Genomic DNA, 1,150,554 nt, shown 5'->3' on the forward strand with positions numbered 1-1,150,554 from the left:
CCAGTGAGGACACTGGCACTGGGCCAGTGGTAAGTCTGGGAGAGGTTGGGGAGGTGATCAAGACGGAGTGAGTGCTGTTCAGGAGTGGCCGATTTGGAGCCAGGAGCCAAACTTCTGCTTCTGGCTTCATATTCAGATAAGGACTTACTTCCTTAGTTTCTTTTTGGTGGCAGACTCTCAAGATCCTATTTAAGGACCATTGGCTTGACTGCTCGAGGTCCGAGAAAATGGACCGCAGCATTTACAGTGCATGCATGGCGCAGTCAGTCCCATTCCAAATTAGCAGAGGAGCCTGTAAGAGCTAGTTAGAACCTCCATTGTGCACAAGCAACGGAGTCTAACATTTGTTTCAGTCTTGTGCGACCCTGAGGTGACTGAACCAATTTGGCATGTAGTGTTCTCCCAATGTGGATTAAGCACGAACACACTCCAGGTTGGAAGCTTCATCCCAATTCTTCATTCAAAAAATGGGCACAGCGCGATCCAATCTCTAGGTCATGCTTTCTCCTGGGAGTTAATTTTCTTTCACAAAGCCTCAAAAAAAATCCATCTTGGTTCCCACACAAGAATGTAATTTCTCAGGCATTGGCAGGGATTCCTTGTATATATTTTCCTGCATGGAAATTTCCTAAATGTTCAATTGTGTGAGAATGGATGTTTCGTTTTAATATTTTGGGGGAATATTGTGTTATTCTGCAAAGACAGCTGGAATTCTGTGTCAGTGTGTGTGTGTGTGTGTGTGAGTGATTTAATTAAGCTGGGCAAGACTTTGATAGGATTCAGGTTGTCTGGGGGGTTGGAAACCTGAAAAGGATAAGAGGTGTTAAGTTGAGGCACTAATAGATTAGATCTCACATCTACATTTTTTGATAAGTTGAGCAGTTGTTTGAACTTCAAAGGGGAATTGGAGGTATCAAAGAAGATGTTTGCATCTTGCAGGAGTCCATAGCTAAATAGCAGTGGGGATATTGTATTTTTTTTGACCCAAAAGCAAAGTTAAGTTGGAAAGATCTTATATTTGGAAGGGTTTTAATTTGAAAAGGGCGTGAGAATAATGGGACTGAGATGAAAGAGAAAAAAGGATATATTAGAGTTACTGTGGATAGCTGGTTTTTAGCTATTGAGCTGGAGAGATGGCTGTATAGCTGTTAAGCTGGAGATGGCTGGAGCTGTCTGAGCTGTTGAGAAGTCTTGGGCTACAGCAAGCAGTACTATTCTGAAGTGGATTCCATACCATAAAGTGGAAGAGAGCAAAGGTCATGTGGTACACCTGTATTTAAGTGACAGAATTTGCCTTGTGTGATATTATTGGATTTTTCATATTTAAACATCTAAAAGGGAGTGTTGCCTGGAAAGTGTTTACTTGTGGGTTTGACCAAGTCGAGAGTTTTGGAGGAATGATTTGTAGGAGTAACCATACTTGTGTAACTATAATCTTGTGTGCTTAAGTTTTCTTGTGAATAAAACTTTTACTTTTAATTTTTAAAAACCCAGAAGTGTTACTGGACGTACAGTTGGTAATTGAGCTGCCAATGTGACCAGGCTGCAGTTTCAAGTTATTTGATCATGCACCTGGAAAACAGTAGGAGTTAAGAGGGAACAAAAACATTGGCCATTTCTCTGCCTCTGATCATTATCCAGTGAACTGCTAGAAAATAAATACATGTTGACATCAGGTAAGGACAGGGCTGTGTGAGGGCCTTGCACCTCCCCAACTATCCACCAGTTAATAGCCAATTGACATCCATTGTCTGGACTCACACACATGGAATGGTCAATATGCGAGTTGTCGGAAATTGACCAGTGCCCTGGAACCCTACCGTAGCATCCAGTCACCCTGTCAAAATAAAGTAAATGCCAGTTGAGTAATGTTACAGCCACAGTGTTGGCACCAGACAGTTGCCAATGTATTTAAAATGACCTCTTTTTCTTTTATAGGGGCAAGCTAATAAATGGAGCAGTCATTTCTGCAAGGACAGTAATAACAGCTGTGTAAGTAAATTAGCATATTAATGTTTCATTGACATTTGAAAACCAATACTGTGCTGTTGCATAAGTGTGGATAAGGTCAAAGTGAGCCACATTCAGGTTCTGCAAGGTCAGCATATGGCATTTTTTAAACAGTTGCTTTTCTATATTTGACTTACGAATATATTCATAAAAAAAGTGAAGCAGCTCACTCCTTCGCCATCCTGACCTTCATTATAAAAATAATTCAATTTACAATCAGTTGGACCTTTGGGCTCCAGGCTCAGAATTCCCATCACACTGGGGGCATGAGCGGAGTGGGCGGGAAGCAATAAAAATGTTATTATAATGATGGGTTAACAGTTTAGTTCCAAACCCTTCACCTGAACTGCCATGGCTGGACTGAAGAAGACCTGTTTAGAGAACTGAGCAAAACTAAGAGGGGAGGAGGGATGAAGAGTCAGGTTATTTCGCTGTTTTCACAAAGAAACAGTTAATAGCCTGTAAGAGGATTTCAGTATACTGGAAAGAGAATTAAAATGTGCTGCAGCGCATGGGACTTCAGTTCTGTGCAAACAGAAAATCTATGACTTCTTCTTAGCTCAGAGGAGTTTACGTGGAAATTTTTAAAAATAAAATTAATAAAATTATGAGGGGGTTTGATAGAGTAAATAAAAAAGAAACTTCCCACTGCCAGAAGAGTCAACAACCAGAGGACACAGATTTTAGATAATTGGTAAAGAACCAGAGGCATGTTGTTACAATCTGAAACGTGTTGCCTGGAAGGCTGGTGGAAGCAGATTCAATAATGACTTTCAAAATGGATTGGATCGACATGAAAAGGAAAATATTGCAAGACTTTGGCGAAGGAGCAGGAGAGTGGGACTAATTGGATAGCTCTTTCGATGTCAAAATAGACGTGATGGGCCAAATGGCCTCCTTCCTTGCTGCATGATTCAATGATACTATGCAAATAGCCATCATTTAACCTACCTTGCTCTTTCAGATGCTTAATGACCTATTATTCATTTCCAGCATTTGCTTTCTTTGTGTCTTATTATTGTTAATGGTCAATTGAGTCAATGAGAAGGGAAATCTGACATCTGTAGTTTACATGGCTTCCCTGGGCATTGATAGTGGATTCCCCTGCCTGGGGAAAGATCATCAACAATGATGATAATACCATTAACGTTTGGTTCGGTAAACAATCTAATTTCTATGGTAGAACTTGAAAGTCTTTCTGGAAACCGCTGGAGAATTCTCCTGGTGTAGGTTTCTTTTGTACATAAAATAAAGAAAGATTTGCATTTAAATAGTGCCTTTTATGACCCCTGGACGTCCCAAAGCACTTTACAGCCAATTAAGTACTTTTGGAAATGTGGCAGTCAATGTGCCTACCACAAGCTCCCACAAACATCAAAACTTCCTCACTTCCTTGCAATAAGTGACAACATTCTATTTGTCTTTCTAATCACTTGCTGTACCTGCATACAAGCTTTTTGTGATTCATGTACCAGGAGACCCAAATCCCTCTGTACAATGGAGTTCTGCAATCTCTCCCCATTTAAATAATATACTGTTTTTCTCTTCTTGCCAAAGCGGACAAGTTCACATTTCCCACATTATACTCCATCTGCCAAATTTTTACCCACTCACTTAGCCTATCTAAATCCCTTTGCAGACTCCTTATGTCCTCCTCACAACTTATTCTCCTATCTACCTTTGTGTCCTCAGCAAATTTACCTGCCTTACATTCGGTCCCTTCATCCATGTCATTGAGTAAGATTGTTAATAATTGAGGCCCCAGGACTGATCCCTGTGGCACTCTACTAGTTAAAGCTTACCAACCCAAAAATGAACCAATTATCCATACTCCCTGCTTCCTGTTAGCTAACTAATTCTCTATTCATGCTAATATGTTCCTCCCACACCATGAGCTCTTATTTTCCATCGTAACCTTTGATGTGTCAACTTATCAAATGCCTTTTGGAAATCCAAATATACACATCTACAGGTTCCACTTTATCCAAGTCACTTGTTACCATCCTCAAAGAACTCTAATAAATTAGTCAAACATGATTTCTGTATCTAATTGTCTCTTTAATGCATCCAGAATTTTCACCGCTCTACCCAAAGTCAACTCCAAGAGCTTTTAACTCTTTGAACCAAAGAATCATTGAAAGATTACAATGTAGAAGGAGGCTTATTTGGCCCATTAATTCCATGCCAGCACTCTGCAAGAGCAACCCAGTTAGTCCCTCTCTCCCACCCTTTCTCTGCAGCCCTGAATATATTTCGCTTCACATGCTTATCCAATTCCCCTTCAAAAACCATCTTGGCCACCTCCGGAAGTCACCAGCATCACAGATGCCAGTCTTTAGCCAATTCAATTCACTCCACCTGATATCAAGAAACAGCTGAAGGCATTGGATACTGCAAAGGCTATGGGCCTGACAATATTCTGGCAATACTACTGGAGATTGTGCTCCAGAACTTGCCGCACCCCTATTCAAACTACTCCAGTACATCTACAACACTGGCATCTACCCGGCTATGTGGAAAATTGCCCAGGAATGTCCTGTACACAAAAAGCAGGACAAATCCAACCCGGCCAATTGCTGCCTCATCAGTCGACTCTCCATCATCAGTAAAGTAATGGATTCATGCGGAGTGAATTGAATTGGCTGAAGACTGACATCTGTGATGCTGGGGACCTCTGGAGGAGGCTGAGATGGATCATCCACTCAACACTTCTGGCTGAAGGTTGTAGCAAAGGCTTCAGCCTTATCTTTTGCACTGATGTGCTGGGCTCCACCATCATTGAGGAAACGTCAGTGGGAATCAGGGGAAAAACTCTCCACTAGTTGGAGTCATACCTAGCACAAAGAAAGATGGTTGCGGTTGTTGGACGTCAATCATCTCAGCTGCAGGACATCACTGCAGGAGTTCCTCAGGGTAGTGTCCTCGACCCAACCATCTTCAGCTGCATCATCAATGACCTTTCCCCCAACATAAGGTCAGAAGTGGGGATGTTCGCTGATGATCACACAATTTTCAGCACCATTCGCGACTCCACAGATATTGAAGCAGTCCCTGTCCAAATTCAGCAAAACCTGGACAATATCCAGGCTTGGGCTGTCAAGTAGCAAGTAACATTCACGCCACACAAGTGTCAGGCAATGACCATCTCCAACAATAGAGAATCTAACCATTTCCCCTTGATGTTCTATGGCATTACCATCATTGCATCCCCCACTATCAACATTCTGGGGGTTACTGTAGACCGGAAACTGAAATGGACCCCCATATAAATACTGTGGCTACAGGAACAAGTCGGAGGCTAGGAAGTTTGTGATGAGTAATTCATCTCCTGTCTCCCTGAAGCCTGTCCACCATCTACAAGGCTCAGGTCAGGAGTGTGATGGAATACTCCCCATTTGCCTGGATGAGTGCAGCTCCCACAACACTCAAGAAGCTTGACACCATCCAGGATGAAGCAGCCCGCTTGATTGGCACCCCATCCACAAACATTCACTCTCTCCACCACCGCTGCACAGTAGCAGCAGTATGCACCATCTACAAGATGCAATGCAGGAACTCACCAAGGCTCCTTCGACAGCACCTTCAAACCCACGAGCGCTATCATCTAGAAGGACAAGGGCAGCACATTCAAGGGAACACCACCACCTGGAAGTTCCCCTCCAAGTCACTTACCATCCTGACTTGGGAATATATCGCCGTTCCTTCACTGTCATTGGATCAAAATCATGGAACTCCCTTCCTAACAACACTGGGGGTGTACCTACACCACATGGATTGCAGCGGTTCAAGAAGGAAGCTCATCACCACCTTCTCAAGGGCAACTAGGAATGGGCAATAAATGCTGGCCCAACCAGAGAAGCCCACAGCCCATGAATGAATAAAGAAAATTAATCTCTCTCCAGGAGGTGGCATTGTGGTATTTTCACTGGACTAGTATTCCAGAGACCCAGGATAATGCTCGGGGGACTCAGGTTTGAACCCACCATAGCAGATGGTGAAATTTAATTCCAGAAAAATCTGGAATTAAAAGTCTAATGGTGACCATGAAACCTTTGTCAATTGTTGTAAAAACCCATCTGGCTCACTAATTTCTTTAAGGGAAGGAAATCTGGCATCCTTACCTGGCCTGGTCCACATGTGACTCCAGACTCACAGCAATGTGGTTGACTCTTAACTGCCTTCTGATCAAGGGAAATTAGGGATGGGCTATAAATGCTGGCCTAGCCAGCGACATCCACGTCCCATGAATGAATAAAACAAATCCTATCCACTCACGGCATAAAAAATTTTCCTCCTAGCACCATCGGTTGCTTTGTCATTCTCTTTAACTATGCCTCTTCTGGTTCTTTATCCTTCTGACAGGAGTTTTACAGACGTGGTCACACCTAAGGTACAGACAGATAGATGGGTGACCGCTAGAAGGGGCAAGCAGTCAGTGCAGAAATCCCCTGTGGCTGCCCCCTCTCTAACAGGTATACTATTTTGGATACTATTGGGGGGGGATGGCCTATCAGGGGAAAACAACAGCAGTAGTCAGAGTAGTGGCTGTCTCTGTTGTTCAGCAAGGGGGGGGGGTCAAAGCACAGAAGAGCAATTGTCATAGGGGACTCTATAGTCAGGGGCTCAGATAAGCACTTCTGTGGTCGTGAAAGAGACACCAGGAAGGTATGTTGCCTCCCTGGTGCCAGGGTCCAGGATGTCTCTGATCGGGTATGGGACATTTTGAAGGGGGAGGGAGAACAGCCAGAGGTCGTGGTACACATTGGTACAAGTGACATAGGCAGTAAGAGTGACGAGGTCATGCAGCGGGAGTTCAGGGAGTTAGGCAGAAAGTTAAAAAAACAGGACCTCTAGGGTTGTAATCTCAGGATTACTCCCTGTGCCACGTGCCAGTGAGGCTAGAAATAGGAAGATAGTGCAGCTGAAAACGTGGCTGAACAGATGGTGTAGGATGGAGGGTTTCCGATATCTGGATCATTGGGATCTCTTCTGGGGCAGGTGGGGCCTGTACAAGAAGGATGGGTTGCATCTAAACTGGAGGGGCACCAATATCCTGGCTGCGAGGTTTGCTAGTGTCACTCGGGAGGGTTTAAACTAGTATGATGGGGGGGTGGGAACCAGAGCAGTAGGTCAGCAGGTGAAATAAAGGACTGGGAACCAGTGAATATGGCCAGTAGGACTAAGAGGAAGGGCAGGCAGGGAGAAATTACTGAACACAGTGGGACTGGGGGTCTGAAATGCATTTGTTTCAAATCGAGAAGTATAACAGGCAAGGCAGATGAGCTTAGAGCTTGGATTAGTACTTGGGACTATGATGTTATTGCTATTACAGAGACTTGGTTGAAGGATGGACAGGATTGGCAGATAAACGTGCCAGGATTTAGATGTTTCAGGCAGGATAGAGAGGGATGTAGAAGAGGTGGGGGAGTTGCACTGCTGGTTAAGGGGAATATCACAGCTGTATGACAGGAGGACACCTCGTTGGGCTCATGATTCGAGGCAATATGGGTAGAGCTCCGGAATAGGAAGGGTGCAGTCACAATGTTGGGGGTTTACTACAGGCCTCCCAATTGCCGGCGGGAGATTGAGGAACAGTTATATAGGCAGATTTTGGAAAGATGTAAAAGCAATAGGGTTGTTGTGGTGGGTGATTTTAACTTACCCTATATTGACTGGGAATCACTTAATGCTAGGAGTTTGGATGGTGCAGAATTTGTTAGGTGCATCCAGGAGGGCTTCCTGAGACAATATGTAGATAGTCCAACTAGGGAAGGGGCAATACTGGACCTGTATTAGGGAATGAACCCAGGCAGGTGATCAAAGTTTCAGTAGGAGAGCATTTCGGGAAAAGTGACCATAATTCAGTAAGTTTCAAGGTACTGGTGGATACGGATAACAGGAGTCCTTGGATTAAGGTGCTTAATTGGGGGAAGGCTAATTATAACAATATTAGGCAGAAACTGAGGAATCTAGACTGGAGGCGGATGTTTGAGGGCAAATCAACAACTGACATGTGGGGGGCTTTCAAGCGTCAGTTGATAAGAATTCAGGACTGGCATGTTCCTGCTAGGATGAAGGATAAGCATGGCAACTTTCAGGAACCTTGGATAACGAAGGATATTGTGAAATAGTCAAAAAGAAAAGGGAAGCTTTCATAAGGGCTAGAAGGCTGGGAACAGATGAAGCCATGGAGAATACAAAGAAAGTAGGAAGGAACTTAAAAAAGGAGTCAGGAGGGCTAAAAGGAGTCATGAAAAGTCACTGGCAACCAGGATTAAGGAAAATCCCAAGGCCTTTTATACATATGTAAAAAGCAAGAGGGTAGCCAGGGAAAGGGTAGGCCCACTCAGGGACAGAGGTGGGAATCTGTGTGTGTGGAGCCAGAAGAAATGGGAGGGATACAAAATGAATACTTCTCATCAGTATTCACCAAAGAGAAGGACTTAGTGGTCAATTTGTCTAGGGAAGAGTGTGTAGATAGCCTGGATCATGTTGAGATCAAAAAAGTCTTGAAGAATATTAAGGTGGATAAGTCCCCAGGGCCAGATGGGATCTACCCCAGAGTACTGAGGGAGGCAAGGGAGGAGATTGATGGGGCCTTGACAGAAATCTTTGTTTCCTCACTGGCTATGGGTGAGGTCCCAGAGGACTGGAGAATGGCCAATGTTGTTCCATTGTTTAAGAAGGGTGGCAGGGATAATCTAGGAAATTACAGGCCGGTGAGCCTTACGTCAGTGGTAGGGAAATTATTGGAGAAGATTCCTCGTGACAGGATTTACTACCATTTAGAAGCAAATGGGCGTATTAGTCAGAGGCAGCATGGTTTTGTGAAGGGGAAGTCTCGTCTCACTAACTTGATCGAGTTTTTCGAGGAAGTAACAAAGATGATCGACGATAGAAGGGTAGTGGATGTTATATACATGGATTTCAGTAAGGCCTTTGACAAGGTCCCTCATGGTAGACTGGTACAGAAGGTAAAGTCGCATGGGATCAGAGGTGAGCTGGCAGGATGGATACAGAATTGGCTTGGTCATAAAAGACAGAGGGTAGCAGTAGAAGGGTGGTTTTCTGAATGGAGAGCTGTGACTAGTGGAGTTCCGCAGGGATCAGTGCTGGGACCTTTACTGTTTGTGGTATACATTAATGATTTGGAGGAAAATGTAACTTGGCTAATTAGTAAGTTTGCAGACGACACTAAGGTTGGAGGAGTTGCAGATAGTGAAGAGGATTGTCAAAGGATATAACGGGATATAGATCGGTTGGAGAATTGGGCGGAGAAATGGCAAATGGAGTTTAATCCGGACAAATGCGAGGTAATGCATTTTGGAAGGTCTAATACAGGCAGGAATTATACAGTAAATGGCAGAATCCTTAAGTGCATTGACGGGCAGAGGGATCTGGGTGTACAGGTCGACAGGTCACTGAAAGTGGCAATGCAGGTGGATAAGGTAGTCACGAAGGCATATGGCACGCTTGCCTTCATTGGCAGGGGTATTGAGTATAAACGCTGAGAAGTCATGCTGCAGCTGTATAGAACCTTGGTTAGGCCACACTTGGAATATTGCATGCAATTCTGGTCACCACATTATCAGAAGGATATGGAGGCATTGGAGAGGGTGCAGAGGAGGTTTACCAGGATGCTGCCTGGTCTGGAGGTTATTAGCTATGAGGAGAAGCTGGAGAAACTCGGATTGTTCTCACTAGAGCGATGGAGATTGAGGGGTGACTTGATAGAAGTTTACAAAATTATGAGTGTCATGGACAGAGTAGATAGTCAAAAGCTTTTTCCCAGTGTGGAAGAGTCAATTACTACGGGACATAGATTTAAGGTGAGAGGAGAAAACTATAAAGGAGATGTGTGGGGCAAGTTTTTTACACAGAGGGTAGTGAGTGTCTGGAATTCGCTGCCAGAGGAGGTGGTGGAAGCAGGTACAATAGTGGTGTTTAAGAGGCAGCTTGACAAATAAATAGGATGGGAATAGAGGAATACAGACCCCGGAAGTGCAAAATGTTTTAGTTGACAGGCAACATGATCGGCGCAGGCTTGGAGGGCCGGAGGGCCTGTTCCTGTGCTGTACTTTTCTTTGTTCTTTGTTCTTCTGCCAATGGAAACAGTTTCTCTCTATCTACTCTGTATGGACCCCGAAGGATTGCTATCAAATTTTATCTTGCTCTCCTCTAAGGAGAACAACCCCTGCTTCTTCGATCTATGCAAACAACTGAAGTTTCCAATCTCCATGGAACCATTCGAATAAATCTTTCCTGTACCTTCTCTAATGCCTTCACATCCTCCCTAAAGAGTGTTGCCCAGAGTTGGACACAATAGTCCAGGTGAGGCTGAAACAGTGTTCTATAAAGGCTTACCATAATTTTCTTGCTTGCATTCTATGCCTCTATTTATAAAATTCAGGACTTCATATGCCTTATTAACCACTTCCTTAACCTGCCCTGCCACCTTCAATGATTTGCGCCTCCATGCACAGATTCCCTTTTTGGGTCCTGTTGTAAGGTTGGCTGAGTTGCTAATATTAATCATATAGTTGATCTGCAGACACTTCTTGGGTGGAAACATTAAGTGTATTTACAATATACTCAGCAGCAACTACACGTGTGCGTTCAACTCCAACTCTACCTCTATCTGACTGTTGAAGTAGTCCACGCTACTCTCCAATTGGGTACTACAGATCATGTGATTTTCCTTAACAAATATTATTCTTAAAGGTACATAACGCACTAAATAAAACCATAATTACTACAGGTCCTTAATTGGCCCCCACCACTCCTCTTAGGACCATTTTACTATTTATATCCTTATGAAGAACGGTGAAAGATAAAAGACCATCAGTCTGAAACTAACTCTGTTCCTCTCTGCTGACCATTTCCAGCATTTTCTGTTTCTTAAGGCAGATTTCCACAGTCCTTTACTTTCGTATTAGAAGGAACTCTACAAGTTGCATGTTCACATTTATTGATCTTTTGACAAAATAGATGGGACTGCAGCAATTTTAAAAGAATCTTCTCTTTTGATGATATCAATTCTCGCGCTCAATAGCTGATTGGACCGATATCTCAGATCTGCTGGCAGATTAAGAAACCCAAAGTTTTCTAAAATGCATGTCTGTCTATCTAGCTAAGTTTATAGTCGATTTGACTGAAGTAACAATGGACACAGCAATAAAACGTCGACATGTCCTAAAGCCCGGAGTTGCTCACCAGAGTATAAGAATCTGTTATTCTGAGAGTCAAAAGGACAGGATTTCTGTTGTCCTCTTTTAATGATCATTCTCTGTCTCTAGGCTAGAAATTAATGTTAGCAATGTTAGCAGATGAATGCTTAGCGGGTTCATTTGATAATTCTCTATGTACAGATTTGGAGGAGGCATTAGCTGACATAATGTAAATGGTTTTCTCTCTCTATAGTAACTGTATACAATTGGCTAAGCCCCTTTGCATGCAGTGGATTTTCCTTGATTTATTGGAGACAATTACAATATTTCCTGTTACCTACAGTTCTTTACTGGCCTGTGCTTTGAGTTAAACGCTCGGTGATCTGTAGAAACCCTATGGGCTTCCTGTTGTAATGTTTCGCTCTTGAGTTGTGAATAAATACCTTGATGACAGCTGGGCGGTGTTAATCTGTCTGTTGATGGCTTGTATTTGTCATAATTCATCTTAACAGCCTTTGTAGTATGCATGGTTTCCCATTCAACCTTGCATGCTGCCTTTTACTGCAAGCAATGATTGTTCAGACAGGACTGAAATATTCCGAAGTTAACAAACTTTAGCAAGCAAAGATAGCAAAAGAAACAATATAAGTCATAATTTTTTAACGTAACAAAGCTCCCTCATTTGATATAAATACGTACGATGGAATCCTAATATATGCTAGACTTCACTATTTACCTCTTTTTATACACATTTCTGCTACACCTCCACCTATATATTTTAAAAAGGCAGTTGCATGGATCTGAAGGACATTTAGATTACTGATTGGTAGCATAGGCTGAGTGTATGATGACAAAGACCTCAAACCCTGCACCAAGCTCATGGTCTACAGGGCTGCAGCGCTACCTGCCCTGCTGTAGGCTTCAGAAACATAGACAATGTAGAGCAGGCACCTTAACTCCCTGGAGAAATATTACCAGTGATGCCTCTGTAAAATCCTGCAAATTCAACGGCAGGATAGGCGCTCCGATATCAGTGTCCTCTCTCAGGCCAACATCAACACCCCCTGTATAGAGGCACTGGTTATTGTTAATTAGCTATGTTGGGTGGGCCACATCGTCTGCATGGCCGACACAAGGTGCCCGAAACAAGCTCTCCACTCTGAGCTTCGTCACAGCAGGTGGTTACCTAGTGCACAGAGGAAATGTTTCAGGGACATCCTCAAAGCTTCCCTGAAAAAATGCAACCTCCCCACTGGTATGTGAGAATCTCTTGCTCGAGGCCACCCAAACTGGTGAAGAAGCATCTGCAAATGTGCCAACCATTGTGAACGTCTTCAACAAGCCCAGGTGGAGGCCAAGTGCAAACAGCGGAAGGGGCATACCAAAATCCGAGCAACCCACCCAGCCGCCTCATCAAACAGTACCTGCCCCATCTGTGGCAGAGTGTGCAGATCTAGCATTGGACTTGTTAGTCACCTCAGGACCCACAACCCCAGAGTGGAAAAAAAAAATCATCCTTGGTCCCGAGGGACTGCCTAAGAAGGAAAAGAAGAAGAAAAGAAATGTATGCAAATGGTGAACCATGAGAGAACTTTGGATATGACTCAAAAAATGTGAGCTCAATTGTATTCTCAATTGTTCATTGTTTACAGAATCAGGTTTGCTTTGTTTTGTAAGCACTTTATCTTATTTAGAGGATTACACTTTGAATAAGTGGAACATTGTTTTGGTGAGTATTGTCTCACCATCATTGAACAAACTCATCTAAATTTAGTTAGCTAATGACGTTGAGTAAAGCAAAGTGCCAGACATTTTTATCTATGATGGCAGGGATTTTGGAAGAAGGTGTAGTAGGATAAAGTTGGCAGTTTTGGTTGAAGATACTTTAAAATACTTCAACTCATGCACCCACTGGGCTCCAACATGGCTACGGATGAGAATATTCATGTCTTCCTCTCCCACTATTGGTTGCCTGGATATCCACCACTATTCCTGACTGCATGATAGTATAAGGCTATAGAATTTTGATATGGCCCATTAGTTGGTGGAACCACCTTTTTCTGTCAGTAACCTGTTGTGTTTTGGTGTTTAGCATGTAGATATTAAGTAGAATTACACAGAATTTACAGCACAGAAATAAGCTATTCAACTCAACTGGTGTTTAAACTCCACATGAGCCCCCTGCCCCCTCTATCAACATATCCTTCTATTCCTTTCTTGCTCATGTACTTATTTAGCTTCTTCTTATATGTATCTATGCTATCTGCTTCAACTAACCGTAGACTGGATTTTACAGGAAGCCTTGGTCTCCGCCCACCAGCCCAGCTAAAAAGTCAATGCGGAGCCCGCCCAGGGGACGAATGGCTGCCCTGCTGTCATTTAACAGGTAATTGGCTGTAAATCTGTGGAGGTGGGATTTCCACCCCACAGGGACAGGACATCCCGCCTCAGAGAGCTGTCGGCCAATTGGATATGTAGCAGCTCTGCAGTCCCAGCGGCATTGAGTGAGAGTGCTGGCCATTGCTGGGACTACAGGCAGTTCCCAATGGAGGTTGGAGCTGGAGTCAGACACCTAGCTAAGTGAAGGGGGATTTTTCCGGAGTCTGGCAGGTCTTCTGGCAGGCCCTGGTGAGGAGGCTAAGGGGGTGGGAGGGTTGGGGGGGGTGGGGGGGGGGAGGTGGTCCATGTTTGAGAGGCTGGTGTTGGGGGGAGGGTAAAAGGGTAAGTGAGACCTTGAGGAGGTGCTTCCGATGGGCACAGGGGATCCGGAAAGGAGGCTCCTTCACACCTTGCCTGACAGCAGCCTGGGCAGTCAAAGCTCCACCTCCACCAAAGCAAAGTTCCACCTGTGTAGTGTGGGATTGTGGGATTCCCCGTGTCGTGGGTAAAATAGCCATTTTTTTTATCAGTACTATTCTGTCACAGCTATGGCAAGGTAAATAAATAAATAGTTAGTAGTAGTCAGAGACTTGTACTAGCATCCAAGCCTCCTGTGCCATCATTCTGGCAAGTGGGGGAAGGGATAGGAGGAATTCAGTGCTTTACTGGGGCTGTTAAAGTGGCAGCTCTGAATTACATTTAATTACTGGAGTAACTAACCAGGGACTGATTACTGGAGAACTTGAGTGAAAAGGGGAAAAGATTTTCATAATCCCTTGAGCCATTAGCACTCATTTGGATGGATATATAATTCATATCTTGATGAGAAGAAAAACAAAATAAAGGCAACTAAGAGACAGCTTGGAGGATATTGAGGAAATGATGCACATTTTGAAAGCTTTTTACTAAATAAAATCAGAACTTCCAAGAACAGCAATGCATTTTTATCTAATCATTCATACCTTGCTGATAATGTATTTTGCATTCTCTAGTAATAAACAACTGCCTGTCTATGCTATATTGCAAGCATAGAATTCGCAAATTAAAAACTTCCAGGTACGCAAATTTACAATACACCTCTATGTCTTAGGATTTATAGGAAAGGATCGTATCACAAGATAATTTAGTAAGTTTGAGTTTTGAGCTGTTAAAGTTGTTAATTGTTGCTTCATTCTATGGGCAGAATTTTCTGCCTGTTGGGCGGGTGGGCCTGACCCAATCTCTGGCGGGCGGGGAGCCGATCCCTGCCGGAGAAGCGGGCCCCGCCGCCATTTTATGTGGGCGGCGCCAATTAAATGCTATGCCCTTCCTGTGCGGGTGGGGGGGGGGGGCGATTCCCCAAATGTGAGAGTGCGCTCTTTCACGCATGTGCACGAAAGAGCTCACATCTCCCCGAGGCTAAGTGCAGCCTCAGGGAGATAGCTTCCACTTTTAAAAATATTAAAAATAGAGAAAAAAAAATTCCCTAACATGTCCCCCTCATGTGACAATGTCACATGAGATGGGACATGTTCATAATTAACATAATAACTTTATTAAAAATTTTAAAACCCGGCATGAAACCTGATCACACCAGTGGATGAGGTTTCATGTTTTCTCTATTTGCCGCAGGGCCTCCTGGCCTGCCTGTCAACCTTAAGGTTGGACAGGCAGGTCCTTTAACTGTTCAAATGGTCCTGTCAACGGCCTCAATTGGCCATTGACAGGTTGGCGGGCGCACAGCTGATTTTGCTGTGCCCCTGCCTTCCTGACAATTTAAATGGGGCGGAATGACATCGGGGGTTCTGTCCCCTGTTCGCCAACGGCAAAATTCTGCCCTATATTACAAACATATGAATTAGGAGCATGAGTAGGCCACTCGGCCCCTTGAGCCTGCTCCTCCATTCATTAAGATCGTGGCTGATCTGACTTTAACCTCAATTCTGCATTCCCACCTACACCCCCAATAACTTTTCATCCACTTGCTTATCAAGAATATATTTACCTCTGCGTTAAAAATATTCAAAAATTCTCCTTCCACTACCTTATGAGGAAGTGAGTTCCAAAGACTCCCGACCTTCTGAGAGAAAAAAATTCTCCTCCTCTCTGTCTTAAATGGGTGTCGCCTTATTTTCAAGCAGTGACCCCCTAATCCTAGATACTCCCACAAGAAGATACATCCTTTCCACATCCATCCTGTCAAGGCCCCTTAGTTTCTCATATGTTTCAATCAAGTCACCTCCTACTCTTCTAAATTCCAGCAGGTACAAGCCTAGCTTGTCCAAACTTTCCTCACAGCACAACCCTCCTATTCAAGGTATTAGTCTAGTAAACCTTGTCTCACCAATGACTTGTATAACTGAAGCATAACATCCCTAAATTTGTTCTGAAGAAGAGTCAAATGGACTTGAAACGTTAACTCTGTCTTTCTCTCCACAGGTGCTGTCAGACCTGCTGAGCTTTTCCAGCAATTTTTGTTTTTGTCCCTAAATTTGTATTCAATTCCCCTCGCAATAAACGATAACATTCTACTAGCTTTCCTAATTACTTGCAGTACCTGCATACTTTGTGAATCATGCACTAGGATACCCAGATTCCTCTGAATCTCAGAGCTCTGCAATCTCTCACCATTTAGATAACATTGCTGAAAAAAGAGACATGTCGAATCTTTCCATCTTCTACTGATCAGGACACTTTGCAGGAATACAAATTTAAAGGGAACAACACTTTATACTGTATAAGAAGAGAATGCTGATGGTTGGCAAGTGGACTCTGAGGCTTTGCTATGGAGAATGCACCATTTTATGGTGACTGACAATTAACTGCCAAACATTGTTTGAAATTTAAACCAGGCAGCTTGACCCTGATTGCCCTGAGGAATGAGCCAGCGAATGTTTGTCACTTATTTTGTTTAGCTGAGACACATGCAATATGTGTGTATGTGTTCTTTCTGTCTGCAAAGAACAGGGCCCTGTGTATTAATATATTTAGCTTCCAGTACAGGCAAATGCACCACACTGTGAGCCCAACTGACAATCTGAAATTGGTTGTCAGTGTAATTCTTAGCACATTGAAGATTATTTAGCAAATGTTGTCCAATCGTGGAATCACTTCTAATGTTGGACACTGTGTTTTGAGTTTTGCAAGCACGGGCTGGTTGGATATGGTCTGTACCTTGCTCATTGCAAACAGCGTGAGGGCATGCTGCTTGACACGATCTGCCAGTCTTTGGGATGTATGGCTCACATACCTGGCATCACACTGGCACTGAAATTCATGCACCACATTATTCATTTGTGTGATAGGCGGATCTTCTTTTCGGCTTGATGGCAGCATCCTGTTAGTGACGACTACTGTCAGCCACCATCAGTTGGTGCATTCTCCATGGCAACGTCTCAGAGTCCACTTGCCAATCAATCAGCACTCTTTTCTCATACAGTATAAATTGTTTGTTCCTTTTATTCATGCAGTGTCCTGATGAGTGCAAGATGAAAAGCTTTGACATGTCTCTTTTTCTCAGCAATACTTAAATTCTGTACTACCAAATGGTTATTTAGATAGTATGCTTCTTTTTTATTTATCCTGCCAAAAGTGACAATTTCACATTTTCCTACACTATGCTCCATTTGCCAGATCTTGCACACTCACTAAACCTATCTACATCCCTTTGTGGCCTCCTTACATCCTCTTCACAACTTACTTTCCTACTTATCTTTGTGTCATCAGCAAATTTAGCAACTGTACCTTCAGTCCCTTCATCTAAGTCATTTATATAAATTGTAAAAAGTTGAGGCCCCAGCACTGATCCCTGTGGTACGCCACTCGTAACATCCTGCCAACCAGGAAATGATTAGTTTATGCCTATTCTTTGTTTCCTGTTAGCTAGCCAATCTTCTACCCATGCCAATATGTTACCCCTACACCATGAGCTTTTATATTCCACAATGACTTTTGATGTGGCACCTTATCAAATATCTTTTGCAAATCTAAATACATCTACCAGTTCCCCTTTATCCACAGCGCATGTAACTTCTTCAAAGAACTTCAATAAGTTGGTTAAGCATGATTTCCCACTCCAAAACCAAGTTGGCTCTGTCTGATTGCATTGAATTTTCTAAGTGCCCTGCTATAATGTCTTTAATAATAGCTTCTAACATTTTCCCTATGATAGAGGTCAGGCTAACTGGCCTGTAGTTTTCTGCTTTCTTTGAATATCCTCCTTTTTTGAATAAAGCAATTACTTTTTGCTATTTTCCAATCTAATGGGACCTTCCCTAAATCCAGGGAATTTTGGAAAATTAAAACTAAAACATCAACTATCTCACCAGCCACTTCTTTCAAGACCCTAGGATTAAGTCCATCAGACCCGAGGACTTGTCGACTTGTCAGCCCGCAGCTCCAATACTATTCTCATTACCACTTCCCTGGTGATTGCAATTTTCTTGAACTCCTCCCTCTTTTCCATTTCCTGATTTACAGCTATTTCTGGGAAGCCATTTACATCCTCTACAGTGAAGACCGATGCAAAGAACCTGTTCAGTTCATCTGCCATCTCCCTATTTCCATTATTAATTCCCCAGGCTCACTTTCTATAGGATCAATGCTCATTTTGTTAACTTTTCTTTTTTAAATATCTATAGAAACTCTTAATATCTTTCCTTGTATTTCTGGCTAGCTTTCCCTTGTACTTAATTTTTTCCTCCTTATCAATCTGTTTTTTTTATAATCTGTCTAATCTTCTGGCCTGCCATCAAACTTTGCATAATAATATTATTTTTCTTTAAGCTTGGTACTACCTTTAACTTTTTTAGTTAACCACAGATGTTGGGTCCTCTCCTTGGAATTTTTCTTTCTCGTTGGAATGTAGCTATCCTGTGTAATCTGAAATATCCCTTTAAATGTCTGCCACTTCTCTCCTTCACACTGAGTGTAAAATTCAATCATATTATGGTCGTCTTCAGTCTGAAGTCATCAATTAATCCTATCTTATTGCATAATACCAGGTCTAGTGTAGCCTGCTCTCTGGTAGGCTCCAGAACATCTTGTTCTAAGAAACTATCCTGGAAACATTGTATGAACTCTTCATCTAGACAATTTTTGCCCATCTGATTTTTCCATTCTATATGTAGATTAAAATCCCTCATAATTATCGCTGTACCTTTCCAACAAGCTCCCATTATCTCTTTCTTTATACTCTGTCCTACTGTGTGGTTACTGTTAGGGGGCATGTGCACCACTCCCACAAGTGCCTTTTTGCTTTTCTCATTTCTCATCTCTACCCAAACTGCTTCTAAATCCTGGTTTCCTGGATTTAGATCATCCCTCACTAATGTGCTAATATCATAATTAATTAACAGAGCCACCCCTCCACCTTTTCCTAGCTTCCTGTTCTTCTGAAATGTCATGTACCCTTCAATATTCAGGTGTTAATCTATGTCATCCTGTCATTTCTAATGGCTATCAAATCATACTTACTTATTTCTAGTTGCGCTATCTGTTCATCTGCTTTGTTTCCAATGCTACATGCATTCAGATACAGAGCCTTTAGTTTTGTCCTTTAATTATTTTTGTAACATCTAGCTTTGACTGCTGATTTACTCTTGGATTTGTACTCTCTACCCCTTCTTGCCACGGTCTATTTATCATTTCCCATATTAGTACCTTTCTCTCTTGCCATGTTTCTGCTCTTTGATTTACCACATCTTCTCAAATTTGACCCCTTGCCCCCACTATTTAGTTTAAAATGCTCTCTAATTCCCTAGTTATGCAGCTCACTAGAACACTGTTCCCAGTACTGTTCAGGTATAGACCATCCCAATGGTACAGCCCCCACTTTCCCCAGTACAAGTGCCAGTTCCCCACGAACTGGAACCTACTTGTCCCATTCTAATCTTTGAGCCATGCATTCATTTCTCTAATTTTATTTGCCCTATGCCAATTTACACGTGGCTCAGGTAATAAACCAGAGATTATTACCTTTGAGGATCTGCTTCTTAATTTGGAGCCCAGCTCTCATACTGACTATGCAGAAACATCTTCCTTGTCCTGCTTATATCATTGGTACCTACACGGACCATGATGATTGGATCCTCCTCCCCCCCACTGTAAGTTCCTCTCCAGCTCCAAGCAGAGGTCCTGAGCCCTGGCACCAGGCAGGCAACACAGCCTTCTGGACTCTCGCTCTTTGCTGCAGGGAACAGTGTCAATCCCCCTCACTATCCTTTTTTTAAAATACATTTACGGGGTGTGGGCATCTCTGGCTGGGCCAGCATTTATTGCCCATCCCTAATTGCCCTTGAGAAGATGGTGGTGAGCTGCCTTCTTGAACTCCTGCACCCACAGTGCTGTTAGGAACGGTGAAGGAATGATGATATATTTCCAAGTCAGGATGGCTTGGAGGGGAACTTCTAGGTGGTGGGGAGTTCCCATCTGTCTGCTACCCACTGACATATTGCAATCGTGATACATCACCTGTCCGTCATCCTTAATATGTTTGAATTATCTATTTATTTATATTATTCAATCATTTATTTTCTTTTTTTTAATGTATTTTATTAACTTTACCACCAGTTCCTGTATTATTTTAACCTTAGGAATAGAATAGACCCGAACTAGTTACCAGATACTGACAAGATGCTCACCAGACAGCTAGCTTCTTCCCCAACCAATCAAATTGCTTATTTTCTGTGATGTCACTGCTCTTTCTCACTCTTCTTTCGAACTCAATGTGGGCCAGTTCCGAGCAGCTGACTGGTGTGCTTCTCCGACTCCCAGGTAAATGTAGGCCTCACGCCTCAGTCCCAATTTATATCCTCCCACTCTGGGCTGCTTCCTTGCAGGCCTGCTGCCTCTCCAACTCCCGGGTACATTAATGAGATAGAAAAGCTTCCGTTTATTTAGTGCCTTTTTCACATCCCTCAGTGACAACTCAAAGTGCTTCACTTAGAATGACTGTAGCTGTGAAAGCAAACAGGGCTGTCACACAACATCCCAGAACCATCTTTGAGATGAATGGCCCATTGTTCTGTATTTGATAATTTAGGTTGAGGGCGAGCTTTTGTGTCCAGGACACCAAGGCTGCAACACTGTTTTTAAATAGTGAAAAGAAGGAAAGAAAGAACTTACATTTATATAGAGCCTCTGGACATCCCACAAAATCTATGGTCTCAGTCTTGAAAAGCATAAGAACACCAGAAATAGGAGCAAGAGCAGGTCATTTGGCCCTTCGAGCCTGCACCGCCACTCAACAAGATCATGGCTGACCTGATTGTGCCTTAACTCCAATTTCCTGCCATAACCCCCATACCCCTTATAATCGAGATCTTTACAATGATAAGGGGATTCAACAGGATAGATATCGCAAAACTATTTTCTCTTGTGGGGCTGTTCAGAACATCTGAAAATAAGAGCTCGGCCATTTAGGAGCGAAATATGGAAGCGCTTTTTTCACACAAAGGATAGTGGAAATCTGGAGCTGCTTCACTCAAATGGTTGTGGTTGCTGGGTCAATTGAAATTTTCAAGACTGAGATTTTGTTTGGTACGGGTTTCAGGGGATCAAGGAAGAAAGATACATATATGATATTGAGGTACAAATCAGCCATGCTTTAATTAGATGGTGGAACAGGCTCAAGGGGCTAAATGGCTTATTCCTGTTCCTATGTACGTGGCTCATGGTGTAGGACAAACTGCTACGGAACCTTCAACTTGAACCAACAGGGAAGGCAGGCCTGGTTTAGCATCTCACACGGAGCTCCACAGTTTTCACCTAAATGTGGTCAAGTTTTTAAGCCAAATATGACACAGATTCACAGCAAGATTATTCCTGATATAAATTTATTTTAAAGGATTCAGGGAAAACTGATTGTCGCTGCTTCTTTTCATTTCAGTCCTCTGCTTCTCTGAGAACTATCCAAATATCAAATTGATTCGGCCTTAACCCCATGATCAGCGGGAATAGGTCAGGATTCAGTTCTGCCAGCAGCCACGTCCTTCTGACTCACTCACCTCTTGTGATTGGCCAGCTACGATCCAGCAGTTGGATGCTTTGATTGGTCAAACAGAATCCTGTTGCCATGTCTCTGTTGCTAGGATCGCTGCGGTCTCTAGACCCAGTAGGAAACATATAATGAATTATGGATGGTTGATTTTCTCTGTGCTGTCTGATCTGAAATGCAGATCAGTTCAAATACCACCTCCTGTACACCTAGGTTCATTATAACAATCCTCAGTATTAAATCAGAATGTGGCAATGGCATAGTCCCAGGTGCCATGACGGTGGTAGCAGAATGTTAATACCAATTATTATGCAAAAGGTAAATTAAGAGTTACTATCTGCTTTTATTCACAAAAGCCCCGTAGTTAAATGAACTCCGTGACCTTTCTGATATCTTTATGCTTCAGAAAGAAGGAGGTGTGAAATATTTAGTCAAGCATTCAGTCAAGTCATTCACGCTTTGTTTTATACAAAGCACTTTGTATATTAAGCTGTTTCAGTCCTGCTTGTACCAAGTTTTCTCCTTTTCAGGCATTGACTAGGGATGGGCACTGGATAGATAACCTTTTATTTCCCTTTCCAAAATCCTTTTCTCTCAGAATTTTCTTTTCTTTAATCCAGACACCCAGCATTGACATTGTTTCTTGTTTTTCCTATCCACTTCTCATTTAGCTGTCTGCTGTGCATGCGAGGCGTTGTGACCTCTGCCCTCTTCCATTTGCCCAGAGACCAGGGCAGCAGGAATTCAGGCTATGAAATATGGTCCTAAACATGATGCCTCTGCAATGGAGGCTCACTAAATTGTGGCAGATTAAACATTTAGAAGCATCTCAAACATTTTGTTCATACCCATAATATCTGTTTGAAATTGGGCAATTATGCTGAAAAAACACAGATCCCATTACCATGGAGTTTGTAGAACATTAACCCTTTTTCATTATTCAATCTGTAAAAAGCACTTATTAAAATTTAAATGCCTCGTGGTATAGAAATCAAAATAAAGAGATGACATGGAGAGACACAACCCGCAGACTAGTTTCAGAAACAGAAGATAAATCTGAGCATTGACCTACATTTAGTGGTTATGTAACTCTAGCATCTCAGAGAAGTCTAATATTATAATTCATAATAACTGACAATAGAGCTCAGCTGACAAACATGACTATTAAATATGATCTATGCTAATCTGGATAGCAGCTTTAAAACTGTCACCAAATAAAGGCAGGAAATATTGCAAGATGTGAGTCCCTATAGGGGGCACACAATGCCTACTCTCGAAAAGTCATATCAGTCTCAATAACTAGGTGATGTAGCATGACATTGCAAAGTTTAACTGCAGAAGAGCAAGATCTTTGTAAATACATGACAGAGCTGTCAACTCAGTAATGGCCCTAAAACGTTTCACAGAATCATAGAATTGTTATAACACAGAAGGAGGCCATTTGGCCCATTGTGTCTGCACTGGCTCGCCAAATGAGCAATTCACTTAGTGCCATTCTTCCGCCTTCTGTCCGTAACCCTGCACATTCTTCCTTTTCAGATAGCAGTCTAGTTCCCTTTCTCTGTGTTGCTTTCCTCTGATGAACATACTAAACAAAATACATACCGAATTAAATATTTTCAGTATTTAATTACAGTCACATGATCATCATATGCTTCTTATAAGCAACTATACTGCTGTGAACCCAATAATTACTTCACAGATAGAAGCCTCTCTATCAAATCAACCACGGTATCTCAAACCCATCAGAACATGATAACAACTAGTTGTGCTCACATAGAAAAACTTGCATTTATAGAGAGCCTTTCATGACTTCAGGATGTCCCTAACTGTTTTATAGCCAATGAAGTGAAGTATTCACTATTGTAATATAGGAAACAGTGTAGTCATTTTGCATAAAACAAGGTATATTAAACAGCAATGTGATAAAATCCCAGATCATCTGCTTTAGTGATGTTGGTTAAGGAATAAATTTTGTGCTCAAGTTCCTGCAGTGGGACTTGAATCGACAGCTTTCTAGCTCAGAGGTAAGAGCTCTACCAACCAAGCCGCAACTAACAGGCAAACAAAGCCTTAGCACACTAAAAATGTACTAAGCCGTTTCGAGGAGAATTATCAGACAAAATTTGCCACTGAGAGACATAAAATGTTATTGGGACAGGTGACCAAAAGCTTAGTCAAAGAGGTAGGCTTTCAGGAACGCTTTAAAGGAAGACAGCGAAGTAGAGAGGGGGAGGGGTTTAACGTGGGATTGGGGCTTTGGCAGCTGAAAGCAAAGCTGCCAATGGTGGAGCGATTAAAATCTGGGACTGGAGGAGTGCAGACATCTTGGAGGGTTGTAGGGCTGGAACAGGCTACAGAGATAGAGTAGGAAGAGACCATGAAGGAACTTGAATACAAGGATGAGAATCTAAAATGGAGGCACTGTTGGACTGGGAGTCCAAGTAGGTCAGTGAGCATCGGAGTGTTGAGTGAATGGGACCTGGTGCAAGTTAGGCTATAGGCAGCTGATTTTTGAATGAAATTAGCTAGAACATCTGTAACTGAACTGAATGTTATCTGTGGTGAAACTTATTATGACTAATAGGCCTCCCATGGCATTGCTCATAATTAGTCTTAGACTCGGGTTTGTAATTTTTGCTGAGACACTAAACATGAGATTTCACCCAACACTGTAATACAAAAAATATACCAAAAATGTATTGTATGGCTGTCTTGAAATTAAAGCACGTCTCACTGATGCAGGAAGATGCAGATCTAACTTGACAGATAAATGGCTCTTTGAGTTACTGACAAGTCTTTGCTTTGTGGCCATACAGGGGTAAAAATTTGATCCTTGGCACACTTGGTCTGCGCTTTCTCACGAGGCTCAATTCTGAGGACCAAATTAGGCTGGACAAATTTTCTGGCAATGCTGGTGGCCACTTAAAATAGGCATTAGGCCCCTCAGGACTGACACCTGCTTTAGGACTTCTTGGAAAGTGGTGTTCCTAGAAGTTAAACATCTAACTGGCCTGGATGTAAAACACTGAGAAGGTGAGTTTTAGTCATTTTAAAAAAAATACTTCATGCGGCTAGTGTTGCCAAATTCTGACTGGATGCATTCATCACATGACCTCCTTCCTCCAACTGCGTCCCCCCCCACCCCCCACACCCTCAAAGCTCTCCTACTGGATGCCTGACGTGTTCATTCTCACAAGTCATCACCTTCCCAACACCAGTTAACTCTTTGGCTGGGATTTCCCGGTCACGGGTGGGAAGGAAAATTTGACGGACTGGCCAAAGGTCCATTGACTTCGGGTGGGAGTTTCACATGATGGGCGGGTCCTAAAAATCCTGGTCTTTGTTACCCATTTGGATAAATCTTTACTTCGATGAGGTTTCACTTAGTCTATGAGTGACTTGGGACAGTCGATAAATAGTTTCTCTTGAAACTATTTATTTATACTATTTGCAATACTTCAAGGTAAGTCAATTCTCTGTCTTGTTCTCTTGACCCTCTTGATCTTCTGATCCTGATGCCATGCTTACATCGTCATTAACATAATTATCTCATTAACATAACCATTAACCCTTCACTCTGCATCTGCCCCTAAATATAATCTCAAAACTGGTAAATTATTTACAAAACTACATTCCCACCATCTTCCCTCAAAGCCATTACCACACTGGGTGGAAGAGCAGTGCTCTTCATAGCTGCCGGTGGTAATGATCAGGCCTTTGCCCTTCTCTCTCACTCTTGGCCAACCCTTTCTTCTGGCTACTGCCAGAGGTGGGTGAATATTATTCAGGCAGCAGGGCAATCCTCCTTTGGAGGTGCAACAGGCATTGGCAACAAACCTAGATTATTTAGATGAAGCTGAAAGCTCAATTCTGAGCCAATGTCAGGCCTCCCAGTTTGGCCATTTTCACCTCAAAACTGGGCAAGATCAATCATGAGTCCCCCTAAAAGTGTTGTAGTGCTGCCTGTGAAGCGGGCGCTGATGACTGTGACTGCTGACTGAAACAAGTTAGGCAAACAAAGCTTGAATTCTCGAACAAAGTGCAGCTCGCCAGGTACATGTTGCTTATGTGCTGTTATGAAACAAGTTGGTGTGTTTTCCCGCCACCATGTGCGGACGATCCAGTGGAGGGGGATGAGTCTGGTGGGCTGGCCTTATGCTGATGTATTACAATGAGGTTCCCAACGTCTGATAGCGGGTATCGCAGACTGCCATTGGCGGAGTGAGCAGACGATTGCAAACTGGTTTCACACTGTTGTTAAACCAATTGCACAATATTGCCCGCTCACGCCACCGAACACGCCTGACACCAGCTAGCATGCAAAATCCCAGCCGGAGTTAACATTTCGAGTCTGACTCTTCTTCAGATACCTTGGATGTGTTTTATGCATTGGATGTGCTACTTCGGAGATCAACCATCTTTGAATGACACTATGTGCATTGCTATACAAGACTTTTCCAATTTAATTCATCTCCTAAGAGAGGGGTGAGTAACTACAGTTTACATTTTCAACAAGAAAAAACTCTCTCTAACCTCTAGAGGTAGTTGAGTGAAAATTGAAAGATCCCAATGTGGTGACTCATACAGAAAAGTCAGGCCATTCACATTCTGTTAGAGAAAGATTTAGGTAGAGGGAGCTGCATATATATTTGGCACCACAAATGAGTGAAGGCTATGAAAGCTAATGTACTGTATGGTATTTATTGAACTTAGTTGAGGGCCTGACTGACTGCAATAGTCATTTCAGATCCTCTACATCATTGTCTTCCTTCCTTGATAAATGATGGCACCTGCAGAGAGGCATTAAAAAGATTTTGCTGTCTTTTCATTTATTAAGCTTCTAAATGAATTCTTGATAAATGGGGCAGATTTTCCATTGGTTGACTGAAAGTGGCCAGAGAATCCGGTAAGTGTTTGTTGCACAGAAGTGTTCAGACCAAATACTCTCAGGTTTAAGGGACCCGTGAAAATACTGATCTTGATCCACTGTGCTGCAGCCAACAGTTTGTTTGCTGGAATGTCACCAATGTTTTGAGGCATTTGCAATATGTGTTTTGTATGTGTAAAAAGGAAATAGAAACTGTAAATGCTGTAGACTGAAATAAAACAGAAAATAAGAGCAAAACAGAAACAATTACTACAGAGATTGGATAAAAGCAAAACACCGCGGATGCTGGAAATTGGGAATAAAAACAGAAAATGCTGGAAAAACCTAGCAGGTCTGGCAGAACCTGTGAAGAGAGAAATAGAGTTAGCATTACAGGTCAATGACCTTTTGTCAGAACATGGGAGAAGTTAGAGACAAGCAGTCACATCAACATTTGGGAAAAGAAGCTAGTAGACTTGGTGTATATTTCCAACATTTTGCATGAGTAATTTTTCTTTATCGTTGTTTTTCCAAACATTTCATTATTGAGATATTAGGCTGTATTTTCTCTTCACGGACTTAGATTTGATGGGGCTTTGCAGGAGAGGACCGAGGAAAGTGGGGATGGGGGACAGGGAATGAAGAATTGGGAGGGGCATGCAGGGGAGGAGTCCCCAGCATTCGCCACAAGAAATTGCCTGGCCTAGTTTGTTTCCATTGAATATCCACTCTTCACAGATCTCCAGATCTGATGCTGAACTTACCTTCTCCCTGGGTCTGATCGGCCAGCTGGAGTCCAGATAGAGGCAGAATTCAAATGTGACAATGGAGGAGCGACACAAGGTTTCACTTTGCTTTCTAATGACATAGCTCATGGGTAGTCTGGATTCTGTCGCCCAATTCCAACATATGATGCTAGCGGATGGAGCTTTGCTTAACCTGGCCTATTGCTTTAAGGCCACCGCCAGTTGCTCCTTATTGGGAAGTAGCTTACGTAAGGACATCTGTTGATAATTACAATCTAATAGGTTGGTAATTCCGAGGTTCCACCCTTTCAAGAAAGGGAGGTTACTGAGCTCAGAAAACCAGCAACGAATGAATGGCTTTTCTAAATACTTTGAAGTGTAACATCAGAGGTTTATTAGATGTTCTCCAGATAAAGACTGGTGAACCTTCCTCAGTATTTAGTCATAGTGGATCAGGGTTGAGAAAGGTTGCTGGGGTGTGGAAGATGGGGAGAAGTGTACATGATAGCTGAGGGGATCTAAAAAGAAGTTTACTTTAATTAGTGTCCAGGACCTTTTAGCCATGTATTGGAAAAAGAATACCCCATGGTATTGATCACAGATAAAATACTAAAATAGGCATTAAGTACTTGAATAAATTACCTTTTCCTCACCAGCTACGGATAAATACCTTTTTTATCCACGCTTTCTAAATTTACATAAATTAATAAGTGCACAGAAATGATGTGGTTATATAAGTAAGCAATTTGTTGAGTATCATTATATAATTTTTCAAAATTAGCTCAGAAAAAGCTTGAGTCCATGCTTTATTTTCTGATGGTGCAGAAACATCCCCACAGTCCTATTAATGACTTCCAATGTTTTATTGTTGTCCATTTCTTCTCATCATTTGACAGCAAAGCTCTGCACACTCCATGACTGGGCAGTCTTATTAATTCACTCATGTGAAGCGTCGGGAGTGTTACGCACTCAGCTTCCAAATGTGCTGCTGTTCGATGCACTCAGAAGGGAGACAGCCTTAAGCCCATTCTGCCAGCTGTAATAGACAAATTACTGATACAGAGTGACACTAATACACTCTGGGAATTAGTGCAAAAATTAATCTGAGACCCAAAACAAAAATAATTCTGCAGAGGTTTTCCCCATCACTTGCTGTAACACTGGCAGAGGAGCAGACAAAATCTGGAGAAATGGTGTCACAGTGGGAGGTATGTGAGAGTTCTAACCCACCCCACCACCTCTCAATCTTTAAGATTTGTTCTTGTGCTGACAAGGCTGGCATTTACTGTCCATCCCTAGCTGCATGACACATGCGAGGCCACCTTAGAAGGTAGTTAACAGTCAACTGCATCATATGGGGCCAGAGCCACATATTGGACAGACCAGTTAGGAATAGCCTAAAGGACGTCAGTGAGCCAGCTAACCTTTTACAACACAAAAACAAAAATACCTGGCAAAACTCAGCATGTCTGGCAGCATCCGCAGTTTTTTGCTTTTAACCTTTTACAACAATCTGGCAGCTTCATGGCCGCTTTTACTGGTATCAGATTTCATTTCCATATTAAAAAAAAATCTGAATTCACATTCTCAAAGTGCCATGCTGGGATTTGAACTCACAGGGATGGGGTGAAATTATTCAAAAGCAATAATGCAAAAAAAAGCTGATAGCGATAACCTCTGTTAACAACGTGTCTGGTTCTCTTTACCATGGTGGAAAATGGGGCTGCCTAACTTCAACTATTTCAACTCTTTCTTGGACTCGAACTCAAGTTCAGTCGAAGGGTCATGAGGACTCGAAACGTCAACTCTTTTCTTCTCCGCCGATGCTGCCAGACCTGCTGAGTTTTTCCAGGTAATTCTGTTTTTGTTTTTGTTCTGCCTATTTTGTGTTGCAGGACTTTTTTTTTACAACGATTGATGATAGTTTCATGGCCACCATTAAATTACACCATCTGCTATGGTGGGATTTGAACCCATGCCCCCATAGCATTGGGCTAGACTATAAGCCCAGTGACATCACCACAATGCCACAATCTCCACCATTGCACAGTTATGTCCTCACCTTCTATGAATCATTAATCCCGGACTCGGAATCATTAACCCAAGTAACATGACCACAGCAATCCTGCGCCCAGTCGCATAATGCCCCAATTTTAAAATTCTCATCCTTTTCTTCTTATGAGAAAAGAATGGGTAGATTGGGCTTGTATCCATTGGAGTTGAGAGTTGGTCTTATTGAAACATATCAGATTATGAGGGACTTAACAGAGTGGATTCTGAGAGGAAGCTTCCACTTTTGGGAGAGACAAGGTGGAGCTGAGGAGAATTTTTTTCTCTCAGAGGGTCGTTAATCTGTGGAATTCTCTTCCCCAGAGAGCAATGAATATTCTTAAGGCTGAGTTAGATAGATTCTTGTTTGACAAGGGAGTCAATAGGAATTGCGGGTAGGCAGGAAAGTAGACTTAAGGCCACAATCAGATCAGCCATGAGCTTATCAAATGGTAGAGCAGGCTTGAGGGGCTGAATGACCTGTTCCTAATTCATACATTCAAATCTCTCAGTGGCCTCACCCCTCCGTACCTTTATAATCTCCTCTGGCCCTACAACCTTCCGGGACCTCTCCTTTCTTCTAATTCCGCCTCTTGTACACATCTGATTTTCTTTACTCAGCTATTGGGGGCTGTGCCTTCAGCTGCCTTGGCCCTAAGCTCTGGAATTCCCTCACTAGCTCTCCATCTCTTTCTTTAAGATGCTCCTTAAAATGTACATCTTTGACTGACTTGCCTTAATACTTCTTTTTTGTTTGGTGTCAAAATTTGTTGCTAATTCTCTTGGGATATTTTACTATGCTAAAGGCACTATACAAATATGAGTAATTGTTGTTGTTGTACCATGCGCTTCTTAGTGAGATGTGGTTGGTCACTTTAAATTTTCTTTCAGAAAAGTGATTGAGGTGAAATATATGTAGAGCCACCAGACAACTCCATGGGCTTTTACACGCTCCCAGGAGATAAATTACTATTCATATAACAATACATTTTGATTGCAAAGTTAAATAAAAACCATTCAAAGGATAGTTTGCTTTGTCCTGGAAGCAATCAATTTAAGATAAAGTGCTTGGTAACACAAACAGATGGGATTACATCTAGCTGCTAGCTGTGGTCCAGCAAACTGTCACTTTAATTTGATAAGTAACTGAGGGAGGCACATTTTCATTGTCTAAGTCCCTTTTAAAGGGTCAACAAGGTACATAAAAACTGTATATTCTCAGCACTTCAGTTCATCTGAGCTCATCGAGTAGAGGTGGCATATTAGTCAGATAAAACCATATAAATATAACATTGATATTGCAGCTGCCAATCAAGGATTAGTTTTATTCGAAGAGGTAGCAAAGCTTTGTGTTTTTAAAAATTACTCCAGGAGTATGACTTCAGTAATCGAGTGAAATTTCTCTTGATTTCCTGTCACCTTATACAAAGTAAAAGAGGTGGGGGTGCATTCTGTGATTCTGCAAGCTCATTACAGTAACGAGTGTTCCTGTCGGATGCCTAAGTAACATGACATTGCTACATAAAGTGACAATCCAGTTCATAGAAAGTGTCATGCCCAGTGAAGGCATGTCCTGTTCATAACTTGAAACATGGACCGCATTCAGTATAGAGTTTTCTGGAACTGTCTTTTATTGGGGTGACTTCTGCAATTTCTGCACGGACTACCTCTAGTTTCCAGGAAGTCCCTACCTGAATGCCTATGGATGGAGTGCTCCCCTTTGAATGGACGTACTAGAATGAACACTATCCGTGGAATTGACACTTGCTATTGTTTGTGGATTTACCAAAAACACAAGTCCCATCTCCATGGCCCAGATTTTTGCCATGATGAAGAACATCTCCAATGTGGCAAAAGTAGCAGAACTGCCTGAAAATCGCAAGGCCCACCCCTGAACACGACACTTCCCATTTTTGCAGGTGTGGGAATTGGGGCAGGCACATTTGGCGCATGCATGTTTTATGGAGTCAGCTGGCTATTTAAATCTGCCTCTGCTGAAGTGGGATTTTGGTAGCCTTGCAGTCTGAAACCTGAAATGTGCATATGAAACCTGGTAAGAGCAGTTCTGAACTTCATGGGCAGAATTTTACAGCAACGGGATTTTACATTCCCGCTGAAGTCAGTGGGGTTTATAATGGCTCACCGCATTCTACAACCCCACCCCCGCTGAAACGGTGCCGTGAAATTCTACCCCATGGATTTGTTTGCTTAGCTAGGCTACCCTTTGTAATAGGTAAGGTATCCCTTTGGGTTTGGTCCCAGGGCATCTTTGGAGGAGTTAATATGCCCTTTGGGGTATCACAGAATCACAGAATTTTAGCGGCACAGAAAGAGGCCATTTGGCCCATCGTGTCTGCACCGACTCTCCAAATGAACATTATGACCTAGTACCATTGCCCTGCCTTTTCCCCTGTACCCTTGCACATTGTTTCTATTCAAATAATCATCTAATGTCCTCTTGAATGTCTCAACTGAATCTGCCTCCTCCACACTTCCAGGCTGTGCATTCCAGACCCAAATCACTCATTGTGTGAAAAAGCTTTTTCTCATGTCACACTTGCCTCTTTTGCAAATCACTTTAAACCTGTGCCCTTGATCCTTTTACAAGTGGGAATAGCTTCTCCCTATCTGTCCAGCCCCCTCATGATTTTGAACATCTCTGTCAAATCTTCTCTTAGCCGCCTTCTCTCTTCAAGGAGAAGGGTCCCAACCTCTCCAATCTATCCTCATAACTGAAGTTTCTCATCCCTGGAACCATTCTTGTAAATCTCTCCTGCACTCTCTCCAATGTGTTCACATCCTTCCTATAATATGGTGCCCAGAACTATACAAAATATTCCAGCTGAGGTCTAACGAGTTTCTTATTTAATTCAGCATAACCTCCCTGTTCTTGTACTCTATGCCCCTATCAATAAAGCCCAGGTTACCATATGTTTTATTAACTGCTCTCTCCACCTGTCCTGCCACCTTCAAAGGTCAATGCACACATATACCCAAATCTTTCTGCTCCTGCACCCCTTTCAAAATTGCAACCCTTATTTTAGATTGTCTGTCTATGGTCTTCCTACCAAAACACCTCACACTTCTCTGCATTGAATGTCATCTGCCGCCTATCTGCCCATTCCACTAACTTGCCTATGTCCTCTTGAAGTTCCACACCGTCCTCACAGTTCACAACACTCCCAAGCTTCATATCATCCACAAACTTTGAAATTGTCCCCTGCACACCAAGATCTAGATCATTAATATATATCAGGAAAAGCAAGTATCCCAATACCAACCCCTGGGGAACTCCAAACATTGCTGCAGCCCAGAAAACATCTATTGACCTCTCTGCTTCCTATTTTTCAGCCAATTTTGCAACCATGGGCAGGATATCCCCCTGTCGGGGGGGAAGTTGAAGTGTGGGCACGTGGAGGTGTGCCTCTGATCGCTGCCTCTGATTGGGGGCGCACTGCCATTTTACATGACGTATGTGCTCCCTTTGCAGCCGGGGGGTGGGGGAGGACATCCCTAAACCCGAGAGTGCGCTCTTTCGTGCATGTGCACTGAAAGAGCGTATTCATCTCCCTGAGGCTAAATACTGCCTCAGGGAGATTGGCTCTCCTGTACAAATTATTAAAAATAAAAAAAAAAAATCCTTGCCATGTCCCCTCATGTGACACTGTCACATGAGTTGGGACATGTCCATAGCTTATTAAAAAACTTTAATTAGATGTTTTAAAACCTACACGAAACCTCATCCCGCCCGTGGATGAGGTTTCATGCTTTCTCTATTGCCCACCAGGGCTCCTGGTCTGCCCGCCAACATTAAGGTCGGACGGGCAGGTCCATTAATTACTTAAATGACTCTGTCAATGGCCTCAATTGGCCATTGACAGGTCAGCGGGTGCACAGCTGATTTTGCTGAGCCCCCGCCTGCCTGAAAATTTAAATGGGGCGCGGTGACATCTGGAGTTCTGTCCGACGTCACCGCACGTCCTTTTACGCGTTGGTGAGTGGGCCCCGCCCCCTACTCGCCGACAGGAAAGTCTTGCCCCATGTTGCTACTGCCCCTTTTATTCCATGAGCAATAACTTTTCTCACAAGCCTGTTGTGTGGCACCACATCAAAAGCCTTTTGAAAGTCCATGTACACCACATCAACAGCATTACCCTCATCAACCTTTTCTGTTACCTCTTCAAAAAACCCCAGCAAGTTAGTTAAACACGATTTCCCCTTTAGAAATCCATGCTGGCTCTTCCTTATCAACCGATATTTTTCCATGTCACTAATAAGGTACCCTTTGGAATTGTAAAAAAGTAGGTATGAATGTGCATAAAAGTGCATACACTGAATTCTGTCAAGCTCATTGAAACTCTCAAGAAACCTGTCAAAATCAACGGTCAAAAATGTCAAGAAGATCTGTCAAAAGAAGCTGTCAAAAGGACCTGTGGGGCATGGCTGGTATGAGTTGGCACTAAGTTGGCATGGCTATTAAGGGCTATGGGGCACTGAGCATAGGGGCATAAGGGGAATAAAGGGCCATTAGGGTGGGTGGAGGGACATAGTTTGGCATGGAGGGTGTGACAGTTCATAGGGATTGTGCAGATTTTATACCTTGGCATGGGTGGAATAAGGGGCCATAGGATTTTTTGGGGGCATACCTTATCACAGGTTGAATGAGGGGCCATGGGGAGTGGGTGGGGGGTATACCTAGGTAGGGGGGCATGAGGGGCCATAGAGATGGGTGGGGGGGCATGAGGTAACACGGGCTGGCGTGGATGGGGCATGGGGAATGTATGGCAGTGAGGGGGTGAGGGGTGAGGACTGGAGGGATGTTTCTCTTTTAAAAAATTTTTGGATGTAGCCCCAGAGCCCCGAGGCAGGGCTTCCGCCTTGCCTGCTTTCGCACCCCGAAGCTGCATCACTTCTTCTGAGGTCACCTGCCCTAACTTTTAATCCAGACCACCACCCCTCACTCCTGGACCAGAAATCCAATGTCTGGGCAGCCAATTTTAAAGGCCAGGTTTGCAAACCTGGGAATTCTCCCCTCTCCGTGCACCCAACCCGAGAGAAAACATCTGGGTCAATGTCTCTAAGTTTGAACCCTAACAGTAGGAGCTGGAAAGAAACAAATTCATCCTAAGTAAGTGTGAAGAACTCATCCATTGTCTCTATTGTGTCGCCGTGGTTTTGGACTTCCAGGTCATCTGTGTGGCCAGTAGAAATTGGTTATGTGATCAAACTGGGCTTCAGTTAACAAACTGCATTTATTTCAAGACCCAGAGAGAAACTCAGTGGGTAGAATATTCATTGGCGGGATTTTACGGTCCCGCCAAAGTCAGTGGACTTCTGAATGGCTTGCTGCATTTTATGGCCCTGTCCCCTCTGTGACAGGGCAGTAAAATTTCACCCAGCAAATGCACACAGACCAGCAGCTGCAGAACATCTATGTCAGAAAAAACAGTCCCATGCCTCTTTAAACCTAGAGGCATTTAAAAGATTTCCCAGCCTGATCCCTATTCCAAGCCCATCTGTAAAGAAATTTGATCTCCTGGTAAGAAGAAGCCACAAGTGACTAACTTTGCGAGCTGCTGAACATCCATATCTTCAAGGGAATCCTGCAATAGTCCCTGAGATACAACTCCAGTTATTAAAATCACCTAAACTATCTTTCCGAAGTGAAAACGCCACCTTCACTGGGCCCGCAATGACTACTTTTCCTACAATGAGCCAAACACCTGAACTATGAGCTATTCTTTTGCTTACAACTTGTAAAGGTACAATATTGTCTTCAGCTGTATCTTTCTCATGTGTACATGAGTCAGCGTTTAGACCTCTATGGATTGAATGTGTGAATAAATACTCTTTATTTAAACCCACAAAACTTGCTGCTGTTTTTTAAATTGGAGTTGGGGGGTGCAGTGGTGGGGGTTGGTGGAGGCTAAAAAACCTATAATCCTTCCTTTTGTTATGATCCCAGCTGAGACTACCCCTGGACAAGCCTGATTCCAGGGTGGAACCCAGCTTGATAGATCCTAACTTTTATTTTTTGTTTAGATACGTGGAGAGGGGCTACTGAACAGAGTCACAGGAGTCAGCTAATGAACTTTTAACAAAAGCATAATATATTTCTTAAACAAGAAAAATGAATAATATTACAATGCTCCTTCACCCGTAACTATACCTTTACAGATATATACAGATTTGTAAGGATAACACAAGTGACAAAAGCTATCTTATATTCTAATGTTCATGGTAAGTACAGTCCATGTAAACCAATTTGCAACCTGTGGTCAGACACACCACACTCTGAAACCAAATGACAGTTGCCACCCCAGACAGATGCTATGGATCTCTCCTTAACTTCCCCAGATGTTGGTTGCACCGTGAACCAACCAGTCTCACTGAACTCCGTCTTTCACTCGGGGGATTCCAATTTCCACTCTCTGAGAACTCACCTTGGAATCTTCTCCCAAACTGACGCTTTCTCTCAGATGCCTTCTGTAAGGGTTCACCTCCAGGGTTTCAAACTCTCCTTCTGATGTTCCTTTTCCCTGGGTCACCACATGCATTCAAGCTTTCTTCCACGCACTTTCTCTCACCGACTCAGTTGCCAACAGTACATCACATGTCCATAGCAAAGAGTTACAAACCCTCAGTTGCCTCTTTGGACCTTCTGACTTCTCACCAGCCTTTATATTGCTTTGACTCTGCTTCCTGAAGCTTGGAGCTTGCAGCCTTTCTCTTCCCCTCATCACTCTTAACCTCACTTAACAGGATCTTCTCCAGGCTCCTGCCCTTCCTTTGACTAGAAGGTCTGCTTGGGACTTTCTCCTGCACCACTCCCCTGGATTCTTGGGGACTTTCTTCTTTAGCTTGAGACTTGCTATCTGTCCCTTTTGTCCTAGTCTCTCTCTGGCAGCTACTTTCAACTAACTTTAGCTTGGGACTTGCTTTCTGCCTCTTCAAAGTTGCTTCTGCTTGGCAGCTGTTTTTAAAAACTGGACCCAAGAACTGCTGTTTCTAGTTTCTTCTGTGTATGTCTGTGGGAGGGACCAGCCTCTTTGGACCTCTGTTGCTTGGCAACTGCCCAGTTTTTCTGCTCTTGTGTTTGCTTAACCTCTTACAGTCGTAAACTCTCATTAGAAATGCAGGCACCTTTTAAAGTGAAACTAAAATTCAACTTGACCTTTTCTTAGCATACAGACACAGAAATACAAATCAAACTTAAATGTTAAAGCTTAAAAACTCATTTGTAACACCACAAATACCAATATAACTTATTTAAACTATCTCTATTTCCTAACACTTTCCAAAAACACACAGATTATAGACATTGAGGGAAAGGGTACAAGGGTTCAGTTCTCTCTCTCATCCCTCTCCATAACAGAGGGAAGAATAGATGAATATGTATTTCTAGGGTGCCCCTCCGACCCTCAGGATGTCTCAAAGCATTTCCCAGAACAATGAATTACTTTTGAAATGTGGGCATTGTCAGCTGGCATATGTACTGTTTTGTGATGAACAAAAGATCCCACATACACAATCATACATCTGTGCGCATTACAAAATCTTATTTTTTGTTGTCCTAGCTTTGACACATATTCACGGCCAATTTGTTCAATCATCAATTCCTATGACCATATTGAGAATGAAATCTACCTTTGTAGCTTGTCATACTGTAACTTTATGCTCTCACAAGTGGTGATGCCGTGGCACTCTTCTTGTACCTTCCAACTTCTCAGTCTGAAATGTGGAACAACTCCAACTCCAACCTCCTACCTTTCCCATTTATCAGTTTCCCAAATTAACATAATTTTTACTGTATCTTCTCCTTTCCTCTGGCCCATTGTTACTCACCACAGCCTTTACTCTCCATCAACCCTACTTACCCCTAAGATGGACGACTGGAGGCCAGTTTGCTTTCAGCAAGTTTACCTTCTTCCTCCCCCATACCTTGCCCCACTTCTACCTTCCCTTTCCATATGTTTCCCTCAAAGATTCTTCTTTTACTTACAAAATTTAGCTTATTCCTTTTCCCCAAATTAAAATTCTGCCTCAAATTTTTCTCATTCTGACAGGGCTTCTTTTTCCCTTGCTTTCTTACTCTCTCTCTTTCTCTCTCTCTCTCTTTCTCTCTCCTTGTTAACAATCAGGATTAGTCTCACAAGTATAAGAGCTTAGTATTTGCCATTTCTAATTACCAATAAAACATGAGCAGGGAAATAGTTGGCTTCAAAATTCAACAGCTTTTTTAAATGAAAATTACACTAATATTAGCATGAAGAAAGATTCCCTCTTCCTCAGATAAAAGCAAACAAACTGCGGAAGCTGGAAATCCAAAACAAAAATAAAAATACCTGGAAAAACTCAGCAGGTTTGGCAGCATCTGCGGAGAGGAATACAGTTAACATTTCGAGTCCGTATGACTCTTCAACAGAACTAAGTAAAAATAGAAAAGAGGTGAAATGTAAGCTGGATAGAGGGCCAGTGATAGGTGGAGATAGCCAAAAGCATAGACAAAAGGACAAAGAGGTGTTGAAGGTGGTGATATTATCTAAGGAATGTGCTGATTAAGGGTAGAAAGCAGGACAAGCAAGGTACAGATAATCCTAGTGGGTGTGGGATGGGGTGAAGGGAAGGGATCAAAATAGGCTAAAAGGTAGAGATAAAACAATGGATAGAAATATATTTAAAAATAATGGAAACAGGTGGGAAGAGAAAAATCTATATAAATTATTGGAAAAAAAGGGGGGGATCGGAAAGGGGGTGGGGATGGAGGAGAGAGTTCATGATCTAAAATTGTTGAACTCAATATTCAGTCTGGAAGGCTGCAAAGTGTCTAGTCGGAAGATGAGGTGCTGTTCCTCCAGTTTGCGTTGAGCTTCACTGGAACAATGCAGCAGGCCAAGGACGGACATGTGGGCATGAGAGCAGGGGTGGAGTGTTGAAATGGCAAGCGACAGGGAGGTCTGGGTCATGCTTGTGGATAGACTGAAAGTGTTCTGCAAAGCAGTCACCCAGTCTGCGTTTGGGCTCTCCGATGTAGAGGAAACTGCATTGGGAGCAACGAATGCAGTAGACTAAATTGAGGGAAGTGCAAGTGAAATGCTGCTTCACTTGAAAGGAATGTTTGGACCCTTGGACGGTGAGGAGAGGGGAAGTAAAGGGGCAGGTGTTGCACTTTCTGCGGTTACATGGGAAGGTGCCGTGGGAGGGGATTGAGGTGTAGGGGGTGATGGAGGAGTGGACCAGGGTGTCCCGGATGGAACAATCCCTGCGGAATGCCGCTGGGGGTGTGAAGGGAAGATGTGTTTGGTGGTGGCATCATGCTGGAGTTGGCAGAAATGGTGGAGGATGATCCTTTGAATGTGGAGGCTGGTGGGCTGATAAGTGAGGACAAGGGAGACCCTATCATGGTTCTGGGAGTGAGAGGGAAGTGTGAGGGCGGATGTGCAGGAGATGGGCTGGACACAGTTGAGGGCCCTGTCAACGACCGTGGGTGGAAAACCTCGGTTAAGGAAGAAGGAAGACATGTCAGAGGAACTGTTTTTGAAAGTGGCATCATCATGTAAAGAGGCACTTTATAGCCTTCCAGACTGAATATTGAGTTCAACAATTTTAGATCATGAACTCTCTCCTCCATCCCCACCCCCTTTCCGATCCCCCCCTTTTTTTCCAATAATTTATATAGATTTTTCTTTTCCCACCTATTTCCATTATTTTTAAGTGTATTTCCATCCATTGTTTTATCTCTACCTTTTAGCCTATTTCGATCCCTTCCCTTCACCCCACCCCACCCCCACTAGGGCTATAGGGCTATCTGTACCTTGCTTGTCCTGCTTTCTACCCTTAATTAGCACATTTCTTAGATAATATCACCACCTTCAACACCTTTGTCCTTTTGTCTATGACATCTTTTGGCTATCTCCACCTATCACTGGCCCTCTATTCAGCTACTTGTCCCATCCCCTTAAACCAGCTTATATTTCATCTCTTTTCTATTTTTACTTAGTTCTGATGAAGGGTCACACGGACTCGAAACATTAACTGTGTTCCTCTCCACAGATGCTGAGTTTTTCCAGGTATTGTTATTTTTGTTTTCCCTCTTACTCAGCCTGATACACTTTCTAAAGTTGTTTTTTTAACACACAGAAAATTAAATGTTTTATTTATACATCAGGTACAGAATACAAAGTATATCCTTTCATCTCCATTTCCCAGTGTGTATTGGAGGAGCAATCCTGTCACTCATTCCAAGTTTCCTTTGCAGGAATTTGCTTCTTTGGTTTCACACTTTCAAACACACCAGCATCCCTCATGGCTTCAGATGCCTTCATGGCATCATATTTCTTATAGATGTCAGCGTATGCTCTCTTCCTGGAATCACCTATTACGAACTTGAAGGTGCCAGCTATGGCAAATACTAAAATAAAAGCCACAACCAGGTGAAACCATAGAAGTTTGTCTTCTCATCACAGACTTGGCAATCACAGCAGAAGACATGGTTTACTCTCTATCCGCACAGCGTTCACCTGCCTGAGAAAGTTTATAGAGGACAATAGAAAGTTCTACTATTGTGTTATTGGTACATTGTCATTGGGTGGAATTGTCCCAGATTTGCACTAAGTGCGACAATTACCCGTGGGCTGCAACAGTGGGTGTTTGCGCTGCATCATCCCAATCCCGCCCCATTAATCATGCATTCCTGGGAAACACGCCATTTCACTGGCAGGCGGCCTTTGATTCACCTGACATGCTGTCACCTCGCCGTTTCCTCACGCCAGGCACCATATTTAAAGTGCAGCCGCATGCAAACCTCTTAGTGGTTCCAGCCTAGGACTGCTGCACAGAAGACGTGGACCCAAAAGGCAAGAAGACTGCAGCCCCCACCCCCCCCCCTCCCAGATTCAGTCCTGGGACACCTTCTGGGCAATGATGGTCTCTACCCCCACTTTGGCCGCAGGAGGTCCATCAGCCTCACCACTCTGGTTTGGGAGGCAGTGGCAGTGGTGGTCAGTGCCAGAAGAGGTTCACCATCCAGTGCATGAAGAGGATGAATGATCTCATCCATGCTGCTGGGTATGGCAACCATCTCATCACTCTAAACTCTCACACTCACAAGCCCATCACACATACACTGGCATCTCGCTCACTGTCAGCTCAAGGGAGATCACCACTCGCTCTCTCTCACGCACACCCTCACACCTCCGTAGATAAAAGCAAAATACTGCGGATACTGGAAATCTGAAACAAAAACAGAAAATGCTGGAAAAACTCAGCAAGTCTGACAGCATCTGTGGAGAGAGAAACAGAGTTGACATTTCAAGTCTGGATGACCCTCCTTCAGAGTTATAGAGAAGTAGAAATGTGATAAACTTCAGACCACAAACTCTCTCCTCTATCTATATGCCTTTTTGATCCTTTTTTTCAAAATTCATTTTAATTTTTATCCACTTATTTTTATTTTTATTCATTTTTATTTTCATTAATTTATTCATTGTTTTATTCCCTTTTTTTATCCCCCTTTTTATCCCATTTTCGATACCTTTTTTTCCCTCACCACCACCCCTCCCACCACCCCACCCCACCCCCACCAGGGTCATCTGTTACTTGTTCCATGTAGTTCTTTCACACAATACTACCTCTGTTCTGCTATTATCACATTCTGCTTTCTTACCTTAATGCCACTATCAGTACCTTTTTTTCTAGCTCTTATCACTACCATTAACATTCCCTTTGTCCTTTTGTTCATGACACCTTTGTCAATCTCTTCTTTGCCCCCACCTTTAGCTGGCCTTCTATCCAGTTTCACCTGCTCTACCCCCCTTAAACAGTACAAATTTCATCAAATTTCTACTTCTCTGTAACATACAGACTCAAAACATCAACTCTGTTTCTCCACAGATGCTGCCAGACCTGCTGAGTTTTACCAGCATTTTCTGTTTTCCCCCACATCTCCACGTGGACTTACCTCCTCTGGAGACTGCTTCCTCAACCCTCACCCTCTTGAGGCCACTTGCACAAATCAACATGTGTCCCCACACACATCCTGAGATACCCCCCTTCCCCAGTAATGCCCCAGCCCTGCAACGTTTTCCCTTACCTGAGGCCACTTCTCCTCCTCCCTCAAGCAAACCATAACGTTGCAGCTGTTAAAAAGCCACCCCGGCCTTTTGGTTGGTCTCTTAAGTGGAGACATATGAATGTATGAACAAGGAGCCCCTCGAGACTGCTCTGCCATTTAATAACATCATGGTTGATCTGATAGTAACCTCAAATCTGCATCCTGCCTACGCCTAATAACTTATCACACCCCCTGCTTACCAAGAACCTACCCACCTCTGCCTTAAAAATATTCAAAGATTCTGTCTCCACCGCCTTTTCAGGGAGTTTCAAAGACTCACGACTCCCTGAGGGAAAAAAATTTCGCCTCATCTCAGTTTTAAGTGGGCGACCCCTGATTTTTAAAGAGTAACCCTTAGACGGCAGGCAAGGGGCCCCAGAGAACAGGAGGGCAGGAGTGCAGGAGTCTTGGCCCTTGCAATTGGCCCTTGTCCAACAGGTTTGAGGTTTTTTTTCAGCTTGTTTGGATGAAAGTGGGGGCTGCAGGGTGGATGAGCTAACTGGCCATGACACCATGGTACAGGAAGCCATTCAAGTGGGGGTAGTTACTAGGAATGTAGTGGTAGTAGGGGATAGTATAGTCAGAGGGATTGACACTGTTCTCTGCAGCAAAGAGCATGAGTCCAGATGGCTGTGTAGCCTGCCCCATGCTAGGGTTCAGGACATCTACTCGGGGCTAGAGAGGAACTTGCAGTGGAAGGGGGAGGACCCAGTCATTGTGATCCACAATGGTACCAATGACATAGGCAGGACAAAGAAAGTGCTTCTGCATTGTGACTGTGAGAAGATTGGTACAGAATTAAGAAGCAGAAACTCAAAGGTCATAATCTCTGGATTATTACCTGAGCCACGTGCAAATTGGCAAAGGACAAATCAGATTAGGGAGCTGAATGTGTGGCTCAAAGCCCAGTGTGGGAGACGTTGGTTCTGGTTCGTGGGGCACTGGCATCAATACTGGGGAAAGTGGGGGCTGTACCGTTGGGATGGTCTACACCCAAACCGTGCTGGCGAGGTGCATAACTAGGGAAGTAGAGAGGGTTTTAAGCTAAGTAGTGGCGGTAAGGGTACAAATTTGGGAAGATGTGGTAAACCAAAGAGTAGAGACAACACAAAAGAGAAAGGCATTATTACGGGAAATGAAAAACAGTCCATGACAGGAAGGGATAGAGAGTACAACTCTATCAGTAAATCAACAGATGAGACTAGAGGTTATAAAAAAGAATAAAAGGATAAAACTAAAGGCTCTGCATCTGAATATACGAAGCATTCAAAACAAAACAGATGAACTGAGAGTGCAATTAGGAATAAATAAGTACGATTTGATAGCCATTACAGAGACATGGCTGCAGGAGGACATGGATTGGGACCTGAATATTAAAGGGTATAGGACATTTAGGAAGGACAGGAAGTGAGGAAAAGGTGGAGGGGTGGCTCTGTTAGTTAATGATGATATTAGCACAATAGAGAGGGATGAGCTAAGTTCAGGAAACCAGGGACAGAATTTTACATCCCACAGGCGGACATGCATCTGACCTGATTGGGTGTAAAATAGTGCACGAGGATGTCAGGTGAGCGTCCCAACATCATCATGCACTCGTGCGATATTTCGGTCGGCGGGCGCAAGCAGGTGCCGGATCCATGCCCACCATTAATTAAGACGCCACTTAAAGCCATTGACAACCCAACTGACAGCGATCTTTCAATGCCCGTGCAATTTTGCACTTGTTGCATGGGCAAAATTGGCAAGCGGCCAGCCGAAATTTTCAAAACCTCATTCATGGATGAGATAGAAGGGGTAAGCAGCATTGCTAGTGTCAGTATTGAGGAGTCTGGTACATAGTTTGTTGCTGGTGATTTATTGGTACTTGGCAGCTTCATCTCTGTTTGTGGCTTCATTCTTAGCATTTCCAGGTCTCCTTGGTGCCTCCAAAGACCTCGGAGTGGACTCTTCCAGACAGCCTTCCGTCACACTGGTAATGGGATTGTGGGCTCTGCTGGTGGCACCTCCTTTTCTGAGGAAGAGAGGAGCAGAAAGGATAGAAGTCCAGGTGTCCCTATGCAAGTTCCAGTGGAGCGACTGCTGGGAGGAGAGGTGCAGGCACAAGGCATGCAGGGCCAGCAGGTAGACCAAGGCAAAAAGGACCTCAGAAGACGCCACTATCCTGCTACCAGCATTTACAGGCAGTGATGCAGTTACCTCAATATGTCCGCCTCTCAAGGGAGACCGTGACCTCCATATGTCAGATGATTGGGCCTGAGATCAGCTCCAACTGTGTGTGTGGACGCCCCATGCCAGTGGCTCTGAAGGTCACAGTGGCCCTCAACTTCTATACCTCCAGCTCTTTCCAGGGATCTGCGGGGGATCTGTGTGGGGTCTCCCAATCTGTTGTCCACAGTTCTGTCAAGCTGGTGACAGAAGCTCTGTTAAGGCAGGTACTGACCTTTATTCTTTAGTGTAAGGACAAGGCCAGCCAGTAGGCCAGAGGACAGCAGATTTCCTTCCCCAAAGGGCATTAGTGAACCAGATGGGGATTTTACAACAATTGACAATGAATGGTCATTATCATCAGACTTTTAATTCCAGATTTTTATTGAATTCAAATTTGACCATCTGCATGGTGGGATTTGAACCCAGGTCCCCAGCGCATTACTCTGGGTCTCTGGAATACCAGTCCAGTGACAACACCATTATGCCACCTCCACCCCCCCACAGATCCTCCCACAAATCTCGCTGGACATCCAGCATCTGCCACCTAATTGACGACTCCAGAGGCTCATCATCTGCCTTCGTCTTGGTCCCCAGCAGTCCTCCAACTGCCGGTGCCCTGGGCACTCTCTGCCTCCGCCTGCACCTCAAGCGAGCGTGAAGTGCCCTCACCAAATTACATCGAGATACTAGTAGCCGATCTAATGCCCACTGAGGCGCATGTATCTGTGTTGGTGCTTGGCTTATAGAGGGGGTGTGAAGCAGATGTAACTGAAGCTTGGTGGTCCTCCGACGTCAGGGGTGACTCTTCGGGGTCCACAGAGTGAAAGCCTGCTGGCGAACCTAAAAGGGAGAAGGAGGACATGTCATTAGTTAAAGTCATCACTCTGTCACTGCACGTGCCAAGCACCCTGGTGAGACAATGGAGACCTGCATCATAGTGCCATCGTCTTCCAATGATCAATGGGGACTCCAGGTTTGAGGCTCCCATCAATGAGGAGACTGCATTAGAATGGTTGCACAATCTGAAATTCTCACCTCTGTGCACCGCACTCTTACCCCGCCACCCCATGCCTGGTTGCATGAGGGGTGTGCCAGCTCTTGAGCTCGAGGGCATCTTGCTCAAACCTGTTAAGCAGCAGCAGGATGGGTGGGCCTCCGTCTGTACATGCCCTTTCTGCTTGGTTAAGGCTTGCCGACCCCTGAAAGGACAGAGGAGCATTGATTAGTCCACACTCTATGTGCAGCACCATTGCAGCCTGGCCATGCCCAGCTGATGAGCACCTTGCAGGGCACATCCGAGTCATGGCCTTTGATGCAAGACACCCAGTCCAAGCAGCCAGCACCGGCATCACTGACAGTTGGCACTCCTCAAACACTTGTGAGGTCCACGAGGGGATGGCCAGACCTTAACACATCTGCACACTAACCCATGCCAACATAGTACTCACCCATCCTGAATGTAGCAAGGTCAGTGAAGCATTTCCAGCACTGCACCCATGTGTGATGCACCACGTCATGGCTGCTCACCACCTCCTCTCGGCAAAGAGGGCATCTCTTTGTGAGATGCAGTGACCTCCTCCTCCCATCTCTGGGGACAAGGGTCTCCCTCCTGGCAGCCACTTCCTCCAGGAGGACGGGTGGGCACTTGCCCAGAAATTGTGTGGACGAGTGCCCAACCAACCTCACCTGCTATGTCCAGCCGCACTCAACTCAGAATACGCAGAGGAGATGTCCTTCTGTGGCAGCCTTCCAGGGGCCTCCTAGGCCATTTTTAAACTGGCCGCTGGATCCCCATTGGACCTGGTGGCTGACAGGCCCCACCCCCACTCAGCCCTTCCCAACCAGTGAGGAGCCGCACTTCATGCTGGGCGGGCCTTAATTGGCTCGCCAGCATGAAATCACGGTCAGCGGCCAATCGCGGATGGCAGCCCATTTCCTGGCTGCTTATGGGCCCACCCACCGCACCCACCTGAAGACTTCAAAATCCTGCCCCAAAATGTGGAACGGTTTGGGTAGAGATGAGAAATGGTAAAGGCAAGAAGTCAGTTGTGGGAGTCATGTACAGGCCCCCTAATAGTAACCACATGGTAGAATAGAGCATAAAGGAAGAAATAAAGGGAGCTTGTCAGAAAGGCATGGCAATAATCATGGGAGATTTTAATCTATATAAAGTTTGGAAAAGTCAGATGGGCAAAGGTAGCTTAGCTGAGGGTGTCATAGGACGTTTCTTCGAACAGCATGTTCTGGAGCTAACCAGAGAGCCGGCTATTGTGCAACAAGATGGGATTAATTAATGATCTCATAGTGAATGTACCCCTAGGTAGCAGCGGGCATAATATGATTGAACTTTACATTCAGTTTGAGGGAGAGAGGAGTGGGTCTAAGACTATGTCTTTAAGCTTAAATAAGGGAAATTATGAGGGCATGAAAGCAGAGCTGGCTAAAGTGAATTGGCAAATTAGGTTAAGGGATAGATCAATAGGGATGCAGTGACAAACATTTAAGGGGATATTTCGGAATACACAGAATATATACATTTCAACGAGTAAGAAAAGATCCAAGGGACGGGCACACCATCTGTGGTTAACTAGAAAGGTTAAATATAGTATCAAACTTAAAGAAAAAGTAGATAATTGTGCAAAGGTAGGTGGAAGGCCAGAAGATTGGACAGAATATAAGGAACAGCAAAGGATGACTAAAAGATTAATAAAGAGGGGAAAATTTAGAGTATGAGAGAAAGCTAGCTAGAATGAAAAAAACAGATAGTAAGACTTTCTGTAAATATTTTTTAAAAACGAGTTAACAAAATGAGTGTTGGTACTACAGAAAGTGTCTGGAGAATTGATAATGGAAAACAAGGAAATGGCTGATGAATTGAACAGATAGTTTGCATCAGCCTTCACAAAAGAGGATACAAGTAAAATTCCAGAAGCAGCTATAAACCAGGAAATGGAAGGGAGGGAGGAACTCAGGAAAATTACAATCACCTGAGAAGTGGTACTGAGTAAATTGTTGGAACTGTGGGCTGAGAAGTGCCTGGGCCCTGATATAACTCCATTATTCAAAGAGGGAGGGAGACAGAAAGTGGGAAACTACATTTAGCTTAACATCTATCATAGGGAAAATGTTATAAGCTATTATTAAAGAAGCTATAGGAGGACACATGGATAAGTGCAAGGTAAGGCAGAGTCAACATGGTTTTGTAAAAGGGAAATCATGTTAAACCAACTTATTGGAGTTCTTTGAAAAAGTAATGTGCTGTGGATAAAAGAACCATTGGATATTCTGTACTTAGATTTCCAGAAGACTATTTGATAAAGTGCCACATCAAAGGTTATTATGGAAAATAAAAGCTCATGGTGTAGGGTGTAACATATTGGCATGGATAGAAGATTAGCTGGCTAGCAGGAAGCAGAGAGTAGGCAAGATTTAATGAGTGGCGCGCCACAGGGATCAGCGCTGGGACCTCAGCTGTTTATAATTTACGTATAAATGACTTGGATGAAGGGATGGATGGGATGGTTGCAAATTTGCTGATGACACAAAGGTAGGTAGGAAGGTAATTTGTGAAGCCCCGAGCAAAGCGCAATTCGCCGGCTGCACATCATTTATGTTCCGTTGTGAAACATGTCGATGTGCAATCAAGCTGACGTGCCCAGATGATCCAGCATGGGGGGGATGATTCCGGCCTTATAATGATATGCAGATGTATTACAATGAAGTTCCCAACGTGTGGCGGTGGGAAACACGGCCTGCCATTGACAGGCGGAGCGGACAATTGCAAACCAGTTTCACCACGTTGTGAAACCGATTTTTGGCCTTCTGCCATATTTCCCGCACATGCCCGCCATGACGCCCGGCGCCAACGGGGGGTGGAAAATGCCGCCCATTGTCTCTCTTACTCTTTCCCACGCACAGCATTTACTTTGAAAAAAAGCACACATAATATTCAGAGATTCTTTTTCAAAATTACCCTATAGCTTTTCTTCAAACAATTTTGAAAAACAGCCCAAAAAAATCTGATAAGAGTTAAGGAAAATATAGTCATGGTGCAATTGACTAAATGGTGCCAATGCTACATGGAAAATTAGGAATTTCAGGCCCTGAGAAAAAAATTGGCAATCCAGTATCTTCAGGGAATTTTTATGTACGAGGCAAAATTGGGCAATTGTAGGGTAATAAGTTCACACAGCTGATTCTCATTTTCAGTGTGAAGAAAATAATTTATAATGAAATTGTTTATATAAAAATATGACAAAAAGAGTAACAATAAGAAGTAAGGACTTGTACACTATGGTGCTTGTGGATGGAATGATCATCAGGCCTTTTTCAACCAGTTACCATTAATTGGTGTGCACAAACTGGATGCCATATTTCCCTGCATAAAGCAACACAGGCCAGGTGGGCTGAATGGCCTGTTTCTGTGCTGTATGTAATTCTATGTGGTAACAGACTCCAGAAATTTAAATGCAACTGTTTTTATTGTTCCCCATATTTTACTCATTTGGTAGTCTAAATATTTCAGGTCAGTGCAAAATGTTGGTTTGCAAATCTAAGCCCTTGTGCAGCCCAGCGATAAAACAACAATTAGCCTGCAGTGGAAAATGAATAACCTACACTTTTTGACAACATATCGGAAGTAGACCAGAATGTTGAGAGCTTTTCCTGGGTTGGTGACATAGGTTCATAGTTAAGTGTACCGTGGCATTTCACAATTAGCATCGAGTGCCGACTCTGATGTGACGGCACCCTTTCCGTTAAACTGGAGTGCATTTAGTAATTATCAACCATTACAGATAAACAGACCTGTCACTGTAAGAACAGGTGGTGAGTCTATTGCCTGACACTTTGCTTGACATGTTGATGATCTCTTCAGGGCTAATGGAATTCTGTCCTCATCGTAGCTTCCAATTGCTCTGTGCTTCCCTTCTCAAAGAACTCTTTGTTGAGCTATCAGGGGAGCAAGGCGAGATTGTATCTTGTCAAGATAGAGATGCAGTGGGATGTTTTGATCAGATTATTTACTGGGCAGAGAGATCCTGTAAATTCTGCCAGATCAGGTACAAGAGTGATTTGTGGGTTAACCCGAGAGTTTGTGTTTCAATGGACCTGACGTACAAAATTATTCCTTCAAGGGTTTCATAACAGAAGATGGACTGAGCTTATTTCTTGGTAAATTATGCTATTTCTTAGTTTCCTTATGTAGTAATTGTAGCTTTAAGGAATGTAAGACTTATTGTGTTGTATAATATCACATGACAGTGTGAACAAATCAGCCCTAAGCACAGGGAACTTAAAGTGGGGGTTCTTCTTCTGGATGTGGAGCTTAATGGAAGCATGTAACTGCTGCTGCAGCCTGTAAGTAAAATTTGATGTTTCTAATGAGAAACCTGTCTGAAAAGTCAAGTCCATAACACCTTGGTGATTGTTCTTGTGCAGGTTGTTTAGTGATTATCCCCTGCTTGGCTTAAGTTTATTGGAGTTGAAATTATTGGGGCAACGGGGGGTGCATCAAGGACAGATCACCTTTGCAGAGGGGAGAACGCAGGAATTTGGAGAAGAACCCAGACTTGTCGCGTTTGCTGCTGATTTTTGCCTCAGTTCCACTCTGTCCCAAATTGCAGTTTTGGGCGCAGGGGAGTGGCATGTGATATACCCCCCATACTATATAGGCACAGACTTGGAGCTGTGTCTGGGGTATTCCCAAGCTACCCTCGGAATTCCACCCAGTACATCACCTGATAGGTCCCATGGAAACATGCCTGCCAAGAGTTCCGCTGTGGATCTTCCAAAGTGCCTCAGGGAAAAGGTAAATCGATCCCAAGCCTTTTGAAGGCAGGCCTCGTGTCCCATCAAGATGGGGATAGATAAATTGGCAGCCATGTTGTCCACCTACTAGCACAGCAGGATGCAATTCAAGTTTTTCCAACTGGCAATTGAGCATGATTCGCTCGAACACCTACTATTTAATTTCCCCTTTCCGTTGGGATTTTGGGCAATGTCCATGCCAGTAGCTGCAGGCAATCAGATTGTCACAATACCTGTTGAGTTTTCAGCCATGCAAAATGGAACATTCCTTTCAGAATGAGTATTTACACCAATGTGTTAGCTGATAGGTTGGAAGTTGCTGGGGGGGCAGGGGTAGCCGGCGTGCTGAAAGGTCAAAATTTATGGTTTGTCTCCACACTCATGACCAAACCTGCAGCAATGCCTCCCAATAAAAATAGGATTTTTTTTCCAGCAAATTGCAGTGAGTGGAGGATAGTTACCAATTACAAATTATGTGCATAAAATTAATCCCAGTTACTGATGGTAGTGCGGCCTCCAGGCATTTTTGATGGGGCAATTAACCAATCGTCATCATCTTGGCTGGGGGTAGTGTTGTCACTACATCACAAGCAGCCTCATGCAAGATCCATTCTTGTTTTCCACCTACCCCCTGAACCCCCAACTCCTGGGCACTAAAATGTTCATAGCTAATTTACAAGGCAGTTGCTTCATCAGAACCAATGAATAGTTTTTTGTTTCCCATTTCTTGGCCTGGGAAAATAGGAACAGGAGTAGGGCATTCAACCCTCAAGCCTGTTCCATCATTTGATTAGATCATTGTCGATCTGAATTTTACCTCCATCTACCCTTCTTTGTTCCATAGCCCTTAATACCCTTACCCACCGTTTGTTTCAGGGTGCCTCCAGTACTTCACCACATGGCAACTTGATGCATGTGAGGCTAAGCAATGGCAACTCCAATTTGAACATTCATAATAGCTCTGGCAGCAAAGTGTGCAAGAGTACTTAACAAGGACAAGAGGATGGTGCGGTGGAAAGGCTTGGGAAGTGAACACTCAGTAAGAGTTAGAAGAGGAGCCAGTTGGATGATTGGAGGCATGGTCAAAAAGAGAAGAACAGGGTGTGCTGGCAATCTAAAGTTCTCTGGTAGGTTGACAACATGCACATGGAAATGTATATGCACATCAACACTTGTGCGTACACATGTAGACACACAGAGACATAGGCACAGACACACACACGCAGACACACACGTACCCATACATACATGTTCCCAATGCACACATATCCACACACACATGCAGATACACACACACACACACACACATATTCGCACACACGTACTCACACACACACGAACACATAGAATATTGCAATTGTGAAATTCCTGTGGCAATTTGACTGAAAGGATTAACAATCTTTGGCCTAATGTTATTAGAAAGATGCAGATAAAATCACTGATGATGACTGACAGAAGCTGATATTGAGGCCAGCTGCAGTCATTCTTGGAATGACACTGATGAAAATGATAAACTAAATGCCACAAGAGTCCTGACTGCATTATCAGCTGAGACTGTGTAAAATGTCAGCATCTAGCTGCTTTCTATTAATAACTAAATCAGACTGTATGTAATGAAGGGAGATATTCCTCATGATTGAAGTGTGCTGCCATTGATCTTCACAGATGTTGCTTCTGTAATATCCATCTTTGTCTCATGTTGCTGAAATCGAGACGACATTGTATCTGTTGCCTTTACCCGTAGCTGTTTGGTTAAGCGGAAGCATTTGCTTTACAAATATTGATTGGGAGAGAAATCCCCGAAACTTAATGAGATTCCTAGGGGTGCCGAATGGGGGTATAGGGGGTGGGGTGGCGAGGTGGGCTAATTTACTAACTGTGTTGTTAAGTAATTTAAAATAGATGGATCGAAGGTTGCAACTGTTTGTTAACTAGTTTATTGAAAATCAAAAATAAAAAACAAGAAGTTCTAGAAGTATGAAATACAAATGGAAATACATGACAAATGAGCCTGCAACTATAAAGAGGAAAAGGCAGCTTACTGCGTCAGATGTAGATAGCCTTGCACCATTTGATTGGTTTCTGTTTTGTCCTGAATTGACTACACATCTGAAGTTGAAACCTTGTGCTTGTAAATTATTTTTTTCTGATAAATTGAACTGACATTTCCTTCAACAATAGGCTGTCTGAATACAAATATGTTCTGGATACATTTGTTCACAAAGTTAATTCTGTTTTGTTTGTGTATTTGTTAGCATTAGAGAGGCTAAGGAGTAGATCTTGGTCTCAGCCTGCTTTCACAACCAAACAGGAAGGCCTGAGGATTACCAGGGTGAAGTGTGCCCACAGCTTGATGGTTGTGCCTTCTTTCAGATTTGAAGTCCACTTGTTCTTTCAGGTGGATGTAACAGGTTTCTTTTTCTTCATTCTTTCCTGAGACATGGGTGTTGTGGGCAAGGCCAACATTTGTTGCCCATCCCTAATTACCCTTGAGAAGTACATGGCAATGGGTTTCCTTCTTGAATCGTTGCAATCCATGTGGTGTACACTATAGTGCTGTTAGGAAGGAAATTCTAGGTTTTTGGCCCAGCAACAGTGCAGGAATGGAGATATATTCCCAAGTCAGGGTGGTTTGGGGCTTGGAGGGGAAGCTGCAGGTGGTGGTGTTCCCATGCATCTGCTGCCCTTGTTCTTCTAGGTGGTAGAGGTCTTGGGTTTAGAAGGTGTCATCAAAATAGGCTTGGTGAATTCCTGAAGTGCATCTTGTAGATGGTACACACTGTTGCTGCTGTGCATCGGTGGTGGAGGAAGTGAATGTTAAAGGTGATGGGTGGGGTGTCAATCAAGTAGGCTACTTTGTCCTGGGTGGTATCAAACTTCTTGAGTGCGGTTGGAGCTGCGCTCACCCAGGCAAGTTATCCCATCACACTACTGACTTGTGCCTTTAAGTCAGGAAGGGAATTACTTGCCACAGAATGACCAGCCTCTTACCTGCTCTTGTAAGTGGTCCAGTTAAGTTTCAAGTCAATGGTAACCCCCAGGATATTGATGTTGGGGTATTCAGCGATGGCAATGCTATTGAGCGTCAAGGGGAGATAGTTAGATTCCCACTTGTTCAGGTTTGTTTTTTGCCTGGCACTTGTGTGGAGCATACATTACTTGTCAGTTATCAGCCTAAGCCTGCTGTCCGCGTCTTGCTTCAGTATCTGAGGAGCTGTGAATGTTACTGAACATTGCTATCATCAGCGAACATCCCCAATTGCGATGGAGGGAAGGTCATTAATGAAACAGCTGAAAGGCCTAGGAAACTACCCTGAGGAACTCCTGCAGCGATGTGACTGAGATGATTGACCTCCAGCAACCACAACCATTATCCTTTGTGCTAGGTCTGACTCCAGCCAGTGGAGAACTCTTCCCATGATTCTCATTGACTTCAGTTTTGCTAGGGTTCCTTGATGCCACTCTCAGTCAAATGCTGCCTTGGGGAATCTTGTTTTCTTCCACTGCATAATTGAAGACCATGGACACAACCCTCCAAATTTTCCATCTATTAAAACCAATACATGGAAATAACCTCTAATAAGTAAAAGCCTACATAGACATGCAATGAGTATCGATAAGCTGGGAGAGTATTTCAATGTTCAGAAAGTGAGAAGGTTCAGGTGATCGCCAAAGTTAGGCTTCTATTTTGCTTTTAGCATTTTATTATTAAGAGCCTCTGAAGGATTAACAGATAGATTTTCTGGGCATTCATCTTCTTCTTTATGGTTACATAGTCCATCATTAGAGGTCTTTATAAGGTATAAGTATAAGGTCATTAGTGAATTGTATCTGAACCGCTTCAAGGCATTCCTAGTGAGCATGAACCCATAGCAATAAACTGCTGACAAATGATTGCTAATTACCATTAAATCATCAGCCATGAAGAGGTAGTGCAGGAAGTGGAAGGTTCACATCATTCAGGATTACTAAGGATTAAGGCACATTATTCTGCATGACCTGGAAGTATTAGATGCTGCCACCGGGTGACAAAAAAAATAGAAACTGTTCCATTTCCGAGGAGTGATATTGTCTCCCTTGATGAATGCAAAAAATAAAGCCCAACAAAAAATGCTAGCAAAATGTGAAAAGTATAACTGGGACTTTCAAACCATTCTGCAATAACAAAGCTAAGAAGTCAAATTATCATTAAAGTTTAATTTTAAAGATAAATTGCAACAAAATTGGAGCAAGAGTAAAATACTGAACATTCTGATTTGTGATACACTGACCCTCGTATTTACAGCAACACAGGGAGAAAATGGGTCCACGAGGTAGAGTTTGCGTGCTCTATAAATGCAAATCTTTCTTAGTTTACTTTTTCTTTCTGTATTGCAGCTAATGAGGAATTGGCAACAGTTTTAAGATGGTGCCCATAACAAAAATGAAGTATTTTTGCCCACTTGATTTTGTCTTTCTGAAGGTGGATTCAAAACCGGGTTCAGTGTCAGAAACAAGGATATCTCAGCATGTGTTCCAATTGAAAGCCCATCTACAGCTTGTTTTGTGAAATAACAGCCACAGAGCAGACTTGTGTCTGTAACAGGTATCCAAAGGAAGCACCAAGTAAATCATATTATTTGAACATATTTTATTTGATAACTCTATAGGGTTTAAAGAAAGCATACTTGAATTTGTTTTGTCATTTGAAAGTATATCTCAAATTATCCTGATTCAATCATGTAGTTCACTGGAAACTAACAGGGATAGATAGGGCAGAGACTCATGCTGGAGTAGCCTGAAACAGTAAAGCTGAGAAATATATCTGGATTCAAAACCCCTAACAATATAACAGTGCTCACTCAAGGCTGTAAGCCACCCTAATGCCAGCAAGCAGCGCTATTACATTTGGTCAGAAAGTTGTGTGTTTGAGCCTTGCATGAGCTCTTGAGTTCATAAGCGACATTGACAATCTAGTGAACAATGAAAGGAGTATTACATTGGTAGAAATGTCAGATAAGGCATTGACTGAGGCTCGCTTATGGTTCACGTTGACATGGCACGATTTGAAGAAGGGAAGGTTTCTCCTGGTCAACCAACATTACCAAAAGCAAGTATTCATCTCGGGGCTGTTTATTTTGTGCAGAATAGTTGCTTCTTCCTATATAGCAAGTGTGTGAAATGCTTTGGAATGGGTTGATGACACAATAAGGTTATTAGTATTAAATTTGATCGTTTCTTATTCTTAGGGAAGTAATTGGGGGGAACCGCATTAGGTTCTGACACAAGGGGCTGACTTCCCGACTCCTGTTCCTATATTGTGTCAGATTTCTTTTGAACTGCTGATGTGTAACAAATGTAAACAGATAAATACTGTCTATTTGTTTTTACATGCCAGGGATTATAATTTTCCTGCATGTAGCACAAGATCTGCCTGGGCAGGCAAGGGTCCAGATAAGTGGAATTTGTGCAGAGAGAAAGAAAGAAGTGTTTTTCTAATCTTTTCCTGAGTGTCAGGATCTTGGCACTTATTGTATGTTATTACACCACAAAGATTCTGACAGCTTTGGAGTGCATTTTGTAGATGTCAGCTTACATCTGTGCTAAAACTAATTCTTCAAAATGGCTCTAAGACCAACCTGGCTTGTGCCAGCACATGATGAAGAGCTTTTCAGTTGAATGTTCATGCTGCATAGCTGGAAGTGATACTTGTTTCCCAAACAAGCCATTGAGCTCTGCAGACTTCAGAAAATGAGCATTTAGCCATCTGAAGCTCAGGCGGTGATGAGTGCAACTCCTCAGTGTTTAGTACCAAGTCCTAAGTTGCACACATACCATGCATGGTAAGAAAATAATGCGTTAATATAAAAATAATAATGTCTTCTATGTATATATATATATATATAGAGCCTTTAATAGAATAAAACATGCTCAGATACTTCACAGGAGCATTATAAAATAAAATATGACACCGAGGCACATTAGATCAGATGGTCAAAAACTTGCTCAAAGAGATAGGTTTTAAAGAGTGTCTTAAAGGAGGAAAGTGAGAGAGAGAGGTGGAGAGGTGTGGGGAGGGAATTCAAGACTTTAGGACCTTGGCAGTTGAAATCTTGATCACCAATGGTGGAGTGATTAAAATTGAGGGATGCTCAAGTGGTTGGAATTAGAGGAGCACAGATATCTCAGAGGATTGGAGCACTGGAGGAGGTTATAGAATTAGGGCGGGGTGAGGACATGGAGGGATTTGAAGACAAGATGAAAATTTAAGGATCAAAGTATGGCTCAACCAGGTGACAGTGTAGATCAGCGGGCACAGGTGTGTCATAGTCATAGAGTCATTATGGCAAGGTCGTGGATGAATGGGGTTTGTCGTGAGTTAGAACATAGGCAGTAGAATTTTGGATGATTTCAAATTTACCGAGGGTAGAAAGTGGAGTGAAATATGACACCAAGGTTGCGAACACTATAGCGCCTTTCATGACTGCAGCATTCCAAAGCACCTTATGTCAGTGAAGTACTTTTGAAGTGTAGTCATTGTTAAAATGTAGGAAACCTGGCAGTCAGTTTGTGCAAAGCAATGTCCCACAAACAACAATATGATAACAGCCAGATAACGTGGGATTGGTGATGTTGGTTGAGCAACAAATATTGCCAGGACACCATGCTGTTATTCAAAAATAGCACTCGGCGATCTTTTATGCCCTGGATGAGCATATGGGGCCTTAGTTTATCATCTTATCTAAAAGACAGCGCAGCACTTCCTCAATATTATCAGTTTTGATTATGTGCTCAAGTGCGACTTGAACCTGCAACCTTCTGAGTATTACCAACTGAACCACAGCTGATATTTTACCACATGCAGAAGATAGAGGGGTGATTCCTCCCCATGGCCTGGGATAATATCACCAGGTTCAGTGGTGAATGTGTGTTGAAATTGAACGGTCTATGCGCAATTAACCAATGGGCTGAAAATGTAGAACCGCACAGGTACAAAACAATTATATGTGCTCATGAACATTCTCTCAACCAATGGAAAATTGAACCTTATCTTCTTGTCATCAGCCTGTATGTGCTTAAAGGTATGTGTGTCATAGAAGATTGTAAATCTATTTAAATAAGTTTTATGGGCCAACACCACTCGGATAGCTTTTGGAACTGATTAAGCAACTTGGGGTTGTTTTAAGGTAATGGTAATCCAAATTTAAAAACACCTAATTGAGAGAGATTCCAACCATTATAATAGAGTGTCCTTGTGGCAGCTTGATTGTATATCAGAGGTCCTCAGGGTTGAAGTCCATATAAAAAATTTTTAATTGATTGGCACTTGCTCATGTGGATCTTGATTTAGGATTTATCAACCAGTAAGACATGGGACTGAGAACAGCCTTAACAGCACTGTCTGCATTTCAAGGGTAATTCATTTAACGAGGTTCCGTCTTTCCTCCCTCCTCTTTTTTTCTTCCCTTTTTGCCTTCTTTACAGCTATAGTGAATGAGAGTCAAGTTCAAGCTAAACTGGATCTGCCCCTAATAATGGGTGGAAGTCGTGGGCAATTTTTGTACCCAAGAAGGAGAACTGCAAATGATCAAACCCATAATTTAACCCCAAACCACGTCCTGCTTGGTCATAAACAAATAGAAATTTTACTGAGAGCTGAAAGATCATTTCTCTTTGATTGGACAATTAATAACGTGCAAATTATTTTGGCAAAATAACGGTCAAACTCCAAAATTGGAAACAAAGCTAGATTAGTAAAAAAAAGTCCTTATGGACTGAGAAAAGTAAGCTTGTTAGAAGTTTAAGATAATGAAAAAGAAGACCAATTTGTACTTGCTCCATTATATAATTTGTTCCAATGTATTTAACAACAATTATATAAGAGTTGAACCAAATTTGAGTTCCGCAATGTGCAGCATAGCTTCCATTCTTCACCTTGTACACAAGGGGTTTCATCTGACTGGAACATGCTTAACAATTGTTTTAACACATTTTCATAACTTGTAGAAGTCGCCCTGAGTGTAAGGCGAGTGACCCATTGACCTATTCACAGGCTCGGATGGAGCAGCAGCGAATCTGCATATTAATTTGAAAAGTCAGTTTGAACATAAAGCAGGAAATGTGAAGCAAGTATGGCATTTGTTATAAGTGAAGGCTATTGATGTGAAGCGTATAAGTAGCTTCAAGAGAAACATAAATGACTTTATGCGATATGCTGAGAAGCTGGGTAAACAGAGCTGATTTATCACAGGGGCAAGCTTACTAGAAGCATATTGACCTTTATAAATTGCTAAAAAATTCTTATATTTTTATGTTATTGCACATGATGAATCAATCTTGACTTTTATGAAGGGGGTCCCTTGATGATCACATAACTTGTTTATAATGTTGTATTAAATCTGCAGTAAAATGATACTATGCAGACTAATAACAAATAAAGTGTATCATGCTCTGTCGTCTTCACTTCCCCCTGCTTATGAAAATAAATCTTTTGGATTGAATGATATTGAAAATGTTGCAAACTTCAATTCGAAATTAGCAACCAAATCGGGAGTTGCTCTTAATGGGTAGATTCTTATCAGCAGCACAGAGACAGCTTTGGATGAGTTGGGGGTGGGGGTGGGGTTTGGAATTTTATAAAGCTTTGTCTACCCAACACAATTCCGCCCCCGAGCAGTCTCATCCGGCTGGCAGCAGCAGGTAGTTAATTATCAGTTAGGTACCTACTGAACCAGTGAAAGGGGGGTGGGGGAGGAGGTCGTGGCGGGGGAGGGGGGGGTCAAACAGTTAGGAAGGACGGGGATGGTCAAGAGAGTTCAAGTGCTCTTCGCTTATAAAAAAGGTCCTATATGGTCAGCATCTCAAGTAGCCTCTCCTAATTGAGTCAAAATCCTGGAACTCCTTCCCTAACAGCACTGTGGGTGTACCAACACCACATGGACTGCAGATGTTCAAGAAAGTAGCTCACAACCACCAAGGGCAATTAAGGATGGGCAATAAATGAATGAATGAAAAAAATCTCTGACTGCTCAGCTTCATGTGCTGATTCCTGTTTATAACTGTGGGCAAAGGTGTGAAGGTGGGTATTTGGACCCTGTAAACCAGACAGCTCCAGGTTGGTAGGGTTCATCAGCCTTAATTGGCATTCTACCTATAGGAAGGTAACTCTAAGTTCAAAGCCTCTAGCTATGGGATAACTAGTAAGTTATACATTGGCTGACAGTACAGAAGATCACAATGGACTGGATTGCAATGTCAAGTGCAGATGAGGCTCTTTAGCCTCCTCAGCAGCTCAGCTGGGAGAAGGACCACTCCAAAATCAAATCTGCATCATTTCAGCTGCAATGCTTGTGACACACAGTGCACCAGTGTAGTAAAGCTGCCTTGGACGAGGGAGTGGGAGAGGCTGTGCACAAACTCTACCCACTTAAATATACTCAACATGCAGATCGTTTAGCAAGTCATCATCGACCAAAACATCAGACATACCGAGCCTGGCGGTGATAGGGAAATGATGATGGTGACAGGTAAAGAATGTTACTGGAGTCTTCAGTCATAATCCTGCACACAGACGGCCTCAGGTTGATGGTCGATCTCCACAGATTGGGGCACTTGTGGAATTCGCATACCCCTGAGGCAACAAAGCAGACCTTTTCAGGTACAGCTTTCCCCAATCTGGGGAAGGGGAAGAAAAGGAGAATCCTAAATACAGTCTGGTCTCCCTGCACCTACCCTGCTCCTGACTGGTCATCCATTCACCACAGTGGAAATGTAAAGAAGAAGACTTTTAAACATGGAATGTCAGGACACTTATAGACAACAATATGAGACCAGAGCATAGAACAGCCCTCACAGCCAGAATGCTGGGCAGATACATCATTGACATAGCTGCACAAAGTGAAACAAGGCTTGCTGAGGAGTTTCAACTTCAGCAGGTTGGTGCAGGTTACACATTCTGCTCGACTGGCAAGTCCAGGGACCAGTCTCGACAGTCAGGCATGGGCTTTGCCATTCCATCTGAACTAGCATACAAGCTTGACTCCTATCCTATTAGGATAAACTGATTGACTCATGGTTCTTTGTTTAAGTCTTGCCAGTAACCAGCATGCAACAATCATTAGCACCTATGCTTCAACGATGAAACATGCAGATAAGGTCAAAAAAGCAATCTATGATGACCTCAGCAAGATAATTCAAGGGTAAACTCATTATTCTTGGCAATTTCAATGTCCGAGTGGGCACAGGCTATAACACATGGAGAGGAGAATTAGGACTCGATGGTGTTGGCAGAACAAACTCCAATGGCCAGCTCCTTCTCTCTAAATGCAGAGAGTTTGACCTAATATCACAAACACAGTCTTCCAACAAGCAGAAAAACTGAAAACAACATGGACGCACCCCAGATCCAAACACTGGCACAAGTTGGACTATAATCTCAAGGATGTGCACTCCACCCAAGAGGATATTGAGAGGGGTTGAGAAAGTGAGAGACATACAAATTAGAATTAGAAGCAGGAGCAGGCCACTCGGCCCCTAAAGGCCTTGGAGTGCATGTCCACAGGTGGATAAGGTGGTAAAGAAAGCATATGGAATGCTATCCTTTATTGGAAGAAGTATTGAATAAAAAGGCAGGGATATAACGATGGAACTGTCTAAAACGCTGGTTACGCCACAGTTGGAATTTTTTTGTCACCACATTGCAGGAAGGACATAATTGTCTGGAGAGAGTGCAGAGGAGATTTACAATAATGTTGCCAAAGCTTGAAAATTGCAGATATGAGGAAAGATTAGATGGACTGGTGTTGTTATCCTTGGAACTGAGGCTGAGGGGTGACCTGATTGAGGTGTACAAAAATTATGAGGGCCTAGATAGAGTAGACAAGAAAGACCTGTTTCCCCTAGCTGAGGGGTCAATTACCGGGGGCATAGATTTAAAGTGATTGTTTGAAGGATTAGAGGGGACGTGAGGAAAAATTTTTTCATCCAGAGGCGTCTGGAATTCACTGCCTAAATTGTTGGTGGAAGCTGAAACACTCATTTAAAAAGTACCTGGATCTGCGCCAGAAGAGCTGTAATCTGCAAGGCTACAGACCAGGTGCTAGAAAGTGGGATTAAAATGAGCAGCTAGTTTCCTTTTTCTCTCTTCATTGGTCACGATGGGCTGAATGGCCCCTTTCCGCACCATAACTTTTCTATGGTTCTACTTGCTCCCTTAGAGGTGCAGAATATTGGTCTGACCATCAGCTTGTCAGGAGTATTGTGTCTTTGAAGATAAAATCTAAGGTGCTTCGGCACAGAGTCAAGTCACAAAGGAAGCTTGATGTAACTGTTCTGAAAGACATTGCCAAGAGACAAGAGCTGGAACACAAACTAACCACAGGTATTGCTGACATCCAGAGGACAGTATTGCCATTGAAGACTCTTGGGAAAATTAAAGAGATGTCACTTGCAGCACGGCATCTGAGGCCCTCGGATTCATTAAACGGAAGCACCAACACTGGTTCGACAACAACGACCAAGATAGAGGCAAGCTTCTAGACGAAGTGCATGCTGCTCACAGATCTTACAAATCTGACAAAAAATCAGCAGCAAGGAATGCCAGATACCATCACGCAAAACATATGCTGCAGGCCAAACTAAGCGAGATGAAGAACCAATGGTAGGAAACTAGGCTCTTGAGCTTCAAGCAGCTGCTGATAAAAATGGCCTGAAGGCTTGCTATGAAGGTCTGAGATCAGTCTCTGGCCCCAAAACCAAAAATGTGACACTGATCCACTCAACAGATGGCAATCAGTTCCTAACCAATAGACATGAGATTCTCTCTCTTTGGGCAGATCTCTTCAACAATCTTCTAAACCAACAACCCCAAGTGTGCAATGATACCACTGAGTCACTTCCATAGTGGAAGAGCTTGCTCTCGACCCTTCTGAAGTGGAATTCACGAAGGCTATAAAGCAACTTTTTATGGGCAAGTTGCCAGGAGTTGATGGCATCCCCCCTGAAATATCCAAGTATGGAGGGACTCACATCATTAGGAAACTCAGTAGTCTCTTCTGCCTAATGTGGAACCAGGATACTATGCCCTAAGACTACAAGAATGCTTCCCTAACTCATCTCTACAAATGGAAAGGGAGTAAGTCAATCTGTGTCGATCATCATGGAATATCACTTTTCTCGACTGCAGAAGAAAGTCTTGCAAGGGTTATTCTTAATTGGATTGCCACTCATTTCATTGACTCTACGTACCCAGAATCACAGTGTGGCTTCTATGCAAAACAGGGAACAGTAGACATGAGATATCCTTGCAGCCCATCAAATTCAAAAAAAGCTCCGTGAACAGAATAAGGACCTCCATATGGTGCTTGTTGACATGACCAATGCTTTTGACGTAGTAAACAAGGAAGGCCTTTGGAAGGATCTCTACAAAAATGGCTGCCTTGAAAAAATGATCAGTGTCATTCACTTGTTCCACAATGGCCTGATGGCCAGCATGATGTAAAGTAGTATCCCATCAGATGCCTTTCCTGTTACCAACAGCACCAAGTATTAGCTCCAGTTCTGTTTGCCATATGCACCTTGGCCAGGCTCTGGTACACACTCAAAGATCTTGCTGCGGGAGTACACATTCAATTCAGGACAGACCTCTTCAACTTGCAAAGACTCAAGGCTTGCACAAAGGTTACTGAACATTTACTGAGTGAAATGAAGACAGAAAGTGCTGGAATAACTCAGCATGTCCAGCATCATCTGTGGAGAGAGAAACAGAGTTAACATTTCGAGTCCATATGATCCTTCTTCAGAGGGTCTATACTGAATGAACTCTTGTTCGTGGACAACTGCATTTTCATAGCATGATGGGGAGGACATTCAGTTGCTTTGCTCTAGCCCATGACAATAAATCTGAAGAAGATAGAGATTTTGTATCAACGTGCCCCTGGCCATGTACTCCAAGACCCCACAGTCACTATCAACAACACACTCCTCCATTCAATGCAGGTGTTTTGCTATCTTCGGAGTATTCTCTCCTATAACATCAACCATTGCCTGGTAAAAGCAAGCTCAGTATTTGGCAGGCTCACTCACAGAGCTTGGAAAGAGCATCGAGTTTGTATTAGAACAAAGATTAAAGTCCACAGCTAGTTGTTCTTACATCACTTATTAATAGTGCTTTTTGGACAACCTACCTGCATCACATAGCAGCCAGAAGCATTCCACCTTCACTGTCTGAGACCTATTTGCAACAACAGGTAGCAGGACAAAATCCCCAACACTGAGGCTCTTATAAAGTGCTGCATAGCCGGTATTGAGAGCTCAGTTTCAATGGGTCAGCCATGTGGTTCGCATGAAGGATTCCCACATACCAAGGACAGTACTCTACAGCCAGCTGAGCACGGGAACCCACACCACAGGACGTCCCAAACTTGGGTGCAAGGACAATCTGAAAGAAAACCTTGGAGCATGCAAACTGGATCCCAATACATGTGAAAAAGCAATCTTGGACCGATGCAAATGGAGAAGTCTCCATTATCAAACAATTTTGGCATTTGAGGAGAATGGAGTCAAGAGCCTTCAGGACAAGCGACTGTGAGTCAAAGCCAATACCTCCGTCCATCTCTCCAACAATGACTTCATATGTAGTGTTTGCAGCTGGTGATGCAATTCACGACTTGATCTAATGTCATACATGGGATGACTGCAAAGTAGACTGTAAACTTATTTTTTTAGCTGAACAATCATCCGTTGAAGCAATGGGAGAATCCATTCAGCTCACTGAGTGGCAATGTAGTGATGCTACTGCGATCTTCCTGATGGTGGAGGGACCTCCCACCGAGGCCGAAGCCTGGTGGCAGACTGGGGGACCAGCAAGGGCTTCCTAATTTTCACACACCTTGAGGCACCCGTGTGGTCCTCCACCTACATCAGCAGCGCTCACATCCCTCAGTGGGGCTGTCGGCTGCCCGGAGCCCCTGATGCTCTCATTGGTGCTCCCAGCTGGGTAGCTCGCCCAACTCACTGGACAGACTCCAGGAGGTGGCCTGATAATTGACAGCTGAGAAGATTATGCAAGTGACCAGTCCTCAGAAACCATCAGGGTAAGAAAACAGAAAAGATCCCAGCCCATGTTTAAAACCTAAGGCGCTAAGATTCCATCCAGTGTTACGGTGATGATCTTTAATTAGCAAACATCTCACATGCAATTTATTAAAGACATTTTTGCAATCGTTAAGGGGCTGCTTTTAAAAATGTATTTTATATATATAAAACCTATAACCTTTGTGTTCAGATGATGTTGCCTCTTTAAAACTGGCAGAGTTGAATGCTAACAAATTGAAATGACATTTTGTGTATTTAGAACTGAAATGAATGTCAGGCCTTCTGGTTTTAAGCCATGGTAAATGTAAGTTTAATGATATGAGATGTTCCTGTTGGCATCTATATCAGAATTTGATACAATCCGCAGGATGTCTTATTCTTTCAGTGATAACCATGGCAACAGTGAAGTTTCTGCGTATTTAGCAAATCATTCTGCTGCCAGAACTGTTCGGAGGATTTGTGAATGACTCTCAAAATATACTCTGAGGCTTTTGACTGCCTCAGTAAGTTTCATTCACATGTATTGACATATCACCAAATTACAGCGTCTCTCATTAAGGTTAAATTATATAAATGACATTGCTCTTATCATCATAAAATGCATACTCCAAATTACCAGTTTCTTTTTGTTTACTTTTAAGCTCATGTCAATCAAAGTATGACTTTTTTGAAAATGGAGAAGACATTTCCACCAATTATAGGACAAAGGAAGGGATGGGGGTAACAGACAAAAGCCCAGAGACAGAAGAACAGAGAACTTAGTTGAGTGAAGTTGAAGGAACTTGCAGAACTATACCATAAGATACATATTAACTTATACTTGTGATTCCTGCTACATTATTGATTAGACATCCCTAACTCACCAGGAGCCATGTAATCCTCTGAGAGAGGCAAGAAACAGCCCCAGGACTGATTAAGGCAACAAAATTGTAGAGAATTTCTCTGCAACCCCTTAGACAATTGAAAACTAGTCCAGAAAACCACATTAGTCATGGTCATATAACCTGGTATTTCACCTACCTTTTATAAAGCGTGGCCAAAGGGTAATGGAGGCAGAAACCCGCGATTCATTGAAAAGGTGTCTGGATATGCACCTGAAGTGCTGTAACCTGCAGGGCCACGGACCAAATACTGGATAGTGGGATTAGGCTGGGTGGCTCATTTTTTAGATGGTGCAAAGTCAAGTGGCCTCTTTCTGTACTGTATACTTTCTCTGATTTTATCTTTGCCCCAGCCAAGAACAGGCTCAGCTCCTTTGTAAGAGGTTTTCACAGAGTCAACACCCCACAGCAATGAGTTCCATAGGCCTAGAATTCTCTGGGAATAGAACTGCATAACTGACCTAGCTCTGCCCGTTGTTAATTTACACAATCTACCAAATTGGAATAATACAACAAATGGAACACAATCTAATCCCTTAACTACTTCATATCTTTCTATCAAATCCCCTCACAGTCTATGCATCTCTAAAATAATCAGACCAAGCTGTATTAGCCTATTTAAGTGTCTATGGTCGTTTCAAACATGAATTATTTTTGGGGTTCACACAAAAGAAGCCTGTATTATCTCACAAAAAAACTGGAGCCAGTATTCAGTAGTCTAAACAAAGACCTGTACAGGAACAAGATGATGTGCTTTCCTTTATATTGAACAGTCCTATTAATAAAACCAAACTTCAATTTTCCTCATATATACTAGGATAGGAACAGTGTACGGCGCAAAAGGGGGGATTTACTGAAATGTATGCAAGAACTTTCTTGACATGCTTCCAGCCCAACAAGGAAGGAAGGAAGGAAGCAATGCTGAACAAAGTAGGTCAAATAGATCATGGTTTAATGGGAGAGGATTTGGGGAACGGTGATCATAATATTGACAGGTTTAGAATAGTTATGTAAAAGGACAAGGTAAAATCAAGCATAAAAGTGATTAACTTGTTGGTTTGAATTTGTCCTGCTTTTTGTAGAAAGGACATACATGGTCAACTTTCCACTTTGCCAGGTAGATGCCAACATTGTAGCTATATTAGAACAACTTGGCTAGAAGTGCGGCTAGTTCTGATGGACAAGTCTTCAACAATACAACTGAGGTGTTATCAGGATCCGAAGCTTTTGGTGTATCCAGTGCTTCCATCTGTTTCTTGATATTACACAAAGTGAATTAAATTGACCGAAGACTGGCTTCTGTGATGCTGGAGACATCAGGAGGAGGCTGAGATGGTTCATCCACCCAGCACTTCTGGCTAAAGATCATTATAAGTGCTTCAGCCTTGTTTTTTCACACTAACATGCTAGGCCACACCATCATTGAGGATGCTAACACTTGCTTGGTAATACAGAACTTGAATATTGCTGAAAAGAGAGACATGTTGCTGAAGCTTTCCATCTTGCCCTCATCTGGACAAATGCAAGAACTTCAAATTTTAAATAGGATTTTCCGTGCCTGCTGGCATCGGGTGTGTTTGGTGGTGTGACCAGACAATATGGTGAGAAGGCCCAAAATCCATTTCACAACATTCTGGAACCAGTTTGCAATTGTCTGCTCCGCCAGTTTCCCACCATCAGATGTTGGGAACCTCATTGTAATGCATCTGCATATCAATGTTAGGCCAGCCCGCAGGAATCATTCCCCTGCTGTTGGATCGTTCACCCACATCAGCGCGATTGCAAGCTGACGTGTTTCACAACAGCATAAAGAAGGCGTGCACTTGGCGGGCTGCACTTTGAGGCGAATTTGGAGGTGAGTACACAGTAACATCAGGGTCACCTGCTGGACTTCAAGGTTGAGACGTGTTGATGGGGAGTGGGGTGTGCAGGGGCTGCCCTGTTGTTGAAGTGACTTTGGGGGGGTGGTGGTGGTGCAAAGGCTGCCCTGCGGTTGAAGGTAGTGCATAAGCGCGTGGGGGGGGGGTGGTTGGTGGGGGGCGGGGGGTGGGGGGGTGGCGCAGTGGTGGTAGTGGGTGAGGGAAGTGGCATTAGGGAAACCTTGTATAAAGTGACCGTTGCTCTGCAGCTGAGACAGTTCAGGTGCCGCCACATTGATATGATTGGAGTCGGGCCTTTAGCTTGTCTGCCCACTCAAGCAACGCAGATGCATCAAAGTGTCACCAAGTGCCCCAGAGCTTTTCACCCCTTGGGCACAGACTGCAAAGTAAAGCGCATTTTAGTGGACTGAAGAACAGTTGAACGACTGGGCACGTGTACAATCTCCTTGCTAAAGCTGGCGATGGAGCAGTCACACTAGCGGAGGCGCTCACAACTGCTTGCAATGTCATCATCCCGGCATGGACCAGTCTCCCTCATGGTTCAGATTAACAGTGCTGTCTTGCAGTGCAGGTTAGGAGAATGCCTGTGCCTGAGCTGAAAGCACAGCAAAGCTGCTATCAATCAGTCAGGTGGAGTGGGATGGAGGAGGATGGGGTTTCGGGCAGCCCTGCAGCGCACTAAACTCTGGCCATCCAAGTGGTGGCCAGCACTCTCTGGGATGTGTTAAGGGGTCTTCAGACTTAACCAAGAGATGTTCTTAGTACACCCAAGTGAACCCACCCGTCTCTCTCCTTTATCCTGCAGGAGGAAGTATATCAGGATCAAGGAGCCTGGTGAACTAACTGTATGCCTCATGGCTTACAGAGAGCAAAGACAATGGAGAAGAGAGCAACAGAGGTGCTTGGCTGTGCAGAGGGAAGAAGGGGCAGCAGGGGCTCCTGTACATGCCACCAAAGAGCCACAGTAAGCTGTTGCTGGTCAGCGCCTAGCGACACCCAGGGTCCATAGACACCGCCTTTCATTCCTGCAGATGACCAGAAACCAGTGTAGCCAAAGACTGCATGTCTAGGTATCTGGTCGATCACACCTTCCAACTACTGCAGTATTTGGCACCACGGGGACATGGAGGCCGTCCACTGCCAGTGGCTGTGAAAGTGACCGTGGCGCTCAATTTCTATGCAAGTGGCTCCTTTCAGGGTTCCACAGGTGACCTCTATGGGAAATCACAAGCCTCCACCCACAAATGCATCCATGAGGTCATAGATGCCATCTTTGCAAGGGCACACAACTTTGTGCATTTCGCCCGGGGCCAAGAGAGCCAGGATGCAAGGGTGATTGAATTTGTCCAGATCTCGGGTTTCCCACAGGTGCAGGGTGCAATTGACTGCACTCATGTGGCACTCAGCTCTCTGTCGCAACACGCGGTGAACTACATCAACCACAAGGTTGCAATATGCAGCTGGTGTGCGGCCATCAGAAACGCATCCTGCAGGTCTGCGTACGGTTTCCAGGGAGTGTGCATGATGCCCACGTCCTCAGTCGGTCACAGATCCCTAAGTCTTCCAGGGTCCACAGAAGCTCAGGGATGGCTCCTCGGGGACAAGGGCTACTGGCAGAGGGCATAGCTGATGACACCCGTGTGACGGCCTCAGATTGCTGCCGAGTGAAGGTACAACGAGGCTCAAGCTGCAACTCACAACTTGGTGGAGTAGACTATCAGGATGCTGAAAATGAGGTTCCGGTGCCTGAATCGGTCTGGTGGAGCCCTGCAATATAACCCGCAGAGGGTGTCACACATCGTCATTGTCTGCTGAGCCCTTTACAACCTGGTGCTGCAATGGAAAGAGGAGCTGGCTGAGGAGGAGATAGGGGAGCTGGAGGTCTCCTTAACCGAGGTGGAGGCCAATGGGGATGAGGGTGAGAACGTCCCCGAAGGCAACGATGATGGGGATGAGGCCCTCATACTGGCCAATGGAGGCAGGCGCACTCGGGAGGCCCTCATAGCTGCTAGATTTGTGGAGGATGATGACGATATGCAGTGAGGAGACACCATAGATCCTCACATTGCATCTATGAATGTTTGATTCCAGTCTGGGTTATGGCAGCGCACATAACCTCTGTGACAATGCTCCTGTCATGGAGACGCAGCCGTTCAGTTGCAGGAAGATGATGACAACATAAGGTGAGGACACTCTACAGATCCTCACATTGCCCCTGAGAATGTCTGACTCTGTCTGGTTGAGAGCAGGATCATATCAAAGAGATGCAACCATGAAACTTTAGAAGCATCTGATCCTTTATCCACCTTAAGCACCTGACCCCTTCAGGAGCACAGCGTCACTGGTCACAGATTTTTTTAATTCATTCAGGGGATGTGGGCATTGCTGGCTGGGCCAGCATTTATTGACCATTCCTAGTTACCCTTGAGAAGGTGGTGGTGAGCTGCCTTCTTGAATTGCTGCAGTCCATGTGGTGTAGGTACACCCACAGTGCTGTTAGGAAGGCAGTTCGAGGGTTCTAACCCAGCTACAGTGAAGAAACGGCGAGATATTTCCAAGTCAGGATGGTGAGTGACTTGGAGAGGAATTTCCAGCTGGTGGTGTTCACATCTGTCTGTTGCCCTTGTCCATCTAGATGGTAGTGGCCATGGGTTTGGAAGGTGCTGTCTAAGGAGCCTTGCTGAATTCCTGCAGTGCATCTTGTAGATGGTACACACTGCTGCCACTGTTCGTCAGTAGTGGAGGGAATGAATCATAGAATCACAGAATTACACAGTGCAGAAGAGGCCCTTCAGCCCATCAAGTCTGCACCGACAGGTGAGTAACACCTGACCTACCTATCTATTCCTCTTTACCAGCACTTGGCCCATAGTCTTGAATGTTATGATGTGCCAAGTGCACATCCAGGTACTTTTTAAAGGATGTGAGGCAACCCGCCTCCACCACCCTCCTAGGCAGTGCATTCCAGACTGTCTCCACCCTCTGGGTAAAAATGTTTTTCCTCATCCCCCCTAAACCTCCTGCCCCTCACCTTGAACTTATGTCCCTTCGTGACTGACCCTTCAACTAAGAAGAACAGCTGCTCCCTATTTACCCTGTCCATGCCCCTCATAATCTTGTACGCCTCAATCAGGTCGTCCTTCAGTCTTCTCTGCTCCAACGAAAACAACCCAAGTCTATCCAACCTCTCTTCATAACTTAAATGTTTCATCCCAGGCAACATCCTGGTGAATCTCCTCTGCACCCTCTCCAGTGCAATCACATCCTTCCTATAATGTGGCGACCAGAACTGCACACAGTAGTCCAGCTGTGGCCTCACCAAGGTTCTATACAACTCCAACATGACCTCCCTACTTTTGTAAAGTATGCCTTGATTGATAAAGGCAAGTGTCCCATATGCCTTTTTCACTACCCCACTAACATTCCCCTCTGCCTTCAGAGATCTATGGACACACACACCAAGGTCCCTTTGTTCCTCAGAACTTCCTAGTGTCATGCCTTCCTTGTCAAATTACTCCTTCCAAAATGTATTACCTCACACTTTTCAGGGATAAATTCCATCTGCCAGTTATCTGCCCATTTGACCATCCGTCTATATCTTCCTGTAGCCCAAGACACTCAACCTCACTGTTAACCACGCGGCCAATCTTTGTGTCATCCGCAAACTTACTAATCCTATCCCCCCCATTGCCATCTATGTCGTTAATTTAACTGACGAATAATAGGAGACCCAGCAGATCCCTGTGGTATGCCACTGGACACTGGCTTCCAGTCACGAAAGCAGCCTTCTGTCATCACCCTCTGTCTCCTACAACGAAGCCAATTTTGAATGCAATCAAATTACCCTGTACCCCATGTGTATTTGCCTTCTTTATAAGTCTCCCATGTGAGGCCTTGTCAAAGGCTTTGCTGAAATCCATATAATCTACATCAACTGTACTACCCTCATCTACACACCTGGTCACCTCCTCAAAACATTCAATCAAATTTGTTAGGCATGACCTCCCTCTGACAAAGCCATGCTGACTATCCCTGATCAAACCTTGCCTCTCCAAGTGGAGATAGATTCTCTCCTTCACAATTTTCTCCAATAGTTTCCCTTCCACTGACATGAGACTCACTGGCCTGTAGTTTCCTGGCTTATCTCTAAACCCTTCTCAAATAGCGGAACCACATTAGCTGTTCTCCAGTCCTCTGGCACGTCCCCCATGGCCAGAGAAGAATTAAAAATTTGGGTGAGAGCCCCTGCGAACTCCTCCCTTGCCTCCCTCAGCAGTCTGGGACACAAATCATCAGGACCTGGAGATTTGTCCACTTTTAAGCCTGCCGACACCTCCAATACCTTGTCACTCCCTATATCAATTTGCTCAAGAACCTCGCAGTCTCGTGTCCCGAGATCCATACTTTCATTCTCATTCTCTTGGGTGAAGACGGATGTAAAGTATTTGTTCAACACTCTACTGATGTCCTCTGGCTCCATCCATAGATTGCCCCCTTGGTCCGTAATGGGTCCTTCTCTTTCCCTGGTTATCCTCCTCCCATTGGTATGCTTATAGAATATCTTGGGATTTTCTCTACTTTTACCAGCCAGAGCTTTCTCATAGCCCCTCTTTGCTCTCCAAATTGCTTTCTTAAGCTCCACCTTGCACTTTCTGTACTCCACTAGTGCCTCTGCTGATTTGCTCCCCTTGTACCTGCTAAAAGCCTCTCTTTTCCTTCTCATCGTATCCTGAATATCTCTGGTCATCCATGATTCTCTGGGCTTGTTACTCCTTCTTATCACCCTAGAGGGAACATGTTGAGCCTGTACCCTCCCTATTTAGTTTTTGAATGCCCCCAACTGCTCTTCTGTAGATTTCCCCACAGGTAGCTGTTCCCAGTCTATCTTGGCCAGATCCTATCCGCTCTATCCCAATCCAAAACATCTTTTTGTAACTTGTCTATTCCTTTGACCATAACAAGATTAAATTGTACCATGTTGTGGTCACTATCACTAAAATGTTCCCCCACCTCAGCCACTTGTCTGGCTTCATTCCCCAGAATTAGGTCCAGCAATGCGCCGTCCCTTTTTGGACCCTCTACAGATTGACCTAAAAAGTTCTCCTGTACACATTTCAAGAAATCCACTCCACCCAAGCCCTTAACACTATTTCTATCCCAATTAATGTTGGGAAAGCTGAAATCACCTAATATAATTACCTTATTGTTATTGTTTTTACAGCCCCCTGCAAATTGAGCACATATTTGCTCCTCAATTTCCCGCTGACTATCTGGGGGCCTTTAATAAACACCTAACAATGTGGCTGCCCCTTTTTTATTCCTAAGCTCTACCCACAAATCTTCATTCGATGCCCCCTCCAAGATATTATCTCTCCTTGCTGCAGTAACTGACTCCTTAACTAATAAATCCAGAGATTACAACCGGAGAGGTCCTGCTTTCTCGTCTACTGCCTAATTCCCTGAATTCTTGATGTAAGACTCTTTCTACCTATGTCATTGGTACCAACATGGACCATGATCTCCGCCTTATCACCCTGCCCCTTCAGGATGCCCTGCAGCTGTTCAGTGACATCCCGGACCCTGGCACCAGGGAGGCAACTTACCATCCTGGAGTCATGTTGACGGCCACAGTAGCACCCATCTGTTCCCCTGACTATAGAATCCCCTATTACTATTGCTCTTCCTCCCCTCCTGTACAGACAGGCTGCTTGTGGTGCCAGAAGCTTGGCTCTGTCCGCACTCCCTGGAGGAACCAGCGCCCTCATCAGCCTCCAAAATGGAATACCGATTTGTGAGCAGGATCCTAGTGGACTCCTGAACTACCTGCCTGTTTCTCGTGGACTGCCTGGTGGTCACCCATTCCCTTCCTTCCTCAAGTCCCTTCAGCTGCGGTGTGACCACCTCTCTAAACGTGCTATCCATGATGCTCTCAGACTCGCGGATGCTCCACAATGTCCCCAGCCACCGTTCCAGCTCTGAAACCCAAGCTTCCAGGAGCTGCAGCTGAACACACTTCCTGCACAAATGCTGGTCCTGGGCACTGGAAATGTTCCCGGCTTCCCACATGGAGCATGAGGAGCACACCATGGCTTTGAGCCCTCCTGCCATGACTTATCACTTTAAATTAAACCTTTTAAATCAATTACTCTAGGGCCCTTCTTTCCTGATCCTCGTTACTACAGAATATACAAACTATAAACCACAAAAAGACAAACTATTAGCGATAAAAATAGTAAATGCTTACCCGGCCTTACCCACTACTTGCCAGTCATTTCTCTCCCTTAAAGCCTCTACTGCTACAGCAGGGCAAGACCACTCTCTGAAGATTAAAGAAGTTGGATAGCGAAGAAAAAATGCAAATAGCACCTCTTCCCCTCTGCACTGAATTCCCACTGTGCACCAAATTTCCAATACCAACGCTCACTCTGGTTGTGTCTCACTCAGGATGAGGTCCCTCCCCTGCTCATGTGCAAGCACACTGAAAGTGTGCTTATAATAGTCCCTATTGTCGATATGATGCCAATCAACCGGGCTGCTTTGCTCTGGATAGTGTCAAGCTTCTTGAGTGTTGTGGGAGCTATACTTATCCGGGCAAGTGGGGAGTATTCCATCACACTCCTGACTTGTGCCTTGTAGATGGTGGACAGGCTTTCGGGAGTCAGGAGGTGGGTCACTGGTCACAGGATTCCTAGCCTGTGACCTGCTCTTGTAGCCACAGTATTTATAGGGCTAGTCCAGTTCAGTTTCTAGTCAATGGTAACCCTCAAGATGTTGTTATTGGGGGATTCAGTGATGGTAATGCCATTGACAATCAAGGAGTGATGATTGGATTCTCTCTTGTGACACTTGTGTGGTTCAAATGTTACCTGCCACTTGTCAGCCCAAGCCTGAATATTGTTCAGGTCTTGCTGCATTTGGACATGGACTGCTTCAGTATCTGAGGAATTGCAAATGGTGCTGAACATTGTGCAATCATCAGCGAACATCCCCACTTCTGACCTTATGATGAAAGGAAGGTCATTGATGAAGCAATGAAGATGGTTGGGCAGAGGACACTACCCTGAAGAACTCCTAAATAATGACCTGGAAATGAGTTGACTGACCCCCAACAACCACAACCATCTTCCCTTGTGTTGGATATGACTCCAACCAGCAGAGAGCTTTCCCCTGATTCCCATTGACTCCCGATTTGTTAGAGCTCCTTGATGCCACACTCGGTCAAATGCAGCCTTGATGTCAAGTTTGGTTAGGGGAGCACAGGCCTTCAGTACTATTGCCGGATATTGTCAGGGTCCCATAGCCTTTGTACTATCCAGTGCCTTCAGCTGTTTCTTGATAGCAAGTGGAGTGAATCAAATTGGCTGAACACAGGCATCTGTGATGCTGGGGATCTCCAGAGGAGGCTGAGATGGATCATCCAATCGGCACTTCTAGATGAAGATTGTAGCCAAGGCTTCAGCCGTATCTTTTGCACTGATGTGCTGGGTTCCTCCATCGTTGAGGATGGGAATATTTGTGGACCCTCCTCCTCCAGTGAGTTGTTTAATTGTCCACCACCATTCATGACTGGATGTGCAGAGCTTAGTTCTGATCTGTTGGTTGCTTAGCTCCGTCTATCACTTGCTGCTTATGCTGTTTGGCATGCAAATAGTCCCGTGTTATAGCTTCACTAGCTTGACACCTCATTTTTATGTATGCCTGGTGCTGCTCCTGGTATGCTCTCCTGCACTCTTCATTGAACCAGGGTTGATCCCCTGGCTTGATGGTAATGGTAGAGTGGGTGATATGCTGGGCCATGAGGCTACAGATTGTGTTTGAGTACAATTCTGCTGTTGCTGATGACGCACAGTCAATGTTGAAGACTCCCAGGGCAACTCTCCTGACTACACCACTGTGCTGCCACCTCTGCTGTGTCTGTCCTGCGGGTGGGACAGGACATACCCTCGGATGATGATGGTGGGGCTGGCCCCCATCTGAATAGCCCATTCTGTCTAAAGCCAGGTCCCACAAAGGAGTGTGTCTCTGTGCTGGTGGAGGATGTGTGTGAGCGCTGTGACGGGACTTCAAGGAGGGTGCCTTCAGATTCCTCTTCAGAGGTTTCATCAGGGCTTAACTGGAGGCCCTGGGTTATGGACTCTGTCGGCTGTTTCCCTGATGTGCCTGCGAAAGCAAGGGGAGATAATTAGTGCATGGCAGTGGCCAGTGAAAGAGGACACTTCACTCACAGCATGGTTGGCTGATGGATGCTGCACTGCTGGATCCTCACATGCACTGCTGACCTCACTGCCAGCATAGGAATGGTCCAGATCCTCGCTGACAAGCTGGATGGCTCTGTTTTCAAAGACCGTGAGGGCATTGATTTCAGGCATTCCACCATGAGTCTGTAACCTCTCCCTCTTGTTGTGTGCCAGCTTGTCCTGCATGAATAGAGATGGAGAGAGTGTAAACAAGATGCCTGCCAGGCAAGATAATGAGTATGCCTGGCATGTGTGGGTGGTGAGTGTCCTCATCCCATCCATAGGACCAATGAAGGTGTGTGTGAGGGAGTGAATGATGTTGTCCCTTGAACCAGCAGTGAGTGAGGGTCCTGTGGAAGTGTGATGGGTTTGGGAGTGTGTGAGTTGAGTGTGTTGAGAAGAGTGACTAATCCTGGTGGAAGGGAAGAGATCATTCATCCTCTTGCGGCACTGGATGGGTGTCCTCTTTTGAAGGGCATTGGCGCTGATCACCACTGCCACCACCTCCCAAACTGGATTAGTGAATTTGCTGCCGATCCTGTGGCCAGAGAGAGGGTAGAGGACATCACGGCGAGCCTCCACTGTGTCCAAAAGGCGCTTGAGCGACACGTCATTGAACCTGGGGGCTGCAGTCTTTTTGACTTTCAGGGCCATGTATTCTTTGCAGCAGTCATTGGCTGGAAACGCTGAGAGGTGTGCGCGCAGGTGGACTTTAAAATATGGCGCCTGACATGATGAAGCAGTGAGGTGATGGCATGGCAGGTGAATGAGAGCCCGCCCAACATAGAAATGGCATGTTTCTCAGGAATGCATAATTAAAGTGGCGCATTTGGGACGATATGGTGAGAAAAGCCGCCATTGCGGGCTTTACCCGCCTGCTACCACACTTAGTGCAAACCTGTATGATCCTGCCCATTACGTTTCATGCACCTCCAATCCTATAAGCACAGTTTCAGCCTGCTCCGAAATAGACCAGCACAGCTGAGTCCCCAGTTAGTGCATACCAACTAAATACAATTATATGGCCCATATACAGGCAATTAATAGAGAATGGGGATGCTAATGGAGCCTCCTCCTCCAGTGAATTGTTTATCTTTGGCCAGCAATATTCATGGCTTCATGTGGCAGTACTCCATAACTTTGATCAGACCTATTGGCTGTGGGATCATGTGGCTGTCTAAGGCATGCCGTTTCTGCTGTTTATCATGCATTTAGTCCTGTGTTGTAGCTTCACTAGGCTGCTGCTCCTGTTATGCTCTTCTACACTCATTGAACTAGGGTTGATCCTCTGGCTTGGTGGTAATGGTAGATTGAAGGATATGCTGAGCCATGAAGTTATAGATTGTGGTAGACTGCACTTCTGCTGCTGTTGATGTCCCACAGCACTTCATGGTTGCCTGAGTTTAAACTGCGAGATCCGATTGAAATCTGTATCATTTAGAATGCTGTTAGTGCCACACAATGTGATGGAATGTTTAACAAAAGCAAAATACTGTGGATGCTGGATATCTGAAATAAAAACAGAAAATGCTGGAAAAACTCAGCAGGTCTGGCAGCATCTGTGGAAAGAGAAACAGAGTTAATGTTTCAAGTCCATATGACTCTTTATATTGGAAAATGCGAAGATGGGACTTAGTCTCCACAAAGACTACGTTGGTCATTCCTGCCAATACTGACATGGATATATGCATCAGTGACAGATAGGTTAGTGAGGATGAGGTCAAGTAGGCCTTTGCCCCTTGCCACCTGCAGTAGACCCAGTCTGGCAACTATGTCCTTCAGGACTGTGCCAGGTCAGTTAGTGGTGTTACATTAAAGTCCTCATCCAGAGTACAGTCTGCCCCCATGCTACCCTCAATGCTTCTTCCAACTGGCGTTCAACATGAAAGAGCACTGATTCATCAGCTGAAGGAGGGTAGTAGGTGGTAAACGACACAAGCTTTCTTTGTCCATATTTGACCTGATGACTTCATGGGATCCAGAGTCAATGTTGAGGACTCTCAGGGCAACTCCCTCCCGGCTGTGCCAGCACCTCTGGGATGATGATGGTAGACTCTGGGACATTGACTGTAAAGTATGATTCGATGAGTATGACTATGTCTGGTTGCTGCTTGGTTAGTCTGTGAGACAATTCTCCCACTTTTGACACAAGTTCCTGTAGTTAATGAGGAGGACTTTACGGAGTTGAGTGAGCAACATGTGCCTTTGTTGTGTGCAAATCTGTTGCCTGGGTCAATGTCAGTTGGTTGTATAGTTATTTTTAGTGGCTTGCTAGGCCATTTCAGAAGTGCAATTTAGAATCAGCGATAACAACAGCAAAATACGATTGATGCTGGAAATCTGAAATAGAAACAAAGTGCTGGAAAACTCAGCAGGTCAGGCAGCTGTGGAGAGAGGAACAGAGTTAACTTTTCAAGTCCAATATGACTCTTCTTCACTTGCCTTATGTTCCAGGACATTTTGCCATTTGATCTCCCCTGCCCTCTAACCTATCCCTGACCTTCCCTTTTGCTGCTCCTGCCCCTCCCCACTATTTGAACAACACAAATGCATTACACTTCTAACTCTCTTCAGTTCCAAAGGAGAGTCAACCACATTGCTGTGGTTCTGGAGTCACATTTAGACCTGACTGGATAAGGACAGTATATTTCCTTCCCTAACGGACATTGATGAACCAGATGGGCTTTTGTGGCAATCTCAATCTTTCAGCACATTTTACTCTCATGCTTTGTCTGGTTTCCGTTTGAAAACAGAGTTCAACCGCTTCTTGTGATAGTGAGTTCCACATTCTGACCACTTTCTCAATGAAAGAAAAGTTAGCTACAAATTTAAGTGCACCTGCCTTGTATTTATAGCCCTTAGTTTTGGATTCTCCCACAAATTAAAGCATTTTCTTCAAATCCACCCTATTGAACCCATTCATAATTTTGAAGATCTCTATTAAGCCAGGTCTACACTTTTATAAAGAAAAATAGCCCCAACTGGTTTAATCTTTCCTGATGATTGTAGTTTCAATCCTGATATCATCTTTGTAAATCTGCTTTGCACCTTCTCCAGTATTTCTATAGTGATTTTTACAGAATGGAGACCAGGACTGTGCCCAACACTCTAAGTGCAGCCTCGATAAGTTTAACACCATTACTTCATTGCTTTTGAATTCTATTTCCCTAGAGATAAATCTCAGTACTTTGGTAACATGTTTCATTGCTTTGTTGACCTGCAATGTGGCTTTTGATGATTTGTTCACCTATATCCTCAGATCCCTTTGCTCTCATTCCCCGTTCAATTTCTTATTTTCTGAGACATATGTGATGTTTTTATTTTTCCTACCAAACTGCATTACCTCGTATTTATCTTTGTTAAAGTTTATTTTCCACTTAACTACCCTGAACTGAAAGTTTTCTAATATCTTGTTGTATTACATTGCATTCTTCCTCAGTTTCTATGTCAAGTCCCTTTTTCCAGTTTTCTCAAGCAGCCTCACAGTCTGGTGTTTATAAGTCCTGTTGCTCCCTGATTTGCTCAAACATCTCACATGGGGCTGGATTTTACGCTCTCCCTGCTGGCGGGTTTGAAGGCAGGGTGTTGGTCAAATCCAGTGTGTGACCTTCCAGCAGCCTAGGCAGCCGCCCCCGACATGTAGGAAATTTTAGGGTGGGAAGTGGAGGCATTGGGCGTCTTATCTGCCCTTGGGCCTTTTGAGACCCATAAGTGGCCAATTAATGGCCGCTTAAGGGCCTTCTCCTGCCCCTGCCGCTATATTATCCATGGCTGAGGTGGCCCCCACCAAATGGGTAGCCCCGCAGCTTTAGCTGCATCCCTTGGTGTCAACCCACTTTGCAGCTTCCCTTTGCCCATCAGAGGCACCCCTTCTTCAAGATCACGCTTTCCCCCTCACCCTTCCTCGGCCTCTCAAACACAGGCCCCTGCCCCCCTCACACTTCTTGCCAGTGCTTGCCATCCTGAGTCTGGCAAAATTTCCCACACTTACCTCGGTGCCTGGCTCCAGTGACAATCTCCAATGGGGACTGCCTGCAGTCCCAGCAGTGGCCACCACTCCCACCTGGCGCTGCTGGGACTACAGAGCTGCTGGTCAGCTGATTGGCCGGCAGCTATCTGCAGCCTTTCTCTATTTAAATAATATTCATTTCCTCTATTCTTCCAGCCAAAGTGCATAACCTCATATTATATTCCATCTACCAAGTTTTTGCCCACTCACTTAACCTGTCTATAATTCCTCTGTAGACGCCTTGGGTCATCCTCACCACTTGCCTTCCCACCTATTTTTGTGTCATCCGCAAACTTGGCAATATACATTCACTTCCCTCATCTCAGTCATTAATGTATATTATAAATAATTGAGGCCCCAGCACTGATCCCTGTGGCACTCTACTATTTCCAGGCTGCCCTCCCAAAAATGCCCCCCTTATCCTAACTCTCTGTCTTCAATTAGTTAGCCAATCCTCTATCCATGCTAATGTCCTACCCCCAAAACCATGGGCTCTTATCTTATTAAGTTGCCTTATGTGCAGTACCTTATCGAACACCTTTTGGAAATCCAAATATATTATGTTTACTGGTTCCCCTTTATCTATCCTGCTTGTTACCTTCTCAAAGAATTCTAATAAAGTTGTTAGACATGATTTCCCCTTCGTGAAGTCATGCTGACTCTGCTTGATTAGATTATGTATTTCTAAATGCTCTGCTATTACATCCTTTACAATAGACTCCAACATTTTCCCAATGCTAGATGTCAAGCTAACTGGCCTACAGTTATCTGTTTTTTGTCTCCCTCCCGTTTTGAATAAGGATGTTACATTGGCCGTTCTCCAATCCTCTGGGATTTTTCCGGAATCTAAGGATTCTTGAAAGATTACTACCAGTGCATCCATTGTCTCTGTTGCTACTTCCTTTAATATCATAGGATGCAACCCATCAGGTCTAGAGGACTTATCAGCCTTTAGTCCCATTAGTTTCCCTAGTACTTTTTCTCTGGCAATTGTTACTGTATTTATTTCCTCTTCCCCTTTTGCCCCTCGATTATTCAGTATTGGAATGCTATTAATGCCTTCTACCATGAAGATATATCCCAGTGAGGAAGAAGGTTTCAAGGAAGGGGATAAACCAACCATGGTTAACCAAAGAAGTTGAGGACAGTATCAAATTCAAAGAAAAAACATACAATGTGGCAAAGATTACTGGTAAGCCAGAGAATTGGGAAAGTTTTAAAAACCAACAAAAGATGACCAAAAAAAAAATGAAGAGGGAGAAAATAAACTTTGAGGGTAAACTAGCAAGAAGTATAAAAACGGACTGGAAAAGCTTTTTTAACTATGTAAAAAGGAAGAGAGAGGCCAATGGGGAAATAGGCCTCTTAGAGAATGAGGTTGGGGAAATAATAATGGTGAACCACTAAATAGCAGAGGGACATTTCCAGCTAGAAAATATGAGAGAATCATCAGGGTTATTTATAGTGAGAGAGTGTGAGAGAAGCTGCAGGATAATTTATAGTGAGAGTGTGTGAGAGAAACAGTGTGATCATTTACAGTGAGAGAGTGTGAGAGAAACAGCATGGTCATTTACGGGGTGAGAGTGAGAGAGAAACAGCGTGGTCATTTACAGAAGAGAGTGTGAGAGAAAGAGTGGGGCCATTTACAGCAAGAGAGTGTGAGAGAATAGCGTGGTCATTTATAGTGAGAGTTGTGAGAGAAACGGCGGGGTCATTTACAGTGAGACAGTGAGAGAAACAATGTGGTCATTTACAGTGAGAGTGTATGAGCGGAGCTGGGCCTTTAACAGTGAAAGTGTGAGAGAAAACTGTGCAACCATTAAAGAGCACGAGAGGGAAAAGAACGCGGAGAACAGCTGATTGGTGAATAGGATTAGTGAGTATTTCTAGTCTTTAAATTAAAGTAAGGTCTTTAGTTTGTGTTTAGACATCTAGTCTTTTTAAAAATCTTTTTCTTAAAGATAGATTACTAAGTATAAGATCGATTCTGGTGTGTATAAAAAAATAATTATAATAAAGTCTAAAGAGTGGGGATACTAGAGCAATTAATTACAACATTGAATAAAATACAATAGCGATTGAAGGACAGGTGATGCGTTGCTGCTGCAACATGTGGGTCTGCTGGACACCAACATGACCCAAAATGAAGACATCTGTACCAAGTGTTAGCAGCTCGAGGAACTTCAGATCTGAGTTAAGGAGCTGGAGTCTGAGCAGCAGACATTGTACCACATTAGGGAGGGGGAAAGTTACCTGGACACTTTGCTCCAGGAGGTGGTTACACCCCTCAGATTATGTAATACAAATTTGGTCTGTGATCAGGGACAGGAGAGTGTGACTGTAGGTGAAGCAAGTTTAGGGACCCAGGGGGTAGCATTTGAGGAGCCTCGGCCCATGCAACTGTCCAACAGTTACAAGGTTCTTGCAAGCTGTATGGGCGAGAGCAGGGACTGAACCGAGATGACCGAACTGACCACACCACCGTGGTACAGGAGGCCATTCAAGAGGGGGGAGCAAAAAGACAAGTGGTAGTTGTAGGGGATTCTATAAATAGGGGAATTGATAACATCCTTTGTAAGCAGGATCGAGAGTCCCGCATGGTATGTTGCCTGCCCGGTGCCAGGATGAGAGACATTTCTGACCGGCTTAAAAGGATTTTGAAAAGGGAGGGGGAGGATCCAGTTGTTGTGGTCCACATCAGAACAAATAACATAGGTAAGACTAGGAAAGAGGACCTGTTTGGGGATTATCAGGAACTAGGAACTAGGAATAATGGTGGCTGGTGACTAGTGGAGTTCCGCAGGGGTCAGTGTTGGGACCATAACTTTTCACTTTATACATTAATGATCTAGATGAAGGAACTGAGGGCATCTTGGCTAAGTTTGCAGATGATACAAAGATAGGTGGAGGGACAGATAGTATTGAGGAGGCGGGGAGGCTGCAGAAGGATTTGAACAGGTTAGCAGAATGGGTAAAGAAATGGCAGATGGAATACAACGTGGGGAAGTGTGAGGTCATGCACTTTGGAAGGAAGAATAGAGAGATAGATTATTTTCTAAATGTGGAGAGAATTCAGAATTCTGGAGTGCAAAGGGACTTGGGAGTCCTAGTCTAGGATTCTCTTAAGGTTAACTTGCAGGTTGAATAGGTAGTTAGGAAGGCAAATGCAATGTTGGCATTTATTTTGAGAGGACTAGAATATAAAAGCAGGGATGTGCTGCTGAGGTTTTATATGGCACTGGTCAGACCACATTTAGAATATTGTGAGCAATTTTGGGCCCCGTATCTCAGGAAGGATGTGCTGGCCCTGGAGAGGGCCCAGAGGAGGTTCATGAGAATGATCCCAAGAATGAAAGGCTTAACATATGAGGAATGTTTGAGGACTCGATGGAGTTTAGAAGGATGAGGGGGGATCTGATTGAAACTTACAGAATACTGAAAGGCCTGGATAGAGTGGACATGGGGAAGATGTTTCCATTAGTAGGAGAGACTAGGACCTGAGGGCACAGCCTCAGAGTAAAGGGAAGACCTTTTAGAACAGAGATGAGGAGAAACTTCTTTAGCCAGAGAGTGGTGAATCTATGGAATTCACTGGCACAGAAGGCTGTGGAGGCCAGGTCATTGAGTGTATTTAAGACTGAGATAGATAGGTTCTTGATTGCTAAGGGGATCAAAGGTTATGGGGAGAAGGCGGGAGAATGGGGTTGTGAAACTTATCAACCATGACTGAATGGCGGAACAGACTCGATGGGCCAAGTGGCCTAATTCCTGCTCCTATGTTTTATGGTCTTATCATCTTATGGCTGGAGAGGAACTTGGATTGGGAAAGGAGGGATCCAGTTGTCATCGTCCATTTTGATACCAATGACATTGATAGGACTAGAAAGGAGGTTCTGCTGAAAGAATTTATATAGTTAGAAGCTAAATTAAAAAGCAGAACCTCCAAGGTAATAATCTGTGGATTGCTACCTGAGCCAAGGGCAAATTGACATGGGGTAAGTAAAGTCAAGGAGTTAAATGCGTGGCTCAGAGATTGGTGAAGGAGGAATGGATTTCAGTTCATGGGGCACTGGTGCCTGTACTGAGGTAGGAGGGAGCTGTTCTGGTGGGACGGGCTTCACTTGAACAGTGCTGGGAGCAGTATCTTGCCGAATCGAGTCACTAGGGCTGTAGAGATGGCTTTAAACTAAATAGAGGTGAGAAGGCTTCTGGAGAGGGGAAACGTAGGCTTACAAAGCAAAAGGATATGGCAGCATTGCAGGGCAGCTATTTAGGTAATGATACCCAGAGTGTGACAGGAAGGGACAGAGTATACAAACATAAAAAAAGCTGCAAATAGGGTCAAAAGGGGAAAAATGGTAAAAAGGCAAAATGTATGGCCCTTTACCTAAATCGTATTCAGAACAAAATAAAAGATTTAACGGAACAAATAGAGGTTAATGGATATGATCTTATCGCCATTACGGAGATGTGGTTACAAGGAGATCAAAGCTGGGAACTAAATATTCAGGGATATGTAACTTTTTGAAAGGACAGGCAGGAAGGAAAGGGTGGTGGGGTAGCTTTGTTAGTGCGAGATGGAATAAGTATGAAAGCAAGAAAAGATCTTGGATCAGAAGATATAGAATCCATATGAATGGAGGTAAGAAATAACAAGGGGAAGAAGACACTGGTGGGAGTAGTCTATAGGCTCCCTAACAGCAGCTATACTGTAGGACACAGAATTAATCAGGAGATAATAAGGGCATGTAAAAAAGGCAGTACATTAATCATGGGTGACTTTAATCTTCATGTAGATTGGGAAAATCAAATTGGCAGAGGTAGACACAAGCAAGAATTCATAGAGCATATTTGGGACAGTTTCTTAGAACATTATGTTGTGAATCCAACTAGGGATCAGGCTATTTTGGATCTGATAATGCGTAATGAGGCAAGTTTAATAAATCATCTCAGAGTAAAGGATCCCCTTGGAAACAGTGACCATAATATGGTAGAATTTAGTATTCAGTTTGTGAGTGAGAAATTTGGTTCGGAAACAACTGTGCGAAACTTAAATAAGGGTAATTACAAAGGAATGAGGGCAGAGTTGGTTGGAGTGGATGGGGAAATCAGTTTAGCAGAAAAGACAGTTGATGAACAATGGCAGACCATTAAGAAAATAGTAATCTCTGATTTCACATTTCCAATGGGCCATGCAAATTATTAATGATCAGAAAATGACTCACGCATGAATTTCCAATATGTGGACAAAGGCTCACTGCAAACTATGAGAACATAGAGCAATGAAGAACAATTTTATCATCAACAGTGGTTTCAATCAGCAAAGTGTTTAAAAATGGAGAGATTACTTGTAACCCAGAAACTCCTAAAGAGGCCATTTAAAAACTGAATGCTTGATTTTGCTGTGTAAATTATCTCATCTGCTCAAACATAATTTTTAAGTGCATTTTCTAATGGTAGGGAATGATTTCGCTTGAACAAGAGCGATTTGTCGTTGTCTATGAGTATGAGTCTATTGATTTTGGGTGTTAGTTAACCCCTGACATACACAGAATGAGAAATCTGAGTTTACCATTGTTGATTGATTTTTAAATCACTTTTTCCCCTCCCCCAGTCTTATTTTCCCCTGTCCTTTTAATAGGTTTTTTATCATGACATTGCATGCTGCAGGCAACGTGGTGACAGGCTTCCTTGATTATGCAGTGGGCTTATCTGGTATGCTGTTGAGCCATCCACACTTGGAAGATCTAAGGTTTAACCTCCCCACCTCCTCACCACCAAATTTATGCCAAAGCAGCTGCAGTGGGATCCCAGCCAGAGTGGTGAAGACATTACAGTTGTCCCTTGGTCAGGGGGGGAAATCTACGAGTGAGAACTATGCAGGGACACCCCACTGGGAATTGGGAGCGGAAAATATCAGTCTGGATTTCCACCCCTATCACTATCTAGCAACCACGGCAGGGAGTCCATGTGTTGACGTGTCATAAAGGTCAGGATCTGGCCCAGCTGTGAAACCACATGATTGAATAACCTGCCAGCACTTGCTGTCATGGTTCATACATTAATAATGACCACTGGGTAGCTGCACTGTAAGTTACTGGTGTCTGCGCAGCTTTAACCCAACAAAGAGTTGAATTGTTCTGTAGATGAAAGATGAACGTCGGCAGAGGAAAGCTGTCAATCAAAAACCTGTCTAACTCAGCCTTGAATATATTCAATGACCCAGCCTCCACTGTTCGCTGGGGAAGATAATTCCATCTACAAAACATCCCTCTGAGAAAAGAAATTCCTCCTCATCTCCATCTTAAATGGGAGACCCTTATTTTTGAAAGCGTGCCCCTCTCAGCCCCATAATAGAATTATAGACACAAAAGCAACTCCTGCCTGATGGTGCACTGTGTTGATACTTCAATGCACAGTATTACTGGCATTGCCCTCCATCGCCTTTAATCTTTATGTTCTTTCCAAATGCAGTAAATTTCAATGTAAGTTTCAATGGAGTTCTTACCTAGTTAAATGAATGGCTGTAATATGATTGTTGATTTCATACAATTTTTGTTATCCAGACCAATAGTTCAGGAAATTAAGATTCTTAAGAGTTGGAGAAAGGTTGAGGTAAATCAAACAATAATAATTTGGTACTACAAAATTAGTCAATTAGCAATTAGATAGTAATGTGCAAACAAGGACATATTAACTTATGGAGAAGAACCATTTGTATTATACTTAGCTTGGGAATGTTGAAACCTAGAAGAAGCTTTGATTTTTTTGATTTCTCTCATGTCTGCCTTCTAATCCTTTTTTTAATCTTCTTCCTCCAGAAACCAATCTCATGGCCCAATCTATTTGATTTGTTTCAATGGCTTGGTAAATTATTGAATGTATCTGTGCCTATTTTGAATTCCTTTATTCAGTCCTAATTTTCAGATAACGTCCCCTCGTTTTATACTTTTTCTTGGTGCTGTTTGAGTCAGCTAATCAATTCCCTTCATGCTTCTAACAGAAACTGTTTCAGATCACCTCAAAGTTTTCACTTTCCTAACGAGGACAAGCTTCACTTAACTTTCCCTCATAACTGTGATTTCCTAAGCCCCTGGTATCAGCTTTTGTGCTTTACACTTGAGCCTGCCAAGACCAATATTATCTAGCTTATGGCTTTGTAACGAACACCACATACTACCCTGTGAGCTGTTATTGACCTAATGTCCTAACTAACAAATTATGTGATCTGTTACCTTACATCTCTTTACCTTCTAGCTCTTGAACAATCTCCACTTCCTTCACCCCACTATTGTTAACCATGCCTTTAGCCATCTAATTCTGAAAATCCACCCCAAAGCTATTTCCCTTTTTACATATGGTCCTTTGACGAAGCATTTGGTCATCTGTCCTAAGTCTCTTTCTTTGGCTCAATGTCAATTTTTATCTGATTATATTCCTATTCAGTGCCTTGGAATGTTTTAGTATTTTAAAGACATCTGTGATGAAAATATAAACATTTTTACTATATTATTGTAGTTTATTGTAAAGGTAGGTTAATAGTGGGGTTTGGATTAGTTTCTGTGTATTGGTTTGTGTGTGTGTGTGTGTGTGTGTTTTAATTGCATTGCAAATAGCTGGTCTGGGTGCTTTGATGCATCAGAAGGGAAATTAGGATTGAAATGCTCAATACATAAACATGGTTGAAGTTTTAGGATGGGAGGTGTGAAGAACGTTTGCATTTTTAGATAAACCCGAGTAGTGAATTTCAAAGAGGTGGTAAGATGTTACACTTAGCCATCAGAGGCTAAGACAAACAGTATGTTTTTTTCCCCAAAGATTACTGATAACATGAGTACTATGAAAGATTTATATTATGGAAATAGTAAATTGCAAAGACATATTGGAACAATGGGATTTACATTAAAAAGGAGAAACATGGGGTAGAATCTTACCAGTGGTGGGCAGGCTGGGCAGGAATGGGGGGGGCAGACATGGAGCCAATCACCACCGATGATTAACTGTGCACCGCATTTTACGCAGGTGGGCCAATTAAGGCCACCCAGTCGGTAGTGCTCAACACTACTTGTCTGGGCAGGGAGAGGAGGAGGGAAAGTTGGGGCCTGCACAAAGAGCGTAGCAATCTCCCTGTGGCAAGGAGATGCTTCAAGATGATTAAGTGGATAATAAAAGTTTTTGAAAAATAAAGTAAAAAATTATTTAAACATGTCCCTGCATGTGACAGTGTCACATGAGCTGGGACATGTTTGTGAAGTTGACAAAATTTATTTATTAATTTTATAAAATCTTCAGAAACCTCATCCCGCCTGAGGATGAGGTTTCCTGAAAACACGATGGCTTTTTGCCTGCCAGCCAAGCTTAAGGTTGTACAGGTACGGGTGGGAGCAGAGACCCGAGAGCCGCCCGCGATCAGGTCCACGCTGCCATTTTACACAGGCGGGCCAAGGATAGCGGGAGTTGGTGGGCGGCGGAGGCTGGAGTGCATTGTCCGCAGGGTCCAATGGCGACCCGGTGGCTTGTATATCTGAAATGCTGGTAGCCTTTGCAAGGCAGCTCACAATGGCAAGTGGACGGGCTCACCAGAGGGCTTCTGATGAGCAGGCCAGTCTGGAGGGTAGGCCAGTGGAGCAGGCAAGGCTGGAGGGTAAGCACCAGGGCAGGCCAGGCCGGAGGGCAGGGTGGGGGGACCAGTGTGCCCCTCGTTTCTCAGATGATTGCCTTGCTGCCCTCCTTGAGGAGGTGGCACCACGGCGGGAGGTGTTGGTTCCCCAGGATGGGAGGAGGAGGCCCCCCCACATTACCAAACGTGCCGGGGAGGAGGTGGCGGAGATGGTGAACTTCCGTGACATGGTGTGGCGCACCTGGATCCAGTGTTCAAGCGCTTCAACAACTTGTTGCACTCTGGCAGGGTGAGTACCATGTTGGCATTGGTCACATAACCTAGCAGGTCGGCTTACCCACCCCCCCACCCCCTGCTCCTTGCCCCTCCAAGTCTGAGTGTAGTGACTACATTGAATCATTGATGGCACGTGTCCTTTTCTGGGTGGGCCAGCAGATATTGCCCATGCTGAGGTCACCCTGAGAGGGTGGTGAAGAGATGGGATTTGCTCCTGCAGCATGTGTTAGACTTAGACCCATATTACTGTTTCGGGGGCAACCTGGAGGAGCTGCACCCAGGCGCAGTGCTGGAACTCCAGGATATGTGCAAGTCAGGGTGATGACATGCTGGGAGGGGAGCTTCAAGGTGGCATAGCAACGAACATCGGCTGCACTTTGTGCTCCACGTGCTTGTGCCTCCTTGCTATGGAAGGTTAGATCGTGTGGTGCCTAATGTGATGTAGGCAGCATGTGTCTGGCGGTGGGAGTGGAGCAGGTTGCAGGGAACAGGCCTAGCATCTTTGTGTGAGTGTTCAGCAGCAGCAGGGTGAGGAGGCACTGGAGCCCTGATATGTCCCACTCTGGTTGGAGTGGGCTGTGTGCAAAGAGAGTCCATGTGCAATTTTCACTAATCAATCCTCGTCTCTCATTTTCAGGAGAAGAATGCTCATAACGTGGCAGAGCGTGCAGCTAGCCGCAGATCGCTATTCTTAGCTGCTTTGAGCAGGAGGCCCTGGATCTGGAGAGGTGCCACGCACCCAGGTCCACTGGTGTCAGTGAGGCTGGAGTATCACGGCCAGGTATGTGTGCCCAGCAGTGAGGTCAGCATTGTTCTCCCAACAGCCATAGCACTGCTGAATGTTAATTGATTTAATTTTGCAACATGGCCGAAGCAATGAGCCATATGTCCGAGCGCCATGCGTCCTCCATGGAGAGAGTGGTGACTCTCATGGAAAGGCTCCTCCAGGAGACCCCGTTAGGCTTCCTGGGGATGCGCATGGACCAGCAAGCCCTCACATCAGCAATGACCTCAGCTGGTCAGTGCCAGTGTGGGAGATGGTTTGGGCATCAACTTTCCCAGCTCGGTGCCCATCCATCCAAGGTGAGCAGGGAGGTCCAAAGCGACCTCACGTCAGCGCAGCAGCTGCCTGGCATCTCTGTGGGCACCTCACAGGGCGCTCCGGATGAGGGCAGCAGTTCCTCTGCCCCTCTCCCAGGGACCATAGCATCCGTTGAGGCTGCGACAATTGGGGAGATGGCAGCTGTGGAACTGGCAGCTCCCTCCCAGGCGGGGCCAGCACAGGCCTCACAGGCCAGAGGACAACTGCCAAGGCCATCGAGGCCAACAGGACAGCAGAGTCAGCAGGCTGTCTCAGATGCCACTCCCAGTGATGGGGCAGCACCAAGACGTAACGCCTGGAAATGTAAACATAAGGCACCTTCGGCACATCACAGGTTTTTCACAGGTGCTTCTGTGTTAGCCCGAGATGAGGTCCTTATAATTTGTTTTGTAACACAATTCTCTTTTTTTTTGGAATAAGTTGGTTTGTTTGATGTAATAAATTCAGATATTGTCACCATGGCTGAGGGTACCATTTTTCTTCTGTTTGTGGATGATTTCCAAAACTGTAACGATTGCTTTGTGGGACATTCAGCTTTATTCACAAGGCCCTTAGTTACTGTCCCTAACCTGGCAGATTTTGCACTTAGGATTCGAGTGTAGAGCCTACAACCCAGTCTTGTCCTGGTGGTTCATCTGTGGTGTGCCAGCTGAAGGTTCAATGGATTAAAGTCTCCTGGGTGTCCCTGCCTCCCTGCAGTATGCCCAGGTCAGCGCCTACCCCCTCAGCATTTCCCTGTGTGTGCTCATCCTCGGACTCACTGCTGGAATCATCGTGTGTGGCCCAGCCACTGTGTCAACATCTTCATCCTTGCCCCCTTTCCAGCACAAGCTTGTGGAGAGTGCAGCATGCAACCACTATCACTGAGATACGATCTGGGGGTGCTGGAGTGCACCCCCTGAGCGGTCCAGGCATTGGAAGCGCATCTTGAGAAGACTGATGGCTCTTTCCTCCACAGCCCTTGTGGAGCCGTGGTTCCTATTGTACCGCTGCCCAGCTTCTGTTCTTGGATGGCAGAGAGGCGCCATGAGCCACCTTCTGAGGGGATAGCCCTTGTCACCCAGCAGCCATCCATCCAGCCGGGCTGGAGCACTGAAGAGCCCTGGCACCTGGGAGTGTCTGAGGATGTAGGCATCATGGGAGCTGCCTGGGTACCTTGCACAGACTTGTAGAATCTGCATCCTGTGATCACACACTATCTGCACGTTCATGGAGTGGAAGCTCTTCCTGTTGACGAAGGCACCGGGCTCACCTGCTGGTGCCTTGATGGCCACATGTGTACAGCCTATTGTACCCTGGACACGGGGGAAGCCAGCAATGGCCGCGAAGCCTCTGGCTCGCTGTGTCTGACTTGCCTGGTCCCAATAATAGAGGATGATGATCAATGCACACCTGAACAGAGCGTCTGTAACCTGCTTGACACAAGTGTGGACAGCTGATTGGGAGACACCGCAAAGATCACTCACCGACCCCTGGAAGGAGTCAGAGGCATAGAAGTTGAGGGCAGCTGTGACCTTCAGAGCCGCTGGCATGGGGTGTCCACCCACACAGGCAGCGGAGATCTCAGGGCCAATCATCTGACAGATACAGTTGACTGTCACCTTTGAGAGATGGACCCTCCTTCGGCACTGCACCTCAGACATATTGAGGTAGCTGCTTCACCGCCTGTATACCCCGGCAGCAGGATAGTGGTGATTTCTGCAGCCCTTTCCACCTTGGACTACCTCTTGGCCCTGCGCGCCTTGTGCCTGCACCTGACCTCCCAAAGGTGGCTCCCCTGGAGGCTGAATGTGCACTCCTGGCCTCCTCCCCCTTCCAGCCCTCCCTTCCTCCACAGAGAAGCTGCCTCCAGCGGACAGTTCAGCTCCCATTCCCAGACTAAGGGAAGGCTTCCTGAAACCTGCAGACCCAGAAAAGATTCCTCATTGCAGAGTGCTGACCTGAAGGTTAAGAGTCCAGACCAAGCAGCTGGTATGTGTTTTGAAATATTGCAGTTCACACAGGCAAGTTTCAATAACTTTCATACAGAAATATTTGACAGATCACACTTGCGGCCCCACTGAGCCCTCTTATCCCGTCTGTGGATGAGGTTTATACAAATGTGTCCTAACCGCCTGCCCGTTGTGCTTGCGCGCCGACCCAAAGATTGCACGGGCGCTGAAAAATCAGCGTCGATTGGTGCCTCAAGGACCTTAATTGGCCCGTTAATTAATGACAGGCGCACATCGGACATCATCGCGTGCCCGCCCAACGAAATATCGCGATGGTGTGCAGTGACGTCAGGACCGCCATCATTTTATGTGCAGATGTGTGGGGCCCACCCCCACACGCCAAGGGGAAAATTCTGCCCTATGTGATGGTTATAGCTTCTGAAAATCTCCAGTGTTAGTTAAGAATCGCCTGACCATGCTAATCCATGTCTTTATCAAGCTATGTTTCCTACATGTTTACTCACTGCATTCTTTGATCTACCTGTTAAGATTTTCCTTACTGTCAAGTTAACTTAGCTCATATGCACTTTCAATGATTGTTTCCTTAAAAGAGTTCTGCTCTTTTAGAAGGCCAAAGTTGAAGAAGCTCCAGACTCTGTTACGGTATCCACCATACTCCACAAACAATACTTTATTCACATGTAATTTTTTTTTACAGAAATAGAACAAAATACTTTTTATATTTTATTATTGTATGTACAAATAAATAACCATAAATGAATATGAAGTAAGGGAAGAGAGGATTTCAGAATGATCCAGTATTATGGGGGAAATTCAGGTAACATGGAGATGAAAATCCATCACATATGTTTACCGTGATTATGCTGGCACTAAATTAACTGTCCTGAAAGACCAGAAGGGAGCCAAGTAATAGGTCGGATTTGCCAGACAATTCTTCCATGATGACGGTCTGTCTTATGCAGAACCAGGATTTCATAAAGTAGTCAAAATCACACTGTAAAAAGACTTATACCAAAGCCTTCCTGAAAGAGAGGTGGGATGGAAGAACAACACCAATCAGCACCACTTGTCGGTGCTGCCAAATTGTAAGTTGATTAGTCTGCAGCATCAATGACTATTTTCAATGCAGTATTCAGCCAGATCCGGCACATCAGGGGTCACTTAACTTTGGCACTGGTGGGAAATGCAATGATGAATTAGATGCCCATTATATACAACACTGACTGGAGACATTATAAGTGACTAATTCAATATTACCCATTTTATACTTGACACCAAAATTACAAGTATGCCCATTTACAATGCAAATCTGCAGTCTGTAGAAGCTGGAATCTTCAACGATTGCAAACTTGCCTTTAAAGCTTTAGGTTTTCAAGTATTGTAAAAGGTTATTTTAAAAAGAAAGCTGCTTCCCCTTTCCTAACGGATGGCAGGAGCAAAGCAGGCAGGGGAAATGTTCTAAAGTATCTTAGGGATAACTTCAACTTTGGCCAGTAGTTAAAATGCTGAGAGTGAATCAGCAGCCCAATTTACATTTCCCCATTTTAAACGATCATCCGTAGTCAAATTGATCCCCTTTAAGCTTAGGGAAGATAGTATAGGAGGAGAAAAAAAAGCGACTGACACAGTGAACACAGGAGAATTGTCTCCTTCAACTTTATGCAAAAATTAAGTGTGTGTTTTGTTTAGCAATCTCAGGGTAATATTCCAGTATCAATATAATTCTAGTGTCTGATTAACTAAATATTAATATTATAACCAATATTAATATTTAGTTCGGCACCATAGTGGTGAATATAAACAAAAGTCGTTGGTCCAGGGAGATGGAAATTTCCTTGCATCTGCCAGCAGATTAATAAGAATTAAAATATGTCAAATTTTCAAACTGCCTCTCCTGGAACTTAAAAATAAAAATCCAATGTCATGCATTAAATTGTGTAAAATTGAGCAAGTAGTTACGTGATTTTTTTTTAAAGTTCTGCATTTTTGCTTCAAAATATTCACGAAACAGTTGACTTTGGTCTGTGGGAAGAAATGTCAAAGCTTTAACATTGTTTTTCATTCCTGTTGAGCATTTTGTGCATTCAGTTAATGCAACATGTGAATTAATATTGTTTAGTTGAAAAATGTTTTTATCTCCCCGAGTTAAAATAAAAATATATGTGATTTTGAATGCTCCTTTTCAAATGGAAAATGTGTTGGAATGTTCAGGAATACCTAGTCATGATGTTTCACTAAATTTTGAAGAAAAGCTATTCAATACTTAAGCCAAGTTATTGAAAGCATGTGGCTTTGAAAGTGTTAAATGTTCTGAGAGCGACCCAGCTACATAATTTTGGCTACTTGTAAATAACCGATCCTTATCATAAATTCTCTCACCATAAAGCAAATAAAATAAGTTCTAATTGGGAAATAATACTGATTATTTATTGGATAAAAAGAAAGTACCAGTTATCAGTAAGAGGCAAACATTAGGCTACTTTTGAAGACTTAACACAACAGAACTCACAAACAATTCTGATAAGAGTGCTGTCTTCGTAAAGCTAAAACAATTAAAATATATTCTTAAGAGGCATATATGAGATTGGTCTTACATAACTAGGACTATTTACAGACAAAGACTATATATTCTGTGCCAACATCAAATTTGCAAGACTGTAGTAGTTGCCAGAATTGAATAAAATCAAACACTTAGGATTTCTACCTACATGTCGACATTGAGACTCAATCTGAAGTGGAAGAATACTCAGAAAAATTAGTTGAGATTGCGCTACTTTAAGTGGGACAGGACAGGATCTGGGTGTTCAGTAAGGACACAATCAATAATCAGATTAATGTTTATATTTGCTCACCAAGGGGTAAGGATATCATTGTTCCCCTTCGGCATTATGTGCCAGCTGAACCAGTAGATTGTACAGGAGGGAAATAAAGGATTATCTTGGTGTCTCACCAGTAACCAACCTTGTACCAAAGCTCAACAAAAGATGATAATCAACTGCTCTCATGTTAGGAATGGCATATAGATGCAACTCATGCCACCTTCAGTAGACTCAAACCACAGTACTTCTAACTGCACGACTGTGATTTCTTACACTAACCTCTCTGAATCTGACTGCTGGTTTGTTCCCAGTATTAATTTTGATTTACGGACACTATTTGTGATGGGCTGGTTCTGACCATCAAAGCCTAAATTGGATTGTCCAAACCATTTGCACTTAAGACCCTCGAGTTCACGGCAGGAAAGGGACCACCATCACACTGGTCTAGGTTGGATTCAAACCCAGAACTCTGCATCAGGTGTATTGACATAACTATATATTTTCCAATAAAGAGTTGATGTATGTGAGGGAGAAATATTTTAACAAACAATGTTAGTCAAGGAATGGCAAGGGCAATACTGAGGTTATCTAATGTATTTTAGAATTAAGTTCAGAAGAACACCTTCTTCAGTGTGACAAGATCGACCAGACTGGAAGTAACTGAAGCTTTCCCATGGACTTTATGCAACCTTCACACCTCTGCCTGTGCATGTTCTTTTGTGAAATATCAGGGCTTTGGATAGAGATCTAAAAGGACTGTTATTATATTGTCCTCTCCATTCTGTAACTAACTTAGAAGCAAAGGATATCAAGTGCGGAATCTCTGTTAGGTGTTGCATAAGGCTATGAAACACCAGCACTGCCATGAGCTGTTGATCAGATAACAATCTCTCAATTGCTTTTCCTAGGCACGATTTGAATGTGATTCTTCCAAAGGAGAACAGTATGTTCAAACATAGCACATGTGAGCAGTGGAAGAATGCATTCAACACCACTAATAATGCTATAATTTAACACATTCAACATTCTAAATGTGTGACTCTGGTAAATTATGGATCACTAATTATGTATGGATTAATATTACTTGCTAAATTCACCACCACTATCACTGATTCTCCTGGATAACTCAGATAGAGAAAACTTCAGGGATAGCAGAGAGTTTTTTTCTTATTCATTTACAGGATGTGGGTGTCACTGGCTAGGCCAGTATTTACTGCTCATCGCTAATTGACCTTGAGAAAGGCAGTGGTGAGCTGCCTTCATGAACCGCTGCAGTCCACGTGGTGTTAGTGCCACAGGGGATTGGACCAGGGGTACAGCAATTGTTTTATGTTTCAGTGGGCATGAGGAATATGGGATTCCTACACAAGAAGTATGTGGGATTCATTCCTTAGGTGCATCGAGTGAAGACCAGGAGCATCCCCAGGAGAGGGGGCAAGTCAGTAATGTAGTCACTTCTGGTTTCCTGCTTTCCAGCACCCAGATTCATATTGGACAGAGGACAGCATGTGACAGAATGAGTCCTATAAGAAAAGGACAAAATATAATTATAATTCAAATGCAGGGTACCTCCTTAAATAATCCACTGGTAACAGTGCTGACAATTTTCTACTGGACTAAATACTTTTAAAATGTTTTTATGACAGACTCTAAAGGTGTTTTAAGGCTGAAATAATTTCCCTTGAATTAATTTTGTACCAAACACCATAACTAACCATCTTCAGGTATCTTATGATGACAACCAGATTACAACGTGAAAGTCACATTGTTACTGTGAAAGGCCAAACATATGGGAAGAATAGTGACATCAGCCTTTAGGAGCAGGAGCAGGAGGACTCCACGTGGAGTTGCGTGGTGATTACTGATGTAGTTAATTTCTGCAATAGACTTAATATATTATAGATTTAATACAGACAGGCTTCTCTATAGCTTTATTCCAGTATTAAAATTAATAAAAACTAAAGTGTTATGTTTTTAAAATTTTGACTCTACAATATACTCTGATCTGCCCTGTTTCTGGGTTATCTCCTTTGAGTGCTTTACATCCAGTTCTGTCCAGTCCCCAAAAAGCATATGTATAAATACTTCTCACCTAATCTTTATTTCTTCCTACTTTGAAACGGTTCAGAGTTTATTTTTTGAGCTAAGAATTGCATCAATTACAGATGTTGAAGGGACACATTTTCTAAAGCCGTTAAAATAAAAGTTACACAGCCAAGTTCAGATCACATTTTCTACAACATTCATGGAGACCGACACGATTAAAGTGTTGGAGCCACGAGGAGTCTCTGGTTGTCTCTCACTGTGGCAGTGCCTTTAGGATAGCGTTCACTTCCTCAGCCACTGCTGTCAACGCAAACTCAAACTGCTCCTGTGAAAGATAAATAAGCACAGTTAGAACAAATTATCATGTCATTTATGTGTTAACCACAAGACACAACCTATTATTTTTTAAATCATAAACCCAGTAAGAGTCTATGGGAATACAATTTTTCCACCTCCTCTCCTCTTTTGAAGACCTTGGCTCTTGTCAGGGTCGGTTTTGAGCAGCCTTCTGGTACCTCGCCCAAGTCTGTGACTAGAAACAGTGACTGCCAGGAGGATAATCAACCACAAATGGCACTATAAACCAGCAAGATCCTGTCCGCACTTGCTAGTGACCCCACGGGCAGCCGAGGTCACTGGACTGCAAGAAGTGGTGGGAAGTCAGGCTGAATTTCCAACTTCCCAAAAGCACTAAGACCTCCTGGAACATCCCAACTAGCAAACAGATATTGACTGGTTAACTCAACACAGGTCAGAGTTCAAACCCGAGTCTGTTGGGAACTAATGAACATAATATACTGTTTGAAAGGGTGGCGGAAGCAGATTTTAAAAACTTTCAAAAGTGAATCGGATGACTGCTTGAAGTGGAAAAAAATTGCAGGGCCATGCTGAAACAGTGGGGGATTGGGATTGGACAGCTCTTGGATAGCTCTTTCAGGGAGGAATCTTCCGCTCTTGGCCTATGGGTGTGAGTTGGAATCATATCTGGATTCCGACACCAGTGCAATACTCAAGGCTCCCACATAAGAGGCTGCCTCAGCTCTGCCATCCAATTAAGTATAGCCAGCAATTCCCCGAGGCTGCAAGCCCAATCAGAGGTGACAGATGTGAGAGGGAAACGCAAGGGTTCTTCCATCTTGAGGCACCCTCTGAAGGGACATTAGCCTTAATAAAATAGATGTTGGCCACAGCTGCAAGGCCATCTTCATGTGGGCTATGCACCTTCTTGCATCATTGTGTACTTAGACACACATTAAGCTTGTGTGTGCCAGACTCTTATACTACACTTCCCCGAAGTCTTTATTCAACTTACTTCATGCGCAGGATTTCCCCCCCGTCAGTGGCGAAGTTGAAGTGTGGGCGTGCAGAGGCGTGCCTCCAATCGGCATCCCTGATTGGGGGGTGTGCCGCCATTTTACGTGGGCGGGCCAATTAAGGCCCGCCCAGCCGGACATCTGCCCAGAAGCGCTATGCGCACCCTGTGTGGGTGGGGGGAAATCCCTAACTCTGAGCGCGCTCTTTCGCACATGCACACCAAAGAGCGCACTCATCTTTCTGAGGCTAAGTGCTGCCTCAGAGAGATCAGCTCTACTGTCAAAAAATTAAAAATAGAGAAAAAAAAATTCCCTGACATATCCCCTCATGTGACACTGTCACATGAGTTGGGACATGTCCATAATTTTAAAAAAAACTTTAATTAAATTTTTTAAAACCTACATGAAACCTCATCCTGCCGGTGGATGAGGTTTCATGCTTTTTCTAATGCCTGCCAGAGCTCCTGGCCTGCCCGCCAACCTTAAGGTCCATTAATTAGTTTAATGACTCTGTCAATGGCCTCAATTGGCCATTGACAGGTCGGAGGGCGCACAGCTAATTTTGCTTAGCCCCCGCCTGCCTGAAAATTGAAATGGTTCCGCCCAACATCACCGTGCGTCATTTTACGCGTCGGTGAGCGGACCCCGCCCCCCCCACCTCCTGCCCCCTGCTCGCCAGCGTGAAAGTCCTGTCCCCATGTCTTACATTGTTCTCAGTCTCATGCATTTACATTGTTCTTACCACCTTATTGCTATTACTACATTAGCACCGTTACAATATTCTCACTACCCTATCTCTGCCCTTCAAGTCCTTGAATTTACAGGTTGAGATGGTCTGGAGGCCTTATAACCCTTCCAAATCTCATTCACCATTCTGTCAGAGGAGTGGTAGGTTCTGCTGTTTCTGGTTCTTCCTGTTAATTTGGAAGTTGGTATCCTTTCATCCCTTTTTTCCATTCCTTTGTGCTGAACTGCCCTTGGCTGGTTCGGCTGTTGTGTTGATCAGTGGTCGCCGCTACTCTAACTTGTTCCTTGCGGGGTGGGTGAACAATGTGCCCATCTCCATGTCACTGCTTTCTTTTCTTCTTTCTATGTGTAGGCTGTTTCGATGCCCTCTGTGGCTGAGGTAGAGCGTTCTTGTGGCGAGAAGAAGGTTTAGTGGTACGCTCACCTCTGCTTTTTGCTGTTGATGGTGGGAAGCTGCTACCAGGTTCCAGCATCCCTTGTGGTTGTGACATGCTGGCTGGAAGCTGCAGCTTTGTGCACAATGGTTGCCGTGTTGTACCATTGTCATAGCTGGAGGTAGAGGTTTCTCAGGTTGCTGATCACTCTTTTGTACCACTTCCACTGGAGGTGTTGTGGTTATCTCGTGGACAGTAGGCTGGTCTGACCATTGGGCATTTTCAGGAACCTGCAATGACAATGGATAAATCCGTTCCACAAAAAGAGAAGAGAGTTAAGAGCTGAAAGTCTGAGTCTGAATACTCTTTGGTATTTGGGAACTCGGGGCTGTGCAGTTCTGGTTGGCTAATGACCGTGCTTGTCTTGACATCCTCTGCCGTCTGGAAGAGATCCAGGGCTAAGCAGGCATCCCTGTTCAGGTGAGAGAAAGGCTCATTATGGATGACGTGCATCAGCTCAAAGATCTGTTTTTCGCCAGGCCTCAGTGGTTCCAGGATCATGCCAAAGACTTGAAGTCAAATTCCTCCTTCCCTGTAAATTGACGTGCCCATCATTCAAAATCAGAGGTCTTTGAGCCATGGTTCCTTGTCTGGCGGGACCGCCATGCTGGCAACTGAATTTCATGTAAAATTTGTTAGATTGACAAAGATGTCTGCATTCCAGAATGAGAACCCACAATCCTTGACCTCACCCATGAAGCATGTCTGTGTCTCTTCTGGGTTTTCGGTCTCAACCTTGTGGATTACTTTTGGGCTTTCTGTGCGTTTCTGGGGTTTTGACTTGCGCAGTTTGCCACTGTGTCCCATCCTGTTACAGTGGGAGCATTGGGCTGTACTTTCAGGACACTGACCTCTCCTTTGAGGGCACTTCACACCGCAATGCTGGCAAGGTTGGTCTGCTGGCCGGTTTGGGAATTGCTTTCCCTAATTTGGATTTGTCCCTGTGTCTTTGTAGCTTGATGAGCTGGACTGAGGGTTGGCTTCTGGCCTATGTTTTATTCTCTCCCCTTAAGATGTCCTGTGCTGCTTATGGAGTTTACACAGTCTAACTATCTGGATTGCCTTGTCCAGGGTTAGATCTTCTTTAGCTCGTAGGAGGTCAGAGAGTGTATCGTCTCTCACTCCCACCACTATTCTGTCTCTGATGAGTGCAGACTTTAAATCTCTATGTTCACACCCTTCTGCCATCCTGTAGAGATCATTTATGAAGAAATTGATGGGTTCCCAGGCAGTTGGGCTCTCTTACTGAATTTAACTCTCTCCAGTATTTTATTGGTTTTCAAGTTAAAATAAATGGTCAAAAGATTTTAAAACCTCCTTGAATTTGGTGGATTACTCATTAATATCCTGTCTTACAATGATGTCGTCTGCAATTGGGCCTATAGGGTAAAGCAGCATGCTCACCTGCTCTCCTTCTGACTTTTTATTTAAGCCAGAAGTGATGCTGTATTGAAAAATATTTTCCTCCAAAGACCCCAATTTTGTGACTGGTTTGGGCCTTGGGTTAGTCCAAATTGAGTTGGAAGTGTTGAATTGTGATCCATGTTAAAGATTTTTGAATTGTATGTGCAGCTTTAAGAGCTAACAGGCTTTCAAGATGGCATCGCTGTTAACTCTGAGACAAAGGGGTTTCCTTAACTTGCTGGTTTTGGCGGGCTCTGCAAAATGGCGATGACACGCTTCTTGTAGAAGACTATTAGTAATGGCTGCCTGGATCAGCTGTGTGCTGATCTTTTTCATTCCGTGGTTTTCTGTGCCAAGTAATGAGGCATTCGAATTTAAAGTTATGCTTGTCGTTTTCCAAGCTGGACAGTCTCGACATTCACGAGAGATGTAGATAATTAATTCTTTTTCTGATTTAATGAGTTCGGAGGCCACATGTTGGGGCTCTGACCAGGAAATAGGGTTTTAGCAATGAGCTTTCTTTCAATGGCGCCTCTGACACGGAATTAGGGAGAGGATTCTCAGGACTAGCTGCAGCCTAGAACTTTAAAAGATTTAGATCACCCCTGCAGGCTCTGTGGATTCTGCACTCTAAAACTGGACTTCCAATGGAAATTCAATGGAGTCTTCTGCTGCAGTAAAAATTTCTACCTTCAGCTTCCAGGCCTTTTCTCTAGAGCGTTTTCTGGTGAGGTTTCTCTGCGTCTTCAGCTTCTGTTGGGAGCTTTCATTGAAGTTTTGTCCTGGTCTGCCAGCATCTTGGCTTGTTTCAGCATTTTAGCTAGGTTGAGGGTTTTTGATCCCCAGCTGCCACCATGCTGGGAGGGTGTTTTTTTACAGAATGGTGTCTCTTAAAGAATTCTTCATAGTTTTCCGTAGGTTAACTGTAAGTCTTTATTATTAGGTAGAGCTATTTACACATGTACTGTAAAAGGTACAGGTTAGGAGCTATCTCCATGCTTAGGCCTTAACCAGTCTCTGCTCAACACCATGCTGACCTCTGGGTCTGGGTCAAGTGCCTTTTTACATCACTGTGTGGGCAGTGCTGTGCTCTGTCCCACATTAACCCTGTAAGTGCCAGACCCTTATACTACAGTAGTGTTTCACTGATGGCTGTGGCTTCAGTGAGACTGGTAAAACAGGGGTCGCTATTGGCCCCTCCCAGGGCAGCTGCCAGCAGACTGCCTCCAGACACCTGCTGGACTGGGCCCTCATTGGTCACTTAATTATAGAGATTGGCTACCATCTCCTGCTAATTAGGGATGAGATGGGGGCGGGTATTGTGGTGAAGTCCAGGCTGGGTTGGGAGGGGCAGTCTCTGCCAGGGCTGACCAGCCACCGGGAAGATCACTGTTTTCCCAAGCCCTGTTTCTCTGAAATTCCTCCCTGCCCTGAAGCCTTCCTCCATGAAACCGGGTGGATTCAGCCCTCATAGAGCCAGCTCAGGCACGATGAGCTGGATAACCGCCATCTGCACTAGATCTTTCTACGCTTTACCACCTTGGCAGTACATTTAACAACTAAGATATCAGGGAATGTCTGTATTATTGTCAATGGGAACCTGTCTTCCAACTTTGCAAAATGGGGGAGTCAAGATGGTGATTTTTAGGGAGTCTGTTAGGGGAGCCAGGTTACCTCACACTTATACCTGTTTCTAATACTTGCAAAATAACTTAGACATTTTTTATATCCAACTGCAAAAAAATCATTATTAACAACTTGCAAACCTACACCTGAGATCAAAGGCAGTGCGATAGAAGCAGGTGCTTGTGAATGGCTTATAACAGAGCCTTAAAGGGCACTGGGAATGCAAAGGAGCTGGACTTTGGAGCAGCAGGCAGCATGAGTGCAGATCCTACAGGAGGGGATACAAAACATTTCAAAACCTTGATCATAAAAATGTTTCCATGAGCTTGATCCAACAGCTGAGGATCCAGACTCGTAATGCCCATGGCGGGGTCCTTGGGTATACAGGAAGAGAAGCCAGTTGTAATAGAGCCAAAAAATGGCATTGGTGTCCCTTGGCGTTGACTTTCGTGTGTGTAGTGAGGCTTCTGCCTGTTTTGACAGCAGGTCTAGTTAACAGGTTGTAGGTGGGCCAAAATATTTAAACAGCAACAGCGCAGTGGTAAGTCAGCATGTTTCATTTCAGTGCTACTATTGCCCTGTTTTTAAGTGCAAATGGGATGGTAGCAACATGAAAATTGCACCACTGGGTACCTTTTTGAACTCTCATTCCCTGTCTCAAAGGGCAGAATTTTGTCCTTGGCGTGCGGGCATGGGGGGTGGGGGGGGGGGGGGCGGTGGAAGCCGACTGCCGCCCGCAATCGGGGCCGGAAGGCAATTTCACGCTGGCGGGACAATTAAGACCTGCCCAGCGAGAAACCCGAGCAGCAGCGTAGGGTGTGTGCCCGCTGCATAATCTCCCCGAGGCAGAGAGCTGCCTCAGGGAGATGAACTGATTTGGAAACAAAATTAAAGATTTTATAAATGTCATGGAACATGCCCCCTCATGTGACTCTGTCAAATGAGCAGGGACATGGTATTTATGAAAAATTAAAGTTTTTATTTGATTTTTATTTGCTTTTGGAAACTTCATCCCGCCGGTGGATGAGGTTTCCAAAAAAAGTGCAAAGGCCGCTTGACCTTTTCGCCTGCCCGACTACCGTAAGGTTGGACGAGCAGCGAAAAATTTACTTTAATTACCTTTGTAATAATGGCCTTAGTAGGCCTCATAATTGCTGGCAGGTGTGCTTCCGACTCCGGCACGCACCCGCTGACCGAAATATCACATGAGTGCATGTCGTTATCACGTGTCATTTTACACTCGGTCAGGTTGGACGTGTGCCTGCTCACCGAGCTAAAAATTTTGCCCATAATGTGGGGGTGTTTTTATTGGGGGGGGGGGTGGTGGGGGTGGCGGTGGCGTGTGTGTGTTTTTCTGATCACAGAGGTGGTGGGGGTGGGGAGGGTGGGGGAATGTCCAATGGTCCAATCGGGAGCAGTCCCAATCATGTTCAGGGGGTTGGTTGGAGGGAGCAGACAGATTGCGGGTTGGCGCACAGGGTTTCTGGGTAGCTTGTCGAATTGGGAAGAAACGTTTCAGCTCCTCCTGGCCCACAAGCCGTGCTGTAACTGCGCTCCCCATCTGGATTCAGCCCCTTCACGCCCTCTTTCAGCGGTCAGGTTAGCTGAAGCCTGGGAAATCAATCTGACAACAAATTAAAAGTAGAATGACTGCGAAAGCAAAGCACGCAGCCTCATTATAATATTTAGATGACCAACCCGCCTCCTGCAGGCTGATTGGTCGCCTCGCCTGCCCCTCAGGCTGCCCAGTTTTGTTAAAACTGTAAAGTGGGCTGAGTTGGTTTGGGTTCAATTCCTGTTGCCGATTCTTTGAATTTTAACTTCTGCCCTGACCCCAACGCACCTATTTGTAGGAGTTAAGATTCAGCCTTGAGCCTCACACTCCACTGCTGGATAAGGACGCAAGAAGCTGCTCTGGCGTATGAGAGAGGGCGTCTGTACTACCCCATATAATCCAAGGCAATTAAAGTACAAATATTAGAGCAAAGAAGGTAATGGAGATATTTTATAGCGGGCTCACGATTACGAGGGGTTCCGATAGAGTAAATAAGGAGAAACTGTTTCCTCGTCCAGAATGGTCGGCAACCAGAGGACACAGATTTAAAACAACTGGCAAAAAAATAAATTGGCAGCTGAGGAGGAATTCTTCCACTCAGCACGTTATGATCTTGAATGCACTGCCTGAAAAGGCAATGGAAGCAGAGCAAATGATAACTTCCAAAAGAGGAATTGGATCTCTACTTGAAAAAGAAAAAATTGCAAGGATTTGAACACTGGAGCGGGGTCCGTTCTTTCAGAGGGCTGGCTCAGACATGAAGGGCCAAATAGCCTCCTGCTCCATTGAGTGATTCTGAGCGGAATCGTCCCAGGTTTCCACCAAGTGTGGTTGCGAGCGGGAAAAGGGACGTTTTACCCACTGGCCGCAATGGCGGGTTTCCATGCCGTAATCCTGCCTCTTAATCATGCATTCCCGGGGAACATGCCGTTTCGCTGGTGGGCAGCCTCCAAGTCACCTGCCACCCCGTCACCTCACCACTTCCTCACACCGGGTGCCATACTTAAAGTGCAGCCACGCATACACCTCTCAGTGCTTCCAGCCCAGGACTGCTAAATAAAAGACATGGCCCCAAAAGGCACCACCCCCCCCACCCCCCGATTCAGAGATGTATCCCTTGGAGGCCTTCTGGACACCGTTGGAGCCCGCCGCGATGTCCTCTACCCTGCCATGGCACAAGTGTCACCACTCTGGTTTGGGAGGCAGTGGCAATGGTGGTCAGTGCCAACGCTGCACAGAAGAGGTTTGCCATCCAGTGCAAAAAAGAGGATGAATGATCTCATCTGTGCCACCAGGGTAAGGCAACCATCTCATCACTCTAAACTCACAAGCCCATCACACAGTCACTGGCATCTCACTCACTGCCAGCTCAAGGGACATCACCACTCACTCTCTCACACACACCCTCACATCTCCATTTGGCCTCATCTCCTCCGGAGACTGACTCTTCAGCCCTCACCATCTTGAGGCCACTTGCACAGATCAACATGTGCCCCCACACACACCCTGGGATACCCTCCTTCCCCAGTACAGCCCTTGCCCATGCAGTCTCTTCCCTTGCCTGAGGCCACTTCTCCCCCTTCCTCAAGCAAGCCCTTAGCCCTGTAGCCATTGAAAAGCCAACCCCCGCCTTACAGCTGGTCTCGTAAGTAGAGGCCTACCCATGAGGCCCCCTAAAAGTGATGTGATGCTGCCTTCGAAGCCTGGCACTGATGACCGTGAGTGCTGTCCAAAGCAAGGCAGGCAAACAAACCTCAAAGCCCTGAGTGAAGTGCGACTCGCCAGGTGCACGTTGCTTATGTTCAGTTGTGAAATACATTGCCCAGATGGTCTAACGTGCGGTGATAATTCCAGTGAGCAGGGCTTCTAATAATATGCAAATGTATTAAAATGAAGCTCCTGACATGTGGCAGTGGGAATTGTGGCCCGCCATTGACGGGCGGAGAGGACGATTGCAAACTGGTTTCATGATGGCAAGAAACCAATTTTGGCCTTCCCGCCATATTGTCCACTCAAGCCCGCCATGATGTTTGACGTCAGCGGGCACGGAAAATTTTGCCCTCTGTTTCAAACCCTGGGAGGCATAATGATGAAAGTGGTCAGTTATTATAGGGAAAGGATTCCAGTCCTGCCAAAAGCTCCAAGCCTGAAATGATAATCTGTTTTTTCTCTTTTTGGACATTAGTAGAGCTATTATGTATTTCCAAGATTTATGGTTTTCACTTCAGCTTTTATAGGGATTGTGACATTGTACTAATCATTACATTGCTGTTCAAATGCTGTCAAAAACAGTACACCTGATTATTAAAGTTAGAGTTTTTAAAAAATTATCAATACATTTGACACAAGTTTATCCAGGCAATACTAATAACTGACACGGGAACCTATCTTACCTTCTAGTTTGCTACAGGACTTGCCATAATTGACATTTCAAACCTGACTTTTAATCTACAGAATTAAATGACTTTGAAGGCCTTTTACTCCTTATTTATATTCAGTAATGCAAGTGCATGGTTTGTTTAGATCCGTCTAAAGAAAACTCTCCTGAGAGAATCTCCCGCTGGTCCATAATTAGATATTTATAATTCAGCATGCATCTGAATAAATGAAATAGAGTGTGTGAGAAGGCATGTTGTTGCCTAGCAGCAGTCAGAGCAAGGTTCCACAGTGATTAGGATTCTTGTACCTGGGTACATGACTCAGAGTGTAAACTTCATTCTACACTTTCGGTCAGCTCAGTCTCATCCACCCAGGAGACAGCATCTTGATTTCTCCTTCGTGATCTGTTTGGCTTCGATAAAATCTCCAGCCGGATAATGCATCATGAGCACTGAGAAAGCCAGATCCCGAATGAACAAAAGGTTTGCAGCATCTGATTTTCTTGGGTTTATTTAAAATTCTCCTCTCTCCCCAGCTCCCCCAAATGAACAGACTCCTTGCTGGGATATGGTTCTGGTAGCATGAATAAACTTTCCAACATCAAATACCCAAGTGCCATTCTTCACCTGGGAGACAGACTATTTGACTGCGCTCGGGTCAGTGGTGTTATCATAGCCAAACCCTGATCCGAACCTCACTCAACCTTCATATGTAATTTACTGCAGGGGGTCTCTGAGCTGTGGTGGGAGTGGGAAGACAACCTGATTTTTTTTTTGTCCTCCCCAACTCTGAGACTCTGACCAGCAATAGAACTGGGGCTTTCTGGTTCCTACCAATACCTTCAGAAACACTGTAGGAAGTGAATAAAGGCCAGAATTTTACAACGCCCCCCAACCCCACCCCCCCCCACCACCACCGCCACTGGGGGCAGCTTGACAGGAGGAGGGGGAGTGTAAAACTGAGTGCCATGCCATTGCCTACCCACCCCCTCTTGGATTTTACCCATGGTGGAGGAGATGTTGGGCAGCCCGCCTTCCCATGTAAGGCCACTTAAGGGTTTCCTCCCACCAAGGCTGGGTTTTCACCCACGGCAGCAAGTGTGAATGCCATGTGGTGAATACAGCCTGTTTGTGGGCTGAGGGGGAGGGGGGCCTGTGCAGGAACCCTGTACCAAACAGAGGCCCTTCCCAAGGCAGCCCACCCCACAATCCCTCCCACCCTGACAAATGCGGGACCTGCCCGCCCCGGTGAAACCCCAGACTTAACTTGAAGTTCGGTCCATAGCGTCTCTTTGGGGGATTGTTTGCCTACCACCTCTCCCCGGTGATGCTGCTGGGGCTAGAGTGCTGCTGGCTATTGGATTGACTGGCAGCCCTGGGAGGTGGGACTTCCTCTCAGTTGGGAGTGGAAGTCCCACCTTGAGCAGTAAAATGGCCATGGGACGACCCAGCCGAGCAGAGGCAGGTTCGCCCCCAACTTTTCAGCCACGGAGCAAGGCCACCACCTCTTTGTAGAATTCTGGCCAAAGGTGGGAGGAAGAATGCAAAAAACATAAGAAAGCAGGAAATAAGACATTCAGCCCCAAAAGCCTGCCCCATCCACTGATCATGTATAATCTTATTGTGAGCTCTATCCCGTTAATTTAATCCTGTAAGGTAAATTTTGTACAACACTGTCCCATTCTCCAGAAGTCCATCTCCCCACAGCTTGAGTTAGACCTGACTGACTCTTTTCCCCACCACCTCCTCTCCTTAGCAGAAGTGGAACCATCAGCTCTCATGGAGTGATTAAACAAATATGACAAATTCTGGAAGTAGGAATTTGAAAAGCACAGAAAATACTGAAAATGTTTCAGGCTAAACCCTGACACCGATGATGCTCCTCTGATTTAAAGTCTCAGCAGAAACAACAACCTGTTTTTCATTCTAATGCTGACTGAAATGCTGCACTTTTTCTGCTTTTACTTCAGTTTTAGCTTACCTTTGTCTGAACCATCATTGGTCTCTGGTCTCTCAAATGTTCCAGGGTAGCAGCTATATCTATCTCCTTCGCACCTGCAAACAAACCACAAACTGAAGTGACATCAGCGTGCTGCACCATTCCTGCAAAGGCTGTCAATCTTGCCAGATCAAATTCTGCTCCTTCTCAAATGAAAGATTAGTTCTTTCACGCAGAAGATTGGAAATCACTGGCCAAATACATGCTTTAATTAATCCAGTGATGCCATGAAGATTTCAGTGAAGTATAATGATGACCATTGCTTTGTCCACGCAAACCCCAGTCCCACATGCAATGCGGTTGACTCTCAATGACCCCTGAAGTGGCCCAGTGAACCACACACTAGGACCACCTCCTTAGGTATGGGTATTAAATGCCAGCCTTGCCAGCGACGCCCCATATCCCAAGAATGCTTTTCTTTAAACTGTACTCTTGGCTACTCAAAAATTTTGCCCCTGTAAACTTGCATTACTTTAGGAACTTTTGAGCTGCACAGTACTTGAAATATTGACTATTGTTGGTGCTGGGAGTAGCTTAAAGTGGTAAATTAAAAGCATTCTACAACTTCATGTGCCTGTTTCTTTCCCCTACAATAAACCTAACAACACTAGATAACCCTGGTGGAAAGTAACGGAAGAAAATGAGAAGCATGCTTACTCCACATCACAGCTCTTTGAGTGGAGCAGACCAGCAGTTAGATTCTGGTACTGAGTTCTCTATGCATTGCTGCTGTGTTCCATTATCGTTGCTCTGTAAACTGCAGACAATCTATCAGGAGGTCCACTAAATGCTGTTTTCCAACTGTTTCACATTGACGGTGATCAATCAATAATTATCAGCGTTACAGTAATCGCCTTGTTGGATCCCGAAAGCCTTCTTCTCAGCTCCTGTCCTATTATCTTTTTGTTCTAATTGTGGCCCAAATCACTTATTAATGGAAGCCAAAATGGGAATAACTCAATGAGCATTTACCTAATTACTGCAAATATATCTGCTCTATCTTCTTCTGTCATTTAAAAAAAAGAACTACACATCGCACATAAATATTCATTAAAAATAAATTTCCTGCCTCTGGTGACGTGTGTTTCACGGGATGTGCAAGTTCCGAGCACTGTGTATTTAATTGCCATTGTGGCATTTCCGCAAGGTTTAAAATGGTTAGGATTTACAGTGCTAGTAGAGAGGGTGTTAAGATTCCAAGATGCACTCTTTGCAAGTGACACAGCCATGTGACCTGAATAAATACAAATGCATTAAACAGTTTCTGGGTCATTATGCAAAGGCGAAGTGTGTGCAATTGGCAACTCGAGGGATGATAAACGCATTTTATTTGTGTTTGCTCACATGAGGGCTGTTACAGACATTCTAAGACTGATTTTAATTCCTGGTGGGAGTTGCACATGCTGAAGATGGGGTGTGAGGTGGTCAGCAAACCATCTGGTCCCCTCGTCAGCCACCCAACCAAGCTGATGGGAAGCAGTAACTAACTGGCGGGGGAGGGATTTTTGGGTGGCAGGCGAGGGTGGCTGAGGAATTGTTACCAGCACTCACATAAGTGATTGGGAGGAAATGGCAGCCTGGAGAAGGAAACGGAAGCTCGAGCCAGGTGTGGCACAGGGTTTCCTTGTGGGGCCCAGGGCAGCATTCAAGAGCCACCTGGTCCTCTCATCACCAAAGACAAGCCAGGGCCGCTTGCTTGCTCAGGGCTGGGGTTCAAATTACAGCCGGGCCCTGCTGACAACATTGGAGCTCAATTTGCATATTTAAAGGGAGATCCTACTGCCTCGAAGCAGGTGTAACCCTCAGTTGATCGAAAGGGCAGATTAAAGTCGCCACAATCAGAAAGGCAGCGAGATTGGGAGGGAGGTATAAGCCATCCATTTGAACTGCCTGCCTGTCCATCGGTAGGATTCCATCGGGTGAGCAGGGTCAAGAGTTGGCCCTCTTAGCATCAAAAGAGGCACTTGGGCATGGGGAAAGGTACAGCAATGGTTGCAGAACACACCTCCTTCCAGTCAGAATTGTATCGACCTAAATGAGTCAGAGCAATGTTTCTATTTTCCACCCTGGTTATTACTGTAGCCGGCCTGAGCAAAATTGTCAATTTTTAGCGTCAGCTTTGTGCTGAGGGTATAAATGCGAACCAGAAACTGGATTGCGGCTCTCCCAATTCATTTTACATAGGAAACACGCAGCCATGAGAGCTCCAATGCATCTGGTTAAAACTGGATTTGAGCCAGGTCTCCCAGAGGTACAAGTGCTCCTAAGATATTTGAATTTAAGAACAAACAACCTCATCAGGAAATAATAAGTGTGCAAGTGACTCCATAACCTGTGAATCTGGTATTTCTAAGCTCCAAACAAAAAGTAATGAACAGTTGATCAGTACATTTGATGGCTGAATCATATCTTGCTCATATTTATAGATCACTTAAGACAAAGTGCCGCTCTGTGATTGTAGTTTCTGCATTCTGCAGCCGGTGCCACATTCTATATCCTCAGGAGCACGGCTCAGCTAAAACATTCAGGTCAAAAGGAATGAATCTACTGGATTCACTCCTTTTGTTCTGGACTGCAGTTTGAAACTATTCTTAAGTACAGATAAGATACTCATCCCATTGATTCATCCTTTCATTAAAATCCCATGATTTCCCTATCAAAGTGCCTAACTCCTCAGGGGATTCCCCCTCCATGGCCCTTTACAAAACCATTCAATGCTTTGCCTGGCTGCAGCGGCAATGGCAGGTGGCAGCCATGTTGGGGATGCTGCTGCCCTGCCGATTGGAGCAGGCAGTTCGTGGGAAGGCCAGGAGGTTAAAAGCAGCTACGGATGACAAAGTTTGATGCAGCGCTTTTGATGGTGCAAGTTGGCTCCTCAGATTTACCTCAAAACAACTGTAGAGAAAATTACTTGTCCAAGCCTTTCATATTTTTAAAGGCTTCGAAGAGGAAATTTCTTCATTTTATTCCTCCTTAATTGACCTGGGGTTTTTCAGCCTCTCCCAGGAGATGGGGTGGAAAATTGAGATCTTCAAGGCATCACAGTTGTGTGGATAACCTGTCTTTACCTGTCTGCCCTTGTTCATCTGTTAAAGTGAAGGGAGGGGCATTAAAAATGTTCAATAAGCCAGAAGTGCTGGCAGTATTTATTTCCCTTTAGCCACGTTATCAGCTAGAAATAGCTTGCTTGTTCATCAAACATCTGATGATTAGCAGAATGATGTTTTCATGCAGAGAACGGCTTTATGTGATTAGAGACCTGCTAGCAGCACCCATTTTCAACAGATGAATCTTTCCCAGTCTGAGCCTACCTGAGTATAAACCTGCTAGGGAATTGCCATTCAGGAGACTGAGAGTATTTTAATTCATTTTTTTTGCCTTTTTCATTTCATTGAAAGAAACAGAATCATTCATGTGGTTGAATGTCTCCTCAGTTAGGTATTTGTGGTAAAAACGTGTTTAAGACTTTGCTACAAATAGTCAGCAAAGAAGGAACTACTGAAGCCAAGAGCAGGTCAGAGGCCAGGAATCCTTCGATGTGTAACTCACCTCCTGATTCCCCAAAGCCTGTCCACCATCCATAAGGCACAAGTCAGGGGTGTGATGGAATACTCTCCACTTGCCTGGATGAATGCAATTCCAATAACACTCAAGGAGCTTGACACCATCCAGGACAAGGCAGCCCATTTGATTGGCTCCCATTCTACAAACGTTCACTCCCTCCACCATGCACGGATAGTGACGGCAGAGTCTACCATCTATAAGGTGCACTGCAGGGACTAACCAAGGCTCCCTAGGCAGCATCTTTCAAATCCACGACTGCTACCAACTAGAAGACAAGGGCAGCAGATACATGGGAACGTCACTACCTGGAATTTCCCCTCCAACCACACAGCATCCTGACTTGGAACTATATTGCTGTTCTTTCACTGTCGCTGGGTCAAAATCGTGGAATTCCCTCCCTAACAGCACTGTGAGTGTACCTACAACACAGGGACTACAGCGCTTCAAGAAGGCAGCTCACCACTACCTTCTGAAGGGCAATTAGGGATGGGCAATAAATGCTGGCTTAGCCAGCGAATCCCACATCCCATAAAATTGAATAAAAGAAGCTTACATTTATATGGTCTCTTTCATGACTTCAGGACATCCCAAAGCATTTTACAGCCAACTAACTACCCTTTGAAGGGTAGTTGTTGTTATAGGAAATGCAGCAGTCCATTTGTACACAGCAAACTCCTACAGAGAAGATCATCTGTTTTAATGATGTTGATTGAGGTATAAACATTGGCCAGGACTCCCTCTGCTATTCCTCGAAATAGTGATCTGGTATATTTTACCTGTGAGGGTAGATGGGGCCTCAGTTTAACATCTCATTTGAAAGACGGCATCTCCAGTAGTGTAGCACTCCCTCAAGCCCTGTGCTCAAGGGGAACATTTTCCCCTCGTCGGGGGTGGGGGGGTGGGGGTGCGGGGGGGGCGGGGGGGGAGGTACAGGAGCAGGCGCCGGTGGCCAGGCATCCGATTGGCGCCCCCAGTCGGGGGAGGCGCACCGCCATTTTATGTGGGCGGACCAATTAAGGCCCGCCCAGTGTGACGCCCGCCAGGAAGCGCTATGCGCTCCCTGTGCGGGCAGGGGGTGGGACTCCCTCAGGCAGGAGTGTGCTCTTTTGCGCATGCGCACGAAAGAGTGCACAGATCTAGAGTGCACAGCTAGAGGCCATAAGATAGTCAACAAGAAATTCAGTAGAGAACATATGTGTTTTTCTCCTTATTTTTTTCATGGGCATCACTGGCAAGGCCAGCATTTGTTGCCCATCCCAAATTGTCTTTGAACTGAGTGGCTTGCTCAGCCATTTCGGAGGGCAGTTAAAAGTCAGCCACATTGAACATGTACATACATACAAACGAATTACGAGCTGGAGTAGGCCACTTGGCCCCTCGAGCCTGCTCTGCCATTCAATAAGATCATGGCTGATCTGACTGTAACCTCAACTCCGCATTCCCACCTTCCCCTGATAACCTTCCACCCTCATGCTTATAATGAATCTAACTACTTCTGCCTTAAAATATTCAAAGACTCTGCTTCCACTGCCTTTTGAGGAAGAGAGTTCCAAAGACTCATGACCCTCTGAGAAAAAAATATTTCCTCATCTCTGTCTTAAATGGATGACCCTTATTTTTAAACAGTAACCCCTAGTTCTAGATTCTCCCACAAGAGGCCACATCCTCTTCACATCTACCTTGACAAGAACTCTCAGGATCTTCTAAACTCCAGCAGATATAAGCCTAGCTTTTCCAACCTTTCCTCATAAGACAATACACTCATTCCAAGTATTAGTGTAGTAAATCTTCTCTGAACTGCTTCCAATACATTTAAAACCTTCTTTAAATCAGGAGACCAACACAGTACACAATACTCCAGATGTGTCTCACCAATGCCCTGTATAACTGAAGCATAACCTCCCTACTTTTATATCCAATTCCCCTCGCAATAAATGATAACATTCTATTAGCTTTCTTAATTACATGCTGTACCTGCATGCTAACCTTTGCGATTCATGCACTAGGATACCCAGATCCCCCTGCATCTCAGAGCTCTGCGATCTCTCACCATTTAGATAATATGCTTTTTAAAAATTCTTCCTGCTAAAGTGGACAATTTCATATTTTCCCACATTATACTCAATTTGCCAGATCTTTGCCCACTCACTGAACCTATCTATATCCCTTTGTGCCTACTTATGTTCCCTTCACAGCTTACTTTCCTACCTATCTTTGTGCCATCAGCAAACTTAGCAAACATACCTTCAGTCCCTTCATCCAAATCATTTATATGAATTGTAATAAGTTGAGGTCTCAACACTGATCCCTGTGGCACACCACTCATTACATCTTGTCAACCAGGGAATGACTCATTTATACCTACCCTCTGTTTCTTGTTAGCTAGCCAATCTTTTATCCATGTCAATATGTTGCTCCTTACAACATAAGCAGTGACTTTATGCAGTGACCTTTGATGTGGCAGCTTATCAAATGCCTTCTGGAAATCTAAGTACAGTACATCCTCTGTAATAGTACATCTGCTTTATCCACAGCACTTGTTACTTCTTCCAAGAATTCCAATAAATTGGTTGAACATTATTTCCCTTTCACAGAACCATATTGACTCTTCCTGATGTTAGATCATATCCCACAGGACTGAAGTTTTATTTTACAAAATGGAAGGATTTGGCATGATCTGGATATGTGGATACTAACCTGGGATGTTTTTTTAAATGGTCATAAGTTCACCTTGGAACTGTTAATAAGCAGGCCCCTTCCAAGAAATCACCTGACCTGTATGGTACTTGAGAAGGAGTTGTTTGTTTGTGTTGACTTGCAAAGCACTTTAATTAGCTGGGAGACAAAAAGGCAATCACAACTTAAGTTGTGAACCTGCTTGTTTTGAAGGCAGTCTTGTTGGAGAAGAGGCTGAGAAAGGAAGGCTATCTTAACTGGCTCCTTCTCTCTAGCTTGCCTAGAATTGTGTGTGGCTATCAACCTGTAGCCAGAGAACCTTTATCTGAGTGTAACTAGCCTGCATTTGGACCTGCAAAGCTGAGACCAATGGTGAGAACTTCCAGGTCGACAGTGTCGAGATCCTGCAGACTATATATTTTATAATGCCCATCCTCCAAAGCCCATCTCTGCAGAGAGACTCTATCTGTTTGCCCTTTGTTTGTCTGTGTGTGTGTCTGCGTGTGTGCTGGGGGAATTCTGTAGGAAGAGATAAATAGTTATACTTCCCAATTACAATTGTGTATTAACCAGTACTTACAACTTGTTAAAAGAAGTTTTGTTTTAAAATAAATTAATCATTCTGGGTTTTCTTTTCTCCTGGGCACTAGAGGTATAGATTCACAGCTGGCCATTTTGGGGGCAAACTTAAACATTTAAATTAATGATACAACCTGCGGAGCAGTGGGGCTTGATAATTCATTCACTCCTCCCATCCCAGTTGTAACACTGATTAACTTGGACTTTTCCAAGTGCCCTGCTGTAATGTCCTTAATAATAGCTTTTAACATTTTCCCTAAGAAGGATGTTAAGCTAACTGGCCTGTAGTTTCCTGCTTTCTGTCTCCCTCCCTTTTTGAATAAAGGAGTTACATTTGCCATTTTCCAATCTAATGGAACCTTCCCCGAATCTAGGGAATTTCGGAACATTAAAACTAACGCATCATTTATCTCATGAGCCACTTCTTTTAATACTCTAGGATGAAGTCCATCAGGACTCGGGGACTTGTCAGCCCGTAGCTCCAACAATTTGTTCGGTACCACTTCCCTGGTGATTGTAATTTTCTTGAGTTCCTCCTCCCTTCCATTTCCTGATTTACAGCTATTTCTGGGACGTTACTTGTATCCTCGATAGTGAAGAAAATACCTGTTCAATTCATCTGCCATCTCCATATTTTCCCTTATTAATTCCCCATGCACACTTTTTATAGGACAAACGCTCACTCTGTTAACTCTTTTCATTTTTAAATATCAGTAGGAATTCTTGCTATCTGTTTTTATATTTCTAGACATCTATCGCTCGGACTCTGATTCTTCCCTCCTTACCAATTTCTTTGTCATTCTTCGCTGTTTTTTATATTCTGTCCAATCTTCTGACCTGCCACCCACCTTTGCACAATTATATGCTTTTTCTTTAAGTTTGGATGAAAACATCCCAGATTTGCATTAAGTGCAGTGGCAGGTGGGAAAAAGGACATTTTAGCCGCTGACCACAACGGCGACTTTTCGCACTGTATCATCCCATTACCACCTCATTAATTATGCAGCCACAAGAAGCACGCCATTTCACTGATGGGCAGCCTCCGAGTTGCCTGTCATGCTATTACCTCGCCACTTCCTCACACAAGGCCCCATATTTAAACTACAGGTGCTGCACTCTTCTCAATGCTTGCAACCTAGAAGGGCAATGGCTTAGGCATGCCCCAAAAGCCAAGAGGAGTGCAGCCCCCCAATTCAGTAACGCATCCCTGGGAAGCCTTCTGGACACCGTGGAGGCCTGCCTCCCTGTCCTCCACTAATGGTCTAGCCACAGGAGGCCCATCAGTCCCACAACTCCAGCTTGGGAGGCGGTGGCAGAAGTGGTACGTGCTGCACACAAGAGGTCGGCCATCCAGTGCAGAAAACGGATGAATGATCTCATCCCTGCCACCAGGGTAAGTCAACCATCTCATCACTCTAAACTCACACACTCACAAGGCCTTCACACATTCTCTGGCACCTCTCTCGCTGCCAGTGCAAGGGGCATCACCACTCACTCTCTCACGCAAACATTTACATCACCATCTGGCCTCATTTCTCTGGAGACTGCCTCCTCAGCCCTCACCAATTTGAGACCACTTGCACAGATCAACATCTGCCTCCACACACACGCTGGGATACCTCCCCTTCCCCAATACAGCTCTCACCCTGCAACCTCTTCCCTTGCCTGAGGTCACTTCTCTCCCTTCCCCAAGTAAGCCCTAGCCCTGCAGCCGTTGAAAAGCTAACTCTGCCTTATGGTTGGTCTGGTAGAGACCTGCCCGTGAACCCCCCTAAAAGTGATGTGGTGCTGCCTGCGAAACCTGGCGCTAATGACCATGAGTGCTGCCTGGAGAAATGTAGGCAAACCAACCTTGAAGTCCCGAGTGAAGTGCAGCTCGCCAGGCGCATGTCACTTATGTACAGTTGTGAAACACGTTGGCATGCAAACACGCCGAAGTGCCCAAATGATCCAGCGCCGGGTGGGGGGGGGTTCTGGTGAGCAGGGCTTATAATGGTATGCAGATGTATTAAAATGATGTGCCAGTGTCCGGCGTCAGGAATTGCAGCCCGCCTCCCTCGGGCAGAGTGAACGATCACAAACTGGTTTCACGATGTGGTAAACCGATTTTTGGCCTTCCGGCCATATTGTCTGCTCACGCGCACCATGATGCCCAATGCCAACTGGGATGGAAAATTCTGCCCACTATCTTTAACTTTTTTAGTTAACCATAGATAGTGGGTCCTCCCCTAGGAATTTTTTTCTTTTGTTGGAATGTATCTGTTCTGTGTATTCAGAAATATACCCTTAAATGTCTGCCACTGCATCTCTCTTGACCTATCCCTTAACCTAATTTGCCAGCTACCTCTGCTTTCATGTCTTCATAATTGTCCTTGTTTAAGTTTAAAATGCTAGTCTTGGACCCACTCTTCTCTCTCTCAAACTGAATGTAAAATTCAATCAAATTATGATTGCTGCTACCTAGGGGCACCTTCATTATGATGTCATCACAGAATCACAGTGCAGGAGAGGCCCTTTGGCCCATTGAGTCTGCACAGACACAATTAATCCTTTCTCATTGCACAATATCAGGGCTAGTATCGCCTGCTCTCTGGTTGGCTCCAGAACATGCTGTTCTAAGAAACTATCCCAAAAACATCTTATGATCATTCTATTTCAAAAATGAGCAGGGACAGTGTGGAAATTTAATTTAAAAAACAAGTGGGGAGAGTGTGGAAATGTCATTTAATAAAAATGAATGGGGAGAGTGTGAAGATTTCATTTTTAGAAAACAAGCGGGCAGAGTTTGGAGACTTTTTAAAAATGAGCAGGGAGAGTGTGGGGACTTCATTTTGAAAATGAGCGGGGAAAGTGTGGGAACTTCAATTTGAAAATGAGCGGGGAGAGCGTGGGAACTTCAATTTGAAAATGAGCGGGGAGAGTGTGGGAACTTCATTTTGAAAATGAGCAGGGAGAGCGTGGGGACTTCATTTTAAAAATGAGCAGGGAGAGCGTGGGGACTTCATTTTAAAAACGACGGGGTGAGTGTGAGGACTTCATTTTGAAAATGAGCGGGAGAGCGTGGGGACTTCATTGTAAAAAAAGAACAGGGAGAGCGTGGGGACTTCATTTTAAAAATGAGCAGGGAGAGTGTGAGGACTTCATTTTAAAAATGAGCAGGGAGCGTGTGAGGACTTCATTTTAAAAATGACCGGGCAGAGTGTGGGAACTTCATTTTGAAAACCAACGGGAGAGTGTGGGGACTTCATTTTAAAAATGAGCAGGGAGAGTTTGGAGGCTTCTTTTTAAAAATGAGCAGAGAGAATGTGGAGACTTCTTTTTAAAAAGTGAGCGGGAAGAACATTTGATAGGTGAGTATTTCTAGTCTTTAAAGTAAAATTAAGGTTTTTAGCTTGTGTTTAGGTCTCTAGTCCTTATTTTCTTTTTCTTAAAAATAGCTTGTTAAGTATTAGATCAATAATGGTGTGTAAAAGAATTAATTACAGTAAAGTGTAAAGAGCCAGGGTAATCTTCAAGTTTAAAAAGCAGAGATACTAGAGCAATTAATTATTAAATCAAATAAAATACGATAGTGATGGTAGGATGGGTGATGTGTTGCTGCTGCAGCATGTGGGATCTGCTGAACACCAAGGTGATGCAGAGCGGACACATCTGTAGTAAGTGTTTGCAGCTCAAGGAAATTCGGATCTGAGTTAAGGAGCTGGTGTCCGAGCTGCAGACATTGCACCACATCAGAGAGGAGTAAAGTTACCTGGACACTTTGCTCCAGGGAGCAGTCATACCCCTCAGATTAGGTAATTCAAATTTGGTCTGTGGTCAGGAACAGGAGGGTGTGACTGCAGATGAGGCAGGTATGGGGACCCAGGAGGTAGCATTAGAGGAGCCTCAGTCTCTGAAACTGTCCAACAGTTACAAGGTTCTTGCAAGCTATGTGGATGAAAGCGGGGAATGCAGTGAGGATGAGCAAACTGACCATGGCACCGTGGTACAGGGTGCCATTCAAGTGGGGGTAGGAAATAGGAAAGTAGTAGTGGTAGGGGACAGTATAATTAGGGGGATAGATACTGTTCTCTGCAGTTGCAAGCATGAGTCCTGAAGGCTGTGTTGCCTGCCTAGTGCCAGGGTTAAGGACATCTCTTCAGGGCTGTACAGGAGCTTGGGGCAGAAGATTGTCATCGGCGTGCGGGGGCAGGCCCGAAAGAGTGCAGACCCCACCTCTCCCTCCTCCCCCCACCCGCTCAGGTAGCGCTGAGTGGTACGGATCGCATGTTACGCTGGGCAGGCTTTAATTGGCCCGCCCGTGTAAAATGGCGGCATGCAGCCAATTGTGGGCAGCGATTGGCTCCTTGCCTGCCTCTGCACGCTCCCGCCCACCCAACATAGGTAAGATTCAGCCCTTGGAGTGGGAGGGGAGGGATCCAGTTGTCGTTGTCCACGTTGGTACCAACGACATTGATAGGACTAGAAAGAAGGTTCTGCTGAAAGAATTTGAACAGTTGGAGGCTAAATTACAAAGCAGAACCTCCACGGTAACAATCTTGGGATTACTACCTGAGCCACGGGCAAACTGGCATAGGGTGAGTAAAGTCAAGAAGTTAAATGCAAGGCTCTAAGATTGGTGTGGGAGGAGTGGGTTTCAGTTCATGGGGCACTGGCAACAGCACTGGGGTAGAAGGGAGCTGTTCCAGTGGGGCCGGCTTCACTTGAACCGTGCTGGGACCAGTGTCCTGGCGAATCGAATAACTAGGGCTGTAGGTAGGGCTTTAGACTAAAGAGAGCAGGGGGAAGGGTTCTGGAGAGGGGATACGTAGGCTTACAAAGCAAAAGGATATGGCAGCATTGCAGGGCAGCTATTTAGGTAATGATACCCAGAGTGTGACAGGAAGGGATAGAGAATACAAACATTAAAAAAAGCAACAAATAGGGTCAAAGGGGGAAAATATGGTAAAAGGGCAAAATTAATGGCTCTGTACTTAAATGCACATAGTAGTTAGAAAAAAATAAATAAATTAACAGCATAAATAGAGGTTAATTGGTATGATCCTATAGCCATTACGGAGACTTGGTTACAAAGAGATCAAAGCTGAGAACTAAATATACTGGGGTATGTGACTTTTTGAAAGGACAGGCAGGAAGAAAAGGGTGGTGGGGTAGCTTTGTCAGTATGAGGTGGAATAAGTATGATAGCAAGAAAGGATCTTGGATCAGAGGATGTAGAATCCATATGGACGGAGGTAAGAAATAACAAGAGGAAGAAGATACTGGTGGGAGAATGCTATAGGCCCCCTAACATTAGCTATAATGTAGGACAGAGACTTAATCAGGAGATAATAAGGACATGTAAAAAAGGCAGTACATTAATCATGGGTGACTTTAATCTTCATGTAGATTGGGAAAATCAAATTGGCAGAGGTAGCCATAAGCAAGGATTCATAGAGTGTATTCGGGACAGTTTTCTAGAACAATATGTTGTGGATCCAACTAGGGATCAGGCTATTTTGGATCTGGTAATGTGTAATGAGGAAGGTTTAATAAATGATCTCAGAGTAAAAAATCCTCTAGGAAACAGTGACCATAATATTGTAGAATTTAGCCTTCAGTTTGAGAGAAACTTGGGTCAGAAACAACTGTGCTAAACTTAAATAAGGGTAATTACAAAGGAATGAGGGCAGAGGTGGCTAGAGTGGGCTGGGACAGGAGTTTAGCAGAAAAGATTGTTGATGAACAATAGCAGACATTTAAGAAAATAGTTCATGACTCACAACAAAGATGTTTCCCAGTGAGGAAGAAGGATTCAAGGAAGGGGATAAATCAACCATGGTTTACTAAGGAAGTTAAGGATAGTATCAAACTGAAAGAAAAAATGTTCAACATGGAAAAGATTCGTGGTAAGCCAGAGCATTGGGAAAGTTTTAAAAACCAACAAAAAATGACCAAAAAATAAAGAGTGAGAAAATTAACATTGAGGGTAAACTAGCAAGTAATATAAAAATGGACAGTAAGAGCTTCTTTAAATTTATAAATAGATAGAGAGAAGCCAAAGTGACATAGGCCCCTTAGAGAATGAGGCTGGTGAATAATAATGGGGAACCAAGAAATGGCAGAGGAATTGAATAAATACTTTGCATCAGTCTTCATGGTAGAAGACACTAATAGCATTCCAATACTAAATAATCAAGGGGGAAAAGGTTGGGGGGCTGGGTGCGGTGGGCGGGGGAGCGAATAAATACAATAACCATCACTAGAGAAAAAGTACTAGGGAAACTAATGGGGCTAAAGGCCAATATGTCCCCTGGACCTGATAGGTTGCATCCTCGGATATTAAAGGAAGTAGCTACAGAAATAGTGGATGCACTGGTGGTAATCTTCGAAGAATACTTAGATTCTGGAAAATTTCTAGAGGATTGGAAAACTGCCAGTGTAACACCCTTATTCAAAATGGGAGGGAGGCAAAAAACAGGTAACTATAGACCAGTAAGCTTAACATCCATTTTTGGGAAAATGTTAGAGCCCATTATAAAGGACGTAATAACAAAGCATTTAGAAATGCATAATATAATCAAGCAGAGTCAGCATGGCTTCATGAAGGGGAAATCATGCCTGAAAAATTTATTAGAATTCTTTGAGGAGGTAACAAGCAGGATAGATAAAGGGGAACCAGTAGATGTAATATATTTGGATTTCCAAAAGACATTTGATAAGGCACCGCACATAATGTTACATAATAAGGTAAGAGCCCACGGTGTTGGTGGAGGTAATTTAGCATGGATAGAGGATTGGCTAACTAATAGGAGACAGGGAGTTGGGATAAGGGAGGCATTTTCAGCATGGCAACCTGTAACTAGTGGAGTACCACAGGGGTCAGTGCTGGGGTCACAATTATTTACAATATATATTAATGACTTGGATGTGGGAAATGTTACTTTCACCAAGTTTGTGGATGACACAAAAATAGAAGGCAAGGGGTGAGGATGACACAAAGAATCTACAGAGGGATATAGACAGGTTAAGTGAGTGGGCAAAAACTTGTCAGATGGAATAACAAGGGGTAAAATGTGAGATTATGCACACTGGCAGGAAGAGTAGAAGAGCTGAATAGTACCTTAATGGAGAAAGACTGCAGAAAGCTGCAGCACAGAGAGATTTGGGAGTCCTCGTGCATGAATCACAAAAGGCTAGTATACAAGTTCAGCAGGTAATAGGGAATAGCAAATGGATTGTAGGCCTTTATCTCAAAGGAATGGAGTATAAAAATAGGGATGTTTTGCTAAAACTATACAAGGCACTAGTTAGACCACATCTAAAATATGTGAACAATTTTGGTTCCCTTATCTAACGAAAGATATACTAGCATTGGAGACAGTCCAGAGAAGGTTCACTAGGTTGATCCTGGGTATGGAGGGACTTTCTTATCAGGAGAGGTTGAGTAGGTTGGGCCTGTACTCATTGGAGTTTAGAAGAATGAGAGATGAAGTTATCGAAACGTATAAGATTCTTAATGGCTTGACAGGGTAGATGCTGAGAGGTTGTTTCCCCTTATGGGAGAGTCTAGGACCAGAGGGCATAATCTCAGAGTAAGCGGTCGCTCATTTAAGAGAGAGATAAAGAGGAATTTCTTCTTTAGAGGTAGTCAATCTGTGGAATTCTTTACCGCGGAGTGCTGCGGAGGCTGGGTTGTTAAGTATATTCAAGGCTCAGATAGGCAGATTTTTAATCAGGAAGGGAATCAAGGGTTATGGGGAAAAGGCAGGAAAGTGAAGTTGAGGATTATCAGATCAGCCATGTTCTCATTAAATGGTAGAGAAGACTCGATGGGCCGAATGGCCTACTTCTGCTCCTATGTCTTATGGTCTTATGGACCTCCACATCTAGGCTACCTTTGTCCATCTGATTTTTTCATTCTATATGTAGATTAAAATCCCCCATGATTATCGCCGTACCTTTCTGACAAGCTCCCATTATCTCTTCCTTTATACACTGCCCTACCATGCAGTTACAATTAGGGGACCTGTGCACCACTCCCATAAGTGACTTCTTGCCTTTGTAATTTTTTATCTCTACCCAAAACCCTTCCACATCCTGGTTTCCTGAATTTAGGTTATCCCTCTTGACTATCATTAATTAACAGAGCATTCTCTCCACCTTTTCCTAGCTTTCCTGTACTTCCTAAATGTCATGTACCCTTCAATATTCAGGTCCCAATGTATGTGATCCTACAGCCATGTCTCTGTAATGGCTATCAAGTTGTACTTATGCATTTCTCTCTGCGCTATCAGTTCATCTGTTTTGTTTCGAATGCTATGTGCATTCAGATACAGAACCTCTAGTTTTTTCCTTTTATTTTTGTAACCTCTAGCCTTATCTTCTAATTTACTCTTAGATATGTACTCTCTATTCCTTCATGTCATGTTCTGTTTATCATTTCCCATTTAATACCTTTCTCTCTTGCCTTGTCTCTATTCTTTGATTTACCACTTCTCCCATATTTGAACCCTTGCCCCCACTATACAATTTAAAATGATCTTTACTTCCTTAGTTATGTGGCTCACTAGGACACCGGTCCCAGAACGGTTTGGGTGTAGACCCTCCCAACAGTACAGCCATTGCTTTCCCCAGCACTGGTGCCAGTGCCACACAAACCGGAACCCACTTCTCCCAAACCAGCGCTTGAGCCACGCATTCTTTTCTCTAATCTATTTTCCCTATGCCAATTTGCACATGGTTCAGGTAATAATCCAGATATTATTAACTTTGATGTTCTGCTTTTTACTTTGGTGCCTAGCTCCTCATACTGACCATGTAGAGCCTTCCTTTCTCGTCCTGTCTATGTTGTTGGTACCTACATGGACCACGACCACTGGATCCTTCCCCTCCCATTGTAAGTTCCTCTCCAGCCCTGGCCACATATCCCGGACCCTGTCACCAGGCAGGCAACACAGCCTTCTGGACTTGCTGCAGAGAATCCTGTCAATCCCCCTCACTATACTGTCCCCTACTAACACTGCATTGGTTTTTGCTCCTCCCACTTTAATGGCTTCCTGTATCACGGTACCATGGTCAGTTAGTTCATCCACACTGCAGCCCCCACTCTCATCCAAGCGAGCTGAAAAGACCTCAAACATGTTGGACAATTGCAGAGGCTGAGGATCCTGCACTCCTGCCCTCTGGGTCCCCTTACCTGTCTCTGCTGCAGTCACGCCCTCCTGTCCCTGAGCACTATCCATATAAGAAGACCTTATCTTAAGGGTTGTGATCGCCTCCTGGTACAAAGCACCCAGGTAATTTTCCTTCTCCTTGATGCGTCCCAGTATCTGTAGCTTGGCCTTCATCTCAATGACGCTGAGTCGAATCTCGCTGAACTGTAAACACTTACTGCAGACATGTTTGCTCCAGATCCCAATGGCAACCAGGAGCTCCCACATGTTGCAGCCGAGACACATTAACTGTCCTGCCATCCCTAACGTGTTTTAGTTATTTATTTAGTTATTTTATTCAATTACTTATTTTCCTTTTATATATTTTGTTAATCTTATTGCAAGTTCCTTTACTACTTTAAACCTTAGGAATAGAATAGACATTAACCACTTACCAAATGCTCACCAAACAGCTAGCTTCTTCCCGTGCAGTAAAGTAAGAACCAATTCCTGCAGGGTGAAAATGTTAGAAAAAGCAAACCTCCTTCCCCTCTTCACCTAACTCCCTCAACTCACCAAACTCCCAGCACTCAGTTGCAGTTTTATATCCCCGCAACCCCGTCAATGGAGCACATAGTGGCTCCTATGGCCCACCTGGTCGTCTGCTGGAAAGCCACCTTCTTTAGTTAACCACAGATGGTGGGTCCTCCCTTTAGAATTTTTTTTCATAGCAGGAATTTACTTATTCTGAATGTCCCCTCAAATCATAACTTTCAAACAGGAATTGTGTGTAGTTGAAGGGGCGAAAATGTGCAGGGCTATGGTGAAAGAGTTGGAGAAGTGTGACTAATTGGAAAAATCCTTCAAAGAGTCAGTACTGGCCTGGCAGGCTAAAAGGCCTCAGTCAGTGCAGCATGGTCCGCACGCACTGGGGAGCCACTCCGACAGTGGGAAAATACCAAAGCCATCACAAAATGGTCCCTAAGTGTGCTCTCAATTGCCCAAGTTAGCTGTCTGCCTCCGTGGAGTGGGCAGCCAACCCTGGTCCCGCTCGCCTCTGGGAAAGTCTCTTGAAAGCAGGAATGCATAGGGGAGCCATTACAATGTGGTGCCCCCTATTTTCCCAGACCAATACAGCTCATAGAACCACGCTGCACTGACTGAGGCCTTTTAGTCTGACAGGTGAGTACTGATTCTTTGAAGGATTTTTCCAATTAATTCCACTTCTCCAGCTCTTTCACCATAGCCCTGCACATTTTCACCCATTCAAATACACACAATCCCTGTTTGAAAGTTATGATTTAAGGGGATATTTCAGGATATGTATATTCCTACTATGAAGAAAAATTCTAAAGGGAGGATGCACTATACGTGGTTAACTAAAGAAGTTAAGGAAAGCACAAAACCTAAGGAAAAAGCATGTAACTGCGCAAAGGTGAGTGGCAGGTCAGGTGATTGGTCAGAATATAAAGAACGGCAGAGAATGACTAAAAGGTTAATCTGGAATAAGAAATTAGAGTATGAGAAGAAGCTAGCTAGAAATGTAAAAATGGACAGCAAGGGTTTCTACAGATATTTAAAAAGGAAAAGAGTGAGTGCTGATCCCCCAGAGCGTGACAATGGGGAGTTAATAGTAGATAATAAGGAAATGGTAGATGAAATGAAACAAATATTTTGCTTCTGTCTTCACTATAGAGGATACAAAAAACATTCCATTAATAGTTGTAAATCAGGAGAGGGCAACTTGGTGAAATTACAATCACTAGGGAAGCAGTACTGAGCAATCTGATGGAGCAGCAGGCTGACAAGTCTCCGGGTCCAGATGGACTTCATCCTAGGGTCTTAAAAGAGGTGGCTATTGAGGCAGTAGATGCCTTTATTTTAATTTTCCAAAATTCGCTAGGTTCTGGAAAGATTCCATCAGATTGGAAAGTAGCAAATATAGCCCCTCTATTCAAGAAGACAGGGAGGCAGCAAACAGGAAACTATAGGCTAGTTGGAGTTCTTTGAAGGAGTAACATGCACTGTGGGTAAAGGGGAACCTGTAGACGTGCTGTACTTAGATTTCAAGAAGGCATTCGGTAAGGCACCACATTAATTACTGCAGAAAATAAAAGCTCATGTAGGGGTAATGTATTAGCATGGAAAAAAGGTTGGGTGGCTGGCAGCAAACAGAGAGAATGCATAAACGGGTATTTTTATGATTGGCAGGAGTCTCACAAGTATCTGTGCAGGGGCCTCAGCTTTTTACAATTTATATCAATGACTTAGATGAGGGGAGTGAAGACATGATAGCTAAATTTGCAAATGACACAAAGTTAGTTAGGAAAGTATGTTGTGAAGAGGACATAAGGAGGTTGCAGACAGATATAGATAGTTTGACTGAGTGGGCAACAATATGGCAGATGGAATATAATGTGAGAAAATGTGAAGTTCTTCACTTTGGCAGGAAGAATAAGAAAATCAGAGTATTGAATGGAGAACGGCTGCAGAATTCCGAGGTGCACAGAGATCTGGGTGTTCTAATGCAAGAGTCACAAAAAATTAGTCTGCAGTACAGCAAGTAATTAAGAAGCCTAATGGAATGCTATCCTTTATTATGAGAGGAACGGAACATAAAAGTAAGGATGTTATGCTTCAGTTATACAGAGTATTGGTGAGACCACATCTCAAATATTGGGTGCAATTTTGATCTTCTTATTTAAGGAAGGATATGAATGTGTTGGAGGAGGTTTACTTGATTGATACCTGAAATGAGCAGGTTGTCTTAAAAGGAAAGGTTAGACAGACCAGGCTTGTTTCCATTGGAGTTTAGAAGAATGAGGGGTGACTTGATTGAAGCATATAAGATCCTGAATGGTATCGACAAGGTGGATGTGGAAAGGATGTTTCCTGTTGTGAATGAGTCTAGAACTAGGGGGCACTTTTTAAAATTAGGGGTTGCCCTTTTAGGACAGACATGAGGAGAAATTCTTTCTCTTAGAGGGTTGTGTGACTTTGGAACTGCCTCAGAAGGCGGTAGAGGAGGGAAAATTGAATATTTTTAAGGCAGAGGTAGATTCTTGTTAGGCAAGGGAGTCAAAGGTTACCGGGGCTAGATGGGTAAATGGGAACATGGAACTCGAAACGCAAACAGATCATAAATGATCTTGATGAATGGTGGAGCCGGCTCGAGGGACCGAATGGCGTACTTCTGCTCCTATATCTTATGTTTATATGTATGTTTGTATGCTTCTGCCACCCTTTTAGATCTAGATCTTAACAAATTGTTGCATCTACCAGTAAACAGTTGATAGGATGGAGCAGCCGAAATACCTTAAAGTGCATGGCAATTAACTTTGCAAAACACCTGATTCCTGGAAAAGTATCACAGTGTTTATATAGAATGCCTGTTTGTACAACATGATTTAATAGCACAGTCTTAAAGAGACTGCTGGCGGCCAGCACTAAAATAGAGGCATGCTTGGAAAGTACTTGCCTTACGCACCCAAACTAAAGACCGTTGCCCTAACCCCCATTTTTGACCCTGCCCAATTGCTTTCAATTCTCCCAGGACCTATCTGAAGGGCACTGCCAGGATCGCTTTCTGGCAAAGCTGCCTGGCAGCCACAATGGGCTTCTGCAGTTTGCCGGTCCAATTTCAATAAGGACAGATCCAATGCTGTTCTGGTGTGGGAACCATTCCCGGTGCTTTGTTCATACAGGCAGAACTGCACTGACCAACCTCTTGCCTACAGGCCCCTCAGCGCTGAGTTAATACCTTGACAAATTCAAAGTGGGAAAATCTCCACAAAATGCAAAACCTTCATTTTAATTTAGCTAATTTACAGGGATGGTGTTTCTCTTCAGAAAAACGTTTTGAGAGTTTAATTTTCTAGTGAACACTGTTAGATAAAACAGCTTTGAGCACTCCTTTAACATAGTTATGAATCCATTTCGTGGTCCGATGATTTCCTTCTTCCACAATATAAACCATGCACAAAATAATTTCACATACAAATCAGTGCTTCCAACAGTCCAAGCACTGGGTATGATTCCTGTGCCAGAACAGGAAGGCCTGCGGCCCAATCAAAGTGATTCATTTTGGTAGGAAGAGCGTGGAGACACAATATAAAAAAGGCTACAATTCTGAAGCGGATGCAGGAGCAGAGGGACTTGGACGTATATGTGTATAAGTCACTGAAGGTGCCAGGGAAGGTTGAGAAAGCAGTTACTATCAAAGTCCTCCATCAGCAAACTGCAAATACATACCCATTGATTAGGATTCATAATGAGTGCCTGGAAAATGTGGAACACTTCCAATGCCTTGGAAGTCATCTTTCACAGAAGGCTGACATTGATGAAGAAATCCAGCATCTGCTGGTGGGCCACCCGAGGAAGTGAGTGTTTGAAGATCGGGACATCAGAACTGAAACCAAGCTTATGGTCTACCATGTGGTCATATTCCTTCCTTCCTGCACAGGGCTGAAACATGGGCAACATACAGGAGGCACCTCAAAGCACTGGAGTCATATTGTCAATGCTGCCTGCGTAAGATCTTACATATTATGCAGGAGAACAGATGTACCAACATCAGTGTCCTCTCATATGCAGGCACCACAGCCATTGAGGCTATGATCATCCACCATCAGCTTTATTGGGTTGGTCATATAGCTTGGATGTCAGATACCAGGCTCCCAAAGCAGGTCTTCTTCTCCCAGCTCATTCAGGGCAGATGCACCAGAGGACGACAGAAGAAGCGCTTCATGGATGTGCTGAAAGCCAAGATGAAGAAATGTAACATTGACATCTGCTCCTGGGAAACCACTGCCTTGGATTGAACCAGATGGTGGCAGAGTCTGTGGGAAGGATCCCAGTATTTTGATTCACAACAACAAAATAAAGAGAAAAAATGAGAGTGACTAAAAGAACACGCCATGCCCCAAACTGATAATACACAACCAGACATCCCACATGACAATAAGTGTCCTACATGCCATAAAGGCTGCAAATGTTGAATCGGCTTCGTCAGCCAACTTTGGGCTCCTTGGAAGACAATCATCCTCGCTGGCGAGGGATAGCCAATAACCCTAGGCTTTATTAATAGGGGCATAAAGTACAAGAGCAAGGAGGTTATGTTGAACTTGTATAAGACACCAGCTCGTCCTCAGCTGGAGTACTGCGTCCAGTTCTGGTCACTGCACTTTAAGAAAGATGTGAAGACATCGGGGAGAGGGCAGAAAAGATTCATGAGAACAATTCCAGGGATGAGAAACCAGTTATGAGTATAGATCGGAGACGTTGGGACTGATTTCCTTGGAGAAGAAAGGGCTGAGAGGAGATTTGATAGAGGCATTCAAAATCATGAGGGGTTTAGACAGAGTAGTTAGGGAGAAACTGTTCCCACTCTTGAAAGGATCAAGACCAAGAGGGCACAGATTTAAAGTGATTGGTAAAAGAAGCAAAAGAGACATGAGGCAAAATGTTTTCACATAGCGAGTGATTAAGGTCTGGAATGCACTGCCTGAGAGTGTGGTGGAGGATGGCTCAATCAAGCACTCAAAAGGGAATTCGACTTATCTGAAAAAGAAGAGTGTGCAGGGTTATGGGGAGAAGGTGGGAGAATGGCACTAGGTGAAATGTTCATTTGGAGAGCCAGTGCAGACACGATGGGCCGAATGGCCTTCTGTGCTGTTACAATTCTGTGAATCATGCAATTTTCCCCATGTAGCTTTAATGTTAACCTGAATGAGCAGATAGTACCTTAACTCCTCAATGGTAGAATGAACCCTTTGGCTTCCCACTGCCACCCGCCCCCCCAACTTCCTACCTGGCCCAGGAACAAAGTCAGCTGTTGGAATTTAAAGGGAGCCCAGGAGTTAAAATGGCCTGGTAGTCACTTCAACGAGCAACAAGTCAGTTTCCATCTCACCACACCACCCACCCATCCAAAACCCGCCTGAAGTTAAAATTGAAGCCAATGTCTAAACATGAATATTTTTGTCCCTAAAAGCAGGCTATCACTTTAACACTTAAATTGCCTAAACTATCCAATTAAATATTTTTTTAATTAGATGCTTCCTTCTTGTCTATAACCCCATGTTCGCATATTGAGGAATTGTCCTTTTGATTCTTCCACTACCCTTGTTGACCATTCCCTCGCTGTTATTATTTCTTTTAGATCAAATGTAGACTGTGCTTGGTTTATTTACACAACTACCATTTACTTTGTAACAGACATTGCAGCCTTCTGTCTAAAATATTTAACTTGTCTTGCTTTATGTCTACTTTGTCCTTTGCCAAAGTGAAAGCTTCAGAAATTTCCACTTTCTCTGCTGCTGCACTGGGTTTAGTTACAGATCTTAACCTCCTCTGTTTTTGTTACAAGAACCACAAGGTTAAAGGAGTTATTTCCAAGTGTGCCTGCAACAACCAGCTTCTCAGACCAAATGTTTGTCAATATAAATTTGTACTTTCAACCTGTGTGCTCTCTTTACTATTAATGCTGTTCCAGCAGTTTTAGTAAAGCAAGCTAGGGCCATTTTCAATGCCCCACACTTGTGCATCGCATTCTTTTGTTAAAAAAGAAATGGCAGGAGAGATTTAGGGGACCACTACTTCAGCCTTTGATCGGCAGACGAACACTAGATCTTTTCTTAGGCCTCAAACTTTTTTAGGCCAGACAATGAGAGCCTTGGCCTTAGAAGCTGGGCAGATTTCTTTCAGAACAAAGTCTTTGCTTGCCTCTCAGTATGACAGCCTGGGAATCGACCCAGCTCAGCGGGGAGTTTAGATACCCATTCTGCCCTTTGATCTTTCCATTTGAACAAATGCCAAACCTTTAGGTCACAGAGTTTCAAATCATGTACACTACAGGCAAAAGGAAAGGAGGTCAATGACAAAATGGCGGGGGTGGATGGGGGTGGGGTGAACAATTTGGAGAAACCTCTCTTCGCTCCCTCTGCCCAGTTTCACATGACTTCCTTTGCATTGTGCAAAGCATTACCCATGCTTTGAAATGCCATTTGACATTGTACAGTACAATGAGATAAATAAATGACACGCTATGTGCCACTTAAAAATAAAGCCAACTCCAGTCTTCAAAACTATTTTCAGGAGCAAGAAGCATGAGAATCTCAAGACGCTTCCAGACAAGTATAATGCTGGGCACATTTCTTTACTGTTCTTATAAAGTAACAGCCTCAACAATGTTGCACTTTCTCTTCTGCCTAGGCAATGCTATGCAGAGAATGGATGAACTCGATGATTGTTTACAGACCCGTCCTTGCAATGTATTTGCCATTGCTTCTGTTCACAGCCCCAGCTCAGTATGCATTGATTCTCAGTAGGCATGGCCCGGGTCAACTGAAAGCTTCACGCCCGCCTGTCAGTTTTTTTTTTCAGTAGATGGTGCAGGTGCAGACTCAATCTGACATGAAAATAGTAAATGTTGGAAATAGAAATAAAGAAAGAAGCTGCATTTATATGGCTCCTTTCATTCCCTCAAGATGTCCCAAAATGCTTTATAGCCAATGAAGTGTAGTCACTGTTGGGAAACGCGGATCCCACAAACAGCGATTTGATAGTGACCAGTTAAACTGTTTTAGTATTGTTGGTTGATTGATAAAAATTGGGAAGCACATTATGAGAACCACTTATCACTGAGAGTTGCTTTCCTGTCAATGGGCTGTAAGATCTTTTTTCTGAGTCAGCATTTTAGAAAGTGCTACCAACCAGCTGCCATGTTATGCACAGTCCATCAGTCACTATTTGAAGCAGAAAGAAGGGTTATGTATCAGGTGGGCTCTTCATCAGAATCTGATTGGATCTGGTAAAGTGAGTACCCAGAACATGCCACCCTTGTTTGACCATTTTTTGTTCTGTTCATCCCTTTGGGGGGACCGATCTCCGGGCACCACTCTTTCATTTGTAGTTGGACCCTGGTCTCCATAAGCTTTCTGGGCTCTGATGTGAAATACAGAGCGCAGACTGATAGACGTGCTCATCTTGTTGCTACAGCTGGTCCCAGAGCCGTCGGCTCCAGTCCACCAATGAAGGTTTTCTGGGTCAGGTTCTGCTTGACCTGCTGTGCTTTTTTGCACTTACCATCGTGCTGCATTCTGATTAGAAGCTAGGACTGCATTAATAGATCTTTTTATATATAAGTGCACATGCGTTAGTGGAAAGTAGTCTACTTGAAACCCATTGCCCACATTTCTGGTTCTTTGAAAAGGCTTCCAAGACAGGCCAAATAAAAGGAGCTGAAAGATAATTGACACAGCATGATGATCCTATACTTAAATGTCACATAGTCTGTCTTGTAACTATCTCCCCTCGTTCAATACCCTCAGACCTTTCTCTTATGCAGCCATTTTTCTTTTATCAGTAAAACCTTTTCTTTGTTATTATTAATTACACTCAACCATTATCTGTAGTGCACAGTCTTTATTTTGGAATGAACTGACTCAGTGATCACTATGGCAGTGCAAATAACCATGGCCCATTCAGCAAAGAGCACAATCTGCTTTTAACACATTCCCTTTCTGGCTGGCTCTTGAATGCGAGTGCCTACAGTCTCCAGGGCAACAAGACCAGCACCAGCACCAGCACCACACACACACAGACATGCTAGGAAATAACAAAAAAAGCCATTGACTCTCACCTTTGGCCATCCTATTCAGAACCATGTCAATCAGAATATAGGTCCCACATCTTCCAGCGCCATCACTGTCAACAATAAGAGAGAGAAGATTGGAAAAAAAATAATCGCTATCAGCACTGTGCCATTCAGACCCATAAGACAGCTGCTGTCACCTCTTTCACGTTTAATCATACGGCGGTGGGGGGTGGGGGGGAGGTATCTGTCAGACTCTCAATCAGCTGTTCACCAGGGAACCACTGACGTTCCACAGTAGGGGGGAGGTCTGTGAAAATGGCTCCCCCTCCCCTGCCCCATTTTTTTAATTAGAAAAAACTCACTAGGAAAATGTACTTGCCTGCAGTGAACAATTATCGGACATGAGCGTCCCCTGTAGCACTTGTTTACCTTTCTGTAATAAAGCAGAAGAAATTCAATTCAAACACGCAACCCATACAGCCTGTATAAGTGACTGCCTGTGCAGTCATTGTAAATCTGGAATATTAACACTAAGCGACGTTAAAGCTCATCACCGGCAAACAACTGAATTGCACCTGTTAAGAATTTTTTTTCTGTGCGTATACATTTTTGTACAGAAAAGCACTTTGTCCTTACCCTAGCAAAGTAACGGATTAGAAAAAAAACACAGCAATTAGTGATACCAACCAGCATTCAGCTCAAGAGAGAAACCATCATGCAAACCATTAGCAAGCAAAAGTCAAAGGTGGTTAGAGGCCAAGGCAAGGGTTTTTTTTCCGCATTGTTCCCTGCTGCAGAGTCACAGTTTCCAATGATCACTTTTGTGACTATGCAACTGGGCTCATATTACTAGCTGCAACATCACAAAAATGACACTGGCAACTGTTAATGAGCTGGCAACATAAGAGTTTGTCCATTTACAGAGCGAGCACTGTTAGTAAATTCTGTGGCACACAGCAAGAAAATATATCAGGCTAGGGTAATATTTAGCATAATTTCAAATTTAAAAGAGTACTTCACACATTGATGTTAATTTTTGCTCTGTTTTTGTCTCACAATCTCCTTTAAAGTGTAAATTTGTTCCCTCTGGGCACAAGGAATAAATTAATTAGACATATCAACTGTATATCTGTCTGCAGTCAGAAAACGCTGCCCTATTGTGTCCACTGGGCTTCTTCTAATGCTACTTCTTATTTGACAATCACTGACCCACTAGCAACCAAAGCCGGTTCAACCAACGTTTAAAGCCAAATGTTTCATCACGCTGACACTCAATGTTTACAGGGTTACCGGGAAAATACCGATTGAGGGTCCACATTTCTCTAGTGACATTAGTAATGACCGAGAGCTCCCTAGAATTGATAAGATGTGTCAGAGGAAATTAAAAGAAGCATTTAATGAAATTATTTTGCTCCCGTCCAGCTGCTGTACCTGCGGAAATCCAAGAGGGACCGGGTGGATGAGGGAACAGCCTGGTCAAACCAGCTCAGGAAGTGGAATTGCGTCACTGTGCGGGTCTCGTTCGTCTGGAGGTTTTTGAGGTAAAAGCTGCGTACCAGGAAGTCTTCACACCAGATGTGTTCTGAGACGAGGTTAACCTGATGTTAAAATGAAATTCAAATAAAGGAGTTATCAGGTAGAGCCTACAGCACAGAAAAGAAGCCATTTGGCCTAACTGGTACATGCAGAGGCCTATACAGGCCTCCTCCCACTCTATATCATCTCAACCATGTCAACATATCCTTCTATTCCTTTCTGTCTTCTACATTTATCTAACTTCCCCTGAAATACATCCATGCTATTTGCCTCAATTGCTTCTAGTGGTAGCGAGTTCCACAATGTAACTACTTCCTGAGTGAAGAAGTTTCTCTTGAAATCATTAATGGATTTATTAGTGATTATCTTATATTTACGTCCTCTAGATCTGGGCTCCCCTACACGTGCAAACATCTCCTCTGTCTGTGGTGATTTCTACCTTACATCAAATTAGGCTTGTAATATGGCTTTATTTGAGATGATAAGGTCTACCATTCACCTTGATTCAGGCTTCAGAGCCAGACCAATTGGCCCATGCCATTGCTTATGCTCCACATGAGCCTTCTCCCACCTCAATTCTTCTAACTCTAGCAGTATATATAACCGAGAAATGGAATAGGGGCTTGCTCTGTCACACCACATACCAACCTGGAATTGCAGTGCTTTCAGCAATAGCGCAACTTCCCCTCTCTGGGTTGGGGTTTTATCTTCTCCAAGTTTGATCAGTTTATTAATATAAATGATCTGTGTACTCGCCTTACACGTTTACAATTACAGACACAGCACAGCTTTCAAAAAAATCATAGGACTGATGTTTCCTTCTATGGTTTAACAGCAGCCTTGATGGAACTCTGACGTCATTGGTGGACAGCACTCAAATGGGGACTTCCTACCTGCCTACTGTGCTGTGCCTTGTTTACCTTTCTTCCTGCCACTACTCTAAATCAAGGAATGAGAGGAAATTTGGTTCTAAGTGTTTAAGTTTTAATTAGACACCCAATACCACCTCATAAGAGTGATGAAAATATGGGTCTCCAATGCAAACAGGTCTCTGTAAGTTGGATCTTTTATATTCAGATAAAGAGTGTTATTGACAGCGGCAGTACCATTGTAGATAGGATCCTGCCAATGTAAGACCACCTTAAATGGTGTTGAACTCTGGGTCTGAATCCATACAGTACAGGTAATATGTACCTCACTCCCTACCTCCCACCGCCCCACACTCCTCTCCAACTACCTGTCAGCTCACTACCCATATTGCAGGTAGTGAGATTAACTGCAGAAGGTATGGAGCAGGGATACCAGTCCAAATGAAACTGGGATGCAGCCCAAGAGCAAAGTGGTACGAGCATCAACAACATATGATGGAACAGAATGCAAAGAACAAGCTCATCTGGTATTCAAACTCACAACCAGTTGGCTTACAGTCAAGTGCTCACAGCTTGTGCCAAAGATGTGGCTGCTTGGCAGAAATAGGAAAGAATGGAAACACGTGGAAACAGCTTTGAGGAATGCCGTTTCACTGAAATCCTGGAACGTTTGCATTAAGAGTTAAAGTCTCGAACAATGCCGTGCACTGCAACCAATGCCTTCAAACCTGTTGTTTACATTGTTTGGAATTGTTTGCAATGTATGTGAAATAAAATACCAGGTTTTGCTTTTACTGTTTGAAAGTGTAGTTAACGATTGTGTTCCTAATCATTGGAACCTTGCCTAGCTTATATTTCATCTATTCTTCTTTTCCTACTGGAATCATACTTGGATGATAACATGGTATCATACATCACGATTGTACCGTATACATGGTACAAGGAGAGTGCTTGAGGTCCATGATATATATTGTTTGCAGTGGTAGCCATGGATAGGACACCAGAACAGTGGTAGTGCTTGAGGTCATGGCTGTGCACAAAAAAACTGGCCAATTTAATGGGACGAATACAAAGTCTTAATGCGAAATTGTGAGGGCAATGATATGAAATTAGGAGGATGAAAAAGGGAGTCACTCAGTGAAAGTAAGTGAGAGAAGGAAAGGGAATACGCAAATGAGTCTCATAGAAGCTTAGGTTCTCTGAGAAGACTGGCATTAGGCCAGCTGGTTAAAATAATACTTCACAGATAGATGCTATCAACATGAATAATTTATAGTCCGAAAGGGACTGCAGTTCATAAAGTTGTTAAAAGGAAAAGCTGCACATTAAATCAGGCAGCAACAAAGTAAATAGCTCATTTTAAAATTTGTTGTTATGGATGCTTGAATCACTGACATAATAGTGGAAATACTGATCTTTATTGAATCATACAGTAAAAGCCATCACTTTACCTCATAGATGTGGTAGAGGTTGGAACCCTCATCCGGCCAGTAGTGGTAGCATTGCTTGACTCCATTTTCTGTCAAGGGTGTCAGCATGACGATAACAACACAGCCATTCTCCCAAACCATCTGAAGGGAAGAACAAGAGTCTGTAGTCACAGTGCAGTGAGCTAATTACTCTGTATATTTATTATCATTGAGTCACAATCAGAATTCATACACACCAAGAAAACACGAACCACCACTTAACTCTTGTTCATGCTTCACTTGCCGCTTATCGACCAACACAGAAAATTGATGCTGCAGCTTCCACATGACTTTTTTTTGTCTCCGAAGTCCCTACTTAGGCAGGAAACGGCCAGATATTTTGAACGCAGTCTAGTTTTCAACAATGCCCTCATATGGTGCCAAAATAATGACATTAAGCTATGGAAACCATTATTTCTTTCTAATGCAATAGTAATTTGTCTCTAAATGAGTTAGTTGTAGCAATCAATATAAAATTATGTAGCTTATTATGACACTTGAATGTATTGTAGTTAAAAATAACATTTTTCTTTAAGAAAGTACATATCAGTTTCTACTAAATCTTAAGACTGACTCCCACCCGCTATGCAATGATGTCAAATGTGCACTCCCATTATATTTTACTTCCCATTAGATTGGTAGAGACCCAGTGAAACCATTATCAAAATGAGAAGAAATATATTTTTTATTGCAGTAATAAAAACACAATGATCGAGACCATAAAATTATCATTCAGCTGCCTCCTCTGTAGTCCAAATGAATGGAAACCTAAGCCACTCATGTATCTTGTGGAGCGAAGGCTTAGAAATGCTGACTGGAGAGGTTGTGGAAAAGCCAGATCACCCTTCATAATGTAGGGAGCTGGGATCAAAATGCTGCACAGTGAAAGGGGAGCAATCTTGAAGACCAAGCTACAAAATCCTGATTGATAGTGGTGGGAGGGGAACCAGAGTATTCTGCAGCAAAGGCAGCGGATCCCTGAAATAATGATTTCCCTGCTGGTTTGAGTGTTAGAAGAGAGAAAATTAGTGGGAGATGAGGTAGGAATCAAATGCTGTCAGGGCAGGGGTTTTGGGGGAACCTTTTGAAAGTGCTAACGCAAGATTACAATTTCTCGCTTCAGTTCGAAGGAGGGGTATGGTGGAGGGGCGAAGGGGAGGGTGTGATATGCTGTTGGTAAAACTGATACATTCCACAAACATAGCACTACTGGGCCCCAAGGGAATTCCCTCCCAAAACCTCTCTATCTTGACCTCACTTTTCCTCCTTAAGGTGCTCCTTAAAACCTAACTCTTTGACTGAACTTTTGGTCATCTGACCTTATGTCTTGTTCGGCTTGGTGTTATATTTTGTTTTAAGATGTTTCTGTGAAGTGCCTTGGGATGTTTAACTATGTTGAAGGCGTTATTTAAGTTGTTGTAAGCCTCCATCCGCAGGATTAAGTGGTTGAGAGCAAAGGATTTCTATCTGTGGTGTAATGAATAATTGATTGCACTGCATATCTTTTCTCAGGGATCTGGGGTGTTTTTGTTTTGTTATTGATAGGGAACTGAATGGATTTGTCTGCTACCACGGGCCGCTCTCCATTTGCCTACAGGAGCTGCATTTTATCTAAAGTTTGTACCAAGTGCCCTTTCATACAGTTAATTCGCTGCATCAGGCCAATGAGGGAATGACACAAAAATGCGAATTCCATTCTAATCATTGAGATGAGTGCACAAACTACTTGTGGCAACGATGGTAGAATTCATGGTCAGTGCAGTGCGCTGCTGTGTTAAGCCAGACCAGCCCAACTGTACTCAATGAGTTACATTAACTGATTCTACCAGCTCCACCGATAGGCACTACTCTTTCAGAGTCCCGCAACCACTCAGTATTTTAAATATGCAGCAGGAAGCACTTAAAGATATTCCTACCTACCATGAGAAATGAGTAACAAGTCACTCATTAAGTCTCAACAACTATGACTTTTAGTGTTGCCGAGTAAATGTGAACGGGATATTCCATACATCGAAAAGCTTCACCAAATACATTCCATTTGTTGTGCCTACTAGAAGTAAGAAAGTTAGTAAACCCTTCAAAATCTTTTTGTGGTCCATTCCCTTACATCATAGTACACTCTCAAAATGCAATTTCTTCTTTGCTCTTTCATACACTAGAACCATAGATAATTTTGTACCAAAGGAGGCCATTCAGCCCATTGTGTATGTACAACTGCTCTATACTGTACCAGATCCAAGAACTCAAATATTATTTGTCTGATCATTTCCACATTCAAACACTGCAGACATCCAACAAAGCAGAGCTTAACTCGGTTAAGTTTTATTTTAAGAGCTGGTATTGAATTTACCAGTGCTTGTGTTTCATGTGAAGCTAGGAAGTCTGTCCCAGGAGAGAACTAAGCATTTATCAAAAATTTCACAGGTTTGTGATTTATCTTCAAATCAAATGGCAAATTAAGCAATGTTCAATGATCATAAATGAAATTATAGCCAACATAAACTATCAGATAAAACTGTTCCCTAATATTGCAGCATTTTACCAAATTCCCATTCCTTCAGCTCTTCAGAATTTTATCTTGAAATGTAAATAATGCTTGGACAGATCTCTTACCTGCCAGAAATCTGCGACGGTGGCAGGAAGTGGACCTTGAGCAGCAATGTATGCGGGGTTCCTGGGGTCATGGTCCATCTAAATGGAGAGAAATGAGAGATATGGGGTTATCCTGGAGGTTTATGTATTTGCTAACAGTGTGATTCATCATCACAATACAATTCATTATAGTTCAGCACATTCACTTCTGCAGTCCACAGTCATGATCACAGGCAAATCGATCACTATTATGTGTGTGTGTGTGTGTGTGTGTGTGTGTGTGTGTGTGGGGCGGGGGGGCGGGGTGCACGGGGGGCTGGAGCGGTTTAGCACCTCAAAACGAAGTTAAAAATTAAGAAATTGGGAATAGGAAATTGGAAACTTGTGTAATAAAAGAAAAAAAATTCCATTCATAGAGCACCTTTCAGGACCTCAGGATGTCCCAAAGTGCAGTGCAACCAATTAAGTGCTTTTAAAGGGTAGCCACTATCGTAACGTAGGAAATGTGGAAGCCAAGTTACGTGCAGCAATGTGATAATGGCCTGAATTTCCCCATCGGTGATTTGGGGGCAGGGCCCGCTCGCTGACTGGAAAATGACGCAGGATGACATTGGGAGGAACCCCCGATGTCATCCCGGTCCCTTTAAATTTTCAGGAAGGCGGGCGGACAGCGAAATCAGCTGGCGGGATGAGGTTTCATGTCTGTTTTTAAAAAGTGTAATAAATATTATGTGTTTATTATTAACACGTCCCATTTCGTGTGATGTTGTCACATGTGGGGGACATGTTAATAATTTTTTAATTTTTCTATTTTTAAAGTTTTTTGCACTGTCAGTAATCTCCCTGAGACAGGACTTCGTGTGCATGCATGAAAGAGCGCACTTTGACAGATGGGGAATCCCTCCCCCCCCCCCCCCAACACTGCACAGGAAATGCATAGCGCTTCCTGTCGGGCAGGCCGCTGGGCGGGCCTTAATTGGCCCGCCCACTCAAAATGGTGGCGGGCCCCGTTTTGGTGGTGGGGGTCGGCTGTTCGCCCATCGCCGAGCCGGTGGGGCCCGCCCGCTCACCAAGAGCAAAATTCTGCCCAATGAGTATGTATTTGTAGTTGTTGGTCAAGGGATAAATATTGGCCGGGACACCCGGTAGAACTTTCCTGCTTTTCTTTGAAATATTAAGGAGACTGTTTACATCCACCTGAGAGGACAGAGGGAACCTTGGTTTAATGTCTCCTCAGAGGGCTGGCACCTCTGACAGCGCAGCGCTCCCCCAGAACTATACCGAAGCGTTTGTCTAGATTTTGTGCTCAAGTCTCAGCAAGGCTCTTAAGCAAAATCTTTCTAACTCGAAGGCGACTATGCAACCTACGGAGCCATGATGGACACAGAAAGGCTTGTTGGTTCTAACAGCATTTCCCTATTCATAAATGTGTTCAGTCAAATTTTCAAGCTGCAAGGCGAATCCTTTTTTTTCCCATTCATTGTAAGCAAAACAAAAAACTCTATGAGAAATAGAGTCCCGTAATCAGTAATGAAAGAGAGATGCAGATCAGCGAATTAAATTGGATGCATATTTAAGAACCAGGGCACATGGGAAAAGCAGTTCTAATGTGCTCCTAAGGGATGCATGATTCAAAGAAATATGCAGCAGTATTAGAGTGCTGAGTCAAGATTCTTTTCAGCACTATTGATAGGATTATTTATCAATCACTGGGCCATGACACAACTAGAGTCACATTACTACAAGATGGTCTTTCAGGTTTGCGGTCTGGATGCATTGATATGAGGCCATGCTTACACAGGAGCTCAATTCACCTACATTGATGTGAGATATATTTCCCATTTCTTTATTGTAGCAGTTTTTGTTATATTTAAAAAAATATATACATATATTCAAACCATAAGGTACTTTGGTACATATTGTAGTCCCCCTCCCTTCACAGGTCATAAACACCCCATTCCCATTTAAGTATTGTGTATTATAAATCCCCAGTTTTGTGTTTGTTGGATCCTTGAGCCATCAGCAGAAGCCTTCCAGGCATAGAAACAAAAATATTCAAGAGCCAAATCTTTTCTCATGGAAAAGGGACACAACGTCAGACTCCCCAACCAACATAGATCTTTAATTCCAATAACGAAGCCACCAATTATTTCCATTGCTGGTCATTTTGTATGCTTTTCAATATGGGAGGGATCAAACTATTGAGATGTAGAGCAATTGTACTTCTAGAACTTGGAAGGAGATCGACTTGGGCCTATTTTTTGGGGCAGCCATGACTAAGCTGCAGCAGATATCCAAAGTCTTAGGAAAGAAGAAGTAGTACACAATTAAAGAATTTTTCAAGGCTGTGTCCATTGTTAAACTGAGGGGCCGGGACATTTCTCGTGTGATATAAGGTACAGTACCCCAACAATACTTTAATAGTGACATAGCAACAGGTGAATATTTGATTGTGCATAACTCACAAATACTAACGTCACCCACCGATATCAAATTTAAACACATGCCTTAAAGTGTGAGTGATGAAATTGCGGTTCTCCCAGCAACATGATCAGTCTGTGACACAATGCTTTAAACAGTGATTTGATGGATCCTAGTCAATCGTGAAAACAATGGCAAGATTATGCACTCTTCTCCATGTGAAAAATCATGCTTCAAAATTTACATTTAAAGACTGAAACTGTTATTAATTTGGGCAAAAATGATATTTGTACAAGATGTGAATGAATGTGCTTAATATTGCTTTTTCATTGAAGTTGGTAAATGGAGGAAAATATAATTCTTTCAGCTTTTAATTGCCATATTGAATCTTTCTGCAGATGGCAGAACAATTGTTATAACATTTTACATTGATTTTATTGGTGAACCTGACGCTGTAGAGCGGAGGATATGCATAGGAAAGTATTTCCATGCTGTTCTTAGTCTGGAATCCTGCCAACTCACCTATTCTCTCCAAGTGATTTATTTTAAAAGGGCTCAACTCCATCCTAGCCAGTGGCTGAACAATAAAGCTAGTTAATGACAAATACATCACATTGAAAATTCTTTCTTGTACCAGTAACAAAATAATAGAGTAAAGCAATAACTAAATGAGCTTACTGCTTTTTTAATTATAGATAGTAAAACATTTTCTTAATAACACCAAAAAGTGAAGGGTAAAACAGAGCTTCATTGTAATACCATAATTCTTGAAGTTTGTTGGTGCCAGAGTTCACCCCATGAAAACCACAGATCAGATCAGATCATTGTAACCAGATAATTTTTCATACATCCTTTCCCCTGTACTTGTGAGGACTGCAAGCTCCTGGTCATTGGGTGAAAGTCCTCTGGACCTCTCCCGTTTATCCATGTGGACAAGACTTATGCTAAAGGTCTGATCAAGATTCCACAATGAAACAGGAGAAGCTGTAGGGAAGTTCCTGGCCAATGACTTCATTTTGTCTGAAAATACATTGTCAGATTCCATATAGTGCTATTTGGGGGTTTGGTGGCATAATGGTAATGTCATTGGGCTAATAATCCAGAGATCCAGCTAAGATAAAAGCAAAAAAACTGCGGATGCTGGAAATCCAAAAAAAAAATACCTGGAAAAACTCAGCAGGCCTGGCAACATCTGTGGAGAGGAATACAGTTAACATTTCGTGTCTGCATGTCCCCTTTCCGATTTTCCCTCTCCTTTTTGTTTTTTCCAATAATTTATAACCTTTCCGATTTTCCCCCTCCTTTTTGTTTTTTCCAATAATTTATATAGATTTTTCTTTTCCCACCTATTTCCATTATTTTTAAATGTATTTCCATCCATTGTTTTACCTCTACCTTTTAGCCTTTTTGATTCCTTCACCCCACCCCACCCCCACTAGGGCTATCTGTATCTTGTTTGTCCTGCTTTCTACCCTTAGTTAGCACGTTCCTTTAGATAATATCACCAACTTCAACACCTCTTTGTCCTTTTGTCTGTGATATCTTTTGGTTATCTCCACCTATCACTGGCGCTCTATCCAGCTCTTCTTGTCCCAACCCCACCCCCCTTAAACCAGCTTATATTTCATCCATTTTCTATTTTTCCTTAGTTCTGTTGAAGAGTCATGCAGACTCGAAATGTTAACTGTGTTCCTCTCCGCAGATGCTGCCAGACCTGCTGAGTTTTTCCAGGTATTTTTGTTTTTGTTTCAGAGATCCAGCTAATACTTTGGGGGCACAGGTTCATGTCCCACCAGAACATTAATAAAATCTAGAATTGAAAGCTAGCCTCAGTAATGAAGACCATGAAACTATCATTGATTGTCATTAAAAACTCACCTGGTTTACTAATGTCCTCTAGGGAAGGAAATCTGTCATCCTTACCAGGTCTGGCGTACATGTGACTTCCAGACTCACAGCAATGTGGTTGACTCTTAACTGTCCTTTAAAATGGCCTAGCAAGCCATTCAGTTCAAGAGCAATTAGGGATGGGCCACATCCCATAAAAAAAAATAAAGGAAGATCTAACTCTACTTCACCACTATTTCTCGACCCTTCCTCTGTGTCAAAATGAGCAGAGGTTTCCTCAAATTAAATATTGAGAAGACCGAAGCTGCCATCTCAAATTCTATTCCCTAGCTACTGTTTTTGTCCAACTCCCCAGCAACTGTCTGTGGCTGAACCAAACTGTTTGTCACTTTAATGTCATATTTGATGCTGAGATGAGCTTCCAACTTCAGATGTGTGCCATCACTCAGACTGACAATTTCCACTTCCATAACATCATCTGATTCCACTCCCAATGTTAACTCATCTGCTGCTGAAACACTCATCACTGCCTTTGTTACCTCCAGATTTAGCTATTCTAATGCACTCTTGAACGGCCTCCCACATTCTACCCTACGTACACTTGAGGTCATCCAAAGCTCTACTTTCGGTGTCCTAATTTGTATTAAATCCCGTTCACCCACCTTCCCTTTGATTCCTGACCTACACTGGTTCCTGGTTAAGCGACAAACCAATTTTAAAATTTTCAACATAGTCTCACTCCTCCCTATCTCTATAATCTCCTCCAGTCTCACACTCCTCCGAGATATCTGCACTCCTCTAATTCTGGCCCAATTTTAATTGTTCTGCCATTGGCAGCTGTGCCTTCAGCTGCTTGGGGCCTAAGCTCTGGAATTCCCTCCCTAAGCATTTCTGCTGCTCTATCTCAGTTTCCTCCTTAAAGACACTGCTTAAAACATACCTCTATGTGCAAGTTTTTGGTCATCTGGCTTAAGATGTGGCTTATGTGGCTCGCGCCATGCTTTGTTTTATATTGCTCCTCTGAAGACACTTGAAATGCATTATTATGTTAAAGACACTGTAAAAATACAAAGGCCAGAGTTTACCACGGTGGGATCTTATGGCCCCGCCTAAGTCAATGGAGTTTTGAATGGCTCGCCAGATGTTACAGCCCCACCTCTGCCATGATGGGGCAGTAAAATTCTGCCAAAGGTTTGTTGCTGTTGCCTTAGGAGTGCAAACAAATGCATTTGTTACAGTTGAATGGCAGGCGGGATGTTGAACTAAGGACTCTGCTTGTTATAATTTTCCTCAGATTTTTTGGGATGGGGAAGAGGAGAGGTAAATTATTACGATTAATCCCACAAATTAATTTTCCTTTTTGGCACTATGATTATATTACAAATATTCCCCACACAGTGGAATTTTTCAGCAGTTAAGTGTGGAACATTTGACAATCAGCTTGCAGTATGGTATCAAAACCATGGATCATCAAAGCTTTTTGGATAGCTTTAGTCAATGTTGTATCCATTCTCACAGCTTCTGGCATAAAAAAACTTAGCAGCCGCAGAGTTAACCTTCACCCAATGCTGTAAAAGGATGTATTAGATAGAAACAAATAGGTAGGAACCACTTCTAAGAATTCTGTCTAATCTCAAGGGTCAGACATTGGTCCTTAAAGTAAATTCATATTTTAATTGTTCTCCAATCTGATGAAGTAAATAAGGAATTAGAAGAATTTTCTTGCTTTTTAGGTTTGTCTATTAACTGCAAGCTTCAAGCACTATCAAGGAAAACGTGTTTTAGTTCTTTAGCCAAGATGAATAATTAATTTTTTGTGCCTCCTTTATATATCTAGAAAAGGGCATAATATGTTCGAGTTTATAAAAGATTCCATTCTGCAATCTTCATGTTTTCTCTATTCTATTGTGCATTTTATTATCCTACTCCTATCCAGGTCACATAAAATTCATCAAGCTGATAGCGGCAATTTTGACTTGGCTAAAAGTTCTGACTGTCACACAATGAATTTCCAGTGTAGATCTCTGCAAAATACACAAAAAGAAGTCACAAACTCCTCGCACAATCTGATTGTCACTTGAATGGTACACAGCCAGCAATTACAGCACACAGAAAAAGGAAGGAACATAAAGGGAGACAGCACGTTCTTCTAATATCCTAGCAACATGTAACACATTCCTAATGACAGCCTTTTGTACAAAGCTGTAATTTTTCACAGCGTAATTAAAGTGAGACCTTGTATTAAGATTCTCCAGGCTTGGGAAATGTAGCTGGCAATGTATTTATTTTTTTCTCTATCTCTGCCTTCCTCTTTTATGAATTCAGTGTAATCCAGTGGTTTTCATGATGTAGGTATAGCCAGACTTGTTTCTAAATGCCATCAAATAAATCAGCAATCAGCTACACTCATTCGCCCTGAATTAGTTTTCCATTGACCATAGTGACTACACAGCCAAAAAAAAACCCATCATTTTCACTATAAGAAGAAAAGGAATTTAGGAGAAAGAAACAATTTAAATGATGGGAGTATCAGAATCCTTGCAGAATCAAGAATATTACAGCAGCTGGTTCAATTAAATCTGTCCAAAAATTATTAGACATTTCTATTTTAGTCAAGGCAAGCATTACTGTTATGTATTGTAATTATCTTGGACTGCCAAAGCCTCCTGGATTAATGGGAAATAAGATAAACATTGCGTAAAACAGCCTTTTGTTGTCAGAGGGTTTCAGATTAAACAACAGCTAAAATAAAATGAGTCATTGCTGCATGCCTTTTATTTTCGTTAAATTAACCTGCTTAACAGGACAGAATAAAAGAGAGGGCCACTCTAAGTCAATGCCAATCAAATGCAGGCAAGGTCAAAATACGATGACAGGCGAGTCAAGATTATCTGAGTGACTGCTGCAATTGGTGGATCACCTCCACACAATCAGTAAGTAGGTTGGACTGTACATGTCTGGAGCAAAATGTACAGCATAGCTTGCTTCCGGGATGATTGCAAAAGGAGCAACACTGTTGCCTGGACACCAACTTAGTTTCCTGAAGCAGAAGCAAAATGGAACCGGAAGAGTACAAATGAAAGGTACTCAAAGAGGATATGGATCATGTGCCCTAATTATCTGAAATAAATCTTAAAACAATTGTGTCACCTGTTGAGAGTGAATTTGGGGAGAGGGAGGACAGGCTACAACCCTTACATGCAATACTTACAGGAGATGAGAATCACCATTTGACTTTTTGATGTTGGAAGAATATGCATCCTTTCTTTAAGTTCCTCCCTTTTCAGAATACAGTAATTGCTAACCATATACAGAGATGGAATTTTCCATGTATCTGTGTCCAGGGACACATGCGATCGAGGCATAAAACAATTACTCGGTGTATAAGATTAAGCAAAGTCGGGCATTTGTGTGTTACATACGTAGCTATGATTCGCCAGAATTTCCTCAACCTTCTATGCCTGTCTATCAGTCCTTGAGCCTGAACATATCTCAGCTCATTATAATGGCTCTAAGCCAAAGCTAAATAGTCATACATGTGAATTTCCTACAGCTACACTGGTTTAACATGAGTCTAAAATTAAGCCCAGAATTTGAGGTGCACTAGGAAGCAAACCAATCTGCCTGGCGTTTTGTTACAATTTTTTGAGCAATTAAAAAATGCTCACTGAGGCCTGCTCTGTGGTTTTCAGTTTCTTTGAATGCATTGTTATGGTATCAGTACAAGTCACAAGTATTGGAAAGTTTCTTTGGTTATTTTCTGTGGTGTTCAGGGCATGATTTCAAAATTTGCAGATATGATGATTGGAAATGTCAACTGTGATGAAGATAGTCTTGAACTTTGAAAGGACATAGACATGTTGGTGAATTGCGCAGACAAGTGGCAGATGAAGTTCAATGCAAAGTAATGTGAAGTGATTCATTGTGGCAGGAAAGATAAGGAGAGGCTGTACAAAATAAAGGAAGAAACTCAAAAGGTGGTGCAGGAATAGGGGGACCCTGGTGTATATGCTTTTTTAAATTCATTCACAGGATGTGGGCCTTACTGGCTGGGCCAGCATTTATTGCCCATTCCTAGTTACCCTTGAGAAAGTGGTGGTGAGCTGCCTTCTTGAACCGTTGCAATCCATGTGGTGTAGGTACACCCACAGTGCCATTAGGAAGGGAGTTCCAGCAATTTGACCCAGCAACAGTGAAGGAACGGCGATATATTTCCAAGTCAGGGTGGTGAGTGGCTTGGAGGGGAACTTCCAGGTGGTGGTGTTCCCATGTGTCTGATGCCCTTGTCCTTCCAGATGGCAGTGGTCATAGGTTTGGAAGGTGCTGTTGAAGGAGTCTTGGTGAATTCCTGCAGTGCATCTTGTAGATGGTACACACTGCTGTTACTGTGCGTCGGTGGTGGAAGGAGTGAATGTTTGTGGATGTGATGCCTATCAAGTTGGCTACTTTGGATGGTGTCAAGCTTCTTGAGTGTTATGGGAGCTGCACTCATCCAGGCAAGTGGGGAGTATTCCATTACACTCCTGACTTGTGCCTTGCAGATGGTGGACAGGCTTTGGGGAGTCAGGAGGTGAGTTACTCATCATACTATTCCTAGCCTCTGACCTGCTCTTGTAGCCACAGTATTTATATGGCTAGTCCAGTTCAGTTTCTGGTCAAAGCTAACCCCCAGGATGTTGATAGTGGGGGATTCAGTGAAAGTAATGCCATTGAACGTCAAGAGGCAATGGTTGAATTCTCTTTTGTTGGTGATGATCACTTGTGTGGCGCGAATGTTACTTACCACTTGTCAGCCAAAGCCTGGATATTCTCCAGGTCTTGCTGCATTTGGACATGGACTGCTTCAGTATCTGTGGAGTTACGAGTCATGTGCTTGAGTCATTGAAGATAGCAGGGCATGTTGAGAGAGCAGTTAATAAAGCACATAGTATCTCAGGCTTTATTAATAGGGCATTCAGTACAAGCGTAAGAAGGTCATGAGCTTATCCAAGACACCAGATGGCCTCATCTGGAGTACTGCATCTAGTTCTGGATGCCATATTTGAGAAAGGATGTGAAGGCATTGGAGAGAATTCAGAGGGGATTCACAAGAATGATTCCAGGGATAAAGAACTGTAGCTATGAGGACTGACTGTGGAGGTTGGAACTGTTTTCCTTGGAGAAAAGAAGGCTAAGAAGAGACTTGATAGAGGTGTTCAAGATCCTGAGGGGTATGGACAGGGTAAATAGTGAGAAACTGTTCCCCACTCAAGAGATCATCAAGAACTAGAGGGCACAGATTCAAAATAATTGGCAAAAGGAGCAAAAGTGATGTGAGGAAAATTTTTTTCACCCAGAGGGTGGTTGGAGTCTGGAACAAACTTTCTGAGAGGCTGGTGGAGGCAGGTTCGATCGAGGTATTCAAAAGTGAATTTGATTGCTACCTGAAAAGAAAGAATGTGCAAGGTTATGTGGACAAAGCAGGGAAGTGGACCTAGGTAGAATGCTCTTTCAGAAAGCCAGTGCAGACTCGATGGGCCAAATGGCCTCCTTCTGCTCTGAAATGGTTCTGTGATTCTATGTGTTCTCAAATGGGCTGTGATGAATGTGCTGAATGATAGTTAGGTGGATTGGAGCTTTAATTCTCACATGTAAAGCAAGGAATATGTGATGCTAGTTCTGCAATTTCCTGGGCTGGGCTTTAATTGTTTACGGCCTTTTTTTTACATTCTGGCATATGCTGATGAAATTGGCAATTTATTGGATGTAAATAGACTTAGGCAAAATGAGTACAAATAAATACAACTATATTTTATTCAATTTTAACAGGAAATGAATGAAAGAAAATGGTCAGTTCTAAATGAAAAGCAATTTTTGTCAAACTAGCTGGGTTGTTAATGAGTCAGCCACAAAGCTCCATAATACCCTTCCCCTGAGTAATCTAACATACTATATTATTAATTATGAAACATTGGAATGCAAGAATATACGTTCTCCAATTCTCCAAACGCCAGAAGAAACTCAATTTTTATTGAGATATATATTTTTAAAATTGCCAGGAAACACAAGAGAGTGCTGATAAGTGTAAATTGTTGCCCACATTATGTGGTCAATGTGGCTTATTATTTAATCTTTTTAAAACATTCATTTATTGTTTTAATCAGCTCAGATCTGTTGCCTAAGCATTGTTATTGAATATTTCCTATTTAAGCGTAAATGGTAGCATGTTATTCATACCTTGGAACCCTCACTCATGAGTTTAAAAGCAAACTAAGCCTTTAATGCACTTGACAATTTCTTGATGCCACTTTCCCTGTGAGGGCTGCAGCTTTTCATTTACTGAAAACACCCTTCTATTCAGCAGGAAAGATTACCCTTTATTCACCAATGGCTGATTTCACTACAGTTTAATAATGACCAAGCGTAAATGTGACAGATGTAATTATCACAATTTTGTTCTGCGCAGTGGTTCTCCTGATGTTGTAATTACAAGTCTTTCTTCTCTGACTTGCATCTAGCTGAATAAATATTGCTTTTGGTTTCTTACATGTTGTTTAACAAAGGTAGGGACAGAGTAGGCTTTACCCTTCAAGCTGTATCTATGCAACTTGATTAAAAAAAATTAGCAAAGCCATATTTTAACACAACTCTAGCACAATTTCCTCCAGTCAAATAAAAAAAACCCCACTAGAGCTATACCTTGAGTGCCTTACCATCCATTCTTAATTAGCACATTCGTTTAGATAATATCACCAACTTTAACTTTAACACCTATGTGTTCTATTGTACTATTGTAGTTGACATCTTTTGATGATCTGCTTCTATCACTGCTTGTTTGTCCCTACAACCACACCCCCCCTCCACCTCTCTCTCTCTATCTCTCCGCCCCCAACACACACACCTTAAACAAGCTTATATTTCAACTCTTTCTTGGACTCGAACTCAAGTTCTGTCGAAGGGTCATGAGGACTCGAAACGTCAACTCTTTTCTTCTCCACCAATGCTGCCAGACCTGCTGAGTTTTTCCAGGTAATTCTGTTTTTGTACCTGAATTAGCAGGCCAACCTCTAACTCCAACATCTATTGTCTCTGTTTTTATTTTTTATAAAAGGTTGTAGCTTAAAACATTTTATAAATCTGATATATAAAAAAGGCCACCTGAAATGTTAACTCGTCTTTTTCTTTCAGATGTGGATTGGCCTGCTGTGCATTTTCAGCATTTTGTTTTGGGTTGGAATGAATTGCTTTTCAGCCCAGTGTGACTGGCATTACATTGCCTCATAGATCTGCGTGACTTGCATGAAAACTGAAGGGTTGGGGGCTTGTTTTCTGACACTCTGAATTTTGCTCCGGCTCAATTGCGGACTTTCATCGGCTTCAGGTCCGATGAAGAAGTGTAGCCATGAGGATAGCCTATTTCGATCCCTCCCCCCCTACCCCACCCCCACTAGGGCTATCTGTACCTTGCTCATCCTGTTTTCTACCCTTATTGTCACCATTAGCACATTTCTTAGCTAATAACTGTCAACACCTCTTTGTCCTTTTGTCTATGACATCTTTTGGCAATTTCCACCTATCACTGGCCCTCTATCCACCTATACCTGTCCACCCCCCCACCCCCCTTAAACCAGCTTATATTTCACCTCTTTTCTATTTTTCCTTAGTTCTGGTGAAGAGTCATACGGACTCGAAATGTTAACTGTATTCCTCTCCGCAGATGCTGACAGACCTGCTGAGTTTTTCCAGGTATTTTTGTTTTTATAACTATGAGAATAGATTGGAGAGGTTGGGACTTTTTGCCTTGGAGAAAAGAAGGCTGAGAGGAGACTTGATAGGATCTCAAGATCCTGAGAGATATGAATAGGGTAAATAGTGAGAAACTGTTCCCTCTCAAGAGATCGTCAAGAACTAGAGGTCACAGATTCAAAATAATTGACAAAAGGAGTAAATGTAATGTGAAGAAAAGTTTTTTTCACCCAGACAGTGGTTGGAGTCTGGAACAAACTTCCTGAAAGGGTGGTGGAAGCAAGTTCCATTGAGGTATTAAAAAGGGAATTCGATTTCTACCTGAAAAGAGAACATGTGTTAAGGTTACCAGAATAAGGCAGGAGAATGGGACTAGGTGGAATTCGCTTTCAGAGAGCCAGTGCAGACTTGATGGGCTGAACAGCCTCTTTCTGCACCATAAAGACACTGATACTGTGAACAGCAATTTCCTGGCCCCGTGAATACGGACAGCTGGTTTTGAAAGATTCTACCACAGTATCAAACTGAAAATACTTGAAACCCGCAGGATAGTCAGTGTCTCAAAGGGAGATAGGTTAGTGAGCTGGATGTGACTCTTAAACAGAACTACCTGGCTCTACATCTCACACAAAAGTGCACAAGCAACAAGGATTCTCTTGCCATGATTTTCAGCTTCATCCTATTCCTATTTCTAACTCAGCACCGTTTTTTCCTTGCCTCTATTCCATCTTTGCCTTTGCTGACATCTCATGAAAAGTTAATTGGTTTTGCTCTCTCAAATGCTGAAGGATTTTCATTTCATATCTCTTATTTGTATTCCCTTTATGGTAGGTCATGCTCCTCGCCCAAATAAAGAGTCAAGGTTTTACATCCTTGCTCTCGTCACAGGACTCTACTGTGGTCATAGATGTCCACTGAAACCCTTCAACCAACTTGATTCTACAGAAGCCTCTGTTTAACCCTGGTTGTGGACTTTTGAAATTTAGTGGCACTGTAGATTGTATTTTAAGAACTAGTAGTCATCAGATGAAAATTATAGTGTAGGCTTAATACTGCGCTTCCTTTATCGGCTCTGTTCTTACAAGTCTTTGACCATGACACATTACAAAAGCAACTGATTATATTCACAGCTCAGAGAAGTCAGTGTTAGACTCAATGGGCTCTGACTACACGAGGGACTGGTTAGCCCTACAAATTACATATCAATTATCTTCTGATTCACTCTGCAGAATTATCAGGCACACTCTGAAGTGCAGTAGATTGAGAAATGGATGTGGACTTTCCATGACAGAATTTACGATTCCCGACCGGCCTGAGCCATATGAATTAGAATGCCACTCCTGCAACATTTGCCTAGATTTACACATGAAGTATTGGCACCTGGGGAAGTACCTCTTAATGATGGCTCCCTTAGAACCCCAACAAGTGTGCCTTTAGGAGAAGAGAGGCGAAAGTAGAATATGGTTGTCAAGAACTTCTGTTTATAAAGCACCTTTAATGTGGTAAATGTCCCAAGGCACTTCACAGATATTAAGCAATAGCATAAGAAGAATTTGGTGGAAATAAATGAAGGCATAGTCAAAGAGGAAGGTGTTGAGAAGCTCTGAAAGTGGAGATAAAGGCACTAAGATTGTGAGGGGAGTGGGTGGTGAGGAAAGAATTCTCAGGAATAGAGCTAAGATTGCTTTAGGCCCTGCTATTCATTCAGATAGGAAGGCAGAAGCCAGAAACAGCTGGCCAAGGAGAGAGAGCTGGGACACAAGGTTGGAGGAGTTTTGGGAATGAAGCAAAAAGCCCAGTAGGGCATTTAAAAGAAATGAGGACTTTCAATTTAATTTACAGGGGATTGGGAAGCAGTGGAAGTCAGAAATGATGGGATAGTGAGACAGTGTCAGACAGGGCACGGGTGAGCTCAATTTTATTTAGGGTGGACCTTGGAAATCTGGTGTGGAGAGTGTTGCAGCAGTCTGGCCAAAACAAGGGTTTCAACAGCCATGGGGGTGAAGAAAAGGCTGAAGTAGAAAAATAGTTTTACAACGTTTGGATGTGAGCAGAACAATTTTGCATGCAGTAACTGGTGGATGTTTTACAAAAAACAGATGGTCTACAGGGGTTTCTGGCTCTTTTATGTTTGGCAGTGATTATTATAGCAGCAACTATAATTGCCTAGAAGCACCACAGTAAATGGCACTGGGGCCAGTGATGGCAACGGAAAGGATGCGGGGATCAGAAAGGATATGAGAAACGAGAATATATGCCTCAAGATGGAATCGTCCATTGTCGTTGAGTTTCATCTGTTTTTTAGTTTCTACCGGGAATCTGATTACAGTGTGCTATGTATTATACAGAAAATCCAGCTCAGCCAGGCAAGTCATTTTCAGTGGAACTGCATGATGTGGAAAAATGATGACATTTTAATTTCGACGGCCTTATTGCTTCAATAGTCTAAATTAAAACGCAGATGAATAACTAGGCCGCAGAACTGTCAGTGAATTAATAAGGAGAAGTATTGAAGTTGGTTTTCCTGAGCAAGTTTTCTGTTCAAGCCTCAGAGGTAGAAGACGCAAGAAGCCTCTTGATGGGCTGTTAGAAAAGGACAAAAGACTGAAACTGTTTGTGAATTACTGTCAATTGCTGTCAATTATTTGGGTCAATTGAGGGTTAACTATAAGATTGCTGAAGAAAGTATGTCCAATAGGTCAGAAGATGTAATCAACAACAGGCAGAATCCCATTCTCAGATTTCAGTGCCCACTTCCAGGTGGAAGTAAAGGGTAGAACTTCAAATGCCTTTCTTGGTGACTGGTTAGCATCAAAGTAATGTCTTTGAACTTGCTCCACCATTCAACAAGATCATTGCTGGTCTGATTGTAGCCTCGCATCCATATTCCCACCTACCCTCGATAGCCTTTAAATACCATTGCTTACCAAGAATCTATTCACCTCTGCCTTAAGAATATTCAAAGACTCTGCTTCCACCACCTTTTGGGGAAGAGAGTTCCAAAGACCAACAACTCTCTGAGATAAAAAATTTCCCTTCATTTAAATTGGCGACCCCTTATTTTTAAACAGTGGCCCCCCCCAGTAATAGATTCTCCCACAAGAGGAAACATTCTCTCCACATTGACCCTATCAGGACCCCTCAGGATCTTTTATGTTTCAGTCAAGTCGCTTCTTACTCTCCAGGCTCCAGCGGATACCAGCCTAGCCTGTCCAATCTTCCCTCATAACACAGCCTGCCCAATCCAGGTGTTAGTTTAGTAGATCTTCTCTGAACTGCTTCCAATGCATTTACATCTTTCCTTAAGTAAGAACACCAATCCTGTGCCCAGTAATCCAGATGTGGTCTCACGAATGCCCTGTATAACTGAAGCATAACTTCCTTACTTTTGTATTCAATTTCCCATGCAATAAATGATAACATTTTTTATTAGCTTTCCTAATTACTTGCTGTACCTGCATACTAGCCTTGTGCGAATTCAAGCACTAGGACACCCAGATCCCTCTGCATCTCAGAGCTCTGCAATCTCTCACCATTTAGATCATATGCCTCTTTTTTTAATTTTCCTTGCAGAATGGACAATTTCATACTTTCCCACATTATACTCTATTTGTCATGTTTTTGCACACTCACTTAACCTATCTATATTCCTTTGTAGCCTCCTTGTGTTCTCTTCACATCTTACTATCCTACCTATCTTTGTGCCATCACCAAATTGAGCAACCATACCTTTGGTTCCCTCATCCAAGTCATTTATATAAATTGTAAAAAGTTGGGGCCCCAGCGCTGATCCCTGTGGCACACCACTCGTTACATCTTGCCAACCAGAAAAAGACCCATTTATGCCTAACCTCTGTTTCCTGTTAGCTAGCCAATCTTCTATCCATGACAATATGTTACCTCCTACACCATGAGCTTTTATTTTTCGCAATAACTTTTGATGTGGCACCTTATCAAATGCCTTCTGGAAATCGAAATACAGTACATCCTCTTTACCCGCAGCAGCTTTAACTTCTTCAAAGAACTCCAATAAATTGGTTAAACATGATTTCCCACTTACAAAACCATTTTGGAAAATTAAAACCAATGCATCAACTATCTCCCCAGCCACTTCTTCAAAACCTTAGGGTGCAGTTAATCAGGAACTGTGGACTTGTCAGACCACAGCTCCAACAATTTTCTCAGTACCGCTTCCCTGGTTATTGTAATTTTTCCGAGTTCCCCCTCCCTTCTATTTCCTGTGTCACAGCTATTTCTGGGATGCTACTTGTATCCTATATAATGAAGATTGATGCAAAATTCATCTGCCATCTCCTAATTTTCTATTATTATTTTCACTTTCTATAGGACCAATGCTCACTTTGTTCATTTTCCTTTTTTAATATCAATAGAAACTCTTACTATCTGTTTTTATATTTCTACTTGCATTCTTTCATACTCTAACTTTTCCTTCCTTATTAATCTTTTAGTCATTCTTTGCTGTTTTTTATATTCTGTCCAATCTTATAACCTGCCACCCATCTTTGTGCAGTTATACGTTTTTTCTTTAAGTTTGATACTATCTTTAAGTTAACCTCGGATGGTGGGTCTTCCCCTAGGGATTTTTCTTTCTTGTTGGAATGTTTCTATTCTGTGTATTCTGAAATATCCCCTTTAGTGTCTGCCACTGCATCGCTATTGGCCTATTCCTTAACCTAATTTGCAAGTTCACTACAGCTAGCTGTGCTTTCATGCCCTCATAATTGCCTTTATATAAGTTTAAAATGCTAGTCTTGGACCCACTCTTTTCTCCCTCAAACTGAATGTAAAATTCAATTGTATTATGATCGCTGCTACCTAGGGGCATCTTCGCTATGAGGTCATTAATTAATCCTATCTCGTTGCACAATACTAGGTCTAGTATAGCCTGCTCCGTGGCTGATGTCAGAATGTGCTGCACAAAGGAACTATCCTGAAAACATTCTATGAATTCCTCATTTAGGCCATCTTTGCCTATCTGATTTTCCCAATCTATATGCAGATTAAAATCCCCCGGTACCTTTCTGACAAGCTCGCATTATTTCTTCCTTTATACCCCATCCTACCATATGGTTACTATTAGGGGGCCTGTACACCACTCCTGCAAGTAACTTCTTGCCTTTATCATTTGCCATCTCTACCCAAACCATTTCTACATCCTGGCTGCCTGAATTTAGGTCACCCCTCTCTAATGTGCTAATACCATCATTAATTAACAGAGCCACCCCTCACCTTTACCTAGCTTCCTGTTCTTCCTAAATGTCATATACTCTTCATATTTAGGTCCCAATTTATGTCACCCTGCAGCCACGTCTCTTTAATGGCTAGCAGTTCATACTTAGAGTCATAGGGTTTTACAGCACGGAAAGAGGCCCTTCGGCCCATCATGTCTGCACCATTTATTTTTACACTTATTTTCTATTTTATTTTGAACGCTACGTGCATTGAGATGCAGAGCCTTTAGTTTTGTCTTTTTATTATTTTTGTAACCTCTAGCCTTACCTACTGATGTACCCTTAGATTTGTACTCCCTGAACTCTCTGTCCCTTCCTGTCATGGTCTGTTTATCATTTCCCATATGAATACTTTTCTCTCTTGCCTTTTCTCTACTCTTTGATTTGCCACATCTTCTCAAATTTGACCTCTTGCCCCCACTATTTAGTTTAAACCCTCTCTATTTCCCTACTCACGAGGCTTGCTAGAATACTGGTCCCAGCATGGTTCACGTGTAGACCATCCCAATAGTACAGCCCCCACTTTCCCCAGTTTTGATGCTAGTGCCATACGAACCAGAACCCACTTCTCCCACACTAGTCTTTGAGCCACGTGTTCATCTCTCTAATTTTATGTACTCTATGCCAATTTGCATGTGGATCAGGTAATAATCCAGAGATTATTATCTATGAGGTTCTGCTTTTAAATTTGGTGCCGAGCTCCTCATATTCTCTATGCAGAACCTCTTTGGTAGTTTTACCTATGTCATTGCTACCTGCAGGGACCACGACAACTGGTTCCTCCACCTCCCACTGCAAATTCCTCTCCAGCCTTGAGCAGATGTCCTGAAATCTGGCACTGGGCAGGCAGCACAGCTGTCTGGATTGTGTTCCCTCTTTGCTGTGGGGAACAGTGTCAGTCCCCCTCACTATGAGATTCTTATCAGCTAAAGCACAGCTGACACCTAAAGTGCCACCAGAATACAAAACAATTGTATTTCATTTTCAATCCATAAAACAGTCAAATATAAGTTTAGGGTGCAATTACATTGTTGTGCTTTCTTCTCACATCAGAATAAAATTGGATGCATAACTCAGCAGTCAGATCACTAATTGGACTCTTGAATACATTAAATTAGATGAGTTGCCTCCAATTAGGTTGGTAGGCTGTGGTATAGCTCCAATCCACGTGAGTTTGGATGAAAATCTTTCACAGAATGCAAAGCAGAATTTCCTGTTTTGAACTTGTAAACATACTTTGGCAAAATTATTGACAGGAATTGATTCACTCCCAAAGTTTATCTGCAAAAACATCTCAAAGCAACCTCATTTTAAAGGGTTACAAATACTTTTAAGAAAACATCGGAGCCGTTCTGCAAAACCCGTGCTGCCAGCAGGTAGTACAGTTTAGAGAACTGTTGCCACAATGACCATAACTCTGATCCTGGTTTCCTATCTGAACAATTTTCCCCAATAGTAGCATGGGACTGTGGAATTGTCCCACATAGCTCCATATCATCATCAGCACAGTGCCTTCATTTATACTGTCTGAAAGCATGATAGTAACAGATTCAGAAGACATTTGCTTGAAAAGGAAAAGATTAGGGGGCTGAGAGGAAAGAGCAAGGGAGTGGGACTTCTTCAAAGAATTGGCACAAACATGAAGGGCAGAATGTCCTCCTTCTGTGCTGTATGATTCAACTATGCTGCAGCACTTAAGAATGCTTTACACATAGCTGGCATAGTGGATCACCTGTCCTTTAGAGAATATTCATGTCCATGATCAGATGGGATGTATAATGGGCGGCTGATTCTCTCCGCCAGTTTGTCGCTCATGTGGTGAAGATGAAAACAACCCGTGATGAATTATTTTCAAAGTCCAGTTTCTGTTCTTAATAAAACAAATAAATCAGTTGTAAGGGTTGGCAACATTTGGTGCTGAGCAGGTACTTACAATTGGGCTTGCGTTGATGTAGTCTGAGTTTGAATGACTTGATTCAACTTTCAGTGTTATTCTGGAGTGATCATCTATAGAAAGGAAAAATTCAAATTTTCATAAGGATGGATTATTACTACTATATAATTGCTGAAAAAAGAGACAGGCTGTCGAAGCTTTTCATCTTGCACTCATCAGGACAGACACAAGACAGCCAAATTTCAAAGGGAACAACAATTTATACTGCATAAGAAAAGGGTGCTGATTGGTTGGCAAGTGGACTCTGGTTGAGGTGTTGCCACGGGGAATGCACCAGGGAACAGTTAGCCCCCAAGCTTTAGTTTAAATTTAAAAAGGCAAGTTGACTCTGATTGGGAATGCAACAGCAAACAGTTATCTCCCACAATGCCTGGATGTGTTCTTTTTTCTGTTTCTAGAGAACAGGACCTTGCATGTGGACATATGTAGCTTCTAGCAAGCATAAGTGAGCCACATTGCGAGATTGAAGGATTGATCAGTAACTGCTATCCAATGCCAGTGTGATGCCAGGTACGTAAGCTGTACAACCCAATCATATCAAAATGTATGTCCCTTTGGCTGTTCATAACAGACAGAGTACTGACCGTACTCAACCAGCTGCTGCTTGCAAAACTCAGAATATAGTGTCCAACATTATATGTGATTCCATGATTGGACATCACTCACTGAACAATCCCTAGTGTGATTAAGATTATCAGTTGGGCTTACAATATGGCTCAATTACACTTTCAAGAAGCTGCATATATTCATACACAAGGCCCTGTCCTCTGCAAACAGAAAGAATATGTCCAGGCATTGTACCTTTTTCAATTAAAAAAAAGCATGGGGTACAACTGTTCCCTGGTGCATTCACCATGGCAATGCCTCAGCCAATCAGAGTCCACCTGCCAACTAATCAGCACCCTTTTCCCATGCAGTATAAATTGTTGTTCCCTTTGAAATTTAGTATTCTTGTATCTGTCCTGATGAGTGCAAGATGAAAAGCTTTGACAGCATGTCTCCTTTTTCAGCAATAATAAAGTTCTGTACTACCAAGTGACTACTTCATAATTATGCTCCCTCTCCATCTAATTGTCATCTTAGTTCCTTCCTTTCTCACCAGGAGACATTTTCCTGGAGCTCAGTTTGACAGGCACCGACCATTCTTCACATCAGTCTGAACAGTGAGTACTAGTAAACTGTTTAGCCATAGCAACGCAACTGTACTTAATCATTTCTTCATGTGTTTCCTGCAGAATTCACTGGGCAATAATCACAAATGTAAGCCCCGATTGATTTTTTTCCCCTCACCAGCAGAACAGACATCAAGCCAACTGTGGTGTCTGAACTGTTAGCCCAAAGGAGCTTATTTGAATACCAAAGCCATTGCTGAACTATCATTCTTTATATTAAAATAGAAGTGCTGGAAAAACTCAGCAGGTCGAACATGACCCTTCTTCTTCAGTTCTGAAGAAGAGTCACATTTGACTCAAAATGTTAACTTTCTTTCTCACTTTGTTTTTATTTCAGGTTTCCAGCATCCGCAGGAGTTTGCTTTCATACTTTAGATTGTTACTTCTTTGTGCTCCCTAAACATTTCTTTCACTTAAAAAGGAACATGTTGCCTCCTTAGCAGTGATTAGTGCCACTGATCCTCAGAAATTGACACTTACCTGAAGCAAGTTAGACATTGTTCTTCTAACTCCCTGTCCAGTTCTAGCTTTGCTTCAGCACAAGTTGTAATGTACACTCCCTCCATGGGGAGAAGCAAGGCTTAAATCTGCCATGGGGGTTTCTATCACTATGGAACTGTTGTTTGTGCAGTTAAAACACAGCTTCATATTGACATCTGAATAGGCAGTAGAAGACACAAATTACATACCCACTGCCCCAGAACAGAAATTCCAACATCCAAGGCACTTTATTCTGGGTTGGGTTTGCGGATCTGGGAAATTTCCTGACTTTGCGCTCCCGCCCTGAGAGCGAAAATACAGGCCAAAGAGACCAAGAGTGTTGTGCCTAAGTTTGCGCACGATACAAAGCTGGGTGGGAATGTAAGCTGTGAGGAGGACACAACGAGGCTGTAAAAGGATGTAGCAATGCTAAGTGAGTGGGAAACAAATGTGGCAGATAGGGTATAATGTGAGGAAGTGTAGGGTAGGCACTAAGAGGTTGTTTCTGCTGGCTGTGGAATCTTAGAATATGAGGGCCCAGTCGGGTTAAAGGGCCAATCATTTAGGACCGAGCTGAGGTGAAATTTCTTCATTTAAAGGATTGTGAATCGTTGGAATCCCCTGCCCTGAAGGGTTGTGGATGCTCCCTTGCTGATTATATTTAAGGCCGGGATAGACAGATTTTTGGCTTCTCAGGAAATCAAGGGATATGGGGAGTGGGCGGGAAGCTGGAGGAAAGGCTGACGATCAGCTATGATCGTATTGAATGGTGGAGCAGGCTCAATGGGCCACATGGTTTACTTTTGTTCTCATTTCTAATATTTCTTAGACTGCTGAGGGTCAATTTGATCAGTATCACCTGGTGGTAATGGGATAGCAATGGCCTCAAATGAGTCACAGTAGCCTTGTTGACCTCGATGATGTGGTCGCCACCATTTTGGAAAGGAAGGTTCTATTGCTAGGCATCTAAGGTGCCCGCTGGAACTTCAGTTGCCACCTTTGATTGGAAATGGCCAGACAGTGCACCTTTCACATGCCAACCATTTCCATGGGGGACAGAGAAGACGTCCAACCAGGTATGTCTGATATTGCCTTTGCACGGCCAGGAGGAGCAGCAGTGCATCTTGATATCACAGAAATGGTCTGGGTTGCTCTTACCTTGGAATGCCTCTCTTTTGCAAACATGTCCCTCCCCCCATCTCCGCCAACACCAGCACCCCCCCCGCCCCACCCAACCCCTCACCTGGACCCATCACTCAACCTTCTACCAGCTGGAGTGACCAATCTGGCAGATCTTAATCCAGAGGGCTGCATCATGATACCCCACATGTTAACAGAGTCATGGCTCACAACTAATGCCGCTTCTTTGCTTTGAGGGTAAGAAACTGGCCCCTGATCAATACTGTGGGAACCCCCACTGCCATTAATCTTGGGAACCTTGGACTAAACTCATTGGCAACTTTTGCAAGTCATACAGGAATCACTTGACACTAGCAATGTGAACCAATTAGTCTGTTGGGTTCGTTCAGGGTGACTTGTACTGGTGATTTCAACTTAATGGTTATATAAATGAGTTAGTTACTCCACATTACTTGGGAAATCTGCAGCTGCTTCATTTCCCAAATAATCATGTCACAGTTCCTGACAGAGGGGAGGAACAATCCTGTTCTTGGCAGTTGAGGGGGAAAAGAAGAACACTGGTGACTAAAACAACCAGCATTACTTTGATCCGATACAACGTTAATTAATGGCAAGGAATGGCATATTAATAACATATCAGCTTTAAAGGGTTTGCTTTTATATTAAAGTAATAACAGGATATTTAAACCCTTTCCCGACAGCCAAGCATAGTGGGGAAAAATGAACAGTTGGAAAATTATGGGTTTCTGCAGCCACTCTTTGCTGATCTGCATGGTCAGTGAACAAACATCCTGGCATAAACAGAATATCTGTTTCTTTACTGTGAGCATGCTAGATGTAAACAGTTAATACCATCGCTTCCAAAATGTGCAGATTTGATTCTAAGCTTGAAATTAGAAATTGCATTTTAAAGAAAGTCTCTTTGGAGCCTTTCCTCCCTGCCAAAATGTTCTAAATGTTTAAGTGAACTTATTTCTATTGTAACCCAAGAAGTGTGTTGCAGGGGAAACTATTCGAGGGAGCTATTACTTGAGCAGAAAGTCTTTGCTGACACTCCAATAACAGAGTGCTGCATTGTTGGAGATGCTGTTTTTAAGGTGTGACATTAAACTGAAGCCCTGTCTGAGCTCTTGGGTGGATGTAAAAGATCCCATTGCATTATACAAAGGAGAGCAGGAGAGCCCTGGCCAATATTTATCCCTCGACCACTGTCACAAAAAGCAGATTATCTGGTTGTTATTACATTATTGTTTGCAAGCCTTTGCTGTTTGCAAGTTGGCTGCCGCATTTTCTACATTACAGCAGTCAGTATAATTCAAGCTACTTAATTGGCTGTAGAGTATTCTGGGAGGTCCCAAGGTCATGAAAGGTGTCATAGTTCTTTCTTTTACTGTTCCTCTGGTGCACTGTATTGCAGCTGCACTGTGTTACATCTGAAATTGGGGTGTAATACTGACTTTGAGCAGATCTTGTGTGGAGGTGGTGGGCAGGCACTTAACTATAGGGAAACAGAGGAATTATTATTCTATGGCAGACATAACTCCCAACAGATAACTACAAAGTATCTCTGGCATAGGCCCAAGGATTGGTTTTCTATATGCTTTCTAACCTGGGTAACGCTACTTACTGTATGGAGACTCAAGAAGGGCTCCAAAAGGCAGCAAATAATATTAAATACATTTCTGGGATTTCACTGGTTACAATTAGTTGAAGCCTAGAAGTGAGTTGTTATCATCTGGAATACACTGCTTGAAAGAGAGATAAAAGCAGATTCAATAATATAATTCAAAAGGAAATTGGACAAACACTCAAAGGGGAAAAATTTACAGAACTATGAGGAAAAGGCAGGGAACTGGGACTAATTTGATATCTCTTTTAAAGAACCAGCACAGGCACAATAGGGTGAATAGCCTCCTGCTGTGCTGTATCATTCTATGATTGTTGAAGTGCAATTCCTATTTGAGTTGTGAGATGTAACATGTGAAGATCTTAAGGCGTTTTAACATTTACACACTGCTTTACATTGTATAACCATTATTTAAATATATGACAATTTGCATTTACACCATGTTCCTGATGTGCAGAAATATGGTGGACACCAAGTAAGGGGCTGGAGAGGATAGAATGGTGGAGAAAGGTAAAGGGGAAGATACTGAAGCCTTTCAAAGAAGGTAGGAGAAAGGTAGCGGAAAATAGGAAGGGAGTTCCAATGGGCAGGAGAGGACTGGCTGGTGTAAGGCATGACTAGCATGTAAAAATGTTTTTCAACACTGTGGTATTTTTGCAATGTTTTTGAACAATTAATTGGGGAAACTTTCCCTTGCTTTCTATTTATTGTGTCATTTATGCCTGAGTTTAAAATTTTGTTATGGGTATTCAATAGAAAAAAATCTTCCCCCGCTGTGCCACGTTAAAGTGGGAGAGGTTAACCTACATGGCACCACCAGCTGAGATCTGTTCTTCTTTTCATTCTCCTCCCTGTCTGCGATGCTGCTGGTGTTTGGCTCAGCCTGATAGGCAGAAAGAGCTTCCCATTCTTTCACCAGGCGGTTTTTGTTCCTCAGGTGATCTTCCATATAGGTCTAAAAGACAGAGGAGAATTCAAACAGGAAAATTCAGGTGATATTCCATGATTTTAATGATTCAATGTTACATTACAAAATACATTCAACAAGAGTTTAAAAATTCCACACACTATCTTAGACAATTTATTTTCCAACCTTTTCAGGATTTCCGTAGAATTTGTTCCAACAGTGAGTTTCTTCAAGAATTATTGCAAAATCTGTGCTTTTCTACAGGTTCCAACAGGAGTCATTCTAAAACATATAGCCTTAAAATTTTATTGCATGAGAGCTTAACATGTTAGTCTAAAATTTCTCTCTTGCAATTTCAGCTGCAGCATTAATCTAAAAACTGTAAATGGGGTCCTATAAGATTTATCCCAAAGTTCAGTGATTCAATAATATTTACTTTGAAAAGTCTATGTGTGACAAAAAAAATACAAGGCATTTTATTATCCAGTTCAGCTTGGTATGGGCTTCTTTATCTCTGTCACGGTATGGAATGTGCTAAAACCCACCTTCATTCATAAAATAAATTAATGCTGATACAATTGTCGTACAGGCAGTGGTTCTGGTTTGGTTGGTTCCCAAGAAAGACATCAAACCATTCAATTCAAATACAAACATCTTGTCTAATTTGTTCAAATATATTTTTCATCAAAAGCTCTCTTGAATTCAACAGGGTTGTTCAAATTCACTAAACCCCTGTCAATAATTTGAATGGATTTATCATTTTCTCTTTTTCAAATTGGAGAGTTTGTCTCACACTTTTGTTTGTCGACGGCCAAGCCAGATAACTACTGTAGATCATATTGCTTGTAACATAGGTTTCACAGCAGAACTAGCAAAGTTTGAAATAGTGGAAGAATATATACTATTTATTATGTATATTATTCACTTGTTGTTTCACTGCCTATATTAAAGCTGATTCTGTTTTTTGCTGTCTTCTGCCTTCTAGCCAAAAAAGGCACAGAACAAACCCAGTAGCTGAAACAAAATGGTTCCCAGTGCATAGCATGATCATAACCTAGACATCTGAGTGTCCATTGTCAGGAACATAAGAAGCTGGGGGTCACCCATGACAATTGTGTGAAATGCAGAACCAAAAATACCCAAAGAAATCCATAAAAATGTAACATAAGTTTCTGTAAAATTTGCTTCTGTTGAAAGTGAATTTTTACAGGATCTGTTCAGATTTGTGCCAGTGACTACTAGTTAGCCTGAAATCTTGCTGGGATGTTGGATTTTGTCCAAAATTCTCTTTGTGGTTCTGAAATGTAAATAAACGCCAGTAAACATTAAACAGAGAAATCAGCAAAGCAATATTCTGGTTGGAAGACAGTTATCTAATATTAATTGCCATCCACTAACATCATCAGAGGATACTGCTATCCCAATCGGAGGATGCTTCTCAGATCCTGTGATGTACTATTAACAGCATAATTGCTGCATTTTAATAAGAAACCAAATCAGTTGTTTAAGAATGGCAAAAGGATTATATGAAGTATTTACCAATTACAATTTAGGTGGTCCAACAAGATGCTGGAGGGATTATTTAGAATGAACTGACTGGTAAAATCATGCCACTTTGTGTGGAGGAATTCCTACCTCACTTTTGATTAAATATTGTTATCAGCACATAATAAAGTGCCACATAAGTTGGGCAAAATGAGCCATTTTGGCATAGCTCCACTTGTAGCTCACCCAAGTATCCATTCTCTCTGTATGAGATCAACAAGTGTCAGTAGGTCATTTACCGCAAATGTGGAGGAGCAGGGAAGGATTCAGAACTGGTCCTTGCAGGGTGGTCTAAATTTCCAAGAAACTGAGATTATGCATGAAATGGGGATTCCAAATTTCTTGCGATGATTATTGGCAGGAGGCATTTCACCTCTTCCCCCAATGCCCACAAAAAATCACTTCCCCTCTTTTTCCTAGAGCAGTGAAGTAAATTTTAGCCCTTCCACCACCCCCACTAGTTGAAATCAGATACTTTAACAGAGACCAGACACAAAAAATGTAACTTGCATTTACAGAATATCCTCCACATAGCCTCATAGCCAATGAAATGCTTCTGAAATATAACCAATGCTGTCATGTATGCAATCAGAGAATCTTCCTTGACTATATGACTTATCAGTACCACATCACATAATTATCCACTAAATCTCTGGGGAGACACGATGATTTAATCTTAATAAACTATGTAGATACAGAGAAAACATTTCCACTTGTGGGGGAGACCAAAATCAGGAACCATAAATATAGGATAGACAATAATAAATCCAATAAAGAATTCAGGAGAATCTTCTTTACCCAGTGAATGGTTAGAATGTGCATCTTATTACCATAATGTGAGTATCATTGATGCATTTAAAGGAGAGCTAGATAAACACATGAGGGAGAAAGGATTAGAAGCATATTGTTCTGTATTTGCTGGTTTATTACATATTTTATATATCTTATTTACCTCAGAACAATGCAGAAGTGATACTGGCTCTAAATCTGCAACAGGTTTATTTACTTATTTAAAATATCTCAGCAATCTCAGGATTTCTACATACATGTTTACAGCTCTGGCTTCTCGGGTATTTCTGGAAGCTTCTGTTTACTTTAGCTCTCAGGGGCTACTCCCAGAGTTAATCAATCAAGCGTAGCGAACATAGATCAGTCAACAGACTAACACAATCAAACACAGATCAATTAAACCATTGAACACGACAGGTATGTTGGTAGAGTTAAAGTAGGTGAGAGAAGGTTTGTGAGGCAATGGCATAGTGATATTGTCACTGGACTGATACTCGAGAGATCCTCTGAATAAGGGCAATTAAGGATGGGCAATAATTGCTGACCTAGCCAGTGACACCCACTTCCCATGAACGAATTAAAAAAAACACATGCATCAGCATGGATCAGTAGGGCCAAATGGCAGGTTTTTATGCTGAAAATTCCAAGTAATTCAAGGTTTTAGAAGAAAAGTACTAGATACGCCATAATAAAATATTCTTGTCTTCATTTGCATGACTGCAAATAAAAATTAGCTAAGCAGTGATATTTGCAAATTTAGAATATTAACTTTGATGTTAGAAGTGTTAGCAGCACCAGATTCTTGTTGCAACTGATAAATTTCTGGGAAGTGTACGAGGCAGTAGCCTGCAATGGAAATAACTGCTGTGGGAATGAACTGCAACAGACATACATCTACAGTAATCAACCCTGTCTAGACTTGTGTGTCCATGGCATTAAAATTTGTCAATCACATTCTCTCTTCTTTAAAGTCTGGGCTGTTCTGGTTGATTTCTTTTCAAATCAAAACAGAGTTGTTCAAATTAAAGATATTTTTGATGTACACAAATAATACAAGAGCAGGAGTTCTGTTCTTGAAGCCCCTGGGCTGGAGATGTCAGACATCCCGCCTTACATCAGAATCTATTTGTCTGTTATATTTCCACTAGGGGAGACTTGGGGTACATCTGGCAGAGCTCCCGAGCCAACTAAGAAATTCCTTACATAGGTATTTGAATGAAAGGCTTGAGTGAGTGCTGCTGAGAGCCTAATGAGGCCACAACCTTTTACCGGGGATCCAAGAGAGGATCAATTACCTTTCCAAAAATTCCCCATTGCTCTATTGCGAGAGGAACCTCTGAAGAGGAGAATCTACTTCAGAGCCTCACCCAAACCAACGAGTAGCATCGTGCAACTCTGACAGAGATCTACTGCAAATGATCCCATCCTAGTGAAGAGTGTAGTAAACAATGAAGATGATAGTAATACACTTCAGGAAGACATAGATGGGAAGACACATGGCAGGTTAAATTTATTGCAGAGAAGTGCGAAGTGATACATTTTGATAGGAAGAATGGCCTCCTTCTGTGTCTTATCTATGATTTCATGATTTTGGATGGGGGATCTGTGTGGGGTTGGGGTGGCGGGGGGGGGGGTGGTGGGGTGTGCTTTCTGGTTACAGACTAGTCACATGAGGATTCCACTCCATCACACTTCTGCTGGTAGAACAGAACCCCTAACAATTTTGGGACCATGGATTTTTATCCATCATTGAGCTAAGGCAATTATCGCCTCCTTCTTCAACCTGGCTCAGATCAGCCACTTCAATACAGAGTAGGAGTTAAACATGGAGCACTGTCTCTGTTCCTATTCCTTGCATTTACAGATTGTGCAAAACGATCAGGCAGTTCTCCAGCATGGAATCTAAACTGACCATCTAATGAAGTACTGAGGAAGAGCAGCACTGTCAGAGATATCATCTTTTGAATTAGATGTTAAACTGAGGTCTCATCTGCACATTCAGGTGGACACCAAAGATCCCATGGCACTATTTCAAAGGAGAGTAGGGCAGTTCTCCCTAGTGCCCTAATATTTAACCCTCAACCAACATCACTAAAGTAGATTATCATGTCTTTGCCACATTATTGTTTGCATGACCTTACTGTGCACAGGTTGACTGCTGCATTGCAACAGTGACTTCAATACAAAAAGCTTTGAAGAACTCTCATTCCCCTCAATCTGTCAAATATTTCCTTAGCTTCCTCTTGAGTGTGGTAACACCAGCTAGTTTCACAAACAGTCCGACTGACATTCTTGCATTCCCCTCGTTGCCCTAACCTCATGTGCTTTCTGAGGTAGTGCCCGGCTGGGAAATGTGATTAACCCATCACCGGACCCATCACCATATCCAACTACAGGGAGACAGATCTTGATTTTGAGTGATACCGTAAAATGGGTGGTAATGAGTTGGTGTCCATTTAGCATCTCTCTTGTTTTTCATTTCCATTGAAGTCAATGGAGCACTTTGACTTCAATAACTACCCCAGGGGATGTCAAAAAGCTGGTGGAATTGAGAGTGCATCATCTCCCTTTCATACAAACAAAAGTGAATACATTTAATTCATCTTGCCAGTCTGTTGTTACTGGAGAGTTGACGGGTCTCTGCGCACCTGCGGACTAACTGAGGATGATGTTGCACAGATCAATCGACTCAACTTGTTCATTCTTCCTCACCGTTATGGTTGGAAGGTTATGCTCATACACACATTCTCGTAGTGCACCCCTGCATTGCTTCTTATGTTATCAGACAAATCCAGCTCCCTCCCCTGCAGCCTTCATACGTCGGTTGTTATTACCAATATTATAATGGTAATAATAGATGTCTGCGAAGTGTAAAAGGATTATGGCAATCCAATCAGTAGCTGTTGAGGTGTTTCAGTGCCATGCAGACAAGCTGTAACCATTTTATTCTCCATACCCACCCCCATCGCCCCCTGCCTCCGCTTCACACACCCCCTCCCACCGCCCCCCCCCACCCCCCACCCACCCACCCACCACACTTACCCCTGCTCTCCTTCCTGACAGGTTATAGCCAGCAAAGAATGCTAAATAAAATCACCAGAGATAATGCTGAGTCTGGTTCCACGGTAAACAAGATGTTATGAAAATATTGAGAATCATTGTTTGCTTTAGCTGGAAATAGATGGCCCTAATCAAGGTTATACAGGAGCATTAGAGAAAAAAGCTATCGTATCTCAGCCTTAGCCATTCCATTTTAAATGCACCAGTGTGTTGAGTACAGAATAAATTCACTGACTATCCCCTTATTGTTGGCAGCAAGGAAACCGCAAATGATAAACAAGAGCACTCCTGTATCATTATTCCGTGTTATGAATGTGTGCCTGCAAATTCAGTTCTGAACTACGTTTAACTATTTGTTCTGCAGCAACTCTGTAATTCCTTGGGTTGTAATTCCATGGATCCTGACTGCAATGTTGTATTGTGTGTCCTGACATCCTGCCTGTCCTTCCTTCTGACAATAATGTAGTTCTTAGAGCAAGGGGGCGTCCAGGATGTCTTATTTCAGTTTGGCAGGCGGAATAGTGTGTTGGTAATGAGGAGCTCATGCTCTGCACATGTCTTCATCAAAAGAAGGCCATTGCTCTTGCTGTTACCATCTCTATTTCTCAATGTAAGCTCCCTCCCATGTAGATCTGATGGTCTGTGCCAACTCTGGCACTGAAATCACTAAGGACGATGAATTTGTCTGATCTTGGCACTGCAGCAATAAAGTTCTTAGCTCTTCATAAAATCTATCTTTCACCACTTCAGCATTTGTTATTATAGGTGCATAAGCACTGACAGTGCTGGCATTGACTTTTTCCAATGAGGGAAAGTCGCAATGACACGAGCCGATCGTTTGTGTCTTTTGGGAGATTGGCAAGCTTGGGGAATAGGTTGGACTTGATAGCAAACCTTCTCCTGCTTCACAATGCTCTTTGCTACTGTGGCCACTCCAGAAGAAGGCATATCTAGCTCCAGATTCTGTCACTTGTTCTTCATTAGCTAGATGAGTCTCCTTCAATGCTGCTATGTGGATGTTGTAGCTGGCATGTACTCTCTCAACCAGGGCTGTTTGTTTCTCTAGTCTGTCTGCTCTGGCATAGCTAATAATGTTCCACATGTCAATTAGTAACTGTGCACCTTTGTCTTCTTTACATTTGTTGTTCGACTGCTGAGATTCTCAGCAGATCCTGGCCAGGCTAGGAGAAGCAGACAATGACTAGGGCATTTTTTCTATTCCCTTCTTCATGATATGGAGGTGAGCAGCGCAACCCTGAGGCGAGTCGCTCAGTCGCTCAGACGGCTGCCGAACTCCATCTCCACTTCAAGCCAGTGAGTCTGAGCCACCAGTGTACAGGGATGGGGCTACAGTTTCCAGTGTATCCCTCACCTGCTGCTTTGTCGCTCCCCCAATGCCACAGGACTTGAAGGCTGTATCAGGATGGATTGGTGAGTGATGTCATGGCTTGTAGGTGAAATAGATTATAGTCAGGGCCAATTGCGCTGAGTCAACCTCACTCTCTGGTCCTGGCACATCTGAGTCCAGTGTCAGGGTAAAGCTTAGAAGCCTGAAGACGATTGTAGATGCAATGGTTGAGCTTGGCACCTTGAGTGCCTGTCCTTATTCTTAGCACTCCACAACGATTTGCTTCATTGCCCTTTTGGCTGTTGAATTTGCCTCAAACTTATCTGTCCACTCTGCCAAGCAAGACTTTGTGTGCAAGGATGAGCAAGAATGTTTCCCAGTCTCCACCCTTCCCATGCCCAACCCCCACACCAGCCCCCACCCCGCACCTCCCCAGTACTGCCAATTGACGTGGCTAACCTGTTGCACTCTGTGCTCCTGTTCAGATTGAACATGGCAGGCGGCAGGGCACTTTAGGGCTACAAATTCTGGCTGATTGTATTCCCAGAGATTTTGTCACATGACTTCTAGCAACTGACCTGCCCCAGTGAAATGGCCCTTTCGTCGCATCCGCAATATTTTTATAATAAATGTTTTAAAATGTTTGATGAAACACATGATTTTTCACCTGGAATTTGCTCACAACAGTGCCCAGGGAGATTAACCTCTTATCCTTGGTTGACAACTCTAGGGTGCAATTGTCACCTTTTATCAAGTGAAAAGCCATACAGTAGGCCAAACTTGTCCTGTGTGAGTTGGAGCTGAAAGGAAATAATGACTTCAGCCTTGATCGCTTCTTTGCTAATGTTGAAAATTAACCGAGAACAATATTCATAGCTTTAAAAACCTGCTCCCTTAATTGTATAAAATGAAGAAGCGGATAAGAAAAGACATCTATCAATAACCTGTGTTCTGTTCACCTCTTGGAAAATTCCAGAAAGCTTGCTTCAAAATCAGACTAGCCAATATAGAAATGGATTAGTGCCAATCGTATATACAAGTACATTATGCCATTTATGCCATATGCCATTTCATCCATGCCATTGTTTTTAGGGAAAAATTTTAAAGCTACCTTTGGTATGGATGGAGGCATAACAGAGAAAGTAGAGTATTAATAGAGAAAAAGCGAGCTTCAGGAACGAGAAACAGCATTAAAAACACAGCATTGACAAGGAAAAGAATTAGCAGAAAAAAAGAGCATTAACAGAGAAAACACAGCATTATCAAAGAAAACAGCACTAACAGAGAAAATAGAGCGTTAACAAGGAAAACAATTATCAGGGAAAACAGAACATTGACAGAGAAAACAGAATTAACAAAGAAATAGAGGACATTAACAAGGAAACCAGTGTGTTAGCAGAGAGGGTTGAAAGATGGTGGAAAGCACACAGAGAGAAGATGAAGGAATACTTCATGTGTTCCTTCAGAAATGGAGATAATGCTAATTAAGAGGTGAAGGAGAGTTTTGAGATAGAGTAGCATTGAGAGGAGGAGAGTGCATAGTGAGGAGGAACAGAGTGCTGGGAGAAGGGATGGCGAAAGCACTGAGACAAATGGAAGAGTACTGAGAGCGATTGAGTATAGAGAGATAGCGAGAGTGCTGAGAGAAATGGAGAGAACATTGAAAGGAGATGGAGGGAATGGTGAGAGGAGATGGAGAGAGCACTGAGAGGCGATAGTGAGAGCACTACATAATGTGGAGAGCAGAGAGAATGGAAAGCGAGACAATGCTAACAAAGAAGTGAGGGCAGAGAGGAGAAGGAAAGTGTTGAGGGGGCAGAGAGAAAGACCAAAGACACAAGAATGAGAGACCATTGAGAAATGGGAGGCAGTGAGCACTGAGAAGAGCGAGGGACTGACTTAGCAAAGTGACAGAGAGTAGTGAGAGTGCTGGCAGTAGGCAGCGCAAACTGATTGGTAAAACAAAGAACGTTGTAATATCATTTTATTGGTTATAAAATTGATGATCTAATGCTTGTTTATATTGCATTAGAAAAGAAAATCTGGTAAGTTGCAACACGGTTAGTTTAGAAGCTTGGGAGCAGGCCTTCCTAAAGTGCAGTCCTCAAAATTAAACATAAATTCCCAGAAACCAGTGTTTCTTCAGCACTGAAGCCAGAGATTATAAGAAAGGCTTGGATGAAAAAGCCCCATTTTAATCTATTAACTTCATCCAACCTGAACAGTAACTTAATGGCCTGGAATCTCCTTGGAAAAGCATACAGTTACAATGGTGCAGCTATATTATAAAACCATTTTCCAGCTCAAAATCCAAGGAAAATACAGTGTAAGTGAGTTAAGTTAGTTTTTATGTCACTTCATAATTTCCTGGTGCTGTTGTGCCCCATTGCTAAAAGTTTGTTAATATAGCCCCACCACCATTCAAAGCAGCTGTGACCATGAATTTCCTAGATTTACTCTAGTTTACTTATGACATCTAAATATATCAAGAAATTTAGGTGTAGGAAGGCACAATTTTGCCTAGTCCCTTAGTCTGTGCCCTTTTGCAATTTCCTACTCCCATTGGCACACGTTAATGTGCCTCCATCATCGGTGCACTTAGTTTTGCAACTTGTGTCACAAGGTTACCACCAATTCCATGCATTATTGCTAAGAAGCTTTTGTGCAGAACCTTATCAAATGTCTTCTAGAAATCCATATACACAACATACTCTTTACAAATCCATGCTGCCTCTCAATGATCAGCTGACACTTGTCCAAATATTTAGTCTCTTTGTCTCTGATGATAGATTCCTGTGACTTCCCCATAGCTGGTGTTAACTGCCTGGTTTGCAGGGTTTTTCCCTCACCTTTCTTAAATAATGGAGTGACATTTGCAATTTTCCAATCGACAGAAGCAATTCCTGAATCTAGAGAGAATTTTGTGCCTTTTATTACTTTAGTTGTACCTGCTGTGCTGAATTTTATAGCTCTGGTGAGAGTGCTGTGCTGATATTTTTAGGATGCCCCCTTCCCACCCATCCCTACGCTTTCAAAAGAACAAAGTAGCTGCAAATGGCCATCCCACTGGGCACTCTCCTATTTACTATCATTTCGGAAGAGGAACGGAGGCAGGAGGCACAACAGGTAAAGCTCCATGGCAGGAGATGTCTCTTCTCAGTTCCAAAGGTTCCTGGGAACCGCCACTGGCCGAACACATGAGATCCACTACTTTTCCGGCGTAGCATATGCAAATTAGTTTCCCAGGAAACCACAGCGTAAGTTCATAGTGGAAATTTCAGCACCCATGCCAGTGTGACTTATGGTGCAACTTGCCCTGTTGTGTCATTCCAGGATACTCCAGGCTAATGCCTTTCTTCTTTATTTTACAACATCTATTGTCCACTACCCTGGCATGGACCATTTTTTTCAGGCAACCAGATGCAGTTGTTGGACCATCTTCTCAGTGTTTGCCCTTCAACAGCCAGTGTGAATTTAAGTGAGTCCCAACATTGGAAGTTTGAAAACAAAACGTGTGTAAAACATCCCCAGATAAAATAAAAAGAATTACACAGCAGCTCTCTCATATGTTTCTTTAGTGACATTAAACAATATTTAAATGATGATCATTGCTTCATCTGATAAAGCAGTGTGGCCTGATGTAATTTTTTTTTAGTATTCCAGTCTGAACACAAGAGAAACAACATTACTTTTGGCTAGCAATACCTCACTGCAGATTTTTATTAAAAATGTCACATTCAATATTTTAAACATTAGCCTTGAAAATAGCTATAAGTGAATATAGCATATGTAAACATTAGAAAACAAGATAAAGGGGGTTCAGGTACAGCATGGTAATCGTTTATAGGCCACTGAATAAACATTAACCAATCAGGATGTGCAAAGCACAGCAAGAGGTGGCACCTAAAAACACACCTAAGTGCTTTTGCATAGTTCCATTTTTTCAAATTAAGGAGCATGATCCGCAAACCTGTAGCTGTGTCAAAATCCTGGAACTCCCTTTCTAATTGCGCCATGGGTGTACCTACACTACATGGACTGCAGTGGTTCAAGAAGGCAGCTCATCACCACCTTCTTAAGGGCAATTATGGATGGGCAATAAATCCTGGCCTTGCCAGTGATGCTCACATCTCAAGAACGAATTTAAAAAATGGCCATTTTAAGCTGGACTACCTCAAGCATTCATTCACAAAATTAACTAGGACCTAGCTGCTCTCTTAATAAAGAGGCCACCAAAAATTAAAAGACCAGAATTTTGTCCTTGATTTTATGTTCTCACCCCCACTCCCTCATTTTATTCCATCTAACTCTCCATAGACTGGGACAAATCTTCATTTTTCAGCTCTGCACAACCTGACATCAAACTCAGAATGGGTGAGCAAGAAAGGGGGGGAGTTGGGGGTGGTTGGGGGGGTGGGGGGTGCGTGGTTCGATCTAACTCACTAAGCCAGCAAAAGAGCAAACATTATATTCTTCTACGAATTGTGCAAGATCGCTATTTGATATATTTATAAATTGCTTATGCTGTGCTAAATGAAAATTTTGACAGACCACTTCAAAATGACTGGGATACTCATGCCGGGGCCATACAAGCTCTGGGCTCAAACATATCCTCTCTTAGATAGTCTGGGAGGCTAAAATGCTTTGTGATATCATTCAGATCCTGGGTATCTTATAGCCTGCGCTCCTGCAGGTCAGTGGGAGTGTTGAGCCGCAGCCTGATAGCAGGGGCAGTCGTGCAATGGGAATGGAACATGTTGTCCTCTCACAGGATGAGAGCATGTGTGAACTCCAGCAACTCCTTCAACCAACACACACCCTGCTGTTGGAAAGTCAATTGGTCCGCATTGCCTGAGCAGGAGTCAGATTGTTGCAGTAGTCATCAGGCCCTCCCAAGTCTGAGCTCTTAAAGGTTCGTGACCACAAGCCCTTTCATGAGCCTGAGCAGTCTTTCACTTCTCAAGCTTAAGTCATTGTTAGAGCACCTTCTACAACTGCTAGAATCAGTAAGACAGTTGCTATTGGCCCAACACCAGACAGATAATTAAGATGTAGCTTTGACTGCAGCCAAATGCTGGAGGCCTCCCTCTTTCTTGCAATTTTCTGTGCCTGGGTTGTTTCCATAACAAAACATTTTTTTAGGTGAGTAGATGATTAGCCTGACACAGAACCCCCTAACAGTAAAGATGCCTTTAATCTGGCTTTGGCCTTTTTTCCTGTTTGGCTTAGGTGGCTCTGCCAGGAGTTATGTTGCTGCAAGTATAGGTCTCAGAGTCAGAGGAGAACACAAGCATTCCCATCACCTTAAGATACAGGGCTGCAGTTCACATGCCCCCGTCGGGCATGTTTCTGGCAGCAGGGCATGTAAAACAGGGTGAGTGCCCAGCTTTCCACCTACTTCCAAGCTCACCCCTATAATACGGGGTTGGTGGGGGGGGGGGGTGGGGGGCCAAGGGTCAATGAGGTTTGTTACTACGCCAGTTGACCCTGATAATGAGCTGCCCACACTGTAGAACATTTGGCATGGGCAGCCTGGTGAGAGTGGGCAGTTGGATTTTTTAAATGGAACCTTCAAAGGGCAGGAAGGAAAGGGGGGATTCTATCATTGGGAGCTGCCCTTTGCAGATCTTCCTCATTGCAGTCCCGGCAGCGGCCACTAAAGTGCACTTGGCGCTGCCAGGACTGATGGAGCCTTTGGCCAAACAGGTTGGCTGGCAGCTCCAGAAGGCAGGAGTTCCTCCCCAGTGAGGGGTGGAAGTCCCACACTGGCCTCGTTAAGCCACTGAAGTGGACAAGGCGGGAGCTGAATGAGGCCTCAGTGTCTTCGCAAGTTCAAAACCAAGCATGTATCGACTAATGCAGAGCAGGGATCAAAATTGTCAGTGGAATACTGCACTACATAGCCAAAATGTAGAATATAATTCAGCGGACTTTAGCCAAACCTTATAGTGCTCGGGTGGGACAGTGCCTTGAAATGAGACATTCAAGCACATGAGGCAGTGCTGAAAAAATTCACACGCCTCCTCCCTAAATGTCACAGGGCCGAGTTAGGAGGAGAGATGGATTTTTCAGCTCTAAGAAGAATGTGTCGAAGACACAAACTTGAGTGATAATTAAACAAATAAAGGAGTATTAATCATCATAATAATAAGAATAGGACCTGAAAGAACAAATTCAAATGAGTATAGGATAATTTTAGGAATGGCATCAGGAAATTCTTCTTCACACAAAGATTGGTCAATGTATGAAATGGTGGCATAATAGAAGTGAAAATCATGGCACTGCTTATAAGTATTTGGACGTTGAAATGGGAGGACTTTACTATCTCTCTTATGGATGAATTAATTTGGGATTATTGGTCTTCTTCATCCATATTTACCTTGGGACACATAGGACAGAATCTTATGAGGCCCAGCAGGGAAATCTAAAAAGTGGCAGCTGGGTCGGCGACCCATTCCCACTTCCAGGTGATGCTGCTGGAGGTGGGAGAGCAATGGAAGCAGCAACACGGCATGTAGCCTGTTAGTGGCAATTTTCTGCACGCTTGGGACCAGGTTGGGGATGGGCTCCACCATGTGACGAACTCCAGCATGTTGTTGGAAGCAGCCTAGGCTGGGAGGCCGCGAGACTTACTTTATTTATTCCCCCTTCCCCTATCACCGACCTCTCCCCTCCCCCCCACCACCAGAGGCTGCCACTGTGATGGCCTGGCAGCTGTGGCCACAAATGGTTCCACCCCCAACAGCACTGTGGGTGCACCTACACCACATGGACTGTAGCAGTTAAAGAAGGCAGCTCACCACCACCTTCTCATGCTAATTAGGGATGAACAATGAATGCCAGCAATGCTCACACCCCACAAATGACTAAAAAAATTATATATCACCTGAGGCACCTCCATCTTGAGGCACCCTTGCGTTCTCCTGCCTGCCAGAACAGCACCCACTTCACCCAGTGAGGCTGTCAGCAGGACAATTCTGCAGACCCCCAACTGGCCCAGCTGGGTGCCAATCTTACCAATCTTATCTTGTCCTTAACAAGCCAATTCCAGTGAGATCGCGCAGATGTGCAACTAAGTATCTCCATTGGGCACAGGACCCGCTTTTAAGAACATAAGAATGTAAAAATATAAGAAATAGGAGCAGAAGTAGACCACATGGCTCATTGAGCCTGCTCCACCATTCAATATGATCACAGCTGATCTTGAGATGCAACTCCATTTTTCCACCTACTCCCCATATCTCTTAATTACATGAAAGACCAAAAATCTGTCTATTCCAGCCTTAAATATATTTAACGATGGAGCATCTAAACTGTATGGCATAGAGAATTCCAAAGATTCACAACCCTTTGGATGAAGTGATTTCTCCACATCTGTCAGGTAGAGATATTAATGTATATAATGTTATTGGAAATTATTTTTTTAAATAGAGGTTTAGTCTGTGTGAGTGTTAATTGGATTAAAGCCAGCTAGTCTGGGTGCTTTGATGTATAGTAGTTTTCAGATATAAACAGAGGTAGAGGGTACATTGGCATTTTGTTGAATAGAGCATTCAAGAGTGGCAGCAAAATCTTGTACCTAGCTAAGAGACACCAAACAATATTTATATTACTAATAAAATTGGTACAATGAAAGGGGTTCAAAGGGCTTGGTGATACAATGAAAATTTACATTCAAAGGGGAAGGCTGGGTATAACAGAAAGGAGTTTTGTGTGTGCAGGTCAGAGTATTGTAATATCTAAGCTTGTAAGCCTACAACTGTCTGCAAATGAACCAAATTGAAAGGAACCTTGTTTTGAATTCATAAGGTGAAAAATGCTTTGCTTGGTGTCTGTTTAAGTCTATTGGTTATTGTTGCCTTAGTGGAGATTAATTTGGGAATTGTTAAAAGTTATGATAGCAGTAATTTGTAGCCATGTGTATGTGTTTAATTTGTTGTTAATTAATACATGCGTCATTTAGTTTGATTTTAAAAAAAACCCTTTCGAGAACTGGTGGTCTTATTCCTGAATTTAGAGCTGCAACTCAAAACATACCAATTGAAAATATAGGTTTTGACAGTTGTTTAAAGTTTCCCTCTGGGATTTTAAATAACTCAGTCTTTACAAACTGCTATGTCATAACAACATCTCCGTCCTAAATGATTGGACCCTTATCCTGAGACTGTTCCAACATGGTTTAGATTCCCCAACCAATCTCTCAGTCTCTCAGCATTCACCCTATCAGGTCCATTCAGAATTTTGCAGGTTTCAACGAGATCGCCTGTCATTCTTCTAACCTCCAGAGAATATAAGCCCAATTTACTCAGCCTCTCATTATAGGACAATCCTCTCATCCTATGGGCCAAGTGAACATTCGCTGTACCACTTCCAATGCAGATATATCCTTTCTTAAATGTGGAGATGAAAACTGCATACTGTATTCAGAATGTGGTCTCACCAAAACCCTGTACAACTGTAGCAAGGCTTCTTTATTCTTGTACTCCAGTTCCCTTTGTAATAAAGGCCAACATGCTATTTGCCTTCCTAATTGTTTGCTGAACCTGCATGCTAATGTTCTGTGTTCCTTGTCTCTTTGGACATCAACACTTACACGTTTCTTGCCTTTTAAAAGATATTTTGCCTTTCTATTCTTATGACTAAAATGAATAACTTCACATTTCTCTATTTATATTTCATCTGACGTCTTGTTGCCCACTTAACTAATGTGTCTATATCTTTTTGCAGCCTCTCTGTATCCTCCCCACAGCTTACCTTTTCTAAGCTTACCTAACTTAGCATCATCAGCAAACTTAGATACATTACTCTCTTTTCTTCATCTAAGTCATTATTATAGATTGTAAATAGCTAAGGTCCCAGCATTATGGCACTCCACTTTTCACTCCCTGACAACTTGAAAAAGCCTTGTTTATGACACTCAGTTTTTTATCCATTAACCAATCCTCTATCCATGCTACTATATTACCCCCAACACCAAGAGCCCCTTATCTTGCCTATTTACCTTTAGTTTGACACTTTATTGAATGCCTTTTGGAAATCCAGGTATACGACATCTACTACATCCAGGTATATTGCATCTATCTACCCTACTAGTTACATCCTCAAAAAACTAATAAATTTGTTAAACAGGATTTCCCTTTACTAAAACCATGGGCAGGATTTTCCCCCCTTTGTGGGGGGAAGTTGATGGGCAGGCACGTGTGGGTGTGCCTCCGATCGGTTGCCATTTTATGTGTTAAGGCCCACCCAGCGGGGGAACCCGCTGCAGAGGGGCTGGAAAATTCTGGCCGCTGTGTTTGAAGCTATATACATAAGTATATCACCCCAGAGCTCAGTGTACTTAAATATATAAACAGTAGAATGCCATTCAAAGCTCAATGTGTTTACAACGATATGCAGGGGAACATCATTCACAACTTAGTGCTTAAATCTATAATCAGCAGAATGCAGAAGTCAGAGTATTGAAATCTATATACTGCTGAATGTCACTCACAACTCAGTGTTTAAATTCGGGACAATGCTGCTCAGAGTTCAATGTGTTCAAATCTATGTACAGGATATTGTCAGTAAGAGCTCAATGTATTTAAATCTACAAAGGAGAATGTCACTCAGAGCTCAGGGTATTTAAATGTATATATAGGAGATTGTAACTCAGAGATGCATATTTAAGCATATACAGGAGAATGTCACTCAGAGCTCGGTGTGTTTTAATCTACATACAGAAGAATTTCACCCTGAGGTCGGGTGTTTCAATCTATATACAGAAGAATGTCACTCAGAGCTCAGCGTGCTTTAATCTACAGATGGGAATGTCATTCAGAATTCAGTGTGTTTTAATCTATAGAGGAGAATGTCACTCAGAGTTCAGTGTGTTTTAATCTATAGATGGAATGACACTCAGAATTCAGTGTGTCTTTATCTATAGATAAGAATGGCACTCAGGGCTCCGTGTGCTTTAAACCATATACAAGACAATGTCAACCAGGGCTCACTGTACTTAAATCTATATATAGGAAAATGTCACTCAGAGTTCAGTATGTTTAAATCTGTATACAAAATAATGTTACTCAGATCTCATCATGTTGATTAGTTCTGCAGCAGGAGGTACAGATTCAAAAGAGATAGGTTGCACTTCAACAGGACTGGGACCAATTTGTTTGCTGTGAGGTTCCCCAGCATGGGTGGGGGAGGGTTTAAGCTAAATTGGCAGGGGAATGGGCACCTGTATATAGAAATAGAAATAAGGAATAACGTACATAAAGAATTGAGAGTGTTAGTTAATACTAGAGAAGGAAGTAGCACTATATTGGATAGCAGCAGACTAGGAACATACGAATGTATGAAATAGGAGAAGTAGGCCATTCAGCCCCTCATGCCTGCTCTGCCATTCGGTAAGATCTTGGCTGATCTGTTTGCGTTTCGAATTCCACATTCCCATCTACCCCCAATAACATTTGCCTAACAAGAATCTATCTACCTCCGTCTTAAAAATATTCAATGCATACATCGCCTTCTGAGGCAGAGAGTTCAGGAGTCACACAACCCTCTGAGAGAAAAACATTATCTTCATCTCTGTCCGAAAAGAGCAACCCTAATTTTAAAACACTGCCCCCTAGTTCTGGACTCACCCACAAGAGGAAACATCCTTTCCACATCCACCAGTACCGTTCAGGATCTTATATACATCAATCAAGCCACTCCTTACTCTTCTAAACTCCAGTGGAAACAAGCCCAGTCTATATAAGTTATTCTAATAATACAAACTAATGCTCATTCCATTTATCAATCTGGTAGACCTCCACTGAATTGCCTCCAATGTATTTATATCCTTCCTTAAATAAGGAGACCAAAACTGCACACAATATTCGAGATGTGGTCTTGTAAGACTGAAGCATAACATCAAACTTTTGTATTCAATTCCTCTCAAAATAAAGGATGGCATTCCATGAGCATTTTTGATTTTGTGCTGTACCTACATACTAACTTTTTGTGATCCATGCACTTGAATACCTAGATCCCTCTGCATCTCAGAATTCTGCAGTTATTCTGCAGTTCTCCAACTATGAGCAATGAAAAGACAGGTTTACAATCCATGTGTGTTAAAAGTGTGGTAAATAAGGTTTGTGAGCTACAAGCATGAGGGAATACAATGTAGTGGCAAAAACAGAAATGTGGTTTAAAAATAGCAAGCGCTGGGCACTTAATTTCCAAGGCCAGAAATATAAAAACAGATGTAAGAGTTTCTATAAATATTTTTTTTAAATGAGTTAACAAAGTGAGTATCCTTTAGAAAGTGAGTCTAGAGAATTGATAATGGAAGACAAGGAAATGGCAGATGATTTGAACAGGTAATTTGCATAAGTCTTCACCATAAATGATCCGAGTAACGAAGTAGCTATAAATCAGGAAATGGAAGTGAAGGAAGAACTCAAGAAAATTACAACCACCGGAGAAGTGGTACTGAGTAAATTTTTGGAGCTGAGGGCTGACAAGTGCCCAGGTCCTGATGAGCTTCATCCTAGAGCTTTAAGAGAAGTGGCTAGTGAGGTAGTTGATTAGGGTTTCTCTTTTCGGATAGAGATGAAGAGAATTTTTTTCTCTCAGAGAATTGTGTGACTCCTGAGCTCTCTGCATTGGTTTTAATTTTCCGAAACTTCCTAGATTCTGGAAAGGTTTCATTAGATTGGAGGATAGCAAATATAACTCCATTATTCAAAAAGGGAGGGAGAAAGATAGTGGAAAACTACAGACAAGTTAGCTTAACATCTGTCGTAGGGAAAACGTTAGAAGCTATTATTAAAGAAGCTATAGCAGGGCACTTGGATAAGCTCAAGGTAATCAGGCAGAGTCAACATGGTTTTGTGAAAGGAAAATCATGTTTTAACCAACTTATTGGAGTCCTTTGAGGAAGTAACGTGTGCTGTGGACAAAGGTGAACCAGTATAGTTAGTACCGTACTTAGATTTCTAGAAGGCATTTGATAAAGTGCCATATCAAAGGTTACAGTGGAAAATAAAAGCTCATGGTATATGGGGTAACATGTTGACATGGATAGGAGATTGGCTGGCTAACAGGAAGCAGAGGATAGGCAAGAATGGATCTTTTTCATTTTGGCAAGATGTAATGAGTGGTGTTTCATAGGGATCAGTCGGGACCTCAACTATGTGGTGAGAGTGACTGCTCTTGACATCAAGGCTGCATTTGACAGAGTGTGGCATCAAGGAGCTCAAGCGAAACTCGAGTCAATAGGAACCATGGGGAAAACTCTTCATGGGCTGGAGTCATACATAGCACAAAGGAAGATGGTTGTGGTTGTTGGAGGTCAGTCATCTCAGCTCCAGGACATCACTACAGGAGTTGCTCAGGGTAGTGTCCTCAGCCCAACAATCATCGGCTGCTTCATCAATTACCTTCTTCCATCATAAGGTCAGAAGTGGGGATGTTTGCTGATGATTGGACAATGTTCAGCACCATTTGCGACTCCTCAGATACTGAAGCAGTCCATGTCCAAATGCAGCAAGACCTGGACAATATCCAGGCTTGGGCTGATAAGTAGCAAGTAACATTCACACCACACAAGTGCCAGGCAATGACCATCTCCAACAAGAGAGAATCCAACCATCACCCCTTGCGTTCAATAGCGTTACCATCACTGAATCCCCCAATATCAACATCCTGGGGGTTACCATTGGCAAGAAACTGAACTGGACTAGCCATATAAATACTGCAGCAAGAAGAGCAGGTCAAAGGCTAGGAACCCTGCAGTTAGTAACTCAACTCCTGACTCCCCAAAGCCTGTCCACCATCCACAATGTACAAGTCAGGAGTATGATGGAATACTCTCCACTTGCCTGGATGAGTGCAGCTCCAACAACACTCAAGGAGCTTGACACCATCCAGAACAAAATAGCCCACTTGATTCGCACCACATCCAAAAACATTCACTCTCTCCACCACCGATACAACATAGCAGCAGTGTGTACCATCAACCTGATGCACTGCAGGAATGCACCAAGGCTCCTTAGGCCACACCGTCCAAATCCATGACCACTACCATCTAGAATGATAAAGGCAGCAGATACATGGGAACATCACCACCTGGAAGTTCCCCTCCAAGCCACTCATCATCCTGACTTGGAAATACTTCGCTATTCCTTCACTGTCGCTGGGTCAAAATCCTGGAACTCCCTTCCTGGACTGCAGCAATTCAAGAAGGCAGCTCACCACCACCTTCTCAAGGGAAAATAGGAATGGATAACAAATGCTGGCCTTGCAAGTGACGCCCTCAATCCATGAAAGAATGATAAAAAAACACATTGGTGGCTGTGCCTTCTGTTGCCTAGGGCCTAAGTTCTGGAATTCCTACACCTCTTCGCCTCTCTACCTCACTTGCCTCCTTTAAGGCATTTCTTAAAACCTACTTCTTTGTATAACTTTTGGTCATCTGACCTAATGTCCCCTTATGTTGCTCAGTGTCATATCTTATTTTATAATGATCCTGTGAAGCCCCTTAGAATGTTTTATTTGTTAAAAGTGCTATATGAATATAAGTTGTTTTGCTGTTGGGAAATCATAGAGATATATAAGAATGATAGAATGGTGATATGGGGGTACTTTAATTACCTAAATATCATTTCAGATAATTTTAGGGCAAAAGATAAGGAAGGGCAGGAATTAATGAACTGTTTTCAAGAGAACATCCTTGATCAGTATGTCCTTGATCCAACTAGGAAGGAGGCATTGCTGATGGTGCTGTGGAATGAGGTGGACAAATTGTCTATGAGAGAGCACCTGGGTAAGAGTGATCATTGTATCATAAGGTTTAGATTAGCAATGGAGAAGAGCAAGCAACAATCTCAAGTAGAACTTCTAAATTGAAACAGGGCTCACTTCACTGGGATAAGAAGGGATCTATAATGGAAGCAAAGATTGTCAGGAAAACAATAATGGAATAATGGATAATCTTTAAGGAGGAGATGTATAAGGGCTCCTTGGATGACAAAGGAATATGATGAGAAAAAAATGGAGGGTGTATCGTGCATGTCAGGTGATTTCATCAAGTAAGAACTAGGTCAATTATAATAAGTTGAGAAGGAAAGTGAGGAGGAAAATTGACTGTCAAAGAGATAATATGAGAATGGAGTGGCAGTTAAGGGAACCGAAAAATCTTCAACTGGTATGTAAATAGTAAATAGAGTAAGAGGTGGCATGGGGTCTATTAGGGACAAAGAGGGTGATAGAGACACAGGGCAAGTTTAGAATATTTAATCAGGACTTTGTATCAATGTTTACTAAGAAAGAGAATGCTGATAAAATATCAATAGAAATCGAGATGATGGAGGTGACAGATGTGGTGAAAGCTGATGGAAAGGATGTACTGGAAAGGCGGAGTTAGAATGGAGAAGTTGCCCAGTCTTCATGATTTGCATCCCAGGTTGCTAAGGAAGTGGGAATGGAGATGCCATAATTTTCCAATCTTCCCTAGGTAAAGGGAGCTGCCAAGAGGATTGGAGAGTGGGAAATGTTTCTCTCTTATTCAAGAAAAACATGTAAGGACATACCAAGTAACCAGGCCGGACAGTTTGACAACATTGGTGGATAAGATTTCAGAAGCAATAATCAGTGAAATAAGTCAACAGGCACTTGGAGAGGTTTGAGTTAATTAAGGAAAGCCAGCATGGATTTGTAAAAGGCAGCTCACGCCTGGCTAATCTAATTGAATTTTTTGCTGAAGTAACAGAGAAAGTCGATAAAGGGAAAGCAAAGGATGTTATCTAAATGGATTTTAAGAAAGCCTTTGGTGAAGTACTACATAAAAGGCTGGTTTGCAAAAGTGAGGCTCATAGAATAGGAAGGTCAATGTCAGCTTAGATAAAAAAGATGACTTCAGGGCAGAAAACAGAAAATCATGGTCAATGGTTGTTTTTCAGGCTGGAGAATGGTAGACAGTAAAGGGTCAGTTGGAAAAAGGGATAGGGCTTTATATAGATTTAATGATACAGTTATGAGTGTGACCTGGTGGTCCATGTACATAGATCTTTGAAGGTGGCAGGACAAAATGAGAGAATATTTAGCAAAGCATAATGGATCTTGGATTTCATAAATAGAGGTATTGGCTACATAAGCAGGGAAGTTATGCTGAACCTGCATAAAGTTCTGATTAAGCCACAACTAGAGTATTATGCCCAGTTCCGGAACCACATGTTAAGAAGGATACAAAGGTCCTTGAGAGGGTGCAGAGGAAATTTACCAAAAAGATTCCAGGGCTGAGGGATTTAAACTACAAGGTTAGGCTGGAGAAGCTGGGGTTGTTCTCCTTGGGGGCAAAAGAGATTTAGGGGAGATTTCTTAGAGATGTACATGATTTTGACAGATTTAGGTAAGGTAGACAAAGTAAAGCTGTTTTCATCAGTTAATGGCAGAAGGAGATGCAGGAGGACGTGCGAAAGAAAGTTTTTATGCAGCAAGAACTCACTGCTGAAGAGGGTGGTGGAAGCAGAGACGAATGATTTCAAAAAGAAGCTGAATGGATACTCGAGGGTAAAAAAAACTTCCGTGACTATAGAATACAGGTGAAGAATGGATTGCTCTATGGAGATCTGGAATGTACTTGATGGGTCAGCTAGCTTCCTATGTGCAGTAATGACTCCAGATATGCATATGATATAATATCTATACGTACATGGAGTGTGTTTAATCCAGATAAAGGCATTTAAATCTATATACATAAGCATATCATTCAGAGCTCAGTGAATTTAAATCTAAATACCGTAAAATGTTACTCTCAGCTTACAACTATGAACACGAGAATGTCACTCAATGGCTAGTGTGTTTCATGTATATACAGGTGCATGTCATTCAGAGCTCAGTGGGTTGAAATCCATATACAGGAGAATGTCACTTAGAGCTCAGGAATTTAAATATGCAATTATAATGCAGGGTTATGTGTGTTTAAATTTGTGCAGGAGACTGTCAATCAGATCTTAGTATGTTCAAATCTATATGACACTCAAAACTCAATGGGCGGAATTTTCTGAGCCTGCTTGTGGCGGGCATCATAGGTGGTGTGCGTGGAGGATATGGTGCGACCTGCTTCACGATGGCATGAAGGCAGGTCATGATTGCCCGCTCAACCCGCCAATTGGTTGGCAGGGTCCTATTAGCATATATTTGAAAGGCCATCCTGCCAGGCTCTTGGAACCCTGCCATATCGTCCATCCATATTGGCGGGAAAGCACGCCGTCGTTTTTCACAACAGCACGCAGGCGACTTGCACTTGGCAGCCTTCACTCGGAGGGAACTGAAGTGAGTGAGCAGCAGCGTTCTCCGCAGCTCGCAAGTTGTTTACAGGCCTCAGGGGCGCTGGAGGTGGGGGTGGTGGTGGTGGGGCGGGGGGGGGTGGGGCACTGATGCCGGAGTGGGGGGGATGGTGTCAAGGGGCAAGTGCTGGCCTTGGAGGTGTGTGCTGACAGGGAGTGTCAAGTGCTGCCCTGGCGTCACATCCCATGCACAGGCAATCGAAGTGGGGGGCAGGGTAAGCGAGGGGAGTGGCCATGCATTAGGGGCACCTGTATAAACTGACCATACCTCTGCAACTAGAACAGACCAGGCGCAGCCAAAGTGATATGATTGGGGTCAGGCTCCTAGTCTGCCCCACCCATGCAAGCATCGCAGGGCACCAAAGGGCCATCTACCGCTCTATGTCTTACCCCCCTCGCCCACACCCCCCACCCACCCCCCCCCCAGCATAGACTTCGAGTCCGCCATCACTTTATTGGATCGCAGAGCAGTTGGGCTGCACACGTTGTACAATCTCCTCACCAATGCTGACCATGTAGCAATCACTGCTGGAGACCCTCATAGCCCCTTGCAATCTCAGCATCCCAGTTTGGACCAGTGTCCCCCATGTCGCAGGTTGACAGGGCAGTCATGCAGCGCACTCATCTCTGGCCATCCGAGGGGTGACCAGAGCTCTCCAGGAAGCATTAAGGGGCGGTCACACAGGGCCAGGAAAGGTGCTAAGTGCAGCCATGATAAACACGTCTCCCTCTCTCTTTCATGCTGCATGAGGACCACGTCAGGATCCTGGATCCTGGTGACCTAGCTGTATGCCTGATAGCTTTTAGAGACCGCAGAAGATGGGAGAGCAGCTGAGGCACCTGGCCATGCAATCTCATGAAGAAGGGGCTGCAGGGGCTCCCGCACACGCCCAGGAGCGACAGTGAGCTGTGGTTGGTCAGTGTCTAGCAACACCCAGGGTCTATAGACACCACCTGCCATTCCTGCAGATGAGCGAGAACGAGTGTTGCCGACAGCTGTGCATGTCTAGCGACCTGGTGGCTCACACCTGCCACTAACTGCAGGACTTGACACCAAGGGGACATGGAAGGCATCCATTGCAGTGGCTATGAAAGTGACTGTGGCACTCAATTTCTATGCCAGTGGCTTCTTTCAGGGCACCACAGGTGATCTACCACCCACAAATGCATCCAGTGAGGTCTTCTCCATGGCACACAACTTTGTGCATTTCGCCCAGGACTGACAAGGGCCAGTGGATTCGCCCTGATCTCGAGATTCCCACAGGTGCAGGGTGTGATTGACTGCATTCATGTGGTGCTCAGGCCTCCATCGCTACACTTAGTGAACTTCGTCAACTGCAAGGGCTTCCATTCAGTGAATGTGTAGCTGGTATGCGACCACGAGAAACACATCCTACAAGTATGCACACAGTTTCCAGGGATTGTGCACGATGCCTACATCCTGAGTCACTCACAGATCCCTGCAGCCTTCCAAGGTCCACAGAGGCTGCAGGGTTGGCTCTTCGGGGACAAGGGCTACTGACAGAGGCTGTGGATGATGACACCTGTGCAGCGGCTTCAGGCTGCAGCAGAGCGACGCTATAATGAGGCTCATGCAGCAGCTCGCAACTTGGTGGAGTAGACCATCGGGATGCTGAAGATGTGGTTCCGGTGCCTGGACCAGTCTGGTAGAGCCCTGCAATACAGTCCGCAGAGGGTGTCATGCACCATCGTCGGCTGCTGCGCCCTTTACTACCTGGCACTGCAACGGTAAGAGAAGCTGGCTGAGGAGGAGATGGAGGAGCTGCATGTCTCCTCCGATGAAGAGGATGCCGACAGGGATGAGGATGAGAGGGTCCTCGGTGGTGACGGCGATGATGACGAGGCTGTTACACTGGCTAGACAAGGCAGGCACACTCGGGAGGCCCTCATGGCTGCCAGATTTGTGGAGGATGATGATGACATGCAGTGAGGTGTCCCCATAGATCCTCACATCACAGTTGTGAACGTTTGACTCCAGTCTGGTTTATCTCAGCGCTCTGTGAGAATGCTCCTGTCATGGAGATGTGATGGAGGCCCTAATAGTCACTCGATCACAGGAAGATGATGGTAACATGCAGTGAGGACACTTCATAGATCTTTACATAGCCTCTAAGAATGTCTGACTCCTGTCTGGCTGAGGGTAGCTCGCTTGCGGTGCCTGATCAGGGCCATCTCAGAGATGCAGCCATGAAACTTTAGACGCATCTGATGCTGTCTCCGCCTTCAACACCTCAGCCCTTCAGGAGCTGGTGTACAGCATCACTGGTCGCAGATGCTGAAGAGATGGGGTCCAGCCCCACCTTAAAGGTGCTGAGAGCACACAGAGCGTATGAGAGAACTCTGTGGCGCCTGCCCACTACAGCCTGGCTGCAATGACCAGCACCGCCGAGGTGCAGGCATCAGTAATGTTTCAGGGAGTGTGAGGACAATCACTGTGTTCTGAAAACTGCACAGAGCACAGGGAAGAGGCCCTGGACTGAGACACCCACCTTGGGCAGAAAGGTTTCACAACTGAGTGACAAGAACACTGCTCATCAGAACAAGGGGCCATAGGCAGGGTGACACTCCTAGGACTTTATTGACAATAGTGAACAGTACAAGTGACCAACACCAGTGGCCAAGCTGTGCAACTACTGTTACATGACTTTCCTAACCCTGCCTCTATGTGTTGGTGCTCCCCGGACATCCACAGCAGAGGTGGAGGTAGCCTGCTGACTGTGACATCCTGTCCGTGATGACCTTGGCGGGTATCCTCTGGAGGGCCCCGGCCTGCTTTCAAGGTTCTGCTGTGTGGCAGTGGCACTCTCCCCGGCCTGTGGAGCTGGATCTGTGGAGGTCACAGGAAGATAGGATTCGGATGGGCCGGTCACTCCCAGAGTCAACTGGGTGGATGGCCCCGGAGTGTACACCTGCTGATCCTCCTCGCTATTGGTGCCTGAGGGCCCCTGGCTGACTCCATGAGCGGAAGGAGTAGCTGGAGTGAGGTCAAGCTGCCCAGCACCCCTCTCACATACACACTGTTGGAGGCCAACTATGGCATCAGCGATGGGGTTAATCCCATGCAGCAGTGATGTCCTGGACCAAGGTCTCCATGGCAGCTGCCATTCTGCCAGCGTTGACCTCGGTGCATTGTGATGGCAGCGCTATCACCTCAGCCTGAAAATGGACTGACTCCTCCATCATGTCTTTCAATCTGAGGAGTGTAGCGGACATCCCTTCCTGTTGTTCCCGAGCTTGCCTTTGCAGCTCCAGCAACTGTGACATGACCGAGTCCAGAGGCTCATCATCTGACTCAGACTCAGCAATGTTCTGGCCTCCAGCAATCCTCTGAGTGCCGGGGGACCTGGGAAGTCCCTGCCTCCACCTGCTGTGGATCAGAAGGTGTGGTGTGCTCATCAGATTGTGATACCGAGGCCACTCTAAAGCTAGGTCCCACTGAGGTGTGTATCTCTGTGCTGGTGGAGGGTGTGGGTGAGCGCTGTGGTAGGACTTCAAGGAGGGTGCCTTCAGATTCCCCTTCAGAGGTTTCTTCGGAGCTTGACTGGAAACCCTGTGTCATGGACTCTGTCGGTTGTTTGGCAGATGTGCCAGTGAAAGCAAGGGGAGATAATTATTGCATGGCAGTGGCCTGTGAAAGAGGACACATCACTCATGGCATGGTTGTCGAATGGATGTTGCGCTGCTGGATCCTCACTTGGTAGAGCAGTGCCAACCTCATCGTCAGCACAGGACTGGTCCCTGTCATCACTGGCCAGCTGGATGGCTCTGTTTTTGAATTCTGTCAGAATTTTGATTTCTGGCATCCCTCCACCTGTCTGAGACCTTTCCTTCCTGTTGTGAACCAGTTTGTCCTGCATGGGTAGAGATGGGGAGAGTGTATCAGGACATCTGCTGAGCCAGATGATAAATATGCCTGGCCTGTGTGGGTGATGAGTGGTCCCAGTGATGGGATGAGGACAATGATGGTGTGTGCGAAAACGTGAATGGTGGTGTCCCTTGCACTGGCAGTGAGTGAGGCCCCTGTGGATGTGTGATGGGTTTATGAGTGTGTGAGTTGAGAGTGATGAGAAGAGTGGGTTATCTTAGCAGAATGGAGATCATTCATCCTTTTGCGGCACAGGGTGGCTGTCCTCCTCTACAAGGTATTCGCACTGACCACCACTGCCACTGCTTCCCAAGCCAGGTTGGTGACATTGCTACCCATCTGCGGCCAGAGCAGGGGTAGAGCACATCCCGGCGGGCCTCCACAGCATCCAGCAGTTACTCGAGGGACCTGTCATTGAAGTGGGGGTCTGCAGTCTTTTTGTCTTTGCAGGCCACATCTCCCAGGCAGCAGTGGTGAGCAGGTGGCAATGAGCACTTTGCTGGCGGCTTCCTTTTAAAGATGGCGGCCGGCGTGATGAGACAGCGGGGTGATGGCGAGAGGGCGAATGAGAGCCCACCTGCCATGGAAGAAGCGTGTTTCTCGGGATTGCATAAATAATGAGGCCGACTCGGAAAGATACGGCGCGAAAACCTGCCATTTTTGTCGGCGGGTAGGACTCCATTTTACCTGCCTGCTACCGCACCTAGTGCAATCCTGGGAAAATTCCGCCCAACTTGTTTAAATCTATTTACAGGAAAATGTCACTATGAGCTCAGCGTATTTAAACCTTTACACACTTAGAGTATAGTGCATTTAAATTTATGTAAAGGAGAACGTCACTCAGAACTCAGTGTGTTCAGTGTACATACAGGAAAACGTCACCCACAGCTCAGTGTGTTGAAATCCATATAGGCGAGCATGTCCTACAGGGAGCACATCAAGTGTGTTCAAACCTAAATTTAGTGAATATCACTCAGAAATCAGTGCGTTTAAATCTATATAATGTTGAATATCATTCAGGGCTCAGTGTGTTTAAGTCTAAATGCAGCAGAATGTCACTCAGGGACAGTGTATTAAGTCTTTTTACAGGAGAACGCTGCTCAGAGTGAAATAAATCTACACAGAACAATGTCACACAGAGCTCAGTCAGTGTATATAAGTCTATGAAGACGAGACTGTCACTATAATCTTAGTGTGTTTAGATTGAGAATACATGAGAATGTCACTCAGAGTACAATGTATTTGAATCTATATTCAGGTGAATATTAGACAGAGCTCAGTGCTTCAATCTATATTCTGGAGAATGTGGCTCAAAGATCAGTGTGTTTAAATTGATAATAAGGAAAATTTCACTCAATGCTGAGTGCATTTGATCTATAGAAAAACACATGACTTAAGAGTGCAGGGTGCTTAACAATGTACACAGCAGAATATCACACAAAGCTCAGTGATATAAATGTATATAGACGAGCATGTCATTTAGCACTTAGTGTGTTTAAATCCATACAGGGAAATGTCACTCAGAGCTCAGTGTGATTAGATCTATGCACAGGAAAATGCCATCTTGAGTTCAATGTATTTAAATCCATATACTGGCGAATGCGAGTCAGAGCTAAGCATCTTTCAATCTATATACAGGAGTAGGTCAGTCCAAGCTCCATATATTTAAATCTATATACAGGAGAACGTCACTTAGAGCTCAGTATGTTTAAACCTACATACAGGAGATTGCCAATCAGAACTCAATGAGTTGAAATCTTTCTACAGGAGAATGCCATTTAGATCTCCTAAAGAGGAGACAGTCACTTAGCGCTGTGTGTTTAAATCTATATACAAGAGAATATCACTCAAAGCTGAATGCATTTTATCTATAGAAAAAGAACAATATGATTCAGAGCTCAGTGTGTTTAAATCTGTATACAGGAGAATGGCACATTGAGTTCAGCTTATTTAAAACTGTGCTCAGGAAAATGTCACTCAGAGCTCAACTCTGTGTTTAAATCTATATACAGGAGAGTGTCATTGAGAACTCAATGTGTTTAAATCTAAATGCAGAAGTCTATCATTCAGAACTCAATGTATTTAAATCTATATAGATGAGAATGATCTACAGAACACAGTGCGTTCAAACCTTTATTTAGGGAATATCAATCAGAAATCCGTGTGTTTACATCTATGTACAGCAGAATGTCACTCAGAGCTCAGGGTGTTTAATCTAAAGATAAAAACAAAAAAACTGCGGATGCTGGATCTATATGCAGGAGAATGTCACTCAGTGTTGAGTGTATTTAAATCGATATCCAAGGGAATGTCACTCAAAGCTCAGTGTGCCTATATATATATATCTAGAAGATTGTCACTCAGGTCTCAGTGTATATACAGTAGAACATCAAGCAGAGCTCAATGTGATTAAATCCTTATACCAGGAGAATATCACTCAGAGCTCAGTATGTTTACAGCTAAGCACATTAGAATGTCATTCAGTGTTCAGTGTATGTTAATCTATAGAGCACAATATTGCTCAAGAGTTCACTGTGTTTAAATCTATACACAGGGGAATGTTATTCAGAGCTTCGAGTGTTTAAATTTACATGCAGGAAAGTTTTATTCAGAAAGCTGAAAAACAGAATACTGCGGATGCTGGAAATCTGAAATAAAAACACAAAATACTGGAAATTCTCAGCAGGTCAGGCAGCATCTGTGGAAAGAGATACAGAGGAAATGTGAAACAGAGAAACAGGAAATTTCCTTGAGGAAAAAAGACACCTCAGAAAAGCTAGTGTGGAAGGTTGCAACATCAGAATAGGTGCAATGGAGATGGAGGAACTGGGAGAATGGAATGGAGTCCTTACAGGTTGTAAAGTGTAAAGAATGCAGTCGAGGTAGCTGTGGGAGTCGGTGGGATTAGTTGAGAGCCTATCAACAGAAATGGAAACATGGAACTCAGGAAGGGAAAGGAAGAGTCGAAGATGGACCATGTAAAACTGAAGGGTGGAAATTGGAAGCAAAGTTGATGAAGCTTTCAACTTCAGAGCAAGAGTACTGCACGCCAGCGATACAGTCATCAATATAACGGAAAAAGAGTAGAGGGAGGGGGCCAGAGTAGGATTGGGACAAGGAATGTTTCACATATCCCTTAAAAAAATAGGCAAAGCTAGGACCCACACAGGTAGTCATAGCAACACCGTTTATTTGGAGGAACTGAGGTGAACTAAAGGAGAAATGGTTCAATGACAGAACAAGTTCAGTCAGGCTGAGGAGGGGTGTGGCCAATGGGAACCAGTTGGCCCTCTCCATTCAAGGAAGAAATGGAGACCCCCTCAAATTATCCTGGTGGGGGATGAAGGTGTAGAGAGATTGAACACCCATGGTCAAGAGGAGACAGTTAGGGCCAAGAAATTGGAAACTTCTAAAGAGATGGAGGGCATCAGAACAGTTAAAAATATAGATGGGGGTAGACTGGACAACGGGAGAAAAAATGGAGTCAAGGTAGGAAGAAATCAGTTCAGTGGGGCAGGGACAGTCTGAAGCAATAGGTCTACCAGGGCAGTCCTGTTTATGGATCTTAGGAAGGAGGTGGAAGTGAAATGTACGGGGTTGGGGAACTATGAGGTGGGAAGCCAAGGAGGAATGGTCACCGGAGAAAATAAGATTAGTGACTGCTCAGGAAACAATAGCTTGATGTTCGGCGGAGGGGGGTCATGGTCCAGATGGAAGTAGGAGAAAGTGTCAGAGATTTGGGACTCCAATTCTGCAACAAAGAAGTCAGTTCACCAGACAACAACAGTGCCCCCCACTTTGTCAGTAGGTTTGATAACAATATCAGCATTAGACCTGATAGAATGGAATGTAGCAAGTTCAGAAGGACACAGGTTAGAGTGAGTGAGGGGAGAATGAGACAGGTGATGTCGCGGTGGGATTCCTCAATGAAAAGATCAAGAGCGGGTAAGAGGGCAGAGTGAGGGATTCAGGTGGAGGAGCAATACTGGAAATGGGTGAAACAGTCCATTGATCAGGGGAGGACTCCTGGTCAATGAAGTGGGCACGCAAATGAAATCTTCGGAAGAAAAATTCAATATCATGCCGAGCTCGAAATTAATTAAGGTGGGGGCGTTAGGAGATAAAGCTCAGCCCTTTGCTAAGATCAGATCATTCAGCGTCAGAGGGGAGGGAAGGTCAGCGGGTATTGTGAATACATGGCAAGGGTTGAGAGTAGTAGAAGGGGTGGGGTCAGGGAAAGTGAAGGGGAAGAGAGATCTGGAGTGGCTTTGGTACCCGTGAACTGTTGGAGCTTGCAATCCCTAACATCAGAAAGAAATAGAAAATATTTTCTCTTTAAGCATCAGACGAATCTACGAAGGATGAAATGAAATTGCGGAGCAGGACAGCTTTGAGATAGAGTGAGTTGGAGCTACTTTAAGAGAAAGGTCAACATTGTTCATATGGCAACACATGGCACTGACTGTTGATCTAAGGTTGTGATGTGAACAGCAGTCTGAGGAACATCACTGAGAGCTCAGTCTATTTAAATCTATAGAGGAGAATACTAGTAAGAGCTCAGTGCGCTTAAATTTATATACAGGAGAATGTCATAGAAAGTACGGCACATTTAAAACTATTGAGGAGAACATCACTCAGAGCTCTGTGTGTTTAAATGTATGTAGAGGAGAATATCACCTGGAAGACAGTGTGGTTAAATCTACAGAGGAGAATGCTAATCAGAATTCAACGTACTTAAATCTAAACACATGAGAATTTCAATAAGAGTTCAGACTATTAAATCTATATAAAGGAGAACATCACTCAGAGCATTCAATGTATATACAGGAGATTGCATCTCAGAGATATGTATATTTACTCTATACAGGACAATATTACTCAAAGCTCAATGTATTTGAAGATATATACCAGGGGAGTTCAGTCAAAGCTCATGTGCTTAAATGCAAATAGGAGGATGTCACTCAGAGTTCAGTGTGTTTAATCTATATACAGGGGAATGTCAGTCAGAGTTAAGTGCATTTAAACTATACAAGGGAGAGTATCAGTCAAAGATTAGTGTGATTAAATGTATATACAGGAGAATATCTAAGAGAATTCAGAATATATAGAGTAAATATAGAAGCATATCACTCAGACCTCAGTGTGTTTAAATCTATATACAGGAGAATGTCACTCAGACCTCAGTGTGTTTAAATCTATACACAGGAAAATGCTACTTAGCCCTTAGTGTGTTTAAATCTGTATACAGGAAACTGTCAATCAGAGCTCAGTGTGTTTAAATCTATTGACAGGAGAATATCACCCAGACTTCAATGTGCTAAACCTATGTACAGGAGAATGTCACTCAGACCTCAATGTGTTTAAATCTATATACAGGAGAATGTCACTCAGACCTCAATGTGTTTAAATCTATATACAAGGAGAGTGTCACTCAGAGCTCAGTGTGTTAAAACTACATACAGGAAAATGTCACTCAGAGCTCAATGTGTTTAAATCTATAAACAAGAGAACGTCACTCAGAGCTTAGTATGTTAAAGCTATATACAGGAGAATGTCACTCAGACCTCAGTGAGTTTGCATCTATATACAGGAGAATGTCACTCAGACCTCAATGTATTAAATCTATATACTAGGAGAATGTCACTCAGACCTCAATGTATTAAATCTATATACAGGAGAATGTTAACCAGACATCAGTGTGTTTAAAACTATATACAGGAGAATGTCACTCAGAGCTCAATGTGTTTACAACTATATACAGGAGAGTGTCACTCAGAGCTCAATGTGTTTAAATCAATAAACAAGAGAACGTCACTCAGAGCTCAGTATGTTAAAGCTATATACAGGAGAATGTCACTCAGACCTCAGTGAGTTTGCATCTATATACAGGAGAATGTCACTCAGACCTCAATGTATTAAATCTATATACAGGAGAATGTCAACCAGACATCAGTGTGTTTAAAACGATATACAGGAGAATGTCACTCAGAGCTTAATGTGTTTAAATGTATATACTAAAGAGTGTCAATCAGAGCTTAAGGTGTTAAATCTATATACAGGAGAACGTTCTTCAGAGTTCAGAGTGTTTATATTTATATACAGGAGGATGTCCCTCAGAGTTCAGTGTGTTTATATTTATTACAGGAGAATGTCACTCAGAGTTCAGTTTCATTTAACCTACGAAGTGGAGAATGTCCAATGGAGATCAGTCTGTTTAAATGTATAAACAGGAGAATGACACTGAGCGCTCAATTAACTTAAATCTATAGGCAAAAGGATGTCACTCAGAGCTCAGTGTACTTAAATCTGAATATGGGAGAATATCCCTCAGACCTCAGTGCATTTAGATCTATTTACCGGAGAATGTCACTCAGAGCACTGTGTACGTAAATGCTTAAACAAGAAACTATAACTCAGAGATATGCGTATTTAAATCAAAACAGGAAAATGTCACTCAGAGCTTAATGTATTTGAAGCTATATACATGAGATTAACGCTCAGAATTCAGCACATTGAAATCTAAATAAACGATAGCATTACTCAAAGCTCAGTGTGTTTAAACCTATATACAGGAGAATTTCACGGTTAGGACAATGTATTTAAATCTACATACAGGCGAATTCAACTCAGAGCTCAGTGCATTTAAAACTATTAAACAGGATGACTCTCAGAACTCTGTGCATATACATTCCAAGAAATACAAGAAGTCCCTCAGGCCTCCGTGCCTATAATCCCCCATAATACAAGACTGTCCCTCATAGCTCAGTGCATTCATATCTATATACAGGAGAATGTCAAGCACAGCTCAGGGTGTTTCTATCTATATACAGGAGAATGTCACTCACAGCTCAGGGTGTTTCTATCTATAATACAAGAGAATGTCACTCACAGCTCAGAGTGTTTACATCTATATACAGGAGAACGTCACTCACAGCTCAGGGTGATTATACCTATATACAGGAGAATGTAGCTCACAGCTCAGTGTGTTTATATCTATATACAGGAGAATGTCACTCACAGCTCAGGGTGTTTCTATCTATAATACAAGAGAATGTCACTCACAGCTCAGAGTGTTTACATCTATATACAGGAGAACGTCACTCACAGCTCAGGGTGATTATATCTATATACAGGAGAATGTAGCTCACAGCTCAGTGTGTTTTTATCTATATACAGGAGAATGTCACTCACAGCTCAGGGTGTTTATATCTATATACAAGAGAATGTCACTCAGAGATCAATGTGTTTATATCTATATACAGGAGAATGTCACTCACAGCTCAGGGTGTTTATATCTATATACAGCAGAATGTACTCACAGCTCAGGGTGTTTACATCTATATACAGGAGAACGTCACTCACAGCTCAGGGTGATTATATCTATATACAGGAGAATGTCACTCACAGCTCAGTGTGTTTATATCTATATACAGGAGAATGTCACTCACAGTTCAGTGTGTTTATATTTATATACAGGAGAATATCACTCAGAGCTCAGTGTGTTTATATCTACATACATGATAATGTCACTCAGAGCTCTGCATGTTTATATCTAAATACAGGAGAATGTCATTCAGAGCTCTGTGTAGTTATATTTAAATACAAGAGAATGTCACTCGAGCACTGGGTGTTTATATCTATACACAGGAGAATGTCACTCAGAGCTCATTGTGTTTATATCTATATACAGGAGAATGTCACTCAGAGCTCAATATGTTTATATCTATATACAGGAGAATGTCACTCAGAGCTCATTGTGTTTATATCTATATACAGGAGAATGTCACTCAGAGCTCATTGTGTTTATCTCTATATGCAGGAGAATGTCACTCACAGCTCAGGATGTTTATATCTATATACAGGAGAATGTCACTCACAGCTCAGTGTGTTTATATCTAAATACAGGAGTATGTCACTCACAGCTCAGGGTGTTTATATCTATGTACAGGAGAATGTCACTCACAGCTTAGGGTGTTTATATCTATATACAGGAGAATGTCACTCAGAGCTCATTGTGTTTATATCTATATACAGGAGAATGTCACTCAGAGCTCATTGTGTTTATATCTATATACAGGAGAATGTCACTCAGAGCTCATTGTGTTTATATCTATACACAGGAGAATGTCACTCACAGCTCAGGGTGTTTATATCTATATACAGGAGAATGTCACTCACAGCTCAGGATGTTTATATCTATATACAGGAGAATGTCACTCACAGCTCAGTGTGTTTATATCTAAATACAGGAGTATGGCACTCACAGCTCAGGGTGTTTATATCTATGTACAGGAGAATGTAATTCAGAGCTCAATGTGTTTATATCTATATACAGGAGAATGTCACTCACAGCTCAGGGTGTTTATATCTATATACAGGAGAAAGTCACTCACAGCTCAGTGTGTTTATATCTATATGCAGGAGAATATCACTCAGAGCTCTGCATGTTTATATCTAAATACAAGAGAATGTCACTCGAGAGCTGGGTGTTTATATTTATACACAGGAGAATGTCACTCACAGTTCAGTGTGTTTATATCTATATATAGGAGAATGTCACTCAGACCTCAATGTGTTTACATCTATATACAGGAGAATGTCACTCACAGCTCAGGGTGTTTATATCTATATACAGGAGAATGTCACTCAGAGCTCATTGTGTTTATATCTATATACAGGAGAATGTCACTCAGATCTCATTGTGTTTATATCTATATACAGGAGAATGTCACTCACAGCTCAGGGTGTTTATATCTATATACAGGAGAATGTCACTCACAGCTCAGGGTGTTTATATCTATATACAGGAGAATGTCACTCACAGCTCAGGATGCTTATATCTGTATACAGGAGAATATCACTCACAGCTCAGGGTGTTTATATCTATATACAGGAGAATGTCACTCACAGCTCAGGGTGTTTATATCTATGTACAGGAGAATATCATTCAGAGCTCAATGTGTTTATATCTATATGCAGGAGAATATCACTCAGAGCTCTGCATGTTTATATCTAAATACAAGAGAATGTCACTCGAGCGCTGGGTGTTTATATCTATACACAGGAGAATGTCACTCACAGTTCAGTGTGTTTATATCTAAATACAGGAGAATGTTACACAGAGCTCAGTGTGTTTATATCCATATACAGGAGAATGTCACTCAGAGCGCTGGGTGTTTATATCTATATACAGGAGAATGTCACTCAGAGCTCATTGTGTTTATATCTATATACAGGAGAATGTCACTCAGAGCTCATTGTGTTTATATCTATATACAGGAGAATGTCACTCAGAGCTCATTGTGTTTATATCTAAATACAGGAGTATGGCACTCACAGCTCAGGGTGTTTATATCTATGTACAGGAGAATGTAATTCAGAGCTCAATGTGTTTATATCTATATACAGGAGAATGTCACTCAGAGCTCATTGTGTTTATATCTATATACAGGAGAATGTCACTCAGAGCTCACTGTGTTTATCTCTATATGCAGGAGAATGTCACTCACAGCTCAGGATGTTTATATCTATATACAGGAGAATGTCACTCACAGCTCAGTGTGTTTATATCTAAATACAGGAGTATGTCACTCACAGCTCAGGGTGTTTATATCTATGTACAGGAGAATGTCACTCACAGCTTAGGGTGTTTATATCTATATACAGGAGAATGTCACTCAGAGCTCATTGTGTTTATATCTATATACAGGAGAATGTCACTCAGAGCTCATTGTGTTTATATCTATATACAGGAGAATGTCACTCAGAGCTCATTGTGTTTATATCTATACACAGGAGAATGTCACTCACAGCTCAGGGTGTTTATATCTATATACAGGAGAATGTCACTCACAGCTCAGGATGTTTATATCTATATACAGGAGAATGTCACTCACAGCTCAGTGTGTTTATATCTAAATACAGGAGTATGGCACTCACAGCTCAGGGTGTTTATATCTATGTACAGGAGAATGTCACTCACAGCTTAGGGTGTTTATATCTATATACAGGAGAATGTCACTCAGAGCTCATTGTGTTTATATCTATATACAGGAGAATGTCACTCAGAGCTCATTGTGTTTATATCTATATACAGGAGAATGTCACTCAGAGCTCATTGTGTTTATATCTATACACAGGAGAATGTCACTCACAGCTCAGGGTGTTTATATCTATATACAGGAGAATGTCACTCACAGCTCAGGATGTTTATATCTATATACAGGAGAATGTCACTCACAGCTCAGTGTGTTTATATCTAAATACAGGAGTATGGCACTCACAGCTCAGGGTGTTTATATCTATGTACAGGAGAATGTAATTCAGAGCTCAATGTGTTTATATCTATATACAGGAGAATGTCACTCACAGCTCAGGGTGTTTATATCTATATACAGGAGAAAGTCACTCACAGCTCAGTGTGTTTATATCTATATGCAGGAGAATATCACTCAGAGCTCTGCATGTTTATATCTAAATACAAGAGAATGTCACTCGAGAGCTGGGTGTTTATATTTATACACAGGAGAATGTCACTCACAGTTCAGTGTGTTTATATCTATATATAGGAGAATGTCACTCAGACCTCAATGTGTTTACATCTATATACAGGAGAATGTCACTCACAGCTCAGGGTGTTTATATCTATATACAGGAGAATGTCACTCAGAGCTCATTGTGTTTATATCTATATACAGGAGAATGTCACTCAGATCTCATTGTGTTTATATCTATATACAGGAGAATGTCACTCAGAGCTCATTGTGTTTATATCTATATACAGGAGAATGTCACTCACAGCTCAGGGTGTTTATATCTATATACAGGAGAATGTCACTCACAGCTCAGGATGTTTATATCTGTATACAGGAGAATATCACTCACAGCTCAGGGTGTTTATATCTATATACAGGAGAATGTCACTCACAGCTCAGGGTGTTTATATCTATGTACAGGAGAATATCATTCAGAGCTCAATGTGTTTATATCTATATGCAGGAGAATATCACTCAGAGCTCAGTGTGTTTATATCTACATACAGGAGAAAGTCACTCACAGCTCAGGGTGTTTATATCTATATACAGGAGAATGTCACTCACAGCTCAGGGTGTTTATATCTATATACAGGAGAATGTCACTCACAGCTCAGGATGCTTATATCTGTATACAGGAGAATATCACTCACAGCTCAGGGTGTTTATATCTATATACAGGAGAATGTCACTCACAGCTCAGGGTGTTTATATCTATGTACAGGAGAATATCATTCAGAGCTCAATGTGTTTATATCTATATGCAGGAGAATATCACTCAGAGCTCTGCATGTTTATATCTAAATACAAGAGAATGTCACTCGAGCGCTGGGTGTTTATATCTATACACAGGAGAATGTCACTCACAGTTCAGTGTGTTTATATCTAAATACAGGAGAATGTTACACAGAGCTCAGTGTGTTTATATCCATATACAGGAGAATGTCACTCAGAGCGCTGGGTGTTTATATCTATATACAGGAGAATGTCACTCAGAGCTCATTGTGTTTATATCTATATACAGGAGAATGTCACTCAGAGCTCATTGTGTTTATATCTATATACAGGAGAATGTCACTCAGAGCTCATTGTGTTTATATCTAAATACAGGAGTATGGCACTCACAGCTCAGGGTGTTTATATCTATGTACAGGAGAATGTAATTCAGAGCTCAATGTGTTTATATCTATATACAGGAGAATGTCACTCAGAGCTCATTGTGTTTATATCTATATACAGGAGAATGTCACTCAGAGCTCACTGTGTTTATCTCTATATGCAGGAGAATGTCACTCACAGCTCAGGATGTTTATATCTATATACAGGAGAATGTCACTCACAGCTCAGTGTGTTTAGATCTAAATACAGGAGTATGTCACTCACAGCTCAGGGTGTTTATATCTATGTACAGGAGAATGTCACTCACAGCTTAGGGTGTTTATATCTATATACAGGAGTATGTCACTCAGAGCTCATTGTGTTTATATCTATATACAGGAGAATGTCACTCAGAGCTCATTGTGTTTATATCTATATACAGGAGAATGTCACTCAGAGCTCATTGTGTTTATATCTATACACAGGAGAATGTCACTCACAGCTCAGGGTGTTTATCTCTATATACAGGAGAATGTCACTCACAGCTCAGGATGTTTATATCTATATACAGGAGAATGTCACTCACAGCTCAGTGTGTTTATATCTAAATACAGGAGTATGGCACTCACAGCTCAGGGTGTTTATATCTATGTACAGGAGAATGTAATTCAGAGCTCAATGTGTTTATATCTATATACAGGAGAATGTCACTCACAGCTCAGGGTGTTTATATCTATATACAGGAGAAAGTCACTCACAGCTCAGTGTGTTTATATCTATATGCAGGAGAATATCACTCAGAGCTCTGCATGTTTATATCTAAATACAAGAGAATGTCACTCGAGAGCTGGGTGTTTATATTTATACACAGGAGAATGTCACTCACAGTTCAGTGTGTTTATATCTATATATACGAGAATGTCACTCAGACCTCAATGTGTTTACATCTATATACAGGAGAATGTCACTCACAGCTCAGGGTGTTTATATCTATATACAGGAGAATGTCACTCAGAGCTCATTGTGTTTATATCTATATACAGGAGAATGTCACTCAGATCTCATTGTGTTTATATCTATATACAGGAGAATGTCACTCACAGCTCAGGGTGTTTATATCTATATACAGGAGAATGTCACTCACAGCTCAGGGTGTTTATATCTATGTACAGGAGAATGTCACTCAGAGCTCATTGTGTTTATATCTATATGCAGGAGAATATCACTCAGAGCTCAGTGTGTTTATATCTACATACAGGAGAAAGTCACTCACAGCTCAGGGTGTTTATATCTATATACAGGAGAATGTCACTCACAGCTCAGGGTGTTTATATCTACATACAGGAGAATGTCACTCACAGCTCAGGATGCTTATATCTGTATACAGGAGAATATCACTCACAGCTCAGGGTGTTTATATCTATATACAGGAGAATGTCACTCACAGCTCAGGGTGTTTATATCTATGTACAGGAGAATATCATTCAGAGCTCAATGTGTTTATATCTATATGCAGGAGAATATCACTCAGAGCTCTGCATGTTTATATCTAAATACAAGAGAATGTCACTCGAGCGCTGGGTGTTTATATTTATACACAGGAGAATGTCGCTCACAGTTCAGTGTGTTTATATCTATATATAGGAGAATGTCACTCAGACCTCAATGTGTTTACATCTATATACAGGAGAATGTCACTCACAGCTCAGGGTGTTTATATCTATATACAGGAGAATGTCACTCAGAGCTCATTGTGTTTATATCTATATACAGGAGAATGTCACTCAGATCTCATTGTGTTTATATCTATATACAGGAGAATGTCACTCACAGCTCAGGGTGTTTATATCTATATACAGGAGAATGTCACTCACAGCTCAGGATGTTTATATCTGTATACAGGAGAATATCACTCACAGCTCAGGGTGTTTATATCTATATACAGGAGAATGTCACTCACAGCTCAGGGTGTTTATATCTATGTACAGGAGAATATCATTCAGAGCTCAATGTGTTTATATCTATATGCAGGAGAATATCACTCAGAGCTCAGTGTGTTTATATCTACATACAGGAGAAAGTCACTCACAGCTCAGGGTGTTTATATCTATATACAGGAGAATGTCACTCACAGCTCAGGGTGTTTATATCTATATACAGGAGAATGTCACTCACAGCTCAGGATGTTTATATCTGTATACAGGAGAATATCACTCACAGCTCAGGGTGTTTATATCTATATACAGGAGAATGTCACTCACAGCTCAGGGTGTTTATATCTATGTACAGGAGAATATCATTCAGAGCGCAATGTGTTTATATCTATATGCAGGAGAATATCACTCAGAGCTCTGCATGTTTATATCTAAATACAAGAGAATGTCACTCGAGCGCTGGGTGTTTATATCTTTATACAGGAGAATGTCACTCACAGTTCAGTGTGTTTATATCTAAATACAGGAGAATGTTACACAGAGCTCAGTGTGTTTATATCCATATACAGGAGAATGTCACTCAGAGCGCTGGGTGTTTATATCTATATACAGGAGAATGTCACTCAGAGCTCATTGTGTTTATATCTATATATGGGAGAATGTCACTCAGACCTCAATGTGTTTATATCTATATACAGGAGAATGTCACTCACAGCTCAGGGTGTTTATATCTATATACAGGAGAATGTCACTCAGCTCAGGGTGTTTATATCTGTATACAAGAGAATATCACTCACAGCTCAGGGTGTTTATATCTATATACAGGAGAATGTCACTCACAGCTCAGTCTGTTTATATCTAAATACAGGGGAATGTCACTCACAGCTCAGGGTGTTTATATCTATGTACAGGAGAATGTCATTCAGGGCTCAATGTGTTTATATCTATATACAGGAGAATGTCACTCACAGCTCAGGGTGTTTATATCTATGTACAGGAGAATGTCATTCAGAGCTCAATGTGTTTATATCTATATGCAGGAGAATATCACTCAGAGCTCAGTGTGTTTATATATACATACAGGAGAAAGTCACTCATAGCTCAGTGTGTTTATATCTATGTGCAGGAGAATATCACTGAGAGCTCTGCATGTTTATATCTAAATACAAGAGAATGTCACTCGAGCGCTGGGTGTTTATATCTACACACAGGAGAATGTCACTCACAGTTCAGTGTGTTTATATCTAAATACAGGAGAATGTTACACAGAGCTAAGTGTGTTTATATCCACATACAGGAGAATGTCACTCAGAGCTCTAGGTGCTTCAATCTACATACAGTGGAATATAAGTCAATTAAACTTACATTCAGATGGATGTCAGTCGAAGATCTATGTATTTAAATGTATTTTTTTTCATTCGTTCATAGGATGTGGGTGTCGCTGGCTAGGCCAGCATTTATTACCCTTGCTCAGAAGACATTTAAGAGTCAACCATATTATTGCAGATCTGGGGTCAGATGTAGGCCAGACCAGGCAAGGACAGCAGATTTCCTTCCTGAAAGGACATTAATGAACCAAATGGGTTTTTACAAAAATTGGAAATGGCAACATTAGACTTGATTCCAGATTTTTACTGAAATCAAATTCTACCATCTGCTGTGGTTGGTTTTGAACTTGGTTCTCCAGAACATTATCCTGGGCACCATCACCTTCGCAAGGGCAACTAGGGATGGGCAGAGCTCAGTGGGCAGGATTTTTCTGAACGGCGGGGTTTTCCCGGCCTGCTACCTGGAGAGTCGGTGAAAACCCATCCCCGCCGGTCACAGGGGGGCATTTATTTGCTGGAGAGGGGGATTTCCGTCCCTCCCTCAGGTAAAAGTCCTGCCTCACAGAGCTGCTGGCCAATTTGATTGGCTGGCAACTCCTGCGTCCCAGCAGTGCCAGCGGCAGCAGTGGCCAAGGCTGGTACTACAAGCAGTCCCCAGATTCCAAGGCCTGGAGTCCAGGACCCAGGAAATGTTGTCTCATGGCGGAAGGGGAATATGAGGCCCAGAGAGGGGGTGGCTGGGGGTCTTGATGGAGAGTCCAGGGGTGCAGGTGTTGGAGGGGTTGTGGGGAAAGGAGGCCCAGGAGGGAAGTGTCTCATCTTTCTCTCCTGAGGCCTGAGCAGTGTGACCTGCCAGGTTTTCCCCAGGCCCCTGAATTTTTTTTTTAATTCATTCGCAAGATGTGGCCGTTGCTGGGAAGGCCCATCCCTAATTGTCCTAGACACTGAATGGCTTGCTAGGCCATGTGAGAGGGCAGTTAACAATTAACCATTGCCATGGGTCTAGAGTTTCATGTCAGCCAGACCAGGTAAGGATGGCAGATCGAATCAGATGGGTTGTTAACAACAATCAATGATAGCTGCATGGTCAGCATTACTGAGACTATATTCCAGATTTATTAATTAATTAACCAGATTTGAACTCATGTTCCCAGAGCATTAGCTGGGTCTCTGGATTACTAGCCCAGTGACATTACCACTGCGCCACCATCTCACCCAAATTCCTCCCTCCAGCCTCAAAATTGAGGTTGGGCAGAAAGTGGCTCTTAAGTGGCCAAAAATTGGGCATCAGTTAGGGCATAAAATTGCAGACAGGTCAGGATGGGCGGGTAGCCACTCTGGGGATTTTATGCCCCCTTACCCTGCCTGCAAGCATGCTGGTAGGGGAACATGCAATTCTACCCACTGTGTTTAAATCTAGGGGGGGGGGGGGAGGGGTGGGTTGATAGCATAGTGGTATTGTTGCTAGACTAATAATCCAGTGACCTGGCTAATTTCTGGGGTCTCAGGTTCAAATCCCACCTAAAGCAGATGGTGTAATTTGAATTCAATAAAAACCCGGAAATAAAAAGTCTAATGATGACTATGAAACCATTGTAAAAACCCACCTGATTTATTAATGCTACTGTCCTTACCTGGTCTGCCTTACATGTGACCCCAGATCCACAGCAATGTGGTTGACTCTTAACTGCTCTCTGAGCAAGGGCAATTAGGGATGAATAATAAATGCCCTAGCCAGTGATGCCCACATCCCATGAATGAATGAAAAAACAATATAGTAAAAGTGTTATTTAGAGATCCACATATTTTAACCTGTAGAGGACAATGTCAGTCAGAGTTTTGTGTGCTTATATCTATATACAGGAGAATGTCACGTACAGCTCAGTGAGTTTAAATCTCAAGGAGAATGTCATTCAGAGCTCTGTGTCCTTAAATATATAGCGGAGACCATCATTCGAACTCAGTGCATTTAAAACTATAAACTGGAGACTATCACTCTGAGATCAGTGTTTCTAAATCTATATACGGAACAGTGTCCCACAGTGCTCATTGTATTAAAATCTATATACAGGAAAATATCACTCAGAGCTCAGTGTGTCTAAATCTATGTAAAGGTGAATGTCACTCAGAACTCAGTTTGTATAAGCTTATATGCAGGAGTATGTCACTGAGAATAGAGTGTGTTTAAATCTATATAAAGGAGAATGTCACTCAGAGCTCTGTGTGTTTAAATATATGTGTAAGAAAATGTCACTAGGAGCTCAAAGGGATTAATTCTATACACAGGAAAATGTCCTTCAGAGCTCAGTGTATTTAAATCTACAGATAGGAGTATATCACTCAAGGATTTGTGTACTTAAATGTATATACATGAGATTTTTGTTCAGAGATCAGTAAATCTATATCTAATAGATAATACATACAATATTTATAAATGTATATACCTCAATCTGCAGGTTTACAGGGAGAAAGCAGGAGAATAGCACTAGGTGAAATGTTCATTCAGAGAGCTGGTGCAGACGCGATGGGCCAAATGGCCTCCTTTTGTGCTATAACAATTCTGAGCTTCAAAGATATGTGCATTTAAATCTGTTTAAATCTATATATAGGAGTGTTACTCAGAGCTCAGTGTGTTTACACTTATATACAAACAAATGTGACCCAAGCTTCTTGTTTTTAAATCTATACACAAAAGAATGTCACTCAGTGTATTAAAATTGACATAAAGGAGAATGTCACTTAGTGCCCTGTGCGTTTATATCTATACATAGGATAATATCACTCCTGAATTCAGTGTGGTTTAAACGTATACACAGACGAATGTCACCCAGAGTTCTGTATATTTAAATCTATATACATAAGAATGTCATTTAGCGCTCAGTTATTAATATCTATATAGAGGCGAATGTCACTCTGTGCTCAGTGTACTCATGCATTGTTTGGAAGCCTGAAATCGTTTAATTATACATGAAAATTCTATGTATATAATTATTTCAAATGTTTAATTGTCCTTGTTCATCTGTGTTTTCATTTCCAAGTTTTGTTCTATAATTTACTTGATCTTGGGAACTAATAATTTTCAGGATGTTGCATAATAGGCAAGAAAGCATATTTCTTAACATTTATGACATGTTCATCTTTTTTGTTAAAGACTAATTATTGTTAGCTGAATTGATGTGCTGTGGTTTGATACAGTGATGAGGAGGAATTGTTTCCATTGTCTGAAGGGTAGGTAATTTTAAAAAAAAATTTCACAGGACATGGGTGTTGCTGGCTGGGCCAGCATCTATTGCCGGTCCCTAACTGTCCTTGTGAAGGTGGTGGTGAGCTGCCTTCTTGACTCACTGCAGTCCATGTGTGTAGGTACACCCACAGTGCTGTTTGGGAGGGAGTTCCGGGACTTTGAACCAGCAACAGTGAAGGAACGGTGATATATTTCCAAGTCAGGATTGTATGCGGCTTGGAGAGGAACTTGCAGGTGGTGGTGTTCCCATGTATCTGCTGCCCTTGTCGTTCTAGGTGGTGGAGGTTGCAGGTTTTTTTTAATCAGAGGACACTAATAGAAGGTGATTAACAATGGAGCCAATGGTGAGATGAGCATTTTTTTAAACAGTTTGTTATGATTTGGAATGCACCAACTGAAAGGCCAGTTGAAGCAGATTCAATGGTAACTTTCAAAAGGGGAATTGGGGGATAAATAGTTTAAGGGGAGAAAACTGAAAGACTCTTTCAAAGAGCCAGCATAAACAAGATGGGATGAATAGCTTCCTTCTGTGATTTAAGATTCTATGACATTACCCTATCCGTGCCAATGACACCTCATGGATATAGAGATGACTACCTTAAAAATAAAGTCTTCACCATTAGAATGATTAGGGCTATTTTCTGACTGACAACAGGACAAATGTTCATTAGTGACTGCATTTATATTTGAAGTGAGATATGGGTTTTGCTTTTTCGTAGATGCTTTGAATAAAACTAAAACTATATATTGTGCCCTGCTACACTGAGTTATGGGGGAGGGATTAACTTTGAATTCCATCTCAGGAACATCACTGTGTTTTAGATCAATTGTTTGACCATTCATAATTGGCTTGTACCAGCATATGTGCATCAACACACGGTGAATAATGGACCGGTGATTGACTTCTCTTGCACTGCTTTCAAGAAAGGCAGGAGCTAATCTTATCCCCACCCACCCCTCATAAGGGCTGTAAGAAAAGAGATGAGGAGAAGTACTAATTTCAGGGTGAGTGATTACCAGTATCATGTGTCCTGTAGAGATGTCCATGTTGGACTGGACCGGCTCCTCACACCAGGAAGAGGTGCTGCTCCGTGTGGATGGGCTGTGCTGTGCGCCGTCACTGAACTGAGAGGAGACGCTATTGATGCGGGAGGCGTGAGCAGGCTCTGGGCGTTCAGATGTCTTGACAGCCATACGCTGGCGACAAAGCTCCTAGATCAGAGGGAGAAAAAATAACAAGTTGGAAATAATCCAAAGTTTTTAACAACAGCCACTGGGGGAGCGGGTTGGGAGGTGGGTTCTGTCTGTGCTTTCAAGATAGGCTTGATTTGGTTTGTGTGTGAAAGTGAAGTGAGATGCTGGCCATCAATCTGCAGTTTTCTCTCCCATCTCCCAGCTCATGTCTAGAAGCCACATTGTGAAATATTCATCAAGTGTTTGCATGCCTAGGAAATCAAACCAACTTTATTTAGTCCCTGGCTGGTTGTTATTACTTAATATAAAACAGAAAATGCTGGATACTCAGCTGGCCAGGCAGCATCTAACAGAGTTAACGCTTTAGGTTGATAAACTTTCACTCTAGATCTCTGACCTGAAACATTGGGCTAGATATTGGATAGGCTACTTTTTTGGGCACAGGGATCATGATTCACAACCAATGCTACCAGCCTCATACTCACTTCTCATTGCTTCCACATCCTCCAGCTATTCAGCTATGGCAGGTACAGCATCCAAATACATTACTATACAAACTCTGACATTCTGCCTTCTCTTTTGCAGGATAAGATGGCACACAATAAAAAGAAGCAGAGCAGAACTTGTGGGGAACAAGTACACCTACATCTGAAGATCCCTAAGGAGGAGACGGGTCTCAGCATCATGGTGCTGGCTGCGACAGACCCGCAGCATCTGACATAACTGAGAATATTGAGGATGATGGCATGTTTCTGCCTTATACCCTGCTCACCCTCATTCTGCAATCTGGCATGATGACCAAGCTGCTGTCTGGAGTGTTTTTGGAGATGTTTGGTGAGTTCCTGGATTTGCCAGAGGGTGTTGCTACCTTGCATCCTCATGGAGGAGGACCAGAGGAGTAGCCTGTTCACAAGCCAGCAGCAATTGCACTGCCTCCTGACAGGAAAATGGAGTTATTCTTTAAATAACACTAGTACAGGACTACCCTGCAGCTTCAAGCTTGTTGTTTGCTGAGTGAACAATTAAGAGGCTACCTGCACATTTGAGGAGGAAATTTGGAGATCCTGGCATGTCAGCTGGTTCAGCTGTGTAATGTCAGGTTAGCATCTATTCAAGGTCTCCCAGCACATGCCAGATACACGGAAAGCAGCCATGACCCAGGAAACAGAAATTAGCCTCCGTGACACTGCTCGAGGTCATACCTTGACAACAAATTTCTCGTCCATTAACTCTGTTTCTCTCTTTCCATAAACTGTAAGGAGCAGCTGGGTTGTCCCGAAATTCTTAAATAAAACCTAACAAAGGTGAGCCCTTTTTTTCAGGGGTTACAACTAATAAAGGAAACTTATTAAGTTAAATAAAAACATTACATCTAGTGTCCAGTATACCCTCCAGTGACTATACTTCAAAAATTACTTCAGCAGCTGACACATCTGGTGCTCATGACCTGCTGAACGTTTCCACTAACATACGAACATACGGAATAGGAGCAGGAGTAGGCCACTCAGCCCCTCGAGCCTGCTCCCCCATTCAATAAGATCATGGCTGATCTGAATGTAACCACAACTCCCCCACATTCCTGCCCACTCCTGGTATCCTTTCACCCCCTTGTTAATCAAGAATCTATCCAGCTCTGCCTTATTTATTGTTTGCAGCATCCAGATTATTTTTCCTTTATCAAACATGTTTCGTTTGAAGGCATTGTCGGGGTTTTCCGGCCCTGTCACGGGTGGGACCCACTGCGGGTGAGGCAGAAAATCCCACCCGTTGATTCTTTCTCTCCCTTCCATTCCTGTTCCCTACTCCGATGCCCTTCCCATGATAGGTAACATCCTCATCCAAATTTGGGAACCTGAAAGGGGGCAGGAGGCAGGCAAGTCCGTGTTTAGGCTTCCGCACTTTTGCAGCCGGTTACTCGAAAGCGCGAAAGACCAGCCGGGGGAGGGGGGGTTAGGTGCCCTCTTCGGACAAATGCCAAACCTGCTGCTCAGCACAGCTAAGATCGGTAACTCACAGTGCGGAGGGTCGTGGTTGGAAATGCACACCCCACCCGTATGGCATGTTGGGCCGACTGGAATAGCAACAAAGGGACACAGCCTGCAACCTTCACTCTGATTTTAAAAAAAATGGTTTGGAATAGTTCAGCTCATTTTTGGCGGAGTTTCATCTCCCTGTTGAAACCCATCAATCCAGTGTCAGGAGTATATTAGACCATTTATAAGATAAAATAAAATGATGGCAGTCATCCCTCCAGGCAATGTAATAATGGCTGGCATCGACACCATTTATTTTGCTGTGCAAATCAAAGATTCTTAGATTGGCTCCATTTGCTACGGAGTTGTCAAATGATTGGTGATACTTTACTCTTGAAGCACCAAGAGGATGAAACACTGCATGTTCAAGAAAGTATCTGGAAAACAGTTGAATTCAGCACCTAGTACTTCTGTGATATTATTTAAATAAGAGACTGTGGATCATAGCGATGGCACACTATTGTTACACTCTGTCCCATGGGGCCTTTTTTGAGTTGATAACGATTGTAGGGGATGTCTGCTGATGGGTTCGATTACATGTTGGATCTATTGTCTATTGGGGTCTGATCAGCTTTGCTTTCATACCAAGGAGATCCAGAGCTTGGGCCCGAGGTAGCTCAAGGCACAGCCACCCATGATGGAGTGACTAAAATCAAGGATACTCACGAGTCCAGGATTGGAGGAGTGCAGATACTTCAGATAGTACTTGGGCTGGAAGAGATTACAGAGAAAGGGAGGGCCATGGAGGAATTTGCAAACAAGGAAGAGAATTTTAAAATCAATGCAATGGCAGACTAGGTCAGCAAGCACAGGGGTGTTGAGCAAACTGTGAGGCTGTGAGTTAATATCCAGTCAACAGAGCTTAGGATGAGCTCAAGTCTCCAAGGGTGCAATGTGGGAGGCCATCCAAGGGGGCCTTGGAATAATTGAGATTGGAAGTAAATAAGGTATGAATAAAGGTTTTAGCAGCATATGAGCAGGACAGACAGGTGATGTGAATAATTTACATTGCTAGAATTGCCTGCCTTATATCCTCATGGAGGCTCAATTAGCTCTAAATATGTTGTTCTGCAAGTTTTTTCTCCTTTTATCCTCTAAGTCTCCTCATTCTATTTTGACTCATTCTTCCCAAGAAACTTCTCTGATAACCTACATGCAGACAAAGATCTGTATTTTGTTTATATGTGATTTTCACTTTAAGATCAAAGTGGACTGGGGAGAATTGTGAAAGACAGTTAATTGGTTTCCTAATTATGATATCACTAGGGTCCAAGGAATGCCCATGTGATCCGAGGTTGCCAAGGGGATAAACAGCTAAGAAGTAAAGGGTAAATCGAAATCTAATTGTAGTGGGGTTGGGTTTCTACATGGCAGTTCAGAACAAACTGAAGATTTATGTGAGAGGAAACAAGTAAGGCTCTCTCTGAATGGAACAGGTTTCTGTTTGGCAGTTTTCTTGGTGTTGAAGCAGGTCTTTGAGAATAGAGCAAAGACTGTGTTACTATTGTGTGTGTTAACCAGTTAGAAAGAACAAAGAACCGATATCAGAAAGGGTAAGGGATTTTGGGTTGTACAAGACCCATTGCTACTGTTTCAGTATTGCCAGACCCTGCCAGACCATTTAAAGGGCTCGGAGAAGGGTATTTCTGGGATTCCATGCCATCTGCGCTGTCATGACCTGAGTAAAAAGGGGTTTATAGACATGGGCTTTGTTGGTGTTAACCCTGTCTGGTGATGTCAGAAGGAATACAGCTGCTGGCGAATGTGACTCAAAGGCCAAAGCGATTGAGAAAGTGAGAGATCCTACATAGTGGAGGCTGAGTTGGAATAAGATTACAGGTGGCCTCACATTTGTGCAGGAAGTAATGTGAGTTCTTGTAACCACATGAGGCTCTCTGTTGTAATATCTATGTCAGGTGAAATTTACCTTTTTGTTTGAAATATCCTTTGCTTATTAACAAATATTTGAATTATGCTGATTTTAGCTGATTTGTTACAGTAAAAGCATAAAAAAATGAAATCATGGCCATCGGTTTACTTTACTTTGGTTTTTTTGTAGATCCCTCTCTTTTAAAAGGGATCTTCTTGGTCTCTATAGGGATCATAAATTGGTTGGAAACTTGGACGGAGAAATGGCAGATGGCGTTTAATCCGGACAAATGCGAGGTAATGCATTTTGGAAGGTCTAATACAGACAGGAATTACACAGTAAGTGGCAGAACCCTTAAGTGCATCAACGGGCAGAGGGATCTGGGTGTACAGGTCCACAGGTCACTGAAAGTGGCAACGCAGGTGGATAAAGTAGTCAGGAAGTCTGATGGCATGCTTGCCTTCATTGGCAGGGGTATTGAATATAAATGCTGGGAAGTCATGCTGCAGCTGTATAGAACCTTGGTTAGGCCACACTTGGAATATTGCGTGCAATTCTGGTCGCCACATTACCAGAAGGATATGGAGGCGTTGGAGAGGTTGCAGAGGATGCTGCCTGGTCCGGAGGTTATTAGCTATGAGGAGAGGTTGGAGAAACTCGGATTGTTCTCACTAGAGCGGCAGAGATTGAGGGGCGACTTGATAGAAGTTTACAAAATTATGAGTGGCATGGACAGAGTAGATAGTCAGAAGCTTTTTCCCAGGGTGGAAGAGTCAATTACTAGGGGACATAGATTTAAGGTGAGAGGAGAAAATTATAAAGGTGATGTGCAGGGCAAGTTTTTTACGCAGAGGGTAGTGAGTATCTGGAATTCGCTGCCAGAGGAGGTGGTGGAAGCAGGTACGATAGTGGTGTTTAGAAGGCAGCTTGACAAATACATGAATAGGATGGGAATAGAGGGATACAGACCCCGGAAGTGCAAAATGTTTTAGTTGACGGGCAATATGATCAGCGCAGGCTTGGAGGGCCGAAGTGCCTGTTCCTGTGCTGTACTTTTCTTTGTTCTTTGTTCTCTTTGTTCTTTATAACAAATTGGGGGTTTGTCTGAGATCGCAAAATGCTGAGACAGGAAAACTGGTAGACTGGAATATTCCAGTATTGAAATCGACAAAATTTCACATTTATTTTTGCTGTCCTCAGTGGAAATCAACATGACTATCTTTAATGCTTAGGCCTTTGGGGGGAGAGTGGGTTTATCTCTCCGTGCCTTGGAACAGCTAATAAAGGCTAATTTGAAGACTATGGCAGATGAATTAGTGATTGACTTGAAATCAGGATCTAGGAAAGCTTGTTGAAGAAGTGGCTCAATTAGCAAAAACTGAATGTGAGAAAGAGGGAATGAAGTTATAAAGAGAGGAACTTACATAGAGCCAGCAGGAGGCCAATCAGCCCCTCAAGCCTGCTCCACCTTTTAATAAGATCATGGCTGATCTGATAGTAACCTGAAATCTGCATCCCACCTACCCTTGATAATTTATCATCCCCTTACTTATCAATAGTTTATCCACCTCTGCGTTGTAAATATTCAAAGGCTCTGCTTTCACTGCCTTTTCAAGAAGAGAATTCCAAAGACTCACGACCTTCTGAGTGAAAAGTTTTGCCTCACCTCTGTTTTAAATGGGCAACCTTTTATTTTTAAACCGTGACCCCTAGTTCTAGATTCTCCTACAAGAGATCCTACGTCCTGCATCCTCTCCACATCCATCCTGTCAAGACCCCTCAGGATCTTATATGTTTCAATCAAGTCGCCTCTTACTCTTCTAAACTCCAGCGGATACAAGCCTAGTCTGTCCAAACTTTCCGCATAAGACAACCCACCCATTCAAGGTATTAGTCTCGTAAACCTTCTCTGAACTGCTTCCAATGTATTTATATCCTTCCTTACATAAGGTGACCAATACTGTACACAGTCCTCCAAATGTGGTCTCACTAGTGCCCTGTACAACTGAAGCATAACATCCCTACTTGTGAATTTAATTCCCCTTGCAATAAATGATAACTTTCTATTAGCTTTCCTAATTACTTGCTGTACCTGCATACTAGCCTTTTCTGATTCATGCACTAGAACACCCAGATCCCTCTACACCTCAGAGCATTGCAATCACTCACCATTTAGATAATAAGCTTCTCTTTTATTCCTCCTGCCAAAATGGACAATTTCACATTTTCCCACATTATACTCCATTTGCCAGATCTTTGCCCACTCACTTAACCTATCTATATCTTCTTGTAGCCTCCTTATGTCTTCTTCACAACTTACTTTCTGACCTATCTATGTGTCATCAGCAAATTTGGCAACCATTGCTTCAATTCCTTCATCCAAGTCATTTATATAAATTGTGAACAGTTGAGGTCCCAGCACTGATCCCTATGGCACACCACTCGTTACATCTTGCCAACCTGAAAAAGACCTATTTATGTCTCCTCTCTGCTTCCTGTTAGCCAGCCAATCTTCTATCCATGCCAATATGTTACCCCCATACCATGAGTTTTTATTTCCTGCAATAGGGAAAGAGATAAAGGCAGAGATTTAGAATAAGAAAAGTTAAAACTTGAATTCGAAAGAGAAATGTGAACACTTGAATTAGAATTGGGAAATTAAATGCTCAAAGCTCATGCACTGGAAGCGAAAGATGAGGATGGCACAGACCCAAAATCTCGTACTTCACATCTGGCAAAGAATATTTGCTTGGTACCTAAATTTAGTGAGAAATGTACTTTGTGTTATTTGAAAGGTTGTCATAAAACTGAAATGGTCTAGAGAAGAGTGGACTCTACTCCTATGTTTTCAGGGGACTAGTTTTGGAGGTGTACTCATCTCTTTCAGAAGAACAGTAAGGTGACTATGACTGCTGCTCTCAATATCTGTGAGGCAGTACCAGAAGCTTACGGACAGAAATTTAGAAATTTGAAAAGAAAACTTGTGAAATTTGTTTGTGAAATTTGCTAGAGCAAAAGGAATGGTGTTTGATAGGTGGTATAGATCGATGAAGAGTTCAAGAATCTTATGGAAGTGATTTGGGGGGAAGAATTTAAAAATAGTGTTTCTATGTGCCTCATCTACATGAATGTAAAATTCAGAAAATAAAGAATGCTGCAGAAATAGCAGCTGATTAGGAACTGACTCATAAGCATAATAGTAACAGGCCTCAGTTTGGCAATCCACAGAGAAACTAGAGAGATAGGGAGTTTAATAGTGGAACGAAATATGGTTCTAGTGTGGAAGAAGGCCAGGTGAAAATATTGGCACTCCTTTGGTTAGTAAAAAATAAAGTCCAGAAAATAAGTTTGATTTGAGGCAACTGACTTGTTATTTTTGTCATAAAAAAGGACACATAAAGGCTGATTGTTGGAAATTGGAAAGCAAATCTGTAGCATTAGGACTGTTGCACAGTGTCCTTCCAGTGGCCAGAATTTTTCAGTCAGCAAGTTGGGGGCGGAGCCCGCTTAGCGATGCAAAAATGACGCGGGATTTAAATATTCAGGAAGGCAGACGGACAGCAAAATCAGCTGTCTGCCTGCCGACCTGTCAATGGCCAATCGAGGCCATTGACAGGGTGGTTAACCCAATTAAAGGCCCTTGCAGACCAGGAGCCCCAGCAGGCTTCTGAATAAACATGAAACCTCATCCAGTGGCGGGGGCTATTTCTAATTTACTTATGGAAGGGGTGGACTTCATATCGGCAAATGACTCAGCTGAGGATGAGGTATTGCTGTTTCCAGTGATTTCAGGAAAGCGTACGAGGCTGCTAAAACTGAAGTTATACAGGAAAATCTGAGTGACTTGGAAAACCAATCACTTTTTGTAAACTGGGCATTAAAATTGATGTTCTTGTTGAAAGAGTCAGAATCTCAGCCTGCTTATTTCTAAAGGATATTGGAATATCAGGCTAAGAGGGAAAAGTTAATGGCTATTGGAAAAGTTGTAAAACAGCCTGAATTGAAACTTCGGAGAAAGCATGTGCAAGATGTGGTAGAGCCGATATGGACAGTGTTCACACCTATTGATGAGACAAAAGCCAGGATTTTCTGGCTCCATCATGGCGGGACCTGCTGTGGGAGATTCAGCAGCCCAGCCAAAAGTCCATTGACTTTCAGTGGGACCGGAATATCCTGGCGGCAGGCGGAGCCAGAAAATCCCGCCCAAAGGAAAGGCAAGCTTTGAAGTAAGGTGGAAAAGCTGAATCTGGTGTTAACACTATACAACTGCAGAAAGAAACACATGCACTTGAATGCAAATTAGAACTTCAGGGAGAGGAAATGGCAACTTTTACCAAAATGGAATTAGACAAAGCTTGCGTTCAGAGAAACGGGATGATATTGGGGGAATATGACAACTGAATAAAGGTATTATCAAACTCTCTTAGCTGTACATCAAAATAACCGCAATGAAATTCCTAAAGCAGTTTAAAGATGATTTTACTCAGCATGGCAGTACAATGGGCCAAATGGCCTACTCCTGCTCCTATTTCTTATGATCTTAAAAGGAGGAAGTGCTTCTCCTGGAAAAGGTTAACACAGAGTTTGATTGTGGAAATTAACTTAAAAGTTAAACATGATCCTGCATTTAAACAGGATGGGATGAATTCAATTGTCCTTTGCAACAATTCGGATGTTTGGTTGGCTGACACTTGTGCATTAAGAAAAACCTACAGACGGGGAGAAAATGGAGATCAAGTGTTAAAACCTGTGTGGGATGACTCAGAGCCTGTTTTAAAAAGTGAAAGCTCTGAAACCAGCACCAAAGAAGCCCCTGAGGGTACTCTGGTGACCTGCTTTGAAGGAAAGCAGGGGGAAAAGCAATATTAAGACAATGAATTTCTTCTTAAGTTCCAGTGTATAACAGCCAGTGCCCAGAAGCCAGATGGGTTACCAGCAACCAGCAAAGCTGTACATGACAAAGTTAACCAAATCAAACAAATTGTAACACTTTTAGAGCTATTACAAATGCAGGGTCCAGACTGTACACAATCCTATAAAGATTTTTTAAAAATGAGGAACACAAAAATTAACATACAACATTTTAACCAAGGGCATGGAAAAACTGGAAAGACTACATGGATTTGGAATGGAGGTCTCTTGATCACAGAATCACAGAATCTCACAGTGCAGAAAAGGTCCTTCGGCCCATCGAGTCTGCACCAACACGTGAGAAACACCTGACCTACCTACCTAATCCCATTTACCAACACTTGGCCCATGTTGATACGATTGAAAGAAAGTGTATCAATCAGTAGTAAAACAAACTCTTGATTGTAAAACACTGGGACTCTAAAAATTCACACAAGTTGTACTTGAAAACCTAACTGTCACATTTGGTTGGTTTTGATATGAGTTAAGCCTTATGGTGTTATCAATGCAAAATGTTTAATTATAAAATGTGACCAAGGGAAAATTATCTGTAGCGTAAGTAATAAGGTAGTTGTTAAAAGTGATTAAATTATAAAAATGTGTTATATTTTGAAAGGGTTGTAAAAAGATCCTTACTTCAGTAACGTTTCTTCTTTTGAGGGGGGGAATATTGTGACCCATGTTCTGGAAAAGCCTGTATTTTCTTTTTTGTGCTATGTCCCCTTTAAGACCAAAGTGCACAGGGGAATATTCTGAAAGAGGGGTAATTGGTTTCTTGATTATGACATAATAATGTTTCAAGAAATGCCCATGTGACCTGAGGCTGCCATGAGGACAAACAGCTAAGGAGCAACGGTTAAACAGAAAGCTGTTTGCAGTGGGGTTAGTTTCAGTCTGTGTTTTCTCTTTGGAAGTTCAGAACGCGCTGAGAATCTGTGTGAGAGAAAACAAGCAAAATTCTCTGTGAACAGAACGATTTTCTGTTTGGCAGTTTTTGAACAGCTTAAGGTGTTGAAGCAGGTGTCTGAGAATACAGCAGAGACTGTGTTACTGTGCACATTGGAAAGAACAAAGAGATATATAGAGGAATGGGAAAGGATTGTGTATTGGACAAGATCCATTGCTGCTCTTTCAGTGTTTCCAGAACCCACCAGACCATTTAAAGGAGGCAGAGAAGGGACTCTCCAGGGATTCCGAGCCATCGGGCCTGTCGTGACCCAGGTGAGAGAGGGTTAGTAGACGTGGACCTTGCCAATGTTAACCATGTCTGGGGTCACTGGATGGAATATGGTTGATGGTGAGTGCAACTCAAGGGCTGAAATGATTGAGTGGGAGGTGAGAGATCCTACATAGTAGACCAAGCTGGAACGATTGTGAGATTGCATGTGATCCCACGTTTGCATGAGAATTAACGTGAGTGCTTGTAACTATGTGAGGCGTATCCTTGTTGTATTGATTATTTAAAGTGAAACTTACCTTTTGTTTGAAATATCCTTAACCTGTTAATTAATGTTTGATTTTCATTGACTTTCGTTATAGTCAAAGTTTTAAAAAATGAAATTCTGTCCATGGCTTTTTTTCTGTTAACTTTGGGGGAAAGGCAGGGGGGTGGGGGATGTCTCTCTTTTAAAAATTATGGGTCTCCATGGGGACTGTAACATTCCACACCGTGAAGCTCATTACCCCGTCAGATTTCCCTTCCTACTACCACTTACAGACTTTCAAAGTGCAAGAGTGGAACCACCTAACCGACGTGTCTGCATCTGCCTTCTGCTCTGCCCTTTTCAGCATCAGGCCTCAGTTCTTTTTGTGGGTTTCCCAATGAAAACAAGGAATGCTAGCAAGTCAGTTTTTTTTTAGAAAGGCTTTGCATTTCTTCCAAGCCAGAAAGTGTTTTCTCAGCTGTTAAATGCTTGAGGACTGTATAAAAAAAATTAGGTGCAGGTTGTACCTTCCCCAAGTTGATATTAACTGGGGTGGATGTCTTTGTTTATTTTTGCCAGTGGCAAAGACTTATAGGCCTTAAGTGTTTTTACTAACATAGGCACACACAGGGGGAGTTTTGGCTAGCAATTGGGCAATAGTGAATCAGACATCCATCATGTATTTGACCTGATTTTCATTTTTATTGGATACAAGGGCTGATTCGCTATCATCTGATTTTAAATTCTTGCTCAAAGTCAACATCACCCACCCCCACAACACACATGTGATGAAAAAGATTTAGCAGATTTTTACAGAGCAGTACTCATCAGTACTCTTCCATGATGGAATGCTCTCTACTTGCCTGCATGGGTCAGCTCCAGCAACACTCAAGAAGCTTGAGACCATTCAGGACAAAGCAGCCCGCTTGATCGGCACCCCATCCACCATCTTAAACATTCATTCCCTCCACTACCGATGCATGGTGGCAGCAGTGTGTACTATATACAAGATGCACTGCAGCAACTCACCAAGGTTCCTTAGACAGCACCTTCCAAACCCACAGCCTTGCCTACCTAAAAGAACAAGGGTAGTGGATGAATGGGACACCACCGCCACCTGCAGGTTCCCCTCCAAGCCACACACCACCTTGACTTGGAACTATATCGCTGTTCATCAAAATCCTGGAGCATTCTCTCCCTTAGAGCACTGTGGGTGTACCTACACCACATGGACCGCAGCAGTCAAGGGACATCAGACATGTGCAATAAATGCTGGCCTTGCTAGCGATGCCCACATGAGTAAATAAAAAAAAATCCTGCATTTGTAACAGCACATATCAAACATAAGAACTGATAATGCTCAGCCTGTACAAACGCTGTTTGCACTCAAAAACAAATAAATACATAGCAACAAGCAGCTTGAGTGTCATTTCTGTTCCCAGCCTAATTTCAACCTGAATGTCTGCACGAATAGTCTTTAGTAATGCACAAAAACACATATAATTATATGGCTACAAGCATATGTGTGCTTGGCATCTAGAAAAGAACCATGTTCCAGATACTCTGACACCATTTGAAAAATATCACAGTGTAAAAATAATTATCTACTGATGATTCAAAGAAGTGCACTGCACAAGAGATCACCTATCGGCCTATTGTGCCTGTGCTGGCTCCTTGACAGAGCTTTACAATAATCCCACACTCTCAGTACTTAACCGACAGCACAGAAAATTATGTGGGAAACTGCCATCCTATCTTGAATATTCACTTACTTTGCCAGAACTAATTTATTTTCCTTTCCATTTGCTGCAAGATGCTTTCTTTGCCTTTGCCCCCTTCTTCCCTGCATTGCGTAATGGCTCAGCCTGAGTCCCTTTTATTCATTTAAAGGATGTCGGCGTTGCTGGCTAGGCCAGCATTTATTGCCCATCCCTAATCGCCCTTCAGAAGGTGGTGGTGAGCTGCCGTCTTGAACCGCTGCAGTCACTGTGGTGTTGGGAAGGGAGTTCCAGGATTTTGACCCAGCGACAGTGAAGGAACGGCAATATATTTCCAAGCCAGGACGGTGAGTTACTTGGAGGGCAACCTCCAGGTGGCGGTGTTCCCATGTATCTGCTGCCCTTGTCCTTCTAGATGATAGCAGTCATGGGTTAAGAAAGTGCTGTCGAGGGAGGCCTGGTGAGTTCCTACAGTGAATCTTGTAGCTGGTACACACTGCTGCCAAGTGTGTTGGTGGTGGAGGGAGTGAATGTTTGTGGATCTGGTGCCAATCAAGCGGGCTGCTTTGTTCTAGATGGTGTCAAACTTCTTGAGTGTTGTTGGACCTGCACTCATCCAGGCAACTGGATACTACTCAATCACACTCCTGACTTGTGCCTTGTAGATGGTGGACAGGCTTTGGGGAGTCAGGAGGTGAGTTACTCACTGCAGGATTCCTAGCCTCTGACCTGCTCTTGTAGCCACAGTGTTTATATGGCTAGTCCAGTTCAGTTTCTGGTCAATGGATGTTGATTTTTTTAAATTAATTCATGGGATGTGGGCGTCACTGGCTAGGCCAGCATTTATTGCCCATCCCGAATTACCTTTGTGCAGTGAGCATTTAAGAGTTAGCCACATAGCTCTGGGTCTGGAGTCAGTGGGTCTGCCCTTGTCTTTCTAGGTGGTAGTGGTCGTGGGCTTGGAAGTTGCTGCCTAAGGAGGTTTGGTGATTTCTTGTAGCGCATCTTGTAGATGGTACACACTGCTGCCACCGTATGTCAGTGGTGGAGGGATTGAATGTTTGTGGGGGCAGGCCTCTATTATTAGAACTGTTAAGCCAGCCACTAGGAGGTGCTAATGGTTTACAGCAAAGTGGTGCAATTAATCTACTCTCCTGTTGTCTCTCCCTTTGTACATCTTATGCATCCACTGATTTTCATCTTTCCATGCATGGTGGTTGCGCCTGCAGCTGCATGGACTCAAAGCTCTGGATTCCCCATGTAAAACCCTCCAGGCGTGAAATTCAGTCAACCTGAATTTTGAGCACAATCAGGGTGACTGAATTTCACTCAGGTCCTTCAGGGCCATTGAGCTCCTGACCTCGTTGGTTCAAACATGGACAAAAGTGCTGAACTCCCAAGGTGAGGTGAGAGTGACGGTCCTTGACATCAAGGCAGCATTTGACCGAGTGTGGCATCAAGGAACCCTAGCAAAATTGGAGTCAATGGGAACCAGGGGAAAAATTCTCCACTGTTTGAAGCCCTACCTAGAACAAAGGAAGATGGTTGTGGTTGTTGGAGGTCAATCATCTCAGTTCCAGGTCATTATTGTAGGAGTTCTTCAGGGTAGTGTCCTAAGCCCAACTATATTCAACTACTTCATCAATAACTTTCCTTCCATCCTTAGGTCAGGAGTGGGGATGTTCGATGACGATTGCACAATGTTCAGCACCATTCGCAATTCCTCAGAAACAGTCAATGTTGAAATGCAGCAATATCAAGCCTGGGTTGACAAGTGGCAATTAACATTTGTACCACCACAAGTGCCAGGCAATGACCATCTCCAACAAGAGAGAATCTAATCATCGCCCCTTGACATCCAATGGCATTACTATCACTGAATCCCCTACTATCCACCACCGACACACAGTAGCAGCAGTTTATACGGTCTACAAGATGCACTACAGAAACTCACCAAACCTCCCTGGACATCACCTTCCAAACCTGCGACCGCTACCACCTAGAAAGGCAAAGACAGCAGACATATGGGAACACCACCACCAGCAAGTTCCCCTCCAAGCCACTCACCATCCTGACTTCGAAATATGTTGCCATTCCTTCACTGTCGCTGGGTCAAAGTCCTGGAACTCCCTCCCTAACAGCACTGTGAGTGTACCTACACCACGTGGACTGCAGCGATTCAAGAAGGCAGCTCACCACCACCTTCTCAAGGGAAATTAGGGATGAGCAATAATTGCTGGCCTAGCCAGTGACACCCACATGCCATGAAAGAATTTTTAAAAATGGTTGCAGAGTTTATTTCAAAATTGAGGTCTCAGAGGTCATCTCGGGTCAGTTTCAAATTTTCAAAGAGCTGGAGGAGAAGAGGAATGTGAAATCCACTTGCCACCGATTAACAGCCCCTTTAGCTTCATAGGAGAATGTAAAGGGGCATGTGCAGGCGGGATTGCAAGTTTTAAAGATTCTTCTTGCTGAACCTGAACAGTCTGGTGCATGTTATTGCTCAGCTGACTTTGGGGGACATCAGAAAGTTTCCTTTCGTTCATGGAGAACTGAAGCTTGGTCAGCCAATTTGCAGTCAATTGCTGTGCCTTTACTTTGCATTCAGGGCCACTTCCCTCCATCTCAAGCTCTGCTGACCCTCTGAGGAGCTGCCTCCTGTCTTCAGCAAGGCAGCAGCAGGCCCCAACATGACTGCCGCCTGCCTTTGCCACTGGCGCCAGGCAGTCAGCTCCCTTCAGAGCTCTTAAGAAGAGTCAAGGGGACTGAAACGTTGACTCTGTTTCTCTCTCCACAGATGCTGTCTGACCTGCTGAGATTTTCCAGCATTTTCTGTTTGTGTCCCGCCTCCTGAAGGTGCTCAGCCCCTCTAATTGGTTACTGGATTGCATCATGTCCAATCAGAGCATTTACATTCAAAAATAGAGTCAGAAGAGCAACACTGATGAGGCTTAGGGTTGGGACCCGGATTCATCCAGCTAAGAGGTTCCCGACCCCGCTCTCAAAACCCAGCCCTAGGTGGCTAAGACTAAAAATTTGTCTATCCATTTTGTTTCCATGATTGCAGTGCAGCCACAAGCAGCTCAGGCCTCCATTTCAGTGGAGGCATCCTCTGCACACTCCAGGGGGACAAATAGCTTGGGAAAGAAACCACAAGCTCTTGGCAGCCTCTCCTTTTTAAAGGTATGGTCCTTATAAAAGGGAAGTTGCAGCCATTCATTACTTTTGCCTTTCAGGGAGTGCAGCGACGCACCAGGAGAAGGAGAAATTTCCTGCTGCTGCCCTGCACATACTGCATACGGAGGTCGAGATCATGAAGGAGGCCATGTTTCTGAACAGGATGGGTAGGAGGCCTTTGTGACTAACCCTCTGGTGGGAGTGGGAGTAGGTGGCAACGGTCACCAATGGCAAAGTGTGGCACAATGAACCTGGCAGGAATGCTGCAAACAAAAGTTTCATGACTTCTCTCGGATGGGCAAGGTGAGTGAATGCTTCTGCGCACCACATCTCTCACTCACCATATCACCCACCTAGAGTACTCTCAATGCATCACACCCTAATCACTCAAAGACAACACATCCCGAACCTCACCTGATCCCCGCCTACATGGCAATTTGCTGCCAGCCTCACACCCACCTGTCACTGCCTCCACACACCTCCAACTATTCAGCTATGGGAGGCACATCATTCAAATACAGATACAAACAACCAATGACATTCTGCCCTTGTTCTTGCAGGGGAAGGTCACTCAACAAGCTGGAGAGACAGATGATGGGTGGAGGATGACCATGAATCATCCCCTTAGTGCTCTTGAGCAGCTGGTCCTCAAGATCATGCGCACCAGCGCCACAGAGTTGCTGGCATGCGGAGCTACCAAGGTCATCCTGGATGATGGTAAGTTCCTGTTTTATGCACCTTCTCCACTCATTCCTCACCCTCACCCTGAAAGGTGCCATGAAGTGGAGACTACCGACGCAGTGACCATGGACTTTCTGGTTTCATATCCCTCCCCCTCACACCTCCCCTCACCTTTTTTATTTTCCAATAGCTTTGAGCTGCCAGCTGCTCAACACCTGCAGCCTCACAGGGAAAGGTGAGGGGAGGAAGACAGTTCTGAGAAAGAAGCACCATCACTTAAGCTAAAGCTCTGATACTGCACGAATGTCAGAGGCTAGTTTAGAGTCAGGATCTGCACAAGTCGACTGCAGCCAGTACAGAGGGATAGGTTAGATCACGTGCACACTCCCCACATACCAGTTCTGTCACAGGAAACTCAGATGAAGATCTTGTTTGAGTGGACTAAACAAAACGCTGATGAACATATACACCCAGGTGCTTTGTAAGCTCGCAGTCGCTGGACAGAAGCATGGAAGAGCTCCAATATTGTACACAGCTTAGAGTCCATTTTTCCATTGTGGGAGTGGCGGACACCTCCATGGCATTTCTGTCAGACAAGGCATCTGCTGGTCGCTGTTTCAGCTTCCACTGCAGCACAGGTGAAGGCCTCCTGATATATCGGTGCTGCAGTGGAAACTCAGACAGAGGTCAGGACATTGCTGACTCACACTGACACCAAGCAGTCTGAGACTGCCACCGTCCAGTCTGAGGCTGCCACCGTCCAGTCTGAGGCTGCCACCGTCCAGTCTGAGGCTGCCACCGTCCAGTCTGAGGCTGCCACCGTCCAGTCTGAGGCTGCCACCGTCCAGTCTGAGGCTGCCACCGTCCAGTCTGAGGCTGCCACCGTCCAGTCTGAGGCTGCCACCGTCTAGTCTGAGACTGACACCATTAGTTTTCAGACTTCTGCGATCATGGATGCAGATCTCAATGCTAGTAAAGGCATGATCTGCGCCTACTGTCAGTGCTCCAGCAGATTATGAAGGCTGCTGTGCTGGTGCCCAGTAGGAGTGACAGTGGCATCCTGGAGCACGAAACAGCTGTCCCTTCAGGATGATAACATTTCTGTTCCCACTACTATCACTCCCTCGATGCTCCAGCTGTTGTCTCCCAGTCAGGCAGCCCAGACTGCTGGCACATAAACAGAGATGATACTTTACAAAGCCAGGCCATCAAGGCCCAAGAGCTGCTTCAGGATATCCTCCAAATCATCCACAGCCTTCACCAGTGAAAGAAGCCTTCCACCAGCCATGGCGGTGCACATGGGTGATTAGTTCTGGTTTATTTTTGTATTATTGATGTATTTGCAGGATAAAGTTGTTGAGTGAACGTTTTTGCTGTTGGTCTTAATGAGTGACATACGTCAAGAAAGTTGATGGGGAATCTGAAATGGATGCACTATAAGGGAATGGTGGGCTAGTGTTGGGGGTGAGGAAGTACCTTTTAACTGAAGTGAAGCCTCATTATGTGGCATCTTTAACTCTGTCCTTGGCCCATGGTGCATATAGTCTCTGCCCTTCTTCCTCCTCCAGAGGCAGCCTTTGATCCTAGGACGTAGTTACTGGGCCCTTATAATTGCAATGTGATAGAGGACGCAGCACACCAGCACAAACATGGAGAGTCTCTTGGTGTTTGTAGAGATCTCCCAAATATGATCTAAGCAAAATCTCTGCTTCAGGAGCCTGAAGGCTTGTTCCATGGTGATGAGCGTGGATGCACGGCACTGTTGATGGCCCTCTGATCTTGTGTGGTGGGATGACAGAATGGGGTCATGAGAAATATGTGCAGAGGGTGGCCCTTGTTGTCAAGCATCCATTTTGTTGCCTGCCTTGGAGGCCTGAAGATGGTGGGTAGTGCAGACTATCAAAGGATGTAAGCATCCTCGGTACTTCTAGGATAGTGGGCACTCACTGTGATGAATTTATTAGTTTGGTCACACAGCAACTGCACACTGACAGAATGATAACACTTGGGGTTCCTGCATCACTCTCCGTTGACGTGAGGAGGAGCCCACAGAGCAATGTTTGTGTAGTTGATGACAACCAGCACCATTTGAGAAACCACTATCCTGGTGAGCCCATCTACCCTTTCATCCTGGTCCTCTCTCCTCAGGGAGAAGAAGATGAAGTCCCTCTCCTCCTGCGGAGTGCCTTGGTCACCTCTCAGATGTTTCATGTGTACGGCAAATTGCAATATATTGCTAATGTCACCGCCTCCCATCTGGAAAGAACCCAGATGCAAAGAACGAAAGGGCAACAGTGATCTTCACAACCAGTGGGATGCTGTTCGGACCCTGCTTTGAGGCTCCAGCTCTTTGTGAAGGTCCTCTCTACTTCCTTTAGTGAAGTGAAGTTTCCTGAGGCACTGCTCCTGGCTCATCCTGCAGCAGGGCTGGTGTTCCCAGAGAAGAACTTGGGATAGGGCGTTTTAAGCCAAGCTATCTGCCTCCCCCTTCCTTGGAGCAGTTCCCCTCTCTGCCTCCTCCTCTGCATGTCCTGCTTATGTTGCAGAGCAAGTGGCACCACAACTAGCGCCCCCCCACCCCCAATTCCTAAAAAAGGCAATGTTGTTTTTTTACCATTCTGTGGTCAGCAGAAATCTTCAAAGTTCTCCAGTAACTCACCACAGTACCTCTACCAACTTTACTTGAGTACAAGGAAGCTTAAAGCGCCTCAGCTGCAACTTGTTGAGTGAGTAATTGAGGGATGTGTGCTCTGCCTGAAGGTAGGTCCATGGCTCATTGTCTGCTGATGCTTCATCCTGATCCATTTTCTTGACAGTGTGGCCCTTCAAATAGTCCCAAAAACAGGGTTGACATTACTTCTTAATACTTTTTGTTTCAGGAGTGAAGAAGGAAGGCATTCCCTGCACATTCTTTTGTCAATTTTAGGATAGATGCATTGCATCAGCCTGCTGGCATCAGCAACATCTTGATCTCATGCTATCAAAGTCTTTGAGTTCTCCTGTTGCCTTACAGCATATGTGAGAGTTGGCCAGCACCTCCTTTAAGCTACACCTTAAAACTCCCTCTTTAATGAAGAATTTGGTCACTTGTCAGCCATGGTTCATTGGTAGCACTCTACCTTTGAGTCAGAAAGTTGTGAGTTCAAATCCCACCCCAGGACATCAGCACAAAAACCATGGCTAACATTCCAGTGCGATACTGAGGAAGTGCTGCACAGTTGGAAACACTTTTGGTTCAGACTTTAACCTGAGACCCTGCCTGCACTTTCAGATGGATGTAAAAGAACCCATAAAACTGTTTGAAGGAGACCAGGGAAGGCTTTTTGGAATCCTGGACAATGTTTGTCCCTCAACCTACAAAAAGATTATCTGGTCATTATCATATATTGCTGCTTGTGGTAAGTTGCTGTGAGCAATTTGGCTGCCTGTAGTTTGCTTCATTCACAGTACGTTAGTAGACTTTAAAAGTATTACATTGACCGTAAGGTTCCTTGAGATGTCCTGTAGTTGTGAAGGAGGTTACATAACATATGTGTTTCTACTTTTACTGCTCCTAATATCGCCTTATGTCGCTTGGTGTCAAATAGTGTCTGATAATGTTCCTTTAAATCACTGTGCTATGTTAAAGGTATTACATAAAGGCAAGGTATTGTTGACACAGTCTGCCCTTCTATTCCCCAAGATCAAGAAATTATTGTGTTGAGATTTAAGCTCAGCATTGCCAAAATTTGTGATTCTCAAAGGCAGCCCCAGCTCAGAATCCTAGTGATGGTCAAAAGTGACTCCTTTGGCTATATTCCACAACTACTGCATGGCACTGCTAATCCAATTTTTAGTATTGTCACAACACACCCTCCGACTCCCATTTTGACATACTAATCGGGGAGTAACGCCCAGAAAGTACAATAGAATCAGATTCCCCTGATTCTCACTGCTTTTCACAATTCCATTTCACCTACCATGTTGGCCTAGGGTGGCTGATTGAATCTCATGGCAGACACAGAGACTGCAGCAGGCCCTGGATCAGCAGCCTTTGAGAAGGCCTGGAGAGCAGGTAAGTGGAATTGTGGCTCACTGGGGCCAATAAAGTAGAGCCCTGCAAGTGGTTGCGGGGGATGGTTCGGTTAATTGAAATAGTGGGGAACCCTCTGTTAGCCGCAGGGTGCCCGATCAGGAGGCCCCAACCAACAGGGCCTGCAGGGAGGCTTACAGGGTATACCTGGTGGTGTCCATTCGCCATTGGTAAAACGCCAGTGGTGGCGGGAAGAGGCCCTTAAGTGGCCATAAATTGGTCATTTAAAGGCCTCAACTGGCCTGAAGGTGAACGGGCTGTCTTCCACTTACCTTGCCGCTGATAAAATGCCACCAGCAGTGTGAAGGTGACAGGCACGGCTCCCCTGCCCCCCCCCACCCGATTTTACACTCCCCACTCCATGGCCCAGCACACTCACTGGGCCCCTGTAAAATCCTGGCCATTATCCCAAATTGACAAATGTTGCACTAGCAGAGGCTCCTCTTCACAAAGGAAACTGAGCAAATGTGTTATGCAGTGAGTTGTTGTGATCTGAAATGCACTCTCTGTAAAGGTGGCAGAAGCAGATTCAACAGCAACTTTCAAAAATGAAATGGGTAATCACCTTGAAAGGGGAAAGAATTGCATGAGGTACAGAGAGATCTGGGTGTCCTGTTGCATGAATCACAAAAGGCTGGTATGCAGGTACAGCAAGTAATTAAGAAAGCTAATAGAAAGTTATCATTTATTGTGAGGTGGATTGATTACAAAAATAGGGTGGTTACGCTTCAGTTGTACAGGGCACTAATGAGACCAAGGGGGAGGCAATGGCATAGTGGTATTGTCGCTGGACTAGTAATCCAAAGACTCAGGGTAATGCTCTGGGGACCTGGGTTTGAATTCCATCACAGCTGATGGTGGAAGTTGAATTGGATAAAAAAATCAGTAATTAAAAAAAGTCTAATGATGACCATGGAACCGTTGTTGATTGTTGTAAAAACCCATCTGGTTCATTAATGCTCTTTAGGGAAGGAAATCTGTCATCCTTACCTAGTCTGCCATATGATCCAGACCCACTGTATGGTTGACTCTTACATGTCCTCTGAAATGGCTTAACAAGCAACTCAGTTGTAACAAACCGCTACAAAGTCACAAAAAAGGAATGAAACCAGACGGACCACCTGGTATCGAGCTAGGCACCAGAAATGACAATGGCAATCTCAACCCTGTCAACCCTGCAAAGTCCTCCTTTCTAACAACTGGGGGCTAGTGCCAAAATTGGGAGAGCTGTCTCACAGACTGGTCAAGCAACAGCCTGACATAGTCATCCTCATGGAATCAAACCTTACAGATAATGTCCCAGGCACCACTATCACCGTCCTGGGTACGTCCTGTCCCACCAGTAGGACAGACCCAGCAGAGGTGGCGGCACAGTGGTATACAGTTGGGACAGAGTTGCCCTGGGAGTCCTCAACATTGACTCTGGACCCCATGAAGTTTCATGGCACCAGGCCAAACATGGGCAAGGAAATCTCCTGCTGACTACCATGTACTGCCCTCCCTCAGCTGATGAATCAGTACTCCTCCATGTTGAACATCACTTGGAGGAAGCACTGAGGGTGGCAAGGGTGCAGAATGTACTCTGGATGGGAGGATTTCAATGATCATCGCCAAGAGTGGCTCGGCAGCACAACTACTGACCGAGCAGGCTGAGTCCTAAATGACATAGCTGCTAGACTGGTCTGCGGTAGGTGGTGAGGGAACCAGCAAGAGGGAAAAGCATATTTGACCAAATCCCCACCAACCAGCCTGCTGCAGATGCATCTGTCCATTACTGTATCGGTAGGAGTGACCACTGCACAGTCATTGTGGAGACGAAGTCCTGCCTTCACATTGAGGATACCCCTCCATCGTGTTGTGTGGCACTACCACTATGCTAAATTTTGGACAGATCTAGCAACTCAAGACTGGGCATCCATGAGGCACTGTGGGCCATCAGCAGCAGCAGAATTGTACTTGAACAGTAACCTCATGGCCTGGCATATCTCCCACTCCACCATTACCATCTAGCCAGGGGACCAACACTGGTTCAAAGAAGAGTGAGGAGGGCATGCTAGGAGCAGCACCAGCCATAACTGAAAATGAGATGTCAACCTGGTGAAGCTATAACACAGGACTACTTGCATGCCAAACAGCATAAGCAGCAAGTGATAGACAGAGCTAAGGGATCCCACAACCAACAGATCAGATCTAAGCTCTGCAGTCCTGCCACATCCAGTCGTGAATGGTGGTGGACAACTAAACAACTAACTGGAGGAGGAGGCTCCACAAATATCCCCTTCCTTAGTAATGGAGGAGCCCAGCACATAACCACAAAAGATAAGACTGAAGCATTTGATATATCCTTCAGCCAGAAGTGTCACGTGGATGATCCATCTCGGCCTCCTCCGGAGGTCCCCAGCATCAAAGATGCCAGTCTTCAGCCAATTCAATTCACTCCACATGATATCAGGAAATGGCTGAAGGCACTGGATATTGTAAAGGATATGATCCCTGACAATATACTGGCAATAGTACTGAAGACTTGTGCTCCAGAACTTGCTGCACCCTTAGCCAAGCTGTTCCAGTACAGCTACCACACTGGTATCTACTCGGCTATGTGGAAATTGCTCAGGTATGCCCTGTATGCAAAAAGCAGGATAAATCCAACACAGCCAATTACCGCCCCATCAGTCTACTCTCCATCATCAGCAAAGTAATGCAAGGGGTCATCAACAGTGTTATCACTTGCTTAGCAATAACCTGCTCCGTCAGGGCCACTCAGTTCCTGACCTCATTACAGCCTTGGTTCAAAAATGGACAAAAGAGCTGAACTCCTGAGGTGAGGTGAGGTGAGAGTGACTGCTCTTGACATCAAGGCAGCATTTGACAGAGTGTGGCATCAAGGAGCCCTAGCAAAACTGGAGTCAATTGGAATCGGGGGGAAACGATCCACTGGTTGGAGTCATACCAGCACAAAGGAAGATGGTTGTGGTTGTTGGAGGTCAGTCATCTCAGCACCAGGACATCACTGCAGGAGTTCCTTAGGGTAGTGTCCTCGGCCCAAACATCTTCAGCTGCTTCATCAATTACCCTCCTGCCATCGTAAGGATGTTCGCTGATGATTGCACAATGTTCAGTACCATTCATGACTCCTCAGAAACTGAAGCAGTCCATGTACGAACGCAGCAAGACCTGGACAATTTCCAGGCTTCGGCTGACAGGTGGCAAGTAACATTCGTGCCACACAAGTGTAAGGCAATGAACATCTCCAACAAGAGAGAATCCAACCATCGCCCCTTGATGTTCAATGGCATTACCATCACTGAATCCCCCAATATCAACATCCTAGGTTACCATTAAGCAGAAACTGAACTAGGCTAGCCATATAAATACTGTGGCTGCAAAGGCAGGTCAGAGGCTAGGAATTGTGTGGCGAGTAACTCACCTCCTGACTCCCCAAAGCCTGTCCACCATCTACAAAGCACAAGTCAGGAGTGTGATGGAATACTCCCCACTTGCCTGGATGAGTGCAGCTCTAACAACACTCAAGATGCTTGACACCGTCCAGGACAAAGCAGCCCTCTTGATTGGAACCATATCCACAAACATTCACTCCCTCCACCACCGACGCACATAACAGCAGTGTGTCCCATCTACAAGATGCACTGCAGGAATTCACCAAGGCTCCTTCGACCGCACCTTCCAAATCCACGACCACTACCATCTAGGACAAGGGCAGCAGATAAATGGGAACACCACCACTTGGAGTTCCCCTCCAAGTTATTCACCATCCTGACTTGGAAATATATCGCCATTTCTTCACTGTTGCTGGGTCAAAATCCTGGACCTCCCTTCTGAACAGCACTGTAGGTGTGCCTACACCACATGGGCTGCAGCGGTTCAAGAAGGCAGCTCACCACCACCTTCTCAAGGGTATCTAGGGATGGGCAATAAATGCTGGCCTAGCCAGAGAAGCCTACATCCCATGAATGAATTAAAAAAAAAACATTTGGAGTACTGTGCACAGTATTTGGTACGTTTTTGAAGGAAGGATCTAAATGCATTGGAACAGTTCAGAGAAGGTTTACCAGACCAATGCCTGGAATGGGTGAGTTGTCTTATGAGAAAAGGTTGGACAGACTAGGTTTGTATTTGCTGGAGTTTAGAAGAGTAAGAGGTGACTTCATTAAAACATATAAGATCCTGAGGGGTCTTGACAGGATGGATGTGGAGAGGATGTTTTCTCTTATGGAAAAATCTAGAATTAGGAGTCACTATTTAAAAATAAGGGGTTGCCCATTTAAAACAGAGATGAGGCGAAATTTTTTCACTCAGAAGGTTGTGAGTCTTTGGAACTCTCTTTCTGAAAAGGCGGTGGAAGCAGAGTCTTTGAATATTTTTAAGGCAGAGGCAGATAGATTCTTGGTAAGCAAGGGGGTCATAGGTTACCGGGGGTAGGTGGGATGCTGATTTCAGGTTACTATCAGGTCAGCCAGGATCTTATTACATTGCAGAGCAGGCTCAAGGGGCTGAATGGCCTACTCCTGCTCCTTGTTTGTATGACTATAGGGAAATAGCAGACTAGTGGGACTAATTGGATAACTCTTTCAAAGACCTGTCACAGGCACAAGGAGCTGAGTCGCCTGCTTCTGCACTGTAAGATGTTATGAACCCTGCTGGCGTTACTACAATATGTCAACGTCAGGCTAACATTTATGTTTTTTGGAGGCACAGCAATTGCAACATCGTGCTTTTCCAGTACTGCATGAAAGAAGACATGCCAATGTGATCATGAGTCAGCAGTGACTCTTTGTCCATACCTGTCAAAAGACAAATTATTTTGCAGGCTCTGGCACAGCTACATAGGAATGACATGGGGACCTGTTCTTTCCAAAACTGGGTCAGCAGCAGCAGACAGATGTAAAGTTGTGCTCTCCTATAATCTCTCTGAAACAAAGGCTCTGTGGGATGGTGTTATGGGAATGGCACAGAGGGCAACTCCACTTACAGCACTGCCTCTACTTTAACTGCCACCAAATAGGAGGACAGGTGTCAATCTATTCTGTCACCTGCCTGCAGGTTCATTCCTGGCAATGCTCAAAACCTTGACAGGTCAGCCTTTGCTGAGTTACAATGCCTTTAAGGCTCTCCAAATGCACTAGGAGTTTTTTTGTCCCCATGTTGCAGCTGGTAAAATGGAGGAATGAAGGGGATCATGTGGTCCATTCTGATTTCTGTCTGACAATAAGCCGGTATGGTTGGTTGTTAAGGTTAAGGGGAACACAGGTGATTTACTCGGAAGCAGGTGCAATATGTTCACACCTGTGGACAGTAGTAAGAACATTTGTGTTGACTGTGGTTAGACTGTTCGTTTCCAAGCCTCACAGGAAGGTGTTAAGGAGGTCAGGTTTTATCAATTCCAAGATAGAATGCAGTGGTGCTCTACAGGATAGCTAATTAGTATTTCCACCTGGATACAAGGCCCATGTGATTCATATTGCCATGGAGATGGGCTTTGAGAGGGGAAGATTCCATATTAAGCTGTTGTAGCATCAAGTTGCAGGGTTTTGTAAGCTATCACTGAACCCCATAGATCCAAATCAGCCTGCAAGATTTAAGAGATAAAGAGAACAGGAATAAGAAGCAGCCAGTCCTACAGCTGAAGCATAGAAAATGCTGACCCTATTGTTCACCATGCAGAAGAAGGGTGCGAACTCAAGCTCAGGTTGAAGAGACCAAGTTCGTGCAGATATAAAGGAGATTAGAAGGAATCTCCAGTGTAACCTTCACAGTGAAAGTCAGTTCTAGGATTAGAGGTTTCCCAGCCAGAAAAGGAAAAAGAAAGCAAGCCAACAGGAGTGGAGAATAATTTTGGACTGGTTCTGGAAGAATAAAGTGTCCACTTAAGTGACAGCATAAATTATAACTGCGGTGGGGGAATTTTCGGTCATTTTAAAAGTTAGATGGGGTAATTATTCAGTATGTAAGTTGTCAACTAAATAGTGGTTATTCAATACAAAAACAGAATTACCTGGACAAACTCAGCAGGTCTGGCAGCATCGGCGGAGAAGAAAAGAGTTGACGTTTCGAGTCCTCATGACCCGTCAACAGAACTGATCTTTCTTTACAAGGAGCTGGTTTAAGGTGGGGGGGGAGGTGGGTGGTGGTGGTGGTGGTTGTGGTGGGGGCGTGTTAGCATAGGATCAGATCATCAAAAGATGTCACAGACAAAAGAACACAGAGGTGTTGAAGTTGGTGATATTATCTAAACGAATGTGCTAATTAAGAATGGATGGTAGGGCACTCAAGGTATAGCTCTAGTGGGGGTGGGGGGGCATAAAAGATTTAAAAATAATGGAAATAGGTGGGAAAAGAAAAATCTATATAAATTATTGGAAAAAAAAACAAAAGGAAGGGGGAAGAAACAGAAAGGGGGTGGAGATGGAGGAGGGAGCTCAAGACCTAAAGTTGTTGAATTCAATATTCAGTCCGGAAGGCTGTAAAGTACCTAGTCGGAAGATGAGGTGCTGTTCCTCCAGTTTGTGTTATTCCACTGGAATAATGCAGCAGGCCAAGGACAGACATGTGGGCAAGAAAGCAGGGTGGAGTGTTAAAATGGCAAGCCACAGGGAGGTTTGGGTCATTCTTGTGGACAGACCGCAGGTGTTCTGCAAAGCGGTCGCCCAGTTTACGTTTGGTCTCTCCAATGTAGGGGATTCCGCATTGGGAGCAACGAATACAGTAGACTAAGTTGGGGGAAATGCAAGTGAAATGCTGCTTCACTTGAAAGGAGCGTTTGGGTCCTTGGACGGTGAGGAGAGAGAAAATGATGGGGCAGGTGTTACATCTTTTGCGTGGGCATGGGGAGGTGCCATAGGTGGGGGTTGAGGAGTAGGGGGTGATGGAGGAGTGGACCAGGGTCTCCCGGAGGGAACGATCCCTACGGAATGCCGACAAGGGGGGTAAAAGGAAGATGTGTTTGGTGGTGGCATCATGCTGGAGTTGGCGGAAATGGCGGAGGATGATCCTTTGAATGCGGAGGCTGGTGGGGTGATAAGTGAGGACAAGAGGGACCCTATCATGTTTCTGGGAGGGAGGAGAAGTGGTTATTCAATGCTGCTTTTAATTTGTTTGTTACAGTAAAAGTCTCAACTTGAAATCTTGTCCTCTGATCACTTATGTCAGTCACTGGAAATTAAAATATCAAATATCTTTATTAACCTAGAATACTGAGAACAGTTTTGGTCCTCTTATCTATGGAAAGATATACTAGCACTGGAGGCAGTCCAGAGAAGGTTCACTAGGTTGGTTCTGAGTATGGAGGGATTTTCTTATGAGGAGAGGTTGAGTAGTTTGGGCCTGTACTCATTGGAGTTTAGAAGAATGAGAGACAACCTTATTGAAACGTGTCAGATTTTTAAGGGGCTTGACAGGGTAGATGCTGAGAGGTTGTTTTCCCTTGTGGGAGTCCAGGACCAGAGGGCATAATCTCAAAGTAAGGGGTTGCACATTTAAAACAGAGGTGAGGAGGAATTTCTTCTCTCAGAGGGTAGTGAATCTGTGCAATATTTTACCGCAGAGAGCTGTAGAGGCTGGGTCGTTAAGTATATTCAAGGCTGAGATAGACGCATTTTTAATCAGTAAGGGAATCAAGGGTTATGGGGAAAAGGCACGAAAGTGGAGTTGAGGATTATCAGATCAGCCATGATCTCACTGAATGGCGGAGCAGACTCGATGGGCTGAATGGCCTACTTCTCTCCCACGTCTTATGGTCTCATTATGGTCTAAAGTTATCGGTCACTACAGGGGTCATAACATAACACATTCCTTTAATTGAATAAAAGCAAAATGCTGCGGATGCTGGAAATCTGAAACAAAAACAGAAAATGCTGGGAAAAACTCCGCAGGTCTGACAGCATCTGTGGAGAGAGAAACAGAGTTGACATTCCGAGAACGTATGACCCTCCTTCAGAGCTACAGAGAAGAACATCCAGAGCATTGCACCATAATCTGCATTGTCATTAAGATAACGGCCTTTCTTTGTGTCTGTATAGCCTCACTTCAGATAGCATTCAGGTGAACCGGCTCTGTTCTGCCTCTAAAGGTTCAATATTCATCCCATTTCTACTTCTCTGTAGCTCTGAAGAAGGGTCATACGGACTCGAAATGTCAACTCTGTTCCTCTCTCCACAGATGCTGTCAGACCTGCTGAATTTTTCCAGCACTTCCTGTTTTTGTTTCACATCCCTTTTAATTGTCTGTTTTTTTTCAAGACTCATTTACAGGCAATTTTCTTCTCCCACAATTCATGTCATCCTTAGACCACTCTGAGCTTGCACTTGAAGTTGTGAATAATTCTATAAGTGAGCTTAGACTCTGGAATTAAAGGCCAAGTGTACTGGAGATCCAATGGGTTCAAAATTTGGGATTAACCATTTAGAACTAACTTAGAAATAAAATGTATGAATTGCAAACTATATATTAATTTTCAATTTTGCTATAGATACAGCACAAAGAAATTCTCCACCCTATGCTGGGACATCTTTGTGAAACATGTGTTGGCAACAGCCCCACTTCCTTTTGCAATAGGTTAGCGTCCTATTGTGCTGTGACTTCAGCTTTCCAAACCCTAAACTCTGTAATTCCTTTTTAAATCTCTCCAATTTTCTACCTCTCGCTCTTCCTTTAAGATGCTCCTTAAACTTACCTCTTTAAACAAGGATTTGGTCACTTGACCTAATGATTTCTTACTTGGTTCAGTGTCAAATTTTGTCTGATAATGCTCCATTGGAGCATTCTGGGACTTTTTTCGACATTAAAGATCCCATATAAATGCAAGTTATTGTTCTTATTGTTCAGTGATCTAAATCTCTTATGGTCTAATCTGTTCTGGACCAAGCTGAGTGAGTGGGCAAATGCATGGCAGATGCAGTACAATGTGGATAAATGTGAAGTTATCCATTTTGGTAGCAAAAACAGGAAGGCAGATTATTATCTGAATGGCTATAAATTGAGAGAGGGGAATGTGCAATGAGACCTGTGTGTCCTCGTACACCAGTCACTGAAGGTAAGCATTCAGGTGTAGCAGGTGGTAAAGAAGGCAAATGGTATGTTGGCCTTCATAGCCAGAAGATTCGAGCACAGGAACAGGGATGTTTTGCTGCAATTGTACAGGGCCTTGGTGAGACCACACCTGGAATATTGTGTGCAGTTTTGGTTTCCTTATCTGAGGAAGGATATTCTTGCTATAGAGGCAGTGCAGCGAAGGTTTATCCAACTAATTCCTGGGATAGTGGGACTGACATATGAGGAGATAGAGTCGATTAGGACTATATTCGCTGGATAAAAGCAAAAAACTGCGGATGCTGGAAATCCAAAACAAAAACAAAAATACCTGGAAAAACTCAGCAGGTCTGGCAGCATCTATGGAGAGGAGCACAGTTAACATTTCGAGTCCGAATGACCCATTCGATTCGAATCGTTAACTTTGCTCCTCTCTGTAGATGCTGCCAGACCTGCTGAGTTTTTCCAGGTATTTTTGTTTTTGTTTTATATTCACTGGAGTTCAGAAGAATGAGGGAGGATCTCACAGAAACCTATAAAATTCTAACAGGACTAGACAGGGTAGATGCAGGAAGGATGTTCCCGATGGTGGGGGAGTCCAGAACCAGGGGTCACAGTCTGATGATATGGGGTAGACCATTTAGGACTGAGATGAGGAGAATTTTCTACACCCAGAGAGTGGTGAGCCTGTGGAATTTGTTACCACAGAAAAAGTTGAGACTAAAACATTGTATGTTTTCAAGAAGGAGTTAAATATAGCTCTTGCGGCAAAAGGGATCAAAGGGTATGGGGAGAAAGGGGGAGCAGGCTATTGAGTTGGATGATCAGCCATGATCATAAAGAATGGTGGAGCAGGCTCAAAGGGCCAAATGGCCTACTCCTGCTCCTAGTTTCTATGTTCTCTACCCACATCAATACTATGGCTTACAAACACATACACAGAAGTTACAAAACATAAAAGAACATTTAGCACAAACAGTCCATGTCAGCGTTTAACCCTTCTCATAAGCAAGTAGTCCCATTTACTCACACTGTACCCATACCCTTTCATCTCCTTTTCTTGTGCCCTCTTGTCTAGTCTAATCTTGAATGTTGACATAGGGCAGAATTTTGCCCTTGGCGGGCGGGATCGATGGGGGCGGTCAGGAAGCTGACCACTGCTCGCGATCGGCACCAGACCGCGATTTCACACTGGCAGGCCAATTAAGGCCGTGAAACATGAGCGGCAGTGCTGCCTGTGTGGCGGGGGAGGGGGAGGAGGAGGCGAAGCATGAACTTCACGCCTGCGCACAAGTGTGCGCTTCATAATCTCCCTGAGGTACAGAGCTGCTTCAGGGAGATGGAGCGTTGTTAAAATAAGAAAATAAGCAAAATAAAAATGTAATAAAACGTGCCCCCCCCCCCCCCTCAAGTGACTCTGTCACATGAGCAGGGACATGTTATTAGTTCAATTGTAAAGCTTTTATTTTATTTTTATTTGCTTTTGGAAACCTATCCCGCCCATGGATGAGGTTTCCAAAAAAAAATGCAAAGGCCGCTTGGCCCTTTTGCCTGCCCGCCAACTGTTAGGTTGGATGCGCAGCAAAAAAGTTAGGTTAATTGATTATTTAATGGCCTTAACAGGCCTTTTAATTGTCGGCCGGCGCGCTGCCGACTCCAGTGTGCGCCCACCAACCGGACTATCGTGCGACTGTGTGCTGACATCGGTACGCTCGGCCAACGTCAGTCCGCGACATTTCATGCTCGAGCGGGTCAGGCAGGAGGGCGCCTGCACGCCGAAAGAAAATTTCTGTCATAGTTTCCTGTCTCAACCACTAAGTGAAGTGAGTTCCCGGCCTCATAACTCTTTATGTAATAAAGTTTCACCTGCTCTTTGTTCTAAATTTCTGAGATTCCATCTTGTATCTGTGGCCTCTTATTCTTTACACCTCAGTGATTAGAAACAGTCTGATTCTATCTCCCCAGTCCCAACCTTACATAGCATTAGGCACTTCCAGAACATTGCACCATAATCTGCATTGTCATTAAGATAGCAGCCTTTCTTTGTGTTTGTATAGCCTCACATCAGATTGCATTCAGGTGATTCTGCTCTGTTCTACCTCTAAAATTTCAATATTCATCCTATAGTCCACAGTACTCCAGCTGAGATCTTCTTAAGGATTTACAATTACAAATTACGGGGAAGCAATAGATGAAATTATATATATATTTGTAGAGATATTAGCATGTCAGTATATTTCAGTGGGAATGTACTACACCGGAAACACTTTAGCCCTGAATTAAATCCAGTCATACAACCAAATTTAAGTTTGTGTAGATCTGAATGTCTTACTTTTAGTATAACAGATGAAGTGCTTGACGATAGCATGGTTGGGCTATCAGATGCAGGCCTCTATAGTCATAGGCTGCATGTTGAATGGAAGCTTCTCAAAGCAGCACCTGACATTTGTGCAAATTGTGACCAAACACTAGGTGCCAGGGTCCTCAATAACCTGTCTATATCATCCCAAAGTTGCCCATTGCATGTAGAAATTTCTGGGATACACCACTTTGAAATTTTCTCCAGTTAGATTATCAACCATATACCCTAAAATTTTGTTTCCCAGCCATCTCTTTCCATATTGTTACATCTCCTTTTACAGCACATGCCCAAAGTTTTCCAACAAACTGCTTATCAGGATCATTGTCGAGTACCTTTTGAAGCTTCATATATACTCTTCTATTGCGTTCCCTTTATCTATCCAATTGCCACTTCATCTCAATTGTTATAATTTGTCTTTGGCAAATCTGAAACTTTTTCTCTGAATTGAGATCAGTAAAATGGATATTTTATAGCTTTAATAGATGAAATACTGGGGACTGGGCCTTCGCTCAACGTTTACTTAAATTGCTCTCAACTACTGCTTGCCACCTTTTGTTGCATTTCAAGCTCCCACTATCCAAAGTTGAATAAATTCAAAAGAAATTAATGAGCTAGATGCAACAGCATGCAGTATGAAAGTGTGACATTCCAAAATTATATGAGGTCCTGGAGTAAGCTGGGCCCACTTCACGAAAGCAATAAGGGAAAGTTGAAAGGCGGTGAGTTACCTTGCAGTTTGTTTTATATGGCCATTCTTGCTGGTACTAGAGCAAGTTTTTTGATAATTAAGAGCCATTACTGTGAGCTACATTCCATTCCCCAGGTCTTCCAGCCTGACCAAAGTTTTACGATGGATGAGTCAGCTGATTGCCAAGGGATAAATTTGTTGGGCACAATATTGGCTTGTCACAAGCCCTTCCTTTATCCTATTTGATACAGGATATGTCAGTAAACTGTGTTGAGACAAGTGTACTTTGAAACGTGTGGCTGTTCTTCAAATGGTGAAGGCGTTACCCTTGAAATGCAGGTAAGTTGGAAGGTCTACAGTCCCTGACTAACACAGACAACAGACAGCTCAGTCCCACAAGCATTCGCTCTCCAACCAGCCAGAACGGTCGTATAAAACAAATTGCAGGGTAATTCACCGCCTTTCAGTTTTCCCTTATACCTTCGTGAAGTGAGCCCAGCTTATTACAGGACCTCATATAATTTTGGAATGCCACGCTTTCATACTCCATGTTAATGCATCAAGCTTATTATAAAATTTCTTTTGAATTTATTTAACTTTGGATAGTGGGAGCTTGAAATGCAACAAAAGGTGGCAAACAGTAGTTGAGAGCAATTTAACTAAATGCTGAGTGAATCCAGTATTTGATCGATTAATGCTATAAAATATCAGTTTTACTCATTTCAATTCTGAGAAAAAGTTTCAGATTTGCTAAAGGCAAGTTATAATAATTGTGATTTGTGATGTAGTGGCAAGTGGATAGATAAAGGGAACGCAATAGAGGAGTGTATTTGGAGTTTCAAAAGGCACTCGATGAGCTGCCTGATAAGCAGTTTGTTTGAAAATTTCAGGCATGTGGTGTAAAATAAGATGTAAAAATATGGAAAGAGAGTTGGTTGATGGCCAGGAAACAAAAATGGAGGGTATATGACGATGATCAAACTGGAAAAAACTTTAAAGTGGTGCATCCCAGGAATTCCTATATGCAATGGGCAACTTTGGGATGATATAGACAGGTTATTGGAATAGGCAGGCACATGCAATTTAATGTGGTTATGTGTGAAATATTGGATTTGGGAAGAAAATGTGATGAACAGAGAGATCTAGAGGTTCAAATCTGAAAATGCAAATGTTGATAGCTAAAGCTATTAAAAAGAAGGACCAACAATATGGGTTTTATAAGTAGGAACATGGAACACTGGAGTAAGTAAAAAGTAACCAGAATCACAAAATATGGTTAGGCTAGTTAGTGCACCGTATGCATTATGGAAATGGCATTAAAGCTATAGAGAGCAGGCAGTGTTATTTCACCAAGATAATACCAGGGATGGAAAACTTTAATTATGAATTGGAACGTTAGATAATAGGAAAATTTTAACTAGAGCAAGGAAATGGAAGGAAACATCTTTTAAACATCTCTAACAACAAGATGAACCTTTATACTAGAGCGAACTTTAACAATAGTTAAACCAGGTTAAATGGCAAGCTGAAAAACAGGAAATAGAGGAACAATTAACAGACATTCATTTGTCAGCCATAGGCCGTTGGTAACCAAGGACAAATCTTGGGTTGCTATGGGATCAACTGAATGAAGTGGTGCTGTCTTGAGATAAGACCCTGTTAAACTGCAATAAGTGACATGCATGATGAAGCTTTGAACCAACCATGAACAAGAGGTTTACACACACCTGATGGACCCAGTCACCCCGATGTGCATGTAAGAAATACAAAGAAAATGTTGGCACAAAAAACAGAGCTAATACAATATCCAGCATTTTCAGGACCGATGGTCTCCAACAGAGACAAAGTGTCTAAATATCCAACCGCTTCAAGTGATTATCAGTTTAGCCGCTGGGCACTTGAAGACCCCAGGTCAGTTATGTTTATTATTTAATCTACAGGCTGAATTTTACATGGGAAAGTATTTCCCGCCACTTCCACCACCCCCACCCCACCCCTGGTCAAAAAGTTGGTCTTAAGCCCACCAACTTTAAAAAGGACTGTCCCATAGCGATAATACACCAGGGGCAGCTTTAACAAGATAAGTGTGGGACTTTTGCCCCTCAGGGACAGGAAGTCCCAACCTTGAGAACTGTTAGCCAATCTATTTGCTAGCAGGTGAGTAGTCCCAGCTGTACCAAAATGCAGTAGTGGCCACGGCTGGGACTACAAGCAGTCCCAAAGAGAAGATCTATGCATGCTGGATTTACAGGTAAGTCCAGGATCTTTGGTCAGAGCGGGATCTGGGATCCTGATTTTGGGAGGGGGGAGGGGGGAAGAACAGTGGTGGGGGTTGGGGGGGGGTGGTGGTTGGAAGATGGGGGGAGCACAAAGTGCAAGTACGATCATGGGGGAGGGTTGCACCAATGGGCACACAGACTCCTTGAAGGAGCTACCCCTCTTCCTTCCCGCCTTTTACTCTTGATTGTAAAAGTAGTGGGCTGGCCTCCTTTGTTCTGCCTTCTCCAGCCACATGTATTATTGTGATGGAGGCAGAATCAGGCCCTGAATGAGCCATTGATTTGGCCTAAGGATGGGCAGGCTGGCTGAGGCTTGTTCACCCTCCCCGTAATATGGAGGATAGCTCGGGAATGGACGGGAAGGCAGTGGGTTAGCTACCCGTTTTATTTTATGTGCCCCACCGCCTGCAAATACACCAGGATGGGGCCATAAAATTCCCACCCCACCCCGCAACCCTTGGTTAAATAAAAGATCTCTGTGAGATGTGGGCCGGGATTTTCTGGGCCCATCGCGGGTGGAACCCGATGTGGGTGGGACCTGCCGCGGGTGAGGCGGCGCCTCAGCCAGAAGTCCATTGACTTGTGGCGTGACCGGATGATTCCAGTGGCGGGCGGGTGTGGGAAATCCCGCCCGTGATGTATACATGTGCTCCTGTGGATTCAGGTCTACGAACCCCACTCTAACACTAATGAGGGAAATGTGAAGATCATAATTTTTAAAAAAGCTAAGAGAAGGTTGATAGTAACTTTTAATATTATATAATATATAATACATTGGCAAAGACTATATCCTAAGACTGGGGGTGCTTAGGGATGAGGAAGCATCAATTTAAAATTATCACTGAGAGTGGGGATTGAGGTCAGCAAAATGTATAGCACAGAAGGAGGCCATTCAGCCTATAGTGTCCATGCCAGCAAGAACAGCTCACCTAATTTCACTCCATTGCCTTTTCCCCTTGGCCTGCAAATTTCCTTGCAACAAAGTGGTTATGTCAAAGACTGCTGCTTTTTTTCAAAAAGGAAAATAGGATAAATATTTGTACACAGAGGGGAAAAAAAGGACTGTGGGGAGCCAGCATCGACACAATAGGAAGAATAGCCATGTTCTGTGCTCTTAATTTTTATGATTCTAACATTCAGGCGCTAACATGTTCATCAGTTAAAGCATGCCTTACTGGCTCTGCTAAAAACATCCATGTTGCAAATGATGTTAGTGGAGTTCCCTTACCCCATGGAGATAATATGCATTCAGTGGCCCTCTACCTGGACTCACTTATCTGAAAATGAAAGGAGATATGTTGACCTGCAGATATTTTTGCAGGCCAGTCCCAAAGTAGCACTGTCAGTGCCACATGTCACAACTATTTGCCTAATCCTTCAGTTATGGGCTGCAGACTTTCTAACATATTTCAGGCATGACACCCTAGAGGCAAGCAATCACACTTTTACTTTAGTACATACTTCATAATTTTTGGTTTTTAAAATTTCCCAGTTTTGCTCCTGCCATTTTTCCTGAAACTACTCAGTTATTAGTGGTTTATGATTCCCTGTCTATTGTGGTAGCCCCCTGTTAAATTGCCCATTGTTCATGCTTGAGTCAGATGTTGAATGCCAGTTGTCTACACAACCATGAGATAGATGACAACTGAGCCTGAACACATACTTTCCAGCAGGGGTTACTGAATAGATATTGAGATTGAAAATCCTAGCTGACCTTTCTCAACACAAGCCCAGAAGTATTATGGTCTATTGCTCCATTGAATATTCACTTTCTTTGTCCAGGTTAAGCTCCATCGCTCAGTTCAGAAGAGACTGAGAGGCCTAAAATCTTCAAAGTCCATAGGGTTTTGTTCCATTCTGGGCTGTGCATTTATCAACTGAACTAGCACGACAGATTCCCTATGAGAGTGCTTGCCTCCCCTTCTTAATTATTTCCTCATCCTTAAATGAAATATGACAAATTGACTCAAACAAGACATTTAGAAACCCATTAACACTCAGTGCTGTTCTCGGAAACCGTATTTGGCATACCTAAGGTGATGACACAGGGCAGGAAAGATGGCTCTTTAAATGTAAACGCAATAGTTAACACAATCATTAGTTACGATTTAACACTATTGAATCATAATTAGTATCAAGTTTCTAGACTCTAAAACAAATGAACACCCCTTTTAATCACAAACTGCAACATGGAATTTTGAAGATTAATGCCAACCTGGCATTAAGTTTTTTTCATTTTTACTTCCTCCTCCTTTCTGTGTCTTTCCAAGTGGTTATTTCTCCAAGTGTGAACATTGGCGTGCACACTGCCAGACTGTTCAGACAAATGCAATCTTGGCCTCATCCAACATCTACAGTTCCAGCAGGAGTTGATGGATAGCAAACAGGAACGGGAACCCTTCTCTTCCCCACGCCAACTACTGCCCATTCTGAGTCAAGAACACAGACCAAATCAGGGGCCATCTGGTATGTCCAACTCAGTACAACATCAAGCAGTACAGTTCCTCACAGAGCCTTAGCATAAAATTTGAAGAAACAGTTTCAACTTAATTACTTTAGCTTATTAAACAAGAAGCTATTTGAACTAGCAATACATCAGCTTCAACCAGCTAAGTATTGTTGAATGCCACTGAACATCAATTTTTGGTGTGTGTCATCGCATTGATAATCACTATCTAATGGCAGCAGAGATAGATGTGATGAGTGCTAAGGGGCACCACTTACTGTATCATGTGTTTCTCCCTCTCTATCCTAACTCTCTTGGAGAGACCTTCCCTACATCTGCATGCCTCTCACAATACATTCGACCATCTCTATTCACCTATGGCTGTCATTTACCCAATAAATATAAGATCTCTTTCTTATTAACTCAACTTGAGCTCATTAAAAAATCAATATGGACTTAACTGCTGGGCCCTCAGGACAAAAGGCAAAAAGGTCGCATTCAGAAACTTAAACAAATCCAGCACTGAGAAAAAATGTTTAATTACCAATAAAATTAATTAGGACCATCATATAGTGGAACCTTTGCTTATAATAATGAGGTTGGATGTGTTGGATGTAAGTAAACGATGTGGAACTCAGATTCCAACCTCACCCCTCGTCTTGCCCACATTTTAAGGTGTTTCCATGAAACTGTTTCAACAATATTACAAATACAAATTTTAGCCCAATCGACTTAATCTTGTAATGCTATTGTTGCCTTGGCAATTCCTCTCAATGTTTTTGCTAACAATATAGATTTTTAAAAAATGAGCTCTGACACAAATATTAGTATTTAATAACTTGCTCCAAGTTAAAACCAAGTATTAACCTGACATAATCCCTGTGATTGTCACTGGTGCCAAACTGGAACAACAGCACTAACAAATTCAGCTTGTCATGTTAAAAAAAATTGCAGCTGGATTTGCAGCATGGAGCTTTCTCATACTTGATGTACAGAATAATTACTTGCTTATTAATGTCAACTCAAGTTTTTTCAGGTCAAGTTATCAGATACACTCAGCTTCTCCAGGAACCTAAATAAGAAATAGTTATAGGAACACTCAACTATATTTGTCTTCTGTCCAGTGTTTTTTGGTCTATCATTTAGGATTATTAACTACTATTGGCTACATCTGATAAATAAAGCTAATCTATTTATTTTTGTATGAAAGGAAGAGACAGCCCCGCACGTACGCAGTTGACAGCCCATGGTATTTTCCAATTTGAATGATAAATCGCTGTACTCTGCATTACAGCAAGATTCAGATTCAAACCGGGAAATAAAGAGATTAATGAACATTAAATATTTTCATTTTCACTACTACAGGAGGCTCCTCCCATTCCCGTTTTCTGGTAACCAGTTCTCATGCATTGATTTGAACAGGAAAATGACGCAATTTATATGACTAAAGCTCTTTACTATTAAATGCAGAGATTTCACTGGTGATTCTTAGCGCTGAATTTATAGCTTTGCTTCTTTTAGATTTATTTTGAGGTAGGTTTTAACAAATGTACTTTGATTTGTTTTCACTGAAGGCTTTTGATGCACTATCCACATTTAAATGGTAGTTTGCTTGTCTTTTTTATATATTATATACATATGTAGTTATTTTTAAATGATCAGATCCATTATTTTAAAACATGCCAGTGACTGCCACACAAAGTGTGCCCTTTGCTTATCATTCATCCAGTGAATCAGATAGGAAAACAGAAGAGTAAACACTTATCTGATAGATTAATAAGTGTTCTTGTCAGAGGTTTCTTTGATTTTGCGGGCAGAATCTATTGGTCTGAGGAATCACTGCATGAGCTGGTTTACCACCACATCCCTGCCCCTCCCAACCCCCCACCCACCCCAGCTCCCGGTCACTCCCTTTCCTGATGAGCCACGCTCACACATACTGCTCCAATCCTCACTCAGGAATATGATTAGTTAATCATATATCCTTTGACTATGTGGCAGTGTTTTTGGAGACTGATGGGGTTCATATAAAGGATGCAGCCATGTTTCCCACACCCAGCACCTAATCTTGACCATGCGTCCTGCTGAAAATTGCAGACAGATTTTCAATTTGAGGTGCAATTTTCCGTGGTGCACGCTAATGCTGTCGGAATGATCACTGACCTTGTGATACGGCCCGGGAAGATGACCACAAAATACAATTTACTGCGAAGGAGGGCAAACCAATGGCCAGGGACCTGCCATGGCTGTCTCTCTGTCTCCGTTTCTTTCAGTAAAGCTTCACAACTCTGATTCTAGCACTCCAACAATCAAACAAACAAGGCCTGAATATAACCTGAAACAATGCACTGACGGCAGGACTAAAGTGTCATATAGATATCCTAATAATATTATCATTTCCTTTTATAAATTGCCTTTTGTTTGGTTGAATGAATATTTTGATTTGAGTGTTTTTCTAATCAGATGGGCCCCTTTAATAGGTTTAATAGGGCAGTCCAGTGAAAACCTTATGGATTGTCAGAAAAAAGGTATGCATTGTTAGCTGGGTTTTTTTTTTAACCATCCCTCAATCATGGACACATCTGAAAAGAATAGAAATTAGAATGAACCATACTATAAATTATCCTCCATTACAAAATAATGCCTGGAAGTACAATGTATGCTCAAATGGCAAGGAAATAATTACCATTTATCCCATTTTTCTGATGGCTTCAGACATAGACGTAGGTTTTGAATGGCTGCCCAAACCCTAATTAAAGGTAATTATTACCTGGTAGGCGTTTGTGGCATCTGAACCAGCGGTGGCATCATGTCCCAGCGTGCCCAGCTTCTCCTTCAGTTTCTGGTGAGAGCGATGCCTGTGGCAGTAGATGGCCCCTGACGCAACAAGGACCCCGATGATGCAGACGATGGAGATTATTGTTAAGATAATAAATTTGGTGGAGTCCTCTTCGTTGGCCCATTGGGGGAAAGTTCGCAGTTTGCTCTTCTGTAGTGTGGGGTGGGGGAGACAGAAGTGGGTAAAAAAGATCAAATAGTGTTACAGTTTGTTTTGTGGGTATGATATTTTTATCTGCAAAAGGCATTGCAATGTTTACATTTCTGTTTGCTCATTCTCACAGTGAGATTGTACAGCAATTCATCCGCATCAGCCTTCATGATTAGATATATTAGTAACAATTAAAAAAAAAACAAATGCAGGTGAAAAATAAGCAAGCTCATTAACTGAGGCAAGATTCATTTTGCACTCCCTTTTTTGCAATTGCAAAGAGAAATTAATTTAAAGCCAGCCCAGTTGTTGCAAGATGGGAAACAATTAGCACTTTTCCTAGTACCTATTTTCACTTGGTTCCAAATGGATTTTTTAATTTAACTCCTGAATGCTTAGCCAACCTATTCATTATCTCTGCTATTCTGTTAGTAATTTTCTGCTCAGCATTCACACAGCCAATGTCTAATTTACGCTTGTAAGCAATGTATAGAGAGTTGGTTCAAGCCCCGTCCATTTCAGTCCTTTACACCATAAAGGCCACCGAGCAATTATCAGTGGGCTCGACAGTCGGAGCTTGTCCCTAATTAGCCCTCTTGTCTTCAGTCCACTGGATTAGCTGCTGCTGCTGCTGAGGCACAAGTTAATGGGAAGCTCACACTGAATAAAGGCTCCGAGATCTTCCTGCTTTGACTATGCACCGCAGAGAAGGATTGTGAGGCATTGTGACCCCCGGGAGGTGGATTGACAGCAGCCCGGTGCTAAGCCATGCAGAATTGTTTTTTTTTAAATGTATCTGTGCTGGAAATCCTGCTTCCCAAGTGTCATTCTACCACTTATAAAAAACAAAATCTTTATTCTTGGCCCGTTCACTGAATGATCTATAAAGCAGAGCTGGCCCTTATTAGAAACCTAAACCACATTTTATACTATTTGATTTGAAGTTTTTGCATTTTTGCAAAGGAAAAGATATCACATCTTCTAATATGGATGGTTAAAATAAGAAGAAAAAGCTTTTGCTCGCAAGTTCATGAAATTTTTAATGATTTTGGTCCTTTAATAGATTGCCTGGCAAACTTATATTCATCTGAAATAGCCAAACTTGTGCTTTAAAAGACCTGAATTAGCGCTGTCAATCTTTTCCTTTTGAGCAGCCTTTACATCATTCTTAGTAAAGCTGAATACTTAAAATGTAGGGGTTTTGAGTGGTGGATGGGGAGAGAATCCCTTTTGCGGTAGTTTCAAATGGTTTTCCATCAAGCTAGCATGAAGTTTAATTAGATATTCTTACAGAACACATACATAGAGAAAGAAAATGTCAAATCCTTTAATTTTAACAAGATTTTTTTTTTTACAAACAACTCACATACATCTATGAACTGGAACGAAGGACTGCAATCTCTCTATAAACATCACATGGAGATCTCTTGATCTTTCCTTAGTCAAAAGTATGCTCTGCCTCCCTTTTAAATACCCAATACAGGTTATTCACAGTCCGAATGGTTGATGATGTTCTGTGATTAAAGAATTTCAGCACATTGTACAAGAAGTGATGAATAGAGGTGCTTATGTATTTCAGCTACTGACTCAAATCAGTCAGTTTACCCTTCAATGTTTGAAACGACATTAAAAAAAAGATTTGATCTCTCGGAGCCATAAAATCATGTCATTAAATGTATATCAAGATAGGTGTTTGATTTCCTACTTTATTATCTGGTTATGTGAATGAGTGTTGATGGTAAGAGTTTAAGGATGTTTTATGGATAGTGCACACTGTGGAGTTCAGTTGAACATCATTGTATGAAGGATGAAGTGGACTATAAAATGCTGTTTATAACCAGTCTTCACCTCCTGATGGAATATCATGGGGATTAATGTAGATTGGACTGACTTTTCAGTGCTTCATTCTTTGTTGCAAAAAAAATGAAAAGATAATTTTTCTTTTGTACGCGAGTTAAAATATACTTGGAATTATTATAAGCAATTGATTCATCTGAATATTTATGTTTGAAACTCATGAGAATTCACATTACTTTCCCGTTGTGATTTGCGGAATAAGCATTGCCCAGTGAAAAACTGGGGTGATTAGTTTCTACAAGGCATAAGAGATTTCATGCTGGATGTTGCAAGGTATAACTGAGTTAAGTGTAAGCCATTAATTTGACCAGGTCTGCTATATTTAATGGACTCCACCATCCTATCTGGCCCAATTGCCACATCCCTTCAATTCAAATTCAAGATGGACATTTTTTTCTTAAAAATAATGTGATTTTTTTTTAACTATGGCTGTACAAGCAGATACTTAACTGCCATTTTATTTAGTTTCTTATTTAATTCTGATCAAGGTCCGGTACTGTTTTTCATCCCTGGACTTGGAAGCTGAATTATCTAAGAGTTAAGCTTTTAAATTTAGTGAACAGAATTTTTTTTTTAAAAATTGGGATCTAATTGATGTAAGTTTTTGTCCAATTATATATTTCATAATAAAAGATGGGAAGCAAGCAGGAGGTCAGCACTGCCAGTGCTACAGTTTTGATGAATATTTTAAGGAACTGGAGGAGAAATAACATAGATTTTTGAAATGCGAAAGGGGAATGGGGACTAAAAAGGGTTCAGTAGATAGATGCCGAGAATCTATTTCCTCTTACAGGGAATTTAGGAGTGCAGAGGATGCAATCTTAAAATTAGACTAAGTCATTAATGGAAATGGGGAAAGCACTTCTTAACACAAAGGGGACCAGAAGTCTGGAATTCTCTCCACCAAAAGATTGTGGACGCTGACACAGTTAGGGCTGTCGATACTAAGCTCCAGAGGTTTGTGCTAGGTAAGGGTATCAAGCAATATGGATAAATGAAGTTGAGGTGCAGACCAGCCATGATCTAAACGAATGGCTGTGCAGGTTCACAAGACTGAATGACCTACTCTTGTTCCTAAGTCCCTATGCTGAACAAGCTCTGGCACTTCTGAATATTAGGGCGACATTAAAGGCTCATTTATTACCTTGGGCCCAAAGTGCAATCTCTAGGTAAAACCCCAAACGGATGCAGGCAGGTCCTAGAGAGGAGGTGGAATTATTATTTTCTTAGACTAAAAATATTGCGGAGATAACAACTATCCATGTCAGGAACATAGCAAAGGGCTGGCCAGCAGCAGCATAAGAGGCCGCGAGTTAAATTTATTAATCTTGCAAGTTTGGCTTATTTTAATGCTTTTGGAGCAAGAAGGCTCTCCATTTACTTTCATGCAGATGTTTGATCCCAGTCTCAGAGCTCTTTAAAACACTTTGGCAAAACCTGGGGTCCTAGCCATTTTTGAGGGAGGCAGAGGGTGAGCTCAGTGTGTTTACTGGATATGGATAAACTTTTTGCAGCGCTCAGTAGGCTTTAATAAATTAAATCCTTGGTGGTGCGTTAATTCTACTCTAGGATGAAGCAAACAATCCAAAAGAAAAGCCCGAAAGCGTTTTCACTCCCTCCCTTGCCCATCAATATTTAAACTTTTGTGTGCTTTTCCTTAAAAAGGAAAAAAAATATATTAAATGCGTTCGATCAAGCAGAAATAATCATGTATTAACACTTGACATTACAAAATCCTTTCAAAAAGATATTACTAAAACATGAGGCATTGTCATTTAAAACTGCAGCAGAGAAAAAAAGCTTTGTGCCCCTGAATAGCATTGTCCCTCTATATCACTGAAAATTGTACTTGCAAATTCATCATTCATTGCAGCCGAAAAGATATACCAGTTAATATTTAAACCATCTTCTTCAACATAAATTTCTATTTAATCGACAGTTGCCATGATACTGCCAAATGACACCGAAATCTGTAAAGTTAATTTTCTTTTCTTGCTTTCTTCTAGCAATCACCTCCGTTATTCATCCTCTCCCGAAAAAGAAACTTTTAGACGTTACCATGGCGGCATATCACACAAGCACGATGCTGGAGATCACTCTCAGTGTTCTGCCTTATTTTTTTGGGTGAGTTTTCCCTTTTACACATGAAAACAACGAGGCACCAATTTATCAATCGAAATGGGGTCGGATTTTATAGCTTTACCTCCTCAAAAAAAAAAATCTGCCAAGACAAGGGATTTAAAGACATTTATTCTCTTGAGTGAGGGTATAAAGGATTACAGAAATCAAAAAGACAAAGGGCAGAAGGATTTCTGGAGGTTTGGCTTATTCAAATTACTGAGAAAGGTCATAATGAAAGGCACAGACCTATTCATATGAAGAGACACAGTGATCTTTCGCTGACCTTAACACTACAGCCCACATCATCAGTAACTGGAAAAATGACACTATGCCTGATGTTTTTTTTTGTTTTGTTTTCTAACCTTCTAAAGTTTAGATATTGTTTGGCTCCACCTGAACAAAGAAAATATTACAGAGGAATCGGCAATGTGTGTCGACTAAGGTTTACCCCTTTATCAATGAACAAAACAGACCGCAAATTTCACCAACATTTCAAATATTCTTTACTTTCTTTCGAAATGCGGTTCCAACCCTTCTCCCCCCCACCCACCACCCCCCCCCCCCCCCCCCACCCCATAACCCCCACCGCCAACAGACTGATGCAAAATTAATGAAAGTAAGAGCCCTATTATTGCTGTGCACACTCAAAAGCACAGATATTCCAATACACCCGGAGGATCCACTCAAGGCAATTTACACAAACCTACTACAATTCAAAGAAAGTTACTGTTGCTGAACTGGCACTTCATGAGAAGAGAGATTCTGAAAGAAATTTAAAAAAAAAAACACAAAGCAACTACGGCTAAAGGATCCACATAGTTAAGGAACTAAAAACTGAAGACAATCTGATCATATGGTGTAACAAGATTGCATACCTGATTCCATTTCTAATGTTTTTTTCCCATTTCAAAGATTTTCAGTTACTATCCTTTTAATGGAGTGAAATAGGGGAGAAAGACTTGACCTGAATGCTTCATTCTTCTTTGCTTCTTGCACTTCTAGCTTCTGATATTAACCGTCTACCATCCATCTTTCACAGGAATGAAATCGGCAGCTGCCTTTCTTCAGCTGGAAAGCTTGCAGTGGTTTGAACTTCTCAAGGAAAAGGAGGAGGAGGTAGAGAGAAAAAAAGGGAAGCACAAGGATCTCTTCTGTGGTCTCTCCGTCTTAGAATCAACCATGTGTGAGAGGGTGATGGATTTTTGACCACGAAGTAATGGTCCGACCCCTCCTTATATTGCCCAGCCCCAAAGCCCCTGTCTATACCACATGTCATATCCCCTGGTTGCTATGGTGATGCTTCCACATGTTGCTGACAGTAATTGGATAAGAAGCATTTCTGTTAATAAACCTTACATGAGTGCGAATATGAATGGATATCAATTTTGTCACTCATGTGTAAAGCTGCTTGAGATTTCTGTTTGTACCGTGCTCAATTTTTTTGTTGTTGTTGTTGGCTGTGTGAGAGTCTCCACAATGTTGTTTCTCTTTATCCTCGCTTGGCACCATTCATGATGTCAGCTGAGAGTGACAAAAATTTGAGCACCAAACTAAATGAGACCACATCCGAAAAAAGGTATATGGATTCAGACTTAGGGTAGGGAAAAAAAAGCACAGAGTGGAAAGGTGAATATAAACTACAAAGCATATTAATTAGCTATTGGTAGGATTAGATGAGCTTGTGTAAGGTAACAGCTGCAGCAAACAGGAAAGGGAAAGAAAGAAGAGTTGGGGGGTGGGGGGAGGTGGTGGTGAAGAGAAGAAGCCGTGTCAGATGCAGATGACAAATCTTGGGAGGGCTCTTCAGTTTATCTTTCTATTCAATCCCCCTCCTTCTGTGTTTCCCCTATTGTTTCGCCCTGTGACAGCTGGAGATGGCAGGCCCAGAGACTTGACAAAATGAGTTCTTTCACACCGTACTAGCCTTCGCGTTTACTGAAAGAATAGCGGCCACAGCAAGGTACAATTTGAACAGAGGGGCAAATATGGCCTACAGCTTTAATTCTACCAAAACCAAATCATCATGTCCCTCACAGGGCTCTGAGGTAATTATTCTGCCTTTAATCCACTGCCCGTATTAGAAAGCTATTGATCTGAGGCCTTTGCACATTGGCTAGTCTGACCAGAACCGGCGGTTTTGTTTGATTCAAGTGATCAGCTTTCAATTGAAGCTCTCAATTAACTGAGTTTCATATCTATTTTTTCTGCAAAGACCAGTCATCGCCGCAATGTTTCAGAAGTCAGCAATCGATGGAAATAGGAAAAGGAAGCCCACCATTCCACTCCCAGCAAGAAACAAACACGCTCCGGCCATATGTAGACAGACCAGCCAGCAGCGTCCACCTAACAGGGTGCGCATTGAACCTCACTGCCTTTTTTAACCTTCACCTTTCTCTAGTAAACCCAAGTTTTGTTTTTATTTTATATATTCTTTTTGGTAATTTTGTATTCCATCCAGCATCGAGTGCTCTGACGATCGCGACTGTAATTTTTTTGCCTCTGGTGCCCACTATAACCTTCATTTCGGCTTCTGATGAAAACCTCAGTGGAAGTTGTTTTCCATTTTGTCGTAGTGTCTAATGTAAACGCATAATGATCAAATGTAAAAATGAACAAATGTAGATCAAAGTTGGCACTGAGAGCAAATGAACACTTCACCAATTTTTCTCTCCACTATGTACGTTGTTGTATTAACCCGTTTAAAATAAACGGAATGCCAAAAAAAACACCACGTTAAACACTATCAAGGCCAACCCTCATTTTCAGCCTTAAATGTGAGTCGACCCTTCCGCTCCCCTGGCCATTCCATCCCCATTCCCACAGCCTCCCCCACTGCCTCCTACCGCCCCCCCCCCCCCCCCCCCCCCCCCCACCGCCGCCAGCCCCTCCACCACCATCCCACCCTACTATGGTCTTCATAGCTTATATACATTTGGAATTTCTGTATCTTCAAGTGGGTCAATGTGCATGAATCAGAACAACTGTGTCATTGTCTCTGCAAACCTTCAGTCAGCTGAAGGGCACTTGGAATCCGAAAAGGGTTTTCAAACATTTACTGTTCCTCAGGCCAAATACCACGGCGGCATCTTCTGACCACGTGCTTCAGCCCATCGGAAATCTGGATGCGCAATTTTGCGACCGTTTAACATTCAGATAATTTCATGGAAGACCACTGCTCAGGTTACTGATAGGTGCTCCCGGAGGGCACGGCTTCCTCACTCTTAGCACAGAGTCAGAATTATTATCAAATTTGTTATGTTAGTGAAGTGTTGACCCCATTGCCTGCCTCTGTTTAAAATGCTACCAATATATTCCAGTTATTGCCGTTTTAAAGGCCAAGTTGCTAATACAGATGGACAATCAAAGCGAAAATTTCGCAGATTCATTCGCATCTCGCTCTCTGTTTAATGGGAACAATTTGTTGGAGGAAGCTTGCCTCAGGGGAAATCCCTGCCAAGCAAATTTGATTGGATTGTTAAGATATGTTATTGAAATATCACTATGGTAATTGAAGAGTTAAAGGTTTATTCCGTTAAAAACATTGTAAAATGCCTCTCATAAAAAAGCAGTTTAGAATTTACTAGAAAGTCACTCTTTTGTCTGGGAGATAAAATTTTAGCTCTGAGGCAATCAGTTCAGGATGATTCCAGGATAGATGCCTGGTCAGTGCAGTGCAAGCTGATCTTGTTGCCAGGGGCCGACAGATAAAGGAAGGAAAAATCAGTCAGGGGTTTAGCACTTGAGTGAAAGAAAGAAGGGAAGACTTGCATTCACATATTACCTTTCACAACCTCAGAACATTCCAAAGTGCTTCATTATTAAGTACTTTTTTGAAATATAGGGCTGGATTTTTGAAGGGCCGCGGAGGCGAGCACAGAGGTTGACAGACCTGCCAGCCACTGTGCCAGGGCGATGATGACTACTCACCTGAAAGCACCAGGTAACCAATTAGGCAACGTAAAAGACCTAATAAAGTCACACTGCCAACACCGACTGGAATGTTCCAGTCGACCTGCAGGAACCTTGCAGAGGCTGAAGCCCGACTGAAGGATGGAGGCATCTTCCTGGTGGCAGACTGGGGGCCTGCCCTCCGTACCACAATTTAACAGCCCCCCTCTCCACAGCCAAGACTGGCAGAGAGCCACAGGTTCACCCTCGATGATGACAGCCTGGCAGCTGTGGCCTCTTTGTAATTTTAAGTTTTTAAAAAGTTTTCAGAGGGGGTCTCCACTTTGAGATGCCCACTCTTTCATCTTCCTACATTGGCAGGTCCCCTCCTCACATGGTGGGACTGCCAACCTGTCAGTGCTGGAGGGCCTTGTATTGGCCCTCCATTCTCGGGAGCCTGCCCACCGTCCTTACTTGTACAAGGCTCCCCGAGGCAGTGACTTGATTGCCCACCATCTCAGTAATCGCTTCCAGGTTCCCGCCCACCATCAGGATCAGGACCCAAAAACGAAACTCCAACCCATTGTCTCTGTTGCGATGAAGGAAACACAGCAGCTGATGCGCTCGCAGCAAACTGCCACAAACAACAGTGCGAGAATAACATGCTTTTTACGTGTTGGTTGAGGGATAACTATTGACTAGGAGATCAGGGAGAACTCGCCAGCTGTTCAAAATACTTGCACAGGATCCTTTACATCCACCTTAGAGGGCAGACAGGCCTCAGTTTAACCACCCGAAATCGTCTGAAAGGCTGCACCTCTGACAATGCAGTGCTCCTTAAGTACTGCACTGGCCTGTCGGCCTAGATTATGTACTCAAATCTCTGGAGTGGGGGCTGAACTCATAGCCTTCTGACTCAGTGGTGAAAGTGCCACCAACCGAGGCATGGCTGACAACTGGCTGACAATTGACAATTTGATTGTTTTCTGTAAGTGTAGAGCATGGCTGAGGGTGGAATTGGGCTTAAGATGTGATATTATTTACTGTTAAGTAGCCTGCCAGCAGTCGCTGTCCGACATAAATAATGGCCAGGTGGCCTAGATATCAGAGGGCGATAGTCATTTATCTAACCATCCCCAACATGAAAGCAATACATATGGAGACAGGAGAAATTTTGGAGAGTCCTGGGATGTGGGGAGGAATTTATCAAAGAAGTCATACTTATGAATGCACATCAGAGATCATTAAGTTCTTTCTGATAGGAAAGGGAACTAACTCACATATCTTAATATTCATTCACAGAGATTATTTTATTATCCATTCACTGACCCTCTTGTTCAGAGGGCAGTTAAGAGTCAAGCACATTCACAGAATCACAGAATCACACAGTGCAGAAGAGGCCCTTTGGCCCATCGAGTCTGCACCAACATGTGAGAAACACCTGACCTACCTACCTAATCCCATTTACCAGCATTTGGCCCATAGCCTTGAATGTTATGACGTGCCAAGTGCTCATCCAGGTACTTTTTAAAGGATGTGAGGCAACCCGCCTCCACCACCCTCCCAGGCAGCGCATTCCAGACCGTCACTACCTCTGGGTAAAAAAGTTTTTCCTCACATTCCCCCCTAAACCAACTGCCCCTCACCTTGAACTTATGTCCCCTCAACTAAGGGGAACAGCTGCTCCCTATCCACCCTATCCATGCCCCTCATAATCTTGTACACCTCGATCAGGTCACCTCTCAGTCTTCTCTGCTCCAGCAAAAACAACCCCAGTCTATCCAACCTCTCTTCATAACTTAAATGTTTTATCCCAGGCAACATCCTGGTGAATCTCCTCTGCACCCCCTCCAGTGCAATCACATCCTTCCTATAATGTGGCAACCAGAACTGCACACAGTACTCCAGCTGTGGCCTCACCAAGGTTCTATACAACTCCAACATTACCTCCCTATCTAGGCCTTGATTGATAAAGGCCAGTGATCAATTGTCATTGGTCCAGAGCACATGTATTTCCTGCCCTAAAGGGCACTAGGTTTCTTACAGCAATCATTTCTTGGTCATCATCAGAATTTTAATTCCAGATTTTTATTGAATTCAAATTTCACTATTTGCTGTGGTGTGTTTTGAACCCAAGTCCCTAGAGCATTACCCTGGATCTCTAGAATACTGGTCCAGTGACAATACCACTGTGCCACCATCTCCCACTCTCAGTGCTGATTCGCATCTTAGGAAGTACAATTTGATATCAGCATGTGTGTGGCCTGCAGAGGGGCAGCAAAAGCACAAGTTAGTCGGCAGCTTACATAATTTCCATATTCAAATACTGCCACCTGTATTCCCTCATGAGGGAAAATGTTTTATGACAATTTTCTGTTCTTTCTTAACTTTTTCAATACCTTCTTCATCTCCCTGAGGCAGCTCCATGCCTCAGGGAGATTATTCAGCGCTCTCTCGCACACATGCGGCAAGTTCGCACTAGTCCTGCTCGCACTCCCCCCCCGCCCCCTCTATCCGCACAGGCAGCGCTCAGCGCTGCCACTCGTGTATCATGCTGGGCGGCCAGCACGAAATCACGGAGTGCTGTCAATCGCGGGCGACGGTCAGCTTTCTGACCATCCCCTCCAATCCCGCACGCCAAGGGTAAAACTATGCCCTTGGAATCAGATCAAGGGAGTTGGGTTAGGCTGGGATTAGAATTGCCAACAAGAGTCAGCCACGCATCTCACATTTCTCCCTAATCCAATGCTGTTTCTACCAATACGCAGTTTCATTTTTGACATTGCTGCTCCTTCACAAAACTAACTTGGTCAGTCTATAATCAGCTCAGTTTTTAACATCCTGGGCAAAATGGCATGAGTTTCTCTTGACTGGTTGATGACAAGCAATAGACCTTTTATCTTTTTTCTGAACTAACTGCTAAATGCACAGAGCTAGGCTTAGGTTGAAAACTACGCTATTATTAACAAATTGTCGTCATGCACATATAACATTTCTCTGTTATTTAACAAATGGCAACTAAAAACGCCAGCATGAGACACATACCAAATTTGGCACTGGGCCTCAGCTGTATTAACTTGGTGATCTGCTGTTGCAAATCAGACATCACTAATGTAGCTGCCCGGTTTGGTGGTAATCAGTTTGGGTCTCCTGTGATTCTGGCAGCGGCCCTCAGGTGAATCTTGGGAGGAAGAGGAAATGGGGTGTGAATGAATGGCGGATAAATGCAGGCCTGCAGTGGCCAACAATAAGGCTCTGGGGGATCCATAGTCAATTAAGCAAAATAAAACGTACCGCTTCCTTCATGGCTTCCAGTGCTGCCATTAAGGGCTGTTGGTTAGGCTAACTGTAGGCCTGGAAAAACTGAGCATGTACAGTACATGTTCCTTTTAGTTTTTTTCTCCACGATGGCAATGGAGTCCTGAAGCAGACCTTAGGCCCCTGATTAGCAAGATCAAGGCACCTTACGCCAGTTTTAGGCAGGTATCCTGAGCACTCTGAAGTTGCCAAATGCCAATGTGGCAGGGCAGCTAGGCATGGAACAACCCTGCCCGAAATTAGTCCCCCCAACAATGACCTGGTGCCAGATCGAATGCAATGCACACCAACTTCTACACTGAAAACTCCATTGTCACCTTCTATTGTTTTTTCCTCATACCTGTTTAGCCTCACTTGCTTTTTTTTTAGTTAAATTAAACTTTACTCACAGTTGAAGATAGAGCCCTATCTGTTTAGATAATTTGGGTAGCTCTGGTAGAAATAAAACACAAGCATGGGCAGTTTGCTTCACTAATAATCACCATGAAATATTCTTGAGTGATGGTGCTTGCATTTGATCTGTATTTATAAGTTGCCCGCCTTGTCTGGCAGGGGGCTGATGTGTTGCTACTGAAGATGTTTGCACCAAGAATAAGGAAGCGCCAGCAGGCGAGCAGATGAAAGAGACAGCAGGTAAGAGCTCTCCTGAGGATCAGCGCAGGACTTTACACTTGGGTCACAAGTGGAAGAGAAAGGGGAAAAAAGCTTTTGCTTCAACTTTCCCATTCAAATTGATACAGTACAATAAGGTGACTAAGACAAAATCACGCAGAATCACAAAATGTCAGCATGCAGGCATAGCAAGTAATTAGTAAGGCAAATGGAATGTTGGCTTTCATTGCAAAGGGGGCTGGAATACAAAAATAATATGGAAGCCTTGCTGCAAGTGTACAGGGCAGTGTGAGATTTCACCTTGAGTATTGTGTACAGTTTTGGTCTCCTCACTTAAGGAAGATATACTTGCATTGGAAGCAGTTCAGAGAAGGTTCACTGGGCTGATTCCGGGGATGAAGGGGTTGCCTTATGAGGAAAGGTTGAACAGGTTGGGCCTATACTCAGAAGAATGAGAGATGATCTTATTGAAACATAAGAATCTGAGGGGACTTGACAAGGTAGATAAAAGGAGGATGTTTCATATCATGGGAGGGAATCTAGAACTAGAGGGCATAGTTTAAAAGTAAGGGGTCTCCCATTTCAGATTGAGAAGAGGAAGAATTTCTTCTCTCAGAAGGTCATTAGTCTTTGGAATTCTCCTCCAGAGAGAGAGCAGTGGAGACTGGGTCATTGAATATATTCAAGGCTGAGTTAGACAGATTTTTGATCGACAAGGGAGTTAAGGGCTATGGAAAAACAGGCAGAAAACAGGAGTTAATGCCACAATCAGATCAGCCATGATCTTATTGAATGGCAGAGCAGACTCAATATAATTCTCTCAAACAGAAAAATCTTAGTAGTAAAAACTTGATCAAATAACCTTAACCAATTGGACACAATTATGAATTTTCTGTGGAAAAGACAGACAGACTCGATGGGGCGAAAGGCCTACTCCCAGTTCTAGTTCTTATACACAATCACGCTCTGAAACAGCTTGGCAACTAGCTCAAGATGTCGCTTGGAGCACAAATGCTTCAAGCAGCACCACTTTGGCCCCTATTTTGTTGGGGGAGTTGACTTCATTACTTCTATATTAGTAAGCATGTTTCTCAATATAGCAAAGCGATGGGTTAAGCAGTTGTACACTGTTGTAGGTCTAAAAGGAAATTCAAATGCAATGTGACTGAGAGTGAATTTGGAAGTTAGAATGTGAACATTTAAAAAATTTTCAGCAACACCTTTCAGATGATCACCCCCACACCCCCTTACCACACAATGCTATTTTTTTATATTATGGTGATACAACTTGTAGGTCTCTCTGCCTGTCTTTTCCACAGAATGTTCATAATTACTTTCAGTTTGTTAGGATGATTCTATCAAGCTACTCGGTTTTACTACTGAGATTTTTCTGTTTGATAGAATTATGTAATCTCTTTGTTAGACCTTATATATAAGCTTCTGTGTAAAGTGTTTTGTGCAAGTCTGTTTCCTCAAAGGCATTTCAAAAAAAGGCAAAAAGATCAGTAGCATGTTTCACACGTAAAAGTGTTCAATCTGTCTAATATTTACTTCAAGAGCAACTGGTCACTTTTTGCTTGACTATATGGGCCGAATTTTTGTCTGGGTGCGGAGGTGCGTTTTAGTGTGCAATTGGCCACACTTTGAGTTTTATTTTTGGAGGAAGCCTGATTTTCCTCTGCATTCCTGATGCTGGGCCATTTTCCTCTGGCCTTTTTGTGGGTCTGGACTTTCTAGTGTGAAAAACCTTCATCCATTCATCTGAGAATGAATGATGGTTTCAAGAGGTTGTAATAACAGATTGATCTGGTTTCTGGTTTGTTTTCACAAGTTACGAGTATTATAAGGTTTTTTGCCATGGCCGACCACGTTTTTCTCTCAAAGATAGCATGTTTTGATGGAGGCTTTTTATTAGGTGGTGCAAGGTTTTTTTTTAAACCAAAAAATGTAAAATATTTTCCATTGATATTGCATGGAATCTGAGGGCTGTACATAATGCATACTGGGTGAGTAGCTATGGAGGATATATGAGAACATAGTGGTGAAATCTGAGGGGGCATGGAAGAATAGAGATGGCATGCAGGATACATGGGGACATAGAGGTGGCATGAGGAGTAAAGAGGTGGCATGGTGATCTGAGGGAGCATGGGCTGGCATGAAGGATTGGTGGGGTGAGGGACATGAGGGTGAGGTTTAGGGGCCTTTAAAAATGTTAGGAGTTAGGATGCTGTGTTGGAGAACCAAGACAGGCCTTCTAGCCAGCTCAATTCTGCACCCACACTCCTCAAGCACTCCCTCGTGGCTTGCAAAATGTACTGTGAACATAACCCCAAAAATTCCTTGTAAAATCACAGATGAGCAGAGTGTGCATTTTGCAAGCAACAAAAGTGCACAGGTGACGATTTCCCAAACTCAAATGAAAATTCGGCCCGATGAGTTCAAAATACCAGTCTTTGTACTGAAACGTGGCTTTGCAAATCTCTAAAGTGATTGCAACAGAAAGTAAACACACCCCTCTTTTAAAATGCATATAGTTCACAATTAAATTTGGGAGAGTTGGCGCAATGTGTACATGCCATGGAAGGGGTGCCATAATCTATCAGTGTGCCTTCACTGAGGTGGATGCCTTCTAATCTCACCCCATGGATTTTGGATGTGATGTTTGACTGAGGCTCTGTCTTCTCTCTCAGGTGAACATGGAAGATCCCATGACACAATTTTGAAGAAGAGCACTGGAATTAACCTGGTGACCTGAAAATGTTTATCTGTCCACCAGCAACAGAAAATAATCCCTAGCCATTATCACAGTGCTTTTTGTGGGAGCTTGCTGTGTGCAAATTCCCACTTCCCACATTACAATAGTGCCTGCACTTCAAGAGTATTTAATTGACCGTGAAGCACTTGGGACTTCCTGAGGTCACGAAAGGCACTTTATAAATGCAAGCCTTTTTTTCTTATGTCATCTGGATAACTACTCAAAAGGAGACTTTAAGTGAGAGAGAGAAAGATCAGTGAAGAATAGAAAAGCAGAATATTATTTAAATGGAGAGAGTACTGCAGTACAGAGGGTTCTGGGTGTCCTTGTACATGAATCACAAAAAAGTTAGCATGCAGGTATAGCAAATAATTAGGAAAGCATGTGAAGGAATGCAGCTTTAAATACAAAGTTATCAGAGAATCCAGCTATAAGTAAGGAGTTATAAGATTAAAAAGTGCGATTCTCCTATGAGGAGGGATTAAAAATTAAAAGCAGAGTTCATCTACTGGACAGATGTTCAAAATGTTATAAACATTCATGAGCGTAATTGTGTGCTCAAGGACAACAACATCTTGTGTCATATCCCCTAACACGAGGCAGTTCTGAAAAAGCAGGAACTGGCCATAACATCACCTCAGCAAGGCATTGATAAATTGTAAGATACTACAATAAAACAATGGATAACCTTAAGGATGACCTAAACAATTTGTTAACTGAATCCTGGAAAATGGGTGTTGCAAGAAAGTGACCACTATCTGCATCTCTCAGTATCCTGTTTGATTGAAGGATGTTGATTAAAAATGAAGGATATTGACTAAAAACAATGGATGTGGTCCAGCATGAGTGCTCATCATACTTCCTGCTGGTTTAGTGCTTTTAGGGTATAAATATTGGAGCTACACAGTAGGATTTTTAGATTTGTTGGATTCACTCCAGCATTTCTCAAGGTACAGGTAGCTGATGTACTTTAGTGATGATAGTTCTCCCCTTAATTGGGATAGAGATATCTTGCTAGACTCAGTAGTTTTCTACTCAGGGATTTAAGGTAAATACTAATTTAAATATTGGTGGATATCTTAAATATCTCCCTGTAACATTGATAAGACTTGGATTCTCTATTAGAGATAAGATTATATTTACTTTTCCCGGAACTGTCAATTGTGATTGAATTACCATCAAAAGTGAATTGCTTGTTCAGGTTCTTTAAAAAACTCTTGTATAATTTAGAAAATATATTACCTCACATAGTCTTCAGTATCCAAACTTGAGAACCCATCTCTGTACACTCTTCAATTGTGAGGTACATTGTTGAGGAGAGATGCCCAGACCTATATAATGTCCAGGTTGTTATAATCTAGCTAAAACTTGTTAAAAAGGCTATCTGGAGAACAGTAATATTCTCTGGTGGTTCCTCTCCATCGGGGAGAGGTAGATCAGTTCTCCAGACACACTTAACATCTCCTTGACTTTCTCAACTTTAATCTGAGGAACACACCTGATTTGGAATAGTCCCAAAAAGGGGCTAGGATTATAATCCACTTCAGGCAATTGGAATGTTGACCTTTATTGCAAGTAGGGAGGTCTTCCTAAATTTTTATAGGGCATTGGTGAGACCACACCTGGAGTAATATGCACAATGCAGAAAAGTATATTACGTACAGTTTTGGTCTCCTTATTTAAAAAGGGATATACTTGCACGGGAAGCAGCTCAGAAAAGGTTCACCAGGCTGATTCCTGGGATGAGGGGGTTCCCTTATGAAGAAACATTGAGCAAGTTAGGCCTGTATTCATTGAAGCTTAGAAGGATGAGAAGTGACCTTATTGAAGTATATAAGATTCTGAGTGAGCTTGACATGGTAGATGCTGGAAGGATGTTTCCTCTCATGGAGGAATCTAGAACTGGGGCCAGCGTTTAAAAATAAGGGGTCTCTATTTAGGATGGAGATGAGGAAGAATTTCTTCCCTCAGAGGATGGTTAGTCTTTGGAATTGTCTTCCACAGTGTGTTGTTATGACGTGGAAGCTGATGTGTGCAAGGTGGACCAAATCCATAAGGGAAACTTGGCCATACTATCACAATGGTTTTGCAATTTGCATTTATTACAAGAAGATGTGTGCATTGAATTCAGAAGTGATCAGTCCACTAAGACCTTCAGAGATTTAAAAAAATTAATTAAAATATTTATTAACAAAAGAAAAGATTTTAAGCATATACATAATACTGCAATTACTTAATACTATAACAAATCCTAAAATTCCTAATTAACCTGACTCCCAATTACACACCTCCTTTAAGACAACAGTTCAAAATAGATTTTACATTTGTCAAGCAAGCCAGCAAGTTACTACAGTACACATTTGACAGTGGAATTCCCAACGGCTTTTCTCCTACTTTAGTTACTGGACACAGCAGACTTTTGAAAAATGGCTGGAGGCTTCCCAAAGGCTGTTTCACACACTCCTGTTAGATCTTACATGCCCCCTACCAACATAGCTTTTCATTCCCCTTTATATATTTTTTTCTCTCTTTAATCTGTAAATTCTATTGTTCCATACGTCTTTGGACTTTACTTTTCCCATAATATAAAAATCTTTCATGTTGCTAATATTGTCAGTAACTTTTGGGAAAAATAAACATACTGCTTGGCTTGCTTATCTGGCTAGTTGTAAACATCCTAACATCCCTTTGAAATCCAAACAACTCCTTCACTTATCTAAAAATGCAAATTTCCTTCAAACTTTATATGCTAAGACCTCATCCATGTTTACTCTTAGCATTTCAAGTACACTTCTACACCTAACTTCTTTTGATAACTTCAAGCTTGCAGTCTAGCTGGCTCCAATGTAATTAAATCACACAGATAGAACCATCTACACTCATACCCATAAACCTACTTTACAATAATTGAGAATGATATTATGAAAATGATCATACTTTCGTAACAGTGTAGAGGACACTGGGCCATTGAATGCATTCAAGGCTGAATTAGACAGATTTTTGATCGACAAGGGAGTTAAGTGTTATGGGGGACAGTCAGAAAGTGGAATTAAGGCAAAATCAAATCAGTTATGATTTTATTGAAAGGCAGAGCAGCCTTGATGGGCCAAATGTTTCTTATGATCTGGTGATGGAGTGCTATATTGGCATTCACTGCAACAAGTGCAAGAGACAGTGTGGCCAGTGCACTTGCATGATATCAGACTAGCAGGCTCACCAATGCCCTGCCTCAGCAGACGGTGTAGGAGCTAGGACAATAATAACAGGTACAATCAGCAATTAAAAGAGCACCATTTATCCCTTGTCACGGTGCATCACCACAATGCTGGTAATCACATCGATACCAAAATAGGGGATCCGGGGGAAAAGATAGAGGACCCATTCCCCCGATCAAAATGTTTACCAAATGCTGTTCCATAAATGCATTGTCCACTTAATCAGGATTAATTTGACTGTGAAAGCCATAAATTAAAGAAAGAAAATATTTGGAAATGCACTTTTATTTCTGGCATTTGACAACGATATACAAAATATATTACTCCTGGAGCCTTGACAACCCTAATTTTAATTCTCCTTAGTAATCAAGGTCACATAATCTAGAGCCTTAACATTAAACTCCTTCTCCAGCCTACAGTTGTAGTGACAGGTTTCAACCTCACAGGAGATGACAAAAAGAAAATACTGAATAAGAAAAGGCCAGCCACCCTATCAATGCCATAGAAGTGTTCCATCATTTGTGTCTATTCTTACGCTTAGAACCTTCAATTCCCTGCATTTATGAAGCACAGACAATTGGAAACGCAAAATCATTACTGAACTCTGAACTGCAGTTAATGAGCAGATGAGCACTCCCATCAAGAGCTTTTTCTATACACAGCACATTAAAGAGTAAGTCTCATGAACAGCATTTCATGTAGAAAAGTTACAAAGAATCTTGATTAACTTCATATTTGTTGCTTTGAGGATGTGAATCTCTATTGCTCCCCAGTTCACAGCCCATTCCATTTTCCCAGGCCACTCACCACCCTTTAGGTGAAAGGTCAGATTGTTTCCAAGCCTTAACAATGGGGTCTGAATGAGACATCAATAAAAGCCTCCTTTCCCTCTGGTTTTCACAGAACTGAAATAGCGTAACATTACATGTATGAAGTACATTTCAGGAACGGCCCTGAACTGTACAGTGCAACAAAGGCCTGCAGATATATTTCCACAATTGACACAATTATTGAGCTCAATTTTAACTCCCCACAAAGTGTGGAAACCAGGCCAGGGGAAGCACAGTAGGCAGTTAAAATAGAGTGATGGGCTTAAATACTTCCTATAATCCCAATCTAACAGACTGCAATTTTAACTTGTAGGCAAAAAGAACACCTGCCCAAAAGGCAGCAGGGTCCTCTTTAAATTGGATTCCAATGATGTCAATCAGACCTGATCTGCAATTTTAACCTGAGGCCTGAGTGGGGGGAGCAGTGGTGGTAAAAATACAATCCCTATCATGGAATTTGGCAGTGCGTAACTAACGGTGATTAATTTTAGAAAACTTTGATGACATTGCCTGAAACAGTATTAGAGATGTGAATAAAACTACAGTTTTAATCATAGGGTAAGATCCCAAAGAAATACATTTTAAAAAGACTCTGTGCAAATAAGTTTGTACCATCGCATTCATGTATTAAGGTCAAAACTAATTATAGACAAATTTAACAAAATAGCATGATGGCACTGAGGAATTATTTTTATAAAAGGAACTTAATAACCAGAATTTTGCTCATCATTAGTTACAACTGCTAACATACTTCTTCAGAACCTTCTAGGTTAAAGGTCCTGCGTCTCCGTTCAATCATGATAGCATTTATGCGGTTACCCATAGAAATCCATCAGAATAGTTCTGATGAGGCTTCTCAGGTTGTTGTTAGTGCAGGAAAATTAGCATTTAAAACTATAGAGGGGGTGAATAAAAAAGGGAACAAGGTAAAGGTCGAGACAGCCAAAAAGCTGGGTTTGCAGGTTTCGTACAACACGGTCTAAATGAACAGCCATAATTCTTAGTGCTGCATTTAATAAAACCTCACTGTGTGCAGGCACATGCAGACCTGTTTTATACTTACGTGTACATGAGCGTTGAATTTGTGCGTACATGAGCGGCGGCTTCTGCATACACATGAGCGGAGAGTTCTGCACATGTGAACCAGGTTTTGCTATGCCACATATCCATGGCTAAACCTAACTGTTAAAATGAGCCTCTCCATTCTTGTGAAAGTGGCGGAAGAGGCTGAAATACAGAAGTCCCGTCCCTGAACGTGGCACCTAACATTTTCAAGGGGACCAGGAATGGGCCAGGGTCGGGATTGCACACAGGCATCTCACAGAGGCACCTGTCCATATAAAACTGCAGCTGCCTCCAGTCATGGAGTGGGAAACATGATGTGTGCAGAGTAAACCTGGTAGGAGTAGGTCTAAACTTTGCAGAATCCTTTGGAGAGGTGGGCTACTTTTTTGGAGAGGTAAGGACCCCTTCGGGAAATACCTTTGGAAGATGTAAGGTGCCCTCTAGGATTGTTGAAAGTGTACATGAGCGTATATAAGAAGTGCATAAACTCATTGAAACTGTCAAGAGAGCTTTCAAAAGGAATTCTCCAGAGGGAACAGTCAAAACTGTCCAAAGTACCAAGAGAAACTGTTGAAACTGTCAAATGTGTCAAAAGCAACTGTTAAGCTGTAAAGGCATTTAAAGTTTCTGCCCTTTAAATCTTTGGAAAAAAAACTGTTAGGAGGGTTAAAAAAATCATGGCTTGCTATTTTACTCTGTTGACATAAGCCTGAAGGATATCATCACTGTATTTGTGCTGCATGCCTGATTCCATTATCACAGTAGGGTGCTTTCCATTTCACAGTTTGACTGACAGCTCCAAGTGATTAAAAACACTTGGACTATGAAAACCAATGCGTGTTTTAATAAGGAATAGAGAACTGAGATGAAATGTTTAATTTTCTAAGGGATTATGTGGTTGAAGGCATGAAAATGTAGTAAATGAGTTTTTATGAATGAGATTTTTAAAAAAAAATGTAAAGTCTGCAACAGACACTTTGAACTTCATTTAGTCTCAAATGGCTCCTGAAGTCTGTCCATGGTGGATACTGGACGAGTTGGCATGGTAGGGCAAAGAGTGGTGGGTGAGGTGGCATGGGTTAGCACTAAGTTGTCACTAAATTGGCCTAGGGTTATTAAGGGCCATGGGGGTGAGTAGAGGGGCACAGGTTGGAATGGAGAATACAAGATGTTATGGGGTGGGGATGGGGATAAAGGTTGGAATGGAGGGTATGAGATGTCACGGGGGTGTATAGAAACATAGGGTATGGGGCACAAAGGGTATGGTGTGGGTAGGGGGCAGGCGATTGCATGGGTTGACATGTCTGGGGCACAAGGTGTTTATGTGGGGGATGAGGGGGTGTGAGAGCTGGAGGGATGACTTTTGTTTTAATGCTTTTTTAAAACAAATGTCTGACAAAATGCCGGTGCATCATAGCAGGCTTTCTGCCCAGCCTGCATCAATAGCTAGCAGCCTCCAGACTTGGCTTGGCCTGACTCCCAAAGAACCTTGCTAACCTGGAACTAAAATCCCAACTTGCGGGGCACTTTCTCCTGGGGTGGGTTTATGGAACTGGAAAATGTCCTGATTGGGAGCAAAAATTCAGGCCCCAGTGATTAACTGAAAGAAATTTTGACACAAGATTTCACATTTTTAAACAAAAACAATTTTTACTGTTTACGTCAAAAAATGAACAAAGCAAGCGCTACCAACTAAACACTGTATTAGGTAATTATTTATATCTTACATCAAAAAGTACGATAACACAATCACAGACACATTAGAGTACAACCCTGAACTGAGCCTTCCGTTATCCATTATGACATTTCCCCAGAAGGTCTTTGACTACTTATCAGGTTCTTGGAGGTTATCCACTTTTGTGAGGCCAACTCCAACCCTTTCTCCAAGCTGCCTTGTAAGGTCTGGTCCTTTTCAGCTCGAAACTGAACTTCACTCACAATTACTGCACAGTAGCTCAAATAGAAAATTAGCCACATCCCTGGTTTCTAATAGCTCTATTCTCCTGTGTTACAGTTCCTGGCAGATTTCTCTCTCTGCCTGGTTGCAAGCTGAACTGCTTGTTTACTTTTATTTATTCATTCAAGGGATGTGGGCTTTGCTGGCTGGGCCAGCATTGATTGCTCATCCCTAATTTCCCTTGAAAAGGTGGTGGTGAGCTGCCTTCTTGAACCGCTGCAGTCCATGTGGTGTAGGTACACCCACAGTGCTGTTAGGGAGGGCGTTCCAGCGTTTTGACCCAGCAGCAGTAAAAGGAATGGCGATATATTTCCAAGTCAGTATAGTGACTGGTTTGGAGGGGAACTTCCAGATGGTGGTGTTCCCATCTATCTTCTGCCCTTGTCCTTCTAGATGGTAGTGGTTGTGGGTTTGGAAGGTGCTGCCTAAGAACCTTGGTGAGTGTCTTGTAGATGGTACACACGGCTGCTACCGTGCTTCGGTGGTGGAGGGAGTGAATGTTCGTGGATGGGGTGCCAATCAAGCGGGCTGCTTTGTCCTGGATGGTGTCAAGCTTCTTGAGTGTTGTGGGAACTGCACTCATCCAGGCAAGTGGAGAGTATTCCATCACACTCCTGACTTGTGCCTTGTAAACTGTGGACAAGCTTTGGGGAGTTATCAGATGAGTTACTCGCCAAAGGATTCCTAGCCTCTGACCTACTCTTGTAGCCACAGTATTTATATGGCTGGTCCAGTTCAGTTTCTGATCAATGGTAACCCCAGGATGTTGATAGTGGGGGATTCAGTGATGGTAATGCCATTGAATGTCAAGGCATGATGGTTAGATTCTCTCTTGTTGGAGATGGTCATTGCCTGACACTTGTGTGGTGTGAATGTTACTTGCCACTTGTCAGCCCAAGCCTGGATGTTGTTCAGGTCTTGTTGCATTTGGACATGGACTGCTTCAGTCTCTGAGGAGTTTCAAATGGTGCTGAATCATCAGCAAATATCCCCACTTCTGGCTTTATGTTGGAAGGTCACTGATGAAGCAGCTGAAGATGGTTGGGCCTATGACACTACCCTGAGGAACTCCAGCAGTGATATCCTGGAGCTGAGATAACTGATTTCCAACAACCACAACCATCTTCATTTGTGTTAGGTATGACTCCAATCAACGGAGGATTTTCCAACTGATTGCCATCGACTTTTCCAGAATCACAGAACTGTTACGGCGCAGCAGGTAACTCAGCCCATCATGTCTGCACCTGCTCTCCAAATGAGCATGATATAGTGCCATTCTCCTGCTTTATCCCCATCCCTTGCATAATGTTTCTATAATCATCTATTGCCCTCTCGAGTGCTTCAATTGAACCTGCCGTCGCCACACTTCCAGGCAGTGCATTTCAGACTCAAACCACTCACTGTGTGAAAAAGATTTTTCTCACAGTTTTGCGAGGACTCCTTGATGCCACACTTGGTTAAAGGCAGCCTTGATGTCAAGGGCAGTCACTCTCACCTCACCTCTGGAGTTCAGCTCTTTTGTCCATGTTTGAACCAAGGCTGTAATGAGGTCAGGAGCTGAGTGGCCTTGGCAGAACCCAAACTGGGTACCAGTGAGCAGGTTATTGCTAAGCAGGTGCCGCTTGATAGCACTCTTGATGACCCCTTCCATCACTATACCGATGATCAACAGTAAACTGATGGGGAGGTCATTGGCTGGGTTGGATTTGCCCTGCTTTTTGTGTACAGGGCATATATGGGCAATTTTCCACATTGCTGGGTAAATGCCAGTGTTGTAGCTGTACTGGAACAGCTTAGCGAAGGGCGTGACAAGTTCTGGAGCACAAGTGTCCAGTGCTTTGGCCAGAATATTGTCAGGGCCTATAGCTTTTGCAGTATCCAATGCCATCAGCTGTTTTTTGATCTCATGTGGAGTGAATCAAATTGGCTGACGACTGGCATCTGTGATGCTGGGGACCTCAGGAGGAGGCTGAGATGGATCATCTGTTCAGGATTTCTGACTGAAGATTGTGGCAAATTCTTCAGCCTTATCTTTTGCACTGACATGCTGGGCTCCTCCATCATTGAGGATGGAAATACTTGAGGAGCTTCCTCCCCCAGTGAGTTGTTTAATTGTCCACCACTATTTCAGTTGGATGTGGCAAGACTGCAGAGCTTAGATATGATCCATTGGTTGTGAAATCGTTTAGCTCTGTCTATCACTTGCTGCTTATGCTGTTTGGCATGCAAGTTGTCCTGTGTTATAGCTTCACCAGGTTGATGCCTCATTTTTAGGTATGCCTGGTGCTGCTCCTGCACTCTTCATTGAACCAGGGTTGATCCCCTGGCTTGATGGTAATGGTAGAGTGAGAGATATGCCAGGCCATGAGGCTAGATTGTGTTTGGGTACAATGCTGCTGCTGATGGCCCACAGCATCTCATGGATGTCTGGTTTTGGGTTGCTAGATCTGTTTGAAATCTACCCATATAGCATGGTGGTAGTGGCACACAGCACAGAGGAGGGTATTCTCAATGTGTTGACAAGACTTCAACTCTGCGGTGGTCACTCCTACTGCTTCTGTCATAGACAGGTGCATATGCAGATGGCAGGTTGGTGAGGATAAGTATGTTTTTCCCCCACCCTCTGGCACATACCAAGTCTAGCAGCTATGTCCTTTAGGATTTGACCAGCTCAGTCTGTGCTATCAAGCTACTCTTGGTGATGGACATTGAAGTCCCCCACCCAGAGCGCATTCAGCACCTTTACTACCCTCTCAGTGCTTCCTCCAAGTGGTGTTCAACATGGAGGAGTACTGATTCATCAGCTGTCAGGGGGTGGGGGATGGGGGGGTTTGGGTGCACAGTACATGGTACTCAGCAGCTCCCTCCTGACTGTATACCACTGTGCCACCACCTCTGCTTGGCCTGTCCTGCCAGTGGGACAGGACATACCCAGGGATGGTGATGGTGGTGTCTGTAAGGTATGATTCCATGAGTATGACTATATCAGACTGTTGCTTGACTGGACAGCTCTCGGAATTTTGACACAAGTTCCCAGATGTTAGTAAGGAGGACTTTGCAGGATCAACAGGCCTGAATTTGCCATTGTTGTTTCCAGTGCCTAGGTCAATGATGTGTGGTCCATCCAACTTAATTCCTTTGAGTCTTTTTAGTGGTTTGATACAAACGAGCAACTTGCTAGGCATTACTGTGGGTCCGGAGTCACAAGTAGGCCAGACCAGGTAAGGATGGCAGATTTCCTTCCCTAAAGGGCATTCATGAACCAGATGGGTTTTTACGACAATCATTTCATAGTCATCATTAGGCCTATAATTCCAGATTTTCACTCAATTTAAGTTTCACCATCTGCCATGGTGGGTCTCAATCCCAGGTCCCCAGAGCATTACACTGGGTCTCTGGATTACTAGTCTAGCAACAACACCACTATGCCACTGACTCCCATTACGAGAGCTGTTATAGATTTCTTCCCTTAGCTCCAAGCTAGGCAAATCTTCCAGCCTCTTTTTCCCATCAAACTTTGTTTCCAAACTGAGTGTGAACTCTCACCCACATTCCATTCGGTGAATGATAAATTTAGTATTTTCTCTGCTTAAGGTCCAGGCCTGGCTAACATTTATCTCTTTTGCTGCCTTGATTCAGTGTGCTGCAAACTTCCACAAGAAATAAGCTGCAACTGCCTCAATCTGTTCCCAATCTGAATTGCCAACTGCCAACTTCTATGAAGAAACACACACACAGTTAAACCAAAACAAAGAAACCCACCTAATCGCCACAGCCCATCTCCATGGCAATGTGGCATATTTGGGATGTTCCAAGGAGGAATGTAAACTAGTTATCTTTTACCTTTAAAACAACCCCTTTAATTCTGGGACCTACATGACTAATTTATATCTCTAATAGAATTAATGGCTCTCTTCTCCAGACTTCCTGGTCCCACCAAGAAACTCCCTTATGTCCAAAGGTGGTTTTAGCTTATTTGATCTGGAAACTACAGCACTAATTTAAATCCCTTATTGAAAAGGCTGTAGACTTCCTGCACCTATGGGTCATTAATAGTTTACATTTCCTCCCTTCTAATTCTGAATTGATTAAATAAGCACTTTGAACTGTAATTTCACTTACTGCTGGGTTGCTTATCAGTTTCCCAATCAGATCTTACATTTAACACTTTAATTACAAAACTAAAAGTTATCTCTAAAATATATGAATATGAAATTAGATATTCATAACATCAGAAAAGTTATGAAACAGGATCAGGTGAGGAGAACCTTCAAAAATGATAGGCTTGCTTTTAGATAGCGCCTTTTACATCCAAAATACATCTCAATGCATTTTACAGCCAATGAAATGCCGTCACTGTTCAACTGTGATATTTTAGAGCACAAAATAGATCAGAGATAAAAAAGAAGTTTATCAAAGAGTGAAGGGTGAATAGACAGAGAGAAGAAAATTAACTGAAACTGAAAAGGCCAGCTTATAATAAAACTAGGACTAACAATATTTAAGAGAATCATGGAAGAATACATAAGAAGTAATAGGGAGGTGTAATTGGAGATTAGAAAGGCTATATGAGGAACCTGAAAAGGCTAGCAGATAACACAGACAGAAATGGTAGGTGTTTAGCAAATCTTATTCAAACCTAACAGAATACTTGGAGGAGGACAACGTCTCAGAGATGAAAGGGGAAATCTAATTGTGGAGTATGGCATTGAGGTATGGCAGGGATAATTCATTTTTATAAATCATGGCATGCTGGGGGAGGAAGCAGAATTATTGTTAGAGAGAATGGTAGAAAAGGAATTGGTTCTCAAATAATTAGCAGAACATGAAGTGGACAAGTTACCAAGTCATGATGTCATGTATTGGAAGCTCTTGAAGGAAGTTAGAGCGAAGATAATAGTCATTCATAACACAATTTTTCAATCTTATTTAGGTATGAAGATTGTCTGAGGGACTTGAGACCAGTTAGTCTAATGTCAATTGTTGGCAAATTCCTGGCTCCATAATTCAAGGACAAATGGATGAGCATTTAGAAATGCAAGAGATGATCGATGACAGTCAGCATGCATTTGTTAAAGGCAAATGGTGATTTACAATTTTTTTGACAATGTTTTTTTTTGAAGGGGTGACTAATTGTATACAGGCAATGCGGTAGATTTAGTGTTTATGGTTTTTCAGAAGGTAACTCATCAGGAGCACATTGTAAAATCTAGACACATGGTATAAGAGGAAAAAGGCAGCATGAAAGAATATCGGCTGATGGGCAAGAAACAGTGTCTTGGTGTTATTGCTGCTGCTTGAATTGGAGAAGCATTGGTTGATGTGCACCCGGGGGTCAGTGATAGGACCATCTGTTTTCAATGTATGGAGATGCTTTGGGCTTTGGTGTAATATTCAAATTTGCTAATGACACAAAAGTAGATGAACAGGCAAACAACAAAATAGTTTGTGGAACATGTTGGGAGAACAAAAATAGGTTGCAGTAATGAGAAGACAGATGAGAGATGCAATTTAATGTGGAAGTGATGGATTTTGAAAAGCAAAATTAAAAAAAATGGGAGGATAGATTCAATGGAAAGAAACTGAAGCATGTGGAAGAAGAGTCCTGTTGGTTCAAATATACAGTTCCCTGAAAATGAATCTACAGGCAGATAAAAAAAACTCTAATAGCAATTTTGTTTTATAAGTGCAAGGAGCCTTTGATAAATTTGTACAAGGGGATGGTTGGGCCACAGATACAGTGATGTGTGCATTTTTAAGCACTACTTAGAAAGGGCATTAAAACCATAGAGATCATACAGGGTAGATTCAACAGGATGAAACCAGTGATAAGAAACTGTTATACATCTTTTTTTTATTTCATTCATGGGATGTGGGTGTCACTGGCTAGGCCAGTATTTATTGCCCTTGTTCAGAGGGCATTTAAGAGTCAACCATGTTGCTGTGGGTCTGGAGTCACATGTAGACCAGACCAGGTAAGGACAGCAGATTTCTAGATTTCCATTAGTCAACCAGATGGATTTTTGCAACCATCAGCAACGGTTTCGTGAACCAACAGGACTCTTCTTCCACATGCTTCAGTTTCTTTCCATTGAATCTATCCTTCCAAACTTCAGAAACATCAGACTTTTAATTCCAGGTTTTTATAGAATTCAAACTTCACCATCTGCTGTAGTGGGATTCAAACGCCGGGTCTCTGAAATACTAGTCCAGTGACAATACCACTATGCCACCACCTCCCCGATAACCTTTTCTAAGTAAGGATATTTTTCAGGTTATACAGTTCTGAATAGCATGAACAATCTTTGTCTTCCAATTCAATTATTAAAGATTACAAAGCAAGTGGGATGATGTATAAAAAAGCAGGTGCTATTTAATCATAGAATCATAGAAACATACAGAAGGAGGCCAATAGGCCCATCATGCCTGTGCTGGTTCTTTGAAAGATCTGTTGCACTTAGACCTCCTCCTTTGTTGATAGCCCTATAAGTTCTTCATTCTCAAGTGTCCATGCAACTCCCTTTTAAAAATTATTTATGGGATCAGATCCCACCAGCTCTTCAGGCAGAGGGTTCCATTTCCTAACAACACTTTGAGTGAAAAAAAATTCTCTTCATCTCCTGTCTAGATCTTTTAAAATCTTTTAAAATTAAAATTTTAAATTTATAACCTCTGGTTATCGACCCATGTGTCAGAGGGAAGAGTTGTTCTCTACCCAAGCAATCAAAAGCTCTCATCATCTTGAAAACTCCTATTAGGTAACCTCTTAATGTTCTCTGTTTCAAGAAGAACAGTACCAACATTTCCAATGCCTCCTTAATGTAGATAGATGTAAGACAGTGCATACTGGAACAGGAAACAATAACAACGTTTAGTTGTTCGGTAGTACTGAATGTAAGTACTGCTGAAAAAAGAGACATGCTGTTGAAGCTTTGTGTCTTTGCACTCATCAGGACAGTTCACAAAAATACCAATAGTAAAGGGAATAACAACTTATACTGCATGAGAACAGAGTGCTGATTGGTTGGCAAGTGGACTCTGATTAGTAGATATTGCCATGGAGAATGCGCCAGAAAACAGTTAACTGCCAAACTTTTGTTCAAATTCAGGCATGTCAACTCTGACTGGTCAAGGCATTGCCATGGGGAATGAACCAGAGAATGGATGCCCCCCAAGCTTTTGATTAGTTGAAAAAGGTACAATGCATGAACATGCTCCTTCTGTCTCCAAAGGACAGGGCCCTTGTGTGAATGTATGTGGCTTCTAGCATGCACAAATGTGCCCCATTGTGAGCCCCATGATATTCTTAAATTGGTTTTCAGTGTAACTCTTAGCATAATCAGGATTGTTTAGCAAGTGTTGTCCAATCGTGGAATCACATCTAATGTTTGACACTATTTTGTGAGTTTTGCAAACACGGGCTGATTGGGTATGGTCAGTACTTTGCCTCTTCTCATGCAATATAAATTGTTGTCCCCTTTACTCTTAGTTTATCTTGCGAGCTGCCCTCGTGAGTGCAAAGCAAAAGGCTTCGATAGCATGTCTCTTTTATTAGCAGTAACAGCTTACATTTAACAAAGCAAAGCCTTCCAAGAGGCTTCAAAGGAAGTAAACAAAACAGCTGAGCTGCACCTGTTGAGGAAGGTATGAAAACAAGGGTTTTCAGTTTGATAATCGATTATTCATTTTGAAGCCATCAACAAGGCCAATCTAGGACTAGGGCATGTCTCAGGGTATTTTCTTTATGAATTAAATAGGTTACTTTCACCCTGAATCAATCATTGGTAAATAGATTTCAAGTGTGTAGATAACTTAGGTGTGTGCAGGCTTTTTAACCATAGACTATGATTGCAGTGCTAGTGGTTAAAATGTGAGTACAATATTGACAAGCCAGAAAGAAGACTAAAGATTAGAAGGTTTGCTTTTTCCCACAGGGTAGTAAATCTGCAGAGAAGAATTCCACAAAAGTTTGTTGCGCTAATTTAACTGAGAAAAGAGCCTGATGAATATATTGGTAAGAATGGGATGAGGGATTCAAGAAATATAAACATAAAAGGTCAATTTCTGCGTGGAACCCAATAGCCTCTGGGTAGTTTGGAACATGGAAATATTGACTTGGAACTTCCTGAAAGTTTACTAAATTAACAGTGTAAGTATGATGTAAGTTTCAATGCAAAAGATTAAGGAAATTCAGGCATTAGTAACACACCCATTTTTGCGCTACGTCCAAATATCTTCAATTTCCTGTGCCAATTTAGTGGAGCCTCTGCCGAAAGCCTCTGTGCTCATTAACATATGACCCCTCATATAAAAGTAAAAGCAAAGCTGTGGATGCTGGAAATCTGACATAAGACAGAAAGCGCAGGAAAAACTCGGCAGGTCTGGCAGCATCTGTGGAGCGAGAAACAGAGTCATCATGGTCAGATTGCCATTCTGCTCAAACTTTTGCCTGCCTCAACGCTGCTCCACATTGCTTGCCGGGTCTTCTGAGCCAGGCTTCTCCAAAAATGTGGAGCACAGCATCCATCGAAAAGCTGCATTGCAGCATCAGGGGAAGACAAGACACGCTCCCTTTTTATGGTGCTAGCTGCCTATATGGTAAGTTTAAATGTTCAGTGTGAACATTAGTGAACGGGTGAGTGTTCGTGAACGGGTGAGGGGCTGAGTGGGTAGGGTTAGTAGGTGGATGAGGTAAGTGTGTAAGAAGAAGCAGCTGGGTGAAGCGATAGTGGTCTGGTGGCAGGTGGGTAGGATGGTAGGTGGGAAGGGTGGTAGGTGGGTTTGGGGGTTAGCCGGGTCAAGTCGGGGGTTAGTCAGGTTGGGTTGAGGGGGTAGTCGAATGGCAGGAGGATTAGTTAGGTCGGGTTGGGGTGTTAGTTGGGGGGGTTGGAAGATTGGTCGGGTTGGGTTGGGGGTAGTTAGGTCAGGCTGGGTAGGGGCTAGTGAGGGGATTGCGGTCAGTTTGGGGGTAAAGGAGGTGGTCAGGTCGGTTCGGGCCATGTCAGCGTGTAGTCATGGGGTCAGGGGGGTTGTCAGGGGCTCGGGCGGGGGAGGAGGTTGTGTGTGAATGATTGGGCGGGCCAGTTCTGTAGTGATCCAGGAGTTAGACTAGGATGTTACTGTTTAATATTTCCTCGATAACTATTCAGGTAAGTCCAATAGAACTGTCCGGTGTCTCCAACTATAGTTCAGAGTCCGGGATAATCACAGAAGGTCCCAGGGAGCAGGCGTAGTACCCACTGAAAGTTGAAACTTCCCAGGCAATTCCCATGAAGGTCAGTGCAACAGGATGTCTGCAGGCTCCCAACGTGCATCTTGGGTTGTACTTCTGATCTCTGATGATCTGGAGACCAGGAGATTTTGGCCATTAAACAGTGAATAGCTTCCCAAATTGTATGTTCGGAAACTTGCTGTATAATGGATGGTTTGATTGATTCTTTGTTCCTATATCCTATGTTCAAGCTTAAGTTTTTGAACATAAAAGCAGGAATTAGGCAGAAGTTCCATGCTTTTCTCTGTTACCAGTTGTTTATACTGATTCTGCGTGTCTTAAACTGTTTTCCATTCCACCAACTGCTAATGAGATTCTCAGGAAATTACAGAGTAAACTGACAGCAAAATCAGCTTAAATTTTTGTGTAATTTTTTTTTGAAGAAGTTCCGGGCTGTTAGCTGCAGCAAACAATTTGTCAGGGTCGAGTAATTTTTAAAAAAAATTGTCTTGTATTTATTTTCTCCTGAACTCCAGTTCCATTAACCTATGACAGATGTTACTCTTAGATGATGATGTTTACTTCTAAATTAGTAGCGAATTTCCAAAAGAGAATTAATTGGATTTAAAATAAAATGGTGGGCTGTTTAACAAAAAATATCCAGTTGACTATTTCCAGTAAGCTCCTATCACCTTGACGAGTGCTTTAATTATTCTATCACAGTTCTTCCTTAAATTATCATTTTTGAGAGATTTATTTTTCCCCATGAAAACTCATAGAGGGAGCAAAGCAAAGAACTATGTCCTTATCCAGATATTTATTTGGATTAATGAGGAAAAAATTGCCTACGAAAGCAGAGAAATACAAGAAAAAAGTATTGAAACCCTGAAGAAGTGATGCTTGTTTGTTTGAATGTGACAGAAAATCATTAGTTTATTATGTTCCATGTCCTGCTGATGTGTCTCATTATGATTTAAGTGCGGAATGACCCGCAAAGCCCCAAAAATAAAGCTTTATTCAAAAGAATGGACCACAAGAAAAAGTAATGAAAGTGTCAAAAAAAATGCCCATGTAATATTTAAGATGGTATCAGAATAAGAAAATAAAAACAGGAAACGAGGGAACTAAAATAATTGTCAGCTGCATTCTTATGGGGAAGAGGGAGCCTCCCCTTACCCATGCTGTGCCGAGACCAGTTACTCTGATTGCTGAAACAAAATCTCTGCAGCCTCCATGCATCACTCAACCTCTCTCACACCTCCAAATGAATCCACAATTCACAGTTCACACATAGAGCCACAGCTTCAGCTCATTCTGCTCCTGCAAGTCCAGAACCATTAACTAGACAGAAATTGGAACTGGCTTTTTTTTGGTGTAAAGTAATAACAAAGAACTCTGTGGATATAACTCACCCACAGACATCTCTCTCTCTCTCTCTCTCCTTCCCTTTTTCTCATCTCATTGGCCCAAAAGGATAGATGTTTTCTTTGACTTTGCTATCTTGAATGCCATTTCCTGTCTGCAGTAAATTTTTAAAAATTCGTTCACGGGAGTTGGGTGTCGCTGGCCAGACCAACATTTATTGCCCATCCCCAATTGCCCTTGTTCAGAGGGCATTTAAGAGTCAACCACATTGCTATTGGTCTGGAGTCACACGTAGGCCAGACCAGGTAAGGACAGAAGATTTCCTTCCCGAAAGGACATTAGTGAATCAGACTGAACAATATACTGTCCAGTAAACAATGATGGGGAATTCTAACCACATAAACATATTATACAGTGAAAGAAGTCAAAATAACCAGTAAAAGGGGGCATCATCTTCATGAAAAATGTGTTTGTGAAACCTATGTATTCAAATGCATATGGAAAGAGTGTCAAGTGTGGCACTGTCCATGTTGCCGTTACATGGGCCTCTTTTGGTCCTTCTTGAGGAATAAAAGGTTTGTCCAACCCTGTTTATAAGACCTTAACTTGCATTTATATAGCACTTTTAACATAATAAAATGTCCCAAGGTGCTTCACAGGAATGTTACAAAACAAAATTAACACTGAGCCACATAAGGGGATAATAGGGACATATGATCAAAGCATGGTCAAGGAGATAAGTTTCAAAGTGTGACACAAAGGAGGAGCGAGAGGTAGAGTGGTTTAAGAAGGAAATTCCAGTGTTCAGGGCCTAGGCACTGAAAGTTAGACTGCCAGTGATGGAGCAATTAAAATAAGGGATGTGCAAGAGGCTTGAATTTACAAATCTGCAAAGCATTGGCTGCAGCAGTTGTCATCTACCTCGATTTATTTATCACAATCAGTATTAATTCATGTCATAGTGATTGAGGTGACCATGTTATTCGTGTTAATGACTACTTTATTACCATCAAATGCTGTATGACTCAGCTATTATTAGGTCTTTTGGCATAACACTAGTTGAAAAGGGTGAGTCATATTCTGTTGAGGGAGATTTACCCGAACTTCAGCTGTCTGTGTAGAAAGATAAAGATTTTGAACCATTTGCCAACAAATTCAACAGCAGCTCATCAGGAAATCCATTCAGATTCCAATGCTGCAGCTGGTCAACCAAATAGCACAATGGGGGAGGAGCAGGGAACTGATCCATGGACTTAGTTGGATGCCAAAGATGATGTGAGCATAAAGCATGAAACTGAAAGAAACAAAAAGAAATAAAGACTTGCATTTACAGTGTTTTTCACCATCTCTGGAGCCCCAAGGTGCCTTACAGCCAATTTTACGTAGATTGGAAGTGTAATCACCATATTTATGTGGAAAACGCAGCAGCTGATTTTCACACAGTAAGATCTCACAAACAGCAATAAGGTGAATGACCAGATAACCTGTTTTTAAGCATAGATTGGGAGATGAATGATGACTGGGACAGTAGGGGGAGCTCCCCTGGTCTTCTTGGAAATAGTGTTGTGGGACCTTTCATGTCTACCTGTGAGGTCAGAGGGTTTTACATCTCATCTGAAAGACAGCACCTCTGACAGGGCAGTCCTCCCTCAGTACCCTTGCACTGGAGTGTCAGCTTAGGTTATGTGCTCAGCTCCCTGGAGTGGAGCTGAAACCACAACCTTCTGACTCTAATGCAATCCCACTGGAGACTCATTTAATATTTCTTATAAGCTATTTTTCTCTCATTTTTTTCTTTAGCAGTCAGTAATCATTGATGAGATGCTCACCACTATACCCTTTTGCATATTGCAACTGAGAACACCTCACTGAGCGCAGAGCAGGGATGGAAGTAGCCAACTACCTAATTTGTGTCCAAGTTGTATTCTGACTTTGCTCTCTCACTGGGCAGCCCTAACCACCAGCAACCCACACTGAAAATGCAGCTGAAAGCACAACAACAGAAAACGATTCCCCAAACATGACTGATTATCACACTGAGGTAGTGTAATTGCTTGGTAAGCCATCGTGGGAGCTCAGATTGTTACAATTTTAATGAATGATTTCTGTGCATTAAATGAACTGCGGAAATTCTGACATTCCAGTCTGAGGTGGTGCTCAAACTGAGAGTTATCTTAATTGTTTTAAACGGAGCTTGGAATCTATTAACATGTATCCTTGTTTCAATCTGTGGATTAATTCACACTTTATTAAAGCAGCTCCATCGTACAGCATTTGCACTCAGCATATGTTAGCAAGCGGACTGCAGCGAAATGTGAATTAAAATCCATTACCAAGAGTGGCTCTGTAGCACCACCTGAGTGAGCTGGCTGAGTCCTGAAGGACACATGCGAGGGACTATGCCTGTGTCAAGTGGCAGTGGACAAAAACAAGAGAGAAAAACCTACTTGACCTCACCCTCACTGATCTACCTATTGAAAATGCATCTGTCCATGACTGTATGGGTAGGAGTAGCTACCAAGCAGTCCTTGTGGAGATGAAGTCTTGTCTTCACACTGAGGATACCATCCATCATATTGAGCGGCACAACCACTTTGCTAAATGGAAACGTTCTAGAACATATCTAGAAGCTCAAAACTAGGCATCCATGAGGCGTTGTGAGCCATAAGCAGCAGCAAGATAGTATTCAACCAATGTCTGTAACTTCAAGGCCTAGCATATCCCTCATTCTACATTACCATCAAGCCAGAGGACCAATCTTGGTTTAAGGGTGAGTGTAAGTCAGCATGAGAGGAATAGCACCATGCATTCCTAAAAATGAGGAGCCATCCTCATGAAGCTACAACGCAGGATTAGTGTGCATAGTAAACAACGGAAGGAGCATGCAATAGATAAGCAAGATAAGCTAAAGACAGATCAAATCATAGCTCTGGAGTCCTGCCACATCCAGTGTGAATGCTAGTGGATAATTAAACAACTAATCAGAGGTGCAGGTTCCGACAACGTCCTCATCCTCAATGATGGGCAAGCCCAGCACATCAGTGCAAAAGGCAGGGCCAAAGCATTTGCAACCATCTTCAGCTAGAAGTGCCAATGTTATCTAGGCCTTATCCTGGGGTTCTCAACATCACACAGATGCCAGTCTTCAACCAAATGACTGAATGCAGCAAAACTGACATCAATGTGAATCAGGGGGAAACTCCATTGGTTGGAGTCATACCTAGCACAAAGAAAGGTGGTTGTGGTTGTTGGAGGTCAATCATCTCAGTCCTGGGATATTGCTGCAGGGGTTCCTCAGGGTAGTGTCCTAGAGCCAATCAACTTCAGCTGCTTCATCAATGACCTTCTTTCCATCATGAGTTCAGAAGTGGGGATGTTCGCTGATGATTGCACAATGTTCAACAGCATTCACGACTCCTCAGATACTGAATCAGTCCGTGCCCAGTCTTGGATAACATTCAGAATTGGGCTGATAAGTAGCAAATCAACATTCACACCACACAAGTGACAGGCAATGACCATCTCCAAATAGAGAGAATCTAACCTGTGCCCCCTTGACATTCAGTGGCATTATTCTCTCTGAATCTCCCATCATCAACATCCTGCTGGTTACCATTGACCATAAACTTAACTTGACTATTGGAGCAGGTCAAATGCTGGGAATTATCCAGTGAGAAATTCATCTCCTGACTTGCCAGAGCCTGTCCAGTACCTACAAGTCACAACTCAAGAGTGCAATGGAATACTCTCCACTTGCCTGAATGAGTGCAGCTGCAAGGACACTAAGAAGTTGGACATCCAGTGCAAAACAGTCTGCTTCATGGGTATCTCAACATTCATATCACACAGGTGGCAGGCAATGACCATAGAAAAGTTATGGGGCAGAAAGAGTCCATGTCTGTGCCAGCTGAAAAAAAAACTAGTCACCCATTCTAATCCCACCTTCCAGCACCCTTGCAGATTACAGTACTTCAGGTGTAGATCCACCTTTTAAACGAGTTGAGGGTTTCTGCTTCAACCACCAATCGAGGCAGCAAATTCCAGACAACTACCACTCCTTGGGTGAAAAGGTTGTTCCTAATAGCCCCTCTAATCCTTCTACCAATCACCTCAAATCTGTGGCCCCTGGTAATTGACATCTCTGCTAGGGGAAACAAGTGTTCCCTGTCTACTCTATCTAGGCCCCTCATAATTTTGTACACCTCAATCAAGTCACCCCTCATCCTCCTCTGTTCTAAGGAAAACAACCCTAGCCTACCTATTCTTTCCTCTTGGTGCAATTTTCCAGCCCTGGCAACATACTTGTAAATCTCTTTGCAAAACTCCAGCTGTGGCCTAACCAGCATTTTATACAGTTCCAGCATTACATCCTTGTTTTTGTATTCTATACCTCTTGCAATAAAGGAAAGCATTCCATAGGCTTTCTTTACCACCTTATCCACCTGTCCTGCCACCTTCAGGGATCTGTCAACATTTACTCCAAGATGTTTCATTTCCTCCATCCCTCTCAATTGCTTTCCATTTATTGAGTATTCCCTTGCTTTGTTTGCCCTCAAAGATGCATTACCTCACACTTCTCTGGATTGAATTCCATTTGCAAGAGGGAGTCTAATCATCACCCTTTGACATTCAATGGCATCACCATTGCTGAATTCCCCTACTACCAACATCCTTGGGGTTACCATCAACCAGAAACTGAACAGCAGCAGCCACATAAATACTGTGGCTACAAGAGCTAGTCAGAGGCTAGGAACCATGCGACGAATAACTCACTTCCTGACTCCCCAAAGCCTGTCCATCATCTGTAAGGCACAAGTCAGGAGTGTGATGGAATACTCTCCACTTACCTGGGTGAATGCAGCTCCAACAACACTCAAGAAGCTTGACACCATTCAGGACAAAGCAGCCTGCTTGATTGGCATCATCCGCCACCTTCAACATTCACTCCCACCACCACCGACACACAGCATTGCGCACAATCTACAAGATGCACTGCAGCAATTCACCAAGGCTCCTTCAACAGCATCTTCCAGACCCACGACCTCTATCACTTAGAAGGACAAGGGCAGCAGACACATGGGAACACGATTGCATCTGCAAGGTCCCCTCCAGGAATTAAATCAACTTTCCTTTGCTGTCGCTGAGTCAAAATCCTGGAACTCCCTCCCTAATAGCACTGTGGGTGTACCTACACCACATGGATTTCAGTGGTTCAAGAAGATAGCTCACCACCACCTTCTCAAGGGCAAATTAGAGATGGGCAATAAATGCTGGCCTAGCCAGAGAAGCCCACATCCTGTGAAAGGGTAAAACAAATCTGCTTAATTGGCACCACATCCACCACAATAAACATTAATTTCCTCCACCACAGGCACACAGTAGCAGCAGTGTGTATCATCGATAAGATGCACTGCAGCAGCTCACCAAGGCTCCTTCGACAGCACCTTCCAAACCTGCAACCTCTACCACCTAGAAGAACAAGGCATGCACACATCCCCACCTGAACTTTCTTCTCCAACTCACACACCATCCTTACTTAGACCTATATTGCTGTTCCTTCACATTCACTGGATCAAAACCCTGGACCTCCCCTCCTAACAGTGCTGTGGATGTTCCTACCCCAGATGGACAGCAATGGTTTAAGGAGATAGCTCACCACGATTTGTCCAAGGGAAATTAGGGATGGGCAATAAATGCTGGCCTTGCCAGTGACATTCACAATCCATGAACAAATAAACATCATAATTTCTGTTAAAATCCAGCCTTATGCTTTTCGGAAAGAAAGTCAAATGCTCATATCCACAAGGAAGTCATGGCTTTGATAATGATCAGCTTAATCCCACAGATATGGTGCAGTTCAAAGCTGTGGAACCCAAGTGGTTGTTAAGGAAGCGCCAGCTTGGATTTCTAAAGGTTAAATCGTGTTTAACTAACTTGCTGGAGCTTTTTGAAGAAGTAACAGAAAAGGTCGATGAGGGTAATGATACAGTGCCACACAACAGGCTTGTGAGAAAAGCTATTGCTCATGAAATAAAAGGGACAATAGCAACGAGGATACAAAGTTGGCTGAAAAATAGGAAGCAGAGAGTGATGGTCAATGGATATTTTTTGGGCCAGAGGAAGGTTTGTAGAGGCGTTCCCCAGGAGTCGCTATTGGGACTCTTGCTTAACCTGATATTTATTAATGATCTAGATCTTGGTGTGCAGGGGGCAATTTCAAAGTTTGCGGATGATATGACGCTTGGGAGTGTTATAAACTGTGAAGAGGACACTGTAGAACTTCAAAAGGACACAGACAAATTGGTGGAGTGGGCAAATAGGTGGCAGATGAATGCGGAGAAATGTGAGATGATGCATTTTGGTAGGATGAACTTGGAGAAACTAAAATAAGGGATACAATTCTTAAGGGAATGCAAGGGCAGAGGGACCTGGATGTATATGTACATAGGTCATTGAAGGTGGCAGGACAGGTGGAGAGAGCAGTTAATAAGCATTTGGAGCCTTTAGTATCCTGGGCTTTATTAATAGAGACATAGGGTACAAGAGCAAGGAGGTTATGCTGGATTTATATAAGACACTTGTTAGACCTCAACTGGAATATTGTGTACAGTTCTGGGCACCATATTATAGGAAGGATGGGAACACATTGGAGAGAGTGCAGGAGAGGTTTACAAGAATGGTTCCAGAGATGAGAAACTTCAGCTATGACGATAAACTGGAGAGGTTGGGACTATTCTCCTGGGAGAGAAGAAGGCTAAGAGGAGATTTGATAGAGATGTTCAAAAGCATGAACATTTGAGGAGAAGCTGTTCCTGCTCTTAAAAGGATCAACAGTGAGAGAGCACAGATTTAAGATGATTTGTGAAAGAAGCAAATATGACGCGAGAAAAATAATGAGTGGTTCGGGTCTGGAATGCACTGCCTGGAAATATGGTGGAGGCAGGTTCAATCGAGGCATTCAAGAGGACATTAGATGATTATTTGAATAGAAACAATGTGCAGGTATATGGGGAAAAGGCAGAGCAATGGCACTAGGTCATAATGCTCATTCGGAGTGCTAGTGCAGACACGATGGGCTGAATGGCCTCTTTCTGTGCTGTTAAAATTCTGTAATTCTGTGAAATACACTCACTGCTTTGTTCTGAGTTAGGTAAATGCAGCTGGGGGCCACGATGGGGGGATTACAACTGCTGTTAATTCTCCTGGTCTTGCAAAGGGAACCATAAAACTGTCAGTCTTCCTGTCATGATCATTAGCTAGGAACATCCGAAAACTACAGGGACATTAGGGGAGGATGAGATCATTTTAACTGTGATGCCTTGCATGTTTGTCTAGACTGCAGATGGTAATTTCCATGTGGAACTGCAGTCCCCTAGCAAGAACAATTAGGATAGAAATTCAGCTGGACTTAGTGCTGTGCAGACAATGCAAGGCCAAACTGCGAGGCCCATAAATAGCCCTCAGGCCTCATTAACATCTTATTTACGGTCTGCTGACATTGGTTAAACCTCCAAAAGCAGATCACACTTTGGCCAGAATTTTATATCCTGCGGGCAGGACGTGAAATAGCGTGAGAAGACATCGGGCGAGGGTCCCGGCACCATCGCATACGCGTGTGCGATATCTCGCTCGGCGGGCACACATGGCATCCGCTGACAATTATGTGGGCCATTCAGCCCATTAACGGTACAGTTAGCAGAGATGTCATGTGGCCCGTCCACATTTACGGGTTGGCGGACAGGCCAGTCTCCCAGGCGGCGTTCACATTTTTGCTCAAACCTCAAATCAGGGCAGGATGAAATCTCAGTGGGGAAATAAAATAAAAAGAGATATCTGGAGACTGTGTATATTTTTTGAGGTATGCTCTCAGGTGCTTGATTGCGCTGCATGGACATATTTCGCAGCATTTTTGTCGTTTGCTTTATTCTGGGGAGGTCTGCAGCTCCCTGGGACAGCTGCCTTCAGGGAGCTCACTAGAAGCGCTCGCCCGCACCCCTCAGTTAGGTTGGTGCCCACCCTCTTCCCGCCCTCACCTCGGCAACGCTGAGCACTTCTCAGCGGGCGTTTCACACTGGTTTGCCCGTTAATTGGCCAGCCAGTGTGAAATCGCAGACGGGGGCTGATCGCGGCTTGAGGCCCATTTCCTGTCCGCTTCCGGGCCCACCGATCACGTGCGCCCAATGAATGAAAACTCCAGGCCTTTGAAACCGATGAAAGCTTGGCCGATTGCCTCAGTGGAAATTCCACTAACAGAGGGCTAATTTCTGGGTGTGATGTCCTGCACCCTAACAACCTCTGTGCTGTGAGTACCATCATATTTGTTTAGGCAACTTGGCAGGCACTTGAGGCGACTGCCTTAAACAGGCATTAGGCCTTTTGCAAATATCAATTATAAGCATCATACTTGCTGAAGCGCCCTGCTTACTGTCAGCTGTGGCTCAGCTGATAGTACTGTTGTGCCTGAATCAGAAGGTTGTGGGTTCAAGTCCCAATTATGTGCACTGAACTAATAGGGTCCTGCACACTGTACAAGGCCAGTAACATTAACTTTGCACTTTGTTACCATGTATCCAGGGTTATTCAGCTGTAATTAGAATCTTATTACATTCTGGTCCCTTTCGGTATGTCTTTAAATGAGCTGCCCTACGGTACCGAAGTTAATTATTGGAAGACTTTATGGAGCCAGCAATGGCAGGTTTGGAAGCTGGAGAGGGTGGGGGTGATCATGATGCCAGGATTTAGAGGAGCACTGCTGCTGCTCACAGCTCCACAGTAAAACTTATTCCGAAGTTTGTTTTCCAAACTTCTTCACCAATGTTGAAGAATTCTGAACTGGACTGGCATCTACAGCACACAAGTAATTTTTTAGACAAAGAAAGGAGGAAATTCTTCCATTTTTATGCTGCCTTTCATGACTGTCCAAAAATGCTTTACCGCTAATGAATACTTTTGAAATATAGTCATTGTTATAATGTCGGAAGCATGGCAGCCAATTTGTTCACAGCAAGCTCTCACAAGCAGTAATGGAATAATAACCAGACATATTGTTAATTTGAGAGATAAATATTGTCCAGGGGGGAACTGGGGGTAATTTCTTTGCTCTTCTTTGAAATAGTGCCACAGGAGCTTTTATCTTGACATGAGAGAGCAGTTTAATTTTAAAATGTCCAAAAGATGGCATCTCTAACAATGCAGCTCTCCCTCTGTGCTGCACTTGAGTGTTAGCCTGGATTTTTGCACTTAAGTCTGGTATGGGACCTGAACCCACAGCCTTCTGATTCAGGACTATTAGCTGAGCCACAGCTGACAGTAAGCAGGGCGCTTCAGCAAGTATGATGCTCATAATTGATATTCACAAGCGGTCTAACGCCTGTTTAAGGCAGTCGCCTCAAATGCCTGCAAGGTTGTTTATACAAATATGATGGTGCTCACAGCACAGAGGCTGTTTGGACATCATACCCAGAAATTGGCCCTTCAACAAGTAAAAGGAACCCGAAGGAAAAATAAAAACAGCTGATCTTTCTCTTTATTCTCTTTGGACGGAAAAGATGAGAAGGTGGAATTTTCACAAGCTGCTATTCAAAGGATTTTGATGCACAAAAGGTCACTCGACCAATTATGTGCACTGAACTAATAAGGTCCTGCACATTGTACAAGGCCAGTAACATTAACTTTGCACTTTATTACCATGTATCCAGGATTATTCAGCTGTAATTAGAATCTTATTACATTCTGGTCCCTTTAGGTATGTCTTTAAGTGAGCAACCCTGTTCTGAATACTTTCTATGAAATTACAATCATTTATAGCCAGTCGACAGAACAAACACATCCTAATAGACTTTTATTCAGTCGTCAGAGATCAATATAATTTTCAAGGTTATTTAAATTATGATTTGTAGATTAAAATATAAATTTCAAGCGAAATGATTAGTTGGATATTTGCTTAATAATTGAATACAATACTATTTAAATTATGATTGCATTCCTAATTACCTGATTCATTCACCATTCTATGTCAGTAATTGTAAAAGGCATTGCAACTAAATAATGTCATTTGGACGTAATCAGTTATGTTATCCAAGGTGACAGTCCTTTACTAAGCTCCAGCATGCAACGACTCTTTGCAACCAGGAAAAGCTTGTGAGGCCTGGTGAGCCTGCAGGGGGAGGGTAAAGGGCATTTACAGCAGTTGCTTGAGGGCAAATCCAGTCAGGATGGTGCCAAACATCTACAGCAACTTGCATTTATATTGTGCCTTGAATGTAATAAAAACATCCCCACAGGCTTCACGCGAGTGATTTAAAAAAAATTACAGACCGATCCACATGAAGAGATATTGGGACAAGTGACCAAATGCTTGGTCCAAGATATTACTTCCATGGAGCAGCCTAAAGCAGGAGAGGTAGAGAGATTTTAGGAAGCAAATTGCAGAACTTAGGGCCTAGGCAGCAAAAAGCATAGCTACCAGTGGGGGAGTGATTAAGATCAGATATAAGCAAGAGACCAGAATTGGAGGATATGTTGGGGGTCGGGGAATGGGGGGAGTGGGTGGGGGCGTGATGTGGTGATTGTAGGACTGGTGGAGGTTACAGAGATGGTGAGGGATGAGGCCTTGGAGGAATTGGATACAGAGATGAGAATCAGGACTAATTTACAAATGGGCTGATATCCTACCAGTTCTCCAAGTGTCCTGGACCACAGCCTTGCCAAGGCACATTTCTCCGAGCCTCCAAATGTCTAATCGTCTATGCTCCCAGGTGAAATTTCTGTGAAATTATCTTCCACGCAGCCATTCTGTGGTATCAGTCCTACCAACCCACAGCAACACTGAACTTCCTCAAGGCCTGGGCTAATCCAGATGTTTTTTGCCAATTTACATAATTGTTTCTTTTCTCCTCCTTTCTTCAAGATGTTGACCACTTGCTGGGCACAGTTTCACAGTCAGCGGTCAGCTTCCAACATCGCACGGAAGCGACCATTATCCATGTGTGAATCTTAAACTGAATCTCAGCAGACGGCTCGCCCACAGGAGAGAGATATCATAACCAAGCTTGCTGCTGTTCACATCTGGTACTTACACGTGCAAAATTAAGCAGCAATTGCCCAAATTTGCCACCTCCGTCAGCTGGATGGGCAAGAACAGCAGGTGCATGGGAACACCATCAGCCCAGGTTCCTCTCCAAGTCACAAACCAACCTGACATGGACATTAATAAAAACAAAAAAACTGCGGATGCTGGAAATCCAAAACAAAAACAGAATTACCTGGAAAAATTCAGCAGGTCTGGCAGCATCGGCGGAGAAGAAAAGAGTTGACGTTTCGAGTCCTCATGACCCTTCGACAGAATTTGAGTGAGTCCAAGAAAGGGGTGAAATATCATTGTTCCAGTGAAGCCCAATGCAAACTGGAGGAACAACACCTCATCTTCCGACTAGGCACTTTACAGCCTTCCGGACTGAATATTGAATTCAAAAACTTTAGGTCTTGAGCTCCCTCCTCCATCCCCACCCCCTTTCTGTTTCCCCCTTCCTTTTGTTTTTTCCAATAAATTATATAGATTTTTCTTTTCCCACCTATTTCCATTATTTTTAAATATTTTTAAATCTTTTATGTTCCCCCCACCCCCACTAGAGAGCTATACCTTGAATGCCCTACCATCCATTCTTAATTAGCACATTCGTTTAGATAATATCACCAACTTTAACACCTATGTGTTCTTTTGTTCTGTTGTTTGTGACATCTTTTGATGATCTGCTTCTATCACTGCTTATTTGTCCCTACAACCACACCAACCACTTCTCTCTCTCTCCCCCCACCCAAACCCCCCCCACACACCTTAAACCAGCTTATATTTCACCCCTTTCTTGGACTCACTCAAGTTCTGTCGAAGGGTCATGAGGACTCGAAACGTTAACTCTTTTCTTCTCCGCCGATGCTGCCAGACCTGCTGAGTTTTTCCAGGTAATTCTGTTTTTGTTCTGACATGGACATTTATCGCTATTCCTTCATTAATGCTGGGTTAAAATCCTGAAACTCCCTACCTAGCAGCATGGTGGGATTGTCTTTGCCACACAGACTGCAGCGGTTCGAGAAGGCGGGCTCGACACCACCTTCTCAAGAGCAACTAGGGGTAGCCATTCTCAGAAGGCTGAATTTTGAGGTCGTCAGGCGGGCGGGCCCAGGAGTGGCTGTGAAACGGAGCGCTGGCCGCGATTTCACGCCGGTGTGAAACGTGCCACCGGACTGACCGGGAAGAGCCGAGCGGGGGCGGGGGCCTGTCGGCTGCCGGGTTCAATGGCGACCCGGTGGCCGGTTTAAAAATGGCCCAGGGAGCCCTGGAAGGCTGCCACGGAGGACGCCTCCTGTACCTTCACAATGGACTCGAGTGCGGCTGGACATGGCAGGCAGGAGGTGAGGTCAGGTGGCACATGGCCCCCTGTTTTTCAGATGAGTGCCCCGCTGTCCCCCTGTAGGAAGTGGCTGCCAGGAGGGACATCATTGTCCCCAGGGATGGGAGGAGGAGAGCACCACACCACACCAGGAGGGCATGGGAGGAGGTGGCAGCAATGGCGAGCAGCCGCGATGTGGTGTGGCACACCTGAGTCCAGAGCAGGAAGCACTTCAATATCCTGCTGCGCTCAGGAAGGATGAGTACCATGTTGACATGGGTCAGTGTGCAGAAGTGTTAAGGTGTGGTCATCCCCCTATGGACCTCAGGGGTGCTAGAGTCTGAATGCCAACTCTCAATGGCACCAGAGTTGGCCAAGGGGGTGAGCCCTGGCTGTTTGAACTGAGAATCTTGCGGCTCGAGGGCAGCGATTCGGGTGTGCTCTGCCAGGTGTTCCTCAGCTGGTGTCGGCCAGGCTGCAATGGTGCTGCAGGTAGAGAGTGGACTAATCAATGCTCCTCTGTTTTTTCAGAAGAGGATGGCCCACAACAATATTGAAAGGTTGCAGACCGGAGGAGGCCCCGCTGGCCTCCTAATGCTTTCCAGATATGAGCAAAATGCCCTGGAGCTTCGAGAGCTCCATGTGTAACTGGGCGTGGAGAAGCGGGGGTGCCAGACGAAGATAAGAATGCAGAGCACAGAGGTGAGACTTTCGGTTTGTGCAACTATTCTAATGCAGTCTCTTCATTGATGGGAGCCTCGAACTTAGAGTCTCCATTGATCATTGGAAGATGAGGATGTCATGGTGCAGATCTCCATTGTCTCACCAGGGTGCCTGGTATGCATAGTGTGATTGCTTTAACTAATGGCATGTCTTTGTTCTCCTTTTTAGGTTCACCAGCAGGCATGTGCTCTCTGGGCCCCATTGGGCCACCCCGACACCGGAGGACCACCAGGCTTCAGCTGCATCTGCGTCACATCCGCTCTCTGAAGCAGGCACCAGCGCAGATACCAGCACCTCAGTGGGCATTAATTCAGTGGCTAGTATCTCGGTGCACTGAGGGCACTTCACAATCATTTGAGGTGCAGGTGGAGGCAGAGAGTGTCCAGGGCACTGACAGTCAGAGGACTACTGAGGACCAGGACAATGCTAGGTCGAAGGCTGATGATGAGCCTCTGGAGTCGTCCATTAGGCGGCAGACGCTGGATGTCCAGAGGGGTGTGCGGAGATCTATGAGGGTGTGCGTGCCATGGTGTCCGTGATGGAGGAGTCCATGTGGAGTGTGAGCACTGCATTGATCGTCATGGTTGCGTGCAATGCCTCCTCCATTAAGAGAGTGGCCACTCTCATGGAGAGGCAGCTCCAGAAACAAAATCAGGAGTTCCTGGGGTTGCACTCAGACCTGCAAGCCCTCATACAGGCACTGAACTCAGGTGGTCAGTGTCCATGTGGGAGATGGCTAGGCGTCCAGCCATCAGTGGTGAGCAGGGAGGTCCAGAGTGACCTCATGTTGGCACACAAGCTGCTTGTCATTCATCCATCCAGGCTCCTCTCAGGGAGCTCCACATGACCGCGGCAGCTCCTCCGTCCCTCTGCCAGTGAATGTGGCATCTGATGAGGCTGTGGTGACTGGGGAGATGCTAGGAGTGGCACTGGCCGCTCCTTCCCAGGCGGGTCCAGCATAGGCTCCACTGGCCAGAGAACAACAGCCAAGGTCACCAAGGCCAACAGGACAGCAGAGCCAGCAGGCTGTCTCCAATGTCGGTGTCAGCGAGGGGGGAGAACCTAGACGTAGCACAAGAGGAGCAGGTCACAGTTAATTTTATGTTCATTTATGTTTACTTTATGTATACTGGTCTGGGGTTGAAGACCAGAAACGCTTATGTAAATATTATTGAACTGTCAGAATGTGATAAACTGCGTTTTTGTCATCATGGCCTGAGGAAGCTTCACCTTTTTGTTTCATTGATGCCAGGAAAGCCAGTGTGTAATGCTGGACATAGATGGCTCTGAACTTTATTACACAGGCACTGAGTGTTCTTTGTGTTCAAAAGAAAGGGTCCTTTCAGATATCCAGGATGGAGGCGGCAGCCCGGGCATGCATTTGAAGTTGTTCTTTGGTAGCCTAGCTAAAGGAGCATTGGATCAAGGCAACCCTGGGTTCCCTGACTCCCTACAGGTTACTGAGGTCTGCCTCCAAGCCCTCAGCATTCTCCTCACCCTGTTCCTCTTCTGACTCACTACTGAGCTCATCATCTGTGGCCTATGCAGCTGCATCATAATCTGCTTCCGCCAGTGCCTCCCCCCTTGTCAGATTGTGGAGAGTGCACCATGCAACCATGATCAGTGACTCCTGCTCTGGGGGGTACTGTAGTGCTCCCCTGGATAGTCCATGTATCAGAAGTGCATCTTGAGAAGGCCTATGGTCCTTCTAGAGGCATGACTCTATTGAAACACTTCTTTGCCTCTGTTCTTGAGTGACAGAGAGGCGTCATGAGCCACCTCTTCAACGGATAGACCTTGTCACCCAGAAGCCATCCATCCAGTCAGGCAAGAGTACTAAAGAGCCTCGGCACCTGGGAGTGTCTCAGGATGTAAACGTCATGGGAACTGCCAGGGTACCTTGCCCAGACTTGCTCAATTTGCATCCTGTGGTCACACACTATCTGCACATTCATGGAGTGGAATCCCTTCCTGTTGACTAAGGCACCAGGCTGACCCGCTGATGCCTTGATGGCCACACCTGTACAGTTGATTGCAGTCTGGATGCCAGGGGGACCCGGCAATTGCTGCAAACCCTCTGGCTCACTCAGCCTGATTGGCCTTGTCCGTATGGTACAGAATAAAGGTCAGTACCCACCTGAACAGAGCTTCTGTCACCAGCTTGACAGAACTGTGGACAGCTGACTCCACACAGATCCCCCACTGATCCCTGGAAACAGGCGGAGGCATAGAAGTTGAGGGCCACTGTGACCTGCAGAGCCACTGGCATAAGGTGTCCACCCACACAGTCGAAGCTGATCTCAGGCCCAATCATCTGACAAATGGAGGTCACTGTCTCCTTGAAGAGGCGAAGCCTCCTTCAGCATTGCACCTCAGATATATTGAGATAGCTGCATCACCGCCTGTAAACCCTGGCAGCACGATAGTGTGTCTTCTGTGGCCCCTTCCACCTTGGACTACCTGCTGGCCCTGCACCTCTTGTACCTCCTACAGGTACCTGCCCTGGAGGCTGCATTGGGACACCTGGCCTCCTCTCCCTTCTGACCCTCTCCTCCTCCTCAGGGGAGGTGCCACCAGTCGAGGCCACAATCCCATTAGCAGGGTGAGGGAAGGCAGTCTGATACCTGGAAGAGTCCACATGGTCTGAATCCTCTGGTGGCCTTGCAGACAGCAAGGACTCCTGAAATGAAGCCTGGAAATGCTAAGAACGAAGCCCCGAACAGGGATGAAGCTGCCAACTACCAATAAGTCACCAGCAACAGACTATCTCCAAAACTCCTCAGTACTCACTCCGGCAATGCTGCTGACCCTCTTTATCCCACCCTTGGATGATGTTTTTGAAATTGTGGGCTGCCCACCTGCCTGTTTTGCCCGTGCAACAAGTGCGAAATAGCACCGGCAACGAAAAATCAGCATCAATTGGCTTTTTAATGGCCTTAAGTGGCCTGTTAATTAACAGTGGGTGCAGCTCCGGCATCTGCTTGTGCCCTCCAAGCGAAATATTGCGCGAGTGTGCAATGATGTCAGGACGCTCACCAGACATCATCGCGCACTATTTTACACCCGGGGCATGTGCCCGCCCACAGGACGTAAAATTCTGTCCAAAATGTAGGGCTGCGATGACCACATCCCAAGAATAAAGTTTTTAAAATGTCATCAGGTATCAGAACCCTGGCTGGTTTTCCATGGGGACTGATCTAATTGGCTGCAGTGTTCCCTACATTACAATACTAACACATTTCAAAAGTACTTAAGTGGTTGAGAAGGGCTTTAGGAAGTCCTGAGGTCCTGGATGGCGCTATGTGAATGCTGGTTCTTTCTTTCTTCTTTTGGGCTTCAGTCCAACACACCGGAGGGAATACAAGTCAACATTTGGGACCTCCCTAAAGTAGATGGCAACCTCTTCAATCTGCAAAGGCTCAAGGTTCACACAAAGATCACAGAACAGCTACTAAGTGAACTCTTGTTTGCTGACGATTGTGCTCTCATAGTTGGAGGGCACTCCAGAGGACATCCAGCTGCTTGTTGGCCCCTTTTCCCAAACCTCAGGATGCTTCGGCCTTACCATAAGTCTGAAAGAGACAGTTATTTTGTACCAGTCTGCTCCTAGCCACAAACTTCAAGACCCCATAGTCACAATCAACAGTATCCCTCAGCTCAGCTCAGAGGTTCTCCTATCTTGGCAGTATCCTCTCCAACAACACTCATTGCCTGGCAAAAGAAAACACAGCGTTCGATAAGCTCACCCACAGGCTTTGGATAGAGCATGGAGTTTGTCTCTAAATGATATTGTAGTCTATTAGGCAGTGGTTCTCACACACATCTTTTTGTTTAAGAGGCCAAGCTTCCTCAATAAAGCAATTACATGCATTTAGCCTTCGCTGCTTAAGATCTAACTGCAACATCAAGTCCCGGGACAAAATCCCTAACACTGAAGTTCTTACAAGATGCTGCGTGCCTGGCATTGAGGCCATGTCATCAGAGCTCAGCTTCACTGGATTGGCCATGTGGTTCGCATGGCAAGTTCCTGCATACCAAAGGCGGTACTCTACAGCCAGCTGAGCATGGGAAACCACACCACAGGATGTCCGGAATTTAGATACAAAACATTCTGAAAGCCAATCTCAGAGCCTATAGATTGAACCCAGTAAATGGAGGGGGGGGAAAAAACCCTGGACAGATGCAAATGCAGAAGTTTCTCTCATCATGCAATCTCAACATCTGAGGAGAACAGAGTCAGGTCCCTACAGGACAAGCGAGCCCGCTGCAGCATCGGTGCCTTCACCCACCTCTCTAGCAGTCACTTCAATGTAACATCTGCAAATGGATCTGCAAATCCAGATTTGGTTTAACATCCACATATGAGATGGCACCAACTTAAATGGTGAACAACTGGTCTCCTTGTTGAATGCTCATTTATCAAAGCGATGGGAGAATCTATCATCATCAAAGCAATAATATCCTGCCTGATGTTATGTGACTGGAACTGGGGTCTAGCCAACCTCTAGTACAATGACAATATGACCTTTATTTAAAAAAAAAACTGGATTCAGACTATGTGCTGACGGTTCGCCTGATTTCCAAAGACCTCAGGATTAAGCAACCGCTCCAGTGAAAAAACATTTGGAGTACATCGTCAACATCTGTCTTCACAATTCAAGGAAGACAAGATAAACATTGTCTTGTATTTATTCTTCATACCAATGAAATACTACTCATTTCACACATAATGTCATGTGTTCAGTCAATCCAGGAACTGAACTTGTATTTGCAAAATAAAATTTCTGTTTTGTTAGGTGTTTTCAGAATGGCTTACTTCATATGTAATTAGTTAATGTAATTATTTCATGTAATTACTTCATGTAATTTATGCTGAGCTTTGAACTATTTCTTTGTATGAAAACTGAATTATTTCCAACATTTATGTGCTCAGATGCTTAAGAACATAAAAGTTTTTTGGTGCATTATAAATCCATTAATCTTAGCAAGGCCATCCCTTTGTGACAGAGCAACCGCAAACTACCCTTCAATCCTTTTTCTCTGCGGAAAGGTATCCCATTGTCTATTGAATCCATTTGTGCAGTCCACTTCAATAGCCACTTCTACTTTTTTGCTTTTATATCCAAACTCCTTTCTGCACTTAATTGTGAGTATTTTGTCTCCTGGTGTTTATTCATACATGCAGCAATGAAGATTGGAGCTCACAGCAGGAGAAACCAGTGTTGTTTGTGGCAACGGTTCAGTTAAAAGATGCTGACTGACATGAAATGAATGTTCTTCATTCACACTATGTGGTCTATACCTATGACAAGCCATCAAACATTTTCTATGAGTATCTGATATTTGATAGTGTTTTAATATCAGTCGCTGTCAACCAACTCAGTGGTGCAGGCTGTCGGCGACAGAAGCTCAGCAAGAGATGGGACAATATAGTTAGTTGCACAACCCAGTGAGAGATGGGAAAAAAACCCTGCTAGCAAAGGAGAAAATGTCTACAGTCTTGTCCAACTACATTGTAGCTTATGTTTTATAAAAAAAAACACATTTTTTGACAGGGTCAACAGGAGGAATAATCCTTTGACAAATCCCATCTAGTCTCATGAGTACATCAGCAAATTTCATAATTGAAATACTTATTCATCTGCACCAACTTTGCCTTAAGAACATAAGGTAGTATAATGACAAACATGTTTTTCTTGCTGTTGCTAAAGCTCATGTCTTCACTCACATTATGCAGCAGTTATTATTTTTAAATTCATGTATGGGATGTTGGCATCGCTGGCTAAGCCAGCATTTATTTCCCATCCCTAATTGCCCTTGAGAAGGTGGCAGTGAGCTGCTTTCTTGAAACCGCTGCAGTCCCTGTGGAGGGAGTTCCAGAATTTTGACCAATGTCTTCATCTACCCATGTTCAAGATTGCATGGCCAAATATTAGCTGGGAGGAATTGTAGAAAGATGAAAGTGCAGAGTGTAAAAGCGCACAGCACCAAATAAAATAAAGTGTCCCAACTTTATTTCATGAAAGCTTGTGCTATGATCTGTTATGGGGACTATTCCAGAGACCCAGGGTGATGCTCTGGGGACCTAGGTTCAAGTCCCACCATAACAGATGGTGAAATTTGAATTCAATTTTAAAAATTTGGAATTTAAAGTCTGATGATGACCTTGAAACCATTGCCGATTGTCATTAAAAACCCATCTGGTTCACTAACTCCCTTTAGGGAAGCTGCCATCCTTACCTACATGTGACTCCAGACCCAGAGATACCCTTATCCATGAATGAAAAAAAAGTCTAAAGGATCTCATAGAAATGTTTGCTTTGTGTGGACTACTTTTCTACTGGATTCAATGTGAAGTCAAAATGGGCTGTCTAGATGGATGTACACTAAAATATAGCAGCCTGTGGTTGGTGCCAATATTAAGGCCAGGAAAACGAAAGGATAAAATAAAGGGACAGAAAAAGGGGAGGAAAGAAAAGCAGAAGAGGAAGATTTGAATTTAGGTCCAGTCATGACTTGAGGCCACTCTTGACAAACACACAATCTCAACTGACATAGATTATTGGCTTCCACCGAGGGACATCAGAGGGGTTGTAGGTCAAAATAACTGGATAAGGATATCTAGGATCAATTATTTAAAAGGTCAGCTCTGAGTCAAAAGTTGCGATGATTGCTCAGCTATAGGTACCTGGGTTTGTGAAATCATAATATCCAAGAACTTATATAATACCACTGTGTATTTGTAAATCTCCAATCAGCAATTCTACATTGCTGTAATGTCTTTGGATGGACAGTTTTCATTATATAAGAACTAGCAGAAGTCTAGTTTGTTAGACAGCTTTGAAATTCTTGCTTAGCAGGTAATGAAAGCGCTGCAGCCTCTTCAGGAACTGAGTTCCTTGTGGAGCTCCATATTGACACAGTATTAACAGTCATTCCTGCTAGTACTGTAATATTTGTTAATGTCTGCTAATGGGCACTCAGTTAATGAAAACATTCATTTCAAGTGAACATTTACTCAGACTGCCATTTGTTCCCAGTGCACAATTCCACATTTATTCAGTTATCCCTGTTAAGCAATCAAAGTGATGATTTTCTCATCACAGGTGTGCAGGCAAATACAGATGGGAGACACTTATGGGTATAGAAGCCTGCATATCAAAGGAAAGAAAGGCTTGCATTTATATAGCACCTTTCACAACCTCAAGACATCCCAAAGCACTTTGCAGCCAATGAAATACTTTTGAAGAGTAGCCAGAATTTAGAGGAGGCAGCAGAAGCCCTGCTATGGGGGGGCAAAAGCAGCCGGGGGAGGTTGGGGGTGGGGGGGGGGGGGGGGGTGTGGCTGGTGGGGAGGGGTGGAAACGTGACTTGTCTCAGTGGGCAGTAGGGCTCGGGGCTGCATTTAGCTGGCGTCGGCAATGAAGTGGATGCCACTGGGGCTGCCTCCAATCTGACGACTGGCAGCTCAGCGACCTTAGGGGCACCAATTATGAGGCCATTGATGAAGCTGCAACTGGAGGGCGCATCGATGGCCATGCACCCCCCTCAATGGCCACACACCCTTCCAGGCAGGTAAGAGGGTCAGGAGATGCCAGGACTGCCTCCTAGCAGTCTCCCTACTGAAGAGCAGGCCCTGTGGAAGTGGGAGGCCCTTAATTGGACACTTAAGTGGCTCAATTGTGTTCCATGCGGATGGTGAATCTGACACTTTTCCCACTGTTGACAAAAGGGCATGGTGGTGGGAAGACTGCGGGCACACCACTTGATGCCTTCCTGAGCCATTTTGTAAACCTACCCACCTCCCAGCCTGTTTCCAAAGGCCAGCTGGCAAAATCCAGTCCCTAATCACTGTTGCAATGTGGGAAACTGTGGACAAGACACATTAAGGCCCCAAACAGGTAGAGTAAGAGAGTTTTCCATGCTATGGCTGGAATAACAAAGCACCCGAACATATTTAGATGAATTAATCACACGCGCTATCATAGGAGGTCAGTTTATGTAGGTGCTTCCCCCCACCTCATTCCCCCAAGTGCTCGGAAAAACATTCTCCGTGGGTCAACTACAGGATTACATCATCAGTCTTTCAATGGTCTTGTGACAAAAAACGTCTTTTTATCTGCTCTTTTAGTTTGGCAGTGGTACTGCTAATTCACAAAAGCAGTGTCCTAGCCAAAACTGATTCAAATGTTGCAATGATTGCTCAGCTATCTCATGGTAAATTCGATTGAAAGAGGATTAAGTTACGGCTTAATGCTCATTTACCTTATTGCTGTTTATGGGATCTTGTTACATGCACGTTGGCTTCCGCGTTTGCCTACAAAACAACAGTGGTTGTGACAGGAGATGAATGCAACATTCAAGACTTTAAACTATTACTAGATCATGTCATGTGGCATTATTCATAGTGAGTTGGAAGCTGCACTGTTATCTAACTTCATGCACTCCATGGAGTCGATTTTAGCTTCTCTCAACTGGCAGAAACCGGGGAAGTGTTTTGGGAGGGGGTGACTTTTCCATTCCCTCTCCCACTTCGATCTGGTTGGCTGCATGCGGTTACACGCAAGTATCCATATCGAGATTCAATGGTGTTAACGAGTCTGGATCTGCTATCTTTTCTTGAGACCTGAGTACAGGAGCAATGGCAGCTTTGAAGGAAAATCTGTTGGGGACAAAAGTCAGCACCAGGAAAGGCCCAGCAAGGTAAAAATTTTTTGGGGGGTGGTGTTGGGGGGTAATGGGCAGGAGGGAAAGCATTGCTCATTTGGGCCCCACATTGAAACCTTGCCCCAGGCTTCTTCCAATGGATTCCCACGCTTGAAATTTTACCTTGTGTCAGGAGCCGAGCAGTGAGTTTCTTGTGATGGTCTCCTGCTGTGTGATTTTAACAGCCAGGCAGCCGATTCCCATCGAGCTCCCGGCCCATTTCTTTGGGAAATTGGCAAACAGCATGTTAAGTGAGACCCGATGGTAAAAATTGGCCACTCTTGCCTATTGCTATTACTGGTCGAGCATGGTGTCGCTTTGCCACCTTCCTGGCTGGGAGTTAAAATCGAGCCTCCTGAAATCAAACTTCCTTCTCGGTTGCATTCTATGGCTGTAATTTTCCAGCCCCGTTGGTGTCAGGCGGGTTGGGGGCACAACATGGCGAGATTGCCAGAAATTGGTTTCATGCCACCATGAAACCAGTTTGCGATCGTCCACTCCACCTGTCAATGGCGGGCTGTGTTTCCTGCCGCTAATTTCAATACTTTAGCATCTCATAATGAGCCCCACTCACCAGAATCATCACCTCAAGCTGGATTATCCAGGCATTTCACAGCTGTACATCAGCAACATGCACCTGGTGAGCTGTACTTTGCTCGAGACTTCGAGGTTTGTTTGCCTACCTTGTTTCTGGCAGCACTCGCGGTCATCAGCGCCAGGCTTCACAAGCAGCACCACATCACTTTAGGCAAACTCAAAGGCAGGTCTCCGCCTACCAGACCAGCCGTAAGTCGGGGGTGGCCTTTCAACGGCTGCAGGGCTAAGGCTTGCTTGGGATGGGATAGAAGTAGCCTCAGGCAAGGGAAGAGACTGCAGGGCGAAGGCTCTTCTGGGGAAGGAGGGTATTCCAGGGTGTGTGTAAGGGCACATGTTGATCTGTGCAAGTGGCCTCAAGATGGTGAGGGCTGAGGAGACAGTCTCCAGAGGAGATGAGGCCGGATGGAGCTATGAGGGTGTGTGTGAGAGAATGAGTGGTGATGTCCCTTGAGCTGGCAGTGAGTGAGATGGCATGTGAATGTCTGATGGCCTTGTGAGTGTGTGAGTTTAGAGTGGTGAGATGGCTGCCTGATCCTGGTGGCACGGATGAGATCATTCATCCATTTTCTGCACTGGATGACCGGCTTCTTGAGTGCAGCATTCGCACTGACCACCTCTGCCTCCGCCTCCCAAGCCGGAGGGGTGAGGCTGGTGGGCCTCCTGCAGCCAGAGTGGGGCTAGAGGACATTGCGGTGGGCCTCTACGGTGTCCAGAAGGCGTCCCAGGGATGCGTCCCCGAATCGGTGGGGGGGGGTGCATTCTTCTTGGCTTTTGGGGCCATGTCTTCACCGGAGCAGTCCTGGGCTGCAAGAATTGCGAGGCATGCAGACGGCTGCAGTTTAAATATGGTACCCTCCGTGAGGAAGCGGTGAAGTAACGGTGTGGCATGCAAATTGGAGTCCGCTCGCCAGCAAGGCGGCATGTTTCCTGTGGCTACATAATTAACGAGGCGGGAATGGGCCGCTATGGCGCGAAAACTCGCCATTGTGGCCGGCGGGTAAAATGACTTTTTCCCTGCCCACCACCGCACTCTGTGCAAATCTGGGATGACTCCATCCTATGTGTCACACTCTGCTGCAAACACAAAATGGTTTCTGAGAGAAAGAGCAATGTGGAAAGAGCAACAGAAACTAGGAGTGTGAGCACTCTATGCTAATTTCACACAGACCCATATATAGTAACCTAGGGTTATATAGGCTTTTATAATGATTCTAAAGGGATGGTGTGCAGGACATATTGCAACAGCTACCTTCAGACTTTTAGACAAAGTGCAATACCAAAAAAAACTGTGTACTTTGAAATTTGTATTGTTAATTAAAAAAATGCTAGAATATTATCCCTTGATGTGCAACAGCTGATAGCTATTCATTAATGACGGCCAGCCTTTGAAAGAAAGTGTAATTAGTTGTATTGGAAATTTCCTAGTCACTTTATCTGCGTTGTAGTAGTTGTTTCCATGCTAATTACCCAAACTGCAACCTGCAACACCATAAAAAAGATTTCTTTAAAAAAATCCTAAGGTATGACTGAGCTAGTACAAACCAAGCATACACATGAAGAAATCTACTGGACACGTTTGCCTAAATCAGTTATGTTGCATGAGAATGTTTACAAATGTATATATTACAGATAGATCCACACATAAAAACCTAGGGTTATTTAGGTTTTGACAGTGATAATAAAGTTAGGAAGTACAGGACAAATCTTAATAACTACTTTCAGAGAACTTTCATATTAGGCAGAGTGCAACATCAAAACAAAACGTGTGCTACATGAGTTGTGCTGCTAATGTAACAATGCTAGCATATTGTCCCTTGATCTGCAGCAGCCTGTGGCTATTCATTAATGGTGACCAGTCTTCAAAAGAAAAGCTGCAATGGAATTCACCTTTATCTGTATACGACAGGTAATCTTAGATCCCCTTAAATCCTAATAAGCTGCAGTTTCTGTACGCAGGGCTAAAAAAGTGCTTTGTAAAACACTTGTTAATGTTGCCTTTTTACCGTCCCAGGAAAATCATTCCCTTGAATTTTGGGGTGTAACCTTTGGTGCTGAAAGCCGAAGAACACCTGCCAACAATGCTACTCCCGAGGGCTGCAGCCTTGCCAGTATGGCCGAGTAGATAGATCATGAGCAAAGTGAGAATGTAGGCAAATGGGCAAAAGCAAAAATGTATTATTCACCGCATGCTTATCTAAAACTCAAAGGGTTAGATTTCTTAAAGATTTCTTAAAGCAAATGTATTTTAAAATATGCACCACAGCCATGCTCAGAATTCACAACATGAATTATTAGGAAATAATTCCCAGCCTCAGAGACATAGCAGGATAAATCTACATAGGGGAAACCTGCTGAAATATGCCATTCAAGTTGGTCCTGGTTTGGGGTTCATTCAATGTAGAGATAGTCCGATATAAACATAACCCAGATTTTATGTGAGTTGCTTCCAATGTAATATGAGGCAGTTTCTGATGTGCTGAATTCGTTTGGTTTATACTTGGAATTGCACATCCACAAGCTTCACATATGAACGGTTTCTACTTAATCATAAGCACAACTTTGGCAGATACTGACTTCCCCTGTTGTTGGGTATTTTGCTGCCTGTGCTACTTCCAGCAACAAGCAAGCCTGTTGTTTCTCCTGTGCAGTTGTTGTATCTTTGCCATTCTGCTTCCTGCATCCAATCTCTTCTGCGATCTAACAGGCATTTTTGTCCCATTTTCACATACCCTATAAAAAAAATCGAGCTCTATCTTGTTATAAATTAGCTGTGAAAATATTCTTGCTTGTTAGGTAATTTAAAAGGACATTAAGAATCAGCCAAGCAGTACAGACGTGATTTTGTGTAAACTGGGTAGGTTTCTCAGTGTCTCAAGAACATTGGGTGGGATATATCAGCTTTTTGATCATTGATGGGGCAGCTGGGTTTTTATGACAGTCAATAGGTTTTGTGGTCACTTTTCTGGTGCAAGCCCACAAATTTAATTTCAGAACCCTTGAATAATTAGCTGAATACAACAACCATTACACTGCTGTACCCATTCTAGATGGGACAAATATTCCAGAGATTATACAACAACCGCACAGGAGAAACAGGCTTGCTTGTTGCTGGAAGTAGCACAGGCAGCAAAATACCCAACAACAGGGGAAGTCAGTATCTGCTAAAGTTGTGCTTATGATTAAGTAGAAACCGTTCATATGTGAAGCTTGTGGATGTGCAAATCTAAGTATAAGCCAAATTAATTCAGCACATCAGAAACTGCCTCATATTACACTGGAAGCAACTCACTAATTAAAGGGGGGGTTGGGCACGGTGTATAGGTGGTGTAACAGAATGCCATAAGGAGTTATACAGCCTGATGGCAAAACTTAATTAACTGTACATACGAAAAAAGTCAATGGAGCTGGGAAAATTTAGAATGGGGGATAATCATGTGCTTGCCATCAATGACATTCTTTCACTATAGAAGCGCCTACTGTGTATTGAGAGCCTCTTTGTGCCCTGTTTCCGACTTTGGAAAAGTCACCCTAGAGTTACTCTGTCTAAATGATGCCTTATTTCATAAAAGCCTGTGGGGCCAATTATGTGGTCCTGTCAGTGCACCAGCAGGTCTGCACTGTTTCACACATTTGGCACAATGAACTTGGGGGGAATGATAGTTAATATTAATTTTAAGGTATGTGAAGCCTATGTGTGTCCTGAAATGCAGAATGCAAGATGTCAACCATGGACATACAAGCTTGTGGTCAGTTGTTAGGAAATAGAGACAGTTAAGTTATATTGGTACTTGTGGGTGTTATGGATGAATTTTAGCTTTAAAGTTTAAGTTTGATTTGTATTTCTGTATCTGTGTTTTAAGAAAGGTCAATTGACTTGTGTCTTGTAGACGGTGGAACAGGCTTTGGGGAGTCAGGAGGCAAGTTACCCATCGCATGATTCCAAGCCTCTGACCTGCTCTTGTAGCCACAATATTTATATGGCTAGTCCAGTTCAGTTTCTGGTAAATGGTAACCCCCAGGATGTTAATTGTAGGGGATTCGGTGATGGTAAAGCTATTGAACATCAAGGGGCATTGGCTGGATTCTCCCTTGTCGGGGAAGGTCATTGCCTGACACTTGTGTAGCGCGAATGTTACTTGCCACTTGTCAGCCCAAGCCTGGATATTGTCCAAGCCTTGCTGCATTTGGACATGGGCTGCTTCAGTGTCTGAGGAATCGCGAATGGTTCTGAACATTGGTCGATCATCAGCAAACATCCCCACTTCTGACCTTATGATGGAAGGAAGGTCATTTATGAAGTGGCTGAAGATGGTTGGGCCTAGGACACTACCCTGAGGAACTCCTGCAGTGATGTCCTGGAGCTGAGATGATTGACCTCCAACAAACACAACCACCTTCCTTTGTGCTAGGCATGCCTCTAAGCAGTGGCGAGTTTTCCCCCTGATTCCTATTGACTCCAGTTTCACTAGGGCTCCCTGGTGCCATGCTCGGTCAAACGCTGCCTTGATGTCAAGGGCAGTCACTCTCACCTCACCCCGGGAGTTCAGCTCTTTTGTCCTAGTTTGAACCAAGGCTGTAATGAGGTCAGGAGCTGAGTGGCCCTGGCGGTATGCAAACTGGGCATCAGGGAGCAGGTTATTGCTAAGCAAGTGCTGCTTGATAGCACTCTTGATGACCCCTTCCACAACTTTACTGATGATGGAGAGTAGACTGATGGAGTGGTAATTGGCTGGATTGGACTTATCCTGCTTTTTGTGTACAGGACATACCTGGACAATTTTCCACATAGCCAGGTAGATGCCAGTGTTGTAGCTGTACTGGAACAGCTTGGCTAGGGGTGCAGCAAGTTCTGGAGCACAAGTCTTCAATACAATTGCCAGAAGGTTGTCAGGGCCCATAGCCTTTACAGTATCCAGTGCCTTCAGTCGTTTCTTGATATCACGTGGAGTAAATCGAATTGGCTGAAGACTGGCATCTGTGATGCTGGGGACCTCCGGAGGAGGCCGAGATGGATCATCCACTCAGCACTTCTGGCTGAAGATTGTTGCGAATTGTCAACCTTATCTTTTGCACTGCTGTGTTGGGCTCCCCCATCATTGAGAATGGGGACATTTTCGGACCCACCTCCTCCAGTGAGCTGTTTAATTGTCCACCACCATTCACGAATGTGGCAGGACTGCAGAGCTTAGGTCTGATCCATTGGTTGTGGGAGCGCTTAGTTCTGTCTATCACTTGCTGCTTATGCTGTTTGGCACACAAGTAGTCCTGTTTATAGCTTCACCAGGTTGACACCCCATTTTTAGGTATGCCTGGTTCTGCTCCTAGCATGCCCTCCTGCACTCTTCATTGAACTAGGCTTGATAGTAATAGCAGAGTGGGGGATATGCTGGGCCAAGAGGTTACAGATTGTGTTCGAGTACAATTCTGCTGCTGCTGATGGCCCACAGCACCTCATGGATGCTCATTCTTGAGTTGTTAGATCTGTTCAAAACCTATCCCATTTAGCACGACAGTAGTGCCACACAACACAATGGAGGGAATCCTCAATGTGAAGGTGGGATTTTGTCTCCCCACTGACTGTGCGGTGGTCACTCCTACTGATGCTGTCATGGGCAGATGCATCTGTGGCAGGCTGGTTGATGAGGATGTTTTTCCCTCTTGTTGGTTCCCTCATCACCAGTCTATGTTATTTAGGACTTGGCCAGTTCAGTCAGTGGTGGTGCTACCGAGCCACTACCAAGTGTGGTCATGTTCAACATGGAGGGGCACTGATTCATCAGTTGTGGGAGGACGGTACATGGTCATCAGCAGGACTCCCTGGGTGACTCCCTCCCGACTGTATACCACTGTGCCGCCACCTCTGCCGGTGGGACAGGACATTCCCAGGGATGGTGATGTCTGGGACATTATCTGTAAAATATGATTCTGTGAGGATGACTATGTCAGGCTGTTGCTTGATTAGTCTGTGAGACAGCTCTCCCAATCTTGGCACTAGCCCCCAGCGGAGGGCTTTGCAGGGTTGACCTGTCCGTTTTCATTCCTTTTTTTGTGTCTTTGTAGCAACTTGAGTGGCTTAAGAGTCAATCACTTTGCTGTGGGCTGGAGTCACATGTAGGCCAGGTTAAGGACGACAGATGTCCTTCGCATTAGCGAACCAGATGGGTTTTTACCACAATCAACAATGGTTTCATCATTGGACATTTAATTCCAGATTTTTATTGAATTCAAATTCCACCATCTGCTGTGGTGGGATTCGAACCCAGAACATTATCCTGGGTGTCTGGATTACTAGTCCAGTGACAATACCATTACGCCATCACCTCCCCATGTAAAGGTATAGTTGTGGAGTATTGTAATATAGTTCATCTTTTCTTGTTTAATAAATATTTTATGCTTTTGTCAAAAGTTCATTAGTTGACTCCTGTGCCTCTGCTCAGTTGCTACTCTCCACATACCTAAACAAGAAAATAGAAGTTAGGATCTATCAAGCTGGGTTCCACCCTGGGATCCGGTTTGTCCAGTGGTAACTTCAGCTGGAGATCATAACAAAGTATACAAGTCATGAAGAGGATCAGTCATATTAAGCCAAGTGCAATTCAGCCAAGTGTTTACTGTCATTTTTTTCTTGCTGATAATTAAGTTTCCTTGAGCTGTGTTGCTACTTGTTATAACTTACTTTCTTGACTCCAGCACCATTACTGACATAAATGGGTTTTCCAATGGGAATTTCCTTATCACTGTGTTTTACTTGCTGTGGAAGTGCGTGAAAGAAGGTATCACTAGGGTGATCAACTGCCAGTGTATACCTGCAAAGATGCCATTAACATATCTCCAGGCCCTAGTGCACAGACCTGACAATGACCATGGTGAACTGATTACATGGGGTCTGGGTTTTGAGGAATCAGATGTCATCTGCTCCAACGGCATGTGCAGCCTCCATGCAACAGATCCAGTGATAGCGATGTTCAGTTATCATCCGAAATTTGGCTCTACTTCCTGGCAAGCAACGTGCAATACTAATGTATGAGATTCACTGCAATGGTACAGAGGATTATCATCTCACCATCCTCGCAATCTTTCCAAAGGCCAGCAGAATTTCCCCCCAATTTTGGCCTGTATTGCTGGCAGAAATTGGAGTTAATTGGGAGATAATAGCCTCAAAATAGACTTACTGGCTAATTAACCCTGACTCCATGACAATCATTATATTAAAAGGGATCTATACTTAAATGAGTAAAGTGCACATTTTTTTTCAGGCATCAAACAACTTAGGATCCCATGGCATAGTTAGGGTACCCACCGCAATTTAAGAGACATATTGGCAGAATATATACCATGAACCTGCTCACACTTGGGGCAAAGAGCTCAGGACCATTTTGAGGCCTGGGCCTCATTTTATTGCAGCTGGCAAGCTCTGGCCAAATGGGTTTCCAATGCTTTGGGGACAGACAGCTCATCTCTACTGCAAAGTTGGAAATCTGTGAGCTCCTTTAAAGAACTGGTTAAAATATAAACTTGTCTTTTCTCCTTACAGATGGGTTCTGCTACTGGGGACTCAGCTGAAGACGTCGATGAGATGGCGTACAGGAGAATGCTGATGGGCTGCACACCGAGATGCTGGGTACATTGACTGGGCTGCCAGACAGCCTCCTGTCTCTCTCAAGGAGCATGGAGGAGTCCAGTTCCAGCTTGGCTGAGGGCGCGCTCTCTGCAGCCTCTACTCCACCTCCCTGTCATCCTGCAGATCCACAGGCATGGCAACTGCAGCACCCATTCCTGTTGATGCCTTTGTGTGGATAGATCATCTAATTCCCTGCTCGCCCGTGGGGATGCAGCAACACTCCCTGCTGTAGTTTTCAATTGTTCTGTTCTTGAGTACATGAGTTTGGTGACTGATCTATGCTCACTGTGTTTCATTGGTTAAGCCTTGGTGTAGACCCTAAGTAAAGAAAACAGACATTACAGAAGCTACTGGAAGCTGAGCTGCAAGGGTGCAGACATTTTATGATTGCAGAGATATTTTAAAACTCTTGTAAATAAACCCTTTTTTAAAATTCATTCATGGGATGTGGACTTTGCTGGCGGAGCCAGCATTTATTGCCCATCCCTAATTGCATTTGAGAAGGCCAGTTGCACAGTTGCACACTTAGAAACTAATATCATCTCTGCTTGGCTCTGAGACATATAAAATATACAACACTGTGAAATTCAGAAACCCACCACCACACCTCCATAAACATTCCACAGCAAACAATGCAATAGCAGAGGTTAGTCTAAGTCACCTTACATAAAATCAGATAATTGCTCCTTTAAATAACTCCAGAGAGGGTTCCCTGGTTCCCTCTTGCAGCTGACTACATGTTTTTTAGTAAAAGGTATGCAAATGCATTGAGTGGAACTGTGGGGTCCAAGTTTGGAATTTGTGAGTAGCTGACTGGCCAGATGAGAAGCTTCCAGTGCACGGACACCTGTCAACGTGAGCGTCCCTCCCAGCATGGGGCACACGAGGGTCACACTGGAAGTGCTGCGTGACCCACTTGGAGGGCCTCTGGCTTCGGTTTTAGTGCCAGTTTTAGCGATGCTACGGGGCAGAATTTTCTGGCCAAAATCTAGGCGGCATACTTCACAAGCTTTCCATTACGTGGCTATTTTATTGCCACTGTACCTCTGGGTGGCTAAGGGTGCCACCCTGGACCTTGTTTATATGTAAATATATGTAGACCTGCTCAATAAAACCTGATGGATGCCCAGTGGTATTAGATATGTCTAAAATTTATTTACACTGCTCCTGTGGGCCCAACATTTTCAACCTATTGCTGTCGAAGGGTAGAAAGTTGGTCTTAATATGGAAAGTAAATAGTGTAATACTTCTTCATAGCAGTCAAGAGCAACTAGCTATCTCTTTACTGAATTGTGGAGGGGCAGTCAACAGCAAATTGATGTTAAAGCCCTAAGTGTGAATGAACTCTGATCTTTCTAATGCAACATTATTTCCAAAACAAAGCATGAAGAAAAGGCTCCTTTAAAAAAATTCTTTAAGCTCTATATCTCTGAAAACAGACACTCTAACTGCTGAGTTATGGCATAAATCTGATGATAGGCCACTGGTCAAGGCTTAAAGTAATCCGGATTAAGATAAATGTTGTGGAAATCAGCATGGCAACCATATGTTTTCTACAGTGAGGTACTGTTCAGCTATTGAATTACTTCAAGAAGCGATCAAGTAGTGAAAATAGACAATAAAAAGCCTAATCAGAAGTGTGCCAGTTGAACCTATAATTGTAATGTACCATAATATTTAACAATGGATAGTCTTAATGGGAATGATGCTCTTCCAGTGCGGTGCTACACCAGAGAGACGAGAACACTTCCAGGTTCGATCACAGTATAGCTGAGTTAGCTAAGAGGAAAAGACATGCAACTACTTTGAGCCTTTCCTGGGCCTCAGGATGCCAAAAGCACTTGACAGCCAATGAGGTCATTTTGAAGTGTTGTCACAGTTGTGATGTAGGAAACACAGTAGCCAATTTGCAAGCAGCAGGATTTCAAAGAATAGCTATGTGATTATGATGATATAATCTGTTTTCAGTGATGTTGGTTGAGTGATACCTGTTGGCCAAGAGATTAGAGATAACACCTCTAAACGTCTTTGCAATAGTGCCAAGGGAATGTTTACATTCACTGAGAGGGCAGGCAGGGCCACTGTTTCTCACCTCATGTGAAAAATGGCACCTCCAACACTGCAACACACCCTCAGTGCTGCACTGAGTGTCAGCCTAGATTTTACGCCTATGTATCTGGAGTGGAACTTGAGGTCACAAGCTTCTGCCTCAGAAGTGGGAGTGCTGCAACTGAGGCATGATTGATCAACTGGGCTGGGATTAAATACTATGGCCCGGAACTTCCAGTGTCGGATTTGGGGGATACGCCAAAGATGCACTGGGGAATCCATCTGGCAAGTTCCCAAGCAAGGGTTTGCACAGCAATTGCCCTGAAGTGCTAACTTCCTCTGGACAATTGCGCTGCAATTGGGAACCATCTGAAAATGCAATTCAAATTGCGAACTTTGATGGTTCCGCTGGGGTTATACCAATAGCTACCCAGAAAAAGTTAGAAGAATTAAAACCTCTTCTAACTTCTGGTTAACTATTGTAAAGACCCAGACTGACCCCACGGGACTCCCCCCATCCCTCCCGATCACCAACAACTCTAACCTCACTCCCACACCAACCCTACCCACCACTGACATCAGATCCCCGCCCCCAACCTCGGACGTCCCTATGACCTTGGAAACCCCCACCCCACCACCCACCGACCCCTGGAACCTCCCCTTGACCTATGGACCTCCAGAATTCTGACCTGCAGCCCAACCCCCTCCCCCCTAAATTATGTACCCTCGGACCCCACATCCGACCTTCAGACCCCCTTCACCACCCCCAACCTCTGGACCCACCCACACCCCCTGACCTCCAGACTTCCTTCCGCTCAACCCCCCGAAAACTCCCAACACCCCCCAAACACCCCTCCAGACACCAACAAACCGCCTCCCATCCAGACCTCTGGACCTCCGATCCCCCCCCAACCTCCAGACACCCCACACTCCTCCCTAACCCGGTGACCTCCAGACCCCCCTCCCGACATCTGGGCCCCCCCTAGACCTCCATGACCTCAGTACCTCCACTGACCTCCAGACACCCCCATCCCCCAGACCTCCAAATTCCCCCCACCAGCCCCGAATTCCAGACCCTCCCACCCTCCCAGATCTCCAGACCCCCTACCCTCCGAACACCCCCAATACCACCCACCCCAAATACTCCCAACCTCCACTGAACACCCTCCTGAAATTCCCCCAACCACCCGGAACACCCCTAAACACACCAGCCCCGGCACCCCCCGAACACGCCCTCCCAAACAGCCCAACCCCCCCCAAATAACCCCTACCCAACCCCAAAACGCCCCTCTGTCCCTGAACACCCCCAAATCCTGTACACTTCCTTTAGATACTTACCTTCCTCTGGCCTGTTAATTTCCCTGACCCTTTAAACTTACCTGCTTTATGGTAACAAGTGCCATAAAAAAGAGGCGTGGTCTCCTTGAATCTGGTGGAGCTAGCCTTCGCTGGGGCTTTCAAGGATTCTTTTGATGCAGGCCCCAAGCTGCTCTGGTGAATGGAAGTGGTAACGCAATTTTCAAGACAAATTAAGTAGGAATATATTTCTTCTGGTTTCTGTGGGCCAGCACTTTCCGACACTAGTCGGATGTTACAGTCCTACAGTTCACAAAAGCACTTCTGGACTCCAGGGGTTTCCATATTTTGATCATTATTCCCTCCCCATCACACCTCCCCACCCTCGCACAGATGTGTGGATGGAACTATACACATTTTGATATATTCAGCTGAATGGTCTGCTATTGTACAGGAAATTCTGTGACCCCATGAGATCAGTGAAGATGTGCGTGGACTTCCTAACATAAGAACAGTCTGTTTACACTCACTTACAAGACTTATGCAAAAATGATGTCCAATTGGATGGTGTACCAGAGGTTAGCTGAGCCCCAAAATACAAGCTTCATTCACCAAATTGAACCTAAATCCAGCTCTCAATTCTGACAGTTCACATAAAGACATGAGGAATAGCAGAATGAGTAGGCTATTTGGCCCCTTCAAGCCTAATACGCCATTTGATAAGATCATGGTTGATCTGATATCAGCCTCAACTCCATTTTCCTGCATGTTTCCCATAACCCCTCACTCCCCTTTAGCTCAAAAATCCATCTAACTCAGTCTTGAATGTATTCAATGGCCCAGCCTCCGCTATCCCCTGGGGTAGAAAATTTGGAAGAGTCATGACCCTCCAAGAGAAGAAATTCCTCATCATGTCCATCTAAATGGGAAACTCCTTATTCTGAAACTGCCTCTCAGTTCTAGATACCGCACAAGGGGAAACAGCCTCTCAACATCCACCCTTGTCAAGCTGCCTCAGAATCTTTAATGTTTCAGTAATATCATCTCTTGTTCTTCTAAACTCCAACCAATACAGGCCTAACCTGCTCAGCCTTTCCCTTCATTCCAGGAATCAACTGAGTGAACCTTCTCTGAGCTGTCTCCGATGCAAGCATGCCCCACCTTAAATGAGGGGACCAAAACTTTACATAATACTCCAGATGTGCTCTCAAAAGCCCTGTGCAGTTGTAGCAAGACTTTCCTACTTTTATACTCAGCCGCCTTGCAATAAAGGCCAAGGTTCCATTTGCTCTGAAGAAGAGTCATACGGACTCGAAACGTTAATTCTGTTTTTCTCTCTCCACAGACACTGCAGACCCGCTAAGTTTTTCCAGCATTTTCTGTTTGTATTCCATTTACCTTCCTAATTACTTGCTCTATCTGCATGCTAACCTTTTGTGTTTCATGTACAAGGACATCCAGATCCCTCATACAGCAGAATTCTTGCAGTCTCTCTCCATTTAAATAACATTTTGCTTTTCTATTCTTCTTACCAAAGTGGATAAGTTCACATTTTCCCACATTATAAGCTATCATTTAAATTTTTGTCCACTCCAACCTTTCTATATCCAATTGCAGACTCTTTGGGTTGCATTTTCATCTCCCAATGGAAGTGGGAATCAGACTGCAAAGTGCTGAACTTTGTTGTTTTTTGCCTTGGACCCACACTTTTTTTGTTTGCCTTTTTTGCAGGTCAGAATGCCCTTGGGTGCAAAACTCACACACACCTCTTCTGAGGTTAGGGTTGCCATTTTGAGGACCATATGAAATTCAAATTTTCTTCCCCACGTTAGTTTTGTGTGCTGGAGCGAGTTTTGGAAGCCCCCCCCCCAAAAAAGCACCTCCTTTGAGAGTTTGTGACCACTGGAGGATGCTTGTTGTAAGTGTTAAATACACCAACATGTTCAAATGTCACTATTAAATGCGGTATTGTAATGCAGATGTATTTATAATGCACTGATTGATCATTGTGCTCTGTCCTGCAACCGTATATTGACCTTTATGATGACCAGCATTATGTAAGTGTTAATATGCATTACAGTATTTTTCCCAATGGAGAAAGTGCAATAGTGCATTCAAATTTGTATAAAAATGCACTGGAAAACTATCCTGACATGTTTTGGACTAGTATTTAGAATTTCAGATACCTTTTACTTTGATAAAATTGCCCTGCTGGTGAAAGTTAAGATATAAACAGTACCTGCTTTACTCCATTGACTGACAGACAATCCACTTTGAAATAGACAGTTTTATTGTCTGAAGCTGTAATGGTTTGTTTTGATAGCTGTAGCTATTATGAATGCTTGGCTGAGTTCCAAAAGTTAATGGGATTCTCAGCTCCGTTGACACAGCTGCTCAGTGGAATGATTGACCATTTTAAGAAGTTGTAATAACATTATCCGCCTTTGTCGTGGTCCCCATGTAAAGAGAATATCATTTTTTTCAATATTACTGTGGGATACTTTGAAGCAGGCTTGTGGGGGCTGTGTGTAGGTTGTGTGTGTGTGTATGTGTGTGTGTGTGTGAGTGCGTGTGTGACTAATTTAATTAGACTGAAGACAGTCAGGCTGCAAGATTTAAATCATCGAAGAGTGAGGTGTAAGGCAAGCATTTTTGAAGTGGAAATAGACAAGCTAGGAGGGGAGACCGGTAAATACAACATGAATAGGAATTTGCGTTAGGAGATAAGTGAGGAGTTGAATTTTTAGCTGTTGAATTTTAGAGAGAAATTAAAGGAAGTTTTACAATTGGCAAAGGTCATTAACAAATAAAGCAAAGTTATTACCCTTTTTTTCCCAAAAGTTGAGCCATAAAGACAACATGAATGATTTTTAGATTCTGGGAAAGGTAACTTTCAAAAGAAAGCTAAAAACAATGGGTTTAAAGATGGAAGGCAAAGAAATGTATTTCAGGCAAGATTTAAAGCTGTATGAGTTGTTTGTGACCATGTGATCTTGAAGAGAGTGCTATGCGAGCACAATCTTGTGAAGGAAGCAGCTTCTAGCCACCACAGGGAAGTGCCTGTTGTTCCAGAAAGCAAGGTTTTGTTACAAGTCTTGGATTTCCATTGTCCAGTGAGAGGGAGAGAGAAGCTTGTGAAATACCTCCCTTATAGCAACAGTGGGTACCTTGCAGTAACATTAACGGGGATTTTATAGATTAAGAATCTATAGGGACTGTTGCCTGTAGGAGGGTGTTTATCGGTGAATCTAGCTAGGTAGAAATCTTTTGGGAAATGTTAAAAGAATAAATTTAACTGTGCAACTATAATCTTGTGTGTTTAAGCTTTCTTTTCTTTTGTTAATAAAGGTTTTTCAATTTAATATTTAAATTTTCCAAAAGTGGCAGTGGAACTTTTACTTGTGGCTTCAGTATACATACCTGCTCATAATAAAACTACAAATTACAAATTGCTGTGATATCTTGGCCAATTTTCCCTTTGGGATTAGCCCAACAATTACCAACTGTGATATCATAACACCTGAAAACATCGCTGTTTGCTTACACAACTTAATGGCCATTTCTTTCCTTTCTTAAGATGCAGGCATCACTGGCAAGGCCAACATTTGTTGACCAACCCTAATTGATCTTAGACTGAGTGGTTTGCAATGCCATTTCAAAGGGCAGTTAAGAGTCAACCACATTGCGGTGGCATCACATATCAGCCAAACTGAGTACAGACAGCAGATTTCCTTCACTAGAGGATATTAGTGAACCACAAGGATATTTACAACAATCGATGATAGCTGTCATGGTCAGCACCTCTGAGACCAAATTTATATCCCAGATTTATTAATTGGATTCAAATTCCATCAGCTGCTACGGTGGGATTTGAAACCATGTCCACTGAGCATTAATTTTGGTCTATGGAGTACTAGTCCAACAATGTTACTGCTAGGCTACCAACTCCCCTGATTTAAGGGACTAACTTTTTTTTTCTGTGGGACCATAGTTTTTTTGGCAGTATCAATGACAGAAGTTTAAATTAAATTTTTGTCAGCTTGTTGAAGGTTTTTTCCCACCTGCACCCATTGCAATTGCATGGTTTCTGAGGACAGTACATAGTAAGTATTGTGTGAGGGGCTATGGAGGATACATGTGGGCATGGTGGGGGCATGGGGTGACATGGGGGACATGAGGTGGCGTGCAGGGGGCATGAGGTGTATGAGAGGGCATGGGATATACTAGGGGCATGGGGTTGATGGCTGGGTGAATGGTGAGGTTAACGGGCCATAAGAATGACGTAGGGAGCTGGGCTTCTGTCCCCAAGAACCAAGGTGAGCCTTCTAACTGGCACAACTGGAGAATCCTTCCGTAATGCACCATGGCTCACAAACTGCACATTATCCTTGTGTGAAAAAAGTTAAAATCCTGGGAAAAGTCAGGCATGAATCAAATATGCATTTACAAATCTGCAAAAGGGCCCAACTCTCAATTTGTGAGTCCGAGATGAAAACTTGGGCCTTTGTGTCCTCCTAACAACTTGCTTTCCCATCTATGCTTATATCATCAACAAATTTAGCTACAATACAGTTGGTCCCTTCATCCAAGACCTTAATATAGATTACAAATAGTTGAGGCCCCAGCACTGATCCCTGTGGCATTCAACTATTATGGTTAGCCAACCTGAAAATGACACATTCATCCCGACTCTGAATCCTGTTAGTTAGCCTATCTTTTATCCTTGCTAATAGGTTCAATGCCATGAACTCTTATCTTCTGCAGTATCCTTTTATGTGGCACCTTATCAAATGCCTTTTGGAAATCTAAATACACTACATCTACTGGTTCCCCTTTAACCACCATACTTGTTTCATGCTTAAAGAGCTCCAATAAATTTGTCAACCGTGTTGACTTTCCTTGATTGTATTATGATTTCCTGAACGTCCTGTTTCCACTTCCATAATAATGAATGCCAGCATTTTCCTAAAGACTGATATCAAGCTACTTAGCCTATAGTCTCATGCTCTCTATCCACTATCTTTACAGCCACTTCTTTTAAGACCCTAGGATGCAGGCCATCATGTCCAAAGGACTTTCCAACCATTGGTGCCATTAATTTGCTTAGTACATTTTCTCTAATGATAATGATTGTTTTAAGTTCCACCCTCCCTTTTGCCCCACACTTTCCATATTACTGGGTTGCTTTTATTGTCTGCTACTGTGGACTCAGATTTAAATATTTGTTCAGTCTTTGCTATTTCCTGCTTTCCCATTGATAGTTCCCCACTGTCATCCTCTAGGAGATCAATGTTTATTTTAGCTACTCTCTTCCTTTTCATATACATCCTTAACTTTATTAGTTAGCCACAAGTGGTTCATCCTTCTACTAGATTCTTGTTTTATTATTTGTTCCTGGAATATGAGCATGACTAGCAAGGCCAGTATTTGTTGCTGATGCTTAACCACCAGAGAGAAGTTGGTGGTAAGCCACCTTTTTCAACCACTGCAATCCACCTGGGGTGAATACACCCAGCTCACCACCACCACCACCTTCTCAAGGGTAGCTAAGGATGAGCAAGAAAAGCCGGCCCAGCCAGCAAAGCTCATATCCTGTGAATGAAGAATTTTTAAAAATGCTGTTTGGAAGGGGGTTCCGGGTTTTTGACCCAGCAATGAATAGTTCCAAGTCAGGGCAGTGTGCGACTTGTAGGGGAGCTGGCAGATGGTAGTGTTCCCAATATTTTCTCAATGGAATATTTTTTCTGACAATTATGAAGTATCTCTTTAAATGTTTGCCACTGCTAACCTACCGTCTTACCTTTTAACCTATTTTGCCAGTCCATTTTAGCCAATTTTGTAATTGCCTTTATTCAATTTGAAGACAATTGGCTCAGACATAAGTTTCTCACCCTCAAACTGAATGTGAAATTCTATCATGTTAAGATCATTCTTCCCTAGAGGATCCTTTACTCTGAGGTCATTAATTAATCCTGTCTCTTTACATATTATCAGGTCTAAAATAGCCTGTCCCTAGGTTGGTTCTACAATAGATTGTTCTTAGAAACTGTCCTGAATATACTCACTGAATTTGTCCTCAAGGCAACCTTTGCCAATTTGATTTGTCCAAACTATATAAAAATGAAAGTTGTCCATGACTATTATAGTAGATTTCTTACAAGTTCCCATTATTTCTTAATTTATACTCTGTCCCATAATGTAGCTACTTTTTTCTTATTCATTCAAGGGTTGTGGTCTTTACTGGCTAGGCCAGCATTAATTACCCATTCCTAATAGCCCTTGAGAAGGTGGGCTGCCTTCTTGAACCTCTGCAGTCCATGTGGTGCAGATACCCCCACAGTGCTATTAGACAAGAAGTTCCAGGATTTTGACCCAGTGACAGTGAAGGAACGGCGATATATTTCCAAGTCAGAAGGGTGAGTGGCTTGGAGGAGAACTTCCAGCTGGTGGTGTTCCCATGTATCTGCTGCCCTTGTCCTTCTAGACGGTGGTGGTTGTGGGTTTGGAAGGTCGTATCAAAAGAGCCTTGGTGAGTTTCTGCTGTTAGGAGCCTATAGACTACTCACACCAGTGACTGGTTTCCAATTATTAATTCCTGTTATTAATACAAATTGTGAGTATTTTATGTGTTTTGCTGATTTATCTTTTAAATATTGGTACAATTTATAAGTAACTGTAAGGTTTTCTTCATAAGAAGGTTTTTGTAATAGCAGTACTAAAGCTTATTGGGAGTGGTGGGGTTTATTACTTAAAATAAGTAAAGATAAAAATAACTAAAACTTTAAAATAAAATAATTGAATACTTAAAACACATATCTGTGTAATTAAATAATGTGTGACTTTTAATTGTATGTGCAACTAGCTTTTAATAAGCCCAATAAATTGTAGTGTATGTGGGAATTATTCTAAGTTAATTAAGAAAGCAATTAAATTAAATCAACTAAGTAACATAAAAAGCAATGGCAGGACAGGTGTTATGTTGCAGCTGTGAAATGTGGGACTTCTAGAACCCAAAACCATCCAGGGCAAATACATCTGCAGAAATGTAAGCAGCTAGAGGAATTCTGCATCAGGGATTATTGACCTGGAAGCCAAACTGCAGGCAATGTGCAACGTAAAGGAAGGGGAGAAATATCTGCACATTTTGTTCCAGCGCATGCCTCTTAGGATAAGGACAGGAGGATAGGACCATGAGTAAGGCAGTTAAAAGGACCAAGCAGGCAGTTGTGGAGGAGCCTCAAACTTGCAATCGTCAAACAGGTACAAGGCGCTTGCTACCTGTGTGGACAAAAGCAAGGTCTGCAGGGTGGTTGAGCAGATTGGCCATCTGCCAGAATGGCAGGGAGCCTGTCAAGCGGGGGGAGCAAACAGGAGTGTAGTGGTAGTAGGGGACAGTATAGTGAGGGGGATTGACATGGTTCTCTGCAACAAAGAGTAAGAGTCCAGACTGCTGTGTTGCCTGCCCAGTGCCAGGGTTAGGGACAGTTGCTTAGGGCTGGAGAGGACCTTACAATGGCAGGGGGAGGATTCAGTGATCATGGTCCATGAAGGTACCAACAACATAGGCAGGACAAGGAAAGAGGTTCTACATAGTCAGTATGAAGAGCTAGGCACCAAATTAAGAAGCAGAACCTCAAAGATAATAATCTCTGGATTATTACCTGAGCCACGTGCAAATTGGCACAGGGCAAATAAGATTAGAGAGATGAATGCATAGCTCAAAGACTGGTGTTGGCGAAGTGGGTTCTGGTTTGTGGGGCATTGACATCAGTATTGGGGAAAGTGGAAGGTATACCATTGGGATGGTCCACACCTGAACCCATGCTGGGACAAGTGTTCCAACAAGCCACATAACTAGGGAAGTAGAGAGGTCTTTAAACTAAACAAGGGGGGGTGAGGGATCAAGCTTGGGCAGATGTAACAAATCAAGGGGTAGAGTCAAGGCAGGAGAGCAAAATAATAATATGGGAAATGAGGGTCAGAGAATGGCAGGAAGGGACAGAGAGAAAATAACCTAAGAATACACCAACAGTCAAGACTAGATGGTAAAAGATAACAAAAAGACAAGACTAAAGGCTCAGTACCTGAAAGCGTGTTGCATTCATAACAAAGTAAATGAATTGATAGTGTACATTGAAGTAAATAAATATGATCTGATAGCCATTACGAAGACGTGGCTGCAGGGTGACAAGGATTGGGTCCTGAATACTGTGAGGTACATGACTTTCAAGAAGAATAGGAAGCTAGGTAAAGGTGGAGGGATTGGTGCAGTAGTTAGAGATGGTTCGGGAGATCAAGATGTACAATTGGTTTGGGTAGAGGAATAGTAGGGGAAATAAGTCAGCAGTTGGAGTGGTCTATAAGCCACCTAACAGTAAACATAATGTAGGACAAAGTATACAAGAAGAAATACTGGGTGCATGTGATAGAGAAATGAAAATAATCGTGTATGATTCTAATCTACATATAAACCGGAAAAATCAAATTGGCAGTGGTAGCCTGGATAAGGAGTTCATAGAATGCTTTTGAGATAGTTTCTTAGGGCAGCACATTCTGGAACCAATCAGAGTGCAGGTTATATTGGCCTTGTTATTGTGTAATGTGACAGGATTAATTAATGACCTCAGAGAGAAGGCACCTCTAGGTAGCAGCGACCACAATCTGATTGAATTTTACATCCAGTTTGAAAGGGAGAAGAGTGGGTCTAAGATTAATATTTTCAACTTAAATAAGGGCAACTATGTGGGCATGAAAGCTGAGCTAGCTGAAGTGACCTGGGATATTAGGCTAGGGGATTAATCAACAGCAAAGCAGTTGCAGACATTTAAGGGGATATTTCAGATCACACAGAATAAGTATATTCCTACGATAGATAAAATTTCTAAGGAGAGGATTCACCAACTGTGGTTAACTAAAGAAGCTAAGGAAAGCATCAAACTTTAGGAAAAAGCATATAATTGTTTGAAGATGAGTGGCAGGTCAGATGATTGGTCAGAATATAAAGAACAGCAGAGAATGACTAAAAGGTTAATCAGGAGAAAGAAATTAGAATATGAGAGGAAGCTAGCTAGAAATGTAAAAACGGATAGCAAAAGTTTCTGCAGGTATTTAAAAAGGAAAAGAGTAAGCAAAGTGATTGTTGGTACTCTAGAGAGTGACAATGGGGAGTTAATAGTAGCTAATAAGGAAGTACCAGATGAAATGAACAAATATTTTGCTTCTGTCTTTAATATAGAAGAGACAAAGAAACGATTTCAGCAATACCTGTAAATCAGGAGGTGGGAGGGGAACTTGGTGAAATTACAATAACCAGTGAAATGGTACTGGGCAAATTGCTGGAGCTGTGGGCTGACAAATCTCTGAGTCTTAAAAGAGGTGCCTAATGAGGTAGCAGATGCGTTGATGTTAATTTTCTAAAATTCGCTAGATTCTAGAAAGGTTCCATTAGACTGGAAAGTAGCAAATATAACCTCTCTATTCAAGAAGGGAGGGAGGCAGAAAACAAGAAACTATCGGCCATTCAGCTTGAGGTCTATTATGGGTAAAGTATTAGGGGAGAATTTTCTCCCTGTCGGGCAGATCGGTCAGGAGCAGTTGTGGGTGGGCACAGAGCCAATCACTGTCCACAATCGGCTGCGCACCGTCATTTTACGTGGGCGGGCCAATTAAGGCCCACCCAGCGTGATGCGCACCCAGAAGCGCTCAGTGCTGCCTATGCGGGCGGGGGAGGGAGGGAGGGTCGGGGTCTGTGCTGTTTCGCGCACGCGTGCAGAAGAGGGTGGAAATCTCCCTGAGGCAGCTCCGTGCCTCAGGGAGATTAGGTTCATATTTGAAGTTTCAAATAAAGACAGATTAAAATTATTTAGACAGTGTCACATCAGCTGGGACATGTTTATGAATTTTCATTAAAAATTTAATTTAATTAGTTAATAAACCCTTCATGAAACCCCATCCTGCCCGTGGGTGAGGTTCCATGAAGAATGCGAAAGCCACCTGGGCTCTTTGCCCGTCCGCCAACCTTGAGGTCAATTACTTTAATTAGATTATTAATGGCCTTAGCAGGCGTTGAGAGTTTGGTGGGCGCGCAGCTGACTCCAGTGCCCGCCCGCCGAATGGAAAATCAGAATGACTCACACCCGACGTCACTGCGCATCATTTTACGCGTTGGTGTGCGGGGGCGGGCTCTGCATGTCGAACAGAAGATTCTGGCCTTAGAATCGATCATTAAGGAGATTATAGCTATGTGCTTGTAGCACATAGAAAAACTCAAGGTAATTGGGAAGAGTCAGCATAGTTGTGTGAAAGGGAAATCATGTTTAATCAATTTATTGGAGTTCTTTGAAGGAGTAACATGCGGTGTGGATAAAAAGGAGCCTGTAGACATACTATACTTGGATTTCACGAAGGCATTTGATAAGGTGCCACATCAAAGGTTACTGCGGAAAATAAAAGCTCATAGTGTATGGGATAACATATTAGCATGGATAGAACTTTGGCTGGCTAGTAGAAAACAGAGAGAATGCATAAATGGATCCTTGTCTGATTAGCAGGATGTGACAAGTGGAGTCCTGCAGGGGTCTGAGCCTCAACCTTTTACAATTTATATCAATGACTTTGATGAGGGGAGTGAAGGCATGATAGCTCAATTTGCTGATGACACAAAGATAGGTAGGAAAGTAAGTTGTGAAGAGGACATAAGGAGGTTCGATATAGATAGGTTGAGGGAATGGGCAAAAATCTGGCATATGGATTATAATGTGGGAAAATGTGAAGTTAATTTTGGTGGGAAGAATAAAAAAGCAGAGTATTACTTAAATGGAGAACGACTGCAGAATCCAGACGTGCAGAGGGATCTAGGTGTTTTAGTGTATGAGTCACAAAAAATTAATATACAGGTCCAAGAAGTAATTGAGAAGGCTAATAGAATGCTATCCTTTATTACAAGAGGAATTGAACGTACGAGTAAGGATGTTATGCTTCAGGTGTTCAGGGCATTGGTGAGACCAATAGTGTGTGCAGTTTTGGTCTCCTTTTTTAAGAAAGAATGTAAGTGTGTTGGAAGAGGTTCAGAGGAGGCTTACTGGATTGATACCTGGAATGAGTGGGTTGTTTTTATGAGGAAAGGTTGGACAGACTGGGCTTGTTTCCATTGGAGTTTAGAAGAATGAGGGGTCACCAGATTGAAATATATAAGATCCTGAACGGTCTTGACAAGGTGAACGTAGAAAGGGCGTCTCCTCTTGAGGGTGAGTGCTGGACTAGGGAGCACTGTTTTAAAATTAGGGTCATCCTTTAAGGATGGAGAAGAGGAGAAATTGTTTCTCTCACAGGGTTGTGCAACTTTGGTACTCTGCCTCAGAAGTGGAGTAGTGGAGGTGAGATCATTGAATATTTTTTAATGTGGAGGTAAATAGATTCTTGTTAGACAAGAGAATCACAGATTATCGGGGTAGGTGGGAATGTGGAATGTGAAACACAATCAGATCAGCCATGACCTTATTGAACGGCAGAGCATGCTTAAGGGGCCAAATGGCCTACTTCTGCTCCTCTTCTGTATGTTTGTGTGACTTCTTTCCTTTGCTATTTCTTATCTCCAGCCAAACTGATTCTACATTTTGATCTTCCAAGCTAAGATCATTTCTCACTACTGTACTGACTTCATTCTTTTTTTAACAGAGCGAGTCTAGCTCCTTTTCCTTTCTGCCTATTCTTCAGCATTGTCAAGTACCCTGAACATTGAGTTCCCAACCTTAGTCTCCTTGCAATCGCATTTCTGTAATGACCAATAGATCATACCCATTTATTTCCTGTCACACTCTGGTCATCATTACCTGCACTATTGCCTTATTCTTTCTCTTTAGGTTTCTAACTTTCCCATCACCTGAATTCCCGCAACCTCCTCCCCCCTTCCATTATTTAGTTTAAAGGCCACTGTACCTTACCAATGGTGGTGCACAATTGAGGGCCTAAGCCCATGTCATCTGGTAACCTGCCTGTGTGTTTTCACTCATGTTATCGAGGTAACTATATTGCAAGAGGTGCTATCATGTCATCTGCAGCTTATGATAGCATTCATTTTGCATTTAAATTGCTTTAAAAGCTATGAAAGCATTTATATCAATGACACGTTGCATTTGCGTTATTCATCAACAGAGAGTTTAACTGATTTTTCAGCAACGAAAAGCAAGGAGGCGATCTTTCTCTCTGTGGAATAATTGTGGTTTGACAGCTGGATTTTGAAGAGATTGATGTGCTGATTTCTGCAGAAAAATGAGCCATTATTTTGATGTTTGATATTACAACGTCTTAAAGGAGGTATCTTTAGCGGAGAGGAATAACCAGTACACTGATTATAGACTGACCAAGCTGTTAGGCTACATGATTGGAAAATGAAACTTCAAGTTGTGCCTCTTCTCACTTTTCAGTGGTCGGGCAAAATAACACCTATGATCACGTCTACCTCCGAACACCTACCTCTGTCCCCCGCACCCCCAATAAACGTGGAAAGTAGTGAAAGGAAAGAAAGACTTGCATTCATAAACATTTGAATGAAAGGAAAGAAAGATTTGCATTTACATATTTTACACAACCATTGGATGTCTTAAAGCACTTTACAACCACTTCTGAAACATAGTCAGTGTCGTAATGCAGGAAACACAGCAGCTAACTTGCGCTCCCACAAACAGCAATGTAATAATGACTAGGTAATCTGTTTTTGTGATGTCGATTGAGGAATAAATATTGGCCAGGACACCAGTGATGTCTCTCCTGCTCCTCTCCAAAATATTGTCATGGGATCTTTTACTTCCACAGAAGCAGGCAGATGGGGCCTTGGTTTATATTTCATCCAAAAGTCAACACCTCCAAGACTGCAGCGCCCCTTCAGTACTGCATTGGAGTATTGGAGTGTCAGCATAAATTTGTGTGCTCAAATTTTGGAGTGACACTTGAACCCAGAACCTTGGGACTCAGAGATAGGCGTGCTACCAAGTGAACCACAGCTGTCTTAATGTCTCGAGAGTAAGCATTGTGATTAGCGACACATTTAAAAGTCAAGCAATTACAAAGGGTTTTGAGCAAGAAAAGACATTATTTATTTTTGAGAAGTGGACAGAATTTGATTCATGGTTTACAAGTAAAATTCCAGGATCCCATCTCTCGACTTCTTCAGTCATCATGAATCAGAAAATAACATTTTCTGTCCTCCCTGCGCTCAGATGGAGGCATGACTTGATGTCAAACTAGCAGCCTTTTAACCACCCTTCTGGAGTCTTCAAGATTACAAAGCTGACTGAAAAAGCTGCCAAAATATGACATACACTGCTTAATGTCTGGAACAGAGCCATGAAGGTACTGTTTGAAGAATGATCATTTCATACTTTGAACACAAAAAGTACAATGGGCCAGGGCTGGGAGAAGAATTCCCTTGATAACCTAATGAATGTTGACGCCACACACTGTAGTACTAGACCATGTAAAGAAGATGGTCCTAAATCCAGCTGTGTTGAAGTTGTTGATCTCAACTGCAACAGAGGTTCGAAGGCTACAATGAGCCTTTAAATACAGATATTCAGATATTTAAAATTAGCAAGGGTTTTCCTCCTCCTAACTGCTATCCAATGACCCCTGGTTGAAAGTGCACACATGTGGATATTATGCAAAGGCGGGGTTATGATCAACACCCATGGCAAAATTGCCTGGCAACACAAAGAGTCAAGGCATACTCAAGGGGAACATAGGAGCAGGAGTAAACCATTCAGCCCCTTGAGCCTGCTACACCATTCAATTAGATTCTGGCTGATTATTTACCTCAATACCATTTTCCAACTCTATGCCCATTTGTAGAACAGCCATTCTGAGGATTGAAGAAAGTTGGGTGCACCAAAAAAATGATTCTTTACCATATTGTTGTTCTTGTTGTAGGAAGAGGGTGTCAGGCACTTTGAATCAAAGGTTGTGGCTCAGGTCCCACTCCAGACTTGAACACAAAATCTAGGCTGACATTTCAGTGCAGTACTGAGGGAGTGCTGCCCTGCCAAATATGCCGTATTTTGGATGAGATATTAAGCCAAAACCACAGCTCCCCTCTCAGCCATTACACTATTCAAAGAAGAGCAGGCATGTTCTCTCCAGTATTCTAGCCAGTATTTAGCCCTCAAGCAACTTACTGAAAACCTGTTAACACACTGTTGCTTACTGTGTGCAAACTGTCTGTCCCATTTCCAACATTGCAGATGCAAACTGACTCCACTTTAAAAGTACTTTCGTGATTGTAAAATTTAAGTTATTTTCCTGAGGTAATGAAAGGTGCTATATCAATGCAAGTCTTGCTCCTTTCAAATATGAGCTTCCTTTCTCTATGTTGACAGTTTCAAATAAGTACAAATAAACGAGCAATTAGGCAGCAAAACAACACACCCTCCAACCCTTTAGTAGAGCCATAAACTTATAGCCCATTCAAAGGTTTAAATTAGGCTGGCGATATCTTTTGCGATGACCTTTAACATTCTTTCTTCAAGGTTTTATGAGGTGTTTATAGCAGCATCTGTTGTTTAGTTGGTCTTCTGGTAGGATGTTGCCAAGAAATTTAAAGAAGTTCGGCAGTTCAGCTTGGAGTTTGGTAATGCAAGGGTTGCTACGGTTACATTACCCTTGTAAAGGCTAGTATGTTGGTGTTCACGTTGATGATGCATTGCTTCTATTTTACTTAGTAATGTCTGCCAAATAAATATTTATTTAGTTATTTAAACATGTCTTTTGTCTTTGACACCAGTCAAGCAGAATTTGATCGGGCAGGAAACAAATTCTGAGGTTCACAGGTCATTCGTAATTTAGGATGTAAATCTTTCGGATATCTCGCTTATTCGGCATAAACAAGTTTTTTGTGGGACTGAGCTTTGACAACTCAAAAATGTTTTGGGCGATTTGAGGGATAGGTAGCTAATTCTGTCACCCAGCCATATCTCTCTTAGGTCAGGCCTATCATACGCAGTTGCTTCAGCAAAAACTCAGATGAGTACCCCTTACAAGCATTTATGCACATATTCCCACTTCACACACCCTCAGTTTGATTGATACTAAATTGCCCGTTTTGTGCTTTGGGCTCACGTCCACTAGGACTTGGGATGCAGCTGCCCTTTCATACAAAGCCCTTACAGTCCAGGCAATGGAAACTTTTGAATCTTCGTTCTGGCTTGCATTCAAACCCAGGCTGGCCTTAGAGATGAAAGGTGTCTCATTAATGCAGCAAATGACGCTCCCCAAATGGTGGACCACAAAAATCAATTCCTTGGTATTCTCTAGGGAGGAGAATGAGCTTTGTATTGTAGTGAAATGGGGTTGGCTTTTGAACTGCGGAGCAGTTTTCATACAACCTATATTTAAATTATAGCCGAGCAGTTTTAAACCATTAAAGCTTAAGAAAAATAAAGGACATATTTTTCACTGTGTGCAAAGTTAAACTGTTTTACAACTACAATCTCATTCTTCTGCTATTCCCTCGAACCAGGCTCCTGCCCATAACACTGAGATAATACTGGTTATGATCCTGTGCAACTGTCCCCATGCTTTGCAGTTTTTCCTCTTCCTCTATGATTCTTCCAATACCAATAATAACACTGTGTTCCTTGAACACCCCTTTTTCACAATAGAGTTTCAGGTTCCATTGCTACTGGTTACAACGTAGAACAACTTACATTCATATAGCACCTCTAATATGGAAAATATTTCAAGGTACTCTATAGAATGGTTGAATTTCATAGGGTGGAATTTCATTGGGGCAGCAAGGGGGGCCCGGCTTACATCACCAGAACTGGTGGTACCCCCACCTACCCGATCTCTGGGAGGCCAGAGAGAATTAAGTCCCGAACTGGCAGTAGGCACCCTACTGCCGGGCCTCCCAACTCCACAAGGATATTTAATTCCAGGACTTCCACCAGCTGCAGGCCAGTCTGAAGTCAGCAGCTCTTCATTATCGGCAGCACCACTGGGAGCAGTGGCTGCTGTCAGTAATACACTTGGGCTTTCACCTGGGGTCACAGGGGGTCAGAGGAAAGGGCAGGGGCATGGACCTCAGTTTCCACCCTTTCAGATGCTAGTTCCATCAATCAGGCGCTGTGTCTTTGAACAATGGAACCCCCCCCCAACCACTAGGACTCAAGCAAACCCAACGTGGCAAATCCCCCACCCGGCAAATAGTCAATTAACAAGCTCCTGCGAGGAGATCTTAGACTCTCTATCAGGAAACATTGCGACTGGTTTGACAAAAACGACCAAGGGATACAGGGCCTAAACTGGAAACTTCACCACACCTGAAGAGAAAAGCAGTAGTCGGACAGGCATTTAAAGGCAACAGTACAGCATAAGATCTACAACATAAAGATTAAATTGTGGGCACAAAGCACTTGGGAGATCCAAGAACTCACAGACACCAATGACATGTTTCATAGCTGTTTCTTCACAGCTATCAAGACAATCTATGGCCCAAGCACTCAACGGCCCAAACTGCTGGCAGCCAAGCACAGAGGGAAGCTCATCATGGACAGGAAGGCAGTCAGTGCTTGCTGCAGAGAACATTTCGAAGAATTCCTTAACCAAGACTCTGTCTTTGACTTATACTCCATTCCTCTCTTACAGTTAGTACAGGCCCAACCTATACCTCTCTTATGAAAAGTGGTTGAGTAGGTTGGGCCTGTACTGATTGGAGTTTAGAAGAATGAGAGGCGACCTTATTGAAACGTATAAGATTCTTTGGGGGCTTGACAGGGTAAATGCTGAGAGGTTGTTTCTGCTGTGGGAGAGTCTAGGATCAGAGGGCATAATCTCAGAGTAATGGGTCGCACATTTAAAACAGGGATTAGAAGGAATTTCTTCTCTCAGAGGCTAGTGAATCTGTGGAATTCTTTACCGCAGAGGGCTGAAGAGTCTGGGTCGTTAAGTATATTCAAGGCTGAAATAGACAGATTTTTAATCAGTAAGGGAATCAAGGGTTATGGGGAAAAGGCAGGAAAGTGGTTTTGAGGATTATCAGATCAGCCATGATTTAATTGAATGGCGGAGCAGACTCGATGGGCCGAACGGCCTGCTTCTGCTCCTATGTCCTATGGTCTTATGGTCCTCAGTACCCCATCTGGCTCCGTCTCAGTGCCACCCTGGTCAGGAGTAAATTTGGAAAAGCCACCTGACAACTGAAAAACAACAAAGCCTCTGGAGCAGATGGAATCCCTGCAGAAATTCTGAAACATAGCAGAGATACACTCCTGGCATGGCTGCACAACCTTATATCCCTCGTCTGGGAAGAGTAGCGTATGCTGGGGGATCTCAGGGACTCTGTGATCGTGACTATATTCAAGATGAGAGACAAGTCTAATTGCAGTTACTACAGAGGAGTCTTCCTGCTATCTGCCACAGGGAAGATCATTGCAAGCATCCTCCTGAATCACCTCCTCCCAGTAGCTGAAGAACTCCTTCCAGAATTGCAGTGCGGTTTTTACCCATCGAGAGGCGACACAGACATAATCTTCACTGCACGGCAGATCCAAGAAAAATACAACGAATAGCACTTGCCACTATACATGGCCTTTTTGACCTCACAAAAGTCTTTGACTCCGTCAATGGCGAAGTTAATGGAGCATGCTCCTCAAATTTGGCTACCCTCAGAACTTTGTCACCATCCTCCACCTATTCCATGATGACATGCAAACCATAGTCCTCACCAACAGAGCCAGCACAGACCCTATTTCAGTGAAGACTGGGGTCAAACAAGGTTACGCCATTGCACCGACCCTCCTCTCCAACTTCCTCACTGCAATGCTGCACCTCAGCTCCAGTAGATTACCCACAGGCGTGGTGATAATTTACAGAACAGATGGGAAACTGGTCAACCTACACTGCCTTCAATCCAAAATCACTCCAACCTCAGTCACTGAGCTTCAGCATGCAGTTGATGCTTGTGTCAGAAACTGAACTCTAGGTCATTGTCGACTCCTTCTTCGTAGCATATGGGAAAATAGGCCTTTCACTAAATGCCCGGAAAACTAAGGTTCTCTTCCAAACAGCTCCCAAAGCAAAACATCTCCCTCCATCAATTAAGATCAAGGGCATGATCCATATCTTGGGAGCCTCCTCTCAATAAAGGGAGGCATAGATGACAAAAATCATCATATCATCATCGCCTCCAATGCATCAGCTCAGCCTTTGGCCAACTGAGGAAAAGAGTTTTTGAGGACCAGGATCTCAAACTCAAGCCTAAGGTCGTGGTTTACTGGGTAGCAATTCTCTCCACGCTCATATATGCTTTGGAGATTTGGACAATCTACAGGCATCTCAAAGCACCTGAGAAGTGCCACCAGTGGTGGCAAGAAAGGTGGTCCAACAACAGCATCCTCTCTCAAGCCAATATGGCCAGCATTGCAAATCACTCAATATCAGCTCCTATGGGTAGGATATGATGTTCACATGCCTGACAGCAGACTCCCGAAGCAACTGCTCTACTCAGAATTCAGTCATGCCAGGAGACTCCCAGGAGGACAGCAGAAACACTTTAGGGATGTCCATAAATCAACCCTGAAGAGGTCAAACATCCCCGACACCTCATGGGAGTCCCTGGCTTGTGACTGACCAAAATGGAGAAGGTTTTATTGGGAAGGCACTGAACATCCAAGAGACTTTGTCAGGAATACAAAAAGGCAAATTTGGGGCTTCAGAGAGAGTGTACAAACCTCCAAACAACTCATCTACCCTGACCTCCTGAGCAGCACCTGGTCCACATGTGGCAGAGTTGGAAGATCGTGCATTGGACTTATCAGCCTCTCCGAGCCCATGGAACTGGAGTGGAAGCAAGTCACCCTCAATCCTGAGGACTGCCTGAGAAGAAATGGGAAGAAGTGGAGGTGGGCTGGTTACAGAGATATAGTGAGACAAAGCCTTAGAGAGATGCAAGGGAGGAGGAGGCAGATTTTAAAATTTAATGTTTTGGATGACAGGCGGCCCATGCAGGTCAGTGAGGATCAGAGTGACGGGCAAGTAGGAGTTAATGCTGAAAAGGGTATGGACAGGTGAGCTTTGAGCAAGTCAATGGAGAGTGAACAATGGGAGGCAGGCAAGGAAAACATTGAAAAATATTGAATCCAAAGGTGACTAAAAAGTGTACAAGAGTTTCAGTGCAGTGAGGTGGGGGTGGGTCAGTGGTAGAAGCAAACACTGGTGTAGAGCTGGGAGGAGATGGCCTTGTTGTAGACGGGTGGTTGGTTTAGAACTCAATTTTGAGTCAAATAAGGCACCGAGGTTTATGATTTAGTTCAGCCAGAGAAAATAGAGGAAGGGAAATGGGTTCAGTGACAACAGACTGGCATCTACAGTGGTGTCGGAAAATATTGGATTGGCCTTTCCAATGTTTGGGTGGAGTAGTTTTGACTCCTACATAAGACCATTTATCCTTTGAGCTGTTCCACCATTCAATGAGATCATGGCTGATATGTGACCTAAATCTATATACCTGACCTTTCTGGATATCCCTTATTATCTTTGGTTAACAGAAAATTTATCAATTTCGGATTTTAAATTAATGATTGGGCCAGCATCAGCCATCATTTGCAGAAGAGAGTTCCAAACCTCAACCATCCTTTGTACGTAGAAGCATTTCCTAACTTCACTCCTGAAAGGCCTGGTTCTAATTTTTATGCTGTTGCCCTGGCCCTAGGCTCCCAACAATCAGCTAAAATGGTCTGTCTTCATCTACCCTATCAGTTCATCTTAATATCTTGGAAACTTTGATCAAATCATCAACAACAAGTTGCATTTATATAGCGCCTTCAAAGCATTATCAGACAAAATTTGACAAAGGAAAGTGAAATAGAGAAGCAGAAAGATTTAGAGAGAGTTCCAGAGTGTAGGGCTTGAACTCACCTAAATCTAAATTACTCCTTAATCTTCGAAATTGCAGAGAATATAACACTAGTTTGTGTAATCTCTCCTCATAATTTCATCCTTCAAGTCCAGGTATTGCAATCGTAAATCTATGCTGCACCCCTTCCAAGGCCAATATATCTTTATTAAGGGTGTTGCCCAGAACTAAACACAGTGATCCATGTGTGCTCTAATGAGGACTTTGTGTAGATGCAGCATGACTTCTAACCCCTTGTATTCTAGTCCTCTACATATAAAGGCCAGCATTGCAGTAGCCTTTTTGATGCTTTGTTTGTATCTGTTTGTGGCATTTTAATGATCTATGTACATGGGTCCCTAAGTCTGAAGTGCGGTATTTCAGATAAGATGTAAAATGGTCTGTACTCTCAGGTGGACAACATTTTAAAAGAATAACAGGCGAGTTCTCCCAGAATTTATTCCTCAACAAACATCACTAAAAGCTGGTTATCTGGTGATTATTATATTGCTGTTTGTGGGGCCTTGTTAATTGTGCTTGCTACATTGCAGCAATGACTGCACCGCAAAAGTACTTGGCTGTAAAATGCATTGGACATCACGAGGACTTGAAAGCGGGGTACGTAAATGTAAGTTTTATTTTTTATCTATGATCCCGAGAGGTGGGTTTGGTTCTAAAGTGAAGACACAGGAGGTCACCTCAGCCCTCAGCACAGGATCTCTGCAACTCCCCCACTCATTTTATTCAGACTGATGATAGCATTCAATGAGTTTCAAATCTTATGCAAAAGTTGTCTGAAACATTTTCTGAAAACCAATATATGTAGTTGAATCTCTTGTCAAAATCTATCACTTTATTCCTATAGCTTTCCTAATTCTTCTTGTTTCCTGCTCAGCCACTATTTTCTCCTTTTGTGAAGTGTTCTGAAACATTCTCAAGTATGAGGGGGATGGTGTGGGGGGAGGGTGGGTTGCTGGACTTTGCCGAGGCACATGTGTGTCTGTGTTTTGGAGGGGTGGGATGGAAGTGGGGGGTCTTCCCACAGATAAAGTAAATATGCACATGCAGTGCATGTTAAGCTGCCTTTTCATAAAACGGCAGATCGTATCTTGGCCATTTTCCCATGAGACGCTTCTAAATGAGAAAACAACAGCCTAGATTTACACAGCACCTTTAACATAATCAAAATGTCCTAAACTGCCTCACAGCAGCTTTATCAAATAATATTTGACACTGAGCAAGATAAGGAGACATTTGGATGGATGAACCAAAATCTTGGTAAAAGGTTTAAGGTGCATTGCAAAGGAGGGAAGAGAGATAGAAAGGCAGAGGGATTTAGGGAAGGAATTCCAAAGTTTAGGGCCAAGGCAGCTGAAGGCATGGCCACAGGTGGTGGAATAATTAAACTCGGGGATGCTCAAAAGGCCAGAATTAGAGGAATGCAAGTATCTCAGAGGGATTCCAAAACACGAATGAAGTTTTTAAAATAGGGGCCTCGCTGGACTAGGAACCAATCTAGGTCAATGAACGTAGGGGTAATTGATCATTGGAACTTTGTGAGAGCGAGAAAAAGAGCTGACGAGTTATTAATTTTAAAAGCGAAGAAATTATAGCAAAGTGTTGGGGAACCGAAGTTGATCAGTGAGAAGGCAAACTTGACAAATCAGAACCAACTGTGTTAGATGGGGAAAAATGTCTTTCTTTAATGGAAATAGGAGAATACCTGTCTGGTCTGTTTAACATAGAATTGCACAGAAAATACAACACATAAGCAGGCCATTCAGCCCAAACTGCCCATACTGGCATTTATGCTCCATTTAAACTTCCTTCCATCCTTCCTCATTTAACTCTATCAATATAGCCCTCTCTTCCTTGCTCTCTCTAACTTATCTAAATTATTTTTAAATGCATCTGTAAAATTCGCCTCAACCACTCCATGGAGCGGTGCGTTCCACATTCCCACCACTCTCTGGGCAAAGAAGTTTCTATTAATTTCCCTTCTTGACTTATTGGTTACCATCTTAAACAAATAGCCTCCAGTTATGCTTCTTTCCCACAAGTGGAAACACACTCTGTGTTTACTCTATCAAAACCTTTCAGGATTTTAAAGACCTCGTTGAGATCACCCCTCAGCCTTGCCTTTTCAAAACAGAAGTGCTCCAGCCTGTTCATCCTTTGCTGATAACTTTGTAGTTCTTGTGTCATCCTTTTAAATCTTTGTTGCACCCACTCTAGTGCCTCCAAATCCCTCTTGTAATAATTATTTCTCTTCAAAGAAACAGGGACGAACACCTGCCACAAAGACCATACACTCGCCAATGTGCCCATCCTCCTCCCCAGCCACTTTGTCAGAATTCTAAAGGTGCTATACAAATGCAAGCTGCTCTTTTTTGTTGCTGAAATTGCAATCCACCCAGGGGAATTGTGGTGTTGTTGTCGCTGGACTAGTAATTGAGAGACCCCCAGGGTAATGCTCTGGGGACCGGGGTTTCAATCCCATCACAGCAGATGGTGGAATCTGAATTCAACAAAAATCTGGTTCACTAATTCCCTTTAGGGATGGAAATCTGCTGTCCTTATCTGGTCTGGCCCACATGTGACTCCAGACCCACAGCAATGTGATTGACTCTTAGCCACTCAGTTGTATCTTGTTAAAGGAAACTACAGATGGGCAGTAAATGCTTGCCTAGCCAGTGAAGCCCGCATTCCATGAACAAAAAAAAAACCCTGTCCCCAACACCCAGGCCTTTTCTCTGAGAAGCTACAACCAGAACTGAGAGCTGCACAAAAACAAAAGCAAAATATTGCCAATGCTGGAAATCTGGAATCAAAATAGAAAATGCTGGAAATACTCAGCAGGGTCAGGCGGTTTCTGTGGAGAGGTTGTTTCTCTTTCCATAGATTCTGCTGCCTGACCTGCTGAGCATTTCCAGCACTTTCTTTTTTTATTTGACAGCAACTCAACTTCTGCTATGTCAATCTGAGAGTTATTAACACTTCTTTACATCTCACTGCTAACACATTAAACGTCGCTGTCACAAAACCCACAAAATTGTCTGAGGCTTCTTTATAGTGAGACATGTACTTGGATTTTAACTTTGCTTTGGCTCCTCCTCTCTTCTCCCTCCATTTTTGGGGGTGTGGGTCACTAGGCCAAGCTCCATATCTGTGCCCTCAGACAGAGTGCTGGTGGGTTTATTGCCAGCTGGACCAGAACCTGCCCCTGCCCAGTGCTGATGCATAAACAATTTGAGCAGGAATCCCTCACCCCTGACATGGCAGCGCCCCTACTACCCAGCTGAGGTTGGCCACCTCGCCCTGGAGACATGGCAGAACCCGAGACTTCCCTGATTTGAATGGCTCTGTGCAAATTCAACCCTTTATTGGAATTTTTTTAAATTGCGCACCACCGGTTCAGGATCTGGGAAAACCCAGATTCTAGGGTTTGTGATCCGGCTCCCAGCATTTGACACTTATCACACGCTGGAAAACTGGGTCAATGGTACGGGAACAAGGGAATCAGATTTAGCACCATCAATGTCGGGAGCAAGCTCACAGAATTTGAACCGAAACAAGTGGCAATATAAAATAAGATTTAGGGGCAATAACCTTTAATATATTAGCAGAGAGGGTAACATGAGGGTTAATAGTTCGCGGGTTAATGTATCTGCGTGTCACAGAGGTTATTTGGCTCTCAGTTCTGGCTGTAGCTCTTCTCCATCTGCGGTACAAAGAGATTAAAAGACATCTTGACAGGATCGGCTGAAAGCCTCCCAGTTAAGGTGAAAACAGCACAACGGCAAATTGACTGAAGGAAGTGCTATGGTCTTGTAGCTCCATATATCTGGAAGGGTTACATATTTCTAAACATCTTTACAAATTTATCAAATTGCTTGTGTTTCATCTTTAGGCTTCTTTTCCTTGCCACAAGTTTAAAAGAAATGCCTCGTACTTGCCCTAATTTTTCATTATCATCTTCATTAACCGTAGCAAGTGGGAGCAAGTGGTTTATCCTCGCTCCTGTCATCGTCATGGCAACCCTTCCAAAGCTTGGCTGCTGACTGTCCACAGGATAGGAGAGATTGTTATGTCCTTATTATTCTGCCTCTCTCCCCGTGGCAAAGGTGAACAGCACCATGCCAAGCCCTTGATTTATCCCAAATGATTTCTTCTGACAGGCTGATATGGTATCTCAAGTTAAGGCAATCACTCTGATTTCACAGTTTAATTACTGCTAATCTGAGGGAATGCGGCCAATGCTAATAAGGCAGCAGTAATCAGCAAAGTACGTCGAGGCACAGGAATCTCTCGGCCTGATGCACCTTTAGAAAGAAGGAAATATTGCCTGAAGCACTCTGCTGATCAGAAGCTCGTTTAAGGCTGTCATTTTCAAGTACCCGAGCCAATCCTTCTTGTTATACCATCTACCACAAAGCTTCCCCTCGATGACTCAGTGAGTTTAGTCAGCAAGCGGCTGCATCATGCAGACTGGGCAGATCCAAGCCTCCATGCTCAGTCTGTGCCGAGTCAAAACAAGGTGCTGGGCAGACCTGGGTTGAGAGAAAGCCCCCCAGGAATCCCTGCAACCCATTAGTACCCAGAGACCCCTGGGTAGGTGAAGATGTTAGAATAATGCTTCAGTGTTATCTCTGTGGTAGACTTCGAGGAGACAGGCTGGGGAAAAGTGATTTTGGAAAAGAGGAATGGAAAAAAGGAAGAAATGAACATTTTGCAGCCACTGAAGTACTGTTGTGGTCACTTGCTGTAATGTAGGGAATATGGAGCGGGACTTGAAGCCACGTCATTCTGATGCAAGGTCCCCCCAAACAGCATTGTAATAATGACCAGATAATCTGTTTCAAGGTGCTGGCTGGGGAACAAATATTGGACAGGATTCACTGCTTCAGGGCCAAGTTGCAGTTTCCTATTGCTAAGAGCCTGCATGGGCTGGATTTTATGGGGCGCTGTAGTCCCTGCGCCCTCAGCTAAAAAAAATTTAAAGGGGACCCTGCCCACTGCTGGGACCACAAGCAGTCCCACCAAGCCAAGGAGCCCATGTAAGTCTGGGGTCCGGGTCTTGGCAAGGGTGGGATGTTGGTGAGGGGCCAGGTTCAGCAGGCCGGGGGGAGGGGAGAGTTAAAGGGGAGGTTGACCTTTGGGGCGGGGTGCCTTGCAAAGCAAGTTCCACCCACCTGCCTTGCCCCAATACCATCCCATGCAGCTAAAGCTGCTGGGCTTTCTGCTTGGCGTGTGCCTCCCCCACCGTGGGTAAAATGCCAATGGGGGCAGGATGAGGTCCTGAAGTGGCCATTAATTAGCCACTTAAGGGCCTCAGTATGCTCAAGGGCATGCAGGCAGCCTGACGCCTTCTCACCCCCTGTAAAATCTCAGGCAGGTCAGGGATGGGTGGGTAGGTGGCGGGAGGGCCACCTATTGGATTTTATATGTCAATCCCACCTTCAAACTTGCTGGCCAGGCAGTGTAAAATCCAGCCCCGTGAAACTGGCTATGGGCACTTGGCAACTTGACTGTTAATCAGCCCATTTCTTCTTCCCTTGCCTCACACTTGTTTCCAAGAGAAGAGATCCCAGGGCCCCAAGATTTCTTAATCTGGCTCTGATTATGCTGGGAATGAAACAGCCTATACAGAGGGAAGGTTTTATGGGCTCCCAAAATTGATTTAATAAAGGAGGACACTACATCGACCAGACACCAGAATCCCACTGGATGACAAAGCAATATCATAGCTGTTGTTGCAGCCTCCAATCACCAGGACTGTCTGAAGTGGGATTTGAACCCTGCATCTAGGGGCAGGGATGATGCCAACAAGCTAAAGGCTAATTCTACAATGATAATATTGTTGATGATGAAAGTGATGAGTGTTGTAGCCAAAGCGAGAGGCTTTGGTGGGTGAGGTGAATATGGGGATCCGAGTTTCCCTGTTCCCCATTCAAAACACAAGCTTAGTGGTTTTCTTTTAAAAAAGGCCCTTGCCCACACTCTGATTTCAGAGTTCTTGTTCCTGGAGAGGTGTTAGGAGGGTAGGGAGAGGTTCCAGGTGGAGTTTCTTGTTCGCTTGTTGCACTGAAGTGGGGGGGGCAGGGGGTGGGGGGGGGGGGGGGGGGGGGGGGTGAGTTACAGAGCTTAGGCCAGGTGGGGAGACTGTTGCTTTTCTTAAAATGCTGTATTTTGGGTGACCTGTTGGTATTCCAGCCATTGTCGCTTCTTTTACCTAGGCCAGGGTTTTATACCTTGTTGGGCAAGCGAGCCCAGGAGTGGTCACGAAACCGACCGCTGCCTGCGATTGGGCCCCGACATCGATTTCACGCTGACCGGCCAATTAACGGCCAGCCACTCCGTGCCGGGGTGGGGGTGGGAGGAGGTCGAGCGCGGAATTTCGCATGAGTTCGCGCAGGTGTGCAATATGAAAGCTCCCTGAGGCGCAGAGCTGCCTCAGGGAGCTGAAGGTTTATAACGTTAAAAATAAAAAAGTTGGCAACGTTAAAAAGATGTCCCTTCATGTGACTCTGTCACTTGAGCAGGGACATGTTATGAATGAATTTTTAAACATTTTATTAAGTTTTTAATTGCGGTTAGAAACCTTATCCCACCCGTGGATGAGGTTTCCTAAAAGATCCAAAGGCTGCTTGGCCTTTTTGTCTGCCCCCCCACCTCCCCTAATTGTAAGGTTGGACAGGCAATGAAAAATTTCATTCATTCATTGGAACTTTAATGGCCTTAACAGGCGAGTGTGCGATGATGTGGGGGCGCTTGCCCTACGTCATCAGGTGCCATTTTACGTTCGGGCGGGTCAGGCGCAGGCACACCCGCTCAGTGCAAATTTCTGCCCCGAGACAGCAATGACATCCATACAAAAGGAAATCTATTGGTTGTGAATCACTTTGAAATGGCCTCAGGATGTGAAAAGCATGATATAAATGAAAGATTTTTCTTTCCTTTTTTTTTCCGCTAAGCATCAAAAACAAATTAACCGTTCGGTCTTTCACTGGATGCTACTGATGTTGAATGGTGGCCACATTTGCCTCACAGAAATTCATCACTTCTAACGTAGTCCACTGTGTGCAGCTCTTCGAGATGTTTTGATGGAGCTAAGGTCCTGCTTGAATGCAAGGTTTCCCTTTAACATGCACCGCACTGCCAAAGAAATTTGCTGTGTGTGTGAAGTGCTTTGAGATGTTTCGTAAATGCAAGTATTACTATTTATCATTGAGGGTAGTAAAGGGAGATGTTGAATCGCCTCAATTGCTTTACACTTTAGAGAAAGCTGGTGAGACCTGTTTGAAAGATGGGGAATGTGACAAAAAGGAGCTCAAAGCACATTGAATTTTTTGAATACTGAATTTCCCTTGTGGGCCTTTGAGGTGTGAATGGCAAAGCAGATGCATTACAGTATTAAGGTGCAGAGTTTCTAAACTCAATTGTGTGAAGAGTCGTTAGCACTGTTCACATTTAGCTGCATTACTGAATTTGAAGTTAATGGGGAAGGTCGTAATACATGGAGAATGACAAGTAGCTAATTCCTCACTCCCCATAACCTCCACTGTAAACTAAGCAAATATTAGCACTACCCCAGAAAGAGAAATTTCATCAATCTTCATTGGTCCGCGTAATAAAATAATGTGTCAATCTTTGGTGTACCTTGACCAAACATGGTAAAGGAGTGCAAGAGATCTGTCATTTCCAAATTTAGGTTAAGCATTTATGGGCTACTGAGAAATTTGTGACATTGATTTTAGCCATCAGCACAAACTGTTTTTATATTGCTGTTTGTTCAAAAGGGAATCAGGAGGCTTGCATCCATAAGCTGTGTCTTGGCATTTCCACAGCTATCCACAAGCTCTGAGTGTCTCCCTCTCTCTGCCCTTTACTGCATATTTAAAAAAAAAACTGCTGGCTGTTCTGTAGAAAATAAAAGCGCCGTGGGGTCTTTTATGTTTACCTGAGTAGGCTGATGCAGGCATCTCAGGTTAAGATCTCAGCCAAATGATGCCCATCTGAAAATGCAGCTCTCCCTCCCTCAGTAACTGTGCCAAAGTGTCAACTGAGATTATGTGAGTGAAATTGGAATCCACAACTATCTGACTCAGAGCTGAGAGCGCTAACACTGAGCCAAGTTGACACACACAGTTGTCACTGTTCTTCAAAAAAGAAATGATTATTTTGCATATTAAGTGTTCTGTTTTGTTCATTTGTATAAACAGTTCATCCATATGCATGCTTGTATATGCCACTTATTTTCAGGGAGACATAACTAGTGCATCTAAACACATTTTAAGTTCCTGCAATTCTAAATTTACAATTTTCCTCATCCATTAGGGTATTGCATCTCTGATATTCCATACTTTCACTAAACGAGAACACTTAAAAGTTTATTTCAAATAAACAAGGTGTAAACATACTGTGTGACATGTAGGGCAATATTCTTTAGTTTTCTTTCTTAAATAATGCATTAACAGGTCTATTAATAAATATACCGTACACTGTGGCGTATAAGTCGGCCGGGCGTATCAGGCAAGCCCATTTTTCTGGCCCCAAAAGTCATGGCCAGAATTTTTAGCTCGTTGGGTGTGCGTGCGCCCAACCCAACTGAGTATAAGATGACGCACGATGGTGTTGGGCGAGCGTCCCGATGTCATTGCGCAATCGCGCGATATTTCAGTCCGCGGGTGGGCGTCGGAATCAGCAGCGTATCCGCCGACAATTAAAAGAACTATTAAGGCCATTAAACTTATAATTGAAAGAAATTTTTCGCCGCCGTCCAACCTTATGGTTGGCGGGCAGGTGAAAACGCCAAGCGGCCTTTGCACTTTTTAGGAAACCTCATCCACGGGCGGGATGGGGTTTCCAACAGCAAACAAAAATAAAATTAAAATGTTAACATTTCATTTATAACATGTCCCTGTTCATGTCACAGAATCACATGAGGGGACACGTCCACGTTAAAAATATTAATTTTTAATGTTTTAAACTGCTCACCCCCTAGGCAGCTCTGTGCCTCAGCGCACACCCGCGCACATGTGTGAAGTTCCCGCTCGCCCTCCTCCACCCCCTCCCCACCACCCCCCCACACAGGCAACGCTGAGCGCCACCACTCGTGTTTCACGCTGGGCGGGCCTTAATTGGTTCGCCAGCGTGAAATCACGGTCCGGCCTCGATCGCGGTCAGCTTCCCGATCGCCCCCACCAAGGCCGCCTGACAGGGGAAAATATCCTCCCCCACGTTTTTGCATGTACTTGGCATTTAAACCAACCCCCTTTCCAGCCATGACATCCTATACTCGCATTAGTTGCCTCAATATTTCCCCCCAACAAATGTATGTTTTGCATACTTGTACCTTGCAACCGAGCCATAAGGGATGAAGCAGATGATAGGGGCTGTGTTGCGAAGGCGTGCAGGAGCTTAAGGCCACTCTTTGGTTCGGAAGCAGGTGACATTTCAAAATAGAGACCACCCACATGCACGCCAGCATTTCACTTTATAAGTCGAACCCCACGTTTGGAGAGATATTTCGAGGCTTCAAAGGCCAAATTATACGTCGACATTTATGGCCATTAATTATTTTTTTCCAAGTACCAGAAAAGGGATATTATACAGACATATTAGCAACATTCTTTACTAATGACATACAAACATGCTGCAACTCCTTTTTCACTAGGACTTATGCTCAATAATTTAATGAAATAATGTGTGACACTGGAATGATATAATGGATGGGGAATGTCGCATATTTAGAAACACAGGAAATTAAAACGCATGTTCAGGGATGCGAGGTACAATGATGCATTTTTGAAAAATAAAATCAATCCGGAAGTATATGTTTCCCATAAAAACATTACGCACGAGCAGACTCACTTATTTCTTCCCCAGGGCTTGCTACAGTGGCTCATGTATTTATACGTTGACTCCATGACATTGGTCATAGGCAAAAGGGCACAGTTGGAACCCACGGCTACCAGGCCCACTTAATTGCAGGAGAGGCCCCACCTCGGTCGCCTGGCAGAGGGAGAACCTCCCCCGATTAAGTCAGGGGGTGGAAGCGTCTGACATGGAATTCCGGGCCACCGCTGGTGGGATGTCAATTAGGCTCATTAAATTAGGCCAACTGACACCCATTATCCCCGAGGCCACTGCAATTTTGTGGTGTCTCAGGGATTTAACGGGAGCCACACGGTTTTCCCATACCCTTGGAAGGCCACCAAGCGACCCTTCTCGGGTTTGCCAGTGGTGTCCCAGGCAGTCCCTAGCTAGCAGGCACTCTGGGCGGGATTTTCTGCGCCCGCCCGCTGCCGGGATCTTCCGGTCCCACCTCAAGTCAATGGACTTCTGGCTGGTGTGCCGCCTCGCCCGCGGCAGGTCCCACCCACGACGGGGCAGCTGGATCCATGCCTCTGCGTCTAACCGAGGGACCCTGCATCAGGAAGGATAGGGACTGCTGAAAGCGCCCCTCCCTGCCCTTGCCTCAGACCCACAGCCTCAATCCTTTGACACCCACCCCGCGATCCTCCCTCACCGCAGCTCTGGGATCCCACAGTCTTCCTGGACCTCTGGCAGGTACATTGCCGCCTGCTGCCACCATTCCCACTGTTGCTGGTGGCAATGAGGAGCTGCTGTCCTCTGATTGACCAGCAGCTCTCAGCGAGCGGAGCACCCGCCACTGGGGGAGGCCTAACAGTGGCCACTAAAGTGTCTGAAGAGCGCTTGGTTCCGTCATGCCTCCCCCACAGAGCTGATGGGAGTTCCCTGCCAGTTCTCTGACTGGTGGGCGATACCCCCATCAGCCCACAAAATCCAGCTGAAGGGGCATAACTTTCTGGATGGCGGGGGGAGGCGGGGGAGAACGGGAGCGGGCATGGGTGGGCGTGGAGCCCATTGCCACTCACGGCCGGGCCAATTAATGCCCGCCCAGCATACTTCATGTCTCCAGTGCATAACGGGGATGGATGGGCAGTGGCAGGGTTCAATAGCGACTCGGCAACCTGTATAAAGGAAGGCCCTGGCAGTCTTGGAAAGGCTGCTCACAATGGTTGGGCGAAAGGCTCTGCAGGGGGGCAATGGAGGTTATTGCAAGTCCGAGGGGAGGCCATCGAGTCAGGCTAGGCCAGAGGGTAGGCCATTGGGGCAGGCCAGGCAGGAGGGTAGGGCAGGGGGCTATTGTGCCCCTCGTTTTTATGATGAGTGCCTTGCTGCCCTCCTCGGGGAGGTGGCAGCACGGCGGGAGGTGCTGGGTCCCCAGGACAGGAGGAGGAGGCCCCCCCCCACATGATGAAACGTGCCTGGGAGGAGGTGACGGAGGTGGTGAGCTCCCGCGACGTGGTGCGTCACAGCTGGATCCAGTGTCGCAAGCGTTTCAACGACCTGTTGTGCTCTGGAAGGGTGAGTACCATGTTGTCATTGGTCACTAACCCAGCAGGTCGGCTTTCCCCGCTGATACCTCCCTCCGCTCCCAAATCTGAATGTAGTGACTGCATTGAATCATTGACGCCATGTGTCCTTCACTGGGTGGGCCAGCAGATATTGCCCATGCTGAGGTCAGCCTGAGAGGGTTGGTGAATTGATGGGTGCTGCCCCCACAGCATGTGGTACACTGAGCCCCACATTACTGTTTTGGGGGCAACCTGGAGGAGCTGCACCCAGGCGCAGTGCTGGAACTCCAGGACATGTCAAAGTCAGGGTGATGACACGCTGGGAGGGGAGCTTCAAGGTGGCATTGGCACCGATCGACCTGCTGCCCTCTGCGCTCCATTTGCTTGCGCCTCCTTGCTATGGAAGGTTAGACCGTGTGGTGCCTGATGTAATGTAGGCAGCATGTGGCCAAGGGGGCGGGGCGGGGGTAATGTGGGGACAGGCCTAGCATCTTTGTGTGAGTGTTCAGCAGCAGCGGGGTGAGAAGATACTGGAGCCCTGCAATGTCCCACTCTGGTTGGGGTGGGCCTTCCGCGAAGAGAATCCAGGTACAATTAGCACAAATCAATGCCCTTCTCTCCTTTTCAGGAGAAGAATGCACATAATGCAGCTGAATGGGTGAGGACTGGCTGCGGCCGATTCTGAGCCGGTTTGAGCAGGAGGCCCTGGATTTGGAGAGGCGCCATGCGCCCAGGTCCACTGGTGGCGGTGAGGCTGGGATGTCACAGCCAAGTCTGTGTGCCCAACAGTGATGTCAGCATTGTTCTCCCAACAGCCATGTCAGTACTGAATGTTAAGTGGTTTAATTTTGCAACATGGCTTGACCATTGTTTATGGAAGGATGAGCGCATAATGATCTGGGGGACAGGGATACACATTAACGTCCCCATGTTAACTGATCCAATGTCCTTGTTCTTCCTTTCAGCATCAGAGGAACAGGGCCGGGAGGAGGAGCAGCAGAGGCCCCCTCTCACACCTGAGGGGCCTGTTGTCTCACCTGTGTCACGCCATCTCTGCCAGGCAGGCACCAGCACAGATACCAGCACCTCAGTGGGAATTCAAACATCGGCTAGTGTCCTGGGGCACAGCGGTGAGGGCACTTCACAGTCACTGGAGGAGTTGGCAGAGACAGAGAGTGCCCATGGTGCCAGCAGTTGGAGGACTGCAGGGGACCAGGCACATGCTCAGTCGGTGCCTGATGATGTGCCCCTGGAGTTGTCCACGATGCAGCAAGCGCAGGAAATGCGGCCGGGTGTGAGGGAGAATCTGGGGGGTGATACATGAGGCCATGCTTGGCTTGGTGTCCGTGGTGGAGGAGCCTACGTGGATTATCGCTGAAGCAATGAGCCCTCTTATCCCGCCTGTGGATGAGGTTTATGCAAATGTGTCCTACCCGCCTGCCTGTGGCGTCCGTGCGCCAACACAAAAATTGCACGAGTGCCGAAAAATCAGCGCCGATTGGTGAGTCAAGGGCCTTAAGTGGCCCGTTAATTAATGGCGGTTGCACAGCGGATATCATCGTGTGCCCACCCGACGTAATATTGTGATGGCACGCGGTGACATGGGGGCACTCGTCCGATATCACTGTGCGTCATTTTACATGGGGACATGCGGGGCCCGCCCCTGCATGCTAACGGGAGAATTCTACCCAAGGCGTTTTTAAAATGCATTATTAGTGCTTCTTGTGTATAAGGGGTCAATATAGGAACATAGCAGTAAAGGAATTGCTTGATGGATAATGATCAATGATTATCTAGTTGTTCTTTTACCATCCTGGTAGTTGTGTAATATAATCATAATGTGTAATATAATCTTTATCAATTAGTATATAACACACCCAAGGAAAACCCCAGTGTGCAGAGCTGTGAGAATCATAGCTCCCAAACCATCTTTTCTACCCCTGCATGATGCACTCACATGTCGAGACTCAAAATTATTCATATGCTGTATCCCAAAATGGCTTTTTCTGACTACCTAACATCTAACCAGCTGCTTCAGCCAAACAACTCACCCTGCTGCAGAACAGCCCTAGTGACTTTTAATAGCCTCAGGTTTGTTGTAACAGCTACGGACTAGTTAAAACACCAAGCACCAAAACGTATATCAAGAGATCAACGTGAGTTCCATAACAAAAACAAAAATACCTGGAAAAACTCAGCAGGTCTGACAGCATCTGTGGATTGGAACACAGTTAACGTTTCGAGTCCCGATGACTCTTCAACAGAACTGAGGAAAATAGAAAAGAGGTAAAATATAAGCTAGTTTAAGGAAGGGGTGGGACAGGAGAGCTGGATAGAGGGCCAGTGATAGGTGGAGATAACCAAAAGATGTCATAGACAAAAGGACAAAGAGGTGTTGAAGCTGAATATATTATCTGAGGAATGTGATAATAAAGGTACAGATAGCCCTAGTGGGGGTGGGGTGGGGGGAAGGGATCGATATAGGCTAAAAGGCAGAGATAAAACAATGGATGGAAATACATTTAAAAATAATGAAAATAGGTGGGAAAAGAAAAATCTATATAAATTATTGGGAAAAGGGGGGATCGGAAAGGGGGTGGGGATGGAGGAGAGAGTTCATGATCTGAAATTGTTGAACTCAATATTCAGTCTGGAAGGCTGTAAAGTGCCTAATCAGAAGATGAGGTGCTCTTCCTCTAGTATGCGTTGAGCTTCATTGGAACAATGCAGCAGGCCAAGGACGGACATGTGGGCATGAGAGCAGGGCGGAGTGTTGAAGTGGCAAGTGACAGGGAGGTCTGGTTCATGCTTGCAGACAGACCGAAGGTGTTCCACAAAGCGATCACCCAGTCTATGTTTGGTCTCTCCAATGTAGAGGAAACCGCATTGGGAGCAGCGATAATATCATCAGCTTCAACACCTCTTTGTCCTTTTGTCTATGACATCTTTTGGTTATCTCCACCTATTACTGGCCGTCTATCCAGCTCTACCTGTCCCACCCCACCCCCCCTTAAACCAGCTTATATTTCACCTCTTTTCTATTTTTCCTTAGTTCTGTTGAAGAGTCATACGGACTCGAAACATTAACTGTATTCCTCTCCGCAGGTGCTGTCAGACCTGCTGAGATTTTCCAGGTATTTTTGTTTTTGTTTTGGATTTCCAGCATCCGCAGTTTTTTGCTTTTATCAATGTGAGTTCCATGTTGGTTCATATTATATTTTTACTAGGCTTCCTAATAATCCAGCATTGGACAATCAAGAATGTATTATAGTGGAAAGTAACTTTAAATACAACACTCTGCACAGATTGGCTGATTTCAATCAAGATCTAACGCTTTGCCTAATTGTATCTTGACACAGCAGTTAGTGGTGCTCATATCTAGATTCTCAAACAAAAATCAATATATCACCACATTCAGTGCTCTACCCAACTTCTGAAATTAGATAAAACAAGACATTTGGGGGAGTTTTAGTGGTAAGTGTGGTATTGTGGTTTGGGTTCTGAATCAGAATTGGACTAGCCTTGACTGTAATGCTCTGATTATGAAGTAGCTGACTAATGCTCACTGTCAACATTCACAAATAAAGTGGCACCAGAGGCATGGAACTTAGTAGGAGTCAACACCTCCAGGTCAGGAGGGTGGCAGGGGAGGGAGGCACAGGAGAGACATGGAACGAGAAAAAGCCTTAATCTGCACAGAAATTGTATTCAAAAAGGAAGAAAGCAGGTCTCAGACAAGGCGTGGGAGAGGCAAAGTGCAAAACACCAGGACCCATGCCCTAGGGGAACTCGGGCTCAAGCAATGCCAACTCTTATTTCCTACCACCTCTCACTTGTTTCCTCTGTCAGTGACAAGCAGGCATGAGGGGCAGAGTGCTGCATAGAGGGCGGGGAAGCTGCACTTAATTGACACGAGGTTTTGACTTTCTATTGGTTGGAGGCACTGTCCATCAATTGAACACCCGCGCAGGATTGGCTGGGCTGGTGCAGGCAGTGGACATGAGTGTGGCAGGCGGAGGTGTTATTTTGAGGCAATGGGTTTTTTTTTTAATATATCAATTAGACATCACTGTACAGTACATTTTAAGTGATCCCGAATACCCAGCTCCTGATAGGTAGCCATTGATTGTGATTGCACAAACTTTAATTCGATACCTGCAACTTTGAAAACCCTCACTGGAACAATTCCCAAAACTAAATAAAAATGGCTCCTTTTTTGTTAAAGGAGATGAATAGCTGATCCTCGAATGATTGCTGTTGTCCTTTTATAAATACAAATAGTTTATGTTATGGGAACATGTTGTAGAACTAAAGCAGCAGAACCTGGGCCATTGTTTAATGAATAAAAGTGCACTGCATTCCCCTTTAAAGTTATGGCACAGTGATTTGGAAAATTCACAACACGTATAATTTATCCGATGTAGTAGTAATCCACATTTTAGATTCCGTGGTGTGTGGATCTCTTTGCGTGGAAGGATGGCTCTTGACTCCAAACTACAAAGGTTAAATCCCACAAATGACAGATGGACCAGTCTCAGACACAACCGGTGCATAGTGTAGCAGGTAAGGTTACAAATCTTTCTGTCCTATTAAATAAATTAAGTGTGCTCCCAACATTCCTTGCACTACTCTGAGTGACAGTAGCTTCCAGTGCTGACATTCTGTCAACAGCAATTCATTTCTTAAGAAGCAACATAGGGACACAGACACAATATTACAGCAGGGACTGAGTGCCACTTCCTCCACCCGCAATAAAGACAACAAAAAAGTCTAATGGCTTTTGTAGACTAAGAAGTCAAAAACTATGCAGAAGAAAAAAATTGCACTGCTGTGCACTTTCTACACATCTGTGTAACAGTGGGTCAGATGCTGCAGCCTTTTTTTGTCACGAATCCCCCTTTGGATAGGTTCAAGACTATGGCCTTTTCCTGAGAATGTGGGTCACAGGGTTTTGACAATGAAATGAGGATTTGACCTTTGAATTGAGGGTCACTTGGCATCTCTGCTTTGAGCAGTCACTGGGCCAAGGTCTCTCAGATCTAAGAATTTCAAACCAAGACTGTTGAGCTTAACTGTCTTAATGACAAAGCCGCAACTGTTTAGAATAACCGTGTATTCCTGAGTGAGGAATGAGAATTTAATCCTGAGGCCTTGCTTGCCATCTCAAAATCCATTTCTTCAGCCAAGTTCCTGATCTCACCTGGCAACTCTCAAACTGAAGTAGCAATTGCAAAGCAGCATGGGATGTTTTCCACTGAGATATACATATTAATTTGCATTATTGTTAAATTAGAGTCCTATCTTTGGTTTTGCCTTGATGCTTGCTTATCCATTTCACTGTCATTGTTTATTTATTTATGTGCTCGTTTTTATCCTTATTTAGTTTGCATCCATGACCAGTGCCAACGGAGGCCAGAAGAGAAAATTTTATCAAATGCACAGATTCAGTGCATTGGATCTCAGGGTGTAGCCCATTTATGTGCATTGAATTTACTGAAGACACTCAACTCACAGCTCATTAAAAACAGGAAATAAACTGACATTTCACTTAAAAGCTTAAGAATCTTTTAAAGACCTCAACAGGCAGGATGGACACTGAAGCTGTTAAAATTTGATGTGTGATCATTGGTAACCTTTAAAAGGGTTTATTGAACTGAATTGCATCATTTTCAGTCTACCTCAAGAGACTAAAAAGGAGCATAAAGAGAATATTTAGCAACAGCATATAAGCTGCTGATTTGTAATTCTCTCTTGTGGTATTTTAAAAATCACATGAATGTTTTATATAGGTTGCAGAGAATTCATTAGAACACAATGATGCATGACCATGGAACCACTTCGAAAGGCCTGCTGTTGCCATGGTGAGGTGTCCTGAGACATTTTACCATTCTGTTCACAGAGGACAGGGTGATAACATCACCTTGGCCCCCTCATCACTCCTGCTGCCAGCAATTTGGTACAATTCTCACAATGCATTTGATTCCAGCTGAGTTTTACCTGAAGGGAAATAAAGTCATTTTTAGAGGTGAACTTCGACTTGCTCCAGGTGTGCAGGGTGCCTGAACATGTCCCATCATTCCCAGTTAGATATATTATACGTCATTGTTTGCAACTGTCCCCAACCACAGAGTGGTTCAATGTTTCTACTGCGAAAAGCAACCAATCACATAATGAAGCAAAATTCAACTTCCTTCCAACGGCTTTTAAAGTTCCTCACTTCAATCCAAGCCTGCCCAGGAAACATAGAAAAATCATTTCAATCCTTGATTCATATGAAATGATGGGGGAACTATATGTGTCCTCATATATTCAGTAACAAAGAGGTAAATACATGGCGGCAAATTCATTTCTGAGCTCAGATGGCTCTTATAAAGTGGTGAGTTTAGGACATTATCTGGGGCCCCGATTCAGAGTACAATACAAGTAACTCTTTAATCAGATTAATGCATCAATAACTCTTATCAATTCCAGTCGATGTTATTTTAAGTGCAATATATCCAGCCCAAACAACTTCACAGTAATTACCTGACAGGCTAGCCAAGAATATACATGATGGTTATACATCACATAACATCTGCTGAAACAAATAAAATGCTGCATATGAAATTAGATGAATATTCCTGGATTTTCCTGGATTGTTCTTTTTCTTGCTGTATTGTGGGGGAGCATTTTTACTATTTCCCTACATTAAAACAGTGACTACACTTCAGAAGTATTCCATTGGCTATGAAACATTTTGGGACCTCCTGCAGAGTTTCTCAATAAAAGCCTGAGGGTCAAGGCCCTGATCGAGCCAGTCGGAGCAGCAGCCAACCCCAACAGGAACCCCGCCAGAATTCGAAAAGGCTGAAGAAAGTGACGTCAACACAAAGCAGACAGCTGATTGGTAGGTAGTGGGCAAGTTGTTTCTCTCCACTTTAAAGGAAAGGTAAGAGTTCTAGTTATTTTTTTTAAAGTAAGAAACTTAAATAATTTTCTACTTGCTTTAAATTTAGGATCCTTGCCTTCAGTATTTTAACTAAAGGTGTGGCAGGGGAGCTCGGTCCTGTGTGTTGCATGGCCTGCAGTATGTGGAAAGTCTTAGACACTCCTGGCAGTCTGGATGACCACGTCTGCAAGAAGTGCCATTGGTTTCACCAGTTTCAGCGCCGAGTTTCAGAGCTTGAGCGTCGGCTGGAGGCACAGTAGTGCATCCGTGAGGTTGAGAGTTACGTGGATGACACGGTTTTAGGCGCGGTCACCACGCAGCTTAAGGGAGTGCAGTCAGAGAAGGAATGGGTGACCACCAGTCAGAGAAGAAGGGAGGCAGGTAGTCAGGGAAGCCCCAGAGTGCACCCCACTCAAGACCAGTTTTTCTATGTTGGAAAACGGTGAGAGTGACGGTTTCTCTGGGGAGTGCAGCCAGAGCCCAGCTGCACAAGGGGGGAAGAAAAAGAGAGAAAAGGCAATAGTGGTAAGAGACTCAATAGCAAGGGGTACAGACAGGAGTTTCTGCGGCTGCAGACATGATTCCAGGATGGTGTGTTGCCTCCCTGGGGCCAGGGTCAAGTACATCACTGAAAGGCTGCAGGGCATTCCGAAGGAGGAGAACGAACAGTCAGAGATCATGGTTCACATTGGTACCAACGACATCGGTAAAAAGAGGGATGAGGTCCTGCAACAAGAATTTAGGGAGCTAGGTAGCAGATAGAAAAGGAGGACCTCAAAGTTGTAATCTCTGGATTACTCCCGGTGTTACGTTCTGGTGAGAATAGGGGCAGAACTTTCTGGCTGGCCAGAGGGGGGAAGGGGAAGGGGGGGGGGGGTGGGGGGCGCAGCGCAGAGCAGGAACAGGAGCGGACCCGATTGCTGCCTGTGATCAGGTCCGCGCCGCCATTTAAGGCCCAGCCAGCGTGAATCACGGCTCCTGAGGACAGCGGGAGTGGGCGGGCAGCGGCGGGGTTGCTATGACCGCCTGGTCCAATGGGGACCCAGTGGCTTGTTTTGAAACATTGCTGCTGCCTTTCTAAGGCTGCGAATTATGACCAGTGGAAGGGCTTCCCAGAGCGCTGCTGGTGAGCAGGCCAGGCAGGAGGGTAGGGCAGTGGGGGGCACAGTGTGCCCCTCGTTTTTCTGACAATTGCCTTCCTGCCCTCCTCGGGGGGGGTGGCAGCACGGCGGGAGGTGTTGGTTCCCCAGGACAGGAGGAGGAGGCCCCCCCACATGATGAAACGTGCCTGGGAGGAGGTGGCGGAGGTGGTGAGCTCCCGTGATGTGGTGCGTCACAGCTGGATCCAGTGTCGCAAGCGCTTCAACGACCTGTTGTGCTCTGGAAGGGTGAGGACAATGTTGACATTGGTCACTTAACCCAGCAGGTTGGCTTTCCCCCCTGGTGCATCCCCCACCACCAAGTCTGAGTGCAGTGACTATATTGAATCATTGACGCCATGTGTCCTTCGCTGGGTGGGCCAGCAGATATTGCCCATGCCGAGGTCACCCTGAGAGGGTTGGTGAATTGATGGGTGCTGCCCCCACAGCATGTGGTACACTGAGGCCCACATTATTGTTTTGGGGGCAACCTGGAGGAGCTGCACCCAGGCGCAGTGCTGGAACTCCAGGACATGTCAAAGTCAGGGTGATGACATGCTGGGAGGGGAGCTTCAAGGTGGCATTGGCACTGATCGAGCTGCTGTCCTCCGCGCTCTACGACCATGTGGTGCCTAATGTGATGTAGGCAGCATTTGGCCGGGGGGGGGGGAGGGATGGGGCCAGTGGGGGGGAGGAGGGGGTGGTGTGCTTAGCATCTTTGTGTGAGTGTTCGGCAGCAGCAGGGTGAGAAGATACTGGAGCCCTGCAATGTCCCACTCTGGTTGGGGTGGGCCGTCTGCGAAGAGAGTCCAGGTACAAGTAGCACTAATCAATGCTCTTCTCTCCTTTTCAAAAGAAGAATTCACATAATGCAGCCGAGCGGGTGAGGACTGGCGGAGGGCCAGCACATCTAGCGATTCTCAGCCACTTTGAGCAGGAGGCCCTGGATTTGGAGAGGCGCCATGTGCCCAGGTCCACCAGTGTTGGTGAGGCTGAGGTGCCACGGGCAGGTATGTTTGCCCAACATTGAGGTCACCGTTGTTCTCCCAGCAGCCATGGCAGTGCTGAATGTTCAGTGATTGAAGTTTGCAACATGGCTTGACCATTGCTTATGGAAGGATGAGCGCATAATGAGACGGGGGACAGAGATATACATGGACATTGTCTCCACGTTAACTGATCCAAGGTCCTTGTTCTTCCTTTCAGCATCAGTGGAGCAGGGCCGGGAGGAGGAGCAGCAGAGGCCCCTCTCACACCTGAGGGCCCTGAAGTCTCACCAGTGTCACATCATCTCTGCCAGGCAGGCACCAGCACAGATACTAGCACCTCAGTGGGAATTAGAACATCGCCTAGTGTCCCTGGGCGCAGTGGTGAGGGCACTTCACAGTTGCTGAAGGAGCTGGCAGAGACAGAGTACCCATGGTGCCAGCAGCTGGAGGACTGCGGGACCAAACACATGCTCAGTCGGTGCCTGATGATGTGCCCCTGGATTTGTCCGTGATGCAGAAAACGCAGGAAATGCGGCCTGGTGTGCGGGAGCATCTGGGGGAGATACATGAGGCTATGCTTGGCTTGGTCTCCGTGGCGGAGGAATCTACATGGACTATCGCTGAAGCAATGAGCCTCACATCTGAGCACCATGCATCCTCCATGGACAGAATGATAATTCTCGTCGAGAGGGTCCTCCAGGAGACCCATCAGAGCTTCCTGGGGATGCGCTCTGACCAGCAAGCCCTCACACCAGCAATGACCTCAGCTAGTCAGTGCCAGTGTGGGAGAAGGTCTGGGCACCAGGTTTCCCAGCTCGGTGCCCATCCATCCACGATGAGAAGGGAGTCCGAAGCGACCTCACGTCGGCGCAGCGGCTGCCTGTCATCACTGCGGGCACCTCTCAGGGCGCTTCAGATGAGGGCCGCATCTCTTCTGCCCCTCTGCCACTGGCCATTGCATCCGGTGAGACTGCGATCGCTGGGGAAATGCCAACTGTAGAATTGGCAGATCCTTCCCAGGCGGAACCAGCACAGGCCCCACGGGCCAGAGGACGACCGCCAAGGTCATCGAGGCCGACAGGACGCAGGGTCAGCAGGCTGTCTCAGATGCCACTCCCATTGAGGGGTCAGCACCAAGACATAGCACCCGGAAACATAAACACCATGCACCTTAGGCACACCATGGGTTTATCACTGGTGCTTTTGTATTGGCCCGCAATAAGGTTAATATGACTTGGTGTGATTTTTAACACCTTTTTCATTTTGTTTCATTAAGTTTCTTTGGTTGCAATATTAAATTCAGACATGTCGACATGGCTGAGGGTGCCTCTTTTCTTCTGCAGGTGGATGGTTTCCAGTAATGTAATGAGTGTTTTGTGGGACATTCAGCTTTATTAATAAGGACCTTAGGTCTCGAATATGGAACCTACAGCCCAGGCTTGTCCTGGAGGTCCATATGTGGTGTGCTAGCTGAAGGTTCCTTGGATTAAAGCCTCCTGGGTGTCCCTGCTTCTCTGGAGCATGCCCGGGTCAGCATCTACCCCCTCAGCATTTCCCTGTGCATGCTCATCCTCAGACTCACTGCTGGACTCATCGTGTGCAGCCGCAGCCAATGCATCTGCCCTCATCGTCCACAGCGTCCCCCCTTTCCAGCGCAAGATTGTAGAGAGCACAGCATGCAACCACTATCACCGAGACACAATCTAGGGGCCACTGGACTGCGCCCCCTGAGTGGTCCAGCCATCGGAAGTGCATCTTGAGAAGACCAATGGCTCTCTCCACCACAGCCCTTGTGGAGCCGTGGCTCCTAATGTACCACTGCTCAGCCTCTGTTCTTGGATGGCGGAAGGCGTCATGAGCCACCTTCTGAGGGAATAGCCCTTGTCACCCAGCAGCCATCCATCCAGCCGGGCTGGAGCACTGAAGAGACCCGGCACCTGGGAGTGTCTGAGGATGTAGGCGCTGTGGGAGCTGCCTGGGTACCTTGCACAGACTTGTAGAATCTGCATCCTGTGATCACACACTATCTGCACATTCATGGAGTGGAAGGCCTTCCTGTTGATGAAGGCACCGGGCTCACCTGCTTGCGCCTTGTTGGCCACATGTGTACAGCCTATTGTACCCTGTACACGGGGGAGGCCAGCAATGGCCACGAAGCCTCTGGCTTGCTGTGTCTGGCTTGCCTGGTCCTAACAGTAGAGGATGAAGGTCAAAGCACACCTGAATAGAGCGCCTGTAACCTGCTTGACACAAGTGTTGACAGCTGATTGGGAGACACCACAAAGATCACCCACCAACCCCTGGAAGGAGCCAGAGGCATATAAGTTGAGGGCAGCTGTGACCTTTAGGGCCACTGACATGGGGTGTCCACCCTCATAGTTTGCAGAGATCTCAGGCTCAATTATCTGACAGATATAGTTGACTGTCTCCCTTGAGAGATGGAGCCTCCTTTGGCACTGCACCTCAGACATATTGAGGTAGCTGCTTCGCTGCCTGTATACCCTGGCAGCAGGATAGTGGCATTTTCTGTGGCCCCTTCTGCCTTGGATTACCTCTTGGCCCTGCACCCCTTGTGCCTGTGCCTGACCTCCCAAAGGTGGCACCCCTGGAGGCTGAATGTGCACTCCTGGCCTCCTCCCCCTCCTAGTCCTCCCTTCCTCCTCAGAGGAGCTGCCTCCAGTGGAGAGTTCGGCTCCCATTCCCAGGCTAAGGGAAAGCTTCCTGAAACATGCAGGTCCAACAAGGATTCCTCACTGCAGAGCGCTGACCTGACGGCTGTGAGTCCAGACCAAGCAGCTGGTATGCATTTTGAAGAATTGCAGATCACACAGGCAAGTACCAGTAACTTTGAAACATCAATATTTGACAGAGCACACTCACAACCCCACTGAGCCCTCTTATCCCACCCGTGGATGAGGCCCGCCCTCGCACGCCAACGGGAAAATTCTGCCCTAGGAGTAGGCGGATTGAGCAGATGAATGCATGGCAGAAGAGTTAGTGCAGGAGAAAGGGATTTAGATTCCTGGATCACTGGGTCTGTTTCTGGGGAAGGTGGGACCTGTATAAGTCTGATGGGTTGCATCTAAACTGGAACAAGACCAACGTCCTTGCGGGGGCTTTGCTAGTGCTGTTGGTGCGGGTTGAAACTAATTTGGCAGGGGGATGGGATACAGAGTGGAGGTATAGTAGGTGATATACAGACAAGCATAGAAGAAAAACCATGTCAGCATGGAAGGCAGAACACATGGAGTCAAGTTAAGGCACAAGGGAACATGGCAAGGCAGGGTGGCATTCATTTTAGTGCAAGGAGTCTTGTGAGTAAGGCAGATGAGTTGAGGATGTTGATTAACACATGAGGATATGATATCATTGCTATCACAGAGACATGGTTGAGGGAGGGGCAGGATTGGCAGCTCAATATTCTGGGGTATAGAATCTTCAGGCAAGATGGGGCGGGGGGGTAGGGTGTAAAAGAGGAGGTGGGGCGGAATATTGATCAAGGAGTCAAAATCTGCAATAAGGAGGGATGATATCTTAGAAGGTTCCTCAAATTAGGCCATATGTGTAGAACTTAAAAACAAAAAGGGGACAATCACACTGCTGGGAGTGTACTATGAACCCCCAGACAGGCAGGGAGAGTTAGAAGGTCAGATATGTAGGCAAATCTCAGAGAAGTGTAAAAATAATAGGGTAATAATAGTAGGGGATTTCAACTTCCCCAAAATTAACTGGGATAGACAAAGTGTGAAAGGCTTAGAGGGAGCGAAATTTTTAAAATGTACCCAGGAGAGCTTTTTAAGCCAGCACTTAGAAAGTCCTATGAGAGAGGGGGTGGTGTGGACCAATTTTTACAGAACAAAACCAGACAAGTGGTAAAATTGTCAGTGAGAGAGCATTTTGGCGATAGTGACCATAAAACAATAAGATTTAAGGTGGTTATGGAAAAGGGCAAGGATGGACCGGAAATAAAGGTTCTGAATTGGGCGAAGGCCAATTTTAATATGTTAAGACAAGAACTGGCCAAAGTGGACTGGGAACAGGTACTTGTAGAAAAATCTACATCAGAGCAATGGGAGTCAGTCAAAAAGGAAATAGTGTGAGTGCAGGGCCAACATGTTCCCAAAAAGGTGAAGAGTGGGACCAACAGGTCCTGAGAACACTGGAGGTCAAGAATTGTACAGGATTGGATAAGGAAGAAAAGGGAAGATGGTAGATACTGAGGGCTCAAAACAGTCCTAGAGGAGTATAGAAAGTGCAGGGGGTTACTTAAAAAAGAAATTAGAAGAGCAAAGAGGGAACATGAAAAAACACTGGCAGGTAAAATAAAGGACCGAAGTGGCAATCTGTGTGAGGAGCAGGAAGGCATAGGTGAGGTTTTAAATGAGTACTTTGTATCTGTATTCACTGTAGAGAAGGACGATGTAGGTAGAGAAATCAGGGAAGGGGATTGTGATATACTTGAACAAGTTAGCATTGAGAGGGAGGAGGTATTAATGGTTTTAGCTGGCTTAAAATTGGGTAAATTCCCAGGCCCAGATGAGATGTATCCCAGGCTGCTTTGGGAGGCAAGGGAGGAGATTGCAGGGGCTCTGACACTAATTTTCAAATCCTCTCTGGCCACAGTAGAGGTGCCAGAGGACTGGAGGACAGGTAATGTGGTTCTATCATTGAAGAAGGGTGGTAGGGATAAACTAGGGAACTATAGGCCAGTGAGTCTAATATCAGTGGTAGGGAAACTGTTGGAAAAAATTCTGAGGGACAGAATTAATCTCTGCTTGGAGAGGGAAGGAATAATCAAGGAGAGTCAGCATGGTTTTGTCAGGGGGAGATCACGTCTAACAAAGTTGATTGAATTTTTCGAAGAGGTGACTAGGTATGTAGATGAGGATAGTGCAGTTGATGTAGTCTACAGGAATTCAGTAAGGCTTTTGACAAGGTCCCGCATGGGAGACCGGTCAAGAAGGTAAAAGCCCATGGGATCCAGGGCAATTTGGCAAATTGGATCCAAAATTGGCTTAGTGTCAGGAGGCAGAGGGTGATGGTCCAAGGTTGTTTTTGGGACTAGAAGCCTGAGTCCAGTGGCATACCACAGGGTTCGGTGCTGGGTCCCTCACTGTTTATAGTGTACATTAATGATCTAGACCTGAATGTAGGAGGTATGATAAGTAAGTCTGCAGATGACATGAAAATTGGTGGTGTGGTAAATAGTAAGGAGGAAGGCCTTAGACTACAGGACATTTTAAACAGGCTGATCAGATGGGTAGATTAGTGGCAAATGGAATTTAATCCTGAAAAGTGTGAGGTGGTGCATTTTGGGAGGACTACCAAGGCAAGGGAGTACACAATGAATGGTAGGACCCTAGGAAGAACAGAGGATCAGAAAGACCTTGGTGTGCATATCCATAGATGCTAGAAGGCAACAGGATAGGCAGATAAGATGGTTAAGAAGGCATATGGGACCCTTGCCTTTATTAGTCAAGGCACTGAATCCAAGAGCAGAGCGGTTATGATGGAGCTGTATAAAACATTAGTTAGGCCACAGCTGGAGTACTGTGTGCAGTTCTGGTCACCACATTATAGGAAGGATGTGATTGCACTGGAGAGGGTGCAGAGGAGATTCACCAGGATGTTGCCTACCATTCAATTATTGGCGGGTGCTCAGCTGACTCCAGCGCGCGCCTGCCGAGCGAACTATCGCATTTTAGGTTCAGGCGTGTCGGGCCCACTCCTACACGCGTTTCAGCTATGAAGAGAGATTAAATAGGCTGGGGTTGTTTTCCTTAGAGCAGAGAAGGCTGAGGGGGGACATGATTAAGGTATACAAAATTATGAGGGACATAGATAGGAAGAAACTTTTCCTCTTAGCGGAGGTGTCAATAACCAGGGGGCATAGATTTAAGGTAAGGAGCAGGAGGTTTAGAGGGGATTTGAGGAAAATGCTTTTCACCCAAAGGGTGGGGGGGGGTGGTATCTAAAATTCACTGCCTGAGGGGGTGGTAGAGGCGGGAACCCTCACAACATTTAAGAAGTATTTAGATGAACGCTTGAAGCCCCATAGCATACAGGGCTACGGGCCAATAGCTGGGAAATGGGATTAGAGTAGATAGGGGCTTGATGACCGATGTGAACATGATGGGCCAAAGGGCCTCTTTCCCTGCTGTAAAACTGTGTGGCCCGGATTTTTCATTGGTCGGGCAAGCTCGGCGGGAGCGGGCGGGGGCAGTCGCGGTGCCGACTGTCGCCTGCGATCGGCTCTGCACTGCGATTTCACGCCGGCTGGCCAATTAAGGCCTGCCCATCAGGGAACGTGAGCGGTACCTGTGCAGGCTGGGGGTGGGGGGGGGGGGGTGAGGAGGAGGGAGAGTCGGGTCCAGCGCTCTTTCCCACACGCACGTGAAAGAGCGCTGCAGTCTCCCTGAGGCACTGAGCTCAGGGTAATTGAAGTGATGGTTTAAAAAAAAAACATAAAAAAATTAATGAAACATGTCCCCTCATATGACTGTGTCGCATAAGATGTGACATGTTTTCATTTTACAAAGAAAGTTTTAATTCAAGTTGTAATAGCTTTCGGAAACCTCAACCTGCTCACGGATGAGGTTTCCTAAAAAAACATAAAGGCCAACTTTAAGTTAAGTTGGACAAGCAGCGTAAATATGAAATCAATGAGTTCGTTAATGGCCTTAATAGGCCTTTCAATTATTGGCGGGTGCTCAGCCGACTCCAGCGCATGCCTGCCGAGCGAACTATCGCAAGATAATGCATCATTTTAGATTCAGGCGTGTCGGGCCCACTCCCACACGCCGCATGCAAAATTCTGCCCCATCACTCATCAAATACTTTACGTAACTGTGGGCCTTTTGTTCCCCTCTCTTTTTGGGCGTTATGAGGCCAAGAGAATGAAGAATATTGCACAGGTTTCTCTCAGGAGATTGAACAAGTTGGAGTGAGTCCATAATAGTGTAGGGTCTCAGCCACAGTATGCATGACTGATGAATGGGAGATGATGGCGTACTGGTAATGTCACTAGACCAGTAATCCAAAGGCCCAGGCTAATGCTCTGGGGACACGGGTTCAAATTCCAAGATGGCAGTTGGTGGAATTTGAATTCCGTTAATAAATCTGGAATTATAAAGCTAGGGCAGAATTTTGCCCTTGATGGGCGGGCGGGCGGGCAGCCAATCGCCGCCACCGAAACGGGCCCCGCCCCCATTTTACGTGGGCGGGCCAATTAAGGCGTGTCGCCCGACGGGAAGTGCTATGCGCTTCCTGTGCAGGCTGGATGGTGGGGTGTGGGGGGGAATTCCCCAACTGCCAGAGTGCTCTCTTTCACGCATGCACACGAAAGAGCGCACATCTCCCTGAGGCAAAGCGCTGCCTCAGGGAGATCGCCGAAACTCTGTGAAACTCTAAAAATAGAAAAATTTAAAAATCATCAACACGTCACACGAGATGGGACATGTTGGTGAAGAACGCAAACACTTTATGAAAAGTTTTTAAACCCGATATCAAACCTCATCCCGCCACTGGATGAGATTTGTACAAAAAAAATCACTTACCCGCCTGCCCATTGGGCCCGTGCGCCGACCCGAAGTTCACACAGGCCCCTTAAAATCCTGGTCGACTGGAGAATAAAGGCCTTTAACAAGGCCTTTAATTCATGGCGGGCGCGCGTCCCGCTATATAGTGCGCATGCCGACCGAAATATCGCGATGCCGCTCACTGACGTCAGGACGCTTGCACGATGTCAGCGCGCGACATTTTAAGAGCTGGCGCGCGGGCTCCGCTACCCACACGCCAGCCAGAAGATTCTGCCCCTAGTCTCAGTAATGGTGACCATGAAATTATCATTGATGGTTGTTAAAAATCCATCTGGTCCACTAATGGCCTTTAGGGAAGGAAATCTGCCATCCTTGCAAGGTCTGGCCTACATGTGGCTCCAGACCCACAGCAATGTGGATTGCTCTCTGAAATGGCCTGACAAGTCATTCAGATCAAGGAGCAATAAGGGATGGGCAACAAATGCTGGCCTCACCAGTGATGCCCACGTCCTGTAAAAGAATAAAAAAAAGTAGTCTGCTATTATGGACGCTTAACCTGAATTTACTATATTTATTAAGTGTAAGGTAGAGTGACCCACTTTATAGTTACATCAGCTTTTTTGTCACTAATTACAGAGGACAGTATGCCACCGGGCAGAATTTAGCCCTTATCGGGCGGGCTCGGGAGAGGAGGGCGGCCCACAATCAGGGCTGGACCGCGATTTCAAGCTGGCGGGCCAATTAAGGCCTACCCAGTATGAAATGCGAGCAGCAGCGCTGCTTGTGTGGAGGGTGGAGGACGGTGAATGCGCGCTCGCAAATCCCCCTGAGGCACAGAGCTGCCTCAGGGAGATGAAGAGTTTGCAGAAAAATAAATAAAGGCTCATAAAACATTATGAAACATATCCCCTCATGTGAGCTGGGGACATGTTACTAATTAAAGTTTAAAATTTTTATTTTATTTTTATTCGCCCGTGAATGAGGTTTCCTAAAAATTGCGAAGGCTGCTTGGCCTTTTCACCTGCCCGCCAACCATAAGTTTGGACGGGCAGTGAAAAATGCAAGTTAATTAAGACTTTAATGGCCTTAACAGGCCTTTAATTGTCGGTGGGCACGCTACCGATTCCTGCACCCGCCCGCCGACTGAAATATCGCGCGGCTGCGCGTTGATGTCGGGACGCTCGCCTGATGTCGGGACGCGCATCATTTTATGCTTGAGCGAGTCGGGTGTGCGCCCGCCCGCCGAGGTAATAATTTTGCCCACTATGTTCTTAAGAAACTATCTGAAAGCCCAGTCCATCCCTACTTTCTTCTAATGACCGTGTGCAGCAAATAAAACTGCAGAAAACACAGCAGGAGGGGCAGAGCAAGAAATGTAACCTCATTTTCGTATCATCTATATCTTATTCACATATTGATTTAAGTGTAAACTAACTGAAAGTCATATTTTACAGCAACGTTGGAAAATAAATGAAAAACTGTCCCTAAGCTTAAGTTGGTCTATTTTTCAGAACAGTTCGGGGTCTAATTAGTTCAGTCGCTTCCACTTAAATTCATTGCCCTAAATGGGTCTGATAATGTATTGAGTTTGCTGTAACGTGCCCGAAAGCTAACTCAAATCCAAAAGCTGAAAAATCTTCTCACATAATGAACTCTAGTATCACTGCTATCTGACAATTTAATTAGCTTTCAGTGTGACTGCAGAAGGGTCAATAAGCCAAATTAGCACTGATGGGTGGGAAAGTTGTAAAGAAAACTTGTTATACTTGGTCCACGATGTCAGTCCTGCACTGCTGCAGGAGTTGAACTCCAACGCTGTGGCCATTGGTGGCATCCATCAGTGAGAAGGCTGCGGGGCAGTTCAATCTCACTCCAGCTGCCCCTTCTCCTCAAGGAGTCAACCAGGGACCCTCGGACTTAAAATGTTAGCTGCCCGCCTAGCACGCTGTTCCAAAATGCAGGTGTATACATCAACAACAATAAAACAACAGCTTGCATTTATGTAGGATCTTTAACATAGTTAAACATTGCAAGGCACGGAAGTGCTATCAAACATAATTTGACACTGGGCTGCCAAAGGAGATATTAGGACACATGGCCAAAGGCTTAGTCAAAGAGATAGGCTGTGAGGAGTATCTGAAAGGGGGGAAGAGAATTAGTAAGGCGGAGAGGTTTAAAGAGGAAATTCCAGAGGGCAGAGATTCCATAGCAGAAGGAATGATGGAGCAATTAAAATTGGGGGTGCTCAAGAGGCCTGGAGTGGAGGAGCACAGACATGTCGGTGAGCTGTGGGGCTGGAGGAAAGTCGGGATCAAAAATTAAACCCGGATGGAATATAATGCTACACAGAGAGATAGCCATCGTTGGCAATGCCTTCCTTTGGATAAGATCTTAGGCCGAGCGGCCTAATACTGCAAAGGGAAAACGATCGGATATTCTGGAAGAATTGAATCAAATGGGCAAAAGGACTATTTGCATCATGAATCAACCTTGTGACTAGCTAATGCAACAAAGGTCGTCTTTTCTTACAAGATAAAATCCAAAGGTGTTAATTTTTCAAGACCATGCTGCTGGCAACTGAAATTTAAAATTAAAGTGGTCACAAAATTGTTGAAAGTATGCACCCAGAATTCCAATTTTCACTGTTGCAAAGATTATTGTTGGCAGTGCAGACTTGGAACCTTTGCCCCTGGACCTTTTTTGTTATTCATTCATGGGGTGTGGGGTGTCACTGGCTAGGCCAGCATTTATTGCCCATCTCTAATTGCCCTTGAGAAGGTGAGGGTGAGCTGCCTTCTTGAACTGCTGAAGTCCTTGTAGTACTGGTACACCCACAGTGCTGTTAGGGAGGGAGCTCCAGGATTTTGAGCCATTGACTGTGAAGGAATAGCAATATATTTCCAAGTCAGAATGGTGTATGGCTTGGAGGGGAACTTCCAAGTGGTGGTGTTCCCATGTGTTTGCTGTCCTTGTCCTTCTTGAAGGTATTAGCCATGGGTTTGGAAGTTGCTGTCCAAGGAGGCTTGGTGAGTTCCTGTACTGCATCTTGTACATGGTACACACTGCTGCCACTGTGCGCCGATGGTGGAGGGAATGAATGTTTGTGGATGGGGTGCCAATGAAGTGGGCTACTTTGTCCTGGATGGGTTGCGAATGGTGCTGACCATTGTGAAATCATTGACAAACATCCCCACTTCTGACTTTATGATGGAAGAAAGGTCATTTGAGGAAGCAGCTGAAGATGGTTGGGACTAGGGCACTACCCTGAGGCATTCCTGCAGCGATGTCTTGGAACTGAGCTGATTGACCTCCAATAATCACAACTATCTTCCTTTATGCTAGTTATGACTCCAACCAGAGAAGAGGTTCCCCCCGATTCCTTTTGACTCGTTTCGCTAGGGCTCCTTGATGCCACACTCAGTCAAATGCTGCCTTGATGTCAAGGGCAGTCACTCTCACCTCACCTCGGGAGTTCAGCTCTTTTGTCCATGTTTCAATCAAGGCTATAATGAGGTCAGGAGCTGAGTGGCCCTGGCAGAGCCCAAACTGAGTGTCAGTGAGCAGGTTATTGCTAAGCAGGTGCCACTTGATAGCACTTCTTATGACCCCTTCCATCAATTACTGATGATCGATGGTAAACTGAAGGGGCGGTAATTGGTCGGGTTGGATTTGTCCTGTTTTTTGTGCACAGGACAGGCCTGGGCAATTTTCCACATTGCCGGGTAGATGCCAGTGCTGTAGCTGAACTGGAATAGCTTGGCTAGGGGGCGTGGCGACTCTGGTGCACAGATTTTCAGTGCTATTGCCAGAATATTGTCAAGGCCCATAGCCTTTGCAGTATCCAGTGCCTTCAGCCATTTCTTGATAGCATGTGGAGTGAATTGAATTGGTTGAAAACTGGCAACTGGGTCTTTTTCTGGTTGGCAAGATGTAACGAGTGGCGTGCCACAGGGATCAGTGTTGGGACTTCAGCTGTTTATAATTCATATAAATGACTTGGATGAAGGGATGAAAGGAATGGTTGCCAAATTTGCTGATGACACAAAGATGTGTATGAAAGTAAATTGTGAAGAGGACATAAGGAGGCTACAAACAGACATAGATAGGTTAAGTGAGTGGGCAAAGATCTGGCAGATGAAGTATAATGTGGGAAAATGTGAAATTTGGCAGAAAGAATAAAAAATAAGCTGATTATTTATATGGTGAGAAATTACAGAGCTCTGAGATTTAGAGAAGCCTGGGTGTCTTAGTGCATGAATCGCACAAGACTAGTATGCACGTACAGCAAGTGATTAGGAAAGCTAATAGAATGTTACCATTTATTGTGAGGGGAATTGAATACAGAAGTAGCGGGGTTATGTTTCAGTTATACAGGGCACTCGTGTGACCACATTTGGAGTACGATGTACAGTATTGGTCACCTTGTTTATGGAAGGATTTAAATGCATTGGAAGCGGTTCAGAGATGGTTTACCAGACTAATACCTGGAATGGGTGGGTTGTCTTTTGAGGAAAGATTGGACAGACTAGGCTTGTAACTGCTGAAATTTAGAAGAGTAAGAGGCGACTTGATTGAAACAAATAAAATCCTGCGGGGTCTTGACAGGGTGGTTGTGGAGAGGAGGTTTCCGCTTGTGGAAGAATCTAGAACCAGGGGCCACTATTTAAAAAGAAGTGGTCGCTCATTTAAAACAGAGATGAGGCGCTATTTTTCACTCAGAGCGTTGTGAGTCTTTGGAACTCTCTTCCTGTAAAGGTGGCAGAAGCAGAGCCTTTGGGGAGGATTTTTCCCTCGTCGGGCAGTCGCTGGCGGGTGCGGGGGGCGAGCAGGGGCGGTTGGCAGCACGCAGCCCGCGACTGGGGCCACACTGCGTTTTCACATTGGTGGGCCAATTAAGGCCCACCCAGCGTGAAACACAATCAGCAGCGCTCAGCGCTGCCTGTGTGGTGTTGGGGGGGTGGCTAGAGGAGAGTGAGCGTGAACTTCACGCATGGGCGCGAGTATGCACTTGCAAATCTCCCCGAGGAACAGGGCTGCCTCACGGAGATGAACAGTTTTCAGAATAAAAAATAAAGGTTTATAAAATGTTATAAAACGTGTCCCCTCGTGTGATTCTGTCACACCAGTAGGGGCATTTTATGAATGAAATTTTAAAAGTTTTATTTTTATTTGCTGTTGGAAACCTCATCCTGCCTGTGGATGAGGTTTCCTAAAAAATGCAAAGGCCACTTGGCCTTTCTGCCTGCCTGCCAACTGTAAGGTTGGATGGGGAGCAAGAAAGTTCTTTTAATTACATTTTAAACGGCCTTAATAGACCTTTAATTGTCGGCGGGCGCACTGCCGGCTACAATGTATGCCTGCCGACCGAAATATTGCACGAGTGCGCACTGAGGTCGCCCAATGTCATCGCATGTCATTTTATGCTCGGCTGGGTCAGGCGCGCGCCATGGAGCAATTCAAGTCAGTCCCACTCAGCTACTCTTTCACCACAGCCCTGCAAGTTTATTTCCTGCATTTTCTTTTTGAAATCAGTGATTGTTTCCACTTCCACCACTGTTTAGGCAGCGAGTTCCAGGCCAAAACCACGTGTTGCATACAAAACATCTTCCTCACATTCCCCCTGTATCTCTTGCGTAAAACCTCAAATCTATGTCCCCCAGTCCTTGTTCTATCAGCTAATGAGAACAGTTTTTCCCACCTTCAAACCTGTCATAATCTTGTACACTTCCATTCAATCTCCCCTCAAACTCCTTTGCTTCAAGAACAATCCCAGCTTTTCCAGTCTAACCATGTAACTAAAATCTCCCATCTCGGGAAGCATTCTGGTAAATCTCTTCTGCGCCTCTTCAAGAATCCTCGCATGCTTCCTAAAGTGTGGTGACCAGCCAGGAAGCAATTCTCCAATTGGGTCCTAACCAGAGCTTTCTAAAGGTTCGGCATGACTTTCCTGCTTTTGTATTCAATGCCTCTATTTATGAAGCCCAAGATCCCCTATACTTTGCTAACCACACTCTCAATATGTCCTGTCACTTTCAAAGATTTATGCAAGTGCACCCCAGCCCCTACCTGATCATCAAGTCCCCCGTCCCCGAATGATCTTTAGAATTGTGCCAAAGTCTATATTGCCTGTCCTTATCCCTTCTACCAAAATGCATCACCTCACATTTCTCCATATTAAATTCCATTTGTCACTTGTCTGCCTATTCCGCTAACCTATATATATCATGTTGCAGACGATTTGTATCATCCTCACCGTTTGCCACTCCTCCAAATTTGGTATCATTGACAAATATTGAAATTCTACTCTGGTTGGGAACACCACTGCCTACCATTCTCCAGTCAGCAAAATAACCACATACCACAGCTCACTTCTGTTCTCAAGCCAATTCTTTTATCCAATAGGACACTTGACCCTCCTATTCCATTAGCCTTAATTTTGTTAACTAGCCTTTTATGTGGTACTTTGCCGAACACTTTCATATAATCCATATAGACAACTTCCATTTCATCAACCTTCTCTGTTGCTTTATCAAAAAATTCAGTTAAATTAGTTAAGCATGATCTGCCTTTTACAAATCCATGCTGGCTCTCCTTAATTAACTCAAATCTCTCCAAGTGCTTATTGATTTTTTTCCCCCCTGATTATTGCTTCTAACACCTTACCTACTATTGATGTTAAACTAATTGGCATGCCATTGCTAGGACAGTCCTTAAATCCTTTCTTGAATAATGGTGTCACATTTTCCACTCTCCAATCCTCTGGAGCCTCCTCCACATCTGGGGAAGATTGGAAGATTATGGCAAGCCTTTCCGAATGGATTAGCAAATGTACCTTTTTCTGACCATTCTCTCATGCAACAGGTAGGAGGTACACAGTAATGTAAATCAGGGCCAATGTGATCTCCTGGTCTGGCTTTGACTGTCTGAGGGAGTTGGAGAGGAATTTTTAAAAAATTTTCTTCCCATAATTGGCTTGGATTTTCAATCTGTTTTGCCTCCCTTGGCACCAGATGTGGTGGGGAATGTGTGGATTGTGTTGCATGAGACCTTACAACTTTGTGGGACAAGCTGGATGGAGCAGCAGATCTTTTCCTGTCCATCATTTTTCATATTTTATAATACTGTGACTTCGCAAGTGATGCAGTGCCTTCTAGCACAATTGATACTACATTACTACACTACATTAACTGATGACTCAGTATAGTCCAAGCTGACAACCACCAGATGTGCATTGGAGAAAAAAGCACAGGTATAATGTAGGTGTAAAGTATCAGTTTTGTGGGTGTACACTGAGGCTGTCATGAAAGCCAAAAGATGTCGTGTGAATCCCTTGAATTTTATGTGTATTTCATTCCTAGCTATTATATCCTCCGTATAAATCATAGTTCTGCCAACTTGACAGTTGCATCCATTTCAAGTTTTTAAGAAAATAGCTGATAAGTCATCTCATATAAAAGCACTGAAAATAAATGGCACTATTTTTGTCACTTCCAAAATTTTGCAGAGGAGTTATTTTGTATGACAAGTTTCTTACCTCTTATATTCGTCATTCACCACAATGCAAAGCTCCACTCTAATTACACACATCCCTCAGGTATCTCAGTTATAGACTGAATGGAACAGTGTAAGCCACAGAAACCTACGCTGAAGACTTCACGAGATTAATAGTAAGCTACTTGAAGAAAAACAATGTGCACTATTACGCATCTCTAACTTTAGAGCTTCAGACATTGCTTTACTGTAAAGCAGGGATGCTTACTCTTTACAAGGTTATGATGCTAATACTATAAATACTGTTTAGCTCCCACTAAAAGATTGTATTGTTCTATCAATTTGAGTTAAAAGCCAATGTTTGAAAATTCTGATACAATTCATTGGAAACAGCAATTTGTCAAAAGTACAAACTTTATCAACTGAATTCACCAAGAGATACATGCAATAATAAGGTGGCTTTTAAGTGAAAGCTAATCTCTTCCAGAAAATTGCTCACAAACACAGCTCTCCACAGGCCTTTAGAGAGATGTAATGAGGAATGGCAGATGAGTACTTAGGTGGATGAATTTGTGCAAGAAACATGATCGTGTGCACCGTAAATGACATGTTGAAGGCAGTGGTGGAAACACACTCTGATTTGTTGGACGTGATTGGCAGCCATTTGCTCTAGGGAGCAGTTTTTAACTTGGTTCCTCCAGGTAGGTAGCAGCCTGAAAATGGCTTATCGCTTTGCTTACCCTGATGTTGTTTTTAATATTCTTTCACGGGATGTGGGCTTCACTAGCTAGGCCAGCATTTATTGTCCATCTCTAATTGCCCTTGAGAAGGTGGTGGTGAGCAGCCTTCTTGAACTGCTGCAGTCCATGTGGTATAGGTACACCTACAGTGCTGTCATCATCTTTAAGATAGTTTTCCTCTAAGTGGATGGAGCACCTGTCTGTTCCTGGTGGTTGGCCTTTTTATATCCAAGTTAGAGTCCTGCAAAGTCCCTCAGACCCCCATTCGCAATTTTGACAGACCAGGAACCATGACAATTCCACCCAAATTTACTGGGCGTTAGACACACATTCAAAAGTCTGGTTGAAATTATCTTGGTGGGTCAGGAGTAGCAGGAATGTTCCTCCAGGCTCAGGTCACTGCTACCCTGGTTTCCCTATCTGACTGATCAACTCCTCCCCCGCCACCATCCACAATTCCCAACCTACTATCTTCCCTGCTCAGCCTCTGGGCCACCCGATATGATACCAGCTTCAAAATGGTGAGCTGGGACGAGAAGCCTGGTCAACATCTGCAGCTCACCGATGACATGAAGTTGAAGCCCTGTCCTCTTAAAGGGCCTGGCCTGCCAATGCCAGGATTGGACAAATAACTAAGGGGTTCCATCAGCCAGCGACCCAATAGGAGAAATCTACCCCCAAGTGTCTAGACAGTATAAAAGTGTACTCAATGAGGCTAACCAATAAGTCATTGCAGCCGTATATAACTCATTAATAAGGCTAGATTTGAAATAAAATGTTTGAAGGTTTAATGCCATATTTTGAGTTTGTGGATGAATGTAGCCCCATGAGGTAGTTGGACTGTATTCTTCTGGCTTCACTTGCTATTAGATCGGGACAGGTGCAGTGCTTAATCTGAGTCTTAAAGCTCAGCTGTTTTGAGTGTGGCCAGCAGTCTGTCACCAGCATAAGGTTCCAAGTGGAAGGTTTGGCCTACCACTTCTTTGCCATAATGTGACACTTTCAAAAGAATGTAAGAAAACATGGAATGAAAATAAGACCAGCTGGCCCAGTGAACTCAGTCCCTGAGTAGACCAGGACACCATCAAGGATTCAATCCTGCCTAGTTAAATAGTCCTTTAGGTGGGAATGTGAATTGTGAGGAGGATGCCACAAGGTTTCAGGGGACTTGGAAGGTTAAGTAAAGGGGCAAGTATATGGCGGATGGAATATACTGTGATTAAGTGTGAAGTTATCCACTGTGGTAGAAAAAAACAGAAAGGCGTAACATTTCTTAAATGGTGAGATGTTGGGAAGTGTTGATGTCCAAAGGGACCAGGGTGTTTTGTTCATGAGTCACTAAAAGCTAACATGCAGGTGCAGCAAGCAATTAGGAAGGCAAATGGTATGTTGGCCTTCATTGCAAGAGGATTTGAGTACAGGAGTAAAGATGTCTTTCTGCAATTGTATAGAGCCTTGGTGATACTGCACCTGGAGTATCGTGTGCAGTTTTGGTCTCCTTATCTAAGGGAGGATATACTTGCCATAGAGGGAATGCAACAGAGGTTTTCCATATTAATTCCTGGGAAGGCAGGATTGTCTTATTAGGAGAGACTGAGGAATCTGGGCCTGGATTCTCTAGAGTTTCGAAGAATAAGAGTGATCTCATTGAAACTTAAAAAATTCTTACAGGGTATGACAGGGTAGATATCGGTAGGATCTTTCCCCTGGCTGGTGGGTCTAGAATCAGGGGACACAGTCTCAGAATAAGAGGAAGGCCATTTAAGTCGCTGGACTAGTAATCCAGAGACCCAGGGTAATGCTCTGGGGTCCTGGTTCGAATCCCGCCATTGAAGACGGTGAAATAAAAATCTGGACTTTAAAGTCTGATGATGACCATGAAACCATGAACTGCTTCCGTATCAGAGGGCGGAATCATCCTAGATTTACACTAAGTGTGGTAGCAGGCGGGTAAAATGACACTTTAACCCCGGGCTGTGATGGTGGGGTTTTCATGCCATATCTCCTAAACATTACTTATGCATTCCCGGGAAACACGCCATTTTCATGGCAGGCGGGCTCTCATTTGCCCACTACACCATCACCTCGCTGCTTCATCACCCCAGGCGCCATATTTAAATTCCAGCCTCGCGCACACCTCTCAGTGCTTCCAGCCCATGGCTACTGCAGGGAAGATGTCCACGAAAAGCAAAAGGACTGCAGCTTCCTGGTTTAATGACGCATCACTGGAATACCATTTAGATGCTTTGGAGGCCACTGTGATGTCCTCTACCCTCGCTCTGGCCACAGGATGGGAAGTGGCATCACAATCCAGCATGGCAGGCGGTGGCAGCAGTGGTCAGCGCCAATGCCCTGCAAAAGAGGACAGCCACCCAGTGCCGCTACTAGATGAATGGTCTCACCTGTTCCGCCAGAGTAACTCACTCTTCTCATCACTCTCAACTCACATACTCACAAACCCATCACACATGCAAAGGGATCTCACACCTCAAGGGGCAACACCACTAACTCTCACACACACCCTCACATCTCCATCAGGCTCATATCCTCTTGAACTCAAATCCTCATTCCTGTCCATGGCGCCGCTCACCACACAAACATCCCATGCAGCGCCATGCACCCTGCTCACACACTCTCCATCTGCTTTCATGCAGGAGAAGCTGATTCACAACAGAAAGGAGAGGTCCCAGACTGGGGTGGAAAGGCCCACATTAAGCCCCTCACTCACTTTGAGGAGCATGCCATCACGCTGACCGGTGAGGATGTGGACCCTGCCTGTGGCGACGGTGAGGTCGGTGGCGAGCACCCACCTGAGGATCCTGCACCCCATCATCCCTCTCTCATCACAACCGTGAGTGCTCTCTTTCCTGCTTTTGACTCTGCTGCCATGCACTAATGATCTCTATTTTGGTTCACAGGGAGCTCTGCTAAGGGGTCAACACCCTCAGGCAGCCAGTCCCTCAGCTTCATCCATGTCCTCATCTGAGCCAAGAGGTCACCTCCTCCAGTGAAGAGGTGGAAATAAGCATCCCGGAAGACCCATCATGGCACTTAGCCGCGCCCTCAGCCAGTGCAGAGACATACACCTTGGTGGGACCTAGATCTAAAGCAGGCTTGGGTCACAATCTGGTGGTCACCGTACAGACATGTGCCTGCAGCAGGAAAAGGCAGGTTCAGCCCTGATCCCCAGGACTTGGAGGACCGCTGGGGTGGAGACATCAGTGAGCTCTGAGTCAGATGATGAACCTCTAGATTTGGCCTTCCAACTCATCCTGGAAAGTCAGCAGAGGGCAAGGGAACATCACGCAGAGCTGTTAGAAGCCCTCAACAGAGTGGCATGCAAGTCGGAGGAGTGTGTCTGCCTGCTCGCTGATGCAGTGGCATCCACATGTGCATGTGTGGAGGTCTCCAAGGGGAGGGTGATGGACACCATGGAGACCCTGGTCCAGCAGAATGCAGAGATGCACGCAGGCTTGCACTCCATTGTGGTAGCCATGGGTGAGTTCCTGCAGTGGCAACACGAGAGGGAAACGGGGCACATCCTCATCCCTACAGATGCTCCTTCCCCTCAAGGAGTCAGGCCGGGGCCCTCGGTCACCCAAGGGGAGGAGGAGCTTCTGCTGGACACCCCTGGGTCATCCACTGGGGAATCTTGAGGCTATCCTCTCTCTCCGAGACTCCTTTACCTGTGAACCCCTCAACCTAATCCTCTGTCACCGCAGAGAGTGCAGCCAGCCCACAGGTGATTCTGGAGGGAGAAGTGTGTGTGTGGCAGGGCCTTTTGGAGCCTGATGCAAGCACTCTCACGTGCATGCGGATCCTTCATGTTTTACACTCATCGCAATGTCCTGAGCATTTTGAATGTTGTTTGCTGGGGTTCGCTTTCAGTTGTCCACCTGAGGTGACCTGCATCTCTGCCCACCCAATGATCACACTCCCATGCAGCACCTGATCTTGCCCACCGTGACTCTCATTTCAGGATGGTCTGAATTCACCTTTTCATCAGCTCCCCATCTTTTCCCCTCCCCCAGTCACCCACTTCCACTCCCCTATCACAGTTGACCCCCTCTGGCATTGCCTTTTGCTTCTCCTCCGTTACCTACCAGCCACAACCCTTTTCCTTCGGGGACGTCCAGGTGAACACGCACGTTCCCTTCTTTCCAGGAAGATGGGCTGAGCGGAAGATTGCGAACTGGTTTCACACCATCGTGAAACCTATTGCACCACACTGTCCGCTCACGCCACTGAACACGCCCAGCGTGTTGGCGGGGACGGAAAATCTCGGCCTGAGGAGTCGCGAATGGTGCTGGACATTGTGCAATCATCAGCGAACCTCCCCACTTCTGACCTTATGATGGAAGGAAGGACATTGATGAAGTAGCTGAAGAAGGTTGGGCCTAGGATACTACCCTCAGCAACTCCTGCAGTGATGTCCTGGAGCTGAGACAATTGACCATCAACATCCACAACCATCTTCCTTTCTGCTAGGTATGACTCCAACCAGTGGAGAGTTTTCCCCCTGATTCCTATTGACGCCACTTGTGCTAGGGTTCCTTGATGCCATCCTCTGTCAAATGCAGCCTTGATGTCAAGGGCAGTCACTCTCCCCTCACTTCGGGAGTTCAACTCATGTTTGAACCAAGGCTGTAATGAGGTCAGGAGCTGAGTGTCCCTGGCAGAACCCAAACTGGGTGTCAGTGAGCAGGTTATTGCTAAGCAATTGCAGCTTGATAGCACTGTTGACGACCCCTTCCATCACTTTTCTGATGATCAAGAGTAGACTAATGGGGTATAATTGGCCGGGTTGGATTTGTCCTGCTTTTCATGTACAGGACATATCTGGGCGATTTTCCACATTGCCGAGTGGATGCCAGTGATTCTAAAACAGGCATCAGGCTGCTTATTAATTTATGCCAGGGACCTGATGCCTATTTTAGGTGCTGGCAGGGGTAAAATGCCCAGACAAATTCAGCAATAGTCTAAATGCATGCACAGATTAGGTATTGCCTGTCGCATTGCTAAAGGCAGTGTTGTTGCACTCATTTTGTGCTCATAAATGGTCCAACACATTTCAATGTCTATAGCATTTTGTGTGCAGTCAAGGCTGACATAGTAATCCATCTTGACGAATACTTGGTAGACCTATTTTTGTGTGGAACACAATCATAGAAGTGTTAGGATTAGTGAGGTAAAATATGGGACCGGATACATGGAACATAACATGCTGAAAACACTATGCATGCCAGTCAACCGCTGTGGAGAGACCAAATAAGTTGAGGCTTCAGGTGTAGACACTTCCATCAGAACTTTTAGATGATACAAATGAACAGTGTTTAAAAAGGAACAGAACACATGGAAGTGAATGGATTGTACTGAATTGATATTTGGAGTTCTATTTCAATTCGTTTTTGGGACAGGAGAGAGAAATTTCACACATATTTCTCGGGGAACTGGAAAGGGTTAGGCATTATGTGTGGAACGAAGGGCTTTGATGGGCTCATTGATATTTATCTCATTCCCTGCTTTCTTGTGTTCCTATGTTTTATTTGTATCTCTCTGTCCTGATATACTGTAGATAAGAATAGACACAATTTGTAAATCATTGTGTTGTTACCCATTTTATCAATCATTAGGCAATCCATACAGAAACAGAAAGCAGTAAGACCAAAACTGATTTTGCACAAGAGTGATCAGATCAGGCATTGGAATTATCCTGCGGTCTCTCAGCAAAATTTGAACTCTGATTCTCTACATTTAACGTGCTGAGCACTGAATGGAGAATGAGGGATACCTGAGAATGATTACAAGATACTCATCTAACTGATATGTCAAATCGTCAACAGAAGAATCTGCCAGCAGCTGCAGCGTGCAGAGAATCTTAAAATGTACCAGGGGGCTCGTGCTTCTAGTGTGGGGGTGGACATGACCAAAAGACACTTGGGTTCCTCAAGAACTTTGCAAACAGATCCACTTGCTTTAGTCAGCTTCATAATGCAGAAACAATCTATACTTTTATGCAAGCATTTTGATGCTGAAGTGAACATTTTATCCATCATCTGTCACGTATTTTGAGTCTAATATTTATAATTTGCAGCTATCAGTATGATAAACGTTAAAAAATAAAGTGTGAACTCTCAGAGAAAAAAGTCCTGTCATACATTAGCCTGGTGGGAGACAGTGACAGATATTCTTTTTGCACCTGCTACCATCCATGTGAGAATAACTAATGTAAAGGCCATTGGAAAATCATCACAATGGAAAGATGACCAGTCAGACAGAGAAAAAAATAAGAACACACAAGTTTAATTCAACTAAATCCATAAAATTCACTTTTAGGAAAATAATAATATGATCCTAATTAAATGTAGGAACAGGCTGCTTATTAGTTTATCCTCCTCATTTATAGGCCATGGCTCTTAATGCAAATTACATTGAAGGTTAGGGAGCAATGACAAATAACCTCGCTCCTGCCTGCGATTTTGTATCAGCTCAGGGTTTGACTTGCCATTGTCTACAAATACTCCCTCATCATTTCTTTGGCCAGGATGTTCCTGTCGGCGAGCGGGAGGGGCGGAACCCGCTCACCGACACATAAAATGACACGCGGTGACATCGGGCGAAACTCCCGTCACCGCGCCCCACTTAGATTTTCAGGTAGGCAGGGGCTCAGCAAGATCAGCTGTGCACCCGCCGACCTGTCAATGGCCAATTGAGGCCATTGACAGAGTCATTTAAGTAATTAATGGACCTGCCCGTCCAACCTTAAGGTTGGCGGGCAGGCCTGGAGCTCTGGCCAGCATTAGAAAAAGCAGGAAACCTCATCCACGGGCGGGATGAGGTTTGATGTAGGTTTTTAAGAATTAATTAAAGTGTTTTTAAAAGTTATGGACATGTCCCAACTCATGCGACAGTGTCACATGAGGAGACATGTAAGGGATCTTTTTTCTATTTTTAATATTTTTTACAGAATAAATGCGAGTAGGCTCTTTCCACTTAGATTAGGAGAGATAAACACGAGAGGACATGGCTTTAGGGTGAAAGGGGAAAAGTTTAGGGGGAACATTAGGGGGAACTTCTTCACTCAGAGAGTGGTGGGAGTGTGGAACGAGCTGCCATCTGATGTGGTAAATGCGAGCTCACTCTTAAGTTTTAAGAACAAATTGGATAGATACATGGATGGGAGAGGTCTGGAGGGTTATGGACTGGGTGCAGGTCAATGGGACTAGCGGAATAATATTTTGGCACTGACTAGAAGGGCCGAATGGCCTGTTTTTCTGTGCTGTAATGTTCTATGGTTCTCTGGTTCTACAGTAGAGCCGATCTCCCTGCGGCAACACTTAGCCTCAGGGAAATGAGTACGCTCTTTCGTGTGCATGCACACGAAAGTACGCACTCTCAGTTTAAGGAATCCCCCACCCACCTGCACAGGGAGCGGTTGTCACGGTGGGCGGGTCTTAATTGACGTAAAATAGCGGGCGCCCGCTCTTCAACATCCCCCCCGATGGGGGGAAAATTCTGCCCTTTGTGACAGAAATTGTGGATCAAATGAATATGACACATTTAGTTGATCATTTAAAAATATAGAAAAAATATATAGCAAATGGCTTCAATAATTCCTCAGTACTGCTAGTAATACTTGCCAATTACCCGGACTTCACTGGGTCTGATGATCAGTTGCTTTTACTTTTCGCCAGGGGCTCTATTACCAATGATTTGTCCATTCTTGCATGCTGAGAAGGTTCAGCTTTGATAGGGTTGGTTAGTCTTGAATAAAATGCCTGCACTCATGCAACACCTTACCATGTCAAAATACTTCCAAGTGCTGTACGCCATCAGTTACTTTCAAGTATAGTTAACTTGGGAGAAAGTTGCTCATGAGCACTAACTGGCCCCTTCTCACCAAAGTGATCCCATCTGGCTGCATATTTCACCATATCTCCCACTAAAATTACTGTCACTCTCTCTCTCTGTCACACACCATTCGGTCCTATCTTGGTGTCTCCCCTTACTCCTCTTGCACATTATATTTCTTTGAGCACCCAATTCTCTGTCACCTTTCCCGTGTCTCCTTTAACGTCTTCATTCTTCGCTACCCTTGAACTTCAATCTCCTCTTTGCTCCCCTTTCCAAACCTTTCTCTCCATGATTTCAATTTTCATTTAAGTTCCCTTTCCACTACCTCATTCAACTTACCTGCCCTCATTCAGTCTTATCATACAGACCTGGAATTAATGGTCTAATGATGACCATGAAACCATTGTCAATTGTTGTAAAACCCATCTGGTTCATTAAGGTCCTTTAGGGAAGGAAATCTGCCATCCTTACCTGGTCTGGCCTACATGTGACTCCAGACCCACAGCAATGTGGTTGACTCTTACATTTTTAAAAATTCATTCATGGGGTGTGGGTGTCGCTGGCTGGGCCAGCATTTATTGCCCATCCCAAATTGCCCTTGAGAAGGTGGTGGTGAGCTGCCTTGTGTAGGTACACCCACAGTGCTGTTAGGGAGAGAGTTCAAGGAATTTGACCCAGTGGCACTGAAGGAACGGTGACATATCTTCAAGTCAGGATGATGAGTGATTTGGAGAGTACTTCAAGGTGGTGGTGTTCCCATCTCTCTGCTGCCTTTGTCCCTCTAGCCCAGGTTGACGCTGGGTGGTCCATCTGGTTTCATTACTTTTTTGTGACTTTGTAGCAGTATGATACAACTGAGTGTTTGCTAGGCCATTTCAGAGTCAACTACATTGCTGTGGGTCTGCAGACACATGTAAGCCGGACCAGGTAAGGACGACAGGTTCCTTCTCTAAAGGACGTTAGTGAAGTAGATGGGTTTTTACAACAATCGACAATGGTTTCATGGTCATCATTAGTCTTTTAATTCCAGATTTTTATTGAATTCAAATTCCACCATCTGCCAATGCGGGACTCAAACCTGAGTCCCAAGAGCATTATCCTAGGTCTTTAGATTACTAGTCCAGCAGTAATACCATTACACCATCGCCTCCCCCTCTGAAATGGCCGAGCAAGCCTCTCAGTTGTATCAAACCACTACAAAGTCTCAAAAACGGAATAAAACTGGACGGACCACCCAGCATTGACTTAGGCACCGGAAGCAACAACGGCAAACTCAGCCCTGTCGACCCTGCAAAGTCCTACTTACTAACATCTGGGGGCTAGTGCCAAAATTGGGAGAGCTGTCTCACAAACTGGTCAGACAGCAGCCTGACATAGTCATCCTCATGGAATCATATCTTACAGATAGTGTCCCAGACACCAGCATCACCAGTTGCTCTGGGAGTCCTCAACATCAACTCTGCACCCAATGAAGTCTCATGGCATCAGGTCAAACATGGACAAGGAAACCTCCCACTGATTAACACATAGCGCCCTCCATCAACTGATAAATCAGTGTTCCTCCATGTCGAACACCATTTGGAGGAAGCACTGAGGGTGTCGAGGGCACAGAATATACTCTGGGTGGGGGCTTCAATGTCCTTCACCAAGATTGGCTCGGTAGCACCACTATAGACCGAGCTAACAGGGGACTCAAAGGACATAGCTGCTAGACTGGGTCTGCGGCAGGTGATGAGGGAACCAACAAATGGGAAAAACATACTTGACCTCATCCTCACTAACCTGGCTGCAACAGATGCGTCTCTCCATGACAGTATTGATAGGAATCCTTGTGGTGATGAAGTCCCGACTTCACATTGGGGATTCCCTCCGTCATGTTGTGTGGCACTACTACCGTGCTAAATTGGATAGATTTTGAACAGATCTAGAAACTCAAGACTGGGCATCCATGAGGCGGTGTGGGCCATCAGCAGCAGCAGAACTATGGTCGAACACAGTCTGTAATCTCATGGCCCAGCATATCCTTCACTCTACCATTACCATCAAGCCAGGGGGTCAATCCTGGTTCAATGAAGAGTGCAGGAGGGCATGCCAGGAGCAGCACCAGGCATACCTAAAAATGAGGTGTCAACTTTGTGAAGCTATAACACAGGACTACTTGCGTGCCAAACAGCATAAGCAGCAAGTGATAGACAAAGCTAAGCGATCCCACAACCAACAAATCAGATCTAAGCTCTGCAGTCCTGCCACATCCAGTTGTGAATGGTGGTGGACAATTAAACAACTCACTAGAGGAGGAGGCTCCACAAATATCCCCATCATCGATGATGGGGGAGCCCAGCACATCAGCGCAAAAGATAAGGCTGAAGCATTTGCCACAATCTTCAGTTCTGAGTGGATGATCCATTTTGGCTACCTCCGGAGGTCACAAGCATCACAGATACCAATCTTCAGCTAATTCAATTCACTCCACTTGATAGCAAGAAATGGCTGAAGGCACTGGATTGTGCAAAGGCTATGGGCCTTGATAATATTCCGGCAATGGTGCTGAAAACTTGTGCTCCAGAACTTGCTGCGCTCTGAGCCAAGCTGTTCCAGTACAGCTACAACACTGGCATCTACCCGGCTGTGTGGAAAGTTGCCCAGATATGTCCTGTACACAAAAAAGCAGGACAAATCCAACTCGACCAATTACTCAGCAGTCTACTCTCGACCATCAGTAAAGTGATGGAAGGGGTCATCAAGAGTGCTATCAAGCGGCACTTGGTTAGCAATAACCTGCTCACTGACGCTCAGTTTGGGTTCCACCAGGGCCACTCAGCTCCTGACCTCATTACAGCCTTGGTTCAAACATGGACAATAGAGCTGAACTCCCGAGGTGAGGTGAGAGTGACTGCCCTTTACATCAAAGCCACATTTGACTAGGTGTAACATTAAGGAGCCCTAGCAAAACTGGAGTCAGTGCGAATCAGGGGTAGAACTCTCTACTGGTTGGAGTCATACCTAGCACAAAGGAAGATGGTTGTGATTGTTGGAGGTCAAGCATCTCAGCTCCAGGACATCACTGTAGGAGTTCCTCAGGGTAGTATCCTCAGCCCAACCATCTTCAGCTGCTTCATCAATGACCTTCCTTCCATCATAAGGTCAGAAGTGGGGATGTTCGCTGATGATTGCACAGTGTTCAGCACCATTCACCACTCCTCAAATCCTGAAGCAGTTCTTGTCCAAGCACAGCAAGACCTGGATAATATCCAGGCTTGGGCTGACAAGTAGCAAGTAACATTCCTGCCAAACAAGTGCCAGGCAATGACCATCTCCAACAAGAGAGAACCCAACCATCGCCCCTTGATGTTCAATGGCATTACCATCGCTGAATTCCCCAGTATCAACATCCTGGGGGTTATCATTGACCAGAAACTGAACTGGACTAGCCAAATAAAAATGGTGGCTATAGAGCGGGTCAGAAGCTAGGAATCCTGTGCCAAGTAACTCACCTCTTGATTCCCCAAAGCCTGTCCACCAACTACAAGGCACTAGTCAGGAGTGTGATGGAATACACCCCACTTGCCTGGATGCAGCTCACACAACACTTGAAGCTTGACACCGTCCAGGACAAAGCATCCACAAACATACACTCATTCCACTACCGACACACAGTAGTAACGGTGTGTGCCATCTATAAGATGCACTGCAGGACCTCACCAAGGAACCTGAGGCAGCACCTTCCAAACCCATGACCACTACCATCCAGAAGGGCAAGGGCAACAGATAAGTAGGATCACCACCACCTGGAAGTTCCCGTTTATAGTTCAAAAGCCAAAGGGAGTGGTAATGGATAAAGTAAAAAAGAAATAAAATAAAAGCAAAATACTGCGGATGCTGGAAATCTGAAATAAAAACAGAAAGTGCTGGAAAAACCCAGCAGGTCTGGCAGGAACTGTGGCGAGAGAAACAGAGACCTAGGTTTTCCCCATGATGGAGAGCCTCTCTGTTGCAAATATTGAAAATAGTGGATAAACCCAGATATGGAACTTCCCATTGTCTTGGGGCGGGAAAAGAGTTGGATCAAGATTCACGCATGTGTATTTCATGGAGGTAGCTGGCCATTTAACTCAGCAACTGCTTCCACTCAAGTCATATTTTGGTGGTGTAGGAGTGTGAAACCTGAAGCATGCAGAGAAGATCCAGTAAGAGCAGGTCTGAACTTTGCGCATTTCTTTGGAAAGCCAGGACAGCCCTTTGGAGAGGTAAGGTACCCCTTTCAATATGGTCCCGGGACACTTTTCGGGGAGGTAAGGTGCCCTTTGGAATTGTTAAAAGCAGACATGAATGTGCATACAATGTGCATAAACTCATTAGCTGTCAAGCTGATTGGAACTGTCAGCAAACCTTCCAAAACTGCTGCAGTCCATGTGGTGTAGGTACACCCATAGTGCTGTTAGGAAGGGAGTTCCAGGATTTTGACCCAGCAACAGTGAAGGAATGACGATATATTTCCAAGTCAGGATGGTGAGTGACTTGGAGGGGAACTTCCTGTTGGTGTTCCCATCATGTCCTTCCAGATGGTAGTAGTCGTGGGTTTGGAAGATGCTGTCTAAGGAGCCTTGGTGAATTCCTCGATCTTGTAGATGGTACACACTGTTGCTACTGTGTGCCAGTGGTGGAAGGAATGAATGTGTGTGGATGTGGTGCCAATCAAGTGGGCTGCTTTGTCCTGGACGGTGTGAAGCTTCTTGAGTGTTTTTCCTCTGGCCCCTCTCCTCTTTCACTTGCTCAGAACCTACTACATTTCTAACTTTCCTTAGTTTTGATGAAAATCCCATTCACTCCATAAATGCTGCCTGGCCTGCTGAGCATTTTCAGCATTTTCTGTTTGTATGTTCTAATGTCTCTGGAGTGGCGCTAGAAGTTACCACCTTCTGACTCAGAGACCAGAGTGCTACCGATGGAGCTAAGCTTCCACCTTGTGAAGGAGGTTTATAATCAGGGTTGCTAAATTGGGAAATGTAAATAACACCAGCTCAGCCAAATCTTTTCACATGGAGCTGAACTCCTGGCAAAAGCTCAGCAGCAAGAGCCATGAGAATGAGCCACAATTAGCCCGCCAAAAGACTGACTCCATATTGTAATGAAACAACATTGAGTGGATACAAATAAGAAAAAAAAATTATGGTTTCGTCACCTTTCCATCGAAGGTAATACAGTAAAGCTGCTGAAAACCAGGTAGAAATGAGCGCTGATCCCATGATTCCAGAGTAGTACCTGGAGCATATTTCGAAGCCAGCCGATTTGAAGGCAGCCACTATCGAACTGAAATCCTAAACAAAAGGTAATAGAGACTGTACAACCTGTAAGCAGCCCACCAACCATGATTTGAGTCAATAATCTGGTCGATAATACAACAGATAGATGGGCGTGAGCAATGAATACAGAAAATAAAAATCTCCATGAATAACCTAAGGTGAATCTGACAAGATTGCAGAATGCTCAGGGCTAAAGTGAGAGAATAGGAAGGCTGTAGGCATGGAAAGTAAGATCAGGGACAGTTCAGGGATCTCGAGGATGGAAAACACCTGAGGATGCTTCTACATTTGCTAAACCTACTTGAGATGATGCTTGTGTAAACAGCTTCTTTAGGCAGGTCTGGGTGCCACCAGAGCCAACGATGCTGGTGTGTTTAGCTTACACTGTTGCTGCTGGAGTTAGACTTCTATCAGAACATTACTATAAAGCAAATACAACACTAACATAATATATAAAAAATAAAATACTGCAGATGCTGGACATCTGAAATAAAAACAGAAAATGCTGGAAAAACTCAGCAGGCCTGGCACCATCTGTGGAGAGAGAAACAGAGTTAATGTTTCGAGTCCGTATGACTCTTCTTTGGAGCTAATGTACATTTCCATCAATCTGGAAGGGAATGAGGTGCATTCGCTGTGTGCAATGTAGAGCTGTCTTTGTCAACAAAGTTCACATCAAGAAGGCTGGCAAGCCAGTTAGCACAAAACAGAGACACGTAAAATCCATTCACACTGCTAAAGGTTGCAAACAATGTAATTAGTCCAGAGGAATGGTTTCTGGGGCCTGACCTTGCAGTTATAGAAGCTCAGGGAACAGAAATCTGGCTGTTTGTCAAGATTAAGTGATGGATGTTAAAAAATTCATAACAGGACATTACAAAAGACAACTGGTTACTTGCTTTCTGCCACGGTAAAATTATATCACTTATTATCTCTCCTGCCTTTGCAGTCAATACACAAACGGGGAGAAATACCTCCAATGATTGGATATATTTTCCCCCTGAGCTCAGCAGTCACAATCTCAGTGTCCCAAATGCTTTATGTATTCGTGTTGTAATGCAGTTAGGATGCAACAGTCAATTTCTGCACAGCAAGGTCCCACAAACTCAAATAACCAGATAAACTGTTTCAGCACTATTTGTTGAAGGTTAAATATTAATTAGAACACCTGCTCTTCTTTGGATTGTGCCATGGGGTTTTACACCTCGTCAAATAAGGTGGACAAGGCCTTGGCATAACGTCGCATACAAAAGAAGGCAGCCCTGACAGCGCAGCACTCCCTCAGTACTGCACTGGAACGTCAACCTAAATTATGTACTTAATGCTTACATGCTTGGCAACTTAGGCAATAATAATTAAAAAATGTTCTGATTTGTAAAATCTTGTCCAATCTCAGCCTTAATTTCCATTGTATTTATAAAAATTTTACATTCCTGCCAAGATATTTGATGAGACTTTCTCTGCAGAATGCACAAAATTACATGACCTGCTCCTGCATTCAATGGACTTTCTTCTTTACAATGCACCAAAAACTCTGCCTTCTTGCAAACAATTTTAACAGGTTGCACCTGCCAAAGCAGGAGAGTCGCCATTACTGGTACAAGTGAATGCAAAGTATTCAGGGCAGGTCATAATTTCAGCTAAGTAAACGGAAAAGGCGACAGTAGAAGGTGATGGTGACGGGGTATGTGCACTTCACAGCAATGTTAACAACATTTCCAGACTTCAGCTGATGAAAAATCCCTGCGATTTAACAAGATGTGGAAGCAGCAACATTCAGGTATGTTCTGCCTGGCTTCTAGCAAATCCAATTTAACATGAACAATCACATTGTTCCAAATGGTGGGAACTTATTATAAAACTGGGTAGAGATTTTTGCATCCATTGAGAGGAATTTCTTCTGTTAGGCATTTGTTGCATCAACATGTAGCACACCTGTTATGGAATAATAAGACAGTTGTTGACACTTTGCCATTGTGCAACATCACAAAGGAGCTAAGTAAATCTATTTACTGAAATACTGTCCTTTGGTTTAAAATGTATCTGAAGCTGTTGTCATGAGGAAATTAATTTCATGGCTCAAGCAAACAGATGTTTAAATCTTGAGTTAATACCAAGGAACTGCTGGGGGAAATTCAGATACATAAGAGAACAAGTACACAAAACTTAAAAGCAGTTTGCAAACTCTGCATTTATTTAATCATCCTAAGAGATAATGTGAACCAATCAAATTATGCCCAAATTGTTGCGGCATCAAATTTGCTGTGATAAACAGTTTATTGCAAAAATATATCAAAGCTGACAGCCTATTATAATCCCCTTCCTCTAAATATGCATTGCACTGTTTGAAACTAATCTTTTACTCTGCCACAAACGGCAAAAAAAAACCTTTTCACTCCCTCGCTTGCTTCCGATCTGTGAGGTGAAAACCGGGCGGCAAATTTTGGTTAGGTTTTACTAACACAGTGGCTTTGAGTTTAAACTTGGGCTGTTCAAACTTACACAAAATGTGTGACCAGGAGGATCAGCTCACAAGGCGTTTCCAAACAACGTTTTTGTCGTGTGCGGCCACAGATGCTGGCAGCAACATCTGACAAGCTGGACACCTCCAGTGTTGTCTCAGCATGATTGTGGCCTGAAGGACTTGGAGCGAAACTAATTTCCATATCAAACCCAATTTAGATGAGATGTTCTTGGTTAAAAAGAAGCCGGTGCTTCAATAGCCCCTTGATTAGATTTCATCTCTAGAGCAGCCGATTCAGTCAAATATGAATATTTATTACCACGAATGCTGATCTTCCTCCTTTCATCACTCTGATGTCGAATATTTTCCGCCACTAATTTTATGAAAATGTAGGCAAAATAATGTTTGCACATAAACTGACAGTGCTTCAGATAATCCTTTTTTTTGTCATATTGAAATGATAGCTTCCCGTTCATTCATGTGATAACAAGACCTCAAACATTGTTTTTCACTGTTCTAATCTGAAAGATCTTTTGGAAATTAAAACTGAACATGTACAAAAGAAGAACTTTGATAGCTGGAATATATTTGCATTTACTTGACAGGCGATGTTTTGGTTTATTGGCCATTGCTAAAAGGTAAATTATTCATGTGGCAACTATCGTGGCAATTATCGTGGCAACTATCATGCTCTGAATGAAATTTTTCCTTGTCGGTTTAGCCTTCAGCCAAGTCTTTGAACAGGAAAGAGAACAGGCCTGATGGGATGTGGGTGCCGCTGGCTAGGCCAGCATTCATTGCCCATCCCTAATTGCCCTTGAGAATGTGGTGGTGAGCTGCCTTCTTGAACTGCTGCAGTCCCACGTATTGTAGGAACATCCACAGTGCTGTTAGGGAGTTCCAGGATTTAGGACCAGCGACAGTGAAAGAGCGGCAATATAATTCCTAGTTCGGATGGTGTGTGACTTGAAGGGGAACTTGCAGGTGGTGGTGTTCCCATGCATCTGCTCCCCTTGTTCTCCTAGGTGGTAGAGATCGTGGATTTGGAAGGGAGGTTTTTGATTGCTCCAGGCTTTACTTCATGCTTTCCTCCTTTCTGCACATATACTTGTGCTTCCCTGAATGGCGTTAGGCGTATAGTAATTAAACAAGTTGCAGTCGATTACATAAATATAACATATCTAAACTCATGGCAGCTCAGTTACATGGAACCTTTGCGTTCCAACATCACACAGGTGCTACTGCACAAGCCTGCAACAATCCTACTTGATAAGTGCCCATTGGTTGCCTTGGGTATAGGGGCTGGGGGCAGAAGGTACAGAGTTACACACACACACACACACACACACACACACACACACAGGATATTGGGGCATCCAACTGTCCTGCAGAGGTGAGACACTAAATTCATATATTTAAATGCATAAATATAAATATTGAAAATAAATAGTTTAAAATTGACTGCTGCTGCCTGGGTTTCCCAGGGATTGGGAAACCTAGCAATGAAAGGAAAGTGGGAGCTGCTAGCTCCACAGGGTGAGTGCCTTTTTCAGCATATCTTACAGGTCAAGAAGAGCTGGAGTGATAAGGAAGCCTTCCACCTCACCCAGACCAGATTGCCGACCTCTCTCTTCCTTCTAATTGCCATGGACCCTTCTTTCGCCACTGGTGATTCCTCCCTATTGCCAGCCACACTGTCCATTCAGCTGAGTGGGAAACAGATCTTAAACATATTAATACGGTCCCACTGTAAAGTTTGGTAGTTGCTCCGTGTCCCAGGTTTTTCAGGGTCTTTGGCTGTTTTCAGACGCACCCACAGTCTCACTGCATCCTTATAAACATCAGGGCCAAAGTGTTCCCATTCCTCTTGGTCACAAAGCAGCACTGACAGAGGCTCGGCAGCAAGTTGCTTCACTCACCTCTTGGTCAGCAAACAATATGTGGTCTGGAGGGAGGGAAGGGTTCTAAATAAACAACAACAGATCTGTTTTTGCGAAAGGAGTTAGAAAGAAGAAAACAGCTAAAGCATTAAAGAAGTCATGACAAAGCCATCAACTTCAATTAGATATTATTAATAGCAACTAGTTATTTTTGATAGTGTGGTGTAACTCTACCATACTAGCCAAAAGTATTATCTGTTTAACAGGTACTGCACGCTTTATCTTTCTTATACATTGATATTGACATTCTTTTTAAAGCATTAGGGTATTAACTCTTGCAACTAAATCACCCAACACATTCTCTCTCAACCTCATGGCCCCAAAGGACTGACAAGAGTATAGACAAACGGGTGCATGGAAAACATTAATATTTTGACATCAAGACAGCATTTGGCATCAAGGAGCCCTAGCAAAACTGGAGTCAATGGGAATCCGAGGCAAAACTCTCTGCTGATTGGAGTCATACCTAGCACAAAGGAAAATGGTTGTGGTTGTTGGAGGTCAATCGTCTCAGTTCCAGGACATCACTGCAGGAGTTCTTCAGGGTACAGTCCTAAGCCCAGAAATGGGGATGTTCGCTGAGGATTGCACAATGTTCAGCACCATTCGCGACTCCTCAGAGACTGAAGCAGTCCATGTCCAATAGCAGCAAGACCTGGACAATATCCAGGTTTGGGCTGATAAGTGGCAAGTAACATTTGTGCCACACAAGTGGCAGGCAATGACCATCTCCAACAAGAGAGAATCCAACCATTTCCCTTTGACATTCAATGGCATTACCATCACTGAATCCCTCACTATCAACATCACTGGTCTGTAATCAGGCCGAAGTGTGAACAGCTGTGATATTAATGTATTAAAATTAATTTCTCAATATACGCTCCAGGTAAGTGTAGTGCAACACTGGGACTATTATAAAGGTGAATGTATCCTTATGCCTTTGATTTGGGATTGTACCACACAGATAGATATCATTGCCTTGAGAGTGAATATCTATAATACATTAATGGATTTGTCTAGGCATAAAAAGGAAAAAAGAGACCCTTGCATTTATATAATGCCTTTCACAACCTCAGGAAGTCGCTAAGTGCTTTATTGTCAATCTAGAAACACCTATAATAATTTAGGAAACATGGATGCCAATTTGCATACAGCAAGGTTCCTGTAACAGTGACGTGATACAAAATAACCTGTCTTAGTGATGTTGGTTGGGGGATTAATGTTGGCCAGGACACCAGGAAGAACTCAAGTAAAAACTAAAAATGCTGGAAATACTTAGCCAGCATCTGTGGACAGAGAAACAGAGTTAACATTGCAGGTCAGTGGCCTTTCATCAGAATAGGGCGAGGTGAGAAATGTATAGGTTTTGAGCAAGTGTGAAGGGGAGGGTAGGAAAAAGGTCAAAAGGGAAGGTCTATGGAGGGCAGAAGAGATTATATGGCAAAAGGGTTCATGATGCAAAGTCAAAGAAAGTGAAACCAAGACAAGCAAAGAAACAAAAGGAAAAACAGAATTACCTGGAAAAACTCAGCAGGTCTGGCAGCATCGGCGGAGAAGAAAAGAGTTGACGTTTCGAGTCCTCATGACCCTTCGACAGAACTTGAGTTCGAGTCCAAGAAAGAGTTGAAATATAAGCTGGTTTAAGGTGTGTGTTTGGGGGGCGGAGAGATAGAGAAAGAGAGAGGTGGAGGGGGGGGTGTGGTTGTAGGGACAAACAAGCAGTGATAGAAGCAGATCATCAAAAGATGTCAACCTCAGTAGTACAATAGAACACATAGGTGTTAAAGTTAAAGTTGGTGATATTATCTAAACGAATGTGCTAATTAAGAATGGATGGTAGGGCACTCAAGGTATAGCTCGAGTGGGTTTTTTTTTTATTTTTTTTTTAAATAATGGAAATAGGTGGGAAAAGGAAAATCTTTATAATTTATTGGAAAAAAAAGGAAGGGGGAAACAGAAAGGGGGTGGGGATGGGGGAGGAGCTCACGACCTAAAGTTGTTGAATTCAATATTCAGTCCGGAAGGCTGTAAAGTGCCTAGTCGGAAGATGAGGTGTTGTTCCTCCAGTTTGCGTTGGGCTTCACTGGAACAATGCAGCAAGCCAAGGACAGACATGTGGGCAAGAGAGCAGGGTGGAGTGTTAAAATGGCAAGCGACAGGGAGGTTTGGGTCATTCTTGCGGACAGACCGCAGGTGTTCTGCAAAGCGGTCGCCCAGTTTACGTTTGGTCTCTCCAATGTAGAGGAGACCACATTGGGAGCAACGAATGCAGTAGACTAAGTTGGGGGAAATGCAAGTGAAATGCTGCTTCACTTGAAAGGAGTGTTTGGGTCCTTGGACGGTGAGGAGAGAGGAAGTGAAGGGGCAGGTGTTGCATCTTTTGCGTGGGCATGGGGTGGTGCCATAGGAGGGGATTGAGGAGTAGGGGGTGATGGAGGAGTGGACCAGGGTGTCCCGGAGGGAGCGATCCCTACGGAATGCCGATAAGGGGGGTGAAGGGAAGATGTGTTTGGTGGTGGCATCATGCTGGAGTTGGCGGAAATGGCGGAGGATGATCCTTTGAATGCGGAGGCTGGTGGGGTGATAAGTGAGGACAAGGGGGACCCTATCATGTTTCTGGGAGGGAGGAGAAGGCGTGAGGGCGGATGCGCGGGAGATGGGCCGGACACGGTTGAGGGCCCTGTCAACAACCGTGGGTGGAAAACCTCGGTTAAGGAAGAAAGAGGACATGTCAGAGGAACTGTTTTTGAAGGTAGCATCATCGGAACAGATGCGACGGAGGCGAAGGAACTGAGAGAATGGGATGGAGTCCTTACAGGAAGCGGGGTGTGAGGAGCTGTAGTCGAGATAGCTGTGGGAGTCGGTGGGTTTGTAATGGATATTGGTGGACAGTCTATCACCAGAGATTGAGACAGAGATGTCAAGGAAGGGAAGGGAAGTGTCAAAGATGGACCACGTGAAAATGACGGAGGGGTGGAGATTGGAAGCAAAATTAATAAATTTTTCCAAGTCCCGACGAGAGCATGAAGCGGCACCGAAGTAATCATCGATGTACCGGAGAAAGAGTTGTGGAAGGGGGCCGGAGTAGGACTGGAACAAGGAATGTTCCACATACCCCATAAAGAGACAGGCATAGCTGGGGCCCATGCGGGTACCCATCGCCACACCTTTTATTTGGAGGAAGTGAGAGGAGTTGAAGGAGAAATTGTTCAGCGTGAGAACAAGTTCAGCCAGACGGAGGAGAGTAGTGGTGGATGGGGATTGTTCGGGCCTCTGTTCGAGGAAGAAGCTAAGGGCCCTCAGACCATCCTGGTGGGGGATGGAGGTGTAGAGGGAGTGGACGTCCATGGTGAAGAGGAAGCGGTTGGGGCCAGGGAACTGGAAATTGTTGATGTGACGTAAGGTGTCAGAGGAATCACGGATGTAGGTGGGAAGGGACTGGACAAGGGGAGAGAGAAGGGATTCAAGATAACGAGAAATGAGTTCTGTGGGGCAGGAGCAAGCTGAGACGATCGGTCTACCAGGGCAGTTCTGTTTGTGGATTTTGGGTAGGAGATAGAAGCGGGCCGTCCGAGGTTGGGCGACTATCAGGTTGGAAGCTGTGAGAGGGAGATCCCCAGAGGAGATGAGGTCAGTGACAGTCCTGGAAACAATGGCTTGATGTTCAGTGGTGGGGTCATGGTCCAGGGAGAGGTAGGAGGAAGTGTCTGCGAGTTGACGCTCAGCCTCCGCGAGGTAGAGGTCAGTGCGCCAGACAACAACAGCACCACCCTTGTCAGCGGGTTTGATGACAATGTCAGGGTTGGACCTGAGAGAATGGAGTGCAGTAAGTTCAGAGAGAGACAGGTTAGAATGGGTGAGAGGAGCAGAGAAATTGAGACGACTAATGTCGCCCTGACAGTTCTCAATGAAAAGATCGAGAGAAGGTAAGAATCCAGAGGGAGGGGTCCAGGTGGAGGGAGAATATTGGAGATGGGTAAAAGGATCCGTTGAACTGGGAGAGGACTCCTGCCCAAAGAAGTGAGCCCGGAGACGAAGACGGCGGAAGAAGAGTTCAGTATCAGGCCGAGCCCGAAATTCATTGAGGTGAGGGCGTAAGGGTATGAAACTAAGTCCTTTGCTGAGCACTGAACGTTCAGCATCGGAGAGGGAAGGTCAGGGGGTATAGTGAATACACGGCTGGGGTTGGGATTGGAAGAAAGGGTGGGGATGGAGGGACAGGCAGGGGTGGAGGGTCCTAGATGGGTGTTGGTGTCGATGAGTTGTTGGAGCTTGCGTTCCTTAGCACTTGAGAGAACAGTTCTGTTTGTGGATTTTGGGTAGGAGATAGAAGCGGGCCGTCCGAGGTTGGGCGACTATCAGGTTGGAAGCTGTGGGAGGGAGATCCCCAGAGGAGATGAGGTCAGTGACAGTCCTGGAAACAATGGCTTGATGTTCAGTGGTGGGGTCATGGTCCAGGGAGAGGTAGGAGGAAGTGTCTGCGAGTTGACGCTCAGCCTCCACGAGGTAGAGGTCAGTGCGCCAGACAACAACAGCACCACCCTTGTCAGCGGGTTTGATGACAATGTCAGGGTTGGACCTGAGAGAATGGAGTGCAGTAAGTTCAGAGAGAGATAGGTTAGAATGGGTGAGAGGACCAGAGAAATTGAGACGACTAATGTCGCGCCGACAGTTCTCAATGAAAAGATCGAGAGAAGGTAAGAATCCAGATGGAAGGGTCCAGGTGGAGGGCGAATATTGGAGATGTGTAAAAGGATCCGTTGAACTGGGAGAGGACTCCTGCCCAAAGAAGTGAGCCCGGAGACGAAGACGGCGGAAGAAGTGTTCAGTATCATGCCGAGCCCGAAATTCATTGTTCTCTCAAGTGCTAAGGAACGCAAGCTCCAACAACTCATCGACACCAACACCCATCTAGGACCCTCCACCCCTGCCTGTCCCTCCGTCCCCACCCTTTCTTCCAATCCCAGCCCCAGCCGTGTATTCACTATACCCCCTGACCTTCCCCTCTCCGATGCTGAACGTTCAGTGTTCAGCAAAGGACTTAGTTTCATACCCTTACGCCCTCACCTCAATGAATTTCGGGCTCGGCATGATACTGAACTCTTCTTCCGCCGTCTTCGTCTCCGGGCTCACTTCTTTGGGCAGGAGTCCTCTCCCAGTTCAACGGATCCTTTTACCCATCTCCAATATTCTCCTTCCACCTGGACCCCTCCCTCTGGATTCTTACCTTCTCTCGATCTTTTCATTGAGAACTGTCGGGGCGACATTAGTCGTCTCAATTTCTCTGCTCCTCTCACCTATTCTAACCTGTCTCTCTCTGAACTTACTGCACTCCATTCTCTCAGGTCCAACCCTGACATTGTCATCAAACCCGCTGACAAGGGTGGTGCTGTTGTTGTCTGGCGCACTGACCTCTACCTCGCGGAGGCTGAGCGTCAACTCGCAGACACTTCCTCCTACCTCTCCCTGGACCATGACCCCACCACTGAACATCAAGCCATTGTTTCCAGGACTGTCACTGACCTCATCTCCTCTGGGGATCTCCCTCCCACAGCTTCCAACCTGATAGTCGCCCAACCTCGGACGGCCCGCTTCTATCTCCTACCCAAAATCCACAAACAGAACTGCCCTGGTAGACCGATCGTCTCAGCTTGCTCCTGCCCCACAGAACTCATTTCTCGTTATCTTGAATCCCTTCTCTCTCCCCTTGTCCAGTCCCTTCCCACCTACATCCGTGATTCCTCTGACACCTTACGTCACATCAACAATTTCCAGTTCCCTGGCACCAACCGCTTCCTCTTCACCATGGACGTCCAATCCCTCTACACCTCAATCCCCCACCAGGATGGTCTGAGGGCCCTTAGCTTCTTCCTCGAACAGAGGTCCGAACAATCCCCATCCACCACTACTCTCCTCCGTCTGGCTGAACTTGTTCTCACGCTGAACAATTTCTCCTTCAACTCCTCTCACTTCCTCCAAATAAAAGGTGTGGCTATGGGTACCCGCATGGGCCCCAGCTATGCCTGTCTCTTTATGGGGTATGTGGAACATTCCTTGTTCCAGTCCTACTCCGGCCCCCTTCCACAACTCTTTCTCCGGTACATCGATGATTACTTCGGTGCCGCTTCATGCTCTCGTCGGGACTTGGAAAAATTTATTAATTTTGCTTCCAATCTCCACCCCTCCGTCATTTTCACGTGGTCCATCTTTGACACTTCCCTTCCCTTCCTTGACATCTCTGTCTCAATCTCTGGTGATAGACTGTCCACCAATATCCATTACAAACCCACCGACTCCCACAGCTATCTCGACTACAGCTCCTCACACCCCGCTTCCTGTAAGGACTCCATCCCATTCTCTCAGTTCCTTCGCCTCCGTCGCATCTGTTCCGATGATGCTACCTTCAAAAACAGTTCCTCTGACATGTCCTCTTTCTTCCTTAACCGAGGTTTTCCACCCACGGTCTGTTGACAGGGCCCTCAACCGTGTCCGGCCCATCTCCCGCGCATCCGCCCTCACGCCTTCTCCTCCCTCCCAGAAACATGATAGGGTCCCCCTTGTCCTCACTTATCACCCCACCAGCCTCCGCATTCAAAGGATCATCCTCCGCCATTTCCGCCAACTCCAGCATGATGCCACCACCAAACACATCTTCCCTTCACCCCCCTTATCGGCATTCCGTAGGGATCGCTCCCTCCGGGACACCCTGGTCCACTCCTCCATCACCCCCTACTCCTCAACCCCCTCCTATGGCACCACCCCATGCCCACGCAAAAGATGCAACACCTGCCCCTTCACTTCCTCTCTCCTCACCGTCCAAGGACCCAAACACTCCTTTCAAGTGAAGCAGCATTTCACTTGCATTTCCCCCAACTTAGTCTACTGCATTCGTTGCTCCCAATGTGGTCTCCTCTACATTGGAGAGACCAAACGTAAACTGGGCGACCGCTTTGCAGAACACCTGCGGTCTGTCCGCAAGAATGACCCAAACCTCCCTGTCGCTTGCCATTTTAACACTCCACCCTGCTCTCTTGCCCACATGTCTGTCCTTGGCTTGCTGCATTGTTCCAGTGAAGCCCAACGCAAACTGGAGGAACAACACCTCATCTTCCGACTAGGCACTTTACAGCCTTCCGGACTGAATATTGAATTCAACAACTTTAGGTCGTGAGTTCCCTCCCCCATCCCCACCCCCTTTCTGTTTCCCCCTTCCTTTTTTTTCCAATAAATTATAAAGATTTTCCTTTTCCCACCTATTTCCATTATTTAAAAAAAATTAAAAAAACCCCCCCACTAGAGCTATACCTTGAGCGCCCTACCATCCATTCTTAATTAGCACATTCGTTTAGATAATATCACCAACTTTAACTTTAACACCTATGTGTTCTATTGTACTACTGAGGTTGACATCTTTTGATGATCTGCTTCTATCACTGCTTATTTGTCCCTACAACCACACCCCCCCCTCCACCTCTCTCTTTCTCTATCTCTCCGCCCCCCACACACACACCTTAAACCAGCTTATATTTCAACTCTTTCTTGGACTCGAACTCAAGTTCTGTCGAAGGGTCATGAGGACTCGAAACGTCAACTCTTTTCTTCTCTGCCGATGCTGCCAGACCTGCTGAGTTTTTCCAGGTAATTCTGTTTTTGTTTTGGATTTCCAGCATCCGCAGTTTTTTTGTTTTTATCTAAAGAAACAAAAGGTATGTCCAGAGGAGGTGTGAATGGCAGGATCCTGAATAGCTGCCATCCAAAAGCAAAGAAAAGTAAATAAGAAACATGGGGGAAAAGAAAAGAACCAGCAAAAAAAAAGGGAAACAAAATGGGAGCAGAGGTACAATCTAAAATTGTTGAAGTCAATGCTGAGTCCAGAAGGTTGTAAACTGGCCAGCTAATAGATGAGGTGCTGCTTTTCCAGCTTGCATTGAGCTCCATTGGATCACTGCAGGAGGCCAAGTACAGAAAGGTCAGAGTGACAGCAAGGTGCAGAATTTACATGACAAGCGACCGGAAGCTAGGGGTCATGTTTGCAGACTGAATGTGTTCCACAAAGTGATCACCCAGTCTGCGTTTGGTCTCCCCAGTATAGAGCAGACCGCATTGTGAGCAGTGAATACTATATACTAAATTGAAGGAAATACGAGTAAATCACTGTTTCATCTGGAAGGAGTGGCTGGAGCATTGGATGATGAGATAGGAGGATGCAAAAGGGCAGGTGTTGCATTGTCTATGTTTGTATGGAAGGGTGGCATCGGAAAGGGGTGGGAGTGTTGACTGAGGGGTGGAACAGGGTGTCGAGGAGGGAACGGTCCCTTCAGAATACGGAAAGGGGAGGGGACGGGAAGATGTATTTAGTGGTGGTATCGCTGGAGCTGGCAGAAATGGTGGAGAATGATCTGCTAAATATGGAGGCTGGTAGGGTGGAATGTGAGGACAAGGGCCTATCATGATTCTGGAAGGGATGAGAGCAGAAGCACATGAAATAAAATGGACACAGTCAAGGGCCCCGTCAACCACAGTGAAGAGAAAATCCACCGTTGAGGAAGAAGACAGTTACATTGGAAGCTCAAATTTGGAAGGTTATATTGTCCAAATAGATGTGATGAAGTCAGAGAAACTGGGAGAATAGAATGAAGTCCTTATAAGTAGCTGAGTGAGAGGAAGTACATTCAAGGTAGCTTTGGGTGTCAGTGAGCTTATAGTGATTATTGGTTGGTAGCTTATTCCCAGAAATGGAGTCTCATAGGTTGAGGGAGAGTCAGATGTGAAGACCATGTGAAGGCAAGAGAAGGTTGGAAATTGGAATCAAAGTCAATGAAATTTTCCAGTTCGGGTCAAGGGCAGGAAATGGCACTGACCCAGAAAGTACCAGAGAAAGAGGTGAGGAGGGGGTCCCAAGTAGGACTGGAACAAAGAATGTTTCACATATCCCACAAAAAGGCTGGCATAGCTAGGACCCATGTGGGTACCAATAGTAACACCTTTTATTTGGAAGAAGTGAGTGGATTTGAAGGAGAAATGTGAGAACAAGTTCAGCCAGGCTCAGGAGGGGTGGTAGTTGGTGGACTTGTTGGGCGGAGAGAGGTCTCAGACTGTCCGAGGGGGAGGACGGAAGCGTAAAGGGATTGTATATCCTTAGTGAAAAGGAGATGGTTAGGGCCAGGTAACTGGAAACAGTTGAAATGATAGAAGGCATCGGAACAGTCAAAGATGCAGTTAGAAAGAGACTGGACCAAGAGGAAAAACGTAGATTTGGGATACGAGGAATTTGGTTCAGTGGGCCTGAAACAATGGGTCTACCAGGGCAGTCCAGGAAAAGCTCTGCTGCTCGTTTTGAAATAGTGCAGTGAGATCTTTTACATCCACCTAAGAGGGTAGGCAAGGCTTTAGTGTAACATCTCATCTGACAGATGAGACTTTTGACATTGCAGACTCCTATGGTAGTGTAGTTGAAGCATTTTGCATGCACAATTTAGGCAGGACAGTCTTTTACACCTGTGCAGGATTACAGCTGTATTGGTGTTCACCATGTCTAGATAGAAAGGCTACAATTTAGATACTAGCATTGCTTGACAATAGATGATGACAATGTAGTAATCTAGGGTGGTCTCCAGTAATTTGGTTACTAGGATTCTCCAATCTCATCACAGTGGGTGAAGTGATATTTATTCTCTTGGACTCCATGTCCCACTGGAATAGCTGAGCTGCATTGCATGCAAGTGCTGTGCCCCTTCAACAATGTGAAGAGCAGTGGGTTTACTACAGGAGCAAGCAAATAAACTACAACATGGTTTACTTTGTGTGAGAAAGATCATACTAGGCTAAGCTTCTTTTGGAGTCTATCACTTGCCCTGAGGCTTCTTTCCTTCGAATCTTCTTGCAAGGCCTTATTTCCCTGAGACACTGACATGTCAAATACCTAAGCTTAATTACTCTCTGAAAAATGAATCCCAGAATTGGGATTTAATCCTGCAATAAAACCTGGCAACGTGATCTGCATACTGCAGTCCTGGTGTGATACCTACAGCTGTTCTCTCCATTTGGTCCAGGAAGAACCTGACCTTCTCTCTGTATCAATGAGCAGTGCTGGTGTATTGGTGTCATATGCAAGTGGCTGAATGAAGATCCAAACTGGAAGTGAAGGGCACTGAGCATTTTGCCAATGAAGCACATCAACTCCTTTTAACATTAAACTTTGTTTAAGTACTATGAGTTTTTATTATATTGTATCTGAAAAGAATTTTATTTGTTCTCTCCAAGATTGCTTTGCTGATTAAGCTTCATTAAACCCAAGTTTTTTCTGGTTATGAGCATTCGATTTTATCAATATTAATGCCTGCGGTATTGCATTTATTATTAATTGGGCCCCTGCTGGTGTTTAATAAGTACAGATTGGAAAGACCCGTATCATTTTTAATCTATTTATTTTTTTAACCTGGGTACAGGAAAACTGAAACCTAAAAATCAGAAGGCCTACCTGTAACACAACTGAAAGAAAAACTGCTCCCTAATAGACTTCTGAATAACAGCAAGTAGCTAAAATCTACAGCTCGCTGCATGAATTTGCTACCCTGGAGAGTACACTCTGATCACGATGTTTCATGCAAAAACAGCTATCACTTGCCACCCAATTGAAGTAGAATTTATGGTTGAAGAACTGGCAATCTGGCATAAATTATTCATGAGCAACTTGACCTTCACAATGAGTAATAATATTAATAGGAATAAAAGTAGCAAACCATCTGACATCACATTCAGTCACTATGGTGAATTCAGTACAGAGGAGTAAACTGCTACCAATAATAGCTCGACGCCCACATGCACCTGTATATAGTTCCATGTAATCTTTCCAATCTCTTTCGACCCTCAAAGTCACAGCTTCCCTCCTTTTTCTGACTTTAACTGATTGTGTCCCACACTCTCATAACTCCCATCAATGACATAGGCCTGGATGCTCGCAACGACGGACAGCTTTTCTGTCATTGTGACACTGGCGGAAGATACAGTGCTGGTGCACTGAGGCAGGCCTTTCACTCAATCTGCCAACCCAACTTGGGAAAGCCCAGCCTGACTCCCAGGGAACAGCACCACCCCAGAACAAAAATCCAAACTTCTGGGCTACTTTTTCCCGGATCAGGTTTGCGGAGCTGGGAATTGCCCCAACCTGGAAGTGAAAACTTAGGCCACAGTGCTCACCCCTGCATCTTAGATTTCTCCATAAACCTAGTCACTTTACAACCTCTCTCATCTCCTTCAAAAGCTAACCTCTTTGCTGATGGCTTCAGTAACATCCCCTCATTTTTCTTTATTCCCTGCTCATCTACGGGCATTCTGTTGTGCAAAAGGGATTAAATGTGAGCGGTTACTGATGCATCACATGATACATGGAGCATTGGCTGAGCATGGAAATGAATAATCAAACACAAAGAAAGGAAAGACTGCCCCATGTTGGGTAAACAGGAATGTGTCGTAAATACATTGTATAAAAACTTGGGGGAGGTGTAGTATAAGGGCCTGGCATAGAAAGGGTTAATGTGGGATTGGGTACGGTACCGTCCACACTGAGATGCAAAGGGACACATGACCCAAGTCTACAGGGCAGTCTTGTACTGGACAGAGATGTGTGTAGAGGAAAGGATGGAGACAGCTCCTAGCTTAGGCCTTATACTGCATATATGTACATAGTTATGAGCAGTTAATAAACATTTATTGTTAAACTATATAAGACTCAGAACCTCTTCATGAGACCTACTGAACTACACACATCTTACAAAAAAGATGTACCATTGCTGCAGACTGTCCAATATACACCATTTCAAATTGTTTAATATATAATCTATTGCAGACTTACCGATATGTGGCCTGCTGCAGACTGCCTGATATACAGCCTATTACTGACTGTGCAGTACGTAACCTGTTGCAGACTGCCCAATATACACCTTGTTGCTGATTGCCCAAAATGTACCTTTTGTAGGCTGCCCAAAATGTAATTGCTGCATACTGTCCAATATATACTGGGTTGCAGACTGCTCAATATGTACTTGTTCTAGACTGACCATTATATACCAGATTGCAGACTGTCCAAGATGTGCCCTGTTGCAGAATCATACTCAAACTAATTCTGTTAGGCAGACAGCACCTTGTCAACCACGGTTTTTTACGTTCACAATTACATTGATTTGGTACTCAGAGGGTGAGATTTTAACTGACTCAAAATTCATTCACTTACACCAAGTTAAAATCAGGCCATCAATGTCAAAGAAAACATACAAGAGCTTGTATCTTGAATTAGACTTTGGTGGTCGCTGGTTGCCACCCCGAGACTTCTCAAATGTTCCACAGAAAAGAAAAACTTATGTAAAACCTCAGTTTGTACAGTCATGCAACTTCGAGACCTTGGCAGAACTTAAAGGACGTACAATGGCCATTTACCCCAGCCCTACTGGAGAGCTTGCCATTGTCAATTTACATACAAAAGGGTGTGTGAGGGGGTGGGGGGAGAAAAAAAGGTATCTGAGGTTTTAAGGACTTTGGAATTAAATGAATATTATAAATGACTGCTTAACAGTGTGAACCAGGCAATATGCCACTTATGATCTATAAATTGATTATGAAGGCTCATTGAGAGAAAGTTCACAAAAGGTCAGTGAATTGCCACCAACTGGTTCCTTCCATATGTTGACCAATAATTTTTGTCCCTTTAATCCATTTAGATTTAAGCACAATGTTCAATTCTTGCCATGTGCATGCGGGAAGCTTATTATTTTCATCAGATTTAGCTCTCACAGTCTCTAAAAGCAGCTTATAATGGGGTGTGGTGCTCTGTAATTCCACATTAGGAAAATGGCAATTGTGACCATAGGTAGAAACGCTTGTTGGCAATCTTATCATATGAATGCTTAATGCGTTGACACCTAATTAATTTTAATCAACATAAATTCACAGGCTACACACCAGTGATTCCTGAGATATGCTTGCACAGAACACCAGATTATAAAATCACCCCATAGGATATGCTGTGTGTGTTTCTTACAAAATTTTTCTTAAGCACTTTATGCCAGAAGGTTAAAGACAAAAATAACATTAAAACAAGATTTGGAAGTGCATGCAGTAACCTGTGAAAAATTAATTTGTGAACAAGAACATTTTAGTCAGCTGTCTGGTATAATAGATCAAATACAAATCCATACTGTGTTATTTTGTATTAACTGCTTATTACAGGGATAAATCTATTATCTCTTTTATCATTTATGCCTCTTTATTCTTTGAGACTGCAAAGTGAAAGGGCAAAGACCCAGTGTCCAGCCCACCACCTATGTTAGAGGCAAGACAAGTAGTAGACGCAACACGCTGATCCCGAGCTTAAACTTAAATGCCTGTAGATTATGGGAGGAAAGGAAAGAAGGTGGGGTAAGGAGTTCCCAGTTAGTAGATCCTGAGAAAAATATGAATTAAAGCTTAAAGATGGAATGATTAGTCCTGATATCAAAGCAGTGAGGATGTAAGGAAGAGAGTGTAAAAAGGTAAAATCAGATCGTAGAATCATCGAATGGTTGCAGCACAGAAGGCCATACAGCCCATCGAGTCCGCACCAGGTCTCCGCAAGAGCAATTTAGCTAGTCCTACTCCCCACACTTGCCCCATAGTCCTGTAAATCTTTCCCTTCAAGTGCTTATCCAAGTCCCTGTCAAAAGCCACAATTGAATCTGCCTTCACCACACTCTCAGGGCAGTATTTAGTCCAGGTGACAGGGGTCTCGCCCGTCAGCTAGAGAGCCAGTGAGAACTAACTACATGTCACCTCCTTTCAGCAAGGCCTGCTGCATAAAGTGCTAATCAGGTATTTAACTGGACATTCCCTGAGATCAAGGATGCCCAGAGGCAAAAGCCCCAGCCCCCCCCACAATCTGGGGCCAACAGCTGTGCATTGCTCGGCAGCGCCAGCAGGAGCAGTGGCCACTGCTGGCAATATACCAACCCTCGGCCCAGGATTGCTGAGGGACCCAGGCCACAAGTGAGTGAATGCTGGATGGCAGGTGCAGGGTGGGGTTCACATGAGAGTGGCGGGGGCGTAAGGAAGAGGATCAGCCACAATGGCAGGGAGGTGACCCTCAGTGGAACCCCCTCTTCCCAATGTTGGGTCCCTCGATTTGGCACTGAGGGACGTCCACCTTGGAAGCCTGTGAGCAACCACATCAAGTTTTGTTTATTGGGCTTCTGGCACGGGAGGGATTCAGTTGGCAGCAGGGCAGGAAGGCCGTCCAACCTGGATTTAATCGGGGCAGAGGCAGGAAGCTGGCGTGGTCCCCACCTGTCCACTCTCCTGCATTCTCCCCTCCCCACAACAAATTTGCTTCAGGGGGAGGGGATTAAATTCTACCCTCAGGTAGCGCATTCCAGATCTTAACCACTCGTTACATATAAAGGTTTGTCCTCGTGTCACTGCTTTTTGCCAATCACGTTATATCAGTGTCCCCTGATTCTCAACCTATCTGTCAAGGGATGTTTCTCCCTATCTACTCTGTCACATCCCTCATGATTTTCAACACCTAGGTCAAATCACCTCTCAGCCTTCTCTTCTCTAAGGAGGGAAGCCCCAGCTTCTCTAATCTATCTACGTAACCGTGGTCCCTCATCTCTGGAACCATTCATATAAAGCTTTCCTGCCCTCTCTCTAAAATCTTTGTATCATCCTTAAAGTGTGGTACCTAGAACTGGACACAATACTCCAGTTGAGGCCAAGCCAGTGTTTTATAAAGATTCTTCATAATTTCCTTGCTTTTGTACTCTATGCCTCTATTTTTAAAGAACAAAATCCTGTATACCTTTTAAGCCACTTTCTTAACCTACCCTTCCACCTTCAATAATTTGTGCACATATACCCGCCAGTTCCTGCACCTCCTTTACAATTGTGCCCTTAATTTTATATTGCCTCTTCTTGTTTGAAATCACTTCACACTTCTCTGCATTAGGTTTTATACCTCACCTGTCCACCCATTCTACCTACCTCTCTATAGGGAGAATTTTCCTCCCCTCGGAGGGGTTGTGCTGGGGCGGGCGCGGACCCGATCAGTGCCCCTGATCGGGTCCGCACCACAATTTTACCTGGGTGAGCCAATTAAGGCCCGCCCGGATGCGCTGAGTGCTCCCTGTGCAGGCGGGGAGGTGTTCCCTGAGTTGGGGCCCGCGCTCTTTTGAGGTGCCTCAGGGAGATTAGTTTAAGCTTTAAAAATTTAAATAAGGAAAAGAAAAAATTTTAAGGCATGTCCCCTCATGTGACAGTGTCACATGAGCTGGGACCCGTCAATTAATTTTTATAAAAATTTTTATTCAATTTATAAACCTTTCATGAAACCTCGTCTTGCCTGTGGATGAGGTTCCACGAAACATGCGAAGGCCGCCTGGGCTCTTCGCCTGCCCCCCCCGCCAACCTTAAGGTTGGATGGGCAGCTCAGTTTATTAGTTCAATTTGTTTTTAAATGGCCTTAAATGGACCTTTGACAGTTCGGCGGGTGCACAGCTGACTCGACTGTGCGCCCGCTGAACTTAAAATCTAAATGACGCGCAGCGATGTCGGGACTCACGCCTGACGTCACCCCACGTCATTTTACGCCTTGGTGATGGGCCCAGGCCCCGCTCACCAAGCCAAAAATTCTGGCCTATGTCTTCTAGAACTCTATCACTATTCTCTTCACAGTTCACAACATTGTATTACGTATTTTTATTCTAGATTATCCTTGTCCATTTCCATAGCTCATCTAAACCTTATGATACTATGATCACTGATTCCTAATTTTTTTCTTACTGACACTCAACCCATTCCCCGAACCAGATCCAGAAATATCTCCTTGTTCATGGAGCTGGAAACAAACTGGTCAAGAAAATTCTCCTGAACACACTTCAGGGATTCTTCTTTCTCTCTGCACTTCCCAGTCTACATTAGTGTAATTAAGTCACCCAATTCTCCCCCCCATTTTCCTGCAAATTTTCTTCTCTATATCTTTCTCACTAGTTGGTTGCCAATAGAATACACCCAGTAGTGTAAAGGTGTATTTAACTCTATTTAACTCTAACTAAATAGATTCTGTCCTTGACCCCTCTAGAACATGGGCTGGAATCTCATTGAGGTGCCTGGAGAGCCAGCAAGAACCCATGCTGCCTCTTTTTGGGAAGGACCTGAAAAGGCTAATCAGGCAGTGGAGAGGCCAGTGGTGGCCCTTCTACTGCAATCAAGACCCCAGGGATGGAAGTCTCACCTACTGAGAGCTACTGGCTAATCAAATGCCAGGAGCTCTTGTGCTCAGCAGCATCACTGGGGAGGCCACAGCTGCTACCAGAAGGACAGGCACCAGAGTCCCAGGATTGCGGAACAACCCAGGACACAGTTAAAGATATGCGTTGGGGGATGCGGCAGATGGGATGGGGATAGGGCTGCAGGGGGTTGGCAGCAAGACGGGGCTTCCTCTCAGCGGGCCTCCTCCTTCCTGATATTGGGACCCTCGATCAGGCACTGAGTGCCTTTGATTGAAGGACTACCCCACCCACCCCGAGACCTGACAAGCTGACTGCACAGTTGTAATTGTCATGCAAGCTGCATGGTGACCGGCCATGAAAGCTAGGCATAGCTGCTAGCCTGGTTTTGCGGCAGGTGGTGAGGGAACCAACAAGAGGGATAAACATACTTGACTTCTTCCTCACCAACCTGCTTGCCGCAGGTGTATCTGTGCATGACAGTATCGGTTGGAGTGACTACTGCACAGTGGAGATAAAGTCCCATCTTCACATTGAGGATACCCTCCATCGTGTTTTGTGGCACTGCTATTGTGCTAAGTGGGATAGATTTTGAACAGATCTAGCAACTCAAGACTGAGCAACCATGAAGTGCTGTGGGCCATCAACAGCAGCAGAATTGTACTCCAATACAATCTCTAACCTCATGGCCCAACGTATTCCCCGACTCTACCATTACCATCAAGCTAGGGGATCAACCCTGGTTCAATGAAGAATGTAAGAGGGCATGCATGAGCAGTACTAGGCATATCTAAAAATGAGGTGTCAACCTGGTGACACCTTTTGGTTATCTCCACCTATCACTGGCCCTCTATCCAGCTCTATCCGGCCAACCGCACCCCCCCCCCCTCCCACCCGACTAAACCAGCTTATAATTCACCTCTTTTCTATTTTTATTTAGTTCTGTTGAAGGGTCATTTGGACTCGAAACGTTAACTGTGTTCCTCTCCGCAGATGCTGCCAGACCCGCTGAGCCTTTCCAGGTATTTTTGTTTCTGTTGAGCTACAACCTGTCCGTGTATACAGATACTACCTCCCCCAGAACTAGTCACATTGCACGAAAATCTAAAGGCCTCCCTCCTGCACCATCTCTCCAGACACGCATTCAATTGCATTCTTTTTTGATTTCTAAGCTCATTATCATATGCCACCAGGAGTATTTCGGAGATTGCTACTTTTGAGGTCCTGTTTCTCAGTCTCTTTCCAGGCCCAGTGAAATTTGCCTGCAGGTCCTCATCCCTCTTTCTACCTATGTTATTGGTATCAATATAGACCACAACGTTTGGCTGTTCACCCTCCCCCTACAGAATGTTCTGCAGCTGCTCAGTTTCATCTTGGATCTTGGCACCAGGGAGGCAACATAGCATCCTGGAAGGAAAAGAGAAAGTGCTAGAAAAGCTCAGCAGGTCTGGCAGCATCTGTGGAGAGAGAAACAGAGTTAATGTTTCGAGTCCGTATGACTCTTCTTCCTGAAGAAGAGTCATACGGATTTGAAACGTTAACTCTGGTCGTGATCTTCCGGCCCCGTTGTGGTGGGACCCACCACGGGAGATTGGCAGCACAACCGAAAGTCCATTGACTTTCGGCTCGACCGGATGATCCTGGTGGCGGATGGGGCTGGAAAATCCCACCCTCTGTTTCTCCCTCCACAGATGCTGCCAGGCTTGCTGAGATTTTCCAGTGCTTTCTGATTTTATTTCAGGCTTCCAGCATCGGCAATGTTTTGCTTTTATTACACCATCCAGGAATCACGCCTGGCCTCACAGAAACACCTGTCTCTATCCTAACCATAGAATCCCCTATTACTGGTGCTTTACCAAACATGGGTGGAATTAAGTGCCCGTCCCCGTGGCAAACTTGGTGGCATGAGGCATTTAAGTGAATTTTACTTCTATTACCAGCATTACTTGCTTGTTCATCCTTGTCTGTCTGGTGGTCAGCCATTCCCTCCCTGCCTGCCCTTAAGCAGCGGAATGAGCAACATTGCAACAGTGAGAAAGATAGATGGAGAGCGATAGAGATAGAGAGAGAGAGAGAAACAGAGAGAGAAAGAGACAGGGACAGACATAGAGAGAGAAAGACAGAGAGAGAGAGAGAGAGGGAGAGTTAGAGCACAGTTGTAGGTGCCTATCAGGCCATAGAATCATACAGCCAGAGGGAGGCCATTCAGCCCATCGTGATTGTGTTGGCTCTTTCAAAGAGCTATCGATTCAGCAGCCCTCCCCTTTCCCTTTTCTCTTTTTTGAGTATATACTCAGCTCCATTTTTCATAAAAAACCTTATTTTTACTTATCTTGCCCAGATGTGTCTACAGAGGCTCTGCATATATAAAAAAGATATTTAATGATGATATTAATAAAATAATTTCAAGGCTATCCTCCCTGCCCAATGTCTTTTCAAATAAAACCAAATTTGCATGTATAGCGGAAGGCATTCATAGGAAATATACATACCTTTGTAATTTCCACAACAAATGGATTTGCCATGTAACTGAACAGAACAGCAGCCCTCTCACGAAGAAATTATTACCCATTTATAGCGACAATCTGACTGATAATTTGCCATTGTTTAGCTTAGGCTCATAAAGAGCAATGGAACGTGCCTTTGAGATCAATGAAACCAGTGCCACCAACCATAAAGTGTTTAATCTTTGTCTAAGCATTGACTGAACACAGGTTTTTTTTAAAATTAGGGTTATTTTTGGAAGCAATTTAGAGCAAAATAATAAAAAAAATGCTAGGACACAATAAACTCTAAACTGCCTTGAGTAGCAGATTACTTTTGCTTTGTAAATGTTAGTCTCTCTCCAATCTTTGCATTTTCACTTGCTCCCTGTTCTCCCATATGAGTCAACCAGAGCTTGATATAGTAAGTCTCCAACTATAGTGTCATTTTACAGTGACAAAGGGAAACTTCATCACACGGGGGTTGTACTTTACATCCAAAGGTTTTTAAAATAACACAGGTCACCTCTTGACTTCTTGCTCTTGGTGCCAGAAGCCTATATCGGAAATCTGGGAGAGATACAAAAAGGGCAAGCAATTCGCTATATTCCATTTTCGACTGTCACACAACATCAAAATTACCCCCAGTGACTGACTGGAAAATTGTGCGCAAGACACGCCTGCATTTTCAAATACAATTGTGGCAGGCGGGTTTTACCGATGGGATTGAAAATTCAAGAAACTGCCAGGATCGGGTGCAATGCTGGTTTCAAATCTGCCTAGTTTTATTCACCATTGCAGTTGATAAATAGTAATATTGGGTAAAGTGCAACACTGTCATTTCAACAGTTTCCCACCTGGTGAGGTAGATTAAAATGGTGCTGTGCATTTGTGTTTATGCTTTTTAACTTTAACTGCCCTTCAGTGTGATTGGGAAATAAAATTCATACGTCCTGTCAACTGGAACTAAAAAACCAAGGGCAGAATTTTCCGTTCCCATTGGCAGCGGGCATGTTTGGCGGCATGAGCAGACAATATGGTGAGAAAGCCAAAAATTGATTTTACGTCGTTGTGAAATCAGTTTGGGATTGCCCGCTACACCCATCCCTAGCTGGCTGCACTTCCCATCACCGCACATCAGGAACCTAATTTCAATACTTTAGCATCTCATTATAAGCTATCCTCACCGGAATCATCCCCCTATGCCGAATCATCCACTGATGTGTTATACAACTGTACATAAGCAACGCGCACCTGGTGAGCTACACTTTTCTTGGGACTTTGAGGTTTGTTTGCCTACCTTGCTTCGGGCAGCACTCGCAGTCATTAGCGGCAGGCTTCACAGACAGCACCACATCACTTTTAGGGGGCTCACAGGAAGGTTTCTACCTGCCAAAACAACTGTAAGGCGGGAGTAGCTTTTCAATGGCTGCAGAGCTAGGACTTGCTTGGGGAAGGGGCAGAAATGGCCTCAGGCAAGGGAAGAGGCTGCAGGCAAGGGCTATGCTGGGGAAGGGGAGTATCCCAGGCTGTGTGTGGGGGCACATGTTGATCTGTGCAAGTGGCCTCAAGATGGTGAGGGCTGAGGAGGCAGTCTCCAGAGGAGATGAGGCCAGATGGACATGTGAGGGTATGTGTGTGAGAATGGGTGGCGATGTCCCTTGAGCTGGCATTGAGTGAGATGCCAGTGAATGTGTGGTGGGCTTCAGTGTGGGTTTAGAGTGATGAGATGGTTGCCGTGCTTTGGTTACATGGATAAAATCATTCATCCTCTTTCTCCACTGGATGACCAACCTCTTCTGGGCAGCATTGGCGTTGACCACCACTGCCACCGGCTCCAAAGCCGAAGTGGTGAGATTGCTGGACCTCTTGCGGCCAGTGCAGGGGTGAGGGAACATCACGGCAGGCCTTCAAAAGGGATTCTAGTAACTGGTCACTCAACTCTTTTTGGCTTTTGGGGCCATGTCTTCACTGGAACAGTCATGGGCTGGAAGCATTGAGGACTGTGTGAACTGCTGCCGTTTCGATATGGCACCCGGTGAGGTTAGTGGCATGGTGGGCAATTCATAGGCTGCCCAGCAGCAAGATGGCGTGCTTCATGTGGCTGCATAATTAATGAGGCAAGAAGCAGACGATACAGCACAGAAACCTGCCATTGCGGCCAGCAGTTAAACGTCTATTTTCTCGCCCACTACTGTACTTCGTGCAATTCTGGGATGATTCCGTCCAAAGTCAGATTTATCAAAGCTTTTAAGAGCTCTGGAGATTCCCCGAATCCTAGGAGGGTTTTGGAATTAATATTGCCAGCACCACCTCTAGCACAGAGTGCTAATAAGTAATCAGTGACAGTGCTGTCAGCTGCCTGACCCAGACGTGAAGTTGGAAGTGTTTGTTCAGCTACTTCAAAAAGATGAGAAGATAAGCCACATGGAGTGACAGCATAATATTTTTGAGACGTCCCAGGTGTAAACTTAACCTAACTCGCCAGGTGGGAAATCTGTGGGATCAGGTGGAATAGTGGTTTTGTACCCAGCCCAATATTAATGCCTGGTGAAGCCAATCTTCCAAAATTGATGGGGTTTGAAACTAGCACTGCACCCAATCCCATCAGTGTCCCGACAAGCAGGCTGGGTTAAAATTTGCACTCACCCCCACCACTAAGTGATTTCCTATTGAACTCTCGTTGAGAAAAAACACAAGTTCTCATTTCAGAAATGCAGCAAAGAATTATGTCCCACCTGAAGTATTAATGCTGCATTAATGTGTCATGCAGACCAGAAATCAAAGAAATAGAACAAAGAAACTTGATGGTTGCGATCTGTTAGCATCTAGGTGTTAAATGACGAGTTTCATATTTGAACCTGATTGTGATTTCCTTTTAAAAATTATACAAATTTTGTGTTATAATCTTGAAAAGATGAACAACCAGGGAAAATTGACCATAAAATCAAAGCATCTAGGAAGGTTACAATAGCTTGTGTTATGCTAGTGCAGGCATGAAGATATTACAATTTAAAAAAGACTATTCCTTTTAAAATTGACCCTGATGAACTGTAAAATCACTGCCAAGGTGTCAACCGACTTTTGTAACTTCAACAGTCTTGCAAACCTTCTGAAAAGTTGCAAATTGGATTATAATGACCAGGGGTCTGCCTTGAATGGACATACCTAAATAGCACTCTTCTGTGGAATTTCACACTGCTAATGTCAAGGCTTACTCCAAAACACAGCAACAATAAACTCTGTTTGACTCTTAGACTCTGGGTCTGCCATGCAACAAAGGAAGGCCATCAAGACTGAGTATTCACAATGAAGAACACCATCTACTTTCTACAGTATATCAATGGCTTTTGACCATGAGTGAAACTCCTTCTTCAGCGTTGCCTTCCATCATGTATCATGTGATCAAAACTGCCCTCAAAATCCTTATATCCAAAAACAGAGACTGCAGTCTTCAGACAACCAGCAACAACATCGCAGCTGCAAAACAAAGCCTCTGTCACCTTGCCTTTTCAAGACCTGTGAGGCTTAAAGTATTTTAAAATCCTCCTCCAACCTGAATTGAGCAGCTCTGAGTTTGTCTGTAAGAAGTTGGACCTTCAGCTACACAGTCTTTACTTCGAAGGAACCCTGTAGTTAATCCGGGTTTGACCCCAGCCATCTGAACCTGCTTGAACTTCAATTCCAGAGTGGGAAAAGCTCCCTCCTCCACTGGATTCTCAAAGGCCCGTGAACTGCTAACTATTCTGTTTGGTTTAATGGTAGAAATGGGGGTGGTGAGGGAGGGTGTTGGGGAGAGGCGGTGGTCTTGTGGAAAAACTACACTTTCCTCCTGGGGCCCAACGTAGCAATCTTGTTCTTAATGAGAAGAAAAACTGAAAGCGCTGGAACTCTGAAGTAAAACAGAGGGGCAGATTTTTGTCTTCAGGGTCTGAATGGTAATCTGGCAGAGTGGATTGGCCGTCCTTTATAGAATCCACCTAATTTTAATTGCTCTGATTGTAGTACAATAGCATTTTGCAAAGGATAGGTAATTCACTCTACCAAATTACATCCTAGAAGGTGAAGACAAGAAATTACCCTAGGAAAACCTTGACATTTACGGCTGGTCCATCAGTGTCGAAAAGGAGGTAAGACAGAATCATGGGCAGGATTTTTAGGTCAGCATGCGGGAGCTGTTGGCAGACCTGGGAGCAGCCAAGGAACAGACCGCTGACCGCAATCAGCCCCCAACCGCAATTTTACGCTGGCTGGCCAATTAACGCTGACATATGTGCAGGCCCGGGCGAGCATTTAATGAAAGGTCCCTGAAGGCAGAGAGCTGCCTCGGGGAGTTGAAGACTTTAAACCCAATAAATAAAGTTGTTAAAATCCAGAAAAAAATGTCTACACGTCACAATCGGTCACCTGAAAACGTACATGATAAAAATTCTCTCCATACATTTTTAAACATTTAATAACGGAAACCTGATCCCGCCCTTGGATGAGGTTTCATGAAAAATGCAAAGGCCATCTGGCTGGTTCCTCCTGTCTGGGTTGGTTGGACCACGAAAAATTGGAGACAATTACAACTTTAACTCCCTTAATTGGCCTCTTAATTGTTGGCGGGCACGTTTCCGACTTTTGCGTGTGCTTGCTGACCGAAATATTGCTTGCCTGACGTCATCCCCTGCGATTTTGCGGCCGATCGGATCGGGCGAGTGCCCACACACCAGCCTAAAAGTTCTGCCCCATATTTTTTTTTGGGTAGTGGCATTTTGAAAGGATCAATTCCAGGAAGGCCGCAGACTTCCTCTATAGGACTGGTCAAAAAGAAGGACCATAAGTAAAGGTCAAGAATATTGAGATAAAAACAAAAAACTGCGGATGCTGGAAATCCAAAACAAAAACAGAATTACCTGGAAAAACTCAGCAGGTCTGGCAGCATCGGTGGAGAAGAAAAGAGTTGACGTTTCGAGTCCTCATGACCCTTCAACAGAACTGAGTAAAATTAGGAGAGGGGTGAAATATAAGCTTGTTTAAGGTGGGGGGGGGTGGGTGGGGGGGAGAGAAGTGGGGGGGTGCGGTTGTAGGGACAATCAAGCAGTGATAGGAGCAGATGGTCAAAAGATGTCACAGACAAAAGAACAAAGAGGTGTTGAAGGTGGCGATATTATCTAAACGAATGTGCTAATTAAGAATGGATGGCAGGACACACAAGGTACAGCTCTAGTGGGGGTGGGGTGGAACAGAGTTCTGTTGAAGGGTCATGAGGACTCGAAACGTCAACTCTTTTCTTCTCCACCGATGTTGCCAGACCTGCTGAGTTTTTCCAGGTAATTCTGTTTTAGTTCAAGATCTAAAGTTGTTGAATTCAATATTCAGTCCAGAAGGCTGTAAAGTGCCTAGTCGGAAGATGAGGTGCTGTTCCTCCAGTTTGCGTTGGGCTTCACTGGAACAATACAGCAAGCCAAGGACAGACATGTGGGCAAGAGAGCAGGGTGGAGTGTTAAAATGGCAAGCGACAGGGAGGTTTGGGTCATTCTTGTGGACAGACCGCAGAGGTTCTGCAAAGTGGTCACACAGTTTACGTTTGGTCTCTCCAATGTAGAGGAGACTGCATTGGGAGCAACGAATGCAGTAGACTAAGTTGGGGGAAATGCAAGTGAAATGCTGCTTCACTTGAAAGGAATGTTTGGGTCCTTGGACGGTGAAGAGGGAGGAAGTGAAGGGGCAGGTGTTGCATCTTTTGCGTGGGCATGGGGAGGTGCCATAGGTGGGGATTGAGGAGTAGGGGGTGATGGAGGAGGGGACCAGGGTGTCCCGGAGGGAACGACCCCTACGGAATGCCGCCGGGGGGGTGAAGGGAAGATGTGTTTGGTCGTGGCATCATGCTGGAGTTGGCGGAAATGGCGGAGGATGATCCTTTGAATGCGGAGGCTGATGGGGTGATAAGTGAGGACAAGGGGTACCCTATCATGTTTCTGGGAGGGAGGAGATGGCGTGAGGGCGGATGCGCGGGAGATGGGCCGGACACGGTTGAGGGCCCTGTCAATGACCGTGGGTGGAAAACCTCAGTTAAGGAAGAAGGAGGACATGTCAGAGGAACTGTTTTTGAAGGTAGCATCATCGGAACAGATACAATGGAGGCAAAGGAACTGAGAGAATGGGATGGAGTCCTTACAGGAAGCGGGGTGTGAGGAGCTGTAGTCGAGATAGCTGTGGGAGTCGGTAGGCTTGTAATGGATATTGGTGGACAGTCTATCACCAGAGATTGAGACAGAGAGGTCAAGGAAGGGAAGGGAAGTGTCAGAGATGGATCATGTGAAAATGATGGAGGGGTGGAGATTGGAAGCAAAATTAATAAATTTTTCCAAGTCCCGACGAGAGCATGAAGCGGCACCGAAGTAATCATCGATGTACCGGAGAAAGAGCTGTGGAAGGGGGCCGGAGTAGGACTGGAACAAGGAATGTTCCACATACCCCATAAAGAGACAGACATAGCTGGGGCCCATGCGGGTACCCATAGCCACACCTTTTATTTGGAGGAAGTGAGAGGAGTTGAAGGAGAAATTGTTCAGTGTGAGAACAAGTTCAGCCAGACGGAGGAGAGTAGTGGTGGATGGGGATTGTTCAGGCGTCTGTTCAAGGAAGAAGCTAAGGGCCCTCAGACCATCCTGGTGGGGGATGGAGGTGTAGAGGGATTGGACGTCCATGATGAAGAGGAAGCGGTTGGTGCCAGGGAACTGGAAATTGTTATGTGACGTAAGGTGTCAGAGGAATCACGGATGTAGGTGGGAAGGGACTGGACAAGGGGAGAGAGAAGGAAGTCAAGATAACGAGAAATGAGTTCCATGGGGCAGGAGCAAGCTGACACAATTGGTCTACCGGGACAGTTCTGTTTGTTGATTTTGGGTAGAAGGTAGAGGCGGGCCGTCCGAGGTTGGGCTACTATCAGGTTGGAAGTTGTGGGAGGAAGATCTCCAGAGGAGATGAGGTCAGTGACAGTCCTGGAAACAATGGCTTGATGTTCAGTGGTGGGGTCATGGTCCAGGGAGAGGTAGGAGGAAGTGTCTGCGAGTTGACGCATCTCAATATTGATGCTAGTTGTACTTTTACAAAGATGCAGCTATCTCATACATGATTCTCAACCAGGCCCCAGATTGAATAATGCAACCAAGTCCCTTATGAACTAAAACCTGCATTGCTATTCTCCATCACGTCCAGAATAACGTGCCCTGATTGAACAATTAGCTCCAAATCGCTCACCAGAACAAGTGGAATGACACCACATTCTCCTGCAAAAACAGAAAACGAAACTCCATTGGGCTGGTACAAACAAGCTGAACTACCTGGCTGATTTATTTGTGAATGGATTTAAGGCACAACAGGACACTAAACAGCATGATACTTAAACAATAGAACTGGGATTGTTCCACAGGGAGTTCATATATCCCTTTTCCAGACAGTTACTACTTATAGCGCTTTCACCTTGAACTGCTCCAGTGGATGAAAGAATCAGAATTATAGCTTTATCTACTTGTAAGATGAGGCAAATATACCTGGATACAGTTTGCAAGTTTTAAAACTTGTAACCCAAATTGGGACTCCTTTCATGTGAAGTCATTTCTTTTGAAGTAAACAAACAAATAGAGATGTTAACAGACTTTATACCTCTGTTGATAATGGCTTTCTTTTTAATATTTTCCCCTTCATACTGATCACAAGAAATCTCAACTCCATCTGTCAAACTGCAAACACTATCATTTCAAATAAATCACTCCAAAATCTGACTGGCTTCCTGAACACAAAGCAATGTTTTATTATAAGTAGAGTGATCTTCTACAATCACAAGTTAGTGAAGAGAGAGCGTTTGTCTTGACCTTAGCTATTTTTTTTTTAATAAAACACATCGATAAAATCTGAAATTTCCCTTTTTTTAATCACATTTGCTAATGGGTATAACAGAAGCTTGAAAGAGTTGCTGGATGTAAAATAAATCTGATTTCAGGCAGGCTGTAAAGAATGATACAGCCAGCGATATTTACAGCACAGAAGAACACCATTCCAGCTACTGTTACAGTTCCTTTTTAGAAAAAGCCCTACTCTCCCCCATAACCTTGTATCTTTCTTTGCTTCATATGTTCATCTAATTTTATCTTCAAAGATGCAATGATCTTTGCCTGAATCACTTCCTGTGGCAAGGCATTCTATGCTCCCTCTTTGTAAAGATATTTCTGCTAATGTCTCTCCTCAATCATTTAGTGACAACTCCAAATTATGACCCCTTGTTGTCGACTCCCAGCCAAAAGAAATATTCAAAAGTCTTTACAGTATTAAATCGTTGTTTGGTCAAAACATTCTTCAGTAGAAATAGTCCAAATATTTCATATCTCTCTTCATAACTATGGTTTTCCAACCCCATCCTGTTGAATTAATGGCTAATACTTGGCTTTAATTTCCTACAATGGGCTTTCCAAATCTGCATACATTACAGTGGCCTAGCCAATGTTCTAGAAAAGTTTGTTATGACTTCTTCACACTTGCATTCTAAGTCCCAATATTTTTTACTCATTCATAGAATGTGGGCATTGCTGGTTAGGCTAGCATTTATTGTCCATCCCTAATTGCCCCTGAGAAGGTGGTGGTGATCTACCTTCTTTAACTGCTGCCACTGTGAGAGAGAACCAATCAAGTGGACTGCTTCGTCCTAGATAGTGTCGAGCTTCTTGAGTCTTGTTGGGGCTGCACTCATTCAGGCAAGTGGAGAATGTTCCATCACAAGATGGGGAGATGGTGGAACAGTAGTAATGTCATTGGACTAGTAATCCAGAGACCTAGGCTAATGCACTGAGGAAATCGGTTCAAATTCAGTTAACACATGTGAAATACAAAGCTAGCCTTAATGATGGTGACCATGAAACTATCATCAATCGTCGTAAAAACCCATCTGGTTCACTAATGTCCATGAGGGAAGGAAATTTGCCACCCTTACGTGGTCTGGCCTACATATGACTCCAGACCCACAGCAATGTGGTTGAATCTTAACTGCCCTCTGAAATGACTTAGCAAGGTCAGTTCAAGGGCAATTAGGGATGGGAAACAAATGTTGGCCTTGCCAGTGATTTCCACAACCCATGAAAGAGTAAAAAAAAATCACACACCTGACTTGTGCCTTGTAGGTGGTGGACAGGCTTTGGGGAGTAAGGAGGTGAGTTACTCGCTGCAGGATTCCTAGCCTCTGACCTGCTCTTGTAGCCACTGTATTTATTAAAACTTTACCTGTCTTCAACAGCAGTTTCAGGTATATAAGGGGTATAAATTCGACACCATTGCATATGTTTTACATGCAGTAATGACCCGTCCAGCAGTGCAACAGGATTTGCAGGATGTTTGGGCCACTGCTAAATTAGCAGGGTGTCTTGTATGCAGGATTCCTGGAGGCTGCTGGAGAAACCAGTATGTAATTGTTTTATTTATTTATTCTTCCATGGGATGTGGGCATCACTGCAGTATTTGTTGCCCATTCCTAATTGCCCTTGAACTGAGTGGCTTGCTAGGCTGTTGCAGAGGGCAGTTAAGAGTCAACAACATTGTTATGGATTTGGGTTCACCCATAGGTCAGACCAGGTAAGGATGGCAGATTTCCTTCCCTAAAGGGCCATTAGTGAACCAGATGGGTTCTAACAACAATCGATGAGAGGTATCATCGTCACGATTACTGAAACTTAAAAAAAACTTAAAATGGGCCCAGATGAAGCAGGAATGCTCCTCTTACTTGCATTTTAATACTGTAGGTTACCACATGCCTGCGTTCACCAATCCACACAACCCCCTAACACCCACCCCCAACCCCAGCCCCATCACCTCTCCAAACCTTGCTTGTCTCAGGTAATGGAGTTACCTACAGGACAGCATGGCATCTGCAGTAGCCGAGCGGCCCAGGCTAGTAGGCTGGGAAGGGGATGCCCGCTTGTCACCTACGGTTCACTGGACTGATTTCAGTGAGGCTGGAGGATAAGAGGGTCCTCACTCCTCTTTCCCTTCTGGCCCACGATGTGTAGCTCGAGAACCATTTCACAACCATTATCGAACTTAGGCCCTGACCTATTTGAAGCTGTAAGTCTCTTTGCATGGAAAAGAAGTTGGTAGAGGAGATTTTCTGCTGCTCCAGCCCGATAAATAGGTGTCTGTGAGCGTGGCAGGGAAAGGCTTCATTCTCATTCTGGATCCGATTGATGTTGTCTTGTAAGCAGGAATGCTTCTCTTATTTGCATGTAGGTTGCCACATGCCTGCGTTCACCAATCCACACAATCCCCTAACATCCGCAGCCCCCTGCCCCAGCCCCACCACCTCTCCAACCCTTGCCTGTCTCAGAGACACTACAGGCCAGCATGGCATCTGTGGCAGCCAAAATTTGAACGACCCAGCCTAGTAGGCTGGCTGATTGGCTGGCTGCAGCGAAAACATCACAATCTTTTCCAGTCGCTGGCCCTTTTAATATGTATAGGAGCCCACTTTGAGAGACAATGGACAAAGAATGCACTGTGGAAACTTCGCCCGCTGTAGTTGGCAGCCAAAAGGGACAACAGAAAAACTAGTAAGTTTAAAATTTTTTCCCAGCATCCAGGAGAAGCAGGAGTGTTCCATAGGTTCCTTTTTCTTGTTTACATTGTTCTTTAGTTTGATCTTCATGCAGATGCAATGGGCCGCAGTTAGTGATCTTCAGCATATTGCACCGGACACAACATAGCCATCCAGAGATGACAAAATAACACTCAGCCTGTTACTGCAGGGACCATAAGTCACTGGAACCATACCTGTCACACGGATACGTCAATTGTGGCTTATGTGCTCAGAAGTGCTTTGCAGTTCACAAGTAGCCATTGTTGCTGTGTACTTGCATGGGGCTGTGGGAGCGGGGCGGGGAGAGTTAAACTGGTTCATACCAGCAGCATGAAATGGGCTTCATAGTGAATCACCAGCTGATTTTTCACCATGCCAGTTTTTACTTTCCTTTGACTTGGTAAATATTACCAAGATTTTATGTTTCAAACCAAGGACAGGGAGACTGGAATAGGAGCCTCCAAAAATGTTTGAGCTATCATTCTGTGAACCCCGGCGGGAAGAAGATCGGACGCGGTGAAACCTGGGCTGCCAATTCCCCATGAACCTGTTTCGCAGTGTTGGCCTACACTAATCTGACCACCCTTGTAAGTTTAAGGTGGTGGAAAGCCTAAAGAATTATTTCTGCTTAACTTATTTCCCTATGTTATTCGACATGCTGGGCTGAATTTTCCCAGCCCGTCTCTGATTCCCACTATTATGGCCTATTGCCAGCAGCAGGTACCTCAGCAGTGTAGCTATCCACTGGGCAGCCAACTGAGCTGCTTAACAGGCCAACTAAAAGCCACTTCCTGCCCCAAGGGCATTTTTCCCACGGTAGGTCTCGCTGTTGGGTGGGAAAACCATCGTGTAAACCCTGATGGCTTCCCAGCAGGTTCCCATCTCCTCGATGGGCATTCCACAGCGGAGCCCTCTTAAGTGACAATGGCTGCCCCTGCACCTAACTGGCTGCCAGTGCATCATGACAACGCCATCCTGATCGATGGGGCCTTCCTGCCTGCCTGGTCCCAGGTTCCCCAAAGATAATTGAAAGTCTTCCAGGGAACTTGGGCACTGAGGTACCCTCTCCCTGGTGATGCAACCTCAGCAACAGCCACTGCTAGTGATGGCGCTGCTGAGGCTGCCGAGCTGCCAGCCTTGATTGGCTGGGCCACCATTGGATGCTGACCCCAGTGGGCGGCCTATTAATTGGTTGCCGCTGGCAAAATACTGCCCCAGGGTCCCGCTGGCTGCTGGAATGGTGTCGGCTCCCACTTCCGGCCCCGCGCAGTCACTTGACCGTCAACGGAACTATTCAGCCCACTGATAAGGTGAGATGATTTAGGGTGGGAGAAGCCCTTGTGGAGCATAAACACCAACCTGGACCAGCTGGGCAGAATGCCTGGATCTTTGCTCTAAATTCTATGTAAGACACACAGAACCTTTTGGGTCATTTTAGGAATAGCACTACATAGTTTGCAGTGATGCAAAACGAATATCCGTTTACAGTGGTGCAACCTGAGGCTAATGATCAATTCCTTAAGTTTAAACAGTTCTGTTTCAAAACGTATTCAGAATGACACCAGAGTTCTCTAATGCCTTAGCTTGGAACCTGAAATGAACTGCACTTATGAAAATGCTACTGAAAATACAGCAAACATTCAACAGTCCTGTAATGTAGGATGGACACATTCAGATTATAACACAAGAATACCCCCTCCCCACTGAAAGAAAATTTCAACTTACTTCTCTCATGCCAGTCTGCAAGATTTTTAATCCTGTTTCTTTTTCTAGTTTTTCTTTGTTGATCACTGCAATATAAAAAACAAAAAGGAGACAAGTTCAAAATGGGGTTAGGTGTCCAGAGGAATGTACAATGGAAACTGTGGAGCACCTCCATCATTACAGGAAATGTGTGCAGCATCAAAGTGTGGAAGGGAAAAAGCCAGCCATTGGGCATATCAGCTTGACAGATCTTCAGAAGGGGATGTTTTTGGAGTGAATACGTTCAGGAAATAATGCAATGAGTGCAATTTTAGAGAAAAACAAAATGTGGCTTGGTGTACTGGGATCCTGAAAAGTTGAAAACGCACATTATTTCTTGAAAATGAAACGTGAAAACAATGCACATCAGTCGGGATGTGCCCTGTTAGTACACGTTTCATATTGAGCAAAGGTCACTAAAGTTTTAAAGTAGATGCTTTTTGCATTTATTGAAGCACATCTTTTTTAAGGGCCAAAACCAAAAGCAGAAGCAACTTGATTCAGGATATATGAAATTAAAACAGAAAGTGCTGAAAAACCTCCGTGATTCTGTGAATAACTCAGCAGGTCTGGCAGCATCTGTGGAGAGAGAAACAGAGTTCATGTTTCAAGGGGAGGACGGTTCTCACGGCAGGGAGGAGAGGTGACCCATGGGGGTGGGTATCTTGATAGGGAGGGGGCAGTGTTGGTGGGGAGTGGGGGTTAGTGGTGCCTGATGCCACCCCTTCTGGCCCAAAGCCCGAGCAGGGTGTCCTGCTGGGTCCCCCTGACCTTTCCTTGGCAGCCACAAGATAGAGGCCAGGCAGGAAGCATCCCATATGTCGTCACTTAAGGGCCTCAATTGGGCTGAGGGTGGGCGGGCTGCCCTAGGCCTTGCCTGTCCCATGTAAGATTACGGATTTGATCTGGGGCAGATGGGAGGGCAGTGGCAAGGTCACCCTGGGGAATTTAACAGTCCACCCTGCCTGCAAACCCACCAGTGGGGGAACCATAGAATTCTGCCTGCGGTGTGCTAATTGATTCCTCCAAACGGGAACTGATGACTATCTAGTTAGTAGTGGAATGTCCCAGGGACAAGTATTAGAGTGAGTGTGCTTTCTATGCTGTTACCCTATCTGGGGAGTAGGACAGGACTATTAAGCAAACATATCAAGATAGATAAATACTACGTGACCATTTGACATTTTTGATACTGAAACTGCATTGAGAAGCTTCAAACCTTTGTAGGGTAGCCACTATCATGATAATGAAGGAAAAAACACCAAACTGCTTCCAGAAACACTGGACTTTAAAAGTAAGACCTAAGTTCTCAAAAATGTACATAAGCCACTGGTTGGAATACTGCAGCATGACTACCTAAGAGGTAACGGAACCACTCTGTTGCCAGACAAGGTACTTCTGAAGACATCCAGAAACTAATTGCTCCCTCCAGTACAGACAATGGAACATAATGGGAGATGAGTATCATCTCTTCAAGGAATCCTGTGAGCAATGCCCAGACAGATTTGTGAATTCGCTTCCCATTTGGAATATACAAAGGGGTTAAAAGTGAGCTAAAAAGCTACCCTGGTGTCATGAAAATATAATAATTTTCATAATATTGTGATTTATTCCAAAAGTTGGTTAATGGTGGGGTTTGGATTAGTTTCTCTGTGTGGATGTTTGTGTGGGGGATTTAACTGAATTAGAGACAGCTAGTCTGGGGTTTTTCAGTGTTCAAAAGGGAAACTAGGTTTGAAATGCTAAATACATGAACATGATTTAAGTTTTAGAATGTGAGGTGTGAGAAACATTTGCATTTTTAGATAAACCAGAGTAGTGAATTTCAAAGAGATGGTGTTACACCTAGCCATAACAGGCTAAGCCAAACAGTGTGTTTATTTTTCCCAAAGATTACTGATAACATGAGTACTATGGAAGATTAAGATTATGAGAAAAGTAAAGTTACAAAGACATATTGGAACAAAGGAATTTATGTTAAAAAGGGAGAAACATGTACAAAGGTTATGTGTAAGGGGAAGGTCTTCTAAGATCTAACATAAGTGTGGAAAGCCTCCAGTCGTTATGCATCAAGCTGCTGTCTACAGGAACCATAGCTAAGAAAACTCACAGAGAATATCACTGTCCAGAAATACAGTGTGTGCTTTGCATCGGTCCTTTGAAATCTACTTTGTGTTACTGTTGCCTTAGCAGAGGTGTAACTGGAAGTCAGATTAATTAGGGGGTTTAGGAGTTATTATAGTAGTAATTTGTAGACCTATATAAGTGCTTATGATCTTTTCTTCTACTAATGTTTAATTTAGTTTTATAAAAAAACCTCTAAAATTCAGTGGACTTATTACTACTGAATTCAAGGCAAGCATCTCAAAATCAAATAAAAATTGCAAAAACAGTTGTGCTAGCTATTTCAAGTTTCCCTCTGAATTTGAGCAGTTCAGCATTTACCATCTGCTATGTCATAACACTGGTGTCTGTCTGTTGGTGGGTGTTCTCAGAGAGAGCAAGTGCTGGCTGTTTGACTCAGAAGTAACAGCCACACACAGTGCCGCCACAAATCACCATTTTGCAGGTATCCCAATCTCGCTCCCTCTCTACTGAATTCAACACTACTGGAACATTGAAACCGAGTATTCGCCTACTGGAGTCAATTCTACTGGAATCGCAATAGCCGCAACGCTCAATCACCTACTCCCCATGAGTCAAGCACTGTTCCATATATCTTTCATTTAATATATATATATATATATATATATTTTCCCTTACTTCAAGCTAAATTCTTACTTTTAACCTGTATGATTGTATATGCATGTGTTTTATCCTTTCCAGCCTTTAGTAGTTAATGACTTTCACTTACCTTTAACTCAAGAAAGTCTGATCAAATTGGTTCCTTCAAAACCAGAACAATTGGGTCTGGAAAAAAGGTGTCCGTGAAAGGGATCCTTTTTTGATTAAATTTTTTTGTGACCAACAGAAGGCCTGGGGTGGGCTGAATAAAGACAGGGGGAGCCAGTTCATCCATCCTCATCCGGGGCATAACAATTTGGAGGTGTCCCAGCCAGATGGTGACAAATTGAGGGGTGTTGCTTGGATCAACAATTTTGGGGAACCTCACCTGGGGATGGGTAGTAACAAATTGTCTGGGATTTGAACAAATTGGAGGCTCAGAGTCTGGCATATATTTTCTCACAGACGAAACAAACAAATTAAAGTGGGGAAGAAAATTGTCCTTCTGAAATGAATTTTTTAGAAACTGCAGAACAATTTTCTTGACTGTACACTACTGAAGTGTTAAAATGTCCACTTTTGAGGCCAGTACCTTTCTAGCAGCACCAGAAGCAGTTACTTTTGAGGATCTAAAAGTTCTGTCCCTCAAACAGTTAAAAGACTTAGCGAAGCGTTTAGGATTAGAATTTCAGCCGAAAGCCAGAAAACCTGAAATTTTAGACGGGGTGGCCAATCGTCTACAGGTGAAAATTGAGGACGATGAAATGGATAGAGTAGCAGCGGAGAGATTAAAATTGGAGAAGTGGAAATTAGGATTTCAGGAGAGAGCAAAGGAAAAGGAATTTCAAGAAAGGGCACCAATGGAAGAGTGAGAATTTCAGGAGAGAGAAAAGAGAGAGGAAAGGGAGTTTCAACTAAAACAGCTGGAACTGAGGAGCAGGTATCCCGCTCGGTCCCTTGAAGACACCACTAGGATTGAGGCAATACGTTTACTCATCTAATCCTTAAGTTTGATGAAGCAGAGGGTGGAAGCTTACTTTATGGGGAGAATTTTCTCCCCGTCGTGCGGGAGTGGGCATAGGCGGGCACGCAGCTGATTGTTACCCGCGATCGGCGTGCGCCACAATTTTACGTGGGTGGGCCAATTAAGGCCCGCCCAGTGTGATGCACACATGGAAGCACTCAGTGCTACTTGTGCGGGCGGAGGGAGGAGGGAGAGTTGGGGCCTGCGCTCTTTCGCACGCAGAAATCTCCCTGAGGCATGGGGCTGCCTCAAGGAGATTAAGGAGAGTCATAAAAATGTGATAAATAAAAAAATAAAATTATTCAGGCATATCCCCCTGTGTGACATTGTCACATGAGGTGGGACATGTTTATCACTTTGCACGAAACATTTTATTAAATTAATAAACCCTTCGTGAAACCTCATCCCGCCTCTGGATGAGATTCTATGAAAAACGCGAAGGCCGCCTGGGCTCTTCGCTTGCCCGCCAACCTTAAGCTTGGACGAGCAGCCCTGACAAGTGCCTCAATTAGTTGATCAATGGCCTTAATAGGCCTTTGATAGTTCGGCGGGCGCACAGCCGACTCCGATGTGCGTCCCTGAACTGAAGATCGGAATGACGTGCGGTGAAGTCAGGACGCGTGCCCGACGTCACCGCGCGACATTTTACGCATTGGCGTGCGGGGGCCGAGGTGGGACAGGAAATTCAGGCCTATATCTTTCAAGTGGTTAGCACAGCACTTAAAGTGGCCAATCCAACAATGGTCCCTATTACTGCGGAGTACGCTTTCAGGGAAGGCTCAAGAGGTTTACTCCCTCCTGCCTGAGGAAGGTGTCACTGACTGTGAGGCAGTAAAATGGTCTATATTAAGCACGTACCAGTTAGTGCCAGAGTCGTACCGTCAGAAATTCTGTACCCTCAGGAAACGGCCTGATTTGCACTCAGTACAATAGCGGGCGGGTAAAACGATGTTTTACCTGCTGGCCACGAAGGCGGGTTCTCACGTCGTGTCACCCCAAACCCACTGCGTTAATAATGCATTCCTAGGGTACACGCCATTTCGACGGCGGGCGGGCTTCGAATCACCTGCCAAGCCATCACCTCGCTGCTTCATCACGCCAGGCACTACATTTAAAGTACAGCCGTGCTCAGTGCTTCCAGCCCAGGATAGCAGCAAAGAAGGTGTGGCCCCAAAAGACAAGACGACTGCAGCCCTGGGGCGCCTTTTGGATGCCATGGAGGCCCGCTGTGATGTCCTCCACCATCGCTCTGGCCTCAGGAGGGGCAGCAACATTACCACTCCAGCTTGGTAGGTGATGGCAGTGGTGATCAGTGCCAATGCTGCACAGAAGATGTTGGCCATTCAACACAGATAGAGGATGAATGATCTCACCTTTACAGTCAGGGTATGGTAACCAGCTCAGCACTCACAAGCGCATCACACATTCACTGGGATCTGACTCATTGCCAGCTCAAGGGATATCACCACCCATTCTCACACAAACCCTCACATGTCCATCTGGCCTCATCCCCTCTGGAGGCTGCCTTCTCAGCCCTCACCAACTTGAGGCCACTTACACAGATCAACATGTGCCTCCCCACACACCCTGGGATACCCCTTTCCCCAGTACAGCTCTCATCCTGCAGCCTCTTACCTTGCTTGAGCCCCCTTCTCCCACTTCGTCAAACAAGCTCTTGCCCTGCAGCCATTGAAAAGCTACCTACATATGGTTAATCTGGTAGGTAGGGACCAGCTCCTGAGCCCCGCTAAAAGTGATGTGCTGCTGTCTGTGAAGCTTAGCGCTGATGACTGCGAGTGCTGACTGAAGCGAGGTAGGCAAACCTTGAAGTCTGGAGAGAAGTGCAGCCCACCAACTGCACGGCTTATATATGCTGTTGTGAACACGTAAGCGTGTTTTCCTGCCGACGTAGGCAGACGATCCAGCAGTGGGGGTGATGAGTCCAACGGGCTGGTCTTATAATGATGTACTGATGTATTACAATTAGATTCCCAATGTCCGATGGCGGGGAATATGCTCCACCATTGGAGGGCACAGCAGATGATTGTAAGCTGCTTTCACGACATCGTGAAACTGATTTTTGGCCTTCTCACCATATTGTCCATTCACACCACCGAACACGCCCGATTCCAGCTGGGCACGGAGTACCCTGGCCTACGTGTTAGTGCTCCTACCAATACCAGGTGAACCTTTACAGGTCCGGTTCAGTGGCCCGAACAGAGTAGCAAATCAACTCAGGGAAGTGAACTATCTAATTGAGACCACAGATTGGGGGAAAAAGCAAAGGCTGTGCCATGTCAACATGTTAAAGTGATGTCACAGCTGAGAGGGGGACAAGCAAATAGCAGTCTGTCCCATTACCAGCAACCTGGAGGAGCAGTGGGGATGACTTGGATGGAGACATGGGTGAGGCCCGCATTGAACCCCCTACTACCAGGCTAACTAAGAGAGAAATACTAGCCAACTTAGGCTCCTTGTTCTCCCACCTAGGTGCAGAACAGCAAGCAGACCTGGCAAGGCTGCTCACTGCATTTAAAGGCTTGTGCCAGGCTGTACCTCCCTAGCCCTACATGATGTGAATGTGGGAGAGGCCCCTCCCAAAAGGCCACATCCCTCCCGCCTAGGCCCAGAGAAGCTGGCCCAGATCTGGGAGGAAATTAACTACAGGCTGGAGCACCAACTAATAGAGCCTAGCAACAGGAGTTGGAGCTCCCCAGTTGTGCTTGTTCTCAAGCCGGACTGCTCCACAAGGTTCTGCGTTGGCTGCTGAAAAGTTAATGCAGTGACCCGAGCTGGCTCTTACCCGATACCTGGCTGGAAGACTGCATAGATGGGTCAGGTAAAGCAGCCTGTATCACGTAGCTAGGTTTACTCATGGGATACCAGCAGGTGTGAAGGAAATCTCCACCTTTGTAACCCCAGATGGGTTATACCAGTGTTGGGTTTTGCCCTTTGGTCTCCAAAATGCCCCAGCTACCTTCCGAAGGTTGATGAAGCAGCTAGTGGCTGGCTTGTCCAATTGTGTTGTGTACCTGGACAATCCCTTAGTGTACAGCAACACCTGGGTAAACAACATAGAGCAACTGGAAGTCCTCTTCCAGAGTGTAGTCAGCTGACCTAGTGGTCAATCTCGCAAAGAACAAATTCGCTGAGGTTAAAGTGAACTATCTAGGACATGTAGTCGTTCAAGAACAGATACTGCCCAGGGTTGCCAAGGTACAAACCACAGCCCAGTTCCCGATTTCCACCACAAAACAGGAAATCATGAGGTTCTTGGGGACGTGTGAGTTCTGCCGCACATTTTTTTTTTATTCATTCACGGGATGTGGGCTTCGCTGGCTGGGCCAGCATTTATTGCCCATCCCTAATTAGCCTCGAGAACATGGTGGTGAGCTGCCTTCTAGAACAGCTGCATTCCATGTGGTGTAGGTACACTCACAGTGCTATTAGGAAGGGAGTTCCAGGATTTTGACCCAGCAACAATGAAGGAAGGGCAATATAGTTCCAAGTCAGGATGGTAAGTGACTTTGAGGGGAACTTCCAGGTGGTGGTGTTCCCATCAATCTGCTGCCCTTGTCCTTCTAGATGTAGTGGTCGTGGGTTTGGAATGTGCTGTCGAAGGAGCCTTGATGAATTCCTGCAGTCATCTTGCAGAAGGTACACACTGCTGCTACTGTGCGTCAGTGGTGGAGGGAGTGAATATTTGTGGATGTGTTGCCAATCAAGTTGGCTGCTTTGTCCTGAATGGTGTCAAGCTTCTTGAGTGTTGTTGGAGCCGCACTCATCTAGGCAAGTGGGGAGTATCCAATCACACTCCTGACTTGTGCCTCGTAGATGGTGACAGGCTTTGGGGAGTTAGGAGGTGGGTTACTCATCACATGATTCCTAGCTTCTGACCTGCTCTTGTAGCCACAGTATTTATATGGCTAGTCCAGTTCAGTTTCTGGTCAATGGTAACCCCCAGGATGTTGATAGTGGAGAATTCAGTGACGGTAATGCCATTGAACATCAGGGGGTGATCTCTCTTGTTGGAGATGGTCATTGCCTGACACTTGTGTGGCGCAAATGTTACTTGCCACTTGTCAGCCCAAACCTGGATATTGTCCAGCTCTTGCTGCATTTGGACATGGGCTGCTTCAGTATCTGAGAAGTCACAAATGATGCTGAACATTGTGCAGTCATGAGCGAACATCCCTACTTCTGACCTTATGATGGAAGGAAGGTCATTGATGAAGCAGCTGAAGGTGGTTGGGCCGAGGACACTATCCTGGGGAACTCCTGCAGTGATGTCCTGGAGCTGAGATGACTGATCTCCAACAACCACAATCATCTTCCTTTATGCTAGGTATGACTCCAACCAGTGAAGGGTTTTCTCTCTGATTCCCAATGACTCCAGTTTTGCTAGGTTTCCTTGATGCCAGACTCGGTCAAATGTGGCCTTGATGTCAAGGGCAGTCACTCTCACCTCACCCTGCGAGTTCAGCTCTTTTGTCCATGTTTGAACCAAAACTGTAATGAGGTCAGGAGCTGAGTAGTCCTGGCAGAACCCAAACTGGCCATCAGTGAGCAGCTTATTGCAAAGCAAGTGCCACTTGATAGCACTGTTGATGTGAAAGTAGACTGATGATCTAAAGTAGACTGATGGGGCGCTAATTGGCTGGGTTGGATTTGTCCTTTTGTGTACAGGACATGCCTGCGCAATTTTCCACATAGTCGGGTAGATGCCAGTATTGTAGCTCTACTGGAACAGCTTGGCAAGTTCTGTAACACGTCTTCAGTACTATTGCAGGAATATTGTCAGGGCCTGTAGCCTTTGCAGTATTCAGTGCCTTCAGCCGTTTCTCGACATTACGTGGAGTGAATCGAATTGGCTGAAGACTGGCATCTGTGATGCTGGGGACCTCTGGAGGAGGCCAAGATGGATCATCCACTCGGCACTTCTTGCTGAAGATTGTAGCAAATGGTTCTGCCTTGTCTTTTGCATTGCTGTGCTGGGCTCCTCCATCATTGAGGATGGGGATATTTGTGGACCCTATTCCTCCAGTGAGTTGTTTAACTGTCCACCACCATTCACGACTGGATATGGCAGGACTGCAGAGCACAGTAGCCTCTTCACTGACAGACCTACTACAGAAAAAAGCAAAAGTAATATGGACTGAGAAATGCCAGGCAGCTTTTGTAAAGCTGAAGACCATTTTAATAGGCGAGCCCATGCTTGCAGCCTGAACTTTAATCAGGCATTTAAAGTAGCCATTGTGCGAGTGACTTTGGGGTAGGGGCTGTTCTCCTACAGGAGGAAGATTCTGGAATAGAGAGACCAATCAGCTACTTTGCTAAAAAGCTCAACAAGAATCAGAAATGGTACTCACAGTAGAGAAGGATAGCCTCGGTTTATTGCTGGCCCTCAGACACTTTGAGATATATATCCGAAATGGGTACAGAGAGACCACAGTGTATGCCGACCACAATCCGTGGAAAAGTGAAACTTGGGTGGAAAAGTTTATGATCCAGACTTCCAGGTTATTCCATTGGAGTTTGTTCCTCCAGTCGTACTACTTAAAAAATAACCCACATTCCTGGGAAATCAAATGTGATTGTGGATGCACTGTTCAGAACTTAAAAGAGGCCAGTTCGAACCCGAAAAGATAAATTGACCATTGCTAAAAGAATGAATGCCTGTATGAGAGTGTTCTGTTGTTTATAAGTTTTTTCCCTTTTTTGTAATGAAATGAAAATGAATCTCATTTCATTCCAGGGAGGAGGGGAAATGTCATGATAACGAAGGAAAAAACACCGAATTGCGTCCAGAAACATTGGACTTTAAAAATAAGATCTGAGTCTTTTCTAAAAATCCTTACAAGCCATTGGTTGGAATGCTGTAAGATATCTCCCTAAGAGCTAATGGCACCCCACTCTGTTGACAGACAAGGTACTTCTGAAGACATCCAGATACTAATTGCTCCCTCCGGTAGTGACAATGGGACTTAATGGGAGATGACTATCATCTCATCAAGTAATCCTGTGAGTAATGCTAGACAGATTTGCGAATTCGATACCCACTTAGAATATACAAAGAAGGGGTTAAAAGCGAGCTGAAAAGCTGTCCTGGTGTCTGTCTGTTGGTGGGTGTTCTGAGACAGAGCAAGTGCTGAAAGTTTGACTCAGAAGTAACAGCCACACACAGTTCCCCCGCAAATCACCATTTTACAGGTATCCCGATCTCTCTCCCTCTCTACCGAATTCAACACTACTGGAACTTTGAAAACAACTATTCATCTATTGGAGTCAGTTCTACTGGAATCTCGAATCACAACGCTTAATCACCTACTCCCCACGAGTCAAGGGCTGTTCTGTATACCTTTTATATTTTATATATAGATATATATATTCACTTACTTAAAGCTAAATTCCTACTTTCAATCTGTATGACTGCTTTTGCATGTGTTTTATCCTTTCTTGCCTTTGGTAGTTAATAAACTTACTCATTAACTTAAGAAAGTCTGATCAAATTGGCTCCTTCAAAACCAGAACAATTGGGTCTGGGAAAAAGGTATCTGCAAAAGGGATCTTGTTGTGATGAACAGAAGTTCGGGAGGTGGGGGGTGGTGCTGAATAAAGACAGGGGGCCAGTTCATCCCTCATCACTTGGGGCATAACAATTTGGGGGTATCCCAGCCAAACGGTAAGAAATTGAGGGGTCTCATCTGGATCAACAACTTTGGGGAACCTCACGTGGGGGTGGGTCATTACACCACAGAAATGCTAGAAAACACTTTCCTCCTATATTTCATATGCAAAAAATCCTGAAATTTCACCAAATCCTGAATATAATAAGGCAGCACAGTAATTTGCTTGAGGAAAGAGGGATTTAAATCGCACCTTGCGTCATTTATTAACTTCTTTCTGTGTACATAAAACTGTGCTAACAAATCACACGCAATAAGTAAAACAGACATTTTCTAAACTCAATACATTTTACCGCTTGTAATTAAAATGGAAATTGTTATCTGAAATATATATTAAGCCTGGTCTGTTAATTAATCACGCAACACTTTCAAAACAGACAATTAGAGAGGCAAGGAATAGAAACATGAAGAATAGCAAATGGAAACAGCATGTTACTAAACCTTTAACCAAATTATTGTGTGTGAATCTTTCTTGAATGCTCCCATGTGAAAAAAAGAAGTCTTTTAAAAAAATAAAATTCCCCAGATGAAGGAAATGCAAATAAGCTGGAAGAGCTGAACCCTATAATGTTCTCAAAATTCTGCAAAGGCCTATTTAATTAGTATTTTAATTTATCAAAATTATTCTTTGCACTTGACAATTTATGCAGTATTCTATGTAATTAAGCATGCAGCTTCAGAGGAATAATCTTGCCAGGGCTGCTAATATCAGTTATTCTACCCTGAAAGGAACTGTGTATGTCTCAACTCTGATCTAGATTACAATAAGGAGAAATTAATGGCTTTTTTTTTATCAAAGCGCATGCTGGGAGTTCCGCAGATTATACCATTCTACTGTAGAGCAGCCTGGTAATTAGCCAAGAAGGGTACGCATTTTCAGCCCTATGTATATGCCTATTAGCAGCTTGTCAATATTAGTTCCCAGCTTAAAAAAAAACACACTGCTTGTTTCTAAACGCTTGATCTGAATGTGTAGCTTGCAGTATCGTTGATGACAGCATGGTAAATGCTGGTGTCAAGACCAATTTTAAAACCATTTTTCAAATTATTTTAATTAGATTTTTTTTCATTCTCACTTGCATTAATTTAATTTCTGATATCAACATTTTAGTTTTCAGTCTGTTCGCTTGAATTTTCTTACCATGCGCTGTGCGGCCTGAAGTCATTTCACCAGGGATGTGATACTGAAGCTGCACATGAACTGTATGGGGTCTGGTACAATGAGAGCTGGGGAGGGTTGGACACACTATTGATATTCCTGGGGTAATAATGGCAAGTTTAGCCATTATGTTTCGTCGTAGTGAATTATAAAAATATTCCTTCTCTATAAAAATGAATTATCTCTGAGGCAGTTTTTTCCTCACTGTCGAATAGATGATGCAAGTTTTAAAATGAAGCTGTTTTAAGTCAGACTGAAGCTGTGAGCTGTAATCACAAAACAAGGATACAAACACCCAGCCAAAAGCAGTTGACACTAAGGCAATTAACCGTTGAAATCAATCACTACAAGTAAAGGGTTAATAAGACATTACAAGGACTGAGGTTCATTCCTAGAGGGATAGAATTGAATAATGGAGAAGATATGTTAAGGTTGCAAAGAACCTTGGTTAGACCAGACTTGGAGTACTGTGCAAAATTCTGGTCCCCATATGTTAAAAAGGATATAGAGGCACTGGAGAAGATACAAAAAAGATTTACAAGGATGATGCCAGAATGGAGAATATAATTATCTGGAAAGATTGAACAGGCTGTGGGTCTTTTCTCTAGAAAATAAAAGGCTGAGAACGGAGCTGAGCATAGGGGAGAAGGAAGATGAATCATAATGTAAATGAGACCAAAACCATGGGCCATAAACATTAGACAGTCACAAATAAATTTAATAGAGAATTAAGGAGAAACCGATTTGCCCAGGCAGCAGCTAGAATGTGAAACCTGCTACCATAAAGAGTAGTTGTGGTGAATAACATTAATGCATTTAAAGGGAAGCTAGATAAACACATGACGGAGAAAGGAATAGAGGTTATGCTGATAAAGTTAAATGAAGAGGGGTGTGAAGAGGCATTTGTAGAGCATAAACACCAACATGGTCCATTTGGATTGAATGGTCAGTTTCTGTACTCTACACTCTATGTAATTTTATGTATAATGAAGGGGTTTAAATAACTGATTTGAAATTTCACTGGGATGTTAGTGTTCAGTTACAGGCCGAGAGGATCAAACATTCCACAGATCATGATGATTCTCTGCTTTGGAGCAGGTGAGGGGGGTGATCTCTGTCAAGGACAACAGGGATTGAGGAAATAAGAGAAAAGAAAGAAGAAGGGAGGGTGGACAGGAGGGAGGGAATGATGGATAGAGAGGGCGACTTTATATAATGCCTTGTTATATTTCTCAGAATCATCTCAAATGTGACCCATAAAATGAATTATTTTGAAGTCCAGTCAATGTGGTCATAAAGGCAAGCTAGTGCACAGCAAGATCCCATAATCAACACGAATAACCGGATATTCTGTTTTTTGGTTGAATAGATTGAGGGAGGAATTTTGGAAAAAAGTTGGGGAGACCTCGCTAGGCAGCTTCAAATGAAGGCCACAAAATCTTTTACATGCACCTAAACCACTTTAACAGGTAGATGAGGTCTCAATTCAATGTTTCAGCCAGAAGAATGTTCTGCAGATTTGCTTGCAACCTTTGGGGATCAGCAGGGTTGACAACTCTAATTGGATTGTTTATCTTCAAGGTTTCACCACATGATCTCCCACGCTTCTGTCACTGCTCTTCTGACACATCCACCCTCATGGCCCATGACCAATTAGAAAGCTAAAAAAATACTTTTTGCCATCCAATTGGATATCAGCTTCCACACACCCAACTCCCCATCTACAATATTTGTGTAACTAATTAACAAAAATGTTCACAGAAAATGACTGAAAATCATTTTTTATAATGCCCCTCTGATTTTTTTCCCTGGCTGTTCACAAGTGTATCCAGGTGATTAATGTTTAATTCCTGGACACTCCAGGACAATCCTGGAAGGTTACCTGGCTTATTTAGGAATCAGGGATTTTTTTTACTGAAAATTTTCTTTCAGGAGGTTCAATGGAAAAGGTCGAGAGTCCATGCCCGAGTAGATTTTACATAGTTTGTGGAAGGAGGTCTTTGACGTCAATGAAAGAGCATTTCACAGGTGGGGGAACTTTGCTTTGCTCATTACTTGTAACCAAATTGTAAATGCCTTCTTCATACTCACAGAGAAGTAAGCTTTTAAAATATGATACTATCATGAAAATTCTCTGTAAAGTTACCGGGACTAAATTCGAAAGCCCCTGAGAACAGGCGCGGGGATCGCACTGTGGGATTAACCAATGTCTGCTGTTTCCAATGCAGACATCATGCCAACTTTGTGCAGCCTGCTAGTTAACATGATTTCAGCATGCAGACAATGCTCACAGTGTTGTTGAATGGCAGCATGCCTCAGCACATTTAGTACAATTTCATTATACACATGATTCTAACGTGTGTGTGAGTTGTGTACTGGAGTCATCAGCCTTGTGGTCACCCTTGCCACCCAGTTGATAACCTCCATAGGTTTGTCATGGCAGCTCAGATACAGATCTTGCTGCCGGCTACCACAGAATGAAGACATCTTGACTGCTACCAAGATACCAGGCATTGACCTTTAAGATGCGCTGAGTACATTTGCACACCAGCTGAATATTTTGGGTGTGGAACCCTCTCAGTTGCGGCACAGCTCAGCTTTGACAAGTACCACCTGCCAAGTTAAGTGTATGCACTCAATAGCAAATTGCAGTACGGGGAAGCCTGCAATTCTTGCAAAGCTGTGTGCTTGGTCGCCTGCTGCTGCCTGGCAAGAGGGAATAAAATATAGTCAGTTCTCTTTGAAAAGAGAGCATCAGTGACCTCCCTTACAAAACTGTGTGCAGCAAATTGTGAGATGTTGCAAATATCTCCAGTTCTAGCCTGGAAAGAGCCAGCAGCTTCACTTGATGACGTCACAGCCACTGGCAATATGGTCCTCACCCCATCCTGAGCTTGAAGTTGTGGCAGCAGGTGGCATATTACAATATTCTTGCCCTTACTTAATGCAGACATCTTGCACATTGTTCCTTGCTGAGGTTCAGGTAGGAGAATTGCTCCCTGAACACCCTTGGCGAGTATGGCTGAAGTATCCTGTTGAGAGTCCTTCCTCTCCTTCACCTCCTCCTCCCCCTTCTAGCAGTTCACCCTGCTCTGTGCCATCTGTGAAAGCAAATGGCTTGAGCAGAGGATTGAAGTCAGGACGAAGTCCTTCAGAACCTGCCTCATCACTCTGAAGAACTCAAGAAAACAACCATAACAAAGAGCCAGCAGAAATCAACCAACAACTAACCTGCAAGTAATTGATGATCCCTTTAAATAGCACTGGTTGAGGGGAATTCTCCCTGTTGCTTAATGTGCATTTAGCCATGTGTGGTTAAGGGAAGGCATTAGCTGGAGCATTGAGCTTCCAAATGGCTGCACTGGTATGAGATGTGTACACATGCTAAGGTCGCCATTTTGGAACTTGAGGGCTTCCCATAGCATAAACGGGCGATACACATCCGAATTTTGCAGTGACTAACTGTCTCCTGAAAACCAAAACAAAAAGGTTGATCTGTCTTTTTCTCTTTTGGATGCTGATGAGCCTACTCATAATTACAAGTTCTCTTCAAATATTGTTTCCTCAAAAGTTAGGCAATTTCATTTCTTCATTTTTGCCCACTGCCTATATGGGTGGCCAGCCCCATTTGTAGTCCGGAGAATGACCTACTCCTATACTAATATAATACCCAAGGCTGACCTGAAATTTCTAACAGTCGCAGACAGTAATCTCTAGTTTGAAAATAACATTAAAGTCAGGATTAGGGATTGTAGGAACAGGAGTAAGCCATTCAGCCCATCAAGCCTAGCACTATCCCTCAGTTTGATGTACACTAAAAAAATCATGAAGAACAAGTATATTTTTCTAGGAATGCAAATATACCTCAAGTGGTTAATGGAATGGAAGACAGATCCTAGAATACAGATATATATATCTTTAAAAATAGGTCCTTAATAGCAAACAGGCATAAAATATGTGATTAGGGTGATAGATTTTGTATATAGGGGAGCTAAATATAAATATATGTAGGTGTACAATAGTCTTGTGGGTATGTTACTAGTAAGCAATTCAGAAAAAGTAAACTCAAATCTCACCATGGGAGTCAGTTTAAAAATCTGGAAATAAAAATTTGTACTGTATTAACAAAAAGAAAAGTCACAATGAACCTATGGATTGTCAGAAAATCCCAGCTGGTCCCCCACTATCATTTAGTTAAGGAACCTGGTGCCCTTCCTAGTCTGGCCTGTACATGACTCTAATCTGACACCACGGCTGTTGACTCCTATCTGTCCTTTTAAATGTTCTAATAAGCCACTCATTTGTATCCAGGGGAACTAGGGATGGGCAATAAATGCTGGCCTTTCAGGTGACACCCATATCTTGAGGATAGAGAAAAGAAAATAGATATGCAAACAGGGGTGACATTGGATAATTGTCATTGCTTAAATATCCCATTATAGGAAGGGCACTGTAGCTCTGGAAAAGATGCAGCATATATTTACTTGGACAATACCAGAATGAGCAACTTAAAAACTAGCACTGTATTCATAAGATCGTGGAGGCTGAGGAGAATTTAATGAAGTTTTCAAAAATAATTGCAATGGGCTTGAGAGTGCATATAATGTAAGATTATTTTCACAGGTTAAAAATAATCAGTTATGAATTGGCCATATCGGGAGAATTAGTATTAAAAGCATAACAAAACGATTAGATTTTTTTTTCCCCATTCAAGGGGTGATCAGAATAAGGAATGTGTTAACTACAATTGGCTTATAGCCAAAGCTGAATAAATCATGGAATTTAAGACAGGATTAGATAAATACTTGAAGAAGAAAGACATTAAAATGTACAGGGAAACAGCAGGAGAGTGGGATTAGAGGGGGAAGAATAGATGTAGAACTAGGATTGGTACAGATATAATAGACCTAATCATCATCTTCAGTATCGTACGCTTTTTCAGGGGTTGAAACTAGCTTCAGGTTGTTACGCATAATTGAAGTTAATGGAAAAGAAAATCGAGAGGGGCTAAGGGGGGAGGTGTAAAAGCAGCCCCACGAAATCTCTATCGGACATTTTGTCCGACCAGCTCAAGACCAATTTCATTCTCCATGATTGTAGGAATTCAGAAGTTTAAGGGGCCCGTGGAAATAAGTGGAAATTCTCTAACTGTGGTGATAAGGCTGAATAATATTTTTTCGAATATAGTACATATATTTTCCCTAAAACTTTATCTCAAAGTTAGCGCGCGTAATATACACGGTAACAAAAATGGGATTTTTTTGTAGCCGGTCAAGAACATCTAGTCCAGATGCATTATGAATAATAATACAATTATATTATATTACATTATTATTATTGGCTATCACTTAGTGGTGGGGGTGATAATACATACCTACTAAAAATGTCATGTTTCGATGGTATTTCTTTTAAATTTTTTCTGTTTCTAAGGCATATATATATTTATAAATATATATATATATATATATATATAGAGAGAGAGAGAGAGAGAGAAAGAGAGAGAGAGATTCGTTTCAAGGCTCTCATTTAACTTGCTCTCGTCTTTGCCATGTTAATGGCTAAAAAAATTTTCACTCAAAATATTAGTACAAAGGTTCCACCTTGCTGCCCTGAGAAACATGTCTGTGTTTCACATGCTACATTAACAGAAATACAGGAACATAGGAGCAGGAGAAAGCCATTCAGCCCATTGAGCCTGCTCTCACATTCAATATGATCATGGCTGATCATCCGCTTCATTGCATTTTTCCCACACTATCACCATATCCCTTTGTGCCATTGGTATTTAGAAATCAGTCAATCTCTTCTTTAAACATAGTCACTGACTGAGCTTCCACAGACCTCTGGGATAGAGAATTCCAAAGATTCACAACCTTGTGAGAGAGAAAAATGCCTCCTCATCTCGGTCCTAAGTGGCTTCCCCCTTATTTTGAAATTGTGTCCCCTGGTTCTCGAATCCCCAACCAAGGGAAACATCTTACCTGCATCTTTCCTGTCTAACCCTTTAAGTATTTTGTAGGCTTCAATGAGATCAGCTGTCATTCTTTGAAACTCTAGAGAATACAGGCCCAGTTTCCTCAAACACTCTTCCTAGGACAGTGCTGCCATCCCGGGAACAAGTCTGGTGAAGCTTCCTTGCACTCCCTCTATGGCAATAATATCCTTCCTAAGGTAAGGAGACCAAAACTGCACATGGTGCGGTCTAACCAATTTTCCTGACAATTGAAGCAAGACTTCACATTATATTCTGCCTGCCATGTTCTTGTCCACTCACTAAATTGGTCCAAATCCCCTTGAATCCGCTTTGCATCTTCCTCACAACACACATTCCCACCTAGCTTTGTGTCAAACACAAACTTGAAAATGTTACATTTGGTCCCCAAATCCAAATCATTGATATATGTTGTGAACAGCTGGGGCCTGAGTACTGAGCCTTTCAGTACCCCACTAGTCATGGCCTATGTGAGAATGACCCACTTATTCCTAGTCTGTTTTCTGCCTGTTAACCAATCCTTACTCCATGCCAATATGTTACCTCCTATTCTATGCGCTTTAATTTTGCTAACCTTCTGTGAGGGACTTCATCAAAAGCCTTCTGAAAATCTAAGTACACTAAGAGGATAGACCAAGTGAACACGTGGCTGAAGAGATGATGTAGCTGGGAGGGATTCAGATTCTTGAGGCATGGATAAAAATAAAGAACTGCGGATGCTGGAAATCCAAAACAAAAACAGAATTACCTGGAAAAACTCAGCAGGTCTGGCAGCATCGGCGGAGAAGAAAAGAGTTGACGTTTCGAGTCCTCATAACCCTTCAGCAGAACTGGTTGAATCCAAGGAGAGGGGTGAAATATAAACTGGTTTAAGGTGTGGAGGGGGGGGTGGTTGGGTGGGGGGAGAGAAGTGGAGGGGGGTGGTGTGGTTGTAGGGACAAGCAGGCAGTGATAGGAGCAGATAATCAAAAGATGTCACAGACAAAAGAATAAAAAAACACAGAGGTGTTGAAGTTGGTGATATTATCTAAACGAATGTGCTAATTAAGATTGGCCACTCAAGGTAGAGCTCTAGTGGGGGTCGGTGGGGGGGGGGCATAAAAGATTTTAAAATAATGGAAATTAGGTGGGAAAAGAAAAACCTATATAAATTATTAGAAAAAATAAAAGGAAAGGGGAAGAAACAGAAAGGGCCCCCCTCCACCCCACCTTAAACCAGCTTATATTTCACCCTCTCCTTGGATTCAACCAATTCTGCTGAAGGGTCATGAGGACTCGAAACGTCAACTCTTTTCTTCTCTGCCGATACTGCCAGACCTGCTGAGTTTTTCCAGGTAATTCTGTTTTTGTTTTGGATTTCCAGCATCCGCAGTTTTTTGTTTTTATCTCTTTGTTTAATTGACTGCCACTGCTCTTCAAGAAATGCCTACCTTGAAGAAGTTTTGTTCGTCCCTGCGACAAGATTTCCGTATTTTGCCTTGTTCACCTTCATTGCTTTCCATTTCTCTCCTGGTGCTTGACAAGGTGTTTACTAAAACCCACTTTCACAGCCATATCTCCTTTCTCAGTGACTGTCTCCGTCTCCGACTTACCCCATGTGGATTTCAACTGAAATTCCACCCCTCATGTTTCGAACCCACCCAGGATTACAGGTATCTCCGGGACATAAAATGTTTCTCGGACTGCTGTTCCCGTCACATTCTGAGATCCACACTCAGTGCCATGCGCCGTCATATGAACACACTCGACCTCTCCCTCCAGCAGCACCGCCGTACCCTTTTTCAAAACTGCACGTGCCCCCAGTTTCATTTTATTCTTCATCTCATCTGATGCCTCAACAAGAAACTTTTTCTCTTTCTCTCAAGTGCTAAGGAACGCAAGCTCCAACAACCCATCGACACAAACACCCATCTAGGACCCTCTACCCCTGCCTGTCCCTCCGTCCCCACCCCATCTTCCAATCCCAGACCCAGCCGTGTATTCACTATACCCCCTGACCTTCCCCTCTCCGACGCTGAACGTTCAGTGGTCAGCAAAGGACTTAGTTTCATACCCTTGCGCCCTCATCTCAATGAATTTCGGGCTCGGCACGATGCTGAACTCTTCATCCGCCGTCTTCGGCTCCGGGCTCACTTCTTTGGGCAGGAGTCCTCTCCCCATTCTCTCCCTTTTACCCACCTCCAATATTCTCCCTCCACCTGGACCCCTCCCTCTGGATTCTTACCTTCTCTTGATCTTTTCATTGAGAAGTGTCGGCGCAACATTAGTCGTCTCAATTTCTCTGCTCCTCACACCCATTCTAATCTGTATCTCTCTGAACTTACTACACTCCGTTCTCTCAGGTCCAACCCCAACATTGTCATCAAACCCGCTGACAAGGGTGGTGCTGTTGTTGTCTGGTGCATTGACCTCTACCTCGCGGAGGCTGAGCATCAACTCGCAGACACTTCCTCCTACCTCTCCCTGGACCATGACCCCTCCACTGAACATCAAACCATTGTTTCCAGGACTGTCACTGACCTCATCTCCTCTGGAGATCTTCCTCCCACAGCTTCCAACCTGATAGTAGCCCAACCTCGGACGGCCCACTTCTACCTCCTACCCAAAATCCACAAACAGAACTGTCCCAGTAGACTGATCGTGTCAGCTTGCTCCTGCCCCACAGAACTCATTTCTCGTTATCTTGACTCCCTTCTCTCTCCCCTTGTCCAGTCCCTTCCCACCTACATCCGTGATTCCTCTGACACCTTACGTCACATCAACAATTTCCAGTTCCCTGGCCCCAACCGCTTCCTCTTCACCATGGACGTCCAATCCCTCTACACCTCCATACCCCACCAGGATGGTCTGAGGGCCCTTAGCTTCTTCCTCGAACAGAGGCCCGAACAATCCACATCCACCACTACTCTCCTCCGTCTGGCTGAACTTGTTCTCACACTGAACAATTTCTCCTTCAACTCCTCTCACTTCCTCCAAATAAAAGGTGTGGCTATGGGTACCCGCATGGGCCCCAGCTATGCCTGTCTCTTTATGGGGTATGTGGAATATTCCTTGTTCCAGTTCTACTCCGGCCCCCTTCCATAACACTTTCTCCGGTACATCAATGATTACTTCGGTGCTGCTTCATGCTCTTGTCAGGACTTGGAAAAATTTATTAATTTTGCTTCCAATCTCCACCCCTCCATCATTTTCACATGATCCATCTCTGACACTTCACTTCCCTTTCTTGACCTCTCTGTCTCAATCTCTGGTGATAGACTGTCCACCAATATCCATTACAAGCCTACCGACTCCCACAGCTATCTCGACTACAGCTCCTCACACCCCACTTCCTGTAAGGACTCCATCCCATTCTCTCAGTTCCTTTGCCTCCATCGCATCTGTTCTGATGATGCTACCTTCAAAAACAGTTCCTCTGACATGTCCTCCTTCTTCCTTAACTGAGGTTTTCCACCCATGGTCGTTGACAGGGCCCTCAACTGTGTCTGGCCCATCTCCCGCGCATCCACCCTCACGCCTTCTCCTCCCTCCCAGAAACATGACAGGGTCCCCCTTGTCCTCACATCACCCCACCAGCCTCCGCATTCAAAGGATCATCCTCTGCCATTTCCGCCAACTCCAGCATGATGCCACCACCAAACACATCTTCCCTTCACCACCCCCCCCCGGCGGCATTCCGTAGGTATCGTTCCCTCCGTGACACCCTGGTCCACTCCTCCATCACCCCCTACTCCTCAACCCCCACCTATGGCACCTCCCCATGCCCACACAAAAGATGCAACACCTGCCCCTTCACTTCCTCTCTCCTCTCTGTCCAAGGGCCCAAACACTCCTTTCAAGTGAAGCAGCATTTCACTTGCATTTCCCCCAACTTAGTCTACTGTATTCGTTGCTCCCAATGCGGTCTCCTCTACATTGGAGTAACCAAACGTAAACTGGGCGACCGCTTTGCAGAACACCTGCGGTCTGTCCGCAAGAATGACCCAAACCTCCCTGTCGCTTGCCATTTTAACACTCCACCCTGCTCTCTTGCCCACATGTCTGTCCTTGGCTTGCTGCATTGTTCCAGTGAAGCCCAACGCAAACTGGAGGAACAGCACTTCATCTTCCAACTAGGCACTTTACAGCCTTCCGGACTGAATATTGAATTCAACGACTTTAGATCTTGACCTCCCTCCTCCATCCCCACCCCCTTTCTGTTTCTTCCCCCTTTCTTTTGTTTTTTCCAATAAATTATATAGATTTTTCTTTTTCCATCTATTTCCATTATTTTTAAATCTTTTATGCCCCCCCCACCCCCACCTTGAGTGCCCTACCATCCATTCTTAATCAGCACATTCGTTTAGATAATATCACCAACTTCAACACCTCTGTGTTCTTTTGTCTGTGACATCTTTTGATTATCTGCTCCTATCACTGCTAGCTTGTCCCTACAACCACACCACCCCCCTCCACTTCTCTCCCCTCACCCAACACAACCATCCCTCCCTCCCCCCCCACCCCACCTTAAACCAGCTTATATTTCACCCCTCTCCTTGGATTCAACCAGTTCTGCTGAAGGGTCATGAGGACTTGAAACGTCAACTCTTTTATTCCCCGCCGATGCTGCCAGACCTGCTGAGTTTTTCTTGAGGCATGGAACCAGTTCTGCGAAGGTGGGACCTGTACAAAACAGATGGGCTGCACCCAGGCAGAGCTGGGACAAGTGTCCTTGCGGGGGCTTTTGCTTGTTCTGTTGGGGAATATTTAAACAAGCGTGGCAGGGGGATGGGATCCCAGGAGTAGGATCAGATAGGTCAGATTCAGATCAGAAAAATGGAGGTGGAACATTAGCTAGGAATGCTGTGATAGACATGGAGTTACAGGAGAAGCAAAGTTTAAAAAGTGTCCAGCAAAGGAAATTGACGGGGTTAAACTGTTTATACTTCAATGCAAGGAGTATTACAAACAAGGTAGATGAGTTAAGGGCACAGGTAGACACATGGCAGCAGGATATCATTGCTATAATTAAAGGAGGGACAAAACTGGCAGCTTAATATCCCTGGTTATAGAGTCTTCAGACATGATAGCGAAGGAGATAAAAAGGAGGCGGGGGGGGGGGGGGTCGGGGGAAGGTGTGGTGTAGCACTAATGGTTAAAGAATCAATTCCAGTTGTGAGAAGGGATGATATACTAAATGGGTCAACAAACGAGGCTTTATGGATTGAGCTTAGAAATAAAAAAGGGGCAGTCACACTACTGGAAGTATACTACAGACCCCCAAGTAGTGAAAGGGAGATAGAAGAACAAATATGTAGGCAAATTTCTGCTTGTAAGAGCAAAGGGCAATAACAGTAGGAGACTTCAACTATCCTAATATCAACTGGGATTCAAACAATATAAGGGGCACCGAGGGAGAAAAATTCATGGAGCGTGTCCAGGAAATTTTTTTCAACCAATTAGTGACACACCCAATGAGAGGAGAAGCAATTCTAGACCTTCAGTCTTGGGGAATGAAGAAGAGCAAGTGGGTGAAGTGACAATTGGCAGGGATCACAATTTATTTAGATTTAGCATTACCATGAAAAAGGGCAGAGATAAGGCAGGAGTAGAAGTCTTGAACTGGGGGAAGGCAAATTTTGCAGAAGTGAGAAGGGACTTGGCTGGGGTGGATTGGACAGCACTACTGGAGGATATAACAGAGGAAAACCAGTGGGAAGCACTAAAAAACAAGATCCTAATTGTACAAAGTAGACATGTCCCCTACAAAAATAAGAGTGGTACTGCCAAATCTAGACCTCCCTGGTTGTTTAGAGGAATACAGGGGAAGATCAAACAGAAAAAGAAAGCGTACGATAGGCACAAAGAACTAAGCACTACAGAGAGCCTAGACAAATATAGGAAGTGCAGGGATGAAGTCAAAAAGGAAATAAGGAAATCAAAGAGAGGGTATGAAAAAAGATTAGAAAGTAAAGTTAAAGATAACCCAAAGATGTTTTACCAATACATTAATGCTAAAAGGTTAGTTAAGGAAAAAGTGGGACCTATCAGAGATGAAGATAGAAACTTGTGTGTAGAGCTGAGGCTGTGGGAAGGGTTTTGAATGAATATTTTGTCTTCGTGTTTACAAAGGAAAGGGAGGATGTAGATATAGTAGTTCAGGAGGAACACTGTAAGATATTGGATGGGATAGTCATAAATAGAGAGGAAGTACTCGAAGGGTTGAAATCCTTGAAAGTTGATAAGTCACCAGGGCCAGATGGATTGTTTCCGAGGCTGTTGAAGGAAGTTAGGGAGGAGATAGCAGATGCTTCTAATCTTCACTAGATACAGGGGAGGTATCGGAAGACTGGAGAAATGCAAACATAGTTCCATTGTTTAAAAAGGGATCAAAGGAAATGCCAAACAATTATAGGCCAGTTAGTCTTACATCAGTGGTGAGCAAATTAGTAGAATCAATCCTGAGAAATAGGATTAACTGTCATGTGGAAAAGCATGGACTAGTCAGGGATGGTCAGCAAGGATTTGCTAAAGGAAGGTCTTGCCTCACAAATTTGATTAAATTCTTTGAGGAAGTGACAAGAAGGGTTGATGAAGGTAGTGCAGTGGATGTTGTGTACATGGATCTTAGCAAGGCATTTGACAAGGTCCCACATGGCAGATTGGTCAGGAAAGTAAAAGCCCATGGGATTCAGGCTAAGGTGGCAAACTGGATAAAAGGTTGGCTTTGTAACAGGAAACAAAGGGTATTGGTCAATGGATGCCCTTGCGAATGGAAAGTTGTCTCAAGTGATGTTCCAAATGGCTCGGTGTTGGGACCCTTGCTGTTTGTGTTATATATTAACGATTTGGACGTGAACGTGTGGGGCACGATTGGGAAATTTGCAGATGACACGAAGATTGGCCAAGTAGTGGATAGTGTAGAGGATAGCCACAATCTCCAAAACAATATAGATGGGTTGGTGAAGTGGGCGCTAAAGTGGCAGATGGATTTTAACATAAAGAACTGTGAGGTCATACATTTAGGGAGGTCAAACAGTTACAGGGATTACACATTAAATTAGAATATACTAACAGGGATAGATGAAGTGAGAGATCTTGGCGTACAAGTACACAGGTCCCTGAAGGCAGCAGTTCAAGTAGACAAGGTTGTAAAGAAGGCATATGGAATGTTCTCCTTCATTGGCAGAGGTATAGAATATAAAAGTAAAGACATAATGTTGGAATTGTATAAAACACTGGTGAGGCCACAACTGGAGTATTGTGTGCAGTTCTGGTCACCACATTACAGGAAGGACGTAATAGCTCTGGAGAGAGTGCAGAGGAGGTTTACAAGAATGTTGCCAGGGTTAGAAAAGTGTAGCTACGAGGAAAGATTGGATAGGTTGGGGTTATTTTCCTTAGAACAAAGAAGGCTGAGAGGTGACTTGATTGAGGTGTACAAAATTATGAGGGGAATAGATAGAGTGGACAGGATAAAATTGTTTCCCTTGAGGGAGAATTCTAGAACCAGGGGACATAGATTCCAGATAAGTGGCAGAAGGTGTAGGGGGGATATGAGGAAGAACTTTTTTATGCAGAGGGTAGTGGATGTCTGGAATTTGCTGCCCAGAGGCAGAAACTTTAAACTCTGTTAAAAAGTACCTGGATCTACACCTAAAGTGCTGTAAGCTGCAGGGTTATGGGCTGGGTGCAGGAAGATGGGATTAGAAAGGGCACGTAGGTGCCCTCGGGCTGGCATGGACAAGATGGGCCGAAATTTAAATTTTCTATGGTTCTACTACATCCACTGACTCCCCTTTAACAATTCTGTGAGTGACATCCTCAAAAAACTCCAACAGTTTTGTCAAACATGCTTTCCCATTCATAAATCCACGTTAACTATGCCCAGTCAGGTCATTATTATCCAAGTGTCCATTTATCACATCCTTTAGAATAAATTCTAGCATTTTCCTTACTGTGATGTAAGGTACCAGGTCTGTTCCCTGTTTTCTCTCTCCTTCCTTTCTTAAATAGTGGGGTGACATTTGCTACCTTCCAATCTTCAGGAATCATTCCAGAGTCTATAGAATTTTGGATGATGATCACCAATGCCTCCACTACCCCCATAGCTGCCTCTTTCAACACTCTGGGATATAGAATATCAGGTCCAGGGACTTATCAACCTTCAGTCCCATTAATTTCGTCAATACAACCTTCTTACTAATTCCACTTTCCTTCAATTCCTCATTCTCCCAAATCCCTTGGATCTCTAAATCTTGGATCTTCCTCAGTGAAAATAGATCCAAAGTAATCATTTAGCTTCTCTGCCATTTGTGTCCCATCATAAATTCTCTGACTCTGCCTGAAATGGACCCACATTTGTATTAACCGAATGTTTCCTTTTTTCCTTTTTACATACCAAAGAAGCTTTTAGAGTCTGTTTTTATGTTTTTTACTAGTTGACATTCATATTCTATTCTCCCTTTCTTCATCAGTTTCTTGGTCCTCCTTTACTGTATTCTAAAACTCCCCCAATCCTCAGGTTTACTACTATTTCTTGCAACTTTATATGCATTTTCTTTTAAGCTTATACAATTCTTAACTTCCTTTGTTAGCCATAATTGACTGGCCTTTAATTCTGGGTTTTTGTGCCTTGAAGCAATGAATAGTTGCTGTAAACTATGTAGTAATTCTTTAAAGACTATCCATTGCCTATGTACCATCATACCTTTAAATGTATTTTCCCAATTCACCTCAATTAATTTGCCCCTTATAACTACATAATTTCCTTTGTTCAAATTTAACACACTGGCTTCAGATTGAGCTACCTCAATTTCAAACATCATGTAAAATTCCATCATATTATGGTCACTCATCCCCAAAGGTTCTTTTACAACAAGATTATTAATTAGCCCTTTCTCGTTACATAATACCAGATCTAAAATGGCCTGTTTTCGAGACGGTTCCTCATCATACTGCTTGAGAAAACCATCCCTAACACACTCCAGAAACTCGTCCACCACAGCATTTTTGCTCATTAGGTTTACCCAGATGAAGTCGCCCATGATTACTGTATTACCCATGCTACATGATTCTCTAATGTGCTGATTAATACCACGCCCCACACTACCACTATTGTTTGGTGGTCTATATAAAACATTAGATCAATTGATGAATGCTGTCGACTTGAGTGTTGCACATTTTGTATGGGCGTGGGAGCTGTCTGCTCAGAAAACTAGAGTAGGAACGGAGCCTTTAGATTAGTCAGGTTTGCTCAATACTTTTTTCAATAGAGGTTCACTGACTGCAGTATTGCAAAAGTCTAGGTGTCTATCATGCATGGTAATAAGGCAAATTTTTATGAAAATCTGAGTGCATTTTAAATTTGGGTGTGCATTATGTTCAGAAAATTACAGTAGCTTTTCTTTGTCCAAAAGTTGCTAATTACATTCAGCACTAACTAGCTCTAAAGAACCACGAGCTCAAACAGTTTCATGGGGCAGCTTTTTCCAGTCGACGAGTGGGGAGGGTACGGGGTACAGGGCCCGGGGGAGGGGTGGCCCACTCGCTGACGCGTAAAATGACTCAGGGTGACTTCGGGTGTGCGTCCTGACGTCTCCCCACATCATTTAGATTTTCAGTTCGGCGGGGTGCAGCCAATTCGGCTGTGCGCCCGCCGACCTGTCGACAGTCTATTGAAGCCATTAAAAAAGTCACTGGATTGATTAATGGACCTGCCCATCCAACTTTAAGGTTGGCGGGCAGGCGAAGAGCCCAGGTGGCCTTCCGAAAAGGCATGAAACCTCATCCTTGGGCAGGGTGAGCTTTCATGAGGGAGTTAAAATTTTTGGAATATTTTAAAATCAAAGTAATGGACATGTCCCAGCTCATGCGACAGTGTCACATGAGGGGACATATCAGGAACATTTCTTCTAGCCTTTAAAAAATTTTTCTAACTTCAACCGATCTCCCTGAGGCGGCACTTTGCCTCAGGGAGATCTGTGCGCTCTTTTGGGCGCATGCATGAACGAGTGCACTCCTGGCTCAGGGAATCTCCCACCGCCCGCACAGGGGGCGCTCAGCACTTCTGAGTGGATGTCACGTTGGGCAGGCCTTATTTGGCCCACCCGTGTTAAATGGCGGCGTGCCCCTGACCGGGGGCGCCGATTGAGAACCCGCCCGCCCGCCTGCGCCCGCTCCCACACAACTACCCTCCTCCCCCCAGCGGAGGGAGAATGCTGCCCATGGTGAAGCTCTTAACACCCAGCTCACAGATGATTGCTCACAGCATTCATTGAATGCTGAGCGACTGGCTGCACCTCCCTGAGGAATAAAGGTTTCCTGAGTCAGAAATTAATTGCAAATTTTGCAACAGCCTCCAGGAAAAACAATTCTACAATTGCTTGCTTCACCGAGGTCACTGGCAATGTTAACTAAAGAAATGTCCTAAACACCCTTAACTGAAAGGAGAATAAACATTTCAATCATAATGATAACGGAGTCAAACACTGAGGGCTGAAGCCAATACAGATGCAAGGATGTGCTAATTCCAGACTGAAGGAGCAGACAAAGCACCAATATTCCCTATCCTCCGCCCCTTCCCCCCAGCCCATCCAAATCCTCAATAGGCTCCCAGTACGATGGGTGGAATTAAACAGCAACAGCAAAGAGATGTAAAGAGCTCACATAAGATGCTGAGAATATCTCAGGTTGGGAACTCAAAGAGTGAGAGAACCTAATTAGCTGCCTGATTGACTGAGCAAATCCCCAGATGAACAAACTGAACAAACATTTGGGTGAAATGGTCTCGTCTGAACTTGGCAGTCACCACATTCCAGCTTCAGGTGAAGTAACTGTATCCATAAATATTAAATAATCCAACTAATAAACAGATCTAGCCAGCTGACAAAATTCATCTCTGGTGACTTTCCTCAAACACACAATGCCCGTCAAAAGAAATTTGGCAAAAATCCCTGGTTTCACTGACAGTAATCCAGAAATTCTGATTAGTGCTTGAAAAGCTGACAGGTGACTTTCAGTTTATTTATCACCAGCCTATCTGTCATTTGCTATAGAAATCAATCCTAACAAGACTGTTTACGCTGCACTTTCTATCGTAAGGCAAATACCCATAGGGTGCTAGGAACAAAGGGCAGATACTGCGTAGGCGGGGGTGGAAATGGAGCGGAAGAAAACTTTGGATAAAATGAATGTTTATATCAATGCGGCCAGATATTGTGTACTACCTGTGCGTTGTAATCAAAACAGAAAGATTTGACATGAATTTTAATTCTTTTGTCAGCTAACGTTTTATGGTTGTTAATTGTACCATTTGGACCTGTCCTCCTCAGTCCAGGGATTATGAGCTCTTCAGACCCATCATTAATAAAATGTAACATAAAAGATACAACCTGCAAGGGGTGCCTGCACACAGTGTGCAGCTGGTTAATGGCCTCTGGCTCATCGGGATGGAATCTTCTTGGAGTCAGGTTGCTTGAGAATGCATCACCAAACGATGGTAAACTCCATTTAAATATTATATGAGATGGACAGTCAACAAGTAACATGAGGCAACGTGAGTTTAAGAGTATGTTAAACTAGCAAATTGTAGGATTGCTTGAGTTTATGGTCATTGTTGGTCAATACCTATCTATCCCTAAAATGCATGTTGTAGTTTTGAAGTCAAATTCTATATCCTGCTATTATGCATATGTATGAAGGCCGAGCATCTTTTCTAAATTCATTCAGGGGATGAGGGCTTCACTGGCTGGGCCAGCATTAGTTGCTCATCTCTAATTGCTCTTGATAAGGTGGTGGTGAGCTGCTTTCTTGAACCGCTGTAGTCCAGGTGGTATATAAGTACACCCAAATGCTGTTAGGGAGGGAGTTCCAGGATGTTGACCCAGGGACAGTGAGGGAATGGCAATATATTTCCAAGTCAGGCTGGTGAGTGGTTTGAAGGGTAACTTCCAGATGGTGGTGTTTCCATGTATCTGATGCCTTTGTCCTTCTAGGTGGTAGTGGTCGTGGGTTTGGAAGGTGCTGTCTAAAGAGCCTTGCTGAGTTTCTGCAATGCATTTTGTAGATGGTGCACACTGCTGCCACCGTGCATCGGTGGTGGAGGGAGTGAATGTTTGTGGATAAGATGCCAATCAAGTGGCTGCTTTGTCTTGGACGGTGTCAAGCTTCTTGAGTCTTGTTGGAGCTGCACTCATCCTGGCCAGTGGAGAATATTCCATCATACTCCTGACTTGTGCCTTGTAGATAGTGGACAGGTTTTGGGGAGTCAGGAGGTGAGTTACTCATCACAGGATTTCTAGCCTCTGACCTGCTCTTGTAGCCACAGTATCTATATGGCCAGTCCAGTTCAGTTTCTTGTCAATGGTAATCCCCAGGATGTTGACAGTGGGGGATTCAGTAATACTAATGCCATTGAATATCAAGGGGTGATGGTTAGATCCTCTCTTGTTGGAGATGGTCATTGCCTGGCACTTGTGTGGTGTGAATGTTACTTGCCATTTGTCAGCCCAATCCTGGATGTTGTCCAGGTCTTGCTGTATTTGGACATGGGCTGCTTCAGTATCTGAGGAGTCATGAATGGTGCTGAACATTGTGCAATCATCAGCGAACATACCCACTTCTGACCTTATTATGGAGAGAAGGTCATTGATGAAGCAGCTGAAGATGGTTGGGCTGAGGACACTACCCTGAGGAACTCCTACAGTGATGTCCTGGAGCTGAGATGACTGACCTCCAACAACCACAACCATCTTCCTTTGTGCTAGGCATGACTCCAACCAGTGGAGATTTTTCTCCTAGTTCCCATTGATTCCAGTTTTTTTGGGGCTTCTTGATGCCACATCAGGTTCATGAAGAAAATGGAAAGCCTGCTGAGGAGTTGAGAACATTCTTAAAGATAATTGTAAAATGTTTTGCAATTTTCAGATGTCACTATTAAGTGTTTTATTATGATATATGTGTTTTTAATGCAGTGATTGATTCATCATAGATATTTGTCCTGCAAAGATAAATTGAGCGTTACATTGACCAGCATTCTATAATTGTTCACATGCATTACAGTACTTTCATAATGGAGCAAGTATCAAAACATAATGAAAGAGTCTATAATGAAAGAATGTCTTTGATGTGGTTTCTTGTTTGTTTATAAAGCTCATAAACACTTAAAGCATTTCAAACTTTTTTCTCTTGGGTGTTTGGTCCTCTATCAATGATCATGAGTTTGAATACAGGGCTTTCATAGTGTTAGAAATGTAATGTTTTCCAATGATTGTTATTCTCATTGCTATTCTATGACTCCTGAGAACTGTACATAGTGCACATTGGGTGAGTGGCTATGGAGGGTGCATGAGGGGCATGGAGGTGGCATGGTGTGGCATTAGAGATTGTGAGTTGGCATGGGAGAATGTGAGGGGAAATAGGTGACATGGAGGAATGCGAGGTGGCGTGGGGAGGAACAGACAATCTGGGAGAAACGGGGTGACGTGGAGGAATGTGAAGCTGCATGGGGTGGTATGGGGCAGTATTTGGGGGGGGTTAAGTTGATTGAGGGGTGAGGGGCAAGGTTTAGGGGTTCTTCAAACAATGTTGGGAGCTGGGCTGCTGTGTTGGGCAACTGAAGCGGGCTTCTAACTGGCCTGCCTCTGCACCCACACTCTTGACCTACTCCACTGCGGCTCGCAAAATGCATTGCAAACCCGACTCTTGTGTGCAAAGATGAAAACCTCTAATGAAGCCACACATGGGTCATGCGTGTATTTTGTGAGCGGTGAAAGTGCACAGGTTAGGTTTCCCCAAGTCTAGATAAAAATTCACCCCAAATTGTTCAAGAAAGGCCAAAAAGAAATAAAAGGAGGAGGGGTGGCAGCATTGACCAAGAAGGATATTACAGTGCTGGAGATAGAGGATTTAAAAAAAAGTCGTTCACAGGATGTGGGCATCACTCGCTAGGCCAGCATTTACTACCCATTTCCAATTGCCCTCAAGAAGGTGGTGGTGGCCCACCTTCATGATCCGCTGCTGTCCACGTGGGGTAGGTACATCCACAGTGCTGTTAGGGAGGAGTTCTAGGACATTGACCCAGCGACAATGAAGGAACTGCGATATAGTTCCAAGCCAGGGCGGTGTGAGGTTTGGTCGGAAATTTAAAGGTGGTGTTGTTCCCATATATCTGCTCACCTTGTCCTTCCAGGTGGTAGAGGTAATGGGTTTGGAAGGCGCGATCAAAGGAGCGTTGGTGAGTTGCTGCAGTGCATCTTGTGAACGGTATGCACTGCTGCTACTGTGTGTCAGTGGTGGAGGGACTGAATGCCTGGAAGGATCAAGGCCAGAACCTACCTGGTTAGAGCTAAGAAACAATAGAAGTGTCATTATACTACTGGATATATTCTATACGTCACCAACTTTTGGGAAAGATACGAAGGAGCAAGTATGCAGGGAAAGTTACAGAAAGTTGCAATAACTATAGTGTAGTAATAATGACAAATTTTAGTTGTCCTAATGTAGGTTAGGATAGCAATAGTATAAAGGACAGAGAGAGAAAGAGAAAAGTTGCTGAAGTGCGTTCTGGTGAATTTTCTTGATCAGTATGTTTCTGGCCCAATAAGGAAGGGAGCATTGCTGGATTTGGTTCCAGGGTATAAGCATGTCAAGTGGATCGAGAGTCAGTTGGGGTGTATTTAGGGAACAATGGTCATAGCGTTTTAAGATTTAAATAGCTTAGGAAAAGGACAAGGAGCAATCTGGAGTAATAATACCTAATTGGAGAAGGGTCAATTTCAATGGCTGAGGACAGATCTGTTCTGGGTAAATTGGAATCAGGCAAAGGGCTGCCTTAAATGAGGAGATAGTTCGGGCAAAGTTGAGAGACAATCCAATGAAGGGAGAGATTAGGTAATCAAAGCCAGAGTTTCCAGGGTGATGAAAGAGATAGACTAAGCTGAAGCACAAAAAGTGTTCATATGACAGATATTAGGTTGCTAATATAAGTGAGAACCAGGCTCAATGTTCAGTGGGTAAGTGAAAAAAACAACTAAGAGGGGCAAAGAGAGAGTATGAATAGAGACTGGTAGCCAACATGAAAGCAGAATTGAAACTACCAGTGTCAATGAGTTGATTTGATGCATGGCAACAGCAAAGCCTTCATTATAAATCAGAATATTTTCCCACATAAGAAATCTTAATTTGTTTTTGCATTAATATATTTACAGACAGTAATGTAGTCACATGAACTTTCCTTCTCTGCTGATTTAATAAAAATGCTAACCCACTTATTTTAAATAGGTTAACACCTTTGTGAAATTAGCACAATGCAATTTCAACCTGATAGAGATATCAAAATTGTGCCACCCCCACTCACTCAATTAGAACTTCAATAAATCTATTCTTTTTTAGGCTTTGTTAAAATAAAGTGAGAAAAAGACACAAATTCAGCAGTAATATTACCCTGGGAAAAGTATATTTCAATTTAATAACTCTGTCAATTGTAAGCGGTTTCTTAATATTTTACATGTTTTGTTATATATGTTTGAGAACTCCTCTCTTTGAACCTTTGTAGCATTAATATTTTTGATGTGGCTGCATCACTTCAAAATACTAAACACTTCAAAAATGTACATGTTTCCTAATAGATTTAGGAGGAAATAAATTGGATAGCCCCAGAAAACAGACACAGGGATCACAATACATAATTAACTTGTGCCTATTCAATTTAATGCAGGTAGCAGGACTATGACTGGCTGCCTGCTCATTTGAATAATTGTTGCATATAGTCTGCACTAACTGCTCTGTTCATTGACTGCACTCGTCAGTTGGGAGCCCGGAATCCTGACTTCCACTTAAAGCTAGCCTGCACCACCTAAAGTTAAAGGTGCATTGTGGTTGAAGCAGGTACTGGGAATCGTGCAGGAAGTGAATCTGACCTTTTTTCAAATTCATTGGCAGGATGTGGGCTTTGCTGGCTAGGCCAGCATTTATTTCCCAGCCCTAATTGCTTTTGAGAAGGTGGTGGTGAGCTGCCTTCTCGAACTGCTGCAGCCCATGTGGTGCAGGTACACCCACAGTGCTGTCAGGGAGGGAGTTTGAGGATTTTGACCCAGTGATAGTGAAGGAACAGCGATATATTTCCAAGTCAGGATGATGAGTGACTTGGAGGGGAATTTCCAGGTGGTGGTGTTTCTCATCTATCTGCTGCCCTTGTCCTTCTAGATGGTACTGGTTGTTGGTTTTAAAGGTGCTGTCGAAGGAGCTTTGGTGAATATCTGCAGTACATCTTGCAGATGGTACACACGGCTGCCACTGTGCATCGATGGTGGAAGGAGTAAATTTTTGTGGTTGGGGTGCCAATCAAGTGGGCTGCTTTGTCCTAGATGGTGTCAAGCTTTTTGAGTGTTGTTGGAGCTGCACACATCCAGGCAAAGGGAGAGTATTCCATCATACTCCTGGCTTGTGCCTTGTAGATGGTGAACTGGCTTTGGGGAGTCAGGAGGTGAGTTATTCGTCACAGGATTCCTAGCCTCCAACCTGCTCTTGTAGCCACAGTATTAATATGGCAAGTCCGGTTCAGTTTCTGGTCAATGGTAACCCCCAGGATGTTGATAGTGGGGGATTCAGCAATGGTAATGCCATTGAATGTCATAGGGTGATGGTTAGATTCTCTCTTGTTGGAGATGGTCATTGCCTGGCACTTGTGTGGCACGAATGTTATTTGCCACTTGTCAGCACAAGCCCAAGCCAGTCCAGGCCTTGCTGCATTTGGACATGGACTGCTTCAGTATCTGAGTAGCAAATGGTGCTGAACATTCTGAAAATATCACTGAACATCCCCACTTCTGACCATATGATGGAAGGAAGATCATTGATGAAGCAGCTGAAGATGGTTGGGCCTAGGACACGTGGGGAAACAGGCAAGATGGTATAAAATGGGAGAAAGGGGGTTCCAAGGTTTTCTGGCTCAGTGCTGGGGGCTAGTTTGGGGAGCTGGGAATTAGGAAAGACTTTTTGTATCTGTGGCAGATTCTGCAGACGTGCTGTAAAAAGATGGTGTGAACTGATAGCTGTGGAGGTTAATGCCAGGATTAAAGCCCTGAGGACCTGGATGCAGTGAGGCAATGACCTTACATGAATGGTCAAGGTCAGTGAATGCTTCTACAAGTGCCGTATCCAGCCAGCCATGCCACTAGCCTCAGTCACTGCTCTAACAATCACACACCCCCATCACTCATCAACTAACAGTTTCCATCAGTCAGGAGTCATAAATAACATTCATGTGCTTTACTTAATCCTCATACTTTGCACCGCTTCAAGTATCACATCCACATCTCACATATCGCACATGCTGCCAGGTATTCAACCGTGACATCCACACAAACTGACCCCATGACACTCACTGACACACTTTCCCCCCCAGTGTCATCCACCCCCAACTCCTTGCAGGGGGTGGCACACAACTGGTGGCAGCATGAGTTAGCTGGAAAGGGCAGACTTGCCGGCTTGTCCTGATCCCCATGGGGGGAGATGGTGTTCGCCATTTTTGGGATGCCCATTGCTGAAGTCATAGAGAGCACAGGTCTGAAGCCTTATAAGATGACAGTATTCTTATACCAAACACTCCTTCTCATGTCTTACCTCCCCTCATTCCACTCCCTCTTCTGATTTACACGCTGCAGTTGATCTGAGCTTGCACCTCTTACTTACCCCACTCCCCACATCACAACAGAACACTTATGCTGTTTTCCTTTTGGAACCCACGCAATGCAATCTAGCCAGGCAATGGAGAAACAGCAAGAAAGCAGTGATGATGAACGCACAGGCCTGAATTTTTGCGCTCATTTCGGGTGCGCAGAGTTGGAAGCATTTCCGGCTTTGCAAACCTGACAACAGAAAAAGTGTCCTGGAAGTTCAACTTTTCATTCTGGGGCTTCCGTGTTTAATGAGAATCATGCCCACTTCCTCTAGAAAGAGCTCACAGGCAGCCAAAGGGGCTTCCGGTTGCAGAGGAGGGCTGGGCGAAAGGCCCACCTTGATGCTCTACCACTTTGTCTCAGCTGTAAAAAAAGAGACAACAAACAGCCCTCCAGCACTCACCCTGCTCACCCCCTCAGAACACTTCCCATGTCCCTTCCATGCGAACTCATGCCATCTTATGACCTCCACCCACCTCCCATGGCCGTTCATACCTTTCATGCCAATCTATGCCCCTCCACCCACCACTCATGGCCCTTTATAGCCCCTATGTCAATTTAATGTCAACTCCAGCTAATCCATGCTCTCCACTCATCACCCTTTACTCTTACATCCTCCATGCCAACTCACCCGGTAACCACCATGGACAGACCTCTGGACTCATGCTGAAATAAATAAAGCTCTTAAGTATCTATTGATGAATTCACTAGAAAAAGAACATCCTCATTGATAAAAATCCATTCACTACATTTAACTTCCTTTAATCCCTTTTAAGAACAAGAACTTGTATTCATAGTCCCACTTCAAAGGCTTTATAAACACTTGGGGTGACTCAAACTGTGAACTGACAGGCACCCCACTGTGATAATGATAGGTTGCCAAATCAGTTATGTAGCACTAATCCTGTAATTGTAACACTCAGGATTATGTCAACCGACAAAGTAAAATAGCAAGCACTGATATTTTTCAACCATGCAGACAGATTTGTTTCAAATATTTAATGGGCAGGAGATTCAAATTCCTTGACAGCTTGACAGCTCTCTTTGACAACTCCCTTTGACAGCTCCCTTGACAGTTCTAATCTTCTTCTTCTTATCGTGTCCACGGATAGTCTATACATGGCCCAGCCAGAACTAGACACAATTATGTGCCTTGTTGTTGAATTCGGCAAGATCTGCAACAGTGCAGGGTTCCTCTAGCAATAGGCATTGCAGGAAATGTTGCATAGTCTGTGGCTCAGTTCCACATTCACAAGTTGTCAGGCTGGTTGTATATCCCCATTTGCTTAGTGACATCTTTGAACGACCTCCACCAGTCCTAAGTCTGTTAAGGCACTTCCAGGTTGCTTAGTTGCAATTAGCTCCTGGGGGAAGGCTTTCATCTGGTAGAATTTCCATCGCTGGGGGTTGTTCGAGACTGGCAAGCCGGTCTTTCCACAAGGCAATGCGGGCTTCAGATGGGGTTGATTGTAATGGAACAACACTGTTCATGAAGCTCTTCCTTGACTTTAGGCGGCTGGGTGTAGGTGTATGACCATGTAGAGGGTGCCTCTCATCTGATGTTTGACGGAGTTGCTCTTTCTTGCTGGCTACCCTTCTTTTTATATCGGGGGAGCGATACCCACTAGGATATATAGGCTGTTGGTGTTTGTTGGTTTTAAACAACCTATGATAAGTCGGCAGCTTGCATTCAGAATGGCATCCATGTCCTTAGCATGAGTAGATCTTTCCCATGTAGGGCAGGCATATTCAGCAGTGGAATAGCAAAGAGCAAGCGCACTGGTTCACAACGTTTTCGAGCTTCCTCCCCATTTTGTGTTAGTGAGTTTATTCAGGATGTTGTTTTGCGTGCTCACTTTTGCTTTTGTCTTTTCGATGTGGTTCTTGAAGGTGAGGCATCTGTCAAGGGTGACTCCTAAGTAGATAGGGCGCTCGCATTGCGTCAGTGTTGCTCCACACCAGGTTACTTTAAGCTGGCGTTTGGCTTCACGGTTTCTGAGGTGGAAGCCACAAACTTGCGTCTTTGATGGGTTTGCGCGAAGGTGGTTTTCTTCATAGTAGGATGTTAGTCCCTCCAAGGCTTCAGAAAGCGTTTTCTCTACAGTGTTAAAATCAGTGCTTTGGGCAGAGACACATAAGTCATCAGCATATATAAAACGGCGTGTGACACTGTCTGTAGGTTGGTCATTCGTGTAGATGTTGTACAGCAGTGGTGCAAGCACGCTTCCCTGAGGAAGACCATTCTTCTGAATACGCCACCTGCTGCACTTCCCACCTAGTTCAACATAGAACCCACTGGAAGAGTAGTTATAACCCAGATCTTGCCATTGTCAGCAACGACATCACTGGCCTCTGCAAGAAGCCTGTCACAGACCCAATACCACAGACACAACACCGTCCTATTGGTATCCAGGTAAATGCAGCAGTGTTACCAACCGTCGTAACATTCAAAAGGCACTTTAACTTCAAGAAGGCCGATTGGAATGGGTTCATACGAGCACTTGACGCAAGGTTGAACACATTAAACCATTACCTGAGCACTACAACCTGTTTGCAAAAGCTGTCCAGAAAACAGCCAGAAGGAAGATCCCCTGAGGTTGTAGAGCACACTCCATCTCTGGTCTCACCAAGAAGAATGTTGAACTCTACTGTGAGTATGTCTCAATGTTTGAATCTGACCCTTCTCAGATGAAACAGGGTGATGTTAAGTATCTCTCAAGAGCGTCAAAACACCAGGGGCACCTTGATAGAGACAACAGATCTTACAAAAAACAGCAAGAAGGCATGGTCTCTCATACGCAAACTTGGAGGCGATTCCAAGAAAACTGCCCAACATCCAAATGTGTCTGCACACCAAGTTGCACACCAGTTGCTCCTAAATGGAAAAATCAATAAGAAACAACCAAGAGCACAACTGGATAGGAGGAAGTACAGCGATGACACTGGCTTCACTGGACCATTCACCATGGAAGAGCTGGAAACTGGTATATCTAGTCTAAAACACGGGAAAGCAATTGGTCTTAACAACATAGCAATGGAACAGATAAAGCATTTTGGACAGCAAGCAAAGAAATGGCTCCTACAATTGTTCAACCACTGCCTGGCAACACACGGTTCAAATGAGCTTGACAGTTCCAGTGAGTTTATGGACATTTTATGCACATTTACGTGTACTTTTAACAATCCCAAAGGGAACTTAGCCTCATCCAAAGGTATCCTAGGACCATATCCAAAAGGGTACCTTAGTTCTCCAAAAGGGTATCCTTTCCCCCCAAGAACTCTGGTAAGTTTAGACCTTCTCCTACCGGATCTAATGTACACAAGTCGTATTTTCCAATCTCGCCTTGTGAAAATCAGATCAGACTGAAAGCAGCTGGACTTTAACATGTGCGGCTGCCTCCATTCACCATGGATGCCCAAAGTTCAACCCACCCCCATTCTTCTCACTGTCAAGAAACTATCATATTTTTCATAATATTATTGTGGGATAGTGTAAAGCAGGCTTATGCTTGTGTGTGTGTGCGTGTGTGTGTGTGTGGATGATTCTGTCTGTGTGGGTGATTTAATTAAATTTGAGTTGGATAGTCTGCAAGGTTGAAATTATCTAAAGAGTTAGGTGTAAAAACAGTATTTGAAATGCTAATAAGTGAGCTAGGGTAGAAGTCTCAGCAGATAGAATGCAAATTTCATTCACACCCTAAGATAAGTGAAGGGGCGTTTGGTTTTCAAAGATACATGATAAAGTTTTACAACTGAGAGGACAAATAGGGCAAGGTTATTTTTATAGATTTTTATAGTATGGGAAAAGTCAATTCCAAAGGCATATGGGAACAATAGGATTTACAGATTAAGGAGAGAGAAATATATTTAAAGAAGGATGGAAGGCTGTGGGGGGTGGGGCGGTGGGTGGCAGTGTAAGATCTAGAAGATACACCACATGAAACAGACTTAGAGGAAAAGCCTCTAGCCAGTTCTCAGAAGTCAGCTGTTCCAGTAACCAAAGTTGTATTAAAAGCCTTTGGAATTCCACTGCAGAGTGGGTGCTTGTGGTAACCTTGCTGGGTGCCTCTTTTAAGTTAAAATCTATTTTGGACTGTTGCCTTAAAGGGGATATATAGTTGGAGTCCAGTTAATTAGGAATTTTGGGATTTGTTACAATATTAAGCGACGGTGTAACTGTAATCTTATATATGTGGGTTAATTATTTTCTTTTGTTAATAAATGTTTTACTTAAATTTTTAAAATCTCTTAACATCTTAGTGGACTCGTTACTCCTGAATTAAGTGCACAAACATTCTTGTAATAAATACAAATTGTAAAACTGTTGTGATAGCATGGCCAAGTTTTCCTTGTGATTTGATTAGCCTGGCAAATACCACCTCCTATATCATAACACCGCTCCTCCCCTGCGCAAAAGCTGGGGGCTGGGAATGGGTCCAGGACTGCTAAATTCGGGCCTCTGGCGCCATTTTTGCAAAGAATGAAAATTCAAGACACAAGGTCATTTGATTTCACACTTGCAAACATCAGCTCAGATGCTGACATTGCATATGTTAGGTGACAAATTGGAGCTGGGATCTGAGGCATTGGGCATGTGTGGACTACAGCCATGGCAGGGGGTTGGGTGAAACAGGTGTCAATTTTCCAGAGGGTAAGATTGCACACAAGCTTGTGCTGCAGAGGAATCAGCTGAAGACTTGAATGAGCTGAGTATAGATGAGCATTGATAGGTGTGCACAACAAAATGCTTGTGGCATTGGGAAGTCTGCCAGGAAGCTTGTGGTCAATGTCAAGGAGCTTGGGGGAAGTCCAGCACCAACTTGGTACAGGGCTTTGCACAAAGCTTGCAACCCATCCTTTCCAGTATGGAAGTGATGGCCAACTCTTTGCATAATTATGGATCCAAACATGCTGCAGATTCTGATGGTTGATGTCACAGCTTCCATTGCAGGTCAGCAGAAGCCAGCTAATGTCTGAGTGCTGCAGTGGAAGCTCATATTGTTGTCAGGCAAGGTCAGCTTGCTACCATGCAAGCTCAGACTGCTGCCATCATGACAAAATTAGTGGTCAAAGGGGCTTACAGGGTGACATAGAAATGCAGTAATCTCTCTTGCTAGGATTGCTGAGCCACCACCCCAGGGGGGTGGCAATGGCTCCTCTTTCAGGAAGGCAGTATTCATCCTCCCACCCCTGCCTCTCCACCAATGACCTTGCTGTTGCCTGACTGCCAGCCAGCACACGCTGTGTCACCCATGCTGAGACAGCGCGATGTTGCAGACTTTGGTTTAACACTGTATAGGAGCACAAGTACAGTTGAAGGCACACGGAAGACAGACACTAATGGGATACACAAGGCTCATTACTTTTGTACGCAATATGGCATTATTTCATTCATAAAGTTGGCTCGTACTGTTTATTTTGTGTTGGCTTTTATTTTTGCATTGTGGCCAGAATCCTGGAACTCCCTCCCTAAAAGCACTGTGGGTATATCTACACCGCATGGACTGCAGTGGTTCAAAAAGGCAGCTCACCACCACCTTCTCAATGGGCAACTAGGGATGGGAAATAAATGTTGCCCTAGCCCTAGCCAGTGACACCCACATCCCAAAAGTGACTTATAAAAATGTGGACACTATGATGCTCAGTAACAGAGAGCAGGTAAAGTGTGGGACTGTTGGTGAATGGGGAATTGGGGTTTTGTTTACTGGTATCGCGCTGTGATCTTCACAGACAGCTTTGCAAGAAAAATGCCATCTATGTTGCCTCCTCCTTTCCATTCTGCTTCCACCCCCTCAAGCTCTTGCTCCTCTCATTCCTGTTTATGTTCCTGCTCCTTAGCCGCTTGCTGTAGAGCTGGTCGTAAGGACTGTCCCTTCAAGATGGTGAAGTTGTGCAGCATGCAACAGATCAACATGAATCTTGACACCCGCCCTGCTGGATACTGCAGGGCTTCACCAGGGTGGTCCATGCAGTGGAAGTGTTATTTCAGGATGCCAATGGTTTGCTCTATCAGGATTTTGTGTGGTAGCTTTGGCTTTGGCTTTCATTGTACACGTGTGTGTGTGGGTTGTACAGCAGAGTCATGGGCCATGTTGGCAGCAGATAGCCTGCCTCCCAAAAATCATCCTTTGATTTGATGTAGTGGTTCAAGTGTAGCTGGCACAGCAAACTGCCACAGAATGAAGGCATTATGCGTGCTGCCAGGACACCAAACACTGATCTGAAAGATTCTTTGCCTCTGGTCACACAACGTTAAGGAAGTGGAATCCCCTTCGGTTTTGGTAAATGGCAGGGTTGATATCCAGTCCCTACAAAGAAATATATTCAATGACACCCAGCATTAATGGGAAGTGTAGTATATTGGAAGATCTTAGTTATATTGCCCTCTCTGCTGGGTGGTGTAAATAAAGTTTGTTCAATAATGGCTGCCTTCAGTTGAGCATGTGTTAGTCTTAATGCAATAACAACAGAAAGATGACGATGAGGAGGATTAAGATAAAATTCTTTTTTTACATTTAATTTGATAAATTAAGGACTGAAGAACATGTGACACACTTCTTGCAACTCCTAAGGTTGATTTTGAGGAAGTTTAAGCAGTTTGAAAGATTGCTGCATGTGTGCACATCGTGTTCTGATACACAGTGAGTAAGCATTGTATCTAATTGAAAAAACGGCACTGAGGACATATTTGGGGACAACTGGGGAATTCAACCCTAACGAAGAGAACTGGTATGATTACAAACGAAGATTTCACATTTGGCTGAAAGCGAATAAAATAGGAGATGAGGATAATTAAATGTTTTCTTCACCATGATGGGGCCAGGTGCTTTCAATCTAATTTTTAACCAATGTCGTCCAAGGGACCCTAGTTTGGTGGAATATGTTGAAATTAATGAGATTCTGGACTCATATTATGGCTGTCTAAGAATGAAATTGCTTTGAGAATTATGTTCCGTCAAAGAGAGCAGTTGCCAAGTGAGACTTTTGCAGATTAAATTCTCGAATTAAAGAAACTCTCCTGTCACGGTAGGAATTGGAAATCAGCCTCAGAGGCACATTCGTGGGAGGCCTAAAGAAAAATAAAATCCAAGCCAAGTTTTTGGGCAAGGGCAATAAGCTGATGTGGATCTTGTGATAAGGCACTGCCATGGACATGGCAGAAAGAGACAGTTGCAAATTACGAGGGTGAACTTTTCCTGAGCCAGCAGGGGAGATCCACTGGGATTCAGTGAGGCCCAGGCACGGCAGCCAAGTTTGCAATCTCAGAGTCAGAAGTTTAGATGTTACCATTGCATGGTCGCCACCAACCATTTAAATGCTCTTGTTTCCAGTCAAAAATGCAATGCCTGTGGGAAAGTCAGTCATGTTGCAATGGCATTCAGGAGCAGAGAAAACAGTAATACCAATACCAGGTCTTGGTAAAGTTCCAGGTCGCAGAGGTGCATCAGATCGGGACTGCGATAGATCCAAAGCTAATTCTCTCTGTTTTTGGCAACCTTTCCTTCATTTACTGTTTCCTGCTCAGTGTTCCCTCAGCCTTTTAAAATGCTCTACTTTTCTAGAACATTAAGAAAAGCTGACAAATAGCTTTAAAAAAAAAGCTGTCAATTCAAGAACCAAGGTAAAAGCCTAAGACTTATGAACACAAGTGGTGGTTTATACCTCAAACTGTACTTAAGATGTACCTAACATCCTCCCGCTAGCATAGGAGGTAAGAATGAGGTAGAGTGAGGGGGGGACAGGAGGCAGAAGAACACGTGTCCATGAAATTCTGAAGGGAGAAATTCAAATATTGAAGGTACAAGCTGATGGTGAATTTTTAGCTAAAAAGGCAGAACTATTAAAGGAAAATCATGGCAGTTATGAAAGGAATTCCAGATGCTCAATCACATACAATGGCTCGGATGACATTTTAATGATGAGGTAGGGTTTTTGGAACAGCAACAATGGGGAGAGGATGAAAAGGCCTCAAATCAGCTGTAACAGCTCATTGCTGTCACTATCGGACCTCTCCTCACGCTACCAGTAAAGACACAACATGCCCATGCTAGCACCTTGCCCAGTCCAGGGCGTTCAAGGGGCCAGCAGCGCACCCACGCCATTTTATGCCTTCGGGGCTTCTGTGGCGCCTGCATTAGCGGTACGACGGAGCTCAATTTTACAGCCATAATGTCAAGATCTGGTGAGAAATAAAGAGCAGTCAAAGAATAAAAATGTTATCTCTGCCTCTCTTGTCTCGAGATTATAATTGCATTGTCTTTCCATTTTTTTTTTACCGCTGCAGTATTTTAGATTTTTTTCATTTACTGATTTCCCATTAGGAATTACATTTCCTTCTACACCACTCACAGACTTCCACTTTGACGACACTGAGATTGTCCCGCAATCACATTCGCTCACTTGTCAAGTAAGTTAAGGACTCTTCTGCTGGTGATTGTCCCATTCAAATAAACGCTGAATGACACATTTATAATTAGATCCCGAAACATTACACTTTTGAGTTAGTGGAATACAAAAACGTGAGCCTGTCAGGAATGCCTGAGTAGTCTGCTAAGCAGCTTTGATTTCCAGTGTTGATTAGGGGATTGTTGCTACGGTGACACCCGTGACACAAAAAGACTACTTTTATTAGGTAGCTGCAAATTGGAGGCAGCAAGTTCGATAGAAGTGGAATGATGAAAGTGAAATTATTTCATGCAAGCCAGAGGCTGGTGCTTGGAACACTGCTTTTGTGGGGAACATTTACCAAAGGCATTGAAATTATACAATACTACAATGCTAACACTTAACTCCCCCCAAATCTGAAAATAAAATATTAACATGACGAATTGAACCTCTTGCCCAAACAATCAATGTATTGTGGTACAAACAGCTGACTGCAGTTAGATTGGATATATTATAATGTATGATGGCTCGCTTTTGCTGGAAACATCTACTGATAGATAATTTTCATGTGTCATGACCATTCGTGAACCCTGACCTGCATGGCTCTGCAATGCATATTTTGGCATGATCCTCTGGGTGGTGACCTCCTAACTAACTGGCCATCTCTGTGACCATCATCCAATTAAATGGAAATATATTGCCGCTCCTTCACTGTCGCTGGGTTGAAATCCTGGAGCACCCTCCCTAACAGCACTGTGTGTGTGTACCAACACCAGATGGACGGCAGCGGTTCAAGAAGGCAGTTCACCTCCACTTTCTTAAGGACATTTAGGGATGGGCAATAGGTGCTGGCCTAGTCAGTGATGCCCACACCCCATGAATGAATTTTTAAAAAATGGAGCCTGCAGTTCCGACCTACTGCTAGGAGGCCGCCTCTTCAGAGTTGCTGGGCTCCACACTCAGTCAAGGCCTGCTCCAATGCCTGGAAGCTCCCGGCAAAGTTTTCACCATTTCTCCCCATCAGGCACTTAATTGGGCTAATCAGCTAGCCTCGCACTGACGGGCAGGTAGCATTGGACCACACCTCCAGCAAGATCGGCTGAATTTAGGAACACCTCAGGGAATTGACCCAATGCCCTCACCTCTGATTTAGCTCCTGGTTCTGCGTTCAAATCCACTTCCATGGAACTGGAAAGACTCTGCCCTAAGTTTGATCAGTAAGGGGCAGAGGAACGCTTTTTTGTACTCATTCATGGGATGTGGGCCTCGCTGGCTAGGCCAACATTTATTAACCATCCCTAATTGCCCTTGAGAAGGTGATGGTGTGCTGCATTCTTAAACCGCTACAGTCCATGTGGTGTAGGTACACCCACAGTGCCGTTAGGAAAAGTATTCCAGGATTTTAACCCAGTGACAGTGAAGGAACGGTGGTATAGGGAGGAATTTTCCATGCCTGCAAACGTTGGGCGTGCTTGGCGGTGTGAAGGGACAATATGGCGAGAAGGCCAGAAATCGGTTTCACGATGTCGAGAAACTAGTTTGTGATCATCTACTTAGCCGGTCGATGGCGGGCTGCATTTCCTGCTATCGGATATTGGGAATCTCATTGTAATACATATGCATATCACTGTAAGGCCAGCCTGCTGGAATCATCGCGACCCCCACCCAACCCCCAACCATCGATCCCATGGGCTGGATCGTCCGCCCATGTCAGCATGATTGCACACCGACATCTTTCACAACAGCATCTATAAATCATGCACTTGGCGGGCTGCACTTTGAGAGGAACTCAGAGGTGAGTGTACAGTAATGTGCTGCAGTGCTCACGAGGGTCAGCTGCTGGACTTCAAGGTTGAGGAGCATTGCCGGGGGGGGTGGTTACAAAAGCTGTCCTGTGGTTGAAGATAGCGCACAAGCACATGCGGGTTGGGGGGAAGGGAAGCAGCCATGAATTTGGGAAAATTTGTATAAAGTGACCATTCCTCTGCAGCTGAAACAGTTCAGGCACAGCCACATTGACATGCATGGCGTCAGGCTTCTAGCTTATCTGCCCACTCAAGCAATGCAGAGGCATCAAAGTGTCACCAAGTGCTCCAGAGCTTTTCACACCTCCGGCACAGACTGCAAACTAATGAGCGTTTTAGTGGTCTACAGAACAGTTGGACAACTGCGCACATTGTACAATATTCTTGCTAAAGCTGGTCATGGAGCAGTCACTGGTGGAGGTGCTCACAACCCCTTGCAATGCCATCATCCCATGGTTCAAGCTAACAGTGCAGGCTTGCAGTGTGGTTTCGAAGAATGTCTGTGCCTGAGCTGAGAGCTCATCATGCAGTCAATCGGGCGAAGCTGCTGCCAATTGGCCAGATGCAGTGGGGTGGAGGTGATTGGGGGTTCTGGCAGCCATGCAGAAAACTTTGGCGGTATAAGTGGTGGCCAGCACTCTCCAGGGTGTGTTGAGGTGACTTCAGACTTAATCAACAGAGGTCCTTAGTATACCCAAGCTAACCCATGCACCTCACTCTTTCATCCTGCAGGAGTAGTACATCAGGAGCATGGGAGTCTGGTGACGCAGCTGTATGCCTCATCGCGCACAGAGAGCAGAGACGATGGAGAAGAGAAACTGGATCTCTCACACCAACTGCTGAAGAATCACAGCGAGCTGTTGTTGGTCGGCCCCTTGTTGGACCCAGGGCCTATGGACAACACCTTTCATTCCTGCAATGACCGACAGCCAGTGTTGCGAAAAACTGCACATGTCTAGGGAACTGGTCGGCCACATCTGCAAGCTACTGCAGGATTTGGTGCCACGGGGACATGGAGGGCATCCACTGCTGTTGGCCGTGGAAGTGACCGCAGCACTCAATTTTCACGCCAGTGGCTCCTGTCAGGGTTCCACAGGTGACCTCTGTGGGATATCACAAGCCTGCATCCACAAATGGGATCATGAGGTCACGGATGCCATCTTTGCGAGGGCAGACGACTTTGTGCATTTAGCTCAGGACCAAGACAGCCAGGATGCAAGGGTGATTAGATTTGCACAGATCTCTATTTCCCACAGGTGCAGGGTGACATTGACATCACGTGGTGCTCAGATTTCTGTCGCAGCAAGGAGTCAACTATGAAAACCACAGGGTTTCCATTCGCTGAATGTGCAGCTGGTGTGCAACCACCACAAACCCATCCTGCAGGTCCACCCACGGTTTCCAGGGAATGTCCGCGACTCCTACAATCTCAGTCGGTCACAGATCCCTGACATCTTCCAGGGTCCACAGAAGCTGCAGGGTTGGCTTCTTGAGGACAAGGGCTACTCACAGAGGCAGTGGATGATGACACCCATGCAGCGGCCTCAGACTGCAACAGAGCGACGCTATAATGAGGCTCATGCTGCAACTCACAACTTGGTGGAACAGACCATTGGAATGCTATAAATGAGGTTCTGGTGTCTGGACTGGTCTGGTGGAGCCCTGTAACATAGTCCACAGAGGGTGTCACGCATCGTCTTCGTCTGCTGCGCCCTTTACAAGCTGGCGCTGCAATGGGGAGAGGAGCTGGCTGAGGAGGAGATTCAGGAGCTGCAGGTCTCTTCCGATGAGGAGGATGTTGACGGTGGTAAGGGTAAGGAAGTCCTCGAAGGTGACAATGATGGCGATGAGGCCCTCGTGCTGGCCAGAGGAGGCAGGCGCACATGGGTGACCCTCATAGCTGCTAGATTTGTGGAGGATGGTGACGACATGCAGTGAGGAGACACCATAGATCCTCACATTTCATCTGTGAACGTTTGACTCCAGTCTGGCTTATGGCAGTGCATATACCCTCTGTGAGAATGCTCCTGTCATTGAGGTGCAGAGGAGACCCTAATAGTCACTCGATTGCAGGAGGATGATGACAACATGCAGTGAGGACACTCCATAGATTTTCACATAGCTTCTGAGAATGTCTGACTCCAATCTGGTCGAGAGCAGCTCACCTACGCTCTGTGATCACAGTCATATCATGGAGATGCAGCCATGAAACTTTAAAAGCACCTGATCCTTCATCTGCCTTCAGCGCTTGACCCCTTCAGGAGCACAGTGTCACTGGTCACAGATGCTGAGAGCACACAGAGAGTATGAGAGAACTCAGTGATGCCTTCCCACAACACTCTGGCAGCAATGATCGTTGAGGTGCAAGCATCACTAATATGTCCAGGGAGTGTGAGGCTGGACCATCACTTTGGTCTGAAGGCTGCACAAAGCTCAGGGAAGAGGCCCTGGACTGAGACACCTGCCTTTATCTTGTGCAGAAAGGATTCACGCCTGAATGACACAAATACTACTCATCAGAACAAGGAGCCATAGGCAGGGAGGCATCCTTGGGAGTTTATTTACAATAGTGAACATTATGTGCAAGGGATTAACACTCATGCCCAGGCTGTGAACTACATCTTATTAACCTTCCTAAACCTGCTGCTATGTCTTGGTGCTCACCAGACATCCACAGCAGAGGTGGAGGCAGCCAGCTGACTGCTATGCCTTGTCTATAATGACCTTGGCAGGTGTCCTCTGGAGGGCTGAAGCCTGGAGAACCCCAGCCTGCTTTCAGAGCCCTGCTGTGTGGTAGTGGCACCCTCCTTGGCCTGTGGAGCTGGAGCTGCTGAGGTCACAGGAAAAGGGGATTTGGATGGACCAGAAATTCCCAGAGTCACCTGAATGGATGGTCCCAGGGGGTACACCTCCTGTTTCTCCTCCCATGGGTGTCCAGTGGCCCCTGGCTGACTCCTTGAGGAGATGGGGGAAGTTGGAGTGAGGTCGGCCGGCCCCGCACTCCACTTGCGTACACTGCTGGAGGCCAATTATGGCGTATTTGATGATGTTTAGCCCACACAGCAGTGCAAGAGTGATGTCCTGGACCAAGTTTTTCATGGCAGTGCCATCCTGCCAGTGTTGACCTTGGTGTATTGCAATGCCGGCGCTATCACCTCAGCCTAAAGGCGGACAGACTCCTCCATCGTGCCTTACAATCTGAGGAGTGCAGCGGACATCCCTTCCTGATGTTCCCAAGCTTGCCTTTGCAGCTCCAGCGACTGTGACTTGGCCGAGTCCAGAGGCTCGTCATCTGACTCGGACTCAGCAACGTTCTGGCCTCCAGCAGCCCTCCAAGTGCCGGGGATCTGGTACGTCCCAGCCTCCGCCTGCTGTGGATCAGACAGTGCGATGTGCTCACCAGATTGTGATCCTGAGGCTACTCTAAAGCTAGGTCCCACCGAGGTGTGTGCCTCTGCAATGGTGGAGGGTGTGGGTGAGCGCTGTGATGGGATGTCAGGCAGGGTTTCAGCGGATTCATCTTCTGAGCTTCCCTAGGTGCTTGATTGGAGGCCCTGGGTCGTGGACTCTGTCGGCTGTTTCCCAGATGTGTCTGCGAAAGTAAGGAGAGATAATTAGTGCCTGGCAGTGGCCTGTGAAACAGGACACATCATTCACAGCATGGTTGTCTGATGGATGCTGCACTGCTGGAGCCTCACTGGTAGAGCATCACTGATTTCATCATCAGCACAGGAGCAGTCCAGATCCTCATGTGCCAGCTGGATGGCTCTGTTTTCAAAGTCCATGAGGACCTTGATTTCAGGCATTCCTCCACCAGTCTGTGACTTCCCGCACTTTGTGTGCCAGCTTGTCCTGCATGAATATAGATGGAGACAGTGTAAGCTGGACCCCTGCCAGACCAGATGATAATTATGCCTGGCATGTGTGAGCAGTGATCGGTCCTATGGACAGGATGAGGACAATGAAAGTGTGTGTGAGAGAATGAATAGTGATGTTCCTTGAACTGGTAGTGAATTAGGGCCCTGTGGATGTGCGATGGGTTTGTGAGCGTGAAAGTTGAGAGCGATGAGATTGTGGAATGAAGGAGATCATTCATCCTTTTTTGCCACTGAGTGGCATTCCTCTTTTGCAGGACATTGGCGCTGACCACCGCAGCCACCACCTCCCATGCTGGATTAGTGATGCAGCTGCCCCTGCTGCAGCCAGAGCGGGGGTAAAGGGCATCACGGGGGGCCTCCACAGCATCCAAAAGGCACTTGTAGGATGCGTCACTAAACTGGGGGACTGCAGTCTTTTCACCTTTTCATCCTGTCTTCTGTGCAGCAGTCCTGGGCTGGAAGCATTGAGAGGTGTGGCTATACTTTAAATATGGTGCCAAGCGTGATGAAGTAGTGAGGTGATGGCTTGGCAGGCAAATGAGCGCCTGCCCACAATCGAAACTGCGTGTTTCCAGGAAATGTATAATTAATGAGGCAGGTTTGGAATGATACGGTGTGAGAAGCCACCATTGTGTCCGGAGGGTAAAATGTCGTTTTGCACTTACTACAAATCTGGGACGATTCCACCCAGACTTCCAAGTCAGCACAATGTGTGATTTGGTGGGGAACTTGCAAGTGGTGGTGTTCCCACGCATCTGCTGCCCTTGTCCTTCTAGCCTAAAGGCGGACAGACTCCTCCATCGTGCCTTACAATCTGAGGAGTGCAGCGGACATCCCTTCCTGATGTTCCCAAGCTTGCCTTTGCAGCTCCAGCGACTGTGACTTGGCCGAGTCCAGAGGCTCGTCATCTGACTCGGACTCAGCAACGTTCTGGCCTCCAGCAGCCCTCCAAGTGCCGGGGATCTGGTACGTCCCAGCCTCCGCCTGCTGTGGATCAGACAGTGCGATGTGCTCACCAGATTGTTGCGGGTTTGGAAGGTGCTGTTGAAGTAGCCTTGGTGAGTTGCTGCAGTGCATCTTGTAGATGGTATAAACTGCTGCCACTGTGCATCGGTAGTGGAGGGAGTGAATGTTGAAGGTGGTGAATGGGGTGCCAATCAAGCGGGCTGCTTTGTCCTGGATGGTGTTGAGCTTCTTGAGTGTTGTGGGAGCTGCACTCATCTGGGCCAGTGAAGAATATTCAACACACTCCTGACTTGTGCCTTGTAGATGGCGAACAGGCTTTGGGGAGTCAGGAGGTGAGTCACTCTCCCTCTGTGATTCTCCCTTTGAATTACATTTCCCAATCTCAGCAGCACAATTCTCACAGAAACAAAAGATGCTGATCAGTTTAAGCTTTAAAACCAAGTAAGCTGACCCTATTATGAGGCTTAATCCTAGAGTGAGTGGTTTAATATTTTCTCAGTACAATTTTTAACGTTTTTTAATTCTAATGTTTCAATACAATTTTTTTTAAAATGTGAGCTTCATCGGACTGTTCACCTTTGAACCGCCCACTGCTAATTTTGTTCCTGTCCTCAGATGTTGTCCATGTACATGTACTTTCTGACAGTAGTCACTAGGTTGAGGCAAACTGCAATGCGGTCATTGTCAACAGCAGCTTAATGATCCAACCCAACATAGATCAACAGTTGGACAAGAAGTCTTCCAGTATGTTAGGAAGCCATTTGCAGTAAACTTCCAATCATGATTATATGCATTTTCTGTGTCATTAAATGCACTTTTCATGGCATGTATGCCACATTAAAGATTGGAAAGCTTTCCTGTCCTTAAAAACGTGGTGTTTAATGTGGGTGACTGATTTCCAAGTGAGTTGAAACTTTCGCTTTCAAACTTAAAGAACGAATACATGGTGTGGGTTCAGCAATTTCCTCTAGCCCTGATTTTTTATTCTGATTTCCACTTGTTTATGCCCAATTTTACAGTCTGGTGTATGCTAATGAGATCGGCAGGAAATTTGGAACTAGGTAGACATTGGCACAAATGGATGAATGAATGGGCATAATTTTGGATGTAATGATTAAGCCCCACAGGAAACTCCTCTTGTTACAGGTAAAAAATCTACAGAGCACAACAGACTGTGCGAAAGTATGGCAGAGTGCCATCTCCAAAATGTCAAGGGAAATGGGATGGGGAAGTAAGTGGGCAACGTGGAAATGCACACCAGGGAATCCTTGGAAGGATAGCTGGAAGAAGGTGTTGGAATTGAAGAAGTGTATCAGCCCTACCCATATATTGTTGCTGATAACAAACAAAGTTGTCGATCTCCTTGAGCACCGTACTGTGCATGACCTTAATTGCTTCCCCACATGTTTGTAGCACAAGAGGAAGCAATGACTGGGAACTTGTACAACAGCATGGAAAAATGAGAGCCTCAAGTGATGAGTGTCGCAGGGAAAAACTGAAGACTGACTGTCACAATTCACACTTACAGATGACAAGCACCAGGAATGGACTTATGTGTATAAAGCAACTTTTACAACCTTAAAACGTCCCAAAGTACTTGACAGGCAATAGTACAGTATTTGCTTAGTGTATGTTTATCTGTCCCTTACAAACAGCAAGGCAACTTCATTAGAAGGCACCGAGCACAGATGGGTGCAGGGATTCGACATAGCAAAGCTCTCATCCCTTAAAAGATGGTGTTGTGGAAACCCTCAATCAGGAAGCTCTATGTGCCTTGGGTGACATGCAAGCTCGAAGGCAGGAACATGCAGGAACATAATCACATATCTTCTCTGTACAAATGTGTTTCAGCTGATGTAAAGCTGTGACTGTGTGGCACTGTAGAATGTGTTATGTACTGCCCACACAGAAATAGTAACATGTCTACTTATGCACAATGACTTGCTAGGGATCCTTCTCGTGTTACAGATTATGTCACAGCCCCTTGAGCAGTGTGCTGGTCCTTTCACCAAAAATTGCCATCATCATTTGAAGCAAGCATTAGCCCTGAGATAACATACTCTAGAGAATCTCAATGATTCAGAAGAGCAAGCACAGGGTTAATTAAAAACAAAAAAATGCGGATGTTGGAAATCCAAAACAAAACAGGGTTAATTACTTCTTCGAGTTGTGAAAAGGATAGAGATGGGGTGGGAAGGGAGAGAGAGTGTGGGGGGGGGAGGGTTGCTGATGGTGAGGGGGCCTGATTGGCACAGCATCACTATCACTCATGTTGAGTTTGTTCGTGATTCTTAATTCATGGTTTTAATTATGAGAATAAGGATAGGTGATAAGTACAAATGAGTACACTGCCTTGAAGTAAGAGTTCACTGGTCTGCAGACTGCAATTGGGAAGCCGGTCGGATTAGGAGAATTAGCAAGAGAGACGTTGGATATATAGGTGGCGAGTGGATTGAGTGAAAAAAATTTAAGTTGGAAATTTATTTTATTTTGTAATGTATTGTGAATGAAAGGAGGCAATTGAATCTCTTTTACTTAAACGTATCTGCAAGAGAACAGTCGAGAAAGGAGTAATGATTCTACAGCTTGAGTAAGAAAGCCTGCATGAAGGCCTGTCCTGAATTTAGACCTGCCACATAAACAGAAGGGTTTCAGCAAAATTGCACAACGACAGCCTGTAATTTGCTATCTATTAATCTTAGCTGATGGAAAATCATGAGCTGAGACTGTAATGTGCAATCCTAGTACATGCCAGGAAGGCAGACACAGCATTTTGATACGAATAAGTTTGTTTCAAAGGGTTTTGTTTCTTGTTTACCTGTTGAATGATTGTAGGTGACCACCTAACTTTTCTTGCTCAAAAAGTTCTTGTATAATTTATATTTTTTTTTCGAAATATTGTACTTTGTACTTTTAACCATTTAGGAAAAATGGAAGGAATTGTAAGGCGTATTATTTAATATATGCGTCCAGTAATTTGTTAAGGAAGTGCTCATTTTCCAACAATCTGCTCATCTTATGATTGCAGCAGACCTACTTAATCAATAGGCAGCAAATTATAAGGACAGATTTTCATCGTATCATGCTTGGGTGCAAAGGATTTGCTGGGTGAAGCATATGGAGGAAAATTGGGCAGACAGTAGTGCACACTTGTAACAGACCTTGCCCAGTTTTATATTCACTTAAAATAAGAGAGAGAAAATTGGCTAGCTTCTGTTAAATGTTGTGGCAGGCGGATGGGTAAATACCAAGCTGCCCAAATCCCAGTGGGAAACTTGAAGCAGCTGCCACAACTGTTTTGCAATTTGTATAAATTTCAAGGTGCGGGCTTTGAATCCAGTAAAAAGAAGGCCACCAAGTCTTATAGGTTTCTTAAAAACTAAACTAAGCGTTTATTAAATTAAAAAAAAATTTTAAGCATACACATAGGTTTACAAATTGCTACTATAATAACTTCTAGCTCCCCCGATTAATTAACTCCCAGTTACAACTCCATTAAGGCAGCAGTAAAAAACACATAGGGGAGAATTTTCTCCCCGTGATGGGGAGCTGAGCAGGCGCAGGCGTGCAGCTAATCGCCACCCGCAATCGGCTGTGCATTGCCATTTTACGTGGGCAAGCCAATTAAGGCCCGCCCAGCGTGGCGCACATCTGAAAGTGCTGAGTGCTCCCCATGTGGACGGGGGGGAGGTGGGGGGGGGGGCTGCGGTGAGGAGGGAGAATCAGGGCCTATGCTCTTTCACACATGTGTGCAACGGAACGCAGAAATCTCCCTGAGTCACGGAGCTGTCTCAAGGGGATTATTTTCTTTATCAAAACTTCAAAGAAAAGATAAAAATTATTCAGACATGTCCCCTCATGTGACAGTGTCACATGAGCTGGGACAGGTCAATGCATTTTAAAACATTTATTTGATTTATAAAGCCTTCATGAAACCTCATCCCGCCCATGGACGAGGTTTCATTATAAATGCAAAGGCCGCCTAGGCTCTTCACCTGCCCGGGGAACCATAAGGTTGGACGGGCAGCCCCGTTAATTGTCTCAATTACTTTTTAAATGGGCTTAATAGGCCTTTGACAGTTCGGCGGGCGCGCACCAGAGTCCACTGCGCGCCCGCCGAACTGAAGCTCAGAATGACACGCGGTGACATTGGGACGCACACCCAACGTCACCATGCGTCATTTTATGCGTCGGCAAGCGGGGCCCGCCCCTGTACGCCAAACAGAAGATTCAGGCCATATATTTTAAAAGACCCAGGCAAAGAAACATGATACCCTGAACAGTTGAATTCAAACTGAGTTTTCTTAACTTCGGTTCTTGTTTGGGCACAGAGGCTGGAGGCTTTTCACACTTTCACAGCTTTCTCTCCTTTACACATATTTTCGCCTTTGAATGCAAATTCCTATTGTTTCACTACGGGAAGAAAATTATGCTTGGCGTGAGGGCACGCGCCCGACGTGCCAGAGCGTGAAATAAAGCCCGCTGACGTTGGCCAAGCGTGCCGACATCAACGCGCACTCTCACGATGGTTAGGTCGGCGGGCACACCAGAGCCGGAAGTGCACCTGCCGACAATTAAAAGGCCTATTAAGGCCGTTAAGTTAACAACTGTCCTGAATTTGTCACTGCCCATTCAACCTAATGGTTGACGGGCAGGGGAAAAGGCCAAGCGGCCCTTACATTTTTTAGGAAACCTCATTCACGCGTGGGATGAGGTTTCCTAAAGCAAATAAAAATAAAATAAAAACTTAACACTTGAATTAAAAACATATCGCTGCTCACGTCACAGAGCCAAATGAGGGGACATGCTTTATGATACTTTTATTTCCTTTATTTTTTTTTAAAAACAGCTCCATGCCTCAGGGAGATTGAAGCACTCTTTCTCGCACATGCATGAAATGCATGCTAGGACTGCTCGCCTTTCTCCCCCTGTAAAATCACGGTGTGTAGCCGGTCAGCTTCCCGACCGCCCCCCCCCTTATCCCCACCGAACAGCCCCGCCAAGGGCAAAATCCTGCCCTCTGGCTTTACCTCCCTAATAATAAAAATCTATCATAGTACCAATTTTACCAGTAACCTTTGGGAAAAATAAACACACTGTTTCTTAACTTCTGGTTAGGTTGAACATCTCACCCCCTCTTTTGACTTCAAGCTAGTCTGGTTTATTTAAAAATGCAAATGTTCCCTTTACACCTCACATTCTAAAACTTCCTCCATGTTTACCTATTTAACATTTCAAACCTAACTTATCTTCTGATACATCAAATTCAATTCACACACACACACACACACACACACACACACACACACACACACACACACACACACACACACACACACACACATTGAGCCCAAGTCATCCTCAATGCTAGAAAGTAGAAAATCTATCCAAATGCATGTTTTTACCACACTTTATTGGTTCCTGTGCCCAGATGAAGTAGAGGTGTATGTGAAATGGAAAGGGGGAGACAGAGACGCATTCACATGCATACAGAAGGGAAGGGTAATGAATGTTGAAACTGAACACTGAATATCTGTAAGAACCAGCCAGGTTCATAATGGCAAGTCAAAGTGCTTTATTAACCCTGTGACATAGGCTCAATTGGAGCATCACTACACTCACTGATTGTGTGGAGACATTGTGGTGTGTACTCTAAGGGAAGAATATTCTCCCCGTCGGTGGGGAAGTGCAGGAGCGAGCGCATGCAGGTGCAAGTCCGATCGGGGCCCCCAATCGGGGGTGCGCCGCCATTTTACCTGGGCGGGCCAATTAAGGTGACGTCTGCCAGGAAGTGCTACGCACTCCCTGTGCGAGTGGGAGGGGGGAATTCCCTAAGCCGGGAGTGTGCTCTTACATGCATGTGCGCGAAAGAATGCACTCATCTCCCTGAGGCTAAGTGTTGCTTCAGGGGGATCGGCGCTAAATTCAAAAATGGTCAATGCACAAACATAAAATTTCCCGGACATGAGTTGGGACATGTCCATCGCTTCTATTCAAACTTTATTAAATTTTTAAAAACCTTCATCCCACCTGTGGATGAGGTTTCTTGCTTTTTCTGAAGCCCACCAGGGCTTCCGGCCTGTCCGCCAACCTTCACCAAGATGTGCAAGGCCACAGGGGTTTCCACTGTGCTGACGTGAGCCGAGTGTTAAGTGGGTGGTACAATGAATTCAAGGGAGGAGTAAAATTGGGCAGGCTGTAGAGTGGACATCCAACCCAAACTTGTACCATTCCTGCCAGGCAGGTTAGGTTCAAATCAATGCTGAGTCTTAAATTAATGGAGCTTCTGGCTGAATTTTTAGAAAGTTGGTGTTTTATGATGAACTGTAAGACTGGTCACTGAAACGTCTGTCAAGACATGTTAATTCGAAGCCCACCACCCCCGCCCTGATCCCTATTAAAATAGGAATGTGAACCTAGGGATCCACACCATGAACTCCCTACATTATCCAAAGGTTAAATAATTAAGCCTTGTAGACACCGGTACCTTTAGCCAAGTGAATATGACTAACTCCTAGTAAGCATGTTGTGGGCATGCTGCTTCGTCTTAAAGGAGGTAAAGACTGGAAAAATGATAAAAACTGTTGGTTCTAGTTGCAGTGATCAGCCAGTTATAGTCTTTTTAAAAATCCTTTCAGGGGTATGGGAGTCGCTGGCTAGGCCAGCATTTATAACCCATCCCTAATTGCCCTTGAGAAGGTGATGTGAACTGCCTTCTTAAACTGCTGCAGGTCATGTGTTGTAGGTATAGTCTCAGTGCTGTTAGGAAGGGAGTTCCAGGATTTTGACCTACATGCATAGACAAGGCTTTAGCAGCCTGGCTCAGTTTTACCATTCGCTTTTCTGAGCCAGAATGTTGTGTGTTCAAGTCCAGGTCTAGGCTGACACATCAAGGGCTGTGCTGGCCAAAAGCTGGAAAATGGGATTAGGTGCTTGATGGCCGGCACAGACACGATGGGCTGAAGGGCTTATTTCTGTGCTGTATAACTCCATGACTCTATGCCATTAGCGCAGTGCTAATGGGATGCTGCCTTAATAGATGTTTCAGATGGGTCATTAAACTGATGTGGGTCTAACTGTTCAGGTGAACATACAAATAGCACAATTCAAGGACAGCAGTTCGTTCAAACAGTGATCCAGTCAATGGGCTGGATTTTCCCCACAAGGAGAGAGGCAGGAGTTAAGATTGTTCTCGTGTCCCGAGCCTGCCTCTGCTGGGAAACTGATTAAGATCATGATTTTTGTCTGGGTGAGCCCCTAATTGGCTGCCTGCCTCGCAGGGACAGGAGGCCTTTCCGCAGCCCAAACATGTGGCGGCCAACGTGGCCAATGTGGGGAACAGGGTCGGGGAGCCAGCACTGCCGGCCTACTAATTTTCAGGCCCTGTCTGGCTCCATTCCCAATATCAGTGGGGCTCGAAAATTCAGCCCAATGTTTCTCCCTTAGCCCACACCGCCAAAAACAGGTAAATTGCTCTTTGTGAGATTTTTGTGCAAACTGGTTGTGACATTTCCCTGCAACAACAGTGACTACATTTCAAAAGTAATCGTCCTGTGCTTCGGAATATCATAAGCTCGCCATAACATTGCACATAAATGCAAGGTTGCTCTTTTCTTCATAAGATAGCTACATTTTTGTGCAACATCCAGGAGCATTGGCATGACCAGTCCATGCATTTATGAAAGGAGTACTTCAAATTGCAACAACTAAAGTAAGATGAGTAGGATCTCAATGATATGCTACCAGGAGCGTATGGACCCAACCATCTCACGTACAGGTTGTCTTGCCTTAACAAATTAGAACATAACTAGGCCATTTCAAAGACATATGGCAATCAACTCAGTTCAGTTCAACACAGTTTGAGGTAGAATCCTTCTGACAGGTTGCACAACAGTTACAAATCCAGAATTACCTGGAAAAACTCAGCAGGTCTGGCAGCATCGGCGGAGAAGAAAAGAGTTGACGTTTCGAGTCCTCAACAGAACTGTTGAAGGGTCATGAGGACTCGAAACGTCAACTCTTTTCTTCTCCGCCGATGCTGCCAGACCTACTGAGTTTTTCCAGGTAATTCTGTTTTTGTTTTGGATTTCCAGCATCCGCAGTTTTTTGTTTTTATCTTGGTTACAAATCCAGATACTCATGGGAGAAAAAAAGCACCAACTTGAAAACTGCTGAATCATAGGTCTGAACAACACACGAACTAGATGAACCTTGTGTGACCCACCCTCCACCCCTAGCCTCTTGTCTTTTGTCTAAGTAATGGGTCTTCTCGCTTTGCCATAGCAGAAGCACTTCCATCATTGCTGCACCTGGTCCCCAGGCCCCACAATCAATGAACAACTTAAGCACAAAAGCCTGGGAACTTCTTTGTGTTCTTGATTCACTTCAAGTCACTTCAAGGAGGAGAGCAAGACTTTGTGCTTTTCACGTAAGTAACAATCCTGGTGATGCAATCTACCAATAGGATCTGGCGAGCATGTGTATTTGAGAGTATTGGATTTTCTAAAGAATGCAGATTCTGTCAAATCATAAAGCTAAGTACATGATGAAGAACTAAAACTATCCCCAGAGCACAAGGGAATATATATGATTTCCTCTGACATTTAAAAAAAAAAATTATCAATTTTACCGCTGGCATGGAGATCCTCAAGTATGTTTTTCTTCCTTAATAACCTGCTCGTCATATGTGTCTTTGAGCAGCTCTACAAACATAGCATGAGTATGACTCAAGGAAAGCTCGATAGTCACTCTGCTCTGGAGCATGATACCTGAGAGAAATTACACTATCGACTGCATCGACAGAATCACAGCATTTACAAGTCAGCATGGCCATTTCTCCCTTCATATCCCCTGGCACTGGTAGCTGTACAATTGAAGCTATCATCCTAGTTCCATGTCCTTTCCCGTAACCTTCTGCATTCTTTCCTTTCAACCTGAGGTTATGTGTACGAGTACATCTTGGTTCCAAAATTCTGTGTGGAAATAAAATTGCTCCTAACTTCCTCCTTTGTGCATCCGTTGGTTATCTGTGTCCCACTCACATAATAGGGTAGATGGTGGCATAGTGGTAATCCAGAGACTCAGGCTGATATTCTGGGTACTTGGGTGCAAACCTCCCTATAGCAGCTGTTGGAATTTAAATTTGGTTAATAAATCCAGAACAGAAAGCTAGTCTCAGTAATAGTGACCGTGAATCTATTATTGATTGTCGTAAAAACCCATCGAGTTCACTAATGTTCTTTAGTGAAGGAAATCTTCCATCCTTACCTGGTCTGGCCAACACGTGACTATTAACTGGCCTCTGAAACGGCCCAACAAGGTCAGTTCAAAGGTAGTTAGGGGTGGGCAACAAATGCTGGCCTTGCCAGCGATGCCCACATCCCATGGAAGAATAAAAAAGCTCTCAGATGGCTTAAAGCCGTGGTCCTTGCTGCTCCCTATCTGGCTGCTCTGTTAACACATACTAGTGGCCTCAGATAGATTATCAATGAATAATAGAAAAGTGCAGCATATGAAGGAGGTTATGTTGCCAGTCGGGTCTTTCAAAGAGCAATTTCATTAGTCCCACTCCCTCGTGCTTTCCCCATATCCTTACAATTTTTTTCTTCTTCGTGCATTTATTCAATTCTCTTTTGAAGGCTACTATTGAATCTCTACGCTATCAGACGGTGCATTCCAAATCTTAATCAGTTGTTACATAAATGATTTTTTCCCTCATATTGCCTCTGGCTCTTTTTTCAATCACCTTGGCCTGGACTTTCGCCATGATGGAGAGCCTCCCATCATGGCGAAAATCCTGGAACTGGCCAAAAATTCTAAGTCCTGCCCCTGAACCTGGTGTCTGCCATCTTCACAGGGGCGAGTCTGGATTTGGGCCAGGGTTCACGCTGGCACAATTCATGAGGCAGTTGGCCATTTAAGGCACCAGCTGCCTCCACTGCAGTGGGACTCTAGAAGAACAGGAGAGTAGAATGCAGAGTGTGCAGGGTAAGCCAGGTAAGAGGAGGCGTGAATTTGGTGCATGTGTTTGGATAGCCAGGGTACCCCTTTGGAGAGATAAGGTACCCCTTTGGGTAGGGTCTGTGGCACCTTTGGGAGAGGTAAGTAACACTTTGGGAGAATTAAAGCACCCTTAAAAGTGAACACGATTATGCACTTTTCACACATAAAATGATTAGAACTGTCAAACTGTCAAGGAACTTTCCAGCTGTCAAGGAGCTGTTAAAGAGCTGTCCAGCTGTCCAACCTGTCAAAGCTATCCAGGAATTTTCAAACCTGTCAAAGCTACCCAGGAAGTGTCCAACCTATCAAAGCTGGCCAGGTAGTTTCAAAGCTGTCATTAAACCGTCCAATGATACTGGGTGAGTTGGCATGGAGGCCATAAGGTCAAAGGGTGGTAGGTGGGGGGCATAGGTTAGCATGAGCTGAAGAGAATAGCACCAATCAATTGAACTCAGCCGTAGATTCATCATAACTCTGGAAATGGACATATAGGAATCACTGTTGCTAGCCACAACTATTTTAATATAAATTACCTGAATATTGTTTTTTAATTTTTCCTCTGCTTTCTTTTACCTGAAAGCAATGACCGAATCTACCTCAAAGAAGTGGCCATTCCTCGTAAGGGAGTGAGGCAGCTTTCAAAGGACAGGTCATTCAACTTCATGACCATCACTAAACACACTCCCATACTTACCTAACATCTCCATGTATGCATGTTCTAGCAGGAATCACTGCAGTGGGAACTCTGGCTGATTATCTCTCTTTGAGCCCTGGGTGCAGGCAATTCTAGGAGGCCACATTATCAGACTGGGGAATTTTCATTCATACAATTTACAACATAGAAGGAAACCATTTGCTTGATTATGCTGATGTCAGACTTGAGGTGAATTATCATTTTCTTATCTCCTTGTAGCCAGGACTTGCTAAACTAGCACAGAATCGGGATCAAAATTAGGTCCTTCTTAATCTGTGTGGCTTAGTTCTACATTTACCAAGTCAGTCACTAGGGAAATCTTTTAAACAAAGGAATAATTTATATTTATATAGTGGCTTTCACAACCTCAGTTCACTGCAAAACAATTCACATCCAATGAATATATTTTGAAGTGTAGGCACTGTTGGACTGTAAGAAACATGCAGCCAATTTGTGCACAGCAAGCTCCCACAAACAGCAATGTGAAAATGGTCAGATGATATATTTTTTGTGATGTTGGTTAAGGGATAAATATTGATCAGAACACCAGAGAGCACTCCCCTGTTCTTCTTCAAACTAATATCATGGGGTCTCTTACATCCACCTGATAGAGGAGATGGGGCCTCTGTCTAACATGTCAATCATTAGAAATTTGGCGGCTGTTCTCAGTGGCTTCCCTCTTTGATTATTTTTGGTCAATGAGCTTCTGTTACTGGACCTGAGTGATTTTGTGGGATGAAAGCAAATGATATTGAGGTGAGCAGTGAGAAGCCCACACATAAAACATCATTATAGGGCATGCAGTGTGGCTCATGCTTTGAGGAATTGAAGGCACAAATGAAATAAACAAAGAACTAGCAATGAAAAACATGGATGAAAAGACTCAATATAGAACCACCACAGACAAACGGCGTTCTGCCAGTGATATTAGTACAGCCTGCACCATTAATCAGTGGGAGTTTTTGATGCCAGTTGGAGGCATAGCTTGGTGCACCAGGTATGGATGGCACATGCCAGAAACTGTTGCATCTAAACAGCCACAATATCTGTTTTTCACTTTCATCTGATGCTGCAGAGAACTTGATGGATCAAAGCAATTTTCTTTAAAGTAAAATGAACAGAGAACCACAAAAGTGCTTGAGCCCAGAGGAAAACCTGCCCATGGATGTTCCTTTATGCCCTCTTACATGTCTTTATCCTTCGAGAAATGGAAGTGAAGAGATGCCTTGTGAAATGCCATCACAATCACCTGCCACAGACAGTATTTGTATTTTTCTGATAAATATGAGACGCCAAGAACAAAACAGAAAATAAACCTGAGGTAACGATGGACTTAAAAAAAAATAGTAAGATCTCTGGGCATTCTGTTCTACACATAGCATCTCACAGAGAGAGATGAAAGGCTCTTGGAGTTTGGTTGTTCCTCTTCAACGGGATCACCACCGTAAGTGCGGTGAGGCAGACATTCTGTCTTTCGAACAGGCCCAGCATTAACCACTGACCACTGGGGAGAAGGCGGGAGAATGGGGTTGAGAAACTTATCAGCCATGATTGAATGGCGGAGCAGGCTCGATAGGCCGATTGACCTAATTTCTGTTCCTATGTCTTATGAAATAAAAGGATCCACCTCATTAGAATATTCACAGTGAACATTTGGAAATGATGTCCTATTCCAGGATCGAAATGTCTGCCATGGCTTAAAGGCCCAGGAATCAACTTTGTTTTTAAATGAAAAGCAGAAATGAAAATTTTTTGGACAACATCTGTCAGAGGTCTCTTACAAGGGTCAGAGTGCTCCAGGTTTTCACAGGGAGCAGTGGAAGTGTAATAGCTCATGAGGCAGGGGGAAGGGGAGAAAGATTAAGCAGAGAATGCCTTAAAAATAAGTACTTAGACCCAGGTAAGGGAAGCGACCAGGGTTGACAATGCCAACCCCAGCCATGGCAGCTCAGAGCTGCAAGAATTGGAATGACTTTAGCTGGTCAGGCCAGATAAAAGGAGCCAGTTAACCATTGTAAGACTAAATATTTCATCCCTACTGCATTGAAATGCTTTAAAGGTTTACCATTAAATCACTTGAGGGAGGCACCACCAGCTTTTACCTTCAAGTGCTTCTTCACTCAAACCTTACATGTAATCTAGGCAGAGCCTCATGTGATATGTAGTCACTCTATTAATGCACCTGTCATCATTCCCACTATGGTCTCCCTGCTGATATCCAAGTTAAACTTAGTTTCCGTGTGCAACGCCTAGATTCTAAAATTCTCATTCTCATTTTCAAATCCCACCATGGCCTCACTGTTACCTCGACCCCAAGCCTGTCGGTGAAGTATGAAAATAGACATGCATACTTTTCTTGATAATAGGTTTATTCACAGAATACAGCATAACTCATCTACTTCCTTCCTACCTACTAACCAAGTGTACAAGCGGTTTCTCTTTATATTCATTTAGTATACCAATAGAGCAGTTAAACTAATTAACAAATCAACTACCAAATTAACAAGTTAACAGCCCCTTAAAGTGGCAAGTCTCTCTTTATACTCTTTTTAAAAAGTCTCTCTTATTACAGTTATGATAAATCAGCAAAATAAAATAGACTAATTATTCAAATTAACTAATTAAATTAAAATGATAGCCCCTTAAAGGGACACTGTAACAGAGCAAATTCTAAAGGAAACTTATCAATCAAATTAAAATGCTGTTTCGAGGGCTAATGAAGCACTCCAGTCCCCGTGGTGCCCACCGGTAGTGGAAGGACTCAGCCATACAAGCATAGCAGTGGGAGACGGGCAGGCAGTCAGACTGGACAACCCCCTTGAATGCCCATTGGCTGGACCTGCAAATGGCCACCTTGGCCAGGCCCAGAAGGAGGTCCTCCTCAACAGCTTCCCCCCCCCCCCCCCCCCCAACCACCACCACCAGGTGAGTTTCTCTTTATAACACCTCATCCTAAAGGCACACCACTTCCCCAATGCCACACTGGAACACTGGCCTAGATTCTGTACTCAAGCTGGACTTGAATACAGAAACTTCTGAATCAGAGGCAAGAGTGCCACCCACTGAGCCACAGCTGATATGGGCAATTGAACTTAAATTCCACCATCTGCCATGTCCCCAGAAGCCTGGGTCTTGGGATTCCTAGTCTAATGACATTTCCACTACACCATTACCACCACCACTACCACCGCCCCTTAGCTTCTCTTTATACTCTTATGGGTATCAACAAAAACAAAACTCCAAAGGCAACTTATCTAACTAAATCAAAATGTAGCCACGGAAGAGGGGAAGACTGTCGGGCCAGATTTATTTATGGCCTACTTTGTAAGGTCCAGCAGCAGGCTTACAAGGAGGACCTCCCCATTGCACCAGATGGCCAAAGAGCAGCAACGTGGGGCTGAAGTGCAGCTGACACTTGAAGAGCAGCCCCTTTAAAACATTTTAAACATCTATGTAAGGATGGCACACAGACTCCTCAAGGCTGCAGAAAAAACAGGCAGCTTGGGAGTCCGTGAACCATCTTAGCCTATGGTTCTATGGGACTGCTGCCTGCAATAGCCTCCACACCAGATCCCTAATGGAAAAACAGAGGGCTCCCACAAAGAAAGCCCTTAAGTTCCACCAGCTGTCATGATGGGACTTGAACTCATGGCCCCTAAGCATTAGCCTGGGCTCATGGATTATTAATCCAGCAACATTACTACTACACCACCAACACCCTACCAGTTCCTCTTTATGTTCTTTTGAGTGTTACAAATAAACAAATGGGCAATTTAACAAAGTAAATTAAATTGATAGCCCCTTAAAGTAACAGGACCAAAACTCCATAGAAAACTTATCAAACTAAATCAAAATGTCAATTTGGGGGCCAATGATGCACTCCAGCCCCAATGGTGAGTTTCTCCTTCTAATTCCACAAGTACTTAATTAAAGGATGCCCTTTACCTGTGTTTCTTAACAAAATAATTAACATGCAGTTAACACTCACCCCTTCCTATCTCTGTATTCTTATCCAGCCCTACAACTCTTTGAGCTCTGAAATGCCTCCAATTACATAGGTTTACATAGGATATATGAAACACAAACAGATCATTTGGTCCAACCAGTTCATGCCACTGTTTATGCTCCACTTGAGCTGCCTTGCACATTTTCTCATATAAAACTACCACCATAATCATTTATTCCCTTCTCCCTTTTATGCTTGTCTAGCTTCCCCTTAAATGCATCTATACTATTCACTTCAATCGCTCCCTGTGCTAGCTAGTTCCACATTCTCACCACTCTTTGGGTAAAGACGTTTCTTCTGAACTCCCTATTGGATTTCCTGTTGACTATTTTATTTCGATGGCCTCTAGTTATGCTCTTCCCCATGAGGAAACATTCTGTATCGACAATATTAAAACTTGTCATAATTTTAAAGAGTTCTATCAGGTCACCCCTCAGCCTTTTTTTCAAGAGAAAAGAGACCCAGCCTATCAATCCTTTCCTGGTATGTATACCCACGTATTTCTGGTATCATTCTTGTAAATTTTCTCTCCACCCTCTCCAGTGCCTCCATACCCTTTTTATAATATGGTGACCAGAACTGCCCACAGTTCTCTAAGGGTGGTTTAAACAAGGTTTGATACAGGTTTAGCATAATTTCCCTGCTTTCTAAATCTATCCCTCTAGGAATGAAGCCTGGCGCTTGGTTTGCTTTTTGTTATAGCTTTGCTGTAACTTGTGGTGCAACTTTTAGTGATAGATGTATTTGTACTCTGAGATCCCTTTGTTTCTCTACCCTATCTAGACCTGCACCTTCCAAGAAGTAAGTGACCTCCCTATTCTTCCTAGCAAAATGTACTACCTCACATTTACCTGTGCTGAATTTCATGTGCCAATTATTTACCAATTCTGCAAGTTTATTATGTGCTCCCATAATTTGTTGCTGTCCTCTTCAGTATTGACTAGCTCCCCCAATTTGTTGTCATCGACAAATTTAGAAATTGTACTTTGACTCCTAAATCCAAATTGTTAATGTAAATTGTAAACAGCAGTGGTTCCAGCACTGATTCTTATGGAACACCACTTCCCACCTTCTCCCACTCTGAATAGCTACCCTTTATTCCCAGTCTCTGCTTTCTGTCTTGAAGCCAGCTAATAATCCATTTTGCCACTTATGCCCTAACTCTACATTCTCTGGTCATATTCATTAGTCTATTATAGAACATCTAATCAAAGGCCTTTTGAAAATCCACATAAATTATATCTACTGTATCACTATTGTCTACTCTCTCTCTGTTAGCTCCTCAAAAAATTCAATAAGGTTGGCCAAGCATGATTTTCCCTTTGAAATCCATACTGACTATTCATCATTATATTTCTCATTTCCAAATATTCTTCTATTCTTTTCGTTAGTAAGGATTACATTATTTTTCCTACTATTGATGTTAAGTTGACTGGTCTATAATTTCCTGGGCATGTTCTGTTCCCCTTCTTAAATATAGAAATTACATTAAGTATCTACCAGTCTTCTGTCTCTACATCTGTTTCTGCTATCTCTTCCCTGGATTCTTTTAAAATATGGAGGGTGCAATCGCTTCTGAACAGAAGCTCTGTCCTTTTTCTGTTTGTTTGGTTTGTTCAATGCATTCATTTTAAAAAATTTTAAATGCACTTATCTCACTCTGGCCTCTTGAGAATTGCTGATATGAATCACTCCTCCATTGGCTGCCATGTCTTCAGTGTCTAGGCGCTAAGCTCTAGAATTCTCTCGCTTAACCCCTCTGCCTCTCTTCCTTCCTTTTAGATGTTCCTTATAATCCACCTTGTCATCGGTCTTAACATCTCCTTATGTGGCTAGGTGTTAAATATTGTTTGACAACACTCCAGTGAAGCACCTTAGGACAGTTTACTATGTTAAAGATACTATATCAATGCAACTTCTTGTTGTTCTAGACCCGTCAGCTTACACACACACCTTTGACCTCTCTCTGTCAAGCACCAGACTGGAGATAAATTAGAATGAGTCTGAGTGCACAGACCACAACCAGCCAAAGGGAGGTGGGGTGTAAGGTGAGAAGGAAGACATTGCTGAATGACTATTCCAAAGAGATCAACCACAGCACCCGCTGCACCTCCCTAACCCTCAACCACACATAACCCTCGGCTTGGATTGAAAGGATGGGGACCCAGATCTCGTAAATCCTGCTTCTAAGTGAAGGATATTGCAGATTGTGAAATACACGTATTGGTACTGGAGATGGTCTCCAAGCATGTCCAGTATAGGGCAAATCAACTAAAAGAGTCCACTGCCCATACCCACAGCATCATGATGGAAGGCTCAAAATGCTGTAGCCTCGACACTACATGCTGTTGTACATGTGCCATCTCCAGGGTAAGAATTTTCCCCCCCATCGGGGGGGGGGGGAAGTGCAGGAGCGGGCATGTGCAGGCGAGCCTCCAATCGGGGGCACGCCGCCATTTTACGTGGGCCGGTCAATTAAGGCCCGCATAGCGTGACGTCCTCCAGGAAGCGCTATGCGCTCCCCGTGCGGGCGGAGGGGATTCCCTCAGCCGAGAGTGTGCTCTTTCGTGCAAACGTGCGCGTAAGAGCGCACTCATCTCCCTGAGGCTAAGTGCTGCCTCAGGGAGATCGGTGCCAAATTTAAAAATGGTCAAGGAGCAGCAACAAAATTTCCCTAACATGTTCCCTCATGTGACACTGTCACGTGAGTAGGAAAATGTCCATCGCTTTTAATCAAACCTTTATTAAATTTTTTAAAACCCTCATGAAACCTCATCCCGCCTGTGGATGAGGTTTCCTGCTTTTTCTGAAGCCCGCCAGGGCTCCAGGCCTGCCCGCCAACCTTAAGGTTGGACGGGCAGGTCCATTAATTAAGTCAATTACTTTTTAAATGGCCTCAATAGGCCGTTGACAGGTGGGCAGGTGCCCAGTTGATTCGGCTGCGCCCCTGCCGACCAGAAAAGTGAAATGATGCGGTGTGACGTCGGGAATTCTGTCAGACGTCATCCCGTGTCATTTTACTAGTTGGTGAGCGGGCCCCGCCCTAAAGATCCTGGCCCAGGTCTCTGAACTAGTACCCCTAAGAACCTGCACTCATGGATGCTCAGTTTATTGTGATAGATTATTTTGAGGCCATTGCAGTGGAGACAGCCATCTCTTCCAGCTTCAACAGGTTTGTCGTTTGGCTGCTGACACTTTTCTCAAGGCTTATTTAACTGGAACCTTGTTCTCGTAGATCAGTGGCCAAGCAGATTTTCTCAGTATTCCATTGTGACCATGGCTTGTTGTTACTTCCAGGATACAGTTTGAGTCCTTGAGCATTTAAATATGCATTAACAGAAAAGCAATTAATAAATGCCTCAAGAGAGAACTGATCATATACCACATTAAAAAAGTTGGCAAAAAGTGACGCTTCAATTTTATTTCATATAAATGATCAAGTATTAAATGAAGGGAAGGTCAAAGATCATAAGATTTCATTCTATTAAATATAATAGAGAAGTAATCCATTTTGCCAATGCTGCAAATTTGTTGAAATAATTCCCCCAAAAGGGACATCTTGCTGCCAATATCCATCAGAGTTATTGTGCAGGAATCCATATGCTTGTGGCAATAACTAATGATCATTAAGTTGTTCCTTCCGAGGTATCTTAATTAAGCTAGGTTAAATGTAAAGGTAAAAAGGAAAATGAAAAGTAGATAATCTAAATGAATAAAAATAAAATTGTTTCCGTTGTGTCCCAACCATTCTCCTGAAAGCTAATTGGTAACCACACAAGTGTGAACAAATTGTCATTCTTTTGGTTGCTAATTCTCCACTGCGGTTTTGTCGAGCTTTCCTGCTCCCACGCAAAGCCTCTTGGGGCGGAATTTTTCGGGTTTGGCGACTTGAGCAGAAAATATGGCAAGAAGGCCAAAAATTGGTTTCACGATGTTGTGAAACCAGTTTGCAATCATCCGTTCTGCCCGTCAGTGGCGGGCTGTGTTTCCCACTGTCGGACATTGGGAACCTCATAGTAATACATCTGCATACTGTTATAAGTCTAGCCCGCCGGAATCATCCCCCCAACACTGGGTCACCCGAGCACATTGCCCGCCGATGTGTTTCATAACTGTTATTTTCAGCGATGTGCACCTGGCAAGCTGCACTTCGCTTGAAACTTCGAGGTCTGTTTGCTTACCTTGCTTCGGGCAGCACTCTCAGTCATCGGCGCCAGGCTTCACAGACAGCACCATGTCACTTTTAGGGAATTGCTGGCCCTCCTGCGGCCAGAGCTGAGGAGAGGACATCACGGTGAGCCTCCACAGGGGGGGGGGAGGGGGGGGGGGGGGGGGGGGGGGGGCTGTATTCTTCTTGCCCTTTTGAGGCTAGGTCTTCTGTGCAGCAGTCCTGGGCTGGAAGCACTGAGAGGTATCCGCTTGGCTGCATGTTAAATATGGCGTTCAGCGTGAGGAAGCGGCGAGGTGACAGCGTGGCCGGCAAATGAGAGCCCGCCCATCATCAAACTGTTTCCCAGGAATGCATGATTAATGAGGTGAGATTAGGACAATACAGTGCGAAAAGCTGCCATTGCAGCTGGAGGGTAAAACATCCTTTATCCCGCCCACTACCGATCTTAGTGCAAATGTGGGACGATTCCAGCCTTGGTGTTTTAGCCTCCAGACCAATCTTGGAGCCAGCTCCAGTCACTGTTCCCCTACAGGTGTACAACAGCTTGTGCTGTATACTGTGTTCACCTTAGACAAACACCAATAATTTGCATTTATATGCCAACTTACACATAGAAAAATGGCTCACAGCTCTCCACAGAGGCGCAATATGACAAAAATGAACACCAACAACAAATAGGAGTCACGGGGACCAAAAACATGGTTAAAGGAGGGAAAAAAAACAAAAATACCTGGAAAAACGCAGCAGGTCTGGCAGCATCTGTGGAGGGGAACACAGTTAACGTTTCGAATCCGAATGACCCTTCAACAGAACTAAGTAAACATAGAAGAGAGGTGAAATATAAGCTGGTTTAAGTGGGGGGTGGGATAAGTAGAGCTGGATAGAGGGCCAGTGATAGGTGGAGATAACCAAAAGATGTCACAGACAAAAAGACAAAGAGGTGTTGAAAGTGGTGATATTATCTAAGGAATGTGCTAATTAAGGGTAGAAAGCAGGACAAGCAAGGTACAGATAGCCCTAGTGGGGGTGGGGTGGGGTGAAGGAATCAAAAAAGGTTAAAAGGTAGAGATAAAACAATGGATGGAAATACATTTAAGAATAATGGAAGTAGGTGGGAAAAGAAAAATCTATATAAATTATTGGAAAAAAAGGTGGGGGGGGGGAATCGGAAAGGGGGTGGGGATGGAGGAGAGAATTCATGATCTAAAATTGTTGAACTCAATATTCAGTCCGGAAGGCTGTAAAGTGCCTAGTCGGAAGATGAGGTGCTGTTCCTCCAGTTTGCGTTGAGCTTCACTGGAACAATGCAGCAAGCCAAGGACGGACATGTGGGCATGAGAGCAGGGTGGAGTGTTGAAATGGCAAGCGACAGGGAGGTCTGGATAATGCTTGCGGACAGACCAAAGGTGTTCTGCAAAGCGGTCACCCAGTCTGCGTTTGGTCTCTCCACTGTAGAGGAAACCGCATTAGAAGCAACGAATGCAGTAGACTAAATTAAGAGAAGTGCAAGTGAAATGATGCTTCACTTGAAAGGAGTGTTTGGGCCCTTGGACGGCGAGTAGAGGGGAAGTAAAGGGGCAGGTGTTGCACCTTCTGCAGTTGCATGGGAAGGTGCTGTGGGAGGGGTTTGAGGTGTAGGGGGTGATGGAGGAGTGGGCCAGGGTGTCCCAGAGGGAACAATCCCTCTGGAATGCTGCCGGGGGGGTTGAAGGGAAGATGTGTTTGGTGGTGGCATCAGACTGGAGTTGGCGGAAATGGCGGAGGATGATCCTTTGAATGCAGAGGTGATAAGTGAAGACAAGGGGAACCCTATCATGTTTCTGGGAGGGAGAAGAAGGTGTGAGGGTGGATCACATCTTCTTCTCCCTCCCAGAAACATGATAGGGTCCCCCTTGTCCTCACTTATCACCCCACCAGCCTCCACATTCAAAGGATCATCCTCCGCCATTTCCGCCAACTCCAGCATGATGCCACCACCAAACACATCATCCCTTCAACCCCCCCCGGTGGCATTCCGCAGGGATCGTTCCCTCCGAGACACCCTGGTCCATTCCTCCATCACCCCCTATACCTCAACCCCCTCCCACGGCACCTTCCCATGCAATTGCAGAAGGCGCAACACCTGCCCCTTTACTTCCCCTCTCCTCACCGTCCAAAGGCCCAAACACTCCTTTCAAGTGAAGCAGCATTTCACTTGTGCTTCCCTTAATTTAGTCTACTGCATTCGTTGCTCCCAATGTGGTTTCCTCCACATTGGAGAGACCAAACACAGACTGGGTGACCGCTTTGCAGAACACTTTCAGTCTGTCCGCAAGCATTATCCAGACCTCCCTGTCGCTTGCCATTTCAACAATCCACCCTGCTCTCATGCCCACATGTCCGGCTTTGCCTTGCTGCATTGTTCCAGTGAAGCTCAACGCAAACTGGAGGAACAGCACCTCATCTTCCGACTAGGCACTTTACAGCCTTCCGGACTGAATATTGAGTTCAACAATTTTAGATCATGAACTCTCTCCTCCATCCCCAACCCCTTTCCGATTCCCCCCCCTTTTTTCCCAATAATTTATATAGATTTTTCTTTTCCCACCTACTTCCATTATTCTTAAATGTATTTCCATCCATTGTTTTATCTCTACCTTTTAGCCTTTTTTGATTCCTTCACGCCACCCGACCCCCACTAGAGCTATCTGTACCTTGCTTGTCCTGCTTTCTACCCTTAATTAGCACATTCCTTAGATAATATCACCACCTTCAAAACCTCTTTGTCCTTTTGTCTGTGACATCTTTTGGTTATCTCCACCTATCACTGGCCCTCTATCCAGCTCTACTTATCCCACCACCCTCACCCCCCAACTTAAACCAGCTTATATTTCAGCTCTCTTCTATTTTTACTTAGTTCTGTTGAAGAGTCATGCGGACTCGAAACGTTAACTGTGTTCCTCTCCGCAGATGCTGCCAGACCTGCTGAGCTTTTCCAGGCATTTTTGTTTTTGTTTTGGACTTCCAGCATCCGCAGTTTTTTGCTTTTATCTTGGTGTTAAAGTAGGAAAGGCAAGATTGAAAGGCAAAGAGGATTCTCGACAGAGCTCCAAAGCTGAGGGCCTTAGGCATCTGAAAACACAGTGGGGCACTGGGAGGGAAGACTGCATGTAGAGGTCAGAGACAGTTTGTAGGACTGGAAGAGGCTTACAGAGGTCGCAAGGGGCCAGGAAATGAAGGGATGTAAACAAGAAAAGGAGAATTGTAAATTGGAAGCTTGGGAGGCTTGGGAGCCAATGTAGGTCAGCAAGGACAGCCGTTACGAACATCTAACTTTATAATTCATATGTTTTGTGAATATAGCTTTCAGGTTGGGAATTAAATTTTTAAATGTAAGTTAGATCGTTTGAGAAACTGGTAAACCCCTAAGATAATCACAGTTCAAAGGATGGCCCATTTTTTTCTAAAGGGGTTAAAGTTAAAGGTGTGAAAACAATAAACAACAGGTGGTCCTCACTTAGCTTCATAATGGAGTCAGTGAGTCTGGTAAGATTGGACTTGTCCCCATTGGAGATATAAATTATTGAAATGGTTCTCCAGGTCAAAGTGATGTTTGAAAACAATGATGAGGGAAGACCTTAAAGTATTTTTATGCTTTTTAGATGAAAGGAGTGGTTAAAGTTGGAGGTAATTAGCTTAAATTTCTATCTGGGACATATTACCATGGGGAGAGATTGCAGGGAGGTTTTCTTTTGTTTTGGGTTTATCCCTGTTATTTTGCACAGAAAAGTTCAGTTGGTATTTGAAAGCAACTCGGGGCAAAAGAGAGAAGACTGCCAGCAGTGGGTGCTTTGAAGCAGTTAGAACCATAACTGGAGGTTATCAGGAGCCAAGGGTGCTTTCTGATTTGGATTCACTAAGCAAGAATGCAGAAACTGGTATGTCCACAAAGTGTGAGGTGTTGGAAAGTTTGCCTATCTGGATGCTAGTGGAAGGACATCTCATACTTTGGAGGATAGTGGGAACACTGAGCAGAACCTAAGTGAATTCTTGAGGGCTGTGGCACACCTTGGTTTGTCCCAAAAGAAGTGAAGGACACCTCAAGATCACGTAAAGCACAGGGAACTCTTGGGTGGAAATAAAAGTAGAACGAGGAGTGTGCTGTTGAGATTTAAAGGCTTAATGTATAAGTGTTTACAAATTTGTATTAAGTGAGTAGTAATTATTTTGTTTAACTCTTGTACAGTGAAAGTTTTTATTTTAAAATGTGAAATCTTATGGTGTAATTCTTTCAGCTAATAACTGGAAGTTCGAATTTCTTTTTAAAAGTTACTGGTTTCCACCAAAATCATAACACTGGAGAGCTAAATAGGGCTTGGTATGGTATAGGATCTGAGCAGCAGAGCTTTGGATGAGCTCAAGTTTATATGTGGAGGCATTGGAACAGTTGATTCTGGACGTGTCAAAGGCAAGAATGAGGACTTCCACAGCAGATGAGCTGAGACAGGGGAAGAGCTGAGTGATATTATGGAGGTGGAAGTAGACTGTGTTGTGATGGAGAAAACATGGGCTCTAGTTCAATCAGAGACAACTGCCAGAAAGGGGGAAGGATTCAGTGGCAAGGGTATGGAATTTGTAGGGGCCAAAAACTAAGTGAAGTTTAAGAAGACTTGCATTTATGTGGCACTTCTCACCACTTCAGGATGCCCTAAAGCTGATGGAATATATGTATGAAATGTGACGACCTATATAGGTACAACACTGACAGCAATGTGTAATGATCAAATAACCTGCTTTTAATTGTTAGTTGAGGGATAGGTTTCAACCAGGACTTCAGAGGATCTCCCCTGCTCTTAATTCTTCAAAATAGTGCTGTGGGCTATTTTATATTTACCTACTTGGTTTAACACCTCACCTGAAATGTGGTAACTCTGTGCAATGCTGCCACACAACTGCACTGCAGGGTCAGCCTCTTCTCTGCAGAAAACTGACGCCATGAATTCCACAGACGCAACTTTGTAAAACTTCGCTTCAGAAAATTAATATGGATTTTCATAAATTTTCAGAAGTCACTCAAACAGCAAAACTAAGAATTGATCGGCAACAGCAAAGGATATGAAATACATTGAAACACATTGTAGCCAGATACATGAAATAATCAGTGCCTTCCCATCATTTTAGGGTTTGAATTTGTATTCCATTGAGCACTGTATCTAAAATGAGCTCTCAGTTTGCAAACAGGAGACACTTCAGTTTGAGAGGGCAAGGTAAGCACAATCCACACAGCTGCCTCACAAATACATTAATCAATGGAGATTTTTCATTTCTTTTAAATAAGTCAGTAGTGTGTTATCAAAAGACAATGTAATTGTGAAACTACATTGATTTCCTTACATATTAAAATGCAGCCAGCTTATCACAGTTCTCATTAAACTGATTAGTGCACCTGACAAAGGGTGCTGGATGTCTGTTAGCTGCTCAGAAAGTGTCCTTTTTGTGTGTATGTGAATGTGAGTTTGAGTGTGTGTGTGAACGTGTGTCTGAGTGTGTGTGTGTCTGAGTGTGTGTGTGTGTCTGAGTGTGTGTGTATCTAAGTGTGTGTGTGAATGTGTGAGTGTGTGTGTGTGTGTGCAGGTCTGTGTGTGTGTCTGAGTGCGTGTGTGTCTGAGTGTGTGTGTGTCTGAGTGTGTGTGTGTGTGTCTGAGTTTGTGTGTGTGTGAATGTGTGTCTGAGTGTGTATGTGTGCAGGTCTGTGTGTGTGTCTGAGTGTGTGTGTCTGAGTGTGTGTCTAAGTGTGTGAATGTGGGTGTGTGTCTGAGTGTGTGTGTGTGTCTGAGTGTGTGTGTGTGCAGGTCTGTGTGTGTGCGTGTCTGAGTGTGTGTGTGCGCGCGCACTCGAGAGAAGCTCTTTGAAGCATCACTACAATGACAGTTCTTTTCAAGATGAGACAGTGGCAGAATTACATTGGGATTGGTCAAGCTCGAGAAGAGGGCACTTCAGAAAATGTTACTAGAGAAGTGTTAGTGAGCTTTGAAGTTTACAGAAGCCATCAGAGGCACATGAAAAGGGACAGCGGAGGTGAATATCTTAGAACAAATGAATAAAGCAGCTGAAAACAATGTTAGAAGAAAGTAAGCATCACATGCAATTAATTATACGTTGGTGCGATTATGCTCTGCCTAGCCTTGGTAAAGTTCTCTCATGTTTCCAGCTGCTCCCCCACCCCCCACCCCTTCAATCTGCGCTGACGAAGAATTTGGCTTGATGCTGTTGGGTTGATAATCTGATAGCATCATGACAGTATCCGATAATGCGCAAGGTGTACGGGCGCTGAAATTGGCAGCCCTTCTGCCATTTTGAAATCATTAATTAACATAAGCTGCAGTATTAAGCCTGTTAATGACCCAGTCGGTGGAAATTTTCATTGCCCGCTGCAATTTTTAGGCATCAGACGTAAAATGTTTCGGAGTCTTTTACACAAGGCAGCACATGGGAGGTTGAAAAAGCCTCCCAACGGAATGTACCAGCAGATTCTGCTGCTGAAGGTGGCAGCGTCTGTATGATTTTTAATGGCTTTTTAAGATCTTTTTTCCACCTTGAATGAACAATAACGATTGATTCTGAGAGCAGGGGTACTTTACAATTGTAGCTGTGACCTCTGCCACATGACAAACCAGCCTACAGTGCCCATTCTCAGATCGCACAAGTTATGTATTCACACCGAGGTGTGATTCGTATTCCACTGTGAATGTAGTTGCAATAAAGATTCAACACTATTTATTTCTTATATTAATTCAAAGTCACAAGACCTGACTATATTCTGGGATCTAAAAACAGGGATGAGAAACTGCAATTTAGAAGGGGACAGAGAGAAGGGTTTGGGGTCAGGAATTAAGCTTCCTATGCACCTATTATTGTTTTCCTTCCTGACAAAGGCCACTAATGACCATCCAACGCAGAGATGGTGGGGACAGAAACGAGACGGCCCCTCAGTTTCTGTCTGCCTCCCTCACCCTGCCCACAAACATAAAATCCAGCCCAGATACACATTTATTGAAGGGAATAGTTGAAGTTACTCACAAGAGATTATTTTAACCATGAGTGACTGGTAAGATAAAGCACGCAAGAAATCACAGCAGGCAAGATCCTGCAATATAGTGCTCAGTTCTGGAAATTTCTTTTCACTAGGAAAATTAAGGCTTAATTAGATTTTTAAAAATCAGCACGAAAGAAGTCTATTCAGCCCATGGGGCGGAATCATCCCAGGTTTGCACAAGATGTGATAGCAGGTGGGAAAAAGGATATTTTACCTGCCGGCTGCAATGGTGGGTTTTCACGCTGTATCGTCCCATTCCCAGCATGTCCCGCCTCATTAGTAATGCGTTCCTGGGAAACACGGTGGATCTCTGGCAGGGGGGCCTCTGATTTGCCCACCTCAGGCCTTCAGTAATCCGGGTGCTATATTTAAAGGGCGCCACCACTCGGAGATAGCTCTCTCTAAGGGATCAGAAGCTGCTGGAAAGTCATGGCTGCCAAAGGGAGGAAAAATGCTACCACCAAATTTAGCGATGCCTCCCTCGGGAGCCTACTGGGTGCAGTGGAGGACCGCCACAAAGTCCTCTAACCCCGGTCTGGGCGAAGACCAACAAGCAAGGTCATCAATCCAGCAGCGGTGGTCAGTGCCAACATCCTGCAAAAGAGGACAGCCATCCAGTGTTGAAAGAGGATGAATGATCTTCTCCATATCAGCAGGGTAAATCACTCTTCTCATCACTCTCAACTCACACACTCACAAACCCATCACACGTCCACAGGGATCTCACTCACTGCCAGTTCAAGGGACATCATCATTCATTCTCTCACACACACCTTCATCTGCTCTGTGGATGGTGACCTCATCTTGCCCATGGCTCCACTCACCACTCACACATGCCAGGCATTCTTATCACCTGGCCTGACAGGGGTCCTGCTTACATCTGTATTCATGCAAGGCAAGCTGGCACACAACAAAAGGGAGAGGTCGCAGGTCGGTTGAGGAATGCCTGACATCAAGGTCCTCACAGACATCAAAAATAGAGCCATCCAGCTGGCCCACGATGATCTGGACAGTCCCTGTGCTGACGGTGAGTTCGGCGGTGTTCAGCTAAGAGAGGATCCAGCTTTGCAACATCCATCAGACAACCATGCTGTGAGTGCGTTCCCCTGTTCTGCAGTCCCCTGTCATGCACTAATTATCTCTCTTTGCTTTCACAGGCACATCTGGGGAGCAGCCGAGGGGAACACAAACCAAGTCCTCGAATCAAGCCCCAAAGACACCTTGGAAGAAGAATCTGATGACACCCTAATTGAAGACCTGTCACAGCGCTCAACCACACCCTCCACCAGCACAGAGACACACACCTCGGTGGAACCGAGTTCTAGAGTAGGCTCGGGATCACAATCTGGTGAGTACATCGCACTGTTTGATCCGCAGCAGACGGTGGCAGGTACTTCCCAGGTTTCGGGCAGTCGGACTGCTGGGGGCCAGAAATCTGCTGAGTCTGAGTCAGATGAGGAGCCTCTGGACTCGGTCATACCTCTGTTGCTGGAGCTGTAAAGGCAAGCTCGGGAACATCAGGAACTGATCTCTGCTGCACTCCTCAGGCTGCAAAGCACGATGGAAAAGTCCGTCTGCCTTCAGTCTGAGGTGATAGTGCCGGCATGCCAATGCACTGAGATCAACACTGGTAGGATGGCAGCTGCCAAGGAGACCTTGGTCCAAGACATCGGTCCTGCACTGCTGTACGAGCTGAGCTCCATCGCTGGCACCACAGTTGGCCTCCAACAGTGTCAACACAAGAGGGTGTGGGGCAGCTCAATCTCACTCCAGCTTCCCCTTCTCCTCAAGGAGTCAGCCAGGGACCCTCTGGCATCCAAAGGGAGGAGGATCAGCAGATGATCCACCCAGATGACTCTGGGAGTGTCCGGCCCATCTGAATCCCCTCCCCCTGTGACCCCAGCAGCTCCAGCTCCACTACATAGGACCCTTAAAGCAGGCCGGGGCCCTACAGGTCTCAGCCGTCCAGAGGACTCCCATCAATGTCATCACAGACAGGGCGTGGCAGTCAGCAGGCTGCCTCCAACTCCACTTTGGGTGTCTGGGGAGCACCAAGACATGGCGGCAGGGTTAGGATGGTGAAGAAGATGTAGTTGCATAGCCGGGTGTTAAATCACTTGTACTTAATGTTTACTATTGCAAATAAACTCCCAAGAATGCTCCTTGTCTGTGGCTCCTTGTTATGGTGAGCAGTGATCGTGTCACTCAGATGTGAAACCTTGGTTCCTTCACAAGGTAAGGGCAGGTGTCTCAGTCCAGGACCTCTTCTCTGTACAGTATGTAACAGAATCACAGTGCAGAAGAGGCCCTTCGGCCCATTGAGTCTGCACCGACAAGTGAGAAACGCCTGACCTATCTATCTAATCCCATTTACCAGCACTTGGCCCATAGCCTTGAATGTTATGATGTGCCAAGTGCTCATCCCAGCACTTTTTAAAGGATGTGAGGCAACCCGCCTCCACCACCCTCCCAGGCAGTGCATTCCAGACCGTCACCACCCTCTGGGTAAAAACACATCCTCCCTAAACCTCCTGCCCCTCACCTTGAACTTATGCTCCCTTGTGACTGACCCTCCAACTAAGGGGAACAGCTGCTCCCTATCCACCCTGTCCATGCCCCTCATAATCTTGTACACCTCAATCAGGTCGCCCCTCAGTCTTCTCTGCTCCAACGAAAACAACCCAAGTCTATCCAACTTCTCCTCATAACTTAAATGCTCCATCCCAGGCAACATCCTGGTGAATCTCCTCTGCACCTCCTCCAGTGCAATCACATCCTTCCTATAATGTGGCGACCAGAACTGCACACAATACTCTAGCTGTGGCCTCACTAAGGTTCTTTACAACTCCAACATGTCCTCCCTACTTTTGTAATCTATGCCTTGATTGATAAAGGCAATAATATGCCTTTTTCACCACCCCACGAGCATGCCCCTCCGCCTTCAGAGATCTATGGACACACATGCCAACAAGGTCCCTTTGTTCCTCAGAACTTCCTGGTGTCATGCCGTTCATTCAATACTTCCTTGTCAAATTACTCCTTCCAAAGTGTATCACCTCACACTTTTCAAGGTTAAATTCCATTTGCCACTTATCTGCCCATTTGACCATCCTATCTATATCTTCCTGTAGCCCAAGACACACAACCTCACTGTTAACCACCCGGCCAATCTTTGTGTCATCTGCAAACTTACTAATCCTACCTCCACATAGTCATCCATGTCATTTATATAAATGACAAATAATAGGGGACTGAGCACAGATCCCTGTGGTACGCCACTGGACACTGGCTTCCAGTCACTAAAGCATCCTCCTGTCATCACCCTCTGCCTCCTACAACTAAGCCAATTTTGAATCTACCGTATCAAGTTACCCTTTATCCCATGTGCATTTGCCTTCTTTATAAGTCTCCGATGTGGGGCCTTGTCAAAGGCTTTGCTGAAATCCATATAAACTACATCAACTGCACTACCCTCGTCTACACACCTGGTCACCTCCTCAAAAAATTCAATCAAATTTGTTAGGCATGACCTCCCTCTGACAAAGCCATGCTGACTATCCCTGATCAAACCTTCCCTCTCCAAGTGGAGATAGATACTCTGCTTCAGAACTGTCTCCAATAGTTTCCCTACCACTGACATGAGACTCATTGGCCTGTAGTTCTCTGGCTTATCTCTACAACCCTTCTTAAATAGTGGAACCACATTAGCTATTCTCCAGTCCTTTGGCCAGAGAAGAATTAAAAATTTGTGTCAGAGCCCCTGCAATCTCCTCCCTTGTCTCCCTCAGCAGTCTGGGACACAAATCACCTGGACCTGGATATTTGTCCACTTTTAAGCCTGCCAACACCTCATCACTCCCTATATCAATTTGCTTAAGAACCTCACAGTCTCTCTCCTCGAGTTCGATACCTTCATCCTCATTCTCTTGGGTGAAGACGGATGTGAAGTATTCATTCAACACTCTAGCGATGTCCTCTGGCTCCACCTATAGATTGCCGCCTTGGTCCCTTATGGGTCCTACTCTTTCCCTGGTTATCCTCTTCCCAATGATATACCTATAGAATATCTTGGGATTTTCCCTACTTTTTTCCAGCCAGAGCTTTCTCATATCCCCTCGTTGCTCTCCGTATTGCTTTCTTAAGCTTCACCCTGCACTTTCTGTACTCCGCTAGTGCCTCTGCTGATTTGCATCCCTTGTACCTGCTAAAAGCCTCTCTTTTCCTTCTCATCGTAACCTGAATATATGATTCTCTGGGCTTGTTACTCCTTCCTATCACCCTCGAGGGAACATGCTGAGCTTGTACCCTCCCTATTTCCTTTTTGAACATCCCCCACTGTTCCTCTGAAGATGTCCCCACAAGTAACTGTTCCCAGTCTACCTTGGCCAGATCCGGCCTTATTTTACTAAAATCCACTTTTGGCCAGTCCAAAACATTTTTTTGCAACCTGTCAATTTCTTTGTCCATAACAAACTTAAACTGTACCATGTTGTGGTCGCTATCACTAAAATGCTTGACCACCACTACCTCAGCCACTGTCTGGCTTCATTCCCCAGGATTAGGTCCAACAATGTGCCGTCCCTTGTTGGATCTTCTACATATTGACCTAAAAGTTCTCCTGTACACATTTCAAAAGATCCACTCTATCCAAGCCATTAACACAAGTCTCTACCAATTACTGTTGGGAAAGTTGAAATCACCTAATATAATTACTCCATTGTTATTGTTTTTACACACCTCCACAAATTGTGCACATATTTGTTCCTCAATTTCCCGCTGACTATCTGGGGGTCTATAATAAACACCCAACAATGTGGCTGCCCCTTTTTTATTCCTAAGCTCTACCCACAAAGCTTCATTTGATGCCCCCTCCAAGATATCATCTCTCCTTACTGCAGTAACTGACTCCTTAACTAATAATGCAATGCCTCCTCCTCTTTTACCCCCTCCCCTGTCTCGCCTGAAGATTCTAAATCCCGGAACGTTGAGCTGCCAATCCTGCCCCTCCCTTAACCACATCTCAGTGATGGCTACCAAATCACAATTCCACGTGTCAATCCTCACCCTTAACTCATCCGTTTTACCAGTAATACACCTGGCATTAAAGTAGAGGCCATCCAGCCTTGCCTTACTCCCTTGAAGCTTAATGCAGCTGTACTCCCTCTGACTTGATTGCTTTTCCGGTATTATGATGTGTTTCTATTCTGCTAATATTCTGTGTCCCACTCCCTCTGCCAAATTTGTTTAAACTCCTCCCAACAGCACTAGCAAACCCACCTGCAAGGATGTTAGTCCCTCTCTGGTTCAGATGTAGACCATCCCACTTGTACAGGTCCCACCTTCCCCAGAAATGGTCCCAGTGATCCGGGAATCTAAAAACCTCCCTCCTTCACCAACTCTTAAGCCACATATTCATCTGCGCTATTTTCCTATTTCTGAACTCGCTAGCACGTGGGACTGGGAGTAATTCAGAGATTACAACCCGAGAGGTCTTGCTTTTTAGTCTACGCCTAACTCCCTGAATTCTTGATGCAAGGCTTCATCCCTCTTTCTACCTATGTCATTGGTAACAACATGTACCATGACCTCAGTCTTATCACCTTCCCCCTTCAGGATGCCCTGCAGCCGTTCAATGACATCCCGGACCCTGGCACCAAGGAGGCAACATACCATCCTGGAGTCACGTTGATGGCCACAGTAGCACCTATCTGTTCCCCTGACTATAGAATCCCCTATTACTATTGCTCTTCCTCCCCTCCTGTACAGACAGGTTGCTTGTGGTGCCAGAAGCTTGGCTCTGTCCGCACTCCCTGGAGGAACCAGCGCCCTCATCAGCCTCCAAAATGGAATACCGATTTGCGAGCGGGACCCCAGGGGACTCCTGACCTACCTGCCTGTTTCTCTTGGATTGCCTGGTAGTCACCCATTCCCTTCCTTCCTCAAGTCCCTTCATCTTCGGTGTGACCACCTCTCTAAACGTGCTATCCACGATGCTCTCAGACTTGCGGATGCTCCACAGTGTCCCCAGCCGGCGTTCCAGCTCTTAAACCCGAGCTTCCAGGAGCTGCAGCTAGACACACTTCCTGCACACATGCTGGTCCCGGGCACTGGAAATGTCCCCGGCTTCCCACATGGAGCATGAGGAGCACACCACGGCTTTGAGCTCTCCTGCCATGACTTATCCCTTTAAATTAAATCTTTTAAGTCAATTACTCTAGGGCCCTTCTTTCCTGATCCTCGTTACTGTAGAATATACAAACTATAAATCACAAAAAGACCTTAAACTATAAGCGATTAAAGTAGTAAATACCTTACCCACTACTTACCAGTGATTCCTTTCCCTTGTAACCTCTATTGCTGCAGCAGGGCAAGAACCATGCTCTGAAAATTTAAGAAGTTGTAACCTTCAGACCAAAGTGATGGTCCAGCTTCACACTCACTGGATGGCACTTGTTATTGCTGCCAGAAAGTCGTGAGTAGGTGTCACAGAGTTCCATCATTCTCTCTCTGTGCTCTCAGCACCTTTGAGGTAAGACCGGCCCTCCATATCTCCAGTATCTGTGACCGGTGATGGTGTGTCCCTGAAAAGGACAACCTAATTTTCAAAATGCCTAGCGTTTGCCTCACCAAAGTCCAGGTCACAGCGTGAGCGTCATTATATTCATCGTTCTGCTGCAGTCTGATGATACGGCACAGGCATCATCAGTCACATCCTCTGTGGGTAGCCCTTGTCCCTGAGGAGTCAACCCTGCAGCCTCTTTGGACCCTGGAAGATATCAGGGATCTGAAACCTGCTAAGGATATAGGAGTTGTGAACATTCCCTGGGGATTGTGCGCAGACCTGTGGGATGTGTTTGTGGTGGTCGCACATCAGCTGAACATTCAGTGATTGGAAACCCTTGCGGTTGATGTAGTTGACTGCTTGTTGCCACAGAGATCTAAGCACCAGGCGAGTGCAGTCAACGGCACCCTGCACCTGTGGGAAACCTGATATCTGCGCAAATCCCAAAGCTCTTCCTTCCTGGCTTTCCTGATCCTAAATGAAATGCACCAAGTTCTGTGCCTTTGCAAAGATGGCATCTGTGATCTCCTGGATACACTTCTGGGTGGAGGCTTGCGCGATCCTGCACAGGTCACCTGCGGAGCCATGGAAGGAGCCGCTGGCGTAAAAATTGAGCACCGCCGTCACTTTCACGACCAATGGCATTGGATGCCCTCCATGTCCCTGTGGCACCAAATCCTGCGGCAGGTGGCATATGTGACCGACCAGTTCCCTCGACATACACAGTCTTTGGCGACACTGATTCTCAGTCATCTTCAGGGATGACAGGTGCTATGGACACTGGCTCTAGCGAGGTGCCTACGAGTGACGGCTCTCTGTGGATCTTCAGCTGCATGTGCAGCAGGCTTTGCTGCCCTTCAACTTGAGGGAGGTACTCCTCTCTTTGCCAAGCCAGTCACCTCCACCGCTCTCTTATTCTTCTTCTTCTCTGGTCTCTGTAAGTCATGAGGCATACGACCAAATCAGCAGGCTCCATGATCGTGATGTGCTCCTCCTGTAGGATCAAAGAGAAAGACTTGTGGGTTAGCATAGGTGTACTAAGAACCTTCCTTGGTTAAGTCTGAAGGCCCCTTCACGCATGCAGGAGTGCGCTGGTCAGCACTCGGATAGCCAGTGTGTAGTGTGCTCATTGGCTTTCTGAACTCCACTCACCGCCACACCACTCCAGTTATGATTGGCGGCAGCTTCAGCCACTGGACTCCGTGCTGTGCTTCAGCTCAGACACAGGCATTCTCCTAACCTGCACTGCAAGGCTGCGCTGTTAGCTTGAACGATAATGGATATTGGTCCAAACCTTAATAAAGACATTGCAAGGGGCTGTGAATGTCTCCACCAGTGACAGCGCCATGGTCGCCTTTCGCAAGGGGATTGTACAACTTGCCCAATTGGCCAATTGCCCTGCTGCCCCCTATAAACGTACATTAATTTGCAGTCTGCGCCCGAGGGGTGAAAGGTTCTGGAGCATTTGGTGGCACTTTAATGCTTTTGCATTGCTTGAGTGGGCAAAAAAGCTTCAGAGGCCCGGTTCCAAGCATGTCGATGGAGCTGCAGCTGACTGGCCTCAGCTGCAGAGGAATGCTCACTTTTGACAAGTTTTTCCAAGTACATGGCCGCTTCCCTCAGCTCCCCCCACCCCTCACCCCCTGGGATGTGCTTGAGTATTTCCTTCAGTGTGTGTTGCCTTGCTTCCCACCCCGATCTGACCCACAGTGGAGCCCTTGCCCCGGCATCGCACTAAAAGCCAGCTGGGAAAAAGTTACTTGCCTGTGCGCCCCCCCCTCCGTGAATGGATGGCGCCTCTTCCTTGATGTCTTATGGGCAATGCTCACAAGCGCTGCGCAAGGTTTTGTGAACTCACCTGCGAGTTCCACTCAAAGTTCAGGTCACCAGGTGCATGCCTTATTAAGGCAGTTGTGAAGCATGCCAACATGAGTGGTGAACTGATGTTTGGGGATGATTCTGGTGAGCGGGGCTTATAACTAGATGCAAATGTATTAAAATCACCCTCCCGACGTGTGGCGGTGAGGAACACAGCTCACCATTGACGGGTGGATCTGACGATCACAAACTGGCTTCACAATGGCATAAAACCAATTTCTGGCCTTCTCGCTATATGCCCGCCATGATGCCCGACGCCATTGGGGCTGGAAAATTCCAGCCATGGTTTCTGCCTTGGTGTTAATTCTACATTGGATTCATTTCCTCTAATCTCATCTCCCTGCTCTTTCCCTGTACTCTTTTTCTTCACGTGTCAATCTAACTCCTTCTTAAATATTGTCATGGGCTAAACGTCAGTATTTACTTGTAATCCATTCCACCATCTAATCACCCTTGAGAAAAGGGAAGTTCTTGTAATCTCCCCTTTATTTTAACCATGTGCCATCTTGTTCAAAAAAACCCAGCAACTACAGGCCAGTCAGTTTAACCTCAGTGGTGGGAAGCTTTTACCAGCGAAAACCTGGGACAAAATTAACATACACTTGGAGAAGTGTAGTTGAGTAAAGGAATAGCAGCACAGATTTGTTAAAGGCAAATGATGTTTAACTATCTTAATTGAATTTTTTGAAGAGGTAACTGAGAAGGTTGAAGAGTGTAATGCGGCTGGTGTGGTGTATAAGAACCTCCCAAAGTGCCACAAAATAGGCTTGCCATAAAGCTTTAAGCCCATAAAATAAAAGGAACAGTGACAGCATGGATAAAATGTGACTGAGTGACAGGAAACATAAAAACAACCATTCACCATTATTCTTTGTACTGAAGTGCATATCATGGGGTTCTCCTGGGGTGGGGATTTGGCCCACTGCTCTCTTGATCCACATTAATGATCTGGACTTGGGTGTACAAGGCACAATTTCAAAATTTGCAGGTGATATAAGACTTAAAAGGTTCATAAGATTATTATATCTTGTGACTGTAGCTTTAAATTTAGGGTTAATACAGATATTTTGGACTTAAGAAGATTGTTTAATCAGGACACAGGACTAGAGGACTTGACGTTGTTCACCTATATTGGGGGGAGGAAAGATTTATTTTTCTCACCCAACAGTGGATACAGGAGGACCCATGTATATAATTGTGCTTTTGGTGGGGAAATCAAGGGGAATGTGCAAATGAATTCCTGATATGTAGCCCCCATGGATTAGGCTCTATACTGTTGTACAACTTTGTTCAACCAGTCCTATGGAGTCAATTTGCAGCAGAAATATTTGTTGTCATGTGAATTCATTCACTTGGGAGAACCTAATTAAGAACAGGACTGACAGTCCTAAGGCTAAGTGCTCTACAGAACAATGGGAATATTATCTGCACAAAGAACTAGCTGAAGTTGGATAATGTAGATTGATAATGAGTGGACATATTTCACAACAGAGCAGAGTAAAAGCATAAGAAGCATGATAATGAGACATTTGCCCCATCAAGCTCACTCCTTTCACAGTTCTCCTTCGTCCAATTATCTGCTCTTTTTCAAATAGTTTCATGGGATCTTATACATTCACCTGACTGGGACAAGAGGCTTTGGTTTAATATCCTCACCAAATGAATGCACTTCTGGAAATGCACTCAACAATATATCTAAAAAGTTCAAGATCAGTACTCCAGTTCATGGGAAAGTCCTCTGGGAGATAGGATCACTGATATGTTCAGGCGTATCAGTATTACACTGAAATGTCAATCTGGATTACATACTCAAATCCTGGAATAAGATTGGAACCCACAACCTGCTCACTCAGAGCAGCCAGTGTCCTCGCTGAGCCATTCAGGCATTTACTTGGTTAGATCCACTAATCTAGTTTATATCTATCCTTCAATTCTGTTCCCAAGCACAGGTTTACCGAGTTTCTCTTTGAGAGTGTTAATGGACACAATCTAGGCTTTTTTCGCATGGAATCTGTTTCACATAGTCGCTATGCCATGAATAAAAGGGTCTTCTAATTTTCTTTAAGGCTCCTTAAGCTAAAATGTTGAAAACATTGGCATCTAAGTCTGTACCTTCAACCCATGTCAGATAGCTTGCTTAGGTTAGGAGGACTTGAGTTGTATCCTAATCAGCTTTGGTGATAAAAAGCTTATTATCTAGAAACATTTTAGCCAATGAACCATGCCAAGCCGCATGCTCCACCTTTTCTAATGAACTCTTGTTATCCTGTGTGTGTTTGGTGATGTCTCTTTTTGAAAGGAGTAGGCCCCATGGCCTGAATGGCCTTGTCTTAATCCATCCTTATGTGGAGAATAGGTTGCACATGTGTCTTTGGCCCCAGCACATCAACAACGCAGCCTGTCAGAGCGCTTTGCCTTTGGAAGGCAAAGCATTAATAACGAACTTCAGCAGAAATTTGGTTTAACCCTGTGGTGAGTTGCCAGACATAGGACTTACTATAGGCAAGGCTTACAGTCAACGAGAGGAAAAGGACAGAAGATTCAACAGTGAGTTTCACCATAGATTACACTCCATTAAACTACAACTCCTGCTGTTTGCAAAGCTGCGGGCAACACAGTGCAGGAAAGATGATTACATAAATGTGATAGGTCAGGTATCCACATATGATGGGGCAGGTGGTGTCCAAACATGATGGGTCAGGCATCCATACATGAGGAGTCATGTATCTACACATGATGGTCATGAATTTATTTTTTCCCACAAAAAAAGGTCAGAAACGTGCCAACACCCTGTAGAATTTTAGTGTGCTGATGTGAAAGTGGGTCAGAAGTCAATTTAAATTATGAAAATATTTATCACAAAAACAGATTCCAGGCCAGTGTGAAGTGTTACATGCTGGCTCCAAACCAAAACGCCCTTTAGGAATAAATAAATTCCTTGTCATTTGGTGCTGTTCTTTACTATACTGATAACAAAAGCAAGCAACAATTCTTCCTGTCTGATTAAAAGCAACTATGTGGTTTTGAACTGTTGTCTACTTACAGGCGTGTGGTACTAACATTGTCTAACTACTGAGTGAAGCGTGCCATTCTACTTGTGAATAATGCAAAAATAAAAGGGTCTGGCAATGTGAAAAGGAACAAAGTCTTGCTTCGTAAATGCAGCGAGGGTAGTCCTAATTAGGTGTTGCCTTTATTCTTAGTCATTAGGAGTTCCTTACTTATCCAACAGAATAAGTGTACACTGGGTCAGCATAATGTGCTTCTACCTGTGAGACAAATATTGATATTCAGACCAGTCTAATGAGATGGCTAATGTGTGAAATGAGTTTGGGCAGTTTCCATCCAATTCTTTGTGGGCAAGGACCCAAAACACAGAACAATCTCTAATTTGGCTCTGTGACAATCTTACCCAGAGAGAGAGAGAGGGAGGCCGCAACTATGTGTGGCATAGGAAATGCAGAATGCTCTTCTCTAGTTGAGCCTAAGCATTATTGTTAGTGCAGTACAGAGGGAACTTTACAAAAACAAAATGCTACAGACACTGGAAACCTGATATAAAAAAAAGAATAAAACCAGGAAGTGCTCAGAATGCCTCTCACAATGCTATACTAGGCCCAGGATTGCTTGGAGTTGACAATGGTTCAGCAAAACGAGAGACTATTTCATTTCCCAGCACAAACATTCATCTACCCCACTAGTTACAGCCTGCCATCCTGAGAAGGACCCATCTATTCCCATTCTCTGTTTCTGTCTGCTAACCAATTCTCAATCCATACCAGTGTATTACCCAGCCAACGCCTCAAGTCCGCATGACTCCCCACTAGAACTCAAGGCATTGGCTGTGTTCCTCTCTGCAGATGCTGTCGGGCCTTCTGGGTTTTTCCAGATATTTTTGTTTTTGTTTCAGATTTCCAGCATTCACAGTTTTTTTGCTTTTATCCAGTGTATTACCCGCCGTGCCCATAAGACCATAAGACGTAGGAGCAGAAGTAGGCCATTTGGACCATTGAGTCTGCTCCACCATTCAATGACATCATGGTTGATTTGATAATCCTTAACTCCTCTTTCCTGCCTTTTCCCCATAACCCTTGATTCCCTTATTGTTTAAAAATCTGTCTTTCTCAGCCTTGTATACACTTAATGACCCAGCCTCTACAGCCCTCTGCGGTAAAGAATTCCACAGATTCACCACCCTCTAAGAGAAGAAATTCCTCCTCATCTCTGTTTTAAATGGGCGACCCGTTACTCTTAGATTATGCCCTCTGGTCCTAGACTCTCCCACAAGGGGAAACCACCTCTCAGCATCTATCCTGTCAAGCCCCCTAAGAATCTTATATGTTTCAATAAGGTCACCTCTCATTATTCTAAACTTCAATGAGTACAGGCCCAACCTACACAACCTCTCCTCATAAGAAAATCCCTCCATACCCAGGATCAACCTACTGAACCTTCTCTGGACTGCCTCCAATGCCAGTATCTCTTTCCTTATGTTGGCCAGGGGCTACAGCCAAACTGCTGACACTGGCAAAAGCAACTTTTGACCTGAAGTAACCTGAGTCCAATCACTGGCCTGAGCTGGCTGGAACTGGTTTAAAGTAGCTGAGTTTCTTGGAAAACAAAGGGAATGCGATAAGAAAGGAGTAACGAGGTAATGCTACCTAAGTCCTTGGGACAAAGCCAATGAGAAGATGCCACAGACTAGGCAAGCAGGCCTAAACCAAAGGGAGAGAGACAGCACAACTTGGAGAGATAACATTTCGGGATAAGAATGAAGAATTTTGGGCGCGGAGCCAGCGAGAGATCCGGAGACCAACCATCGCAGAAGTGGAAGAACCTACGTCAGCAACGTAAATACACAAGAGAGAGAGAACAGAACGTCTGGCCAGCATCATCTCTCCCTTTCGGGTATTAGCTTTTATATTCTGTGACCACTCAGGGAGTGTTAGAGAAACCTGGTGGGTGTGCATTTAGATCCTAGTTTTGGGTATCAAACTGCATAACCTGCTGTATACTGCATGTCTATATTTGACCAGACGTATAAGCTATATGTAGATGACCTAACAACATAAATAAAGCGAGTTTAGAGTTAAGAGAGAATTGATTCCTCTCCTCTTTGCACTAAGCCAACAACCATTACCAGTAACCTCTGGCAACACTTAGATAAGGGGACCAAAACTGTTCACAGGATTCCTAACCTGCTGCGTGGAACCTTATCAAAAGCCTTTAGAAAATCCGAATACACCAGATCCACGGGTTCTCCTGTATCTATGTTACAAGTAATGTCCTCAAAAAACTCCAACAGGTTCATCAAACATGATTCCCCTTTCATAAATCCATGTTAACTGCCCAATCATAGCATTATTTTCCAAGTGTCTAATTATCACATCCTTTATAATAGATTCTAACATTTTCCCTACTACTGATGTCAAACTAACAGGTCTGCAGTTTTCAGTTTTCTCTTTCCCTCCCTTCACAAATAGTGGGGTTACATTTGGTACTTTCCAGTCTGCAGGAACCTTTCCAGAATCTATAGAATTTTGAAAGATAACCACCAATGCATCTAACTATCTCTTTGGCCACCTTCTTCAATACTCTGGGATGCAGCTCATCTGGTCCAACCTTTAATCTAATTAATTTTTTGAGTACTACCTCTTTATCAAATACTAATTCTTTTCAATTCCTCAATTTCACAAGTCCCTTGGCTCCCTAGTATTTCTGGGAGGTTTTCTATATGTTCCTCTGTAAAGACAGACACAAAGTAATTGTTTGGTTTCTCTGCCATGTTGCTATTCTCCATTATAAATTCTCCTGTCTCTGCCAGTACTGGACCCTCATTTGTCCTTGTTAACCTTTTCCTATTTTTACAGTTCACCTTTATGTAACTCATTAGCTTGCTTTCATATTCTCTTTTCACTTTCTTTATCAGTTTCTTGGTCATCCTTTGCTGGATTCTGAACTCCTTCCAACTTTCCTGGCAACCTTATAAGCTACTTCCTTTGATTTAATGCAATCTTTAACTTCTTTTGTTATCTGCAGTTAATTCACCTTTCCTGGTGAGTTTTGTGTCTTAGAGAAATATATATTTGCTGTAGACCATGCAATGCTTCTTTAAATACTAGCCATTGCCTGTCTACTATTAAATCTTGTAATGTATTTTCCCAATCCATCATAACCAACTTTCCCCTCGTACCTTCATAATTTCCATTGTTCAGATTTAGGACTCCAGTTTCAGAATGAACTATATCACCTTCAAACTTAATGTTAACCTCTATCATGTTATGGTCACTATTTCCTAATGGTTTCTTTACAGCAAGGCTATTGATTAGCCCTTTCTCATTAGATTATACTAAATCTAAAATAGCCCAATCCCTAGTTGGTTCCTCAATGTACAGCTCATACCCATCTCATATACACTCCAGGAAGTCATCCTCCAAAGCATTAAGCTAATTAGGTTTACCCAATCTATATGTAAATCAAAGTCAACCATTATTATTGTATGACCCATGTTACATGCAGCTCCAGTTTTCTGATTTATACCATGCCCAACATTACCACTACAGTTTAGTGACCTATAACCAACTCCCACCAATGTTTGCTGCCCTTTGCGTTTCTTAGCTCCACCCAAAATGATCCTACTTCTTGATCCTTCGAAGATCCTCTCTCACTAATGTACTGATCTCATGCCTTACTAACAGTGCTACCGCACCTCCTTTTCCTCTCCATCTATCTGTCCTAAATGAGGAATATCCCTAAATATTCAGCTCCCAGTCCTGGTCAACCATAACCAGTCTCATCAATGGCAATTAAATCGTCCCCATTGACCTCTATTTGTACCTTCAAATCATCTACCTTGTTGCGAATGCTGTGTACATTTAGAGTGTCCTTAACTTTGCCTTTTTAACATTATTCCGCATTCTGCTCTTATTTGATGCTGGCCTTTGTTTTATCTGCCTTCTAATATTGTTACTATTTTTCTACTTCCTGTTACCATTTTTGCTTGCCTCCAATCTGAGTTCCCTCTCAGATTCCCAAAGCCCTGCCAATCTAGTTTAAATGCTCCCCAACAGCACTAGCTATTCTCCCTGTGAGGATGTTAGTCCCCAGTCCGACTAAGATGCAGACCATCCATCCTGTACAGATCCCACCTGCCCCAGAACCAGTCCCAATGCCTCAGAAATCTGATGCCCTCCAGCCACATGTTCAATCGCTCAGTCCTCCTATTCCTTTGCTCACTAACATGTGGCACTGAGAGTAATCCTGAGATTGCTGCTTTTGAGGTCCTGCTTCTTAATTTCTTTCCTAACTCCGTAAAATCTGCTTTCAGGGCCTCATTCCTCTTCTTATCTATGTTGTTAGCACTAACATAGACCACGACATCTAATTGTTCACCCTACCCCACAAGAATGCCCTGCAGCTGCTCTGGCAACACACTATCCTTGAGTCACATCTATGGCTGAAGAAATGCTTATGTGTTCCCCAACGAATGAATCCCCTATCACTATTGCTCTTCCACTTCTTTCTCCCCTCCTGTACAGATGAGTCACCCATGTTGCCACAGACTTGGCTCTGACTGCACTCCTCTGAGGAACCATTGCTCTCACCAGTGTCCAAAATGGAAAACCAGTTAGCAAGTGAGATTGAACAGGGGGCTCCTACACTACCTGCCTGGTTCTCTTAGACTGCCTGGCAGTCACCATTCCATTTCTGCCTGCACACTCCAAACCTGCGGTGTGACCACCTCTCTAAATATGCTATCCATGTAGTTCTCTGCCTCTGCAGATGCACCACAGTGATTTCAGCCATCGCTCAAGTTCCGAAACCCAGAGCTCAAACAAATGCAGCCAATGACACTTATTGCAGGTGTGTTTAGCTAGGACACATGGTGCGCCAAGACTTCCCATATACCACAGGAGACGCATTCCACTCAGCCCAATTGCCCTGCCATACCTTAACTTTACAAACTATTCATTACAAGTAGAATAACCTACCAGTTAGTCACCAATAAACTTATTTTGCTACACAAATGTAAGAATCAAATACTGGAGAGTGAAGCAGAAAGGAGCACCTCCCTTCCTCCAACTCCTTCATTCACCAAACTCCTAGTTTCATGCTCAGTTCAAGCTGCACTCAAGTTGTTGACCAACATTTATTGCTCTTGCCTATTGCCTCTGAGATGGCAACTGAAGGCCATAAACAGAGGCAATAATTTAAAATGAAATGTTTCCCCTTCTCTCCTGTTGTTGACAACATTCATTAATAATCAATAATCAATAATAAATAGAAACAGAAAAGGCTCATGATCTAATTTATCGTTTATCCATTTTGCATAGTTATAATACACACGATTTGTGGAGAAAAAGAGAGATAGAGAGAGAGAGAGAGGGAAAGAGAACTTTTTGCTCTCACTCATCCACTACAAAACAATGGTGCAAAATCAATAAATCATTAATTAAATTGTGAGCGTTCAAAACACCGCATGTTGGAATGGTCATGACTTGAGATGAAAAGCACAGAATAGAGGAGCTGGATTAAAAGTAACTGTTACATGGCTAAAGGTCCCTTGTGATTTTTTGCCTCAAAGTTGTTTGATGTCCCTATGGTACTGTCAAGGTATCAAGCGAGACAAAATGTCCAGTCTGTTGTACTAATATTCCCTTTAGGGCTGCCAAACAATGAAAAGAAGATGACCAAGACTATTGGTTCCTCTTGAACAATAACCTATGGTCCCAATTAAAATATTGTAATGATTGACTGATGCAGGTAAAGGTAAACAATTATGACAACAGTAACATTACTATTTGGTTAAAAAGCAGAGTTTCCTTAAAGTCAGAGTTAATTTGCACTTATTTTACTTAGGTACTTAAGGCTTGCACCCAAACAAATATTTAGCACAGGGTGTAGATGGATATTACATATTTTTATTCTAATATTTCTTTCACGCTTGGTGGAATTTAATGTCTCGGCTGGAGGAGAGCTCGGAAGTGGGGGGGTTGTGTAATGGAGCAGGAGGGTGCGGGGTGGAGATTCTGCCAACTACCCGGCTCCCCCTGATCAAGTTCCACTTAAGGGCCTCATGCCACCACTGCTGGAATTTTACAGTAGCAGTAGGCAGGGAACATGCGAGACAAGCATAGAGCAAACTCTCTGAGTTTGCCTGCAGACTAATGGATGGGGTGGGAGTGTCCTTCGCTCTCAGGCACTCTATTTCCGATTGAGGGACTTAGGATCGGGGCGTGGGTTCCTGCAGGAGGCCAACCGCCCTGCCCTTGCTGGTGAACACCTCTCTCACTAGTGGCCCTTCTCCTCCCCCCAACCATCGTGATTCCCATTCCGCCCCAATTACCTCTCTCCCATGACTCCTCAACAGATGAAAACATGTATCATTACTGTCTAGACTCTCATGTCCATTTAGGTGAGCAGATAGCAACTGCCACCTCCTTTGGCAAGAGGGTCAGAGATATTTGGAAGAAAGAATGATGCAATGCATGTTTCCTGAGTTAATGCACTACTTAAGAGGGAGATTACCTGGAGGTGAATATCACTTTCTCTCACAAGTGCGAGAAGGTTGTCCCAACAGTCTGACTGAGTGAGATGGAAAGAGATTTATTAAATGTGGGACCTTATGAGAAGTGATGTCAGTATGCTACTTGCATTTTGATAGAGACTAATGTGACCAGGGATAACTCTCAATAGTGACAGGATGCCTGCTGTGTTAGACTGTGTTAGAATTTATTTTTATTTTTAGGGAGAAGAGGAGAGGTAATATAAAAGCTACTTGAATATTGCTGAAAAAAAAGACATTTTTTGTCAAAGCTTTTATCTTGCACTCATCAGGACAATTTGCGAGAATACCAAATGTAAAGGGAACAACAATTTATACTTGTTAGGCCCAAAAGTGACCGCCTTAGGCATGCTCATGAGTTTAAGTGATGTACAGCGTGAAATGATCTGATCAGGGTAGGCATTATCCTGCAGGATGCCTTTGATGCGCCCTATTTCAGCATCAAGCTTGCACAGTGAGCAAATGGCTTGGGTCCAATTACAAGGTTGTCCATAAGGCCACTCTTATAGTGCATGGGGCTGTAAGAATCCCAACGTGTATACTGACCAGTGAAGATAGGCCTGACGTACTAGTTGAGAAATCTGTTGAGGGTGCTCTACCACAGTCCACCAAAAGCATACCTTCACTGGTCAAGAGTGAAGCTGCCTGGTTTAAATTTCAAACAATGCTTGGCAGTTGACTGTCAGTCACCATCAACTGGTGCAGTCTCCATGGCAGAGCCTCTACCAATCAGAGTCCACTTGCCAACCAGTCAGCACTCTCTTCTCATACAGGATAAACTGCTGTTCCCTTTGCATTTGGTATTCTTGTGAATTGTCCTGTTGACTGCAAGATGAAAAGTTTCAACAAAAAAATCTCTTTTTTGCAGCAATCCTTTAAAAGCTATTCCTCTTTTAGCAAAATCTTTACTGGAAAATTCAGAGTGAAAAACTGCTTTGACTTAATGATTCCAATAGAAAACAGCAGTTAAGAATCATAGAAATCCAAGGTAACTTCATTACAGAAATTTGTTCTAGTTGTCATCATAGATAAGGTATAATGTCAGTCAAAAACAAAAAAAAGACCCTGACATATTGTACTGTTGATTACATGGTGAGAATTCCTTTCAGTTTTTGCACTATCCATAAAGAATTTGAATGCATGGGAGGTAGAAATACAGGTAAATCTTCTGAACCTGTCAATTTACAGAACATTGGAAATGTCCTTTTGTTTCCTGGCCATTGTGAAACTAGAGAAATCTTTAAAAATCAGAACCCAAAGTATTTTGGACATTATCCCAAGTGGGAAAGTAAGATATCTTGTGATTTGTTCATTACACTGCATGAGAAAAATCATGTTATGTCTTGTCATTATGCCTTGTCTGTGGACAAAAGCATGTGGAATGACATGCCCAACTGGAAGCACTTTAAGATGACAAAAATGAAACCACTGTCATGAGATTAAAACTGTTCTCTGTTCTACCTACATTAGCACCATCTGGCCCCAGCTGATATTGCATCCTGGTCCTACTGCATGCACCACCACCCCCCCCGCACATCCCCGCCCCCGCCCCCCCCCCCCCACCCCCCCCCCCCCCCCCCCCCCAACCACCACCCGCCCCTCGCCCCCCCCACTACTACAAGAAGAAGCCTACAGCCAACGGTAAAAGTAAATATGCATACAAGAGAAAGCAAGTCCTATCAATGACAAAACATTACCTATGAAAAAATGGTCACAAAACCAGGGTATGAGAGCAGGAGAGTAAGGCAATGCTTTACTACAAAATAACTCCAGCTATGTGGTATTCCCTGCCTGAAGCTTGGCTAGCTCCTCAGTGAAATCCGCCGGGGTTTCTTGCTTCATCACCCATGCCATTAATCTGTTCCAAAACTTATGACGCTTTTGGTAAAAAATATTCCTCCTACATTTGCTATTTGCCAACAAAAAATTCAAAAGGAACATTGTACAATGGAACATAGAACAATATCACACCTTACAAACCTACAAAAAAAAGCAAAAGCAGCACTTCTGACAACAAGGGCTGCAGGAACACAGAACAAGAACCAACAGCAGTCAAGCACAAAGGAAGAAGCTGAAGGTACAGTGATTGTAGACGGCCCAGGTCTATAGGAAACATCCAACAAACTGATAAACTACAAACACCAATACACAGGGGCAAGGTTCAAAGCAATGTCAGATGAAGGCCATGAAAATATCCCCAATGAAAACAACAAAAACAATTGATAGTAACTCGATGAAAGAGTGCAGCGAAGAAGCAGAATTACTGCAGGAGTCACAGAGAATGTTCAGCAACCTTAAACAGCATCAAATACCTCAATGAAACAGGATATGATCAATAATTTTGTAACGAGTATGAAAGGAAGGACGGGGCAGAATTTTGAAGCAAAAAAAGAATGACCCATTTTGGAGATACAGGAAGAAAACAACATTGCCACAAGCAAAGCAGGACCCCAGAAGTAAGAAACAAAATGCTGGAAAAACTCAGTAGGTCCAGCAGCATCTGAGCTCTGAAGAAGGTTCACACGAACTCGAAACTTTAACGCTGTTTCTCTCTCCTTTGATGTTGCTAGACCTGCTGAGGTTTTCCAGCATTTTCTGTTTCCGCAGTATTTTGATTTTACCCCAAAAGTAAGAAACAGCTGCTCGCTGGCTCATCTCCCACCAAAGTTACAGTAGCTAACTGGTGGATCTCCCAGGTGATTTTTAGTGCCCCCAACGTCCGATTTTGATGTTTGTACATTTACAAAGACACAATCACATATTTGGTAGAACTTCTTTGGAGTTTGTTGAATAAACAAAAGGGGACAGTGATCAAAAATCTCAGTGAATACAACCTCAGTCCAGAATGCACTGTCACTGCACAGGATGCCAACTAGCCTTAACCTTAGAGGAGGATGAGTGAAAAGACTGTTCAGTGACTTGATGTAATGGGTGTTGAAGATATGGAATGAGTGGTGATGTCTCTTGAGCTGGAAGTGAGTGAGATGCTAGTGAACGTGTGATGGGCTTGGGGTGTATGTGTGAGTTTAGTGTGATAAGATGGTTGCCTTCCTGTGGCAGCACGGATGAGGTCATTCATCCTCTTTCTGCACTGATGGCCAACCTCTTCTGTGCAGCGTTGGTACTGAACCAATACTGACACCGCCCTCCAAGCTGGATTGGTGAGATTCCTGGACTCCTTGGCCAGAGCGGGTGGAGGGCAGGGATGTTACAGGGGCTAGAGTGATGGATAAGTGCCTAGAGAAAAACACTTATTGGATATGAAAGATATTGTTGGATATAATATTTCACAGTCACTGGGATCAACTGGCTGAGCTTCAGTGTTATCTTCCAGCAATACATGTTCCATACAATATTACAGTAACTTCCACTATACCCACAACCTGGGCTGCTCACCTTGATCCTTGGCATCTGCAAAAATGTTTAAATCCTTCAAATTACCAAAAATTTTGTAATAACTCCTTCCTTCTGCATTAAATAAGACTAAGCTATTTTAATTCATCATCAAAAAAATTAACATTTTGGTCTGAATCTTTTCCTACATGATTTCTATCATAAATCTGGTCACACCCAGGCAGGAAGAAAACATCCAAACCCCACGAAGCATTCCAGGAATCAGTGGACTCTTTTACCCTGTAAGAAGGCAAACGAGGTGAATAGAAACTATTGTGGAAATCTGTGAATTATGGACATTTAGTTGACTGGCTTCAGCTGTCCAGTTTTGCAGGTAGCCATATTCTCCAAATGCTCACTGTACTGGGAGTCATTTCAGTCAGGTTGCATGTAGATAGTCATCAGATGAATGTGCGTTGCACATCCCTTACATTTCATGGTCACTTGATACAGGGAATCTTAATTGCAGTTAGCCCCTTGTACTAAAACGCTGATGACATCGCTAGTGCAGCAATTTACAGGGTCCATGTCCTGTGTATTAAGGTGTAAATATATCAACAACTACATGGAAAGCTGTCTGTAATTTGTGGCTGTCCATCATTTCTGAGTGCTTCTTGAAAATTACCTCTGATGGCTTTTTGCCATCAGCCCTAATATCGTCTTCTGTGACTCAGTGTCAAATCTTACTTTACAATATTCCTGTGCAGCGCCTTGTTAACTTCACAATGTTGGAGATGTTAAATAAATGCAATTTGTTGTTATTGTGCCTCTTGCAACTTTTATAATGTCCATTTTTCATGCGGGTTGTCCACTTTTGCAAGAATCCATAGGAACAGGCTTCGCTGTGCCAAGTTATGTAGAAGAATTGGTCTGGAGCATTGTTTCTAGTTAAATCATCACTGAAGGGCAATGGGACATGGGCAGACACTGGTAATGGGTGAAATCAGGACGGCTGAGACAGAGTGGTCAATACCTCAAATGGTTTTCTAGGTAAGATAGTGCAGGCAAACCAAAAACTCTGGGGTCATTCTGAATGCAGTTAGATGTTGCAATGGGGTGGGGAAGGTTTCTGTTAAAATATGAGCAATTTGGAATGAATAGCCTCTTGCATTTCTACTTCTCTATATGTTCTTTGTAAAGCTTTCTTCTCTTTCACATGCAGTTAACCTGCAAATTGACCTTCAGAATTCTAAAAGCGTGTTTTTGGTGTAATCTCCACCATTAATTCTTTGGTTGCCTGGTACCAATGACTCACATTTATAGTTTCAGGCATTCAAAATAAAAGTTGTACTTAAATCTGACTGCAGAGTCAGCCGTACTGACTCATTTTGTTGTATACTTCAACATGTGGCCTCAATTCTCTAGCACTTCTCAAAGTTGTTTTTCAGGAGCACCAATATAAGGAACAAAAGAACTTACATTTATATGACCTTAGGATGTCATAAATCCCTTTTACAGCTAATGAAGTACTTTTGAAATGCAGTCACTGCTGTCATATAGGAAATGTGGCAACCAACCTGTGCACAGTAAACAGCAGTGAAATAAAGATTAGGTCTTTAATGGGGAGACAGTGGTGTAGCGGTCATGCCACTGGACTGGCAATCCAGAGGCACAGGCTAATGCTCTGGTAGAGCATTGGCATTTAAGTTCAATTAATAAATCTGGAATATAAAGCTAGTCTCAGTAATGGTGACAATGAAACTATCATTGATTGTCATAGAAACCTATCTGGTTCGCTAATGTTCTTTCAGGAAGGAAATCTGCCAACCTTACTGGTCTGGCCTACATGACTCCAGACCCACAGCAATATGGTTGACTCTTAATTGCCCTCTCAAATGGCCTAGCAAGCCACACAGAAAAAGGGCAAATAGGGATGGGTAACAAATCCTGGTCATTCCAGTGATGTCCACCTCCCATGGAAGAATAAAAATAAAATTTAGTGATGCTGGTTGAGGAATAAATACTGCTCAGGACATTGGGGGTTGGGGTGGTTTTCCCGGTCTCCTTTGAGTGCCATGGGATTTTTTTATATCCATGGGCAATGTACCCCGTAATTTTTTTTTAATATGTAGCTGATTCATTTAAATGCACACAACATTTAAATTCTTTTGCACGGCTGCACACTTGCAGTGATTTGAAGAGGCCAGCTGGTGAGGGAGCTCCTGAGCTGCTGAGTGGCTACATGGCCACAGAGCTTGGAGGGACCATTGTCCGTGAGGCCTCGATTTTATGTCTTATCTGAAAGATGGCACTTTCGTCAATACAACACTCTCTCAGTACTGCACTGGAGTGGGAGCTTAGATTTGGTGCTTAAGTCTCTAAAGTGGGCCTTGAACCCAACACCTTCTGGCTCAGCAGTGAGAGTGCTACCACTGAGCAATGGCTGACACCTGGAAATACATAAAATGGCCCAGGATTTACAGTAATAATAAGGATATCAGAACTTGCCGTTATTACTGCGTAAAACTGACAGCAACTTCTGGCATCTGCACATGTCACTTAAATGTGGAAATAAGGAAGTTACTGTCAGTAATACACTGCTCCTCAGTTGCAGTCTTCAGATTACAGTTGCAGATGGAGCTATTAGAAATCACTGATTTGTCATGAATTTGAACTACTTACACACCATTCTTGCTCTAAAAAGCAATGAAGCGTCAAGCTTTATACAATAAGGGGTAACTGAGATTTTAATGGTGTACTAAATGATATTAATGTTGAACAACATGTCTGGCACTGAAAACTAATTTTCAAATGTTCTGTCTCACTATTTGTCATTGAAAGCTAACATGCAAGTGCAGCATGCAATTAGGAAGGCTAATAGTATGTTAGCCTTTATTGCAAGAGGATTTGAGTACAGGAGTAGCGACGTCTTGCTTCAAATGTATAGAACCCTGATTAGACCACATCTGCAGTGCTGTGTGCAGTTTTTTCCCTTTACCTTGGGAAGGATCTTATTGCCATGGAGTCGGTTCATCAGATGGTGGGGGTGTCCTATGACGAGAGATTGGGGAAACTGGGCCTGTATTCTCTTGAATTTTGAAGAATGAGAAGTGATCTCATTAAAACCTAGAAAATTCTCAAAGGGATAGACAGGGTGGATGTGGGTAAGATGTTTCCCCTGGTTAGGTAGTCTAGAGCCAGGGGACACAATTTTAAAATAAGGGGAAAACCTCTTAGGATCGAGGTGAGGAGAACTTTTTTTTACTCGGAGGGCTGCGAATCTTTGGAATTCTCTACCCCAGAGGGCTGTGGAAGCTCAGTCATTGAGTGTGTTTAAAGCAGAGATTAACAGGTTTTTAAATACAATGATATAAAGGGGATAGTGAGGGGGGAAAAGGCATGTGTTAAAAGTATAATAATTTTCATAATACTTTTCTGGTTTATTGTAAGGTAGGTTTATAGGAGTAAGTATAATTAGGTTTGTCCATGTGTGATTTAATTACATGTGGAGTCAAGTAAAGTGCAAGCTTTAACTCATTAAAATAAGCTAGGTGCTTGATAGGCCAATGAGTAAACATGCATTCTGGCTTAGCTTGTATGGTGTGAAGGGAATTTGCATTTTTAGATAGCAGAAGGGAGATTTGGATTTCAAAGTGATCTCAGTCTGTTTACAAATAGCCAGATAAGCAAGGCCAAGGAATATGTTTATTCGTCCCAAGGCTTATTGGCAATATACAGTGACAACATTAAACTTTTTATGCTATGAGGGAGGTGCAGTTTCATATGAAACAATAGAATTTACATATTAAAAAGAGAGAAACATATGTTAAGGTGAATGAGGCTATGTGTCAGGAGAAGGCATTGTAAGATCTAACAGAAGTGTGTGAAGTAGCCTTAATGAAGCGTCTAGTATTTGTGCACAGGTTTGCTATCTACCAAAACTGAAGCTGGAGAAAAGTCATTTGGAATGCCACTGTCCAGGGTATCATGTTGATTCGCTGGATCTGTTTAAAATCTAAAATCTATTTTTAGACTGTTGCCTTAAAGGGGGTGTAACTGGGAGTCAGGTTAATTAAGAATTTTAGGAGTAATTATAGCAATAATTTGTAGTCCTATGTATGTGCTTTAAATATTTTCTTTTGTTCATAAATATTTTAATTTAGTTTTTTAAAAAATCTGTAGAAGTCTTGGTGGACTTATTACTTCTGAGTTCAGTACATGCATCTCAAAATAAATACAATTTTCAATACCACTGTAATAGCACAATCCCTGGTGGATTTGGTCTGCCTGGCACACATCATCTGCCATGTCATATCAGGCATTGAAGTGGATGATCAACCATGATCATATTGAATGGTGGAGCAGGCTCAATGGGCAGAATGGCCTACTCCTGCTCATATGTTCCTATGTTCCCTCAGAAGAATATTTAAAAATTGCAGATTTCTAATAAAATAAGAACTTTTTGGGAATTTTTATGCTGATATTTACATTTCTCCCTTATCCCCACGAGCATGTCCTAATCTTTATTTCACTTTCTACACATATGAGTTAAATATGGTTTATCTTCCTTGCTTTTTACTTCCTGCTTTACTGTTTGTAAGAATTATTCAATCTGATTGGCTCATCAGTCAGCCTGTCCTGGACACCACAGATCTCCTGTAAATGACAGCAAATCATACCTGACATCAGCAAAGAGCAAAGGTGCACTCTAGAAGCCATTAAATGTTTGTGGGCAGCTTTTTTCGAGGTCAATGGCAAACACTGTTCCTTCATTGCTGACCACAAAATCCAGATCGTTAATATTCAATCAGCACTTTATCAAAAATGAATTTATCTGCATTCAATAATAAATTGTATCTTTTTTTTTACATGAAATCAATTGTTCTGGCAATTAACTAGAAATTATTTTCAGGAAAAGTACAGTAACAATATCAGAAGGATCATTAAATCTTGTGAATGTCACTGTGCATCAAGGACACACTGACAGTTCATCACTAGCTATAGGACAAACCATTTCCCCCACAAAAACTGGCTAAAACAAAGTAAGCACTCAAACAAGCTCACACAAAAATACTCTCATTCACACACACATGTATACGCTTGTATACAGTCAATCACACATTGTCAAAACAGAAACCGTACATATATTGCAGCTACTAACAGACATCCATGAATTCATTTAAGAGTATAATCCAATATTAGGTTTAAATAATGGTTTCAATTGTTTCAGTAGTTATCTGAACCCCTTAATTAGATTAAAACAAAAAACTGCGGATGCTGGAAATCCAAAACAAAAATAGAATTACCTGGAAAAACTCAGCAGGTCTGGCAGCATCGGCGGAGAAGAAAAGAGTTGACGTTTCGATCCTCATGACCCTTCGACAGAACTAGGTGAATCCAAGGAAGGGGTGAAATGTAAGCTGGTTTAAGGTGTGGGGGAGTGGGTGGGTTGGGTGGGGGGAGAGAAGTGGAGGGGGGGTGGTGTGGTTGTTGGGACAAACAAGCAGTGATAGAAGCGGTCTGTTGTCTGTGACATCTTTTGATGATCTGCTTCTATCATTGCTTGTTTGTCCCTACAACCACACCACCCCCCCCTCCACTTCTCTCCCCCCACCCAACCCACCCACCGCCCCACACCTTAAACCAGCTCATTTCACCCCTTCCTTGGATTCACCTAGTTCTGTCGAAGGGTCATGAGGACTCGAAACGTCAACTCTTTTCTTCTCCGCCGATGCTGCCAGACCTGCTGAGTTTTTCCAGGTAATTCTGTTTTTGCCCTTAATTAGATTACTAGGGCTAAATTTGGATAATGCCTGGTAATAGGCACGCGGTCACCATGAACGATTAACCTGTGCCCGTTGAAAGTAATGCAGGCAGCACAAACTTTGCATCCTGCCTGCTCATTTCCACGATAATGGCTTGCAGTTCAGCACGAATCAGGCTGCTGAGTGGCTGTGCCATGGAGGCGACGGTGTCTTGGTGCTGTCGCTGAACTAGTAATCCAGAGACCCAAGGTAATACCCAGGTTCAAATCCTGCCACAGCAGATGGTGGAATTTGAATTCAATAAAAATCTGGAATTAAAAAGTCTAACGGTGACCATGAAACCAATGCCGATTGTCATAAAAATCCATCTGGTTCACTAACTTTAGGGAAGAAAATCTGCCGTCCTTACCTGGTCTTGCCTACATGTAACTCCAGACCCACAGCAATGTGGGTCTCTTAAATGCCCCACTGAACAAGGGCAATTAGGGATGGGCAATAAATGCCCACATCCCATGAATGAATACAAAAAAAAACAAGCGGCCCAGTTTATGCGAAGCTAGCACCGAGTAAATCTAGCCTACACTTTACAATAGGGCCTGCACCCCTTAACGGAGAGGGGCATTATGGCTGCAGAAGCACATTCAATTGGCTGGGAAGCTCTTCTGCATAAACTTAACAGCAATTTAAATTTTAAGTTTCAGCTTTAAATACAGAGGAGGGGAGATTTGATTGAGACATACAAAATTATGAGGGGCCTGGATAGAATGGATGGGAAGGGCCTATTTACTTTAGCAGAGAGGTCAGTGACTAGGGGGCATAGAGTTAAAGTGATTGGTAAAAAGATTAGAGGGGAGACGAGAAAAGAAAGTTTCACCCAATTGGTTGTGGGGGTCTGGAACTCACTGCCTGACAGGGTAGTAGATGTAGAAACCCTGAACTCATTTAAAAGGTGTCTGGATATACACTTCAAGTTCCGTAACCTGCAGGGCTACAGACTTGGAGATGGTGGCTTTGGGGAGGCAGGAGGTGAGTTACTCACTGCAGGATTCCTAATCTCTGGTGTGCTCTTGTACTTTTTTTATTCATTGAATAGATGTGGCTGTTGCTGGCTAGGCCAGCATTTATTGCCCATCCCTAATTGCTCCTGAGAAGGCAGTGGTGAGCTGCCTTCTTGAACTGCTGCAGTCCATGCGGTATAGGTACACCCTCAGTGCTGTTAGTTGGGGGGAGTTCCAGGATTTTGAGACAGTGACAGTGAAGGAACGATGATATATTCCAGGTCAGGGTTGTCACGAAGCTATAATATTGTTCATAATATTATTGTGGGTTTATGGTTGTCTGTGTGGCTGATTTAATTAAATTAGAGTCAGATAGGCTGCAAAGTTGAAATTATCAAAAGAAGTTAGGTATAAAAAGGCATTTGAAATGCTAATCAGTAAACATAGATGAGGGCAGCATGTAAGGTGTGAAGGAAATTTGCATTTTAAGAGTAGTGGAAAGGTGTTTCGGTTTCAAAGGGATGGTAGGATGTTTACAACTGACAATAGGGCAAAGTTATTATGTTTATTTTTCCCAAAAGGAAAGAGGCCATACTGACAACATGAAAGTTTTTTACATTATGGGAAAAGCAAATTTCCAAAGACCCGTAGAACAATGGAATTTACAGATTAAAGAGAGAGAAAATGCATAAAAAGTATGGTAGGGGGTGTGACCATGTGGAATCGAGAGGTATAGCATAGGAAGCAGTCCTTGGGGAAAAGCCTCCAGCCACATTAGCAGAATTCTGCTGTGTCCAATAACTAAAGTTGTGTTACAAGCCTTTGGAATTCCACTGTCGGGTGGGTGCTGTGGTAACCTAGCTGGGTTGCTTTTATAATTTCAAATCTATGTTGGACTGTTGCCTTAAAGGTGGTATGCAGCTGGGAGCCTGTATATGGCTGGTCCAGTTCAGTTTCTGGTCCATGGTGACTCCCAGGACGTTGGGAGTGGGAGATTCAACAATGGTAGTGTAATTGAATGTCAAGAAGAGATATTTAGATTATCTCTGGCTGGAGATGGCCGCTGCCTGGCACTTATGTGCCATGAATATTTTTTGTCACGTATCAGCCCAAACTTGAATATTGTCCTGATCTTGCTGCATATGGATATGGACTGCTTCAACATCTGAGGAGTCACAAATGGTGCTGAAAATTGTACAACAATCACTGAACATTCCCACTTCTGACCTTATGATGGAAGAAAGGTCATTGATGAAGCAACTGAAGATGGTCAGACCTAGGACACTATCCTGAGGAACTCCTGCAGTGATGTCCTAGGATTGAGATGACTGGCTTCCAATAACCACAACAATTTTTCTTTGTCATAGGTATGACTCCAACCAGTGAAGAGTTTTCCCTCACATTCCCATTGACTCCAGTTTTGCTAGGGCTCCTTGATGCCACATTCGGTCAAATGCTGCCTCGATGTCAAGGGCAGTCACTTTCACCTCACCTCTTGAGTTCAGCTCTTTTGTCCATGTTTGGTCTAAGACTGTATTGAGATTAGGAGCTGTATGCCCCTGGCAGAACCCAAACTGTGTCAATGAGTCAGTGAGCAGGTTATTACTGAGTAAGTGCTGCTCGATAGCACTGTCGATGACACTTTCCATCATTTTACTGATGATCGAGTGTAGACTAATGGGGCGCTAATTGGCTGGGATAGATTTTTTCTTTTCTTTGTGTACTGGACATGCTTATGTAATTTTTTATATTGCCAGGTAGATGCCAGTTTTGTAGCTATACTGGAACAGCTTGGCTAGGGGCGTGGCAAGTTCTGGAGCACAAGTCTTCAGTACTATTGCTGGAATATTGGCAGAACCCATAGATTTGCAGTATCCAGTGCCTTCAGCTGTTTCTTGATATCAGGTACAGTGAATCAAATTGGCTGAAGATTGGCATCTGGGATGCTGGGGACCTCTGGAGAAAGCTGCGATGGATCATCCACTCGATACTTCTGGCTGAGAATTGTTGCAAATGCTTCAGCCTTATCTTTTGCCCTGATGTGCTGGGCTCCTCCATTATTGAGGATGGGAATGTTTGTAGGGCCTCCTCCGCTTGCCACTTGTTTAATTACCCACGACCATTCACGATTGAATGTGGCAAGACTCAACAGGAGATTTCTTTACCCATGTTTGACCTGATGCCATGAGACTTAATGATGTTGAGGACTCCCAGGGCAATTCCATCCTGACTGTATACCACTGTGCTGCCACCTCTGCTGGGTCTGTCCTGCCGGTGGGACAGGACACACCCAGGGTTTTAATGACAATCGACAGTGGTTTCATGGTCATCGTTACCAACAATAGGTTATTTTATTACCAGAATCTAAATGCCACCAGCTGCCATGATGGGTTTTAAACCTGTGTCTGCAGAGTGCATGGGACTCTAAATTGCTAGTCCAGTGAGGTTACCAACACATGGGAGGAGGAAGCCTGCCTATGAAACCTAAGCAGGTGTGGCTGGCAGTGATGAACAGCAGGAGCGTGGTCCTTTTCTCATGGATACGGTGCCACAAGAAGTTCAATGACCTCACCAAACAGGATTGGTGAGTGGCATGACACATTCAAGTGCCTTTTCTTCACTCCAGGATTCTCCTGTGCAATTCTCCGCAGCCCACCACACTTCCCAGTTCCCCCCAGCTCCACCCATTCTTCTCTCTCTCTCTCTCTCTCGCTCTCTAAAGGAATCTTTTCAGATCGCCATCTGAACAGCGACCACTGACACCCTCGCCTTACTGTCAACTCACACCTATCCCTCACAGTCTCCTTCCACAAATGTTGTCATTCTAACCTCTCAACACATTCCATTTCTCATGCTAATAGCTCTTCTTTCTCGCTCTGCAGGAGAGGAAAGTGCAAAACACCAAGGTGAGGCAGAGAACCAGGAATGGCCCTTCAGACATCGCAACCCTGACCACTGTGGAGAGGGACACGCCAGAGTTACGCCAAGTTTCACCATGCCTGGCTTTTGGCAATGGTGAGGTGAGGATCTCCCAGCTCTCTGGTGACAGAATTAGATATCATACAGTCACATGGCACACAACACTCACTCACGTTCACTCGACGTCAGCAGCCACGGAAATAATGATCTGCACAGCGTTGACTTTGAGGCCTTTCTAATTCATCCCTTCCATTTACTACAATTCCTTCAAGCATCACTCACAACTCATCAATGAAGAGAACGATTCTGGAGCAGGAGTAGAATTCCAGGGGCAGTGTACATGATTGAAGAAAAACTAGAGGATCCACCTTCACCATGAGTGCCATGATATCTGAAGTTTACCTCCATGGAAAGAGTGGCCACTTGCAGGGAGCATCAGATAGGCTAGACAATCGAGTGCATACTGGCTCTAACCAATGGCCTGCACACTCAGTCTGAAATAGAATAGAGGAAAGACTTGCTTTGGCCATTCAATGGCTCACTGAAATGCAATGAAGTGCTCCCCATCTCTCCACCTTAGCAGGAAAGCATGGTGGGGGAAAATGAGGAAAGGGGATGTTATAGCACAGCGGATGGTAAATGCTGAGCTGTTCACATCACAGAGGAAAACTTGAAAAAACTGCAACAACTATTTTACAATTTGTATTTATTTCAAGATGCTTGCCTTGAATTCAGTAGTAATAAGACCACCGACTCTTATAGGTTTCTTAAAAAACTAAATTAAACCTTTATTAATAAATATAAATGATTTTAAGCACATACATAAGTTTACAAATTACTACTATGATAACTCCTAGCTCCCCTAATTAATCTAACTCTCAGCTATGCCTCTGTTAAGGCAACAGTAAAACACATAGATTTTAAAATACCCAGGCAAAGTAACACGATACCCTGAACAGTCAAATTCAAAGTGAGTTTTCTTCACTTCAGTTCATGTGGACAGCAACTTGAGGCTTAGAGGCTAGAGGCTTTTCATACTTGTTTGATCTTAAATGCCTTCCTCTTACACATAACCTCATCTCCTTTACAAAGGTTTCTCCCTTTTTAATGTAAATCCCATTGTCTTTTCAACTCTAATTTTCTAATAATAAAAATCTTCCATAGTGCCAATTTTATCAGTAAGCTTTGGGAAAAATAAACGCACTGTTTGACTTCTTCTGGCTAAGTGTAACATTTCACCACCTATTTTTAAATTCAAATTACCCTAGTTTATCTAAAAATGCAAATTTCCCCTTTACACCTCACATTCTAAAACTTCATGTTTACCTATTTGACATTTCAAACCTAGCTTCTCTTCTGTTACATCAAAGCCTTCAGACCAGCTGTCTTTAATTCAATTAAGACACACACACACGCACACTCTATTCCTACCTTACAAAAAATTCCAATAACATTATGAAAATGATTACATTTTCCTGACAGGGGACATGGAAATAGGGACTCTGCTCAAGGCTCCCAGTCCTGTCACCTTGCCCCCTTCCTCAGTCAGAGCCACACATGCTGCCTATTGTCCCAATAGCTGAGTCTGCCCATGCACAGATGCATGTAGGTCAGTCTTTGGTGGGGCCCTTGGGGGCTCCAAAGCCCACAGGATGTCAGCAACAAGCATTGAGCAATCAGAGCAGAGGAACGAGCAGCCTGCCTCTAGTTGTGCTGAAGCCACAAGGTAGCACCACATAGGAGTAATAGGCAAAGAGAGAGAAAGACTTTGTAGTTTCATATGGTGTGTCACTTGGGTGTGTAACAGTTTGTTGAATTGTCACTTTTATTGTCAATACCCATGCGCATAAGCTTTACTTTAAAGCTCCATTGTCCATATCCCATTGTTGCCTGTACCAAAAGTAGCTTTCAGCCTTGAGGAAAATACTTTGCTAAGAGTGGAAGACGAGCAAAGGGTGTTAAGGAGAGTGATGGATTGTTGCCTGCCTTGTGCTGTCACTGGAAGTGGGCACAGTGAATTTAGCTTTGATGTGCCAGGTGGCTGCACTGTCTGAGGTCAGCTAAAGCATGCCGGAATGAGTCCATCCCCACATCCCTGGAACATAAGTTTGCGGCTGTAGGTACCCTTGGCCACTTCAGGCTGCTCCTCCTCCTGTTTATCATCATCCTCCTCCTTTGAAGATCCAGAGCAGTCATCACCCTCACCCAGGTGCAGCTCCAGTTCTCATTGTGCTCTGTTGTGCAAGGCACAATAGCCAACTATCATTCCGGGAACCCCTGCTGGCGCATGCTGAAGGGTACCCCAAACCTGTCCAGGTACCTGAATCTTCAGCACCACAATTGTTTGTTCAGTGACTACTCTTGTACCCATATGGTTTTGTTTGTGCTTTTTTTGCATCAGTGGTAGGCTTCCTCACATGTGTCATCAATCACATCCTTAGAGAGTAGTCCTGTTCCTAAGGAGTCACCTGCTGACTTTACTTGAAAGTGTGAAGAACTGGGGATGACTTGATTAGCATGATGGCAGCTTCCTTCGCATCTTGCACATATATACATGAGAAGCATTTGGTGGTTACATACCAAAGCTGAACAGTAATAAGAGCGGAACTAAAGCAAATTATTGCAAACATTGGAAATCAGAAGTAAGACCATTTAACGCTAGAAATGCTCAGCAGGTCTGACAGTAAATGTGGAGAGAGGAACAGAGGTACAATTTTGGTCAATGACCTTTCATCAGAATTTTTCATCTGTCTGCCCTCATCAGCAGCGAGTAACTCACCTCCTGACTCTCCAAAGCCTGTCCACCATCCACAGGACAGGAGTGTGATGGAATACACCTCACTTGCCTGGATGAGTGCATTTCACACAACATTCAAGAAGCTTGACACCGTCCAGAAAAAGCAGCCCACTTGATTGGCACCACATTCACAAACATTCACTCCCTCCACCACCGACACACAGTAACAGCGGGGTGTACCATCTAGAAGATACACTGCAGAAACTCACCAAGGTTCCTTAGACAGCACATTCCAAACCCAAGATCTCTACCATCTGGAAGGACAAGGGCAGCAGATAGATGGGAACACCATCACCTGGAAGTTCCCCTCCAAGCCACTTTCCATCCTGACTTGGAAATATATCGCTGTTCCTTCACTGTCGCTGGGTCAAAATCCAGGAACTCCCTTCCTAACAGCACTGTGGGTGTACCTACACCATATGGACTGCAGCGGTTCAAGAAGGCAGCTCATCACCACCTTCTCAAGGGCAACTAGGGATGGGCAATAAATGCTGGCCCAGCCAGCGAAGCCTACGTCCCGAGAATGAATTTTAAAAAAGTGAAGTTCATGTGAGTGGTGGCCTTGCAAACATGGCATTGGTCACCTGGGAGCAATGTTCCCTGTAAGCTGCACAAGCATGTGGCCATGTGGAATCCAGCAAGTTCCCACACAAGTCACTCACACGTTGCCCTCTTTAAAATATTATATGCACATGGCCATGGAAAAAAAATTTAAAGATATTGCACATTCAAATGAGCAGGCTGCACATACTGAAAAAAAAAGTTGAGAGAGGAAATTGCTTGGGAGATGCACTTGTGTGCAGCAGATTCTGTAAATCTTAGCAGGAGAGCCCTGGAAGGAGCCAGCGGTGAAGAAATTCAGGGCTCCGGTGACTTTGACCGCCACTGGCAATGTGTGTCACGCCTGGTCTACTTGGAAGCAAACGTTGTTCCAGTTGTTGTTGAAAATGTCAGCATCTGCCTCCTGAGGCACTGGTGCTCAGTCACGTCCAGAAAGCTGATCCTCTGTCTGTATAGCCTGTGTTGAGGGTATCGTCTCCTACAAGCTGGAGCTCTGTGTTCATTCCCCCTGTCCTGTGGAGTGCCAGGTGGCTGCGGGGAAGGTAGACGCTACTCCTGCTGGTGTGGCTCCTGCTGCTCATGGGTTTGAAGCTGCTGCTCCTCCTTTCCCTCATCGGAAGTCCAAGATAGAGCTGCATGAGTGGCTCCCATGCTGCTGGGGAAGGCTGACAGCTGGGAAGCACAAATCAAAAGGAAAACATCCAAGGTAACATACATAAACTCCAAAGCAGTGAAAGCACAGATCTATGAACAAGTCCTATGACCAAAAGTCTTTCACCTGGGCAAAGGAGCAGATGTAATAGCTCTGTGTGTAAAGGCTTTCCATCCTGCCAATTTCTCAGCCCCGTAAATCCCTGCTGTCCTCTCACCTCGTTTAACCTGGCAAGTTCCATACAACTTGATAAACCAGTGTGCTAGCAGTTAAAGCCAGAATCCAAGGTTAAAGATGTAGTCAATTGGCTTTTAGCATATGTTAATCGCAGATGCACTTGTCCCAAGGGAGTTTCCACTGTGCTAACCAACACGGGCAAGTTAAATGTGGAAGTCAGCAGGTTCCTGCCAGCTTCCTGATAAACCAACATTTTTTCTGCTTTAACATCCCACATGCACCAACACTCACCCACTTTGGCAGGTTAAAATTCCCCCCAGTGACCTTTCAATCCCTGTTAAATATATCATATTCAGCCACAATAACTTTCCCGTCCCTGTTCAATATCACAATCAAACACGATTGCCTCCCAACCTCTGTAAAATATTAATAAACTAATTTCTTCACGTGCCCATATATTAACACAATAATTTCCCAGTTCTTAACCTGCTAATCTCCCAATCCCTGTAAAAACAAATGTCCCATTCCAACGCACGATTTTCTCCAGAGGTTTTAGTTGAGATGGCAAAATTCAGCACAGTGCAACAGATATTAAGTAAAATATAGATCATACTGGAAAAATGTCAGGAAATGTGGCCATCTGATCTACTTTCATGGCTGCTTTGTATAGAGGAAGAGAAAGAGTGGAGAATATGGATATGCTGCTGAGGGCAGTGTGGCCCCAGTGAGCACTGGCTGTGTAACAGGAAGTCAGCAGGACAACACTACCTAATTTTCTGTTCAGCTGTCATGGTGAGAGCAGGCCTCATGGCTCCACAGTTCATGATATCGCTCACAGGGAGTCTGAGGTAACTTGGTTTGCTACTGTCAAGGAGAATGGTGCCAAGCAGAGATCCACTGCCACAGTGCCTTTGACGTGGATAAAACAAAAAGTCTTGCTTGCCGCACACGTCTTGTTGTCTGACTTCACAGGGAAAGACTATTTCCAACCAGCTCATGATTTAACTGTCTTGGGCTACATAATTCTTCCACTTTCGCGCATCTCTGGCAGAATTTTACAGCCTTGTCGCGACGGGGGAGGGGCCATAAAATGTGGCAAGGCATTCAAAAGTCCACTGACCATGGTGGAACCAGAAAATCCCGCCAGTGGGAGGGGCCGTAAAATTCCGCCCCCCATTTTTACTTCCACTTTTAGCTTGCTTCTCTCTCACTCTCAATAGTAGAGCAAAAGGGATGCGTGCGCTCATGGACTTGGTAGTGGATGTTATGTTATTCTTAGCTCCTGCCTACCATTTTTTTTTTATTTGACAATGATGCTTTAGTTGATGTTGATGCATTGGACAGCGCTCTTCCACACATATCAGCGTCAATAACCATCAATTTTAGATAGAACATGAACATACTGAGACTGGAACAGCTGCTTAAGACCATTATTCATTTGTGTTCACATTTCATTCATCTCCATCCAACACTGAGCAATCCTCATAAAAATCTTATTTATTCATTAGTCAGCATCATTAACAATCCTAGAAAACTGGTACAGTAGCCAAATCACACCAGTGTGTTTGTATGAAGCCGTACAAAAGTTGTTAAATAATCACTGTGTGCTGGCTTGGCTCAATTAGCAGCACCTATACTTGCAGTTGTGGCGAACAGCTGTATTGTTGGAAAACACCCATATTCCATTGGAAAAATTAGTTTTACAGCCAATGAAGTACTTTAGAGGTGTTGTCACAGTTATGATGTATGAAAGGTCCCATAATGAGATAACAATCAGATAACCTTTTGTGCAAGCAATGCTGGTTCAGGGCTAAATATTGCAAATGCAAGTTCCTTCTGATCAGGGAAGATTCACAGGAGCAATGACCATAGCAGTATCAATAAAAGTAGAGAGAACTTAGAAGGCACTGTAGTAATTGAGCAATATCAGGTTAAAGAAGAGGATCTTCTGGCCCAGAATTTCCACAATACTTTTAGCAGAACAACGCATAAGAGAGTCGTTATGCCTGGCATTTTTGGGAAAATCTGCCTGTGAGTGAATTATGCCATTTTTCTGCCAAGTGCAAGTTTCCTTGATCCTTCTAACTTAGCTCATTAACACAGCCCCACCCCATACAAATGAACAGACCCTTTACGTTTTCTGCCTTTACATCACCTCTGAATGGACACAAGTTTACACTCAAAATCTTAGGCACAGCAGGATCCATAATCATTAAATTTGCTTTTTCATTTCGATCTTCTTTTAGCAATTTAAAAAAATATATTGCCTGATTGAGACCTGCGCTGCATTATCTTTATCTTTGGGTGTCTTTTTTAGGCAACTTAATGTGTTGCATTTAAAAGACAAAAGCTTCCCCCATTGTATTTACCTAGGCTTAAGATGCCTGGGTGATGGTTTAATGGCTTAAAGGTTATAATATTCATAACCTCTATAGGTAAAGAGTGAGTTAAAGAAGGAAGAAGTCACATTCCTTGTATCACCCCACTTGTTTTACAGAGTTTTTTTTAAAGAGCTGGTGTATGCAAGTGAGATTCTCAGGAAACTCTGAAGTTGTCATCAACAAGATCATAGAGAAACCAGCGTAATTTTTTTTAGATTCTAGGCCAGATCTTAGGGGAAACAAATTACTGTAGCTTGGCTATGTGGCAATTAGCACCTACCTTGGAATACCAGAAGAAAAATTTAGCTTCAAACCCTTAAATAACCATGCCAGACAGGTTCTTTTAAAAATAAATATAGAAATGATATGCAGCTCATCTGTTTTGTCCCCAGTGCAGCTGGTTGATGTAAATTAATTTTGACAATAGCTGACGCCAGTGCCAACATCCTGTTAATGCACAAAACATTCAACAAGTCCACTGCAGGCGCATAAGCTAACCCCTAGGATGTAACCACTTAGTTGCTGTTTATTAACTCCGCAGTCAGGAGCTGCAATAAAGCTGAGCCTGAAGTCTGAAGGTCATTAGAGATGTGTACCAATAAACACACATACAAACACACACACAGCAATCAGATTAGCAGACAAAGGGGTTGCCACAGCGACCGTCGGGACACAAGCTCGCCTGCATTGAACATTTAATTTAAAATGTTTCTCTGGCGGCTCCTTGGAGCTGCTTGTATGGAAGGCGAGCGGTTGCAGGAGCTCTGAACTGCAGCAGGCTTTGAAACCTCTAGCGTTTGTCGGAAGCTCAGCCAATTAATGCGAGGAGAGTCGAGCCAGTTACAAAGTATCTGGCAACACAGTGTTTAGTAATTAGGCCATTTTTGTGATGTAAATGAGGCACACCGTGCAACAGGAACATACAAAAAAAGCAGTGTGCCGCACATAAAAAATTTAATTGCCTTTCCAAGAGGGAAGAGAAAAGTTACAAGGTGAAACTAATCATATTTACGGGATGGGTTTTGCCTCTTGCTGTGCTGCGTTACACTGGTCTTGAGTAAAGAATGCTCTCCATACAGATCACTGCTGGAAATACACTGCTGTTTTACTTGGCGCTGATTTGCAGCTGCCTCAACCCACAGCCAAGCCAACCCCAGGAGCCAAGACCAAACAAATTGCCCCAGCCACTAAATACATGTAGACTTGCTCCAGAACAGGGGCAGCCATTGCAGCAAATATAATGTACAAACACCAATGTCAAATTGTAGGATTCCAGAAATGCTATGCAGAATGCTGAAATCTTCATTTTAAAATTATAATAATTTGGTATAATAGTTCTCTATAAAATATTTCTTCCCTGGCCAAAAAAATCTAGGAGGGGAATAAGAAGAATATTTGTTAGGCAATGAGTTGCTACAATCTGGAATGCACTCCCTGAAAGGGTGGTGGAAGCAGATTCAACAGTAAGTTTCTAAGGGGAATTGTATATACGAAGTGAGAAATTGGCTGGGCTTTCGGGAAAGAGTGGTGGAGTGGCCAGTTGGATAAAACTTTCAAAGAGCTGGCATGGGCACAATAGGCCATATATATTCCTTCAGTGCTGTATGATTCTATGATTCCTACAAGATCAAAAGCTTTTAAATGCTGCCAACTGAAGGCACGATCAAAATATCACCAGGAAGAAAAACATGGAATGTATGTGTAGAAACATTATTAACAATAAACTTTTCTGGTTACAGTATCATCCATGTCTTGTTCAGTGTATAAGCTTTGAAGGACAAAATCTGGATCCAGAGCTGAACTGCCTGACTCCATGTGAGGACGAGTGGTGAACAGAAAGACCATTTGCCTAGCTAAAATTGTTTACTCAACTCAGCAACAAAAGTTGGTGTTCTTACATCAGCCAGTGACTAATCAAACAGTTGGGAGCATTGTGCTACACAAGGAAGCAGACAGCTATAGGATGGGAAAGTGGCGATACACTGTTTTGCTCCAAGCACCTAATCATCTCTCCAGAGAATGTGTGAATGAAAGAGAGCCCTGCTGTTGTGACTCATACAATTGGTGAACCAGGCTCTGTCTATGCTGTGTAAGTGATGCTATGTATTCTATATTTAAGCAAGTGGCAGCCGAAAAGTATTCCGATACTGAGCTGCTGTCTAACTTCCCACCAACATTTAATTCAACTGGCATTTATATAACATCGTTGACGTTGAGAAAGATCCCAAGGTGATTCACAAAGATGTAAGGGAAAAAAATGAACACCGAACCAAGGGAGTTATTGGGAGAGAGATAGTGTGATCAAAAGCGGGGCCAAAGATGAGTTTTAAGTAAGGCGCTAAAGGGGCACAGTAGAGTGGAGGGATGGAGGGATTTAGGGAAGGGTTTACAGAGAATGTTGTTTGGATGTCTTAAGTCTCCAAACTCTGTGTTCTGGATAAGGTAAAATCAGGTAAATAGACCAAAAGGAATGGCTGTAAATGAACAATGGGAACCATTTCAAGAAACAATTCAAAATGCCAAACAAAAATACATTCAATGGAAAAAAAAAATCCAGAAAGAGCGGGTCAGAGGCTGGGAATTCTGTGGTGAGTAACTCACCTCCTGATTCCCCAAAGCCTGTCCACCATCTACAAGGCACAAGTCAGGAGTGTGATTCAATACTCTCCACTTGCCTCCAACAACACTCAAGTAGCTTGACACCATTCATGACAAAGCAGCCCACTTGATTGGCACCCCATCCACCATCTTTAACATTCACTCCCTCCACCATCGATGCACAGTGGTAGCAGATGCACTATCTACAAGATGCACTGCAGCAACTCATCAAGGCTTCTTCGACAGCACCTTCTAAACCCACAATCTCTGTCAGCTAAAAGGACAAGGGCAGCAGATGCTTGGGAACTCACCATCCTGACTTGTATCTATATTGCTATTCCTTCAATATCAGTGCATCAAAATCCTGGAACTCCCTCCCTAACAGCACTGTGGGTGTACCTAGACCACAGGGACTGCAACAGTTCAAGAAGGCATCTCACTATCACATTCTCGATGGCAATTAGGGATGGGCAATAAATGCTGGCCTAGCCAGCAACACCCTCATCCCATAAATGAACAAATGAAAAAAAAGACCCATACCTGGCTCACTAAGGAAGTTAAGGATTGTATTAGATTAAAAGAAGAGACTTACAATATTGCAAAAAACAGTAGCAAGTCTTAAGACTGGGAGTGTTTTAGAAGCCAGCAAAAGCCAACTAAAAAGTTGATAAAAGGTAATTCTCCATGGCAACACCTTTACCAATCAGAGTACACTTGCCAACCAATTAGTACTCTCTTCTCATACAGTATGAATCGTTGTTTTCCCCGTAAATTGGTATTCTTGCAAAGTGTCCAGATGAGTGCAAGACAAAAAGCTTTTTTTTTCAGTAATACAAAAGGAAAAAATAGAATATGAGTAAAGTAGCCAGGAATATGAAAAGATTGTATGAGCTTTTATAAGTATATAAAAAGGGAGTAGCTAAAGTTAACTCTGGTCCGTTAAAATCAGAAACAGAAGAAATTACCTTGGGGGATGAGGAAATGGCATTGAATAAATATTTTGTGTTCATCTTCACAATGGAAGACACAAGTCTCATTCCAGAAATAGGCAGTAAACAAGGAACTAAAAAGAGTGAGGAAATCAGGGAAATTAATATCAACAGAGAAAAAATATTGGAGAAGCTTAAGTGACTAAAATGTGACAAATCTTCAGGGCCTGATGGCTTATACACTTGGATTTCTAAAGGAAATAGTGGATGCACTGTGATTTTCCAGAATTCATTAGATTCAGGAATAGTCCCATCACTTTGGAGGTTGAAAAATGTTATTCCACTTCTCAAGAAAGGAGGGAGAGAGAAAACAGATAACTACTGGCCAGTTAGCCTGATATCTGTTGTTGGGAAAATGTAGAATCTATTATTAAGGAAACATTAACAATGCATTTAGAAAAGCATAGCATGATTAGAACAAGTCAACATAGCTTTTCTAAAAGGAAATCCTGTTTGACAAAATCTATTGCAGCTTTTTGAGGAGATAACTAAGAGGGTAGGTAAAAGGGAACCAGTAGATATAGTGTACCTGGATTTTCAATAGGCTTTCGATAAGGTGCTGTACAGAAGGTTAATAGGTACGATAAGTGCCCATGGAGTTGGAGGTAATGTATTAGGATGGAAAGAGGATTGGTTAACTGGTAGGAAGCAGGGAGTGGGCATAAATAGGACTTTTTGAAGTTGGCAAGCAGTGAATACTGCAATACCACAAGGGTCAGTGCCAGGGCCTCAGCTATTTATAATCTAAATTATTTACTGAGTACGTTTACTGGTGATATAAAGCCAGGTCGAAAGGTAAGCTGTGGGGAGGACATGGAAAGGCTGCAAAGAGATATAGACAGGTTAAGTGAGCGGGCAACAAGTTTGGAAGATGGCTTATAATCTAGGGAAGTGTGAAGTTATTCACTTTGGTCAGAAGAATAGAAGAGTATATTTTTAAAAATATTTTTTAGAAGATAAGAAACTTGCAAGTGTTGATGTTCAAAGAGACTTGGGTGTGCTCCTATAAGGAATGCAAAAAGTTAACATGCAGGTACTGCAAGCAATTAGGAAGGCAAATGGCATGTTAGCCTTTATTGCAAGAGGATTGGAACACAGGAATAAAGAGGTCTTGTTAGAGCTCTGCAGGGTTTTGTTGAAACCACAGCTGAAGTACTGTGTGTAGTTTTTGTCTCCACATTTAAGAAAATATATACTTGCACTGGAGGAAGTATAGGGAAGATTCACTAAGTTGGTCCCTGGGATAGGGGGAGGGAGTTATTTTAGGATGACAGGCTGAGCAAATTGGGCTTACATTCTCTGGAATTTGGAAGAATGAGAAGTGATATCGTTGTAAGCTACAAAATTCTGAAGGGGTTTGATAGGGTAGACACTGAGATTGTTTCCACTGATCAGGGAATCTAATATGTGGGGGCACAGTCTGAGGGTAAGGAGCCAATTATTTAGGACTGAGATGAGGGGAAATTACTTCACTCAAAGGGTTGTGAATCTTTAGAATTCTCTGCCTCAGAGTGTTGTGGATGTTCCACCATTGAACACATTTAAGGCTGTGAAATACAGACTTTTGGTCTCTAAGGGAATCAAGGGATATGGGGAATGGGCAGGGAAGTGGACATGAAGCCCAAGATAAGCTATGATCATATTGAATGGAGGAGCAGGCTCGAAGAGCCATATAGTCTACTCCTGTTCTTATTTCTTACGTTCTTGTGTTCTCATCCCTTTGCCAATGATGAGTGCAGGTTAGGAGAGATTACAGAGATAGCAGAGGGGCAAAGCCGTAAGGGGATACAAGCATGAGGGTGAAGATTTTAAATTGATGGCTTTGGGAGACTGGAAATCTATTCAAATCAAGAAGGCCAGAGAATCTGGAAAACAAAACTTGCTGCAGGACACAAGTAACGAGTTGGAAAAGGCAGTTTTTAGTTTGGAAGAAAAATAGGAGATCAGGAACAAGTACAGTAGTGCAACGGTTAAGATGCTGGACTGGTTAGACTAATAATAGAGAAACTGAGGTTAAATCCAAATTTTTCCTAAAATTGAGAATGTGAATTAAGCTAAGGAAAATCCTAAAATAAAAATCATGAATTCATAAAAGTGATCATGAAGCTGTTGGACAGCCATAAAAACACAACTGGTTCACTGGTTTAGGTGGAGGAAACCTGTGATCCTTACCCAATCTGATCTATATGTGACTCCTGTCCCACATCAGCGTGCTAACATAGTCTAGAAATCTATTCAGTTATATCAAGCTATTTCCAGGTTATCTAGTTATGTCAACCTTATCAGTGACACCTACATCCTGAGAATGAAGAAAAAACAAAGGCCCAGATGAGGGTTGAATAGAACCATAGAAAGGTTACCATGCAGGAAGAGGCCATTGAGTCCATTGTGTCTGCACCGGCTAAAACAATAAATAAACTAGCCGCTCATTTTAATCCCACTTTCCAGCACCTGGTCCGTAGTCTTGCAGGTTACAGCACTTCAGATGTAATCCATGTACCTTTTAAGTGAGATGAGCGTTTCAACTTCAACTATCAACTTAGGCAGTGAATTCCAGATTCCCACTACCCTCTGGGTGAAGAAAGTTTTCCTCATGTCCCCTTGAATCCTTTTACCAATCACCTTAATTCTGTGCTCCCTGATAATTGACCCTTCAGCTAGGTCTTTCCTGTCAACCCTATCCAGGACCCTCATAATTTTTGTCAGAAATTTGCTGACTTTGAGCAAATATGTAGGCAAATTTCTGAGAGGAAAAACAATAGGGCAGTAATAGTTGGGGAGTTCAACTATCCTAATATAAATTGGGATACAGACAGTGTGAAGGGCACAGAGGGCATAAAACTCTTGAACTGCATTCAAGAGAAGATTATCAGCCTGCACATAACAAATCCAACAAGAGGGGGTGCAATTCTAAATTTAGTCTTAGGAGTTGAAGCTGGGGAAGTTGGTGAAGTAGCAGTGGGGGACCATTTTGGAGATAGTGACCATGATGCAGTTAGATTTAGCATAATTATGGAAAAGGACAAAGATAGACTGGGAGTAAAAGTTCTAAATTGGGTGAAGACCAAATTTTACAAAGCTGAGAGTTGAACTGGTGAAAGTGGACTACATACAGCTACTAGAAGGGAAAGTAGTGTCAAATCAGTGGGAGGCATTCAAAAGCGAGATTCTAAGGGTACAGTGTAGACTTGCCCCCACAAAGAAGCATACAGGATAAGATAAAGCAGAAAAAGAAAGCTATGACAGTCACAAAAAGTTTAATACTGTAGAAAGCCTAGAGAAGTATAGAAAGTACAGGGGTGAAGTAAAAAAGGAAATTAGGAAAGCAAAAAGAGGATACAGAAAAATATTGGCAGGTAAAATCAAAGAAAACCCAAAGATGTTTTACCAGTACATTACGTGCAAGAGAATAACTAAGGAAAGAGTACGGCCTATCAGAGATGTACATGATAACTTGTGTGTTGATGTTGGAGACTTGATAAGGCGCCACATCAATGGTTATTACAGAAAATAAAAGCGCATGGTGTAGGGGGTAACATTTTAGCATGGATATAAGATTGACTGGCTGGCCAAAAGCAGAGAGAACGCATAAATGAGTCTTTTTCGGATTGGCGGAATGTGACGAGTGGAGTCCCACAGGCATTTGTGCTGGGGCCTCAAACTTTTGGACGATTTACATCAATGACTTCGATGAGGGGAGTGAAAACATGGTAGCTAAATTTGCAGATGACAAAAAGATAGGTAGGAAAGTATGTTGTGAAGAGACATGAGGAGGTTGCAGATGGATATAGATAGGTTGAGTGAGTGGGCAAAGATCTGGCAAATGGAGTTTAATGTGGGAAAATGTGAAGTTGTTCACTTTGGCAGGAGGAACAAAAAAGCAGACTGTTACTTAAATGGAGAACGGCTGCATAATCCTGAGGTGCAGAGGGATCTAGGTGTTCTAGTACTTTTTTTTGTTCGATCATGGGATGTGGGCGTCACCGGCTGGGCCAGCATTTATTGTCCATCCCTAATTGCCCTTGAGAACTGAATGGCTTGCTAGGCCACTTCAGAGGGCATTTAAGAGTCAACCACATTATTGTGGGCCTGAAGTCACATGTAGGCCAGACCAAGTAAGGGCAGCAGATTTCCTTCCCTAAAGGACATTAGTGAACCAGACAGGTTTTTACTACAATGGTTTCATGGTCATCATTAGACTTTTAATTCCAGATTTTTCGTTGAATTCTGCCATGGTGGGATTCGAACCCAGGTCCCCAGAGAATTACGCTCTGAAGAAGAGTCATACGGACTCGAACACAGATGCTGTCAGACCTACAGAGTTTTACCAGCAATTTTTGTTTCTGTTTCAGATTTCCAGCATCTGAAGTATTTTGCCTTTATATTACCATGGTACGTCTTTTCTTGTTGGATTGGACACACACTGCTGCAGGATACTTTCCTGAACACAATCTAGATACCTTTGCCCCTCTCCGCCCTTTACACTACCACTGTCCCAGTCTACATACGGGTAATTAAAGTCACATTATAACTACTTTATAATGCTTGCATCACTGTGTAATTTCCCTGCAGATTTGTTCTCCCACCTCCTTCTCACTAGTTGGTGGGAGCAACGTAATTGCGCCCTTTTTGTTCCTTAGCTCTAGTCAAATTGATTCTGTCCTTGAACCCTCTGGGTAGTCCTCTTTCTCCAGCACTGCAATGCTCTCCTTAACCAATACCACCACCTCTCCTCCTTTCCTTCCTTTCCCATCTTTTCTGAACACCTTGTACCTGGGAATATTTAACACCCAGTTCTGCCTTTCCTTGAGCCAGATCTCTGTTATCACCACAACATCATATTTCCACATGGCAATCTGCGTCTGTAAGTCCCCAATCTTACTTACAATACTCCATGCATTCACATACATGCATAGTAACCCTGATTTAGATTTTGTTACTTTCTCCCTCACCCCGACTTCATCTATTAACTTACTGTTCTCTATACAAGTACTATCTGTCCCTCCCAGTATTTTGTGCACCCTATTTGCTCTTGGTTCCCACACCTCTGCTGAGTTAGTTTAAAGCCCTCCAAACAGCACTAGCAAAACGCCCTGCAAGGAACTCAGTCCCAGCTCTGTTCAAGTGCAGCCAATCTGGCTTGTACTGATGCCATCTCCCCTAGTGCCAGTCCCAGTGTCCCAGGAGTCTAAAGCTCTCCTTCCTGCACCATCGTTCCAGCCATGCATTCATATGCCTTAGCCTCCAATTTTTGTATGTACTGGCACGTGGTACTGGGAGTAATCTGGAGGTTACTACATTTGAGGTCCTGCTTGCTAATTTTCTATCTAGCTCCCTAAATTCTGTATGTAGGACCACAACCCCCTTCCTACCTAAGTCATTGGACCAATGTAGACCACAACCTCTGGCTGTTCACCCACACCCAGAAGGATGTCCTGCAGCCTCTCTGTGACATCCTTGACCCTGGCACCAGGGAGGCAACATCTACGGCCACAGACACGCCAGTCTGCTCCCCTAACCAATGAATCCCGTATCACTATTGCTCTCCCTTTCTTCTTCCTCCTCACCTGTACAGCCAAGCTACCCGTGGTGCTACAAAGTTGGCTTTGACTGCACTCCTCTGAAGAACCAGTGCCCTCACCAGCTCCCAAAACGGAAAACTGATTTGTGAGTAGGGCCCCAGAGAACCCCTACACTACCTGCCTACTTTTCTTGGACTGCTTGGTGGTCAGCCATTCCTTCTCAGTCTCCAGGCTCTTAAGCTGTGGCTTGACCCCCTCTCTGAAATCTTTGCTATTGGTTTTGATTGCCCATGTATTTATTTCATCTTTCATTTTGTTACTGTTATTACTTTATTTGCCTCACTTTGCTGCTTTTTATAGCTCTCCCAGTCCACTGGATTTCAACTGCTCTTTGCAATTTTTTTGATATGTTCATGGGAGGTGAGCATTGCTGGCTGGATCAGCATATAATTGCCCTTGAGAAGGTGGAGGTGAGCTGCCTTCTTGAACCACTGCAGTTCATATGGTTTAAGTACACCCATGGTTCTGTTGGCGGGGGGAGAGTTCCAGGATTTTGATCCAGCAAGAGTGAAGGAATGGGGATATATTTCCAAGTTAGGATAGTGAATGGCTTGGAGGGGAACCTCCAGCTGATGATGTTCCCATCTATCTGCTGCCCTTGTCCTTCTAGATGGCAATGGCCATGGATTTGGAAGGTGCTGCCTAAGGATCTTTGGTGAGTTCCTGCAGGGCATCTTGTAGATGATACACATTGCTGCCACTGTGCGTCAGTGTTGGAGGGAAGTGAATGTTTGTAGATGGGGTGCCAATCAGTGGGCTGTTTTATCCTGGTTTTCAGGTTGTTGGAGCTGCACTCATGCAGGCAAGTGGAGAGTATTCCATCACACTCCTGACTTGTACCCTGTAGATGGTGGACAGGCTTTGGGGAGTCAGGAGATGACTCATCGCAGGATTCCTAATCTTGACCTGCTCTTGTAGCCACAGTATTTATATGGCTAGGCTTGTTGCGTTTCTGGTCAAAGGTAACCCCTAGGATGTTGATAGTGGGGGATTCAGTGATGGTAATGCCAATGAATGTCAAGGGGTGATGGTTAGATTCTCTCTTATTGGAGATGGTCATTGCCTGGCGCTTGTGTGGCATGAATGTTACCTGCCACTTGTAAGCCCAACTCTGGATGTTGTCCAGGTCTTGCTTGCCTTTGAACACGGACTGCTTCAGTATTTGAGGAATCATGAATGGTGCTGAACATTGTGCAATGATCAGCGAACATCCCCACTTCTGACCTTATGATGGAAGGAAGGTCATTGATGAAGCAGCTGAAGATGGTTGGGCCTAGCGCACTACGATGAGGATTTGTGAAAGACTTTTCTGTTAGCTTACTCTTACTTCTACCTATTTGTCTTCATATTTATTTATTACCAGTTCAGTCCAGTATACTACAAGCAATTTATTCCTCATCCTTTTAATTTTGAATCTTGGTTGTGTTGCTTTCTTCTCCCTTTCAAACCTAATGTCAAATTCAATTATATTATGCTCACTTGCCATCAGATTGTTAAATTATTCTGGTTCTTTACTAACTTTCGGAAGATTTGTCGTCTTGTTAGTGCTAAATTATTTGAGTTGGAGCTTAACCGTCCACCCCACCCAACCCCTCCGCAGGATAGGCAGGAAAGGGTCAGTGGAGTTAAAATATTAAAAATGGGAAGGCTGACCTCATCCTGCCACAAATGCATCCACTTTCAGTTTAAGTTGTACGAGCTGGGAGTTGGGTGATTAACCTGCTGTCAAATATGCAGTAATTTTAACAACAACAGCAACTTACATTCATGTAGCATTTTTAAAGCAATAAAATGTCTTAATCACAAAAGCATCATAAAACAAAGTATGACATCAAACCACATAAGGCGATATTAGGTCAGATGATCAAAAGCTTGGTCAAAGAGGTAGGTTTTAAGGAGTCTCTTAAGGAATGAGAGGTAGAGAGGGAGGGAGGTATACCAAAAGCATTTGACAGCTTGGGGACTAGGCAACTGAAGGCATGGCCACCAACTGTGCAGTGATTTAAATTAGGGATAAGCAAGAGACCAGAATTAGAGAGGCACTGACATCTTGGAGGACTGTGGGGCTGGAGGAGATTGAGAGGGGCGAAGCTATGTAGGGATCCGAAAACATGCTTGAAAATTTTAACATCAAAATGTTGCTTGTCCTTCAGCCAATATAGGCCATTGAGCACAGGGGTGATAGGGGAACGGGGCTTGCTGCGAGTTATGACATGGGCAGCAGAGTTTTGGGTGACCTCAAGTTTACAGAGGGTAGAATATGGGAGATCAGCCAGGAGTGCATTGGAATAGTCAAGTGGAGTGTATTGAAATTCTCAAGCCTAGAGGGAATGAAGGCATGAATGAGCTGAGACAGGGGCGACATCAGGCGATGTTATAGGAAATAGGCGGTCTTAGTGATGGCAGGAACATGAGATCAGAAGTTCATCTCAGGGACAAATATGAAACCAAGATTACGAACAGACTGTCTTAATTTCAAACTGTTGCCAAGGAGTCAGTGTAGCTGGGGAATGGAGTTTGGAGCAAGCACCAAAAAGAATGGCTTCAGTCTTCTCAATATTTAATTAGAGAAAATATATGTTAAATGTATTGATGAGGCATAGCACCTCAGATTTAATGTCCATTTGAATTTAACCCCTGTGGGGTGGATTTCCCAGGGCTCCGGAAACACAGTAGCTAAAAGGGGTGAGCATTGGCAACTGCAACAGGCAAGGGCTTTTCCAGCGTTGTTTGTGAGAAAAAGAGGAACAGGAGTATTTCCCTCCACCGGTTCTCAAACAAACCTACTGTGATCTCTCCCTTCCTGCCATCACCCAACCTCACCCAGTGTCTTCATCCCACCCCAATCACATCTCTGCCCACACCCACCCCACCCCACCCGCCCCCACACCCCCCAAACCACCGCGATCTCTCCCTCTTTCCCTTCCTCCTCTCTGGCCCCCAGCTGGGAGCTGGCTTTCCCACGTGGTATGCAGCCAGCTTCTCAAATGAAATCCTGCCCACATTTCCAGTTTTCTGGCCACTGACAGTTGCCTCCACTTCCTCCCCACACCCCCCCCACCCCCCCATAAACATTGGGCCATTGCTTCAGTAATTTGGTCCAAGTCCAGTCTGAAGCATGCTGCTTTTACTACTTGAGCTGCTCCCAGGCCAAGGGAAAATCAAATTCTTGCATTATAATCACATTATCCCTCCTACATGTTCCACTTTACTTTTGTGTACTCTGACCTTTACCGTTTTCACCTCTTTTTAAAGAAAGACTTGAATTTATTTAGCACCTTTCATGAACAAAAGACATTCCAAAGCACTTTGCAGCCAATGAAGTACTTTTGAAGTGTTGGTGTGATTGTAATGTAGGAAACACAGCAGCCAATTTATACACAACAATCTCCCACAAACAGTAATGTGATAATGACTAGACAATCTGTGATGTTGAATGAAGGATAAATATTGACCGAAATACCAGGGGCAGAATTTTTAGGTTGGCGAGTGGGCGCGATCGGTGGGTCCGGCATTGGCTGGGGATCAGACCGCCGACTGCGAGCGGCCCCCGACCGCGATTTCACCCTGGCTGGGAAATGAAAGGCCATAAGGCTGGACGGACCCGAAAAATCGGGGACAATTACAACTTTAATGATCTTAATGGGCCTCTTAATTGTCGGCGGCCACCCTTCCGACTTTGGCACGCGCCCACTGACTGAAATATCGCCTGAGCGCGGGATGATGTCAGGACACTCACCCAATCCCAACCCGGGCGATGTTGCGTCCAATCAGGTTGGGCGCGCGCCCGCACGCCGACCTAAAAATTTTGCCCCAGTAATAACTCCCATGCTCTTTTTCAAAATAGCACCATGATATCTTTTACAACCGCCTGAGAGGACAGGCGGGGCCTTTAACATCTCACCCGAAAGATGGCACCTCCCACATTGCAGCACATCCTCAGCCTGAATTTGTGTGTTCAAGTCCTGGAGTCGGATGTGAACCCACAGTTTTCTGACTCAGAGGTGAAAGTGCTACCAACTGAGTGAACGTTGACATAGCTAATCTACAGGCTATTATCATTTCCGCTCCTTCCTCCTTTTATGAGATTAAAGTCTTTTCGATGTCCTACTTATTTACTCTTTCTACTTATGCCTTGATTCCAGCTTGGTTCGGGTGCAGCCCATCCAAGCAACATATCTCTTTCTACACGGCAACAAAGTTACATTTTAGCACAACAATCAGATGCGGTATACACAAATTTTTAAACGCAGTCCCAAACATTTTCAATTTTCACAGGTTTCTAATTCAACGAAGCAAGTTACTTTGTTAGAGGGCCCTCAAGTAAAATGTTGGATTCATTCAGCTGGAAATAATAGCATTTTTAAAACAAAAATACTACACATAGGATAAAGCATTCCTATTTTTCTCCTTCTCTCTCTCTCTGTCTCCCTCATAGTGGCTTAACAGAGTGAGGGGAATGAGCACCACAGTTCAGCTTGACACTGTTCCTCATTCAACATCCCTGTATCCATATTTTCCAGAAAGGGGTTAAGAACGAATTTCCTTTTTGTTGTCCCTTGTCCAAGAGTGAGAGACTGAACACAAGAGCCCTATTCTGCTCCTCACAGGAACAGGTAATACAACATCGGCTGTCAGTTGGGCCATCTAGTTGTGGTTCAGTTCCACAATACCCAGAGGCTACTAGTTCAAGCCTCACCCTGACAAGTCACGAAACTGAATTTAACAAATCTGGTAAATTTGTGGGCTATCATTAGAAAATGAAATGCCATGAAAGTTGTCAGATTGCTGTAAAAAGAACTAAACTAATTCTACCAACCCTACCCAATCCAACCTATACGGTACACTTGACTCTTAAGTGCCCTCTGAGATCTAGTAAGCCACTCAGATGTCGGAGAAAATAGGAACAAGCAATACACAGTGTCACTTGCACCCTGAGAAGATTTATAAAAGAAAAATACAAGAAATACAAGCTGAAGAGAATTGATATGAATCATATACTTCTGGTGAAATAACAAACTATGCATATGTTTATTTTATTGCCCAACAAAATCAAGTCATTTTGAATAGCTTTCAAAAGGAAGAATACAAATTGTTATATTTGAGCATCTGAACACCATCATGATTATGAGCAGAACTTCCTAACAGATTCAAAAATAAAACAAATAGCAAGTGACTCTCGCATATTAAAGCACGTAGAATATTTTGTAAAATAATTGAACCTGCAACTGTTTTTTTTTCACAGAAAAGCAGCAGTTGAGATTCTGGATGTAAGAGCTTTGCTGCGTTTCATCTATTCATGCAGTTTCATTCTGGAAGACCAGTGCTGTGCACTGACCCATCATCAGAGAGCAAGGATATTGATTTGGATAGTAACCAGAGGCCAGGTGAATAATAAGAGGCTGGAATACGCTTGTGATGCTTTTGCATTATTCATCATTTTTTATTTTTGTCTAAGTGCAAGAGTTCCCTTCTGTGTTTCAGTGGCTCGTTTCCTAATTCCTCTCAAAATACAACCAAGTTAAATGAAAACTGCCCCGTGTTAATTGAATGCTACAGCATTCTTCAATAGCATTTTCACTCCTTCTAAATGTTTGAAGAGGAAATCCTTTTTTGTCCACTTTTACAAACAAAAACGTAAACTCAGAAAAAAGGAAATTACAAATTATAATTCAACATGATTATGATGATGATTGTCCATCAAGTTCAAAGAAGATAATGAATATGCAGACTCATCAATGATGAACACAGAGATGGTCATGTAATCCCAGTCTGGATGCACAGTGAGAAAGAGTTGGGGCATTGGAACTCAAATATTGTGACATGGGCAGATGCTGCTCTATGACATTGTTCATGGGCAGCAATAAGACGTTGATGTCGATTCTTTTCAAAGGTGACAGAAGTTCTATGAATCAGGGCTCTCCAGCGAGTTCCTTCTCACATTGATTTTTCCAGCTTGATGCTGCACAACTTCAGATTTCCCTTAAGCATGTCTTCGTAGTGCTTGCGCGGCTGACCTTGGTTTCTTCTGCCAGATGCTAGTTTGCCTTACATGTCTCAGAATGCGATGGTCTCCATTTTAATTACATGCCCTACCCAGTGCAGTTGGGCTCTCAGGAGCATTGCCTCAATGCTTGTTACCTGGTCTCAGTCTAAGATTTCGAGGTTTGTGACCCTGTCTTGCCAGTGGATGCCGAGGATAGAGCGGAGAGTACGTATGTGAAATTGTTCCAACTGCCTTATGCGTTTGCGGTATGAAGTCCAGGACTCACAGCCATGGTGAGAGATGTAATGACAAGCACTGTACATCTTCATCTTCATGGACAGTGAAAATTCAATAATAATAACAATAAATATTAAGGTTCCAATGCTACAGCTACCTAGTTCCAGTAAACATGGGCTGACAGTCCCACTTATACGAGAGAGTATCAGTCTCTAGTTATACCAATGAAAACTCATTTGCAATAGCGTCCAGAAATCAGTTAAATTCTTGAAGTTAGCAACATGTTCATTATATGATGTGCAGGTTAATTTATAGCATTTATCCCAGTTTGATTGAAGGAATGTAATTGTTGAGTTATATAGCACATTTTGGATGAATATATATCTCTGTTTACAACTTACTGTGGGAATATGTAAATGCACAATTTAGACATTACAAAAATGCATTCAGTCACGTTTATAATCTAATGGAATTTCCACTGTAATTTCAGAGCTCTAAGGACTTCTGAACAAAAGCAGCTAAAGAACCCATTTAAGAACTGTGCAGGTGCTTGTGGCTGATGCATTTTCCTGATGATCCAATTTTATACCAACGGCAATGACATGATGTTTTTTGACATCTAAATGATTGAAGCTCTGCTTTCACGGGATGCTGTGCCAGGTTACACAATGTGATATCATTATGAGTTAACTCCTTATTATTAATCTCATTGGACACTGAGATTGATTGATGACAGGGAAGATTTCATGTTCAGTGTTTAGCTCTTCCTTTACAAAACATTTATTAAACAAATCGGGTAAGTTTGTCACTAATCTGTATTTGCTGATTATTTGCAGTGAGGCAATACATATTATGCCAGAGTGTGCCGGGTGAGTATGCTGCTATACTGTGTTACATGAAATGCTGCGTTGCATGACAAAATATTGGCAAGTAAAATCAAGGAAAATCTAAAGATGCTTTATAGATGCATAAAGAGCAAGATGATAACTGGGGAACCAGCAGAGCCAATTAGAGAACAAAAAAGTAACTTGTATGTGGAGGCAGAAGACGTGGGCATGGTTATTAAGGAATACTTTGCATCTGTTTCACAAAAGAAAGGGACAAAGCAGAAATTGTAGTTAAGGAGGAGCAGTGTGAAATATTGGATAGGGTAAACATGGTATTGGCCAGATCATCATTTGTAAGACCTAATTAACTAGGTCGCCATGAAAAATAACAACAACAACTTGCATTGTTCAGCACCATTTGCGACTCCTCAGAAACTGAGGCAGTCCATGTCCAAATGCAGCAAGACCAGGACAATATCCAGGCTTGGGCTGACATGGGGCAAGGAACATTCACACCACACAAGTTCCAGGCAATGACCATCTCCAACAAGAGAGAATCCAACCATTGCCTCTTGACATTCAATGGCATTATCATCATTGAATCCCCCACTATCAACATCCTGGGGGGTTATCATTGACCAGAAACTGAACTGGACTAGCCAAATAAATACTGTAGCTATTAGAACAGGTCAGAAGCTAGGAATCCCGTGGCGTGTAACTCACCTCCTGATTCCACAAACCTGTCCACCATTTACAAGGCACAAGTCAGGAGTTTGATGGAATGACCTTCACTTGCCTGGATGAGTGCAGCTCCAACAACACTCAAGAAGCTTGACATCATTCAGGACAAAGCAGCCCACTTGATTAGCACCACATCCACAAACTTTTATTCCCTCCACCACCAACACACAGTGGCAGCAGTCTGTACCATCTACAAGATGCAATTCAGGAACACACCAAGGCTCCTTAGGCAGCAGCTTCCAAACCCATGACTGTCATCGTCTAGAAGGACAAGGGCAGCAGACATGGGAACACCACTATCTGGAAGTTCCCCTCCAAGCCACTCACTATCCTGATTTGTCATTCTTTCACTGTCGCTGGGTCAAAATCCTGGAACTCCCTCCCTAACAGCACTGTGGATCCACCTATACCACACAGACTGCAGTGGCTCAAGAAGGCAGCTCACCTTCATCTTCTCAAGGGCATTTAGGGGTGGGCAATGAATGCTGGCCTACCAGAAATGAATTTCATAGATGAATTTTTTAAAAAGCACCTTTAATGTAGCAAACCATCCCAGACTGCTTAACGGAAAGCATTATCAATAAAAAAAAATTGACAGCGAATCACAGATATCATGACCAGTGACCAAAAGTTTGTTCAAAGAGGTAGATTTTAAGAAGCAGTGAGCTTAAAGGAGCTGTGAGGTGATGAAGTTTAGGGAGGAATCCCAGAGATTAGGGCCCAAGCACCGAAAAGCATGGCTGCCAATGACAGAGCAATGAAAATTGGGAATGTGCAAAATCCCAGAATTGAAGGAATGCAGAGATCCTAAAGACTTGTGGGGCTGGAGATAGGGAGTGGCCTGGCCATGGAGAGATTTGAAAACAAGGACGAGGGTTTTAATATTGAGGCACCGTCGGACCAGGACCCAACTTAAGTCACCAAATGTAGAGGTGATGGGTGAACAAGAATTAATGTGAGTTAAGAGTGGATCTCCAAATAGTTGGAGTTATATATATTTGTGTTGTTTATCATCTCCCTAGGATTAATTATATGTTAATTAATACAGTAAATAAATCATGATTTATAAAGTTTCAGGAGAAAGATAAAGAATTCCTGTTATACCATCTCAGCTCATTAATTGAAGTAGCCCTAACTTGACTTTATGTAACATAGCTTTCTCCTGGCACTGTTTGAGGAAAACCAGTGAGTCTTTCTGTGACCTGGCCAACATTTATTTCCCAATCAAGGTATTGGCCATTCATCCCATTTAAGCATGTGGGCAAAATGCTATCTACCCTTGTCTATGCAGCAAGAGGCCAAAAGATAAATGCTAATGAAGAATAAATTTGGTTCCACCGCATCACTGTACTTGACTCTTGAATCCCTTTGAAGTTTCCTCTACTTCCACCATCACACACAGAAGACCATTACAAATAATAATCACCCTTTATGTGAAGACTTCAATCTTGAACTTGCCTCTGACTGGTTTTTACATGTCGCCCTGTCCGGAAAACATGTCTGAACTCAAATTATCTCTCAAAAGTAACCTTCTTTAAATTCTATTTAGTATCTTATGTAGCCTCTTGCTATGATCACAGCCAGTTTTAACTGCTGCACAAACCAAATCCCAGATGGAAACTTGGTTTACAGGCTGGAACATTTTTTTTTTTAGTATTCTGAAACTAAAAAGCAGATGTACCAATCTCACAGTAAGAGGTCCAGTAACACTTCTGGGATTTTAAAAATTAAGAGTAAAAGTTTTATTAATAAGAATAAAAGAATACTTAAGCTCACAAGATTACACTTACACAATTAAACTCAGTTTTACAAATCATTCCCCGCAAAGACTCTTTATTTGCTCAAACCCAGAAATAAACACCTCCAGGCAACACTCCCTTATAGATGTTAACTATAAAAAAATCCAGTAATATCATTCAAGGCAAACTGCTGCAGCTTCAATAAAGGCATAACACATGGCCTCTACCCTCATCCACTCTGTGATGGAATCCACTTCAGAGTAAAATTGCTTGTTGCAGCTCAAGGCTTTTCTGGCTTAACTGGATGGTTGATTCAAACTGCACCTCCTCCCAGCCTAGAGTTAACAGCTCTCAGCTCAGCTCCAGCTATCTCCCCATAGCTCCAGCTCAACAGTTATTCCAGCCATCTACAGTAACTATAAAATGCCTTTTTCCTCTTTCATCTCCAGGTCCATTTTTCTCACCCCTCTTTGAAACTCAAATCCTTCCAACTATCAAATTTTTTATGTTTCTATCTTGTCTTTGCTTTCAGGTCAATAAAATATAATGTCCCCATTGCTTGTTTACCTATGGAACTCCTGAAAGATGCAAACATGTTCCTTCTTACCTCTTGGCACCCCTTTTATATCCAAATAAACTCTCAACTTTTCTAAAAGTATAACCTATTAACTTGTGCCTCAAACTTAACATCTCTATCCTTTTCATGTTTCAAACCCCCTAGTCTGACTCCTATTAAACTCTGCACAGCTTAATTAAATCACACCCCCACACACACAGACACTCAGCCTTCTTTACAGAATAACACAATGCTCCCCCAAAATATTAAAAGACTAACATCCATTCTCACACTGTCTGCAGCTCAGAGTTCTGTTTGTCTCATTGCAAGAATTGGACATATTTAGTGAGTGCTGGGTCTATCAATCCTAGTGTTTCAGTCTCTCTCCCAGCTAGTACCAGCCCATTTTCTTCCTCTCCACTGTGCAAGACCTTGCACTTGGTATATCGAACATAATCAATTATAAATCTTTGCACTGACCAATATTTTCTAGCATTTTCTGAAGTTCCTTGGCCGCTTTATCAAATGTTACTTACATCCTCCAAATCTGGCCAATTTATATTGTGTGATTTTTCAAACCAGCTCATTTAAATAGATTAGAAACAATAGAGGCTTTTGCATTAATCCTTACAGCATCTATCTAGCACATCTTCTCAGCATGACATTGTCCCACAGTGAGTACAAGCTTTCTTTATTTCTACTAATTTCTTATGCATCTCTAGGTTTTAAACTGCCTTAAGCTTGTGAAGCAGCCTTTCATGTGGACTTTTGCCATGGCATTTTTTTTAGAAAACATAGGGCTGTGCAATGTCCACTTCAGATAGTTAGCCCCAAGATGAGCTTTCAACCACATATCCATCATTACTAAGACTACCTATCTCCACCTCTATGACATGGCTTGTCTCCAACCCACATCACCTCTTCTGCTGTTGAAACCCTCATCCATACCTTTGTTACCACCAGGCTTGACATTTCAAATGCACTCCTGGCCAGTCACCCACATGCTAACCTCCCTAAACTTGAGGTCATCCAAAACTCTGCTGTCCCACAAACAGCAATGAGAGAAGTAACAACATGATTTTTTAAAAAGTCATTTATGAGATGTGGGCGTTGCTGGCTAGGCCAGCATTTATTGCCCATCCCTAATTGCCCTTGAGAAGGTGAGCTGCCTTCTTGAACCATGGCAGTTAACGTGGTGTAGGTACACCTACAGTGCTGTTGGAGAGGGAGTTCCAGGATTTTGACCCAGCGACAGTGAGGGAATAGCAATATAGTTCCAAGTCAGGATGGTGTGTGACTTGGAGGGGAATTTCCAGGCAGTGGTGCTCCCATGCATCTGCTACCCTTGTCCTTCTAGATGGAAGCTGTCATGCATTTGGAAGGTGCTGTCGAAGGCATCTTTGGGAGTTCCTGAATGCATCCTGCAGATGGTACACACTGCTACATTGTGCATCGTTGGTGAAGGGAGTGAATGTGTGTGAATGGGGTACCAATCAAGCGGATTTCATTTGTCCTGAATGGCGTAGAGCTTCTTGAGTGTTTTTGGGGCTGCACTCATCCAGGCAAGTGGGGAGTATTCCGTTACACTCCTGACTTGTGCCTTGTAGAGGGTGGACAGGCTTTGGGGAGTCAGGAGGTGAGTTAGTCGCTGCAGGGTTCCAAACCTCTGATCTGCTCTTGTAGCCACCGTATTTATGTGGCTAGTCCAGTTCAGTTTCCGGTCAATGGTAACCCTCAGGTTACCTTATGTTGATATTATGGGATTCAGTAATGGTAATGCCATTGAATGTCAAGGGGCTATGGTTAGATCCTCTCTTGTTGGAGAACATCTGTTTTAATGATGGCGCTTGAGGAATAAACATTAGCCAGGACAACATGAGTGTTCCCCAGCTTTTCTTCAGTTAGTACATCATTAGGAGCAGATGGGACCTTAGTTTAATGTCACATCCAAAGATGGCTCTCTGGCAGTGCAGTATGATTCCGTACAGAAATGTCTGGAGTGGGGCTTGAACTCACAACCTTCTGATTTAAAGATGAAAGCGCTAACACATATAATAGAATTTATGCTTGTGAAAAATATGTTGAGACATAGGGACATGGCAATAGGATTGTGCCATTGAGCTTAGGTCCAACCACCCTGCACCATGCTGGGACCAAAGTCCTCTGTTTGTTGGGCAGAAAGACTCAAACAATGTTTTCCTGAGGAGATTTGGGGTTGGCTCTCGAACTGCCACTTGGGTGCTGTAACAGGCTTGGAGAGTTCTGAGTGACAGAAAGGTGGGTGCAGTACTCCATCAGTTCCGTCAAGGTGGGATTAGTGTTTTGGAACTCCATACCATTCTCCATGGACTCCAGCGACTGCTGTTCACTTTGTTGCAGTGCATCCAGCTTGCTTGTGTACTCTTCATAAGCCTCCAGATAGATAGACGGTGGATTATGATCCGCCCCAAACTTGTTCAACAGGGTTTTGATATGCTCCTGAGTTAGTTTGATCATCTGCTTGATGTTCCAGACCTCCTCCAGGACACTCAGGTCCTCAGCTTCCTGAGGTCATCAATGACCTTTCCTCCATCATAAGGTTAGAAGTGGTGTTGTTCACTGATGATTGCACAATGTTCAGCACCATTTGTGACTCCTCAGGTACTGAAGTGACCTGGACAACATTCACCCTTGGGCTGCTAAGTGGCAAGTAATATTTGCACCTCATAACTGCCAGGCATTAACCACCTCAAATAAGACAGAATTCAACTATCGCCTCTTGACATTCAATGGCATTACCATCGCTGAATCCCCCACTATCAACATCCTGGGGTTAATGTAGACCAGAATCTGAACTGGACCAGTCATATAAATACTGTGGCTATAAGAGCAGGTCAAAGGCTGGGAATTCTATGGTGAGTCCCTCACCTTCTGACTCCACAAAGCTTGTCCACCATCTACAAGGCACAAGTGAGGAATATAATGAATACTCTCCACTTGCATGGATGAGCGCAGCTCCAACAGCACTCAAGAAGCCCAACACCATCCAGGACAAAGCAACCATTTGACGGCACCCCATCCATCACCTTCAACTCCATCCACCACCAATGCACAGTGGCAGCAGTGTGTACAACCTACAAGATGCACTGCAGCAACTCAGCAAGGATCCTTAAACGGCACCTTCCAAATCCATGGCTGCTACCATCTAGAAGGACAAGGGCAGCAGACACATGGGAACACCACCGCCTGCAAGTTTCCCTCTGAGCCACGCACCATCCTGATTTGGAACTATATCCCTGTTCCTTCACTGTCACTGGGTCAAAATCCTGCTTCTCCCTTCCTAACAGCAATGGACCTACTCCACATAGACTGTAGAGGTTCAAGAAGGTAGCTCATGACCACCTTCTCAAGGATAATTTGGGATGGGCAATAAATGCTGGCCAGTGTCACCCACATCCCATGTAAGGATAATTTAAAAAGCCCCTCAAGCCTGTTGTGCCATTCATGGCTGATTTGTATCTTAACTCCATTTACCTGCCTTGCTTCCATTTCTCTTAATAACCCTGCCTAACAACAATCTCAGTTTTAAAAATTGTTCAATTGACCTCCCTAGCCTCAAAACCTTTTAGGAGAGGGTGTTCCAGATTTGCACTAACCTTTGTGTGGGGAAGAGCTTTGCGACATCTTTCCTGAACAGCCTAGCTCGAGCTCTAATGCCTTCTTGTTCTGGGCTTTCCCCACCAGAGGGAACATCTTCCTGATTTTACCCTATGAAAACCTTCAATCAACTTAAACACCTTGATTGAATCACCCCTTCATCTTTGAGGAGGGAATACAAGCCTAGTCCATCCAAGATGCTAAGCAAATACTTGCCTCTGGCTGGGATTTTACTGGCCTCTGGGTGATTGGTTAGGAGGCAGGTGGGGTGGGGGGGTGGGTGGTGGTGGAGTGGCCTGTAAAATGCCAGGGAGCCAGGCGGGAGGAATCAGTCCCACCACCGGACCACCTTCCTACTGGCCAGAACAGCAGTGATTCGGCTATACACTGACCAGAAGTGAGAGGTCAATTTACATAATTAAAGGAAGTACTCATGACTGTTTTCCTGGACCACCAGCAAACGCAGCCCTTTGCCACATTGGATGCTGCCAGCTGCATGAAGGCTGCCTCCCAGTGGAGGCTGATTGCATCTGGATGCTCCATGATCCACGGAGGGTGAACCTAGCCAGTCACCACATGGACTGCAGCGGTTCAAGAAGGCAGCTCACCACCAATTTCTCAAGGGCAACTAGGGATGGGCAATAAATGCTGGCCCGGCCAGCGAAGCCCACATCCCGTGAATGAATAAAAAAAAAAGGCACCCCCTCCCCCACCCCACAACCCCACCCCAGCTTTCATGTTGCTTCTGGAGGAGTTAACCCCTCCAATCACTGGAGCTTGCCTGCTTTGCCCTGGCACAGGAAGAGATTTGTTACCTTTCCTACGGAACACAGTCCTGCTCTCCTTGCAGTGTTAGCAGTCGCCACCTCTCTCAGTGGTGCTGCTGAGGCTGCAGAATCGCTGGCCCTCTGATTTTGTTGGCAGCATGGAGAGCCAGCCTTCCATCCTTAATTGGATGGCGAGTCCGGCGGTCAGGCAGATTGCCACTGCAGTTCCTTTGACCAACCACTCGGAATCCACATATGGTCGCACCGTTGGGGATAACCATGTGCCGGTGAAATCCCAGCCTTTATATCGTATTTCCCGAAGAAAATTAAACAGCAGGAGGCAAGAAATGGTTCTTTTGTGTAACCATGGCTGAATCAACTTAGATAGAATCAGCGGTTCCCAGGGGCCAACTGGTATCCCTTTCATCATTCACAGGTCCGTCTTTCCAGAGGTATTGCAGGTTGTAAATGGCATATTATGATCAGCAAGCATATTATGATCTATTTCTCTTTTGCCGCTATCAGGTAACAGCCCAAAATGCTCTTGTGCCATTCCAGTGGATTGTGAGCGCAATTATTTAGAGCGTCCAATGCACTGTTTTGTTGAAAGTAAAATTTTCATTAAAAGAAACAGAAGAATGCGTATTATTTCTACATTGTTCAATCCATTATTAATTTCCCCTCTTCTTTTTGTGCCCCTTTTCTTTCTGTAATAAGCTTCCCTGCCTGTTGCAAGTGGCTGAATATTACTATCAGATAAATTGCAGAAATTGTCGGTTTCTGGTAAATAGCCAGTTTTATTTTACATTCATTATAATAACAAGTACCGATTGCTTATTGCAGTTTTCAGTACAACAAAACAACACATTCACACTACACGACTAGTACTGTTCAATAATGAAACAGATGGCTCTGATGTGCACATTGCTCCTTTCCTTTTAATAAATATTTGTTGCAGTCTCCATTTTCAATTTAGTCTCTTTGGCCAATTAAGGGTACCTTATCAATGATATATAAAGGTCTCTATTTCAATATTCATTAAAAAATTAAATCTGTATTAATAACAATTGGAACTAAAACAGAAAATATTAGAAATATACATTAAAATCTCTTGATATTTGAAACAAGTTACCGTTTATAATGGGACCCTCCATTATTTTCCAGAATTTCCAGTTTATCTTTAATAATTTGGCTTTTCAATTGCAAATAATGCCAGTAAACTTCTAGCACTGAGCCTTTTCTATTTTATAACATTTTTTTATATTTTAAGGGCAGATGGTGGCATAGTGATAATGTCACTGGACTTGTAATCCAGAGGTCCAGACTAATGCCCTGGGGACTGGGAATTTAAATTTAATTAATAAATCCGGAACATAAGTCTAGTTTCAGTAATAGTGACCATGACAACTCTCATCGAATGTTGTAAAAACCCATCTGGTTCACTAATGTCCTTTAGGGAAGGAAATCTGCAGTCTTTTCCTGGTCTGGCCTACATGTGACTCCGGACCCACAGCAATGTGGTTGACTCTTAACTGTCCACTGAAATGGCCTAGCAAGCCACTCAGTTAAAGGGTAATTAGGGATGGGCAACAAATGCTGGCTTTGCCAGCGACTCCCAAAACAAATATCTCCCATTGCTGTATAGAATGGGTAGTACTGAGTCCTGATCAAAACAGTGCAGAACTGAGTGAATAAAATAATGAATAATGATATGTACTTTATGAAGGTGGTCAATCAGACACAACTGTACAGTGGCACAGAGTAAATCAGACCTGAAGGGCTGTGGAACCTCTGTCTTCAAACACAAACAGGAAATTCTATGAAAAACACAGCAATTTTGCCAATGGTTGGAAAGTGAAAAGTGGGGTAAATGTTTCAGGTCCAGGCCATCTTGGAAGGGTCTCGAATTGAAACACCAACCGGTATTTTTTCTTTAGAGAAGCTGAGCAACATGCTCTTTCCAGCATTTTCTGCTCTTATGTTAGATTTCCAACATTTGCAGTTTTACATATTTTTAAATCTCAACCAGCACTTCCCAGCCTGCACAGGAACCATTTCTTCAAGGAGGCAGATGTTGTTGTATCAAAAATGTATGGCCTAAGGAAATCTGTAGCTGTTTCACCATAACCTCAGTCACGTGGAAACTGGACAGAAAAGCCTTGCAAAGTATTTTCCTCAGTAGTCTGTTGAGGGAAGAGCCACTGTCCTCTAGGATATGGCCATTGTTATGGGGAAAGGATGCAGGCAGTAGTGAGGATTGGCAGCAGGAATTAACTATGCCAGGCATTTCCATGTCCTAGGTATTCAGTGGAACCCTGGTTAAATAAGGCATACCTCCCTGTCCACTGGTGGTTGTGGAGACCGCCTGAGATCGGATCAAGCCCGGAATGATGGCCTGGTCTACCATTCGAGAAGAGGAAATGTAATTATAATTTTTAAATTTTGTAAGCAGCGCAATTTTTAAGAGGGCCTGATACTCAGTCTCACTTCAAAGCGATGATTGTGGGTTCAAGCCCTGCTCTAAGATTTAAGCAGATAATCCATGCTGATAATTCATTGTTGTACTGAGGGGCGTTCTGTACTGTTGGCAGTGTCACCTTTCTGTTGGGATGCTCCATTGAGGCCCATCTGCCTGCTCAGGTGAACATAAAAATCCCCTGGTGCCATTGCAAGAAAACCAGGAAGTTGTCCCAGTGTCTGACCAACAATTGGTCATCGACTAGTGTCAATAAAACAGATTCACTGGCCAGTTATTTAATTTGCTGTTTGTGGGATCCTGCTGCAAGCACTTGAACTGCCACAATATGCTACAAAATGACAGTGATAAATTAAGAAGTAATGATTTGGTTGTGTGAAGCACTTTGGGAGAATGTGAACGTTGCTATGCAAGTCCTTTCTTTTCTTCTTACTGACATTCCGTGGTATAAATTTGTTGGCTTTATGCTTACAATAATGCCACAGGGTGATCCACTATCAGCAGTCAGGCATCAGGGAAAGATACTGAGTGTAGGTGAGGCAATCCCAACAGGAGAAGAAGAGAGGAAAAGACAAGAGGTTTAATCAAGGTCAATCCTACTACCAAGCCTCCAGTTTGAGTAAGGATGGCTGGGTTTCTCCAAAAACTCACTGGGAAAGTGCACTTTGTGATCCAGTATTGAGCCACACAGATTGTGCTGTGGAGCCCCTCACGGTGGAATGCTTTGCCCTCCAGCCCAATGGCAAACACTCAATGGACTGGAGGACAACCAGCACCCATCATATTAAACCCCCAGGTTTCAGGAGAGGAGGGAAGATAACTGGAACAAAAATAGGAACAGGAATGCAAAGGCATAGGGCACTTTAGCGTTGAGTAATGCATGGATGGAAGTGACTATACACAAAATAAAGGAATATAATAAATACTGGGGTAATAAGACTCGAAAGGAAGATGTCAATACCAAGTGGTAAGGATTTATAATTAGCATATTCAAACACTGGGAAATACAGGTCACCATTTATACAGTTTTGCTGCTACACCCAACAGTAGCAGAAGACTTCGCAGTCCATCTTCTCAGGCACAGCTGGTAAGTTGCCTGGGGAGTAATACAAAGATTCATGCGAGACACAGTGGAAACACATGTTGCTGTCAGTCCTGAAGGCACCAGACAAGCTTGCTGCTCCAATATTTTTACTTCATGGAAGGAGGGGAGCTGTCTCTTATTTTCTTATTATTTGTATGCTTAATTATTTAAATCAATGGGATTTCAGCAGTGCTGGAAACAACAAGCTAAAACCTAAAGGGTGGGCTTATATCGAATTCAGGGGAAAGAAAGACATTCAAGATGAATGAATATATGTGAGAGGGGGCAGCTTCCTTCAAGAGATGAATGGGCAATACTTTGAAATAAAAGAGGAAGGCTCGACCAAGTTAAGATAATCTCACTTTCATAGTCTGCAATAAATAGAGAGAAAAACCACATTCCATTGTTGGTTGCATACAAAATATATTTAAAAGCCATATACAATGCTTAAATACATTTATTATTGAGCAAACAAAATGAGCACTTTAGGAGAAAAGGAATGGCACCAAATTAACGATCACTGCATTCACAATTTAAAGGCAAAAAGAGAATTGTCACAACCAAGCAATGTGTCAACTTGGCTCAGCTGGTAAAATGCTCACTTTAGCATCAGAAGGTTGTGATTCAAGCTCCCGTTTGGGATCTGAGTATCTAACCTAGGTTGACACATCAGCCAGGATTTTACCCCCATACCCAGGAGTGGGCTTTCAGGTTGGGGTCATAAACTTGGGTGGTATGCCATGGGGATCCCATGCCTGTCACCTACAAGAGACTGCTTGTACTTTACCAATGGCAGGGGATCCATGTATACCCTGGCAGCCTGGCTGCGGGATTGGATAGAGGGCCCCTCCTGTTCAGGCACCCTGACGGAGACTCCCCCCAATGGAAATGGCCACCCCTGCTTGTTCCTAACCACCCGCCCAATACCTTGCCAGCACCTGCCTGACTAGCCCTGGCAAGGCCATCCTGCTTTCCCCCTGTTGTTGTTCCTCAACGGGGACTGACTGCATTCCCAGCAATGGCCACTGCTAGTGGTGGCACTGCCATGACTGGAAGGCTGCCAGAATTGCAACCGACCAGCAGCTCCTGGAGTCAGGACATCCTCTCAGATGGGGGCCAGGAGTCATGAACTCAAGCAGTTAACTGCCTGACTACTGTAAAATCTGGCGGGGTTGGGCTTGTCCCGGACTTTCGGCCGGTGGGCAGGGGCTCTTACCTTTGTATAAAATCCAGCCCATCAGTGCAGTACTGATCCACCCTAACTCTCATTGACAGCCTCCACCCAACTCTATTCTCACTGGCAGCCCTGACCAGACCCAACTCCCTTGGCTGCCTCCACCCCAATCGACATTCACTCGTGGTTCTGAGGGCCATTTAGCACTCATGCCAGATCACGTCTCGGTGTGAATTAGTTTTTGGAACAGAACGAAATACACTCCAAGATTATTAATTCCAGTAGCTCCCTGTTACATAATTATTCAACACATAACTATTTTCCAAGGACAACAGGAGAGAAGGAGTGTACAAAATAATTGTGTCCAATTCAATTAGCCATTGAATCCTCGTCGAGCATCTGTTCCTGACATAATCCACTTCAAAGGCACAGAACCTTACAAGAGTGTTATTTACAATATTCTGCTGTGCCTGTATATCTTGTAATTGTGCAGCTAGTAGCAAACCCTGACATTGGTATTACTAGAAAATTTACATCCTTCTCCTACAGAGTGAAGATTTTCTTGTTAAAACTTTCCTCCTCATGATGAGTTTACTTTCATCACATCCTCAGTAGTTCCAGACGCCAATTTTAAAATGGCTTATCCTTGGCTTGGATTCTGTACCATTATTTCACTGACAACTGTAGCTATCGCTTCCTACCATTAGAAAAGTCTTATGGGCACGCTGACATTTCACTAAGTCAATATGATGTATTACTCAGTTTCATAGGGCGGAATCGGCCCAGATTTGCACTAAGTGCGGTAGCGGGCAGGTAAACTGACGTTTTACCCATCGGCCGTGATAGCGGGTTTTCATGCCGTATTGTCCCAAAGCCGCCACATTACTTATGCATTCCCGGGAAACACGCCACTTCCATGGCGGGCAGGCTCTCATTTGCCTGCCACGCCATTAACTGGCCACTTCGTCATGCCAGGCATCATATTGAAAGTCCAGCCACACGCACACATCTCAGTGCTTCCAGCCCATGACTGCTGCAGGGAAGATGTCCACAAAAGGCAAAAAGCCTGCAGCACCCAGGTTTAATGACGCGTCACTGGAATGCCATTTGGGTAGTGTGGAGGCCCGTCGTGATGTCTTCTACCCCTGCTCTGGCCGCAGGACGGGCAGCAGCATCAGCAATCCAGCATGGCAGGCAGTGGCAGTGGTGGTCAGTACCAATGCTGCACAGAAGAGGTTGGCCATTCAATGCTGATAGAGGATGAATCTCATCCATGCAGCCAGGGTATGGCAGCCATCTCATCACTCTAAACTCACATACTCAAGCCCATCATATATTCACTGGCATCTCACTCACTGCCAACACATGGGACATCACCACCCATTCCCTCACACATACCCTCACATGTCCATCTGGCCTCTGGAGACTGCCTCCTCACCATCTTGAGGCCACTTGCACAAATCACTATGTGCCTCCCCACACACCCTGGGATACCCTCCTTCTCCAGTACAGCCCTCGTCCTGCAGCCTCTTCCCTTGCCTGAGGCCACTTCTCCCCTTCCCCAAGCAAGTCCTGCAGCCATTGAAAACCCACCCACATATGGCTGATCTGTTAGGTACAGGTCTACCTGTGAGCCCCCCTAAGAAGTGATGTGGTACTGTCTGTGAAGCCTGGCGCTGATGACTGCGAATGCTGACCGAAGCAAGATAGGCAAACAAACCTCGAAGTCCCAGGCAAAGTGCAGCCTGGCAGGTACACGTCGCTTATGTACCATTGTGAAACACGTCGGCGTGTTATCCCGCTGACGTGGGCGGACAATCCAGCCGGAGGGATGTGCCCAGTGGGCTGGCCTTATAATGATCTGCTGATGTATTACAATGAGGTTCCTGATGTCCAATGGCGGGAAACGCAGCCCACCATCGGCAGGTTGAGCGGACGATCACAAACTGGTTTCACGCCATATTGCCTGCTAACGCCACCGAACACTCCTGACACCGGCGGGCACGGAAAGTACCTACCCTAGCCCAGAAGCACCTAGGGCTCAGTTAGTCAATCTCAGCCACAGCAACATTACTTCAATTCTTCAAGGTGAAAGAAGGCATAAAATAAGTTATCAGCATTATTATGATTCTTAGCCAGTGACCCCCATCAGAAAATGACTTCCCAGAAAAACCTGAAGTAATAAAAGTACAGCAATATGATAGAAACATTCAAATAAATTGTTGCAGAATTAACGTAATCCTTGCTACCCGTGCAAACAAAGAATATTTTCTGAGCAAATGTAATAAGACCCAGAGTATAGAATATAATAGGATTGATAGTTGAATATTTAGCTAATCTCTGGTACTATGCTGATTTTGAATAGCTTTATTATCAAGTATTTATCATCCTTCAAGTGAGGTAACTGACCTACTTTTCCGATAGAGGCACAATGTTAATAGCTCGGAGAAGATCAGGGAGTTCTCCCCTGGTGTCCTGGCCAAAGTTTATCCATCAGCAAACTCCTAATAACAGATTAACTGGTCATTATAACATTGCTGTTTGTGGGAACTTGCTGTGTGCAATTAAACTGCTGTGTTTATACTACAACAGTGACTATACGTTAAGTGTAATTCATTGGCTGAGGGCTTTGCCTTGTCAGAAGACAGTGAAAGATTCCATATAAATGCAAGTCTTTCCTTCTTTGTGGAGATGTGGAGGCCATATGATATTACTGTTCTTTTGTTCCAGAATATTGAATACCTTGAAGTAATACTCAATATCTTAACACAAATATATTTTGTCTACTTTAAGATATCCTCAAAGGTCAAGAAGACCTTTAAGTCATTTAGGCTTGCAGGTTATGTTGAGCGTAGTGGTTTTTGTTTTAGTTCTAATATTGGCATAACCTGTTTTTCTTACGAGCTACCAGGAAAGTGCTCTGGCTATTTTTTTCATCATATTACTGTAAGATATTGTTACTGAAATTCTTTACTTTCTGGTAAGAGTCTTTTGAGCTGTTAACCAGACCCATTCTTGGAGGTTCTTGGTATTTTCACCCTGTAGTTTTGAGAGGAGGGATGGGGAATGTTGATTCCATATTGTTAACTGAACACTAGATGGCCCCTTAAACAATGAGACACCACACTTGGAAAAGTTAATTTTCAATGCCGGAGCGGTCAACTGGTTATCATTAACCATTGTCATGTGCTTAAAAGGGTACTTATTATTGCAATAACAAGGCATAACTTTATGTGATGAATTTAATGGGCGATCAATGGGGAAATACAGTAAAATTCTTAACAAAAAAGAGAGGTAAGGATGAGATGCAATTTTTTGCAAAGCTAATGTTACAACTGCGTAACTCATTTACCAACCCTTGGATATTTACATTTAAGCATCCACCTCTCATCTGGTGTTGCAATTTTTACCCATAAATAACGGTGAGTGCAATTAGCCTTGCCATTAATTTAACAGCCAATTCTGGTCCTTAGTTATTCTTTGATCAGAACATTCTTGAGGATCTGAAAATTAAATTAGGATGGTTACTATGACTTCAACTTGAGTAGGTTTTTTAGGCCTTGCAATGAACCTCAGCTCACCTACTCAAATGGGTGGAATTTACTCAATGCAAATTATAGACAAATGAGGCAGGAAGAACTGGATACCATGAGAAAAGTCCTAAAATGAAAAGGTCAAAAATACTTAAGCGACGTCATAGTTCAGGCATGTGTTAATCTACAAAATGGAACATTTAATTAGATATTGAATTTGAGCACCCATTTAATATAGAGCCTCAGGGGATTAAAGTGAAGATTAATCCAATTAAATTTTACTATTGAAAGCACATTATAATTTTAAACTAAAACTTATTAAAAATGGTAAGCTTTAAAGAAAGAGAATTTCACAGATGGTGAGCTGACCTGATTCGAATAGTACTATGCCTCGGAATTAAGTGACAGAGAAGTGATCTTATAGAATTATACTTATAGCAAACAGCACAAAAAGTTAATGCTGAGCACTACGGCAAGGCATGTCAGTATACAAATATGGTAAAACTGATGATGGAAAAGTTCGGATAGATGTCAGGAAGGGCTTTGTGATAACAGTCAATTTGAATGGTCCCCCTGGTAGAGACAAAATTCAAGCATTGGATAACATGATGAACACATGCACATAAAACATAAGAAATAGGAGCATAGGAGCAAGGCTAGGCCATTCACCTCCTGAAGCCTGCTCCGCCATTCAACAAGATAAACTACCTCAACGACATTTTCCCGCACTATCCCCATATCCCTCAATATCTTTAATACTTAGAAATCTATCGATCTCTGTCTTGAACACACTCAATGGCTGAGTTCCACAGCCCTCTGGGGTAGAGAATTCCAAAGATTCACCACCTTCTGAGTGAAGACATTCCTCCTCGTCTCAGTCCTAAATAGCCTACCTCTTATTCTGAGACTTTGCCTGGAATTTTCCCTGAATTGCACTAAGTGCGATGGCAGGGATGAAAAAGACATTTTTCCCGCTAGCCGCAAGGGCAGGTTTTTGCACCACATTGTCCGCTTCCCACCTCATTAATTGTGCAGCCACAGGAAACACACCGTATCACTGGGGACGGCCACTGAATTGCCCGCCATGCCATTACCTCACCATTTCCTCACATCCGGGTACCGTATCTAAACTGTAGCCTCCCACACAGTTCTCAATGCTTGTAGCCTAGGACTGCTCCAGTGAAGATATGGCCCCAAAAGCCAAGAAGAGTTCAGTGAGCCATCACTGGAATGCCATTGTGTTCTCAACCCTTGTTCTGGCCACAGGAGGTCCAGCAATCTCACCACTCCAGCTTGGGAGGTGGTGGCAGTGGTGGTCAACGCCATCGCTGCACAGAAGAGGTTGGCCATCCAATGCACATAGAGGATGAATGATCTCATCTGTGCTGCCATGGTAAGTCAACCATCTCATCACTCTAAACTCACACTCAAGCTCATCACACATTCACTGGCATCTCACTCACTGCCAGCTCAAGGGATATCACCACTCATTCTCACACACATACCCTCACATGTCCATCTGGCCTCACCTCCTCTGGAGACCGCCTCCTCAGCCCTCACTATCTTGAGGCCACTTGCACAGATAAACATGTGCCCCCACACGCACCCTGGGATACCCCCCTTCCCCAAACAGCCCTTGCCCTGATGCCTCTTCCTTTGCCTGAGGCCACTTCTCCCCCTTCCCCAAGCCCCGCTGCAGCCTTTGAAAAGCCACCCTTGCCTTATTGCTGGTCTGGTAGGTGATGATTTGTCCGTGAGCACCCCCCCTGCCCCCCACTAAAAGCGATGCGGTGCTGCCTGCGAAGCCTGGCGCTGGTGACCCCGAGTGATGCCCGAAGCAAGGTAGGCAAATAAAGGTAAGCTCCAAGTCCCGAGCTCACCAGGTGCACATTGCTTATGTACCATGGTGAAATACCTCAGCTCATGATGCAGCGTGGGGGGGGGGATGATTCCGGCGAGCAGGGCTGATAATGAGATTCTAATGTATTAAAATTAGCTTCCCGAAGTGCAGCGGTGGAAAACACGGCCCGCCATTGACGGGTGGCACAGAGGATTGCAAACTTATTTGACGACGCTGTGAAGTCGATTTTTGTGATCTCCCAATATTTTCCACTCCTGCCCACTATGATGCCCACTGCAAATGGGAGCAGAAAATTCCGGCTTGTGTCCCTTGGTTCTAGACCATCCAGCCAGGGGAAACATCCCTCTTGCATCTATTAGTTTTTTTAAATTCTTTCACAGGATGTGGGTGACGTCGGCTGGGCCAGCAGGTGGTGGTGAGCTGCCTTCTTGAACTGCTGCAGCCCATGTGGTGTAGGTGCACCCAGAGTGCTGTTAGGGAGGGAGTTCCAGGATTTTGACCCAGTGACAGTGAAGGAACAGCGATATATTTCCAAGTCAGGGTGGTGAGTGACTTGGAGGGGAACTTCCAGGTGGTGATGTTCCCACGTATCTGCTGCCTTTGTCTGCAATGAGATCAGCTCACATTCTTCTAAAATCTAGAGAAAATAGGCCCAGTCTCCTCAATCTCTCCTTATAGGATAATCCTACCATCCCAGGGATCACTTGCAGCTGCACAGAACTATGACTGTCCCCCTATGTCCCCTATGCCACTACTTTCTTATTAATTCCCCCTGCTTGAATGGCTTCCTGTACCACGGTGTTACAGTCAGTTTGCTCATTCATCCTGCAGACCCCAGGCTGCAAGAAGCTCAAATCGGATTGGTTGGCAGCTCTGTAAGGCAGGAATTCCACTCTAGATGGGGGCAGGAGTCTCAAACTTAGGCAATTAACATTGCTCCTGCGTAAAATGGCTGCAGGGCGGCTGGTTTTTTGGTGCACGGGGCTCCTTACTGACTTTTTAGTCAGTGGAGGGGGAGGAATACAGTGCCCAGCAGAATCAAGTCTGAGAAGTCTGAGGGGTGACCTGATGAAGGGGTTTGATAGGGCAGATGTAGAGAATCTGCTTTTACTTGTGGAGGTGTCAAAAACTAGGAGACATAGATATAAAACAGTCACGCATAAATCCAAGAAACTTCCACGGCAGAATCTTCCACTCGCTGAAACATAAAATGACACGTGGTGACATCAGGCATGCGCCCTGACCTCACCGTGTGTCATGCCGATCTTTTGTTCGGCGGGTGCCCCCCGGAGTTGGCTGCACGCCGGCCGAGCTGTCAAAGGCCTGTTAAGGCCATTACTAAAGTAATTAACCAAATTGACAGGGCTTCCCGTCCAACCTTAAGGTTCGACAGGCAGGCGAAGAGCCCAGGCGGCCTTCGTATTTCTCATGAAGTCTAGTCCACGGCTGGGATGAGGCTTCATGAAGGGTTTATGAAATTAATAAATACCTTTCAAACATTTGATAAACATATCCCGGCTCATGTGATGCTGTCACATAAGGAGACATGTGTAAATTATTTTAAACTTTTCTTTTGAAGTTTCAATTAGAACTTAATCTCCCAAATTCTTTTCCGGACAACTAGGATTGGGCAGCCTCAGGGAGATTTCTGCACTCTTTCACGTGCAGGCATAATAGAGCACAGGCCCCGACTCTCCCTCCTCCCCCCGCCCGCACAGGTAGTGCTGAGCGCGCGTCACACTTAAGGCCCGCCCACATAAAATGGCGGTGCGCAGCCGATCATGGGCAGCGATCGGCCCACCCGCGGCCCCTCCCGACTGGCCCATCCGATGGGGAGAAGATTCTCCCCCTAGACTCAGTGCTGAGAATGTGGAATTCATTACCACATGGAATGGTTGAAGTAAGGGGAAAAGATGTAATTAAGGGGAATCTGGATTTGTACGTGAAGAAGAAAGCAATAGGATATGTTGATAGGGTGTGAGATGAAAGAAAAAGGCTGGTGTGAAGCGTAGACATCAACTTGGGCCTGTTGGACAGAATGGCCAGTTTCTGCGATGTAAAATTCTACATAATTCTATGTAACACTGGTCCTGACCTGACCCAGCCTTTTATTAACTCTCACGGGTCACTCTTTCTCCTGTCTCTATTTTGGGGGTGCCCGTAAGGCCACGAGGATATTGCGAGCATGGATGTTCTAATTGCGGGAGGTGTGTCTCACGTCTGTCACCCACAGGCCTGCCTCCCTACGGGTAAAACAAACTCTGAAAATCAGCCCTTTTATTCCCACTATTTTCCCAAATTCTTTTCCGGACAACTAGGGATGGACAATAAATGCTGGCCCAGCCAGCGAAGCCCACATCCCGTGAATGAATAATATTGAAAAAAATTTTGATGTGTCGAATATAAAGATAGATACAGTTATATTTGGCCTGCCTTAGATGATCAAACTAGGGTAAGAGCGTGACATTCACAGCTGAGAACATGGGTCCAGAAGACCGTGTTGCCTGCCTGGTGCCAGGGTTAGGAACATCTGCTCAGGGCTGAAGAGGTACTTGCAGTGGAGGGGGAGGACTGAGTTGTCAAGGTCCACATAGGTAGGACTAGGAAAGATGTTCTGCTTAGGGAGTACGAGCAGCTAGGCGATAAATAGAAAAGCAGAACATCAAAGGTAATAATCTCTGGATTATTACCTGAGCCACGAGCAAATTGGAGAAGGGTAAATAAGATTAAACAGTTAAATGCACGGCTCAAAGATTGGTGTGGGAGAAATGGCTTTCGATTCATGAATTTTTCAGGCGGTGGACGGGCTCGGGGGGAGCGTTGGCGGAGCTGATTGCCACCCACGATCAGCTCCGCGCTGCCATTTTATGCGGGTGGGCCAATTTAGCTCAGCGCTACCTGTGTGTGCAGGAGAAGGAGGGAAAGGTGGGGCTGGTGCTTTTTCACGCCCATGCACGCAAAAGAAAGAGCACTTCAATCTCCCTGAGGCACAGAGCTGCCTCAGAGAGATTGAAACGCTTTCAAAATAAATAAATAAATGGTTTGAAAATTTAATTAAACATGTCCCCTCATGTGACTGTATCACATGAGATGGGGCATGTTTATATATTTCAGAAAAATGTTTTATTTAAGTGATAAAAGCTTCAGGAAACCTCATCCCGCTCATGGATGAGGTTTCCTAAAAAAACGTGAAGGCCGCTTGGCCTTTTTGTCTGCCCACCAACCTTAAGGTTGGACGGGCAGCGTTAACAATGACATTAACTAATTCGTTATTGGCTTTAATAGGCCTATCAGTTATTGGTGGGCTCGCAGCTGACTCCGGCGCGTGCCCACCGAATGAAACATTGCGAGACAGCGTGATTACGTCAGGACGCATGCCCGACATCATCGCGCGTCATTTTATGTGCCGGCGTGTCAGGCCCACCCCTGCACGCCGATTGAAAAATTCATGCCACAAGTCCTGGCACATTATTAGGGCAGGTTGGAGCTGTACCGTTTGGAAGGTTTTCACCTGAACCATGCTAGGACCAGTGTTCTGGTGAGTCGTAAACTAGGGAGGTAGAGAGGGCTTTAAACTAAATAATGGGGGTGAAGGGTCAGGCGAAGAAAGATGTGATAAATTAAATAGAGAGGACAAGGCAAGAGGACAAGGTAGCAATAAGGGAGTTGATAATCTGAGTGTGGCAGGAGGGGACTGAGCATACAAACTTAAGAGTGCGTCAACAGATAAGGGTGGAGGTTGCAAAAATAATAAAAAGACAGAATTAAAGCCACTCTATCTGAACTAACACAGCATTCACAACAAGGTAGATGAATTGACAGCACAAGTGGAAGTAAACAGGTATGATTTAATTGCTATTATGGAGACATGGTTGCAGGGTGACCAAGGCTGGGAACTGAACATTCAACGGTATTCAACATTTAGGAAAGATAGGAAAAAAGAAAAAGGGGCAGAGCAGCACTGTTAATACAAGGTTGAGATCAGTACATGAGTGAGACAGGATCTTAGATTGGAAGAGCAAGATGTAGAATCAGTTTGGGTGGAGCTAAGAAATGGCATCGGGCAGCAAATATCGGTAGGAGTTGTTTATAGGCCATCAAACAGTAATGGTAATGTAGGGCATGGTGTAAATCAGGAAATTAGAGGTGCATGTAACAAAAGTAATAATCAGAGGGACTTCAATCTACATATAGACTGGGTAAACCTAGCTAGCATTAATGCGATAGAAGACAAATTCCTGGAATATTTACAAGATGGTTTACTAGAACAGTATGTTGTGAAATTAACCGGAGAATGGGCTATTTTAGATCGAGTATTGTGCTACAAGAAAGGGCTAATTAATAATCCTGTTGTAAAGGGGCCTCTAGGAAGAGTAACCATAATATGTAAGAATTTTACATTAGGTTTGAAAATGATGTAATTCAATCAGGAACTAGGGTCTTAAATTTAAACAGAGGAAACTATGAAGGTATGAGCAGAAAATTGGCTGTGGTAGATTGGGAAACTATATTAAAAGGTATGATGATAGACAGGCAATGGTTAGCCGTTAAAGAATTAATACATTGTTATGATCCTTGGCCAGACTCCAAGTTGTTGGTGAGATCTGATTAGGAACCAATAACATTTTGTTTGAAGTGAACAAAGTTTGAGATTCAGCACACTTACTAAGTGAAGAAAGCCACACAATTCCACGGGTTTTAAACAAACAAAAACAAATTTTACTATACAAGGGCAAAAGGATAAAAACATTTACAATATTTATCTTACATTCTAACATTCAGGCTATCAGGCTATGTATGAGGTACATGTGAATTAACAAGCCAACTGTGGCTGAACATACCACACTACACAATGAATGACAGGTGCATCCAAAAATGAATTTCATGGATTTCTCAACAACCCAACCAGACATTAGTTACACTCTGAGTGAAACAATCTCAATTAAACTATGTCGCTCTCACAAGAGTTTCTTTGAAGATCTCTCCTTGGAATTCTTTCCAATAGTTGCTCCAACTTGAACGGCTTTAACAATGGCCAACCTTGCCTTCAATCTTGCCTTCTGAGATCCTGTTTCCCTGGATTCCGCAGCATACTCAAACACAAGCTCACCAGCACAATTTCAGTTCTTCGGCCATGCCAAACACAACACCACAGCTCCAAAGGGGTACATTTGCCCCAATGGCCCTCTCTACTTAAAGTCTGCTCCACGCAACCCTTTCTCTAACTTGGAGCCTGTTTCTCTGCTCCGTTTGTTTTTCTTAACTTAACTGGAACCTGTTTCTGTCCTCTCTCTTTGTTGCTGGCTGACTGACTCAAACTGAGTGTTCACTGACTCCTGAACTGACCTGGTGACCTATCAAAACACTCCAAGAAGGCCCCAGCCTTGTTACTAGGCAGGAACAAATGTAACAAGCATTGGAAAATCCTGTACCTTAAATGTTACAACCTCCACAGACTGCTAATTTAGCACACAAAGGCACAGAAAAGAAATGGATTTCACAACAACGTGGTTTACAATAAATATCTCACATAAGGAAAGTGTTCCTAACATCTGCCATACAAAAAGTACTAGAATCCATTTAAGGAGATTATAGCAGGATACTTAAACAAATCACAATTTGAGCAGGCAGAATCAGCATGGCTTTGTGAAAGGGAAATTGTATTTAACTAATCTGTAAGAGTTTTTTTTTGATGAAGTGACATTCAAGGTGGATAAAAGGGAACCGGTAGATGTGGTATACTTGGATTCCCAAAGGGCTTTTGATAGGTACCACATCAAAGGTTACTACACAAGATAAGAGCACATGGTGTAGAGGCTAACATATTAGGCATGGATAAAGGATTGGTTGGCTAATAGGAAGCAGAGAGTAGGGATAATTGGGTCTTTTTCAAATTGGCAAGCTGTAACTAGAGAAGTGCAACAGGGATCAGTGCTGGGTCCTCAGCTACCTACAAAATATATCAATGACTTGGACGAAGGGACCGATTGTATGGTAACTAAGTTTGCTGATGACATCAAGATAGGTAGGAGAGTAAGTTGTCAAGAGGAGGTAGAGAACCTACAAAGGGATATAGATAGGTTAAGTGAGTGGGAAAAAGTTTGGCAGATGGAGTATAATGTGGGAAAGTGTGAACTTGTCCACCTCGGCAGGAAGAACAGTAAAGCAGTACATTATTTAAATGGCGAGAGATTGCAGAACTAAGTCATACAGAGGGATCTCTGTATGTGTGTCCTGGTACATGAGTCATAAAGTTCGCGTGCAGGTATAGCAAGTAATTAGGAAGTCAAATTGAATGTTGACATTTATTGCAAGAGGAATGGAATGTAAAAATAGTGAAGTTTTACTGCAGCTGTGCAGGGCCTTGGTGAGACCACATCTGGATAACTGTGTGCAGTTTTGGTCTCCGTATTTAAAAGAAGATATAATTGCTTTAGAAGCAGTTCAAAGAAAGTTCACTAGACTCATTCCTGGGATGAAGGGCTTATCTTATGAAGAAAGGTTGAACAGGTTAGGCCAATACCCAGTGGAATTTAGAAGAATGAGAGGTGATCTTCTTGAAACATATATGATCCTGAGTGGACTTAGTAGGGTGAATACCCAGAGGGTGTTTCCTCTTGTGGGGAAGACCAAAACTAGGGGGCATAGTTTAAAAATAAGATGCCTCCCTTTTAAGGCAGGGATGAGGAGAATGTTTTTCTCCCAAAAGGGTTGTTGGTGTGTGGAATTCTTTTCCCCAGAAATTAGTGGAGGCTGGATCTTTAAATTTATTCAAGGCTGAGTTAGACAGATTTTTGGTAGGCAAGGGACTCAAGGATTATGGGGGGATGGGGGCAGATAGGAATGTGGAACTGGGACCACAATCATATCAGCCATGAACCTTATTGAATGGCGGAGCAGGCTCAAAGGGCCAATTGGCCTACTCCTGCATCTATGTTCCTAAATATACATCCTTTTGAGACACAGTGGGAAAGGTAATCTAACCATGGCAAACAAGAGAAGTTGAAGATTGCAAAATAGAAAAATAAAATTTCCCTTACATGTCCCCTCATGTGACAATGAGTTGGGGCATGTCCATAATTTTGACAAAATCTTTATTAAAATTCTCGCCTGTGGATGAGCTTTAATGTTTTTTCTAGTTCCCACCGGGGCTCCTGGCCTACCCACCAACCTTAAGATTGGACGGGCTGGTCCTTTAGTTACTTAATAGCCTCTGTCAATGGCCTCAATTGGCCATTGACAGGTTGGCGGGTGCACAGCTGATTTTGCTGAGCCCCCGCCTTCCTGAAAATTTACAACAGGCGCAGTGATGTCGGGAGCTCCCCCCGACGTCACCGCGCGTCATTTTACGTGTCGACAAGCGGGCCCTGCCCCCGCTCACTGCCTCGTAAAATTCTGCCCAATAAAAATGGATTGTAAAAGCTATAGGTATGTAAAATGGAAAAGATTAGCAAAGACAAATGTGGACCCACTACAGGTGGAGACAGGCGATTTTATAATGGGGAATAAGGAAATGGCAGAGAAACTAAATAAACACTTGATGACTGTCTTACCAGAGGAAGGTACAAAAAAACCTCCCAGGAATGCTAAAGAACCAAGGGAGAAGTGAGAATAAGGAACTGAAAAAAATTAATATCAGTAAAAAGTATTACTGGAGAAATTAATTGGACTGTAAGTTGATAAATCTCCTGGACCTGATGGTCTACATCCCAGGTTGTTGGAAGAGGTGGCTGTAGAGACATTGGATGCATCAGAGATCATCTTCCAAAATTCTATAGATTCTGGAATGGTTCCTGCAGATTGAAAGGTAGAACAAACATGTAACCCCACAATTTAAGAAAGGAGGGAGTGAGAAAATGGGCAATTATAGACCTGCCAGCCTGATATCAATAGTAGAAACTCCCTTCCTAACAGCACTGTGGGTGTACCTACACAACATGGACTGCAGCGGTTCAAGAAGGTAGCTCACCACCACCTTCTCAAGGGCAACTCGGAATGGGCAATAAATGCTGGCCCAGCCAGCAAAGCCCACATCCCGTGAATGAATATTTTTAAAAAGTAGGGAAAATGCTAGAATGTTCTTGTTAATGAATCTCTTTGGTCGGTCACTGGACAACTTGATTGGATGCACTTGATTATGTCCTGCACCTGGGGGAATCCTATCCAGTAATTAAAAAAATAGAACTTAAGCCCCTGACAAGCTCTAAACAAGCGATTAATTGGGCTCAACCTGGGAGAAGAGCAGGATTCCTGTTCCCCCACCCCTATCCTGCACTGATGATCACTGCCAGCACTGGGGCCAGTGTGTTAAAACTGACACCTGGGCGGGTATCTTCCGCCAGCAGCAGCCCCCCCCGCCCCCCCCCCCCCCCCCCCCCACCTCTATTCCCAAATTTGGGAGGCCCTGAAAACTCAGCCCTAAATCTCTGTTCGCACATTTTGTGGCTTTGTTGATCTACGTAACTGCTTTTAATGGCTTAGGAATTTGAACCCCTAGCTCCAACTCTCCCTTCAGTCCAAAGGTCTGCTGATATGCACTGCATATGAAGAATGGCTACTTCAGCAAGACAGAGGATGACGGAGGGATCATACTCCACTGTGAGTCACCTTCCAAAAAGAGGGAGGAAATATGGAGGAGATTGAAATATCTCCTGCGAAAGCAAAAATTGAAGTTAGGGTGCTTCATGGTTTATTACAGTCAAGAATCTGTTTAAGCATCTTGGGGGTGCAGTTACCACTTTTGCTGCAATTGGCAAATGGCAAGCGAATTAGGCCCAAAATTGTGCCATTTTGAGAAGTGTATATTTCTCTTGGGCAGGGTTTTTACCTCCTCGGGCAGGCCCGGGGATGGTCACGAAATCGACCACCACCCACCATCGGGCCCCGATTAAGGGCTAGCCAGTGCGAGAGGTGCTGAAGCACTGATCGCCGCCGGGCTGCGGCCAGCAGGGGGGCAAATGCGGAAGTTTGCGCGTGCAGGTGGGTGCGCGCACTGAAAGCTCCCTGAGGCACCGAGCTGCCTCAGGGAGCTGAGGATTTTTAAAAACGCAAATAAGGATTTTACAAATATTAAAAAAACATGTCCCCTCGTGTGACTCTGTCACATGAGCAGGGACGCGTTATAAACGATATTTCAACATCTTAGTCTTATTTTTAATTCCTGTCGGAAATCTCATCCCGTCCGTTCGTAAAAAATCTAAAGGCCGATTTGCCTGCCGGCCAACCGTAAGGTTGGACGGGCGGGCGGAAATTAGCATTCAGTTGTGACTTTAATGGCCTTAATAGGCCTCTGAATTGTTGGCGGGCACGCAGCCAACTCCCGTGCATGCCCGCTGACCGAAATGTGCGTGATGATGTCGGGACGCCCGCCTGACATCATCACGCATCATTTTACGCTCGAGCAGGTTGGGAGTGCGCCTGCCAGCTTAATGAAAAATCCTGCCCCTTGCTCAAACTCTGTTGCACACTGTGGAACGCAGAATTTTCTATGAACCAGTGCAGTCAAGCACCATTTTAAAACATAATTTGTTTTTTTAAGAAAAAAATTGCTTTAAAAATATTCCTTGACATATTTAAAAGTGTAACCAGCTGAAGTATAATGCAGCTGAAAATGGGTTTATCAAAAAAAGCAAGTGTTATCCATAGTGTTAAACCACCACCTGTGAGTAGCCCAATTTTAAATTACTGAAAATGGCTTATAAAAAATATACAGAACCATTTCCTAGTTATATTGGGATACAGTAGTCAGTCTCTTAGTATGCGTAAAAATATTTACATTCAAAAGCTTTTAAAACCTGCCAATTAGTGTCCATGCGCCCAAAAGTGCTAGCTTAACTTTTAGAGCCTCCATGAAGGTCCACAATCGAGCGCAATTAAGTGAAACTCCCGATCATGATTAATTCATCCCAGTGTGCCTAGTTTTGTTAGCAGAGCCAGCTTCCAGGGTGAATAAATTAGCACCAGCTTCTAAATTAGCACAATCTTTGATTTGCTCAGAACGTAATTTGTGCTTAAAATTCTACAAACTTTTCACAGTTACATTGATTTACAAGTTGCAACAACAGAAACAATGAGTGAGATCCTTGCTAAGTCAAATTTAAGAACAGATTTTTAAGGCAACTGCAACATGATGTGTCCTGTATCTTTTGATCTGCTCACAGCTCCCCATCTGAAGTTTTTGAAACTGGTACCAGTGAGCCACTTAAGAAGCTTTTCCAAATCTGCTGAAGCATTCCAAATTAGTTCCTAATGAATGGAAGTTCTAAGACTGGGAAGCAAACAGATACAAGAAAAATAAATGCTTGCATTTATAGGTTGCTTTATTACTTTGTTGAAGAAGTATTTCACAAAATGAATTACTTCTGGACTGCGGTGGCTGTTGTTTTGTTGGTAAATACAAGAGCTATTCTGCACCAGTGTTGTCTCCAAAACAGCAGTAAGAAAAATAGTCAGTCAATCTCCCTCTGATGATGCTAGTTGAGAGAAGAATGTTGGCCCGGACACTGGGAGAACTCATAGCTCCTGTTGCTCTATTAAAGGGCAAAGTAACAAAAAGGTAATCAAGGTTTTGTTTTCCCATCTCCTCTGAGGATAACACTGTTGAAAATACAGTTCTCCCTCATTACTACATAGAATGTACAGTAGAAAAACAGGCCATTCAGCCCAATATGCCCATGCCGGTGTTTATGCTCCATATGAGACTCCATCCACCCCTCTTCACCTAATCTTATCAGCATAGCTTCTATTCCAATGTCCCTCATGTGTTTATCTAACTCCTCGTTAAATGCATCTCTGCTATCCCCCTCAACTATTTCCTTGGAACTGAGCTCTGTACTGACTCAGAGTGCTGGCTTATGTTGCGAGCTCAAGCCCCGTGGGAAAAGGCAAGAGCAAAAGTGATCTCCATAAGGTGAGTGTCGCTGAGCTGCTTCCAAAGCAAAGAACAACCGAAAGAAAAATACATGGTCAATTTCTAACCCTTCTTTTAATTAATTCACAGGTCCAAGAAACACATTTAAAAAACATCTAGACACCTGAACTAATGAGTTTAGGGAAATGCCCATGTGTGATGATTTATATAAAAATAGTTTAAAAATGAGGAGCACAGTAGGCTTGAAATAATAGAAAAATAAAATAATATACTGATATAAAAAACCTTTCAAACTCTGCTGAGTTAATTGAGTAAAGGACATTCAAGATTTAATGAAAACAGCTGAGCGACTGCAGCAGTTCAAGAAGGCAGTTCACCACCACCTTCTCAAGGGCAACTAGGGATGGGCAATAAATGCTGGCCCAGCCAGCGAAGCCCACATCCTGTGAATGAATAAAGAAAATATAGAGAGGAGTTAGAAGGAAGCAAACAGTGTTGACATTATCAGCATAACAACAAATGGAATGCACAATGTGAAATAATGAGATGAAAGTCAGGAGCAGTTTTGTGTTTAGCAATCTTCCATATTAAGGCTAACATTGATTTTAGTAGTTTGTTGTGAGTGGGGAAAATCAATATTGAGGGGAACCCTTGGAACTTCAGTAATTTCAGAAGCTGGACCACACTTACACTCCTGTGATACTAGAACTTTGCTCAGTCTTTTCCCTGCCACTGGTACAGAGTTAAAATCCAGTCTAGACTGAAGCAATTCCATTTGTGTCAACTCAATTCAGATTCTCCGTAAGTGAATCGTCCAAGAGCAGAGCAGCCAACATATGACCAATAAACTACCACAAAAGAAAGTGAACAGATGCCCATGTGTAGGCACTATCAAGGGACCTGACTACAAGTGGCATTGTTCAAAGCATCACATTCAAACTTATAGCTTAGTATAATTTTCTATTCATTGAGATGCTTTATGAGAATAATGAAGGTAACTTAGAACTCAGGTAGATTTTAAGAAAAAGGAGCTTGATATGGCTATTGAAATATTAATATCTGTGAACTGACTAAAAAATGCTGAATACTGAAAACTCAGAATTTTAACACATTTGAGATGTCACTCGGCTCCTTTTACAGCACAGAGGGAACTCCACGATATGCAAGCAATAGGTTATCACGCTCGTCCGAAGAAATATTATGAGGAGCTTCTTCCTTAAGAGAGCAATATGTGACTGCTTCATGCCCACAGAATTCATTGCCACATCTACCAAAAAGCACATGCAAACTTATCACAGTTTATTAGGAAAAGATACCCACACCACTGATTAAAATAACACTGAGACACAAAGGTACACTGTAGCTGCCAGTTATAAACTGCTGTCCAATATGTCTGCTAGGAGTGATATACTTCAATATAACGAAATGCAGCAGAGGATCCATCGAGTTCAAAGCTACGCGTAGATTCAACTGAGAGTCAGTTGTGCTCTTTTTCAGCTATTTGCTGCTGCGATTCATTAATAATAGTAAAAAGCTGTTGAAATCTAATATTCCAAACACATCCTTCAATGTAAGATGTAACATCTTGCCTGCAGTTAGGCAGGGCAGTAAGTGAGTGTGTCATATAGGAACATAGGACTTAGGAGCAGGAGTAGGCCATTTGTCCTTGGAGCCTGCTCTGCCATTTGATAAGATCATCGCTGATCTGGTTGTGGTCTCAACTGCATCTTCCTGTCCACCCCCCCAAAACCCTTGACCCCTTTGTCTATCAAAAATCACCTAACTCACCCTTGAATATATTCAATAACACAGTCCCCAATGCTCTCTGGGGAAGAGAATTCCACAGACTAACGACCATCTGAGAGAAAAAAACATTCTCCTAATCTCCGTTATAAAGGGAGGCCTCTTATTCTTAAACTGTATCCACTAGTTCTAGTCTCCCCCGACAAGAGAAAACATTCAACCGTTCAAGTCCCCTCAGGATCTTATATGTTTCAATAAAATCACCTCTCATTCTTCTATACTCCAATGAATATGGGCCCAACTTGTTAAACCTTTCTTCATAATATAAGCCCTTCATCGCAGGAATGAGTCGAGTGAACCTTTTCTGAACTGTTTCTGATGCAATTATATCTTTCCTTAAGTAAGGAGACCAAAACTGTGTGCAGTACTGCAGATGTAGTCTCACAATGGCCCTAGACAGCTGCTGTAAACCTTCCCGACTTTTATATTCCATTCCCTTTGCAATAAACATCAACTTTACATTTGCTTTCCTAATCACTTGCTGTGCCTGCATACTAACTTTTTGTGATTCATGTACCAGGACAGCCAGGTCTCTCTGTACCACAGAGTTTTACAATCTCTCTCCATTTAAATAGTATACTGTATTTCTATTCTACCAGCCAAAGTGGACAAGTTCACATTTTCCCACTGTACTAATTATGGTTTTATTTAGTATGCAATGTACCTTTAAGAATAATACCTGTTAGGCAAGATTACATGTTCTGTAGTAACCAATAGCAGTCAGTGTAGAGATAGGGTGAGAGTTGAAAGCACACATTTAGTTGCTGCTGAATATATTGTAAATAAACTTAATGGGCAGAATTTTACGTTTGGCGGGCAGGTGGGTCCAACCCAATCGGCGGTGGGCGCATAGCCGATCTCTGCTGGCGAAACGGGCCGCACCGCCAAATTGCGTGGGCGGGCCAATTAAGGCCTGCCCAGCACGTTTCAGACTCCCGTGTACAGCGGGAAATTCAAATGTGCGGCGGGCGTGTACAGACCACCGGTTCCAATGGGGAACCAACAGTCTGTACAAAGAAAGGCCAGGCAGCCTCCTTTAGGCTCTTCCCCATGGCCAGCGACTGGGAGGTGGGGGGGCAGGCTGCAAGGTAGGCCAGCAGGGGCCACTGTGCCCCTCGGTTCTCCGATGCCTGCCTCGCTGCCCTCCTCGAAGAGGTGTCACATCATCGGGAGGTGTTGTTTCCTGAGGGTGGGAGGAGAAGGGCACCCCACGTGACCAGGCAGGTGTCGCAGGAGGTGGCGGAGGCTGTTAGCTCTCAAGATGCTGTGTGGTACACAGGAACCCAGTGCCACAAGCGCTTCAATGATTTGTTGCGCTCTGGAAGGGTGAGTACCATGTCGGCATTGTCCATTTACCCAGTAGGTAGTCTTAGCCTTTGAGGCCACCCCCCCCACCCCCGCCAAACGTTTTAGTGTCATTGCTGCATTGGGAATTTGGCATACGCTGGGTGGACAAACAGATAGTGACCATGATTACATCAGCTTTAGTGGTTGAGGAGAAGATGGGTTCTCCCTGCAGCATATGTTAGTGTTTGTCGCATTTGAGTAGTCTGGGGGCAACCTGCAGGGGAGGCAGCTGAGCACACACTCAGAACTCCAACACATGTCTTATTGATGGTGATGAGATGGTGGAAGGGGAGCCTCAAGGTGTCATGGCCAAGAGCCATCTGCTGGCCTTGGCACCGCACCTAGTTGCGCCTCCTTGCCATGGGCACTAAGACCCGTGTGTTATTCAGAGTGATGGACGCTGAATGTGTCCAAGGTGGCCGTTGGGGGACAGAGTTGGGACCAGCCGTACTATCTTCTGGGGACTGATCACCAGTAGTGTGGACAGGAGCCACCGGAGGCCTCAGATGGGCCACTGTGGTTGGGGTGCGGCGTGCACGTGCAGAGTACATGAACGATCAGCCCCAATAAATCCTCTTCTCTGTTCTGCAGGTAAAAACAGAGCACAATAGCCGGGACCGTCTGCGAACTGGTGGTGGGCACACTGTGCTGCACCAGCTAACCATATATGAGGAGCAGGCCATGGAGCTGGGTGTCGGTGAGGCTGGGGTGCAGCGGCCAGGTATTTGAGGGCCACAGTCCCATCCACGCTGTCTCCCGACCATCCAAAGCACTGATGATTGCTGCAATTGTTAATGCAGCAACACTGCTCATTTACAGACTGATACAGTCAGACATGTGGGTCATACACAAAGGTCCCTTGGCCCCTTGAGAATGTGCGTCTCTAGCACCTTCCAAAGTCGCCTTATCCTATTTGTGACCACTATCTCCATGGCCTAACATGCCATGGCATCCCTGCTGCACCTCCAAATACTTATTGCATCTTAGGAGGATTTGTACCTCCACCACCCTTTCAGCCAGTGCGTCCCACGTTACTCTGTCCAAAAGGTCCTCAGCAACTCACCTGTCAACCTTATGGCACTCAACTTAAATAAATACCACCATGTTAGTCATCCCTGTGCCAAGGGGAAATGTTGCTTTCTGCCCATGCTTTCTAAGCCCGTCATAATGGTATGAAGGTCAATAGTGTGACCTGTCAATCTCCTGTGCTCCACGGCAAATGTCACAAGTTTATACAATGTTTCCTCATCGCTCCAGCTCTCCAGGCCAGCATGCATCCAGGTCAGGAACCTCTGCACTCTCCCCACTCCAATGCCATTCCTCCCATGAGGCGCAGGTCACAACTGAACGCAGAAGTGTAGATGTGGCCTCGACAGCGTTTTCTGCACGTGCAACATGACCTCTCTTTTCCTACATTCTATTCCTCGGCTAATAAAGGCAAGTCTGGCTTTGACCTTGTTAAACACCTTATGGTCCTGTTCTGCTACCTTAACAGGTCTGCCCAGCAAGGTCCCTGTAATTGTCGTGACTTTCCACGGTCCTACCAAAACTCGTATTCCCGCACCATGTTTGCCTTGCCCAAGTGCTTAACCTCACACTTATCCAGATAACATTCCATGTGGCATTCCTTAGGCCATCTGACTAGCCTGTCTGTACGCACGTGTAATGTTTGGGCCTCCTCTTGACTATTTACCACCCCACCAATGTTTGTCTCCTTAGGTTCTTGAAGGTTGAGCGCATTATGAGCCTGGGGGGGAAAAGGGTGTTACTGACTGTGTTACTGGTGTTACTGACTGAACACTAACTGAAGCACTGTCCTTGTTGTTAATTTCAGCATCACCGCTGCATGGCCACCACCAAGAAGTCCAGAGCCCCGCCTCCACGCCTGAGGGGCATCACTTGCAACTTGCATCACATAATTTCAGCGGGCCAGGCACCAGAGCAGAGACTACCACATCAGTAGGGAATATAATGTCGGCTAGTGTCCCAGGGCACAGTAGAGAGGGCACTTCACAATCGCTGGAGGAGATGGCACAGACAGAGAGTGCCAATGGCGCCAGCAGCTGGAGGACTGCAGGGGACCAGGCACATGCTGAGTCGGGCAGTGATGATGTGCCTCTGGAGCTGTCAGCCATACAGCAGCTGCAGGACAAGCAGCAGGGTGCGTGGGAGCATCTGGCAGGGTTGCATGAGGGTGTGCTTCACTTGGTCTCTGGTGGAGGAATCCAGGTAGAATGTCAGTGATGGCATGAACCTCAGGACAGAGCTTCAGGCTTCCTCCATTGAGAGATTGGCGACTCTCATGGACAGGGGCTCCCAACAGATTGAGAATCTTCTGAATGGGTTGCGTTCTGACCTGCAAGCCCTCACAGCGCTAATGGCCACAGGTGGTCATTGGCAATGTGGGAGATGTTCTGGGCACCAAGTGTCCAGCTCAGTGCCCAACCACCTGCGGTGAGCAGGGAGGTCCAATGTGCCTGTCATCTCAGCGCGCTCTGGATGAGGGCAGCAGCTCCTCCAGTAACCATTGCATCCATTGAGGCTGCAACAACTGGGGAGGTGCCAGTTCTGGAACTGGCCACTCCCTCCCAGGCGGGGCCAGCACAGGCTCCTCGGGCCAGAGGACGGCCACCAAGGTCATCGAGGCCAACAGGACAGCAGAGTCAGCAGGCTGTCTCACAAGTCACTCTGAGTGATGGGGCGGCACCAAGACATAGCATCCGCAAACATAAGCATAAGGCACGTTAGGCGCTCCACGGGTTTGTCACTGGTGATTTTGTGTTGGCCCTAGATTAGGGAATGTTTCATTATCTGCGTCAGAGCAATGTTTGTTCTTTATTTTGATGGCAATAAAGTCCACATTTCTGACCATGGCTGAGGGTGTTTCCTTTCTGCTGCATTTGTATGTTTCACAGTCATATCATGAGTGTTTGAGTAGACATTGATGTTTCTATACTAAGCCCTCAGTTGCAGCTGATGAGGTGGAAGATGTAGTACCTAAGTGCCACATGTGAAAGTGACAGGCAATGCTGGTCCTGCAGATCCATGTGTGTAGAGCTACCTGAAGACTCATTGGATTAAATTGTCCTGGGTGTCCCTGCCTCCTTGGTGTAATAGCGGGTCGGCGTGCTGCCCCTCATCATTGCTCTGTACTTCCTCATCTTCTGAGACACTTCTGGATTCATCATGTGCAGCCTCATCCACTGCGTCAAGATCTTCATTGTCAACTGCATCCCCCCTTTCCAGCGCAAGACTGTGCAGAGCGCAGCATGCTACCACTATCACAGTGACACGATCTGGGGGGTTCTGGAGTGTGCTCTCTGAGTGGTCCAGGCATTGGAAGCACATCTTGAGAAGACCGATGGTTCTCTCCACCACAGCCCTTGTGATGCTGTGGCTCCTATTGTGGATCTCCTCTGCTTCTGTTCTTGGATGGCGGAGAGGCGTCATGAGCCACCTTCTGAGGGAATAGCCCTTGTCACCTGCCATCCATCCATCCAGCTAAGCCAGAGCACTGAAGAGCCTCAGCACCTGGGAGTGTCTGAGAATGTAGACGTCATGGGAGCTGCCTGGGTACCTTGCACAGACTTGTAGAATCAGCATCCTGTGATCACACACTATCTGCACGTTCATGGACTAGAAGCCCTTCCTGTTGACGGAGGCACCGGCCTCACTTGCTGGCGCCTTGATGGCCACAAGTGTACAGTCTATTGCACCCTGGACACGGGGGAGGCCAGCAATGGCCTCGAAGCCTCTGGATCACTGTGCCTGACTTGCCTGGTCACAGCGGAAGTGGATGAAGGTCAATGACTGTCTGAACAGAGCGTCTGTAACCTGCTTGACACAAGTGTGGACAACTGATTGGGAGACACCGCAAAGATCACCCACCGAGCCCTGAAAGGAGCCACAAGCATAGAAGTGGAGGGAAACTGTGACCTTCAGAGCCGCTGGCATGGGGTGTCCACCCACACAGTTAGGTTTTGCTCCCACAAGTACTCAAGAGGATCGCTCACCTCTTCTCTTCCCCCGTAATCTTGTTCACTTGAAAAAGAACGTGAAGCATTCTATGTATTGAGACCAATTGTCTGTGGCTGGTTCAAAGGAATCAATTCTCCAAAACTGGCATTTTGAGAGGGGATAACTTCTTCAATTCTAATGGAGCTTATTACTTACAATCACTGGGCAAGGTACAGTGTCAATTTCTTTCTAACTTGATTTCTTCTGTTCAATCCTGTTTTATCCTCATCACCAGTTTGTTGTAGGGCAGCCTATTAACGATAGAGTTGATCTGCAGATACTTCTTGGATGGAAACATTGGGCAGAATTTTTTGTATGATGCGCGGGTGGCGGAGCCCACACGTCAGCGCTTAAAATGTCGTGCACTGACATTGGGCGAGCATCCCGACGTCAGCGGGCACCATCACGATATTTAGCTGGGCAGGCGCTATGAAGCACGATGCATGCCCACCATTAATTAAAGGCGTTGTTAAGGCCCTTAACTCGGCAATTGAAGCCGATTTTGAGCGCCCGTGCGATCTTCGGCTCAGCGCACGGGCCCAACGGGCAGGCGGGTAAGTGATTTTTTAACAAACCTCATCCATGGGCGGGATATGTGGGCTCAGAGGGGTTGTTAATGTTTTACCTGAAGTATTTAATGCAGAAAGTGTTTTAAACTTGCCTGTGTGATTGTTAGCAGTTCAGATCGATTTCCAACAGCTTTCTCTGTACTTTGAAGTTTCAGCTCACCAGTCTGCAGACAGTAATCTTTATCGGGCCTGCAGCTTTCCGGAGGCCTCCATTTAGCCTGGGGGTATGGGTTCATACATCTCCACTGGAGGCAGCTCCTCTGAGGAGGAAGGGAGGGATAGAATAAGGAGGAGGCCAGGAGTGGGCAATCAGCTTCCAGGGGAGCCACCTTCGGGAGGCCAGGCGCAGGCTCAAGGGGCGCAGGGCCAAGAGGTTGTCCAAGGTGGGAGGGGCCACAGAAGATGCCATTATCCTGCTGCCAGGGTAAACAGGCAGCGAAGCAGCTACCTCAATATGACTGGGGTGCAGTGCCAAAGGAGGCTCCAACTGTCAAGGGGGACAATGAACTATATCTGTCAGATGATTGGCTCTGAGATCTCCCCTAACTGTGTGGGAGTGGCCAGCTGGACCCTGGTTGCGGTTACACATTGACTAAATTGGACCTTTCCTGGGAACAATGTTTCTGCTCATTATTGATGACCATTCAAAATGATTAGGTGAGGTATATGAGGTGAAGTCAACAACGTCGGCCACTACAATTGGGAAACCACGTCAGAGTTTTGCCATTCATGGACTACCAGAAGAAGTAGTTTCCAATAACAGCACGGCATTTACGAGTGCCGAGTTTCAACGGTTTATCATCCTCAACAGTATCACTCATGTGAAAACTGCACCGTATGACTCCTCCTCAAATGGATCAGCTGAAAGGGTGGTTCAAGCGTTCAAGGCAGGCATGAGAAAGCTAACTGGCAATTCCTTAGCAACCAAGCTAGCACGCTTTCTTTCTCATTACAGGAATACCCCTCACACAACAACAGGTGTGACACCTGTGGAATTTAGAGGGGAAGGTGGAAAGGAATCAGGAAAGCCAGAAAACTAGACACGACTCGCATAGTCGCAAGAGGAAATTGACAGTGGGAGAGCATTAAAAGGTTTAGACAAAGTCAGCATGGGTTTATGAAAGAGAAATCATGCTTAACTAATCTAATGGAGTTTTTTGAGGATGTAACTAGTAGATTATATAAGGGAGAACCAGTGGATGTGGTGTATTTGGATTTCAAGGTAAGGTCCCACATAAGAGGCTAGTGGGCAAAATTAAAGCACATGGGATTGGGGGCAATATCCTGGCATGACAGACCAGAAAGAGAGAGTGGAAATAAATGGGTCTTTTTCCGGATGGCAGGCAGGTGGTGTTCTGCAGGGATCAGTGCTTGGGTCCCAGCATTCACGATATATATGAATGACTTGGATGAGAAACCAAATGCAATATTTCCAAGTTTGCTGACGACACAAAACTGGGCGGTGTTGTGAGGTGTGAGGAGGATGCAAGGGCGATTTAGACAACTTGTGTGTGTGGGCAAACACATGGAAGATGCAATATAACATGGATGAATATGAAGTTATATGCTCGGTGTGGAAAACGGAAAGGCAGAGTATTACTTAAATGATATATTGGGAAATTTGATGTACAAAGGGATCTGAGTGTCCTTGTACACCAGTCACTGAAAGTAAATAGGCAGGTGCAGCAAGCAATTAGGAAGGCAAATGGTATGTTGGCCTTCATTGCATGAGGGTTTGAGTTCAGAAGTAGGGATGTCTCACCGCAGTTATACAGGGCCTTGGTGAGATCACACTGTAGTATTGCGTGCAGTTTTGGTCTCCCTACCTAAGAAAGGATACACTTGCCATAGAGGGAGTGCAAAGAGGGTTCAGTAGGCGGATACCAGGGATGGCAGGACCGTTGTATGAGGAGAGATTGGTTCAACTGGGTCTGTATTCACTAGAATTTAGAAGAATGAGAGGGGATCTGATTGAAATGAATAAAATTCTAACAGGGCTAAACAGACTAGATGTAGGGAGGATATTTCCCCTGGCTGGGGAGTCTAGAACCAGGGGCCACAGTCTCAGGATACAGGGCAGGCCATTTAGAATTGAGATGAGGAAAAATTTCTTCACTCAGAGGGTGATCAACCTGTGGAATTCTCTACCACAGAAGGCTGTGGAGGCTAGGTCACTGATTATATTCAAAAAATAAATTTATATTTTTTTGGATATTAGGGGCATCAAGGGGTATGGAGAGAAAGCGGGAATATGGCATTGAGATAGAGGGTCAGCTATGATCATATTGAATGACGGAGCAGGCTCCAAGGACAAAATGGCCTACTCCTACTCCTAGTTGCTATGTTTCTAAATCACCAAGATTTGGTTCCACCAGTGACCATGACCATCTCTGGGTTTCCTGTTGAGGATACTCACCCAGGACTGACATGTCTGATGTTCCTGTAACAGCTGATGATACAGAGCTGCAAGTGCCCACCGAAGCACTTGATGTTCAGGCAACTCTGGAAAAGGAGGTTCCTGACAAAGAATCTGAAGTTGTGGAGCTGCAACATTCCATACGTACCAGGAAACCACCTGAAACACTGAACTTGTAAATTCCTTACCCAGTATAAATATTATGTTGGCTTGAAAAATCTGTATTTGTGAATACAATATGTATAGCTGAGTTAAAGGGGAAGGAATGCAATAATTATGGTTCTATTTAGTATGTAATGTAACTTTAAGAATAAGACTTGTTAGGCAAGATCATATGATCTGTAATAACGAAAAGCAGTCAGCGTAGAGATAGAGTGAGAGTTGTAAGCACACGTGTAGTTGCTGCTGAGTATGTTGTAAATAAACTTAAAGTTTCCACCCAAACAAGTGTCTGCAGATCAACTCTATCATTAATAGTACAATTCGGCCACCCTACGACACCCACAATATACTCCATTTGTCAAATTTTTGCCCACTGACTCAATCCCTTTGTAGGCTCAATACCTTCTCTTGACAACTTACTTTCCTACCTATCTTGGTGTCATCGGCAAATGTAGCCTCCATACATTGGGTTCATTCATCCAAGTCATAGATTGTAAATAGCTGAGGCTCCAGCACCCTGTGGCACTCCACTAGTTACAGCTTGCCAACCCAAAAAAGACCCATTTATTCCTATTCTCTGCTTCCAGTTAGTGAACCAACCTGTATCTGTCTGTGTGATATCTGACTTGGGAGAGCTTGATGCGGGGACAGCATTCCTGAAATGCAGAGGTTCCATTTCCCAGCCAACATCTAGTAGTTTGAGAAGCACATTTTTTTTAATGTGTCAATGCCTGGCATTAGTTTAACTTGTGGGGGTGGCCCTACCTCCATTTCCAACATTACAACAGTGACTACACTCCAAAAGGGCTATTGGGTGTGAATTGCTTTGTTATGGCTTGAGTTGTGAAAGGCACTATATAAGGGAGAACTCTATCATCCGTACATACAGTATAATACATTCTGACTTACATAGAAATAATACTTCTGTGCATATTGTACAATAATAAATAATTTTCTGGAAGGGTAAGTACTCCTTCAGGCAATTTATAAATGATACATTCTAATTCAGACCTATGCTTCCTGAGTCTATATAACAGCAGTTGTGTGCTGTTTTGTAGTATAGCTGACCCACAGCATCATCCACTACAATGAAATCTCCTGGCACTATGCTATTATTGAATAACCATATATCACACCTAATAGAGTTTCAGAAGCAATTAACATTCTACATAGTTGCCATGTTTTGCAATTACTGTCAGTTTTTTTTAAATTTCATTTTTACTTCGCAAAGTTTTGAAAATATTTGCAATATCAATGTTGTGCCAGATGTTTAATTAGTGACCTTTTCGTACATCAAAGAAAATTGACATTAGCAAAAGAAAACCACATGATTCTGTGTTTTGGAAAGACATGCAGGCACTTTAAAAACAATTAGTCGCAAATCAATTCCTAGTGGTCCTAGCCCCACAGTACAAAACCCTTCCTCTTTGAACACTAATTAGCACTCGCCAGGCAATCTTACCCAGAGAGGCTGCAAGACCTCTGTGAAACAGAGAAATGTCAACCTACACAAGGAGCCAGAGCAATGGAGATTCATCTGCAAAACGCTTCTGAAAGAGATTTAAACATTTCAAATGCTGAAGAACGGAAATAAGCATAGCAGACACTGGAAATCCACAGCAGGTGAATAAAAGTCCCACTTAAGGTTATCGACCTTTCAGCATTGGTTTCAAGTCTTCAGCAATTTTAGACTGATCTCTGGGACACTACAGTGGGCGACCATGGCGAAAAAGCATAGAAAGATGAAAAAGCAATTTTGTATTTTTTTAAACACTGCTGTTTATTAACTAAAAAAAAGGTGGGAAAAACGGATTGGACTGAAAGTTCAACAACCATCCAATTGGGCAAGGAGGAGTCTTTTCACTTTCCAATTGGAATGGGAAGGCAATGGATAATTATGGATGGTTTGGGTAGCCAATAGTGGGAGTGTGGAGAAGGTAGTTGAAGGGAAGAAATCATGTGGTGAGACCTCCAGAATACATTCAATCAGAATTGGTAACCCAGGTCCCACCTGAACCTTTAACCTATCTAATATTACATTGTGTGGATAGAGATGATACAGGGCAGACTAACCAAATGTTCGACGGCAATACATAGTGTTGGTAAATTGGAGAGGGGTTTTACAGTTATTTTAGCAAAAGATGAGATTGAAGGATATAAAAAATACAATATGGGATGGTATATCAATGACCCACTGATCAATATGAAATTCCTACTTCCTGTCCCAACGCTGATAATTAATGTTGTTCTCTTAGGATTCAACAGATAGTGCTCTACTGTTCCATGACCATAGTCCCTTAAATACTAGACTGACTGTCAAACTATATTAACAGAACTTTGATAACTAAACAAAGAATTATGCCATTTAGGAGATTAGAGCAGATGAATAAGTGGCTGGAGAGATGGTGCAGGAGGGAGGGCCTTAGATTCCTGGGACATTGGGGGAGGTGGGATTTATACAAGCCAGATGCTTTGCACCTTGTTAGGGGGAAGAAAGTAAATGAGAATTGATGGTAAGGGAGAATTAATTATAAGGAAATGAATTACTTAAACTAGAATCTATAGGCAGGCCAGCGCAAACCAGTAAATCAACAATTAAACAGTTAAACCAGATGAACTTTATACACTCTCAAACTTTGTATACCCTCAGGGTTTGCAATCACCAGCAAGATCCTAGGAGTTAGACTGGAGACTTAGGTTGGAAAACAACCAAGATTAAGTGTGCTCTTCAACAGATAGAGGAAGGACAGATGGTCCCAGCTTAGATGGGAGGAAAGGTCTCTGCCTGAGTGAAAATAGGGACATACGATGCATGTACCTGTTACCAGAGAGTTATGTTTAATGTAAACCTATATGCTGACGAGATCTGAATCTGGAGAATGTTCTTGTACGTGACCAATAATGTATAAATATGGTGAACACTTGTAATTTAGCAGAGTGCTGCATTGGGATGGTTCTCTCCTTGCAATTGCTCGAATAAACAATTGTGACCTGTACCTGAGACTCCTGTGGTCTGTTTGTCAAAGTTACCACAACAGTTTTAACATAATTATGGCAAAAGACAAAGATGAAACAGGAGTTACAGTTCTAAATTAGGGTAAGGCCAATTTTACTAAGCTGAGGAGTGATTTAGCAAAAGGGGACAAGAAACAGATGCTGGCAGGTAAATCAGTGTCAGAGCAGTGGGAGGCATTCAAGGGGTTCAGAGTAATCATGTTCCCACAAAGAAAAAGGGTGGGATTGGCCAAACCTAAATCCCCCTGGATGTCAAGGAGCACACAGGGTAAGATAACGCAGAAAAGGAAAGCTCATGTCAGACACTGAGAACTTAACACTACAGAAAGCCAAGATGAGTATAGGAGGAGGAGGGGTGAAATCAAAAAGGAAATTAGGAAAGTAAAGAGAGGGCATGAAAGAATATTGGCCAGCAAAATCAAGGAAAATCCAAAAAATGTTTTATCAATATTTTAAGAGTAAGTGGAGATCTAAAGAAAGAGCAGCGCCCATAAAATGCCAAAATGGTCTTTGTGTAGAGGCAGAAGATGTGGATATGTTTCTTAATTAATTCTTTGCATTTGTTTTCACAAAACAGGGGATGATGCAGACATTGTAGCTAAGGAGGAGTGTGAAATATTGGATGTGATAAACAGAGAGAGAGAGTAAGTATTAAGGGGATTAGCATCCTTGAAAGTGGATAAATCACCAGATGAAATGTACCCAGGCAGTTCAAAGAAGGCAGGGAGGAAATAACAAATGCTCTGACCATCATTTTCCAATTCTCACTGGATGCAGGTGGAGTGCCGGCGGATTGGAGGACTGCCAATGTTGTACCTTTGCTTAAAAATGGAGCGAGGGATAGGTCGAATAATTACAGGCCGGTACTTACTGACTTCGGTAGTGGACAAATTATTGGAATCAATTCTGAGAGATAAATGAGAGGATAAACTCTCACTTAGAAAGGTACAGATTAATCAAGCGCAGTCAGCATGGATTTGTTAAGGGAAGGTCATGTCTAACTAACATGATGAAATCCTTCGCGGAAGTAATAAGGAAAATTGATGAGGGTACTGCAGTTGATGTGGTCTATATAGATTTTAGCAAGGCATTTGACAAGGTACCACATGGCAAACTAGTTAAAAAGTTAAAAGCCCATGGGATCCAGAGGAATGTTGCAAACTGGATACAAAATTGGCTCAGTGGCAAGGAACAAAGGTAATTGTTGATGGGTATTTTTTGTGATTAGGAGGCTATTTCCAGTAGGGCTCCACCATACTAGGACCCCTGCTTTTTATGATATATATTAATGATTTGGACTTAAATGTAGGCGGCATGATCAAGAAGTTTGCAGACACCACAAAAATTGGCCACTTAATTGATGGCAAAGATGGAAGCTGTGGTCTACAGGAAGATATCAATGCACCAGTAAGGTGGACAGAAAAGTAGCAAATGGAATTCAACCCAGAAAAGTGTGTGGTGATGCATTTAGGGAGGTCAAACAAGGCAGAAAAATACACAATAAATGGGAGAATACTGAGAGGTGTAGGGAAAAAGAAGGACCTTGGAGTGCATGTCCACAGATCCCTGAAGGTAGCAGGACAGGTCGATAAGGCAGTTAAGAAGGCTTATGGAATACTTTCCTTTATTAGCTGAGGCATAAAGTATAAGAGCAGTGAGGTTATTCTAGAACTATATAAAACACTAGTTAGGCTACAACTTGAGTACTGCATGCAGTTCTGGCCACCTCATTACAGAAAGGATGTAATTGCATTAGAGAGGGTATAGAGAAGATTTATAAGGATGTTACCAAGACTGGAAAATTGCAGCTATAAGGAAAGATTGGATAGGCCGGGGTTGTTGACCTTGGGAGAGAGGAGGCTGAGGGGAAACTTGATTGAGATGTACAAAATTATGAGGAGTCTGGATAGAGTGGATGGGAAGGACTTACTTCCCTTAGCAAGGAGGTCACTGGGGGGAATAGATTTAAAGTGATTGATAGAAGGAGTAGAGGTGAAATGAAGATAATTTTTTTCACCCGTGGGTGGCAGGGGTCTGGAGCTCACTGCCTAAAAGGGTAGTAGAGGCAGAAATTCTCAATTCATTTAAAAGATGTCTGGATATGCACCTGAAGTCCCATAACCTCCAGGACTATGGACCAAGCATCGGAAAATAGGATTAGGCTGGGGAGCTCATTTTTTGGCTGATGCAGACACGATGGGCAGAGTGGCCTCCTTCTATGCCATAAGCTTTTCTAAATTTTTCAAATATCTGAAAAGGAGGAATGTGTAGGGATGCAGGGAGAGGTCAGGGGAGTGACAGTCCATGAATTACTCCTTAGGAGAGCAGCATGGACACGATGGGCCAAATGGCCTTCTATATGCTGTGGCGATTTTATGGTTTAGGCCCTTACAACAAAATCAAAAAAACATTGTGAATGTTTTAATTGTGCGTGAGTTATAGTGTCTGATTAACAGTGTGTGCCATCCTCAAGAAGCACTGCAGCAACTCACCAAGCCTCCTCTGACAGCAACTTCCAAACCCATCACCTCTACCAGCTAGACAAACAAGAGCAGCAAATGCATAGGAACACCACCACCTGCAAGTTCCCCTTCAAGTCACAAATCATCCTGATATGGAACTGTATCACTGTTCCTTCACTGTCACTGAGTCAAAATCCTAGAACTCCATCCCTAATAGCATTGTGGGTGTACCTGCACTACATGGACTGCAGCGATTCAAGAAGGTGGCTCACCATCACCATCTCAAGGGCAATTAAGGGTGGCCAATAAATGCTGGCCTTGCCAGAGACACTCACACGCCTTCAATGAATTAAAAAAAGTACTAAATTTCAAATGGAGAACTTAAAACAATTACTTCATTAAAACAACTGCCCCCCAAAAACAATATTTATGGATGTGAAGCACTGTTTACAATAATTGTTTTCTAATGATGGGCATTCTTTCAAGGGACAGCCTTACTTTTTGTCACAAAGGGCTTTTCATGCATCAGTGGCTGAGTTTCTATTATCAGAGGCACTAATGCAACGTGACAGCCTCATATGCAGATGGGACCTCTTGTGCATTCCTCTGACAAAAGAAAACATACGTCTATATTCATTCCGTCATTTCCCGCATGAACAAGCCCCCACCCCAACTCCAACATCCAGATGTTGCATAAAATTCAGGCCAGCTTCAATAATTTGGTTTCAATGATAACAAGGGCCTGGAACAAAGGAATTGGGCATATCCGCACTCAGCACATCAGACAATAAAGTCATTGAGGCAAGAACATAGACCATTTAATCCATCCTAACTTTGGCAAACAGTCGCCAAAGGCAATCTGAAGCACATTTAACATCTTTGGAATAAACTTAAATGAAGTGAGCTTTGTTAATCATTAACTTTCACTTAAAATGGAATATTGCTAGGAACTGGATCTTTGAATTAGACACAGGCCCATGGCATCTAAAGGAACTACTGCAACTTAAGACAATTTTACAAAGCAAGGCTAAGGGAAGTGGAGTGAATTGGATAACTATTAGAAAGAGCCAGCACATGCATGGTGGGCTTCTGTGCTTTATGTTCATCCATGTTAAACCTAAAAGGGAGAGAGCAGGATACATTCTAAATGGTGATAAGCTAGAAACAGTGGAGGGATCAAGAAGCTTGGGAGGGTGCAGGTACATAAATCATTAAAATGTCATGAGCAGATAAAGTAAACAAAAAGGCCACAAGAATGCTGGCTTTCATATCTTGATGAACAGAATACAAGGGGGTGGGAGTTATGCTTCAGCTATACTGTGGTCAGACCACAACTGGAGTACTATTAGCTGTTGTGGCATCACAATTTAGGAACAATATATTGGAGAGAATGTAGCGTGAATTTACCAGAAAGAAACCTGACTTCCAAGGTTTAAATTGCGAGGACAGATAACATAAATTAGGGATGTATTCCCTGGAACAGTTAAAGTTAACAGTGATTTAATTGAAGTTTTCAAGATACTATGAGAAACAGAGAGGGCACTATAGAACTATAGAAAAGTCACGGTGCAGAAAGGGGCCATGCAGCCCACCATGTCTGCACCTGGCAGAAAGAGAGAAAAGAAACTAGCTGCTCATTTTAATCTCATTTTCCAGCACCTGGCCCGTAGCCTTGTGGGTTACAACACTTCAGATGCGGATCCAGGCGTCTTTTAAATGAGTTGAGCATTTCAGCCTCAACCACTAACTTAGGCAGTGAATTCCAGACACCCACCACCCTCTGGTTGAAAAAGCTTTTCCTCATATCCCTTCTAATCCTTCTACCAATCATCTTAAATCTATGCTTCCTGGTAACTGACCCCTCAGCAAGGAGAAACAAGTCTTTCCTATCTACCCTATCTATATATTTTGTACACCTCAATTAGGTCACTCCTTAGCCTCCTCTGTTCCAAGGAAAATAACCCTAGCCTATCTAATCTCCCCTCATAGCTGCAATTTTCAAGCCCTGGCAACATTCTTGTAAATCTCTTCTGCACTCTCTCCACAGCAATTATGTCCTTCTTGTAATGTGGTGACCAGAACTGTACACAAAATTCCAGCTGTGGCCTAACCAGCATTTTATACGGTTCCATCATTACATCCCTGCTTTTGTATTCAATACTTTATCCAATAAAGGTAAGCATTCCATATGCTTTCTTGACCACCTTGTCAACCTTCAAGTACCTGTGGACATGGACTCCAAGGTCTCTCATTTCCTCAACCCCTCTCAATAGCTTCCAGTTTATTGAGTATTCCCTAGCTTTGTTTGCCTTCCCCAAATGTATTACCTCACATTTTTCCGGGTTGAATTCCATTTGCTAATTTTCCGCCCATCCAACCAAATGATTGACATCATTCTGAGATCAACAGTTATCCTCTTCACTATCAACTAAACAGCCAATTTTTGTGCCATCTGCAAATTTCCCAATCATGCCTCCCACATTTAAGTCTAAATCATTAATATATACAACAAACAACAAGGGCCCCAACACTGAGTCCTGTGGAGCACCACAGGAAACCATTTTCCATTCGCAAAAACATCCATTGACCATTACCATTTGTTTCATGTCACTGAGCCAATTTTGGATCCAACCTGCCACTTATCCCATGAGATCTTACTTTCCTGACCAGTCTGCCATGTGGGACCTTGTCAAATGCCTTACTAAAATCCATGTAGACATCCACTGCGCTACACTCAGCAATCCTCCTTGTCATGTCCTCAAAAAATTCTATTAAGTTATTAAGACACGATCTTCCCCGAACTAAACCATGCTGACTATCCCTAATCAACCCGTGCCTTTCTAAGTGACAGTTTACTAAGTGTTTCCAATAATTTGTCCACCACCGAAGTCAGACTGACCAGCCTATAATTTTCTGGCCTATCCCTTGCACCCTTTTAAAATAATGGTACAACGTTTGCAGACCTCCAATCCTCTGGGGCTTCACCTGCATCTAGTGAGGATTGGAAGGTGATCCTCAGAGCATCCACTATTTCCTCCCTGGCTTCCTTCAACAGCCTGAGATACAATCCACCTGGCCCTGGATTTATCCACCTTCAAGGATGTCAGTCCCTCCAGTACTTCCTCTCTCACTATGCTTATTGTATCTAATATTTCACACTCCTCTTTAACTGGAATGTCTGCATCACCCATCTTCTGCATGAAGACAGGGCAGATACAGAGACACTATTTCCACTGGATAGGGAGATGAGGATCAGAGGGAACGGTCTAAAAAATGATTAAATTAGGGGTAACCTTCAGGAACACTTTTACACACTAAGCTTGGTAGAAGTTTGGAATTCTCTTCTGCCAATGGCAAATGATGCTAGGTCAATGGTTAATTTTAAATCTGAGATTGATATATTCTCAGGAAACCACACAGCAATGTCTAAGTGAGAACTTGGTGGGCCTAGGAAGTAAATGCCTTCATAGGTGCCTCCTGGATCTAGCTTCCCTGCCTGAGGAACCCTTGCAATTGTCGCCCTCCCCCACAACCTTCTCCACAAGCCCTCCGATTACAGGTGGTGGGGTGACATGTGTGTAGGGTGTTGGGTGACAGGTGGGTAGGGTGGTAGGGTGGTAGATGGGTAGATGGGTGTCACTCTGCCACGCTACCCTCCAGCCGACGCCCTTAATCTACCCAAGCACCCTGAGGCCTCCAATCCCACCTCTACCAGGCCCATGATCCACCACATCTGGAGCCCAGAGGAGAGTTACAATAATGAGTCCTAGTTAAAAGAACCTCATGGTCAGGTGGCGGGCGAGCTAGGCGGGAGTGGGCGCGGAGCCGATCACTGCCCGCGATCGGCTGCGCGTGGCCATTTTACCTGGGCAGACCAATTAAGGCCCACCCAGCGTAATACGCAGACGGTAGCGAAAACTGTGTGGGTGGAGGGAGGAGGAAGAGTCAGGGCCAGCGCATGCGCGCGAAAGTGCGCTTCAATCTCCCTGAGACATGGAGCTGCCTCAGGGAGAGTGAATGGATATTAAAATAATCAAAGAAAAGATTTAAAAATGCATTTAAACATGTCCCCCCATGTGACTGTGTCACACGAGTTGGGACATATTTTTATATTTATGAAAATGCATTTATTTGTTGAATAAAAGGTTCAGGAAATCTCAACCTGCCCAGTGATGAGGTTTCCTGAAGAACGTGAAGGCCGCTTGGGCTTTTTGCCTGCCCGCCAACCTTAAGGTTGGACAGGCAGCCTTCCTAACAACAATAATTGCTTTCTTAATGGCCTTAACATTTCAGCGGGCGTGCAGCTGACTCTGGTGCGCACCCGCCAAGCGAAATATTGCGATTGCGCGCGATGAGGGGTCGAGATGCATGTCCCCGCACATCAACGGGAAAATCCTGTCCCATATGTTTAAGGACCTTGGTCTATTTACTTGGGGTGGGATCTTCTAGTCGGCGAGCAGGAGCAGGGCCCGCTCACCGACGCGTAAAATGACGCGGGATGATGGCGAATGCTCCTCCCAACGTCACCCCGCGTCATTTCCATTTTCAGGTTGGCGGGGACGCACCCGATTCAGCTGCGTGCCCGCCGACCTGTCAACGGCCTATTGAGGCCATTGAAAAACTAAATAAGCTCATTAATGGACCTGCCCATCCAACCTTAGGGTTGGCAGGCAGGCCGGGAGGCCTGGCGGGCTTCGGGAAAAGCAGGAAACCTCATCCATGGGCAGGATGAAGTTTCGCGAGGGTATTTAAACTTTTATCCAATCTTTCAATAAATATTAAGCACATGTCCCAACTCATGTGACAGCGTCACAGAAGGGGACATGTCACGGAAATTATTTTATCGTTTCTATTAAAAATTTTAATTCTGAGCCAATCTCCCTGAGGCAGCACTTAGCCTCAGGGAGATCTGTGTGTTCTTTCGCGCGCATGCATGAAAGAGCACACTCCCAGCTGAGGGAAACAACCCCCCCCACCCGCACAGGGAGCGCATAGCTCTTCCGAGCGGACGACACGCTGGACGGGCCTTAATTGGCCTGCTCATGTAAAATGGCGGCGCACCCCTGACCGGGGGCGCTGATCGGAGGTGCGCCCACTCCTGCACTTCCCCCACACCAATGGAAGAGAATTTTTCCCTTGGTCTATTTTACAGTGGCCCTGGATTTTTCTCCTGCCTCTCCAGGAAGTACTCCGTGCATGCATTCGAGAGAGCACAGAAATCTCCTTGAGGCACAGACCTGCCTCAGGGAGATTAGTTTCATTATTATGAAGTGAAATCAAGAAAAAAAATTATTCAGACAGTGTCACATGAGCTGGCACATGTCAATGAATTTTAATAAAAAATTTTATTCAATTTATTAAACATACATGAAACCTCACCCCACCTGTGGATGAGGTTTCATGATAAATGTGAAGGCCGTCTGGGCTCTTCGCCTGCCCACCAACCTTATGGTTGGACGGGCAGCTCAGGCAACCAGGTTAATTAGATTATTAACGGCCTTCATAGGCCTTTGAGAGTTCGACAGATGCGCAGTCAACTCCGGTGCGTGCCTGCCAAACTGAAGATTGGAATGACACCTGCACCTGACCTGCACCTCGGACTCAGTGTAGTGTTGGTCAGAGCCGTGTGCACAAGCAAACGTGGAGACAGCTACTAATTTGAATCCTTTACTGTATATGGGTACATAATTCTTGCAGCTAATACATATACATACAGTTAACCTGCTTAAGACTATGAGGACTTCATTAAGGCCTACCGAGTGGTATCCAGCACCCTACGCTATGGCAGCAGCAAATGAAAAAACCCAAAACCTCACCAAAAATGCAAAGGCTAAATTCCTGCAAGACTAAAGGGAAATTCGAAGAAGCAATCTGACCTGAAAATAAGGTCAAGAATCAGATATGCAGAGGAAAGTCACCAGGGAAAAGCTCCAAAGAAAGGCTTGGAAGCCAAAGCCAGAAATTTAAGTTTCTTCACCGCAGCCGAAGACACTACAGGATCTCTTGGAAGTTCAACTTCAATTGCGAGAGTGCAGAGTCAGCAGACCTTGCAGGGATGAGCTAAAACTTTGAAATTCCAGGATACAGCAAGCACTGAGGAACTTATAAATAGGTCAGTGGTCAGAAACTGCCGTTTAAAAACTCTGTCGGAAAAACCAGATTCCCAAGTTGGCACCTGAATAGGCGGTATCAAGCTCATTCCGAAAGGGAATGAAGCGATTTAATTAATTAATTCAAAAGAATTCTTTTTCAAGTCTAAAGTATCAGCTTTAAAGGCCACGATTTGACGGCTTTGTGACCTTAAGGCACAGCACTGAAATGGAGAAGTCAGCAGCTAGTCGACCCAAGCAGCCATTGTTTAAAATTTTTTCAAGGCTGAGCGCAAGTGCCATTACAGCGAGAGCCCACCAAAGCTGGCAAATGTGGGAAAACCCTTTGGCTTTAAACAAACGGCGGCACCATCTTTAATTTCAGCAACTTCTTAAGCTGCATCTACAATTTAAAATTTTTTAACCATGGATCAAAAATCCAACTTACCAGATCAGTTTAGCCTCATCCAAGAGCCAAATCTAACAGGAAATTTGGCGTCCTGGGAATGAGGATTTTTAAACTACCAGAGTACATCAGGTCTAAGTAGAAAGTCAGACAAAGTCCAGTTTAATACCTTTTTATACTGGTTTGGTGAACATGCTGATGAAGTAATCTTAATGCAGTGCATTGACGAGTCGTCAACCAGCTTCGAAGAAAAATTAAAAGCCTTTGAGGGGTATTTTAATCTTCACTGAGCATCATTTTACACGTCGGCGAGTAAGCCGACGGGAAAATCCTGTCCAGAATCTGTGGTTATGGATGGACTTGAAAATCCACCTTAGTAAAGAGTTGATTTTAGCATTTCTCACTCATTTTCATAGCTAACATATTAACTTATATAATCTAGTAGGACAGCAACAATGTTAGCAGCTGTTGTTTTGCTTATATCTTTGTGTGCAATATTTTTCATCAGTGATGGTCTAGACAGCACACAAAACCTAGTGGTATTGAGCAACCAAGAGAAGGGTAGAGTTGACAAGGCCACTGAAACAGAACAAAAGGAGACACCAAAAAAAATGAACAAATGATGACCATCAAGACATTGTGAAAGTGGATTCAGTGAAAGAGAGAGAGAGAGCCAGAGAGAGAGAGGGAGAAAAAAAAATACTGTCAAAATGCAAGCTAGAGAAATAAAGGAGTGAAAAGAAAGAATGGGTATTAAGTCATCAAAATCAATAGAGGAGAAAAAAATAAGATGACAAGAAGAAAAGAAGTCAGAAATATGAGAAAGATAGCAGCAGGAGAGGGACTAGAATGTTGGTGTGCGGGAGAGAAAGAGCAAAAAAAGAGAGATTCATTTCCTACAAACTGCAATGAAACTGAAGAACTGATGCAATTCAACAGCAAGACAAGACAATGGTAGGCAATCTAAAAATGGATTAATATATTTGACTGCTAAAGTCATATTTCTTTTCCTAAAGCCATTAGGCTAGGTCTTCAGTCCTGATGTGTGTGGAGGATAGCAGAGGCAGGATACAAGGATATGGATGCGAGGGAGATTTCCTCCTATAATCATTTTTCCAATAAGAACGGCACGAGTGAAATGCTGGAAACCTTACTTTTTACAAAGGCTTTCAATTCTTTGCTAAAGCAACAGAAGAAATTTTTCTCTTCAGAACGGAAGAGTGTGAATGAGTCGGATACAGTATGTATGAAGAACAGAAATAGTATGAGAGTAAATCGGATGTGCAGAATCGGGTCAAGCTGGAGTTTGATGTGACTCCAATTCCCAGTATTTTGCTTACATGTAGCAGTGTGAATCACTTGGCTGGCAAATGTGGATGTTATCACAAAGTGGCATCTTACCAAATGTAGAGTTGTGAGGTTTTGGGCATACCCGATAAGCTCGCAAAGGCCCGAGATCAGTAACAAAAAATATACTATAAGAAGATAAATCACATTACTTCTCTCTAAACAGCCAGGTAATTACATTTGGCATTTTGACAAGTGTTTGCTACAGTGAAGGTCAAAGCTATCAGCGTTCACAATCTATGCTAATCATCTCAGCTGGTGAGGAGCTCAGCAGCCAATGTTTCTGTAATTAGAAGATCTGCGAGCGAGTTTTCACTGCAGTTTTGCACACTATGCAAATGAAGCAATAATGTGAGCTAATTTCATTTGTCACAGGTTGCTTCACCATTACTTCATAGATGCTCCACTGGCGCCAGTGTACAGCAAGATATACGTTTCACAGAGCACTGCCAACATGTGACTTGGTTATCTATTGTGGGATATATAATGCAACACCACATCTGCCCACCCCAACTCCGTTCCGAATTCTCGCTGATTCCCCTCTCCCCAGGTTCTGAGCCATTTCCCTCCTCTGATACCACCCATTTCTTCTTCGGCAGATTGTGGCTGTTTCCCCTCTTCCCAAATTCTGGCCCTTTCCTCTCACTCATTTCCCTCTGCTTGATTCGGAACATTTCCCTATCCACCACTCCATCCCATGTTTCCCCTTGCTCGGAATGTGGCCTTTCCTCTTTCCCGATACCATGAGTTTCCTCTCTTACATTCTGGATGTTACCTTCCCCCTGGCCCCTGATGCCCCTCCATTTCTTCCACCATTTCCCCAACCACCCACTCCCAACCATACCCTGATTATAGCCGTTTCACCTCCCCTAATTCTGGTGGCAATGCTGTAACATCAAAGAGGCACCACTATAGCCTCTGCCTGCACATGAATGGCAAACACGAATGGCTCTTGCTGCTGCCGCAAGAACACTTCACCATACACTCACCATCATTTAAAGTGGCGCTGACCCTGACTTGGCACTCACAGCTCAGTCGAACACTGCATCAGTGTGAATGGACAATTGCATGAGATATCTCGCAGGGGGCTGTCTTCCTTCTTTTGTACAGATAAAACGGAAAACAATGCTCTTATAAAACTAAATCTGTGGCATAAACCCTCGTCTTGAGTGTGGTACAAATGAGATTCTAAATACAACATTTGGAATGTGACCACACTGACTAATGACTTTTAAAAGGGCCATTACCGAAACGGGCTCTATTTTTCTCATTGCAGCATGATGCTAATGCCTGGATTTATGTACACACCACTTTGATTTTATTAAAACAATAAAATCATTCTCCAAAGGAGCCATATTACAGTCCACTGAAGGAAAGTAATAAATCACAGGGCCTGTCACTCCCATTTGTAGGAAGAAATGTTGCTACATACAGCATTAAGTCCTCCAGCTGACTTGAGGATGAACTAGAGAAAGACAGATCCATTTAGGCATTGCTTAGCATCAAAAAGCTTTGCTTGCCACCAGTACATATTGGGAAATGGTGTTCACACCTTTTGATCTTTGGATTTCACTAGTAATTGCATATACAAACAAGCTGGTACAGAATCCCATAACAAAGGCTCTCCCAAAATCCCCTTCCTGCAATCCACCTCAATGTTGGGACCATTCCTTCATGGCATCCTGCATTCCATTCCAATGGCCGCTCAAGACCCTGCTCCCTCCCGCTGGTTTCCCATGGGCAATTGACCGGTATATGCAAATGAGGCTCTAGGTTGCTCAAAGGCCTTTGAAAATGTACCACATAATAGTCTAATGAGTAAGATTAGGCCATGCGGAGTCAGAGAACAAGAACAGAATGGATAGCTAGTTAGCTGCAAGGTAAAAGCAGAGAATAGGGATAAATCATAGCTATTCAGAATGACAGACTGTAGAAAGCGGAGTCCAACAAAACTCAGGGCTGGGATAACTGTTGTTCACAATTTATAACAACAATTTAGACTTTGGAATCAAAAACACAATTTCTAAATTTGCGGATGACACCAAAATCCTTGAGTAGGGATTCCTTTATCTATCTTACCACTTCTGTTAAATTGACTGGGCCTCCCTTCTTAAATATAGGTAATATTATACCTATAATATTACCTGCATTAATCCTATGACACTATTCCTTTTTCCAATCAATTATTACAATATATGTAATGGTGCTTCTGCTATCCCATTCCTACATTTTTTTTAAAATGTAAGGATGCAATCCATCCAGAACAGGGGTTCTATCCTCTGAGTTTGATTTACTTAATACTTCCCTTCTTTTTATTTTTAAAGCAGTTGTATATTTCTAATCTCATCTTCCAATGTCATGATGACCTGATTTGTCTCCCTGATAAATAATGAGATAAAATAATTATATATTTCTGCCATTTTGCGATCGCTGTCTGTGATTTTATCCTGTTCATCATCTAGTGGCCCTGTTTCCATCCCAAGTTTCCATTTTTTTATTTATCCGTTGATAGAATATTTTACTATTTTTTGCCTTGATAATTTAATCTCATAGTTCTTTATATATTATGGTCACTGTTGCCCAGATGATCTCCCACTTTTATCTCTTTTATATGCTCTTGTTCATTCCCCATTACTAGATCCAGTAATAAATCTGTCCTTATTGGGCTTCTTAAATACTGGGTCAGAAAGGAGTCCTATACACATTGTAGAACCTCTATTCCCTTAACCTTTGCCTGCCTCTTCTGGTCAATTAATTTCAGAGTAGTTGACATCTCCACGATTATACACAATGCTTTCACACATTTCCCTAATTTGTATATTTCTTTCATCACCTCCCCTCCATTAGTAGGTCATCTGTAGATTAGAGCTATTAGCGTGATAAATCCTGTATTTTCTCTTAGCTCTATCAACATGAATTCTTTTTCTGTCTTACTGATGTACTGATGGCTGTGCCACTTTCTTCTACTGCCATTATGTTATTTCTCACCTCCTTCTTTTCCATATTCTTTCTAAATATGTTGTGCCCTGCAATATTTAATTCCCAGTCTTGATTTTTCTGGGCTATGTCTCAGAAATCCCTACTACATCTGGAATTGCATGATACTCTGGGATTATTGCCAGTGCTTTGGTGCTTGAAGTCCAAAACTCTATTCGTATGCAACCTTAAATATACACGTGGACCCTTTTACCATTGATAAAAAGAGACTGGAGATAGCAATTCGGCACGCAAGATGTACCAGTTGGAGGTTGGTATCATGGACTGGATTTTTTGGAAGGCATCAGGACCCCGAATTTGAGCCCATATGGGGGTCCCAAGCCTGCCTATATTGTTAGCATGCCAACCAGCAGATCTTTATGGGAGGCATCTTCCACTAGCAGTGCTCACAATCCTATTAAGGATGTTGGGCAGGCTCCCAAAGCCGCAGACATAATCAGGTGCCTGTAGTGAAGTCAGACTGACAGCTCCTCTATAAGAGTTGGACACTACTGAGGCAGGAAGGCGAGTGCAAGGGCAGCCAACATGAAGGCACCCCCAGTAGCCTGCATAGAATTCATCAAATACAAATGCTAAAAGCTGGGAGGACTATTGGTCTGGAGGAAAAACCTCTCTGTAATGATGGACAAGGTTGTGGCATTTTATTCCCACGGCTCTGTCAATGGGCCCGAAGCCTCTGGCTATGATGATCACCTGGCCTGCCACCTTAACGACACTAACTGGCTACCCACCTCCATGCGGCAAGCAGCCAATCTGGTTCTCAGTCCCATCTCTGGGACCAATGTGGTTCCCTACAATTTTCCTGGCCCCCTCCACCTCCAACTCTGCCTCCGTGTGAGAATCCAGCTGGGTGCACCAATTCTGAACAATATTAGAGATAGGGGTGGAATTTAAGGACATGATGGGGAATGTGCCATGTGGGCCACCTGCATAGCAAGCCCTATTGGCTCTGCCTGCAGCATACTGGGGTAGGGAGGCAGGTCCATCATTCTCAGTCACACTGTGCCTGACTGAGAGACCTGGCATCATGAAGTGGTAGTCTCGTGAGAAGGCAGCCACCTGTCCTTTCTATTGGCACCCTTCCATGAGACCCCCATTCCACCCACACTTCAAGGATCCATCAGGGATCCCCGGTGAAGGTTAGAGTGCATTACCAGCAGTGGCCACTGCTCTCAGTGGTGCTGCCTTTACCAGAGAGCTGCTGGCCTCTGACTGGCCCTCAGGGATGGGATTTCCGCCCTACACCTGCTTAGTTCCATGGGAGGCCCGATGCTGCCCAGGTAAGTGACTGATTCATGATAAATTACATCGTTCCTCCCAAAAATGTTCGACGCAGAATTTTGCAGCCGGTGGACTCGAATCCCACCTTGAGCATTAAATCGATCCATGGTGGGGTACAAAGGCACTAGGGATGGTGCCAAGTTTTGGCAGAACTGGAGTGGAAGTCCTGGAGTTTAGGAGCAGTGGATTGAGGTTCTAGGGTAACATGTGGGGCTTCTGTGGGGTGGTCTTGCAGATTGGCAACCTGGGTTTTAGCAGAACTGGGACGAATGCGGGGTTTGATTCTGAATCTGGCTGTAAACCCACTGGTGGCCAGTGACTGCCCCGAATGCTCAAGGCAGAGCAGGCTGTTGACATGCAGACCATCATTAACACTGTCAAAGGGACTGTGCTCAGAGTGGCAGAGTTTCTGACGCCAGTACTTAAGGAGTCAAAGTTTAAAGAAACTGCAGTAATTACCCCAGAGGAGTTTGTGGTGCCTGGAGATCATCTGGTCCATCACTGTCCCACTTGGCAATGTGGTACAGGGGAGGATGCCAAAGTCAAACCATACTTACCCAAGGAAAAGCAGTTTCTGGTGACTAGAAATGTTCCCTGCTATAAGCGCTGCAAACAGATGGAGTATTCTAATGATAAATTACATGTGTCATAAATTACATATTCATGCCTTTTCTACCTCTAGACTTGAGTAGAGCAGCCTCCTAACTTCCAACCTACATAAACCTTAGCACATCGAAAACCTTGCTGCCCATACGCTAGTTGCATCAAGTCCCATTCAGCAATCACTCCTTTGCTCGCTGGCCAATTGTCTCCTGGTTTGGTAACACTTCCATTTTAAAATCCTCACCCTTGTGTTCAAATCCCTCCTTGGCCTCATACCTCACTATCTCTGTAACCTCCTCCAACCTCATAGCCTGCTATGATCTCTGCCTTCCTCCAATTCTGGCACATTCCTGATTCTAATTGCTCCACTATTGGTGGTCCTGTCTTCAGCTGCTTAGACCCTAATCTCCAGGATTCCCTCCTTAAACCTCTTCCCCACAGCTCTTTAAATTCTACCCCTTTGAGCAAGCTTCTCGTCAATGTCTCCTGATGTGGCGAGGCATCTGTGAACCTTCGAGTGTTTTACTATGTTAAAGGTGCAGTAGAAATGCAAGTTTTTTTTTTTGGCTTGCTGGTGGGTTTCCGAGATGAGATCTTAACACCTTCCAAACTTAACCGCTTGAACAGAGTTAACGCCGTGCCCTTGACATCTGATGAAAGGGGATACTGGGGATAGGGCGTGGGCTGGACAGCACTAGGAAAAGGAGACCAATAAAGCACTGGTTTGTAATCTTCTAAAAGATCTCTGCAAAAATGAAATCAATATTTAGTGAGGAGTTCTGTGTTTATCTCTCCGTGTCTCTCTCTCTATCACAGCTGTCACTAATTAGAATGTTTATGTTTTCTAGCTATTAAGACACAGTGGAAGGTAATGAGAGCTCTTCTTTTGCATGAGAAGCTTTCAAAATTCAATGAATTCAAATTATGTTGGGGATAACACACATACTCTCTCTCTTTGCTTGATATGCCTTCTGAAGTAAAATGATTAACAGGTTTTACCTAAAAGTTCAACTGACAACCTGCTACGTATATTGCCAGAAACTCGCAGCTGACAGTGAGTGACACGAGTTAGATTTTTTGTCTTTGTCTTCAGCTTGCACTATAGTTATGGCGCATATTGTCGGAATGCAAATTGACAATGGCACAATTATGTCAACATCGCAAATGGGGCTTCGGAAATGTCGTATGCAATAGCTTACCTCCTCAACCAATGGAACAAAGGGATAGAGAAAGAACCAGCGAACAATGGAGAAGGAAGTAGGGTAAATTAGAGACAGGGAGAGAAACAAAGAGATGGAAAGGGGGTGGCTAGATGAGAAATGACCATCATTGCTACCATCCTAGTAGTCCCATGATACAATGGTAATGGAGTTGTTGACTAATAATAACAATCAATCTCTTTCGATTAGTCTACAGCGGGACATGAGGTAAGGAAAGCCTCAGCGGTTGGGAGCTCTGGGAGCCGCAGGTCCAAGGTCAACTTTTTCCTCCCAAGTATGCTACACTAATAAATCTATCTAATTTACATTTTTAAAATGTCAATACAGCTTTGTAGCTTAAAAAATATGGCCTTCTGACAGTAACTGGAGTAAGGATGGCAAGGCTGGTACAAAAATACTGTCAAGACAGATAGGACTTTTTTTTAAAAAACCTCTAAGAACAATTTACCAACTGTGGGAGCGAGACTTGTTTCTTGGAACAGTCCCTTTGGCTGGAACTTTGTGCCCTCCACTGTGGTGAGTTTGGTGGTGTGTTGGAGTTTAGTGGACCCCACCACCTTCTCACTCTGCCCCGATTAAGGTTGAGGTGGAAAGGTCCATGGACGGGCCAATTATGCCCACTTAAGGGCCTCATCCTGCTCACTGCTGGGTTAATACCAGCAGCAGGTGGGATGATAGCCATGTAGGGAGCTCCAGGGGAGTGGTCCAAGTTCAAAGGCACTCGGTGCCTGATCAAGGTACCTGAGATAAGGAATCGGGGGCCAGCAGGATCTCCAACCCCCACCCCCTACCGTGACTCCCTTCCCATTATCATTCACCTGTGCCTGGGCCCTCCTGGATCTGAGGCACTGGGTGGATGTCGTACCAGCAGCAGCCACTGCCTCCCTAGCGGTGCTGCCAAGTTCTGATTGGCTGGCAGCTTTAGGTGGGCGGGACTTCTGCCCCTTGGGTCCTTGATCCCAGAGGAAGGCCAGCCACTGGCCTGTTAAGTGCCTGAGTGGCACAAGATGTTGTGGGCCTTCCCAAAAAAAGATGACGCGGGGGGCTAGCGGAATAATATTTCGGCACAGACTAGAAGGGCCGAATGGCCTGTTTTTCTGTGCTGTAGTGTTCTATAGTTCTATGAGTCCCGCCGGCTCTCCAGCCAGCAGCTGAGACCCCTGTTGCCTCCACAAGATTCCCCAGCTGGCTCCATTCCTGGGCGTCCAAGGTTGAGTTGCACGTCAAGGCCACAATCCACAACATTAAAAAATGGTTCTTATGACATAAATTACCAACATTAAATGGGTGCGGCAAAATTAATTTGCATTTACGGTGCAAATCTGTCCATTTTATGCCATGCAATTTATTTCAGTTGGGGGCCTCACAATGCGTTTGCAATTTTTTGGCTTTGTCGGAGCGGCGGAAATTGTCCAGCAGTTTGTGAAGCATCGAGAACACACAAATTACCGGATTTCTCCACAAGTTGCTGGATTTGCGCCATTAATTTTCCCTAATTTGTCCAGCAATTCCTTGGCCATTGTATTCAAATCATTTTCAAGCTCCCACGCAAGCTGAAATACTGGGCAGAATTTTGCCCACGGATGGTGGGTGGGCCCCACCGACTCGGCGGCGGGCAGCTGGGCAGCCGACCCCCGCCACCGAAACGGGGCCCGCCGCCATTTTGAGTGGGTGGGCCAATTAAGGCACACCCAGCGGCCTGCCCAACGGGAAGCAAAATGCACTTCCTGTGCGGGGGTTGGGGGGGGGTGGGGGGGGGGGCGGTAGGGAATCCATAGCTGTCAAAGTGTGCTCTTTGAGCGCACTGCTCCCTGAGACTAAGTGCTGTCTCAGGGAGATTCGTGGGAGGTAAGTAAAGTCTAAAAGTAGATAAATATTAAAATTATTAACATGCCCCCCTCATGTGACAATGTCACACGAGATGGGGCATGTTAATAATAAACACATAAAATTTATTAAATTTTTTAAAAAACGGACATGAAACTTCATCCCGCCAGTGGATGAAGTTTCATCAATAATCTGGAGCCCACTGGGGCTCCTGGCCTGCCCACCAGCCTTAAGGTTGGCCAGGAAGGGTGTTTAATAATGTAAATTAATCTGTCAATGGCCTTAAGTGGCCATTTGACAGGTCGGCAGGCGGTCAGCTGATTTCACTGTCCGCCAGCCTTCGTGAATATTTAAAGGGGCCAGGGTGAGGTCAGGGGTTCCTCCCAACGTCATTCCATGTCATTTTCCCCTCGGTGAGCGGGCCCCACCCCCAAATCGCCAAGGGGAAAATCCTGGCCACTGTTATACAAAGTTTGAAGGTTAGTAATTTAAACATAAGCAAAAATTGCAAAAGACAGCACTGTTACTTTGTAATGGGCTTTTTTCCTTTATCTATCAACAGCTCCAATCAACTTTACATTTTGAGATCCATTTCCTAGTTTTTCTTTAAATAATTTTGAAAAACAACCATACAACTATTGGTAGAAATCATTTACACTGGTTGAACTGGCTAAACACTACTGATGCATGAATGCAAACGGTGCAGACTGCATGTGCTCAGACTGTATGATCTGCCTGCATCTAACAGAGTAATAAGCAAAAATATCAGATAAAAGCACATCATTTGGCAATTAATTAATGCACACGACAGTCAATTTTTTATTCATTCACGGGATGTGGGCTTCGCTCACTGGACCAACATTTATTGCTCATCCCTATTGCCCTTGAGAAGGTGGTGGTGAGCTGCCTTCTTGAACTGCTGCAGCCCAAGTAGTGTAGGTACACCCACATTGCTGTTAGGAAGGGAGTTCCAGGATTTTGACCCAGCGACAGTGAAGGAACAGTGATATATTTCCAAGTCAGGATGGTGAGTGAATTGGAGAAGAACTTCCAGGTAGTGGTGTTCCCATCTATCTGCTGCCTTTGTCCTTCTAGATGTTAGTGGTCATGGGTTTGCAAGGTGCTGTCAAAGGAGCCTTGGTGAATTTCTGCAGTGCATCTTTAGATGGTACACACTGCTGCTACCGTGTGTCAATGGTGGAGCGAGTGAATGATTGTGGATGCAGTGCCAATCAAGTGGACTGCTTTGTCCTGGACGGTGTCAAGCTTCTTGAGTGTTGTGGGAGCTGCATTCATCCAGGCAAGTGCTGAGTATTCCATCACACTCCTGACTTGTGCCTTGTAGATGGTGGATATGCACTGGGGAGTCAGGAGGTGAATTACGCATCGCACAATTCCTAGCCTCTGACCTGTTCTTGTAGCCACAGTATTTATATGGCTTGTCCAGTTCAGTTTCTGGTCAATGGTAACCCCCAGGCTGTTGATAGTGGGGGATACAGTGATGGTAATGCCATTGAATATCAAGGGGTGATGGTTAGGTTTTCTCTTGTTGGAGATGGTCATTGCCTGATACTTGTGAGGTGTGAATGTTACTTGCCACTTGTCAGCCCAAACCTGGATATTGTCCAGTTCTTGCTGGATTTGGACATGGACTGCATTAGAACTGCGCTGAGCATTGTGAAATCATCAGCGAACATCCCCACTTCTGACCTTATGATGGAAGGAAGGTCATTACTGAAGCAGCTGAAGATGGTTGGGCCAGGGACACTACCCTGAAGAAGTCCTGCAGTGATGTTCTGGAAATGAGATGATTGACCTCCAACAACCACAATCATCTTCCTTTGTGCTAGGTGTAACTCCAGCCAACAGAGAGTTTCCTCCCTGATTCCCACTGGCTCCAGTTTTGCTACTGCTCCCTGATGCCACAGTCAGTCAAATGCTGCCTTAATATCAAGGGCAGTCACTCTCACCTCCCCTTTGGAGTTCAGCTCTTTTGTCCATGTTTGAACCAAGACTGTAATGTGGTCAGGAATTGAATGACCCTGCTGGAAGCCAAACTGAGCGTTAGCGAGCAGATTATTGCTTAGCAAGTGCCACTGATAGCACTTTTGATGATCTCTTCCATCACTTAACTGATGATGGAGGGTAGGCTGATGGGGTGGTAATTCGTTGCATTGGATTTGTCCTGCTTCATGTGTACAGGACACACCTGGCCAATTTTCCACATTGCTGTACTGGAACAGCTCGGCTAGGGGCACTGCATGTTCTGGAGCACAAGTCAGTACTATTGCCGGAATAGGCCATTTTAGAGGGCATTTAGGAGTCAACTACATTGCTGTGGATCCGGAGTCACATGTAGACCAGACCAGGTAAAGATGGCAGATCTCCTTCCCTAGAGGACATTTGTGAACCAGATGGGTTTTTACAACAATCGACATGCTTTCATGGTCATCATTGGACCCTTCATTCCAGATATTTTATTGAATTTAAATTCTACTATCTGTTGTGGTGGGATTCAAAACCATGTACCCAGGATACTAACTGGATTACTAGTTCAGTGACAATACCACTACACTATCACCTCCCTTGTACACCCTCTGCAAAGTTTCAATCATTCTTGGATCAACTGACCATCTGCTGAGCTGAAGCCATTTGTAGTTTCTGAAACCCAGCTAAACATTCAAAATAACTACAGCTTTCATAACAAACGCTTCAGCTACATTGCCTGAAACTGACAAAACAGAATGATGTCCCATTTCAGTTTCTAAGCAGAGTGCCTGTCAATTAATGGAGGGGAACAGAAGTGTAGAGATTTTTTTTTCAACTTTCAAAAGCAGGGTTCTTTGAATAGCTACTAATGTCAGCTGATTTAAATCACAGCACAAAACATAACAGCAAAGGCTAAGAAGACATTGTTTTTTTACAATTTTTTAATGCATAATGGCACTTTTGACAATTGGAAAGGTACTGTAATGCATGACAATTAGGCAATGCTGGTCAATGTAAAGGCCAACTTAATTTTGCAGGACAGATCCCTATGATGAATCACTACATTAAAAACACATCTACATTGCCATACAGCATCTAATAGTGACGTTTCAACATGTCAATACATTTTACACTTACCTTTCAGAATGTTCCCCATTCCTCAGCAGACTTCCCCCTGTGGTCACAAACTCTCCAAGGAACTGCGTTTGTTTGAGGGCTGACAAAACCCACACCAGCACACAAAAATAGTGTGTGGGAGGAAATAAAATATTCCTCATAATGGGGACCCCCAACTCAGAAGAGGTACTTGTAAGTTTGCACCCAAGACCTTCGCAATCCATCAAAAGGGCAAATGAAAATGGCATGGAGTCAGGAAGGTACAACAAAGTTGTATTTCCAGCAAAAAAGATAAGCTCAGCATTTCACGACCTTCACTAGGAGATGAAAATCTGATCTCAGAATTTCTCTCAGTTTCACAGTTGTAATGACGGAAAATGCTGACACTTTCACTATCATTACAACTGTAAAATCTGTGCTAATGTTACGATCGCCAAGAGATTGTGATGAGAAAAGTGTGACATGGAATACATTGTAGCATGTCATTGTACCATATGTAATGCTTTTGATATATAACTAGTTGAGAGCAAGGTTACTCTTCAGCTGAAGTGGGATTAGAGGGCAGGAGGTAATCTGCCCAGGATATACAGATATAAGATTTTTAATAACATATAAGTAGATATACTAGTGGATCTCCATTGGGGTTGTCATGGTTAAGTCAAAGGATGTGCTGTTTATAATGATAAGAGATTACAACATGAAACCGTAATTTTATTCAGTGGCATTTTTAAAGTATTAATATCCTGCCTCTCTCAACCCTTCCAAGAGTGGAGGAATTTTCCAGCTGGTTACTGTACCAGTTGCTCATAGCGCTGCCACGTGCCCCTATTACTGGCAATTTAATGAGTGATTTTCATAATCCTACATTCCCAGCGGGGAGCTGCATTCATAAGGGAGCACGGGTCAGAGACAGAACTGCAACACCATAGGACCGAATCTCCAACTTATGTTGCACTAGGAGTCAGGGTCATTGATTCACCCTTTTAATCCAAGCTCTAATTTAGTAAATGCTTGCCAACCATACGGGCAGCTGCTATAGCAACCAGCTGGCAACGTACTTTAATGTTAGGCAAGCTGCGAACGGCAGAGTACATCAGCAGTTTAAGACAGGTTGCTGATTAAACTCCAGGTTGTCCCCAAGTCTTTCATTCTCCCTGCCTCTGAGTGTGAGTCTCTAATTCTGTCTTCTCTCCTCCCCATGTCTAACACAGTTGACTTCTGTATGTGTGTCATTCTGTGTCATTTCTGGGGAAATTTAACTCCAAAATATAGGTGAGTATGAGTCGGGTAAGATGTTAAAATGTTAAGTATCTGAATTCTGACCTCAACCACCTCCAAACCATCCACTTCTAGTTTTAATGGTGGCGGAATGAGAGGGCCAGCAGCTCACCCATTCCCAGGAATTAGGTTAGTAATTTAAATATAATGGGCAGAATTTTCTGCCTACCGGGCGGACAGGCCTGACTCAATCTCTGGCAGGCGGAGAGCCAATTCCTGCCGGAGAAGCGGGCCCCACTGCCACTGTACGTGGGCGGGCCAATTAAGGCCCGCCCAACACGATGCCCGACGGGAAGTGCTATGCGCTTCCTGTGCGGGCGGGGGGGGGGGGGGGGGGGGCGGTTGGAGGGGACGGATTTCTCAAAAGCGAGAGTGTGCTCTTTCACACATGTGCACAAAAGAGCGCACATCTCCCTGAGGCTAAGTGCTGCCTCAGGATCGCTGACAGTTTTAAAAACGTTAAAAATAGAAAAGAAAATTCTTAACATGTCCCCCCTCATGAGATGGGACATGTTCATAAATTACACTCAAACTTTATTAAACTTTTTAAATCCCTGCCGGTGGATGAGGTTTCATGTTTTTTCTGTTGCTGCCGGGGCTCCTGGCCTGCCTGTCAACCTTAAGGTTGGACAGGCAGGTCTTTTAATTGTTTCAATGATCCTGTCAATGGCCTCAATTGGCCATTGACAGGTCGGCAGGCGCACAGCTGATTTTGCTGTGCCCCCGCCTTCCTGAAAATTTAAATGGGGCAGGATGACGTCGGGGGTCCCGCCCAACGTCATCCCACGTCATTTTACGTGTCGGTGAGTGGGTCCTGCCCCTGCTCGCCGACGGCAAAATTCAGCCCAATGAGACTGATATTTAACCATAATTTTAAATTTAACCCTGGCTGATCGAGTTTTCCAAGCCTTGGGAAACCCAGCGGTACATGCAGGAGGTAAGTGTCTTTGCACTCCCCATGGTCCCTCATACTCTGCATGCCAACTCATATCCCCCAGCTACTTACCTTGGTCCTGCATACTCTCAATGCCAACTCATGCCCTCCAGCCATTCCCCATCATCGCTAATGCTCTCCATGCCAACCCAATGCCAAATCATGTCCCTTCCATGCCCATTCACTTAGTGAGCATTATATACATAATCAAATAGCCATAGCATGAATATGGCAAGTATGGGACTGCTGAGAAAAACAAAACACCCATTCAGAAACATTCTTTGAAACTAAAACTACCTCCCTACAAAAGTGTCAATCACACAAATGATTAAAGTATCAACAATAGAGGCTTCAAAACACTTCACACATCTTAATCTTGTCCGAATAAGTATTGAGACATCACAGAAAGAACAACTTATTATAACCATGTAAAGATGTCAATCAAGCAAAGTCAAAAATTCACTTCATTTGTCAAAACAGATTCCTTGCTTTTATTGGTCTGGGCTCTCAACCAAGCATGCATAATGAGGACGCCTGTTCCAGAAGTGGAGGATATGAGGGGCCATGGGGAAGAGGAGGCATGAGACGGTGTGAGGTGGCGTGAGGCATGGGAGTTAGAGATCTAACTGCTTTGATTACATCACAGAACCAAGATGGGCTTTCTAATCAGACTGCCTCGTTACTCGCCCGCTCCCCTGTGTCACCTAAGATCTGCTTCCAGAGTAGGTGGGCAAAAACTGACTGGGTGCTTTAAACCGAGGTGGGTCTGCCAAGTGGGGAAATTTCCAGACTCAAGATGCCCACCTCAGTAGCGAAATTTCAGCCCAGAGTATCTGTGGAACGGTCACAAATCACTAAGTTTGGGTACAGGAGAAGCCCCATGGCAAAATATGATGTGAAACTTTGGATTTTGGTGCTTCGAAATTCTTGGAACATAGGAAGGAAGAGTAGGCCTTTCTTTCCCTGGAACTTGTTCCTGCAATCTAACGGATTGTAGCGGTTCTGTACCTCAACTCCACTTCTCAGCCTTTTCTCAATGACCCAATATCCTCACCCAAGAAAAACTATTTGTGTCAGTCTTGAAAATTGGAATCTGAACCTTAGGAATAGGAAATTAGCAAAGATTAAAGCCGTTTTGCATGTTTTTAAATATTGCAGCATTACATAAGTAAAAGTTGTTGCTTTCTTCTTTCTTTGCTGCCACCTAAAGCTTTTGGATGGCGTATCCCTGCTTTCAGATTGCTTTTAATATTCCTCCTGTTGTTACAGTGTATTTGCTTCCATGCGAAGTTGAAAGGCATCAGCATCGGAAGTAAGGATCATCTAGGGTCCATGCTCAAAGAGGATGGGGACCACTTCACTCCTAACACATTATTCCAGAGACTGTGCCAAAAACATAGTTGAGTGCACCCCACCATCCACCCTCCTCCACACGCCTCCCCTTAGACATGCATCTTTAACTACTAGCTTAGAAAAAAATGAATAGAAATGAAACACCATGCCACACATAAAAATAGACACTCCCCTTCTCAAAAAAGCATGGTAGGTATTGCATAATTTTTCTGTTTGTGCATTGTTTAATGTATGGGGTAAAGAAGTATAAGAACATAAAAAATAAGAGCAGATGTAGGTCATACGGCCCCTGGAGCCTGCTCCACCACTCAATAAGATCATGGCTGATCTTCAACAGCAACAACTTGCACTTACATGGCACCTATAATATAGTAAAACCTATCAAGGTGTTTCAGAGGAGCGTGGTCAAAAAATAATAAAACAAAATGGTGGGTTTTAAGGAGTGTCTTAAAGGAGGAAAGAGTGATGGAGAAATGGAGAGGTTTAGGAAGGGAATTCGAGCTTAGGGCCTCAGCAGCCAAAGGCATAACCTCCAAGAGTGGAGCAATTAAAAAACAAGGATACTCAAGAAGCCAGAATTGGAGCTGTGCAGAAATCTTGGAGGGTTGGAGGGCTGGGAGAGATTAGAGACACAGGAATAAGCAAGGTCACGGGGAGATTTGAAAACAAGGGCGAGAATTTTAAAATCGAAGCTTTACTCAACCCAGAGCCAATGTAGGTCAGTAAGCACAGGGGTAAAGGTGAATGGGACTTAGTGCGAGTTAGGACACAGTCAGCAGTGGTCAGATGATCTCAGCTTTACGGAAGTGTTATGATCCCCAGCTGAGGTTATCCCTGGACAAGCCTGATCCTAGGTGGGACCCAGCTTGATAGATCCTAACTTTTATTTTTTTGTTTGAATATGTGGAAAGTAGCTACTGAACAGAGTCACCAGAGGCAATTAATGAACTTTTAACAAAAGCATAAAAAATTTATTAAACAAGATGAACTACATTACAATACTCCTTCACCCACAAATATACATTTTCAGACATATTCAGATTTATAAGGACTACATAAGTTACAAAAGCTATCTTATACTCTAATGTCACAGTGAGTACACAGTCCATGTACCAATAGGGACCCTGTGGTCAGACACAACACACTCTGAAACCAAGTGAACGATGCAACCTCAACCAAATGCTATGGATCTCTCCTCAACACCCCCTAGACGTCTGTCACACTGTGAACTAACCGATCTCACTGTACTCCGTCTTTCACATGAGGGTTTCCAATCTCCAGTCTCCAAGACCTCACCTTGGAACCTTCTCCCAAATCGACACTTTCTCTCAGACGCTTTCTGCAAGGGTTCACCTCCAGAGTTTTGAGCTCTCCTTCTGATGTTCCTCTTCCCTGGGTTGCCACATGCATCCAAGCTGTCTTCCTCTCTCGCTCTCTCACTGACTCAGCCAACAACAGTACCACTACTTCACATGTCCATAGCTAAGAGTTACAGACCTTCAGTTGTCTCTTTGGACCTACTTGCCTTTTGCAAGCTGTTCTCACTTTAAATCCATATACTGCAGCTTTTGTCCCTTTAAATCTGAAGCTTGGAGCCTTTCTCTCTGCCCTTCACTCTTAACTTCACTTAATAGGACCTTTTCCAGGTTCCTGTCCTTCCTTTGACTAGAAGGTCTTCCTCCTGTTTCCATCTCCTCTGGATTCTTGGTGTTGTTCTTTAGCCTGGAACTGGCTATCTGTCCCCTTTGCTCCAGCCTCTCTTTGGCAGCTATTTTCAACCAACTTTAGCTTAGAGCTGGCTATCTGCCCCTTCTAGGCTGCTCCCTGGGAGCTATCTTCAAAACCAGCTGAACTCCAACAGCTTCCAAAACAAACTGTTCTTTATAGCTTTTCTGTATGTGTCTATGGAAGGGACCTGCCCATCTGGGTCCCTGTTGCTAGGCAACAGCCTAATTCTTCCAACTGTGTTTGTTTACCTTAGCTGTGACAGTTGTGAAAACCTCATCAGATATGCAGGCACCTTTTTAAAGTGAAACCAAAACTTCATTTGACTTTTCTTGGCACACAGATACAGAAATACAAATCAATCTTAAACTTTAAAACTAAAGCTCATTCCTAATCCCTACAAATACCAGTATAACAACTTATACCGCCTCTATTTCCTAACAGAGGGTAGAAAGTGAGGCCAACCAGACATCATTGGAATCATTGTGTCTAGAGGTAACAGAGGGTAAGCTGAAGCAGGGCAGAGTTGGATAATGCTACAATGAGGTGGAAATAGGAGAAACTAGTGATGGTGCCGATATGTGGTCGCAAGTTCACTTTGGGGTCAAATATGACACCAATGTTGTGAACAGTCTGGCTCAGCCTCAGACAGTTTCCAGGAAGACGGATGGGATCAGTGGCTAGGCAGTGGTGTTTGTGATGGGGACCAAAGACAATGGGTGGAATTTTATGGCCTGTCACAGCGGGGGGCAGGTCTATAAAATGCGGCGAGCCATTCAAAAGTCTATTGACTTCAGCGGGACTGTAAAATCCCAAAGGTGCAAAATTCTGCCCACTGGCTTAGGTCTTCCCAATATTTAGTTGGAGGAAAATTCTGCACATCCAATACTGGATATCAAACAAGCATTTTGACAATTTATAATGGAGTGGCCAAGAGAGATGGTGGTCAGGTATGGAGAGAGATGGTGGTACTATGTGGCATCAGTGTACATGTGGAAACTGATACTGTGTTTTTGAATAATGCTCCCAAGGATTGTTGAGAAATAGAAGGGTTCTGTGTGGGTGTGTGGCCGCAGAGCAGCCTGCAAGGTATCAGGCCTTGTTCCATGCTAACTAACGTACATATGCAGATGCGCAAATGTTTAAACAAACCGTGCACTGAAAAAGAACTGGCTGTGCACAACAACTGAATTTTAAAAGGAACATTGGTCCAAGGATAGATCCTTCTACCTCAACTTCTCTTTCCCATCTTATTTCCGTATCCCTTGTTCCCCCTAGTACCCCATGTGTGTAGAAGGACAGTTTGGGATGAAGGCACCAGTTAAAGTGTAAGGCTTTCTTTGAAACAATTTAAGGTGAGGTAGATCAGTTGCATGGCCACCAGGAAGGAGGATTCTCGCCTGTGGTAGAGAAAGAGTTGTTAACAGAAATTTTCTCCTTGCAAACTAGGAAGCTGTGTGTGGGTTTTTGCCTTGTCCGCCTGCAAATAGAATTATGGGAAGGATTTTCCAGTTGGCGAGGGGGGGGGCGGAGCCCGTAAAATGATGCGCTCCCAAACTCCCAAAGTCACCGCGCCCCATTTAAATTATCAGGTAAGTGGGGGCTCAGCAAAATCAGCTGTGCGCCCGCCGACCTGTCAATGGCCAATTGAGGCCATTGACAGAGTCATTAAACTAATTAATGGACCTGCCTGTCCAGCCTTGAGGTTGGCGGGCAGACCAGGAGCCCTGCTGGGCATTGGAAAATGCATGAAACCTCATCCATGAGCGGGATGAGGTTTCTTGTAGGCTTTTGAAAAATTAATTAAAGTTTTTTAAAAAGTTATGGACATGTCCCAATTTATGTGCCAGTGTCACAAGAGGGGAAATGTCAGGGAATTTTTTTTTTCTATTTTTAATATTTTTGACAGTAGAGCCGATCTCCCTGAGGCAGCACTTAGCCTTAAGGAAATGGGTGAACTCTTTCATGCCCATGCGCGAAACAGCACAAACTTGGCTGTGCAATTCCACCCCCCGCACCCCCCCGGCCGCCTGCACTTCAACATCCCCTCCCCAACTGGGGGGGGGGGGGGGGAAAGTCCTGCCCTTTAAAATCTTACAGTACATCAGAGAGGCCATTTAGCCCAAGATGCTTCTGCTGACTCTTTGAATATGCTATTCAATTAGACCCCCGACCTGCACTGTGTAACACTACAGGAATCAATGTGCAGAACCATCTTACATTTATTTATATTGCTGAGCCTGCTTTCAGTGCAGTTAGATAAAGCATCAGAAGAATCAATCAGACGGGAGGAGGATAAACAATGGGTTTCGGACTGTAAGAGGGTAGACAGTTGTGTTTACCAAGGATCAGTGCTAGGGACACTACTTTTTGGATATTGGAATACAGAATAAAATTTCAAAATTTGCTGATGATACCAAACTTGAAGGTGCAGCAGATAATGAGGATGATATCAATTGACTGTAACAGGACATAGATATGCTAGCAGATAATAGACGGGCCTGGGAGTCATGTGAATAGATCTTTGAAGGTGTCAGGATACACTGAGGAAGCAATTAGAAAAGCAAATGTATTTAGGGGCTTCATAAATGCAGGTATGAGTACAAAAATGGGAAAGTTATGCTAAGTCTTTATAAAGTTTCTGGTTATGTCACAACGAGAGTATTGCATCCAGTTCCAGTCACTGCACTTTAGGAAGGAAGTGCAAGCTCTTGAGAGGGTGCAGAGGTGATTTGCCAGAATGGTTCGAGAGATGAGGGATTGTAGCTACAAGGTTAGATTGGAGAAACTGGGGCTGTTCTCCTTGCAGCAGAACAGACTGAGGGGAGAGTTGACTGATGTGTACAAGATTGTGACAGGTTTAGAATAGATAGGAAAATAAAAGCTGTTCCTGTTAGCTGATGGTACAAGGACTCGGGAACACAGATTAAGGTTTTGGGAAAGAGGTGCAGGGGGAATGTGAGGAAGAAAGCTTTTATGCCATGAGTGGTGGTGGCCTGGAACTCGCAAGGAGGGTAGTGGAAGCAGAAACAATCAATGATTTCAAAGGGAAATTGGATGGACACTTGAGGGAAAGGCCACTTGTGGTTAGGCCACAACTGGAATACTGCTTGCAGTTCTGGTCACCACATTACAGGAAGGATCCTGGAGAGGATGCAGAGGAGATTTACCAGGATGCTGCCTGGGCTGGAGGGTCTGAGCTATGAGGAGAGATTGGATAGGGTGGGGTTGTTTTTCTTGGAGCAGCAAAGGTTGAGAGGGGACCTGATAGAGGTGCATAAGATTATGAGGGGCAAAGATAGGGTGGATAGGAAGGCACTTTTTCCATTAGTAGAGGGATCAATAACCAGTGGAGATGGATTTAAGGTAAGAAGTGGAAGGCTAAGAGGGGAGTTGAGGAGAATTGTTTTCACCCAGAGGGTGGTGGGAGTCTGGAATTCACTGCCCCTAAATACATTTGCTTGAGTCAGAAACTCACATAACATTTAAGAAGTATTTAGACATTCACTTGTGTTGCCATTGCTTCCAGGGCTATAGGTCAAGTGCTAGAAAATGGGATTAGTATTGTAAAATCTTTGTTGACCGGCATGGACTCAATGGGCCGAATGGCCTCCTTCTGTGCTGTAAACGTCTATGAATCTATGAAATAAACTTGCAGGGCTACAGAATAGAGTAGGGAAATATAACTTACTGGATTGCTCTATAGAAAGTTGGCATGGACCCAGTGGGTTGAAAAACTTCTTTCTGTGCTGTTATCCCCATATCAGCACATACAGACTAGGGGATCCCTGCAATCAACTGAGAGGTTTTAACTACAAAGCTTGATCAGAGAAGCTGGTGTTGTTCTCCTTGGAGCAAAGGAGATTGAGGGGTGATCTGACAGAAGTCTACAAGATTACAACAGGTTTCAACAAGGTAGATAAAGAAAGCTTTCCTAATAGCTGATTGTACAAGGACTAGAAGACACAAGAAATGGGAGGAAGAATTTTTTTATGCAGCAATAGCAATGACCTAGAACTGGCTGCCTATAAGGGTGGTGGAAGAGGAGAAAATGAATGTTCTCAGAAGGAAATTGAAAGGCAACTTGAAGGAAATTAACTTGCAGGACTTACAGGGATAGAGCTCTACAGAGAGCCAGCATGGACACAATGAGCTGAATGGCCTCCTTCCGGTCCATAATGACTCTGTAACAATACAAGAAAGTTGCAGCCAATGCTATTCAGGCACAGAATGAGAGTAGAGGACTAGCCCTCATTTTCAGGCACTAAATGCAGGACAATCTTTTTGATAAACTAGTTCTTGAGATTTTTGATGTCGCTAGCAAGGCTGACATTTATCGTGATCCCTGAAAAGGTAGTGGTGGGTTTTCTTGAATGGTTGCAGTCCATGTGGTGAAAGTGCTCTCACAACATCATTAGGTGCTGCGGCGGGTGAGGCTGGGAAGATGGAGTTGGGTAAGGGTTTACAGGACTTTCAACAAGCACTGGATGATATTTCCTTGGAGTGGATGATATTGCGTTGCATTTGCATCCCTTGTCTTTCCTGGGGGCTGTGGTCATGGGCACAGGAGTTACAGCCAATAGAGGCTTGGTGACCAAGGATATTGATGGCTGGGTGCTCGGCAATAGTGATGCCATTGAATGTTAAAGGGGAATGGTCAGTTTCTTTCTTGAGGAACTTTCAATTTCCTTCTGAGAACACTCACCGTCTCCTATTCCACCGCCCTTATAGGCAGCCAGTTCTAGGTCATTGCTATTGCTGCATAAAAAAATTCTTCCTCCCATCTCATGTGTCTTCTAGTCCTTGTACAATCAGCTATTGGGAAAGCTTTCTTTATCTGCCTTGTCGAAATCTTCTGGAGGAGGTGGTCATTGCCCGAAAATAATGCAAATGCTACTTAGCTGGGATGTTCAAGACATTGGTGGATGAGATCATAAACTATTTTGCTATCTGATGTTTTGCAAATAAAATTCAACATTTATGTGATCACCAGTGGATAGCCCCATTTCTGATAAAGCAGTTGATGGTGGCTAGGCTAGAGTGATATCCTGAAAACTCCTGCAACATTGCCTGGGGCTGGGTTAACAATCTTCCTTTGTGCCAGATATGACTAAGGACACGGGGGGACCTTTTCCTTGGGTCCCCATTGACTTCAATTTTACTAGGAGTCCATGCTTTTATTAGTCTTTAGGATGTGAGAGTCTCTGGCAGGCTGGCAGCATTTATTGCCATCCCTAATTGCCCTTGAAAAGGTACTGGTGAACTGCTTTCTTGAACTACTATGGACCATTTGGTCGAGGTGCACCCACAGAGGGAGTTCCAGAATTTTGACCCAGCAACAATGAAGGAACGATGATATGGGTCCAAGTCAGGATGGTGTGTGGCTTGGAGGAGTGTCCTTCTGGTGGTAGAGGTCAGGGGTTTGAAAGGCATTGCCAGGTTGCTGCAGTGCATCTTGTAGATGGCACACACTGTCACTATGAATCAGAGGTGCAGGGAGCGAATGTTTAAGGTGGTTGATGGAGTGCCAATCAAGCGGGCAGCTTCGTCTTGGATGGTGTTCCCTTTTTGAGTATTGCTGGAGCTGCACTTATACAGGCCAGTGTAGTACATTCTATCACACTCATGACTTGTGTCTTGTAGATGGTGGACATTGATGGCGTTAAATGCTGCCTTGATGTCGAGAGCAGTTTCCTCTGCTCTGGAATTCTGTTCTTCTGCCTGCGCTTGAACCAAGTCTCTAATGAAGTCTGAGCTAAGTGATCCTGATGGAGTGCAAGCTTTGCATTGGTGAGCAGGTGCGGGTGAGTGCTGCTTGGTGACATTGCTAACCACTACTTCCATCACAACACTGACGTGGGAGTAGGCTGACAAGCAGTAAAATTGGCAGGGTTTGGGTTTGACCTGCTTTTTGTGGACTGGACATATCTGGGCAATTTTCCATATTGTTGGGTATATGCCAATGTTGTAGCTGCACTGGAATATGTTGCATGTGCCAGCAGTCCAACAGCCAGCATGCTCTCAGGCTAAGCCTTTCTGGTCCAGTAAACTAAATCATTTCTTTGACATGGATAGAATTGGCTGAAGAGTAGGCATCTGTTATAGGGGGAGGAAATAGAGGGGGGCCTACAGAAGAGGCCAAGAAGATTCATCCACTTAGTATTGAATCAACTACTAGTTGTCACTGTACTCAAGCAGCTTTCAGGGGCATGACTAGTCAGAGTGCAAAAACCTAAAGGCAAAACTCGAAGATATATTTCTCTCAATTGCTTCAAATTAAAAAATAAATATTGATCTAGCCCTGGATTATAATTATGCTTCCCTCTTAATTCCTCCGATGCAATATACTACATCCTAGCCCAGGGGCCACCTACTCCAAAGCCCCTGTCCTATGCCACCAATACAGAAACTGCAAACTAACCTGGAGTCCTTCACTCATCACTTACTATTGCCATCCAGGGAAAAGTTCCTGACCACTGTTCCTGATGACTTGGCAGGAAATTAGGAAAATACTATACCATGTGGGGAATCAGGTGTCAATTTGTTCCTGACACTGAACTTGTACATTAATGCACTAGGCTATCAGGCAACCAAGTTAAAGTTGAAACATTTTGCCCATCTTAAGACAATTTATTGAGTTTTTGAATTGAAGGGGAGAATTCTCCCGCGATCGGCTGAGTGTCGCAATTTTACGTGGGCGGGCCAATTAAGGCCCGCCCAGCATGATGCACGCCTGGAAATGCTGAGTACTCCCTGTGTGGGCAGTGGGGGGGCGGTTTGCCTGAGTCAGGGCCTGCGCACGAAAGAGAGCAGAAATCTTCCTGAGGCATACAGCTGTCTCAGAGAGATTAGTTCAAGTTCAAAAAAACTTAATAAAGGAAAAAAAAAATTTCATGTGAAACTGTCTCATGAGCTGGGACATGTCTATTCATTTTATTAAAATTTTTTACAAGACTTTAAAAACCTTCATGAAATCTCATCCCGCCCGTGGATGAGGTTTCATGATAAGTGCGAAGGCCGCCTGGGCTCTTCGCCTGCCCGACAACCTTAAGGTTGGACAGGCAGCTCCATTAATTGTTTCAATTGATAGTTAACTGGCCTTAAAATGCCTTCGACAGTTCGACGGGCGTGCATCCGAGTTGGCTGTGTGCCCGCCGAACTGAAAATCTGAATGACGTGCAGTGATGTCGGGACACACGCCCGACGTCACCGCGTGTCATTTTACGCCTCAGCAAGTGGGCCCCGCCCCCGCTCACCGAGCCAAAGATTCCGCCCAAAGTGTAAAAGGGATAGAAAATATTTCAATATGAAAATTATTTTTAAGAGACCCAATTGTTGCTTTATTTCCTGCTTTCCAATGAAGAACAGCTGATTAAAACGGAACCAACCAGCAGTTTCCACCTCCACACCCCTTTGTCTCTCTATTGATCTGTGGCTCGTGTTCCATCACACACAGCATTCCCCTGACAGCTCATGACCAGCGAGTAACTGTTCTCCCACTTTGTGACCAGCAACCTTTCTTTCTCATCTGCCTGAATGAGTCACCACTGTAAACCCACCGATTGAGAAAATGTCAACAATCATCAACTACAGAGTATGTACCGTAATGATTTTGCTTGATGCACACAAGAAAATGCTACAGATCCCGGTCAGTACTTTTGTATTAAATCTTTACTTGGATGCATTCCAGTTGCCCATTCCTCTGAACTCTAATCTGCCTTGCAAATTGTGAATTGAATGCACAAGCGAACAGCAGATAATAATCAGGTACATCCACAGATCAGACATCACCTTCCTATCGGCAAGAATGCTAAGTGTGATGCTGTATGTTTACCCATTGCCACTGCTCTCATTGCAAAGGTTTTACTTTAACCTCTTCCCAGCTCTAAATGCATTGCATTACATTCCGTCAGGGCACCCAAGACAGATAAACTACAGCAAGGAACCCAATTCTGCCCCCACTCTTCCCCACCACCTCCTCCATTCAGATTTTGCTCAGGTCACAGGCTGCTGTGGAAAAATCTCATTACCAAACCATACAATCCTCCTGCCAAAGGCTCAAGATTCTGTGCATTTAAAATTTAAGAGGGACATATTAGAAAAGGAATTATTCACTTTGGAATATAAATGCAGGAGCTGTCTCCTTGCTGTTTCCAATAGCACTAAATGTCATCCCCACGGCAAAAAAAAGCTGATCATTGTTCAAAGCCAAGGTATGAAAGAGGAAAGACAGTTCTGGTTTGACAGTTGTCAGGATGCAAGTGCCATTGTGAATTCCTTGACTTCCTCGACTGATCCAAAGGTAATAAAATCTGAAAGCAAAAAGTTATTGAGCATCAAAGGAACTACAGCTTGGGATCATCTGCCAATAAAGTGCATCTGTGGTGCTATCGAGGGCAAACATCAACTTAGAATTCAATCTAATCTGTCCAAATATCACAACTGACTGAATAGTAGGTGGAAAGGCCTCTGCTCCAAGTCTTCATAGGAACAAGTTATTCCAGAAGCATTTGATGTGCAAATGTATACCACGACGCACATGCTTTTCATTAATATCATTTGTTCATTATTATTATTTGTTTATGCTATGTGAGTGGCACTGGCAAGGTGGCATTTGTTGCCCAACCTTAATTGCTCTGGGAAAGCATTTGTGAGTGTTCTCCTCAAGTCGCTGTTCTTATCCTGACGGGCCTCCCAGGGTGATGTCTAGCCTCAGTTTCCTTTTAAGCTTTGACGTACATTTAGAATTTTACTGTATGATTTCACTGGCCATGTAGGTTCCACAGCATCTACCAGAGTCCAGCTGGCAGTATCCGACAGAGCCCATAGAATTGCCAGGTTAGTATTGAATACCGTGATTCTTTTCCAAGCATGAATTTCAGCTTGTTTTTATTACTGTAACAATCACATACAGGGTCAAACATAACTCCCCAATCACATGCCCATCCAGGACATAACAATTTCACGAACCTCATGTAAGGTTGGGGGGGGTCATCATTGCAAAGATTCTATCCTACAAAATCCTCGCTGTTCCTACTCATTACATTCCGAAAAACAGGAGGCTTATGCGGGGTGGAGGCAGCGCAAGAAGAGCTAGGCAGTTGCAATCTGCTAAGGGTCTAAGTTATGGGAAAAGAACTGGAGATATTTGTTATTTTCACACCATAAAGGAGGTTCTGCGAGTTGATCATATAGAGGTTTTGTTAAAGAAAATTAAACTATGGGCAGGATTTTCCCCTCATTGGGCGGGCGAGGCGGACGGGCCCGGGAATGGCCACAAGACTGACCGCCACCCACAACTGGGCTCTGACCGTGATTTCACGCTGGCTCGCCAATTAGCGGCCAGCCAGTGTGAAACACGCACTAAGAGCACCAGCGCTGCTGGGGTGGGGGGCAGGAGGAGCACGAGCGCTGAAGTGTGCAGGGGTGGGGGGGGGGGGAGGCGGGGAATGTGCACTGAAAGCACCCTGAAGGCACGGAGCTGCCTCAGTGAGCTGAGGGATTTTACATACAAAAATAAAGATTTTACAAATGATATAAACATGTCCCCATATGTGACTCAGTCACATGAAGAGGGGCATGTGAAAAAGGATGTTAAAATTTTTTTACTGTATTTTTAGTAACTGTTGGAAACCTCATCCCACCTGTGGATAAGATTTCGTGAAAAATGCAAAGGCCACCTGGCCTATTTGCCTGCCCGCCAACCGAACAGTTGTGCGGGCAATGAAAAATGCAACTTAACTAACTGCTTAAGGGCCTTAATAGGCCTCTTGATTGTCAGCGGACACGTTCTGCCTCTCACGTGTGCCCGCAGACTGAAAGATAGCGAGAGTAGGCAATGACGTCGGGGTACGCGGCCGATGTCATCGCGCACTATTTCACTCCTGTCCGGGTGGGGCGGACGAAAAATACTGCCCCATGAGCGTTACTTTAAATTCGATTGTGGGAATTTAACAAGGGGTCATGGGGTAACAAATTGGCCACACCGATTAAAGGAACGTTGGGACTGCTATCAGGAAATCCTTCACAGGGTGATCAACAGGCGGAATAAACTGTTGATGAAGTAGTGGAGGCAAAAAGCCTGGAATTGTCTAATGAACAATTGGATGCTAAAGAAATCTAGAGTGCCTTCTGAATAGATCAACTCAAATGGGAAAAATGACTTTCCTCATCCACAATTATCTTGTGAACCCAAATAGGGATGTGATTTCTAGTGTTATACATAAGAATCTAAAGTGATTAAAGCTCTTTCAGATGATATTTACATTCTTTATATGTAAGAAGCAGGGACATTTTGTTGGCTGCATAACTAGTTCAGGAATTGTAACAAAATGACAGTAGTTGACATGAAGTCCTCCAGGTACTACCCGCAGCAACACTAAAATTATCTAAAGGTTTCCTCTGCTCAGTGCTTCCACTGAAGTGAATTGTCTAGCCTACACTATCTGCTCAAGTCATTGCAGTAATGTCTGAGACCCTGATCGTCTGACTCAGTGGCAGGGTTGTTACCATTGAGGCAAAGCTGATGCACAAGGTGTGCAAGTGATAAATTGAAAGTGTGCTTTTGCCTTGGTGAATCTTTTTGTATCAGCATAAGCAAGAGGTGAGGCCTCAGCCAGATTCAGGTGAGCTTGTAAAGATGGTCAGCAGACAAATAACTTACAGAAATGAATTGTTGGTTGACCAGTTGGATCTAAACACTATGAGTAATTATGCTATTCTATGCAGAAGCTCAGAGAACCCAAAGCAGCAGCAAGTAGAGAAAGGGTTAAGTCACCAAACCTGACCTAAGCAACTAGAGCTTGGAGAAATGATTGGTGCAGTCCGCCTAGTGAGAATTTCACAGAATAAAGCTGTAACCATCCAGCAAAACTGGCAATTCTTTTTACTAGGAACTAGCAGAGGGAGTTGTGGCTAAACTGCCAGCCAACCAAATCATGGGATATAATGCATATTTGAGCAGAAACAAAGCTTGTTTGCTTTATAATTTCATGGTAGTTAACATGTTACTTAGGTCTAAAGTGAGCCGAGAGTTGGTTATAGAACAGAGCATCTTTGAGTGCAATGACTGAAACCCAATGGTTTGTAATGAAGATCTGATATAATTTAGCGAATCATGACTTGTTTTCCAAGTACAAACCAAAAGAACATTTACCAATGGATATTAGAGATTTGAACTGAATAAATGAAACAATTCTGGACATTTTTAGAAGCAACAGTGAAGAATGATGACCATTTGGTGGAGCAAGAGCCTAATAGCCTGCTGCCATAAATTAAATCAGGAGGTAACAAGTCCCAGAGATAGCACCTTTGTTGCACATAAATATGATTAAGTAAGTTATAAGTACCTTTATATAAATAGTTTGGAACCTATGATAAAAATGTAATCGGCTGCGTTCAGAAATGTGAACAGACAACTTACTTTGCTCCAGAGGCATGGGGAGCCATGGATGCTTGAGTGCTGTAAATTACCACTGGATTCAGTGTCTCAACTTCTGGACAAAATTTCACAGAGAATGTTGTTTCACAAAGGTGACAGTGGCATCACAAAGCCAGTGCACAAGGATAGAATATTATCATCAGGAAGCCAGTACACAATGATAGATATTATCCAGAAGGCAGTACAAAGAGACATATTACATTTCCACATTTGAAAAAGGCTAATACAGTTTCTTACAACTCCAACTATTCTGACTGTCTCATCCACGGCAGCAAATGCATACTGCATGTAGACAATCTATCGGTGATAGCACAAATAATAAGATCCTCCAATTACTGATATTACGATTCTCATTTGGTTTTTCCAGTAAACGTTTATAAATTCCAACAAATACCTTTCTTTGGCACAGGCCAAAATTATTAATAGAACTCGCAAGAGCACTGCCAGCTGTTGAAAACAGCCGACTTTCATTTTCATTGCAATCACAGGATATGTGAATCAGGCAGTTTCTAGTTAGAACCATAGAACCATAGAAACGTTACAGCACAGAAGGAGGCCATTCAGCCCATCTTGTCCATGCCAGCCCGAGGACACCCAGGTGCCCTTTCTAATTCCACCTTTCTGCACCCGGCCCATAGCCCTGCAGCTTACAGCACTTCAGGTGCAGATCCACGTACTTTTTAAAAGAGTTTGAAGTTTCTGCCTCTACCACCAACTTGGGCAGCGAATTCCAGACACCCAATACCCTCTGCGTAAAAAAATTCTTCCTCATGTCCCCCCATACCTTCTGCCACTTATCTTGAATCTTTGTCCCCTGGTTCTAGAATTCTCCATCAAGGGAAACAAGTTTATCCTGTCCACTCTATATATTCCCCTCATAATTTTGTACACTGAATATTTACCCCATAATATCAACTTCAAAACATCGCATAGGAGCCTGCGGCTAGGTAAACACCTTCTACGGTTTTCTGCTTACTAGGAATAATGCTCATCGTCTTTTGAATCACACATTCTGATTGTATACAGTATCAATCAGAAACCATGGCAGCGGCATGAGGTCCAATTCATTACTGCCATCTTCAGAAAAAAATAAAGCTGAGATGAAAGTCTTTATAGAGAAGAAAAAAATATTAAAGGGTTCAGGGAAAGAACAGGAAAATTGGATTTGCTCCGGTGAAGCAGTTAGTACTAGAGCAGGAATACATACAGACACCTTTTGTACAAAAGCTTTTATGACTCAATGAGAAAAGTTAAGTGAAGCAGATGACACAGTCCTGGCTGTACAATGACTCCAAGACTATTATGCTGCTGATCTTTGTTGATAGCGAGGATTGTTTCAGCTGCATATTTGATGTTCCTCTGGTCTCTTTTTCTGTGTGCAATTCTTAGGACTTTTATAACATTAGTCTGTCCTTACCTCCCGTAAAAGCCATTCAATGCTTTGATTTGAAGCTACTTGGAAATAAATCTTTAGGCTTTTAGAATGTCCATTTGTAACATGGATTTCAAATGCCTTCTGTTAAAGGTGCAGCATTTTCTGATAATATCATGGCAAGTCCATTATCCATTGTTATCTTACTCTAGATAACCCATCCTCTAGCCCACTTGAACGGACTTTCTCCAGCAAAATATTTAGTTCCCGTACCACTAGATTTCAGCTTCAGATAAATGCTGCTCATTCAAATGGCCCTGTCAGTATTTACCAATGAGGTGAACTCCATCTCTAAAATTGACTTTACTTTCCACTAAAGCATCTTCATATCCTTTTTAATTTTTCTCTAAGTGTGATGCATGGAGACAGTCCCTTTCACAATTCCACACCACAATTCTCTTAATATAAAGCCAACCCCTCTACAAGCAATTAAGTCACTGGTCATTTTAATTGACTCTGCAATGTTACACTTCAATTTCCCATCTGTGTCACTGTCCTTGCAACCGTCTTTTATTAAATGTGTGTGTGTGTGTGCGTTCGCACGCATGTGCACACAGTGGGATTCTTTTTGCAATACATCAATGCAAAGTAAAAGCAATATTCATTCCTACCTGCTATGTTCACCACGTCAGCCGTTGACACATTTTGACCATTAACTTTAACTTGGAAGATCACAGCTGGTCCAATCATACTGAAAGATAATTAAAATTGATGAGGGGCTTTAGAGCAGATTCCACGTGTATGCAATGGCAGTTTGATTCTTTATATAGAAATTAACTGGAGGGAACAAAACAACAACATTAATAACTTTTATTTATATAGCATCTTTAACACAGTAAAATATCTCAAGGTGCTTCACAGGAGCGTTAACAAACAAAATTTGACACTGAGGCACATGAGGGGATATTAGGACAGATAACCAAAATCTTGGTCATAGTGGCAGGTTTTAAGGAGTGCCTTAAAGGAGGGAAGACAGCAAGAGGGGCGCAGATGTTTAGGGAGGGATTTCCAGAGCTTAGGGCCTTGACGGCTGAAGGCCAACCGCAAATGGTGGAGTGATTAATATCAGGGACTCTCAAGAGGTCAGAATTGCAAGATTGCAGATATCTCAGAAGGCTGTAGCACTAATGTTGATCAGTGAGCACTGGGATGATAGGCGATTGGTGCAAGTTAGGATACCGGCATTGGAGCTTTCGATGACCCCAGTGTTTATAGAGAGTAGAATATGGCGGAGTCCAGCCAGAAGTACGTTAGAATAGTCAAGTCTGGAGGTAATAAAGGCATGGACGAGGATTTCAGCAGCAGATGAGCTGAAACAAGGATGCAGTCGGGTGACATTATGGAGGTGGAAATAGGCGCTCTTAGTAGTTGCATGCAAAAGTGGTCAAAAATTCATCTTGTGGTCCAATGTGACACCAGGTTGTGAACAAAACAAAAACAGAATTATCTGGAAAAACTCAGCAGGTCTGGCAGCATCGATGCTGCCAGACCTGCTGAGTTTTTCTAGGTAATTCTGTTTTTGTTTTGGATTTCCAGCAGCTGCAGTTTTTTTGTTTTTACCAGGTTGTGAACAGTCTGGTTCAGACTCAGAAAGTTGTCAGGGAGAGGGGTAGAATCAGTGGCTCAGGAAAGGAGCTTGTGGTGGGGATCGAAGTCAATAATGACTTCTGTCTTCCCAATACTTATATATTCTAAGTAACTCAATCAACCGTTTTATATGATTATCATTTTTAATCCTGAACTGCTCACACTTCTTTTGGTGCCAGGAGAGTTACAGGAGAGTACTTCAGTCAGATTTAATTTATTATTCTGCTAAATATTTCCCCACCCACCCCATTTTGCTCCTCTTGTTTCTCCCCAGTCTCTCTGAAGGTTCTCCATATAGTCTTGCACCATGCCCAAAAGACTCCTTTTCCAAAGAAGGTTAATGGTCAAGCTTTCTCCTATTCTCATTGGACATACAGGCAGAAAAAAAAGACGTGTATTTATATAACGCTTCTCATGACCTCAAAACATCTCAAAGTGCTTTACAGCCAATGAAGTGTTTTTGAGGTGTAGTCACTATTGTAAGTAGGAAATACAGCAACTTGCCAATTGGTACACAGGAGTATCCCACAAATACCAAAGTGATAACAATCAGATAATCTGTTTCTCAGATAAAAGCAAAAAACTGCGGATGCTGGAAATCCAAATCAAAAACAAAAATACCTGGAAAAACTCAGCAAGTCTGGCAGCATCTGCGGAGAGGAACACAGTTAACGTTTTGAGTCCGAATGACCTTTCAACAGAACTAACTAGAATCTGTTTCTCAGTGTTGGTTGAGGGATAAATAATGGTTAGGACACAATGAAGAACTCCCCAACCTACTTCAAAATAATGCCAGTGGATCGTTTACATTCACCTGAGAGGGCAGAAGGGATCTTCAGTTTAACCAAAAGACATGCAGAACTCCCTCCCTGCACTGGAATACAGGACTAGATTTTGTGCTAAAGTCACTGGAGTGAGGCTTAAACCCAAAACCTTCTGATTCAGAGGCAAGAGTTTTACCACTTAGTGAGGGAAGGGTTGTGATCAAGCCTGGTCCTATTATTACTGAGCGCCATAGAAGTCACTGGCTAACAAAGAGGATCAGGAAACACAGCTGACTGATGCTCTTGGCTGGGAATAGGCACAAAGCCCTTGAACACGCCATTGAGAATAATTTCTGTCACAGGTTGAAAGCCAAAAGTAACTTGTATACATGGAATACTTTTAATGTCAGCAATGGGAAGGTTCAATTTGATGTCGGGAGATTGAAAACAGCGGGAGAGGAGAGGTGATTGGGAGATTGAAAATAAAAGGAGGGGAAGTTGAAGAGGAGTGGCCAGCCTGTGAGCGGCCCAGTGAAGGAGTGGAGTTTTGAGGCTTTGACTCGAGAGGCTTAGGCGAGCAGAAGCTGAGGACGAGCTTGCTCCCAGTGGGTTAGGGCCGGGTAGTTCCTTTAATTAAATTAGGAGCAGGTAATGGAGGCAGCAGTTGGGGCAGTCGAGTGCTCCGAATGCAGCATGTGGGAAGTCATGGACAGCACAATTGTCCCTGATGACTACACTTACAAAAGATGCATCCAGCCACAGCTCCTGACAAACCGAGTTAGGGAACTGGAGCTGGATGAACTTCGGATCATTCGGGAGGCAGAGGCAATAATAGACAGGAGTTTCAGGGAGACAGTCACCCCTAAGAGTCAGGAGGCTGGCAGCTGGGTGACTGTCAGGAGAGGGAAGGGGAATAGACAGAAAGAGCAGAGCACCCCTGTGGCCGTTCCCATCAACAATAGGTATACCGTTTGGGATACTGTTGGTAGGGACGACCTACCAGGGACAAGTTGTAGTGGTCGCATCTCTGGCCTCGAGACTGGACCCTCAGCTCAGAAAGGAAGGAGGGAAAAGAGGAGAGCAGTAGTGATAGGGGATTTGATAGTAGGGGGAGAGATAAGAGGATCGAGAATCCCGGATGGTCTGTTGCCTCCCTGGTGCCAGGGTCCGCGATATCTTGGGTTGAGTTCTCAGTATTCTCAGGAGGGAGGGTGAGCAGCCAGATGTTGTGGTCCATGTAGGGACCAATGATATGGATAGGAAAGAGGAGGAGGAGGACCTGCAAAGAGAGTTTAGGGAGTTAGGTGCAAAGTTGAAGGACAGGACCTCCAGGGTTGCGATCTCAGGAGTGCTACCTGTGCCACGTGCTAGTGAGGCTAGAAATAGGAAGATAATGCAGTTAAATACGTGGCTAAGGAGATGGTGCAGGACGGAGGGCTTCATGTTTCTGGACAATTGGGCTCTGTTCCAGGTAAGTTGGGACCTGTTCTGACGAGACGGTTTGCACCTGAACTGGAGGGGGACTAACATCCTTGCGGGTAGGTTTGCTAGTGCTGCTCCAGGGCGTTTAAACTAGATTTGCAGGGGGAGGGGAACCAGAGTGTTAAGGCAGATAGTGAGGTGGAGGAGGATAAAAGTCAAGCAAGGAATGCATGTATAGAGGTTTGTACGTGATAGAAATGTTCTCAGGTGCATCTATTTCAATGCAAGGAATATTGTCGGAAAAGCAGATGAGCTTAGGGCATGGATTGGCACATGGGATTACGACATTATTGCTATTAGTGAGACTTGGTTGCAGGAGAGGCAGGACTGGCAGCTCAATGTTCTGGGGTTCCGTTGTTTCAGACGTGATAGAGGGGGAGGGATGAAAGGGGGAGGAATGGGATTATTAGTCAGGGAAAATATCACACCTGTGCGTAGACATGACAGCCCGGAGGGCTCATCTACAGAAGCCATAAGGGTGGAGCTGAGGAACAGGAAAGGTGGGACCACAATAATAGGGTTGTATTATAGACCGCCCAATAGTCAAAGAGAATTGGAGGAGCAAATCTGTAGAGAGATAGCAGACCGATGTAAGAAACAGAAAGTTGTGATAGTAGGAGATTTTAACTTTCCACATATTTGACTGGGATTCCCATACTGTAAAAGGGCTGGATGGCTTGGAGTTTGTCAAATGTGTTCAGGAAAGTTTTCTAAATCAATATATAGAGGTATCAACGAGAGAGGATGCAATACTTGATCTCCTATCAGGGAACCAGACAGGTCAGGTGAGAAAGGATCTAGGAAGAGTGGATTGGCATAAGTTGTTTTCTGGCAAGGATGTGTTCAGTAAGTGGAAAGCATTCAAAGGCGAAATTTTGAGAGTGCAGAGTTTGCATGTTCCTGTCAGGATTAAAGGCAAAGTTAAAGGCATAGGGAACCTTGGTTTTCAAGGGATATTAATGATCTGATTAAGAAGAAGAGAGAGGTGTATAGCAGGTATAGGCAACAAGAAGCAAATGAGGTACTTGTAGAGTATAGAAAATGTAAGAATATACTAGAAAAGGCAAAAAGAAGACACGAGGTTGCTTTGGCAGATAACGTGAAGGTAAACCCGAAGGGTTTCTACAAATATATTAAGAGTAAAAGGATAGTAAGGGACACAATTGGTCCCCTTGAAGATCAGAGTGGTCGTCTATGTGTGGAGCCTCACGAGATGGGGGAGATCTTAAACAGTTTTTTTGCATCAGTATTTACTCAGAAAACTGGCATAGTGTACAAGGAAGGAAGGGAAACAAGTGTCATGGAACATATAGAGATTAAAGAGGAGGAGATGCTTGCTGCCTTACAGCGAATAAAGGTAGATAAATCCCCCGGGCCTGACATGATATTCCCTCGGACCTTGAGGGAGACTAGTGTAGAAATTGCAGGAACCCTGGCAGAAATATTTAAAATGTCCTTAGCCACGGGTGAGGTGCCGGAGGATTGGAGGGTAGCTCATGTTGTTCCGTTGTTTAAAAAAGGCTCCATAAGTAAACCAGGTAATTACAGGCCAGTGAGCCTGACGTCAGTAGTAGGTAAATTATTGGAAGGTGTTCTGAGAGATCGGATATACAATTATTTGGACAGCCAAGGGCTGATTAAGGATAGTCAGCATGACTTTGTGCATGGTAGGTCGTGTTTAACGAACCTTGTAGAGTTTTTCAAGGAGGTTACCAAGAAAGTAGATGAAGGAAAGGCTGTGGATGTTGTCTACATGGACTTTAGTAAGGCCTTTGACAAGGTCCCACATGGGAGATTAGTTCAGAAGGTTCAGACACTTGGTATCCATGGAGAGGTTGTAAACTGGATTCAAAATTGGCTGTGTGGGAGAAGACAGAGAGTGGTAGTGGATGATTGCTTCTCAGATTGGAGGCCTGTGACTAGTGGTGTGCCTCAGGGATCTGTGCTGGGACCATTGTTGTTTGTTGTCTATATCAATGATCTGGATGATAATGTGGTAAATTGGGTCAGCAAGTTTGCTGATGACACTAAGATTAGAGGCGTTGTGGACAGTGAGGAAGGCTTTCAAAGCTTGCAGAGGGATCTGGACCAACTGGAAAAATGGGCCAGAAAATGGCAGATGGAATTTAATGCGGAAAAGTGTGAGGTGTTGCATTTTGGAAGGACAAACCAAGGTAGGACATACACAGTAAATGGTAGGGCACTGAGGAGTGTGGAGGAACAAAGGGATCTGGGAGTTCAGATACATAATTCCCTGAAAGTGGCGTCACAGGTAGACAGGGTTGTAAAGAAAGCTTTTGGCATACTGGCCTTCATAAATCAAAGTATTGAGTATAGGAGTTGGGATGTTATGGTGAGGTTGTATAAGACATTGGTGAGGCCAACTTTGGAGTATTGTGTGCAGTTCTGGTCGCCAAACTACAGTAAGGATATCAGTAAGATTGAAAGAGTGCAGAGAAGATTTACTAGGATATTGCCGGGAGTTGAGTTGCAGGGAAAGCTTAAACAGGTTAGGACTTTATTCCTTGGAGCGTGGAAGAATGAGGGGAGATTTGATAGAAGTTTACAAAATTATGAGGGGTATAGACAGAGTAAATGAGAGTAGGCTCTTTCCACTTAGATTAGGAGAGATAAACACGAGAGGACATGGCTTTAGGGTGAAAGGGGAAAGGTTTAGGGGGAACATTAGGGGGAACTTCTTCACTCAGAGAGTGGTGGGTGTGTGAAATGAGCTGTCATCTGATGTGGTAAATGCGGGCTCACTCTTGTTTTAAGAATAAATTGGATAGATACATGGATGGGAGAGGTCTGGAGGGTTATGGACTGGGTGCGGGTCAATGGGACTAGCGGAATAATATTTCAGCACAGACTAGAAGGGCCGAATGGCCTGTTTTTCTGTGCTATAGTGTTCTATGGTTCTATGATATGAAATAAACCAAAAAGGCCATAAATGAATTTATTTAAAACATGAGTAAATTGTTCAAGGCATTGCTCATGGTCAGTTGTTGAATATAATTGTTTTGTGTATAAGGTGACCACAGAATTGGAAGAGACACCTCAGAAACTTGATCCACAAAGTAATGGAGCCCGCAACTACAGTCAGCCTAGCGAACGTGAATGGGAAGTGCTGCTATGACATCCAAAATGGTAAAAAACCTTGAAAGAAAAGCATAACTGGAAAATCCTTACAACAGGAAATGAACAGAAAGAGTGATGGGGAGAGTTGGAGTCTTATTCTAAAGAAGGGCGGGTTGGATCTGATTTGGCGGGGTGGGGGGGGGCGGGGGGGGGGGGGGGGGGGGGGGGGGTTAAAATTTAAAGGACCTATTTTCCAACCTGAACCCACACGCATCTGGCTTTAACTGAGGCTGAAGATGATTGGGCGATTAACTCGATGGGAGGCAGGGTGGAACTTTAAAGCTGATAATGACTCCAAGGCCTGAATTTTACCTCTGGTGGGCGCACCCAATCGGTGGGCCCGGGGGTGGTCAGGAAACAAGCCCCCCCACCGCCAGCAAAATCGGCAGCGGACCGCAATTTCCCGCTGGCCGGCCAATTAACGGCCCGCTAATGTGAAACGCACGCTGAAAAGCACAGCGCTGCCGGTGCGGGGGTGAGAAGAGGCCGGGCCATGACATTTCCACGGGGGTGGGTGAGTGCTGCGAGAAAGCTTTCTGAAGGCAGACAGCCTCAGGGAGCTGCCGGCCTGAAAAAGCGGAAATAAAGGTTTATAGGCTTTGCGAGTGCTCCCGCTGCTTCCCCCTCCACCAGCAGTTCAGCTGCACGCAGCTGACCCACAAGTGATTCTGGAGGAGAAGAGTGTGTGTGTGTGTGTGTGGCAGGGCCTTTCAGAGCCTCGTGCAGACATGATCCTACGCACGCAATCCTTCCTCCATCACGCTCATCTCAATGTTCCATGCATTTTCAACGCTGCCTGCTGGGGTTCTCTTTCAGTTGTCCATCTGAGCTGACCTGCATCTCTACCCACCCACTGATCACACTCCCATGCAGCATCTGTTCCTGCCAAACACAAGGCTCCTTTCAGGTTCGATTTTTCAAGATGGTACTGGTGAAGTATGCCTTTAAAAGACGTGCACCTGGTGACCTGAACTTCGAGGGGAACTTGGAATTGAGTGCACACATCTTTGCACAGTGCTCATGAGCATTGCCCATAGGACATCAAGGAAGAGGTGCAGCGCATTCACAGGGGGCACAGGCAAGTCACATTTTCCCGGTTGGCTTTCAGTTTAGTGCGGGTCAGGCTCGTGGGAGGAAGTACATAAGCGCATGCTGGGGGTGGGGTGAAAAGTGGTCAGTCATATATGCCACCTGCTGCAGTATTTGATGCCACAGGGACATGGAGGGCATCCACTGCCAGTGACCATGGCACTCAATTATTATATAAGTGGTTCCTTCCAGGGCTCCACAGGTGACCTGTGCAGGATCTCGCAAGCCTCCACACACAAGGGTATCCAGGAGCTCGTGGATGCCATCTTCGCGAAGGCACAGAACTTTGTGCATTTCACCCAGGATCAGGAAAGCAAGAAAGCAAGAGCACTGGGATTTGCGCTGATCTCAGATTTTCCACAGGTGCAGAACGTCATCGACTGCACTCACAAGACACTTAGATCTCCATGGCAACAAGCAGTCAACTCCGTCAAACGCAATGGCTAACACACACTGAATGTTCAGCTTTTGTGTGGTCACCACAAACAATGCCTACAGGTCTGCACACGATTCCCAAGGAGCATCTACACTCCTATACCCTTAGCAGGTCTCAGATCCCTGACACCTTCCAGGGTCAACAGAGGCTGCAGAGTTGGCTCCATGAGGACCAGTGCTCCCCACAGAGGATGTGGCTGATGACGCCCATGCAGTGGCCTCAGACAGCAGCAGAGTGACGGTACGACAAAGCTCATGCCATGACTGGGACTTTGGTGAAGCAAACGATCAGCATTTTGAAGACGAGGCTCGGTTGCCTCAACAGGTCTAATGGAACACTGAAATACAGTCCATCGAGGGTGTCTCAGATTATTGTCACTTGCTGTGTGCAAACAACCGGGCCCTGCAACAGAGGGAGGACCTGGTTGAGGAGGTGGTGGTGGAGCTGTGGGTATTCTTCAATGAAGGAGGACATTGAAGGGGATGACAGTGATCAGGTTCCTGAAGGTGAGGGTTCCAGCAATGAGGCCATCACTCCGGCCAGACAAGGCAGGTACACTCAGGAGGCCCTCATAGCCACAAGGTTCATGCGGGATGATGACTAGGTGCAGTGAGGACAGTGCTGACATCCTCACCTTGCCTCTGTGAACGTTTGACTCCTATGTGGCTGGTGGCAGTGCACATACCCTCAATACTCCGGCTCATGTCATGGAGACGTAGCAGAGGTCCTAATAGTTGCAAGATTCCAAGAAGATGATGGTGACATGCAGTGAGGACACTCAATGGATCTTCACATAGCCTCTGTGAATATCTGACTCCTGTCTGGCTGAGGGCAGCTCGCTTGCGCTCTGTGATCAGGGTCATATGGAGACACAGCTGGGAAACTTTAAATGCACCTGAACTTTTGTCAGCCTTCAGCACCTGACCACTTCAGGAGCACAGAGCCACTGGTCACAGATGCTGAAGATGTGTGGGGCCAATGCCACCTCAAAAGGTGCTGAGAGCACACAGAGAGAATGAGGGAACTCTGACGCCTACCCACGACATTCTGGCAGCAATGACAAGTGTCATTGATGTGTTCAGTAAGTGCGAAGCCGGGCCATCACTTTGATCTGAAGGTTAAACACTGCACAGGAAAGAGGCCCTGGACTGAACACCTGCCTTTTCCTTGTGCAGGAACCAAGGTTTCACATCTGAGTGACACAAACACTGCTCATCATAACAAGGAGCCACAGGCAAGGAGACATTCTTTGGAGTTATATTTTATCAACAATAGTGAACAGTATGTACAAGTGACTAACACCCGTGCCCCGGCTGTGTAATTACATCTTCTTAACCTTCCTAACCATGCTGCTGTGTCTTGGTGCTCCCTGGACATCCACAGTGGAGGTGGAGGCAGCCTGCTGACTGCTACGCCTAGTTGTCTGTGATGACCTTGGTGGGTGTCCTCTGCGGGGTGGAGGGCCTCGGCCTGCTTTCAGGGTCCTGTTGTGTGGCAGTGGCACCCTCCTCGGCCTGTGGAGCTGGGGCTGCCAAGGTCAGAGGAAGAGGGAATTCGGATTCGGACTCACAAAGTCACCTGGGTGGATGGCCCCGGGGTGTACACCTGTTGATCCTCCTCCCTATGGGTGCCCCAGAGCCCCTGGCTGACTCCTTGAGTAGAAGAAGAAGCTGGAGTGAGATCAAGCTGCCCCACATCCCTCTCGTGTTGGCAATGTTGGAAGCCAACCACGGCGTCAGCGATGGAGTTGAGCCTGCACAGCAGTGCAGGACCAATGTCCTGGACCAAGGTCTCCATGGCGGCCTCCATCCTATCAATGTTGAACTCGCGCGTCAGCCTGTCAGAGCCATCATCTGAGTCTGAAGGCGGACAAATTCTTCCGTTGTGCCTTGCGCTCTCAGGAGTGCAGTGGACATCCTTTCCTGATGTCCTCGAGCTTGCCTTTGCAGCTTCAGCAGCTGAGGTATGATTGAGTCCAGAGGCTCCTCATCTGACTTAGACTCTGCAGGTTTCTGGCCTTCAGCAGTCCTCCAAGTGCTGGAAACTTGGGAAGTACCTGCTGCTGCCTGCTGTGTTCACTAGATTGTGGCCCTGAGGCTACTCTAGAACTAGATCCCACTGAGGTGTGTGTCTCTACGCTGGTGGAGGGTGTGGGTAAGCCCTGTGATGGGCCTTCAATTAGGGTGTCATCAGATTCCTCTTCCAAGGTGGCTTCAGGGACCTGGGTCATGGACCTCCTTCAGCTGATTCCCAGACGTGCCTGCAAAAGCTGGGAGAGATAACTAGTGCCTGGCAGTGGCCTGTGAAACAGGACACATCACTCACAGCATGGTTGGCTGATGGATGTTGCACTGCTGGAACCTCAATTGGTAGAGCAGCACCGACCTCGTTGTTGGCACAGGAATGCTCCAGATCATTGCCGATCAGCTGGATGGCTCTGTTTTCAAAGTCTGTGAGGACCTTGAAGTCGGGCATTCCTCCGCCAGTCTGTGACCTCTCTCTTTTGTTGTGTGTCAGCTTCCCTGCATGAATACAGATGGACAGCGTATAAGCAGGCACCTGCCAGGCCAGATGAAAAGGATGCCTGGCATGTGTGGGTGCTGAGTGGTGCCATGGATGGGGTGAAGACACAACCTTCAGGGCAAATGAAGGCGTATGTGAGAGAGTGAATGGTGATGCCCCTTGAACTGTCAGTGAGTGAGATCCCCGTGGCTGTGTGATGGTTTGTGATTGTGTGAGTTAAGAGTGATGTGAAGAGTGAGTTATCTTAGCAGAACGGAGGAGATCATTCATGGTCTTTCGGCACTGGATTGCAGAACATTGGTGCTGACCACTGCTGCCACTGCCTCTGATGCTGGATTGTTGACATTGCTTGTTTGTCTAAGCCCAGAGTGGGGATAGAGGACTTCATGGCGGTCCTCCACTGCCTCCAGGAGGCACCTGATGGAGACGTCACTAAATTTGGGGGCAGCATGTTTCCTCCCTTTAGCAGCCATGATTTTCCAGTAGCTTCTGATCCCTTAGAGAGTGCTAGCTCTGTGCGGGGGCACCCTTTAAATATGACACCTGGATTACTGAAGGCCTGAGGTGACAGCAGGGTGAGAAAATCAGTGATTTGGCGTGTTTCCCGTGAATACGTTATTAACGAGGTGGGACCTGTTATGAATGGGACAATACGGCGCGCAAATACGCCATTGCGGCCGGTGGGTAAAACGTCTTTTTCCCTGCATGCCACCATACTTAGTGCAAATCTGGGATGATTCCGCCCAATGAATTACTTCTGAAAATTGCTACTGACTTTGCTTCCACCACCCTTTTGAGGCAGTGGTTTCTAGATCATAACATGATAAGGACTTTTCCTCATCTCCCTTTCCCCCAGCTTATTTTGGAATTAACGTAAATCTATGCCCTTTAGATAATGACCTCTCATCAATAGAAACATTTTCTCCATATCTACTCTGTCAAAGCCCTTCATAATTTTGAACACTTCCAATAACTTTCGCCTTAACCTTTGTTTCTCTAAGGAGAACAATCCGTGCTTCATGTGAGATCAGGTGGAAAAATGTGTCTGTCACTTGGATCAGTTGGAAGATTTTGTAATGTAGGGATTAACACTGCCTCAACTGAATGATCTTTAAGCAAAAAAGCAGATAGGCTGAAAAGCTGAAACAAGAACAAAAGATAGTGGGAATGCACAGCAGGTCTCTCTGACAATGGGTCTCAATCTGAAATAAATGTGTCTTTCCTCTCCTCAGATGATGACGACCTTGCTTTGCTTTTCCAGCATTTTCTAAACAATGGTTAAATGCCTACACTGCTGGCCACCTTTGTGCGAGTAATGCTTTACGTGTAGACAGTGGGAAGCAACTCCTAATACCACAGGGACAAAGAGAATTCAAGCAACAATTATTGAAGGTGGTTTGTCCTGAAATAGCAATTTCGTGGGCATCAAGTGATGTATTAATACCTCTCAAAATCTGATCCACAAACAGATTCTGAGGTTGAGTGGAATGACAATGATTTCTTATAAAACCATTCCCTATTTAGCTGCTTCTAGACTATGAAAGTCACCAATATAGAAACTTCACATTAAAACATTGCTGTCTCCATTTACCAGAATAAAGGGTTTATGATTTACAATGCCTTACATTTCTACCACATTGTTAACAGTAAAAAACTTTTTAAAGTGCTCAATATACCTTCAGGAATGTACTTACCATCTTGCTACACATTGTGAGCAGGGCTATATTGAATATTGAAGATCTACTTATAGTGGATCATTTCTGAAACTGTCACTATTTAATTCCAATTTGTCCCTTGAAACATGAGCATGAAAGTCCAATGGTGGGAGCCTTTTAAACTGTCCTCCCTTATACTTCTGCTTTCTACCAGTTATAATTATTTCATCTTCATCATAATAAGCCTGGACATCTTGAGGATCACTGGTAAAATAATTACAATATTCAACTCTCATGAAATGTATGCTAGACGAGTTCTCTTCCATGCTGAACTTACGAGCTAATTCATGACAACATCACATTGTAAAAAGCTAGGATTATGCGGTGGTCTACTCTGTTAGTAAATCCCCAGAGATTGGTGTAATTCCGATGTTACAATGGGTAGAATTTTCTGTGCCCTCTGGCGTCGGGCATGTTTGGCAGTGTGAGAGGACAATATGGCGAGAAGGCCAAAAATTGGTTTCACGACGTTGTGAAACCAGTTTGCGATCGTCCGCTCTGCCCACCAAGGCTGGACTGCATTTCCCACCATCAGACTTCATGAACCTTATTGTAATACATCTGCATATCATTATAAGCCCAGCCCACTGGAATCATCTCCCTATGCTGGATCCTCTGAGCACACAGGCATAATTGCATGCTGGCGTGTTTCACAACAGTATATATAAGCCGTGCACTTAGCAGGCTGCACTTCCCTCGGGACTTCAAGGTTTATTTGCCTACCTTGCTTCAGTCAGCACTCACAGTCATCAGCTCCAGGCTTCACAGACAGCACCACATCACTTTTAGGGGTGCTCACAGGCAGTTTTCTACCTGCCAGATCAGCCATATGGCATGGGTGGCTTTTCAATAGCTGCAGGGCTAGGGCTTGCTTGGAGAATGGGGAGAAGTGGTCTCAGGCAAGGGGAGAGGTTTGGGCAGATCTGTAGTGGGGAAGGAGGGTATCCCAGGGTGTGTGAGGGCACATATTGATCTTTGCAAGTGGCCTCAAGATGGTGAGGGCTAAGGAGGCAGTCTCCAGAGGAGATGAGGCCAGATGGACATGTGAGGGTATGTGTGAGGGAATGGGTGATGATGTCCCTTGAGCTGGCAGTGAGTGAGATGCCCGTGAATGTGTGATGGGCTTGAGTGTGTGAGATGGCTGCCTTAACCAGGCAGCCACGGATGAGATCATTTATCCTTTATCTGCATTGGATGGCCAGCCTCTTCTGTGCAGCATTGGCTTAGATCACCAATGCCATTGCCTACCAAGTCGGAATGGTAATGTTGCTGCCCCTCCTGCGGCCAGAGCGGAGATAGAGAACATCACGGCGGGTCTCCACAACTTCTAAAAGTCGCTCGACCGATGCATCACTAAACCTGGGGGCTGCAGTCTTCTTGCCTTTCGGGGCCATGTCTTCTCTTCAGCAGTCCTGGACTGGAAGCACTGAGAGGTGTGTGCATGGCTGTATTTTAAATGCGGTGCCTAGCCTGATGAAGTGGTGAGGTGACGGTGTGGCAGGCGATCGGAGTCCACCTATCATTGAAGCGGCATGTTTCCTGGGAATGCATAATTAATGCGGCAGGTTTGGGAAAATAAGGCATGAGAAGCCACCACTGTGGCTGGCGGGCAAAACGCGTATTTCCTGCCTGCTGCTGCGCTTAGTGCAAATCTGGGACGATTCAGCCCAGTGTCTTTAAAAATAAGCGTAAACAAAAAGGAAGACATATATTAAGACTCTGTGCTGGAAAAATTGACCAGCACACACAGGTTTCTGGGCTAAATAGGCCTGCCTGGCAATCTTTCTGTAACCCACTGGACTTGGGTATTGTGCATGTCCTGTATATTTCCCAGTCTGCAGCTGTGACAACACTTCAAAATGTTCCTTACAACCAATTGTGTATATCTGAAAGGTGCTATATAAATGCAAGTACTTCAATATAACAGCAAAAGTTTGGCAGTGCACCATGCAGCAATTTATTTTAAAAAGAAACATTGTGGGTGTGCATGGAATGTTTGTTTTATACCAGCTTAGAACTTATGTTTGAGCATTGGAATCCAGTTTCCAATTACATCTGAATTGAAATTTCATGATAAAAGGAGAAAGTGTAGTAGACTAGAAAGCACCAACCATATCTTTGAACAGACTCTGTAGCATCACTGCACAATGTAATTGTACCCCCTAGTGGAATTGGGCAATTCAGCATCAAGCTATCTTGATATTTGACTATAAAATAGAATCATCAGCCAGATTAAAGACATTTTTGGTTTTAGTTTCCATTTCAAAAAATAAAACTGTTAAAAAAAAAAGTTTCAGTGGGAAAAAAAAAATCATTTGCAACACTATGCAGACTACATCAATTCCCTGAAGGCAGGCAGTGCTATTTGAAGCAGCGCTACGCAAACACATTTCTCCCACCACCCCCCCCCCCCCCCCCCCCCCCCCCCCCCCCCCCACCAAACAATATTTAGTTTCATTATTAAAGTCTGCCACGAATCAGTTCAATAAAACATTACTAAATGACCAATATCAATTGCTGGGTGTGAGCATATACTATTAATACCTCTGGTACTTGCAGTACAGTCATAAAGCAGAAGAGAGGGAAGGTGAGTAGTTTAAAAGATGATGGAAGTAATGAGGCAGTGAGCATTTGAAGGAATTGTAATAATGGGGAATTAGTTGCACAAAGTGGGATACTAAGTATGTAGTTTTGCTTAGAATTAAGCACACTGGTGAACAGAAGCTAGATAAACTCTATAATCGATTTATTTATATATATATATATATTTAGTAGGTTTCTGAGACAAACGTCAACTCTTTTCTTCTCCGCCGATGCTGCCAGACCTGCTGAGTTTTTCCAGGTAATTCTGTTTTTGTTCCTGAGACAGTGTTCATCATGTCCCTCTGAGGCCATACCCAATATATCTCTCACTTGCTGTGTTGTCTCCTCGCTGCTTGTTGTACTGTTCCTCTCAGTTCCCTTTTCTTGTGATCAATTCTCTCCACTCCTGATATCCTCTGTCCCATTGTCTATACACATCATCTTCCCATGATCCAACACCACCCTTAACTCCTTTCTTTGTTTTTTTTATTCCAACATCTGCCTGCATCTCTCTCTCCCCTCCCCCCATCCCAATCCCAAAACAAAGAGGACAGAATAAATGTTAGGAGAGATTGGACACTTGAACAACTTTCCCGAGGGAACAACATCTAGGAGGGAGGCCAGGGCCAAGTGAAGGGAAGGTGGTACAAAGATGAATGAATAAATGAAAATAGATAAAAAATAAATAGAAAGAGACAAAATAAAAAGGAAAACCCGGCTACACTAAAATGTAGTAAAAATTGGATGATTGAATTCAGAGGCAAAACCAAGAACTAAGCATTATAGCAACTGTTTACATACGATTTCACTTATAAATGTATATATAAGCATTTTTATTGTTCAGTGTTGATATAAAGTCACAACAAAAGATAATGGCTTGGATTTTATGCCAGAAATAACAGTGAGGCTGTTAGTACTCACCACTACTAAAGAATAAATGGGATACCTTCCGGAGTTAAAGCAGAATTCAGGAAGTTGCTGTCCAAGTTGCCCTGCCCTTCCAGAAGCTTCACTTTAATGGTATCTCTTGGAAGGACATGGCTGTCACATACACAAAGGGCATAAAATTGCTGTACTCACCCATTAGTTACCCACTAAATACCCCAGGAAAAGTTAAGGCTTGTCCATTCTAGTGTAAGTAGATGTTTAATGTCATGATAACGTTTAATTACTGTCAAACAACCTCTCTGAGACTGAAACTTAATGTTTACAGGAATAGAGTTTCATTCTTTCAGATTTATTTTTTCTTTCTGCCTCTTCTGACTCTCTCTCTCTTAATTTCATCTTTCCTTCTCTCTCTTTATTTCACCTTCTGTACACGATTCAACACTAAATTAAATATTCTAACTTACGCCTGCTGGTTTAGACTCTGGGCAGAATTGTCCCAGATTTGCATTGAATGCAGTAGCGGGCGTGAAAAAGTCATTTTATGTGCCGGCCGCAAAGGCGGATTCTCACGTCATATCCTCCAATACCCGGCGCGTCCTGCCTCATTAATAATACTTTCACGGGAAACACTCCGGATTGATGGCAGGGCGGCCTCTGATTTGCCCGTCCAGCTGTCACTTCAGGCCTGCAGTAAGCCGTGCGTCATATTTAAAGGATACTCTAAAGGATCAATAGCTGCTACAAACTCATGGTTGCCAAAGGCAGGAAACACGCTTCCCCAAAATTTAGCGATGCAACCCTCGACTGAATGCAGTGGAGGCCCACCATGAGGTCCTCTACCCCTGGTTTGGGTGAAGATCAACAAGCAAGGTCGCCAATCCAGCCTGGGAGACGGTGGCAGCAGTAGTCAGCGCCAACGCCCTGCAAAAGAGGACAGCCGAAAGAGGATGAATGATTGCCATTCCGCAAGGGTAAGTCACTCTTCTTGTCACTCTCAACTCACAAACCCATCACACATCTACAAGGATCTCACCCACTGCCAGTTCAAGGGACATCACCATTCACTCTCTCACGCACATCTTTATCTGCCCTGTGAATCGTGTCTTCATCCCATCCATGGCACCACTCACTGCCCATACACGCCAGGCATCCCTCTCATCTGGCCTGGTTGGCGCCCTGCTTACACTCTTTCCATCTGTATTCATGAAGGGCAAGCTGGCATATAACAAAAGGGAGAGGTCACAGACTGCTAGAGGAATGCCCAACATCAAGATCCTCACAGGCTTTAAAAATAGAGTGATCCAGCTGGCCCACGATGATCTGTGCTGACGGTGAAGTCAACTATGTGAGGATGCAGCAGTGCAACATCCACCAGACAACCATGCCTGTGAGTGAGTTCCCCTGTTCTGCAGTCCCCACCAGGCACTAATTATTGCTCCTTGCTTTCGCACGCACATCTGGGAAGCAGCCTATGGGGTCCATGACCTAGGTCCTCGAACCAAGTCCCGAAGACACCTCAGGAGGAGAATCAGATTACACCCAAAGAGAAGATCTATCACAGCGCTCAACCACCCTCCACTAGCACAGAGACAAACATGGAGACCTTGGACCAGGCCATTGGTCTTGCACTGCAGTGTGGGCTGAACTCCATCACTCACGCCATAGATGGCCTCTAACATTGTCAACGCAAAGGGGTGCAAGGCAGCTCGATCTCACTCCAGTTACCTCTTTTCCTCAAGGAGTCAACCAGGCCCTCTCGGGCACCCATTGTGAGGAGGATCAGCTGGTGTACACCATAGGCCCATCCACCCATGTGACTCTGGGAGTGAAACCCCAAACAAATCCCCTCTTCCTGTCACCACAGCCACTCAACTCCACAGGCAGAGGAGGGTGCCACTGCCAAACAGCAGCGCCCTGAAAGCAGGCCGAGGTCCTCCAGGTCTCAGCCCTCCAGATGATGCCTGCCAAGGTCATCACAGACAGGGTATAGTAGTCAGCAGGCTGCCTCCACCTTCACTGTTGATGTCCGGGGAGCACCAAGATGTAGCGGCCTGGGCTTGTTAATCACTTGTAGATAATGTTCACCATTGTAAATAAACTCCCAAGAACGTCTCTTTGCCTATGGCTCCTTGTTATGATGAGCAGTGTTCTTGTTACTCAGGTGTGAAGCCTTGGTTCCTGCACAAGATAAAGGCAGGTGTCTCAGCCCAGGGCCTCTTCCCTGAGCAGTGTGTAACCGTCAGACCAAAGTGATGGTCCAGCTTCACACTCACTGGACTCATCAGTAATGGTGCTTGTCATTGCTGCCAGAATGTTGTAGGCAGGCGTCTGAATTCCGTCATTCTCTCTGTGTGCTCTCAGCATCTGTGATCGGTGACGCTGTATTCCTGAAGGCGACAGGTGTTGAAGGCTGACAAAGGATCAGGCGCATTTATAGTTTCACGACTGTCTCCATGATATGACCCTGATCACAGACGCAAGCAAGTTGCCCTCAGCCAGACAAGAGTCAAGCATCCATGGAGGCTATGTGAAGATCTATGGAGTGTCCTCACTGCATGTCTTCATCATCCTCCTGGAATCTAATGACTATTAGGGCCTCCACTCATCTCTGTGACATGAGCCTGAGCACTGAGGGCATGTGAGTTGCCACCAGTCACACAGGAGTCAAATGTTCACAGATGCAAGGTGAGAATGTCAGGACTGTCCTCACTGCATCTCATCATCATCCTCCATGAATCTTGAGGCTATGAGGGTCTCCCGAGTGCAACTGCCTTGTCTAGTCAGTGTAATGGCCTCATTGCCGTCATCTTCGCCTTCGAGGAGCTCCTCACCCTCAAACACCTTCAACATCCTCCTCATCAGAGGAGACATACAGCTCTATCATCTCCTCAGCCAGGTCTTCCCCCTGTTGCAGTGCCAGGTTGTGTAACGCGCAGCAAGCAACGACGATGTGTGATACCCTCGATGGGCTGTATTGCAGTGCTCCACTGGACCTATCAAGGCACCAGAACCTCATTTTCCAAAATGTCTATTGTTTGCTGCACCAAAGTCCGGGTCCCGGCAACAGCCTCATTATGCCGTCACTCCACTATAGTCTGAGGCTGCCACTTGGGTATCATCAGCCACATCCTCTGTGCGTAGTCCTCACCACTGAGAAGCCAACCCTGGCAGCCTCTGTGGACCCTGGAAGATGTCAGGGATCTGAGACCTGCTAAGGATGTAAGAGTCGTGGACTCTCCCTGGGAATTGCTCGCAGACCTGTAGCATGTGTTTGTGGTGGTTGCACACCACCTGAACATTCAGTGGGTGGAAGCCTTGCAGTTAATATAGTTGACTGCTTGTTGCCATGGAGATCTAAGTGGCATGTGAGTGCAGTCGATGGCACCCTGCACCTGAGGAAACCCAGAGATCTGTGTAAATCCCAGTGCTCTTGCATCCTGGCGTTCCTGATTCCGGGCAAAATGCACAAAATCCTGGACACATCTGAGCATGGAGGCTTGAGATCTCACACAGGTCATCTGTGGAACCCCGGAAGGAGTGACTGGCGTAAAAATTGAGCGCTGCAGTCACTTTCACGGTCACTGACAATGGATGTTGTCCATGTCCCTGTGGCGCCAATCCTGCAGCAGGAGGCATATGTGACTAGATATGTGCAGCCTTCAGCAACACAGGTTCTCAGTCATCTGCAGGGATGACAGACGCTATCTATAGACCCTGGGTCTAGTGAGGCGCCTACAAGCAACGGCTCTCTGTGGATTTTCAGCTACATGTGCAGCAGGCCCTGCCACTCCTTCATCTTGAGGGAGGTGCTCCTCCCTTTGCCCAGCCAGGTGCCTCCACTGCACTCTCCTTCTTCTTCTCTGCTTCCTGTAAGCCATGAGGCATACGGCCAAATCACCAGGCTCCATGATCCTCCTGCCGGATCAAAGAGAGAGACACATGGGTTAGCATAGGTATACTAAGAACCTTTCTTGATTAAGCCTGAAGGCCCCTTCACGCATGCAGGAGAGTGCTGGCCATTCTACTGGACCAACTGGCAGCAGCTTCGGCCAATGGACTGCGTGCTGTGCTCTCAGCTCAGACGCAGGCATTCTCCTAACCCACACTACGAGGCTGTGCTATTAGGTTGAACCATAATGGATACTGGTCCAAACATTAAGAAAGACATTGCAAGGGGCTATGAGCATCGCTGCCAGTGACTACGCCATAGCCACCTTTCACAAAGGGATTGTACAACTTGCCCAGTTGGCCAATTGTTCTGCTGCCCCCTAAAACGTACATTAATTTGCAGTCTGCATGCGAGGAGTGAAAAGTTCTGATGCATTTGGTGGCACATGCATGCCTTTGTGTTGCTCGAGCGGGCAGAAAAGATTCAGAGGCCCGACTCCAAGCATGTCAATGGAGCTGCTGCTGAACTGTCTCATCGGCAAAAGAATGCTCACTTTTGACAAGCTTTTCCAAGTGCGTAACAGCTTTCCTCACCCCACCACCCCCCTCCCCGCATGCCCCTGGCATGTGCTTGTGTACTGCCTTCAGCCTGTGCTGCCAAGCCCCCACTACACTGGCCTGACCCGTACTGCAGCCCTTGCCCTGGCACCACACTGAAAGCTAGCCGGGTAAAGAGGACTTGCCTGTGCAACCACAATCCCCACCACCCCCCAACCCCGAATATGCAGCACCTCTTCCTTGATGTCCTTGGGGGCGATGCTCATGAGCACGGCGCAAGATTGTGCGCACTCACCTCCTAGTTCTCCTTGATATTCAGGTCACCTGGCGCACGTCGCTTAAGTATAGTTGTGAAACATGTCGACATGGTGCCCAGATGATCAAGGTTGAGGGAGAGGTGAGGGGATGATTCCAGTGAGCAGGACCCATAATGAGATGCTAAAGTATTGAAATTAGATTCCCGATGTGCAGCGGTGGGGAAACGCGGCCCGCCATTGATGGTTGGAGCAGATGATCATCAACTGATTTCATGACGGTTTAAAACCAATTTTTGGCCTTCCCGCCATATAGTTTCCCCCCTCCCGCCCGCCATGATGCCTGCCACCAACTGGACTGGATGATTCTGCCCTCTGTGTCACTCAGTAATGATTCTTCAGTCTGATTGGTGAAAGGAGACACTGTTGCCTGTCCTGTTGATAAAAGGTCCCAGACAGATGCTCTGTTTGGTAGAGGGCTCTGTGTTCAAAACTATTCCTAATCACAGCAAGTTCCACTGCAAAACCCATAGAAAGTCTGTAGATAAATGAGTGGCCAGCTTGATCATTCACTTCTTCTTTTTCTCTCTGCCCAAGGCAGGTCCGACCTACAGCGCTATGACCGCCGCCACAGGTAAGACAAGGTAGCAGGTCGCGAATCCACCCCCGCCAGAATGGGGATCAAACCGCCATGCTTTTGGCACCAGTTTGATTTACACCAGCCGTCGAACAAAGTGCCCCACCCCTGCCAAGGAGTCTGAGTTGCCATGGCAACCTGCAATTTTACATGCATGCTTTAGCCCAGGGCTATGGATAGTGATGGTATAGGCTCTCATTTTCTTTCCATCATATGGCTGACCAGGAGCCTCTCCCAATCTTACTGCCTGCCACTGGCAAATGTTGGAAGGATTTGCAAGTTGCTACTCAGCTTGCTATGACAGTGTTATGAGCTCATCCTCCTTGGCCATTAAGTCCTGGAATGGCACTTGAACCCAGGGCTTCCGGCTCAGAGGCAGGGACACTACCCACAGAGCCACAAGACCTCCTGCTTATTCACTGCTGACCACAAAATCCAAAACAGTGACAACAGGGAGTGCATACATATGAAGGATTTTAAATAACAAGTCTAAGTTCACAAAGTCACTGATACAATTGGTCTGGTCCTGCCATTATCACATTCTGCTTTCCACTCTTAATGTCACCATTAGCACCTCCTTTAGCCAGAACCACCACTATTAACAACCCTTTGTCCTTTTGTTTATGACATCTTTTACAAACTCTCCTTTGCCTCCACCTATCGCTGGCCTCCTATCCAGTTTCACCTGTCCCACCCCCCCTTAAACAGTATATATTTCACCACATTTCTACTGCCCTTCAGCTCTGAAGAAGAGTCATACAGACTCAAAACATTAACTCTGTCTTTCTCTCCATAGATGCTGTCACACCTGCTGAGTTCTTCCAGCATTTTTTGTTTTTGTTTCAAATTTCCAGCAGCTGCAGGGCTTTGCCTTTACCTTAGTGACACAATTGACCTGTCTTATTTACTTTCTCAAATCATATTCTGGGGTAAAGGGGTTGAAATCGCACTGTCTGATATTGATGACAAATGTGCTATGATGTTCCTTTATTTGATAACTTAAAGGTAAAAGGAAAAACTACAAATCTTAAAAAAGTGGCCATAAAAACCAAAAAACGCTAGAAACGGGCTTTTCTCTTCATCTTTTCTCTCACAGGCTGTGCATTCAAACATTTTACATTTTTTATGGTTAAAAAAAATATTTTCCGAGCTTAAACATCTCGAGGGCACAGAAAAGAAAATGATTCCACTGAAATAGCCTGCACTGAATTCATGGATTTAATGCAGCCCGTTGCACTGGAAACCATGGCAGGCACTGAATTGTGGGAGAGTCTCCTAGCAGTGGACAACCACCCCCAATTCACTCGGAGGGCAGAAGGGATTGATGCCAGATTTCTGACCAGTGGCAGTGGGACATCTCCTATTATGCCAGAGCCCAATGCAAATTAGTGGGGACTCAGGGATTAAAAGGAGGCTGCACGGCTCTCCCATACCCTTCTAAGGCTGCCCAGCAAACCCTCTCATGTCTTCCAGTGGCCTCCTGGGGGTGAGGTCTGAGCTCTCCATTAGGCACTCTGTGCCCTTGCCCCTGAACCCTCCTCCCTCTTCCTCTTCGACCCTCACCTTACAACACCCATCCTACCTTCATTCACCTGTGGCCTGGGATCCCTCTGTGATACTCAGCCTCAGTTGGGTGCAGTGCTGCCAGCAGCCAGTGCTGCCAGCATGAGGAGCTGCTGGCTTCTTATTGGCCAGAAGCTCTCAGTGGGCGGGACTTCCACTACCAGGGATCTGAATCACAGGGAATGCACAATCATGACCAATGAAGTGCCTGAAGGGAACTTGATTCCATCGGGCCGCTACCCGGAACTGATTGGGGTTCCCTGCTGGTTCTTTGGCCAGTAGGTGAGATACCCACTGGCCCAACAAAACCCCAGCCTATGTTTTTCCTGGGACTGGTTTTAGAATTCTAGTCTTCTGCTTTCTGCACAAACTAATCCTATTTCCTTGTTTTTTTGTTTTAGCCCTAAACATCATGCAGTTGGTACTAAACAATATCCCAGTGACAAATCAATAGTAGAGATAGAACTAGGTTAGCCTGAATTGAGGAGAGTCATACTCCTGCCTGTCACCAGAGGTCTACAATCTTTTCACATTAGTTGCTAATAGTAGCAATGGAAATACTTTTCTGTATCCTCAGTGAATGTCTGCTGCAAAGACTCTTATCAATTTCCTAACAGCGTTGCCTAGGCCTTAAGCATTAGGATTTCCTCCCTAAACCCCTCGTCCTCTCTATCCTCATTCAAGACACTCCTGGCTTAAAACCTAGCACTGGCAAAGCTTTTGGTCACCTGTGCTAACATTTCCTTATGTGTTTGGTGTCAAGTTTTGTTTGACAATGATCCCTGTGAGGTGCTATATAAATGCAAATCGTGTGTTTATCTTTGTAGAAGCATCTCTAACAGAAAAAAATTGTAAATCATTTGCAGGAAGAAATCTGCACAGGGTAAACCGTTCAGAAAACAAGGAGGTATTTATTGCCTTGAAATCACATATACGTTGAAGTGTCACAAATCTTATCCTATAACAGTTCACAAGCAGCTTAGCTTGCCAGTAACTGTCCATATATTCTTTGCTCCTGATATCTTGCTTTTTGCAGAGTCTTGCCTCTAGCTAGCAATGTGATGATCCTCCATCCCTGAAGGAAACAGTGCTGCCAATGTGAACAACAGAATGGGCAATCAAACCATCATATCAAAATGCCAGAGGTGCTGGATTTACAGCCAGCTTAGCCCGTTACAAGGCACTGGTTTCTGAAGAAGATGAATACGTCTCATTGCAATAGTCTGCTGAAAAGTAGCATTTGTAACTAGGGAAAGCTAAGAACATAGGCAATAGGAGCAGGGGTAGGCCATTTGGTGCACTGAGCCTGCTCCACTGTTCAAGGCGATCATGCCTGATCTGACTGTGTGCCCAGTTGCACTCTTCTTCCTGTCCCCCATAACCCTCAACTCCCTTGTAGGTCAAAAATCTAACCAACTCAGCCTTGAATATATTCAATGGCCCAGCCTTCACTGTTCTCTGGGGTACAGAATTCCAAAGATTAACAAACCCCTGGGAGAAGAAATTCCTCCTCATCTCTATCTTAAATGGGAGACCCAAATTTTTAAACTGTGTCTCCTAGTTCTCGGTCTCCCCACGAGGGGGAGGATTCTCTCATCATTTACCCTGTCAAGTCCCCTCAAAATCCAACATGTTTCAATAAAACCATCTCTCATTCTTCTAAGTTTCTATGTGTATAGGCCCAACTGACTCAACACTTCCTCATAGGACAACCCCTTCATCTCAGGGATCAACTATCGTGAACCTTCTTTGAACTGCTTCCAATACAAATTTATGCCTCCTTAAATATGGCCAAAACTGTACGCAATACTCCAGATGTGGTCTTGCCACGCTCTGTACAGCTGTAGCAAAAGTTCTCTACTTTCATATTCCATTCCTCTTGCAATAAAGGCCAACACACCATTCGCCTTCTTAATTATTTTCTGTACATGCTTGATAACTTTTAGATTCATGTACAAAGCCACCCAGATCCCTCTGTACCACAACATTCTGCAGTCTCTCTCCATTTAAATTGTATACTGCTTTTCTATTCTTCCTGCCAAAAGCGGACAAGTCCACATTTTCCCACTTCATACTCCATCTGCAAAATTTTTGCCCACTCACTTGACCTATCTATATCCCTTTGCAGATTACTTGGGCCCACGTTTGCCGTGGAAGGCGGGAATCAGGTGTCACGACTGAACCCGAGTTGCATTTCTGCCTCAGTCTTCAGGCTGATGGGGAGTGCGATTTTGTGGTCCCTGGGGCTTTGCTCTGCCACCCACTTTGGCAGACCCGAGACAGGAATGGAGCAAGCCAGTTCCAGAGCTGACAGGTTAAACGGCCAACCTCCACTCCCATCCATTTACAAATACGTCGGTGTGGATCTGCAGATGGATGTGTGGCAAGTGTTGAGCTATATCCTGAAGGCCTCAAAATGTATCTAAATTAATTTAAAATTATTTCAACGGTGTTTCAAAAGTATGTTAAAATTTAAATGAATTTCCCCTCGTCCCCCACCCACACTCCACACCCCACCCTGCAACAACCCCTCACACCTCTTCATCACCCCTAACCCTACACCCGCCAGTCTCCCCACCCCCTCCCCCATCTATTCCCCCATCACCCCATTCTCCTCACCATCCATTTCCCCGTCATCTCATCCCCCTCACCCATTCATTGCCCCCACCCACCCCCATCCCACCTATCACCCTCAATCACTCCCCCGCCACGCTACAACACTCCATGCCCCATCCACAACCCTTCCCTACTTTAAAAACATATGAACTTACAATTCTTATAATAAAAGTTGGATTGCATCCAAGAATCCATGAATCCCCCCATACAGTTTTGCTGCTACCAATAGCTGTATAAACACTGTCAAAAGTTAAATTGTTGCACTGTATATACACATATATAAGCTGCCATAACTTAAACTAGAACTTGTATTTATATATACTGCCTTGAATGGATTAAATTGTCCCAAGGCACTTCACAGAAATGTTATAAAGCAAAATCACAATAAGCCACATAGGGCAATATTAGGACAGATGGTCTTGGTCAAAGAGTCCAAAAAGGAGGAAAGAGAGGTAGAGAAACAGAGAGATTTAGGGAGGGAATTCCAGAGCTTGGGGCCAAGGCAGCTGAAGGCACCTCTACCAATAGTAGAGCAATTAAAATCAAAGATGCTCAAGAGACCAAAATCAGATGAGTGCAGGTATCTTGGAGGGTTATTGGGCTGGTTGAGATATCAGAAAAGGGAGGAGCGGGCTATGGAAAGTCTTGAAAACAAGGATACCAAAGAAATTGGCCAGGGTTTTCAAAGGACCATGGACATGGGACCCAGTAAGTAGCCTTTAAAAAATGGGTCCTGGTGGTCACATTGGGATCCCAATGCCTCCATGACAATTACAAGTTAACGCTCGGCTGTTGATGGGGAGGGAGCGGAGAAGGCTCTTGCTTCCATTTAACAGCTATTCAAGCTCCTTAAGGAGTTTGTTAAGGGCTCTGTCCAGAATGGAATTACATTTTCAAAACTTTTCCCACTGGTCCCAAAGAGTTTTGTGCTTATCAGAGCACAGCTGTTGGGTCCGCCATGGGGCCTAAATAAATATCTTTGGAGATGGTTTTGAGAGGAATCTGAGGGACCAACTCACATGGATATGAGCGCTGGCCCTTACCTTGTCATGCAAGGCCCCTGTCCTTCAATTTGGTCGTTGGGGATGTTACCAAGGCACATTTGTTTATAAACATTGAAGTACTTGATCCAGCAAACCTCCTGGCCTTTCAAGGAGCTGCATGCCCAGTGCATGTCCAAATGCAGCAAGACCTGGACAATATCCTGGCTTGGGCTGACAAGTGGCAAGTAACATTTACACCACACAAGTGTGGCAGCTGGGAATGGGAATAACATTACCATCACTGAAACCCCCACTATCAATATCCTGGGGGGATACCATTGACCAGAAACTGAACTGGACTAGCCATAAAAATACTGTGGCTACAAGAGCAGGTCAGAGGCTAGTAATCATGCGATGACTAACTCACCTCCTGACTCCCTAAAGCCTACAAGGCACTATTCAGCAGTGTGATGGAATACTCCCCACTTGCCTGGATGAGTGCAGCTCCCACAACACTCATGTGTGCAACATCTACAAGATGCACTGCAGGAATTCAGCAATGCTGCTTCGACAGCACCTTCCAAACCCACGGCCATTACCATCTAGAAGGGCAAGGGCAACAGACGGATGAGAACATCACCACCTGGAAGTTCCCCTCCAAGTCACTCATCATCCTGACTTGGAAATATATCACCATTCATTCACTGTCGCTGAGTCAAAAACCTGGGACAATATTGCTAATGGCAAAGCAGTTGGTAAAGCTGAGTTATTTAAAAATCTCAGAGGGAAACTTTAAACAACTATCATAGCCTACATTCTTTTTGTGGTATGTTTGAGGTGCAGCTCTAAATTCAGGAATCAGACCACTAGTTCTCGAGACATTTATTAATTTACGCAAGTTAAACAAATACACCTGGCTACAAATTACTACTATAACAGCTTTTAACAAATTCCCAAACTAATCTCCACTAAGGCAACAGCAACCCATAGGCCTGAATCTTCCGTTAGGTATGCAGGGGTGGGCCCCGCACACCGACACGTAAAATGACATGTGGTGACGTTGGGCATGCATCCCGACGTCACTGCGCGTCATTCCGATCTTCAGTTCGGCAGGCGCCCGCTGAACTGTCAAAGGCCTATAAAGGCCATGAATCAACTAATTGAGGTACTTGTCAGGGCTGCCCGTCCAACCTTAAGGTTGTCGGGCAGGCGAAGAGCCCAGGCGGCCTTTGCATTTTTCATCGAACCTTATCCACAAGCGGGATGAGGTTTCATGATGGGTTTATTAATTTAATTAAATGTTTCATGTAAACTGATAAACATGTCCCACCTCATGTGACAATAGGGGACATGTCTGAGTAATTTTATTTTTTTATTTATCATGTTTTTATGATTTTGCCTAAGGAGCGCAGGCCCCGACCTCCCTCCTCCCCTTGCCCGTACAGATAGCGCTGAGCGCTTCCGGGTGCGTGTCACACTGGGCAGGCCTTAATTGGTCCACCCACGTAAAATGGCGGCATGCAGCTTACAAATTCAAAATGAGGTTTCTTGCACTTTGGTTCCTTTGCAGGCACAGTGGTAGGCTTACAGGCTTTGATTTTACATTGCCTCTGCCCTGTACACACAAAACTGCGATCGGTTATACCCAGCACATCTCACTGAATGTAAATTCTCATTGTATCACCCCTTTGAACTCCACCTCTTCTAACAATAAAACCCCTTTCATTGTACCAATTTTATTAGTAATATAAACATTGTTTGGTCTCTGCTAGCTAGGTGCCAGATATCAAGCCCCTTCTTGAATGCTCTATTCAACATAATGCAAATGTACTCTACCTCTCTTACATCTCAAAACTAGTATACATCAAAGCACCCAGCCTAGCTGGCTTTAATCCAATTGAGACACACACACAGGCTAACCCCCTATTTAAAAAAAAAAATTCCAATAATGTTATATACATTAATAGCTTCATGACAGCGCCTCTAATTGGGTGCTGAGCTTACCTCCTGATCACTTAGGCCAGTTGAATTTGGAGATTGCCCGTCAGGACTCAGAATTCATCTGGTTGTCAGGTCCCCAAACCCACACTGAAATTCCAGGCCATTAACATTTCATTCCCATAAAAGTAAGTACACATGGGGAAACCACTTGGCCATCTAGCTCATCCTTCTGTAGGAACCCATGATCTGCTATCATAAAAACAACCTGCCGCTTCAATAACTTCAGAGTTTTTGTCTGCATTGCTCTACCATGAACCTAAGGGTAGTGTCCTAGACCCAGCTGCTTCATCAATGGCCTTCTTCCCATCATAAGATCAGAAGTGGGGATGTTTACTGATGATTGCACAATGGTCAGCACCATTCACGACTCCTTAGATACCGAAGCAGTCCATGTCCAAATGCAGCAAGACAATATCCAGGTTTGGGTTGACAAGCGTCAAGTAACATTCGTGCCACACAAGTGCCAGGCAATGACCATCTCCAACAAGAGAGAATCTAACCATCGCCCCTTGACATTCAATGGCATTAGCATCGTTGAATTCCCTACTATCAACATCTTGGGGTTATCATTGACCAGAAACTGAACTGGACTAGCCATATAAATACTGTAGCTACAACAGCAGATCAGAGGCTAGGAATTCTGTGGTGAGTAAATCACTTCCTGACTCCCCAAAGCCTGTTCACCATCCACAAGGTACAAGTCAGGAGCATGTTGGAATATTCTCCAATTGCCTGGATGCGTGCAATTCCAACAACACCCAAAAAGCTTGACACCATCCAGGTCAAAGCAGCCCACTTGATTGGCACCCCATCCACGAACATTCACACCCTCCACCACTGATGCCGTAGCAGCAGTGTGCACCATCTATAAAATGCAGTGCAGGAACTCACCAGGCATCCTTAGACAGCACCTTCCAAACCCACAACCGCTACCATCTAGAAGGACAAGGGCAGCAGATAGATGGGAACACCACCAACTGCAAGTTTCTCTCCAAGCCACGCACTATCCTGACTTGGAAATAATTCGCTGTTTCTTCACTGTCAGGTCAAAATCCTGGAACTTCCTCCATAACAGCACTGTGGATGCACCTCTACCACATGGACTGCAAAGGTTCAAGAAGGCAGCTCACCACAACCTGTTCAAGGGCAATTAGGCATGGGAAATAAATGCTGGCCCAGCCAGCGAAGCCCACATCTTATGTTTATTTTTAATATTAATTATTAATTGCATGAAGAAACAGGTCCACCCTGAACTTTCTTCTTTACTGCCTGAGTCCTATTTTCTGGCACACCCTCCCTAAGCATTTGTGCCTCTCACTTGCTCCAAGTCTTGGTCACCCTTCTTCATCCCTCCTTCTTTGGCATAGACGATTTTTCAAACACTCAACTTTGAAGCATTTTGAAAACAATCTTTACATTAATGTTTTTTTTTCCCATTCTCAGGGTCTTTTGCAAGGCTGGCATTTATTGCCCATTCCCAGCTGCCTTTGAAAAACATGGTAGACGTTCTGCTTGAATCTCTGCTGTTCACCTGATGATGTTGCTCCCAAAATGTTGAGGGTCAGCTTTTGACCCAGTAACAATGCAAGAAGAGAGTTTTATGTTCACATCTGGATGGTGTGCGACTTGGAGGACAACTTGGAGGTGATGCTTTCCCCATGCGCTGCCTGGTATTGTCTGCCTGAGTGATGGAAGTTATGGGCCTGGGAGATGCTGCCCAAAAGCTTTCCAAGTTGCTGCCGTGCTTTCTATACATTGTATTCACTGCATCCGTAGTATGCAGGCAGTGGATGAGTTGGAAGTTTTAACTAGTGGATTAAGTTCTGATTAAGCAGATGGGCCGGGATTTTCCAGCCCAGGCACCGGCAGGCATCGTCATGGATGGGATGGGAAAATTTGGAGAGCCATTGACTTTTAACAGCTCTCTAAATTTTCCCATCCCACCATAAGACCATAAGACATAGGAGCAGAAGTAGGTCATTCGGCCCATCTAGTCTGTTCCACCAATCAATGAGGATCATGGCTGATCGGATAATCCTCAATTCCACCTCCCTACTCTGTCCCCATAACCCTTGATTCCCTTACTGATTAAAAATCTGTCTATCTCAACCTTGAATACACTCAACAACCCAGCCTCTACAGTAAAGAATTCCACAGATTCACTACCTTCTGAGAGAATAAATTCCTCCTCATCTCTGTCTTAAATGGGCGCCCCCCTTACTTAGATTATGCTCTCTGGTCCTAGACTCTCCCACAAGGGGAAACAACCTCCCAGCATCTACCCTGTCAAACCCCCTAAGAATCTTATATGTTTCAATAAGGTCGCCTCTCATTCTTCTAAACTCCAATGAGTACAGGTCCAATCTACTCAACCTCTCCTCATAAGAAAATCCCTCCATACCTGGGATCAACCTAGTGAACCTTCTCTGGACTGCCTCCAATGCCAGTATATCTTTCCTTAGATAAGGGGATCTAAACTGTTCACAGTATTTTAGGTGTGGTCTAACTAGTGCCTTGTATAGTTTTAGCAAGACTTCCCTATTTTTTATACTCCATTCCTTTTGAAATAAGGCCAACATTCCATTTGCCTTCCCTATTAACCGTTGAACTTGTATGTTGGCTTTTTGGGATTCATGCACAAGGACTCCCAAATCTCTGTGCTGCAGCCTTCTGCAGTCTTTCTCCATTTAATTAATATTCAGCTCCTCTATTCTTCCTGCCAAAGTGCATAACCTCACATTGTATTCCATCTGCCAAGTTTTTGCCCACTCACTTAACCTATGTCCCTCTGTAGTCTCCTTGTGTCATCCTCACCACTTGCCTTCCCAACTATTTTTGTGTAATTCGTAAACTTGGCAATATACATTCACTTTCCTCATTTAAGTCTCTGCAGGGTCAACTTGATTGGGTGCACCTCTGTCATGTCCTGACTCAGTGCCTAGGTTGCAGCCGAGTAATTCATCCAGTTTCATTGTTGTGCTGTATGAATGTTTGCAGTTGTAGGTCAACTTAAATTTTCAAAGAGTCAAACTGCAAGTGTGAAGATCTTGAGGCTCATCAAAAGCCACCTGAGCCCTAAAGTGTTGTTCCATCCTTAGCATGCATGCTACTGTTACTGATATAGTGAGCTGCTGAGAACATTTTTATTCTATATTCATTCAACTTTGTTTTGCTGGAGGCAGTTGACATGGTGCCTCCATAGAGTGTGGAAGGCTCCAGCAAGGGAATTCTATGATTTATACATGAGTGCTGCAGCACCAAGGACTGAAGTACAGTTCTACTGCAGAATGTGGTTTGACTTGAAGTGCTGTTTATTGTGTTCTGCAGCAGAGCAGGATACTTTGTCAATATAGAATATCACTGAAAAATCTACTCTTGAAAAGCTAAGTTCACTTCCCTTCATGACATGCTTGTGCGTCTTTTTGTGGTGTGGTGGCATTGTCACTGGGCTAGTATTTCACAGACCCAGGTAATGCTCTGCGGACCTGGGTTTGAATCCCATCATGACAGATGGCGGAATTTGAATTCAATAAAATTCTGGAATTAAAAAGTCTGATGATGACCACAAAACCATTGTCGATTGTCATATAAGTCCATCTGGTTCACTAATGTTCTTTAGGGAAGGAAATCTGTTGTCCTTACCTGATCTAGCCTACAGGTGACTCCAGACTCACAGCAATGTGGTTGACTCTTAAATGCCCTCTGAACAAAGGTAATTAGGAATGGGCAATAAATGCTGGTCTAGCCAGTGATGCCCACATCTCATGAAAAAATATATTAAAAAATTCTGACTTCTGCCATTTTCCCAATTCATTTATCTTATTTCATGTATTACATATACATCAACACATACAGGCAAAGTTCAAACTAATACTAGCAAATTAGTACAACATAAATCCATGGCTTGTTCTTATAAATGTATATCCAGATACTAAACTTCCTTTGGTCTTCTTTAACCCTTTGCATGTTGCTCTACAGAATAACTTTAGTCCTATAATGCTTTCATTCATTGGTTTTGACTAGGATAGGAAAAGATTAAACTAATTGCAATTTCTGTTTGCAGTGTTCTTTTGTAACATTTAATACATTTCAACAGAAATGTTATTGATTTTATTTCTAAATCAAGTCAGATTAAAATTTGTAAATAAAATACATAGTCACTATTCAAATCTGGGCAATGGCTGCATGCCCAGGGCGAGTCAAGTAAATTAAAGTTGATATCCTATTATGTTTTGATAAAACTGTCAGCCACTCACCTCAAGCAGAAATCTAATGGTATTCCTATCCACTACCAGCCTGCAAAGATAGTAAACACTTCCCAGCACATATTTCTCAATTCACACCCTTTCTAGCCATCAAATATTGCATTATTAGACCAAATGGTGCAATACCAACAATGAACACGTGTTTTTTTTTTTTACATAATTTCTTCTTGGTTTTGAAAACCATCTCCTGCTGATCCAGTTCTCCAAGCAACAATTTTAAAAACTGAAGTGTGGCAATTTTAAAAATTGTCCATATTTAAAGATCAAGGGACAAAGGCATCAGTGCTGGGATAGAAAGGATGTGTACTTCTTGGATGGATTCCAGCTGAACAAACATGGCACCAGTGTCTTGGTGGACAGGTTGAGGGCTGTCAATGAGATTTTAAACTAATATGAAGTGGTGGGGGGTGTCCGCTAGTGGTAAGAATGATGTATGTCTAAAGACAAAAAAGAATTAGGAGGAAGAGAGAGTAAAGGCCAGATTAGGCTAAGGAACATATACTATGAGGAGCAAATACATTTTATAAAAACAGAATTATAGAAAGAAGTAAAGCGGAATTTACTGCCTGCACACTTGCTGATATCGAGGCATCCTCCAAGCTGTCTAATAATGGAATTGGGGTGAAGAAAGAAACATGTAAGCAAACACACTCTAACACCACCAGTCTGGAAATCTGAAGCCCAGAAACACCGGGGGCTGAATTTTTGTCTTCAGTTCACACAATGTCAAGCCACTTCCCAATGCCGCATTCCCAACATCAGGGAATCAGCCCATTCACCTGGAGATTTGGCCTCAAGGGAGTTGTGTATGGGATGAAATCAGAGCTACTGCCTCCCGAGGCAGGCCAGAGGCAGCAATCGAGGCAAGCAGATTCCAAGATGGGCTGGTTAGAATGGCCACGAGCATTTACTGGGACATTGGCCCAGTTCTAGTCCTCTAACCTTCATCCCTCAACACTCTTCATCTACCCCTGCCATCCTCCATGTCTCTGATGCCCTTCCATACCTCTCACATCTCCCATGCCCCCTCCATGGCTCCTCCTATTTCCCAAGAGCCCTTCATGCTCTGTCATGCTGCCTCCATGCTCCATATGCCTGCTCCAAGCCCCTATGCATTCTCCATACTCACTCACACAGTATCCACTAGGCAGAGACTCAAAGCCTTGTAATAACGCTGGCAAGTCTTCTAAATGTTCATGAAATAAAAAAAAGATAGCCATTCAAAATTCCCTTCGAAGAAACTGCCCATTTTACAAGCTCATAAAATGGTCAACGACCACAGGTATTCAGAGATATTCCTATCTCCTAGCCTTGTTCAAATAAATAAACGGAGATTGAAAAACCACATCAATGAAAGGTAAACTTATTACAAGCTCAAACTGTCAAATAAAGCTAGCAGTCCCCTTCACAGCTGTTTCAGTAATTCCCTGCAGAGCTGGGTCTTGGAACTCAGCCATGCATTCATAGTGAGGTCATCTGTCAACAGTATCAACAAAGCAGGCTGAAGAGATGGCTAGACATCTGTTTTGCCAGATGCTTCAAAGACACAGCAGATGTTAGGACAATGTGAAATTAAAACCACAGAGTCCCCTACATACATTAGTATCTGATTCTTCATACTGTTACATCCATGGATGAAGTATTCTAATGTATTTGAGGATGAAAATCCAGGTGTCAGTGTCTAAATAGGGTGGAGTAACAGAGCAATTGGTAAAAGTGTCCTGGTGAGTGTCCTCAAGATTATGAAAGGGTTTGATATTGTTGACTTAAAGAAGACGTTTTCACTTTTGGGCAAGACCAGAACTACGGGACAGAAATCTATAACAACCACTTATAAATCCAACAGAGAACTCAGTATCAACTTCTTTACCAAGACAGTGGTTAGAATGTGAAATTTGCTACCATAGGGAGTTGAGGCGAAAAGCATAGCTGCATTCAAGGCTAAGCTCAATAGGCACACGAGGGAGAAAAGAACAGAAGGTTAGTTATGCTGATAGGTTATATGAAAAGAGTTGAGGAGTGGAGCATAAACACCGCATGAACCTGTATCGCCAAAATGGCCTGATTCTGGACTGTTAATAATTGTTAATACTTTGTAATTTAAGTAAAATATGCTGCCTAAGTTACAGCATCTTTATATTGAGATTTGTGATTTACTTCTTGAATAGGATTTTTTATAAATAAAGCAACCCAACAGAGAAATAACAAAATTATTTTGTGACTCGGGTGTACGTCACCTGGGTCAAGCTCACAGCAGTCACATAAAGCTCCATTACCTTGGGCTAGATTTTCAAAGAGTCGATTCAACTCTGGAGAGCTGTAAAACCCGAATGCAAAGGTTCTGCCCCATTTCCTACAGATCCCATTTTTGCCAGAAGGGGCAAGGCGTGAATCACACAGGTGAGAAGGCCAAACTCAAATTAGTGCCGAGTTCAAACAGATCACATTTTCACTGTTCACTTAACCCACAGTGTGGAAGTCGTGAATTTATGAAGGAGGCGTAAGCTCTCTTAAAGGGCGGAGAAGGTCTGTTTAAGTGTCAGGATCTGAAGTTCTTTAAATCTCCAGCCCTTTAAAAATAAAAAAAATGGCTGCAGCTGTCAGTAAGAGTAAAAAAGTAGACACTTGTTACTTGGGTACATTGATTGATGGGTCATCTGGTGAAGTTTAGAAAAAAAACATAATCCATCTGTTCCACAGTTTCAAAAGACTTCATTGTCAACATTTCCCAAAGGTTGTTATTTCAGCTGAGCCCATTATGAATATTTGGATGAGTCTCAAAAGCACCAAACTACTTATTTCAGCAAGGGGGCTAAGTTCGCATTTTGTTTGGCAGTTTTAAGAGGCTATTAAATAATTAGCTGTCTTTGATGTGATAAATGAACAGAAATATGTTTGTTTTTACAACAGATTTACCATTTGAAGGGATTTAAAGTTTTTGAATGGGTTTCATGAATGATATATTTTTCTCTATCAAATGTTTATGAGTGAGAGTGCTGTTAGGTAATTGAAAGTTTATTTTTTCATCTCCACATGACTCCTGAGATCGTCCCCTAGATGCTGGTTGAGTGGCTATGGAGGTGGCATGAGGGGATGAGGTGGCATAGGGCCATGGAGGTGACAAGGGGATACGAGGGGGCATGAAAGTAATATTGGGAGTATGAAGGGGCGAGGGCTACAGACCTAACAGATTTTATATAACTGATCTGAAGTCTCAGAACACAGGATGTGCCTTCTAACCAGCCTGCCTTGACACCTGCCACATCTGTCAGCTCCTCCAAACTGCCTCTGAAGGCGGTGGGCCTGACTCAATCAAGCCCCCCAAGCACCCCTGGAGAGAAGATCCTGTGAGCAGAGGTTGCTTCCATTGGGACGGGTCTGCCCTGTCAAGAGATTTCCTGACTCGAGCTTCCTATCTTGATGGCGAAAATCCGGTCCCTTGTATCTAAAATTGGGATCTGTTTCATCTACAGTTGTACTTTGGCAGTATAGAAATGAACAAACCAGAACCTGGATAAATAGATAATTGAAAAATTAATTTTTGCAGCCAATTTGACATACAGTTGAGAGTCAAGATGACTCAAGGGCTCACTTAATGCCATGTCAACCTTAATGCCAATCTTTAATAAGTCAAGCAGTAGGTCCCACCCACACCTCATACTTACTCAGCTCAAAACATCCAGCCGCCTGTTAAAAATATATGAAGCCACAAAGAATCCGATTTCTTCGAGCCATCTTTGGCTTGACATTTTGCTGTGTGATACTAGTGACAATGACATTAAAGTATTTGTAGGAATTCCCTCTGGCATTTTAGTGAAAATGCCAACTCAGTTAAAAAAAAGCTGTGCAATTTCAAACTTTTGCTTAGCAAACTTCCCTAAACTTTGTATTATTTATTCTCCTGACATGTGCAACATTGGCAATCACTGCATTTACTGGCAATCACTGCTTGCCCTGAAAAGTGGTAGACTACCTCCTTGATCACTGAAATACTTATGCTAATGATGCATCAATGATGGTGTTAGATAGGGAATTTCAGGATGTTGGGTCAGTGACAATGAAGAAACAGCATGGATGGAGCTGATCAAGTTCCTTTGATCCTGTTGCTATTCTCCTTCTTGGTGGCACAGTCTGGTCTACAAGCCTCATGTGGATGGCTTTATAGGGCGGGGATCCCTCCATTCAGACATCACTGTCAACTGGAATTTTGAATACTGCTCTAACCTCATGCCAATAATTCTCTGAGCAGATGTTAGTTCCATGGGAATGGCAATTTTCTGGGCTGACGTGATTTAATTTCTACCTCGTTCCTCCTTAAAACCTACACATTTGTCCAAGTGTTTTATCACCTGTTCAAATATCTCCTTTGGCTTGGTGTCAATTTTTATCTGACTATGCTTCTGTGTAAGCATCTTGGGATGTTTTTGTATTTTAGAGCTGGTATGTAAATAGAAGATTTTGTTATTCTAAGAACAGTGGTAATCTCACTCAGCTGGAGAACAGATGAATTCTGTGCCCAAGTAAGGGACTCAGCATTAGGGCTATCTGTACCTTTATTATCACATTCCTTAGATAATATCACAAGCTTCAACACCTCTTTGTCCTTTTGTCTATGACATCTTTTGGTTATCTCCACCTATCACTGGCCCTCTATCCAGCTCTACCTGTCCCACCCCCCCTTAAACCAGCTTATATTTCACCTCTTTTCTATTTTTCCTTAGCTCTGTTGAAGAGTCATACAGACTCGAAACGTTAACTGTGTTCCTCTCCGCAGATGCTGTTAGACCTGCTGAGTTTTTCCAGGTATTTTTGATTTTGTTTTGGATTTCCAGCATCCACAGTTTTTTGCTTTTATCTTAGCATTTAATTAACTGCCACTTCTCTTCAAAGAATGCCTACCTTGAAAAAGTATTGCCCTTCTCTCCGACAGGATTTCCATCTCTCTCTTTTGCCTTGTTCACCTTCATTGCTTGCCATTTCCCTCCTGGTGTTTGACAAGGTGTTTACTAAAACCCGCTTTCACAGCCATATTTCCTTCCTCAGTGACTGTCTCCATCTCCGACTTACCCCACATGGATTTCAACTGAAGTTCCATACCTCATGTTTCGAACCCACCCAGGATTACAGGTATCTCCGGGACATACAACACTCCTCGGACTGCAGTTCTCGTCGCATCCTGAGATCCACACTCAGTGCCATGCGCCGCCATATGAACATACTCGGCCTCTCTCTCCAGCAGCACCACCGCACCCTATTTCTAAGCTGCCTGTGCCCCCAGTTTCATTTTATTCTTCATCTCATCTGACACCTCAACAAGAAACTTTGTCTCTTTCTTTCAGGTGCAAAGGAATGCAAGCTCCAACAACTTATCGACACCAAGGACCATCCAAGACCCTCCACCCCTGCCTGTCCCTCTGTCCCCACCCCGTCTTCCAATCCCAGCCCCGGCCGTGTATTCACCATACCCTCTGACCTTGCCCTATCCGATGCTAAATGTTCAGTGCTCAGCAAAGGACTTAGTTTCATATCCTTGCACCCTCATCTCAATGAATTTTGGGCTCAGCATGATGCTCAACTCTTTTTCCGCTGCCTTCATCTCCGTGCTCACTTCTTTGGGCAGGAGTCCTCTCCCCATTCAACGGATCCTTTTACCCAATATTCTCCCTCCACCTGGACACCTCTCTCTGGATTCTTACCTTCTCTTGATCTTTTCATTGAGAACTGTCGGCGTGACATTACTCATCTCAATTTCTCTGCTCCTCTCACCCACTCTAACCTGTCTCTCTCTGAACTTGCTGCACTCCGTTCTCTCAGATCCAACCCTGACATTGTCATCAAACCTGCTGACAAGGGTGGTGCTGTTGTTGTCCGGCGCACTGACCTCGACCTCACAGAGGCTGAGCATCAACTCACAGATACTTCCTCCTACCTCCCCCGGACCATGACCCCACCACTGAACATCAAGCCATTGTTTCCAGGACTGTTACTGACCTCATCTCCTCTGCAGATCTTCCTTCCACAGTTTCCAACCTCATAGTCTCCCAACCTTGGATGGCTCGCTTCTACCTCCTACCCAAAATCCACAAACAGGACTGTCCCGGCAGAACGATCGTGTTAGCCTGTTCCTGCCCCACGGAACTCATTTCTTGCTATCTTGACTCCATTCTCTCTCCCCTTGTCCAGTCCCTTCCCACCTATCTCTGTGATTCCTCTGACACCCTACATCATATCAACAATTTCCAGTACCCTGGCCCCGACCGCTTCCTATTCACCATGGACGTCCAATCCTTCTACAACTCCATCCCCACCGGGATGGTCTGATCGCTCTCTGTTGCTTCCTCGAACAGAGGCCCGAACAATCTCCATCCACCGCTACTCTCCTCCGTCTGGCTGAACTTGTTCTCACACTGAACAATTTCTCCTTCAGCTCCTCTCACTTCCTCCAAATAAAAGGTGTGGCTATGGGTACCCGCATGGGCCCCAGTTATGCCTGTCTCTTTATGGGGTATGAGGAACATTCCTTGTTCCAGTCCTACTCCCACAACACTTTCTCCAGTGCATCGATGATTGCTTCGGTGCTGCTTTATGCTCTCGTCTGGACCTGGAAAAATTTATTAATTTTGCTTCCAATTTTCACCCCTCCATCATTTTCACATGATCCATCTCTGACACTTCCCTTCCCTTCCTTGACCTCTCTGTCTCAATTTCTGGTGATAGACTGTCCACTAATATTCATTACAAGCCTACCGACTCCTACAGCTACCTCGATTACAGCTCCTCACACCCCGCTTCCTGTAAGGAGTCCATCCCATTGTCTCAGTTTCTTCACCTCCGTCGCATCTGTTCTGATGATGCCACTTTCAAAAACAGTTCCTCTAACATGTCTTCCTTCTTCCTTGACTGACGTTTTCCACCCACGGTGGTTGACAGGGCCCTCAACCGTGCCCGGCCCATCTGCCCTCACATCTTGCTCTCCCTCCCAGAAACATGATAGGGTCCCCCTTGTCCTGATTTATCACCCCACCAGCCTCCACATTCAAAGGATCATCCTCCGCCATTTCCGTCAACTCCAGCATGATACCACCACCAAACACATCTTCCCTTCAACAACCACCCCCCCCCCAACCCCCCGGTGGTATTCTGCAGGGATCGTTCCCTCTGGGACACCCTGGTCCACTCCTCCATCACCCCCTACACCTCAACCCCCTCCCACGGCACCTTCCCATGCAACCGCAGAAGGCGCAACACCTGCCCCTTTACTTCCCCTCTCCTTACAGTCCAAGGGCCCAAACACTCCTTTCAAGTGAAGCAGCATTTCACTTGCACTTCCCTCAATTTAGTCTACTGCATTCGTCGCTCCCAATGCGGTTTCCTCTACATTAGAGAGACCAAACGCAGACTGGGTGACCGCTTTGCAGAATACCTGCGGTCTGTCCGCAAGCATGACCCAGACCTCCATGTCGCCTGCCATTCCAACACTCCACCCTGCTCTCATGCCCACATGTCCGTCCTTGGCCTGCTGCATTGTTCCAGTGAAGCTCAACGCAAAATGGAGGAACAGCACCTCATCTTCCAACTAGGCATTTTACAGCCTTCCGGAATGAATATTGAGTTCAACAATTTTAGATCATGAACTCTCTCCTCCATCCCCACCCCCTTTCCGATCCCCCTTTTTCCTAATAATTTATATAGATTTTTCTTTTCCCACCTATTTCCATTATTTTTAAATGTATTTCCATCCATTGTTTTATCTCTGCCTTTTAGTCTATATCGATCTCTTCCCCCCCACGCCATCCTCACTAGGGCTATCTGTACCTTTATTATCACATTCCTTAGATAATATCACAAGCTTCAACACCTCTTTGTCCTTTTGTCTATGACATTTTTTGGTTATCTCCACCTATCACTGATCCTCCATCCAGCTCTACTTGTCCCACCCCCCCTTAAACCAGCTTATATTTCACCTCTTTTCTATTTTTCCTTAGTTCTGTTGAAGAGTCATATGGACTCGAAATGTTAACTGTTTTCCTCTCCGCAGATGCTGTTAGACCTGCTGAGTTTTTCCAGGTATTTTTGTTTTTGATCAGGAAGTAAGGACTTGCAGGAAGTCACTGCCCCTTTCTATTGACTAGCAAATTGCTGACTTCTGATTGGGGTCAGCAGCTCTCGGGGAGTGGTGGGGGGAAGGGTATCTGTCCCACACTAGAGGGTTTGGCGATTTAAATGTCCCTGGTGGAGTTGGCAGCCCCAGTGGCAGGATTCCCGCTTGTTTGATCCTAGTCACTAGTTGGATCCTGTTCGCATGCTTGTTGTAAAGGATGGTCAATTTGGTACTAATGACAGAGTTCAGTAACAGACACTTCATAGGTAGAAACTCTGTGTTTATGTACAAAAAGTATTCAACAGCAGCTAAACATGTGCTTATACTTCAGACTCTATCTCTACACTGCTCTAACTACTAACTAAAGACTACTAACCACTGAGGTACCTGATGCTATTGGGTACTAAGATCATGTGATCTTCCATTATCACATTCTTCTTGAAGTTATAGGACACATCAGATTACCACAGCCTTCCCCCCTTACTCAGAAATACGTGTTATATTTACAATTAAAATCTTCTGAAAATATTTACACTGATAAGTAATTTACAAACTCAGTCTTTCTGGGGATTTCCTTATGCGTTTCGAGCATCTCGGCTATACAACTTCAGATGCTTTGTCAGGAACCTCCTTTTCCAGAGTTACCTGAAGATCAGGTGCCTTGGTGGGTTCCTGCAGATGTGTATCCTCCACTCTTTAAGGAACAACAGATGTGTCTGTACTGGGCTGAGCCCTCTCAACAGGAAACGCTGACCCGGTCGCGAACACTGGTGGAATCATTTCTTGGTGCATAGTTTCTCTCTTCCTTAGACGATCCACATGTCTCCATATGGCTCGGCCTTCCACCTCCGCGTGGTAAGAAAGAGGTCCAGTCACTGCACTCATTTTACCTGGTAATCACTTTTGTCCTTCTCCAAAGTTCTTCAAGCATACCATTTTTGCCATGGTAAATTTCCTCTCACAATTATGCCAGTCGGTGTCTAGTTTTCTGACTTCCCTGGCTCCTTTCCACCTTCCCTTCTAAATTTGGCATTATTAAACTCAATCTCATCCTGAGATGGTGTTTCATCAATAATCCTACAGGTGTCACATCTGTTGTAGTGTGAGGGGTGGTCCTATAATGGAAAAGAAAGCGTGATAGCTTGGTTGTTAAGGAATCTCCAATTAATTTCTCCATGCCAGCCTTGAATGTTTGAACCGCCCTTTCGGCCAGTCCATTTGAGGAAGGGTGGTATAGTAAAGATTTTACATGAGTATGTATCATCCCTTGAGGATGATAAACTACTGAAACTCACCACTCTTAAATGCCATGCCGTTATCAGAAACAACCACTTCTGGTAGTCCGTTAATGACAAAACTTTGACGTAACTTCTCAATTGTAGCAGAAGACATTGGTGATTTCACCTCATGCATGTCCATCCATTTTGAGTGGGCATCAACAATGAGCAGAAACATTGTTCCCATGAAAAGGTCCAACATAGTCAATGTATGATCGCACCAATGATCTTTCTGGCCATTCCCAAGGGTGTAAATGGAGCTGATGAAGGTAACTTATGCAGTTGCTGACATTGCACACAATTCTTCACTAAACTCGCTATTTCACCATCCATCCCAGGCCACCATAGGTAGCTGTGTGTTATGGTAGTTCAATTAGCAATGGCTCTCTTCCCTTTGGAGTTATTATCACTCATGTTCCCTACAATAAGATGCTATCCTGGCTGGTTACTTTAGCAGAAGGCATGAAATACAGTTTCATTTCCTCAGATACAGGCTCGTGACCAACCATGAAGTATTTGTTCTCATACCTGTGATAGAACTGCATCCCTATTTGTCCAGTCTCTGATCTGTTGAGCACATATCAGTGATGAATCTAAGAAATGTAACAAAGTAAGTTCCTGTGGAACTGAGACTCCACATCCTTTTCTTGTGAAGGCAAACAACTAAGTGCATCAGCATTTGAAATTTGACTACTAGACCTATGTATGAAAATATACTCGTATGCTGCCAGGATTAAAGGATTATTTGTGTTTCTGTGTCTTCTTTTTACGTGGCTTCTTCTTTCTAGCACTGACTTTAATCTCAGCCTTCTTTCCGGTCTCAATATTGGCCCGACTAATCTCAGATGCAAGCTCGACTTGAGTGAACGCAGTGGTTGAGTCTCCCAGAATTTCATCATCAGTCTGCTTCTTAGAAAATTCTGCGACTTTTGCCTCCAAAGCCTCTTTGGCTTCACGTAGTTGATTCTTCAGCTATTCCATTTGTTTGCTGCTTCCTGGAAAATTAAGCACTGTTGTGTCTTCTCTGCCAACTCATCCTTCAGTTTATTCAGAGAGGTGCTGAATTCCTTCTGTTTCTCTTCATACTTTTCCAGTGGTACAAACTTTGACCTGAGGGAATCTTGTCAGGTGTGAAGATCTGTCAGCAGGCTCTTTTTCCTTTCGGAGGTTGCTCACCTCATCTTGAATTCTGTCCTTAAGCACGATCATTTTGAGTTCCTTCTGCTGTTCTTCCATATTTTGGCTCAAGACAGCCTGCGTTTCTTCAGGTTATTGAGTCCTTACACACTCTTTTTCCAAAGCAGAAACGCTTTCTGCCTCCTTTTGGAATCTGTGGTCCCTCACGGTTGATTTCCCTTAGCCAGTTTTGCCCGAGAAGACTTGGTGCTCCGTCTCTCAATACCAACACTGGTAGCTTTATCGATTGGCTCCCAAAATTAACAGTTACACTACTTATGCCTTTGACTTGGATGTTTTCACCCGTGTAAGTTTTTAACTGGGCAGCTGTTTCTGCCAAATTTAATTGATGCTCCCCATTACCATTGAAGGTGTGTTCCCCAGTTACTGTAGTGGAAGCTCTTGTGTCCACTTCCATTCGAACAGGTCCACCATTCACTTTCACTGTTACATAGGTTGGTTCTACTCTTCCAACCTTCAAGTTATACAATGAATAAATATCTGAATCTGTTGCTTCAAACTCATCTACATTTTAGAATTCACTTTTTTTTTCTTTTGTTTTAACGTCTGCTTGACTCTTTCCTTCTACCGTCTCATTATGTGACCATTTATGACAAAAAATAATGTTTTTATTAAGTGCCAATCGTTAAAAGATTGCTTGTTTCCACCTCTATTGATATTACTCCTTGTCTTCGCTGCTGAGTAGTATTTTTTTCATTTTCCTACTGGCTGGGACTGTTTCCTGCCACTCAGGTAGTGTCTTGCATTTTCACGCCCTTTTTGACTGAGGCTTCCCACCCGATGTGGAGGACGGCACCATTTTGTGTGCCCTGTGTGGCTTTCCAATCCCTAACCGTACTTTCCATTGCCAGCAAAATCTCTAGCACCTTCTTAAAATCCAAATTTGTTTCAGACAACAATCGCTTCTGAAACGTGTTCTCATTCACACCCACACTAAATGATCTCTAAATATATTGCTTAAGGATGTACCAAACTCACAACGCTCTGTTAATTGCTTCATGCATGCCACGTAGCTTGCAACTGTCTCCCCCGGGGCTCTAGTTCTTGAATTAAACTTGAACCTTTGCATTGTTACTGAGGGCTTTGGTTGATAATAGCCCTTCACCAGGTCCACTAATTCGTCAAAATTTCTCGAGACTGGGCCACTGGATGCCGTCAAACTTCAAATTAAGCCATGAGTCTTATTCCCACATGCACTTAAGAGGATCACCCACCTCTTTTCTTCTGCTGAAACCACAGAGGTAGCCCACACTACTCTGCTATTGGATACTAATATCGTGTGATCTTCCATTATAACATTCTTCTTAAAAGTACATTACACATAAGATTACCATACCACTGAAATTAGGCACTTTATTCTGTCAGGGCTGCCAGGGATCGGGGATCAGCGGGGTGCCACTAGCTCATCTTGGAGGTCAGGACCCTTGTTGCCCACGTTATATCCCACCATTCCGTTTATTTACGAAATTGATTACTAGTTGTATTCCGCTTACAGAAGCATTGTGAGGCAACTGAAGCAAGTTGTATTCTACAACTAATGCCACAACTCCAACATACCAAGACTCCCTAGATCTCATGCAAAGTTCATGTTATGAATTCTCTCTCGAGCAGGCCCTTGAAGCAAGAAGGACACTTGTCACAGAGTACGGCAGATGGCAAGAGCTTGAGCATGGAGTCTTTTAACATGGGAAGGCTGCTGCACTGCAGCTGCCACATGGTTCTGGCTGACAAGGAAACTGTCCCACTCTTACCACCTGCCATAGACATATTGGAAAGATTTACAGGTCGATAATCGAGCTGTTTGGCCATGTTATGATGCTATGAACTAGTAATTGAAGAAAAATATTATTGTGTTATATTCAACATTTGCATTATTACTTGATGGTTTATATGTCAACTGACAGCAAATAAATATAGAACCGAGAGGAATATGAAAAAGTATCAATTGAAAAACAACATGGCTTTATTATTAGTTCAGCTGTGGCTCATTTGGCAGCACTCTCACCTCTAATTTAGAAAGTTGCGTGTTCAAGTACGAACCCCTTCCAAGGCTTGAGCATACAAAACAAAGCTGAAACTCCAGTACTGAGGAAGTGTTGCACTGTCAGGAGATCAGTCTTTCAAAGGAGATGTGGATGTGATGGATTCTATTGCATTACTTCAAAGAAGATCAGGGGGGTTATCCTTGCTGTTCTGGTCAACATTTATCCAATAGTCAACATCACATGAAGTTTTTCTGGTCATTATGTTGTTTGTAGGAGCTCGATATGTGTAAAATTGGCCACAGTGTTTCCTACATTACAACAGTGACTACACTTCAAAAGTCCTTCACTGACTGTAAAGCACTTCTGGGATTTCCTGAGGTCATAAAAGCTGCTATATAAATGCAAGTCTTTCTCTTATGCCAAACATTAAAATATTATAGGAATATCCACTTAAAATACCATCTAAATATTGGGTCCGTGCAGGTGTTCTCTCCAGTGAAAAATGCAGTAAAGAAAATATTGTTCCCTTTAATTCTTCACCTGCAGTTTCTTCTTAATTCTCACAAGGTTAATCAACAGCTGTCATTTTAAAGATAACTGCCCATCTTCAGAGTTCTTCATCTCAACCTCTTCTCCCTTCTCAATTGGCCTATTGGCCTTCCATATCTTCTTTGGAAATCTGTTTCCAAAGAAGCTTGATTTTCATTCTCACGATAAAAGCTTCTTTTGCATTCTACTCTTAACTTCTCCATTAAGTCCAATTAACCCAATGTTAGGATATGTCTCCAGTCTCATTTCAATGTTTCTGACAAAGCAACCAGAGGAGACAAGCTTGGGCCACACCTGGCATCGCACCTACGACGAACATCACTGTCATGCATATTAGTGGTAAATCACTTATAGAACTAAATTCCTGACTTACAAAATGTTCCTTAAATATGCCGACAAAAGAAAATGGCTGTGGCCCAATTCCAATCTTCATGTTATATTCCTAAGGGCGTCAATTTTGTGCAGGTACTATTTTAAGCAGGTTAACGCTTGGGTAAAAATAGTGCACACAAGAATGTAGTGCGCAAACTCTGCCAATCCGAATTTCTACCCTTATATTAGCATCTAGATTGTCAAATCTGGTTGAGTGTATTCCTGGGGATTTCATCACATGTCCTGCAGCTTCGCACCTGTCGCACCTGCCACACCTGGTCATATAGCCTTTTTCCACATCTCCAATATTTTTAATAGTGATTTTAAAAAGTACTTAAAGAAAATGAAAAACTTTTTTTTAAATGATGCCATGATTTTTCTCCCATGTTGGTCGTGTACAAGAGATTAATCTTTCAATTCTGGGAACATCGGGACAATTCTGGAAGGTAGACAACCCAAATTACCAGCAAGCAGTTTAAAATTAAAAGAATGAATTTTCTTTTCAAATTACTAAATTTGATTCTCCAAAGAGGCATATGCCATGTCTGGATCAGTTGCTAGACATCACTTAGAGCTCATAATAAAGCCATTCCACAATGTTGATTCTTTAATTCTTAAAAAAGGGACCCTGACTTTCACGTGTCAGATAAATGTGCATGAGCAATTGGTAGGGGTCCAAATGTGAGACGAGCTGCAGCTAAAACAGCAGCTGGCACATAATCGCTCAGATGTGTCAGAAACCCTCTGAGGCACAAAAAGGATTAAATGTAATTTCCTTCAAACACGTGTCTCAGCTTTTTGAAAATATTCGCAAATGCTTTGAACTCACAATGTCAGAGTATAAAGCAGAATGCATTGCAAAGTCCACTTTTCTTGTTTAACGCTTTACGCCTCTGGCAAGAGGCATAATGTTCAAAATAGGGAAACAATGCAGGGTATAACAATTGGTGAGAGGGAGACACACAAAAAAGCCATTACGTTTTTGAATGCACCAGATGCAATATGAGCAACAAAACTGATTAAAATGTTGCTTTGAAACTTTGACATTCAGTCAAAGTTTATTTAAAGTTGGCGTTTTGCAAATGCAATCCCTTTGCTATAAACAAATTCCTCTTCATAAATAATTCAATGCCCTAAATTCTCATTTGCAGTCAGCCAGCAGTATGCCATTTGTTCTGGCCTGGTGTTACATTGAACAATTTCACTGCACTACATGTAAACCGTTTTCAACTCCAAAATTTCCCTTGGGAGGAAAATGTAAAGGAGGGAGAAAAATAAAGCAGCCATGGTCTGCAGGAAAATGTAGTGACTGTGAAAGGAAATGTATTAAAAAATTGCGCACTTCTTTCAGTGCGTGCCAGCCAACAAAACATCCAACCTCATTAGAGGCATTTAACACTGTGTAATCTTGTCGGGGGTGGGGTGCGGGGGGGCAGTGGTAGAGTTAGAAGAGAAGGAAATATGGTGGGGCAATGAAGTTAGAACCTGTTATGACTTTAATCTCCCAAAGCCTATGTGTCGTGTTGTGCATTTCATCAGCGAAAACAAAGTAACACAATTAGTTTTGAAAATCTCTTTGGTTTTTTTCCAGGTGGTAATTCGGCAAGGCTAGAGTATTGTAATGGGTCTGGCATAACACATCTGTTGCTAATATTGAATGCAGAAAACAAAGCCAAATTCAAAAGGAAACCACGGCCAGGATATTTCGGATGGTGGAGTTTCCCTTCCTGCCATCCAAGAGTTGGCAGCAAACTCATCCCTGCCCATACTGCCTGCCTCGCAGCCATTTCATGCTCCAATGAGCTCCAATCTGATTAGCCGGAAACTCTCTTGTCCCTGAAGTGCCAGAAGCTGCAGCGGACAGGACTGGGGATACAGTCAGTCCTCACAGTTGGAATCCCAAGAATCCAGGACCAGGTAAGTCTAGACTTCTGCAACCTTTGCTAATCTTTTTCTGTAACTTCACAATAAACTTGCCATTATGACCAGCTGGTAGCAGCTGGATAGGTGATGCTTGCTCCAACACGCATTACTCATTCACAACAATGGGTAGAATCGGCTTCATATTATCCCAGGTGGTGCATCTCAAAATCTCAATCCATATTTACACAATTTAACCAGGTTGTGAAGTTAGTGTTAGATTCTGATAGGCTTTTGGTCATTATACCTCTACTCACCATCCCCCACCCCCACACCTCAGCAGCCCAAAAGGTTTCCTTTACCAAGTTACTTGTCAGTTGATTACTCAAATGCAAATCAAGTACAACAAGCCCTCTACCTATTTTCCTCGGTAAATATAAAATAGATTGCCATCCTTCTGCTACATTTGAAGTCTCCTGACTTGAATTGACAGGAAACCATGGCACCGTTTGAAGGCGGAACAATTTGTACTGAGGTTAGTATAAAATGGAGCTTTCAAAGCAAGATAATTGATTTCAACTCCAGTAAAACAACTTTTAATCCCCCCACCTGTTTAGCTCCTTTGTACTGAGGTGTTACCATGGTGATGGATGTTTCTGCAGTGTCTTTGCAGGCAATACAACACAAAGCAAAATAAGAGTCATTGCTCGGTGGTTAAAAAAAAAACATGTGGTGCAGAACTCGCTGTTCAGGAAAGTTCCATATTTCATGGAGTCATGGAGCTGGATTTTAGTTCTGGGGTAGGAACTCTGACATCAGGCGCATTTCCACATCAGTACCCGACACCCAACGTGATTTCTTATGAGCTGGTCAATTTGCGGTCAGGGAGCATGGCGGCTCCCAAGGCTGTAAGTTTGACAGGAGGCCCTCCGGCCCTGAGAGATTGGCGGCCCCGCTGTCAGGAGTGAAAGCTGTGGATGTGTGTGGGAGACAGGCGACTGCTCCATTTTGAGGTTTGAAGATTTTTTGACAAGGCGAAATTCAAACTGCCCATGGCTGACAGGACACTAGTGTGGAAGAGGGAAAGAGTCTCTCCAAAGGGTGGCTTGTGGCTGCAACTGTGGCCAACTTACGATCACGGCCCGAAGGAGAAGGGGTCAAAAACTGCTGATAAAGTACTCGCCCACCCTGGTTTGCCACAGGGAGGCGACCTTCATTCCTGGGCAGTGTTTCAGTCCACATGGTGACTGGAAACTTTCAGTTGGCATCAGCAGAGTGGCCTTAGTAAGCCTTTACTGACATCTAATTGGCTACCTGCCACTTGTGGCTAGGTAGCCATTTTCCCCCTGAAGCAGCATGGCCCAAAACGGCCCAGAGGGGAAACCACGCTGGCAAACTGGCCACCAAAAGTTTGATAGCTTTTGCATTTAAATATTCAGCTCTGTTATATAAAGCAAACAGGAGAACAGTCGGAACGGGATGATAATCATGTGTTTTCCAGGAGCCATCTTGTTTAAATTAACTAGACTCACCCTGGTCTTGAGTTACCTTCTGCAGCTCCCAGCAATACCTATTATTTTCTTCATCCCATCAAAAGTCACTTGTACTCACAAATTGTTTTTTTTTTAAAATATGCCACAGAATGCAGCAGCTCCTACTGATCCAATTTTTTTTTTTTAAATTGCTCAACATTGAATTTTTAAGATTTTTATCTTAAATGTATTATTAAAATGTCTCTAGACAATAAATGTATTCGAAGATTCTGTTCCCAACCTAAAGGCTATGATGTGATGACAATATATTCTCTCAGATGTCTTCCATTATAAAAAAATCATGATTCCCTCCAAGGGCATTTGCTTACGTGTCGATCCTAAGAGATTCTGAATGTCCATCTTCTTCTCAAAATAATCCTGCTAACTGATATATATGTATGTATGCAAGTATATGTGTATATATATATATATATATATATATATATATAAATAAAAATATATCTATATGCATGCATGCATTAGCAAATTATATACACACTAGCTTAGGCTTGATTTGAGGAGAAAAGCAAATACTGATCATACACAAACTAGAGCTTTTTTTTAAATGAAATTGTATAACTTTTAAGCCCCAACCTCTTGTTTTTGGTAATGATTGAATGGGAAGGCACAAATTCTGATGCCCAGTTTTATGGCAATTGATACACTTCCAAGTTAATAGAGATGAATAATCATTAACTTAGGCCACAGTAGCCACTTTAATGAAATTTAAATATCCTGTACATTCACTAGGGGCCAGCACAGCAATGTAGGTCTGGAATTTCATCCTCGAGGTGGGTAGCGGGAGTTGGGAAGATTCCCAGCTCAGAACGCCCACCTTGGGAGAATGTGCCCGCAAGGAAGGGATTTGCACTATGTTTGCTTGGGGGGGGGCGGGGGGGTGGCGGTGTCAGGGGCAAGGACAGGGATAGGCTGGTGTTGGGTCAGCTGATGTGGGAGAATGTTCAGAAGCGTTCTGTTTAAAAGGCTCACCTTGGTGCTGTGGGACATCCTGCTGGTTAAAATAAGGACAGAAAGGCCCTCTAGCCCTCAACCCCCAAACACTTCTCATGCCCCATTCATACCACTCCATGTGCACCCAACCCCTCATGCCCAACCCAGTCCAGGTTTGATGAACATGCATCAAATCAGCCCGAGAGGCTATCTGACGTCACAATCTACCTAGCATGAAAGCTTCAGCATACACACCGCATGCCCGTGCTAGCTCCCTTCTTAGCGTGGGGCACCTCGCAAGCTACATTGGAGGTACCAGAGTGCTGTGCCTGCCATTTTGTGGGCCTCTTGACTTCGATAAGCTCCAGCCACAGTCTGCAAAAATTGAGGTTGGTGTCCTGGATCCGAATAATGGGGCGGAAGTTCTCAGTGGGCGGGCGGGCTCGGCGGGAGCGGTCAGGAACCCAAACGCCACCCACGATCGGGTGTGCACCGCGATTTTACGCGGGCAGACAAATTAAGGCCCGCCCAGCGTAATTCGCGGTTCCCGAGATCTGCAGGAAGGGGGCAGGAGACAGTGGCAGGCCAATGTCTGCCGGGCCCAATGGCGACCTATTCAAAAACGGCGTAGCCAGCCATCCTAAGGCTGCCACCGATGTCGGTTAGTTGCAGTATGGAGAACGTCTTCGGAGAGCAGGCCAGGTGGGAGGGCAGGTGGGCGGGGCGGTTCTCCGATGAGTGCCTCGCTGCATTCCGAGGAAGTGGCAGCACACAGCGATGTCCTGGTCCCAAGGGATGGGAGGAGGAGGAGGGCCCCCCGTCCCCCCACTCCCCCACCTAATAAAAGGTGCCTGGGAGGAGGTGGCATCACGGGTCAGCTCCCACAGTGTGAAGCACATGGGTGCAGTGCCGCAAGCGGTCTAATGACCTCCTGCGATTGGGAAGGGTGAGTACAGTGTTGGCCTGGGTCACTTAGCACAGCAGTTAGACTGGCACCACCGCCTCTCCCACTTCAGAATTTTGTTTGTTTATTCATTCATTCACAAGATGTGGGCTTCGCTGGCTGGGCCAGCATTTACTGCCCATCCCTAGTTGCCCATGAGAGCCCATGTAGGTACACCCACAGTGATGTTAGGAAGGGAGTTCCAGGATTTGGACCCAGCAACAGTTAAGGAACAGCAATATGTTTCCAAGTCAGGATGCTGAGTGACTTGGAGGGGAACTTCCAGGTGGTGGTGGTGTTCCCAAGTGTCTGCTGCCCTTGTCCTTCTAGGTGGTAGTGGTCGTGGGTTTGAGAGTTCTTAGAGTGTGAGTAGCAAATGTCATGGAGGTAGCAGCTAGGCAAGGGGCTCAGCCCTGGCTGCTTGGAGTGAGTGTATTGCGGCTCCAGGGCTACAAATCGACTGAGCCCTGCAAGGTTTTCCTCAGGTGGGAGTGGCAAGGCTGCAATGACAATGCAGGTACAGGGTGGACTAATCAATGCTCCCCTCTCCTCTCAGGAGAAGACAGCACATAATAAAGCTGAGAGGCTGCAGGCTGGCGGAGGGCAGCCCTACCTTCTGATTATTACCAGATACGAGCAAGAGACACTGGAGCTGAAGAGGCACGATGCGCCTAGATTAACCGGCTGCGGTGAGGTTGGGGTGCCACTGGGAGGTTAGAGTGCCGTGCACTAAGGTCACAAGGTCTGTCATTGCAACCATTCCACTGCTGACTGTTTATTGAATTCAGCCTCCAACATGGGATCCCCATTGATAATGGAAAGGCGATTACATCCTGATCCAGATGCCGGGTATGCACATTAGCGATGTAACTACTTAAACTAATCAAATGTCCTTGTTCTTCCTTTCAGCCTCACCAGAGCACGCCTGGACTCAGGAAGCTGAGGGACTGCCACTGAACTGAGGGCACAGAGGACATGAGCGCACCAGCGTCACACCATCTCAGCCTGGCAGGCACCAGCACAGATACCAACAACTCAGTGGGAATAAGATCGTTGGCTAGTATGTCCATGTACAGTGGTGAGAGCACTTCTCAATTGCTTGAGGTGCAGGCGGAAGCAGAGAGTGCCCAGAGCACTGGCAGTCGGAGGACAGCAGCAGACCAGAAACATGCTCAGTCGGTGGCTGATGATGAACCTCTGGAGTTGACCCTGAGGCAGCAGATGCTGGAAGTCCAGCAGGGTGTGCGGGAGGATCTGGTGGAGATACATGAGGCAATGCTTTCAATAGTTCAGTGATGGAGGAGTCCATAAGGAGCATAAGCAATGTAATGACCCTCATGGCTGAGCGCCATGCCTCCTCCATGGAGAGAGAGTGGCGACTCTCATGGAGAGGCGGCTCCAGGAGAACAATCAGGGCTTCCTGGGGATGCGCTCGGACCTGCCAGCCCTTGCAGCAGCATTGACCTCAGCTGGTCAGTGTCGGTGTGGGAGATGGATTGGGCACCCAGAATCCCAGCTAGGTGTCCATCCATCAATGGTGAACAGGGAGGTCCAAAGTGATGATGTATGAGCTGCCCTTGTCTTGGCAAGCTCCTCTCAGAGTACTCCAGGTGAGGGCAGCAGCTCTTCCGCCTCTCTGCCAGTGACCATGGCATCCGATGAGGCTGCAATGACTGGGGAGATGTCAGCCGTGCCACTGGTTGCTCCCTCTCAGGCGGGGCCAGCACAGGCTCCACGGGCCAGAGGACACTCGCCAAGGTTATCAAGGCCAACAGGACAGCAGAGTGAGCAGGCTGTCTCCAATGCCAATGCCAGCGAGGGTGGAGCACCTAGACATAGCACCCGCAAGCATAAATGTAAAGCACCTTAGGCTTATCACTAGTGGTTTTCTTTTGCCCCACTTTTAAGTTACTGTTAAGTTGGTGTGCCGTTCAACACCTTTTCATTTACTTTGATTTATGTATGTCAAGTTGCAAAATCATTAAGTGCTTTGGTTCTCAACAAGCCTCTTGGTGCTTCATTAGTTATGTAGGTGGACAGGAACCCATGATAAGATGAGTGACTTTTCTGTCATTGAGCTTTATTGAAATGGCACATAGTTAATGTTCCTAACCAGGCAAATGTTGCTCTCAGGTATCAAGTATGCAGCCTGCAGCTCTGGCATGTGGTGGTGGTTCATCTTTGGTAGGCTAGCTGAAGGTTCCCTGGATCAAAGCCTCCCAGGTCCCTGCCTCCCTGGAGATTGCCCGGGTCAGCGTCTTTCCCCTCAGTATTCTCCTGAGCATGCTCGTCCTCGGACTCACTGCTGCACTCATCGTGTGCAGCCAGAGCATTTGCATCAACATCATCTTCCTCTGCTGCATCCGCCCCGCCCCCCACCCCTTTCCAGTGCCAGATTGTGGAGAGTGCAGCTTGCAACCACTATCAGTGACACACGATCTGGGAGATATTGCAGTGCGCTCCCTGAACGGCCCAGGCATCGGAAGCGCATCTTCAGAAGGCCGATGGTTCTTGCTACCACAGCCCTTGTGGAGGCGTGGCTCCTATTGTACCGCTGCTCAACTTCTGTTCTTGGATGGCAGAGGGGCGTCATGAGCTACATTTTGAGGGGATAGCCTTTGTCACCCAGCAGCCATCCATTCAGCCGGGCTGGAACACTGAAGAGCCCCAGCACCTGGGAGTGCCTCAGGATGTATGCGTCATGGGAGCTGCCTGGGTACCTTGCACCGACCTGTAGAATCTGCATCTTGTGTTCGCACACTTTCTGCATGTTCATGGAGTGGAAGCCCTTCCTGTTGACGAAGGCTCCCGGCTCACCCCCTGGAGCTTTGATGGCACCCTATTGCACCCTGGATACTGGGGAACCCAGCAATCATGGCAAAGCCTCTGGCTCGCTCTGTCTGACTGGCATCGTCCCAGTGGTAGTGAATGAAAGTCAGTCAATGCACGTCTGAACTGAGTGTCTGTCACCAGCTTGACACAACTGTGGAGAGCTGATTGGGAGACTCCACAAAGATCACCCACCGACCCCTGGAAAGAGCCGGAGGCATAGAAGTTGAGAGCAACCGTGACCTTCAGTGCCACTGGCATGGAATGTCCACCCACACAGCTGGAGCTGACCTCAGGGCCGATCATCTGACAGATGATCCTTGAGGGATGGAGCCTCCTTCCGCTTTGCACCTCAGACATATTGAGCTAGCTGCATCGCCGCCTGTAAACCCTGGCAGCAGGATAGTAACGTATTCCGTGGCCTCCTGTTGGCCCTGCGCCCCTTGTGCCTGCCCCTGTCCTCCCAAAGGTGACTCCCCTGGGGGCTGAATAAGGACTCCTGGCCTCCGCCCCCTTCTGCCCCTCTCTTCCCCCTCAGAGGAGGTGCCTCCAGTGGAGACCACAATTCCCATTCCCAGGTTAAGGGAAGTCTGTCTGATGCCTGGGAAGCCCCAGGTGTTATGATTCCTCCCAGAGTCCTGAACTGAAGCCTGCTACTTCTGTCAACACAGCTCCGAGGCGAACTGAAGTTGTCCTGTTCACACAAACAAGTAGCAGTAAATACTCGTTAAAGTTCTAACAACTCGCATTAGCGAGCCCCACTCACCCCTCTTACCCTGTCTGTGGGTGAGAATTTTGGAAATGTGTCCTACCCGCCTGTCCACTGCTGCCGTGCGACGCCCTGGAAAAAAAAAATCAGACAGGCTGCGAAAAATCCATGTCAATTGCTGCCTCAAGGGCCTTGACTGGCCCGTTAACTAATGGCGGGTGCGCCTCCGAACTCTTAGTACGCCCGCCTTCCGAAATATCACGATGACACTCAGTGACATGGGGACACACGCCCAACATCATCGCACCTGGGCATCAGGCCCGCCCCTGCACACCAACTGTGAAATTCTGCCCATGGATTCTTGTTGGGTATTCCAAATTCAGGAAGCCCATTGGGTCTGTCTCAGTAATCCTTCTATAGACTTTGATAATTGTGCATTGATGTGTCACAGAGCCTCTCAATCTTTTGTACATAAATGACTGACATTGAAAACATGGCCTAGCCTGAGTAATGCACAGCTATATATGCATACATTTCACAAAGCTTTTTAAGGGTCCACTGACTTATTCATTAACCAATCAATCTTGCGCACTTCATCAAATGGTGACAAATTAAATCCCCGCAACAACAAAAACTTGCAGGAGCAAATTATTGAACAAGGCTTAACACCGAGCCATCTGGGGTCACAGCAGAGGCAGCAACAAGGAACATTTGAAGGTGTGTTGCAAAGGAGAGAGAGTTAGAGAGCTAAAAGGTTTAGTTAGGTTATTTCAGAGCTCAGGGCCTAGGCAGCTGAAGACACATTGGTGGAGTGGATTGATATTAAAAACAAATTTCAGGATGCACAAGACTTTAGAACCGGAGGAATGCTGAGTTCTTGGAGCAATTGGGGTGGGGTGGGGTTTGGGAGAAGATACATAATTAGGGACAGGCAAAGACATAGAAGGATTTGAAAACAAGTGTGGCAACTTTAAAATCATGGCCTATCTCTTACAAAGACCATTCTTAGGACTGTTCTTAAAGTTAGTGTTGCACACTTTTGTCAGGTATCAGAAAAAATGACATACAAAGAAACATAGAAAAATAGAAGCAGGAGTAAGTCATTCGAGACTGCTCCGCCATTCAATATTATCATGGCTGACCGTCTATCTCGATGCCATACTCCCGCTCTTTCCCCATACCCCTTGATGCCTTTTGAGTCCAGAAATCAATCTATTTCCTTCTTAAATATATTCAGTGACTTGGCCTCCGTGGTCTTCTGAGTAGAGAATTCCATAGATTCACCACCCTGAGTGAAGAAGCTTCTCCTCATCTCAGTCCTAAATGGCCTACCCTGTATCTTGAGAATGAAACCCCTTGTTTGGGACACTCCCTGCCAGAGGAAACATCATCCCTGCATCCAGTCTGTCCAGCCCTGTCAGAATCTTATTTGTTTCAATAAGATCCCCTCTCATTCTTCTAAGCTCCATTGAATACAGGCCTAGTTGACCCAATCTCTCTTCATATGACATCTCAGGAATTAGTCTGGTGAACCTTCGCTGTACTCGCTATATGGTAAGTATATCCTTTCTTAGGCAAGGACACCAAAACTGCACTCAATACTCCAAGTGTGATCTCACAAAGGCCCTGTACAGCTGCAGAAAGAGATCCTTGCTCCTGTACTCCAGTCCTCTTGCAATGAAGGCCAACACACTATTTGTCTTCCTAAATGCTTGCTGCACCCGCATGCTTGCTTTCAGTGATTGGTGTACAAGGACACCCAGGTCTCTTTGTTCATCAATATTTCCCAATTTATCACCATTTAAATAATACTCTGCCATTCTGTTTTTCCTACCAAAGTGGATAACTTCACACTTATCCACATTATACTGCATCTGCCATGTATTTGCCCACTCAACTTGTCTAAATCACCCTGAAGCCTCTTAACATCCTCCTCACCACTCACATTCCCACCTTGTTTTGTATCATCAGCAAACTTAGAAATATTACATTTGGTTCCCGCATCCAAATCATTGATACATATTGTGAATAGCTGGGACCCAAGCACTGATCCCTGCCACATAAAAGTTTATTGCACAAGATGGGAGCTCATGGTATTGGGGGTAATGTATTAGCATGGATTGAGGATTGGTTAACATACAGAAGACATAGGGTTGGGATTAGTGGGTCTTTTTCAGGTTGGAAAGACATAACTATTGGAGTGCCACAAGAATCAGTCCTAGGGCCTCAATTATTTACTATCCATATTAATGACTTGGAGGAGGGGGCAGAGTGTAATGAATCCAAATTTGCTGACGATATAAAAATAGGTGGGATGGCATGTTGTGATGAGGACATAAGGAATCTAAAAGGGGATATTGATAGGTTGAGTGAGTGGGCAAAAACTTGACAGATGGAGTTTAATGTAGGGAAGTGTGAGGTCATGCACCTTGATAGGAAAAATCAAAAGGCAAACTATTAGTTAAATGGAGAGAGACTCCAAAAAAGTGCAGCACAGAGGGATCTGGGTTTTTTTTGTGCATGAAACACAAAAAGTTAGCATGCAGGTGCAGTAAGTAATTAAGAAGGCAAATGAAATTTTGGCCTGTATTGCTAGGGGGTTGAAGTTTAAAAATAGGAAAGTCTTGTTACAACTGTACAGGGTGTTGGTGAGGCCGCACCTGGAGTACTATGTCCAGTTTTGGTTCCCATGTTTAAGAAAGGATGTACTGGCGTTGGAGGCAGTTCAAAAGAGATTCACTAGGTTGATTGCTGGGGTGAAGGGGTTGAATTATCAAGAACGGCTAAACATGTTTAAGGCATTATTCATTAGAATTTAGAAGAGTGAGGGGTGATCTCATTGAAATGTACAAGGTTCTGAAGGGGCTTGACATGGTAGATGTTGAGAAGATGTTTCCATTAATGGGGATATCTCGAACTAGGGGACATAGGGCAGAATCTTTAGCTCGGCGGGCGCGCCCCTGACACAACCGAGCGTGAAATGATGCGCGTTGATGTCAGCTGAGCTTGCCGACGTCAACGTGCAGTCACATGACAGTTCGGTCAGCGGGCGCATGCCGAAGCTGGCAGCACGTCCGCCAACAATTCAAAGGCCTATTAAGGCCATTAAGTTTTCAATTGTGCTTAATTTTTCACTGCCTGTTCAACCTAACGGTTGATGGGCAGGCGAAAAGGCCAAGCGGCCTTTGTATTTTTTGGGAGACTTCGCCCACGGGCAGGATGAGGTTTCCAAAATCAAATACAAATGAAATAAAAACTTTAATTTTTAAAGAAATAAATGAGGGGGAACATTTCATTAAATTTTTCTGATGTTTAATAATCTTTTCAAGACATTCTTCATCTCCCTGAAGCAGCTCCATGCCTCAGGGAGATTACTCAGCGCTCTTTTGCATGCATGCACGAAGCCTGCACTAGTCCTGCTCGCCCTCCTCCCACCGCAGCAGGAGGAGGGCGAGCAGGCCTAGTGCAAGCTTCGTGCTGCCACTCGCGTATCACGCTGGGCGGGCCTTAATTGGCCTGCCAGTGTGAAATCACGGAGCGCTGTCAATCGCAGTGGCGGTTGGCTTCCCGACTGCCCCTGCCGATCCCGCATGCCAAGGTCAAAATTCTGCCCAAAGTTGCAGGATAAGGGGACACCCATTTAAAACTGAGATGCGAAGGAATTTCTTCTCTCAGAGGGTAGTGAATGTCCAGAATTCTCTACCCCAGAGAGATGTGGAGGCTAGATCACTGAAAGTATTTAAAAAGGAGGTAGATAGATTTTAGAAATATCGGGGAGTTGAGGGCTATGAGGAGCTGGCATGAAAGAGGAGTTGAGGCCTGGGACAGATCAGCCATGATCTTATTGAATGGCAGGCAGGCTTGAGGGGCCAAATGGCCTACTCCTGCTCCTATTTTTTATGTTATGTTTTTACCTACCCCACTAGTCACTGCCTGCCATTCCGAAAATGAGACACTAATTCCTATTCTGTTTCCTGTCCGCTAACCAATTCTCAATCCCTGCCAACATATTACCCCCAATCCAATGTGCTTTAATTTTGCACACTAACCTCTTATGTGGAACTTTATTCAAAAGCTTTCTGAAAATCCAAATACACCACATCCACTGGTTCTCCCTTACCTATTCTGCTAATTATGTCCTCAAAAAAACTCCAGTAGGTTTGTCAAACATGATTTCCTTTTCATAAATGCATGCTGACTTTGTCTAATTCCGTTGATACTTTCTAAGTGTTCTGTTATCACATCCTTGCCTGAATATATAACTTTATTGCAGCAGATATTGGTTAAATTAGTGGAATGATTTTGTTTGGCCAGTGTAGCATTTTATTGTAATGGGCAATTTTCTTTCAGCCAAGTTGAATATAACACTGACTCAAAAAAGTTATCAATGGGCCATGCCTCATTTCCATTTGGTTTTAATAGCATTAATGCAAAAGATGTTGCACTGTCACATTAGATTTAATTTCATCATCAAAGAACATTTGTAACTGCAATGACCCCTCAGTGACTTGATATTACTGCACTTTTTGGCAAATATATTCCCTTTGATTGCAGTTCGCTTGCTAAATGTCATATTTCTATGTACCTGTAACTGTTTCATTACTGTCTTGTTTAAAATATCCAGATTTACCACTCCTTCCATTAATCCAATGTCAATCTACAATAATCCCAATTTAAGATTCACTTATGATTGTAGAACAAGTTATTTTACAATTTACATTTGTCACACTGCTCATTTATTTTGGAGGGTGGTTAAAAAAATCTGCACAAGACAGTTATAATTTCGAGACTAGCAATGAGTCACAGAACAAAAGGAAATGATCTAAAGAGTTGTTAAAACTGTAGGTCTACTGAAAGCTTATTGGCTAACTGGATCCAGTTTTCCAGTAAACTGTGTGCCTGAACATGATATCTTAAGAAGCAAGATGGAAATATCAAGACAAACCACTTCATAAATACAATACCATGACATCTGCCACAGCAGGCATTGCAAAACTACAGCAATATCTTAAAAGTTTCACTTAACAGGCTATTTTACAAGTTGGCATCATTATTCTGTCCTTGAAGTTTTAGTAAAATTAATAGTAGGAACGCTACACTGCACATTGCCCTAATGTACAGTATGCCTACTTTTTTAAAGGTTATGTTCCTGTTCCATTAAGGAACTAATGACCAGTCATATGTTTCTCTTGTGCTGAAGTATTAATGGTTGCCTCAGGACAGTGAATTTTTAATCTTCTGGTCTAATAGACACTTTACCTCACACATATCACACTACTTTTATTTTATTATGGAAATAAACAAGGGCTGAGAACTTAGAACTGTCAAACTTGAGCAAATTAAGTCATTTATGTCAAGACTAAGATTGCATTTGCACTACAGTTGTGCAACACATTTTCGCCTCACACTTAAGTTTTAGCATAGATCCAAACGCCATGGGGGTAAGTGTGCGGTAGCTGGGGTGGACCTGATCTGACTTCCAAGTGAAGTGAGACTCAGTTTACCTCCATGATACAGTAGTAGAGCACGTGCAGCTTTAAACACAATCAAGATGCTTCACACCATGCAGAGATGGAACAAAGATGTGACATTACTGAATTAGTGAAAATTAGTCAATAGGTCATGAGAAATTCTTACACTTTTCTATTTAGATTCTGCGTTGGATTAGTTCATGTCTCAAGCACGTTGCATCGCTCCACTTCCACTGTTTAGTGCAAACTAAGCATGAACTGCCAAAACCGCACACTGTCCATATCTTAAAAGAAACAATTAATCATGTGAGAATATCTAGGTTCCAATCAACATTTTCACAAGATGGATCAGCAGGATTATGGAGGAATGTTGGTTCATACACCAGGGATACTTCCGTTCTTTAAATAGTTTCATGAGACCTTGAAGGTCTGCCTGAGCTAAATGGAACAAGTAGCAATTTCACTTTAACATTTCCTAGGACCATTAACAATGCAACACTCTTCTTACCATTGCCCTGAAGCCTCAGACAATATCATATGCTCAAGGCCTGGATTGAGCCTCGAACCCACGATCTTCTGACATAAGTGAAAAAACCAACAACTAAACCAAGCAGATATAAAAAAGACATGGGAACAATTGGTATGCAACACAAAAAAAAGAATTTTGATAATGTTAAATAAGGAGGAACTGCTTCCAGTTGGCAGGAGGGTCAGTAAACAGAGGTCACAGATTTAAGGTTAATTGGCAAAAGAACCACAGGGACCTTTTTTTAAAAAAAAGTGAGTTGCTCTGATCTGGAATGCACCGTCTGAAAGGGTGGTGAAAGCAGAACCAATAATAATTTTCAAAAGGGAATTATTATTGAATCTGTTTCCACCAGGCTTTCAGGTATTGCAAAAATTCAAAAGGGAATTGGATAAGTATTTTAAATGGAAAGAAAAGTTGTAGGACTATGGGAAAAGAGCAATGGACTAGGACTAACTGGTTGGTTCTTTCAAAGAGCCAGCAAAGGCCCGATTGGTCAAGCCGCCCCCTTCTATGGTGTATCATTCTATGATTCTATGGTGCATTGCCAACACTCAAACAACATGTAAAAGTAACATACAAACTACCACACTGTACTAGAGAGAACTAATGATAAGCAGGTTTTTTTAAAAAAAAATATTTTCATGGGGCGTGGGCATCGCTGGCTAGGCTAGCATTTATTGACCATCCCTAATTGCCCTTGTTCAAAGAGCAGTTAAGAGTCAACCACATGGCTATGGTTATGGAGTCACGTGTAGGCCAGACCAGGTAAGGACAGTAGATTTCCTTCCCTAAAGGACATTAATGAACCTGATGGGTTTTTACAACAATCGGCAATGGTTTCATGGTCATCATCAGACTTTTAATTCCAGGTTTTTATTGAGTTCAAATTTCACCATATGCCAAACAAAAGGAGAGAACTGTTGTACACTTGTTATGTTTCTCCACAAAAATACTCCAGTAAGTAAATCATGAATGCAAAAAAAAAATGTAAAAATCAATTTGGATTTGAAAATTAATGTATTTGTGAAGTTGTTCTAAATTCACAAATATAAAAAAACACATATTTGGTGTGAAAATAGCATTGGTTCAAAGGCATCACCATGGAAAAGCAAATCAATGCAAACCGATTAAGTTGTAGAGTGTGATGGTGTCTCTGCAGCAGGAACTGAAGATGGGCAGGTCACTTACAAGAGTGGGGCCGCAGGCAGTGTCTTGTAATCAGCTGCTTGCCTCAGTTCACTGCTGGAATTCCAGGCACAGTCCATTATTACATTTCAATCACAAGCTGCTCTCGTTATTGTCATTCGCAATTCCAGGAGCCGGGAGTCTAAGAGCCAGCTCCTGGGGGTTTGTGCCACTGAGTTGGCAGACCAGTAGACCCAGATCCCACTGGGCTATAGAAAACGTATTTAACAATGTCAAAATGGCCTTAACAACATCAGCGGTAGGAGTCAGTTTACGGGCAGTGGACTTTCAGGATGTGGACTAAAAGAACAGTATAAAAGCAATGACATTTTCCCCAACTGTTTTTAGCCTCTTCCTTCACTTTCTGCTCCTTTGTGGCTTTCTACACACAGCTCAAATTCAGTGTTAAACTCTCTGCTTGCACTTCTAAATTAAAGCAGGCAACTGGTTAAAGGAGGCAACATGTATTAGAGCATCCCCAGAAAGCACCATTTCGCTGTGCCTGACTATTCTCAGTCCACTTGGGATAGTTGATTGTTCTGCCAAACACGTAAGCTAAGGTTCTTTTCAGTTGCTAATATTATTATGTTAATCTTGTTTCTTTCTGGCAGTACTATTAGCTGCAGCAGTGTTTCCCCATTACGTATATGATGAAGGAATAAACACACATTTAGATCGTGCCTCTCATAACCACTGGATGTCCCAAAATGCTTTATGAAGTACAGTCACTGTTGTAATGTTGGAAACATGGCAGCAAATATTGCGCACAACCAGATCCGAAAAAGAGCAATGAGATAATGTTCATTTGTTTTTAGTGATGTTGGTTCGGGGACAAATATTGGCCAAGACTCCAGGGTTAACTCCCCCACCTCTTCTTAGCAATAGTGTGGTGGGATCTTTTCCGTCCACCTAGGAGGGCATTTGGGGCCTCGATTTAAAGTCCTATCTGAAAAACAAACTCCTCCAACAGTGGAGCACTCCCTCAATACAAATCTTGTGCTCAAATCTCTGGATTGGGACTTAAAGCCACAAGCTCCTCACTCAGGAAACAGTGCTACCAGCGAGCCAGCGCTGACACATGATGTTAACGGGGTTTAGAAAACTTCCACTTAAAGTGAAAAAAAATTCTAAAGTCCCAACTAACTCATATGAAGCTGGAATGGCACAATATTCTTGTTAAAATGAAGTTCAAGAATAAAATCTCAGTGTTGCTCTTCCACTGATTGATCCATGAAAAGTGGTCCTCACACATCCAGAAAACTAATGCCTCCAATTGCAAAGTACTTATTCAAGTGTTCTTTCCTGGAACACATCTAATCACGTTGACAATTTTACCTCGCTCTTTCTTGGTTCAGCTCCCTGTTCATTATCTGCAAAATGTCATTCGCACAAATTCTACCTTTACACGGTACTAGCTATCACTGTCCCAAACACACCCTTGGCAACCACGTTAAGGCTGGAGAATTAAAACTGTATCTTAACCTCCATCTGTCCTCAAAAGCACAAACAAAATGAGGCATAATTTTAAAAGAAATGAAAATAAGGAAACTGTGTAGAAGCAGAGCTCCTCGAACCATTGACTGCCATTCTGAGTTTCAAACTAATGTACAGACAGAGCATGCATGTTACTGCAAAGCACAGGCACTAAGAAAGAGCATGTTCAAGATTCTTCTTTTCTGAGAAATATATCTAATTTAAAATATCTTCAAAATGAAAGCCATTCTCATCTGGCCTTCTATAGCACATGATACTGCAAGAATTACCATGGCCCAACACCATCCTTGCACACTTGCAATGTCTGTTAGCAGTAAAACAGTCAGAGAGCAAAGACAAATCTCATCTGTGGTTCCTGGCACAGACTGTATCATAATTTGTTTGGCAACATCACTACCGATAAGCTACGGAAAAAAAACATGTCTCTCAGACTTTTCTCAGCAGTTCCTCTTTCAACAGCTTTCTTGTCTCTACACAAGAATCTGATGCAATTCATTTTACCTCCTGGTACCTGTCATTTCCTCTGAATTTTAAGCATGTTATCATGAGGCCTTTGTAAAGGTTGACTTAAATTTATTTCTAATATTATACATATCACAAACTTGACTCAAAACTCACTGGGGGTAACTGAGTCCTTTATTCATCATTTCCGATTTTAATTTTCATTCACATCAGAGTCATAGAACTGCAGAATTGTTACAAGCGCAGAAGGAGGCCATTCAGTCCATCATGATTGTAGAGCTCTCTAAATGAGCATTATGACTTAGTGCCATACCCCTGCACATTCTTTCTATTCAAATAATCATTTCCTACCCTCCTGAATGCCTCGATTGAACCTGCCTCCAGCACACTTCCAAGCAGTGCACTGCAGTCACCAAATACCCATTGGGTGAAAGTTTTTTTCTCACATAACATTTACTTCTTTTGCAAATCACTTTAAATCTGTGCCCTCTGATATTTGATTCTTTTATGAGGGGTAACAGTTTCTCTCTCTCTACTCTATCCAGCCCCCTCAAGATTTTGAGCATCTCTACAAATCTCCTCTTTAACTTCTCCTCTCAAAGGAGAACAGCCCCAACCTCCAATCTATCTTCATAACTGAGGTTTTCTTGTAAACCTCTTCTGCACTCTCTCCAATGTGTTCACATATTTCCTATACTGTGGTGCCCAGAACTGTACACATTATGCCAGCTGAGGTCAAACTAGTGTCTTATACAACTTCAGCGCAACCTCCTTGCTCTTGTAATCTATGCCCCTATTAATAAACCCCAGGATACTGTATGTTTTATTAACTGCTCTCCACCTGTCATGAAACTATAATATTTTTCATAATTTTATTGTGGGTTTAAGGTTGTCTAGGTGGCTGATTTAATTAGAGTTAGATAGACTGCAAGGTTGAAATTATCAGAAGAAGTTAGGTAAAAAAGGCATTTGAAATGCTAAGGAATAAAATTGAATGAGAGCAGCATGTAGGCTGTGAAGGAAATTTGCATTTTAAGAGGAGCGGAAAGGTGTTTGGGTTTCAAAAGGGATGGTGGGATGTTTATAGCTAACAAGATAAATAGGACAAGGTTATAATGTTTATTTTTCCCAAAAGGAAAGAGGCCATATTGACAACATGAAAGATTTTTATATTATAGGAAAAGTAAACTTCCAAAGACCTGTAGAACAATGGAATTTATAGGTTAAAGAGAGAGAGAACATATACAAAGAAGGGTGGAAGGCTACGTAAGGGGTCTGGCCATCTGAGGTTGAAAGGTACACCGTGCAAAGCAGTCCTTGTGGAAAAGCCTCCAGCCACTTTAGCAGAGGTCGGCTGTGTCTAGTAACTAAAGTTGTGTTACAAGTTTTTGGGATTCCACTGTCGAGTGGGTGCTGTGGTAACCTTGTTGGGTTGATTTTATAATTTCAAATCTATTTTGGGCTGCTGCCTTAAAGAGGGTGTGTAGTTAGGAGCCTCTTTAATTAAGGATTTTGGGAACTGTTAAGACTAAATAACCATATAACTGCAATCTTCTGTGTGTTTATTGTTTTATTTTTCCTTTTGTTAATAAGTGTTTTAACTTAATTTTAAAATCTCTGAAAGTGTGAGTGCACTCAATTCTTCTGAATTCAGTGCATAAGCCTTCTCATAATAAATACAAATTGCAAAACCGTTGTGATAGCGTAGCCAAATTTCCCTTGTGGATTTGGTCCATCTGGCACATACGACCTGCAATGTCATAACATACCTGTTCTGCCAGCTTCAATTATCTATGTACATGTACACCCAGGTACCTCTGCTCTTGCAGCCCTTTAAGAATTGCACCCCTTATTTTATATTGTCTCTCCATGTTCTTCCTGCCAAAATGCATCACTTCGCACTTCTTCGCATTGAGCTTCATTTGCCACCTGTCTGCTCCACCAACTTGTCTATGTTGTTTTGAAGTTCTAAACTGTCCTCCTCACAGTTTATAATGCATCCAAATTTCACATCATCCACAAACTTTGAAATGGTCCTCTGCACAACAAGATCTAAAATCATTAATATATGTCAGGAAAAGCAAGTGTCCCGACCAATCATTCTACCAACCTTCCTCCAGCCCAAAAAATATCCATTGACCATTACTCTCTGTTCCCTATTACTCAGCTAATTTTGTATCCACATTGCTACTGTCCCTTTTATTCCATGCGCCTATAACTTTTCTCACAAGTCTGTTATGTGGCACTGTATCAAATGCCTTTTGAAAGTCCATGTACATCACATCAACAGCATTGCCCTTATCAACCCTCTGTTACAGTGGAAAAGGGATTCCAGTAGGGAGTAAAACAGGCTGCTGAATCACTATCACCCATTTTGCACTTCATTCCTACTCACTGGGTGGAATTTTCCATTCCAGGGCTAAGTCCTGTAACGGGGGGCAGGGACGGGGAGTGTTTCCCACCGTAGAGGCCGCTGAGAATTTGCACTGCAGCACACGGCCCCAGCCTCATTAATTATGCATTCGGGGGTTTCGCAACCTATCGCACAGCAGGCTGTATGGCTTGCGCCCCACCATAATACCCAGGTGACATTTTTTAAAAAGCACCTGGACATCACTGACCCACTGGTGAAGATCGATGATAGACCTCCTGGAAGACTACAAAGCTACAAGATCCACCTGGTAAATGCTCCCCAGCGCAATAATTCCAGGTTCCACGGTCCCTGGACGCCTCCTCCCAAAATCCGGAGGCTGCCCCAGGCCTTCTCCAGGTAAGTGCTGATATGTACGCTCCACATTGCAGACCATTGGCAGGATTTCCTGCTGGCTGTGTGGCCGATCAGACAGCAGGGGGAGATTCTGGTCGGACCTTCATCTGTATCCCATTAACGGGATGCAAATCGGTTTCACGCTGGCCCCTGGCATGAATTGCAACCTGTCATGGGGAACGAGAGTGGAAGATCCCGTCATTTAACGCTGGCAGGCAGCCACCTTTTCAGCTTCCGCCACATTGTTCACCCCCGCCCATCATTAAACCCGCTGTGCGGGAGACTGGAAAATTGTGCCCTCTATTTTCTGTCCATTAACCAATCCTCCAACCATGTGGATATATTTTTCCCCAGACCTATGAATTCTTATTTTGTGTAACATGGTTTCGTGTGGCACCTTATTGAATGCCTTCTGGAAATCCGAATACACTACATCACTGGTTGCCCTTTATCTACCCGGCCAGTTCATCCTCCTCTTTCAGGTACCATGCCCTATGAGGGCACTGGCAAACATGGATTTCCATTGGATTGGTCCATGACCATGTTTAGCAAAGTACTGCAGTGGTTTGCCGTTGTCCTCTGCAGTATGGCTGACCAGGCAACCTTCCCGCTCTCATAGCCTGCCAATAGTCAGGGGAGATGACATTATTAGTAGGGGTGCCCATCGCACAGTCATTGTGAAGACATAGTCCTGTCTTCATGTTGAAAAACCCCTCCATCATATTGTGTGGCACTCCTACCATGCTAAATGGGATAGATTTCAAACAGATCTAGCAATTCAAAACTGAGCTTCCATGAGGCACTGTGGGCCATCAGCAGCAGCAGAATTGTGCTCGAACACAATTTGTAACCACATGGCCCGGCATATTCCCCACTCTACCATTACCATCAAACCCGGGGGGGATCAACCCTGGTTCAAAGAAGAGAGCAGGAGGGCATGCCAGGAGCAGCACCAGGCATACCTAAAAATGAGATGTCAACCTGGTGAAGCTATAACACAGGACTACTTGCATACCAAATAGCAGAAGCAGCATGTGATAGACAGAGCTAAGCGATCCCACAACCAACAGATCATATTTAAGTTCTGCAGTCCTGCCACATCCAGTCATGAATGGTGGTGGACAAATAAACAACTCACTGGAAGATGATGCTCCACAAATATCCCCATCCTCAATGATGGGGGAGCCCAGCACAGCAGTGCAAAAGATAAGGTAAGCATTTGCAACAATCTTCCACCGGATGTACCAAGTGGATAATCCATCTTGGCCTCCTCCAGAGATCCCCAGCATCACAGATGTCTTCAGCCAATTCGATTCACTTCATGTGATATTGAGAAATGGCTGAAGGCACTGGATACTGCAAAGGCTATGGGCCCTGGCAATAGTACTGAAGACTTGTGCTCCAGAACTTGCCACAAGCTGATCCAGTACAGCCACAACACTGGCATTTACGTGGCAATGTGTAAAATTGCCCACGTATGTCTTGATCACAAAAAGCAGGACAAATCCAACCCGACCAATTACCGCCCCAACAGTCTACTCTCAATCAACAGCAAAGTGATGGATGGTGTCGCCGACAGGGCTATCAAATGGCATCTACTCAGCAATAATCTGCTCAATGACGCTCAGTTTGGGTTCCGCCAGGGCCACTCAGCTCCTGACCTTGTTACAGCCTTGGCCCAAACCTAGGCAAAAGAGCTCAACTCAACAGGTGAGGTTAGAGTGGCTGCCCTGGACATCAAGGCTGTGTTTGACCGAGTGTGGTATCAAGGAGCCCTAGCAAAACTGGGGTCAATGGGAATAAGGGTAAAAACCTTCCACTAGCTGCCGTCATGCCTAGCACAAAATTGTGGTTGGGTTGTTCAAGTTCAAAGATCTCAGACCTAGGGCATCACTGCAGGAATTCTTCAGGATAGCATCCTAGGCCCAACCATCTTCGGCAGCTTCATCAATGACATTCCTTCCATCATAAGGTCAGGGGTGGGGATGTTCATTGATGATTGCACAGTTTTCAGCACCAATCACGAATCCTCAGATACTGAAGCAGTTTGTGCCCAAAAGCAGCAAGACCTGGACGATATCCAGGCTTCGTCAGATAAGTGGCATATGTAACATTCATGCCACAACTGCCAGGCAATGACCATCTCCAACAAGAGAGAATCTAACCATCACCCTTTGGCATTCAATCGCATTTCCATCACTGAAACCCCCTGGGGTTTACCATTGATCAGAAACAGAACGGGCCCAATCATATAAATATACTGGCTATAAGAGCAGGTCAGAGGCTGGGAATCCTGAAGAGAGTAACTCACATCCTGACTCCACAAAGCCTGTCCACCATCTACAAGGCACAATCAGGAGTGTGATGGAATACTTTCCACTTGCCTGGATGAGTGAAGATCCAACAACACTCAAGAAGCTCAACACCATTCAGGTCATAGCAGCCTACTTGACTGGCACCCCATCCACCGCCTCAAACGTTCATTCCCTCCACCACCGACTCAGTGGCAGCAGCGTGTACCATCTACAAGATGCACTGCAGCAACTCAGCAAGGCTCTTTCGACAGCACCTTCCAAACCCACAACCTCTACCACCTAGAAGGGCAACAGGTACATGGAACACCACCACCTTCAAGTTCCCCTCCATGTCACTCACCATCCCGACTTGGAACTATAACGCTGTTACTTCACCGTTCCTGGGTCAAAATCTTGGAACTCCGTTCCTACCACCACTGGGGTTGTACTTACACCACATGGACTGCAGCAGCTCAGGGTGGTGGCTCACCAATTAGGGATGGGTAATAAATGCTCGCCGAGCCAGTGATGCCCACATCCCATGAAAGAATGGAAAAAAGAAGCACATTGGAAAGATTTACAGGCGGATAATCATCTGTTTGGCCACATTATGAACGTACCATCCATGGCTGTCAAGTCTTGAATTGGGACTTGAACCTGGAGCTTCTGGTCCAGAGGAAGGGATGCTATAACTACACCATAAGAACTCCCTCAAACCGCTAGTATGTTCTCAAAAAACTAAGGTTTGTCAAGCATAATTTCCCTTTCATAAAACCATGTCGACTCTCCCCAATTAAACTATGGTTTCCTAAGTGGCCTCTTAGCATTTCTTAAATAATAGATTCCAGGATTTTATCAACGACTGACATCAGGCTAGCTAACTAGTCTGTGGTTGGCTGTTTGTCTCTCCCTCCTTTATCACATGGCAATGTTGCATTTGTTATTTTCCAAACCACTGGGGCCATTCAAACTCCAGGGAATTTTAAGAGATCCACTCTGTAACCACCTCTTTTCTGGCTCCACTGTGTAAGTCATCCGATCTAAGAATTTGCCTGCCTTTAGTCCCATTAGTGGCAGCTATGGCTCAGAGGGAAGCTCTCTCACCTCTCGGTAGGTTCAACCCTTTCTCTAAGGACTTGAGCAAAAAGTCGAGGCTGACACTCCAGTGCAGCACTGAGGGACTCATGTACTGTCAGAGGCCCTGTTTTTGCATGAGACAGTAAACTGAGAACCCATCTGCCTTTTCAAGTAGATATATATTTTGAAGAAGAGAGGGTAATTCTCCCAAGTGTCCTGAACAATATTTATCCCTGAACCAACATTACTAAAACAACATTATCAGATAAATACTATGGCCAGAGTTTTCCTCTCATTGGCCGGGCACCTGACCCGAACGAGTGTAAAATGACACGCGATGATGTCGGGCGAGCATCCGATGTCATCATGCACTCGCACGATATTTCAGTGAGGAGTTGGCAGCATGCCCGCCAACAATTAACAAGCCTATTAAGTCCATCGAAGGAGTAATTGAATGCAATTTTTCACTGCCAGCCCAACATTACAGCTGGCAGGCAGACAAAAAGGCCAAGCAGCCTTTGGATATTTTGCGAAACTTCATCCACAGGCGGGATGAGGTTTTCATCCGTCATTTAAAAAAAATTTTAAAATATTATCCTAATTTCAAACATGTCCCTGCTCAGGTGACTGAATCACGTGTGACACAGTCACATGAGGGGACATGTTGTTAACATTTTTGAAATCTCTTCTATTATTTTCAAAAATCTTCATCTCCCTGAGGCAGCTCTGTACGCACTCACACACTTGCACGAACTTCTGCACTCACCCTTCTCCCTCCCCCCAGAAAAGGAAGCACTGAGCATTGCAGTGCATGTTTCACGCTGGACGGGCCTTAATTGGCGTGAAATCGCGGTTGTGGCCTGATCGCAGGCGGCAGTCAGCTTCCCAACCGCTCCCGCTCGCCCCTGCCAAGCCTGTCCGATGACGGCAAAATTCTGCCCGATATCGCTGATCATGGGATCTTGCTCTGCAGAAATTAGCTGCATCCTTTCCTATTTTACAATGGTGATTATGATTCAGAAGTAATTCATTGGCTGTATAGCACTTGGAGACATCTTGAGATGGTGAAAGGTGTCATATAAATGCAAGACTTACATTTTTTGTAATTAATGTTAATGGATGGGAATGCCCATGATCTCTCAATAGGACTTGGTGGTGGGCAGGGCTTTGTGGCAGAAAATCAGCCTACTGGTATTGTGAAACTTCTGCTAAAGTGTGGCAAATGAGAAGGGATCTACTGAATAGCACTGCTAATATTTCTTCTTCTCCTTCTTTGTCATATCTGTTAATGTATCAGTAATCACATTGCATGGTAATTACCTTTAAAAGACAATTGCTAGTTAAAACAGGTGATGGGCATTGGTTCTCCGATCTAAACAGTATAAATGGATACAGTTGGAACACTCTAGGTGGAAGTTATTAGGAAGTCCATAGCATTGTGGAGCTGTTTTTAGATTAAATCAGCTTGAAGTTTTAAAAAAACTCAGCTCTGGAGTCATTCTTCCAACACAAGCGCTTATTGTGAGTAACATCTGTGACTAGCAATTTGGGATTATGTGGAATAAATAAAGACAGCAATTAATCAGGAATACCTAGGGTTCCAGTGCAATTACCCTGTCTATCTTGCATTGTAACTGAACAAAGTCAGTCTCTAAACTTTTTTTTCATTCACAGGATATGGGTATCATGCACTGGCAAGGTAAGTATTATTTGCTCATCCCTAATTGTCCTTAACTGAACAGCTTGTTAGGATACTTCAGAGGGCATTACAAGTCAACGACTTGGAGCTTGAGTTAGGCCAGGCCAGGCAAAGACAGCAGATACCTGTCCCCAAGGGACATTAGTGAACCAGAAGGGTTTTTAAAACAGTCTGGTGGTTACATAGTCACCATTATTGACACTAGCCTTTTATTCCAGACTAATTTAATTAGTTGAATTTAAATTGCCCAGCTGACATGGTAGGATTTGAACTTGTGTTGCTGGATCATTAGTTCAGGCGTCTGGATTACTTGTCTTGTAACATAACCACTGTGCTGCCATTCCCATTAAAATTTCCATTCCCATCTACTTGATCAATGTTCAAATGCAGAAAGCATATCCTCAGTATTCACCTCCTACAGATTCATGTAGTGTCACCTGAAGATGAATTCTCAATTTCTGTCTTCTTCTCTCATTCATTTTACCTTGATGCTATCCTGCATTACGGATGTTGGCCCCTTAACTTGGGTTCTCAAAGTTTTTTTAAAAAATAACAAATATTTGTAAATGTCTGATCCATTAGATCACATTGAAATTTAAAATAAACCTTTAAATATGTGTTCTGTTTTTCAACCTCATTTTATTTAAAATGTAAAAATACTCTGTTTATGTACATTTCAGACAAAAACACAAAAAAATTTTTCTGACAGCTGTAAAATTATGAAGGGTGTTGGGACAACACAAGGAGACAAGTAACTGTCTGAATAAGCAGATGTTCCCAGCTGCAGTATTTGGGAGCTTGGGTAGAGAGAACTGATGAAAGCAGTGAGTGTGGGATCAGTAACTTTTATTTCAATCTAGCAGGGACACAGCTTTGGAAATGATCCAGCAACTAGAAAACTTACTGAACAGAGTTTTGAGGTACACAGTTCAGGATCACTTATAAAAGTCATGATTGATTAAATCATAGATTTATGATCAGAACATCGTAGGGCTGAAATAAAAACAAAAAACTGTGGATGCTGGAAATCCAAAACAAAAACAGAAATACCTGGAAAAACTCAGCTGAAGGGTCATGAGGACTCAAAACACCAACTGTGCTCTTCTCCGCCGATGCTGCCAGACCTGCTGAGTTTTTCCAGGCCAGGTATTTCTGTTTTTGTTATCGTAGGGCTGAAACTGATCTTCAACCATGGTGGTAAAACAAGCGACAGCGAATCAGCAGCCTGCTTCTAATACTGCCCAAGTATCTTTCTGATTGGAAGTTACAGGGGATGGGCAGCAATGAAGTTGGCTCATGGGAGTACGTAGGAGGCTGTGGAGATCAAACACTCGTTCAACAATAGAAAACAAGGGAGAATTGCAAATGGTTGTTATTTCAGTTGGAAGATATCACAAGCAGAATCCACTTGCCCCCACCCTGCCCCCCAGGAATTGTTGCTTGGAAGGATACTTGTCACAATATACATAAGTGATTTAAATAGGGGAACCACAGAACTTCAACTGACCCGGGTTAGTGTTGAGTTGTGTAAGGCGTTGTGCGGCAGATATTAATTATTCAGTGGGTTTGGGAACAGTTTAGCAGATGCTTGATCACCAAATGGCATTGAATGCAGACAAAGTGCAAAATAACAAGATAAAAACAAAAAAACTGCGGATGCTGGAAATCCAAAACAAAAACAGAACTACCTGGAAAAACTCAGCAGGTCTGGCAGCATCGGCAGAGAAGAAAAGAGTTGACGTTTCGAGTCCTCATGACCCTTTGACAGAACTTGAGTTCAAGTCCAAGAAAAAGTTGAAATATAAGCTGGTTTAAGGTGTGTGGGGGGGGGGCGGGTGCGGAGAGAGAGAGAGAGAGAGAAGTGGAGGGGGGGTGTGGTTGTAGGGACAAACAAGCAGTGATAGAAGCAGATCATCAAAAGATGTCAACAACAATAGAACAAAAGAACACATAGGTGTTAAAGTTGGTGATATTATCTAAACGAATGTGCTAATTAAGAATGGATGGTAGGGCACTCAAGGTATAGCTCTAGTGGGGGTGGGGAGAGCATAAAAGATTTTAAGATACTTAAAAATAATGGAAATAGGTGGGAAAAGAAAAATCTATATAATTTATTGGAAAAAAAGGAAGGGGGAAACAGAAAGGGGGTGGGGATGGGGATGGGGGAGGGAGCTCACGATATTTACCTTCTCTTGATCTTTTCATTGAGAACTGTCGGCGCGACATTAGTCGTCTCAATTTCTCTGCTCCTCTCACCCATTCTAACCTGTCTCTCTCTGAACTTACTGCACTCCATTCTCTCAGGTCCAACCCTGACATTGTCATCAAACCCGCTGACAAGGGTGGTGCTGTTGTTGTCTGGCGCACTGACCTCTACCTCGCGGAGGCTGAGCGTCAACTCGCAGACACTTCCTCCTACCTCTCCCTGGACCATGACCCCACCACTGAACATCAAGCCATTGTTTCCAGGACTGTCACTGACCTCACCTCCTCTGGGGATCTTCCTCCCACAGCTTCCAACCTGATAGTCGCCCAACCTCGGACGGCCCGCTTCTATCTCCTACCCAAAATCCACAAACAGAAGTGCCCCGGTAGACCGATCGTCTCAGCTTGCTCCTGCCCCACAGAACTCATCTCTCGTTATCTTGACTCCCTTCTCTCTCCCCTTGTCCAGTCCCTTCCCACCTACATCCGTGATTCCTCTGACACCTTATGTCACATCAACAATTTCCAGTTCCCTGGCCCCAACCGCTTCCTCTTCACCATGGACATCCAATCCCTCTACACCTCCATCCCCCACCAGGATGGTCTGAGGGCCCTTAGCTTCTCCCTCGAACAGAGGCCCGAACAATCCCCATCCACCACTACTCTCCTCCGTCTGGCTGAACTTGTTCTCACGCTGAACAATTTCTCCTTCAACTCCTCTCACTTCCTCCAAATAAAAGGTGTGGCTATGGGTACCCGCATGGGCCCCAGCTATGCCTGTCTCTTTATGGGGTATGTGGAACATTCCTTGTTGCAGTCCTACTCCGGCCCCCTTCCACAACTCTTTCTCCGGTACATCGATGATTACTTCGGTGCCACTTCATGCTCTCGTCGGGACTTGGAAAAATTTATTAATTTTGCTTCCAATCTCCACCCCTCCATCATTTTCACGTGGGCCATCTCTGACACTTCCCTTCCCTTCCTTGACCTCTCTGTCTCAATCTCTGGTGATAGACTGTCCACCAATATCCATTACAAACCCGACTCCCACAGCTACCTCGACTACAGCTCCTCACACCCCGCTTCCTATAAGGACTCCATCCCATTCTCTCAGTTCCTTCGCCTCCGTCGCATCTGTTCTGATGATGCTACCTTCAAAAACAGTTCCTCTGACATGTCCTCCTTCTTCCTTAACCGAGGTTTTCCACCCACGGTCGTTGACAGGGCCCTCAACCGTGTCCGGCCCATCTCCCGCGCATCCGCCCTCACGCCTTCTCCTCCCTCCCAGAAACATGATAGGGTCCCCCTTGTCCTCACTTATCACCCCACCAGCCTCTGCATTCAAAGGATCATCCTCCGCCATTTCCGCCAACTCCAGCATGATGCCACCACCAAACACATCTTCCCTTCACCCCCCCCTATCGGCATTCTGTAGGGATCGCTCCCTCCAGGACACCCTGGTCCACTCCTCCATCACCCCCTACACCTCAACCCCCACCTATGGCACCACCCCATGCCCACACAAAAGATGCAACACCTGCCCCTTGACTTCCTCTCTCCTCACTGTCCAAGGGCCCAAACACTCCTTTCAAGTGAAGCAGCATTTCACTTGCATTTCCCCCAACTTAGTCTACTGCATTCGTTGCTCCCAATGTGGTCTCCTCTACATTGGAGAGACCAAACGTAAACTGGGCGACCGCTTTGCAGAACACCTGCGGTCTGTCCGCAAGAATGACCCAAACCTCCCTGTCGCTTGCCATTTTAACACTCCACCCTGCTCTCTTGTCCACATGTCTGTCCTTGGCTTGCTGCATTGTTCCAGTGAAGCCCAACGCAAACTGGAGGAACAACACCTCATCTTCCGACTAGGCACTTTACAGCCTTCCAGACGGAATATTGAATTCAACAACTTTAGGTCGTGAGCTCCCTCCCCCATCCCCACCCCCTTTCTGTTTCCCCCTTCCTTTTTTTTCCAATAAATTATATAGATTTTTCTTTTCCCACCTATTTCCATTATTTTTAAGTATCTTAAAATCTTTTATGCTCTCCCCACCCCCACTAGAGCTATACCTTGAGTGCCCTACCATCCATTCTTAATTAGCACATTCGTTTAGATAATATCACCAACTTTAACACCTATGTGTTCTTTTGTTCTATTGTTGTTGACATCTTTTGATGATCTGCTTCTATCACTGCTTGTTTGTCCCTACAACCACACCCCCCCTCCACTTCTCTCTCTCTCTCTCTCTCTCCGCCTCCCCAACCCCACCCCCCCCAACCCCACACACACACACACACACACCTTAAACCAGCTTATATTTCAACTCTTTCTTGGACTCGAACTCAAGTTCTGTCAAAGGGTCATGAGGACTCGAAACGTCAACTCTTTTCTTCTCTGCCGATGCTGCCAGACCTGCTGAGTTTTTCCAGGTAATTCTGTTTTTGTTTTGCAGTGTGTGAAGAACATTAACTTCACTGCAAGGTAAATGATTCCAGGTTTTGGTGGCAAGTGCAAACCTGACTGAAAGATGCCTTCCCAAAACAATGGAATTGAAAGCCACATACAAGTTCAGAAGGGTTTTTTTCACTCCCAAGGGATTATTAAGCAACAAAATGAACTATCACCTGACATAGCAGACTGCTAACTGTCTGAACAAGCAGATGTTCCTAGCTGCAATATTTGGGACCTTGGGTAAAGAGAACTGATGAAAGCTGTGAGTGTGGAATCAGTAACCTTTATTTCAATCTAGCAGGGACACTAGCAGACTTTGTGAATGTTTTCAAGAGTGAATTAAACCGATTTCTAATTGGCAAAGGCCACAAATGGGAGCCTGAGTTTGTAGAACAAAATGGTGAAGATGAAATGGGGAAATATGTTGGAGTTGTAACCTATTAGATGAAAAAATTTTCATGGGCCAAACAAGCATTACTACAGATTTAATTCTAGCTTCTTCTAAGTCGTCTTTATACTGCCTCCAGATTTACATCACTCAGACACTCTACAGAAGCATTAATAGTATACACAGCCCTCACCAATGATGTAAGAGATAGAATACATACCTGACATCTTCGAAGACATTGATCTGCAGTTTCAGAAGATGTGCCAAATCTTCCATTAATTCCAGGCCTTTCTCTACACTCAGGGGGCTGTTGAGATGGAAAAATGCAGCATCAGTAATAGAGTTCATTAATAGCTGCTGAGCTAAAGGTCCCAACTGGGCCATCACCCTTGACCAGGAGAGACTGCAGGCAGCAACACATTATATTCCTGTCACACTGCATTGCTGATAGCAAGGGAATTGGGATCAGGTGGCACGTAAGGTATGATGAATAACCCAAATTCTTCACCAATCAAACCATTAGCTGTAAGTGGAATAGATATGAGGTACAATACATCAACATTCAGTCTCTGTTTATTAAAAACTAAAAATCTTTGTAGTTGGGTTTACTAACGATTGAGTTTTCATTCCAATTGTAGGATTTAGCCCCATTTGAAATCTTATTTCTATAAATAAAGATTTTGCTAAAGGTTATTGCTCTAATTTATTCTGTTGTTTTACCTCAGCATTGTATTATTTTAAGACCAGCCCTCTCACAATACCTCCCCTCAATCAATTCTGATCATGTCCATATAAATTAGATTATACAGGGTGGTGTTTTGTTTAGGGTGCTTATAATACTAAACTATTCTGGCAGGGGAAGTAGGTTTGAGGTTTTCAAATTTTCACAGATTAATAGTTCCAATGTCATTTGCTATCTATGGTTACAAGGCTGATAGTAAAATGGAGTGCAGAAGGGATGGAGTGATACAAAAGCCCTTTGCCAACTAATATAAAGCAATCTCGCACAACACATCTCAAACTTAGATTTTCATAAGTGCCAGTGTGGCTAAAAGCATTTACCTTTCTGCAAGACTTAAAATATGAACACTATGTTCCACGTGATTTAAAATGCTGCATTAATATATTCAGTTTAGATTTAAAAATTTCCATTTTAGCATCACTAAATATCTGAAAAATGCAACTGTGAACATTCCAAGGGTAAATATTAGTGGTTAAATACAATTGTTTTGTTCACAATCTGTAAAAAAAATAAAAATAATTTGGTTTACAAACTGGCATCCATTTTGTAGCTTTAGCCTGAGCCTTTGCCTTAGCCCAAGAAATTGCTGCACAGTAAAAGGCAATTTAAACCTAGTTTCAATAAATCCACTTACATTTTAGTGCTTTGAAGTAAAATAATTTTCCAGTAATTGTCACTTTTCAGCTTACTTACCATGCTGTCCTCACAATGTTGAAATGGAAACTTATATCAACTCCCATAGTAACTCATTCTTTCATAGGACCTCAAACCTGCCCCTCACCAGGCCATTAATAAGCTCTTCGACAAGATTAACAGCCAGTTACTTGGAGGCGTGCTAGTTGCTGGCTCGTGCCCCACTGCCTCCTTTTGAAAATTGCAGCATGTCACGGAAGGCTGACATGCCATCCAAAAGCACTATTTTCATCTGCACCTGACCTCACCCCATGGTGTTTGAAAATCCAGTCCTGGGCACCACCTAACCACTACATCTTAATTCTCCTGGGCTTTTCTTCAACCTTGGGAATATAGTACACTACAAACCTTGGTCCTAAAAAGAGCCTGTCAATTAAAAAGATAGCACAATATTGTAGTAGCTTTATGCAGCTCGTGAAGGAATTCTAAGCTGGTACAGTGGTAAAATACTTCAGGTAAGTTCAGTCATTTAGAAATCAGAAGATTGTAGCAAAAGTAAAGAAGTAAAGGACTGGCATGCTATCCAATAACAACTAATCAGTATTCTTAACTTTATGCCGACCAAAAATAAGCTCCAAGTGTATTGAACAAAAACATTTCGAGAACAATTCTAAAGAATGTTAACATTGATTTTTAATAGATATTAGTTCAAGGTCATTCCTGCCCTGTCCATCATTGTTCAGCAGATAGACAAGTATAGCAACATCAATAACCATACCCCCTGGTTTAGTGTCTGGCTTGTACTCAGTTACCTAATTTCATTCAGGCTAGCAGTCGAGTTTTTACAATTGTCCTTCACTTTCTCAATGAAGAAAGAAAACAACCAAGGTTGCTGTTCCATCATTTAAAAACTTGTGCTAGAAAATTTGTGGATGTTATCAAGGCAGGTTGGATTTGCCTATGATAATCTTTTAAATCTTTTAAATTGGATTTGCCTATGATGCTGCACATTGATGAAGAGCCCACAAACACACATTGTTCCAGTTTACATGTGAAGAATGGTCACTTGAATGACACACAAGAGGGCTGCAAACTGTGAAGTCTGTGGAATGATTCTGCATCACGGAGGAGTAGCCATCTTCATGTTTCAGAGCATAGACAGCAATTCTCAGCAGGTTATCCAACTGGTGGAAGAAGCCATAACTGCAAAGTACAGCCTTGTTGTTAACCAATGTACCCTCAGTTCTGAAGGGCAGTCATATTAGATTCGAAATATAACTTTATTACTCTCTTCACAGATGCTGCCTGATCTGCTGAGTTTTTCTAGCACTTTTTGTTTTATGTCCACATTAACACTACAGGAAGGGCCACATCAAAAGAAAGGAAACTGTGGCCGATTGTTCCCTCTTGCCCTCCTGTCAAATTCAAGGAAGTTGTATCTAACTGTATCATCCAATTTCTGAGTTCAAGGAAAGAGGACGACAAACACCACAGCAGTAGGGTTAGATTCCTCTTTAGCAATAGAAGCATTTGCATGTTAGGATATTTGTCCTAACATCCAATACTGCCTTTTTGCACATCCCTGATTTTCATTGCTCTACCATTGGCAGCCCTGCCTTCAGCTGCCTAGTCTGAAGCTCTAAAATTATCCCCCTAAACCTCTGCCTTTCTACCCCTCTGTCCTCCTTTAAGATACTCCTTAAAATCTACTTCCTTGACCAAATTTTAGGTTGCCTGTCATAATATCTCTATATGTGTCTCAGTGTCAATTTTTGTTTGGCATCAGCCCTGCAATTACTCCATTACAGGTTCTACATAAATGCAAGTTATTGTTGCTGTTATGGGGATTTGTGGGTATCAATATGTGTTAGTGAAGTATGGGATGAAGAGCAACTCTAAAAGTGAAGTTTAACATGTTTATAGTCATAATGGATTTAATCCAAGCTAGATATGAATGCCCAGCCAAGACAAACATTCTCATCCATATAGATCACAGGACCAAGAAACAAATTTAATGTTTGCAGTTAAAATTTTCCAAAGAATTAAAGCAGTCCAGTTCTGGTTGCCATACTTTAGGAAGGACGTGAGGATCTTTGAGAGGGTGCAGAGAAGATTTAGCCCAATGGCTCCTGGGATGAGGGCTACAAGGCTAGGTTAGAGAAGCTCTGGGGTTGTTTTCCTTGTCGCCATTGAGGTTGAGGGGCGATCTAATAGAAGTGTACTAGATTATGTCACTGGCATGGATAAAGTAGACAAAGAAAAGCTGTTCCCATTAGCTTATGGTACAAGGACTAGGGGACACAAATTTAAAGCACTGGGCAAGAGATACAGGGGGATGTTAGGAAGAGCATTTTTACATAGCAAATGGTAATGAACACTTTGGAATAGAGGAGGCTGGAGAAAGACCTAATTGAAGTATACAAAATTTTTAGGTGTCTAGGTAGAGTGGTTAGGAACACTGACCAGGCTGAGGGATCCATAACCAGAAGCATTTTTAGGGTGAAAGGTATTTAGAGGGGATTCTAGTGGAAGATTCTTTACCCAGAGGGTAGTGGGGATCAGGAACTCACTGCTTAAAAGGGTGGTAGAGGCAAAAACAGACATAACATTTAAAAAGTACTTGGATGTGCCTTTGAAGTGCCATAACCGACAAAGCTACGGACCCAGAGCTGGAAAAGGGGATTAGGCTGTATGGCTCCCTGTTGACTGATACAAACAAATGGGCCAAATAGCCTCATTCCAGCCTGTTAAATTTCTATGATGCCATGATCTCTATAACCTGGAATTCGCTGCCTACAAGGGTGGTGGAAGCAGTGCCAGTCAATAATTTCAAAAGGAAATGAGATGGGCACCTGAAGGACATGAGCATGCAGGGAAACAGGGTTAGAGCAATGGATTGGAACCAACTGGGTTTCTCTCTGGTGAGACGGCTTGGACTCGATGGGCCAAACAGCCTTCTTCTGTGCCATAATGAATCTATAAAACAGCAACTGACAGAACTATCATATTACCATTGCAGATATGTCCTATGGAATAGGGATACATTTATTGAGTATAAACAAAAAAAAAGGAAAACTCATAGAGTTATGGGGGAGAGCAGAGGAACAGGACTAAGTAGGTAATTTCTCAAAAAGCTGGCATAGGTGCGACAATCTGAATGGCCTCCTGTGCTATGTCATTCTATGATTCATTCAAACCTCGCTGCTCAAATAGTGAGTGTGACCTATTGTTCTTTCCTATGGCAGCTGAGATCAACAGAATCAGCAATGGACTCATCAGATGACAAGCAGTTATCGGTCAAGTATTTTATGACTGGGATGGACTGTAAGCAGTAATAACCATATTTCGCACTTTACCAATATTTCTGATTCATGGTGCTCGATTTTAGTTCCTGGGTCCTGATCCCGCTGGTGGAATGAAATGAGGGTCGGGAACTCACAAATTGCCACAGTGCAACTTTGAAGGAGGTGGGCAATCACATGGCAGCCTATTGGACCTCCATCAAGTTAAGGGAGAGTGCCGAGGATGGGGCTGAATCTATGCTTTAAAATGGCCTAGGATCAGTTAGAGGCTGTGTCTGGCCCTGAATGGGGTTCCTCCTAATCTGCAGCTGTGCCCTTTTCCCTGGATTGTGCTGCCCTGGGCATTGGATCAGTTTCCACTACAATCTCTCTGAAATCTTCCCAAATCCTGTTTGCCTTCTCAGCTGGTAAATTCATCGCTGCCTTCAAATGTCAAAATCGATTCATTTGAAATAACCTCTTGGATTAACAGATAACTAGTGCGACTTGTCTCTTGGTCTTCAGAGAGAGACTCATAGAGAGCAGAGCTCTTCAACAATCACCACAGCTCTATTCATACCAAATCCAATCACAAGGAACCTGACAGTAGCTTGGAAAAGGAAATAGACTACTTCATCCGTACAGCCTATTCCTCATTTATGACAACCATAGAATTTTACCCCTATATGAATCACCTCTATCAAGGCATAAAGGACAAGGAAAGGAAATCAGTGGCAAATCTAGAGGAATAATATAACATGTCTCTACCAGCATATCCAACATAACCAACTGATATAAATTCACATTTTTGTTATTTTCATATGTTAAGCAGATGATATCCTCAATACTTACTTTTGCTGGGTCACAATATAGCCATACAGATTTGTTTTGGACGGTGCTACATCCAGGTGCTGATCTCCCATCTGGGAGTTCTTCTTCTGAGGTTCCTTGTACACCAGACTCCCATCAACCCATTGATTTGGTTTTTCTTCGGAGCCAAAAATGCCATCTTCAGACTTCCTGGTACTGGTCACTTCTCTGGTGATAGTGTTGCTTTTCACGTTTTCGATCCCGACGTTTTCTTTAGTTGAGGAACCAAATGTTTTGACTCTGTTTTTGCGAGGGGTTGTGTACAGGGAGTCAAGGTCCAGCATATCAGTAAGACTTTTCTTGACTTCATCACTCTCATCCTTTGTTTTGAAAGGCTGGCTCTGTGATAAGGATTGATCAATACAATATTAAACCATATAGAGCATTTTTAATTACATTATCCATTGTTATTCAATTGAATCAATGTGGTGTTCACGTAAAACTCCACATGACTGTGGGACATACTCAAGGTTATCAGACGCTATTAATTCTAACAACCCACTTCATTATAAACTGTAGGGCTCAAAGAGCAGTGTAGCATTTAAGATATTGGCTTCATATCCATTTGTTTATGGGGTTCACCAAAACTAATTTTGGAGCTGGGGATTGTTACTGAATAACTTCATTTACCATGTAGACTACACTATAAAATCAGGGGTAAAGGGAGCACCCAAGCAAACTATCCTAATAGTGAAGAATCTATCATTCTCAGAATAATCACTATTTTCTTTAAGCATATTGGAATCACCTGCAGTGACAAACCTGAAAATTGAAAGGGACAGAAGCGGTGTACACTTTGGGCAGAATTTAATGGCCCCACCACCCTGGGAGCTGGCTTGCATGTAGGGCAGGGGGTGGTGAGGGGGGTTTAATCAGGTGGGAATGAGCAGGGGAAAAGCCTTCCTGACCTCCACCGACAGACTAAGGCAGGGACTGGGAAGGTCGAGGTCAACCTTGCCGCCACAAGGCCACTTGAGGCTTTTAAGTGGCCTTTGAAGGGCCTCATCTCACCACCACTGGTATTCTACTGCTGGCATGGGAGAAGGGGCACACCACATGGGCAGGCCACCAGGTAGGCCCTGACACCTTGCCTGTGGCTTGGGGAGGGGCTGGGGGTTCCTCCTGATTGGGCAGGCTGGGCCTCATAGAGGGCCATGCCAGTGGCAAGGACCTGCCCACTGCACCAACCCCCCTACCCTCCATATCGACCATACACCTCTCCCAGGTGCTGCTGGTCCTGGGATTGCTGCAGTTAAAGCAGTGACCACTGCTTCCAGTGTAGCTGCTGAGACTGAAGAGATGCCAGCACTCTGATTGACTTGCAGCTCTTGAAGGTGGGATGCTCATCTACAAAACCGTGGGAACCCCAACCAGGGCAGCAAACTGCCTCACTGGCTTTCAGTCCCATTTGGGGCTCCCGGAAATTCAGCTCTCCGTTTCTGTCTGCAAGTTGCATTCTGAACTTGCTGATCTGATCTCAACAGCAATAAAACAGGATTGGAGAAGATTCACTTTGTGTGCCAGGTGCATCAGAATCGTAAACCCCTTTCTAAAGAATAGATTCACAATTTTTCTTCATCCCCCACACAGCTACAGCTGACGTACGGCATAACTGGCCAAACTCACCAACATGTGTTCTATGATCTTATGGTTTGGCAGGAAAGAATTCAAAAAAATTCTTCCTCTAAGTGACAGAAAAATTATGTGGCATCAATGCTGAATCTCAAGTTCCAATATCAGTGTCTTCTGTGAGGTTTATGATTAAATAAATGGCTTAATTTGAGCATACACTCAGAAATAAAGTCTTTCAAATCACTTTATTACATCAAAGTGTCTATTCATTTAGAGTTAAAGAAAAAGAAAGGACCAGTAACTTTACTGGGAGTTTATTATAGACCAAAAAGTAGAAAGGAAATAGCGGATGAGATCTTCTGCACAAATTAGAGAAGTTGTAGACATTACTGGCCCAGAATACTAAGTGACTTTAATTATCCTAAGAGAGACTGTGGTAAAACTGGTGAAAGAGGCAAAGAAGGAAGAGGTTTCTACAACATGTCCAGCACTGCTTTCTAGATCAGCTGATGGTGTTTAGTGCAACAATGGAAGAAGCCCTGAAGAAGAGTCATACGGACTTGAAACATTAATTCTCTTTCTTTCTCCACAGATGCTGTCAGACCTGCTGAGTTTTCCTAGCACGTTCTGTGTCTATATAAGGGAAGAAGCAGGGTTGGATAGACTTCTGTGAAATGACGTTGGTTTACTCAGTAACATAATGGTAGGGGAACAATTAAGAAACACCATTTATACCGTAAGTAGTATTGTCACAGAATTGAACATGAGAGAGAACAAAGAAAGGGCCCAGATCTTCCATGCAGTGGCAATGCTGGTCAGGTTGCTGCTGCATTCGAAAATTTCTCCCTGACTCGACGCTGCTGCACATTTCTTCCTGAGTCTTCCGATCCCGGCTTTCACAGAAATGTGCAGCACTGCAAGCCTCAGGGAACTCCACCAGAGCGCAGTAGAGTTGGGGGAACATAAGACATGCCCACTTTTTATGGCACTAGCTGCTATATGGTAAATTTAAAGGTCCAGTCAATGTTAGCGAATGAGTGACTGGATGAGTAGGTGGATGGGTAGGTAGGTGAGTAGGTGGATAGGTAGTTGAGTAGGGCATATGGTTAGGTAGTTGGGTGAGTGATTATGTGGGTAGGTGGATAGGTAGGTAGGGTTGGTGACATGATTGGTTGGTGAGGTTTGAAAGTGGATAGTCAGGTCAGGGCCTAGTCAGTTTGGGTCAGGTCAGGGGGTTAGTTGGTTAGTTGGATGGTTGGGAATGTACAGGGTCGGGGGGGGGGTGGGGGTGGTGGCGGCGGTGGGATGATCAGGTTACGCGGGGTCATCGGGTTGTTGGGTCAGGTTGAGAGGGTAGTGGAGGGGTGGTTGAGGGTAGTCGGGTCGGGTCAGGGGATTAGTCGGGTGGTCGGAAAGCTAGTTGAGTGGTCTGGGTAGTTGGAATGGGGGTTGTAGTCAGGTGGTCGAGGGCAGTTGGGTTGTGTCAGAGCGGGTAGTTGGGTCGGGTATGGGAAGAGTTGAGTAGTGGGAGTTAGTCGGGAGGTTGGGGAGTAGTTGAGTCAGATGGGGGATGGTTGGGTGGTAGGGGGGTAGTCAGGTCGGATCGTCAGGGTAGTCGGATCGGGTCAAGGGGTAGTCGGGTCGTCAGGCGGTAGCTGGGTCGGAGTGGGGGGGTAGTTGGGTGATCAGGGATGGTTGGGTCGGGGAATAGTTGGGTCACATCAAGGGGTGATCAAGAGGTAGTTAGGTTGGATTGGGGGAGCAGGGGGTTGGGTGACCGTGGGGTAATCAAGTCAGATCGGGGGTAGTTAAGGGGTCAGGGTGGGTGATTGCGGGGTCAGTTGTGTAGTTGCCCAGAGGTTAGGCCAGGGTTAATCTGCCTAGCATTTCCTGGGTAACTATGCAGACAAGCTCCATGGGACTGTTCAAAGTCTCTGGCTACAGCTCAGAGTTGGAATCATTCTCAGAGGGTCGTGGGGAGCAAGGGAATGCCCATCAGAAGTTGATACTTAAGGGCAATTACCACATAGGTCCACGTGTGAGGACTTTCACAGGGTCCCAACGCAAATCTGCAGTCATATATTCTGTCTCTGACCATCCAGTGGCCAGAAGATTTGGCCCATTGTACTTGACCAGAAAAATCTTGTGTCAATGAAATAACAAAGTAACTGGTCCAGGTAAACTGGAAAGAAAATTTGGCAAATAACCCTGCATAGAAACAATGAGAAACATTCAAACAGGAGCTGATTTTTAAAAATTCATTTGTGGGTTATTCAGTATGGACAAGGCCAGCATTTATTACCCATCCCTAATTGCCCTTGAGAAGGTGGTGGTGAGCTGCTGCTTTGAACCGCTGCAGTCCATGTGGTGTAGGTACACCCACAATGCTGTTAGGGATTAGGATACAAACCAGCCAATCACGCAAAAAATAAAAGGTATAAGAGAAAAAATTGGAATTCCTTACAGGTGAGTATAGTATTGTAATGAAAATTTGAATAGTATCTTAAAAACTATTGACAGACCAATATACAAAGAGAGGATTTAAGCTGAAGATAGAAAATGCAGGAAAGCAAAAATTGAAGATTAGAATAGCTTAAATGGAATAAAGAAACCAGACTGGCAAGTAATATAGAAGGACAGAAAAGGATTTGATAAAACATTCAAAGTAAAAGAAAAGTTAAAGAAAAGGTACAGCCGAACAAAAATGCAAACTAAAATCATCTATTTCATAAGACCATAGAACAGTCACAGCACAGAAAGGGGCCATTCGGCCTGTCAAGCCACTGTCGGCCCTCTGCAAGAGCAATCCAGCTAGTCCTTTTCCCTGTAGCCCTGTAATTTATTTTCCTCCAAGTACTTATCTTTTGATAGCCATGATTGGATCTGGCTCCACCACCATTTCGGACAGTGCATTCCAGTTGGTAATCACTCACTGCATAAAGAAGCGTTTCCCCATGTTGTCTTTGGTCCTTTTGCCAATCATCTTGTTTGTGTTCTCTGGTTCTCAAGCCTTCCTCACTGGGAACAGTTTCTCTCTATCCACTGTGTTCAGCCCCCTTGTGATTTTGAACACGTTTATCAAATCTTCCCTCAACCTTCTCTAAGAAGAACAACCTCAGCTTCTGCAATACACCCCGCCAGCAGCCCCTGCATTGAAGGCTGCCCATCCCAACCGGATGGAAAATTGTGGCAAAGGCTTAATGAGGCCCCTTATTGGCCACTGATTGACCACTTAAGGGCCTCAATAGGCCTAAAGGTATGTGAACTGCCTGACGCCTTTCCCCACCCACCAGAACATGGAAGAAAGTTGGCAGCAAGCCACCAGTTTTATTTAATGAGTCACCCCAATGCCTTCAAACACACCAGTGGGGGCCGGGGCATAAATTTCATCCCTATGATTCTAGGTCAAATTAGACCCAAACATTTTCCCCGAGGTTCTCTTTGACCAGCAATTATGAAGAATTAAATATAAGAACAAAGCACTTCCTTTGCTAATATTTATGATTAGATGCTAATTCAGTGCAATGCACTTAAATCCTTGAGCGCTCATCATTCATTCCATAGTATTCTGTCCTAACATGTGACCACTGCTGAGTTCTTGGCAACTACAGTCAGACATGCATCACTGACCCTCTGGAACAGCTTTACAAAATAAATAATCTACAAACCTTCTTAGGGAACTCTTCATTTACTTCATCATTTTGTTTTTCTGTCAACATGAAGGAGAACATCAGTTTTAGAAAACTTTACTTGTAACAGATAAATCATTAGAAAAGGGTCTTTTCCAAATATTTAAATGCTGTAGCCCTCTCCTCCTCCACCACCCCTCCCACACACCACCATGGCTCATTGGCTAAACCACCTCACCTGGTGTGGTACACATGGAGTCATACAGCACAGGAGTCTCTCAGCTTCGATCCCATTCTGCACCAAGATGGCCACGCGCTGGAACAATGCTGGACTGCTCCACTGGTGTAACAGCAGGGAGCAACGGCAGGTGACCGCCACCCTTGAGCGTGTCAGGATAACCAGGGTCAGGGGGAGGTCACCTATTCCAACTTATTCAAAGGCTCACCAGGGAATGCAACACGCACAGAAACTCATCATGAGAGATTCGAGGCCACGTTACTAAGGAATCCACAGGAGCAGAGTTTCCATTCAAGAGATGAGTTAAACAAGTCTCGCATTTACTCTGAAGTAGGTCTTAAGAGCTCGAACACACATTCCTGGTGCAATCCAAAATTCAGCTGTGCATTTCTATAGCTTTCAATGTCATGGTGGGTGCAGGTTTATATTAAAAAAAATCCATAAAAGCCATGTAACCGAGCTTCCTGAGCTTTATAGTATTCTGTGATCTTATATAAAGCGACAACTGGTACATACATGCCTCTTCAGATCAATGCTCAGCCTGTTCATCCTTAATTATATCAAGAGCTTTCTCAGATATATGGGCTGCAATGATCCAAATAAAGGCATCTTGTTCCCATTAATATTAGTAGAATTGCTCTATATCTTTAGTCTCACTGGGAATACTGGGAATCAGGAAGGATGTGCTGGCCCTGGAGAGGGTCCAGAGGAGGTTCACGAGAATGATCCCAAGAATGAAAGGCTTAACATATGAGGAACGTTTGAGGACTCTGGGTCTATACTTGATGCAGTATCGAAGGATAGGGGGGATCTGATTGAAACTTACAGAATACTGAAAGGCCTGGATAGAGTGGATGTGGGGAAGATGTTTCCATTAGTAGGAGAGACTAGAACCCGAGGGCACAGCCTCAGAGTAAAGGGAAGACCTTTTAGAACAGAGATGAGGAAAAACTTCTTTAGCCAGAGAGTGGTGAATCTGTGGAATTCATTGCCACAGAAGGCTGTGGAGGCCAGGTCATTGAGTGTATTAAAGACCGAGATACATAGGTTCTTGATTGGTAAGGGGATCAAAGGTTACGGGGAGAATGGGGTTGAGAAACTTATCAGCCATGATTGAATGGCGGGGCAGACTCGATGGGCCGATTGGCCTAATTTCTGCTCCTATGTCTTATGGTCTTAATATTGGCGTCAGAGGAAGTAGGTTTGCCAGAAGGATGCCTGAACTCCAAGGGTTAAATTACAAATTACTCAAAGTCAGGTTGCATTCCCTGGAATTTAGAAGGTTAAATGGTGATTTCATAGAAGTTTTCAAGATGCTATGGGAAACAAATAGGGTAGATAGAGAGAAGCCACTTCCACTGGTTGCTAAGTATAGGGTTGGGGGCACAGACTAAAAATTAGAAATAGACCTTTCAAGTTCAGTAACATTTCTGTGCACAAAGAGTAATGCAGGGTTGGAACTCCTGCGCAACAACAATTGTTGCTAGCTTAATTGATCACTTTTAATCTGCGATTGATAAGATTTTTGTTAACCAGAAATATTAAGGGATATGGTATGAAGGTGAGTATTAGGAATTAGGTCACAGATCAGATCTCATCAAATGGCAGGACAGGCTTGAGGGGCTAAATGGTCTCTTCCTGTTCTTATCCTTCCTCTGTCTGTGGATAAATAGTGTAACTGTTCACAGATCAGACTAAACCAAAGTAGTTCCTATGTTATACTAATCTCTAGCATCAGAAGCAATAAAGATGAACTTACATGTACAGTCAGCATGTTGTAACAAAGGGAAAATATAGGGAATTCTGGAAATCTTAAACAAAAACAGAAAATGCTGGAGATATTCAGTTCTGGCAGCTTCTGTAGAGAGGGAAATGAAGTTAACGCTTCAGGTTGTGACCTTTCCTGTGTATGTGTTAATGTGCTGTCCATTATAATTGTATGAATGCTATCAGCCATTCTGATGAAAGTTAGTCTGTTGTTTACCTCAGCAATGGATCATTTTAGCTAATTATGGTTCAAACCTTTTTATTATAGTGCATTAGTTAAACAGCACTCCTGAAGGTTATTGCTTTTCTTTTTCCCTACTGAGCCACTTAAGGGTCTTGGGAGTTGCATGTTAAGTTTACGTCCCCATTCCGATTAATTTATATATATCTCACGTTGCTGATACTAACAGCCCTTGGTGTCCTGATTTAAGGTTTATCCTTAAATGAGGCAAGCGCGGAGGATGACGCTTTCAAACCTCCGGGTGCACAAAATTCAAACAGGACAAACTGGCTATAAAGAGATAATAGGACTGCATTGCCTGCACTTTTGAGTGCTCCAGGACTCTGGAGTCATCCCATGGGCTGCAGTTGGTTTATGGGATGTACGTGCCTCACTTGTGAATGTCATAATAACTAAGCGCAAGAGTCAATTCACTAAAGCCTGGTCCATTCAGTTTGATGAAGGACGGAGGTCTGATCTGTGAACAGTAACAATATTTATCCACAGACGGAGAGATAAGAACAGGAATAGGCTGCTTAGCCCTTCAAGCCTGCCCTGCCATTTGATGAGATGGAGCATCTTGTTATTATGACCACCGCTGAACTTGCAGTCCTATATTAAAGTTGCTATTGTTTTATAGCCCAATGGCACTAGGCTAACTCTTCCTTTTAGGAACTCCTTCAGTCAAAGCTACACCACACTCTGCTACATTGTACTGTACTTCACATTCATTCTCTTAAGCTTCTGTAAGTTGCAACGGATCAGGCACCATAAACGCGGTAAAAGCATGATTGTTACTAAAATGGGGAAGAAATTAAACATTTGTGCAATTCTCTTTTGCATCATTTTCCCTGAGAGAGCCTGACTCCATCAGTTCAGTGACCCAGTTCATTGCACATATTCATTCAAAGCTAAGGCTCCCATAATGGTGTCATTAATATTCTTCTGATTTAACATCCCACATCATCTCAGCTGCTAATACCAAACATATCAGATCCAGAAGTGACCAACCTGATTGCATTGATGCAATGTACAAAGGTCACCTTGATTGTATCTGAAGCTAACTGTCATACAGGGAAGATTAAAGAACAGGTATTCATTTTGTATGTAGACATGCGGGACTGTTGTTATCTTAGCCTGCCTCTGTAGCCTCATCCAGCCGTAGAATCCTTGCAGTCTCTGCACCTCTCCAACTCTGATTCTTAAGCACCCCCAGTTTTAATCACTTCACCAAAAGCAGCCATGCCTTCAACTGCCAACTGGCTCTCTAATACTCTTTTCCTCTCACCCCTCCTTTAAGATGCTCTTTAAAACCTACCTCATTGACCAAGCTTTTGTCACCTGTGCTCCTATCTCTTTCTGTGGTTCAATGTCAATAATGGTTGTGTGATCATGGTCTTGTTAAGGACCTTGGGATGTTTTGGTATATTAAAGGTGCTATATAAATGCAAATTCTTTCTTATTGTTCACCAACTAATTTGAACAGTGCCGAAGCTGGATGTACTATCAGTGGATCACCTAGCCTAGGTGATCTTCCCAACCAAAGCTGTTTTTATTTTGTTGATCAGAGTGTTGCAGAGTGCTGCTCAAATGGAGACCAGTGATCTAATGGAGCTACTCTTCAACATTCCATGTAATGTGCTGCCAATTTTCAAGTCAGAGCACTGCTACAAAGGAAGGCTCATGTTTGGTGCCTTCTCCAAAGATAGATCGCCAGGTCCAAAACAACTCTGGCCATGTACAGCATCAGTGTTGATATCCTGACATGCTTTGTGTTTAGAGGGAAGGCTGGCAGCAAATGATCAATGAGAAACCTTCACTAAATTTTTAAAACTTTCCTGTGCATGTGCAGGTAATTAGTAATGTCACAACAATATGTTTTCCCATGTAGGTGGTACATGAAAGAACAGCTTTAAAGTGAGTCATCCTTACCCAGAACGAGCTCATCTCTTTTAATTGCATCCTCCTCTTCCTTCTGTTGAAAGTCTTGCTTAGCTTCGAGGCTGCCTTTGTTTCCATCGCTGGGGGCTGCATCATCATCTACAACCTGCAGAGCATCGGCTATGACATCGGACAATTCATCCAGCTGTTTCGAAGTCATGCCATCCATATTCACGTGCTGCATCCCAAGCTGCTGCACCACAGACTGGATGAAATTTTCTGATAGCAAACCAGAAGGCAGATTATGAGCATTCTAATGTCAAATTGTTTGAAAAATAAAGAGGAATAAATAGATGTCCTATGGGGTTTTCTTCCTGCAGGGTACGACATTGGCTATCCTTACCTAGTCTGGCCTACAAGTGAGTCCAGACCCACAGCAATGTAGCTGTCTCTTAACTGCTTTCTGAAATCATCTAGAAAGCCACTCAGTTATATCAAACAGTGACAGAAAAAAATTACTGTAGCTGTACCTTACACCACATGAATTGAGTAATTCAAGAATGTGGCTCAAAACTTTCTCAAGGGCAATTAGGGCTGGGTAATAAATGCTGGCCTTGCCTGTGAAGCTCAAATCCGAAAAACGAATAAAATAATGTAGAGATGGGATGGCTGATATGGTACAGGAAGTGAGTATGACATTCACAGAAGTGAACAGTACTATCAAGCAGCACTTGCTTAGCAATAACCTGCTCACTGATGCCCAATTTGGGTTCCACCAGGGCCACTCAGTTCCTGATCTCATTAGAGTCTTGTTTCAAACATGGACAAAGGAGCTGAACTCCAGAGTTGAGATGAGAGTGACTGCCCTTGACATCAAAGCAGCATTTGACCGTGTATCTGTACTGGAGCAGCTTGGCTAGGGGTGCAGCAAGTTCTGGAGCACAAGTCTTCAGTACTATTGCCGGAATATTGTCAGTGACCAAAGCCTTTGCAGTATCCAGTGCCTTCAGCCGTTTCTTGATATCACGTGGAGTGAATTGAATTGGCTGAAGACTGGGGACCTCTCGAGGGGGCCGAGATGGATCATTCACACCATACTTCTGGCTGCAGATTGTTGCAAATGTCTTGCCTTCTGCCCTGATGTACTGGGCTCCCCCCTCATTGAGAATGGGAATATTTGTGGAGCCTCCTCCTCCATTGAATTGTTTAATTGTCCACCACTATTTACGGCTGCATGTGACAGGACTGCAGAGTTTAGATCTGATCCGTTGGTTTTTGGATTGCTTAGCTCTGTCTATTGTTTGCTGCTTATGCTGTTTCTCATGCAAGTAGTCCTGTGTTGTAGCTTCACACCTCATTTTTAGGCATGCCTGCTGCTGCTCCTGGCATGCCCTCTTGCACTCTTCATTAAACCAAGGTTGATCCCCTGGCTTAATGGTAATGGTAGAGTGGGAGATATGCTTGGCCATGAGGTTACAGATTGTGGTTGAGTACAACTCTGCTGCTACTGATGGTCCACAGCTCCTCGTGGTTGCCCAGTCTTGAGTTACTACATGTGTTTGAAATTTCTCCCATTTAGCATGGTGGTAGTGCCACACAACACAATGGAGGATATCCTCAATGTGAGGATAGAACTCATCTTCACAAGGACCGTGCTGTGGTCACTCATCCCAATACAGCCAAAGACAGGTGGATCTGCGGCAGGCAGGTTGGTGAGGGTGAGGTCAAGTACGTTTTTCCCTCTTGTTAATTCCCTCACCACCTGCAGCAGATTGTCTAGCAACTATGTCCTTTAGGTCTCGGTCAGCTTGGTCTGTGGTGGTGCTACCGAGTCACTCTTGGTCATGGACATTGAAGGCCCCCCACCCAGAATACATTCTGGGCCTCACCGCCCTCAGTGCTTCCTCCAAGCGGTGTTCAACATGGAGGAGTAGTGATACGTGGTAATCGGCAGTAAGTTTCCATGCCCATCTTTGACCTGATGCTATGTGACTTTCATGGGGTCTGGAATCGATGTTGAGGACTCCCAAGGCAACTCCCACCTGACTGTATACCACTGTGCAGCCACCTCTGCTGGGCCTGTCCTACCGGTTGGAAAGGTAATATGCACAGATGGAGATGGTGGCGTATGGGACATGTCTATGAGGAAGGATATGTCAGGCTGTTGCTTGAATAGTCTCTAAGCCACTCTCCCAATTTTGGTACTAGCCCCTAGATGTTATTAAGGAGGACTTTGCAGGGTCAAAAAGTTGCCTTTGTTTTTCCGGTGCCTAGCTTGATACCAGATGGTCTGCCCAGCTTCATTCCTTTTTGTAGGCCTTTTAGTGGTTTGATAGGCCATTTAAAGGGGCAGTTAAGAGTCAACTTTACCTGTAAGGAGCAACGGAATTCCTTTCCTAAAGGGCATTAATAAACCAGATGGTTTTTATGACAGTTAATGATGGTTTCATTTTTTAATTCCAGATTTTTACTGAATTCAAATTCCACCATTTGCCATGATGGGATTCAAACCCAGGTCCCCTGAGCATTACCCTGAGTGTCTGGATTACTAGTCAAGTAACAGTACCACTATGTCACTGCCTCCCCTATTTAGCTGTACTAAAAACAAATCTCTCCTACACACAACTTTCTCTAACACCCGCTTAGACTGGTTCCTAAAGACCTTACAGGGGTTTACTGTACTGCAATTTACTTGCTGACTTTTTTTACACAAAGGAAGAACGAGAAACCATAATAGATTTCAAAAGGGAATGGATAAATATTTGGGGACTAACTGGATAGTTCTTTCAGAGCCTGGATGTGTGCGAAAGAGCAAATGGTGTGCTGCAAAAATTCTATGGTTCCAAGGTAAATAGCTTCGCAATTTTGAAAAGCAACCTTTGTAAACTCAGAATCTTTATACTGTCTCAGAAAAATATTTTCATTTATATTTTTATTCGTACCATCCAAGTGACTCAGTGGGTTTTTTCCATTGATTTTACTGGCACTGGATTTATACAGGGCTTTCTCCTCTCTCAATTCTGGCAGTCTGTCATCAGCTTTCCGATGGAGCAGCTCGCTTCTTGGATGACCTCCCTGGCTCTCTTTATTTGCACCTTCCTGTTGCTGGTTCCTTGATGAGCCCAATGCTTCCTTAAGCCGGACATCTGGGTTGACTGACAAATCATTTCCCCTTGCAGCAGTCTGCGCTGCCATTTTCTGTGCCAAATAACGCTCCAGTAGTGCTACCAGTTGCTTGTTGTCGATGGGCTCATTGACAGGAAACTCCTCTTGTGACTGAAGCTGACCTCTCTGCTGCTGGACTTGACTTAAGGGCCTGGGTTGAGCACGTTCATTGTCAGGGTATTGGTGATGAAATACGAGGAAATGGTTGGATGAAGTTTTCCCTCTGTTTCTTTGGAGGAGACTATCCAAGGACGAGTCCGATTGAGCTGTCTCACTCTGTCATGAAACACAAATAAGACAACATGGTTTGCAAATCATCAGAATGTGCTACTGGCTTCCAATAAAATCATTATTTACAAGCTAATCTAGATGAATAAAATCCAGATTGTTAATTCTTACTATCTGTGTATTTAAAGGGGAAGGGAAATCTTGGTTCAAATAGTCTATGTAAAAATTCCAGTGCTGAGTTTTCCATATCTGCTACTTCCCAACCTGGAATCTTTTCCTCCCATGGGTGAATATTCATGGCCTGAAGAGCAAAAGTGGCAAATCACATTCTATCTTTACAGTTACATTTCTTCCATTTGCCTTCTACAGTTGGATATGTATAATCAAGTTTGTGCATCAATTCTTCCTCATTGGTGAAGTCTCTGGGGAAAGTTGACTGGGTTCTACCATGGGCATATCTGATAGATTAGAGCCCATGAGGCGAAGGTGAAAATCTCCCCCTCTTATGTTTATTTTCTTTATAACTGGTTATTTCCCTTATCTTCTACTTCATAATTCATCAGCCTTATTATGCCAATCTTCCTCCAATTTTAATCTTCTCCACCAACACTGGGGAGAGATGTCTGACCAAAATACCGCAGCAGAAATCAGTTCCCAGTTCCTTGTTACTATCCATCAAAGCTCAGACAGAGGGAAAAGCTTTTGATAAACTAATAACTCAGCTCAGTTGTTTGCTTCTAAGCCAGAAGGCTTGGGTTCAAGCCCCACTCAAGGATTTGAGTCTGTATTGACACTTCAGTGCAGCATTGCGAGAGAGAGGTGTCAATGTTTGGGGGAGACATTTCATATACACCTGAACCAGTAGAACAGTTTAAGATTCTATGAAAATTATTTTAAGAGAAAATTAGGATTATAGACAACATTCTGCCATCAAACAATACCAATTAATTAGTAATTTTGCCTTGCTGCTGTTTGTGGGACATTGATGCATTCAAAAATAGCTGCCATGCTAACCTACAAAACAACACTGTCTGAAATATAAACCATTTCATTGTACCAGGAGCTGTGTTGGAAATTTATGAGAGATATGATTAAATTGTTATATATGAATTTAAATTCTTTCTAATAGCATTACTTAGGTGAACTCTAAGGATTAACAGGGGCTTCCATGAATAAAAAGAGCTGTCTGTAAAACTCAAAGTTGTGGGATCTAGGGTTAACATAAAATCTTGCACAAAAGAGAAAAAAATGGGCAATACTTGAATGGTGTTCAAATGGGTAAGGATGAAATTGAAAGGGACCTATGTGATTTTGTAAACTCAATGCTCAGCATCCAACTAGTGCAGGGCAGTAATGAACAAAGCCAAAATAGCAGTCAGAAATAAATACTCAGAGCTTTACAGAAAGCAGGAATTCAGTTGGGTAGATCAAAGGTAGAGTAGGGAAGATAGGCTTATGGAAGGCTTTGAAGTCAAGGACAGAGTTAGTGAGGCACATTAGTTCTGGAAGAGAGCTACATATTTAACGACGTCATGGCAGAGCCTGATAGTGGGGAGCTGACGAGGGGGAGGGGTCACCAACAGCAATTCCGAGTCAAAGGAACAGAGGGTGGGGGGCTGGGATGGAATAACTGGAGGAGATTACTGAAATAGGATGGGGAAAAGCCACAAAAAATTAGAGGATCTTAAAATCAATTCACTAGGGTATAGCGAGGCAGTATATGAAGGGAGAAGGAACATGGATGTGAAGGGCATGAATATGCAGCATTGAAGCGTAAGAGAGAGACTTGAGTCACAGAGTAACTCACCACCACCCTTTCATCGTCCTATGTCTGCTTCACAAAAGGATTGTAAAATACACAAATCCTGTATTCTTGTCATTAATAAAGAACTATCACTGCTATGCATTGTAATTCATATTATAGTTTTATGTGGCAGTAACTGTCCAAGCCAGTTATATAACTTCTGACCATTTTAAAAAGGGAGAAATGAAAATCAATACAAACCTTGTCAGTTCTGGTCTTATGAGATGGCACGGGATTAGCTGGCTGCGATAAAGCACTGAGAAGCTGAAGGTACTGATGGAGCGACTTGAATCCTGGCATGTCACCATCATCTGGCCCTTTATAATTTTCCTCACTTGCAGTCTTTTCTTTTGTAACCCTAAACAATTAAAAAAGAGATTGCCAGATGAGTTAAGTTGAAAGTGACATTTAAAAAGTGAGTCAAAACAGTTCAGCATTAAGTGATTGAGCAAGTCATCGCACTGAATAAAAGGTGAACAGGCTCTTCATCGCTCAAAAGAGAATAGTTTAAGATGGTGTGGCTGCTTCACTTCAAGCTATGTGCTGATCTTGATCCACAACAACCATGTTCTACCCTCGCCTCATCAGTTAGCCTAGTCCTACCTATATGAATAAGAAGAATTATCTACCTGATACATGCCCCTTTATTGTGAAAGAGCGAAGAACATGTTGATGGGGCTAGATGAAGAAGAATAGGAGGAGGCTCATGTGGAGCAAAAACCCCAACTCTCTTATCAACTATGTCATTCTCCTCAAATGTTAGCTGCCAGTGACAGTATTTGTGATGCCTATTCCCCTCTCATTCTATGGTTCATACCGTAACCCCTTACTCCTTCTATTGTATTCATGTTATCCATCCCTTTTTCAGTGCATGGTATTCCTTCTCAGCGCCTTGTTCTGCTGGCTTCCCCCGCACTTCAGTCAATGGGGGTTCATTGAGTCTACCTGCTTATTAGAAAATAATACTCATGGCTCCATTTCCATCTCATTCCATGGTGCTCAATACCCCACCCCTCATCAGTTCATGACACATCTGATGTTCATCCACTTTTCAGGCCATAGAGCTCATGGTCTTCAACATCTCTTCAGTCTATGGTGTTTCCTCCTTCCTTGGTGTGTGGTATTTATATTACCCGTCCCTTCATCAATTCATCAACTTACGATTCCCTGGTCTCCATCCCTTCTCTAACCCATACCTCTTATTGTGTCAATTTGTTCATCAACCATGATGTTCTCGCCTCCAACCCTTTCTCAATCCATGGTACCTATGATGTTCAGCAGTCTTCAGCTCAGGCTCCTTATTCTCTCCAGCCCTCCTCAACACGATGGTACTCATCATTTCCACCCCCTTTTCATCCTGCTACTTTTACTTGCGAAACACAGATCATCATTTCAGTTCTGGATGAATAAATTGTGTGGAAAAGAAGTGAATGATTCATAAACACACAGTCTCAAGAATGGAAAATTCCGCCCTAAGCTCAGTGGCAGGCGGAAAGTCAGCCTGATTCCCGCGAGGCAGCAGGGCAGCTGAACACGCGCAATCTTACGCTTTTTAGCACATTAATTATGCATCAGCCTGGAGCTTGGCAAATCTTGTGGTGTGGGGGGGGGGCAAGGGTTTGTCCGCCCCGCCGTTACATCATGGGGTCGAAGATCCTGGCGCCATATTTAAGCAATCACTCGATGGAGGCCAGGTGTTGTGAAGAGGAAAGCGATGGCCCCGAAAAGAAGCAAACCCTCTGCACCACGGTGCAGTGAAACCTCCCTGGGAATTGTCTTCCAGGCTGTCCAGTAAAGTCTCTTTCAAGGGAATGGAAGCAAGAGGTCCTCCCACCTGAGCACGCTGGCCTGGGAGGAGGTCGCCGGGGAGGATTGCGGCTGTGGCACTCAGAAAAGGACCACCCTGCAGCGCTGCAAACACATGAATGATCTTCTCTGCTTCGCCATGTTAAGTGAAACTTCAGGGAGTCCATGGGTTAGAGTCCACAGGGAGTCACACATGACCAGCAGCTGGGACATGAGCACTGAAAGCATTACAGCCACTTTAAGCTCACCATCTCACGTAAGTTCCTGCACAAAAGATGTCTTCATCCAATACTGGGAAGGACTCAGCAGACACAAAATGCATGCATAGTCCTGAACTGCTCTTTTATCCACCGTGCTCATAGTCAATCCATCTGCCTTTATGCAGGACAAGATCTCACATAACAAAGGGAGAGAGCCGTGACCGGCATGGGAAGCCCAGAGTTGCGGATCCTCTCAATATTTGAAGAGCCAGCCACTGAGCTAGCTGGTGAGGATAGGGATCGTTCGCGCATGGAAGGCGAGATTGACCTCTGTCAACAAGCCAGTGAGGGTCTACCCAGTATACATCAACAACGTGCAGACAATGACTGTGAGTGATCTTTAATGTATGACCCTGCTTAATCTTTCACAAATTCTCTCTTCTGTCTATTCCAGGTACCAGTAAGAAAAGGTGGAGGTCTTCTTCGAGAAGAAAACAGAGCCCCAGGCCAGCTCTGAGGAGGAAGCAGATGAAGATCCATCACTGCGTACATCTGCACCCTCCACCACTTAATTCTAGAGTAGGCTCGGGTTCACAATCTAGTGATCATCTCACAGGTACGGGTCCATCAGTGGCTGAGACCGAGTCCATTGGCAAGCCTCTGGAATCGGTACTAGGAGACATGTTGGAGAGTCAAAGACAGGGAGGGAGAGTTGTCAGAGGCCGTCACCAGATTGGAATGAAGGATGGAGGAATCCGCCCACGTTCTATCTGGTGTCGTGGTTCCGGTATGCAAGCACATTGAAGTTTCCATTGGATGGGTGGCGGCCGCCTTGCAGATCCAGGTCCAGCAGTTTCTACCGGATTTGTACACGGACCTGTACATCGTCACTCTAGCCATGTTCCAGTCGTGGCTAGGTGAGAGGGGAATGGGGCTCCCTCCAGGTGCCCCTTCTCCTCAAGGGGTCAGGGATGGTCCATCATGTACCCAAAGGGGAATTGCACCCCAAGGGTATCCACCCAGGACACTCCGAGGGTGTCCTGTCACTCCTACTCCCCTCTGCCAGTAACCCCATCAACTCCAGCATATCAGGCAGGGTTTGGGGGGGGCGGGCACCGGCACTGGAGCAGGAGACCCTGAGCAGGCCAGGGCCCTCAAGGCCTCAGGCCAGTAGAGGATGCCCGCTGAAGTCATCTCAGACAACAGGGCATAGGAGTCAGCAGGCTGCCTCCATCTCAGCTGCCAATATCGGGACTGCACCTAGATGTAGGATAGAATTTTCTGCTCCCTCCAACAGCGGGAATTGTGACAGGTGGGGGAACTTAGTTTGGCAGTGGGCAAAAATTCTGCTTCCCGACAGCAGGAAAAACTGTCGGAATTTTGTTACCCTGACTTTCAAGGCGGGTCGAGCTTCTTGACGAACAATGTCGGGAACGCTATCTTCATGCACTGTCATCTCATACGTGCTCATTAAAAGGCTACCTTGATGGAATTAAGTTCGCCCTCCAAATTCAGTTCCCCACCCGTGAGAATTTAGAGCGTTCAGATTTAGGACTGTAAATAAGTGGCATGCACCTGATGAGCTTCAGCTCTTCCATGACTTTGGGGTCCATAGATGTTGCTTTCTCCTTCTCGGGGACCTCGCCTAACTTCACTCGAGTACCATTCGCAAACGCTGCGCCAGGGCCTGGACAAGGGAGGCAGGCAATGGCTGGGAGGGAGGGGCGGTGTGGGTAGGGCAGAAGGGTGGATCGAAGGCTGGACAGGGGAGGCAGGCTTATGGGGGAAGGGTAGGGAGAGTGTCCAGATAATGAGTGAGGAGTGGGGTGGTAGAACGTCCAGGGAAGAGTGTTGGGGGAAGGGAGGGTGTTTTAGAGGGTGGGGTCGGTGGTCCCGACAGTGAGGTCCTGTGGGGAGAACTCAGGGTATTGGTGATAGGAGGGACCAGTCATAGTAAGAAGCGGGCTTGGGATGCAGCAGGGTGGCAGGCCTAGGGTGAGAGTCTGATAGGTGAAGGTCTCATCGGGTGGGTCACAGAGGGGGACAAGACAGGTTGCTATGATGACGGGATGGGGCAGGGTCAGGGTGGGCATGGGGACCGTAACTGATATCGGCTTTGAGGGGGTGGGGGAGGGGGGAGTGCATGTGGAAGTGGATGGTGATAGGGTCCGAGGTAACTGAGGGAGGTTCACCTGACAGAGGGGACAGGAATAGTGATATTAGGTGGGTCCATGGTCATGGGGGGAAGTTGGTGGGTGACAGTGGGGGGTGGGGTAGAAGGTGGGGCGAGTTTGAAAGGTGACGTGCACTATTTTTCCAAACTGACCTTGACCACACAGCTGGTCAGTCAGTGAGATCCCTCAAGGCGGGAGGAGGGTCTTTTCAGATGGGTGGAGTTCGAAGTCAGCTCAATTGGCCAAATAAAAGGATACCCTAATAATTGAAGCAGCTGGATGTCAAAGGTGCTCAGTTTTGTTCTCTCTATGGTGAATCCTGCATTGCATCAGTTTTGTTCCCAACTCATGGGTCTCATAACATCGAGATCCCAGCAAGGTGTGGAGCTGCCATTCATTCTGCGCCATCTGCCATCGGCTGCAGTCAGAGGCAGGGGTGAAGAGGGGGTGGGAAGTGGAATTGCCTCCAAGGAGCACGGCTGGTGGACGGCAGCCAACTCGTGACTCCAAATCTCCATCCTCCTGGGTGAAAGGTAATGGATGACAAGGGATCGTGCAGTTAGTCTTCTATGCTGCCAGGTGCGCACTACTTATATACAGTCTCAAAACAGAACCTTCTAACTATTCGCTGGCAGAGCACTTAATTTGGAGGGGGAACATGATTCCAGTAAATTGGCCTTTTAATAGGCATTCATGAGATGCTAATGAGTACAAATGTAGTTCCCAAAATTACTCAGTGGGAAACTCGATCTGCCTTTTACCCGCCTTGAAAGTCAGGAGAACAAAATTCCAAACCATTTTTCTGCTGGCAGGAAATTGAATTTTTATTCATGCCAAGTTTAGTGCCCCTGCCCTCCACGATTCCTGCCGCTGGGGGAAGTGGAAAATTCCACGCATAATCTAGGATTCTCTGTCACTCTGATTTTTTTTGAAAGGGAATATAATTAAAAACTCAGAACAAGCATTGTACCTATATTTTTGCATTCATTTATTAGCATAAATGAAATTCAATCTATAATTTAGGGCAATGAATGACGTAGGTAAAAGGTGAACAAACAAATTTTGCAGAATCACAAGATTCAACGAACATTCCTGTTTCTTCACTAGGTGGCAAGGGTTTTACTGACATTTACCCCAGGTCACCTTTATCCTTCACCCCTTTTGCACTCATTAATCTACTTAACTCTGCAATCTTCTTTGTCTTAGAAATATGACTTAACTCAGAATCGTGTAAATGGGGAGTCTTTGAGGGGGAGAGGTTGTAGTGGTATTTGAACACCTATTTGTTATGGATAATTGTTTTTTGAGCCAAGGCTCTACCTTTGCTGCACTGATACATGCAATGTTCCATTGGATGGTTCAAACCAGTACTAGCAATAGATTAAGGTGCAAAAAAAAATTGAAAATCATATGCTGCCGTTTAGACAGAAAGTGCAGGCAATTTTACTACATTTATTACCCAAATAGCCAGAATAATTCCTCCCTCCATAACTTACCGAGCTCTTGTCACACTTGTGTACAGTTGTCTATGATTTCTGCTCAGGGCATGCATCAATTTCAGCTCTTTGAGTACTGATTTACAAACACTGCTCAAGCTTCCAAATGTATATTAACGATTTGAATGCCTTGAGTAATGCAAGTGCATTTAATTAGGAATGAGTTATTCAGAAAGCTGGAGCATGACGGATTTGATCTGACCAGAGTTTATTTCTGAATGGAATTATTTATGCCCCAAGCCATAATTGGTAATTTTTGTTGCTGAGCCTTACACACGCCCCTCCAACAAACCCCCCTTCTGCACCTGATTCCATTATGATATACACCTATCTTAACAACAGTCCGGCCTCTACCAGCAAATCTATGGTGGCACTTAAACAGGGCCTGGGAGAGGGGGTGCAGGTGGTGCCAGGCACCAGGGCCAAGAGACTAGGAGGGCCCGGGCCTAGTGCTGTAAATGGAGTTTCTCGTCGTCCAGCCTGAGCAGCCAGAGCTGCAGGCCTGAAGGACCGGCTTCCAAAAAAAAACAGAACCCTCAGCCTGACAGATGCATGCATTTTTAATGATTGGCTATGGTACATACCTTGATTACTAAGAATCTATACACCTCTGCCTTAAAAATGTTCAAAGATTCTGCTCCCACCATCTTTTCAGGGAGAAAGTTCCAAAGGCTCACTACCTTCTGAGTGAAAAAACTTTGCCTCATCTCTTTTTTAAATGGGCTATCCTTTATTTTTAAACAGTGGAGAGGAAACATTCTCTTCACATCTACCCTGTCAAGATCTCTCAGGATCTAACATGTTTCAATCAAGTCACCTCTTACTCTTCTAAACTCCAGCGGATACAAGCCTAGTCTGTCCAATCTTTCCTCATAAGACCACCCACCCATTCCAGGTATTAGTCTGGTAAACCTGCTCTGAACTGCTTCCAACGCAGTTACATCCTTCCTTAAATAAGGTGACCAATACTGTACACAGCATGCCAAATGAGGTTGCATTAGAATCCTGTACTCAATTCTCCTCGAAATAAATGATAGCATTGCTCATAACTTGCTGTACTTGCATATTAGCCTTTTGTGAGTCATGCACTAGGACACCCAGATCCCTCTGCACCTCATAGCTCTGCAATCTCTCACCATTTAGATAATATACTTCTGTTTTATTCTTCCTGCCAAAATGGACAATCTCATATTTTCCCACATTATACTCCATTTGCCAGATCTTCGCTCACTCACTTAACCTATCTATATCTGTTTGTAGCCTCTATGGTGAAGTTGGATTTTTTAAGTAAATAGGTTGGATTTGAAATTTGCATTGAGATAAGTAGGAACTTGACTTTTCAGCTGTTAAACTTCAAAGGGAAGTTTTGAAGAGACAAGGGACTTTTCCAAATTACAATGGTTTCATAAGTAAACAAGTAAAGGTAGTTAAATATAATTTAAGTAGACGCAATAGGAAAACACGAAAGATTTTTATATTTGAAAAAGTTGAGTTAAAAGAGGTGTCGGGGAACAGTGGAATCTAAGATGAAAGAGGAAAAGGATATTTAAGGAAAGATGTTTAGTTAAGTTGTGGCTGTGTGGAGGAGATATCCAGCTCTGTGCTGAGAAATGATGCAAAATCTGAAACAGCCATCAAGGCAGACCAGAAAAGTCTTTGGGCGGATATGCCCCAGATTTGCACTAAGTGCAGCAGTGGGCAAGTAAAACGACGTTTTACTCACCAGCCACAATGTTGGCTTCTCACGCCGTATTGTCCCAAACCTGCCGCATTAATTATGCATTCCTGGGAAACATTCATTCACCCGCCACACCATCGCCTCACCACTTTTTCACGCCGGGCACCACATTTAAAGTGCAGCCGTGTGCACGCCTCTCGGTACTCCCAGCCCAGGACTGCCGTACGAAAGACAGGATGGCCCTGAAAAGCAAACAGACTGCAAACCGCACCCCGTCCCACCCACTTCAATAATGAATCCCTCGAGCGCCTTTTGAACACTGTGGAGGCCCACCGAGATGTCCTCTACCCCAGCGCTGGCTGCAGGATGGGCAGCTGCATCATCAATCTAGCATGGGATGCAGTGGCAGTGGTGGTCAGCGTCAATGCCCTGCAAAAGTAGACCGCAACCTAGTGCTGCCAGAGGATGAATGGTCTCATTTGTTCCGCCAGGGTAAGTCACTCTTCTCATCACTCTCAACTCACACACTCACAAACCCATCACACATCCACAGAGATCTCACACCTCACGAGACAACACCATTAACTCTCACACACGTCCAACCATCTCCATCAGGCTCATATCCTCGCAAGCTCACGTCCTCATCCAGTCCATGGTTCCGCACACCACACAAACATTCCACGCAGTGCCATGCATCCTGCTCACACACTCTCCATCTATTTCCATGCAGGAGGAGCCTCCTCTCATCAGCAGGGGAGGTTCCAGACCGGACAGGGGCAGTGGAGCGGGTTGGAGAAGTAGCCCACATTAGGCTCCTCACTCATCGCGCTGACTGGTGAGGACGTGGACTGCGCCTGCGGCGTCGTGGAGGTCAGTGGTGAACACGCAAGCGAGGATCCCGCACCACATCATCCCTCTCACGATGCAAAGGTGAGTGCTCTCTCTCCTGCTTTTGATTCTGCTGCCATGCACTAATTATCTCTTCTTTAGTTCACAGGGAGCTCTGCCAAGTGCCTGACATCTTCAGCCAGCCGGTCCCTCAGCTCCAAGAGGACACCTCCTCCATTGAAGAGCTGGAAATAAGCAGCCTGGAAGACCCGTCACAGCGCTTACCCACACCCTCCACCAGCACAGGGAAACACACCTCGGTGGGACCTAGATCTAGAGCAGGCTCGAGTTCACAATCTGATGGTCCGCAGCAGGAGGAGGCAGGTTTGGCCGAGCTCCCCAGCACTCGGAGGACTGCTGGGGAAGAGGCATCTGTGAGGTCCAAGCCTCTAGAATTGGCCTTCCAACTCATCTGGAGAGTCAGCAGAAGGCATGGGAGTATCACACAGAGTTGTTGCGCACTCTTAAGAGAGTGACCCGCAAGTCAGAGGAGTGCATCCACCTGCTCTCTGATAAAGTGGTGCCCACGTATGTACATGTGGATGTCTCCATGGGGAGGATGGCAGATGTGATGGAGACCCTGGTCCAACAGAACGCGGAGATGTCTGCAGACCTGCAGCCGATTACAAGAGCCACAGGTGAGTTCCTGCAATGGCAATGCAAGAGGGAAACCTTGACGTCCCTCCAGGTGCTCTTTGCCCTCAAAGGGGCACCCAAAGGGAAGAAGACTGGCAGCTGGACACCCTTGGGTCATCCACTCAGGAATCAAGAGGTTGTCCCCTCCCTCCAGCCCCTTTGCCTGTCACCCCCTCAATCTCGTCCTCTGTCACCGCAGAGGGAGCAGTTGGCCAAAGAGTGATTCTGGAAGATGTGTGGGTGTGGCAGGGCCTTTTGGAGCATCATGCAAGCACTCTTCAACACACGCGGATCCTTCATGTATCACAGTTACCTCAAAGCTCTGAGAATTTTCAATGCTGCCTGCTGGGGTTCACTTTCAGTCATCCACCCACCCAATGATCTCACTCCCATGCAGCATCTGATCTTGCCCACCGTGACTGTCGCTTCATTTTCGATTTAGACAGCACGGTCTTGATTCGTCTTTTCCCCTCCCCTAGTCACCCATTTCCTTTCCCCCATCACTGTTGACACCCCCCGCCCCCAGCATCACCTTCCATCTCCTCTCCGTGACCTACAAGCCACAACCCTTTTCCATCGGAGATGTCCAGGTAAATGTGCACGTTCCCTTCCTTCCCAAAAATCCCACCCCCATCCACATTCACCTTCCCAACCTCCTCCTTCCCACCCCCAAGGGTTCGTGCCTGCCTCTGAGTCTCCAGCAACCACCCTCACCATCCCTTCTACCACTACCGCTGAACCCTCACCCATCCTACCACCTCATTCTGCCCTCGGTCTTTCTCACCATCCCCTCGTTCCACAGCCACCCTCAATTCGCTGCCCAGGAGGCAGCGTGGAGTCATCAGAGCCCTTCCTTTCACATTCACCTGGGTACCCCTCTCTGGACCCCATACCCACTCTGGACCTCTTCCCCTCTTGGACGCCTCCCCACCCCACCTTGGAACCCCCTACCACCCAACTGGACCTCCCGCACACCACCACCACCGCCCCCCCCGACCCCAGACTTCACTCCCACTTAGTCCTTCCCCCATCCTGACTCAATCCTCCAGCCTTACTTCTTCCTCTAATCTTAGTCCTTCCCCCTTCCCGATTCCTTCTTCCACCCTTACTTCTTCCTCCAGCCTTTCTCCTGCTTGGCACTCCTTCCTCCCTGCCAGACTCTCTTCCCTCTCCGCACTCCTCCCTCCCCCTGGACTCCCTCCCCTCTTCGCAATCCTTCCAACCCCCGGAATCCCTCCCCTCTCTGCATTCCTATCCCGCTCTGAACTCTTTTCCTTACACCTTCCACCCCACCTACTTCCTCCATTGCTGTCTTCTCCCATTACCCCTTCCTCCCCCACGTACTCCCTCCTCCCTCCCAACCTCCTCCCCGACACCTTCATTTCCCCCTCTCCCAACCTCACCCCATCCTGACACCTCTTCCTCTCCAAGTCAATCCTAGACTTTCCTCTCCCAAACACAGCTGGACCTTCTTCTCCACCCACTCAAACATCATCCATTGTGAGCAGAACCTCAACAGAGACTTTCCAAATTTTGTGATCTGCTTCGCAACAGAGCACGAGAATCCACCCAGCATGCCATGGACGTTCCTCCAGTGTACTCTTGCTGTCAGATTCCAGCATTTTCTGCTCCTTGGACATCCGCGGTATGGCAGTAAGTCCTGACTTCTGCAATCACGCTTGTCGAGATGTGTTCTGCACCAGTGTGCAATCATGCTGACATGGATGGACAATGTAACGTGAGGGTGGGGTGTCAGGGGGGTGGGGGGCGGTGTGTGATGATCCTGGTGGGCTGGCCTTATAATGATATGCAGGTGTATTACAATGAGGTTCCTGACGTCCAATGGCAGTGAACGCGGCCTGTCGATTGTGAGCTGGTTTCACGACGCCGTGAAATCGATTTCTGGCCTTCTCACCATTTGTCTGCTCAAGCTGCAGAGCATTCCCAATGCAAATGGGCATGGACAATTCCGCCCTTTTTTCAGGAAGGAGGTTGTTTTTGAACTTTCTTGGATTTCCACAGCAGAGTGGAAGAGAGTGGAAGAGAGTGGTATATCTTTAATAAAGTGACAGCAGTTGTTGCCTTGGGTAATATGACTGGGTTTTTATGGGTAAGTATTTATAAGGGAGCTGTTGCCAAGTAGTTCAATTGTATGTTCGAACCAAGTGGGTTTTTTGGGGGATGCTACGTCAGACTGTTGTAACTGTGTAACTTTAATCATGTGTGCTTAAGTTGTTTTTTATTGTTAATAAATCTTTTAACTTTAAAACCCTAAAACTGTTAATGGGATGCTATACTCCTAGGGTCAGTTGTTTTTTTCCCTCATACAAAAATAAAAGGTAAGACAAGTTACCCTCTAGGATTTTGCTTGCTCAGCAAGTAACATCAGCTGTGGTCATAAGATAGATGTAATCCACATTGAGGGACTTTCCTTTGACAATTGGCCTGGGGCAGGGGTAGATCACCATCGGAGATAGATGACAGGCAAATTCTTGATCCCCACTACCCATCAGATTCTAATCCTAACAGCATTGAGTGAGGAAACACCAGGTGGAGGCTGCGGTATCTCCCTGTAAGGGAACAGGAGGTGAAAGGAACAACTGCATGCATGCTGGCTCCAGAGTCTCCCAGTATTTCCATCCATCTATTCTCTTGACAGCTAACTTTTAAGATCAGATGAACTGAAGATATAACAGAAGAAAAAGAAGAACACAACAGGCCAATATCAGGATTAAGTGTGATCATAATGTATGGAAGAAGTGGCACAATGTTTGGTCCGCCTGGGTGCTGTGTAACAGAGAAGAATAGGTTTTTTTTCCATGATTCGTCATGGAGAACCGTTAGACAACCATTGTGATTAGTTATTATTTTGGATTTGTTCACGAGGAGCTGAATGAATTGATCTTTCCTTACACTTTTCTCAGGTTACTGGCAAAAGTTGTACCATAGGTGCTTGAAATATTCCATTCTCAGTGCTTTCAGTTAAGATTGTATTTTATTAGGAAATATTTGTCCTGCAAATATTTCTAATTTTGCAATAATTCACACAAATGCCCCAACCAATGCCTCTGTCATAATGCCAGATGAAAATAGGGGAGGTGGGGTTGGGAATCAGTCACAGCATTCAATGACAGAGCAATTTTTTCTGTATAGAATGTTTTTTTTTTCAAATTTGTAAATCCAAGAAGAATTCATACTCTTACTAGAAACACTTGTTGAGAAATCTATACCTCTCAGTCACAGAAGTGTGATGAAAGAGAAAAAGCTGACAATTAACAATCAGCATGGGGACACTATGTAAAGATGTCACAAATAGACTGACACAACTAAATCCAAAAGGGAATGTCACCCAAGGACTTAACCCATGAAATGAATTGGCTTCTGCTGTGTGGGAAAGAGGATGAATTAAGTGATACTTGAACAGTTTTATATTCCTATCTTCCAAGAATCACAGAATCTTAGCATCACAGAAGGAGGCCATTTGGTCCATCGTGTCTGCACCAGCTTTCCAATGAGGCATTATGACCTCATGCCATTGCCCTGCCTTTTCCCCGTACCTCTGCACTTTGTTTCTATTCAAATAATCATCCAATGTTCTCTTGAATGCTTCGATTGAACCTTCCTCCACCACACTTCCAGGCAGTGCATTCCAGACCCGAACCACTTATTTTGTGAAAAAGTTTTTTTCTCACATCACATTTGCTTCTTTTACAAATCACTTTAAATCTGTGCCCCCTCGTTCTTGATCCTTTAACGAGTGGGAACAGCTTCTCCCTATCTATTCTGACCAGCCCCTTTATGATTTTGAAAACTTCTAACAAGTCTCCTCTCAGTCTTCTCCTCTCCAAGGAAACAAGTCCCAACTTGTCCAATCTATCCTCATAACTGAAGTTTCTCATTCCTGGGACAATTTTTGTAAACCTCTTCTGCACTCTCTCCAATGTGTTCACATCCTTCCTATAATGTAGCGCCCAGAACTGTACACACTATTCCAGCTGAGGTCTAACTAGGGTCTTATATACATTCAGCATAACCTCCCTTCTCTTGTACTCTATGCCCCTATTAATAAAGTCCAGGATATAATATGCTTTATTAACTGCCCTCTCCATCTGTCCTGCACCTTCAATGATTTATGCACATATACACCCAAGTCTTTCTGCTCCTTCACCCCCTTCAAAATTCCACCCCTTATTTTATTTTGTCTGTCCATGTTCTTCCTACCAAAATGCTTAACCTCACACTTCTCCACATTGAACTTCATCTGTCATCTATATGCCCACTCCACCAACTTGTCTATGTCCTCTTGAAGTTCCACACCATCCTCCTCACAGTTCACAACACTCCCAAGCATTATATCATCCACAAACTTTGAAATTGTCCCCTGCACACCAAGATCTAGATCATTAATATATATCAGTATAAGCAAGGGTCCCAATACCGACCCCTGGGGAACTCCACTACAAAGGTTCCTCCAACCCAAAAAATATCCATTGACCATTACTCTCTGCTTCCTATGTTTCAGCCAATTTTGTATCCACATTGCTACTGTCCCTTTTATTCCATGAGCAATAACTTTTCTCACAAGTCTGTTGCGTGGCACTGAATCAAATGCTTTTTGAAAGTCCATACACACCACATCAACAGCATCGACCTTTTCTGTTACCCTTCAAAAAACTCCAGCCAGTTAGTTAAACAGAATTTCCCCTTCTCAAATCCATGCTGGCTCTTCCTTATCAACCCATATTTTTCCATGTGATTATTAATTCTATCCCGAAAAATTGTTTCTAGAATCTTGCCCACCACTGAAGTTATTGAAGTTATACTGACTGTTCTGTATTTGTTGGGCTTATCCTTACAACATTTTCTGAACAAGGGCATAATGTTTTCAATTCTCCAGTCCTCTGGCACAACCCCTGAGTCTAGGGAATACTGAAAATTATGGCCAGTGCCCCTGCAATTTCTACTCTCACTTCATTCAATGTCCTTGGATGCACCTCATCTGGTCCCGGTGCCTTGTCAACTTTAAGTACCGATAGTCTAAAGATGGATGCAAAGTATTCATTTAATACCTCAGCCATGGTCACTTTGTCCATGTGTAAATTCCCTTTTAGGTCGTTAGGAGGAAGAAAGTAAGTGAGGATTTATGGTAAGGGAGAATTCATTATAAGGGAATGAGTTACTTAAATTAGTATTTACAGGCAGGCCAGCACAAACCAGTTAAACAGTTAAACAAGATGAACTTTGAGCACCCGCAGAGCTTGCAATCACCAGCAAGTCCTGGGAGCTAGACTGGACATGAAGGAATTAAAAATGAGATAGATTGGATGTCCTGAGAGTCAGACTGGAGACTTAGGTTGGAAAACAACTAAGATTAAGTGTGGTCTTCAACAGATAGGGGAAGGACAGATGGTCCCAGCTTGGTTAGGAGGGAAGGTCTCTGCCTAGGTGAAAAGTGGGATGTACCTGATGCCAGAGATTTATGTGATCAATAAAGTATAAATATGCTGAACACTTGTAATTTAGCAGAGTGCTATTTCAAACTGCCTTGAGATGGTTCTCTCCTTGCAATTGCTCGAATAAATGATCATGACCTGTACCTGAGTCTCCTGTGGTCCGTTTGTCCAAGTTAACATAAAAGTTTAGCGTAGTCAGCAGGATACTCGGATTGGATCATTGGGACGGCTCAGCTAAGTGGTTGAGTATACTTTATTTACCACCCGCAGTTAGTGCAGCAAGGCCACCCGAGAATAGTCCTGCCGAGTATCAAAGAATCGGGAGGAGGACTCAGGACAGGACAGGGAGAAGAGGCGCCATGCTAGGAGGCAAGAGCCGCGCTGGTGGGCTAGCAATGCCAAAGCCGCTTAGGGAGGCCAGACCACTACAAGAAGCAGGAGGTGGAGCCATGCTGGTGGGTTACGGTTTGAAATATAATCATAACCGAAGCCACACAGGGAGGCCAGACCCCAGTTAAGAGGAGGCAGAGCCATGCTGGCGGGTTACAATTTGAAATAAAACCATAGCCGAAGCCAGGCAGGGAAGCCAGACCCCTAATTTAACCGCGAATAACTAAGTTGTCAGAGCCACATTAATTAATTGTGCAGAGACAAACAGTATAGAATGCTGTCAGCAAAACAGGAAAGTGCTACAGAACTCGATTGGGGACTCCATCACGGGATTCATAGCAGAACAACAGTCAAAATTAATCAAGAAAATGTGGAAGGATGATTGGGACCTGAATGATCTGCTACTGAATTTTCTGTAACTTAAAAAATGAATTGATCTAAGTTACAAGAGCTGCTTGTGCTGAAGAGAGAGAGAGAGAGAAAGAGAGAAAAGGAGGGTTAATGAGCAGTGACATGCAGGAGCAAAGGAAATGTAAGCTTCTGTCAGTTTGATTGTCCCTATAGGTGGAGCCTCCAAGATCCCTTAATGCCCCCACTGCTACTTGATGTTTCATTTAGAGTATGAGTTTTAAGTCATTAAGTTCAATATTATAGGAACATAAATACAAACCTCCAAATATATATGTTTGTTTGTGTGCAAAGAAACTGTTGTATGTGAGCTTTAATGTGTTTCCTTCCTTAAATTGTCATTTGTGTGTAGTTCAGCATTTTAGAGTTGAAAGCTCATATTAGATTAAAGAAAAAGTATAGCAAAACATTCCAAAGTTTTGAGTATCAGGTTTGAGTTGTGATTTTGAGCAAAAATCGTAATTTGAAGGCATTGTAAAGCTAAAACAGGGTTAGATGAACCAACCTTTTTACCACCCCCTTGCAGACTTTATTCACCAGCTTCCAAGCTGATTGGGATTGATACATAAGAGTTGGTATTCTAAAATTCTGAGGGAAAAAAATTGCCTGAAGTACAAAAGGTTCTAGGAAAACCATAATGCATAAACACACGGTCTAGGTGGTTTCAATGGATAAAAAGGGGTTTCTTTTGAAGAGATAAATTAAATATTAAAGGAAATCTGCATTCCAACAGCACTGTAATTTGAATTTGGGACAATCTTGAGATGTAAAATGCAGTGTAATTTAACAGGTTACTTTGAATAACGAGCATACTCCCAAAGATAAAGAATGTATCGATAAACATATGCGACTTCTAATCTGGATACAAATCATTACACATAAAAAAGAGGTTGTTTTAATTTTGAATGTGTAAATTACAGTTCTTACAAGGTTTAAATTTTGAGGTTTGGTTCGTGATAAAGTTCTCAAAAGGGAATTTTCATTTTAAAGGGTTTTTGACAACAATTGGCACTAATTCAAATGCTGCAAGCTTTTGTATTTGTAAGTCTGTTCCCAAAATATGGATTTAAGCTCAAGACCTTGACAAAGTTTGGCAGAAATCCAATTTTTGGCCCAGTTAATGAATCTGTGGTTATTTTAAGAAACGGGTCAGACACAATTTAGTGGGTTACTTTTGAGACAATAAAATGTTGTTTGAGAAGAAGATAAGGAAGCAAAACATGTCAGTGCCTGATTTCTGTTTTAAAACTGTTATGAGAATACTTCATTGGACTTTAAAGTCTCTCCAGGCAACCTGAACAAAATAAGACAGCTGTTGCATGTGTAAAATGGTATGAGGCAAGTAGGAGAATGAGTTAGGGAAAGAGGACACAATATACAAACTGTTTTAATGGAAATGAATTTGATAATCTGGCCATCAACTGAGTCATTGAAACCGCACAGGGGAGATAAGCAAAGATCTAGAGACAGAGATCCTTGTTGACATGGAACAGTTAATATGGCTTAAAGAGTAAGGAAACATTATAAACGATCAAAGCAATAAAGAAACTGACCTCAAGAGAATCTTAGTGTGATCATGGTCAGGAAAAAAAACTTAGAGGTAAAACTATGTGGAATCTGTAGTTCAGGCAATTCAAAGGTAAGGAGAAATAATACTTAACAACAATTTACCACAAGATGGATATAGGTAAAGGGAAAGCTGGAAAAAGGCTAAATAGATGTATTACCGAATGTATTAATGTGCCTGCGAGCTACAAAAAGTAAGACCACAGGATTAACACCATGATGACAGACAGAGTTAAGCAGCTCCCAGAGAGAACCGTCACTGGAAATGAAGATACTGAGCCATTGGAAGACAGGATAAGAAGGTGCATCGTAGAGTTGTGTTGGCAGTTTAAGGAATTGATGTCTGACGTGGGACAGCAGCAGGAGACAGCAGACTGGAAGGAGAGGGGGGGTGCCTATCCAGATGGATTTAGGGAACTCATTTCACAGGAAGAATCATTAAAGAAATGTATAAATTTAAATTTAAACAGAAATTCCACGTTCCCTACCAACCACAAAGCACGGGGATGGTGGAAAGGATGAGCTGAACTTTAAAAAAAACATCAATCGCAAAAGCCATTCAAGAGACAGGGAACAGCCCAATATTCTAATACGCCTTAGGCCTACCCCAAGCAGGACTGCCAGGTTCACCCCATTTGAACTAATGACAAGGAGAGCAATGCAGTTACTCAAGGGAATCATAGTAGGAGATGTAGGACTATTAAAAAGAAGGGTGCGAGACTATGTGAGGGAAATGAGTTAGCAATTGCATGAGTTAAGGAAGGAAGTCAGAGACCGACAGGAGATTAAGGATATGGAAACAGGCAAATCCAAAGAGCAACAATGGACCCCCTCCCCCTCCAAGTGGGGAATAATGTGATGGTCAAGGTAAGCCCAGAGCAAATGGGCATGGACCATAGGAGGTAATTATGACAGGTGAAAAGTGGGCACTTGTAGATATGAAAACAGGAAGTAAATGGAGACTAAAACAAAAATACCTGGAAAAACTCAGCAGATCTGGCAGCATCTGTGGAGAGGAGCACAGTTAACATTTCGAGTCCAAATGACCCTTCAACAGAACTCTGTTCAACTCTGTTCTGTTTTGGATTTCCAGCATCCGCAGTTTTTTGCTTTTAAGTAATTGGAGACATTACATACAGATAAAGATACATGACAATTGAACAAGCGGTAACCAGGACAACGGGAGCCGATGTTAATGTCTCCAAGGGGTTTACGATCCTGGTCATGGGCATGTCAGTACTGACAACAAGGTCAGGGATTATCACTGGGAAAACTCAGCAGGTCTGGCAGCATCGGCGGAGAAGAAGAGTTGACGTTTCGAGTCCTCATGACCCTTCGACAGAACTGTCGAAGGGTCATGAGGACTCGAAACGTCAACTCTTTTCTTCTCCGCCGATGCTGCCAGACCTGCTGAGTTTTTCCAGGTAATTCTGTTTTTGTTTTGGATTTCCAGCATCCGCAGTTTTTTTGTTTTTATCTCAGGGATTATCACTGCTCATCCTGTACCGCAGGAGGAACTTTGGTACAGCACGGACAGTGCCGAATGCGACACGCAACGGGGAATGATAAATGTAACAGTAGAAGAACAAGTGCTTTTGAATTGTAGTAAGGGTTTGCTTCAGATCGGGTGTGAGAGGTCCGCTCAAAAGAGAAGATTAGTACCACTACCCAGCCACCTCCCACGTCTACGTCCACAGTCCGAGTAGAGATAATTGAAGCCTCTCAAATCACACCTGACTGACCCACCTTGTCCGACTATGCATCCAGGACCAACAAATGGTTTGGTACTGGTTAATCAGAAGTTTTGTATGATAATGTACACCATGAGCTGGTACCCATAGTCTTGAACTTATCCGGAACTGCCCCGCCCCAGTGGTGCTCAACCTGTATTCGAACACTATATACGGCTCTGATGGGCCAGCTGATGACTGAAGCAACTTAGTTCAACGGCAGGATGCAATCAGGTTTGGGAAGGAACCGAGTTAAGCATGGCCTGATAAATGATGCAGCTACTATATTCAATACAGGGACATCAGTGTTTAATTCAGAACCTGGCAACTGTTGACCAGAAGGTCCGGACCCTGAGTTCCAAGCTTAAGGAAATTTTAGAAAGAGGACAGGGAATTCACAACACCCAATTAAACACAGACCAGGGCATGACATAATTAATTCAAAACCTAGCTACCATGCTCGAAGGTCATGTGGAGACGATCAATAAACTGATCGGGATAGGGAAAATATTTCAGATGAAGCAAGCAGAAATTATGTTTGCAGCACCTATGGATCCTGGGCACTGGAACAAGCCCGAGAGAATTTAAGACAGATTAATGAAGGGGTAGATCCTTTATGGGTAACTAATGAACATTTATTTAATCTTTCACAACTTAAGGATCGTGACTTGATTGGTTGCCAGCTCAGAGTTTTAACACATGTATATAGAATGTATGTTGAATGTACAGTGAATAATAATATGCTAATTGTCTTAGTGATACCTGTTATACCTATGTCAACACCCAGCAGAACATTATATGGAGTAGAAAATATTGGGGTGATGGGGGGATTATTATATTAGGTACCATGACATTCAGTCATATACGGTAGACATAGAAGGGAATGTAATTAGCACCACATTAGAAGGGTGTAGTATAGAAACCACCGCAGTAGTATGTGCACATCCAATATATGAGACGGAAGAAGCGGATTTAAAGCAGCAGCAAATTGTACAATGGAACTAAATGGGCTGCAAAAGAACGGACTCATGTTGCATATATGGGGAATGGGAGATATTGTATTACCACGTGGCAGCAAAAGATCCAGTACAGGAGCAATGGGATGTGCCCCATCCACAATCATTCAGTGTGCCTACACCTGCAGGTACCGGCAAGGGTGGGGAAGGTGGAACTGGTTGAAATATTCAAGAGAGGACCGGCTGCTATTCAGGTCATGGAAAGCCTTAAGGATAACCTGACACAGTATTTGAACCAGTTCTCCTATGAAATTCCCTTTTTACCAGAGCACCTAACCACAATTTAGAGACAGGCTCAGCAGATATATGGAACTTACTATACACTGCAGCAACAGGTTAGAGCCTTAAAATAGGATATTGAGCAAATAGGTTCCTCCACATGGTGGGAGGATCTGTGGAATTGGGGCTCAAATGTACTAATATACCCGTGGATTCGGATTATCTCCCATGCCCTGGTTGTGATTCAGCTGATATTAGTTATATATTTAACATACTTGATTCATTGTACCCAAAGATGGCAAAAGAGGTGGTGCTGGGGGAGTCTTGGCAGGAGGAGAAGAAATTTAGTAAGCCAGAGGCCTGAATTGAAGGGCCAGATGATACAGATGGTCTGACGATACCTTTTACTACCCAAAGCTGGCTGACTGGCCAGCATCAACGGGCGGCGGAGCGTGAAGGGACGGACAGTACCACTATAGTTGGCTACCTTGGGCTAGGCCAAGGGCCAAAAGGGGGGACTGTTAGGGGGAAGAAAGTAAATGAGAGTTTATGGTAAGGGAGAATTCATTATAAGGGAATGAATTACTTAAATTAGAATCTACAGGCAGGCTAGCGCAAACCAGTAAATTAACAGTTAAACAGTTAAACCAGATGAACTTTGAACACCCGCAGAGCTTGCAATCACCAGCAAGTCCTGGGAGCTAGACTGGACATGAAGGAATTAAAAATAAGATAGATTGGGTGTCCTGGGAGTCAGACTGGAGACTTAGTTGGAAAATAACTAAGATTAAGTGTGCTCTTCAACAGATAGGGGAAGGACAGATGGTCCCAGCTTAGTTAGGAGAGAAGGTCTCTGCCTGGGTGAAAAGTGGGATGTACCTGATGCCAGAGATGTATGTGATCAGTAAAGTATAAATATGCTGAACACTTGTAATTTAGCAGAGTGCTATCTCAAACTGTGATGAAATGTACCTTAACTGTGCCCGAACCTATTCTTTTTTGAAGGTAGCCTACTGTTCAGCTACAGATCGTCCTGCCAATCTTTCATTCCACTCTATCTGGCCCAGCTCCGTTCTTGCCCCATCAAAGTTAATTATTCTTACTCTGGATTGCCTATCATCCTTTTCTATCATTGTCCTAAAATGTACAATACAATTGTCACACCCAAAGAAACTCAACATTAAAACTGATGTGTGGACTGGGACCACTGCAGTTGTGTATCTGAAATATTCTATTCGCAGAACTTCCTTGTAAGATGATATCTTATTAGCAAACCTTTGTCCTGTAAACATATTTCTAACTTTCCAATGATTCACACAAATATCCTAACCAACACCTTTGCCTTAATGCCAGGCAATAAGACACTACAGTCCAGCTAGGAGAGAAGAGTTAACAAACCTTAAGTCATCAATTTTAAAATGTGAGAAAAGTGGGGGAAAAAAAATGTCTTCAGGCACTTATGTTAAAATAGAATCAGAAGGGGTGACTGGTAAGTTGAAAACGTTCAGTTTAACTCCAAAAAATGAGCATCGAGGGACCGAAAGTTGCGAAATGATCTCACATGTCTATTCCATGCATAGGATTTGTCCATCACCATTTTGAATCAGGGGTTCACTTAGGTATCCAGCACCACCACTTAAAATTGGCAAGAACTATTTAAGCATGCTACTTAGGGTACTATGCCCTATTTTTCAAAAGGACCCCAAAGCCCATTTCAACAGCTCCGGTCTCTTTTTCCGGTTCTAAATTAGTCATATCCCCAAAAAACTCACACTTTATCCAAAATGAATTTGATCTTCAACTTGACTGCCCATTTATCAACAGCAATTTGGACTGATATATCACCTTTAATACAGCAAAACATCCCACAAGCATGTTTAGATATTCCTTTAGTTTTTTTTTTTAAATCTTCTTTGCTGATTGCTGAACCTGCTCTTTTTGTGTCACCAGCAAACATCTTAGCTCCAGACATCACAGAAGGAGTTCCTCAGGGTAGTGTCCCAGGCCCAACAATCTTCAGCTGCTTCATCAATGACCTTCACTCCATCATAAGATCAGAAAAGGAGATGTTCACTGACGATTGCACAATGTTCAGCACCATTTGCAACTCCTCAAATACTGAAGCAGTCCACGTCTAAAGGCAGTAAGACCGGGACAATATCTAGGTTTGGGCTGACAAGTGGCAAGCAACATTCGACCACACATGTGTCAGGCAATGACCATCTCCTACAAGAGGGAGTCTAACCATCACTCCTTCACATTCATTGGCATTACCATCACTGAATCCCCCACTATCAACATCCTGGGGGGTTACCATTGGCCAGAAACTGAACTGGACTAACCATACAAATACTGTGGCTACAAGAGCAAGTAAGAAGCTAGGAATCCTGCAGCGAGTAACTCACCTCCTGACTCCCCAAATCCTGTCCACCTTCCACAAGGCACAAGTCAGGAGTGTGATGGCATACTCTCCACTTGCCTGGGTGAGTGCAGCTCCAACAGCACTCAAGAAGCTTGACACCATCCAGGACAAAGCGGCCCCCTTGATTGGCACCCCTTGCACAAACATTCACTCCTTCCACCACCGACGAACAGTGGCAGCAGAGTGTACCATCTCATGGTAGATGGTGGAATTTGAATTCAATAAAATTCTGGAATTAAATGTCTAATGATGATCATGAAACCATTGTCGATTGTTGTAAAAACCCATCTGGTTCACTAAAGTCCTTTAGGGAAGGAAATCTGTTATCCTTACCCGATCTGGCCTCCATGTGACTCCAGACTCACAACAATATGGTCGACACTTAAATGCCCTCTAAACAAGGGCAATAAATGCTGGCCTAGCCAGTGATGCCCACATTCCATGAATGAATTAAAAAAACGATGCACTACAGGAACTCACCGAGGCTCCTTAGACAGTAACTTCCAAACCCACGATCACTACCATCTAGAAGGACAAGACAGCAGGCACATGGGAACACCACCACCTGCAAGTTTCCCTCCCAGCCACACACCATTCTGACCTTTTTGTTCATTTATGGGATGTGAGCATCAATGGCTAAGGCAGCATTTATTGCCCATCACTAATTGCTCTTGAGAAGGTGGTGGTGAACTTCCTTCTTGAACCACTGCAGTCCATGTGTAATAGGTACACCCACCTATTAAGGTTAAGGAGAGAGTTGCAGGATTTTTACCCAGTGACAGTGAAGGAATGGTGATATATTTCCAAGTCAGGATGGTGAGTGGTTTGGAGGGGAACTTCTAGGTGGTGGTGTTTCCACGTGTCTGCTGCCCTTAATAGTCCTTCTAGATGGTAGCTGTCGTGGGTTTGTAAGGTCCTGTCTAAGGAGACTTGTTGAGTCCCTGCAGTCCATCTTGTAAATTGTACACAATTGGATCTATATCGCTGTTCCTTCACTGTCGCTGGGTCAAAATCCTAGAACTTCCTCCCTACCAGCACTTGGGTGTACCCACACCTCATGGACTGCAGTGGTTCAAGAAGGTGGCTCACTACCATCTTTTCCATTAGGGATGAGCTATAAATGCTAGATTAGCCAGTGATGCCCACATCCCGTGAATTAATAATAAAAAAAATGGCAACTGTGTACTTGCTACATCCAGGATCAAACCATCTGTTTACACCAAGAGCTAAAACTATATCTAGCACTGATCCCTGTGGTAACTACTTCCAACTTTCCTCCAGTCTGATCAACTCCCATTTGCACAAACTATTTCGTGTGTCAACCAAATTTTTCTCCACGATGCTGCATTTCCTCTTATATCACACGCCCAATTTTTTTCTGGCAAGGTTCATATGAATGCAACCTGAAAATCCATACACACATCTAAGTTATTCCCTTTAGCTAACCAAACAGAGTCACCTCTTCAAATCAGTTTATTAAATTTGTTAAATATGACTTCCCTTTAAGAAATCTGAGGAAAAAAAAATTTGGTTGTCATATTAAGTAGGCAACATCATTTATTAACATTATCAAGTATATCCAGGAACAGTAGGTGTGAAATTAGGAATACGGAGGCACTGAAAAGATCACTGTGGTCCACCTTGTAGATGTATAACATACCAGAAATGTTGGGGAACACAGGGTTTAGTGAGAGGGCAGAACTGAAAGAAATCGGTATTAGTAAGGAAATGGTGTTGGGGAAATTGATGGGATTGAAGGCCGATAAATCCCCAGGGCATGATAATCTACATCCCTGAGTACATAAGGAAGTGGCCCTAGAAATAGTGGATGTATTGGTGGTCATCTTCCGAGATTCTATAGACTCTGGAACAGTTCCTACAGATTGGAGGGTAGCTAATGTAACCCCACTATTTAAAAAGGGAGGTAGAGAGAAAACAGGGAATTATAGACCAGTCAGCCTGACGTCGGTAGTGGGGAAAATTCTAGAGTCCATTATAAAAGATTTAATAGCTGAGCTTTCGGAAAACAATGGCAGAATTGGACAGAGTCAGTATGGATTTACCAAAGGGAAATCATGCTTGACAAATCTACTGGAATTTTTCGAGGATGTAACTGGTAGAGTTGATGAGGGGGAGCCAGTGGATATGGTTTATTTGGACATTCAGAAGGCTTTCGACAAAGTCCCACATAAGAGATTAACGTGTAAAATTAAAGCATATGGGATTGAGGGTAGCATACTGAGATGGATAGGAAACTGGTTGGCAGACAGGAAACAAAGAGTAGGAATAAACAGGTCTGTTTCCGAATGGCAGGCAGAGACTAGCTGGGATCCCAGCTATTCACGATATATATTAATGATTTAGATGAGGGAACTAAATGTAATATCTCCAAATTTGCAGATGACACAAAGCTGGGTGGGAAGGTGAGCTGTGAGGAGGTTGCAGAGATGCTTCAGTGTGATTTGGACAAGCTGAGTGAGTGGGCAAATGCATGGCAGATGCAGTATAATGTGGATATATATGAGGTTATCCACTTTGGTAACAAAAACAGGAAGGCAGATTATTATCTGAATGGCTATAACTTGAGAGAGGGGAATGTGTAACGAGACCTGGGTGTCCTTGTACACCAGTCGCTGAAGGGAAGCATGCAGGTGCAGCAGACAGTAAAGAAGGCAAATGGTATATTGACCTTCATAGCGAGAGGATTAGGGTACAGGAGCAGGGATGTCTTGCTGCAATTGTGCAGGGCCTTGCTGAGACCATACCTGGAATATTGTGTGCAGTTTTGGTCTCCTTATCTGAGGAAGGATGTACCTGCTATAGAGGGAGTGCAGAGAAGGTTTACCAGACTGATTCCTGGGATGGCAGGACTGACATATGAGGAGAGATTGAGTCAGTTAGGATTATATTCACTGGAGTTCAGAAGAATGAGGGGGATCTCATAGAAACCTATAAAATTCTGACAGGACAAGATAGGGTAGAGGCAGGAAGGATGTTCCCAATGGTGGGGGAGTCCAGAACCAGGGCTCACAGTCTGAGGATATGGGGTAGACCATTTAGGACTGAGATGAGGAGAAATTTCTTCACCCAGAGAGTGGTGAGCCTGTAGAATTCGTTACCACAGAAAGTAGTTGAGGCCAAAACATTGTAGGTTTTCAAGAAGGTGTTAGATATAGCTCTTGGGGCAAAAGTGATCAAAGGATATAGGGAGAAAGTGGGAGCAGGCTATTGAGTTGGATGATCAGCCATGATCATAATGAATGGTGGAGCAGGCTCAAAGGACCGAATGGCCTACTCCTGCTCCTATTTTCTGTTTCTATCTGGTCAGGCCCAAAGTTTAAAAAAAATCTTTCACTTTCAATACTTTTTATCTATCAAATATCTATCTAGTTTCCTTTTGCATTTACTAGCATTGTTCATTTCTACTGCTCCCAGGAAATCATGTTCCACATATCCACCACCCCCTGTGTAAAGTAGTTTAAGCTAAACTTGCTATTCAGTTTCATCAATTGCAGCCTTAATAACTATTTATTTCATTAAGGTTACCCCTTGAAGTGGTCTTCACAGGAAACCCCACTGAGGACATACTACCAGCAGGCATACAGTACTTCCAATTCTCACCTTAAGCTGTCTGAAGAACCAGCTTCAGGATGCTGGTGATGGCTCTGATGGAGATTGGATAGTTCTTTAGCAATTACCTGCTGCGTAGTGTCATCATGCCACATTAAACCTGTCGGGAATAAAAAGCAGAAATGAACTGAAAATATAATTATCATCCTTTTTCTCTACTGGTGTTGGAAGATGACTTTCCTAATTTAGATTTTCTTCTCAAAAGTGCTGTGCTGTTTTTGAGTGAACAGATGTGAGCTCAGATGACTCTGCATTTTAAGCCACTGACAAACAAACGAAAGACAAGCTGTGTTAAACATTTTCATTTAGTTGTTCAACGGAATTAACAATCAGATGGATTATCAACAATTTTTTACCTCTCCACTCTCACGAAAGCATTCCAAAAGTAAATGGCAGCAGAGTACCTAAGACAGCTGACTCCAATTGTGTCCTAACCAATTATTGCCATACAACTGGCATTTGTATAGCGCCTTTGGTACTTGGTAAGGTTTCCCTCTGTAGTCTTCCACTAGGGAATTTTCACAGGAGGCGCAGAATGAGCACAGTCAGTGGCCACGGAAATTAAAAATGTTCGATAGATTTTCCTGAAATGAATCCTTAGAAGGCATGGAGATTAAGGTTTGTAGAAGATTGTCCCAGTCCTTATTTGTTCTTGTGAAAATGGAGTCAGCAAAGGAAACACATGTATACAGTTGGAACTGTTGGTTAGGAACTCTTTGAGCTTAGCCACTTTTGAGCTTAATGTACTGCTTAGAAATATGTAATTGTTAATTCAATATTTTATAGAACTAAGTCACCCTATGGGCTTTTCTTCAGTTCTGGAGACGGTGTTATGATCCTAGCCAATGTTACTCCTGGACAAGCCTGATCCCAGGTTGGAACCCGGTTTGATAGATCCTAATTTTTATTTTTTGCTTAGATACGTGGAGAGTGGCTACTGAACAGTCACAGCAGTTACATGATGAACTTTTAACAAAAGAATGAAACATCTATTAAACAAGAAAAGATGAACTATATTACAATACTCCTTCACCCGCAACTATACCTTTACAGATATATACAGATTTGCAAAGATAACACAAGTTTCAAAAGCTATCTTCCACTCTAATGTTCACAGTTAGTATATAGCCCATGCAAACCAATAGGCGACCTGTGGTCAGGCACACCACACTCTGAAACTAAGTGACAAATGCCACTCCAAACAGGTGCTATGATCTCTTCTCAACTCCCCCAAGACGGCTGTCACACCGTGAACCAATCAGTCTCACTGAACTCCGTCTTTCACATGAGGAATTCTAGTCTCTACTCTCAAAGAAACCACTTAGGAATCTTCTCCCAAACCAATGCTTTCTCTCCGGCGCCTTCTGCAAGTGTCCACCCACCTCCAGGGTTTCGAGCTCATCTTCTGATGTCCCTCTCCCCGGATCACCGCATGCATTAAAGCTTTCTTCCACGCACTCTCTCTGAGTCAGCTGTCAACAATACATCACTGCTTCACATGCCCATAGTAAGGAGATACAGGCCTTCAGCTATCTACTTGGACCTTCTTGCATGCCTATATCGCTTTAAATCTGCTTCCCGCAGCTTGAAGCTGGGAGCCTTCCTCTCTGCTCCTTACTGTCACTTCCACAAAATAAGACCCTTTCCAGACTCCTGTTCTTCCTTTGACTTGAAGGTCTTCTTGGGACTCCTCCTGTCTGTCCGACTCTATGGCCTTGGGACCTCTCGGTTCTTTTGGGAAATCTACTCTCTCTGCAGTTCCCTCTCCCAGTAGATTGCTGACAACTTGGTATCTCCCATGAAATCCAGAACTCACTTGATATTCACTGTTACTTTAACTTTAGAGCAACTCAACTAAGCTTCTTAGACTTATTTCCCTCAGTAGTCTGCTAGTATGTCAGCTACAGAGAGACTTAAGCTGCTCCCTTCAACTTACAGCATGATGGCCAACTGAACTCAAACTGCTTTCGGTTTCTCTGGGCAGAACACTGCCATCATCGGGCAGGAGCGCGCCCGACCCGTACGAGCATAAAATGGCGTGCAATGCCGTCGGGTGAGCGTCCCAACGTCATCTTGCACTCACACTATATTTCGGTCGGCAGGCACGTGTGGGAGTTGGCAGCGCGCCCGCCGACAATTAACAGGCCTATTAAAGGCCATTGAAGTTCTAATTAAATGAAATCTTCCATTGCCCGTCCAACCTTATGATTGGCGGGCAGGCAGAAAGGCCAAGCGGCCTTTGGACTTTTTGCAAAACCTCATCCACGGGCAAGATGAGGTTGCGATCAGCAATTACAAGAAAAATAAATGTTTTTCAAACTAATTTCTGCTCACGTGACATGTTATTAACATTTTTAAATTCTTTGTTTTTTATTTTCCACATTCTTCAGCTCCCTGAGGCAGTTCTGTGCCACAGGGAGCGTTTACAACGTGCACCTCCATGCATGCGCACACTTCTGCACTCGCCTTTCTCCCACCCCCGCCCTGTCCCGGAAGGCCTGCAGCACACATTTCGTGCTGGCTGACTCTTAATTGGCCAACCAGCGTGAAATCCACGTCGGGGACCGATCGCGGGCGGCTTAGCGACCACTCCCGCGCCCATCTACTGCGCCCGCCCAACAAGGGCAAAATTCTGCCCTCTGTGTCTGTATGGGCGTGGGGCCTCCCTCTCTGGTTCCCTGTTGCTAGGCAACAGCACAGTTTTTTTCTACTCTGTTGGCTTTAACTCTCCTTCAAGAATCGTAGAAATCTCATTAGAAATACAGGTACACAAACAGAACTTCAGACCTGCTGTCGCCACTCAAAAATAAAACTAGATCCCAGGTTTCACCTTTTAACCCTTAAGTAGAAAAAAGTACAAATTGAACTTAAACTTAAAGGTATACCTTATTCCTAACTCACATAAATACACATATAACTTTCTTAAACTATCACTATTTACTAACAACTATGCCAGCACAGCAATGTGACCAACTGGAAGACACTAAATAATTGTAACAAAATGAGCTGCCTGGCATTGAACTTTCTCAAGGAGGCTGGTGTTTTTAAGCGGTTCATGGGTCCCAAGCGGTTACGCCACACTCTGAGTGCAATAGTGGGTGGGAGAAAGGACGCTTTACCCGCCGGCCGCAATTGTATTGCCCCAATCCCACCTCATTAATCATGCATTCCCAGGAAACACACCATATCGATGGCGAACGGGCTCACATCTGCCCTCCACAGTGTCACCTCACCGCTTCATTATGCTGGGTGCCACATTTAAAGTGCTGCTACACGGACACTTCTCAGTGCTTCAAGCCCAGGACTGCTGCAAAGACAACATGGCCCCAAAAGGCAAGGAGACCGCAGCTCCTCGGTTAAGTGATGTGTCCATTGAACACCTTTTGGAGGCCCGCTGTGATGTCACCTAACTCTGCTCTGGCTACAGGCAGTACACCAACATCACCACTCTGGCTTGGTAGGTGATCAGTGCCAATGCTGCACAGAAGAGGATGAATGATCTCATCTGTGCCGCCAGGCTGAGACAACCATCTCATCACTCAACTCAAACACTCACAAACCCATCACACATTCACTGGCATCTCACTAACTGCCAGATGAAGGGACAAAACGAATTACTCTCTCACACACACCCTCACATCTCCATTTGGCCTCATCTCCTCTGGAGACTGCCTCCTCAGCCCTCACCATCTTGCAGCCGCTTGCACAGATCAACATGTGCTCCCACACACACCCTGAGATACCCTCCTTCCCCAATACAGACCTCACCCTGCAGCCTCTTCCCCTACCTGAGGCCCTTGCACAAGAAAGCCCTGGACCTGCAGTCATTGAAAAGCCACCCCTGCCTTATGGCTGGACCAGTGGGTAGAGATCTGCCTGTGAGCCCCCGCTAAGTGATGTGGTGGTGCCTGCGAAGCCTGGTGCTGATTACCGCGATTGCTGCCCGAAGCAAGGTAGGCAAACAAACCTTGAAGTCCCAAAGCACAGCTCACCGGGTGCACATTGCTTATGTACAGTTGTGAAACACGTTGTTGTGCAATCACTCTTACATGCTCAGATGATCCAGCGTTGGGGGATGATTCCAGTGAGCAGGGCTTATAATGATATGCAATAAGGTTCCCCACGTCTGACGGCAGGAAACAATGCCTGACATTAATGGGCAGAGCGGACGATTGCAAACTGGTTCCACGACATCATGAGACCAATTTTTGACCTTCTTGCCATATCGTCCGCTCATGCCACCAAACACGCCTGACGCCAACGGGCACGGACAATTCCACCCCATGTGTGGTCAAATCAATGTCAGGTACAACATTTCCTTTCCTTTGTTGAAGGTGGTGGAAGTTCCATTTCATGAACCCAAGTACCTTGGATGCCTTGGAGGTTTCTTATTGACGTTGTACATTCAGAGGTTCAAAAAGGCAGCTCACCATCACCTTCTCAAGGGCACTTAGGGATGGGCAATAAATGCTGGCCTAGCCAGTGATGTCCACATCCCATGAATGAATAAAAAATAACTTTAAATTTTAATGAGACATCAAAAGGCAGGGAGTTTTAGGGAAGGAATTCCAGAGCCTAGGGCCCAAACAAACTGAAGACATGATCACCAAAGATGGATCGAAGGAAATTAGGAATGTGCAAGAGGTCAGAATACAAGGAATCCCAGCAGATTGTAAAGCTGGAGTAAGTCACAGAGTTAGGAAGGGGCAAGGCTTTGGAGTATTTGAAAACAAGAACTTTTAAATCAAGGCTTAGGTGATTGGAGGTTTGTGCATTCTCTCATTTCACTTCTGTGTGCTCCCAATGAAGTCTCTTGATGTGTTAGGTGCCTTCCCAAATAAACCTCCTCCATTTTTGTCAGTCACAAGGCAGGGACTTCCAGGAGCCAGCAGGGATGCTTGATCTCTTCAGGGAAGCTTTGAGAACATCCCTAAAGTGTTTCGGCTGTCCTCCTGGGAGTCTTTTACCGCGACTGAGTTCCAAGTAGAACAGTTGCTTTCGGAGTCTGGTGTTAGAAATATGAATGACATGCCCCATTCCACACAGCAGAGCTGGTTTTGAGTGATTAGTGCCTCAATGTTGGGCATGTTGGCTTGGGAGAGGATGCTGCTATTGGACCACCTTTCCTGCCACAAGATTTGGAGAATCTTATGAAGAAACCGCTGATGGTACTTCTGCAGTATTTTACATATGAACATACATACGAATTAGGAGCAGGAGTAGGTCACTCAGCCCCTCGAGCCTGATCCACCATTCGATAAGATCATGGATGATTTAATTTTAGTCTCAACTTCATATTTCTGCCTACCGCTGAGAACCTTTCACCCCCATGAAATCAAGAATCTATCTACTTTTGCCTTAAAAATATTCAAAGACTCTGCCTCAGGCACCTTTTGAGGAAGAGAATTTCAAAGTCTCACAACCCTCTGAGAGAAATCTTTTTTTCTCATCTCTGTCTTAAATGGGCGATGCCTTATTTTTACACTATGGCCAGAGGAAACATCCTCTGCACATCCACCATGTCAAGTCCCCTTAAGTTCTTATGTTTCAGTCAAGTCGCCTCTTACTCTTCAAACCTCATGCAGATATAACCCTAGCCTTTCCAACCTTTTCTCATAAGACAACCCAACCATTCCTGGTATTAATCTAGTATTCCTTTTCTGAACTATTTCCAATGCATTTACATCTTTCCTTAATTAAAGAGACCAATACTGTACACAATACTCCAGATGTGGTCTCACCAATGCTCTGTACAGCTGAAGCATAAACTCCCTACTTCTGTTTTCAATTCCTCTCACAATAAACAATAACATTCTATTAGCTTTTCTAATTAATAGCTGCACCTGCATGCTAACCTTATGTGATTCATGCACTAGAACACCCAGATCCCTCTGCATCTCAGAGCTCTGCAATCTCTCACCATTTAGATAATCTGCTTTTTTTTTATTCATTCTGCCAAAATGGACAATTTTACATTTTCCCACATTATACTCCATTTGCCAGATCTTTGCCCAGCCACCTAATCTTTTGTACCTTTTTGTAGCATCCTCATATCCTCTTCACCAACTTAGTTTCCTATCTATCTTTGTGTCATCAGCAAATTTAGGAACCATACCATCGGTCCCTTCACCCAAATCATTTATATAAATTGTAAAGAGTTGAGGCCCCAGCACTGATCCCTGTAGCACACCACTCATCACATCCTGCCAACCAGAAAATTACCCATTTATGCCTACTCTGTTTCCTGTTAGCTAGCTGATCTCCTATCCATGCTGATATGTTACCCCGCTACACCATGAGCTTTTATTTTTCGCAATAACCTTTGATGAGGCACCTTATCGAATGCCTTCTGAAAACCTAAGTACAGTATATCTACTGGTTCCTCTTTATCCACAGCAGCTGTTCCTTCTTCAAAATACTCCAATAATTTGTTAAACACGTTTTCCCTTTCAAAAAGCCATGTCGATTACCTTGAATTTATCAAAGTACCGTGTTATAACATCTTTAACAATAGCTAATAACATATTTTCTATGACCGATGTTAAGCTAACAGGCCTATAGTTTTCTGTTTTCTGTCTCCCTCTCTTTTTAAATAAAGGGGTTACATTAGCTTTTTTCTAATCTAATGGAACCTTCCCCGAATCTCAGGAATTTTGGAAAATTAAAACTAAAGCATCAACTATCTCACTAGCCACTTCTTTGAAAACCCTAGGATGAAATCCATCAGGACCCGGGGACTTGTCAACCCTCAGTTCCAACAATTTGCTGAGTACCACTTCCCTGATGCTTATAACTTTCGTAATTTCCTCCCTCCCTTCCAGTGGGGATCACTGCTGCCCAGTAAACCATGACTTTAGTCTTGAATTTAAGATCCTGGTCCTCAAATACTCTTTTTCTCAGTCAGTTGAAGGAGGCGATGATAAATTTCATCATCTATGATTGCATTCATCGAGAGGAAGCTCCTAAGATACAAAAAGCGGTCCACATTTTCCAAAATTTCGTCGTTGATCTTAATCAATGGGGGAGTTGTTGTGCTGTGGGAACTGTTTGGAAGAGGACCTTAGTTTTCTGGGTGTTTAGTGAAAGGCCCATTTTCTCATATGCTACGGAGAAAGAGTTGACAATGACCTGGAGTCAGTTTCTGAATGAGCACACACACAAGTTTCATCTGCATACTGCAGCTCTGTGCCTGAGGTTGCAGCGGTTTAATTCTGGATTAGGCAACACAGTTTCCTGTCTGTTCTGTAGATTATCCCCATACCTGTGGATAATTCGTTGCAGCTGAGGTGCAGTATTGCAGTGAGGAAAATGGGGAGAAGAGATTTGGTGCAATGACACAACCTTGTTTGATCCTAGTCTTCAATGAGATAGGCTCTGTGGTGGTGGTCCGGTTGGTGAGGATCACGGCTTGCATGTCAATGTGGAGTTGGCGGAGGATGGTGACAATGGCCAGCCAAACTTGAGGATGATATTTCATAAGTCTTTGTGATTGACAGGGCCAAAGGCTTTCATGAGGTCAAAGTTGGTGCTGCAACAGTTGGTGCTGTTCCTTGCATTTTTCTTGAACTTGCCTCACAGTGAAGATCATGGTCTGTAGTGCCTCTTGATGGGCGAAAACCGCACTGCGGGCAGACTCTTACATTCACCTGCCAGCAGGTTTGCAGGTGGGGTGGGCCATAAAATGTCTTGGATGGCATTTACACTGGGCTCCCGTGCGTTCCACCTCTCCACAATTTTATGTTGGCCTATTAATGACTACGTAAGGGCCGTTTCCCAACCAGCTTCAACCTCCAGGCTGGCAAGAGGAGTTCAGGGGCAGGGGGGAAGCCCAGAAAGTGGGCCTGCTCAGGCCTCAGGCAACAGTCATCAACAGCCTCCTATCAACATCAGGTGCGCCCTCCCTCCCCCCGAAAAAATCGGGCCCGTACGGGTGCTCCCTGGCCTCTCTACCAACAGCCCCACCCCAACTGTGCCCATGATCCTGGGCCTCACCTCCCTTTTCCACCCTGAGACACCCACATTGACCTGGTCCTGGACTCCCGTGACTTAAAATCTGAGGACTGCAGCTTCTGGCGCTGCTGGGACTACAGGTCTGATTGGCCGAAACCTCTTCAAGGCAGGACTTTCCCGCAAGTGAGGGGCGGAGACAGAAATTAAGATAAAGAAGGAAAAATATGCATATGACAGATATCAGGTAGAAAATACAGTTGAGAACCAGGCTGAATATAGAAGGTTCAGAGGGGAGGTGAAAAAGCAAATATGAGAAGCAAAGAGGGAGTACGAAAAGAGACCGGCAGACAACACAAAAACAGTCCCAAAGTCTTCTACAGGAATATAAATAGTAAAAGGGTGGTAAGAGGAGGGGTAGGACTGATTCAGGATCAAAAAGGGGATTTACACATGGAGGCAGGAGGCATGGCCGAGTTATTAAATGAATACTTTGCACCTGTCTTTACTAAGGAAGAAAATGGAAAAGGAGGCAGACGGTCAGAGAGAGGACACTTTGACCAGAGAGAGACAGAGACTGAGTGAGTATGCTTGGAAATTTGGCTCAAAGTGGGAATTCGGGGCATAGGAGGTGCTTTAGGTAAGGTTTACTGCAAGAAGTAAAGTATGCTGAGTGGGGAGTTTGGTGGGGGTGGGTTAGGAAGTGCTGAGTGGGAAGTTTGGTGGGGGTGGGGTAGGAGGTGCTGAGTGGGAAGTTTGGTGAGGGTGGGGTAGGAGGTGCTGAGTGGGGAGTTTGGTGGGGGTGGGGTAGAAGGTGCTGAGTGGGGAGTTTGGTGGGGATGGGGTAGGAGGTGCTGAGTGGGGAGTTTGGTGGGGGTGGGGTAGGAGGTGCTGAGTGGAGAGTTTGGTGGGGGTGGGGTAGGAGGTGCTGAGTGGGGAGTTTGGTGGGGGTGGGGTAGGAGGCGCTGAGTGGGGAGTTTGGTGGGGGTGGGGTAGGAGGTGCTGAGTGGGGAGTTTGGTGGGGACGGGGTAGGAGGTGCTGAGTGGGGAGTTTGGTGGGGGTGGGGTAGGAGGTGCTGAGTGGGGAGTTTGGTGAAGGTGGGGTAGGAGGTGCTGAGTGGGGAGTTTGGTGGGGACGGGGTAGGAGGTGCTGAGTGGGAAGTTTGGTGGGGGTGGGGTAGGAGGTGCTGAGTGGGAAGTTTGGTGGGAGTGGGGTAGGAGGAGCTGAGTGGGAAGTTTGGTGAGGGTGGGGTAGGAGGTGCTGAGTGGGGAGTTTGGTGGGGGTGGGGTAGGAGGTGCTGAGTGGGGAGTTTGGTGGGGGTGGGGTAGGAGGTGCTGAGTGGGGAGTGTGGTGGGGGTAGGGTAGGAGGTGCTGAGTGGGGAGTTTGGTGGGGGTGGGGTAGGAGGTGCTGAGTGGGGAGTTCAGTGAAGGTGGGGTAGGAAGTGCTGAGTGGGGAGTTTGGTGGGGGTGGGGTAGGAGGTGCTGAGTGGGGAGTTTGGTGAAGGTGGGGTAGGAGGTGCTGAGTGGGGAGTTTGGTGGAGGTGGGGTAGGAGGTGCTGAGTGGGGAGTTTGGTGAAGGTGGGGTAGGAGATGCTGAGTGGGGAGTTTGGTGGGGGTGGGGTAGGAGGTGCTGAGTGGGGAGTTCAGTGAAGGTGGGGTAGGAGGTGCTGAGTGGGGAGATCGGTGGGGGTGGGGTAGAAAGTGCTGAGTGGGAGTGTGGTGGGGGTAGGGTAGGATGTGCTGAGTGGGGAGTTTGGTGGGAGTGGGGTAGGAGGTGCTGAGTGGGGAGTTCAGTGAAGGTGGGATAGGAGGTGCTGAGTGGGGAATGTGGTGGGGGTAGGGTAGGAGGTGCTGAGTGGGGAGTGGTTGGCGTGGGTTAGAAGGTGCTGAGTGGGGAGTTTGGTGGGGGTGGGGTAGGAGGTGCTGAGTGGGGAGTTTGGTGGGGACGGGGTAGGAGGTGCTGAGTGGGGAGTTTGGTGAGGGTGGGGTAGGAGGTGCTGAGTGGGGAGTTTGGTGGGGGTGGGGTAGGAGGTGCTGAGTGGGGAGTTTGGTGGGGGTGGGGTAGGAGGCGCTGAGTGGGGAGTTTGGTGGGGACGGGGTAGGAGGTGCTGAGTGGGGAGTTTGGTGGGGGTGGGGTAGGAGGTGCTGAGTGGGGAGTTTGGTGGGGGTGGGGTAGGAGGTGCTGAGTGGGGAGTTTGGTGGGGGTGGGGTAGGAGGTGCTGAGTGGGAAGTTTGGTGGGGGTGGGGTAGGAGGTGCTGAGTGGGAAGTTTGGTGAGGGTGGGGTAGGAAATGCTGAGTGGGGAGTTTGGTGGGGGTGGGGTAGGAGGTGCTGAGTGGGGAGTTTGGTGGGGGTGGGGTAGGAGGTGCTGAGTGGGGAGTTTGGTGGGGACGGGGTGGGAGGTGCTGAGTGGGGAGTTTGGTGGGGGTGGGGTAGGAGGTGCTGAGTGGGGAGTTTGGTGGGGGTGGGGTAGGAGGTGCTGAGTGGGGAGTTTGGTGGGGGTGGGGTAGGAGGTGCTGAGTGGGGAGTTTGGTGGGGGTGGGGTAGGAGGTGCTGAGTGGGGAGTTTGGTGGGGGTGGGGTAGGAGTTGCTGAGTGGGGAGTTCAGTGAAGGTGGGGTAGGAGGTGCTGAGTGGGGAGTGTGGTGGGGGTAGGGTAGGAGGTGCTGAGTGGGGAGTTTGGTGGGGATGGGGTAGGAGGTGCTGAGTGGGGAGTTCAGTGAAGGTGGGGTAGGAGGTGCTGAGTGGGGAGTTTGGTGGGGGTGGGGTAGGAGGTGCTGAGTGGGGAGTTTGGTGAAGGTGGGGTAGGAGGTGCTGAGTGGGGAGTTTGGTGAAGGTGGGGTAGGAGGTGCTGATTGGGGAGTTTGGTGAAGGTGGGGTAGGAGGTGCTGAGTGGGGAGTTTGGTGGGGGTGGGGTAGGAGGTGCTGAGTGGGGAGTCAGTGAAGGTGGGGTAGGAGGTGCTGAGTGGGGAGATCGGTGGGGGTGGGGTAGGAGGTGCTGAGTGGGGAGTTTGGTGGGGGTGGGATAGGAGGTGCTGAGTGGGGAGATCGGTGGGTGTGGGGTAGAAAGTGCTGAGTGGGGAGTGTGGTGGGGGTAGGGTAGGAGGTGCTGAGTGGGGAGTTTGGTGGGAGTGGGGTAGGAGGTGCTGTGTGGGGAGTTCAGTGAAGGTGGGATAGGAGGTGCTGAGTGGGGAGTGTGGTAGGTTAGGGTAGGAGGTGCTGAGTGGGCAGTTTGGTGGGGGTGGGTTAGGAAGTGCTGAGTGGGGAGTTTGGTGGGGACGGGGTAGGAGGTGCTGAGTGGGGAGATCGGTGGGGGTAGGGTAGGAGGTGCTGAGTGGGGAGTTTGGTGGGGGTGGGGTAGGAGGTGCTGTGTGGGGAGTTCAGTGAAGGTGGGGTAGGAGGTGCTGAGTGGGGAGTGTGGTGGGGGTAGGGTAGGAGGTGCTGTGTGGGGAGTTCAGTGAAGGTGGGTTAGGAGGTGCTGAGTGGGGAGTTTGGTGGGAGTGGGGTATGAGGTGCTGAGTGGGGAGTTTGGTGGGGGTGGGGTAGGAGGTGCTGAGTGGGAAGTTTGGTGGGGGTGGGGTAGGAGGTACTGAGTGGGGAGATCGGTGGGGGTGGGGTAGGACGTGCTGAGTGGGGAGTTTGGTGAAGGTGGGGTAGGAGGTGCTGAGTGGGGAGTTTGGTGGAGGTGGGGTAGGAGGTGCTGAGTGGGGAGTTCAGTGAAGGTGGGGTAGGAGGTGCTGAGTGGGGAGTTCGGTGAAGGTGGGGTAGGAGGTGCTGAGTGGGGAGTTCGGTGAAGGTGGGGTAGGAGGTGCTGAGTGGGGAGATCGGTGGGGGTGGGGTAGGAGGTGCTGAGTGGGGAGTTTGGTGAAGGTGGGGTAGGAGATGCTGAATGAAGAGATCGGTGGGGGTGGGGTAGAAAGTGCTGAGTGGGGAGTGTGGTGGGGGTAGGGTAGGAGGTGCTGAGTGGGGAGTTTGGTGGGGGTGGGGTAGGAGGTGCTGAGTGGGGAGTTTGGTGGGGACGGGGTAGGAGGTGCTGAGTGGGGAGTTTGGTGGGGGTGGGGTAGGAGGTGCTGAGTGGGGAGTTTGGTGGGGGTGGGGTAGGAGGTGCTGAGTGGGGAGTTTGGTGGGGGTGGGGTAGGAGGTGCTGAGTGGGGAGTTTGATGGGGGTGGGGTAGGAGGTCCTGAGTGGGAAGTTCGGTGGGGGGTGGGGTAGGAAGTGCTGAGTCGGGACTTTGGTGGGGGTGGGGTAGGAGGTGCTGAGTGGGGAGTTCAGTGAAGGTGGAGTAGGAGGTGCTGAGTGGGGAGTTCAGTGAAGGTGGGGTAGGAGGTGCTGAGTGGGGAGTTTGGTGAAGGTGGGGTAGGAGGTGCTGAGTGGGGAGTTTGGTGGAGGTGGGGTAGGAGGTGCTGAGTGGGGAGTTCAGTGAAGGTGGGGTACGAGGTGCTGTGGGGAGTTCAGTGAAGGTGGGGTACGAGGTGCTGAGTGGGGAGTTTGGTGAAGGTGGGGTAGGAGGTGCTGAGTGGGGAGTTCAGTGAAGGTGGGGTACGAGGTGCTGAGTGGGGTGTTTGGTGAAGGTGGGGTAGGAGGTGCTGTGTGGGGAGTTTGGTGGGGACGGGGTAGGAGGTGCTGAGTGGGAAGTTTGGTGTGGGTGGGGTACGAGGTGCTGAGTGGGGAGTTTGGTGGGGGTGGGGTAGGAGGTGCTGAGTGGGGAGTTTGGTGGGGGTGGTGTAGGAGGTGCTGAGTGGGGAGTTTGGTGGGGGTTGGGTAAGAAGTGCTTTTTTCTTCCTTTTCAGCCTCCTGTATTTGATTTTCACTTTGGTGCAGGAGGAGCAGGTAAACCAGTAACTGGTGTTATTAATTTTATCATTAATTACTGTGTTGTTTTATCAGAAATGTAACGTTTACTGGTGATGCTAAAACCTATAGGGAAGTGTAGTTTTATTAATTAATTAGCACTTATTAATTAATTAACACATATTGAAGATGACAGGGCTGGTGATGTGCTGCGATTGGTGATGTGGGAGCTTATGGATACCGGTGTGACTCAGGGCAAACACATTTGCAGTAAGTCTTTGCAGCTGCAGGAACTTCAGCTGTGAGTTACTTCGCTCGAGACTGAGTAGCAAACACTGCGGCATATCAGGGAGGGGAAAGTTACCAAGACATTTTAATCTAGGATGCAGTCACACACCTTAGGAAGAGTCTTCTGATTTGGTCAGTGGTCAGGGACAGGAGGCTGTGACAGCAAGTGAAGCGGGTTAGGGGACTCAGAGGGCAGGAGTGCAGGAGCCTCGGCCCTTGCAATTGTCCAACAGGTTTAAGATTTTTTCAGCTTGTGTGGACGAGAGCAGGGTCTGCTGTGTGGATGAGCTAACTTGCCATGAAAGTGCGGTACAGGAAGCCATTCAAACTAGAAAAGATGTGACTGGTTTCACTACCTGTTGAGTGCAGTATTTAACTATAACAGGCTTATGAAAGATCTGGCTGGGACCCATGAGGGTATAAGTGCCATGGTCTCTGTTGTGGGGGAATCCATGCGGAGCATGAACCCTCATCGCCGAGCACACTGCCTCCTCCTCCCCTGAGAGAGTGGCGACTCTCATGGAGAGGCAACACCAGGGACAGAATCAGGGGTTCCTGGGGTTGCACTCGGATCTGCAAGCCCTCACACAGGCAATGACCTCAGGCGGTCAGTGCCAGTGTGGGAGATGGATGAGGTACCCAGTATCCCAGCTAGGTGCCCCCGTCCATCAATGGCGAGCACGGAGGTCCAGAGCGACCTCACAATGGTGCACGAGCTGCTTGTCATCTCTGTGAGCTCCTCTCATGGCGCTCTGGATGACGGCAGCAGCTCCTCCACCCCTCTGCTCCCGTGACCTTGGCATCTGATGAGGCTGCAACAACTGGGGAGATGCCAGCTGTGCCACTGCCTACTCCCTCCCAGGCGGAGCCAGCATAGGTTCCACTGGCCGGAGGACGCCCACCAAGGTCATCAAATCCAACGAGACAGCAGAGTTAGCAGGCTGTCTCAAATGCCAGTGCCAGCATGTTGGACAATTGCAAAGGCCGAGGCTCTTGCACTCCTGCCCTCTGAATCCCCTAACCTGCTTCATTTGCTGTCACAGCCTCCTGTCCCTGACCACTGACCAAATCAGAAGACTCTTCCTAAGGTGTGTGACTGCGTCCTGGAATAGCGTCCAGGTGTAGATGTAGCACTCACAAACATAAGTTTAAGGCACCATGAGTACAAGAAGGACTGTTCTGGGGTAATCTTCTGTTCTGCCATGTTTTGTTAATATGTTTACTGGTCTGGCCATTAACACTATATATTGTTATGTTCATTTGATGTGAGTGTCAACATGATATAAATTTTGCTTTTGTCTTAATGGCCTGAGTATGCTTCATGTGCTTTGTAGGTGCAGGATACGCTAGTATCTAATGCTGGATGTGAGTGGCTCTAAACTTTATTGCACAGGCACTGAGTGGACTTTGGGTTCAAAGGAAAGGGTCATTTCAAAAATCTGGGATGGAGGTAGCAGCCCTGATATGAGGCGGAAGCAGATCTTTGGCAGCCTTGTTGAAGGAGGGTTGGATCAAGGCATCTCTGTTGTCGCTGCCCCCTGGAAGGATTCAGAGGTCTGCCTCCATGTTCTTAGCATTCTCCTCATCGTGTTGCTCCTCTTCTGACTCACCACTGGATTCATTCTCTGTGGCCTGTGGAGCTGCCTCAAGATCCTCTCCCCTCTTGCTAGTGCCAGATTGTGGAGAGTACAGCATAGAAGTACAGCAGCTCCGGGGGGTATTGTAGTGTTCCCCCTGAACGGTCCAAGCATCGGAAGCGCATCTTCAGAAGACCTATGGTTCTCTCTATCACTGCCCTTGTGGAGGCATGGCTGCTTTTTTAAAGATGTCTGCCTCTGTTTTTGGGTGGCGGAGAGGCATCATATGCGGCCTTTTCAACGGATAGGTCTTGTCACCCAGCAGCCGTCCATCCAGTCGGGCTGGATCACTGAATAGCCTTGGCACCGGGGAGTGTCACAGGATATAAGCATCATGGGACCTTGCACAGACTTGCAGAATCAAGTGGTCACAAACTATCTGGACGTTCGATTGGAAACCCTTCCTGTTGATGAAGGCTCCCGACTGATGCACTGGTGCCTTAATGGCCAGATATGTGCAGCCGATTGCACCCTGGATGCAGGGGAACCCAGCAATCGCTGCAAACCCTCTGGCTCGCTCAGCATGGTTGGTCTCATCCATACGGAAATGAATAAACCCGCCTGAACAAAGCTTCTGTCACCAGCTTGAGACAACTGTGGAGAGCTGATTGGGACATTCCACAAAGATCACCCCCCCCCCCCGACTCTTGGAAGGAACCACTGTGACCTTCAGAGCTGCTGGCATGGGATGTCCACTCACACAGTTGGAGGTGATCTCAGGTCCAATCATCCGACAAATGGTCGCCCCGGAAAGACGGAGCATCCTTTGTTATTGCACCTCGGACATATTGAGGTGGCTGCATCGTTGCCTATAAACCCTGACGGCAGGATAGTGGTGTTTTCTGTGGCCACTTCCGCCTTGGACTACCTGCTGGCACTGCGCCCCATGTGCTTGCACCTCTCCTCCCACAGGCCGCTCCCCTGGATGCTGCATAGGGACACATGGCCTCCTCTCTCTTCTGCCCCTCTCCTCCTCAGAGGAGGAGGTGCCACCAATGGAGAGCACAGTCCCCATTTGCAGGGTAACAGAAGATTGTCTGATACCTGGAAGGGTCCACATGGAGAAATCCTCCAGGTACCTTGGAGACACCAATGAGTCCTGAAGTGAAGCCTGGAAATGCTAAGACTGAAGCTCAGAACTGAGATGAAGCTGTTGAGTTCAAATAAGCAACCAGCAGCAAACTATCTTCTAAACTCCTCACTACCCACACTGGTGGTGTTGCTGACCCTTTATATCCCGCCCTTGGATCAGATTACTATCACTAAATCCCCACTATCAACATCCTGGGAGTTACTATTGAACAGAAACTGAACTGGACTAGCCATATAAATACTGTGGCTACAAGAGCAGGTCAGAGGCTAGGAATCCTGAGACGAGTAACTCACCTCCTGACTCCCCAAAGCCTGTCCACCATCTACGCGGCACAAGTCAGGAATGTGATGGAATACTCTCCCCTTGCCTGGATGAGTGCAGCTCCCACAACACTCAAGAAGCTTGACACCATCCAGGACAAAGCAGGCCACTTGATTGGCACCACATCCACAAACATTCACTCCCTCCACCACCGATGCACAGTGGCAGCAGTGTGTACCATCTACAAGATGCACTGCAGAAATTCACCAAGGCTCCTTCGACAGCACCTTCCGAGCCCACAACCACTATCATCTAGAAGGACAAGGGTAGAAGATAGATGGGAACACCACCATCTGGAAGTTTCCCTACAAGTCATTCACCATCCTGACTTGGAAATTTATCGCCGTTCCTTCACTGTTGCTGGGTCAAAATCCTGGAACTCCCTTCCTGCAGCAATATGGGTGTACCTACACCACATGGACTGCAGTGGTTCAAGAAGGCAGCTCACCACCACCTTCTAAAGGGCAACTAGGGATGGGCAATAAATGTTGGCCCAGCCAGCAAAGCCCACATCCCGTGAATTAATAAAAAAAAAACATGCCATGGTGAAAGTAGAGGTGGCTAAGACACGAGAAGGGTTTACAATTGATAAAGATGAGATATTGGATAGGCTATCTGTATTTAATGTTGATAGTACACTCGGACTGGATGACATGCATCCAAGGATACTGAGGGAAATGAAAATAAAAATTGCAGATGCACTGGCCATAATGTTTCAGTCTTCCTTAGACTCGGGGGTGATGCCAAAGGATTGGAGAATTGAAAACGTTACACCCTTGTTCAAAAAGGATGTAAAGATAAGCCCAGCAACTATAGGCCAGTCAGTTTAACCTTGGTGATCGTGAAACTCATAGAAACAATAACCTAGGACAAAACTAATTGTCATGTGAACAAATGTGGGTGAGTTAAGGAAATCAAGAATGAATTTCTTAAAGGATAATCATGGGCTGAATTTTCTGGCTGGTGGGGGGATGGGGGGGTGGGGGTGTGTGTGCGGAGCGGGAGCGAGACGCTGGCGGAACCGATTGCCACCCACGATCGGGTCTGCGCCACCATTTTACAAGAGCGGGAAATTAAGGCCCGCCCACCATGAATCACGGCTCCTGAGGACAGCGGGAGTGGGCAGGCGGCGGCGGGACTGCAATGACCACTGGGTCCAATGGGGACCCAGCGGCCTGTTTTAAAAAGTTGCTGCAGCCTTTCCAAGGCTGCGAATTATGGCCAGTGGAAGGGCTTCCCTGAGCGCTGCTGGTGAGCAGGCCAGGCAGGAGGGTAGGGCAGGGGGAGGGTCACAGTGTGCCCCTTGTTTTTCTGACAATTTCCTTGCTGCCCTTCTCAAGGAGGTGGCAGCAGGGCGGGAGGTCCTGGTACCCCAGGACGGGAGAAGCAGGCCACCCCACATGACCAAACGTGCCTGGGAGGAGGTGGCGGAGGTGGTGAGCTCCCGCGACGTGGTGCAGCGCAGCTGGGCCCAGTGTCGCAAGCGTTTCAACGACCTGTTGCACTCAGGAACGGTGAGGACAATGTTGACATTGGTCACTAACCCAGCAGGTCGGCTTTCCCCCCTGGTGCACCCCCCCACCACCAAGTCTGAGTGCGGTGACTGCATTGAATCATTGACACCATGTGTCCTTCGCTGGGTGGTCCAGCAGATATTGCCCATGCCGAGGTCACCCTGAGAGGGTTGGTGAAGAGATGGGTTCTGCCCCTGAAGCATGTGGTACACTGAGACCCACATTACTGTTTTGGGGGCAACCTGGAGGAGCTGCACCCAGGCACAGTGCTGGAATTCCAAGACATGTCAAAGTCAGGGTGATGCCACGCTGGGAGGTAGCATGGCAATGAACCATCTGCTGTCCTCTGTGCTCCACATGCTTGGGCCTCCTTGCTATGGAAGGTGTGGCACCGTGTGGTGCCTGATGTGATGTAGGCAGCATTTGGCCAAGGGGAGGCTGACGTGGGGACAGGCCTAGCATCTTTGTGTGAGTGTTCGGCAGCAGCGGGGTGAGAAGACACTGGAGCCCTGCAATGTCCCACTCTGGTTGGGGTGGGCCGTCCACGAAGAGAGTCCAGGTACAAGTAGCACTAATCAATGCTCTTCCCTCCTTTACAGGAGAAGAATTCACATAATGCAGCTGAGCGGGTGAGGACTGGTGAAGGGCCGGCACAGTTAGCGATTCTCAGCTGCTTTGAGCAGGAGGCCCTGGATTTTGAGAGGTACCATTCGCCCAGGTCCACTGGTGTTGGTGATGCTGGGGTGCCAGGGGCAGGTATGTTTGCCCAGCAGTGAGGTCACCATTGTTCTCCCAACAGCTATGCAAGTGCTGAATGTTCAGTGATTGAAGTTTGCAACATGGCTTGACCATTGCTCATTGGATGAGCGCATAATGATCCGGGGGACAGGGATGCACATTGACACTGTCTCCATGTTAACTGATCCAATGTCCTTGTTCTTCCTTTCAGCATCAGCGGAGCAGGGCTGGGAGGAGGAGCAGCAGAGGCCCCCCCCCCTTCACACCTGAGGGCCCTGATGTCTCACCAGCGTCACACCATCTCTGCCAGGCAGGCACCAGCACAGATACCAGCACCTCAGTGGGAATTCGAACATCGGCTAGTGTCCCGGGGCACAGCAGTGAGGGCACTTCACAGTCGCTGGAGGAGCTGGCAGAGACAGAGAGTGCCCATGGTGCCAGCAGTCAGAGTACTGCAGGGGACCAGGCACATGCTCAGTTGGTGGCTGATGATGTGCCTCTGGAGTCATCCGCGACATAGCAGGAGCAGAAAATGCAGCCAGGTGTGCGGAAGCATCTGGGGGAGATACATGAGGCTATGTTTGGCTTGGTGTCCGTGGTGGAGGAGCCTACACGGGCTATCGCCGAAGCAATGAGCCTCATGTCCGAGCACCATGCGTCCTCCATGGAAAGGGGGGTGACTCTCATGGAGAGGTTCGTCCAGGAGACCCATCAGGGTTTCCTGGAGATGCACTAGGACCAGCAAGCCCTCACTTTGGCATTGACCTCAGCTGGTCAGTGCCAGTGTGGGAGATGGTGTGGGCACCGTTTCCCAGCTCAGTGCCCATCCATCCACGGTGAACAGGAGGTCCAAAACAACCTCCCGTCGGCGCAGCAGCTGCCTGCCGTCTCTGAGGGCTCCTCTCAGGGGTCTCCGGAAGAGGGCGGCAGCTCCTCCGCCCCTCTCCCAGCGACCGTTGCATCCAGTGAGGCTGCAAAGACTGGGGAGATGGCAGCTGTGGAACTGGCAGCTCCCTCCCAGGCGGGGCCAGCACTGGCTCCATGGGCCAGAGGACGACCGCCAAGGTCATTGAGGCCAACAGGACAGCAGAGTCAGCAGCTGTCTCATGCCACTCCCAGTGAGGGGTCAGCACCAAGACGTAACACCCGGAAATGTAAACATACGGCACATTAGGCACACCACTGGGTTTATCACTGGTGCTTTTGTGTTGGTCCGCAATGACGTTTTTATGAGTTGGTGTGATTTTTAACACCTTTTTCATTTTGTTCCATTAAGTTTCTTTGGTTGTAATATTAAATTCAGACATGTCACCATGGCTGAGGGTGCCTCTTTTGTTCTGCAGGTGGATGTTTTCCAATAATGTAATGAATGCTTTGTGGGACACTCAACTTTATTAACAAGGACCTTAATTAATGTTCCTAAACAGTCAGATTTTGCACTTAGGTCTCGAATATGGAGCCTACAGCCCAGGCTTGTCCTGGAGGTCCATATGTGGTGGGCTAGCTGAAGGTTCATTGAACTAAAGCCTCCCGGGTTTCTCCACCTCCCTGGAGTATGCCTAGGTCAGCACCTACCCCTTCAGCATTTCCCTGTATGTGCTAATCCTCACTCACTGCTGGACTCATCGTGTACATCTACAGACACTGCATCAAGGTCTTCATTGTCCACAGCATCCCCCCTTTCCAGCCCCAGATTGTGGAGAGCGCAGCATGCAACCACTATCAGCGACACACGATTTGGGGGGTACTGGAGTGCACCCCCTGAGGGGTCCAGGCATCGGAAGCACATCTTGAGAAGGCCAATGGCTCTCTCCACCACATTCCTTGTGGAGCCGTGGTTCCTATTGTACCGCTGCCCAGCCTGTGTTCTTGGATGGTGGAGAGGTGTCATGAGCCACCTTCTGAGGGGATAGCCCTTGTCACCCAGCAGCCCTCCATCCAGCCAGCCCGGAGCACTGAAGAGCCCTGGCACCTGGGAGTGTCTGAGGATGTAGGTGTCGTGGGAGCTGCCTGGGTACCATGCACAGACTTGCAGAATCAGCATCCTGTGATCACACACTATCTGCACGCTCATGGAGTGGAAGCCCTTCCTGTTGATGAAGGCACCGGGCTCACCTGCTGGCGCTTTGATGGCCACATGTGTACAGTCGATTGCACTCTGGACACGGGGGAACCTAGTAATGGCTGCGAAGCCTCTGGCTCGTTGTGTCTGGCTTGCCTGGTCCCAATGATAGGGGATGATGGTCAATGCAAGCCTGAACAGAGCGTCTGTGACCTGCTTGACACAAGCGTGGACAGCTGATTGGGAGACATCACAAAGATCACCCACCGACCCCTGGAAGGAGTCAGAGGCATAGAAGTTGAGGGCAGCTGTGACCTTTAGAGCCACTGGCATGGGGTGCCCACCCACACAGTTTGCAGAGATCTCAGGCTCAATCATCTGACAGATATAGTTGACTGTCTCCCTTGAGAGAAGGAGCCTCCTTCGGCACTGCATCTCAGACATACTGAGGTAGCTGCTTCGCCACCTGTATACCCTGGCAGCAGCATAGTGGCATCCTCTGCGACTCGTTCCACCTTGGACTACCTCTTGGCCCTGCACCCCTTGTGCCTGTGCCTGACCTCCCAAAGGTGGCTCCCCTGGAGGCTGAATGTGCACTCCTGGCCTCCTCCCCCTTCTAGCCCTGCCTTCCTCCTCAGAGGAGGTGCATCCAGTGGGGAGTTCAGCTCCCATTCCCAGGCTAAGGGAAGGCTTCCTGAAACCTGCAGGCCCAAAAAAGATTCCTTACTGCAGAGCGCTGACCTGAAGGTTGTGAGTCCAGACCAAGCAGCTGGTATGTGTTTTGAAGTACTGCAGATCACACAGGCAAGTATCAGTAACTATGAAACATCAATATTTGACAGAGCACACTCGCGGCCCCACTGAGCCCTCTTATCCCACCCGTGGATGAGGTTCATACAAATGTCTCCTACCCGCCTGCCTGTTGTGCCCGTGCACTGACTCGAAGATTGCACGGGCGCTGAAAAATCAGCGTCATCGGCGCCTCAAGGGCCGGTTAATTAAGTGCAGGCGGGCATCGGAGAGCATCGTGTGCCTGCCCAAAGAAATATCGCGATGGCGCGCGGTGACGTCCGGACGCTCACCCGACTTCACCACGCGTCATTTTACGCGTGTGCGTGCGGGGCCTGTCCCTGTATGTCAACAGGAAAATTCTGCTCATGGACACAAAACTGTCTGCGTGACAGGAAACAGAGAGGAATGCTGAATGGATGTTCTTCAGTCTGGAGGGAGGTTTGTCGTACAGTTCCCCAGGTCAGTTTTTTTTTATATTTCATGGGATGTGAGTACGCTGGCAAGCCAGCATTTGTTGCCCATCCCTAATTGCCCTTGAACTGACCTTGCTAGGCCATTGCAGAGAGAAGTTAAGAGTCAGCCACATTGCTGTGGGTCTGGAATGACATACAGGCCTGGCCGATTTCCTTCCCTAAAGGATATTAGTGAGCTAGATGGGTTTTTACAACAATCGATGATAGTTTTATGGTCACCATCACTGAGACTAGCTTTATATTCTGGATTTATCGGCTGAATTCAAATTCCACCAGCTGCCATGGTGGGATTTGAACCCAAGTCCCCAGGGCATTAACCTGGGCCTCTGGATCACTGGATTACCCAGTCCAGCAACATTACCGTAATGCCATTGTCTCCCCATGCTTTCCTGATATGTATAGGTGACCCAGACCTTAGTGTACAGGCACAATTTCAAAGTTTGAGGATGATATGAAAATTGGAAGCTTTGTGAACTGTGGGGAGGATAGAATAGAACTTCAAAAGGACATGGGCAAGTTGGTGGAGTGGGCGGACATTGGCAGATGAAGTTCAATCAGAGAAATGTGAAGTGATTCATTTTGGTAGAAAGAATATGGAGGGACAATATAAAATAACGGGTACAATTCTACAGGGGATGCAGGAGCAGAGGGACCTGGGTGTATATGGGCATAAGTCATTGAAGGTGGAAGGACAGGTTGAGAGTGTGGTTAATAAAGCATACAGTAAACTAGTTTTTATGAGTAGGGGCATAGAGTACAAGAGCAAGGAGGTTATGTTGAACATGTATAAGACACTAGTTCAGCTCGAGTGTTGCATCCAGTTCTGAGCACAGCATTTTAGGAAGGATGTGAAGGCACTGGAGGCAGTGCAGAAAAGATTCACGAGAATGGTTCCAGGGATGAGGAACTTCAGTTATGAAGATAGACTGGAGAAGTTAGGACTGTTTTCCTTACAGAAAAGAAGGCTGAGAGAAGATTTCATAGCGGTATTCAAAATCACGAGGAGTCTAAATAGGGAGAAACTGTTCCCACTTGTGAAAGGATCGAGAATGAGAGGGCACAGCTTTAAAGTAATTAGCAAATGGAGCAAAAATAAAATGAAAAAATACTTTTTCACACAGCAAGTGATTAAGGTCTGGAACGCATTGCATGACAGTGTGGTGGAGGCAGGTTCAAAAGGGAATTAGTCTGTTATTTGTAAAGGAAGAATGTGCAGGGCTATAGGGAGAAGCTGGGGAGATGACACGAAATGATTTGCTCATTCGGCGAGCTGGTGTGGACATGATGGGCTGAACTGCCTCCTTCTGTACTGTAGCAACTCTGTGATTCTGTGGAAGTCCCATCTCTGGTCAATTAACACTTGTTGGAGCAGTATCGGTGAGGAGGCTGCCGATTCTTTGGATGGCAGGAAGGGAAACACTGCCATTCTAAAAATCCCGGCTTGCAACTCTGGAAGGAGGGCTTCAGCCATTGGGAGGAGACTATTGAGGAAGACCTTTGCAATGATCTTCTCTGTGGCTGACTACAGGGAGACTCCTCTGTGGTTTCCACAATCAGATTTGTCTCCCTTCTTGAACATAGTCACAATCACAGTGTCCATGAGATCCCCTGACATACATTTCTGTTCCCAGATGAGGAATATGGAACCATGCTAACATACCAGGCATGTATCTCCGCCTTATTCAGGATGTCAGCAGGCCATCTGCTCCAGAGCCTTGATGCTTTTCAGCTGGCTATGGCTGCTTGATAATGCTGAGACTGAGGTGGATGGGATATCAAGGAATGGAGTTGAGGATGTACTTTGTAATTATGATCTATGGATATCATGTGCTGAGGCCAATGAAGGAAGCAAAATTTTGAGTAATCTGGCACAATGTGCCCACTGATGTAGCAAAATGCAGCAATAAATCTGTGAAAAGAGGCTGCACCCAAATGTTTCCCTGTAGTACTAGCTCTGCGGGCCATCCAGATCAAGTCCATCATCTGGGCATATCATTAGGAAGTGTTTTTGTTGACTGCCTAGGTTTTGACAGTGCTGCTTGTGTAATTTGATTTTTGTTTTTGTCTTTCTCCCACGCACCCGTGTGGCCAATAAATCAGTAGGGAAGGAATTACAAAATGACAACTTCAAACAAGGTTAGGTCTGTGAAGTAATATACAGCAATTTTCTACTTTCACTGTCCCATCCACCATTTTTAATAGTTAACTCGGTTGCACAATCCAATTATTTCAATATTGGCCAATTCACTTGAGTGAATTGCTTGCACATCTGTACTTGTGATTACCCAGCTTATTTCTGACTCAGTGGTAACTAGCTTTCTCTGTGACAAATACAGAAATTAGTTTTTAATATATCACCACAACTCGTTGAGCTATCTAATATCTTTGCAGGATCATGATATAAAAGCTTCCAGAGATGATTTCAAAATTCGTTTGTGTCGTTGACTGAAACCCAATAAAATCTTCTGGCACCTTGCACCGTAGGTATTGGTTCGACAGCTTTTACTTGTTTTACAATGGAGCAAAAATAGAACCATTAGAGGCCATAGTGACAAATTTTAACTCTCACAAGGATGAGGTGGGTTGGTGCAGCTGGGAAGGTTATAAATTTCAAAATTCTCAAACCTGATCACTCCTAGTCCCGGGAGATGGGCTGGTCACTGAACCCCTGAAGGCGACTGCATGCTTCCTTTCTAACTGCATTTTTATATTTGAGACATCTTCCTGTGCTCGAGAATCTTAGCTGGCAGAAGGAGGCAAGAAGAGCAAGCCCAATGAGATCAGTGCATTCATTGTGCTGTTTGTAACTAGGACGGGCAGGAGTGTTTGCAAACCTGCAGTTGATTGTACCCCAAGATCGGTTCCCTGGCACACACCCAACACCACCACCCCCCCACCTTCGCTCCCACGATATCTGATTCACCCTTGCCCAAATTTTACCTTTAACCCCACATTAGGGTTGCCAACTGTGATTAAATATATTCCTCGAGGTGTCATCACATGATTTGCCCCAACACTCTAGCCATCCTTGTGATGCACTGGCTTCCTACACCAATCGGAAAGCAAAAAGACTCATTACCCAATTGGATGGTGCTTGACCGTCAGCCAAACAGCCTTTTTACCCCATTTTCAATGTTTTTATATCTGGTAGCGAGAAATGTCAAAGGAAATGACAAAAAAAAACAATCTTTTTTTCATATCCCGATGATTTTTCTCCAGGGTTGCACACAGCAGTGTCCAGGAGATTGGAGTGTTGGCAGCCCTTTCCCACATAACTGTTGAGTTTTACTCAGTTAATAACATACATGAGGTACAAAATGGGGCAGGCTGTAAAATGAGCTCAAAGTACAATCCAGTTTTTAGGTCATCAAAGATTGCATTGCTCTGCTGATGTCCACTCACAAAGAAGTCCAAAATACAGCACCAACAAACTCTGCAAGCTGGGCTTCAAGAAGCTTCATTTAACAGCCAGGATAAGACGTTCCAAACCACTGCCGCGAGATGTGGATTATTGCTCCCCTCGCTGTTGGTGAACTGTAGCCATTTCAGCTGTAAACAAGGTGAGAACAAACTGAATTCTTCAGCAGTATCTGTGATAGAAATGTTCAACCAGACTGAGTCAATGGATGGGGTGGGAGGGGCACCCTACATCCGCTGTAGCAGCTGTAGTCCCCGAACTCAATAAACCCAAAAGAAAATGACTTGCAATTATACAACTGCCTCATGATGTCACTCATAAACCTCTTGAAGTGCGTCACAGACATTGAATTCCATTGCAATGCAGTGACTTGCAATTCACTACAAACATTCACTATCGTACCTGGTGAGGTCATGTGGGAAAACAAGTCTGTCACTGAGTAAAATCGGAGGATTTCCCAAAGTTGGGACAAACACTGCCTATACATACACACTCATATTTATAGCATGTTTCAACACCAGATGCACTTTTCTTGAAGTACCAGTTGATCTCCTGTAACATTGCCTGAAGAGCGAAGCTTAGACACAGTCTTCAAGTGATGGATTAGAGAATGAAATATAACTGAGGTTGGGGCTGTGAAAATTATGAGAGTACAGAAGGGATAGGAGAGTGAAGGGAAACAGAGTGAGGTTGTGGAAGGTATAGGCTGGTAGGATGGAGAAAGGAGAAGATAGATGAGGGTTAAAGAGGGAGGGGAAGCAAGTATAGAGAGGCCAGGGAGAGAAAATTAGTGGTCTTCTGAGAGGATAGGTGTACAGAAAGGGAGGGGAGAAAATTCAATGTCATCGGAGGTTGGCAGAGCTGTGTTGGAGGCAGAACTGTTGGAACTGGTGACACCACCAGTATATTAAGGAGAGGGAGAGGAGAGGGGGATGATTTCAGAGATGAGTCAAGAGGAGAGGGGAGGAGTTGAGGGAAAAGCGAGGTGTGAGTGCCAAGCAAATTGATGATGACGTAGGAAATCTAATGAATGAACTGGGAAGAAAGTTGACAAAATTAGCTCAATAGATGTACATAACAGACTCAAAGACCTCTTGCACATCAGCAATTCAAATTCAAGACAGGACTGTGCCTCAGTTTATTTTCTTTGAAGGCCAGGGCTTCAGTGAGCGAAATTAATTAAATATAGATGTTCGCCTGAAGGATCCACTGCAGGGCGGTGGGGAGGGGTGCGTGATATAGGGGGATGTTGGAGAGGGACAGAGGGAGCAAAAAGACAGGATATCAGACAGGATAGCAGGGCAACTGGTCAGTCAAGTAACAGGTCAAACAGGTTACATAGTTGTAAGCACACAACGGGCAGAGGGCAATGGAAACTATGAATTAATACTTAGAAATACATAGTCACAAACTGACCATCTGCCTCAAAAAGTCAAGGTTGGCATTCACCTTCCCCCTGAGAAAATAGCCGAATTACAGCTGCTATTGTACACTCTTCCCATTATCTTCCCATCTCCTGCATCTTCCAATCTGGTTTAATCTTGAACGTTGACATATTTTCTGCCTCAACCACTAACTCTGGGAGTGAATTCCATAGCCTCATAGTCTTTGTGCTAATCTCTTTGGCCCCTGGCCAGGGCATGACCTTCCTCTCTTGCCCCTCCTTCCAGCAAGCAGGTGAAATGACTTTACACAAACAGCTTGTACCATTACTTGCAGCAATGAAGGGCTTTGGGTGGATGACCATATGACCACACGATGTAACCCCAGCAGCAGCAGGTCATTAAACAGCTCTGAGAACGTCTTTACATTTCCAAGGTTGTAAATGAAAGGTGCGATTTTGCTTTCAGGATGATAATTAGGAGTGCGTTGGGGGTTTAGAGGGAGAAGTGGGTGTCAGCTAACTAGGCTATGCTCATCTAGCCACATGGACTACAGCCGTTCAAGAAGGTGACTTGAAACCATCTTCTCAAGGGCAACTGAGATGGGGAATAAATTAATACCGGCCTTGCCAGCAGTAACCACATCTCATGAACAAATCTTTTTAAAAGTTGGAGTACGAAGGGTGCCTCTTCTACTGATAAGTGAAAAAGACTTGTATTCATATAGCACCTTTCAGGACCACAGGTCATCCCAAGGCATTTTACAATCAATGTGTAGTCTCTGTTGCTGTGTAGGAAACTGGGCAGCCAAATTGTGGACAGCAAGCTCCCCCAAACCGCATGATAATGACGCAATAGTTTGTTTATGCCATGTTGATTGAGGGATAAATATTGACAGAGTGGGCTTTCCTGCTCTTCCTCAAAAATAATTCCACAGGATCATTTACACCCAACTGAGAGGGCAGACAGGTTTCTGTTTAACAAATCACCTGAAAGAGAGAACCCCTGACATTTCCCTGGAGCTTCTAACTTGACTTTCATGCTCAAGTTGCTGGAGCGAGACTTGAATTCATAACCTTCGGATGCCGAGGTGCTACCAACTGAGCTACTGCTGAACCTCTAATGAATGCGAAAGGACTTTCAGGTATATTCAAGTGATGGAGAACACGTCATGAAAATTATTTCACTCTTTGAGCTTATCTTTACTGATTAGAGGCAGAATTAGAAATTCAGCAATAGAATCACTGCTGTGTCGACATAAGGCTCTGTGAGTGTGTGACCCACAAGGTGTGACACATTTGACATTGAAGGCTACCTCACAGTGTCACCTACAGGTGCACTACAGGCGGTGCAATAGATTTACCTATAGGGGCACAGTGACCCTAAAAATTTACAGTGAATCACATGCCCCCTCCCCATGCTGATTTTAACAGAAATATACACATGTGCGCTTAGTAGAATTACTGAAAAATGTTCCAATTTCTCATTTTCTCAATAGAAGTGTCAAGAAATAAAGTCAAATGCCATATCGGGTACTGGCTTGAATTTCATGTGAAATGTTCACATCAGTGATGAGGGAGGGTGGGAAAGCCATTAACATTCGGAGAGGTGATGAAATGACAGCCGTACGCACGTTTCCTCCTTGTGGACTAATTAATCTCCTGTGCATCAGATGATGACCCAGGCCGCACTCATTAGTCAAGTCTCTACTTCTTGGTTAATTGTTCTTTTTGGTGGTTGAAAGATTGAAAATGCACTCCCTGAGAACATAGGCTCCAGGAAATTGGCAGCAATGCTCAGCACATTCCTGGGAGACACCACCAAGTATCAATGTGGTCCCAGGGACAATGGGCAAAGGTTAACCCACCCTCTCCCTGGGAATGATTGCAAATATTTACACACACCCCAGGGAGCCTCCCCACATCTCTGTAATTATTATCGCTTCCTTGGGAATGCCTTCAAATATCAACATGTTCCCAGGGGCTCTAAATAATCGCACACTCCAGGGGACCCCAGACAAATATTGCCACGTTGGCAGGAATCTGCAATCCTAACCTTCGAAAGGTACTATCAGCTACCCAGAAGGAACACGATTGTGCAGTAGTAGAAAATGTGTTTGATAGCAGGCAGCTTCAGAAACAACATATGATCAGATACAGGAAAATACAGAACGCAGAAAAGATTGCTGGCACCTGAGTTTTAAGTTTGTCGAAAACACTGTGCAGTTGCATGGTGCTTTTCATGACCACTGAATGTCTCAAAGCACTTTACAGCCAATGAAGTGCAGTCACGGTTGTAATGCAGGAAACAAGGGTATGAGAAGCCATGATGCACGAATAAGGTTCACTCAGAGTTGGTCATTTCACAAGCTTTGTGTGTGACGAATCTGGGAAAGGTGCCCCAGTGGGTTAATGGGCATGGTGACACATCTGGATGATGCCTCGGAGGCCTCTTCCGTGGAAGAACTTGCATTTATAGAGCACCTCTCATCACATCAGGAAGTTCCAAACTGCTTTACAACCAATGAAATACTTTTGAAGTGCAGTCACTGTTGTTTCGTAGGAAACGTGTCAGCCAATTTGTGCACAGCAAGGTCCCATAAACAACCATGAGAGATTGACCAGATATCTGTTTTAGCGATGCTGATTGAGAGATAAACGACGACCGGGACAAATCCCCGGCTTTTGTGCAGAATAGGACCGTGGGATCTTCCGCATCCAACTGAGAATGAAGATGGGGGCCTTGGTTTAATGTCTCATCCGAAAAACAACAGTGGGGTGTCAACCTGGATTTTGTGCTTGGGTGCCTGGGGCAAGACTTGAACCCAAAACCTTCTGATTGATCAAGGAGTTATTTTTTTTGTGATAAAAAGATGACTGGGAGCAAGACTGATGGAGGTCTTGAAAATTGAGAATGGTTCAAAAGAGTGGATGAGGTGACGTGGTATCCACCTGTGGGTGAGCTCAGAACGAGGAGGCATAAATGTTAGATAGTCACCGACAGATCAAGGCAAGACATTTCTTGACAAGCAGAGTGGTGTGAACATGGAACTCATGACACATGGAATGGCTGAAGCACATAGCATTGAGGTTTTGAAGGGGACATTTGATGCATACATGAACAAGAGGGCAACAGAGTATTCAATGTTTTTTTTAAATTCATTCACAGAATGTAGGCTTCACTGACTAAGCCAGTATTTATTGCCTGTTCATAATTGCCCTTGAGAAGATGGTGGTGAGCTGCCTTCTTGAACCGCTGCAATCCCTGTGGTGAAGGTACACCCACAGTGCTGTTAGGGAGGGAGTTCCAGAACTTTGACCCAGGCGGAGTAGGACGAAATAATCAGTGCAGCCCGAGTGGAGTACAGATAACGGTATTGACCAGTTAGGTTGAATTACTCATTTCTATAGGTCCAATGTAATTCCAAGTATGAGCCATTTATTTTTTCAGAGCATTGCTTTCACCTGCCTGCAATATAGCAGATGGTCACTAGAGGGCAGTAATTATCCAGCAACAATTTACAACAGCAGCCTGAGTTTTATAGGACAGCAAATCAGCTTGAATTCTAAATTATATTTCAACTTTGAAGTCATGTTTTTTCCAGTCCAGCAAAGGTAGGGTCAGTGACGCTGACCGGGAGAAATTCTTCAAAACCTAACCCAATTTCTAACACACTGCCAGCGACAGATGAACATGGCCCCTGCAACTAAGACTCCTAATTCACTTGCACGCCCTGTGCAAACTTGATTAAAGCTCCAAATTGAGGAGGGAATTGGATTGCAATCTTCTACGTGTTTTCAGTTTCAGGTGAGCACCGCTGCTTCTGCAGTAACCTAGGCATAGGGGTAGGCCATTCAACTTCTGCTACTGGATGTCACCCTGGGTTTTGAGCTGCGCTAGTAGGCCAGCGTTTGAAGTATATTGTTCTGGTTAGGACGCATGACATTATGACGACAAAAGTGCCACGAGGTCGAAAATTGAGGCTGCCCTCTGAAAGCAGGAGAAAAGTGTCAGAGTGAACAAACAAGAGAGAGTGACAGCAGGTCAGAGAGAGTAAACAAGAGAGAGCGGTGGCAGGAATGATGGAAGAGTAAGAGGGCAGCTGCACTGAATGAGAGGGAGTAAATAGGTAACGATGGTGATATAGGAGTCTGGCAGAACCGGACTCCCTCCTATGTAATCAACAGAGTGCTCTGTGGAAAGGGTAAGTTATGTAGCAATGAAATTACGAGCCAGTGTCGAATGAACTCTCCCCGGCATGTGGTTCTACGATTTGATTGCTATGATTAGTCAACAGCTCCATTAACATTGCAAGAATTGATGATGAACATTTATGGGAAGTGAACTGAACAGGCCTTGGTCATTTATTGCCTAACAATTCCTACTTTCCTGAGATTGAAACAGAGCATTAAATGTTTAATTATATATGACTGCGGTAGCACAGATACAAAGTGCTATGCTCCATGCTTTGAAACAAGTAACCGTGTGCATTGAACATGGATCATGATTTTTATTACTTTTTAATTCCAACCGCTATCAAATCCGCATTTTATGTCTGAGATGACACAAGAGACAGTAATAAGGAAGAAGGTTGTAATACACTGGTTACTGCACAAGTACAACATAATCTTTCAGCTAAAATTGACCATTTGGCCCTCAACTTCTGAATTAAGTCATTACAAAATCTCTGATGGTTGTTTGTCAGACAAATTTTTAATAACATACAGATCCCTATAGAACTGTAAATGCTCACATTACAATGTTGGATGTGACTAGATTATCATATTGGCCCAGAAACAATAGGAAATTGTAACCGAAGTAATGACTTTGTGCTTTTGCAATGAAGGCAGTGATATTGTTAAAATTATGAGATAACTCTTGGATCATCAGTGCACACCGTTATGCAACCAAGAGACATACTGGCTTAAGTGCTACTCCAGAGACTTGAGCACAAAATTTAGGCTGACACTCCCAGCTTTTTGGACGAGATGTTAAACCAAAGCACTGCCTGCCCTCTCATGTATATGCAAACAATCCCAAGGCACTATTTCCAAGAAGACCTTTTTGTGGAAGTGATATTAGACCTATGAGACAGTACACCTGGACTTCCAGAAATCCTTGAATAACAGTTCCACCTGAAACACTGTTACAAAGCATTAGGCAACTGGCTAAGGAATGTCTGAAAAGAGAGCATGGAGCAGGTGGTAATAAGCGGGGAGACATCAGGCTGGGAAGATGTAGATGTGAAGTGCTTCAGGGAAGTTACTTCAACAGCACCTCCTTCGTTGCCACGTCAGACACCGAGGAGTACAAGGGCAGCAAGGCTGTGGGAACTACATCACTTCACATTCTCCTTCGAGTTACACAATTTGCCCAAATGGTAATGCATCGCTATTCCTTCATCGTTATTGGCTCAGAATCCTGAAATTCCCTAGCTAATATAATTCTAGGAGCACCATCACCAGAAGGATTGCAGGTGTTCAAGAAGGCGGCCAATAAGCACCTTCTCAGGGCAAATAGGGATGGGCAATGAATGCAGCTTTGCCCTCAATGCTGCATCCCAAGAATACTATTTTTTTTCAATTGGAGTCCCTTGATCCAGGAGGTCAAGCATGGCTAACTCAAAGGGGGAGAAGCGCATTTTGCCATGGGCTGCCCCACAACCTGTCTACATAATTCACTGCAGAAACTCAGCAAGGTTGCTTCAACAGCATCTCCCTCCCCTGCAACCACCAGGAAAGACAAGAGCAGTCAAGCCATGGGAATACCTTCCGAACTCACGCCCTCTACCATCTAGAAGGACACAGGCAGCATAAGCATGGGAACAAGTTCCCCTCCACACCACACACCATCCTGACTTGGGAATATATCATCGTTCCTTCACTGTCACTGGGTCAAAATTCTGGAATTCCCTCCCTGACAGCACTGTGCGTGTACCTACATCACAGGGACTGCAGCAGTTCAAGAAGGCTGCTTACCACCATCTTCTCAAGAACAACTAGGGATGGGCAATAAATGCTGTCCCAGCCAGTGAAGCCTACATCCCGTGAATGAATAAAAAAAAGTGGTAGCACTCTCATCTCTGAGCGGAAGATCATGAATTTAACCCACTCCAGAGATTTGGGTGCAGAAGCTGGGCCAGGGCTGAAGGGATACAAATTAGGAGCAGGAGCAGTCATTTTCTCCCCTCAAGCCTAATCTGCCTTTGATAAGATCATGGCTGATCTGATTGTGGCCTCAACTCTACTTTTTTTTTTGTTTTATTTATCATTTATGGGATGTGGCCATCACTTATTCCTAACTGCCCTTGCTTAGAGGGCATTTAAGAATCAACCACATTGCTGTGGGTCTGGAGTCACATGTATACCAGGTAAGGACTTCAGATTTATTAGTGAACCAGATGGGTTTTTACAACAATGGTTTCATGGTCATCATTACACTTTTAATTCCAGATTTTATTGAATTCAAATTTTGTCATCTGCTGTGGTAGGACTTGAACCTGGGTCCCTAGGACATTACTCTGGGTCTATAGATTATTAGTCCAGGGACAATTCCACTACGCCATCACCTCCTCCAACTTTCCTGTCTGTCTGCTATACACTTTGACTCCCTTGTCAATCAAGAATCGATCTAACTTAGCCTTTAAAATGTTCAATGGCCCTACATCCGCTGGTCTCTGGGGAAGAGAATTCCACAGACTAACAACTCATAGAGTTATAGAGTCATAGAGGTCTACAGCGCAGAAAAAGGCCATTCAGCCCATCAAGTCTGCGCCGGTCAAACAAGTATCTAACTATTCTAATCCCCATTTTCCAGCACTAGGCCCATAGACTTGTATGCCATGGCATCGCAAGTGCCCAGCCAAATACTTCTTTAATGTTATGAGGGTTTCTGCCTCTACCACCCTTTCAGGCAGTGAGTCCCAGATTCCCACCACTCTCTGGGTGAAAAAATTCTTCCTCATGTCCCATCTAAACCTCCTGCCCCTTGCCTTATATCTATGCCCCCTACTTATTGACCCCTCCACCAAGAGGAAAAATTCCTTCCCGTCTACCCTATCTATGCCCCTCATAATTTTATACACCTCAATCATGTCCCCCCTCAATCTCCTCTGTTCCAAGGAAAATAACCCCAGTCTATCCAATCTCTCCTCATAACTAAAACTCTCCAGCCCAGGCAACATCCTGGTAAATCTCCTCTGCACTCTCTCTAGTGCAATCACATCCTTCCTATAACGTGGATTCCAGAAATGCACGCAACACTCTAGCTGTGGCCTAACCAGCATTTTATACAGTTCCAGCATAACCTCCCTGCTCTTATATTCTATGCCTTGGCTAATAAAGGCAAGTATCCCATATGCCTTCTTAACCACCTTATCTACCTGTCCCACTACCTTAGGGGACCGGTGGGCATGCCCACCAAGGTCCCTCTGATCCTCATAGAGGTCTACAGTACAGAAAAGGCCCTTCAGCCCATCTCTCTCAGAGAAATAAATTCTCATCTTCACCTTAAGTGGAAGACCCCTTATTTTTAAACTGTGCTCCCTAGTTGTAGTTTCTCCCACAAGGGGGAACATTCTCTCAGCAACCACCCTATCAAGTTTCTCAGGGTATTATGTTTCAATAAGATCACATCTCATTCTTCTCCAATGGATACAGGACCAACCTGTCTAGCCTTTCCTCATATGATAAGTCCCTTCATCGCAAGAATCAGCCAAATGAACCTTCTTTGAACTGCTTCGAATGCAATTATATCCTTTCTTTAGTAAGGAGACCAAAACTATATACAGTATTTCAGAAGTGGTCTCACCAATGCCCTGTAAACATCACTACTTTTATATTCCACTTCTCTTGCAATAAATGGCCACATTCCAGTTGCCTTCCTAATCACTTGCTGTAGCTGCATACTAACATTTTGTGATTCATGTACCAGGACACCCAGGTCCCTCTGAAACAGAGTTCTTCAAACTCTCTCCCTTTAAATAATATACTACTTTTCTATTCTTCCTGCCAAAGTGGACCAGTTCACATTTTCCCACGTTATACTCCATCTGCCAAATTTTTGCCCACTCACTTAACCTATCTACATCCCTCTGCAGACTCCTAATGTCCTCTTCACAACTTACTCTCTTATTTCTCTTTGTGACTTCAGCAAATTTAGCTACCATATATTCAGTCTCTTCATACAAGTCGTTAACATCGATTGTAAATAGTTGAGACCCTAGCACTGATCCCTGTGGCACTCCACTAGTTACAGCTTGCCAACTCGAAAATGACCCATTTATCCTTATTCTCTGCTTTCTGTGAGCTAACCAATCCTCTACCTATACTCATATGTTACTCCCTAGAACATGCACTCTTATTTTGCATAGCAACCTTTATTGTGGCACCTTACCAGATGCCTTTTGGAAATCCAAGTGCACCACATTCACAGGTTCCCCTTTGTCCATGTTACTTGTTACTTTCTCAAAGAAAGTTGGTCAAACATGATTTCCCTTTGACAAAACCATGTTGACATTGCCTGATTGCATTAAGATGTTCTAAATGCCCTGCTATAACCCTCTTATTAATGGATTCAACCATTTTGCAATGGTGACCATCGTTTCCTGCTTTATGTCTCCCTCCTTTTCATGAATAGAGGAGTAACATTTGCTGTTTTCCAACCCAACAGGACCTTTCCAGAATCAAGGAAAATTAAAGCCAATGCATCTACTATCTCCGTAGCCACTTCTTTAAAGACTCTAGGATGAAGTCCAGCAGGTCCAGGGAACTTGTCAGTCTTTAGTTCTAATAGTTTTCTCATTACCTTTTCCCTGGTGAGTATAATTGTTTTAAGTTCCTCTGTCCTTTTCACCTCTTGATTTATATTATTTGTGTTTTCTACAGTGAAGACAGATAAAATATCTGTTCGATGCTTCCATCATTTCCTTTTTTTCCATTATTAATTCCCCAGACTCACTCTCTAGGGAACCAACATTCATTTTAGTTACTCTTTTCCGTTCTAAATACCTGAAACTCTTACTATCTGTTTTTATATTTCTAGCTAGCTTTCTCTCGTACTCAAATTTCTCCCTCCTTATATTTCTTTTAGTCATTCTTTTCTGGTTTTAAATTCTGGCCAATCTTCTGACCCGCAAATAAGCTTTGCAGAATTGTATGTTTTTTTCTTTCAATTTGATACTACCTTTAACTTCCTTAGCCATGGATGGTGCGTCCTTCTAGCATCTTTCTTTCTCACTGGAATGCAACTTTGCTGAATATTATGAAATGTCTGCTTAAATGTCCGCCACTGCAACATTACTGTCCTAACCCGTAACCTAATTTCCCAGTTCACTTTAGCCGGACCTGCCTTCATATCTGTGAAATTGCCTTTATTTGAATTTAAGCTGCCCAGTTGGTAGTGCTTACTTTTGGACGAGAGGTGTTAAAGCAAGCCTCCATCTGCCCTATCAGGTGGACATGTTAAAAGACATTCTGATGTCCTAACTGATATTTCTCTCTCTCAACCAAAAGCTGATGGAGTCATTTATCTCATTGAGATAAAAACAAAAAAAACTGCGGATGCTGGAAATCCAAAACAAAAACAAAAACAGAATTACCTGGAAAAACTCAGCAGGTCTGGCAGCATCGGCGGAGAAGAAAAGAGTTGACATTTCGAGTCCTCATGACCCTTCAACAGAACTTGAGTTCGAGTCCAAGAAAGAGTTGAAATATAAGCTGGTTTAAGGTGTGTGTGTGTGGGGGGCGGAGAGAGAAAGAGAGAGAGAGAGGTGGAGTGGGGGTGTGGTTGTAGGGACAAACAAGCAGTGATAGAAGCAGATCATCAAAAGATGTCAACAACATTAGTACAAAAGAACACATAGGTGTTAAAGTTAAAGTTGGTGATATTATCTAAACGAATGTGCTAATTAAGAATGGATGGTAGGGCACTCAAGGTATAGCTCTAGTGAGGGTGGAGAGAGCATAAAAGATGTAAAAAAAAAAATTTTTTTTTTTATATAATGGAAATAGGTGGGAAAAGGAAAATCTATATAAGTTATTGGAAAAAAAAGAAAAGGAAGGGGGAAACAGAAAGGGGGTGGGGATGGGGGACGGAGCTCACGACCTAAAATTGTTGAATTCAATATTCAGTCTGGAAGGCTGTAAAGTGCCTAGTCGGAAGATGAGGTGGTGTTCCTCCAGTTTGCGTTGGGCTTCACTGGAACAATGCAGCAAGCCAAGGACAGGCATGTGGGCAAGAGAGCAGGGTGGAGTGTTAAAATGGCAAGCGACAGGGAGGTTTGGGTCATTCTTGCAGACAGACCGCAGGTGTTCTGCAAAGCGGTCGCCCAGTTTACGTTTGGTCTCTCCAATGTAGAGGAGACCACATTGGGAGCAACGAATGCAGTAGACTAAGTTGGGGGAAATGCAAGTGAAATGCTGCTTCACTTGAAAGGAGTGTTTGGGTCCTTGGACGGTGAGGAGAGAGGAAGTGAAGGGGCAGGTGTTGCATCTTTTGCGTGGGCATGGGGTGGTGCCATAGGAGGGGGTTGAGGAGTAGGGGGTGATGGAGGAGTGGACCAGGGTGTCCCGGAGGGAGCGATCACTACGGAATGCCAATAAGGGGGGTGAAGGGAAGATGTGTTTGGTGGTGGCATCATGCTGGAGTTGGCGGAAATGGTGGAGGATGATCCTTTGAATGCGGAGGCTGGTGGGGTGATAAGTGAGGACAAGGGGGATCCTATCATGTTTCTGGGAGGGAGGAGAAGGCGTGAGGGCGGATGAGCGGGAGATGGGCCGGACACGGTTGAGGGCCCTGTCAACGACCGTGGGTGGAAAACCTCGGTTAAGGAAGAAGGAGGACATGTCAGAGGAACTGTTTTTGAAGGTAGCATCATCGGAACAGATGCGACGGAGGCGAAGGAACTGAGAGAATGGGATGGAGTCCTTCTACTTCTACATTTCACATTTCAGGTCTGAAGAAGAGTCACGTCCAACTCGAAACGTTAACTCTGCTTCTCTCTCCACAGATGCTGCCAGACTTGCTGAGTATTTCCAGCACTTCCTGTTTTATTTTGAATTTCCAGCACGCGCAGCAGTCTGCTTTAAAAATAAAGGCCGTGCTGGAAGTATGCATGTGTGGACTTCAAGTGAGAACGAGGTCTCTAAATTAGGGTTAGGGGATGTAAATGCAAGCAATTAAACATCACGCAGAACTGGTATCAGGAATAGATGAAATGTAAGAAAACATGGAATAGTCTCTGAGCTTAAAATTCTGGGAGCGGTTGGGTTCTGTAGTGAGTGTTAAAAGACCTCCCTCATTTCTACTTATTTTGAAGTCTTTGGTTGGCAGGAATTGTAGTGCTGATACAAAGGCATCTTAAATTAATAATACTGGCCTACATAACACTCAGGCTGGAATGTTCCATGTTCATTAGCGTAGGTGTGTTCAGTGGCGTGAGCGGACAATATGGCGAGAAGGCCAAAAACCTGTTTCATGATGGCGTAAAACCAGTTTGCGGTCGTCAGCTTTGCCCGCCGATGGCAGGCTGCATTCCCCGCCATCGGACATTGGGAACCTTATTGTAATATGTCAGTATATCATTATAAGGCCAGCCCGCTGGATTCACTCACCCCCACCCCCGCTGGATCGTCTGCCCACGTTGGCATGAAAACACTCCGACGTGTTTCACAACAGCTTTTTTTTGGTGTGCATCTGGCGAGCTGCACTTCGTTTGCGACTTCAAGGTTTGTTTGCCTACCTTGCTTCGGTCAGCACACACAGTCATCAGCGCCAGGCTTCGCAGGCAGCACCACATCACTTTTAGAGGGACCCACGGGCAGGTCTCTACCTACCAGATCAGCCATAAGATGGTGGGTTCTCAATGGGCTGCAGGGCAAGGTTTTGCTTGGTGAAGGGGCAGAAGTGGCCTCAGGGAAGGGAAGAGGCTGCAGGGCGAGAGCTGTACCAGGGACGGAGGGTGTCCCAGGGTGTGTGTGGGGGCACATGTTGATCTGTGCAAGTGGCCTCAAGATGGTGAGGGCTGAGGAGGCAGTCTCCAGAGGAGATGAGGCCAGATGGACATGTGAGGGTTTGTGTGTGAGAATGGGCGGTGATGTCCCTTGAGCTGGTGAATCAGAGCCCGCCCATCATCGAAACGGTGCGTTTCCCGGGAATGCATAATTAATGCGACAATCTACACATCAATGTTGAATTACTGACAGTGGTGGTCCGTAGGCGTGGAGTCCATGGGCAGAATTTAATGTTCCCGGCACAGGTCCCACCCACCAGTTGGAGAACCGGTGGGAAACCCGCATCACTTCTGAGGGGGAGGCCCGACTGAATTAAGTGCCACTTGCCAATGCCGGGTCCCTTGATAGGGCACTGAGTGCCTGACAACATGGTAACCGCTGCTAAACCTGACAGGGTTTGCTGGGCAGCCTCCAGGAGGCACAGGGAAGCCATGCAGCTCCCAATTAATCTCTAAGCCCTCACTAAATTCCTACGGGCTCAGGGATAATGGGTGTCAAATGACTTATTAATGAATCTAATTGACATCCCGCCATGAGCGAGTGAGCTCGCGCATGGACCCTTTCCCCTCTACCTCCCACCCCACGCCCCCCACCCCACGCCCCCCACCCCACGGCCCCACCCCGAGTTAATCACGGGAAGTTTTCCCGGCATCTCCCTTGATTAAATGGGCCCGGCCACCAAGTTTTACGCCACGACAGCCTGGATTAAATTACACCCAATGAGAACTGGGCTCTTACTTGCTGCAGACTGCCAACGCTCACATTACAGTTGGACAAGAACTTTTGGCCTATCTTAGTTCATCCAGGCAAAAAGAAACCCAGCAATTTCCCCTCCCATCGCAGCATTTGGCTGGCTCTTGACTGACTCTACCTTCCCCTACCCCGCCAGGAAGCCCATCTACTCTAAGTGTAGATAGCTGGTTCCCTTAAATAATTCTCGACATCTAATTGAAACTTGTGCTCGACTGATTCTGCCCCAGTTTTCTTATTGTCTTGGCTTACCTGGAGAAATGCCGTGGAGAAATGGCATTTTCAATATTGGTTAACCCATTTAAGTTTTCTGTGAGGACCCTGTTACTGATCTTTATCCAAGACTAAACAACCTCCATTTCTCTAGTATTTCCTCACAGCTCAATCCTTTAATGCTAAGGAGTTACCTCATTATTCATCTCTGCGCCGTCTCCCAGCCTTGAACATTTCCTTACATCAAGTGATCAAACCAGGCGCAGTATTCAAGTTGTGGTCTGACCAGAGCATTGAACAGTTTCAGCACAACAAAACGTTTGGCTTCCACGGAGATTGAGGAATGTAGCTCAGCATTCTGCGCGCTTTGTTAAACGAGGGTCCGCATGGATTTAACACGTCAAGTTCCGTGTCCACTAGCAGCCTCAAATCCCGCTCCCCATCTGTAAACTTGAACAAAGCTGTATCGGGCTCCTGAATCCATGGACAGACCTTTTCACCCCGCGGACGGACGGGCTGGCACGTGGCCCAACTGGAACGGGGGCGAAATAGTTTGCGATGACTTCGGGCGAGCGTCCCGACATCGTCATGCGCTCTCGCAATCCTTCGGTCAGCGCGCGAAAGGCGGCAGCTCGCCCGCAACAATTAAGAGGCCTGTTAGGCCCCTAAGTCATGAATAAAGTTGGATTTTTCACTGCCTGCTCAACCGTTTGGTGGGCGAATAGGCCAGGCGGCCTTTGCATTATTAACGAAACCTCCTCCGCGGGCGGGATGAGGTTTCCAACGCTTACTGAGAAAACAATGAAAAAAAATTTTCAACATCCTTCTTTTTGCGTGTCCTTCTTCATGTGACTGAGTCACATGTGGGCAAGATATGTTATCTCCTTACATAAAATCTTTATTTTTCAGGTGAATCTCCAGCTCCCTGAGGTAGCTCTGTGCCTTCAGGGAGCTTTCACTGAGCGCATTCCCGCGCATGCGCAAACTTCAGCGCTCGCACTCCTCCCAACCCCACCCCGGCAGTGCTGAGCTTCTCATTTCACGCTGGGTCGCCATTAACTGGCCAGCCAGCGTGTGAAATCACGGTCAAGGCTCGATCGCAGGCGAAAGACCATTGCACGGCCGCTTCCCCGGCCCACCCAGCAGACAAGGGGAAAATCCTCCCCCACAATATTGATGCAATTTAATTAATGTAAGGGTTGGTGTACAGGTCTTCGGGGTATTCCACATCCTACATCCCAACACCATTCCCTCAACAATTATTAGCAGCTTTTCATTTCATTCAGCCAATTTTTTAGACAATCTCCAGGTTTTTCACCTTCGACTCCCACTGCTTCCAGCTTACCTATCAGCCTTTCAGGAGGGACTTTTGTCAAATCTTTTCAGATGTCTAATGACAAAGCTGTGAAGTTTAGCACTGTCCACCGCAGAGGTGCTAAAATGCTAAAATTTGATAAAGTAGCAGGTTTACAACGATCCTCAGTGCTGCTGACTACCTTGAAAGGCTTACTGGAAGTGACACTGTGTCAAAAGGACATCCGCATCTCACAATGAGAATGTACTACAAGCCTTCAAGGTACAAGTTTCCATCTAATGCATAAAGGCACTCAAGACTTGCCCAGTTTCATGCTCTATTTCTATTTTTCCTTCGTTCTGATGAGGAGTCATTCGGCCTCGAAACGTTAACTCTTTGCAGATGCTGTCAGACCTGCTGGGTTTTACCAGGCACTTTTGTTTTTGTTCATGTCACTACCAGCCATGCTTCTTACTCGCCGCAGCTCGATCACCCTTTTCCAAGATGGTCGTGTCGCGCACTAATAACCTATGCCATTTTTTCTAAGCTTCTCTGAAGGAAACGTAACCTGTGTAAAGCACTCCCTCAGCTCAACCTTCTCATTGTCTGATACCTTGGTTGGGGCTGATGGGTGATGGGGTTAACTTGAGGGAAGGTTGGACAAGCTGGGCCTGTATCCATTGGAGTTTACAGGTAATCTTACTGAAACATATAGGCCAGGATTCTCTGGTCATCGGGCTGCTCAGGGGAGGCAAGGGGGTGGGGGTGGGGGGTGGTGGGGGGGTGGGTGCGGCCGCGATACAGACCACTGACCGTGATCAGGCCCTGGCCGTGATTTCACGCTGGCTGGCCAATTAGCGGCCAGCCAGCCAGCGTGAATCGTGCCCTGCAGCCCTCAGCACGTTTGGGGTGGGGGGAGAAGAACGCGGACGTGATAGTTCGCACATGCGCACAAGCGCGCGCAGTAAAAGCTTCCTGAGACACAGAGCTGCCTCAAGGAGCTGAAGATTTTTAAAATAAAAAGAAAACAAAGAAATTAGGAGGCTCGCCCGACGTCATCGCATGTCATTTTACCCTCGTTAGAGTCGAGCGCATATCCGCCCAACGAGCGCAATATTCTGCCCATTAACGTCCTGAGGTGGCTTGACAGGGTGGATGCCGAAAGGATGTTCCCCCCTCGTGGTACAGGCTAGAACGAAGGGGCACAGTTTAAAAATAAGGGTTCTCCTATTTAAGACAGAGATGAGGAGGATTTCCCCCCCCCCCCACCCTCAGGTGGTCATGAGCCTTTGGAGCACTCTTCCTCAGACAGCATTGGAGGCAAGGTCGTTGAATATTTTTAAGGCAAAGATAGATAGCTTCTTGACTAACAAGAGAGTCAGAGGTTATTAGGGGTAGGCGGATTGGTGTGTGTTGAGGCCACAATCAGATCAGCCATGATCTTATTGAATGGCGGAGCAGACTCGAAGGGCAGAATGGCTTACTGCTCCTAATTCATAAGTTCATATAAAGCCTCCTCCATCTAACTGAAATTTCTGTGACTTGTGTTTTTGTCTGATTTAACATGCTAAAATTTATTTCACTTTGGCACAACTGTTTTCCTGTACATCAGGTGAACTCTCTCCACTCTCCCCCTGCCCAATTCTGACATCCAATAAATGGTTGTGCACAGAATGGCTTCTTCCATCACCCTTGGCAAATAGCGGATCTATTTCTACTTTCATTTTGGTTGTAATTGTTGTAATTGTGCCTGCAATTTTTTTTACGGTCTTTCATTTAATACCCTATCCAAAAAAATCTGCATCATTTTCCTTGGGAGTAGCCATGGTGGAAATCTCTTGTGTCCCGATACTGACTGCTGTCAACACCCACTTCTCAGAGCTGCACATTGTCAGGACCTAAACTCTTCATTAATTTGCCTCAAAGACTAAGCTTATGGGAGGACAGGAAATAAAAATTGCTGGTTGCATTAATGCAGGCAGCATAATGGATCCAAACAGGCCCCACGGTCCACTCTGCTTCCTTTGAGCTCTCTCTCGTGGTTACACCTTATAAACTTAATTTAAGAGAAACACCCTCATTTCTAAACAATTGCTCCCTCCCTCACATCGAGTATCACAAACCGTTTTTGTTAAGAACTTTATGCTAGTTGGATCTTCCAAAAAAATGACCTAAGGTGGGTCAAAAGACTTTCTTTATCCTTATTTATATTGTTAAGAGGATGGCTGCTGTTCCAAAAGTATGTATCACAGTGGTGGGATAGGATCTGCCCTCCTCGGAGCATTAGACTTGAGCGGAGGCACTTTTATTCTACGGTGAACAGTGCACATGGGACCCAAGAGACAGTGGATGCCTTTCCCATCACTAGCATCCTTCATCTTGATGAGCAAAAGTTTCACGCAGCAATGAAAATAAAATGAGACCAACCCTGCAATCCATCACTATGACGTCTCTCATTGACATCTGAAGCCTGTTCAACCATGACTATTTTCATTGCTATTTCAATAATTCATAAAACCAACTGAACATAAGCCCACGCATGAACTAAATTTGCTTAAAAAATGAATGTATTTTCACACAAAGTGCTCAGGTTGAAACATATTTATGAGGAATTTGACGGAGTGCAGTTATTATTACTAGAACATCTGAAGCTATATATTTTCTGATTGATTACGTCCAATGTAATCCAGGGTAACTGACTGTAACAATCTCCGCCCACACTTCACAATCTGGCTCTGGTTTCCGGTTTGGGATTTGATGGATGCGGGGGCTTTTAGAAAAAGTTTCCTACAGGGGGATCATGCCCTGCCTTATCAAGAAGTCTGTATGAAGTGTGTCCACAGTTTCAGGATAATGTTTAAAGGGACTCACCGATAGTTCTATCACTGGAATTGCAAAGAACTGAATTCTCCTCTGATTATTATTTTGTGACCATGTAAGTTGAGTTAAGATTCATGCTGCTGGCTTTGGCACCGCATGTTTTGTTTCAGTCCCAGGAACAGGATTGGTGGATCACACCTCGGGGAATCTGCTGTACTGTTGGGTCTTTTTGGATGAAGAAGAAACCAAGCTGGTGATGTTGCATAACCTGCCCTCACCTACCTGCCTTCACACACCGGCACACAAAGTCTATAAAAAAACCAGGGGAACTCAGCCTGTGTGTATTCTGATCCTCTGCAGGGACAATGGCAGACTACTGCGGCATGCTGCGATCTGACCTGCAGCCCACAACAGACATAGTAATGAAGGCCACGTCAGTCCTTTGCCTGTGCTGCCTCAGGCCTTTTACTTGTTTGCTGCGTAACTGTGCACTAATCCAGTGGAAACACGAGGTCAGGGGAGCAACAAAATCACACTTTGCATTGTTTTCAGTAGAAGAGGAGTGTTCACAAAGGAACTCCCCTCATGTCCCTGTGACAAACAAAAAAGGGCCGTAAACTTCTAAGCTCCCCAGCTTCAGATTTGGGGAGCACCCTCTCTGAGCTTCCCTGGTAAGAGTTTGCACGGCAATTGCCCAGGAGTGCTAACTTCCTCCGTGTTAATCTCAGTTAAAATTTAATGCCAGGTTTTCATCGAACATAAATGTTGAGGGTTGCATCAATGGACAGCATTAACACTGAGTCAGAAAATCCACATAAGTTGAAATCACATTGAGGCATATGGCAGGCCAACAGGAACACTAACTACCATTTTCTATCTGTCAAGATTAATTAAGGCATTATGTCTTCCCAAGACTAGTACAGTAGCCTTTTTTAATATCATGTAGGCTATGGTTTCAGAGAAAATTTGTTTAAAAAGATAAGTTTTCATCATAGTTATAAAAAAGATGAATCGTATCCAACAATTTTAAATATTTTAGCTATGCTGTGCTCCCGCTGTGCTGGGAACCATCCGAAAATGCAATTTAAATGACACACTTTTGTTAACTTCTGGATAACTATTGTAAAGACCCAGACTGACCCTTCGAGACTCCCCCACACCCCCAAACCCACCGATCCCCCACCTCCCCCCCCTCCACCCCGACCTCCGACACCCCCCACCCCCTGAACCTCAAACACCACCCAGACCTCGGACCCAACCCAACGCTCCTCTTTGGACCTCAGGTCCCCCCGACACCCCTCAGACCTCCGACCCCCGACCCCCCATCCCACCAACTCCACTCCCAATTCCTGCGGGCCAGTACCTTCCGACACTAGTTGGAAGTTATGGCCATGATCTTTCACTCTCAACGTGCAAAACATGAAAAAGAAAAAGATGAGCAGACTGACCCATCAATCTCATCGGGCAGAACCTTAACTTCCCAAAAATGGATGGGCTGGGGTCAATGGTTAAAATTCAAAACATCTGAACCAGGAACCTGCCCCGCCTCATGCCTGTTAGAACAGAGGGTGGTTGGCCAACCGCTTGCAAGGGACGGGTTGGTCATTTCAATATCATAATGAGGTTTTGTGCCTTAATTTTAACAGGCATTCTATTTTAAACTCACGTCTGCCAGGTTTCCCCAGGTGTCAGGAAACCTGGCAGCCGAAAGGAGGTGAGAAGGGCTGAATTCCTGTAGTTAAGTGCCTTTACAGCACTGCTTGTGGGTCAAGGGGAGCAGGAGCATTTCCTCACGATCTGTCTGCTTCCCACCTCATTCAAGCGACGATCTGATCCCCACACCATCCCTCACTGTCCCCCACTGTCTGAACACATCCCCTGCAAGTAAGACCCTCCCCGCGATTCCCCACCATGAAGGCCCCACCCATTCCAATTTCTCCCTCTACACCTAACTGTTCTCCTCAGCTGGGGCCTTGTGCTGTATGCTTCCCCCACCCAATAGGCCTCCAGCCTGGCAATCGGACTGCCTGTGGACGAGAGCCTGACAAGAAATAACAACAGTCCTGCATTGACGAAGAATCACTGACCTGCTTTTCTCTCCCCACAGATGCTGCCAGTCCGGTTGAATATTTACAGCATTGTATGTTTTTTTTTTCAGGTTTCTAGCAGGTCCGGTACTTTGCTTTGCTAATTCTAGGCCTCATGTCCAATTATTAAAGTCTCCAGGACTAACAGCAAATGCTGCAATCATGATTGGCTGATGTAATTTCTGCATTGTGTAAAAGGAAACACTCCGAAATGCACTGCAGTTCAGAATAGAAGATTGGATAGAAGATTGGCTAGCTAACGGGGAAACAGAGAGTAGGCATAAATGGATCATTTTCTGGTTGGCAAGATGTATTGAGCAGTGTGCCACAGGGATCAGTGCTGGGGCCTCAACTCTTTACAATTTACACAAATGGCTTGGATGGAGGGACTGAAGGTACGTTTACTAAATTTGCTGATGACACAAAGATAGGTAGAAAAATAAGTTGTGAAGAGAATATAGGAGGCTACAAAGGGATATAGGTAGGTTAAGTGAGTGGGCAAAGATGTGGCAAATCTGTGGGAAAAACGTGAAATTGTCCATTTTGACAGGAAGAATAGAAAATAAAAATATTATCTACATGGTGAGAGATTCCAGAGCTTTGAGGGATCTGGGTGTCCTCTGCATGAATCACAAAAGGTTAGTATGCAGGTTCAGCAAGTAATTAAGAAAGCTAACAGGACATTGTCATTTATTGCAAGAGGAATTGAATATCCAGGTGAGACCACTTCAAGAGTACTGTGTACAGTCTTGGTCTCCTTATTTAAGGAAGGATGTAAATGCATTGGAAGCAGTTCAGAGAAGGTTTACTAGACTAATACCTGGAATGGGCGGGTTGTCTTATGAGGAAAGATTGGACAGGTTAGGCTTGTATCCACTAGAGCTTAGAAGAGTAAGAGGCGACTTGATTGAAGCATATGAGATCTTGAGGGGTTTTGACAGGATGGACGTGGAGAGGATGTTTCCTCTTGTGGCGGAATCTAGAACTAGGGGGTCACTGTTTAAAAATAAGGGGTCGCCCATTTAAGACTGAAATTATGAGAAATCTTTTCTCTCAAAGGGTTGTGAATCTTTTGAACTCTCTTCCTCAAAAGGTGGTGGAAGCAGAGCCTTTGAATATTTTTACGGCAGAGGTAGATGGATTCTTGATAAGTGAGGAGGTTAAATGTTGGGGTAGAGAAATCAGATCAGTCATGATCTTATTGAATGGCGGAGCAGGCTCGAGGGGCTGAGTGGCTTTACTCCTGCTCCAAATTCATATATTCATATGTAACTTAAAAACTGTGAGACTGTTTGCTCGCAAAAGACTTGGGATAAGTCCACACTAATTAGTTCAAGAAGTGGAAGCAGGGAAAAATTAACAAAACACTAGAAATTACTGAGCTGACCAAAGTCTCAGCTATTCCTTCAATACTAAAGGTTGGGATTTTGATAGGGCAAAATCTGTGCCCACCATGGCCAGGATGAATTTTTAAAAAATTATTCCACAAGATATGGGTGTTACTGGCTCAGCCCTCAAATATTACTCATCCCTAATTGCCCTTGAGAAGGTGGTGGTGAGCTGCCTTCCCGAACTGCTGCTGCAGTCCATGTGGCGTAGGTGCACTCACAATGCTGTTCGGAAGGAAGTTCCAGGATTTTGGCCCAGCGACAGTAAATGAACAGTGATATAGTTCCATGTTAGGATGGTTTGTGGCTTGGAGGGGAATGTGTGGGTGGTGGTGTTCCCATGCATCTGCTGCTCATGCCCTCCTAGGTGGTAGAAGTCACAAGTTTGGAAGGTGCTGTCGAAGAAGCCTTGGTGAGTTGCTGCATTGCATCTTGTAGATGCGCTCTAGTGAGAATGCTGTTGTGGAATGTCTAACTGAAGCTGACGAGAAGTGTCAGACAAAATATGAAGAAGTTTCATTTTAATATGATAATGCCTGTAATTTTAACAGTGCAATTTTCAACCAATTTGGTCAGACTCTGCTGTTCATCTGGAGTAAGCCTAATGAGTCTTTCTACCATGATAGAGTAATTAAATAGGTAAAGACTTCTGGCCTTTCTTTCAAAAAAAAAATCAGATTAATGGAATGTTTTAAGTGATGGTTTTCATTCCATTTCATCATTAGTATGAATATTGTTATTAAAGTGCTGTTAAGTGCCAGCCATTGCTCAGTTTGTAGCACTCTTGCTCCTCAGTCAGAAGGTTGTGTGTTCCAGAGACTCAAGCACAAAAATCTAGGCTGACACTCCAATGTCATACTGAGAAACTGCTGCAACAAAGGTGCCATCGTTGGATGAGACGTTAAACCAAGGCCCTGTCATGGGTAGGCTTTGCTGGCCCTGCCCGCTTTTGGCTGGGCCGCTGAATCTCCTGTGGCGGGTCCCACCACCACAGGGCCAGAACATCCCAGTCTATGGCATTATTTTGAAGAAGAGAAGGTGAATTATCCCTGGTGTCCTGGCCAATGTTCATACTTCAAGCAATACCACAGAAAACAGGTAAATAGGTTATCTGATCATAATAAAGAGCTGTTTATGGGAGCTTGCTGTCAACAAATTGGCTGTCTTGTTTCCTACATTAAGGGTGGAATCTTCTGTTCTCAGCAGGTGTCTCACTCACTACCTGAAAAAGCAGCAAGACCCGCGCTAATTCTGAGGAGGAAGGCCCCCTGTATCTTATGCCCATCAGGCAGTTAAGTGGACAATGGCAGGACTTCATCCAGAAATGCCTTGGAAGAAGACTTCCCATGCCCCCCAAGAGCTGCCAGCCAATCAGAGGCCAATCACTCAACAACGCCACAGAGAAGGCTATGGCTGCTTCCGGAACAACACCCCCCAGAGTCCCAGAGTTGCAGAACAATCCAGGAAAAAGGTAAGTGCTATTGAGGGTGTGTTGAGTGGGGCGGGGGGGAGGTCTAGTGTGGTGGGGATTGTGGGGAGAGGGGAGCCATGAGGATTGGCAGCAAGGGTGGGCGGGGGGGGTGGCTGTCAGCGGCCACCCCCCTGCTGAATGTCCATATATTAGTGCAAACATTAATGCAGATGGAGGGACACACCACACCCAATGCACCACCAACATGCAGCTCACACAGTTTTACCAGTCGCACAGGCTGCCTATCAACAGGCCCGCCTGGAGCTGGGAAGGTTGCAGTGAAGGCAGGAAGAGGCCCTTAAGTGGTCATTAATTGGCCACTTAAGGGACTAAAGTAGAGGCAGGGTGGGAAGGTCGACCTGGGCTTTCCCGTGTAGAACTAACTTCCAGTGGAGATGGGAGGGTATTGGGTATTGCTTCTGACACCAACCTGCCAAGTTCTCAGTCCTGCCTGACTCCTTCTTCGCCTCCTGCGGGGGAAGAAGATTCCGGCCCAAAACACTGAATACAACTGAAAGGAACATTGTGAGTGTGAGAGGAGGACTCTGGGACAGGCAGTCAACAGCACCTAGAGGAGAGTGTGAGAGGAGGACTCTGGGACAGGCAGTCAACAGCACCTAGAGGAGAGTGTGAGAGGAGGACTCTGGGACAGGCAGTCAGCTGCACCAAGAGGAGAGTGTGAGAGGAGGACTCTGGGACAGGCAGTCAGCAGCACCTAGAGGAGAGTGTGAGAGGAGGACTCTGGGACAGGCAGTCAGCTGCACCAAGAGGAGAGTGTGAGAGGAGGACTCTGGGACAGGCAGTCAGCAGCACCTAGAGGAGAGTGTGAGAGGAGGACTCTGGGACAGGCAGTCAGCAGCACCTAGAGGAGAGTGTGAGAGGAGGACTCTGGGACAGGCAGTCAGCTGCACCAAGAGGAGAGTGTGAGAGGAGGACTCTGGGACAGGCAGTCAGCAGCACCTAGAGGAGAGTAGAAGAGCTATAAAAATAAAGCGAGAAGCAGCGAGAGTTTGCGAGCAGAGGTTTCTGAGGGAGTTGGGTGAGGAGGGAGGAGGTGCTCCTTCCCTTTTCTACCTTTCCTCAGAAAGAAAAGCCATGGCCTTGGTAAGTAGGACCTGATGAGTAAATTAGAAAAGTGTAATATTTTTAAACAAGTTGCTGTACTTGGATTTAACTGAGAAGTGCCAGGAATAAGGGAAATTTAGGGCCAATATAATAAAGTAATATAAATAGTCCAAAATAGAATAAAGTTTACATACAGGAAGTAGAGTTAAGACATGGCAGGGCAGATCAGTCGTGTGGAATGCATGTCCTGTAATATGTGCGAAGTCATGGACACTACCAGTGTCCTCAACGATCACATGTGCAGGAAGTACTGTCAGCTGCAGAAATTTGACCTCTGGGGTTTCAGAGCTCGAGCAGCAGCTGGAGTCAGTCTGGCAGATCTGCGAGGCTGAGAACTACGTGGATAGCACATTCAGCGAGGTGGTCACACTGCAGCTTAAGGGCCGAGAGGCAGAGAGGGAATGAATGACCACCAGGCAGTCCAAGAGAAGTAGGCAGGTCTCCTGGGGTACCGCTCAAAATTCTGAAATCAGAATTTAAGGATCTAGGTAGAAAATTAGCAAGCAGGACCTCAAATGCAGGACCTGGCACTTCTCCGGATTACTCCCAGTACCACATGCCAGTGAGTACAGGAATAGGAGGATAAGGCATATGAATGTGAGGCTGAAAGATGGTGCAAGAGGGAGGGCTTTAGATGCCTGGGACACTGGAACTGGCTCTGGGGGAGATGGCACTTGTACAAGCCGGAGGGGTTGCATCTGAACAGAACTGGGACTGAATTCCTTTTGCTAGTGCTGTTGGGAGGGCTTTAAATTAATTCAGGAGGAGTGTGGGAACCAAGAGAAAATATTAGAGAGGCATGCCAGGGTGCACAAAATACTGGGAGGGACAGAAAGCACTATATAGAGAATAGTACGTTAATAGATGAAGTTAGGGCAAAGGAGAAAGTAACAAAATCTAAATCAGGGTAACTATGCATGCATGTGAATGCATGGAGTATAGTAAATAAGATTGGGGAGTTACAGGTGCAGATTGCCATGTGGAAACATGATGTTGTGATGATAACAGAACCTGGCTCGAGAAAGGGCAGAACAGGTTGTTAAATATTCCCGGGTACAAGGTGTTCAGAAGAGATAGGAAAGGAAGGAAAGGAGGAGGGGTGGTGGTATTGGTTAAGGAGAGCATTGCAATGCTGGAGAAAGAGGATGTCCCAGAGGGTTCAAGGGCAAAATCAATTTGGCTAGAGCTAAGGAACAAAAAGGTGTGCAATTACATTGCTCGGTGTAGTCTATAGACCAGCAACTAGTGAGAAGGACGTAGAAGAACAAACATGCAGGGAAATAAAAGAGAGATGCAAGCATTATAGAGTAGTAATGGGTGACTTTAATTACCCCAAATGTAGACTGGGACTGTGGTTATGGAAAGGGTGGAGAGGGGCGAAATTTCCTAGATTATGTTCAGGATAATTTTCTACAGCAGTATGTGTCCAATCCAACAAGAAAAGACACTGTTGGACCTGGTTCTTGGAAATGAGGTGGGCCAAGTAGATCAAGTGTCAGTGGGGGGGACAGTTAACAGGCAGTAATCATTGTATTGTATGTTTTAGGATGATGATAGAAAAGGGTAGTAGGCAATCCAGAGTAAGAATAATTAACTGGACAAGAGCCGGCTTCGATGGGGCAAGAACGGAGCTGGGCCAGACAGACTGGAAAAAAAGATTGGCAGGAGAAAATGTAGCTGAACAATGGGCTACTTTCAAAAAAGAATTGGTTCGGGCAGAGTCAAGGTATATTCCATCGAAAGGGAAAGGTAGGGCAAACAAGTCCAGAGCTCTCTAAATGAAAAAGGAGATAGAAATTAAGATAAAAAAGAAAAAGTGTGCTTATGACAGGTATCAGGTAGAAAACACAATTGATAACCAAAGGGAATACAGAAGATTCCGAGGGGAGGTGAAAAAGCATATTAGATGTGGAGAGGAATTATGAGAAAAGACTGGCAGCCAACGTAAAGGGGAATCCCAAAGTCTCTTATAGGCATATAAATAGTAAAAGGGTGGTAAAAGGAGGAGTAGGGCTGATTTGGGGCCTAAAAGGGAATTTACACATAGGCGAAGGGGCCATGGCTGAGCAATTAAATGAATACTTTGCATCCGTCTTTACCAAGGAGGTAGATGCTACCCAGGTCGTGGTGACAGACAAGGAAACTCTGTCACTAGAAGGGTTCAAAATTGATAAGGAGGAAGTGCTGAATAGACTGCCGGTACTTAAAGTTGACAAGGCACCAGGACCAGAAGAGATGCATCCAAGAATATTGAAGGAAGTGAGAATAGAAATTGCAGGGGCACTAGCCATAATTTTTCAGTCTTTCCTAGACTCAGGAGAGGTGCCAGAGGACTGGAGAATTGTTTAAAAAGGGTTGTAAGGATAAGCCCAGCAATTACAGCCAAATCAGTTTAACTTCAGTGGTGGGCAGGATTCTAGAAACAATTCTTCGGGATAGAATTAATAGTCACATGGAAAAATATAGTTTGATTAGGGCGAGCCAACATGGATTTCTAAAGGCAAAATCATGTTTAACTAACTTGCTGGAGTTTTTTGAAGAGGTAACAGAAAAGGTTGATGAGGGTTGTCATGAAGCTATTACTGTATATAATATTTTGGAAAATATTTTTCTTTTAAAATAGAGATTTAGTCTGTGGGTATGTTTTAATTGGATTAAAGCCAGCGAGTCTGGGTGCTTTGATGTACTAGTTTGAGATGTAAACTGAGAGATAGCGTGAATTTGCATTTTTGAATAGAGCATTCAAGAAGTGGGGTGAAAACTTGACACCCTTCTAACAGATACCAAGCAATATGTTTATATTACTAATAAAATTGGTTCTATGAAAGGGGTTTCATTGTTAAAGGTAAAGTTCAAAGAGACTGGTGATACAATGAGAATCCAAGTTCAATCAGTGGCAGTAGGCATAACTTCAGTAGTTTTCGGGTGTACAGAACAGAGGCAATGTAAGATCAAAAGGCAGCTGCAAGCCTCCTAGGGGCTCCACAGTGGAAAGAACCTCATTTTGAATTTGTAAGGTGAAAATGCTTTGCCTGGTGTTTGGTTAAGTCTATGGGTTGTTGTTGCCTTAATGGAGATTAATTTGGGATTTTGTTAAAAGTTATGACAGTAGTAATTTGTAGCCATGTGTACATATATTTTAACTGGTGTAAATTAATAAAATGTTTCATTTAGTTTAATGTAAACCTCAAACTAGTGGTCTGATTCCTGAGTTTCAAGTCGCATCTCAAACGTAACACTTAAAATTATTGACTATGACAGTTGTTTAAAGTTTCCCTCTGGGATTTTTAAATTTACCTGCATGCGTCATAACAGGGTAATGTTGCTGATGTGGTGTACATGGACTTTCAAAAGACATTTGATACGGTGCCACACAACAGACTTGTAAGAAAAGTTATTGCTTATGGAATAAAAGGGACAGTAACAACATGGATACAAAATTGGCTGAAAAATAGGAAGCAGAGAGTAATGGTCAATGGATATTTTTCCGTGCTGGAGGAAGGTTTGTAGTGGAGTTCCCCAGGGGTTGGTATTGGGACCCTTGCTTTTCCTGATACATATTAATGATCTAGATCTTGGAGTGCAGGGGGACAGTTTCAAAGTTTATGGATAATATGAAGCTTGGGAGTATTGTAAACTGTGAGGAGGACAGTGTAAAACTTCAAAAGGACATATACAAGTTGCTGGAGTGGGCAGATAGGTGGCAGATGAAGTTGAATGTAGAAAAGTGTGAGGTGATGCATTTTGGTAGAAAGAACATGGACTGACACTATAGAATAAGGGGTGAAATTCTGAAGGGGATGAAGGAGCAGAAAGACCTGGGTGTATATGTGCATAGATCATTAAAGGTGGCAGGACAGGTGGAGAGAGCAGTTAATAAAGCAAATAGTATCCTGGGCTTTATTAATAGGGGCATAGAGTACAAGAGCAAGGAGGTTGTGCTGAATTTATATAAGACACTCATTAGACCTCAGCTGGAATATCGTATACAGTTCTGGCGTCACATGATAGGAAGGATGTGAACACATTGGAGAGATTGCAGAAGAGGTTTACAAGAATGGTTCCAAGGATGAGAAATTTCAGTTACAAAGATAGATTGGAAAGGTTGGGACTGTTCTCCTTGGGGAGAAGAAGGCTAAGAAGAGATTTGATAGAGATGTTCAAAATCATGAGGGGGCTGGACAGAGTAGATGGGGAGAAGCTGTTCCCACTTTTAAAAGGATCAAGAAGGAGAGGGCACAGATTTTAAGTGATTTGCAAAAGAAGCAAATGTGCTGTGAGAAAAAACTTTTGCACACAAGTGGTTTGGGTCAGAAATTCACTGCCTGGATGTGAGGTGGAGGCAAGTTCAATCGAGGCATTCAAGAGGACATTAGATGAATATTTAAATAGAAACAATGTGCAGGAGTACAAGGAAAAGGCAGGGCAATGGTGCTAGGTTGTAATGCTCATTTGGAGAACCAGTGCAGATATGATGGGATGAATGGCCTCTTTCTGTGCTGTTAAAATTCTGTGATTCTGTTAGCTGCAAAGCCCTTTGGGATATCCTGCAGACATGAAACTCGCAAGTCTTTCTTTTTCCTTTTATGAAAATGGCCAACTTTTACCTGAAACACAATAAGTTCACTGGGAAGCAATTGGTGCTTGAAAAATATATCAGGATGTCAGAAGAGCTTATAATAGAACTAAGGGAGCTGCAGGGCATCTAACTGGGAAATCTCTGATGGTTGGCAAGTCAAGTTTAATCCAGTAAAGTAGATTACTTTGGAAGGGCAATAACAGTGTCTCTCATGATGGAAGTGATACAAGATGAAAGAATGCAGAGCAGTGCGAGCAGCAGGAACCACAGCTGGACAATTCATATCTGCTGACGCAAGAAAGACTTGCATTTATATTGCACCTTTCACAGCCTCAGGATGTCATAAGCGATACACAGTCAATTAAGTACTTTTGATGTGTAATCACAGTTGTAATACAGCAGCCAATTTATGCACAGCAATGTCCCACAAACAGCAATGAAAATATAAGGCAGGATTTTTCAATGGCGGCCATCTTTCCACTGAAAAAGTTGGCTGGGAGTGTAGTCCTGCCGATGTTTGCAGTCCCATACTTGCTTAACGCTCCCTGGAGCATCAATTGGCTGGAGACTGGACTTCCAACCTTCACTTCGAAATCCTGTTTCAGAGAGCTGCCAGCCAATCCACTGGGACCAGTGACTACATGAAGTCCCACAAGTCAAAATGCCAGGAGCCTTAGGACCAAGTAGGTGCTGGGGTGGGGACTGGAGGGAAGACCCTAGGGGGAGTAAGGGGTTGGAGGGGGGATGGTGGGGATTTGAGCTGGAAAGGCCAAGGAGCATCCGGGGTAGGGAGGGGGCTGACATTGGGGACGGGAGCCCAGATAGGGAAAGGCACCCCCGAAGGAGATATATACCCCCAACCTTTCCTGCCTGAGGCCTGAACAGGGTAACTTGCCTCACCCCCCATGTGTCCCTGACCTCCTCCTGCCAGCTTCAGAACTGTGGCCAGGCAGGAAGAAGCCCTTAAATGGCCATCAATTGAGAATGAGGTGAGGCGGGGGGAGGGTGGCCTCCTTAAAGGCCTCATCCACATCCTGTAAAATTGCAGACATGTCACGGGTGGGCAGGAAGGCCACCCGTGGAATTTTACACCCCCCCCCCCCCAACAAATCTGCCCACAAATCCACTGGCAGCAGCCCATAAAATTCTGCCCACAATCTTTCTTCGTGATATTGACTGAAGGATGGATATTAGCTAGGACACTGGGTTAACTCACTTGCTCTTGTTCGAAATAGTATCAAGGCATCCTGTACATCCACCTGAGCAAGTAGACTATGCCTCCATTTAGCATCTTCAAGTATCTCACTCTCGCTCCTCCCTTGCAGAAGAATCAATTTCAGTTCTTGGCCAATAATTGGACATACATCTAGCATACAGATGGCTGCCACATCATGGCCAGCAATTCAATTTATTTTGCTAGTTAATTAGAATTAATGATTGGCAGGTAAAAAGGAAAGAGAAAATGGGCTATCTTTAAGAGGTGATACTTCGGGTACAGTCGAGGTACATTCCCAAGAGGAGGAAAGGTAGGGCAAACAAAGCCAGAATTCCCCGGATGACAAAAGGGATGGAGAGTAAGATGAAGCAGAGAAAGGCCCATACGACGAGGGTCAAGTAGATAATACAAGAGAGAACCAGGTTCAATACAGAAAGTTCAGAGGGGAAGTCATAGAGTCATAGAGTTATACAGCACAGAAACCGGTCCTTCAGCCCATCGTGTTCATGCCGGCCATCGCACGCTTATCTAGTGAAAAGGGGAAGAAATAAGGCAAAGAGCATGTCTCAGAATGGACTAGCAGCTAACAAAAAAGAGAATCCAAAAGTCATCGATAGGTATATAAATAGTATATAGGTGTTAAGAGGAGGAGTGGAGTCAATTAGGCACCAAAACTCAGACCCACACATGGAGGCTGGGGGCACAGCTGAGGTACTAAATGAGTAATATTTTGCATTTATCTTTATCAAGAAACTCACAGTGAAAGAGGGTATAGTTGACATACTTGATAGGCTAAAGATTGATCACAAAGGCTGGTAATACTTAAAGCAGATAAGTCACCAGGTCTGGATGGGATGCATCCTCGGTTGCTCAGGTAAGTAAGTGTGGATCAAAGCAAGATACTGCGGATGCTGGAAATCTGAAACAAAAACTAAAATTGCTGGAAAGACTCAGCAGGTCTGACAGCATCTGTGGAGAGGGAGACAAAGTTAACGTTTCGAGTCCTTATGACTCTTCATCAGAAGTAAGTGTGGAATTTGGGGATGAGGGACTTCAGTTATGCGGATAGATTTGGAGAAGCTGAGATTGTTCTTCTCAGAACAGAGAAGATTGTGAGGAGATTTGATAGAGATGCCTAGATGTTGCAGGCAGGGAGAAACTGAAACTGTTCCCATTAATGGAAGGGTCGAGAACCAGGGGAGACAGATTTAAGGTGCTTGGCGAAAGAACCAAAGGTGACATCAGGAAAAAAACATTTGCACGGTGAGTAGTTATGATCTGGAATGTACTGCCTGAGAGGGTGGTGTAGGCAAATTCAATAACGGCTTTCGAAAGGGAATTTGCTAAGAATTCAAAGGGAAAAAATGTTAAGATCTATGAGGGAAAAGGCAGGGGAGCTGGATTGCTCTTGCAGGGACCCAACAAGCTGTGTGTTCTCCTCCAGTGCTGGAACCATTCTGTGATCCTATGAATTGCATCCTCAGGGGGTTGTAAAATCATATCAGGTGACTGAGCCCGACACAGTCCAGGGGTCAGAGCCCAGATTTGGTCCCAACCCCAAAACAAAAATCCAGCTCTATGTGTGCCACTGATGCGCTGTCTGGATTAGTACTAATGGTACTTTTCCTGGTTGCTTCAGTAACATCGGCTCTAGAGGATTCAAATTTATCCAAAAGAGCAAATGTCATCTAGGCTGTTGGGGAAAAGCGGTCATCTTTAAGGTTAGATCTCTGATTTTGCAGTCTGAATTTCGTGCAAAGTGCTGCGATGCAAAATGGGGCACATTACAGATATCTGACTTCAAGCAATATCCACTCCCTCAAAATGCTTTGCATTGAGTCCTGGATTGGAGGTAAAGCAAAAAAAATGACCCGAGAACCCTTTTCCCTTGAGCATTTTTTACTTTTTTCATGGGATGTGGGCGTCATTGGCAAGGCCAGCATTTGTTGCCCACTGTTAATTGCCCTTCAACTGAATGGCTTGCTCAGCCATTTCAGAAAGCAATTAAGCGTCAACCACATTGCTGTCTGGAGTCACATGTGGGCCAGTACAGATAAGGGTGGCAAATTTCCTTCCCTAATGGACATGAGTGAACCAGATGAGTTTTTACAACAATCAACAATAGTTTCATATATAAGATAAAAGCAAAATACTGCAGATGCTGGAAACCTGAAACAGAAACAGAAAATGCTGGAAAAACCCAGCAGGTCTGACAACATCTGTGGAGAGGGAAAAACAAAGTTAACGTTTCAAGTCTGTATGACCCTTCTTCAGAGCTGAAGAGAAGTGGAAATGTGATGAAATTTATACCTTTTAAGGGGGGTGGGGCAGGTGGAGCTGGATAGAAGGCCAGCGATAGGTGGGAACAAAGTAGGGACTGACAAAGATGTCATGAACTAAAGGACAATAGTTTCATGTTCACTATTACGGAGAGTAGCTTTATAATCCAGATTTTTTATGAATTCAATTTAAATTTCACCAATTGTCGTGGTACGATTTGAACCCATGTCCCCAGAGCATTAGCCTCTGGATTACTGCTCCAGTGACATTACCACACACGAACATCTCCCCCAATGATTCCCCCATCTCATCTATCATTTGGTTATTAAGGCTATTGCCTAACTGCAACTGAGGCACACGGAGCAGTAATATCCCAGGTTCTGTCTAATCATAGCCATGGCTTCAGTAAGGGTGGTACAGGTGAACTCAATTCAACTAGATTTGAGGAGGGGAATAAAAAAAAATGTAATGGTTTCTGCTCCTAGACTCAACGTAACATCCCTTGCTGGAAAGTGACTTTGTGCAGGATTCCAGTGGGGAAAAGATCATTCTCAACTGCAATGTCTTCTGTGATAAAGCAGCCCCCCGGCACTCACTGGAGAGGCTTAGACATGAGGAATGGTCACTCAGCAGGGCATTATGGCACCTACGGTATTGTGTTCCAACATGGAGTCAATGCTTCTTGGAGAGGAAGATTGCAGTGACCTCCTCTATAATGACTGGGTAATACTCTGAGTGGATGTTGGTGCAGTAATTCTGATGACAATCAGAGAGTTCAGCAATTTGAACCACTCTGATGAAAGCCTGTCTTGTTGGAGGAAAAGCAATAACAAAATAGATTAGTTCTGTACCTGTAAAAAAAACTGTCCTTAGGGAAAAATACCGACAAAGAAAATTTACTCACATCTCACTTCCTCCGCCAACTATTCCTCTTAATATTAGAAGTTTACTATTTCAGCTCCTAAACACTTATCTATGCATTTTAATATAATTATCCAGCCAATTCCCAGACTTTCCAGTGTCTCCAAAACATTTCTTCTTTATCTTAAATGTAAATTTAAATGTATTTTTTATGTTGTGGTAACTAGGACTGACAAATTTTGACATTAGGCCAGACTTTCCAAATTAGGGCATTTTGTGGCATGCACCGTTAGTTAGAAGTGTTCCTGTACCCTTTAGTTCAAAGATTTTTGCACCCTAACTTGCTGAGAGTATGAGCTGACAACAGTGTGACCAGGGCAGGGGGGTCATTTGGGACAACAGTGAGTGGTGGGACCAACAGTCTAGCTCCTTAATCAATGAGATTTAAAGATCGAGAAATGAACAGAGGAGTGACTGAGAAGAAGGTTGAGTTCGAATCAAAGCAACAACAACAGCAATTTGCATTCATACAAGAACATAAGAAATAGGAGCAGACCATCTGGCCCCTCGAGTCTGCTCTGCTATAGTACCCTCAACTTCATAAAACACCCCAAGATGGGTTATTAAACAAAGACCAACATAGACATAGGAGATATTAGGGCAGATGGCCGAAAGAAGTAGGTTTTAAGAAGGAGGAAAGAGAGGTAGAGGGGAGAACAGGTTAAAGGAGGGAACACCGGTGCTTAAGGCCTTGACAGCTGGAGGCACAGCCGCCAATGGTAGAGTGATAAGTCAGGGATGCACAAGAAGCCAGATTTGGAAGTATAGGAAGAAAAATAAAGGGAAGGAAAGAAAGATTGGATTGAGAGAGAAAAAAAGGGACAGAAAGGAAAAGGAAGAAAAATAAATAAAAATGTTAAAATATGCATTTTAAAAATCTCCAAGATCAATTTACCATCTGAATTAATGAAACTTCATAGTTTAAACTGTTTAATTTCTGAGCCAGAAAGGTTGATTGGCACTGTATTAGCAATTATCACATTGCTGAAAAGGTGCATGTTAATTACCAGACTTAACATTTCGTGGTGAGTTTAATGGACAATTTGCGTGCAAATCTAGCAAGTTCTAAAAAAAAAAGACAGAGGCTGAGGGCGAGATACCATTTTTTGGAAAGGAAATGGTGTACATTAATTAGCAAGTTCTGGAGTTTTGCATATCTCTTAATCCCCTGAACTAGCTGGTTGATTTGCACATTAATAGCGGCATGGGTCATTAACATGCCATTATTTTCCTAGCAAGATCCGGCCCATTATATTAACTTCGTTTAAAATTAAATCAAAGGCAAGTGCACAGGCTATTTATAGGAGCTTACTGGATTTTAGTGAATGTCAGATAACTCAAGAACCACTTTCCTATCTGCGTATTGCAATTTCTTTAAAAAGAAATCAAAGTAAACTGTCTGTTGAGAAGCATCTGGACATTATTAGGCATTCTGTTTACAGGGTATGTAAATGTTAAACATGCAAATTGTTTAAAACATGGCTACCATATGTCATACTATGCGGAGGAACTTAAGGCTTTCATTAATAAAACTGGAACAGTGTCCCCTTTAGGAATCATCAGAAAGTAATATCACATATACCCATCTGTCACAGTGTTGACATATGTACAAAGTTTTTAATGGAATGGATGGGAGAATTGTGTCATTATGCTGGTAGAAGATTACCCCCCTCAGCTGCCTTTTCCTTTATGTTGAAATGGAGCTGCTGCCTGGTTTGGATAGATGCTTCTGCTGCCTGTGCAGAACTTGCTGCTCAATTTACACCGCTCCACCATTTGCTTTCCAAAAGCAGGGTCTCAACCTTAGGCTCCCTGTTATTTTTAAGAACTTGTTAGATTTGCACATTAATTGCCCATCAAAGACACCACAAAAAAAATTAAGTCTGGTAATTAGCACATACCATTTTAATGATGTTGTAATTGTTGATACAGTGCCAATCAGCCTTTCGGGCTGAGAAATTGAACAATTTAAAACCGTGGATTCTCATTCATTCAGATGATCTTGGAGATATTAAAAATGTCAAATTTTAATTTAATTTGAGTAAGGCTGAAATCAAGCAGAACTTTATGTATTGTTCCTCTTCTGTGAGTGTGGATGGGATATAATGGGCACCAAAATCAGCTCTTGCTTTTTTGGGAGAAAAGAGCTAAAAGAAGAAGAAAGAAAAATCAGAAGCTAAATTAAATGTTTTGAAATATTTACTGGGTTTAGCTCAGCAATACAATTATTTTTAAGCTACAGCCTGTACTCTGCACTCAAACAGGAAGAGCTGAAACTCAGTGGCACGCTTGAGGCAATGCATAATATCAGACAAACTCATTTTTTTAATTCTTTCATGGGATATGGACAATGTTGGCAAGGCCAACATTTGCTGCCCATACCTAATTTCCCTTGAACTGAGTGGCTTACTAGGCCCTTTCAAAGGGCATTTATGAGTCAACCACACTGCTAATCGTCTGGTGGCACATGTGGGCCAGACCAGGTAAGGATGGCAGATTTCCTTCCCTAAAATACATTAGTGATCCAGATGGATTTTTATAACAATTGATGATGATTTCATGGTCATTGTTACTGAGAACATAAACACAAAGGGACACAGGACTTAGGAGCAGGAGTAGGCCATTTCACCCTTTGAGCATGCTCCATCATTCAATAAAATCATGGCTGACCTAGTTGTTGTCAATTCCAATCTACCCCCCATAACCCTTGACTCCCTTATGTATCAAAAATCCGTCTAACTTTGCCTTGAATAAATTCAGTGACCCAGTGACTCTGCTGCTTTCTGGGGAAGAGAATTCCATATACCAAGACCATTTGAGAAAAAAATTTCCTTATCTCCATATTAAATGGTAGACCTCTTATTAAACTGTGTCCCCTGGTTCTAGTCTCCCCCACAAGTGGAAATATCCTCCCAGTATCGACACTATGGAATCCCCTCAGAATCTTATATGTTTCAATGAGATCACCTCTCATTCTTCTAAACCCCAATGGGTATAGACTCAACTTGTTCAACCTTTCTTCATAAAGTAAGCCTCTAATCCCAGAATGAACCAAGTGAACCATCTCTATATGGCTTCTAATGCAATTATATTTTTCTTTTCAAATAAGGAGACCAAAACTGCAGACAGTATTCCAGATGTAGTCTCGCCTAGACCCTATACAGCTGCAGTATAACTTCCCAACTTTTATATTCCAGTCCCCTTGCAAAAAGTGCTAACATTCCATTTGCCTTTCTAATCACTTGCTGTACCTGCATAGGTACCTGTGATTGATACACCAAGATACCCAGATCCCTCTGTACCACCATGTTATGCAATATCTCTCAATGTAAATAGTATCCTACTTTTCCATTCTTTCTGCCAAAGTGGACAAGTTCACAATTTCCCACATTATACTCCAACTGCCAATTTTTTGCCCACTCACTTAATCTGTCTATATCCCTTTGTAGATTCTCTGCCTCCTTTTGACAACTGACTTTCCTACCTATCTTGGTGTCATCGGCAAATTTAGCTGTGATACTAACAGCCCCTTCATCCAAATCATTGATGTAGATTGTAAATAGTTGAGGTTTCAGCACTGGTCCCTGTGGCACTCCACTTGTTACAGCTTGTGAACCCCCAAAAGATCCATTTCACCCAATTTTCTGCTTCCCATTAGCTAACCAATCCTTTATCCATGCTATTATGTTACCCCCCACACACAATATAATTTTATCTTTTGTAGCAACCTTTGATGTGCCACCTTATCCAATGCCGACTAGAAATCCAAGTATATCACATCTACAGATTCCCCTTTATCTACCTTGCTAGCTATTTTGTCAAAAAACTCAAATAAATTAGTTAAACGTGACTTCCCTTTCACAAACCCATGTTGACTCTGCTTGAGCAAATTATGATTTACTAAGTGTCCTGCTATGATCTCCTTAATGATGGATTCTAGCAATTTCCCAATGACAGGTGTTAGGCTAACTGGCCTGTAGTTTCTTGCTTTCTGTCTCCCTCCTTTCTTGGATAAAGGTATTACATTAGCTATTTTCCAATCCACTGGGATTCCTCCAGGATCAAAGGAACTTTGGAAGATTATAACTAACAAGAGACTAGCATTCAATTTCAGATTTATTAATTTAATTTAAATTCCCAGCTGCTATGCTGGGATTTGAACCTATGCCCTAGGATATTAGCCTGGGCCTTTGAATTATTGTCCAGTGACATTACCACTACACCACCTTACACCAAAAACAAAGCAAGAATTTAATAAGAACAGCCATTGCATCCGGTGATCAACAGCAAGGTGTGAAGTGGAAAATCCTAATATGATTCACTGAATATAAGCACACAATGAGAACAGCCCACACAATTCATTAAGCTCTTCATTTAACCTCTTGCTGGAGGTAGTTACCCAAATTCTAAAATGCATCATCACGCCCTGGCTTTTGCACCCATGTACATTCTGATTCAATAAATGAGTCACAATACTATCCAGTATAATATAATTTTAAACACTAAAAAGCTTCACTCTGTCTTAGATGGGTATACAAGAGGTTATTTTACCCTGCTGTTTTTCTTTTGGAATCACAGGAGTTTGGATGCATTCCACTATTAATTGCATCAACTCCAAAAATAATGCTCTTGTTTTTGTGGGCAATTGGAACAGAGGAGGAAGTGGAAAGCATGCTTGAGTGAAGCGATCCAACAAGTTCTTTCCCAGACTTAATCAATAAGGTGGACAGGAAATCCCCTCTTACCTTAAGGAGTGAAAGCAGGCACGGGAGCAAATTACAACAAAACCCTGCTGTTAGATAGCACCTTTTTAGTAGAAAAATGTCCTAAAATGCTTCACCAAGGTATGAGAAAAAAAGTGGCTGCTGAGTCAAAGGAGATTTTGGGAAGGGTGGGTGACTAAAAGCATGGTCAAAGTGGTGAATTTTAGGGAGGTCCTTGAATGAAGAGAGAAAGGTGCAGAGGTTTAAGAAGGGAATGCAGTGTTGGGCCTTTGTGAATGTAGGCACAGCCATTCAGCTCATCATTCCTGTGCCAGCTCATTGAATGGGCTACCAAATAGTCTCATTCCACTGCACTAACCCCATAGCTCTGCAAATTCTGTTCTTTTCAAGTGTATATCCAATTCGCCTCTGAAAGTTACTACTGAATCTGCTGCTATTAAGCTTTCAGACAGTGCATTCCAGATCATAGCAATTTGATGTGCAAAAAAAAACTCTTCACCTCCACCCTGGTTCTTTTGCCAATTATCTTAAATTTGTGCCCTCCGGTTACAACCCCTCCTGCCATTGGGAACTGGTGCAAAATTATTATTTTCTGATTATAGGGCCTTACTATCAAAGGAAACAATGTCACTAGTGTAGGCAGATGACTCTGCCATCTCAGAGATGTGGTGCAAAGTGACTAATACTAGGACCTAAATATTCAAGGGTATTTGACATTTTAGCAGGAAGCTAGGAAAATGAAGCTCTGTTAATTAAGGATGACATTAGTACAGCAGTGAGAGATGACCTTAGTTCAGGAGATCAAGATGTTGAATCGGCTTAAGTAGAGATAAGAAATAGGAAAGGTAAGAATTCACTTGTGCCAGTAGTTAATAGGCTCCCTAACAGTATCAAAATTGTAGGAAAGAATGCACAGGAAGAAATATTGGGGAAAAGCAATAATCATGGGTGATTTTGATCTTCATATAGATTGGATGCATCAGATTAGCAAAGGTAACCTGGAAAATGAGTGTATTCAGGGCAATTTCTTGGAGCAATATGTTCTAGTGCCAACCAGAGAATAGGTCATTTTAGAGCTGGCAATGTGCAATGAAACAGGATTAATTAATGACATTATAGTAAAGGAACCTCTAGGCAACAATGACCATAGGTGACAAGATTTCCCATTCAGTTAAGGGTGACAAGTGTAGGTCAAGGGCAAGTGTCTTAAGCTTAAATAAAGGCAATTAAAAGGGTATGAAGAAAGAGTTGAACTGGGAAAATAAGTTAACTGGGAAGAAGTGAACTGATTATGGTGGAGGGCATAAAAACATAGAAAAAAGAAACAGCAGTAGATCATTTGGCCCTTTGCATCTGCTCCACCATTCAATATGATCATGGCTGATCCACTATCTCAACGCCATTCTCCTGCTCTATCCCCATACCCTTGATAGTTTTAGAGTCTAGAAATCTATCTATTTCCTCCTTAAATGTATTTAGTGGCTTAGTCTCCACAGTTTTCAATGGTAAAGAATTCCACAGGGTCACCAACATCTGAATCCTGAGACTGTGACCCCTAGTTCTGGATCCCCCAGGCAGAGAAAACATCATCTCTGCACCCAGTCTGTCCAGCCCTGTCAGAATTTTATACGTTTCAATGAGATCCCCTCTCACTCCTCTAAACTCCAGTGAATACAGGCCAAGTAGGCCCAATCTCTTTTCATATGACAATTCTGCCATCCCAGGAATCAGTCTGGTAACCTAATCAGCCTGGTGAATCTCAGACAGGAAAGTGGAGTTGAGGCCACAATCAAGTCAGCCATAATCTTAATAAATGGGGGGGAGACATCTCAAGGGGCCAAATGGCCTAATCCTGCTCCTAAGTCGTGTGTGCATTACCATGGACGAGTCACTCAGGTTATTTTAGCAGTTGATTCAGGAACAACACAGTCAGTTGCCTCAGAAGAATTTATCTGTTCACTTCCCTCAGCCTCACAGATCCGAATTATAGAAGAAAACATTAAAAAATTGATAAAAATTGAGTGAGACAGATGCTGTCTATGCTTGTTATTGGATCACAAAATAGACTAACAGACAGATGGGAGTTGTGTATAATCAGAATATTTGTCCTCTCAGGTTACATGGCTGCCAGAAGTCAATTAAGTTTAAACAACTACAGTGCTCTGCCATTGATTCAGCAGGCTTCAGAGCTTGCACAATGTCCACAGAAGGCTACCCAGACATGGCAATGCACACAATTAAAGTAAAACTAAAATTGCAATATCTTTAGGCAAATGGATAGGAGCAAGATTATTTCTGACATAAACTTGGCACAGTTAAATAATGGGAGTTAAATAATGACACAGATCTCCCCAACCAATAATAGAGACATACCAAATAGTGGTCCATAGAGTCTACAACACAGAAACAGGACATTCAGCCGAAACAGTCCACGCCAACATTTATTTATACACCACACAAGCTCACTCCAATCTTGCTTCATTTAACCCTATCCACATTCATTTATTTTTATTCTTTCACTGGATGTGGGTGTCGCTGGTTAGGCCAGCATTTATTACCCATCTCTAAATGCTCATGAGAAGGTGCTGGTGAGCCACCTTCTTGAACTGCTGCAGTCCATGTGGTGTAGGTACACCCAGTGCTGTTAAGGAAGGAGTTCCAGGATTTTGACACAGCGACAGTGAAGAAATGGCGATATATTTCCAAATCAGGATGGTGAGTGACTTGGCGGGGAACCTGCAGGTGGTGGTGCTCCCATGCATCTGCTGCCCTTGTCCTTCCCAGTGGTGGAGGTTGCAGGTTTAAAAAGTGCTGTCGAAGGAGCCTTGGTGAATTGCTTCAGTGCATCTATAAATGTTACACACTGCTGCCACTGTGTGCTGGTGATGGAGGAGCAAATGTTTGTGGATGGAGTGCCAATCAGACAGACTGCTTTGTCTTGGATAGTGTTGAACTTCTTGAGTGATGTTGGAGCTGTACTCATCCAGGCAAGTGGAGAATACTCCATCACACTCCTGATTTATGCCTTTTAAATGGTGGACGGATCTTAAGGAATCAGCTGGTGAGTTACCCTCGGAAAATTAACAGCTCTGATCTTCTCTTGCAGCCGCAGTGATTTAATGGCTGGTCCAGTTCAGTTTCAATTACTTTGATTTATTCTTTCATGGGATGTGGGCATTGCTTGCAAGCCAGCATTTGTTGCCCATCTCTAATTACTCTTGAACTGAGTGGCTTGCTAGGCCATTTCAGAGGGCAGTTAAGAGTCAACCACATTACTGTGGGTCTGGAGTCACATGTAGGCCAAACCAGGTATTGATTTCCTTCCCTTAAGGGCATTAGTGAAGCAGATGCACTTTTATGACAATCAATGACAATTTCATGGTTACCATTACTGAGACTAGCTTTCAATTCCAGATTTGTTAACTGGATTTAAATGCCACCAGCTCCCATAGTGGGATTTGAACCCATGGCCCCAAAGCATTATCCTGGGCCTCTGTATTACTAGTCCAGTGACATTACTATGACACTACCATCTACCCCCGGATTCCGGTCGATGGTAACCTCCGAGGCATTGATAGTGGGGGAATTTCGTGATGGTAATACCATTGAATGTCAAGGGAGATGGCTGGACTCTCTCTTGTTGGAGATGGTCAGTGCCTGGCACTTGTGTGGCGTGGATGTTAATTGCCACTTATCTGTGCACTCTTTGATTCATAAAATGTATCCTGAATTCCCTGGAACACAAAATATCACCTCTCTCACTTGCTCTCTCTCTACAAATGTAAGCCAGAGTTAACAAGTGGCAGCAACAGTTTTGGTTGCTACATGTAGTGTTGCAAAAGTATCTAATTTCACAATTCATATGTTGGAGGAATATAACTTTTAGTTTATGGGCAATTAAATTTGTAAATGTAAGGCAATTGGAACTCTGGAATTCAGAAGTTGCCAGATCATCCCATGTATTTAGACATCAAAGGTACTTCTATATGTTCTTACAAGATCAGAATTGGAAGGGTGACAGCAGGTGGGACCGTTTATTTGGTGAACTGAAGGCAGTAAGTCTCAGGAGAATTGCCCTGTCTTTGTTAGAGATGTGAATTATTTATGTAATCTCCCCAGATCAAAGAATGGTTGAAAAACAACTGGTAGACAAGGGAAGGACCCAAAGGAAATCTCATACCTTGGAGAATAACAGGAACACTGAGGAGAATTAAAATGAATTCCTGAGAGCTGTGGCACACTTTGATTTGATGCTAGGAGAAGGAAGGAACCCTCAAGATCCTGTAAAGTATAGGGGGATTCTTGGGTGCAATTAAAACAGGTTGCAAAGTGGCCATATTTCAGTTTAAAATCTGAGGGTTTACAAAATATCTGTAATATTAAATTAGTAGCACTTGTTTTGTTTAATTTTTGCATAGTAAAAGTTTTTGTTTAAAATGTGAAACCTTGTGGCATCATTCTATTAGGTAATAAGTGGAAGTTCAAATTTCTTTTTAAAATTTAATGGTCTCCCTTGAGACCAGTATTAGGAAAGGTAAATGCACTTGTAAAAATCTTTTATTTGTTTTTCTAGAAAAAATATAAACGCCTTCAAAGAGAATATAAATAAAAATTCAACTAACCTTTTTAATGATTTTATTTTTAATACACAAATGAATATAGACATTCTTAGGTTTTGCATTCATCTTCAACGCACAGAGATTCTCATAGAGTGCATGAAGCTAAAGCTCTGAAGGCTTCAGACTTGCTGAATTAGCAGACATCAACAGACCACCTTACTCAAGAAAGGCTTTAATTGCATTAGAAGCAGTTCAGTAAAGGTTCACTTGACTGATTCCTGGGATGAAGGGATTATCATGAGGAAAGGTTGAGCAGGTTAGGCTTATGCCCATTGGAGTTTGGAAGAATGAGTTTAACACACAAGATTCTGAGGGGGCATTAGAAGCAGTTCAGTAAAGGTTCACTTGACTGATTCCTGGGATGAAGGGATTATCATGAGGAAAGGTTGAGCAGGTTAGGCTTATGCCCATTGGAGTTTGGAAGAATTATTGAAACACACAAGATTCTGAGGGGGCTTGATAGGGTGGATGCTGGGAGGATGTTTACCCCTGTATGGTAGTTGAGAACTAGGGGTCGCAGTTTGACAGTTAGGGGTCTCCCATTTCAGACTGTGATGGGGAGAATTTTTTTCTCTCAGGGGGTCATTAGTCTGTGGAATTCTCTTCCCAGAAAGCAGTGGAGGCCCTGGGTCATTGAATATATTCAAGGCTGAGTCAGAGGTATTTTTGATCAACAAGAAAGTCAAGGGTTATGGGGGGTGAACAGGAAAGTAGAGCTGAGGCCAGAATCAGATCAGCCATGATCTTATTGAATGGCGGAGCCGGCTCGAGGAGCCAAATAGCCTACTCCTGCTTCTAATTCTTGTGTTCTTGTATGCACAGAAAAGGAATTGAACCTCCTTCTGTTCATAAATTGTTTGGGGTTAATGTTAGGAACATAGATGGCTACTAGTGTGCCATCTATAATAGTCTATACCATGGCCAACATTTACGTGTAAAAAGTGTAGTATGCTATTGTACCTTTTGGAGCCTGATGAAAGACTTCATGCCCACAAACAAAACACTGTCATCTGCTTCATGCATCAGCACACTGCAGACTGAATGGGCAAATATTCCACAGCTGGTTTGGAACAGTCCAGTTGCACGAAGGTTCAATGCTATAGTTAGCTTCATAACCGCCGGCAGGATTGTCAATGTTGTCCAATGATCCAGCTAGAAGTAGGTCTTGCACTAAAGAAAGATCATAACTCCCTGACTGTCTCCCTGGTGATGAGACAGATAACCTCAGATATATGTAATTAGTTGTGTCTTGGCCAAAAGACACGTCTACTTAAATATGTCAGATCCCCTTTCTCCTTGGAAAGAAGCAGATGGAAAAAGACTAACAAAACCCAGAATAATTCCTATCTTTAGAATTTTGCTTGCTAGATCTTAAATTAAGGCAAAAACCAATATCATCAGGCATAAATATGAAAAAATGCAAATCAAACTTACATAGCGAATATTTGCACTTGCTTTTAAATGTACAATCTCCAAATTGACTGAATGAAAGAAAGCCTTCACATTCTTCCTAAATTGTGATTCCCAGCATCAGATACAATACTCCAACTGAGGTCTGGCCATTGATTTACAAGAATTTAGTGTAATTTCCTTCCTTTTTTACTTTATGCCATTATTTATAAAGCCAAGGATCTCATATCCTTTTTCAGCATCCTTTTCAATTTGGCCTGTCACCTTCAAAGATTTCTGTAAGCGAACCCTCAGGTCTCTCTGTTCCTGCAGCCCTTTTAAAATTGCACTATTTGGATGTTATGAAGCAATTGCCCGAGCACGCTCACAGCCATACCAAGACACCTTAATGCATGAATATATCCCTCTTGCAAGCACCATGTAATGAAAATACACATTCAATTCATAACAAACATACTACTGGGGATTCCATTAAAAAAAGAACTCAACCTGATGAAGACAGTGTCATTCTAAACCTGGCTGTGAATCAATGCCAATGTATAAGTGCTTGGATAGGATATGGCACCTTGCAGCATTAGCTGCAAGCTTGTTCTGAGGCGAGATGAAGTTCAGATCTTATGACTAATAGATTGGCTGTCAGTCTGATAATTGAAACAATTAGCTCATCACACAGCCAATGCCTGACCCTCTTTACAAGTCACTAATGAATCAAGTTTGAGATTTGGAAAAACTTCTTTACCCAAAGAGTTTTAATATTGGGCAGGATTTTATGATCAACTCCCTGGATGGCCTTCCCGCCACCCTCCTGCCCACCCTCAACCTGACCACAATTTTACGGGGGGTGGGTGATGCCTAGGGCGGCCAATTATTTGCTACTTAAAGGCGGCTTCCTATCTGGCCTCAATTTTGAGGTTGGCCGGAGGAGTTCAGGGACAGGGGAGAAGCCTGGCAGGTCACCCCATCCTTTGACTGGAGGCAGGGGGCACCTTCCTCAAGGGCCCCATTTCTACATCAGGTGCCCCAACCCAGGTCTGTGGGTGTTCTCTTGCTTCCCTCAGCATCTTCATCAAGGCCCCCACCCCACCGAGTCTCACCCCCCTTCTCCCCGCCATCAAACCCCTGGCACTTACCTGGCCCTGGACTTCAGGACTTTGGATCTGGAGACTGCTTGTAGCCCCAGTCCTGGCCACTGCTAACATTGGTAGTGCTGGGACTACACAGCTGCCAACCAATCACCTGTGTTCCCTGTCAAATCTTTGGGGAGCAGAGCAGGCAACCACTACATCCGAAAAATCCTGTCCAATGTTGGACTCGTTACCACAAGAACAACAACAACCTTGTTTTCAAATCCCTCCATTGCCTCCCCCCTCCCTACATCTGTAATCACCTTCAGCCCCACAATCCTCTGAGATATCAGTGCTCCTCCAATTCTGGCATCTTGTGCATTCCCAATTTTAGTTGCTCCACTATGGGTAGCCCTGCCTTCAGTTGCCAAGGCCCAAAGCTCTGAAATACCCTCCTTACACCTCTCCACCTCTCTACCTCACTTTGCTCTTTTAAGACACTCCTTAAAACCTACCCCTTTGCCAAAGCTTTTGGTCATCTAATCTAATATCTCCTAATGTGGCTCAGTGTCATGCTAATACTAATAAAATACTAATACTGGTATATAATAATATAATACTAGTGTGGAGGGCCTTGGGACATTCCATTAAAAGCACTATTTAAATATAGGTTGTTGCTGTTAGCAGTTCACATGTAACACAATGAATGCAGTTCTTTTGCTTTTCTGTTTCACAGCTATCCCTCATCATGGCATTTTTGTTTAGCCAATCAAGTGACTGGTATGCCATGGGATCAATAATCATATTATGTAGAACCCATCTAACAAGATAGTTAGAACAGCAAAATCAGCAGATGGTAGACATAATAACGTCTTTGCTTTCCTTAAGCTAGGCTTTTGTCCAAAGTTTTATGATCCCAACAAATAAAGATGACAGTTAGCTCAAGGTACTGACTTGATCACCATCTGGTCCATTAACAATGATTGACACGTAGGCTGTAATATTGATAATATGATAGCCAGCATCCACTGTACCAAAACACACTGGGAGTTGAATCTCCATGTTACTGGGTACAATGCTTGAGGACTTACCATGTGCCCATGCACCAAAGGATCTCAAGTCCTCGTATGCTTTTTTCAAAATTGTTATTAATCATTCTTGGAATGTGGGTGCAGCTGGCAAGGCCAGCATTTATTGCCTATCCCTAGTTGCCACTGAGAAGGTGATGGTGGTCTGCCTTCTTCAGCAGCATGTGCTGAAGGTGTTCCCACAATTAATAATACTCAAAGTAAAAGTGGAAAGTTTAATCATATCTGGCTTCTATCAGGCTCAGGTGATGCCAGGAGCCTGTATCTGTCCAGTTCGCTGGGCTGGTTTGATCTGTCACTGGCTCTGAACGCCTCCCTGTCCACTGCATATTCCCCCATCAGTACTGTCTGTCAGCCTGCTCACTCCAACAGCTGTTACGTAGTGAGTTCCAGGATTTTGACCCAGTGACATCAAGGGAACAGTGATATACGTCCATTTCAGGAGGTTGTCCACACAGGATGATTTCAAGGTGATGGTGTTCGAAGAAGCCTTGGTAAGCTATTGCTTTTTAAAAATTCATTCCTGGGTAGTGGGCATCGCTGGCTAAGCCAGCATTTAGACCAAAAGATATAGGAGCAGAAATTAGGCCATTCGGCCCATCGAGTCTGCTCCGCCATTCAATCATGGCTGATAAGTTTCTCAACCCCATTTTCCCGCCTTCTCCCCGTAACCTTTGATCCCCTTACCAATCAAGAACTTATCTATCTCGGTCTTAAATACACTCAATGACCTGGCCTCCACAGCCTTCTGTGGCAATAAATTCCATAGATTCACCACTGTCTGGCTAAAGAAGTTTCTCCTCATCTCTGTTCTAAAAGGTCTTCCCTTTACTCTCAGGCTGTGCCCTCAGGTCCTAGTCTCTCCTACTAATGGAAACATCTTCCCCACGTCCACTCTATCCAGGCCTTTCAGTATTCTGTAAGTTTCAATCAGATTCCCCTTCATCCTTCTAAACTCCATCAAGTATAGACCCAGAGTCCTCAAACATTCCTCATATGTTAAGCCTTTCATTCCTGGGATCATTCTCGTGAACCACCTCTGGACCCTCTCCAGGGCCAGCACATCCTTCCTGAGATATGGGGCCCAAAATTGCTCACAATATTCTAAATGTAGTCTGACCAGAGCCTTATAAAGCCTCAGCAGCACATCCCTGCTTTTATAATCTAGTCCTCTCGAAACAAATGCCAACATTACATTTGCCTTCCTAACCACCGACTCAACCTGCAAGTTAACCTTAAGAGAATCTTGGACTAGGACTCCCAAGTCCCTTTGCACTCCAGATTTCTGAATTCTCTCTCCATTTAGAAAATAGTCTATGCATGACCTCACACTTCCCCACGTTGTATTCCATCTGCCACTTCTTTGCCCATACTCCTAACCTGTCCAAATCCTTCTGCAGCCTCCCCACCTCCTCAATACTACATGTCCCTCCACCTATCTTTGTATCATCTGCAAACTTAGCCAGGATGCCCTCAGTTCCTTCATCTAGATCATTAATGTATAAGTGAAAATTTGTGGTCCCAACACTGACCCCTGCGGAACTCCACTAGTCACCGGCTGCCATCCTGACAAGGACCCCCTTATCCCCACTCTCTGCCTCCTGCCAGATAGCCAATTTTCTATCCATGCTAGTAACTTGCCTCTAACACCATGGGCTCTTATCTTACTGAGCAGCCTGCTGTGCGGCACCTTGTCAAAGGCCTTCTGGAAATCCAAGTAGATAACATCCATTGGCTCTCCTTTGTCTAACCTACTCGTTACCCCCTCAAAGAATTCTAACAGATTTGTCAGGCATGACCTCCCCTTGATGAAACCATGCTGACTTTGCCCTATTTTACCATGTACTTCCAGGTATTCTGAAATCTCATCCTTAATAATGGACTCTAAAATCTTACCAACGACCGAGGTCAGGCTAATCGGCCTGTAATTTCCCGTCTTTTGCCTCACTCCCTTCTTAAACAGGGGGGTTACATTAGTGATTTTCCAGTCCTCTGGGACCCTCCCTGACTCCAGTGATTCCTGAAAGATCACCACTAATGCCTCCACTAGCTCTTCAGCTATCTCCTTCAGAACTTTGGACAATTTATTGTCCAAACCTAGTTGCCCTTGAAAAGGTGGTGGTGAGCTGCCTTCCTAAACTGCTGCAGTCCCTGTGGTGTAGGTACACCCACAGTGCTGTTAGGAAGGGAGTTCCACAATTTTGACCCAGCAACAATGAAGGAACAGTGGTATATTCCCAAGTCAGGATGGTGAGTGGCTTGGAGGGGAATTTCCAGGTGGTGGTGTTCCCATGTGTCTGCTGGCCTTGTCCTTCTAGATGGTAGTCATGGGTTACTATCTAAGAACACTTGGCGAGTTCCTGTTTTGCATCTTATAGATGGTGCACACTTCTGCCACTGTGCAGTGGTGGTGGAGGGAATGAATGTTTGTGGATGGGGTATCAATCAAGCGGGCTGCTTTGTCCTGAATGGTGTCGAGCTTCTTGAGTGTTATTGGAGCTGCACTCATTCAGGCAAGTGGACAGTATTCCAACACACTCCTGACTTGTGCCTTGTAGATGGTGGACAGGCTTTGGGGAGTCAGGAGGCGAGTTACTCACTGCAGGATTCCTAGCCTCTGACCTGTTCTTGTAGCCACAGTATTTATATGGCCAGTCCAGTTCAGTTCTGGTTAATGGTAATCCCAGGATGTTGATAGTAGGGGTTTCAGCGATGGTATGCCACTGGATGGTTAGATTCCCTCTTGTTGGAGATGGTCATTGCCTGGCACTTGTGTGGCATGAATGTTACTTGCCACTAGAGATTGACCTCCAAGAACCACAACCATCTCCCTTTGTGCTAGGTATGACTCCAACCAGTGGAGAGTTTTCCCCCTGATTCTCATTGACTCCAGTTTTGCTAGGGTTTCTTGATGCCACACTCTGTCAAATGCTGCCTTGGTGTTCAGGGCTGTCACGCTCACCTCACCTCGGGAGTTCAGCTTTTTTATCCATGTTTGAACCAAGGCTGTAATGAGATCAGAAGCTGTGGCCCTGGCAGAACCCAAACTAAGCATCAGCAAGCAGGTTATTGCTAAGCACGCGCTTGATAGCACTGTTGATGACCCCTTCCCTCACTTTACTGATGATTGAGAGTAGGCTGATAGGGTGGTAATTGGCTGCTTTTTGTGTACAGGAATACCTGGGCAATTTTCCACATTGCTGGGTAAATGTCAGTGTTGTAGCTATACTGGACTATCTGTGCATCCTGCAGCCACTTTATGCTGAACAAGTAAGATGCTCTGTCTGAAATTCTTGAACATTATTGCAGATGCACTCTTACAGACAAGCAGAGAGCATCCCATTGCACTTGCGGCTTGTAGGCAGTGGAGAAGCTGTGGCGAGTCAGGAGATGAGCCACACAATACATAGCCTCTGAGCTGCTCTCATAGCCACAGCATTTATACCCATCCCACAGCTGTGGCTGGTCCAGTCAAGTTTCTGACCAATGGTGACCCCCAACCCTCACCCCACACAGGATGTGAATGGTGGGGAACCTGATAATGAAAACACCATTGAATGTCAAGGAGAGGTGGCCAGACTCTCTCTTCTGGGAGACAGCCATTCCCCAGCACTTGCACAGCCTTACAAGTTAAGAGTCTACAACATATGCTTTTGGGAGGGTCAAGGGGATAAAGAGGGTGAATATTGCTGTTGTGTGACGCTCTTGCCCATCATTACCACAACTGAAACTCCAGTGTGGCGGCTGGAACCTCCATGCTTGGTATGACTAAAGGCAAATACCTCAGCAAAATTGAATGTCATAGAATCAAAGGATCATAGAATGTTACAGCACAGAAAGAGGCCATTTGGTCCATTGTGTCCATGCCAGCTCTTTGCAAGAGCAACTCACCTACTCCCAATCCCCTGTCTTTTCCCCATAGCCCTGCAAATTTTTCCTCCAGATAATTATTCAATTCTCTTTTGAATGCCTGATTAGATCTGCCTCCATCACATTCTCGGGTGGTACATTCTGCATCATGACCATTTGCTCCTTGGATACATCTCATCCAACCCTGGTGACTTATCAACCTTAAGTGCAGCCAGCCTCCAATACCACCTCTTCATCAATTTTTAGCCCATCTCAGTCACCTACTCTTTCACTGTGACTGGGGCAACAACTTCTTCAGATGCAAAGTACTCATGTAGGCTCCCAGCCATGCACCCTGCCTCCATGCATAAATCCCCTTTTTGGTCTCTAATCAGCCGCATTCCTCCTTCTTTTTCCACCGTTTTACTACTAATGATGATAAGTAGAGCATGGCAGGAAGGGACCGAGCATACAAATTTAAGAGTATGCAAGAAGATAAGGCCAGAGTTGGCAAAATTAGTAAAAAGACAGAACTAAAGGTTCTGTATCTGCGCATAGCATTCATAACCAAATGGATAAATTGATAGCTCACACAGAAATAGATATGTATGACCTGATAGCCATTATAGAGATGTGACTACAAGAATATTTAAGGGTATCTGGCATTTCAGAAGGAGAGGAAGCTGAAAAATGATGGTGGGATAGCTCTGTTAATTAAAGATGACATTAGTACAAGCATGAGAGATGACCTTAGTTCTAAAGTTCAAGATATAGAATCAGTTGGATAGAGATAAGAAATAGCAAAGGTACAAAGTCAGTTATGGGAGTAATTCATAGGTTCCTAACAGTAACTACACTGTAGCCCAGAGTACACAGTAAGAAATAATAGGGGCTTGTAAGAAAGGTACTGCAATAATCATGGGTGTTTTTAATCGACATCTAGAATGGATGAATCTGATTGGCAAATGTAGCCTGGAAGTTCACAGAGTTCACAGTGTTTCTGGGAGAATATCTTAGTACAGCAAATTCTACAGCCAACCAGAGAACAGGTTATTCTAGGCCTGGTAATGTGCAATAAGACAGGACTAATTAATGACCTTAGAGTGAAGGATCATGATTGATACCATGACTGAGTTCTGCATTCGATTTGAAGGTGAGAAGAGCGAGTCTAAGACTAGTATTTCAAACTTAAATAAAGATAATTAAAGGGTATGAAGGCAGCACTGGCTAAAATGAACTGGGACATTAGGTTAAAGGGTAGGACACTGGAGGTGCAGTGTCAGATATGTAAGGAGATATTTCATAACACTCAGCAAAGATTCATTCCGGTGAGAAAGAAAGACTTTAGGAGAAGGATACACCAGCCATGGCTAACCAAGGTAGTTGAAGGAATTACCAAACTGAAAGACAAAGGGTGGAATCATCCCAGATTTGCACTAATTGCGGTAGCAGGTGGGAAAATGGGCGTTTTACCTTCCCGCTGCAATACTGGTTTTTCACACCCTATCATCCCAATCCCGCCTCACTGATTATGCATTCTCATGAAACATGCCTTTTCAATGGCAGGTGGGCTCCAATTCATCGGTGGTGCTTCATCATACCAGGCACCATGTTTAAAGTGTAGCCACATATACAACATTCAGGGCTTCCAGCCCACAACTGCTGCAAAGAAGACAAGGCCCCGAAGCCCGCTGTGATGTCCTCTACCCCCCCTCTAGGGAAGACCAGCAAGCAAGGTCACTAATCCAGCATGGGAGGCAGTAGCAGCAGTGGTCAGCGCCAATGCCCTGCAAAAGAGGACAACCACCCACTGCCGCAACAGGATGCATGGTGCCATCCGTTCCGCCAGGGTAAGTCACACTTCTCATCACTCTCAATTCACACACTCACAAACCCATCACACATCCATAAGGATCTCACACCTCAAGGGACAACACCATTAATTCTCTCACACACCCTCACATCTTCTTCAGGCTCATACCATCTGGAGCAATTATCCTCATACCATCCATGTCTTCCATGAATGCACAAACATTCCATGCAGTGCCATGTGCCTTGCTTACACACTCTCCGTTTGTTTTCTTCCAGGAGAAGCTGGCTCACAACAGTACGGAGAGGCACCAGACCGGGGCTGGAGTGACCACATTAGGCCCCTCATTCACTTCCAGGAGTGCTGACTGTGAGGATGTGGACCATGCCTGTGGCGACGGTGAGGTCGGTGGCAAAGACCCTCGTGAGGATCCTGCACCAAATCATCCCTCTGTCAACGCAACTGTGAGTGCTCTCTCTCCTGCTTTTGACTCTGCTGATATTTCTTTTATTCATTCATGGGATGTGGGCTTTGCTGGCTGGGCCAGCATTTATTGACCATCCCTTGTTGCCCTTCAGAAGGAGGTGTTGAGCTGCCTTCTTGAACTACTGCAGTCCATGTGGTTTGGGTACACCCACAATGATGTTAGGAAGGGAGTTCCAGGACTTTGACCTAGCGACAGTGAAGGAACAGCGATATATTTCCAAGTTAGGCTGGTGAGTGGCTTGGAGGAGAACTTGCAGGTGATGATGCTCCCATCTATCTGCAGCCCTTGACCTTCTAGGTGGTAGTGGTCATGGGTTTAGAAGGTACCGTTGAAGGAGCCTAGGTGAATTCCTGCAATAGTTCTCTCCACTTTCGCTCATAGGGAGTTCTGGCAAGCGACCAACACCCTCAGCCAGCCAGTCCCTCTGCTCCATCCACATTCTCACCTCCAGTCAAGAGGACACCTCCTCCATTGAACAGCTGGAATTAAGCAGCCTTGAAGACCCATCTCAGCGCTTCTCACACCCTCCACTAGCGCAGAGACACACACCTCGGTGGGACCAAGATCTAGAGCAGGCTCAGGTTCACAATCTGGTGGTCACCGCACAGACACGTGCTTGCAGCAGGAGGAGGCAGGTTCAGCCGAGCTCCCCGCCACTTAGAGGACTGCTGGGGAACAGGCATCTGTGAGGTCCTTGTCAGATGACTGTGGATTTGACCTTGCAACTCACCCTGGAGAGTAAGCAGAAGGCACAGTTGGAAGCCCTCAACAGAGTGCCTCACTAGTTGAAGGAGTGCATCCACCTGCTCTCTGAAGAAGTGGTGCGCACGTGCACATATGGATGTCTCCATGGCAAAGATGGTGGACACCATGGAGACCCTGGTCCAGCAGAATGCGGACATGTGTGCAGACCTGTACTCCATCATGGTAGCCATGGGTGAGTTCCTGCTGTGGAAATGCAAGAGGGAAATGGGGCACCTCGACTTCCCCCCAGGTGCTCCTTCCCCTCAAGGTTCCCCACAGATCAGAAACTGAACTGGACTGGCCACATAAATACTGTGGCTACAAGAACAGGTCAGAGGCTAGGAATCCTGTGACGTGTAACTCACCTCTTGACTCCCCAGAGCCTGTCCACCATCTGCAAGGCACAAGTCAGGAATGCGATGGAATACCCCCCCACTTGCCTGGATGGGTGCAGCTCCCACAACACTCAAGAAGCTTGACACCGTCCAGGACAAAGCAGCACGATTGATTAGCATCACATCCACAAACATTCACTCCCTCCACCACCGACGCACATTAGCAGCAGTGTGTACCATCTACAAGATGCACTGCAGGAATTCACCAAGGCTACTTCGACAGCACCTTCCAAACCCATGATCACTACCATCTAGGACAAGGGCAGCAGACACATGGGAACACCACCACCTGAAAGTTCCCCTCCAAGTCACTTATCATCCTGACTTGGAGATATATCGCCGTTCCTTCACTGTCGCTGGGTCAAAATCCTGGAACTCCCTCCCCAACAGCACTCTGGGTGTACCTATGCCACATGGACTGTAATGGCTCAAGGAGGCAGCTCACTACCATCTTCTCAAGGGCAACTAGGGATGGGAAATAAATGCTGGCCAAGCCAGCGAAGCCCACATCCCATGAATGAATAAAAAAAAGCTGCAGCACAGAGGGATTTGGGGGTCCCTGTGCATGAATCACAAAAAGCTAACATTCACATTCAACAGGTAATAGGGAAGGCAAATGGAATGTTGGCCTTTATTTCAAAGGGAATGGAGTATGAAAGTAGGGAAGTCTTGCTAAAACTATACAAGGCACTAGTTAGACCACACCTAGAATACCGTGAACAGTTTTGGTCCCCTTATCTAAGGAAAGATATACATTGGAGGCAGTCCAGTGAAGGTTCATTAGGTTGATCCCAGGTATGGAGGGATTTTCTTATGAGGAGAGGTTGAGTCCACTGGGCCTATACTCATTGGAGTTTAGAAGAATGAAAGGCGACCTTATTGAAACATATAAGACTATTAGGGAACTTGACAGGGTAGATGCTATGAGGTTATTTCTCTTTGTGGGAGAATCTAGGAGCAGAGAGCATAATCTCAGAGTAAGGGGTCACCTACTTAAGACAGAGATGAGGAGGAATTTCTTCTCTCAGAGTGAATCTGTGGAATTCTTTACCGCAGAGGGTGGTAATAGAGATTGGGTCGTTAAGTATATTCAAGGCTAAGACAGACAGATTTTTAATCACTAAGAGAATCAAGGGTTATGGGGAAACAACAAGAAAGTGGAATTGAGGATTATCAGATCAGTCATGATCTCACTGAACAGCGGAGAAGAATTAATGGGCCAAATGGCCTACTTCTGATCCTACGTCTTATGGTCTTATGGATAAAGGGACCAAATGTATGGTAACTAAGTTTGCCAATGACACCAAGATGGGTTGGAGAGTAGGTTGTAAAGAGGACACAAAGAGTCTGGAAAGGGATATAGAAGACGTTGAGTGACTGGGCAAAAATTTGGCAAATGGGGTATAATGTGGAAAAATGTGAACATTTACACTTTGGCAGGACGATTAGAAAATGGAGACAGATTGCAGAGCTCATTGGTACAGAGGTATCTGAATGCCCTGGTACATGAATCACAAAAAGTTGGTACAGCAAGTGATTAGGGATGAAAATGGAATGCTGTCATTTATTGCAAGGAGAATGGAATATAAAAGTAAGGATGTTTTGTTCCAGTTGTAACCTGGACTAATTTGTACAGATTTAGTCTCCTTACTTAAGAAAGGATTTAATTGCATTAGAAGCAGTTCAAAGGTTCACTCGACTGATTCCTGGGATGAAAGGGTTATCTTATGAGGAAAGGTAGGACAGCTCGGGACTATATCCATTGGACTATAGAAGAATGAGAGGAGATCATACTGAAACATATGAGATTCTGAGGGGGCATGACAGGGTGGATGCCATGAGGATGTTTTCCCCTTGTGGGACATACTAGACTAGGGGACATATTTTTACAATTAAGGGTTTCCATTTAAGGCAGAATGAGGAGCATTTTTTTCTCTCAGAGGGTTGTTAGTCTGTGGAAGTAGGATTATTGAGTATTTTTAAGGCTGAGTTAGATAGATTCTTGATTAACAAGGGAATTAAAATTTATAGGGGGTAGACAGGAAAGTCAAGTTGATGCCACAATCAGATTAGCCATGATCTTATCAAATGGTGGAGCAGGCCCAAAGGACTTACTCTATATACCATTTTGGTGTAGATGGTCATGGTGGTGGATTTAGATGAGAAAAGATGGGGGAGGCTCGAGTGCAGCACAAACACCAGCCTGGACTGGTTAGGCCAAATGGCCTGTTTCTGTGCTGTATATCCAACGTAATTTTCTAAGACCCCCATTTATATTAACTGAAAGTAGTTCCATGATGGTCAGTTCTTAGGTATACATCAGCTTCAAGAACAATGTTTGCCTTTCAGTATGTGAGTACAGTCTATACAGATGTTGGCACATAAACAACATCCAAAGCAACACACTGCTATAGTATTGTCTGTCATCTTCTGTCAAGTTATTGAAAGTATTGCTCAATTACATAAATATGCCTCATTTATACCATAAGACTGACTGCTCCCTATCATTTTAATCCAAGCCAAACTACCTTTATATTTAAGTTTCTCCTGCCCCATCCTTTCTCACAAGGACCCGTGAGATCTATAAGTATCAGTTTGGGAGAGTAGCGAACAGTGCTAGAGAGAGAAAAATAAAATAACATCCAAAAAGACTACACAAAAGTTCTGGTTCATTTGACCTCACCACCTCTAGGTCTGTGTTCCTACTAAAAACAGCCACACATTGAGCCATACTGGCCTGCCACAGGCATGGATAGATATTTATAGAGCTGCATTAAATAATAATGAAGCTGGGATTTTATAGGAGCCACATCAGTACTTCAGGGATGACAATCAGTTAATACTGTGAACAGCACTAAAGTGAGACCTTGTAAAATATTCCATTTTCAGGATAGAATTTATTTCCTCTAACGATTGTAATTTATCGACAGTTGTTATATTTAGAGAACTCAATCCTGGTTCTAATTTCTTTTCACTCAAAATGGATTGCTAAATCTCAGAAGTGATTTCTTCAGTCTCAGTTCCATCAACTACAGGTCACTGTCCATTGGTCCAATGGCATCTTGATTAGGCCATCTCTTGAGCTTTGTTATGGCTTGTTAGTCCAATTCCAGAGATGCACTTGTGACCAAATGTGGCACAGGCGAATTTAAAGTTTATTGTTTGTTTCTTGGTTTCCAATAGGCCTTTCTCTTTTTTCATTTTTTTGATCTGCACCATGTTGTCTCAGAACGTATCTGGCCCACCAAACAACATTTTCTTTCTATTCATTCACGCAATGTGGGCTTTGCTGGCTGAGCCAGCATTTATCGCCCATCCCTAGTTGCCCTTGAGGAGTCACCATCTGACTGTAAATAGTAAGCTGCTCCCAGAATTCCAGATTTATTTCTCGGTTTCTTTCAACTGTTCTCCACAGGAACATCTGCCAACTTTCCACCATCAGAAGTCAATTATGCCTAGGCCATCTTAAGATGAGGCTTTATCAGAATAGTCTTGCTTTCTTGTCTTGGGGAGGTGGTGGTGTAGTGGTAATGTCACTGGACTAGTAATCTAGAGGCCCAGGCTAATGCTCTTGGGGGGCAATCCCACCATGGCAGCTGGTGGAATTTAAATTCAGTTAATATATCTGGAATTATAAAGCTAGTCTCAGTAATGATGACCATGAAATCATTGTCGCAGAAACTCACCTGGTTCACTGATGCCCATTAGGGAACGAAATCTACTATCCTTACCTGGCCTACATATGCCTTTGGACCCACAGCAATATGGCTAGCTCCTAACTGCCCTCTGAAATAGCCTACCAAGCCACCCAGTTGGACGCTACGAAGCCTACAAAAAGGAATGAAACCAGATAGATCACAGTAATCCTCAGTACCACCATCTGGGGGTTTTTGCCAAAATTGAGAGTTGCCTCACAGACAAGGCAAGCTACAGCCCGACATATTCATACTCACAAAATTAAACCTTCGAGACAATGTTCCAGATGCCATCATCACCACCCCTGGGACAGACCCACCAGAGATGGCAACACAGTGGCATATAGTTGGGAGGGATTTGCCCTGGGTGTTCTCAACATCAGCTCCAGACCCCATGAAGTCTCATGGCATCAGGTCAAACATGGGCAAGGAAATCTCCTGCTGATTACAATGTACCACTCTCCCTCAGCTGATGAATCAGCGCTCCTCCATGTTGAACACCACTTGGAGGAAGCACTGAGGGTGGAAAGGACATAGAATGTACTCTGGGTGGGAGACTTCAATGTCCATCACCAAGAGTGGCTTGGTAGCACCACTACTGACTGAGCTGGCCGAATCCTAAAGGACATAGCTGCTAGACTGGTTGTGCGGCAGATGGTGAGGGAACCAACCGATCGTCCTGTCACAAATGCATCTGTTCATGACAGCACTGGTAGAAGTGACCACTGCACAGTCCTTGTGGAGACCAAGTCCCACCTTCACATTGAGGATAGCCTCCGTTGTGTTTTGTGGCACCACCACCGTGCTACATGGGATAGATTTCGAACAGATCTATCAGCTCAAAACTGGATATCCATGAGTTGCTGTGGGTTATCGGCAGCAGCAACATTGAAACCACAATCTGTAACCTCATGGTCCAGCATATCCCCCACTCTACCATTACCATCAAACTGGGGGATCAACACTGGTTCAATGAAGAGTGCAGGAGGACATTCCAAGACCAGCACCAGGTGTACCTAAAAATGAGGAGTAAACCTGGTGATGCTATAACACTGGACTACATGCATGACAAACAGTGAAAGCAGAAAGTGGTAGTCAGAGCTAATCCCACAACCAATGGATCAGATCTAAGCTCTACAATCCTGTCACATCCAGTCGTGAATGGTGATGGACAGTTAAACAACTAACTGGAGGAGGATGCTCCACAAGTATCCCCATCCTCAATGATGGGGGAACTCAGCATATCTGTGCAAAAGATAAGGCATTTGCAACAGTCTTCAGCCAGAAATGCCAAGTGGATGATCCATCTCTGCCTCCTCCTGAGGTCGCAAGCATCTCAAATGCCATTCTTCAGCCAACTCGATTCACTCCAAATGATATCAAGAAACGGCTGAAGGCACTGGATACTGTAAACACTATGAACCCTGACAACATTCCAACAATAGTACTGAAGCCTTATGCTCCAGAACTAGCTGAGCCCTTAGCCAAGCTCTTCCAGTACAGGTATAGCACTGCCAACTTCACGGCACTGTGCAAAAATGCCAAGGTATGTCCTGTCAACAAAGAGCAGGACAAATCAACTCGCCAATTACCACCCCATCAGTCTGCTCTCAATCATCAGTGATGGAAGAAGTCGTCAACAGAAACAAGGTGCTCGCTGACCCCCAGTTTGGGTTCCTCTAGGACCTCAGCTCCTGAACTCATTACAGCCTTGGTTCAAACATGGACAGAAGAGCTGAACTCCAGAGGTAAGAGTGACTGCCCTTGACATCAGGGCCGCATCTGACTGAGTGTAGCATCAAGGAGCTCTAGCAAAACTGGAGTCAATGGGAATAAGGGGGAAAACTCTCCGCTGGTTGAAGTCATACCTAGCACGAAGGAAGATGGTTGCGATTGTTGGAGGTCAGTCATCTCAGCTCCAGGACATCACAGTAGGAGTTCCTCAGGGTAGTGTCCTAGGCCTAACTATCTTATCTGGACGATGTTCAGCACCATTCATGGTTCCTCAAATGCTGAAGAGGTTCATGCCCATGTGCAACAAGACCTGAACAACATTCAGGCTCGGGCTGAAAAGTGTCAAGTAACATTCGCGCTACACAAGTGCCAGGGAATGACCATCTCCAATGAGGGAGAATCTAACTATCAGCCCTTGACATCCAATGGCATTACCTTCACTGAATCCCCCATTATCAACATCCTGGGGGTTACCATGGACCAGCAACTGAACTGGAACAGCCATATAAATACTGTGGCTACAACAGCAAGTCAGAGGCTGAGAATTCCATGGAGAGTAACTTGCCTCTTGATTCCCAAAAGCCTGTCTGTCTACACTCGAGCAAGGTTCAAGTCAGGAGTGTGATGGAATATTCTGTATTTGCCTGGATTTGCAGCTCCAACACTCAAGAAGCTCAACACCATCTAGGAGAAGGAAGCATTCTTGATTGGCACCCCAACCACCACCTTCAACATTCACTTCCTCTACCACCAACGCACAGTGCCATCTACAAGACACACTGCAGCAGCTCACCAAGACTTATTCATCAGCACCTTCCAAACCAGCAACCTTTACCAACAAAAGGACAAGGGCAGCAGATGCATGGGAACACCATCACCTACAAGTACCCCTCCAAACCACACACAATCCTGACTTGGAACTAGATTGCCGCTCCTTCATTGGCACTGGGTCAAAATCCTGGAACTGCCTTCCTAACAGCACTGTAGGTGTACCTACACTGCACGGACTGCAATGGTTCAATGCAGCAGTCAACCGCCACCTTCTCAAGGACAATTAGGGATGGGCAATAAAAAATGCTGGCCTAGCCAGTGACACCCACGTCCCATTAAAGTATAATAAAAATGTCAGTGCCCTGCAGACCTCAAGTGTTTGGACTCTCATCTTGCTAAATGATATTTGTGCACTGTGAAGATGGAAGGTTTCAAGGTCTTTAATGTGGTGGCTGTAGACTAAGATAAAGTGGCAACAGAATTACTGCCTTACGCATGCTAAGATTGGCCGTGATTTTCAGTCCATGTCTCTTATGTTTTCCCAGATAGACTAAAGCTGAACAGACCTTTGTCATGTCGATTAACAAATTTTTTTTTAAAAAAGATGTTTGTCTTCACCAAGCTGAAGGATATCAGTACTGAGAAATGGCCTCTTTCCCATTTCCAGCACATTGGAGATGAACTTGGGCCACATTGTACTTGCTGCGTGATATGAGTTTCAGATGGCAGCTGTTGTTTTCTTGTGGCAATTTAAATACTGACGTGTCTAGGAAATTAAGGCTCTCCTGGTGTGTTGTGGCTTTAAGTTTAATGAAGGGGTGATGATTATTGAGGATACTGATGAATTCTTTTAATTCTGCTTCTGTGTGAGTGCAAATTCCCCATACATCACCGCAAATGCAGAAGGTAATGTTACTACATGACTGCACCACCTAACAAAGGACTTTGTGAGAATGAAAGAGGAATCACTGAAAACCTAAAAGCAGCTCCAGAAAATCAAAACGTAGCCCTTGAGAAAATCTCAAAAGACCTCGAAAAGAAAAGTATTTTGACATCTGCTGCACTTCAAAATGATTCACTACATGTCTTGAAATTTTTCTGAGAGGTGCAATTGGGTGCAACTTAAATGCAAGTCCTTCTTTTTGGGCAGAGTTCTTCCCCCCCCAGGGCGGGGTCGCACAGAGGCTCGCCTCTGATTGGGGCCCCAAATTAAGGCCCGCCCAGCGTAACGTCTGCAAGGAAGCGCTATGCACTCCCTGTGCAGGCAGGGGGGGGGGGAATTCCCTGAACATAGAGTGCGCTCTTTCGCCCACGCGCACGAAAGAGCGCACACATCTCCTTGAGGCTAAGTGCTGCCTCAGAGAGATCGGCTCCACAATAAAAAATCTGAAAAATAGACAACAAAACTTTCCCTGACATATCCCCTCATGTGCCACTATCACATGAATTGAGACATGTCCGTCACTTTTAAATACACTTTAATTACATTTTTTAAAACCTACATGAAACCACATCCCACCCGTGATTCCTTTTTCATGCATTTTCCAATGCCCGCCAGAGCTCCCGGCCTGCCCGCCAACCTTAAGGTTGGACGGGCAGGTCCATTAATTAGTTTAACGACTTTGACAATGGCCTCAATTGGCCATTGACAGGTCGGTGGGCCCACAGCTGATTCTGCTGAGGCTCACCTATCTGAAAATTGAAATGGGGCGCGGTGACATTGGGAGTTCCGCCCAACATCATCCCGCGTCATTTTATGCGTCGGTGAGCAGGCCCCTTGCCCTGCTCGCCAACTGGGAAATCTTGGCCTTTGACTTTTTCATTTTAAACTTGCATTCTCTGGTATTCACCATTGTGAACAACTTGCCTGAACAAACCCTAATAGTCCCCTTTTATGACCTCAAATCTTCAATTAATTGCTGATCATGAGGAGCCATTACTGCTTTGGAGAAAACAGCATTCTTGACTCCTCAGCTAAAGCACTGGCTTTGCTTGTCAGTACATTCAGATGTTAACTGAAAATCTAAAGACCTTGTGATCTCAATTTATTACCAAAATGCCTTTGCTGATTCTGTCCAAGTCCAATTGGACACTCATTCCTTACAGATGGCTTGACCTTCTTCACGTTAGGCTTATTGGCTTTCCCGTGCTAACAGATCTGTGATTGGTCCGGCGGAATTTGTATTTTGCCAGCTACTCAGCTCATAAATGGGCCAATTCTACATGACAAGGAACATTTAAACTGTGTGACCATAAACTATTATTTAGTGGAACAGCCTGATTGCACACTCTACTTTGAACGCTGAAAAATTCTGAAGCCAATTCAAATTTCATTCTTTTCTGTCGTATAACAAAGAGCCTCCATTTATATTTCACTACCTCAGGGCAGCCCAAAGTGCTTCACAGCCAATGAAGCACTTTTGAAGTGTAGCCGCAGTTGCAATGTTGGAAATTTCAAATATTTCAATAACTTTATGCTTCACATGATGCAACCTTAGTGACAATGAGGCACAGCCCCTGAAACATAACAGGTTCTCGATAGAAAAAGATCTTTTCCAAAAGGTAAGCGTTCTATTTAATGAGTACCTCTGAGGGACAGCTCCTGTAGGATAGCCCAGAGGCGCTGAAGATCGGTGGGTGAAACTTCGTATTTGTATACGTCTATCACCGTGACCAGCTGACACCTCCCGAAAATTCCATCTGCAAAACAAGAGGAAGATTCCTGAATAATTGCTCAGAAGTCTGAAAATTTCTCACTGCAAAATATACGTAAAAAAGGTGGCCAGGCTGGGGGAGGTGGGGTGGTGGGGGGGGAAGTGGTCAGGAGGGCAGGAGGGTGGAACTGAACACATTCACTCCACTAAACAAATGAGAGAACTTTTAGATTTAAAGTGATATATCTTTCCTGTGCTTTCCTGTGCTGGGCTACAGAGCACAGTGATGAAAAAGTTTCATGGCGACATTGCTATGCTATGCTATGTTCGTATTCAAAATCAAACACGGCCAGAATCATAGAATGATTACAGCACAGAAGGCAGCCATTTGGCCCATTCTGTCCGTGCCAGCCCTCTGGAAGAACTCTCCTAGTATCGTACGCCGCCTTTTCCCCATGGCCCTGCAACTTTTTTCACATCAGATGATTATCCAATTCTCATTGGAAGGCTCAGTTGAACCTGCCTCCACCACGCTCTCAGGCACAGCATCGCAAATATTAACCAGATACTATATGAAAAAGATTTTCCTCATGTTACTGGAGCTTCTTTTGCCAATCACCTTAAATTTGTTTCCTTTGGTTCTCAATCCTTCGACCAACAGGAGTGGTTTCTCCCTACATATTCTGTCCAGACCCCTCATGATTCTGAAGACCTCTATTAAATCTCCTCTGAATCTTCTCTTCTCCAAGGAGCTAAACATGAATCATTTAAATTTGAAAATATAATGAGTGGCACTAGGAGATGATCAATATACTAGTCACAAAGGGAATTACAACTTATTCGTAACTGTCATTTTCATGAGCTATGAGCCGAAGGCAATTCTGGAACATTAATTGTCTCTCTGTTTCTCCTCTTTGTTTCTAAAGCAATAAAAACAAATACTGCGGACGCTAGAAATCAGAAATAAAAGCAGAAAATGTTGGAACACTCAGCAGGTCAGGCAGCCTCTGTAGTGAAGCCAAGTTAGCATATCAGGTTGATGATCTTTTGTCAAATTGGTTTAGTACAATGTTTATGTCAATACATGCTCAAATGTTGCATGCATGATTGAGAAATATAATAAATGCAGCCTGTAGAAAAGCAGAAATACTGCTACTAGATGTGTGCAGAAGATTGAAGTGTGAATACATAGTGTCAACAAATGCTGGGCAAAAGAAATAGCCTTGCATTCAGATAATGTACTTCATGATCTCTTAATACCCCAAAGTACTTTTGAACCCAAGTACTTTTGAAGTGTCGTTGCTATTGTAATCTAGGAAATGCGGTAGTCTGAGGTAAAACAGCAACGCGACAGTGACAATATCACCTGTTTTCGTGATTTTGGTTAAGGGATAAATATTGGCTAGAGGACCACCAATGATGGGAGAGCTACCGCAAGCAATACAACAGATGAAAAACAGATAAAAAAACCTGCAACCCCGATCATGTTCCAGCTGAAATCTTCAATGTTGTGGGGTTTTTGCTCAAATCAAGACTTAATGCACTCATCCTATGGATTTGGGTGGAAAAAGAACTACCCCCCATCTAACTTCAGGAATGTAACAATTGTAACTACCTTCAAGAATTGAGATAAATCATGCTGTGGAAACTATTGATATACTTCCCTCTTGTCCATAGCAGGGAAATCCTGACTTGCATTCTCCTGAATCACCTACTTCCTGTGGCTATAATGAAATCGTCCCAGAGAGACAGTGTGGCTTTAGACTGAGGAACCTCTGAGACGATATTTGTTACCAGACAAACCCAAGAAAAATGTCGAGAACAACTCTTCAATGATTTCATCGACCTGACCAAAACATTTGACTCAGTAAATTGCGAGGCTCAGTGGACAATGCTCCAAAGATTTGGATGTCCGAGAAATTTCATCAGAATCCTGTAATTGCTTCATGATGATATGACTACAACTGTCTTGAGTGGGAGATCTGAAAGAGGTGCCTTCAAAATCCGGACCAGAATCAGCAAGGCTGTGCGATAGCCCTCATTCTGCTCACAATCCACCTGACAGTAGATACTCATATCATTAATGATGAACTCTCCTCTGGTATCAATATTAAACTCTTTAATGGTAGCATAATGGTAATATCATTGGACTAGTAACCCAGAGGCCTAGGCTAATGCTGTGGGGATATGGGTTCAACCCACCATGGCAGCTGGTGGTATTTAAGTTCAGTTAATAAAATATGGAATTGAAAACTAGTCTCAGCCGAAAGTATCATTGGTTGTTGTAAAAACCCATCTGGTTCACTAATTTCCCTTACAAAAGGGAATCTGACATCCTTACCTGGTGTTACAGGCTGGGGAAAGAGGCAAACTGAATTGCTTTGCCTTTCTGTCTGTAAGCAGAAGTGTTTTAATTTTTGAAATAGGCTGTGGTGTGTTTCCCAAAACCCTCTGTTTGTGAAGTCAATTTTAAAGTGACTTTAGGGTTAAATCAGAAGTATTGTTCATTCAAACATGCCTTCCAAACCCAAGTAGAAGGGCAAGGGCAGCAGATAGATGGAAATACTATCACCTGGAAGTTCCCCTCCAAGCCGCTCACCATCCTGATTTGGAAATATGTCACCGTTCCTTCACTGTCGCTGGGTCAAAATCCTGGAACTCTCTCCCTAACAGCACTGTGGGTATACCTACACCACATGGACTGCAGCGGTTCAAGAAGGCAGCTCACCACCAGCTTCTCAAGGGCAATTAGACATGGGCAATAAATTCTGACTCTCACATCCCATGAATGAATAAAATATTCAAACCTAGGGGATTGTTGTCACAACTACATACTCACATACAAAAGCACACAAGGAGGAGATAGGAAAAAAAAGTTTCCCAACTAGAAATAATTTAAAACATGAAAAAACAAAGATATAGATAGTAATTCACATGCATGTCAGAGTCCAGAATGTCACAGTCCAGTCACGTCAGAGTTAAAGCTCAAGTGGGCTCAGCTGGCTGAAAGCAGGAGTTGCCAAATTCCTTCAAATTTGGTGATGACGCAGCAAGATGAGGTTGTTATCCAGAGACTTGGTCCGCTCTACAGGTAATGGCAGGAATCTTCCAGAGAACAGGGTTTTGAGAAGGTTTGGACATGAGGCAGGTTTAGTTGTCAACCTGGAGTCCTGCTTTGGTGTTGACAGGCTGGATGTTAACAGCAGACTGTCCTGGGAGTCCAGGAATGTAACATTAAAACTTTCCAAAGGCCAAAGGAGCTTAAGTCCATAGAACCATAGAAAAGTTACAGCACAGAAGGAGGCCATTTGGCCCATCTTGTCCATGCCAGCCCGAGGACACCCAGGTGCCCTTTCTAATCCCTCTTTCCTGCACCCGACCCATAGCCCTGCAGCTTACAGCACTTTAGGTGCAGATCCAGGTACTTCTTAAAAGAGTTTTAAGTTTCTGCCTCTACCACCAACTTGGGCAGCGAATTCTAGACACCCACTACCCTCTGCGTAAAAAAGTGCTTCCTCATGTCCCCCGTACACCTTCTGCCACTCATCTTGAATCTTTGTCTCCTGGTTCTAGAATTCTCCGTCAAGGGAAACAATTTTATCTTGTCCACTCTATCTATTCCCCTCATAATTTTGTACACCTCAATCAAGTCACCTCTCAGCCATGGTCATGTGGTGTTGTCCACTGATGAGTCAGTTTCAGGTTAACAATCAGTTTCTACGGTCAAAATCTATTGTTCACCTTTGGATATATGCGGCTATTAATGCCTCCACAGGTATAACAAGTTTTGATGGCTCACTCTTTGTTATATGTCCAGCCTGGGGAGACAGACCATCTGCCGCTCCCTTGTTTCATTGATTGTAATGGGTCCACATAATGATTCTACAAGGATGAGGGTTAAGCCTTTGTGTTGTAATTATTGTTGGAAGTTTCCAGAACTGTAGCTAACTTGAAAATCATGTGACCTGTAGCATCCATATTTTTCGGTTCAGTAAAGCCCATTTTTAAATATGCAGAAAGTAAGGTTTAATTTACACAGTTTATGATCTCTTTCATGTCTTATGAACATGACACAGGTCTGGCCTACATATAACTTCTAACTGCCCTCTGAAATGGCCTAGCAAGCCACTCAGTTTAAGGGCAGTGAGGGATGGGCATCAAATGCTGCCCCTGCCATTGATGCCCACACCCCTTAAAAAAATAGAAAAGAACCTCAGTCACTTCCATGCTAAAACTAAACTGTCCACCACAGACGCTACATAATTTACAGTTTGTGGATGACTGCAGTGTCATCGCCCATTCTGCACCAGATTTGTAAGCCATTCTTGATCTCTTCAACTTTACATACAAGAAACTCAGCTTGTCCTTGAATGCTGCCAAGACAAAATTTCTATGTCTGGTCAACCAAATATTCCACTTCCCATTCATGTTGAAGGAGAGACTCTGGGAGATATTGAGCGCCTCCAATGCCTTGGCAGCCACTGCTCTCAATAGGACGCCACTGAAGAGGAGATCCAACACTGGATCAGCTGCCAACTCAACTTTCTACAAATAAGGCAGTGAGTATTTGACAACAAATACCTCCATAAGTCAACAAAAGCCCTAGCGTACAGAACAGTTGTCGTCGCCACAATCCTGTACGGTAGTGAGACTTGAACTGTGCATCGGCGGCACATAAGGGCACTAGAGAAATTCCATCAGCCGTGCCTCTGCAACAGCCGTCCTGATTCAATGGAAGGACCGTCAAACAAACGCTTGTGTCCTTCTTCAAGCCAGCTCCACAAACATTGAGGCAAAATTCCTGCAAAATCAACTTCAATGGACTGGACACTATGTTCAGATGCCAAAACGCGCCTCTCCTGCCAGCTCCTGGTTTCTCAACTCTCAAATGGCCATTGATCCAGGGAGGGACAAGGATAATGTTCAAAGACACTGTGAAGCTCTCCTTAAAGCACAATGGCATTGGTATTCATGACTGGGAGGAACTTGCTACCTACTTGTTATAGAGTAGATTTCCCAGGCAACTTTTCTTGGTGGAAACACTGAACATTATTTACAAGACAGCAGCAGCAGCTACATGTGTGCATCTAACTGGTTCCTGGGATCATCCATGTAACACTTGGTCTCGCATGTGAGACAAAACTGGATCACGATTTATCCATATAATATAAAAACAAAAAAACTGCGGATGCTGGAAATCCAAAACAAAAACAGAATTACCTGGAAAAACTCAGCAGGTCTGGCAGCATCGGCGAAGAAGAAAAGAGTTGACGTTTCGAGTCCTCATGACCCTTCAACAGAACTAGGTGAATCCAAGGAAGGGGTGAAATTCCAGGTAATTCTGTTTTTGTTCACGATTTATCCAGTTTCTTATCTGCCTGGCAGAGGCTGGTGAGGAATCCAAGAAATTCATCACTAATATTAGCTTTTGGGGAATTGGGACATGGTCCTTATTCTCTTACAAAGGAAGGCGACTTAAGGCATCAGCATTAGCTATATGAATCCCTGGTCTATGCACAAAGGTCTATTCATACACCACTGAAATTAGGACCCATCTTTGAATTTGTGCAGAAGCTACGGGAGGAGCAGCCTTTCCCTCTCTAAACAGGCCCAAAAGTGGTTTGTGGTCTGATAGTATCGTGAAGTGTCACCCATGCACGTATTCGTGGAATTTAATTACACCAAAAATAATCGACAGACCTTCCTTTTCGATCTGAGAATATCCTTTCTTAGCTGTGGTAAGTGTCATAGCCAATTGGCCTCTCTGTACTGTCGCCCATCTTGTAAGATAGTACCATTCCCATTCCATAAAGGGACACATCGCAAGTTAGCACCAATTCTTTTGTCAGGTCGAAGTGCACTAGCAAATTTGAAGAGTGCAAGAGCTGTTTTACTTTCATGAAGGCTTCTTCTTGGGGTGACTTCCAAACCCAATGCTGGTTTTCCTTTAGCAGTGAATTGAATATAGAGGGGCTAGAACCGTTGATAAATTTGGTAGAGCTCATCCATAATAGTTTAACATTCCTAAAAATGATTTAAGTTCAGAGATGTTCTTAGGTGCAGGTGCCTCTCTGATTGTTTTAACCTTCTCTTCAATAGGGTGTAACCCTTGGGCATCTAGCTGGTGGCCGAAATTAATGACTTCACTTGCCTAAAAAGCGCATTTTTCCTTCTTTAGGCACACTCCTGCTTCTAAAATAATTTCAGGGCTTTCTCTAGATTAACCAAGTGTTCCATTTCCATGAATCCAGTTTTTAGTACATCATTCAGGTAGACCACAACTTGAGGTAGTCCTTGTAGCGATCTCTCGATGGTCCTCTGAAAATTGGCACAGGCCAAAGAAACACCAAAGGGCAGGCGTGTGTATTGGTACAACCTTTTGTGGGTGTTTATGGTCGCAAGTGCTCGAGAAGCATTGCCCAGTTCCAGTTGCTGATACACGTGACCCATGTCAAGCTTTGTATACGTTGTCCCTCCTACTAGTTTGGCGTAAAGGTTAGGAATGGGGTACCTGTCCAGTTTGGCTGCTTTGTTGACCGTTAGTTATAGTCCCCACAGATCCAATGGTCTGATCCGGTTTTAGGCAGGGACTATGGGTGCTACCCACTTTGAGAACTGAACCAGTTTTATGACACGCAGCCTCTCTAGCTGGTCCAACTCAGGGTCAACCTTCTCTCTCAGGGCATATGGCACCAGTCTTGCTTTAAAGAAGCCAGGAGTTGCTTCTGAGTCCACGTAAATCTTGGCCTGTAGGCCTTTGATTTTCCCCAGTTCATCCTTGAAGACGGTGTCATTTTTTTTTAGCAGTTCTATCAGTCCTCCTGCTCGCAACCTGAAACTGAAACTGAACCAGGACTTGTTTAATTTAATCTCTTTCAACCAATCACTTCCTAGAAGGCTTGGTCCTTCACCTTCTACCACCATCACTGGTAGTTGTGCTGTCTGGTGTCTATAATAAACAGCTACTCTGGTGACACCTTTTACCTGGGTTTCTTCGCCTGTATACACTTTCAACTTGGCAGAGGTTTGTTCCAAATTTAATTGTTGAACACCTTTATTTAAATATCTGAAAGTGTGTTCACCCTACTACAGTGGTAGAAGTGCCAGTATCTACTTCCATTTTTAAGGGTTTATCATTCAATTGCAATGTGACATTAATTGGCTCTGTCTACCCAACTTTCATGTTAAATAAGGAGTAAATGTCAGAATTGGTTGTTCCTGGCTCTTCCACATTATATATTTCAGTGGACTTCATTTGTTGCCTGGGGAAGCCTGTTTTAATTTCGCTTTGCAATGTTTCAATATGTGCCCATTTTTGTGACAAAAATAACACTCCCCCCTTTTTAAATTGCCAATCGTTAGGAGTATGATTGTTTCCACGTCGATAAAAATTAGTTTTCAAAATTGCTGCTAAGCTGTTTCCTCTAAATATCTGTTAGCGGCGGCTATTCCCCATTTTGCGGCGGAGCCCTGGCTTTTCGCGCCACTTTCGGCTGACCATTCCCGCCCAACTAGGAAAGCGAGGCCATCTTGAACACCTTGAATCAATAGTGCTTTCCATCACAAGCGCTATTTCTAACCCTTTCTTTAAATCAAGATCCATTGCAGCCAGCAATCTTCACTGAATAGCATCCTCTGGCACGCCACAGACCAAAAGATCCCTGAGCATGTCACTCAGGGTTTCACCAAAATCACAATACTGCGTTAGTTCTTTTAATTTCACCACGTACGTAGCAATGGTCTGCCCCTGGAGCTCTATTCCGTGAAAAGAACATGAATCTCTGCATTGTGACTGAGGGCTTGGGCTGGAAATGTCCCTTAATGAGGTCTACTAATTCACTAAAGGTCTTCAAATCGGGGCACTGGGGGCCATCAAGTTTCAAATTAAAACTGTAGGTCTTTCTCCCACAAATACTCAGGAGAATCGCTATCCACTTTTCCTCCCCATAACTTTGTTGGCTTTAATGGAGAACGCAAGATGTTCTATATATTAAGACCAGTCATCAATAAGGCGAACGCACATGGGATACAGGGTAATTTGATAAGGTGGATTCAAAATTGGCTTAGTTGTAGGAGACAGAGGGTACTGACAGGATGCTTTAGTGACTGGAAGTCGGTGTCCGGTGGCGTACTATTATTCGTCATTTATATAAGTGACATAGATGAATATGTGGGGGGTATAATTAGTAAGTTTGCGGATGACAGAAAGATTGGCCGGGTGGTTATCAGTGAGGTTGAGTGTTTTGGGCTACAGGAAGATATAGACAGGATGGTCAAATGGGCAGATAAGTGGCAGATAAGAATTTAACCATGAAAAGTGTGAGGTGATACATTTAAGAAGTAATTTGACAAGAAAGTATTCAATGAATGGCATGACACTAGGAAGTTCTGAGGAACAAAGGGAACTTGGCGTGTGTGTCCATAGATCTCTGAAGGTGGAGGGGCATGTTAGTGGGGTGCTGAAAAAGACATACGGGACACTTGCCTTTATCAATCGAGGCATAGATTACAAAAGTAGGGAGGTCATGTTGGAGTTGTATAGAACCTTGGTGAGGCCACAGCTGGAGTACTGTGTGCAGTTCTGGTCACCACATTCTAGGAAGGATGTGATTGCACTGGAGGGGGTGCAGAGGAGATTCACCAGAATGTTGCCTGGGATGAAACATTTAAGTTATGAAAAGAGGTTGGATAGACTTGGGTTGTTTTTGTGGGAGCAGAGAAGACTGAGGGGTGACCTGATCGAGGTGTACAAGATTATGAGGGGCATGGACAGGGTGGATAGGGAGCAGCTGTTCCCCTTAGTTGAAGGGTCAGTTATGAGGGGACATAAGTTTAAGGTGAGGGGCAGGAGGTTTAGGGGGGATGTGAGGAAAAACCTTGTTACCCAGAAGGTGGTGATGGTCTGAAATGCACTGCCTGGGAGGGTGGTGGAGGCGGGTTACCTCACATCCTTTAAAAAGTGCTGGATGAGCATTTGGCACGTCATAACATTCAAGGCTATGGGCCAAGTGCTGGTAAATGGGATTAGGTAGGTAGGTCAGGTGTTTCTCACGTGTCTGTGCAGACTTGATGGGCCGAAGGGCCTCTTCTGCACTGTGTGATTCTGTGATTCTGTCTGTGGTTGGTTCAATGGGATCAATTCTGCCAAACTGTGGCTTCTCGGATGAGTATATCTTCTTTTCTTTTTAATTATCTTAGATACTCACAATTGCTGGACAAGGGATAGTAGCGGATCTGTTTTATCCTCATCGCCAATTTGTTATACAGTTGATTTTCCAGGCAATCTTTCTTGGTGGAAACGCTGAACTTTATTAATAAGACAGCAGCAGCAGCTACCCACGTGCATCTAACTCTAAAACTGACGAAGAACTCCCTCCTAGAGGTTCCCCGCACTGCAAACTGATTGGTTTACACAGATCATGTGATCTTACAACACAGGATTATTCTTAAAGTTACAGTCTTAGGTTTATCAGAACTATAATTACTGTACTGTCATTCAAAAGTGACAATCTGTCCATCAAGCTGCAACACGCTTTCAGCCACAATGTCTTAATGATGGGGTACAGGAGCAGCAGAGGAGGAAAGAAAAGGAAGAAAATCCCGAACGCCTGGGACATTCTGCCCCACATGCCCAAAGATCTGTGGGTCCAGAATCAGCCTGTTGAGTCACTTGAAGATGCATGGCAGAAACTCATGACCCTGAGCAGACGTCATCCTCGAATTGAGGGACAGCCTACGACAATTGGCCAAAGGACATAAGTGGACTTCCCTGCTCTTCAAAATAACACCAAAGAATTTTTACTTCTGCCTGAGATGTTTCAACCAAAATACAGAACTTCAAACAATGCAGCATTCCTCAGTACTGCACTGGATTATCAACATTATACTCAAGACTCCAAAGTGGGACTTAGAACCCACAGCTTTCTGATTCCAAAGTGCAAGTGCTGACAACCATGTCATTGTTTATTATTTTATTTTATTCATTTACAGGATGTGGGCTTCATTGGCTGGGCCAGCATTTATTGCCCATCCCTAACTGCTCTCAAGAAGGTGATGGTGAGCTGCCTTCTTGAACTGCTGCAGTCCATGTAGTGTAGGTATACCCACAGTGCTGTTAGGAAGGGAGTTCCAGGATTTGGACTCAGCATCAGTGAAGGAATGGCGATATATTTCCAAGTCAGGATTGTGATTGGCTTGGAGGGGAACTTTCAGGTGGTGGCGCTCCCATCTATCTGCTGCCCTTGTCCTTCTAGATGGTAGTGGTCGTGTGTTTGGAAGGTGCTATCCAAGGAGCCTTGGTGAATTCCTGCAGCGCATCTTGTAGATGGTACACATTGATGCTACTGTGCGTCGGTGGTGGAGGGAGTGAAGGTTTGTGGATGTGGTGCCAATCAAGTGGCCTGCTTTGTCCTGGATGGTGTCAAGCTTGTTGAGTGTTGTGGAAGCTACACTCATCCAGGTAAGTGGAGAGTATTCCATCAGACTCCTGACTTGTACCTTGTAGATGGTGGACAGGCCTTGGGGGGGTCAAGAGGTGAGTTACTCGTCGTACGATTCCTAGCCTCTAACCTGCTCTTGTAACCACAGTATTTAGATGACTAGTCCAGTTCAGTTTCTGTAATTTTTGTAATTATGTAATTTTGGGGCTTCTTTTGCTGCAGTTGGAAGCTTGGCTCCTCGTTATGAGTGAATAGAACAAAAGCAGCAAGTGAATCATTTCCATTCAAAGCCACCTAGTTTATGCTCTGATCGTCTGAGGGACTTTCCATAGACCTCCTGTCAAGGAGAATCCAGAGGAGAAGGGGGGAAATTGAAAAGTGGATTCAAAAAATGCAAGATGGGAATGACTAGTGTAAAAAGGTGGGCAGTTAAATACAGCACAGAAGGCTTAAAACTTTGACACAACTTACCTGACAGAGATCAGGTAATTTAAAAAAACCTCTTCGAACCTCTTTTTCAATGACACAACCCAAATTGGCTGTGATGTTTCCTGCTCCATCAGAAGGACTTCATTGGTTTTAAAGCACTTTCAGATGTCTGGTGGTCATAAAAGGCACTACATAGATATAGAAACATAGAAAATGGGAGCAGGAGTAGGTCAATCGGCCCTTTGAGTCTGCTCCACCATTCAATATGATCATGACTGATCCACTATCTCAACCCCATTCTCCTGCTCTATCCCTATACCCCTTGATACCTTTAGAGTCTAGAATCTATCTATTTCCTTCTTAAATATATTCTGTGACATGGCCTCCACAGCCTTCTGTGATAGAGAATTCCACAGGTTCATCATCCTCTGGGTAAAGAGGTTTCTCTTCATCTCAGTCCTAAATGGCCTACCCCGTATCCTGAGACTGTGGCCCATGTTTCTAGACGCCCCCCAGCCACGGGAAACATCATCCCTGCATCCAGTCTGTCCAGCCCTGTCAGAATTTTATATGTTTCAGTGAGATCCCCTCTCATTCTTCTAAACTCCTGTGAATACAGCCCCAGTCAACCCAATCTCTCCTCATACGACAATTCTGCCATCCCAGGAATCAGTCTGGTGAACCTTCACTGCGCTCCCTTTATGGCAAGTATATCTTTTCTTGGGTAAGGAGACCAAAACAGCACACAATACTCCAGGTGTGGTCTCACCAAGGCCTTGTACAGCTACAGTAAGGGGGAGGCGATGGCATTGTGGTGTTGTCACTAGACTAGTAATCCAGAGATCCAGGGTAATGCTCTAGGGTCCTGGGTTCAAATCCTGCCATGGCAGATGGTAGAATTTGAATTCAATAAAAGTCTAAAGACCATGAAAACATTATTGTTGTAAAAACCCATCTGGTTCACTAATGTCCTTTAGGGAAGGAAATTTGCTGTACTCACCTGGTCTGGTCTGCATGCGACTCCAGACCCACAGCAATGTGGTTGACTCTTAAATGCTCTCTGAACAAGGGTAATTAGGGATGGGCAATAAATGTTGGCTGGCCTAGTCATTGACGCTCACATCCCATGAATGAATTTTAAAAAAGTAAGACATCCTTGCTCCTGTACTCAAGTCCTCTGGCAATGAAGGCCAACAGACAATTTGCCTTCCTAATTGCTTGCTGCTCCTGTGTACTTGCTTTCAGTGATTGGTGTTCTTTATGATCACTAATAACTGAATTGAGTCCACATAGTATTTGGCCCTAATGGTGGTAGATTAATGTGCCAACACACTGCACTGCACCACCCAGTTCACCCTCAGCTTTATTCATTCAGGTTCAAGTGCTAATTCAGGACTTGATGGCCACGGAAGGTGCGTTCATAACAGGTTGATTATCAGCCTGTAAATTCTTCCAATGTGCCTCACAGCAGGCAGTAAGAGTAGGACAGTTTCCTGGTCAGCCATACTGCAGTACTTTGCCAAGCATAATCATGGACTAATCCAATAGAAGTCCACGGCACCTGTTGAAGAAGGATGCATCAGGTAGCTCCACCATTTCAACAAAGCAACATTTCAATATAAACAAAAAAATGCTGGAAATATTCAGCTGCTCAGGCAGCATTTGTTGAGAGCGAAACAGAGGCAATTTGACCTTTCCTCTGAAAAGGTGAACTGTCTCTCTACTGTCTTCCTTCCTTTAAGATGTTACGTAAAATCTATCTCTTTGACCAAGTTTTTGGCCATCTGCTGTAATATCGCCTTATGTGGTACAGTGGCTAATTTTGCCTAATAATGCTCCTGTGAAGCGCCTTGGGTGTTCTATTACAATAAAGTTGTTGTTGGTGTTTTGAGATTTCTAGCATCTGCGGTATTTTGCTTTTACATTATGTATTTTATTCATGTCCGCCATCAGAAATCCTAATGTGACTGTACAGATCCCCGATAATTACACTTGGCTGAATTAAATGTAAATTTATACGAGTTTTGAATCTTGCTATTGAAAACCCTAAAATAGTCAATGAATCAGATATTTAACAATGTCATTCCAAATTAAGCAGAAGTACTTAATGTACAAAGGATACATCACTTAATTAATATGTCCTTGTTATTAATGCAAATTCATGCGTGGATTGCAAAACATCAATTGCATACAAATACATTGAGCAAATGAGGTCCATTAATTAAGGTCAATAGCTGCAAACTGTAGCAATGTATAAATATAATACCAGAGAACAGAAGAAATGGAATGCTGCTGAATTGCCACATAGAAAATCCGAAATATAAATAAAAACAGAAAAACAGAACACTGCAGGTTCCTAAGCATTTGAGCTCTGTCTTTTTCCCAGGTGAGTTCCCTGGTTTTTCTGAATGAGTCAGTCTCAAGATGGTGGAGTGTGTTTCATTTGCTGGTGGCGTGGCTGCTGGGTTCTGGTATACGTGGCCTATCTTATCCAAAGAGACTTTAGTTTTACTATGGAACTTGCTTCAAACTGGTTTATTCTTCCATAGAGTGGCAATCTGCTCCTACTTACTTACACTGAAATGCAGCCACACATTTCTCACCTGACCTTCCAACTCTGGCCAGGTGAGAATAGTGCAGTGCAGCGGGTTCCCGAGTCCTCCTGTCAGGGGAAAGGAAGCCACATCCCCTTTTATATGGCACAAGCTGCTGTAAAGCAGGTAAATTTAAAGGTCCGTCCATTTTGAGAAGCCAGGGAGAAGGTAAGTGTGTAAAGTGAGCGGGTAGGATTGGGGCGCGGGGGGGGGGGGGGCTGGTGGGTGATCAGTGGGGCGAGGTCAGGGAGTTGGTTGGGTGGTCTCTAGAGTGTTAGTTTTGGGGCAGTAGGGGTGGCAGTCAGGGGAGGGGGATGTAATCGGTGGGACCTGTGGGGGGTCAGGAGGGTAGCTGGAGGTCTGGAGTGTAGTTGGGGACATGAGGCAGTAGTCGGGGGTTCGGGAGGGTAATTGGGGGGTTCTGTGGGGAATTTGGAGGGTAGTTGGGGGGATCAGGGAGGGGGGCCCAGGGGGGGTAGGGGGTGTAGTTGGATGGTTGGTGGGGGATCAGTCGTATAGTAACCCAAGAGTTAGAAATAGTTTTAATTCTTCTCATTTTTCCTGGATAACTATTCCTATAAGACAATCAGAATCGTTCGAAGTCTGCGACTTAAATTGGAGATTCGGATGGTTCCCAGGGCAGGATAACTGCCTAATGGAAGTTTGAAATTCCCTGTTCTGGGGGGGACCCCCAGTGTTTCGTTAGGGTGGTACGACGCCCGGAGGTTGGAAGTTATGGGTCTATATATGAGATAGGTTACAGAGTAGGTATGTCTCTCATGAGTACAGAATGTTCCATCCACAGTCTGACTGCTGATGTCACTAATACATCATGGTCTACATCACTCATTACCATAACTATTGTATTTACCCATTTTACTCCACCTCCCACTCAAGTATTCTATCAACTTCTTAACAATGATGTTAAATTATATTTAATTATTTACATTGCATTTCTGTAACTCCCTTTTACTGCTATAGATTCTACCCAACTCCCACTCCTACTCTTCCCCTATTTCATATGGTTCAGCTGTAGACTGGAATGGCGAACAAACCTCTTGGACCTCATCCTCCAATGGATCACTCGGTGCTACAGTGGCCTCTTCCTTATTACCTTCTTCAAGAAAGAGCCAACCCAGGTCCAAAAGGTCTTCTTGTGGATGGCCACTGTCTGCTGCAGTGCCTTTTGTATCCACATTCTCGGGCCTAGCTTTTTCAAGAACTGAGAGATCCACAACCTCAGTATCTGCCCAGGGTCTAGTGGATGGTGTTTCTGTGAGGGAGAGTAAACCACTGCTCAATGAATTAACCTCATCAGCTGCCATAGGCTGAAAAGCCACTGGCTCAAAATAAAACTTTGAAAATCCTTCCAGGAAAGGCATCTGGTTGTCCAAATGCAGGTCATCATCCAATGGCATATTATTGGGATGTTTCCCCTCAATAAGAATCTGCATTGATTGTGAACACCATAGCGAGAGTCAACAAGCTGTTGCCCCTTATAACAAAGAGGGCAATTAGCCTGCCTTTTATTGGAAGGTCTGTGCCACCTGGACCTTGCAATTTACTATCTGATGGATGGAAGGGTATGGTTGTAGTAATCTGGTTGATCTGCTAGTATCTTTTCTAACCCCAGGACTTCCCAAAGTGCTTTACAACCAATGAAGCACTTTTGAAATGCAGTCACTGAAGAAATGCAACAGCCGATTTGTGCAGAGTAAGCTTCCGCATACAACAATGTGACAATGACCAGGTAATCTGTTTTTATAATGTTGAATGAGGATAAATATTGGTCAGAACACCAGGGACAACTCCCTTGCTCTTCTTCGAAATAGTGCCACGAAATCTTGTACATCCACCCGAGCAGGCAGACAAGGCCTCGGTTTGGCATCTCAGAATGCCCTCGTTCATTTCCTGATTTTTCTGAGGAAGCCGATCTCAGTTAAGTTGGCGGTGGTTACGGCACTACAATCAGACTCAGTTCTCTGCTACAGAGATGCGGTAAGTCAGCCACCCTTTTCTCCTGTAGTATAAATTGTTGTGATCGTTTGAAATTTGGCATTCTTGTGTTTGTCCTGATGAGTGCAAGATGAAAAGCTCTGGCAACCTTCGGGTTCTTCTCTTGGTTATGAAGCAATGAACTCTGCCATAAAAGCATTTCTGTACACCAGGTGAGGACAGAAATATGTTCAGCTGTGTTGCTCTTTACTGTTGCCCAACCTGCCAACACTCATCTCTCAGCCTCACATGAGAAACTGCAACTTGGATGTGGGATCAGAGAGGAGTTGACAGCTGTGGAGCAAATGCCCCTGCATTTCTTCATGACTTCAGGAGTGAAAAATACAAGGAATTTTTAAAAAAATAAGTAGGAATGACAAATGGGAAAAGAAACAACCATAATGAGACTGGCTGTGACATTCAGTACGGTTAGTTAAAGTGTTAGCATTCTGCTTAAAAATCACAGAGGAAAAGCTATTTATGGAGTTCCCGCTGCCAACCAATTCTGCCTAATGGTTAGTATCTGAGCAGCAATTTCATTAAGGTTCAAGATAAAAGAATAAAATAAGGTCATTTAACATCATCACTACATAATCCTGTGTTAGCAGAAGCCTCGAAGGTGCCAGCAGTAGGACTCTCCCTTCTGAGTCAGTAGATTATAGAGTCATGTTCCACTCCAAGACTGAACACACAATCTAGAGTGGCACTTCAATGCAGTTCTGAGGCTGTGCTGCATTGTCGGAGATTCCATTTTTCAGATGTGACATTAAACTGAGGCCCACATGGCTGTAGAATGTTCCATTGCACTGTTCCAAATAAGAGTAGGGGAGTTCTCTCCAGTGTTCTGGCCAAGGTGTGTTGCTGACTACACTTAAATAGGATTCGATTTGTTTTTTTATTCTTTCCATGAGATATTGACGTCACTGGCAAGGTCAGCATTTGTTGCCCGTCCCTAATTACCCTTGAGCTGAGTGGCTTTCTAGGCCGTTTCAGAGGGCAGTTAAGAATCAACCACATTACTGTGGCTCTACAGTCACATGTAGGCCAGGCCAAGTAAGGATGGTAGATTTCCTTCCCTAAAGGACATCAGTGAGCCAGATGGGTTTTTAAAGACAAAAAAATGATAGTTGTCATATGATCGCCATTACTGAGATTAGCTTTACAATTCCATACTTAACTAGTTGAATTTAAATTCTACCAGCTGCTGTGGTCAGATTAGTGCCCATGCCTGCAGAGCATTTGCCTGGGCCACTAGTCTAGTGACATTAGCACTACACCACCATCCTACACCATCATAGGCTGCAAAGACATGGAAAGTGCTCTCTAAATGCAGGTCATTCCTTTCACATTGAAAGGAAATTACAGCCGATCTCTTGCAGATGTAATCATCATTTGCTAGCCCCAGGTCATGTGACTGATAGCATAGCTGCCTTTAAGGCTGCTAGATCAGCAAAGAATGGAGAAAGGAACAGAAGGTCATGTTAATAGGGTTAGATGAAGCAAGGTGGGAGGGTGCTTGTGTGGAGCATAAACACCAGCATTGACCAGTTGGAGAATGGCTTCTTCTGTCATGAGGTTCTATTTAATTCATGACATCCATTAACTCTCCTTCTCGCTATTCAGACAATATTTCCAAATTGTCTATGCCTTTACCACCCACATTATCATTTAAAATAATAATATTACTGAAAAGAGAGATATGTTGCTGAAGATTTTCATCTTGTATTCATCAGGACATACGCAAGAATGCCAAATTTCAAACAATCACAACAATGTATACCACAGAAGAAAAGGGTGCTAATTGGTTGGCAAGTCGACGCTGATTGGCTGAGGCATTGCCACGGAGAAAGCAACAGTAACTATAGGTTCCCCAGGTAATTCAATAAAGGAGCAAGGGTTGAACATATTTCTTTTGTTTGCAGAGAACAGTTCCTGCGGATTAATGTATGTCGCTTCTAGCAAGCATAAATGAGCCACATATGAGCTTGACTGATTATCTTAAATTGGTTGTTAGTGTAGCTATTAGCACACTCAGGATTGTTGAGCAAGTTATGCCCAATCGTGGAATCCTATCTGACAGCAGACGTTTTGTTTTCGGTTTTGCAAGCATGGGCTGGTTGAGTACTGTTTGTACTCTGCCTATTACAAACAACTGAAGGAACATGCTGTTTGATTCAGTCAGCCAATTGTTGGGTGTATGGGCCATGGACCTGCATCACACTGGCAATGAAATCCATACACAACATTGCTCAATTGTGTGGTAGGTAGAACATCTTTTTTGATTGACAGCAGCATCCTATTAGTGGAAAATATCAGTCGTGTAAACACCGCTTAGTCGCAGCATGAAAAAGCAAGATGATGCTTGGATTAATGTTGATTTGGAATTATGTGTTTAGGGACAAATTTAATTGGTTAATAAGTGAGTTACAGTTTAAACTATCTTCACAACAAAAGTTATCATTCAGAATTATAGAATGGTTACAGCACAGAAAAAGGCCATTCTACCCATCAAGTCTATGCAAGCTCTCTGCATCAGCTATTAACCTAATGTCACTCCTCTGCCTTTAATCAGAACCCTGCAAATTTTTCCTCATCAGATAATGATCCAATTCTGTTTTGAAAGCCACAATTAAATGTGCCTCCTCCAGGCAGTGTACTCTAGATCCTAACCAACTGATGGTGGTAGACTGCTCATCATTCGAGTATGTCCAAGTTGTAAGTGTCTTCATCATCTTCTGTGGATCCTCTCATGACTAAATAGTCCAATGAGAGATTGGCATGGGTGTCCACAGAACTGGCAGTTCATGTTGTCCCATAGCCTAACAGGTCCAACCTGACCAAATCACTATGCATCAGGCTATTCTCAATCATAAACGTGTTGGCAGGTGTCATTGACAGCACTGTCAAGCAGCACTTAATCAGCAATAACCTGTTCACCAATGTTCATTTTGGGTTCCGTCAGAGACATTCGGTGCGAGACCTCATTCCAGCCTTCGTCCAAGGAGGAAAAATTCAAGAGGAGAGGTGGGAGTGACTGCCCTTGGCAGCACACCAACATTTGACCAAGTGTGGCATCAAGGAACCCTAGCAAAACTGAAGTCAGTGCAAATCAGTGGGAAAGCTCACCACTGGTTGGCATCATACATAGCACTTGTATGGTATGATGTTACTTGCCACTTATCAGCCCAAGCCTGAATGTTTCCAGGTCATGCTGCGTATGTACACAGACTGCTTCAGTATCGGTGGAGTTGTTAATGGTGCTGAACGTTGTGCAATCATCAGCGAACATCTCCACTTCTGGCCTCATGATGGAAGGAAAGTCATTAATGAAGCTGCTGAAAGTGGTTGGGGCTGAGACAGTGCCCTCTGGAACTTCGGCAGTGATGCTCTGGGTCTGATATCATTGGCCTCCAACAACCACAACCATCTTCCTTTGTGACTCCAACCAATGGAGAGTATTTTACCACTTATTCCCATTGACTCCAGTTTTGCTAGGGTTTCTTGATGCCACATGACCAAATGCTGCTTTGATGTGAAGGACAGTCACTCACCCCTCCCCTCTAGAGCTCAACTTTTTTGTCCATATTTGGGATAAGGTTTAAAAGAGGTCAAGAGGTGAGTAGCCTTGGCAGAACCCAAACTGAGCATCAGGGAGCTGGTTATTGCTGTGGTAAGTGCCCCTTGATAGCACTATCGATGGCATCTTCCAATGCTTTGCTGATAATCGAGAGGAAACTGATGGGACTGTAACTGGTCAGATTGGATTTGTCCTATTTCTGGATAGGACATACCTGGATAATTTTCTACTTTGGTGAGTAGATGTCAGTGTTGTAGCTGTACTGGAACTACAGTTGTACTGGCTAAGGGCACAGCTCGTTCAAGAGCAAAAAGCTTCAGTTTGCTAGGCTATTGTCAGGCCACATAGCCTTTGCAGTATCCAGTGCCTTCAGCCATTTCTTAGTACCATGTAGAATGAATCAAATTGGCAGAAGATTGGAATATGTGATGCTGGGGACCTCAGGAGAAGGCCAGGATGGATCATCTACTCGGTATGCTGGGCTCCTCCATCATTGAGGATGGGGATATTTGTGAACCATCCTCCCCCTGTTAGTTGTTTAATTATCCACCACCATTCACAACTGGATGTGGCAGAGCTTTGATCTGATCCGTTAGTTGTGACATTGCTTAGCTCAGTCTATTGCATACTGCTTCTGCTGTTTAGCATTCAAGTAATCCTGTGTAGTAGCTCCACCAGATTGACATGCCCTCCTACACTCTTCATTGAACGAGTGTTGATCCCCCAGCTCGATGGTGTTGGTAGAGTTGGGGAATATACCAGCCCATTAAATTACAGATTGTGGTTGAATACAATTTCACTGCTGCTGATGGCCCACAACACCTGATGGACGCCCAGTTTCGAGCTGAGAGATCTGTTCAGAGCCCATCCCATTTAGCATGCTGACAGTACCACACCACACGGTGGAGTGCATGCTCATAATGAAGACGGGGCTTCGTCATCACAAGGAAGATGCAGCCGTCACTCCTACATATACAGTCATGGGCTGATGGACTTGGGACATGTGGATTGGTGAGGACAAGGTCTGGTAGGTTTTTCCCCACCACGTGCCACAGGCCCAGTCTGGCAGCTATGTCCTTCTGGACTCAGCCAGATCAGTCAGTTGCAGTGTTGGACATTGAAGTCCCCCACCCAGAGTCCATTCTATGTCTTTGCCATCCTCAATACTTCCTCAAAGTGGTGCTCAACATGAAGGAATACTGATTCATCAGCTGAAGGAGAGTGGTAGATGGCAATCAGTAGAAGGTTTCCTAAGTTTGACCTGATGTCATAAGGCTTCATGGGGTCCAGAGTCAAGGCAAAGGATTCCCAGGGCAACTCCCTCCTGACTATAGACCACTGTGCCACCGCTTCTCCTTCAGTAGGACAGGACAGATGGTGATGGTGATGTCTGGGACTTTGGCTGAAAAGTATAATTCTGTGAGTCTGACTATGTCAGGCTGTTGCGCGATAAGTTTGTTGCACAGCTGTTCGAATTTTGGGTCAAGCTCCCAGATGTTAGTATGAAGGACTTTGCAGGGTTGGGCATGCCATTGTCATTTCCGTTACCTAAGTTGATGCCAGGGTTCTATCCAATTTTATTCCTTCCAGTAGTATTTTGGTAAAACTGAGTGGCTTAATAGGCCATTACAGAGGACAGTTAAAAGTCAACCACATTGCCCCAGCCCTGGAGTCATATGTAGGCTTGGCCAGGTAAGGGCAGTAGATTTTCTACCCTAAAGGACATTAGTTTTTATGACAATCAATGGTAGTATCATAGCATCAATACTAATACTAGCTTTCAGTAACATTTTTAAAATAATTAATTCATTTTAAATTTCACTGAGGGACATGAACCCATATCTCCAGTGCATTAGTCTGGGCCTCTGGATTAGTAGTCCAGTGACAGTACCACTATGCCAAAATCACTCTATTGTTAAATAACCCCACCATCAACATCCTGGGGGTTACCATTGACCAGAAACTGAACTTAACCAGCCATGTAAATGCTGTGGCAACAACAGCAGGTCAGAGGCTTGGAATTCTGCAGTAAGTAACTCACCTCCTGACTTTCCAAAGTCTGCCTAAATCTGTAACGCCCAAATCAAAAGTGTGATGGAATGCCCTCCACTCTCCTAGAAGAGTGCAGCTCCAACAACACTCAGGAAGCTCGACACAATCCGAGACAAAGCAGCCCAAAAGATCGGCACCCCATCCACCACCTTAAGCATTTACTCCACCTACCACTGGCACACAATTGCAGTGGTGTGTACTGCATACAAGGTCAAGTGCTGGAACTCCTTCAACAGCACCTTTCAATCCTGCAACCTTTACCACCTAGAAAGACAAGGGTAGCAGCTACATGGGAACACCACCACCTGCAAGTTTCCCCCTGAGTCAAACAACATCCTGACATGGAAATATATTGCTGTTCTTTCAATGTTGCTGGGTCAAAATCTTGAAATTCCCTTCCTAACAGCACAATGGGCGTATTTACATCACATGGACTGCAGTGACTCACCACCACCTTCTCAAGGGCAATTAAGGATGGGCAACAAATGCTGGCCTTGCCAGTGATACTCACACCCATGAATGAATTAATAAAAAGCATTTGTGTTGACTATTTTGCAATCAATCCCAACTTTATGAATACCATAGATTCGCCAAAACAGGCTTGAGTGGTTGTGTTTAAGTTTCTCTCAGGGAAAATCAAGTACGTTCTTAGTAAGAACTTAAGGCCTTGCAGGAAATTAAAAAGTCAATGAACTCCAAGAAGCCTTTCCCTAAAACTGCCTGTTTTTCCACCTTCTCCCTCAATCTCTTCCTGCCCCTTGAAAAGTGTCCAATCTTACACCCACTTTTAGCTCAATGACCCTTCCTTGTAACTTATTCAACAACTCTTACCCTCTGGTTGATAATGTTCCACCTGACTTTCTCTAACACTCTAATTTCTAAGTTGGGTCCCTCTTGAATCATTCACTATAATTATCAATTAGGCTAATTCTCATCACGATCTTGAAAATATCAAGTAGATCGTTTTGAAGGCTTTATTGTAGGAAGGAGACAAGTTAGTCTTCCTTAGTTCAGCACCCTGCCCACGCTCACTCTGTCAACTCATACACAAAGAATGAAGGGAAAAATTATTAACTGGATATTGGAGTTAATTATATTTTTCATAACTGCTTCATATAAATTCCTATCAGCATAAAAACCTCATGCTCGGGCTTCCTTTGGTGATATTTACTCCATCCATCAAATCTCATCTTCATCTCTCTGAGATTCATGTTTACTGTGTAACACAGGCTGGGGACTAGTCACAATCGGTCCTCAGGAAGCACAGCTGGAAGGAGAGCCTCACTGGTTCAATCAGAAGGTTAGCAGCCACCCTCTGTGATTGTAGAATCAGTCAATTTGCTGGTGTTTCTCACCATGCTGGACTGGGTTGGGGAGAGGGAAATGTAGCTGCAGTCTATGAAGGTGGTTCAGTTTATGGTACAAAAGCACTTGTCTTGCTTCATAGTTGAAGGCTAATAGCAGCCTCCAGAACTGATTCATTGGGGAGCAAAGTTTGCTGGTTCCTGCCTTGAGTGCTCCTATGAACGTGCAAAAATGAAATGGACTATTACTGGAAGTCTTGTTGCTACTTTCTAATTCTAATTTATACAGCTATCACTTGTGGTTGCAACCTTGTCTCTGATTTAATAGGTTGTGATTTTTTTCTTATTTGTTCAATGTGGGTGTCACTGGCCAGGCCAGCATTTATTACCCATCCCTAGAGGTCATTTAAGAGTCAACCACATTGCTGTGGGTCTGGAGTCACACGTAGACCAGGTAGGGACAGATTTCCTTCCCTAAAGTGCAAAACTGACAGTCCAGTGCAGTATCGAGGGAGTGATGGACTGTCAGAGCTGCTCTCTTTTGGATGAATAATTCAACCAGGGCCCTGTCTGCCCTCTCCGGTGGATGTGCAAGAACACATGGCGCTATATTGAAGAAGAGCAGGGGAGTTATTCCTGTATCCTGGCTAATATTTATTCCTCAAATAACATCACAAAAACAGGTTATCTGGACATTATCACATTACAGTTTGTGGGAGTTTGCTGTGCACAAATTAGCCACCATGTTTCTTACATTACTTTATTGGCTATAAAGTGCTTTCAGCCAACCAGTGATTGAGAAAGACATTAGATAAATGCAAGCCTTTTTCTTTTTTATCGTTCTTTGTGGCATTAGGTGTGTAGACAATGAACTTGCATTCAGCACATAAAGCAATTCTGCTAACAGGGAAGAATGTCAGCCAAAATGTGTTTTGTCTCAAGGTTCACAACATTTGCAATTCAAATCCCAGTCTTACTAAGTGATAGCCATTCTCACTCAGCCTCACTCATTAAGTACAATGTCACATGTTAAACAGTCAGATTTTGTCTCCTTCCAGTATCCCCCATCACAAAAATCTAAGCTGACACTCCAGTGCAATAGTGTGGGAGTGATGCACAGTCGGAAGTGCTGTCTTTTAGAAGAGTTGTTAAACCTGAGGTCCCGTCACTCCTCTCAGGCGGCAGTAAAAGATCAGGTGACACTATTTCGAAGAAGATCCTCCCCTGTGTACTGGCCAATATTTATCACTCAACAAACACTACCTCATTGAGGTTTGTGAGAGCTTGCTGTGTGGAAATTAGCTGCTGTATTTCCTACAATACACCAGTGACTACGCTTCAAAAGTATCCCAATGGCTGTAAAAGCACTTTGTTACATCCTATGGTTATGAAAGTTGCTATCTAAGTGCAAGCCTTTGATTCCTTCTTCCTACTTTTGTTACAATTTCTGAATCACCTTTCAGGGAGCACACTGTCAGCAAAATTAACAATAACATAGGAACATAGGACTTAGGAGCAGGAGTAGACCGTTCGGCCCATCAAGCCTGCTCCACCATTCGATCATGGCAAATCTGATAGTGATCTCAACTCCACTCTCCTGTCTGCTCCCTGTAACCCTCGATTCCCTTGTCTATCAAAAATCTGTCTAACTCTGCCTTGAATAAATTCAATGACCCAGCCTCCACTGCTTTCTCGAGAAGAGAATTCCACAAACTAAAGACCCTATGAAAGAAAACATTTCACCTCATCTCCATCTTAAAATGGAGATTTCTTATTTGCAAACTGTGTCCCCTAATTCTGGTCTCCCCCACAAGAGGAAATATCCTCCCGCTACCCACCCTATCAAGTCCCCTAAGGATCTTTTATGTTTCAATAAGATCACTTCTCATTCTTCTAAACCATAAGGGGTATAGGCCCAACCTGCTCTACCTTTCCTCAAAAGATAAGCCCTTCATTCCAGGAATGAGTCGCATGAACCTTCTCTGAACTGCTTCTAATGCACTTATATAATTTTTCAAATAAGGAGACCAAAACTATACACAGTACTTCAAATGTGATCTCCCCAAGGCCCTGTAAAGGTGCAGTAAAACTTCCTTTCATATTCCATTCCCCTTGCAATAAATGCCTATATTCTATAAGCCTTCCTAATCACTTGCTGTACCTAAATACTAATTTTTTGTGATTCATGTACAAGGACACCCATATCCCTCTGTACCACCAAGTTCTGCAATCTCTCTCTATTTAAATAATATTTTGTTTTTCTGTTCTTTCTGCCACAGTGGACAAGTTCATACTTTCCCAATTATACTGCAAATGCTAAATTTTTGCCCATTCACTTAATCTATTTATACCCCTTTGTAGACTCTTTACCATCTCTTGATAACTTACTTTTCTATCTATCCTGGTGCCATCAGCAAACTTAACTAGCATACCTTTGGTCCCCTCATCCAAGTTAATGACATAGATTGTAAACAGTTGAGGGCACAACATTGATCTTTGTTGCATGTCACTGCATGCCAGCTTGCCAACATAAAAATGACCAATTCCCTACTCACTGCTTCTTGTTAGCTAACCAATTCTCTATCCATGCTAATATGCTATCCCCACACCATGAGCTCTTATTTTGTGCTGCAACCTTTGCTGTGGCACCTTATCAAATGCCTTTCGGAAATCCAAGTGCACCACATCCACAGGGTCCCTTTTACCCGCCTTGCCTGTTACTTCCTCAAAGAACTCTAATTAATTAGTTACACATGATTTTCCTTTCATGAAACCATGTTGACTCTGTCCGACCCCATTTTGATTTTCTAAGTATCCTGCTATAACCTCCTTAAATAATAGATTCCAGCAATTTACCTATGACAGATGTTAGGCTAACTGAGCTATAGTTTCCTGCTTTCTGCCTCCCTCCCTTCTTCAATAAAGGTGTTACAATTGATATTTTCCAATCCTCTGGAACGCTTCCAGAATGTAAGGAGTTTTGGAAGGTTATAACCAATGTGCCTCCTGTCTCTGCAGCTTTTTTAAGACCTTAGGATGCAGGTCATCAGATCCCAGGGATTTGTCAGCTTTTAGATCTAATAGTTTTCCCAGTACCTTTTCCCTGGTGATGGTGATTGTTTTAAGTTCCTTTCATCTCTTGATTTTTGAGCAACTTTGGGAAGTTTTCTGCAGTGAAGACAGATACAAAATATCTTTTCAATGCTTCTGCCATTTCCGTATTTTCAATTAATTCCCCAGCCTCACCCTCCAGAGGACCAATACTCATTTTAGTTACTCTTTTCCCTCTTAAATACTTGCTGAAACCCTTACTATCTTTTTCTATATTTCTAGCTAGCTTTCCCTCATACTCTAATTTCTCCCTTTTCTTTAGTCTTTCTTTGCTGGTTCTTAAAATCTATCCAATCTCCTGATCTACCACTAATCATTGCAGAATTGCACAGTGTTTCTTTCAATTTGATACTGAAATTTATCTTCCTTATTTAGCCAACGATATTGCATCCTTCTCAAAGGGCTTTTTTCCCTCACTGGGATAAATCTTTGCTGAGAGTTATTAAATATCTCCTTAAACGTCTGCTATTACATCTCTACTGTTCTTACTTTTAAACTAGTTTCCCAGTTTGCTTCTACCTTCATATTCTTATAATTACCTTTTTTATGTTTAAAACTCCAGTCTTTGACCCACACTTCTCACCTTCAAACTGGAGGTGAAATTCTATCATGTTATGATCACCTACAGACTCTTTTACTAGGAGTTTATTGATTAATCTTGTTTCATTGCACATTACCAGGCCTAGAATAGCCTGCTCCCTGGTTGGCTCTAGAACATACTGCTCTAAAGAATTATCCCAAACATACTCTATGAACTCATTTTCCAGGCTACCTTTGCAAACTGGATTTGCCCAATTTAAATGAAGATTAAAGTCATCCATTTTGCTGTACTTTTCTTATATGCCCCATCTATTTCTTCCTGTATGCCTACAGTGTATGTACTATAAACTACTGCCACAAGTGACCTTTCCTATTTCTTATCCCTACCCAAATTGATTCTACAACTTGCTCTTTCAAGCTAAGGTCATCTCTCACTACTGTATTTAGATCATCCTTAATTAACAGAGCTACTCCAACACTGTTTCCATGCTTCCTGTCATTCCAAAATGTCAAATACCCTTCAATATGCAGGTCCCAGCTTTGGTTACCTTTAAACAATGTCTCCATAATGACTATCAGATCAGAGATATCTATTTCTACCTCTGCTAACAATTCATCACTTTTGTTATGAATGCAGCACACATTCAGATACAGAGCTTTAATTCTGTCTTTTTACCATTTTTGCAATCTCTGGTCTTACCTGCTGGTGCACTGTTAAGCTAACCTGCTCTCTCACCTTGTCATTTCCAATATTTCCCCTCACATGATTCCTTGTAACCTTGCCCCGTACCCCCATTCGCTCCACAAATGCCCCACCCCCCAACCCCCACCCCACATTTAACTTAAAACCCTCTCTACCCTCTATATATAATTTGCCAGAACACTGGTCCTAGCATGATTCAGGTGAAGACAGTCCCAACAGCCCCACCTTGCCTTCTACTGGTGCCATTACCCCATGAACTGAAGCCCATTTTTCCCACACCAATCTTTGAGCCACATATTCATCTCTCTAATCTTATTTACCCAAAATAAATGTTTCAGCTCTAAGGATGCATGGATAAACAACTTGTTCCACCGGTTCTTACTCCCTACAATACAGCAGTGACTATTCTCCAAAAGTACTTCATTGGCTGTAAAGCGCTTGGGTCATCCTAAGGTTGTCAAAGATGTTATATAAATGCAAACCTTTCTTTCTTTCAAGTAGGTAAGGCAAAAGACACCCTCACAGTAGATCTGCACGTAACAGCTACACATATAATATAGAAACAGAAAATGCTAGAATAATTCAGCAGATCTGGCAGCATCTATGAAGAGAGAAACAGAATTAACGTTCCAAGTCAAATACTGGACTCAAAACGTTGAATCCGTTTCTCGCTCCACAGATGCTGCCAATCCTGCTGAGCTTTTTCAGCATTTTCTGTTTTTATTTCGGATCTTAAGCATTTGTAGTATTTTGCTTTTATAACAACTTCGCATTCAGTTAAGAAAAAAAACTGTGCGTGCAGTTTTGCAAAAATTCAAAAGAGAAAGAGAAATTTCATTGCTGACAGCGGTGGGGTGAGCCTGGGGCATTAAACGAGTGCTGTCCGGGCGTTATAGAAAATTGGTTGGAGTGCATAATGGATGACGGATCCAATATTGCCTCTCCCTCTCCCTGCCCACCACCAGTCAAAGTCAAAAATTCCACCCGAAAACGCTGGAACTAAATAACCTCTCCAAACCCAATGCAGGAATACATATTAACAGTGGGCGTGTAGCACAAATGGGTGATATCACATTGGAGGGCTTTTATATGCTGGCCTCAACCGTATGTCAACAACGAGGTGTACTGCTTTGCATATTAAGACTCAATCCTTTCAATCAGTTCCACTTTCACCACAGGTCTACTGCAGATAACACCAAGTGGGCCTCAGTCAGGCCTTTAAGTGTTACTTCTCATTCATTTGGAGTAACACTAACTCATTTTAGTTTAAAAATCTCACCGACTTATATATATGTCACTCATCCCAACAGCACAATCATTAACCCACTTTTTATGGGTCTATGATTCTCCTGCTAAGATAAGAAAGCCTGGATTTAGGAGTTTGAATGTAGGAAGCCTACTCATGTGTGGAGTTCTCTCAGAATCTGACCTAAATGAGTGAGAGGATAAAAGATCTAACAGTTCCAATTGGTTAAATCTGTTCGCTCTTTGTGATTGTAGCCTCAATCCAACACTGTTACATTTAACGTTAAAACCTTGATTAAAGTACGGTGATGTAGGCATGTAGAACTGACCTAAAGCTCTGCTTTACCTTGTGGCAATGGAGAACACTAGCATGAAGGAATTATCTGTGTCAATTCCGCAGCATTTTTCATTACCCCAGGATGTCCTAAAGTGACAGCCCAATGAATGACTAATGAAGTTTAATCACTGTTAAAATGTATGAAATGATCTATGTGACCCAGAAAGTGTGTGTATTCATCTCTCTCTTTTGAGCCTCAACACTCAACACTGCCTCTACACTCACCCAATCCACAACTGAAGGTGGGTTGTCGAACCCATTATCTAAATTGGGCTTGATCCAATACCCTGGCATTTGACATTGGCCACAGCCAGCAAAAGCTATCTGGCCACCTGATATCTGCAGCTTTTAGTGGCAGAGGTGGCGGCACAATGGTACACAGTTTGGAGGGAGTTGCCCTGGCAGTCCTCAACATCGACTCCGGACCCAATGAATTCTCATGGCACCCGGTCAAACATGGGCAAGGAAACCTCCTGTTGATTACCATGTACGGCCCTCCCTCAGCTGAAGAATCAGTGCTCCTCTATGTTGAACACCACTTGGAGGAAGCACTGAGGGTGGCAAGGGCACAGAATGTACCCTGGGTGGGGGACTTCAATGTCCATCACCAACAGTGGCTCAGTAGCACAACTACTCACTGAGCTGGTCGAGTCCTAAAGGATATAGCTGCTAGTCTGAGACTTCAATAGGTGGCGAAGAACCAACAAGAGGGAAAAACACACTTGACCTCATCCTCACCAACCTGCCTACTGCAGATGTATTTGTCCATGGCAGTATGGGTAGGAGCAGCCACTGCACAATCGTTGTGGAGATGAAGTCCTGCCTTCACATTGAGGATGCCCTCCATTGTGTTATGTGGCACTACCACCGTGCTAAATGGGATAGATTTCGAACAGATCTAGCAAGTCGAAACTGGGCATCCATGAGGCGCTGTGGGCCATCAGCAACAACAGAATTGTACTCGAACACAATCTGTAAGGTCATAGCCTGGCATATCCACCACTCTAACATTACCATCAGGCCAGGGGATCAATCCTGGTTCAATGAAGAGTGCAGGAAGGCATGCCAGGAGCAGCACCAGGCATACCTAAACCCGGCCAATTACTGCCCCATCAGTCTAGTCTCACTCATCAGTAAAGTAATGAAAGGGGTCATCCAAAATGCTATCAAGCAGCACTGGCTTAGCAATAACCTGCTCACTGACGCCCAGTTTGGGTTCTGCCAGGGTCACTCAGCTCCTGACCTCATTATAGCCTTGGTTCAGACATGGTCAAATGAGCTGAACTCCCAAGGTGAGGTGAGAGTGACTGTCCTTGACATCAAAACCGCATTTGACTAAGTGTGGCATCAAGGAGCCCTAGCAAAACTAGAGTCAATGGGAGTCAGGGGAAAAACTTTCTACTGGTTGAAGTCATACCTAGCACAAAGGAAGGTGGTTGTGGCTGTTGGAGGTCAATCATCTCAGCTCCAGGACATCACTGCAAGAGTTCCGAGGTAGTGTCCTCAGCCCAACCACCTTCAGTTGCTTCATTAATGACCTTCCTTCCATCATTGGGTCAGAAATGGGGATGTTTGTTGATGATTGCATAATTTGCAGTGCCATTCGCGACTCCTCAGATAGTGAAGCAGTCCATGTCCAAATGCTGCAAGACCTGGACAGTGTCAAGCTGACAAGCAGTAAGTAACTTCTATGCCACACAAATGCCAGATAATGATCGTCTTCAACAAGAGAGAATCCAACCATCGCCCTTTGATGTTCAATGGCATTACCATCACTGAATACCCCACTATCAACATCCTGGGGGTTACCATTGAGCAGAAACTGAACTGGACTAACCATATAAATACTGTGGCTACAAGAGCAGGTCAGAGGCTAGGAATCCTGTCATAAAAACAAAAAACTGCGGATGCTGGAAATCCAAAACAAAAACAGAATTACCTGGAAAAACTCAGCAGGTCTGGCAGCGTCGGCAGAGAAGAAAAGAGTTGACGTTTCGAGTCCTCATGACCCTTCCACAGAACTGGTTTTGTGGAAGGGTCATGAGGACTCGAAACGTCAACTCTTTTCTTCTCTGCCGACGCTGCCAGACCTGCTGAGTTTTGCAGGTAATTCTGTTTTGGCTAGGAATCCTGTGATGAGTAACTCACCTCCTGACTCCCCAAAGCCTGTCCACCATCCACAAGGCACAAGTAAGGATGGGATGGAATACTCCGCACTTTTTCCTGGATGCGTGCAACTTCCACAGCACTCAAGAAACTGGACACTGTTCAGGACAAAGCAGCCCGCTTGATTGGCACCACATCCACAAACATTCACATCCTCCACCACTGACACACAATAGCAGCAGTGTGTACCATCTACAAGATGCACTGCAGGAATTCACCAAGGCTCCTTCAATCACACCTTCCAAACCCACAACCACTACCATCTAGAAGGAGAAGGGCAGAAGATAGATGGGAATACCATCACCTAAAAGTTACCCTCCAAGTCAATCACCATCCTGACTTTGGAAATATATTGCCATTCCTTCACTGCCACTGGGTCAAAATCCTGGAACTGCCTTCCTAACAGCACTGTGGGGATACCGACACCACATGAACTGCAGCGGTTCAAGAAGGCAGCTCACCACCACCTTCACAAGGGCAATTAGGAACAGGCAATAGATGCTAGCCCAGGCTGCGAAGCCCACATCCCATGAATGAATTAAAAAAAAAATGCAGTTCATCACAAATTCTCCCTCAGAAAACGATTCAGACGACATAGCTGCTTCATGGGCAATTGCAGCTCAGCTTAACAGCAGCATCATTTACCTGGTGAGTGTTCATTCTTCAATGAATGTACTAACATATGTAACCTTCCTGTAATGCTGTAGTCTTTCACCACAACTGCCTGTTACTTGCCATCCAAGCACACGGGCTTTCTTCTCATAATACAAATAAATAAGTTAATTTCATAGTTTTTTTCAAATGTGGTGTCATTGCTTGTGTCTGGGTTACCAACAGTTTAAGTGTGGTGTGTGCAAAATTTACAAACACTGACGTGGTTTAAAAGAGCAATTATTTCACTTTTGGAAAGACTGGATGTTGTTTTGTAACGAAGGCACTGAAGCTGGAGGTAATTGTTTTTCTCAAGTGAATCAGTAATGTGGGTTCAACCGAAAAATAACTACTTTACTTTGAAACCAAATCACTGAATTACTAGATTTATCATCTCCATTAGTAAATCAAGTGGTGCAAATAAAAACATATCAACGGGTCTATGCATGAACACATCTGCATCTCCAAAAATCACAAAAAAGCAGCCTTTTTATTAATTCATTTATGGGATGCGTGTGTCACTGGTTAGGCCAGCATTTATTGCCCTTGCCTATTTGTCCTTGAGAAGGTGGTGGTGAGCTGCCTTCTTGAACCTCTGCAGTCCCTGTGGTGTAGGTACATCCACAGTGCTGTTAGGAAGGGAGTTCCAGGATTTGACCCAGTGACAGTGAAGGAACCGCGATATATTTCCAAGTCAGAATGGTGAGTGGCTTGGAGGGGAACTTCCAAGTGGTGGCATTCCCACGTGTCTGCTACCCTTGTCCTTCGAGATGGTAGCAGTCACTGGATTGGAAGGTGCTACCTAAGGAGCCTTGATGAGTTTCTGCAGTGCATCTTGTAGATCGTACACACCACTGCCACTGTTCGTTAGTGATGGAGGGAGTGAATATTTGTAGAAGGGGAGCCACTCAAGCGGGCTGCATTGTCCTGGGTGGTGTCAAGCTTCTTGAGTGTTGTTGGAGCTGCACTCATCCAGGCAAGTGAAGAGTATTCCATCACACTCTGACTCCCTCCTTGTGGATAACTTGTACCCTTAATTACCCAGCCACCCAGATAGTTTCTCCCTTCAATCCCATCTTTCAGCACTTCCCATTTTGTCAAAGCACATTCATCAAATCATAGTAATTGTGTAGCTGTAACACAATGACTTATCCATCAGCACTTTTCTTTCAAACTACAGCATATGACTCCAGTAATCTGTATGTTAATTATTTGTTGAGGTATCTGCTTCCCAATCTCTCTTTATATGTTCTGTTTCAAATATTGAGCTTATTCCTCAACCAGGCCCAAGTTACTTCAACTGAGTCTGTTTAGGTCACCATGTTTCCCTGTCCATAACTGCAATGACAAGGTTAACATGCGACTCACATTTCATGCCAGCTTGTGGAGGAGTCCCGCACATCGAAAATGCACAACTTGTGCCATCCGGAACTGTTCTGTGGATCGAATCTGTTCCAAAGGTCATATGTTTTGACACGCCTGGAGGAAGGGCTGAATTTCAGCCAGTCTAATTCCTAAATGTATCAGCAGATTTCAAAGAAAATGCTGTGCTGTTTAATCCATGCTTGATCTTGAATAAGCATTTATCACCCTCATTCCCCACCCACAGGCAGCCTGATGTTTATTGTATCTGAGAGTCTTCAGCTCCACTGCTCAGTATCGGTCATTTGTTTTAATAACAGTGTGCTGTGGGATAAAAGATAAGCAGCAGGGAATTTATCTACAGGACTAATCTTCGCAATCACCTTCAACTCCATCTTGCAGCCGTTGCTAAGCAACTACACCAGGACTTTTTTTTAACAGTCTTGTAACGTTTCACTGGAGACTTCAGCAAAGATGAGAAGGTGTTGCTACTTTGGAAATCACATGCACAACTGGCTGTGAAGTGGAAGTGGGGCATCATGAAGGCACACGAATGGGGGAACGGCAAGGCAGCCGGTAGCAATTAGCCTGATGTCACGTGTACAGAGAGGAAGATTGTGTCGCATTCATTTTTGGATAGGTTTGCTCCTGTTCACATACATTTGGGGAAAAAAAACACCTGTTTAGTTAGCACCTTCCAAACCCACGATCGCTACCATCTAGAAGGACAAGGGCAGCAGACACCACCACGGGAACGCCACCACCTGAAAGTTCCCCTCCAAGCCACTCACCATCCTGACTTGGAAATATATCGCCGTTCCTTCACTGTCGCCGGATCAAAATCCTGGAACTCCCTCCCTAATAACGCTGTGGGTTATTACAATCCCAGCTGATGTTGCTACAGGACAGGCCTGATCCCAGGGTGGAACCCGGCTTGATAGATCCTAACTTTTATTTTTTGTTTAAATATGTGGAGAGTAGCTACTGAACAGAGTCACAGGAATTAGCTGATGAAATTTTAACAAAAGAATAAAATATTTATTAAACAAGAAACGATGTGCTATATTACAATACTCCTTCACCCACAACTTTACCTTTACAGATATATACAGATTTGCAAGGATAACACAAGTTACAGAAACTATCTTATGTTCTAATGTTCACAATAAGTACACAGTCCATGCAAACCAATAGGCAACCTGTGGTCAGACACACCACACTCTGAAACCAAGTGACAGATGCAATTCCAAACAGATGCTATAAATCTCTCATCAGCTCCCCCAAGATGTTTGTCACACTGTGAGCCAGCCAGTCTCACTGAACTCCGTCTTTCACATGAGGGTTTTCAATCTCCATTCTCCAAGAATTCGCTTTAGAATCATCTCCCAACTGACGTTTTCTCTCACAAACCTCCCACAAGGGTCCACCTCCAGAGTTTCAAACTCTCCTTCCAATGTTCCTCTCCCCTGAGTCACCAAATTCATTCAAGCTTTCTTCCACGCACTCTCTCTCACTGACTCAGCTGTCAACAGTACACCACTGCTTCACATGTCCATTGTAAAGAGTTACAGACCTTCAGCTATCTTTTTGGACTTTCTGACTTCTCACAAAGCTTTATATCGCTTTGAATCTGCTTCCTGCAGCTTTCATCTCTTTAAGCTTGAAGCTTGGAGCCTTCCTCTGCTCCTCACTCTTACCTTCACTTAACAGGACCTTTTCCAGGTTCCTGTCCTTCCTTTGGCTAGAAGGTCGTCTTGGAGCTTTCTCCTGTAGCACTCCCCTGGCTTTTGGGGACTTTCTTCTTTAGTTTGGAACCTTCAATGGGACTAGCGGAATAATATTTCAGCACAGACTAGAAGGGCCAAATGGCCTATTTTCTTTGCTGTAGTGTTCTATGGTTCTATGTGTCCCTTTTCATGTCCTGTCTGTCCAGGTACCTTCTTCCAACTGCTGTCAGTGTGTTTGTGTGTGTGTGTGTGTGCGTGCGTGCGTGCGTGCATGCATGCGTGTGTGCATGTGCGCGTGCGCGTGTGTGTGTCCCTCTCTGAACCCCTGTTGTAGGCAACAGCACAGTTTTTCTTCTCTTGTGTTTGCTTTAACTTCTCTTCAACAGTCGTAAAAATCTCATTAGAAATACAGGCACCTTTTAAAGTGGAACCAACGCTCAACTTGACCTTTTCTTAACACACAAATACAGAAATACAAGTCAAACTTTAGAGCTAAAACTCATTCCTAACACCCAAATTATAACTTTCTTAAACTATCTCTATTTCCTATCAGGATGTACCTACGCCACATGGACTCCAGTGGTTCAAGAAGTCAGTTCGCCACCATCTTTTCAAGGGCAATTAGGGATGGGCAACAAATACTGGCCTAGCCAGAGATACTGATATCTTGTGAATGATTTTTTTTAAAAAATTCTGCAGCAGACGGTTTCAGAATGTTCAAAGGGAGGGTACAAAATTGATCACTGGCATTTCCTTGTTGCTCTGACCATTTCTGCTCTCACATAACTGATTCAATCGCCATGCAGGGGTCCCTCACCAACTGTTGCTACTGAATGGTAACCAGACCTTTCTTTGTTTTTACATCGTGGTATATTCACTTTATTTACGAGCTTGGCAAAGAGCCTTGCATAACAGCAACTCTCTGTGTAAAGAAATGCCTTCTAAACTGTTTATTTGACCAATTGTTGGTGATCCAGAGAGATGGTGGAGTAATAGTAGCAATGCCAAGGTGCAGACTAATGTTCTGGGAACATTGGTTCAAATCTCATCATGGTAGCTGGCGGAATTTAAATTCAAAGTAATTAAAAAAACTGGAATTGAAAGCTAACTAAACTAACATTGACTGCCATAAGAGCCCAACTGTTTCATTAATGTCCTTCAAGGAAAGAAATCTGCCTTATTTTTCTTATCCGGTCTGGTGGCCATGTGACTCCAGACTCACAGTAATGTGGTTGACTCTTAATTGTCCTTTGGAATGGCCGAGCAAGACACTCAGTTCAAGGATGGCAACAAATGCTGGCCTTGCCAGCAATGCTCCCCTCCCATGATAGAATTAAAAACTAACATTTTTGCCCCCTTGTCGGAACTCAATGATAAGTGGAGTAATTTCTCCACATTCTCTCTATCAAATCCCTTCATAATCAGGCTTCTCTGAGTCTACTCTTTTCCAGAAATTGTACTGGCCGATCCAACTGAGGCACATTTTCTGTTCAGCTCACTCTTCTCTGCATCAAATGCATGATACATGCAACATATTAATATAAAACACATATTTATTTCTTTGGAAATTGAAAAATGAATTTCATAGAATTCCAATTAACCTCCTTCGGGATACACCAGAGCTTGGAGGGGCCATTGGGGGGGGTGGGTGGGTATAAGGGGTCATGGGGGAATTGTTCGAGGGACATGACTTGACATTGAGCCCATAGGTGTTGAGTGGGAGGTGAGGGCTGTGACATGTGAGGGTTAGAGGGCCTAACAGCATCTATAAATAACTGGGAAGAAGTTCCAAAGAACCCAGTGAGACTCCTAACCAGCCTGCCTTGGCACTTGCCTACCGCAGTGGCTGCCTACAATCTGCCTCCGGGATTGTCGGGCCCAAGTCTATCCTACCCTCTACCTGCCCCCCGGAGCGAAAATGAGGTCTAACGGAGTCCATTAAACCGGGGCGCTCTGCTGGGTTATGTAATTTTCAGGTACCCACTTCAATATTGAAAATCCGGCCTTTATACTAATCAAGTTACTTGATCGGAATAACATGACAGGTTATAATAATTTGTTTTATATGTTTTCAGTTGGTAGCATCAGCACCAGCATCTTATTAATGTAAAAGCCAAACATTACGGAAGCTGGAAATCCAAAATAAAAACAGAAGGTGCTGGAAAAACTCAGCAGGCCTGGAGAAAGAAGCAAAGTTAACATTTCGACTCTGATACAACTCTTCTTCAGGACTGAGCATTTTATTGCCCATCTTATTGTCCAAACCTACTGACCCTGAGAAGCTGGTGGTTAGCCTTCTTCCTAAACTGCTATTAGTGGTTTGATACAACCGAGTGATTTGTTGGCTCACTTGAGACAAATGTTAAGAATCAACCTCACTGGTGTGGCACTGCAGTCTCATATAGGCCAGCTCTGGCAAGGGCCTCATGTTTCATTTTCTAAAGGACATTAGTAAGCCACTATTTTTTTCAAGGTGAGATTTGAACTCTCGTTTTAAGGATTACCAGTCCAGCAACATAAACATTACAGTACCATACATATAACATAGAGGTCTTCTGGTGCAGTGGGTAGCATCCCTACCTCTGAGCCAGAAGCTCCAGGTTCAAGTTCCACCCTGGAACCTGATGACCAAGGATGATGTACACTGCAAATTCCTCCAATGGGCAGTAAGAGTGGAAGAGATTTCTGGTCACCATGTGATAGGAAGAATGAATGGGCCCTACCATCACTATCCATAGCTTCAAAATTATGAAGCAGTTTGATAGAGAGAATGTGGAGAAACTGTTTCCACTGGTAGTTGAGTTCAGGCAAGAGAGAATGCATGTTGGATAGACTACATAACGCATCCTGTCTTCACTCACCTGTGGCTCGGGTCCCTTGGCCTATTCCTGGGTGCTTCACCAGCAGCAGCTACCATTCCCAGCCTCTGATTTGCCAGCAGCTCTCAGCAGTTGGGACCCCCCGGCCATACCCTAAATCCTGGGGAAGGCCCAACTGGCCAATTTTACTGGGGGAGGCGATGGTGTAGAGGTATTATTGCTGGACTAGTAATCCAGAGACCCAGGGTAATGCCCTGGGGACCCGGATTTGAATCCCGCCACGGCACATGGTGGAATCTGAATTCAATACAAATCTGGAATTAAAAGTCTAATGATGACTATTGAACCATTGTCGTTTGTTGTAAAAACCCATCTGGTTCACTAATCCCCTTTACGGAAGCAATGTGGTAGACTCTTACATGCCTTCTGAAAATGGTCTAGCAAGCCACTCAGTTGCAACAAACTGCTACAAAGTCACAAAAAAGGAATGAAACCGGACGGACCACCCGGCATTGACCTAGGCACCGGAATCGGCAACGGCAATCTCAGCCCTGTAGACCTTGCAAAGTCCTCCTTATATGGGGGCTAGTGCCAAAATTGGGAGAGTTGTCTCATAGACTAGTCAAGAAACAGTCTGATATAGTCATCCTCACAGGATCATATCTTACAAATAATGTCCCAGACACCACCATCAACATTCCTGGGTGTGTCCTGTCCCACCAGCAGGATAGACCCAGCAGAGGTGGCGGCACAGTGATATACAGTTGGGAGTGAGTTGGCCTGGGAGTCCTCAACATCGACTCCAGACTCCATGAAGTCTCATGGCATCAGGTCAAACATGGGCAAAGAAACCTCCTGCTGATTACCACATACAATGTGTTCCTCCATGTTGAACACCAATTGGAGGAAGCACTGTGGGTGGCAAGGGCACAGAATGAACTTTGGGTGGGAGACTTCAATGTCCATCACCAAGAGACGCTTGACAGCACCACTACTGACCGAGCTGGCCGTGTCCTAAATGACATAGCTGCTAGGCTGGGTCTGCGGCAGGTGGTGAGGGAACCAACAAGAAGGGAAAACATACTTGACCTCATCCTCACCAACCTGCCTGCTGCAGATGCATCTGTCCATGACAGTAGCAGTAGGAGTAACCACCACACAGTCGTTGTGGATCCTAAGTCCTGCCTTCATATTGAGGATACTCTCCATCATGTTGTATGGCACTACCACTGTGATCAATGGAATAGATTTCAAACAGATCTAGCAACTCAAGACTGGGCATCCATGAGGCGCTGTGGGCCATCAGCAGCTATAGGGCTGTACTCGAACACAATCTGTAACGTCATGGCCCAGCATATCCCCCACTCTACCATTACCATCAAGCCATGGGATCAAGCCTGGCTCAATGAAGAGTGCGGGAGGGCATGCCAAGAGCAGCACTAGGTATACCTAAAAAAAATGTGGTGTCAACCTGGTGAAGCTATAACACAGGACTACTTGCGTGCCAAACAGCATAAGCAGCAAGTAATACACTGGGCTAAGTGATCCCACAACCAACAGATCAGATCTAAGCTCTGCAATCCCACCATGTGCAGTTGTGAATGGTGGTGGACAATTAAACAAGTCACTGGAGGAGGAGACTTCACAAATATCCCCATCCTCAATGATGGAGGAGCCCAGGACACCATTGCAAAAGATAAGGCAGAAGCATTTGCGACAATCTTCAGTCAAAAGTGCCGCGTGGATGATCCATCTCGGCCTCCGAAGGTCCCCAGCATCACAGATGCCAGTCTTCAGCTAATTCGATTCACTCCACGTGATATCAAGAAACGGTTGAAGGCACTGGATCCTGCAAAGGCTACAGGCCCTGACAATATTCCAGAAATAGTACTGTAGGCTCGTGCTGCAGAACTGTTCCAATTCGAACAACACTGGCATGTAACCAGCTATGTGGAAAATTGCCCAGATATGTCCTGCACACAAAAAGCAGGGCAAGTCCAACCTGGCCAATTACCGCCCCATCAGTCTACTCTCCATCATCAGTAAAGTGATAGAAGGGGTGATCAACAGTGCTATCAAGCGGCACTTGCTTAGCAATAAGCTGCTCACTGACGCCCAGTTTGGGCTCCACCTGGGCCACTCAGCTCCTGACCTCATTGCAGCCTTGGTTCAAACATGAACAAAAGAGCTGAACTCCCAACATCAAGGAGTCCTAGCAAAACTGGAATCAATGGGAATCGGGGGGAATCTCTCCACTGGTTGCAGTCATACCTAGCACAAAGGAAAACGGTTGTGGTTGTTCAGGTCAGTCTTCTCAGCTTCAGGACATCACTGCAGGAATTCCTCAGGGTAGAGTCCTTGGCCCAACCATCTTCACCAGTAACCTTTCTTCCATCATAAGGTCAGAAGTGGGGATGTTCGCTGATGATTGCACAATGTTCAGCACCATTCACAACTCCTCAGATACTGAAGCAGTCCATGTCCAAATGCAGCAAAACCTGAACAATATGCTGGCTTGGGCTGACAAGTAGCAAGTAACACTCATACCACACAAGTGTCAGGCAATGACCATCTCCAACAAGACAGAATCCAACCATCGCCCCTTGATGTTCAATGGCATTACCATCACTGAATACCCCACTATCAACATCCTGGGGATTAATATTGAGCAGAAACTGAACTGGACTATCCATATAAACACTGTGGCAACAAGAGCAGGTCAGAGGCTAGGAATCCTGTGATGAGTAACTCACCTCCTAACTCCCCAAAGCCTGTCCACCATCTACAAGGCACAGGAGTCTGATGGAATACTCCCCACTTGCTTGGATGCATGCAGCTCCCACGACACTCAAGAAGCTTGACACCATCCAGGACAAAGCAACCCACTTGATTCGCACCACATCCATAAATATTCACTCCCTCCACCACCGACGCACATAGCAGCAGTGTGTACCATCTACCAGATGCATTGCAGGAATTCACCAAGCCTCCTTCGACAGCACCTTCCAAAGCCACGACCACTACCATCTAGAAGGTCAAGGGCAGCGGATTGATGGGAACACCACCACCTGGAAGTTCCCCTCCAGGTCACTCACCATCCTGAATTTGAAACATATTGCCAATCCTTCACTGTCACTGGTCAAAATACTGGAACTCTCTTCCTAACAGCACTGTGTATGTACCTACACCACATGGACTGTAGTGGTTTAAGAAGGCAGCTCACCACCACCTGCTCAAGGGCAACTAGGGATGGGCAATAAATGCTAGCCCAGCCAGTGAAGCCCACATGGCGTGAATTAATTTAAAAAATGTGCCTGACAGGAATTTCTTTACTCGGGGTGGTGAAAGGGTGGAACTCATGGCAGGGAATAGTAGAAGCAGCAAGCACTGACACCTTTTGGGGAGGCTTGTTGAAGATATGAGCCAGAAAGGAATAGAGGGGTGTGTGAACAAGGTGTGAAGAGGCAATCACAATGGGCAGAGGGTCATGTGGAATATAAACACTGGTATGGACCAGTTGGGCTGAATGGCCTACTTGTGTGTTGCACGCTAGATTCTAAGCAGGAGGCCTAGCTGGTAACAAAACAACAACAACTTGCATTTACCCAGTGAATTTAATGTAGTTAAAAAAAAACCTCAAGGTGCTTCACAGGAATATTATCAAACACAAAAAAAAATCGGCATGCTGGAGAACCCTCCCATTTTAGATCAGGTTCTCTAAAGTCTATTTTTTGTAGGTTGTCAAGAAAATTTACAAGATGAAGGCTCATGGCTACACCGATTCCATGAGTTTAGAAATAAACACATTTTAGAAGTTGACAATGGCTTTCGGGCCATTAAAGGTAATTTTCAGCTGAAATCACCACACAGAAAAATAAATGACAAAAGCACATTTCATTTTCCCTGTAAATTTTCCACTGCAGGACAATTTTCAGCTGTTAATGGCTACGGCACCATCACTGTATGCCAGTGTTAAATGAAAGAGATTGATCACTGTTGTCATGGTGATGCAGGATAATTAGGGCTGCTTTTTGGAATTTTCTAGAAACTCTACATCAATCAAAATTGAACAGAACCGTGGAGGCCTATTCAGATAACCCATTAACACATCATAAATTTTCTCAATTGTCATAAACAAAAACCAAGGCTGACGATAAAAAAAATGTACAAAACACAGAGAAACAACACTTCCTGAACAAAGTATGCTTTCCTAACAAACCCAGGCATTTGCTTTTTCAGGGACGCTAGGTCCATTAATTCAGAAAAATAAAATAAGTGTATGTCCTTTCTAAATGTTTTAGATCCGCTGGTTTTCTATTATATATCAGCACAGATATTATCAATGATTTCTAAATAAATAGACAAAAAAAACAATGTTTGCCCAATGAATTCTTCATATAAATTGTAACTTAGTGCAAATTTGGGACGATTCCACCCTAAGTGGCTGGGAAAAAGAATGTTTTACCTACTGGCTGCAATGGAGTCTTTTCACATCGCATCATCCCAATCCCGCCTCATTAATAACACATTCCTGGGAAAAAGGTTGTTTCAAAGGCGGGTGGGCTCTCGTTTGCCTGCCACGCCATCACATTGCCGCTTCCACCATATTTAAAGTACAGCTGCACGCACACCTCTCAGGGCTTCCAGCCCATGACTGCTGCATGGAAGATGTGGCCCCAAAAGGCAAAAAGACTGCAGCCTCCCCGGTTTAATGATGCATCCCTCCAGCACCTTTTGGACGCATGGAGACCCACTGTGATGCCCTCTACCCCCGCTCTGGCCCGCAGAAGGGGCAGCAACATTACCAATCCAGCGTGGGAGGCAGTGGCAGTTGGTGGTCAGTGCCAAAGCCCTGCAAAAGAGGACAGCCACCCAGTGCCGAAAAAGGATGAAGGATCTTCTCCGTTCCACCAGGGTAAGTCACTCTTCTCATCACTCTGAACTCACACGCTCACAAACCCATCACACAGCCACAGTGATCTCACTTACTGCCAGATCAAGGGACATCACCATTCACTCTCACACATGCATCTTCATTCTCCTCATGCTGTCCATGGGACCACTCACCACCCACACACGCCAGGCATACTCATCATCTGGCCTGGCAGGCATCCTGCTTCCACCCTCTCCATCTCTATTCATGCAGGATAAGCAGCACACAACAGGAGGGAGGGGGAGAGGTCGCAGACGGGCGGAGGAATGCCTGAAATCAAGGTCCTCACAAAATTTGAAAATAGAGCCACCCATCTGGCCGGAGATGATCTGGACTGTTCCTGTGCTGAAATGAGGTCGGCGGTGCTATACCAAGTGAAGGTCCAAAAGTGCAACATCCATCAGATAACTATTCCTTGAGTAATGTGTCCTGTTCCGCAGCCCCCTGTCATGCACTAATTATCTTTCCTTATTTTCGAAGGCACATCTACCAAACAGCCGACGGAATCCACAACCCAATCAAGCCCCGAAGAAACCTCTGAAATGAAATCCCAAGGCACCTTCATTGAAGTCCCATCACAGTGCTCACCCATACCCTCCACCAGCACAGAGACACGCACCTTGGAAGGACCTAGCTTTAGAGTAGCCTCAGATTCACAATCTGGTGAGCACATCACACTGTCTGATCCACAGCAGGTGGCGGCAGGGACTTCCCAGGTCTCCAGCACTCGGAGGACTGCTGGAGGCCAGAAATCGGCTGAGTCTGAATCAGATGAGGAGCCTCTGGGCTTGGTCATACCTGAGTTGTTGTAGCTACAAAAGCAAGCTCGGGAGCATCAGGAAGGGATGTCCATTACACTCCTCAAATTGCAAGGCACAATGGAGGACTCTACCCGCCTTCAGGCTGAGGTGATAGTGCCAGCATACCAATGCACCAAGGTCAACACTGGTAGGATGGTGGCCACCATGGGGATCTTGGTCCATGATGTTGCTCCTGCACTGCTGCGTGGGCTTAGTTCCATAATTGACACCATTGTTGGCCTCCAAGAGTGTGTATGCAAGAGGAATGCAGGGCAGCTTGATCTCAGTCCAGCTATCTCTGCTCCTTACCGAGTCGGCCTAGAGCCCCTTGGTCACCCATAGGGAGAAGGATCAGCAGGTTCATCCCCCTGGACTATCCACCCAGGTGACTCTGGGAGAGTCCAGCCTATCTGAATCCCCTCTTCATGTGATCCCAGCAGCTCCAACTTCATAGGCCGAGGAGGGTACCACTTCCACACAGCAGGACCCTGAAAGCAGGCCGGGTCTCAGCCCTCCAAAGGACACCTGCCATGGTCATCACAGACGGCATAACAGGGAGCAGGCAGCCTTCACCTCTGCTGTGGATGTTGGAGGAGTACAAAGATGCAGCGGCAGCATTAGGAAGGTGAAGAAGAATTAGTTGCACAGCCTGGGCATGGGTATTAATTACTTGTACATGCTGTCCACTATTGTAAGTTGTAAGAATGTCTCCTTGTCCATGGCTCCTGCAATCGACCAACTATTAGAGCCTCCATTGCTTCGCTATGATAGGAGCATTATCACAGAGAGTATATGCGCTGCCATAAGCCAGATTGGAGTCAAATGTTCACAGATGCAATGTGGGGATCTATGGTGTCTCCTCACTGTATGTCGTCGTCAGCCTCCACAAATCTAGAAGCTCTAAGGGCCTCCCAAGTGCGCCTGTCTCATTTGGCCAGTGCAAGGGCCTCATCACTGTCATCGTTGCCTTTGAGGACTTCCTCAACCTCATCTCCATTGACAACCTCCTCATCGGAGGAGACATCCAGCTCCTCCATCCCCTCCTCAGCCAGTACCTCTCCCCATTGCAGCGCCAGGTTGTAGAGGATGCAGTAGGCAATGACGATGCCTGACACCCTCTGTGGACTGTATTGCAAGGTTTCACCAGACCAGTCCAGGCACTGCAATCTCATTTTCAGCACCCCAATAGTTCGCTCCACCAAGTTGCGAGTCACAGCATGTAAATGTGCTTGATGCCTAAAGCAACTCAGACTCCTGGGGGATTTTTGGTCAGGGGAGGGTGTGTACGTGGCAGTTGGCCAGTGTGCATCAGATTGGCGCCAACAGCACAGGGCTCACTCCACGTTCTGGCTGGGCTGAATTTGGGACCTGCCCCCTTGTCCTACCCGTAATGGAGATTGCGGCACTGTGGGTTGGACCTGCATTGGGGCAGAGAACTGAAGAAGAAGAAGCATTTCACACTGTTCAAAACATACAACAGTGTTGTAGAGTTTATAATCTTCATTTTGTAATATGTAGAGAATAAGCTGCTCAAATCTATTGTAATTTCACTGTTTAATTTGAATTTTTAGATAGCAGATTAGTATACTACAAATTGAGAGAGCAAAGTCTGCCACCCAGTATACTACAAATTGAGAGACCAAAGTCTGCCCCCTTGGGACCAAGACCCTACTGGATTTTATATTTTCCCGTATCTTGACTGTCCAACCTGTACAGTGCCTAATACTAACATATACCCATAAACTAATACAGACCCGAAATGATACGGACCCAAATGCACAACAGGCTCTGGACTAGACCAGCATGCCATTTCACAAATGTCTGAGTTTCAGGAAACTCTGGTTCTCAGACGGCCAGCTTATGGACATTTAAGCTGGTGGAATATTCAAAATACATGGAGACAGAGGACTTCCAGTGTTCATTCTTTGTAACAAATGCTAATTATGTACAAAAAGATTAATTTATAAATATGGAACTTATAGATTCTTATCCTAGAGTTTCCATAAGGGTTAAACAATAAGTCTGCATCTATCTATCAACAGGAGGAGGAAATTAAGATCAAAGATTGAAGGAAAGTTAGTTATTCCACCCCAATGTTACCGTTTATAACTGCCATACATTTATTAGAAGACTTGAATTTCTTAGAGCATATAGTCAGCTTTTTAACTGCACTGCAATGTCTGGATTTATTCATGCACTGAAGTGTTGGGAGGTTGGAGGAAAGGGGCTAGTTGATTTCTCTGAAGGCAGGCTAATAAGCTGGAAGTAATCTAGCAAGGCAACATTTACACATTCCGTGAAAAGCCCCATTAGAATGACCTGACCTTCTAACATCATGGAACCACACCCTTTTCCCCCATCCCTGAATCAAATGCAATGTTTTACATTTGAAACCAGGGAACTCCAGGCACTAGTATTCAGGGGAGCAGAGTGAATCAATCAATGCAATTCCATAAACATGATGACAAGGCAAGTGGGTAGGGAAGGAGGGTTTTAGGTAGAATTGCTAGGATACTACAATACATAACTAAGAATATTACACATAAGCTGTCCAAGGCCTTGGAATGGCCGCATGAAATCACACAGCACCTAAAGCGGCTATTCGACCCATCATGCCTGTGCCAGCTCTTTGGAAAACCTATCCAATTAGTCCCATTCCGCTGTTCTTTCCCATAGGCTATCAATTTTTCTTTTTAAAATTTATATCCAATTGCCTTTGAAAATTAGCCTTGAATCTGCTCCAACCACCACTTCAGTCAATTCATTCCAGATCATCACAACTCACTGCATTAAAAAAACTTCTCATCTCCTCTCTGCTTCTTTGTCAATTATCTTAAGTCTGGCGGCCTCTGGCTACCAGCCCTCCTGTGTAAACAGTTTCTCCATGTTTACTCTATAAAAACACCTCATCGTTTTGAATAACTCTATTAAATTTTTCCCTAAACCTTCTCTGCTCCACTAGGAAGTTCCCAGCTTCTCCAGCCTATCCTCATCCTTGATCATTGGAGTACTGCATTCAGATTTAATCCCAGACGTGTCAAGGGAATTTGAATCTGTGGAGAAGGCACATAGTAAGATGATCAAAATAACATCCAGCCTTAAGGCTCTTAGGTATCAAGACAAGCTTTAATGGGTTAGGGCTAGTTTTATTTGAGAAATGCAAGGTTTTTAAAACAATGAAGGGTTTAGTTTCTGCCCAATGGGATAGCACTGGTGGAATGATGTAGCCTGTTTCGAAGCTGTCTGACAAAAAAAAAGGTGTGGAACAGGTTACCAGAGTGCGCTGCATCTGCATTCCCTGCAATCCTTCAAGAGGGAGTTGAGCAATTTTCTGAGAGGGGCCAACATGCCAACTTATCAAGGATAAGGACATGGAACACAAATCCATTACATACTGAGTTTCAACCGCTGGTAAAGGTCCAGAAGGACCGATTCTATCCTGCGTTCGTATTTCTCAGAACCCAGCTGCGAGGGAACACTAAAACGATGGGAAAAGCTTTGTTGAAATCAACTCATATTTGAAAGACAGCCAGGTAATAATTAGAATGGCTGCATGTTACATTTCTTAAAAACTGTGAACAACACAAAATTAACAGCCAATGCTGATTTGAAAAGAAATCCACAAGGCACATGGGTCCAGAGCCAGCCCACACTCATGGCAACCGGTAAACATCTCCACTCTTTGCTGGTTAAAAGGCTCCTATATGAAGCAGTTCTAAACCATATCATAATGGCCAAGAGACCGGAGTATGAAATTTCCCATAACTCAGGGCTAAAACAGTAATTCCACTTGGACCATGAGCACAGCTGACGTGACAAGCATAAACTCCAAACAGGACAGCGATACTGAGGCTGCGTGGGTAAGGCACATTTTTAGATGAGAAACAGGGATCTTTCCTCTGTGTTTGGTCCATGAGTTGCAAGAAACGGGAGACAACCAGTTGTCAATTCAATAGTACTAGAAGAGGGAGAGAACTAAAATTACCTGCTAAGGTTTAATAATGGCAGTGCAAAACTAAGATTTGGTCAGCATTGATAATGAAATGTTGAATGTTTGGAAGACTTAAGTTTGAATCATAACCACATTAGGTTAACCCTCTACAGCAAGGCTGTTGGCTGGATTACTGGATAAAAAGGCCAAGGTGGTGGGACAATCAGCCCTGATGGTGGAAAAAGGGAATCCTGTATTGCATGCCTCCAATCAGCTGAAAGCCTTTTTAAGCAGAGCACAGCTGAGACTATATAGTGTTCTGTCCTCCTGGAAGAGAATGGGAATGATAGTTTAGCGATTATGGTACTGGGCTAACAATCCCATCATGGGAAATTGGGGAATTAAATTCAACCAGTCTGTGGGCAGAGGAGGTCAGCTTAAAATAAAGCCATTTAAAATTTGCCCAGGCATTGAGATGCTTCAAAGGAAACCAGTAAAACTGGTCCAAAAGTCTCCCCACATCATTCATTGAGATTGTTAGATTTATTCAATCTCAGAGTGCTGCTACTTTACAACTCAGTGGAGGGGAGCTGTTTTTTTATTGAAAAAGAATATATTGTGCGGATTGGTATCGATCAGCTGTCTATTAAATATTGTCACAGACTCCTTCAGTCAAGACTTCAAACAGCTACCAAAATAATATGCAGCATGTGGAACTGGATCTAGGTCACACACAAATGCACTGAAAACCTGTAAAAGAAAATGGCCTTTTCCATACTCTAGTTTACTTCCAGGTCCACTTCACAGGAAACAGTTTAGGAATGTCAAGGGAGGCTTCAGATTTCAAATGTGTTTAAAGAAATGAGCTTCATCCCTTGGCATTTCCTGATAAAACCATCTCCTGATAAAAGCTTGAAAATCAAATGGAAAAAACTTAACTGTAGACACTAGAAATAAAGTGTGTTCATAAACAGCAGAAATGATTCATACATGGTTTGTGGCTGTGCTTCGAGTTGGTTTGTAGGGCAGAAGTGGCACTTTGTTTTGCTTCAATGCCACGATGGTAACTTCCTCTAATAAGTGAAGGCCTTTCAGATTCCAAAGTAGCCAGTTATTAGAATAGGTAAATCAGTAAGAGTAAACAGGACTGACCACCACATCACTACATTCTCTGAATACGGATGATAAGAAAAATGATGCAAACACAAGAAGTCTTGGGATTATCAGCTTCCCACAGGGACTAAATTATAATATTAGGAACAAACGTGCTTAGGAATTGATACAGATGTGTTACTGATATAGCACTTAACATAAAACCCTAGAAACTCCTGAAACAGCACTGTGGACTACACTCCCCATACAAACTGTAGTGGTTCAAGAAGTCCGCCAACATCCCCTTCTCAAGGACAACTAAATACCAGCCTTGCTTGGAGCACCTATATCCCGAGAATGAATTAAAACAAATACAGCATGATTCCAAATCAATAATCAGAGAATGTTGGTATCTCAAATACCTACTAATGACTAACATTAGCAGAGGCTAAGAAACCACTCTTGTCTTTCATTCACTGACCTTCATGCTATGTGTAAGATATCCCCATGCCCCCCAGAAACATACCCTTGTCCATTCTGACAAATTTGAGTTCAAGAGCTTTGCTTTTGTGAATTACTTATTGTATTCTATTAAATTTAGGGAATAAATCGGCAAAATTATAATTTTACATTGCAGTGTCATTGTCATGAAGCTTTTAATGTATATAATATTATTGGAAAATATTTTTCTTTTCAAATAGTGGTTTAGTCTGTGGGTGCATTTTAATTGGATTAAAGCCAGCTAGTCTGGGTGCTTTGATGTGTATAGTTTTGAGGTGTAAGAGAGATAGAGCATATTTGCATTTTTTTGAATAGAGCATTCAAGAAGTGGGGTGAAATCTGGCACCTAGCTAACAGAGACCAAGCAATATGTTTATCTTACTAATAAAATTGGAACAGCAAAAAAGGTTTTATTGTTAGAAGAGGTGGGGTTCAAAGAGGCTGGTGATACAATGAGAATTTACATTCAATAAGATATGCTGGATATAACCGATAGCAGTTTTATGTGGGCAGGGCAGAGGCAATGTAAGATCAAAACAGCTGTAAACCACCAACAGTCTCCACAGGAACCAAAGTGAAAGGAACCTAATTTTGAATTTGTAAAGTGAAAATGCTTTGCCTGGTGTTTGGTTAAGTCTACGGGTTGCTGTTGCCTTAATGGAGATTAGTTTGGGAATTTGTTAAAAGTTATGATAGTAGTAATTTGTAGCCATACATATGTGTTTAATGTGTTGTAACTTAATAAAATGTTTCATTTAGTTTAATATAAAACCTCTAGAGAACTGGTGGTCTGATTCCTGAATTTAGAGTTGCATCTCAAACATACCACTTAAAAATATAGGTTATGACAGTTGTTTAAAGTTTCCCTCTGGGATTTTTAAATAACTCAGCTTTACCAACCGATAGGGCACAACTGTCATTGATATGAAAAAAATGAAAAGGAAGATTTGCATTTATGTAGTGATTTTCACAACCACTAGACATCTCAAAGTGCTTTACAGCCAGTGACAACTTTTGAAGTATAGTCAGTATTGTGATGTAGGAAACGGGGCAGATAACTTGCAGTCAGCAAACTCCCACAAACAGCAAAGTGATAATGGGCAGGTAATCTGTTTTTTGTGATATTGACTGAGGGATAAATATTGGCCGGGACACTGGGTAAAACTTGCTGCTCTTCTTTAAAGTAGTGCCATGGGATCGTTTACATCCATCCATGCAGGCAGATGGAGTCTCAGTTTATTTCTTTTTATTCATTAACGGGATGTGGGCTTCGCTGGCTGGACCAGCATTTATTGCCCATCACTAATTGCCCTTGAGAAGGTGGTGTTGAGCTGCCTTCTTGAACTGCTGCAGTCCATCTGGTATAGGTACACCCACAGTACTATTAGGGAGGGAGTTCCAGGATTTTGACCCAGCGACAGTGAAGGAACGGCGATAGGTTTCCAAGTCGAGATGGTGAGTGGCTTGGAGGGGAACTTCCAGTTCATGGTGTTCCCATTTATCTGCTGCCCTTATCCTTCTAGATAGTAGTGGTCGTGAGTTTGGAAGGTGCTGTCGAAGGAGCCTTGCTGAATTCCTAACACCTCATCTGAAAGGCAAGCGTCTTCAATAATGCAGTACTACCACAGTACTGCACTAGAGTGTGATCCTTGATTTTTCTGTTCAAGCCCTGGAGAGGGTCTTGAGCCCAAAATCTTGTGGTGGCTCAGGGGTATAGGTGAGGTTAGGGGAGGTGGTGACGTAGTGGAAATGTCACTGGACTAATAATCCAGAGGCCTGGGTTCGTAGCTTGTAGAATTTAAGTTCAGTTAATAAACATGGAGTTTAAAAAAGCTAGTCTTCATCATAGCGACCATGAAAATACCCATCTGGTTCACTAATGTCCTTTAGGGAAGGAAATCTGCTGTCCTTTACCTGGTCTGGCCTATGTGTGGCTCCAAACCCACAGCATTGTGGCTGACTCTTAAATGTCCTCTGAAATGGCCTAGCAAGCCACTCAGTTGTATCAAACTGCTATCACACCTACAAAAAGGGATGAAACTGGACAGACCACCCAGCATCAATCTAGGCACCAGAAATGACAACTGCAAACTCAGCCCTGTCAACCCTGCAAAGTCCTCCTCACTAACATCTGGGGGCATGTGCCAAAATTTGGACAGCTATTCCACGGATTAGTCAAGAACAGACTGACTGTCATACTCACGGAATCATACCACACAGACAACGTCAAAGACACCACCATCACCGGCCCTGGGTACATCCTGTCCAAAGGTTGACAGGACATAGAGGTGTTGGCGCAGTGGTATACAGTCAAGAGGGAGTTGCTGTGGGAATTCTCAATATCGACTCCAGACCCCATGAAGTCTCATGACATCAGGTCAAACATGGGTAAGGAAACCTCCTCCTGATTATCACCTACCATTCCCCCTCAGCTGATGAATCAGTGCTCCTCCATGTTGAACGCCACTTTGAAGAAGCACTAAGGGTGGCTAGTGCACAGAATGTATTCTGGGTAGGGGTCTTCAATGTCCATCACTAAGAGTGACTTGGTGGCACCACTACAGACCGAACTGGCTGAGTCCTAAAGTAAATAGCTGCTAGACTGGGTCTGTGGCAGGTAGTGAGGGAACCAACATTCAGAAAAACCTACTTGACTTCATCCTCACCAATCTACGTGTCACAGATACAACTGTTCTTGACAGAAATGATAGGAGTGACGACTGCTCAGTCCTTGTGGAGACGAAGTCCCGTCTTAACACTGAGGATACACTCCATCATTTGTATGGCACTTTCATCATGTTAAATGTGATAGATTTCGAATAGATCTAGCAATTCAAAACTGGGCATCTATGAGACATTGTGGGCCATCAATAGCAGCAGAATTGTATACAACCACAATATGTAGCCTCATGGCCTAGCATATACCCCACTCTACTATTACCATCAAGTCAGGGGACCCTGGTTCAATAAAGAGTGCAGAGGGCATGACAAGAGCAGCACCAGGCATACCTAAAAATGAGGTGTCAACCTCAACACAGGACTACTTGTTTCTCCTGCCACACCCAGTCATGAATGGTGGTAGACAATTAAACAACATTGGAGGAGGAGGTGCCACATATATCCCCATCCTCGATGATGGGGTGGCCCAGCACATCAGCATAAAAAACAACACTGAAGCATTTGCAACAATCTTCAGCGAGAACTGCTGAGTAGATGATACATCTCAGCTTCCTCTGGAGGGCCCCAGTATCACAGATGCCAGTCTTCAGCCAATTCAATTCACTCCACATGATATCAAGAAACAGCTGAAGGCACAGAATACTGCAACATTCCAGCAATAGTACTGAAGACATGTTCCAGAACAAGCTGCACCCTTGGCTAAGCTGTTCCAGTACAGCTACAACACTGGCATCTACCTGGCAATGTGGAAAATTGCCCAGGTATGTCCTGTACACAAAAGGCAGGACAAATCCAACCCAGCCAATTACCCCCCCCCCACCCCCCATATCATCAGTCCACTCTTGGTGATCAGTAAAGTGATGGAAGGGCTCATCAACAGTGCTATCAAGCGGCATCTACTCAGCAATAACCTGCTCAATGGCACTCAGTGTGAGTTCCACCAGGGCCACTCAGCTCCTGACCGTATTACAGCCTTGGTTCAAATATGAACACAAATGCTGAACTCCAGAGGTGAGGTGAGAGTGACTGCCCTTGACATCAAGACAGCATTTGACCGAGTGTGGCATCAAGGAGCCCTAGCAAAACTTGAGTCAATGGAAATGAGGGGGAAAACTCTACAATGGTTGGATTCATACCTAGCACAAAGGAAGATGATTGTGGTTGTTGAAGGTCAATTATCTGCAGGAGTTCCTCAGGGTGGTGTCCTAGGCCCAACCATCTTCAGCTGCTTCATCAATGACCTTCCCTCCATTATAATGTCAGAAGTGGGAATGTTCCCTGGTGATGACACTATGTTCAGCACCATTCATGACTCCTCAGGTACTGAAGCAGCAAGACCTGGACAACATTCAGACCTGGGCTGATAAGCAGCAAGTAACATTCGCACCACACAAGTAATAGGCAATGACCATCTCCAACAAGAGAGAATCCAACCATCTCCCTTGACATTCAATGGCATTACCATCGCTGAATCCCCCACTATCAATATCCTGGGGGTTACCATTGACAAGAAACTGAACTGGAACAGCCATATAAATACTGTGACTACAAGATCAGATCAGAGGCTGGGAATTCTGCAGCGAGTAATTCACCTCCTGATTCTCCAAAGCCTGTCCACCACAAGGCACAGGTCAGGAGTTTGATGGAATACCCTCCACTTGCCTGGATGAGTGCAGCTACAACAATCAGGATGCTGGACACCATCCAGGATAAAGCAGCCTGCTCGATTGGCATCCCATCGACCACCTCCAATGTCCGCTCCTTCCACCACCAATGCACAGTGGCAGCAGTTTGTACTATCTACAAGATGTATTCTAGCAACTCGCCAATGCTCCTTTGACAGCACCTTCCAAACCCATGACCTCTACCACCTAGCAGGATAAGAGCAGCAGATGCACGTGAACACCACCACCTGGAAGTTCCCCTACATGCCACAAACCATTCTGATTTGGAACCAAACTGCAGTTCCTTCAATGTCTCTGGGTCTGTGGGTGAACCTACATCAGATGGACTGCAGTGGTTCAAAAAGGCAGCTCACCTTCTTCAGGGCAATTAGGGATAGGCAATAAAAATGTTGGCCTAGCCAGACCACCATTGCCCCTTGAAAGAATAAAAAAGTGAACACCAGCAACACTATAATAAAGCTTAGCCTTAAAGTTAAAACTAAACTACAGCAAGAACGTGCATTTATATAAGGCATTTAACTTAATGAAACATTCCAAGGCACTTTTGGAGGGGCAGAGGCATGGGGGACTGTAAAATTGGGCTTCAAATTCCGGACCTGGCACAATTTTACCAGAGACGGGGAAGGATTTCGGTATGACTTCCAGCCTGTGGCCAAGTAAGAGCCTCCTCCACCACCACTGGGATTTAACTTAAGTGGCACTTGCCCACACCAAGTGTACAGCTCGGCAAGTTTCACTGGTTAGACTGGTGGCCAATCAATGGGGTGGAGTTCCAACTTTTGGTGTTGGCGGGGTGCGGGGTGGGGGAATGGGGATGCATAAGGAGGACCTTTTGAACATACCTTTTAAAAGGTTCCCTCGGGCAGACTATAGTTCACAGGGCCTCTGAGGGACCCTGAACCATGACTCTTTAAAAAGCTGGCCCAACTCCATGAAAATTGTGGAGGACTAGGTCATGCCTAACCCTGCAACCGATCTGGGCACGCCAGGGATGCAGGGTGAGGGCTCGCAAGGCGAAACAGCTGGCACCCTCAAAAGGCCCTGTTAAAAATTCAAACCCCCAGGAATGGGGTCAGGAATCCCAGAATTGAGTCCTGGCCACCATTTTCAACCCACCACAGAGTCTCCCCAACTCCCATGAAAATCAGCCCAGTATCTCCACACTCCCTCTAAAGTGGCCTCTAAGTCCAGATAACAACCCCTAGCCCAGCTCAGGACCCATTACTACATCAACACTAAGTTGATCTGCTGTACAAGTTCCTTATGGTGGAGGGATTGAGGCCTATTTGGGTGGGGCAGAAATTAGTGATGCATTGCAGCAGAGGGGGTGAAATCGGGTGCTGGTTGTGGGGTGGGTCTGAAGGGTAGTCGTTGGAAGCCTTGTGAGGAAGGTTAGGATCATAGGAATGGGAGTAGGCCATTCAGCCCACCGTACCCGCTCCACCATTCAATTGGATTATGGCTAATCATCTACCTCAATGCCACTTGCCCGTGCTATCTCCACATCCCTTAATGTCATTAGTCTCCAGAAATCTATCCATTTCTGCTTTGAACATGTTCAACGATTGAGTTTTCACAGCCCTCTGGGGTAGAGAATTTCAAAGATTTACCACCCTCTGTGTGAAGAAATTCCTCCTCATCTCAGTCTTAAATGGCCTACCCTTTATTCTGAGATTATGTTCCTTGGTTCTAGCCTCAGCAGCCAATATACATCTACCCTGTCACACCCTGTAAGAATCTTGTAAGTTTTAATGAGATCACTTATCATTCTTCAAAACTCTAAAGAAGTTTCCTCAATCTCTCTTCATAAGACAACCCTGCCATCCCAAGGAATAGACTGGTGAACCTCCACAGCATTCCCTCTGTGGCAAGTATATCCTTCCTTAGATAGGGAGACTAAAACAGTACCACAACACTTCAGGCGTGGTCTCACCAAGGCTCTAAACAATTTCAGTAAGACATCTTTACGCCTGTACTCAAATTCCATTGCGATGGAGGCCATAATACTATTTGCCTTCCTTATTGATTGTTGCACCTGCATGCTAGCTTTTGGTGACTCATGAACAAGGATACCCAGGTCCCTTTGGGCACCAACAATTCCCAACCTCTTCGCCATTTAAGAAATATTCTGTCTTTCTGCTTTTTCTACTAAAATGGAAATCTTCACACTTATTCACAATATATTCCATCTGCCAGGTTCTTGCCCACTGATTTAGTCTGTCCAAGTTTGCTTGAAGCTTCTTTGTAACCTCCTCACAACTTACATCCCCAGCTAGTTTTGTGTCATCAGCAAGTTTGGAAATATTACAATTGGTCCCCACATCCAAATCACTTATATAGATTGTGAACAGCTGTGGCCCTAGCATGGATCCTTGCAGTACCCTACTAGTAACAGCCTGTCATCCTGAGAATTATCCATTTATTCCTACTCTCTGCTTTCTGCCTGTTAACCAATTCTCAGTCCATACTAGTATATTACCCCCAATCCCATGCTCTAATTTAGTTTACTAACATCTTGTGTGGGGCCTTATCAAAAGCCTTCTGAAAATACAAATACACCATATCCACTGGTTCTCCTTAATCTATGTTACAAATAACATATTCAAAAACTCTAACAGGTTTGTCAAAAATCAGTGTTGACTCTGCCCAATTTTACCATTACTTTTTAAGTGCCCAGTTATCACATCCTTTATCATAGATTGTAACATTTTCCTGATTACTGACGTCAAACTAACTGGTCTGTAGTTCTCCATTCTCCCTCTCCCTCCCTTCTTAAACAGTGGGGCTACATTCCAGTCTGTAGGCACCATTTCAGAATCTATAGAATTTTGAAAGAGAACCACCAATGCATCCACTATCTCTACAGCCACCTCCTTCAACACTCTGGGATGCAGCTCATCTGGTCCAGGCAATTTATCAACCTTCAATCCAATTAACTTTTCAAGTACTATCACATTACCAATATTAATTTCTTTCAGTGCCTCAGCTTCACAAGTCCTTTAGTATTGCCTAGTATTTCTGGAAGATTTTCTGTACCTTCTTCCGTGAAGACAGACACGAAGTAACTGATTAGTTTCTCTGCCATTTCTCTGTTCTCCATTATAAATTCTTCTGTCTCCACCTGTAATGGGCCCACATTTGTCCTAGATAATCGTTTCCTTTTCACATACCTAAAGAAGCTTTTACAGTCCACCTTTATGTTTCTCGCAAGCTTGCATTCATATTCTCTTTTCCCTTTCTTGGTCATCCTTTGGTGGGTTCCAAATTGCTCCCGTTTCTCAGGCTTACCGCTTATTCTGACATCCTTATAACTCACTTCCTTTGATCTAATATGATCTTTAACTTCTTTAACGGTTTACTCACCGTTCCCATTGAGTGTGCATTAGAAGAATGTATATCTTTTGTAGATCATGTAGAACTTCTTTAAATACTAGCCATTGCCTGTCTAGCATCAAATCTTTTAGTGGATTTTCCCAATCCAGCATAGCCAACTTGCCCCTCATAACTTCATAGTTTGCCTTGTTCAGAATTAAGGCCCTAGGGCAGAATTGTCCCAGATTTGCACCAAGTATGGTAGCGGGCAGATAAAATGACGTTTTACTCGTTGGCCGCAAGGGCGGCTTCTCATGACGTATCGTCCCAAACCTGCCACGTAATACATCCCTGGGAAACACGCTGTTTCTATAGCGAGCGGGCTCCCACTCACTCGCCATGCCATCACCTCGCCGCTTCATCACGCCAGCCACGTGCACACCTCTCAGTGCTTCTAGCCCATGACCGCAGCACGGAACACATGGCCCCAAAAGGCAAGAAGAATGCAGCCCCAGGTTCAATGACCCTTATGATTGCCAAGGCGCCCCTTCAGCATCTTTTGGACAGTAGAGGCTCGCTGTGATGTCCTCTACCCCCGCTCTGGCCGCAGGGTGGGCAGCAACAACACTAATCCAGCTTGGAAGGTGGCAGCGGTGCCAGAGCCAACACCCTGCAAAAGAGGACAGCCACCCAATGCCACAAGAGGATGAATGATCTCCGTTCTGCCAGGGTAAAGTCACTCATCTCATCACTCTCAACTCACACACTCAAACCCATCACACACCCACAGGGCTCTCACTCACTGCCAGTTGAAGGGACCATTGCCATTCACTCTCTCACACACACCTTCAATGTCCTCATCTCGTCCATGGGACCACTCACACCAGGCATATTTATCATCTGGTCTGGCAGGCATCCTGCCTGCACTGTCTCCATCTCTATTCATGCAGGACAAGCTGGCGCACAACAAGAGGGAGAGGTCACAGACTGGTGGAGGAATGACTGAAATCAAGGTCCTCATGGACTTTGAAAACAGGGACATCCAGCTGGCTGGCAAGGATCTGGACCATTCCTGTGCTGACGGTAAGGTCGGCGGTGCTCTACCAAGTGAGGATCCAGCAGTGCAACATCCATCAGACAACCGTTTCACAGGCCATTGCAATGCACTAATTATCTCTGCTTGCTTTCGCAGGCACATTTGGGAAACCGCCAAGAGAGTCCATGGCCCAGGGCCTCCCATCAAGCCCCAAGGGAAGCTCAGAAGAGGAATCCACTGAAACCCTTATTGAAACCCCGTCACAATGCTTACCCACACCCTCCACCGGCGCAGAGGCACACACCTCGGTGGGACCTAGCTTTAGAATGGCCTCGGGATCACAATCTGGTGAACATGCTGCACTTTCTGATCCACAGCAGGTGGAGGCAGGGATTTCCCTTGTGTCCGGCACTTGGAGGACTGCTGGAGGCTAGAAATCAGCTGAGTCTGAGTCAGATGAGCCTCTGGGTTCAGTCATGTCACAGTTCCTGGAGATGCAAAGGCTCTGCAAGGGATGTCCGCTGCACTTCTCAGATTGTAAGGTGCAATGGAGGAGTCTGTATGCCTTCAGGCTGAGGTGATAGCACCGGCATACCAACACACCAAGGTCAACGCTGGTAGGATAGCGGCTGCGATGGAGACCTTGGTCCAGAACGGCGTTCCTGCACTGCTGTGTGGGCTGAATTCCATTGCTGATTCCATAGTTAGCCTCCAACAGTGTGCATGTGAGAGGGGTAGGGGACAGCCCAATCTCACAGAAGCTACCCCTTCTCCATAACAAGTCAGCCAGAGGCCCTTGGGCAACCACAGGGAGGAGGATCAGCAGGTGCACCCCACCCTGGGGGCAATCCATCCAGGTGACTCGGCCCATCGAATCCCCTCTTCCTGTGAACTCAGCAGCTCCAGCTCCGCAGGCCGAGGAGGGTGCCACTGCCACACAGCAGGTCCTAGAAATCAGGCCGGGGCCCTCAATGGGCTGACTGGACGATCGCAAATGGTTTCATTTTTGGCCTTCTTACCATATTGTCTGCCGAGCACACCCGACGCCAGCAGGCACCAAAGATTCCGCCCCTACTTTCAAAATGAACTATATTATATTCAAACTTAATGTGAAATTCTATCATATTATGGTCACCAGTACCCAAAGGCTCCTTTACAGCAAGGTTATTAATTAGCCCTTTCTCATTCCATAATATTAAATCTAAAATAGCCCAATCCCTAGTTGGTTCTTCAATATACTGTTCCAGAAACCCATATCACACACACTCCAGGAAGCTACCCTCCACAGCATTAGTGCTGATTTGGATTACCCATTCTATATGTAAATTGAATTCGCCCATTATTACTGTATTACCCACATGTATCTCTAATTTCCTGATTTATACCATGTCCAATGTTACCAGTAAGTTTGGTGGCCTATAAACAACTCCCACCGATGTTCACTGCCCTTTGCCGTTTCTTAGCTCCACCCAAACTGGTTCTACGTCTTGATCCTTCAATCTAAGATCCTCTCTTACTAATGTGCTGATCTCGTCCTTTACTAACAGTGCTATCCACCTCCTTTTCCTTTTTGCCCATCCTTCCTAAATGCCGAATATCTTTGGATATTCAGTTCCCAATCTTGGTCACCCTGTAGCTACATCTCTGTAATGGCAATTAGATCATGCTCATTCACCTCAGTTTCTGCCTTCAGATCATCAAGCTTGTTGCTCAGGGCTGCGTACATTCAGACTGAGTGCCTTTAATTCTGCCTTTTTAATTTTGTTATGCATTCTGATCCTATTTGATGTTTGCCCCTGCTTTGTTTGCCTTCTAATTTCACTTACTACTTTTCTCCTTCCTGTTACCAAATTTGCTTCCCTCCAATCTGAGCTCCCTCTTAGCTTCCCATTCCACTGCCAATCTAGTTTAAACCCTCCCCAACAGCATTAGTAAATCTCCATGTGAGGATATAACTCCCGGTCCTGCTAAGATGCAACCCGTCCATCTTGTACAAGTTCCCACCTGCCCCAGAACTAGTCCCAGTGCCGCAGAAATCTGATGCCCTCCCTCCTACATCAGCTTTCTGGCCATGTGTTCAACTGCTCAATCCTCCTATTCCTATGCTCACTAGCATGTGGCACTGTGGGTAATCCTGAGAATACTGCTTTTGAGGTCCTGCTTTTTAATCTCCTTCCTAGTTCTCTGAAATCTGCTTTCAGGACCTCATCTCCCTTCCTACCTATGTCATTGGTACCAACGTGGACTATGACCTCTAGCTGTTCACCCTCCCCCAGAAGAATATCCTGCAGCTGCTCTGTGACATCCTTAACTCTGGCACCAGGGAGGCAACATACCATCCTGGCATCTACGGCTGCAGAAACATGCATCTGTTCCCCTAATTAACCTGTATCACTACTGCTCTTCTACTCTTCTCGCTCCCCTCCTGTGCAGCTAAGCTACCCATGGTGGCATAGACTTGGCTCTGACAGCACTGCTCTCCAGTACCCAAAATGGAAAACCGATTAGCGAGCAAGGTCATCTCAGGGAACTCCTGCACTACCTGCCTGGTTCTCTTGGACTGCCTGGCATTCACCCACTCCCTATCTATCTACATGCTCTTAACCTGCGGTGTGATCACCTTCCCTAAACATGCTATTCACATAGTTCTCTACCTTACAGATGCACCACAGTAACTCTAGCCACTGCTCGAGTTTCAAAACTGTCCATGACTTCCCACGTGCCACAGACTGCACATTCCGCTCAGCCAAGCTGCCCTGCCATATCTTAACTTATAGACTATTCATTATAAGTAGAATAACTTACCAGTTACTCACCAACCAGCACCCTCCACTGCACCGAAGTAAGGAAAAAATGCAAAAAAAAAAGAGCAAATCCTCCCAGCCCTCCACAAATCCCCATTCACCAAACTCATATCTGCAGCCTCTGCTTGGAAGCTGCACTCCGTTTGCAAAGCTGGACCCAGACCTCGATATTTATACTCTTTATAGCTGAAAGTGCGGCAACTTGATTGGACTAGTTAGCTAAATAACTAATCAGCCGCTCCCCAATAGAGCTTGTTTATCCCTGCCTAAAGCTGGAAGAAGCTTACTTTACTTTCTTAACTTGCGTTACTTTATTTACGCATTAAATACCAGTTAAGGTAATTGAATTGAGGCCACTGATCACAGAGGCTCCTCAGGCAGGCCCTTGAGCACTTACCTCCTGAATCCATCAAGTCCTCGGGAAACTTAGCTGACAGAAGTTCAAAAGCAGCATGGGGCTCACAGCTTCATTATCATGTTTAAAGCTATAACACACCTCCTTGGATTGAGTTGGTTGACCACCCAACTTCCACTTCTTAGAGAGGAGATTGGATTGGGAAACAGATTTCGGAGACCTTAATCACAAACCGCCATCAGTCACCCAACCCAAACCCATGGAATTTTTTTTAAAGTTAAAATACAGCCCTATATGTGTGTGGTGACATGCAGCTTTGTGGTAAGTAATCAGCTGTTTGATAGCTGAACAGGTAGAGACACCATCCTGTTCAATACTAAGCTGTGTAGTATCAAAAATCAAACCTTGGTCAGTGCTCAGTTAGCTGATCAAAGCCAGAACAGGTATAAGAGGGAAACAGGACTACAGTTAGCTTCAGTGCCAATGGCTTAGGGAAGGGGGAAGGAAAAAGGAAAGAATATCAAGGATCCTTTCCCTAGTTATGATCCAGGGACCTCTACTGAAATGTGTGCATCAGATGAGGGCAAGATCGCACTCAGCTATGATGCCCCAATAGTGAAATATCTGCTGACAGTCACCATTTAAACTCACAGATGAAGATTGGGCTTTTAGAAGAGGTTTAGAAGGTCTGCCAGAACCTTTGTAACAGTATATTCACGAAAGCAAGAGCCTCAGAGACAGGAAGCAATGACATTGGAAAAAATGTAAAACTTCCACATAAAAGTAGTCAATGTTTGCAGAATATGGTTGTCCTTACATTGAAATACTTCTTGAAATATTGTAATTTTAAAATCAGATTCTGTGGATTATTACTGGAATTCTCACTAGACTCTATCGAACAGACTGGCTGACTACTTCCAGCATTTTCTGTTTTTAGAACAAAGCAGATAGATTACAGAGTGCGAGATTGGAATAACAGAATCAGAAGATCTGCAGTGTGCATTATGTGGCATCAGAGCTTCAAGTAAATTACTATCTTGTCCTCCTAGGGACCACAAATGGAAAAGGCCAGTCAGAGAAAATGTGTGGCACAGGGAGTTCAAGCAGGATCCTTTCAATGCTGGAAACTAGATCCAAATCCACACGATAGCAAAATTAGAGCTTCTTTGCTGATGGACAATAGGGCTTTTCAGTGGCATTATAAATAATAATTGCACTTATACAGCAACTTAAAACGCTTCACACAATGAATTAGACTGGAGTGCTTGCCATTGTTGTTATGCAGGACAATGTGGCAGCCATATTTGTAACTGATTCCACTGTGAGGTGATCAGGACATTTGGATTTTTAGCAGAATTGCAAAATAACAGTAATGAAAAAATTAAAAGCATGAAAGATTGACAAATACCTGGGGACCAGATGGTTTCCAACCCAGGGTTTTAAAGGAGGTAGTTAGGACATTCCAGGTGCCCTAACTATAATCTTCCAAAGTTCTCTTAATTCAGGAAATGTTCATTTAGAGTGGCAAATTGTGCATGTTACTCTGTTACTTAAGAAAGGTAAGAGAGGGAAATCAGGGCACCAGGGACCAGTTAGTCTAATATCCATATGCCAGAAAACTACTACAGTCTATAGTTAAGGTAGAGTCACCGAACACCTTGGAAATTTTCAACTGAGCAGAGAACCAGCTTGGATTTGTAAATGGTAGGTCATGCCTGACAAACCTGACAGACTTTTTTGAAGAGGTGATTGAAGTACTGGACGGAGGAACACCTCTGGATTTCCAGAATGTATTTGATAAAGTCCCTCATATGAATCTATTAGCCAAAGTTGAAACCCGTGGAATTGAAGGCCAATTATTGACCTAGTTAAGAAATAGGCTTGGCAGGAGAGGAAGGATAATGGGCAGATACTCTAATTGGCAGGATATGACCAATGATGTCCTGCAAAGATCTGTGGTTCTCAGCCAATCATTGTATTCATAAATAACTTAGAAGGTGGGCTAGAAACCCACATTTCCAAATTTGCCAATGACACAAAGATAGAAGGCATTGTAAGCAGTATAGATGGAAGGACAACATTACAAAGGTAAAAATATAGACTGAAGGACAACATTACAAGGAGAAATTGACAGATTAAATGGGCAAATGGGCAGTGAAAATCCAAAAAGATTTGGAGATCCAAGTACATAGATCACCAAAACGTCATGAACAGGTATAAATAACAAAAAAGGTTAATGGAATGCTGGCCTTTATATCTAGAAGACTAGAAATCAAGATGGTCAAAGTCATGCGTCAGTCTTACAAAGCCCTGGTTCGACCACACCTAGGGTTGTGAGCAATACAACCATACATTCAAATGTATGAATTAGGCGTAGGAGTATGCCATGTGGCCCCTCAAGCCTGCTCCACCATTTGATAAAATCATGGCTGCTCTGATTATGACCTTAACTCTACTTTCCTCTTTACCTCCGATACCATTTTACTCCCTTGTCAGCCAAGAATCTATCTAAAAACACTCAATGACCCAACTTCCATTGGTCTCTAATGAAGAGAGTTCTACAGACTAACGACCATCTCTGTCTTATATTTAAACTGTGTCTCCTAGTTTGAGTATTTCCTATTTCTTAGGAAGATAAATAACTTAGAAGGTGGGCTAGAAAGCCACATATCCAAATTTGCCGGTGACACAAAGATGGAAGACAATGTAAGCAGTATAGAGACCTTAGAGGAAATGCATAGCATAGCTTTACCAGAATTATACCTGGATACCAAGGGTTAAGTTACCAGGAGGAATTACACAAATTATGTTGTACTCCCTCGAATTTGGATAATTGAGGGAGATTTGTTTGTTGTTTTTGAGATATGGGGTACAGATAGGGTAAATTGAGAGAAACAATTTCCATTGCTGGGAAGTCTAGGTTAGGGGCATAGTCCAAAAACTAAAGCCAGACCTTTCATGAGTGAAATTAGAAAACATTTATACACATAAAGGGCGGTAGAAGTTTGGAAATCTCTTATGAAAATGCCAACTGATGCCAGATTAATTGCTAATTTTAAATCTGAAATTAATTTTTTTTTATCCAAAAATATTAAGAAATATGGGAAAAGGCAGGAATGTACTGAGGAGCTAAATGGCATACTCCTACTCCTACATTCCTAACTCTACTCCTGTTTGACTAGTGTCATTGGATCTTCAACATCCAGTGATATGTCTGAGCAGTTTCTTAAGGGTGTATATTGGTTTGACGCGAACAGACCTTTCCCCCCGCATGCCCCATGATAAACTCACCCCTTTTAGTTCAATGTATACTTTTCTTTCCATTGAATTAGAAGTATTTTAACAACCATAAATATTGTCACTAATAAATCCAAAAGTGAATTGAGGGGAACCGTCTTTTTGCAAAGAGTAGTTGGAGTGTGGAATTCGCTACCATAGCAATTAGTTGAGGTGAATAGTTTAGATACCTTCTAAGTGATAGCTAGATTAAGTAAATGAGGGAGAAAAGAATAGAAGAATTATCGAATGATAGAATAAGATAAAAGGGGTTGGGAGGAGGCTCATATGAAGCATATGCACCGGCATGGAGACTAACTGGGCTGAATGGCCAGTTTTTGTGCTGTAAATACTTTTTTAATAATTTGTACTTCTTTAAGCTTTGGCTCATGCCCTCTGTCCTTATCTGGGTTGCAGCGACATCTTTTTATCCAGGCTGAATTATCATGACAACCGAAGCTAATTCGTGAAAAGGGAAACAAACCGTATGTTGCTATTCTAATTGAGGCTTGTTTCTGGAGCATTTCAGTTACCAGCTGTCCTTCCAGAATCAGTGGTAGGTGCCACATTCTCCTCAGAGTACAATTCAAACTGACAATGTGTAATGCGCATTTTCACAAAATTGCAACACAACTTGAAGGGTGAATTTTCTCTTTTAACAAGAAAGGAGAACGTCTGTTCCCCTCCAATAATTACAACCCACTACCAAAATTCGCTTCTCAGTTGTTGATCAAAGCGAAAAAAGCTTATTCTGTTTTTCACCAGAAGGGTGCTCAGATGGTCCCTCTTATAATTGCTAGAATTACAGCTGAATTATTGATATTAAAAAGAGTTGCCATTCCACAACTCAAAAAGCCAAGGAGGTGTAGATTCTGTTACACATAGAATACACGATATATCAAACAGTGACAGCTTGCATAGAAGTTAATGCTGATACCCAGCAATATTGCACTGACTCTGCCCACCATATTTAAGAATGAAGCAAAATGAAAATTCAAAGATTAACTTCAGATAAAGGGGAAGCTAATGTGAAAGCCACTTATTGCTAATGACAATAAGCACAAGCTGTATGTAAGGAAGCTACAGGATACATTTTAGGTGCGAGTCACTGCAACTCTAAGATTCGAGGCCAAAGGAGAAAACACTTGCTGGTTGAAATAATAGAAGTGGAAATCTGTGTAATTGCTGGCGCCGCCCTGTCATCCCTTGTTGCTATCTTTCTCATCTTAAGAATGGTAGAAATAGGAGGTCTGGGAACAGACATCTACAGAATTCCTCTTCAATAGCAAATGGCTCTGGGAGGACATGAGTTAAAACATTCATGAAGTCATTTGCCTGTTGTTTCAATAAAATCATTAACACTTTTAAAATCCGACAGGGTTAAAATCATGCTTGGCAGAACATAGGTGGATGTATTAAGCAGGGTGCAGCTGCATGAAATTAAGCCCTCAAGAAGTTCTACTTCAGCTAAAACAAGAATGAAAGCATCACTCACTGTCTCTAAAACAGAAACAAAATTACCTGGTAAAACTCAGCAGGTCTGGCAGCATCAGCGGAGAAGAAAAAAGTCGACGTTTCGAGTCCTCATGACCCTTCAACAGAACTGAGTAAAATTAGGAGAGGGGTGAGATATAAGCTGGTTTAAGGTGGGGTGGGGGGTGGGGGGGGTGGGGAGAGAAGTTGGGGGGGGTGGTTGTAGGGACAAGCAAGCAGTGATAGGAACAGATGATCAAAAGATGTCACAGACAAAAGAACAAAGAGTTGTTGAAGGTGGTGATATTATCTAAATGAATGTGCTAATTAAGAATGGATGGCAGGACACACAAGGTACAGCTCTAGTGGGGGTGGGGTGGAATAAGACTAACAGGCATATAAGGTATAGATTTAAAAATAATGGAAATAGGTGGGAAAAGAAAAATCTATATAAATTATTGGAAAAAACAAAAGGGAGGAGGAAGAAAGGGAAAGGGGGTGGGGATGGAGAAGGGAGTTCAAGATCTAAAGTTGTTGAATTCAATATTCAGTCCGGAAGGCTGTAAGGTGCCTAGTCGGAAGATGAGGTGCTGTTTCTCCAGTTTGCGTTGAGCTTCAAACTGGAGGAACAGCACCTCATCTTCCGACTAGGCACTTTACAGCCTTCCGGACTGAATATTGAATTCAACAACTTTAGATCTTGAACTCCCTCCTCCATCCCCACCCCCTTTCCCTTTCTTCCTCCTCCCTTTTGTTTTTTCCAATAATTTATATAGATTTTTCTTTTCCCACCTATTTCCATTATTTTTAAATCTATACCTTTTATGCCCTGTTAGTTTTATTCCACCCCACCCCCACTAGAGCTGTACCTTGTGTGTCCTGCCATCCATTCTTAATTAGCACATTCATTTAGATAATATCACCACCTTCAACACCTCTTTGTTCTTTTGTCTGTGACATCTTTTGATTATCTGCTCCTATCACTGCTTGCTTGTCCCTACAAGCACCTGCGCCCCCCCCCCCCCCCACTTCTACCACCCCCCACCACCCACACCCCCCCACCCCCCCCCCCCCCCCCCCCCACCCCCCCCCGCCCCCCCACCTTAAACAAGCTTATATTTCACCCCTCTCCTAATTTTACTCAGTTCTGTTGAAGGGTCATGAGGACTCAAAACGTCAACTTTTTTCTTCTCTGCCGATGCTGCCAGACCTGCTGAGTTTTTCCAGGTAATTCTGTTTTTGTTTTGGATTTCCAGCATCCACAGTTTTTTGTTTTTAACTCACTGTCTCTATCTGTGTATCATTGTGAAAAGCAATTCTACATAAAGTATGCCATCATGGATCACCTCTACCCAACAGTTTTAAAATGTGTAGTAAAGTAGAATTCAATCAGGTAGCCCCCAGAGAAAATATCTCCCTTTGTAATGTATTAGGCTTATGCAGCGATTGAGGTGAGTACAATTCGACCTTGAATACATTTTGATAAAGCATTTGGAACAGGAAGTTGGCACTAAAAGGGAATTGGAATTGACTGAAAAGTGTGATGTGTATGTATGAAAAATGAATGAGAACTGTACAATCTATATTGAAGGCAGTCAGCTTTGCAGCATGCAACACAGCCAGACAAGCACAAAATCTTAATGATGTGGATCAGTGCCAACCTATAGCAAGGGCTGTCATGGTAGGTCCCATCTGCATGCCTATTTTTCTCTGTGCAGACACTTTTTTTCTGAAAAAATATTTACCTTTATCTCTTCTTGGGTGTTAACTGTGGTTCACTGGTAATGTTTATATCTGACTGAGAGGTTTGGGTCCCTACACCAGGGACTTGAACATATAATCTAGGTTCGCACTTGAGTGCAGTACTGAGGGAATGCTGCACTGTTGAAGGCGTCTTCTTTTGGATGAGAACTTATACCAAGAGCCTGTCTGCCCGCTTAGATGGATTTAAAAGATTTCATAACATTAATTCAAATAAGAACGGGGAGCTCTCCCTGGCCAATAACTATCCCTCAACTAACATCATTAAAACAGATTGTCTGGTCATTATCTCATGGTTGCTTGCTGTACACAATTTGGCTACTGCCTTTTCAACATTACAACAATGACTATGTACTTCAAAAGTACTTTGGCACATCCTATGGTTGCGAAATTTGCTGTATGAATGCCAGTCTTCTTCTTCCCATTGCTGTTCAATGAGCAAAATCCTAAGTGCAGTGCTCTAAATAACAAGTTTACAAAGTAGCTCTGAAAGACGGTCGTATGAACTCGAAACATCAACTCTGTTTTTCTCTCCACAGATGCTGTCAGACCTGCTGAGTTTTTCCAGCATTTTTTGTTTTTCTTTCAGATTTCCAGCATCCACCGTGCTTTGCTTTTATCTTATGTTTACAGCGTTATCAGATTATCTGCCCCAACTTCACATTAACTGCTCTCTTCCCCTTTCCCCTTTTATTCCAATCAATTTTGCACCATTAAATGTTTTTAGTCAGATACACTTCAAGTGTAAAAGACATATCAAGGGTCCCATGCTGGATGTCTACTGGCCTGAACCAGAAATCCACAAGCAGTTAACCTTTTATTCATAAAATTTTAGAATTTCATTGCATGGAATTAGGCTGTTCGGTGCAAAAGGTCCATGACAGTCCTTATGCTCCACGTGAACCTCCTCCGACTTTACTCTTTCTCCCCCTTTCAACATATCCTTCTATTCTTTTCTCCCTCATGCACTGCTCCCCATAAATGCATTTATGCTGATGCTCCAACCACTTCATGTGGTAGTGGGTTCCACACTCTCGCCATTCTCCAGGTAAAGAAATTCATAGAGCTACCTGGCAAAGGGGCAACTCAGATTAAACACAACAGCATCTGATTAGGAGAGAAATACCATGTATTACATACTTAATGCACCTCCAGCTTTAAAACATAATGATCCAAGACAAAAAGAAATTATTTAGATTGCTCTGCTAACATCAACATTGAAGGAGCTCTTGCTCCTCATTCCTTTGTTTTGCTATGAGATCTCTGTCCTGTAGAATCTTCTTCCTCTATCGCACCATGTCTTCTTCTGGCTCGATTCATCTCAGCATTCTCTCCTCATGAGGATCTCAGATTCAATGTTCCAGTCCTATCTCTACACATGTTCTTTAAAGTCCTTCTCTTTGCTGTGTTTCCTGGTCAATGACCTAATGTTTTGTCTCTGTATGTGCTTCTGGTTCAGTCTCTCCATATATCTGGACACTTCATTTCTAGCCCTCTATCACTCCACTGAACTGTGTGTGTTCCTGTGTGATTTTCTTGCCCTATCTTTCCCAGCTCTATTACTGGACCTTTTTGCTCCAGCTGTTTATTTCTATGTCTATCCATCCATCCACAGGTCCTTTCAGCAATATCAATCTTAAGAGCGATATGCCCTTGTGAGCTATCCTGTTCCTTTTCTGAGGTGATGCATTGTCCTATAATACACATCAAATTTATTTTCCCTATGTTCTCACTTCTTGTTTCGGCAGTCCTGGACCCCACATGCCTGAATCAAGACAGAAGACTGCCTGCATTCAGCTCTAACATTCCTGACCTCCAGGGTATCATATTACTCAGTCGCTGGAAACCATTTCTCCTTCTTTTCCATGAGAAGGTACATGGCCTCCACTTTCCATCTTCTGCAGGGATGCGACTGAGATCAAAAATTTTGTAAATTCAGTTTCTAACCCAAGCCCCTCCACTCCATGGTATTGTGGTCTCCCCACATGGAGCTTTCAGAGGGTCTTTCCTGCAGCATCTTTCTTCATGAAGTCCCTTCTTCTATCCTGTTTTGTCTTTGGATTCCATCTATCCATCCAATCCCTTGGTTCTATTCCCCAGCATCATCCAGTCATAGGATTTCCTGGCCTTCTCCATCACAGCTAGTTGTTAAAGTTCTAGTTTTAAATATGTTAGCTGAGACTGAATTGACAGAATCAATATCAATAAAGATAAATCAAGCTTCAAATTTCACTGATTGCTATTGACCGTTAGAAAAAGGTCAATGTCACTGATGACCTCGTCCCTTAATATACAAGCGGAGGTGGACACTTGTCAGTTTCCAACATGACTTGCCTACAGCAAAAAAAAAGTGGGAAATGGTAAGAAGTTAGTATACAAATTATGCTGTATCTGGAACAGTAATGCATTCTGAAGTGAATGCCACAGCATTAGTGCACCTTGAGCTTGAAGTAAAGTTGATAAACCACTTGTACATCAATATGCCACAACCTTGAAACATGCTGCAGGTTGTGCATCATGCCACGCTTAACACGTTCCTGGGCATAATTTATTCCCTACAGGCGTGAGATAGCCATATTTCCTGTTATACAACGTGATAGAACTCTTCATACTTAACCTTATAAAACTAATACCACTCTTCACCCTAAGTAGCACCAAATTAGGAAATTTGTGCATCAAAAGTAATAGGGCAGCTACAATAGTAAGAAAAGTCATTAGAGCAAAATTTATAGCCTGCTGTACATTCAGAACAATAGCAGTAACTATAAGTAGATTTGAGCCAGTAATTCAATCTCAGCAGTTCACGAGGATCATGAACTGCTAGAGTCTGGCTCTCCCATTTTATGAAGACAACTAAAAACCTTAATTGGATCGTGCACTTTAATCCACTTACTGTTATTTATGATCTTTTCTGGAACGGATGCAAACATCCACCTTTGTTCTTAACTGACTGGAATTACGCTCTTCAAATGCTTCCTTTCAAAAAATAAAATCAGATTTAATTTATTTTTAAATTGGCCAATCAAATCCCTGCAAGTCTGAATGTGCTCTTTGTTCAAGGAGTGAGTTACATACAAGGACAATCCATGCATTGTTTTCTCTGTAACTGAAGATGGAGATGCAACTTGTTGATGTGATTGTCGAGACTTTCTTGTGATCTCCTGGATTGTATTTTTTCACCAGAGGGGGTCAGAAAAGAATTTTGCAAAATATTTTCTACCCTTAATGACACCTTTTTTCTCTTTTTTTTAATGCTCTTTCTGCTGTGTTGGTGCTTGGGGACTGTTTAGTCATAACGGTCTAGCCATGATGCTGTGTCAGGCTTGATGGACTAGCTGGCCTTTTCTTGCCTGTCATTATGTTCCTATGTCGTACACTTGTTAACACACCTGGAGGCAACTGTGGTGAGGTGGAGGGAGGTGTGGAGGGGGGTTACTTCTATCTGTACCTCTGTATCTATCCCAATCCCCTATCCATTTATCCATTTTTGGGGATCGTTACATGTGCATATAGGGAAAATGTTGGAATTTATTGTTAAAAAATCGCAATGCAATCATGCGGTGTCAATAGCGAGATGACGTCCTTTTGGGATATATAAAAAAGCAAAGTGTCTTTTAAAGTCAGCCAGTTTACCAAATTAACATGATGCTTTCCCAAATGTAAGAATCCAATCAATTTTCACATATTATGCTGTGCTTGACCTTGACTTGATTGACTTTCATGACAAAGGATGCAACCTGTGTTAGATGGTTTCTGTATTTCTGTTAATAATTCACGAGATGTGGGCTTCACTGGCTGGGCCAGCATTCATTGCCCATCCCTAGTTGACCTTAAGGAGGTGGTAGTGAGCTGTCTTTTTGAAGTGCTGCGGTCCATGTGGTGTAGGTACACCCACAGTGCTATTAGGACTGGGAGTTCTAGAATTTTGATCCAGCGACAGTGAAGGAACAGCGATATATTTCCAAGTGAGGATGGTGAGTGACTTGGAGGAGAACTTTCAGGTGATGGTGTTCCCATCTAACTGCTGCCCTTGTCCTTCTAGATGGTAGTGACCGTGGGTTTGGAAGGTGCTGTCTAAGGAGCCTTATTGAATTCCTGCAGTGCCTCTTGTAGATGGTACACACTGCTGCCACTGTGCATTGGTGGTGGAGGGAATGAATGTTTGTGAATGTGGTGCCAATCAAGCGGGCTGCTTTGTCCTGGATGGTGCCAAGCTTCTTGAGTGTTGTGGGAGCCACACTCATCCAGGCAAGTGGGGAGTATTCCATCACACTCTTGACCTGTGCCTTGTAGATGATGGGGCAGGCTTTGGGGAGTCAGGAGATGTTAGTCATCACAGGATTCCTGGCCTCTGACCTGCTCTTGTAGCCACAGTATTTATATGGTTAGTTCAGTTCAGTTAATGGTCAATGGTAGCCCCCAGCATGCTGATAGTCGGGAATTCAGTAATGGTAATGCCATTGAACATCATGGGGCGATGGTCAGATTCTCTCTTGCTGGAGATGGTCATTGCCTGGAACTTGTGCGGTGCATATATTACTTGCCACTTGTCAGCACAAGCCTGGATATTGTCCTGGTCTTGCTGTATTTGGGTATGGACTGCTTCAGTGTCTGAGGAGTTGCAAATGGTGCTGAACATTGTGCAATCATTAGCAAACATCCCCACTTCTGACCTTATGATGGAAGGAAGGTCATTGATGAAGTAGCTGAAGATGGTTGGGCCAAGGACACTACCCTGAGGAACTCCTGTAGTGATGTCCTGGAGCCGAGATGACTGAACTCCAAGGAATGGAACTGGACGGACCACCTGGATACATGGGAACACCATCACCTGGAAATTCCCCTCCAAGTCACTCACCATTCTGACTTGGAAATATATCACCGTTCCTTCACTGTTGCTGGGTCAAAATCCTGGAACTCCCTCCCTAACAGTACTGTGGGTGTACTCATACCACATGGACTGCAGCGGTTCAAGAAGGCAGCTCACCATCATCTTCTCAAGGGCAACTAGGGATGGGCAATAAATGCTGACCCAGCCAGTGAAGCCCACATCACCTGAATGAATTTTAAAAAAACTGTATGACTCCAACCAGTGGATAGTTTTCCCCCGATTCCAGTTTTGCCAGGGCTCCTTGATGCCACACTCTGTCAAATGCAGCATTGATGTCGAGGGCAGTCACTCTCACCTTACCTCTTTTGTCCATTTGTTGTTGGTTGTGGGTGTCATTGGTTAAGTCAGCACTGGGATGGAAGCCTGTGTTGAGTGGTGCGTTGATGCTGAACTGGCAGCTGGTTTTACTTTCTGTTTGAATCACTTTTCCATTGACAAATTTTACATGCTGTTGCCCACATTTATAATGAAAATGGTTTCTGTGAGCTTGCCACATTGTAATTACACCACCCCACTGTTGTGCATCAATTTTGAAATGCTAGCCCTTCAGCTTGCACTGTAGATGAATTTCTATGCTCCCAAATTTTCTAAGCATTTTATTTAACCTCAAATAATATTAGAAATCAAAGTCCTGTTTTTGAATAAGGGCAAAATAATTGACTTTTAAAATTAACTCTGCTTCTGTCACCTGAAGACTGAACTTGCTCTTCATAGCCCATACATAATGGCACAAGATCTGTTAAAACCTACTGTGTATATTCTCACTCACTTTATCCAATTCAGGGTCACAGGGAGTCAGAGCCTATCCCCACAGGGGATGGGTGCTAAGTGGGATACACACAGTCCATCATTACAGGTACATACTCACACAAAGTGATAATTTATCTTTCCCAGTCCACCTTTGGACAGTAGGAAGAAACCAGAACACCCAACAGAAATTCACACAGACATGAGAAGAAAGTGCAAACTCCACACAGACAGACACCCAAGGTCAGAATTGAGCCCAGATCCCTGAAGCTGTGAGACAGCAGCACTAACCACTGTGTCACCATGCTCCCCACTGTGTATATACTTGCAATGAGAGTTCCAATGTTAAGATGTCAATATTTATCTAACAACCTTACTGTTCATACCACCAGGAAATTCCAATGTTAAATAAGAATGTAACTCCACTTTCCCACCTTATCTGCATATCCCTTGATTCCCTTAGTGCTCAAGAATCTGTTGATCTCAGTCTTGGATATATTGAACAATGGAGCATCCATAGCCGTTTGAGGTAAAGAATTCCTAAGGCAATTCCACAACACTTCGAATGAAGAAATTTCTCGCGTCTTAGTCATAAATGGCCAACTCCTTCTCCTGAGACCATGATCTCTAGTTTTAGATTCTCCAGCTAGTGAAAATAGCCTCTACTCTGTCAAGCCCCCTTAGAATTTTATAAGGTTCAATCAAACCACTGTTCATTTTTCTAAACTCCAGAGAATTAACTCTGCTTCTGTCATCTGAAGACTGAATTTGCCCTTCACAGCCCATACATAATAACACAAGATCTATTAAAATCTACTGCATGTATTCTCACTCACTTTTCCAGAATCACTTTATCCAATTCAGGGTTGCAGGGAGTCAGAGCCTATCCCCACAGGGGATGGCTGCTAAGTGGGGTACCCAGTCCATCTTCAGTCCATTCCCCTCAACCTGTCTTCAAAGATCAACCCTCTCATTCCAGGAATCAAACTAGTGAACCTTTGTTGCATCTCCTCTAAGGCAAATATATCCTTCCTTAGGTTAGGAAGCCAAAACTGTACACAGTATTTGAGGTATCATCTCACCAAAAGCCTGTATAATTGCAGTAAGATTTTGTAACTCTTACCCTTCAAATCCCTTGCAATATAAACTAACGTAATATTTGCCTTCCTTATTGCTTGTTGTACCTATGTGTTAACTTGCCATTATCACACCAATACATGGTACTGTATTCTCTTTTCAACAGTGACAATGTGGAACAGTTAGGGACTAAAGATAGATGCTGGGGGATGCTGGAGGTAATGGTGAAGAGGTATAAAGTGAAAGCATTGCTGAAGGTGCTCTGGCTAAGATTGGAAGCAGGACAAGGGCTGTCCTGCTAAGCTGGTCAGGGCGAAAACTTGAATGGTGGAACATGCATGAGATAATAATCTGGGTAAAACTCAGAAGTACAATAGTGACATGTATTCAATGATTGGAGTAGACATTGTAACACTTGCATGTTAATTAGTCAGATTCACCTCATAGATAACTATCTTATTAAACATTTATTCCAAATGTGTCGTAATGAGCAACTCATCCAGCATGTTGTACAAAAAGATTGGGTCCAAATAAAACATAAGCACTAAGTGACAAAGGCACCTTGAGTCCATGAGGCCCACTTGTTCCACACACCATGCACAGCATGTTCTACCGATGACTATTCTCTAAGGCAATGAAGTAATAATTGGTCTACTCCCCCAGCCTTTCAGATAAAATCAGGCAAAACTGTAAAATACATACATAACCCAATGTCCAACATTATTCATCTCTGACAGGCTGCTTTTCTTTGCTTGACAGTGTCATGATCCCCAAAGTTCAGGAACCATCATGTTTTGCATGGCATCCAATTATCTTTATTTTCACTTATCCTTAAAACCCCTAATCCTGATTCATCCAGCTCTTTTTCATAGCTTTTCATAGGCAGCATTAACTGCTCCAACAAAGAGTCTGTTCCACTTACTCAGAACTATATAGGGATAACAATTCTTTTAATCTCATATATTCCTTGAGGCTTGTTAATTTTATACTCATGTCCTCTGATTCTGCACTCAGTCTAAGTTAAATAACCTATCTGTGACTATATTATACAATCCTCTCACCATGGTCTGATGAAGAGGCACTGCATTACCAAAAGGGAAAATGTCACCATCCTCACGTATCCCCAAAATACTGTGATTTAAATAATATTGAGTGACATTACATATTGCATATTTCTCTAATTCTGTTTTTCAATTAGGGACCAAAAGGGGGAATGAGTCATAGTGCATTGAGTCAGGGGGCATGACTGAGGTAATAAATGAGTACTTTGCATCTGTCTTTACCAAGGCAAAAGATGCTATCAAAGTTATACTGAAAGAGAAGGTAGTTGAGACAATGGATAGGCTAAAAATTGCTAAAGAGGAGGTATTAGATAGGCTGGCTATACTTCAGGTTCAGAAGTCACCAAGACCTGTGATGAGATTTTTTCTTTATTCATTCATGGGATGTGGGCATCGCTAGCTGGGCCAGCATTCATTGCCCATCCCTAACTGCCCTTGAAAAGGTGGTGGTGAGCTGCTTTCCTGAACCGCTGCAGTCCATGTGGTGCAGGTACACCCACAGTGCTGTTAGGGAGTGAGTTCCAGGATTTTGACCCAGTGATAGTGAAGGAACAGCGATATATTTCCAAGTCAGGATAATGTGTGGCTTGAGAGGGAATTTCCAGTTAGTGGTGTTGCCATGTGTCTGTTGCCCTTGTCCTTCTAGATGGTAGAAGTTGTGGGTTTGCAAGGTGCTGTCTGAGGAACTTTCGTGAGTTGCAACAGTACATCTTGTAGTTGATGCATCGGTGGTGGAGCGAATGAATGTTTGTGGATGGGGTTCCAATCAAGCAGGCTGCTTTGTCTTGGATGGTGTCCAGCTTTTTGAGTGTTGTGGGAGCTGCACTCACCCAGGCAAATGGAGAGGATTCCATCACATTCCTGACTTGTGCCTTGTAGATGGTGGCCAGGCTTTGGGGAGTCAGGAGGTGAGCTACTTGCTGCAGGAGAGGTGACATAGTGGAATTGTCATCGGATTAGTATTCAGAGACTGAGGGTATTGTTCTAGGAGCCTGGGTTTGAAATTTGCCATGGCAGATGTTGAAATTTGAATTTAATGAAAAATCTGCTGATGACCATGAAACCATTGCCGATTGTTGTAAAATTCCATCTGGTTCACTAATGTCCTTTAGGGAAGGAAGGAAATCTGCTGTCCTTACCTGGTCTGGCCTGCATATGACTCCAGACCCACAGCAATGTGACTGACTCTTAACTGCCCCCTGAACAAGGGCAATAAATGCTGGCCTAGCCAATGACATCCACATCCCTTGAATAAAAAAAGGATTCCTAGCCTCTGACCTGTACTTGTAGCCACAGTATTTTTATGGCTAGTCCAGTTCAGTTTCTGGTCAATGGTAACCCCCAGGATGTTGATAGTGGGGGATTCAGAGATGCTAATGCCATTGAACATCAAGGGGCGATGGTTAGATTCTCTCTTGTTGGAGATGGTCATTGCCTAGCACTTGTATGGTGCAAACGTTACTTGCCACTTGTCAGCCCAAGCCTGGATACTGTCCAGGTCTTGTTATATATGGACATGGACTGCTTCAGTATCTGAGGAATTGCGAATGATGCAGAACATTGTGCAATCATTAGTGAACATCCTGAGGATACTGAAGGAAGTAAAGGTGAAAAGTGGGAAGACACTGGCCATAATCTTTTAATGCTCCTTAGATACAGGGTGATGCCAGAGAACCGGTGAATTGCAAATGTTTATAAATAGAGGCATAGTGTACAAAAGCAAGGATGTCATGGTTCACCTGCCTAAAAAACAGGCTTGGATTCATGTAGAGTATGTGTGTCGAGTTCTGGGCACTACACTTTAAGAAGAATGTGAAGGTGTCATGAAGAGGTATTAATGTGTATAATGTTATTGGAAATTAGTTTTAAATTGGATTTGTAGTAGGATCCATGTCTATATGTGTGTCTGTGTGTGTCTTAATTGGATTAAAGCCAGCTAGTCTGGGTGCTTTGATGAATAGTAGTTTGAGATGTTAATTAGATAAATGTAAGTTAAAAGGTAAAGAGTACATTTGCATTTGTTGAATAGACCATTCAAAAGAATGAATTAAATCTTGCACCTAGCTAGGGGAGACCAAGCAATGTGTTTATATTACTAATAAAATTGGTGGAATGAAAGGGTTACTATTAGGAGAGGTAAAATTAAAAAAACTAGTAATACAATGGAAAATTTACATTCAAAGGGAAAGCTAGGTATAAACTGAAGGGAGTTTGTGTGTGTGAGTCAGAGGGATCTAAGATCTAACCAGCCTATAAACCAACAACTATCTGCAAAGGGACAAAATTGCAAGGGACCTAATTTTGAATTCATAAGGTCAAATGTGCTTTGCCTGGTGTCTGCTAAAGTCTATGAGTTATTGTTGCCTGGCTGAAGATTTACCTGGGAGTGATTAATTTGGGGATTTTTTAAACGTTATAGTGGTAGTAATCTGTAGACATGTAGCTCCTTGTTAAATTAATAAATGTTTAATTTAGTTTTATATAAAAAAAACCCTCTCGAGGCTTGGTGGTTTTATTTCTGAATTCAGAGCTGCATCTCAAACATACCAAATGAAAATATAGGTTATGACAGTTGTTCAAGTTTGCTCTGGGATTTAAACAACTCAGCCTTTACCAACTGCCGTGTCATAACAGAAGGCATTAGAGAAGGTGCAGAATAGATTCATGAGAATGGGTCCAGGGTGAGGAACTTGAGTTAGGTGGATAGATTGGAGAAGTTGGGGCTGGTGTCCTTGGAGAAGGGGATTTGATAGGGCTATTCAAATCATGAGTGGTCCAGAGAGAATAGATAGGGAGAAACTGTTCCGATTGGCTGAAGGGTCAAGAATCAGAGGGCACAGATTTAAGGTGAATGACAAAAGAACCAAAAGCAACATGAGGAAAAATCTTTTTAGGCAGCATTGGTTGGGATCTGAAATGCTACCTGAGAAAGCGGTGGAGGCAAATTCAATTGTGGTTCTCGAAAGGAAATTGGATAGTTGCCTGAAGAAAATAAAAAGGTGAAGGGTTACGGGGGAATGTGTAGTAAAATAGGACTAGCTGAGTTGCTCGTGCAGAGAGATCCACAGAATGTGCCAAATGGCCTCCTCCTGTGCCATAACCATTCTATGATTCTATGATTTCATGATTCTATGCACTAGCGCTCTGATAACATGCAATCTCTAACACAAAATGACAATGGTAAATATTAGACAAGAAATTATCACTGGTGATGTTAGTAGCACAGATTTCTCTCTTGTGACATTCCTCTCTCTCTTGCTGTAGCAGAGGGTCAGATCAATCAAAGTGAACTGGTTAAAAATCTGTTAAAGTCGAGGATCAAGGGATAACATAAGATTGGGTTATTCAGCCAGGCACAATCGCTGGATAAAATCTTTGGTCTGCTATGTATTAACATGAGCATTTTGCAATATCGGCCGGGATTTTCCATGCCCGCCTGCGTCGGGCGTGTTCAGTGGCGTGAACAGACATGGCGCAGATCGGTTTCACAACGGCATGAAACCAGTTCACGATCGTCCGCTCAGCCCACCAATGGCAGGCTGCATTCTCCGCCATCAGGAACCTCACTGAAATACATCAGTGTATCATTATCAGGCCAGCTAGCTGGAATTGTTTCCCCCCACAGCACCCCCCCCCCTCCCAAAAACCTCTGCTGAATCGTCCGCCCACATTGGCAGGAAAACACACCAACGTGTTTCACAACAGCACTTAAGTGACATGCATCTGGCAGGCTGCACTTCGCTTGGGACTTCAAGGTTTGTTTGCCTACCTTGCTTCGGTGAGCACTCGCAGTCATCAGCGCCAGGCTTCACAGACAGCACCACATCACTTCTGCGGGGGCTCACGGGCAGGTCACTGCCTACCAGATCAGCCATATGTGGGTGGCTTTTCAATAGCTGCAAGGCTAGGGCTTGCTTTGCGAAGGGGGAGATTTTGCCTCAGGCAAGGGAAGAGGTTGTAGGACGAGAGCTGTACTGGGGAAAGAAGGTAACCCAGGGTGTGTGGAGGGGCACATGTTGATCTGTGCAAGTGGCCTCAAGATGGTGAGGGCTGAGGAGGCAGTCTCCAGAGGAGATGAGGCCACATAGACATGTGAGGGTTTGTGTGTGAGAATGGGTGGTGATGTCCCTTGAGCTGGCAATGAGTGAGATGCCCGTGAATGTGTGATGGGCTTGAGTGTGTGAGTTTAGAGTGATGAGATGGTTGCCATACCATGGTTTCATTGGTAAGATCATTCATCCCCTACCTGCATTGGATGGTCAACCTCCTCTGTGCAGCATTGGCATTGACCAGCACTGCCATCGCCTACCAAGTCTGGTTGGTCATGCTGCTGCCCATCCTGTGGCCAGAGTGGGCGTAGAGGACATCATGGCAGGCATCCACGGTGTCCAAAAGGCATTCTAGAGACGCGTCACTAAACTGGAGGCTGCAGTCTTCTTGCTTTCCATGGACATCTTCCCTGCAGTAGTTGTGTGCTGGAAGCACTAAGATGTGTGTGTGTGGCTGGACTTGAAATATGGCACCTGGCTTGATGAAGCAGCGAGCTAAAGGCGTGGTGGGCGAATGAGAGCCCACCCTCCATCGAAACGGCATGTTTCCCAGTAATGTATAAATATGTGGCGGGTTTAGGACGATATGGCGTGAAAACCCACTATTGCAGCTGGCTACCGCACTTAGTGCAAATCTGGGATGATTCCGTTGAGTGCTGTCGGTGCAGAACTTCATATTTAGTAAATTAAAAAATTTACCCAAAATGCACTTGGTATTCACAAACTACATATTATCCTGTCACTAGACACAACATTTGCACAGTTTCTGAAGGAAGCACAATGGACGCAACTCTTGACCCTCCAATATTCCAATATGAGATTTACAAAAGCTAATACAGTTCTGTAGGAAATGTACAAGGTACTCGAAGCACTCGAAAAATGCTGAAGATCCCGCTGATTGATGTATTTTTCACATGTAGTGATTTGTCCTCTGCTTTATGCTGAAAGCTCCATTACTGACACACCTCAAGAGACCTCTGGAAGGTGATGGGCTGAGAAACCACCTGCTGCCCATTTTGGATAGTTTTATTTTACTCCAAACAGCTATCATAAGTCTTTTCCTCAGAGCATAACCGGAAGAAACAAACTACAGAGCACCAGCTACTTTGGCACTTTTTATAGTTACTACGCTGTCAATCCAACAGACCAACTGCACACAAAACTGGAAACAAGTGACTTCAATTCACAAATAATTGTGTCCGTACAATCCACGTTACACAACAGCAGCTTAAAATACAAAACACCAACAAAATGCAAAGCACCCAATTTTAAAATTACTGAGTGGCTTTAGCATGAACCCTTAAATGGGTTGATATTCATTAATTTATGCTGGAATGTAACTTCAAACTGCATGGCCAAGAAGTAACTGGTGGCGACAGAAAAGGGAAAATGGCAAATGCCCGCTCGACAGTTCCTGTCATTTACTTTAACAGAGGCGTTAGCAAAGTAAAATAAATGGGTTAACGCCTATCCTAAAACAGGAGCAGAGGAACGTCATACAAACATGTCAAGCATTTAGCTGTTAATAACACCCAACAATAATTTCTGGGGTTATGTTTCCTGGACCATGTCAGTTATTTGTATGGCTATTTTAACTTAAATCATTGTTTACTGGTGGATCCCAAAGTTGTCATCATCACACTCCTGCACTGCAGTGAGACCTGGACTGTGTATCAGTCACACATAAGAGCACTAGAGAAATTCCATTAGGAATGCCTCCATCACACCCTCTGGATTCAAAGGGAGGACTGTTGAACAAACACTATTATCCTTCTTGAAGCCAAATCCAAAAGCATTCAGGCAAACTCCCTGCAAAACCAACTTCGATGGACTGGACCTTATGTCCAGATGGTCAAAAGCCATCTTCCCCACCAGGTGCTGTATTCCTAAAACTCAAATGGTCAAATGGTTCCAGCAGGGGAGGTAAAAGAAAATACTTTTAAGACACTCTGATCCTCTCCTTGAAGTGCGGCAGCATTGGCAGTGGGGCTTGCTACCAATCCAATTGTTTAGAAAGGTGATGACCTGTCCATCAAGCAGCACCACGCTTTAAGTCGTAATGTCTTATTGGTAAGGCACAACAATGCCAGTGCAGGAAAGGAAGGGAAGCAAATCCCGCACTCTGAATCCCATTACCTTGTGGGACATCCCATCCCATGTGCCCAAGTGCAGGTCAAGAATTGGCCTATTCAGTCACATGAAGACCCATGGCAGAAACTCGTGACCCTGAGTAAATGTCATCCTCAAACCAAGGGACAGCCAACGTTGACAGATCCTAATTTCCCTGATTTTCTGACCAACCTAATTTCTCGTCTCCAATTTTTGAAAAATGAAGAAAAGTGGGTAATAACACTTTGATAAAATTCCTACTTGCTACGTCCAAGTGTATTTTATGATTGTGTTTCTGAAGATTTTCCTCATTCGATTATTTGATAGAGTCATTGGGTGGAATCGTCCCAGATTTGCGCTAAGTGCGGTAGCGGGTGTGGAAAAGAAAATTTTTCCTGCCAGCTACAATGGTGGGTTTTCATGGCATATGGTCCCAATCCCTCTTCATTAATCATGCATTCCTAGGAAACACACAATTTCAATGGCAGGCGGGCTCTCATTTGCCCGCCATGCCATCACCTCGCCGCTTCATCACACCGGACATCAAATTTAAATTATAGCTGCACGCACACCTCACAGTGCTTCCAGCCCAGGACTGCTGCACAGAAGAAACGGCTCTGAAAGGCAAGAAGACTGCAGCCCCCGCCCCAGTTTAATGCGGGTCCCTCTAGTGCCTTTTGGATACAGTGGAGGCCCACTTCTACCCCAGCTCTGGCCACGGCAGGGGCATTAACATCACTTATCCAGCATTGGGGGGGGGGGGGGATGGCAGTCGTGGTCTGTGCCAATGCCTTGCCAAAAAGCACAACCAACCAGTGCCACAACAAGATGAATTGTCTCATTCATTCTGTCAGGGTAAGTCACTCTGCTCATCACTCTCAACTCACACACTCACAAACTCATTACACATCCACAGGGACCTCCACCTCAAGGGACAACAGCACTAACTCTCACACTCACCCTCACATCTCCCTCAGGCTCATATCCTCTGGAACTCACATCCTCATTCCTGTCCATGGCACCACTCACCACACAAACATTCCATGCAGTGCCATGCATCCTGAGCGCACTCTCTCTATCTGTTTTCATACAGGAGAAGCTGGCTCACGACAGCAGGGAGTGGTCCCAGACCAGGGATTGGTGCAGCCCACATTAGGCATGTGATGAAAGTATAATAATTTTCATAATATTTTTCTGGTTGATTGTGAAGTAGGTTTATGGGGTTAAGTTTAGTTGGGTCTATGTGTGATTTAATTACACCTTGTAATCAACACTGCATGTTTAAAATCATCAAAAGAACTAGTTGCTTGGCATGCTAATGAGAAAACATGGATGCTGGCTTAGCATGCAAGATGTGAAGGGAATTTGCATTTTTAGATTAATGAAGGGACTTTGGATTTCAAAGGGATCTTAGTCTGTTTGCAGCTAGCCAGATAAACAAAGCTAAGAAATGTGTTTATTTTTCCCAAAAGTTACTGACAATATATAGTGGCAACATGAAAGATTTTGTATTATGAGGAAAATACAGTTTCAAAGACATATAGGACAATAGAATTTACATATTAAGAGAGAAACATATATAAAGGAGAATGAAAGGTTATGTGTCGGAAGGCCCACGTAAGATCTAACGGGAGTGTGTGAAATAGCCTTAATGATGCCTCCAGCATACGTCTGTGCATAAGTCTGCTATCTAATGGCCCTAAAGCTGGAGAAAAGCCATTTGCAATTCTACTGTCCAGGGTATCGAGTTAACTAGCTGATCCTCTTTTAAATCTAAAAGCTATTGTGGACTGTTGCCTTAAAGGGAGTGTAATTGGGAGGCAGGTTAATTAAGAATTTTAGGAGTTATTCTAGTAGCAATTGCAGTCTTATGTATGTGCTTGTCATCTTTTGCTTCTAATCTAAGGCATTCAAAAGCTAAGAAATTCTGATCACAGTTGGTTGCAGGGGTGAACACATTTTGTCACTTTAAAACCTGGAAATGTATTCGCTTACACTGAATAATGGGTAATGGTGTCTTTCAGATTCATTGACAGGCTTCATGAGTCTTCCTACTGCTTCCCCCCCACCTCCCCCCCGCGAGACCCCCCTCCCCCATCCCACTAGCAGTTCAGCTGCACGCAGCCGGCCCATGAGTGATTCTGGAGGGAGGAGCGTGTGTGGCAGGGCCTTTCGGAGCTTTGTGCAAACGCTCTCCCAAACAGTCGGAGCCTTCCTCCATCACACTCATCTCAATGTCCTGAGCATTTTCAATGCTGCCTGCTGGGATTCGCTTTCAGTTGACCATTTGAACTGACCCTGCATCTCCGCCCACCCACTGATCACACTCCCATGCGGCACCTGATCTCACCCACTACCACTCTCGTTTCACTTTCGATTTGGCAAGCATGGTGCATCTAACATTTTTCTTCAGGTCCCCCATCCTTTCTTCTCCCTCCGTCACCCAGTTCTTTTCTCCCATCACTGTCAGCAACCCCCCTAACCCCCGCCCCTGGCATCACCCTCCACCTTCCTCCATGACCTACCAGCCACAACCCTTTTCTTTCAGGGATGTCCAGGTGAGCGTGCACATTCCCTTCTTTCCCAAAGATTTCACCCCCATCCACTCCTTCTTCCCACCCCAAGGGTCTGTGTCTGCCCCCGAGTCCCCAGCAACCACTCTCTCCATCCCTTCTACCAATACCATCGCACCCTCACCCTCCCATCCTACCACCTCACTCTGCCCTTGGTCACTGTCACCATTCAATCATACCACGCCCACCTCAGTTTGTTTCCAAGGTGCCATTCATGGGCTCATCAGAGCCCTCCCTTGCATGTTCACCTGGACATCACCCCCTCCGGACTCCTTCCTCCCTTGAAACTCCTTCCCCCCTTGGAGTTCCTTCCACCCACCCCCTCCCGGAGACCCCCCGGAACTCCTTCGCCCTCACCGGACTCCCCCATCTTAGTCCTTCCCCACCCCGGATTCCCTCCTCCTGGACTCCTCCCCGAACTTTAGTCCTCCCCCCTTCCTATCTCCATCAGACACCCTTACTTTTTCGTCCAGCCTTACTTCTCCCTCCAGCCTTACTCCTTCCTTTTTCCCGGCTCCTTCCTCCACCCTCACTTGTCCCTCCGCACTTACTCCTTCCCCTCTCCGCACTCCTTCCTTCACACCCTCCCCCTACACCTACCTCCTCAGTTGTCGTCTTCTCCCCCGTTATCCCCTCCTTCTCCCGTAGTCCCTACCCTCTCCCAACCTCACCCCCGTTAACCTTCGTTCCACCCCTCCCAACCTCACCCCTCCAACGCCTTCATTTCCCCCTCCCTTACCTCATTCCCTCCCCGGCACCTCTTCCTCTCCCAGCTGATCCAGACTTTCCTCTCCCCACCCACGCCCAGTATATCTTCCTCTCCCAAACACAGCTGGACCTTCTTCTCCACCCCCTCGACCATCATCCGTTGTGAACAATCCCTCTGTGGTGACTTTCCACCTTCCATGAGCTGATTCACGGCGGAGCCATGTCCATGAGAATCCGCCCAGCATGCCATAGACATTCCTCCAGGGTCCCGTTGCTGTCCGGTTCCAGCATCTTCTGCTCCTCGGATTTCTGCGAAGTGAGCAAGGCCCTGACGGTAAATCTCAACTTCTGCACGTCACACTTGTCAAGACATGTTCTGTACCGGCGTGTTTTCCCGCCGACATGGGTGGATGATCCAGCCGGGGGTGGGGATGATTCCGGCGGGCTGGCCTTATAATGATATGCAGACGTTTTACAGCGAGGTTTCCGACGTCTGACGGCAGGAAAGGCGGTCTGCCATCGACGGGCAGAGTGGATGATTGCAAACTGGTTTCACGACTTTGCGAAACCGATTTTTGGCCACTCACGCTGCTGAACATGCCCAACGCCAACAGGCAATTCTGCCCAATGAATCTTACAGCACAGGAGGCTCGTTTGGCCTAAGTTGTCTGATCTGGCTCTCTGAAAGAGTTATCTAATTCAGTTCTATGCCTCTGCTCTGTTTCCATAGTCCTGCAAATATTTCCTTTTCAACTATACCCCTTTAAAAAGTTACTTCTGAACTTGCTTTGGCCACCCTTTCATGCATTCAAGATCACAAAAATTTGCTGAGTAAAAATCTTTCTCCTCATCTCCCGCTGGCATTTTTGCTCAGACCTTAAATCTGTCTCCTCTGGTTGCCAACCCTTCTGCCAGAGAAGCTGCTTCTCCCCTTGACACTTTCAAACTCCACGTCCAGCCCCTGCTTCAGGATGATATGGTCCTACTCAGCTCCAAGCTGAGCATCCAACCCCATATCCTCTCCAACACAGACAGTCTACGTTCACATCCATCCCTGCATACAGCCCACCTGCTGCTAAAATTTCAATTCATGCTTCTATCACCTCCAGGTTCGATTGTTCTAGTGTTCTGCTTTAGTACTCTCCCATCCATTACTCTCCATGAAGTCCAGCTCGCTTAAAACTGTGTTCCCTGTATCCTGCCATACTCACAAGTCACTCCATGTCCTTGCGAACCTAACATTGGATCCCAGTACCTCAACAACTCCAATTTTAAATTTACATTCTTGTGCTTAAATCTTTTCATGCACCACCTGTCCCTATCTCTGTAACCTCCTCTGGCCCTACAATTACCTCACAACTCTCCATTCTTCTTCTCTGGTCCCGTGTGGATTTTCTCCTCTCTCTGTGCCTACAGCCATGTCCTATGTGCTCTGGAGTTCTCTCCCTAAACCCCTCCTTCGCCTTCCTCTCATTAAGAACCTCCTTAAAGCTTACACCTTGGACCAAACTTCTGTTCACCCTCTCTTGGTATCTCCTTGTTTGATTCGGTGTTCATTTTTGTTTGATTTTATTTCTATGTGTAGGCCACTGCGCAAATGCAAGCTGTTGCTGTAGGTTACAGTAGGAGATCCACAAAAGATAACAAAAACATGGAAGCAAATACCACCATAAAGTTACCATTTATAAGGATAGATCCACATTCAAGAATACTTCATTTTCTTGCTTAATATAAACTGTGCTGGTTTATCTTTGAAAGGAAACAAGCAAATCTAACACCATAAATCACACCCACTTCCAGTTGCAGCAGATAGTATGTAGCCCCTCTTGAGATCCATTAGAAAATTCTGCCCTGAGCTCTGAGAAAACTCAGATATTATACATCTTTTGGCATTTTTAAGAGCACTTTGATGAAAATCCTCTAATAAATATACATATCATCTCTTCTATACAGATTTAGGGAGTAAGAGAAAAATAAATCAAAATCAGACAATTAAGGATGTTGCCTAGAATGCAGAATTTTAAGTATGCGGAAGGATCAGATGGGCTGGTTTTTTACCTACTGGAACAGAGGAGGCTGAAAGAAGATTTAACTGAGGAGTATAAAATTATGAGAGGACCTAGAAAGAGTGGATAGGAAGGAACTATTTCCCTTAGCAGAGGAGTCAATAACCAGGGGCATAGTTTTAAGTAATTGGCCAAAGGATTAGGATGGAGTTGAAGAGAATTTTTTTCACCCAGAGGGTGGTGGTGGTGTCTAGAACTCACTGGCTAAAATGGTGGCAGAGGCAGCAAAGCATAGAGCATTTTAAAAATATTTGGAGTTGCACTTGAAGTGATGTAACCTGCAGGGTCATGGACCAAGAGCTGGAAAGTGGGATTAAGTTGCAGAGCTCGATGTTGGCCAGCATAGACACACTGCACCAAATGACTTCCTGCTGTGCCAAAATTCTACATGTTTCTACATTTTCTATAGAATATAGGCAGTGGACCCTTGTTGAAAATTTACTCAAATTTAATATGAGCCATGTAGACTTGACTATGTCTTTTATATTTGCTACTTCCTCCTTTAAGGGCACATCATGCCATGTCAAGTACCATTCCTCAGCCATCAGAATAATATTTGGCACTACATTACAGCTTGGGCTATCTCACTTGCCATTTTTCCTTTCCCTCGTGTGCCTTGAGATAAAGATGTTTAATTATTAGCATATGGGCATTTGTTGGAGCCAAAGATTCTTCTGCCACTATCTCACCATAACTTCCGGAAAGTTGTGGACTGAGATTAGGCTGGGATAAGACTATAAGACCATAAGACACAGGAGCAGAAATTAGGCCATTCGGCTCATCGAGTCTGCTCCGCCATTCAATCATGGCTGATAAGTTTCTCAACCCCACTCTCCCGCCTTCTCCCCGTAACCTTTGATCCCCTTACCAATCAAGAACTTATCTATCTCGCTCTTAAATACACTCAATGACCTGGCCTCCACAGCGTTCTGTGGCAATGAATTCCAGGATTCACCACTCTCTGACTAAAGAAGTTTCTCCTCATCTCTGTTCTAAAGGGTCTTCCCTTTACTCTCAGACTGTGCCCTCAGGTCCTAGTCTCTCCTACTAATGGAAACATCTTCCCCAAGTCCACTCTATCCAGGCCTTCTCTAAGAGTTTCACTTGGGCTTCATTAGAGGAGGGTCCTACCCCTTTTGCCAGGTGAGGCCAGAGGCATAAGTGTGAAAATGGATAGGGGCAGCCACTCCCAAGCCCACATCCTTAACATGGCAGGGGAATCAGCAAGTGGAAGCAGCTTTGCCAGTCCGCTGACCAGTAGAAATGGGGCCTACTTGGGCATCCCGTCCTATATTTATCTTACAAGCTCATGGGTAGAGTTGTGAAAACAATTAACAACCTCGACTACAGCTCCTCACACCCTGCTTCCTGTAAGGACTCCATCCCATTCTCTCAGTTCCTTCGCCTCCGTCGCATCTGTTCCAATGATTCCACTTTCCAAAATGGTGCTTCTGACATGTCTTCCTTCTTCCTTAACAGAGGTTTCCCACCCATTGTGGTTGACAGGGCCCTCAGCCGTGTCCAACCTGTCTCCCGCGCCTCTGCCTCACACCTTCCTCTCCCTCCCAGAAACATGATAGGGTCCCCCTTGTCCTCACTTTTCACCCCACCAGCCTCCGCATTCAAAGGATCATCCTTTGAGCTAACTGATACAGCAAAGGCTGAGGATTCTACTACTGATGTATACTCTCTGTATCATGTGACTGCTGTTAAATCTGAGCTCATTACAGTGACAGTGCAAGTGAATGGCAAGTAACTGCAGGTGGAGGTGGATACTGGTGCTTCATCTACTGTTGTTGGGTAGCACACGTTCAAGTATCTCAGTGAAGGGAGTCAGCCACTGGCATTGGAGCAGACGTCTGCCAAGCTGAGAACTTACACTGGAGAACCCATTCAGATCAAAGGCATTGCTGCTATCCCAGTCTGCTACAAACAACAGACAGCCCAACCGCCTGCAATCAACTTAAAAGGCCCAGGCTTTTGGTTCGAGATTGGCTGCAGAAAATAAAGTTTGACTGGTCAGAAATATTCCCTTTGAAGTCTGATGGAATTCCAGAGCTCTTGAAGAAATATGACACTGTTTTTCAAGACGAATTGGGAAAACTGAAGAATATGCAAGCTACAGTGCACGTTGATCCCTAGGCAACACCACGTTTCTTCAGGGCCAGACCAGTGCCTTGCTCACTAAAAGAAAGAGTGGAAACAGAGTTGTGTAGGTTGGAAAACCTGGGAATAATTCAGCCTGCCCAGTTTTCTGAGTAGCCTGCACCCATAGTCCCAGATGCCAAGCCAGACCAGACTATACTTATATGCGTGACTACAAACTGACAGAAAAGCAGTAAAGTTGGACAAATATCCCATTCCCAGAATTGATGACTTGTATGCCAAGTTAGCAGGAGGCAAGTCATATACAAAACTAGACATGAGTCATGCCTATTAACAATTGGAATTGGATAGCACATCAAGAGAATACATGACAATTAATACCCATAAAGGCCTCTATCAGTACATCCTACTATCTTTTGGAGTTTCACCAGCATACGCTATTTTTCAGTGAACCATGAAGAGTCGCCTGCAGGGACTTCCATGTGTGGTTGTTTATTAGATGACGTTCTCATCACTGGACTGACCGAAGTTGAATACTTAGCCAACCTTGAGGAAGTGCTGAGAAGATTTATGGAAGCAGGTAGAGAGTCACTCTTGGCAGAACTCCACAGTGCCACCGCTGGTCATGGGATTCACAGCAAGAAGAGATCAGGCGTATCGAAGATGAAGATACTGGCACGTAGCTACGTCTGGTGGTCGGGGATAGAAAGTGCATGGTTAAACGCTGTTCCCTTTGCCACAACACCAGAAGCTACCTGTTTCAACTCCTCAGAGGCTTGATTTGTAATCACCAGAGACTGTACAAATGTTTGCTGCTTTTTCTGACATTTTTTTATTGTAAATGTAAGAAACTTAAAGGGGGAGGAAGTGTAATAACTAGATATATTGTCCCTCCTTCCTGTCAATAACTCATCATGTGATGCAATTATGGGGGCTTCGACCAATAATCTTATGGTGCGGGTAATCCTGTGGGCGGGGCTTCCAACTGAGAGATCACGTCTAGTATGCAAATGCCTTTACGTGTCTCCTATATGAAGTTTAGCCTTTTCTTCACCAAACCTGCTGCTTCATCAACTTATTACATGCTTCCTTTTACTGTCTTATTTTACCTCTCTTTTTTATTTTGTCTTTCTGGGCGCACTTGCTTTAGATGTTCTAACCTTTTTCCTTCCAAGAGAATATGCTTAGATTGTACCTGAATGATCTCTTCCCTGAATGTTCTCCATTGCTCCGTTACTGCTTTACCCTGAAATTTACCCATGCCAATTGACCTGTGTTAGCTCCCTTCTTAAATCAACAAAATTAGTCCTGCCCCAAAGTATTTTTACCTTCAATATTTTCTAGTCTCTACACAATCCATTTCCTGATATGTGTGGACCCACGGCACAAAATTGGACCCTCATTTGCAAACTCATGAAGGTTTCAGGGGTGACAGGTATGGGAGATGGGAGTGGCACACTGATTCTGTCATGACGTTATTCTGGAGGGAAGGACTGAGGCAGAGATTGGGGCAGAATAGAGTAACTTAACTCTTGGACTGTCTGTGCTGCACCTGATCTGAGAGTTTTTCAATATGACACTTGCACTGTCTTCTCCCCACACTCTGCAATCTGTCTCATAACCTCACTTCCCATTTCCCAAAGCATTTTCTGAGCTTCTCTCTAACAATCTCCTCTAATTTCTCCATGTGTTATTCCACCCCTAGCCCTTTATCTCCACTGTCAAGGGCTTTGCAACGCTTATTTCGCTGAAGAGGCTATAGACTGCTGGTGTTGCAATAAGATTTTCCACTGTTAATTTCCATCGCCTTGATAAGTACCAGCAACAATTTCACCAACAAGATCCTCACAAATGCCTTGAATATGCGTCAAGCCGACATGAACCATCTGGGCTCAGTCGTATTTGCATACTTCAGCCCAATGATCTTCAATTTCCTCAGAATCCCTCAGATCCTTGAAATTTTGTAAAGCACTCTCAGGCATCTCTTGTTCTGCACACAGCAAGAGATGTGGCACAGGCAGCGTTTAATATGGTTCCTCTATTAATCAGAAGACCACAAACAAGGACTGTCACATCAGTCGTTATGGGGTATTACAGAGCAATACAGAAAGATGATGTCACAAAGCAATGTTAAAAACACCATCTGTTAAATCCAGTTTGTTTCAAAATTGCTCCAAATCAATAAGATTTCCATTCTAATTCCAAGTGCAGTCTAGTCTGAGGCACTGCTAATTTCTACTAGTATCTGTTTGATACTCAATTTATTGCGGATACTCGAGCCCAGAGCAAGGAATTAGCATCTAAAGTGTTTTGTAATGAATATCGACAAGGGTCCAAAAATCTGTGTTAGCTGCCTTTGTTCAGTTTAACTGCAGACAAACATTTCACTGTGTTAATTTTAACTTGAAGGAATATCGTCACTGCATCAGGAAGTTTTCTGAAACAGACTCCAAGTTAATTTTCAGTGAAAGTTCTCAAATTTTGTCATAATAACCAAGGTTTTGTCAGGCCAATTGGAGAACTGGCAGGGAACCCCCATCAGTTTTGTGGGAGAGGCCTGACAGAATCAAATACCTTTCAGGCACTTAAATGGCCACTGTCAGGGCTTCCTCTCGGGTGAGGTTCCTGGTGGTGGAAGTCCCACCCTCTAAGAACTGCCGGCCAATCAGCGCCAGCAGGTGTGGTGACCATTGGTGGTACTGTACCCACTTGAGACCCAGGATCCCAAAGGGACCCCAGGCCACAAGAGAGCGAAGGCGGGATGGGGGGTGTGGGGGGGGGCGTCTCTGAGTAGGGGTTGCGGGAGAGAGCAGGAGGGGGGGGTGGTGTGTCAGAGGCAAGGGCAGCGGCTAGCGTTCAGCAGCGCACCCCCCCCCCCCACTTCCCAATGCTAGGTCTCTCGATCAGCCACGGAGTGCCTGATAGCGAGGAACCTCCACCCAGGGGGCCACTGGTAAACCCAACAATTTTGCTGGGCAGCCTCCTGAAGGAACAGGGGACCCATGCGGCCTTCATTTAACCACGGAGCCACCACTAAATTGCGATGGGCTCAGGGATAATGGGTGTCAATTGGCCTAATTGACATCTCACCGCTGGCAGGCAGGAATCCCACGTCAGCCCCTTCCACCCTCCGAATTAATCGGGGGTAGAATTCCTTCCACAGGGAGAGTCTCCCAGGAATAAATGGGTCCGATTGCCAAGGTACCTGCTGGTAACACAGACTTTTGGACCCTTGTCGATATGCATAAACACTTTAAATGCATAAAATCCATCCCAATTTATTTTTAATTTGTTATTGAAACACTAGCACATCTTCCATGGAAACGCTCAGGGGTAGTCTGGGCCCTGCAGCAGAGTTGTCATGTTCTCTTAATAGCCAGCCTGTGCCTTTAAGAAGCAGCTTTTTTATATATATGTAATTGTACCGACATCAAAATGGTCCAGTTCAATCTGAAGGCAGCCTTCAAATTTCAGGTGCCCGGTTAATGGTTGACTTTCCTTCGCTTTTCTTTACAAGGTTGTTTGGTGTCAACAATAAAGTGCGGCAACTTTAAAAGCCTGGCGTGTGAGCTGAGTGAGCTTGTTGACTGATGACACACATCATTGCATCAATCCTCCAGAAGCAAATACGTTAAAGTGTCTTGAAACACGCTTTACAACATCATGAAGACTTCTTCAATTGAAGTGCCTGCAATTTAGAAGTTTAGCAAGAGAACCAGAAAACCCAATGTCTACGTAGCAGAGGCTGAACACCAACATTCCCACCACCTCCTCTACCTCCCACTGGGACATGACCCCACAACCAAGCATCAGGTTTACAGCACCTGCAGTCATCTCCTCTTGTAACTTCAGATCCCTATTATGGCCCTGCACATGCTGTCAAACATCTTGACCACAAGGTGGCATAGAGTGTATTCTCAGCAGAGAAATTATTCAATGAAAAGACCCATTAAGTATTTATTGCTGTGTCTCAAATTTATGAAATACTCTTAGGCCGGAATCGTCCCAGGTTTGCTCAAGGAGTGGTAGCGGGCAGGAAAAAGGTGCTTTTACCCGCCGGCCGCAACAGCGGCTTTCGTGCTCTATCATCCCATTCCCAGCGCATCCAGCCTCATTAATAATGCATTCACAGGAAACACTCTGGACCGCTGGTGGGTGGGCTTGGATTTGCCCTCCACACCGTCACCTCAGCGGTTCTTCACTTCGGGCGCCTACTTCATGGCTAAAGACCAGGACTGCTCCAGGCGACAGATAGTCCCAAAAGCAAAAAATGCAGCAGCCCCAAATTTCGTGAGGCCCCACTGGGGCACCTGCTGGACACAGTGGAAGGCCGCCGCGATGTCTTCTACCCCAGCTCTGGCTGCAGCAGGTCCACCTCAGGAATTTCAGAGACAGTCTGCTCCCTACGTGTCCCCTTTGCCCGTGACCCCCTCAACCTCACCTTCTGTCACCGCAGAGGGAGCAGCTGCCCACAGGAGAGCAGCCAAAGCAAGCTGAGGACACCAAGGCGTCGGCTCTCCAGAGGACCCCATTGAGAAGTCATCAGAGGCAACAGGCCCAACCACTGCACAGGCTGTCTCCATCCCTGCTGTGGATATAAGGACAGCACCTTGCAGAAGTGGTCGGCATAGAAAAGTTAAGAAATTCTGATCACAAGTAGTTGCAGGGGTGAACACATTTTGTCACTTTAGAATCTGAAAATATATTCACTCACACTGAAAAATATGTAATGATGTCTTTCAGCTTCATTGACAGGCTTCACAAATACCCCTCTTGCAATCCCGACCCACCCCACATTAGCCGTTCAGCTGCACGCAGCCAGATAACGAGAGGTTCTGGAGGGAGAAGTGTGTGTGTATATGGCAGGGCCTTTCGGAGCCCCATGCAAGCTCTCTCCTACACATGTGGAGCCTTCCTCCATCACACCCATTCAATGTCCTGAACATCTTCATTGTTGCCTCTTTCAGGCGTCCATCTGAGCTAACCTGCATCTCTGCCCACCCACTGATCACACTCCCATACAGCACGTGTGCTCGTCCAACGTGAAGCTCCACTCGCTTTCGATTTGCAAGACACGGTCACAGTCAAATTTCTTGTAAGCGCCCACATCCTCTCCCCTCCCCAAGTCACCCATGTCCTTTCCCCCATCACTTTTGACCCCCTGGCATCACCTTCCACCTCCCCACTGTCACCGACCAGCCCAAACCCTTTTCTTTCCAAGATGCCCAGGTGAACGTGCACATTCCCTTATCTTCCTGAGAGTCGCACCCTCACCCACATTGACCTCCTAAACCTCCTCCTTCCCACCCCCAGGGTCTGTGTCTGCCTCCAAGTCCCCACCAACCACCCTCGCTAACCCTTCTACCACCAGCCAATTAGCGGCTGCCCAGTGGGAAAGCCGGTCAATTAATGCTGGGAAAGGGGAACACTTCGACCAGTCGCAGGGTTAGGCTGTGAACCAGAGGTCGGTCACCACCATCTATTTAAATGAAAACTGGCATCGGGTTGAAGGCAGCTTAACGAGAAATCCATGTTTGGGGACAGCAATCCTTGAGGAAAGCAGCATCCATTGTGGACAGTGAAGCAGTGGAGCAGCAGGTGAGAACATGGTTTTCCATCCTGTGAACTATTGTGCCAACATTGTCTCATTCCAAGGAGGAAATAACCTCTGGGCACAAGTGTCCCATTCCCCTTCTGAATAATATGTTCAGAACACGAGTCATAATCTACCCTTTAACTCTGTTTATCTCTCCACAGAGGGTGAAAGGCCATCCACTTCCAGCACTCACTGCTTTGAATCCTCACAACCTCTTGTACCTACCAGGCAAAATGGCAGGGCGGAGGCCTCCCCGGTTGAATGATGACTTCCTGATTGTCCTCAGACTCGTTCTGAGACTCGTCAGCAGAGGACACAGCTTGCTCCATTAGATCATCTCTGCCAGGGCCTCTCCTCTCTGTGTGTGCCAGGTTGTGTACAGCAGAGCAGACAACAATGATTAGTGAGACATGAGCTGGAAAACATTGCAGAGTGTCGCCTGCACAGTCCTAGCAATGAAATCGTGTTTTGAGCAAGCCAGTGTGGCTCTTATTGTAACGCATCTCAGCCTCTGGCCACCAATTTCTCACAGGGCTCGTGAGCCATATCTTCAGCGGATATCCCTTGTATACAAGCAGCCAGCCAGCCAATGGCTCTGGGGGACAGAACATCCGTGGCAAACAGAAGTGCCTAAGGATGTAAAAGTCATGAAGAATAGGGCAATGTTACAGTAGTGGAAGTGGAGGTAGTAGTCTTGGCGAAAGCCCTGCCATGTGGTTGGAAGCTGTGGTCTTGTTCAGCTTCAGACAGTCGCCAGCGCGAACGATGGAGTCGGTGGCTACAGCAAAATGTCACTGCAGTCACAGGCCATTTCTCCTGAAATTATATTCATGGTAACTCTCTTTGGGAAAGGATTGCCTAATATGTGCCCCCTTCCAGCACTGTGTGTTTTACCAATAAGGCACGATGGCCCAGATTTTCGTCATGACACGCAGCCTCTCCACAGTGGCAAAAATATCGGAACTACCCGAAAATCCTGGGTCCCACCCCTGAACACAGCACCTCCCATTTTCGCAGGGGCGGAAATGGGGGTGGGCCGCGTTTCACACATATGCATTTTACGGAGCCAGCTTGGCCATTTAAATCAACAGTTGCCTCTGCTCTAGTCTGAGAGTGTGGAGCCCAAAGTGTGCTGTAGACCTGGTAAGAGCGGGTCTGAACTTGGTGCATTTCTTTGGGTGGCCAGGCCCTTTGAAGAGTTAAGGCACCCCGGTTGAATTTGCTTAAAAAATTTATTCACAATGGCACAAAATAAATTCCAACTGTCTTCCCTTAACCCAAGGCAGTAAGTGGGTGGGACTCCTGGTGTCACAGGGCAATTATTTTTGCCCCTACTGACTCGTGCATCAAGGAGCCAGGAAGAACTTTGTGCTGAAGGAGGGCACATAGCACTTTGTGTGAAGAAAGATAGAAGATGGGCATGGCATCCTGGCACACTGAGGCCACAGAAGCCAGTCACTGTGAGTGGCTAGAGGCCAGAAGGAGGGCAGGAGGTCAGGAGGAAGAGGTTGCTGCACGCGCACCAGGAAGGAGGAAGAGGAGAGGCAGGACAACCAGTAGGAAGGGTGTACAGGCCTAGGACATCCTACCTCAATACAACAGAGAACCACTACCAAAAGCTAAGCCATAAGGTGGTGACAATCATATGTCGCACAGTCCAGCAGCAGCTCGAGCCACAATCCATCGATCCCCATGCCCTGCCAAAGCAAACATCTCTCTTAATTTCTATTCATCAGGACTTTTCCAGATATCATCAGGAGACCTGTCTAGAATATCCCATGAGCAGTACACAGCTGCATTAATGCCTTGATTGTTCGTGTGGGGGTATCACATTAATTTCCCTGTAGATTTGGCATCTCAGATACAGAGAGCCATGGCCTTTGCCCAATTGGCAGGCTTCCCTCAGGTGCAGAATGTTGCTGGTTGCATCCACGTTGCCATAAAAGCCCCCATCCCCACAAGAGAGCTGTGGAGGCTCAGTCATTTGAGTATGTTCAAGACAAAATCAATAGATTCATACATATTAAAAGCATCAAGTGATCCGGGGATAGTGCAGCAAAATGGTGCTGAAGTAGAAGATCAGCCATGATCTAATTGAATGGCGGAGCAGGTTCAAAGGGCTGAATGGCCTACTCCTGTTCCTATTCCTTATGTTCTTAACTCAACATGTGGACATCTTTGTCAATCAGAAGGCCTTGCAAGCAATCAATGTACAGGTGGTTTGTCACCACAAGGCAGTCCTTCATGTGTGTGCAAGGTTCCCTGGCAGCTGCCACAACTCCTTCGTACCAAGGAGTTCCCAACTCTCCCAGCTATTTCAACTACCAATGTAGATCAATGGTTGGCTTCTAGGGACAAGGGCTACCCCTTAAGAACTTGGATAATGTCCCCTTTAAGAACCCACAAGCAGAGGCAGAGCACAGCTGCAACAGTGTCCATGTCATCACCAAGAGTACCATCGAGCAGGCAATGGGCATTTTAAAGATGTGATTCCAGTGCCACACTCGCTCAGGTGGAGCTCTGAAATATGTCCCAGCAAGGGTATCAAGAAAAGTAGTGGTGTGCTGCAAGCTGGATAACATTGTGCAGCTGAGGGGCATAAAAACCGATGACGATGAGACCATGGGCAAAGCCCCAACCTCTGAGGAGGAGAAGATGAAGAGGAGAAGGAAGCCCCTGTCCGTTCTGAAGATACTGAAAAAGATGAGGAGGCCGCCAATGACAATGCAGCTGGGAGCCAGGGCTGACTCTGTGCTGGAGCAATCATTGCCAGATGGTTCTCTGTGCAAAATAGATTCTCATAAGGTCCTCCAATATCACAATTGCCATCAACCACGATGGCATACTTCCACCTAAAGAACCTTGTACATTGAATTCACAATTACTCAAGGGACTGACCATCCCCCACAAGGGAGAGAATAAACATCAATGAGTTGGACTCAATCACATTCATATGATAAACCTTCACCATCATAACCATCATATTGCAAACAAACATAGGGCAAAATTTTCCGTCTCCGCTGGCATCAGGCATCATGGCGGGTGTGAACGAACAATATGGCAGGAAGGCCAAAAATCGGTTTCATACCATCGTGAACCCAGTTTGCGGTCGACCGCTCCGCCCGGCAATGGCGGGCCGCGTTTCACCCCAATGCACGTCGGGAATGTCTTTTTAATACATCTGCATATAATTATAAGCCCTGCTTGCCGTAATCATCGCCCCCACGCTGGAATATCCGAGCACGTCGGCATGATTGCACGTTGAAGTGTTTCACAACTGAACATATGCAACATGCACCTGGTGGGCTGCACTTTGTTCAGGACTTCAAGATTTGTTTGCCTGCTTTGCTTTGGGCAGCACTCGCAGTCATCAGCGTCAGGCTTCGCAGGCCACACATCATCACTTTTAGGGGGGGTCATAGGCAGGTCTCTCCCCACCAGACCAGCCATAAGGCGGGGGTGGTTTTTCAATGGCTGCAGGCCTAGAGCTTGTTTGGGGAAGGGAGAGAAGTGGCCTCCAGCAGGGGAAGAGGCTGCAGGGCGAGGGCTGTACTGGGGAAGGGCGGGTATCCCAGAGTGTGTGTGGGGGCACATGTTGATCTGTGCAAGTGACCTCAAGAGGGTGCGGGCTGAGCAGGCAGGCTCCAGAGGAGATGAGGCCAGATGGTGATGTGAGGCTTTGTGTGAAAGAGTGAGTAGTAATGTCCTTTGAGCTGGCAGTGAGTGAGATGCCAGTGAAGCATGTGATGGCCTTGTGGGTGTCTGAGTTTAGAGTGATGAGATGGCTGACTTACTCTGGTGGCACGGGTGAGGTCATTCATCCGTTTTGTGCACTGATTGGCTGGCCTCTTCTGTACAGCGTCAGCACTGACCATCTCTGCCACCACCTCCCAAGCTGGAGTGATGAGACTGATGGGCCTCCTGTGGCCAGAGTAGGGGTAGAGGACAAAGCGGTGGGCCTCCATGGTGTCCAGAGGGCATCCCAGGGATGCGTCAATGAATCAGGGGGCTGCACCCTTCTTGGCTTTTGGGACATGCCTTCACCAGTGCCCTCCTGGGCTGCAAGCATTGAGAAATGTGCACGCAACTGCAGTTTAAATATGGTGCCCTGCGTGAGGAAGCAGTGAGCTAATGGCGTGGCGATCAAATCGGACGCCGTCCCTCAGCGAAACAGGATGTTTCCTGTGGCTGCATAATAATGAGGCAGGATTGGGATGATGCGGCATGAAAAGCTGCCATTGTATCTGGCGGGTAAAACATTCTTTTTCCCGCCCGCTATTGCACTTAGTGCAAATCTGAGACGATTGCACCATAGTAATAAGTCTTTGACAACCTGACCCCCTTGCATGAACACCAGTGACTGTAAATGAGAGCCCATGCCACCAACTTGTCAATAAGCAAACCATGCCCACAATGCTGTCACGATATAAGACGTATAACCCTATACATGCTGATAGGATTGTAATTTGCAGCATACGTGAAGATAAGGCATCTCGCACATCATGAGCTCATCATTGTGTAACGGCAGCTCTTTGAAATGAGTTGTGCATCATCCATACTGGCCAAGGGTCAAGTTTCTGACTTGGCCGCAACATGCAACATTCCCGCCTTCCATATACTTCTGCTTACTGCATAAAACACATCCTGTGACACCTGGAATGTAAATGTAGCCAAAGTAATGAGCACAGCAGGTGACAACCTCTCATGCTGTGATGCCTACACCTAGGCCAATAGGTAACATTGCAGTGCAGATGAATGCCTTTCTCCCAGCACTCATGCTTGGGACACACCTGCTGCAGAGTTAACTGCTTGTGGAGCCTGATCATTGATCCTCCCTTAAAGTCAAGCTTGCACAGACAATGAAAGATATAAGGAGCAGCTCAGTGCTTGAGCTTTTGACCTCTGGATTCTTATGTGATACAGCATAGAAGGAAGAAGCCCTCCAAAGCATCACAAATCAGGCAATCCTGATCTTGCTGATGGTGTGTCGAGATGGACCTCAGCATGCCACCCTCCTTATTACTGCTGAGAACAGCTTTCAGAATGTTAGCATTCTTTCTGAGCTCTCTAGTGTACATACACACACACTAAGTCATGTACAGTGTAAGTAATTATGGTAATGAAGTGCTCCAATGTGCTACACATAATGTGAAAAATGAAACCACTGTGAACACATTAGTGCTCTAGGCGAGACTGCACCCTTTGCTCTCGCACGCTCCTACGAAGAGGGGCTGGAGAGGCAAAGAAAGACAAGGGTGTTGAGGAGCTCTTGGTACCTTCACCCTCTTCAGGCACCTGCTCAGGGGTTGGTGCTGACCAAATGGACTGCTTTGTCCTGATGAATATTGAGCTTCGTAAGTGTTGTTGGAGCCATCATTCTCCTGACTTGTGCCCTGTAGATAGTGGACAGGCTTTCGGGGTCAGAAGAATTCCCTCTGACCTTCTCTTATAGCAACAGAATTCATATGGCTGGGCTGGTCCCGTTCAGTTTCTGGTCAATGATAACTCCCAGGATGTTGCTGGTGGAGAATTCAGTGATGGTAATGCTATTGAATGTCAAAGGGAGATGGTTAGATTCTCTCTTGTTGGAGATGGTCAATGTCTAGCACATGTGTGGCGCAAATGTTACTTGCTGTTTGTCAGCCTAAACCTGAATGTTGTCCAGGTCTTGCTGCACATGGACATGGATTGCTTTCTGTATCCAAGGAGTTATGAATGATACTGAACATTGTGCAAACATCAGTGAACATCCCCACTTTCAGTCTTATGCCAAAGGGAGATCATTCATGAAGCAATTGAAGATGGATGGGCCTAGGGTCCTGTCCCTGCAAGTTGGGATGGAATCTAAAGCAAGGGATGACGGAGGACTGGTTCATTCTAACTACATACATACAGTTTCAGTCAATGCCATACATGCAGTTTTTTAATGCATTTGAGCAGCTCACCAGTGTTTCCTCACAACCTACCTGCCAGTCTTCCTCTGTAGTTTTCTAGAAGCACAGATTGATAAGCAACAACACCCATGACAATCTTTTGAAGCACGCACCATTATTAAAACTAATATGAGCATGAAATGAAAGAGAGGGTGCAGCTATTAAAACTCCTGCTCATTGCTGTGTTGTTTGTCTGTTGAGTTTGACACTCCCTCAGTTTGTACTCAGGCGAATAAATAAAAGCATTAATAAAACAGGTTTTCACATTAATATTGATGAAACTGAAATTGGGGCAATTTTGTTCTTCATCCTGAGTATGACAAGCAATAAGAGTATTCATCATTTCACATGTAGCACTGCATAAAGGCTACACGCTGTGATTGCAATGCTAATAGTCTCAGTAAACAGCAGCACTCAGCTGACTTAAGTTAATAAAAATCTGAGCGGCAGCTGAGATATTACGAAAAGAGGTTAAAATAAGTGATTATTCTTTGATGACAGTCCCAGGGCAGGGAATTATTTCCATCTGCTTAATGTTTAATTCAGGCACGTGAGGAGGAGATTCTGACTTTTTATTAATTATTTAAACTGACCGGAGATTGAACATATGATATAGTGAGTTCAAGTTTATTCAGGTATGAGGAAAATAGCAGGTATGGCATATTGGGATCAAAATTGTAGAAACTAAGAGACAGTTGTCCCAAAGCTACCTCGCTGATACCATGCAAATCGGCACATCATTTCTTTTTAAATGAGAATGGGAAGGTTCACTCATAAAAAGCTGGAAAGCTGGAAATCTGAAATTGAAGCATGAAAATGCACAGCCGGTCAACTTGGTCTCAAACGAAGGATGAGAGTCTCGCAGTCAAATCACAGGAACGTAGGCATCCAGTGGAGCCCAGGGACAACAGAGGTGACAGACTGGGGTGCAAGAAAGTGCAGGTAACAACCTGGACGACCACATTGTCCATATTGTAAGAAGCATACGGGGGCACTGGAGAGGGTGCAGAGGGTATTTACATTAATGATCCCAGAAATGCAAGGGAATACATATCAGGAAAGGACTAACAGGCTGGATTTCTTTTCTCTTGAATAGCGAAGACTGAGGGGTGACCTAACGGAGTTCTTTAAAGTTATGCAAGGTTTTGATAGAGTGCAAACTGAGAGAATGTTTCTACTGTGGGAGAGAGCATAACTAGAGGCTATTGATATAAGGTAGTCCAAAAGGAAATTCAGAAGGAATTTCTTTACCAAAGATTGGTGAGAATGTGGACCTCACTACCACAGGGAATGGTTGAAATGAATAGTATAGATGTATTTAAGGAGAGACCAAATATAAAGAAGGAAACAGAGGGTTACACTGATAGATTTAGATGAGGAAAGACAGGAGGAAGTTTGAGTGGACTGGTTGGGCTGAATGGTCTGTTTTTGTGCCATATACCGTATGTAATGCTATGTAATCTTGTAAAAAGCTAGCACGGAAGACAATGAAATACTGGGAAGAGAGGAACATAACAAAGGTGGAAGAAAGTGATCATGGTAATGGGATAGATTTGGGGAAAATGCTCAGTTCAAGGTCTAGTATTGTGCCAACATTCAGCCGGCCCTGGCTCAGCTGAGGAAACTGCTATAGGGCTGATGGAACCAAGGCCAGGAACATTAAGTAGGTACTTGTGAGAACTGAGGAAGATGGCTTCAGTCTTACCAACATATTACATTGATTAAACACTATGAGAGATTCCTGTGCCTCTCAGTATACAGATTAACATGGAAACAGGATTGACAATGGAAATGAAAAGTTAGTTGGTTTCTTTAATATTGGCAGGTTGAAAATTCACCCTGCGTCTCTTAACTTTGACCTTATTAGAGGACTCCCTACCGCAGCCTACTATAATATCCCACTTGCCACACTATAGGGAGCATCAGAGCGCAAGTATCAACTTGTACCGGCAGTCCTTTCATAAACCTCACGGTTCCTCCCTTTGCCAATAAACTATTTATCCATCTCTTCAATTTATCAACGTGAACCACTTTTGTGTCTTTCTGAGCTGTTCAATTCATTCACCATCCTTTGCATGAAATCATTTAACATTCAGTGCTTTCACTTTTTTCTCATTTAAGTTTGAGCTCGTGCCTTTGGTTATAGAGGTTTAGGCTGTGCCACATTGCGAGCAGTCTAAGCCCATGAGTTCATTCCCACAGCATCCTGGTTGAGACAATCTCAAATCATTTTCTATAGGATTCTTAAAGTCAATTATCTTATTTCTTTAGCTTTGATTAAAAGCCATAAGGAAAAAGGCATTTGAGGTACCACTTTGCCACAGAGTTTTCCAATAATTGCGTAGATCCTGGTACTAACTGTGTCACCATATTTGTCCAAGCAGACGCGATATATTTGGTTATTAATTTTTATTCTGCTATCCCAAGGGTAAAAAGAATGAGTAAGGAGGCTGAATCAAGCTTTGCTGCCAAGAAAGAAAGCAGAAAATGGGTCCACATCAAGCTAGACAAAATGTTAACACCCCATTAAATATGATTCTGAATCATTTCCAAAAAGAGGAACTTGCCATTGATTTAAAAGCATAATTAGCAGGCAATTATTAGTTTTGTTTTCCATTCGTTACAAGCTTCCTGCAACATTGATTCACTAAATCACATCAAGTCTAGCTTGCAGGCTTTCAAGCTGGCATCTCTGGAACCTGAGAGCATTCAAGACGTCTTTGTTAACCATTGGATACAGTATTGTTGAGTAAACTTGAATAAAATGGTGTCTGCCCTGATAACATCATGTTACCACCCGGAAGGAAAATGGTCTTTTGGAAGTTAAAACAACAGGACTGTAAGAAAGAGTTAATAATGGAGTTCCTAGGCATCTGACAAGATTTGTGACAGGTCTCACGACAGCCAAATTCTAAGCGGTCTCTCATGCAGGATAATTTGAAAAATCACAGAATCGCAATGCTGAAGAGGCCCTTCAGCCCATCGAGTCTGCACCGACATGTGAGAAACACCTGACCTACCTACCTAACCACATTTACCAGCACTTGGCCCATAGCCTTGAATGTTATAACATGCCAAGTGCTCATCCAGGTACTTTTTAAAGGATGTGAGGCAACCTGCCTCCACCACCCTCCCAGGCAGTGCATTCCAGAACAAAAACAGAATTACCTGGAAAAACTCAGCAGGTCTGGCAGCATCAGCGGAGAAGAAAAGAGTTGACGTTTCGAGTCCTCATGACCCTTCAACAGAACTGATTTTTCTTTACAATGAGAGGGGTGAAATATAAGCTGGTTTAAGGTGGGGGGGTGGGGGAGGGGAAAGAGAAGTGGAGAGACCTTCACCACTCTCTGGATAAAAAAGTTTTCCCTCACATCCCTCCTAAAACTCCTACCCCTCACCTTGAACTTGTGTCCCCTCGTGACTGACCCTTCAACTAAGGAGAACAGCTGCTCCCTATCCACCCTGTCCATGCCCCTCATAATCTTGTACACCTCGATCAGGTCACCCCTCAGTCTTCTCTGCTCCAATGAAAACAACCCAAGTCTATCCAACCTCTCTTCATAACTTAAATGTTTTATCCCAGGCAACAGCCTGGTGAATCTCCTATGCAACCCTTCCAGTGCAATCACATCTTTCCTATAATGTGGCGACCAGAACTGCACACAGTACTCCAGCTGTGGCCTCACCAAGGTTCTACACAATTCCAACATGATCCCCCTACTTTTGTAATCTATGCCTCGATTGATAAAGGCAAGTGTCCCATATGCCTTTTTCACCACCCCACTAACATGCCCCTCCACCTTCAGAGATCCATGGACACACACGCCAAGGTCCCTTTGTTCCTCAGAACTTCCTGTTGTTCCTCAGAACTGTCATGCCGTTCATTAAGTACTTTCTTGTCAAATTACTCCTTCCAAAGTGTAGCACCTCACGCTTCTCAGGGTTAAATTCCGACTGCCACTTATCTGCCCATCTGACCATCCCATCTATATCTTCCTGTAGCCCAAGACACTCAGCCTCACTGTTAACCCCCGGCCAATTTTTGTGTCATCCGCAAACTTACTAATCAGTCACTAAAGCAGCCTTCAGTCATCACCCTCTGTCTCCTACAACTAAGCCAATTTGGAATCCACCTTGTCAAATTACCCTGTATCCCATGTGCATTTGCCTTCTTTATAAGTCTCCCATGTGGGACCTTGTCAAAGGCTTTGCTGAAATCCATATAAACTACATCAACCACACTACCCTCATCTACACACCTGGTCACCTCCTCAAAAAATTCAATCAAATTTGTTAGGCATGACCTCCTTCTGACAAAGCCATGCTGACTATCCCTGATCAAACCTTGCCTCTCCAAGTGGAGATAGATTCTCTCCTTCAGAATTTTCTCCAATATTTTCTCTACCACTGATGTGAGACTCACAGGTCAGTGGTTCCCTGGCTTATCTCTACAACCCTTCTTAAATAGAGGAATCACATTAGCTGTTCTCCAGTCCTCTGGCACCTACCCCGTGACCAGAGAGGAATTAAAAATTTGGGTCAGAGCCCCTGCAATCTCCTCCCTTGCCTCCCTCAGCAGTCTGGGACACAAATCATCCAGACCTGGAGATTTGTCCACTTTTAAGCCTGTCAACACCTCCATACCTTGTCATTCCCTAGACCAATTTGCTCAAGAACCTCGCAGTGTCTCTCCCTGAGTTCCATACCTTCATCCTCATTCTCTTGGGTGAAGACGGATGTGAAGTGTTCGTTCAACACTCTAGCGATGTCATCTGGCTCCACCCATAGATTGACCCCTTGGTCCCTAATGGGCCCTACTCTTTCCCTGGTTATCCTCTTCCCATTGATTTACTTATAGAATATTGGAATTTTCCCTACTTTTACCAGCCAAAGCTTTCTCACATCCCCTCTTTGCTCTCATAATTGCTTTCTTAAGCTCCACACTACACTTTCTGTACTCCACTAATGCGTCCGCTCATTTCCCCTCCTTATACCTGCTAAAAGCCTCTTTTTTCCTTCTTATCGTATCCTGAATATCTCTGGTCATCCATGGTTCTCTGGACTTGTTACTCCTTCCTATCACCGTGGAGGGAACATGTTGAGCCTCTACCCTCCTCATTTCCTTTCTGAACGCCCCCCACTGCTCTTCTGCAGATTTCCCCACAAGAAGCTGTTCCCAGTCTACCTTGGCCAGATCCTGCCTTATTTTACTAAAATCCGCTCTCCCCCAATCCAAAATTTTTTTTGTAACTTGGCTATTTCTTTGTCCATTACAAGGTTAAACTGTACCATGTTGTGGTCGCTATCACTAAAATGCTCCTCCACCACCACCTCAGCCATCTGTCTGGCTTCATTCCCCAGAATTAGGTCCAGCACTGTGCCATCCCATGTTGGACCCTCTACATATTGACCTAAAAAATTCTCCTGTACACATTTCAAGAAATCCACTCCATCCAAGCCCTTAACACTATGTCTATCTCAATTAATGTTGGGAAAGTTGGAATCACCTATGCTATTGTTATTGTTTTTACACACCTCCGCGAATTGTGCACATATTTGCTCCTCAATTTCCCGCTGACTATCTGAGGGTCTATAATAAACACGTAACAATGTGGCTGCCCCTTTTTTATTCCTAAGCTCTACCCACAAAGCTTCATTCGATGCCCCCTCCAAGGTATCATCTCTCCTTCCTGCAGTAACTGACTCCATAACTAATAATGCAATGCCTCCTCCTCTTTTACCCCCTCTCCTGTCTCACCTGAAGATTCTATATCCCAGAATGTTGAGCTGCCAATCCTGCCCCTCCCTCAACCACATCTCAGTGATGGCTACTATATCGCAATTCCACATGTCAATCCTCACCCCTAACTCATTCGTTTTACCTGTAATACTCCTGACATTAAAGTAGAGGCCATCCAGCCTTGCCTTACTCCCTTGAAACTTAATGCAACTGTACTCCCTCTGACTTGATTGTTTTACTGTATTATGATGTGTCCCTATTCTGCTAATATTCTGTGTCCCCTCCCCAGTGCTGAATTAGTTTAAACTCCTCCCAACAGCACTAGCAAACCCACCTGCAAAGATGTTAGTCCTGCTCTGGTTCAGATGTAGACCGTCCCGCTTGTACAGGTCCCATCTTACCCAGAAACGGTCCCAGTGATCCAGGAATCTGAAACCCTGCCTCCTGCACCAACTCTAAAGCCAAGTATTCATCTGCGCTATTCTCCTATTTCTGTGCTCGCTAGCACGTGGCACAAAAATGTCAAGCTAACGTGGACATTTCAGTCTTACAACATGAACCAGTACTTCTGCCCAAATGCATCTTTGAACAAACTCAAACATAAAATCTTAACGTTGTTTAAATGAACCTTCAGTAACTATCCATTACTCATTATGCTCCAGTGAAAGTTCCACACAATGTGCTTCTGCGGCTATTATGGTTCACAGTAAATTGCTCGAAAATGTTTCACTTTACTTACAATTAATTAATATCCTTCTTTCTTAAGAAGTGTGCTTTAGAAATGATGGGCCGGCCAAATAAATATTGTGGCTACAAGGACCGGTCAGGCCAGGAATCTTGCAGCAAGTGACTCACCTCCTGACTCCCCAAAGCCTGTCCACCATCTACGAGGCACAAGTCAGGAGTGTGATGGAATACTCCCCACTTGCCTGGATGAGTGCAGTTCCAACAACACTCAAGAAGCTTGACACCATCCAGGACAAAGCAGCCTGCTTGACTGGCACTACATCCACAAACATTCACTCCCTCCACTGCCGACACACAGTAGCAGCAGTGTGTACCATCTACAAGATGCACCGCAGCAACTCACCAAGGCTCCTTGGACAGCACCTTCCAATCCCACGACCACTACCATCTAGAAGAACAAGGGCAGCAGATAAATGGGAACACCACCATTTGGAAATTCCCCTCCAAGTCAATCGCCATCCTGACTTGGAAATGTATCACTGTTTCTTCACTGTTGCTGGGTCAAAATCCTGGACTTCCCTTCCTAACAGCACAGTGGACTGCAGCGGTTCAAGAAGGCAGCTCACCACCAGCTTCTCAAGGGCAACTAGGGATGGGCAATAAATGCTGGCCCAACCAGTGAAGGCCACATCCCATGAATGAATTTAAAAAAAGGTGTAGTCATTGGTGTTATGTAGGCAAACACAGTAGCCATTTAGTTCACGGGAACCCAGAGGCAGGAGAACTTCCAGGTCCTGATCCCGCACCATGTTGGAAATCGATCTCTGAAGCAATTTAGCCAATAAATGGCCAGAGGGCGTGCTCATTGTTCAACCAGGTGGATTCCTGAGGCTAGAGTGCCTATAAGAGGCTCTCCAGTGACGACACATCAGCAGCCCCACCATCTGAAGAGGGAGCTGCTGGCGTATGTAGGAGAGGGAGAAGGTGTCTACATCTTGAGGCATCCTCTGAACACTTCATAAAAACATAAAAATAGAAAGAGGCCCCATCTGCCAAGCTGTCTCCTTGGTGGGGAAATCCTCCACTCCCCCACCACGGGACAATCTGCACCCACATCTGCGGTCAACATGTTATGGCGACTGAAGGGGATGGGGTCTAAAAAGCCCACAATGGCCTACCCGGTCTGCCGCCAGGAGGGTGTCTCCTCTCACTGACTGTGTTTCAGCCACTGCAGGGGACCCACCCTGCTGAGTGAAAAATTCCAGGCGTAGGAGAAGGTCCTTAATAGCCCCCTTTAATTACCTTTATTGCCTACCCAACACTTGTGAGCGGCGAGCTGTTCTGCCCCTGACGTGGCCTTTTTGAAAATGGCTGGTGGGCGGAACCTTGCTGGCAAACTGGGAGGTGGCGGGAAATTCTGTACCTGCCTCCATCGAGCCCATGGGATCTATTACATCCTCCTAACCAGGCAGATGTGGCCTCAGCTTAACACTTCATTCAAGTGGCTGCACTTCTGACAATGCACCCTCAGTATTACAGTGAAGTGCCAGCCTAGATTATATGCTCCACTAATGGATATTGATACTGGGCTAGCAACCTAGAGGTCACGAGATACAATCCCATATTGCAAGTTGCGAAACTGAATTCAATAAATCTGGCAAGTAGTAGTATCGTAAATTTAAGATTGACATTAAAAAATTCAATGGTAATGCTGCAGTAACGTCTTTATCCAAAGAGCAGTTAGATTGTGGGGCCTGTTATCGCAAGTAGTTGTTGAGGCAAATAGCACTGATGCATTTAAGGGGAACCTAGCCAAGCAAATAAGGGAGAAAGGAATAGGAGGTTATGCTGATAGGGTTAGATGAAGAGGGGTGGGAGGATGCTCCTGTGGAGCCTAACCACCAGCATGATCCATTGAACAGGCCTGTTTCTGTGCTGTAATTGATGTAACATTCTATGATTGGAGGCGGAAATCTTTTTTCTATGTCTTATATTTGGATAAAAATACACTGGCTTTCTTATTTCCTGGCAACCAACCATGGATGATTGCATGACAAATTAGTAATTAAGACACATTATCCTCCACATGCATCAACACAGACAAGTTTAACAACTGCCTGTGAGGGAAAATGGGATCAAAATTCACATCACCGCTAATAAATTTCACAATGCGGATTATTGGAAATAACATTCACTGTGCAGTATAGATAACCGCAGAGCGCTGGTGAAGTTTACCTCCCACCGAACCCCTTAATGTAATTTCTAAGAGTGTGGAACACAGTGAAACTGAACTGGAGCTGTACACACTTCAAACTCCAGGCAAACACTGTTTTTAATAATACCCGGCACTTTGTTCTGCTTTATAATCACCGCCAGTAACTTTCATTAAGCATTTTCTTTAGGCACTCAAAAATGATTAAAATTGGGACAGATAGGGTGGCTGCTTGATTGCATCTTTGTGATTTATAATAGAGGTGTGGTAATTCTCTTTGAATTATACCAGTATGAATTGAATTATAAAAGTAATTGCCTCCGGAAGACTGGCAATCCTGCTGTAGGCAACCATTGTGCCTTTTTGGTCCCATCTCACACATACTAGTAATTAATGTGCTGAGATGGGCTAAGATTCTTCACCTTCCTAATAGTCAATTATAAAGCAGAGCCTGACTGCAATTTGAAATCCGCTCAGTGACAGCTTGCTTCCCTCTATTTAATGTGTCACACAGAAAATATTTCATTTTCTCCTCACTAGCCACCTTGTTCCGAGAGAGAGAGTAGAGGAGAGGCAACTTGTGCTTTAAAGTAAATTTAGAAGAACGCGAACTTTCAGAGAGTGGCACAAATTGGCCCAAATACATTATGCACGAAGCACGTGGTTTCAACTGCACACTCCGTACACATCTGGTGCCTCAGCACTGACAATGTATGAATGAATATTACAAGATGGTAAATCAGACCTGTGCTCACTGACCTACACCAGCTCCCTCATAAAAATATATTAGAGAAATAAAAATTCAGTCAAATAACTCACCAGGTAAAGACATTAACACATTCAGAATGAGGTAGATATTACATTGTGAGTTGGGCCACTATAGGGACAAGCTTCAATGGGAAACACAGTCTTTATTTGTCCTTGGCTTTTTCATGTATTCTAGGACAGCAACGGCACATAATTAAGACACAAGCAGAACATTAATCAAAACCAGAGGCATTTTGCTACAGCCTGTGTATAGGATGAGGCCATTGAAGACATGCAATGCAGTGATGAAGGAACCAAACGATGTTCCCACGTGCAAGTGGAACTCTGAGGTCATTCAAAGCAGCAGATTTTTTTTTATTTGTTCTTGGTGTGAGCATCGTTGACAAGGCCAGCATTTATTGCCCACCCCAAATTGCCCTTGAGAAGGTGGTGGTGAGCTGCCTTCTTGAACCTCTGCGATCCATGTGGTGTAGGTACCCCACTTCCTCTACCCCCATCATCACTAAACATACCTGTTCCTGGCTTCCTAGTGTTTCGGGTTTGGAATGCGCTGCCTGGAAGTGTGTTGAAGGCAGGTTAAATCGAGGCATTCAAGAGGGTATTAGATGATTATTTAAATAGAAACAATGCGCAGGGTTACAGGGAAAAGGCCAGGAGGATGACACTGAGTCATAACGCTCATTTGGAGACTGATGCAGACATGATGGGCTGATTGGCCTCCTTCTGTACTGTAATAATTTTGTGATTCCTGTCCAATGGGAAGCCAAGTGTATAAAAATTTAAAGGAATGGAAACGCCCATCAGGTTGCCTGATGCTGGCATTTTAACCCAACCCCTCCCTGACCCAATCCCAGCCATCACAGGTGGGGGAGGGTGTGATTTAAAATCAAGACCCATGTCATTGCGTGATAATACTTGTGAAAATTACAGGAGGGCGATTCATAAAGAAATTCAAACATTATTTTCTATAACACTGCACCATCATCTAGAAAAGTCTACAATTTCCTGTCACCATATCTAACTGCCTCTTAAAAGGCACCAAGGTTTTTACGTCACACTACTTGATTCAGAATTACTGATTATATCTCCCATTGAGCAGGGCTCACCATCATGAAGTCAGATAATGACTGCTATGTACTAATGCGTTATAAAGCAGCAACACAGTGAAAAGTTTAGACCAGGAGCCATAACTGTCAGATCCCCAGGCACCCTGGGGGTACATAAAGCCTTTCCAGGCAACCCGGGATTGAGTGTGAACGTGCTTACTAAGGCAGGGCCAAGTTTACAGATGCCTTAGTCAGGATTAAGTGAATGAAAAGCAGCTGGAGTCAGGCTTGATGCAAGCTGAGAGATGGATGCAAAGCGTGGCCCCCTCCTATGCAACAAAGAGTCTCACCCTGGAGAGGAGCATGCATAGAGAATCAGTGAGAATGGCATGAAGATTGCCAGAGTGACCCACATTTAGCAAGGCTGATTGCCAGCTGAGTTCAGCCTTGTTCAAGAGAGATTGTTTTAAAAAAACACAACATACGTAGACTCAAAAAACAGTGCCAAAATACAAGTTTGCCCAAGGGGCCATTTTGCCTCAGGCTGGGAAGTGTCTTGTCTGAAAGTGCAGAACGATTTACTTATCATTGCCAAATACCACAACAAGGAAAAATGACCTGGCAGTGAGAAACAGGCATGTCCGTCTCACTGAATTCTGATACCCATTTTCCTAAAAAACATTATTAAAACACTCTTTACATGCAACGCTTCCATCCTATAAGTTTTTTATGGCTTTCTTAAATTTGTCAAGCGACAAATATCATGGCCTGAATCTTCCGGCCAGTGTGCGGGGGGTGGGGTGGGGTGGGGGGCCCCGTTTGCCGACATGTAAAATGATGTGCGGAGACATTGGGCGTGCGTCCCGACATCACCGCACGTCATTCCGATCCTCAGTTCAGCAGGCGCGCAGTAGAGTCGGCTGCGCGCCCACCAAACTGTCAAAGGCCTATTAAGGCCATTAATTAACTAAGTAAACTGTTTTTCAGGGCTGCCCGTTCAACATTAAGGTTGGCGGGCAGGCGAAGAGCCCAGGCGGCCTTCGCATTTTTCATGGAACCTCATCCACGGGCGGGTTTTATAACTTTAGTAAAAATTTTTAATAAAATTCATAGGCTTGTCTCAGCTCATGTGACACTGTCGCATGAGGGAACAGCTCCATGCCTCAGGGAGATTTCTGTGCTCTTTCATACATGCGCGAAAGAGTGCAGGCCCCAACTCTTCCTCATCCCCCCCCCACCCCCCGCCCGCACATGGAGCATTGAGCGCTTTCAGGTGCGCGTCACACCGGACGGGCCTTAACTGGCCCGCCCATGTAGAATGGCAGCCCACAGCCGATCGCAGGCGCCGATCGGTTGCACGCCCGCCCACGCCCATGTCTATGGCTCCCCTGGATAGCCAGAAACCACACTGGATCTCTGAAATGAAAAAAACAAAAAAAAAAGAGTTGGGAAAACTCAGCAGATCATGCAGCATCTGTGGAGAGAAACAGGGTCAATGGGCAGAATTTTGGCTTTGGGGGCAGGCAGGCCCCACCGGCTCGGCGGTGGGTGAACAGCCGACCCCCGCCATCGAAACGGGGCCCGCTGCCATTTTGAGTGGGCGGGCTAGTTAAGGCCCATCCAGCAGCATCCCCGACAGGAAGCGCTATGCGTTTCCTGTGCGGGGGGGAGGACGGATTCCCCAATTGTCAAAGTGCTGTCTCAGGGAGATTACCGACAGTTAAAAAAACTCTAAAAATAGAAAAATATTAAAATTATTAACATGTCCCCCTCATGTGACAATGTCACACGAGATGGGACATGTTAATAAGAAACACATAAACTTTATGAAACTTTTTAAAAACGAGCATGAAACCTCATCCCGCCAGTGGATGAAGTTTCATGAATAATCTGGAGCCCGCTGGGGTTCCTGGCCTGCCCGCCAGCCTTAAGCTAACAAGGATAATTAGCCTGTCAATGGCCTTAATTGGCCATTGACAGGTCGGCGGGCGGGCAGCTTATTTTGCTGTCCGCACCCTACCTGAAAATTTAAAGGGACCAGGATTCGTCCCGACGTCAAATTCCCACCGGCGAACGGGCCCCGCCCCCAAATTGCCGATGGGAAAATCCTGGCCAATGTTTCAGGTCAGGTGGCCTTTCACCAGAGTTCTGAGTTCCAATGAAATGCCCCCTTTCCTGAAACATTGGGTGGGATTCTTCGGCCCTGCCCGCTGCCAGGATCGTCCGGTCCCACCAAAAGTCAATGGACTTTTGACTGGACCACCGAATCTCCCGGGTGGGTCCCACCACGGCAGGCCCAGAAAATTCCGGCCATTAACTCAGTTTCTCTCTCCACAGATGCTACCTGAGCTGCTGAGTCTTTCCAACAATTTTTGTTTTTTTATTTCTGATTTCCAGCATCTGCCGTATTTTACCTCTTGATTTCTGGAAGGATGTAATCGCTGACAGATAGGATGCAGTTCAGGGGGATTCATGTGAGAATCTTCCCCACAGTGGACTTCTTGAAGAGTGAAACAATGATGGCATTGCAGAAGCCAGGACATAGTTCCTCTTCTTCCCAGGTTTTTGTAAAATGATCTGAGAGTTTGAGCGAGAGATCATGACCACCAATTTATAGATCTCTGTTGGAAAGTTATCCAGATCCCATGCTTTGTGGTTTTCATCAGTTGAATATCCTTTTGCATCTCAGCAAATGTTGGCAATGTGCAAAAATTTGATCTCTCAAGTTATTGAGGGATTGTTTTGATGGCTGTTGCTGTTGCCACTCTTGTGAGACTTGGGTCACCACCTACAGGCCTTGAAGAATTTCCACCAGTGGTATCTCAGCGGGATACTGAAAGTCAAGTGGGAAAATAGGCATTCAAACTCCAGTATTCTCACCGAGGCCAATTCTTCTAACATCGCAACCATGACGCTTTGGCCTGGACACAGGCCAAGTAATCGGCTTCCGAAGCAGATCCTCTATTCAAAGCTTAAGGATGGCATCCAATCTCATGGAAGACAAAGAAAATGTTTTAAGGACATCCTGAAGGCCTCACTGAAAAGGGGACAAATTGACATTGTTGCATGGGAGGAATTTGTCACAAACCGTCCAATGCGGCAGCCCCACAAACAAGCCGCAACACAGTTGGAAACTGAGACCACATAAACTCTGCTGCGGGGAAGCAATGAAAGCAGAAGCAGAGCGAGCAGAACCCTGGTTTGAGAAGCCCCCCACTTCCTCAGGGCAGCAACTCTTATCCTCTACGCCCAAAGACCTGTGGCTCCATGATTGGCCTGCTGAGTCCCCTGGTTCGCTCAGCAGACGTCATCCTCATTTTGAGGGACTGACGATGATGATTGCGTTAAAACTTAGACCGGAGTTCATGATGACTAATCCATTTCAAAAGGAATCTTTCAACCAAAAAGGTTTGAGAACCACTGGTTTAGATGGCAGCATAAACTACAAGAGCTCAGCAAACTTCACACAGATCTAAGTTGGAGATAGCAAACCAGCAAATACTCTGGCTTGCAGTCTGAGGCACTTCCTCATTGTGAGAAGTTAAATTTCTGGATACAGACCGATGGTTAGTGACCATCCACGGAAGAAGAGGGTATTATTTTAAAGTAAACTTTATTTAACAATTTAATTAACAGATTACCAGGCAAAGCAATCATCAAACATTACCAGCAGAGTGGAGCTCTGTACCTCAGAGTGATCAAACCCAGATTTGCTGAGTTATTTCCTGTGAATACGAACATACATACGAACACAGGAATTATGAGCAGGAGTAGGTCATTCGGCCCCTCAAGCTTGCTCCACCATTTGATAAGATCATGGATGATCTGATTGTGGCCTCTACTTTTCTCTCTACCCCCTACACCCTTTAACTCCCCTGTCAATCAAGAATTTATCTAACTCAGATTTTAAAATATTCAATGACCCTGCCTCTACTGCTTCCAAAGACTCATGTCAAGTGTTGGATAGAGACATGTGTGCCAGCAAGCATGGAGACAGCTTCTAGCTTGTACCATAAGACCATAAGACATAGGAGCAGAAATCAGGCCATTCAGCCCATCGAGTCTGCTCCACCATTCAATCATGGCTGATAAGTTTCTCAACCCCATTCTCCCATCTTCTCCCCGTAACCTTTGATCCCCATACCAATCAAAAACCTATCTATCTCAGTCTTAAATACACTCAATGACCTGGCCTCCACAGCCGTCCGTGGCAATGAATAATGTACCGTCTACTATATATTTGTAAATAGTTCTAAGAGTCAATGAAAACTTACAGTTAACCAATGTATGAACTCGAAGATGTCTTCAGACTTACCAAGTAGTAACCATCACCTTACAACACCCTTCTGATGTAAATTTCAGCAAGTAGGTGCGTGTATGAGTGTACTGATGAGGAGGGGGCCCAGGAACCAACTTGATGGCCTGCCTGGCACCTATCTGTTGGTCCTCCTCTCTTTTCCTTTGTATCAAATTCAAATATAGGAGGATTCACCATGAAAACCTATAGTGGTATAAATGGACAGGGTATGCTGGAAATAGTAGGCAGGTCAGGTAGCGTCCGTAGAGAAAGTACTAGAATGAACCTATCAGGTCAATCATCTGGACATCATTGACCTGAAATGTTAATTCCATTTCTCACTCCTTCGATGCTGCCTGACCTGCTGAGTAATGCCAGCTTTTGCTGTTTATATTTCAGATTTCCAGCACCCACAGTATTTTGCCTTTTGTGGCATAGTGGAACTGTATAAAAGAACAAAGATAGCAGTGAATCAGGATTGCTGAAAACCAATTAACGCTTAGAAAAGGTGTAAAAATGACCCAAAAAATTGTTTGCTACATCTTCTTACTAGGCCTTTTAAATGAGCTTCAATATTCAGCTGATCTGCTAGGACCTCTGGATATGCATTGGATTTGGGTGCGAAGATTATTCAGTGATCCAAACGCATTCAATGTCTGAGAATAGCTGCAGGCCGGAGTTAAATTATCTCCAACTTTAACGTTAAAGCCATGTCAGGCAGGAGAATCCTTCCCCCATTTTTACTCTTTCTTGGAAAGTGCAAAGTAGGCAGAGGCACAAACTAACTATCTGCTATCTGATGTATCGACTTGGGTTCATCCAAATAAAAACTCAATGTAAAATCTTCAATACTTGTGCTATTAAATAGGTTAGCATTGTTTACAACAAATCATTGCCAGCAGATTTTTCAGCCAGCTTGTGGAGGTTGGAGTGGGGGGGTGGGTGGGGGTGGATGTCAGCAAATTACCTTAATTCCACTTCTAAGAAACCACAGCAGGCCACTTACAAATAAGTAAATCCACACTTGCACTGAATGGAATTATAATGTATACAGTGCTCCTTTTTATTGCCTATTAACTCCGGTCTAGTTAAAGCAGTTTAGTTTGTTCCAAACGATCAGTGAAATGAGTATATTAGCAGATTGACTTCGAATAGCAAAAGGGCAAGGCTTTTGTTTTTTATTAACGCAATGGAATAAACATCCACAGTACAGTCTTTAATTAACTTGCTCATCTCGGCACACATTGCTAAATTAGTTTCGAACAAAACTTCCCAGAAATTGCTGCATGTTCATGCACATCACTGTCACCACAATCAAAGCCCATTAAATTTAACTATGTTGCCATGCACCTGCCTCAGCCCAGAAGCAGACATGCACTGTAGTTAATGGAAAAACCTCTTGCAGCCTCTTAAAGGCTATTACCTTGCAGAAGTCACTACATGTCTCCACACAGTTATTTGTCATTTGTGCAGCTTTGATTGAAATTCAGATCTCTTCCTCGTGGACCGATTCAATTTTTGACAAATTAAGGGGCTGAAGGAAGAAATCTCATTTTTATTATGTTCTAATTACAGAATATTCCAAAAATAATCTAACCTAATGCACCGATCTGATGCATGAAAAATCACTCAGTGTAAGTGTAGATTTGACCATTTTTAAGTGGCTTGCAGTGGTTTCTTAGAAGTGGAGCTTCTCAAGTGGAGCTTGGCCTTGTTCTCAAACAGAAGAGCAGTGGCAGTGGAATAATAACATTGCAGCTGGAGGTAAAGGCAAAGAAAATAGCAAAGCAAAAGTCAGGAGCTGAGGTGAAATGGGCCAAGTTGGAATAAGAGAAAAGTCCAAGCCAGTTTGTGTTCAGGTGTATCAGTGTGCTTGGACTATTCGGCCTCAGGAGAAGAGACAGAGAGAAGACCTTAACAAATGGTACTGAAGAGAAAAATCTAGATTCCTACTCCAGCTCCAACCTGACCAGGAAACATGGATGTAAAATAGCAAAGGAAATCACAAAAGGTTAATGAAAGCAATACATGTGGTTGCCTTGAGCCTTACAATGCTCCGCTATATCAGAATGCCACAACCTGCCATGTATATTACTCATCAGAAATCAGGTCAACCTGTTCCTTTCTGATTGCTTTAGTAGGTTGCCAGTGAATCCAATGTCTGCCACAATAACCTGAAGGAGCCACGTTTCAATCCACGGATAGCAGTAAGTGCTGTGTCGGAAGCGGATCTCCAGAGAATCGACGATGTATTTACTGAGGCATACAAGAAGATGGGATTTACGCTCAACATTCAGAAGTCCAAAGTCCTCCATCAGCGAGCTCTAAATGCACAGGCCTCAGCCCCATTGATTAGGATTCATGATGAGTGCCTGGAAAATGTGGAACACTTCCAATGCCTTGGAAGTCATCTTCACAGAAGGCTGACATTGATGAAGAAATCCAGCATTTGCTGGTATGGCCTTTGGCCACCCGAGGAAGTGAGTGTTTGAAGATCGGGACGTCAAAATTGAAGCCAAGTCTAGCATGCTCCTTTCTTCCTTCCTGTACTGGATTGAAACATGGAAAATGTACAGGAGGCACCTCAAAGCACTGGAGTTATATCATCAATGCTGCCTGCGTAAGATCTTACATATTACGCAGGAGGACAAAGGCACCAACATCAGTGTCCTCTCACATGCAGGCACCACAGACATTTGAGGCTACGATCATCCACCATCAGCTTTGTTGGGTTGGTCATATAGCTTGAATGTCAGAAACCAGGCTCCCAAAGCAGGTCTTCTTCTCCCAGCTCATGTCAGGGCAGATGCACCAGGGGACAACAGAAGAAGCGCTTCATGGATGTGCTGGAAGCCAAGATGAAGAAATGCAAGCGATAAAAACAAAAAACTGCGGATGCTGGAAATCCAAAACAAAAACAGAATTACCTGGAAAAACTCAGCAGGTCTGGCAGCATCGGCGGAGAAGAAAAGAGTTGACGTTTCGAGTCCTCATGACCCTTCAAATGAACTGGGTGAATCCAAGGAGAGGGGTGAAATATAAACTGGTTTAAGGTGGGTGGGGGTGGTTGGGTGGAGAGAGAGAAGTGGAGGGGGGGTGGTGTGGTTGTAGGGACAAGCATGCTTGCTTGTCCCTACAACCACACCACCCCCCTCCACTTCTCCCCACCCCACCCCCCATAAACCAGCTTATATTTCACCCCTCTCCTTGGATTCACCCAGTTCTGTTGAAGGGTCATGAGGACTCGAAACGTCAACTCTTTTCTTCTCCGCCGATGCTGCCAGACCTGCTGAGTTTTTCCATGAAGAAATGCAACATTGGGTGATGTTTTCCGGCCGTGACACCAGAGCGCATCATCGCAAGTCAGACGGGAAAATGTGCAGAGCCACTAAAGGTCAATGGCTCTGCAAACTTTCCCATCCTTCCTGCGATGATGCCCGTTGCTGGCAACAGGGCAAAATCCCAGCCATTGACAGTGGCCAGGATTTTCCATTCTGGTCCTAAGTCCCATAGTGGGGGTGGGAACCAGGACAGTTTCCCATCATGGAGCCCAGTGGGTATCTGTGCCCCAACGCACAAAGCTAGGCTCATTAATTACGCAGCCGGCAGTTTCCGGCCATATTGAACGGCGATGCAGGCTGGATGACGCGCACTCCGCCTCCGCCATCATACCCAGGCACCATATTTAAAAGTCAACAGGGCATCAACTTCTTCGTTGCGAACCCAGTGTGGAAGGAGGAGATGGCCCCGCGTTCCCAGAGGACTCCGACCCCCCCGATTCAGCAGCGCTTCTCCCAGTGTGCTGCTCAAAGCATTGAAGGCCGCGGTGGGGGTGGGGGGGTGGGGGGGGGCGGTGGTTTCCCCTGTGTCCTGAGGGTGGAAGGAGGAGGCTGAGCCATGTGACCAACCCTGCATGGGAGGAAGTCACCAGGGCGGTCGGTGCCCACAACCTCCACTGGATGGCTTTCCTGCAGTGCCAGAAACGGATGACTAACTTCATCCGCGCTGCCAAGGTGAGTGAATCCTCAACTGCTTACAATCACCTCAATGAATGGTAGAGCAGACATGAGCCTCAGTGGCAAAATGATAAGGTGATGTCCCACTGCAGCTCATCTAGTCTGTAGGGGGGTATCTGAGTCTTCCACACAGTGAACTCAGACGCTGTCTGGTGGTGGGGGAGTTAAGGGGTTAGGTGTTGAGGGCCCCAGCAAGCATTGCTAATGTCTCTGTGAGCCTTATCCTTCTAGCTGCATGGGCTGACCGCTCTGGAGGGTGCTGCCCGAGAACCCTTGTGGACAACCTGTGTTTGTAGCAGTGAAGCATGAGAAAGGTACATGAAATATCATTGTTCTGAACCCCATCTTCTTTCTTTGCACAGGAAGGTTACGGCCCATTAGGAGAGAGAAAGAGAGAGACAGAGAAGATCGAGGCAGCTTGACTGAACTGAGGTGCCTTACAGAGTTCGAGCAGTGGGCAGCTGAGCTGGCAGGGGTGGAACCAGACTGAGCCTGTGAAGACGGCGAGGTCAGCAGGCAGCCTCCATCCAGTAAAGATCCATGCATAATGTAGTCACATAGAAACCTAAGAGTCACACATTTCTCCATGTTTGAGGCAGCTCATGCAGTCACACACTCTCTCCTCTCTCACTCACAGGTGCCAACAGGGAGACCAGAAGAGGAAGCCCTGTCCAGCAGGTCCTCCAGCCCACAGAGGATCGAGGTCATTGGGGAGGGGGAAGAAAGTGCACCTCTAGAGCCTTCTCAGCAGTCACCTGCACCCTCCACCAGCCCAGAGACCTCGGTGGATACTAGAACTAGTTCAGGCAGGCTGTCACATTTTGGTGGTCACCGCATGGACACGTGTCTGCATCAGGAGGAAGCAGGGTCAGCCAAACTCACCAGCACTCAGAGGACTGCTTGGGAATAGGCACCTGTGACGTCCAAGTCGGATGATGAGCCTCTGAGATCGACCCTGCACAAATATTCTGCAGATGCAGCGAGAAGTGGGGAACATCAACAGAGGTAGCAGAGGCCCTCAACAGAGTGGCACATCAGGCAGAGGTCCATCCGCCTGCTCTTTGATGAAGTGGTTCCAACCTGTGCACACATGGAGGTCTCCATGGGGAGGGTGACAAACCCCATGGAGAGCCTAGTCCAGCAGAACGCCAAGTTTCTTTTGAAGATGCGCGCAGACCTGCACTCCGTCTCTGTAACCATGGGTGAGATATCGCTGTGGCTACCGCGAGAGGGGGATGGAGCACTTCCATCTTCCTCCAGGTCCCCCATCACCTCAGGGAGTCAGGCAGGGACCCTTAGGCACCCAAACGGAGGAGGAGCGGCTGTTGGAAACCCCTGGAACCTCCACTCAGGGCTCCCTGAGGTATTCAGCCCTTCAGAATCACCCTTGCCTGTGACCCCTTCAACTTCTTCCTCTGTGACTGTAGAGAGAGCAGCTGCCCCACAGCAGGGTAACCAAAGTAAGCGGGGGCATGCCAAGAGTAGCACGAGGCATACCTAAAAATGAGGTATCAACCTGATGAAGCTACAACACAGGTTTTTTCACATGCCAAACAGTGAAAGCAGCATCAGATAGTCAAAGCTAAGCAATCCCACAATCAGCAGATCAGACCTAAGCTCTGTAGTACTGCCACATCCAGTCGTGAATGGTGGTAGACAATTAAACAACTCACTAGAGGAGGAGGCTTCACAAATATTCCCATCCTCAATGATGGGGGAACCTAGCACATGAGTGCAAAATATAAGGCTGAAGCATTTGCCACAACCTTCATCCAGAAGTGCCAAGAGGATGATCCACCTCGGACTCCTCCGGAGGTCACCAGCATCACAGAAGCCATTCTTCAACCAATTCAATTCATTCCACAGGATGTCAAGAAACGGCTGAGGTCACTGGATACTGCAAAGGCCCTGACAATGTTCTGGCAATAGTAATGAATATAGGTGCTCTAGAACTTGCCAAGCTGTTCCAGTACAGCTACAACACTGGCACATATCCGACAATGTGGAAAGTTGCCCAGATATGTCCTGTCTGCAAAAGCAGGACAAATCCAACCTGGCCAATTGCCGTCCATCAGTCTACTCTCAATAATCAGCAAAGTGATGGACAGGGTCATCGACAGTGTTATCAAGCAGCACATCCTCAGCAACTACCTGCTCACTGATGGTCAATTTTGGGTTCTGCCAGGGCCACTCAGCTTCTGACCTCATTGCAGCCTTGGTCCAAACATGGAGAAAAGAGCTGAACACCTGAGGTGAGGTAAGAATGACTGCCCTTGACACCAAGGCAGCAAACAACCGGGTGTGGCATCAAGGAGCCCTGGCAAAACTGAACTCAATGGGAATCATGGGGGGGAAACTTTCCACTGGTTGGCATAATGCCTAACTCTTGTGGATAGGGTAGAGAGGCAAACTGAACTCCTTTATTTTTCTTGCCATCTGTTCGTAAGCAGAGCTGTTTGATTTTTTTTAATGGACTGTGGTGTGCTTCCCCAAACCCTCTGTTTGTGGAGTCAATTTTTAAAGTGACTCTTTTTAGGATTAAATCAGAAGTATTGTTTATTCATACATTAAAACCCAGGGATAGTTATCGCAGCTAAATACACTCACACACAAGCACACAAGGAGATACGAAAGAAAATAATGTTACAGCTAGGAATAACTTAAAACAAAAAAAAACCCCCAAAGATACGGATAGTAATTCAAGTTAATGTCAGAGTCCAGTGAGGGTCCTTTACGTAGGAGTTAAGGTTCATCTAGCTGAAAGGAGAAGTTGCAAAATTTCTTTAAAGTTTGTGATGGTGCGGCAAAATGAGGTTGGTATCCAGAGACTTGGTCTGCCCTACAGGTGATGGCAGGAATCTTCCAGAGAACCAGGTTTTGAGAGGTTTAGACCTGAGGCAGGCTTTATTGTCACCCTGGAGTCCTGCTTTGGGGTTGACAGGCTGGATGTTAACAGCAGACTGTCCTGAGAGTCCAGAGATGCAACATTAAAACTTTCTATAGGCTAGAGTAGCTTGGGTCAGGTGATGTCACCCATTGATGAGTCAGTTCCAGGTAAACAATCATATTGTATGCCCTGAATTTTTCTGATGAGCATTGATTGGCATAAGGCAGGACTTCTGCCCTTCATTCAGGAGGAAGTCCCTCCAGGAAGGGTGCTACAATGGCTGGTAGAGGCACTGCACGAAGCTTCCCAAGATGAAGTCCCAGGAACCGGACAAAAAGGTAAGTGTCAAGGGTCTGGGCAGGGATGGTAGGGAAGGCCTGGGGGTTGCGAGAAGGGCAATCAGTGTCTTGGGAGATAGGCCAGGTCGGGGGGTGGGGGGGGATGGAGGGAGGTCCAGAGGTCAATGGGCCTTAAGGATAGTGCCCTCAGTCAGGAGGGGGCTTCTGATGGAGGTGTCTCCCACCTTCTTGCCCAAGACCTAATGCCCCCCTGAGCTGTCATCCGCCTGCCAGCCTAAAAATTGAGGCTGGATGGGAAGCGGCTCTTAAGTGGCCACTTAATTGGGGCAAAGGTGGGCTTCCTGTCCAAGGCCCTGCCTGCCCCAGCACAAAATCACTGCGAGGTCAGTGGGGTGGGGGGGGGGGCGCGGACAGGAACCCAGAGGAAATCCTGTCTGTGCAATTTCACACTTTACCCCACCTCAGGATCAGCGATGTTGGGGGGAGAGCAGGGAAACATAAAGTTCTGCCCTATGTCTCTGGTCAAAATCCATTATTCAATTTAGGAGATAGATGTTGGCTATTAGCACCTCTGCAGGTATAATGAGTTTTGATGGTTCTCTCTTTGTTATGCATCCAGCTGGGGAGACAGACTATCTGTTGCTTGCTTGTTTCATTGATCGTAATGGGTCCACACAATGAAAGGTGTGAGATTCCAAAAGGATGAGGGCTGAGCTTTGTCCTGTAATTACTGCTGGAAGTTTCCTGAACTGTAGCCAACTTGCAAATCATGTGACCCGTAGCATTCATCTTTTTTGGTCCAGCAAAGACCATTTTTTAATACTCAGAAAGTAGGGTTTGAATTAGACATTCTATGATCTCTTCTACATCTTATGGATGTGACACGAGCGCCATGGAAGATGGTTGTGGTTATTGGAGGTCAATCATTTCAGTTCCAGGACATCACTGCAGGAGTTCCTCAGGGTAGTGTCTTATCCCAACCATCTACAGCTGCTTCATCAATGACCTTTATTCCATCATAAGGTCAGAAGTGGGGATGTTCGCACAATTGGGGATGACGATTGCACAATATTCAGCACAATTCATGACTCCTCAGATACTGAAGCAGTCCATGTCCTTATGCAGCAAGACCTGGATAACATTCAGGGTTGGGCTGAGAAATGGCAAGTAACATTTACTCCACATAAGTGCCAGGTGATGACCATCCCCAACAAGAGAGAATCTAACCATCTCTCCTCGATATTCAATGATATTGCCATCGCTAAATCACCACTATCAACATCCTGGGGGGTAACCATTGACCAGAAACTGAACTGGACCAGCCATATAAATACTGTGGCTACAAGAACAGGTTGGAGGCTGGGAATTCTATGGTGAGTAGCTCAACTCTTGACTCCCCAAAGTCTGTCCACCTACAAGGCACAAGTCAGGAGCGTGATGAAATACTCCCCATTTTCCTGAATAAGTGCAGCTCCAACAAGAAGCTCAACACCATCCAGGACAAAGCACCCTGCTTGATTGGCCCCCCACCCACCAGCTTAAATATTTATTCTCTTCACCACTGACGCACAGTGGCAGCAATGTGTACAGATGCAGTGCAGCAACTCACCAAGGCTCCTTAGAAAGCATTTTCCAAACCCACAAACTATTACCCAGAAGGACAAGGGGCAGCAGATATGGGAACACCACCACCTGCAAGTTCCCCTCCAAGCCACTCAGCATCCTGACTTCAAAATATTTCGCTGTCACTTCACTGTCACTGGGTCAGAATCCTGGAGCTCCCTCCTTCACAGCACTGTGGTTGTACCTACACCACATGGGCTGCAGCAGTTTAAGAAGGCAGCTCACCACCACCTTCTCAAGGACAATTAGGGATGGACAATAAATGCTGGCCCAGCCAGCAATGTCCACATCTCATAAAAGATTAAGTTAAAAAAGGAGGACATGTCTCTTTGAGACAAACAGCCGAGGTCTGTAAAATAAAGGACATTTCGCCTCTGATCTTGAGTATGATGGCTGTGGAGTTCTTCCTGGAACACTTTAGCCTGGTCATTGAAATCTTGTCTAGGAGTGATCCTCCAGCCAAGTGAAGTCATACTCATCATCACTCCCCTCACTGAGTTTGGCCCATCACCTGAGACGGTTTCTTATAGTTCAGCGTTTGGGGACCATCATTGAGAGTTGGGTGATTGATGAGGTCCAGTGTTTTCCACCCATCTTCCTCTGAGGATGCAGCTCATAGAAATGTAAGGGGACTGCCTCTATTTTTACACACCATACATCCCTACAAAAATGGAAACAAAGCTTAGATTCTATAGTGCACATGTGCTCTCCGCTCTTTTATATGGTTGTTAAACTTGGAACCCGAAAACGTGCCAAGAAAGAAAATTGGATGCCTTTGATACCAGATGTCTTCGAAGAATTTGTGGCATACACTGGTATTCATGCGGAACACTGAAGTAAGAAATTGCTCAGAACAGCTTCCAGTTTCATCCATCATCTGCAAAAGATGGTTCAGCTGGCTTGGCCACGACACCTGATTCCCTTCATCGTGGCCTGCCCATCAGGACATGCAGTGGGCTCCTATTGGATGTAGAAGAGGGCAAGATGAATTGGTGCCAGGCTATCAGTAGAGATCTCCAGCTGGTCAACAGACACTGCAGCAATGCGAGAACATTGGTTATGGACAGGGGAGAATGGAGTGCTTTGTCTGCATCATGCATCTCTTAACGCCGGAGCTACTAAGTTTAAGTAAGTCATTCTACTTTCAGGAAAATCATTGTGGAGATTTCTGACTTTGAAACTGTAGAAAGGAAAAGGAGGCAGCAAATTAAACAGACTGCCATGTTTGATCTTCCCCATTGTGCACTACTGTCAAAGGTCAAATTCACACCCGAATAGCCTAAAGGAGATTTATGTTGACGACACTGCCGTGTCCTTCGGAGTCAACTAACAGATTATCTTGATACTTGAAACAGCCAAATTTATCATCTCTGCCAGTGCTCACTCAATGCCACACAGCTATTCTACAGCTGTATTGATGACAAAACATTCCCTCAGCACTGAACTAGAGTGTCATCCTGGATGATACACTGAAATCTCAAGTAGACCTTGAGCCCACGAACTCCTGACTGAGAGATGTGACATGAACATGAGTTGTGACTGCGACTGGCTGACACCTTAACTGTACAACATCTTGTTCAGGTGTGCCTTGAGTACTGTGTCCAATTTTAAATGATTAGCAGTAAGAGCAAAAGTGTCAGTGGAGTGAGTTATTTTTTTTAATCCATTTACAGGATGTGGGCTTCGCTGGCTGGGCCAACATTTATTGCCCATCCTGAGTTGCCCTTGAGAAGGTGGCGGTGAGCTGCCTTCTTGAACTGCTGTAGCCCATGTGGTGTAGGCACACCCACAGTGCTGTTATGAAGGGAGTTCCAGGATTTTGACCCAGCAACAGTGAAGGAATGGCGATATATTTCCAAGTCAGGATGGTGAATGACTTGGAGAGGAACATCCAGGTGGTGATGTTCCCAACTATCTGCTGCTCTTATTCTTCTGGGTGGTAGCAGTCGTGGGCTTGGAAGATGCTGTCTAAGGAGCCTTGGTGAATTCCTGCAATGCACCTTGTAGATGGTACACACTGTTGCCACTGTATGGAGGGAGTGAATGTTTGTGGATGTGGTGCCAATCAAGCAGGCTGCTTTGTCCTGGACGATGTCCAACTTTTTCAGTGTTGTGGGGGCTGCACTCATCCAAGCAAGTGGGGAGTATTCATTTACACTGTTGACTTGTGCCTTGTAGATGGTGGACAGGCTTTAGGGAGTCAGGAGGTGAGCTACTCATCACACAATTTCTAGCCTCTGTCCTGTTCTTGTAGCCACAGTATGTAGATGGCTAGTCCAGTTCAGTTTCTGGTCAATAGTAACCCCCAGGGTGTTGATTGTGGGGATTCAGTGATGGTAACGAAATTGAACATCAAGAGGTGATGGTTGGATTCTCTCTTGTTGGAGATGGTCATTGCCTGACACTTGTGTGCCGTGAATGCTACTTGCCACTTGTCAGCCCAAGCCTGGATATTGTCCAGGTCTTGCTGCATTTGGACATAGACTGCTTCAGTATCTGAGGAGTCACGAATTGTGCTGAACATTGTGAAATCATCAGCGAACGTACTCACTTGTGACCATATGATGGAAGGAAGGTCTTGATGAAGCAGCTGAAGATGGTTGGGCCTAGGTCAGTACTGAGGAATTCCTGCAGTGATGTCCTGGAGCTGAGATGACTGACCTCCAACAACCACAACCTTCTTCCTTTGTGCTAAGCATGACTCCAAAACAGCAGACAGTTTCCCCCTGATTCCCATTGACTCCAGTTTTACTAGGGCTCCTTGATGCTACGCTTGGTCAAATGCTGCCTTGGTCTCAAGGGCAGTCACTCTCACCTCACCTTGGGAATTCAGCTCTTTTGTCCATGTTTGAACCAAGGTTGTAATGAAGTCAGGAGCTGAGTGGCTCTGGCGGAACCCAAACTGGGCGTCAGTGAGCAGGTTTTTGCTAAGCAAGTGCCACTTGATAGCACTGTTGATGATCCCTTTCATTACTTTACTGATGATGGAGAGTGGACTGATGGGGCGGTAACTGGTCGGGCTGGCTTTGTCCTGCTTTTTGTGTACAGGACATACCTTGGCAATTTTCCACATAGCCAGGTAGATGTCAATGTCATAGTTATACTGGAACAGCTTGGCTAGGGGCGCGGCAAGTTCTGCAGCACAGGTCTTCAGTACTATTTCCGGAATATTATCAGGCCCATAGTCTTTGTAGTAGCCAGTGCCTTCAGCCATTTCTTGACATCACGTGAAGTGAATCGAATTTGCTGAAGACTGGCATCTATGATGCTGGGGACCTCCGGAGGAGGCCGAGATGGATCATCCACTTTGCACTTCTGGTTGAAGATTGTTGCGAATGCTTCAGTCTTATCTTTTGCACTGCTGTGCTGGACTCCTCCATCATTGATGATGGGGATATTTGTGGAGCTTCCTCCTCCAGTGATTTCTTTAATTGTCCACTACCATTCACAACGGGATGTGGCAGGACTACAGAGCTTAAATCTGATCCATTGGTTGTGGGATCACTTAGCTCTGTCTATCACTTTCTGTTTATGCTGGTTTGGCACGCAAGTAGTCCTGTGTTATAGCTTCACCAAGCTGACACCTCATTTTTAGGTATGTCTGGTGCTGTTCCTGCTCTCTTCACTGAACCAGGGTTGATCCCCTCGTTGATCCCCTCGCTTGATGGAAACGGGAATGGAGGATGTGCCAGGCCATGAAGTTACAGATTGTGTTTGCGTACAATTCTGCTGCTGCTGATGGCCCTCAGCACCTCATGGATGTCTTGAGTTGCTAGATCTGTGCGAAATCTAACCCATTTAGCATGGAGGGTATTCTCAATGTGAAGGCGGGACTTCACCTCTATAATGACTGTGCAGTGATCACACCTACCGATACTGTCATGGAAAGATCCTTCTGCAGCTGGCAAGTTGGTGAGGATGAGGTCAAGTATGTTTTTCCCTCTTGTTTGTTTCCTCACCACCTGCTGCAGACTCAGTCTAGCTATGTCATTTTGGGCTCAGCCAGCTGTGGTGCTACTGAGCCACTCTTGGTGATGGACATTGAAGTCCCCCCACCTAGAGTACGTTCTGTGCCTTTGCCACCCTCAGTGCTTCCTCCAAGTGGTGTTCAACATGAAGGAGTACTGATTCATCAGTTGAGGGAGGGCAGTACGTGGTGTTCAGCAGGATTTCCCTGCCCATGTTTGAGCTCATGGGGACCAGAGTCAATGTTGAGGACTCCCAGGGCAACACCTTCCCGACCGTATACCAGTGTGCCGCCATCTCTGCCCTGTCCCACTGAGAGGGATGGTGATGACTGGGGCATTATCTGTAAAGTATGATTCCATGAGGATGACTATGTCAGGTTATTGCTTGACTCAATTTTGACACTAGCCAAGTCATAATTTGGGATTACGATTGCTGTTGTCATGTCGATGCCTGGTGGTCCATTTGGTTTCGTTCCCTTTTTGTGGCTTTGTTGCTACAACTGAGTGGCTAGGCCACTTTTGGAGTCAACCAGGTGTGGGTCACATGTAGGCCGACAGATTTTCTTCCCTAAAGGGGATTAGTGAGCCAGGTGGGTTTTCATGACAATGGTTTCATGGTCATCATTAGATTTTTAATTCCAGATTTTTGATTAAATTTGAATTCCACCATCTGCCATTGCAGGATTCAAACCCAGTTCCCCAGAGCACTACTCAGGATTACTAGTCCAGCGATAATACCACTATGCCATCGTCTCTCCTCTAATAAGGACTGAAGAAATGAAGATTCTGCAGCCTTGAAAAGGGGGCACCATTGGGATATCAACAATCATAAAGATTATGATTAATTATGATTATGTTAATCATATTAATTATATTAATGTTTATTAATTAATTATGATTACACCTGGAGTACTGTGTACCATTTTGGTCCCCGTATTTAAGAAAGGATTTACTGGCATTGGAGGCTGATTCCTGGGATGAAGGGGTTGACTTATCAAGAATGGCTAAACAGTTTAGGCCTTTATTCATTAGAGTTTACAAGAATGAGCGGTGACCTTATTGAAAAGTACAAGATTCTGAGGGGGCTTGACAGGGTAGATGTTGAGAAGATGTTTCCACTAGTGGGGGAATCTCAAACTAGGGGACATAGCTACAGAATAAGGGGACACTTATTTAAAACTGTGTTGCAAAGGGATTTCTTCTCTCAGAGGGTAGTGAATGTCTGGAATTCTCTGCCCCAGAGTGTGTGGAGGCGAGATCACTGAAAGCATTTAAAGAGGAGGTCGATAGATTTTTGAATTATCGGGGAGTTGAGGGTTATGAGGAGCTGGCACGAAAGAGGAGTTGAAGCCTGGGGCAGATCAGCCATGATCTTATTGAATGGTGGGACAGACCTGAGGGACCAACTCCTGCTCCTAGTTCTTATGTTCTTATAGAAAAGCAGGTCTAGAACACTACTGCACAGTGAGCATTGTCAATGTCGAAGGGGCGTCAGGAATTTCATTCTTCAAATGAATGGTGATAAACGCACACAGAGTTATTTTCTAAGTTTGCATGTTGGAAATTCAAACATAACACAAAGTTGAATGTCAAAAATGCTCTCTTCCTGGGCAAGGACCCATGCCTGGGGTTCTTAGTCAAAAATTTACCTTCCATGAGTAGACTGAAGGTAGAGTGCAGTAGGCAAAATACCCCAGAATCATTAAAAGGGCAGAGGCAAAAAGTCGGTAGGTCCTTCTCAAGGGATGAACTAAGGTGACCAAACCTTTAGCTACATTCTGGGCACACAGGTAAGGAATAGATTCAAAACCATTTCCTTTTCATTTAGTAACTGAAAAATTTTGCTTTGAGTAGTCTTACAAAATGCCCAAAATGCATCTTTTCCCATCATTGTTATGTCAGACCTTGTCAGCAGACGGTTGGAAACACAAATAGCAGTCAGTCCAGCTGGTGTTAGGAGCTGTGGTTACATGAAGCTGTCAGTCTAAAGATTGCCTATATGTCCATTATCTCTGAGTAAACACAAGGCATCTGGTGTTAACTGGTCCATATTATCCAAGGCCTTTTTTACGCATGTAAAAAAATCTAGGAAAACAAAAAAGCTGCTCTCTGCACTGCTTTTGCGATAGCAAACAAGCAGGAATCTCAATTAAAACTTACCAGCAGGTTTGTTAGGACCAGTGAGTTAAACTGCCACAGCAATTCATGATTGTGAGCGCAATGTGATTATTTCACAACGTCATCATGCACATAACCATTTATAGTTGGCTGACATTATGTCAATAGCACCCTATTCACCCTAACACTGGCCAAACAGTCTGCACAAGAGTTCAATATCAGGATCTAGCTTGCAATCGGTTTCCAAAGCAACAAGCTTCAAGTGCAAATGTAGAAGGGTAGTATATTTTGGGCACTAGGGAGCTAACCAGCAGTACAAACACTGCTGAAGATATTTTTCTTGAGGTTTTTGTGCCAAATCTCACACAGTAAATTGCATTCAATCCTCTTCTTAACAATGTCTTATCAATTTTATTGGACTTCTAAATTGAGGTGTAACATTTGCAATAAGAGAAAGTCAGCCTATTTATCTGACCTAAACACATTGCAATCAAGGTAAAATGAAACTGCATACTCTAAAAAAAAGAGCTTCAATTAGTTTCATTAGTGATTAGAAGGCTATTGACTAGGTCCCAGTTGAGGGCTACAGTACATATTCTGGGTTGGTATTAAGCAACAAGGGGTGTGTTGCATCATGTTAGGAGGTATCCTTCACAAGAGAAGCTGAAACAAGCCCTAATCTTCCTCTTCCAATGGCAAAGATTATTCTGCCATGACACTATTCCAGAAAGAACAGAGAGTTCTTCTAGCTGCTTGCCTAATATTCCTTCCTCAACCAACACCATTAAAACAGGCCAACTGGGAACTTATCACACCATTTTCTGTGGGACCCTGTTGCCAGGTCTTCTTACATGCCAGCACTGACTGTATTTCAAAGTAACTTGAAAGCACTGTAAAGAACATTTCTAAGAGGTGTGATATATTATAAATTAAGTCCCTCTCTTTGAGAGAATGTGCCCCTAGCATTGAAAATAAACCAAGCTTATCCAGTACTTTGGAAATACAGAGGATTAAGATTCCCCAATTGTCCACCGTAATGTTGGCAGAGGATCTGCAGAATCAGCATATACGTATTTCCAATGCATTTTGGTCAAGGTTATGGCAATCAGAAAAATCTCAGTGGAAATTTCAATCGCTACCCCCACTACCCACCGCACCAACCTGAGCCTCAGCAACAATTTGAATCGCACTTGATGGGTTAACCTGCAATTGCTCTACACAAGTGGTGTAATGGCAAAGGGTTGCATGTGACCGTCATCCATCTTAGCACTAAGTACAGCTGACCCTAAATGACAGTGTTGCCTGCAAATGTGCTCCACTGCTGTGACACAGCTGATAAAGTAGCTAAAGTAAATGTTGGTCCTTCAGAGGCAGAGACAAGAGAAACTATCATGGGAAATGGGGAAATGGCAGGGATTTGAACCAATATTTTGTGCCTGTCTTCACAATGGAAGGCACAAATGGTATTGTCACTGGACTAGTACTCCAGGTACCCAGGGTAATGCTCTGGCGAGTGGGTTTGAATCCCACCGTGGCAGATGGTGAAATTTGAATTCAGTAAAAAAAAAGCTGGAATTAAAAGTCTAATGATGACCTTAAAAGCACTGTCAATTGTTGTGAAACCCATCTGGTTTACTAATGTCCTTCAGGGAAGGAAATCTGTTGTGGTTGCCTGGTCTGACCTACATGTGACTCCAGACCCACAGCAATGTCAAATGCCTGCTGAACAATGTGATTCAATGCGGTTCCCACAACAATGTGGTTCACTCTTAAATGTCCTCTCAAATAGCCTAGCAAGCCATTCAGGTCTTAAGGGCAATTAGGGATGGGCAATAAATGCTGGCCCTGTCAGCAAGGTCCACATCCCATGAACGAATAAAAAAAAGAATTTCATCCAGCCTTCCAACAGTTCAGTAAAAACTGTTTGGACCAGTATCCTTATTTCCCAGTTTTTACAGTTTTTTTTTGTTCTGAGCTGTCATGGTGGGAAACTTTGCAACTGGGCTCACATAATTGTGGGAGAGGCAGCGTGTCAGCCTCATGAAGGGATCCATTTGGGAAACTCAGCTGCTCACGGCAGCATGTCAGCTGACACCAATTTTCCCTGAGCCTAGTGGTAGCTTTCCTGTGCCTCCCAAAGACCGCCCAGCAACCTTGTCCAGTTTTCCCGCAGTCTATAGGGCAGCGCCCTTGTTGTCAGGCCCTCTGCGATTCTAGGCCTCGGATGGGTGCTGTGCCGACAGCTGCCTCTGTTCCTTTGGCACTGGTGGCATGAGGAACTGCCGGCCTCTGGTTTTTTTTTGTTTTTCAGTCTCACCAGTGTGAATAAATTTCTTTGGCTTAAATTACTTACACTTCTAATTAAGATTTGCCAGATGGATTAAGAAAACTGTTGTAAATTTTTGTTAGTTAACGCATTCAATCAACCACCAATAAAACATTTCTGTAAACAAGGAATACACTTTATGTGACTCTACATGCTTTAGATTTTATGGTTAATTAATTTGAGCTTGTAGTCATAAAAGAACATAAGGACATAAGAAATAGGAGGAGTAGACTCTACAGTCCTCGAGCCTGCTCCACCACTTAATAAGATCCTTGCTGATCCTCAACCTCAGCTCCACTTTCCTGCTTGCTGCTTGATCCCAATATCCCCTCAATGCCCCTAGAGTTATTTCCTTGTTTTCTCTCTCCCTGCTTCCTTAAATAGCGATTTTACATTTGCTATCTCCCAATTAACTGGGAGCATTCCAGAATTTAGGAAATTTTGGAAGACCATAACTAATGCATCCATTATATCTGCAGCCATTTCTTTTAAAAGCCTAGAATGTAGGCCATCAAGTCCAAGTAACTTGTTGGCTTTTAATCACCTTAATTTTTCCAGTATTTATTCTTTACTAATATTAATTAGGTTCCTCTCTCCCATTAAACTCTTGCTTCCCCACTATTTTTGGTTTTTTTTTAATCAAAAATTACCACACAAAGTAATAGTTCATGGGGTAGCAGGTAACATATTAGCATGGATAGAGGACTGGTTAGCAAACAGGATACAGAGAGTAGGCAAAAATAAAGAATAAAGGACAGTACCCACCTGAACAGAGCTTCCGTCATGAGCTTGATGCAATTGCGGACAGCTGATTGGGACACTCGACAAAGATACCCCACCAACGCCTGGAAAGAGCTGAAGGCATAGAAGTTGAGGGCCGCTGTGACCTTCAGAGCCGCTGGCATGGGATCTCCATTCGCACAGTCAGAGCCGATCTCAGGCCTAATCATCTGACAAATGGAGGTCACTGTCTCCCTGGAGAGATGCACCTTCCTTCAGCATTGCACCCCAGACATATTGAGGTAACGGCATTGCCGTTTGTAAACCCTGGCAGCAGGAAAATGGCATCTTTTGTGACCCCTTTCACCTTGGACATCCTACTGGCCCAGCGCCCCTTGTGCTTGTGCCTCTCCTCCCACAGGTCCCTCCTCTGGAAGCTGCACTGGAACACCTGGCCTCCTCTCCCTTCTGCCCCTCTCTTCCTCCTCAGAGGAGGTGCCACCAGCAAAGACCACAATCCCTATTACCAGTAAGGGAAGGCTGTCTGATACCTGGCAGGGTTGCTTCTCTGGTGTCAGGGTAAAAGATGTCACAGAACTTCTGCAGGACATCCTTCTGGAGGAGGGTGAACAGCCAGAGATCTTGGTACACATTCGTACCAATGACTTAGGCAGGAAGAGGGATGTGGTCCTGCAATTAGAATTTAGGGAGCTAGGTAGAAAATTAGCAACCAGGGTCTCAAATGTAGTAATCTCTGGATTACACCTAGTGCCACGTGCCAGTGAGTACAGAAATGGGAAAATAAGGCAGATGAATGCGTGGCTGGAAAGATGATGCAGGAGGGAGCGTTTTAGATTCCTGGGACAATGGGATTGGCTCTGGGGCAGGTGGCACCTGTACAAGCTGGGCGGGTTGCACCAGAACAGAGTTGGGACTGAGTTCCTTGTGGGACGTTTTGTTAGTGCTGTTGGGAGGGCTTTAAACTAACTCAGCAGTGGGAACCAAGAGAAAATAATAGAGGAATACCAGGGTACACAAAATACTGGGACAGACAGATAGTACTAGTATAGAAATAGTAAGTTATTAGGTGAAGTTGGATTGAGGGAGAAAGTAACAAAATTTAAATCAGGTCTACTATGTATGTATGTGAATGCAAGGAGTATAGTAAATAAGGTTGGGGAGTTACAGGCGCAGATTACCATGTAGAAATATGATGTTGTAGTGATAACAGAGACCTGGTTGAAGGAAGGGCAGAACGGGTTGTTAAATATTCCCGGGTATAAGGTGTTCAGAAAAGATAGAAAAGGATTGAAAGGAGGAAGGGTGGCAGTATTGGTTAAGGAGCGCATTGCAGTGCTGGAAAAAGAGGACATCCCAGAGGGTTCAAGGACAGAATCAATTTGGCTAAAGCTAAGGAACAAAAAGGGTACAATTACATTGCTCGGTGTAGTCTATGGACCACGAACTAGTAAAAAGGATGTAAAAGATCAAACCAGCAGAGAAATTGCAGAGAGGTGCAAGCATTACAGTGTAGTTATAATGAGTGACTTTAATTACCCAAATGTAGATGGGACAGTGGTAGTGTAAAGGGCAGAGAGAAGAAAAAGTTCCTAGATTATGTTCAGGAGAATTTTCTACAGCAGTATGTGTCCAATCCAATAAGAAAATACACACTGTTGGACCTGGTTCTTAGAAATGAGATGGGCCAAGTAGATCAAGTGTCAGTGGGGGAACATTTAGGAGATAGTGATTATTGTATTATATGTTTTAGGCTGATGATAGAAAAGGACGATAGGCAATTCAGAATAAGAATAATTAACTGGATGAGAACCGCCTTCGATGGGGCAAGAACTGAGCTGGGTCAAATAGACTGGAATGATAGATTGGCAGGAAAAACTATAGCTGAACAATGGGCTATCTTCAAAAAAGAATTGTTTTGGGCACAATCAAAGTGTATTTCATCAAAAGCGAAAGGTTTTCACTTTTTTAATTTACTGTTGGAAATCTCATCCCGCCCGTGGATGAGGTTTTGTAAAAAATGCAAAGACTGCTTGGCCTATTCGCCTGCCCGCCAACTGTAAGGTTGGACGGGCAGCGAAAAGTTCAATTTAATTACTAGCTTAAGGGTTTTAATAGGCCTCTTAACTGTCAGCGGGCACACTGCTGACTCTCGTGCATGCCCGCCAACCAAAATATCGCGTGAGTGTGCAATAACGTTGGGACGTTCGCCCAATGTCATCGCGCGCTATTTCACACTCGCGCCCGCAGGCCGAGCTGAAAATCCTACCCATGGACAAAGGGTTCATGGCTGAGGTATTAAATGCATACTTTGCATTTGCCTTACCAAGGAGGTTGCTGCTACCCAGGCCATGGTGACAGACGAGGAAATTTTATCACTAGAAGGGTTCAAAATTGATAAGGCAGAAGTGTTGAATAAACTGTCAATGCTTAAAGTTGACAAAGCACCGGGACCGGATGAGATGCTTCCAAGTATATTGGAGGGAGTAAGAGCAGAAATTACAGAGGCATTGGCCATAATTTTTCAGTCTTCCCTATACTCAGGGGAGGTCCCAGAGGACTGGAAAATTGCAAACATTACGCCCATGTTCAAAAAAGGTCGTAAGGATAAACCCAGCAATTACAGACCAGTCAGTTTAACTTCAGTGGTGGGCAATTATTCGGGATAGAATTAGTAGTCACATGAAAAAATATGGGTTGACAAGGAACAGCCAGCCTGGATTTCTAAAGGGGAAGTCATGTTTAACTAACTTGCTGGAGTTTTTTGAAGGGGTAGCAGAAAAGATCAATGAGGGTAATGCTGCTGATGTGGTGTACAATGACTTTCAAAAGGCATTTGATACCGTGCCACACGATAGACTTGTGAGAAAAGTTATTGCTCATGGAATAAAAGGGACAGTAGCAATGTGGATACAAAATTGGCTGGAAGATAAGAAGCAGAGAATAATGGTCAATGGATATTTTTCAGGCTGGAGCAAGGTTTGTAGTGGAGTTCTCCAGGGGTCGGTATTGGGACCCTTGCTTTTCCTGATATATATTAATGATCTAAATCTCAGTGTGCAGGGGACAATTTCAAAGTATCAAATGGTGTGAAGCTTGGAAGTGTCACAAGCTGCAAGGAGGACAGTTTAGAACTTCAAAAGAACATAGACAAGTTGGCGGAGTGGGCAGATAGGTGGCAGGTGAAGTTCAATGTAGGGAATTGTGAGGTGATGCATTTTGGTAGAAAGAACACAGACAAACAATATAAAATAAGGGTTGAAATTTTGAAGGGGATGCAGGATCATAAAGACCTGGGTATATATGTGCATAGATCATTGAAGGTGGCAGGACAGGTGGAGAGAGCAGTTAATAAAGTATATAGTATCCTGCGCTTTATTAATAGGGGCATAGAATACAAGAGCAAGGAGGTTATGCTGAATTTATATAAGACACTCATTAGACCTCAGCTGGTGTATTGTACAGTTCTGGGTGCCACATTATGGGAAGGATGTGAACACATTGGAGAGATTGCAGAAAAGGTTTACAAGAATGTTTCCAAGGATGAGAAACTTCAGTTACGAAAATAGTTTGGAGAGGTTGGGACTGCTCTCCTTGGAGAGAAGAAGGTCAAGAGGAGATTTGGTAGACACGTTCAAAATCACGAGGGGGCTGGACAGAGTAGTTCGGGAGAAGCTGTTCCCGCTCGTAAAATGATCAAGAACAAGAGGGCACAGATTTAAAGTGATTTGCAAAAGAAGCAAATGTGACGTGAGAAAATACCTTTTCACACGACTGGTCTGGGTCTAGAATACACTGACTGGATGTGAGATGGAGGCAGATTCAATTGAGGCACTTAAGAGGGCATTAGATGATTATTTAAATAGAAACAATGTATAGGGGTACGGGGAAAAGGCAGGGCAATGGTGCTAGGTCATAATGCTCATTTGGAGAGCCGGTGCAGACACGATTGGCCTCCTTCTGTGCCTTTAAAATTCTGTGATTTTGTGATCAACACTCTCTGTTCCCTGCCACTGAGCCAATTTCTTATCCAAGTGCCTACTTTCCCTTTTATTCCATGACCTAGAATTTTGTGCATTGTATCAAATGAGTTTTGAAAACCCATATACAGCACTTCATCAGCGTTTCTTTAATCAACCTTCTCTGTCACCTCCTCAAAAAACTCCAGCAAGTTAGTTAAAAATGATTTTCTCTTGATGAACCCATGCTGGCTTTCCTTAATTATCCTGTACTTGTCTCAGTGATTATTGATTTTATCCCGCACTATAGTTTCCAGAAGTTTCCCTAACACTGAGGTCAAACTGACTGGCCTGTAGTTGCCAGCTTTATCCTTGCACCTCTTTTTGAACAAGGGTGCAACGTTCACAGTTCTCCAGTCCTCTGGCGTCTCCCCTGTGTCTAAGGAAGACTGGAAGATTATCACTAGTGGCTCTGCAATTTCCATACTCACTTCCCTCAGTGCCCTTGGATGCATCTCATCCGGTCCTGGTACCTTATCTATTTTAAGTGAAGGTAGCCATTCCAACATCTCCTTCCTCTTGATTGTAAGTTCTTCTAGTGTGCCAGTTACCTCTTCTCTCACCTCGGCCTGGGTAGCAAGTTCTTCCTTTGTAAAGACAGATGCAAAGCACTCGTTCAACACTCCGCTATTCTCCAGCCTCCACATGCAGGTCCCCTTTTTTGTCCCTAATCGGCCCTACTCTTTCTTTTACCACACTTTTATTATTTACATGCTTATAGAAGACCTTGGGATGCCCTTTTATGTTCGCTGCCCTTGTCTTTTCATGCTCTCTCCTTGCTTTTCTTATTAGTTTCTTCACTTCCCCTCTGGTCCTTCTATATTGAGTCTGATAGTTCATTGTATTTTCTACCTGACGCACACTTCTTCCTTTTCATCTTTACCTCTTTCTCTATCGTCATCCAGGGATTTATTTGTCCTACGATTCCCCTTCAAGGGAATGTACCTTGACATTGCCTACAATACTTTTTCTTTGAAGGTGGCCCATTGTTTAGCCATTACAGTACTGGAGAGAGATGGTGTTCCAGAGGGGACAAGTACAGAATCTCTCTGGCTAGAGGTAAAGAATGGGAAAGGTGCAATAACATTGATTGGAGTAGTATATAGACTACCAACTAGTGGAAGGGATGTGGAGAAAAAATTTGCAAAGAAATTACAGAGGGGTGCAAGAGTTGTAGAGTAATCACAATGGGGGACTTCAATTATCCAAATATAGACTGGGATGGGAATAGTACAAAAGGACAAGAGGGACGAGAGTTCCTGGAATGTTTTCAAGATAATTTTCTACTGCAATATGTTTCCAGTCCAATGAGAGGACATAAACTTTTGGACCTGGTTCTGGGGAACGAGTTGGCCCATTGTTCAGCCACTGTCTTTTCTGCCATCATTTGATTCCAACTCACTCAACTCAGATGCATTCTCATCCCATCAAAGTTGGCTTCCCCCTGTTAATTGTCCCTGCTCTGGATTGTTCTCTGTCCTTTTCCATGATTAACCTAAACCCAATGATGCAATCGTCACTGTCCCCTAGAGGCTCTCACACTGATGTTTGATCCACTTGGGCCAACTCGTTCCCCAGAACCAGGTCCAAAAGTTTATGTCCTCTCATTGGACTGGAAACATATTGCAATAGAAAATTATCTTGAAAACATTCCAGGAACTCTCGTCCCTCTTGTCCTTTTGTACTATTCCCATCCCAGTCTATATTTGGATAATTGAAGTCCCCCATTATGATTACTCTACAACTCTTGCACCCCTCTGTAATTTCTTTGCAAATTTTTTCTCCACATCTCTTCCACTGGTTGGTGGTCTATATACTACTCCAATCAATGTTATTGCACCTTTCCCATTCTTTACCTCTAGCCAGAGAGATTCTGTACTTGTCCCCTCTGGAACACCATCTCTCTCCAGTACTGTAATGCCATCTTTAACCAATATTGTCACTCTCCCCCCATCCCTTTTCATCCTTTCCTGTCACTCCTAAACACCTTGTACTCAGGAATATTTAACGCCTAATCCTGCCCTTCATTGAGCCAGCTCTCTGTTATAGCAATAATATCAGGATTCCATTTGTCAACCTGAGCCTGCAGTTCACCAATCTTATTAATCACACTCCGTGCATTCACATACATGCACATTAGCCCCGAATTAGGCTTTTTTACTTTCCCGCTTAGTCTGACCCCATCTAATGGGTGACAATCTACCTTGATGCTACTATCTGATATATCTTCATTATCAATTGATACTTCACTACTTCCCACTGCCAGTTTATCTCCTCTGGATTTCCCATCCCTCTGCCAACCTAGTTTAAACCCTCCCCAACAGCACTAGCAAACCTTCCTGTGAGTCCCGGTCCTGTTAAGGTGTAACCCATCCTTCTTGTACAGGTCCCACCTGACCCAGGACTGTCCCCAATGCCTCAGAAACTATCCTTAACCTCTTTACGTAGCCATGGATGGATCCTTTTTTCCAATGGAGTTTTTATTTCTCATTGGAATGTATATCTTTGAGAATTCTGAAACATGACCAAAGATCTGCAAAACATTTGCAGTGAATTAGCATCTTTATTGTAACTGTACTTCTTTCAATCCCCATTTCATGCCATTCAAGCCTTCTCTGTTATCCCTCTCTACCAGCCCTCTCTGTTATCACCCCATCTCATCCCCCCACCCTTTCTTCCCATGCTATCCCTAGCCCATAACTGCTATATATTACTCCTCACACCATTCCCACCCCTTGCAATCACCCCATCATCTCCCATGCATTTCAGCCCCATCCCATGCTGTTCCCCCTCCACCCGCTGTTCCCACTCCACCCCCACAGAGTGCTTTACGCTTGGTGAGGTTGCTCTGTCAAACTCTGTCATTCTTCATCTGTGAGAGGACAGTTGATTAATTAGATATTGTAAAACTTTATTGTAACATTCAGGTGCTGAGTGCGCCCAGGCACAGCCCAGCAAATAAACCCACCAATAGGCAACTCCCTAAACGTACCAATCAAAACATTCTAGGCAGACAATAAATTTGTATTATTATTACTTGTGACAAAAGTATAATTTTCATAATATTTTTGGGGTTATTGTAAAGTAGGTTTATGGGTGTAAGTATAGGTGGTTATGTCTTTGTGATTTAATTATATTTGGAGTCAAGTAAACTGCAAGCTTGAAATCATCAAAAGAAGCTAGGTGTAGAAATGTGCCATGAGTAAACATGGATACTGGCTTAGCATGTAAGGTGTGAAGGGAATTTGCAATTTTAGATAAATGAAGATTTGTTACTGACAAAATAGCAACATGAAAGTTATTATATTGAGGAAGATACAGTTTCAAAGACATATGGAAAAATAGAATTTACATATTAAAGGGAGAGAAACAAATATAAAGGAGAATGAAAGGCTATGTGAGGAGAAGGCCACGTAAGGTCCAACAGGGGTGTGTAAAACAGCCCTCAAGAAGCCTCTGGCCATTTGTGCATAGGTCTGCACTGTAAACTAACTTATTTGGGGAAAAGCCATTTGGAACTCCACTGTCAAGTGTTAACTTGCTGGTTTTGTTTAAATCTAAAATCTATTCTGGACTGTTGCCTTAAAGGGGGTGTATAACTGGGAGTCAGGTTAATTAGGAATTTTAGAAGTTGTTATAGTAATTATCACCTTGTATATGTGCTTGAAATATTTTATTTTGTTAATAAATATTTTAATTGAATTTTTAAAAATCTCTAAAAATCTTAGTGGAAACATTACTTCAGAATTCAGTGCACACATCTTCTTGTTATAAATACAAATTGCAAAACTGTTGTGATAGCATGACCAAGGGCAGAATTTCACCCATGTCAGGCCGGCTCGGCGTCGGCAGGCGGTGGCGGTCAGTGATCGGCACCGAACTGCGATTTTATGCTCGTGGGCCAATTGCCGGTGGGTGGAGTGCAAGCCAGGCGAGTGCGACCTTTGAGCATAAGCGCGCTTCATAATCTCCCTGGGGCACAGAGCTACCTCAGGGAGATGAATAGATATGAAAAAAAAAAATTTAAGTCTAATGAAACATGTCCCCTCATGTGACACAAGCAGGGACATGTTAATAATGAAAAATTAAAGTTTTCATTTTATTCTTATTTGCTTTTGGAAACCTCATCTCGCCCGTGGATGAGGTTTCCAAAAAAGTGCAAAGGCCACTTCACCTTTTCATCTGCCCACCAACCATAAGGTTGGACGGGCAGTGAAAGTTTTCTTTTAATTAACTTTTTAATGGCCTTAATAGGCCATTTAATTGTTGGCGGGTTGTGCTGCCGACTCCAGTGTGGGCCCGACAACCGAAATACCATACAAGTGTGCAATGACATCAGGACGCTCGCACAATGTCACTGCGCTTCATTTTACACCCGGTCAAGTCGGACGCGCGCTGGCCTGCTAAGCGAAAAATTTTACCCCAAGTTTCCCTTGTGGATTTGTTCTGCCTGGTATGCATCATCTGCCACGTCATAACAAACTGATTCATTTAAATGTTCACTGCTACTCATCTACTATCATTACTTATAATCAGATTTTCCAATCCACCTTAGCCAACAAATCAACACCCCTCATGCCTATATAACTGGCTTTATTTAAATCCAATACTCTAGATTTGGAATTGCATGCATCACTCTCAAACTCAGTATGAATTTCTATCATACTACGATCAATTTTTCCCAGGGGTTCTCTTAACTATGATATTACTGATTAATCCGGAGTTATTGCACAAAACGAGATATAAAATAGCCTCCTCCCTGGTTGGTTCCATCATGTATTGTCCTAGGAAACTAACTTGAATGTATTCCATGAACTCGTCTTCCAAACTACTGTTGTCAATTTAATTTGCTCAGTCTAAATGAAGATCAAAGACCCTAAAGATTATTGCATTGCCTTTATTACAAGTTACTCTTATTTTATGATTAATACACTGTCCAACAGTGCAGCTGGTATTACAGGACCTAACACTGCTCCCATCAGCATTTTTTGAGCTTTGTTATCCCCACTCATACTGGTTCTCCTTCTTATCCTTCTGAGCCAAGATCCTTCCTCACTACGATCCTTACGCTATCATTTATTATCAAAGCTGTTATCCCAATGCCCCTTTTCCATTTTGTCTGTATTTTCAAAACATCAAGGTCCCTGGGATGTTAAGCTCCCACGTTTGGTCCAACATATAACCATGGCCTGAATTTCACGCTTGGCGTGCGCGGCAAGTTGGCGGGCCTGGAAGCGGACGTGAAATGTGCTTCCGCCCGTGATCGGCCCCCCGAACACAATTTCATACTGGCTGGCCAATTAATGGGCAGCCAGCATGAAACACGCGCTGAGAAAGCTTCAGTGCTGCTGAGGGAGGGGGAAGGCAGGGTAGAGTGGGGGTGGGGGGTGGGAAGAGGGCGGGCACCAACAAAAGTGAGGGTGCTGGTGGGCACTTTTAGTGAGCTCCCTGAAGGCAGACAGCTGTGGCAGTGCTGCCTCCGGGAGCTGCCAACTGGGACAAATTAAATGAGAAATGAGAATGCAGCAAACTATGTGTCTATGCAGCACATTCATGCGCCTGACAGCAGAACTCAAAAAAAACACCAATCCCCAGATATCTTTTTTTATTATATTTCGCCTCGGTCATGTCAGCCCACCCTTCGATGAGGTTGCATTAAAAACAGGCTGCCCACATGCCCGTTTTGCTGGTACGACGAGTGTGAAATCGCACGGGCAATGCAAAATCACAGACAATAGGGTTTTTAATGGCCTTAATTGGCCCTTAAATTGTCGGCGGGTGCAGTTCCAGTTCCTGCATGTGTCTGCTGACTTCAATATTGCTCACGTGCGCAATGACGTGGGGATGCTCGCCTGACATCATTTCGCCCAATTTCACGTGCGTTTGGCTCAGGTGCGCACCCGCCCGATCAACCTAAAATTCTGGCCCATGTCTCTTTAATGGCTATTAGATCAAATACATTTATCGCTACTTGTGCCATTAATTTGCCTATCCTTTTACGAATGCTTTGTGCATTTAGGTAAAGTGCGTTTAAATTTAGTTTTTCACCACTTTTCCCTGACTTGACGTTACTCATTGATGCACTATTACCATTAAACCTTTTGTCCCTTCCTGTCATACTGTGCTTCTTTATTCAAATTTCGACACTGCTCTGTGGCCTCAAATTGTCTCTTTAGATTTATAAATGTCTCCTGACTGGAAACCCAACCCCCAACAATTTTAGTTTATAAAGACCTGAAAGACTGAAAAAAAGAGACCACCAATGGAGAAAAAAGATCATCCATATTTGTCTCAGTTACAAAGTTAAAGGGAGAATAAAACAGGAACACGGGGAAACAAAGAGATGGGCCGATATCCTCACCTTTGGCTGGAGATGTGCAATGTGCTTGCAGTACGAGCTCTGCATGGGATTGTCAGTCTGATATGAGAGCGAAATGAATTCCTGGCCTCCTGACTGACATCAGTGAACTCGAGGGTCACCTCACAGTTCCTTCTCTGAGTTCGTCAGTCTGCCCATTGGCTCCTCTCACAGATTCTCACAAAAAGACTAGTTAAAGGTTTCTAAACTTCAAACTTCATGTGGAAAGATGGTACAAAAATGCCAAAGCCCCAGACATTCACTGAATATTTAAATACTATCCTTGATACAAATGGTAAAAGAAATTCAATTCATTTTCCTGCCAGACTTCAGGATGAAAGACAGAGGGCAGAATCGTCGTCCCAGATTTGCACTAAGTGCAGTAGTGGGTGGGAAAAAGGGCGTTTTACCTGCTGGCCGCAATGTTGGGTTTTTGTTTCGTCCTATTTCCGCCTCATTAATGATACATTCCCGAGAAACACGCCAGGTCGCTGGTAGGGCATCCTCAGATTCGCCGGTCTTGCTGCCACCTCAGTCCTTCAGTAAACCAGGTGCCATATTCAAAGGCCGCTCCTTCAAGGGATAGGAAGCTGCTGGGAACTGATGCCTGCCAAAGGGAGGAAACAAGCTGCCCGCAGGTTTAGTGACGCCTTCTTGAAGTGCCTACTGAATGCAGTGGAGGCCCGCTGTGATGTCTTCTATCCCTGCTCTGGGCGAAGACCATCAAGCAAGGTCACCAATCCAGCACTGGAGGTTGGCGCTAACAGCAGTGGTCAGCGCCAACATCCTGCAAAAGAGGACAGCCATCCAGTGCAGGAAGAGGACGAATACTCTCATCTGTTCCACCAGGGTAAGTCGCTCTTCTCATTACTCTCAACTCACAAACCCAGCGTGTATCCATAGGGGTCTCACACCACTAACTCTCAACACACCCTCACATCTTCCTCAGGCTCATATCGTCTGGAGCTCGCGTCTTCATTCCGTCCATGGCTCCACTCGCCACACAAACATTCCATGCAGTACCATGCAGGAGAAGCCTGCTCACATTAACAGGTAGAAGTCCCAGACCGGGGGTGGAGTGGCCCACATTAGGCCCCTCATTCACTTTGATTGGTGAGTATATGGACCGTTCCTGCGGCAATGGTGAGGTCAGCAGCGAACACCCTCGTGAGGATCCTGCACCACATCATCCCTCCCTCAACGCAACTGTAAGTGCTCTCTATCCTGCTTTCGACTCTGCTGCCATGCACTAATTATCTCTAAGATAAAAGCAAACTAATTATCTCTACTTTGGTTCCCAAGTGACCAACACCCTCAGCCAGCCAATCCCTCAGCTCCATCCAGGTCCACACCTCCAGCAAAGAGGACACTCCTCCATCGAAGGGCTGGAAATAAGTAGCCTGGAAGACCCAACACAGCGCTTACCCACACCCTCCACAGAGACACACATCTCGGTGGGACCTAGTTCTAGGGCAGACTTGTGTACACAATCTGATGGTCACTGCACAGACACATGTCTGCAGGAAGAGGAGGCAGGTTCAGCCGTGCTCCCGGTAGTCAGAGAACAGCTGGGGAAGAGGCATCTGTGAGGTCCGGGTCCTCTTTGCATGTGACCCCCCCCTCAACCTCATCCTCTCTCACTGCAGAGGGAGCAGCTGGGCCACAGGAGGACAGCCAAAGCAAGCCGGGGCCATCAAGGCCTCCACTCTCCAGAGGACCCATGCCAAAGTCATCAAAGGCCACAGTGCCAATCATTGCACAGGCTGTCTCCACCCCTGCTGCGGATGTCAGGGAAGAACCTAGAAGAGGTGGTGGGCCTGGAAAAGTTAAGAATTTCCAATCACGTGGTTGCATGGGTGAACACATTTTATCACTTCATAATCTAAAAATATAATCATTTTCACTGAATAATGAGTAATGTTGTCTTTCAGCTTCATTTATAGGCTTCGCGAATCCTCCCCCTGCATCACCCCAACCACTAGCAGTTCAGCTGCACGCAGCCGGCCCACGAGAGATTCTGGACTAAGTGTGTGCGGCTTTGTGCAAACACTCTACCACACACGCAGAACCTTCCTCTGTCACACTCATCTCAATGTCCCGAGCTTTTTCAATGCTGCTTGTTGAGGCTCTCTCCATTTGTCCATCTGAGCTGACCTGTATGTCCACCCACCCACTGATCGCACTCCCATGCAGCACCTATGCCTGCCCAACACGAGGCTCCATTCGCTTTCGATTTTACAAGCATGGTTGTTGTAAAGTATGTCTTCAGCTCCCCCACCCTTTTCCGTCCCAAAGTCACCCATGTCCTTTCCCCCAGCACTGATTACGCCCGTGGCATTACCTTCCACCTCCCCACCACCACCTATCAGCAAGAACCCTTTTTCCTTCTAGGACATCCAGGTGAATATGCATGTTCCCCATCTTCCCGAGAATCCCACCACCCCCCCCCATCCACACTGACCTCCCCGACTTCCTTCTCACTCCCACTGACCTCCTCTGAGTCCCATCAACCAACCTCCCCATCCCTCCTACCACTACCGTCGCACCCTCACCCTTCAACTCTACCAGCTCACTCTGCCCTCTCACATTCTCACCATTCCTTCCTACCATGCCCACCCTTATTTCTCTCTCGAGGAGGTAGTCATCGGCTCTACAGACCCCTTCATTGCACATTCACCTGGATATCCCCCCCACTTACTCCTCCCTCCCCCCTTACTCCCTCCTCCCCCCTTACTTCTTCCTCCCCCGTACTCCTTCCTCCCCCTTACTCCTTCCCCCCCCAGACTCCTTCCCACCTCTAAACTCCTTCCTCCCCCAAAAATCCTTCCTCCCTCCAAACTCCTTCCCTTATACCTTCCTCCCCCCTTTACCTCTATATTCTCAGTCGCTGCATTCTCCCTCATTACACTCTCCCCCCACCCCATACTCCCTCCAGCCTCAATCTCACCCCCCCCAGACAGGATCATTTCCCCCTCCCAACCTCACTCCCAGTACATCTTCCTCTCCCATTCAAACCTAGACCTTCCCCTCCACCCCCTCGCCGATCGTCCATAGCAGCCCATGGCCAAGACATTGATGTCCCAAGGCAGACCCCAGACATCAACGGTGACCTTCCACCTTCCGTGAGCTGCTTGTTGGGAGCATGGTCCATCAGAATCCACCCAGCATGCCATGCACCTATTCCTCCAGGGTCCGGCAGCTGTAGGGCTCCAGCACCTTCTGCTCAACTGATGTCTATGATGTGTGCAAGACACTGATGGTAAGCGCCGACTTCTGCACGTCACACTTGTCAAGACGTGTTCTGGGCCGGGGTGTTTTCCAGCCAACATGGGCAGTAAATTTGATGTGGGGGATGATTCCGGCAAGCAGGGTTTATAATGATATGCAGATGTGTTATAAAGGGGTTCCCGACATGCGATGGTGGGAAGGGCAGCCCGCCATTGAAGGGCAGAGCGGACGATCGCAAACTGGTTTCACAATGTCGTGAAACCAAATTTTGGCCTTCCCAGCATATTGTCCGGTCACATCCACGTCACACCTGAGGCCAATGGAGAAGGAAAAGTTCACCCAGAAGCATCCATTATGATGTTCTTGGCTGAGATAAAAAACTGGTGCAATAAGAACACGAAGATGTTGGAGAAATTTGAAGGTGATGAATTTCCCTTAATTAGCTTGGTGTGTTAACGTTTGTTTGATTCTTCTCCTGTGAACCATCTTGGGATGTTTTACTATGTTAAAGATACTAAATAAATGCAAGTTGTTTAACTCAATGCATTAAATTCAACATGCAATAATATTTAATTTCTCCGAGCTGTTTACATTATTTGTTAAAATAAACAAGACAGAAAAACAGTTGCACGGTATAAGAAGTTAACGCCATTGTGTACACTCAGTTAAAAGGGAGTCAGGACAAGCCAACCGACTGGGACTGGCAACATCAGATCAGGCCATACGTCCTCTGATGTCAACCGTAAAGGATGACATGATGTCTCTAATTAACAAAGACAATGCAGGCACTCTCATGTTTACTGTCAATGTAGAGTAAATAGAGGGTGAGCTTAGCTTAGTTTGACCTTTCAATGGCAAAACAAATAAGGCATCATGTGAAGCAAGTTCTCCTTTTCCTTGGATGAAATCAATCTTCTTGAACGTGCTGTTTCATCTCTCTTCCAGCATGTCGTTGCCTGATTTACTGCTGCGTCTGCTGACTGTATTATTCAACTGTTTGACATCAATCATGTTTAATAAAGCTGGAATTAATGCTATATGTTATGTATCTTGACACATTAAAAATATCTGGGAGGGGAGTGGGGCAAACACACTTTCTGCTCTACACTAACCTTCCCCTTTAAGGAAACAGGTGGTGTTAAGTCAAGGTCACCTCACCACCATATCTTGATTAATGGAAACAGTGATTCTGCGCCCAGCTCTTCTAACACTGACAGTGCCATAAATACATTGCCTTCAGCTGCGCAGGTCCCTCCATAAACCTCTTGTCCTCTCCCTCTCCTCCATTAAGTTGCTCCTTAAACTCTATCTCGTCGCCCATGCTTTAGGTTACTTGTCCCAATATCTCTTTAAGTGGCATGGCATCAAATTTTGTTTGATTATGCATTTACAAACTACCTCGGGACATTTTACGATGTTAAAGGTGCTAAATAAATTCAAGTTGTTGTTGTATAGGAATGAGCTATCCTTGCCGAGCCATGTCAGTCAACTTGTTTGATTAGTCTTCTGCTACTCCATACACAGTGCTCATGAAGCACTGGCGTGGGGGCAAAAATTTCAGGTGGCAGCAGAGAGTGATGGTCCACTTGCTAACCTGAGCATCAATGTCAGTTTTCGAGGGGAGTGGGAGGTCCACCAGGAACAATAATTAGTTTCTTTTACGTAGCCCATTCTTAATGGTGTTGGTCATGATGTGTGTGTGTGTGTGTGTGTGTGTGTGTGTGTGTGTGTGTGTGTGTGTGTGATGTGCGTGCATATGCATATATACCTATACACCCACTATGGTCCATAGTTTGGGACAGACGTTTGCAGTTACACTGCAGCTATTTTTCATCTTCCAGAGGTGTAAGAAATGTCCCTCAGAAAAGGCAGGCAAAGTTCCGCAGTGGTTCAATACAAAGCATTGTTTCTGGGGGTCGACTGTAACCAGCGAGCTACTTTGTGGAATGAAAACAGAAAATGCTGGGAATACTCAGCAAGTCTGGCAGCATCTGTGGAGAGAGAAACAGGACATTTCAGGTCAAAGACCTTTCTTCAGAAGTTCTGAATAGTAACTCTGTTTCTCTCTCCACAGATGCTGCCAGACCTGCTGAGTATTTCCAGCATTTTCTGTTTTTATTTCAGATTTACAGCATCCGTAGTATTTTGCTTTAGTTCTTCTGTGGCGATGGTTGTCAGGTGCTTGTTGGGGACACGAGCATTATCTTAAATAGTCCTAAGAATGCCTCGGGATTAAATGAGGACAGCTTAAGAGTGTCAAATCTGACCATAAAAAACGATTTGCTAGATTTTGAGCCTGACTTTAGACCATTCTCGAGATGCCCATAATTTATTAAGCTCAGGTTGGCTATGCTTTGAATGTATTCTCAAGCTGTACATATGCCTCCAGATTCTAGGTGAGGATGTATGTGCCACAGCGGGCAGCCACTGAGCGAGCATTAACTTTAGTGTTCCAGCTATGATTCCTATTGCAGCATTAAGCTGCACGTGCAGAGATTTGGCATGTGAGCCGCCAAACTGGTACCCAATGCTTGCAGGCAAGTACACCATGGGCTGAATTTTCCCCCCTTTGGTGGGGGGTAAGTTGAAGGGCAGGCACATACAGGCCCACTTCCGATCGGCGCCATTTTATGTGGGAGGGCCTTATATGTCACGACCTGTCAATGGCCGCACAGAAGCACTATGAGCTCCCTGTGCGGGCAGGGTGGGGGAATCCCAAAATCAAGAGTGCGCTCTTTCACGCATGCGCACGAAAGAGCGCACTCATCTCCCTGAGGCTAAGTGCAGCCTCAGGGAGATCGGCCGTAAATGTCAAAAACCTTTAAATAGAAAAATAAAATTTCCCTGACATGTCCCCTCATGTGACACTGTCACGTGAGTTGGGACATGTCCATAATTTTCAACAAAACTTTATCAAAATTTTTTAAAAGCTACACGAAACCTCATCCCACCCGTGGATGAGGTTTCATGCTTTTTCTAGTTCGCACCAGGGCTCCTGGCCTGCCCGCCAACCTTAAGGTTGGACTGGCAGGTCCTTTAATTGTTTTAATGATCCTTGGCGGGCCCACAGCTGATTTTGCTGTGCTCCCAACTCCCTGAAAATTTAAATGGGGCGTGGTGAGGTCAGGAGATCCCCCCGACGTCACCGCGTGTCATTTTACGTGTTGGCGAGCGGACCCCGCCCCCGCTCACCGACGCATAAAATCCTGCCCCGTGCGTTAAAGGGTTGTTCTCTAACATCTCACAAATCTTCAGCTAAAAGTGGTCTTTGCTTTCATCTTTTCTTAAGTGGTTTCCAGATGGGCTTTAAGATTCGAATTTCCATTCATCACACCCAAATACATCAGATAGTACACGGTTCGGACCCACTGTGCAGAAAAGGTGATATTAATTTGTTTTTTGGCAGTTTTGTTTTTTAGTTTACCACAGTTTTGGAGAAATCAGGGAACTATTAAATGCACTGTGAGCATCAGGCCTCATCACCTGATTAGCCAGGGAAGGAGAGCCTGGTGTGGTTCGGTGCATCAGGCCCTGCTTATTGCATTACCAATCCCCCTCCGTCTACCTCCCTTCTTTTTCAACAGTGTTCTCTCTATGGAGCCAAGGTTTCTCAAAAGAAAAAAATTGTACATCCTTGTCTCACCTGTGTAATTCAAAACTATTGATCAGAGTCAGCCTGTTAACAACCATTTTGTATAAAATTCCCCCTATAGTTGTACCCTGGGGTTGCTCCTCATGAGTTGTGAGGGGCAGGGGAGGTTGAGGTGTATGTGTGTGTGTGCGCGTATGTGCGTGTGTGTGTGTGTGTGTGCATGCAATGGGGGAATGGGGGAAGCGGGGCAAGAAGGAATACTCCCAATTCAATGGATGAAAATCTCAATGTCAGTGAAGGAGATCCCAGGCCTAAATGTGTTCTCGGCTCCCTCTGGCCAGGATTTATCAACTACTATAACTAAGCTGTTGACCCTCTCATTAAGTCTAATAATTGCACAAATCTATCCTTTGTGATTGCTTACACGGGATTACCTGGAGCTCAGCAGACACTGTAAAATGGATGCCTTCCCTCGCCTCGGATAGCCCCTCTAATCTATAATTCTCACGGCTATCTTTCAGCAGCCAGAGAGAGAATTGTTTACTTCTGATATTCAAGAACATAAATTATGAATGAACACAGGACTGGAGCAGTTACTAACAGAAATGATCAAACAGCTACCCCAAGGGCTTAGCAAGTCTCATCAGTGAGTAACTACTGTACCTCACAAATCTGACTGCATCGCTGGTTTATGCTGACTTGGTCGATCACAACCAAGAATAGCAGCAAGGTTACTACAACAAACCTTTCAGCCTGAATGAGGCAACGAATAGTTCCATGCTTGCTCCTGATAGCTGTGTAGCAACTGCTGCTGACATCAAATCTGATCCGAGTCAAAATTACCCTCAACTGAATGTTAGACAAGATCATATCCACTGTTTTTCTCTGCTCCGTTGGCACAGACTTTATCTTCCCCTCCCCATCACCCATGTCCAAACACATAGGTTGAACTCAGCTATGTATAATCCACAGCTGAGGTTCAAAGTCTGTATCACCAAGATCTTTGGTTCTGCCTTCACAATATCACTCATTTCTGGCACAGGCTGCCAAAATCTCCAAAATCTACACTTTTGAATCCTCTAGATTTAATTTCTCCAGTCGCTTCCTATACTCCAGTCACCATAAATTGCTTCCTATTCAAAACACATTGTGGGATTCATGTCCTACACTAAATCTCACTGTCCAGTTTAACTAGATTCCAGTTTAATACACACAATTTTAAAATCCTTATCTTCAGATACAAAGCTCTCCACTGCGCTGCCTCACCCTACCTCAGCAAACACTTCCAGTTTTATATCCTCTCCAGTACCCAGCAGGACTTGCAACTGTGGGGCTGAAGTTTCCCGGCCCCCCCATGGTGGCGGCCATGACGGTGGGGGCACCAGGAATATAGTGGGGAGCCACATCAGGATGATTCCCCGATGCATCCCTGTGTCGGGGAAATTTCTCAGGGTGGGTTGGAAAGCTGGTTGGCTGCACACTTCACTGAGACAGGCGTCCAATTAACGGAACTGTTCCCCCAATTAGTGGCAATTTAATGCCCACTCTACCATTTGGCTGACCGTGGAAATCCCCAATGCCCCACCCCAACCTCCCCACCATGTGCAGAGGCTGCAAGCTCAGTGTGGCAGGCTGGGTGGGGGTCCAACAGAGCCAGAGGCTCCATGCTGTAGAGAGGGGGTTGCATCATTGAAAGGCCACTGCAAGCACGGTATTGGCATGTCACATTCTGAACTTCAAACTAATTTTATATTTTTAAGGACTGGACAAAAAGGCTGGAAAAGATGGCTGTCCAAGGTCACCAGGCTTTTATCTGGCTCCCCTGTCTCAAGAGAGAACCAAAGAACATACCAGACTGATGTAAGTCAATGCCCTTCCCTCAAACCAATCAAAGGGACATTATCTGATTTGAATGGGTCATTCCAAAATAAAGACACTGACTGCCTCAGGAGGTGTTAACTCACAATACAGGATGTGGAATCAACATGAACACCACACCTTATTTGGAAAAGACCTTGAGCTGTGAAAAGCCACATGGAGGCAGCCATTTATTCCTTGTCTGTTTAAAAGATCAGCTAAGAGCTGTGTGCAGCAGTTCCGCCAAAGCCATCAGAAGCATCAGTTCAGGCAGTCTGTGAACCAGACTCGGAAACAAGCTGTGAAACACCAGGTAGCCAGAATATGTAACATGTTCCAGTTTGAAGTTCACCAGAGAACCAACCTCCTAGCTGTTCAACTACAAGAAACCTCACAACCTCCTGTGAACTCTTCACTTTAGAAGACCTTCGCTTCAACTTTAAATCATCGAATCCTTGGCCTGCAACATGGGAGACTGAAGATGGTAAATCAGAGACTGAGAAAACTGTAATCTGTAAAAGTGCATGGCTTTTACTTGTATCCAATTTTGTGCATAAAAGTGTGTGACTGAGATCGAGTGTGTGTGAATTTGTGTTTAATGCGGTGTAAGTGTGTGAGAATAAATAACCTTCGTTAATTTTAAATTCACAAAAGCTTGCTGCTGAATAATTTAATAGGAATACATACACCAAGGATAAGAAAACACACACCTCTTTCTGTACAAAACATATAGATCACGGGCAGTAAGAGAACAGATAAATTCTGTTCATGACACCACAATCTTGGCTCAGACCGATCCAGTGGAGGGCTTTCCCCTCCATCCTGATTCACCTACCAGTCTATATCCCGCATATTTAATTACCAATGCAGGCCAGCGAGGGCTCCTCCATGTTGAGACACCCTTGTGTTCCCAGCATGCATCAGCAATGCCCACCTCTTGCGACGCTGATCTCACTGCTGGTTAAGTGCGGATTCAGGACCCCCACTTGGTCCTGAAGTTAGGGTCCAAAATCCCACGGGAAAACTCTTTCCTATGTTTTTCCACTCTCCCTTTGACATCATTAGTTTTCAGTGACAATGGCACCATACTAATACAAATTATTGATAAATATATTATTTTTATATATATATATATATATATGCACTAATGTGAAGTATGATATATGCAAAGCTATCCCTAGCCCCGTGATATAACTTTGGTCTGCTGTCTAACATGGTTAGTAGTGTACCATCCTAGCATGTGACATAGGTGATAGCTGACATCTTAGCAAGGCAGTCATGTTTGACAAGTAGAAACAATGGTAGACTTCACATACCTGTGATGGACTTTGCAGCATCAAAACTGTTTTTAATGGCCATATTAATGCCTTTTGAGTACGTTTCAGCTGTGATATAACCTAGTCTGTAATGTTCACAAACCACGTGAAACTCTCAATCCAGATGCGAGAAACACCATCTTAACTATTCTTGTTCATTCGTTAGTTTCTTTCACATCTCTAGGTTTACCATTCCCAACTATAAGGGAAGGTAGGTAAAGTTACTCACAGGCCTTTAGCAACATGCAACAGGATTCTACAGGCCATGAGGTAGGCTTTCAACTTGTAACTCAGGTGTAAAATTGACACCGTGGAGCACTGTCCAAGTTCCATCTTAATATCAATCATCTGAATTTAAATGAGAAGTATAATTATTTCTTCACCCACAGAGCTAGTTCTAAAAAAACATAAAAAAGACTTATTAATGTTAACCTCTCCCACCTCTGGTACTTGTGGAATAGTTGTTAATTCCTGCAGGGACTTGCTAATTAGCTCACCATTTTGCCAATCCCCAAAGCAGATCTGAAGTGGGCAGCAGCTGTACACTGGCAACATCACACAAGATGCAGCAACAACAGTGGATTCAAAACCTTGCAGTAGATTCTTCAATGTTCACATCTGTAAGACTGACATGTCAGCTTGTAAAAAGATTCTTGGGATTTAATTCTCTCTGATCGCGGATTGCTTAATGCTTTTGTGCAAAATTCCTTTGTGCAGTCTTATAAAACGTCATTTATAATAAATGGTATTTTGTGCAAGTAAGTGTGCCACCTGCCGGCGTGAGCGGGCGATATGCACGATCGGTTTCACGACGGCGTGAAACCAGTTTGTGATCGTCCACTCAGCCTGCCAACATAGGGCCATGTTTCCCGCCATCAGATGTCAGGAACCTCATTGTTATGCATCCGCATATTATTATTAGGCCAGCCCACCGGAATCGTCCCTCCGCAGCTGGATCGTCCATCCAGGTTGGAGGGAAAGCACGCCAACATGTTTCACAACAGCATATAAAAAGTGTGCACTTGGCGGGCTGCACTTTGAAGGGAACTCGGAGGTGAGTACACAGCAATGATGTACAGCGCTTGTCAGGATCATCTGTTGGACTTCAAGCTTGAGGTGCATTGAGGCGGGAGAGGTCAAGGGCTGCCTTGTGGTTGAGGCGACTTGTGGAGTGTGGGGCCAAGGGCTGCCTTGTGGTTGAGGCAACTTGTCTGGGGGGGAGCAAGGGCTGTCTCGCAGTTCAATATAGCGCACAAGCATTCAGGGTGGGGGAAGCAGCCAAGCATTAGGGACACCTTATATAAAGTGACCATTCGTCTGCAGCTGAGACAGTTCAAGCGCAGCCATTGATATGACTGGAGTCGGGCTTCTAGTTTATCTGCCCACTCAAGCAACGCAGAGGCATCAAAGTGCCGCCAAATGCTCTGGAACTTTTCACGCCCCATGCACAGAGTGCAAAGCTATAAGCATTTTAGTGGACGGCAGAAGCATTTTACGACTGTACACATTGTACAATCTCCTTGCTAAAGCTGGCCATGGAGCAGTCACTGGTGGAGGCGCTCACAGCCCCTTGTAATGTCATCATCCCAGCTTGGACCAGTCTCCTCGATGGTTCAAGCTAACAGTGCAGCCTTGCAGTGCGGGTTAGGAGATGCTTGCGCCTGACCTGACAGCACAACATGCAGTCCAATAGGCAAAGTTGCAGCCAATCAGCAGGTGGATTGGAGTGGAGGAGGGTGGGGTTTCAGGCAGCCATGCTAAACTCTGGCCATCCAAGTGGTGGCCAACACTCTCCAGGAAGTGTTAAGGGGCATTCAGACTTAACCAGGATAGGTTCTTAGTACACCCATGCTAACCTTCACATCTCTCTCTTTCGCCCTGCAGGAGGAGTACATCAGGAGCATGGAGCCCGGTGAACAAGCTGTATGCCTGACGGAGCGAAAACGACAGAGGAGAGAGTTACTGAGGCTCCTGGCTGCGCAGAGGGAGGAGCAGCACCCTCTGGAAGAAGGAGCAGCTGGGGCTCCCACACATGCCATCATAGAGCCGCAGCGAGCTGTCGCTGATCGGCGCCAGCGACACCCAGGGTCTATAGGTGCCGCCTTTCATTCCTGCAGATGACTGAGAACCAGTGTCGCCAAAGACAGCGCATGTCTAGGGAACTGGTTGGTCACATCTGCCATGGGGACGTGGGGGGCATCCGCTGCCAGTGGCCGTGAAAGTGACCATGCTGCTCAAATTTTGCGCCAATGGCTCCTTTTGGGGCTCCACAGGTGGCATCTGTGAGATCTCAAAAGCCTCCACCCACAAATGCATCCATGAGGTCACAGATGCCATCTTTGCGAGGGCACACAACTTTGTGCATTTCACCCGGGACCAGGAAAGCCAGGATGCAAGAGCGATTGGACTCGCCCGGATCTCGGGTTTCCCTCAGGTGCAGGAAGTAATGGATTGCAATCATGTGGCGCTGAGGTCATCGTCACAACACCTATGTCAACCGCAAGGGGTTCCATTTGCTGAATGTGCAGCTGGTGTGTGACAACCACAAATGCATCCTGCAGGTGTGCGCACGGTTTCCAGGGGGTGTGCATGGCTCCTACATCCTCAGTGGCTTGCAGATCCCTGATGGATTCCAGGGTCCACAGGAGCTGCAGGGATGGCTCTATGGACACAAGGGCTACCCTCTGAGGACGTGGCTGATTATACCTGTGCAGTGGCCTCAGACTGCTGCAGAGCAAATGTATAATGAGGCTCATGCTGCAACTCGGGGAACTTGGTGGAGCAGACCATCAGGATGCTGAAGGTGAGGTTCCAGTGCGTGGATAGGTCTGGTGGAGCCTTGCAATACAGTCTGCAGAGGGTGTCACACATCGCCGTCACCTGCTGCTCCCTTTACAGCTTGACAGGGAGAGGAGCTGGCTGAGGAGGAGATGGAGGGAGCCGGAGGTCTCCTCCGATGAAGATGACACTGACGGGGGTGAGGGTGAGGAGGCCCTCGAAGGCAACGATGATGGAGATAAGGCCCTCGCACTGGCTAGACAAGGCAGGCACACTCGGGAGGCCCTCACAGCTGCTAGATTTGTGGAGGATGATGACGACATGCAGTGAGGAGACACCATAGATCCTCACATTGCATCTATGAATGTTTGACTTCAGTCTGGCTTATGGCAGTACACATACCCTCTGTGACAACGCTCCTGTCATGGAATTGCAGTGGCGGCCCTAATAGTCACTCAATTGCAGGAGGATGATGACGACATGCAGTGAGGACACTCCATAGATCTTCCCATAGCCTCTGAGAATGTGTGACTTCTGTCTGGCCAAGGGCAGCTTGCTTGCGCTCTGTCATCAGGGTCATATCATAGAATCTCAGCCATGAAACTTTAGAAGCATCTGATCCTTTGTCCGCCTTCAGTACCTGAGCCCTTCAGGAGCATAGCATCACTGGTCACAGATGCTGAAGAGATGAGGGCCAGCCCCACTTTAAAGGTGCTGAGAACACACAGAGAGAACGATGTGACGGTTGCCCACGACATTCTGGCAGCAATGACAAGCACCGCCGAGGTACAGGCATCAGTAATATGTCCAGGGAATATGAGGCCAGACCATCACTTTGGTCTGAAGGCTGCACAAAGCACAGGGAAAAGGCCCTGGACTGAGACAGCTGCCTTTATCCTGAGCAGAAAGGTTTCACATCTGAGTGACATGAACACTTCTCATCAGAACAAGAAGTCAGAGGCAACGAGACAATCTTGGCAGCTTATTGACAAAAGTAAGCAGTATGTACAAGTGATTAACACCCATGCCCAGGCTGTGCAACTAATTCTTCTTAACTTTCCTAACCCTGCCGCTACGTCTTGGTGCTCCCCGGGCATCCACAGTGGAGGTGGAGGCAGCCTGCTGACTGCTCCACCCTGTCTGTGAAGGCCTTGGCGGCCATCCACTGGAGGGCCAAGACATGGAGGGCCCCGGCCCGCTATCAGGGTACTGCTGTGTGGCAGTGGCACCCTCCTCGGCCTGTGGAACTGGAGCTGCTGAGGTAACAGTAAGAGGGGATTTGGATGGGACGGACACTCCCGGAGTTACCTGGATGGATGGCCCCGGGGTGTGGACCTGCTGATCCCCTTCCCTTTGGATGCTCGAGGGCTCCTGGCTGACTCATTGAGGAGAAGAGGAAGCTGGAGGGAGATCGAGCTGCCCAGCACTCCTCTCACGTACACACTGCTGGAGACCAACTATGGCATCAGCAATGGAGCTGAGCCCGTGCAGCAGTGCAGGACCGATGCCCTGGACCAAAGTCTTCAAGGCGGCTGCCATCCTACCAGTGTTGACCTCAGTGCGTTGGCATTCCGGCACTATCACCTCAGAGTGAAGCAGACAGACTCCCCCATCACACTTTGCAACCTGAGAAGTGCAACAGACATCTCTTCCTGATGTTCTCAAGCTTGCCTGAGCAGCTCCAGCAACTGTGACATGACCAAGTATAGAGGCTCGTCATTTGACTCGGACTCAGCAAATTTCTGGCCTCCAGCAGTCCTCCGAGTGCCGGACACCGGGGAAGTCCTTGCTGCCGCCTGCTGTGGATCAGACAGTGTGATGTGCTCACCAGATCCCGAGGCTATTCTAAAGCTAGGTCCCACCGAGATGTGTGTCTCTGCACTGGTGGAGGGTGTGGGTGAGCGCTGTAACAGGAGTTCAAGGAGGGTGCCTCCAGATTCCTCTTCAGAGGTTTCTACGGAACTTGATTGGAGGTCCTGGGTCATGGGCTCCATCAGCTGTTTCCCAGGAGAGGTAATTAGCATATGGCAGTGGCTTGTGAAACAGGACACATCACCCACAGCATGGTTGTCTGATGGATGTTTCACTGCTGGATCCTCACTTGGTAGAGCACTGCCGACCTCACCGATAGCACAGGACCAGTCCAGATCTTCACCTGCCAGCTGTATGACTCTGTTTGCAAAGTCTGTGAGGACTTTGATTTCAGTCATTCCTCCACCATTCTGTGACCTCTCCATCTTGTTGTGTGCCAGCTGGTCCTGCAAGAATAGAGATGAAGTGAGTGTTAGCAGCACACCTGCCAGGCCAGATGATAAGTATGCCTGGCATGTGTGGGTGGTGAGTGATCCCATGGATAGGATGAGGACAATGACAGTTAGTGTGAGAGAGTGAATGTTGATGTCCCTTGAACTGGCAGTGAGTGAGATCCCTGTGGATGTGTGATGGGTTTGTGAGTGTGTGAGTTGAGAGTGCTGAGAAGAGTGACTTACTCTGGCAGAACAGAGGAAAGCATTCATCCTTTGTGGCACAAGGAGGTTGTCCTTTTTCAAAGGGTGTTGGCACTGACCACTGCTGCCACCACCTCCCAAGCCTGGATGGTCACGCCACTGCCATCCTGCAGCCAGAGTGGGAGTACAGGACATCCTGGGAGGACTCCACAGCATCCAAAGGGCGTTCCAGTGATGCATCGCTAAACCTGGGGCCTGAAGTCTTCTTGCCTTTCATGGACATCTTCCCTATAGTAGTCCTGGGATGGAAGCACTGAGATATGTGCACGCGGTTGGACTTTAAATATGGTGCCCAACGTGATGAAGCAGCAAGGTAATGACAGGCGGGCGAATGAGAGGCTGCCCGCCATCGAAATGGTGTGTTTTTTGGGAGTACATAAATAATGTGCAGGTTTGGGACAATATGCCGTGAAAAGCTGCCATTGCAGCCAGTGGGTAAAACATCGTTTTACCCACCCGCTACCGCACTTAATGCAAATCTGGGACAATTCCGTCCTTTGACTTGGTTCACTGAAGACTGAATTAAAAGTAAAACACAGCAGATGCTGGCAATCAGCACAGGGCTGAACTAATTCTGCTATTAATACCTAAAAGGGACCAAAGCTTTAGTCTTTAATAATATCATTACCACTCCCTTTGTCTTGTGTCCCATGACATCTTTATCACTTAATCGCTCCTGGCCTGCAAACTCTCCCTGACCTTCTATTTTGCTCTACCTGCCGCTCTCACCTTTGGCAACAGCAGAAAACCTATCATATTTCTACCTCTCTTCAAAAAGGAATCATATTGGACTCGAAACATTAACTCTGTTTCTCTCTCCACAGATGCTGCCAGACCTGCTGAGTTCTCCTAGCACCTGCAGTTTTTATTCCCCTGAAGACCACATTGACACATTGAACATCTGCAAACACAATGGGACAATAGGGAGAAAATTCACAACACTTAACTAGAATATTCTCTTGGAATATGCATTTTTCCAAATGGCCAGGTTTTTTTGTTAAATCAAACACTAAACAGCATATTTTTTAGCTAAATGTTTTTCTTTTTACATCGGGGAATAGTTTACCATGATAAGCATTTTCTAAGCGATTTCTGTAAAATTCCTGAAGTAACACTGCAGTAACAAAAGATTTCATTGCTTAAGAACATCTTGTTTGTTAACTGGATTGGCTGATACAAACATTTTTTTTCAGTTTCCCAGTATTCAATTATTTTCACCCTAAATTAAGTATACTGAGAAACAGAAGAAACATACTCTTTATCCCTATGTACAAAGTATCTTCTTTCAATGCCCAAGCTTGTTGCCCATAGATATTTGCAATTTGGAATTGTTCCTTTTCATTAGGTGGTGAATTTTAGATTTGACACATTATGGGATGTCTAGTGTAGAGGACTGAGTCCTTAAATGCTTATGCCCAGTGAGAAAAGAGATGATTAAGTTACCTTAGCAACCACACACAATATTGTTCATGTGCGTCGCAGATTATGAATATAGTCACTGCCTACATCAAGCAATCTCAGATACAGCCCTAATTTAGATGCACTATCTTCTGTAACAATGTGACAATTTCATTTGCCACATCAGTTATTTTTTATTGTCTATCTGAATCTGATTGATTTTATGAGCAAGTTGGGGGAACTGTTGTTTTTCTGAAAAAAGAGGCATGTTGTTGAAGCTTTTTGTCTTGCACTCATCAGGACAGATTCACAAGAAAACTAAACCTCAAAGGGAACAACAATTTATACTGCATGAGAAAATTGGTTGGCAAGTGGGCTCTGATTGGTAGAAGCATTGCCAAGCCAAGCTTGGAAAACGGAGGAACATAGGAACACGACTACTTATTTTAGCCACCTCAGCCTGCTCCACCATTCAATTAGATCATGGTTGAATTGTAGTCCATTTACCCACTTCAGCTCCATATCATTTGATGCTATTACCTAACAAAAATGTATTGATCTCAGTCATGAAAGCTCTAATTATCCCAGGATCCAAAAACTTAAGGGACAGAAAATTCCAGGTTTCTACTAACATTTCTACTAACATTTGTGTGAAGAATTGCTGCCTGATTCCCCTCTTAAATGGCTTCGCTCTAATTTTAAGATTATTTCCCCTTGTTCTAGATTCCCCCATCAGAGAAAACAGTTTCTCCAAATCGATGCTATTGAATTTTTCTAACATTTTAAACACCTTGATCAGATCTCTACTTAATCTTCTAATTTCAAGGACATAAAATATAAACTTATAGAACCTGACCTCATATTTAAAACCTTTAAGCCCCAGTATCATTCTGTAGTATCTGCTCAGAAGAAACTGCGGCCCCATCTGTAATGATATCCTTGCTGAGAGCTCTCATATTCTATGGAAATTCCAATACTGTGTTACTCAAAGGAATATTGCTGTTTCTTCTGTTCTTGTGCTGTTTTTACAGTGAAAATAAGCTTATTATACAGAAAATATAAGCAACGATCTTTCATAAGGGACAGCAGACCTCATTCACAGTACAATGTAAACTGATATAATGAGTCACAATCATTTCAATTTCTGCCTGTACACTGTAAGTTCAGTTAGTCTCGACCTTGTTCCAGACAGAGGACCATAACAGATAGCTGCGTCCAATTCAGTATTAGATTGGCAGTCTCATTCAAAGCCACCTGAGAATGGCTGCTGTTCCACCACCATTCTATTAGATCATGGCTGATTTGTACCTCAATTTCTTTGCTCCATATTCTTCAATAGCTTTAACTTAACAGAAAAAAAATCCATCAATCTCAGTGCTCAAAATTTCAATTGGCCACCATCCACTGCCTTTTGGAGCAGCAATTCTAGATTTTCACAAACGGTTGTGAAAATATGTGCTTCCTGATTTCACCCCTAAGATGCCTTGTTCCAAAGCTTCCTTGTTTTTTAACTCACCAGAGGAAGTTGTTCCTCTGTATTAAATCCCTTTATTATTTAAACCACCTCCATTTACTCTCTACTCAACCTTTTAATCTCAAGGGAATACAAACCAAGTTGATACAGGATGTCTCGTAATCTAACCTTTTCTATCCAGGCGTCATTCTACGAGTCAGTGCTGTACTACTTCCAAGGTAAAAGCTGAGGTTGACACTTAAAACTGAACATTATTCAAGATGGCGTCTGACCAAGGGTCTGTACAACTAAAGCGTCACTTTCTCACTTTTGTATTTCAACCTCACTGAGATAAAACACCTGACATTCTATCAGCCTTTTTGATTACATTTTGTACCTGTACAAGGGATTCCCCTTCAGATGGTACAGCTGCCACACTTTGCTGCAGTTGACAACTTTGCAACCAGTCATGCCATACCCGATTTTTTCATGTTGAGAAACGTAGAGCAGGATTTCCACGGCTCCAGAGTGGAAGTCTGGGAGGTGGAGGGGGCCGGGAAAATGGAAGGGAGCCGCATCAGGAGAGCTCCATGAAGCAGTCCCGCTGAAAGGGAGGTTTCTCACCAGTAGGTCCAGATGCGGAATGTCTGACACTATTAGGATTGATTCTTCATCATGCGAGGAGGCCACCAGCTTCATGAAGGCGCCATGTACCAAAGGGCCGGGCCATGGGCAGGGAAGGACGTCCCCACAGTCTAACAGGATATCTGGAGGGGCCTGCCTGCCAGACCCTTTTGAGTTTTGCTTCATCAGCACCCTCCACTCCCAATGGGCCTGTTGAGGCTCTGAAGCTGCTGGTCCTCCAATTGGGCCGGCAGTATCGGCAGCCCATCCGCCATCCTTAAATGGGCCGTGAGCCAGAGGTGGCCAATTAGGAGGTTGCCTCTGGTAAAATAGCTGAGCTGGTCCTGCTGTCGGCAAGTGCTGGCTTGGGCTTCGCATTTGGGCCCAACCTTCCAGTCCCGAAACCTGTTGAAAAATCCTGCCCCAAATTTGTCTTCTCTTTTCAATATTACTGATATTTAGCACTGTTGGCCTTCCTTGACACTTCACCAAGGATTTCCAATAAATATGGAGAGATGGTAAATTTGTGGTAATGTCACTGGACTGGTAACCCAGGGACCCAGTTTAATGCTTTGGGGGACATGGGTTCAAACCCCACCATGGTAGCTGGTGGAATTTAAATTCAATTAATAAATCTGGAATATAAAGCTAATCCCATGACAACTACCACTGATTGTTGTAAAAACCTAACTGGTTCACTAATGTCCGGTAGGGAAGGAAATCTGCCACCCTTTCCTGGCCTGGCCGACATGTGACTCTAGGCCCACAGCAATGGGGTTGACAGTTAACTGCCCTCTGAAATGGCCAAGCAAGCCACTCAATTCAAGGGGCAATTGGGGATGGGCGACAAATGCTGGCCTTGCCAGCGACGCCGACATCCCATGAAAAGAAGAAAAATAAAACAGGTAATGTTTATAGTGGCGGGTCGATGCGGTGCAAGCGTTGCTCCATCTTTTAACACAAGAATACAACAATATTCTTCAGCTTCTAGCATATGAAATTCACTTCAAGCTTGTGATGGTGTTAGTTGGAAGAAGAATATTGGAGATCTTTACTTTTCAACATAGTGCATTACACTCTTTTACACTCAAATGAGAGAAGATAAGAGACCATGGGCCACGTAGAATTTGGCTTTTCTGAATGGTATTAGAAATAAATCCATGAACTTGTTTAATTTTAAATGGGTTAATTTGTCAGTTTTAATTAACGCTAACAGGATCCCACCTTTGTTCAAATAGCACACAAAGGAACTTCACACAAATATAACAGCAATATTACACAACACAATTTCAAGGCATTAGTTTCCTGCTACAGCAAAGGGAATAAGATGTTACTGATTCTGTATAAATTGGTCAACAGCGGTACTCAGTATGTTTTCCTTGTGAGTAATGTGAAATCGTTTATTTATCACAGCAATTTTTTTCTCAAAAAATGGTGCTGCTTCCTTTGAATCAATAGTCACATTCTCAAGATAAAAAGCTCCTATTGTTCTTTAAGTCCATATTATAAAGTAACCTTTGAAAGGAATTGATTAGCTTTTAGCTGGCTCACCAATGTTTTTGTTCTCTGCACATTTGTCAGGCCTACAGTAAATTCTATAGCTGAAATTACTGGTGCCTTTTGGATTCTCACCTTTGACTACTTCAGCGGAAATTTGCTCCAGTCTATGACCAACAACACTTAAAAATAAGCTTGGTCAGGGGTCTAAACCACAACCAGTTTTTGAACAGTGTGTGTGCTGCGATTGGGCGTGAAGGCGAAGCCAACAAATTACAGCCTAAGAGGAATGTTGTGTTAGCGGTGCTGATGATCCTGTTAAAATTTGGTTAAGCAGCTGAAATCTAGTTAATCATAGGTGCCCATTTTTCAATAGAAAAATTAAAGTTTCACTAACCTAGTATCATTGAATGGCTACAACACAGGAGGCCACTCAGCCCATCGTGTCCAGGGCAGCTCTCTGCAAGAGTATTTCATCTCGCCCCACCACCACCCAACCCACCACCCACACCACCCCCCCCACCCACCCCCCACCGCCCCCCCCCCCCACACCCACCGCGCCCCCCCCCCCCCCCACCTTTTTCCCACAGCCATGCAATTTATTTCTCTTCAGATAATGTTCCAATTCTCTTTTGAATGTGCTTCCCCCACACTCTCAGGCTGTGCATTCCAGATCCAAACCACTCAAAAAAAGATTTTCCTCACGTCGCTATTGCTTCTTTTGCCTTAAATCAGTTTTCCCTAGTTCTCGAACCCTCCACCAATGGGAACAGGATTCCCCTATCCACTCTTTTCAGATGCCTCATGATATTGATTACCTCTATCAAATTTCCACTCAATCTTCTCTTCAAGGGGAACAGCCCCAGCTTCTCCAAACTACCCTGAATGCTTAGATTCCTTGTCCCCAGAAGCATTCTCGTGAATCATTTCTGCACCCTCTCTAATAACTTCCCATCCTTCCTATAGCTTGGTGCCCAGAACTGAGCTCTATACTCTAGATAAGGCCGAACCAGTGTTTTGTACGGTTTATTAAACCATCCTGGCTTTTGTACTCTATACTCTGTAAGGTTAGCTGGGCTCATTTCCAACCAGAATGGAATGGCCTGCATCAAAATCTGCTAGCAGCAGTCTTCAAGTGATTTTAGCCTGAAATAGTGAGCACTCTGGAGAAATCATCTCTTACTGACAATCGTTGCTGCCCCATTCTGTGTGACAGTCAGACATCAGAAACTACTACACCATGCAAAGGTTATTATCCAGCTGAACATAGGATACTTAGCAGATCCCCTAATCACAGAATAAGTCAACTATACTGAAATGTTTCAAATCCTGGATAAGCACTTTCTAATTTTTATTTTTACCAATTACAATTGCTTCTTCCATTTTCAATAGAATGTCTCAGTGGTTACATCTCATACTGAATCTCATCCATATCCAATACATTTGACCAGTGACACTATCCAGCACTGCAGCTGATAAGAAAACAAGCATCACTTTGGCATAAAAATTTAAGGGCAAGCCTCCGCTGAAGTGTTCAGCAAGTCTTTTGCTCATGTCAAACAGTTCCATGTGATGCCATAATCCACTGTAAAATCTTGACTTGTATAATGAAGATGGGACCATATTAATTCAGTATATCATCATAATGACAATGGTACGTATCCTTCAGGCTGCTCTTCTTATCTCAAAGACAGCATCAAGTTTAAGGATAAAAACAAAGAACTGCGGATGCTGGAAATCGAAAACAAAAACAGAAATACCTGGAAAAACTCAGCAGGTCTGGCAGCATCGGCGGAGAAGAACAGAAGGGTCACGAGGACTCGAAACATCAACTTTGCTCTTCTCCACCGATGCTGCCAGACCTGCTGAGTTTTTCCAGGTATTTCTGTTTTTGTTTTGATCAAGTTTAAAGACATTTAGCATTTGAAAATCAATTGCAATATTTTAATAAGAGCATGTCATTTGTTTTCAACCAATTTCTTCTTTTAACATTTTGCAGGTATATAAAGGGGATTCTATGATCCAACAACCCTCTGAACTCTGTTGAGTTCACTCAGCTACTGCATCTTGAGAAATCGCCAGGGGTTTTCATTTTTGTTCTCAGGATGTGGCCAACAGGACTGCATTTACTGCCCAAAAATAGCATTACGGCGATTACAGGGATAGGGAGGGGTGAGGCCATGGAGGAATCAAAGAACAAGAAAGGGAATTTTAAAATCAACGCCTTGCTTAACCAGGAGCCATTGTAGATAAGCAAGCCAGGGAGTGACGAGCGAACAGGATTTAATGTGAGTTAAGGTACAGGGAGCAGAGTTTTGGATAACTTCAGGATTGTAGTGGGTAGAACGTGGGAGACTGGCTAGGAATGTGTTGGAATAGTCAAGTGTAGAGGTAACAAAGGCATGGATAAGGGTTTCTGTAGCAAATGAGCTAGGGCAGGGCTGGAGTTGGGAGATGCTGCAGAAGTCGAAGTTGGGGTCTTAGTGATGGCAACAATATGTGGTCAGGTTGCAAACAAGTCTGGTTCAGCCTCACACAGTTGCCAGACAGAGGGGTGGAGTCGTGGCTAGAGAACAGAGTTTGTGGTAGGGAATAACATGGATGTTCCCAATATTTAACTTGAGAACATTTCTCCACATCCAGTGTTCAATGCCAGAAAAGCAGTGTAACAATTTAAAGGCAGTGGAGGGGTGGAGAGAGGTGGTGGTTGGACGGGGTGTCATCAGGGTACACGTGGAAACCGATGCTGTCTTTGCAAGTCATGTCATCAAAGGGCAGCACATCAATGAGAAGTAAACCACCAAACCAGGCTGAATTTAGATATCTCATGGAACAAACGTGGGTTAATTAAGGAAAGCCAGCATGGATTTGTTAAATCACAAACCCTCTTTAACTAGCTTGCTGGAGTTTTTTGATGAGTTAAGGCTGTTGATATGCTGTACTTGGATTTCCGAAAGGCATTTGATACAATACAAAAACAGAATTACCTGGAAAAACTCAGCAGGTCTGGCAGCATCGGCGGAGAAGAAAAGAGTTGACGTTTCGAGTCCTCATGACCCTTCGACAGAACTTGAGTTCGAGTCCAAGAAAGAGTTGAAATATAAGCTGGTTTAAGGTGTGTGTGTGGGGGGTGGAGAGATAGAGAGAGAGAGAGAGAGTTTGATACAATGTTGCACAAGTGACTTGTGAGCAAAGTTATAGCTCATGGAATGAAAGGGATGGTAGCAACATGAATATGAAATTGGCTGAGTAAGAAGAAACAGAAAATAATGGTTTATGGATGTTTTTCAGACTGGAAGAAGGTTTGTAGTGGAGTTCCCCAGGGGTGGGTGTTAGGGTCCCTGCTCTCCCTGATGTACAGTAATGAGCTACACCTTGGTGCACAGGGTACAATTTCAAAATTTGCATAAGAAACGAAACTTGGAAGCATTGTGAACTGTGAGGGGGGACAGTGTTGAACTTCGAAAGGACATGGGCAGGTTGGTGGAATGGAATTCCCTTCCTAACAGCTCTGTGGGTATACCTACACCACATGAACTGCAGCAGTTCAAGGAGGCAGCTCACTACCACCTTCTCAAGGGCAATTAGGAATGGGTAATAAACGCTGGCCTAGCCAGCAACGCCCATCAATTTTAAGAAGTGGCAGATGAAATTTAATGCAGAGATGTGTGAAGTAGTTCATTTTGGGAGGAGGAATACAGACAGTCAACATAGAATAAAGAGATAAAAACAAAAAAAACTGCGGATGCTGGAAATCCAAAACAAAAACAGAATTACCTGGAAAAACTCAGCAGGTCTGGCAGCATCGGCGGAGAAGAAAAGAGTTGACGTTTCGAGTCCTCATGACCCTTCGACAGAACTTGAGTTCGAGTCCAAGAAAGAGTTGAAATATAAGCTGGTTTAAGGTGTGTGTGTGGGGGGGCGGAGAGATAGAGAGAGAGAGAGGTGGGGGGGGGTGTGGTTGTAGGGACAAACAAGCAGTGATAGAAGCAGATCATCAAAAGATGTCAGCGACAATAGTACAATAGAACACATAGGTGTTAAAGTTAAAGTTGGTGATATTATCTAAACGAATGTGCTAATTAAGAATGGATGGTAGGGCACTCAAGGTATAGCTCTAGTGGGGTTTTTTTTATATATATCATGGAAATAGGTGGGAAAAGGAAAATCTTTATAATTTATTGGAAAAAAAAGGAAGGGGGAAACAGAAAGGGGGTGGGGATGGGGGAGGGAACTCACGACCTAAAGTTGTTGAATTCAATATTCAGTCCGGAAGGCTGTAAAGTGCCTAGTCGGAAGATGAGGTGTTGTTCCTCCAGTTTGCGTTGGGCTTCACTGGAACAATGCAGCAAGCCAAGGACAGACATGTGGGCAAGAGAGCAGGGTGGAGTGTTAAAATGGCAAGCGACAGGGAGGTTTGGGTCATTCTTGCAGACAGACCGCAGGTGTTCTGCAAAGCGGTCGCCCAGTTTACGTTTGGTCTCTCCAATGTAGAGGAGACGACATTGGGAGCAACGAATGCAGTAGACTAAGTTGGGGGAAATGCAAGTGAAATGCTGCTTCACTTGAAAGGAGTGTTTGGGTCCTTGCACGGTGAGGAGAGAGGAAGTGAAGGGGCAGGTGTTGCATCTTTTGCGTGGGCATGGGGTGGTGCCATAGGAGGGGCTTGAGGAGTAGGGGGTGATGGAGGAGTGGACCAGGGTGTCCCGGAGGGAGCGATCCCTACGATCCCTGTTTCCAGGACTGTCACTGACCTCATCTCCTCTGGGGATCTCCCTCCCACAGCTTCCAACCTGATAGTCGCCCAACCTCGGACGGCCCGCTTCTATCTCCTACCCAAAATCAACAAACAGAACTGCCCCGGTAGACCGATCGTCTCAGCTTGCTCCTGCCCCACAGAACTCATTTCTCGTTATCTTGAATCCCTTCTCTCTCCCCTTGTCCAGTCCCTTCCCACCTACATCCGTGATTCCTCTGACACCTTACGTCACATCAACAATTTCCAGTTCCCTGGCCCCAACCGCTTCCTCTTCACCATGGACGTCCAATCCCTCTACACCTCCATCCCCCACCAGGATGGTCTGAGGGCCCTTAGCTTCTTCCTCGAACAGAGGCCCGAACAATCCCCATCCACCACTACTCTCCTCCGTCTGGCTGAACTTGTTCTCACGCTGAACAATTTCTCCTTCAACTCCTCTCACTTCCTCCAAATAAAAGGTGTGGCTATGGGTACCCGCATGGGCCCCAGCTGTGCCTGTCTCTTTATGGGGTATGTGGAACATTCCTTGTTCCAGTCCTACTCCGGCCCCCTTCCACAACTCTTTCTCCGGTACATCGATGATTACTTCCGTGCCGCTTCATGCTCTCGTCGGGACTTGGAAAAATTTATTAATTTTGCTTCCAATCTCCACCCCTCCATCATTTTCACGTGGTCCATCTCTGACACTTCCCTTCCCTTCCTTGACCTCTCTGTCTCAATCTCTAGTGATAGACTGTCCACCAATATCCATTACAAACCCACCGACTCCCACAGCTTTTTCGACTACAGCTCCTCACACCCTGCTTCCTGTAAGGACTCCATCCCATTCTCTCAGTTCCTTCGCCTCCGTCGCATCTGTTCCGATGATGCTACCTTCAAAAACAGTTCCTCTGACATGTCCTCCTTCTTCCTTAACTGAGGTTTTCCACCCACGGTCGTTGACAGGGCCCTCAACCGTGTCCGGCCCATCTCCCGCGCATCCGCCCTCACGCCTTCTCCTCACTCCCAGAAACATGATAGGGTCCCCCTTGTCCTCACTTATCACCACACCAGCCTCCGCATTCAAAGGATCATCCTCCGCCATTTCCGCCAACTCCAGCATGATGCCACCACCAAACACATCTTCCCTTCACCCCCCTTATCGGCATTCCGTAGGGATCGCTCCCTCCGGGACACCCTGGTCCACTCCTCCATCACCCCCTACTCCTCAACCCCCTCCTATGGCACCACCCCATGCCCACGCAAAAGATGCAACACCTGCCCCTTCACTTCCTCTCTCCTCACCGTCCAAGGACCCAAACACTCCTTTCAAGTGAAGCAGCATTTCACTTGCATTTCCCCCAACTTAGTCTACTGCATTCGTTGCTCCCAATGTGGTCTCCTCTACATTGGAGAGACCAAACGTAAACTGGGCGACCGCTTTGCAGAACACCTGCGGTCTGTCCGCAAGAATGACCCAAACCTCCCTGTCGCTTGCCATTTTAACACTCCACCCTGCTCTCTTGCCCACATGTCTGTCCTTGGCTTGCTGCATTGTTCCAGTGAAGCCCAACGTAAACTGGAGGAACAACACCTCATCTTCCGACTAGGGACTTTACAGCCTTCCGGACTGAATATTGAATTCAACAACTTTAGGTCGTGAGCTCCCTCCCCCATCCCCATCCCCTTTCTGTTTCCCCCTTCCTTTTTTTTCCAATAAATTATAAAGATTTTCCTTTTCCCACCTATTTCCATTATATACAAAAAAAAACCCCACTAGAGCTATACCTTGAGTGCCCTACCATCCATTCTTAATTAGCACATTCGTTTAGATAATATCACCAACTTTAACTTTAACACCTATGTGTTCTATTGAACTATTGTCGTTGACATCTTTTGATGATCTGCTTCTATCACTGCTTGTTTGTCCCTACAACCACAAACCCCCCCACCACCTCTCTCTCTCTCTATCTCTCCGCCCCCCCACACACACACCTTAAACCAGCTTATATTTCAACTCTTTCTTGGACTCGAACTCAAGTTCTGTCGAAGGGTCATGAGGACTCGAAACGTCAACTCTTTTCTTCTCCGCCGATGCTGCCAGACCTGCTGAGTTTTTCCAGGTAATTCTGTTTTTGTATAGAATAAAGAGTACAATTCTAAAGGGGGTACTGGGGCAATAGGGCCTGGGTGTATATGTGTGAACTCATTGAAGATGGGAGGACAGGTTCAGAAAGTGGTTAATAAAGTGTACAGCATCCTAAGCTTTATTAATAGGTGCGTAGAGTTGCCCTGGGAGTCCTCAAAATCGACTTCGGCCCCCCATGAAGTCTCATGGCATCAGGTCGAACATGGGCAAGGAAACCTCCTGCTGATTACCAAGTACCAACTCCACCCACACACACACACCCCTCCCCCCCCTCAGTTGAAGAATCAGTAGTCCTCCATATTGAACATGACTTGGTGGAAGCACTGAGGGTGGCAAGGGCACAGAAAGTACTCTGGGTGGGGGACTTCAACATCCATCGCCAAGAATGGCTCGGTAGTACCACGACAGACCAAGCTGGCCGAGTCCTAAAGGACATCGTTCCTGGTGCTGAGGGAACCAACAAGAGGGGAAAATGTACTCGACAGATCTAGCAACTCAAAACTGGGCATCCATGAGTGCTGTGGGCCATCAGCAGCAGCAGAATTATACTAATACATAATCTGCAGCCTCATGGCCAGCATATCCCCCACTCTCCAGCACCACCAAGCCAGGGGATCAAGCCAGTTCAATGAAGAGAGCAGGAGGGCATGCCGGGAGCAGCAACAGGCATACCTAAAAATGAGGTGAAGCCACAACACAGGACTACTTACATGCCAAGCAGCATAAACAGCAAGTGATAGACAGAGCTAAGTGATTCCACAACCAACGGATCAGGTCTAAGCTCTGCAGTCCTGCCACATACAGCTGTGAAAGGTGATGGACAATTAAACAACTCACTGAAGGAGGAGGCTCCTCAAATATCCCCGTCCTCAGTAATGGAGAAGCCCAGCACAGCCAGTGCAAAAGATAAGGCTGAAGCATTTGCAACAATCTTCAGCCAGAGGTGCAGAGTGGATGATCCATCTAGGCCTCCTCCAGACATCCCCAACATTGCAGGTGTCAGTCTTCAGCCAATTCAATTTACTCCACGTGATATCAAGAAGTGGCTGAAGGCACTGGATACTGCAAAGGCTATGGGCCCTGACAATATTCCAGCAATAGTACTGAAGACTTGTACTCCAGAACTTGCCACGTCCCTAGCCAAGCTGTTCCAGTACAGCTACAACACTGGCATCTACCTAGCTATGTGGAAAATTGCCCAGGTATGTCAAGTACACAAAAAGCAGGACAAATCTGACCAGGCCAATTACCACCCCATCAGTCTACTTTCCATCATCAGTAAAGTGATCAGTCTTCAACCGTGCTATCAAGCGGCACTTGCTTAGCAATAACCTGCTGACTGACGCTTAGTTAAGGTTCTGCCAGGGTCACTCAGCTTCTGACCTCATTCCATCATTGGTTCAAGCATGACCAAAAGAGCTGAATGCCAGAGGTGAGGCAAGAGTGACTGCCCTTTACATCAAAGCAGCATTTAACTGAGCATGGCATCAAAGAGCTCTAGCAAAACTGGAATCAATGGGAAGCAGGGGGAAAACTCTCTGCTGGCTGGAGTCATACCTAGCACAAAGGAAGAAGGTTGTGGTTGTTGGAGGTCAATCGTCTCAGTCCCATGAAATCACTGCAGGGGTTCCTCAGGGTAGTATCTTCAGCTGCTTCATCAATGACTTTCCTTTTATCATAAGTTCAGAAGTGGGGATGTTCGCTGATGATTGAACAATATTCAGCGCTATTCGCAACGCCTCAGATACCACGTCCAAATGAGCAAGACCTGGACAATATCCGGGCTTGGGCCGACAAGTAACATTCATGTCACACAAGTGCCAGGCAATGACCTTCTCCAATAAGAGAGAATCTAACCATCGCCACTTGACATTCCATGGCATTACCATCACTGAATCCCCGAATAGCAACATGCTAGGGGATATAATTGACCAGAAACTGAACTGGACTAGCCATATAAATACTGTAACTACAAGAGCAGGTCAATGGCTAGGAATCCTGCGACGAGTAACTCACCTTCTGACTCCCCAAAGCCTGTCCAGCATCAGCAAGGCGCAACTCAGGAGTGATGGAATAGTCATCCCTTGCCTGGATGAGTGCAGCTCCAACAATACTTAAGAAGCTTGACACCATCCAGGATAAAGCAGCCCCTTCCACAAACATTCACTCCCTCCACCAACAACAAACAGTGGCAACTGTATATACCATCTACAAGATGCACTGCAGAAATTCACCAAGGCTCCTTAAACAGCACCTTCCAAACTCACAACCACTACCATCTGGAAGGACAAGGGCAGCACCTAGGGAATACCACCACCTAGAAGATCCCCCCCAAGCCACTCACAATCTTGAATTGGAAATGTATTGCCATTCCTTCACTGTCACTGGGTCAAAATCCTGGAACTCCCTTCATAACAGCACTGTGGGTGTACCTGCACCACAAGGACTGTAGCGGTTCAAGAAGGCAGCTCACTATCACCTTCTCAAGTGCAATTAGGGACGGACAATAAATGCTGGCATAGCCAGCTATGTCCACAGCTGTAAACAAATTAAAAGAAAGGCAAGGAGGGTATATTAAACTTGTATAGAACACTGGTTCAGCCTCAACTGGAGTATTGTGTCCAATTCTGGGGACACCCTTTAGGAAAGATGTGAAGGCATTAGAGATGGTGTAGAAAAGATTCATGATAATGCTTCCAGGAATGAAGGATTTCAGTTACGTGGGCAGATTGGAGAAAATGGGGTTGCTCTCCTTACAGAAGGGAATGTTAAGAAGGCATTTGATAGAGATATTCAAAATAATGAGGGATCTAGACAGAATAGATAGGGACAAATAGTCTGCATTGACGGAAGGACCGAGGAATAGGGGGCCCAGATTCAAAGTAATTGGCAAAAAAAAGCAATGGAGGCATGAGGAAAAACTATTTCTCGCAGTGAGAGTGTGGTGGAGGCAGATTTAATCAAGTCGCTTAAGAGGGAATTGGATTATTACCTGAAAAAGAAGAATGTTCAGGGCTATGAGGCGAAGGCCAGGGCGTGGCACTAGATAAATTGCTCCTTTGGAGAGCAGTGCAGATACAATGAGCTGAATGGCCTCTTTCTGTGTTGTAACCATTCTATGATCCTGTGATGGCAAGCCAGGAATCAAACCTGGGATCTCCCTGATCTGCACAGCTCGATTCCTCAGTGGATGTACTTACCGAGCTACTGAGGATGCGTGGCTTGTTTCTAATATACAACCAAAACTACCTGGGTCATTGTGAAAGCTGCAACAATAGATTCAGTAAGTAAACACACAGCAATCTGTGACTGGCAATTATCACGGAAACTCATCAATTTAACAGCAGCATTCTGGCATCCGCAAGTACAAACAACCTCATAAGGTGTAGAAATTACTCACCATTTACACAAATCTCATAGGATTTGCACACATCAGCTTCAAACAAGCAGCCTGCAAGAGAACAGAAGTAAACCTATTACAAATACAATTAATTGCAGAGAGACTAGCCTCCAAATAGCTTCGGAGATAAGCATATTTGTTAAATATAATTTCCAACATGCATCAATTTAAACCATGCATGACTGAGTAACATTTCTGATTGCCTTTTCCTTTGGACCGCCTATATTCCTTTTCCCAGTTTTCTCCACCCTCTCTTGTCGTGCAGAGACAGTGGGCTGAATTTTTCCATTCCGTAGGAACTGTTTAGGAGGCAGGGGGCAAAGGTGGAAAAGAACTAATTCACTGCCTACAAGGGTGGTGGAAGCAGAGATTTTAAAAGGAAACTGGGTGGCCACTTGAGGGAAATAAACTTGCAGAGCTACGATGATAGAGCGGAGAACTGGGATTGAGGAGATTGCTCTAGAGAGACCCAGCATGGTCTCAATAGACAGAATATGCCATTATGACTCTATAACTCTCTATGACCGGGATGGGAGAGCACGGGGGTGTTGGTAGGTGGAATGGGTTTGAGGTAGAAGATCAGCCATGCTTGTATTGAATGGCAGAGCAGGCTTGAGGGACCGAATGCTCCTATTTCTTATGTGCTATACAACGTGCCCCGGCTCCAAGCAATCTGACCAGAAGCACAGTGTGGCAGCAGCTGTCCAGCGAGCAGCTGCAGGTGGTCAATTAACCCCATCATTGGCCAATTGGACAGATGTTTCCACAGTCACCGGGATTTCCCAACGGCAGTTCAGGCCTTTTCCACTGAGGCCGAAGCCTGTCATTTAACTTGAGGCAGCCTCACACCAACAGGCCAGGAGCGGGCCACCAACACTTCCTGTCCATCACCCCAGGATGACCCCGTTGGGATATGACGGCCACAACCATGGCCAGTAGCCAACCTGTGGAGGGGGGGGCTCCTCTCCTCACTTGGCCTGGCAGCTGTGGCTATGAGGCACTTAAACTTTTTGCAATTCTGCAGACAGCAATTCCATTTGGAGGTGCCCCTGCGGCCACCTGCCTGTCTCAGCAGTGCCCACCTCCCCCAGTCAAGCTGCCCAGCCAATATCACTGTAGACCCTCCCACTGAGCCTCCCACTTCACTTGCCCGTCCGCCATCTTTCATTGGGCGGGGCTCCCAGAGGCCGTTTCTTAACTTATCGCCTGTGGGAAGATTGCGAGCGACATCTTGGCGCAACCACTTCTGGGTTCCCAATCAAGAATTCAGGCCAACGGCAGGATTGCAACCCAACGGGAAAAATCCTGCCCAGTGTCTGAACGTCAGTCATTTTAAGAGGGATCTGGACAGACATTGACCAAGACAATCAATTATGGGTTGGAAACTCTGTTTTATATTTTTAAACTCTGGGGCTGAATATCGCTTCTGATCCTATCTTCTTTGAACTAGAGGGATTTTTTTTTTATTTTGTTCATGTTCATGAACATCTTGAACGTGCAGCAATGCATCAACTGTTTTGGTAGATGTTTCAGACATTATGCTATTTAAGGTCTAATGGTTAAGACTGCTGACACTCAGTAAGTACAAGACCCTCCCCACCCCCCACCACAGCCAGCAGAATCCTTTCATCCTTACAACCAAAGCTGGAACTGAACACAGGTTCGAGGGAGAAAAGAACAGTTGACCACTTCATCCCTGAGAAATCTTTAAATCTATGCGTACAACAGGTCAGATGATGTTCCAAACACCAGAGGCAGAATTTAGCCCTTGTCGGGCGGGCTCAGAGGGGATGGTCGGGCCCGTGATCGAGGCAGGAAGGCAATTTCACACTGGTGGCCCAATTAAAGCCTGCCCAGTATGAAATGCAAGCGGCAGTGCTCAGCGCTGCCTGTGCGGGTGGGGGGGAGGAGGAGGGCGAGCATGGTGTGCGCGAAGTTAACATGTACCCCAATGCGCGTTTGGGAATCTCCCTGAGGCACAGGAAATTTCATAAAAAATAATAAGGATATGAAAAACGTAAAACATGTCCCCTCATGTGACTCCTGATATATATTTATTTACAAATTATTTATATATTTATAAATATCGCGCTATATGACTCTGTCACATGAGCAGGGACAAATCATTAATTAAGTTTTAAATGTTTTACGGGTGGGATGAGGTTTCCTGAAGCAAATAAAAATAAAGGCTGCTTGGACTTTGCGCCTGCCCACCAACCGCAAGGTTGGACAGGCTGGGAAAGCTGTCAGTCTACTGAGGCTTTAATGGCCTTAACAGGCCTTTTAACTGTCGGCAGGAACGCTGCTGATTCCCGCGCGCTCCCGCTGACCGAAACATAGGGCGATATTTATAAATATATAAATAATATGTAAATAAATAAATATCAGGACGCTTGCCCAACACCAACCCGTGTCATTTTACGCTCGAGCAGGTCGGGCACGGGCTCATCCGTTGAGGTAAACATTTTGCCCCAGAACTTTTCTGACCAGCTTCTTCTGAGAACCTCGACTCAGGCTGCTTTCCAAGATTGGATGAGAGATTCAAGGAAACAGGTGAACGTTACAAAGGCCAAGATTTTCACTCCCGGGTAGGGTGCGCAGGGTCGGGACATTTCCCAGCCCCGTGAACCCGCCCTGGGAGAAAGAGGCCCAGAAGGTCGGATCTTCGTTCCAGGGGGTGGGGGGTGGGGGTGGGGAGCAGGCCGGATTAGGAGTCGGGCCTGCCATCCCCAGAACAAGTGTGGAGGGCGCCGGGTCTGAAGGCGGGCTTGGCGGAAGGCCTGCCTCTGTGTACCGGCACTTTGTTTAAGCGATTAATAATAGACAAAACAAAAAACAGCCCCCGAGCTCTCATCCCTCACAGACTTCACACCAACCCCCCCTCCATCCGCCCACCCCACCCCACCGCTGAACACACTCCCCATACTTCATCCATGCCAACCCATCCCATGTCATGCCCCCAGCCACCCTCTATGGCCCCTCATATACCCCCAATGCCACTTCATGTACCTCTACCCATCCCGTAAGGCCCTGCTTAGCTCCAATACCCATCTACCCACCCCAATGGCCCCTCATGCACCTATGCCAACCTATGCACCCAACCCCCACCCTCATCCCCATGGCCCTTTATAGAACCTGTGCAAACTTACTGCAAACACATGCCAACCCATGTCCTGCACCCACCACCCTTACCCCCTCCAAGCCAACTCACATAGTAGCCAACATGGGCAAACTTCAGGAGTCATGCTGACATAAAATAAAGTTATGTGTCTATTGATGATTTCAATGTTTTAAAAAAACAGCTTCATGGAAAAAAATCAATACGTTGGCATTCCTACAACTAATCTCTTATGAAAACAAACATTTGGCTTAAATACTTGATATCTTATGTAAACAAACATTTCTATTCTATAACCACTTGGAGTTGTCAATCAAACTGCTCACTTAACATGCACCCCACTGTGATATTATTAGGTTGTAAAATCAGTCATGCAGCACAAATCCTACAATGATAGCACTCAGGCTTACGTCAACAAAGTGAAATATCAAGCACTTGTGGTTTTTTAAACTCCACACATTTATCGTTTTAAAGCCCAGCAGAGTTAAATCCTTTGACAGCTTTGATAGTTCCAATGAGCTTAGATAGTTCCAATGAATCTTGACAGTTCTTTGACAGCTCTTTGACAGCTTTGACAATTCTTTGACAGCTTGACAGTTTATGCACTTTTTAATGCACAATCAAGTCTACTTTTAACAATCCAAAAAGAGCACCTGAACTCTCCCAAAGGCCACCTTACTCTCCCAATGAGCACTTGATCTGTCCCAAAGGTGTCCTGGTCCCAGATCCAAAGAGGTACCTTACCTCTTGTTAGGAACTAGAGATAGTTTAAATAAGTTATATTTGTATTTGTGGGTGTTAGGAATGAGTTAGCTTTAAGTTTACGTTTAATTTGTATTTCTGTATTTTTGTGTTAAGAAAGAGAGGGACTTGAGTTTTAGTTTCACTTTAAAAGATGCCTGCAATATAATGAGGTTTTATGACTCTTGAAGGTGAATTAAAATAAACATAAGGTAGAAAAATTGGGCTGTTGCCTAGCAGCAGGAGGCCCACACAGATACAGGGAGAAACTGAAAACAGTTTGAGTTCAGTTGGTGATCGTGCTCTAAGGTGGAGGAAACAGTTTAAGTTTCTCTCCAGCTGACACAGTAGCAGATCGCTGAGGAAAATAAGTCTAGGGATCTTAGATAAGTTGATCTAAGGCTAAAGTAACAATGATTATCAAATGAGTTCTGGATCTCAGGGGAGATACCAAATTATCAGCAGGCTACTGGGAGGGGGAACTGCAGGGAGTAAGTCCTAAAGGAAAAAGAGAGAGGCCCCAAGAAGCCCTTTAAGTCAAAGGTCAAGGACAGGAACTTGGAACAAGATCCTGTTCAGTGGAAGTGAAAGTAAGGAGCAGACAGGAAGGTTCCAAACTTAAAGGGAGAAAGCTGCAGGATGCAGACTTCAAGCAAAATAGGCTTGCAGGAAGCCAGAAGGTCCAAAGAGTTAGTCGAAGTTCTGTAACTCTTTACTATGGGTATGTGAAGCAGTGGTATTCCATTGGCATGGCTGAGTCTCAGACAGAGTACATAGAAGGCAAAGATTGAATGCCATAGCAATCCAAGGGAATAGAACATCGAAGGAAAGTTCAAAACCCTGGAGGTGGATCCTTGTGGAAGGCATCCAAGAAAAGGTGGCATTTGGGAAAAGATTCCAAAGCAGGTTCTTTGAGAGTGGAGATTGGAAACCCTCGTGTGAAAGACAGAATTTCATGAGACCGTTCTCTCAGAGTGTGACAAGCGTCTGGGGGGAGTTGATGAGCGATCCATCGCATCTGTCTGGGTGGCATCTGTCAGTTGTTTCAGAGTGTGGTGTGCCTGACCACAGGCCACCTATTGGTTTATGTGGATTGTGTACTTACTGTGAACATTAGAGTATAAGATAATTTTTGTAACTTGTGTTATCCTTACTAATCTTATATATCCGTAAAGGTATAGTTACAGATGAAGGAGTATTGTAATATTGTTCATCTTTTCTAGTTTAATATATGTTTTATTCTTTTGTGAGAAGTTCATCAGCTGACTCCTGTGACGCTGTTCAGGAGCTGCCCTCCAAGTTTCTAAAGAAAAGAGAAAAGTTAGGATTTGTCTTGCCAGTAATAACATCACTTGGGATCTTGGCACTCTCCAAAAGGGTACCTTGGCTATCCAAACGAATCTGCAAGGTTCAGACCTGCTCCTACCAGGTCTAATCTGCAAATTTTGGGTTTCGGGCACCTGCCTCACCAAAATCGCATGAGCGGAGGCAGCCGCTGATTTATATGGGCATCTGCCTCAGTGAACTGTGGAAGTGCTATTTAGAATCCTCATCCTCCCCCAACCCTGTGAAAATGGCAGAGGCCATTCAGGGGCAGGACTTCCAGACTTTGCAGGCATTTTTGCACAGACAGAATGCCTCTCCTCCTGCATGAAAATTCAGGCCATAGTAACTAATCTCATCTCTCAGCATAATCTCAGTGCTCTTTGCAGAGAATAAATCACTTTTTTTATAATGTGCTGATGTATGTTATGTGGGGGCAGGAAAGCTAATTAATCCAGGCCACCTTCTTTTCTAATAAAAACAAAAAACTGCGGATGCTGGAAATCCAAAACAAAAACCGAATTACCTGGAAAAACTCAGCAGGTCTGGCAGCATCGGCAGAGAAGAAAAGAGTTGACGTTTCGAGTCCTCATGACCCTTCAGCAGAACTGAGTAATATTAGGAGAGGGGTGAAATATAATCTGGTTTAAGGTTGGGAGCAGTGGGGGGGGGAAAGAAGTGGTGGGGGGGAGGTTATAGGGACAAGCAAGCAGTGATTCTTTTCTTTTCTACATCATTTCACTTAAGATTACAGGATACCTACCTCCACTATTCCATCTGGCGTTATAGTCTTAAGTCAGAGCATTCTTTAATTGACCATTTGAAAAGCAAATGGATCTCATTCAGCTCCTGCCACAACTCTATCTCCCTCCCACAGCGCTGATCAGATGATGCATACCTTCAGTGCCTTGTTCAACTTATGTTCAAACCTCATATTCTATCAAAAGCACTAAATACAAAAAAATCATGTTCTTGTTTTTAAATCTCTCCCCCTGTTTAACATTGTCCTCCTCCCACCCTACATCCACTGCCTGTTCCAGGCCTTGCATCTTATCCCGTCTACCTACACCTGTGGAACACTGTCCACCTCCTTAACTTCTTCAATCTGCCACTGATAAAATCCTTATCCATGCTTTCATTAACCTAAGGCTTGACTTCCCAGTGCCTTCCTCATCAGCCGATCGAGCTCAGCTATACACAAACTCTAAATTGTCCAATTCTCTATCGCCTTACAAACTGCCCTGCACAAACTCTGGTTCATGCAAACCCCAAATTGCCACTTTCCATTGACAGTGTCCCAAAGCACTAAATACAAAAAAAATCATGTTCTTGTTTTCAAATCTCTCCCACTATGTAACATTGCCCTCCTCTCACCTGACTTCCATGGTGTTACAACCTTATCTCTGACTTTCTATGCAATCCCTTCTTGTTGCTCCCCTAGCAGCAGCATAGACTCTGTCCACCTGCGAACACTGCTGTTAAACATCCCTGTTTTGCTACTTCTCTCTTTGCCTTTAAGATATTCATTACCTTCACTTCCACCATTCTTTCAAACATATTGGCTAGCTTACCTATTATAACTCGTCATTTATTGTATAAGGTGCTGTTCTCAGCCCTTGAATTTGCTTTTTTTATTACCCATTTCAACATCTGTCCCCTTGCCATGCTGTAGTTGCCATTTTTCATCCAATACCAGAGCGGCACAGTTTTCAATAAAACAAGAACAAAGTTGACCTAATTTCAGGACTAGATGCAAGGTTGTCCTGACCACAAGACCTTGCAACAAGGAGCGTGGGTGGGAACCATAGGCAAGTAATGAATCCCACTTTAGGAAGGGCTACAAGGGGACTAAAAGCAATGAAGAGAAATTGCACTCACAAAGATAATCTGGAAATGAAGGCAATAGGATACTGGTGTTGAGGGAATGTAAAGAGTCTAATAAAAGCAATCAGTTCAGATGCAGCAGAACAAACAAGGCCTGGAGATAAGAAAGACACAGATGGGAACAACCCAACAGCTGGAGTTACTATGACCTCCTACTTGATATTCTTGATATTCTTCTTGCCCTTTCCTCTGCACTCCCAGAATACTCCTGCGCTGTTCACTATTCCAAAACAGAAAGTCAGCAAGCTTTCTGGTGATATGCTTTTGGCATTGATGCCCCTTAACCAACTCCAATAAGATGCATAGAAGTAGAATGGACACACTCTTTTGCCTAGGAGGGAACACCTTTATGTATGCCAATTTCATACTAACTCCAATGTTTTGACTGTGTGACACATGTGTCAGGATTTGCTGAGAAAAAAACAGTAGCTGTCAGATGCCTCTCCCCTCAACATCACGCCTACCAAAGCCTTGCCGCTAATAGAAGGGACTCAGCCACCACTTACTGTAGACAGGAATGTTTAAGCTAACCAAAACATTGAGGCGAGAGTGAACAGGGAAATCGAGATCAAAGAAGGAGTGAGGGAAGATGCAAATGAAAAAAAAAGGTTCATTAAGGAGCAGAGAAGGAATGGAGACAATGAAGTAAACACAAAAAGGGAATGGGTTGCAGCAAAGGTTAAAATGAAGGGAAAGAAGCTGGGAGTGGTGCCTGGACAGAGAACGAGAGGAGAAGCTGGAATCAGTGCTTTTGAATGAGAGATAAAGGGCAAGAGTCTTGTGGCAGTAACAGGCAAGCTGGCCAGACCCTTGCCTCATTGAGAGACCCACCACATCTTGTTCCATTCAAGTACTTAAGAAGCCAATGCCTAGCCTTCCCCTAGGATCAGTGACCCTCAAGGGTGGAAGTGCCACTTGCTGAGAGCTGCCTTCCAATCAGAGGCACTTCTTCTGTACTCAGCAGTGCCACCAGGGGGAGGTGGTGGTTGCTGCTGGTACTACACCTCCCTGAGGTCTCAGATCAAGGAGCAACCCAGGCACAGACAAGTGATGGCGGGAAGGGGGTTGCGGGGTGGGGACGCGGGGGATGATGGGTGTTTGACAACAAGGGCAGGGAAGTGGCTTTCAGTGTCACTTTCCTTTCCGACGCCGGGTCCTTCAATCAGGCACTGAGTGCCTTTGAACAAGGGTCAGCGTGTACCCCCTCCCCCAGCTCCCACTGGAGTCCGCAAGGCATGGATTTGCTTGTCATGCTCCCAGGAGTCGAGACCCCATCCATCACTAGGTTAATACCAGAGGCAGTGGGATGAGGCCCGCCAGTGGCCTTCCCACCAAGGATTTAATCAGGGTGGCGATGGTAAGGTGGCAGGATCCCCACCCACCACCCTCCTGCCTGATTAAATGGTGCCCCCACCTCCAAAATCACCATAGGAGAGGGAAGAAGATTCCTCCCATAAAGTGCCAGCATAAATTGAGAAGGGAATGCATGGGAGAATACCATTATTAACCGATGTGTGGAGTGTGAGGTGCAGAAGAATGCCAGTATTAACTGAAGCAGTTAGGGAACTATGCCTGATTGGTTCACCAATTTCCAAATATCATTTAATTCTTTTTAAAAAAGTTAAAAACCTATCAATTGTGTGGCATTTAAGTAAGTGAAATTAACAAAAATGCCTTATGTTTAAAATAAAAATTCATGTTTTCTCAGGCAGTTTGCCTTCATATTCCTCTAAAAATACTGCAGCAATTTTGTGATTTTAACACTTGGATTTTCCTTCATCAGATTTTCTATATTATGCCTTTTCTATTTTAACATATATCAAGAAATGCTAGGTACATGGACAACTTAAGTTGCAAACCCAGTGAAGCTACTTCTTGACATATGTCACAGCTGTATGATCCAGGCTATAGTTGAGATTTTCAGCTTTTGGAGGTCGTATCTGTGTTTTTTGAAGCTGTTAATTGTCTTGCTTTTAATAATGATATAAAGGCACCCTTTATATCATATAATCGCTCATAAGGGATTGTGTAAACACGTTGTAGGTTCATTTATTTAAACCAGGCACATGAAAACATATATGTATGGATAGAAAGCTAAAAGACATCAACAACAGAGCTGTGTCTGCTATGTTCTGTTCACAGGTAAGTGAGGCTGGATTACATGACACACTTCCCTTTTAGTGATAGCATGCTGCCATCCCTTAAAGGCAAATTACAAAATCCCCCTTTATTTTTAAAGATACTCCCCCCCCTCCAAAGAAGTATAATGATTTACAATACATGTTCATATTTAGTTAACATTACATAAGTGTATAGACAGATGAAGCTATGAGTCTCTAAAGCATAGAGGTAGTCTGCTGGTAGGTCCAGATCTTGTAATGGTAACCTTGTCTGGAGATGTCTTTAATGGCTCACAGTGATCTGTGGGGTTGTCATTCTTGGATGTTGGTCGTGGACACATCTGGGATCTTGTTCTGGATGCAATAGGACTGTATAGTGGTTGATGAACTGGAACGGTTCGGATGTGTCCTTGGTTACACCTCACCGTTGCACCTTTGTGTATAATCACTTCATAGGACCTTGGATCTGAAAAAATCCATGTCACCTTGGATGGTTGCCATGAACATTCTGTCGGATCCTAGATGGAAATCTGTTGTCCCAATGTAAACTTGGCAATTCTGTACCCACATTTTTATTGTGCAAGTTGGTCATCTTCATTTGCAGCTTTAAAAGTTGCTCTCTAGTTTATAAGAAGGTAGAATGGGTGAGAGTAGGTAAATTGGTATCCACTGCTCTGCCAAACATGAGCTTTGCCAGTTGTGGAATAGCTGCACTTAAAGGTGTTGCTCTCAGGTGTAATATTGAAATGTGCGCATCTTGCTTGGTTTGAGAATTAAGGATTTCACCACATGAATCATTCATTTGGCAAGGCCATTAGATCCAAGGTAATGTGCAGGAGAAGTAGTGAGATCGATATTCCACTTCTCACATATATCCTGAAATGGCTCACCAATAAATTGCAGATCGTTATCCGTGATGATTTCTCTAGGCACACCGAACAAACTGAAAATAGCAATTGGAACGTGCACAACAGTTGTACTTGATGTTTTGGGCACTTGTCAAATAATGGGGTACTTGATAAAGCAGACAACAATGACAATGAAGTCAGTGCCATGGACATGAAAGAGGTCGGATGCGATTTTGGACCAAAGATGGGTAGGAACTTCATGTGGAAGCAATGATTCTTTGTGCTGACTTGGTAAATGCTCTTGACATGCCTCACACGTCTTGACGACTTCACTGACATTGTCCATATCCAGCCAATAGACTGTCTTCCTTCCGAGTTTTCTCATCCAACTCATGCCGATGTGAGACTGATAAAGTCATTGCAGAATATCAGGTCACAAAGATTCTGGTTATGATGACCTGCCTGCCTTTAAAATTGACTACCCAGGAGATGCTTAGCTCATCCCAGTCAAAGACAAAAATGATCTTGCATGTTCATGGACATGCTAAATTGAATTAGACCATCCTTCAGTGATGGTTTTCCACCTTTTCTGTAATGTGGAAGCTTTCGCTATTCCTTCTTGTAGCTGCTGGAATTTGCATTGTGCTAAATGTGCCAGATTAGTTGACGGACTTCATTCTCCTGAAAGCTTCTTTAAAACTGCCAATTTTGATTAAACACTTTTGACATTTAGGTGTTAGGTCATGAACTGGGCTGATAGGAGTGGTTTCTTAGGTTGATTTGTCTTATGAGATCTGACTGATTCCATGAGGTCACAACATGCCAGTAGACCTAGAATCACTGGGCCTTTAGTCTCCATGATGTAGAATATCTGTGACACCCAGGAGGATTGAGTGACCCTACACATGAAATTAGTGAACCTTTATATGCCAAAAGTTGCGCAATAGTAGGTTTTGCCATGACTGCGGGTGTGTGTCTTTTAGAACTCACAAGGGCAGTATGTTGGCACTTGCCCCCTTGTCAGTCTTGGCTAATAACGAGCAGCTGTCATATTTCTTAGCACAGATAATTTGAGTCTTGACAAACACTTCCAGATGGTGTGACGGCATGTACATCTTCCACGAGTTGATGGTGTTCACAGCCTTGTGTTCAAGGCCTTCCGTCTCGTCATGCGCAACATCATCATTTGCTGTTTTGTCAATCACCTCATGTTTCGGAAGGGATACTAGATGGTCATTCTTACTGCTTAAAGGTACCAGTTGTGTACGGTCTGTTTGGATCAATGCACGGCTTTCTTACTGCATCAGCCTTTGTTCTAGTGCACTGCCGCTGCCAATGGTCCTTTCTGCCATATGTCTTGCAGAATTGCTGGAAAGCTGTGCAGTTCCTTGGTGCACGCAGAAGGCCTCATCTTCTACATATCTTGCTAGGTTTAGATGTTGTAGTAAGTGTGTCAACAATTGGGGTTGTACTTAGGACCTGTAAGCTTCGTTGGCCTGCGAGGATCGCTACCAACTTATAGCTCTTTGATGCTATATGTTTTGAACTTTAGTTGATGAATGGAAGTTTAACCTGAATCTGAATCGGTCTTCCAATGTAGACCATATCTTTTGGGGATCCCTTTGCTCTTCTGTTGCTAATCCTGATGTGTTCAGCCTTTGTCGACCTTCATTCCCAATTACTAGATGAATTTTTATGGCTTGCCTGTCTGGTTCAGATACACCTATATCAAGAAACTATAGCTCCGTGTGCTGCTTAAATATTTTGAATTTGGATAATAGGTCAGATGCATCCCAATTCCAACTGAGGAATTTTGTGGACATTTTGACAATATCCCTTTGACCTTCCTCTTTGTTTTATTCAATCTATTGCTCAGCAACTCCTGAGGCCACCCGTTATAATTGCAAACTTCTCTGACCCGATTTTTATGATGGCCTTGTTTGTTCTTTTTGCTTTTGACTCTCCCTTGCTCACTATCGATCTGACCCATACCCTGGTCACTCACTTATCCTGACTGAGCTAACCCGCTGCTGGTCCTCTCAACAGGATGTCCCACTCACTGAACTAACAGGCTATAATGCTGTAATCTCACCACGAGGGATCCGTCTGCTTACCAGCTCTTTACTTAAGCACCATCTCGGCCCTTGTCCTTAAAGCTTTTCTGTGCAGTCAGCATGCTGCGGATTTAACACTCTCCAAAGCTGAGGCTTCATTGCCAACTGACCAAAATGTCAAGGGTTGTCTCATGCCAAACAGCATGGCCTAAGGCTGTTCACCATGTTGTACCTGTACTTAATCTTGCAGCCAGGCTATTTGACCACCGTTGAACACCATGTTGTGTTTTTATAATGATATGAAGACACCAGTCACTCATAAGGGATGGTATGAACAGGTTGTGTGTTCATTTATTTAAGCTAAGCATGTAAGAACATATATACATTGGTAGAAAATTTGGAGACATTAGCAGCAGAGATGTGTTCTGCTGTGTTCTTTTTTTCATTCATTCTCGGGATGTGGGCTTCACTGGCTGGGCCAGCATTTTAATGCCCATCCCTACTTGCCCATGAGAAGGTGGTGATGAGCTGCCTTCCTGAACCGCTGCAGTCCTTGTGGCGTAGGTACACCCACAGTGCTGTTAGGAAGGGACTTCCAGGATATTGACCCAGCGACAGTGAAGAAACGGCAATATATTTTCAAGTCAGGATGGTGTGTGACTTGGAGGGGAACTTCCAGGTGGTGGTGTTCCCATCTATCTGCTGCCCTTATCCTTCTAGATGGTAGTGGTCGTGGGTTTGGAAGTTGCTATCAAAGGTGCCTTGGTGAATTCCTGCAGTGCATCTTGTAGATGGTGCACACTGCTGCTGCTGTGCATTGGTGGTGGAGGGAGTGAATGTTTGTGGATGTGGTGCCAATCAAGTGAGCTGCTTTGTCCTGCATGGTGTCCAGCTTCTTGAGTGTTGTGGGAGCTGCATTCATTCAGGCAAGGGGAGAGTATGCTTTCACACTCCTGACTTGTGCCTTGTAGACGGTGGACAGGCTCTGGGGAGTCAGGAAGTGAGTTACTTGTCACACGATTCCTAGCCTCCGACCTGCTCTTGTAGCCACAGTATTTATATGGCTGGTCCAGTTCTGTTCCTAGTCAACGGTAATCCCCAGGATGTTGATAGTGGGGGGTTCAGTGATGATAACGCCACTGAACATCAAGAGGCGATGGTTAGATTCTTTCTTGTTGGAGATGGTCATTGCCTGGCACTTGTGTGGAGCAAATGTTACTTGCCACTTGTCAGCCCAAGCCTGGATACTGTCCAGGTCTTGCTGCCTTTGGACATGGACTGCTTCAGTATCTGAGGAGTCGCGAATGGCACTGAACATTGTGCAATCATCAGCGAACATCCCCACTTCTGACCTTATGATGGAAGGAAAGTCATTGATGAAGCAGCTGAAGATGGCTGGGCTGAGGACACTACCCTGAGGAACTCTTGCAGTGATGTCCTGGAGCTGAGATGACTGACCTCCAACAATACAACCACTTCCTTTGTGCTAGGTATGATTCCAACCAGTGGAACGTTTTCCCCCTGATTCCCATTGACTCCAGTTTTGTTACAGCTCCTTGATGCCACACTCGGTCAAATGCGCGGTCCTTGATGTCAAGGGCAGTCACCCTCACCTCACCTTGGGAGTTCAGCTCATTTGTCCATGTCTGAACCAAGGCTATAATGAGGTCAGGAGCTGAGTGACTCTGGCAGAACCCAAACTGGGCATCAGTGAGCAGGTTATTGCTAAGCAACTGCTGCTTGATAGCACTGTTGATGACCCCTTCCATTACTTTACTGATGATTGAGAGTAGACTGATGGGGCGTTAATTGGCCGGGTTTATGTATACCTGGTACTGCCCCTGGCATGCCCTCCTGTACTCTTCATTGAACCAGGGTTAATCCCTTAGCTTGATGGTAATGGTAGAGAGAGGGATATGCTGGGCTATGACGTTACAGGTTGTGTTCAAGTACAATTCTGCTGCTGCTGATGGCCCACAGCACCTCATGGATGCCCAATATTGAGTTGCTGGATCTGTTCAAAATCTATCCCATTTAGCACGGTGGCAGCGCCACACAACATGATGGAGGATATCCTCAATGTGCAGGCGGGACTTTGTCTCCACAATGACTGTGCGGTGGTCACTCCTACTGATACTGTCATGGACAGATTCATCTGCGGCAGGCAGGTTGGTGAGGATGAGGTCAAATGTGCTTTTCTCTCTTGTTGGTTCCCTCACCACCTGCTGCAGGCCAGGTCTAGCAGCTATGTCATTTAGGACTTGACCAGCTCGGTGAGTGGTGGTGCTACCGAGCCAATGTTGGCGATGGACATTGAAATCCTCCGCCCAGAGTACATTCTGCACCCTTGCCACCCTCAGTGCTTCCTCCAAGTGGTGTTCAACATGGAGGAGCACTGATTCTTCAGCTGAGGGAGGGCTGTACATGATAATCAACAGGAGGTTTTCTTGCTCATGTTTGACCTGATGCCATAAGACTTCATGGGGTCCAGAGTCAACGTTGAGGACTCCCAGGGTGACTCCCACCTGACTGTATACCAATGTGCCGCCATCTCTACTGGGCCTGTCCTGTCGGTGGGACAGGGCATACCCAGGGATGGTGATGGCAGTGTCTGCTCACAGGCCAAAGTGAAATTGAGGCTGGATCACATAACATGCTGCTATCCCTTAAAGGTATATTACAACATGATTATCTTCAACTGATTTCCTAGTTTGTCACTTTACCCCCACTTGCCACTTCTACAAGAAGCTGTTTGAGATCAAGACTATAATTATGGACAGGAACATGGCATTACCAAGCAAATGCAAGCACTTTTCCTTATTCTGTGTAACTGCTAAAACTAAGTGCAGGGATATGTTTAAGCCAGTTTCAGCAAAGTGCTGACAGTCTGAGAATTATTTATTGAAATAAAGGGTAGCAGTAAAGTTCACTCTGGCTGTGGGATGAAAGAGGCTTTGAGCAGCTGTATGGAAACTCTAATTAGGAACCCTCAATGCAAAGTCAATAAAGAAACCAATTCCTTTTCACCAAAAATAATCTGAATGCACAAAAATATCTTCAAAGTTTGACCTCTGACTCAAAAGGAAATCACTCAAACCATGACACATGTGGAACGCCAAAAGCCGCACAGGGCTTCTGAGGCAAGTTTTTTTTTTTCAAATCCCTTGCCTCCCCTGGGTTTCACATAATGTGCAGCAGGTAGTTAAGTGGGCAACTTGATGCCCGGCCTTTACCATTACCACTTTGAACTGGCTACCAGCAAGAGGCAGAAGCCTGGAGCAACATTCCCTCTCTACATACAAATGAATAATTGAGATTTGCTGTGGTAACCTGGCACAGTTGGTGGCCCTCTTGCTTCTCAGTCAGGAAATTGTGGATTGAATCATACTTTAGCCGTTGAGCTCAAGTGAGACTGAGAAAGTGAGGCAACAGCTGGACATAAAAAAAGTCCATGCCACTCTTTTGAAGGAGGGCAGAGGAGTTATCTCCAGTATCCTGACCAATATTTACCCCTCCATCAATACAACGTCACAAGAACAGATTATCTAGTGTTATGATTCTGGACCAGATTGCTAAAGCTTTGATACAATCTGGCTAGGGAACAATAACCTTTTGCTTAAGTAGACAAAGTTTGAGATCCCATGTATTTGCTAAGAGAATAAAGTCACAAGATTCCACAGTTTTTGAACAAATAAAATAAACTTTATTGTACAAAGTCTGAAAAGTAAAACAATTTACAATATCTATCTTATAATCTAACGTTCAGAATCAACGTGAGGCAATCTGGTCGAATACCCACACTACACATTAAATAGCAAATACGACCAAGACAGATCCCCTGGATTTCTCAGCTTCCCACCCTGAAGTCAGTATCCACTGCGAGTTACACAATTTCATTAAAGCCCAAATAAATATAATAACAAAAAACTGCGGATGCTGGAAATCCAAAACAAAAACAGAATTACCTGGAAAAACTCAGCAGGTCTGGCAGCATCGGCGGAGAAGAAAAGAATTGACGTTTCGAGTCCTCATGACCCTTCAACAGAACTGAGTGAATATTAGGAGAGGGGTGAAATATAAGCTGATTTAAGGTGGTGGTTGGGGGGGGGTGTTTGGGGGGAGAGAAGTGGAGGTGGGGGTGTGGTTGTAGGGACAAGCAAGCAGTGATAGGAGCAGATAGTCAAAAGATGTCACAGACAGAAGAACAAGGCAAAAGAGAGATACGGAAATCTTGACAGAGAGAGGAGCAGTACTTCTTCAAGGTAGGCATTTCTTGAAGAGGAGTGGCAGTCAATTAAACAAAGAGATAAAAAAAAACTGCGGATGCTGGAAATCCAAATCAAAAACAGAATTACCTGGAAAAACTCAGCCCTGTCTCCCTCGTGAGAGATTCCAAACTTTTCACTTTCGAAGATGTGGTCTGTGAATTCCCTCAAAAGCCACTCTGACTTGGGCTGCCTCAACAACTGTTCACCCCCCACAGCCCCCCCGGGTTTCAATCTCATCTCCCAAGACTACGTTCACCTGGATTCGCGACTCTGCACTCCAGCACCAGCTCACAGGCACAACTGCAGTTCTTCAGCCGAGCTGAGCTAAACACCGCTGCTCCAAAGGGTTACCTTTGCCCCAACAGCCCAGAGCATGGAGTCACCAACCTTGCACTGCCTTTTCAGCTCTCCAGAACTTCTCAAGAGCCCTTCTGCTTGCAGCCTGTCAACCCCAGCACTTTAACGGTTTGGAACCTCTTTCTTTGCTCCTCTCCCCTCTGGCTTCTCCACTCAGTGTTTCCTACCAGTGGTCTGCTCCTGGTGGCTCCTTCCCTGTTCCTCTCTTTCTCTCTAGGACCTCTCCTTGGGTTCGCATTCTGGGATCCCGCTGCCTCTCTGGAACCTTTCCCTATCCGGGGACGCGTCTGTGTCATGGCACCCCAATCCTGGGTCCGGTGATCAGGTTTTGGTGCTGTTTTTCTCCCCATGCAGGCACCTTGGGCACTTGTTTCGGCCCGAAGATCTCACAATGCTGAACTGTTTTTTTACTGCCAAAGATGTGGACTTTCTGATGAGACATTAAAGTGAGGACCAAGCTGCCTTTTCAGGTAGTTGTGAAAAAAATCCCTTGACAACTATTCTTCTGGTGTCCTGGCCAACACTGATGCATCACCCTACATCACCAAAATATACCTCATTTGGATACTCAAAACAATGGTGATTACGCATCAAAAGTAAGAACTACTTTGGCATGCCCCGAAATAGTGAAAACTTTTTTATTCAGTCACATGATGTAGGCTTCGCTGGCAAGGCCAACATTTACTGCTTATCACTACTTGTCCTTAAGGTGTGCTGAGCCCCCTTCTTGAACCACTTCAGTCCATTTAGATTGGTTTTCATAGCTCTTTTGAATGGCTTGTTAGGCTATTTCAGAGGCCATATAAGAGTCAGCCAATTGCTGTGGGCTTGGATTCACACATAAGCTAGACCAGGTAAGGATATGAGTGAAATCAGTTAGGCTTTTACAACAATCCGATAGTTGTGTGGTCACTACTATTGATACTAATTTATTATTCCAGATTTATTTAATTCACTAAATTTCAATTTCCCAACCGCTGTCTGATTTGAACTTGTCATCTTTGGGTTATTAGTTCAGGCTTCTGGATGATTAATCCAGTAACACAATCACTATGCTACTGTAGGCATTATTATGGGAGGGACTGCACCAAAGAATAGAGAAATTAAACTTAAGCATACATTAATACAAGGGGAAAGACAGATCAGGAGAAATGTAGAAAATGAAAAGGGATAATAGGGAATACCAGATATTCCAGAGGTTACCAGATATAATAAAACATGTTAAAATATCTAGTTATCAATCATGGAAGCAGAGTGGATATATCCTCTCACTTCTGAATAGAGTGCTGTAGATTCAAGCCCCATGACAGAACTTGAGCACATAACCTGGTACAGAACTGACTTTCAGATGTGGCACTCTACAGGTTAGGGTTCAACTGCCAACCCAGTGCTCATGAGTTCAAATTTCACCATGGCAAGATGTTAAACCAAATTCAATAAATCTGTTTGTTTATGAGCTAGCACCCAGAGAAATGTCATCAAAGTTGCCAGTCTATCAAAAATATACAACATATTTATTAATGTCCTTTAGAAGCAAAGTGGCCACTCTTTCATGGTCTAGGTTTGCAAGTGATTCCAATCCAACCCTATCCAATAGTCGTTTGGTAGTACGGACCTTGAGTATTGCTGAAAAAAGAGACATATCGAAGCTTTTCATCTTGCATTCATCAAGACACTTCACAAGAATACCAGTAGAAGGGGAAAACAACAATTTATACTCTATGTGAAGAGAGTGCTGATTGGTTGGCCAGTGAACTCTGATTGGTAGAGGCATTGCCATGGAGAATGCACCAGTAATGGTAGCTGACAGTTAACTGTGAAGCATTGTTCTAAATTTAAACCAGGTAGCTTGACCTGATTGGTCAAGGCATTGCCCTGAAGAGTCAGCGAATAGCTGTCACTTATTTTGTTTAGCTGAAACAGGTACAATGCACGTGCATGTTCTTTCTGTATATGTAGCTTCCAGTACATGCAAATGCACCACACTGCAAGCCTGACTGACAATCTTAAATTGGTCGTCAGCGTAAATCTTAGCCCACTGAGGATTATTTAGCAAATGTTGTCCAATCACAGAATCACATCTAATGTCGGACACTGTGTTTTGAGTTTTGCAAACACAGGCTGGTTGGGCACAGTCTGTACCTACCCGTTGCAAACAGCAGCTGGGACATGCTGTTTGATACGAGCCGTTGCTTTTAGCTCTGGAAAGTGCCCAGTCTATCTCAGGTTACCCTGGAAGGGCATCTCAAAAATTGGAGCAACAGGTGAAGCTGGCTGTTACACACTGCTACTACGCAGTACCAACACAAGTGGTATTCACCACTAACAGGATGCTGCTGTCAACCCAAAAAGACATTTTGCCTATCACACAAATAAGAAATGTGGTACATGAATTTTAGTGCCAGTGTGATGCTACATTTGTAGGCTGTACATCCGAAAGACTGGTGGTTCATATCAAACAGCATATCCCAGCCGCTGTTCACAGTGGGCAAGGTGCAGACCATACCCAACCAGATGTGATTTCGCGATTGGACAACATTTGCTAAATAATCCTCAGTGTGCTAAGAATTACACTGACAACCAATTTAAGATTGTCAGTCAGGCTCTCAGTGTGATGCGTTTGCATGTACTGGAATCTACACATATTAATACACAGGGGCATATTCTTTACAGACAGAAAGAACATGTACCTGTTTCAGCTAAACAAAATAAGTGACATTTATTTGCTGACTCATTCCTCAGGGCAATGCCTTGACCAATCAGGGTCAAGCTGCCTGGTTTAAATTTCAAACAATGCTTGGCAGTTAATTGTCAGTCACCATCACTGGTGCATTCTCCATGGCAATGCCTCTACCAATCAGAGTTCACTGGCCAACCGATCAGCACTCTCTTCACATAGAGTATAAATTGTTGTTTTCCCCTTCTATTGGTATTCTTGCGAAATGTCCTGATGAGTGTCCTGAAAAGCTTTGACATATCTTTTTTTTCAGCTATACTCAACACTATCTAGTAGACTCTTAATGCCCTCTGAAGTGGTCCAGTAAACCACACGGTTGAACAAATGCTGTAGAGCAGAATTACAGAAGGAATATTTGATAGTCCTCTCAGCAAAGAAGCAAGCATTGGATCACGTCAAGACTCAACTAATCCAAGGCCTCCTCACTAATATCAAAAGACTGCTAATCAAGTTAAGAGAGCTGGCTTGTACACTGACTCGTATACTCATCAAGCAATTGCCAAATATAGCTGCAACCACAGCATCAAATTTATCAGCCAATGCCCCAGATCTCTCCATTACATCCTTGGGTACATCCTGCCTCAGAGGAGGTGGTAAACAGTTGGTTAGGTTGGCTTGGAAGTCCTCATCATTGGCTCTGAACGTTATGATGATGTCAGATCAAACAAGGACAAGGCTTCTTCTGATGATAATAAACTTCTGGTCCCATCCTCAACTGAATTAGTACTTCATTTTGAACCCCACCTGGTAGAAGCATTGAGGGAAACAATGGCAAAGAATGTACTACTGGGTTGTGGACTCCAAAGCCATCACCAGGAACGACCCTGTGCTACTGATCAGGTTGTGTAACTCCAGAAGGGCACAAAACCTGGATTGGGCCTGTGTTAATTGGTGTAATCTTCCGACTATGTTCTCACCAATCTATCTGTTGTAGACACATCCATCCATGAAAGAAGTGATCACAGATCATCAAATTAAAATTGTCACTGAGAGGGTGGGAAACATGTTAAGAGAAATTTCTCTAGGCAGGTTTGTTAGAATGTCAAATGCTTGCCACAGGAGATAGCTAAGTCAGAGACTTTTGCATCTTTGAAAGAAAAAGTAGCTGAACAGCTGAAGCACAGGAAGAAATAGAACTATAGGGGGAAAACAGGGCAGTAATATTACCTGGAATGCTCTAACAAAGAGCCAACATAGGCCAGATGGCCAAATAGCCTCCATCGGTGTTGTAAACCTCTTACGATTTTACTTTTGGTAAATTATTTTCAAAAGAAACCAGTCACATTGGAACAGAATTAATAAAAAGCTCCACAATTGGGTAATGAACAGTACAGGGAATGGCACATTCTATTTTCACCAGTTTAATAGAATAGATTATGTAAACCCAAAACAATACTCTCAGGTATTCCCAGGCAGCAAGATAAGGAGGTTGAGAGAGAGGGTTGTCAAAGGCAAATTTAGAGCAGATGTCAGGATGTATTTCTTTGCACACTGGCTGATCAATAACTAAAATGTTGAACCAAAAGAAAATGGGGATGGTAATCTAGGAGGATGACAGTAAATGGGGTAGAAGGCCTATTCATCCAAACCTACTCTACGATTATGTATCCTCTGGGAGCTGGGTTTCTTTTGACTCAGGCTGGCAGGAATGTAATCAACAAATTGACAATCTTATTAGCAGGGAGCGAAAAGCAGAAAATTTAATTTTGTGCAATAGGACACTTCTTTGGTTTGGAGCTAAGGCATATTGTTATTGGACATAGAACCAGAGGGAGTTTTTACACAGTGCCTGATCACTCTATATTTTACACTGCATGGTTGACATAGACACTTAATGCTCCAAATAAAATATAATTGCATTTCAGCAGTGGCCAATCTCCCCTTGTGGAGCGCAAAAATTTCATAAACATAACAGGAGATGCACAGGAAAATGTTAAAACAGAGAAGTTCCACAAATGTAAAGTGCTGTAAAGTGGTCTTTCCTTCATCACTGTATTCATGTAAACAGTGCGTAATTTGTGTCTGAGATCACACTCCACCATAGCTTCAGTCTGTTGCACAGCATGATGTTACTGGAGCACATTTGGTACGGAACTACCACTTGTTCATTAAAGAATCTAGTCTAATGTTTAATTCAAGTATTATAAATAAAGAAAGTTAATGCATATTAATTTACATGCAGCAATACGGCACTCAAGTTTCCTTTGCTCCCATTCGGCACCCAAAGGTTATTGGACATTTCATTGCAGCACTCTTGTTATATGGGATTAGCAGTTCTGTTACTGGTAATGAAAAACTCCCTGTAGTTCTCCTGTACTTGCATGTGGATACATAGCCATCATTTTCAAAATTCAACTGCAGTAACATTCACCGACTTGAGCTTTGGCCCATTGATTTTCATGGGACAGAAATTCTACAGTGGACAGTGGCACAGTGTGTGCCAGCTACAAGATGCACTGCAGCAACTCACCAAGGCTCCTTTGACAGCACCTTCCAAACCCATGACCTCTACCACCTAGAAGGACAAGGGCAGCAGATGCATGGGAACACCACCATATGCAAGTTCCTCTCCAAGTCACACACCATCCTGACCTGGAAATATATCGCCATTCCTCCACTGTCGCTGGGGCAAAATCCTGAAACTCCCTCCCTAACATCACTGTGGATGTACCTACACCACATGGACTGCCGCGCATCAAGAAGGCAGCTCACCACCACCTTCTGAAGGGCAATTAGGGATGGGCAATATACACTGGCTTAGCCAGCGACACCCACATCCCTTGCACAAATAAATAAAAAGCTCTGGAATTTCCTCGCTAAACTTCTCTGCCTCTCTGTTCTTCTATAAACCAATCTGTTCTTTATGTGGCTTAGTGTCAACACTCCTGTGAAGCGTTTTAGGTTTCTTTACTATGTTAAAGGCACATATTCTTGTTTTGACCTCCCTGTCATGGTCACTAACCACTTAGCCACCTCTTGAACTTCCTTGGTCCATATAGCTGTTCCATATAGTGGAATACCATTGGTCACATCTTGCATGCTATAGTAAACACAATCATTGCCATCTCTGAAAGACAGATAGCTATTCCAGTAAAACAAATACAGGTGTTAAATCCTGACTTTGTGCAATAGTGTAAAATGAGTGATGGTTTCGCATATCTCCCAATTTTTATTCCCATCAACTTCAATGAAGGATGGGTTGCCAACTCACTATCACTCATTTTATATGTTTGCACAAAGTCAAGATCTGCCCCAAGATGTGTCCTCATTCAAGTCAACAACTTCAGGCTCCAATAAATGGGCATTCTGGCAGCATCCCCTGATCATATTACACACTTTGGGCACCAAAAAGATAATTTTATCAGTTTTCACTTCATGTACCAAGCCAGCCCTCTACCGCCCCCCGCTCCCATTAACATTAAAAAAGTTACCAGTACTTAGATATGCACTTGAAATAACATAACCTACAAACCTATGGACCAAGAGATGGAAAGTGGGTTTAAGCCTGATTTCAGGCAGCACAGGCACGATGAGCCAAATGCTGTAAATGTTGTGATTCTATGTGTGCAAGTTGGACATTTAGCCACATGCAGCACACAATTTCCCAGTCATTCGCTTATATGGTCATAAAAATCACACCCTGTATCACAAAACTCCCTTCCTGGTGAGCAAAGACCCCTAACAAAAAGCAAAAACCAGAAAATCACCTTTCCCCAATTGCCAGCTTCACATGTTCCCAGGTCAGTAGCTTTGGGTAATTCAGATTAAACCTTTCTATCTCTTCCAACAATATTCCTCAATGCCAGCCATGGACTAGTATGATGGACTGCATGACATTTCCATGAATTGCCAATCCCTCAACACCTCCATCCCCCACCAGGACAGTCTGAGAGCTCTCAGCTTCATCCTTGAACTGAGGCCCAGTCTCCATCCACTAACCCCCCTCCTCCGCCTGGTTGATTTTGTTTTCACATTAAACAGCTTCTCCTTCAACTCCACTCACTTCTTCCGAATAAAAGGTGTTGCCAAAGATACCTTCCTGGGTCCTAGCTATGCCTACCTTTTTGAAGGATATGCAGTACATTTTTTGTTCCAGCCCTATTCAGAACCACCACCCCATCTCTTTTTCCAGTACATTGATGACTGTATCAGCGCTATCTCCTCTTCTTGGCCGGAACTGGAAAATTTCATCAGCTTTGTTTCCAATTTCCACCCTTCTCTTTCTTTCAAATCGCCCATCTCCAACTCTTCCCTCCCTTGACCGTCTGTTCAATTTCATGCACTTCTGTTCACCCCTTCCCCTCTCTCCTAGGATCACGAAAGGGTTCCCCTTGTCCTCAGCTTATACCAGTATTTTCTGTTTTTATTTCAGAATTCCATCCTCTGCAGTATTTTGCTTTTTTATATTATGTATTATTTATTCTAGACAATATTTCCAATTACCATTGCAACCTTTTTGAATAATGGTGCAAAATTTTGGATAATCTCTGCAGATAGATTGGCGAAGCTGGGACTACTCTCCTTACAGAAAAGAATGTTGAGAGGAGATCTGATAGAAATCATGAGGGGACTGGATAGAGTAGGGAGGGTTCCACATTGGTGGAAGGATTGAGAAACAGAGGACACTGATTTAAGATGAATGGCAAAAGAACTAGCGGTGGCATGAGGATAAACTTTTTTTTAAGCAGGATAATAATTTAGGATATGGAATGCACTACCTGACAGAGTGGTGGGGGCAGGTTCAATTGTTGTTTTTAAGAGAATTGGGTCATTATTTGAAGAGAAAGAGTTTGCAGGGCTACAGGAAAAAGATGGGAGAGTGGGACTTGCTCAGTTGCTTTTGCAGAGAGTCAGCACAGACAGAACAGGTCAAGTGGTTCTATGATTCTATTTTTGTGCTGTAAGCTCATATCAACAATTAAGTGGGCTGAGACCATCAAAACTAATTTCATGCCAAATCTTTACAGCCTGCAGGACAGAAGATCTTCATCACATCAGTTTTGACACTGGACTGAATCTAGTTTTCAGAGGTGAAAGGGCTAACCCACTACATCTTCCAGATTCCACATATTTTAGTGCATTTAGCTGAAAGATTAAGCACTATTTAATGCAAATAGTTGCTCTACTTCGCTATGGTGATTCTCAACAGTCCGGCTTGCACTTCTAAAGGACAGTGAGCTCTTGGTAAAATGAGCAAAGCCAAATATATATTAAAGTAGAGGTTAAACTCACCAGGAAAGTACTCGGCCCTGAAAGGTTAGCTACTTACATTGAAATTACTCAGTTTCCCTAAATAGGTCCTTTAATAGCAATTAGGAAAACAAATAGTATGTTAGCTTTTATACCAAAGAGATTTAAATATGAGTGAAGAAGTCCTATTGCAATTACATAGGACCTTGCTGAGAGCACATCTGGAGTACTGTGTATAGTTCGGGTCTGTTTATCTATGGAAGGATATATTTACCTTGGAGGAATGCAGTGAAGGTTCAGTAGACTGGTTCTTGGGATGGGGGCATTGTTCTATGAGGAGAGATGGAGTAGACCAGACCTAGATTCCAAGAGGTGATCTCATTGAAACATAAAATTTTTAAGGGGCTTGATAGGGTAGATGCTCGTGAGGATGTTTCCTCTTGCTCAGGAGTTTAGAACTAAGGGTCACAGTTTCAGAGTAAGGGATCAGCCATTTTGAAATGAGATGAAGAAAAATTTCTTCACTCAGAGGGTTGTTGATTTTTGGAATTGTCTACCCCAAAGAGCTGTGCATGCTCAGTCACTGAGTGTATGCTAGATGCTTGAATATTACAAGGGAGGTGGTGGCGTAGTGGTATTGTCACTGGACTGGTAATCCAGAGACCCAGGGTAATGCTCTGGGGACCCGAGTTTGAATCCCACCATTTGAATCCAATAAAATATCTGGAATTAAAAGTATAATGATGACCATAAAACCATTGCTGATTGTTGTAAAAACCTCATTTGGTTCACTAATGTCCTTTAGGGAAGGAAATCTGCCTTCCTTACCTGGTCTGGCCTATATGTGACTTCAGACCCACAGAAATGTGATTGACTCTTAAATGTGCTCTGGGATGACCTAGCAAGCCACTCAGTTCTTGAGGGCAATTAGGGATGGGCAATAAATGCTGGCCTAGCCAGCAACACCTACATCCCATGAATGAATAAAAAAAATTAAGTGAATTAGGTTATATGGGATGGTGCAAGAAACTGGAGTTGAGGTAGAAGATCAGCCATGATTGTATTGAATGACAGTGCAGACTCAAAGGACTAAATGGCTTTGTCCTGCTTCTATTTCTTACATTATTACAGTCTTAATAGTGATGCTAATCTATTCCTTTGTCCCAATTGAGCAACCACTCTAAGCATACAATCCTTTCTGCAGCGGAGACAGTGCTGACTATGACAGAAACAGTGTCAGTCTTGCACTAGCCCGATCTGTAGATATAACACGCTGGCAGGAGGGCTTTAAATTGGATGAACATGCGACTTCCACTCTTCAGTGGGAGGAAGTCCCTTCCTTGGAGCTCCAGCTCCAGCAGTGCCGGCAGCTCCAGAGCTCAGTATTGAGTTTGCCGAGATTGCAGGAAGGAGCACAAGGAGGATCATGGCTGCCCCCAGAAAGGTTAGTCCCGGGGTTTTAGGGTGGAGAAGGATCTGAGAGCCCAGAAAGGTGGGAGAGAGAGTGGGGCTAGTTTTGGGGTTAGGTGGTGCGGAAGGAATCTTCCAGGTTTTTGGTTGGGGGGGCGTCAAGTGACGTCTTCCGGGGGTGCCCCAATGAGCGCAGTGCACTCCCTGAATTAGTGGCCCCCTCTTCCTTCCTGCCCTTTTTCATCTGGGCCTTAAAAAATGGCCTGCCTGGCCACACCAGCTGTATTTTAGCATGGCCAATGTATTATTCAGGTTAGTAGGGTTGCTAACAAACCTCACTGACCTTTAGTTATTTGTTTACATAGCTACTGATTTTGGCACCTGACTACCTAGCATATTTTGTGGGTCAGCTTGGGAATGTGGTGGCGGGAATGTGGTGGGCCTGCCGCCCGGCGAAAACCTCCCTCTGAAAACATGCCCATTTTCTCTATCTTTTCTTTGTAGCAATGAATGGAGGTTGAATCCAGTTCTCATCACTACTGATATGTGCATGTCTATAGCTTTAAAGAAATTGTGGTGTAGGCCTTGGCAGCTGTGATGCAACAGCTGGTGCTGTCACTTTTGCATCCTAGGTTGAGTTCAAAAGTACCAGAAGAACTGCAACCACCACCCCCCCGCCCCACCTCAACCCACAGGGGTGGCATAGTGGTAATTTCATTGGACTAATAATCTAGGGACCTAGGCTAATACCCTAGGGACATAGGTTCAAATCTCACCACAGCAGCTGGTGGAATTTAAATTCAATTAGTAAATTTGGAATTGAAAGTTAGTCTCAGTAATGGTGACCACGAAACTATCATTGACTGTCGTAAAAACCCATCTGGCTCACCATGTCCTATAGGGATGGAAATCTGCCATGCTTATCTGGCCTGGCCTACATGTGACTCCTGACCCATGTCAATGCAGATGACTTTTAACTGCTCTCTGAAATGGCCAAGCAAGCCACTCAGTTCAAGGGGTAATTAGGGATGGGCAACAAACGCTGGCCTTACCAGTGATGTCCACATCCCACGAAAGAACCTGCAGGCAGAGGAGTGAGTTCTAATTAACACCTTCAGGATAAGTTATTGTTATTATTGGCTATCCCCACTAACGAGGATGATTGTCTTCCTTGGGTGTGAGGGTGACCGAAGAGGCTGATTCAGGGAGAAAGACGTCGGTGTCTGACATCTTTTAGCGTGGAGAAACCGTTGTATGCCAGTTCCCACACATATCTTGGCAGAACAAAACCTTGATCCAATGGCAAGGAAACTGAGACGATTGGAGGTTTCATGTGGCAGAACAGCTGTTGGGATATTCCAGATGCTGGATCTTCCTCTACCTATTGTGCTGCTGAGGGTTTGTTTGCCCAAGCCCCATCTGTTGAGTATTTCTCGCGTTCCTAACAGGCCTCCCCTGTAACCGAAGCAGCCCAGGACACGAGTCCCATCGTATTTCACCCTGTTTAGATCAATCCTTTCTTACTCATTGCCCAGGTTCTGCGGTGAGGACGAGCAGTTGAACTTTGGAATCCAGGATAAATTAACGCAGGCAAGGAACACATTGGTGCCAACCAACTTTAATTGTTCATATTATCCAACTGAAAAAGAGCCTCAAGAAGCAAAGGGTATAAATTTCAATTCCCCCAAAACAGGCAGGTCAGGTGGGATGTGAAAATTTTTTTAAATCTCAAATCTGACCCAACCCGCTCACTTCCAGGTTTAACAGAGGCAGGACAGGACAGGGGGCAGGTTAGGGGCTTGGATTTGAGACTATTCAAACCTGTGCTTGCGCTAATTATGGTTAAAACCCCACACCACTTGACACCACCCTCCCACAGCAAACCCCGCCCCCCATCAATATTGAGGCCACAGTGTTTCTCATCGCAAACAGGAAAACAAGAAAATGTTTCATATACAATAAGAATGGAGCACATCAAATGGGGAACTTATCAGCATATGTGCTTTGGATGGAAATGAATATTGAAGAGCTAATCTTGCACTGAGATAATCATATTCCATAGTTCATAGCTCTGGTGGGAGAGGTGAACAGAGTGTGCATTGGCACCAGGATTGAAATCTAGCTCATATGAAGTTAGGAACAGGAAAAAGCATCTATAATCACATTCATTGTTAATTCCAGTGACATTTAGAGGATCCCTCCGTGTCAGTTTCCAACCAGTAAACAAGATGGATGTCTGCCTGTCCTCTCGTGCACAGCATGGTTATGAGGTAGTCTTTCACTCTCAGCTGAACACAGGGGAAAAAAAACACAGAAAAGAAAAAGGAGGAATGTGAATGTTAATTCTTTTTTGAGGGTTTGTGGGCCCATCTCATTTTAGAGTTGCTGCAGGCAATTGCTGCTGAAACATAAACAGGAGGAAGAAATGAAGACAGCCCCGGCACTTCCTAATTATAAATGCAGCATCTTCAATATGTAGAATCAGAAATTACTCATCTTATCTCAAAACAACACAGAACTGTAGTATGCAGTGCATAATATTTTCATTCATTGTATGGAGCATTCATCTGATTCACTTACAACATAGCAAATGTTCCATGGCACTGTTCAATTGTAGTGAAGCAGGCTCGAGGGGCCGAGTGGCCTACTCCTGCTCCTAATTCATATGTTTGCTTGTTTCTATGTGTGTCGTCTGGAACATGAAAATGTAAAGCAAGTGTGATATTTACCTGCTGAGATGGATTTAGATTTAATCTAGCCTGCCATTGCTCACATATGTCCTGTGGCTTCTAAATAGGAGACTCCAGGTTTTTGCTTTTGTTTTTAACCTCTTGAGGTCATTTGGTTTACAATTTTTTGGCTCAAGATCAGAAGTAACAAACAAGAAATGACTGCATGTTTGGCTCTTGATCACTCTCTATCTATAACAAAGACCATGAATTCTGACATCTGGGGATATGGTGCCTGGGGTGTGTTAGGTTCATGTTAGATGCAAAACTATCAGAATTCTTGCTCCATTACTCATGGTAAACTGGATGTTGGTAAACTGTCTTAAAACAACAGAAATAGACAATGTAGCAAACAATGGTAAGAACTAAACTGTGAAAGTGGAGTTGTTTCAGCTAGGTGGTCTATTTATAGTCATAAAGTACACAGGCAGTCATAAATAGTGGTGGACAATTAAACAACAAACAGGAGGAGGAGGTTCCAAAATTATCCCCATCCTCAATGATAGGGGAGCCCAGTACATCAGCGCAAAAGACGACAAGCATTTGCACAAACCTTCAGCCAGAGGTGCTCATTAGGAGATCAATCTCGGCCTCCTCTTGTGCTGTCCAACATCAGAGAAGCCATTTTCAGCCAATTTGATTCACTCCACAAGATATTAAGAATTGGCTGAAGGCACTGGACACTGTAAAACCTGAGTCCAGGGAACATCCTGGCTGCATTACTGAAGATTTGTGCTCCAGAACTAGCCACAATCCCTAGCCAAATTGTTCCAGTACAGCTACAACACTGGCATCAGCCCAGCTAGGGAAAATTGCCCTGGTTTGTCCTGTCCACAAAAAGAAGGACAAAACCAATCAGGCCAACTACTGCCCATTAGTCTATTCTGAATCAGCAGCAAAGTGACGGTAAGTGTAACTAACAATGCTATCAAGCAGCACTTACTCAGCAACAATCTGCTCATCGATGCTCAGTTTGGGTTCCACCAGGACCTCTCTGCTCTAGACCTCATTACAGCCTTGGTCCAAAGATGGACAAAAGAACTGAACTCAAAAGGTAAGGTGAGAGTGACTGCCCATGATATCAAGGCAGCATTTGACTGAGTGTAGCATCGGGAGCCCTGGCAAAACTGAAGTCAATGGGAATCGGGTGTAAACTCTCCAATAAACGGAGCCGTACCTCTCAAAAAGCAAAATGCTTCTGGTTGTTGAAGGCCAATCATCTTAGCTCCAAGACATCACTGCAAGAGTTCCTCAAGGTAGCGTCCAACCACCTTCAGCTGTTTTAACTATGGTCTGAAGTGTGGATGTTCACTGATGTTTGCACAATGCCCAGTACCATTCTCAACTCTTCACATACTGAAGCAGACCCTGCCCAGATACAAGAAGATCTGGACAACATTCAAGCTTGCGCTGCTGACATTTGTGCCTCTGAATCATAAGGCTCCAGGTTTAAGTCCCACTCCAGGGCTTGCACACAAAAAATCAAGGCAGGCACTCACTCCAGTGCAGTACAGAGAGAGCTATTAGAGGTGTTGTCTTTTGAATGACTCATTATCCTGAAGCCCCATCTGCCTGCTGTAATGGTTGTAAAAAGATCCTATGGCACTAGTTCGGAGAGGAGTTATCCATGGTATCCCGGTGTTATGGCAGGTGGGTGATAAATGCCAAGCTGCCCAAATCCCAGAGAGAAACTTGAAGCAGCTGCCGCAACTTTTTCAGTTTGTACTTATTTTGAGATGTGGGCCTTGAATTTAGTAAAAAGGCCATCAAGTCTTATAGGTTTCTTAAAAAAACTAAATTAAACCTTTATTAATAGAAGAAATTATTTTAAGCATATACATAGATCTACAAATTACCACTATGATAACTTCTAAATCCCCTAATTAATATAACCCCTGGTTACACCTCCGTTAAGGCAACAGTAAGATACTTATATTTTAAAAGACCCAGGCAAAGTAACACACAATATCATTAACAGTCAAATTCAAAATTAGTTTTTCTTAGTTCCAATTCATTGGGGACAGCAGCTTGAGGCTTAGATGCTGGAGGTTTTTCACACTTGTGTGTTAGATCTTAGAATGCCTGTCCTTACACACAGCCTTCTCTCCTTCATACATATTTTCCCTTTTCCCTTTGTCTGTGGACTTGATCTGTCTAATAATAAAAAGCTATCATAGTACCAATTTTACTAGTAATCTTTGGTAAAAATAAACACACTGGGCAGAAATTTTCACTCGGCAGGAGGGTGCATGCCCAACTGCTCGAGTGCAAAATGATGCACATTGACATTGGCTGAGCATGCCAATACCCTCTTAGCAAGTCAACGTTTGTGATAAATTTTGATTGTATTGAGAACGTGGGACAATCTTCCAACCGTGGTATAGGAAATGAATCCCCTTTTGTCACCACATTCACCTTTCGACAGTCCACACAGTCTTTGTGTTCCATCCAGTTTCAGTGCCAGCACAATAGGCAAACTCCAGTTACTGCAACTAGACTCAGTGATATCATTTTGAAGCGTGAATTCAATTTCTTTCTGTGCTTGTGATAACTTTGCCAGATTTATACTATGAGGATGCTGCCTTATCGACGATGAAACTATAAATACATCATGTTATTGCTAAATTTGTTCATGCCCGTTTATTCCCATAAATATCTTTCACAGAATCACAGAACCACAGAATTTTAAAGGTGCAGAAGGAGGCCTTCAGCCCATTGTGTCTGCACCAGTTCTCCAAATGAGCATTATGACCTTGTGTCATTGACCTGCCTTTTCCCTGTATCCTTGCACATCTATGCAATTAATCATCTAATGCCCTCTTGAATTCCTCAACTAAACCTGCCTCCACCACACTTCCAGGCAGGTCATTCCAGGATGGAACCACGCATTGTGAGAAAAAGTATTTTCTCACGTCACTTTTGCTTCTTTTGCAAATCACTTGAAATCTGTGCCCTCTCGTTCTTGATCCTTTTACAAGCAGAAACAGCTTCTCCCTATCTACTCTGTCCAGCCCCCTCATGATTTTGAACATCTCTATCAAAACCTCTCTCAGCCTTCTTCTCTCCAAGGAGAACAGTCCCAAACTCTTCAATCTATCCTCACAGTTGAAGTTTCTCATCCCTGGAACCATCCTTGTAAACCTCTTCTGCACTCTCTCCAATATGTTCACATCCATCCTATAATATGGCATCCTGAGATGTACACAATATTCCAACTGAGGTCTAACGAAAGTCTTATATAAATTCAGCATAACCTCCTTGCTCTTGTACTCTATGCCCCTATTAATAAAGCCCAGGGTGCTATATGCTTTGCTAACCTCTCTTTCCACCTATCCTGCACATATACACTCAAATCTTTCTGCTCCTGCACGCCCTTCAAAATTTCCGCCTTATTTTATATTGTCTGTCCATGTTCTTCCTACCAAAATGCATCACCTCACACTTCTCCACATTGAGCTTCATCTGCCACCTATCTGCCCATTCCACTAACTTGTCTATGTCCTCTTGAAATTCCACACCGTCCTCCTTGCAGTTCACAACAATCGTAAGCTTTGTATCATCCATTAACTTTGAAATTGTCCACACCAAGATCTAGATCGTTATTATATAATCAGGAAAGGCAAGGGTCCCAATCCCAACCCCCTTGAGAACTCCACTACAAACCGTCCTCCAGCTGAAAAATATCCATTGACCATTACTCTTTGCTTCCTATTTTTCAGCCAAATTTGAATCTACCTTGCTACTGTCCCTTTTATTCCACGAGCAATAACTTGTCTCACAAGTCTGTTATGTGGCACTGTATCAAATGCCTTTTAAAAGTCCACGTACACCACATCAACAGCATTACTCTCATCAACCTTTTCTGTTACCTCTTCAAAAAACTCCAGCAGGTTAGTTAAACACTATTTCCCCTTTAGAAATCCATGCTGACTCTTCCTCACCAACCCATATTTTTTCATGTGACCACTAATTCTATCCCGAAAAATTGTTTCTAGAATCTTCCCCACAACTGAAGTTAAACTGACTGGCCTATAATTGCTGGGCTTATGCATAAAACCTTTTTTGAACAAGGGTGCAATGTTTGCAATTCTCCAGTCCTCTGGCACCTCCCATAAGTCTAGGGAAGCCTGAAAAATTATGGCCAGTACCCCTGCAATTTCTACTCTCACTTCCTTAAATATCCTTGCATCTCATCCAATCCCGGTGCCTTGTCAACTTTAAGCACCAACAGACTATTCAACGCTTCCTCCTTGTCAATTTTGAACCCTTTGGGTGACAGAGTTTTCTCGTCTGTCACCATGGCCTGGGTAGCATCTACTTCCCTAGTAAAGATGGATGCAAAGTATTCACTTAATACCTCAGCCACAGCCCCTTTGTTCATGTGCAAATTCCCTTTTAGGTCCCATATCGGCCCAACTCCTCCTTTTGCCACCCTTTTACTATTTATATGTCTATAGAAGACTTTGGTATTCCCCTTTATGCTGGCTGCCAGTCTTTTCTCATAATCCCTCTTCGCTTCTCTTTTTCATCTCGCCTCTGAACCTTCTGTATTCCTCTTGGTTCTCAATTGTATTTTCTAACTGATACCTGTCATAATCACACTTTTTCTTCTTTATCGTAATTTCTATCTTTTTTTCAGGCAAGGAGCTCGGGATTTGTTTGCCCTACTTTTCCCTTTTGATGGAATATACCTTGACTGTGCCTGAATCAGTTCCTTTTTGAAGGTAGCCCATTGTTCAGCTACAGTTTTTGCTGCCAATCTTTATTCCAGTCTCAGAATTACCTGGAAAAACTCAGCAGGTCTGGCAGCATCGGCGGAGAAGAAAAGAGTTGACGTTTCGAGTCCTCATGACTCTTCGACAGAACTTGAGTTCGAGTCCAAGGTCCTTGGACTCGAACTCAAGTTCTGTCGAAGGGTCATGAGGACTCGAAACGTCAACTCTTTTCTTCTCCGTCGATGCTGCCAGACCTGCTGAGTTTTTCCAGGTAATTCTGTTTTTGTTTTTGTTTTGGATTTCCAGCATCCGCAGTTTTTTTGTTTTTATTTCATTCCAGTCTGTCTGGCCCAACTCTGTTCTTGCCCCATTGAAGCCAGCTCTTGTCCAGTTAATTATTCTTACCCTGAATTGCCTTTCCTCTTTTTCTATCATTATCCTAAAATGTACAATACAATGATCACTGTCTTCTAAATGTTCCCCCACTGACACTTGATCTACTTGGCCCACCTCATTTCCAAGAACCAGGTCCAACAGTGTCTTTTGCTAAGTTGGATAGACTGCTGTAGAAAATTATCCTGAACATAATCTAGGAACTTTTGCCCCTCTCTACCCTTTACACTACCACTGTCCCTGTGTACATTTGGGTAATTAAGGCCCCCATTATAACTACTGTATAATGCTTGCATCTCTGTAATTTCCCTACAGCTTTGTTCTTCTATGTACTTCTAACTATTTGGCAGTCTTTCAACTACACCGAGCTATGTGACTGCACCCTTTTTGTTCCTTAGCTCTAGCCAACTTGATTCTGTCCTTGAACCCTCTGGGACATCCTCTTTCTCCAGCACTGCAATGCTCTCCTTAACCAATACCACCACCGCTCCTCCTTTCCTTTCTTGCCTTTCTCTTCTGAACAATTTGTACCCAGGAATATTTAATACCCAGTCCTGCCCTTCCTTGAGCCAGGTCTCTGTTATCGCCACAATATCATATTTCCACATGGCAATCTGCACCTGTAACTCCCCAATCTTATTTACTATACTCCGTGCATTCACATACATGCATAGTAACCCTGATTTAGGTTTAGTTACTTTCTCCCCTAACCCGACTTCACCTATTAACTTACTATTCTCTATACTAGTGCTATCTGTCCTCCCAGTATTTTGTGCACCCTGGTATTCCTCCCTAATATTTTCTCTTGGTTCCCATACTCCTGCCAGGTTAGTTTAAAGCCCTCCCAACGGCCCTAGCAAAATGCCCCGCAAGGAATTCAGTTCCAGCTCTGTTCAGGTGCAATTCGTCCAGCTTGTACACTTGAGCTAGTCTCAGCGTCCCAGGAACCTAAAGCCCTCTCTCGTGCATTATCTTTCCAGCCACGCATTCACCTGTCTTTTCCTCTGTAATCAGGGGCACGTGGCACTGGGAGTATTCCACTGATTACTACATTTCAGGTCCTGCTTGCTAACTTTCTACCTAACTCCCTAAATTCTGATTATAAGACTACACCCCCTTCCTACCTAAGTCACTGGGACCAATGTGGACCACGACCTCTGGCTATTCACCCTCCCCAACAAGAATGTCCTGCAGCTGCTCTGTGACATCCTTGACCCTGGCACCAGGGAAGCAACATACCATCCTGGAGTCACGCCTATGGCCACAGAAACACCTGCCTGTTCCCCTAACCAATGAACCCCCTGTCACTATAGTTCTTCCTTTCTCCTTCCTGTACAGCCAAGGCACTCGTGGTGCCACAAACTCAAATCTGACCACACTCCTCTGAAGAACCAGTGCCCTCACCAGCTTCCAAAACGGAAAACCGATTTGTGAGCGGGACCCCAGGTGACTACTGCACCACCTGCCCACTTCTCTTGGACTGCCTGGTGGTCACCAGTTCCCTCTCTGGCTCCAGGTCCTTAAGCTGCAGTGTGACCTCTCTGAACGTGCTATCCACACAGCACTCAGCCTCACGGATGAGCCATACTAACTCCAGCCACTGCTCAAGCTCTGAAACACAGGGCTCAAGTTTCTGCAGCTGACAACACATCGTGTACATGTGGTCAGCTATGACATACATTCCACTCAACTGAGCTGCCCTGCCATGTTTTAACTCTACTTTACTTACGTTAACTCTATTCTACTTTGGATTATTTATATTACTTTATTATATTGACCCTAAATTTCCTTTATTCTTGGCCCTTCTCAGTTAAATCCAAGTATAGCAACTTTTATAGCAACTCATCTTCTTCCAATCCTAACAGCAACTTTTAGTTAATTGCTAAATTATAGAAAGTCTAGACTCCAGATAGAATTTACCCCTTAAACTCCCTCAGTCACCAGACTCCAACTGAAGCACTTGACTGAAGCTAAAAACAACACTCCAGTGCAAAGTCAGCGCTGTAAGATAGCCTACTTTTATACTCTCCGAACCTAGCCTCTGAAAACCTGATTAAGCCAGTTATCTATTTAACTAGTTGCAGCTGCAAGCAGAGCCTGTATGAGCCCCGTTTTAACGCTGGACTAAGCCACCGATGCTGCCAGACCTGCTGAGTTTTTCCAGGTAATTCTGTTTTGTTTTAAAAATCACCTTCTTCCAACCCTAACAGCAACTTTTAGTTAATTGCTAAATTAAAGAAAGACTAGACTTTAGATAGAATTTAACCCTTAATTTTAACCCTTAAATTCCCTAAGTCACTTAACTCTAATTGAAGCACCTGACTGCAGCCAAAAGCAGCACTCCAGTGTGTGACCGAAATAGCTTCCCCAAATCATTTTGTTTTCTTTCTCTCTCCTGCCTTTCTGCCTGTTCTCTTTGAAATGCTCTTTCTTTCTTTTTCTTTTTCTGCTCTTTCTTTTTCTGCTTTTTTCATTTGCAACTGGATCTGAGCTCATTCCAGTGATCCACTTCTTGGAGAACTCAGTCTCTCAGATATTCCTTCCAATTTCATAAGCTGTGCTATACCTTCAATTATGTCTGATTTCCTTCCCCTCCAGGTAATCCCAATTGTAACTTATCCACCAATTCCATTAACTTAACTTTATTTACCTTTTGTAAACCAGCCAAAATTATGTCAACTCCCAGACAAGTTTTAGCAACTGCCAAAGCCATATTGCAGTCTCATCATTTTTTAAAAAACTCAGCCAACTCCTGAAGTGAAAGTGTTTCTCGTACTCGTAACCTTAAGATTCAACAACTCCAAACCAATCAAAGAATCTCAAATATATCCCGGACCAGCTCCCAGTTTCTGATAAGTCAGGCGGATGATAAATGCCAAGCTGCCAAAATCCCAGAGGGAAACTTGAAGCAGCTGCCACAACTATTTGCAATTTGTAACAGAAACAAAAAATGCTGGAAAAACTCAGCAGATCTGACAGCATCTGTGGAGAGAAAGACAGAGTTAATGTTTCAAGTCCGTTAGCTTCTTCAGAGCCTCAGAGCTTTAGCTGAGTTTTTCCAGCATTTTTGTTTTTGTTTCAGCATTCGCAGTTTTTTGCCTTTATATATTTGCAATTTGTACTTATTTCAAGATGAGGGCTTTGAATTCAGTAAAAAGAAAGCCACCAAGTCTTCCTTGGGTTTCTTACAAAACTAAATTAAACCTTTATTAATAGAAGAAATGATTTTAAGCACATACCTAGACCTACAAGTTACTACTACGATAACCTCAAAATCCCCTAATGAATCTAACCCCCAGTTACACCTCCAATAAGACAGCAGTAAGACACATAGGGGAGAATTTTCCCCTCATCGGGCAGGCTTGGAGAGCGGGGGCGGTATCGGGAAGCCGACTTCCACCCATGATCAGGACCAGACCATGATTTCACACTGGCAGGCCAATTAAGGCCCGCCCAGCATGAAACGCAAACGGCAGCGCTTGCCTGTGTGGAGGAAAGGTTGCCTCAGGGAGATGAACATTTGTCAAAATAAAAAATAAAGACTTTAAAAATGTTATAAATCATGTCCCCTCATGTGACTCTGTCACATGAGCATGGGCATGTTATTAATTAAATTTTAAAATTTTGATTTTATTTTTATTTGCTGTTAGAAACCTCATCCCACTCGTGGATGAGGTTTCCTAAAAAATGCAAAGGCGACTTGGCCTTTTCGCCTGCCCACCAACTGTAAGGGTGGACGGGCAGTGAAGAATTTCTCTCAATTAACATTTTGTTGGCCTCTTAACTGTCAGCGGGCGCGCTGCCAACTCCAGTGCGCGCCCACTGACCGAAATATCGTGAGTACTAGATGATGTCGGGACACTCACCTGATGTCACTGCGTGTTATTTTAATGCTCGGTCGAGTTGAGCACACACCTGTCCGCCAAGCTAAAAATTCTCCCCATAGATTTTAAAAGACCCAGGCAAAGTAATACACAATACCCTGAACAATCGAATTAAAAGCGAGTTTTTCTCACCTCCGGTTCCTTGTAAATAGCAGCTTGTGGCTTGGATGCTGGAGGCTTTTCACAGTTGTGCTAGATCTTAGAATGCCTGCCCTTACACACAGCTTTCTCTCCTTTGCACATATTTTCCCCTTTGAATGCAAATTTCCATTGTTTCACTATCTCTTTGGACTTTACCTCTCTAATAATAAAAATCTATCATCATGCCAATTTTACCAGTAACCTTCGGGAAAAATAAACACTTTTTCTTAACTGCTCCTGGCTAAGTGTAACATTTCACCCCCTCAAGCTAATCTGATTTATTTAAAATGCAAATGTTCCCTTCACACTTCACATTCTAAAGCTTCCCCCATGTTTACCAATTTAACATTTCAAACCTAGCTTATGGACAGAATTATCCCCCCATCAGAGGGGAAGTTTAGGAGCAGGTGAGCGGAGGCTCGCACCCGATCGGCATCCCCTGATTGGGGACGCGCCGCCATTTTACGTGGGAGAACCAATTAAGGCCCACCCAGTGTGACGCCCACCAGGAAGCGCTATTTATATGTTCCTGTGCGGGCAGGGGGGTATTCCCTGAGCCGAGAGTGCAATCTTTCGCGCGTGTGCACAAAACAGCGCACTCATCCTCCTGAGACTAAGTGCTGCCTCAGGGAGATCAGCTTCATGCCAAAAAATCTTAAAAATAGAAAAGAACAATTTCCCTGACATTGTCACATGAGTTGGGACATGGCCATCACTTTCAAAGGCACTTTTATTACATTTATAAAAACCTACATGAAACGTCATCCCGCCCGTGGATGAAGTTTCATGCTTTTTCTGATACCTGCCAGAGCTCCTGGCTGCCCGCCAACCTTAAGGTTGGACATGCAAGTCCACTAATTACTTGAATGAGTTTGTCAATGGTCTCATGACCAGGGCCCGCCTCCCCGCTCGCCGGCCGGGAAATCCTGGCCTATTTTCTGATACATCAAAGTCTTCAGACCAGCTGCCTTTAATTCAATTAAGTCCCTCACACATACAGGCATAGACACAGACCCCACTATTATTCTACAATGGATTCCAATAACATTATGAAAATTATTGTATCTTCCTGACACCTGGCTAATATTTATTCCTTAATTAACATCACAAAAAAAGATTATCTGGTCATAATCATATTGCTGTTTGTGGAAATTTGTTGAACGTAAGTTGGTAGCCATGGTTCCTACACTCGGACAGTGACTACACTTCAAAAAGTATTTAATTAGCTTCAAAGCAGTTTGAGCATTCTAGTGGTGGTGAAAAGTGCATGTCTTTCTTTCTTTCACACAAATGCCAGGTAATAACTATCCCCAACAAGAAAGAATCTTTGACATTCAATGGTATTACTATTGCTGGATCCCCCAATACAACATCCTGGGGATTACCATTGACCAGAAACTGAACTGCACCAGCCATATAAAGACTGTGGCTACAAGAGCAGATCAGAGGCTAGGAATCCTGTGGCGAGTAACTCACCTCCTGACTCCCCAAAGCCTGTCCACCATCTACAGGGCACGAGTCAGGAGTGTGATGGAATACTGTCCACTTGCCTGGATAAGTGTAGCTTCAACAACACTCAAGAAGCTCAACACCGTCCAGGACAAATCAGCCCGCTTGATTGGCACCCCATCCACCACCTTCATCATTCACTCCCTTCACTACCAACACACAGTGGTAGCAGTGTGTACCATCTACTTGACAACTGTAGCAATTCACCAAGGCTTCTTTGGCAGCACCTTCCAAACCTGTGACCTCTGCCACCTAGAAGGACAAGGTCAGCAGATGCAGGGGAACATCACCACTTGCAAGTTCCCCTCCAAGACACAAATCATTCTGACCTGGAACTATATCGCCATTCCTTCACTGTCGCTGGGACAAAAACCTGGAACTCCTTTCCTAACAGCACTGTGGGTGTGCCTACAGCATATGGACTACAGCGGCTCAAGAAGATGGTGAGCCATCACCTTCTCAAGGGAAATGAGGGATGGAAACAAATGCTGGCTTTACCAGCAATGCACACATTCGATGAATGAATACAATAAAAAGCTATCAACCACTTGACCATACAGAGAGAAACACTTGGTCTTGTAAAAGACCGTATTACATCGCTGAAATAATTAAAAGTCCTTCCTAAAATGAGTTATTTTTAAAGTGCAATGAAGATTGGAAACACAAATTGACTGTAGAGTCCTTCCAGTTACCAACTGAGCAATCAAAGGCTGAATACATAGGCAAGTAAGTGTCTCATCACGACACAATTAAAGTTCTGGAAGAATAGACAGAAGAGCCAACACAAGACATATTACAATGCCATTAAGGTTTTACATAACTAATTGGCCATTTTGTTTCTTTTTGCTGTTTTTCTTAACTTGGCTGCCTCTGCTTGTTCGGAAGCAGCTGCTGCCACCCCCAGATTCTAGCTTGAATTCACAAATTTGCAGCATTTATGCAAGGCAGTTAGTCAATGAATCAAAGCTCTCTTTTTAATGAAAGAAAATTAGGATATCCTGCTGCAGACAAATATGTAGCAGATTGATTTGAGTGACTCAGCCATCAGGCTCCCATTCATGCCTCTCTTAATATTTGTGAATGATGGTGGCAACATTTAAGCCTACACTGAAGTAAGGATGTCACTGCTACAATTTCTGTCCACATCAATGCCCAACCTATGAAATCCACATCACAGGGACACTGCCCTGGAGTTAGCCAATGTCATAGAATGACACACTTTCCAGAAATTAACCAATATCATAGTGCACATATCCCGAGTTAACCATTATCACTGATTCTATCCAAATGTCACCCTATATCACACCATGAGCCTACTCTGGATTTAGGAACAATTTTGGATCAATAGAGAGAGGGAAGGAAGAGGTCCAGTATGAACTGTGTTGGGGAGACCGTCTGGGTGAAATAATGAGGTTGAATGGGGTGGTGAGAGGAGACGGCAAATACAAATCTGAAGTAGAGGAAAATGCAGGACTTTGAGGAAACAGTGGACAATGGGAAAAAATTGCCATTTCTCAAGCAAAGTGCTGTCAAACATTCCATTGGTCAAATGATTGCTTCCTGTGCTGTAAACATCTACAGTTGAACTAGGGGAGGGCCAGTACTTTGTGAAGTAGGAAGGGTGGAGGATGTGGAGGGGACAGAATTTAAAAACAGAAACCAGGAAACTATAGGCCAGTTAGTCTAACATCTGTAATTGGGCAAATGCTAGATTCCATTATTAATTAAGGAGGAAGAAGCAGGTAATTTAGAAAATTATGATACTGTCAGGCAGAATCAACCTGGTTTTGGGAAATGGTGTCTGGCAAATTTATTAGAGTTCTTTAAGGATGTAACAAACAGGGTGGGCAAAGGGGAACCAGTAGATGTAGTGTATTTGGATTTCCAAAAGGCATTTGATAAGGCGCCACAGAAAAGGTTACTGCACAAGGTAAGAGCTTGCGGTTTTGGGGTGATATGGATAGAGGAATGGCTAACAAATAGGAAACGGAGATCGGGCTAAACGGAGGTTGGGAAACTGTAACTAGCGGAGCGCTGCAGGGATTGGTGCTGGGGCTTCAACTATCTACAATCTATATGAATAACTTAGATGAAGGGTCTGACTGTATTGTAGCCAAATTTGATGATGATACCAAGATAGATAAGAAAGCAAGTTATATGGAGAATAACAAAGTGTCTGCAAAGAGATATAGATAGGTTAAAGTGAGTGGCTAAAAATCTGACAGATAGAGTTTAAGGTGGGGAGGTATGAGCTTTTCCACTTTGGCAGGAAGAATAGAAAAGCAGGATATTATTTAAATCAACAGAGGCAACAGAGAAGGCTGCAGTACAGAGTGATCTAGGTGTCCTTGTACATGCATCACAAAGAAGTTAGCATGCAAGTACAGCAAGTAATTAGTAAGGCAAATGGAACGTTAGCCTTTATTGCAAGGAGGATGGAGTATAAGTGTAAGGAAGTCTTGCTACAACTGTTTAACGCATTGTTGAGACTGCAGCTGGAGTACTGCACTGTATACAATTTTTGGTCCCTTGACTTAAGGAGGGGTTATTTGCATTGGAATCAGTTCCGGGTAGGTTCACACAGCTGATTCCTGGAATGAAGGGGTTGTCTTATGAGGAAAGGTTGAACAGGTTGGGCTGGTACCATTGGAGTTTAGAAGAATTAGGTGATTTTATTGGAGCATAGAAAATTCTGAGGGAGCTTAAGAGGGTAGATGCTGAGAGGATTTTTCCTTTGGTGTGGGAATCTAGAACAAGGCGGCACAGTTTAAAAATAAGGGCTCTCCCATTTAAGAGAGAGATAAGGAGGAATCTTTTCTCTCAGAGGATTGCAGGTCTTTGGAATTTTCTTCCCCAGAGGGCCCAGTGGAGGCTGGATCATTGAATTCAAGGCTGAGTTAGGCAGATTGTTGTTCTACAAAAGAGTCAAGGGTAATGTGGGAAAGGCAGGAACGTGGACTTAAGGCCACAATCAGATCAGTCATGATCTTACTGACTGGAAAAGCAGTTCGATGGGTCAAATGGCTTACTTCTATTTCTATGAAGCCATTTTATTATAATTTAATATTCAATGCAGCACTTTTAAACAGAGTTAACAGTCAGCTTTAGTTGATAATTTTGCTGCAAGAAATGAGAGGGGAAAAAAGAATCACTAGCATTTTTTAATCACAATTTTCCAGAACTGTCTAACACCCCGTCCATATATTTTCAATCCCCTGATTTTAATCCCACCACCAATCGTGGCCGTGCCTTCAGCTGTCAGGTGTTTCCGTTCTCACATTAAGTTATTCATCTGCTCGTCATTTATAAACTTGAGTATATGCCAGACTTGCCTGAAATACATGTTGTAAGAATCCAATCTCCACTTTCTTTCAAAGTCTTTTAGAAAAAGCAAAATAAATTTCAAATTCTCACACAATGACAAGACACTCCATTGTGCTCCTGGTGATAAGAAGTTGCAAGCTGGAAATGCACGAATGTGATTGAAAGCGTTGCTGATTTTTGTGAGCTGAAAATAGATATTCAAAGCCCAGGTGTATTAACACTACCAGGATAAACCAACACTGCTAAGGAACAAACACTTCATTTTGTAACTTCCAATATACAGCAATCACACAAGTCTCTTGACCATGGCACAACTGAACTTTCAATGTGCGTCATCATTTCACACATAGCCTTCCTAGAAGTCTCCATCCAATCTGGATCAGGGCCCGGGAGAGCGAGGTGCAGATGGTGCCAAGCACCAGGGCCTGGGGCAAGGGGGCTCTGTGTTTTGAACAGATTTTCTCATCATCCAGGCTGAACAGCCAGAGCTCAGATCGGCTTTAACAAACCGGAACCGGAGAGTTCTGATCCTTTTAAATCCGGTCTGTCAGTGTCAGTGTCACTTTCACTAAGTTGCTGCGCTGCCGCTTCTAACCTTCGGGCAGCTTCTTGGGCCCAATTTTTTTTTATTTTTTGAAAAGCCTGTCAGAAAACCAAAGCTGCCCAAAGGTCAACAGCAGCACAGCAACAGTCAGGAGAGAGCTCTTGCTTGAAAAATGATAAGTGAATTCCCTGCAATTTTAGAATCAATTTGATGGTGTGTTTGTGTGTGTGTGTGTGTGTGTGTTGTGTGTGTTGTGTGTGGAGGGGTGGGGGGGGCGGTGGTGTTGGGGGGCGGGGGGGTGGCGGGGAAGTTTGTGGGGGGTTAGTCGGTGGGTGGTGGGAGGTTGAGGTATAGGAGGGCGTGTGGGAAGAGTTGTGGGGAGGTGCTATGACTAATGCAGTTGGTAAAGCGGAGTTATTTAAAATTCCCAGAGGGAAACTTTAAACAACTGTCATAAACTATAATTCTAAATGTTATGTTTGAGATGTGACTCTAAATCAGGAATCAGACCATCAGTTCTTGAGGTTTTACATTAAACTAATTGAAACATTTTATTAATTTACACAGGTTAAAATATATATACACATGGCTACAAATTACTATCATAACTTTTAACAAATTCCCAAACTAATCTCCATTAAGGCAACATCAACCCATAGACTTAACCAAACACCAGGCAAAGCATTCATACCTTACGAATTCAAAATGAGGTTCTTTTCACTGTGGAAACTGTTGGAGGCTTGCAGCTGCCTTTTGATCTCACATTGCCTCTGCACTGCACACCCGAAACCTGCTGAAGTTTTACCTACCACCGCTGATTGAATTCAAATTCTCATTGTCTCACCAGCCTCTTTGAACTTCACCTTTTAACAATGAAACCTCTTTCATAGTACCAATTTTATTAGTAATATAAACATGTGGCTTGGTAGCTGCTAGATAGGCATCAAGTTTTCACTCCACTTCTTGAATGCTCGATTCAAAAAATGGAAATGCACACTATCTCTCTTTCATATCAAAGCTAGTATCCATCAAAGCACCCAGACTAGCTGGTTTTAATCCAATTAAGACATACCCGCAGACTAAATCTCTATCTTAAAAGAAAAATATTTTCCAAAATATTATAGACGTTAATAGCTTCATGACAGGAGGTTGGAGTGAGGGCTGGGGAGAAGCTTAGCTACGGAGTTGAATTGTTTTTTAAATGTAATGATTTACTTGTAGCCATTTTCCTAACATCAGTTGATTGCTCTGTGAATAATTATCCTGAGAGAACCAGCATTGGGCCTCCAATTTTACCAATGTTACAGTCTCTTGCAGAGTCTTCAGACTTGCTGATCAAAAAAATATATATACAATTGTGAGCCATTTAGTCATTGTCCTCTAGCCTCTTAAAGGTTGTGTTGCACAGGGACACCTGAGGGCTCCAGCGCTTCTCACTGACAGCTGCTTCACTCAGTCAGCATAAAGTCCTTGAAGTGATAAATAAGATGAGCTACCCTCCGAAAAAGGTTGTTCCTGATGATTCTCCTCCAGTTTCCTTTCAAGAGTTTCATTCATTCCCTATTCTCCCTCTTCCATTCACAGCAATTTCTATTCAGCTTGAGCCCTTGCCTGAATGGCCAGCTCTCCCACCAGCTCCTCCCAAGTTGGTGACTTTTCACCTCACCGGATTGCAGGATGCAGATTTGAAACTCACATCTTTTTATCCATTCTCAGTGCCTTCATTAAACGTCTGTGCGGGGCTACATGGCAGCACACATCTGTGTTTGCCTTCTTCTCAAATTTCCGCTTACAGTCCTGATCTCACTGGCCCCCATCCGTAACATTGGTGTCACATCATAGCTTAAAGTTTTTCAATCATTCCACTTTGTTGCTCAGGAGTCATTGGATCTTTCTACCCTGTGAGATTACTGATAAAATAGAATCCAATTACGCCCCTTGTATGAAATATTTATATTGAATAACACTCCCAGGCAGAAGAAAATCTTCTTCAATTTCTACAGAATGGAAAAGATCTTGTGCAGTTTATCAAGGTTGCAAGTATTGAATTTTTCCCCCAAATGTGAATTTACTGTCACTGTGTCCATATGGTGTAATGTGCAGAACATGTTAATGAGGGCTGAGGCAGTCACTGAAATCAGTTTTATCATCTGCACACTGTTATAAATAACTAATGGGATATTTTCATGTCAAATCAACAACGTTACATGATGCTGTTAAAGTCAAATTTGTACTTTCTAATTTGTTTAATACTGTAGAATCAAAATCCCCTCCAACTGGGAAATCTATGGAAAATAATTTCAAACCTACAGACATGTTTTGATCTCATGATTGGAACTACAAATTTCAAAAAGATAAGCTGCAGTCAGCAGTACATGGCTGGGCAGCAAGGGGTTAATTCGGACATTTAGTGAAAACACAGTGACTCACCAAAAGGGTTTGGACATTGACTAACGCAATCAAGAAGTCTGATTACCCAATACAATGGCATAAAGGACATATCATCAATATAATACACTCAAGGAATTATTCAACCACCACAGACAAAAGTGCTGGAACAGGGTCATTCAAACCTTCATTAACTTTGGAGTCAGGTGCTGTTACTGTGCCACCTCAAACAGCTAGAGAATTGCTCATACAATGTGAACTGATAATATTCGTCTGGATACATCTTCCATGGAAAACCCTGTATTGTTTCAACCAGCAGGAGCTGATGACATTTGTCTGGACTTTGTGTGGAATCAACTAAATGGACATTGGAACAACAGGAAATACGTTTTGACATGTCTGAGTTAAATTATTATAAAAGCAGAGCAGATCTGAGCATGTGGGCTGCAGTGGGAAGAAGGGTCAAGTTTGGTCACCTTGACTCAGGCCCACAGTCAACACCGGACAGACCAGTTTGCTGGGGATTGTAAGTGTTTTCAGCTATATCATGGTGATACTGGCCTGAAGGTTTTGGGCTGCAGTCAAGAAGGGTCAACCTGGTTCGCGGACCTACAGTTCTCACTGGAAGGACTAACCGTGTGAAGCATTGTAAGTTTCAGCCGTATCTTAGTGATATTTATCTGAGGGTTTTTTTCCCTCAAGGTTTGGGGCAAAAACGTGATGTTTTGCCTGTGTTTTTGTAAGTTTAACCGAATCGTGGTGACTTTGTGTCGGGTACTTGGGATAGGTTGTTTTAAATTTTGGGTTTTGTACTGTGGGCTGTGGGTGATTCAATGAAGCAATTGTGAATTATCAGAAGAAATTTGTCTCGCTGGTCATTCTGTTCAAGCCATTCACTTGTGAAGCTGGTGTCATGACCTTGAGTGTGGGGAGGGTCTCTGGGAGAAAAGGGGAGCCCCTACAACAAACATGGTGGGATCACCTATAGCAGGGGTGGGGAATATTTCTCTTATCACGGGCCATTCACACATAGACAAAATCAGTCACGGGCCGTACACATAGGGTAGGACTTTCCCCCCGTTGCGGGGGGGGGGGGGGGTTCTTTGTGCACAGGCGCGAGTGGTTCCCAATTGGCGCCCCCACTTTACGTGGGTGGGCCTGCCCGGGAGCGCTGTGCGGTCCCTGTGCAGGCAGGGGGAGATTTCCCTGAGCCAGGAGTGCGCACTTTCGGATATGCACACGGAAGAGCGCTTAGATCTCCCCGAGGCAAAGTTCTGCCTTGGGGAGATCGCCTCAAGATTCAAAAATTCATAAAAGGCAGAAAAAAATATTCCTGACATGTCCCCTCATGTGACACTGTCGCAAGAGCTGGAACTTTTCAATTTCTTTTATTTAAACATTTTACACAAATTTTAAAAACCCTCCTTGAAATCTCATCCCGCCCGTGAATGAGGTTTCATGTTTTTTTTCTGAAGGCCGCCTGGGCTCTTCGCCTGCCTGCCAGCCTTAAGGTTGGGTGGGCAGCTCAGTTGATTGTTTGAATTGCTCGCTAACAGGCCTTAATAGGCCTTTGACAGTGCAGCGCCTGCCGAAATGAAAATCTAAATGATGCGAGGTGGCGTCGGGACACACGCACAATGTCATCCTGTGCCATTTTACACATTGGCGAACGGGCCCTGCCCCCGCTCGCCGACCGGAAAATGCAGCCCATAAAAATCAACAGTGTAGGTGGACATAAACCTGGAACTTGTAATCTGCTGATTCAAGCTCTTCCCACAGAGCAGCAAGCATAGTCCGATGTTTCTCCTGGTGTCATTCTATTGTTTGAATTAGATGGCAAGGTTCCCAACCCAAAAGTTAAACACTGTGCTAAAGGTCACATAGTTGTTTTCACGCACCATCTTGGTCAGTTACAGAGACAAACGAGCGGCCATGATGTCAGGAGGAGTTTGTACAGATCTCACTAAATACAGCGCCTGAGACAACAAAAAAGCAAACTCATTCAGCCAAAAGAAAGGTCTAGTGCTGTATTCAGACTCTACACAAAGCACTTGAGCTCATTTTAATTTTAGAAATCTTCCAGTAGGCTGGATGAAATTGAGCAATAGGCCGGATCCGGCCCACAGGCCGTATGTTCCCCACTCCTGACCTATAAAGTGCACACAAACCAACACTATTATACCGTTGCTGCTCTTAATGTTAATGACCCATGCTGCATATATTTGTGTTTGATATTTGTAACCAGATGTTTATAACAATGGGCACATCATCATTTTATTGGGACCTTTCTGTGATTATTTGATGAATTGATGCATGATTGAGGAGTAGGGTTTAAGTTGGGTGGTGGGGTGGGTAGAGGAAAAGTGGCCCAGGAATAGGAGAAGCATTGGGGCGCACGATTACTCTCCCTAGTCCTGATCTGGACATGTTTATTCCTACAGTCCCACATAGCACACCACATCCCTCCCTTTTGTTGCTTCACTCAGTCATCATAAAGTTCTTGAAGCGATGACTGAGATGAGCAACCCCTCCGATAAAGGTTGTCCCTGCTGACTCTCCTCCAGTTTCCCTTCAAGAGTTTCCTTCATTCCCTACTCTCCCTCTTCCATCCACAGCAATTTCTATTCAGCTTGAGCCCTTGCCTGATTGGCTGGCTTTCCCATCAGCTCTACCCGAGTTGGTGACTTTTTACCTCACCAGAGTGTAAGGTGCAGATTTGAAACTCAGCGTCATTTTATCCATTCTCAGTGCCTTCATTAGAAGTTTGGGTGGGGCTGCATGGCAGCACACAGCCTCATATGCCATCTCCTCAAATTTCCACTTACAGGCCTGATCTCACTGGCCCTCACCCATAACCACTGGTGTCACATCATAGCTCTGGCAGCTTCCGGGGAAGTTCACAACAAAAGATTTCATCCCTTGGCTCCCATTGGCTGTTGCCTGCCGGGTGTGCAGGAAGGCACGCTACCCCATTTCCTTCCTCCAGTCTTTCCTCCTGTGCCACTTCAGTAGCATGCTATTTTGCTGTTCCACTTCACCATTACCCTGTGGCCAGCATGGAGTCATAGTTCAATGCTCCACACCATATTCCAGCGAAAATTGTTTAAATGTTTCAGCTTGCCTTTGATGTAAGTGGCACTCCAAAAGTCATGAAGATATGCTTCATCATCCTCTAGAAAACTCACCTCAAAGAATCCAACGGTAATAGCCCACAACTATCAACAAACATTCATCACTTGGCAGACATCCCATAACATGTCACCAGGGATCCTGCCCTGATCCTTCTGGTAGTCTGATTCATACCAACAGCTAGGGTTAAAAACAGCTCCATGGTTTGGCCATCACGGCAAAGTTTGCAGACCTGTTCTGTGTGCCAATCGGCTCCTGGCTACCGCACATGGAGCTCAATCAGTTCTTCACTTGGTGTTCTTCATGTGCCAACATCGAGACCAACTGCAATGTCCTTAGGATAGACAATTCAGTCCCCTCATGATGAAATGGCACAGTTCTTCCTTCAAGGGAAAATAATGTGGGTAGCAGCACTAATCCAAAGATCTGAATTGGATGCACTGCCAAACCTTTTTTGACTCCATAGTACCAAAAATTTACCTTTCTACTTGCTGTGCAGACATAGCTGCAATTATATACAACATACAATTACCCATACCTCCTCAACCAGGTGGCACTCTGTGGTTCAACCGAGACAACATGCCAGCAATAATTTGGTTATCAGGCCTGAAAATCTCCTTGAACTCATACAGATGTCATTACAAAATCCATCTTTCAATTCTAGCTGTCCTTCCCTTTCTAGAGACAAATATCTTCAATGGCCCATATCCCATTTAGACTTCCCACCGGATGTTGAAGCGCTTGTATGGTCTCACCTCAGCTAATCCCTCTTTCTCCATTTGTATATAGGAACAGGAGTAAGCAATGTGGTCCCTCGAGCCTGATTCAATCCAAATCAGAATCAAAATCACAGAATTCTTACAGCGCAGGAGGAGGCCATTTGGCCCATCGTGTCTGCACCGGCTCGCCAACTGAACAATTCATTTAGCGCCATTTTCCTGTGTCTATCCGTACCTGAACCTCACTCAATCTCTTTTTCTCTAAGTTGCATGATTTGCTTACCCAACAAAAACCTATCAATCTGAGGCACGAAAATTTCAATTGGCCCAGCATCCACATGCTTTTGGGGGTAATAAGAGTTCCAGATTTCCACCAGCTGTTCTGTGAAAAAGTGCTTACCAATTTCACTTCTAAATAGCATAGCTCTAATTTTTAGAACTGCTTTGAATGTATTTCGTAGCGCTCCTGTGAGGGACCTAGGGATGTTTTATTATGTTAAAGTTGCTATATAAATACAAGTTGTTGTTGTTGCTACCACAACCAGGGGAAATAGTTCAGTGCCATTGCTGTATGGGAATAGCTTAACCACAGGGCTGCTAGTTCTGGTGCACAGGTCTTCGGCACTAAAGCTGGAGTCATCTTGAGACCCCATGCTTGCAGTACATTCAGCCACTTCTGACTGTCACATGGAGTGAACTGAATTGGTTGGACATTGATATCGATGATGGTGGGAACCTTGGGAGGGGCCAAAGGATCATCCCTTTGATACTTTTGGTTGAAGATGTTGTATGTCTATTCTGCTGTCAAGCTGGGTTTCATCATAGTTGAGGATGGACATGTTCAGACAGCTTGAAAAGTCACTACTGATAATTACTGCTCGTTTAATAAGAACAAGTATCTGGATTTAAGCAAACTCTTTCCAAAGAAAGAAAAAACAACCATTTATCTGTCCTCAAGTACTTGATCATGAATGAATTTATTTTTAATCAGCGTTACATAGGTAAATGTGTGAGTTTGCACACAGCAAGGTCCCAAAAAAAAATGAAATAACTGATCAGTTAATTGATAATGATGGCATTGGTTGAGAGACAAATGTTGGTCAGTGCACAAAAACCTCCCTGTTCGTCTTTGGATAATATCACGGGACTGATTGTGTCCATCCAAACAGGCAGCTGGGGCCACAGTTTAACATCCCATCTGGAAGTGCTCCCTCAGTACTGGACTGAAGTGTGAGCCTAAATAATGTACTCTAAGGGACGACTGAATTTATTTACGTAAAGGGAGGTAACATAAGTGACATCTTGTAAACCAATATAAATATATGAAAACATGTTAACATGTTAGTTTTGAATTAACTATAAGATCACTTTGAACCTTAATAAATAATTCCCATTTTATTTATTCATGGGATGTGAGCATTTATTGCTCATCCCTAATTGCCCTTGTTCAGAAGGTATTTAAGAGTCAACAACATTGCTATGGGTCTGGAGTCACATATAGGCCAGGCCAATAATGACAGCAGATTTCCTTCCCTAAAGGACATTAGTGAACCAGAGGGGTTTTTACAACAATCTTTCATGGTCATCATTGGACTTTTTATTCCAGATTTTTATTGGATTCAAATTTCACTGCCTGCCTTGGTAGGATGTGAACCTTGATCCCCAGAGCATTACCCTGGGTCTCTGGAATACTAGCTCAGTGACAATTCCACTTTGCCACCATCTCTGCATTAATGAGTGATGTTTTCCAGCTCTGTTTGATACAGCAGCATGGATATACAGAGTTGAAGATAACACACAGAGTGGCCTCATGTTAAACTAACGTCACAGATAAAATGGAATATAAATAATGCAAATGAATACATTTGTACAGCTGGATTCTGGAATTACAAGAGAATGAACTAGAATTGTCAACACCATTATCTGTTGAGGTTTTTAAGTGCATTTACAAAGGGCTGCACCTGGTTCCAACATAGCATGGTCTAAGTGTAAAATATATTTTCTGGAACCAAATCAATCCCTGATCTATTTATTCTGATATTCTTGTGCATCCACTATCTACATTTGTCCTGGCAACAGCTGGCGTGAACTGAAAGCAATTTGCATTTAAATATCTAACTCTGACACACTTTATAGAGGTTAGTGATGCTCGACATCCATTGATTTTTCAGTGCTGTTATTAAATTTTTAATAAAGAGAGAAAACTATTGTAGTTGTTATGGCAACTAAAACTAATAACAATCCAGAGATAAGGGAACAAAGAAAAGGTTTCAAAAAGGGTTCTGATGCAAAGCCTTTACCTGAAATATTACCCTGTCTTTTCCCCTCTTTTCAATAGGTTGACAGACCAATTTCCAGTGATGTTTGTTTTTATTACTGCTAACTACCAATGCTTCCCATTCCATGGTTACTTATTTAATGAAGAGATAACTTATATCTCCAGGCACAACCACCCACTCATACAGCTTGCATCATCAGGTGAATACCACATAGAATCTGCTGTCTTCCACAAGGAGGTCCCTCTGTTCAATGGGTTACTGTTAACACTTTGCTCAAGTTTATTTGTGCAAACATCGGAACAGTGCCTGCACCCACCCTACCTGTGATAAATAGATTAAATACAACGTGGCTAGCTTCAAGGCATTGTGCAGTGCTATAAGCGGAATGTTCCATTTGCATATCTTCTACTCAATTATAACAGCCATAAGGTAATTATTTTCAAGCTAAGTATAAATGCCACACAAGGAATACAATAATATGGCCCATTTTTTGATATAATTGCTACCTTGAAGAACGGAAAAAAAACTGATGATGGTAATAAAATGAAACTGTCCACATAGATCATGCAGCCAGGCTACTAAGATTTAAGTTAGGTATCACAATTTCCATTTCAGGAAGGTTTAGCGAGATATGATCATCAATAGAGTCTTTGGGCAACAAATCTTTCTGTTTGCATTATGATTAGATTATAGATGAGGAAAACAATTCAGCATATCCTAATTCATCCATTCAAAAAGTACTTATAGTGCCCCACTATAATTTTAATTTATCTTAGCATTTTTGCCTCCACTTCATAACAAACACCCATTTTGCTATAACATGAATAAAACCAACCTATTCTACATCAATTTACCACAATAAAAATTAGTATTCTGGAAGAATGGATCCAATGGTCCAAAGAAAGCTCCTTCTTTCGATGGGTTTGCTTTTGGCTGAGATGTTAAACCAAAGATCCAAATACTTGTTCAGAGTGACTCAAGGTATCCCATACTATTTGAAGAAAAGCAAGGAGCTCATCCTGCATTTTGGTCAATATTCATCCCTTGAACAATACAACCAAAATTGATTAATTGGTCAGTTTTCTCATTTTTTTATTGTGCGATCTTGCTGTACACAAACTGGCTGCTATGTTACCTTACATAGCATCAGTGAATACACTTTAAAAGTAAGTCATTGGCTATTGTCCTGTGGAGACACTGAGGTCAGGAAGGGCACCATATAGGTGCCAGTTCTTTTGTGACCTTGTGATGAATATTTTAAACAATAACGATCTCAATCTTCCAATATGGGGAGCTGCGAACAACTTAAGTCTCTGATGTGCCTCGGGACCCTGAGGAAGTCCCAACAAACGCGCATGCATGGGAAGTTTAAAGTTCTGATTGCCGGATTTACCCTGCTCGGACTGCTACATGATTCCCTATGACAGTAGGATCAGAACCACAAATACTTGGGCTGTTTGCACTATACAATCACCCTGATTTTTACACAGATTTGCTTAGAACGTTTCTTAGGCTAAAGCCTGCTGATAAGAGCAGCTTGAAGTAAATCGGCTAGAGTGTCAAAGCACAATGGAACCACAGCTACCCCAATGCTGCGCAATCACTCAACAATGCTCACCTCCCACATCCCGACAATGTTCATTCCCCCACTTCTGACATTTGCTCACCCCCACTTCTGACACTGCTCACCCCTAACAATAAAGTTAATCACCTCTTGACAATGTTTGCCCCCCAGCAATGCTTACCCTCCCCCCGACAATGTTCACCTCCCAGACAATGCTCACCCCCCCGCCCCCGACAATGCTCACCCTCCCCACCCCCAACAATGTTCATTCTTCCCCACACCCGACAATGTTCACTCTTCCCCAACCCCGATAATGTTCACTCTTCCTTGCCCCCAACAATGCTCGCCACCCCCTGATGATAATGCTCAACCCCCGCCCCCGACAATGCTCACCCTCCCTGTCCCCGACAACGTTCACCCTCCCTGCCCCCGACAATGCTCACCCTCCCCAAACCCGACAATGTTCACTCTTCCCCGCCCCCGACAATGCTCACCCTCCCCGCCCCCGACAATGCTCACCCTCCCTGCCCCTGACAATGCTCACCCTCCCCACCCCCGACAATGTTCACTCTTCCCCGCCCCCGACAATACTCACCCTCCCCACCCCCGACAATGCTCACCCTCCCCACCCCCGACAATACTCACCCTCCCCACCCCCGACAATGCTCACCCTCCCCACCCCCGACAATGTTCACTCTTCCCCGCCCCTGACAATGTTCACTCTTCTCCTCCCCCGACAATGCTCGCCACCTCCTCCCGACAATGCTCACCCTCCCTGCCCCCGACAATACTCACCCTCCCTGCTCCCGACAATGTTCACTCTTCCCCACCCCCGACAATGCTCACCACCCTCTCCTGATAATGCTCACCCTCACCCATACCCTGACAATGCTCACCACCCCTTCCCAACAATGCTCACCCCTCCCCTGACAATGCTCACGTTCCCTGACAATGCTCAACTCCCCCACACCCTGACAATGCTGACCACCCCCTGACAATATTCACCTCCCCCCTCTGGTGGTCTCTTATGATCAGCTGCCACCATATATGTTGAGGGTCTTGATGTAGATCTCAAGGGATCTGTCTCGATGCTATCTATGCTGAGCAAGATATTGAGACTTACAAGGGTTTGAGTCAAACACAATTACATGAAATTTATATACAGCTCTGCACCGGCCTTGATCTAGCCTTGGTCTTGACAGTTACATTGGCTGATTACTTGACTATATGCTTGCCTCATAAAGTATACCTAAAGTCTTTCTGATACATAGACAGTAGTGAACATCTGAAGTGGAGATCAGAGGCAATAGTGAACATCTAATATGGAGGCTGTACGTTTTATCCCCCAGCATTATACACGGTGATGTCACAGTGATGTCACTATGCAGCTATTTAAAGGTACATGTCATTGTCTGCATTGGCACACATACAATATCACATCCCTCACAATGCTCACACCCTCCAACAATGCTCACCCACCCCCCCACCGACAATGTTCAGCCCCACAATGCTCAGCTCCCCCAACAATGCTCACCTCCCCCAACAATGTTCACCGCGCCCCCCCGCAACAATGATTACAACCCCTGACAATGCCCACCCCCTTCGTCAATGCTCACTCGGTCTCCTCTGAAGGTCACCAGCATCACAGATGCCAGTCTTCAGACAGTTCAATACACTCCACGTGATATCAAGAAACAGCTGAAGGCACTGGATACTGCAAAGACTATGGGCCCTCACAATATTCCGGCAATAGTACCGAAGACTCATGTTCCAGAATTTGTCGTGCCCCTAGCCAAGCTGTTCCAGTACAGCTACAACACTGGCATCTACCCAGCTATGTGGAAAATTGTCCAGGTATGTCCTGTACACAAAAAGCAGGACAGATCCAACCCACCCAATTACTGCCCCATCAGTCTATTCTCGGCCATCAGTAAAGTAATGGAAGGGGTCATCAACAGTGCTATCAAACGGTACTTGCTTAGCAATAACCTGCTCGCCCAGTTTGGGTTCTGCCAGGGCCACTCAGCTTCTGACCCCATTACAGCTTTGGTTCAAACGTGGACAAAAGAGCTGAACTCCTGATCTGAGGTGAGAGTGATATCAAGGCCACATTTAACCGAGCGTGACAACAAGGAGCTCTAGCAAAACTGGAGTCAATGGGAATCAGGGGAAAACTCTCCACTGGTTGGAGTCATACCTAGCGCAAAGGAAGATTTTTGTGGTTGTTGGAGGTCAGTCAACTCAGCTCCAGGACATCACTGCAGAAGTTCCTCAGGGTAGTGTCCTCAGCCCAACCATTTTCAGCTGCTTCATCAATGGCCTTCCTTCCATTGTAAGGTCAGAAGTGAGGAGGTTCGCCGATGATTACACAATGTTCAGCACCATTCACCACTCCTCAGATACTGAAACAGTCCATGTCCAAATGCAGCAAGACCTGGACAATATCCACGTTTGAGCTGACAAGTGGCAAGTAACATTTGCGCCATACAAGTGCCTATCTCCAACAAGAAATAATCTACCCATCACCCCTTGACACTCAATGGCATTACCATCACTGAATCTCCCACTATCAACATCCTGGGGGTTACCATTGACCAGAAACAGCTAGACTAGCCATATAAATAAAATCTGTGGCTACAAGAGCAGGTCAGAGGCTAGGAATCCCACGAGGAGTACCTTACCTCCTGACTCCACAAAGGCTGTCCACCATCTACAAGGCACAAATCAGGAGTGTGGTGGAATACTCCCCACTTGCTTGGATGAGTGCAGCTCCCACAACACTCAAGAAGCTTGACAATATCCAGGGCAAAGCAGCCAGTTTGACTGGCACCAAATCTACACACATTCACTCCCCCAACCACTGACGCACAGTAGCAGCAGTGTGTACCATCTACAAGATGCACTGCAGGAATTAACCAAGGCTCCTTAGTCAGCACCTTCCAAAACCACGACCACTATCATCTAGAAGGATGAGGGCAACAGATAGATGGGAACACCACCACCTGAAAGTTCCCCTCCAAGTCACTCACCGCACTGACATGGAAATGTATCGCTGTTCCTTCACTGTCACTGGGTCAAAATCCTGAAATTCCCTTCCTAACAGCACTGTGGGTGTACCTATACCACATGGACTGCAGCAGTTCAAGAAGGCAGCTCACCACCACCTTTTCAAGGACAACTTGGGATGGGCAATAAATGCTGGCCCAGCCAGCGAGGCCCACAGCCCATGAGCATATAAAAAAATCCCCCCGACAATGCTAACCCCACACCCCCCAACAATGCTCACCACCCTTGACAATGTTCATCCCCCATCAATGCTCACCCCCCCTTGACAATGTTCAACCTCTCAACAATGATCACCCCCCTCGACAATGTTCAGCCCCCCTACAATGCTCACCTCCTCAGCAATGTTCACTGCCCTTGACAATGTTCACCCCCCTCAACAACAATGTTCACCCCTCGACAATGTTCACCCCTGTCAATGCTCACCCCACCGACAATGCTCACCCCCCTCGACATTGCTCTCCTGCCCCCGACAATGCTCACCTGCTTCTGTCGGTGCTCACCCCGCCAACAACGCTCACTCATTTCCGCCAATGCTCACCCCATGACAATGCTTACCCCTCCCCCCCTTGACAATGCTGTCCCCCCCTCGACAATGGTCAACTCCTGACAATGCTCACCAACCCCAACAATGCTCTTCCGTCCCCCGCAGTGCTCACCCTCCCCAACAATGCTAACTCCCCCGACAACGCTCACCTGTCCCGACAATGCTGAACACCCCCAGCAACTTTCACCCTCCTGTCCCTTGGATGAGGTTTCCTGAAAAATGCAAAGGCCGCCTGGCTGATTTGCCTGACTGCCAACCATAAGGTTGGACGGGCAGCAAAATATCCCAGTTAATTACACCGTTGATGGGCTTAATAGCCCTCTTAATCGTTGGCGGGTGCGCTTCCAAGTTTAGTGTGCACCCATCAACCGAAATGTTGTGCAGGTGCGCAATGATGTCGGGATGCTCACCCACATGCCAAGCAAAAAATTCTGCCTATTGTGAAACATTCTGAAAGAAGTCCCAGACTTGTCCACTAGCTAATGTGCACTGATACCTTTTTAAAAGTTCCCTAGTGATTAGACATCAAGTGCTGCACAGCGTGTAACATTCCACATTGTGGGTTGAAAGTGAAATAAAACATTCAGTGGCATTAAACAAGTTTAACATTTGAAAATTAATTTAAATGGGATGTGTGTCAATGAACCTGTATTTTTTATTCTGTTCTCCAGAGAAGAAAGTGACTCGCGCAGCAAAAAAAAAGGTTCTGCAAGACTCTCTTTGCCATGAACACGGCAATAGGAATGGTAAAATGGTCTTTAGGAAGCCCTGGCAGCAACCTGTCATTTGTGCACTGCTCTAGTGTACGTAAACGAGACAGGGAAGGGGGATCGGAAGTTGTACTTCAAATGTTAACGATTATAGTGCTAACACTTCAGCCCTATATTCATAGTATCCACATCTTTTCCAAGCATGTTCGTTCTCATCACAGGTGACCAGTCCAGTTGTCCATCAGCTGTGCTCCAGGATACAGCCTTCAAACTCAAGGATGCAGAGGTGAAGCCTCGACCATTCAAAGGCAGAGCCGCCAAGGGAGCTACAGTGTAGGTTGACATCAGCATCAGCATAGTGGAATGAGAATGCGAGAAAAAGGTGAGCTGGATGTTAATGTGATGTTGATGGATCTGGGAGGAAACTGTATTAAAGGCTGTGAGTAAAAGTAATGGTGGGAGGGAGGCAGAATTATGCTTAAAGCAAGGCAGGCAAAATAATCAGAATAATCCTGTCAATAATTGAAACTCCAGAGAAAGCAAAGCCATTCATAGAGAGGAATGCTTTTCAGAGATTTTTTGCAGAATGAGAATGGGTGAGTATAGGAAAGCAGTGAAGTCAGCAAAGAGAGAACAGGTGTAGTTTAGATGAAAGGTTGTTGTCATCGAAGCTGAGAGAGAGGGAGTGGGAAAAAACACCAGGAGATCTCGGTGAAGAATTCACTGAGAGACTTAGGGAGATGGTAGAAAAAAAGGATGCTAAAGGAAAAGTGAAAGGGTATACTTGAACTGTGGCCATTCCTGGAAGTATAGATGCAAATCGTCCCTGGATTGTTCACATTGTATTTTAGTGCTGAGGCACAGCCACATATATATAAGACCATAAGACATAGGAGCAGAAATTAGGCCATTCGGCCCATCGAGTCTTCTCCGCCATTCAATCATGGCTGATAAGTTTCTCAAAACCATTCTCCCGCCTTCTCCCCGTAACCTTTGATCCCCTTACCAATCAAGAACCTATCTATCTCGCTCTTAAATACACTCAATGACCTGGCCTCCACAGTCTTCTGTGGCAATGAATTCCATAGATTCACCACTCTCTGGCTAAAGAAGTTTCTCCTCATCTCTGTTCTAAAAGGTCTTCCCTTTACTCTGAGGCTGTGCCCTCGGGTCCTAGTCTCTCCTACTAATGGAAAAATGTTCCCCACGTCCACTCTATCCAGGCCTTTCAGTATTCTGTAAGTTTCAATCAGATCCCCCCTCATCCTTCTAAACTCCAGCGAGTATAGACCCAGAGTCCTCAAACGTTCCTCATATGTTAAGCCTTTCATTCCTGGGATCATTCTCTTGAACTTCCTCTGGACCCTTTCCAGGGCCAGCACAACCTACCTGAGATACGGGGCCCAAAATTGCTCACAATATTCTAAATGTGGTTTGAGTAGAGCCTTATAAAGCCTCAGCAGCACATCCCTGCTTTAATATTCTCGTCCTCTCGAAATAAATGCCAACATTGCATTTGCCTTCCTAACTACCAACTCAACCTGCAAGTTAACCTTAAGAGAATCCTGGACTAGGACTCCCAAGTCCCTTTGCACTCCAGATTTCTGAATTCTCTCCCCATTTAGAAAATAGTCTATGCCTCTATTCTTCCTACCAAAGTGCATGACCTCACACTTCCCCACGTTGTATTCCATCTGCCACTTCTTTGCCCATTTTCCTAACCTGTCTAAATCCTAATGCAGACTCCCCGCCTCCTCAATACTACCTGTCCCTCCACCTATCTTTGTATCATCTGCAAACTTAGCCAGAATGCCCTCAGTTCCTTCATCTGGATCATATAAAGTATGATCATATAAATGTATAAAGTGAAAAGATGTGGTCCCAATACTGACCCCTGTGAAACTCCACTAGTCACCGGCTGCCATCCTGAGAAGGATCCCCTTATCCCCACTCTCTGCCTCCTGGCAGACAGCCAATCTTCTATCCATGCTAGTACCTTGCCTCTAACACCATGGGCTCTTATCTTACTGAGCAGCCTCCTGTGCGGCACCTTGTCAAAGGCCTTCTGGAAGTCCAAGTAGATAACATCCATTGGCTCTCCTTTGTCTAACCTACTCGTTACCTCCTCAAAGAATTCTAACAGATATTTCAGGCATGACCTCCCCTTGATGAAACCATGCTGACTACCCGATTTTACCATGCACTTCCAAGTTTTCTGAAATCTCATCCTTCATAATGGACTCTAAAATCTTACCAACGACCGAGGTCAGGCTAATCGGCCTGTAATTTCCCGTCTTTTGCCTCCCCCATAAATGGTATCTCAATGTGGTTGGCTCTTAACTGCCTAGCAAGCTACCCAGTTCAAAGGAAATTAGGGATGGGCACGAATGCAGGGCCTGCCAGCAATGCCCACATCCCGTGAAAGAATAAATATAAATAGGAACTTGTTCAAATAGTTCATTATTTCAACAAGTCTATTTATGTTCCTGCTTTTTGTCGTGTATTTGATTATTTCTATGTCTTCCCATCAGCCATACCATCTACTAGGAGGTGGATCCTATGTTAACTAATTTTGTAATTTGTACTTAAACTTATTAATATTCACTTTCATATTGTGTTCTCTCACTCATTGTGAACTTTTTCCAAAATATTTCTGCTTTATTTTGAGGTGCAGAAGGTTAGGAGGGGGGTAACGAGGGAATAAGATGCTGAAAGGAGGAGGTCAAAATAGTGCATGCTGATTAGAATGAAGGGGAACCACAGGTCTGGATTTGTACTGCAACATGCAGCCAGTGCTTTCAGTGAAGTAGAAACAGTGAACTAAGGTCAGGTCAAGGATCTCAAAGGCTCACACAGTATTAAGTCGTGAATTTTTACCAGGAGAAGGAGCTACGGATGCAGTTGAGAGTTACTGCTCTTGGATAGATGTGAATAGTACTATAGTTGAGGTGGTGGAGAATAGGGAAGCAAACGGTTGGATAAGAACTTTTGGCTATCCTATCTTGGAAGGATTGACAAACACAAAATCTGAGGTTGATCCTGAGCTGCAATAATACTGTGAGGTCTAAGAAGAACTGGCTATTGAAGATGGATTTGTCTTCAAAAGTCCCAAAGTTATTGGGCTGGATATTAACGAGCCGATTCCAGAGAGCTTTAAATAGTAGGAAGGAGCTAGATGATGAAGTCTTGCCCCCATTTCCAGCAGATCTCATTTTTGCCAGCAGGAGGAAGGGGATGGGCTGAGTTCACATTTTGATTGACAGTTTAAAGGAGCTATTAAAGGATTATCTGTCTTTGATGTGGTTATTAAATTAAAGACTTGAAGGGATTTAAAATTTTTCAATGTCTTAATGAATGGGAGATTTTTCAGTATCAAATGTGTATGCATGAGAGCTACCAGAGTGTTAGAAGTTTTTTTTAATCTTCACTGGCTCCTGAAGTCTGCCCATAGTTGATACTGGGTGAGTGCCTATGGAGGTGGCATGGGGAAATGCAATGGCATGGAGGTGTCATGAGTTGGCATGGGGTATGAGGTCAATGGGAGCATGATGTAGTATGGAGGGAGCTTGGAAAGTGGCTGAGGGGTAAGGGGATATGATGGGCTGGGGGCTAGAGGTCCTAATAGCTTCTAAAACAACTGGGATAAGTCTCAGAGAACAGAGGTGCCCTTCTGAACATCCCACCTTGGCACTCACCTGCTCTCATTGCCACCTGCTTCTGGGTTGGTGGCCTGACTCTATCCTGCCCCTGATTCCCTGGAGTGAAAATTAGGTCAAATTGGGCCCTTTAAACTGAGGCAGATCTGCCAAGTCGGGAGGTTTCCCAATTCATGCTTCCTGCCTTAGTAGCGAAAATCTGGCCCAAGAAAATAAACTCAGCCATAATATTTCCAAAGGTGAGCACAATATGTCTCGCTCTGGCCTGATATTTCAGCACTATTTGCAGATGTCGATAGCCAAAGTCTGACATGTAGCACATACAGAAATAAAATAGCCAAATAGCCAATGAAAGCACATAACATTCATAGAAAGCTTGCACAGATGTATTTATGTTTCAATAAGATCAATTTTTAATTATCATATATCACTTTTCCAATTTTCTTTTAAGTTCAAAAGTTAACCATTACCAAGAGTTCAAACACAGCTGCATATTGCCAGCAGCATTTCCAAATAAAGATGCTTCAATTAATGGATTTCTGATTGTAACATGCAGATCAAAAAAATGGAGATCCCAATGAATCAATCACACAACCTCATCATCACAAAGGAACACTTGAGAAAAGTGCTCTTCTTGCAAAAACTCAAAAAAGGCAAAAGGTTTAGGCCTACTTGATTGTTTTAATGCTCTTAGATCACAAACACAATTTTTTCTTTATTTTTTTCCTGGGATGTGGCCATTGCTGGAAAGGAAAACATTTGTTGTCCATCCCTAATTGCCCTTGAGTGGAGTGGTTTGCCATTTCAGAGGGCATAGGGCAGTTAAGGGTCAAACACATTGTTAATGGGGTATAGATGAGCAAATAACATCTCCAACCCTGAATGACTGATCAAATCAAAAATCAAATCATAAAGCAATGTCCTTAAGCACCAGTGCCACCAGGAAATACTGTGGAAGTGAACATACCTGAGCAAATGAATGAAACTAGCAACTGTTCTCTGCAAGAATGGCAAGGTAAGAGCAGGTGATCAACAGTTGAGGAGGAACAGAAGAGATCACATCAAAACTTCTGTAAGTTTGGAATGGAGCAGATTCAACAAACCAGAGCAACAAAGAGAACTGGAGATCAGGAAGAGCAAGCTGGAACAGAGACCCAACCTGAATCCAAAAGCCACGAAAGATCAGGTATACAGTCTCCATGGAAATCCTCATGTGAGCTTTGGACTTTTATTTGAATTTTAAGTGAGAGTCAGTTAACTCAATTGGCTAGACGGTTAGAGTGTGGTGCAGAACAATATCAACAGTGTAGTGTCAATCCTCATGCTGTGGTAGTCTATGGATGCCTGCCTTCTTGCCTTATCCCACGCCTGATGTGGAGTGGTGCCCTGCAAGCTATATAGACAATTCTCTCTCTCTAATGGAGAAGTATGCTCATGGACTGCGGCTAGATACAAGGTTCATTTAAAAAAGAATTCTGAAAGGGAGATATAATATTTACAAATTTTATCAAGTCATCTTATGTTCAAAGATAAGAATGATAAATGAACACTGTGCTCACAGGAGGGAGCTAACATTTTTAATACAGATTGAGATCTGTTGAAAAGAGTCTCATGAAAGTTGCTGTTCAAATAGACTCAAAACCATTGGAGGACAGGTCTACAGATTTAGTATTCTGTGCATGTTAAAACGATTACTGCCAATTAGTTTTTTTATTCGTTCATGGGATGTGAGCACCGCTGGCTAGGTCAGCATTTATTGCCCATCCTTAATTGCCCTTGAGGTGGTGATGGTGAGCTGCCTTCTTGAAACCCTGCAGTCCATGTGGTGTAGGTACACCCACAGTAGTGTTACGGAGGGAGTTCCAGAATTTTGACCCAGCGATAGTAAAGGAACAGCGGTATATTTCCAAGTCAGGATGGTGAGTGCCTTGGAGGGAACTTCCAGGTGGTGGTGTTCCCATCTGTCTGCTGTCCTTGTCCTTCTAGATGGTAGTGATCGTGGGTTGGAAGGAGCTGTCTAAGGAGGCTTGGTGAGTGCATTGGTGGTGGAGGGAGTGAATGTTTGTGAAAGGGGTGCCGGTCAAGCGGATCGCATTGTCCTGGATGGTGTTGAGCTTCTTGAGTGTTGATGGAGCTGCACTCATCCAGGAAAGTGGGGAGTATTCCATCACACTCCTGATCTGTGACTTGTAGATGGTGGACAGGCTTTGGGGAGTCAGAAGGTGAGTTACTTGTCACGTGATTCCTAGCCTCTGATCTGCTGTTGCAGCCACAGTATTTATATGGTTAGTCCAGTTCAGTTTCTGGTCAATGGTAATCCCCAGGATGTTGGTAGCAGGAGATTCAGTGATGGCAATGCCATTAAATGTCAAGGGGTGATGGTTAGATTCTCTCTTGTTGGAGATGGTCATTGCCTGGCACTTGTATGGCACAAATGTTGATGTCAAGGGCAGTCACTCTCATCTCACCTCTTGAGTTAGCTCTTTTGCCCATGTTTGAACCAAGGTTGTAATGAGGTCAGGAGCTGAGTGGCCCTGGCAGAACCCAAACTGAGTGTCTGTGAGCAGGTTATTGCTAAGCAAGTGCCGCTTGATAGCACTGTTGATGACCCCTTCCATTACTTTACTGATAGCGAGGGTCGACTGATGGGGCGGTTATTGGCCGGGTTGGATTTGTCCTGCTTTTTGTGTACAGGACATACCTGGGCAATTTTCCACATAGCTGGGTAGATGCTAGTGTTGTAGCTGTACTGGAACAGTTTGGCTAGGGGCACGGCAAGTTCTGGAGCGCAACTCTTCAGTACTATTGCCGGAATATTGTCAGGGCCCATAGCCTTGGCAGTAGCCAGTGCCTTCAGCCCTGTCTTGATATCAGGTGGAGCGAATCGAGTTGGCTGAAGACTGGCATCTGTGATGCTGAGGACCTCCAGAGGAGGCCGAGATGGATCATCCATTCAGCACTTCTGGCTGAAGATTGTTGAAATGTTTCAACCTTGTATGTTGCGCTGATGTGCTGCGTTCCCCATTATTGAGGATGGCGATATGTGTGGAGCCTCCTCGTCCTTGCCTGCCTTCAGTAATGTCTCCTTGGAGATTTTGATGCAGGAAGTGCAGCAAAGGAGGGCTGTTCAAAAGGCAACCACAGATAAACTCAGAAGTAGATGAAACTTGGATAGAGTTCATTAAGTGAGTGATTGCAACCTATTATAGCCAGATACTTAGGATCAAGTGACAAAGAAATTCAGTGGCATCAGGGAAAGATAAGTTTAGCCACCTTTGCATTTGTGGGTACTCTCCCTTTCATATATTCCTATACCCTCCAAGCTATGAATTGGAAAAGGCACACACATTAAACTTTCAGTATCAGCCTTCCTTCAAATAACAGAAGTTGCACTGCGGAAGCACAGTGAGAAGCAACAATATCATACATACAACACTTTACATAGCACCAATAGAAGAGTCATGCCAGAAAATAAAGAGACGTTATGCAAACTGATGCAAGAAAGTTTGGCATGAAAACGGAGATGGTTAGGAGGCAAAGTACTCTTTGGGGCTTTTCAAGTACTTACTAACACATTCATTACTGAGCTTTGCTCACAGGTCAGGACTGCTGATAACTGCTGGGCGAGAACTATGATAGTTGATGGGTCAGGTGTACTGAAGCAGCTTTCAAAGTACAAGGCTGGCTGCCCTACTCTATCTCAATGGACAACATTGGCTCTAGAAATGAAAAAATTCCCACTCCATGTATCAGTGATACAAGGCAGGGTCAATAATCAGCATTAAATTTTAAAACATCATGCTGTACAGCTGCTATTAGGCCACAATGGCAGAACAGATAGCCAAGATGTGCAGACATTTCAGAACAGATGTGCACCCATTATCTTCCCAAGGTACCGGCTATGCGTCTGAATATGTGGCTTACCAGCCTGCACAACAGGCCTGTTGCTTGCGTTTAGGACTAATCAAAATTGCCAGGACTAATCAAATATGCTTTCCTTTGAAACAGCAGATGACTTCAAGTAAGGGGGAGTGAAGCAGAAGCGGTGAGGTTGGAACATGGGAGCAGGAGTAGGTCATTCGGCCCGTCGAGCCTGTTCTACCATTCAACAGATCATGGCTGATCATCTATCTCTGCGCCCACTATCCTCATATCCCTTGATGTCATTAGCATTGCAGAAGTCTATCAATTACTGCCTTGAATATGCTCAATGATTAAGCTTCCACAGCCCCTTGGGGTAGAGAATTCCAAAGATTCACCACCCTCTGGGTGAAGAAATTCCACCTATCTCAGTCTTAAATGGCCTGTCTGTTAAAGTAAGGTGTGCTTTCATTTCTCATTTTAGCAATTCATAGTTCTTGGAAATCATGAGATCTGCGAGGTGACAGTGGTGGAGCTAGATTAGTAATGGATATCATCATCTAAACAAATTCTGCTTCAGTGGTGGTGAGAACTAAGAATCTTTTCTTAATTTTAATGAGGCAGCCTGACTCTCACTGTGCATATTCCTCCAGCTCTGTGATTAATTATTTAATGTAGGAATTACTATTAAAAATGAATGAAAATACTTCAGTAATAGCTTTCATCTCTTAAAACTTTACCTCTGGAATTTTGCTCTTAAAAAGGCGATTCAAAGCAGTTCTCGTTATGGATAAATAAGGCAGTTTTTATTGCCAATTTAAAAACCTACATGTTGCATTTTTTGCGTGTTAAAAACAGGAGGAAATCAATGGGTGAAAATCTGGCTCCAAAAACACCCTGTGAATTCAAAGAAAGTCATTAAAATCAAATGTGAACATCAGTAAAGTTAAACAAAATAAGCAAAGGACTTAAAATAGATAATCAAACTAAATGAGCTAATAAGTATTTACAATGGATACCACTTTAATGGGGCTGTCAGACTATCACTACCCCAGAAAGATTTCTTTTTAATTAAAAGTAATATTGAAGACTCTTTGCAATAATTAATAATGATAATTAACAATGTCTTGGCGATGATCCAGTCTGTGGGAGAGTAATCAATATGGTAACTATGTCAAGCTTTTTTGGACAGATTCTCTCACCCGCAAAGAGTTTGGTTTGACCATCAGCATTAGGAAGACAAATATCATGGTCCAGGATGTTGTCATACCGCCCTCTAACAGCACTGACAGTGTGATGCTGGAGGATTTTGACAGCTTCACATAACTAGGCTTCAATCCCCAGCAATCCATCACTTGATGTTGAAATCAACACATGCATCACAAAAGCTGCAGCTGATATGTCCAAGCTGACTAAGAGAGCATGGAACAACAACAACCTGACTGAGAACAACAAATACAAGTCTACCAAGCCTGCATCCTCAGTGGTCTCTAGAGCAGTCAGGCCCGGACAACATATGCTAGGCAGGAGAAAAGGCTGAACAGGTTCCAGTTCCACCTCTCCTATCCCAGACATTTCCTTGGCATCTTTTGGCAGGACAAGGTTATCCACTCAGAGGTCCTGGAGCATGCTAATTCAATCAGCATACACTCATTGCTAAGTGAACAGCGTCTGTGCTGGCTCCACCGTGTTCATCGAATGGATGTCAGCTGTATACCCAAAGACCTTTTCAAATAATCGTTTGGTAGCACAGAACTTGAGTATTGCTGAAAGAAGAGACATTTTTTCGTCAAAGATTTTCATCTTGCACTCATCAGGACAATTTGCAAGAAAATGCCAATGTCAGGGGAAACAACATATCTATATTGTATGTGAAGAGAGTGTCAATTGGTTGGCAATGCACTGATTGGTAGAGGCATTACCGTGGACAATGCATCAGTTGATGGTGACTGACAATTAACTACCAAGCATTGTTGGAATTTAAACCAGGCAGTTTGAATCTGATTGGTCAAGACATTGCCCTGGGGAAGGAACCAGCCAATGTCTCTCAACTATTTTGTTTAGCTGAAACAGATGCAATGTGTATACATGTTGTTTCTATGTGCTAAGAACAGGGCCCTGTGTATTAACACATGTAGCTTCCAGTACACGCAAATGCGCTACACTGCAAGACCGGCTGACAATCTCAAATTGACTGTCACTGTAACTCTTAGAACACTGATGATTATTTAGCAAATGTTGTGCAATTGCAGAATCACAATTAATGTTGGACACTGCGTTTTGAGGTTTGAAAGCAAGGACTGATTAGGGACGGTCTGTACCTTGCCTGTTGCGAAGAGTGAAAGGGACATGTTTGATATGATCCACCAGTCTTTGGGACGTATGGCCTACATGCCTAGCATCACACTGACAGTGAAATTCATATACCACATTACTCATTTGTGTGATACACAGAATGTCTTTTTGGCTTGACAGCAGCATCCTGTTAGTGGCGAAAACCACTTGTGTTGCTACTGCATTGTAGCAGCAGGTAAGAGTTTCACCTGTTGCTCAAATTTTTGAGATACTTTGCCCTTCCAGGGTAATCTGAAGTAGGCTGGGCACTTTTCACAGCTGAAAGTGATGGCCTTGGGCCCGTTCATGAGCTTGTAGAATATACAGCGTGAAATGATCTGACCAGAGTAGCCCTTATCCTGCAGGGTCTCTTTGATGTGCCCTATTTCAGCATCAAGCTTGCCTGGTGACCAAATGGCTCAGGCCCTATTTACAAGGGTGCTGATAAGGCCAATCTTACAGTGCATGGAACTGTATTGACCAGTGAAGGTAGGCTTGCAGTAGACCGTGGTAGAGAACCTCCCGGCTGATTTCTCAAATAGTATGCCAAGGAAGGGAATTCATTTGACTGCTCCATTTCAAAGGTGAGCTTTTTGCTTCTATTCACATCTTCCAATGCCCCTCCTAACAGTCAGCTCCAGCTGTCACGGTTGTCAGCAACTGTCTCACATTTGTCAGTGTCAATGGGCAGAATTGTCCCAGATTTGCACAAAGTGCAGTAGTCAGCAGGAAAAAAGTTGTTTTACCTGCTGGTCACAATGGCAGGTTTTCCTGCTGATTTGCCGGTCACGCCATTCCCTCGCCACTTACTCACACAGGGCGCCATATTTAACCTGCAGCTGCATGCACACTTCTCAATGCTTGCAGACCAGGAAGACACCAGTGAAGACATAGCCCCAAAATCCAAGAAGATTACAGCCCCCCGATTCAGTGATGCATCCCTGGGAAGCCTTCTAGACACTGTGGAGGCCTGCCACGATGTCCTCTACCCCCGCTCTGGCTGCAGGAGGTTCATCAGTCTCACCACTCCAGCTTGGGAGGTGACGGCAGTGGTGGTCAGAGCCAAAACTGCACACAAGAGGTTGGCCATCCAGTGCAGAAAACAGAGGAATGATCTCATCTGTACACCAGGGTAAGGCAACCATCTCATCACTCTAAACTCAAACACATACCCAAGGCCATCACACATTCACTGGCATCTCACTCACTGCCAGCTCAAGGGACATCACCACCCATTCTCTCACACAAACTCACATCATCTGGCCTCATCTTCACTGGAAACTGCCTCCTCAGCCCTCACCATCTTGAGGCCACTTGTACAAATCAACATGTGCCCCCCCACACACCCCCTTTCTTCAGTATAGCCCTCGCCCTGCAGCCTTTTCCCTCACCTGAGGCCACTTCACCTCCTTCCTCAAGCAAGCTCCAGCCCTGCAGCCATTGAAAAGCTACCCCCTGCCACCTGCCCCCCCCGCCACCCCCCCCCCCGCCTTACGGTTGGCCTGTTAGTTAGAGACCTGCCCGCAAGCCCTTCTAAAAGTGATGTGGCGCTGCCTGAGAAGCCTGGCGCTGATGACGAGTGCTGCCCGAAACAAGGTAGGCAAACAAACCTCAAAGTCCCAAGCAAAGTGGAGCTCGCCAAGTGCACGTCGCTTATGTACAGTGGTGAAACACATCAGTGGTACACGGATGATCCAGCGTGTGGGGGGGGGGGCTATGATTCCAGTGAGCAGGGCTTATAATGAGAGGCTAAAGTACTGAAATTAGGTTCCCGATGTGCGGCAGTTGGAAACGCAGTCTGCCACTGCTGGGTGGAGCAAATGATTGCAAAACAACGGCATGAAACCACCACCCGCCATGACGCCTGATGCCAATGGACCCGGAAAATTCTGGCCAATGTCTGCCATAGGTGCATTCTCCATGCTAAACCTCTACCAATCAGAGTCCACTTGCCACCAATCAGCACTCTCTTCACATACAGGAAAATATGTTGTTTCCGCTGGCATTGATATTATCTTGCGAATTGGCCTGATGAGTGAAAGATGAAAAGCTTCAACAAAAAGAATATCTTTTTTCAGCAATACAATCTGTATAGCGAATTAGCCACTGGGTCATAACTTCCTGGGCATCCATACCTGGCCAAGAAGACGGTCCAGAGCAAAGAGGGGCCAGAAAATCGCGCACCGACTCAGCCCACTGTCTTTCTCCGCAGTAAATGCAGCAGGAACTGCCATGTCAGAGTGGGCCTCTTGAGCCGCACCAAGCGATGATTAATACAAAATTGACCACATGGTACAAATCATCATCTTATGAGAAGGAAGGCTGCCACAGAGAATTGTGCCAATACATGATTATCTCTAACAACAGAGAATCCAACCATCGCCCCTTGATGTTCAATGGCATTATCATCACTGAATCCCCCACTATCAACATCCTGGGAGTTACCATTGACCAGAAACTGATTTGGACCAGCCATATAAATACTGTGGCTACAAGAGCAAGTCAGAGGTTAGGAATAGTGTGATGAGTAACTCATCTCCTGACTCCTCAAAGCCTGTCCACCATCCTGCCAGGCACAAGTCAGGAGTGTGATGGAGGGTCACTTGCCTGGATGAGTGCAGCTCCCACTACAGTCAAGAAGTTTGACACCATCCAGGACAAAGCAGCCCGCTTGATTGGCACCATATCCATAAACATTCATTCCTTCCACCACTGACGCACAGTAGCAGCAGTGTGCACCATCTACAAGATGCACTGAAGGAGTTCACCAAGGCTCCTTCCAAACCCCCGACCACTACCATCTAGAAGAGCAGCAGAGAGATGGGAACACCACCACCTGGAAGTTCCCCTCCAAGCCACACACCATTCTGATTTGGAAATATATCGCCGTTCCTTCACTGTCGCTTGGTCAAAATCCTGGAATTCCTTTCCCTAGGTGCACCTACATGTAGTAATTATTGTTTTATTTAGTGTGTAATGTACCTTTAAGAATAATACTTGTTAGGGAGGTCACATGATCTGCTGTAACCAATCGGAGAGTAGCTTGGACCACCTCAGAGTCAGTGTAAGGTTAGTGTTGGAGTTGAAAGCACATGTGTAGTTGCTGTTGAGTATATTGTATCTAAACTTTAAGGACATAATTTTGCCCTCGTCAGGCAGGCGCAGCAGGCAGGCCCGCGATCAGGCCCCGACTGCAATTTCACGCTGGCAAGTCAATTAAGGCCCGCCCAGTGTGAAACGTGGCACCACAATGGCCAGGAAGAGCTGAGCTGGGGTGGGGGCCTGTTAGCTGCCGGGTCCAATGGCGACCTGGCAGCCGGTATAAAGAAGGCCCAGACAGGCCCAGAAAGGCTGCCAGGGAAGGGCCTCTGGATGCCAGTCGGACGGCGATGCAGTCGAATGCGTCAACAAATGCCAGGCGGCGAGGGCAGGTCAGGCGGGCACTCGGCCACACGGTTGTACATAGAGTGTCTCACCATTCTTCTGGAAGAGGTGGCTGCCAGGAGGGACGCCCTTGTCCCCTGAGATGGGAGCAGGACCACATGCACCTCACCAAGAGGGCATGGGAGGAGGTGGCAATCCAGGTGAGCAGCCATGATGTGGTGCTGCACACCTGGGTGCAGTACCGGAAGCGTTTCAATGACCTGTTGTGCTCAGCAAGGGTGAGTACTGCATTGGCATGGGTCAGTGTGCTGAAGTACTAAGGTGTGGCCATCCCCCTGTGGACCACAAGGGTGCTAGAATCTGAGTGCCAACTTTAATCACGCTGCAGCTGGCCAAGGGGGTGAGCACTGGCTGCTTGGACTGAGTGCCTTGTGGCTCAAAGGCCACGACTCGGATGTGCCCTGCCAGGTGTTCCTTAGCTGGGATTGGCCAGGCTGCAATGGCGCTGCAGTTAGAGACTGGACTAACTAATGCTCCTCTAGCCTTTCAGGAGAAGACAAGCCATAACCAGGCTGTGAGGGCATGACCAGATGGAGGGCTGTCCAACCTGCTGATGCTGACCAAATTTGAGCAAGATGCCCTGGAGCTCGAGAGCCGGCACGCTTCCCGTGCAACCGGACATGAAGAGGCAGGGGTGCCAGATGAAGATAAGAGCGCAGTGCACAGAGGTGACTCTTTCAGATTGTGCAACCATTCTAGTGCTGTGTCCTAATTGATGGGAGCCTTGAACCTGGGGTCTCCATTGATCATTGGAAGACGATGGCATCATGATGCAGATCTCCACTGTCTCACCAGAGTGTTTGGCATGCACAGTGACAGTGTGAAGACTTTAGTGACATGCCCTTTTTCTCTCTTTTTCACCAGTACGCACTCGGTTTCTGGACCCCGAAGAGCTACCCCTGACGCCAGAGGATCACCAGTATCTGTCACCTGTGTCACACCCACTCTCTGAACCAGGCACCAGCGCAGATACCCCAGCACCTCGTTGGGCATTAGTTCAGCAGCTAGTATCTCGGTGCACATTGGTGGGGGCACTTCACACTAGCTTGAGGTGCAGGTGAAGGCAGAGAGTGTCCAGGGTGCCGGCAGTCAGAGGATGATGATGAGCCTCTGGAGTTGTCCATTAGATGGCAGATGCTGGAGGTCTAGCAAGATGTGCAGGAGCATCTGGCAGAGATCCAAGAGGGTATGTGTGACATGGTCTCCGTTATGGAGGAGTCCATAGAGAGCATGAGGACTGCGTTGATTGTCATGGGCGAGCATACTGCCTCCACCATTGAGTGGTGACTCTTATGGAGAGGCAGCTCCAGGGACAGAATGAGGGGTTCCTGGGGTTGCGCTCGGATCTGCAAGCCCTCACACAGGCACCCTCCTCAACTGGTCAATGTCAGTGTGAAAGATGCATGACGCACCCAGTATCGCAGCTAGGTGCCCGTCCAACAATGGCAAGCCGGGAGGTTCACAGCAAACTCACGTTGGCGCATGAGCTGCCTGTAGTCTCTGTGGGTTCCTCTCAGGGCGCTCTGGATGAAGACAGTAGCTTCTCCTCCTCTCTGCCAGTGACCATGGCATCTGGTGAGACTACGATGACTAGGGAGATGCCAGGGGTGGCACTGGCCACTCCTTCCCAGGTGGGTCCAGCACAGGCTCCACTGGCCAGAGGACAACAGCCAAGGTCATCAAGGCCAACAAGGCAGCAGTGTCAGCAGGCTGCCTCCAATGCCAGTGCCAGTGAGGGGGGAGCACCTAGATGTAGCACTCGCAAGACTAAGTTAAAGGCACCTTGAGGGACAGGTCACGGGTGATTTTATGTTCATTTATGTATAGTTACTGCGTCCTGGTCTGGGACTTAAGGCCAGAGAGATTGATCTCAGGGGTCTGTACATGTGGAAATGAAATAAATCTGGTTTTGTCATCATGGCCTGAGGATGCTTCACCTTTTTATGTAATTGGTGGAGAGAGCACCAGTATGTAACGCTGGACGTAAGTGACTCTGAACTTTATTGCACAGGTAATGAATGCTCTTTGTGCTGAAAAGAAAGGGTCCTTTCAGACATCCGGGATGGAAGAGGCAGCCCTGGCATGCGTTTGAAGCTGATCTTTGGTAGCCTAGCTGAAGGAGCATTGGATCAAGGCAACCTTGGTGTCCCTGCCTCTCAGGAGGCTTCGGAGGTCTGGCTCCACGGCCTCAGTGTTTTCCTCACCCTGCTCCTCTTCAGACACTCCGCCACTGGACTCATCATCTGTGGCCTGTGCAGCTGCATCTAATTCCAGATTACAAGCCACATAGATACGTCAGGAACAAATAAGACGGCCTCCCCTTCTGATATTTTCTTTCACAATGGAAACAATGGGCAGAACTGTCTGCCCCCTTTCCCCACCCCGCGGCGAGTTCGGAGGTGGGGGGGTTTCTGTTGATCAGGTAGTATGGTGTGGAATGGAGACCCTGCTGCCTTCCTGACACCCCCCACCACAATCAAGCTCCAGAAGAGAAGGGTGGAGCGCTGGCTTCCCATCTGGACACTAATTGAGGCTCTTAAGTACCCGGCAGGGAACTCGCCAAATGAGGCAATCACACAGCAACACTTGCTGGCTTTGCCTTCAGCCAAATAGCGGGGCTCCTTCATACTATGGCACTCTGAGGGATCAAAGGACCCAGCATCAGGAAGGGCAGCCCCATAGGAAGGTACCCACACCCTGCTTCCCTTGCTGTCACCTCCTCCTGGTATCCCCAGCCTGCCCCTTTACGTCTCTCCAGGGATTCATCTGCAAGCCTTGGTGAAGGCCCAAGTGCTCCTGGTGCCTCTGCCAGTACTGGAAAGCTGCCAGCTGCTGATTGGTCAGCAGCTCTCGGAGGGCGGGATTTCCACCCTGCACCTCTAAGTCAACGGGAAGCCCCGACGCTGCCCAGGTAAGTGCCTGATTTCAAAATTGCATTGGGCTTCCCAAAAATGTTCAATGCAGTGTTTCCACCGGATTTCCAGCTGGTGGACTTGAAGCCCGACTTGAACATTAAATTGCATCCAATCACTATTGCAGGGGAAAGCTTTCAACATCTGAACTGATTATTCCAACCCTGCTCTGTAAAATGACAGTCCTGGGCTATTTCAAAGAAGGAAGAGTTTACATTTATAAATAGTCTTTCATGTTCTCAGTACATCTCAAACTATTTGGCAACTGATGAAATACTTTTGAAGCGTAGTGACTTATTATCTGCAGAGTCCCACAAACGGCAAGGAGATAAATGACCAGTTAATCTGTTTCGGCTGATGCTGATACAAGTTTGTGACAAATATCTAGCTCATGGTCCATGTTGATATTTTAGAGGTGGTGTTTAGTTCTGGGAAGATCGTTGATGTGAAGGTAATTTAACTAAAATGCTGGGCTTCGGAGATTGCCACAACACCTAAAAGAGAATGGCAGTCGGAAGAATACCCTTAAATGAAAACAAAAAACTGTGGATGCTGGAATTCCAAAACAAAAACAGAATTATCTGGAAAAACTCAGCAGATCTGGCAGCATTGGCGGAGAAGAGTTCACATTTCAAGTCCTTCTGTGGAAGGAAGAATACCCTTGTTTTTTTAATAGAGGAGGAGCCATAAAGCAGCAGGTGGATTTACTTAGCTGGAGAATTCGAAACGTGATTTCTATACTGCTTGCAAAGAAGTGCAGTCCAGAGAGATGCTTTGTTTTGGGAGTTAGAGCTAAATTAGTTTAAAAGCATTCAGTGAGCCCTGAAAGGCTACGTCATCATGGGGGTGGGTGGAACTTACAAGGGTTCTCTGGTTTCGATTTATCTGAGTGTTTGGCTGCAAGAGAAGAGGCTATATTGAAAATCAGGATGTATTAACAGGCTCCAGGCAGTTAGGGCTCAGAGAAGTCCTGGGTACCATTTATTAGCTCGGGACAGCCGGGAGACTGGAGTTCTGAGAAACTCAGGGGCAGTGCCAGCTTAGTGAGGCTAGCGGTCTGCAAAAGAGTTGGAAGCATGCCAGTAATTAGAGATGGGAGTACAACTTTGTGAATCCCATGGAATGCAGTCTCAGGAGAAAAGATTGAACCATCGGGAGGTGAGCAGTCACTGAGGCAGTCCAAGTCGTGGCAACTTTTAAGGGAATTCAGAGGCTAGATTTTCAGAAGAGCTGGAGTCCCTCATGAGGGAGACAGAGTCTTAATAGATTATGTGACTCACAGCGGTCACTGATGTATGGGTGGGTTGCTGAGAAATCTGTGGGATCTATCGCCATAACTTCCGCCATTTAATTTGCAGTGTAGTGTGCCTGTTAATTCATATTTACCTCATAATAATTCTGAATGTTCGAGTATAAGATAGATATTGCAGATTGTTTTACTTTTCTAACTTTGTAAAGTTTATTTTGTTTGTTTAAAAACTGTGGAATCTTGTGACTTTGTTCTCCTGGTGGGTGACAGGGATTTCAAACACTGTCTGCATTAAACACAAAGTGACTGGTCCTTAACTAGATCGTAACAAGTTAAAAGTTGGGTCAAGAGTAAGGAGAGTCATATCAAACTTTTTATGCCCAAAAATGGTTACAGACTTGTGGAATAGTTATTAGGGAAGGACCTTGAAGTGAACAGTATAAAGGGTTCAGGAGACAATTACATGATTTGTTAAGAGGGAAGGGTTTGAAGGATATAGCAAAGGTGAGTAGATCATCTAGAAAAATGGGATGGCTGAATCTTTTCCTTTCCTCCATTCCTGCACCCTCATGAACCTCCTGCAGAAGATAGTGGAAACCCTTAAAATAATTTCATTTGCAATGGCACAGAAGCATCTTGTGTTACAGTCACACATTATGGATCTAACACAGTATTTAAAGTTACTGCAAATTGAACTTTGACCCACTGTAGCTAGGGAAGGAATCCGAGTTTAATAGGATGTTTATAATGAGAGAGAGAGCCCGAGACAGAGATGCCTCAATAACATGGTTATGATGCTGTGACACCATCATATGACAAACAATACAGTTTAAATAACATTGTCCATTTGCATTACAATATTACAGAGCACCATACCTTCCCTTACGGCATAGTACTTATTCCCAATGCAATCATTAAATCTGCAAGCTTAATACAGAGTTTCTGTTGCTATTTATTTAAGTTTAGCTATATCCTCATAACGACGAAAGTAGGCTTGATCAATGCCAATTAGCTTAAGGTGTATCCGTCATTTAAATAGTTCATTACCTCACTGTCTGAGTCCCATTAGCATTTAATTATGTCCCCAGTGTGCATTTTCAGAGTGCTTTCTCTCTCTCTCTCTGTGGGGCTTTCATTAATTTACTGCAGTGTATCTGTGACTGATGTTTTCTTGTAATTATATGCTAAAACCCAAAATGCTGGAGGAGAGGGGCATCAAGTTTAGAGTTGGCAACTCTGGCCGAACGTATTCATCAAATGACTGCCTGTCTCCAACTATTTTGGCTCCATTCTCCAACCATTGGTTCACCAGGTGTGTCCATCCTTACAGTGCTCCACCTTCCTGTGCCAATTCAAAAGCCAAAACTCTTCATTTTGCAACTGGATGGTTTTTGACTGTTGGTCAAGCAGACACTTTTTCCACTTTCGATATCTTGAGACACCCAAGAGTTAAAGAATTTATTTTTTAAAAAGCTCCCGTGAATTTTCTCCATGGCTGTTCGTAGCAGTGTCCTGGAGATTATTCTTGTATTCTTGAGACACCCAAGAGTTAAAGAATTTATTTTTTAAAAAGCTCCCATGAATTTTCTCCATGGCTGTTCGTAGCAGTGTCCTGGAGATTATTCTTGTATTTATGGAGACTCCAGGCCCATCCTGAAGGGGTGACACCACTAGCCATGGCAAGTTCATAACTCTTGCCCATTTAGAAGTAAAATGTTGGAGATTCACAGAGATCTGTAACAATCTTTTTCAACCCACTGCCTCTGCTATTCATATTAGCCACATATTATCAATTTTAACAAAATCTTATTTGGTACCGAACTTCACAGTGAGGATGAGCAGCTTTACCCTCCACTGACCTATACACTGTCTTGTGACTGTTTCAACCCCAAGTGTTAGCCTGGTCTGAAATGGTTAAATATACCTGTTTATTCTGAACTATGCAGATGCAGTGAAGTCACATTCAAGTGCATTCAATCACCTCGTCCACAAATTGAAAGATGGCCTATGAATGAAGAAATCCTGTGCTTTAATTGTGTGATTGAACAGGCTGAATCTCTTCAAGGTTATACAAGACTCTCACCGTTGCTTACATGCAAATTAGCAGTCCTTTTTATTAACTCAATTGGCACCGCTGATAGGGACATCCCTTATTGCCCATCCAAAATTGTCCTGAGAAGGTGATGGTGGGCTCTCTTCTTGAACTGCAGGTAACAGTTTGATAGGCTTGCTAGACCACTTCAGAGGGCTGTTAAGAATCAACAATATTAGTCTGGGATTGGAGTTACATTTAGGCTGCACCAAGAAAGAGCAGCAGGAGTCTTTCTATAAAAGGCACAGAAACATAAAAAATAGGAGCAGGAGTGGATAATTCGGCCTTTCAACTCTTTTCCGCCATTCAACATGATCATGGCTGATCCTCTCTCAATGCCACACTCCCACTCTCTCCCCAAACTGCTTGACTCATTTAGAGTCTAGAAATCTATTTCTTCCTTAAATCTATTCAGTAACTTGGCCTCCACAGCCTTCTGTGGTAGAGAATTCCACAGGTTCACCATCTTCTGAGTGAAGAAGTTTCTCCTCATCTCAGTCCTAAGTCACCTATACTGTATCCTGAGACTGTGACCCCTTGTTCAAGACCCCCCCACCCCCCAGTCGGAGGAAACATCATCCTTTCATCCAGTCTGTCCAGTGCTGTCAGAATTTTATTCGTTTCAATGAGATCCCCTCTCATTCTTCTAAACTCCAGTGAATACAGGTCGAGTTGGCCCAATCTCTCCTCATACGACAATCCTGTCATCCCAGGAATCAATCTTGTGAATCTTCGCTGGACTCCCTCTATGACAAGTACATCCTTAAAAAGTAAGATCAAAATTGCACACTTCATGTGTGGTCTCACCAAGGCCCTGTACAGCTGCAGTAAGACATCCTTGCTCCTGTACTCAAGTCCTCTTGCTATGAAGGCAAATGTGCCATTTGCCTTCTTAAATGATTGCTGCACCTGCATGCTTGCTTTCAGCGATTGGTGTACAAGGACGCCCAGGTCCCTTTGTACAGCAATATTTCCCAATCTATCACCATTTAAATAATACTCTGCAAAAGGGCAGAGGAGACATGTGAAAACAAATATTTACGTAGCAAGTTCTTATGATCGGACATGCACTGCCCCAAAACCTTAGTGAATCATTTGGGGTTTTACAACAACACCCATATAGTCACTTTGACTGATGCCAGCTTTACATTTTCAGACTTTTAAAGCAAATTCAAATCCTGAACCTGCCTTAAATTTATTATTACAGGAGAATGTTTCAATGGATTATAATAGAAAAGTGAACAGTTTTATATATTCCACAATAATAAAAGGAACGAATTGCAATAAAAAGCAGTAAGCAGATGCATTCCATTTACAATCCACCTGCAGCACAACCCACAGAGACCACAGACATTATAAAACTTTGAGGCAGAAGAGAAGAAACTTAAGTTTTTGGGTGTTTTCTACCCTATTTACTCTGTACTTTTGCTATTCTTAATTCAAATTACTCTCGTAAGTGAGTCCTAATTCCCTCTGACCTTGAGGATATCTTCAATAACCCAGATTACTGAAGTATGCTTTTAGTAGCATCCCCAAGGTAATGCATAGAAACAACTCTGTGCTCATTACTTTAGTGACTGGAATTATCAGCACAAGATATTCTGTCTATGAAAAGAGGCAGAGCATCAGGACTGAAACAGTTGCACGGGCTGCTCGGACGAAATGACCAGCAGCTTAAGCCAAAACGCATTTCTCAGTGTTGCACATAACTGAGCCAATCACCCAGCACTGTTTGAGTTAAGCGACCTGGATCTTCTCTCAAACTTTGAAGGCAGCCAAGCAGATCTCAGGATGGCCATTAGTGCTCTTCCATATATGGTGCGGGTCTTATTTCAAGAGCTAATACAGGTCAATTTTTGGGTCTAAGCTGTTTTGCAGCCAACTCAATAATGTTTTTTATTGAGGTAGGAGTCAGAAGAAAATCCGTTGTTCTCATGCTACTTTCCTGAAGATCCACCTCCTATATCCTCAAATCCCCAACTGTTGCTGCTCCTCAGTGCCTAGCAAAGAAAGTAATGCCACACCCATTTTGCTGTGTTCCTCTTGATGTTCTGTATCTGTTAGCTCTTTGAACTCAGTTGGCTCCCTCTGATGCTTTATGGGAAATTAATGCCATGTACAAATGAAGAAGATGTAAATGTTTTAACAATTTCCTATGATAATTACTTAAAGAACAAAAACAATGTAACAGCCAAATCAATGCATTAAGATGCATTGCATTAGTTAACTTCAAGGAACAATTTATCTATAGTGAGCTAAACTTAGCAACCACATTTAATGCTAGCCAATAAAAATGCCTCCTAGCACACAATTAATGTGTACAATTATCTCCATTGAGTGGGTGAATTAAGTCCCCATGAAACTAAGCACTCTCAGTCTTAAAAGAGAATTTAACATATACAAACACTTGAGCATCAAAATTTAGTTTAGGAGAGTGAAATTGTGACAGTTTGTTTATTTTGTTAACAAGTGAAATTTCCTCCTCAGGGACCAATCTACTTCACTGTCACACACATGGGACATCTTCGTACACACCCAGAGGCAAAAAAATTACAGATGAGTTCACAGTCAAATTGGATCAAATTGAAACAGCTAGAAAATAAACAAGTGACCATCCTTCTATTAACCTGCTCCTTTGACTCTAGCTTTTAGAAAAAATAAAACCAACATTTATAAAACCATCAATGGACTGACTCAGCAAATCAGAACATCCCAGATGCAACCCTCAATCTACTTTTTTTTAATGCATTGGATGTGGGTGTCCCTGGCTAGGCATTTATTGCCCATCCCAAATTGCCCTTGTTGAATTAAAGGGCATTTATGAGTCAACCACATTGCTGTGGATCTGGATCAGATTTCCTTCTGTAAAGGGCATTAGTAAACTAGATGGGTTTTTAACAATAATGGTTTCAGTGGTTTAATGGTCATCATTAGACTTTTAATTCCAGATTTTTATTGGATTCAGATTTCACCATCTGCCATGATGGGATTCAAACCCATTACCCTGGGGTATCTGGAATACTTGGGAGTGACAATGCCGCTATACCGCTGCCTCACTGGAATAATGACATGTAGTCTTCACATTGAGGATCAGAATAGTGAACTTTAGTTGATTTTATACCCTAGGTACTCAGCTAATTGTAGCACTCTTGCTGGTATCAGCTAACTCAGCATAGGTGAGGCAGTGGCATAGTGGTATTGTCTCTCCCTAGTATTCCAGACATCCCAGGGTAATGAGTTGGGTTTGAATCCCACCGTAGCAGTTGGTGAAATCTGAATTCAATAAAATCTGGAATTAAAAGTCTGATGATGACCATGAAGCCATTGCTGATTGTCGTAAAAACCCATCTGGTTCACTAAAGTCCTTTAGGGAAGGAAATCTGCTGTCCTTACTCCAGATCCACAGCAATGTAGTTGACTCTTAAATGCCCTTTCAACAAGGGCAATTTGGGATGAGCAAATGCAGCTCAGGATCATAGTCAACTCGGCAGTCTACATTCAGTGTTTTACATAATAGCCACTTCAGAGGGATACCACAGGGTAACTATAATAACATAATCCAGTAAGAAGAAACATCTTCAGGCGATGAGGAGAGAAAGTTCAGTAAAAAAAATACCTCCCCAATAAAACCAATTAGCATACTTGGATTTCAGCCCCATGCTGCAGTCAAGATTTCTAGGAGCTATTTTACTTTACTTATTTTGATAAATGTGCATGTTCATCAAGAGATCCAGGATTAAATCAAAGCCAGCTTGATGGATAAAGGCCTCCTTTCTATGTCAGCTATGAGAAATGAGCCTTCTAAATTAAGTTCCAAGTTGGTACTAATTTGCCATCTCATTCAGTTAGGACAGCTGGTCAAGAAATGGAAATAAAAACATTAAGATATGGCATTGGGCATGCTGGAGAAAACTTTAAGGGTTATGAATCTTTAGAATTCTCTACCCCAGAGGGCTGTGGATGCTCGGTGGATGTGTATATTCAAGCCTGACATTGATAGATTTTTGGGCACTAAGGGAACCAAGGGATATGGGCACAGGGTGGGAAGGTGCAGCACAAGTTCAGCCATGGTCTTATTGTAAGGCAGAGCAGGCTCAAGAAGTCATGTGTCCTACTTCTGCTTCAATTTCTCTGTTCTTCAATCCGCATCTCATTTTCCTATAATGTGCTTTGGAGTACCTAATGCTTGCTGACAAGGAGCGCAAATATTTTCAGATCTCCAGCATTGAAATCCCTCACATGGGTCATCATATTCGGCTGAAAATTAGTGAAACAAACTAACAGATTGCCCATGGCCAACTGGAGCACAAGTGCAATGTTTAACGGCTAATCTGGCCTGGTCCTTTATGGCCTCTGTTTAAGAACTCCCACTGGAATTTAAAGTAATTGTAGTTACTTCCAAATTATTGAGGCCAATCACGGAGCAATAAATTACTTGAAAATTTCAGCCTAAGGTCAGATGAATCTAAATTAAAATGCTTGGCTTTGTTCCTTTTTGTTGCATCAAAAAACATAAGAACATAAGAACTAGGAGAGGGAGTAGGCCATTCAGCCCCTCAAGCCTGCCCTGCCATTCAGTAAGGTCATAGCTGATCTGCCCCAGGCCTCAACTCCTCTTTCGTGCAAGCTCATCACAGCCCTCAACTCCCTGATATTTCAAAAATGTATCTACCTGCTCTTTAAATACTTTCAGTGATCTAGCCTCTACACTCTCTGGGGTAGAGAATTCCAGACATTCACTACCCTCTGAGGGAAGAAATTCCTTTGCATTTCAATTTTAAATGAGTGCCCCCTTATTCTGGAACTGTGTCCCCTAGTTTGAGATTCCCCCACTAGTGGAAACATCTTCTCAACATCTACCCTGTCAATCCCCCTCAGAATCTTGTACATTTCAATAAGATCACCCCTCATTCTTCTAAACTCTAATGAATAAAGGCTTAACCTGTTTAGCTGTTCTTGATAAGTCAACCCCTTCACCCCAGGAATCAGCCTAGCGAATCTCTTTTGAACTGCCTCCAATGCCAATATATCCTTTCTTAAATACGGGAATCAAAACTGTACACAGTATTCCAGGTGCGGCCTCACCAACACCCTGTACAGTTGTAACAAGAGTTCCCTATTTTTAAACTCCAATCCCTAGCAATACAAGTCCTTATCTTCCCTGGGAGGTTCCCCTGAGCATTGCAGCACCGTACTCCTTCATTTTCAAGGCACTGCTCCTCTGCATCCCATCTAATGGGGATAGTGTATTCCACCAGTGGAACCTCCTCTTAAGAGGAAGAGAGAGGCAGGAGGGAGAGGAGGCCAGGTAGCCAGTTGGTGCTGGGCCAGCAGGGAGGCCAAGGCAGAAGGCCATGCCGAAGACGCCACTACCCAGTGCCTAGAGTGTTCGGGCACTGCTCCAACTACCTCCAGATGTCCGAGGTCCCGTGCCGCAAGAGGACTCGCCTCTCCAGGGAGAAAGTGGCAGCAATATGTCACCTGATAGGTCCGGAAATCGCCTCCAACTGCGATGGCCAACGCCACATTCCGGTGGCTTTGAAGGTCACAGTGGCCCTCAACTTCTATGCCTCCAGTTCTTTTCAGGGTTCAGTGGGGGATTTGTGCAGCGTTTCTCAATCAGCTGCACACAGTTGTGTCAAGCTCGTGACTGATGCTATCTTTAGACACGGCGCACGTTCATCCATTTCCGGATAGACGAAAGGAGCCAGGCGGAGACAGCACGAGGCCTCGCTGCAATGGCTGGGTTCCCCCCTCATCCAGGGTGTAATAGATTGGACTCAGGTAGCCATCCTGGTGCCAGCAGATGAGCCCGGAGCTTTTTTAAACAGAAAGAGGTTCCACTCAATGAATGTTCAGATCATCTGTGACCACAGTTTGTGCCTGTTACCCTGGGAGCTCACACAATACTTACGTCTTGCAGTACTCACAGATACCAAGGCTGTTCATGGCTCCTGCACGAGTTGATGGATGGCCCCTGGGTGACAAGGGCAATCCCTTGGAGAGGTGACTGATTACCCTACTCCATCACCCAAGAGCTGAGGCTGAGGAGAGATAAAACAGGAGTCATGCCTCCACAAGGGCGGTGGTGAAGAGGACCATTGGGATGCTGAACATGCGCTTCAGATGCCTGGACCAATCAGAGGCAGCAAGCAGTATCCTCCAGAGCGTGCCTCCCTCATAGACATCACATGCTGCGCCCTGCACAACCTGGCTCTAGCAAGGGGGTACCCACTGGAGGCTGAGGAAAGTGGGGCAGCTCCACAGTCCATGGAGAATGACTCATGATGGCTCAGAGGAAGAGCTTGGGGAGGCATAGGGTGAGGACCTCAAAACAGAGGACAGAAACCTTCATGGAGGTAGGGACACCAGGGATGCTTTGATCCAGCGAACCTTCAGCTGGGCATCCAAGGCAGCGATGCCTCAGCAAGCCAATGACACTGTCTCCTTTGCTAACAATCAATAAATGAGAACCCAACACATAACGCCAGCACTATACATCTTTTACAAGCCTGTGCTGCATCTGGCACCTATTCAAACCATCAAGCTCACTCAGCCCATTTAAGTCAAATAAATGTTTGTTATTTCACAAAGAACGAACAGTGTCCATCCTTAACATGAAAGTCAAAATAATTAACACAAATAATGTCACCTGTGACATGGCCCTGTTGTACTCAAGGTACATTTTGGTGCCCCCCCCCCCGCCCCCCCCTCGCTGACAGTGATGTTGGAGGCAGTCTGCTGCTGACTCTGCTGTCCTGGTGGCCCTGATGACATTGGCCTTTGTCCTTTGGCCGCCGAGTGCCCTGAGAGAAGCCTACAGAAACGACAGGCAGCTCGTCCGCCAGCGTGAGGTGCATTTGCACCTCCCTGCTCACCATTGATGGATGGCAACCAAGCAGGGGGACTAGGTATCTCGTCCATCTCTCACACTGGCAGTGACCTCCTGAGGTCATTGCCTGTGTGAGGGCTTGCAGGTCCAAGTGCAACCCCAGATACCCCTGAGTCTGCTCCTGAAGCTGCCTCTCCATGAGAGTCGCCATTCTCTCAATGGAGGAGGCTGTGCACTCGGTGTTGAGGGTCAATGCAGGACTCATGCTCAGCATGGACTCCTCCATGACGAGACCATGGCATGCCTACCCTCAGGGATCTCTGCCAAATCCCCCCATGCATCCTGCTGGACATCCAGCATCTACCACCTGATGGACAACTCCAGAGGCTCATCATCTGCCTCAGATGCAGCATGGTCCTGGTCTCCAGCTGTTCTCCCATTGCTGACTCCCTGGGACCTCTCTGTCTCTGCCAGCTCCTCATGCAAGTGTGATGTGCCCTCACCGCTCTGCATTACCCACGAAGCCGAATACCTAATGCCCACCGACATGTGAGTAGCTGCGCTGGTGCCTGGTTCAGAAAGATGGAGTGATGCTGGTGCAGGTGGATGTTTTCCTCGGAGCTCAATGGGGGGTCCTCAGGGTCACCAGTGGCTCCTGCGGATGCCACATCTGCAGGAGGAAGGCAAAAGATTAGTACATTCAATCATCATAATCACTATGTGTGCTAGGCAGGCTGAGGAGACAGTGGAGACCTGCTGCCTGGTACCATCTGCATTGGAGATTCAATGAGCTCTCTGGCTATGACAGGATATGAGAGGAGCCCATTATGTTTCCAGTACCCACCATACATGCATCTGTTGCCTGCACTCTTACCTTCATCTGAGATCCCCGCCTCACTGTGACCAGAGGAGCGAGCTGGGCAGCAGCATTCCGGCTCTAGTGCATTGCTTTCGTGCTTTGTGAGGATGCACAGATTTGGCACCATTCCACATGTTCTACAGTGCCCTGCAGTGTTATGACTGCTCTTCTGATAGGGAAAAATAGAAAGCCTCATTATTGCTCCACCTCCCTGAAGGTCCCTTCCTGGTTCCCCACCATCTGGGCATTAGGCGGGCCATGTCACTTTGGCACATCTCACCCTGCAATGCACTGAGGCCAGTTATGCTGACATCCCAGCCTTGGCAGGGCAGGCTTAAGTGCCAGCTGGCATACACACCCTTAGACCCCTGAATGTTCTGAGCAGTGGACAGCCGACTAAAGTTCTCGGCACAAGTCCATGCCACCTCTGCACTTACCCTTGCTGACCACGGAAGATCATTGAAACTTTTGCAACACTGAAGCCACACGCGGCGCACCACATCGTGCCCAATGACCTGGGCAGCGACCTCTGTCCAGGCCTTCTTCATCAGGTGGGGCAGCGTTCTCTTGCCATCCCTGAGCATTAAGATATGCCAGCTGGCACTGACCTCCTCGAACAGCATTCCTTGGCCCTCATCTGAAGAATGAGGGGGCAGAGTGCCCACCTGACTTGACCTCCCACCTTCCATGACCACTAGGCAATGAGGCCATGACTGCACACCAGTACTGTTCTTGGATAGCTTCAAAACAGCATGCTCAGCCTCCCCCTTAATTGGCCACACAGCGTAAGATCGCACTCGTATTGCGATCTCGGCCAGGAGCCGGTTTTACATCCGCTTCCAGCTGTGCCAACTTCAGGCGCACCCCGATGGTAGAATTCAGGCCAAAAAGTGCGACTCACTGTATCTCTTAGTCCATGGAGTGTATTAATGGAAATGTAATTCACCACATCTGTGTAAATCCAACAGCATTCATGAAAATGTGTAATTCACTTTGGGAGTCGATCAATTGTATTAACAAATGTGTAATTCAATGCATCTGTGGCAAGTTAAGTGCATTAATAACACTGTGTAAGGGACAGTATCTGTGGAAGTCCAAATTCATTAAGTGTGCAATTCACTATGTTTATGAGAATCCAAGTCCATTCTCCTCTAGAGAAATTAGAGATGAGCAATACAAAATTATAAAAGTGTGCGATTCACTATAGCTGCTGTAGTTTATCAACAAAAATGTATCATCACTAGGCTATTTTTGTTCTTTTGTCCCTCAGCATAAAACTCTCACATTCCACACCCAATAACTGTATGTAGCATATGTTGTTAATAAAGCCTCAAACAGGGAAACTATGGGGAGAATTTACAGCCTGTGCGGGAGTGGGCGCGGAGCCGATTGCGGGCGATTAAAGCCCGCCCAGCGTGAATCGCAACTCCCAAGAATGGCAGGAGGGGGCGGGCAGTGGCAGGATTCCAATGACTGCCGGGTCCAATGGCAACCTGGCGGCCTGTTTAAACCGCGCAGGCAGCCTTCCAAAGGCTGGCAACAATGGCACCTAGAAGGGTTCCGAAGAGCGCTCTCAGAGAGCAGACCAAGGAAGAGGGCAGGTCGGCGGGACAGTGCGCCCCGAGATTTCCAGATGAGTGCCTCGTTGCCCTCCTTGAAATAGTGCCAAGGGATGGGAGGAGGAGCCACCAACATGATGAAACGTGCCTGGAAGGGAGTGGCAGAAGGGGTCAGCTCCCACAATGTGGTGCGACGCACATGGGTTCAGCGCCGCAAGCAGTTCAATGACCTCTTGTAATCAGTAAGGGTGTGTAACGTGTTGGCCTGGGTCACTTAGCACAGCAGTTAGGTTGACACCCTGGCCCCGCCCCTCACCCCCAACTCTGAATTTAGTTAGTGCATTCATTCATTCATGACATGTGGCTTTCGCTGGCTGGACCAGCATTTATTGCCCGTGCCTAGTTACCCCTGAAGTGGTGGTGCTGAGCTGCTTCTGTATCCGCTGCATGAGGTGCAGTTACACCCACGGCACTGTTTTGGGGGTGAGCTCCAGGATCTGTACCTAGGCGCAGTGGTGGAACGCCAAAACATTTCAAAGTCAGGATGCTGACTGACTCGGAGGGGAACTTCCAGGTGGCGGGGCAGCCATCCATCTGCTGCCTTGTCCTTCCAGGTGGTAGTGCGCCTTGGTTTGGAAGGTCTTACAGTGTGAGTGGCAAATGTGATGGAGAGGGTCAGCCTTGGCTGCTTGGAGTGAGTGTACAGCGGCTCCAGGGTCACGAATCAGATGAGCTCTGCAATGTTTCACTCAGGTGGGGATGGCAAGGCTGTAATGGCGCTGCAGGTACAGGGTGGACTAATCAATGCTCCTCTCTCCTTTCAGGAGAAGACAGCCCACAATAACATCGAATGGATGCGGAGTAGTGGGGGGCAGGCTCACCTACTCACACTCACCAGATACGAGCAGGAGGCTCTTGATCTGGAGAGGCACCATGCACCCAGGTCTACCGGCAGCGGTGAGATTGGGGTGCCAGTGGAAGGTAAGAGTGCCATGCACTGAGGTCACAATGTCTGTCATTGCAAACATTCCACTGGTGACTGTATTATGAATTCAGCATCCAACATGGGATCCCCGTTGATAATGGAAGGAGGAGCACATCCGGATCCGGGTGCCAGGCATGAACGTTAACAGTGTAATGACTTCAACTAATCAATTCTTCCTTTCAGCCTCACTGGAGCACACCCGGACTGAGCAGGCACAGGACCCGCCACTGACACCTGAAGGCCCTGAAGATATACATGCGCCAGCATCACACCATCTCAGCCAGGCAGGCAGCAACGCAGATACCAGCATCTTGGTGGGGATAAGACTGTCGGCTAGTGTCCCGGGGCACAGTGGTGAGGGCACTTCGCACTCGCTTGAGGTGCAGACGGAGATAAAGAGTGCCCGTGGCTCTGGCAGTTAGACGACTGCACGGGACCGGGAACATGCTCAGTCGGTGGTTGATGATGGGCCTCTGGAGTCGTCCCTGAAGCAGCAGATGCTGGAAGTCCAGCAGGGTTTGCAGGAGGATCTGGCGGAGATACATGGGGCAATGTGTGCCATGGTCTCCGTGATGGAGTAGTCCATGCGGAGCATCAGCAATTCAATGACCCTCATGGCTGAGCACAATGCTTCTTCCATGGAGAGAGTGGCAACTTTCATGGAGAGGCTCCTCCAGGAGAACAATCAGGGCTACCTGGGGATGCGCTCAAGCCAGCCCTTGCAGCAGCATTGACCTTACCTCAGTGTCAATGTGGGAGATGGATTGGGCACCCAATATTCCAGCTAGGTGCCCATCCACCAATGGTGAGCAGGGAGGTCCAAAGCGACCTCAGGTTAGTGCATGAGCTGCTTGTTGTCTCTGCGGGCTCATGTCAGGGTGCTCTGGATTACTGCAGCTGCTCCTTCACCCCTCTGCCAGTGACCGTGGCATCCGATGAGGCTGTGGCAACTGGGGAGATGCCAGTTATGCCTCTGCCCATTCTCTCCCAAACAGGGCCAGCAAAGGCTCATCAGGCCAGAGGACGCCCACCAAGGTTATCAAGGCCAACAGGACAGCAGAGTGATCAGGATGTCTCCATTGCCAGTGCCAGCAAGGAGGCAGCACCCAGACGTAGCACCTGCAAACATAAGCATAAATCAGTTTAGGAACACCACGGGCTTATCATTGGAGGTTTTCTTTTGCCCCCGAGTTAGTTGCTTTTCATTCGGTGAGCTGCTCAACGCCTTTTAATGTACTTTCATTTCTGTTCTGCAGTATGAAATCATTAAATGTTTCAGTTCTCAACAAGCCTCTGGGTGCTTCATTACTGCCGCAGGTGCACGGGAACCCATGATGTTATGAGTGACTTGTTTGTCACTGAGCTTTAGTGACAAGGCACATAGTTATTGTTCCTAAACAAAAACAAAAATAACAATACCTGGAAAAACTCAGCAGGTCTGACAGCATCTGCAGAGAGGAATACAGAGTCCGTGTGACTCTTCAACAGAACTAAGGAAAAATAGAAAAGAGGTGAAATATAGGCTAGTTTGGGGGGCGGGGGGGGCGCGACAGGTAGAGCTGGATAGAGGGCCAGTGATAGGTGGAGATAACCAAAAGATGTCACAGACAAAAGGACAAAGAGGTGTTGAAGATGGTGATATTATCTAAGGAATGTGATAATAAAGGTACAGATAGCCCTAGTGGGGGTGGGGTGGGGGGAAAGGATCGAAATAGGCTAAAAGGCAGAGATAAAACAATGCATGGAAATACATTTAAAAATAATGAAAATAGGTGGAAAAAGAAAAATATGTATAAATTATTGGAAAAAGGGGGATCGAAAAGGGGGAGGGGATGGGGGAGAGAGTTCATGATCTAAAATTGTTGAACTCAATATTCAGTCCGGAAGGCTGTAAAGTGCCTAGTTGGAAGATGAGGTGCTGTTCCCTCCAGTTTGCATTGAGCTTCACTGGAACATTGCAGCAGGCCAAGGACGGACATGTGGGCATGAGAGCAGGGTGGTGTGTTGAAATGGCAAGTGACAGGGAGGTCTGGGTCATGCTTGCGGACAGACCGAAGGTGTTCCGCAAAGCGGTCACCCAATAGTTATTGTTCCTAACCAGGCAAATGTTGCTCTGTTATTGAGTATGGAGCCTGCAGCCCTGGCATGTGTTGGAGGTCCATCTGTGGTGGGCTAGCTGAAGGATCATTGAATCAAAGCCTTCGGGTGTCCCTGCCTCCTTGGAGGTTGCCCAGGTCAGTGTCTACCCCCTCAGCGTTGTCCTGAGTGTGCTCATCCTCAGACTCACTACTGGACTCATCGTGTGCAGCCAGAGCATCTGCGTCTACATCTTCTTCCTCCACTGTGTCCTTGTTTTCCAATGCCAGATTGTGGAGAGCACAGCATGCAACCACTATCAGTGACACACGATCTGGGGGGTATTGGACTGCACCCCCTGAATGGTCCAGGCATCGGAAGCGCATCTTGAGAAGACCAATGGTTCTCTCTACCACAGCCCTTGTGGAGCCGTGGCTCCTATTGTACCGCTGCTCAGCTTCTGTTCTTGGATGGTGGAGAGGCGTTATGAGCCACCTTTTGAGGGGATAGCCCTCATCACCCAGCAGCCATCCATCCAGCCAGGCTGGAGCACTGAAGAGCCTCGGCACCTGGGAATACCTCAGGATGTAGGCGTCATGGGAGTTGCCCGAGTACCTGACACAGGCTTGCAGAATCTGCATCCTATGGTCACACACTATCTGCATGTTCATGGAGTGAAAGCCCTTCCTGTTGATGAAGGCTCCCGGTTCACCCACTGGCGCCTTGATGGCCACATGAGTGCAGTCAATTGCACGCGGGGGAACCCAGCAGTCACAGCAAAGCCTCTGGCTCGCCCTGCCTGGCTGGCCTAATCCCAACGGTAGTGAATGAAAGCCAATGAAAGGCGCCTGAATAGAGTATCTGTCACCAGCTTGACACAAGTGTGAGTGTGAACAGCTGATTGTGAGACACCACAAAGATCACCCACCGCGCCTTGGAAAGAATCAGAGGCAAAGAAGTTGAGGGCAGCTGTGACCTTCAACGCCACTGGCATGGGGTGCCCACCCACACAGTTGGAGCTGATCTCAGGGCCTATCATCTGACATATGGAGGAACTGAGAGATGAAGCCTCCTTTGGCACTAGACCTCAGACATACTGAGGTAGCTGCTTGTCCGCCTGTAAACGCTGGCAGCAGGATAGTGGCATCTTCTGTGGCCCCTTCTGCCTTGCACTTCCTGTTGGCCCTGCACCCCTTGTGCCTGCACCTGTCCTCCCAAAGGTGGCTCTCCTGGAGACTGAATATGGACTCCTGGCCTCCTCCCCCTTCTGTCCCTCTCTTTCTCCTCAGAGGAGGTGCCTCCAGTGGAGAGTTCAGCCCCCCCCCCCCATTCCCAGGGTAAGGGAAGGCTGCCTGAAACCTGCAAGGCCCCAAGGATGATGTTTACTCCAGAGTCCTGACCTGTTATTCCTGTACAAGCAGCTCTGAAGAGATTTGAAGTTCTCCAGTTCACACAAGCAAGTAGCATTAAGTTTAAAAAGCAAATGACTAACAAATGGCTTTCGCGAGCCCACTCACCCCTCTTATCCCGCCCATGATGAGGTTTTTAAAAATGTGGCCCACCCACCTGCCTGTTGCACCTGTGCAACGGTCTGAAAATCGCACGGGCTCTGAAAAATCTGGGTGCATTAATGCCTCAAGGGCCTTAAGTGGCCCGTTAATTAATGGTGGGCAGGCATCGAAGCTCAGAACACGCGCGCCCACCGAAATATCGCAATGGTGAGCAGTGATGTCGGGACGCACGCCCGACTTCACCGCGCGTCCTTTTATAGTCGGCATGTTGGGCCCACCCCCCCACATCGATGTCAAAATTCTGGCCTATGACACACACATTTCTAGCTAAAACATATACTTAAATTAGTCTCAAAGCCACCCGATGGGAACGATAACTTTTGCACCAATAGCTAATTTATTTGAAGGCCTTTAATCTCATCCATAACTCAAGGCATTATACATTTAGGGAAAACTAAAGGTGCCAAACCAAAGGAGGAGACGTTGCAAGGGACTGGCCAAATGTGGGTTTTGAGGAAGGTTTCGAAGAAGACAAGAAAAGTAGAGAGGTGCAGGAAGAGAATATGTGGCCTTTACAGCTAAAGGAACAGGCAGCAATGGTTGGGTAACGGGTAGGGAGGGCTTGACAGAGGAACAATTTTAGCACTGGAGCACATAACAGGGCTAGGAAGGAGTGTGGGCTTAGACGGATTTAAATGCAAGGATAGGAATTTTGTACAAAAACAGAAATGCTGGAAAAATTCAGCACGTCTGGCAGCATCTGTGGAGAGAGAAACAGAGTTAACGTTCCGAGCCTGTATGACCCTTCTTCAGAGCTTTTATTATTTGATATTTGAATTTTACATCTGAATTTATATTTGGATATAGATTTGAATTTTATATTTGATTACATTCAAATTTATATTTGTTTATATTCATACTTATATTTGAATTTTATATTTGGTTGCAGATAACAAAATGATGGGCAAGCACAGGATAAATACAGGTAGCAGAGCTTCGGATAAGCTGAAGTGTATAGAGGACAACAGATGGAAGGTTGACCCAGAAAAGCATTGGAATAGATGAGTTTAGAGAGGGAGGTAGTGGCATAGTGGTACTGTCACTAAACTAGTAGCCTGGGGACCTCAGTTCATATCCCACCATGGCTGATTGTGAAACTTGAATTCAATTTTTTTTTAATCTGGAATTTAAAAAAAAGTTTGATTATGGCCATGAAACCCATATGGTTAAAAACCCATCTGGTTCACTAATGTCCTTTCAGGAAGGAAATCTGCTGCCCTTACCTGGTTTGGCCTCCATGTGACTTTAGATAAATGCCCTATGGGGCAATAAATGCTGGCCTAGCCAGTGATGCCCACATCCTTTGAGCAAATGAACAAAAAAGGCATAGTAAAGGTTTTGGAACCCGATGGGCTGAGAATAGTAATAGGCCTTTGAGCTACTGATATGGATATCCTTATGATGAAGAAGATAGGGAGTGGGAAGCTCAGCTCATGGTCAAATAGGATGCCAAAGTTGCAAACAGTGCGATTTGGCATCAGAAAACAGTTGGGAGGGAGATAGTGTCCATGGTAAGGGTAAAAGGTTTCTAGTGGTCTTCCCTATGTTTAACTGGATGACTCAGCAGCTCATCTGAGATCGAATTTCAGATGAGTAATTTAACAGCACAGAAGCAGTAAAGGGGTTTAAGAGGGTGGTGGAGAGATACAGTTGAATGTCATCAATATACATGTAGACTCTGGCCCCATTTAGGAGGGAGGTATATTTGAAACTTGGTTGAATCACAGAATAGCCTTAGAGGGACAATAGCCATAGGTAAAATGGAGAGAAAGAGAGAGAGAGATGAAGACTTAGGGCCTGAGGATTTCTCACAATCTCCCATTCTATCATCACCAAGCATCAGCTTGCACAAGTATGTAAAAAAGGAGAGTAGCTAAAGTGAATGTTGGTTCCTTAGAGGCAGGGACGCGAGAAATTATCAAGGGGGAATGAGGAAATGGCAGAGATATGGAAAAAATATTTTGCGTCTGTCTTCACAGTATAAGATCCAAATTGCATTCCAGAAGTAGAAGGTAGCTATGGGGCTAATAAGTGTGAGCAATTTAAAATAATTAATAGCAGCAGATCAGTCCCAGTGGATTGGAATTTATCAAATATTGAGGGTCAGTGCTGAAGGAGCAGCGCACTGTCGGAGGGTCGGTGCTGAGGGAGTGCCGCACTGTCGGAGGGTCGGTGCTGAGGGAGCGCCACACTGTCGGAGGGTCAGTGCTGGGGCAGCACCGCACTGTCGGAGGGTCGGTGCTGAGGAAGTGCCGCACTGTCGGAGGGTCGGTGCTGAAGGAGTGCCGCACTGTCGGAGGGCCAGTGCTGAGGGAGCGCCGCACTGTTGGAGGGTCAGTGCTGGGGCAGCACCGCACTGTCGGAGGGTCAGTGCTGAGGGAGTGCCGCACTGTCGGAGGGTCGGTGCTGAGGGAGTGCCGCACTGTCGGAGGGTCGGTGCTGAGGGAGTGCCGCACTGTCGGAGGGTCGGTGCTGAGGGAGTGCCGCACTGTCGGAGGGTCGGTGCTGAGAGAGCACCGCACTGTCGGAGGGTCAGTGCTGGGGCAGCACCGCACTGTCGGAAGGTCAGTGCTGAGGGAGTGCCGCACTGTCGGAGGGTCAGTGCTGAGGGAGTGCCGCACTGTCGGAGGGTCAGTGCTGAGGGAGTGCCGCACTGTCGGAGGGTCATTGCTGAGGGAGTGCCGCACTGTCGGAGGGTTAGTGCTGAGGGAGTGCCGCGCTGTCGGAGGGTTAGTGCTGAGGGAGCCCCGCACTGTCGTACTGGGATGGAGAGAGACAATTTACCTTGAGGGGGGTGTACTGTGCGTTGCTCACTCCCAGTCCCCGAGGCTGTGGATCCTTTGGGGAGTGTTCGCTTGACCAGCTATGCCCTGTGGTGTCCTCTTGTTCACTGGAATGGATTCCCATTCCCACTGCCCTGCTACAGATCCTCCTCATCCCCTGCTCCCCGCACTCCCCCTCCTCCATCAACCCCCTCCCTCCCTCAGAAATCAATCATCGGTGTTTTCATTGTGATGCCTCCCGTGGGCTGGTATTGTGAGCCATCGAAAGGCAGCGGGAGATGGTTTCAGGGGGCCAGGGGGCTGAGTGGGGGGGGGATAAGGTTGGTGTGAGGGGAGTCAGTGATTCTGGCCCCTGCTGACTGGGTCATTGGCAGGTAACAAGTCACTGCCCAACTCAGTTTGGGACCAGCCCCTACACCCCTCCCTATCTCTGTATCCTCCTCCAGCCCCTACACCTCTCCCTATCTCTGCAACCTCCTCCAGCCCCTGCAACCCTCCCTGTCTCTGTAACCTCCTCCAGCCCCAACACCACTCCCTATCTCTGTAACCTCCTCCAGCCCCTAAAACCCTCCCTATCTCTGTATCCTCCTCCAGCCCCTACACCCCTCCCTATCTCTGCAACCTCCTCCAGCCCCTACAACCCTCCCTATCTCTGTAACCTCCTCCAGCCCCAACACCACTCCCTATCTCTGTACCCTCCTCCAGCCCCTACAACCCTCCCTATCTCTGTAACCTCCTTCAGCCCCTACAACCCTCCCTATCTCTGTCACTACCTCCAGCCCCTACAACCCTCCCTATCTCTGTAACCTCCTCCAGCCCCTACAACCCTCCCTATCTCTGTAACCTCCTCCAGCCCCTACAACCCTCCCTATCTCTGTAACCTCCTCCAGCCCTGAACCCCTCCCTATCTCTGTAACATCCTCCAGCCCCTACAACCCTCCCTGTCTCTGTAACTCCTCCAGCCCCTACAACCCTCCCTGTCTCTGTAACCTACTCCAGCCCCTACACCCCTCCCTATCTCTGTAACCTCCTCCAGCCCCTACACCCCTCCCTGTCTCTGTAACCTCCTCCAGCCCCTACAATACTCCCTATCTCTGTAACCTCCTCCAGCCCCTACAACCCTCCCTATCTCTGTAACCTCCTCCAGCCCCTACAACCCTCCCTATCTCTGTAACCTCCTTCAGCCCCTACAACCCTCCCTATCTGTCACTACCTCCAGCCCCTACAACCCTCCCTATCTCTGTAACCTCCTCCAGCCCCTACAACCCTCCCTATCTCTGTAACCTCCTCCAGCCCCTACAACCCTCCCTATCTCTGTAACCTCCTCCAGCCCTGAACCCCTCCCTATCTCTGTAACATCCTCCAGCCCCTACAACCCTCCCTGTCTCTGTAACTCCTCCAGCCCCTACAACCCTCCCTATCTCTGTAACCTACTCCAGCCCCTACACCCCTCCCTATCTCTGTAACCTCCTCCAGCCCCTACACCCCTCCCTGTCTCTGTAACCTCCTCCAGCCCCTACAATACTCCCTATCTCTGTAACCTCCTCCAGCCCCTACAACCCTCCCTATCTCTGTAACCTCCTCCAGCCCCTACAACCCTCCCTATCTCTGTCACTTCCTCCAGCCTCTACAACCCTCCCTATCTCTGTAACATCCTCCAGTCTCTACAACCCTCCCTATCTCTGTAACTTCTTCCAGCCTCTCTCCCTCTCTCTGTCTTTCAGCCTCTCTCTCTCTCTCCCTCTTCCTCCCCACTCTACCCCCCTCTCTCCCTCTGTCTCTCTCCTCTCTGTCTCTCCTCCTCTCTCCCTCTATCTCTGTCTCTCTCCCTCAGTCTCTCCTCCCTTTCTCCATCTCCATCCCTCTCTCAGCCTCTCCCCCTCACCTCTCACTGTCTCTCTCTCTCTCTCTCTCTATGTCTCTCTCCCTCGCTCTTTTCTCCCTTTACCTATCTCTGACCCTCTCTCTCCCTCTGTCTGCTTGTCTCTCTCTCTCTCTCTTTCTCTCTGTCGCTCTCTCTCTGTCTCTCCTCCCTTTATCTATCTCTCTCCCTCTCTCTCTCACTCCCTGTCTCTCCCTCTCCTGCCTCTTCCCTCTCTCCGTCTCTCTCTCTCCTTCTCTATCCCTTCACTCTCTCCCTCTCTGTCTCTCCCCGTCGCTCTCTCTCTCCCTCTCTGTTTCTCTCGCTCTCCCTCTCTGTCTCACCTCCCCAACCTCTCTCTCTGTCTCTCTCCCTCCCTGCCTCTCCCCTCTCTCTCTGTCTCTCATCCCCCCTTCTCTCCCTCTCTGTCTCGCCACCTCTCTATCTCCATCTCTCTCTCTCTCTCTCTGCCTCTCTCCCTCTCTGTCTCTGAGTTCCTATGTCTCTCTCTCTCCCTATCTGTCTATTTCTCTCTGTCTCTCTCCCTCTCTGACTCTCCTCTCTCTCTCTGTCTCTCTCTCTTTCCCTCTCTCTCTGTCTCTCTATCTATGTCTCCGTCTTTGTCTCTCTCTCTCTCTCCCTTTCTCTCTCTCTGCCTCTCTCTTTCTTTCTCTCTCTCTCTGTCTCTCTATCTATGTCTCTGTCTTTCTGTCTCTCTCTCTCTCCCTTTCTCTCTCTGCCTCTCTCTTTCTTTCTCTCTCTCTATCTCTCTCCCTTGCTCTCTTCTCCCTTTATCTATCTCTGACCCTCTCTCTCCCTCTGTCTCTGCTCGTCTCTCTCTCTTTCTCTCTGTCCCTCTCCCTCTGTCTCTCCTCCCTTTATCTATCTCTCTCCCTCTCTCTCTCACTCCCTGTCTCTCCCTCTCCTGTCTCTCCCCTCTCTCTCTGTCTCTCTCCTCTCTGTCTCTCTCTCCTTCTCTGTCTATCCCTTCACTCTCTCCCTCTCTGTCTCTCCCTCTCTCGCCCCGTCCCTCTCTCTGACTCTATCTCTCTCTCTCTGTCTCCCCACCTCTTTCTCACTCCTTTCTGTCTCTCCTCTCTCTCTAGCTCTCTCTCTCCCCCGCCTCTGCTCCTCTCTCTCTTTCTCTCTGTCCCTCTCCCTCTGTCTCTTCTCCCTTTTATCAATCTCTCTCCTGCTCTTTCTCTCTCCCTCTCTGTTTCTCCTCCACCCCTCTCTCCCTTCTCTCTCTCTCTCTCTGTCCCTCCCCTCTCTTTCTCTCTGTCTCTCCCTCCTCTCTCTCTCTCTTTCTCAGGGTAATGTGGTAAACTGGATAAAAGATTGGCTTTGTATCAGGAAACAAAGGGTAAAGATCGATGGATGCCCTTGCGAATGGAAAATTGTCTCAAGTGGTGTTCCACAGGGCTCAGTGTTGGGACCCTTGCTGTTTGGGTTATATATTAACGGTTTGGACGTGAACGTGGGAGGCACAATTGGGAGATTTGCAGATGACGCAAAGATTGGCCGAGTAGTGGATAGTGTAGACGATAGCCATAATCTCCAAAACGATATAGATGTGTTGTTGTAGTGGGTGGTAAAGTGGCAGATGGATTTTAACATAGAGAAGTGTGAGGTCATAAATTTAGGGAGGTCAAACAGTTACAGGGATTACACAATAAATGGAAATATACTAAGAGGGATAGATGAAGTGAGAGATCTTGGCGTACAAGTACACAGGTCCCTGAAGGCAGCAGTTCAAGTAGACAAGATTGTAAAGAAGGCATATGGAATGCTCTCCTTCACTGGCAGAGGTATAGAATATAAAAAGTAAGGACATAATGTTGGAATTGTATAAAACACTGGTGAGGCCACAACTGGAGTATTGTGTGCAGTTCTGGTCACCACATTACAGGAAGGACGTAATAGCTCTGGAGAGAGTGCAGAGGAGGTTTACAAGAATGTTGCCAGGGTTAGAAAAGTGCAGCTATGAGGAGAGATTGGATAGGTTGGGGTTATTTTCCTCAGGATGAAGAAGACTGAGAGGTGACTTGATTGATGTTTACTAAATCATGAGGGGAATAGATAGAGTGGACAGGATAAAATTGTTTCCCTTGGTGGAGAATTCTAGAACCAGGGGCATAGACTCAAGATAAGCAGGAGGTGTAGGGGGGACATGAGGAAGAACATTTTTACGCAGAGGGTAGTGGGTGCCTGGAATTCGCTGCCCAAGTTGGTGGTAGAGGCAGAAATTTTAAACTCTTTTAAAAAGTACCTGGATCTGCAGCTTAAGTGCTGTAAGCTGCAGGGCTATGGGCCAGGTGCAGGAAGGTGGGATTAGAAAGGGCACCTGGGTGTCCTCGGGCTGGTGTGGACAAGATGGGCCGAAGGGCCTCCTTCTGTACTGTAACTTTTCTATGGTTCTTTTCCAATATTTGAAAGGATGAAGTGTGAAAACAAGGAACTACAGGCCAATTATTCTAATATAAGTTATCAGGAAAATGCTGCAATCTATTAATAAGGCAGTCTTAACAATGCATTTAAAAAACCATAGTATGATTAGACAAAGTCAGCATGGTTTGACAAAAGGGAAATCATATTTGACAAATTTGTTAGAAATTTTTTAAGGATGTAACTAGTAGGGCACATAAAGGCAAGCCAGTAGATAAAGGATATGTGGATTTCCAAAAGGTGTTTGATAAGGTGCTGAACAAAAAGTTAATATGCAAGAATTGGAGGTAATATAATAGTATGGATGGAGGATTGGTTAACTAACAGGAAACAGATTGTGGTGATTGTTGTTTTAAGGCCAGCCTTACTGAGTCTGGGTCACGTGGTCAGAACAGCCAATCAGCACTGAGCACAAGGAAGCTTATAAGGGGGACAGAGTTTTTCCAGTCTAGAGAGTGTATTGTAACCTTGTTAGAGGCTTATAGCTAATCCAACAGCTCTGGAAGTAAAGTTTTTTGTTCAATTAAGAAATTAGTACATTTCTACATCTGGCAATGGGGATAAATGATCCTGGTGCTGCCTCTCACCCTACAACTGTGGGTATCTCAATTTAAAGAAGGAAAAAAATATATACTCACCAGGATGCCTCTCTTTGGGAGGACAGACCTATTTGACTCCTCCATGGAGGACTGGTCTCAATACATTGAGCGCCTTGGGTTTTATTTCCAGGCCAACAAAATAGGGGAGGAGGCAAAGCAATTCTCTTGAGCAGCTGTGGGACCTTATTCGCAGTCTCACAGCCCCAAGCGTGCCCAACTCCAAATTGTTCAGTGAGCTTGTGGATTTAGCGAAGGGCTATTTTCAGCTCAAACCGTCAGTCACTAGGCAAAAATTCAAATCTAATATGAGGGTGAGGGCCCCAGGTGAATTGATCACAACTTTTATATTGCTAAGTTGAAGCAATTGTCAGAGCATTGTGATTTTGGAGTAACCATGAATAACATGCTACGGGATTGGTTAGTTTGTGGTGTGTGCAACAATGCTATTCAAGTCAATAAACAAAAACAGAATTACCTGGAAAAACTCAGCAGGTCTGGCAGCATCGGCGGAGAAGAAAAGAGTTGACGTTTCGAGTCCTCACGACCCTTCGACAGAACTTGAGTTCGAGTCCAAGAAAAGTCCTTTTCTTGGACTCGAACTCAAGTTCTGTCGAAGGGTCATGAGGACTCGAAACGTCAACTCTTTTCTTCTCCGCCGATGCTGCCAGACCTGCTGAGTTTTTCCAGGTAATTCTGTTTTTGTTTTGGATTTCCAGCATCCGCAGTTTTTTTGTTTTTATCTCTCTATTCAAGTCAATTGCTGGCAGAAGTTGATCAATTTTAAACGAGCAATGGAGATAGCGATGGCCATGGAAAGTGCTGAAAAAGATTTACAGGAGTTACAGAGCTTGCAAAATGGTGGTGTTTTGCCAGTTAGGGTGGGAACCTGCAGCCAGGCATGGTGCCAAAACCACTGAAGCAGCTGTGAAGTGGGAGTCATTTCCAATCACCCAGAAATCAAAAAAATATACCGGAGGCAATCGGAGAGCGATTCTAAAGTTGAAATGTTACCGATGTGGGGGGTAACCACAATCCTGAAATGTACAGATTTAAGGAGGCTGAGTGCTATTACTGTCACAAAAGAGGACATTTGATATAGCAGTGCAGAGCTAAGTCCAGGCTGTCAAGTAACCAGCCAGCAAAGATGCTAGAAGGACATAATGTGAAAGAGCCTGAAATAACTGATTCTGACATTCACTACTCTTCTTAATCTTAAAGCAGTCAAGGCAAACCCTATTACTGTCACACTCCATGTAAGCAGGAATCCTCTAGTTGTGGGGCTGGATATAGGGGCATCAGCCACAGTGATGGGTGAGTGCACATTTCAGTACCTGAGAGAAAATGCCCAACCCTTGAGCCTGGAGAGAACTTCTGCCCAGTTGAAGACTTTAACACAGGAGAAGCCATAAAAGTAAAAGGCACCGACATGGTACCTGTGAGCTCTGGGCAACAGTCAGCTCTGCTCCCAGTAATAACAGTGACTGGGGAAGGAGCCAGTCTTATGGGCTGTGATTGGCTAAAAGAAATCAGGTTAAACTGATCCAAAATTTTTCAATTGCGGGCAGGAGGACTGCTAGAATTGTTTAAATAATATATATACAAGTGTCTTTTGCATGTGCAATATTTTAAAGGATGATGGAGAGTTTGCTACAGGGATCACCACAGGTTGTACTATACCTTGACGATGCCCTCCTAACTGGATCGACAGAGGCCGAGCATTTAGCAAATTTAGAGGAGGTATTAAGATTTCTGGAAGCTGGAGTCCGCCTGAAAAAGGAGACGTGCTTTCCAAGCCACCAAGGTTACCTATCTGGGGCACTGCATAGACGCACATGGATTACACTCTGCGGAAGAAAAGGTTAAGGTGATAAAGGAGGTGCCTTCTCCCACAGATATTACCAATCGCAAATCATTTTTAGGGATGGTGAACTACTATGGACGATTTTTACCCAACATATTGATTGTACTGGCGCCCTTGCACATACTGCTGAAGAAACACCATTAATGGTCCTGGAAGGCTCACAGGTGAAAGCCTTCAACAAAGTAAAAAGAACCGTTGCACTCCTCAACCTTGTTAGTGCATTTTGACCATCTAAAGAATTGATAATGACCTGAGACACCTCTCCATATGGCGTTGGTGCAGTATTGTCCCATGAAATGGACGATGGCTTTGAGCGGCCAATAGGTCACGTATCAAGAACCCTCTCAGTGGCCCAAAAAAAGTTATATGCAGATCGAGAAGGAGGGACTGTCAACAGTCTTCAGAGTTAAAACATTCCACCAGTGCTTACATGGCAGGCACTTTACTTTCATCTCCGATCATAAATCGCTTTTGGGCCTTTTTTAAAGAAGACAAGGCTATCCCACCAAAAGCCTCGGCAAGAATTTAGCGATGGGCATTACTTCTGTCTGCCTACGAATACGCTTTCAAGCACCGACCTGGGATACACATAGTGAATGTGGACGCAATTGGGATCTGTTTCTGACCAAAGAGACCAGATGCTTACAGGATGGTTAAATGAGCCAGTCTCCAAGGAAATGAAACCATCTTAAGAACATAAGAGGACAAGAAATTGGAACAGGAGTAGACCATTCGGCCCCTCGAGCCTGCTTTGCCATTCAACAAGATCATGGCTGATCTTCTTGTGTTTTGATTTCCACACTCCCATCTAACCCTGATAACCTTTGATTTCCTTGCCTAACAAGAATCTACCTCTGACTTAAAAATAGTCAATGACCCCACTTCCACCACCTTCTGAGAGAGTTCCAAAGTTGCACTACCCTCAGAATTTCTCCTCATCTCTGTCCTAAAAGGGCAACCCCTAATTTAATTTTTTTAATACAAATTGAGTTGTTAGGATGGCATCATACTCTGGGGAGCAAGAGTACTTGGAACTGCTCCTAACCGAATTACACAGCACTCATCCTAGCATTTCTAAAATGAAAATGCTCACCAGGATTTGTGCAGTGACCTGGTATAGATGCAGATATCAAAGCTGGTCAAGCACTGTCAACAGTGCCAACTGCAACAAAAGTTGCCAGCCACAGCTCCACTACACCCTCGGGAATGGCCCGGCCGACCATGGGTGCAGATCCATATAGACTATGTGGGTCCATTTGTGGTGGCCTAGACAAATAGGGAACCCACTTAGTACTAAAAGGGTTAATGGAGAAATTGAATTAAATGCTTAGGCCTAAGAGAAAAATACTGCAACCTTGAAGAACAAAACCATCTTCTCTGACCACTGTTGTAGGATGAGCCCCGAGATATTCCATGTTGTTCTTTCTCAGGCCGAATGTAATCAAAGTTGTGATAACCAAGTGTGTAGGCACCGCACCTGTTGTGGTGGGAATGGAAATTAACTAAAACATGGATTGGTCAGTTAACATATGCAAATAAGCAGATTGAGATGTGCAAAATTTACTGATTGGTTGTAAAATGCTTTTAAGCAAGTGTTTGTGTATTCCGCTTTGAGACGGTACAATAGCTCTTGCTGTATTGTTCTCCCTTATGCACAAGTAATAAATGGGGTTTCTACGTACGAAATGATGCCTTGGTGTGATTAATCTCTGACACACTCCTAGGCATAATGTATTCGCTCATAATCGACAAACATACAAAACGAATGGAGATTTTCGAGGTGAAATCACCTACGTCATATGCCACAATTGAAAGGTTATGTCAGTACTTTTCAACTCACGGATTGCCCAAAGCCATTGTATTAGACAATGGAGCTGTATTTACAAGTGCTGAATTTCAAAACGTCACCAATCTCAATGGCATTAAACACATCCAAACTGCGCCTTGCCACCCAACATCAAACGGACTAACCGAGAGAGCTGTCCAAACTTTCAAGTCCGGACTAAAAAAATTGTCTGCAGGAACCTTGAAAACCAAAATCTCACATTTCCTCCTTAGCTATCGCACATGCAACAACAGGAGTTCCACCAGCACAACTGCTTATGAAGCATCATCTCAGAACGAGACTGAGCCTCATATCTCCAAATTTGCTAGGGAGGGTAGAGAAGAATCAAGGTAATCAGAAAACTAGCCACAATTTGCAAAGTACAAACTGGAAATTTATAGTAGATGAAGCCGTATATGTAAGAAACCTCACTGCGGTCCAAGTTGGATCCCAGTTGGATCCCAGGAATTACTGTCTGCGAGACCAGACGTCTTTCATAACAAGTAGATGTGGAAGGCTGGTTCGTTCATAAACACGTGGATCACTTGAGGAGCAGGGAGATGCTTCCACAGTCAATGTTGCCACCAAGGAATGTTATCAAACCCATAAGCTCCTGATCGACCTGTTATCGACATAACTGATGACTCCGTTGAGTCAAATAGTGATGAACTGCCTGTGCCAATAGAAGTACCTGTTATCATAGTTCTTGTTAGTGTCGAGCCTGTAGGAGAGCCTCAGTCTAACAGAGTTATGCCACTCTACCCAGAACAGAAAACGCCCTCTGACTTGATTTGTAACTACTGGACCTATATGTGTATATAAAGTACATAATCTGAATTCATGAAAAAGTGCGATTGTGATTATTTCTTATTATTCTCTATTCAACAGTCTAAAGTAATTTATGTAAATAAGGAATGGAAAAACCAGGAATTAATGGGGGAGGGATGTGGTGATTGTTGCTTAAGGCCAGCCTTACTGAGTAAGGGTCACATGGTCAGAACAGCCAATCAGCACCGAGCACAGAGGTTTAGGCAGTGCAGTTTTCCTAGTCTAGAGTTTTTTTAATTCATACTCAGGATGTGGGCTTCGCTGGCCGGGCCAGCATTTATTGCCCATCACTAGTTGCCCTTGAAGGTGGTGGTGAGCTACCTTCTTGAACCGCTTCAGTCCATCTGGTGTAGGTACACCCACAGTGCTGTTAGGAAGGGAGTTCCAGGATTTTGCCCCAATGACAGTGAAGGAACGGTGATATATTTAAAAGTCAGGATGGTGAGTGACTTGGAGGGAAACTTCCAAGTGGTGGTGTTCCCATGTATCTACTGCCCTTGTCCTTCTAGGTGGTACTGGTCATGGATGTGGAAGGTGCTGTCTAAGGACCTTTGGTGAATTCCTGCAGTGCATCTTGTAGATGGTACACACTGCTGCTACTGTGCATCGGTGAGGGAGTGAATGTTTGTGGATGTGGTGTCGATCAAGTGGGCTGCTTTGTCCTGGATGGTGTCAAACTTCTTGAGTGTTGTGGGAACTGCACTCATCCAGGCAAGTGGGGAGTACTCCGTCACGCTCCTGACTTATGTCCTGTAGATGGTGGGCAGGCTTTGGGAGTCAGGAAGTGGATTACTCGTCACACTATTCCTAGCCTCTGACCTGTTCTTGTAGCCACAGTATTTATATGGCTAGTCCAGTTCAGTTTGTGGTCAATGGTAACCACCAGGATATTGATTGTGGGTAATTCAGTGATGGTAATGCCATTGAACATCAAGGGGCGATGGTTGGATTCTCTCTTGTTGGAGATGGTCATTGCCTAACACTTGTGTGGTGTGAATGTTACTTGTCAGCCCAAGACTGGATATTGTCCAGGTCTTGCTGCATTTGGACATGGACTGCTTCAGTATCTGAGGAGTTACGAATGGTGCTGAACATTGTGCAATCATCAGTGGACATCCCCACTTCTGACCTTATGGAAGGAAGATCATTGAATGTGAAGATGGTTGGGCCAAGGACACTACCCTGACGAAGTCCTGCAGTGATGTCTTGGAGCTGAGATGACCGACCTCCCATAACTATCTTCAAGACACTTCAAAAACGCCTGAAGTGCCCTTACGCTCTGTCATGAAGCTCTATCAAAATATATATATTTTGGAAAATAGTTTTCTTTTAAGATAGAGGTTTAGTCTGCGGGTCTGTCCTTAATTGGATTAAAACCAGCTAGCCTGGGTGCTTTGATATGTACTAGTTTGATATGGAAGAGAGCATGGATTTTTTTTTTGAATAGAGCATTCATGACGTGGGGTGAAAACTTGACACCTTTTCTAGCAGATACCAAGCAATATGTTTATATTACTAATAAAATTTATACTATGAAAGGGGTTTCATTGTTAAAAGGTGAAGTTCAAAGGGGTTGTCGATACAATGAAAATTAACATTCAGTGGGCTGATAGGTATAACTTCAGCAGTTTTCAGGTGTGCAGAGCAGAGGCGATGTAAGGTCAAAAGCCTCCAACTGGCTCCACAGTGAAAGAACCTCATTTTGAATTTGTAAGGTGAAAATGCTTTGCCTGGTGTTTGGTTCAGTCTATGAGTTATTGTTGTTGTTGCCTTAATGGAGATTAGTTTGGGAATTTATTAAAAGTTATGATAGTAGTCATTTGTAGCCGTGTGTGTGTGTGTGTGTGTGTGTGTGTATATATATATATTAATCTGTGTAAATTAAAATGTTTCATTTAGTTTAATATAAAACCTCAAGAACTGATAGTCTGATTCCTGTCGCATCTCAAGCATAACATTTAAAATAGGTTACGACAGTTGTTTAAAGTTTCCCTCTGGGATTTTTAAATAACTCTGTTTTGTCAACTGCATCGGTCATAACACACTCTGGTGCTGCTCCAACAGCAAAGATTCTCTCTCAGTGGGGCTGCCAGTCTTCCAGAGCTGCACATCCTCTGATTGGGCCTCCAACCTCAGGGAGTGCCCCCCTCACAGAAGATTGCTTCGGAGTGTGTGTTGCAGCCACGTGGCAGGGTGTGAGGTGGGTCAAGATCCAGCAATGGTCCTAACTCCTGAAAATAAACAATAACCAGAAGATTTCCCCCTATTTCAGTACCTAATTAAAGTAAGAACTGTGCCTCAAACTCAAAACGCCTTGCTCGATCAGTTTTTGATCTAAATTACCTTTTTAGCAGCCTTCAGTCGAGTCACTGTTTATTGCAAACACAATGCCACACGCCATTCCTGGCTCGCATTTAATTGAGCCTTCGAGAGATGTGTAAAACTTGCCAAGACTGGCATCATCCTATCTTCTCTCCTTCCCTGTGAGGAAGTCTAACTGGCATCTGAGCAAGTGCTTCTGTGCCAACAGCACAGCTGAGGTCGGGAAGTTGTGGTGTGAAGTTTCACGGCCCCAATCAGCTCCCTGGCGCACTGTTCCCTGGCTGCATGGACTCTTTTTTTTAAAAGGTAAAAGAAAGTTTGCTGTAATTAATGATGGAGGAGCAACTCATTCTGGTCACTCCTGATGTATATGACTTAAAGCTGAAGCCCAAACTGCTCAACCTTTCCTTATAACACTTTTCATCCCAGGAATCAGTTGCATGAATCTTCTTTGTACTGCTTCTAATGCAATTATATCCTTAAGTAAGGAAATCAAAATTGCATACAGTACTCCAGATGCAGTCTCATCTAAGACCCTGGACAGCTGTTGCAACACTTCCCTACTTTTATACAATTTCTCTTGCAGTAAATGCCAATATTCCATTTGCCACAGAGTACCCAATTAGGAGGGAACACCCTTGAGCCCGCAGGGAGGCTGCCACAATTTACCAGGTGGCAGAGGGCCCACCCACCACTGGCAAAATGCGGGGGGATGGGGGGAAAAGAAAGAGGGCCTTACTTGGGTCCTTAAATGGCATATTTTGGCCTCAAGGAGGGAGAGCCATCATCCATCTTTCCCGTCACTAGTAAAAGGCTTTGCCAGCAGGTAGGCAGTCCATGCCCACCTTTCCTCGCCATTAACGGCTCCTCCCCAACCATCTCCCAGCTGGTAAAATCCAGCTGACACAGTCAAAACATGCAGATTATTCTCCTAGTGTTTCAGCTTTCCGATTTCAGGCACCTACGTTAATAGTTTCCTCTGTGCAGTTCTATTGAATCCATAAATGAGTTTACAGACTAATAGAGAGGAGAATAAAGACACAAGTCTTCCATCGCCTCTGTTCACTGTTATCATACAATTGTTATTGTTTAATATTATCTGTGATGACAGGCACTTCTGCAGAAAGAATGAGATAGACTTTGTTGAAATATGCCTAAGGGATAGCAGCACGCCCTCACTTTACGGGAAGTGTGTCACGTGGTCCAGCCTCAGTTTCACTTTGGCTTGTAGCAGAACACACACAGCTCTGATGTCTTCAAGCTTTCCGTCCAGTTGGCAAATGTCCGCTCAGCCTGCCGATTATGGGCCATGTTTCCTGCCATCGGACATTGGGACCCTCCTTGCAATACATCATTTAAGGCCAATCCGCTGGACTCATTCCCCAGGTGGGTCATCTGCCCACGTTAGCAGGAAAACACATCGAGTTTCACAACAGCATGTAAGTGGCGTGTACCTGACGGGCTGCACTTCGCTCAGGACTTAAGGTTTGTTTGCCTATCTTGCTTCGGGCAGCACTCGCAGCCACCAGCACCAGGCTTCACAGTCAGCACCACATCACTTTTAGGGGGCTCATGGACAGGTCTCTACCTAGTAGATCTGCCATATGTGGGTGGCTTTTCAATGGCTGCAGGGCAAGGTCTTGCTTGGGGAAGGGGGAAGAAATGGTCTCAGGCAAGGAAAGAGGCTGCAAGGTGAGAGCTGTACTGGGGTATCCCAGGGTGTGTGTGGAGGCACATGTTATCCTGTGCAAGTGGCCTCAAGATGGTGAAGGCTGCGTAGGCAGTCTCCAGAGGAGATGAGGCTGGATAGACATGTGAGAGTATGTGTGTGTGAGAATGAATGGTGATGTCCCTTGAGCTGGCAGTGTGTGAGATGCCAGTGAACGTGTGATGGGTTTGAGTGCGTGAGTTTGGAGTGATGAGATGGTTGCCATACCCTGGCTTCAAGGATAAAATCATTCATCCTCTAACTGCATTAGATGGCTAACCTCTTCTGTGCAGCACTGGCACTGACCACCACTGCTGGATTGGTGATGCTGCTGCCTGTCCTGCGGCCAGAGCAGGGGTAGAGGATATCACGATGGGCCTCCACGCTACCCAAATGGCATTCCAGTGACGTGTCATCAAACCTGGGGGCTGCAGGCTTTTTGCCTTTTGTGGACCTCTTCCCTGCAGCAGTCGTGAGCTGAAAGCACTGTGTGCGCGCAGCCGGACTTTAAAATATGGCACCCGGCGTGCTGAAGTGGCGAGGAGATGGCATGGAGGGCGAATGAGAACCCGTCCAGCATGGAAGTGGCATGTTTCCCAGGAATGCATAAGTAATGCGATGGGTTTGGGATGATACGGCGTGAAAACCTACTATCACGTCCATTAAGTAAAACATCTTTTGACCCGCCCGCTACTATACTTAGTGCAAGTCTCGGACAATTCTGCCCTAAGAGTGGGATTTTCTGGCCACCAGGATTGTCCAGTCCTGCCGAAAGTCAATGGAATTTTGGCTGGGTCGCCAAATCTTCTGTGGCGGGTCCTACCATGGCAGGGCCGGAAAATCCTGGCCTATAGCCCCCTATTCTAGGCTCCTCTGCCTCCTCAGCCCTTGATAGGGTAGAGACTATGGCGTAGTGATATTATCACTGGACTAGTAATCCAGAGACCCAGGGTAATGCTCGGGAGGCTCGAATCCTGCCATGGCAGATGGCGAAATTTGAATTCAACAAAAATCTGGAATTAATAGTCTAATGAGACCATTGCCAATTGTTGTAAAAACCCTTCAGGTTCATTAATGTCCTTCAGGGAAGGAAATCTGCTGTCCTTACCTAGTCTGGCCCACATGTGACTCCAGACCCACAGCAATGTGGTTGGCTCTTAAATGCCCTCTGAACAAGGATAATGGGCAATAAACGCTAGCATAACCAGTGATGCCCACATCCTGTGAATGAATTAAAAATGGCCCTTAATTTTCTGCTTCAATTATTTCACTTCTCATTCTTCTAATCTTCAGGGAATATAGGCCCAGTCTACTCAATCTCTCCTCCATAGGACTATCTCCTCATTCCAGGAACCAGTCTAGGACAAGCATGTCCTTCCTTAAGAGACCAGAAACTGCACACACTACTCCAGATGTGACCCCAACAATGCCGGATCAAATAGTAGTAAGACTTCTTTATTCCAATACCTTTGTCGCAAAAAAATTAACATACAATTTGCTTTCGTAATTTCTTCTTGTATATGCATAGGAACATAGGACTTGGGAGCAGGAGATTTGGCCCTTCGAGCCTGCTCCATCATTTAATATGATTATGGCTGACCTGGTTGTGGTCTCAGCTCTATGCATGTTAACTTTGTGATTCATTCCCCAGGACACCCAGGTCCCTCCTGAATGCAAACATTTCCCAGTCTCCCACCATTCAAATAATATACTGCCTTGTCAAAGTGGATAACTTCACACTTCAACACATTGTATTCTGTTTGCCATGTTCCTACCCACTCATCCTGCATGCTGATTTTTTTTTTGTGCTTCTTGTATGAGTACACCCAAGTATCTCTGAACACCAACATTTATAAGTTTCATATCTTTTTAAAATTATTCTGCTTTTCTATACTTATGACCAAAGTGAATAACCTCACACTTGCCCACATTATACTTCATCTGCCACCCTGCCACTCACTTAACCTGTCTATATTCTCTGCAGCCTCACTGCTTCCTCCTCACCACTTACTTTACCCCCTAACTTTGTATCATCAGCAAATTTGGATACATTATTCTCAGTCCCATCATCCAAATACAGATTGTAAATGGCTGAGGCCCAAACTGATCCTTGCAGTATCCTGCTGGTTACAGCCTGCCACCCTGAAAATATCCTGTTTATTCCGACTCTGTTTTCTGTCCATTAGCTAATCCTCCAACCATCTATTATCCTTAATCCTATGAGTTCTAATTTTGTGTGATAACCTCCTGTGTTTATAGTATGTTGACTTATATCCAATAAAAGTGTATAAATAATTCACCATCACTTTGCTTTTAAAGGAAATCGCACCTAAAGATGCAATTTACTCTTAAGTTGTCAGCTCAGTTACCTGCAAAGCTTCATAATTAACAACTATATTTTATATTGTGAGTTGATAGTTCCTATATCAGTTATCTCTGCAATATTATTTGTAGGTTATGTTACAATCCCCATGGGGCAACAGTAACCAAAATAACCAAATTTACTGAATGACCTCCAAATGAAGACATTACCAAAAAGATTCCACTTTTTGTACCTTTTAACACAAATCGGAACCAACACAAATTAACATAAATTAACAGGTAAATTATTTTTCAAATAAAAAAAGTAAATTTCACTTTAAAAAGTTTGTACAAAAAAGATAGTCTTACACATTCACAAGCATTCACCTCAGTTCCTGCAGAAATGTGGCCCCACAAAGCTACACAGTTCCACAATATGCTGTTCTTTATACACACAGGGTAGGTCAGGAGTCCTACCCAACAATAGCTTTCATCTTCAAGTTTCATGGGTATGATTATCCTCAGCAAGGCACACTTCTACGAGCTCTCTCTCGCTCATGTCATACCAGTCCTGATAGTGTAGCTTTCCAGAGTTCCTTTTCAACCAACACCCCGGATCACATTTGGCTGTTCTGAGAAAACACCCAGCTTTTTAGCATCTTCAAGCCATTCACACAGCTTTGCAGATTTTAGGTTGTTTTTAGCCAGCTTGCACAATACCTCCAAGAGCTCCTATCTCCTTTTCTGCCAAACAGAAAAACTGACTTCTTCCTGAGAGTGATTTGCTTCTTTTCCTCAAGTATTACATGTATAATATTTCTGTCTCTGTCTGCTTTCGCTTTGTGTTTGCATCTGTGCACTGATCACCTTCACCCTCCAACACATCTGCTTGTAGCTCTTTAATTTCTGCAGCTCTCTTTTCTCTGGCCACACAACATCCATGGCCTGAATCTTCTGGTTGGCCCTGCTCACTGATGTGTAAAATGATGTGCGGTGACGCCGGGCGTGCGTCCTGACATCACCGCACGTCATTCAGACCTTCCGATCGGAGGGCGTGCACCAGAGTCAGCTACGTACCCGCCAAACTGTCAAAGGCCTATTCAGGCCTTTAAATAGCAATTTAAACAATTAACAGGGCTGCTTGTCCAATCTTAAAGTTGGTGGGCAGGCAAAGAGCCCAGACGGCCTTTGCATTTTTCATGGAATCTCATCCACGGGCGGGATGAGGTTTCAGGAAGGTTTTTAAACATTAATAAAAATTTTAAATAAAATTTATAGACATTTCCCAGCTCATGTGACACTGTCACATGAGGGGACACATCCAAATAATGTTTAAAAATCTTTTGTTGACTTTTTGATAATGAAATTAAACTCCCTGAGGCAGGTCCGGGCCTCAGGGAGATTTCTGCACTCTTTTGTGTGCATGCCCCGACTCAGCCTCCACCCCCCCACCCACACGGGGAGCGCTCACCGCTTTTGGGTGCTCTTCACGCTTAGCTGGCCTTAACTGGCCCGCCCATGTAAAATGGCGGCATGGACCTGTTCGCCGCCTGCGATCAGGTCCACGCCCACCCACAACTGTTCCCACTAGGCCCACCCAACATGGGGAAAATTCTCCCCCATATTTTAAATTCCATCCCGTTGGTACCGTTTCCACGTCAAGGATCGTCAAGTCATATGGACTCATGTTTCTTATTATCCAAAGAGTGTACAATTGATCCCTTTACAATTGATGAAAACTATTAAAAGCCCTTTTCAAACATTCTTAAAACAAATTATTCTACAGACATTTTAAAGGAATTCTAAATGTCCCTTACTTTACTGCTTCTGGTTTGAAGGTCATCATAGTTAGAATTGGAAAGCTCACACTAAGAGATAGCTGATACCAACTGGCCTTGACCCACTAGGGGCTTAGTATTAAAGTTTGCTTCTGCTTCTTTGACTTAGTAGGTACCTTCAGTCTGTGAAGTAGCCCACTGTGAACATCGCAGGGGAAAAAAAAACAAATACAGAATTACCTGGAAAAACTCAGCAGGTCTGGCCGCATCGGCGGAGAAGAAGAGTTGACGTTTCGAGTCCTCATGACCCTTCAGCAGTTTTTATCGCAGGAGAAAAGTTCTGTCTAGAGTACAACAATTTAAATATAATTCAAAAAAGGCCCTAAAAAAAACCTTTCTGGTCTCTCCAAATGAACTGTAGAGATGATTCTTAAGTATCTATTGGCCAAGTCTTTGTACCATATTTGCTACTGTGTGCCTGTGCAACAGGAGTTCAAAGACATTCACAATTGTATTCAGATATTACTTCCTCTTGTTTATTTCAGCCTTCTCATGAGATTTCCCACATTGTACATAAAATGCAACATAATGCTACAGGGTTCCATAGGAACTGCCAGTTATATATTATAATATTTTTCTCCACAGGGAAGGAGTAGGCCATTTAGCCTTATTCACCTGTTCCACCACTGCATCAGATAATAGCTGATCTGCAACCTAATGCCAATTGTTATTGTGGGCAAAAATGCCAGGGTAATGAAAAATTGAAGAAGTTGACCTTACATTTACACAATATTTAACAGCCTATGGAAAATAATTCTAACTGCTTTAGGCAATCAAGATAAATTTGGATTAAGAGTCAAACTGAATTTACACCACCAATTTGCATTTATACATTTTTAAAGAAGGAAACTTTACAGGCTGCACGACAAGAAAAAAAATAAGAAGCATGGACAATAACAGGGTGAAAAAGGTTTGGAGATGTGACTGAAGCTAAGGTTGAAATTACTAAGAGGAAAATACTGGCCAGGCTTCTGACATCTGCTCACTTCCCAGCAACAAGTCTGGAAGCCATGGGCTGGATTTAACAGGGTGCCATAGTCCCCGTGTCCACCCAGCAGAAGAACGGCTGCACCACAGTTATTTAATGGCTAACTGGTCGCTAATAGGAAGTCCCACCTAAGAGATCTGCTGGGCAATCAGAGGCCAGTAGCTCTGCAGTACTGGCAGTGCCACCAGAACTGGTGGCCACTGCTGGTACTGCACTGAGTACATTGAGGAGCCATTCAGTGCTGGATCTGGATGTACAGCTAAGGGTGGGATCTCACCGGGGACAGACTGGCAGGCCCTGGTTAGGGGGGTGGGAGGGGTGAGGCGTGTTGGACGTGGCGATGAGGAGGAGATAAAACTGTAGTGGGAGGGCCTCCAATGGGCACCAGGGGCCTGGAAAAGAGGAATTCTCCCATACTTTCACCTATCAGCAGCCCACAGGGTCATACTTGCCAGCTAGACATTGGCCATTGCCCTCCCCACTACCCACTACCCATTAAATTAGAGCGACACCAAGATGGGGGCCATTAAGTGGGAATTAATTGCCCATTTAAAGGCCTCAAAAGGCCCATAGGAAGGCAGCACACCCAATGCACCCCCCCACCACTCGTAAGTTCGCAGCAGGGGCGGGGATAAGCGGGTGGGCAGTGAAAATGCTGTCGATGGCACAGTGCCCTATTTAACAGGTCCAACCGCCTGCTTTCCCTCCCACGGATGGCTGGTAAAATCCAGCCCCATGCGGCTGAATGTCGGGTGATGGCTGCATTTAGCTCACCTGAAATGTGCTCCATGGGAAAATGACCTGCCCATATCCACCATCAAGGTTCGCACATGAGTAATGGCCACTTGATCAAAGTACTGCAGCAGGTCTATTGCCCTTAGAACAGTATCCCAGCAATGAGTCAACTCCTTCAGGAGAGAGAAGGAAAATCTGTGAGAACATTCTCAGCAATGGGCATGGGTTCAATTTCTGCACATTGTCGTCTTCCTGAGCTCACTGATGACACTTTTAAGAAGCTACCAAGTGAAAGCCTGTAGTTCCCAACAGAACAGAAAGCAAACTGAGAGACAAGTTGCCCCCGGGACACTTTTGCACACCTCATAGTGGCCTGCTCAGGGCAACCGTTGTAGCAGCTTGGGAAAAGGTCACCTTCCCACAACCAGTCTTCCACTATGACAAAAGGGAAGGGATGGACACATTTCAAAATAACAATGTTAAATGACTGCAGCAGACCAATGCGTTTCATACAGCTCATGCAGACAGTTTTTGCTGAATCTTGGTTAAAACATCTGCTCTCTGGATCTTAATTAGTCATGTCACGAATTATAAACATCTTGTTTATTTAAAATCTTCCTGCAGGTTGTTCAATTTGACTTAAACAGTTAGTTCACAGTAACTTTCTCCTGGCCTGTTCAAGGTGGACTTGATTAATAATTGTGTAAACAGAGCACAACACAGTTACGCACCTGGAAGAATGGTTTAGACAACAATAGACATCCACGTGAACAATTTTGCCAAATTAGGAAATAGCGAATTCCAGACTCAAACCCAGTTTGAAAGAAAAGTAGATAATATACGTTATTACTATTTAACCATTTCCTTGTCATTGTAGCTCATTTGAATTTTTTTCTAATGAAATAATCTTAAAGATCGTAATTGCCAGTTAAACTGTGTGAGCAAAAGAGAGCAGGGAAGTTAATTTTCTGGGAGTCGGACAACTTTAAACATTTTAAAACATTTTCATAGATTATTCAAATACAATCACAATTTACATTCTTGCAGTGGAAAGTGAACATGTTCCATTGTAAAATGGCAAAAATAATCTATTAAGCTTTTCTTAATTTGATTTTGTTCTTCCAAATTTCTCTCTGATTTTCTATCCTTTTTTTTAATCCCTTCATGTGATGTGGGAGTCACTGGTAAGGCCAGCATTTGTTGCCCATCCCTAACTGCCCCTAAACTGAGTGGCTTGTTAGGCCATTTCAAGGGGCAATTAAGAGTCAACCATATTGTTGTGGGTCTGAGTCGCATGTAGGCCAGACCAAGTAAGGATGGCAGATTTCCTTCCCTTAGGACATTAGTGAACCAGATGGGTTTTTACAATATTCAATGGTAGTTGTCATGGTCACCATTACTGAAACTACCTTTCAATTCCAGATTTATTGAATTTAAATTCCTGGGCCTCTGGATTACTTGTCCCGTAACATTACCACTATGCTACCATCTCCCCACCAATGTCTCTCTCCTCAATGATGACTGTGAGTGCTGGAGACTCTGGTATGCCTGGTGATTCTTCACCTATGCAGCAATTGTCACTGGATTAATTGACAATGCAATACATCAAAGTGAAAATCAATTCTGTCCTCATCCAAAATACACTTCCAGGGGCTTTTGCGGTCAATGCTCAGGAGTAATTTTCCCTCTCTTAACCTAGGAATGCAAAGTCCAAATAGTACACACATTCTCACCCTCTTTTGAAAACTAAAGCAGAGGCCACAGAACCTGGAACCTCCCTAGTCTATATTCAATGTCTTCATGGAATACATTTACCCACTGATCTTTTAGAAATATTGAAAAATAGCAATTAAGTACCACAATGTTGGAAATGACACCCATAGTCTATAGAATACACAAGTATATATATTCTGAAATAAACACAAAAAAGCTGGAAATGGTTAACAGGTCTGGCAGCATCTGCGAAGAGAGAAACAGAGTTAACATTTCGAGTTTTGTCAGAACCTATCATATCTCCATAAGTACTGTTCTCCTTTAGGTGATTCAGGGAACTCATTTGGTGCTGGGAAAATGGAGGGCGAAAACACTCACAAATGTGTCTGCCTTTTTCAGGTGGGCATTTCAACTGCAGATTTTCTTGTGCATTAGACCCATTGAGCACATTGGGACTTGCCCCATTTTCCATGGATGATAACCTGAAAATTTGCGCAGTATTCATTGAAAATTCTGCCAACAAAATTTGTTTCAAAAATGCTGCATGTAAATCAAGTTTCCATGGAGGGAGCTTGAACCTGCTATCAGAGAAGGCCGAGGTCTTCAGTATTTGGGACTATAAGACATCCAAGTGTTATGACTGGGATGGGAGCAGTGCACGAATTATAAAGCCCCACCTACCCCACAGGTCGTACCATTAATTTAAATGTTTCATTTTCTCACTGAAATGGCCAGCTTTACCTCTAAAACCCAGAAGAAGGGAGATTCTGGCCAGGCTTCTTTCAAAAGATCAGAATGATTAATTTATTTTAAAACAAAACTTCTTTTAACAACTTGCAAGTACTGGCTAACACATAATTGTAATCGGGAAGTTAAACGATATCTATCCCTTCCTACAGACTTTCCCCCCTGTGCACGTGTATACACACACACACACACACACACACACATATAAGAATCTCTCTTGTAGAGATGGGCTTTGGAGGATGGGCGATTATAAAGTCTGCAGGATCTCGACGCTGTCGTCTTGGAGTTCTCTCAGGTGCAGACAGGCCGGTAGATACCCGGAAATTCTCACCAACTCTCAGCTTTGCAGGTCAAAATGCAGACTGGTTACGCTCAGATGAGGATTCTCTGGCTACAGGTTCATAGCCACACACAAAATCAGACAAGGTAGAGAGGGGGAGCCTTCTTTCCTCAGCTTGTTCTCCAACAAGACTGACTCCAAAATCAAGCAAGTTCACAACTTAAGTTTTTTTTTCCTCTCTCCCATGTGATTTCCAGCAAGTTATCAACCTTCCTTCTCAGGTTGTTTTCCCCCCATCAATTAAAATGATTGCAGTTTTAAATGAACAACCAGATCTTCCTCAAGTACCCATAAAGGTCAGGAGGTTTCTTGGAAGAGGACTGCTTGCTGACAGTTCCAAGGTGAATTTATAACCTTTTAAAAAAAAAAAATTCCAGGTTAACATCCAAATGTCTAGATCATGCCATGTCCTTCCATTTTGTAAAAGAAAACTTCAGTCTTGAGAGATATGAGTCTAACACAAGCAACAAACATTGAGGGTTAAATTTAATGACAAAATGTATAGATTGATAGAGGTAGAACTGGTGCTGTGTGTTTGTGTATATATTATGTTCTGTATAAATTAAAAGCTAAGGTTGAAGAAGGTTTAAGATGACTGTCCAGATCTAACCTATTTGATTCTTTTTCACTTCCCAGATTGCATCATAGGTTGCTTTTGCTGAAGTAACTCAATTTGAATGATGTGAGAAACATCAGCCTTGGATCGTTCAACCTTGGGGTTATCAGAGGGAACTTTACCATTAATACACATTCTGGACAGTTCATTTGAGCCAGAGCAAAACACTGAACTACACAAAGGTATGGGAACTACAGTGAAATCGAACTGAAAGCATGTAATGTCTTCCAGGCTACAGGTTCAAAGACTGACTGCATTCATTCCTGCCAGAAGAACAAAATCTACAGCTGTGTAAACGCTGAAGGATATGAGGCCTCAGATGAGCAGCTTCCAGCTCCTAAAAGATGGAGGGTCCACTTACAGGCGAGACGTCAAGACAGTTCAGTTAAACACACTGAAGCTCCGCCACCCCATTGGCAGCAAGCTGTGAGAGAAACCTGTTTCCGTCACATGTGGGAAGAGGCAGCCTAGAGCTGGGTGTTGCATTAGCAAGAACTAACTGCTGGCAAAATACCAGGGAAAGTTTTAAAGATATTAACAGAGATGGCAAAGTAAGAGAAAAATGTCCAACTGCCAAGTTTGGTTCAGAAGCAAAGGAAGTGCAGGATGAAAGGCAATTCTAACTGCCACACAAGGAGAAAGCCATCCAACTGTGGCAGATTGCATTCGGCTCCACAGACTGTGACATCATTATCTCTTCTATTGATGCTTTATGATGATGTTGCAATAACATGTTTTTTTTCAAATCCAAACATGACAGTGCACTCACATAAATGTTTCCAAAAGTAAACACGAGTGAGGAAGATCATTCATCCAGTTTTAGCTCAGCTATTCAACATTTTTTTTAAAAAATGACAACCCCACCATCAGTCACTGGGAGAATCTAAGACTAAAAATTGGTCCGTGAGCTGCCCACGCTGGTTCCCCTGGAAGTGGGAAGCACGCAAATTTCATGCTGCCACCTAATTTACCTGATTGTAGCTCAGGGCTGAGCGACCCAGCAGGGAGCCAAGCAGCATTCACTGATTAGCATGTAGTGCAGCTAGCCTTCTGTTCCTAAACGCTGTCTGTCCCTCTTAAAGGAAAGTAACACTGAATCATAGGAGGTTGAATGCTATTGATCAATTTTAAACAAGGAAAATGGAACAGCGAGCTAGAGAGAGGGCCCCCCAGATTCACCGATATGGCACTGAAGGCCTTGATCTTGGAGATGGATAAGAGGTCAGTGGCCATGGTCCAGGAGGCTGTCATGGACAAGCCTCAGAAGGCATTGAAGCAGGCAGTCAGAGAGGCCAATTCCCAGTATCTGGGGCCAAGGACATAGCAGCAGTACCACAAGAATCAGTGGTCAAGCTCAGTGAATGCAACTTCACAAGATATACCCTAAGCACTGCTCCACCAGCCTCTCAGTGCAGCACATCTCCAAAACTCATCCAGCAGCACTTGCTAGCACTCCAGACTCATGCCTAACATCCAAACCTTCCACCTCACCCTTACACACTTTCTGATTTTGCCAGCCTCACACCCAGCTCTCGCTGCACCCACTTACCTCCAGCTGCTCAGTGACGCCAGGCACATCACCCAAACACAGTGCAACACAGTTAATGACATTCTTCCCTCCCTCTTGCAGGACAAGGTAGAAACCAATAGCAAAGAACAGAGCAGAGCTGGTGGGGGATAAGGACACCAGCATTTCTTGAGCCCAATGGAAGAGATGGTTCTCCACGTCATGGGGCAAGCTGCGACAGAGGCCATGGCATCCAGTGTTGTTGAGGACACCAAGGATGATGGTACGTTCCTGCCTTATACACTTCTCGCCCCTCAGCTAACCCTCAACCTGCTAACTGGCATGATGAGCAAGCTGCTGGCAGTGTGGCCACAGGCTTCTTGCTTCCCACACCACCCATTTTCCTCACTCCACCCCTCCCTTTCTGAGCTCCTACTTTCAGACACCCCATTACTGCTGTCTGCCCAGCGACAGGAGTCCCAGGAACAGGAAAGAGAGAAGCGCCACACCACTGTTGAAGAGGAACTTTATCTGACATTTGCAGCCATCAGCTCAAATACGGGAACTGCTTGTACTTTAAGAGCTGGTAGAAATTTGGGATAAGCAGGTGTTGAGTCACCGGGCACGAGCAGGCTACAGCCAGGCTAGGTGCAATGGATGGTTTGTGTGCCAGCTCACCTGAGGGTGAAGTTATAAATGTATTCTGCTATGCAGGACTTAGATGACCTTGGTGGGGTAACATACAAGAGACTGCTCAATGGACATGCACACCAATGTGTAGGGTGCGTTGGCTGGCCTGTCAAGCAGCCCCTGACAATTGTCAATGAGCATGGAGGAGTCCAGCTCCATCTTGGCAGAGAGAGGGCATTGTGCAGATCTTTCCCTCTCTGCAGCCTCTGCTCAATCTCCCTGTCATCCTGCAGACCCAGAAGCACTGCAACTACAGCCCCCACACCTTTGCAGCTTTTGTGTGGACAGATCGCCTATTCATCTGCTCTTCCTCTGAGGATGGTGCAACCCCGGCCTGCAAACCCAGGAATTCAATACAGTACCTCCAAAAAAACACTCCATTGTACTTTCGGTAATTTTGGATGGGTTAAAATTGGGGCCTTTAAAATGGCAATTTGCAGAAATTCTTCAAACTCACCCTATCTGCAAGTTGTGTGTCTGTCCCTTTAGGTAACATTAGTGCAGGGCCCATCTTGCAGATGAAGAGCTGATCATTTGAGAGTACGGTGAAAATGCATTGAATGGATCCGTGGTTCAAATTTGATAAATGAGCCTCACATCAGTCAGTTGTGCTGATGATAGGATGCATTCAGTTGCTTCTGACGCATGCAGGGAACGCTCGTGCGAATGCCCTTCTCAAGATGGTGCACCACGTGGACTGTGTCGGAAGTAGCCGGTGGCACAGCCCATAGCCCCTACCTCCAGCACCCCTGCTGACCTGAATTTCACATCCTCTGTTTTAAAACACAAGACTTAAACATTAATCAATCCCAAAATCTCTGTGATTAGATCACAGCTGAGCTGATTGTGGCCTCTGCTTTCCCATCCCTCCCCTATACCCTTTGATTCCCTTGTCAGTCAACTCTGTCTAACTCGGCCTTAAAAATATTCAATGACTTTGCCTCCACTGCTCTCTGCTCCCAGTTCTTCTGCTCACTGGAAGTGTGCTGGGATGCAAACTTCCAATGTATTTCCAACTCTATACAAGCAAAATATGATGAAAAAAATCCCAAAAATGTGGCAGTGCCTTTATTCTAATACATCTTGAAGGTGTGCTTCAGATTAACCTTTTTTGTGCCTTTAATGTCATGTATACTTCAACGTGGTCCTTGCTCAGTTGATTCCTTTCAAGACTAATGAATTCCAGTTTCTCCAGTCTCTCCTTTTAACTCAATTCTTCAAAGCTGGGGATTACACCACCTTCTTGGCTTGAATACTGCCCTATGTCTTGACGAGCATAACAGAATACAATAGCAAAGGCGACATCCAGCCACCAGGCAGTCCCACTGTGATATATTTGAGCTTATAATAAAAGGCATCCAGAAATATAGTTAATGATGCTTTCTTTCTTGCTGTTCCACAATGATTTGCTGTGGTAGACAAGATTTTTCTTAGCTGTATCATCCAACTCATTGGAAGTTGGCATCCCAGCACATCTTCTGGTGATCAGAAGAACTGGGATTAGAGAGCAGTGGAGACAGGGTCATTGAATATTTTAAAGGCCGAGTTAGACAGATTCTTGGCTGACAAGGGGGTCAAAGGGTATAGAGGACAGACAGGAAAGCAGAGGCCACAATCAGCTCAGCCATGCTCTAATCAAATGGTGAAGCAGGCTTGAGGGGCTGAACGGCCTACTCCTGCTTTAAATGTGTATGTTTGCATGTTCGAAGCACTCAGTTTGAACAAGCAGACACTTCATTCTAAGACATGTAAGGGATGTCAGCCTTGCACAATTGTTTCCATATCTCTGTCACACAGAATAGTTGATTTTCTGAAAGCCTATTTTTACATGAATGCCTAAAGGTTGCTAGAGGACAGTAAACCCATCAAGACCATAGAAGTGATAACTATTTTAGCTATGTTTGAACTATTTGTCCTAATTTTGGTTTGCTTTATTTTCCTCCTGGCACTTAGGTTGTCAGCCATGGCTCAGTGATAGCACCCATGCGGGTTCAAGGCAGACTCCAAAAAGTTTGAGTATATAATCTAAGCTGGCACTTTGGTGCAATACTAGAGGAGTTCAGTACTAACAGGTGCTATAAAAGGACCCACAGCACTAGTCTTTGAAGAACAGCATATAAGCCAATGTTGACTCCACAACCAACATTTAAAATCGATGATCTGGTTACTTATATCATAGCTGTTTGTGGGATCTTTGCTGTACATAAATTGACTGTTTCCTATCTTACAGTATTGACTACACTTCAAAAAGTACTTAGTTGGCTTTAAACTACTTTGGGACAGCTTGGGAAATGTGGAGCATAAACAGTGGCATAGATCAGTTGGACCGAGTGGCCTATTTCTATGTAAGGTTCTTTCTGGGTTTTTTTGTCTGCGATTTTGTACCAACTGATGAAAATGATTTATTTTCTCCTAACACCACGACTAGTGTCACTGGCCTTCCCAACAATGATTCCCCTTAGCTGTTGTGTCTGGAGGTAAATAAAATAACGGAATTAAATAACGATGGCTCATAGGAAACCATTCAGCCCATTGTGCCCTTGCTGCCTGTCTACCAGAGCAATCCAAAACTGATCCCACTGCTCTGTTCATGCATCATAACTCAGTATCTTCTGCCGACTTTAATTCACTCTCCCCTCTACCGACTGTGGCAAAGCATTACATGCTCCAGCAAACAGTTGGTGGTACTCTTGGCTCTGACTCTGAGAGGCCCAGGCTCACGTTCCACTTCAGGACTTGACCACAAAATCAAGGCTGGCCCTCCGGTGGGGGACTGCTGCGCTGTCAGAGGTACTGTCATTCAGATGTGGCATTAAACAACAGCCCCATCTGCCTCACAGGGGGATGTAAAAGATCCCATAGGGCTATTTCGAAGAAGATCAGGGGGAGTCATCTCTGATGTCCTGGCCAATATTTATTCCACAATCAACATCACAAAAAAACAGATTATTTGGTCATTTCCACATTGCTGTTTGTGGGAGATTGCTGTGTGCAAATTGGCTGCTGCATGTCCTGCACTGCAACAGTGGCTACACTTCAAAAGTACTTTTTAGGCTCTAAAGCACTTTAAGACATCCAGTGGTCATGGAAAGGAACAAATGCAAGACTTTATTTCTTTATTTTAAGTAGAAAAGGGTTTCTCCTAGCTTCACACTTCACTCCAATTTTAAATCAATGACCCAGAATCACTGACTTACCAAGCAAAAAATGTAGCGCTCAATTTTAACTTAGGAGAATGGGTGGGTTTGGTCAGGTGGGGCTTTAAAATCCCAGCGATCTGTTTCCCGCCTACCTGTCTCCAACTTGCCCTTCAGAGGCTTCAGCTGAAGCCAGAAGGTGGGCAGGTGACCAAACTCGTTACCTGAGCCATGTGGCAATTGGCAGAGGGTCAAGTAGATTAGAGAATCAAAAGCATGGCTCAAAGAGTGGTGTGGGAGTGAGGGGTTTCAATTCGTGGGACAGCGGCACCAGTACTGGCGAAAAGAGGGAGCTGTTCTGTTGGGATGGCCTCCACCTAAACAGGGCCTCTGATTCCATGTCCAATGAGGCCTCCTATTTCCCAGCCTGGGGACCCCAAACTCCACTCCCCAGGGTCATGTAGTGCACCCCTCCCCTGATCACTGCCCCCGCCCCACAGCCCCACCCCACCCCAGATCTAAATTCATACCCTTGATTCAGACGTGTTAGGAAATGCAAACTTACTCTGGGGTGCTTTCCAGACAGAGACCGAGACTATGAGTCCTGGAATGCCCCTGGAAGTTCCGCTGCATGCATGGAGCGGGACAGGACACTCATGCTCAGCCCAGTGTTCCAAATACTTCAGGGCATCTGTGTGTGATGTGAAAACAGCAGTCATGGGACCCAGTATGATGCCATAAAAAGGGGAGTCCCTTGACAGGAGAGGAGGACACAGAGGGGGAGTCCATGACATAAAGTGGGCCACCCAGAGAGACAGACCACTGGAAGGAACCTCCAGAGAAAGAAACTACAAGGACAGGAGCAAAGAAAGAAGCTCCAGCCAGCAAAAGAGATGCTGTGTGCTAGTTCTGTACAGGTCAGGTTCAGAGAAGCCACGGGGAGCTGAAAAAGCAGTGGAAGGTCATTGAATCCGTGCTGCGGGCCGCTGAGATAAAAGTAACCTTCTGAAGCAGTGGTTTTCTGCTTGGCATCGCTGAAGAGCAGGAGTTGTGCCTGTGAGCCAGTGCAGCCTCAGGAAGCCAGTAGAACACAGTCTCAGGAGAAGAGATTAAACCATCGGGAGGTGAACAGTCGTTGAGGCAGTCCGAGTCAGAGCATCTTTTGAGGGAATTCAGAGTGAAGATCTTTGAAAGTGAAGACTTGAAATCACTTGTGAGAGAGACACAGTTTTAACGAGATTGTGTAACTCACTGTGGACACTGACGCCTGGGTGGGTTGCTGAGAAATCCATGGGATCTGTTTTGGTCACATCTGCAATTTATTGTGCAGCATGGTGTGTCTGACCACAGTTTGCCTGTTAATTCATATTTACTTCATTCTAATGTTAGAGTATAAGATACGTTTTGTAAATTGTTTTACTTTTCTGACTTTGTATAATAAAGTTTACTTTGTTTGTTTAAAGCCATGGAATCTTGTGGCTTTATTCTCTTAGTAATTATCTGGTATTTCAAACTTTGTTTACTTTAAGCAAAAAGTTACTGGTCCCTAACCAGATCATAACAGATGAATAAATCTTTATTCCTGATGTGCAGAACACAGTCAATGCTACTGGCTTGTCCACTAATCCCAAACAGAAATTCATGTATCTGTTGATGTAACATAACATTAAATAACTGTGCTGCTGAATCAAGGACTCCAGAGTTATAATCTTCCTCTGATGGCCGACAGTTACAAAAGGGAATAACTGGTATAGAGCAAAAGACTATTAATATTTCTAAAGGAATAACATGCCATGACAATGCTCGTATTTACTTCTAAATATATTATTATATGTGTGTACAGTAAATGAAATATAAAATATGTTTTTTTAATCTTACATGTTCTGTGTGATCTGCATATAGGATGGGAAAAGATACTTTGTCCATCAAGGCAGCACTGTGCAGTAATGTACACCAGTGACAGGTTATTGAAGCACTGTTCATGTTTACTTTATTATCTTATCACCCTGTATATCTTAAGATAAACATGCTATGAACCATAAAACAAGAAAATGCTGGAAAAACTCAGCGGGTCTGGCAGCATCTGTGGAAAGAGAAATAGAGTTAAATTTTTGAGTTCAATATGACTCTTCAGAACTTTTCAAGTCACATTGGACTTGAAATGTTAACTCTGTTTCTCTCTCCACAGATGCTGCCAAACCTGCTGAGTTTTTCCAGCGGTTTCTGTTTTTATATCAGATTGCCAGCATCCACAGTATTTTGCTTTTATGCTATGGATAATATTTACTGGGTACCATCATGAACAATGTCACATTAGAATGACACACATTACTGAAAGAGAGTATGCCACTTCTTCTAAATTAATCGTTGCACTGAAGTGACTTTCCATCAGTTGGCTATATATCAGTATACACATTTTAGATAATGTTAGATTATTAGACCAGAGCAAGCTGTTGAAATTCCAATTGCTTTGTTTCTTTGCCATTCATATATGTTCTATTAACTCACACCTGTGGTTTCCTTTGCATGCTAAGGTTATTCGATATACAGCAAATATTTTACACACCTTCAGCAGGTCACAAATTGAAGTTCCAGCAATTGATCAAAGTGTGTTCTTTGAAACGCTTTGTAGCAATTCAAAATGATACCTGCCACTTTATGGATGTATGTAACTATGCTTAGTTTTCATCAGGGTTTGAATAGTTGTCACAAACCTTTAGCTCCCAACAGCCATCTTTATAGTTGGCTATCCAGTTAATCTGGAAACATGAATTTAAAATCAAAGGGGCATGCATGCTGCTAATTGTATGATATTAGTATATGCAAGTCGTGGGCATTAACTGGGGTTTCACTCAAGCATATATAAAGAGACGCATAGGTCGCAGTCCCTTTTACGCTATTTGAGGGGCTACTCCTCAAATTTTGTTTGCACTTCAGCCCCACGCTCCTGATCTCCTACCACCCGATGAAAAGAGGAGCGGAGGCAGATCGGAGGACTTTCTCATTAGTCTTCCCAGAATTTGGCCATAAACAGGACCAGGCAGCTGAGGGGGGGCTATGTGACCTGACTGCCTTCCCCTCTTCTGCAGGTACGTCCGCGCCCAGTTGTGCTTGGAGGTGGAGCACGTGGTGAACATCGGTATGCTTAAGGCCTTCTGCTGCAGGGGCTAGAGTGCCTCATCAGCCCTGGGAACGTTATTAAAATTTGATAAGTTTCCTTTGTAGTGTTTGTTTTAGTTACAGTCCCCCTTTAAGGGATATTAATTAGTTAATGTGTTTATCTATTTTCAGTTTGATCAAAAGAGTACAAAGAGACACTTATTGAAACTGTGGTATGACTGAGTTACGAGGTATATGCTTGTAATAGTTAACTCTAAGTAAATGCAAGACTGAATAAAGATTAGCTCCAGTCCTAACCTTCGCCAACTGGTTTTCCAGAGTATAACATTGTAACCAAGAAACTAAAGGCAGACTAGATATTCAGCAAGTATAACCTGAATTCTGTGTAGCACTGAATTTCCTATGGGATCTATATTCCAATGTAAATGCAGTGGGCCATAACCAGCACTTCTGGAAATTGAAAGACGGAGTATAAAGAAATACAGCTTTGATCAGCGTTTCTGTCCTTTTTTTAAGATCTGCTTTGATGAACTCCTGGGTACAATTTGACATCATGTTTTCTGAAATGTCAGTATAATCATTTCTCAGGAGCTTGGAAGGAACCTATGCCAAATGAAATATAAAAAAGAACAGGTCCCCAGTGATCTTCACTGAAATGAGAAGCATGGGCCAGATCTTCAGCAATTGATCATGCACAATCTAAACCTCCTCTCACGCTGCTTAAATAAACTAAGATCGCTATTACTGGCCCTGGAGTTCCTTTCATTTCAATACATTCACCTCCTTCTCAGGAAGAACAACAGCTGCTGCTAACCATTTTCCCAAATGGCGAGAAAGAAAGAATTTGTACACATATAGCGTATGTCACAATCTCAGGATGTCCTAAAGTGCTTTACAGGCAATAGTCTACTTTCTAAGTGAAGTCAATGCTGTAAAGAAAAGAGGATGGCGCAGATTTTTGTTTTATTCATTCACAGGATGTGGGCTTTGCTGGCTGGGCCAGCATTTATTGCCCATCCCTAGATGCTCTTGAGAAGGTGGTGGTGAGCTACATTCTTGAATTGCTGCAGTCCATGTGGTGTAGGTACACCTACAGTGTTGTTAGGGAGGGAGTTCCAGGATTTTGACCCAGCAACAGTGAAGGAACGGCGATATATTTCCAAGTAGCTTTCTGGAGTGACCCCAGAACAGCATAGCTTTAATTTTAAGATGATGCTCCCTTGTTCTGGACACATACTTTGGGGTCGATTTTAACTTATGGTGGTTGATCAGCAGAGAGAGCATCAGTTCAACCTTTCCCGAGGCAGAGGTCAGAGCCATTTTGAGATCAGAGCTTTGCTTAGGCTGCAGGAACCAAATGGTCATCTCAATGCAAGTTCTCCAAATTCAGGCCAGCTCAATATTGGACGTACCAGGTAAGTCTGATAGGGACAGGGGTTATCACGATCGGGGGAAGAATGGGCTGGCAACAACCCAGATTGCTCATCCTGGCCCCAGAAAAATATTTTAAAACTTACCTTTCAGGTCCTTTCCAGCTCTGAAATTGGTTGGTCGGGGAGTGCATGACACAGCTCAAGACACCTTGAGGCCAAAAGACATAATAAAAAGGAGCCTATCGAGAGATTGGCTCCTCTGAAACTGACAGTGAGCCAACTCTCAGCATTAATGAGGCAGTAAGTCCCATTGTGAGGCTGTTGTCACCCCTTTAATGCCCATTTCAGCAAGATCAGGCTTGTCCAAAGTCCAACCTGCAGGCCAAGCCCCCAAATGTGCCCCCCTCCAAAGTAGTTTTCAAAATGTTGGTAAGTGCAGTGCAAGGTTCTTAAATAAACTGTTTCTCCAATCACGGGCTGTTCTTCTCCCATGCTTGCTGCTGAATGAGCCTATCGGCAGCAAACATGGGACAGAAGCAGTCTGTGATTGGAGGAATAGCAACACTGGTGGCAGCAAGTGGGGTCCCAAAATTGAGGTATTGGGGAGAGAGAGAGTGAGAGAGAGAGACTGCTTTGCGCCAGGTAGGGGAGGGATAGACTCGCTGCTGGGCTGGGCCAGTCCAGGTGAGGGAAAGAGAGATTCACTCCATGCTGGGCTGGCCAGTGAGGGAAGGAGAGACTTTTTCCGGGCTAGGCCGGGTAGGGGGAGGAGAGACTTGCTCTGGGCTGGAAGTGGCTGGATGCGATGGTGTGAGCTGGAGGGTGGGGATACATGGTGAGGACGAAAAGACTCGCTGCCCAGGGGTGCGGGGAAGAAAGAGAGAGAGAGAAATTGAGTCCGTGTGTGGGAGTGTGTGAGTGAGTGTGGGGGAGTGAGTGAATGAGTGTTGGGGAGAGAGTGAGTGTGGGAGAGTGAGAGAGTGTGGGGGAGACAGTGAGTGAGTTTGGGAAGTGTGTGTGTGTTCATCTGGCTCACTCGCAATCTCAGAATTCCCACTCACCCTTACACACCAACACACAATCACAACCATTCCCACATGGTGTCAGAGGCTAAGTAAGCATCAAGAGATTGGGAATGGGCCAAACAGGCTGTGTCCCTCTCACACTCTAATGGTGATCTTTATTAATTACTCCTAAATTATCAATTAATTGCTTTAACATTGCTTTATTTTTGCTCAGCAAGTTGTTTCTTTTCTTCACACCTTAACTTTATTTTGAAATTCACGTTTGACGTTGTGCCAAACCTTGTCTCTCTGAAATTTGCACATTGGCCTCTTGAGTGAGAAGAAAATGAAATGTGGCCCCCACACCAAGTGAAAAGTTTGGAGAAGCCGGCGGCCCAAGATAAAATCAACCCCGTTCTGTAGATCTTATTTAACAAAATCTACAACCAAAAGTTATAGTTACAACCTCCTTTGGTGTGTTTGAGGCAGAACCTGTGGACACACCGCCAGGTGATACCTCATGTGGAATCACTGACCTATGCTCTAAGTCACTGCTGTTATCATTATAAATGCAAAAATACTGTGTTATTAAGCAAACTCTGAAGTACAGCAGTTAAGAACATTTCTATAGGAGACTGACATTTTCTCCCAGGCCTAGAATCTTATATAGTATTGCAGCAAAAAAAAAAATGGCCTGATCTGCAGGTACGCATTGGCGGGTCTCCAGTGGTGATACACAATTTAAGTTGGAGGCATGCATTTTTTAAAAACAATTGGGTTTTATTAATTGAGTGTGAAGGGACAATGTTACATGAATTAAGTGTAGCATTTACAAGACGTGTTCTGCATGCAAGACCTTTTGTAAAAACTGGCAGACCTCTTGTAGGTTTTATTAATGATACTGGCTCGATTCCCAATATAATTCCCGTGTCAGAACAACAAGGTGATGTTCGACTCATAAAATGCTTTTAATGTAGCTCATAAAAGGCAACATGAAACTGGTGGCAATTGCACAAGAGACCAGTGATCAGGAATTCTGCAACAATAACACACAGAGTGGTGTAACAGGAAATGATTCCTGTCTGTTATTTTTGACCCATCACTGAATCTCTTGTACTCCTGGGGAGGGCAGCATTTCAATATTCAAGGGTGAATATTCAATTTTTCAAAACAGTTTCTGAATCTCCCATTCCAGAGCTTCTTCCCCTTAACCCGGGCCTGTCACCGGGAAGAAGCTCCGGGGCTGCAAATGTAGGATATGGAAGTTGCAATCCGTAATTGCGGCTGTCACCAGGTGAATCAGAAGTGTCCCCTTTCTCCCCATCCCGATCCCTGGAAACAGAGGGGAGGCCGCGCCCCATCTGCCGCAGGGCTCAGGAACTGGACGAACAACTTCAGAATCCAAATAAGATCCAACCGGCACTGTGTTGCCTGCAAATGTCACCGGGTATTGGTGGCCATCTTGCATTGGCAGGAGACACAGTGTTAAAGATATTAACAAACCACTACATGGACCCTAAGAGGTAAAGAAATGTGACCCAGAGCCTCCATTATATGTGCTCCAATTCACCACTTTCCCAATTATCATAAGCATTGTGCAAAACAAAAATTTTGAAAGAACTGTAAAAGGCTGTCAGACCCAAAATGTTAGTCTCTTATTTTTTTGTGAATCAATTTTGCCTACCTGGTGCATTCTCCAATATCTTCTGTCTCAGAAAAACCATTGATTCAACATACTAAACTTCAATGGCCTTCCCTGGAAACTTATTTCATCACTCTATTATCTAAATTTGAGTGAAAAGTTCCAATTCCCCTCTTACTCATAACTTTTGTCCCCCAGTATTTGAACTGTTCCAACCATGAACTAATTCGCCAAAACCAATGCTGTCAGTTCCTTTCATGCTCTTGAATGCATTAGTTCTCTTAGGCAAGGTTTCACATCAAAAGGCTTATAAACGATTCTTGTTTATTTCTCCATCTTATTTTCACTCAGAGTATTTCCAAATGAATCTTCACAGTCCAACCTTAGTTTTTTTTTATTCCCGGCTCCTTCGCTGATATAACAATATTCTGTTTATTGCTGAAAAAAGAAATGTGCTGTTGAAGATTTTTGTCTTGCACTCATCAGAACAGATGCAAGAATACCAATTGTAAAGGGAAAAACAATTTATACTGCATGAGAAGAGAGTGGTGATTGGTTGCAAGTAGATTCTGATTGGTAGAGGTGCTGCCTTGGAGAATACACCAGGGAACAGTTAACTGCCAAGCTTTTGTTCAAATTCAAACCAGGCAGGTCGGCTCTGATTGGTCAAGGCATTGCCCTGGTGAGTGAACCAGGAAATGGCTGTCCCCAAAGCTTTTGTTTAGTTGAAAAGGGCATAGACAATCTCCTTCTGTCTGCAAAGGTCCGGACCCACACGTAAGTAAGCCACAATGCGAGCCTGACTCATAATTTTTAATTGGTTGTTAGTGTAATTCTTAGCACAATCAGGATTGTTTAGTAAGTGTTCACACATGGGACTCTGGTTGACCAATCATTGTCCACCTGCTTGGTTTGAATGTCAACAAAAGCTCAGCAGTTAACTGTTCCCTGATGCATTCCCCATGGCAATGCCTCTACCAGAGTTCACTTGCCAACCAATCAGCACTCTTTTCTTATGCAGTATAAATTGTTGTTCTCTTCATAATTAGTATTCTTGCACCTGTTCTGATGAGTGCAAGATGAAAAGCTTCAACAGCATGTCTCCTTTTTCTGCAATACTCAAGCTCTGTACAACCAAGGAACTAATATCCTGTTTCTTGGGTATTGTGCTATTAAATGTCAAATGAATGCATTCAGTTTAACTTAATCATTCTAAAAACAAAATATGTTAAAAAGTAAAGAAAACATAATGGAGGTGAACTTCAATATCTGTCTTATATATAAACACACTTACTGTGTTAGCAAAGAATTTTCGAGTCATTAACAACACTAAAATGTGAACACAATTTGGTATTTGCTTTTAATTGTGTCAACAAACGTCCCTTTAAACAAATCTCTGCTGATTGAAAGTTTATTTGCCTTGTCTGAATATCCTCAGCACACATTAAAGCTTTAATACAGCACATTTTAAACTACTGAGACCCAAATGTTCCCAATCTGTGGGAAGATAATATCCTATGTTGCTGTTTGTCTAACGCTTGTCTCCCACTAACCTCTGTGGATCGTGAGATGTGCCGAATCCATCTCTGAACCTTGAATTCAGGTATCTTTATTCCGTTATTACACTGAAGAAAATTAGCATTTGAAATAAACAGTGAAACGCATCCACGTCCTTGTCCTGCCCTTGTGTTTGTACACCAAAGCCGTTATGAAACCCAAACATTTTGCCCTCAGTAAAGCAACAGAAAGCAAACCGTGATCAGTCGGATTTCTCCTTTTTCTCTGTGCACCTGATGGATACATCGGGACTTCATATATTCGGGTGTGGGACAGGAGCTGCCCGGTTACCTTATTCGGTTCCGGCTACACTGTGGTTATACAACCGGTATAAAATCTATGGGGAAATTATCAACATTAAACGCAGCTCCCACGTTCATCTGGTACGACTGGCTACAACTTAAACAAAACCCCGGTTAAAATAATCCTGTCTCACTCACTCCACGTAAAACCAAGCAGCGTGTTGAGCTGGGTACCAGAAGGCGTCGAGTGTGAAGGAAACCACAACACACAACCGAACCCACGGAGCGAAGGAGCATTTAATAAACTGGACCGCGGGAAGTATTTCCAATGATTTGGACGAACAGGCAACTCGGGAGGGAAGAGACTTTCCGCCTTGCAAAGGCGAAAGTTGAAGGCGGTTACCGGGGTGACCGATCCCGGACAAGCATCAGTCTAAATGTCAACATGCACATCTGGTCACGCAGCTGGCTCCCGCCCTTTGCCAAACAGGGACAAGTGTCTTCAGGCATCACCTGGGTGGTTCACGATACACCCATTTACGATGATGGGGTGACTGGAAAGATAGGTGTTGAAAACCTCCCCCCGGCCCCTATCGCCCTGCCGCTAAATCCCATTATCCGTGGGAATCTATCGCATGTTTATCAAACGACTTGCTTGCCTTTCCTTTTTTTTTGCAGCCTTGCAATTCTGTCGCATCTAAGTAGCCCAGATAAGAAAATCTCGACGGCTGGGTGCGCCACCTGATGCACCAGCACTGAACACAAAAAAAAAGCTCTTGTGATCTCCAGAGCGGGTTATTACTTGTACAATTTAATTGAATCAAAACAACGCCAGCAAACTCACCGAATTTCCTGTCGGCGCTCGCGATTAGACAGGCGTGGAGAAGCGACAGGACCAGCAGGATGGAGTGGAGCAATTCCATCATTCTTCATCCATCGCACTTTGCACTAACAATCCATTCTCGGGCGAGATGAGAGGGAGGGAGGGAGAGAGAGAGAGAAAGAGAGAAGGATGGGGAGGATGGGGGGTGGGGGGGGGGAGGAGGAGGAGGACGGGGGGGAGGTGGAGGGGAGATGTGTAATGGGTGAAAGGAAGCGGCCACCTCCTGCTCCCCCGCGGGTGCGCTGAGCTCGCAATGAGCCGGCCAGCAGAGCACTCCTCACTCCGCCCCGGATCGCCTGTCAATCACCCCACCCGGGTCAGCCCCATCGCCAGTCAATCAACCGAGCTCAGCCCGCCCCCAGCACTGATCTGCGCCAGGGAGCATGCAGACAATCATTGATTAACTGTGCAAATGCAAAGGTCGATATAAGCAGTAAATACTCCTTATTTCTGATGTAGCTCTACCGTGCTACATCCATCACTGCAGCAGTGTTGTATATTCCCTTCCGTGCTTTCTCCTCCTACTTATAGCTCTGACTGGGTCATTGATCCCAATAGTCTTGTGGCAGTTTATCTTAGTCGATATTTACAGTTGAGCCTCCGGGTTTTTGTGTTTGATTCCCTAATAGTTACTCTGACTGAAAACAGAAACCACAATCGTCTGTGGCCTATGGATAAATTTTTAAATTAAAATCTGACTTTAGGGTCCCTACAATGCTTGGTGTTCGTCTTCAAAGGGCAATTTTTAATTTTTCCAGTACACAAATGCAGGTAGCATGAGCAATAAAACGAAAACGAAATAAGGAAATCAAAGAGAGGGCATGAAAAAAACATTAGCAAGTAAAGTTAAAGATAACCCAAAGATGTTTTACCAATACATTTATGCTACAATGTTAGTTAAGGAAAAAGTGGGACCTATCAGAGATGAAGATGGAAACTTGTGTGTAGATGCAGAGGTTGTAGGAAGCGTTTTGAATTAATATTTTGGCTCCATGTTTACAAAGGAAAGGGAGGATGTAGATATAATAGTTCAGGAGGAACACTGCGAGATATTGGACGGGATAGTCATAAAGAAAGAGGAAGTACTCAAAGAGTTGAAATCTTTGCAAGTTGATAAGTTACCAGGGCCAGATGAATTGTTTCCGAGGCTGCTGAAGGAAATCAGGGAGGAGATAGCAGATGCTCTGAGGATGATTTTCCAATCTTCACGCGATACAGGGGAGGTACCAGAGGACTAGAGAAATGCAAACGTAGCTCCATTGTTTAAAAAGGGATCAAAGGAAATGCCAAACAATTATAGGCCAGTTAGTCTTACATCAGTGGTGAGCAAATTAGTAGAATCAATCCTGAGAGATAGGATTAACTGTCATGTGGAAAGGCATGGACTAGTCAAGGATGATCAGCATGGATTTGTTAAAGGAAGGTCTTGCCTCACAAATTTGATTGAATTCTTTGAGGAAGTGACAAGAAGAGTTGATGAAGGTAGTGCAGTGGATGTTGTGTACATGGCTTTTAGCAAGGCATTTGACAAGGTCCCACATGGCAGATTGGCCAGGAAAGTAAAAGCCCATGGGATTCAGGGTAATGTGGCAAACTGGAAAAAAAGTTGGCTTTGTAACAGGAAACAAAGGGTAATGGTCGACGGATGCCCTTGCGAATGGAAAGTTGTCTCAAGGGTTCAGTGTTGGGACTCTTGCTGTTTGTGTTATATATTAACGATTTGGACATGAACGTGGGGGGTGGGGGTGGGGGCACAATTGGGAAATCTGCAGATGACACGAAGATTGGCCGAGTAGTGGATAGTGTAGAGGATAGCCATAATCTCCAAAACGATATAGATGGGTTGGTGGAGTGGGCAGTAAAGTGGCAGATGGATTTTAGCATAGAGAAGTGTGAAGTCATACATTTAGGGAGGTCAAACAGTTACAGGGATTACATAATAAATGGGAATATACTAAGGAGGGGTAGATGAAGTGAGAGATCTTGGCATACAAGTACACAGGTCCCTGAAGGCAGCGGTTCAAGCAGACAAGGTTATAAAGAAGACATATGGAATGCTCTCTTTCATTGGTAGAGGTATAGAATATAAAAGTAAGGATATAACGTTGGAATTATATAAAACACTGGTGAGGCCACAACTGGAGTATTGTGTGCAGTTCTGGTCATCACATTACAGGAAGGACATAATAGCTCTGGAGAGAGTGCAGAGGAGGTTTACAAGAATGTTGCCAGGGTTAGAAAAGTGTAGCTATGAGGAGAGATTGGATAGGTTGGGGTTATTTTCCTTAGAACAGAGAAGGCTGAGGTGACTTGATTGAAGTGTACAAAATTATGAGGGGAATAAATAGAGTGGACAGGATAAGATTATTTCCCTTGGTGGAGAATTCTAGAACCAGGGGATGTAGATTCAAGATAAGTGGCAGAAGGTGTAGGGGGGACATGAGGAAGAACTTTTTTACGCAGAGGGTAGTGGGTGTCTGGAATTTGCTGCCCAAGTTGGTGGTGGAGGCAGAAACTTTGAACTCTTAAAAAGTACCTGGATCTGCACCTAAAGTGCTGTAAGTTGCAGGGCTATGGGCCGGGTGCAGGAAGGTGGGATTAGAAAGGGCACCTGGGTGTCCTTGGGTTGGCATGGACAAGATGGGCCGAATGGCCTCCTTCTGTGCTGTAACTTTTCTATGGAGTGCATTAAAAGGGCAGGTTCAGCTTAAAGGACATCATGTAGTAGCCAGTACAGAGGCCTGCCGGCAGACTGGAAGCTAAATATTCCAAGCTATATGATCTTTAGAAATGATAGGGAAATATTGGAAAACATGGGAGCAGTAACATTGAAGACGCAAATTCATATTAAAAGAATAAGGGTTTAAAAGCAGTGGTGGGCAACCTGCAGCCCATCAGGACTCTAAGTGCAGCCCACGAGGCGGATTCTGCTGGTTTCCATTCATGTAGGTTTTTTCCTACCAGTATTACTAAAGTGATACACAGAGAAAGCAAGGGCATCTGAAGTGGGGTGCATGCTGATTGCACATCACTGGTTTAAAGGATATTCAAACTATGTGTAGTTAAGGAACAGCAAATGTGCAAGATTGGCAGAAACTCTCAACAGGCCAGTTAACAGTAATAAAGTAGTGGATTTATTTTATTATTTTCTTATATTCTGCTGGAAGTTACATATATTCATCTGCAGGCCTCTGTAAGCAGAAAGAACATGTCCAGGCATTGTGCCTTTTTTGAATTAAACAAAAGCATGGAGGGGATGATTGTTCCCTGGTTCATTCACTATGGCAATGCCTTAACCAATCAGAGTTGACGTGCCGACCAATCAGCACCCTTTTCTCATACAGTATGAATTGTTGCTCCTTTCAAAATTTGACATTCTTGCATCTATCCTGATGAGTGCAGACAAAAAGCTCTAACAGCATGTCTCTTTTCTGAGCAATTTTTTTTATTATGTTCAGGAAAGCATGTTGCAAAAACAAGGAGGTTATGATGGAAGATTTCAACTTCTATTGAGATTAAGAGAATCAGAGCAGCTCAAGTTATAAAAGCAATGAATATATTCAGGTCAAGTTTCTAGAGCCACGTTTTAGAACCAAAACATGCCATATGGGAATAAATGATGAATAATGAACCAGAATTTGTGTACAATTGACAGAAAGGTACATCTCGCAAATAGAGGCCGCATGATTGAATTTGACAGGTTTGAGAGGGAGGTGAGAGTCATAAACCAAGGTATTAAAAATAAGTAAGGCAAACATTAAAGTGATGAGAAATGCATTAACTTGCTACACCAGGTATCAAGCCAAACATCAGATTCAGACACAACAAAACACACCAAACCCACTTGACCTGGCAAAATCATCCTCACTAACATCTGGGGATTTATGCAACAATATGGAGATATGTCTCACAGATTAGTCAAGAAACAGTCTGGTGCAGATACATCCCTCTATGCATTACTATTAGTCAACATCCCAGACTCATCCATCATCATCCCTGGTTAAGTCTTGGCCCACTGGCAGATTGGGAGACTGGAGACCTGGGAGTCCACAGCATTGATTCTGGGACCCATGAAGCCTCATGGCATCAGATTTGGCAATGGGCAAGGAAACCTCCTGGTGATGTTCTCTCTCAACTGATGAATCATACTGCTGTCGAAGGAGCTTTGATGAGTTACTGCAGTGCATCTTGTAGATGGCACAGACTCCTGCTACTGTGCATTGGTGGTTTAAGATGGTGGATGGAGTACCAATAAAATAGGCTGCTTTGTCCTGGATGGCGTTGAGTTTTGTTTGAGTGTTGTTGGAGCTGCACTCATCCAGGCAAGTGAAGAATGGTATCCTAGGCCCAACCATCTTCAGCCAATTCATTAGCGACCTCCTGCCAATCATAAGGTCAGGGTGATGATGTTCACCGATGATGACAGTCTTCAGTTCCATTTGCAATTCCTTAGATAATGAGGTAGTTCATGTCTGCATGCAACATCCAGGCTTGGGCTGCTATGTAGCAAGTAGCCTTCCTGCCACATAAGTTCCAGGCAATGACTATTTCCAACAAGAGAGAATGTAGCCAACTTCCTTTCACATTCAATGCATTAAATTGCTGAAACCCCAACAGCATCCTGTGAGCTATTACTGACCAGAAAAAGAACTGAACCAGCTGTATAAATACTGCAGCCACAAGGGCAGGTCAAAGGCTGGGAATTCTGTGCTGAGTAACTCATCTCGTGACTCCCCAAAGCCTGTCCACTATCTAAAAGGCACAAATCAGGTGCGTGAGGGAATACTTTCCACTTCTGGATAAGTGCAGCTCCAACAGCACTCAAGCTCAACACCATTCAAAGACAAAGCAGCCCGCTTGAATGACACCTCATCCACCACCATAAACATACACTCCCTCCACCACCAATGCACAGTTGCGGCAGTGTGTACCATCTGCAAGATGCACAGCAGGAACTCACGAATGCTCCTTCAATAGGAACTACCAGATGTGCAACCTCTACCATCTAGAAGGGCAGCAGATGCATGGGAATGC

The 1,150,554-nt window shown here is 44.4% G+C and overlaps 1 protein-coding gene across 1 annotated transcript; it reads right to left on the reverse strand.

Moving 5' to 3' along the window:
- Positions 1 to 90,991: 90,991 nt before the first annotated feature.
- Positions 90,992 to 840,950, reverse strand: ptprn2 (protein tyrosine phosphatase receptor type N2). The gene is made up of 22 exons (XM_041183926.1): positions 840,935 to 840,950; positions 840,426 to 840,539; positions 752,831 to 752,939; positions 727,329 to 727,485; positions 724,873 to 725,371; positions 721,982 to 722,209; positions 717,864 to 717,904; positions 712,606 to 712,964; positions 707,318 to 707,404; positions 630,411 to 630,490; positions 418,483 to 418,547; positions 247,970 to 248,188; positions 208,317 to 208,511; positions 162,117 to 162,264; positions 156,870 to 156,943; positions 137,712 to 137,789; positions 135,081 to 135,200; positions 132,656 to 132,822; positions 131,604 to 131,657; positions 131,270 to 131,334; positions 106,658 to 106,731; positions 90,992 to 95,544 (listed from the first exon to the last, which is right to left on the reverse strand). The coding sequence occupies exons 1-22, from the start codon at positions 840,948 to 840,950 to the stop codon at positions 95,473 to 95,475; spliced, it is 3,021 nt and encodes a 1,006-aa protein (XP_041039860.1). The 3' UTR covers positions 90,992 to 95,472.
- Positions 840,951 to 1,150,554: the final 309,604 nt, after the last annotated feature.

The sequence above is a fragment of the Carcharodon carcharias genome, chromosome 3, assembly GCF_017639515.1.
Source record: "Carcharodon carcharias isolate sCarCar2 chromosome 3, sCarCar2.pri, whole genome shotgun sequence".
Taxonomy (NCBI): Eukaryota; Metazoa; Chordata; class Chondrichthyes; order Lamniformes; family Lamnidae; genus Carcharodon; species Carcharodon carcharias.

Excerpts from the sequence above, each read along its gene's own strand:
- ptprn2 (XM_041183926.1), bottom strand. Across the intron at positions 208,512-247,969 it reads ATGCCACAAACGCCTACCAG|GAGCTTTGTCGCCAGCGTAT; the intron begins GTAATAATTACC and ends CCTCTGATCTAG. Across the intron at positions 95,545-106,657 it reads CAATGATGGTTCAGACAAAG|GAGCAGTTTGAGTTTGCGTT; the intron begins GTAAGCTAAAAC and ends TATCTTTCACAG.